We start from the raw sequence: 892,363 nt of genomic DNA, 5'->3' as shown, positions 1-892,363 counted from the left end.
AGAAAACATTAATGAACACTAATTTTCTTCTGAAAGAGAAGTCATAAGACAGGCCATCTCTCAGCCACCCATCACTAGTCCCTTTCAAAAATGCACCCTCAAGAGCCATGGAAGAATTACAGCCCTCTATCACATTTTTTAAAAAATACAAACATTTTAACTTCCCCCTCCCTCTGAGGCACACCCTAACTTTGCAGGATACAGACCACCTGTCTTTTTGCTTAGTTTTACTCTTGAAAATATTACCTATAGATTCTCTAAGAGACTGGCTCAAAATTAATGATAATCTTCATTTTCAACCAAGATCTTATAGAAACAGATAAATATTCCACATGAATGGAAAGAGTGTTTCATAGATACGGTGATGCAGAAGCACTGACATTCATCTGAACTTGGAGGAAAGGGCTTCTCCCCAGCTGGGGTGGATTCCAAAAGGGAAGCAACCTGTCTCTGCCGCGGGTGGCCCACAGCGGTATTCAAAGGTCAGGCTCCAAAGGGTGGAAGGAAAGACAGCAGGAGCTAGGAAGGTGAGAGGAGACAATCCAGGCAAGAGAGGCAAGAAGGAGGAAGTAGTGAATGAGGCTGCGTAATTTCTGGCAATCCAACAACTGGAATTAAGTAGGGTGCAGATAAACTAGGGCTTGGGAGGTTAGCTCAGCTACATGTCCTGCTGGCTAAAAACATCAGGCATGGTAATATAGTCACTAGCATATAACAAAAAACCAGGGCACCTGGGTGGCTCAGTCAGTTAAGTGTCCTGACTCTTGGTTTTTGGCTCAGGTCATGATCTCACATTTCTTTAGTTCAAGCCCCTCCACAGGCTCTGTGTGGACAACATGGAGCCTACTTGCGATTCTCTCTCTCCCTCTCTCTCTCTCTGCTCCTGCCCCACTCATGCAGCCTCTGTCTCTCTCAAGTAAAACTTAAAACAAACAAACAAATAAACAAAGAACCAAGGGACTATTTTTCTGGCAGCAATAACCATACTGTTGAGCACGCCCCGGCTGAGAACAATACTGACATCTGATGACCTTGAGCAAAATGAAAGTGCAGACAGACCCTGTTCAATTCCTTTCCTTTCAAATGGTCCTATAAAACCTCAGGTGAATAAATCCATCCTTAAGGGGAGTAGTGTGAGTTTAAGTCATCTCTTTAGGAAGATAATTTTCTTTCCTGCTTCAAACAAGCCTGTACGTTTTTGCTACAAATACTCCCTTCTAATGCCTCTGTTGACTGCCTTCTCCCCTCTCTGTGCAGACCTGGGTGTGGTGATCACCTCTAGGTGCTCACACGGACACATGGTCAGTGTCTGTGTAACACATGTTCCATTTCTGTGCTTTTGCTTCCTGTGTTTCATTAAGGCTGAACAGACTTTCAGACCCATTTACATTTGTATCTCCTCCAATGATGTAATCACTGCTATGAGGAATATGACCTGCAGAGCTCCAGGAGAATTTGATTCCAACCCGACCCTTGTCAGACATTTCCAAGAGCCCCCAAAGCTACCAAAGTGAATGCTCACTCTGAATAGGCCCCTCCCATTCCCTTTGTTACTTGCTGAGACTGCTGTTTCTTATAGCATTTTGATGTTTAACTGGTTTTTTTTTTAATTTTTTTTATTTTTTTAAATTTACATCCAAATTAGTTAGCATATAGTGAAACAATGATTTCAGGAGTAGATTCCTTAATGCCCCTTACCCATTTACCCCACCCCCCCCACAACCCCTCCAGTAACCCTCAGTTTGTTCTCCATATTTATGAGTCTCTTATGTTTTGTCCCCTCCATGTTTTTATATTATTTTTGTTTCCCTTCCCTTATGTTAACCTGTTTTGTCTCTTAAAGCCCTCATATGAGTGAAGTCATATGATTTTTGTCTTTCCCTGACTAATTTCACTTGGCATAATTCCCTCCAGTTCCATCCACGTAGTTGCAAATGGCAAGATTTCATTCTTTTTGATTGCCGAGTAATACTCCATTGTGCATGTGTGTGTGTGTGTGTGTGTGTGTGTGTGTGTATACCACATTTTCTTTAGCCATTCATCCATCGATGGACATTTGGACTCTTTCCATACTTTGGCTATTGTTGATATTGCTGCTATAAACATTGGGGTGCATGTGCCCCTTCGAAACAGCACACCTGTATCCCTTGGATAAATGCCTAGTAGTGCAATTGCTGGGTTGTAGGGTAGTTCTATTTTTAATTTTGTGAGGAATCTCCACTCTGTTTTCCAGAGTGGCTGCACCAGCTTGCATTGCCATTAACTCTGTTTTTATAGGCTTTTCAATATTTGTTTTTAGGCGGTTCCTAAAAGATAATTATCTTTATTTAATTTTGAACCATTAGTAAAAACAAGAAGAGATCCTGTCCAGCACTATGTGCAGGATATATTTTCTTGCTTTTAATTAATAGGAAATGGTAATTGATTTTTAAAAATGACTTTAATTTCCTTAGCAAGTTAGGAATAGGGGAAGAAAAAAAAAAAGCTTCCTTAACCTGATAAAAAGGTATCCTCCAAACATACTTACTGTTGAATGCTAGGAGTATTCCCTCCACAATAAAAAACAAGAAAAGATTCTAACCATCACCATTATTGTTCACCTTTGGTTCTAGCCAATGCAGTAACAAAAACAAAATTAAAAAGCAATTATAAATATCAAGAAGTAAAAAACTGTCTTTATTTTCGGACAACATAACTGACTACCTGAAAATTCCATGAGAATCAACTTAAAACTTATTACAACTAATAAAAGAGGCTGGTAAGCTGGCCAGGTAAATGATCAGCACCATCACTGACTGTGACCAGTTAGAAAACTATCCATTCAGAATAGAAAAAATACATCAATCTTACATGTTTATATTATTAAATTATATATAAATTCTATATAATTATATTATATAGTTATATTCTATATGTAAATTATATAAATATATAAATTAATTAGAAACAAACCTACCAAAAAATGTACAAAACCTATAGGAAGACAACTATAAAATTTTATGAACTCTCCTTACTAGATGGAGAGTGGCACTGCATTCCTGAATTGGAAAACTTAACACTGAAATGACATTAAGTTCTCCCACAAATAATCTACAAATCTAAATGAAGGCCAATAAATCACCTAGCAAGATTTTGAAGTAATTTCAAATGCAGATTCTGAGTTTTAATTAGAGGGGTGCCTGGGTGGCTCAGTTGGTTAAATATCTGACTTCGGCTCAGGTCATGATCTCACAGTCCATGAGTTTGAGCCCCACATGAGGCACTGTGCTGACAGCTCAGAGCCTTGGAGCCTGCTTTGTCTCTCCCTCTCTCTCTGCTCCTCCCCTGGCTTGTGCGCTCTCTCTCTCTCTCTCTCTCTCTCTCGTCTCTCTCTCTCAAAAATAAATAAACATTAAAAAAAATTTAAGTTTTAATTAGAAAAGTAAATGGACAACATAGCCAGTATATGGTAATACAACAGAACAATTTTCAGAAACAGACCTGTAAATATATGGAAGTTTGTTTATGATAATGGTAGAATATCCAAGGACTAATTCTTTAATAAAGAGCTCTCTAACTGGGGACAGAAGATGAAATTTCTATCTCTACTGCATAGGAAAATAGATTTAAAAGAGAATACAAGAGAAGTACTTCTAATTAATAGTGACTGTGCCCTTAGAAGCACTATCCTGTGACTTGAAGCTTCATTTAATCTTACCAATTAGACAGTTCTCAACTCCTAGGAAAAAGCAAAAAAAAAAAAAAAAAAACAGGTAGAGAGAAAAATGGAAGGGCAGGAGTTGTCAAGGTGAGGGTAAGGAGGAAAAGAAAAAGGGATCCCTCACCCCCACACTCGGCCACTACACTAGAACATATATTGGTGTACCCTCTCCAGTAACAATTCTACACAATTAGTGCCTGTCACATGGTAGTTAACCAATGTTAGTTAAATGAACAAACATATAAATGAAGAATCTCAACATGTCCAAATGTTTATGAAAATCAGCAATAGGAATGGAAGCTGTATCTGAGACAACGTTTTCTTTCAAGAACCAGAGGTAATAAGCAAGTTCTCATTTCCCCATTGCCTTTGAGCAAATATTCAAAGCATGGACTCTCACTGGGTGGTATTGAATGAATTCCTATAAAAATTCATTAACTTCGTCAGCTTACTGGATTGCTTTTCAATGCATACACATTCTTCCACATGCTATGTCAGTTGAGGTCAAGTCATTTTTTGCAGTTGGTCTGGGAGGAAAAATAAGAATAGATGCCAGGAAGTTAGGGTAAGTGCCAGAAGGAAAAAAAAAAAAAAGGCGCCAGCCCTGGCAGTCACCAGAACAATCCACTCCAATTTGCCTCGTTTGTTTATCAGATGTCCTGTCTCAGGACCAGATTCCCTTGCCATTCTACAAATGCATAGAGCAAGACCCAACAGTTGTGTAATGGCTCATTGAGGAAACAGCAAGGATCCAGAATCAGCAGTCAAGATGTTGTGATCTTCATTAATGCATCCGTCAATAAAGCAGCTGTTTATTTGTAGATTTATCTTCTGATACTTCACAACTACCTGAAAGGGGCTTTGTTGAGCCCATGGTAAGGAGATCTCCTCACCTTGGCTTGCTGAGCACACCATCTATTAAATTCAGTCCCAACTACTGCTAATGTTGTTGCCTCTAGAACAGAAACTGATACTCACTTTCTTTTTTCTTTTTTTTTAATCAAAAGATTTTGGTTTTTTAGAAGAGTTTTAGGTTTACAGGAAAACTGACCAGATAATGTGGAGAATTCCCACATATCCCCTCTTCCCTGTACATACTTCTCCCTATTATTAACATCTTGCATTAGTGTGGTACATTTGTTATAATTGATAAGTCAATATTAAGAGTCCATAGTTTACATTTGAGTTACTCTTTGTGTTACAAATGCACATGTATCCACCATGCATCACACAGTATCATGCCGAATAGTTCCATCACCTCTTCATCCTGCCTCCTCTCTCCCCTTGAATCCCTGGAAACCTCTGATAGTTATGCCTTTTCCAGAATACCATATAGCTGGAATCATACAGTGTGTAGACTTTTCAGATTGGTTTCTTTCCCTTAGCAATATGCATTTAAGCTTCTTCTATGTCTTTTCAATGTTTGATAGCTCATCTTTTCACTGCTGAGTAATATTCCACTGTCTGGATGTTTATCCATTCACCTACTGAAGGACACTGACATTCACTTTCTGACTGACTTGAACAGCTCATAGAGAGGAATCAGTGGTGTGGCTTTATGTAGTCCATAAACTACCTAAGATATGTGTGTGTGTGTGTGTGTGTGTGTGTGTGTGTGTGTGTGTGTGTTTAAAAGATACAGGTTGGGGGGCACCTGAGTGGCGCAGTCGGTTAAGCGTCCGACTTCAGCTCAGGTCACGATCTTGTGGTCCGTGAGTTCGAGCCCCGCATCAGGCTCTGGGCTGATGGCTCGGAGCCTGGAGCCTGCTTCCGATTCTGTGTCTCCTTCTCTCTATGCCCCTCCCCCCTTCATGCTCTGTCTCTCTCTCTCTGTCTCAAAAATAAATAAACGTTAAAAAAATTTTTTTTAATAAAAAAAAAAAAGATACAGGTTGGGAGAAAATGAAAGTTATCTGTTATTTCAACACCAACGCAAAGCCTCTTAAACATCTTACTTTAACCCCTCTCAATCCTTTTTTTTTTTATACATATGCCCATTTTAAAATATTGAAATCAACTGATGGCTCAGAGCCTGGAGCCTGTTTCCGATTCTGTGTCTCCCTCTCTATCTGCCCCTCCCCCGTTCATGCTCTGTCTCTCTCTGTCCCAAAAATAAATAAACGTTGAAAAAAAAAATTAAAAAAAAAAAAAGAAATCAGGGGCAACTGGCTGGCTCAGTCGGTAGAGCATGGCGACTCTCAATCTCAGTGTCATGAGTTTGAGTCCTACACTGGGTATGGAGCCTACTTTAAAAAATAATAAAAAGTAAAATATCGAAATAATACTATAAATAAATTTTTAACCTTGTGTTTCTTAACATTATGAAAATGTGTAGTGGACAGTAGGATACTCTGCCCAGATCCCCTCTTCAAGGCTGACAAATAACACACCCACCCCCAGTTGCTGGGAATATCAGCTGCTGTCCATAGTATTTTGTATTCCCCAGTTTCACTGCTATTTGTCTAAGGACAATTTTTGTTCCTATTGCTATAAATTTATTGGGCTTCCTGAATCTAAAAGTATGCATCTGTGTATTCATCAATATGAATCCTTTTCAGCCATTATGCCTTCAAAAATTGCCTTTCTTCCTTTCTCTCTCCTTTCCTTCTGGACTTAGACCTATGTTACACCTTCCCAGCCCATCCTCCATATCTCTTAACCTGTATTTCATATTTTCTACCTCTTTGTCTCTCTATTAGGCATTCTAGATCATTTCTTCAGATCTCTGTTCCTGTTCATCAGCATTTCACCTACATCTAATTTTCTCTTTAAATCCTCATTTGAGGTTTTTTAATTTCAGTTTTTACATTTGTCTTTTATTAAAAGTTATTTTTTGTTGGTTTTCAAGTATGCCTGTTTATCTTTCATAAGCGCTGTACCTTACCAGTTTTCTTTCTTTAAATATATTAAACATGTTTAATTTGCATTTTATATCCAATAATTCCCATATCTAAAAGCTTTGCTGGCCTGATTCTGTGGTTTGTTGTTCCTGCTGACTTTTGCGTATAGTGCCTTGTCTCCTTAAATGCTTTTTGACTTTGACTCTGAGCCTACATTCCTCAGAACTTTATTCATGGAAAACTCTGAGGTTTGTGTTGTGACTGCATTTCACCAAAGAAAATTTATGTTTGCTTCTTCCAAATATCTGGAATCATCACCAATCCAGAACTGTTTAAAAACAAATTCTAACCTAAAGGTATTTAGAATCATGCAGGTAGTGTAAATTTGGGTTACAAATTTGAGTTAATGCCAGCCTGTGGTTAAGAATTCTCAAGAGAAAATTTTCTCCCTCAACCCAACGCTGGCAAGCAAGCTATTCCTTGCTATTACTAGGAGGAATAGTAGAGTAAAGCAGAGTATATTTCTAGTTCATTCATACACTAAGTTGCCTTATAGGGCCCCAGCTTGTTACATTGGCTCTTGTCTCCTATGCACTCAACCAACATCGATCATCAAAATGAAAGCTGGTCCTTGAAGAAATGACTTATTCCAGAGTTGGTACACAAAAAAAGTACAAGATGAGCCTGGAACATAGATGTGCAATACAGATAAGTAAATGATGAAGATAGATAGATGGATAGATGGATAGATAGATAAAAGATCTTCCCCCCCCCCCATAAAAGAAAAAAAGTATTCCTTAAAATAGAATGTCCACAAATAAATGCCAACTACATAAAGAATGATATAATTACACAGTTGGCATTTTGGCAACCACAATAGTAACAACTGTTTCAAACAAGAATGATAAATAGATATTTAAACTAATGAGCAAAAGTATGATTGGGAAACAGAATATTTGGTGTCAAAATATATCACCAGATATTCTTAGTAATTACAAATTTATAGTAACTTTATCATGGAGAAACTTGACAGATACCACCTTCAGCAAGTAATCACAGATGAAAAGTTGGTATCATGTGCTTCTGTATATGACGCGCTGAGGACACAACATCGCTTCCGTGATACTCTTGCCAAAAATGTATAAGCTAAATCCAATCATGAGGAAATATCAGACAGACACGAATTGAGAGAAATTCTAGAAAACAGCTGACTGGTGCTCTTCAGAAATGTCCAAGACCAAGGAAATGCAAAGAAAGACTGTAGAACTGTTGTAGATTAAAGGAGAGTAATGAGATAAGAAAAGAGATGCAGCCTGTGATCCTGGGTTGGATACTAGATCAGAGGCTTTTTGTTGTTATTATTATAAAGGACATTATTGAAACAACTAGAAAAAAATTGAATGAGGTCTCTATATTGGATAATAGTATTTTATTCATGTTAATTTTATGAATTTGATAACTATACTATAGTTACATAAAAGAATGTCCCTGTTTTTAGGGAAGGTATACATACATACATATGTATGTATATGTGTATATGTATGTATACACACACCAATATATATGTATATGTGTGTATATATATACACATACAGAGAGTGTATACACCCACACACACATATACACACACAGAGATGGATAATAGATATAAATACAGATATAGATGTAGATATTGGTATACAGAAAGGGAGGAGAGACTAAAGCAAAGGTGGTAAAATATTAACCACGTGAACACATGGGAATCTGGTGAAGAACATACTCCAGGATTCTTTGTACCATTATGCTATTTGGAACATTTTTGTGAATCTAAAATTATTTCAGAATAAAAGTTAAAGACATGAGGGGCGCCTGGGTGGCTCAGTCGGTTAAGCGTCCGACTTCAGCCAGGTCACCGTGTCGCGGTCCGTGAGTTCGAGCCCCGCGTCGGGCTCTGGGCTGATGGCTAAGAGCCTGGAGCCTGTTTCCGATTCCGTGTCTCCCTCTCTCTCTGCCCCTCCCCTGTTCATGCTCTGTCTCTCTCTGTCCCAAAAAAAATAAATAAACGTTGAAAAAAAAAAAAAGTTAAAGACATGAAAGCTGATTTGGACAGTCCAAAACCAGGATTAGAATCAGGTCTGGCCTTGGTCTCCAGTCCTGCTCATCTCCCAGGGCAAGGCTGTGCCAAAGTGGAGGAAGACTAAGGACAACCTGAATTTTACAAAGTCAGAATCAGTGAAACTGGAGAATGATGAGACTGAGTGAGCTATGAGGCGAGGGACAATGAGGGGTGCAGGCGGACGTGCCACCAATACCTGGTACTTATTAACAGCAAGAGAATCACAAGGATATGCTGACTACAAACAGCAGATTAACAGAAGCTCTCGGAGAAACAATAGTCTGTACAATCGTTTCCAAACTATCCAGTTTCTTATATTACCTTCAGATTTCAGGGGGAAAAAAGCAAATAAATCAGCTGCAATTTAATATGAACTCATTTGATTTATTAAGACTTGTTGAAACTCTCCCAACACATATTGGTCTAAATACAGTAATCATTAGTCCCATGGGGATATTCTAACTTAAATTATTTTTAAGAATTAAAGAAAATTTAAAATTCAGTTCATTAGTCACACCAGCCACTTTTCAAGTACTCAATGGTCACATGTGACTACTGACTAAGAGCTACTGTACTGGGCAGCATAGCTATAGAACATTTCCATCATTGCAGAAAATTCTGGACATCCTGGAATTCTGCAGAAAACATGGTACCTCACTGTTCTAGAAGCTGAAGAACTCATCACTGACGAAGATGGCTGTGATTTTTTTTTATTTCATTGTCTTTGACTCATGGAAAATACCAGGCAAAACATGAGAAAAAATCTTCAATAAAAAAACCCCTCAAAAACCTTTAAACATTCCACTTCCTGTAGGATTTAATATTAGGAGAGTTCTTTCTGCCAGATGGGAGAAACTCATCGAGAAGAAGTGGGAAGAACCTTGAGACTGTTGCAAGCATTGTCCAGAAGATTCTGGTGCTCCTATGTCCTCTGACTTCTTGGTTGATCCACATTTCCACCCACCTTCCACACCCACCTCTGCTCTGTGGAAAATATTGTTCATGGTCCATTCACTACACAGAATGGTTTAGCAAGAAAGGCTTGAGCAAGACAAACTACCCATAATAAGCCTGTAATATTATCGAAGGAAGTAAGGAAATTGACTTAAACATCCAAATTAGGGAGCTAAGGAGTTAGAATCTGGATTGAACAGGACTGGAAGGGAATTGTGAAACATGACCCAACAATGGCTGATTGCTCAATGCACAAAAATATAAACACTTGCATAGTAATAATAAACATCAACTTCAAATAGTAGTTATTTCTAAAGAGAAGGAGGAGAAAAAACATCAGAAAGGGACATACGGAGAGCTTTATCTGGATTTGTTAATATTTTCTTTTAAAAATCTGATGCAGGGGTAGCTTAAGGTTAAAGTCTTATAGAGCTATCATATGGTATTCTTGGAATGTTCCTCTGTGTTTGAAATATTTCATAACAAAAGAAAAGTTTAATAAAATAAATTCTACTTCTCCTGCTTAGTATTTGTGTGATCCTGAGTTTCCTTTTTTTCTAGCTGCAAATGAGACCAATATAGTATCTACTAGATGGGCTGTTGGGACGGGTTCAGGAGACACTCAGAAACCAATCAAGACACCTGTGTGGAGTCTGGCAGGAGGCCTCGGGAGTGGCCGGGCACCAGGCTGTGTGGTGGTCCAGACCAACCAATCGGGCATGTGGCATGGAGTCGTCATGCTCTGCTCCAAAATGTGAGACCAGAGATGGCCCATTTTCCTTTGGACTGGAACAGATTGGAGGAATGAAGCTGGGTCTTGACGTTCCAGTTTAAACAGAAAGGAGGTTTGGATTTGTAAGCCTCTCTGCTTATTTTGGCTGCCTGCGCTTACTGTTTCCACATCTGTCCTGGGGTCCGGGGAAGCCAAATATGTGGATGTAAACGTACACATCAGCACTTCAGGGACCCAGCTTCAACGCCATGGATCTATAAATGCAGCGACAGGCAGCCACCTGAGTAACTAGAGGCTGGAAATAGCTGAGAGAAGAGGGGCCAGTTTGGAATGGTTCCCAACCCTCCCTCAGCCACCCTCCATGGTGCCCTCGGTCACTGAACTCTCAGTCAAGTGACCTCTTTCCACCCCAACACTTCTGAACGCTATCCTCCCTTTCTTCTTTTCCCCCTGGAGTCCTCATTTCTGGGAAAACCTCTCTCCATCCGTGCTTCACCCCGGCCCCTTGCCCCTGTCCTTCAGAGACCTGGCTCTCCCCTGAGGCTGCCTCCCTGACAGCCTGGCCCCACACACCAAAGCTGCCCAGAGGCAGTTCTGGAATCTTCCTAACTTCTCCCACTACCCAAACCCCTACACCTCTTCTTAAGTATGTCATCAACCAGCTTTTTGGGCACGGTCTTCATAAATTCTGATGCTTCACAGGACTCTGACCTTGGTTTTCTTCGTACCACATACTCTCTTCATATCCATTCCCATGATTTCAATTTTCCTTATGGGTTAGTGAATCCTAAATCTGTAGAGCCAACGCAGATGTCTCCCCAACATTCCAGATCCATCCTTCCAAACACGTCTGGACATAACTACCTGGATATGATCCAGTCACCTCAATGGCACATCCTCTTCCTCTCCCATCTCCAAAGAGTGCTTATCTTAAACACCATTGTCTCAGTCACCTAATCTTGACCCCATCTCCTCCTAACTCTCACATCTAGTTAGTGACCAAGTTCTGTTGATTTTGCTTCAGGAATAAATAATAACCTCTTCCACTGCAGCCCCATGTCCCTTCTAAATTCAGGATTCATCATCCATTCCCTGATACATGAAGCAACCATCCCCTACTTTGCTCTCTGGTTCTCTCACTTTGGTCTTCCAAATAGGGGCTCCAGAGTTATGTCTCTAAAACACAACGTTGATCTTGTCTCACCCCGACCCTAGGGCCTGTTTGTAAAAATAAGCCCAAACTCCTTAACAAAACCCTTGATCATCTAACCCCTAAACAAAAAGAATGAGCTCTAGAACCAGACTGTCAGGGATCTAACCCCAGCTACCCCACTTACAAATTGAGGGACCTTAAGGTCAGTGTCCTCATCTGTAAATGTGTATGATAATTGTACATATAAGACATGTTAGCTGCCATTGTTAACTTTCTAGTCTCACTTCTCATCCCTCCTGCATTAGCACCTATGCTCCATCCAGTTACATGGAATTATTACATGTTCCCTGATAGCACCAAGCTCTGTCATGATTCCTGGTACATCTTATCCCTCTTCCTGGAATGCCTTCCCTCTCCCTTGTCAATCTAGAGAACTCTTATTTAAGCTTACATATTACCTCTTCTGTGAAACCTTCCATGATTTCATCTTCCTCTATTATCTGTTACATATCTCTATCACAGCACTCACCATAAAATCTAATTATTTTGTCTCTGCTCAACTCTTACCCCAACTAGCTGATAGGAAAGGACTGTGACTAATTCAGCTTTGTTTCTCCAGCACTTAACGCAAAACCACATATGTACCAGAGGTTCATTAATTGCAAGAATGACTTAAAAGTGAGGAACCTGGGCCCCAGAAAAATGAATCGTTTAGCTCACTCTTCTCAGTGCTTCTCCAGTCTTCCACATAATAGCAATGTTGCAGCGAGAAGGGATGAAGTAGCATAAAAATGCACTGAGCTATGTAACTGCAACCCAGATCTGTCAATAAACCCAAGATCTATCAAAACTAACAGGGTTTCCAATCAAGATAGCATACTACTACCTTTCATTCCCTTGAAAGACCTCATTAAAATGACAGTAAAAATATTTAAAAGTTCATCACAATAAAGAGAGTGGGGGTATCCATCAGTGGACAATGGATTGCAATACATTTCTGAAGGACAGAAAACAAATACATGAGGAGCTGGCAAAGGATGAAACAAGATGGAGGATGCTATGGTCTACAGGACCCATGGAGGGGATGGAGCTGAAGATTGAGACCCCTGCCCTGAATAGCCCCAGAGAGGGTCTCAACTCACAAATGCCAGGTGTTAGAGAATGGGAGTAAGATGAAGGGCTGAGAACAAGGAGATTAATGGAAAGTCTGTATACAAAAGAGTTGTCCCCAACTTGTGCAGAACTAGCAGACTTGTATTCTCTAGTCATACCCTCTTTACTCCAAACAAACATAACAGAGGGTTCTTCCCTTTAAAGAGTAGACAAGCTGGGAAAAGCTAGGGTGGCCAGAGTAGGGCATTTGGAGTCCCCTTGGTAAGATCCAACTTCCTGCCCACTCTCCTTCTTTAAACAAAGCCTACCAGTTGAAAAGCTCCTCCCTCACACGCAGACTTCCCAATCGCCTTTTTCTATTGCTTCATCCTTGAATATAACTAAAACCTCACTAGACTTTTGAGAGAAGCCTAGACTGTGAGAAAGACCAACATAAACATTAAGATATGGGTAACTCAGAGACAAGAAGGTCTCTAACTAGTATCCTCAGTAAGATTTGTGACATCACATAAAATAATAACAAGATACTATGAATAAAGGAAACAATTCAAAAAGAAATTTAAAAATCATCAGAATGATTGGAAAATAAAGTTAAGAAAACCTCCTAGCAAAGAAAATAAAAGTAAAGGGAAATATTATATAAAAGAAAAAAGGGGCACCTGGGTAGCTCTGTCCATTAGGTGTTTGACTCTTGGTTTCAGCTCAGGTCATGATCTCATGGTTTGGGTTCGAGTCCCACATTGGGCTCCATGCTGACAGTGTGGAGCCTGCATGGGATTCTCTCTCTCTTCCTCTCTCTCTGCCCTAACCCGCTTGCTCTCTCTTTCAAAATACATAAATAAACTTAAAAAAAAACAAAATTCATAGAAGATCAATCCATCTGACCCATAGAAGTCCCACTGAAAAAGAGAGGGAGTACAGGAAACAGAAAGGGAGTAGAATTATTTTTAAAATAGTACCCCACTCACTCGGATTTGAAGGATACAAGTCTTTAGATTGAAAGGTCAACCAAATGCAGTGCCAAAAATGAAAAAGAGAGCAAAATAGACAGAGGTGAAATTTCAAGACCCCCAAGGATAAAAAGAATAATCCTAAAAGCCTCTAGAAAGGAAAAATAAAATTGTCTACAGGGGAACAGGAACCAGACTGGTATCAGAGATTACATTAGAGTTAAGGGTTTCTAGAAAACACTGGAACAAAGCCTTAAAATTTCTGAGAAAAATTTAGTTTCAACATAGAATTATATACCCTGTCAAACTATCATTGAAAATATAAAATTAAGACAAAGACATTTTGAGACCTTCAAGGAAAGAAAATTTTACTACCTTTCTATTAATATACTTGAGGATGAGCCCCAGCCAAAAAAAAAAAAAAAAAAAAAAAGAGTAAAATGAGAAAGAAGATGACACAGAATCCTAGAAACAAGAGATTCAACCCAGGAGGTTAAGGATCCAAGATAAAAACTATTTAGCACAGTGAGAAAGAAATAATTCCAGATTCAAGCAAGATAGCAGAGGACTCAGAGAATGAAAATCAAGGAAAAGGGTGGATTCTATACATATGATACTATTCTTGATTACTTAGAAGAACTTAAGCTTGTAATTCAGAAAGACAATGCAAGAAGAAAAGAAAGTTCATTGAAAATTCCAGAAAAATTAAAACTGAACAAAAATATATATATAAAATATAATCAGAATGCTCTAGTTGAATATGCAATGAAAATATGTACATATTTATAATATAAACAACTTTTATTATTGTTTTTAACTTTTGGATCAACATATAGGCAAAGCATGAAAATTAATGATGGTTATAGTTATGAATATATTACAAATATATGAATACATTAAAAATACAAAAGGAGGGGCGCCTGGGTGTCTCAGTAGGTTGAGCATCCGACTTTGGCTCAGGTCATGATCTCACGGTTCTTGAGTTTGAGCCCCACGTGGGGCTCTGTGCTGACAGCTCACAGCATGGATCCTGCTTCAATTCTGTGTCTCCCTCTCTCTCTGCCCTCCCCCCATTCATGCTCTGTCTCTCTGTGTCTCTCAAAAATAAATAAACATTATGGGGTGCTTGAGTGGCTCAGTCAGTTAAGTGTCCAACTTCAGCTCAGGTCATGATCTCATGGTTTGTGAGTCTGAGCCCTGCGTCAGGCTCTGGGCTGACAGCTCAGAGCCTGAAGCCCACTTCAGATTCTGTGTCTCCCGCTGTCTGCCCCTCCACTGCTTGCATTCTGTCACTCGCATTGCCTCAAAAATAAATAAACATTTAAACAAATTTTTTTTAATAAATAAACGTTAAAAAATTTTTTTCTTTTTTTTTAAATACAAAGGGAAAGGGGTACCTGGGTGGCTCAGTCGGTTAAGCATTTGACTTCTGCTCAGGTCATGATCTCACAGTTTGTGAGTCCGAGCCCCGCGTCAGGCTCTATGCTGACAGCTCAGAGCCTGGAGCCTGCTTCAGATTCTATGTCTCCCCTTCTCTCTGACCCTCCCCCACTCATACCCTATCTCTTTCTCTCTCAAAAATAAACATAAAAAACCTAAAAAAAATACAAAGGGAAAAAATGCAAAGGGAAAATTATAGATGACAAGCTGAAAGATGTAAGTGAAAGAGAGGTAAATGAAAAAGAAAAGAAGCAAATCATATATACATACACACACACACACACACACACACACACACACACACACACACTGTTAAGAGATGCCATCTATAATTGATAGAAAAAGAAAGAAAAAGGTGACCAAAACCTTTAAAGTTACAAAGATAATTAATGAAGGAACTAAAAATAGTACTATAACTATGTAACTGCGTTCAATTTTCATCTATTATTGCAAGAAGACATTAAATAATGTCTAATTTACTAAATCAAAAAGTGATATGTAGATATGAAGTAGATGCTCTGATGATATATGACAGATAGAATACATGTGTTAGCCTCCACTAGCTTCCAAAATCCCACTACAGATGCAGTAAAAGACGTTTTAAGGCATAAACACACCAAGGAAAATAAATCATAACATTCTAAAATTGATTGAGGTGATGGGTGCACAACTCTGTGAATATATTAAATCCACTGAATTGTACACTTTTTTTGAGAGAGAGTGTGTGTACCAAGCAGGGGAGGGGCACAGGAAAAGGGAAGGATATGATATTAAGCAGGCTCCATGCACAACGGAGCCCACCTTGGGGCTCGATCTCATGACCACCTGTGACATCATGACTTGAGCCAAAATCAAGAGTCAGTTGCTTAACCAGCTGAGCCACCCAGGCGCCCCCCACTGAATTGTACACTTTAAGTGGGTGAATTGTATGGAATATTAATTATATTTTAATAAATTTTATTTTAAAACAAAAGAATGGATGATGAGAAAATAGTGACAAATTTTCAGAAATTAGCAGATGGATGAGTGAGAAATAACCCAAGGGTCACCTTAAAAAAAAAAAAAAAAAAAAACTGTATTCCAAGACCACAGTGGAGACAGCCTCAAAACACTTCACACTACTATTGATGCCTCAAAGATCTAGAAATCAGCCATGCCTGATACTGGAAGTGGGGGTGAGGGAGGGAAAAAAATAGGAGGCTGACCAATTAAGAAACCTTCCTTCGGGGCGCCTGGGTGGCGCAGTCGGTTAAGCGTCCGACTTCAGCCAGGTCACGATCTCGCGGTCCGTGAGTTCGAGCCCTGCGTCAGGCTCTGGGCTGATAGCTCAGAGCCTGGAGCCTGTTTCCGATTCTGTGTCTCCCTCTCTCTCTGCCCCTCCCCCGTTCATGCTCTGTCTCTCTCTGTCCGAAAAATAAATTTAAAAAACGTTGAAAAAAAAAAAAAAAAAAAAAGAAACCTTCCTTCATGCCACACAACTGAGCTGCTGCCCATGGAGTTTTTGTCCTAATACTAATGTAAACACAGAAAACTGAGCTAACCAAAATATTAATAACACTGTATTAGAAAGATGGAGGATGAGAAGTGTGCGAGTAGAACGGTAGGGGCCAGGGTAAGTAATATGAAAGAAGGTTAAAACCTCATCTTTTTTTTTTTTTAATTTTTTTTTCAACGTTTATTTATTTTTGGGACAGAGAGAGACAGAGCATGAACGGGGGAGGGGCAGAGAGAGAGGGAGACACAGAATCGGAAACAGGCTCCAGGCTCTGAGCCATCTGCCCAGAGCCCGACGCGGGGCTCGAACTCACGGACCGCGAGATCGTGACCTGGCTGAAGTCGGACGCTTAACCGAGTGCGCCACCCAGGCGCCCCAAAACCTCATCTTTTTTTAAGTCAATAGTAAATGACTAGGGGTGCCTGGGTGGCTCAGCCAGTGAAGCCTCTAGCTTTGACTCAGGTCATGATCTCACGGCTCATGAGTTTGAGACCCACATCGGGCTCTGTGCTGACCGCTCAGAGCCTGGAGCCTGCTTGGGATTCTGTGTCTCCCTCTCTCTGCCCCTCCCCTGCTCACACTCCATCTCTCTCTCTCTCTCTCTCAAAAATAAACATGAAAAAAAGTTTGTTTAAATGGTAAATGACTTAAACCGAATAATCAAGAAATAGCATTGCAAGCAAATCAGTTTAGAAACGTGGAGGAAAATATCACACTAATTGAAAGCGGTTGCTTCCGTGAAGTGGGAAAGTGGTTGGTGTGGGGGAGGTGGTCCGGAGACTGCTTTTCTTGGAAGTATTTATTGTCCTCCCTTTTCTTAATAGCTTTATTGAGATATAATTAACATGCCGTAAAGTCCTTCCATTTAAAGTGCACAATTCAATGGGTTTTAGGGTATTTACAGAGTTATGCAACCATCGCCACATTCTAATTTTAGATTATTCTCATCATCTCAAAAAGAAACTTGTACCGCTATTTTAATAACAAGCCTTGTAGAACTAGTTCACCCGTTAAACCTGGATAAAATAAAATAAAATAAAAACTAAATTTAAAAAAGAAACAAAGCAACAATTAAGAGCGGTTTCCTCTGGGAAGCAGGGCTCAGGGTGGGTGGCCATGGCCTGAGAGACAAGAGCTTTCCATTGTTGGCTTTCTGTAACACTGTCCGCTTTTTTATTTTAAGAGCATACATGTACTGTTTTTATTTTATCATTTTCTTCCAAAGTTATAGCAATTCCCTAAGCACAATGGAAAGCGAGAGATTACATTTAAGGCAGCATGTGAGGCCTTTCAGAAGCCCTGTGAGGTGAGAATTGTCCCTCTGGCTGACTTGAGCAGAAGTCACCACAACAAAGGTGCTTCTCAGAGTTCCCTGGGGCCGGAGTCTGGGTGAGTCTGTCTTTGGAGAGGATGAGGCAGAGGACCAAGCCCCAGAGCACTCAAATGTGCAGCCTCCACCATCAGCCTCCACCCAGGCCAGGGACTGTGATGTGGGAACTGAAGATCCTCCTCCCAGGAGGAAAGAGAAATGTAGCATCTGACTTCCCAGCCAGTCTTCTCTCCCCAGAGGCAGTTTTCACTCCTCTGGAGATTAGGCCCTTTTTAAGTTTTGCATTTTCCTACACTTTAAAAAAAAAAAAAGACCAAAGAATGTCACTAGCCACATGGGCATTGTTCTCGCCTCTGCCTTAAGTTCTGTTTCTCATCTGGCTGCAGAAAGAGGTAGCCATTACTTGCCAGCAAACTGTCTCTGGGAAGAAAGGAATGGAAAATGTGAGGATATTTTCTTCCAAAATCCCAAAGAATCCTCACCTCAGCATAACCAATGAGAATTAGCTACCCAACGAACCACACTGGAAAAAAAAAAAAAAAAAAGAAAAAACAGTCATAATTTCTCAGTGCCTGATGGCATCTGAATTTACAGCAAGATCTCTCTTCCTGGACCCCAAGATGCTGCCATGTAAGGGGAAGGCTTCCCAAATAGGACTAAAGGAGTGAATCTCTCAGGTGAGGACCCCTCTGCAGGCAGAGCCTGGATGGAGAGATAGGATGAGCCGCATCAGAAATGACAAGGAATTTGAGACTTGAAGTTAGAGGTGGTAAACTGCTCATAACCTCCAAATCGTGACCAAGCCTGCCCAGTCACGACCGCTTCTCACTTGTTCCTAAGTGTAAACCCCACCACCCCTGTTCCCAGGCTGTCAGCAGTGCAGCCTTTGGGAACCCACTAGGGCTATAACACTATATGCCCCAGGAAAGTTCATCTCATAAATTTTTTTTTTTTTAACCAGGATACCTGGGTGAAAACCCTGTTATAAGAATGGGACATAGAACAGATAAGTTTTTACTGGGGAAAAAAGAAAAACAGTGGGTAGGAGACCTTATTAGGTGGCCAGCCCTGATGAGATATGGGTTCCAGCTTTGGGCAATACTCAGTGGAGCAAATAGCAAGGAGGAAAATGGAGCATGAGTGATACAATACAATAAACATGTGATGGGGAAAATAAGAGAAAAGTAAAATGATGTACTAATTTATACATTATTTTTCCTTTATTTCATTTTAATTACTGACAGCCATTTTATCTTAAATATGGTTCTTGAAAATAAGAAATTTATATGCAATGTGAATATGCAACAAAAGGATTAAACACCATGAAGAAGTGGGATTTATCCCTGGGATGCAAGGATGTTTCAACATACATAAATCAATAAATGTGATACATCATATTAAAAGAATGAAGGATATGGGGCACCTGGGTAGCTCAGTCTGTTAAGCATCTGACTTCGGCTCAGGTCTGATCTCATGGTTTGTGAGTTGGAGCCCTGCACTGGGCTCTCTCCTGTCAGCACAGAGCCTGCTTCAGATCTTCTGTCCCCCTCTCCCTCAGCCCCTCCCCCACTCATTCTCTCTCATTCTCTCTTTCTCTCTCTCTCTCTCTCTCAATAAATAAATAAACTTTAATAAAAGTAAAAATAAAAGAATGAAGGATAAAAAACATATGATCATCTCAATACATGCAAAAAAAAAATTGGTCAAAATAAAGCATACTTTCATGATAAAAACTCCCAACAAATTGGGTACCGAAGGAACATATCTCAACATAATAAAGGCCATACATGACAAGCACACAGCCTACATCATACTCAACAATGAGAGGTTGAAAGCTTTTCCTCTAAGATCAGAAACAACACAAGGGTGCCCACTCACACCACTCATATTCAACATAGTACTGCAAGTCCTAGCCAGAATAATTAAGCAAGAGTGAGAAATAAAAGTCATCCACATTAGAATGGAAGTGAAATTGTCTCTACAAATGATATGATCTTATATTTAGAAAATCCTAACGAATCCACAAAAAAACTGTTAGAATGAATCAACAAATTCAGTAAAGTTGAGGGATACAAAACCAACATACAGAAGTCAATTGCATTTCTATACACTAACAATGAAATATCTGAAAAAGAAATAAAGAAAACAATCCCATTCACAATAGCACCAATGAAAATGAAACGCTGAGGAGTAAATATAACCAAGGAGGTGAGTGATCTATAGAATGAAAACTATAAAACTTTAATAAAAGAAATCAAAGAAGACACCAATGCATAAAAAGGTATTCTATGTTCATGGATCAGAAGAATTAATATTGTTAAAATGTCTATACTACCCAAAGCCATCTGTAGATTCAATGCAATCCCTATCAAAATTCCAATGGCATCTTTCACAGAAAGAGAAAAAACAATCCTAAAATTCAAATGGAGCCACAAAAGACCATGAATAGCAAAAGCAACCTTGAGAAAGAATAACAAAGCTGGAGGCATCACACGGCCTGATTTCAAAACTATATTGCAAAGCTATAGGAATCAAAAGAGTAAGGTTTGGGCCTAAAAATAGACACACAGACCAATGGAACAGAATTGCAACCCCAGAAATAAACCCTAACATATACAGTCAGCTAATATTTGACAGGGGAGTCAAGAATACTCAATGGGGAAAGAATAGTCTCTTCAATGAATGGTGCTGGAAAAACTGAATAATCATATGCAGAAAAATGAGATTAGACCCTTACCTTGTACCACTCACAAAAAATTAACTCAAATGGATTAAATACTTCAACATAATACCTGAAATCATAAAACTTCTAGAAGAAAACATAGGGAAAAGCTCCTGGATATTGGTCTTAGCAACACTCTTTTGGCTATGACATCAAAAGCACAAGCAACAAAAGCAAAAATAAATAAATGGACCTACATTATAAAACACACCTGCACAGCAAAAGACACAATCAACAAAATGAAAAAGCAACATACAGAATGGAAGAAAACTATACTGCAAATTGAAAATTATATATCTGATAAGGAGCTAACATCCAAAATACGTAAGGAATTCATACAACTCCTAGCAAACTAACAATTCAATTCAAAAATGGATGAGGAAATGAATAGACATTGTTTTCAAAGAAGACATCCAAATGACCAAGAGGTACATGAAAAGATACTCAACATCACTAATCATCAGGGAAATGCAAATCAAAACCACAATGAGATAGCACCTCACACCTGTTAGAATGGCTATCATCAAAAAGGCAGAGGCAACATATGTTGTCCAGGATGTGGAGTAAAGGGAACTCTTGTGCACTATTGGTGGCACTATAAATTGGTAGAGCCACAATGGAAAACAATATGGAGGTTCCTCAAAGAATTAAAAATAGGACTACCATATGATCCAGCAATCCTAATGCTGGGTATATATCTAAAAAAAAATGAAATCATAATATCAAAGAAATATCTCCACTCCATGTTCACTGCAGCATTATTCACAATAGCCAAAACATGGAAACAACCTAAGTGCCCATCTACAAACAAATGGATAAAAAAAAGATGTGGTACATTTATCCATGGAATATTATTCAGTAAAGAATAAGAAAGAAGGAAATCTTGCCATTTGCAACAACACAGATGGAGCAAAATCTTCACACCCAGACCCCATGGCTTCTTCTTCCCTCTCACTCCAGTGATAACCACTATCCCAACACTGGTATTTATCACTCCCATGAATATTGTGGAATCTGTAAACTTATAATATTGTTTCACACTTTTTTTGAGAGAGAGAGAAGGCATGTATGAGAGGGGGATGGGGAGAGAGAGAGAGAGAGACAGAGAGACAGAGAGAGAGAGAGAATCCCAAGCAGGCTCTGCAATGTCAGCACAGAACCCAACATGGGGCTCAATCTCATGAACCATGAGATTATGACCTGAGCCAAAATCAAGAGTAGGATGCTTAATGGACTGAGCCACTCAGGTGCCTTCTCACACTTTTAATGTATAAAAAACAGTGGCTTTTGGACTTCTCTACCATATTCATTGTAAAAAATGTGTTTTGCATTTTGGTAAACACACACATGTACACACATGTATATGTATCCATATATACCTGTATGTGTGCATGTGGATGTAATATAAAACAACACTGTCATGGAAATACTTACTGTTTAACTACTTCTAACACATTCAGATATTTTCTTTCTATTCTAACTTTATTTTGTAATGCTGGCAGTGACCCACTAAACTGATTTCACAACTTATAGGTGAGTCATAATCAACAGTTTGAAAAAATAATAGGATGTAACTATAATATCATCTTACAGGTTATTTTCTCACTTCTAATATTCTTTGAGAGTTAAAACTATCTTGACATAGATCTAGTTCATTCATTTTTACCTAAATAAGCTCTATGCCCAACACTGGGGCTTGAACTCACAACCCCAAGAGTGAGAGTCCTGTGCCCTACCAAACAAGCCAAAAAGGCACTTCTCAAAACTTTATTCTATTTATGGATGATTAGATTGATTTTCTATTTTCTCTATTCCAAAATGTCCTGTGGTGAACTCTCTTACACATAAACACCAACGTTTGTCTAGAATACATAAGTGGGAATGAAAATGCTTAAGTCAAAGGCTTGCATCTCTTTAACTATAATAGATACTGTAAAATTTTCCTAGAAATTGGTGTATGAATTTATATTGCCACTATTAAAGAGTTTCTATTTCTCCCCATCCTAACCACCACTTAGTGTTACCAGACTTTGCATTTTTGTCAATCTGATGATATTGTGAAATTATTTTATTTTGCAATCACCTCATTAACTGACAAAGTAAGATTCTTTTCTTATCATCAGCATCCATTCAATTTTCCTTTCTATAAATTTCCAATTTTGTTGCCTGTTTCCTTATTACTAATTTTCAAGACTTTTTGTGTCTCTGCACACTATTTATTAGCTGTAGATATTGCAAACTTCTCTCATTTTCATGAAAGTTTATCAAAATTTTCTCTTTAGCTTTTTTGCCTATTTTGTCTTGTTTAATTTTGCATTTTGCATACCCTGAAGTTATAAAGATATTTTTCTATATTTTCTTATTAAAATCTTAAGTTTTACATTCTACATTTATATTTTAATCCAGCTAGAAGTGTGTATGTGTCCGGAAAGATGCTCAACGTACCATCATCAGGGAAATACAAATCTAAACCACACTGAGATACCACCTCACACCAGTCAGAGTGGCTAAAATGAACAACTCAGGAAACCAGGTGCTGGTGAAGATGTGGAGAAACGGGAACTCTCTTGCACTGTTGGTGGGAATGCAAACTGGTGCAGCACCTCTGGAAAACAATGTGGAGGTTCCTCAAAAAATTAAAAATAGAACTACCCTATAACCCAGCAGTAGCACTACTAGGAATTTGCCCAAGGGATACAGGAGTGCTGATGCATAGAGGCACATGGGCCCCAATGTTTATAGCAGCGTTTTCAACAATAGCCAAATTATGGAAAAAGCCTAAATATCCATCAACTGATGAATGGATAAAGAAGATGTGGTTTATATATAAAATAGAATACTACTTGGTAATGAGAAAGAATGAAATCATGCCATTTGCAGCAACATGGATGGAACTGGAAGGTATTATGCTGAGTGAAATAATCAGTCAGAGAAGGACAAATATCAAATGTTTTCACTCATATGTGGATCTTGAGAAGCTTAACAGAAGACCATGGGAGAAGGGAAGGGGGAAAAGTAGTTACAAACAGAGAGGGAGGGAGGCAAACCAAAAGAGACTCTTAAATACAGAGAACAAACAGGGTTGATGGGGGGGAGGGGAAAATGGGTGATGGGCATTGAGGAGGGCACTTGTTGGGAGGAACACTGGGTGCTGTAAGCGATGAGCCATGGGAATCTACCCCAAAAACCAAGAGCACACTTTATACCCTGTTATGTTAGCCAGTGCAACAATAAATTACATTTAAAGAAGAAGAAGAAGAAGAAGAAGTGTGTATGTATGGTGAGGTAGGAATCTTATTTCATCTTTTTTCATAGTTTATTGTCCAAGACAATTTATTAAATAGTCCATTCTTTACCTGCTGCTTTGTAATGTTACCTCACATAAGCCAAATCCCTGATATACATGAGTCTGTTCCTACACTCTCCATTCTGTTCCATTGGTAGATTTCTCTATCCTTATGCCAATATCCCACTGTTTAAATCACCATATAGCTTCGTATAATTTTTTTTTTAATTCGGTAGAATAAGTCTCTTATCATCATCATGACTTAAGATTTTTTGGATATTTTTGGCCTTCCTTCTTTTGTTTGAATTTTTGGATCTATTTTGTCAAAAGCTCTGTGACAAACTCTCCTGGGAATTTGTTTGGAACTAAATTAACTTACTTAATTTGGACAAAAAAATTGACATCTTTTATGCTACCAAGTCTTTCTGTCCATGAATATGGAATTTTGTCTCTAACTCCTTAGGTCTTGTTTTATAATCTTTCAATAAATAGTTTTGATTTTTCCACAACAGTTTTACACTCTTTTATTATATTTATTTCTAAGAGCTCATAGTTTTTTTTTTGTTGTTGTTGCTGCTGTTATTATAAATAGTATTTTTAATTAAATTTTCTAAATTTTGTTACCAATGATTTTGTGTATCAATCTTGTTCCCAGTGATCTTTTTCAGCTCTCATTATTTCTAACATTTTGCCTATAAGTTCTCAGGGATGTTCCATGTTGGCCATCATATAATCTCAAATAGTAACAGTTTTTTTCTCCTTTCCCACTTTCTTCTTTGTTCTACAACCAAAATAATCCCAACCAAGCTCAGGGTACTAACAAGAGAGTGGACTCTACTGTCTCTAGCAATACTATAGTGGAACATGAGCTGGTAGGGGAGGTAAAGCTAACAATGATTCATTACACTGATGGTGGCTGATTATCAGGCATGTACCCACATTCTCTACCATATAAGCTTGAATTGAACAATTATACAATTTTTAAAAACAACACACTAAAAATATATATACATATGAAAATAAATAAATAAACAAATAACTTTTTTTCCATCTCATGACTCCACTCAGATTCCCCATTCATTCTCTCCTACTCTACGCTCTTTTGGGGCTGCTCATAGGAAACCTGTTGGCCCAGCATTTCCAGTATCATGTCTTTATAATAGAAAGATTATTTTGGTGTCCTAGGCAACCAAGCTTAGTGTCTACATTCTTATCCTCATGATAATCCTAACGTTAGCTAGCATATTTTCCAAGAGTATACAGACCATGCTAAGCCCCAGTGGGTTGGAATATGCCAGGACAAGAATGTATGCCTCCCACTTTCTCTTTCCAAGTTCTGGCTTTTGGACTTTTTTGGTACTTTTTGGTTTTATTTTTTTGTGGGGGGGGGGGAGAGGGACACAGTTCAAAGGATGCTGAACCTTTTGTGTTTTATTGTTTTGTTGATTAGTGGCAACCTGTTTTCCTCAGCTTAAGTCTACTTATTTTCAAATCTGAACATGAACGTTAATGTTTTATTATCAGTGTTACTTCCGATCTTTCCCATTAGTGTTAATACTTCCACTGTGGCTTCTATTTTTCCCTTTTATCTGTATAACTATTGAAACAACCCTGTATCCATGGTCCCTTTCAGATTCTATGATTTCAAGTTTGGGGTTGCTGATCCTCCGGCTCGTTGTGCCTGCAAGTTCTTGTAGTGGATCTTCCAACAGCTCTTTTGTAATTTTTTACTGAAAGCTCATCTTCAACTGAGCTTGATTTTTCAATGGAAATTTCCTATGACAGCATGATCTTGTATCTGCTTCTGCATGTGACCTAGCAGTAACATAACCAGGACCAATTTTTATGTGCATCTCTTAATTTAGGATGCTACAACTCATGAACAGTATACACTCAGTCTCCAGAACCTCTCAAAGCACAATCACAGGATTTCATTTTTTTTCTCAAAAGGCTTTTATTTTTTTCTACTCAGAACCCAACCAGAGGCAAACTTTCCTGGCTTCTTCCTGATTCAATGGCTAGATTTTTTTTTTCTAGTCCTCCTTTCATGGAGAGTTCGGCCCTGCAACTGCCCCACCTTTTTGCTCTCTTGTTCGGGCCTCCAAATGGCACTGGCCCAAGGCCTTAACTCTCATCTCTGCATGGGCCCTACCCCAGCCTAATAAGAGCAGAGGCAGACACACTCACATCCCTGGCTTGCTGTAGCACCACTCACCACTTCTGGCTATGTTTTTCTATTCCTTCTTCACTTCCAGCAGCTGAACTAATTTGGTTTTTGTTTTATCCCATTTTTCTACATAGTAGGAAGGAGTCCACATTAGCCCTCTCCTGAGTCCCCCTTTCCTTCACAGAGACCCAGAAACCAACCAGACCTCAAAACCTCTTAGACCAGAAGCAGATGCCTCTGGGGTCTAGGGTAAATCCTACCTGTAAGAGTATCTCCGGAATTTGACCAGAATCTTTTGGGGAAGAAGGGTCAGGGCTTGTCTGATTACTGACTGGACAATTTCTGCTTAACAACCACCTTTCTGTTCTTGTGCTGGAACGAAATCGGAATGCTTCTTCTCTGCCAATTTCAGAGGGTGAGATCATCCTTACAAAGTCCTTGGAGAGATATAAAGTCAGGAATCCTTTACAAAAGAAATGCATGTAGCATCTGAGACTTGATGAAGGACTGTCATCTTGAGAAACAGACCCAATGGGTCTCTTTGTTGTTGTCATTATTGTTGCTTTAGGAAGAAGGCTCCCCAAGTTGTTTCTTTTTTTTTTTTTTAAGTTTATTTATTTTTGAGAGAGTGTGTGCGTGCATGCGAGTAGGGGAGGGGCAGAGAGAGAGGGAGACAGAGAATCCCAAGCAGGCTCTACACTGAAAGCACAGAGCCCAATGCAGTGCTTGAACACACAAATCGTGAAATCATGACCTGAGTCAAAACCAAGAGTGGAATGCTTAACTGACTAAGCCACCCAGGTGCCCTTTTGTTTTTATTTTGTAAACAAAAATAGCAATAAACCAGGGAGCTTGGCTCTTCATGGAGGGAACACATATGTTCATGGGTCAACAGGCTAACGGGTCACAGCAAAGTACTCTGACAGTGTTCAAAATGATCTCTTTCAAACAGGATTGTTGTGGAAGTCAAGATGAAAGTCAGCAAGTATCTCAGGAAAGGAGAGTCATGAAAAACAGAGCCCAGCTTTTAAAGTCCATTACAGAGACAACCCCCTTACCAACATTCCCAGTGATGGCTTGCTTCCAAGGGACATGAATGTTTAAAGCCCAGTGAGCACCACACCTATGCACCCAGGCTTAAGAGTAATCAGCTGGAGACTAAATGTGAAGAAATCTCCTTAACAGAACTTCTGGCCTTTAGCCTTACTGACGTCTTCCTCTCATGGTATTTCCTCCAGTCCTGTTCTTCAAAGCTCAATACCCTCCTTAGAGTCAGAGCTGGCTCCAAGGGAAAATTTGAGTAATCAGTCATCCACACCTTAGTGGGAATTTAACCCAATGTATTATCCTTCTGGAGATGCTGTCTCTTGAAAATTATCATCTCAGTGAGATAAAAATTCTCCTGAAATTATATGGTGCAGTATGATGAATCAGATGAGACACTCCAACTCCAAATCCCAACCTCTTTCCAAACCTCACCGCTATGCCAGAAAAAGTAGGTTGGAATCTCTTCCCTGAACTATGAGGCTCAGACAGGCCTGTAATCATGAGCTTTCTCTGCCTCAGGGAACTGCAGCTCTGGGCAGACATTGGTGGTGAACATTCACAGGCTTAATTTCTACCAACTTCTCCACCAGTCAGATCTATCTGCTGGAGTCACAGAGAAAATAGGAATGATGAGAAAACTCACTTACTTTTTCTTAGTGAGTTCCACCTCATGGTGAAGTATCTTCAGGGAGCCATCAGCTAATTGCTGAGGGAGATTTCAGCATCCTAGAGAAATAACCAAAGGAATTTTCCTGAAACAATTATATTCACATCAATCCAAAGCCTCATGCACTGAACTCTTTTGAGGGTGTTAATCTCCTTAGGAGCCTCTTATATAAACTTGCTCATACACCATCCACAATTTCTGCTGAAGGGTGAGTCTGTGGGCTCATGTTTGTAACACTTGACAGGTGGGCCAGAGCTGACTGAAACATGAGTGGACACCTGGCTCAGGAGAAACCAACCCACTGGCTCGGCTGAGCCAACCAGATTCTTCCTTTTATTTATTTTTTTTTAATTTTTTTTAACATTTATTTATTTTTGAGACAGAGAGAGACAGAGCATGAACGGGGGAGGGGCAGAGAGAGAGGGAGACACAGAATCGGAAGCAGGCTCCAGGCTCTGAGCCATCAGCCTAGAGCCCGACGCGGGGTTCGAACTCACGGACCGCGAGATCGTGACCTGAGCTGAAGTCGGACGCTTAACCAACTGAGCCACCCAGGCGCCCCAAGATTCTTCCTTTTATTTTTTTTTTAATTTGTTTTTTTTAACATTTATTTATTTTTGAGACAGAGAGAGACAGAGCATGAACAGGGGAGGGCCAGAGAGAGAGGGAGACACAGAATCTGAAGCAGGCTCCAGGCTCTGAGCCGTCAGCACAGAGCCTGATGTGGGGCTCGAACTCACGGACCGTGAGATCGTGACCTGAGCTAAGTCAGATGCTCAACCGACTGAGCCACCCAGGCGCCCCAAGATTCTTCCTTTTAAAAGAGAGGCGCACACAATCAAAAAGAATGAAGTCTTGCCATTTGCAACTACATGAATGGAACTGGAGGGTGTTACGCTAAGCAAAATTAGTCAGAGAAAGACAAGTATCGTATGACTTCACTCGTATGAGGACTTTAAGAGACAAAACAGATGAACATAAGGGAAGGGAAACAAAAATAATATAAAAACAGGGAGGGGGACAAAACATAAGAGACTCTTAAATATGGAGAACAAACAGAGGGTTACTGGAGGGGTTGTGGGAGGGGGGATGGGCTAAATGGGTAAGGGCCACTAAGGAATCTACTCCTGAAATCATTGCTTCACTACCTGCTAATTTGGATGTAAATTTTAAAAAATAAGATTAAAAAATAACAATAATAAAAGAGAAGCCCACAACTAAGATGAAGGCAGCCACTGGATCTGGAATTCCAGACCCGCCAGAGTTCTGCCATGGTGAGCTAAGCCAAATGCAAGATGCAGACAGATGCCGACAGATCTGAGAAGGGGAGCTGCAGCCTAAGGTCAGCCAGCAAGCAAACTGCCGGGGGACTCGTGTGCTCCACCATGTTGGAACTGAGAGGGAAAGGAGGAGAAATCTGAAAGACAAGTCGTTACCCCCACAAAGGCAAGAGCCCTCGCAAGGACAGTGCATCCACTGTGGAACGCTGTGGCAGAAGTGTTCGCTCCATGAGAGGAGAGAGAATGGGCAAATGCATAAAGGGTGCCTACATGGTGAAGAGATCAGGGAGGGATCACAGAACACAGAAAAGTCCCCCTGGCTGCTACCTCTCGGTTCATTTTCCTTCAAACGTTTCTGGTTTCCCCCCTAACAGCTTTTACTAAACTTCTTCCCCACACCTATCGCATCACTTTAAGGTGGAGATCTGCTTCCTTGTCATTAAAAACTCAAAGCACCCAAGAAGAGGTGCATCCATGCTCCTTGCCCCTGCACAAAGTCCCTGTTTCCTCACTCATCCATCCTTTCCTCCTTATCTGAAGAAACACGCCTCCTCCTTTACAAGTCTGAATCTTCCACATTGTGCATTGATCCTGAGGTCTTGGACCCCTGGGACCCTCCATCCATCTTCCATCTCTCCCTCTCTGACAGCACCTTCCTGTCTGCCTGTAAGCGTGCTCCGGGGTCTCCAACTCTACACTCCCCTTCCTCAACTCCAGGATTCCTTCTGCTGACTGCACAGTTTCCCTCAGTCTCCTCAGAGCTGAACTTTCTGAAGGAGTAGTTAGTGTATGTTTCCCCAAGTCTCATCCAACCCTCAACTCACTATGCCCGTCGTATTTGGGAAATGGCTCTGGGGAAACCAGGAGAGCTCTCCACTTCCTCTTGCAACATCTGACCCTGAGGACCCTCCCCTCTATATTGGTTATGGTCCAAAAGGGACATGGAGGATACACAAGCTTGGTTGCTTTTCTCAAACCAGCGCACTCCTCCACCAGTAATCCCTTCAGTCACAAGGAATGGTGCAGTATACTGGGACCAGTTACAGAGACCTACCAGAGTGAGCCGCTGTGGAGGGGGTTACTGGCAGGAGCAGAGGCCTGTGATGGAGGGCGAGAGCCTAGCAAATACATTCTCCAAAGTCTCCTCCTTCCCACCAGCCTCCTGCCTGCCTTCCCCAAGGTTCCCTTGCTGCCCTGCGGCAGGCACTCCTCCCGACTTCTCGACTTCTCACTTGGTTTCCATCCTCCGACCTGGTTGTTCTCCTAATATTCTAACCACTCCTGGCCAGTCTTCACTCATCACTTTTCTTCCACCATCTTAAATGTCCTGTCTCAGATCCTGTGGCTGTTCTTTCTTCTCTTCATAAACTCCCTCTCCCTCTCCCGCTCCCTCTCTCTCTCTCTCTCTCTCTCCCGCCACCTCTAAGCAATTTCATTTCCCACAAGACACCCACCATAACCTCCAAGGTGGTGCTGACCCAGAACTGCATCTTCACTGTTGACTTCTTGCTGACCTCTCGCTGACCTCTCACTGACCTCTCACTGACTTCTCACTGACTTCTCGCTGACCTCTCGCTGACCTCTCATTGAATGCTAACCCCACTAGTCATCATATAATTTCGCACAGGAAAAATGTGAGTGCCCTTAGCACTACACATCCCAAACAAAATTCATTCTCTTCTCCCTCAGACTCTTGTCCATGTTCCCCCTTCATTAACCACAGGCACCTTGACTTCTTTGCCTTTACAAACTTTTGCTACTCCACGAGTGATCCAAATCCTGTGGAACAGATGTCCTCTAGGAACTCGTTAGAAACACGAAATCTCAGGCTCCAGCCAGCTGACTGACTCAGAACACGCACTTCGAGAGACCAAGGTGGCCGATATTCACGGTATGATTTAGATGTGCTAGCTTACAGCATGTGCTGCAGCCATTCCTCCTTCCACGTAACACTGGGATGAATATTCCAACTCAGAGGCATGGCATTCAGACAATTCTGCAACTCGCAGGAACCCCTCTACCCATTCACCGCCCTGGGCTCGAGGATGGTGTGCTGACAGACTTCCTATTGTTTTTAAAAATCTTCCCTGTCCCCTCAGTCCTTCCTGCCTATATCCTTGGAGCACTCTGAAAGGCACCCAGATTACCCTTTTGTGAAAGAAAGAAAGAAAGAAAGAAAGAAAGAAAGAAAGAAAGAAAGAAAGAAAGAAAGAAAGAAAGAAAGAAAAGAAAGAAGGGAAGAAAGAAAGGAGGGAAGAAAGAAAGGAGGAAAGAAAGAAAGAAAGAAAGAAAGAAAGAAAGAAAGAAAGAAAGAAGAAAGAAAATGAAAAGAGAGAGAGACGATTTGGGATTTCCAAAATGAGAAGCCCATCTGTCTGAAAAAGCCCCAGCTGACGTTTGTCACGGGACACCCTGTAGAATACAGGACACTCTACTCAATTTTATCAGGATTTTTATCTCTGAGCCTCAGTTTCCTCATCTATGAGGAGATTATAGTAGCTCCTTTATAATGTTTCCACTTATAAAAGTGGCTAAACGTGTAAAATATGCCCTCCACATGGAAGGTGATCAAATATTCACTGAATGAAGAAAGGAAGTTATTTAACATATCAAAGCCTCTGGGGCGCCTGGGTGGCTCAGCCTTTAAGGCTCAGGTCATGATCTCATGGTTTTGTGAATTCGAGCCCCACATCAGGCTCAAAGCTGATGGTGCATAGCCTGCTTAGGATTCTCTGTCTCCCTCTCTCTCTGCCCCTCCACTTGCACTGTCTCTGTCTCTCTCAAAATAAATACATAAACTTAAAATAATTATTAAACATATCTTTAAAAAAAAAAACATATCAAAGCCTCAGTTTACTCAAATGTAAAAGGAAGAATGCAATACAAGGGTGACTAAATGTAGGCTCCCCAGCCCCGCTATCATACCCTCCCACAGTTCCCACACACGCTCACATACATGCACAAGCATGCACTTCAGGCATGCACAACCCACATGCATGTGCACGCGTGTGTACAGGCACATGCACTCACACACGTGTACTCGCGCTCATACATGCACATGTACATGTGTGTACACACAAAACAGCCACAGGAACTCTGGCCCCTTTCCCCTGATGTCTCCCCCATAGCCTCCTGCTCTCCAGATTCATTCACAGAGTCCATTATAGAGCATCTACTGGCCTACCCACTGCTATCCCAACCCTCCAGCCCTCCTTCCACAGCGGACACAGTGATCATTCCAGAATACAAGACTGAATTTTCTTTTTTTTTTTTTTTAATTTTTTTTTCAACTTTTTTTAATTTATTTTTGGGACAGAGAGAGACAGAGCATGAACGGGGGAGGGGCAGAGAGAGAGGGAGACACAGAATCGGAAACAGGCTCCAGGCTCCGAGCCATCAGCCCAGAGATCGTGACCTGGTTGAAGTCGGACGCTTAACCGACTGCGCCACCCAGGCGCCCCACAAGACTGAATTTTCATTCCTGCTTGAAGTCCTTACACTAGAGCCAGGCCAAACCCACTCTACATCCCCAAATGTGCTGTGCGGTGTCAGGCCTCTGGGCTTTCACACACATTACATTTTCTCTATTGAAAATCTTTGGCTCCAGGGAGCTAACTCCTACTTGTCAAGACTCAACTTAAGCATGGCCTCCTCTGGCTTTCCCTGCTCCCTCCCACCAGAGTGGCCCCTCGAGGCCCTGAGCAACCGTAGCAAGAGATGCGACACTCTTGATGTCACACTGTCCTTCTATCCTTAGACTGTGAGGCTTCCGCTGAAAGGGCGGGCCTACACCGGCCCAACTCCATCTTGTTCTGTGTTCTTTACCTTGACCACGCCTCCTCCCCTTGAGTAACCTCCTGCTCATCTGCCTAGCAGGACTCAGACCCTTCCCCAGCCAATCGGCTGAGGCCACAGCCATTACCTCAACAACTGCCCCTAGGCCCCAATAAAACCTTTGTCCTTTTGAGACTCGCTGCCCCCCCCCCCACCCCGTATCTCACTGCTGCGGTGCAGGTAGGGGATTGAGCTCGAGCTAGCTCGAATAAAGGCTCTTTTGCTTTTACATCGGACTCAGCTCCCTGGCGGTTTTGGGGGAACACAAATTCTGGGCATAACACCGCCAGAGCAAGGACCCACCATCTCTGACTGCGTGTTTCCAGTCCACCATCCCAAAGCAGGGAGCACAGTGGGTGCCCAGTAAATGCTGGTTATTAAGTGCTGGTCCCGGGAGAATTTGAGGAACACTGCTCCCCAGCCCAGCCCACCCCCCACAACCAATCACAGTCCCAGGAGACCAGGGTTCCACCAGAAGGAGCACACAGCCTCCTGTCCCCGGTGACTAGGGAACAGGACTAGACACTAGGACACATTAGGTCTTATCCCTTGAGTTGGAAGTGCAGAGCTGGGGACAGAATCCACGGAATGAAACTTGCAAGAGGCCAACTCTTATGTCTGCACCACTGCACCCAGACTGCCTTGGCCCAACCCCTAGGCCCCACCTCCCTGCAGCTCTTACACACATTTCCCTCTGCTTCCTTCAAAGCAGAAAAACAACCACCCTTTCCAAAAGGCAGGAATGTTGGGGGAGGCGGGATTTGCTTGCCCAGAAATAAAGATCCAGATTTCCTTTCCCAGTCGGAGAGATTTCTCCAGACTGGGCATCGCCACGAGGGCAGCGCACCCCCAGGCCTCAGGACAGCAAGTCTGACCGAGATGCCCCACAAGTGCCCGCATCACAGGGACCCTGTGGTCAAGGATGTGTGAAAGGAGCAGTGTGGAATGGAAACAAGTTCTGCCCACAGCACTGCTGCCTGAGGGAGAAAACAGTCCTGTCCCTCACCCTCCTCTGTAACAGGTGCCATCCCTGCAGATGTCACAGACACATCAAATTTACATTAGTTCAGGGAAAGCCTGCGGCGGACAGGTGCAGTGCAAGGAGCTTGGGGAGGCTCAACATATGAGACCTGACAGGACCTCTGCCCTCAAATGTCCCTGAGCTCCACCCTGGGTGGGGCACCAGTGCGGGTCTGAAGGAATCGGACAGCAGTTCTTGCCGTGGGGAAGCTGACATCTCATTGGAGGCAGGGCACGAGGCCCACTCAGAAAATAAAGAACATCACAAGGCAGGATGTAACCAGGAGCTAAACTGGGGGCATGGACGTGAGCTGCTCTAGAACTTTGAGAAGAGATGAGAGAAGCTATGTGGACAGGGAATATCAGGAAGGTTCATGAAGGAACACCTAGAAGGATGGATGGACAAGGTGGAAAGGACATTTCAGATGGGGAAGAGCTCGTGCAAAGGCACAGAGAACGGTCTGTCGTGGTGCATCTGTAGCAAAGACATGGGTTTCTGCTCATTACATTGGCTATGGCTTATTTTGACTGATGATTCACTTTGAAATCAGCCCTGCCAGGGCTCTATGCTGCCTAGAAGCCTAGGCGGGTTGAGCCATCTTCCTGGCCAGCCATGCAAACAAACCACAGAGCATAGCCAAACCACGGGGAGCGAGTCAGACAAGGAGAGGAAAGTCAGCTTGGGAACAAGCGTGCTCTACTTCTTAAAAGTCCAAGGAGGAAACCTTGTCCTTCCAACCTGTATGCAACGACACCACCTGTGCTTAAAAACACTGAAATTGACGCTAGTGGGAGAGATAGCTGCAGAGAACCGGGGAGAGCTATTCAAAGATTTGTCAGCTTATTTATCCGCCTAGTCTTTCATTGGCTTCACTGATCCATCGAAGTTCCCTGCAAGATGAAATACCCTGAGCTCTGTGGTGGGCAGCTTCTAAAATGGCTCCCCATGACCCCCACCGCCTGGAATTGGTGCTCTGCTGTAGCCCCTCCCCTCAAACGTAGGCTGGACCACATTTTCATACTTCTTTTTTGTTGTTTGCTTTGTTTCGTTTTAAAGTTTGTGTTTAGTTATTTTGAGAGAGAAAGCACGAGTGGGGGAGGGGCAGAGAGAGAGAATCCCAAGCAGGCTCAGCACTGTCAATGTCAGGCCCGATGCGGGGCTCGAACCCATGAACCACGAGATCATGACCTGAGTTGAAGTCAGACGTTTAACCGACTGAGCCACCCAGGCACCCCTCATACTTCTAATTAGGAGAAAATAGTAGGAAAGTGATGAGATGTCACTTCTGAGATTGTATTTTGTCTTGCTCACACTTTCTCTGGCTCCTCTAGCTTGCTCGCCCTGACGAAGCCAGCTGCTACACTATGCGCTGCCCCTCAGAGAGACCCACATGGCAAGGACCTTCTGGTGGCCTCTGGCTGATCAATGAGCTAAATCCTGCCAACCACCACGGAGTGCACTTGGAAAAAGATCCTGCCCAACTGAGCCCAGAGGTGCCTCTGGCCCCAGCTGAGACCTTGACTGAAGCTTGTGGGGCCCTGAGCCTGAGGCCCCATTCGAGCCATTCTTGACCCACAAAAACTGTGGGTCTTGTTTTTTGCCACTAAATTTGGGGGTCAGTTGTTACACACCAACAGATAACAAATCCACTCTCCAATCAGGTCTTCGGTGGTTATTAACGAGATCATATGTGTGCCTGAGCTGATACAATCACATACAACTAGAAATGTCCCCTGAAGCTAAATCTTTTCCCCCAAACTCACTGTTAATTAGCGTGTCTCCCAGTAAAGTTAGTGCACAGTTTTCAGATTGTCCAACTTGAGAATTAACTTACGTGTGTAGAAAAGGATGGGGGAAGCTGGGAGCTTTACATTATGCTGACGTATGCTGACTCTTTCACATCTAGGCAGACGCTGCACATCCCTTTGGAGAAAATCTTCCTTCTCATAGGAGGCAGAGAACCACCTGTTTCCAGAGAACAGGCACCCGCAGACTCAGGTGGGGTATATTCAATACGTCTAACAGCAGGTGTGGGCATGAGAGCTGACCAAGACAGGTGCCAGCTGATCCATCACATCCCAGGTAAGCCCCTGGTCCTGAGGACAGGGTGTGCCAGAACTCTTGGAGGCTTGACAAGGCTTTCCCCCTCTCTGACATTCTGTGACAGGCAGCATTCTGGAAAAAGGGAGTGCCGAGTGCCAAAGGAGAGCCCAGCTGGCTTGTCCCAAACCTGGCGACATGGACAGGATGGTCGTCTCTGAAGATCAAATTGGGGAAAGACACCAAGGGCTCCAAGGAGGAACCCACCAGAAAGTAAAGAGGAAGATGCTGTTTGTGTGCTTGTTTGAATGTCTGTCTGTTGGAGGGGAAGTCATCTGGGCTGGCCTGAAGGAGCCAAGGGTCATAGAGGAGGCAGGGAGCTCCAGTCCCTTCTGTCCTGGCTTTGCAGGTTAGTGACTAAACTTATGAGTGTGTTCCCACAGGGCTAAAACTTAGAGCCCAGCATGGGACCTCAGGAGTTCAGTTCTGAGCAGATTTGGGAGGTGAGATCTCCAAATTAAAAAACACCCAGCACCTGAAGAAACGGGTCTTGAAGTCATGGGAGCTCAAAACTGGAGAAAAGGACTTTTCTTATTGTGGTAATATATACACAACATGAAATTTACCATTTTCACCATTTTTAAGAGGACGATTCAATAGCATTAAGCATATCCCCACTGTTTTGCAATCATCACCACATCCATCTGCAGAACTCTTTTCAGCTTGCAAAACTGAAGCTCTGTGCCCATGAAATAATAACTCACCACCCCTCCCTCTCCCTTGCCCTTAATAACTACTCAGTCCTATTCTACCTTCTGTCTGTATGAATTTGCCTATTCTAGGATCTTCATATAAGTGGACTCATGTAATATTTATCCTTCGTGTCTTAATTTCACTTAACATAACGTCTTAAGGTTCATTCATGTTGTAGCATGATCAGAATTTCATTCCTTTTCAAGATTTATTCTGGGGCGCCTGGGTGACTCAGTTGGTTGAGCATCTGACTCTTGATTTTGGCTCTGGTCATGATCTTGTGGTTCGTGGGATCAAGCCCCACTTGAGATTCTCTTTCTCCCTCCCTCTCTGCCCCTCCCCTGCTTGTGAACACACTCTCTCTCTCAAAATAAATATTTTTTAAAAAGATGTATTACTATTATATTGTACATATATAGCTGACCCTTGAACAACACTGGGGAGTGGGGTGCCGACCCCCTGCACACACAAAAAATCTCCATATAATGTTTACTCCCTTAAAACTTAACTACTAATAGCCTACTGATGTCCAGAAGCCTTACTGATAATATAAACAATCAAGTAACACATATTTTGTGTATGTATTACATACTGTATTCTTATAATAAAGCTGGAGAAAAATGTTAAGAAAATCATGAGAAACTTCATTTACAGTACTATATTACATTTATTTTAAAAAAACTGGGGTGCCTGGTGGCTTAGTCGGTTAATTTTTTAAGTGGATGAATTGTATGTAAACAACACTGTGATAAAAAAAAATTTAAAATGAAAAAGTGCTCCTTTTTTAATAAAAAATATTAAGAAAAGTAAAACTGTTGTTATTTTTCAAGACATATTTTGAAAAATAAAAAGTGGCAACCTTATGTGCATCCCAAATTTTTTTCAAAATGTGCAGGGCTGAAAATCTGACAAGCCTGTGCATTATCTATAGTTATATATAAATTACTCCAAAATTTAGCAGTTTATAGGAATAGACACTTATTATTTGATAATTCCTGTGAGCTGGGAATCTGGATGGGCTTCACTGGGCCCTCTGGCTCAGAGTATTTCAATCAAGGTATCTGCTGGGACTGTAGTCTCATCCGAAGGCTTGACTGAGGGAGGGTTCACTTCCAGGCTGACTCACATGGCTCGTGGCAGGACTCAGTTCCTCTCAGGCTGTTGGACTGAGGAAATCTGTTCTTGCTTTGTGAGCCTCTCCATTGGGCAGCTCACAACATGGCAGCCAGCTTCTAGGATAGCAAGCAAGTGAAGGACCAAGAGAGGGCAAGACAGAACCAGAGACTTTTTAAAGGCTGCCTTCCACAGCCATCAGTCTGAATATGGGGGAGCCAGGTTTGTTGGGGCAGCAGACCTCCTCCAGGATGACAGGAGAAAGGGGGCAGAGGATGGGAGCCACTATTCCTACCTGTGTAGTTATGCGGATGGAAGCTGAGGGGGGTGGTTCTATTTTCTTCCAAAATTAGGGCAGCGGCCAAGAACAGAGAGCAGGTGATACAGTAGGAGGGCTGAAGGGAATGGAGAGCTTTCAAATAGCTGGTGTGGGGAAGTGGGGACAGACACGAGCACAGCACCACACGGGGTGCTCCAGCCGGGACCTGAGCCTGGAAGCTTTAAGCTCCAGATAAGCTACACCCCAAGGCTCCAGGCAGTTTGTGTCCAAAGGAGGAGTCGGTACTGAAATCCACCCCTTCTTCTGAAAAAACCACCTTGTGTGCGGCCAAGGCCCATACGTGATCCCAAGGGGAAGTGGGCAGCCACCAGGAACCTGAATGTGGATGTTCTGGGCAAACGTGAGCTTCACCTGATGCTGAGGGGCTGTGCTCTTGACGTCCTCCATACACAGATACGGCCACGCGGCTCGGTGAGCTATGGCCCTGCGGTGCCCATCCTGCAGGGCCACTCTGCCCAGGGGCTGCCGGCCCTCTCCAGAACTGGATGAGCAACCTCTCTGTCAGATGTCCTGGAAAAGCAGATCCACGCACAGGAAATGAGAGGATCTGAGTCCCAAGCTGCAGTAAAACGGCATTTCCTTTCCTCACTGAGCCTGGGACAGGTCTGTCCCAAAGGTGAATTCAAGTCTCCACTCTCTCTCCTGCTTGAAGGCCTGGGTGCAGCAAAGGCAGAGAGGGCCCTCTCTTTGGAAGAAAGAGGACGACCGTCACAACTCTGCACGGAGGCCCATGCTCCCAAGGACAGTCTGGTGACCCTAAAGAGCCACCATTTCTCGTGGAGGGATATGCAGGACGCTCTGCATCTCACTGCCCTCCACTTGTCCGGGCCTCCGGTACAGCCCTATTCAATATGTCAGCCTGATCTCAGCCGCATTGCTGGGCATGAACAGAAAAGCTTCCCACCTGCAGGGAATAGCAGGAAAGAGAGCAGTGTCCCATTTCCCAGGCCAGGGCAGCCTCATACTGACAAGGTGTGGAGGCAGAGCCAGGACCACCAGGACCACTCTTACACGACAGCATGCTGAGTGAAGCTCAGGAGAGGCCAGCCATGCTGCGGGGATGGAGGCGAGGGCCCTGCATGGACAGTGGGCGGTGAAGTTGACTGAAACGTGGTTTTACACTAGCGGGGAAACTGCTATGAGTCACACGTACCGGTCAAACAGTGGCAAGCCGGTCGGGCATTTTGGTCAAGACCAAGGCACAGTCGACCCATTTGTATCTACTGTTGGGTGTGGCCGGCACTCCCTGCCCACATCTTCTAGCCCAGGCCCTTTCAGATCACCTCTCAGCCGGACCTTGGCCAAGCCAACCATAAAGATGAGTGTAGGAGCTGGCCGCCTCAGAGGCTGCACATCTGCCCTTCTCTCCACCAGAACCATTGCTCACCGAGGAAGAAGCAGGCGTTAAGTAAGACCCAGAGTCCCAAGGCTACCTCCACATCTAGTAATTCAGAATTGTTTTGAATAACCAGATCCAATTTCTAAACCAAGGCAGATTCACTTTGGGCCCTCGTTTTAGATACAGCCAGAGACTGTGGAATTGTATAAAATTTCTGGGCATAGGAGACTCCATTTTGAAGCTCCGTTTTCTTTTCCAACTAATGAACTCTTGAACTGGCCCAGAAGCGGCAATAGCTTTACAAGCAGTTGCTCATAACATTTCAACACAGACGCCTGGGTGTCAGTTAAACATCCGACTCTCGATTTCGGCTCAGGTCATGATCTCACTACTCATGAGTTTGAGCCCCGCATCGGGCTCTGTGCTGACAACTCAGGGCCTGGAGCTTCCTTCAGATTCTCTGTCTCCCTCTCTCTCTCTGCCCCTCCCCTGCTCGCGTGCTCTCTCTCTCTCTCAAGATAAATAAACATTAAAAAAAAATTTCAACAGAGCAACTGGCATTTGGGTCATGTGAGGTAGGTAATGTTAATTAATACCAGGGATAGTTTCATTTGATAGCACCGATAATAAAATAATCAATAACAGTAATCAGAAGTGGCTTAACCAGTCAGCACCAAATTAGAAGGGTTTTTTTCTTCTCTTCTTTATCTAAATCACGTCATTACTCCTTCCTTCCTTCTCTTAAAAAAAAAAAAAAAAATCCTTGCTTTCCCCCCATGAGCACTTTTCTGGTTACTCCAGACTCTCTGCTCCCCAAACTGCAATTCTGAGACCCAAAATAAAGGCCTTTGTTCTTTTTCAGTTTTGCCTTTTTTTTCTTTTTCTTTCAGTTGCCAAGACAAAGGTGCTCTGGTCACACCACAGCCCAGGACCTGAGACAGACAACACACTGACCTTGGGGACACCAACATTCTTTTCTTGTCCCCCCTGTAGCTGTGGACTGAAAAATCAGCCCAGCCTTGCTGTGTTCCTTGTGCCAAAGGAGTAGGAGCCAAAGAGAAAACAGGCAGGAGAGAACAATTTTGAGCAAGCTATTTACAGGCAGATTCACTTTCTTGCTTTCAAAACCTGAGCTATAAACCACCAGAAAACTGCAATTTGCAATCAAATGGCAAACGCTCATACTTATGGCTGGGGGATGTCAGCTTCCTGAGGATCTAAAATGGTGGGTACGACATGGGCTTTAGCCACCAACAAGTAGGAAAGAGAGAGGGCCTGGGGCTTGGCACAACCGTAGGGGGCCTTTTGTGTGTAAACGCAGCACCTAATTTAAGGCACGCACCTGAGTGGTCATCCACCAGCCCAGCCGGAAGGCAGAGCCCAATTCTCCGCTGCTCCCTTTTCGGCAGGAAGCCAGGACTCCAGGCCCAGCTGTCCCAGGCAACAGCCATTTGCTGCATCCAGTCAAGGGGGCAGCAAGAAACCACAGAAATCTAAAAGGGCAGAGAGAAAGTTTTCAGTCTAGGGGCCGGTGCCCTGACACCAGCTCGTTTACCCCTGCCCTGACCCTGGATGGGAGGCAGGATGGCCTCATTTTACAGGGGAATATTCATCTCTTGTGTTCAGAGCACTCTTGGGGATTTTCCGAGCGAGCAGCGGGGAAGGAGCTGGTCCAAAGCGATACCGTGCTTGCCCGGTCACTGTGGCCGACTGGGGCCTCAAAGAACCACTCTGGTACCAGCGACCATTGCCCTTTTGGAGTCTCCACACGCCCCCTTGTGGTCACTGCGCGCCCCTGCAGCTTCTGTCGCTCGGGTCACAGTCCCCGTTATCCCGGCCACACCCGGGGGTGCCGGAGACAGATGTGGCCCGGCGGGAGGCCCGGTCAGCCTTCCTCCCAGAGGCAGGTCTGGGCTGACTGAAGCACCATCCGGTCGACCGGGTGCGTCCGGGGCTCCAGACACAGGTGGAGGCGGCGGCAGCGCGGGAGGAGTCGCGGGATGACCTCTGCCCCTCCCCTCCAGAACCGAAATCCGGGACGGCCGGCGCCCGCGGGGCCTAAGAAGTGCCTGACGCCTGCCTGGCGGTCGTTCCCCAGTTTCCCGGGAGGATCGGAGGGAGGCCGCGGTGCGTGAGCTCAGGGAGCTGGGGGAGGCAGGGGCCGCGAGGGCTCGGAGGGCGCCCCGGCCAGGCCCGCAGCGCGCGCGACTCCCCAAGGCGGCCCTGAGGTTCCGCGCCCCCTTACGGCCGGCGCGGTGCGCCCCGCAGGGAAGAAAAGGACAAGAAGACGGAGAAAGGGCCTTGCCTGGTGACTGTGTTTGTCTCCTTCGTCCCGACTCCGCGCTACTTTGCCCGCTTGCGCTGAGACAGGCTTGGGGAGGCAGTGCCCCCTGGTGGCCTCTGGCCGTCATGGCGACTGTCTTCTTCCTGGGCACCACTCGGGTTTCCCCCAGGTTTATTTTGTCCTCCTGAGCAAGCCAGTGCTTCCAGCCAGTCACACCTTCCTGGGGCGCGGGGGTACAAGAGGGGCACAATAACAACACAAAATAGCTTTTTTCTGGTTCAACCCCACCTGCAGAATTGTGGATACTGTAGACCGCGACAGGTTCCAACAATTAGTTCAACATACCCCAGGGAGTCTGGGCCACCTTGTGACATAAGCTGACCCTTTCTCTGTCCATTGGTCTCCCTCTATTCCCAATACTCAGCTCTGACCTTCAACATGGCCGCTGGCGGAGGCCCTCAGGGATAAAGCTCTGGTGCTCTGTGCCCCCTGAACTCAGCCTTACTCAAAAGTTGTCCTTTCCCTCTCACCTTAAGTGACTTCCCTTAGGACCCTCATGCAATTAGCCAGTCAGTATTATTCCACTGCCTCCCATGGGTCTCAAATTAGAATACCAAAACTAAAACCCTTGCTATATTGGCAAGGTACCTTTTTTTAAATTTTAATATTTTAAACCAACAGTGCTCTCGAATACTATTTTTTACTGAGAAAGTGCTAATTGGTTATAGAGGGGAAAAGCAGAGAATGAGGACATCTGGATACCAGCCCTAGTGGTCACCAACCGACTTTGTGATTCTGGAGGTCTTTCTGTGCCTGGCTGGTCACCTGTTAAAATGGCAGGTAGTGAGGACAGAAGCCTGGAATAGTAGGGCCTGTGGTGTTCATATGGGGAGAGGGAAATGGAGATACCTGGAGAAGGAACTTGAAAAGGAGACAGTAGAGCAAAAGATGACAGAGTGGACATCATGGTGTTGTTTCAGCCCCACCCACCCCAGATGCTGAGCCCTGTAGTACATCGAGGATCTGGAACGGTGGGGTGACCAGGGAGGTGCTCATGAAGCCAGGCGTGGCCCTGAGGAGAGGGCGCAATAGGTGTGGCAGGCATCCAACCCAGACCTGGCGGAAGACATGGATGGATTTGTCCCCAAACACATGAGTAAAACTCCTGAGAACTTTCAGAAATGCCTGTGTCATTTGGGGTGGTGGTAGACACTGAGGTCCTATAGTTGTAAGGGACCCTGAAGTTGAAGAAATAAAGCTAATGGATGGACCCCAGATTAGCTGCTCCTGAGGATACCCAGGGGACACAGTCAGGTTTCATCTTGATCACTGGAATCCTGGTGCCATGCATATATACATCGTGCACTTTGCCACCCTTGGAATAGAACCAGTTTATTCATCAGGGAAATGGTGGAAGGGCATCAGTAGGGAAGTCTGGTGCCCATAGTTGGACATGGCCCCTCAGTGCTCCCTGCTGGTCTTGGAGACCCCAGAAGGCAGTGATGAGGCAACAACTGAAGAGCCCCCCACAGGCTGCTGAGCCTCTACACAGGTCTAGAGATGTGTCCAGATATTCAGGAGGGAGAAAAATACAAACAGCTTTACCCAAGCTTGTGGAGATTCCTGATCACTCCATGTTCCTTGGAAAAAGGATGCCTGAAAGCACTCTATAAGTTTCCTTTCTCGGGCCTTAAGTTTCTAGGACTGTCTTCCTGGAGACTGTGGGGAGCAAACGATATCAGATGTGCCAGAATCTGGGACCCTCTCCAGATAGGAGCATGCAAGCTGGATCCAGCAGTTCCTGAAGCCCACTAGATCCATCCTGCCTTTCCAGTGACATGCTCCAGTAAATCCACTTTTGTGCTTCAGTGCAAGAGAGTAGGATTTTTCTTTACTCATAACCAAACGAGTCCTCTTGCGATATGAGAGCTTGCAGAGACTTCACAAATGATTGGATATGGGCCAACAAGAGGGCGACATCTCAGGCAATGGCAATATGAAGCGTGATTGATTGGGAGGACCCCAGTGCTCTTAAGAGCGACAGAAAAATTAGGTAGTTGGAGTACAAGTCTGTGCTTCTGAATTGTCGGTGTAGGCTGATCCAATAGACTTTAGATCACAAAAGGTCTGGTTTTACGCTTTCATCTGGCAGGTTAGTCTCTCTTGCAATCACTAAACCCCTCCCACCCTTGCACTTCAGATATCGGAACTCCACACTTAATTTTGAAGTGTATTGAGTGCCTGGAAAAAAAAAAAAAAAACCACACACACACACACAATAATGAAATTCTACCCAAGTCCAAATGGCATGAACTAGCTACACACAAAGAGCAGAGGCCCCTGTGGATTGAGGATTATTAAACATGAAGTATGTTTGTCAGGAAAAACCTTTGTTTATATAAACAGAAGAAGCACCACCATGGTAACCCTGCTTGGTTTGCTCTGCAGCCCATAAAGGCCTCCCCACCAAAATCCCGCCTCCTTTTTCACTGCTAGCCTACATTTTTTAAAAACATCTCCAGCCAAAATTCCATGATCTGCCTGCTTGGTTTCCAGGCTCAGAAAATATCATTTTAAAAGTGCTGGGGAACTGGCTGAAACCACTGCCAAAGCTTCTAAATGAAAGCTCATTTCTCACACACACACACTCTCACACACAAAGACACATTTTGTTTGCCAACTACAGTATGCTTTTCCTTTTTTATGCAACCCAAGTTTCCTTGGGCCCCACAGGCCTGCTGGGCCAATGAAATAACCTTAACATACGGCCAGCAGTAACCCACATTTGCTCTGGGTTTTTCTCCCACCTGCTCACAGAGGGCTTTGGTCTCCAAGGTACTGTTCCTGAGTAAGAGGTGTACTTCCATGAGGCCCTTGAACAAAGCCACTACTTGACTATGCGGCGCAACCTCTCTCTGTGGTGGTATCCACCCACAGAGCTCCCCCAACACCTCTATACTCTGCCCGAAAATCAGGCCACTTGGTGATGTGTGGTGAATCTGGGGAGAATCCCCTATTTTCCATTGTGTTCTTCTCAATTAACGCACCCCAAACCAGGCTGCTGTGCTCACTGTCTTATCGTCTTGTTGACATTTTTAGCAGAAGATGCCCCTGCCTTCCAAAGAACCCAGCCACACATCCAAGGGCTGGCCCACGTGGGGGCACCTGGCTCTTCTCCGGCAGCTAAGCTCAAAGTCATCCTGTCTGATCCACAGGGCCTCACCTGAATAGGCTTCTGGGGGACCCAGCCCACCCATTCTCCGCGTCCAAACACATCTGACCCATGTGGGGATCCCCGAGTGGGGATCCCTGATCCACCTAACAAGAGAGGCCATTAGGAATGCAGCAGTGACAGCCGCCTTCTCATCCACCGCCTGAGGCACAAGATCCAGGCTCAAGCACTGGGGAAAGGATGGCTCTACTCCGAAGAGAACAATAAATTGACATCAGATCATTTTCCAACAGCTTTTCCCACTTCTTCACATTTGCCACATTGCATTCTACATTCCAATTTCCAAAAGGACAGGAGCATGAATAATATAAGAGAGAGAAAAAAAATTAACTGGAATCAAGAACTTTATCATTTTCAAGCATGAGATTTATGGCTGAGCATCGGGTATGGCTTTTACCCAAAATGTTCTCCTCAAGATACCAGGGAAACCAGACCTGCACGGACATAGTGATGTTGCAATAAATTGAGTTAAAGTCATTTATTAAGTTTGGTCAAATTCCGGGGGTTTTTTTTCTTGGCTTGCTATAGTTTTTGCTTAATTTTTAGAGTTCTGAATTTGATAGAGAATACATAGTTTCTTCTCTCTCGATTACCTTCCCATTCACATTTCTGGTAAGTTTTACCTTCCATATGCTACATGTATTACATATGTTACACATAGTACAGGATTAAAAGTCCTTTCTTACACATTCTCTCGAGTAACAAGTGTTTAAGAGCTTGAAGGCCCCAGTTCATTCTCAACTCAGGCTTCAATTCACACATTTCCAACTCAACCCAGGGTAGGTGGGAGCCAAAAATGACTTTTAGAGAAGGGCAACTTGGCTTCCCCTGGTGTGTTTCAGTCCAAGCTTCACACCGAGAAAATGATGCCTCTGCTTAGTTCTAGCCCCAACCAAGGAGCAGGAAGAGAAGGTACACAAATTTCTGCATCAATCAGGCCTTTTCCATCATTACTTTCTTCAAAGTGTATATACCGATACCAATTCCCACACCACTGCTGGGGGGGAACAAAGGCAATAGGAAATGTAGATAAAATTAAATTTCCTTATAACTTGCAGCCCATTGACAGATACTTGAGGCGGGCAGAATATGACCTTCTTCCAGGGACTCCCAACTGTCTTGATGTTAATGCTTTGCTAGAGGGAAAAACAACCTGAGCTTGACAATTGCTAGGCCTCCAGGGTTCGGAGTCTTCTTCAGTATATCCTTTCGGGAACTTCCCCTTATCTTTACTTCCCCCAGTTCCCAAGTATGTAATCAGTCACTCATCACAATCCCAGGGCAGCTCTGTCTGCCCATGGGTCCTGTCCCTGTGCTTCAATAAAACCACCCTTTTTGTACCGAAGATGTTTCAATTCTTTCTTGGCCATTGGTTCCAAATCCCAACACTTCAGACCTAGTCATTTCGGTGTCTTATGTGGGGCTTTGAGTCTTCTTGTCTGGACTTTGAGCCTTGGTGCAAATTTGGTGAGTATTTCCTCTCCTCTCTCTTTACTTTCATTTCAGGGAGTATGGTCTTTTTGGAACACTCTCACGTTGTTTGCTCAGGCTGCAGTCCTCTAACCCATGGCTACTCTGTGGGGAGGAGAAAGCCTGCTTTTTGGCTGGAAATTAGTACCCTGGCCGGAATGGTAATAAGACCCAGAAACTTGATGCCTCTCTTTGTTTCTGTCCTTATACAAAAAGTGGTCAGTCTCGGTCACAGGACAGCCACCAAAGTCACAAGGATGGCTGCCAATCTTAAGACTCCCGTATGAGGGTTGCCTGGATGGCTCAGTCGGTTGAGCGTCCGACTTCAGCTCAGGTCATGATCTTGTGGTTCGTGAATTTGAGCCCCGCGTCGGGCTCTGTGCTGACAGCTCAGAGCCTGGAGCCTGCTTCGGATTCTGTGTCTCCCTCTCTCTGCCCCTCCCCCGCGCGTGCTCTGTCTCTCTCTCTCTCTCTTAAAAATAAATGTTAAAAAAAAAAAAAAGTTTTCCTCCTCATTGGTCTAATGTGATCCCCTCCACATCTCTGGTCTAGCCGCTTCTGGTCCCAGGGGCCTCCACTCAGAGCTGACCAATTCCCAGCAAGGACCATTTCCTAGGAAGTTGGTTGTAAAGACATGTGTCTTTACACATGTCTAGGAATGTTGCCTAGACCATGATGGATTTCTATCTTTACTGTTTCCTGTCAATGTCCTCTACTGACTACTTAAATTACAAAATTGGGTAATTTCACCTTGTAAAACTTTTCCAGTGTTTTCCATGGGTTAAAAAAACGGTGGGTTCTTACACAGCCTTCTCAGCAAGGCAAGCCAACGTGCAGCATGGCCTTCTCAGCAAGAATTCTTTCTCGGCTGTCGGCCCCAAACTCCCAACATTTCCACATCACCACCAAGCAATTAACTCAGTTCTGACGCTGTCTACGCAGACATAGCATCAGATTCCACCGGGACTAACCTCACTCCAGGTGCCAATTGCATGCCCAGGCTGTCATCCATACTTCCAACAAGACTGGCTATAAATCAGAGGTTCCCACGGCCCCTTCCTTGGGTTTAATTGATTTGCTACAGCAGCTCACAGAGCTCAGGAAACCCATATACTCGCTAGATAACTGGTTTATTAGAAAGGATATTAAAGGATATGAATCAATAGCCAGATGATGTGATACCTGTACATAGGGCAAGGTATGTAGGGAGGGGCACACAGCCTCCCTGCCCTGTCCGGACACACCGCTCTTGCTGTACCTCCGTGTGTTCGCCAACCTCGAAGATCTCCAAACCACATCCTTTTGTGTCTTATGGAGGCTTCATCGCATAGGCATGAGTAATTCACTAGCCATTTTGACTGATTCTGCCTCCAGCCCCTCTCTCCTCTCTGGAAATCAAGGGGTGGGACTGAAAGTTCCAGTCATCTAATCACATGATTGTTTCCCCTGGCAACAAGCCCCCATCCTTAGGTGACCCAGGGACTTTCCACGTCACCTCAATAACATAACAAAGGACATTTAACAAAAGAGATAAACTTTAGGACATTTCTCACTTAGGAAATTCCTGGAATTTTAGGAACTCTGTGCAAGAAACTGGACAACCAAATATGTATTTATTATAAATCACAGCACCACAGCATGCAAGGTATTTTTGCTCTTATTTCACTCAGAGTCATATCTGCAGGGCACATAGTTAGTGCTCCTTCCTATACCATGGTCCAAACAATAGACTTAAGTAGGTGGGTCCATGAATATAAAGAGATAAGAAGCTATTGAACCGATGTAATGAATGTTTTCCCCTCCAGGGAGACAGAGAGCCACGAGGTTGTACAATTGATGTGGTTTGAAGTGGGGCTCAGGAGCCAATGGCCAAGAGAATTCTTGAGACATCTTCAGTGCAAAAAGGGTGTTTTTATTACAGCACAGGGACAGGACCCATGGGCAGAAAGAGCTGCACTGGGATTGTGAGGAGTGACTGATTATATATGATCTTCTAACTTACGGAGGAGAGAGTGACGTTAGGGTCCCAGGAAATTGAGTCTATAGATTGCTGGAGATTGCTTTTTTCTTGTAAATCGTTAAGATAGTTCCAAGTTGATGGAGTTCATGTCCTTCAAAACTGTGATCTCTATCAGTTAACCATTTGTTTTTCCCTTTGTTCTTGGGGAGTCAGGAGTGCATGAGGAATGTCACACATATCCCACGCAAGGGGGGGTGTTGTGGTGTATTAGCTTGTGCTTTGTCCTCAGCTTGCCTTTTGCCGTCTCACCACAATGGACCCAATGAAGCTACGAGATCTAAAGACTAAAGACTGTTTCTTACAGTGTGTGGACTTTTGCCACCTACACACAGATCATCTTTGATGATTGTTAAAAATGCATATTCCTGGGCCACAACTCCACCCGCTGAATCATAATCTCAGGTATTGACCTAAGAATCTGCATCTTTTAATGGGCTCTTCGGACATGTTAAAATTTGAGAGCTACTTTCCCAAGGCCGAACAGGAGACATTGTGTCTAAGGGAGACGCAGTAGTCCCTTTTTGCAAAATTGTGCTCTCCTGGGAAATAGTGATGACCAGGATACCAATCAGGTCCTTTAGGAGTTAGAGTTGTACGGCTTTAAGCCCCAAGTTCACATCACCTAATGGCACAAAATCTCAAACCATGAATGTAGAAAGCAATCCTGGACTGGTTAATTCCTAGGCACCTCACAGAAATAAATGCAGACCTTCTCTGAAGAAAGAAGGCACCTTCAACCTAGGCCTCGAAGAATTCCCAAAAGTAATTCTCCGAGGAACTCACAGCTAAAACAAAAAGCACACAAAGAAATAAGGCACCAGGAGTGAACATCAGCAGAAACAACGGGCAATCCAGATATTGGAAATATCAGGTATAGACTTAAAAAGGTAAGTCTGCATATCATATTTAAAGAAGTAAAAGACAAGGTTCAAAATAGCTTCAAGGGAGAGAAAATAGTGACCAAAGTTGAGAAATAACAAAAAGAATTTCTAAGCATATAGTTGAAATTTGAAAGTCAGTGGATTAACTATAATCAGGCACAAAGGACCCTTCTAGGGAGATAGGCAGAGTTATTTTGAAAGAAGTTTCCATTACCATTTTTATTCAAATTGTACTGGATGCCCCGGGCAGCAGAGTTAAGGCAAATTTTTTTTTTTTAATGTGTAAGGATTAGTTGGGAAGAAACAAACCTGGTATTATTCATGGGTAAGAGAATAGTGCACATAGAAAATATCCACTAGAGTTAATAAATCAATTTAGCAAAGTTGCAGTGAACAAAAGTCAACATAGAGAATTTCATTGTATTTACTTTTTTTTTTAATGTTTATTTTTGAAGGAGAGAGAGACAGAGTATGACCAGGGGAGGGGCAGAAAAAGAGGGAGACACAGAATTGGAAGTAGGCGGGGGGCACCTGGGTGGCTCAGTCAGTTGAACCTCCGACTTCAGCTCAGGTCATGATCTCACTGTCCGTGAGTTCGAGCCCCGCGTCGGGCTCTGTGCTGACAGCTCAGAGCCTGGGGCCTATTTCAGATTCTGTGTCTCCCTCTCTCTCGGCCCTTCCCCCACTCACGTTTCTCTCTCTCTCTCTCAAAAATAAATAAACATTAAAAAAAAAAAAAAAAAAAAAAAAAAAAAGAATTGGAAGCAGGCTCCAGGCTCTGAGCTGTCAGCACAGAGCCCGAGGCCAGGCTCAAACTCGCAAGCTGTGAGATCATGACCTGAGCCAAAGACAGATGCTCAACCCCTTGAGCCACCCAGGCGCCCCCATTGTATTCTCTATACCAGCAACGAATTGCTAGAAAATGTAAATTTATGTCTTTGTAAAAATATTTTTAAATACCATTTACAAGGACAACAAAAATTACTCGGAATAAATACAACAAAAGAGAACCCAAGTTCTCTGAATCCACTTGCTTGTGGCTACTGTAACAAGTTACCACAAATGTGAAGATTTAAAATAACAGAGATTTACTCTCTTAACAGTTCTGGAGACCGGAAGTCCAAACTCAGCATCACTGAGTTGAATTCAAGGTGTTGGTAGGGCCACATGCCCTCTGGAGACCCCAGAGCATCCATGTCTCGCCCCTTCAGTGGCTGGTGGCTGCATCGTTACAGTCGCTGCCTCTGCAGTCAAAATGCCTCACATCTTCTGCATCAATTCTTCCTCCCACTTAAAACGTCTTTACAAATTTGATTCTGTCATTTGCCTTTTTTTTTCTCTCACTTATGATAGCATGTGTGTGATTTGGGATTCTGAGCTTGTTTTTTGGAAAGTGCTTTGAGGCTTATATTGAAAGTTCCCTGCTCCAGAAAAAGATTTGGGTTGGCTTCTGCCAGGTGCCTGGAGGCTCCATCAACTCAGGATCACTGTAAAATAACCTCTCAGGTTGAGGCTTTTTTAGGACAAACAGGTAGGGCAAATGTCTGCACAAAACCTGCATGATTCTAGCTGTGGTAAGGAATTCCCGTGGGAGATTTATCCCCGATCCACCACAACCAAGGCTGAGGCCTGCCCTTTCCCTTGTCCTAATCCTCTCTGACATATTTCCTGGGTTACTCTTTTGCCAAGAATGTTTTCCATTCTGCTGACTTCCCACCTTTCTCTAGACTGTGGCTTTGTCTCCTGCCCGCCATGGGCAGCCCACTGGAATTGAAAAGATCTAGCCTCCAGGAGAGGAACAGATGCCCCCACCCCCCCCCCACCCCCCCCAGAATTGCCACCAGCTTCCATACTTGTCACTTCTCTTCCTAGTGCTTTCTTACCTTTTGCTTCTGAGAACTTTTTTCTTGATAAGAGATTGTTTTCTTCTGCATTCCCATCCAACATTAACTTCTCTATCCCAGGAATTTCCTGTTATCTAGTCTCAATATTGCCAGAAATTCCTGCTGCCACCTCTCTACATATATGGGCCTGCAGTTTATATACAAGAATAGAGAAGGTAGGGTCCCAACCTTAGCTACAAGAGAGAGAAGCAAAAAGTTCTGGCAGAGAGGCACCACTACCTGGGTGCTTGTGGAGGCCAAAGGAAACACAAAATGGATAATGGAAGAGAAAATGTATTGGTATGTGTGTGTACACGTATGTATTTAAGTAAACTATGGACTCTTGACTAGTTGTACAAATGAGGGCTTAATTAGCAGTGCACGTTCTTTCCCTGATATGTATACGTTTATATAATTAATCAACTTGGCCCCTCCCTCTTCTAAGTATTCCACTTAAGACTATATGACTTTTATACTAAGGGGGATTGTGACTAAGGGAGAGAAACGGACAACACATAGAGAGAAATTTGTGAAATTTATCTCCTCTTCTTGGGAAGAGGGTGTGTATTTCAACAGGGGTTCTTGCAACATATCAACCAGAATCATATCCTTTTTGATCCTCCTTGGAAATTTAAATATGGACACAAGGGTGAGTATAGATGCTGGGTAATCCCAAGGGTGAACTGCGCTGGACAATGTCTGTTGAGTATCTTGCGCCAGCCCACCCTTCTAAGTTCTCCTTTCTACTGTATACCTATCCACAGAGATCCAATTAGATTTCACCAATGAGAGCCACTTGCACACAACCTGGAACGGGAAAGTAGAAATAAGTATTCTCCAGCGGTAAACTGCAAACAGGCTAATGGGCATCAGACAGCTAATGTGGGATCTGCCAACAGCTTCCACGCATCTTTCTGGCAGTCACCCACCCTGGTGCCACAAGACCTTCCAACAGTTGTGGCTCCTTGCAATTCCTACACGGGCAGATTGCACAGGGGCCTCATTCCCCTTTCCCGAGGCTTCCTCACGGCTGTGTAAGCCCCAATTCCCCATATTAAATCCTTTCCCACTGGAAATGCCAGTCAGTAGTGATTTATGACTTCTTGACCAAACTCTAACTCAGCAAATAAAAGCACTGAAAGAAAATAAATCAAAATGCTATTTAGAGTGTAACTTAAGGTCAGCAAGTGGTTTATTAAGCAACTGCTATGGCAAAGTCATTGTGCTTAGGCAATGAGAAACACAAATATCATGTAAGCAGAGCCCATGTGTCCACAGGACCTTCTCATATGGTGTGTGTGCCTAGTAGACCCACCAGGATGCTAGGCAGCTCAAGGTAAGAATGGAAAAGCAAGAGCTGGCTGTTACTTTTTGTGAAGGGTTATCCATTTAAATAATGATCCAAGTTTTGAAGCATCCTGTTTGGGCCTAAGTCAAGCCGTAACAGATTCTTTAATTTAAAAAATAACTTAGGGGAGCCTGGGTTGCTCAGTCGGTTAAGCGTCCAACTTCCGCTCAGGTCATGATCTCACAGTCCGTGAGTTTGAGCCCCGTGTCGGGCTCTGTGCTGACAGCTCAGAGCCTGGAGCCTGCTTTGGATTCTGTGTCTCCCTCTCTCTCTGCCCCTCCCCTGCTCGTGCTCTGTCTCTCTCTGTCTCAAAAATAAATTTAAAAAAATAAAATAAAAATAACTTAAAAATCAGCCTTGTCTTGATAGGATATCAACATTCTCCGAGCTGCTCTTCCTTAGTTTCAGCAATGTTGAGCCCAAAAGAACTGAGTGAGGACCAATAACATAGGAACATCACCTTTTGGGAAGGCCAAGTGGAGGAGACCAATATGTCTACAAGTCAACTAGCTTTTGTCTGTTCTGGGGAACTCCAGACTCCGTGCTTTACTCCTGGAACCAGGCATTCGCACACAAATTTACACAAATAGGTCTCTGCTGAGAAAATAACTCAAAATACTTAAGTTATTAATGTTGTATCAGTAAAATCAATTCTGCATTAAGAAGCCAGAGTATTTTTCCACTTCACTTAAAACATCAAAAAAAAAAAGAAAGAAAAACAAAAGCCCCCACACACATACATACATGCAAAAACCGTACATATGAAGAAGTTTTAAAATTAATTTGTTTCTTTCAAAGAAACACTTTGAACTTTAGTAGCAATACATGGGTCCAAGTTAATAACCAAGAACATAAGATAAAAATCTTATAAGGATTTCCCACAGTTCCTAGGTTTCTACACAGCAGCAAAAGTAAATTCAATTTTGGGTTTACCTTTTATTCAAAGGATAAATACAAAATTAGGAAGCAAGAGATAGATTTCAAGGCAAATGTGCTCAACATTTCAAAATCATTCTACATACAAAGTATGGGGGCAAAAAGTCCCCATGAACCAAACTGGTTAACTACATTCAAGTCTAACAGGAACTTGAATTTACTGCTATTTCCCTTGGCCAGGAACTAAAAGCCTTGTCTCAGGTATTTTCCATACCATTAGGGGCACTGTTTGAAGACCAAGCTTTCTAATGAGTCCATCCCACATTGCACTTGCCATAGTAGAACATCCGTGACTGATGCTGCCACACTGGCATCAGTGAGGACAACATGAAGACAGGAGTGTCACCTGAAAGGGCTTGTTGGCAGAAACAAACTGTAGTGACCCTGACACATCTAGACCTTTGCAACCAGGATGTTATAGGACAACTCAAAACTAATGGGTATCAACCTTTGGGTCTCACAAATTAAGAATGTATTAGGGGCACCTGGGTGGCTCAGTTGGTTACACATCCGACTCTGGATTTTGGCTCAGGTCATGATCTCACGGCCTGTGAGTTTGAACCCCATGTGGGGCTCCATACGGACAGCACAGAGCCTGCTTGAGATTCTCTCTCTCCCTCTCTCTGCCCCTCTCCCACTCACGTGCACCTTCTCACCCTCACTCTCACTCTCTCAAAATAAATAAAGATAAAAAAAGAGAGACAGAGAATATATTAGTTAAGTAGTACGAGGTCATTTGCCTTCTACTTATAATAAATCCAGAATTCTCAATGAGTACTTCTATCACAGGCTTTGGGAAGTCTGGCAATTCTCCTTCTAAGACCTTACCATTGTTATCTCCATTCCAGAACATACAAAGCTGAGTGACAGAGGCAAAAATTAACTTCTAAAGATCCCCAAGGTATGCAATAGCTGTGAGTTCCAGGATATACCTTATTAGGCTCTATTTTTAAACTGCTGGATGCCTCTAAATCACTCTTTATACTGCAGAAATTAAAAGCATATGAAAACATGTCAAGAGCTTTCATCTTAATAAGTATAAACAGCCTTTTTAATCTTATACAAACCAAGGTAGACTGATAAGTGGGTGGAAGGAAATAACTACAATTCTATCCAAAAAGCATTTCTCTAATTGTTTACAAGCTCCATTTTTTATTCCATATTTTCAACTGCACATCCAGACTTCATTTTCAAAAATCTTTTGAAATACGAAAAGGTACATATGGCTACATAACAGCATTAGGAGAAATACATTTGAGAAAACACAATAAGTGAACCTTGGAATTTCAGCCAACGAATCACATTAATAATATGAAGTTCAAAAACATGGCCTTTCAATCTTAGAAATAATCTCTTGTACACATGCTAACCAAAAAAAAAGAACAATGAATTTTTCTGATTACACGCATACTTCTGGGGAACAGATCAGCTGGTTAAATAACCTATAACCTGGCAACCTGTCTGTATATTATTACAAGATTAGTTTATAGATCCAGGATGTTTAAGCTAATAAAGTTTCTACACCATTTTTTTTTTAAAAAGGAAGAACTATTTACGTACAGAGATCAGTGAGGGAGACTTAACCCTTACTTCTTTCCTCATCCAAAAAACTGAAAGAATCCCTTTTTCTTAAATGCCACTCCCAATGACAAACTGGCCTCTAAATTTTTAGGGAAATTATTTCTTGGCCTTTACTAAGTACTCGGTAAATACTTACTGATAGCCAATTGAGGTGAATTTAAAGATAACCATTTAATAAAAGTAAAGCTGGATTTTATGCCAAAACGTGGCCCATGGAAAAAGTGATCCGTGCTGTGTGGCAGCCCCAGGCTTTGCTGTAGAGCAACACGGAGACAGAGCTGAGAGACCGGGCTCAGTTCTATGGGAAGGCAAAACAGCACAGCTATTCATTCAAACCACCCTGGCAGAACTCTGTCTCCTGCAGAACACAGCGAGTGCTGTAAGCACCAGGGATAGAGATTTTAGCTTGCTGTTTATAAAAGGATCCTGTAAAAGGAAGCTTTGTTCTATAATTAACAGATTGCCAGATACTTCAGAAACTTTAGATTTAGAGGACAGGCTGTCTTGCTACTCACCCATTTTAAATATCCTTCTTTTGCAACTATCACTTAAGCAAAGTGTCGATCACTGTATACACCAGAAATCCACTAGAAACACATTCTTACAAAAAAATTCAAAACACTTGAGAAGGTACAGTATCTATGGAGTATGACATCAGAAAAAATAGAGCCTTTGCTTTATCTAATGATTCTTTCTAAAACAATTGGCAAGTTGAAGTGGAGACATGTAACTTTTGATTACATTTATGCAATCATCTCTTCTTTTAAAAAGCAACAGTAACGGATTAACTTCTAGCATTAGAGAAGTTTACTAACAACTAAACACTGGCTACATTCTTAGTGCAATACAATCTTTAACACATCTACCAACATGTACACACTTCAAATATTGGCAAATTGCTTCAAAATGTAATTCTCACTAAGTTTTGGTAACTTATTCACAGTTCACTGTTAGAGTTCTTGGACTTACAAGACATGAAGAAGAAATGACCAACTGGCTCAGGAAACTAAACATTCATCTTAAAAGAACAGAAAACTGAAACAAAGCAAGGATTCTAAAATCTCCAGCTCACAAAAAGTATAACTTACACAAATATGAAAAGTTTTATTTAAGCGAAAACAAAATAGCCACAGAATATTTTAAAAAGCTAACAGGATCATTCCCATATTCATTCTGAGTACCGTAAGAAAGGTAATTCAAGAATTTCCTAAAATGTTCTCATTAGCCATTATTGATGGTAGATTCCATAATATTGATTATCAAGCTATTACAGACTTCTAAGTTAATACAGCATAACTTTACAGTCTTGCTAGTTAACTATGATGTTCATTTTAACCCTGGAAATGACTGGTTCAAAGCTAATGTTATCAGTCCTATTGGTTGTCATGTCATAGATCTGAAGATAAGGTTAAATTCATCAAGCTAGGAAAATACTGATGTTTTAACTATCCTTAAATATTGTGAGAAAAACTCATGTGTTAGTATTTCTGAACTTGAGGTTAAAAAAAGTAATCTGAAATATGTTTTCATGGATAAGACACTCTATCCGGTGGTCTGGTATACAAAATCCACTAAATTTGTGGATATAAGGCTAAACTATCTTCCTTTACCATTTCCTTCCATTTCTTTGGCCTTCACAAATTCTATGCGAGCTATGATTTCTTTTTCAATAAACACTTTCCAATGACATTGTGCTTTTAGAAAAATCACTTAAATTGTAATATACAATAAATAGTTAACATTAGTCTTTCCCTTTTATTGCTACAGTATATCCTAATTTTTTTTAAGATAAAACACTGACTCCAAAAGACTTCTTAAAATGTTTGTTAAAGCAAACACTTCAGCTGGTCTTCCTTCTTTGAAGGTTTTAATATGAATAAGCGCCAAATGAACATCACCAAGGAGCTTTAAAGGGGGGGGAGGCAGGGGGCTCCTTTCCCCCTGTCCTCATTATTAGCTTAGGCCAAGAGACCTGTATTCAGAAGGATAAGACACTACCATCTTAAAAACAACTTTCCACAAAACGTAAGAAAATCTGTGTTAGCTCTCTTAACCCCCAGCCCCATCTGCACTCCACCCTGTGTCACCTCCCCTTGAGTGCTATCTATGCTTGCTTGCTTTTTACCTGCATTTCGCCTTTGCTGTTCCTTGGAGTACCACAGATATATGGTCTAACCAGCCCGTGATAATAGCTAACTCTACAAAATGCATTTTAATAACCTCTTTTGAACATAATACGCCCCTAAACTTGGACCACTGTCTAAGTGAACGAATCTGCTAACAACATTTAACAACCCAGCTCACCTCCATTTTTCCACTCTCTCACCCTGTGCCTTGCAATCATCTTAATCTTCACCGGTGATAAGACGGCCTGGTGACAAGCAGACTTTACTTTAAACAAGATATCCTTTTCAGTTTCTTGCACACTGACTTGCCCGTAATAGGATGCTGACATATAGCAAACTAAAAACAGTTAACATTAATTTTCCTCTTATCATTTATATCTATGGCATAGGTAATTTAAAAGAGATAGAAAAGCTGACTGACTGCAGAGTAACAATCATTTACTGGGCCACGTGTTAGAGGTTACACACGACCCCAGCCTAAAAAGGGCTCATGGCTGAGGTAAGAAACTCTAAGTTACATATGAATGAATTTAAACTTTAAATGTGCTACAAGAAAGAACTTTTTATATAAAGGACTCCTTTTGTAGAATATCTTTCTTGGAAAAATCAGGTTTTCTTATCCTAGATTACATTGGTTTTAATTGGGCATGTGTACTTGTTAGTGATTTGCCTCATTACAGTACTTTTTGTGTTCATAATTAATGTGTAAAAGCATTTAAAAATCACTACATTAAATAAAATAAGAAGCAAGAAGGGATGAAGAGAAACCATGTTTATTTGGAAAATACCACTTCTTTGTTCTTTAATATCAGCTTTTGATATTCAATTCAGAACATATCCTAGCTTGAAGTGTGTGTGTGTGTGTGTGTGTGTGTGTGTGTGTGTGTGTGTGTGTAAGAGAGAGACAGACAGACAGCCATAGAAGAGAAAAACAGAGAAACTGAAAACTAATGATTGATTTCACATATTTGTTCACTTAGGATGCTGATTCCAACTTTTTAGGCCATTAGGAAATGCCAAATCCATACAAATCAGAAACATAAAATGCATAATTTAACAAACAGAAGAAATGACTCTAAAACATATACTAAAATTAGCAAGCCCAAACAAAATAATCTCAGAAACATTTAAAATACATAGATATAGCCATAGTAGCTATATATAAGATGTAAATAGTAACCTTACTTTATTTTTAGAAACAATCAGGTTTCTAGTCTCCATCTATGACAGTCCTTCCAAAGTACCTCAAAATATGCAAAGTATTTTTTCTAACCCTAATACACAAGCAGAACTATGTGCTGCACTTGCAGCAATTGCTTTTAGAAAATCTTAACCTCATCAAGAAATTCAAACACAGAAAAAAGAAAAAGGCTGAACTTACTTAAATAATTATGCTAAGTATCTTCACAATTTAAAAGTGAAAACTTTAAAAAGAGAAGGACTTCACCAAAACACAGACACGCTGCCCTATAACCCCCAAGATTTGGCAAAAAAAACCCCATGGGGAAATTATTACTCAAGACATTTTGGGTGTCAAACCAATATTCTACTCTATTTTAATCTAAATTGTTAATTTCCATTTCCGATGTAAACCAGCTGAAGGCACCTCGATTTCACTTTATTTATTCATATCTTCTTCATTCCTAAATATATTTCAGGAGTAAAACACAGATAATAGAGAAAAATACCTAGGAAGTAATGCAATTTGATGCAATTTTTGATTATATTTGATGCAATCCTTCACTAGTCTCAGTGTAAAGCATACGGCTTTCTAGAAGCCTAGCCCAGCATACACACTTAGAGTCAAGTGATTAGTCAAAAAACTTGCAAATCTTCCAAACTACAGAGATCTTCCACCTGGCGCAAAGGTACTAGTTTATGCAACAAGGCAGTAAAAAGCTAAAATTCGCTACAAGACAATTTTCCTCAGGGCAAAATTAAAGAGAAATCTACATATATCAATACTGATTTAATCTCAGACATTTAGTAACAACTTTGTGTGGTAATTTCAAAGAATAAGATAAACTAAGTCATTCAGCAGTCATTAAACAAAACAAAACAAAAAAACTACAGATATTAGAAAATAGAAACCAGTTTTAGAAAATGGAAAAACCAGGAGTAGGACACCCCATCTGTATGTCCCCCATCTTCACACTGAAAACCATGTTGTCAGTTGTCTAAAGCAGCTCAAATTTAAAAGTTTGTGCTATGAGATTGTGCAAATAACTTGCTGTTAAGAACTGGAAAAAAACCAATGCACTACACTCTAGCTTCCTAAGTGAACTCAACTTCCACCTAACAAGCAACAGGTCTGAGAGACTCAGGTTAATGTAACTTACATAGAAATCCCACCAAGAAATTCCACCAAGAAAAGCTTTCACTTTTTAAGTTCTACAGTTTGATTTAAAACCAAAACACAAACTTCAAAACAAATCACAGCATCTTCTCTTTACACGTAAACTTAGCAAGACCTTAATTAAATGTCCAACTATTAGCATACATTGCTGCTGGCTTCAGATATCCAATTAAATGTACTACACTTTCTTTGAGCTGAATGAATAGAAGCTCGGTAAAACAAAGGCCAATTATTCTAAAAACACATAGTCCTCCCAGGCTGAAGTGGAGGACCCAGAAATCCAACATCCAGCATCCTTTAAAGAAAATGAGAGCTAAATCTCTTTGTGATAACAATTCCAATATAAATTCCATTATTTAAACTCCCCCACAAATTACTGGAAAAATATGAGGTAATTTCACAAAAATCACAAATTGAGTGGAGTAATTATAACCGATATATAAATAAGGATTTACTAAAAAAGGCTTCGAGGGGTGCTATTTTAAATCAAGGTGTTAAATACAAAAGGTGTCTTGTGTTGCTCAATCGCCCAGAGTTGCAGATGCTCCTTATTCTACAGTTACAGATTTGGCAAGGTTCCGGGGGAAATCAACCTGCAAAAAAAAGAGCATTATTTGAATATTGTATAGACCGGGGGGAGAGGAGCAGTTACTCTAAGCAAATTATTTTTGTATATAAAACCAGAAAACAACATGTTCATTAACCATGTTAGTTACACACTACAAAGAACTAAAATGGGAAAATACAATCAAATAATGTATCTCAAAAGTCTTGAAAAGAGGAAAAAGGATCCTGAAGGAGCAGGTTCAGCACAGGAAGTGCTCCTACGGTCCTCCATAAAGGTGGCAGCCCTCTCAGGGGACACTGGAAGTGTGGAAGAGTGGGACGTTCGATTGTCAGAGTGACTGCGAGGCCAGGAATGCTAAGTCCTGTGGTGCGTGGGGGCATCCCAAACAAGAACTGCCAAGAGCTACCCCAAAAGAAACAGGAAACACAGAGGTGTTCCCCAAGGAGGTCATCTCTACTCTCGGAGTTAGGGTCCAAGGTTCCTTCAGGTTCTGTATGTAAGAAAAGGTTATGATGTAACTTACAAATTGGGCCATGCCGCTGTAACAGGTGACAGATAAATATCTGAAGGATTTCTCAAATGCTATTGCTAAAAATTTTAAAGGAAAACTCTCAAAGTGAACTGGGTAAAAAAAAAAAAAAAAAAAGTCCAAGATTTCTGCAGGGGCCCATCACGTACATCATAGCCTCTCAGCACAGCAAGGTGGAAAGCCAGCAACTGTAAGGGGATCACACTGAGAATGCCCTGCAAGCAGTCCACGGAGTGGGGCACCTTGATTGTTCTGTTAGTGTTCTTAATGGTCTCGGTATCTTCCTTATCACATATCACCACTGGGCGTCCCTGGGAAAGAAACACACACACACACACACAGATGCACCATCACTGGTAAGCAACGGCAGGGCTGTTGGACGTGAATGTGCAAATTTTGCACTGCGCATCTGCATGTGGCCTCACTGACTCACAATCCCACGTGGTAAATCAGATTGATCTCACTTATAGCCAAGGAAACTGAAATTTTGTGGGATTCAGTAATGGGTTTAAACTCACAGAAACGAGAAATACCCGGCTCAGTACTTGAATCCAAGTCTGCCTGCCCTCGAAGCTCAATTTCATGACCACTACATTGTGCCCAGACAGTAATATCTTTGAGGCTTTATATAAAAGCCAAATGATCTGAAGAAAACTGTTAAGCACAGCACCTGTAATATTAATGTAAAACCTAGTTCCTCCTGAAATATACTTTTAAGAATATTAACTTAAGAGGGAGCAGCATACACTAATAAATAGGACAAGATCTGGAGACTAGACCTCAGTTTTGGTCTTGGCGGTGCTTATTATGAGATCTAGGAGCCGGGTCCCGTCAAAACTCTTCAGCATCTCCGATTCTTCACATGTAAACTTAAACATGTTTTCTAAGCCTCCTACCGGGCACTGGATTATCACTTTAAATGTCATAAAATTCAAATAAGCTTTAGTGACCCAACTCTTAGAGAACCCCGGGTCCCCTCACAGCAGCCCCTAACTTACCTGCCTTGCAACCACCTGCTGAAGAGCATTCTGACACTTGGCGTAAGTGTGATCTCTCATGATAATCATGATGACAGGCATCAACTTATCCACCAAAGCCAGAGGGCCATGTTTCAATTCACCAGCAAGGATGCCTTCAGAGTGCATATAAGTGATTTCTTTGATTTTCTAACAGGAAAGAACTAGATTAGTCTTCAGTCTGTTTTTCAAAAACCCATTCTTAAGGAAGTATTACACAAAACATCTGGTGTCTGAAGTCACTATTTATCCAGAAGTATTAAAGGACCACTGGCCTGTAAATACAGGTTAATAGATCATTATTTCTAAACTCTCAACAAGTAACTACAAGTTTTAAAACCACAAAACTTTTTGAAGATTTTAGGTGACCATGAATATATTCATCTTACTCGGTGGCTATTCTCTACTTGCCTCATGCTTGACCTCAATTAAATCTCACACCTAGAAAAAATTCAATCTTTTATTTATTCATATTTGGACAACAAATTAACCAAGTTACTTGCTAAACCCAAATTACCACACTAAAATGTACTTTTCTTGATTTTCACTTTTGAATTAAGTATTGTTACCCTTTCTCAAGATAACAAATCAGAGCACATAAAAACAAAGGCATTTTCAAAAGTTCCACCTATTTCATTCCATCTAAAAATTATGGCTACGTGCCAGGTCCTCATGTCCAACAGACTGAAATTACAAGTGAGAAGACTTACTAGTGCCCCTTCAAGACAAGTAGCATAATGATAGCCACGTCCCATTATCAAGACTGACTTCTGATGATAAAGTTCCGTTGCCAGTTTCTGAATTTCATCATCCATGCTCAATACTTCCTTGATCAAATCTGTTAAGAATATTAACAAAGTCTATGAAAGAAGGACAATAAACTGAACTGATATAGTAACAATAATATACTGGTAGCAACCAACAAAAGACCAGTGCTTCTATCTTCTGTGATCTCAGTGAGGGGTTTTTAAATACTAGGCAAAAAAGATCTTTTTGACTAAATAGCTATAAACCACAGCGTCAAGGACAAGAAGAGAACTTCGCCCATTAGCTACATCCTCGGACAACAAAAATGTACTGTGTGAGCATCTTCGTACCAGGCAGCCGCTTCAATCCAAGCATGATCTCTTTGCGTCTCTCTTGCATGGAGATCCTGTCATCACACATCATGAGGGCAAACATCACAAGGGACACAAACTGGCTGGTGTAAGCCTGGAACAACGCAAAAAAGCACAATTAGCTGCAGTTGCATTTTAAGAACTTGGAATTTTTAATGTAAAACGATGAAAATAAAGACTTTCCTCCCATTAGTTTTACAAATATGTATTGCCCATTTTTTAAAATAGCGTTAGTAACAGCGAACTGGACCAGTACTTGAGAAATCTATCACTATTCTCCCTTTCTGAATTTGAACAAATGACCTAACTTTTATTTCCAAAGACAAAAACAGAAGTTCCTTCTAATGCACTAGAAAGGAAAAGCGAGCAGAGAGTAACTCTGCACATGCACGACCAATTTAAGTTTTTGATAGAAGTCAAAAGCAAGGCACTCACTGAAGAATCCCTGAGGTACTTATATTGGTTTGGTTGGATTTTTAAAAAATTGTTCTTTCAGGGGTGCCTGGGTGGCTCAGTCAGTTAAGTGTCTGACTTCAGCTCAGGTCATGATCTCGCCATCCATAAGTTTGAACCCCGCATCGGGCTCTCTGCTGATAGCTCAAAGCCTGCAGCCTGCTTGAGATTCTGTCTCCCTCTCTCTCTGACCCTCCCCTGTTCATTCTCTCACTCTCTCTCTCTCAAAAATGAACATTAAAATGTTTGTTAAATAATAATAAGTAAAATAAAAATTGTTCTTGGATTTTTTAACCTTTGCCAATATACTTGTTGCTCACTGCCACCTTCCCCCATCCCCATCCCCAGTTTGGCTAAAAAAAAATTTTTAGCTTCAATTGTAGAAAGGTAGGTAGAAATAAGAATAATCCTCAATCTTAGAAATCATTACATTTTAATAATGGTATTAATAACATTTGTGAATATTGCCTTCTAATCTTCACTGCCTTTCTTTTCTTTAAATGGTTAAGAAACTTCTCTCTCAAAAATAAACATTAAAAAAATTTTTTAAAAAGGGGGGGTACCTGAGTGGCTCAGTCGCTTAGGTGTCTGGCTTCAGCTCATGTCATGATCTGGAGGTCTGTGGGTTCAAGCCCCGCCTCGGACTCTGCTGACAGCTCACAGCTCAGAGTCTGGAGCCTGCTTCAGATTCTGTGTCTCCCTCTCTCTGCCCCTCCCCTGCTTCCTCTCTGTCTCTCTCTCTCTCAAAAATAAATAAATATTTAAAAAATTTAAAAATAAATAGTTAAACTTAATTAGTAGGTATAATTTTATAACTTGCTCTTATTCTCCATTAAATCACAAGCACTTTCCAAGGAAGAGTGCCTTCTTTCTTGTTTACTACCGTGTGAGGCACAGTTTTGAAACTTGAGCAGCTTTCCATCTCTTTAGGCCTCAGATGGCCCACCTGTCAAAGGGACATTTATTTTCAACGTTATCATGAGAATGAAACGAGACCAGTGTAAAGCACTCGGCATAACAGCTGACACACAGGCTCAAAACAAACTTTTACTCATAAAAGTTTGAACTAAAAGACATTTATTTTCCTAGGCCATAAAATGGTGAATGTTTAAAACCTGCAGTCAACTATGGGGCACCTGGGTGGCTCAGTTAGTTAAGCATCCAACTCTTGATTTCAACTCAGGTCATAATCTCACAGTCCATAGGATTGAGCCCTGCATCAGGGGCTCTGTGCTCAAAACTAACTAACTAACTAACTAACTAACTAACTAACTAACTAACTAACTAACTAACTGAATAAATAAGTAAGTAAGTAAGTAAGTAAGCAAAGAAAGAAAGAAAGAAAGAAAGAAAGAAAGAAAGAAAGCAAGAAAGCAAGCAAGCTTTCTGTCAACTACCAAGATTATTTTCATTCCCATTAGCTGTATGAGAATGTGAGAGATGCATAGATGCGTATGTTTACCATTTGCCTGCTAGGTAATGGCCTCTCAATATTACCTTATCACAAATATCCTGAATCTGACAAGTTAAGATTGTTTTCATGTTCATTGGCCATTTATGTTTTCTCTTCGAAGACTTAACTTCATTGTTCTTCACTTATTTCTGCACTTGGGGTGTGGGAGTTCTGTTTTGTTTTTTTTTTTTAGTTGGTCTTAAGGTCTTTATTGTTATGTTTCAAATACTTTTTTCCCAGTTTGGGGTAAACCTTTTTTTATAATGGTGTTTATTAACTTAGAAGTTTTATTTTTTTAAACTTTTAAGTAGTACTGTTAGGCTTAGTCTTTCCATTCCAGCATCAGTTAAGTACTATTAATTTTCTTAATTCTGTTGTTTTCGTTGTCCCTTTTTATTTAATTTTTTTTCCTTTCAGTCCATCTGAAATTTATTTTAGTGCAAGGTGTTAACTTGTGTTTTCTTCTCACAAATAGCCAATTTTCCCTCCATTTCAGCCCTCCCTTCTCTACTGGCTCATGACATTTCCTGTAGCCTCAGTTCTCACGGCATACTAGAGTTATGTTGCAGAACTGATTCTGTCCCACAGATCTGTCAGTTGTTTACAAAACAATCTTCCCATCCAGAAACATGGCATTTTCATCAATTTGTGCTAAAAATGTAAAAGTCCGTAAAGTTACAGTTTTCATTTACTCAGTAAGTATTTATTAGGGAGCATCTTAGACAGTGCTTGGTATAGTTGTAAATATTTTTATAGCTACTGAAAACAGAATCCCTCCTCCAAACACACCCCTCATATCTTTTCTAAGTAGCTACTGTCAATTTATAGGAAAATATCTTGTATATATTTTATATAAAGCACTTTGTATGAATTCTTCTTCATTCTAAGAAATCTTTTACTTGGTATTCTTAAGCTCTGCAGGTAGTCTGTCCTGTCGATTGGAAATAAGGAGAACCTTGTTTCATTCATTTTTCTCTATTATTTGTCTCCTGCTATTTTGGGTTTCCTTTTTCTTTTTTAGTAAAGCATTTAATGCTATGAAGTTACTTCTAATTATCATTTTGGCCGCACTTTCTAAATTTTGAACCATATTTGTTCATTGTCATTATTTTTGCATGAAGCCTTTTTAATAGCAGTTTTGAGACCTTTTTAACTCACCAGTCATTTAGAGAAACTATATTTTATATTTCAGGCATTTGAGGTTCTTATTTATTTATTTACTTTGAAAGAGAGACAGGAGACAGAGAGAGAGACAGAGCACGCACACATGAAGGAGAAGGACAGAAGGAATCTTTTTTTTTTATGTTCATTTTTGAGAGAGAGCAAGCAAGCAAGGGAGGGGCAGAGACAGAGGGAGACAGAAGATCCAAAGTGGGCTCTGAGTTGACAGCAGAGAGTCTGATGCAGTGCTTGAACTCACGGACCATGAAATCATGACCTGAGCTGAAGTCAGATGCTTAATTGACTGAGCCACCCAGGAGCCTCAGGAGAGAGAGAATCTTAAGCAGGCTCCACACTCAGCAAGGATCCTAGTACGGGACTCTATCCCACAACCCTGGAATCATGACCTGAGCCAAAATCAAGAGTCGGACACTCAACCAACTGAGCCACCCAAGTGCCCCTTATATTTTATTATTAAATTACTAGGAATATTGCGGTGTGGTCAGCTACAGTGCTATATATAATTTTAACATTAAGAAATTTATTCCGATTTTTTTTTTTTTTTTGTAGATTATAGGCTGAATTTCTACTACTCTTCTCTGGATAAGGAATCACTTCATTAGTGAATATTTTCCTGTCATAATGTGGATAATGAGCCTCCTGTATAATAAAAATCACAGTCTGCTAATGCTCCTTACCTTCCCAGTAGTTAAATGAGACTCCCTGTTGTCCCTTGCTGGACCTCCCAGCTGCTAGCTGCTTATACAATTCCTTCACAGCTACCTGTCCCTGTGTTCCCATGTGTCCTACCAGTAGGCTGTGATTTCCCCCCCACAGCACTGAAGTGGATTCACAGCCCCTTGCCTCCAGGCTAATGAGCACATCTGTATTCTTAAACTCCAGTCCCTTCCAGTCTACCTTTTCCTATTGACAGTTATTTTTCAATAAACCAATTAATCATAAAACATACGATCAGGACAGGGGGAGAGACCCAGTATCTGGGACCCACGGGATCCCTAAACTGTTTCCAATTCAAACCAATCAGATGGTTTTTACCTGAGTAAAAATGTTATTTTACATAGTAACATTTCCTTATTTGGACTTAAGACATCTCAACACTGGTTTTTAAATATAAATATTAAATAGAATAACTTTAACCTAGAATAGAATAACGCACATATTTTTCCATTGCATTCTTATTACAGCTTAATTTACAATTTCATGCTTTTCATTTCATCAATATATACCAGAAAACAAATTATGAGGAAAGCAAATTACACCTCACACTTAGAACTTACTGAAGTTTGAAAGAATTTACCAGGAAAATGTTGACTCTGAACTTTTAAACTTGGTTTTACTTTTTATTAGGCCGAAAAGTTATTATCGGTTTATTTTTAAAATTCAACAAAAGTCAGTAGTGTGGTTAAATTTTAAACACCTGCAATAACATACAAAAATTGCTAAACCTGCATATTTATGCCCATCAATTCCTACAGAAACACAAACTGTCTGTGATCTGAAATTATGAGAGACTTACCCTCTCTCTAGCCCTGACAGTTTTTTAGGCAAAGTTGGGGATTTATAATCAAGATTATAGAATTCTTGTGCTAGCTCCATCACAGGGCCAGGGATTAGGACCAATAATAAGCTTTTTTGATCACCTATTAACATGTAAACATATCTGCCATTCAGAAACAGCCTATTACTAAAAACTGCAAAACCTGTACAACTCCAAGCCTAGAATGTCTAAGGCAATTGAAGAAAACAAAATTTAGAATCCAAGAAAACTTAAAGAATCCAAGAAAAATTAAAGAAAGACTAAACTGCTAGGCTTACTAAGAATTTTAAGGAAGTCATTTTTTTTTTTTTAATTTTTTTTTCAACGTTTTTTATTTATTTTTGGGACAGAGAGAGACACAGCATGAACGGGGGAGGGGCAGAGAGAGAGAGGGAGACACAGAATCGGAAACAGGCTCCAGGCTCTGAGCCATCAGCCCAGAGCCTGACGCGGGGCTCGAACTCACAGACCGTGAGATCGTGACCTGGCTGAAGTCTGACGCTTAACCGACTGCGCCACCCAGGCGCCCCAAGGAAGTCATTTTTTAAAAGAAATTAATTACAATATCTACTATGAAAAGATGCTTATTTTCTTGCATAAGATGTAACCATTGGAGAAACTGGGTGAAAAGTACATGGACTTCTCTGTACTATCTTTGCAACTTCCTATAAACCTATAGTTATCCCAAAATAAAAAGATTATTTAAAAGGACCTGCAAAAAAGAGAACTACTGCTAGAGATAATAACATGAAAAAATCTCAAAAACGTCCTGTTAAGTGGAAGAAGCCGGACACAAAAGGCATGCATTATACAATCCCATTTATAAGAAATTTCTAGAAAATGACATAGTATAGCAAGAGAAAGCAATTATACCTACCTCAGGCTGAGGCTAAGAGGCGGGAGTAAGGGTTAACTGGAAATGGGCACAAAGGAACTTTTTTTCAAGTAAGTCTTCTAAAACAGGTCTGTAGTGACAGTTAACAAATTTACTAACACTATACACTGAAAATTAGTGAATGTTATGGTGTGAAATTTATACCTCAATAAAGCTATAGAAGAAAAGGTTAATGGTAGAATCTAGGTGATAGGTATATGGGTGTTAACATAAAATTCCTTTAACTCTGCTGTGTGTTTGAAAATATCGTAATAAAATGTTGAGAAAAATTAAAGTTTCTGTGAGAAACAGAATTAGAAATGAAAAAAATTGTACTTCCCCTGGCAGCTCACAGTTCAAGAAAGATTTTAATAAAAAGGAAGTCAATAGCGTCCATTCAGTGGTGTGACCCCACATCCCACATATCCCACGGTGAAGCCCTTGTTTCGCCATGTGTTGTGAATAAAGGGGCCTTGGAATGCCAATCCCTGATCAAAGCTGTCTGTCTGGACACTGTTCCAAAACTCTGTATGCTGCTGCTGAGGGCGGCTGGTTATTTATTCAGGCACAGAATGGAAACCCAAGCACAAACATCATACATGTTTTAATTACCACATGGAGAAAATTCAGGTTTCAGCTTTCTGCAAATTATAGTGTTAGCAACATCAAAGTAACCAAGAAACAAAAAACCTCACTCAGAGTTTTTACAGAAGAATCACAAATTTCTCCTTCTCCCCAAAACTTCTGAGTTTCTTTAAAATGAAAAAAATTCAGGGGCGCCTGGGTGGCTCAGTCGGTTGGGCATCCAACTTGGCTCAGGTCGTGATCTCACTGTTGGTGAGTTCCAGTCCTGCGTTGGGCTCTGTGCTAACAGCTCGGAGCCTGGAGCCTGCTTCAGACTCTGTGTCTCCCTTTCTCTCTGCCCATCCCCCACCACTCACACTTTGTCTCTCTCTCAAAAATAAACATTAAAAAAATTTTTTTCTAATGAAAACAATTCAAATGTAGCTATGCACATGTTAACATCTTCTTCTACACACCTTTAATTAGAATCAAATTCACTGATACCTAAGTATCTCATTAAACAATCAGCAAGAAATATTACACACTTAAGCAGAAAAACAGAAATGCTAAAATCATAAAGAGTAATGCATTTGTGCAAAGAGAATATCTTTTGCATTTATATATCTAAGATTCCTATTTTTATTACTAATACTAAATTTACATATATCCCAATTTCAAAGAGCAAAGTAGTCTAAGGCCCTAAAAAAAGTGTTTAAATCTCCACAGATGTAGTATCCAAAGTGGAATAGATACTGTCATAGGATATTCATTTTTATTTTTTTAATAGGTAAATTTTATACGAAAGGTGTACCTCCCTTACAAACTTTCAAAGGTAATATGTACATTTTGTCATACTTATTAGAAACTATAAGTGTGCAAATAAAATATGTCAATAAACTATTGTCAAAATGTCAAAAACTATTAGAATTGAACTGGATGTTTTAAAAAAAAAAAACTGGATGCTTCTAAATTTGTTATTTTTCTAATTCCCTAACTATCCTTAATAAAAGAAGAGGACATCATATTTACCATGTACCCCACGGCACCGGCAGGAGGAAGAGAAGTGATGAATGGATAGCCAGCAGAGGCCCTTTCAACCCCTCAAGATGGGACTGAGGCAAAGAATGACAAGTGTTTTATCTATTACTCACCATGAAGTCGTAAAATAATTACAATGATTAGTAAACTTGATGAGTTCCGTAAGTGCTAACAAATGACCCAGAAGATACAGATTAGTGTGCTCCACCACAACTATGATTAGATAATCATGAGAACAAAGTCAAGACTTACTTTTGTGCTGGCCACGCCAATCTCGGGCCCGGCATTTATGTGAACTCCACAGTCTGTCTCCCTTGATATGGAACTGCCCACCGTGTTTGTGATCCCCACAGTTAAAGCTCCTCTCTCCTTACAGTACCGAAGACCCATCAGGGTGTCTGCTGTCTCACCTGTGTAAGAAGGAAGACAAAAGTAACACACAGAGCAATCAGCAGACCCTGTTTCTTAGATGCAAAAACAAAAAACTGACTATACTTTCAAGAATATCATTTAAGTAAAATTTAAAACATGCACTTAAAATAATAAGTTTGCCAAACTTTGAATAAAAGCTTCCTACTTTTTAGGATCTCCTTTCCCACTTTGTCTTTGAAAATTCAGCTCCTTGAGAGTAAAATGTGTTAATTTTACAAATTCATAAACAATTATGTAATATCAAAATAAATCTGGACTTGTCAAGTCATCTGTAATATCTATTTATCTTCAAATAGCAGTTTCTGCCAAGATATGCTATGATCATGCGCAAGAATGACTTTCCTTTCCTTCAAGTTTTTAAAATTAGCATACCTGACTGACTAATGAAAAAGCAAACATCATCTCGAAAAACTGGTGTGTTTCTATCCAGGAAATCACTGGCAAGCTCCACCATAACAGGCAACTCAGTCAGCTCTTCGAGAACTTGACGTGTCTGCAAGGAAAAGATGACCTGGTCATATGACCTTACTTCAAATACTCTTGCTCACTGGACTTCCTTGGATTCAATGCATACTTCTCATAAAAATGATACAACAAGCATTGTTAGAAAATACAAATACAGACTATCCCACTGGCCAGCATACAAGCACTGTTAACATTTAGTACAAGTCTCTTTAGACAGTTAGCAATGCATATATTCTTATAAGCAAACACACCCACACATACAAAATGTTTTGAAGGTAGAAAAAGCACTGTTCTGAGTTAGCTTGAATGTTATCTCTAACTTCCTAATTCCTAATTTTTTAATGACAATTCCTATTTCAAATGAGATAGCCACAGATATATAAACACCTCGTGAAAAATTAAACACTTCAAAATTACTATGTATCCACAAAGAGTACCATTTTCCAGAAAAATCAATACATTTTAGAAATCTTGTTTAAGAAAGCTTACTATTTCCAAACTTTGCAGCATGGAGGGTGAAGTAGGGAAGTAGGGGGCAGTGTGCTTCTATTCAAAGAATATCATAACATTTCTTTTACTAATTTCTCTTTCTTTTCTTTTCAAATTTTTATTTAAATTTTAGTTAATGTATAGCTAATTTCTACTCTAATTCAATTCCTTTTACTCTCATCATCAGAAAATGTAAAACAACAGACAAAAATAAACTTTTAGGCAGCAAAATTTTTAGGCCCTACAGATGCATACATTTGGTTGTTGCGGAGACCACCTGCTTCTTTACGCAAGCACCCCCTCCCCCATCTCTTGCCCCACCAGTGCATTTCTCCTTCACAGTAGTGAAACAGCTGTAAAGGTTTCCTCACTTCATAGCCCTTTAATTTTTTTTTTTTTTTTTTTTTTTTTGAGAGAGAGAGAGAGAGACAGCATGAGCAGGGGAGGGGCAGAAGAAGTGGGAGAGAGACAATCTTAAGCAGGCTCTGCACTGTCAGTGCAAAGCCCAGACGTGGGGCTCAATCTCATAATCATGACATGAGCCGAAATCAAAAACAGACTATCAAAACACCTCACCTACTGAGCCACCTCACCTACTGAGCCACCAGGGTGCCTCAGCCCTTTAACTTTCTTTTCCACAATGGCAGACTAAGGGGTACGAGCTCTGCCTGCTTGGGATTATCTCTCTGCCCCTGTTCGCAAGCACCCACTTGCTCTTTCTCAGAAAGAAAGAAATAAACTTAAAAAAAAAGTAAACTAAATGGTTTTGTTCTATCTTTGGTTTGGCACTTTTTAACAATGTTATAATATCACATACAGAAAGTCTTCAAAGATAAAATCTTATTTTTAACTAACCTTTTCCATTGATGTATTTTACTTACTAATTATACACAAAGTTACTGACCCTAAATGCTAAATGTTTTCCCTCAAATAGAAATCAAACCTCCCCCTCACAATATAATATTTATATTGGAATTATATTCTTCAAAATAAAAAAAAGATACAAATCTGGCAACTTACCAGATATTTTAAAATATATCCCACAAAAGTAATCTCAAGATATATATATCTGTGCTAATACATGTCTTTTTCTTTCAGTGGAAGCAACTCTTTATAAATAGACAGAATGACGTATTTTCATCCTAAGAGACTAATTTACTGTTATAAATTCCACTGACTGCATGTCACTGTAAAAACCCAGTGACAATTAACATTTTGAAAATCAAACTATACTTAGAATGATTTTAGTTGATTGTTATTGTTCAGGATACACATTACATACATAAAAAAGCAGCTATGCGTATGTGTCATTCATTTTAGACTCCACCAAAAACCACACAAAACCAAAAAACTAGATAGAAAAGAATTAATGACACTATTTTGTATGACAAACCACAAAGGGACTTCTAATGTTTGTTAACTACAGTAGTTTCAGTATCTATCAAAAAACAAAACAAAACAAACCTTACATTTTTTCAAATTTCATAATTAGAGAATTCTAACATAGCATAAAATTTCTGCCCTAAAATTCACGTCTAGCATTAGATGAAACATTTAATCAAATTTTTTTACTTCTGAATAAAGGGCTTACTCAGTAACAATAGATCTAAGCCACGAGTGAACTGCCCAAGCCCTTCATTTACACTCATGTCTTTAACTCATTCTTTTATTTCCATGATCAAAACAAACACTTTCTTAGGACTCTCCCCTTGAATACTGCCTAGACTTTCCTTTTTTTAGACCATGTGATTTGAGAGTGGGTGGGTAAGAGAACTGAGATGCAAGGGCTAGACAATCATCTAATTTCTATCACTAGTTAAATGACTGGCTCCCACAAATACAGATATAAATACTTACACCCCAGCAAATAAAAAACTACTACGTCATAAACTTCGCGATCAATCCTAGAAGCAGAAACTGAGTAAGGGTCTTCTATACTTATGGGAGTTGACATCAACAGCATGATAAGACATCAACAGTATTATAAATGGTCTCTTCATAAGAAAACTACACATGGATCTGATTTACTGGACTAAAAGACCATTATATTCCTATGCTTCTGCATGGACAACCAACACACATCTTGGATGCAGAATTTCAGCTTCCCAAAAATTAACTCAAAATGAATTAAAGATTAAACGTAAGGCCTGAAACCATGAACTTCCAAGAAAAAAACACAGGAACAAAGTTCCTTGACATGAGTCTTGGTGATGATTTCTTGGATACGACACCTAAACCACAAAAAGCTAATTAAAAAGTAAACAAGTGGGATTATATCCAACCAAAAAGCTTCTGCATGGCAAAAGAAACCATCAACAAAGTGAAAAGTACACTACAGAATGAGAAAAAAATATTTGCAAACCAGGTATGTGAAAGGGACTAATATCTAAAATATATAAAGAACTCATAAAACTCAACTGCAAAAAAATTAAATAACCCAATTAAAAAATGGGCAAAGGACCTGAACAGACATTTTCCCCCTTGTGCATTGTTGGTGGGATTGTAAACTGGTACAGCCACCATGGAAAACACTATGGATGATCCTCAAAGAGGGAAAAATAGAACTACCATATGTCCAGTAATTCCACTTCTGGGAATATATCCAAAGGTAAGGAAAACATTAACTTGAAAGGATATCTGCACCCCCCTGTTCACAGAAACATTATTTACAAAAGCCAAGACATGGAAACAACCTAAGTGTCCATCAATTATTGAATGGATAAAGAAGTTGTGGTATACACACACACACACACACACACACACACACACACACACACACAAACACACACAAACAGCAATACTATTCAGCTATGAAAAATGAGGAAATCCTACCACTTGTGACAACATGGATGCACCCTGCAGGCATTATGCTAAGTGAAATAAGTATCACAAAGAAAAACAAATACTGTATGATTTACTTATATGTGGAATCTAAAATAAATAAGAAAATGAATAATAAAAATAAATTCATTAAAAAAAAAAAAAAAAAAAGGATCAGACCTGTGATTACCAGAGGTAGGGGTTTGGAGAGGGGGGAACTGGAAGAAGATGGTAAAAGGTACAAACTGCCAGTTTTGTACTGGCAAAAAAAAGCACTAATGATGTAATGTACAACATGATGACTACAAGAAACACTGCTGTACAGGATATACAGGAAAGCTGTTAAGAGAGTAAATCCTAAGAGTTCTCAGCACAGAGAAAAATCTCTTTCTATATTCTTTTCTTATGGTATCTCTATGAGAAGATGGATGTTAACTGAACCTTCTGTGGTAATCATTTCCAAATATACCTAAGTCGAACCATCATGCTATACATCTTGAACTTATACAATGATGTATGTCAATTATTTCTGAATAGAACTGGAATGCATTTTCTAAGTAAAATTTTTTAAAAATTTACCTTCCAAAGTAATTAAAGAACAAAGTCTGACAAAAAGAAGACTTTCTTTGTTTGCAGAAATGTGCCTACCAAGTAAGATCCTGTTGAGGCTCAACACATTACCAGCCATCTGTCTGAGTCAAGAAAATAATAATAAGCAAAACCTAACGACTGCTCCTACAGAAGTTTTTCTTACAGAAAACCTTTCCGACCCTTGGCCTTCCATGAAGTCACTGCAGGTGGTCTACCTGGATATCTAAGGACCTTTCTAAAGCAAATCTTCCGTTGATAAATAATTCCAAGCAGCTGTTAACATTTCTGCCCCGAATGCCTCCTGATTTTGGTCTTGACAACATAATATAACAAAGCATAATTTTACATGGTGTGTTACAGATACCTTCTAATATCCAACATCAAACAGTGAAAATCTTAAGAATCCACTTACTGCTACACCAGCATGATAACTTGTCCCACAAGCAATAAGAATCAAACGCCGACACCTCTGGATCTCCTTAATGTGATCCTTCAAACCGCCCAAATTCACTGAAATAAAAGTTTGTGTATATAATTATTTAGGAAAGAACCATATTGAAATAGGTAATCACTTTTCATGAGTGTCCACAGCCAATCTGGGAACAACACTACCATTTTAAAGAATTTCCACGCCTCTTGGGAAGCACAGTTCTGAATGGTTTCTAAAATGAAATTAAATAGGTCACAACTTAACTGTCTCCCCCAAACTTATAACTAACCTCACCCCTCCGGGATCCCACACACTTCTGGTTTTATCACACTCTACCCTGTTTGGTCATTTTTCCATTCCTCTCTTCAGATTAAAATTTCTCTCAAAGGCAAAAAACACAGGACACAGATGAGATCGCTAGATGGTGATGGCTGGGGTGGGGAAGGAGTTGGCCACAAAGGGGCATGAGAAGGTTTCTAGGGTGATGGAACCGTGCTTCATCTTGATGGCTGTAGAGGTTATGGTTACGATCATGTTGTGGAAGTTTGTCAAAACTCAGAATTATACACCAAAAATGGTGAATTTTATTATATCTACTTATATCTCTTCAAGCTACCTGGGAAAACACTTAGTTACATTAGTTTCCCACACAAACAGTGCTCCCACCCAGAACAGTGCACTGAACACAATATAAAACCCTCTCCTTTCAGTCCTTCCCATCTCAGTAAATGCCACCCCCAAGCACCCGATGGCAGTGCCCCTCGACTGCCCCTATCCATCCTCACATCCATCCCCAGCAGGTCCTGTGAGCACACCTTCAAAAGGAGCCTCTAATACCATCATGTGGTCTAACATCTCTGCCCCAGACAAGAGCAACGCTTTCCTAACTGCTCTCTCTTCTACCCCCACCTCCCAGAGCCTGTTCTCCACACACAGAATAAAACCACCTTGTAGAGTGATTCTTTAAAACCATAAAGTGATCTCAAAACCTTCCAATGAGTCTGTCTTCTTTCTGTCTCTATAGCTATTTATGTGTTCTTCTAAGGGCTTCTTGTGTTAGAAATACTTCAACGAAAAGCTACTTTTCTACCTATGAGAAATTTTCATTCAACGTCCATTCCATTATTCAACTAATATTTCCTGAGCACCCACCAAGTGAATTTGCTACCCAAGATACTGTGGCTACCAGAGTTCAGGGCAGTTCAGGGGATGGCTGAGAAGACAGACCTGCACACCACCGGGCAGCATTCTCTGCGTCTGACGCTTTTTTCTGCACACTTTTTTCTACCTTACTTGGACATAATGTAAAACCAAGGCATATGTTTTGCTTTTTATTTCTCTGAATAACTTTATGTTCTCCTTTTTAAATTTCAGTACTGAGAGGGTGTATTATATTTCTCCATTTAAAAAAAAATCAGCAAATTGGAAAATAAAATAAAACCACAAAAAGCTTCAGCAGCTTCCCAAGTAACTTGGAATAAAATCTAAACTCCTTATTATGGCTTCAAGTGCCCACATGTCCCGTCTCCTGCTTAACTCTGACCTCATCTCCTAGTACTTTCCCTCCCACCCTGGCCGCTGCAGCCAGACTGACCTCCTTGTGGCTTCTGCACTAGACAAAGGTTCGTGCACCTCTGCCTGCAGAATTCTTCCACAGACCTCGGCATGTATTGGAAAGGTCTGGGAAGAAAGCACAATATCAAGAGGTTGTGTTCAGGTCATCCAACGGCAACAGTATGAAGATGACTCAGTATAAAAGCAGAGAGACTACCAGGGAGACTTGTATTCCAGATGACCAATGACAGGGAAATAAGATGGTAAGATCAGCTGCCTGACAACTCGTTCCCTAAAAACTAGCAAATTCCCTGCTGGCTGAGGGAGGTTTGAGGTAGTTCTGGAAGGAGTCATCCAAGGTCCGAATGGATGATGCTTTCGAGAGAAGCCTAATTCTAATAAGGTAGGCCATGCTACTAGAAGCAATAAGAGTGCCCGGAAGACCGGAGTAGGGATGGAGCATTTCAAGATCACCACTGGACACCGAACCCTAGTCCGGCTCCGAAAGGGACCAGCAATGTGACCTTTCGCAAGACACTCAAACTGACAGAGCCTCAATTTCCTTGCCTTGATAAAAAAAAAAGTTAACAGCTATCCTGTTTGTATTACAGAACTTTTATGAGGAACATAACATTGAGAAGAGTGCTTTTTAAAATCATGAACTTCTCAGGGGCGCCTGGGTGGCTCAGTCGGTTAAGCGTCCAACTTCAGCCCGGGTCACGATCTCGCGGTCCGTGAGTTCGAGCGCCGCGTCGGGCTCTGTGCTGACAGCTCAGAGCCTGGAGCCTGCTTCCGATTCTGTGTCTCCCTCTCTCTCTGCCCCTCCCCCGTTCATGCTCTGTCTCTCTCGGTCTCAAAAATAAATAAACGTTAAAAAATAAATAAATAAATAAAATCATGAACTTCTCAAAGTTTATCTCACTGTCTTCCTTTATGAATTAAATCTTTTCCCCGATCTTCCTTCCATAAATACCATAAGGCGGTCCTTACTGCGACACCCCAGTCCTTCCAGTGCAACCACCTTTAACAGCCCCACACTGGCAGACGCAGCTCCCGTTTCTCCCCTCTCCTTCCCCTCGCTTCACCCTGGACGGAACAACACCCGAACTGGTGACTGCTTTTCGGCCTCTCGTCCCTCCAGTGCACACTGTAGACTGGTACCCAGTTCAATCCAGTGAAGCTCTATCACCCTGGTTTCTAAGCCTCCTGCTAGCTCTACAACTTCTACACGAGGCGGTCCCCCTGCACCTCCCACTTTAGAGCATTCCAGGCCCCCCTTGGCAGCTCCTCCCACCTTCTTTCCCAGACTTAATGTTCCTTACTCTGCTTCAAGTGTTAGATGTGGACAACTGGACTACACGTTATTCCGCCAACAGCTTGCTGATGGTTTTCCACTATCTCCCCTTCAGCTAATGCTGTTCTTTCCAACTGCAAGGCTCCCACGTCATCTCCACCTATTTAAACCCTTCAGATCTTTCAAACTCATGCCTGCCTGCTTCATGAGGCCTTCCCTGGCCCCAAAGCCCCTAGCCACAGACTGATTCATTCTCTACTCCTAATTCAACATTAAACTTTGTTTCTAATGCCAGGTATCATATTTACCTTTCTTTAAATACTTATATATTCACTCCGCTTCTAGACTTATAAAAACCTCGAAGAGGAGACCATATTAGAAATAATTTCCCTATAGTCCCTGTTATGTTCAGCATGGTGTCCTGAACACAGATGTTGAGTTTATAATTCAGCTTCAACAAATCTCTCCTGTTGAGAAAGTCTGACGCTGCTCAGAAAAAATAAAAAAATAAAAAAATACAGAGACAGCATTTACTCAGAGAATTCAATCAATTAACAGGACACAGCATAAAGAAGACACTTAATACCGTCCATATGACACACGGATTTGGGAACAGATCTTTTGCACACTAGCTATTATTTCTCAAAAACTAATTAATGCTAAGAAGCTTAGCCCAGTTGGCTTGTTAAACTGTTTACTAAACTGTCATGATGAACGAGCAGTGTTCCAAAAATGTGATTTCACAATAAATAGTTTATCTTCTGACCACAGAGAGTCCATCTCAAACTCATCTATGCAAGGTGTGCACACTCGTGTGACACAAGGTCCAGACAGAGTGTCCAGAAATACGACCAGAGTGGCACTCTCAGCTCTATCTTAAACAGGCAGAAAGGTACGGGTTTTCTCAAAAGGCATTAAGCAGACACCCGGAAAACCTGTGAGGAAGTTCACACCTTCACTCATCTAGAAACTGGTAAGAGAAAATCTAGGCTGAGCACATACATGTAAGCTTCCCAACGAGAGGAGAACCAGTGCCCAGAACAGTCCTTGGTATATGGCAAGTGCCCATTAAAGGTTTTCTGAAGTGGAAGGAAGTTCAATGTTTTTAATTATACACTAGAGGACTCCCCCTCCCCCCCCCCCCGCAGGAAATTCACCCTAATACTCTTTTAACTGACAACTTTCAAATGTGACTTTCCAGCCATTTGTTTTTACATTTTTTATAACCACCTTATTGAGATGTCACATACCATAACATCTCCCTTTTAAAGTGTACAAATAGTGGGTTTTAGTATATTCCCAGTTGTGCAACCATCACCACTACCGAATTTTAGAACATTTCATCACCTGCCCCAAACCCCATCCCCATTAGCAGTCATTCTCCACCCCCTCCCTTCAGCCTCTGGCAACCATTAGTTATTATCTCCCCTGTTTTATTGTGGTAAAACACACAGAACATAAATTTAACATTTTAACATTTTTTAAGGATTCAGTTTAGAGGCATTAAGCACATTCACACTGTTGTGCGACCATCACCGCCATCCATCTCCAGAACTTTTTCATCTTCCCAAACTGGAACTCTGTACGCATTAAGTAACAACTCCCTCTTTGTCCACTCTCCCTGCCCCTGGTAACCACTAATCTACCACCTGTCTCTATGAATCTGACTATTCTAGGTATATCTCCTATCAGTGGAATAATACACTGAAGGACTTTTGAAGGATGATTGGACTCCACTGATGGCTGTAGTCACAGTTTTCTATAAAGCTATAAAGGACAATGAACTTTCAGGCTGCCAATGTCAAGCCCCACAGAAGACTCCGAAATAATAACTCGCATGTAGTTACCAGTATAGTCGTCAAAGTTGACTCTTCCTCTCATCGTGTTTACGACGGACTCTGGCTGCTCAAAAATTTCCTTCTGCATAAATGAACTGAAGTTGCCTAAAGTAATATAAATTACATCATTAAAATAACAAATTTGTACACAACTAAAAGTCTGCCTCCTGTAACATCATCTTAGTAAATGAAAAGAGGGCTCATGCATTAGAGTACAATATTCACATATGACATTTTACCCTATGTGAAGAAAAATAAGCAAGTAAGGAGGAAAACTCACTTTATTAACTTCATACCTAAAATACGAGTGAGAGCAAAACAGGGAGTGGGAAGCTTAAGTTTTAGAGTCAGATCTAGGTTTAAATCATGGTTCTATCCTTTACCACATAAATGGCTCTGGGGAAATTCTTTATAGTAAGAACAGCAACTACTTCACAGCATTGTCATGTGGATTAATATAGGAAAGACCTGACATATAGCAGTTATGCAATAAACGTTAGCATTTATCCCACCTCGACCCCATGACAAAGGAGGAGAATAAAAACCACGATGGCAATAATCATTAACAGTTAACAAGAGCAAACAGTACGTAGGGCTCACTAAGCATGTCAGGCACTGTTCTGAAGGCTTTACATAAACTAATCCTCAAAACAACCTTAACAAGGTAGGTCCTATTTTCCTCCTTCTGTAAAAGAGAAAACTGAAGCACAGAGGGAGTAAGAGAGGAATAAAGAACAGAACACAAACTATGCTTATGAAGTATCTTAAAAATATCAAGAACCATTTCAATGACCAATCCGTGTTTTTAACATCAAAAACAACAAACCATGAATTAGTTTGAAGGACAACTACTTTAAGACCAGCAGATAATTTTCCAAAGAAACATCCCTTTCCCTCGTGTTATCCCCTCACTCATCATGTGGAAGGTTTCAGTCAACACCGTGTCTCCTTCCCATTAAGAACACCAAGCTATAACACGACAAAAACTTTCACCCTTCATGATCTGCTGGAGTTCCATCTGGAGGGTTTGCACAGCTCGTCCAGGGTGATCTCCTGCAGTTCGTTTAATTCGATGGATAGAAAGACGGCCGTCCACCACCGCTGCAACATCATCATCTTCAAGAAAGATGACGCGATTGGTATGTTCTATGACAGCACTATAAAATGTTCAAGGAGATAATACAATCAACAATCAAGGATGATTATTACAAATAAAACTATCATCAAGACACAGAAACCATGGTTAAAATACAAACCTATCATCCTGGAGTATCTCTGTTAACTTTCTGGTTACCAAGGCCATTCCCTACAGGGCAGTGGGCAGTTAACTAGGGACAATGAATAAAAGGATCTCTGTGCAACACCCTAAACCAAATTAAATTAGATCAGATCAGAAAGCATGGCTATTTCTTCCTCATTCTATCACCAAATCCTCCAATTTTAACTCCTAAATATTTTTCAAAGCTTCTATGTCCACCACCACAAACCAGTTCAAGCTACCATCAGCTCTTGGCTAGACCACCATAGGAACCTGCTAACTTATCCAACCACATGCCCTCTAATCTCCCTCCATCTGTTTTCCATTTCTGCCAAAATGAATGTCAAAAGGCAACTCCAACCAAGATTTCTCCCTCACCCAACAAAACACTTGATGGCTTCCCTTTGGCTCTTCAGAAAACCACAAAGCACAAGCATGACCCCACTTTCTTCTCTAGCCTCCACTCCCACCAAACTTCCTCTCTCTATGCCAGCCACACTGCTACCCATCCTGAGTTCTCACATACTGATCAATTCACAGAAAGTGAATGTTCTTCCCTCTACCTCTTCACCTAATCGACTACTAATATGTTTTTATCTCTCAAGTGTCATTCCCTTACAGAAATTTACCCATAGGAGTGTAAGTCACCCTGGTATAGGCATTCTGTAGCTCTTGTCACAGGTGGAATTCTACACTTGTGTGACTGATTAAAATTTGTCTCCTCCAATAAGAAAGAGCTCCTTAAGGACAAGTTGTGTGTGTGTGTGTGTGTGTGTGTGTGTGTGTGTGTGTGTGTCTGTGTGTGTGTGTGTGTGTGTTTAAGGGTTATTTTATTTATTTATTTTTATTTTCTTTTATTTTTTGAATATCTCCACCCCCAACATAGGACTCAAACTCACAAACCCGAGATCCGGAGTCGAATGCTCCACCGAATGAGCCAGCCAGGCACCCATGGGACAAGTATATTTTTATTTTTACTCACCATTATCTCCTATGCCTACCACATGGCTTTGCTCAGAGTGTTCAATATGAGTGTCTGAGCGAACGACAAAAGGATAAGCTTCTGCAATTTCTAGTTTAAGCCATAACTGTCAAGTCTGACCAACCTACTTAATGACAACAATGAAGCATCCCAGCACTAACTAACCACCTGCAAAAATTAGGCAACAGTGAAGCCTGTTCCCCCACTGAGACAATGCATTCCCGGCATGATCTAACCTGCGACCTATCTCATCGTTAGATCCCCTTAGGGCACAACAAATGACTCCAAATACTTGTTGGCAATGTGAACAATTCTGCTTTATCCTCATCACTATTAGTATTCCGTTTATAAATGCATCTAAGCATCCCACAGTATTTTTCACTCAAAATGTCTTAGTCTAGTACTATTTCTTTTATAAAAGTGATTATAATCCATATTACTTCTGAATTAAAAAGGTGAGTGTCCTTATTGGACTAAAACTACAGCGGTTTAGCAACTATACTGTAACTGGTGGGACACTAACCCAGTCTATTCTAAATTCCAACCTAAAATCTCTCCTCCCTGTAAGACCTGGCTAAGGCTCCAAAAAGAAGACAAAAAATATACAAGATATCAGTTAATATGCTAGAACAAGTCTCAAGTACTGTTATCTTTTCTTGGAAAACTGACCTACATGCTTTGAATTGAGAGAAAAAATTTTCTTAGGACGCCCATTTCTAAAAAGGGCACCTATATTTCCCTAATTGACAAAATTCTCTTACACAGCATAACAAGATATACACAAAATGACTTCTGGTTTCTATAACATGAAAAGTTTTGCTAAGATTCTCTGAATCAAGGAAGGAAGTTCACCTTGCATCAGATGCAAAGTAATATTCCACTGCTTTTTCTTCAACAGGGAAAAGGCAAGTTGTGCTGTCCACACGAGAGAGATTACAGCTTCCTTTCTTGTCCTTCCCTAGAGCACAGAGGTAACACAATCAGCAAACATGTAGATCACGGCCAATATAGAAATACACATAATTTTCTTCAAAATCAACAAAACAACATAGCAACACAAAATAATTTCAGCAATTTAAAAATGCTAGGTAGGTCACCTTATTTCCATGCAATAAGCCAACAAGAACAGACAAAAAGTGTAGAGTGAAATAGCAACTATCAAAGAGAGCGTGGCAGATAAGTGTTACATTACAAATGTTTTAACTGTTTCTTTTCCAGGTAAAAGGCAAATAATTCACTAATATCACTAACTCTTTTTTTCAAATCAAAAGTATATATAGGCCTAATCTTAATTTAACCTTATACATAACTTGACAGAAGTTTGTGTACCTAAACTTATCATAAAAATTACATTAAAAATGTCAAAATTATGCAATGAAAAATAAAGTGAAGACTAGTGGCATACTAATTTTTTACTATCTGATAACAAAACTTCTCTAGGTTTTAAAAGTCAGCATAACAAATCAGGTTGCAGTCTACACTAATTCTGATTTTAAAACAAAGATACTTAAAACTCTCTAACCATGGTATACCATATATAGCACCTACTGCTAAGGACTGGAAATATTATAAAACCAGAATCTCTTCTTTCTTAAAATTGGATTTTCTTACGTTTCTTGTAAGTCAGGATAAAATACGATCCTTCTGCAATAATAATATACTTTTTTTTAAGAGATACAAGTTTATTGAATACACTAAAAAGGACCAGTGGGCAGGACAGCAAAGGAGAGACTAGCTGCCTGCAATAATATCCTTTTAAATCTAGAACTTTAGAATTATGGCATCTCTACTTAACATGTCAAGTCGTGAATGAATTTTTTTTCCTTTTTGCCCATTCACAACTAAAGTCAAAACTGGAAAGCAAAGTGAAGTCTGACACATTAGAAAGACTTTTTTTAAAAATCACATAAATTAAAATCTATATTAATGTCAGAGAGACAAAAAAGCACCTTTACCTGAGATCAGGACATACCAGACCTTATAACCTACGGACACAACGGCCAGAGGACACTATAAATATACCTGCAAAAATTCATATTGTGTCTGTCGTCTAAAATGCATGTCTATAAAAGACTTGCTTATAATTATTCTTAGAAATGCACATCCAGGAGCGCCTGGGTGTTCAGTCAGTTAAGCATCCAACTCTTGGTTTCGGCTCAGGTCGTGATCTTGTGGTTTCGTGGGTTCGAACCCCACATCAGGCTCTGCACTGGCAGCATGGAGCCTGCTTGAGATTCTTTCTCTCCCTCTCTCTCTGCCTCTCCCCAACTCGTGTTCTCTCTCAAAAAATAAACTTAAAAAAAAATTTTGTAAAAATGTACACCCAAAGTTCTCCACAATCCATGCTTATTTGGTGTGTTTCAGACATGAAAATAAAACAGCCCTTTCCATCCAAATTCAACAGCAAAAAGATATTACACTTTAAAAAATACGTGTAAGGTGACATCCTAGAGAAAGTAATGCTACAGAAGGGTAAAGCAGATTGGTGTTTGCCAAGGGCTGGGAATGGGTACAAGGAAGGGCTGGCTACTGAGCTACAGCTGGAGGGAACTTTCACAGGACAGGATTGCTCTATACTTTGATTGTGGTGGTTATACAACCACTGGCACTTGACAACACTCCTGAAACTGCACATCAAAAAGAATGAATTTTACTGGTGTAAAAAAAGTGAATCAAAAAACACGCAGAAGGATAGCCCAGCACCTACATTTTCAAAATAAATACAACCAGTTTTGGTTATAAAATGCCCTAAAGGTATCAAGTTTCACTATACTCCTTCTCCAAATGTCATTCTTTGAGTGACAAGGCATATTTAATTGTATTATTTAGAAGGATTTAAGATAGCATTGCCTATTTAAATGAAAAAAACATTTACCACTTGATACCTATACAACTGTTACAATCTATAAAATGTTTTGCCGTACAATTATCTCATCTGATTTGAGTGGCACACAATTATGACCATCCCCTTTATTTTGTCCATTGTTACACCTGGAGAAAATAGCAAAAGCCTAAAAGCCATCCCGTGTTCTCCCCTTTACACAGCCTCTTCAATAAGAGGCTAAACTCTTTAAATGAAACCTTGCGGAGCCACACGTTATCTACATACTAGCAACCAGAGAAATAAAGGTCACTAAAATACAATGCCTGATCTTAAATACAATGTCTCATGATAAGTTTCTCGTCTAACTTCTTAAGACCTTAGCCAATGTTTTTCCGTTATTTCTAAAAGCAGTCTAAGAAAATGCGCAAGATAATAACACAAAGGTAATGTATACAGGAGCAGGATTATTAACAGAAATCTGCAACTCTGGATCCAAAATTCTATACCCTCATTGGTAAACTAGTTTTTCTTCTGAAAAGGGAAGGAGAGGGAGGAGAATGTAAGAAGAAATCCTACCATTTCAAGGTCGAAGGCTATTTAAGGAAGTAACTTTCTGCTTTAGATAAAAAAGCTAAAGCAGCCACTATCTAAAGATGAAGAGGTTTAGAGTCCTTTGCTATTTTTTTTTTCAAGAAACCAAGAATTGTACATTAATAATATGGGTTTCAATTTTCCGAATTTACCACTCCCTATCTTTTACATGGAAAGCTTTTAATAAGTAAATGAAAAGAGCATGCCATTTTGGGGGTCTAATTATATCAATAAAATGATCCATAGTTTGTATGGCTGAAAGTCCTATAAAAAAATAATAAACTTCAAACATAAACAATAAAAAAGACTCCAATTTCAAACAAAGCAATCAAGATGTTGAATACAAATCTAAAAGGAAAGTGTCATGCATAAAATAAAGACCATTTAAACATAATTTTATGAGAAGTTAGGATACAGTATTCAAATAACTACCACTGAATTCAATCTACAATAGCCTAACACACAATGCTCTTTTCTCAATGTAAGCATCTTACTTATAATAATGTATCTTACGTGATTTCAACTTAAAACAAAAAAATAAATTTTATAATTTCAATCTCAGAAATTTTAAAGAAACAAATTATTAAAAGCAGTTTTCTAAATGCCAAAAGCAGACAGACAAAATATACTCTGCAAATTAGAAAAATGTCAAAATATGTTTCCCCATTAAAAAAAGCACATTTTTAGAGGCCCAGCACATTCATTCACTCCAAGAACAAAGAATTAGTAAAGAATGAACAAAAGAGGGTAAGATTCCTCCCCATCCATGCAGAGTGCATTTCCCACCTCTTTCTCCCTGTGATCCCCACCGTGAGAATTTTGATCCAATCTGAGTCCTAGCTAAGGATATACAACAGAAAAAAATTCTACTCGTCAGAGAAATTACAACAACAAATCCTTTTCATGTCTAGACAGAACTACATATACATATGTGTGGATCTAACCAAAGAGGCATTCATTTCAATTTAATGGAAACAATTCTTTATATCTACTGCACTCAATTTATACAGTTTCCTCATGGCATTATGTAAGATTAATTTTTACCTGTTCTGTAGAGAATCGGAATGTGATCAGTAGAGAGTTTATGTTCACTTCGTACACCAATCAAGAGAGGGCTACCTCGTCTGTTGGTGCAAAATTAAGACAGAATTAAGCCATTTTCATAAATAATGCACTGATACAAATTTTAATGAACCAACATTCTTCAAATAATGTTTAAACTATGCCTCCAGGCTCGACTTCAGGTATAACAAAAGCACAGCATAAACAGAATTTGCAAATATTAGGGCTTCTCACTGTTCTAAAAAGAACATCATGATCAGGCCTAAATATCCTGACAAAAGTAGTGATAGTACAATTCTCTAGGAATCTGTTTAGGATGTATGCTTCCAAAAAATAGGGAAAGTTAAAGTTGGGGGCCTGAAATTAGAGAACATTCAATATCCAAATTCACAAAGTAACCACAGTGTCCCACTAGAGACAAAGGCCAGTTAAAAATGCCAAAATATATTTGCTTTGTGAAGGGGTTCTGTGAAATGGAAGAGTGGTGAAAAATGGATAGTGGTGAAAAATAAACATCGACATATGGCATGCAGATCTAGGAAAGGGCAAGTCTTTACAGTAAAGGTTAACCATCATGTACAGAGAATACACTTATAATTCAAATGTTTCAAAATGCATACAATCATTAGTCATTATTAAATCTGCATGTACCTCGTGCCAACTGCTTGGCCAGGAAAATGAACACTTTTAAATACCAGTGCAAAAGCACCTTCCTATAAAGAAAAAAAATACATTAGCGATATTTATTACAACCAATTACCAAAATGTGAAATGCCTAAAACATACTGGCTTCAGCACAGAAATTTTTTGTTCACATGCTGCTCTTTTTAAAGTTAAAAACAAGTCTAAATTTTAGGTAGACACTCATTCCTGAGCTTTGGTGTATCCAAGACACTTTTTAACCAAGCCCACTCTTGAAATACACTCAGTAGATAGTAGCTCCAAAACAGACTATTACTTAAAACACTATTTTAACACACTGTCAACACTTTTCAATAGATACATCCTATCTCGGATGTTAGAGTGCAAAGAGGAGAGAATTAGAAAAGACCCCTAGCTCAATATCCAAAAACATTCTCTGGTCCAGTGATTTTATACCACTGTTAACCTCCATGCTTGTTGACCTTGTTACTAGAGATAAAAATATACACCATCACAATCATTAACATGCACACCATACCACTCCCTCAATCCAATCTCCTCAGGGACAGGACCTAAGGAATTCAGGAGTGAATAAAGAAGGAACAGGAGGTAGGAGAGATAAGGGACCACCAAAGAACACAAACTGGGTTATATAATGAATAGAAACAAGAAAAGGCTGGAAAGGCACAGTACTCTGTCTTGAGTAAAGAGAAGGAACAAGCCTCTATTTTCTCCATCTTCCTGACTCCTCCTTTTGTTGCAGACATCATAAGATTTGGGTAGAAGGAGGAAGTGAGGGCTGGACCTTCAGAGAAAAGTGAAGGGCTTTTAAATGAGAAAGCTAGAGTTATGAGTGGGGAGGACAGTAATCCCTATGCCTTTGGATTTTTGTGGGTCTCTGATATCCTTAATCTTTAACTAGGACAACTGAGACGGGATCAAAAAGAATGCCATTTTTTTTTTTTCTTAAGCTGGGAAATACTTTTCTATAGTGTTACAAGGCCAAGGAAAAATCCCCATAAGGAAAAACACAGAATTGACTATACTGGCTCAGAGACATGCAGACATTATACCAGAACAGAGTGTGCATTTCACTGAAGCTACCCTTGTGCTAAGTTACTGACTGAGAAGAACATTTGAGTGAGTAGGAAGAAAGTGATGAACCCCTGAATGCATCTATTGTGTACATGTTTGTGTGTGGTATCTATGGGTTTGTGTGTTTTTAGAAAAACTCTTTGATTTTGGATTATTTTTAATTCTCATGACACAAACTACTGAAAAAGTAGAGTTTTAAGTGTGTGGGAAGGGAGTGGTCAGTCAGAGTCCCTCGAAATTATTCAAGTTGAAGAGCACCTTCGGTGGCTCAGTCAGTTAAGTGTCTGACTTTTGATCTCGGCTCAGGACATGATCTCATGGTTCGTTGAGATCAAGCCCCATGTTGGGCTCTGCGATGACAGTGGAACCTGCTTGGGATTCTATCTCCATTCTCTCTGTGCCTCTCTCTCTCTCTCAAAATAAATAAACTTTAAAAAAAAAACAAAAAACATTCTCAAGTTGAATAGTAATATATATATGGGAAAAGCCAAAAATACTTAAGAAATTAGCACAGTTCCTGCTTATCTTAAGAGTTTGTGATAATGTTGGCGATAATCTTAAAAAGCATGGTTTAGGGGCGTCCAACTCTTGATTTTGGCTCAGGTCATGACCTCACCATTTGTTGAGATAGAGCCCCGCATTGGGCTTTGTGCTCATAGCACAGAGCCTGCTTGGGATTCTCTTCCCTCTCTCTCTGTCCCTCTCCTGAGCTTACTCTCTCTCTCCTCGCTCTCTCAAAATAAATAAACAGATACATTTTTTAAAAAACTTAAAACTTATAGTTTAGGAGCACCTCACTGGATCAGTCTGTAGAGCATACGACTCTTGATCTAGGGATTATAGTTAAAGCCATCTTAAAGAAAAAAGTGTGGTTTAATACCAATTGTTGGATAACTCTCTCCACCAACGTAGTAAAACTGATGTCTTGACTTTCCCGGTTGTCATACATGTACTTAACAAGCTTGGCAATTGTCTCTGTGTCTGTTTCAGATTCAAAATCATAGCCTTTGCTTTCCTGTAATTAGAAAGGAAAAAAATTAACACATTTAAGAAAATGTTCATGATATCCAAATCTTTTCTACAGAATTTTTTTCCTCAAAAATTTCACTAACCAACTTCTAATATTTTTTGACCACCATTTCCCATTATCCATTGTTCAAAATGAAGGTCACCATCTAAGTATAGCAAACCCAAAACAGTGAAGTATTTTGTGCAACTGAATATGTGCTTTTAATTATATATACTTATATATGCCACATATAAATTAAGAAAATTATAGGGGCACCCAGGTGGTCAGTTAAGCTTCCAACTCTTGATTTCGACTCAGGTCGTGATCTCACAGTTCATGAGACTGAGCCCCACATCAGGCTCCACACTGTTAGATTCTCTTTCAATTTTCTCTCTCCCCCTGCTCCTGCTCTCTCAAAATAATTTTTGAGATTTTTTTTTTAATTTTTTTTTTTAACGTTTATTTATTTTTGAGACAGAGAGAGACAGAGCATGAACAGGGGAGGGGCAGAGAGAGAGAGGGAGACACAGAATCGGAAGCAGGCTCCAGGCTCTGAGCCATCAGCCCAGAGCCTGACGCGGGGCTCGAACTCACAGACTGCGAGATCATGACCTGAGGGGAAGTCGGACGCTTAACTGACTGAGCCACCCAGGCGCCCCGAGATTTTAAATAATTAAATAATTTTAAATAATAACTTTAATTTTATATAATTAAATTTTAGGGGCGCCTGGGTGGCGCAGTCGGTTAAGCGTCCGACTTCAGCCAGGTCACGATCTCGCGGTCCGTGAGTTCGAGCCCCGCGTCGGGCTCTGGGCTGATGGCTCAGAGCCTGGAGCCTGTTTCCGATTCTGTGTCTCCCTCTCTCTCTGCCCCTCACCCGTTCATGCTCTGTCTCTCTCTGTCCCAAAAAATAAATAAATGTTGAAAAAAAAAAAATTTAATTAAATTTTAAATAATTAAAATATTTTGGAATATATAACACCCACAAAACAATAATTCCATAATGAATATAATGATTCTTTCTTGGGTAATGATACCACACTATCCAATACAATAGCCATTAGCTATATGTGGCTATTTAAATTTAAACTAATTAAAATGAGGGGTGCATGGTGGCTCAGTCAACTGAGCTTCTGACTTTGGCTCAGGTCATGACCTCACAGTTCATGGGTTCCAGCCCCATGTAGGGCTCTGAGCTGACAGCTCAGAACTGTCCTCGGATACTCTGTCTCCCTCTCTACCCCTCCCTCCCTCGCTCTCTCTCTCTCTCTCTCTCTCTCTCTCCCTCAAAAATAAACACTAAAAAAAATTTTTTTAACTGATTAAAATGAAGTAACATTTTAAATTTGGATCTTCAGTCATACCAGCTCAATAACCACATGTGGACAGTGGCTACTACATTGGATAGCTCAGATACAGGCTTCTAACACTGCAGAAAAGTTCAACTGGACAGCCCCAAGAGGCACTCATGAAGGTCATCATCATGAACAATATTATACAGTACATGGCTATTTAGGGCATAGAACCTTCATTTAATCTGTCCTAATTCTTCTTATATACCCTGAAGCTTCTAAAAATGCCAAACAATGGAGCACTTGGGTAGCTCAGTCGGTTAAGCATCTGACTTCGGTTCAGGTCATGATCTTACAGTTTGTGAGTCTGAGCCCTGCGTCGGGCTCTGTGCTGACAACTCAAAACCTGGAGCCTGCTTCGCATTCTGTGTCTCTCTCTCTCTCTGCCCCTTCCCCTGTCTCTCGTGCTCTGTCTCTCTCTCTCTCTCTCTCTCTCTAAAATAAACACTGAAAAAATATTAAAAAATAAAATAATTATTTTTAAAGTAATTATTTGTAAAGTAATTATTTGTCATTCACATAAGAAACAAAAATATTCCACTATCACAAAGAAAAGTCCAGTAAGCCACCAAACCCTTGTAGCCATCTTGGGAATTACTTGATCATACCGAGATGGTGCTGCTGCAACCCCAACAAATAAACTCACTGCTCTCAAAGCCTGGTGTCTTTTCAAGTTACTTTACTTACCAAAAACTTTTTCAAGTCTTTGTAGTTGGTGATAATTCCATTGTGAATAACAATAAATTCTAAAAGAGATAAAAAGTATTGATGATAAAAAATTACAGGTCTAGTAAACACTATCAACAGCCACAACTATCAAGCCACATGCTAGAATTCCAGGTGTAATCAAGTATCTTCTACTTTTCATTATCAGATTATCCTTGAGTAGATCAGCAGCATTATTTACGTGGTTTAGTGGAAGCACACTGTGCTAGAGAGGTGGATACAGACTATCCAGTATAGAATATAATAAACTGGGGTCTAGAGACATCAATTTCATTTGTGGCTAAACTACTAATCTAATCCCACCCTAAGAAAGGGGTAAATTTACTGGGGTTTCTTCATTTGCAAAACAAAAAGGTGACCAATACAACTATTATTTTCGCTTCTTTGTTCATTCATTCTTCTGCATAAAAAATTCCTAAATTTAAAGAGAAAGACTTTCAAACTAAAATAATTACCTGATTTACATTAAATGAGCTTAAGAACTGAAGTTAAAGAATAAGAAAAACCAGCTATCCTGACCACGGAGCCCGCCTGGGATTCATTCTTCCCCATTCTCCCCCAATCTGCCCCTCTCCCTGGCACATGCTTCTCTCTCTCCCTCTCTCTCTCTCTCTCTCTCTCTCTCTCTCTCACACACACAAAATAAAAATAAATGTTTAATTAAAAAAGAAAAAAGAAAGATCAGCTATCTAGATCTATAGTATTTTTCACTATTTCACTCAGACTATTGTCTGAGATCCAGACAATTCTTAAAATGTCAGATAAATAAATGTTAAAACAGCATTCCAAGATCAAATACATATGTGGCAGGATAATTTTCATCTTCTTGATTAGAGGAGTTGGCAATATTTATAGCCCTCAACAGTGTATGTAAAGAGCACTAATATGGATTTTTATTTAAAATTCTTAAAAATTATTCTTTAAAATTAGAATACTGGGGCATCTGGCTGGCTCATTGCTAGAGCATGTGACTCTTGACCTCAGGGTCATGAGTTCAAGCTCCAAATTGGGCATGGAGGCTACTTAAAACAAAAAACAATTGTAAAATTAGAATACTAAATTATCAAAATGTTTTTAAATATACTTAAAGATCTGACATTTGGGGCTGATATTAAATGAGCTTGAATTAAATTAATTACAAATCAAATAATACACATTTTTCACTAGATTTTTAAGTGAAAAAAGATACCACCAAATGATACTACAAAAATAAATCTAAGAAAAACATTTTATTGCTGGAACACAGAATCATAAACAGCTGACTGCTAGATACAAAGCCCTAAAGCTCAAGCCCGGCCTTGGGCTCTGTGCTGACAGCTCGGAGCCTGGAGCCTGGAGCCTGCTTCGGATTCTGTGTCTCCCTCTCTCTCTGCCCCTCCCCTGCTCATGCTCTCTCTCCCTCTCTCTCTCTCAGAAATAAAATAAACATTAAAAAAAAATTTTTTTAAGGACTAAAAAATGTGTTAAATGGTTATCTACAGATAAGGAATAAGGATGAGGAAATAGCATACAAATTAGACTTCTTTTAATATGACTTATTTTATTGATATGACTTCAGAATTATGCACATAGTTCGAAATAAAATTAATTTTTAAAGATGGTCAATCCCTAAAAATTAAAATAAAACATATCAACATAATGTATCTGATTATACCACGACCACAGAGAATTATTCCAAGTGACTCGAAAGCACAGTAATTTGATTATATATTTCTAAAGAGATACACTCTAAAGACAAAAATACTAACAAAAAATTAACAAAGAACAGTAAACATACTTATGGTGTTGGTATTAGGATTCCAGTGTATGTAGATGACATAATAAATCAAATAAGTTATGTTGCAGGTGTTAAGAATGGAGTTTTTAGGTGTGATCGGAAAGAAATCTATCAGAGCAAGGAAGTCAAGTAAAAACCTTCCAGCGTTGGATGTGAATAGGAAGTGTTAGTGTAATATTATGCCGTGTTTTATCTTTCAACTTCTACATGCACGCACCCACCCACAGAGCTATGTCCACCTAAAAGGCCTAGGTGCATGAGCACTTCTAATAAGCACCTGGTTTCTAGTCTTTATATACCATTTCCACTAAAAGGAACTAAGGGTCCTTAGAGAAATGGCTGATTCCAAGTCTGGGGCAAAATTAGATGAACCTGAAACATCTCAACCTACCAGAAAATAACAAAGACTGTTAAGCCTACTGGTGTCATGTCAAAAGGACTCAGGAACCAACCTAAATTAGCTCCAAAGGCCAAAGATGGGAAAATTTGTACATCAATATACATTATTACTTCTGTGTTTTTAAAAAATGCAATATTTTAAATCTGAGTTTATAATAATAAAAAGAAACTCATTTATCTTAGAACATGAGAACCACTTCATCTTTGAAAAATGGTAAAGTGAAAATATCAAATATTTATCCTCTCGTATATAATCTGTAACTCTGGGTAACTAAGCAGTTGATATGGAGAAGTTTCTTTTTATAGAAGTATTTGAGATAAGTGAAAAATGAATGACAGTATTTGACTATCACCATTTTACAAATCCCTAAAGAAATAATTAATGTTGGCAATGATCTATGGCCACTAATACAAAGAGAAAAATGCCTAAACGTTATATACCTCCACACGTAAATCAATACCATACCAATTTATAGTAAATAGAAGGGGCAGAGAAACATATTAAATGACACCATGGGATGCATACAAATAGCAAGATCTAGACTGCAGGAAACTCTACAGGACAAACAACACAGTAAACTGCAAGGGAAAGGGAGAGAAAGGGAGAACTTCCAAAATAATCTGAGTGGAGGAATATAGAGAAATAGAACTGATTTTGTATTGATAAATGTTAAAGCTGGGTAACAGATACATCAGGTTCTACATACCGTCTACTTCTGATTATGTCCGAAACTTTCCAGATTAAAAAAAAATTAAAATAATGAAAACATAAGAGTCTTCATTCTCCCATTAGCCATCCCTCTGTAATCATTCCAAAGCATGCAGAATGTGTTCATACCATTATTTTTATCAGAGCGCTGGGGATGGCTATTGACAGGATTGGGTTCTCCATGTGTTGCCCAACGGGTATGAGCTATTCCAAGATGTACATCAAATTCTATATCCAAATCCATATCCTGTTGCTCTGAAGAATATAAAATGAAAAATTCCAATATTAAATCATGCTGTAGAGATAATGCTAGAATCTATATTTAAACTAATTATTACAGGACACCTGGGTGGCTCAGTTGGTTAAGCATCCAACTTCAGCTCAGGTCATGATCTCGAAGTCTGTGGGTTTGAGCCCTGCTTGGGCTCTGTGCTGACAGCTGAAGCCTGGAGCCTGCTTCAGATTCTGTTTCTCCCTCTCTCTGCCCTTCCCCTGCTTGTGCACTTACTCTCTCCCTCCCTCTCTATCTCTCAAAACAAAGAAACATTGGGGCGACTGGGTGGCTCAGTCAGTTAAGCGTCCAACTTTGGCTCAGGTCATGATATCACGGTTTGTGAGTTAGAGCCCCATGTCAGGCTCTGTGCTGACAGCTCAGAACCTGGAGCCTGCTTTGAATTCTGTGTCTCCCTCTCTCTCTCTGCCCCTCCCCCGCTCATGCTCAGTCTCTCTCTCACTCTCTCAAAAATACACATTAAAAAAAAATTTTTTTTTTTTAAAAGAAGAGCAAACTGCTCAGAAGTCTCAAATAGAAAAGTCATGCATTTTACTTTAGCAGTCTTTGTGGCTTTTATACTGGCTAATCAGGAGTCCTTTTAAAACACAAATCTGATCAGGAAACAATGCTTAAAATCCTTGAACAGATTTCCATTGCTTAAAAAGTGGTCTGCATCCCTAGCTACCCATTTCAATCATCTTAAACCTGGTCACAGGGATTTATAAAAAGATCCTCAAATTTAACATGGAACCAGAGAGCCATTTTCTCACAAGATAAAGTCCCAGTACCTTTCCATGGGATACAACGCCCTTCACCATCTGGCCCCTACTTACCTGTACATTCTCATTCTCTCCACCCCTCTACAATTACACATCAAAGCTCTCAATACATCTTTTACAAATAACAACAGCTACCATTTACTGAGAACTTACTTGATGCTAGATACTAACAACTTCTCATCACTCTATCCCTATCAATATGACCCAAGCAACCACCAACCAAACTCCTTCAACAGAATTCTAACTGGTCTCTCGATGTCCAATTTTCCTTTGTACAATCTAGTCTGCACACTAACCAAAGTGACCCCGTTAAATCATGTCAATCCCCTATGCAAAATTTTCTGATAGTTTCCCATGGCATATGTAGTAAAGTCCATCATTCTTTTTTTTTTTTTTTTAATTTTTTTTTTCAACGTTTATTTATTTTTGGGACAGAGAGAGACAGAGCATGAACGGGCGAGGGGCAGAGAGAGAGGGAGACACAGAATCGGAAACAGGCTCCAGGCTCTGAGCCATCAGCCCAGAGCCCGACGCGGGGCTCGAACTCACGGACCGTGAGATCGTGACCTGGTTGAAGTCGGACACTTAACCGACTGCGCCACCCAGGCGCCCAAGTCCATCATTCTTAAGACCCCATATGACCTAGCCCTCAGTCACCTCTCCAGCTCATCTCGTGCCACTCTCCCCCTCACTGGCTAGCCCACTGACTTTCAGCCCACATTGAGTCTTTGCACTTGGTGTTCCTTCTGCCTAAAATCTCCCGCCTTCAGAAAATAATGTGGTCTCTGCTCAAATGTCACCTCTACTGTATTTTCTCCTCACAGCACCTATCACTACCTAACATTATATATTTGTTTGTTGTCTGGCCATCTCACTAGACAGTAAGTCCCACTGAGCCAAGGAGTCTGCCTATCTTGTTCTCTACTGTGTCATCAAGACCTAGCACAATGGCTAGAATATAGTAAGCACTCAAGAAGTATTCATTTTGTTACTGAATCCTCACAATGCTCTATTAGGTACTACTGTCCCCATTTTATAAAGAAACTGAGGCTCTAAGAGGACAGAGAACCTGCCCTAGGTCATAGCTAATAGGAAGCAGAAACAGGATTGGAACCCAAGTCTGGATGACATCCAGAGATAACAAATGTTAACATATAGCCATTCGTGCTTTACATCTCATGATGTAAAATGTAAAACAACCTTAAATTTTTATCACGTCCTAGAATAACAGCCTTCTTTTGCCACCAAATCTCACTGCCTTTACTATCGACACCATCTAATGACAGCACCTACTCTCTATGACAGTACTTACTCCTGTGTTTCAATTTCCTCATCTACAAAATGAAGATGATAGTTTTACCTACTTCATGGGTTATACTAAGCACTAGTAAGGCACTCAGTGGAATGTCTGGGACACACCAATAATAAATGTTATCTATTACTATTGAAGTCAGAAGTTACTGATAACCAATCTAATGGCCTTTTCTGAAATGACTTCCTTTCTCTTTTGTCTTAACGGGTCAAAAACTGAAACTTGCTACAAGTAACAAGGTGAATACCATAAACATCCAAATACCCACCCCCAGAGTTAACAAATGTTAACGTCTAACCATTTGTGCTCTAGATTTTTTTAAGATCTAAAACATAAAAAATGCAATTGGTGCCTCCTTTATGCCCTGGCCCCATCCCATTCCTCCCCAGGGAATTCTCAGGTTAATGGAGCACTTCTCCACCTGTGCCTTTGTACATCTAATAGAGACAGTAACATGTGTTCACAAATGATAGTATTCTTTTGTTTTTTAAATGGTACTAACTTTATACATCTCTAAGGATGCTTTTTTCATTTTTTCACTCAACATTAGGTTCCCACAACCTATCCATGTTCCCACATGCAGAACCAGATCCAGTATACTCCTTTCAAAAGCTACATGTGTTCATTCACTATACCACATACAACTTAGTCTCCTGTTGTCTTACTGGTAGACATTTAGGTTGTTTCTCCATTTTGCTGCAATGAATCTTGTCCTATCTCCTTATCCATAGAGTTTCAAGTATACGCCCAAGAATGGAAGCACTTGGTCACAGGGTATAGGCATCTCCATTTAGATACTGCCAGCTTCCTCTCCAAAGTGATTTATCAGTTACAAATTCACCAGCAATGTCTGCAAGTTCCCAATCCTCCACTCTCTTTCTGACTTTCCTTCAGGAGGTGGCAAGTCTCAATATGCTGTTATACAAAAATGGTGATTCTGGTCACAATCTGCCTTCCAGCCTCCCACACTCAACTACCTATAATGTAGAGTGAAAGGACCATTCCATCAAATTTGGCTTCCCTATTTCTTATCTTTGCCGACGCTCTTCTATTCAGAAGGTCCTCCCTTCTCACCCTCTTTGCCCACATAGAATCAGTAGGCATTCCTTATACATCCCAAGTCTCTCCAACAGTGCCCAACTTCAAGTGGGACCTAGCTCTCCCCTGAATCCTTAAGCAATTTGGAAACTTCTATGGAAGTTCTCTCCTATGGAAACTATATAATCAGCCTGGTATACAGGTACACACAGTAGACCGAATAGTTATACTACAGTTTTTGAAGTATAGTTATTTGGGTGCCTGCCTCATCCCTAAACTAATCTTACCCACAATACATGCAACGTAAGTATTGATCTAATTTGTTAAACAAGTACTACAAGGCTAACTGTTTGGCTTATGTGGAAAAAAAAGTGACTAAGTCTATCATTCTCCTCTTCTACCTGCACTCCTTTATCATGACATCCATTTGAGCAGGTACATAAAAAACCTACTGCTTCCTGGGGTTTGTGGAAGATTTTTTTTAATGTTTTTTTTTTTTTTTTTTCCAATTTACTTCAAAGCTTTCGTTTTGTTTTGAAGTTTCCTGTGAAAAATTAAAATGTTTAAGCATAATGTTATGAACTACATATTGAGAAGTATATCCTCTTTAATGCAGCATGTATCTCTGGGCAACTACTTTATACCAGGGAAGTAAGAAAATCTGAAAGAAAACATGATAGTTACCTAATTATAGCAGACCTACTAAAAAGGGCAACATCCAGACTGACTATATGTCCAAACTAGGCATGTACTCCAAAGTGAAGACACTAGAATAAGTGCACCACTAAAAATACCTTTGCTCTATGAAAGGCCTTCCTCAGGGATGGTGGTTCCTTCATTTTCGGATACTGAGCTTGCTGTGAACACAACGTACCTAGCTAATTTCCTCCCCTAGTTAATATGGTCATTTTTGAAGCTAAGGTATACTGCACACTAGCAGAGATAATAACAAAACTACTTTTCTTCCCTTCCTTCCACTTTAAACATCACTTTTCTTAAATGAACCCCAAGTATGGAAAGGGAATTTGTTAGGAGAGGGAGAAGGAAACAAAGGGAGGGGAGAGGGGACAAAATTCAAACTAAGTACATTACTGTGAACTTCTTCATCCAGTGCCTTAACTTTCCCTTTCTTCTTAATGAGCTGGATCTTGCAGGCATTGGCTTCCCAATCCTTGTCATTGCCTCCATCAACTCCCACACCTAAATCATCGAGAGGCAGAAAAGCTAGATTTAGAAACTTAGATTATCATCATGAGACACAACTTTTAATTACAAATTATTTTTTCATCTAATTAATTCATTTGTTCATCAATTCACATTTACTGAAAACCTATTATATGTCAAGAAACATGATAGCTGCTAGAAACAAAAATGAAATTAATTCAATTTTTATCTTCAAATTTCTAATGGGTCTACTCAGAAGAGAGGGAACAAATCATTACAATACAGTGTGGGTTTGGATTATATGATACAAGTACCACAGATGGGGGGGGGGGGGGAAGCACTATAGTTTGGGTGGCACCCTGAGCACCATGGAGAAACCCAGAAGATCAGCCAGCACCTACCTCAGAAGCAAAATACACAAGGACAATCAGGGAACACATTCCTCGAAATTCTACTTAAGTTTCTAAAGAATTTGAAAAAGTTACCCAAAGGTACTAAAAAAGTATGGAGTAGTTTTAAGTAGAGAAACCAAAAATGTTTAGAAGACTCTCTTTGGAAACGGAGTAGACTGAAAGGGAGGAACAGCTGTCAGAAGATGATAGCTACAGGAAAGCAAAAGTGAGGAGGCCCTGAACCAAACAGTGGTGATGAAGACAGAGATCAGTGATACTGAGGGTAGAACTGGCTGGATGCAATGTGAGAAGGCAGGCTGGGTCTGGGATACCTTCTAGGCTCACAGGACTTGTTGAATGATTGCTGATAAAAGGAATACAGAAAGAACAGCGTGGGGAGTATGTTCATTTCACTTCTGGGCATGCAAAGTTTATAGTATCATGGTTTATCCAGGAAGAAAATTCTAAGAGGCAACTGGAAATACATGTCTGCAGCTTGGGAAATACATGTGGGTTATTCATCACCAACATATGGGAGGCTGATGAAGTCAGAGCTCACCCATAACGATACAAAGTAAGAAAAATGGGCGTAGGAAAGAATCTTAAGGAACATTAATATTTAAGCAAAGGTGGAAGAAAAGTAGCCCTCAAAGCAAACAAAAGAACCAGCATATTAAGAAGAGAATATGTGTTATCCAAAAGCTAAGGAAGGAGAGAATTTTATGAACAAAGGAGCTGAGGAATTCACTTTCTATTAACTGAGGAAGTTATGGAAAGTAAGTGCCCATTACATTCGGCAATGTCAAAGGTACAGAAAAGGCTTAACATAGCAAGCCTGACACCGCTTTCCTTAGAAAGGTCTGCCTGCAAAGTTGGCCCTTGGCTGGCATCTGGCAACCTGGGATTTCAGGAGGGTTACCTAATTGATAAGGGAATGGTTTACTGCACCTTATTAACTGCAAACAATGTGGCTTATACTGAACATCTGCTTCCACTCTGGGAGTCCAGAATTGTGGTACGTGTTAGGCAGATGGGATCTATGCGAGCAGCCTCAAATAAAAGCTTGGGCACTGAGTGGTTTCAGTGATACACATTTCACAACGTTGTCACAGCTGGCTGAATTAAGTGCACAATGTGGGACTCCAACAGGAGAGAATGCTCAAAAGTTGTGCCTCATATCCTCCAGACTTCACCCCATGTGTCTTTTCTCCTTGCTGATTTTGCTCTGGATTCTCTTGTTGGAATAAATCCTAGTCATGAGTACAACTATATGCTGAGTCCTCCTTGGGAGGTGGTCTTGGGGACCCCTAACATGGTTAAGGAAAGGAGCTAGAATACACCATTAAGCTGACAAAAAGGTATTTTTATTTGCTTTGCCATTTATTTAAGGTGGAAGAATCTCAGGCAAGTTTATATGCCAAGAGCAGGGAATCCTTAGAGAAAAAGAAATTAAAGTTACAAGAAAGAAAAAAGATAATTTATAAAGTAAGGCCTTCAAGAACTTTGTTCTACCATGAACATGCCTCAGGTCATTTATGTTTTTATCGTAACATTCTCAACAAAGGAAAATATCCATAAGAAGTAATATAAATGGTAATACTGTTGAAATTACATGAATAAACCCTTTGAACATAATAAAAGATAAAAATTCTTTTTATGTTTACTCGAAAATAAACATTACTAAAGAATCTAGGCAACAAATAAAACCTCTTTATATAGATTCAAGAATCATGTAGAACCTATTAATATTTTTTTAAAAGGAAATACCAGCAGAATCATAGCCTCTGTACTCCAGTCTCTGAAGGCCTTTGATTAGGGTCTCCAAGATTTCTCGTCTTGTGCGAGGAACATGGTAGTTTAAGTAAGCAAATATACCTGCAAATGAACAAATATTTAATAAAAAATTTAACTAATGAAACAAAATTGACACAATTATGACAAAATCTTCATCTGCATAATTATGTCTAAGATGTGCAGAAATATGAAGCTAGAGTCATCTTTAAAAAAGAGAGGCACATGGGTGGCTCAGTTGGTTAAGCATACAATTCTTGATTTTGGCTTAGGTCACGATCTCACGGTTTGTGGGTTCCAACCCCATCAGTCTCTGTGCTGACAGGGTGGAGCCTGCTTGGGATTCTCTCTCTCCCTCTCTCTCTGCCCCTCCCCAGTGCACATGCACTCTCTCTCTAAACTTTAAAATAAATAAGAAATAAAGAAATAAGAAAGAGAGAAACAAAGAAACAAAGAAAGAAAAAAAGAAAAATTCTCACTTCAAATTATTGAAAGGTGGTGAAACATTTATAAAGGGGTATTTCTCATTAATATAAAAGACTAAAGCAAATAAATGTTTAGTTTTTGCAAAGCTTATAAAGCTAGTCACATATCTTCCATCACTGCCACTTTGTCAGGTAAAATTTAACTTAAAAAAATGAACCAATCAGGGGCGCCTGGATGGCTCAGCTGGTTGAATGTCTGACTTTGGCTTAGGTCATGATCTCAAGGTTTGGGAGCTCGAGCCCCGCATTGGGCTCTGTCCTGACAATGCAGAGCCTGCTTGCGATTCCCCCTCTCTCTCCCTCTCTCTCTGCCCCTCCCCTGCTCACACTCTCTCTCAAAAATAAATAAATAAACTTAAAAAAAATTTTTTAGATTAATCAATCAACAAATTCGTGGTTTATGTCCTATATATTGAGCATTGTTTAAAACATTTTCCGAAATATTTTAAGCAACACATGGACCCTACAAAACTATATAGATGGAATAATTTTTCTTATATCCAATGATCCTGGTATCAATATCAGTAACAATAAACAACTTATAAATATCAAAGATGTGAAAAATAAAACCTAAATAATTTAATAATAGGGAAAAATGGACTAAGATATTTCCTTAAGGGAAAATGGCTGGAATCTTTTGTTCACCAGATACTACCAAAGATAAACAACTATTATGGTACATGTTAACACCTACTGAGAATTCACAAAAAAAGGAGTACTTATTTGGAAAAAACAAAATTAGAATAAAAAGGACTAGTACAAAGCGAACTGAACCAGAAAAGAAAACAAGCAGTAGAACATAGGTAAAGGAAGTCTACATTAAAAATAATTCTTTAGGGGCATCTGGGTGGCTCAGTCAGTTAGGCATCCGACTCCGGCTCAGGTCATCATCTCATGAGTTTGAGCCCTGCGTCGGGCTCTGTGCTGACAGCTCAGAGCTTGGAGCCTGCTTCGGATTCTGTGTCTCCCTCTCTCTCTTGCCCTTCCCCTGCTCACACTGTCTCTCTCACTCTTAAAAATAAATACACATTAAAATTTGTTTTTTAATTTTTATATGCTTATTCACTTTTTTAAAAAAAATTTAATGTTTATTTGAGAGAGACAGAGAGAGAGAGAGAGAGCAAGCACATGAGCAGGACAGGGCCAGAAAGAGGGAGACAGAGGATCTGAAGCAGGTTTTGCACCGTGAGCGCAGAGCCCAACTCGGGGCCTGAACTCACAAACCATGACCTGAGTCAAAACCAAAAGTCAACCACTTATCCAACTGGCCACCCAGGGGCCCCCATTTATTCTTTTCTGAGAAACAGAGCATGAGTGGGGGAGGGGCAGAGAGAGAGGGAGACATAGAATCTGAAGCAGGCTCCAGGCTCTGAGCTGTCAGCACAGAGCCTGACGCGGGGCTCAAACGCATGAACCCGTGAGATCACGTCCCGAGTCAAAGTCCGACACTCAACCGACTGAGCCACCCAGGCGCACCAGAAGTCCACATTTTAAAAACAGCAGCATGAGGAATGCCAACCACATCTCATATTTGATTGTTCTGTCTCAAAAGTCTCTCTGAATCCAGAATGGTCTCCCCTACTGCCCTGTCTTCCCCCCAGACACCAACTTACTGGCAAGCTGAGGCCAATTTTCTTGTTGAATGTCTCACCTTCTGGCTGTGTCTAATTGCTTAAGCTAGAAAGAATCTAACCAATTCCTCTATTCCTTGTAGTTCCTGTAGATTGGGAGACAGATCTAAAGACTTGATTGAGTTAGATTAAAATTTGAGGGCAAGAATTACTCACAATGTACGTATTTTGTACTGTCCGTAGGTCCCTTATTAGTGATGTTAAGAATGTCACTAGTAAAGACAATCAGATCATCTAGCCTATCATATTCTGAAAGCATCTTCAGAATACTTTTCAGGGCTTTAGATATTGACAGCACTGATTTTAAGACATTCATATTCTCTTTCTTCGTGATCTATATAATAATGGAGCACTTCCCAATCAGTGGCATCTTAAACTCAATAAAATACTACATATCGTGTTCCAATTCAAAACCTGCTTTTTCCTTGAGAGGAAGCACTACTATTATCGGTAATTATCACTGTCATTTTGGGGCTCACTTTTGGAACAAAGAAAAGAAGATGAGGCATAGAGGAAGAAGTCAGAGCAACATTTCTCCATACATAACCAGGCAGGAATTGAAAGGAAGAAAAGGACAACGTATGTAGAAAAGTTTTCTAAGATCAAAGTAACAGAGCTGGAAAAAGAAAACACAGAGGGGAGGGGATTAATCTAAGTCATCCGTGCTTAGAGAAATGAGAGACAAAAGAGACTGAACCTGTCAATTTTACAGACCAGCCCCTCACCAGGACTCCTGGCCCGAGACAAGTGCACCTGCTGGCATTGGTGGGTTATGTGTACTCATGGGGCAGCTGGGAAAATATAATGGCAAATAACCAGTCAATCAGGCATACAGGACATGTTCGCAAGGGAGGCATTCATAACTCAAAATGGTGCTTATTCGCATAGAAATCACTAGAATGAGCCCCATTTCAGGTCTTTGACTTGTCTTCTCAAACCTCCCACAAACAGTTCTACTTTAGATTAACTACTAAAAGCCTAAAAATCAACTCTCCACTGCTCTTTGGTAACTGCTTCAATACCACACACACTAGTTTTATGGAGCACAGATTTTCCTCTCCTATTATCACCATGTGCTTCCCAAGTATAAGTTTTCTTATTTATTAATGGAATATTCTTGAAATAAATATCCCCCTAAATGAAGTGGATGCTTGCACCTACAGGGATCATTCTTCGAAAATTGCAACTTAAAGTCAATGACATAAAAGTACTAATGAGCACCCTGCTTAACAAAATATTCAGATGCAACCTGGGTCACAGACACACTTGGTTGAAAGGCTGTTAAACGGTACTGAAATGAAAACTGAATGTAACTTAGTTGACTAATTAAATTATTAAAGTTCCTATGCCTGGCTGAATTTATGTCCTTATAAATGAGAATACTTTTACATGTTTTTTCCCTTGACACCTTCAGTATTTTGAGACTTCAGACAGTATAATTTACCAGTGATAAGTGTTCAAATTCATTCTCTAAATTTTATACTTTCTGTATCAAAATCCATCTGCAATGCCACTTAACTTTCCTTTTGAAAGTTATAATCCATTCATAATCATCATTAAAGATTCAAAGTACACAAATGCTACAGGATAAATTGTGTATATCCATACAAGGGAGCTATCCACTGTTAATCCCATACAAACTGTCTGAATCCTTCAGCTATGAACCTCTGTATATGTACAGTCCTTTAGCTATACATATATAAAACTAGATGTACATAGCTTTAAAGGGCACTTCTTTAACACATAAATGTGACGACTCTATATATACTGTTTCTTTTACTTAGGATGTTGGCTATCTTTTTATGTCAGTATATACGCATCTACCCTATTCTATTTAATGGCTGCACACTACTCCCTAATAGATTTATTTCATCTAATCATTTCCCTCCTGGTTGAGGTTTTTCTGATTCTTCATAGTTACAATTAAACATACACATCAACTTGATGCTTGTCATAAAACATATTCAGCACTATAATCACAGAGGCACACTCTACAGGTAAGAGTCCTTTAAAAGAGGAAATATTTGAGATAACATTTTCTACAATCCTGAAAACACCAAGAAAAAATTATAACATATAGAGTGACAAAATGAGGAATTTCAATTAGTAGTGCTTTTTAAGTGTTTAAAATCTTTTCCCTATTTACAAAAATGCCGGTTCAAGTGTCCCCAACTTTGTTGTAAATACACGCTGCCGCTGGAAGGAGCTCTGTGTAACACTTCTCTCTTAACACATTTAACACTCTGGAACTCAAAGCACTGTTTAAACCCTGACATCTCTAATTACACACTCCCTCACAGCCTACCTATGGCATCATCTTTCTGGAAAAAAAGCACGCACTTCCTGCCCGCAAACCGTCCAACATTCCATCCCTCCCGCTTCTGTCTAACCAATCCCATCAGACCACAATTTTTCATCATCCTGACAACCAGCCCCTCTGGGCCCACTGTGTTCTAACTCCGGAATTGCCGAGCAGGCCTACAGCAGAGTTCATCCGCTTCAGGTCCATCCATTTCAGGCCCACTTCTGTAGGGGCCCTCCCAACTGCTGGCCAACCCTGTTAATTCACTGCTGGTCCAACTTTCAAACTTCTCCAGATATTATCCTAAAGCTTAGAATCTAGACTATTCTTATATCCCCATTTCTCTTCCCGCTTTCTTCCTCAATTTTTAGTAGATCCTCACCTACAGAACTGAAGCTTCCATCTTCATTTTAACAGTATATGCTCTCTTATCCTTCCTACCTTGTTCCGACACGCCAGAGGCTGTTCACCTTATTGACTTACTAGGGATATGGATACAGTCTGGTGAGAGAGAGATCCACACCCTCCCCTGGGTTTTCAAGGACCAGCAAGAGCTCATCAGACACGGCTGCAACATCTTCACTTTCCCAGGCACAGGTCCCCCCCTCATGGCAAACCCACTCCAAGGTGCCTTATTCCTCTATATGAGCTCAAAATAGAGAAACATTTCACATACTACTCCCTGAAAGCCAGTTTCTCCTACCTGTTATAACTCTTGATAAGCGATTCCTCAGCTTTCTACATACAGAACTTTTTATTAACATCAAAATATTTTGAGGACCCTACATAATAGTGAGTTGAATTTGTATTATCCAATGATGTAGAACATCTTTTGTACAATTTTATAGAAAAGGCTTAAAGTATGAATTAAGCAGTGAACACCCTGTAATAACTTCACAGTTTACAGGTCAAGAACCACCGCTCTAGAAATCAACTCTTCAACTCTATCAGGGGACCTCAGTTCCACAATACTCCCTCCTCCTCAATACAAACTCAGATCCCTCTGCCTTCATACATGCAAGTTTTCTAATAATTTCTTTAGAGCCAAATACAATTTCTCTCTGTAATATCAAACATGAATGACATTCTTCTTGTTTTGCAGACTCTGTCCAAGTCAATACACTACTTTGGAACTCTTCAGCCTCTAAATATGGTTTTTGGCCCTTTTTCCTAGAATTTTTATTTCTTCTTTCAAACCCCATGGCAACAGTTCTCAACCTATTTCTGACTCCATTCACTGTTGGGTAAATGCCATCAATGAGATCTCTCACAGTCTACCAGCTGGCACTATTCCTCAACATAAGAGTACTGCTCCTGTGGTGCCTGGCTGCCTCAGTCGATAGGGCATGTGACTCTTGATTTGAGGATTGTAAATTGGAGCCCCACGTTGGGTACAGAGATTACTTAAAAAAAAAAAAAAAAAAAGAGTACTGCCCCATTACCTGAAACATTCTTGGCCTAACTAGTCTCTGAATTTCTATTCATTCCACTCGTAGTCTATAACATGGTAATGAATGATGAACAAAAAATGCCTGGTATCATCCACACCTGTTGCATTCCTTGTATTGCACTGGTGTATTCACTGTTTCTTCCAATCCAACAGCAATTCCTTGAAGGCAATTCCCTTATTTTAGTCATCTCTCTGAAGGGAAAAGCACCAAGTATAAAGCCATCACTTTAAATATCTTCTAATGTGGGGCGCCTGGGTGGCGCAGTCGGTTAAGTGTCCGACTTCAGCCAGGTCACAATCTCGCAGTCCGTGAGTTCGAGCCCCGCGTCGGGCTCTGGGCTGATGGCTCAGAGCCTAGAGCATGTTTCCGATTCTGTGTCTCCCTCTCTCTCTGCCCCTCCCCCGCTCATGCTCTGTCTCTCTCTGTCCCAAAAATAAAAATAAATGTTGAAAAAAAAAATTAAAAAATAAATAAATAAATAAATAAATATCTTCTAATGCTTTCTAGGTACTTGAAACGTACAGTCAAAAATTCCCAAACCACAGAAAGAGAACACCATTTTGCAGGATGCTAAATAGGGACAAAGTGAAAGAAATGTTCCATAATTAAAGGTTTAAGAAATACTGCGTTCAAGTTAACAGGTTTATTTCTAGAACTTTCTAGAAACTTTAATCTTGCTAATTGTGACTCTCCAAAAGCCGAATTTCCCACAGTTGTGTTATAAAACTCTCCCACCTTCTATTGCTCATAACCAGCACCTATTAACTTCTCCCTTCCAGAGAACACAACTGAGGAAATAGGTACTAAGCAATTAATCATTTTCTTTCACAACTACTTTATATCCAGTATAATTTCTAAGAATATATTAATAGTACTGGTTCTATGATTTACCGTAGCGGCCAGTCTCAGCATCCCTCAATTACTTCCAAAGCTTTTAGTATAAATGCAAAAATCTTTTTTTTAATGTTTACGGCGGGGGGGGGGGGGGGGGGAGCACGCGCATGCACGCACATAGAGGGGAAAAAGAATCCCAAGCAGGCTCCTCGCTGTCAGTGCAGAGCCCAATCTCATGAACTGTGAGATCATGAGCTGAGCCAATACAAAGAGTCGGACGTTTAACCAACTGAGCCACGCAGGCACCCCAATTACAAAAATCTTTTTAAGGAGGCATTTCAGGATACTTTCATTTCTTTCTAAGGTATTTTTTAGGTAACCTCTATACCCAATGTGGGCCTCGAACTCATAACCCTGAGATCAAAAGTTATATGCTCTACCAACTGAGACAGCCAGGCGTCCCAAGGATTTAAATTATAAGCTCCCTTACTGCGTCTAAATAGGGCCTCATTTACAAAATTCCATTTATATACACCACTGGATCAGAGGGGTATTCCTGCTATCCCAAACCCCTGGTAATATAACTGTTTACCTTTATACCAAGGAGGTTGGAAAAGCCCCAAAATCCACATGTGGTGTGTGCCAAGGCCAACTTTGAGGAGTCTGTGCTGTGAGACCTATAGTTCTTAGAGATTGTCTAAAATGAAAAAAACATGTCAGCGGGACTGTGGTGATTCCATGTGTGCTGTGTCAGTGACTGGATCAAGCATGCTTTCCTTACTGAGGAGAATACTGTTTTGAAAGCGCTAAAGGAACAAAGAGAGTCAGAAAACTAAATTAAGAAATGCAGTTTTGAGGGGCGCCTGGGTGGCTCAATTGGTTGAGATTCCATCTTCAGCTCAGGTCATGATCTCATGGTTTGTGCGTTCAAGACCCACATCGGGCTCTGTGCTGACAGCTCAGAGCCTGGAGCCTGCTTCGGATTCTGTGTCTCTCCCTCTCTCTGCCCCTCCTCTGCTCACATTCTATCTCTCTCTCCCTCAAAAAATAAACATTACATTAAAAAAAAGAAAGAAAGAAATGCAGTTTTTATTAATAAAAAAATCAGGCGCCTGGGTGGTTCAGTCGGTTAAGCATCAGACTCTTGATTTCAGCTCGGGTCATGATCTCATGAAAGCTAAGATTGAGCCCACGCTGGGCTCTGCACTGACAGCATGGAGCCTGCTTGGGAGTCTCTCTCTGCCCCTCCCCTTCACTCTTGTTCTCAAAATAAATAAACATTTTAAAAAATGTATTAAAAACTTTTTTTAAAAAAGAAAAAAAAAACAGAACAGTATTACCCTACATTTATAAAAAACAACAGCAAATCTGCTAAAAGTTAGGGGTAGCTTAAGTGACTTTCCATCTCTCACCAAAACAAAAGGTAGTACAAATAAAAAAGGACAAAATGTATTCCAAGAACCAAGAATAAGAAGATAAAATAAATTTGGAAAATAGGCACACTATTCTCTAGGAGATTCACAACACTTATTAGCCCACTAAAGGTTCCAAGAAACTCTCCAATAAAAACAGCCAGTTCAACACTGTTTAATCTATTGCTTACCTAATTTACTTGACCATAGAATCTTTTTTTTCCTGAGCAACACTATTAACATCCCAACACAAGCTGGTAAACATTATGACAGTCTTATCAGTACATCTGATTGGAAAAAGCGTTATCACAAAATCTTCATTCTTCTGCTTCAACATTTTACAGTGTTGAAAAATAATCTTTTGGGAAAACTAGGCAGCAGGTAATCAGAAGGTGAAACTATGAGTCGGGGATGGGTAAAATAGGTACTGGAGATTAAGGAGGGTACCCATCTGTGATGAGCACTGGGTGATGTATGCAATTGTTGAATCACTATATCGTACAGCTGGAACTAATATAATACTGTATATTAACTGTACTGGAATTAAAATAAAATGGAAAAAAGAAACTTCTAAATTTTCCCATCTAATTTCATTCCCACTCACTTCCTCTGTCTAGAAATTTTATTTCGATGATTGAGATGCGGGAAGAAAATAAAGACCATGTCTTAACAGTTCAGTTTAGAATTTACATTAAAAAGGAAATACATTTTGAACCTCGTTCCTAGAATCATGCAAAACTCTGTTCTGGGTTACAAGCAGGACCTTAGAAATGCTTCAAATAATACTTTTTTTGTTTGTTTTAATATGAAATTTGTCAAATTGGTTTCCATACAATAAACCAATTGGGGCATCCCAACAGGTGCCCTCCTCAATGCCAATCACCCACTTTCCCCTCCCACCCATCCCCCCAAATACTACTTCTTTACAACCCATCGGTTTCCTCAGCAGTAAAACTCTATGGAATGGGGATGTTGGCTGTGTGAAAACTCTTACTTATCTAGTCTCCACCCCCACAGCCTCACCCTTATCTGAACCTTTCTAAAGCAAATCTGACTTTTTCTTTTATGGTACTCGGACTCCCTTTTTTCCTGGAACAAGATGACCTGCAAGCAGAAAGCCTGGTACTTAACTAGGCTCACACCTCATCATTCAGGAAAAGTCATCTTGGGGATTAACCAGTTTTGCAAATTCACTACTTCACAACTACAAACTAATGTGTTTTTCAAAGCCACTCTACTAATCAGACCTAACAAAAGTATACATGATTGTAAAGTCCGCTCCAATCCAATAATTTCAGAAGCTATTTATAGATGTTTCTGTTTTTGAGGGTTTTTTTAAATCTACTCTAAACCTGCTCCTTATTTTCAGAAGCTGAAATTAGTATAAAGTTAAATACAGGAAAAATATAAACTAATGAGTACAAGCTACCTCCTCTAGGGTATTCTTCCAAAAGGCTATAAAGAATAAGTTTCCCAGATAGCTTCAATTCTATTACAATCCTACTTCCCTTCTTAAAAAAGCACTCCTTCTTCCAGGGATAAGGTTAGTTGTAAATTTCAATGAAAGAGGTAAGAATACAATTATTTTTACTGACAATGGCCAAGTTAATACCTATTTTAGTGCTTATCAATCATTTCAGATATAACTGTGACAGTTCCCTTTACTACCAGTTTTAGGTAACATTAAAACTACTAAGTCTCAAAACATAGCATAAAAGGACCTATGTTTTAACTGCTCTTGATGAAACATTTATTAAATGTGCACCAACACTGTTTATAGGTAAGTGTTTTAAATGGGTGCAAATGCACGTGATAAAGCATGTTATGGTCACTTTCAGGTCTCTTCCACTAGAGGATCAGGTCTAAGCCCATTCACCAACTTATTGATTAGCAATGGTTTCTGTTGAGACAGGGGGTAGCAGGAAGTAAGACTGTGTATTATAATGCCATTGTCGTAGCTCTAGCTATATATAGTTCTGTCTTCTACTGGGCCTGCCCGAAAGAAAGCAACTAAAAATAAATGTATTTAAAAGATAAATCCTAGAAGAATGCAAGATAAGTTCGACAGATCTCACCTGATGTTCCACAGGTTGCCTCACTCACCTGATGGACTCTTTTGAAGGCAAACCCCTCCACACTTCAGTTCCCTCTGTCCTCTCTCCTTTTCCAAGACATTTATCTACCTTCTGTTTCGCTTCTCCGCGCAAAACCGGCCCCTTTGGCCCCCCAGATCCCCTCTAGGGCCCGCCCTCCTCTCAGGTGCCCTACTAGGTCCACCACCCCCACCCCCGCTCGCACAGGCCGGCCTCCGCACCCAGCACCCAGACTTCACACCCTCCCCACTCCGGCTCCCGCCAGCGCCTCCGGCCTCGGCTGCGCCCGCACCGCACCCCAGCACCGCCCCGCAACACGCCCCCCGCCCGCAGCCCCCTTACCGCACATGATGCAGAAGGCACGGTCCGCAGGCGAGCGGCGAGCGGCTGGCGAGGTCAGGAGCGTACACAGGAGCCTCGGGGGCGACCGGCGAGCTTGGGGGTCGGGGGCACGCGAACACGACTGCCTCGGGGATGCGACGGCCGAGGCAACGACTGCCTTCTCGGCCTCCCGGGCTCGCCAGCAACTGCCGACGGGCCCCGCCCCTCGGCGCGCACCGCGCCGCCGCCGCCGCCTCCCGCGAATCCCATTGGGCCGCGTCCGCGCCGCTCACGCGCAGCTCCCGCCTCCCCGCACCGCCCCGCCCCGCCCCCGAGCCCACGCAGGCGCTGGCCTGCTGGCGGCGAAGACGTGGCACCAGCCAGCGGCCGCATCCGCTTGGAGTTCCTAGAGCCGCCTGGCCCCCAGGCGAGCAGCTGGAGGAACCACGCTGTGGGGGAGGCAGAAACTCGGTGGCTGGCAGGGAAAGACGGGCGTTAAGGAAACAGGATGGAATTGTTAGCAAAGCAAATAGCCTTGGAGCGCGCGCCCAATGCAGCCCAAGGCCCCAGGCTCCGGCACCCCACGAAGCGGCGGAAAAAGGAGGAAGAAAGCGGGAGGCCTGAAAAAAGGGATCCTGAGGGACAAATAAACAAGTCAGGATGGAAAAGGAACATAAGGCTGCAGAAAAATTGCAAAGAAAATTGAGCGAAGTAGGGAGGAAAGGTATCAAAATTCTTGATGCAAAGCGCCATTCAGGTTCGGCCAGTCTTTCGGGTGACAGGCAATTCAGTTACCTACTTAAGCTCTATGTAATATGCTTGGCCTCTAAACGCCCTCCTCACCCTATCCTCACCCCCATCCATTGCCTCCCTAACCCCCAGTTTTTTTGCAGAGGGGGTAGGGTGGGGAAATGTAAGGCAAAACGATACAACACTGCTCCTGGACTTACGAAACTCTGCTGGCCCAGACTTCTGATGGCCCACCTGAGAAGACTAGTAATTGCTTAGATTTGACAGCCTTACATTTGACTCACTGACGATTAATTCTGTGAATTAATGCACCGGTCCTGCCAAGACAGACTTAATCAGAGAGAGATGATGTTTTTGAGAATTTATTACTCAAGCATTTGCTCTAGGAAGATTTAAATGGTATCTTTAGTCAAATGTAGATGGTTATCATAACTATTAATGGCTCTAGATTGGAATCAAATAAAAACTTGACTGGCATACAGAACATGGCATGGACTTGTGACCCCAGATAGCTGGCCTTGCCTCACATTTGCTGTCTTTCTACCCCACCTCCCAGCACTTTACATTCCAACAATGCTACTCAGTTTCCCAACTGGGCCAGCATTCTCAAATATTTTGTACACATCGGTTTCTCTTTGTGGAATCCCCACCCCATCTCTACTTAAATGCTACTACTTCTTGGGGAAAATCTATCTTGTCTCCTCAGACAGATTTAAGGACGTGTATTAACCTCTCTCATTCTCTGACCTGCTCCCTTAAAATCAATATACTACTGACATTTTCTTTCTTGTGTATTTCCCTACTGGGCTAATTTTCTTGAGGCTAGACCAAGCTTTTGCATATCCAACACCTAGTATAAACCCTAGCACAAAATAATAGATCAAAAATGTTTTGGGGGCTCCTGGCAGGCTCAGTCTGTGGAGCATGAGACTCTTGACGTTGGGGCTGTGGGTTTGAGTCCCATGTTGGGAGAAGAGATTACTTAAAAAAAATAAAATCTTTCGGACTTCAAGCTGTATTACAAAGCTGTAATCATCAAGACAGTATGGTATGGCACAAAAACAGACACTCAGATCAATGGAACAGATTAGAGAACCCAGAAATGGACACACAAACTTATGGCCAACTAATCTTTAACAAAGCAGGAAAGAATATACAAGGGAATAAAGACAGTCTCTTCAGCAAGTAGTGCTGGGAAGACTGGACAGTGACACGCAGAAAAATGAATCTGGATCACTTTCTACACCTTACACAAAAATAAACTCAAAATGGATGAAAGACCTAAATGTAAGACAAGAAGCCATCAAAATCCTCAAGGAGAAAGCAGGCAAAAACCTCTTTGACCTTGGCTATAGCAACTTCTTACTCAACACATCTCCAGAGGCAAGGGAAACAAAACCAAAAATGAACTGTTGGGACCTCATCAAAATAAAAAGCTTCCGCACAGCAAAGGAAACAGAAAAACTAAAAGGCAGCTGACAGAATGGGAGAAGATATTTGCAAATGACATATCGGATAGAGGGTTAGTACCCAAAATCTATAAAGAGCTTATCAAACTCAATACCCAAAAAACAAATAATCCAGTGAAAAAATGGGCAAAAGACATGAATAGACACTTCTCCAAAGAAGACAACCAGATGGCTAATAGACACATGAAAAAAATGCTCAACATCACTCACCATCAGGGAAATACAAATCAAAACCACAATGAGATACCACCTCACACCTGTCAGAATGACTAACATTAACAACTCAGGCAACAACAGATGTTGGTAAGGATGTGGAGAAAGAAGATCTCTTTTGCACTGCTGGTGGAATGCAAACTGGTGCAGCCACTCTGGAAAACAGTATGGAGTTTCCTCAAAAATTAAAAATAGAACTACCCTACGACCCAGCAATTGCACTACTAGGTATTTATCCAAGGGATGCAGGTGTGATGTTTTGAAGGGGCACATGCACCCCCATGTTTACAGCAGCACTATCAACAATAGTGCTTCCAAAGTATGGAAAGAGCCCAGATGTCCATCGATGGATGAATGGATAAAGAAGATGTGGTATACAAAAGGCCCCGAATAGCCAAAGTAATTTTGAAGAAGAAGACCAAAGCAGGAGACATCACAATCCCAGACTTTAGCCTCTACTACAAAGCTGTCATCATCAAGACAGCATGGTATTGGCACAAAAACAGACACATAGACCAATGGAATAGAATAGAAACCCCAGAACTAGACCCACAAACGTATGGCCAACTAATCTTTGACAAAGCAGGAAAGAACATCCAATGGAAAAAAGACAGTCTCTTTAACAAATGGTGCTGGGAGAACTGGACAGCAACATGCAGAAGGTTGAAACTAGACCACTTTCTCACACCATTCACAAAAATAAACTCAAAATGGATAAAGGACCTGAATGTGAGACAGGAAACCATCAAAACCTTAGAGGAGAAAGCAGGAAAAGACCTCTCTGACCTCAGCCGTAGCAATCTCTTACTCGACACATCCCCAAAGGCAAGGGAATTAAAAGCAAAAGTGAATTACTGGGACCTTATGAAGATAAAAAGCTTCTGCACAGCAAAGGAAACAACCAACAAAACTAAAAGGCAACCAACGGAATGGGAAAAGATATTTGCAAATGACATATCGGACAAAGGGCTAGTATCCAAAATCTATAAAGAGCTCACCAAACTCCACACCCGAAAAGCAAATAACCCAGTGAAGAAATGGGCAGAAAACATGAATAGACACTTCTCTAAAGAAGACATCCGGATGGCCAACAGGCACATGAAAAGATGTTCAGCGTCGCTCCTTATCAGGGAAATACAAATCAAAACCACACTCAGGTATCACCTCACGCCAGTCAGAGTGGCCAAAATGAACAAATCAGGAGACTATAGATGCTGGAGAGGATGTGGAGAAACGGGAACCCTCTTGCACTGTTGGTGGGAATGCAAATTGGTGCAGCTGCTCTGGAAAGCAGTGTGGAGGTTCCTCAGAAAATTAAAAATAGACCTACCCTATGACCCAGCAATAGCACTGTTAGGAATTTATCCAAGGGACACAGGAGTACTGATGCATAGGGGCACTTGTACCCCAATGTTCATAGCAGCACTCTCAACAATAGCCAAATTATGGAAAGAGCCTAAATGTCCATCAACTGATGAATGGATAAAGAAATTGTGGTTTATATACACTATGGAATACTACGTGGCAATGAGAAAAAATGAAATATGGCCTTTTGTAGCAACGTGGATGGAACTGGAGAGTGTGATGCTAAGTGAAATAAGCCATACAGAGAAAGACAGATACCATATGGTTTCACTCTTATGTGGATCCTGAGAAACTTGACAGGAACCCATGGGGGAGGGGAAGGAAAAAAAAGAGGTTAGAGTGGGAGAGAACCAAAGCATAAGAGACTGTTGAGAACTGAGAGCAAACTGAGGGTTGATGGGGGGTGGGAGGGAGGAGAGGGTGGGTGATGGGTATTGAGGAGGGCACCTTTTGGGATGAGCACTGGGTGTTGTATGGAAACCAATTTGACAATAAATTTCATATATAAATAAAAAAAAAAAAAAGAAGATGTGGTATATATCTACAATGGAGTATTACTCGGCAATCAAAAAGGATGAAATCCTGCCATTTGCAACTACGTGGATGGAACTAGAGGGTATTATGTTAAGTGAAATTAGTCATAGAAAGACAAATATCATATGACTTCACTCATATGAGGACTTTAAGATACAAAACAGATGAACATAAGGGAAGGGAAACATAAATAATATAAAAACAGGGAGCGGGACAAAACATAAGAGACTCTTAAATATCAAGAACAAACAGGGTTACTGGAGGGGTTGGGGGAGGGGGAGGGGCTAAATGAGTAAAAGGCATTAAGGAATCTACTCCTGAAATCATTGTTGCACTATATGCTAACTAACTTTAATTTAAAAAAATAAATTTAAAAAAAGAATTAAAAAAATCTTTAAAAACATGTTTTTCAATGAGTGAAAAAAAAGCCATATTTCTTAGCAGAATTGACTTCCTATGGTTGGTTATATGATCAAGTGAACAAAGGACTTTTCAGATTTTCTTAGAGGGAAAAAAATGCCTTTTTATTAGTTGCCTCAAGGAGAGGCTGAAAAATGTAACATTTCACTAATCAAAGTATTTATCACCTAAGAGCCCTTTAACATTTCAGGCCCTTAAACAGGTCCTTAAATGACCCCAAAGTTTAAAAAAACAGCTGTTTGTTAACAGACAACACATTTCTTACTTCAAGAGGTAAAACACTGCAAATGTACATCTTAGCCTCAGAACCTTCATCCAAGAGTTTCTAGTAAGACCACAGTGATATTACCAAGGAGTCAAGGTAACAAACAAGAGAAAAGCAAGAGGTTCAATAGTATCCTAGTTTGAACATGAGAACTGTGGTGGTACTGCCAGCACTTTCTTTGTGGCATCAGCAGGTTTGGTAGCAGTGCAGAAAGGTGTTGTTCAGACACTGGAATCATACTTTGACTCCTTGGTGACTATAGTTAATAATACTGTTGGTTCTCCATTTCTTTATAAAAGGCAACTGGAAGCCTTGATGGCCTTCTGCCCATCAGGCTGTATGGCAAGAAGGAGGTTGAGAGAAACTTTGAAAGCCAATATTTTCCTAACCCAATGCAACAAAGAGCCCTTTATAACTATGCTCCCTCCATTCAAGACACTAATGTGAAAGAACTCTGTTTGTCTGACCCCCATCTCTATAGAGCTTTGCCTTAGCTGGACCTTTGGGACTAGGGGCTGGAGAAGAAAATAAATGATCTGTGAAGGAAAGGGAACATCTGGGTCTAATTCAAACATCTGAAGATATTGATTCTCTCTCCTCATCAAAAATTCTAAACTGTACTTTAAAAAAAAACAAAACAGGAATGGTAAGGAGGGTGTCATGCATCATCTCTTTATGTAAGTCCGTTTCCCAGTTCACAGATTTGTCCTGTTAAACCTGATGGCTCTTGGTCTCCTCCATGCGCTACAGCCTGATGAGCAGAAGGCCATCATGGCTTCCAGCTGCATTTCTAAAGAAATGGAGAACCACAATTAAAATAGCCTTATAAGGGGTGTCTGGGTGTCTCAGGCAGTTAAGCATCTGACTTTGGCTCAGGTCATGATCTCACAGTTTGTGGGTTCAAGCCCCATGTCAGGCTCTGTGCTGACAGCTCAGAGCCTGGAGCCTGCTTCAGAATGTGTCTCCTCTCTCTGTTCCTCCCATGCTCAATCTCTTTCTCGGTCTCTCAAAAATAAGCATTAAAAAAATTATTTTTAAATAATAAAATACTTTATAAGATTTTTAAATGCCCCCATGTTTGTGAATTTTGTTTCCCTTATCTGAATTCCAATAATGAACAGCAATAAAATTATTAAAATTTAAAAGTCCTAGACACAAACTTCCAGTTATAAGTCCTGGGGATGTAATGTACAGGATGACAACTATACTGAATAATACTGTATTGTATATTTGAGAGTTGCTAAGACAGTAGATCTTAAAAGTCTACATCACAGGGGGACACCTGGGTGGCTCAGTCAGTTAAGCGTCCAACTTCATCTCAGGTCATGACCTCAAGGTTTGTAGTTCAAGCCCAGCGTTGGGCTCTGTGCTGACAGCTCAGAGCCTGGAGCTGCTTCACATTCTGTGTTTCCCTCTCTCTCTGCCCCTCCCCTGCTCACGCTTTGTCTCTCTCTTTCTCTCTCTCTCTTGATTGCTTTCAAAAATAAACATTTAAAAAATTTTTAAAAAGCTTGCCTCATAGGAAAAAAATTATAACTATGTTTGGTGATGGGTGTTAAGAATACTTACTGTGGCGATGTTTTGCAATATATACACATATCAAATCATTCTGTTGTATACTTGAAACTAATATGTCTGTTATATCTCAATTTAAAAAGAAAGGCCTGGGGGCGCCTGGGTGGCGCAGTCGGTTAAGCGTCCGACTTCAGCTCAGGTCACAATCTCGCGATCCGTGAGTTCGAGCCCCCCGTCAGGCTCTGGGCTGATGGTTCAGAGCCTGGAGCCTGCTTCCAATTCTGTGTCTCCCTCTCTCCCTGCCCCTCCCCCGTTCATGCTCTCTCTCTGTCTCAAAAATAAATAAACGTTAAAAAGAATTTTTTAAATAAATAAATAAATAAATAAATAAATAAAATAAAAAGAAAGGCCTGTGCAAGACAAGAATGTGGGGAACAGGGACACAAATGTCCTGATTTTTAGTGGAGAAATGTACCCCAGTGTTCAGAGAAGATGGTGGTATCCAAGGAAAAAGAAACAGGTGAAATCACTAACACCTATGAGATGGAAGAAATGTACACAAGAACAAAAAGCAGCAGTCAAGGCCTCAGAAAGACCTCTTAAGTGAACCCCTTTAGTTCCACCATCATCCCAATTCATCATACATACCTTCACACCAAAGTGACCTTTCAAAAACACAAATCTGATTCTGTTTCTCCATGCTTCAAGTTCTGTGGGTATCCTCCACCTGCAAGATTAAGTCCAGACCCCTACATACACACACATAGTCACTCAGGACTTCATTCCTGCCAGTTTGATCAGCATCATTTCCCACCCCTCTAGTCAAGTGTCTTATGGTCCAGGTCTACCGAAGTTCCCTAAAAAAGGCCTATGATTCTCCTCCATCTTTGCATTTGCTCCTTTTTGAAAGGAAGCATTATAAAGGAGACCAGCTCTTCTTTTCCTTAGCACTTCCTGTGGAAGTGGCAACCGTCTCCTACTCAGCATCATGGCCATCCTCAGACCTCTGGTGAAGCCCAAATTGTTAAAAAGAGGACCAAGAAGTTCATTCAGCGCCAGTTAGACTGATATATCAAAATTAAGCACAACTGGAGGAAACCCAGAGGCACTGACAATAGAGTGCGCAGAAGACTCAAGGGCCAGATCTTGATGCCCAACATTGGTTACGGGAGCAACAAGAAGACAAAGCACATGCTGCCTAGTGACTTCCGGAAGTTCCTGGTCAACGTCAAGGAGCTTGAAGTGTTGCTGATGTGCAACAAATCTCACTGTGCAGGGATTTCACAATGTCTCCCCCAAGAACCACAAAGCCATTGTGGAAAGAGCAGCCCAGCTGGCCATCAGGATCACCAATCCCAATGCCAGGCTGTGCAGAGAAGAAAAGGAACAGACAGCTTATGTGCATGTCATATAAAACCATAAAACTACAAAAAAAAGACAAAAAAAGGAAACCAGATGTTAAATAGTTAGGGAATGACTATAGAGAACTAGATAGTCACAAAATGAGGTCTTAAGGGCACCAAAAAGTTCCCTCATCCAGAATTACCTCTGCTCCTTACCTATCACCTTGCTTAAACTATCTGTACTTCTATATTTAATGCAGAGCACCTCCCCTTTCCCCAGGAGATATACATTATGTCATTATCATCTAGTAACACTTTACAGTGACACTACCTATAGAATTAGTTTTCATTTGGATATCAGGTATGAAAAGGTCACTAAGGAAATGAGAGTTTTGATGAGGATGAAGTTGATTCTGAAATCAGTAAGAGGTCAGATGTGGACAGATCACAGTGTGGTTCATGACACTGGGCAAGAAAGGGACAACATAAGGGCATGTGGAATTGAGTATGATAGTGTGGAGAGAGGGGGCTAAGATATGGAAGAAGGAATCAGAAATAAGTTGGTAATGAAAGCAAACTTTATCCACTGTAATGGTTAATTTTATGTATCAACTTGGCTGAGCCACAATGCCCAGATATTTGGTCAAACACTATTCGGGATGTTTATGTGAGGGTGCTTTTGGATGAGATTAATATTTACATCAGTGGACCTTGGGGGCATCTGGGTGGCTCAGTCGGTTGGGCGTCTGATTCTTGATTTCAGCTCAGGTCATGATCTTGCAGTTTATGGGTTCGAGCCCTTCATCAGGCTCCACGCCAACAGTGCAGAGTGTGCTAGGATTCTCTCTCTCCCTCTCTCTCTCTGCCCCTCCCCCACTCAGGCACATTTTCTCACACTTTCTTTCAAAATAAACAAAAACAAAAAAAAAGCTTTAAATCAGTAGACTTTGAGTAAAGCAGATTGCTCTTTATAATGTAGGTGCGCCTCATCCAATCAGTTGAATAGAACAAAAGACTGACCTCCCTTGAATAAGAAGGAATTAGCCAGCAGATAGCCTTTGAACTTGAACTACAACACTGGCTCTTCCCTGGTCTCCAGCCTGACAACCCACCTTGAAAATTTCAGACTTGCCAGCCTCCATAATTACATGAGCCAATTCCTTGAAATAAAGATAGATAGATAGATAGATAGATAGATAGATAGATGGATAGAGATACATACATTCATACATACAATTTGTTTTGTTTCTCTGGAAAACCCTAATACATCGACTTAAAGTTGATCTTACTGATTTCCTCAAGGCTGAATATATGTACTTTTAATTTCTAAAGGATACCTCTCAATGACAAATAACAGAAATCCCCTCCAGGTAGGTGAAGAGGGGATTTATTGGCTAATGTCATTGGAAAGGACAGGGATACAGCTTCAGGCACACCTATATCCAGAGACAAAAACAGTGTTGTCAGAACTCTCTTTGATTCTCTCCCTGACCTTATGTACAGGAAAATGACCCGCAAACAACTCTGGAATCACATGTTAACAGCTTACAGTCCAAGGGGAGAGAGGCTATTCCTCCATCCTCCCTTTTCATATTCTAGGCAAGGATTCTAATCAGTCCAGTACAGACTCCTATACCCCACTCACTCCTGTGGCAGAGGGTAGGACGCTGTGATCAGACAGTCCTATCGGAACCGCATAGACTCCTTTTCCTTAAAGGATAGGGGAAGGTGTTGCTAAGAAAATGAAGAAGGGACACCTGGAAGACAAACACAAAAGATGCCCACTATAGCAGATGAACACAGCATTGACTGCTCTGCTAGGAAACCTCAGGTTTAGGAATAAAAGATGCGGACTCCAACTAGAACTAGTATACTCCCCTCTATTCCTCTCTGGGGTGCCTCCAAATTTTCCTGGTAGGCGGAACCTAGGGCAGAGCTTTCTAGCTCTGCTAGAAGGAAACTCATTCTACTGCCAAAAAATTGTCCACAAATGGGGAACTATGAGATTAACTAGTCTTATGTACTATTTCTGTTCTGTAGGAAGTGATCAGAGCTAGAATGGAAGCAGACCATTCAGGGAGGTGCCTAGAGCTGAAAGAGCACTAAAAATGTAAGGTGACAGAAAAAAAAATATATATATATTTTCTAGTTTCTTTCAGGGGACACAAAGGCACTTGTGCAGAGCCTGCAAGCACCCCGTGGAGTTCCACAGATAACTCTGATGTGGGGAAATGTAAGTATAAAGCTGGTTTTTCCCAAAGGGATGTAAATTCCCACTGGACTGAAGAGCAGCTAGCTTCATATTGCTGGGAAAAGGAAAACAAAAAACAAAAAACAAGACAAAAAGGACACACACGCACATACCACCACTTTGGCCCGCTCAGGGTCAGGAGCAAATAAAAGATGGAAAAGACTTGGCCCACTAAAAAGCAGCGGCTATGAAGACAAGGAATGCTCTCTCCTCTCTCAGGTAGGAATACTCAGGAGGGGTATGTGGGTCCAATCCCCTTAAGGCAAAATAGTATAGCAGCAATGCACATAGGCTCTGCAGCCAGAATGCCAGGGTTCATGTTCCTGGCTTTTTCCACTGAAGTTGTATGGCAATGGAAAATGTACTTCTCCCTGTGCCTCATGGGGACAATAATAGTTACCGATCTCATAGGATTAAATGATTTCATAAATGTAAGGTGCTTAGAATAGTGTTTGTCACATAGTGAATGCCAATGAAAGTTTGCTATTTTTAAATATTTTGTTCCTTGTCATTCTGGATAGGGCCTCATCCTAATTTTCATTAGCGAAAAATTCTCCAAGTGCTTGGCTGACTCTTAGCCAATGATCTTAGTTTCAAATACCTATTGAAATGTTCCATATTTGTAAAGTGTTTTCAATAATTATTGCAAGATTTTCTACATTTGGGGGGATTAATTTTTGTGTTCACCAAACACAACTAATGGTGATTATTACTTCCTTTCTTTGGGACTATTTAGGAGAATATTAAGTGTAACTTAAACATCCAAAATAAAAGCTTTTACCTGATTAAATCATACCTTCTACATTAATCTTTGATTAAAAATGTGGCTCAATTTAAAAGTAATTTAGTTTCTTTTTTAATGTTTATTTTTGAGAGGGGGGAGTATGTGCATGTGTGCACAAGTGGGGGAGGGGCAGAGAAAGAAGGAGACACAGAATCTGAAGCAGGCTCTAGGCTCCGATGCGGGGCTCAAACCCAAGAACCCCGGTATCATGACCTCAGCTGAAGTTGGACACTTAGCCGACTGAACCACCCAGGTGCCCCAATTTGTTTTAAGATTGGTATTTGGCACTATCTGCCAAAAAATAAAGCAGTAAAATTATGTACGAAGTCCTCCATGTTTTACCAAGGTTCTTTGTTAGAAGGCAGTCACCCTCAAGTGACAGAATACCTAACAACAGTAGTTGTTAATAACAAGAAACCTCTTATCTCACAGGATACTCTGAAAATGGGTGGTTCCCAGGCTAGCTCAAAGGTCAATAATGTCCTCAAGGATCCAGGCCTCTTTTCCCTCCTCTTTGCCATTCTCAGTGGACCGGCTTTTCATGATTCCAAGTTGACTGTCAAAGCTTCAGATATCGAGTCTTCATTCTACAGTATATCAAGCAGGAAAGGAAGTAATTGATGGGGAAACAGCCTTCTTTACGTAAATTAACTATCTCTTTAATCGGGGAAGAAAATCTTTTAAAAACACGCCATTAGGGGCGCCTGGGTGGCTCAGTCGGTGAAGCATCCGACTTCAGCTCAGGTCATGATCTCACGGTTTGTGCGTTCGAGCCCCACATCAGGCTCTGTGCTGACAGCTGGGAGCCTGCAGCCTGCTTCAGATTCTGTGTCTCCCTCTCTCTCTTCCCCTCCCCCACTCACACTCTGACTCTCTCTCTCTAAAAAATAAATAAACATTGGGGCGCCTGGGTGGCGCAGTCGGTTAAGCGTCCGACCTCAGCCAGGTCACGATCTCGCGGTCCGTGAGTTTGAGCCCCGCGTCGGGCTCTGGGCTGATGGCTCAGAGCCTGGAGCCTGTTTCTGATTCTGTGTCTCCCTCTCTCTCTGCCCCTCCCCTGTTCATGCTCTGTCTCTCTCTGTCCCAAAAAAATAAAATAAACGTTAAAAAAAAAATTAAAAAAAAATTAAAATAAATAAATAAACATTAAAAAAATTTTTTTAAACACGCCATTAGACCCTCTCTTCCAGCTCCTTGGTGAGAGCTGTGTCATATGTCCACACCTAGACTAATGACTGGCAAAGAGACAAGGAGTTAAAATGGCTGGTTTAGATTACTTATAATTTATCCCCTGAGGTGGGACCTACCTTCCCTGGTCACATCACAATTTAATGATAATTGGGAGGGTCTCTCTCAGTAAGAAGCAGGGGTATATGCTGGGTAGGCAACCAAGTTTCGGCAGCACTCTCCTCCACCCACTGCCTGCTTCTGTGCCATTTCCAGGTAAGTACTCCGACCATACTTAGCTTCTTGCAGTTCCCAAAAACATTTCACAGCTGCCAGATTCTGTTTACACTGCTCTGTATGCCTAGAATATTCTTCCCCCCACTTTTCCTCCTTGTTCCCCATGGCTGCTCCCTTTTGCAGAAAATCTTCCCAGTATCTTGGCTTCTCAGTTCCATGATTTCTTCTCCTCCAATAATCTAACTCACCACCCCCCACCTCTGCCACCTATTTCATGGCCATACCCAAGACTCGTCATTAGCTGCATCTTCTCCAGTCTCCATTTCCCGTAGCTTCTAAAGGGCATGTTAACGTGTCTAGTCTACAAAGCAATCACCAGAGTCTGACCTAAATTCATCTATACTAGCTCAGGGAACAAATTCTCTAACCCCACTGTCTGGTTCTACGAACCAAAGGACAAAAATACAACCCTTATTCCAGCATTCACAAACGCTGGAGTTCTTCCTGTTTCCATCCCTAGCTTCCTATCCATACTTTTGGAGACCAGAATTCCAGAAATATAAGGTACCATTGTTATTTCCCTCTTTCCTATCCTGATAATGTCTGTGAACTATTGTCTCTGAATTGTTACAAAAAATGAGAGAGAAGGGTAATTTACTACTTTGGCTACCTCTATGGTAAAAAGATAACTGTCTAAATTTCTTGCATGGCACAGTCAGGAGTCAGGAGAAGCCAGTGGAAGAAGGACCAAAGCAGTTTCTCACCTTTTTTTTCCACAGACTATGCTTCATAAAATAAAGGCTGAACATAAGGCAGTTTTTCCTCAATTCAGCCTTATGTCAATGGAAATTCTGTGTATATTCTAGAACTGGGTTATCAGTTTTCAGCATTATGTTTGTTTGTTTGTTTTGGTCTTTTAGTGAGAAGTCATGTCCTATGTACATTGGGAGCTACTAGCCAAATACCATTTTTTTTTAATTCAGTAAAGATAGTTTCAAGCATTACACAAAAAGCTAACCCATTTTAGAATATTTTTAAAAACATTCTCCTTATTTACTTCTGTATAAAAAAAAGTAAATGAATTAAATGGGGGAAAATGAACTACTTCACACATTATGCAAAGAAGGAGCCATGAGAAATGAAGAACAAACATTAAAATATCCCTGGATAAAATCCACGTGTACAGAAGATGATTCAGGATGTTATAAATAACTCATATGAGGTAAAGCAAACATGCAATATTTATACATCAGTCTCTGAAAAAAGGGCGTATTTTATTAATCCTCAAGTTCCTTAGCAGATTAATAATAAAAGCTTGGTATATATTATCAAGAAGTCCAACTGCTGGGCCCAAAGAAAACTCTAATTATTTCAAGGTGAGTTTGCTTCTTTTTCATCAGATTCATCATCCATAACCTAAAACAAAAAACAAAAACAAACAAAACAAAGAGAATTTAAGAATTAAGAAAAGGATTAGAAATTGCTATTTTCCTGATTTTTACTCTTACTTGCTTACCTGAAATACTCTACTCTATAATAACACATGTCAATCCATTAACAACAAATCTATCAATAGTCCCCAAAGCAAAAGGTTTGTCTTATAACCTGGAATCGTAACAACACAAAAGCAAATTTAATATTAACAAATTAATTAAGTAGTGGTCTCTTTTGCTTGTCCCCCCAAAAATCTTTCAGTAGCAGAGTCTGAGCTGGATACTGACTATAGTGATTAACTAAATGGGATTTCCTAGCCACAAGACTAATGTAATGGACTGTATGTTTGTGTGTTCGTTTGTTCTTCCCAACAGTATTCTATTTACTTAAATATATTCTGGGCAGCCACACCAAACTGTTATTATAAAAATATATATTAGAAAAATGAATCTCTAAAAAAGTAAAGGAATAAAAGATCATACTAGCAACTAATTACTTTGGTCTTACTCAGATAAAAATTCATTTTAAACCTTAGAAAAATATGAAGACATTTATTTCTATGAAGTTAAAATATCAGAAGAATACTAACAAACACCTGATTTAAAAAATGAAAAGATTAACATCTTTTCATGGGTTAACATATTACTCAGAAAATAAAGACCAACTCCTTTGAAGAAGAAAAGAGTTATATAAACCTAAGGAACATTTTTTTGTCTTCAACACACCTACTATAATTAAACACCAATTCAAGTTTATAATCTAACTACCAATTCATTACCCCATCTTGGACAAGTGAGCAATAAATGTTCCTTTGTCAATCCACCAAAGTGTCAAATAATCCAATTCTTTAAAAAGGCACGTAAGGCACAGAGACGATAATGGAACAAAAATAAGTTTTTCTCTTTCTTTTTTTTCTTTTAATGTTTATTTTTGAGAGAGGGAGAGCAAGCGCATGCACACAGGAGGGGCAGAGAGAAGGGGGTAGACAGGATCTGAAGTGGGCTCTGCGCTGACAGCAGAGAGCCCGATGTGGGGCTCAAACTCACAAACTGTGAGATCATGATGAGCTGAAGTTGGACACTTAACCAACTGGGCCAGCCAGGTGCCCCAGTTTTTTGTTTCTTTAAATCTAGAAGAATCTGGTTCTGATCCGACACTATCATGGAAATATAATTCTCTTATAGTTTTTCTTTTGGGTTGAGTAAAAATTACATCCAAGGAACTGATATTTTATAATCAATCTCAGCAATACTCAATTCAGAGAAATTTGTCAATCACTTCCTATTTTAGGCAGAACATTCCTAAATGTGGAAAAATATTTCCAAATACTTATTTAATACAAACAATGTATACAACGTGCATAACACCCAGGGCTAAGTGTTGCAGAGGAATACAAAGACCTGGATACGATTACAAGTCTCTCAAGGAACTTACCCATAAACATAACTCTGAAACAGACACACTGAAAGAGGCTTTGGACCAAAGCAGAGCTTAATTCCAAGCAGAGGACTGATAAGGCCTTCAAAGAGGAAATGGCAGGCATTGAATCTCAACTGTCATATAATATTGGCATACCTGTTCTACACCCTCTACTTCTGGAATATAAAACTGCAGCATGTTCTGAATTCCATTTTTCAGAGTAATCATTGAACTGGGGCAGCTGGTACAAGAACCTTGGAGTTTGAGCTGTACAATGCCATCTTCAAAGCCTTTATAGATAACATCTCCTCCATCTTCCTGCACAGTTGGCCTGCGGTCACGGAATATTTGTGATGTATGTAAGAGAACTGATGTATTCATCAAAAAAATTTAAAACAACTCAGGGCTTAGATGGTATACTGGTAACACTCACAAAGTTAGAGCTACCTATACAATAGAATGAGAACTGTAGTTAGTCTCATTGGTAACTCTCTTTTTACTTTTGGATAAAATGCCAAAATTCATTCAAACATTTTCCACTTATTATATTTTAATCTTGCTTGTTAATAATCTTTTCAGGCATTTAAGATCTCAAATTTCCTAATAATTACAGGGATTACTTAAGATAGACTCATTCATTTCTTTTGAATGAACAGAAGCAGACTAACATGACACATGCTGGCTTTTTTTTTTCCAGGTAAACTAAGTATCAAAATATAACATTAATGCAGAAAAATGCATAAACCATGTATGACCAATTAAATGAATTTTCACAGTGTGAACACACATTTGTCCCAGGCCAAGACACAATTTTAGCACCCCAGAAGTCCCCTTTGTACGTCCTCGCAACCAAAGGTAACCATTTCCTAATTGTTATTACCATTGTTTAATTCTGCCTGTTTTTTAACTTTATAATTTATAAATATAAATTCTATTTAAAAAACACACAGTATTTACTTTTTTGTATTTGGCTTATTTTACTCTTTATGAGATTCTTCCACATCATCACATAGTATTCCATTAAGTGAAAATGCCAGAATTTATCCCTGCTATTGCTGACGGACTTCTGGGCTAAATCAGGTTTTGGCTTTTACAGATTCTTGCAGATGTGTTTTGCTATACATATATATGATTGCTGGGCATATACCTGAGCATGGAATTGCTGGGTCAGGAATGCACATACATTCAGATGTAGTAGAAATGGCCATATAGTTGCCCTCTGCCCAGCTTCTCATGCTCTAGCCTCACACCAAAAATCAGCAAAATGTCCCACGGAAAGCCTTAATGAGCTTCCCTTCTCTCTAGGATCTTGTGTGCTTCGGCAGCTCTCTACTGTTTTCAAACGAAAAAAAAGTTATTGCATTTTATCTAGCTTTTCTGGGAGTTCTCACCGGGACCACTGCTCTGCTACAAGCAAAAGGGTAAGCCTGCGGTTCTCCACTCATTGAAATTTACTCTTTATGGGCAACAGCTTGAAAAAAGTACTTCCCTTTTCACAATCTTCCCGAACACTGTTTAACTCATTTTTTCATTTTAAGAAATTTGGTATTACAACAAATCAAACCTAGATGGTGACTGTGAACAATAAAGTCCTTTGTTATGTTTAGACAGACTGTTTTAACATTTTGAGTGAACAGATACAATGTACAGACTTTAAATTCAACTGCCAGGGTTATCGACTGTGGTTTACATTTACTTGTACTTATTAGAGTTTTGTTTTTTTTCCCTCATGGACAACTAAAAGTAAACTGCTATTATGAACATTGCCTCTGCAGTATATTTGATTTCGGGCAGAAAGATGAGCACATACCTTATTCTGGTATCTAACAGTTCCTTAATCATTGCCACAACTTCATCATCTTCTTCAGATCCTAGAAACGATTACAAATAAAATATATTAACAGTAGAAATTTTATATCCATGCAAATACAAGTATTAAAACAGGATGATTTTAACTTGATGTCTCATTAAAAAATAAAAGCACAGAACATGTAACTTGGTGTGGTGATACAAGAAAAATGGAAATGATGGTTGGGGAGATGAAAAGATCATTCATTTGATTCTCTGAAGAAAAATTAAGGAGCACTGGTCAACTTGACACATGGCAATACAGGTGAGTAACTGATATAACTTGACCTACTAATGATGTTTAGGGTTTGAATTTTTTTTAGTTAATACATTTGTAAACTTTCATCATCTTCAAGGATTGAAAAACGGCAGAGAAAAAAAGACTGCCTGGATTCTGATGGAAACTCTGAGACACAAAAGCACACCTACTTCATTAGTTAAGTTACATTTTTAATTTTTAAATTCAGTGGTTTTCAAGATGACAATGACACTAAATATAGATGTAAGCTTTGTGGAAATTTCCAAAATGTGCTACAAATTTGAATAAAAAAAAAATCAGTTTTTTCATTTTGGGTCATTTTTGTTTTCCTTTTACTTCATAAGGTTATATACCGATCTTAGCCAATGCCTTTTTAAGGGTTAAAAAACAATTTTTTGAAAATAATAAATAAATAAAATAAAATTTTTCTGAGAAATTTACCTTTAGGAAAACTAAAAATACAGATAATTCAAATTATACTATAATATACACTGGAATTCTGATACCAATGTAAGTAATAACTATCAATATTAAATTATATTAACTTTGCATCTTTTTTTAAAGTTTATTTACTTATCTTGAGAGAGACAGTGTATGCACACACTTGCACACATGGGAAACGGGCAGAGAGAGGGGAAGAGAGAGAATCCCAAGCAGGCTGTCAGCACAGAGCCTGACTTGGAGCTCAATCTCATGAACCATGAGATCATGACCTGAGCAGAGATCAAGAGTTGGACACTTAACCAAGGGAGCCCCAACTTTAAATCTCTTTTTTTATGTTCTTTGCTTTTTAAGTTTATTTATTTATTTATTTTTGAGAGAGAGAGCGAGCGAGTAGAGAAAGGGTAGAGAGAGAAAGGAAGAGAGAATCCGAAGCAGGCTCTGCTGTCAGCGCAGAGCCCTATGAGGGCTCAAACTCATGAACCATGAAATCAAGACCTGAGCCGAAATCAAGAGTCACATACTTAACTGAATAGGCCACCCAGGTGCCCCTTAAATCTTTTTTTAGTAAAAGAAATAAAATATAATAAAGTTAAAATTCTCTTTTGTCAAAACCTAAATTCCATTCCCCACTGTCACTTCCATAAACAACCACTACCATAGTTTAGTGTGTATCTTTCTAGTACATTTACATTAAATTTACATGTACAAATTTATAGATGAGATCCCACTACACATACCATGCTATACCTTTTTTCTATCTAATATAGCCTACAGTTCCATATCAGCATATATACATATGCCTTAAATTTAAAATTTATTTTTATGTTATTTTTAGAGAGACAGAGTGCGAGTGGGGGAGGGGCATAGAGAGAGGGAAACACAGGATCCAAAGCAGGCTCCAGGCTCTGAGCTGTTGGCACGGAGCCTGACGAGGGGCTTGAACTCATGGACCGTGAGATCATGATCTGAGGTGAAGTCAGACACTTAACCAGCTGAGCCACCCAGGCACCCCGATATATCTCAATTTTTAAAATAGCTATGCAGTAATTGTATAGATTTCTTTTCATTTAGCTAATTTCTTGGTTATTTCAGTTGTTTCCAGTTTGCTACTATTTCTAACAATCTGCAGCATACACTCCGGTGTAAAGAATGATCAGTGTACTTTTGCAAATGTATCTATGAGATAAATTCCTAGTGGTGGGATATTTGAGTCAACACTTGTGTATTTTTCAATTTGGGGAGCTGTGATCAAGTGGCTCTACAAACATTCTATCAATTTTACATATATATCCACCAAGAACACCTATAGCTGTTTCATGCATTATTTGAAGTTTGCATAAATGGTATATATGTAAGAACCTGTAAATAAGCATATCCTTTGATTTTCCTTTTTCAATTAGTATTTTCTTTTATATCTTTTCACATTGTATCTCCCAATCTAGTTCATTCCTTTTAATTGCTGATATATTTTTTAAATATTTCAATGAACATGCTTCATGTACTGTTTTATGTACATTTATAAGATTCATTTCGGGTATATATCTAGAAGTGGAAGTGTTCATCTAAAAGTGACTATACAAATATTTGTGTGTGTACATATATATGTACGTAAACACACACATGACAGTATCTTTGTGATAGTAGAGAAAGGAAAAATTTCATCAACAAATTGCAATAACCACAGCTAATACTTACTAAGCTCCATGTGCACTTACTCTTCCAAGGGCTTTCCACAAAATTAACTTATTCAAAAGGTACAAAAAGCACAAACCACAAAGAAAAAGATGAATATATGTGACTATATTAAAAAGAAAAACTTCTGTGCTTGCTTCAACAGCACAAATACTAACACTGGAATCAAACAGAGAAGATTAACATGGACTCTGAGCAAAGATTACATGCAAATTCATGAAATGTTCTGTCTTTCAAAAAAAAAGGAAAAAGAAAAATTTCTAAATGACAAAAATCCTAAACACAGTGAGAAGGTGAGGAACGGTTAGGGAGGTTATTTGCAATGAATATACCTAACAAAGGACAAACACCCAGAATATTTTTCAAAAACCTGCTAAAATCAACACAAAAGAGACAACTTAATTTTTAAACAATGGGAAAAGATTATGAACAGGAAATTTACTGACAAGAAAAATAACGGCCAGTAAACATATGAAAACCTTCAGGCTCAGTGCTGATCAAGAAACTGCAACCAAAACAGGATATCATTTACACTTAACATACTGATTTAAAAAAAAAAAAAGACACTAAGTGATGATAAAGATGTAAGTTCAAATTCTTATATACTGCTAATTAGCATATAAATTAAAATAATTTATAATACAGCAATTCTGGTTTGAGGAATATATTATAACAAAACTTTTCACATATGCACAGACTTGTACAAGGCTGCCCACTGCAGCAATGTTTGTAATAGAAATTAGCATAAATAATTCACTTGACCATAAGGAACAAATTAAGTGTAGTTTATTCATATAATAGAATACTATCTAGAACTTAAATAAACTAGAACTACATTTTTTCAAAATGGATGTATTTCAAAATATGCTCAGTGAAAAAAGGCTAATTGCATATAATATACATTATTTAAAGTTTAAGAACAAAAACCAATACTATATATTCCCTGCAGAGACTTTTATGTGTGTAAAAGTTTAAAAAACAAACCAAGTTTACACAAATCTCTGGAAGTAGAAAGGGGAAGGGATGCAGGTTGTGGAATTTTGGTTGTGTCTTCAATGTTTTACTTAAAAATGGGTTATATAGCAATTGTGGCAAAAAACTAACATCTATGAAATCCGAAAAGAGAGAAAATTGATATACATTGTATTATTTTCTGTATGTTTGAAAATTTTTATAATTGAAAAATTTAGTTTTAGATAATCAATTTATACACAAGTTTTCAAAAATAATGGATGAAACTAGTATATGTGAAGTTCTGTTCCATCTGGAATTGGTTCCAGAGTTAAATATGGTACAATGATAAAAATCTGTATTCTCGTGACTACTTTTTTTTTAATGTTTATTTATTTTTGAGAGAAAGAGAGAGACAGAGTGTGAGCAAGCGAGAGGCAGAGAGACAGAAACACAGAATCCAAAGCAGGCTCCAGGCTCTGAGCTGTCAGCACAGAGCCTGATGTGGGGCTCAAACTCATGAACCATCAGATCATGACCCAAGCTGAAGTCGAACGTTTAACCAACTAAGCCACCCAGGCGTCCTAGTATTCTCATGACTTTTGAAATCAAGACAAATGTGAGGAAAGTAGAAACTTTTTTTAGAAAATGAAAATAAATATTAATTATCCAACATATTACCTGCTTCTCCTGAAGATGTTTCCTCAGTAACTAAGGGTAAGCCAGAAGCAAAAAAATCCATGATTGTTGCATAAATATCTGGTTTCAGTAAATTCCAGTCTAACTCTTCACTTTCCTGTAAATATTTAAAGGAAAATGCTGTATTTCTAATCAAAAGCAAAGACTAATACAGAATAACACCCTGAATCTTTTAAGAATCGTTTCCTATATATATCCTATACTATGTAATAGCACTCATTTCTGGAGAACACATGTTAATTCCAGTTCTTAATAGATCTGGTTTATAATGACTTTTAGAAGATATAATCTTAGAACATTCCTCACGCATTTATTCATTCATTCATCAAACTTGTGTTAAGTGCGCTGGATATACCATGTCTTGTACAGGGGATAAAAGATATTTTTTCATGTGGTGAAGAGAGTTAAAATACTGCATGAATTCTGTGTTTAGAGAGAATGATAAAGAGATTTCCCATTCTTTTAAAGAAAATAGGATACAGTTACTTGACCAAATATACAAGATAACCCCCAAGTATTCAAAGAATTCAACTTACTATCTTACTCAAGAGTAGAAGAAATCCAATGACACAACTGTAGAAGCAAAACATATAATATGGTGTCTTATCTATGGCCGTTGTGCTAGAGGGCTTGTGGACCTCCAACAAGCCTGGCATCCTTAAGAAAGAATACTTAATTACGTGACCTCTCTGTCGGGTCAACTACTTGATTCCATTAAAAAAAGGCAGGATTGGGGCACCTGGGTGGCTCAGTCGGTTGAGTGTCCGACTTCGGCTCAGGTCATGATCTCACAGTTCATGAGTTCAAGTCCCACAACAGGCTCGGTGCTGACAGCTCAGAGCCTGGAGCCTGTTTCGGATTATGTCTCCTCTCTCTGGCCCTCTCCGACTTGCACTCTTTCTCTCTCAAAAATAAATAAACATCTAAAAAAAAAAAAAGGATTATGGGGCACCTGGGTGACTCAGTTAAGTGTCCAACTCTTGATTTGGGTTCAGGTCATGATCTCACGGTTCATGAGATGGAGCCCCGAGCCCTATGCTGGGCTCTGCTCTGACAGCATGGAGCCTGGTTGGGATTCTCTTTCTCCTCTCTCTCTGTCCCTACTCCATTTGCACCTGCATTCTTTCTTTCTCTCTCTCTCTCAAAAAATGAATAAACTTAAAAAAAAAAAAAAAGGATGGGATTATTAAATACCTTAATAGTACGAACATCTGAAAAGAGAAAGGGAGCATGTTTTATTTTAGTTTTTTAAAGGGGAGCTCTTTAGGAGGAAAAAGTATTAGATGCAATCCATTTAGATTCTCAGGAGATTATCAGCTAGTGCCTATCCTTAAATACTATTAAAAATGAGTCTACATGCATAAAAGGGGCTATTTTTGTCATGGACTAAGAACCAACTTAGAGACAGTACACAGAAGACAAGATAAATGCGCACTGCTGTGGATATAAGAACAAAACTAGTGAGTTGCCTTAGTGATTGGGAATGGGAAATAGTTCTAGGTAACATTTTAATAAATTATTTGGAAGATGGATCAGAGGGCTACCTCAAAATCTTCATCAAGTAGTGGGCTCTAGGGGCATCTAGGTGGCTCAGTCAGATAAGCGTCCACCTCAGCTCAGGTCACAATCTCGCAGTTCATGAGTTCAAGCCCCACATCAGGCTGTCTGCTATCAGCACAGAGCCTGCTTCAGATCCTCTGTCCCCCTTTCTCTCTGCCCCTCCTCTGCTTACACATGCTCCCTTTCTCTTTCTCACTCTCTCCCAAAAATAAACATTTAAAAAATTTTTTAAATAAAAATAAATAATAGGCTCTACTGAATAGGGAAATATTGATAATAAAAAAAAGAAAACTATTCTGTCTACATGGGGAGGGGGGGAAGCAGTTTATTTATTTAGAAAAAAATAAGAGGCACCTAGCTGGCTCAGTTAGTAGAGTATGTGATTCTTGATCCTGGGGTCATGAGTTCAAGCCCCATGTTGGGCATAGAGCTTACTTAAAAAAAAAAAAAAAATACTGAAAGTATCAAAGTTATTTCAAAGGATGGAAGAATAGAAAACTATCTTTACTCTGCTAAAGAAATGAATGATTCAGGGGCGCCTGGGTGGCTGAGTCGGTTAAGCATCCAACTTCAGCTCAGGTCATGATCTCACGGTTCACGGGTTTCAGCCCCATGTCAGGCTCTGTGCTGACAGCTCAGAGCCTGGAGCCTGCTTCGGATTCCGTGTCTCCCTAATAAGCATTTTTTAATAAGCATTAAAAAAATTTTTTTTAAAGGAATGAATGATTCACTTTAAATAAAGGGAAATGGGCAATAGCCAAAGTTATCAAGTAGATGAGATAGTCTATAATGAGGAAGGTAACTGAAAGAAAACAAATCTACTACTCTACCTATTAAATATCAATATATGCCCTAACTTAGATTATTTATTAGTTATATCATTTCACTTAAGGAAAAATAGTGGAGCTAGAGAAATTCCAAAAAGAGTAACTAAATTATAAACAAAAAAGGAAATAAAAGATGACTTACCAAAATCAAATCAAAGAAAAAAAACAACTCTGAAAGACATAATCACATGTTTTCATCTAAAAAAATTTTTATATGCCATGGCCTGTACATAATAGGACTAAAAAAAAACTTGTTAAAATAAATACATAATTTGCCATTTATAAAATGAAGACAAGAATACCTAGTTCTAAGAATTAAATTAGATAATATATATAAAGCACTTCTGCTATGTAAATGCCATACCAGACACGTTGGAAATATTAAACAAAAGCTGGTCCTCCCCCAACCCTTAAAAAATACCAAAGAAAACAAATTAAAGAATAGTAAAGATAGGCCAGATGTCTCTAAACTGGTAAAGACATGGGATCAGTCAACACAGATTTACACACCACAATCCTTTTGACAAAAACCTGAAAATTTAATCTACAAAATCTTAAATCATTGTTTCGTTCTACAAAAATTTCTCAAAGTGCATACTATGTGCCAGGCATTGTTCCAGGTGAATTTAACAAGATGGACAATCTCTATCTTTAAGGAGTTTACATTCCAGTACAGGAAAGACAGGTAATAAAATTAACCGAAAAAGAAAGTGACTAAGTGACAAGTACAACGAAGACAATAAACAGGGTAATGAGCTCCTGGACAGATGGCCACTTCAACTAATATGGTCAAGAAAGGACTTTCTGAGAATGTAGGGCCACTAACACTTTCAACAACAGGGAAAAACATTTTACAATCAGGATATCCGCAAGAACTATGGCCACTGGGATTGCCACCACGGAGGAAAACCCTAATTCTCCTCCACACATAAAGAGCTACAAGAGAATGCTGGACTATTTGTATGTACCATGTCACTAAACCAGTCCACTGTTATCAGTCCGATCCGTGCATCAAGAACTCAGAGCAATCCTTTCAAATTGCTTAAGAAGAGTTAAATGGAAACTTTCGATTTTGACAAGATACTGAAAAGTGATTAAGTTCAGTGCATACTATCAATGAACAGATCTAAAAGTATACATAGTTCAAATTTAAACAATTTGAACTAATTTCTCACTAATCTAGTAGACTTAAAAATGAAACCACCTCTTCTAGCAGATACCACTTCAGCTGTTGGATTGGGTAGCATATTTACATAGATTTTTTTTTTGACACTTAGAGGTTAACCAAGTGCTACAGAACTACACAGTGCACTGCTCGTATTACAGCAGGATGTATAATGTGGGAGATGCCACGATGAAAAGAGCCCATTTCGAATGGAGACACATATTCATGCTGTTGGTCAAATATAGAAACATATAGTTTGATTATTTGTTTCTTTTTACTCTCTCATTTTAAATTAAGAACTAGTAAAAATATCAAAGCCACCAATAAAATTTCAATTATGAAATAAAAAAGGATTAGTAAAAAAATAATAATTGGAGCCTAAATTCTAGTTCTGCCCAGGTTGAGTCCTGGCCCTGATGTAGGGTAGATATATAATCCTGGATGCTGCATTTAACCATCTGAAGCTAAAGTTTTTCTCTTTTGAAAAACAAGGGATTTGGATAATTTCAACTTGAAAATTCTACTTAATAATTAACTTGAGAAATGCGAGAAGTAAATTTAACTTGAGATTTTTGGTACCAATATGCATAAAATACATTAAGAAAGGAAATTCGGAAAGGAATGTTGGACTCGGAAAAAACTAAAAGAACTTCACATTTTATTTTATATAATCCTATGTTTACCTTTGTAACAGTGATGAAATCTGGTCCAAAAAAGACACTTTTTACTCCTTCAATCCTAAATAACTGCCTGTGAATAATAAAAAATAAGAGATAATAAAATGCTTTATTATAGAAAAGTTTAAACATAAAGGTGGAGAGAAAAGTAAAAGCATTTACATACCCATCACCAGCATGAACAATTCACAGCCAACAATTATCAATTCATGGCTAATCTTGTTTCATCCTCTTACCCTCTGATCTAGCAATTACTCTTAGGTATTTACCTAAGAGAAATGAAAACATGTTCCACAAAGATGTGTACATGGACCTTTATAACAGCTTTATTTATAAAAGCCAAAAAAATATCTGGACACATCCATCAATTAGTGAATAACTAAACAGACTGTGTGTACCTGTACAATATAGTACTACCCAGCAATAAAAAAGAATAGACTACTGGCACATGCAAAAACAAAGAGGACTCTCAAAAGCATTATGCTAAATGAAAAGAAGCCAAGGCTGCCTGGGTGGCTCAATTGGTTAAGCATCTGACATTGGCTCATGGTCTCATGGTTCGTGAGTTTGAGCCCGACATCAGGCTCCACGCTAATGGTATGGAGCCTGCTTGGGATTCTCTCTCCCTCTCTCTCTCCCCCTCCCTTTCTCCACTCTGTCCCCACTTGTACTCTTTGTCTCTCAAAATAAATAAATAAACTTAAAAAGATATGTAAATAAATGGGGAAGGAAGGAAGGGAAGAAGTCAAACACAAAAGACTATATGGTGCCATTTATATGAAACTCTAGAAAAGGTAAAACTGTGGTGGCAGAAAGAAGATCAACAGTTACCAGGGTGACAGATGTGTGAACTAACTTTATTGCGGTAAGCATTCTGCAATACACATGTATATCAAGTCAGCACACTGTATACCTTAAATTTACACAATGTTTTACATCAATTATATCTCAGCAAAGCTGCAATGCATTGCCATGAAACAAAATAGTTACTAGGGTATGAAAATGAAACAAGAAGAATGAGTGCAAATAGAAATGAGGGATTTCTGCAGTGATAAAAATGTCCCTATGTTTTTATTTTAGTGGTAGTTATACAATTATATATATTTAACAAAACTCTGGACTGTATACTTAAAATTGGTGAATTTCATTTCATATAAATTATACCTCAATAAAACTAATTTTTAAAATCCTCTAAGATAGGAGGAAGGGAGGATTACAATTTGAAAAGCCCCTACGGGATTTTGAAATGCACCTTCCTTCCCGCATCACTGATATATGTACCATACATACCTAGTATACACTCCAGAGCGATTTCCTTTTTCCCTTATCCCCTTTTAGGAATAAAAGCTGATATACTTCAAAAAAGGTTACAGTTTACCTTTTCTTTGTTACTGAAAGAGTGTTACTGGAATTACTATTTTTTTTTTTTGACGTTTATTTATTTTCAAGAGAGAGAGAGAACAAGCAAGCACATATGCACACAGGAGGGAAAGGCAGAGAGAGAGGGAGACAGAGAATCCCAAGTAGGTTCCCGCTGTCAGCACAGAACCCGATGCAGGGGTAGATCTCTCGAACTGTGAGATTATGACCTGAGCCAAAATCAAGAGTTGGACACTTGACCGACTGAGCCATCCGGGCGCTCCCTGGAATTACTATTTTTAAATTATTTAGGAATTTGTCTGAAATGTTGTCACCCAGGTCCTCTACACAACCATTCAACATTAAATTTATAAGAAGTTACAAGATACTTGGTTGCATAGTATGATCCAATAAACCCAAGCACAGACCTACAAGTAGGTCCTCTGATTGGCTCTGTATATCTGCACTGTTAGCAAAGCTTTTTTTTTTCAAATGAAAGGACGGTGCGAAAAATCAACCCAATCTTTGGGCCATGTCAGTCAGGGGAACTGCTGTAGGCAAGAGTTCATAGGTTCTGTCCCTAAAGAAAGAAAAAGCTGGAAAGGTGTTTCAAATAGACTAAACATGCTTTGCCATTTAGGTTACTTTCCTTAGGACAATTCCAACTCCTGCAATGTCCAAGATATGACACCCAGAACTGAACACATATCCCAAACGTAGTCTGACTTATTCAGAGCACAAAGACTGTTACCTCTCTTGAGCTGGACCCTAGGACTCTGTTAATGTTTGACTTTTTTGAGTACTGCATCATATCCAACAGAAATAACTGAAAGGTCAGATTCTTCCATCCTGTAATTGTGCTATTCATTTAAAAAATTTAAATAACAAGGCTTAACATTTGTTCCTGTTAGATTTTACCTTACTTGCTTTACCCTATCATTTTAGCCTAGTGAAACTTCTTAAAAATTCCTCTGAATTTTGCCATGTAACATACAAACAATTCCTCCCACGATAAAAACGATAATTTTATCGTTATTAATGCTGCTGACAAAGAGAATTATTGAATAAATATGGCAACCACAGAAATACTACAGATACTAAGGATCCTCTTACATGTCTCTAGAGACAGATTTACACTCGACTTACATTTCGTTGTCGTGTCCATAAGGATAGTGAGAAACAATTCAGATGCCTCTCTGAAGTAAGATACACTATCATTTACTCATTCATTCAGTTACTCATTCAACAAATACTTGGAAACTTGCTAAATATCTGACACTGTGCTAAACACCAGAGATACAATGATGAGCAAGACAAACTGGTCTCGGTTTTTCAGGAAGCTTACATTCTAGCCTAGAGCAAAAACATTCTCTGTTAAAACAACAAAAACGAGATTAGTTTTGCTTGACTGAAGATAATAAATTCTGTGAATCCAGGAAATGAGCTACTAATTTGAAAAGGGCTTTTGCCAACTGAACATCTGACAGAAATAATCTCCAACTTATCTGTAAGTGAACAGAGTCTTCTTACTTTTATATTCTTCCTAAATACAAAAGTACATGAATTCATTCTTGATGCAAACATTTCAAACTATTTATATAAAGTGAAAATGACTCTTGACCAACCCCTCCCCCAAGTTCACTGTTACCAGTTGGGGGTACATTCTTCTAGACCTTTATGTTACTATATTTTTGTTTTGTGTTTTTTAGCTTTATATACATAATAATCATATTGTACTCACTGTTTTTTTTTTTTTAAATGTTTATTTATTTTTGAGAGAGACAGTGTGAGTGGAGGAAAAGGGAGAGGAAGACACAGAATCTGAAGCAGGCTCCAGGCTCTGAGCATCAGCACAGAGCCCGACGCAGGGCTTGAACTCACAAACTGTGAGATCATGACCTGAGCCGAAGTAGGACACTTAACCAACCGAGTCACCCAGGTGCCCTGTACTCATTGTTCTGCAACATGCCTTCTTCATTTAACTGTGTGTCTTAGAGGCCAGTCTGTGATAGTAAATGAGGGTTCTCCTCATCTTTTTTAATTATCTGCAGACTATGCATGAACAAAGTTTACTGAACTCTTCCTATTGATGAATATTTAGGTTGTTTCCAACAGGTTACCATTACCAACAAGGCTGTAAGGAAAGGAACATCCTTGTATCACCTTGTGTACATATGTGGATGTTGTCTAAAGTGGTTTACAACCCCACTAGTAACTTGTGAAATCAATTAGGTATTGAACGGGACTTTAATACAACAGAATAGAATAAAGAGAACAAGGAAAGAAATAAGAACGTATTACACACTGTCAGGATGAAAATTGTCTCATTGAATACCTGTGTGTAATCTATCTAAATACATGTGTATATATGTACTGGGTTGTAATATAAAATGTTTCTTAGTGTCACCTGCATCAAAAAGTATGAAAAACAAATGCTCTAAGATATATTATAATAAGTGGCATCTGTAGGTCAAAGGAAATGTGCATTTTTATTAATGAGAAATTAAAAAAAACACACCTGAGATAAGCATATTTCTGGTTCCCATAAATAAGACATATAAAACAGCTGTGTGTACAGAAGTAGTTAATCTAAGCTTTACTTTCCAAATATTCCTGGCAATCAGTATCAGACTTACATTACCAAAAATTTTAATTGATGCGGACTCTAATATTTTTTTAGGTTTATTTATTTATTTTGAGAGAGAGAAAGAGAGAGAGTGCACACACACAATTGGGAGAGGAGCAGACAGAGAGAGGGATAGAGAGAATCCCAAGCAGGCTCTGTGCTATCAGTGTAGAGCCTGACACAGGGCTTGATCCCAGGAATCATGAGATCATGACCTGAGCTGAAATCAATCAGATGCTTAACTGACTGAGCCACCCAGGCACCTCAGGACTATAATATTTCTTATTATAATGTCTCTAGCTATTATTAAAAAGAGGTTCATTCTAATAATTTTATCGTTTGTCCTTCATCTGACATACATTTAACATGTCTTAATCTAGTGAATTTTATTTTTTTGAATGCTTATTTTTTTATTTTGAGAGAGAGAGAGACAGACAGACAGACTGTGGGGGAGGCCAGAGAGAGAGGGGGACAGAGGATCTGAGGTGAGCTCTGTGCTGACAGCAGACAGCTTGATGCAGGACTCAAACTCACAAACCGTGAAATCATGACCTGAGCCGAAGTCAGCCACTTAACCAAATGAGCCACCCAGGCGCCCCTCTAGTTAATTTTAAAACGGTCTCCCAATGACTGGTCTTTAAAAAATCATGGCAAACCTGATAACTATTATTATTTATAGTTCTGAATGGAATATTTTAGAAACTATTTCATTTTGAAATATCTAAAAATTTAGCTATCCTTAGGGAAAAAAATGAACAAGTTTTCACTGTTTTTTTATAAACAGTTTTAAATATTCGGAATGGAAATTTATATTATCGTTTTAATAAATTTTTTTAAGTAAAAATACAAATTCTTATTTAGCCATGATATAGATCTCTCAAATACATCACTTTTCAAGGGTCCCCTAATATCAACTATTATTTTCCTTTATCTCTTACCTGAAAAGAAAATAAAGCATTCTCTACGTTGAAAACAGTGCAGTACACATAAAAATGCGATTACTAAATGAGGCTGCCTCACCCCCAAAGTCAGTTATGTTTCTTGGTAAAAGCAAATAAGAAATAGCAATATACCTAGCCAGAGGGGAGCGAAATGCTGCAGCTGGTGTGGGAAAATCCATGGTCCTTGTCTCAAGAACTGGTTTTCCTGGAATAAATTTTAAACTGTTGGGATTTGGGGTATCTTGTGTTTGAATAAACATGTATCTCACTAAAAGAGAAAAAAGAAGAAAGAATGTTACTCCAGAAAAAAATGGTAGTTAAGTTTATGGACTATGAAGTGCTCATTTTCAAAGAATCAAAAGAAGTAAAAAAAAGAAAATAAAGCTTTATTGTCCAAGCTGATGAAATAATTTTTAAAGACAACAATGAACTTTATCAATATAGGATAAATGCATTGAATTTTATATTAATACTGATTATTTGGGGCCCCTCGGTGGCTCAATTGGTTAAGCGTCCGGCTTTGGCTCAGGTCATGATCTCACGGTTCATGGGTTCCAGCCCTGCGTCAGGCTCTGCACTGACAGCTCAGAATCTAGAACCTGCTTCAGATTCTGTGTCTCCCTTTCTCTCTGCCCCCTCCCCCACCTGTACCCTGTCTTTCTCTCTCAAAAATAAACATTAAAAAAAATTTCTTTTAAAGAAAAGAAAATAAGGCTTTATTGCCCAAGAAGCCAAAATAATTTTTAAAGACAACAATGAACTTTATCAATATAGGATAATTGCACTGACTTTTATATTAATACTGATTATTTAGTTTTGTTACTCAACACTTTCTACCGATATCCTACTTAAAAAAAATTTTTTTTTAATGCTTATTCATTTTTTGAGAGACAGAGAGAGAAAGAGAGAGAGCGCACGAACAGGGGAGGGGCAGAGAGAGAGAGACACAGAATCCGAAGCAGGCTCCAAGCTCTGAACTGTCAGCACACAGCCCAACGCAGGGCTTGAACCCACAAACAGTGAGATCATGACCTGAGCCGAAGTTGGCCACTTAACCAACTGAGCCACCCAGGCATCCCAGCAGTATCCTACTTTTAACGAGGAAGGCATATCATCATTCCAGAGTCTTAAATGTATTTTATTTGTTGACTTAGTACTAATGGCTATCGTAATCATAAATCATCATCACCATGATATTAAAGACAATAAAATGTTAATTCTTTTCTTTCCAAAGTGCTTCCATTCTTTTATTATTATTTTTTTAAATGTTTATTTATTTTTGAGAGAGACAGAATGAGAGTGGGTTGGGGCAGGGAGAGAGGGAGGCGCAGAATCCGAAGCAAGCTCCAGGCTCCGAGCTGTCAGCACAGAGCCCGATGTGGGGCTGGAACTCACGAGCTGTGAGATCGTGACCTGAGCCGAAGTCGGACGCTCAACCAACTGAGCCACCCAGGCACCCCTCCATTCTTTTATTTCTTTAAAAAATGTTTACGTATTTATTTTGAGAGAGAGCAAACGCATGTGCATGTGTGTGCACAAGGTGGGGAAGGGCAGAGAGAGAGGGAGAGGAAGCTCTAGCTGGACTGTGGACCCAATGTGGAGCTCAACTCCAGAAACCGAGATCATGACCTGAGCTGAAATCAAAAGTCAGATGCTCAACTGACTGAGCCACCCCAGAAGTTACTGGTTACCATTCTTTTAAAGACAAATTTATAATAGAAACTAATATTTATTGTGTATGTACTTACTACATGCCAGAGACAGGGCTGAGTGCTTTATATATATTTAAGCCTTTAATAATACTATGAAGAACCCCTATTACAGTAAAACCTTGGTTTGCAAGCATAATTCATTCTGGAAGCATGCTTGTACATCAAAGCAAATTTCCCCATAAGAAATAATGGAAACTCAGATGATTCGTTCCACAACCAAAAAAATATTCATATAAAAATGATTATAATACTGTAATATAATATAAAATAATACAGAAAATACAAAATATAAGGAAAAAATAAACAAATTAACCTGCACTTACCTTTGAAAACCTTCGTGGCTGGTGTGAGGGAGGAAGGTTATTGTGTAGAATGACTTTTACTATCACTAACAGAATCACTGAGCTGTCTACTGGCTGAATGGAATCTTTTTCTGCCTGGGGGCCAATGTATATGCTCACACGGATGTTGACTACAGTACAGTATTAATAAATTCTTGTCATATACTGTATTTAATGTAACTGGCAATAAAGCCAGCTGAGCTGAGGAAAGGTCTATATCTGCAGGCAGCCTGAGCTAGAATGAAGCGAAGCATTCCTAAGCTTACTCTTGTATGGAAAAGCAAAGGACTGTCCCTAGGTGCTTTGAAGTGACAAAAAATACACTAGTGGGCCCTTCCCAACGTTCTGAAAAATCACTGATTTCTGCCAAACACCACGGCCTGAGACTGAGCGTCTGAGCATGGGAGAGGATCACTCACAATCCCGCAGTGAGAGAGAGAGAGAGAGAGAACTACTGGCTCAGTTGTGATCATGTGACGTCTGGCATCATGTACTACTCATACTGTAAGACATCGCTCGTTTATCAAGTTAAAATTTGTTAGAAATGTTTGCTTGCCTTGCAGAACACTCGCAGAACAAGTTACTCACAATCCAAGGTTTTACTGTATTCCCATATTACAAATGAAGAAACTGAAGCTTACAGTTAAGTAATTTGCCCAATGGTATAGCCAGTGACATTATAAATTATCGTGAAAGTGGAAATCTACGTGAATTACTTTCTGGAATATTTTTAACTTATCTTTACAGGTTCTTTTTTGCTTCTTCTAGGGCCAAGAAGGAATTAAGAATGAATTCATTAAAGGAGTAAAAAATGAACAGAACCTTCACTCTCCTACCTTGCTATTATGATAATAGCTTGTAGGACAAAAGATAGTACTGGGGTTTTAATAGTCTTAAAACTACTAAACAGGTCCTGATTATTTATTATGAAAATAAACCTTCCAACCAAAACAAGACAATTCTCATCTTAGAGCAGTACACTGAAATAGATTAATTTATTTAATAGTTATCATGTGCTGGGCCACGATGCTAAGCACTCTCTGTGAATTACATAATTTAATCCTTCCATTCTCTCAAGGAAACACCGTTTTTATCCTATTTTATAAATAAGGAAACTAAAGCTCAAAGTCACTCAGCTAATCAAGAGACAGAGACAGGATTCAAGCCCCACCAATCTCCTACCATGGACTTGCTTGACCACTATACATACTGCCACTCCACACTTAGTGTTTAGCATTCAGAGGAAAATACATTTAAGATCAGTCTTCCTATCCTGTCATAATCCTCGTATCATACGTCTAAGGAAAAGCAGTAAAATATCAAAAAGCAACAGTTTTATTTTATTTTTTAAGTTTATTTACTTATTTTGAGAGAGAGAGAAAGCGTGAGTCAGGGAGAAACAGAAAGGACCCCAAGCAGGCTCCATCCACATTGTCAGCACAGAGCCCGATGTGGGGCTTGAACCCATGAACTGTGGGATCATGACCTGAGCGGAAGTTGGACGCTTAACCAACTGAGCCACCCAGGCACCCCCGGTTTTATTTTAAATGAGAAAGAGAGGGGTGTCTGGGTGACTCAGTCGGTTAAGTGTCTGACTCCTGATTTCCGCTCAGCGCATGATCTCACAGTGGTGAGAATGAGCCCCTGGTAGGGCTCTGAGCTGAGTGTGGAGCCTGCTTAAGATTCTCTCTCTCTCTCTGCCTCCTCCTCCACTCACATGCTAAAATAAAAAATAAAATAAAAAGTAAATTAGAAAGAAATCAAATTTGGCAAAATATATGATTGGTATGGAAGTGCTTTTTTTACTCATTATAAGAGAAGATTCTAATTTGACAGCTGAGAGTGGTTTTTGCCCCGCAGCCAAGCAGCCACCTAACTAACATTGTGTCATTTCCTTGGTGAAGGAGAAACTGAAACTAAAACTCCCATACATTTTAAGTCACTGTCCTGTAAAGATATCACTTGATGACTTGGTAACCGGGCAAATCCTAAAAAAAGAGAAAAATTTTAAATGATAATCTCAGGAGCACCTGGGTGATTCAGTAGGTTGAGCATCCAACTCTTGATTTCATCTCAGGTCCTGGTCCCAGGTTGTGGGGTCCAGCCCCACTCTCTCTTTCTCTCTCTCTCTACCCCCCACCCCTCCTCTGCTCGTGCTCTCTCTCAAATAAAAAAATAAGTAAAAATAAATTAAAAATAGTAATAAAAATTAAAAAATAAATTTAAAATAAATGTTTAAGTTAAAAACAACAAAAATAAAATAAAATGATAACCTCATGGTCCAAATACTTTTTTCTTTCTTTTTTTTTTTTATTTCAGAGAAAGAGTGAGTGAATGCAGGTGAGAGGAGTGGAGGGAGAGGGGGAGAGAGAGAGAGAGAGAGAGAGATAAAGAGAGAGGGAGAGAGACTCTCAAGCAGGCTCCACGCTCAGCAAGGAGCCTGACTCAGGGCTCAATTCTATGACCCTGGGATCATGACCAAACTGAAATCAAGAGTCAGACGCTCCACCAAATGAACTACCCAGGTGCCCCAAAGTCCAAATACTTGATATAAAATACTTATACATCCAACCAATCAATTCCTCTGAAAATCTGTGTGACTTGGGAACAATTTTTCAGATGGAACATTAAAGAAAGGACTGCCGGGGCGCCTGGGTGGCTCAGTCGGTGAAGCATCGGTCTTCGGTTCAGGTCATGATCTTGCAGTTTGTGAGTTCGGACCCCACGTCGGACTCTGTGCTGACAGCCTGGAACCTGCTTCAGATTCTGTGTGTGTGTCTTTCTCTCTGCCTCTCCCCCACTCATGCTCTGTCTCTCTCTCAAAAGTAAACAGACATTAAAAAATAAAGAAAGAAAGGACTATCACCAATTTCTATAAATATAAAGACAACAAGCTTCTTTTAACCTTGGTTATGACCAATCATTTGGTAAGGCCTTTCTTAATAATTTATTGGTAACCAAAATCTCTGCACACATTAAACACTGTACCACAATATTTAAAGAATTGAATCTGGCATCTTTCTTTCTTTCTTTTAAAAGCTTTTATTTGAGAGAGAGAAAGAAAGAGTACACAAGTGGGGGAGAGGGGCAGAAGAAAAGAGAGAGATAGAGAATCAAGCAGGCTCTACGCTCAGCTCAGAGTCCGACGTGGGGCTCGATCCCACGACCCTGGGATCATGATCTGAGCTGAAATCAAGAGTTGAATGCTCAACCAACTGAGCCACCCAGGCACCCCATGGCATTTTTCTACTCAGTCCATTTGTGTACAACTATACATGCAGTAAGAAAGGTTTTTAGAAATACTTGAAGGTAATAACTGTAAACATGGGGCACCTGGCTGGCTCAGTCAGAAGAGCATGCCACTCTCGATCTGAGGGTCATTCAACCCCCATGTTGGGTGTAGAGATTACTAAAAACATAAAAACTTTAAAAAAGTATAAATGTAAAAAAAAATTTAAGACAGCATAATCTATATACACTTTTTGAAGTAGAAAATATATGATAACACAACATAAGCTTTCTCTCTTGACAATGAGCAAAGCTATTTCAAAATAGGAATTTGACTAGGCATTAACAAAATCATTCCAATTATAGTCTAAACTGGATTTAATTTGGTATTTCAGAAATGACACCCAGGTCCATCATCCAGAAAGATACCCCTGAATGTGTCATAAGGGTTCCAACAAAATAGACTGATCTAAAATAATTTTCCTATTATGCTTGGTCTAATAGGTAATAGGTAGGCAGAAGCTCTTCCAAAACTATAGATGTATGGTGCTTAAAGTTAGTATCAAAGACTATGATCAGTGGGTTTCCAATTTGAAAAGCATGAGGACCACATAATTCCACCCTACAAAATTTAAAAGTCCAATTAAAGTAGCTTAACATGCTGAGTTACTATTTATGCCTAAATTTTCATTCTGTGATTCAAGGAGACATGCAAGGTTCTCCTCTTCTTGCCCCAATATACAGGGGACGTAAGGTCTCTTATCTACCCAGATCTAGATCATGTGGTTAGCCAGAGTCAGCCACCTGCCAGAGTACAGCCACAAGGTGTTCAAGGCAGTGATAGAAATGGGAGAGGGCCCAAGAGCTAAATCCAAACTCTTATAGCTCCATAAGTACACAAAGGCACAGATTTACACAGACACAGAGAGACAGCTCCCAAGGTTCCCTAACCACATGACACTGGTCACAGTTCAATAATTTTCAAATCCTGTCTTCATTATTTCCAATATTAACAAAAATAAAAGAAAAAAAAGCATGTAACATCAACAAAATTATCAAGAAAGCCATAGTTAATTGATTTGGATGCAAAAAAAGAAAAATTACATCGAAAGTACTATTTCCTGAAGCCTCGATGAAAGCTAGAAATTTACTGATTTTAGATGCATTCTTGTCAAAATAAGAAGGGCAGGAGCTTAAAATACATACAAGTTTTTTAAGCAAACCCATTTGTAACTTCTTTTTATATTTTCATTTCAGAAATCATTTCCTGAACAATGTTCCAGAAGATGTGTTACACAAGATACCGAGATTTCATAGATCTATTGGACACTGTGCTCAGGATTCTTGAAATCTAATGCCAAGCATACCTGTAACAGTCAAGCATGAAGCTATGATATAAAAAAACGCCATGTTCTTTTATGCATCTGAATAGGAAATTTACAAACTCTCGTCTTTTATGATCCACAAAATGTTGAGCATAGTTTCATTAGTTTCTGAAACATAATTTGTTTTAAAGAGATGAAATTTTACCTGTGTTACACAAGGTTGCAGGCAGTGGGAAAAGCGGTCTTTGTACAAACTGATGCAGAGGCTGTTTTGTCATGGTATACAGATTCATCATAGGACAGAATCTACATTTAAAAACAAATAAAAATGACATTTCAAGAGATAATCTTTTAAGCTCAGTTTCTACTTCTTATACACACACATATATATATAAAAAATGAAAATAACAACAAAGCTGAATTTTCATTCTCCATCCACATTATTTCCCCTTCTTTAGGCAAGCAATATCTGCAAACAATTTAAAAACATGAGCTCAAATGGAAATTTATAGTCTTGATAACTGAGTGTACACAGGATTGTGCAATATCCAATGCAAGAAACAGAAATGCAACTACATTTGTGATTTATAACCTGGATTCCCAGACTCTTAGCTATGCATGAAAGATGCAAAGAACTACCAATTGCTTTTTTCCTTCTTTTCAAACTTTAAAAAAACTAGGTGACAGAGTCACATGGTTCAAAATTCAAAGGGAACAAAAGTAAATACTTTGAAGTCTCCCTCCCTTTTCTGTCTCTACCATCATGCTTTCCTGGAGAGAACCAATACTACCTGTTCTGAAAGGTATCTCAATACTTCAAAAAGTCTAACAGAAAGTGTACTATTCTCCTCCAAACCGCTAAAGAAGGTAATAATCCATATATGCTTTTATTTTTTTTAAGTTTATTTTTTTATTTTGAAAGAGAGAGAGGGAGAGAGAGAGAGGGAGAGAATCCAAAGCAGGCTCCAGCTTTCATCACGGAGCCCGATGTGGGGCTCGATCCCACAAACTGTGAGATCATGTCCTGAGCCAAAATCAAGAGTCGGACGCTTAACACACTGAGCCACCCAGGCTCCCCTGTATATATGCTTTTAGACTGGAAACCTCTTAAGCCAGTGTTTGTAACTTTGGTTATTTCTCTGTGATAGAGAAGTACCAATTGGTTATTTTTTCATGGTTTTAACAAATTAAAAATGAAGGGAGAAGGGAAAACAAATATTACCAAAAAAGGAAAAAAAAAAAAACTTCAGTAAAAATTTTTAGAAATCTGATGCAAGTTACTTTAAAATCCAGTTTACTTTAGAATACTACTGCTATCAGGATGCCTGGGTGGCTCAGTTGGTTAAGCATCAGACTTGGGCTCAGGTCATGATCTTGCAATCTGTGGGTTCAAGCCCCACATCAGGCTCTGTGCTGACAGCTCAGAGCCTGGAGCCTGCTTCAGATTCTGTGTCTCCCTCTGTCTCTGCCCCTCCCCCACTTGTACTCTGTCTCTCAGAAATGAATAAACATTAAAAAAAATTTTTTTTAAAGAATACTATTGCTTTCTTCACAGTTTTCATTTCACAGCAGTTGCTAAAGAATTTTAAATATATACATGATCACTTAAAAGTATTTTCTCTGATTATTTTTATCTGCAAACTCATTAAGGGAAGGGGTGTCTCCATTTCTGTGCCCCTCAGCAGCAAGCATGACGGATGGCCTCAGTTCTTCATTTCTAAAATGAAATATTCACAGCTACCTCAAAGACTGAGCCAGAAAAGGATCCAGATAATCCATGTAAAGTGCATACATCAGTGCCTAGCCTTGTAGAGTTCAGTAAATGTTGGCTACCACTATTATTATGTGATAGGTGCTCAATTAATTACTGAATGAGGTTTAAGGCTTGGGGTGAAAACATTTTTATCCATAGCTCACTGCCTAAATCTTGACTATGCTGGAATATGGGAATACACACTGAAGACCGGTATTCTTATCCCTTAGGCCCACAGAAAAGGCAACAGAATGGATGGATACTGTGACACAGATGGGTTTAAAGTGACAAATAGTAAAGGAGAGGGGGGGCCTCGGTGGCTCAGTCGGTTGAGCCACCAACTACTCTTGATTTGGGCTCAGGTCATGATCTCAAGGTTCAGGAGATGGAGCCCAGTGCCAGCCTCTGCACTGGCAGCATGAAGCCTGCCTGGGATTCTCTCTCCCTCTCTCTGTCCCTCCCCTGCTCATATATTCACTCTCTCAATCTCTCTCTCTCTCTAAATAAATAAACTTAAAAAAAAATAGTAAAGGTAAGTTCAATTCTTCCAGTAAGACATCTACCAAAACAGCACAAGGGGATAGTAGGTGACTAACAAATCTTTCAGCAAACTTAATGCTTTTAAATTTCAAGGACATCGTTAGCACTAAAATCCCTAACATTCACTGGGTGAAACCCTGTAGGCCCTTTTGTCCTTTTGTTCCAGTGGCAAAATCAGGGTTCGACACCTACTTAAGTTATCAACCCTTTTCATCTAACCAACGTTGACAGATGTCACTGGGAGGCCAAACTCAAAGGCGGGTTGCACAAAAGGGGAAAAAACAAGGCAACATAGTGGCTCTAGGTGATACGGGGGAAATCTAGGGGTCTAGATTCTCATCAGAGTTCCATCACTTAGAAGCTATATGACCTCATACAGGTCACGTCCCCTTTTCTGGGCCTACTGAGAAAATGAGGAATTGAGGTATTTTCTCCCATTCTGTAGATATTTTGATTTGTGTTTAAAAAGCAGAGGGACTGTACATGATGGAAAGGCTGGAGGGGACCACACTGATTTTTAAAATATCTCCTCCGTGGGGTCTCTGCAGCCAGTCTCTGCGGGCCTCCCCACCGCAGGGATTCAGGCGCCGGATCTCAGCGCCTGGGACCGGGCGCCGCAGATCCCGCCCGAATTGAGGGCGCAGCGCCGCCTCACCGAGAGGCGCCCACCTCGGGGCGAGACCCCCAACTGAAGCGACGGGGGCGCACCCGAAAGCTCGGTCAGGGGCACTTCTGCCCACCCCGCTGCGGGGGCAGCGGCCACTCCGCTGGTTAACTAAGCCCGGAGGCACGCCTGTGCGGGGCTCCTGGCTCGTCACCTACCGCCTACACAGCCTTGCGGCTGCAGCCGCAGCTCCCCAACCCAGGCGGGCCGCCGCTGCCATCTTAGTCCGAGTGCGCAGCAAGTGGGGCAGCTCTCGCCGCTTCGCCTACTGGCGGAAGCCCCGCGCAGGCGCAGGCCGGCCAGGAGCGGGACAGGCTCCGTGGAGAGCGTACCCTGCCGGCGGCGGGCGGTGCTGCTGCGGGTGGGACGGGAACCTTGCTCCCGGCTCCCGGCAACCATTGCCCACCTACACAGTAAGCCTGGACCAGGGCTGGGAGAAGCCCCGGAGACGCTTGCGCAGGCGCCCTAGGTAAGGCACGACTCAGCACACATGCGCGCAGCAGTGCTTGGCTTTTCCTTCTTGATGGGAGCTTCTGCCGAAGGATGCGTGCACCGCAATGCTGCTCTCCAACCGTAAACCTGCCCATTGCCATTAGTAGGATCCTGCTCACCCTCGAGTCCCAGCTCAATGACTGCGTCAAAAGACTCTCTGGAGCATCCCCTCGAAAGAGTTGTCACCTTCAGCGAGATGCCTGCTCTTCTCCCTTGGGGCTGCGGTTGGTTCTCTTATCCTTCTGTTAGGCTGGGCTTATAGACCCACTCATCTTGGACCAGTCCCCACAGGACTCACCTCCTGCAGCGCTGCCCTTTGCTTTATAAACATGAGTATTTGACTAGCTTCCAGAGCCAAGTGCAAAAGCCTATTAACTACTCTTCCAGAACTTTTCTGGAGTATTTTGCTTTCTCCAGGACAACGGTTCTCAAGATGTAGACGGGGGGTGGGGGGGGGGGTGGGCAACAACAGATGGGAACACATTGGAAATGCAAATTAGCAGGCCGCGCCATAAACCCACTGAATCACAGTCTCTGGAGGTGGGGTCCAGTCTCTGTTTTAATACGACCTTCCGCTAAAATTTGAGAGCCACTGCTCTAGAAGGTAAGCACAGTACTGGTTTCTGGACCAGAAACAACACACCTATTGTTGGACAGATTGAAGCCACAGGCACAATAACCTTTGTGGTTTCTATGGCCCAGAGAAGTGTCCAAGAGGGTGGGTGGGGCTGCAGGCCTGCGTTAGGTGTGGGTTTGGACACCGAGCAGGCTGTGCTTCCTTAGTGCAGTTTACATTCTGGAGGCCACAGGTTGGCTTCCAACTGCTGGTTCTTCGCGGAACATTCATTCTAGACCTCAGTGCAGTCCAAGGCTTGCCCCCTTACTCTCTTTTAGATCCTGACTGAAGTGTGACTTTTCCACTCAGGAACAGGCCCTGGGTAGGGGCCAGTCTTTCTTCCCTATCTTTAATTTCCTTCCCAAAAAGAAAACTCCTGCCTTGCTCCAAATCTGCCTCCAGCCACCACTCTCTCTTTTCTTCCCTTCAGAGCCAAATGGCATAAAAGAGTTGTCTACACTTTTAATCTCTAGTTTTTCACCTCTCACTCAAACCACTGAAACCAGTTTCTGTGTCCCAATATTCCCCCACTCCCACCCTGGCTGCTCTACTCAAGACTGCTCACAACATCCATGTTGCTCTACCTGAAAAATCCTTCTCAGTTATTACCTTTCTTGACCCCTGGAACATCGAATGTTGAAGATTTCTCCCGCCTTTTAATAATCTCTTTCCTTGGCAACACAACTGCCAATTTTTCCTACAACTTTAATGGTTACTCCTCTGTCTCCCCCTGCAAGGTTTCATCTGCCAGCCTCTTAAATGTTGGTGCTTTTTGGGACCTCCTTCCAGGCACTTTTCTTTCCCCATTCTTTTGTGATTGAAAAACTTCAGGAAGTTTATACCAGTTAGCATTTTTTTGTGTGTTTTTTTAAATTAATTTATTTTTTTAATTTACACCAAGTTAGTTAGCATATAGGGCAACAATGATTTCAGGAGTAGATTCCTTGATGCGCCTTACCCATGTAGCCCATCCTCGCTCCCACAACCCCTCCGGTAACCCTCTGTTTGTTCTCCATATTTAAGAGTGTCTTATGTTTTGTCCCCCTCCCTGTTTTTATATTCTTTTGCTTCCCTTCCCTTATGTTTATCTGTTTTGTATCTTAAATTCCTCATATGAGTGAAGTCATATGATATTTGTCTTTCTCTGACTAATTTCACTTAGCATAATACCCTCTAGTCAGTTAGCATTTCAATCAGCCATCAGAATATGTGTTTCTTGCCCTTACAAAAACTGGATAAAAAAAAAAAAAAAAACCTTTGCTGAGTATTGGTTATTTACATTAATGATGTGGTGAAAAATAAAAGTTTAGAAACTGCATACAGTATGATCCCATTTATGTAAAATTATTTGTGTACATATTTGCATAGAGGTGCCAGCTTCCTCTCTTTTTCCCTTTCCCTGGCTGTTTTCAGTTCCTTAATATGTCAAATTATTTCCCACCTCAGTGCCTTTGCACAAATTGCTCCCTCTGTGGGGAATGCCTCCCTCCTCCCACCTCTCTCTATCTTTTCTTTTCCTTTTCCCCTCCTTTTTTTTTTTTTTTTTTTAATACCTTGTATTAATTCCCCCTGGTCTGAATATAAGGTAGGGATATTTTCCTTAAATATCCTACCTTAGGTGGCCTTTCCTGATGCTTCTTTTTGTCCCCATTGAAATAGTCTCCTCTGTTATTCTCTCTCAACACACAGTCTCCTTTTCCTTCATAGCACATTATCACAACTTAAAATCATAAATTTGGGTATTGATTTTTCTAATGATACTTTTCCCTGCTACACCCTCAACTTTAAGAATGGCATGTCTGTCTCTTTACTCTTGTACCCCAGCTCCTAGTATAAAAGCTGGCACATAGTAGGTGGTCAAAAAAAGAACTAGTTGAGTGAATGAATGTCGTCACCTAAACCCTTTGTCAAATCCAGTACACACATTCAGTCTGTGTGATGACTGTGCAGACAGCAGAAAGAGAGGGCCTGGCCTCATTCACCCCTTACCTGACACATTCATTCACCATGATAATCAACAACTGATATTTTTCCTAATACCATTTCAATAAGATGTCAATTCTGTTTTAATTATTCCCTGGGAAGATTCCCAGACCATGTGACATGGGCCAAAAAGTCATTTATTTACTCATTCGCCATTTATTCAATAACTATTTTTTAAGGACGAAACTTTCCATTTCGATGAGATGAATGGAGCTAAGGAGTATAATGCTAAGTGAGATAAGACAGTCAGAGAAAGACAAATACCATATGATTTCATTCATATGTGGAATTTAAGAAACAAAAACAAAGAGAAGAAAAAGAGACAAATGAGACAGACTGTTAATTGTAGAGAACAAACTGATGGTTACCACAGATAGGAGGGAAGGATGACTTAAATAAGTGATGGGGATTAAGGAGTACACTTGTCATGATGAGCACAGGGTTATGTATGGAGTGTTGAATCATTATATTGTATACCTGAAACTAATATAACACTATGTTAACTGGAATTAAAATAAAAACTTTTGAAAATGATTAAAAAATAACTTTTTAAAATGTTTATTTTTTGAGAGAGACAGAGCATGAGTGGGGGAGGGGCAGAGAGAGAGAGAGAGAGAGAGAGAGAGAGACAGAATCTGAAACAGGCTCTAGGTTCTGAGCTGTCAGCACAGAGACTGACACGGGGCCCAAACTCAAGGACCTGATCGTGACCTGAGCTGAAGCTGGACGCTTAACCACTGAACCACCCAGGTGACCCCAAGATAACTATTTTTTAAATAATTAATTTATTTTTAAAATTCAAGTACATTTAACATATATTAGTTTCAGTGTACAATGTAGTGATTCAACAGTTTTATACATCAGTGTTCATTATGATAGACATACTCTTCATCCCCTTCACCTATTTCACCCATCCCCTCACCCGCCTGTCCTCTGGCAACCAACAGTTTGTTCTCCATATTTAAGAGCCTATTTTTTGTTTTTCTCTTTTTCCCTTGTTCATTTGTTTTCTTTCAATAACTATTGAATGCTTTCTCAATTATGGTCCCAGGCTCTATGCTTTTTACTAGGGATTGAGGCAGATGATGCTAGATGCCTTCCAATAATCACTTTCCCCTTCTTCTTTACTAGCCAACACTGACTTTACTCAGGTGGCAATGTGTCCAATCTAATAGTGATAATGATGATAACAATAATAATAATAATTCTAACCTCTCTTGCAACTAGGGCTTGTCATGTGGCCCAGTTCCATCAAATGAGACAAGTGTGGAAGACTGTCAGAAATGTCTGAAGAGGTTTTGCTTTCCTGCTGTAGGTGCTGGCCCTTCCTCCTGCTTGCACGGGGTGGGAATACTGGAGTCAAGGCAGCCACGCTTCAGCCATGACATCCCTGAGGAAGTGAACCAACAACTACCGGCAACCACCATCTTCCAGACTTCTTGTCGCATGAGAAAAAAATCGGCCACAATTTTGCCGATGCCACTGGTTAGTCAGGTTTCCTGTTACTTACAAATGATCAAAATCCTTGGTTCGAGGCTACAAAGATGAGCAAAACAAATCCTGGTCTCAGGGAGCTCCTAGAAGGGAGACGCTGTAAATCAATGAAGGCAGCCCTGGGGAACAAGGGCTACCCAAGGGCTATGTCAAGGGCCCACTGGTGGCAGGTAAGAGAAGTGAATGACGATTTCTGGGTGAGACGACGGCAGGAGGAAGGCTTCACACAAGAGGAACTCACTGTGTTGGGTGTTTAAAGAGAAATAAGACTAAGGTGCTCCTGCCATGGACGGCAGTGCCAGTGCAGACCTGGACCACCAGCACTGAGTCCCGGTTCTGCTGCTCACACTGGTCTCACTAGACTGTGAACCGCACACAGGCGCTCCAAGTTTATCTTCTTCTTGATTCTGTTCCCAGTGCCTGGCATTTAAGAGAGGCTCAAAATATACTTGCTGAATTGAAACCTCTCTGAAGTCCCATAGTCACCTTCTACCATATTTTATTTCATTAATCTGCTAATTATTTAAAGTCATTTACTCCCCCTAGAAAGTATATCACACAAGGGTGCCTTCCTTGGTAACTGAGATATCTCATCTGCCTAGAACAATGCCTGGCGCACAGTACGTACTCAACAAATACCTGTTGAGTGAATGAGCCCTAACTTTACTGATCTGCAAAATGTGGATAACAATATCTATCAAAAATGGTCAAGTGGATTAGAGAAAAATGCATGTCGAGTGTCTTGCACCGAGCTTGTCATATGGGTAGGTCTAACAACGCTGTTGTCTTCTCCTGTAAAACTTTGAGACCCACTCCTGACACGTCTATAAGCAACAACACCTGAGGTCAGCAGCCTAGTCTGTTCTTCCTAGAACAGGTTTGAGCATCTCTGGGGGCCAATGTGGCAAGTTCCAGCAGATAAATGTTTACCTGAGGCATTGGAAAGCCTGCCAGGAAAGAATTTGTCCTGGGAAAGAATTCCTCTCTGGGAAAAACTCAGTATTCAAAAGTTTGATTCATGGGGCACCTGGGTGGCTCAGTTCGTTAAGCATTTGATTCTTAATTTCGGCTCAGGTCATGGTCTCATGCTTCGTGGGATCAGGCCCTGCATTCTTTCTCTCCCTCTCTCTCTCTCTCTCTCTCTGCCCATCCCCACTAGTGCTCTCTCTCTCTCTCTCTCTCTCTCTCTCTCTCTCTCTCTCTGTGTCTCTTTCTCTCTTAAAATAAATAAGTAAACAAACATTTTTTTAAAAGTGTGATTCAAGATCAGTGAACCTTGCTGTGCAGACGGCCTTTGGTCTAACATCCATGTACGCTGCCTGAGGCCCAGGAAGGGGGCTTGAAACCAAGGTGACACACAAAATAAGAGAGCTGCTTTGTTAAACATCCAAGCAGCTGGATGTTTAACATCCAGCTTGGATGTTAAAACATCCAAGACTGTGTCCAAGACTGTGTGAGCCTTGAGCCCTGGGTCATGCGGCTTTATTAGCAGGCTGCAGCAGCCCGTCTGGACAGGAGTAGTGGGAGGATTCTACATGGTGGGTGCCTTGGCCTTCTGGGGCTGATTTGGCAGCAAGTTGCAAAGCAGTTGAAGTAAATATGTAAATGATAGCAGAACAGAATCTGTTCCAAGCACATGTGATCCCAGGAATAGCTGGAAAGAGATGCAGATCATTAGAGTTTCTACAGAGATGGTAGGGACAGAGAAATATTGTAATGTGGCCCTATTTTTACCCAGAGATTGATTAAAGTTTCAAGAAATGTTGAAGAGGTAACAACAGAGATGATGCCATCTCCCCCTCCTCTTCCTCACACCCCTCCTCCTCCTTCTTCTTTTTGGAGATAATACCTTCTAATTATCACTCTAATTACATATAGCTCTCTCTACTCTCTGGTTTGTTGCTTAAGAGAAAAAAAATCTGTTCCTTTTTCTTAAAAATTCTAGAATACACATGTTATTTTTTTATCTTGAGAGAGTGGGGAAGGAGCAAAGGGAGAAAGAGAGAATCACAAGCAGGCTTCTCTCACAAACCGTGAGATCGTGACCTGAACCACTGGTATAAACATTTTAAAAGCAAAAGTCGTACTACTTTCGAATTTCCCCGTATCACTATACAAGCCTTGGAATTCCTCTGCTATTTTATGCTCAAAGGCTTATACCAACAGCCACCAAAACCTGGGCTTCCTTTATCATACTGCACCTGTCTGCTTTCATCTCCAAAGCCAGGAAAGTGTCCTTAGATTTGAGATCTGTGAGGAAGAGAAGACATGTGGGTCATTTGGGTTTGTTGCTGTGTATATGTAGCCATAGGACCTTGGCTTCTGGCCATGCAGGGTGTGCCCTGTATAATAACCCTAGGGGCCATGGTAACGTAGGCCTCAATGTGAATCACACCCCCTGAAGTTGTGCACCATAATACCCTGTGTCACAGGATATGGTCTGGGACTTTTCCTGTTGTTTTAGAGTTTTGGCTAAAGCCTCAAAGTCAAGGACATTGGATAATAAGGGCTCCAACATTTTAAAGTGATTAGAGACAACCCTGTGGGCTTCCTAAAAGATGCAGAAAAATGGTGACCACCCCCCCAACTCATCCTGGCAGGCCAACTGAAAATCATTTTATTTATTTATTTATTTATTTATTTATTTATTTATTTATTTATTTAAAGCATATTTTTTGTAATGTTTTATTTATTTTTGAGAGAAAGTGGGGCAGGGAGGGGGAGAGAGAAAGGAGACACAGAATCTGAAGCAGGCTTTAGGCTCTGAGTGGTCAGCACAGAGCCCAATGTGGAGCTCAAACTCACAAACCATGAGATCATGATCTGAGCCGAAGTCGGATGCTTAACTGACCGAGCCACCCAGATGCCCCTGAAAATCATATTTTAAGGCCCCAGGGTGCCCACAAGGAGTGTGGTATCTCATCTACTGGCCGCAGGCTTCCTGAACTATAGGAACTCTGGGTCTGCCTCTCCAGTTACTTGGGTAAAACATGGTGAGGGAGTCTTTGGAGTATCCCCAGGAGTTTGGGGGGTGAAGCCTAAAGATAGGAGGCTATCTGGAGCCTCCCACAATGGCACAGCAAAGAGGGAAGGAATAGGGGACCAGCTTGCACTCCTGACATTTGGAGGGACAAGGATGCAGGACTTTCCATGGAACAAGGAGATGCTGCAGAAGTGAGCCAGGTTGAACTCCTGCTCACGAGGGTCCCCAGGAGGGCAAGGGGCTCCAGCTTGCTGCATGGGTTATACCACCAGTGGCAGAAGGTGAGGGGAGTGGGTTGCAAGAGTGAGTGAAAGGGCTCAGCAAACTCATCTGTAAAGGACCAGAGAGGATATATTTTAGTCTTCCTAACCATATAGTGTCTACCACAACCACCCAACCCTGCCATTATAGAGCAAAAGCAGGCATGAGCAATACATAAATATATGGGTATAACTGTGTCCCAATACAACTTTATTTATGGACACTGCCATTTTCGTTTCATCTAATTTCATGTCATGAAATATTACTGATTTTTTTCCAGACATCAAAAAATGGAAAAACCATGCTTCTCTGCTGCTCAGATTTGCCCCGTAGGCCATTGTCTGCCAACGCCCTGAGCTAGAGGGTGTGTCACCCTGGAAAGGAACAGGGCAGAGAGCCACGGGCAGCCCCAGCCAAGGAAAAGGATGCTGCACCTTGATCCCAAAGCCCCTCCTTCTGCCCAGCCATAGGAGGCAGGTGTAGAAAGAGGAGGCTGGCTTCTGAGCCCAACCTAGGGAAAGGAAGGAAGCTCTCTGGTAGACGGAAAATGGAAGGTGTAAAGACATAGCTAGATTTCTTACCACTGGAGAGGACTGTGGGAAATACGATCATGTTTAAAGCTGAAGGAGACCAGAAAGTGACGGGACCTGCAGGCATTTCATCAAGGAGGTGGGAAGATCACAAGGACCATAGTTCAGCCCTTTCCTGAACTCTTACCTTATCTTACTGAACTGAGTCTATTCAAAACAATGGTTGCAGATATTTTAACAATTCCCTTTACTAGCCACTCCGAACTTAACCCCTTGTGTCGTCGTTCTTAGCAGATTTAAATAAATTTAAAATTTTTTATTTTTGAGAGAGAGAAACAGAGAGTAAGCAGGGGAGGGGCAGAGACAGAGGGAGACAGAATCCGAAGCAGGCTCCAGGCTCTGAGCTGTCAGCAGAGCCTGACCCGGGGCTTCAACCCATGAACTATGAGGATCATGACCTGAGCTGAAGTCAGACACTTAACCAACTGAGCCACCCAGGTTCCCCACCCAATTTATTATTTTTTAAGTAAACTTTTTATTCTTTTTTTTTTTTACTGTCCTAAATTGTTTATTAGGTAAGAATTTTACAAACATTACTTACATTAACGGTAATGGCAGACCTGGAGAGTACCGTGTCTTCTCCATGTCACACGGTGAGAACCACCAAGAACATGGTGGAACTTGGGGCCCTTTTCAAGGCCACATTTTTTTTTTTTAACATTTATTCATTTTTGAGAAACAGAGAGAGAGAGAATGTGAGCAGGGGAGGGGCAGAGAGAGAGGGAGACACAGAATCCAAAGGAGGCTCCAGGCTCCGAGCTGTCAGCACAGAGCCCGACGCAGGGCTCGGACCCATGAACTGCAAGATCACGACCTGAGCCGAAGTCAGACACTCAACCAACTGAGCCACTCAGGCGCCCCTCCAAGGGCACATTCTTATGGCCAGGACATGGCAGCCCTCACAGCTCCCTGTGCTTGTGGACTGATTTGGTGATTCACTGGGCGTCAGGATTTTTTCTGATAGCTTTATGGAATGGATCGATGAGAATGACCTCAAAGAATCTGTACGTGGAATCTTCACCAACCTGGGACAAATTCAAGACTCTCAGAGCCCCACAGTGGCATCTAGCTCACTCCTCTGTGACAGACTGAAGGCTTCAGGCAAACTTCAGCTGGTCAACACCGTGATGGACAGGCTTGCCATGGGTGGCGCCCTGAGGAACTGGGCATCTGCGGCCACCGCGTCGCACACGAATATGATATGTGACATAACCTTGCTTGGCCTTGTACCCCAGTCTGTGAGCTTTATTGAACCGGGCTGGGTGGGGGGCCCTGTCAGCACAGAGAGCTGGCATTACTGCCAGCAGCACACTCTGAGAAGAAAACGCATCGCGTGGGACTGCTTCTTCCTCCATAGCTCCTGGATGTCATAGTAAGCGCCCATCTTGGCTTGCCTTTGAGCTGACTGCTGCCAGCAGAGAGAAAGCGGTAAACTTTTTATCCCAAAGTCCTATTAGATTTACAGAAAAGTTGCAAAGACAGTACAAATTGTTTCTATCTGTCCCTTAATCGGCTTCCCCTGTTGGTAGCGTCTTACGTTACAATTATACATTTGCCAAAAGTAAGGAACCAGTATTACTAATTATTATAACTAAGGAACCAACATTAACAAAACTCCTCCATGGTTTATTTGGATTTCACTACTTTTTCTTTAATTCTTTTTCTGTTCCAGGATCCTATCCAGATATATTACATTTTCTCGTCATAGCTCCTAACATCTTCTGGCCTGCGACAGTTTGTCAGACTTCCCTTGTTTTGGTGACTTGGTGACTTTTACCAGCTTTGAAGAGTGCTGGTCTTCATATTTTGTAGAATGTCCCTCAGTGGGAATTTGTATGATATTATTCTCTTGGTTAGACTGGGGTTATGGGTTTTGGAGAGGAAGACCACAGAGGTCAAATACCCTTCTTATCACATCATGTCACGGTTGTCACAACAGTGTCACAACATACCGCTGTTGATGTTAACTTTGATCCTCTGGCTGAGGTGGTGTTTGTCAGGTTTTTCCACTGCAAAGTTGCTCTTTCCATCTTCCCTTTCCATACCCTACTTTTTGGAAGTATAGACAACATTCAAAGTGTGTGGAATTAAGCTCTACTTTGGAGGCAGGAGAGTCTACACAAATTAGTTGAAATTCTTCTATGTGCGATATGTCTTTTCTTCCCCCCATTTATTTTTTCAATGACTTGTATATCAGTATGGGCTGATATCAGGTTGGTGCCTGTGTCTCTGTGATTTTTTTTTTTTTTAAGCACTTCTTTACTTTCTGGCAATACAAGGTGCTCCGAGTTCACCTTGTATATTTCCCCAGCCCTAGAATCAGCCATTCTCTGTGGAGTCTTGGTTCCTTTCATTTAGAAACCAACATCTGGGTGTGGTGCTGAGTGTGCTTGTCCATTTACTTTTCACTCTCTTATTCCTTCATCTCCATCTGTTCCTTCTCTACAGGTGGTTTCTCCTTAGCTGATAAGGAACAACCATATTCAAGCACTTCTCCCATTAATCCTTCTTCATCCATGTCCCCCACTGGCAAGCTCCCTAGCTCTCTTTTCATTTCCATTCAAGCTCATAGCATGGTCACATCTTATATGAATTTGAAAGGGCTACATAAAAAGAGTAATAAAGTGTCACCTCATATGCAAAATATGAAATAAATGCAAATATTAAAAATTGTCAAATAAAGCACAGCTTCGGAGCTGGTAGCCTCAAGGGAATTGTGCCATTACCACATGGTGGTGCCACAGTGGTGAATACAGTGTTTTGTTTTTAATGTTTATTTACTTTGTGAGTGCACGTGCATGCTTACACAGGGAAGGGACAGAGAGAAGAAGAGAAAGAATCCCAAGCAGGCTCTGTGCCATCAGCACAGAGCCCAACACATGGCTCAATCCTGTGAACCATGAGAGCATGACCTGAGCCAAAATTAAGAGTTGGACGCTCAACCAACTGAGCTACCCAGGTGCCCCCATTTTTTTGAAATTCACTGATATAGTGTAATTTTCCTTTTCTATCCTACAAACATTTATTCTGTGATGTTATTAGTATGAGAACTGGAGGGAAAAAACATCCAAATCAATGATATTGGAATGCAAGTTAGATATAATAAGATATGGAGAAGGCTGTTAATTTAAGAAGGATAAATCTTTTAGGAAAAAAAACATATAATGTAAAAAAAAAAATTGGGGACCAGGTTGCTCTCCTGGGGAAAAGAACAGTGCAGCTGTGGTGCCCTTAAATTGTGGGTTATTATTTATACAAGGTCCTTGTATAAAATAGAACCACCTTGTTCTTTAAAAGATATCCTTCCTTCTTTACACCCCACTCAGTCCTCAATGCACTGCAGTCTGCCCTGACTATTTTACTGAAATTGCTCTTGCTTGAGTTCACCTCTGGCCTCCAAATGACAAATCCAATTAACATTTTCCTATCTCTTGATTTCTCTGTGGCATTTAAAAACTACTGACCACTTCTCAGTCTGGAAAAGGTTTCCTCTCTTAGCTTTGGTATCCCCCTTCTGTTCGTCTACGTTTGTGACTCAGTTTCCTTCATGGCTTTGTTTCTCCACCCGTCCTTGAAGTGTTGTCATTCCCAAAGGGTGTTGCAAATGTTCCTCTCATTCTACATTCTCCTCATCCAAGGCTCACTGATAGACTCACTGATGACTTTCCTCTACCAGCAGTCAAGATTTCTCTCCTGATTCATACTACTAATGGCCATCTGGACAACTTTACTTCAACAGCCCATGTGCAGGCACAAGAAAGACATACTGAACTACTGTGGCTGTTTCACCTTGTGTTTTTGAACACATATTTTAACTGGGCTAGCATTGATGAATTTTCATCAAGAAATTCTTCTAAGAAATCCTACTAACTCTATTAGGCTAATTTAATTTTTGATCAATTTCCTAGGCAATGTATTTCCAGGGATCCAGTCTTTTCTTTCTTTTTATTTTTAATGTTTATTTATTTTTGAGAAAGAGAGACAGAGCATGAGCAGGGGAGGGGCACAGAGAGAGGAAGACAATGAATCTGAAGCAGGCTCCAGGCTCTAGGCTCTGAGCACAGAGCCCGACACAGGGCTTGAAACCACAAACCACAAGATCATGACCTGAGCCAAAGTTAGATGCTTAACCGACTGAGCCACCCAGAAGACCCGGGATCCAGTCTTTTCTGTATACATTTTATAATGGAGACTTATTAGTCAATTTTTGGTTCATTTCAAATTTTACCAATGTACCTTCTGCTACTAAGTCCTCTTGTGGCTACTAAACCTACTAAATTCAAATTTCCTGAGTCAAAATTTTGATTCAAATTTTGTCAAAATTTCATTCTTCCATCAATTTTCACTGATGCGTGGTTTTAACTGATTTGAATTTTACTTAAACTGAATATTTCTACTAGTAATAGTCATTAGAAACTGAACAAATTCTGACAGTTTATATTTAATTTTTGGTTACTCCATTAGAAAACTGTGATCAATTAATTCCCTTCCAATAACCTAGGGTTCTCTAAAGAGTAAAAACCGAGTCTGTCCTTGGGTTAAAGGTCCTGCTCAGAAACAGGATGAGGCTGGGGAGATCAGGTAGAAATACTAATTTCACCATATGTGACTTCACCATATTCTCTCAGTGCTAGAGAACTGAGCTGCCTCTGAAGAGTATACTTGGATTCTTTTGGGCCCTCTAGACTTAACTTGCATAAAAGGTTGAGGAATTATTTGTCTTCTTCCATGTAAGCTGAGATGCTGAGGCCCTCTAGACCTTACTACCCCAATATAAGGATAGATAAACTCAAGGAAAAATTCTTATGATGGAAGGAAAAAGATCTCTGTCTCCAAATCCAGAGAGACGGGTCTAAATTATCTGCTCACGGCTTTTCTCTGGGCCTCACTCTGGTTTTTCCCACTTGGTTTTCGATTAGGGGGTAATACTTCCCTGGCTGGTCTCTTATTAACCAGTCTCAAAGCTAGCAAAAGTAAGCCACAAAAGGGTGAATGCAAACGATAGCGTCCTGTGGGAGCCAGAGTGTCTAACTCTGGCTCTCCCTACAAGGAAGGCAGAGCTAAGTCACTGCAGGTGAGTCGGTCCACATGTGCAGAAGGCTCTGATTCCTGCCATCTGTCTTGGTGGGAATAATGCATCTATCTGAAATGGCTTCCCCCAGAGCAGTCCAAGTCACAGACAAGGAAGATTGTACTCTTGGTTAATGATAACTTGAAATAGAAAAAGCAAAGGAACTTCACACTGTAGAACTAGGCAGGGCATATATTTAAAGACAGGTGAATCAGATGTTAAATGAATCTTCAGAAAAAGTAGGCACGTTTGGTTTTACTTATATATATTATACCATAATTCTCTGGATTCCTGGATCTTCTTTGAACCATTATCAGTTTGAACTCAGAACTGAACTCAGCCCTTTGCCAATTCTCCCTGAATGATGGATGTCAAACTCGTTAAAGCTCAAATGTTACTATTATTTTCTCAAATTTGGAGAGGAAACAGGCAGTTTCTCTCCCACAGTATAGATTTAGAAATTCTTAGGAATAACTCATTTCCCCCCAAGACTTCTCTCTGTGTGTGTACTTTTTAATGTTATTTTAATTCCAGTATAATTAATGTACAGTGTTCTATTAGTTGCAGGTGTACAGTATAGCAATTTTACAATTCTCTACATTACTCAGTGTTCATCATGGTAAGTGTACTCTTAATCCTCTTCACCTATTTCACTCAGCCCCCCACCAACCTCCCTCTGGTAATCACCAGTTACTTTTCTGTAAAGACTCTGGCTTTTTTGTTTGTTGTTTCCGAGACTTCTTTCTTTGTTATGTTAACGCTGGTCTCTCTTAAGGGATTTTTGTGTGTGTTTTTAAAGACTGAATATTGATGCCGGTCATATTCAAATAACATACTTTAGGAGCTCACAATAAAGTTTACAATAGCAGGGAGCTCTGTGGTTTTTCTAGCTCAATCCATATGGCCCCATTGTCTTGTATTATTTCATTTACGTCTCCATGGAACATCTAGAATGGAAAGAAGTTGTCAGGAAATAACAATGTTGGCATTGGAAACCTAGCAAACAACCAACCAAAAGTTGTCCTTTGAAACTTAAAAACATAAAACGAGGCTTGCTACTATAAAAGGTGCTTATGGAGCCCTTCAATCCTAGGAAGATCTGGCTTAAGAAATAATACAAAATATAAATCATTTATTTTTATTAGGTCCATTTTAATAAAGTGTATAAGAGTTTACAACTCAAAAAATTATTCATAAAAACTATCAGATACATAAGATAGATCACACGAAGAGTGCAATAACATAAATCCAATAGTCTGCAAATAAGAGGTATTGCAAAAACTGTTAAGATTGACTTTATAAATGTCTTTTTCCCTTCCTTTCCCATGTTCACAGCCCTTGAGATTGCATGCACATATTGTCTTCTGAGGTCTGAGAACTTCAGTATTCCTCATAGCTGGGTCGACTTCCTCATTCAGTCAACTCAGAATGTTTTGTCAGCAGAGAGGTTCGCCTCTTCTCCATGGAATGAGCATGGTCCTTGGCCTTTATTTGGTTTCTGTCCCCTAACAAATGGCATCAAACACTTTCTCTTTCAAAGGAACATCTTGCAGGCCTTGTGCTGTCTGGTCACTGTTGCCAGTCCAACACCACACGAGCCAAGGGTTCAGGTCAAACCCTACTGAGTTCCATCTTTGTGGATGAGACGAGCATGCTTACTGTGGAAACAGGCTGAGGCAATGGCTGATTTTCCCACCTTTATCTACAACAACTCCAGTTCTAACTCAAGAGTTGTTGGCCAATGGGACTGAATTTACTCAAGCCAGCTACCTACTGTCACCACTTGGTATTCTTTGGATGCCTTCATAAGGAGGTCTTCACACCATGGCAAAAAGCATGAGCACACACACACACACACACACACACACACACACACACACATCGACACAGACACACACACCCTTCTCCATTCACAATCCTCAAATAGGAGTCTTTGGTAGACTCAGAGAATACAACTGGATTTGCCATTTCAGAGTGAAAAGGCTACATTGTTTTCTCTCACTCCCAAAGTCTCACTTTAACTGACATGGTTAAAAAGCATTTCTGCAATTCCTTGCCAAAAGGAATCAGACAGATCCCTTTAACACATATATGCAGTTCTATTACAACGCAATGCAGATAATATTGACTTGATTTCAAGAACAGAACACTGTTACTATAAACTCAAAACAGTGCCACCCATACTGAGACTGATGGGAAATAGCTCAGACTACATTTCTTACAGAATTATAAATTACGGGAATCCTGGACTAAGCCACCCGTGTGCTGGTTAGCATTTAGCCATTTTTTACAAGCTATTCCAGAGTCCCTTCACACCTAAACTTGCCCCTGCATTCTGGAGCGCATTGGGCTTGTGTTAGATCATGGTGGAGAGATGCCTTTGGGTTGTCTCCAGAGTAAGGCTGGACTTCTGCCAGCCTTCCTTCATCTGTTCTTCTAGTCCATAAGAAATGGGGAAGGTGAGCCATTTCATTCTTATTTGGAATTATTCCAGTGTGGTGAGATTATCAAAGGTTAGGCTGAAACTTAAGAAACTGTTTACAGTAACAAAGGCACATAGAAATTAACATGATCATTCGGTCCCACCTCTCTTTCATCCACTTATTGGTATGGTCATAATAGGGTAATGTTAAGTGAGGAAATGAAGGGGTGGGAACAGGTACAAGGAAGGTGAGCCAAGAAGATTTGCAGGAATAAAGAAGCAGGAAAGAGCTGTGTCTGGCTGTGTCTTAGTGATAGGATCTTGGATACCACACGTGGGAGGCCTGTTTCCTAATAAAGGTCAAGGTACAAAGGAGGCAGTAGAACAGGAAGTCGGAGAGGAAGGTGGCACCTGGGGAATCAAGACACCGCCAGTGTGGATTTTCACATCTAAGCTGAGGCAGCTAGTTGTTTGCAGCAACATAGAAAATTTATTTTTGTAGGAAAAGAACACAAAAACAACTCCCAACCAGATACTACTTTTATTTTCAAGCATCTTGAAACCCTTAAGTGAACTTCACAAGTTTGCAAATATTCTGATGGTTTAAAAAAACAAAACAAAAAAACCCAAAAACCACAGTAGTAGTTCACAAAGGGACTGAAAAATGAAGAATTTAAATGACATGATTCCATTTAAACTCTTCATGTTTACTCCATCAGGCAGGATGGGAGGACTGGAACCCAGGAGTGACTGCAGGCATTTACAAAGCACTTCCACCTCCTCAAAAACTGCGGTCTTTCCAGCGGCTCTCCTATGTTTCTTTTATCAAAATAATCCGGGTTCTAAATTTCTCAGCTAAAACTGCACCTGTGTGACCAGCAGCCATTCCACAGTTGACTGGCATGTGTTTTACAATTTCAGTTCCAAAGACACAGCAGAGAATGACATCTTCCTTTATGAAAGGCACCCAATGACTCCATTCTCATGCTGGAGAATGAGTTGGCTCTCACCCTTCTCCCGTTTCCTGTAAAATTTCCTATTTGATAAAATGCATACAAACTATATGATCTATGTTCTGATGACGTTTCCTTATGGTATCAAATACAGCATGGTTCAATTTCTATTGTCAGATCACTCTGGCGATTATATTTATTTTAAATAAAACTGAGATCTGCAACTTTATGAGTCAGTGAAATATCCACCAAATAGCTGAAAACACTTATGTACATGTACTCTAAAACTTACTAAATCAACAACGGGCAAATAAGATGCCGATATTTTTCTTGAAAGTTTAGAAAGAAACGCTGGTCACCAGATTAAACTCAGACCTAATGTGGCCACGTGAACATGTACACACCAGTCCACACATAGGAAGTTTTCAACTCATTAATAATGAGTGAGCCCAAAATGAAATTGAGTTTAAGATCCAGGTTCCCTTAGGCTCTGCCCAGCATCTGCTTCCACATCAAATTTTGTTCATTCCACTTCCCAATCTAACAAGGACTGGGAGCCTAAAGGGTCATATGTAGCTCAAGAAACAGCTATGTTAAATATTTTCCACCACACATAGTAAAACTTCATTAATTTAATAGTGACTGTTAGTCAATTAACATAGATTCTTTAAAAGTTCATCAGTGCATGTTGTGGTTCGATGCTTTACATCTAAATATATTCTGGCTCATCGTGCTCCACTGAAATGAAAGATCACAAGTTCCCGCATTCCCTAACAAATGTGTAAAAGCAAATAACACATAAAAGTAGAAAGTACAGTATTTTGTTGACTATATATCTTAGTTTTCTCTTTAATGTTAACCTGTTGCAGTATAGTTTTTGGAAACATGCATTTGGTACTAACTCAAAGCACCCTGAGCACTCCTAATTCCCTTAATGCTAAATTTTCTAGAATTCCAGATTCAGAATGGCCTCTGGCAAGAATATTTTATCTTTATTTTTTTAAATGTTTATTTATTTTGAGAGACAGAGAGAGAGAGAGAGAGAGAGAATGAGCAGGGGAGGGGCATAGAGGGGAGAGAGAATTCCAAGCAGGCTCTGCACTGTTAGCATGGAGCCCGATGCAGGGCTCAATCCCACGAACCTTGAGGTCATGACCTGAGCAGAAATCAAGAGTCGGACACTTAACCGACTGAGCCACCCAGGTGCCCCAGCAAGAATGTTTAACCTTTAAATGATGCATTTACCCTATATGATCCAAAGATCAGTGCAGAATTTACTAGTTATTAGCTAATAATTAATGTAATTTAGTCAAACAATTTTCATGCATCACTCAATAAAAACACAAAAGTAATTTGCATGTTTTTACATTCATTTCCTATTCAAAGAATGTATTTAGAGTCTCCACCCACAATAGGTCTCCAGTGAGAATAAAAAACATTGCAAGCCCATGCTTGACAAATGATTCAACTACGTGATAAAATCACCATGATTTTATCGATTTTACCTCGAGAGCTAACATGGCTACTTGATTAGGAAGAAGTGATCAAATAACCAAAGGAAAGACATTTTGCAGGGCTATTACGGAGGTAATCCTGAATATCTGGAAGAGTGAGTGAGAGCGACCTTCTCCTTTAAGAGTTTCTGACATGGGGTGAGTACCTCCCTGAATATTCCTATCCTCTTAGCTCCTGCTTTTGAGGCCTTTAATTGATAATGGCCAAGGGAAGAGTCTGGGGTGCAAAGTTCCATATGCATTAGCTCAAACTACTTATTCAACTGAAAAAATGATTTTGCATCAATTGTTACACAGAAAAATCAGAAATAATCACTGGGAGAAAAGCAAACTTTTAGAGGGAACATTTCGCATTCCCCAAAGTGAAAAAGACTGGTGTGGCTGAAAACTCGGTGGAAAACCACTGCTGATAGCCCTGATCCAGTGCCAATGATCAAAGTTTATCTTTTAACATGGACATTTGAAATAGGTGGAGACTACACTAGAAAAAGTATTGAAAAGTTGCCATTCATATCCTACCACCAAGACCCCTGAGCTTTAAATTTAAACAGTGTGATACCTAATCAACTGCAGTATGAGTCTAGCATTCTGGCTTGAATCTTCGATGAATTTCCAACTCTTTTACATCATTAATTTGGTTTGGTAAGTAACCCTCCCAACTTCTCCAGCTAACAGAGACATCACTAACATCTATTATTACAAGTAACAGGAAGCTTTTGGGTTGAAACATGGCCCAGCAGCTCTTTCCATTAAATTGAACTTCCTCAGCAGAAATCTTCCCATAGAGACACGAATTTCACCTTAAGGCACTATAATAAAGGGTATGAAAACAGCCAGGAATGAGTCAGATCTTTCCAGAAATAGAAGACATTTCAAAACCACAACTCAGTCACCTACCTGGCCTACTTCAACATCTACAGAGGACAGAGAATTGAAAGGTTTTCATGGCTAGCTGATTCAGCTCTTTTCTCTTCTTCCAAACTGACTTACATATCTCAGATTTCTATTTGCTCAAGAGGCAGTGGAGAAAGAAAGCAAGGAATTGGAAAAAACAAATAAGGAAGCAAATCTAGTTTGTAGCCTAGTCTCATGATGAATTCCATAGTGACAGCATGGAGTGCTCACAGGTTTTTAAGTAGTTAATAAAATATTACTAACACCATATACCCAATGGTTAGAGCTGTAACAAGGTGCTCTTTTCTATCGTTCTGGGGGGCGGGGAGAATTATAAAGATAACTAATTTTTCAAGACCATGTACAGGGAATTTGTTAATAGCAAATAGCACATTTTGGAGAAAGAAAAATCTATTCTAAAGCCTCAGTTGCAGCAGGATTTTCCTACACATTCCAATGAATTCAATTTTGCCACAAGAAAAGAACTAAATAAAAACAGGGCTCAGATCAATTAGGTCAGGAGACAAATGCCAGTAAATTAGTGATTGTGGAGGTAGGTATAGTATGACAGGATTTACCTAAAGGAAAAATGCTCCCTGTGCACACACACATGGCACACACATACCTGTGCACTCCTGGTGATTTAAAAAGCGTGGGCATGGGAAGGCTCAACACTGTTAGACATGAGCACAGATATCTCATCTGTTTGCATTTCTATGTAGGAAAGGATCTGACACACGTTACACACCCACACTCATATGTGTGAGAGGCCAGCCTGGCTCGCACAGACTCAGAAACAGATCCAGAGAATCCTTGTAGAGTTGCTGGTTTTACAGGAATGACTAGTATCTGCAGGATCACACTTCCTTTTGATTTGCAGGATTTTTATCTTGCATTTCCTTCCAGAAATATGCCCTTTGCAAGAGCATTAAGTCAAGTCCTGAAGGGACTAATCTTGTGTCCTCCAATGGACATGACTCAGAATGGAAACTGCAGGAATAAACCTTGCAGTAACATGGCCCCTTTTGGTTTGGGGTGAAGTATTTCTGGATTCAAGCAGTTTTGGGGCAAACAAAGAAAGCAGAGTTCTGGGTGGAGGTGGAGATGGAAATGCCTGGAAGTCCAGAAATCAATATAAACAAAAGAAATGAGCATAACTTAAAGGGGTTTCAGTTAAGTATCACTGCAACGGAGTTTGTTGAGCACACAAGTTCTGCTGATACGTGGAACTGAAAGATAATAATTGGTGTATTTCTTGAGATAGGCTCAGCTGGGAGTGACGTGGTAGGTACTGAGGGTGGGGTAAAGACAGACGCCTAAGGCTCAGGTTATCGCTCCTAAGGTTTCTGCTTGCCTGATTTTGAAGGAAAGGGTGCTAAAGCAAAAGGATCTGCAGGTGGCAGCTCCATAGTCCTGGAGGAAAGGGATGTGATGGAAACAGAGCCAGCTATCGACTGTTTGTTGGTCTGTGAAACAATTTTGTAGGCAGCAATGGGCTGGGCTTCTGGATTTGGCTCATCTTCTGGGCTATAGTGACGGGAATATTTGGATAAAGACTGGGGGCGGAATGGTTTGCCAGCCATGGGGCCTGAGACAGCTTCTTTCTGGGGCTGAGGTCCTTTGTTTCTGTCGTTAGGATGACCCCCAGGTTCCAGGGAGGATCCCCTGGGAGAGATGCTGTCTAGATGGTCTGCTGCTTGTACAGAATGGGAGGGGTGGTTAGACTGTTGGACAAAAGCAGCCATGGAATACTGAGCTCGGACGGGGGCATACGCTGCCCTCTCTAGGCCTGGGAGCAAAGGAACATCGTCAGTCTGGTTGAGGAGACTGGCCTGCACGGGCAACTCCTGGGAGGCGCTCTGGGCAACTGCTAATTCCTCCATGCTCTTCTTCTTGGTAAAAGGAGCTCTCAAGAACACGTCCGCCTCCTCTGGCTGGGAAGGAGCCACACTGCCCTTGGAGACAAATGGAGCTTTGGAGAAAATATCCATGTCATCAGTTGGAACCCTTGAGCTCCTGAAGGGAGCTGTGGCAAAAACATCTGGCTCCCCGAGACCATCAGTGGTCGGTTGTGTGAGGGCTTGGAACTGGTTCTTTCTTCCACCTTGGCCTGCTTTTGCTTGCTCAGTAGAGACTTCTGGCTGAGTGAATGGAATGGCTCCTCCCAGTTTCCCTTGCGGAGGCTTGCAGCTCTCATCCTCTTCTTCAGACTCCATGAGGAGAGGTCGGGACCCACTGCAGTCTAGCATGTCCCCCTCGAGATCAGTCCCTTCCTCTTCGCTGCTGTGGAATGAACTGTTGCTTGAAGGGCCATCTCGGGCCAAGTAGTCAGATTCTAAATTGTTCTGAGTTTTCATGCCAGGTACTCTGGAGGGATCTGGATACAAGGGAAGGCCTTTAACACCCGCTGAGTCTTTAAAGTGCTCTATAGTTATTACAGGACAGGGATTGGGCTCTCTCTGGAGACCTAGAAAAGCACAAAATGCAGAATTAATGCACAGATCAGTCCAACTCTCCTTGGAACATTTAACGGTCAACCCGCGGCAGAAACATTGTGGGACCAAATAATAAAGGTTGAAAATGGAAAAGGAAAAACAGAAAAATAAAAGTCAGGCAAGGAAACTGCACACAAACTGGAACACAAGCAATTACTATATCACATTTTGGATCATGATCGGCACAATGTACAGGAAAGGAGATGAAGATGTTAGGCACACAGACATTCAGCATAACTATGAGCTGCTCCTACTCGCGGGGCCAGACACGGACACCTGCTCTACCTGGCACTGGCTCACGATGGAATGAAAACAAACCCAGTCACTCATGTCCACATACACCATGGCAGTTCTGCATTATGTAGAAGTACTGTCTGGGGACAAATGCAATTCAGTATCTGACATGTGGTCATCTGCTCCATGCTGCCTGTATCTGAGGACAGATTCCTCCCAAACCACCCCCCTCCCCGCCCCCACCACCACCCTGGAAAAGCAGCAGAACACGGCTGCTTGATAAATACAAGATTTACATCATAAGCACTACTCAAAGAGCACAAGAGTGCCCCAAATACCAATACTGAAGGCACTTTCTAAGGGGAGGAGACATAGTCAAAATCATATTAAATAAATCACCTTCAGCTGGAATTGCTCTGGAATTTTGTTTTCAGTCTTCTAAGTTACCAAAGATCTCCTCTGCTTAAATGAATCTATGATAAAGTCCTTTAGGCAGAAGGAGTAAAATACAAGGATAATTATAGAAATATTTGCAAACTCTAATCTACCAGTCTACTTCTATCTAGATAGAGGTGCCTCAGGGTGCTCTGGCTTTTAAAATCAAATAGACAATTATCAGAATGCAAGACAGCTTACCTTCCAAGAAATATTAGCAGGTTAGAAGTATGTCATTGGGCACATGTTAGCAAGAGGGCAGGAAAAAGGCATATGTAACTAAGCAAGAAGAATCCAGAGAAAGGGTGGTTGGGGGTAAAGATATCATTTCATCATGGGTTTCCCAACCCACCAGGCATTTGGTACAATGGTTTAGATTCTGTAGACGACTTGGAACCTCTGTACAGAGGTAATTCCATCATCCCCTCCCCACATTACCCTCTCCCCTTCCAGGCAAATCATTAGCTAGTAGAAACTTCTGCTAACAATTATCCCCTGCTAAGGTTTCTGCTTGAATTAAGCACACAGAACACAGCAGAAGCAGCATCAAAATCAGTTTATTGGGAAACCAGTCACTTAGAGGCATTACATTGTATGCAAAGAGATGTAGAGAGAGATCGGAACATTTCAGAAGATACGGTACAAAAATACTCGTTTCTCGGAATTCTATTAACTTTTTAGCAGTGCTTCTTTTTAAACAGCTCTGACCTTAAATATCGTTTTCAGAAAGAAAAAAAAGGTGGGTGCCCCCCTCATTTTCTAAGAGTTCAAATGCATTCAGTGAATTCCTGATTAGAATCTTTAAGTAAAATTCTGTACTGGTGCCAAATGGCTTTCTGAGTAGTGTTTGAAGACTATGATTTTGAAGAGGATAAGTTTTTTCTTTGAGCGACAGCTTTAGTATGGTACCTACACGGTGACTTGGAAGCATTAGTCAGCTGACAGGAAGTAAACGGAACACCTTCTTTCTTGCATGGTCAAACTAATAATGGCATCATAGCCATCAATAATGAAAACTGAACAGTTTGACAGGAGTTGGTGTTTTGGGGAAACTTAAATTGAATTCAGTCAGATCAGTTTGTGTGTAGAGAATGCCAAAAAGCAGCTACCTATAGAACCAGGGGCACTTCGGATGCCTGCGGTCTTAGATTACATTTCAAGAACTATCAGGTACCAAGTAGAGATGCCCACATCCAGAGCTGGACAGGATGGAAGAACATGCTTAACCTTTCTAGATTACTTAAAAAGTGGGTTCTTGGTTGACTGGAAACCTGGCACACTAGCATATTCTAGGATTTTGATGGTAATAGGAAAACTACACCTAAAACTTCAAGAACTTTTAAAAATTCACAAGCACAGTCACAAAACCCCTATAACATTGAGTTTGCAGGGAAAACTTACTTCCTGTTCTTCAAAACAAGGCCAGATCCATTTCTATTTTTCAGCATTCTTCTGCCTTCTAGGGTTGGAAAACTAATTTAAAGGATTTTCCTGAGAAGGCCAAGTCTCTTAACCTCTTCATTCTTTTTTAGAGAAGGTGTGGTGTGACTACAGCAGAGAGCAACTACCCTTTGCAGCTCTCCAAGCCGGGCATTCTGGAGACCAAAGAATGCCGGTGGGTTTGGGGATGCACAGATATCCACGCTCTCTCAGCGCAAGAAACAAAATGGTCAAGAGAAGGAGAGGTTCTAAATAACTGTGAGCAGAAGATGGACATTAAGTCTTGTTGGCAGTTACAGGTTCTTTCTGGAATATGAGTGTGTTCTAGTAGGGTAGGGAAAGCACATGTTTTCAAGGTGAACAGTCCTTGTAGATGAGGATGGCCTTGCACTATTAGGAAAACATGTTTGCAGAGGTCTGGCTACTAGCAATGAAGGATTTGCACTAATTTAACCTCATGTCTTGGCCCCGTTCCTCTGGTAACCAACCACGCATAGCAGATGCCCCATGACCACAGAGCTCAATGAAGTTAGCCCGTTGTCCCTGAGGGGCGGAGGGCTTAAATCCAGGACATGGTCCTACAGTCTGCACAAGGGTCTTTCATATCATAAAGCCTAAAGTAGGGCATTTTGTTCTCATTCCCTCAAACTGTGTTATGTCTCTTTTCACTGTGGGTTTGTGTGCTAAATTAAGCAAGAAGGCAAGACACGCTTCTTTTTCTTGCTCTCATGTAGGGCGGTGTGCAAAGTTAAGGCTAAGCACACTTTTTGAAACTTCTATCAGGGATAATGCCATTTTAGTCTATTTTGAGGCTCCAAATTGTATAGATTTCCCTAAGAGTTCATATGCTTGACAGAGTGGGAAAGAAGTCCCCAAAAGTATCTGATGACTTAGCAACTCTCCTCACTAACTGCCTATTAACTTCCAAAGCAACCATCAGTGTTGAGTGATCTGGGGTACGTTTACCCTCGGAATTTTATCTGATGAACATAGTGAGAGGGTCATCAGAGTGCTTTCAAAAAAATCAAAATCTGAAGACTTAAATTTTAGGCTGGATACTCTTTAGTGCAAAATATCATGCACAATCAATCCAGAATTTTTCTTTCCTCCATACTACAAACTGAAATAACAGGTACAGGGAGTATCAAAGACCTAATTCTTGCTAAAAATGGAAAAATGAAGACTTGGGGAGTACTGAGAAACCTTCTCATACATTTAGCAAATAGAAAGCAAAATATCCCTTCATAAGAACGTCAGAAATGCAGCACCAATTGAAAGTCACACTCTTGGAGCCAAATCAGGGAATCAAGAGGTGTACATCAAATTAATAATTTCCACGACCTTTTAGCTTCGATAATAAAATTAAGGGTTCTACCATATGTTGTGCAGTGGCATTAAGACCCATGACTGGGGAATAGGGATTTGATGGGAGCCAGCATGGGCCAGTGATGCCGTGCCTCTCAAGCCAGTGGAGCAATTAAATGAGATTTCTCCCTGGGCATAAAGCTGCTGTTGCCAACATAAAATGTTTAATTAAACTGGCCTGGGTATATTAAAGATTAAATTAGAGGAGGATAGCTGCAAATCTGTGCTCCGTTTTCAAAGCCGCATCTTATCATATCAAATGCAGGCTCACGAGGGTTTTATTCTCCCTGACTCCATGGTAGCCATGACTCATTAAAATGTCCTCAGCAGGTGTCCGCACTTTCCTTGTGCACAGCTACTTACTGCCACTCAACAATGGGTTTAAATCCTTTGTGCAAAAGTAGGTTTTCAGATTAGGAAAACAGCAGCTATTTTAAGTTATTTACATCTGTGAACATCAGGCTCCTGGTTGAACAGATAAGTCTTTATTCCCCTGTATGTTTACATAGTAAATTGTTTACAGACTTTTTTTATACAATATTTGCGTAGCAGTGTTTAAATTTCATATTTTTACTGTACAAGGTAGCTTCGTGTACCTCTGCTTTGTCTTCTTAGGGAGGACATGATAAAGACCTGTGGTAAATATACAACCATGTGATAAGGCGGGGGGGGGGGGGGGAGGTGCAATAGGGTAGAGCAGAATACTCACAGGAAGAAGAGTAAGGTCAGGATACTACCATCAAAGTGGGAACCAAGGAAGTGTCTTCCATTCAAGCAACTACCACCATTTGGCAACTCTGCATAAGTTAGCATTACCCAAAGAAACTCCTTCCTCCACCTTGGTGAAAGGAAACCCGGGATAAACAAAGTAGTATCTTGTTACAGATTATTTGAAATGGAGGCCATCTGGGATTCATTTTGACTCAAGAAACCCAAGTACATCCAACTTCAGGAACATGACTAGGGTGGAAAATGAAAAGACTAACTTTGTGTTGGTAAAATTATAGTCTCCAGAGAGGAATAAAAAACAGTTTTATATTATCTGGAGTGTTTCAGTAAAGATTTCATTTTAAATATCCCTCTGCTAGTATCTCTGTTCTGCCCAGCAGCCTCTAATTCACTTAATTCAGTACTTTGGGCAACCCTATCATTTTTGTCCCCAAACTAAGTTAGTGGCTACACGAGCCTGGTAATCTTACAGTCAGAGAAAGTTAAAGACTCCTGGAAATTTAGACAAACATCATCATGGGAGACTTTACTTTGGCCCAAGATACCTATAGTGTGCATTTATTCAGGTGAACTCAGATCCCTCCATACTTCTGGGCTGAGGTCAACCCAGAAGGTCCTCCCCTTCCCATACAATTGCTGAAGGCAGACTGTTCCTGACTTGGGGAAAACTGTGTTAGTTCGAATCAAAATGATCAATTACCTGTCAGCAGAGCAGGAAAAGAGTATTATAAACAAAACCAATTATTTCATCTTGAGAAAATTTTTCTTGAGTTTGTTTCCCTGTAATTATTAGCAATCCAAGTTCTATAATTCTACTTCAGAAAGAGCCAAGTCCCGTATCAAGTGACACTGAACAAAGTGACAACCTCTTTCGGAGGTATTTTAAAATCCACATCTTTCCATTTTCTAAACTACTACAGACAGGTGAAATTATGGAAGTTCCCTTATTCAGAGGATCAAGGAAATTAAGAATGATAGTTGTCGCTTTCCATTATGAGCTCCTCTCGGGAATTTTCTGTGGATTATTCCTTTTACTGTCTTTAATAGTAACCACATTTCATCTGAGGTGGGTGGGTGATTTTGCTAAATGTTACCCTAAACCAGGAGTCATGGAAAAAGATCAAGAAAGAGATGCTTCCAGATGCTGAAAGCAATACTAAATGGATAATAATTCAACTGATTTTCCTATACCTTATTACCTTCCTTGATGGTATTTCTAAAGAGAGGAGTTTCAAAAATAACTTAAATGATGGCAGCATCATTAGAGTAAGTATTAGCTTCCCAAGTAAAACCAGATGGCTTTGAATGGAACAACACTCAATTAGCTGTCAAAATTCTGGTATGTCTGCTAAAGAAATCATTAATTATGATCATAGTTAGAAGTGTCTATTTAAACCTTATCTCCTCCGAGTCCCGTGTTTTTAGAAACACTGGGACCTGAATTTGGTGATCTAGTTATTTGAATGCTTTAAAGAAAAAAAAAAAAAAAAAAAAACGCCAACAATTTGTTATGTGTTCTGGTATAGTTACTACTCTTACACAGTTGGATTAAAGCAAATCAGAAACATATGCTTATAGTATCTGCCCATCTTTAAGTGTCAGATCACTGATTTTATGTTTTAAAAGAAATCTTCTGACACTGTTTTGTTGGAATAGGTAGGGTGTGTGAGTAATATTAAAAAAAAGAATCTATGTCCCAAACTGTCCAGTAATGCAGGCTTCTATTCAGTTAACCAAGAAAGAGCAACCCAAGTTAGTAAAAAGTCCATTATAATTCTCTAAAATGTAAATACTGCTACAGTAACAGTAAGAGCTACAGAAGGTAACTGAAGAACATCCGGATTATACAAATCCTTCATAGTCCTTCCAAAGCATAATAGTATGTACGTAGAAGTCTAGAATTCCATAAGCTTAAAGACCATCTAGTCCAAACCCATCATTGTATAAAAAAGGAACAATAGCTCTTAGAAGTGAAGAGCCTGCTGAAGGCTGCTTGGCCAGTGACCGGAAAAGGTCAGGGAGAGATCCCAGGTGACCTGGCCTGTCCTGTCCAGGCCTCTTCAGCTGGCCCGGCCTCCGGTTCCATGTGAAATGAAGTGGATGGACTAGAGACTGGTCTCTCCGATCCCTCTTGTGGAGTTCGTATGTCTACCAGTTATCAGCATACCTCACTCATATCAAATAAACCCTTTTAGCTTAGGGATGAAGCTATAAACTAAGGGAGGTCCCATTTGCTGGTCACTCACATGGATACCTTAGCAGAAAAATAGTTCTTCTCTATGAGGCCCCATTCCTAAAGAACAAACCCAAGATGATTTCATGTCATTATCTCCCTCAGACTTCCTCCATCCAGTCTCTGGCTGCTAGTCTGTTCATTTTCATTAATAGTCTCCATTAAGCTTTATTGAGCCAGATGACTAGATAATATATCTCAATGTGATTACGGGTAATACATGAAAGGAACAATTTAGAGATACCTAATTTCTAAACTGTACTCTTCATGGTTTCAATTAAATTGAGAAACTAGATATTTCATTATATTTCTAACATGTATATGTATGAAAAAAATCAAATTGGAAAACATAGGCATAAAACATTGTTCTTATTTAAAAATAAACATTTCCTTCGTTAGATTATACATTCTTTCTATGTCCAGGAAAAAGAATACAGTTTTGATCTTCAGTAATATTCCTGTCCACAAAGGTGCAAACCGAGTCCCATTTTCACTGCTATCCAATCATGGAGAGCTCTTCAAGGATATCTTTTTTTTTTTTTTTTTTTCCAGCAGGAAGGTGGTGCCTCCCTCAATTTTGGAAATGATCCATTATCCTAATAGAGGGCTTTACTTAGCTCATCTAGTTTCAGCTGGCACAGGAAGTATTTAAAGTCAGGAGGAAGGCTGAAAGATTCAGACTTTTCCTCCACTGCCTTTCAAAGGCTGCTCTCACATTTCTAGGGTCAAAGCTTGACCTCCAAAGTGCAGTGTTTTGCAGGCTGTTGTTGCTGCTCAACTCCCAACCCCCCCCCCCCCCCCCCCACTAAAGTGCAAACGTGAGGAAGGAGAAACAAAAGTACTAGATAGAGAAACAGGCAAGTGGGCTTGGAATTTTATTTGTACAAATCTGATCAACTAAGAGTTTCCCTTCTGATCATGGAAAACGGCACTCGAGGAAGAGAACCACAGTGGGTTGCTCTGTGCCCACCTCTTTTTCAAAAGGGCAATTTTATAAAATTGCTTTCTATGTAAGGAAAAAAAGATACACTTCAATGAGTAAGTACATATACAGAGGGTGACCATGAGGCATGTTGTCATGTCAGTGCAGGGTCCTTTATTTATTTTATGAACAATATTCTAAGGTTAGTGAGGAACTACGCTTTGTTTTGTTTTTTAATCTAGGAAGCCAAGGAAAACCAACTGAACATATTTCATTGGCTGCATCCTTCAGTTCCAACATCAGAGAGAAAGAAAGGTAAGTAGCCAGAGTCAAATTGTGCCCAGCTTGTAGGCACACTTATTTCTGATTATCTGAAAATAAACAACATGCTTATTCTACAAAGACAGAGGACCTGCTGAAAGCTTAAAGCAACACACAAGTCTACTCAAAATGATTCCATATGTTACACTGTAGGATTGCTGTGTAGTTATACAAGGGAAAGAGGTCAAAACCCTGTACAGACACCTGATATCAGACTTGAAACGCCAAGTGGAAACAGAACTATTCAGCGTCTTCATTTATACACAATTTACAATATTTGATTCAAAATAAAAATCACAAGAAAAATACATCTGTTTCTGCTACAATTCCTTCCCCTCCCCCATCCACCCCCCAGTGAAAAGTCTTCTAATAAAAGGTATCATATTACCACCATTGTCTTGTTTTGGTCTAATTCTGAGATCCCGGCTTGGGACAGTTAACATGAAAAGGAATGGCAATACTTGGGTTTTATATAATGTACACATTTTATCCAAGGATCTCAAGTACTTGCAGTCACGTCTCCAGATCTGAGAAATCACGGTTCAATGGAAGCCAGAATGCTGGATGAATGCTGGGCAGGTTGCATGGGGTGTAAAATCCCTTGGCTAAGTCTATGATCAAACAAGGTCAAAGCTGGTTGGCTAGAGCTGGGCTCAATTTCTCTTTTCAAACATATCCCATCCGTCAGTCAGTTTTACCCTCTCTTAAATCACACACTCATCTCCAGGCTACTGCCTAGAGTTAAGACCAACTGAAGAAGCCATGTCCTCATGATAATGCAGCAGCGTAAAAAGCAAAAACAGAGAAACACATTCATCAGCATCTGGCCAAAGGAGACAGGGGTTGGGAGGACTGGTGTGGGAGGCCATTCCTAGCAAGAATGAGACAAAGGTGTCAGTTCACTAGTTTCAGTTACAGTTAAGCTTTTGGTGGAGTTGATTCCAGCAGAGGTGAAGCTCATGGCATCTAGCGCTTGATTTAAGATAATGCTATTGAAGAGGGGTAATGAGAAAACACAGCAAACTAACAGGGAGGAACTGGCCAAGGAATATCTGGAGGGCCAAAGTGATTTTCTTTCCTTATCATTTCTACAGGAGAAGGCAAGGGGTAGGAGATAAGGGCTGGAGGGCCCCTTATTAGCAGATTTTTTAAAAAATCATTTTTCTTATAACTCCGTAATGAAAATGTATATTACGGTATGAAGGTTACAGAACTGCATCTGCTACTGGGTCACGGCTACAGGTCTATGAGCTGATCCACCAGCAGTAAAGACCTGGCTAGGTTGGGAAGACTGGACTCAGAGCTCCCACTGCTGTTTCTAGAGTGCCCACCTGGAAGTGGAGAAATAGGAGTTCAGTACAAAACACAGAGGGTTAAGGTTTAGATGTGCAGAGCAAGCAAAGGAGAAACAAAACAAAACCCTGGAGAAGAAACAATTTACATCTGCAAACTCTTACGTGTTGATTTTTAAACATATGAGTCGGATATGCACCACCTCCCACCAGAACTTCAGGCACTGTGTGCACACCATACCACAGGCAGAACACCTTGCAGAGAGGATGCTGTTTTCAAATGCCTATACATTTTGCCTGAGAACTGCTGGCTGTACACTAACTTCCTCATGATGTCGACTCATCTCCCTGATAAAGTAAAAATCAACAGCTGTTGCTTTGGGGAAAAATCTGTTATTAAGACCACTGCGATAGAAACATGCTTTAAGAAATATAGAGATGGTCCCATGGTAATTCAGTGTCTCATGGCACATTCAAATGGTTATAATCCATCAAAGAGGAAAAAAGATGCTCCACAAATGTCCAAAAGATACAAATGATATCAAAGCACCATGCTTAATCTCTTTGGGAAGAATATTTATTATAGATTATTCAAATCATGCTAAAAAATTTCAGTGCTTTTTTTTTTTAATATATGTATATATGACTTCAGGTTTCTACTGACTAAAGGTCACTTTATTTTTGGCTTGATACTTTGTAAAACCGGGTTTTAGTCAAAGAGTTAAATACTTTTCTTCTCTCTGAATAAACACCACAGTGACGTTTTAAGGTAACTACATCTCCATCTGTATCTGTGTCTCTATCTTATACTGGTCCAGCCCCAAGGCCTGTCATTACCCCAGTTCCCTTCACTAAGTGTTGATGCTTTCTTCCCTCTTGCAGATTAGGCACATTACTATTTTGTAAACAGCTGTGATGCCAAGTTCTTCTCTTTTCCCCATCCTCTCTTTCTTACCTTGTGGATTTTTGGTTATCAATACAGGAATAGGGTCAAACTCATCTTCTGCCACCTTGTCCGAGCCCTCAGGGACATCAAAACCTGAGATGAGATTACTATCTTCTGCAGCTTAATACAGAATGCAAGTACACAAGCAGAAACAACAGAGGCAGAGATTAGCAAATGAGAGAACATGTCAGAGGCATAAAGTTCCACCTATACAATCACTGTTGTTTTTGAAGATGAAAATGCTTATTTTCATGAGTGGAAACAAAGGTAGCAAAACTGAAAAATAGGGAAACAGAAAAAAAATGGTTTCAGGCTGGCCATGTTAAGACTTTCATAAATGATTAGGGAGAAGGGTTATAGAATGATCTCTACTACCATTTTAAGACCTTTAATTGTAGTTATTGTGAAATCTCTCTTCAACGTCAGTAATTCACAAAGGCACAGGAATTAGTCATTTATCTTCCTTATTGAGCAAACAGGGGCCTGACTAACAAACAATATTCAAGAAACTCAAAGCTAGGGGCAGGGGGGAGGTAATTAGTAGTAACTGCTGTATACAAGGCAAACAAAATCTTTCTGAAAAGACTTGCTGTCCTATGATTGGGAAGAAAGACTTTCCGACAACTCTGATGCCTCAGGGAATGTTGGGGCCCAAGATCACATGCAGATTTCAAGCAGAAGTCTGTTAGATATCCTTCTCCATTTTGATAAAGACTATTCTACCAGCACAAGCGCTAGCTGAGCACCTATTCTGCAAATGATGCTTCTCTGTAATTACACATTACCGCTGACACACTCCTGCCAGACATAATTGGTTAAAAACACATACTCTATAAAAACATAATCATTTTAATGTTGTCAAGGGTAAAAACAAAACCTCAGCTCTTACCACTGCAAACCATAAACTAATTTTGTTTTGTTTTGTTTTGTTTTGTTTTTTAAGTAGGCTGTATGCCCAGCGTGAAGCCCAATAAGGGGCTTGAACCACAGCTTTGCGATCAACACCTGAGCTGTTATCAAGAGTTGGACACTTAACTAAGACACCTGAGAGCCCCAAACTAACTGTTTTTTAGTCATCTCAGGGAGGCTTACTTCTTGAATTTCCTTCAGAAGAAACTTACATTGTTCCTCTTCTATATATGTGCTCCTTCCAGAAAACCAATTTCACTACCCAAGTACAGAAAGAAGGTTAGTGAATGCCTGCATAGAGTAAGCCAGGCTCTGTGCCTCTCACTTCTACGAACAACTCACTGAAGAGAGCCCAATTCAAGCTACTTCTGTCCAGGAGCATTTCACACCAGTATTAACCCAAGAGTAAGAAGTGAAAATGGTAGATCAGAAAGAGAAATCTAGTAACCAATCATGACTCAAAATTCGAAACTTTTATAAGTTCAATCTTTGAAGACTGACTTTGAGGACTTGGCCTGCTTCTTTAACATAGCAATCCCTACTCAAAAACTTTAAATCGGATTTGATGAAACAATTTTAAGGTCTCAGGCTAACAAGTATCGTATTAATTAATAATAAAAGGGAGTCAGTGGATAGTCAACGCAACCATCTACATGCGCGGACCGCAAAGGTACGTAGCTCTGCCTTTAATGGAGACCATGGACTATGTGCATTCCAGGAGACTGCCAGAAAGCAATGCCTACACCAACCTGTTGTCTAAGCCTTATTAGGTACTCTTCCTGAGAGGGATTCTAACACAGAGGCTAAGAGTACAAACTCAAGTTTTCCATAGAGAGGAGGGGGCTAAAAAACTTCACTGCCAAAGACTTTTGGTAAGAAAAATTCTCAGAAATCATTCAGATCTCCTTTAAGGATACACGTGCCCCAGAGGACAGGAAAGCATTTACCTTTATGGGCTGGAGCGGATATCGCTATGGGGGCAAACTCTTCCAGCAGGTCAGTAGTAGGGTTAGAAAGCAAGGAGCAATCAATCAGGGAATCTTCCCCGGTGAGAGAATCTGAGTCCAGATTAACAGCATCCCAGGTCAGTGATGGCATTAAATGGCACACACAATACCATGAGATTAGATCTTAGCCTTTAAGTTACGGCATTTACATGTTATACATATAAGCCAAGGCGAGAAAAGAAAACCAAAAGTAACATATTAAGCCCGCCGAATTTTCATCTATAGTAAGATATATTTCTAGATTCTTTTAACATTAACATATAAATATGGAATAATTCTTTGCTCAGAGGTTGCTGGGTAAGCAAGTATGTGATTTGGATGCCAATAAAACTTCAGCAACTTAGTTCTCAGCAAATGCTATTTGGGAAAAAGGACTTTGCAACTAAAGAGTTTCATTTAAACTTTCCCTAAACATTTATGGGAAAAGGTACTATAGGATGAAGTATCTAAGTTGACTAGGAGGGGATTGTCCCTGACTTATTATTAGCAGAATATGACACGGTTAAACAATACTTTCTAGAACTCAACTAGATCCCCATTTGAAACAAAACAATCTTGCTTCTTACTAGTATTTTTTAAATTTGAATTGCTCCTCTGGACACATGACTTTCACTTTTAGTTAAGGAACAGAAGGAAGGCAAAATTCAGAGTTCAAGTATTTTCACATACAAATTGTTCTCTGGGAAAGTTTTCTAAGAGAAAACAGTCAAGTACGCACAAGAGAAAGGAACTGCATTATCTTTTATGTTCATTTTCTTTCCACTTAAATGTAAGTTTATTTTCACAGTTCCTAGACTTCCAATGGTTTCTGTTCCAAGTTAGAAAATCAGACTCTTTTACCAAGGTTGACTATGGACTCGATAAAAATGCAGGTTATCAACTCTGTGTTTATGGGCAGTTGAGGAATTCTATTAAGAGCGAATTTTGAAATTCGGGGGAAAGCAATGCTGAATCCAGGGGAAGATTTCAACTCTGCCTACAATTTAACAGCAAACCAGCTATCCAGGATTAAAGCACTGTGCTGAGGACAGAATGTCAACACACAGAGCAGTAGCTCCGTGAAGTCACTGACACGGTTGTATAGAAAGACTGAACAGACACCTTAGAGGAGTTAAGGCCATCCTTGTAGCTCAACAGAATTCTTTGGGGAAGGAGGTGGAGGGAACCTGCCACCAGTGAAAAGAATCTTGAATAAATAAACACTGTAACCAGAGAAAGCCCAAGGACCACTCTATAAAGAACATGGCTCCAAAAATTACTCTGCTCTTTAGCAAGGAAACACGTCACTAAACAGCGAGAAGCTGGGGCTGTAACCATACAGAGCATCCATTCTAGGAGGAATAACCAGGCTGCAAACTAAGCCCAGGATCATCTGCTACAGGTGGAAAGGCTGGCTCCGAGGGCCACTACAATGCAGCTGCAGGACACCTGACTGACCTGTGCGGTTCGAGGTCACAGATTCCGTCTGGGATGGAAGGCGCTGGGGTACCGGGGGCTCCAGTCCCGGTATGAGACTCTCAACAGCAACATCGGCTTTTTCTTTTGTGACAGAGCATTAAGAAAGGAGAACAGATGGTAAGGGAAAAGGAGTCAAAACGTTCTTCAGACAATTCTGTGAAGGCTTCCTTCTACAGGTGTCTAAAATGCCAGTCTCGGGCAAGATGGATAGCACAGTAAGTTACTTTATTTCTGCTGCTTTGAGTGTCTGGGCTTCACTGATTGAGCAGGCATGTGCAAGGTTAACCACTATAACTAATCTTGGTGAGTTTCAGTTTTTATAGATAAATGTAGAACACGAGTCACCCAGCAGATTTCTTCCATGTCAGAAGACATAGGCTGAAAGGCACCATAGTATCTTCTGGTAATTTTGCTTTTCTTAAGGGATAAACTTGGGGGCAGACATCCTCTGTGCCTGGCGAAGGTAACTACTCCATTTGAAATCCCACCCCATGATGTGGCCGGGAGGTATTCTGCACTGTGTCACATCCCGCAGCTGAAGGCCCATCTCTACAGGGTCATGGCTTTCCTGGGTTCAAGGACTATGTGCCCTGGAGTACAGGGGCCCTGCACATCTTGTAGTTCATACCTGCCTTGCTGTAGAAGCACAGGGAAATACCAAACTGAGCAGACTAAGCCCCTGTCCCAGACTCTACTCATGGGGCTTCACCACTGGGCAAGTGTTTTCTGTTTCTGATACGGGGCACATACAGAGGCCTTCTAAGGAAGAATCTGCTAAAGGTAAGGTCCCAGCTTGAAAGCAACTTCTTTCATCAAGCTTCTGTAATTAAATGTCAATTTTTCCATTCCTCCTCATTCATAAGAAATTCCTTTTGGAAATCTCAGGCTATCAAGCAAAGCAAAAATAACAGTGTGGTGCCCCTGGAAAGGCAGGGAAAACACTTCATTTGGGGTGATAACAAATGAGATTAAAGGAGGCTTTGTGGCATTTCCACTCCCCAGCAGGGCCATTCAATAGGGATCTGTTAACCAGGTAGTTATCATTCTCGAAACAGACACATAGATCATGCAGGGCTGAAGAAACAGAGATGATGACTTTACCAATTACAGCATCGGAAGTGCTACCAAAAGGGTCTGTCATAGGCAAGAGGTCAGGGAGCAGGAGAGAAGTGTCAGGAGATTTGAGTCCCTCAATTAGTTTTTCTAGGTTGGGCAGAGAGGTAAAGAGAAAGCAAAAATGCAGTGAGATATTAAAGCAAGCTGAACATTTATCATTTTCTATGCAAACACATTTTGGGGTCAAAATTTTGTATAGATTCATCACAAAAATAAATACTGTTAGTATCTTTTACTGTTAATCACAAATAAGCTTTCAAAGTTCAAAGTTTAAAAATGATTATTTCCCCAACTGAGGTTCATTTTGTAAGTCATTCAAGATACTTCCCTAGGTTTGTTTGTTTTAAAATTTGAGATATAGGGGTGCCTGGGTGGCTCAGTCAGTTAACCGTCCGACTTCGGCTCAGGTCATGACCTCATGGTTCGTGGTTTTGGGTCTTGCAGCAGGCTCTGCCCTGGCAGCTCAGAGCCTGGAACCTGTTTCAGATTCTGTGCCTCCCTCTCTCTGCCCCTCCCTGCTTGTGCTCTGTCTCTCTTTCTCTCTCTCAAAAATAAACAGTTTCAAAAAATTTTGTAAAAAAAATAAATAAAATTTGAAGTATAAAAATTTACCCAAAGGATACAAAAATACATATTCGAAGGGGCACATGTACCCTGACGTTTATAGCAGCACTATCAACAGTAGCTAAATTATGGAAGGAATCCAAATGTCCATTGACTGATGAATGGATAAAGTAGATGTGGTTTGTGTGTGTGTGTACACATATATACACATACATATGTATATATGCATGTGTATGTATATATGTATATGCATATGTATATATGTGTGTATATGTGTGTGTGTGTGTGTGTGTGTGTATATATATATATATATATATATATATATATATATATAAACAAACAATGGAATATTACTCAGCCATAAAAAGAATGAAATCTTGTCATCTGTAACAACGAGGATGGCATTAGAGTGTACTATGCGAAGTGAAATAAGTCAGAGAAAGATAAACACCATATGATTTCATTCATATGTGGAATTTAAGAAGCAAAACAGATGAACATAGTAGGGAAGACAGAGAGAGAGAGAGAGAGAGAGAGAGGCAAACCATAAAACAGACTCTTAACCATAGGAACAAACTCAGGGTTGCTGGAGGGGAGGTTGGAGGGGGATGGGTTAAAAGGGTGATGGGTATTAAGGAGGGCACTTGTTGTGATGAGCACTGGGTGTTGTACATAAGCGATGAATCCCTAAATTCTACACCTGAAATTAATATTACACTGTATGCTTACTAACTGGAATTTAAAACTTGAAAAAGAAAAAATTTTTGAGGTATAATTTACACTGAATAAAAGTCAACAATTTCAAGGGCACAATTTGCTGAGTTTTGACAAATGTACACACTCATGTAAGCACCACTGAAATGATGTAAAACATTTTCGTCACCCCCCAAAATACCCTTGTGCCTTATTCTGGTCAGTGCCTTCCTTTTACCCACAGGCCCTGGCAACAACTGAACTGCTTTCTGTCCCTACAGCTTTGCCTTTTCTAGAATTTCCTATAAATGGAACCATGCAGTATGTCGTCTCTTCGGTCTGATGTCCTTGATTTAGCATAATGCTTCTGAGACTTCTCCCCGGTGTGGCATGTATCGGTAATTTGTTCTGTCTTATGTGGTAGGAGTGTTCCACTGTACGAACGTACCACATTTTATTCAATCATTCACCAGTTGATAAGACATTTGGTTGTTTCTAATAGTTTTTAGCTATTAAAAATAAAGCTGCCATAAACATATCCATATAAGTATACGTTCATACCCCTTCCTTAGTTGTGAACATTTTTTTTGGACTTGCATTTAGAAATGGTTTATAACTCAGCAAGTGAATCAAAATATGCCTAAATTAACTTCAACCATCACTTATTGTCTGCCAACGGAGAGTGTGTGACAGGCTGGCTCTCTTATCATTCTATGGTCAAATCTCATGAAATTCACGTACACCTGCAGATGGATTACTTTTGATGTCATTTGGCTAAGAAACAAAAGGACGTAAGAAGCCATCAGATTTGTCACACCTAATAACTTAATGTGTGATAAGTGCACACATGAAGATTCCTTCATGATTCTTTCAGCCTTGATCCATCAATAAATCTCTATTTACCTTCAACTTATTAATGGTAGAGCATTCACTTGAAACAAAATAATGAGTCGTAGAATCTTACAGAAAGAAGGGAATTAAGGTCTCAAACCTCCTTCTACTTGCAAGGAGGTTAAGGCCACATAAATTCTATAACTTGCCCAGTTAAAGCCTGTTGACATTTTTTTTTTCTATCACAGAAATACCATGCCATTAAGATAAAACTAAAATTAAAATGTTTGAGAAAAAAAAGTGACTTAAAGTTCAAGTATGTGTATATAACGTTTTAATGAATCTGCATTCTTCCAGGCTGTCAGGAATCAAGTAAAGATGAAATTGATATTCGTTGAGTGACTGAAACTGAAATTTAGGTGATCTGTAATTTAAGGTGATCTTTAACTACACAGATGAAACAAAATAATGGATTTTAGTGTCTTGGCAAGGTAATTTGCTTTCTTCCACTTAATATACTGCCGAAAAAGATATTTTTATATGTGAGACCAATTTACCATCTTTGGAGTATAAGGCATGCAGGTTATCTTTGAATTAAATGACAATATGCTACATTGCTCATTTACACCTGATTTATATTGAAGAAAGGAAGGAAGGAAAAAAAAACAAGTTTCAACAGCAGGGAAAAAAACCCCAGGGTACTAACTAAGTATACCAGTGTAATCACATCAGCATTAATCTTGCATCGTGCATAACATTCTATTAGCAGACAAGATGTTAAAAATATCTGACAATTTTTAGCATACTGGCAAAAAGAAGATGTTTCCCCAAAAAGTCCAAGTTTTGATTATTCTGAACACTAGCTTTTGTTTTATTCCCAAAAGAGCCTCTTTCACATACAGAAAAGTAATTATTTGCTTCTTTCACTTTCAGCACTCATATATTTGCAATCTTATGAAGCAACGGATAAAAAGCAATGACCCCAAATTACTTGCTTATCTTTCATACAGCAGTTTATCCAGGTGCAAAACCTTAGGCTAGCCACATTCAGAGTGTGAATTCTAGCCACTCCAGTGACTGGTTGTTACCGTGAGGCTGTTCCTTTAACTTCTGTCATTACCTCAACTGTAAAATGGGAGATACCTCCCACCATCCTTCTGTATTGGTCACTCAAGTATCATCTCTTCTAAGCCTTTCCCTGTCCTCCCTGCCACATCAGGAAACTTCTGGAGCCCTCTGCACTCTCTTCTCTTGCAGCCCTTACAATGTGACTGAAGGCAGGGAAGGTATGTTATTAATCTCTGTATCCCCAGTTCTCGGTCTCCTCTCATACCCTATGTCACATGTCTGTGGCCTCACTGGGGAGGTGGGGAGAATGGGCGATCAGGTGGAAAGTCAGGTACCTCAGCAAGAATCGACTATTTTCATTAGCTGTTAGCAAAAAGCTGATGTGAGGGGCTAAAAAAGCGTGTGTGTGCATACATGTGTGCATGTGTTGTGTGGTGAGATAGAACAGGGTGGGGATGGGCTAAGCTGCCAAATGTAGAGAGGCTTATCTTCTGACCAAACAGTAACATGCTATTCACATGGATGATCTGTGATGACACTTGAATACTGGAATGTGGGAAGGAGGAGCAGGGACGGAGCAATAGCAGACAGAAAACTAGGAGTGGGAGCACAGAGCCACGGCCTAAGTAAGGTGGACAGCATGTACAAAACCAGTCTGTCCCACCCTCAGCACTACTGAAATGACAGAAGACTCTCAGTTACTCCGTGCGGGTGCCCAGGTGCCACCGGAACTACTGTCATCACTTCCATGTGCAGTTCAAGGTCAAACACTTTCATTCATTATTCACAGAACACCCTGGGTGTGGGAATACTGATAGAGTCAAGAAGAATGGACATAGACACTGTGAGAATGTGTGACTTGCCCAAAGTCATAGATGGGACATGGTAGAGCCCGCACTTGATTTCACGGTTTCCCTCACGTGCTGCCTACAGGGTCTGCCTGTCTCCATTGACACAGGAGAACAGGTCTTCACATAGACATGGTCCCATGCCCAACGGCCAAGTTATCAAAGACATGTTGGCCCTGGAAGGAGCCTCGGATCTTATTCAATTAGCCTTCTCATTTACAGATGAAGAAACTAGCTCCAGAAAGGTGAAGCCACCTGCCTGAGAGCTAACAGCGGGTCAGCCACAGAGCTAGCTAGGACTGTGGCCCAGACCTTCTACACACTAGAGATTCGGTCCTCTGGCTTAACTAAAGCTTTGGTTGCTTCAAAATGTAAAGCCATTAGAAGAAGTCACACCTCAAGCTATTACGGCTCATTTTTGGTCACTGTAAATGAAGAACTTGAGAACAGGGTATCATGGGAGGCACGAGAAAGGCTACAGGAGGCTGAGAGTTTATAGCCAGAGCCTGCAGGCCTCACACGTGAATCGAGGGCCAGCCTTGATATCACTCGTGTTAGGACTTCTGTTTTATGAAGACACTCTGAGACTATGTGGCATGAAGGGGATGGGTGGGGAGGAGCAGTGCAGAGAAGAGAGTGGTAAATTTAGGAACGTGTGCAGGAAGCATTAAGATCCCAAACCTCAAACAAGTTCTCCACAGGCATTTTGCAACCTGTTGATATCTAATGGAGCCACAGATGCCTGGGATAACACTAGTGAGAATGGGTGAGATTCTAGGTTTTACTCAAATGCTTTGGTATGAGACCAGAAAAAGCAGAATTCCTTGAATAAAGTGAAATGTGAGAGGAGGCAGCATGGTCCGCCAGACAGAAAGAAAAGGCACAAAGAGACAGAGACCTGGGCTCTGCACTAAGTTGCTGTGATACTTTGGGCAAACCATCATTGTTCTCTGGATCTAAGTTTTTCTTATTGATAATATGATAAGATGAAGATACACTTAAAGGTCCTATCCACCTCTAAAAGCCAGTCGTCCAAGGGAAAAACAGGGAGCAGGAACTAACCAGCTACTTAGAAGACGGACTGCTTACAGAAGAAACTGGAGATCTGAACTGGCAGCGGCCGTGGGGAAGGACCCTTGGAGGGCACTGTGGCAGAATGGGCAGGAAGGAAGATGACTGCCCCTAGACAGCTGTTCAACACACAAACTCAGCCCAGACACCCATGGCCAGGGGAACAGGGTGAGAAGGTGGAGGAATATTTAAGCTAGATCCTCATTTGAAAAAAGAATGGATGTCTTAAAAAAAAAAAAGCAAAGGGAAAAAAAACCAGAAACCAAGAAACAGAATCTTTAAATTTTTTTTAAATGTTTATTTATTTTTGGCAGAGAGAGAGAGACAGAGCGTGAGGGGGGAGGGGCAGAGAGAGAGGGGGGACACAGAATCCGAAGCAGGCTCCAGGCTCTGAGCTGTCAGCACAGAGCCCCACACGGGGCTCGAACTCACAGACAGCGAGATCATGAGCCTGACTGATTAGCCACACAGGTGCCTCGCAGACTCTTAACTATAGAGAACAAACTGATAGTTCCCAGAGGGGAGGTGGGTGAACTAGGTGATGGGGATTAAGGAGTCCACTTGTGATAAGCACCGGGTGACGGAACTGTGGAATCATGATATTGTACGTGTGAAACTAATGTAACGCTGTATGTTAACTATACTGGAATTTAAAATAAAATTACATTTAGAAAAAAGGAAAAAACACATGCTTCTTGTTTGATCCCTTATTACAAAAGTAATACATGTTTATTGTGGAAACTTGGGAAATACGGAGAAAACAAAGGGTAAAAGTAAAAACGACCCATAATCTCACTTCGAGAGATACCCGCTATTAACAGTTTTTAGAGAATACCCCTCCAATCTTTTCCTCTAAATTCTGATTGTTTGATAAATATTTCAGCATACCCATATTTTCTCAGAATAGTATTTTAGGAAAGAAAAGAGAAAGTAAACGATTAGGATCTGAGTATAGTCCATTTTATTACACGTTCATCAAGCCCGAGGTGGTGGGGTCTTCACTCTTTACCAAGCTAATGGCAGAGGTTATGGCATCCCATTGTTTCATAATTGGCTCTCCTTGGATTCATCATAATGATGAACTTTAAAATATATATCTATATTGTTGGTAATTTCTATCTCTTCTTTTATGAAGAATATCTACTCATATTTTTCTGTTGGTGGTATTTCTTATCACATCCCCATTACTAAACTCAGTTCTTCCTCAAGTTTCTAGGGTTCCCAAATAAGAATGAGTCAGGTTAAGAGCATGGAGTTGGGCTGAAATCACGGTGAAAGGACCGAGAAGATGGACCCGTGAAGCAAAGTGGGCACAGAGTGAGTTAGCCCGGCCAATGGAAGCTGAGAATGCTTTTAAAGGAGAGTATTGCTAGTACTTTGAAAAATTAAGAGCAGACTTAGAAAAAGGATCTTTTGAGCACCTTCCTCTCTCCTCTCAAGTATAATAAGTCAAGTGGCATTGGGGACTAGGGAAGAGAGGAAAAGGTAGGAATCAATCCACTCCAAAGTCTTCTCTTAGGTTTCTTTCAAGACTTACTGAAAGTATCAACCACAAAGCAAGAAGGTAATAAATCCTTCATAAAAGCATCTAAGGTTAGATAATCAAAACTGCTTCCTGATGGGAGACTGGAACATAGTACAAGTTGTGAGCTTTCTCTCTTTCCAAACATCAAAAGAGAGGATAGGTATCTATTTAGAGGCTAAAAAGGTTAAGGGTTTGCTCAAGAGCCATTCCAGGCCTAATGAGGAATTTGACCACGAACAGTAAAGCAGGTTGATCTAATGAACAGGAAAAGCCTGATGCCAGCCCCCATCAGAAAAGATGATTTGGCTGCTACAGCTTTGTGGCTTTGGAAATTTACATCTTGTCTGAAGTCTTGTGATGAGAGATGCTGTTTTTAAAATGCAGTCACTCTAAATAGTTCCTATCATTGAGAAACTAGACACTAAACTGTCTGTAACATCTGCAAGATGGAAGCAAAAGTCAGCCACCATGCCGCATCCCAGGTTCATTTTAGGGAACTGAATCTGCGGAAAGAGAAACTTTCCAGAGCAAAGACACATAGGTGATCAACCTTGGACTTTTCAATATCATGAAATAGCAGTTGGAAGTGAAGAATATGCCAGGAAGATAGCTCTGAGAGAATGCTTATCTTCACAACAAACCACTAAGAAAACACAGCTTCTCCTGTGGACTTTTTGAGAGATGATGAACTACCATAAACCAGGAGGTACATTTTTTTTTTAATTTTCTTTTTTTTTTTGAACGTTTATTTTATTTTTGGAACAGAGAGAGACAGAGCATGAACGGGGAAGGGGCAGAGAGAGAGGGAGACACAGAATCGGAAACAGGCTCCAGGCTCTGAGCCATCAGCCCAGAGCCTGGCGCGGGGCTCGAACTCACAGACCGCGAGATCGTGATCTGGCTGAAGTCGGACGCTTAACCGACTGCGCCACCCAGGCGCCCCCAGGAGGTACATTTTTAAAAAGCTGTTGATTCTAGGAAGTGGCACTTATGAGGCAACCAATGCCTGCTTGCTGAGTCTTGTGGAACACTGATGTTGAGAAGTCAGCATTAAGGAGCTGCTATGAAAATCTTTTCCTCAAACTCTAGTGCTCTGCCCGTAGGAATGTAAAAAGATGTAGTCGCTATGGAAAAGAATATGGTGGTTCCTCAGAGAGTAAAAACTAGAATTACCATAGGACCTGGCAATTCCATATCCAGATATATACCCAAAAGAATCTCGGGTCTTGAAGAGACATTTGCATACCCATGCTCATGGGAGCATTTTCACAATAACCCAAGAGAAACAACCCAAGTGGCTGTGGAAGCAACCCAAGTGGCCAACAAAAGAGGAATGGATAAACAGAATGTGGTACACATATACAATGGAATGTTATTCAGCCTTCAAAAGGAAGGAAATTCTGACATATTCTTCAACATGGATGAACCTTGAGGACATTATGTTAAGTGAAATAAGCCAGTCACAAAAAGACAAATACTGTATGATTCTACCTATATGAGGTATCTAGAGTAGTCAAATTCAGAGAGGAAGAAAGCAGAATGTGGTTGCCAGGGGCTGCAGGGAGGGAGGAAGGAGAGTTGCAGGTGGAGAGTTTCAGTTTTGTGAGATTAAAACAGTTCCGTGGATGGATGATGATGGTTGCAAAACAATGTGAAGACTAAATGCCACTGAACCGTCCACTTTAAAATGGTAAATTTTGTGTTATGTGTATTTTACCAGTTTAAAAAAACAAAAGATTAAATCCTTCAGCCAATTTTCAGAGAAAATTCCCCATTCTCTTCTACTGTATTTTAAATTTGGTACCACCTATAGCTTATCTAACACAAAGAGAAGGAAAAATTAACACACAGCATATGAGCATCAATGAAATACTTTGAGACTCACCAGAGCTAGGTTTCATTTGGCAGCTCTGTGAGCACACAAATGCTCATGGCTGTGATTTTTTTTAATGCCAGATTTTCTAAGAAAATGTGTTTTATGATGCTTTGGAAAATAGAAATGGTCCTAAAAAAAATAAAACTCAAACAAATCCAATTACCCAATGCCCCTTTACCCACAGTTTAATAATCATTGTATCAAGGAAGTCTATTTCAATGGCTCTCAGTTGTGCAAAGGTCAAAGGTTATAAAGCAAGTTTAATTTCTGTAAGAGAAAAACATTATTGTCTAAGACTTTTCATAACTAGGACTGCCCCATGGGGAATAAGGGCTCAGAACCAAAGTCTACAACATTTCCTATCTTTATACTAATTTAAAGTTTACAGAGCAATTCCAAATACATGCTTCCACCTGGCCCTCACAAGCCACTCCATGAGGTAGGTTTTAAAATAGTTTTAATTTTGAGGAGAAGAACACAGAGTTTAAGTGATTTGATCAAAATCACCAAGCCACGATGTGGGTAGAGCCCAGGTCTGAAAAGTTCAAGCCCACTTTTGTATTTCCCTAAACCTTAATTTTAGCTTTGCAGTTGAAGGCTTTATTGACCCCCAGACAGGGAGGTTTCACTGGCTGGGGCCTGGGGCCATTAAAAGGAATGTGTGCAGCAGCACAGTCCCAACAGCACCAGTGTCTCACTTTCTCACCCGGAACATGAGATTATTACTTGACAAACCTACCAGTCCGTCTTCTTTGTAGAATCAGAGGAAATTACATGGGAGGGCATTTTAAAAGCATCAAGTAAAATGTTAAGTCATTAAAAGGCATAGAGTGGTCAGGAGACGAAGATTTCATGACTCTTTTATCATCAGGAAGGTAGAGTGTGGAGGGAAGCATGTATGCAAAACAAACAGCCCTAAAAGTGTGACTGGTACCCACGGTGGTCTGGAAGTAGTGACACACTGGGTGTTTTAAGGGGGCAGGAAGAGGGGAGAAAAACTTGCAGTTTGTTGAGGTCCCAGAGCCCTACACTCTCAGGCCTCGCCTCAGACATTTCAAGATGCTAAGGAAGGAGGTAGGGTAATCCCATCCATATCCTATCGATATCCTTGGATTAAAAGGCTACAGAATTGAATGGTGTTACAGGCAGAACATTACAGTACATACATTAATCAGACACAGCTGCAAGACACCATGCTCAGCCCAGATTCTGGGGGGCTCGACAAAGGGCTGGAGGTGAAGAATCTTCTAAACCTAGCTACTGCTTTCACCCCAGGGTTTGTGGGCTGTACCTTCATTTATTCACCCTCCGAGAGTGGGTGAGAGGCCTGGCTGGGAGTTGGCAGAGGCCCAGGTAGAAAACTATGAAGCCAGTAGTCTGGTGTTTGGGAGTTGGGGACACAAATGGAGAGCAATGGGGCTGCCATAAGCCTTTCAGCCTCAGGTTTTACTTTGTTCATTCATCCAATCTGCAAATATTCATAGAGTACCAATCTACCCGCCAGTGTTCTTAGCACTGGCAAAGCAGTGCTGGATCAGACAGCAAGGTCGCTCCTTCAGGACACTGACATCCTGGTGGGGAAAGACAGATAATGGACCAATGAAAACAATGTCATGACAAATGCTATGAAGAAAAAAGCCAGGAAGTGTGACTGAGAGTGCTGTGGGATCACGACAGGCCTGAGAAGATAGCATTTCAGCTGAGACCCAAATGTCAGATGATAAGAAGGAACAGATATAGAGAAAAAGCTTTCCAGGCAGAGTATCAGCATGTGCAAAGGCCCTGAAGTGGGAACAAGCTGAGACTGTTGGAAGAAAGACTAAAGAAAAGAATATTATGAGCTCAGGTTAGAGGGGTGGCCAGAGAGCTAATAAGATTAGTTAGGGCCTTTTAGGTCTTGGTAAAAAGTCTGGATTTTACTCCCAGTGATATGGAAATTCATGGGAGCACAAAGGAGTGACATATCTAATTTATGTTTTCAGATGAGTCTGGTCTGACAGATCATAAAACAAGTAAGATACCCCTGTAATTCTCAATTAGAATATTCCATTAATAGATCTCTTATTAAAATCCAAGAGGAGTCATGGCTTAATTGGTATGAAAGTGTATACCAGTATCACTTTAGCAGGAATCTACCAGAAAAAGAGAAATATGGAGGATCAGGAGACAGGAAAGATAACAATGTAGAAGGCAGGATGGCGGCCGGCTACCTATGGTGCCTCCCAGGCTTATCTTTACAACTCATCTCTACAACTGGGAGTTGATATCCTGAGCCACCTTACGTCTGTGCCTGGCTCGTCACCCCGATCCAGAGGGCACCTGTGACAGTTGTGGGGGACAGCTACCTGCCTGTGGGCCCTCATCTTCCAGCCTGTGCCAAGAGGTGTCCCTTCCAGCGTCTGCAGCCCACGGGCCATCTGGGAAAGAGCAAGGCAAGAGCCTGAGGGGTATCAAAGGGAAAATGCCTCGATAACCCCTTTTCTTTGTCTGATCCCATGACTGCCACAACAGGGAGGAAAAAGAGGCCAGTGGGCTCCAGCCTGAGTTCACAGCCCATACCTTTCTAGCTTGAAAATGGCTTGTCTAGGTACTGCCCATCATGCCTGAATGATACAACAGAGAAAAGGACCTCTACTTGATTCCTTCTTCCCTTTCCTTTAACTATCCTATACTGAATCATTTCTCAGCGACCTTAGGTATTTTCGACCTACATCCAGCTCCAGCAAGCTATGAAGTTACACAATACTACTTGATCAAGGCAAGTTTTTGCCTCCCCTAAGGAGGGTCAACAGATTGCCTAAAGAAATAAAAACTGTCATGGTACCCTTGCTGCAGTCTGTCTTAGTACATAGATGATACAAACGTCACAATCATTTCCAATCTTGAATCAATCAAATACCTTTAACATTCTGGGAGAGAAGAAGAACCAAGCAGATCCTATTAGTTTAAAACCGAGAGAATAGGCAAAGGTAAGAATAAGAAGAAAAACTACCAGAAACAAAATGACTGCTAGATGCTTCTAAAGAGTTGGATCTATTCAAAAAGACTGGTAGAGAAAAGAAAGGGTGGCTTCTGTGTCTCACATCATGCTCCCCACCCCCACCCCTAAAAGGATGGGGAAGAGAGTAGGGAGAGAAATCACTGGCAGTCATGAAATGCTAGTATCCAACTGGCAGGTATCCAATTATTGTTTCAAAAGCTATCTCAACCAGAACACACTAACAATTTCTTCCTTTTTTAGACTGCTCACTTAAAAATCAGATATGGTAGACCTAAAGCGATACTCGAACTCATGCAGTCCAAATTACTTCACTGATGAAGAGTCAAGTCCAGAAGGTTTTCAGATAGGTGAAGTGCCAGGAAGGGAACCTGGGTCTCCTGACTCATATTCCCTTTAACTTTTATTATGTATTTTTATTTAGAAAATAAAAGCCCATTATAGGAAAATCAGTACCGGCCAGGAAATTATCATATAACCACCATTGGCATTTTGTTCCTTCTATCACATGCTTACAGGTCCCCCTCGACATGTTACAATCATATTAGACTAATGTTCTTTCCAATATACAGGCCCTCCCATTACCAAAAAATATACAATAGAACCTATTAATAGGCCTCAATGAAAATCCTTTTCATGGAGTGTTTAAACAACTCTCAAGAAACCCTGGAACACAAGAATCAACCTGCTTAGGCTCAGAGCAGCTCTGTTTACCTACCTGGTGCATCAGGTACTTGAAGAGGGATAAAAGGATCAGATACACTTAGAAGTGGGAGGCTAGAGTCCACAGTCTGCCCACCCTTCCTTTTTTCAGCTGGAGTGGGTTGGAGGGGAAGAAAGGGTCAAGGAGAGAAAAAAAAAAGAGAAAAGCAGAACACATCAAGTAAATCTAGATGAATTTAGCATCTATTAACCCAACAGCTCAAATTGCAGAGTAAATCTAAACTTAGAGGCAGAAGAAAGATGGATGAGCGGATATAATCCAGGGGAAAGGCAAAATATGTGAGATACATAATCCAGTCCTTGCAACATACTCAAAGATGTAATTAATGATAAAACTAGTACTATATTCATACCCCTGAAATTCTACTTCTTCTTTGTGTGGAAGCCTATGGTGGTCTCTTCCAGAATTCCTGTAGCGATTATTATCCATATCACACATTTTGGCATATAAACAACCACTGCCTGTTTTGTAATCTAGCACATATGTATACATACTTCCAACGTGCCCTTTACCCTCTTGAGGTCATGGTGTCACCAAATGTCTAGGCATGCTAGGCAGAAAGACAGAAAGAAACAGAAATAGACTTCCTGCCTGTTGCAAGCCCTAACCTCTGGACTACATCTAACATTTATTGACATTTTTTCTGTATCTGGCAAACTCACAGATTTATAGAAATCTATACACCGTATGGGATATCAGGGCTTAAAGGGATCTTAGGATTTTCTAGCACAATTTTCTTCCTTTACAGAAAAGAAAACGAAGCCCAGAAGTTAAAAGACTAGCCAGAGGTCTATCAGCAAACCCAGGATCAGAACACAGGTTTGCTGCTTTCTACTTTACTATTCTTTACGCTGCATTTTAATATTCAGTTTGCTCAGTAATTAAAATCTCTATAGAGTGGGTTTTTTAAAACTTTTTATTTTCAAATAATTATGAAATCATAGGAAATTGCTGTATATAGAGTCCTGGGAACCTTCTTCAAACAGTTTCCTTCCATGGTGAGATCTTTTACAACTGTAGGACAAAATCGCTGACATTGTTACAATATTGTTAACTAATTTTATTCAGTTTTCACATACACTCGTCTGGGTGTGTATAGTTCTTTGCAATTAGACTCTATGTATAGATTAGCATAGGCACCACCACAACGATATAGAATTGTTCCATCAAACAAAAGGACCTCCTTGTTGTTCTCCTTTATAGTCACACACTCCTTATTCCAGTCCCTACCTCTTGGAATTCACTAATCTGTTCTCAATCTCTATAATTTTGTCATTTTGAGAAGGTTATTAAAGTGGGTTTTTAAGTTGCTTTAAAGGTAGATGGAGGAAGACAGGGATAAAATCACTGCTCTTAAAATCTCTAAAAAATTTTTTAAACGAGACAAAATGAAATATGTTAAAAGAAAAAAAAACAAATTATATAACTGGATACATTCATCTTCAAAAAAAGTATATATGTGTAGAAATAAAATTATGGACACAAATATTGTAAAATGTCAGCAATGTTCTCCTCTTGGAGTGGGATTGTGAGTTCTTTTATCTTGCTTCTTTGGGCTTTTAGTCATTTTTCCAAAATTACACTAACGAATGTATATAACTTAACAGAAAAATATGTTAAATAAAGAGGCACAATGTCAAGTTCCAGATGTCTGTTGCAACATATGGACACAGTTCATCAACATTTTTGCAGCTTTTACCATAAAAAATGTTTAAAATAACCCTTCTGCCATCCTCCCTGACTTATGAAATTTCCTGTTTATTTCCTTCCTTGTTGATCAGATGGTTTAAAATCAGTGAACAGTCTGAGCTTGGTTAGAAAACTCGTACAAAATGGTGCTATCCTATATTTCATACAAATGAGGACATATTAATTTCTGGGGTTTAGATATAATTTTCTTTCTTTAAAAATTTTCTTTTAACATTTATTTATTTTTGAGAGAGAGACAGAGCATGAGCAGGGGAGGGGCAGAGAGAGAGGGAGACACAGAATCCGAAGCAGGCTCCAGGCTCTGAGCTGTCAGCACAGAGCCCGACGCGGGGCTCGAACTCACAAACCATGAGATCATGACCTGAGTTGAAATTGTGTGCTTAACTGACTGAGCCACCCAGGAGCCCCTATAATTTTCCTTCTTGTGTAAAGAATGAAAAGCGTCACAAACACAAAAAGTTTATACCACAGACAAGAAAGAAGGAAAAATACCACATGTTCATTTAAAAAGACTGGATAAGATGAAAAAAATATGAAGATGTTTTATAATGTTTGTAAAAAGCTTAGTGTCACTGATTTACAAAGGTTCTTGAGATATGGTTATGACTACAGCTGTTGGACTGGGCTGTTCGGTTTCAGATCTCTATCCTGTCATTCTCCAGTTGTGACCTTGGGCAGGTCACTTTAATTTCCCATGGGCTGTTTTAAGGGTCACCTGAGATAATGCATAAAAAAGCACTTAACCAGTGGGCTTATTAGCACGTAGCAAGTGCTCAGTACATTTTCGCTGCTGTTACGGTCATAATTCTACTCAAATGTGTTTAAGGTGTTTAAGTCCCTCAAGAAAAATATGGCCATTTATAGACTACAAAGTAAGCATAAAGGGGAAGAAGATGCTACAACAAAAATAAAAACTGTTTTAAAAACAGTTCATACAGGGGCACCTGAGTGGCTCAGTCGGTTGAGCGACCACTTCGGCTCAGGCCAAGATCTTGAGGTTTGTGAGTTTGAGCCCCGCGTCGGGCTCTGTGCTGACAGCTCAGAGCCTGGAGCCTGCTTCGGATTCTGTGTCTACCTCTCTCTCTGCCCCTCCCCCACTCATGCTCTGTCTCAGAAATAAATAAACATTAAAAAAAATTTAGGGGCGCCTGGGTGGCGCAGTCGGTTAAGCGTCCGACTTCAGCCAGGTCACGATCTCGCGGTCCGTGAGTTCGAGCCCCGCGTCAGGCTCTGGGCTGATGGCTCGGAGCCTGGAGCCTGTTTCCGATGCTGTGTCTCCCTCTCTCTCTGCCCCTTCCCCGTTCATGCTCTGTTTCTCTCTGTCCCAAAAATAAATAAAAAAAAAACGTTGAAAAAAAAAAAATTAAAAAAAACAGTTCATACAGACAAATGAACAACAAAACAAACAACAAAACGTGATAAGTAGGAATCAAAGGCACTGAAACTGGGAGCAGATGGGAAATGTGTAGGGGCCTCTGCCATTAACAGTGGTAAATCCAAGCTCCTATCCTTTGGCAAAAAGTAGCTTTTCATTCATTCAACAATCTGTACGGAACCAAACACTATACTAAATGCTAGGATTCAACAGCAAAGAAGACTTTCCTAAAGCTTACTTATTCCATGACCCCCTTTCTGGGGAAACTATATTCTACCCAGTACCATAGCTGGACATTATTGTGATGCTTTATCCCAAGGACAACAGTCAATGCTTCATACATTTGGTACATTTAGGCAACTGTGTGGCATATCAAACTTTAAGCACTTTAAACCAGATCAAATTATCGGTGCATTTAAAAATCACACAGGCAAGGGGCGCCTGGGTGGCTCAGTCAGTTAAGTGTCCGACTTCAGCTCAGGTCATGATCTCATGGTCCGTGGGTTCAAGCCCCACATCGGGCTCTGTGCTGACAGCTCAGAGCCTGGAGCCTGCTTCAGACTGCGTCTCCCTTTCTCTCTGCCCTCTCCCTCTCATGCTCTCTGTCTCTCTCTCTCAAAAATAAATAAACATTAAAAAAAAAAAATCACACAGGCAAGAAAACAAAGCTGAAAATGGAAAATAACACAAAGAATTTTAACTATTTAATATTAAAAAGCACATCCCCCAAAGAAGTCCAATGTGATTCCAAAATAATAACATAAGAATATCATCTGAAGGCTTACAGGATACGGTTAAAACTCCAGTTTTTTTCCGACGAGGGAAACACACCTATTAGAAAGCACTCTCAATAATCAGTTTAATCTTCAAAGGTCAGGGTGGGGTAGGCAATTAAAGAGAGGAGAAAAGAGAATATTGAAATATCTGTGGAGAAGTCTTCCTGCAGATTATAATTAGTCTCTCTCCCCCCTCTCACGCTGGTTGAAAATCACTGCTATGGTGGGAGAAAAACTCTAAACACTTTTATTATATTTTTAAAAATTTTACTAGATGTTCCTTTTAATACTGGCAAAGCAAACCTAAGAAAAACAGGGATCTGTAATCAAAAAAAATAAAAGTTAAAGAATTAGAAGACAGAAAAACGGTAGATTTTATAAATCTAAGAGCTGTCTCTAAAAGATACTAAAACAGCAAAATCTCTACTAAAGTTACTAAGAAAAAGAGAAACACAAATACATACAATTAAAATTGATGTATACAAATATTATAAAAGGTTTAAATGCACTATCTTATTTTACTTAAAAAAATTTAAACCTGCAGATGATTTTTAAAAAAGATATTAGTAAATTTGCCTCATTCTGTGGCAGGAAACTTGAGAGAGGAACTTCTGGAGCCAGAGGGTTGGTGTCCCAGCTCTGTCACGTCCTAGCTCTGTGACCCTGGAAAAGAGACTAGACTGCTCAGTTACCTCAACTGTGACTAATGTAGAGATGGTGTTGAGGGTCAGAAGAGATAATAGGGTTGTTGAGAGGGTCGGATGAGAGGATACTTGTGTAGGACAAATGACAGGCTGGGGAAAATGTTTACAATATAGGACATACGAAGAGCTCTTACAAATTAATAAGAACAAAATGAACACAGGACCAAAAAAAAAAAAAAAAAAAAAAAAAGAAGAGAAAAAAAGGCAAAGGACATGAACAATACATATCCCAGAAGAATACTGTCCTCTGTGTACAGCCTCTGAACTGGGCTGGGTGAGGAAATGACAGAAAAATTACTCTCATTCACTACTGATCAAAATAAAATTTGTACAGCGTTCCCAGAGGCCAATTTAAAAGCAGGTACCAAAGCCTTAAAAGACACATATCTTCTGATTGAATAAATAATCTCCTACAAGTTATCTTAAAGAAACTGTAAAGGATATTATGTAATGACAGCCAAAGTTCCAATAAGAAATGTATACATGAAGTTAGAAAAACTACTGCACACCTAAAGAAAGCAGGAAGAAAGAAAGAATATATAAGGTTAAAATCAGAAATTAATCCATACAACTAAAATGATCAATTTCAGAAGTATATCACATTCCATATGTACACAGAATATATATATACACATATACATACATATGTACGTACATACATATATATATACATACATATACATATATATACACACACGTACACTCAAAACCTCACACCTGCCGCTGAGGGAAATATAATAGTAAAACACTGAAAGCAAATTAATGTTTAAAAAAGAGGTTACTTGGTTAAATACATTAGGACAAATGCATATGAAGCAATTTAATGCAGATCTTTTTAAAATTTAAGAGCTTCTTTAATGATGTGGGAAATGTGCCAGATTTAGTAAGTGAGAAAATTTGGTTTTAAAATAGGACTATAAAGATGTACATTAGAGTCTTAAGCTGAGGTTAAAAACTGTGTACAAAATTGTGGTCATGTATTTTCATAAAGGAGAAGATCTAGAACTTTCATTAGATTCACAAGATATCTGTGACCCTAAAAATGTCAAATGCCACTAACAGGAACCAAAATGGTATCCCTGAGCTGTTTCTCAGTGGTGAGATTATGGGCATTTTAACTTTCTTCCCTATGCTTTTCTATAAATATTACTTTTATATAATAAATATGTATCATTTTTTTAATTTTTAAGAAATGTTAATCAAAGTATAGTTTACCATGTATAAATTCTGTTAATAAAGGAGAAAATTAATTTTTTACTATTGCTTCTTTAATTTAAAAAAGGCCTAATTTTTTAAAAAAGATATCTCCCTCTCCCCATAAACACACACACCTGCACAAAAACACAGCTCAGTAGAGTCTTGGATACAGGATAGAACATCTAATTCTTAGAATTCTTCAAGTCATTCCACAGAACCTAAATAACTAACCTAAAAGAGATTAACAGAATGATGTTCTTAAATTTAGAAATATTTGCTTAAAGTATGTATGTGAACCAAAGAGAACAAATCCTGTATATTACTGACATATCATCCTGTCATTTGAATTCAAGTGATTCCAGATTTTTTTTTCCCCGATCTTTAATATTGGAAATCTTCTGAATAAAGAAAACATAAGTTAACACCAAGATTTGGGGCTCACTGGTGTGCCAGAGTTATCTGTGGAGGTTCACAACGGTAAGGCCTGTGTTTCACACGTTTGCTATACTAACCTGTTCCAGCAGAAAATGAGGGAGTGGCAAAGGCATCACCTTGAGTTGGTTGAAAGCCTGGGATCAAACTCTCAGCTGAGCCTCCAAGCTTCTCAGGATGTTTGCCTGGAGAGACAAAATACCACTCAGTTCATTCCAGCAAAATCCCATGATGTGCACATACATGCAGGAGATGAAGGGCACCTTCTGAAGTGACTTCTAGACTTTTTTTTACTGCATTATGGCAACACCTCAGCTATTCAAAGGTCTCTGTCTAGTCACTGCAATAACGGAGACAACAGTGAGAAAAGGAGGGAAGTTTTAAGAATCAAAGATCGCACATTGGTTTTGCAAGGCAAAAAAGAGTTCTGGAGATTGGATGCACGACAGTGAGTATGTAACTAACACTACTGAACTGTACAGTTAACAATGGTTAAGAAGCTAATGTTTATGTTGTGTATATTTATCATCACTAAAAATTTTTTCAAATAAATAAGTAAAAAGCCACAAAAGAGATGGCTGGAGCGAAAGCCCGAAGGTTCAAGCACCTTACTCAGAGCAGGTTGCCTCCAGTCCTTATTCCAAATCCATTTATTTTTATGTAATTCTAATGAGTTTGCCAATCTGTTTTCTGTGGTGGAAACAGTTCAGGAGTGGACATGAGAAGGGGGCGTGGGGGAAACGGCGGGACTGAGACGTCACAAGGGACAGGAACAATGGTAGCAGTTCAATGTGACAGAAGAGAGACAGGAAATTATTAAAAATAGACACAAGAATTTTAAAACCTAGGAGTCTCTTTTTTTTAATGTTTACTTATTTTGAGAGAGAGAGAGAGAGAGAGAGAAAGAGAGAGAGCATGAGCGGGGGAAGGTCAGAGAGAGAGGGAAACACAGAATCTGAAGGTTCCAGGCTCTGAGCTGTCAGCACAGAGCCTGACATAGGGCTCGAACCCACAAACCACGAGATCATCACCTGAGCCGAGGTCGGATGGTTAACCAACTGAGCCACCCAGGCAGCCCTAAGTTTGGCAGTCTTTTAATCAAGTGCAAAAATACTAGAGTTTTCAATAGCCCATGAAGGTATTTCTGTTATTCTAGAACAATAACTGGCATACATAACAATGAAATAATTTGACAATGAGTTAGTTGTCTGTCAGAGTTAAATCCTATACCCTATCTTTGGCTTAAAAGGATAAGAAGGCGCACGTGGATGGCTCAGTTGGGTAAGCATCCAACTTTGGCTCAGGCCATGATCTCACCATTCATGAGTTTGAGCCCCACATTGGACCGTCTGCTATCAGCTCAGAGCACACATCAGATCCCCCCTCTCTGCCCCTCTCCTACTTGTGCATGCATTTGTGTGTGTGCTCTCAACCCAAAAATAAATACATAAACTACAAAAAAATAAATAAATAAAAGGATAAGAAAGTAATACAAATTTTTTAAAGATATCTATAAAATAATAGCTAAAGTTAAAATGTCTGGTCAAAGTCCGTATCATTCACTCGGTTCTGATTATTCCTTTACCCTGTGCTCTTGTCTAATGCTGAGGTACTCTTCTCGAAGGATTTTCCCAACGTGCTGTTGTTTTCCCAAAGTGCATGTTGCATGCCTGTGTGTGTATCTGTGTCCTGCCTTCCAAAACAGACTGTGGGTTTTTGAGAGTAGAAATGGTGCCTTCCATTCATTTGATTGCCTTTTCGCAGTCAGAATTCTAATCACGGTGAGAGATTCAATGTTCACGTGAGGGCAGCACACTCTCCTGGGTGAGCAGTAACAACTTTCTGTGACAATAAACACACGTAGGACGAGAAACCCATCACACTTGTCTGAGGAGTGACCGTGCTTGACACTACCATCCTGAGCTCTGCTACCAAATCCTTCCTAAAAGAGTCCCGCTCTCCGTGCCCCTGCCTGCAACAGGCCAGGAGTTCCTGAGGATGGAAAGATGTCAGTGCCCTGGTAAACATACCAGTTTGCACACGTACTTCGAAATCAAGCCTTTGAGGGAAAGAAAGAGCCAACCCTCCATTTTCACAGGCATGCCCCTGTGGAGCTAGGGTTTTAAGAATCACAGAAAGACACCAATCGCTCACCTTCCCCCAGCTTGGCAAAGTCCTTGTTCAGTAGTTCTTCAGCGGTGAGTTTGGAGAAATTGTCGTCATCGAAGGGATTCCACGTAGAACCTTCTGAAGCATTATAAACATTTTGCTGGGAGGTCCGAGGAGAGCCTGATGGAGTGGTGGTTGCAGACCTAGGTAGGTTCCCACCCCCACGAAATGAAAAAGTTGAAAAAGGGTCAATCTGCTTTCTCTGTTTCAGATCAATTTGTTTTCTAGGTCCAACCATTATTAGCAAGCGCTTTCTCCAGCAATCGGACACTTTCCACAGATACTTTTCTCACTGTGTGAAATAAATATCTCCCGTTCCTTCATGATCATTTGTCTCCCGCTACTTCTTTCATCTCTTGCTTAGATTTTTGGTCTCATCTGCAAGTCCTTTCAATCCAGAATCCCAAAGCAACCTGTTCTTAGGCTTGTGCCTCCTATGGCACCCACTGTAACATCCACAATAACTGACCCCAGAGGGGCCAGGACTGGTGTCTTTTCAGGTGCCTCCCATCTGTCAGGATCTAGCCCGCAGAGAATGAAGGGCCACCGTGAGTGGTCATCATCACAGTTAAAGGGAAACAAAGACGGTTATCACTATCTTGTGGTATCATTACCTAATTTTCTTCTAAAGTCTCTCTTGAGACTTTGCATTTAATTAATGACTTAAAGATTTTTAACATTAGAGTGCATGATTCCAAGAAAGCTGAGGGTCTGAAATTGCATTTACCTAGCAAGCACTCATTGCTATCTACTTTATTTCAGGCACAAAGCCAGTCACTGGATTTACAAAGGTTAAGACATGGTCCTTGTCTGGAGGAATTTACAGGCTAGGTCAGCTGGATATACAAACAAATAATGATGATACAATGTGATGCATGCTCAAAAAAGGTTGAGACAAGCTTATATATGATACCAAGGGGTCAAAGAAAAGGTCATCTCTGCATGGATCTTGATGAAAAAAATACGTATTTCCTAGGTGGACAAGGAGGGTAGTGGCAGTCTGGGGAGAGGGCACAGGATGAACAAAGTGCTCGCGATGATGGAGAGTGACAAGTCCACCAATGTGATACAACAGCCTTTGGTCTGTTAACCAATGAGTTCAGATATAACCCACAGGCAATGGGGAGCCAAATGAGAGATTTTCAGCATGGAGATTTGATCAGACTACAAGTTTAAAAAATACTCTGTGGAACATGAAATGGGTGAGAGAATAGAAACAGTCAAGCAAATGTGAAATTATTCCTTAAGATCAGTATGGTCTACGTACTACAGGCAAATTCAGTTTCTTAACAAACACAGACACCTACCATTATATGTACATCTACACACATCAACACGCAGATGCCAAGAATTACACAGCCCTGGCACACAGCAGCCCTGGCCCACAGCAGTAAGAAAGATAAAGAGGAAGCACCGCATACTTGGACTTATTGAGGCTGGCCTCAGCTGCAGCTGCCTGGAGCAGCTGGGTTGATTTGCTGGCAGGGACCCCGAAGACCGCACTATGGGTTACGTCACTGAGAATCCGCCTGTGCCCAGCACGCTGGGTCTTGGGGGATGATGGAGGAGTGAGAGATCCGAGTTTCTGTCCCTGGACGGCAGGAGGTGGGGTTGTTTGAACCTTTGGCTGTTGTCTTACTGGGGCTTGAATCTGCTAGGAAGAAAAATGACAAGTGTTCCCCACCCCCCCCAAAAAAAGTGGGGGGGGGAGGAAAAACAAATAAACAGACAAGCATAATAAAAAATGCCACATGAGAGCTACTATGGGATTCAAATGGCTGAATGTACCAATAACAACCAGAAAGAAAGAAACCCAGTTTTTGACAATCTGAGCTTTAACTCTGGGACTGATACCAACATGCTATTTATCTGATGCTTCTATGTAAATTTCAGTGTTCATCAGCAATGATATCCAGACTAATCATGCATACAGTCCAGAGCATAAGACTGCAGAGGCTATTTCTAACTCCGAAAATCGAGAATGTATCCTACAGGACCACTTTCAGCTTCCAAGGTCACAAAGGAACTCATTCAGAATGCCTCCAAAGAGCGTGCATGTTTTAAACAATCTACCACCACGGTCAGAAGCCAATGACGGCACACCTCCCACTAAAACACATTTGAGCTGAATAATTCCTGCTAAGAGACCCCCGACTCTGATATAGCTCAGACTACTGGTTAGGAATAAGTTAGGATTCCACTGTGATTCATAAATGGTAGTGCTTTTTTTGTTCATTTTGTTCTTAAGCCTCTTTATTTCATTGATAAGGTGGGTCTACACGATTCTATTTCTGTGCCTCCCCTGAGAAAATGTGTACAGCATCGGGGTAGTGGGGTTAACCTGTTCCACCCTTCAGTTTGGAAAAGGCACTGAAGAACCAGGTAGATAATATTAGTAAGAAATAAAAAATTTGAAAAGCGCTTGATGATAACTGATCTAAGAACACAAGGAGTCTTGAGATTTGGGCCATTTTCAGGAGGCAGAACAAACCATCACCACAGAAAAGCCAACAGGAACATCTTTGTGGCCACTTGGTTACACTTGAAGCCTAAGTCACAATCTACAAAGTGCTATTATCATTAAGAGGAACAAAAAATAGTATTAACAAGGCCACCTAACCCTTTAATTTTGTCAGTCCAGAGACAGAATTATTTAGAATCTTGAAGGCCCCAGGTATTTCACTATCACTTCCCTCTGGTCCCTCATCTCAGATTAAGATGCCCCGTCCATGCTATAGCTCAGTTTTCACATTCTGTGTCTTCGAAGGTAGGTCCTGAGAGAGAAAGGGAACCAGAGGGTCCAGCTACTCGGGTCAGGATGCTGAGCAGCCCGGGACTTTCTGTCCTTATGTTGATTCAGAGTCTGAATTTTACTGAGGTAGGTGATGTGCACGTTTGAGTACACAATCACCCACCAATTGAATGGATGACAATATAAAGCTCAAACATCAGTCAAATGAAGGTCAGAGGGTAAAGCAGCTGAGGCACCTCTGAGGGAGCAGAATGCCCTGTAAAGACCAGAGCTCTGGCTCCAAAACTTCCTTCAGGGGTTCAGGATGTGCCTGCAACAGCCAACCTTAAGCCAGTACCCACGGAGACCAGAATGGCTTTACAAACAGAACTGGATTAGCTTATTTTTTGGAGGTTAAGATAATTCATTACTTTGAGAAAGGTATACTTAACTGTTGAGTCTCTTTATTTTGAAGAGTCCACACTCCCTGGAGAACACTGTCCCTTCCTCTTACCTATCCCTGTATGCAGCACACTGAAAAACAGAGCTTCTATCGTCCGGACACCTTACCTATCACATCAATCTATGAATACAAAATGACTCCAACCCATTCAGCTACTCCTCCCAACAACCATGTCAGGCAGACAGGTTTCTTTTTTTGTTTGTTTTATTTTGTTTTTTAATTTTAGAGAGTGCACAAGTGAGCGGGGGCGGGGGGTGGAGGGAGGGAGAGAGAGAGAGAGAGAGAGAGAGAGAGAGAGAGAATCCTAAGCAGGCTCCACGCTCAGCACAGAGCCCAACACGGGGCTCAATCCCAGCTGCTCAGGAGCAACTGACTGAGCCACCCAAGCACTCCCAGGCAGAAAGTTTTATTGCCATTTCAAATCTAAGAATGTGAGAGTCAAAGGGACCTTGGAGAGCACAGATTCCAACTCCCACACTTCAAAGGAACCGAGACCAAGGCACCCTAAGGCTATGTGCTTGCTTGTTCAAGGTCACAGGGTCACCTGGGGACAGAATCCTTGTCTCCCTACTAGGCTCAGGACTTTTTTCTTCACCATCATGTCTCCGCCAAAGATTAGGAAGCGGGAGGAGGAACGCACAAACCACGGTGGAAGGGGAAGTAAAGCAGACTCAGACTCAGATGTCGGTCTTGCTAAAGATTTTTTTAAAGAACAAAATATGTAATTATACAAGGAGTACAGTCAGATCTAGGAACGCAAGAATATATACAAAAGGGGGAAAAACACTCCGACTTCCATTCCACAATTAGTACTGTATTCTAATACAACTCTTCTTATCTTCTTGGTATCTTATATTTAAGTCTCTTGTCAAGTACATACTTTCCCCACAATCTCAACATTACCTCATGAGTGCGTTCATACTGTTGTACAGACTTTATAACCATGATTTTTAATGGCTGCACAGTTGGGTTCTTGAACAATTAGGTGACTTCCATTCTTTTGGCTATTACTAATAAGACTGCAATCAAGTATCTCCAGTAGGCTGCCATTTTCCCTTTGCAGATTATTGCTTTAAGGTGGCTGCAGGGTATCTTTTACATGCACTCACTTGCTTCTCCAGGGAAGTCCTGCCAAGGGTCACTGGAGAAAGGCATATTTGGGAAGCTCTCTGGCTCCTGGCTAGAAGCATGCTCTGCTCCCGTTCCTTCTTCGTCCCCTCAACAGAATACTCTCAAGCCAAGTGCTCAAAGTATGTTTTCAGCCAAGGAACATGGAGAAGGTTCATAATTTCATTCCCAAAAGAGGGACAGCAAGGGGGAACCTTATAAGAAGTGTAGTCAATGGCTGTTGATCATTTCATCCCCCTGGATGAGCATCTTTGTTATTATCCTTGAACGCAGATCAGGATTCTTTGGTTCCTTCCCTTGCTCTGCTGTTGTCAGTCTGTGTGTCTTGAGTAATCCCTTGCTGGCCTGGGCCTAGTTTCCAATTCCATTAAACAAGGGGATTAGACTAGACAATTAATATCTCAACTACCTACATCATATAATAATTTTTTAAAAACCCTTTTTCCATTAACAAAAGGAACTTTAGGTCTTGTTAAAAACACAGAGAGTGGCTGTCTACCACACGCCTGCAGGAAGACTGTGCTGTTTTAGAAACGAAGGTGTAAAGACACTGAACACACACTTAGCTGAGGCTCAAAGAAGACAATCTATTTACGGTACTGCTTCCTTTTGAAGGAATAAAGGTTTTTTTTGGTTTGAGACGGGCGACAAGACTCTATTAGAAACCAATCCTCAGAAAGATGACTTCTTACTTTTCTTTCATTTGTCTAGTAGCTGGACTTCCCTGGGAATAAGAGAGTAGCCGTGATACTCTATTGGCTGGATACATAAAGTGCCTTTTTTCTATCACCATGATATTTTCTTCACTGTCACTCAGAAATATGTGGGTACAGAATTAAGAGCACTTAGTAGAGGCCAAACACCATGTGTCTGAGAATGCCGAAGCTGTACAGATCAATCAGGAGAGGAGGCAGGGGTTCTGATGCTGTAGTCAGGCAGTCTCTAGAAGTGGACATGCCCAGTTTCTAGCATGACAAGGCGGCTCAAACAGTACTCAGATGCCTAGAGACCCAGAGGGTTAGGCCGCGGTCAACAGATCCAGCAAGGAGGCCCCCGAAGGCGGCTGCACAGTAGACTTCAATGAGGTGGCTGGTAATGTCATCCAAGACAAAGAATAAATAAAGCACCCTCAGGACTCAGGGTAAAGCTGGGAGCCCACACCAACCTCCAGAGATTGAAAAGGTCATGATGGCCAAACTGGCCCTCGAAGAGAAAGGGGTTAGCTCTAATCCTACCCAGGTCCTTGACTGCTCATCAGTGGCACTGATAGAGACAACATGCAACTCTTTCTGCCAGTCTAATTTTAGAATTACAAATAAAAATGTTCACTTCATCAGTGGCCTAGGATCATCTTTTTTAGAACCTCTATCTTCTACAGAATACTTCATCATGACCTTGGAAAATATCAAGAAAAAAAAAAATCAAATATTTGAACTATAAGAATGGGGAAGAGGCCCAGCCTAAACAGGGGCCCCGCCCCAGCCCCCCCGCCGGGTTTCCACCTTCTCGCCCACCCTCACTGTGTGCTCTTCTGCTCTGAGCCCTGGCTGGCTCTTACCGCTGGCTCCTGGGCCGGTGGTGGCTGTGGGGCTGCGGCCGGCTGTGTCTGGGGCTGCTGTGCTGCTGCCACAGCACTCTTCTGCTGCAAGGCGGCCTGCTGAGTCAGCAGCTGCTGCTGATGCAGGGTCGTGGCCAGCTGCTGCTGCTGCTGCTGCTGCTGCTGCTGCTGCTGCTGCTGTTGCTGGTAGAAGTTCTGTATCAGCTGCTGTTGAGAGCCTCCTTGGGACACTACAGGGAACTGGGCAATTGCTGGTTGCTGGGCTGCTGGGTGTACTGCCTGAAACTAAGCAGGGGGAGCGGCAAGAAAGCGGGAGGTGAAGAAAGCCTGTCTCTGGACAATGTTCCACAAGACACAAATGTCTCAGTCACAACTAAGCCCAGTCCGAGGCCAAAGGCAAGGGTGGGCAGAAGTCTTTTAGCTTGGCCTGACAACTCACGAGGGGAACCTTGGGGCACCACAATGGACCCGGCGGCACCTTCCACTGCCAGGCTGCATCCACTGCACGGTGCTGCCTCCTGCACTGCACACACTGGCTTCCGGGTGGGTTTCTACGGTGAGCCTGAGGGCTTCCATTTGACTGGGCAGCTTGTGACTCCCCATGCTGGAGTGTAACAGAAGCTAATAAATCATCTCCCAATCACAGAGGTAATCCCGCTTATAAAGGGATTTGGGAGCAGTCACGATCAAAATGCTTCATGAACAGGATGAAGCAGTGATGACACCGAAAAGAATGACCTAAATCCTAGCCCAGCTAATAGAGTCCTTCCAAGCCCTTCTGAAAATTATGTCCCGACGGCTCTATCTTACTATTACGGATATTTGATCTCACACTGATAACTAATTGTTTCAAGTTATATTCTCCCTGCCTCAGGATACAGATACTTCTTATCCATCCCTCTACTCTGCACTGCTAAGCACTGTGTGCTACACACACACACACACACACACACACACAGAGTAAGCATACACGCACAGAGGTCAAACAAGGGCCTACTGGTTAACAAAAGTCAAGATCTTGTCTTTGAACTTCCCAAACACTGTTACTTAGTTATAGAGTTAACTGAGAGGACACTGTGCCTCCTGGGGCAAAGGTAAAGGGTTAGCAAAGAAGCTGATGTCAATAAATAGCTGCCTGTTTATAACTGCAAAATGCTGGAAACAACCAAATGTTTATCAACAGGGGACTGGTTGAATAAACCATGCTATGTGTCTTTAAAAGGGAATACTCTCAAGTTGTAAACAGGAATGAGGGCTCTCTCTCTATTACGGGATGGAGCGGACAGAATTCTGTAGATTTAACTTTGAAATTCTGTTACTGTTTTATATTTTAATGAAACAAAATTAAACCAAAATTCAGCAATAACTATAAATCAAAAGCAAAATGAAACAAATAAACCTGTGTATCAAATTTATAGCCAAACTCTGCAGAAAATAATGAGCTAAACATTCTAAGAATGAAAAAGGCAAAGAAATCTTAATACCATGGATTCATGGTATATATTCTATTAACAGAACAAAACGAACAAAATACATTTCCCAAGTATCCACTGAAAAGGCTTAAAAACAATAACCAACCTATTAGCAAATGAATATCTTTAGTAACAAGATTGTGGTCTCTAAATACAATTTCCATTAAAAGGAAATGGAGCTCCTTCAGAGAAATCCAGGTCGAGGTCAAGGGCAGAGTGACCCTGGAAGGGCTTGTTACACTAAATAGCAAGGAAACCATTAAAGACGGCTGGGTCACCACCAAAGGACCCAGGAGTCAATCTGAAAAGACTTCCACTGGCCAAAGCTGGGGCAATTCAAGCATCAAAATAAAATGTTTAAAATGGCAATGCATGGAAATGTATCAAATATGTTAAAATCCCTGAGTTCATGACGATGCTAAAACAGAACAGAAACCTCTTTGTTCACCATCAGATGACACTAGGAACAAACCCATTCTGAAAACTGGTAAACACAGGGGAAAAGAATCAAGCATTTTTTCTACCTTTTCTGTATAAACAGTACTTCAGGGTCATCAAGTAGTTGAGAAAAATTCTTCACAGAAAAATTCCAGCCCCTCAGGGAAGAGGGGGAAGGTTAGCATACCACCATGTTGCCGTCCCTAAGGAGTTAATGGACTTAGGAAATGATCAGCAGTGGCTGCTAAACTGATCAGGGGCATTAAATGAATGGATCAGACAGACACCAAACTCACTGACTGATCTTAATATTAATAAAAGAGAAGACAACCAGACTTTATACGCCTCCTGATGTGATACAACCAGAAGAACAAAGAATGAGTCAACTGAATCAAATATGGAGCAAGCCTCAAAAAATGACCAGTTTACACAGAGGATGGAGGAACATATTAAGTGACCACACAGATGCATCAGCCAAATCCAGAGATGGAAAATACTACAGGACAAATGACCCAGTTTCTTCAAAAAACTGAATGGCAGAGGGGGGAAAAAAAGAGGGAGGGAGATGGCATATGTGAATAAAAGGAGACTTTTTTTTTTTTTTTTAATTTTTTTTTTCAACATTTATTTATTTTTGGGACAGAGAGAGACAGAGCATGAACGGGGGAGGGGCAGAGAGAGAGGGAGACACAGAATCCGAAACAGGCTCCAGGCTCTGAGCTGTCAGCCCAGAGCCCGACGCGGGGCTCGAACTCACGGACCGCGAGATCGTGACCTGGCTGAAGTTGGACGCTTAACCGACTGCGCCACCCAGGCGCCCCAAAAGGAGACTTAAAAGATACGTCAATTATTATAAAATGAATATGTTCATAGTAAAAAAATGTAGAAAAGATATATGAAAAGATAATGATAGAAAAAAGATATATCACAACTAAATATAACATGTGGTGGACCTTGTTTGGATCTTGAGTCTAACAAGCCAACTTAAATCATGAGACATCAGGAAGAGTTAAATGTTACTGGATATTTTATAATAATAAGAAATTATTTTAGTATGGTAACGATGCAGTTGTATTAGAAAAAGAAGAGAGAAGAGTCCTTAAAATATTTCCTTTGAGGGGCAGCTGGGTGGCTCAGTCAGTTAAGTGTCGGACTTCGGCTCAGGTCATGGTCTCGAGGTTTGTGAGTTCGAGCCCCACATCAGGCTCTGTGCTGACAGTGCAGAGCCTGCTTTGGATCCTCTGTCTCCCTCTCTCTCTGCCCCTTCCCTGCTCATGCTCTTTTGCTTGTTCTCTCTCTCTCTCTCTCTCTCTCACTCTCAAGAAATATCTCCCTTGCGGAGGTTCCTCCATCCAGGTGAAGAGAAAGGGGTGTGAGTGTCCCAGTGACGGCTCCACTACTCAGTGTTTTCTAGAATTTACCTCTGGGAGAAGCAATGATGTCATGTCTAGTGGCTCTCTGCCTTCCCAGGGCTTCTCAAGGAAGATGCCTATACCTACTGGGCCTTTTTGCAGCACTGTCTCAGATATGCCAAGCAAAAGAAGACTGTGAACAGCTTACCTGTTGAGCCTGCTGAGCCTGCTGCTGCTGCTGCTGGTAAAACGTGCCTGCAGGCTGCTGGGAAGATGGCGGTGGCTGCTGCTGCTGTGGCTGTGGCTGCTGTTGCTGCTTGAGGAAGAGTTGCTGCTGGTGCTGGGGGGTGGCCTGGGCTGGAGTGGGCAGAGCCTGGGCTGGAGTGGGAGGCGTCTGCTGTGGGGTGGGTGGAGCCTGTGGCTGCTTGGGCTGAGACTGCGGTAGAGGCTGGCTGGGTTGGGGCTGGGTTTTGGGTTGGGGAACACTGGCTAAAAGGCCAGGCTGATTGCTGGATCCTGTAATGAGAATAAACTCCATATAAAGGCCCAAAATTCTTCCAGACGAAAACAGCTTGCTTTCTCTCTTGCCAAAGCAGTAAAGAGGGGGGTGATAAGTGGACCAACAGCCCCAAGATCCACGTGCTCCTGTCTTCGCACTTCTTCTCGCTAAACTATGTGCTTCATATTTTTCAAAACAAGGTTCAGTAAGATGCCCCTGCACACAAACATGATCTTTGCACTTACTGGCATTCTTTAGGACAAAAGCATTCTTTGATGTTTTACATGTAAGTTATGCAACCCCAGTCTAGATGCCTGGCTATAAGCAGATAACTACCAAATTCATCAAAAACAGCTTCCTAATAGGGGAAGTAATGACTAAGTTCAGTTACTTGATAATTTAGATCCTCTAAACTAAGTTATCTTATTAGAACCAGAATACCAAAACAGAGTGGTAACAGATACTTTAAGAGACAGAACATTAAAGAAACAATTCCTCTGTCAAAAAGAGGAGGGTCTTGTTTCTTTAAAAGCAAAGAGAAATATAGGAAATAAAAAGGAAGGCATGGGATGAATGGACCAAGCCACAAAATGAGGACCAAGACTAGAAAAAATGAGTTATCAGGCTTCAGTGGTCATGGAGGTCCCCCACAAAATTCAGTGAGAGGATTCTCCTTTGGACAGTCACTTGCCATATAATTTCAATGGGAGTTCACCTCTTGTTCCTGAAGGCAAACCATTATTTCTTTTGTGCCTCTGAATTCCATTCCTGAAGGAAAAGTAGGCTTCCCAAGACTTGTGTAATGTCCAGGATAACAAAGAGGTATACCAAATTTCAAACCAACCTAGTTACTGACCTGCAACCTGGGGCAGGGGCTGAACTGTGGCCCTCTTTCGAGGTGTCAAAGCTGGCTGGATGGGAAGGATTCCTGGGTTTGGCTGAGTCTGCCCAGCCTTAGGCCTCTGACGTGGTGCAATTGAAGTCTCTGTTGTGGGAATGGGATCTGTCAGTCTAGGAAAGGAAAGGGGAGAAAACAGATTCATGTTAAAGTGTGGGAAGGTGAGGAGGAGTAGACAGAGTACTTGATAGATTGATTGGCTTTCCCATCCACACCTATCCAAATCTTCCAGATCTGCTTAATCGACATCTGCCAAAGGGTGTTCCACAGGGTATTATGTGTTACAAGATGTTATGAAGAAAGGTTTGGTGGGAAATAAGTTTTAACACACTGTTCAAAATATATCAAGCAGACTTCTTTCCAGAAGAACTTTTCACCTGTGAATGTGTATGCAGAACTTCGAAGACAGCACTATACAGAATACAATGTTTCTCTAGCTAATCTGACCTTGGGACCCTTCTAATACCATGTCAAAATAGTCTCTCTACAATAAAAAGCATGCAAATGAGTGAATCCAATAAGGCAACTAAAAGGAATAAGTAAATAGTTTAAGATAAAGGATTTGGGGAATATGACACATATCTATTTCCTCCAATACACGTGTTCTTCTTTCCAGGGTAATAAAATGCTTAGCTCTTGTACACATTAAATTCATACAATGTTATATGTCAAATATATTTCAATTAAAATTTTTTTTTAGCTGGGGACCGGGCCACAGAGTAAAAATCACATTGCCTAGCCTCTCTTATAATCAGGTGTGGCCAGTGCATCTAAGTTTTGGCCCTACATGGGAAACCAGATTGTTATATGGTAATTTCTAGAAACCTTAAGAAATAAGTAGTGTATGCCATTTGTCTCTCTTCTTCTTTGGCTATTCCTTCATCCTGTTGCTTGGAGCAGGGATGCTACCATCTTGGTCTGTGAGGTCACGGCCACAATCATAGAGATGGCATGGACTACTTACCTCCAGACTTTGCTTACTTGAAAGAAAAGATAAATATCTATCTTATATGACCCACTATCATTTTGGACTCTCTTTAACTCACAGCCAAATCTAATTCAAATTAATACAGGGAGGACTGCTGTATGGTCTACTTGCTCCTTATGATGGTGCTAAAGTTCAGATGGTAACTTCCATTCATTTAGAGCAGTCCAGGCAGCTGGCTACTACCTAACTCAGATCAGAGTAGTTGACTTTTTTTTTTTTTTAACGTATTTTAAATTAAAAACATTTTTATTTTATTTTTTAAATTTTTTTAAAAGTTTATTTATTTTAGAGAGAGGGAGAGAGAGAGACAGAGACAGAGTGAGCAGGGGAGGGGCAGAGAGAGAGGGAGACACAGAATCTGAAGCAGGCTCTAGGCTCTGAGCTGTCAGCACAGTGCCTGACGCGGGGCTCGAACCCACGAACCGTGAGATCATCACCTGAGCTGAAGTCGGATGCTTAACTGACTGAACCACCCAGGTGCCCCTCCAAGAATATTTTAGAGAGAGAGAGCATGAGCAGGGGAGAGGGGAAGAGAGAGAGAGAGAGAGAGAGAGAGAGAGAGAGAGAGAGAGAGAATCTTAAGCAGGTTCCATGCTCAGCATCCCAATACAGAGCTTGATCCCACAACCCTGGGATCATGACCTGAGCCAAAATCACGACTCAGACGTTCAATCAACTAAGCCACCCAGGTACATCACAGTAGTTGTCTTTTGAAAAAGCACTTTAGAGTATAACTAAAGTTAAGGCCAAAAAAGCTTCATGAATATTTCCAAAATATGTGTGGCACAGCCTCCATGAAATGCAAAGCAGGAAGCAAAGCAGCCAGCCCCATGTCCTTCCCTATGACATATCTCCATTGTGGACCCTGAGGCTTTTCCTCTGAAATCCTGCTAGAAGGCTGTTCTTGTGCGGGGTAGAAAACTGATAATATAAAAGCTATTTTATTTAGGGGGGCTGTAACCTGGGGAAGGGTAGGAGGGAAAATGGGACAGATTTGGAGAAGAGGAAAAAGGTGTAAGAAAAATAAAGCTAAGGGTGACAGAGTCAAAGAGACTTCTATAGAAACCAAATACTAAGAACCTCCACACTGGATGGATTTCTCTTAAGGGTAACATCCTAGAGATAAAGGGATTTGGAGTCAAACAAAACTATATTTGAGTTTAGCTCCCCGTTAACTGTGCAATAATAGGTATGTCATTTTACTTCTTCTTGCCTTGGGTCCCTTATGTGTAAAAATGAGAAAATAATACATCATGAGGCAGATGTGAACATCAAATGCATCAATGACTGTAAACCTGTTCTTATGAACTGTAGAGTACTCAAAATGTTAGTCTATATGACTTCAATGTGCTGTGAAAAAATACAGACCCTGAGGCCAGGAGCTCTGGCTCTACGTTGTTCTATCTATGTGCTTGTGAACAAATCACTTAACGTACAGAGCAGAGTATGGATGCTGAAGTTCTGGGTTTCTTACTAACCACATTGATTAACTGCCTTGGGCAACTTATAATTTGGAGTCTGTTTCCTCATCTGTAAAATGAGAACAACAGCAATAACTCAGATTCATTTCAAGGAAAATAAAGTCATCTTATTTATATAAAGAACTTGGTATGGTCTGGTACACATGATGCCTCAGTGAAGAGTGGTTACTTCAAAACTAGAGTTAGAAAGAAAAACTCATCGCTCGGGACTGGGGAGTAAATATGAGAACACAAATGAAATCATTGCAAATTATAGATAACCCAAATCTCTTGGCTGTAAGGTCTGTGTATTCTCGCAGCATTACTGAATCCATACAAACCAACAGCTTGGGCACTCTACAGCTTATAGAACAGTTTCACGGGACTGATGCATTTGCTGTTCACATCTGCCATATGAGGCAGGTATTATTTTCTCCATTTTACACTCAGAGCACCACTCAAATGGTAGGTTACTGTCACTGTTATAAATGTGTGGGCTTTGCGGGAATGGATCCTTGCTTAGCCTCAGTACCCACCATATTTGGGCCTGGTGAAATATGCCCATAAACCCAAATGCTCAGCTAATCAAATCAGCCCCCAAAGAAATTTCCAGAGGTGAGCATGGCAGAGTTAGGTAAGAAAGACTACAAAATAACAACGTGGATATAGTTTGCTAAGTTTGTTAAAAAGAAGTATTTTAGAGCCACATCAGCATTTATATTTATTCTATAAATATTTAAGAATGTTTTAAAATGGGGCGCCTGGGTGGCGCAGTCGGTTAAGCGTCCGACTTATCGCGGTCCGTGAGTTCGAGCCCCGCGTCGGGCTCTGGGCTGATGGCTCAGAGCCTGGAGCCTGTTTCCGATTCTGTGTCTCCCTCTCTCTGACCCTCCCCCATTCATGCTCTGTCTCCCTCTGTCTCAAAAATAAATAAAGGTTAAAAAAAAAAAAATTAAAAAAAAAATGTAGAAATTATTTTACTCCTCTATGAAAATTCACATATTCCCATGTAAGGTACCCTGTTGATAGTTTGCTGGTAATGTTTCCTTGGCATAGGAACACGGTAGAAAAAAAAAAGGCATAAAATGTCTCCTCGACTACCCTCAGCATTTGCCATTTGGAAGCATGGCAGCCACGAGGATATGCCCTGCAGACCTTCAACATGTAAGGGGTGCAAAGACCATGTGCCCCAGCTGCTGTGCCCCTGAAATCCACTGCCATGTTCGCTCTGAGGCCATGCTTCCCACAGGCTGCTGTCAGCCTTTGTACCCCACTCACAGGGATATTAAAGTTGGCCTGTTTCTGGAACACCGGGACTCCTCTGGTAGCTGACCTTGGCTTGAGGATTCCCGGACACCTTTGGTGAACTTTAAATTGTGTGGCAGTTTCTAGGTCACTTCCACCCAATCTTCCTTCCTCTCTCTGGTCTAGACTTCCATTGCCTTCTGATGATTCTCCCAGCCTTCTGTGGCTCCCTCCCTAATTTCTCTCACAGCCAAATAAAATCCTAGCTTCTTCAATCCTCTCTTGGCATTTGTTTCTTCAAAGACCCCACACCCCATGGTATGTGATTAACTAAGCTCCACAAGCTCTCCTGCTGTTGTTCATGGAGTCAGTGCCTTGACCTGCACTCTCCTGATATGGCCAGGGCCACAGGAAGTAAGAAAGAAGGGGAGGTGAAGGACTAGGGTGGTGAACCAGGCTACACGAGGGTCAGGACACACATCTAGGACCCTCTGGTACTAGCAGTATTTAAAGTCTGCTGTTGCCTCGTCTCTGAATGCCCCTGTGCCTCTTCCCAAGCAAAAGAAACAGCTGCGGAGTTCTTGATTCTCTTTCAAATGTATATCACTGTGTTTCACTATGTTCCTCCCTGCACTCCCACAGAACAGTTTCTGCCTAGAAGAGACAGAACTTGCTCTCCTGCTCTGTGTGGCCTCGGGCCGCAGCAGTGTAACAGTCACAAGGCACCTTCCCTTGCCACTGTGGCAGCGGGTGCAGGACATGTGCATGCTCAGGCAGGCACTTCTTACCTGGCCTTTGGCTGGGTCTTTTTTGCAGCTGCCTCACTGGCTTTCACTGGTTCAGGAAGCTTTGCTGGAATGGGAGAGTTCTAGAAAATTGAAAGGAAACCAGAAAAGGACATTGCAGATTTCTTTATAAAAGAATAACCAGTATGACTGGGCCGATGGAAATACATGTCAGGGTGTTCCAGAGGGGCTTCCAGACCCTGATGTCTATTAGAGGGAAGGGAAGTCAACCAAAGGTAGATTGCACCAGACTCAGCCCCACTCAGGGAGGCAGCATATCAGAGAGGAGTACAGAGCAGCCTGTGTGCAGCACACTCCACCCCTGCCTCCTCCCAACCTTCTGGACCCTTTGCTTCCTTGTGCACAGCTTAGAGGTGATGTTACGAAAGGAATGGGAAAGAGATGTCTGTAACCTGTGTTAGCATTTAAGCTATCAGCTAGACCTTAGAGAAGTCAGCGCTAACCATCAGTGCACCCAGCTGGGGTTCACTCCGTCTTCTGCTTGAACGCTGGGAGAAAACCACGGCTACGACCCATCTGGTTGCTGAGCCAGTGCCTCTCACGGTGCGTGAGGCACCCCTCAACCCACAAGGCCAGTAGAACTCCTCCCAGCTGGATTCTGCGCTGGCCACCTAATACCAGCTCTCAAGGGAGTCCTATTGTCCCTGACCACATGACAACTGCTTAGCACTGCTGAGAACCAAATGGCCTGAGACTTGTGAAGCTTTTTCTTTTTTTTTTTAATGTTTATTTATTTGAGAAAGAGACAGTGTGAGCAGGGGAGGGGCAGAGAGAGAGGGAGACAGAATCTGAAGCAGGCTCTAGGCTCTGAGCTGTGAGCACAGAGCCTGATGTGGGGCTTGAACTCATGAACCGCAAGTTCATGGCCTGAGCTGAAGTTGGACACTTAACCAACTGAGCCACCCAGGTGTCTCATGCAGCTGACTTTTTAAAAACTGGTTACCAATCTGAATGCTTTCAATTATGTTTCAGGTTATTTAACTTTATGAATGGGGAAGGAGGACAGCAAAAGAAAAACAAGGCCATGTTGGGTTCCTGTACAGGATTCCTCATTTTAATCTGGAAACCCAACAAATGGAATACTAGCAATAGTACATATTTAGGCTTTTAGGAGGGACTGCCCATTTCCTTCATGTTTCCAGGTGGGGAGAATTTCTGCTAGAATATCTCTCCTTGCTTCTCTTCCACTCTCCAAACATTCCTCTCCCAAGAGAGGAGCATAACTTATTTGACTGATAGGACCGGGAGAAAAAAGTGAGCTTGCCTGGCTCACCTGTGCGCTCCCTCCTTTAGGGTAGAGCCTTCTCTCCAGAATCAGGCACTCCCAGCTCAGTCATGTGGATCTAATGTTAGGGAGCCTGACTGGTCAAGCTACGTTCTCTGACTCAATCTTACTAGTAATAAAGCCAATACTCTGAGTTCCGTCTGAATGATTTCCACATCTGATTCCAAATGTGGGAGTGAAAGAGGAGTGTTCTTTATCAGCACCCTCAAGCCCCCACAGTGACATCAAAAGTACATTATTGGGAAAATTGAGAAGATAATTTCAGATTAGAACTTATTTATTACGGCAGCCATTAGTAAAATGTTCAAGGGAGCTGGATTACAATATGACATGAAAAATATGCTAAGACCATAAAAAGGGTGTTTGCAAGCACTATACTCTGAAAGCTGCAGAGTGTAGAGCTTAGGATTACTAAAGTGTAGAAAACATTCTTATGGCCTGATGTATGTGGGGAGGGTGGTGGAAAAGGAGTGTGTTATAGGTGGCAGACAGCAGAAGCAGAATCAAGAAAGTTCTGCTGCAATAAAGGAGAAAAGGGACAAAGGACAAGAGGCTTGCGTCCCAGTAGGTATGTGGGCAAGTCCAGAGGCCTGCCTTAGGAAACCAGCCTGCCTTACCACTGCTAGGTAAATACAGTAGGCACTTGGATCTTAGTGAACTGAGGAAGTTGACAAGACAATAAGTTGGTCAATCTTCACCCAAAGTGTTCAACTCAGTCCTGAGGGAACTTTCTTTTTTTTTTTTTTTTTTTTTTTTTTCGGTGTAATTGCCTTAGTTTAAATTGCCATAGTTAAATTCTATGGGAAAATTGGGTTCTCTTTATAGTAATTGCTTCATACTTAGCTTTGCTTGAACACCTCCTATCAGATAAAACAAAGGACATCTATAATTGTTAAGCAGCTGGTTAACACCTCAGGAATTTTAAACAACAATTTGATAATGTTTACTTCCCCTAAAAAGCATCTTTCACATACCTGTACATTAGGAATTGGGCATTCTTTCTTGAGTAGTTTGAATGAGAAGTAGGACACCTGGTAAATATCTGGCCTTTTGTCAGGGTCTGGTTCCAACATATACCCTAAGGCAAACATATGTGAATTTACTTAATAATATTCTAATACTTATTATATCAGCTAGGAAGTATAATTTCTGTTACCAAATGTTATTTTCATTTTTATTTCTCATAAAAGTCAGACAGTATAATTAGCTCTTTTCCTCCCCTCTCAGAAATGAAAGCTATAACTTCCCGAACATTTGTAACATCCACAAGAAAGTAACAAAATTTCTGAACTGTAACAAAGATACCTGAAGTTCACCTTCTGTGACTTGTGCAACAGGGACTCAAGCAAACTCTCAATATGAAAGTTACCACCTTCATATTCTGGTACCTAGGAAGTTATGGAGTCTTGCTTCTGCCTTCCTTAGTTCATGATATCTTGCTAAACAAATGATTATCCTTGATAATTATAATCAAAACTCAGTGGGTTTTTTTTTCACTTTCTTTTCTTCTTCCTCTTCCTCCTCCTCCTTTTCTTCTTCTTCTTTTAGTAATCTCTACTCCTTACGTGGGGCTAGAACTCACAACCCTGAGATCAAGAATCTCATGTTCCACTGAATGAGCCAGTCAGGTGCCCTTCAAAACTCAAACTTTAAGAACTGACTATAGACATTGGGGTACAAGTGCCCCTATGCATCAGCACTCCTGTATCCTTTGGGTAAATTCCCAGCAGTGCTATTGCTGGGTCACAGGGTAAATCTATTTTTAATTTTTTGAGGAACCTCCACACTGTTTTCCAGAGTGGAGTCTGCATTCCCACCAACAGTGCAAGAGGGTTCCCGTTTCTCCACATCCTCTCCAGCATCTATAGTCTCCTGATTTGTTCATTTTAGCCACTCTGACTGGCATGAGGTGGTATCTCAGTGTGGTTTTGATTTGTATTTCCCTGATATATATATACACAATGGAATACTACGTGGCAATGAGAAAGAATGAAATATGGCCTTTTGTAGCAACGTGGATGGAACTGGAGAGTGTTATGCTAAGTGAAATAAGTCATACAGAGAAAGACAGATACCATATGTTTTCACTCTTATGTGGATCCTGAGAAACTTAACAGAAGACCATGGGGGAGGGGAAGAAAAAAAAAATAGTTAGAAAGGGAGAGAGCCAAACCATAAGAGACTCTTAAAAACTGAGAACAAACTGAGGGTTGATGGGGGGTGGGAGGGAGGGGAGGGTGGGTGATGGGCATCGAGGAGGGCACCTGTTGGGATGAGCCTGGGTATTGTATAGAAACAAATCTGACAATAAATTTCATATTTAAAAAAAAGAAAAAAATTTAAGAACTGACTTATTATTCCTTTGTTGGAGATATTAACTGGTTTCCATTCTAAAAGAAATTACAAAATAATAAACACATCTCTACTTTTACATGATCTATAGAACACTTGTTTATTTCCAGGTGCTTTAAGCTTCTGCCCTGAAGCTGGAAAAATCCCCAGGAAAAAATCTTTCTGAAGACACAGAAACAGACACATGCATACACACCAACAACGATGCAAGGCAATTTACTGTTTAAGGAATCAAATGAATGGTTTGAACACCAAGTGCAGGCAAGACTGATGAGGCTGCAGTCTTGCGGAGGACTTACAGAAGAAGCAGGGTTTGGGCTGGGCCTTGAAGGCACGAAAGAGTTTAGTCAGTCAGGGGAAAGAGGAGAAAGAGATATTCTCGATGACAGAACAGTCTGTCTGGGCAAAAACAGACTTGAAGAAAGGCAAAAGAGTGCCCTGTTGTGAGGAAATGCAGGTGCCAGAAGGACAGAACAGATTTCCTTGTCAGGGAACACAGGGAAATAAGGCCGGGTGGGTGGGGGTGGGGAACCAGAGTATGAAGGGTCTGAAATGCGACGCTGAGAAGCTGGGCCCTACTGTAGGACCACTGGCAAATCATGACGTTTACTAACAGGGACCTGACAGGGCGGCATTCTGTAAGACTGATCTCATGGTGAAGCGGTGCTCGGACGACTGAGGGAGGAGGGAGACAGCTGGCCAGTCCACCAGTACAGGCATGAGTTGGCCAGGTCTCTATATACCGTGGTGACAGTGATGGGAACAGAGAATGGGATGGGACCAGGAGAAACTCCAAAGAAAGAATGCTGCTTAGAAAATGGCTGACTCTTTACTCTGTCTTATGAGCCAGATCTAAACCTTAAACTTCAGTTATCCAGGCTTGAATGGTGACACCACTGATAGAAACTGAAAACAGAGGGGAACTGTGTATTGGGAGTAAATGGGCAATCACAATAAATTTTAGAACTGTGACGTTAGAGAGACCATGGAATCTTCAAGTAGTTTGTAAACTGAAATAGGTCAGAGCTTGGAAAGATGTCAGTGTCAAAGACTTGCTTTTCCCAGTATGAACGTGCTGTCCAAATGTGAAAAAAAAAATGTATTACAAAATTATCCTACCATTCTAGCATCAAATTTGGCCATTTTCTTATCTATCTCTTTCCAACCTTCATTTACGAAGCTGCAATTCTAGAACAGTAGTCCCTCCTTATCCATGGGGGACACGGTCCAAGACCCCCAGTGGATGCCTAAAACTGCGGATAGTACTGAATCCCATATATGCTATGTTTTCTCTTCTACACACACACCTATGACAAAGCTCAATTTTTAAGTTAGGTACAGTCAGAGATTAACAACAATAATAAAGTAGAGCCATTATAACAATATGCTGCAATAAAAGTTATGTGAATGTGGCCTCTCTCTCTCTCTCTCAAAACATCTCATTATACTGAACTCACCCTTCTTGTGACAATGTGAGAGCACAACATGCCTACGTGGTGAGATGAAATGAGGTGAATGACACAGGCACAGTGACGTAATTTTGGTTACTGCTGACCTTTCTGACTAGATGTCAAAAGAAGGACCATCTGCTTTCTACTGCAGTCAACTGCGGGTAACTAAAACCGTGGAAGGCCAAACCACGGATAAGGAGGGACTACTCTAATGCTTTACCTCTGAAAACAGTTCAACAACCATTGAATGCCATAGTCCATTTATTTAAATACCCTCTCCCTCCTTTTTTTGGTTAATAAACAGAAGAAGTTGATTGATAAAATTGGCACTGTGGAATAGGTAGTGATCTCAAAGCTGTAACTATGTTTTTATTTTGGGGGTTTTTTGTTTGTTTGTTTGTTTGTTTTGAGAAGAGCTGTAACTATGGTAACTTGGGTAAGTTACCTATACTGTCTCAGCCTCAGTTTCCTCATTTGTATAACGGGGATAATTATATTTACTACATAAGACTTGAAGAACTAAATAAGGTACAAGTAGGCCCTTAACAAATGTCAGATGCTCCACCCCACATTTGCTTCTGTTTTCTTCAGTACAGCCCCACCCAGGACCCAAACTGGGTCACTCAAGATTTATAACCCATAATGGTTAAAATTCAGATGCTGAATCCCTTGACCAATGCAAAAAGATGACAAAATATCTCTTTCACATTTGCGCACAAGGGCTTGTGCAAAGATTGCTTGTTCTGCCATCTGGTTAATGAATTAGTACATATGCTTGCTGTGACGATGCAAAAGAGTGGGGAATCTTAAAAAACATTTCAAACAAAGCGTTGAGCTTAAATGCTTGTTATCAAAATCCAGGGATTAACCTAAAGAGAGAAAAAAAACCTAGTCCCACAGAGTTATACAGTCTTAATTATGTATTCACTCCAGCCAACGCACAGCAATCATTTCAATTTGAGTTGCTTCCAGTTTTGCAGAGATGAATTTCTTATCACTTGATAGGAGTCAGCTGGACTCTTTCATACTGACTGCAAGAGAACAGAGCGGTACTGTACTGTACTGCTCAAAGCACTGTTAGGATTTCTGCTCAAGCCTAAGAGAGTTTAGATTTCTAGCAAAAAGACCTACCACTCTAACTAGACACTGTGGTATTATCTTTGAGTGACCCACTATTATCGACTTATCTATCTTTGCATCCAACCCATCACTCCTGGGATCTAATCCCTTTGTCCCCCCAGTTCATTCCTAGAGATTGGAGATAAAAATATGAAACCAGAAACTTGAGATACTTACTAATTAGGCAGTGCATGTCTTGGGAATATCGAGAGTTATCAGGAATTGTGAAGTTTCCGTCACAAATTGCCACCTGACTCTCTCCAAATGGCAAAGTGAAGTAGCATAATTTATACAACAAACATCCAAGAGCCTAAAAAAAATAAAGCAGATTGCTACGAGTGGTTTATTTACCATAACTGTAAATGGGTCTACTGAGACATACTGGCATCATCCACACTTACTAGCAGATATAAAAGCTACGTACTATTAACCTATTAGAAGAAACCTGAATTTAGAACTCAGCACCACTATTTAGCTGCTGAGTTACGATATTTCTACCAGCATTACCAAATGGTGTTCCGAAAAAGAACAAGTATTTCAGTTATTTTGCTCTTAGGAACTAGTAACACATATATGAAAACCACCTAAATAATGGGCAGGTCACCTGAATAATTTTCACAGAGCTCTAAAATAATTTCCTTTGACATGCTTCACGGAGCAGTGGCAGGTCACCCCGAGAATAACTCTGAGAGATAGGGAGACAGTGATATGGTACAGTGGCCACGCTTGCTATGGCACTGCCTGGATTAGACTTGGGAATTTACAGTCAAGACTGCTGGTATCTGAGATGCGGATAGGTTAGTTGACACCTACCCAAATGTCTGCCTTCGTAGTGATGATTTTGCCACTGTACAGGTTGACCATTTCTGGTGCTCGATAGGACAGCGTTGTGTATCTACAATCAAGAGATTTGGTTTTTGTTAAATATGTCAATGCTATCGTTAAAAACCAGGGGTAGCAGAAATACTTTTTAAATACATTTATGTTTCTATTAATAAAGTCTAGTTCCCTGGGAGCAATCTGCAGAAGAGAGTAGGAAATAGTAGTGTAGATAAAATGAAAAGCTGTCCTGGGTACACACCCATGGCCCTTTAGAAGCAGCCCTTCTATCTGAGAGCGTGTGGCAACCCAGACGCTAAGGCACTTAAATAAACTCTAAAAGCAACTTTTCTTGGGTCCTCAAATGAAAAAATCTTCTTCTGCAAATCCTTACTGTTCGATATCATGTCTTGCTGATTTGTTTTTAAAAATAGTAATTTCCTTAAGTGTGGCTCAATGCTGATGTGTAATACTGGCTGAGACACTGCACAACAGCAGAAAGAATAGCTGAGGTGGGAGGTGGACGAATCTCTGCTGCCGGAAGAGGAATGAAGCAAGAGTTTTCCCCTTATCTCTGGCTCAAGGAAAGAGGAGTACAAGCTCCGCTTCAAAGAGCATCTTGGTGTGGCCAAGCATGTGACTTATGCTGCTTGAGTCTCTAAAGCCCACAGGGCACCGTGCTCTAGGTGTCCACCAGAGCCTTGGACCAGAAGTCTTCCCACCCCAGGCTTGGCTGCCAAGAGTGATGCAGGAAAGGAGACTGAGGGTCAGGATACAGGTGTGCATACTAGACTTCTGGATTATTAGTAGTATTATGGCCTGTGAACAATCTAACACTCTTGACAATAGGGGAAAATGGGTCAGGTTCTTAACTGGAGCCAGAAATTTAAAGAAGCTTTTTCTCATGGCAGTCAGTGATTCAGTATCTGTAGAGACTTCACATTCCTACTTACCATTAATTCCATTAGATTGGTGACCTCCTTAGGAGCAAGAAGGAATACACAGCAATGCAGGGTTCAGTGAAAAGCACATCCAACTGACTGGTAATGTCATAGTTGTTGTGATTCCGCTTAAAAACATCACAGTACTTCTATGGTTTGTGTACCATTCAGCTTTTTAAGGGCTGTGCGACTTAAGTCAAAATATCTATGTACAGTGACCACTGGTCCATTAATAAAGCGCTGTATGATTCCTTCATTTTACGCTATTGACCAACGCTTGCAAACCACTCCACAGCCTCCTCTTAAAATCAAACAATCCCACTGCCCAACACGATGCTCTGAGACAAGGGGGGCCATGACTAGCACCCTGGTCTTTCCACCCTGACCTTCTCATCCAGAAGCTGAAAGTAATGTTGCCGATCTGCAAATGGACAAAACTCCAAGAGAAGAGGAAAGGCTTACTTCTTAATCTCATCTTCTACTGCATTGACTCCCTCAGTTTGTGGATTCTGAAATTTGTTGGTGGCGCTTCCAAAGTCACACAGGACATAGTGGCCTCGGTCATGCAAGAGGATATTTTCAACCTGAAAAACATTCCCCAACCACCCGATCCAAGATATTATTTAGTAATGCATATGAAAATCTGGTTCATAGTCACATAAATATTCTATTTCTGATAATCCCACTAATATGCACGGGAAAGTTCTTCCCCACCAAGTATCTCGCCAGGGGTCATCCCAAGTGAACAAAAAGAAAAGCATAGTAACAGGGTAAAATGAGAGTAGAGGGGGTAAATAGAGGAAAGTCCACAATGGGAAAATGAGTCCCGCTTACCTAGATTTCCAGCTACATTCCTCACCTTGGCAGAAACAGTCCTAACACTTTTAAGTCTCTGTATCTTTTTTCATGCTTTTCTCTCCATCTAGAATACTCTCTATGACCTCCACCCCCTTAGCCAACTATCAATATCCCATTCATCTTCCGAACTCCAGTTCAGATGCCACGTCTTCTTTGAAGCCTTCCTCAAGCACCCACTCAGACAAATGTCACTCTTTCCCCATGGCCCTTCAGTACTTCATTCTTCCTGACATCAGTGATTTCACTTGAGTCTTAAACATGCATATATCAATTTCTTTACTACAGTAAGTTAGAATTTCCAGAATTAATAAACATTTGCTGTATTTTAGTTACTTCTCAAAGTGATTAAAGGCCTGTGGGCAAATGTCCAGTTTTCCTGTTGAAGTATTACCTTATCTTTCTGCAGATGAATGCTTTGGGCAGCGAGTTAGCAGTTCCAGGTAGAAGGGAGCTTACAAAGACCAGAATCTACAGAAATCTCTGGTATCAAAGGAGTATGCCAGTGCAAGAATAACTCCAAAATAGTGGGCACTTCTGTACTCAGGATGTACTGAGTCATTTTTGGTCTAGGTGAATTGCGTTGACCGGTATGTTGGAGGACAGACCTAGCTATGCGTGGGCAGTAAAATGGCGGCCAAAAAATCTTGTTAGGCCAGTAAGTCTATAGTCTCCGTTGTCTTTTGTCTTCAGCCTTCCAAAGACTGATCACTTTCGGAAAACAAAGGCCAGAGTCTACTATAGGCTCCTTAAAGACAAACACCATCTCGGGGTGGCTCAGCCACCCATCTGGGTGGCTCAGTCGGGTTGGGCGTCTGACTTCGGCTCAGGTCATGATCTCACGGTTTTTGAGTTCGAGCCCCGCATCAGGCTCTGTGCTGACAGCTCAGAGCCTGGAGCCTGCTTCAGATTCTGTGTCCACTTCTCTCTCTGCCCCTCGCCAACCTGTGCTCTGTCTTTCTATGTCTCTCAAAAAATAAATAAATGTAAAAAAAAAAAAAAGACAAGCACCATCTCTTCATTGCGTTTGTAGTCTTCTCTGCCAGTGCCTACCATTGTGCTTGGTACAGAAATGTTGGTTGAATGGTATAAGTTAAAAAAGAGGAACACATTTAATACTGTGTGTGTGTGTGTGTGTGTGTGTGTGTGTGTGTGTGAGAAGCAAGATGGGAGCCACCAAATACCCAGACCCTATTACTGCACATATTGGTTCTTTAAAAAAACAAACAAACAAAAATCTGGTCAACTGTGATAGTCTCTTGTTCCAATACTCGTTTCTACCTATACTTGCTTTAATTCTCCTAAAAATTACATTATTATAAAAATGTTTATAGTTTGTATCTGCTAAATCTAACACCTAAAGTCTTTGCTGCAAACTGATTCTTTCATTTGTTGTCTCTTACTCCTACTGAGTCTCACTCCTGGTACTGTTATGAGGGGTTTTGTTACTGTTGCTGTTAACTCGTGTTCCTTGGAATTCATCTGGGGGAAGCCTATGAGGCCTGAGTTTAAAGTCTATTGTTCTTCCAGAAAGGATATGCTTTTGCACCTGGGGCACTGCTAACCTACAATCACTTTAACCTAGAATTTTGACCTTGGGATCTTTAGCCACATAAGGCAGTATGAACTACGGCTATCATCTCTCATGGATATGCTCTTGTTCTCCAGAGACAAGGCTAAGGGAAGCAAATATTTCTACCATCTACAGCTTTTCAAAAACTCATCAGTTTAACCTATTTACACAAAGTAAAACAGTCAAGCTATCCTGAACATATACTCACTTTAGGTATCTAAAATAATTCCGACAAAACAATACTAATATTTCTAATCTACTTTAGAGGTTATAAACAGAACAGCTACGATTTCCTAAGCTTTTACTATTACGAGTACTACTGTACTCATCACTTTACACGGATTATCCTCATAATAATACAATAATATCCCTGTTTTACAGATGTGGAGAGTGAGACTCACAGTGATGAAGTTGGGAAGCAAACCTAGGCAATTTAATTCTAGAGAAAGGCAGGTAATTACCTTTCTGCCAGGGTAGGAAGCAGATGAATTACTCACAGTCCCCACCCATAAGTATCCACCAACTGACGTGGGTATGATGACTATATTTGCCCAGTGTACTGGATACAAGCTTAAGGACAGGGCTGCCTCGGTCCTTTATGTTCACAAATATCCCATAACAGGAATCTAGTCAATGAGGAACTGGGTGTCTAACCACTAGCTGGGCTGCTTTGCTCAGTGTCTCATAAACATTCCCTGTATCGCCAGGCTTATCATTTTATTCAATTGCTCATTCTCTACCTGTCAAATCGTAGCCATTCTTCAGGGCTTTGCTCAAGTCGCAAGTCCTCAGTAAAACCTTCCATGGCTATCCTACAAAATCTGCAGAACTTACTGTCCATAGGAGGCGCTGCCAAAGTAAGACCTTTGGGCCAAATACAGCCATGCCCATTGGTTACTTATCCTCTAGTCTATGGCTGCTTTTGAGCTCCAGTGGCAGAGGTGAGTAGTTGTGACAGACGATCTGGCTGACAAGCCAAAATATTTACTATCTGGTCCTTTGCAGAAGTTTGCCAACTTCTGGTCTATAATTACACTATGCCTGTGTGTCTCCTGCAATACCCAGTCAAGTATTTTACATACACCAGATACCCTTCCATCCCTTATTCAGTATCCATTAGCAGTGATCTTCCTTCCTGGTCTCACGTGAAACCATGCATCTCCCATTATATGTGTTCAGTCCCTTCCCAAATTAGTTTCTATTCTTCTAATGCTAGATTGTACATTCTAAAACACTGTTTTGTTTTGTTTTTTTTTAAGATGAACATTTTTTTTTTTTTAATTTTTTTTTCAACGTTTATTTATTTTTGGGACAGAGAGAGACAGAACATGAACGGGGGAGGGGCAGAGAGAGAGGGAGACACAGAATCGGAAACAGGCTCCAGGTTCTGAGCCATCAGCCCAGAGCCTGACGCGGGGCTCGAACTCACGGAGCGCGAGATCGTGACCTGGCTGAAGTCGGACGCTTAACCGACTGCGCCACCCAGGCGCCCCTCTAAAACACTGTTAAGTGAGTTCACGTCAAAATACAAATAAGGTAGTTCCAGGGACCAAAATCACTGGGTTGGGCCAGAGGCAGTGGGGGTGGGGGTGAGGGGGTCAGCGGGAAGGAAAACTGAGTAGACAAAAGACAGAATAACGATGAGGCACATAAGGGTTTTTATCTTGTTTTTATCCCCCTCACCTAAAAAACTCGGTTTGTATTTCTGGTTAGCTCCAGAGCGGCAGCACTCAGCAGTTATACCGTTATCAACCTTCCCATAAAGATAACATTGCACAAGACTGTATTTGCAGGAAAAGCAGTTAAAAAGTAAAGGTGTGTACAAAAGTGGACCTAAAGCCAGAAATACCAACGTAGGGGAAAGCCTTATCAATATCAAAGAAATACTAATGCAGGTAAGAACCATAAGCCCTGCTCCGGTGGCCCTGCAGGTTTGCTGGGAGGATCATGAGACTGCGAAGGTGAACTCGCTTAGCAGCAGCCACCTCAGCAGTGGCCACACCCTCTGCGCCTTCTCAGTCTGTCCCTGTGACTTGTAACACCCGTGGAAACCTCCAAGATCAAGCTGGCCGCTGCCCTTCGTCACCACCAGCACACTTAACACAGAGCCTGGTGCTCGGCAACCACATTGGACCTGGGGGTCAGAAAAGCTCAGGGACTATTTAGATGTCTGACCTTGGACAAACCTTTAAACCTCTTTGGGCTTGTTTCTCATCTGCAAAGTACAGCTAATACTATTTCTATCATGGTTTTTATGAAGCAAGCAAGAGAATGTATGTGAGAGCAAACTATAAGTCTCCCTATATAAACCTAAGAAGTTATTACCACTCATTTTAGAGAGACACACACACATTTGAACTCCTACTATATGCCAAGTAGCTTCTGGAGATAAGGTTATGAACAAATCCAAGTTCAGCTGCTCGTGTCGTGTAGAGTCTAGTGGAAGAGAGTAAGGAAGTAAATATAATTGCCAGGTGGTGATAACTGTTATAAAAAAAAAAGCCAACAGGTTAAATATATCTAAGGGGAAGAGGGATGCTACTGCAAATGGCACAGTTGGAAAGGTCACTGGGATGAGGTGAGCAGAGACCCAAATGAAGGGCAGCCACAGACCCCCTGGGGGAGGGGCACTCTCAGAGGAGAGGAGGGAGCAGGCCTGAGGCATCTGAGGCACAGAAGCAGGCCACCTTGGCTGGGACAGTACTGTGCTGGGCACTGGTGCCACAAAGAAAACTGAGGACATGGGACTGGGCATACTAAGGGCTAGCGCCCTTGTGAATGGGGAGGCCGGATACTGCTGGGCCTTGGGGGAAGTGAAGGACTTAGGTGAGTGAAACTCATAATAGAACCAAAGGCAGAGAAGCAGGAATGATGACAATAACAATCGTATCAGCAACTAGCAGCACTCACTAGGAGGCACTTTTACCTACAGGATTTCATGAAATTCTTACAAATTCTTACAAAGTCTTACTGTCCCCAGTTAAGAGATGAGAAAATTGAGCCCAGTTACCTAACATGCCTGAGGTCACTAGGCTGGTAGGGCAGGATGGGGCTCAGTCTGCCTGCGTGCTGAAGCTACACCCTCACCGCTGCACTGATACGCATCATGCCATCAAGGAATGAGGGCAGTTCACACCGGCAACCATGAAGGGAGAGAGAGGACCAGAGCAGCTGACAGAGGACAGACTGAGGAAGGTCACTAGGGAGACACTGAGCAGATGGAAAGAGGTGTTTTAGGAAGGTTAGCATGGTGAGAGAGGAGAAGGGAGAACACGAGGGCGGGTGCAACTGTCTAGAGGGGAGGCGACTCAGGCCAGGTCTAGAGCAGGGCCCAGAGGAATTAAGGTGGACGAGGAAGGGAGACAACCAACTGGACATTTGTGTATCATCTTCTGGAAGCTCCAGAGAACTTTCCTAGTGATCTGTTTTTGGCAAAGTCCCTTAGGATGTAAGCCTAATGGTGGTCACCACTGCTTACAATCCTACATTCTTCCAGCTCTTTGAGGGTTTAATGCTGCTGACCTTATTTCCCAACCCATCGGCTTAAGAGGGTTATTAAAGCTGTCACTACCAAACTCTGCTTACAGCTGTAGCTAAAAGGTCTGGAAAGCCACCTCCTACTGACCCTTCCTCTTCACATTATTCCAAACAGATATGGCATTCAGGCATTTCAATCACCAGAAATTTTGGAGGATTAGATAAATGTAGGTGTTCAAACTTGTGATTCTAAAAATGGGACAAGAATCTTCATCCTATTGTACTTCACGAAATCAAAATCTCTTTTCTGACGAAAGAGGACACATTCATGACTTTCTCAATCTGAATGCACTTATTAAATCTTAACCCCTTCTTAAGTGCCTGGACAGACAGCATGGTATAATAGAGCAAAAACAAACAAACACCAAAATGGGAGTAAAAACCCTTGGCCTTTGTTCTAGTTTGACCACAGAATTAGCTGTGCAGGTCACAGCCTTTCTGGGCAGAGGATTCCTCATTGGTAATAGGAGAGGGCTGGCTTAGGTGACCTTCCCAGCTCTATGACCCCATGATCTGCAATGATCTCTTTCTTTCCTCAGGGAGATAAAAATTAAACAAAAACAGGGAAATGATTAATATGCTAAAATATCGTATTTGAAGAAAGACCTCCAATAACGAACAGAACTTTGGTAATGGTTATTTTTATAACATAAGCTGCTTCAGGATAGGGACCGCTTTCAGTTTATTTCCCGCACATAATTTGAAAGAAAGACCACACACGTGGCAGGCAGGGCAAGAGGGGCTTTTCCTCTGTTCTGCGTGTGAACAGGCAGACCCAGGGTGGCACTGACTCCACAAGGGGATCTGCAGCTGGCCTGGCCTGTGCTCTTTTCCATGTCATACTGACTTTTGTTCAAGATGGTGCCTCCTCACCAAATGTCAATCTGCTTAGAGAAGCAACTACAGATCAGCAACCAGCACCTCCTCTGGCCAACAGGAGAATTAAGAACTTCTAGGCTCTGGCTACCGCTAGGACTCTAGTGGCTGGACATGTAGCTCAGAGTGTCCGAGACTACGTGATGGCAAACAACAGGTACACAGGGACTTTTTGGTCAGGCCTTAGGAGGCTGGCAGTGCGGGAGGCAAACGGACTGACTGCCCACCGGGCACATATTAGTATAAATCAATAAAATCTAATTTGCTAACCAAAACAGCTATACGGCACAGAGTATAAGATATGGGGAGTCTGGGAAACCTTCAGTCAAAACAACCAGGAGTCAATAACTGCAATTAACAGCCACAGGACTTTTTTGGAACAATCACAATCGAGGCCTCCTCTCAGGGGCCCCTATTTACATTCCCTATTTCCAAGGTAGAGGAGAAATGGAAACAAAGTCTCCTGAATCACTCCCGGCAACCCAGCAGCAGGCCTGACGGTCTTCCCGATGCATTAAAACACAACTACAGAGCCCCAGAGCGTGTTGCCAGCACTGTGCTGACTTTCAGGAGCACCGAGGAGGGTCAAAGGGTACAGGGCTACGGATGAGCTGGGAACCAGCGTGGCAGCCTCTCCTCCAATTCCACTTTGCTCCACGTTCTTCTGCTAAAATATCTCATGGACCATTCAGGGCAGCGAAGAGAGAGTCCGGGGCTCCTACTCCCATCCTACTTCCTGTCCCCAGGTGGACCCTGAGCTCTGTACTTCAGGCTCCTATCACTGGATGACACTTAACCAACCGCCTCACAGCAGCATTGAGATGCTGGGAATGTGCAAATTAGGTAGGTGTTATTTACAGGTATGAAAAGATTCATCATTGAGGCCTCATTTAATCCAGTTAAAATAAAGGAAGATTCTGTTCGAGAACACGGGATCAGCACTCTCTACAAGGATGCTCAGTGGCCCTCTCTGCCTCCTTCCTTTGCCCTCACCTTCATGCCCTGGCAGGCACTTGCTGTGTCACAGGTGTGCCTGGAGACGGACACGCATGCTCTAAGGCCTCCTTGTCCCCTTCTCTAGGTAGCCCTCAGCATCTGCTCTCTGCCTGACATGTCCTTCGTCCTCTTTGTGACCACTTAAATCCCACAAGCCTGTAAAATCCCATTTTTCCAGAAGATCCCAACTTGCGTTACCCGGTCCCGCTACCCGATCGTACGTTAAGCAGCTTGATAACTCTGCTTGTTCATCACTTTGTTCTACAAAGTTCTGTATTTCACCTGTCTCTGTTTCAAATCTAAACACTTCATTTGTTTCATTTATATCCTGTCACCGATACCAAAGCATCTGGGAAGTAGGAACCGTATTATACCGTGTTACTGTACCCCGTTCCACAGAATTATGTACTTGTACTCTGCTAGGCTCATAATACTTGCTGAAATGTATTCTCCCTTTCCTACTAGAAAAAGGGCTGACTGTGGGTAGGGGGACACTGGAGGGGGCTAGCTAAGGCTTTTGAAGTTATGTACCTATCTTCCCTTAAGCTCACTGCTTTACTACAGAAACACCGCGATGTAAGTACCACGTTACACTAACCGGGATTGCTAAAATAAAAAAGGACGGTAAGGGTTGGTGAGGATGTGGAGAAAACGGCACCCTCATGTGTTGCTGGTGGCAGAGAAACAGCACAGCCACTCTACAAAACAGTTTGGCAGTTCCCCAGGGAGTTAACCGTAGTTACCACACGACCCAACAATTCCACCTCTAGGTAGATGCTCAAGAGAACGGACATGTGCCCACTTGAAACAGGTACACAGGTGTTCACAGTCTCGTTCGGAATATCCAAGGTCAAAACAACTCAAATGTCCATCAGTGACCAGATAAACAAAATGTAGTCTATCTACACTGTGAATATCATGCCATGAGAAGAAATGAAGTGGTGCTACACCCTGCAACACTGATAAGCCTTGACAACATCATTACGTTTGGTGAAAGACGTCAGACACGAGAGGCCTCTTACTGAATGAGCCCGTTTATATGAAATGCACAGAACAGGCAACAGAAAGCAGATTAGTGTTTGCCTGGGGCCGAGGTGAGGTGGGAGTGAAGAGTGACTGCTGATGGATACACACGGTTTCCTTTGGGGAGACGAAATGTTCTGGAGTCAGATAGTGTGATGGTTGCACAGCCTGGTAAATACAGTAAAAGCCACTGAACTGTATGCTTCGAAAGGGTGAGTTTTATGGTGTATGAATTATATCTCCATTTTTTAAAAAAAGCTAAAAAGAAAAAAAAATCCCTCAAAACAGAAATGCTGGCATGCCCCTTGTGTTCCTCAAACTTTAAAACACACAAAACCCACCCAGGGCGATTATTAAGCTATGAATTCCTGGGCTTCCCTGACACCACCATAAAAATTATAGCCCAACAGATTCAGTGCAGAATCCAGTAGCCTGCACTTAACAAGTACACCAGGGGCTGCTGATATAAGTTATTAGCCATGAAGCGTGTTTCTCAAAACACAGGGATAATGAAAAGAAATTGTAATTTAGAATCAGAAGAGCTAGCTTCACATTCTGGTGCTGCTCCTTCCCGGTTGTATGACCGCAGTCAAGTCATGTGACCTGAGTTTCCTTGATTATACAATGTAAAGAAGAACATCTTCCTCCAAAGAGTGCGCATAAAGCGTCTAGTAGGGTACATGGCACATGTCAGTGAATCCTAACCGGGTGCCAATGCCATTCAACAAACGCTGTCAAATGACTAGAATAGGAAAGGCCGGCTACAAGGAGATGGTAATTAGTAGAACAAAATTTTTAAATAATCACTTAATGGATTTTGCAAAATACAAGAGAGACTTTAAAAACCAAGCATCGCTGTTCACAAACCATTTAAACGAGCATATTATTTTCTATAACCCTGGAAAAGTAAAACTGGGACTCTATCAGGAAAAACAAGAACAGCATGTATTCAGGCAGATGATTATAAAGAATTTCTAAAGGCTACCTAAGTAATAAAAGTGACACCTGTTTTATACTTTCTTTATTTTAATTTCTATTTTCTCTCCCCAGGCAGAATGTAAGACATGTAAGGTTTCCATGCCTGAAGCTTCTCTCACATGCCCAAAGCATCTCCCCCATCCCCGGGGCAGATGGAAAATACCCTGAACACACTTCATGAAACAGTGCGGCCTGTTACCTTCAGGTCACGGTGGATAATAGGAGTTTTGCACTGGTGCAGGCGGGCAACGGCTTCACAGGTGTCACAAAATATCTGGAGTACTTCATTCTCTGTAAAACCTGTCTGCAGGCGCTGATTCATTAAGTTGACCACCTGGCCTCCTGGAGGGGACACAGAGCAAGGGAGAGGTTAGAAACACTCAGACTCACGACTTACCCAAGACAATGAACGGCTGTCCACAGAGAAGCAACCTGGCCCAAGGTAACAGAGCTGATTGCTGGCCGAGGCACCCAAGTGTCTTGGTTCCCGGGCCCATATTTGTCTTCTTGCGATCCAGTGCCTCTTCTAACGCATCAAAAACAGTCTATTTTATAAAGCACTCCAGACGTGAGCTGCCTTCATTACATCTTCAAGATTAGTAGAAGCGACAATATGGTCCTGCTATAACCACTTGGGTCTATTGTCCCCATTTGTATGAGATGAGGCCCCAAGGTTCAACCTGTCGTATCTTTTAGTAGGAATCAGACTACATAATAGACTCCAAGAGCAAGAAGAAGACAGCTTGTTATTTATTTTTTTATTTAAAAAAAAAATTTTTTTTTAACGTTCATTTATTTTTGAGACAGAGACAGAGCATGAATGGGGGAAGGTCAGAGAGAGAGGGAGACACAGAATCTGAAACAGGCTCCAGGCTCTGAGCTGTCAGCACGGAGCCCGACGCGGGGCTTGAACTCACGGACCTCGAGATCATGACCCGAGCCGAAATGGGACGCTTAACCGACCGAGCCACCCAGGCGCCCCAGAAGACAGCTTTTTAGCCTGTGCTTTAGGAACGGCGTGGTATCTCTGGCTTCACTAACTACTTGCTGCCAGGAATGTAGAAATGCTACCCCAACATTTATTCTCCAGGACAGTAAGATTGATGACCTCACTTACAAAATTATCCAGATCCCTGGATGCTCCTACTGCCACGTCTCTAAATATTTTAACACCCAAAAAGGAATGGACAGGACGAAACAAACTGTCGAGTTCAAATTGGTAGTATTTTATAAAATCAGCTTAAGAGTTCTTACAGGACAGGCTAAAATTATTGATTAACATCACATTTTGAGGGTTAACAACATATTTAACTTACGGTCAGTATCTTTAAAGGCAAGGAAAATGTCAGTGGAAGTAAGGATGATTATAAAACAGGGCACCAAACAGGAGACAGTGACCCAAGCCTATAAGTGGCAGCTGCTTAAGCCAAAAAAAAAAGTCAAACCTCCAGGCTGGCTGTTTGAAACGCAGTCAAATCTGAATCAATTCATGCTACAGTCTGGATTTCCGGAGATAAATGTGGCTTGAAACTCCAAGCTTTCAACTACTTAACTCTACTGGTAACAGCAGCATCGTTTGAATGGAGCCTCACTGGCAATTACAGCTTGCAAGCAAGGAGAGGAAAGGTCATTTCCATTAGACGAAAAGGATTATGTCCCACCCACCCCCTCCCCAACACAAGGTGGTGTGGGTGGAGAAGAGAACACAGGAGGGAGGGAGTTGAGAGGCTGAATCGTTTCTTCAGTCCATCTGGAGTTGGGTCTTTATTATGTGCCTTCATCACTTGTTTTAAAGCATCACAAATAACACATTCATTCTCCCCCTCATCCTTTCTCATTCATACACAAACACCAAACCTTCCTAAATCTACCAGAAAGGGAGTTTTGTATTATCCACCATTTCAAATTGTTTGCCACCATAAGAATAACCAAGACGTGACAGCATGCTCTGTATCTTTTAGCCTCACAGTTTTCTTTAAAACCACAACAACATACATTAGGGCACAGTGCACATTAACTGAAATGACCCCCATGCCCTTGACAATCAAAGTTCCAGAGCAATGCGAGCTTAAGGTATGGGTCATATACTCACCCCTACAGAAGTCCATCAGAATGAGCACTTCCCATACATCACCACTGCTCACGTTGTTGATACTGGAGTCAATGTAGCCCACAATGTTCTTGTGCCCCGACAGGTCTCTCTGTAAAGAAGAGTAGAGAAATATAGTATTAGTTACAGATACCGATACAGACAAAATGAGCCAGTCAGTTCCATTAGCACAGATAATTTAAATACAAAGAGGAGGCGCCTGGGTGCCTCAGTCGGTTAAGCATCCGACTTCGGCTCAGGTCATGATCTCACAGTCCGTGAGTTTGAGCCCCGCGTCAGGCTCTGTGCTGACAGCTCAGAGCCTGGAGCCTGCTTAAGATTCTGTGTCTCCCTCTCTCTCTGCCCCTCCCCTGCTCATGCTCTGTCTCTCTGTGTCTTAAAAATAAGTAAAAACATTTAAAAAAAAAATTCGGGAAGAGGGGAGTGGAAAAAGAAGTGGTTCTATGAGTCACCATACAAACAAGGCAGTTTAGACCATAAAAACGGTAACTACCACCACACTAACCAGAGATTTGGCTGCTTAGAGTGATAAATAAAGTCTCTTTTAATTTGAAATTATATACCAAGACAAGAAAAAAATCTCATAGTATCAAATGAATATACCTGAACTCTGAGCATCAAAGTTAAAACTCATTAGAACGTTCCACTGAGTGAAGGAGTAAGAATGACTGTTGCCTCAGAAAGGTAGACAAAAACAGAAATGTGACACTGGAACTAACAGTGGAAAGTCACTGGAGCCCTATGAGAGAACAGTTTCAGAGAAGGGATGGGATGGGGGTGGTGGGGAGAGCAGAAATGGACTTGCAAAGAGTTGAGCACATAGAGCTGGTGACTACAAATCAGTCCTCTAGAACATCTCGTGCTTCAGAGAGGAACAGCATGGAGAGAAGGAATTCTTAGGATGGGAAAGAAGTGAGCCTGGGAGAGTGGAAGCAGCCAGGAGCAGAAACCTTTAGCATATAGGAGAGGACAAAGGATAACTGCTGGAACCAAGTCCTGCAGGAAGAAGGGGCAGGGACTGAGAGCACTGTTAAAGGGACTGGTCTTAGAAAGAAGAGCAGGAAGGAAACAAAGATGGATATGCATACTGGTTTACAGCTGGAGAAAAGGGAATTTCATTGAGTTCCGATCTATTGTTCTGTTTTTGGTAGAGAGCAAGACCACGTTTGCAGTGTAAGGGAATGAGAAAGAAGCTTGATGAGAGAAATAAAAGGCTTCGAGCAACTACTTTGGATAACAGACAAGGGAGATGATGAAGCAGAAAAGCGGTCTCTCTCCTTCAAGTTCCTCCACAACAGAAAATGACTTCAGGGTTCATGTCACAAGGCCTGTTCTTCCCGCTGCTTTTCAGTCTCATCACCAACTCTTCAAAAACTTGATTTCGTTTACACAGTCTGGGAAGTAGGAAGAACTGGAGAGAAGTTTTTGAAGCCAAAATAGAGCAGAAGATCATGTTCTCCAAATGTTCACAAGACGAATGAAAAACTAATGTTTCCACATTAGTAATTCATCTACATTTAACTGTTTGAAAAAGAATCAGCAGTGTTACCTCTGATTTGTCTCACCCCAAGAGGAATAATAAAAAATCAGGAAGGAAAAAAAGCATTTGGTAGAGCCAAGAGGAGGTCAAGAGCTATTAGAAGACCCACACTGGATAATTAACATCTGCAGATGGCATCCTAGAACAGTTGCCAAGCTGTCTGCTGATCAGTTCAAGCCCAAATTCCTGTTCATTTGTCTTCTGCAGAGTTCCTGAGATATGTCCAAGCAGAAAAGATCTCCTCTTTGGAGAGAAACGATGGAACTCACTTTTAACGACTTGATGATACAGCAGCATCTCAGATTTTACAGTAAAACCTCACTAGTCTGTAACTGATGGAGAAGATCAATTTGAATGGATGTGAAATGCAGAAAAGGTCAGGAGAAAAATCTTACCGCAAAGTGAGACTGACTCACACAGGGGGTACACTGCTCAGTTCTCCATATTAACAGGCCAGAGGAGGTCCAAGATTCCCCGACTTTCATCACAAGCCCGGTCCTAGGCTTGGAGAACAGAAATGGACATAGAGGTATGGGATGGAACCCACATGGTATTGGAGCTCAAGGCCTCAGGAAAAGACAGGATATAGGGAAGATACCTTGATGCCCTTGGTTACAATTATTATTTGTGGTATTGAGATAAAAGTCTATATGATGAATCTAAGTCAAAACCTGATTTTTAGGGGAGTGGGAAATGTTCAGTTAAATTACAGATCGGATCAGTTTATATTTTACAATTTAATCAGTGATAAGTCTAAGGAGTTTGAGTTGTTATTTTAAACCTTATTTTTAAACTAACGTTATATAGGGAGTTCCTGGGAGGCTCAGTCAGTAAAGCATCTGACTCTTGATTTGGGCTCAAGTCATGATCTCATGGTTTGCAGAGTTGAGTCCTGCATCAGGCTCTGCGCAGGCAGATTCTCGTTCTCCCTCTCTCTCTGCCCCTCCCTGGCTCACTCATGCTCATTCTCTCTCAAAATAAATAAATAAACTTCATATATATAATGTATGTATATATACATATATACATATATGTGTAATATATACACACATATACATATATGTGTAATATATACATATATGATATACATACATATATAATACACACATACATACACACACACACACACATACATACATAAAGAATGGGGAAAGAAATATGTGCAAATCATACACATGATAAGAATCCAGTATCCAGACTATAAAGAAGCCTTAAAGCTCAACAATAAAAAGGCAACACAATGTAAAAACTGGTAAAGGATCTGAATGTAAATTTCTCCAAAAAGCATATACAAATGGCTGATAGGCACATGAAAAGATGCTCAACGCCATTAATCACTTGGAAAACACAAATCAAAACCATAATGAGATATCACTCTACAACCACGAGGATGACTATAATTAAAAACAGAAATAATAAAAAATGTTGGCGAGGATGTGGACACTGGGACCTTCATACATTGCTGATAGAATATAAAATAGTGCAGCTTCTGTGGAAAATGGTTTGGCATTTTCTCAAAGAGTAGACTTACCACTTGACCCAACAATTTCACTTCTGTGTATATACCCAAGGGAAATACCATATTCACACAAAAATTTGAACACAAATGTCCTTAGCAGCATTATTCATAATACCAAAAAGCAGAAACAACCCCAATGTCCATTAGGATATACAAAATGTTATACATACATAGAATGGAATATGACGTCGCCAAAATGGGTTAAATATACCCACTTTCAATGACACGTCTTTTAGTTGCATCACCATTTTGGCTGCTCCCATTAAAATGCTTTGCTTTGTCTAGATCCTTTTTATAAGCATGGTCCCAGTTAATACTCCAGGTGTCGTTGGACGCCTGCAGAGTAGACGAGTACTATCACCTACTATTAATTTTATTAATGTAGCTAAAAATGGTATTCTTTTTCTTTTGGCAGCCACATTACACTACATATTCATACTGAGTTAACTGACCACTAAAATACTTGAGTCTTTTTCCACTAATGCTGCTTTAAATCTCCACCTTCCCAGAACTATGCTTGTAAAGTTGTTAAAATAAAATAAACGGGGCGCCTGGGTGGCGCAGTCGGTTGAGTGTCCGACTTCAGCCAGGTCACGATCTCACGGTCCGTGAGTTCGAGCCCCGCGTCAGGTTCTGGGCTGACAGCTCAGAGCCTGGAGCCTGTTTCCGATTCTGTGTCTCCCTCTCTCTCTGCCCCTCCCCCGTTCATGCTCTGTCTCTCTCTGTCCCAAAAATAAATAAACGTTGAAAAAAAAAATTTAAAAAAAAATAAAATAAAATAAAATAAAAATCCAAGTGTATGACCTTGCCTTGTTATTTCATCTCATTAGAATCACTCCATTGCTTCAATTGGTAAGGATTGTTTTAGACCCTGATTCTATTGCCCAATGTAGTTGTTATATCTTCCAACTTTGTATTAGGTACATAATTGATAAGTATGTCTTCTATCTCTTTAATCAAGTTCTTTATTAAATGTAAAATAACATAAAGCTAATGGTAAGCTGCAGGGCTTTTTTCTTAGAAAGTTTCTAAGATTAATATCAAATCACTGGTCAGAAATCATTATACACAGTAGCTATTATTCCTGGCATCCAGCCTAGACTCTCCAACTTGCTCACAGATCTCTGGTGAGTGTCCTTACCCAAATGATACGATCCACAGACACTGGACCTAGTGCACAATCCTGAGCTTCCTATCCAGAAACCTTCCCAGAGAAACCATGATGTTGATATGACATGGCCTGCTCTTATCCAACCTGAAGGCTCTTTGGATCCCTGCTTATTTACCCCAAGTGACTACAAAATAACTTAAAATTTTATTTTATTTTAAAAATAAAATATATTGGGGCGCCTGGGTGGCTCAGTCGGTTGGGCCTCTGACTTCGGCTCAGGTCATGATCTCACGGTTCGTGGGTTCGAGCCCTGCATCAGGTTCTGTGCCGATAGCTCAGAGCCTGGAGCCTGCTTTAAATTCTGTGTCTCCCTCTCTGACCCTCCCACCCCCCTCATGCTGTCTCTGTCTCTGTCTCTGTCTCTCTCTCTCTCAAAAATAAACATTAAAAAATTATTTTAAATAAGTAATACATTAACATTCAAAAAGAAAGAAATATATAGTAGGAAATTATTTTCTACTCCAATACTCATCCCCTATAAGGAGCCCTCCCTTCCTCCCTTTTACCCTCCCTCTCTCTATTTCTCCTTCTCCCTCATCTTTTCAGTGTTTTGTTCAGGCAAATCCAAACAGTGTGTATTACGTATGTACACAGACACACAGACACACACACACACACACACACACACACACACACACACACACCTTTTCTTACACAAAAAATAGCATCAAAGCAACTTTTTTTTTAATTTTTTTTTTTTTAACGTTTATTTCTTTTTGAGACAGAGAGAGACAGAGCATGAACGGGGGAGGGTCACAGAGAGAGGGAGACACAGAATCTGAAACAGGCTCCAGGCTCTGAGCTGTCAGCACAGAGCCCGACGCGGGGCTCGAACTCACGGACCGCGAGATCATGACCTGAGCCGAAGTCGGCCGCTTAACCGACTGAGCCACCCAGGCGCCCCTCAAAGCATCTTTTATACGTTCCAGATTCTTGTCCCCCATCTATCTCGATGTTCCTACTGTACGCATTCTACCTTTGTCCCTTTTAGGAATATGGAAACATTTTCCTGCCTCAAATCTTTTGATATCTCTTTTGTTGAAAGAAGGTCTGCAAACATGACTGGTGGCACCTCAGTGTCCTCACTATCAAGCTCGCTGCGGATGTAATCTGTCTGGGCCAGGAGATGTGAACACAGAACAGCACTTGATCCATCTTGAACTAGAGATCTTATCCCTTTAAGTCTGAAGATAATTAATCTTTTCCTGCCTTTAGGCAAAGGAACCTGAAGCCCAAAACCCAACTTCCAACTGTTCATCAGAAACCAAAATCCTTTTGGTTTCATCAGGGCACATATCCCAGATGTACCCAAAGACTCATACCACACTCTGGTACATGGCACATAGCATTTGTCAAAATTAAATGTCTCTAGTGAAACCACTGATCATTCTTGAGTTTGGGTGAGATGTGGGTATATATCCTTACTCGGGGGTAAGTGCAGAGAGGACTCTCCTTCTTTGATCATTAACACATGAGCTTTAGCATGTTATAAAGCACATTATCCCTTCCAACTCCTTTCACAATCCTGACACCATTTGAGAGAGGAAGGGCTAGGGTATGGCCTATATTGCACAGAAGTCTGAGCCTAGAGGGTTAAAGACATCATGCAGGGCTTTTGATTAAAAATGGTAGGAAAAAAACTGTAAGTAAGTTGAATACTTGCTTTAATCTCTGCTTCCTTCTGAAGCCTTACTAAATGTTGTAATGAATTTGTTTTTTAAAAAGCATAAACTGAAGACTTCCATTTCCGGGAAAATGGAGATGTATTTTCGCCTATTCTTCCTTCTAAGAACAACTAAACACTCTGGACTAGTATACATTTTAAAAAGTGTAACAAAAAGGGTCTGAAATGTGGACAGAAAGCAGACAGAGTAGAAACTTTGGAACCCAAGGAATGAGATGATGGTGAGCTCTCTGTGTTATCTTCTTGTCCCATACATCCCAGACTAGAAACTGAAGAAGCCGGCTAACTAAAAACATTAATGGGCATAGATTAAAAAAAGCCCCAGTAGAAGTCTGCTCTCTCTAGCCAAACCCAGGAAGGGGGCAGCCCAGCAAGACAGAAACGTACAGCCACTAACTACTCTACTCCAGCCAAAACCACAGAAAAAACTGCAGCCCCTCCCCACAATGTGCCAGCAAAAGCCAAGTGCAGAGCCTAGACTTCTGTCTTCGCACAAACACACGGTATTGTATAAAACATTAATATATAAAAAACATACATAAGTACGTATTACATATAACACATATATCTAATATCTATATTATATATAACATTAATTAGAATAAATATTTAAAAGTTTTACCAAAAAATGGCTAACAAGTATAGAAAAAGATGCTCAACATCACTAAGCATCAGGAAAATGCAAATCAAAATCAAAAGGAGAGAACATTTCATGCCTATTAGGATGCCATCATTAAACAAACAAAAAATAACAAGTGCTGGCAAGAATGCGGAGATATTAGAATCCTTGTGGCACTGTCGGTGGGAATGTAAATTGGTATAGCCACTATGAAAAACAGAAAATTAAACACAGAATTACCATATTACCCAGCAATCCCACTTCTTGGTGTAAATCCAAAAGAATTAAAAACAGGATCTCGAAGAGATATTTGCACACCCACGTTCATTACATTATTCACACTAACCAAGGGGCAGAAGCAGCCTAAATGTCCATCGATGGATAAACGGCTAAAGAAAATGTGGCATATACATATAGTGGAATATGACTCAGTCTTAAAAGAGAAAGAAATCTTGTCATTTCTACAATATGGATGAACCTCGAGAATATTACAGTAAGTGAAATAAGCCAGTCATAGAAGGACAAATACTGTATGATTCCACTTACATGAAGTATATAAACAGCTGAACTCATAGAAGCTGAGACTAGAATGGTAGTTGTCAGGAGCTGGGGCGGGAGGAGAAACGGGGAATTGCTATTCAATGGTATAAAGCTTCAGTTATACTAGATAAATAAGTTCTCCAGATCTGCTGCATAACACTGTGCCAACAGTTAATACTATACCCTTAAAAATGGTTAAGTTGCTGGGCACCTGGGGGGCTCAGTCAGGTAAGCGTCCAACTCAGAATTTTGGCTTAGGTCATACAATTTGATAGAGCCCCGCATCAGTGCAGAGCCTGCTTGGGATTCTCTCTCTCCTCTCTCTCTGATCCTCCCCCTGCACTCACGCACCCATGCTCGCTCTCTCGTGCTCTCAAAATATGTAAGTATTTTAAAAAACGGTTAAGATGGTAAATTTTAAGTTGTATGGTTTTGACCACAATAAAAAAAAATATTTTTAAAAGTTAGAGTAAAATTAAAATAAAATAAAATTTAAATACTGGCTTACAAACAGAAAGATCTTCAAAATTGAAATAATAATTCCTTAGTTGATAATCTATGAAATATATCCAAATGAGTTGAAAATTTATACCCACACAAAATCTGCACACAGATGTTTATGACAGCTTTATTCACAATTGCTAACACTTGGAAGCAACCAAGATGTTCTTCAACAGACCAATGGATGAACTGTGAAATAACCATACAATGGAATATCATTCTGCTCTACAAAGAAATGAGCTATCAAACCATGAAAAGACATGGAAGAACCCAAAATGTGTACTAAGTGAAAGAAGCCAATCTGTTAAGGTTACACACTGAATAATTCCAACTATACGATGTTCTGAAAAAGGCAAAACTAATAGGGCAATAAAATAAAATCAATGGTTATCGGGTGTTGGGAGATTTGGTGGAATAAACAGGCAGAGCACAGGGGATGTCTGGAGCAGTGAAACTGTCCCATATGATACTGTAACAGTAGATACATGCTATACATTTGTCAAACCCCTAATACAATTCCAAACTCAATGTACAATACCAAGAGTAAACCTTAATATAAACTATAGACTCTAGGTGATAATGATATGTCAATGTGTCAACTCCCACCTCAAGTATCTAGGAAAAGAAGAACAAAATAAACCTAGGGCGCCTGGGTGGCTCAGCTGGTTAAGCATCCGACTTTGGCTCAGGTCATGATCTCGTGGTTCATGAGCTCAAGCCCAGCGTTCGGCTCTGCACTGACAGCTCAGAGCCTGGCGCCTGCTTCAGATCTGTGCCTCCCTCTCTCTCTGCCCCACCCTCACTTACGCTCTGTATCTCTCTTTCTCTCTCAAAACTAAACATTAAATAAATAAATAGATAGATAGATAGATAGATAGATAGATAGATAGATAATCAACCCAGAGCAAAAAGAGAGAAATAATAAATATAAGAGTAAAAATCAATGAAGTAAAAAATGAAAAAATAGAGAAATCAATAAAACAAAGAGATGGCCCTTTGAAAACATCAATTGGCAAATCTCTAGCAACACCAATAAAGAAAAAAAGAAATACAAGATATAAGTTATCAATAACAGGAATGAATCAGGGGATATTGCCATAGACATGGCACACATCAACAGAGATCATACAAGAATATCACTAACAACTAACTCTACATGCATACATTTGACTTAAATCAAATGGACCAATTCCTCAAAAATACAAGCTATCACAACTTACCCAATATAAAATGGATAATCTGAATAGCCCCATAACTATTGTTTTTGTTTTTATTTTTGTTTTTATAATTTATTGTCAAGTTAGCTAACATACAGGGTGCTCTTGGCTTCAGGAGTAGATTCCTATGATTCTTCACTTACATACAACACTCAGTGCTTATCCCAACAACTGCCCTCCTCAGTGCCCATCACCCATTTTCCCCACCCCCCGTAACTCCCAACCCCCATCAACCTTCAGTTTGTTCTCTGTATTTAAGAGTCGCTTATGGTTTGCCTCCCTCTCTGTATATAACTTATTTTTCCTTCCCTTCCCCTATAGCCTTCTGTTAGGTTTCTCAAATTACACATATGAGTGAAAACATATGATATCTGTCTTTCTCTGACTGGTTTATTTCATTTAGCATAGTACCCTCCAGTTCCATCCACATTGTTGCGAATGGCAAAATTTTATTTTTTTTTTCATCGCTGAGTAGTATTCCATTGCATATATATACCGCATCTTCTTTATCCATTCATTAGTTGATGGACATTTGTGAATAGCCTTATAACTATTAAGGAAACTGAATTTGTAACTTAATAACTCCCAAAAAAGAAATCCCCAGGCCCAGATGGTTTCACTGGAGAATTCCAACAAATGCTTAAGGAAGAATAAACACCAATTCTACAAAATCTCTCTTCCACAAAACAGAAGAGAAGGGTACACTTCCTAACTCATGTTATAAATCCAGAATTACCCTAATACCAAAACCAGAAAAAGCTGAATAAAACCAAAAATCTGCATGCCATTATCCCTCATGATTATAGATGTAAAAATCCTAACCAAAATATTCACAAATAGAATTCAAAAACATAATAAAAATAATTATAGGCCATGACCAAGTGGGGATTATTGCAGGGATGTAAGGCTGATTCAATATTTGAAAATCACTCAATACAATGCCCTATATTAAAGCTAAATAAGAAAAATCATGAGCATATCAATGCAGAAAAAATATTTAACAAATTTCAACTCTCATTCATGGTTAAAAAAAAAAACCTCTTAGAAAAATAGGAATAGAGGGAAACTTCCTCAAATTTATTATTTTTTTTTAATGTATTTTTAAAAACTACAGGGGCACCTGAGTGGCTCAGTTGGTTGAGGTCATGATTTCAGGTCAGGCCATGATCTTATGGTTCATGGGTTTGATCCTTGCATCAGGCTCTGTGCTGACAGCTTGGAGCCTGCTTGGGATGCTCTCTCTGTCCCTCTCTCTCTGCCCTTCCCCCCAGGCGCACGCTCTCTCTCTCTCTCTTAAAATAAATAAATATTAAAGAAAAAATTTTAGGCATGCCTGAATGGCTCAGTTGGTTAAGTGTCCGACTCTAAGTTTCAGCTCAGGTCATGATCTTGCAGTTTTGTGAGTTCAAGTCCCCCATTGGGCTCTGTGCTGGCAGTATGGAGCTTGCTTGGGATTCTCCCTCTCTCTCTCTGCCTCTCCCCCACTCATGCTGTCTCTAACTCTCTCAAAATAAATAAACTTTAAAAATTAAAAAAAATAAAGAAAAAATTTTAAAAACTACAGCTAACCATATGCTTAATGGTGAAAGTCTTCTTTCCTCCTAAGACTTGGGAAGAAGACAAGGATGTCCACTCACCATTGTTACTCAGCATAGTACTGCAAATTCTAGCCAGTGCAATTAAGGCTAGAAAAGGAAGTTAAAAGGATGCAGATTAGAAAGGAAGAAATAAAACTGCCTCTCTTTGCAGATGACACAATGGTCTATATAGAAAATCCTAAGTAATCTAGAAAAAAATTCAAGAAGTAGTAAACAAGTTCAGCAAGGTTAAAGGATATAAGATAAACACAGAATAATCAATTGGTTTTCTACATACTAATAAACACAGGGACACCAAAATGAAAAATCCAATACCATTTATAATCACTCAAAACAAAACAAAGAAAACTTATGTATAAATCTAAGAACATGTACAAATCCTACATAACACTGATGAAAAAAAAAATCAAAGATGCAAATAAGTGGAGAGATGCACCATGTTCATTTATTGGAAAACTACACAGAAGAGATGTCAATTCTCCCCAAGTTCATAAAAAGGCTTAATGGATTTCCTATCAAAATACTTGCCAGATATTCTGTAGATAAAGATTATTCTAAAATTTATATGAAAAGGCAAAAGAACTAGAATAGGTAAAACAATTTTAGAAAGAAAAAAAAGAAGTAGGTGGAATCAGTCTGATTTCAAGACTTATTATAAAGCTACAGTAATGAAGGTTGTGTGGTACTGGTGGAGGGACAGACATATAGATTAATGGAACAGCATAAAGAAGGGTCTGGAGATGGACCCTCACACATATGCCCAACTGAGTTCTGACAAACATATTCAATGGAGGAAAGATAGCCTTTCAACAAAGGGTGCTAGAGCAAATGGAGACCCATAGGCAAAAAAAATGAACCTCAACCTAAGTCTCATACCTGCCATAAAATTTATTCAAAATGAATCACAGACTTAAATGTAAAATGTTAAAACTATAAAACTTTTAGGAAAAAAACAGGACAAAAATCTTCAGAAGCAAGGGGTAGGCAGAGTTCTTAGAAATGACACCAAAAACATGTTCCACAAAAAGGAGAAATGATAAACTGCACTTCATCAAAATGAAACATAAAACAAAACAAAAACAAACACAAAGGTCTTACACATTTTAAAGCCTGATAAATAAAAAATTCAACGGCATGGCTGTAAAGCTGAGGAAATCACCAGAATGTAGAGGGGGAAAAAAAGAAAACAAAGAAATGAAAAATAAAAGGGAGAAAATAAGAAAATTAGAAAATCAATTCAGCAAGAACCAACATCTGAATAACAGCAACTTTAGGCAAAAGGAAGACAGAAAAGGAAATCACCAAATGAGACAAACTAAAATTCCTCACAGTGCAAGGATGGGAGTCTCTGGATTACATGGGAACACCATTTATTAATAAATAAAAAGTGTATACAGCAAGGTATATCATCAAGATATTTCAGAACACTGTAAACAAAAGGGAAATTGATAAATTTCTAGGGAGAAATTTCTAGGGTCACACCCAAAGGGCCAAATATTAGAATGACTCAAGATTTCCTATGTACAACAATGAAAGCTAAACTATGGTACAGTAATGCTTCCAAGAAATATCTAAATGAAATGATTTCTAAGCCAGAATTTTTTTTTTTTTTTTTTAAATAAGATTTTACATGGGATGCCTGGGGTGGCTCAGTCAGTTGGGCGTCCGACTTTGGCTCAGGTCATGATCTCGCAGTTTGTGGGTTCGAGCCCCGCGTCGGGCTCTGTGCTGACAGCTCGGAGCCTAGAGCCTGCTTCCAATTCTGTGTCTCCTTCTCTCTCTGCCCCTCCCCCACTTGTGCTCTGTCTCTCTCTATCAAAAATAAACATAAAAAATATATATATTTTTTTAAAATAAGATTTCACATGTGTGAGCATAAAATAAAGACACTTCTAGACCTCGAAGGTCTCAAAACTTTACCTACCATGCATAAGGAAGCTACCACAGGATAAGCTCCACCACAATGAGGAAGTAAAACAAAAAACGAGTCAGGAAATCTAACAAAAAAGTGAGGCAAAGGGAATGACTAAGAAATTCCAAGATAAGACTGTAAATCAGGCCTAGAGAGCAACCAATTCAGATTTCATGGAGTTAGAAGACAGATTTCTTCAAGAAGATAAAATGGGCAGAGCACATAAATGCATTTAAAAGTATTAAAAAAAATGATTTCGACAACCTAGAGAGAGTTTGGGGTTAAACTGCTGAAAAGTACACAGAGAAGACAGACAAAAAAATTGAAAAAGATCGTTAATTCCAATGGAAAGAGAGTTATATAGAAAAGAGATAGTAATCCTAGTCCACAAGAAGATTCTGCAAGAATAGTGTTTTCTTACATGTAAAAACTCATACTACTGTAACTAACTGCCAAAATTTAACTGCTGTTGTAGCAGAATGGAAAATGAGAATGACTGCAAGGTATTTGGGGAAAAGGGTATACAGGGGATGAAAAAGCTAAATATTTACATTCCATACCATATAATACCTAAAAGGGAGGAAAAAAAAATCAGGAGCTGACAATATCAGCATGTTATTCAGAAACATATCAAATAAATCAACAAAAAGGGGTTGCCCCTGGAACCTTGAAATGACAGAGGAGGGCCCCTCGGGGAATTGCTTGAAGTTTTTAGTAATAAGCTTAGTTCATCTATTTGAGTATTTAAGTCTTGAAAAAAATATAAACTAAAAACAACTCAAAACAGAATCTTTCACAACTATTATATGGCTGGGCCAGAATTTGAACATACATATTTGTGAGCTCTAAGGGGCCTGTGTCTTCTTAGTTCCTCTATTCCAAAGCCTGCCTAGCACAAAGCCAGCTCTCAAACATGTTTCTGAATGAGTAGGAGAAAGTTAAAGAATAGGATTACTTTCATAACACTAGAAAATGAATGAGAAGGGCACTCTAGGCAGAGGAAATAGCAGAAGCAAAGACAGGAAACGGAGTGTGTGAGACCTTAGCAAGGCAGGGACAAGGGGGAGGAGGGGCAAAGAGAAGCAGCCAGAAAACCTAATGCTGCTGAAGGAAGATGCAGTGAGGCTAGTCATTTGGAGTCGTGGGGTAGGGAAGTGGGCGCTCACTGGTGCCTGTGGACAGATCCATGTGGCCCTGAGTATGTACTTGGGGCCTTGGGGTTTTTTGTTTCGCAATGATGACAGCAACACTTCCATCAGCAAATGGTTTCTTCTCAAATGGTTTCAGCTTTTTGAAATCTAAAATAGTACCAGACTCTGTAAAATCCTGAGGTCTTTTTCGCTAGCCCAACTACAGTACAGCTAGTTACTCTTAAGTAGCCCCTGAAAGGTCAACCCCACAAGGGATGGACAGGGCCAAGGAAAGCCTGATGAAATTCCTACAATGGCACCTCCACCCATTTTTTTGGACCTCTTTCTTCTCTTTATAAAAGCATTAAACTCCAGGGCATAGAGAAATCATCACCTCTAGGTGAATATATGCATCTGATATTACCATTATTCATACATTCATTTCATCCAAAGCCTACTAAGTACAGTTAACACTTGAACAACATGAGTTCAGATTGTGCAAATCCAGACATGGATTTCTTCCCCTTAAATACAGTACAGTGTGTAAATGTATCATCCTTATGATTTTCTTAATAACATTTTCTTTTCTCTAGCTTACTTTATTGTAAGAATACAGTATATAATACATATAACATACAAAATATGAGTTAATTGACTGTTTATGTTAAGACTTGCAGTCAACAGCAGGCTATTAGTTGTTAAGTTTCGGGTGATCAAAAGTTAATATGCAGATTTTCAACGGTTCAGGGGTCAGCACCCCCACCCCCATATTGTTCAAGGATCAACTATATTATGTCACACAGTCTGCTGGAATGTAAAGCTCCTGATTTAAAATGAGTTACTTTCTGATGGCAAAATTACTTATAAGATTACGCATAGGCAATATAAACAAAATTTTGCTTTGGTGAAAACAAAAGTATTTTGTGGAAGCAAAGTGGAATAAAAGACTATTTAAATTTTTTATGTATAATGTCAAACAGAAGTGAAAGTGAGAAACTAACTCCCACATACCCAGTGATCTGCTTCGATCAGTAACCCTTTGCCAGTTTTGTTTCTCTTCTATATCCACTCATTAACTTCAAGACATCATCTTATTTCATCCGTAAATATTTCAGCATGTATCTCTAACAGAAATGTACTTTCTTTAAACATCATATGAATATGAATTGTGAAAATGAAGTTTTTAAGATATGATGTATAATTAACATATAATAAAATGCACAGATCTTAAGGTGTTCAGCTGAGTTCTGACACTTACATGGTCCTGGGTAACCACTACCCAAAACAAGATATAGAACATTTCCATGGCCCAGAAAATTCCCACATGCCCCTTTCTAGTCCATTTCCCACACTCAGATGACCACTTTCTGATCTGTTACCATAGATCACTTTTGCCTGTTCTTGGACTTTTATATATGGGATCATAGAGTATGTGTGAATAAGAGGTTTCTAGTCCAAAAAAGGAGAAAACCATTCCAGGAGGAAAGAACTACATGTATAAAATATAAAAGTGTAGAAGGATACGTTCAAGGAATGCTGAAAAGCTCAAGATGGACGAAGACCAGGTTTGGGAACTGACAGAAGACAAGACTAGCAGACGAGGCTCACTGGAGAGCTAGGGTTTCTGGATTAAACCCCATACTTAATTCTGGGAATGAATTTATGAAAGAAATGTTTCTCAGTGCCCAAACTTCTTCCTCTGACCTAAAAAATTGGTCAGTTCTCTCAATATGCTCCTTTCTCTTCAACCCTCCAGCTAAGGGTGACCAAGATGGGAGAAGCATGTTGCACCCCATGACTCTTCATTCTCATTTTGTGTGAGGCTCCTCTGCCATCTCAGGGAAGGGAACAAGACCCACTGCCCCGACACAGACACAGACACACACACACACATACACACACACACACACACACACCTTTCTTATCGGAGGGCACATTTTAAACAAGAAGTCCCAAGTCTGAGGGGCAGCCTTACCATTATCTGGATTTCTCTCTTGCACACCTGGAGATCATGCTCATTGTTGACAAACATGCGTTTCAAGGCACATTTCATTCCATTGCTTGTCCTCACCAGAAACACGATAGCAAATCCACCTGTGAAGGAAACGCACATACAAGCTCTTTTGAGTGATGTTCAAAAAGTCAAATAACCACAGTGGCTATAGCTTTCTGCTGTCACTGTTAATGGTACTGATGCCATCATCAGCTAGACCTAGGGCTTGCCTGGGCTAGAAGGCACTCTTACATTCAAGGGACTCAGAGATATTACCACGGGATTGGGTGGCAAGAGTCAGAAAAATTGTTCCTGAACGCCTATATCAGGAAGAAGGAAGAACAGTAGTTATCTTCCAAAGTACCTACAAATAAACAGATAAAAGAAAAAAGAACTACATTCCAATCACTGTCCTAGGCACTTTGAGCTCTTATTTAATTCTTACTACAATCCTATGAGGCTGGGTATTATTTTTCCCTTGTAGATGATTATTAGCTAGAGAAAACAGAGGCCCAAAGAGATTAGATTCAACCAAAAACTTAAAAAAAAAAAAAAAAATTGTAAGTCCAGCACTTAACCAGAGAGGTCGGGAAGTTATTTTAATAATTGTTATAATAATAGTTGTCAATTTCAAGAAGCTTTTTCTTCCTTCCTTCTAATCCCTCTTCAGATCTAACAATCAACCCTGAGGATTCTTCCTGCCTTTCCTACTTCACAGGCTGTTGAGAAGACACAAAATATAGGTATGAAAGGTTCCTCGACACAGCAGACACCAGGAAAGTATAACTCGATTACAGGGCAGATGTTTTAATGTCCACACTAAACTTTCTCTTAAAGACAGTCCAAAATTCATTAAAAAATTTTATGTAACTCTAACAGAAATTCTTAAATGCTCTGGATTGGTTATATTTTAGCGTTTCACAAATTCTTACAACTCCTTACTTCAATCTCATCCCCCAAATGCTGTATGAGGTGCTCAGTACCATTGTTAACAGGGGCTATAGATAGATAAGGTGCAGGAAAGCTGTCAAAGCTGAAGGCTTCATAAGCAGTATAAGCAGTGAAGGCAGTATAAGCAGCAGTTATACTGGGCACTTTGTCCATCTACTTGCTCATACACCATCATAATTTAGCTTGAACTATCCTGTGCAATGACCCTGGGGAGCAAAAACAAAAAAAATTCTTTTGCTAGGCTATTATTTGCATATAGGTGATGACTAATTGGATGAAGGTGAACACAGAGGGAAGTCCCTAGTGTGGGAACTTGAGCTGAGGCTGTGGCATAGTGCTAAGGCTAGCAGCAACATGCAAAATTGATAGAGAGCAAAGTAGTGATTCTAGAGACTTCACGCCCGAGACAGAGACTTCAGCCCTGTTTAATCTCTCTGCAACCTCTGAGGCCCAGTGGCACTTCAGCAACTGTCTGCTGATGTCCATAGCATTTCCTCGTGTCTCTTCACAATGTTTACTCTTTTTCAAGTCTGCTTGGATAGGTTTTTCTGCTCCTTGTAACCAGAGAGCCTTAATCATAGAGCACTGTTGTTATGTTTTCATACAATACACATAGAATTCTGTTTAAAAAAATGCTAATGGACTCAAATGTTCCAAGTGTGCATTTTGATAATGATTTAGCAGCCATTGCATGTTTGTGTATCTCCTGCCACACTGTCCTTCTTCAGTATTCAGATAAACACTAAAATTTGCCATGAAGTCTTTTTTCCACTGTCATCTTGAATCTTGTATCTCAATAACATTTTTCATTTTCTTATAATACTTTAAAGTCTACTTGCACTGTTCAACTGTCAGTTTTAATTCTAGAAATTTACTTTAAAAATACGTTTAAGGGCACCTGGGTGGCTCTGTCGGGTGGGCGACCGACTTCGGCTCAGGTCATGATCTCACCATTCGTGAGTTCGAGCCCCACATCGGTCTCTGTGCTGACAGCTCGGAGCCTGGATCCTGCTTCAGATTCTGTGTCTCCCTCTCTCTCTACCCCTCCCCTGCTCACGCTCTGTGTCTCTCTGTCTCTCAATAATGAATAAACGTTAAAAAAAATTAAAAAAATAAAATAAAATAAAATAAAATGAAATAAAAATATGTTTAAACCCCTACCACATATTGGCTAGCAGAGGTCTTGTAACACACATACATACACACAAAGTCTCAATGTTAAGATGCATATATTTTACACTTTAATTTTTAGGATATCGGAATTTTTCTTGTAATAAGTAGGTACATTTAATGCAGTAGTATTTAATCTTCTTTTCCCCAAAAAGCTGTTAAATTCATGATGTGTCTTATTATCAATCAGAAGTGTTAATTATAAAGTTTCTATGTGTATTCATAATTATTTTGTAAACAGTTCAAGTGAGTATTCATTTTATGGTATTTGAATTTGTTTAAAGAATCACAGAACTACAGACTTTGTACCAATATGCTCTTAGAGAGCATTAAATCCAAGCATTTTGCTTTATGAGTAGAGGAATGGAATGGGGCTTAGGAGTCTCATGGCTAATTATGTAGAACCTGGAATGGTGTCACTCTGCTGGCTGTCCACAACATGTTCTTCCCACTTTACTTACCTTAGAGAAAACCTGTGTCACACCCCATTTAGATAATAAGGAGACACGCGATCGGGCTGCAGCACACAAGTTGGGAATGACTGTTTCCTACAGTGGAATGCACAGAACCACTAAAGGACAGGGCCAGCCCTTTCAGCAGGCTGATGATACAGCGATCCAAGATACCTGCCAGCAGATGGGAGCAGTGCAGTTTTCTTTACCAGGTAGCAAGATGACCTTTCCAGCCTGCACTCAAGAAATGAGTCAGATGCCTACCACACAATCCAGGCAGGCACAATGGGTTGAGAAGGGCCAGCCGAGACTCTCAAAGCCTATGACCATCACAGATCTAAAGGCAAAGCAATGAACCTGCGTTATCCCTAACACAGATGGAACCACACTGTTTAGCATCAATGCCCATAAAAGGGCTTATGTGCAGATGGGACGCATTTAAATCACAGGTCCTTGATCATGAGACAAAATTCAAAGTCTGATAGGATTTGTCAGTTTAAAGATATTGGTCACTATCAATGTGTAACTGACCAACTGGAGATGTAAATAACCCAGTTAGAAAGAAGAGGGCATATAGCACCACTCGAGATACTTCTCTGGCACAGGCCCATGTCCACCAGACAGATCAGGGTATGAAGATTCTCGGCCACACCTAAACAGAGTTCGGGCTGTTAGAGAAGAAGGCAATTATAAGACTGTAAATAGAGGGGCGCCTGGGTGGCGCAGTCGGTTAAGCGTCCGACTTCAACCAGGTCACGATCTCGCGGTCCGTGAGTTTGAGCCCCGCATCAGGCTCTGGGCTGATGGCTCAGAGCCTGGAGCCTGTTTCCGATTCTGTGTCTCCTTCTCTCTCTGCCCCTCGCCCGTTCATGCTCTGTCTCTCTCTGTCCCAAAAATAAATAAACGTTGATAAGACTGTAAATAGGCTTATTTCAGATTGAGTTGCATCCCGAGATCTGGATTAAATGGAAAAATCTAAAGCTGAGCTGGGCATAGTTTGGACAGAGGTAGAAAAGCTAATATTCACTAGAGCCTGTGCCAGTTTGCCCACTGGAACCTGGGCCAGTCCTTTCGCCTATCTGCATGTTTTTTTGAAACACTAAGATAGGGACATCTGGGTGGCTCAGTGGGGTAAACGTCTGACTTCGGCTCAGGTCATGATCTTGCAGTTCGTGAGTTCCGGCCCCACTTTGGGCACTGTGCTGACAGCTCAGAGCCTGGAGCCTGCCTTGGATTCTGTGTTTCCCTCTCTTTCTCTGTCCCTCCCCCATTTGCATCTGTCTCTGTCTCTCTTTAAAATAAATAAAAGCATTAAAATTTTTTTTTGAAAAGCTAAGATATTCCCTATGATTTCCCTGGAATCCCTTTTGGGGGAAAATTCATGAATTTACTGAACCACAAAGGGAAAAGGGATTCATTCCATTATGTGAGGTAAGCAAGTAAAAAGCAATGGTTCACATAAAGGAATAGCCACTCCACAACTTCAGATAGGCATAATAATTTTGACACAGACAAACTTTAGCCTCTTAAATATGTGGGAATACTTTTTTATTTACGCAAAGAAACATGCTTTTTCCCACTTTCCCTCAAATACATAGCACTCTTGGGTCTAACTTTATCCCCCTAATTTTTAATGATATGGATGGGTACTTAACACTCACTATGAAAGTAGAGATTTTGTCTCTTTAGTTCCCCTCTGTACCCTTATGCCCTAGAATAGTGCCTAACACATAGTGGGCACAGTCAAAACTTAATTCATTTTCCTCTCCTTGTTACTACAGAGAATAGAAAAGGTTACAGACAGCAGGGGAGACCACAGGAAATAAAGCAATGGTTCACGTAAAGGAATAGCCACTCCACAACTCCAGATAATGGGTGCCATGGCAATACGGACCCAGCTTTGTCAGATGTGCTAGTATCTAAAGATAAGCTGGAAGCCCAAAATTTTATGTGAAATATCTAGATGTAAACACTGGCAACAATCACATTTTAAATTAACACTGGACAGGCCAACATTGCAGAGGCTAAAGGAAACACATCTGAAAGGCTGAGTCTCTGAGCCTACAGTTTCTTACTCTGATCTAATCTAACACCTCATCTTACTGAAGGCCAGGGGATGAAGTGCCACAGCCAGTGGTACACAAAGTGAAAAAATATATACACATATATAAGCTCATACACTGGTTGTCACAGTTCTTGTGACAACCCTCTTCCCTGAAGTGGAGTTTTTGGAATTTGCCTCCACCCAGCATTTGTATTTGACTTTATACTTTTTCAAAGGCATTTCAAAATAGGGGCGCCGGGGTGGCTCAGTCAGTTAAGCATCTGGCTCTTTATTTTAGCATTTTGGCTCAGGTCATGATCTCATGGTTCATGGGTTTGAATCCTGCATCAGGCTCTACACTGACAGTGTGGAACCCGCTTGGGATTCTCTCTCTCTGACCCTCCCTCTAACTCTCCCTCTCTTTCTCTCAAAATAAATACATAAACTTTTTTTAAAAGGCATTTCAGGTGCCTGGATGGCTCAGTCAGTTAAGCATCCGACTGGCTCAGGTCATGATCTTGCAGTCCATGAGTTCGAGCCCCGTGTCAAGCTCTGTGCTGACAGCTCAGAGCCTGGAGCCTGCTTGGGATTCTGTGTGAATAAATGCAATCATACAGTATGTATCCTTGTGTCTGGCTTCTTCTGTATAATATTTCTGATATTCATCCTCATTGTTACATGTATCAGTAGCTGGGTTGTTGGCTTTTTTTAATTGCAGACTAGTATTCCATTATATAAATATTCCATGATTAGTTTATCCATTCACCTGTTGAAGAACATTTGAATTGTTTCCAGTTTGGGACTATTACAAATAAAGTGTTCATATAGACGTCCATTTTTTTGTAGATATAAGTGTTTATTTCTCTTAGGTAAATACGTAGGAATGGAATTTGCTGGGATATATGGTAAGTGCATATTCAGCTTTATAAGAAACTACTAAATAGTTCTCCATAATAGTTATACCATTTTGCATTCCCAACAGCCACACATGAGAGTTCTGGTTGTTCCACACCCTCATCAACACTTAGTATGGTTAATACAATTGTTAATATTGTTTCCTTTTAGGGACGCCTAGGTGGCTCAGTCGGTTAAACGGCTGACTTCGGCTCAGGTCATGATCTCGCGGTCCGTGGGTTCGAGCCCCGTGTCGGGCTCTGTGCTGACAGCTCGGAGCCTGGAGCCTGTTTCAGATTCTGTGTCTCCCTCTCTCTGACCCTCCCCTGTTCATGCTCTGTCTCTCCCTGTCTCAAAAATAAATAAAACATTAAAAAAAATTAAAAAAATATTGTTTCCTTTTAGCCATTCTAGTGAGTGTGTAATGATATTTCATTATGGTTTTAATGTGCATATCCCTATAGATCCTTCAACATTTAAACTCCTAGGATTAGCTGCTTTCTAACACTTTCCTGCTAAAAGGCTATTAATAAGGACAGGATCACAGAATTACCGATGAAACTACTGCGGTAACTTGGACTTCGAGCTCTCAAGCAAAGATGAGAGAAGTGCCTAATTCTCTTCTGCGAGAGGCAGACAAGTGAGATTTGAGGGGGAATTATATAATCTCTAAAAACTCAACTCTGATATCAACAAGAGATCATGGTCCTCAATATCATTACCATGGCTGACCCTTTTTAAGCAGAATGTCGTCAGGAGCCTAAGCGTGATCTTCGACATCAGCAACGGGGCTTTTGAGGAACTAAGTGTTCCTCTCCTGGTTTCGTCTCAAATACTGAATCATGCTAGATAGCACCAGGCCCCAGGGGCTGCTCTGAATGAATCAAGACACCAGTGGCTTCCACTTAGCAAAGAAAAGTGAGGGATGGGGGCAGTAAGGTAACAGGGAAGAGAAGAAAAACACCAAAGCGACAATCTCCATAGCGGTGTGGGCACAGATGGGGACCAGCTGGGCAGACAATGAGCATGATTAGACCCAGGACTGAGATGCAAAAGAAGCCCGGCATGGTGCTGAGACAGGGTTTCTGAATTTGCTGCCAAAGAGGTTTGGGTGGATATTTTAATATCGGGCACAGATTCTAGCCACTAAAAATCTGCTACCTGCTTATTTCCTACAGGGGAAGGAAACTTCATTTCGTAACATAAGTCCCATCTACACTTTTAGGAACGCCTTCTACTTGTCTGAGATGAAAGGAGACACAAACCAAAGGAACCAGAGGGTACTGAGAAAAACCTCGTCCGGATCCGTATTCTGCTCCTGTCTTCCAGTTTTTCCCCCCACAAACTCTTGTTTCTCTTCTAAAATAAGATTTACCCAACGAATGCTGTTGACTTAATGCAATTTCTCTCCAAGTGGCATGAGGAAGAGAAAATAAACATACAACAACCTTCAGAAGCTGGTCTAAAGAATCAGACAGAGAACCCAGTTAAAGTGGAATTTATCCAGGAGCTATAAAAGAAAGGGCAATACTAGACAAGTTGCTGGATCTCTTTGGCCTGTTTTCTCAATTGCAGAAATTAAGACTAAATTAGTGGTTTTTAAACAGTTCCTCAGAGCCTTAGGACACAGGAGGTACTTCCAGTGGCCCCAGGAGGAAAAAAAATTATTCCATTTATTAAGGGTGGGATGTTCCACACAGCTTCCTTTTATCTATTTAATATTAATTCTGAAAAAGACACTGGGGAAAAAAGTGGGGGACTCCTGCTTTAAAGGAGAAGGAGAAAAGTAGTTCTTTATAAAAGAATGTTCTATAGTTCCATATAAAAGTATTTTATAAAGAAAAAAGGACTACACCACTACTAGTCCTACAACGGGCCCTTGCCTACATGACTACTGCAGATAGAAATACGTACAGGCAGTTCTGGGGCGGGGGCTGTGCCACTACATCCCACCCCCCCACCCTGGCTTACATTGAGATCACATAGTATTCCTTTACAGTCCAATGGGTTAGGCTCAAACAGGCCACAATCTCCATGAAGCCCTGTCCTCACATCTGCCGAGGGTAGCTGATATCCACCTCATACTTTAGGGGAGGATTACATGATAAACAGAGCACCAAGCACAGCAAAGATATGTGATGAATATTAAAGGTTCCATCCCCCCCCCGCCCCCAACACCAAATCCTTTGTATTTGTATGATACCTAATTTATCGTAAAGTTGTAAATCTGGAATATCTTCTGGAAATCAAGGGCATAAATCCAAACACCAATAGGGGCCAGGAGATCATGCAAAGGAGGGAAACAGTCCAGGTATAGCAAAATGTATAGACAGAGTCCAGGCACACAGACTCACTGTCATAAAGATGATGAAGAAGCATGGGGACTGCACAAACCAGAAAGTGCATGCCCCAGCTCACAGGCAGCCACTCCTCAAATCCAGCCGATAATTGCCATGGAGGAATGTGGGCTGAGGGTTGCCAAGTTTTTTTTTTACTTCCAAGAAAAGCTAGAGTTTTCTCTGAAATCTCCTGATTTTTAAATCCGGGCAACAAACTTTAAAAAGAAATCTCTTAAACCCTGTGCAGTGAAGGAACTCTATTTCTGGGCTAGGACTGAACTAGAGAACCCTGCTTTGATCTTTGGGAGCCTTGTGAAGTAAGCAGGGCATGTATTACAATCTGCACTTGACCGGCTAGAAAATTGAGGCATAGAGAAAAGCCTAGGTGGCTTTAGTTTTGCCACTTAGTGGCAGGGCCAGGGCTAAAATGCTGGTGTGCCAGTTCCTGGCCCTCATCTCAGTCTACACTCTCCCCTGCCACCATCCCCTCCCTGCAACAGTGAACCAAGCAGGCACACCTCCACTATCAGGGCAGGGGAGGGAAAAGACACAGGGAAAGGCCAGGGGGCCTCTCCAGTGGACCAGGCAGGAGAGAGTCCTCTGTTCAGGAAGAATTTGGGTGCACAGTCTGCAGTGTATGTGAGCTCCCGCAGGGAGCGACAACCAAGAGGCCAACAAACACCCATCTATCGAATATTCACATTGAGGACAACTTTGTCAAAAGTTGCAGGAGGAACAAAAATTTTCACAGCTCTGTAACAGATGGCAAAGAGCACAGCAAAGATTTTATAAGAGAAAAGGCCAGTCTGCATCATTTGTCAACACTGATTTCAGTGGGGACCCAGGGTTTGTTTTTTAACGTCAATCTCTCCTCACTTGCCGCAGATTAAAAACCACCATGTGCCAGCTCCTTCTGGGGGAACATGTCTAAGCAGTCCTTTCCCCAGGCAGAAAGAACACCCAGATGGGGGAAGACTAGAGACATTCACCTCCCTCTCCCATCAGGAACCATGGGCACAAAGTCAGAGACTGGCAAACTCTGGCAGCGGCACTGAAACAGCAACTGGACCCAGTAAGCCCACAGCCCAGGCTGAATGTGGGGCAGCTCGTACTGGCTCTTCCTTTCCAGGACTGGGACACTTGGAGAGCATCTCCAGTTCAGGCGGTTCTCTTTAGGGGTTTGGCAAGAGTCTTAAAAAAAAAAAAAAAAAGACATTTCTAGGGACGGTACCTGTCTGCCTGGGAACAAAAAATTAGAGTTCAAGAAATCAAGTTGGCTCACACACACCACAGGCGTGTGAAGTACTGCACATAGGACCAGAACCAGAGCACATGGGGCCTGATCTGTCACCAGCTCCAGCCAACCAAAAGAGAGCCTTCCCAGAGCTGCCAGGCCCCACCTTCGCTGCAGCGTCACCATGGGGTTAGCTCTCGGACAAAGGGTGAGAGACATCAGTACGGCCACATTCTGTGTTCACTTAAATCCACTGAGCAGCTTTCCTGGGTCAGAATGAGCCATTTCCTCTTCTCTACACCACAGCCAGGGGGATGATCTTTTAAAAACAGAAAGTGACTATCATTCCTCTGTTTGGAACTCCCCAGGGGCTTACTGCCCCTCTCTGAATAAAATTCCAAACACTGGCTCCAGCCCGCAAGGCCCTACATGAAGTGACGTGATCTCTCCGCAGCCTCACTCACACACCACAGCCTGCCACTGCTCACTCTGGTCCAGCCCTGGTTGCATTCTTTCTTCCTCATTGTTGCTTATACTCCACCCTCCCTAAAGATTTCTGTGCCTGCTTCACCCTTTGCCCTGTTCGTTCTTGGCCTGACCAGCTCCTACTAAGCATTCTTGAGGTTTCAGGCTGTGACTCTGATGAGGCTCCCTTGATGCCCTGGCCCCACCCCCTTCTTCTGATTTAAATTAAATCCCTTGTTACTCACAGTACCCTCTACTTTTCCTTTGGGACATGTCAGGAGTATAATTAAATATTTAGGTGGTAATTCCTGGTTTGATGTCTTCTTCCCCCCAAATCCTATAAACTGCACAAAGTCAGGGACAATGTCACTGAGTACCATGGTACTGTCACCCAGTACCATGCCCACCACATGAAAGATACTCAAGTGCGTGTTACACACTGTGTTTGCCTAGCACCATAAAGGATACGCTCCCCAACCCCAACGCCGCCAAAAAAAACCACAACAACAAAAACAAAACAACAGAAAACATTACATGGTCCTAGGCTTTCAGAAGGTTAAACTCTAGTTTGGAATAGAAGGGACACATTGGAAGAAAAGGGGTAAAGTAGTCTACCCTAACGGGAAAAGCCCTGAATGCTCAGCCTAGCACAACCGAGAGCTGTGTGAGACTAGAGTCGACTAGACACTTAGGTCCGCAGCATGCTCACAGTGTGGTGTTATGGAGAGTTGTACAGAAATCTCTGTGCTGTTACAGAGTGACACTTAATTCTGTGCGCTGTCCCTTCTTTGGAAAGTAGCACTTGAGCTGGAAACGAAAACCCTCTTCAGTTAAGAAGGAAAAGAAATCAACACCCCCCTGCTCCATCCTGCGTCATCCCTCACCTGAAGAAGTGGAGAGCCTCTTGGGCCCGAACCGTCTCACTCCCTCTAAGCCACTGGTGCCAGCAATCTTCTAATAAGTGGTGTGCAACCAGAGCGGCTGAGGTCAGATCCGCCGAGGTCAGATCCGCCAGCCCCTGCCTGCACACACCCAAGCTCCGGCTCTTAATCATCTCCACCAAGCCGTGATGTGTGTTACCGGTCCACACTCTCCAAAGGAGAACTGGGGTTTTTGGGAAAGGCAAATATGGCTGACATTCTGTCAGCTCCCAACTGTTCATTCTAGAGCATTCCATTTTAACTTCATGCTAAAGCCTTTTCTCTGAGGTTAAACATTTCTGAATGTACTACCCATCACCGCATAGACCAGCCCCTAGGTCGTGGTCCCTCCCCCAGGACTTGTGCACCAGTTCACAATTTCCTCCTCATCCCAACTCCTGCCATCACCAAGTTGATTTCACTGAGACTTAACAATTCTATGCCCTAAACTTCCTCTACTCCATCCTGGGTGCTCCTTCATACTCTCCTCTTTTCTTACCAAGAGAACTAAAATAGAATCCTCGGCTTCTGTGCCTTGGACCTCTTTCTCTTTTAAAATTCACATATAAGAACTCCCCTTAAAAGTATTCACTAGTTCTCCAAAGCCAGAATAAAGACCAAATTCTTCACACAGCAGTATGTAAGAACCTTTATATTTTCCCCCATTTTATGAAAAATGTCAAACATACAGTAAAGTTGAGATCATACTTCCAATAGCCACATATCCACCTCCTAAAGTGTACAAATGTTAACATTTTGGTATACTTATTTGATCATATATATATATATATATATATATATATATATATATATATCATCCGTCTATGTAAACATAACTCCTCTTACTTTTGACCCATTTCCAAGTAAAGTGCAGACCTCAGTGCTCTTCACCCTAAATGCTTCAGCATGCACATCTTTAATTTGTGTTCAGAGTTCACAGGTATTTTGGTGGGGGGGAGGGAGAGAAGAAATAAAAGTCTATTTACAGTGAAGTGTACAAATCTTAAGTTTATTATTGGATGGATTTTGATAAATACATTTATTGTAACCCAGACCCCTACCGAGATATCAAACCTTTCCATCACTCAGAAAGTTGGCTCATTACCCCTTCCAGAGAATCCCATCCTTGTATTCCCCCTAGAGACAACCACTGTTTTGACTTTATCATCTATTACTAGTTTTGTGAACTTTAGAACTTCATATAAATGGAATCATACAGTATAGGCATTTTTTGCGTAAGGATCTTTTACTCACCATAATAGTTTGTTGAGTGTATCAGTATATTACTTTTACTGCTGACCTGCTATCTTTTTCCTTACAGAAAGACATTGAGTTATTTCAAATTTGGAACTATTATGAAGGAAGCTCTATACACATTCTTCTGTAAGTCTTTTGTATCATAAAATAAATATTTCTCTTGGGTAAATACCTAATACCCAAGAGTGTAAGTGCTGGACCACCAGGCAGATACATAATTAATAAGAAACTGCCAGAACTTTTCCCAAAGGGGTTATACCATTTTATACTCCCACCAACAACGTATGACAGTTCTAGACTCTTTAGAATCTAAAGACAGCCCTGCCTCACCCAGCTCCATTTCCCAATGCTCTTTCCTCCTCCACCACCACGGTATCAGAACTTGAACCTTTCTGTTGCTTTATTCCCAGGAGGTTTACATGTGCTATTCCCTCTGCCTGGAACATCCTGTCCTAATCTTCTGCTTGATAAAAGGAGTTGAAGATTGTCAAAATAACACCTCTTCTGTGAAGTCCTCCCTTTCCCTGACAGTCATCCCCAAGCTTTCTTTTTTTTTTTTTAATTTTTTTTAACATTTATTTATTTTTGAGACAGAGAGAGACAGAGCATGAACGGGGGAGGGGCAGAGAGAGAGGGAGACACAGAATCAGAAGCAGGCTCCAGGCTCCGAGCCATCAGCCCAGAGCCCGACGCGGGGCTCGAACCCACGGACCGTGAGATCGTGACCTGAGCTGAAGTCGGACGCTAACCAACTGAGCCACCCAGGCGCCCCTTTTTTTTTCTTTTTTTTTTTTCCCCCAAGCTTTCTTATTACCACCCACTTGGCCATTATCTCCACTGTCACACTTATTGCAATGTACTGTGATTATCTGTGAGACATTAATCTCTTCACTAGATAAGCTGAGGTGAAGAGGGAGCCACTCTTTTCTGCCTTGATAGAATAATGCTTGTTATGTTATCATAATGCTTTGTGACATACTAAATGATACTTTGCAAAGCATTTTTTTTTTACATAAAGTGTACTATTTATACTTTATGATACTTTAATATTATCATTAAACACCAGTTTAAGGACTCTGAATACTGTGAAATCCTAAGGACAACATTCTACATTGTTTTCCACAGGTGGGATGCTTGAAAAATGGATCACCAAAGAAAATTAAAATGGCAAAAGAACTTCTTGGAATCCTCAGGACTAGCACAATGCTTGGTACATGATAGATGATTAACAGATGTCTCATAAACAGCAAATCCAATAATGTTGTTTCCGTGCTTATAATTCTCTGCTAGCTCTCAACCAGCTGTGAGATCAAAATCCCAGTCTTCATGTGGCATACAAGGCCCATCATAATCTGCAGCCCACATTGAACTGAGTTGCCTGGATAGCATCCTCTGATGCCTCTATGCTTTTTCCTTATATTCTCTATCTGGAAAACCTGCCTTCTGTTTATTAGTCAACTTGTAGCTGTAAGAACAAGCGTCGCTCAAACCAGGACTCCTATGTGAACGTTCACCTCACAGAATGTCCATCTTCGCATTATTTTCTTACCCTGGTTATATCCCACTTGCGTGCGTACCAGTCTGTCTCACTAGGACTATATTCTCTCAGACGGCAAAGATTTTACTTTATTATTATGCATTGTAAAAAAACAGTGGTCCGGCTTACCATACTCTTCAACCCATGCTGAAATAATGATTAGATATGTTGTATCAAGTGACCCCCTTCTCCTAGCCACACCAAAGTGGACCAGGAGTGGGCAGCTGGTGCACATTCTCCCTTGAGCGCCCAAGGCAAGAAAATGGCTTCCAGGCATGAAATAAATAAGTTATGAGGATAAAAGATATAACACAGGGAATGTAGTCAACGGTGGTGTATGGTGACAGATGGTAGCTACACTTGTGGTCAGCATTACAAAATGTACAGACTTGTAAAATCACTATGTCATACACCTGAAACTAACGTAACATTGTGTGTCAGCTATACTTCAATTTAAAAAAAAAATTCTGGGGGCGCCTGGGTGGCTCAGTCGGTTGGGCGTCCAACTTCGGCTCAGGTCATGATCTCACGGTCCGTGAGTTCGAGCCCCACGTTGGGCTCTGTGCTGACCGCTCAGAGCCTGGAGCCTGTTTCAGATTCTGTGTCTCCCTCTCTCTCTGACCCTCCCCATTCATGCACTGTCTCTCTCTGTCTCAAAAATAAATAAACGTTAAAAAAATAAAAATAAAAAAAAAAAATTCTGTAAAAAAAAACAAAAAAAAAAAAGCAAGAAAATGGAGCACTTACAAGAAGTTGCAATCCAAGACTATGTGCCTCCAAGGGGAAAGAGACCGTCAAAAGAGCCATCTGATAACTTTCCAACACTCATAAAATCCAGCTTCATTTCCTACTGTTGGATTCTGTATTTATCCAATAAATTCCTTGTTACTTAATCTAATGTGGATTAAATTTCTGTTTCTTGACCCTGATGGCCCTAAGAAAACTTGTACCAATATGATTATAAAATACACGCTCTGGTACAATCTAAGGTTTAATCATTTTAACCAATTCAGGCTCCTTTAACAAAAAGTATCCAGAAGAGAATGTTAAAACAGAGTACTGAAAACCGCACTTGAAGAGTGAGAATGTTTAAGTTAAGACTACATTTACATTAAAGTAGAACCTGCAATCATACACAAAGATCTATGGCAGAAAGTGGTCAAATCAAAGGACAACCACAAGGAATTTGAAAAGGCGAACATGGTCTGCATTATAACCTTTGTTGGGCTCACAGATCAGGGCCAGGGAATAGGGGACCCTCAGCTCTCAGAACACTTATTATCTGGGGAAGCCAGGAAGATGGTTTTTACCTGGGTTTATCAGAAAGCAATCATAAAGAAGAGGACTTAGCTCTCCAATGAGAGGAAGGAAACAGGGTGGAACCTTTCGTATCAAGTGAAAAGAAGAGCTCAGGCATGGACAGCCCCGGAGAGGCCTGTCAAAAGATCAGGTGTAACCGGCAGTGACTGACGCACTGAATTACACGCAGGGAAAACTTCCTCTGCTTTGCTGTACAACCAGGGTCGGGACCAGGATGAGCAGAGAGAGACACATGCCATAGACACAAAAGACAAAGTCCATATTGATGATTTTTCCTTTCCACTCAGGCTGTGGTATGGCTGGACACAGCAATGTTATTAAACTGATCCTGTATTTTAAACTCTGATACTTGGTTCATCATTGCATTCACTTTTATTTCTTTAACGTTGCATAAAATATTACTTAGGCTGATTACTGAGTTTTAGGGTGCCCCTAAATTCTGTACTTGACATAAGCTCCTCACTCTAGTCTCAGCTCTACATGAAACTGCTGTCTGCATGGGAGAGAAATCTGCTCGGGCTCCAGTGTCCACGCTGTCCTTGCACTCTACTCCACAGCAGATCTCAGAGGTCAACACAGTAGCGGGGGAGGGTAGAGAAACTCAGTGAGTGACTCTAAAGGGAGTGGGGGCTGGGCCACAGGAAGAAACGCTGAATTGTGGAGTCTGTTTCTGGCTCTCTGTGGGAACTACCGTGATGCCGTAGAGCTCCAGGGACAGCCTACTCCCAATCCCTCTTGGACACAGTGGGGATCAGACCTGACTGAGGCACCAAACAAACATAAAGAAACCAAGTGTCGCTGAAGCAGAGGTCAAGTACTAACAGCCCAGATACCAAATGTGTATAAGCTCATGGACTAGACTAATAACAAATGAGTACCAATCACAGCAGAACAGAGAAACGTAAGTTAGGGAGAAAGGTGGGTCTTCTAATAACAAGCCTCTTTTAGCTCTCAACAAAGGGTTGAAGAAAGAGGCTACAGGGTCGAGTGCAACCAGAAGCTTACAGAAGAAATATCTGAAGCTTAATTAGGGAAGTGTTCACTCTCTCAGGAACCCACACAGGGCACTAGCAAAAACCAAGATGTTACAGGATTCCAAGAGGTTTATGCCAAACAAGGAAGGGAAGTAGATCTGAAGACCAGAGGGTCCCACCCGACCTGGAAGAGGAGGACAAGGATCCAGTACTCCTATAAAGAAAGTTGGGGAAAGAGTTCAGCACTCCCTGAGCTACATCAGCGAGCAGGGCAAGTTAGGAATACTTTCTAGTAGGAATGGCAGCTGGCATGTGGCTAAAAGGCAACATGGAAGTAGCATAAAAAAACCTGACAGATCTTTTGACTCATAAGTTTCATTTCTGGGGGCGCCTGGGTGGCTCAGTCGGTTGAGCGCCCAACTCTTGATTTCAGCTCAGGTCAGGATCCCAGGGTCTTGGGATTGACCCCCATGTCAGGTTCTGCACCAAGCATGGAGCTTGCTTAAGATTCTCTCTCTCTCTCTCTCTCTCTCTCTCTCTCTCCCTATGCCTCTCTCCTCCACTTGTACACATACTCTCTCTCTAAAAAAATTAAAAATTAAAATTCAGAAGATTAAAAAAATTTTCATTTCTGGTAATCTTTTTAAAGAAATAATCTGAAATATATTTTGTACAAAATGTGCAAAATGTGTACAAAAGTGCTCAAGACAAAAAAAAAAACATGAGAAAAGAACATTACCTAAATGTCCAATAAAGAAAAATTTGGTTAAAAGATTAGTCTGGTCAGACACAAAAACACTGTATAGCTATTAAAATATTTACCATTAAAAAAAATTTTTTTTAGTTGATTTATTTATTTTGAGAGAGAGAGAAAGAGCAGGGGGAGGGGCAGATAAGGAGAGAGAATCCCAAGCAGGCTCCGCACTGTCAGTGCAGAGCCTCAGGTGGGGCTCCATCTCATGAACCATGAGATCATGGCCTGAGCCAAGATCAAGAGTCAGACGCTTAACCGACTAAGGCACCCGGGCGCCCCTATTTAACATTTTTAATATGCTAGCATGTACAGAATATAGCAAATTTAAAAAACAAGATAAAAAGTTCTTTGTTGGGAACACAACTATGTGAAAATGCATATGTGGAAAAAAAAAGAAAACACATACGTATAGCAAAAACACTAGAAGAAAATAAAACGAAATGTTATGACTAAAACACAACAAGATGTTATGACTAAAACACGCAAAAATTTTCCAAGACTGAGTTGCCTATAGATAGATGATTGCTTTCTTCCTTATCCTTTTCTCTATTTTCCAAATTTTTTTATAATGACCACATATTACCTTTCTTAAGTTATAAAAAAAAAACAAAAAAACAAAAAAAACTTCTAGTTGTTTTTAAAGAAAAGCCTGCCCTCCAAACCTGGGGAGGCATGTTGAGAAGCTAAGTCTCCAAAAAGGACCAGAAGCACACCGGCACCAACCGGTGCACTAAATTACCTGTGGAGAAAATTTTCTCGGTCTTTGATGTAAATCTAGGGCTGGGACTAGGGTGTGGGGAGAGAGGCACCTGCCTGGGGCACAAAATTTAAGGGAGTGCCAAAAAGCTCAGTAGTCAAAGTAAATAATCCTTCCCTCCAGCGGGCGCTGCTGGTCACATCGCTAGTCACCAGATGAAGTGAGGGGCTCACCCCAAGGTGGCCTTAGCTTCCTTGAAAGGACGGAGCACCTCAGCAGCGGCTGAGAAAAGCTCAAAGTAAATAATATTTTTAACATACTTTGTAAATGAACATTAATGCAAAAAATTCACAAGTTTCAATTTTTTTTTCAGGTTTCAAATTTTTCAATAAAGACAGGGTCAATGTTTATTTTTTTTCCTTCTGCCTCAGGTTCCAATATGGCTGGGCACAACACTGTTATTGATCCTGTCTTATTTAAAAGTCCGATGTTTTGCCCATCAGGGATACTTTGCATTAATTTGTTTCTACACTTACGGTAGTCCTGACTGGCTAATTTCCTAGGAAATGCTTCCACCCCTCCGTCATGGTAAGGGCAGTGAGGTGGACCAGTGCCTATCTGGTCTGATGGCAGTACTAAGCAGGAACACAAGAGTGGTGATGGCCTTGAGGGGAATAATCTGGTCCAGAGTGCCCCACGCACTCTCCCAGGTTCCCCTGACTCAACTCTAATCCAGTCTCTCTCTCCAGTGATATTCTGGGATCAAAATAGAAAATGCCTTTCTATTAAGAAAATTTACAATACACAATGACTGACACCCCCATTCAATTATAAAAGGAGCATCAGTCCTTAACAGAATGCTAGTTTAAAATTTTGCATGTTAAGGGAGTGCCTGGGTGGCTGTGTCGGTTGAGCATCCGACTTCCGCTCAGGTCACGATCTCGCGGTCCATGAGTTTGAGTCCCATGTTGTGTTCTGTTTAATGTTTAATAAACATTAAAAAAAACTGCACATTAACAATTATGCTTGAGTCTAATGGTGGTATGAAAACATGATGCACAGATAAACATCCAGGACGCAAGGGAATGACGATGAATTATAATAATGAGCTCAACTAACCATGCTTATGAGAAGTTTATCAAGGCCTGGGTCCTCATGGTGACAAGCAGAGGCACATATCTAGATGAAAATGGCCTCCAGAGCTCAAGAGCTCCAGTCAATGATCACAGAAGCACCATCACTCTGGACAGCAGTCTGAAAAACTGCTCTGTCAAATATAATGTGACTATAAGGGAAAGAAACATACACCCAATATAATGTGACATGGTCTTTTCTCCATCAGACCTTCACATCTTCCAGCTACTTCATAGCACATCTGTTTAGGACACATCCAAAAATAGCACTACTGAGATTCAGCTCTGTGCCAAGCACTTTCACATGCATCATCTAATTGTATCCTCATGACAATCCTGTGAGGCTAAGTATTATTATATGCATTTATCCGATGGGGAACCACAGGTTCATTCTGTGAGCAGCAGGACCCCAATAACCTGGGCATGTTTGGGCCCAGTGCCCTGGATCTTTGCCTCATAGGCTCATTTCTCAAAGCCGACCTACAAAACGGGCTTCCAAAGCACCCCCCACCCCAGCATATTCTACTCTTCACCCACTCAGGGACTCAAATCTCATTTCACCAATAAAGAAATGTGAGACACAGCAAAGCAGAAACAATTCACTAAACATTCTATGACCTGACCCCTGGTACCATGCACCTAAGAGTGGGCCACTGTGCTGTCCTGAGGAACCAGGGGGAGTGGGATTTACTCCCCCACTGTAAGAAATGGTGCCCTAACACTCCCATCGGGTTCCATTCTAGGTAAAAAACAAAAAGGAACAACAAAAAACCCCACACCCCATCGCAAGGAGAGCTGAGTGACAGTATGGGAGAGTGCCAAGTCACTCCTGGTGCGCCAGCTTTCAGCACATCATCTTCTACCTACCAGCACGGTGGAAGAGATCATCTTCCTGGACCTGCTGCACAAGCAGACTGTGGGAGGGACTTGAGCTACAAAGCTTCGGTTACATTCTGTCCTTCCAGGCCCTAACCCCTCTCCTCCTGCCCTTTGTATTCACTCTAACAGCAGGAGGCCAGGTACTGGCAAGAGACCTCTTCTCATCTCTACCACACTTGTTTCCACAGGAGACATAAGAGACCCAGACCCAGCAGCAGCAGCACCTTTGGCTGGGGACTAGCATTTTAGGTGGGGAAGGTAGTGAGATGGAGAAGACGCTAATCGCATTCTTAAATTCTACTTCTATTCATCGGCCTTGAGTATCTCTCTCACCTTCACCTTCACTAAGGCTCCCTGAGGAATTCAGCCTCCCTGGGCAATGTGGTCTCAGTTGAAGGAGAAGGAAGGCCTGCGTTCTCCTCCTCCTCGCAGTTCTTCCCTCTGGCTCCCAGGGCTGTAGAGGGAAACGGGGTGCCTTACCCCTCCGCTTTCAAGCAGTAATTATGCCAAAGTCAAGGGTTTGGGCTGAAGTAAAAAACAGCGTTAGACAAAATCAGAGCATACACCTCCCAATGGGCCTATATTAGTTAAGAGTATGTGGGGCTGTGGGAACTATTTCCACTGAAATTTTGCACAGATAAAGAAGCCTTTAGACTTTTCTCTGAATGCTGAATATTAAGAGATGCTGACTGCTCTGAGCCTGCTTCACTGTAATTAGTGATTCAATCCTAAGGAAACCCGAGAATCCAATGCTGAGCACATCTACAACCTGGCTCAGATAAGAGTTCAAGTGCAAGGAGATCCTACTTCCCGGTGTACTACCTTCCCCCCAACTCCCACTGATCTATGCAGCATAGACACCCACTTTCACTTCTAAAATTATTCTCTGGGTCAAAAGCATCATTTAAAAAAAAGCTTAACACTAAAAGGGGCCTCAACTCCTCCCTTTCCACCTCCCCAAACTACCAACAGTTCTAGAGTCCCCAAAAGTCCTGAATCCAGCCAGTGTCCTCGACTTTCACAACCCTCCCTCTTCCAAGTTCCTTCCATCAGCCAGCCTGCCTCCATCCCTCCTCCTGTCTCTGGAGCCCTTCGCTGTGTCTTTAAGGATTTCTCGCCAGGGGCGCCTGGATGGCTCAGTCAGCTGGGCTTCCAACTTCAGCTCAGGTCACATTTTCACAGTTTGTGGTTCGGTTCATGGTTCAGGCCCCGCGTCGGGCTCTGTACTGACAGCTCAGAGCCTGGAGCCTGCTTCTGATTCTGTGTCTCCCTCTCTCTGGCCCTCCCTGGCTCATGCTGTGTCTCACTCTCTCTCAAAAATAAAATAAAAAAACATTTAAAAAAATTTAAGGATTTCACTCCAGAAACTGTCCCTCCTCTCCTGTATTTACAGTGGCTCCTTTCCACTGCCTCTTTCCCACCAGTATTTAAACATGCTCTAAGTCTCTCTGATCTTAAAAAGAAAAAAGGAAAAAAAACTCTTCGCCCTCCCCCCCCTTTTTTTTTATTTTTGAGAGAGACAGAGCACAAGCGGAGAAGGGACAGAGAGAGAGAAGAGAGGGGCAGGAGATCCGAAGCAGGCTCTGTGCTGAGCCCAATGTGGGGCTCAAACTCAAGAGCTGTGACATCATAACCTGAGCCGAAGTCAGACACTCAACCAACTGAGCCACCCAGGTGCCCCCTTCACCCTTTTCTTAATCCAACTAGCTACCACCTCTTTCCTCTTTTACACTCAGACATTTTTAATGGCCTAATACTCTTCTCTCTCTCCACATTCCACTTCCCACTCATTCAAATGCCTCTTGTAATCTGGTTTCTGCACTTTGCAAGGCCCTCTCCATGGCTCAATCAAGCACACTGCTTTTCAGGCATTGTCTCACTTGTCAGCCACACAGCACATTTCAGTGGCGACACTCTTGAATCATGCACTCTTTCCATTGGGCTTCCAAAAAAAAGGACATTACATACTCAGCTTTCCTCTTACATCTCTGTCCACTTCTTGATCTCCTTTAGAAGTCCTCATCTTCAGGGTGCCTGGGTGGCTCAGTCTTTTAAGCGTCTGACTTCAGCTCAGGTAATGATCTCATGGTTTGTGAGTTTGGGCCCCGCGTCGGGCTCTGTGCTGACAGCTCAGAACCTGGAGCCTGCTTCGGATTCTGTGTCTCCCTCTCTCTCTGCTCCTCCCCCGCTTGCACTCTCTCTCTCTCTGTCTCTCTGTCTCTGTCTCAAAAATAAACAAACACTAAAAACAAACAAAAAAAAGAATTCCTCATCTTCCTGCTTCTTAAATGCTATAGTGTTTCTTCAGGGTTCAGTCCTGAGCCATCTCTATTCACTCTATAATCGCTCCCTGGGCGAGCTCACCCATTAAGAATCCTTTAATTACATTCTTAATATTGACAACTCTCCCCAGAGGTCCAGACCCATACATTTTTGACTTACTCAATTAACCTGACAGACATTTCCACCTGTAATTTTCATAGGCACTCTCAACTCAACATATTTAAAACTGAAATCAAGCCCCATATGCCCCCCTCACACCTCCCAAGCCCTCCTTCCTGTTTTCCCAGTTACTGTGAATGTGACCACTCCCTACCCCATTTCCCGTCTTCAACAACTCCCATTCCCCAATATCCAAGGCCTTACCTCAGATCATTCTCATTTTTCCCCCAGAATACTACAATTTATTAGTTGTACTCTCAGAAAAAATGTGGGGTATCTGCCCAACTCAGTGACTCACCTTCCTCTGAACATTCCCTCTCCTCCATCAGTCATGTCTGACTAAATAATACCCTCACCTCCACCTCGTTACAGTTGATGGAACCAACTGACCCAAGCTTGGATCAATCAGATTCTTTCTCCCACAGAAGTGGAATTATTGGTATAAGTCTAGGCAGGCAACTTCAAGTGTAAGTAAAAGTGCGAGGTGTACAGTAACCATAGTGAGCCACATGAATGAATGAACAGAGAAAGTCCACCTGCAAGAGAGAAAAGACCAACACAGAGGCACAAAAAGGCAGAGATGAGAGACAGACAGACAGCCAGACAGAAACCCCTGAGAGCTTTCTTGTTCCTAATCTCTTCCTAAGGGTCAGCGACACCCCTGCTCCTACATTCCAGAACAGACCCCTCCCTACCTTATCTTTTTATCATTTTCCTTTTTAAATGTCAGCTAGTTTAAGTAGGTGACTACTATGTGCCTATAGAAGCTCTTGACTAGGTGCGCCCGTGTGGCTCAGTCGGTTGAGCGTAAGACTTCTGCTCGGGTCATGATCTCACAGTTCATAAGTTCAGGCCCCGTGTCAGGCTCTGTGCTGACAGCTCAGAGCCTGGAGCCTGCTTCGGATTCTGTGTCTCCCTCTCTCTCTCTGCCCTTCCCCTGCTCATGCTCTCTCTCTCTCTCAAAAATAAATTTTAAAAAAATTTTAGAAAGTCTTAATACTTTTGGATTAACTTACTCTTCCTTCCTGGGTCTAAGCTCCCCCATCCATAAAAGTAGAAGATTGAATTAGATAAACTTTATGAAGACAGTAAACATTAACATGCTACAATTTTCATATTCAGTCTATGTACAAAATCATGGACAACCAAATGAATATTTTAGAACTCTGCTTTCTTTAAATGTTTATTTATTTTTCAGAGAGAGAGAGAGAGAGAGAGAGAGAGAGAGAGAGAGAGAGAGAGAGGACAGTAGAGGAAGGGCAGAGAGAGAGGGAGACACAGAATCCAAAGCAGGCTCCACTCTCTGAGCTGTCAGCACAGAGCCTGATGTGGGGCTCAAACTCATGAACTGTGAGATTGTAAGCTGAGCCAAAGTCAGACGCTTAACCAACTGAGCCACCCAGGAGCCCCAGGATTATGCTTTTTAATAATCAAGTTTTTAAAAGATGTGATATTTAAAAGCAAATAAAATATCTAATTTAACTCAAAGGAAGTGTTTTATTTGTGTCAATTTTCTACCTATTTATCATAAGTGTATTTTAAAATTACTTCTTTTTTTTTTTTTTTAAAGCCCTACATTAAAACATTTCTCTGTACTTTAGTGGATAACATTTAGCACATTGCAGGTAGCCCAGTCCATTTTCAAATGGCCCAATTCAAAAGATATTTAGAGAATGCTTTCACTATTCATTCTTACATTGTTGCAGAAAAAGATAGATTCACTTTACAGTGCCACATTGAAGTGCACTAAGTGTTCTAAAAAAACAAAACCTTTTGTCCTCCCAACAGACTCTAGATAAATTCGTAAGCCACGTATTAAGTACCCAATATACAAAGTACACCTTACATCACTGATAACGTACTTGGTAAATAGCTAAATGCTGATAAAGAGTCTGATTCAGTAGGCCTGAGTAAGGCCCTGAGATCTATTCTTTTTCTTAAAGCCTCCCAGGCAATACAGATCATCTGCCATTTTGGGGAACCACTGCCCAGGATCAGAGGCATTTCAGATCTTTTTGAAATAAGTAAAAACTGCAGTATACTATGAACACTTAGGATAGAATCAGAGTAACTCTTTATTTGAAAAACGTGTGTGTGTGACCAAATTAAGTAAAGCCTATCAGTGGTTTAAGGGTAAGAGAAGTGGCAAGGAAGTCTGACCATGCTGCCTGTCTTTGTGGAGGAAAGGAAGCTAATGACTGCAAATTTCTATCCTCCTGAAGAGATCTGCCACTGGAGAAAACAAAATATACCATAATCTACATTTTACATAGCTATTCAAGATCCTACAGAGAAACCTCTTTGCTGGATGTTTGCTCAAGCTCAAGTTTGAATGCTAGGAAAGTCAAGCAAAAGAGAAAGGCTATCCCAAAGTTGTTCCAGAAACAGGGTCTGACAAGAAGTGGTGGTCAAAGGGAAGATGAGAGGCAGGCTTAGTTGTGGAAATAAAACTTTCTGCTCCAAAGTCTTGGCAAACTCATGGAAAAAGAATGCTGATGTTCTAGCGCCTTAAAAGTCTTTCCCACTGGGGCGCCTGGGTGGCTCAGTCGGTTAAGCGTCTGACTTCAACTCAGGTCATGATCTCACAGCTCATGGGTTCAAGCCCCATGTCGGGCTCTGTGCTGACAGCTCAGAGCCTGGAGCCTGCTCCGGATTCTGTGTCACGCTGTCTCTCCGCCTCACACCCCCTCTGTCTCTCTTTCTCAAAAATAAGTAAACATTTTTTTAAAATTTAAAAAAAAAAAGGCTTTCCTGCTGCTCTGAGAACTGTGCTGGAAGTTGAACCAGTGAGAGCCCTCATAATGTCCAAAGGGTTATATCCACAAACTGTGCGTGATTACATACTCACTGTGATCAGGTGTGACTGCCACCGCCACAGAAATCCTGCCAACATTTCAAATAAATCTCCACATGAGAGATACCAACGGGCAACAGAAAGAACAGGCTAGGAGTCAGGAGACCTAGTTGTGGTCCAAGTTCCACAAATGACAAGCTATGACCTTGAGCAAGTCACTACACTTTTCTGGGCCTCCACTTTCTCATCTGTAAAATAAAAATGTGGCACGGGTTTAAAGGGACATGAAAACCTCTGACCCTGGGAGGTGGGTATCTGCCATATTTTGGTGATTCTTTAGGGATACAAAACACATCAAACAACCTCCTCAATTCTGTGCAGGACTTTGAATTATTATTCTTTAGAGGACAACATTGCTTTCATATTGGAGGGTAGTGGGTGGAGCAGAAGAAAATAAATTTTAAAGAACTCTCTGATAGGTGGAAGTAGGGGTAGGGACTGGCAAAACATTACTCCCTCTAGGATGTTCGCTACAATCACTTGCTAATTGTCCTGACATACGCACATTTCTTAAACCTGAAGGCAAAGAGATTTTCTGTTAAAGATTGTCCTAAAGAGTGTTTGGAAAGTTTGATATTTAAGACAAAAAAAAGTCTGAAATTTTCCCTATATGTCTAGCATACCAGCAGTGTGTGGATACCCTCCTGGGTCTCAGCCTCATAGCTCATAGTCCAAAGACTCCTTTCCAGCTGAGCACAATACCCACAGCAGGCCCGAAGGCACACTCCCTTCACCTGACACTTTCCTGCTACCTGCATGATTTTTTCATTGATTCTTGGACCTAAGTCCCTTCAGAAGCAACTGACTCATCAGGTGCCCTGAGCACAGTGGTTTACATTTCAGTTCTATATTGAATATTTTTCCTATTTTTCCAGGATCCTGGATTTAATGTTTTTACCCCTAGTAGGAAACCACCCACTGAAAAAATAGCACATTTTCCATTCTTTCTCCTTCATAGAGAAAAATGTCTCGGTTGGTTCTCCAGGTAGACTTGAGGTCTCTGGCCACATCCTGACAGCCACCTTCACCTGACTGCCCCTCCCCTAATATGTGGAGCCCCTTCTACAAAATAATTAACCTTCCACTAGTGTTCTCTATGCTTACGGGTAACATGCTTAGAAGCCCTCCAAGGCTGTTTCGACTCCCTCCCCCCAACAACCTACCAACCTCCTTCAAGAAAAGCATTAATATTTCTAGTGCCATTTACCTACACCACACACACACACACACACACACACACACACACACACACACACACACACGTATATACACACGGCTCCCTAAACAATCTAGCATCCTCCTTGAAAAACACAATCAGGGAATCCTAAGCAGACAGGCGTGACTCCTAAGCAGATGGCAGGCCTCATAATTAGGTCATTACATAATACCTCTTCTCTAACCAGCTTCTCTACTCCACTTGGAGACCCTGGGTTGATGAGCTTTACACTGTGTTACTTTAATTATAATTCGCTCTTGAAAACACAGTAATACCATGTTTTGATAAAAGAAAAGAAACAGGGTGAGAGAGTGTGGGAGACGGTAGAGTCAAATATTGCTTTTAGCTTCAGCTTTGAGTAGTCCCGACTTATATAGATAACTGTCTTGGTACCTTGGTCTTCCAATTTGTCAGAGACTCATGCCAATCCCCAGTCGCAACTGGTTCCACTACAAGACTCACATATAAATGTTATAGTACATGATTCAATTTCTATAGGATACTCCAATGCATTTAGGTATAATGTCAGGCTCTCAACAACTCATCACTGAGCTAAAGACTGCACAAGATGGTGTCCACAAGCACATGGCAACAGCTACTTGGAGTAAGACCCCAGGTAAGCATCAAATCAGGTTAAGTCTTTGATCTCCCAAGACCTCCAACTCCAGGCACTCAGAGATCTTATTTACAGCCCCTCCACCCCCAGGAAATCTAAAGCTTTCCACCCTACCCCCAGTGCAGCTTCCCACTCTGGTTTTGCTTCTCCTGGAGTATTCACGCTCTAAAAATTACTTCTCCCTTCACCCAATATCAAAATTGCTGTCCTTACCAGTCTGTTAGTTTTTAGGGAAGCTGGGGTCTCATACCTGGTATCTGTATGGATAGTCTACAGTTTGCAACAATCATTCACATATATGTTCTCATTTCCTCATTACAATAAACTTGAATTATTTTCAATTAAAAAAATTTTGTTACTGTTTATTTCTTTTGAGAGGAGACAGACAGTGCGAGCGGGGGAAGGGCAGAGAGGGAGACGCAGAATCTGAAGCAGGTTCCAGGCTCTGAGCTATCAGCAGAGAGCCCGACTTGGGGCTTGAACTCACCAATGGTGAGATCATGACCTGAGCTGAGGTCGGACATTTAACCGACTGAGCCACCCAGGTGCCCCTGAATTATTTTCAAGATTCAAAATTATCTCAGATTCAAAAACTGAGAGCCAGGTAAGTATTACCAAAAAAGGCAGATATGTAAAAAGTCAAGCTATAATTTAAGAATAAAAGAAAAGACTATTCTATTAAAGGAGAGATTAGTGATCTCTGTTTGGCATAATGTGTAACAGGAGAGACTTCTGAGATGAAGGCCCATCCCTCCATACCAGTACCCCAAGGCCCTCAGCCTAGCATTTATGCTTTGGTCACAATGAGTATTCCAAGTTCTGACACTGGCCTGGGAGCACGGCTCTGTTGGCCCCTGGTTCTGATGGACTGGCTTGTGGACTCAGTGTCTAGCCTCACCGCAATGCTCAGACTATGACACCTAATGCTACCCTGTCTGGAGTCCGGTCCCAATTACTATATCCTTCCTGGACTGTTAAATCAAAACCTTGATTTCTAAAACTTACTGAGGATATCAGAAATCAAATTTAGAGTCACTTATCCAAAAAGTAGGTTTGGACTAGAGTAAAAGCTTTACATACGATGTGACATGTGGTATAAGGAAAAGAGCATGACCCTTAGGTCAGAAGCTTCTAAGGCTGGATTTCTAGCAACAAAACTTGTTTACATAACCTTGAAAAAGTTACTTAACTCCTATAAGGCTCAGTTATTGTCCCTATTTTGCAGATACAGAAACTTTCTCTGCCAAGGCTAGTGAGAGAAAAAAAGGGCTACGAAAGAAAAAAAATACACAGAAAAGAGTCTAGCACAGTGCTCGGCACACACATTGCCTTCCTTCCCCCTTCCCTCCCCAGTGACTGGGGGTAATGGCTCTCTGCCCTCTGCTGTGTTCACTGCCCGGAGAGGTCTGGGGAAAACTCTGAAAAACATGCAGCCCACAAAAACACTGTAGGATGAGTCAGATGACTGTGAACTAATTAGAAAGCACAGCAAAGAGATCAGGATGACCACCAGTAGGGCAGGTTTCATCCAAGCATTGCATTTCTAAAATAATCATTGTGCAGCTTTTCAGGCCTTTTCCAGGTGAGACACTTAAAAATGAACCAAGAACAAAGAAGTCAACTAAAAAGCTGTGGGCTTGTGAACCTAAGGCAAAATGGGTGGTTGAATACCAGGCTGGTAATGAGGCAGAAAGGCAGGCAGGAGACTTCTGGAACAGGGAGCCATGGGCTTTGGAGGCCATGTGTTAACGGGAACCATTGACACAGCTTGGAGGGATCTCAAAGAGGACCTGGCAATGATAATATTCAAAAGGCTTTGTAACACCAATGAAGTCAGGAAACCTGGATTCCAAATGTGGCACTCCATTCATCAACTATGTGGCCGTTAGCTAAAAACTCTTCAAAGGCAGAGAAAGCATTTTTTCCTTGTTTTCTGAATCACCTAAAATAACAAACAGTTAATGCTGGGTAAGTGCTATACTGAATAAAGAAGTATCTGGCTTCTGAACTCTCTGGGCCTCAGTTTTCTCTCACAAGATTGTTGGAGATATATCTCCAGGATCACTCCAGGGCTCATAACCATTTCATCGTTCTCCATACATAAACATTTCTCAATCCTAAAAGCACAACAGAATCACCTTGGCAGTCAGCCCCACATCCAGAAACCACTGAGATTCAGAATCCTCGGGGTGGTGGGGTTCTGCTTTTGTTTTTGTTTTTTGAAATCTCCATAGGTGATCCTAACAGCTGGTGTTGGAAACTAACGTACCCTGCTTTCAAATGCAGCAATCTTTACGAAATGAGGGAATTCAGACTGAGTCCTTCCTATCGCCCGCCTTTCTGCCAAAATCAGCAGCTTTCATTTTCAAAAGCCATCCTGCCTCATTCTAAGGAGCAAGGGTTTGTCGTTAGATCTAGAGTCAAAGCCCAGTGCAAACACTCCACAGTAATGTGACCTCAGCCTATTTATACAATGAGGAACCACCAGCTGCTCCACTGAGGTGTTATAAAGATTATATAAGATAGCATCATAAAGCACGTAGCACATGTCTAACCACAGAAAACAGCCAACAAATGTTCATCCCCATCTCCCCTAACCCCTTCCTTCCTAAGTAATGTCCATTAGGTGCGTGTCTCACCCTGCCTGCAGCCTTCAGTAAAACTCTGGTTACAGGAGTTTTGCTGATATAAACTTTGCTCCAATTTCAATATTTGCCATGAGCATCAGTTTCTCTATTCCCTGTATTAAGAGGGAAGTCTAAATGACTCTCGATATATTATACTTGTTTGTTGTCAGTAAAAGATGGCTTCGAATGATGCAAGCAGCCAGAAATCCAACTCTCTGAATGGTCAAGATGAGGCCTCGTACTGGATGGCTGCGGCATCTGAGCATCTGTGAAACGTCCTTGGTGCTGAGCTGTGCAGTTTTGTGACTCCTCAGTTTTGACACCCGTTTTATACTTGCTACCACGGCTACATGCTTTTTTTGTTTTTTCCGCACAAGTTTTTATGACGCTTCCATTAACAGGCTAGTTTTATTGAGTTCATATACATTATTTATTTTTATCAAATGGCACGCCTGATCTGTGGATCAAGGTTTACTACTGTTAGTACATTATATGGAAGAAAATCTTATAAAGAGCTCAACCTGGATCTCCAATAGAATAAATGAAAGAACTGCTACCAAAAAAGGCACCTTCTGATTTTCTGTTGCTTTTTAGATGTCTTTTAGAAAAGGCAGACTCAGTCTTGAGAAACATATAAGCAATATGCTCATATGGTATACAATACGGGTCAGTCTCATAACCCAATCACAAAGCCATCACTAGTGTCATCTGGAGTCGGAGTACAGACAAGAAGCCAGAATTTTCACTGAATGCCTTGGTCAAGATTGAGGCGCAGAGATGTATCAGGTTGTTAAAGAGTTAAACAGTTCTTAGACTAGTTAACACTAGTTGGGAGACCCGTCAAGGTCAGGAATAAATCAAATAGAGCCCAGACAATTAGCTAATTGTATGCTGGACAGGGCAGATGATCCAATTACTGGACTCCGAAGCTGGCTAATGGTTAAGCACTGAGGTACTGATCCTAGACCTAGAAAGAAAATCAGCAGGAAAAGGAAGCCTACGGGATGTGAACAGAATAGATATACAATATTCAAAATTAAAGCAAAGGAATATCACGTCAGAGAAGCTAAGGGTCCTTGAAAGCAGAAACAATCTCTAGGCATGACCCACCTCAGGCATTCAAGTACAGATAGCAGAGCACCTACACTGGGTAGTTCAGGCACACGGAAGTTAGCAGCTCCTAGTTTGTTTCAAGGTAGCTTCCATTTTATCTCACAGAAGCCAAGCAATATGATTTAAAAACAAAACAAACAAAAAAAGCACTGTCCAACTGGTTTGGATAAAATAATCTATACAAACTAGCTCTGCCAGGCCACAGGAATAAGTCAAAACCTCTACATGACTCTGTTCAATGCATGGGACGACCAACAACAGAGGTCAGACATGTAGACAAGCTGGGAGTTTCATTCTCCATTCTGTGAGCTGAGCTAAAAACAAGGCTTCATCCCCTTACACCAGCAGAGCTATTCTCTGTGGTTTCCACACCGGTTGAGGCATACTAACTTCCTGGTCAGGGCACACTGGAGCCTGTCCCTAAAACACTAGGTTTTAGCTGGTATCATCACAAAGCTATATCAGTAGCAGCAGAAATGCTGAGGATTAAAGCAAAGGACATTGGGGACTTTGGTCAGCAAAGGTGCCTGAAAACAGGAAAGAGCACACCTTCCAAGAAGGCTTTATAGAGCAACTGTGGTATGATCAGAGTCTGCGTACCCACCCCCAGATTGCTATTCCGCAGTGCTTGTCCTTCCTGGAGGACACAGCCAGGGCAGGAGTGATTCAGCATAAGCCATCCCCACTAACCTTGTACACAGCCTACTTAATATAGCAGGCTTAGATGTCTCAATACTTTAACAGGCAACACTAAGATTCTGTACCTTGCAAACATAATGGCAAATCAAAAACAGTTTTTAGGTTTGAACAATTTTTCTAGTTAGGAATTCTAATACCTAATGGGTACTATCCTTGGTTTAACCAGCTATTAACTGGATAACATTGGATAAGTCTTGACTTCTCTAAAACTCCATTTTCACCGTTGTAAAATGGGAATAATTATATCTGTTCTAACAATCTTAAAGTTAGTAGGAAGATCAAATGATATAAAGTATTAAAGGGATTTAATATTGCATAAAAATGTGATGTCCCTTCCAATTCCCACTCCTACCTCCCTAAAACAAAAACAAAAACAAAAACAAAAACAAAAACAACTTGCAGTTTTGTTGGAGAGAGAAGACACAAAACATTGAGCAAAAAATGTAAGCCTATGGAAAGACCCATATTAGCTAGAACTGTTAGGGAAAGTTTCTTGAGACAAATGGAACTTTGGATGAATTCTGAAGGACTGGTAAGATTTGGAAAGGCAAATCCATTTTGTATGTCCAGATTTTATAGAGCATTTACTCACACTGCAGTTCGACTATTTATAGTTAAGAGGGTAACATTATAAATATCACTGCAATTTTATTATTCTCAATGACTTTGAGAAATAGGTAGATTTAAGGCATAAAGTAGATAAAGGACTCAATTCAAAAGGTCACAGTCGCAAAGGAAAAAATGAAGTCCAGTTCAGCAACTTATGTTACCTGGCTCAGTTAGAGCATGAAATAACTGGAAGTCATCCAAAACTAGTAAGGTCTACTGATCATCCACACCACCACTTTGATCCTACGTGAGAGATTCTACTGTGCGCCACCAGAGTATATAAGTACCATTCCTCATAGTGAACCAAGGCAGGAGAAATAAGACCATGTTTGAGGAAGTCTGTGTAAATGACTTATAAATCACTTTATTCTGGAACCAAAAGAGTTAGAGTTGGTTCTATATTTCAAACCACAACAACCACAGACAGTTTAATGGAGCTTAAATAGGAAAGTTGGGGCAAGATGTCATCAAGGGATCTTCTGATAACTTTCCTAATATTTTATCAATAGCTCCCAGTTACCCTCTCCTGGTTCTCCTATTCCACAGAGGGGTCAATAAAAGAAGATGAGGAAGTGACTCGGGGAATCCACAAACTGGGACAAAAGGAAGACTATTCCTCCAAATTCCCAGTTCCTCCAATCTCTAGACTAGAACACAATTCTCAATAAATGGTCCATTTGGATATTCAACGAGCCAATGAACTAATCATGTGTCCTGCCAGTATTTCTAGTTCGGCAGTGCCTAAACCCACTTCAAGATCTGTCACACCACTGTTTCTCAGAGGGCTACTTTGCCCGCAAGAGGAGATATTTGCTAAAGTCTGGAGACATTTCTCATTTGGAGGGCATGGGGTGGGTGGGAGGGTAGTAGGGACCTACTGGCATCAAGTGGGTAGAGGCCAAGAATGCTGCTAGCATCCTACAATGCACAGGACAGCACAACACAACAAAAAATTATCCAGCCCTATATGTCAGTAGTCTCAAGGTTAAAAAATCCTGCTCTAGGGGCACCTGGATGGCTCAGTCAGTTAAGCATATGACTCTTGATTTCAGTTCAGGTCATGATCTCAGGGTTCATAGATCAAGCCCCTTGTCAGGCTCTGGGCTGATAGTGTGGAGCCTGTTTGGGATTCTTTCTCCCTCTCTCTGTGCCCCTCCCCCATTTGCATGCATGCATATTCTCTCTCTCTCTCAAAATAAACATAAAAAAAACTTTAAATAAAGAAAAGAAAAATCCTGCTCTAGGCAATGTTCTATCACATATATATCCCAGAATCACAAAGCCATTACCTGTTAACTCATAAATGTTGGCAATGACTAGGACAAGCAGGTAATAACTATTTATAAAAACTGAACATATACCTTTAAAAAAAATCCATCAGAGAATTTCTACAACATGTAACAAATAGGTACGTTAAAATGCTTTAAGGGGTTGTACACACTTCTGAACTTGTCATGGGGATAAACTTAGAGAATTCATTTATCCTTCAAAAGTTTGTATTTAATTGATAATGAGCTTACAGATATTTAATAACTTAGAAAGAGCTCATTCACACTACAGCACTAAAGAATGAGTTGTTTTGAGTTTTTCAACTGACTCTTTCAAAGAATGCCAACATATTTGTATTTTAATTATTTTGATGAAATTCTTTTTCAAATTTATTAAACCTATTTTGGAAGTTTAAGTCAATGAGGTTCAGCTGGAAGAAAAACTAAAGAGAGAAATACTGAAAATGTTCAGATCAAATTTCTATTACTTACAGATGATATGGTTGTCTACTTGGAAAACTCAAGACAATGAGATCAGAAACAACTAATAAAAGTTCAGTAAGAAAACTAGTATAGAGGCACATGGGGTGACTCAGTTGGTTGAGCGTCCAACTTCAGCTCAGGTCATGATCTCGCAGTAGGTGAGTTCGAGCCCCACATTGGGCTCGCTGCTGTGAGCCTGTCAGTGCAGAGCCCCCTTCATATCCTCTATCCCCACTTTCCCATCCCTCCCCGCCTGTGCTCTCTTAAAAAAAAAAAAAAAAAATTTAAAAAATAAAGAAACAAAACTAGTTATAAAACCAACACAAACACAAAAAAAAAAATCCATAGCTTTCCAAAAGTAAAAGGCTGACAATCCAAGAACTTGGTGAGAATGGACAGCAATAAAAACGTTCATACATTGCTAGCATTAATGTAAAACCATACAACTTTATAAAAGACTATTTTTCCAAAGTTAAATGTACACTTACCCTATGAACCAGCAATCCCACTCCCAGAGAAGGGAAACAAATAGTCACACACAGACTTGCATGAGAATGTTAACAGCCAAAACTCGAAAAATTCAACTGTCTTTCAAAAGTTGAATGGATAAATAAATTGGGGAATATCAATATAATGAAATACCACACAGAAATAAGATATCATATTGATACTGAGTCCATGGGTGAACCTCAAAATGTGTAAAAGTAGCCAGGGAGAAAAAAAAAAAAAGTACATGCTAAACACCTCAATTAAAATGTAGAGATTGTCAGACTGGATAAAAAATAAAGATCCAACTATATTATGCCTATAAGGAACCCACTTTAAATATAAAGATACAGATAAGTTAAAGTAAAAGGATAAAAAAGACATGCAATGCTAACACTAATCAAAAGAAAGCTGAAGAGACTATATTAATATCAAAGTAGATTTCAGAGCAAAGCTATTACAGGGCTATTTTATAATCATAAAGAGGTCAATGCACCAACAAATGTCTACCTAATAACAGAAATTCAAAGTACATGAAGCAAAAATTAATAGAACTACAAGGAGAAATGAACAAATCTATAATAGTCAAAGATTCTAATACCCTGCCCTCAATAATTGATAGAACAAATCAACAGAAAATTAATATGGATATAAAAGACTTGAACACCACTACCAACCAACTTGACCTAATAACCATCTTGACCTAATTGACATTTATAGAACACTCCATTTAACAACAGAATACATTGTTTTCAAGTGCCCACAGAAGATCAAGATATGCCATATTCTATGGCTGTAAAAGAATTCTCAATAAATTTAAAAGGATTTAAATCAAAGTATGTTCTGTGACTAATATGATCTTAAATGGAACTAAATTAGAAATCAGTAACAGAAAGATCTCTGGGGAAAGCCACAAATATTTGGAACCTATTTAGTTTCCAAATACTCCTATAACTTATGGGTCAAACATGAAATCAAAAGGGAAATTAGAAAGTATTTTGAACTGAATGATAATTAAAACTAAAATTTCAATAGGTTACTTTTGTTTTGGGGTGAAATTATTCAAAATTTCACCTAGGAAAAAAAATGCACTGGAATACTGACATAGTCAAATGAGAGCAGGGGTGGGGTCCCACCAGACATTAAAATTTAGAAACATATAATTTAGATATAAAATTATAAAATGTGATTGCTGCAACAACAAACAGAAAAATGAAAAGACCTCAAGAACATGTAAGAATTTAATATGTATGGGAATTATCCAATAAAAACTGTTGGTACCATTAACTAGTCACTGGGCGGGGGGGGGGGGGGGGGGGGAATTTCAAGTCAATTCCCTCTATTACCCAAATACCAAAATAAACTGTGGATTAACTAATTACGGGTCACAAACTCAAATGTCCTTAAGGATCATGTAGGTAAAATAAAATGTTCAGGGGCGCCTGGGTGGCTCAGTCGGTTAAGCAGCCGACTTCGGCTCAGGTCATGATCTCGCGGTCTGTGAGTTCAAGCCCCGCGTCAGGCTCTGTGCTGACAGCTCAGAGCCTGGAGCCTGTTTCAGATTCTGTGTCTCCCTCTCTCTGACCCTCCCCCGTTCATGCTCTGTCTCTCTCTGTCTCAAAAATAAATAAACGTTAAAAAAAAAAAATTTAAAAAAAAAAAATAAAATGTTCAAATCTAAATATGTGAAGTATAAGACAAATAAAGCTGTGAGGACTGGGACAAATTAGAGGATAATCCCAACTGAGAAAAACACTATGGGGGCAGGGGGAATCAACAACCCCCACCTCTTCTAACCTGTGAAATTCAACCTATTAGAAAAAAATGTTTGCAATTTCTGACATAAATGTAAAACCTGAAACTACATCAGTACTAAAAGGAAATTAAGGTAATACTATAACCTTGAGATAGGGAAAGTTTTCTACAAACATACTATGAAAGGAATAACCAGAATTTTATTGATTTCCCCTCATTAAAATTTGAAATTTACTTGTGGTGAACAAAACACACTAAGAAAGGGACACCGGGGTGGCTCAGTCCATTTAGCATCCCATTCTTGATTTCAGCTCAGGTCATGATCTTGCAGTTCATGAGACTGAGCCCTGCATCAGGCTCTATGCTAACAGTGAGGAACCTGCTTGGGATTCTCTCTCTCCCTCTCTCTCAGCCCCTTCCCTGCTTGCTCTTTCTCTCTCAAAATAAATAAACATTAAAAAAAAAAAGTTAAAAGCAACAGAAAAAAAGTTTTACCATAAAAAAGTTACACAAAAGTCAATACATCCTGGGGCACCTGGGTGGCTCAATCGGTTAAGCATCCGACTTCAGCTCAGGTCATGATCTCATAGTTCGTGAGTTCAAGCCCCACATCCAGCTCTCTGCTATCAGTGCAAAGCCTGCTTTGGATCCTGTCTGCCTCTCTCTCTGCTCCTCCCCTGCTTGTGCTCTCTCTCTCTCCCTGCCTCAAAAATAATCATTAAAAAAAAATCAATACATCCTATCTTGAGACCCACCCATTTGGGTTATGAGAATTAGACTCACTTAAACCTCTTCTTCAAATTCTGAGGCATTTCTTCTCATTCATGAGGACTGGTTCAGATTTTGTATACTCCAAGAATATATGTCTGAAGACAAAAGTTACCATGCTTGTGCACTGAGGAGTTAATCTGTTAAATTCTTCTTGTAAAGAACCAATAATTTGCTAGTTTATAAACCATAATAATCTCATGCATCCCAGTCCCTAAAATGCATTTTTTCTAGGGGTGCCTGTGTGGCTCAGCGCGTCCGACTTCGGCTCAGGTCAGGATCTCACAATTTGTGAGTTCGAGCCCCACATCGGGCTCTGTGCTGACAGCTCAGAGCCTGGAGCCGGTTTCAGATTCTGTGTCTCCCTCTCTCTGCCCCTTCCCCGCTCATGCTCTGTCTCTCTCTCTCAAAAATGAATAAAACGTTTAAAAAAATGCATTTTTTTTCTAATTGACTTCTTTAGCTTTTACTCCTGTTAGCATATTTTTTGGCATGAAAGATAGTATTACATAAACACTGATTTAAAAGAATTCTAACATCAAATACTGGCAGGAATACAACGAAAGGGGCACTTAAACATGGTGATAAAAGTGCAATCTGTCAATATACTTTGGAAGTCCTGAGAAAGTCCACATCCATTAATCCAACAATTCTCCTGGAACTTTATCTTTATGAAAGGTGCAGTTATATATATTTACATATATGTATGTATATGTAATGCTTTATGCAGCATTAATATCCAAATCGGAAACCTAAATATTTGACAATAGGAAATTAACTCAATTACTGTACATCCACACCCCTTCAAAAATGAACATCTGTACTCACGTATGGGAAAAAGTTCACACTATATTGTTTAGCAAAGAAAAGCATACTTCGCACTGTGAATATTGTTAACACTACTAAACTGTACACTTAAAAACAGTTAAGAGGGTATATTTTACATTGTGTGTTTTTTACAATTTTAAGAAGAAAAAAGAAAACAAAAGCAGGCCTCAAGTTGTCACAAATTTGGCATAAATGTCTATTATATAATATATAGTTCCCATATAATATAAAAATACATAATATGTTTTATATTTCATATATTTATACATAGGAAAAGGCTAGAGAGTTAAATACTAATATGCTGTGTAGTAAATCTGCGGATGTAAGATGTGGGCTGTTTTTCGTATTTTTTCTTTTTTAAAAAAAATTTATTTTTTTATTTTTTTTATTTAAAAAAAATATTTTTTTAACGTTTATTTATTTTTGAGACAGAGAGAGACAGAGCATGAACGGGGGAGGGTCAGAGAGAGGGAGACACAGAATCGGAAGCAGGCTCCAGGCTGTCAGCACAGAGCCCGACGCAGGGCTCGAACTCACGGACCGCAAGATCATGACCTGAGCCGAAGTCGGCCGCTTAACTGACTGAGCCACCCAGACGCCCCTAAAAAAATTTTTAATGTTTATTTATTTTTAAGAGAGAGAGCATGAGTGGGGGAAAGGCAGAGAGAGAGGGAGACAGAGGATCTGAAGTGGGTTCTGCACTGACAGCAGAGAGCCGGATGTGGGGCTCAAACCCATGAACCATGAAATCATGACCTGAGCCAAAATCAAGAGTCGGACACTTAAGTGACTGAGCCACCCAGGCACCCCAAGCAGTGATATATTTCTGAAGTCGAATCTATTTTAGCCCAGCCACTCAACTGTCTTCTACCATGATACACATGCCCAAAAACAGTCACAAATAAGACATACACCCCTGGACATTCACACAAGGGCTAGTTCAAGCAGGAACATCCTATAGGCTGTGTTTAACTCCTAAGGGGTAAAAGCTGTACCTCCACATCACCCTTTGGTACTCAAGAGAAGTCAAAATGTGAGGGACAGTCAGGTTATGGAAGGGATAACCTTGAATTTATTCAGGTGCCTATATATGACTGTGTTTCAAAATAAACTATAAAATAATTATAAAATAAAACAAAACAAAATTTGGTGTTTTGTATCTAACAACATGACAGAGGTGTGTGGTGACACCATGGCAGAGAGCTGTGTTTTCAAGGTCACATCTATCAGGAATGTGGCTGCTGAATACCATGGAAATTAATCATATCTTACTTCATTGATGTCTCATGACTAGAAGTCACCAGCTTTCCTCAAAAGGACTCTGGTCCTGGTGAGGTCAGAAACTTACAAATTCTGAGAAACCGCACTCTAAAAAAGGGTAAGGTAGCTTGTTGAGTAAGTGCATGCATTTGAGGAGGGAGTGCGGCAAAGAAACCAACTTTCTTTGTCTCAATCTGCAATATAACCTCTGGTTCAACTAAAAAGCTGGAAGGCACTACAACCAGAAACCAGAAGCAGTGTGGCTATTACAAACGCCTGCAAACTAACACAGAAACAACTAGCATGTGGCTTTCTGAATGTTCCTGGTGCTAGAAGTCCACCAAAGGGAAGTACTACCACTCTGCCTCAGCACCCTACTTCTCAGCTTCTGGTTCAGGTGTGCTAGAAAGGATGGATTCCTCTCCTCGTCTAGAGGCTGCACATCCCTACCTTAGTGCCTTTTCTCACATCCCTACCAATCTTATCATTCAAGGCTCACTTTCCCCAAGGAGTCTGCCTTGGTTATTTTTGCTTCACTCACCTCTCTCTTAACTTCTACAGCATCTAATTGTAAGAACCGGGGATTAATTATATACCACATGTTATCTTTTAAAATTTCTCCATATTACACTTTATATCTTGTGCTGGACTCTAATGTACCAAAAACTGGCTTCTGTGACTCATATAACTTCAGCCTTAGCACAGCATGGCATACGTAACTGGGGCTCAGAACATAGTTGTCTGATTAGAAAGGCCTGGTAGGGGCGCCTGGATGGCTCAGTCGGTTAGGTGTCCAACTCTCGATTTTGGCTCAGGTCATGACCTCAAGGTTCCTGGGATCGAGCCCCTGTGTCAGGCTATGTGCTGTTGGCATGGAGCCGCTTGGGATTTTTTCTCTCTCCCTCTCTCCCTGCCCCTCCCATGCTTACGCTCCTTCTCTCTCTCAAAAGATATAAACTTAAAAAAAAAAAAAAGAAAGAAGAAAAAGAAAAGAGGGGCACCTGGGTGGCTCAGTTGGTTGAGCACCCGGATCTTGATCTCAGCTCAGCTTGTGATCTCACTGTTAGTGACATCAAGCCCTGCGTCAGGCTCTGCATTAACAGTACAGAGCCTCCTTGGGATTCTGTCTCACCCTCTCTCTGCCCCTAACCCACTTGCTCACGCGCTTACTCTCTCTCTCTCTCTCTCTCTCTCTCTCTCCCTCTCTCAAAATAAATAAATGAACTTTCAAAAAAAGAAGGGAAGGGAAGGGAAGGGGAGAAGAAGGGAAGGGAGGGGAGGAAAGGGGAGGGAAGAAAGGTCTGGTAGTCAGAAGCAATGCTTGTTCACAAGTGATTCAACACATAAGCAATTTACATTGGCCTCCAACTGATGGCATCTTAATCAGATGCAATGATAAGGGGTCAAAGACCAAATAGAACCATAGGCCAAAGACCCAAAGGGCACTTTTGACCAAATTAACTGGTTGGATGGATCTTGGGCCCTGAGTGACCAAACCAGGAGCCCAAAGGTTATAGGTTACAGCCAACCACTTATTCTCAAGACTATCACTAAAGTTAAATTAACATATGTAAAGACAAAACTCAAACACAGAAGGCAGTGGTTTAAAAACAAAACAAAACAAAACAAAACATGGCTGATCTGCCTAACAGACTGAATATGTCACTTTCTCCTGGCTTCACTTTAGCTCCAAGGGAAGCAAGTCAATATTCACTTTGAGCATCCTTGCTTGTTGCCTCAAAGATATTTTGCATGCTAAAAATTACTGAGTGAAAGTTTGGTGAGGAACAGGATATTTATAGTCTGTAAAGTACTGTACCACAAAATACTTATTAACTACAAAGTAAAAAATAGTAACCTCACAGTAGAGAAGCCTGGCAGATAGCATTTAACCAGGTGATTAAAGTTAATCACCAGTGACAGGACAAACAGACATCGTGTGTCTCTTGATATGTTGCACTGAGAAGGACACAATGACCCTGTGGTATTCCAGCCAAAAACACATGACCTGTCTCTAATCATAGGAAACATAAGACTTAGCAAATTAAGGGACATCTTACAAAAAAGGCACTTATCTGTACGCTATAAAAATCAAATCATGAAAGCCAAAGCAAGATTAAGAGCTGGCCCAGATTTAAAAAGATTTTAAAAGATTTAAGAGACAGGACAAGTAAATACAATGTTTCATCCTGGATTAGATCCTGGACTGGGGGTGGGGGGGGGAATGTTTTTCTTTTCCTATGAAGAGCATTGGCAGGACAACTGGTAAACTTTGAATAATTACATAACAGTATTATATCAAAGTTAATCCCCTGATTTTGACAACTGGACAGTGGTTCTTTTTTTAATTTTTTTCAATGTTTATTTATTTTTGAGAGACAGAGAGAGACAGAGCATGAGTAGGGAAGGGGCAAAGAGAGAATCTGAAGCAGGCTGTCAGTTGAGAGCTGTCAGCACAGGGCCCGACGTGGGGCTCAAACCCATGAACTATGAGATCATGACCTGAGCCAAAGTTGGATGTTTAACCGACTGAGCCACCCAAGCGTCCCTGTTTTTTTTGTCTATTTGTTTCTTTTGCTTTTTTGTTTTTTCTTAATAAAACAAAAAATGAAGTACTTAGGGGAAAGGGATATATCTGTAACTGTCGGATGGTTCCGAAAAAAAATGTATGTATATATAGATAGAATGAAAAGCAAAGGTAGCAAAACGTTAGCCTTTGGTAAATGTGGGTAAAGGGTGTATAGGAATTTCTGCACTATTTTTAAACTGCTTCTGTAACTCTGAATTATTTCAAAATCTGAAGAAGGAAGGGAGGGAAGGAGGGAAGAAGATGGAGGGAGAAAGGGAGGGAGGGAGGAAGGGAAAGACAGAAAGACAGACAGACAAGGTATGTTAGAGACCAGGCCTTTGAGCACAGAGACCCAGATTCCAAGACTGGCCTTTCTCCTTTGATTTGGGCAGCAATGATGAACTGGAGGAGTACACAAATCTGGGTGCTAATCACTCTGCTTTGCACAAACTAAGCTTACAATAAATGATATTTACTATTTCAAATTTAAAAATAAAACAAAAAATGTAAAGTGCTAACAGCACTTTTATTTTATGGGAGCAAGTATGTAATTTTACAGAGCAAGAAAGTAAAGTCTTATTACCAAAACTCTGGCTTTCAATACAGGAAAAAAAAAAACTTACACATTACCCATTTATGAATAAAGATGCAGAGATACTCAATAAAATGCTAGCAAATTGAATCTGACAGTATGTTAAAAGAATAATAGACCATGGCAAAATCAAGTTCGCTCAGAAAGGTAAGGTTGGATGGATGGACAGATGGATGGGTAGATGGATGGATGAAATCAAGAAATTCATAAAAATAATTCATCAGTTATAGAGGTCAAAAAAAAGGAAAGGATTTATAGATTTCATATAGAGAAATTCTCAATATTTAAACATCTTTTCCTGGTTTTTAAGTGTTTATTTTTCCACTGGGAATATCTGTAACTTTTCTGATTATAAAAGTAATTATGATTATTATGAAATTTTTCAAATAATGCAAAAGCAGGTAGAGTAGAAAGTTTTCTGACTAGTCCATGATAATGTGGAGTAAGTCTTTCCAGTCTGTGGAAGCATATTTATATATTTATAGGTAGATAGCAAGCCACTGAGCAAGACAGAGAGAAAAAACCCCATTCTGAGAACAAAACATGGACCCTGACCCCACCAATTACTCTGTTAGAACTGGGGGCTCTCAAGAAGCATGCCACTGATAAAGCAGAATCCCATATCCTCCCCCTTCCTGCCTGACCAATCACCATCAATCCAGACAGTAGCAATCTACCCATGAGTCATTTCAGGGAAGCTCTCATCACAAATAGGTCCCCACCACTCAGTTACTAGCCATCCTCAGTTATCAATGAGTTCTGTTGTAAAAAGATAAGAGGATGAAGTTAAAAAAAGAAAAAAACTTTTTTTTAAAAGAGAGAACATTTAGGTATAACATTTAAAAGTAAAGATGGAAAAATTAAAAGCATTAAGGAGATCTTGTATAGTAGAACCCAAGCTAAAATCATCATCTTCATTGTCATCTGCTTTGGGTACTACACAGTGTAAAAAGCATATTATTCTGAGTACACTTGTGTTTCAGGAATAGGAGGTAGTTTCTCAGAACTCAGACAACACACTTTATCATTCAAGTCATGGACAGAAGAGGAAGTGGTCAGGGGAGTAGAAGCCCCAGTCACTGATGCTCTTCTCTATCTGTGGCCACAAAATAAGGCATTTCCCAATAATAAAAGGCACAGCATCAACAGGAAGCATACTACTCACTCCCAATTCCAAATAACTTGCCCTGCAAAAGGTGAAGAGCCTTCTGGAACCAGGGAAGTTAAAGAGTCTGATCTCATCCCTTCAGAACAACCAGAGCTCAAGGTCACAGTAACTTAACTCCCCGGTATTATTTTGACGAACTTCATAAAAACAAAAGCTGCCATTGATACACTTCAACACCCAGCCACTGCACCAGAGAAGCAGATATTAAAAATTAATCCAGCTAGCAAAGCACCATTCAATGTCAGGCAGCTCTACATAGGAGATGAAGCTCCAAATAGGCTTGGACTGAATACTGATTGTCCGTTGTCAAGAACTTCTACAATTTAGACCATGGCCTACTCCTTCTCCTCGTATGTCTACTTCTGGTTGGTCAGCTCTGCTGCAGCTGTGCAAGCAAACTTCTGTTTGGCCTCACTACTTTCCTGGTTCTTCCACTCTCCCACTGCTCATCTTCCCTAGGGCTCACCACCTCCAAACGCAGGCTGCTAACTCACCTTCTCTTCATGCCCTTCTGCAGTATCCGTGGCAAAATTCACACACTAACAGAGTGCCAGCCATCACCCCTATTCTGGAGTAGACATTAATGGGAGTAGGATTTTACTATATGGGAAAGAAAGACAGGGAAGGACCAGGCCAACAGAGACTTAAAAACCATGCTGAGGGTGGATGATTGAGGAAGTAGCAAGTGGTTCAGCATGGATGCAGCTTAACATCTAATACATCTCCACCTCTAGGGTCTGCTGGTCCTGAGCATCACACCAAACACACACGAGGCTCTCCGCATGGGGTTCTTCAGATACCTCAAACCTAACATATTCTTGCCCAAACTTTTCTCCTTCTCTACTCTAAATCTTGGCTAATAGAGCCACCATGCATTCAATCAAGTTCAAAACCTCAGTCATATCATATCAGACTCTTCCCTCTCTGTCCAGAGTACATCAACAACTGGTGTCGATACTATTCCAAAATGGTCGTGAATCTATTCCCTGTCGCTACCTACTACCACTAATTTTAGCCATATCTTTCACCTGGACTACTGCAGAACTGAGTGTGTGCTACCCAAACTCCCACTCTTCTTGGAATCCACTCTGTCACTGTGTCACTATGAAGCCTTCCTCACCACCAGCAGTTTGTCCCTTTTCCTTGCTTTCATAGTGCTTTGTCCCTATCTTTACCAGTACAAAACCAGAACATGATATGATTATTTAAAACATGTCTGTCTCTCACAGAGAGGAAGGGAGGCAAACCATAAGAGACTCTTAAAAACTGAGAACAAACTGAGGGCTGATGGGGGGGGAGGGGAAAGCACGTGATGGGCACTGAGGAGGGTACCTGTTGGGATGAGCGCTGGGTGTTGTATGGAAACCAATTTGACAATAAATTATGTTTAATAAAAAAATAATAATAAAATAAAATAAAATAAAATAAAATAAAATAAAATAAAATAAAATAAAATAAAATAAAATAAAATAAAAAACATGTCTGTCCCCTTCACTCAATAAATTCCTTAAGGGTAGGCACCATGTTTTATAACTTCTCAAGCATCTTACGTAGTATCTGAACATAGCATTTTACAACAAAATATTATTAAATAAATAAAAATCCTAATCAGTCTCCCTGCTCCAGCTTCTCCTTCATCAAATTTTCCTTCTTATACACTTTTTTCTAACTTTTTACTTTTTTTTTTTTTTTTTTAATTTTTTTTTTCAACGTTTATTTATTTTTGGGACAGAGACAGACAGAGCATGAACGGGGGAGGGGCAGAGAGAGAGGGAGACACAGAATCGGAAACAGGCTCCAGGCTCTGAGCCATCAGCTCAGAGCCTGACGCGGGGCTCGAACTCACGGACCGTGAGATCGTGACCTGGCTGAAGTCGGACGCTTAACCGACTGCGCCACCCAGGCGCCCCTCTAACTTTTTACTTTGAAATAATTATAGATTCATAGGAAGTTGGAAAAATATTACAGAGAGGACCCATGTACCTTCATCCAGTTTCCCCCAAAGGAACATCTTACATAACTATAGTATGCTATCAAAGCCAGGAAATTGACATTGGCATAATCTTCAGACCTTATTCAGATTTTACCAATTTTTACATGTGTTAATAGCTCTGTGTAAACTTACTACGTGTATAGATTCACATAACCACCATCACAATCAAGATACAGAATTGTTCCCTTGTTCTATCACTACAACGATCCTTGTGCCTCTTTACCGTCAATTCATCCTGCTCCCTACCTTCCTCCCACCCCACCTTTGGCACCAACCCTAATTCCCGACAACCACCAATGTTCTCTACTTTCACAACTGACATTTTTTGTTTGTTTGTTTATTTATTTGTTTTGAGAGAGAGGGGTGGGGAGAGAGAAAACAGCAGAGGGGCAGAGAGAGAGGGAGAGACAAAATCTCAAGCAGCCTCCACACTGTCAGCACAGAGCCCAACACGGGGCTCGATCTAACAAACCTGAGATTATGACCTGAACCAAAATCAAGAGTCGGATGCTTAACCAACTGAGCCACCCAGGCGCACCTCCAAAACTGACATTTTTAAGTGTCCCACTGCCTACAGAATAAAGTTCACAGATCTCAGCATGGCATTCAAGGCCTTCATGATGTGGTCTGGATCTACTGTTCCAGAGTATTCCTCACCTCCACTCCTATGAAATCACTATTCCAGCAAGAGAAGACAACACACTCCCTAGGAACATGCTTTGCACTTTCCTGCCTTTGTATCTTTGCTTGTGTTGTTCCTATGCCTATTCCGTTCCCTCCCTGGTTTTTCCACTCAGAAAAAAACATTTCCAAAGGCTCAGTTCAAATGTCATATTTACAAAAAACTCTTCCTGACCTCCAACATCCCCAAGCAATTGACTTTTCTCTTCTCTGTAATCCCTCTGTTATAGAACTCAGAGCACAGAATTGTTGTGTGTCCATGTCTTCCCCACTTTACCACAACCCAGCTAAACACAAGGGATATGGATTATTCATTTCTGTCTTCAAGACCCAGTGGTTTGGTTCAACAGACTTTCACAAATCCTTCCTTTGTGCTGTCACTAGCAGCACTTAGTACTGGAAATGCAAAAATAAATATGCTTTATAAGGGGCTAATGAGCTGGTACCTCAGTGCCTGACTTACTGAGGATATACACCAGAAACTTCTGGAATGAATGAATCCTGAAAATCTGCAGATCAACTGAAAACACTTTTAAGACACAGTGACCTAGAGTAGGAATACATCAACCATGATCCTGATGCTAAATGACACAGAAGCCACTAATCACTGATCATTCAATAAATGCTTACTGAGTGACTATATGTCAGGTACTTTTCAAGGTACTGGGGACACACAGTCAACAAAACTGACAAAAATACCTGCCCTCGTGGAGTTTTCAAGTGCAGGGATACAGGAAATAAAATACATATATAAATTTAAAAGATTAGATTGTGGTATGGAGTGTTTTGGAGAAACACAAAATATGAAGGTTGACAGGGGGTTATGTATGTTGAGGGGAAGGTGGACAATTTTAAATCAATGGTCAGGAAAGGACTCCCTGAGGTGACAGTTGAACAAAATCATGAAGGAGGTGAGGGAGCATGCCATGGGGCTACTTGGGAGGAAGACTATCCCAGGCAGAGGGAAAATCAGGCAGGAGCACATCGATCATATTCAAGGACTAGCAAGAAGGCTCACAAGTGTTAGGAAATGAGCTCAGAAAGGAGGAGGATTGGGGGGTTGGGGGAAAGGGAGAAGGAGGGGATATCATGCAGGACCTTGTAGGACAGAGAAGGACTTTGCCTTGATTACTGATGACACTTTAACTCTTTATTCTTTTCTACCTGTTATGTCTTTGCTATGTAATTTGGCTACTCTTTCCTACTCCCTCAAGCCCCCAAAATAGCATTCAGTGGGTATAATAATTTATCAAATACAGATAACAAATACTACTAGCTACCAGCATGCAAAACCTATTGGACATGGCCATCAAAAGGTGAGAATGCATCATCAAAGCCTCCTAGATTAGACTTACACTAAATCAGCCCATTTCTAAATTCAATAATTCTTTTCTAAAAAAATCATTATTCCCTGAAATACTGGAGTAATACAATAGAAGCTCTCTCTTCTACTATTAATCAGTGCTTGAAATCATTGAAGGTGTGGGTATAGCAGAGACTAGACATCATGACCACTCAGTCTGTTGTGAGCAGTCATGCATTTTACAGAAAGAATGAGGGGAGCCTGCTAATCTCATCATGTGGATTACTTAAGAGAACTTCTATCTAACAGAACGTCTGGGCAAGATGGTAACAGGAGGCAGGTGTCTCCTGCCCCCAGTTTCCTATAAAATAAAGGAACACAAAAATTAGAGAGAAACCTGTATCTGAGCTAGAAACCAGGAAAAATGCCATCCTGCCTCCCCAGAACATTGAGGAATTTCTGCTAGATATTGTCAAGATGGAGCAGGAGCAAAGAAGGGCTAGCAACCTCTTATGGAGAAACAAGTGTTCTGGCAACAAATGCGGGCAACACCAGCAAAACACACAAGAGGGCAAGAGCAGCACACACAGAACTGCTACGGCATTGGTCAAGGCCCACACTCAAGGGCCTCTCTCAGAGCCTTGGGCCTGAATTATTCCACCCAGGCCAGGAAGTCTGGCAGAGGGGATACCACAAAAGGGCATGGGCAGCCCCCAAATAAATTCAATCAACCTAAAATGTTCCTTTGTTCCTTTACTTGGATAGACAGACACTCAGTTGTCTGTGTAAGAATCCATCCCTCATGAGATTATGGTGATGGTTGCAAAACTCTGTTCATAGTAAGATTTAAAGAATCAACATAACTATGGTACTAAAGTAAACTGTTACTTTAAAAGGAATTTCTAGGGGCACCTGGGTGGCTCAGTTGGTTGAGCATCTGACTTCGGTTCAGGTCATGATCTCGCGTTCACAGGTTCGAGTCCCACCTCTCAGGCTCTGTGCTGACAGCTCAGAACCTGGAGCCTGCTTCAGATTCTGTGCCTCCCTCTCTCTCTGCCCCTCCCCTGCTTGTGCTGTCTCTGTCTCTCTCTCAAAAAAATAAAAATAAAATGTTAAAAAAAATTTTTTAAAGGAATTTCTAAACCAGGAAAGACTGAATGGTACTTAAAACTTTGAATGCCAATTTAAACAGTCATAGAGGAAAGGAACACCAAATTGAGAGCTATAGAAAATCAAATTAGTAAAGTAAAACTTAAATTCCTCAAGAACTCAGAGAAGTTAAAGAAGATAAAAATGAGGTAGGAAAATGTTAAAAGGACAGGATAGGGAAAGAGCACAGCATGTTAAAAGCCTGGGCTCAACAAAAAAAAGCCTAATTAAAACTAATAAATTCATTAAAGTTGCAGGATACAAAACCAACATGCCAACATCAGCTATATTTCTATACACTAACAATGAACAATCCCAAAGCATATTAAGGAAAGAATCCCATTTATAATACCATCAAAAAGAATGAAATACTTAGGAATGAACTAAACCTAAACAGTCAAGGAGGTTACAGACTTATAAGCTGAAAATGGTAACACAATTCTGAAGGAAATTAAAGACACAAATAAATGGAAAGACATCCTATGTATGTGGGCTGGAAGATTTAATATTGTCTTCCAATAGATTTTTACATGGGAAAGTCAATATTACCCAAAGCAATCTACAGATTCAATGCAATTCCCATCAAAATCCCAGTAAAACAGAAAAATTTATCCTAAAATTCCTAAATATTCTCAAGAGACTCTGAATAGCCAACACAGTCTTCAAAAAGAACAAAGTTAAGGGAACCTGGGTGGCTCAGTTGGTTAAATGTCTGACTTCAGCTAATGTCATGATTTTGCAGTTCATGAGTTGGAGCCCCACATCAGGCTCTGTGCTGACAGCTCAGAGCCTGGAGCCTGCTTTGGATTCTGTGTCTCCCTCTCTCTCTGCCCCGCCCCTGCTCACGCTCTATCTCTCTCAGTCTCTCAAATATAAAAAAAAATAAACGTTGAAAAAAATTAAAAAGAACAAAGTTGGAGCTCTCACACCTTCTGATTTCAAAGCTACTATAAAACTATGGTTAATAGAAACAGTGTGGTACTGGCATAAAGACAGATACAGAAACTGGTGAAATAGACTAGAGAGCCCAGAAATAAACTCACATATACAGTCAAAGAATTTTTCAACAAGGGTGTCAAGACAATTCAAGGGGAAAATGACAGACTTTCAACAAATGGTGCTGAGAAACTGGTATCCACAAATCCACAAGAAAAAAAAAAAAAAGAGTGGTGCCTGGGTGGCCCAGTCAGTTAAGCATCCATCAGCTCAGGTCTTAATCTCAGGATCCAGAGTTCAAGCCCTGCGTTGGGCTCTGTGCTAGGCGTGGAGGCTACTTAAAAAAAGAGGGAGGGGGAGGGGGGAGGGGGAGCCTGGGTGGCTCAGTGGATTGAGCATCTGACTTAGGCTCAGGTCATGATCTTGAGGTTTTTGAGTTCAAGCCCCACATCAGGCTCTCCGCTATCTTCTCTCTGCCCCTTCCCTGCTCTCTCTTTGTCTTTCTCTCTCTCAAAAACAAATAAAAAAAATTTTCTTGAAAAAGGAAGAAAGAAAGAAAATGGAGACCCTTACCTTACAACATATATAAAAATTAACTCAAAATGGAACAAAGATCTAAACATAAGAGCTCAATCATAAAACTTTCAGAAGAAATCATATGGGAAAAGCTTCATGAAAGTGAATTTGGCATCAGGATCTTGGGAATGACACCAAATGCACATAAGGAAATATAGATAAATGGGACTACATCAAAATTAAAGTTTTTTGCATCACATGACCCTATCAAGAGAATGAAAAGGCAACCCTCAGAATGTGACAAAATATTTGTAAATCATATATCTGATTGAGTTAATATCCAGAATATATAAAGGAATCTTACAATTCAACAATAAAAAACCAAACAACCCTATTAAAAAATGGAAAAGGGACTTAAAAATACATCTCTCCAAAGAAGATATACAAATGACTAATAAGGCACATGAAAAGATCCTCTACATCATTAGCCTTTTGGGAAATGCAAATCAAAATAACAATGACATACTATTTCACACCCAGTGGCATGGCCATTAAGAAACAGCAACACTTGAGTGGCTCAGTTGGTTAAGCGTCTGACATTGGCTCGGGTCAAGCCCTGCATTGGGCTGTGCTGACAGCTCAGAGCCTGGAGTCTGCTTCAGAGCCTGTATCTCCCTCTCTCTCTGCCCCTGCCCTGCTCACGCTCTGCCTCTCTCTCTCTCTCAAAAATGAATAAATACTAAAATAAATATTTTTAAATTAAAAAAAAGCAACAGAAACACTACACACACACACACACACACACACACACACACAGGCACACACACAGAAAATAACAAGTATTGGCAAGGATGTAGAAAAACTGGAACCCTTATGCCTTGTTGGTGGGAATGAAATGGTGTAGCTGTTGTGAAAAATTCAAGAAAAATTAAAGAAAAAAATTAAAGAAAAATGATCATTTGATCCAGCAACCCTACTTCTAGGTATTTATCAAAAAGAAGTGACAGTAAGGACTTGAACAGATATTTGTATATTTGTGTTCATAGCAGCATTATTCACAATAGTCAAAAGAGAAGCAAGCCAAGCGTCCATCAACAGATGAATGGACAAACACAATGTTGTATATATGTACAATGGAATATTAGTCAACCTTAAAGAGGAAACTCTGATACCTGCTACAACAAGGATGAAACTTGAAGACATTATGCTAAGTGAAATAAACCAGATACAGATATCATATGGTTCCACTTACAGGTGGTACATAAAGCAGTCTAATTCATAGAGACCGAAAGTGGAAAGGTGGCTGCCAGGGGCTAGGGAGGGAAGAGGAGGTTAGTATTTAATGGGTACAGAGTTCAGTTGGAGAAAATGAAAAAGTTGTGGAGATGGATGGTGGTGATGGTTGCACAAAGGGAATGTACTTAATACCACAGAACTGCACACTTAAACATAGTTAAAATGATTAATTTTACAGTATGTGTTTTTTACAACAGAAAAACAAAAAACAAAAAACAAGCCTTGGGCTTAGGGTCGGCAGTCCCTTTACCCACAATAGATAACTCTGCGGCCTCAGGCAAGTTGCTTAACCTCTCTCAGATGTAAAGTGAGGTAATATCAGTACCTACTTCATAGGGCTGAGATAATTCCAGTAAAGAACTCACCACGTAAGCAGGAAAAGTCAGCTCCTAGTATTTTAAGATGACCCTGAGGGTGGCACAGCTGACTCCTGGGAGTCTGACCAGAAAAGGACTGTACATTTCTGAGTCACTACCGAAGGAAGGATGCTTTCATTCTTGTTTGGTATTTTACTGATAAGATCCTTTGACCCTTGCCCCCTTCACCATTCAACCCTTCTAGGATTGAACTACATCCTGTATAATTTTTACCCAGCAAGCCTCAATGTTGCCTAAGGAGGCAACACATTCCTCAGAAAAATTAAGAACTGGCACCTTCATACCACAGCGGAAGATATGATCCAGTTTATAAAAAGCAACTCAGTGATGATTTCCAAGCTAAGCAAAGATGTCAGATCCTCTGTGTCCTCCACTCTACCTACAATGTCAACTTTATGGATTTGGCAGTGTTTTGTCAACCTTAAAGTGGTATTTGGAGAAGTGCTGACTAGGTTTTGGACCTTTAGAATAAAAGTAGTATCATCCTTAGGGGAGATTTGCATTTAACCATCTGTGATGGCCAAGCTCTGGAAAGGGGGTAGGGGGGTTGGAGGGGCAGGAAAATCTAACGGAAGTGGGTAATTCAAGGTCTCTGGAGGCCCATCCCCTCCCCAAATTCAATGGCTCTTTTAAGAAAGGTACTCTTGGGGCGCCTGGGTGGCGCAGTCGGTTAAGCGTCCGACTTCAGCCAGGTCACGATCTCGCCGTCCGTGAGTTCGAGCCCCGCGTCAGGCTCTGGGCTGATGGCTCAGAGCCTGGAGCCTGTTTCCGATTCTGTGTCTCCCTCTCTCTCTGCCCCTCCCCCGTTCATGCTCTGTCTCTCTCTGTCCCAAAAATAAATAAAAAAAAACGTTGAAAAAGAAAAAAAAAATTTTTTTTAAAAAAAAGAAAGGTACTCTTGTCAAGGGAAGTGAGATGCAAACATCTGAAGGCACATGCTTTGTGCAGTCCCAATAGCTCCTAGAATCACATCCCAAATCATGTGGCCAAAGATCAAGACCCTAGGAAGGAAGGCTCTAGCACCATCATCTGCTCAGTCAGCTCAGAAAACAAGAAGCAAAGAGTTACTTAATAAACATTAAAATTGCTAACATGCACACTTCTGTTTCATTTATCAACCATGATGAAGACAGAAAAGTATCAAAGGAAAACAAAATACCAGAGAAAACACCTGGCAAGGAAGGAAAGAGAAAAAAGGAAGGGTTCATAGAAGACAGACATAAGGTCACAAAGAGACAGGTTCAGTAGGTATGAGGCAAGGTCTAATAAACTATCTCTGGTGAAGCCAGGCCCTAGTCAGGCTGCCACAGTCCTTTCCCTGTGGAGCTGACATTTCAAGCTAAGAGCTTCCAGGGAGGGTAACAGCAATGTTGCAGTAAAATATGCCACTCGCCATCATAACCTGTCTCCTTCTCTACCAATCGGGAAAACAAGGCTTTCCTGTATTCCCACAACCTTGTCTCCTTCACCCTTAGAGTGAGATGAATGGAGATCCATGCCCTAACCCTAAAATCCTATAAATGTGACCTTATTTGGAAGAAGAGTCTTTACACTGTAATTAAGTTAAAGATCTCAAAATCAGATCATCCTGGATGATAGGTAGGCCCTAAATCCAGTGACAAGTGTCCTGAGACCAAGGCACTTAGAGGAGAGACACAAAAGAGGAGGTCATGTGAAGACAGGAGCAGAGATTGGAGTGATGCAACCAGAAGCAAAGGAGCCACCAGAAGCTGCGAGAGGCAAGGAAGGATCCTCCGCTTGAGACTTTAGAGTGAGGAAGTGTGGCCCTGTCGACATCTCAATCTCAGGCCTGGCCTCCAGAACTATGAGAAGGTAAATCTCTGCTGTGGTCATTTGTCACAGCAGCCCTAAAAAAATAATATGACCCCCAGCATGGGAGAAAGAAAGACAAACACTATGCTGTACTCCTTCATGAGCACTATCAAAAATCTTCCTTCCGGGCAATCTTCACTTACGTAGTCTAGCAAGGAAATTCCATGTTCATCGGTATTGTGCTTTCCAGGTGGACTTGGACCTTGGCTTCGCCTACGTCCCAGGGGCCTCCCAGGGGAAAGAAACTCCACACACTAGAACAGTTCAGTCCTGCCAGGCACCTAGCCCACCACATCCCACCTGCACTCTGATCCTTACAGAAGACACAGATGGTGAGAGGGGGGCGGGGTATGCAATTCTGTTTTGAAACCAATTCAAAAGAAAATAAGATTGTCCCGTCTATACTGGCTCAAAAGATAAAAGACCACAATGGAGGATGTTCCAAGAACCAGCTTGGGGAGTTTCTAAAGGAATGTGAAACACAGGAATTTCCCAGCTGACTATGGGGCAGGGACAAATGCCACTGCACCAGCCCTCCTTCCTCCTCACTGCTGTGTCTTGTATTTCTCTTCATTTACTTTTTCCCTATGTCTTGTATACTCTGAATATATGAAAGGACCGACACACGCAATGTGGAAACCAAAAAATTGTGACAGTCAAAACTGATGCAGTAGCTACACCTAGACTTTTTGCTGAAACCACTTCCAGGATTTGACAGTTGGTGAGAGTTCACTAAAGTCTTGCCTGTTCAGGGCCCATACCTGTTCTGCTCATCATAATTTAAGCAACATTTGCCCTCATGAATAAGGCCTCAAAATATGTTTGTTGAATGGCCAGTCTGTACCATAAGGTGAAATATCAAAATGGTAAATTTTATGTTATGCATATTTTACCACAATAAAACAATTTACAGCCACAACGAGATACTACTTGACATCTAGGCTATTATCAAAAAGTAAAATCAAAGAACAAGTAAGGGCGCCTGGGTGGCGCAGTCGGTTGAGCGTCCGACTTCAGCCAGGTCACGATCTCGCGGTCCGTGAGTTCGAGCCCCGCGTCAGGCTCTGGGCTGATGGCTCGGAGCCTGGAGCCTGTTTCCGATTCTGTGTCTCCCTCTCTCTCTGCCCCTCCCCTGTTCATGCTCTGTCTCTCTCTCTGTCCCAAAAATAAATTAAAAAAAAAGTTGAAAAAAAAAATTAAAAAAAAAAAAAAAAAGAACAAGTGTCGGCGAGGATGTAGAATCATAAGAACCGCCGTGCCTTACTAGTGGGGATGTAAAATTGTTCCGCCGCTATGGAAAACAGCTTGGAGGTTTCTCAGAAAGCTAAACATAGAATTACCATCTGACCTAGCAATTCCACTCCTGGGTATGTATTCAAAATAAATGAAAAAGAATTTTGTTTTTCAAACAAAAACATGTACACAAATCTTCACAGCTACGTTATTCACAATAGCCAAAGGTGGAAAACAACCTAAATATCCATCAATGGATGAACAGATTAACAAACTGTGATATAACTATATAATGGAACATTATTCAGGCATAAAAAGGGACAGACTATTAATACTACTACAACATGAATGAACCACAAAAATATTATGCTCAGTGAAAGAAGCCAGTCACAAAAGACAATCGGATATTGTATGATTCCATTTACATGAAATATCCAGAATACATAAATCCATAGAGACAGAAATCACATTGGTGGCTCCCAGTGGCTGGGGAAGAAGGAATGGGGAGTAACTGCTTAATGGGTACACGTTCCCTTTTACGGTGATGTGAAAATATTTTGGAACTAGACAGAGGTGTAGGTGCACAACACTGGGAGTGTACCAGATGCAAATTATTTAATTAATCATTAATTAAATGATTAAATGTGGGACGCCTGGGTGGCTCAGTCAGTTAAGCATCCAACTCTTAGTTTCAGCTCAGGTCATGATCTCAAAGTTCGTGAGTTCGAGCCCTGCATCGGGCTCTGCGCTGACAGTGTGGAGCCTGCTTGGGATTCTCTCTCTCCCTTTCTCTCTGCCCCTCCCCTGTACACGTGCTCACTCTCTTTCTCAAAATAAATAAATTTAAAAAATTTTTAAATGATTATATGTTATATGAATTTCACTCCAATTAAAAAAGAATAAAAAGAAAAAGGTGAAATAAATCCAACTTTGCCATTTAACCACAGAATTCAAAGTAAAGAATACATACAGGGGCGCCTGGATGGCTCAGTCGGTTGAGCGTCTGACTTTGGCTCAGGTCATGATCTTGCCGTTCCCGAGTTAGGACCCCGCGTCGGGCTCTGTGCTGACAGCTCAGAGCCTATAGCCTGTTTCAGATTTTGTCTCCCTCTCGCTCTCTGCCCCTCCCCTACTCATGCTCTGTCTCGCTCTCTCTCAAAAATAATAAACATTAAAAAAATTTAAAGAAAAAAAATACATATAAAACATCTGTTTTAATGACTGAAGTAATCATCAGGGTTTCTCAACCTGAGCACTCTTGGCTTTGGGCTGGATAAATAATTTGTCATGAGGGGCTGTTCTGTCGACTGCAGGAGGTTCGGAAGCATCCCTGGCCTCTACCCATCTGATGCCAGTAACACACACACACACACACACCCCACTTGCCAAATTGTGACAACCTAAAATGTCTCCAGATATTGCCAAATGTCCCTTGGCAGGCAAAATAGCCCCCGCTTAAGAAACACTGGTCTAAATGGAAAAAGGGCTCTCCCAGCAATTACTAAGAATTTGTTCTTTTTCAATCCCCTGTCAACCTGCCAGTGTGACTCACTATTTCCTGCCAACCCTACCAGCCACAAATGACCTATCTATGAACTTCTGGCACCTGATTGTAATGTCCTTTCTTCTAATCCCAAGTTCCCCCAAACTACTCACAAGTGCCCCAGATATGCTGCTTTCTGTCTGCCAGGCCAGAGATTATCCAGTACCCTCGACAGGTTCCCAGTGTATGGCTCTGGCCTCCATGAGCACCCCTGAGACAGAAGGGCACCCTGAAGGTTCAGGTCAGGGAAAAAGCAAACCTACCAGTTTTACAAGTAGGACAGAACCTTCCTGCATCCAGGCCCTCATCCTCCAATCTCAGTAGTTAATTAAAGAACAATGAAAGTCCCACCCATCATCCCATCCCCCAAACAGGGTGACAGGTGAAATGAGGCTGACAGGTGAAATGAGAAGCTAAAAGCCCCTAACCCTAGGAGATATGATTAAATTTTCAAGAAGTTCAATTATCTCTAGCTTTGGAGAACACAATCAATTTAGGCCTAGTTGTTCTGACACTAATCTTTCAGAAAGCCCCAAACCCTGAGAGGAGAATTGGATTCTAATTCCATCTGAACCTATGTAGCTTTGGACAGGTCACTGAATCCTCTGGGCACAGTTTCTCCTTTGCAAAATGTATGAGGTTGTTTGAATTCTAAGGGCTTTTGTTTTTTGTTTTTTAATGTTTAGTTATTTTTGAGAGAAATAAAGACACTGAACCTGAAGCAGGCTCCATACTCCGAGCTGTCAGCACAGAGCCTGACACAGGGCTCAAATTCACGAACTTCGAGTGGCTCATGACCTGAGCCAAAGTCGGATGCTGAACCGACTGAGCCACCCAGGCACCCTGAATTCTAGGTTTAATGCATTAATTCAATACCTACTTACTAAGTATCTACATATTAAAAGCACATAAAAGATGGAAAGCTAACCACATCTTTTAGGGGCCCAAGTTGGGTCGGGGTGGGTGGAGAACAGCTTAGATGACAGAGAGATAAATAAATACAGTACTATGGAACAAAAACTAAAGAGATATATGCCAGGCACTCAAGTGTATGAAAGAACAAATACTGGGAACAACTAAACACATGTAATATAAGTCAACAGATATTCCCAGTACCACCCTTGATCTGTGCAGGAAGTGAAGTGAGGTGCTTGAAGTGTTAGGGGTATGGGGGAGGCAGCATTTAATGGAGATTTGTCAGCTATTTTGGTTCCTGAATAGCTGGAAATATGCAAGATACCATTTCTAACTCACAGACTGAGCATTTTTGCTGACACAGACCTTTTCCTTTATCTAGAGGCTGGCAAAGACTCAGGGAGAAGTGGTCCTTCATCACTCAGCAACCTCTGAGGTAATGGGCTCCCATAAGAGTTAATCATTAATCCAGTGCGACAAAAGAACCAAGTGGCAACCAACCTGACCAACAGGGCTGAAAAGTTAAAGGTGAGCAGAAAGTCCCAGCAATTTGCAAAATACAAAAGGTAAGTACTGAGGTATCTCTATAGTGACCATGACAAGTCTTTTTTTTCCCCTCAAAGTCAGGACCCAAAGGAGAATTTTTTTAATTTAAATATAAGTGCATATGTAAATAAAGAAAATGTAAGTAAAAAACAAGTTTATTCCTTTTAATAATAAGAGGAAACACAAAGCTGTCAAATAAATGCCATAAACAACAACTTAGCTCCATAACCTGGCCAAAAGATACGTCATCCAAACTGCTCTGGCCTGCTTCCGCACCAGCCAACATTGCTTGCATCACCAGCCCTCTCATGCCAGATTTTTCTACACCTCACGAATCTCAGGGCAGGAGGTCAGGATTTTCCTTGCTCTCTTAATTCCAGATCATTAGTGCTTCCACCTTCCACTCTCATGTAAAACTTCCTGCCCCTCTGGGCTCTTGCCACCGGGCCCCATGGCTTCCACTCTGCCTTGCCTCTGTACCTCCAACCTTCTCCTCATTTCCCCAAATTCACTGAAGATTTAGCATCTTGGCTTCCTCTCTGCCATAACTCTTAACACCATCTTAGATGGTTTCAAAATCTACAAGGATGATTTACTCCTATACTTTAAATTTCTTCACTACAGTGACCTTTGGTCGTTTCAAACACCTACATCCATGGCCACACCTTAGACCTTGTCAACACAAATCTTAAATGTCAGTTGTTTACTTTCTGACACACCTTCCAACCCTTCTGATCGCTCATGCCTTCACTCTGGTCTGATGTGTTCTTCAAACTTATCCATCCTCCAAGCTCTGACTCTTTCCATTTTCTCCCATCAAACAACCTGCTTTTTAGACAGTTTTCTCTCCCCATTCTTGCCCCATGGTTGACAATGTGGACTGCTCCTTTGATTCTTCTGTACCCCTGGCCTCCCATCACATCTCCCCAACCCTGGATAATGTTAAATCCACCTACTCTGCTCCTAACCCCAGTCTCCTGAGTTCTACCAGAGAAAAATCACACAATCTTGCAGAACTATATGACTATCAATTCATGGTCTTCATCGTGGCCTAGGTCCTTTACTTGTCTTTGGATAGCTCCCAGTCCTATTCCTCTCAATGACTAACCCAAACCCTCAGGAGTCTCCTCAGCCCCACACTCATCACTGCCCTCTGTAGACAACCTTGCCTCCTTATTCCAGAAAAGTGAGGGCATCTGCCATGACTACCTTCAAATTCCTATCTCCCCCACACAACCCCAGCCCTCCCACTACAAACTTAACTACATCCACACTGATTCATTTATGTCCTCCTGTCTCTGAGGGTGAAATTTCCTCCCCCTTTTCCAATGACCAGCCTTGATCCCATTCATTCATTCACCAATTTAATCAACAAATATTTACTAAGCCTACCCTGTGACAGCCTGTGAACAAGGACACACTCATGAAGCTTACATTCTAAAGAAGGAAGACAATAAACAAATAAATAAATTACAGACCATATGGAAGCAGGGAAAAGGAATAAAGAGCTGAGGGAATGGAGGCTTACGATTTTTAATAGAATAGTCAGGGAATGACTCTCTGAGAAAGTGAAATGTAAACCAACAGGTAAGGGAAAGCAAATTTTGGGGTTACCTAGAAGAAGAGTATTGTAGGCAGAAGGAAGAGTGAGTACAAAAACCCTGAGGCAGGGCCATGAATCTACCCTGCTTTAAGGAGCCATGAGGAGGCCAGGGTGAAGACAGTGCAATAACCAAAGAGAAAAGTAATAAAATAGGAGACAGGAGAAGCAATTGTGGGCCACAGCAGAGCACTTTCTAGGCCCATGTCAGGATTTGCAGTTTTACTTTCAGTGAGATGGGCAGTCACTGGATGGCTCTGAGCAGAGGAGTCACATGAAATGATCTGCATTTTGAAGGATCATTCTGGCTACTTCAGTGAAGTAGACTGAGGAGGCTCAGGGAGAAGTAGAGACCAATAAAGAAACAGCTTGTGCAATCCAGGCCAATGACAGCTTGACCCAGGGAGATAGCAGGTGAGGAAGTTAGAAGTGGTTGGGTTCGGGGATGTATTGTGAATGGCAACCAGGGTTTTCTTAGAAAGCAGATGACAGATAAGAGGATTGGGGCCTGAGAATATGGAAGGACCCACTTAGATCACTGGAGGAAATGTTTTTGACCTGAATAACTAATAGAATAGAGCCGCAATTCAAAAAACTGAAGACGTCATCTCCACCAGTCTCTCCTGGAACCTCATTCCATAGGCAATTGCCCTTACTTTTGTTTTAATCTCTTTCTCTCTCCCCCTTTGCCTCCCGGTGCCTTCCTATTAGCCTATTAACATGCTCAAGGATCTCCCAATCTAGCTACCATACAATCCGCCCTTTTGTCTTCTTATTCACACTTCTTGAAGAAATAGCATAATCTTGGTGCACCCACCCATCAACTCACTATTCTTCTGAAACCACTCTTGTGGAGGTCAAGGCCATCCCACCATCCAATCTGGAGGACACTTGCCAGTCTTTATCCTAGCCGACCACTGTAGGGGCACCTAATCCTCTTATAGACTCCAGTTTTTTACCTCTGTAGGATCCCATGTATGCAAGACACTGCAATCCACTGATTCTCCTCAAACTCTCTGGACATTCTCAGTCTCCTTCGAGGGCTTTCCTTACCAAGCTATTGCTTAAATCTTGCTAAACCTCAATTCCATTTTCAGCTTATTGGTCTTCTCACTCTCTACTTTTCAAACTTGAGCACAAGTATCTTCACATGGACAACTCCAAACAAATTTCATAACATTCAACTTGCCTAGGTACTCTCTCCTAAAAATGATTTGCCCAAGTTCCCCAAGGCCCTTATCCCACTTTACCAGAAATAAATAAACAAGCAAAATTTTTAAAAGGCACACCTTCACTCAATTCTCACTGTGGTACATCCCACAGAGTGTAAAAAAAACACCAGAGCTCTGTGTATAAAATCCATAGGGTTTCCCATGTTTCTCTAACATATATATTTTTGTTAAGGATACAGCAGGGTGTTAGAAATGTGATGTACTAGTCCATGTTGGGATATTCTGAATCCAGGTATAGAGTGGTAGGAGTAAAGACAATTAAAAAAAAATTTTTTTTTAATGTTTATTTATTCTTGAGAGTGACAGAGACAGTGCCAGCAGGGGAGGGGGCAGGGAGAGAAAGGGAGACATAGAATCCTGAGCAGGCTCCAGGATCCAAGCTGTCAGCACAGAGCCCGATGCAGAGCTTGAACTCACAAGCCTTGAGATCATGACCTGAGCCGAAGTTGGACGCTTAACCGACTGAGCCACCCAGGTGCCCCAGGAGTAAAGACAATTTCAACAGATCCCAAATTAGATGAGCAGAACCCCCAGCAGAACCTCAGCTGAGCTCCCAGTCAACCTACAGAATCATGAGAAATCATAAATCATTGTTGTTTTAAGTCATTGGATTGTAGGTAGTTTGTCACACATCCCAGAAAACCCAAACACACCCAAACACAATGCAAACTGATCATATTAAACTCATTATCTCCCTCATTAAACCTGTGTCTTCCCTCTTTCCACCATTCCTCTCTTCCTGAATAATACAGCTCAGCTAGTGCCACTTGTGTCTCACGTACCTAGGCACTCAAACTAGAAGCCTAGAATCATTCTTGATTCTATACCTCTCTTTCAGCCTCTAATCCAATCAAGTACCAAGTCCTGACAATATGACCTAAATATGTCTGCCTTCTCCTCTGTCCTGTTACCATTCTGCCACTTAGACCCTCACTACCTTTAACCTGGATCATGGCAACAGCCTCCCAGATGCCCTATACTCAGCTTCTCCATGTCATCCTTCACAAATCCAACTAAACTACAAATCTGATCACGATATCCCCTCTTAAAACACTGACTGGTTGACGCACCTGGGTGGCTCAGTTAGTTAAGCGTCCGACTTTGGCTCAGGTCATGATTTCATCATTTGTGGGTTTGAGCCCCACGTCGGGCTCTGTGTTCAGAGCTTGGAGCCTGCTTCAGAATCTGTGTCTCCTCTCTCTCTCTCTCTCTCTCTCTCTCTCTCTCTCTGCCCCTCCCCAACTTGTGCACGCTCTCTCTCTCTCTCTCAAAAATAAATAGACGTCAAAAAAATTTTTTTCAATTTGACTGGCTTCCCTACTGCTCAAAAATAAATTTCAGACACACAGAGTCCCTGTCATCTAGGCCCTATCTTTCTCCTCAGGCCTTTCCAAGTATGACTTTAGACAAAAATCATAAAGGAAAAGATCGACATACTTGATTGCACAAGAATTAAAAATATTTACAAAGGGGCACCTGGGTGGCTCAGTTAGTTCAGCACCAGACTCCTGATTTTGGCGTGGGTCATGATCTCACAGTCATGAGATCAAGCCCCACATCGCACTCTGCACTGAGTTTGGAGCCTGCTTGGGATTCTCTCTGCCTCTCCCTCTGCCTCTCCCCTGCTTGCACATGCATGTGCTCACTCTCTCTCAAAATAAATAAATATATAAATGAATAAATAAATCTACAAAATCCGACTTTAACAGAAAGTAAATGACAAAATGGAAAAAAAGGCTGTGATGTATACATGCATGAAAGGATTAACATCTTAAATATGTAAAGAACTGTAAATTGTTAAGATGAACACTCTAACAGGAATATGAGCAAAGAAACTTAAAAAAATCACCACAGAAAAATATAAAAGACAGATAAAAAGACATACACACAGATGGAAAGAAAGAAAACATGTCCAACCTCATAAAGAAGATACTTCTTATGGGAGTACATATTGATTTAATCTTTCTGGAGGCTGTTTTATTATATGTATATATATTATATTATATGTATATGTATATATATGTACATATATTATATGTAAAAGTTAAAATATGCATATCTTTTAATCCAGCCATTTCACATTTAGAAATTTATCCTAAGGAAGTAATAGAACAAGTGCCCAAAGGCTTGAAAAATACTCATTGTGGTTGTTCTGTAATAGCTATAAATAACTTATAAATCTCTAATGTAGATTGGCTAAATAAATCACAACACATTCACATGATGAACTAAAATGGATGATGCAGACATTTAACACAAAAAAACAGGATATACTACTAAATGAGAAAGGAGATTATAGGGGATAATGTGAAATATATTCTTAATTTTATAAAAATACACAGGTCTGGAAGGCACACACCAAAATGTTAACAATGGTGATCTTTAGGGTTACAGGTAATATTTTCTCTCTTAGTCTGACTTTATCTTCTAACTATTCTATTATCTTTATGGATTAACATGTGTTAAAAATATTTTAAGACTTCATGATAGCTTTCTTCCATATCAACCACAGATTATATATGGAACTTGTGTTCATTTCATTGTTTCAAGTCTTCCAGCCCCCAACAGCAAATACCAGTTGAGTCTCCAGTAGGACCCTTACTGAGATACAAACATATAGCACTGAACAGTGAATTATAATCCTGGAAACTTTTCTACGGTTTCAAGTACATGGAAACTGAATGACTGGAATAATGTTATAATGGTGCCTAGAACGTTGCCTTACATTGGAAGTGTGGAGAAGGGATTTCTGTGTATGAGGAGGGCAGGTGGGAGAGGGGAGAAGAAAGGATAGAAAGTGAGAAGGAAAATGGAAATAGGTTAAATCCCTATGGCATTGATGCTCAACGATACTCATTTTCAGACAAATGCTTATAAGCAAATTTAATTAATAAGAAATATCAAGTGGTAACTCGTCATCTCTTCAGAACTCAACCTTTCTGGAACACAAGGCACAAAATACTAATTTCTGTGCCAACAGGAGACAAAGCCCATGGTCAGCAGCCCATGGTCATGACCCTTAATCACAGACAAGACCCTCAAATTCTCACTAACAGCCTCTTCATTGTTGCACACGGTTCTAGAACAGGCTTAGTCATCTAGTTTCCAAGTCCATAGCAGATTAAAAGCGGCAAATTAGAGAAACACTAATTCAGGAAGGCACGCAGATAGCAGTGAGAGGTAACAAGGGACAGTCTCATAAGAAAGAAACCAGAAACATGAAATTCACAAACATGAAATTCAAAAAGCAGTGCAAGTTTATTCAGGAGCAAACTGCCTAACCCCCATCAAGCAAAGATCCTAAAACATCTAGTAACAATGTATTTGAGAAATAAAGGATGGTGAGATGTTATTCTTGGAAAGAAACTTCATCATCATCTCGTTTTACAGAACAAGGAACATGATAGGCAGGGTGGGGAAGCAACCGTCCAGAGTAAGGCGTAGGGGTCAGGCATATTTTCTACCTAGATCATGCTGCCTCTGTGACATATAATCTAGAAGACAGGAAATATATAATGTGTTTCAGAAAAAGTCCTATCCAGGGATGCCTGGGTGACTCAGTCAGTTAAGTGTCTGACTTTGGCTCAGGTCATGATTTCATGGTTTAGGAGTTTGAGACCCGCGTTGGGCTCTTTGCTGTCAGCACAAAGCCTGCTTCAGATCCTCTGTCCCCCTCTCTCTCTGTCCCTCCCCCACTCACTCTCTCTCAAAAATAATAAATATTAACAAAAAGAAAAAAGAAAAAGTCCTATACAAAATAGTACATTTCCAAAATCAATAAACCCTCAGGGGTCAGGAAACCGGTCTTCCGATGGTGACTTATCTTGAATGGGCTTTCCAAATGACCAGGCCACTTTCCTATTTTATCCTTTGTTAGTTCTTCTCTTCATAGACTTAAGGAAAATTCTCCCTGTCCTTCCTTACTCTCTTTAAAAACCCCAATTCAACTCCCACCCCACAGCATTCGATAGAAAACAAAAGCCATGAGGCAAGAACTCCTTCAACCTGTCAGACCTTACCAATTTCTTATCTTCTGTATCCATTCTTTCTCCAGTTCCTTCCAAGTCAGTGAATGGAATGCCCTTTCTCTTGTTCAAAGTCCTCTCCTGCACCTGAGTTGAGGATTCTATCCATGACCTGTCACCATGTTCTCAGTCCTATTCTATCAATAATCCCCCCTATACTATATTTCCAACCTTTCTACTAGCTACTTTTCTGCTTAATGTGCTCAAGACTCTGCCACCATTAAAAATAATAAATCCCTCCATGACTCAGCCTCCAACTGACTTCCCATTCTCTCATTTCACTGCCTCCTGACTCCACTCCACTCTACCACTCCACTTAAACTGCTCTAACAAAGCTCATGAATAATCTTCATATTTCCAAATCCAATAAATATACTTCCATCCTTATCATGACCTTACTGATTGCTAACACCCCAAAGTATCCACACCCTCCTTCTTTTAAATCTACTTAGTATTCATTGCCATCACTTATTCTCTCCTGGTTCTATATCTGTATCTCCGATCATTCTTCTGCCTCCTTCACCTGCTTACTCTTTCCTTCAACTGGCTTTCACTGAGTTCCTCAGAGGTGTCAGGCACCACACAGGGAATAGGGGATATACAAGGAACAAGTCAGTGAAGGTCTCTGTTTTCATGATGGTGATATTCTTGTGGAGGGAGATACACAACAAGCAAGAATCAACTGACACAGGCCAGCTGGCAGAATAAAACATGATTGAGTTCCTTATATTGGATGGTGAAGGAAGGTCTCTCTGAGGTGAGTCTTAAGTGAGGTCTGAATGGCAAGAAGCAGCCAGCGATGGAAAGATCAGGAAGAAGAACATTCCAGGCATTAAAGACCTAAAGAGACCTCAAACTATAAAACTCCTAGAAGAAAACATGGGCAGCAATTTGACATTAGTCGTAGCAATATTTTTTCTAGATAGGTCTCCTAAGGCAAGGGAAACACAAGCAAAAATAAAGTGTTGGGACTACACCAAAATAAAAAGCTTTTGCACAGTGAAAAACCTTTGTATTGTTTCATACAAAACAAAAAGACAGCCTACTAAAATGAGAGAAGATATTTGCAAATGATATATCTGCTAAGGGGTTAATATCCAAAATATATAAATATCTTACATAACTCAACACCAAAAAACCACAAATAATCCAAGTAAAAAATGGGCAGAAGACCAGAATAGACATTTTTTCCAAAGACAACACACAGATGACCAAGAGACACAGGAAAAGATGGTTAAAAAAAAAAAACAAAAAAAACTGAACAGCAAACATCACTAATCCTAACGCAAATCAAAACCATAATGAGATATCATTACACCTGTCAGAAAGGCTAGAATCAAAAAGACATGAAATAACAAATGTTGCCAAGGATAAGGAGAAAAAGAAACCTTTGTGCACTGTTAGTGGGAATGTAAATTGGCGCATGCACTGTGGAAAACAGTACGGAGGTTCCTCAAAAAAATTAAAAATAGAAATACCATGTAATGCAGTATTTCCACTATTGGGTACTTACCCAAAGAAAACAAAAATACTAATTCAAAAAGATATAAGCGTCCCATGTTTATTGCAACATTATTTACAATAGCCAAGATATAGAAGCAACCCAACTGTCCATCAACAAATGAATGGATAAAGAAGATGTAGGGGCGCCTGGGTGGCACAGTCGGTTAAGCGTCCGACTTCAGCCAGGTCACGATCTCGCGGTCCGTGAGTTCGAGCCCCGCGTCAGGCTCTGGGCTGATGGCTCAGAGCCTGGAGCCTGTTTCCGATTCTGTGTCTCCCTCTCTCTCTGCCCCTTCCCCGTTCATGCTCTGTCTCTCTCTGTCCCAAAAATAAATAAACGTTGAAAAAAAAAATTAAAAAAAAAAAGATGTGATATGTGTGTATGTGTATATGTATGTATATATATACATGTGTATGTATATATATGTATACACACACACACACACACACAAAATGGAGTATTACTCAGCCATAGAAAAAAATGAGATCTTGCCATTTGCAACACGGATGAACCTAGAGGGTATTATGCTAAGTGAAACAAGTCAGACAGAGAAAGGCAAATTTCACTCATATGGGGAATCTAGAAAACAAAGCAAATGAACAAAGAAACACAAAAAAACAGACTCTTAAATACAGAGAGTAAGCTGGTGGCCGTCAGAAGGAAGGTGGGTGGGGTTGAAACAGATAAAGGGGATCAAAAGGTACAAACTTCCAGTTATAAAATAAACGAACAGCATAGGAAATATAGTCAATAATATTGTTATAACATTGTTGGGTGACAGATGGTGATTACACTCACCACCAGTGAGTGAGCACTGAGAAATGTACAAAATTGTTGAGTCACTATGTTGTACACCTGAAACTGTTAATTATACTTCAATAAAAAATTAATTAATTTTAAAAATAGATTTATATATATTTTTCTATCCAAGTATCTTTCTCCCTTCCCTCTTTCTCTTTCCTTCCTTCCTTATTTCATTCCTTCCTTTTGTATTTCCTTTGTTCTTTTCTTTTTTCCCTCCTTCCTTCATTTCTTCCTAACTTAAAAGAAAAGAAAAGAAAAGAAAAGAAAAGAAAAGAAAAGAAAAGAAAAGAAAAGAAAAGATTCCAGGCAAAGGGACCAGGCAAGCCTAAGATGCCAAAGAGGAAACGATGTTAAATGCTCAAAAAAATAAAGGGGAATCACTGTTGCTAAAGAGTCACAGGTTGAGGTGAAGAGAGATACAAGTTCTTGCAGGGGTTTGCAGGTCAGAGCGAGGAGTTTGGATATCACTCCAGGTGTGCTCCTCTTCCTCCACCTCCCCACAGCCCGCTTCTCTCTTTTTCCACACAGTCTGCTTGTGAGATCTCATTCCATTTCACTTTACATTAATATCACGTGGTTATAGAACAACTCTCACCAAACTTTTCTCTAAAATCCAGGCCAGTCCTATCCACCAGTGTCCTAAACCATATCCACACTTGGATTTTCATTGGTGCTTCACGCTAAAAAGTCCTAAACCAAACTCATCCTCTTTCCCTCATACACTGTTCTTTCTTCATTCTGTTGACACCATTATCCACCCAGTCACTTAAGCCAGGATTCATCCCAGCTTCCTCTCAGCTCCAACATCTAATTATGAACACTGATTTTTCTAGTTTAAAGGAAAGATATGGAAAAAGGTAAGTAGAAAAAGAATGGGATCTTTTGCCTCACTGATATTGACACATCCCAGTACGGCTCATACATAACCCAAGGTTAACAACCCATCTCAAGAAGGTTGTCTTAGTCCCAGCTACACAAGTCTAACACTTCAGCCTAATCAACCCAATGTCACTGTCCCTCTCAAATGGTCTCAACAGAAACTAGAGAACTTAAAAATCATGTCTTCCAGTTAGAAGGTATCTTTAAGGTCATCCAGTGATCTCCATATTTATATAAGGAAAACCATAGTAGCGGAAGGGAACCCACATGTCCCAGATCACTGAGAAGGAGACTACACAATCTACTTTCCTTACTTTATACAGCTCTTTGTTCAGATGAGCTAAACCTAAAACCAGAACTTGAATATGCATAGACCTGGACATTATTCTATCATACCACCTTCAAATCACTTTAAAATTGCTGGCTGAGCCACTTATATGACCCATTTTATGTTATGAACATAACATTAATATTCTAAAACTATTATTTTAAAAGAGAAAGAAATACTTCATTTTCTGGGAAAGTTTATCTTATCCAAAGTAACTTTTTTCAAGTGAATTCTCATCATTGATCAGAGAGCCACCAAGATCTGATCTTTCAACAAGGTCACAGAACTCATAGGGCAAACCACCAGGAAAGGCTTAAGGACGAGTCCCCTTTTCACTACTCCTCTCTGAAAGCAGCAAGAATAGGGAGAAATGAGTTCCTATCTATGTTCTAAGAGCTACATATAGTGACCAGTTTTAGGAACTACCTCTCTAGACTCAATTTATAACTGAGCTGCTAGTGCCATACCTACAAACCTTTTAAAAACAATATGCCCTCTGATAAACATAAAAGTCTCATATCCTCTCCCTCCCCCCAGCGCTTAAGACTACAATGTGCCTCTAAAGAGGGTATACCACCATTCCCCATACTATTTGAGGTCCCTCCTTTCCTACCTAGGCCTGAGGTTAGTATGTGCTTTTTCAGATTATGTATTCCTTTCCTATCTGTCCCCTGCTCCCATGCCCACTACCCTAAATGTAAGTTGAGAGTCACTGTCCTAATTTACCACAGGCTAACAACCACCACAAGCTAGAAAATTAATGCATGCTTTGCTTAAAGAGAAATTTTAGTAACTTCTGACTTTTTGATACTTGACCTAATCTTCTCCATCTTTACAATATAGCACTGAAATCGTTTTAGAATTCTTTTATATAGTTAAGATACTTGTACTTTATATCTCTACTTTTGAGATTGATAGAATTAGTCATCCATAACTGAATTGAATCAGTAAAGAAATTTACACAATTTTCAGGAAGTCTGGAAGGTGTTCTATTTTGCTTTGAATTTTGTTATTTTTCAGCTTTGCGCAGTGGCGGTATCGTAGCCAATGAGGTTTATCCGAGGCGCGATTATTGCTAATTGAATTTTGTTATTTTTCAACTTTGCCAAAAACCTAGATTTGAGAGCTCTTATCATTGTATTAAGGTCCCAAACATAGATCTGTTATATTATTGGAATAGGAACAGGGAGGTCTATATATCTCACATCTGTCTGGTCTGTATTGCCTGCCCAGTGAATGTGATTTAGTACTGATTTACTGTATTATTTCTTCAGTTAATTTATTCTCCAGTACCCTCTGTTACAGTGTTCAAATTTAAGAGTCCTTAATTGGATATAAAATAAACCTAAGGTTTAGACCTTGCCTCCTAAAAATTATCTAACACTAGAAAGTAGACACAAATGAAATAGCAAAACACAACTTTGGGATTATGGGCCCAAACAGTCCACAAAGGCAGCAAGTATGACCAGCACCCACAGAACAGAAGGAGAGAGGGATCAAATGTGCTGCAGTTAGGTGGGAGTAAGGTAAGGTGAGCAGGGCAGAGCAGGGGATCCCAGGTACAGGGAACGCTACGAGGAAAGCACTGGAGAGAACTAAACCCATGATTCATGGGAGAGGAGGAGTGCACAGGCCTGAATGAAGCAGATGACCTATATTAGAGCCTAAGAATGTGAAGCTGGATAGGCAGCTGGGATCAGGTGTTCCTCAGGGGCAGAGAGGCAGAGGCCCTTCATACTAATCGCAACATGACAGGTTGGGGAAATTTTCCAACACACAGGTGGCTTTCAAGCATGAAAAAAAAAAAAAAAATCAAACCACAACATTCATCTGAGATTCTCTTTCTTATCTTTATTCCTCATCTGTATCTATCTACACAATATAGCATTTATTTAAATAGTTTGAGTCCCTGTATATAGTTAAGACACTCATACCTTACATTTCTACTTTTTAGATTAATAGTTATATATATATATTACTAACATTAGTTACATGTATATATATATACACACACGCACACGCACATATATATATATCTACACATATATATACATCTATATGTGTGTGTGTGTGTATATATATATATATATATATATATATATATATCCATGACTAACTTCACCAGCTTATTCACACAGCAAAGCAAATACTGCCTGATTAAAACAAAATTCATGCACTCAAATGTTAAGAGTTACCATTTGCAGACTGCTAACTATATGCTAGGCACTATGCTAAGTGCTTTACGTAATTTCATCTAATCCTTACAACCAACCACAATATTATCCGCATTTTATAAATGAGAAGCCTGGATGTTAGTTGCTCAACATCACAGGGACAGGTCCAGGATTCAGTCCAAGGGCTGCCTACCCCCAATTCCCATGCTTTTAAACCACCGCACATGGGTCTAACCTTGGAGGTCTTCTCCTGAGAAGAACATCACAGTGTTCCCCGTTACTCTGGGGGACAGGGAAGGAAAGACAGTACTGGATAGCAGGTGTTCCCCAATCATTACTGAGTTACTCCTTCTGGTCAAACCAAGATTATTCCATAGCTGAAAAGCCAGTTGGAATTATTTCTCCCAACACTGCCCACTCTCCACCACCAAGAGGCCCAGGTTTCTAAAACTAGAGGACAAAGGTCTGAGGAGAAGGACTAGGCAAGTGGAAATTAAACAAATCTAACAAACTGGTAAGATAATCAGCACTTCCTGAACAAACAAGATTTCATGAGCAGGGAAAATGATGACTTGAGGGTCCTAGCAGGAGACCTGCCCCCTCTGTAAATGCTGCTCAACCCTCAGTCCTCCAGGAGGGGACCAGCTGACAAGGCCTGAGTCCTCTCCTTTTTTTTTTTTTTTCTTGTTTCTGAAGGGTAATAAAGTCTCCGTTTTGTTCTCAAATTCATGCTCAGTAGCACAGGGACAACAATCTCTCTCTTACCCTAAAAGTCCCAGTACAATAGCTGTAAGCATCCTCAAAAACAGGCAGCAAGCAAAATTACATGGCATTATATTGCTTTCTCCAAGATTCAAGTCCTAGATGAAAGGCATCATTATTTAAGATCATTATAATTACAAATGATAATCTAACATCAATGCTATGCTATGCTAGGCCTTCTATAATAATAATGTGCCATAAACTCTTGCATCCAATAAATAATCTCTCGGCTCTTCAGAAATCATAAATAACAAAGCTTCAATTGGCATTGCCATCCACTGTCTGCCAAGGTTAACTCAGGACCCAAGGAGAAAACTGACCATGGTGTTCAAGCTGATTCACTCACAGCAGCCCTCGAATGAAGCTCCAGATTTGCACTCTTTCAACTTTGTTCCAACTTGAAGAACTTGCCCTCTGCCAGGGTGGAAGTCTCGTTCATAAGAAGGACTCCTCTTTCCTAACAATTGTTCATAACTCAAAAGAAGAACTGAGATTGTTTGAAGTATATATAATACACTAAAAATAAAGATAGCAAACTGGTAATAATAAAGATACCGGAGGGGGGAAGGAGGCACAAAATACTGCAGCCAGTATTGCTGAGTGATTCAAAATCACGATGGAATAAAAAGGCTTTTTTGCTTTGGTTATAAGCACAGAACATATGATTTATTTATGTAGGCAATTTTGTTCCTCAAAAGAAACCAAAAATGTTGCAATACTTACTTCAACTTTACTAAGAATATAACATATGCAAACGTGCAGAACTAGATGTGTTCCCTAAATAAAACAAGGTTACTCGAAGAAGGGGTTCCAGAGAAGACTCACAGTTACGAACAATCCAGCTTCACAAAATCTTCCTAACCAATTCAGTCCTCACTGATCTCTTTCCCCTCAACACCTCCAGAATTTAGAGACTACGCCACCCACCCTATTGTCTTATAGGGCGTTTTTGTTTTTTGTGTGTTGGTCACAAGAGGGCAGGAGCCAAATCTTCCGTTATTTTTCTATATGTCACAGCATCTTAGAGCTGAAAATACCATAGATGCTCAATAAACCTTGCTACTCCTGGCTGGCAGGGCAAGCTGTCTCATGCACTCTACATTATACCTACATCCTCTCAGAGGAAGAGGATGTTTATTATAAATGAGGAACCAGTGGCTCCTATTGGTTAAATTACTTACCCAAAGCCATACTGGCAAACAGAAGTCAAACAACTTGAACCCACTATCCCTAATTGCAAGTGCTAGACTCTTCCTGAAAATTCTTCCTTGTACAAAGGATTATCTACATCTTCTCTCACAACATTCTGATTTTTAATGACCCTTCCCAACTGAACCTCCCTGTGAGCAATTCAAGTCAGAAAATGCTTCCACAATATTTTGGGGTTGCTCAGATATGAGCAACGAGAACATTGGGAGAATTTTCTAAAACTCATAATCCATATTCAGTCAGTGGTAGAGCCTACAAACCCTTGCCGTTCTACCTCCTTTAGTTTACTGGTTTATTTCTGGAAGTAGCTATTTTACACAGAAAATGACATAAAGATTTTTAACCATATTAGGTTAAGAAAGATTACTGCCTCACTGATCCTAAGAAAATGAATTTAAAAATTAAAGGATTTGCCTAAAGTCAGATTAGACCCTTCCGAGCCATCTCCGACTCCTCTCTCTTTCCCCACATTGGTCAACACATCACGTTGTCCCACCTTGGCACAACTGACATTTTGGGCTAGATAATTATTTGTTGTGGTAGGGAGGGAGAGCTGTTGGGTATGCTGTAGGATATTCAGCAATATCCTTAGCCTATACCCACTAGATGCCAGTATTACCTCCCACCTGTAACAATCAAAAATGTCTCCAGACATTATTAAAAGTCACCCGGGATAATCGCTGTTGGGTGAGAACCACTGCTCAAGACCAGTGGTCTCCAAACAGAGGGCCACAAAACAATCCACTGGAGAAGAAAAAAATATATATGAGACTCTCTACTTATATTAATTTCCATCTTAGAAAATAAGATTTTATCTTTATTTACTAGATGGCCCAACACTAGTGCTGCCATCCAGTCTCTATATCAGTCACATGTCTCATATGAATCTGATGGAATAATGAGGAAAGAGTGGAAGCTCCAAAGCACCGGCTGCACAGTTCATGTGCTTGGTTAAGTGGATTTACTGATTACATCTGTTTTAAGTGAATTAATCTTCATAAAGCAAACAAGGGGCAAAGATTCCTGCAAAGATATATTGGATTAAAGATAATAGGGGCGCCTGGGTGGCTCAGTCAGTTAAGCGTCCGACTTCGGCTCAGGTCATGATCTCACGGTCCGTGAGTTCGAGCCCCGCGTCGGGCTCTGTGCTGACAGCTCAGAGCCTGGAGCCCGTTTCAGATTCTGTGTCTCCCTCTCTCTCTGCCCCTTCCCTGTTCATGCTCTGTCTCTCTCTGTCTCAAAAATAAATAAACGTTAAAAAAAAAAAAGATAACAGAAGCATACATGAACAACAAGAGAATGGTAGAGCCTCAATTCTATTTGTGGTATACTTAACTCTCCATCAGTCACATTACGATGTACAAATGGTCACAATCTAATATGACAAGAAGTTTACCAAAACCTATCTAGAGGACTTAAAAGACAGATTTGCATCTATGATCAAAAATGATGAATTTCATTTTAAGTATATACTGTGCCTTCAGATATTAGTTAATGATAGCAGGACATAAATAAATAAGCATGTATATAATGAAGGAATTAAATGTTTAACTGATAGTGCCATTCTATCCAAAGAGTTTAGAGACTATTGCTCTAAACCAACACTAATAGAACTTTCTGTGATGATGAAATATCTTCTATCTGTGCTGTCCAAAATCATAGGCACTAGCCACATGTGGCTATTAAGCAACTGAAAAGTGGCTAGTGTGCCTGAAGAATTAAAGTTATATTTTAATTTAGATAATTTAAATTTAAACAGCCATATGTGGCTCTGGCTACTTTATTGGACAATGTAGCCCTGGACCACTAATACATTATGCTATCTCAACACATAAAGCTCCCAGCAAGCAGTGCACTTCCCTAACTTTTGTCTTGGGCCATGTTATTCTGCCTAGAAAATTCTCTCAATCTTTTCCATCTAGTAATAAGTTCTTGTTTTTGAAGACATACCTCAAATATCCCCTTTCTTCAGCTTTTCCTGACTATTCCTGACCCCACAAAATTCATGGCTGCCTCTTATCTGTTCCCCCCCCGCCCCCCCCGCTTTTACATCCTTCCATTATTGCACTTGGAGGTATCGGCTCACGTACCTCAAGTGCTATCACTGTGAATTCCTCAAGGCAGTCTTATTTCTCACTGGCTGATGCCCAGTGAGGGCTCAGGAACATAGTGAGGGCTCAGGAACAGTTATTGGATATGGCAATGAATGGACCACCAAACCTTGACCTCCCCACTTATACTACAGTGCCCCTTCCACCACACCAAAAAATGGCTCCAGAAAAGCAGACTGAAGGCCACTCTTTGCTACTTCACAGTGCCAGATGCTACTTCAATAGACAATACCATTTCTATTATTATCACTGTTTGGCTCTTTCAGATGCAGATGTCACAGTTATTTCTTCAGCAGGCTTAGAAAGCATTTATCCTTGCAAGAGTACAAGATGAAGGTACATGGTGGTGTTAGTCCCCTTTCTGAGATGTCAACTTTCAAACACTGCAATGACTGCTCTGATGCCATAATGTTTCGTATGTACTTTATGAATGTTTATCGAGCTGTCCCCATGTACTCTACATGCAGTTTTAGCTACTGAGGTACAAGTATATGTCTCCCCTCATCATCTCCCACTCAAAACCCACGTGAAACTGTTTCTCTTCATCATCTCTCATTAAATGAGTGTGACTTTGCTAGACCAAAAGAAAGGCTTTGACCATGCAACTAACTGCTTATTCTGGATTTCATTTCTGAATTCTAGATTTGGCTATATTTAGCAAAGCTATAACCGTCATCATGCCTGAAGCCAGGAAGAAGACACCATTCACAAACCACCCCCTGAAAATCTGCAGTTGCCACTAAAAAACCAGACTTCCCAGCAGGCAAAGACATCTGAAGTGGGAGGGATCAAACTGGTGTCTGCGTCAGAGAAGACCTCAGGTGCTTGTAACTAACTCTCTGCCTGGCACTAACGCTCTCCATAACCTTATTTCCTCTTTTCTCTCCAACCTACCTTCTGCTCTGGTCAATCATCGTCATTATTTCCCCCGTCCACTCTCTTCTGTAACACTGGTCATCCCTCTCCCCCACCTACTTCTCCTTCAAGCTGCCTGCCTCTCACGGAACCTTCAGGACCATCCTTCTCCCAGACACTATCCCCTCCCTTGCCCCACAAAGAGCACAGGGTTGAGGCACACAGGGTAGCAGTGCATAATGGACAGCTACTCAATAGTTACTCAAAAAACCCAGCAAGTGAAGAAAGTGAACAGCAAGGGAATAGCCAGGGAACAAATGCAGAATTTCCTTCTACCATTCTATGCCCTTCTTTCCTTGATTCTGGAAGGGAAACTTGTGCTAACCCAAATGATAACACTGGACTCGTCAGTATTCCTGAACTCATCATACTGTTTCACCACTCCACACTTGCATATGCTCCTCTTTCTGCAGGGAAGGCATTGGGCAACCCTCATCTGGACCATCTGCTGGGCAATTTCCATTCCTGTTCAAACCAGACATCATCTATAAACCCTCACCCTCAGGCCCTCTCTTTATCACCGCATAACATCTTTTTACCATCTAGTATGTACCAAGAGCCATGCTAAGTGCTGGCCACTGATCTTAGGGTTATTTGTTGGTCTGTGAGCACCTGAAGATCCAGGCCCACATCCTGTTCTTCTCAGTAGCTCTGGAACCTAATGCAGTGCCTACCACAAAGGCCTAACGAAAATTCACTAAATGAGTACATGTATGTATCACATCAATACCAACACACTAGAATTATGCTGCATATGCATGTGTATACACATACATACATACACGTATACATATGTTTGTTTTAGGTCGTTTCACACACACCTTTAAGCCTCACTACCTTGTGATGTCGGGAGGAGAAATCGTCAGCTTACTGGTATGGAAACTCACTTAGTAGTTCTTGTTAACTCTAGACCTGGATTCCTTTAGTATAAGTAAGGAAACTGCTCTGCAGGGGCACGTGACCCACCTTATACAGAACTGATGCAGTTCTGGAATGTGGTCTTGGACACAGTAGGTATTTGACAAACATGTACTATTTAAAGCTTAGAACGTAAGGCCTCACATAGCTAAGGATGTATGACAAAGGCACTACTCTTCAGTCCTTCTCTGAGCACTGCTCCTATTTTCCCATGGAGCTTATTCTGGAAGCTTAAACCAAGTCTTTCCTTGACATCACATGCCCATTACCTTAGACATGATTAGGAAGTCATCATGGCATCTTTACTAAGGAAGCTAAAGAGAAAATATCTCCCTCTACACCCAGCCTAGAGATAGCCATATCCTTCTGAATTCATGATGTAGAGGCTTCACTTCTCCCAAACAAGCCCTCAGTGACTAGTTAGTGAAAGCAGATGAACAGTGCTGATGCTGCTGATGGAGATGGCAGCCCAGACGTTCTCCTTTATTACTACAGCAGCTCCTCCTCGGTGTTCCTGCACTCCTCACTATAAAGCAGAGACCAACACCCACATCAGAGAAACAGGGGTGATAGGTGGGATGTGGTGGGAAAAGAGTCTATGTTTAAAGCCCACCCTCCCCATACTGCCTGGCCACTGTCCTGGGCACTCGCACAGTTGTCCTTGGACAACTCTGGCTGGGACTGGTGGTTAGGGCAGCACCTGGACACTCAAAAAGGAAAGGGTACAGGAAGGAACATGGCTACCCAAAATATCTATTGACCCTTGACGGAGCTAGTGAGGCTTCTGCAGAAAAATATCTGACTCTGTCCACCCACAATAGGGAATGGGATAGCTGCAGATCGCTGTAGCCAAACTAGCCTTCACAATGCCCCTTCACTTCCCCTGAACTATATATAGGATGTAATGTTGCTGGCAAATAATGGCTGCCGCTCGTTGAACCCCTGAAAAATGTTAAATAATTCATATACATTGCTTCATTTAATCTTCACAACCACTCCACAGGACAAGGGTTCTTGATCTTTTAGTTGCATCAGAATCTCTCCAGAAATCTGTTAAAGCCCCACCACACTCTTGGTTTATGGGGTGAGGCCTAATTCGCATTTCTAATAAGCTTCCAGATGATGCTGATGCTCCTGATCCAGGCTCTACACTTTGAGAACCACTGTCATAGGGAAACAGATTTGAGAGAGGCTTGAAAAGTCTTATCCAAGGTTTCACAGCTAGTAAAGAACAGATGCAGAATTCGAACCTAGATCTGCCTGACTACACAGACACTGCTGGTAACCGTGCTGTACTGTATGTGTGAGTATCTGCCTTGTCTTCCCAAATTGTGACAGCTCCTTAAAAGCAGACATCACCCTTTAGAACTCCCCATATCCCTCTCAGAACCTAGCAGTGCCTTTTTACTTAGTGGACGCTACATAAATACTTTGTATACTGACTCCTACATAGCTATATACTTCTAAGAGCCACAAATGCAAAGTCTCAGTTAAAGAACATAAAAAGAACAATATCACCAGACCCAGTTTTACGTGAGACTCTCTCCTGCTGCTCTGAGTCTTTGTCCATGCTGTCTCCACACTTGGATAACTCCTACTCATTTGGTCAGTCACTTCCTGCAGAAAGCAATCCTTGGCTCTCTAAAACTGAGGGCCGCTGCACCCTAAGCTCATCTCCATAGCACATATCACTCTATTCTAACTGGCTGTTTTCCATCTCTCAAAGTAGTTTGTAAACTCTAGCATCTAGTTTTATGTCATACCTCCAGGGTCTAGCACAGTGCCTGGTACATCATAGACACTCCATAACTGCTTGTTGAATGAACAAATAAATGAATGCAGAGCTGCAAGCCCTAAGTTCCACTTAAAAATATCATAATGCGTGATGTGCAATTCTCAGGGATGAATTCCAGGGAAGAGGAGGACAGCCTAGATGACAAAGACCAATTTTCCTTTTATCTTCCCCATCATTCAGATTCTGAGAACAGGTACTGCTTAGGGTAGCCCCACGTACAAGGAGACAATATCCTAGCTGAACCAGATGCTCCCGGGCTATAAAGTCAGCAGAGGCCATTCAAAGAGAAGGAAAGAGCTCTGTGCCCCTCATTCCTCCTGATTTCTCTCTCACACACTCCTTCTCTATTTCTCCATCCCACTGCAGTCAAGGGCTTTGGCACGGGAACGAAAGAGACAGATCAGACTCAAGGGTGCGGATCTGGCAGCGGGCACAGAAGCATCTCCCATCCTGCACCAAAGCCCACAAGGAAAGATCCAGAGGGACAGTGACTCAGGCCCCGGATTAAGTCCAGCTAGAGCAGTGCTGAGAATGGAAAAGAGCAACAATTTCACAAGGACATTAATTGTCAGATCTTTTTTTTTCTAAAGTGCTTTTAAAGTAAAGGCTTCCACCCTAACCCCAGAAAACTGGGCCCGGTTGAACCCAGTACTTGCACAAGCTGAGAGTCAAACACAGCTTTTTCCTCCTCCTAACCCACCCTCCCACAACACTCACCATGACAGGGATCTCCCAGGCCCAGGTTAGGACCCTTGCTTCAACCTTAGCTTGCAAAAAAGGCTCCACTCCAGCTAATAAACTGTCCCCCCACAGCCACCATGTTGCAGTAACAGTGGCATCCCCCTTCCCCAATCCCCTCTCAACCGATAACACAACCTACAGCAGGTTGGCCCCATTCAATTAGCTTGAATAGCTTCATGCCAAGGAAATCGCTGCTTTTATTAAAAATAAAAGCACACAAGGCAGGCAATGGGCTGTGAAAAGTATGAGTCTGGTGTAATTATGAAGGTCGAGGTTAAGGTTACCAAAAGAGACATGCAAAGATTTCCAGAAAGCCTGGAGGATAAAAAACATATATTTACATATCTATAGATACACAGATGAACACACATGTAGGGAATTTACACAGCAGATCTAAATAACATCTTCTCCAACAGAAGAAAAATAAAAATCAGATGTCACTCTCAAGTAATTCTTTTGGCTAAAAAATAAAAACTAAAACAGGAGGAAGAGGGGCCTAGTGGACTGGTTTCAAAATAACCACATTCATCTCGTGTAATTTCTGTTATCTTAGCTACATCCTGGGGACCTGATTACAGTTGGGTCAGGAAACAAAACTAGTCAAATTCACCAAGAGCCTTGGCTATTAGAAAAACATATTCCCATTCTTTGAAAATCCTCTCTTCCTCCAGTGCGTGCTCATGAGAGTGGGAAAGTTGGGTAGGAGAAACCCCTCTCCCTTCTTAAAGGTACTCCATCTCCACCCTTCAGCCCTCACATCAATATTTCAAGTTTAAGGAGGATGACAAGCCCAGCACCCTACATTTGATGTGAAGCTTTACACTTTCACACATACGTTTTCCCTCTGATCCTTGTAATTCAGTGAGGCAGACAAGAATTGGCTTGTCAATTTTTAAAAAATAATAAAAGGTCACTGAGGTAAACAATTTCCAGCAACGTCCTTCCACCCCATAAGCCCTGTCACTTCCAAACCTCAGTTTTAAAATTTTCAAGGACAATGATTCACTGAGCAAGGGAAGGGGGAAGGGGGAAGGGAGGGTCAACTGGTCAAAACCCATTCATACACTGAACAACTAGAAACCAGTCTTGCTGCATCAGCACAAGATTTTAATTCACGGCGCACTGAAAGAGTCCCACCATACCTTCCGCCAACACCTCGTCCACAGTGACCTGCTGTCGCCCAATGCCAAAGACCCTTCCGATGTAGCCACTGCCCAGGCCCGAGGTGCTGCCCCCACCTCCGCTGGAGCCAGAGCCCAGGCCAGAGCCGCCCTGCTCTCGCCGGGAGTCGAAAAACTTCTTCATCTTGAGAATAGGAAGCAGTAAAGCAAAATACCGAAGGTTTCTGGATTTTTTTTTTTTTTTTTCTAAGAAAACAAGAGATCCAAGGATTTCTTCTCGGATTTCAGCTCGGAGAGGAGCCACCCGAATCCGGCCGTGGGGGTGGGGGCTGAGGGAGGATGCCAATAGGAATATGCGTGTCAATCGCGCCGCGGTCCCCTCCTCCTCAAGAGAGCGATTCGCGTAAGTTTAAACCTGTGATGACAGAAGAAGAGAGGATGAATCAGTAACGCACTTACGAATTCAACCGCTGAGCAAAAGCCATCATCCCGGGGAAACGCTTCATGCATTTTCCTAGCGAGAAAAATTCTGGTGCTGAAATCCCGGCAGAGCGCCGGACCCCGTCCCCGCGGCTCGGAAAAAGGAAGGATCTGGCCGCCTCGGGCAGCGCCGACCCAGCCGATCACTGCCTTCCCCTCCTCCTCGGTCTCCCCGCCGCCCCGCGAGGCAGCATCCCGGCGGCACCCACTTGAGAAGGCTCGGCGGCTGGCGCCCAGCTACCAGCCCTGCAACATTGTCACGGCCGCGGGGCCGGCCTGCGACGCGGAGAGGAGGCGGCGCTGCAGCGAGAGCCGGGGCCGCGTTCGGCGCCCGCCCGCCCGCCAGCTGATCCCCGGAGCGCCCAGCGGAGACTGACCCGCCGCCCCTCCCCCGCGCGCGCTCCCGCCCGGCTCCATCCACCCAACCAGGAAGTGAACCGCCGCCGGAAGTGCCTCTCGGGACGGCGCGGCGAGGGGCCGAGGCCCTCCTATTGCTGCCGCCCGGTCGCGACAGACGAGAAGGAGTCGTGGGAGAGAAGGGGACCCAGGAGGGGGTGTCTCAGTGTGTACAGAGTTTTGTAAAAGAACTTTTATCACCCGATCCGCGGTGCACCATGGGAAAGGTAGTTCGGCGCAAGCCACCGGCTGGACTACAACTCCCAGGATGCCCCTGACGGAGCGAGCAAAGCGGCTGCGGTGGCCTCCTTGGCCTCGAAGGTGGTTAGTGGGGTGGTGCATTTGTGGGGATTCGGTTATTTAAACATATCCGGTAAAGAAACCGCCAAGGACTAGGAAACTGCTGTATGTTCCACCCTTTTGAAGCCATCTTACTTGCGGTTTGACCTCCCTGCACAAGGAATTCTGGGGGTTGTTGTTTCCAAACGGATCGAGAGGCTGACACCTGAAGGACGCGGCTTAACCGCTTAGCCTCTGGCCGGTCCTGCGGGGCTTACCGACGTCACCTGGGCAGAAGGTGGAAGAGGAGGGGTATTCGGGAGAATTTTGCTGGCAATTGGTCCGAGGCCACAGTCGAACGCCAACTCTGAGTAGAACCTGTGCCCTTCCGCCGCCAACCTCAAAAAGCCGTTTTTGCTCCCAGATGTTGTTGAGAACCGCTCGGCGGTCAGCTCTGAGCTAGGCGCAGTGAGAGCGCTTAATAAGACGGTGTCCCGGCTGGGAATCTACAGGCAGGACTCAAACCGAGAAACTTAAACGTTGTGTTCAGGGCAGATTCTAGGGTACCAGCAGATCCAAGCCGTTGGCTGTGACCCCAAACTGGGGCTGGCTCGTCTGCCGACAGTGACCCTCAGTTCTTCCACGTTTGCTGATGCTGTGGGTGGGCCTTACCTTCACATATCCCCTCACACAAGAACCCAAGACTGATCTGTTGTTATTTCTTTTTCACTCAAGATTCCCTCCTTCCTTGATGCTGATTTTTACCCTGATACCGCCTGAGTGCCAAAGTCCACTTGGCGGACAATGTGATTTTCATCTGCCAAATGCAGAAGACTTGGAAGGCCAGTTACTACCCTTCTACATCCCTAGATTTCCTGATGGACGGTGCTTAAGGTAGTTCCAAATCCTTGCTCCCTCCCCATCCATGATTTTTCTAACTACCCGAATATAGGTTCTTTCTCACCTCCACTTACTTGCTCTCCCTAATTCTCCGACCGCGTTCTTGACTTGTACTTCGTCCCAGAATTTTTCAACAAGCATTTAAGGAGAGGAGAAAAGGGTACTGTGGGGGGGAGTGGAGGCCGGGGGCGGGGATGGTTCTTGTTTTCTCTAATCTGAATATTGAACTGTGCTGTGACTGGGTTGGCAGCAGCCTTGCTGTGCTTTCTCTTTTCCTTCTTCCTCTCCTCCTCCTCCTCCTCCCCCCCCTCCTCCTCCTCCTCCCCCCCTCCTCCTCTTCCTCCTCCTCCTCCTCCTCCCCTTTTCAAGTAGTGCCTTTGCAGTTAAGCTTCCTGTGTAGAGACAGCATTTCTTCTTCCAGAGGGAGTCAATGTTGTCACCTCAGTTCACAAATTCATGCAGCCACCTCCAGGGTGGAATGCAGCACCTGCTAAAACATTCCCTGAAAGGAAGCCCAGGGAGCATTTCTCTGCACTTGCCTTAAAAGGCTAGATTTTGTCTTAAGGAAGTTTGGAATAGACCTTAAAATAGATGGGAAATCTCATTTGGAATTAGATTCATTGACCTCCATCTTTCTCTACATCTATTGATCTTGACTGACTTTTTAAGTTTATTTATTTATTTTGAGAGAATGAGTGAGTGTGAGGGCTCTGGAGCAGGGGAGGGGCAGAGAGATGAGAGAGAGAGAGAGAATATTCCAAGCAGGCTCCAAGCCCAGTGTGGAGCCCAACGTGGGGCTTTATCTCACTACCATGAGATCACGACCTGAGCCAAAATCAAGAGTCAGTTGCCCAACTGACTGAGCCACCCAGGTGCCCCTTGACTGACTTTTTTGAAGAAATTCTGTTGGTCCTAGAATCTGTTTCTATCTCACTTTTTACCTTCCTAGACATTCCTGTTACCAGACTAGGCCAGACTTAGGCAAATTCCAACTCTCACTTCTGAGATACAAAAACTTGTTTTTATCTGATAGGATTAAGGTAGCTAACAAGCAGCCATCTGGACGATTTAAGGACGTTTTTAAAGAAGCAAAAGAAAGAAAAAAACATTAGAACAATGGATTTCTTGCTTTCCATTCTCTCAGAGACTAATATCAATTACAATGATAAAACTACAGTTTTTCATCCTTTACATATAACAAGTTATTTGTTGGTAATGTTGAAATAAGGTAGTATTGTTTTACTCATTTTTTTTTAATTTTTTTAATGTTTTTATTTATTTTTGAAGGAGAGAGAGAGACAGAGCATGAGCTGGGGAGGAGCAGAGAGAGAGGGAGACACAGAATTCGAAGCAGGCTCCAGGCTCTGAGCTGTCAGCACAGAGCCTGATGCAGAGCTGAAACTCACGAACTGGGAGATCATGACCTGAGCCAAAGCTGGACACTCAACCGGCTGAGCCACCCAGGCGCCCCTGTTACACTCATTTCATAGATGGGGGAACTGAAGCATAGAGATAAACGACATGCCCAAAGTCACACAGATAGTGACTGGCAAAGCCAGGGCTCAAACCCAAACATTTTGGCTTTAGAGCCCAGTGCTTAACTAGCTACACTGAACTGTCAACTTAGAAAGAACAACTATAAACTGATTAAAATACTTTAAAATATTTAGAAACATATTTAGAAACAGCAACAGACCAGGAAACAGGGAATCTTTGCCCTCCATAGCTGTGCCCCTAGACCACTTATATCTCTGGACCTATTTTCTCAGCCATAATACCAGTGCTGTCCTGCAACTCTTAGTAATTCTCTTGTTCCTGAGTGTAGAATAATCAGATTTTTTAAAAAATCAAAGATCAACCACGATAATCTCAAACTCCTCCCACACTTTCTGTATAATTTGCCCCACCCTTCCTTGTGTTCCTTCCTATTCATCTTTTTCATGTATATTGTCACCTCAAGTACTAAAAGTCAGAGAGCAGCCTTCTACTTATCTCCACTTATCTCCTCGAACACTCAGTACAGTAGTTTGTATCCTTACCAGTTCTTAAATAAGCCAAGTAATTGACTTCAAATGAAATATGACATAGAAGAGAGCAATCTGATTAAGGTAGAAAAAATTGATTTGAAGTAGTCTGAACTAGGTAAGCTTGAACTCAGTCCAGGAGATACTATGGATAAATAATCAAAAAGAAGAGGGAAAGAGACATTACCGTGTATTTTCCATATGCTAGTTACTGTCTTAAGCACTTAAAATATTATCTTGTTTAATCCTCATGTATGCATCTCTGTGAGGTAGATACTATTACCTACTATTATTAAAGTAGATACTATTATACTATTATCCCCAGTTTTATAGATGAATGGCGAAGATTTTATTAGTAGCAGAGGGATGTGTATGGTTTGTGAGGTTTGCAGAAAATTATTTGTTCTGTGATGTGGCTAACTCATGTCACAGTAAACCCAGTTATGGCAAATGTGTGGTGCATCCTTAGAGGAAATCAAAGGGAAGGGAACCAACATGAATTAACTACCTTAACTAAGGCCCCCACTGTGTTGGATATTTAATTATATCATATCATAATACACCTATGAGGTGTTCATTGCTTTTATTTTGTCAATGTGGAAACAGGCTCAGTGGGGTTAATGTATGTCAACTGTTGCTACATAGAGCCTATAAAGGGCAGAGGCAGAATCAAAACCTGACTCACCTCAAAACCTTTGTAATTTTCACTATACCATGTAGCCATTCTATATTGCCAGCTTTTAGTCCAATGGAATTTATTAGAAATGCAGATTATCAGGCCCTACTCAGATCATTAACTGATTATTAAATAATGAACTAATCTAATGCATCACTTAAGGGAAAGAACTATATACATTTTTCTCCACTTTTGGTTTAACATTTTTAAAAACTTTTTTTAAATTTAAATGTTTGTCCTGTTCAACTGAAGTATAATTGACATATTTATCATCATTGTCTTTTCTCCAGCACTAAAAATGATACACAGGGATACAGTTTTCAGAAATTCATTTTCAGCAATTCCTTAATGCTTAATATGAGAGCAGAGGGTTAAAAGTGAATAAAATATAATCCTCACTTTCAAGGAATTTCAAATATCCTGTAAAATTAAGTGTATTAAAATGATAGAGGGAACTAACTCTGGTAAGAAAGGCACAATCAGAGTAAAAACAGCTAGAATATATTTATGTAGGGACAGGGGCAGTAATCCCCTTTCACCAACCATCCAGGTGATTCTGATTCATATTCAAGTTTGAGAACCACTGTTTAGCAGAAGGGAAATTATGACAACCATCTTCCTCCTTTGAAAAGGACATTCATTGTTTTTTGTTTTCTGGTTAGAAAAGTAATTACATAATCATTGAAGAAAGTAAGTCAGCTCAGAATAAAAATCACTCAGAGATAACTGCTATTGACTTTTTTTTTTTTTTTTTTTTTTGCATTGACTGATTTCGTGAAGCTCAAATTTTTCAGGGACTTTTCAACATATCCAGTCCAACAGCCTATTGGAGGTCTTAATCCCCTTTCTCTTTTTAGTTGCCCTATAAATCTTTCAGCTATTCCTCCTGCTGTGTTTTGCTACTTACTGTTACTGCAGAACTTTGAATGTGCCTCCATTATAGCCCAAATCAGTTTGTAGTGTCATTGTTGGTTAACCTATTTATCCCTTCAGGATTACATTACACTCATCTTTCTTTTTTTTTTTTTAGATTTTTAAAAAATGTTTATTTATTTTTGAGAGAGAGACAGAGTGAGAGCAGGGGAGGGGCAGAGAGAGGGAGACACAGAATCTGAAGCAGGCACCAGGCTTGAACTGTCAGCACAGAGCCCAATGTGAGACTGGAACTCATGAACCCCAAGATCACGACCTGAGCCAAAGTCAGAAGCTTAACCGACTAAGCCACCCAGGCGCCCCCACACTCATCTTTCTGTCCTAAGCAATGGACTCACACATATGTAGCAGATGTTTAATAAATATTTTGAACAAATGAATTAGTAACTCAATGGAAAAAAAATCTATCAAAATACTGAAATGTATTTAATGCTTCTTAGCAGCGTCCTAATTAGATTTGAGCTCTAATAGTCTAATTAACCACAGAAATGTTCTTTTAGAAGAATTTTTTCTAAAACTTTCTAGACCTGAAAGTCCACGTTTAAGATCAGTAAATCTCAGAGGATTAATAAAGAAAATGTATGGGTTATTCAGTCCTCCCTAACAACGTAAAAGGCACCTGAGACATTCTAGGTCACTCATGTTTCTACTTTCTCCAGCAGTTTATTTAGATGTCATTAGTTTAATATCAATTTACCTTGAATTTTCATTCTCCTCCAGCAACTACTGCATTTCTCTGCACCTCTTTCCAACAAAGTTCATCAGTGCAACTGTCTATCCTTGCCATCTCTACCAATTCTCATTACTACGTCCAATAAGCAGTTCTCAGTCCCTTTTTAAAGAATTCATTTTATTTAAGGGCGCCTGGATGGCTCAGTCAGTTAAGCGGCCAACTCTTAATCTCAGCTCAGGTGTTGATCTTAGGGTTGTGAGTTCAAGCTTCGTGTTAGGAATCTATGCTGGGTGTGAAGACTACTTAAAAAAAAATAAAAATAATTTTAAAAATAAAAAATAAATAAAAACTCATTTCAATTTATTTAAACAAACAGACAAAAAACCCAGTTCACCCATTTCTCCCACCCGTCACCCCCTGCCTCTGGCAACCATCAATCTGTTATCTGTACCTATGAGCTTAAAATACATGTTTTTTAGATTCCACATGTAAGAAAGATCATATGGTATTTTGTTTTGTCAGACTTATTTCACTTAGCATAATGCCCTCGAGGTCCATCCATGTTGTTGCAAATGGCGAGATCTCATTCTTTTCTATGGATGAATAATATTCCATTGTATATATGCCACAATTTCTTTATTCATTTTCCACTGATGGACACTTAGGTTTCCTTATCTTGGCTATTGTAAATAATGCCGCAATGAACATGGGAGTGCAGATCTTTTTGAATTAGTGGTTTTGTTACCTTTGGATAAATACGCAGAGGCAAAATTGCTGGGTCATGTGGTATTTCTATTTTTAATATTTTTGAGGAACCTCTACACTATTATCCATAGTGTCTACACCAACTTACATTCCCACCAGCAGTGCATAAGTGTTCCTTTTTCTCTACATCCTCACCAACATTTGTTATTTCTTGTCTTTTTGATATTAGTCATTCTAACAGGTGTGAGGTGATACCTCATTGTGGTTTTAATTTGCATTTCTCAGATGATTAATAATATAGATCATCTTGGGGCATCTGGGTGGCTCAGTCAGTTAAGCATCTAACTGAGGCTCAGGTCATGATCTCATAGTTCATGAGTTTGAGTCCTGCATGGGATGAGCTTGAGCCCCACATCGGGTGAGCATGAGCCCCACTTTGGGTGAGCCCTGCTCTCTCTTTCTCCCTCCCCTCTCTTTCTTTCACCTGGAGGACTCTCTCTCTCTCTCTCTCTCTCCCTCCCTCTTTCCTCCTTCCCCTCTCCCCCTCTCTCTCCCTCTCACTCATTTGCTCCCTCTGTCTCTCTCAGGAAAAATAATAATAATAATATAGAGCATTTTTTTATGTACCTATTGGTTATCTGTATGGTGTGGGTTTTTTGGAAAAATGTTCAGATCTTCTGCCCATCTTTTAATTGGATTGTTTGAGGGTTTTTTTTTCTTTTGGTTATTGTTGTTTTTTTGATTTTTTTGTTTGTTTGTTTGTTTTTTGCTACTGAATTGTATGAGTTCTTTATGTTGTGGGTATTAGCCCAGTATCAGATATATGATTTGCAAATATTTTTGCCCATTCAGAAGGTTGCCTTTTCATTTTGTTGATGATTTCCTTTGCTGTGCAGAAGCTTTTTAGTTTGGTGTTTATTTTTGCTCTTGTTACTTTTGGTGTCAGATTTTTAAAAAAATCACCTCCAAGATCTATGTCAAGGAGCTTATTACCTCTGTTTTCTTCTAGTTTTATGGTTTCAGGTTCAAGTCTTTAATCCACTTTGAGGTAATTTTTGTGTATGATGTAAGATAGTGTTCCAGTTTCATTCCTGTATTCTTATGCATGTTTTTCCAACACTATTTATTGAAGAGAGTTTTTTCCCCATTGTATATTCTTGGCTTCTTTGTATTAAATTAATTGGCCATATGTGCATGGGTTTATTTCTGGGCTCGCTGTTCTGTTCCAGTGATATGTTTGTTTTAGCTCAATACCATACTGTTTTAATTAGTATAGTTTTGTGACATAGTTTGAAATTAGGGGGCGTGATGCTTTTGTTCTTCTTTCTCAAGATTGCTTTGGCTATTTGGGGTCTATATGGTTCCATACAAATTTTAGGATTTTTGTTCTATTTCTGTGAAATATGCCATTGATATTTTGATAGTGATTGTCCTGAATCTGCAGATTGCTTTGAGTAGTATAAATATTTTAACAATGTTAATTCTTCCAATCCATGAGCATGGAATATCTTTCCATTTATTTCTGCTATGACATTTTGATCAATTTCCTTTTAGAATTTTTTTCTGTATATGTATACAGTTGGGTTTTGTTTGTTTTTTTGCCATATTGAATCCCATTGCATATTTGACATATTCTGTTTTTTCATTTAATAGTTTCTCACTTCATTATATATTCCCCAGAAACATTATTTTTAATGAATGCTTAATGATCAGTTCTTTACTATTGAATATTTTATTGTTTTATTTTCAAATTTTTACTGTTTTATGTATATATTATATATACGTATATTACATTTACATATTATATTATATATATTTATATATGTATTTAATTACGTTTCCTCCAGGAAAATTATACTGATTTGCTCTCCACTCTTTGATTCAGTTAATATACATTAAACACTTACCATGGGTTATACCCCAGAAATTTTATTGCAATGAACAAAATTCACTCCTTGACCTCAAGGAACGTTTGGTCTGAAAAGAAGACATTGAATCCTAGGTATTCCCATACCCTTGCAAAACACTGAATTTGTACAGTTAAAAGAGAAATCTATCCCATTTTGATAGGTAGAGATGGTGCTCATTGTTTTAATTGCCATTGTTTAAGTTAGTGAGCTTGGACACTTTTTCATTGACAGGGACTCTCTCTCTCTTTTTTTTTTTTTTAATGTTTATTTATTTTGAGGGAGAGAGACAGGGTGTGAGCAGGGGAGGGGCAGAGAGAGAGGGAGACACAGAATCCGAAGAAGGCTCCAGGCTCCTACTGTCAGCACAGAGCCAGATGTGGGGCTCAAACTCGCCAATCGCGAGATCATGACCTGAGCCAAAGTCGGACACTTAACGGACTGAGCCACCCAGGCACCCCAGGGACTCTCTCTTTAACCAAACTTAAGCCAAGTTCCTCTGAGTCCTCTTTTTGACTAGATCTCAACCTTGGGCTCTATGCTTGGCCCACTTAATCCAGATTTAGCAAGAACCCTGCTGAGTCAGTTTAGAAAAACTCCCCCACCCTTGATATCTGATCAAATTTCTCATCCCACACTCTCCATATCTTATCACCTTGGCCTGCCTTCAGTAAGAATCCTATTGAGTCTGTCTAGCAAGAATCCCCCTAACCTTGATGTTTCTCCTCATAGTAATTTTCTATCCACTGACCCCCACCCTTGACTATAAATCTGTACCTCTCCTGGTTGAATTTGGACTTGAGCTCCATCTCTCTCCCCTACTACAAAACCCTTATTGCAATAGTCCCTCCTGAATAAAATCTTCCTTACTGTCTTTGACAAGCATCATGAAAGTTTTTTCTTTAACATCATATTCATTCATCAGTTGTTTAGTTAAGTACCTGTTACATGCTAGGAGTTGGAAACATGATGATAAATAAGGTAAATGTATCCCTTCCCTTACAGAGTTTATAGTCTAATACTCATTGGATGTGTATATTTCTTCATTTTAAAATTAAATCCTTTTCCATTTTTCTATTGGAGCATTTCTTCTTAATAGTTGATTTGAAAATGTTCTTTATGTATTCAATTCAATCAGTTTACTCAATATTGAGCTCCTCCAGTGTACAAGGCACTGTTCTAGGTTTAGAGAGGATGATAGGGTACAAGATAAACAAGGTTTCTTCTTGTAAGAGAGTTTACATTGGGTCAGGGTGAGAAAAACACAATAAGCAAACAAGTCAAGGAAAATGTTAGATAGGATTGAATGCCATACAGATAATTAGACTAGGGTGATGTGATAGAGTGTCTGAATGACTACTTCAAATTGGATGTTCAACTCTATATATTAAAAAAAAATTTTTTTTGTTAATGTTTGTTTATTTTTGAGAGAAAGAGAGACAGAGCATGAGCAGGAGAGGGGCAGAATCCCTCCCCTGAGAGAGAGGGAGACAGAATCCAAAACAGGCTCAAGGCTCTGAGCTGTCAGCATAAAGCCAGATGCAGGGCTCGAACCCACAAACCTTGAGATCATGACCTGACCTGAAGTCAGACATTTAACCAACTGAGCTACCCAGGCACCCCTCACCTTTTTATATATTAACAACATTAATTAAAACCCACTTCACATAAATGGGAAACCTTTTTCCCCAATTTGATCATAGGCTTTTTTTTTATAAGTTAAGACTTTTTCTAGTTATAATACATAATCATTTTGTAAAATGATTGGAAATATAGAAAAGCAGAAAGAAGAAAATAAAAATAATTGATCTTATTATTCACAAGTAAACCCTACAACAGTCAGATGGATATCCTCCTGTCATTTTCAGTATGCATGTAAATAACCTATGTACTTGTGTGCTAATAGTTTTGAAAAGAATATACTGTACTACAGCCTGCTTTTTCCACCATGCCAAGGACCTCTAACAGGCACTGAAAAATTTTAAGTGATAAAATGATAAGCAAAAATAGACATGAGGTTTACATACTTAAAAAATTATAAAATTTTCAATTTAGCTTAGAGTAGGCAAGAAGATGGTTGGGCTATAAATGTTAATCAAATAAATAAATGTAAAATTTGAAGGTAAAAATTTTATCTCATTAACCACTCTATCCTCAGCACATAAAATAGTTCTAGGGAATCAGTGGTTTATTTTCATTCATTTGTATTTTTCATTCTCATGAGTATAAAAATATTCTGTCTCTTTTTTATTATATCCATTTCTCTTTCCAATTTTGTATGTTTATGTTTTCTCTCATTTAATAATTTATCAGACCAACTGTGTTTTCAAAGAAACTGGTAGATTTTTAAAAATCAACTGTGGAGAGTTTTCTATTTTCTAATTCATTATTTTCTACTTTTATATATCTTTTTCCTTTAGCTTTACTTAGCTTTATTTTGTTATGTTTCTAATTATTCAGATGGATATTTGGTTTATTTCCTTTTTTCTTATTTCAAAATAAAACCATTATAAGCTCAAAGTTTCGTTCAATCAATATAGCTTTCATGTGTCACAGAAGTTTTCACTTGTCTCTCATCAAATAAGTTCTAGATACTGTGACGGTGCCTGGACAGTGCCTGAGCCTCACATTAGATGTAGAGATTACTTAAAAAAAAAAAAATGTTAAAAAATAACACACACACACACACACACACACACACACACACACACACACAAGAAACCTGTGGATGTGTCTTTGTTGCCCTTACAAGTTAGAGAGAAGATACATTGGTTAACTATAGAATTCCTGAACATTTTTTTTTCCTTCAAATCTTTAGAAATTTCCCCATTGTCCTCTAATGTTTATTGTTACAGAAAAGTCTAAAACCTTCCCTTTTTTTGTTCCTTTATAGTAAATTTTACTGTGGGATTCTTTATCCTTAAAATTCAAAACTTACAGGAGTAGGTCTAGGTAGTAGTTTCTTTTAATTAACCATGCCTATAGATTCAGGTGTTTTTTTCTCCTTAAGGAAGTTGTGTTCTATTATATATTAAAATACAATCTTTGATTATTTGCTTTAATTTTTTTAAGTTTTTATTTATATCAAAGTTATATTTGTCATAGTTTAAAGAGTCAAAGAGTTCCCTCTGGTTTGTTGTAAAAAACAGGAGTCCCCCATTCCCTTCCCTCCTATTTCTCCTTTCCAGGAAGTAATTATTCTCACCTCTCTTGGCTGATTGTTTTGGTGTTTGTATTTAAATAATATGCCTTTATTGCCACATTTAGATTTTTTAACTTTTTGACATAATCTATTAATTTCCCACTATGGTAGAAAATAACTTTGCTTCCTTTTTTCTCCAGCATCCACCACATTCAATTACTGTTCCCATGTCCATCTTGCAATATGGCTATATCATAATTATGGTTAGATTAGTAGTCCGTGTTTACATTATCATTAATAAGTAAACATTATTCACAGCTGAGCCACAGGGTATGATTATTTCTTTTCTTTTGTCATTTAATGTTTTGGTTTTCCTGGAGTCAATAACTGTCTTCTTTTTTCATTTTCTTAGTTTTCTATATACTTTTTACTAATTCAACTCCGAACTCTTACCCAGCTGTCAAGATGATCATTCACTTTAGGTGTCCTATCGATTTCATCTTTCTATATATTTCTAGGAGTCTTCTGACTGCTTTAGTTTGGCCTGCTTGCCTTCTGAGCCTGATAGGCAGTTGACATCCTATGATTTTCCTTCACCATCATCTTGGGAATTCCCTTTGCCCTCCTCCCATGCTGGAACCTCTGTTTTCTGTATCCCGTGTCTTCTTCCTGCTTCATCCTCTCATGTTGATGGAGCATACCCCCAGTACCTTCTCTAGAATAGTGTACAGAAGGTAAATTTTTGGAAAAATACTATGTTTGACATGTTTTTATTCTACTCTGACATCTAATTATTTGGTTAATATACAATTCTCAGACAGAAACAATTTTTTGCAGAATTTTTAAGGCATCACTCTGTTATCGTCTAGCTTTCAGGGTTGTTCTTAGGCAGTATAAAGTCATTCTGATAACTGATTCTTTGTATGTGAATCTTCCGCTCTCTCCCTCTCTCTCTTTCTTTCTTTCTTTCTTTCTCACTGCCTATAGGATTTTCTATTTGTCCCCAGTATTATTCTAGAAATACATATCCTGCAGTTTTGGAAATTTTTCTTAAATTATTTCACTGATGATTTTTACTCATCTCTTTTTTCCTTTTTTCTTTCTTTTTTTTTTTTTATTTTCTCCTCAATTTTCTATCTTTCTGTTTAAAAAGATTTTTTTTTTGGTGGGGCACCTGGGTGGCTCAGTCAGTTAAGTGTCCAACTCTTGGTTTCGGCTCAGGTCATGATCTCATGGTTCATGATTTCGAGCCCCACATCAGTCTCTCTACCGAGAGTGAAGATCCTGCTTGGGATTCTCTCCCTCTCTCTGCCCCTCCCACACACACTCTCTCTCTCTCAGAATAAATAAACTTAAAAAATAAAAATATTTTTGTTTGTTTTATTTTACTTGTAGAATAAGTTCTCACCTTTACCTTCCAGTTCTTCCATAGAATATTTGAGATATTTATCATATTTTTAATTTTAAGAACTCTTTCTTATTCTTTTCTTTTTTATATGATTCTGTTCTTATTTCATGAATATAATATCTCCTTGAGGATTAATGATTTTTGTTAGTTTATTTTCTTTTCCTTAGGTGGTCGCTTAGAGAAAGATCCTTGCCTTTATTTATTTAGCTGACTTGGTCTCTTTATTTCATATCATGATTTTGCCTAACGTGATAAACCTTGACTGTGTATTCAGATTTAAGACTGGGGATTTGATAACCTGACTGGAAACTGAGTGCTTAGATAGGATTTGTTGACTGTAATCAACACTACAGGGTAGCTCTAAAGTTCATTTCTTTAGACCTAAGCTGGTCAGATATCCCCAGAAAAAATGCTTCTAATATACTGCCTGGAGGCAAAGACCAAGTCATCTGTGTTAGAGAACCCCGTCAGGGGAGAGACTGAGAGGAGCCAGAATGCAGCGTACAGTTGCTTAATCTCAGCATCAGTGCTATGCTTTGGTTTGTCAGAGGAGAGCTCCTCTGTTTTACTCTTTTCAGAGAAAAACTGTTAGTCTTTTACCAGGACTGGAGAGGGCAGTCACCTGGCCACTCAAAGGCAGGGGGAAGATCCAGACTGCTTCTTAAACTTTCAACCAGTTCTTCCACAGGTATCTTTTACAGCCAACTCCAGAGTCTTTTGGAGACTCGGTAGTATACATAAAGTTTATTGTCAGCTTTCTCCACTGCTGCCTTTGGAGGTACTCTTCTCTGGTCTGCTAAATATTTGCTACTCTTTTATTCTCTCAAAAGTTTAGTGCTGTTGTCCCCTGTACTTTTTTGTCTTGCTTTTATGGGTTTATGCCCCTAAAATCTCATATTTTCTTTGCAACGACTGTGTACATGTCAGATCTCCATTCTCTGTCCTTTTGAGTCCGTGATCTCATCTCTCATCAGTGTCATGCCTTTGTTCATTTCCTCTACTTTCTCAAGTTTGCCCAACATACCATTCAGCTTGTTATTGCTTCTAATGTAGCTTTAAATTGTACATTTTAGTTTCCTTATAGGTTCCCCTTACCTTATCTGCCTTCCTTTGATTCTTACCTACCTGACTCCCAGTTCCCCCTTTTCATGTCCATTTGTATGTTTGATCTATTATCTCCTTTTTGTGTGTGTCCACTTCTTTTGAATTTTTATTACAAATATAAAGTCGATGCTTTTTTAAGAAATTGCTTTTAGTAAATCTTGTTCAAAAGGTAGCCTTCTACATCTTGAGTGCTGAATTTTCCTTTTTTATGTGGTAGAATCCTTTCATAAACCTATCAGAGTTTTTTTTTCCTGTTTATTTATCCTTAGATAAGCAATGTTATTATGAGTCTTAATCTTTTTCTGAGTCGCTTAAGGTTGTTGGGTGAAGCTAATGGCCATCTACCCGGATGCCTTCTTAAATTGGGACTCAGCCTTTTCACTTTGGAAATTTGTTGCATTGACTTAAACAGGCACATTAAAGAATTGAACTAAGATGTACTTGTTATAAGTGATATAAAATGTAAACTGAAGTTCCTGAATTGGTCAGGGATGAATGTCCCTGGCCCATCCTTAGTGAGGCATGTATTCTTGAGATCTCTCTGCCATCAGTCCATATCCTCTTAGTTAGACTTTGAAGGTGAATGGTCTATGTCTAGGGAACAATAGGAAGCTACCCCTCATCCACATGGGCATTAAATCTAGGACTCTGGTCTAAATGCTTGAGCACTATTTGCCTGAATACTCATTGAACACCAGCATTAAGGATGTACTCCTAGGCATCTTATTCTGACTGCTTAGAATTGTGATACTGAAAGTGTGGTCTGTACAGTAGTGCCACCCCTTTAACCCTTCCTCGTGGGTCCACAATGAGATAAGCCCAGGAATTGATAATCAACACTTATAATATATACATTACACATAATTTACAATATCACCAATGTACATCACCAACACTTTGGAGATGAAAGGGGATATGATTCTGCATCCCCAGTTCTAGTATGTGGCGTTTTTCCCCCACACCACTAATTCTCTGACACCAGCTGGGTATCCTACAGTTTTACTCAATTCTGATCCTATTTACCTAGAGATAGCATCGGGTCCCACAGGTTATGGGCTCAGTCCTACAAGACTGCCCACCCCTTCAGATGCCAGTCACAAGCCGGGTTGCCCCCTGTGCATATGACTGACTGATTATAAATCGGAGGTTACAAAGACCCCCCTCCTTGGTTCCATTAGTATGTTACATGGGCTCACAGAACTCGGAGAAACATTTTACTTTCAAGATCACCATTTATCATAAAAGGATATAATTCCAGAATAGTGAGATGGAAAAGATGTGTAGGACAAGGTACATGGGAAGGGGCACAGAGCTTCCATGCTCTCTCAGAGTCGTTCTCATGGCATCTCCACATGTTTACCAATATACAATCTCTCTAAAGCCCGTCCAATTGGGTTTTTATGGAGGCTTTATTACATAGGCATGATTGATTAAATCATTGGCCAATGGCAATTATTCAACCTCTGGCCCTGAGCCTATCCCAGGAGGTAAGGGGAGGAGGGTACTGAAAATCCCAACCTTTCAGTCACATGGTTGGTTCCCCTGGCAACCAGCCCCAGTCTTTAGGTGCTTTCCAAAAGTCACTTTACTGACAGAAACTCAGGTGTGGTTGAAAAGGAGTTGTTAGGAATAAAGACACCTTTATCACTCCTATCACTTTGGAAATTCCAAGGGTTTTAGGAGCTCTGTGGCAGAAGCAGGGATGAAACCCAAATACATATTTCTTATTATAAACCACAGTATCACAGGGGACAATTAATACTTATGCCAGAACAGTAGATATCATTTGTGCTTTCCACGCAAACTGGAATATGGTTTCTTCATCCTTAGATTTTACTAGTGGTGGAGCCCTGTGGACACACCTATCAAATGACCTCCTGAGTCTGTCTTTTCCTGAGTGTAATATACCCTAATTCCGAAATGCCAGACCCCACACACTGATAATATAGCCCCACAATTACACTTAAACCCCTTGTGCCTACCACTTCCTAAACCATTCCTGGAAACTGACTTGATTGGACACTGGGCCTTGCCCACTTGACCCAAGGAGAGATTTTCTGCAGTGACTGTCTTTCCCCAAGAGGTATCTTTGAGGCTCTAGTCCTTAGCCATACCTCAATGAGGAGTCTTAATATATCATTCAAGGTCATGACCTTTGAATAAACCATTGAATGCTGCATTGACCTCAATTCAAGTGCTTCTCAGCAAATATTTTCCAAATAGTTCCTTTTGCACTTTGTATAACAAGAGAGCAGATTAGACCATGTTGAAATCTACAGTCTTTCAGCTGGGCCTCTGCTAGGAATATCTGTGAAATATCATGCAGTACTTGGGAATTATTATAATGTTCTTCAAATGTTTTCACTGACATAATCACTAATTTCATTTATTTATTTTTTTTAACATTTATTCATTTTTTAAAAAATTTACATCCAAGTTAGTTAGCATATAGTACAACAGTGATCCCAGGAGTAGATTCCTTAATGCCTCTTACCCATTTAGCCCATCCCCCCTCCCACAACCCCTCCAGTAACCCTCTGTTTTTCTCCATATTTCTGAGTCTCTTATGTTTTGTCCCCCTCCCTGTTTTTATATTCTTTTTGTTTCCCTTCCCTTATGTTCATCTGTTTTGTCTCTTAAAGTCCTCCTATGAGTGAAGTCATATATTTGTCCTTCTCTGACTAATTTCACTTAGCACAATACCCTCCAGTTCCATCCATGTAGTTGCAAATGACAAGATTTCACCCTTTCTGATTACCAGGTAATACTCTATTGTATATATATATACCACTTCTTTCTCCATTCATCCGTCGATGGACATTTGGGCTCTTTCCATACTTTGGCTATTGTTGATAACACTGCTATAAACATTGGGGTGCGTGTGTCCCTTCGAAACAGCACACCTGTATCCCTTGGATAAATGCCTAGTAGTACAACTGCTGGGTTGTAGGGGAGTTCTAGTTTTCGTTTTTTGAGGAACCTGCATACTGTTTTCCAGAGTGGCTGCACCAGTTTGCATTCCCACCAGCAGCGCGAAAGAGATCCTCTTCCTCCGCATCCTCACCAACATCTGTTTTTGCCTGCGTTGTTATGTTAGCCATTCTGACGGGTGTGAGGTGGTATCTCCTTGTGGTTTTGATTTGTATTTCCCTGACGATGAGTGATGTTGAGCATTTTTTCACGTGTCGGTTGGCCATCTCGATGTTTTCTTTGGAGAAGTGTCTATTCATGTCTTTGGCCCCTTTCTTCACTAGATTATTTGTTCTTCGGGTGTTGAGTTTATAAGTTCTTTATAGATTTTGGATACTAATCCTTTATCTCATATGTCATTGGTAAATATCTTCTCCCATTCCATCGGTTGCCTTTTAGTTTTGCTGATTGTTTCCTTCACTGTGCAGAAGCTTTTCATTTTGATGAGGTCCCAATAATTCATTTTTGCTTTTGTTTCCCTTGCCTCTGGGGACATGTTGAGTGAGAAGTTGCTGTGGCCGAGGTCAAAGAGATTTTTGCCTGCTTTCTCCTCGAGGATTTTGATGGCTTCCTGTCTTACAGTTAGGTCTTTCATCCATTTTGATTTTATTTTTGTGTGTGGTGTAAGAAAGTGGTCCAGGTTCATTTTTCTGCATGTCGCTGTCCAGTTTTCCCAGCACCATTTGCTGAAGAGACTGTCTTTGTGCCATTGGGTATTCTTTCCTGCCTTGTCTGTGGGTCCATTTCTGGGTTCTCTGTTCTGTTCCAATGATCTGAGTGTCTGTTCTTGTGCCAGTACCATACTGTCTTGATGATAACAGCTTTGTAACACAGCTTGAAGTCTGAGATTGTGATGCCTCCAGCCTCAGTTTTCTTTTTCAAGGTTGCTTTGGCTTGGAAATTAGGGATCTTTTCTCGTTCCATACAAATTTTAGGATTGTTTGTTCTAGCTCTGTGAAGAATGCTGGTGTTATTTTGATAGGGGTTGCATAAAATCACCTTTTTTGCACCAAAGATGTCTTCAAGAATTATTTCTTGGGCTCTGGAAATCCCCACCACCACTCCAAAACCCCATCAATTATATTTCACTACAGCAAAATAAACTTAAGTTTTTAATCTCTTATAAGTTGAAATCTCTTAAGTGTTAAAAAATTCTTCTGGTTGGCTTTTCTGTTTATCATGACAATTTTTAGCTTATACAATTGGTTAAAACAACAAATGTAATACAAATTTTAGTAATTTGATAAAAAGCAAAAATATTTTGGGAATGCACTTCTTCACAGAGTAAATGGGCTTTTTAAAATTTAGTTCATTAATTCCATCAGTTCTATGCCTGTTTTTTATTTTTAAGATGCAAGCCCTGGGGAAAATTTTTTTTTTCTTTTTTCTTGAGTAAGCTCCACACTGGGACTTGGACTCATGACCCTGAGATCAAGACCTGAGCTGAGATCAAGAGCTGGACACTTAACCAACTGAACCACCCAGGTTCCCCAGAAAAATTTTGTAAATACATAAATGGATGAGACTTGAAGAACTTTTCCTTTAGCCCTATCACTTATTCCTTTGCATTCCTGAGATATTCACACACACAAAATTCAACGGGATCTACTCTCAAAAATTACTTCTAACAATGTATCAACTTTAACTTAATTAGTTCTCTTAAAATTTGACCAAAAGCAGAAAAATAGAAATTATCACTTGTAGAAATTTGTTATTCAGTCATTGGAGCCACTTTCTTCCTCCACTTCTGGGAAATAAATAAAAAAAGATTTTACCAAGATTTAGCACAGGACTGCTATTTCTTTCCCTTAGAGATATCTTGTTTAACCTAATATTCTCAAAAAGTGTTAAGAAAATAGAAGTAATGTTAATTTCTTTTTTTCTCTATCCAGAAGTAATATTAATTTCAAAGCACCTTTGCCAATATAATATTTCTTAATAAAATGCTATTTTTATAAGGTGATTTAAATATATTTTTGTTAAAACCATGGATATAAATTTTACTCATTTAATTTATGAAAATATTTGACACATAATCTAACTAGTGAACTCAGTCCTCTTTGTCAAACCACAAGGTAAGTCAGACTTACTTTGTGAGTCAAGTCTAGCTTCCTTTTTTCCCCAACTTTATTTTCAATACAAATATGTGTTTAAATGTATCAAAAAAGATTATAAAGCATTGAAAAGTAAATTATAGATAGTATCTAACAATATTACTAAAAGTAATCAAGTTTAAAATAATATAGGTCTACTATAGCTGGCTTTCCATTTTAGGTTAAAACAAGATGAAAAGAATACACTATTTCTTTGTTACTATTTTGAAATAATGAACTGAAATGTGTAGCTAAAGTTATAAGTAAGTCTAGTTAACTAACTAGAATTTAAAGTAAAATTTTAAGGAAAAAAATAGACATTAAAAAAATTTTTAATTAAAAAAACTTTTTAATGTTTATTTTTGAGAGAGACAGAGCATGGGTGGGGGAGGGACAGAGAGAGAGAGAGAGAGAGAGAGAGAGAGAGAGAGAAGAGAGGGATACACAGAATCCAAAGCAGGCTCCAGGCTCCAAGCTATCAGCAGAGAGCCTGACGCAGGGCTCTAAATCCCGAACCGCAAGATGATGACCTGAGCTGAAGTCAGACGTTTGACAGACTGAGCTACCCAGGTGCCCCAAAAGTTTTAAATTAAAAAAAAATTTTTTTAAGAATTTAAAAAATAAAAATAAAAAATAAAGTTACAAGTAAGTCATTTATTAAGCAAGGGGTAGGATAAGAGGCACTGCATGCATTTTGTTAAATTTGTGGAACGTATGAAATATAAGTGTTTAGCTTTTCAGAATAAGAATCATGTATCAAAATCAGAAATAGCCCTGTTAACTCTTTAGATATCATGTTGAAACTTTGTGTGTATTTAACAAGAGAGAAAGGTTACAAACTGAAAAATTATAGGCCTGGTAGCTAGCATACACTTTAATTTTCTATTTTAAATAAGAGAAAATATTAAGCATTTAATTGGATGAAACAGATATTTCATTGTATTATTTATAAAATAGATTTTAATTTATAGAATCACACTGAATTTTTTTTAAATAAGTTTTTCATCAAAAATCATGTATAGTAGTCCCAGAAAACACTCAACTTATATTTAAAAGAGTTAGTGTCACCAGCTTATCCTGCTTATTCAGTATGAAGATGCCTTTCTTTCCAGCTACTGATGTGTCCTAAGGATGAGTGTTAAGAGTAGCCCAGTGGAAGGTGCACCTGGTGGCTCAGTCAGTTAAGAGCATCCTAGTGGATGGGGCGCCTGGGTGGCTCAGTCGGTTGAGTGTCTCACTTCGGCTCAGGTCATGATCTCACAGCTTGTGAGTTCAAGCCCCATGTCAGGCTCTGTGCTAACTGCTAGGAGCCTGCAGCCTCCCTCAGATTCTGTGCCTCCCTCTCTCTCTGCCCCAACCCACTCGCATTCTGTCTCTCTCTCAAAAATAAATAAACATCAAAAAAAAAAAAAAGAAAGAAAGAAAAGAGTAGACTAGTGGTACCTGGGTGGCTCAGTTGGTTAAGCATCCAACTCTTGATCTCAGCTCAGGTCATGACCTCATGGTTCGTGGGTTTGAGCCCACATCAGACTCTGCTGGCAGTGCAGAGCCTGCTTAGGATTCTGTCCCTCCCTCCCTCTCTGCCCCTTCCCCACTTGCGCTGTCTCTGTCTCTCTCAAAATAAATAAAAATAAACTAAAATAAGAGCAGCCTAAAAGAACTGCTTATGTTTAAAAAGTTCCTTATAGCCTTCAGTATTTTTTACCAACACTTTGTTTTTCCTTCATGGGACTCCTCAAAAGTGATGCCTCCTTTGACAGTGGTGGGGGTGTGGGTAGCAGAGGCAAAGTCATTAAATACAAATTGTCATTACTCCTCCAGACTCATACTGAATTAGGTACTTCCCAACATGAACAAAATATTCCTTTTCTAACCTAGCTTCACCCTTAAAAGAAATAAGTGTAAAATACAAAGCCTTCAAGTATAGTTTTGGTGATTTGATTAGTAATTAAACGATGTTTCCTGTATACCAGTATTTCCCATCATCCTTTTGTTTGGCTGTTTGGAGGGTTTTGCACAACGAGATAAATGATGACAAGTATGCCTTCCTTTTTGTAAAGTGAGAAAGGGCTATTTTGAAAGGGAAGGTGGGACAGAGTCAACATAAACCTTTATCACAGGTCAATTTTAGGATACAATTCATATGAAAATGGAAACAAGTTAATTCCCCTAAAATTATATGCTCATGACCCCCTTGGCTTACAATGTATGCATTCGTCCCAACTTTACCATAGTTAATGTGTTCCTAAGACATTTTTCAGAAAACGTAGAAATTAATAGGTGCCGATGGTTCTGGAAATATGGAACATCTCCCATTATAAATACTTAGAACTGCTGGATAAAGTATAAGAAAAAGTCTTTAAATAGACAGCTGAGCTTGCAAGAAAGAAACGCTGCAGATAACAGAAAGGAAGCAGGGGCTGAAATCTGAGGGAAAAGGCCCCAGCTACCATTGCAATTTCTGGGGGTGTAGAGGGGTGGGGAGTGTTGCCATAAGCTAGGGGACTTTAAGGCATATGCAAAAATAAGAAACATGGTCTTGGACCTGCTCTAGATAGGGAATTGGAACAGAAGTCTCTATGAGAAGCTAGAACTTTCAAACAGTGACATCCTCAATGAAAAGGTAGTAAAAAAAATCTCACCAGCATGGGGAGGTGACAAGAAAGTATATATTTCTTTGCCCATGCACAGGGTAAGAAACAATTTTTTCACTGAAACATCAAAAACCCAGGCCTACTTCTCACATTGGTTTTGGCTTTGACTTAACACTACCCTTGTAGTCAGGAATCCCCAAATTAAGAAATCAACATAATAATTGATCCCAAGACAATGGAAAACCCTGAGGCACTTATAGAAGCAAATGTAAAACCATTCTGGAAGGGTGCTCCTTCACAAGGTCACATGAGAGTCTCAGGTAATAAAACCAATCCAGGCCAAAAAAAAAAGAGTTTTATAATAAAAAAAAAAGCATAAAACACAAGAAGAAATCAACCGTGAGCTCAGTTAGGAGACATAAAACATAGACATAAAAGGAGAGATCAAAACCCTAAGATTAAAGGAATGACCTTATGAAGAAACATCAGATGGATGTAGGGAACCACCAAAGATTTCAAAATTTAGAAATGGAAGGACAAAATCCTAGAAATTTAAAACAACTGGTTAAACAGCAGATTACACAAAATTGAAGAGGTGTACTAATTAACTAGAAGCTCTGAGGATCTTAGAAGGCAGCAAAAAAGGATATAAAAAATATGAATGAAAAGTTTAGTCATGGAGAAAAGGTACATACTTATAATAGAAGACAGTAGGGAAGGGGTGCCTGGGTGATTCAGTCTGTTGAGCAACGGACTTCAGCTCGGGTCATGATATCACAGTTCATGAGTTCGAGCCCCGCATCACGCTCACTGCTGTCAGTGCAGAGCCTGCTTCAGATCCTCTGTCTGCCTCTCTCTCTGCTCCTCTTTGCTTGTACTGTCTCCCTCAAAAATAAATAAAACCTAAAAAAAAAAAGAAGACGACAGTAGGGGAGACACTATCTTTAAAATGATAATGGCTGACAATTTCCAGCACTGATAAAAAGATGTAACTCCTCAGATTCCAGAAGCACAATAGGTCCTATAAAGTAGAAATAAAAGTAAATCCATATGTAGCTACCTTCAGTAACAAAGACCTAAAGATTTAAAAACTCAAAGAGAAGAAATAATTATCCCCCAAGACACAACAATTAGAAGACTATTCACTTATAAAAATTAATCCAGAATTATGTACCCAGCTAACGCATCTTTCAAGCATAAGCATGAAATGAAGGAAACTTCAGACCAAAAAGAAAAAGTCTGAGAAAATTTGTACTTATAGACCTCCCCCCCTAAAAGAGCTACTAAAAGTTGTATTCAGAAGAAGCAAATTAGTCTCAGAGAAAGAAAAGGGATGTAAGAAGGTGATTAAAAGAAAGCAGATTAGGACTTTGCCTTTGTAGATAGGCACAAACACCAAAGGAAAAATAAAAAAGATTAATTGTACTTCATCAAAATTGAAAAGTTCTTCAAAAGACACTATTAAGAGAATGAAAAATAGCCCACAGAATGGGAGAAAACATTTGCAAATTATATGTCTGATAAGGGACTTGTATCCAGAACATATAAATAACTCCTACAACTCAACAATAAAAAGACAACCTAATTTTAAAATGTGCATAATATCTGAATTGTTATTTCTTCAAAGAAGATATACAAATGACTAATAGATACATAAAAGATGTTAACGTCATTAGTTATTAGGGAAATACAAATAAAACCACAGTGAGATACCACTATTAGAATGACTAGTAAATGAGACAACCAATAACAAGTGTTAGCAAAGAACCCTCATATACTGCTGGTAGAAATGTAAAATGTGCAGCCAGTGAAAAACAGCTGGCGGTTTCTCAAAAGGTTAAACATAGCATATATATCCTAGCAATTCCACTCCTAGTTACATACTCAAGAGATGTATATACATCTGTATACAAAAATATACATGAATGTTCAGAGAAGCATTATTCTATATTATACTATATATAGTATATAATAGCATATATAATATACGTTATAATATGTATTATATATAATATAGTACATAACAATATATAAGCATATATACTATAAACTACAGTATATTAGTATATATTGTATATTATGTAAATTAGTATATAACATATTAGTATATTATGCCAGCCAAAAAGTGGAAACAACTCAATGTCCATCATCTGATGAATGAATAAGTAAAATATAATCCATACAGTGGAATATTATTCAGCAATATAAAGGAATGAAGTATTGACATGCTATACTGTGGATGAGCCTGTAAAGCATTATGCTAATTGAAAGAAGCCAGTCAGTCACAAAGGACCACATATTCATTCAATATATATGAAATATCCCCAATAAGCATATCTATACAGGCAAGAAGTAGATTAGTGGTTTCCTAGGGCTGCAGTTGGAGCGTTCTGTTGGAAGGAAATGGGGAGTGGCTGCTCACAGGTACAGGATTTCTTTTTGGAGTGATGAAATGTTCTAAAACTGATTGTTATAAAGGATACACAACTCTGCAAATATACTAAAAACCACTGAATTGTACATTTCAAATGGGTGAGCTGTGTGGTGCATGAAAATCTCAATAAAGCTATTGAAAAAAAGTCCCGTGAGAGTGTTATAGACTACAGGGCACCTGGGTGGCTCAGTCCGTTAAGCATCTGGCTCTTGATCTCAGCTCTGGTCTTGGATCTCAGGGTCATGAGTTCAAGTCCCATGTTGGGCTCCATGTATCATAGACTAAGATTTAGTCTAATTTACAAAGTACTCCAGCCTGTCCTTAGAGAAAAGGACAGAATATTCTGTAATGTGATGTCTGGGAATGCTGTGACAAAATTTATATAAACTCTCTCTCCTTTTTTGTCTGTTGGTTTTCTCCTCTCTACACAGCATATTATTTATTCTTTGTTGTATCAGTTATCCCTGGACACAATAATCTGATGATAAACCAACCTGAAGACTTATTCTTGTTTCTCACATGTCTATGGTAGCTAAGCCATTATCTGATCTTGACTCATTCATGCGTCTGCAGTCAGTCATTGATCTTGGCTGGGCTCTCCCACATGTTGGAGATTGGCTGGCTGTTTTCTGGACTAGGATGGTCTCTGCTTTTCTTCACCTCTCTCTTACATCCCTCAAATGGACAAGCTGGGGCAGGTTCTCATGCTGAGGCAGAGATGCAAAAGTGAACAAGTTCAGTGCAGAAGAGAGCAAGCAAAAATGCACAGGTGCTTTTCAAGCCCCTGCTTGTTTACGTCTGTTAACATTCCATTGGCCTAGATAAGTTACATGGCTGAACCCTTAGTTAGAGGGTAAGGGGACTACAAAGTTACAAGGCAAAGGGTATGGAGACAAGGAGCCCTTAATGTGGGCCATTAATATAATACACAGTTTGTGTTTGTATAATTTTTGCTTATCTGTTTAATAAACTCAATATAGTTGGGGCACCTGGGTGGCTCAGTCGGTTAAGGTCAGATCTCATGGTTCATGAGTTCAAGCCCCACATCAGGCACTGGGCTGACAGCTCAGAGCCTGGAGCCTGCTTGGGATTCTGTGTCTCCCTCTCTCTCTGTCCCTCCCCTGCTTACACTCTGTCTCTCTCTCTCAAAAATGAATAAACATTAAAGAAAAATTTAAGTAAAAAATAAAAATTAATAAACTCAATATAGTTTATTTCACATTGTGAATTTAGTCTTGAAGTAAAGAATTATCTCTTGAAGTAAAATTTCTTTTGTTGTTACTTGTTATTACAGAAGTATAATGAACAAAGAAAATATAGAAAAGTGAAATGAGCATAAGGAAATGTGATAATTTCCCCTACCTATAGCGACCATCTCTCTTGATGTCTATTCTTCCAGATCTCTCCTTTTCCATCTCTAATAAAAGTTATATGTTCATTATAAATTTTCTTGAGAAATGAAAAATAAGTATTTAATTTTTAATTAAACCTGAACTTGCTTTTTTTCCCCCTTGAGCTCATTTTTGGCAAAGAGCTTGTTGCACAAAATAAAAGTGATACCAAATAGTAACCTAAAGAATGGTTTATCATCACCATACAATGAATGACAAAATCACTGTGCCAAGAGTGTCCAGTCTACTTTCTATATACTTTGTTGCAGCGCTGTTCAGCTTCTATTTCTTGTGCATAGTTCACATGATCTCACCTCAAATTTCCCATGTTTCCCACTGACTGGTGGCCCAGCAGGACTGGCACTACTGCACGGTGCACCAAATAGTTGTCAGGGGCAGCAACCTCTAACACTTCTATCCCCACCACCCAAGATCACAAAGAGTTCACTGTCCTTGCCTTTTTAGTCATTTCCCAGCATGTTGTTGAAGGGGAATTAATAGGTATCTTGACTCTGGAAAGGGTTGGAAAAAGACATACAGATTATTGCTGGTTATATTTCTATTTTAGCCATGAGTTACAGAGAGAATTCTGTTTGCTGCATATGTCTCCCACACTAGAGATGGCAGAAGCTGAAATATGAAGTGGAGGTTTACCAAGTTCATTCTAGCATATTACAATGCAACTATTAATGATGGTATGTGGTTTTAAAAAAATGACAAATCTGAGACAAATGCCAAAGCGGATGGCAGCTGGACCTCAGTAAGCCTGAAGTATTGTTGCTCTAAGGATAAAGCTGTAGAAATTAAGACAATGCAGTGTGGGCACAGAGACAGACAATCAGGCCATTGGCACAATCGAGAGACCAGAAACTGACCTACAGATAAATGGACACGCAGTATATGATAGATCTGTAGGGAAAGAGCAAATGGTACTGGGAAATTTGGTTATTATATGGGAAAAAATGAAGGTGGGCCTTTACCTTATACCAATCATAAACACAATTCAGAATGGACTCAAATGTGAAGGGCAAATGTTTAAAATATTTAGAAAAAAAATGAATAGAAGAGCTTTATGACTTTGGGGTGAGAAAGAATTCCTTTAAGGAAAACTAAGGAAAAAAAGTGATAAATTTGACTACATTAAAATCAATAACTTCTGTTCATGAAAAGATACCATAAAGAGCAAAAAGACAGACTACAAACTCAAGATATCTGCAACTCAAGTAACAGAGGTTTAGGATCCAGAATATGTAAAGAATTCTTATGAGTGAATAAGAAAAAGATCACACAATAGAAAAATGCACAAAAATACAAGTGTCAATCAGAACACAAAAAGATGATTGACCTCATTCATAGTTAAGGGCACGGAACACAAAACCATAGTAAGATATTTTATCATGGGGCACCTGGATGGCTCAGTTGGTTAAGTGTCTGACTTTGGCTCAGGTCATGATCTCACGGTTTCTGGGTTCAAGCCCGGAACTGGGTTCAAGTTTTCTGCTGTCAGCACAGAGCCTGCTTCAGATTCTCTGTCCTCCCACTCTCCGTCCCTCCCCAGCTTGCATTCTCTCTCTCAAAAATAAATAAACACTAAAAAAAATTTTTTTAAGATATTTTATCAGATTGGCACAAAATTAAAATGTCAGAAAATGCCAAGTGTTGATGAAGATGAATGCTCATTCAACTGTTGAGACTGTACAAGTTTGGAAAATAGTTCGAAATTTTCTGCCAAAGATAGACAAACATTATGACTAGTGATTCAATTTTATGGTTATATGTCCTAGAGAAACTTTTGTACATGTGTAACAGAAGACATGTGGGAAATGATCTAAGTGGGGTGCCTGGCTGGCTTAGAAGAGCATGTGACTCTTGATCTCAGGGTTGTGAGTTCGAGCCCCACATTGGGCATAGAGATAACTTAAAAATACAATTTCTTTTTAAAAAAAGGATAAAGAAAACGATCTTAAAGTATTGTTTTTAATAACAAACAAAAATTATCGGAAGCAACCTACTTTTTATAGATTGGAGACAAATTGTGGAATATTCTTAAACTGCAGTTACATGAATCAACATGGTTGAATATAAAACATACTACTGAGTAAAAACAAAAAAGTCTCAAAGAAATAAATAATAATTTAATTACACTTTTACAAACATACATTTCAGGGGCACCTGGGTGGCTCCGTCGGTTAAGTGTCTGACTCTTGATTTTGGCTCAGGTCATGATCCCAGGGTCCTGGGATCGAGCCTTGTGCTCCATGCTGAGCATGGAGCCTGCTTAAGAGTCTCTCCCTCCCTCTCTCTCTGCCCCTCTCCACTGCTCATGCACTCTCTCTCTCTAAAATAAAAAATTAAATAATATGCATACATTTCAAAGACAGCAAAAACAATATCTTTTTTCTGCATGGACAGAAAAGTTGAAAAGCATACTCATGGGGCACCTGGGTGGCTCAGTCAGTTGAGCATCCAACTTTGGCTCAGGTCATGATCTTGCAGTCTGTGGGTTCAAGCCCCATGTCAGTCTCTGTGCTGAAAGCTCAGAGCCTGGAGCCTGCTTTGGATTCTGTGTCTCCCTCTCTCTCTGCCCCTCCACCACTCATGCTCTGTCTCTCTCTCTGTCAAAAATAAATAAACATTAAAAAAAATTTTTAAAGCATACTCATGAATAACACCACTTTCAAAATCATAGTTACCCATGGGGATAGAAGTAAGGAAATGGATTTAGGACGAAATTAATACACTTTTTCAACCGTGGTATTACTTTATTTCTTTTTCAAAAATCTGAAGCAATTATGGGAACAATAAAAGATTTGATAAAGCTAGTGGTAGATATCCGATACTCAGTGCATTATTTTTTTTTTCTATACAATCAATTGATATACATAATAAAAACGTTTTCCAAAGAACAAAATGCAAAAGAGAATAGCACAGACCTGCTGTCTCCTTCATTGGAAGCTGACTTTGGCACCATCTCTCTCCTTGGCCCAGCTGGCCCCCACGCCTAGCACCAAACATGACTGAGCTGGAAGGACCCCTTAGGATTCTTTTTTTTTTTAAGTTTATTTTTATTTATTTTGAGAGAGAGAGAGTGAGCAGGGGAGGGGCAGAGAGAGAGGGAGACAGAATCCCAAGCAGGCTCTGCACTGTCAGCGCAGAGCCCAACTCAGGGCTCGAACTCACGAAACATGAGATCACGACCGGAGTCAAAGTCAAGAGCCAAGCACTTTACCGACTGAGCCACCCTCTGTTCTGGGATTCTACCTCCTTGCAGACTAAGGCACAAGGCTGGACTGAATCCAGCGTACCTTGATATTCTGAATTTTTCCCAAGGGTAGCCAGCGGGGCTTAGGGGCTTGAAGGAAACTGGCTTTCCACCATGCTTTTTGCACTATGCCTGGCACCAAGGAGGTGTCCAAGATGTGTTTGTTGAGTCAACCCGAGGATTGTCAGCACTTCTGTGAGCAACTGGTAGGACATGAAAATAGCTATATGATGAAGTGGTGTTTACTAGCGTCTGTCGCCTTTGCCTACCTCTGCCAGCACTCTCGCTAACATTCTCCAGGAAACCTGCCCCATTTGCAGGAGGCTGACAGCAGGTATTCAGAATTTTTAGGATTTGGGCTTAATTTCAGAAAAGCAGGACAATCTGGGCTCTATGCCAATGAGAAGCAGATTCTGCTGTCTTTTCCTGCCTTTTTAATATTTCAAGCCAAGTTCTTACACCCATCCATCCATATAAAACTTTCTTGTTCAGAAAGTCATCTGAGTAACTGGCAAAAGCACCATCTCAGAGGTTTCTATTTTTATCCCTGTGTGTAATCAATGGGAACATAGTGTGACAAAAATGGAGAATTATGAATTGATAAGAACAAACTATTCACACTTGTTTTTGTTCCTGGGCAAGCTAACAAAGGAAAATGTACCTAATGTGTAGAAGTATAATGGATATTATATGGGTCAGCCTTTCTACAAATATACCCGGTGATTTCTGTGTCTATTTTCAGGAAGGAAAAAAATATATATATATGCTTTCAACACTCAAATTGGTTAGGCTTGGAAAAAGTTTTCACAAGAGCTGATTTTCTAGAAACATTAAGATATAAGGTACGATTAGTACCTCTAAATTATTAACCTGTGATTTCAGTTATCTGATTTCTGCCATCCTCTTATAATCAAAAAATATCTGTTCTCCAACTTGATAACACTATTGATAATTTTTTTAATCTCATTTCAAAAATTGTACCACTTTAAAAATAAGCCATTTTTATTTTCCATGGTCTTCCTTTCCATTCTTGCTCCATACAAAGGTATTCCTTTTACACAGTGCGATCACAACATGTAGATTTGTCTGCTATTTCATTTAGGTGGATAATTTGACTTCAAAATAAAATGGCACACAAACCTCATGAGTTTATAGTCATGCTGACATATACATTCCCATAATATAGATAAAAATTTGTATATTTTTAAGTATCTATGAATTTTATTATATGTAAGTATCACCTTTGTTTAAAAATTTTTGGACTTTTTAAGTTGACTCTTTCAAACTAACAATATTCTCAACCAAGATAGAGAAGAGATTTATTTAGGGCTTAAAACTGAATAGGGGCACCTGGATGGCTCAGTCACTGATTTTGGCTCAGATCATGATCTCACAGTTCGTGAGTTCAAGCCCCCAGTCAGGCTCTGCATGGACAGCATGGAGCCTGCTTGGGATTCTGTCTCTCTCAACCTGTGTCTGTGCCCCTCTCCTGCTCATGCACGTGTGCACTCTTTTCTCTTTCTCAAAAAAATAAATAAATAAATAAAGTTGAAGAACCTAGAATAGTGAAATCATAGAGATGGAAAGTAGAGTGGGAGTGGTGTGGGTGGCAGGATGGGGAGCTACTGTTTAATGGGAGTTTCAGTTTGGGAAGATGAAAAAGTTCTGGAGGTTGATGGTGATGATGGTTGTATAAACATGTGAATATACTCAATGCCACTGAACTTTAAAATGGTTAAAATGGTAAGTTTTATGTTTGTATATTTTACCACAGTAAAGGATGTTTAAAAAAAAAAACCTAAACAAAGTTAATTGCCAAATAATAACATCTGCTGCCTCATATTTATTTTGAAATGTGACAATATGTAAATAATACATTAATGTTAAAATGCATTGCATTTCAGAATAATAGGTTCAGAAACAAATGAATAAAGGAATTTAACCTTAAAATTAAAAATTAAATAGATATGGTTTGTAGAGGCAGGAGAATTGAAGAAGACTTTGAAATTGTGGGAGGCCCAGAATGGATAATTAATTCACTTGTTCAAAATCTTAGTCTATTCAGGCTGCTATAACAAAATACCAGAGTCTGGGTGGCTTATAAGCAACATAATTTTTTTTTCTTTTTTGAGAGAGAAAGCGCACACCAGTAAGGGAGAGACAGAGAGAGAAGGAGAGAAACCCAAGCAGGCTCCACACTGTCAGCACAGAGCCCAATGCAGGGCTTGAACTCACGAACCGTGAGATCATGACCTGAACTTACATCAAAAGTCGGATGCTTAACCGACTGAGCCACTCATTAATTTGTATCTCACAGTCCTGGAGGCTGGAAGTCAGAGACCAGGGTGCCAGCATGGTCAAATGAGGGTTCTTTTCTGGGTCACAAACTTCTCATCGTGTCTTCACTTGGCAGATGTGGGTAGGCAGCTCTGAGTGATCTCTTTTATAAGGGCACTTACTTATTCCCCAGGGCTCCCCCCTCATGACCTAATCACCTCCCAAAGTCCCCACCTCCAAACACCATCACATTGCAAGTTAGGAATTCAATGTAGGAATTCTGGGGGGGGACACAAATATTCCATCCATAGCAAAGTCTAACCCTTTGTGAATGACAGAGAAGTGAAAATCCAGGCAATTTTTACTAAACGGTAAGAAATGATTAAGATTTTTAATACTGTCATAGATACAGATTTTTAAATGTTGTTTTATTGTGTTTAAATTTGTTTTTAAATTCATTAAATATGTATTAGCTTCAATATGTTTTAAAAAAATTATTTTTCTGGTTATAAGAGTATATATGATCTTTGTGGAAAATTTGGGAAATAAGAAAATTTAAAAAAAAATCTTTAATCATCCATACTCCCCCCCCCCCCATAGGTACTTGTTAATATTTTGGTATATTTTCTTCCAGGCTATTTCATATACATAGCTGAAATTACTGTACATAAAATTTTGTGTTCTCTTTTTTTCACTCAATATTATATCTTTAGCTATTAAAGCATCTTTATAAATATAATTTTAAACATCTTCAACATATTCTAACTTATGGTTGCATCATACTTTGCTTACTCATTCCTTTATTACTGAACATTTAGGCCATTTACAATATATGTTATAAATAACATGAAACGCTTCTTTGTGCCAAAAGGTGTTATCTGCATTTCAAATTATTATTTAGGAGAGAGTTCTAGAAGTAGAATTACTAAGTAAAGATTATAAATATTTTTAAGATACTTGGCTTATATTGAGCTATATTTTATTTTTAAGCCATTTTAAGTGTTATTTATAAATCATTAGTTGCCTATTTTTCTATTGTGAGTTACTGTCCTTTTTGGTTTATATGAGCTCTTTATGTATTAGTACATTGACCTTTGTCATATTTGCTATAGCTAATTTACAAGTTGTTTCTTATTTTTTAATTTTCTTTATGATATTTTACCTTTCTGTGTTACAAAAACTATTGAGTTTTACTTTGTAATTCATCCTTGCTTTTTAAAATGCTTAATTTTATTAATGGTTCAGTAATAATAAAGCTACATCTTACAGGTCTAACTCACTATTTCCATACACTATTTCAAGCTTTTGCAGTAGGAACAACCAAACCAGATTCTTGTGCAAATGTGTTACTTTACATAACTTTGTATTTTTTACATAACAGTTCTTTTGAAGCTTAAAAAAGTTCCTTCTCAACAACCTATATTTTCATCCATATGGAATTGACTAAGTATATGGAACAAACAAAATAAAATGGAAAACTACAGATCCTTTCAAAGTCATGCAATATAGCTATATTTGGTGACACATAAAGATGTTAATGACACTATTGAGGAAGAAGGAAGAATATAATGCAGGAAATAAGGAACATGCCACTTGTGTAAAATTAAACATATAAACACACAGAAAAATGTCTGGAGAGACTTTACCAGAAATCTGTCAATGTTTATTTCCAGATCATGAGACTTCAGGTGATTATTTAATATTTACTTTGTGCTTTTCTGATTTGTTTCAATATTTTACAATGAGCACGAATAATTTTTACTAAAACAACCAAGTTACTTTTATTTCTTAATTTTTTTATTATTTTTTTAAATGTTTATTTTTGAGAGAGAGAGAGTAAGCAGGGGAGGGGGCAGACTGAGAGGGAGACACAGAATCACAAGCAGGCTCCAGGCTCTGAGCTGTCAGCACAGAGTCCAACACGGGACTCGAGATCATGACCTAAGCTGAAGTTGGATGCTAAACTGACTGAGCCACCCAGGCACCCCTAAAACAACCAAGTTATTTTTAAAAGGGTGTACAAAACTTTTTTACCTACAGAGGGACAATAATATCTCCCTATTTTTTTCCCAGTCTTAAACTAAATATTTACACACACAAATAACATTTTTCTTAGCATTTGAGCACCTTTCAGAAAGGTATATACATTTCTACGCATGATCAAATATACACACATATCAATAAATACATTTTCTGAGAAACTTGGGACTTCTAAATACTAGATAAAACTTCTGAATAAAAAGAACTCTTAGGTGAACTATTCTTCTAATCTGAGACCTTCATACTGCATAACTCTCTGAATGATGTCATACAAACTTCTTCCTGCATCTGGGAATGTTTCCAGTGGCTACACGTGGGAGCTTCCAGTTTTTGTTCTAAAGAGTGATGTTTACTGGAAATGAAGGTGCACTAACAAGATCTCAGTTGAGATTGCTTTGTGGGTGCAGGAAAGAGTGATTGTGAGGTGAATTTGGCCAAAAACTTTTACTTTCTCCCTTGTCATTATCTTGTTTTGATAGGTTGACTTAGTTTTGTTTTGAAATTACCTCTTGTGAAAAACCTAGGAGGAATGGATCTCCTGGGTGGCTCAGTTGGTTAGGTGTCTGACTCTTGATTTGGGCTTGGGTCATGATCTCACAGTTTGTGAGATCAAGCCCCACCTCCTGCTCTGTGGTGATGGTGTGGAGCCTGCTTGGGATTCTCTGTCTGCCCCTTCCCTACCCGCTCTCTCTCCTTCTCTCTCTCAAAAATAAATAAATAAACATTTTTTTAAATGCCCTATGAGAAAAGAAAAAGAAAATCCTTTGGAGGAATATATTCTATGCCTAAACAGAATCATTAAAAAAAACTAAATGAAACCTAGGAGGAATTATGGGCAATATTCCTCCCCCTCCTCCTCCTTCTCTCCCTACCAAGACTCTCAACTCAAATCTTTCTTCCCCATTCCTCCATAGAAAACCCGGACGCTCGGGGCACCTGGGTGGCGCAGTCGGTTAAGCGTCCGACTTCAGCCAGGTCACGATCTTGCGGTCCGTGAGTTCGAGCCCCGCGTCAGGCTCTGGGCTGACGGCTCAGAGCCTGGAGCCTGTTTCCGATTCTCTGTCTCCCTCTCTCTCTGACCCTCCCCCATTCATGCTCTGTCTCTCCCTGTCCCAAAAATAAATAAACGTTGAAAAAAAAAATTAAAAAAAAAAAAAAAAAAAGAAAACCCGGACGCTCATGTCAAGTACAGAGAGTACATGGTGATGGCCCAGAACCGACAGACAGGATAGCTGGGTATTTTACTGTTCTCTTAGAGATGAAAGGGACTTATAATAATAATTAGATGTGAACAAAAGAGGGGTTTGTCCAGGATTGTACAGTTGAGTGGTAGAACAAAGTGGAAAACCTAGGTTTCACATTTCTTAGTTCAGGCCCATAAACATTGTTAGCATTTTTTTTGGAACTGTGCGTAAGGGCAACATAGAGAGTTTCATGTAAAAGAATGCCATATAACAAGAGTTGATTCTATTAAGAGGTTTTATGTTAAAGATCAGCTAAGTGAAATTAAAGAAAAAAGCACCTAAATATACTGAGTTCTTCTATATTTGCAGGCCCCCTTGATTGTGATTTTGTGATATCAGAACTATCTATAGTTTTTTTTGTCAAAAAACTTCAAGATAAAAAATTCCCTAGACCAAATTAATTAAATTCTAAAGATTAATATATACAATGCTGCACTTTAGGAAATGAGGAGCTTGCTGCAAATTCAAACAAGGATGTGATTTCACAACTTCTGAAAAGGTCATGAATCTCTTATCAAATATCTATCCTACCATCAAATTGCCATGATCTGTGCTGGACTATCCATGGGACACATTTGTAAGTAACAGAGAGGCTAAAGCTGCGAATAGCTCAAGTTATTCCCAAAGTACAACTTCATCAACTTCATGTTATGTTATTTGAGTGTTCCACTGCTTTTAGTGAAGTTTGAGGAATAACTTCAAGTAAAGGACAGACCTACACCTTGGGGCCCACAGTCAATGGGAGATAGAGAAAACAGAGCTCTTCCATTTTCTTGTGTTACTGATTTTCAGGGTGAGGACATTTCTCCACATGGAATGAGTAAGGTGAAGACGAATAGAAAAATGGAATGAACCCAGACTTTAAGCTGTATTACAAAGCTGTCATTATCAAGACAGTATGGTACTGGCACAAGAACAGACACTCAGATCACTGGAACAGAACAGAGAACCCAGAAATGGACCCACAGACGTATGGCCAACCAGTCTTTGACAAGGCAGGAAAGAATACCCAATGGCACAAAGACAGTCTCTTCAGCAAATGGTGCTGGGAAAACTGGACAGCGACATGCAGAAAAATGAACCTGGACCACTTTCTTACACCATACACAAAAATAAACTCAAAAGGGATGAAAGACCTACACGTAAGACAGGAAGCCATCAAAATCCTCAAGGAGAAAGCAGGTAAAAATCTCTGACCTCAGCCACAGCAATTTCTCACTCAACATGTCCCCAGAGGCAAGGGAAACAAAAGCAAAAATGAATTATTGGGACCTCATCAAAATGAAAAGCTTCTGCACAGTGAAGGAAACAATCAGCAAAACTAAAAGGCAACCGATGGAATGGGAGAAGATATTTACCAATGACATATGAGATAAAGGATTAGTATCCAAAATCTATAAAGAACTTATAAACTCAACACCCGAAGAACAAATAATCTAGTGAAGAAATGGGCCAAAGACATGAATAGACACTTCTCCAAAGAAAACATCGAGATGGCCAACCGACACGTGAAAAAATGCTCAACATCACTCATCGTCAGGGAAATACAAATCAAAACCACAAGGAGATACCACCTCACACCCGTCAGAATGGCTAACATAACAACGCAGGCAACAACAGATGTTGGTGAGGATGCGGAGGAAGAGGATCTCTTTCGCACTGCTGGTGGGAATGCAAACTGGTGCAGCCACTCTGGAAAACAGTATGCAGGTTCCTCAAAAAACGAAAACTAGAACTCCCCTACAACCCAGCAGTTGTACTACTAGGCATTTATCCAAGGGATACAGGTGTGCTGTTTCGAAGGGACACACGCACCCCAATGTTTATAGCAGTGTTATCAACAATAGCCAAAGTATGGAAAGAGCCCAAATGTCCATCGACGGATGAATGGAGAAAGAAGTGGTATATATATATACAATAGAGTATTACCTGGTAATCAGAAAGGGTGAAATCTTGCCATTTGCAACTACATGGATGGAACTGGAGGGTATTATGCTAAGTGAAATTAGTCAGAGAAGGACAAATATATGACTTCACTCATAGGAGGACTTTAAGAGACAAAACAGATGAACATAAAGGAAGGGAAACAAAAAGAATGTAAAAACAGGGAGGGGGACAAAACATAAGAGGCTCATAAGTATGGAGAAAAACAGAGGGTTACTGGAGGGGTTGTGGGAGGGGGGAATGGGCTAAATGGGTAAGAGGCACTAAAGAATCTACTCCTGAAATCATTGTTGCACTGTATGCTAACTAACTTGGATGTGAATTAAAAAAATAAAATAAAATAATTTAAAAATAAATAAAAAGCGGGAAAAAGAAAAATTAAATGAACCTTGGTAAGGGAAGATGGAAGCCCAAGATGGAGTAATAGAATGTGACAAAGCCCAGAGCTGCTCCAAGTGAGTTCCAGTGATCAGCTCTGAGGAATAATGTCATAGAGCCCTGAGAAAATGTTATTATGGGATCACCAAACAATTGCCAGTGATCTTTGGGCTCCATGGAGAATGTGATACATATCAGAAGACTGGAGACAGTGGTATATTCTAATTTTCAGAAAGAGAAGCCAGAGCCAGAAAAATTGCAATCACTTCAATCTCAGGCAAGACTCTACAATGCATTACTAGAGAAATAGTTTCAGGCACTACGTGAAGAAGTAATCATTAAGACCCAGAATGAATTCACTAAGAACAAGCCAAGGCTGATTTATCAACTTCCCTCTTTGACAGGGTTATGAGCCTTGTAGCTTTGGGAAATCCCATACACAGAGAGTATTTTATCATTGGTTAGATATTTAATGAGCTTTTAGGGGTGCCTGGGTGGCTCAGTTGGGCGTCCGACTTTTGCTTAGGTCATGATCTCCCGTTAGTGGGTTTGAACACCGCATCCGGCTCTGTGCTGACAGCTTGGAGCCTGGAGCCTGCTTTGGATTCTGTGTCTCCCTCTCTCTTTGCCCCTCTCCTGCTTGTGCTCTCTCTGTCTCTCAAAAACTAAAATAAAAAACATTAAAAAAAAATGGATATTTAGTGAACTTTTTATTATATTCTTTAAGAAAAGAAGGAGAAATATGAATTGGACTCTAGCATACTGGATAGATTAGTAACCAGTTGATTATATACACACGATGCTGACTAACGAATTGATACTGACTACGAAGAAGTATATAATGATGAGTGCTAGGGCTGTGCCCTTCCTCTGCCCCTCATAAATGCTTTCGTAATAAATACACAGAAGATATGCTCATCAAATTTATAGGTAACCTGAAATTAGAGGTATAGTGAATACTTGGATGACAGAATGAGAATCAGTGACTTGAATCTACAAGGATGCATTTAAAAACAATTAATACGAAATCTAAGGAATTAATTGTATCAGTAAGAATGGCTTATACTTGCTTAACAGTAGCTAAGAGCATTAGCCCAATTTGAGTCAAAAGTGTAATGTGGTTGCCAAAAAAACCCTAAGATTTTAAGCTGCATCCAGTGGTAAATGTTTAACAACTGGCTCTCTGGAGGAAAAAGGCACCTTGATTTATAGCACTTGCCAATTTCTGTCATGTAATTACTTTCATCATGGCCAATTTCAAGCTACCAACATAATGTCACTGAACACGGTTTGGAAGAGATTCTTAGTAGCACACCATTATATAGTATTTCCACCACACAAATGCAATAAATGCCAATAAGCTCAAGAGAAGAGATGATAGGAATATGTAGTAAAATAATTAGGAAGTGATGAATTTTAAGAAATATAAGGAAATTTATATTTATTTCCTTTGTTTTTAATAAAATGTATGTAACTGTAAGTTTATGTAATTTAACTTTTAATAATTGACTGCATTTAACAATTGGTTCAAAGAATTCTTGAAAATTTAACACTCAGCTCTTGGAACTTTGTTTATGCATGCTCCAGCCCGTGGTAAGAAGAAATGCCGTAACTGGCACAAGGGAGGCAATAGCCCTGTTGTTCTCTGCAATTGTCAGGCCACACCCAGATCTCTTCATTCCAGAACACATAACTTAGAAGTCAAACTGTTCCAAGATCAGAGCAGCCAGGATGACAGGGGACCAAAGTCATAGGTCTGTGGAACAGGGGACAGTATGAGAGCTGGAGCTCAAAAGCCCTGTGTATGGGATTAGGGGGAGAGGAACAGGTGAATGCTGTTTTCAAATATCTGAGGGACTGTTTTGCGAGGAAGGGCCAGGCCTAAAATCTATGGGTAGAAGAAAGATACAGGGAGACAAATTTCTGCTCAGTATAAGAAAGAACTTTCAAAGCTGTCACAGGGGATGGGCTGAGGGCAACCCAGCGGAATGTGGGAAACAAACTTCAGGAGCAATATAGGGGCAATTCAAGCCTTGGAACTTCAAACTTCAAACTTCAGAGTCTCCCTGAAGTCTATGATTTCCTGGTTTTGATCAACTGCCCTTTCTAGGTACATGCAAAGAGGCATCCCCCACTCCTGGCTTTCTTGGCTTATATTAGAAGGGTGGCACTGTGCACTTTAAATAAAGACTTCTTATTAAGGAAAATAAAAGAGTAATATAATGAATTCATCACCATGTTTCTACAAGTATCAATTTATGTCTGATCTTTTACCGTCTATACCCACACCCACCTCCTACCCTGGATTGTTGTGAAACAAATCCCTGACATCATGTCATTGTTGCCATGAATACTTCAGTATGTTCTCTAAAATATAAAGACTGTTTGAAAATATACCCACAATACTTTTATCACATTGAAGAAATTAATTTTTGTTTTTTAGAGAGCGAGAGGGCACAAGTGAGTGAGGGACAGAGAGAGAGAGAGGGAGAGAGAAGTGGGACTCGTGCTCACCACAAGCAGGGCGTGAGCTCACCCAGAGCGGGACTTGAACTGACAAACCATGAGATCATGACCTGAGCTGAAGTCAGACGCTTAGCTGACTGAGCCACCCAGGTGCCCCTTCCTCCTTCTTTTTCAAGAGAAAATACATAGTGAGTTCACATGATGTTTTCAAACAGGACTATAAGATGCCTCCTGAACTTCACCAATGTTGCATTTATATTTTCTTTCTCCCTTATAAAAAATCCCGGTTCTCAAAGACATTAGCACCGTTACTTATTTGCTTTCTTTCACAATAAACATGCAGCAACTGTCTTAGAATAACTGTTCCAACACCATCACTAGTAATATGATTACTGAAATCCATTTAATATTGTTATGTAGTTATTTTTATTTTTAGGGTTCACAATAATGAAAATCATATTAAAGTCACTTGAGGTAGTTGCTGTGTGGTTATCCCATAGACTCAGAGTATACATTTCAGTTCATTGGTTTCATTTTGGTTTTGGTTTTTAGGAATTGCTTTTTATATTTTTTAAATCTATTATTATTTATTATATTATATTATGATTTTTGAGAGAGAGAGAGAGAGAGAGAGAGCACGAGTGGGGGAGAGGCAGAGGGGGAGACAGAGAAAGGGAGAGAGAGAGAGAGAGAGAGAGAGAGAGAGAGAGAGAGAGAATTCTAAGCAGGCCCCACACTCAGAGCAGAGCCTGACACAGGGCCAGATCACATGACCCCAGGACCATGACCTGAGCCAAAACCAAGAGCCGGACATTCAATTGACTGAGCCACCCAGGCACCACTTTGGGAATTGTTTTTTTTTTTTTTTTAATTATAAAATTATGTAAAATGTTTGCAAGTTTCCAAATCTATGATACCAGGGGTGCCTGAGTGGCTCAGTAGGTTGAGTGTCCAACTTTGGCTCAGGTCATGATCTCGAGGTTTGTGAGTTTGAGCCCCGTGTCGGGCTCTGTGCTGACAGCTCAGAGCCTGGAGCCTGCTTCAGAATCTGTGTCTCCTTCTCTCTCTGCCCCTCCCCTGCGCTCTCTCTCTCTCTGTCTCAAAAATAAATAAACATTTAAAAATCTTTTTTAAAAATCTATAATACCAGGTGTATTCAGAGGAGTGTGTGTTCTACTCTAATCCTCTCCACCTGGTTCCTCCTCTTCCACATGGATAATCTTTTTTTATTTTATTTATTTATTTTGAGAGAGATAGAGATCAGGGGAGGGGCAGAGAGAGAGAGAGAGAGGGAGTCCAAGCAGGCTCCACACTGTCGGTGCAGAACCCGACACAGGGCTCAAACTTACGAACTGTGAGATCATGACCTGAGCTGAAACCAAGAGTTGGATGCTTAACCGACTGAGCCACCCTGCCCTCCCCCCAGATATTCTTTCTTAAAAACAAAGTTTTATGGTTTATTCCTTCATTAAAAAAATAAGCAAATATTTTCATATATTGAATATTCCTTCCTTAGATACAGGAGCACGCTATAGATACTTTTATCTACTTTGTTTTCACTAACCATATAGTTTCAGGATTGCTCCCTGTAGTCCTAATTCATTTTACAGTTGTGTAGTACTCCATTGTGTGAATCGAACATAGTGTTATTTGAACGTTAGACACATTTAATCAAACTAGAAATCTAAACCATTTTAGCACGTAGCGTGGTCTGCTGAGATAAAATTAAGGCACCCCTTGAAATATGCCCTCAGTTTCTCGCTCCCACGTGTTTAGAGGCCCTGCTTTTTGTCCAGTTCCTATACCCTTATCCCTGGAACACTCTGTAGCCTGAGCAAATGTCCTATATTTTTCAAATAATTCTTGCAGGCATCTAAGCTAAGCTTTCTTTTTTGTCCATCCCCTTAAAGTCCTGCTCTTTTTCAGGTGACAATGCATGCTGAGGAGTTCATTTAAAAATAACTCCTGCAAAAGCTTTACCCACTTAATGAGTCACCTCCCCAGGGTAACATGAGGCCGTGACTTCAAATGTGCATATGTCAGGGCATCACTGGTTGCTTTATTAAGCACCATATTTTAATTAATAGTGCTTTATAAACAAAGTAACTCACAGTGAAAATTATCCTACAACCTTATTGGGCACAAACATCCTGAAATAACTGATAAATAACAATAATAGTAAATTACCAAATGGTACATTATGAATGCTGGGGATGGAGGTTGTAGCAGCTATTTTTCTGGCCTTTAAATATGGCAAGTTTTTTTGCCTTATGTAGGTAACAGAATTACAAAGTTTACTAATCCTCTGCCCAGGAGAACCACTGCTCGGAACTTCATCTTCCTAGTGTAGTCTTTGCACTGGAAAACAGGTGACCCGGGGTGCCTGGGTGGCTCAGTCGGTTAAGTGTCCGACTCTTGGTTTAGGCCCAGGTCATGATCTCATGGTCCCTGGGACTGGGCTTGTGCTGACCGTGCAGAGCCTGCTTGGGATTCTCTCTCTCTGTCTCTCTCTCTGCCCCACCCCTGCTCTCTCCCTCTGTCTCTCTCTCTCAAAATAAATAAACTTAAAAGAAAAAAGAAAAACAGATAACCTACCACAGGATAAAGATGAGAGTTTATTCTGCAGACAGAAGAGAAAAGGGAACTAGAATAAAAATTAGAGGCTCAAAGTTAAAATATGAGAAGCCTCAGTGATTTTACACACGCACACACACAACCATAAGCTACTTCATCAGAACCAGTCACCAAACCCTGAAAGCTGCCAATGGAAGCCAGAGAGCTGTGGAGTACAATCTGGAGAGGCCTGGGGCATAGGGTCTGGAGTAACCCTCCTGAGACGTCCAGACATCGCACTAGAAGGACAGAAGTTAGCAAATAGGATCAGCTAGCAGGGCAAAGCTGCTTGGCTACCATGGCTGGACTTCTTGGCACATGTAAACCTTAAAGGGAAATGGGATAAGTTATGATCCAGTAACTTATTTTCCTTAAGAAAAGCCCAGACTGTTACCTCAGATGGAGCCACTGTATGGAGATTTAAGACATATGGAGTTCTATATATTAACATATAGAACTCTGAATTTAAAAATATAAATTTGGGCATGATCGTTTGTATTATGCAATTTACTACAACATGTATAAAGTTAAGGAATTTAGACCTAGAAATGTCTTAGAAAAATTTTGTGCTTTAGACCTCTAAGCATTTATACATTCTGTGTACTTAGCTGGGAATTCCCTTTCCCCACATCTTTTCGTCCTAACAAACCCCCTATCATACTTTAAGACCCAACTTAGTGTTACTTCCTCTCTATTCTCCCATAACACTTAGTATATATCTCTTGTAACAGTATCATATTGTATTACAACTATTTGTCTATTGCTCATTTTCTACTAGACTATGAGTTCTTTTGGAGGAGGAAACTGTTCTTTACACCTTAGTGCCTGGCTTAAAAAACACTGAGTATTTATTAAGTGGCTTTAGAGACCAACTCAGGACCAACTAATCCTCTAAGTATAAGAAGCTGAGACCCAAAGAGTTTCTTTAGATTCAGTAATGCAACAAGTATCTGCTGATTATCTACCTCCCTCCTAGTTATAGAGGCTAAATGTCTTTAGTGTATTTTAAATGTGATTCAAAGTAAGCTTAATTTCTACTTGTCCACAGATCAAAAGGTAAATGCCAGAATCTTGCAAGTCCTCAAGGAAAGATTAAATTATATTCAGAATTGGTTTATATCAATTTATTATATTCTAAGTGAGCATGACCCAAGAAGACTATTGCAGAATGCTGTGTGTGTGTGTGTGTGTGTGTGTGTGTGTGTGTGTGTGTGATGGGGGGGGGGGAGGGTGAATGCCCAATTTAATTTAGGAAACACTGGGTTAGTTTCTTCCCTGAACTTTCAACATACTTAATAGCAATTTATTAAAACCCCAAGAAAAACATGTAATTTGTGGTGTTTCCCAAATTCATTTGACTAGGGAATCCCCCTTTTTGTTGTCGTGCTTATTAATAAACTCCAGAAATGGTGCTCTGAAAAGCACAGAGCTGTTCTTTGAAAACTGCCCATCCATGGTTAGTGAGGACCTGAGAGGAAAACAGGGGCTGGAGTCAAAGGGCTGACGATGAAGCTCCAGGGTAGAAGGCAGAAGGTGGCTGGAGAAGGGGAGGTGCACACCACAGGGAGGGGCAGGGAGACGGGGCAGGTAGCCGGTCCTGTCCAGGCTCTGAGAGAGGGGAGAGAGGCCACAAGCAGACATTTGAGAAGCTGTTTTCTTGCCGAGCTCTGTGAAGGATGTGAGGCACAAGCAGATGAACTCCGGGACGAGATCTAAAATGCGTCACACAGAGAGCCCTTCTGCAGGAACCTGCAGCATGACTCCAGCCCTCTGAGGACTCCAGAGGACATAGGCACCCTGCTGCTTGTCGCTCCCCACAAGCTGCCACACATCCCAGCCACGGTGTCTGTCTGCGGGGACAGGAGGGGAAGGAAATGCAGTGACACGAAGTAGATGACCAGGTGATTTTCATGAAATCTGTGAAACCCACCCACCAGGGAGCTAGCTGCCGGACAGAATTGGGGTTGGTTTTAACAAGGGGTCGTCACACTCAGATATCACCTCACGCCAGTCAGAGTGGCCAAAATGAACAAATCAGGAGACCATAGATGCTGGAGAGGATGTGGAGAAACGGGAACCCCCTTGCACTGTTGGTGGGAATGCAAACTGGTGCAGCCACTCTGGAAAACAGTGTGGAGGTTCCTCAAAAAATTAAAAATAGACCTACCCTATGACCCAGCAATAGCACTGCTAGGAATTTACCCAAGGGATACAGGAGTGCTGATGCATAGGGGCACTTGTACCCCAATGTTTATAGCAGCACTCTCAACAATAGCCAAATTATGGAAAGAGCCTAAATGTCCATCAACTGATGAATGGATAAAGAAATTGTGGTTTATATACACAATGGAATACTACGTGGCAATGAGAAAGAATGAAATATGGCCTTTTGTAGCAACGTGGATAGAACTAGAGAGTGTTATGCTAAGTGAAATAAGTCATACAGAGAAAGACCGATACCATGTGTTTTCACTCTTATGTGGATCCTGAGAAACTTAACAGAAACCCATGGGGGAGGGGAAGGAAAAAAAAAAAAAAAAAGAAAAAAAAAGATGTTAGAGTGGGAGAGAGCCAAAGCAAAAGAGACTCTTAAAAACTGAGAACAAACTAAGGGTTGATGGGGGGTGGGAGGGAGGGAAGGGTAGGTGATGGGCATTGAAGAGGGCATCTTTTGGGATGAGCACTGGGTGTTGTATGGAAACTAATTTGACAATAAATTTCATATAATAAAAAATACAAATAAATAAAATAAAAAATATTACAAAAATAAAAAAAATCCATCCTAAAAAAAATAAAAATAAAAAAATAAAAAAAATAACAAGGGGTTGTAACAATGGGCAACAAATATAGATGGAACCAGAGCCAGGAAAGAGGATTGGCTACAGAATTTGCAGGGCCCAAAGCAAAACTGAAAATGCGGACCTCTTGTTTTTACGTTAAGAATTTCATGACAGCCACAGCGGGGAGTTACAAGCACAGGGGCCTGTCTGAGTGTGGAGCCTACGTGACTGCATAGGTTGTTCGACCACAAAGCTGACCCTGCCAGAGAGTTATCGCTGGTCCTGTGACCCCATTCAAATCGTCTGGCTAATGTGGCCTGGAGAAACCAGGTTACACATGTGTTCTGTAGAAGGTAGGTTTCCTTCTCTCAAGATACTCGATTATCATGGAAACCCTATTTACCAGTCATGCTGGGTAGGCTTGACTTTGCTGCAAGATCAATCCATGTACACATTAAATTTCAGGCACATATCTAATGCAAAAATCCATGCACATCGAGGCTATTCCCATATATACTGCTCACATCACAATATCCTTTCTTCTCATGCCAAGAATAAAGACAGCTTTACAGCTGCATAGTAGAAATGTACAACCTTTGACTTTGTCCTGGGGTTAAATACCAGTATTTAGTAGGTGCTGAGGCAGCACTCAGCGCCGTGCTGCGTTTGCTCAAAATGCAAAACAAGCTCAGGTGGAAAATCTGGGCAAGCAATGTCATTTGCTATTTTTGGAGGTGGGGGAGAGAAAGTTGTGGAAAGTGTTATAACAAACAACATAGAGCAGCACATCATGAGTGTGAAATAAAACAACACCCGCATGCTCTTCTTGTTGATTGGATGGAAGCCACTAAGTTAAGGAAAAACCGTCCTGGGAGAGCTGGTATCTTCTCGTGAGTGGCCACTGGCCTCTCAAACAGTGGAATGAAAGCATGACTCACCTGACCCTGTAAGATTAATCTCCAACTAACGAGCAACGCTATCTCTGAGATCATTCAGAATGTCCATTGGGGAAATAGTGTGGGGCCTTAGTGGGCATTAGGACCAGCCCCCCAGGGAGCCACTTCACACTGAATGTTTTGGGACTGAAAAGCTGCCTTCACCTCCTCTCATTCATCTCCTTTACACCACCTTCCACATGCTCCTCCCCATTGTTTCTGCACAGAGAGCTCCAGCTGGCTAAGAGGACAGGCTCTAGTGTAGTAAGCCAGAAGGTGCAGTTACTGGGAGAGGAGAAGGAATGCCTGGGAGCCTGGGAGCCTGGGAGCTGGGGGGTGTCACCTATAGAGAGGACGGATCCTAGGGACAAACTGAGTTGTAAGCTCTGACTAGGTAGGGCAGGGCAGGACTGGGTGATGGGTAAGCCTGACAATTTATTGCCCATAATACAGATGGCCCCAGACTTATGATGGTTGGATGAACAATTTTTTTACTTTTTAACTTTACCATGGTGCAAAAGCAATACACAGTCAGTAGCAACCCTACTGAATTTTGAATCTAGATCTTTTCCTGGGCTAGTAATATGCAGTAGGGTCCTCTCTTGTGATGCTGGGCAGAGGCAGCAAGACACAGCTTCCAGTCAGCCATGTGATCACAGGGTCAACAACCCATACACTTACCCCCGTTCTGTACCCATACCACCATCCTGTGTTTCACTTTTCAGTACAGTATTCAATAAATTACACGACGTATGCAACACTTTATTATAAAATAAGCTTTGTGTTAGATGATTTTGCCCAACTGTAAGCTAATGTAAGTGTTGTGAGCATGTTTAAGTTAGGCTAGGTTATGATGTTGAGTAGGTTACTTGAATTTTTGAAATGTTTATTTATTTATTTTGAGATAGAAAGTGAGAGAGAGCAGGGGAGGGGCAGAGAGAGAGGGAAAGAGGGAGAATCCCAAGCAGGCTTAGCACTGTCAGTGCAGAGGGCAGCGCATGGGGCTTGATCTCACAAACTATGAGATCATGACCTGAGCCAAAATCAAGAGGTGGATGCCTAACCAACTGAGCCACCCAGGTGCTCCAAGTAGGTTACTTGCATTAAATGCATTTTTGACTTAGGCTATTTTCAATTTATGATGGGTTTGTTGGGACATAACCCCACTATAAGTCAGGAAAGATCTGTACGATGATGGACCGGAGGCCCAGGGACATCAAGAAAATAAATGGTAATATAGAGTCTGTTTTAGTCCTTGTTCCTCTAGGACTCATGCTCTTTCTGCCGTATCGAGCTTTATCCCTACTTTCCAACACTGTAATGTAAGCTACAAATGATCTGCAAGGGGTGGTTTTGAGTTGTAATTTCAATTAAGAGTGGAAAGAAAAGATAGAAACTAGCTTTGTTTTTATGACTTGAAACATTGAATAAAGGAGTCCGCATCAAAGGAGTCAGAAGGAAATAAGAGGATAAGAAGAGAAATCAGGAAAAAAATGCTAAACAACAAATTCTGGAGAATATACTGTTCTGATATCTCAGAGAGCTCATGAATTAAAAGAAAGACTCTGGGGGTGAGGAAGATACCCCAGAATAAGATATGTATAAGTTGATGGCTAATAAGTTGGTGACCACGCTGGGACTAAACTCTGGTCTGCTGGTTCAGTGGTCCAGGGCTCTTTACCTTGCTTATCCTGAGAAGGGAGCTAACCCACCAAAGACGTGGGAAACCATCCGTGAAAGGTTAGAGGATGCCCACACACAAAGCGGTGTAGGCTTACCACTTGCAGTGAACATGACACTACTAAAAACGGAGGGGGCCCTGAGTGAAAAGAGGTGCAGGGCTAAGGTGCCGGGAACAAAGTTTCAAGACTACCGCTTGGAGGCTTTCAAAGCAAAAGCACCAAGAAAAATTTATTTTTCGAATAGGTATTGAACTTTCAGTACATGCTATGCATGTACTGGCTGTAAGGAGAGCTACAGAAAGTTCGAGGCAGCGTTTCCAAAGACGTCCCAGCACAGCGTCTGACAGCCACAGGCAAGGTGCTAGTTAAGTTTAGACAGGGAAGTGAGCACCCAGGAGGAATGGAAGGAGAGAAGGAAAAACAGAAGAAAGGTATTGCCAGTCAAAATAATGTTCAACATTATGATTTTGAAATTTGGCCTTTTTAATAAGGATGGTTAGATAAGACACTCAGATGGAAATACATCTTGCAAACCGTATGCCAAGACTCAGCATCTGAGTACAAAACGTTACGTTTCATTTATACTTAGAACTAAAAAGTAATACGTTCAAATGGGGGAGGGGGGAATCCACGCACTACAAAAAGGTTTAATGTTCAGTCTTACTGTCACCTGGACCACCATCACTACCCTTCTCCCCCAATATTATTTATAATTGCAGAAAACTATTTTATGGTTGTATAAAAATTATTATGAATAAATCTCACACACGCAGAGCACACATGCTTTTAAAAACGTGTACACATGGGCCATACAACACACACTCTGTGGAACTCTATTGCCTTGATTACATAGTTACATATTCCAGAATCCAATCTACCTTTTAGAAATCTCTGCAGAGGTGCTGTAACATTTATTTAACCAGCTTACTATTGTTGGACACTTAGGCAGTTTGAAATTTTTGCTGTTGGAATGGGAATGAAATACTTTGCATATTTCTGCTTTCTAACATAAGGTAAATGTTTGGAAGTGAAACTGCTGAGTCAAGGGGTATTTTTTTTTCCAAATTTTAAAAATTGTGGCAAAATACGCATAATGGAGAATTTACGGTCTTAAAGACTAAGTGTACAATTCAGTGGTATTAAGTACATTCATACTAATCTGCAACCATCACCATCATCTACTTCCAGAACTCCTTTCCTCTTGCAAAAACGGAAGCTCTAGATCCATGAAACAGTAATTCTCACCCATAAATACAGAGAATGCACTGATGGCTGCCAGGGGGGAGAGGGATGGAAGGATGGACAAAGTGAGTGAAGGGGAATGGGAGATACAGGCTTCCAATTATGCAATGAATAAGTCATGGGGATGAAAGATACAGCATGGGGAATATAGTCAAACTTTTGTAATAGCATTGCATGGTGACAGATGGTTAGCTGCACTTGCAGTGAGCACAGCATAAGGTATAAACTTGTTGAATCACTATGTTGTACACCTGGAACCAATGTAACATTGTGTGTCAACTATACTTCAGTAAAACAAACAAATGTAACAGCAACTCTCTATGACCCCCTGCCTCTAGCACTAGCTACCACCATTCTGCTATCTGTCTCTATGAATCTGACTATTCTGGGTCCTCATAGAAGTAGAATCATATATCATTTTCCTTTTGTGTCTGGCTTCCTTCACTTAGCATAATGTCTTCAAGGTTCATCCATGTTGTCTTATATGTCAGAACTTCCTTCAATTGTAGGGCTGAATAATATTCCATTATACATATAGTGGTACGTATTTTTAACATGTTGACATATATTGTGAAATTGTCTTTTTAATAGGTGGTACCAACCTACACTCCCAACATAGTGTGTAGGTCCAACTATCTCCCTCCTATACCAATACTGCTTTTTATCAAGACTCTTCATGTTTGCCAGCTTGCTAGGTGAGAAGTGGCATCTCGTTACTGTTTTCCTTTGCATGTTTGAGTGAGATTGATCATCTTTTCTCAAGTTTATTGGCTATTTTGTTTCCTTTTCATTGTTCTGCCTGTTGATATTTTCACCCACTTTTTTTCTTTTGGGTCATCTTAGTGATTTTTATGAGCTCCTTGTAAATTAAGGAATTAGCCCTTTTAATATCTTATGCTGCAAATATTTGTTTCTAGTTCATCTTTTAAATTTGTACATAGATTTTTTTTCTTGCCATTTATTTTTTTACTTTTTATTACGGAAAAAATCAAACGTAAAAAAGCAGATAGAAGAGTACCTCATGTACTAATTACCAAGCTTCAACCCCAAATTATTCTGAAGCAGATCTCAGATATCATCTCATTTCATCCACAAGTATTTCAGTATACATCTGTAAAGATAAAACCTTTTGTAAAGCAATTATAGTATTAGCACAAATATGTGTCTTTTTAACATAAAAACTGCTGATTTCTATGCAAACGCATCAGTCATTTTTCATTTGACTTGTGGGTTTTGGCTTAGAAATGTCTTTATGAAAAGATTATAAACGAATTCACCCATTTTATCTTCTAGCATTTTTTTAAAGTTCATTTATTTATTCTGAGAGAGCGTGCACGCAAGTGGGGGAGGAGCAGAAAGAGGAGAGTCCCAAGCTCTGTGCTAACAGCACAGAGCCCAACATGGGGCTCAATCCCACGAGCTTTGAGATTATGACCTGAGCCGAAATCAGGAGTGGGACACTTAACCGACTGAGCCACTGGTCACCCCTCAACCCAAAAACAATATAGTAAGTTTAAAATGATTATCCAGGGCATACAGAGTCCTCAGTTCTTGGAAAAAGGCAGAGTCATGGAATCATCAGAGCCAAGAGAGGTTAATCCCTTTTCTCCCCAGCTCACCTATAAATTGTAACATCTGCTTCTTCAAAACATAACATTATAACATCTGTTTCCAGACCCAGCTCCAGTGTCCCTGACCTAACCCCTGGGGTCAGAGTCCCCTGTGGACTCTCCAGTCTCTGGGTTCTTTCTTCTTCTCCTTCTTTATCTTCTCTAAATGTAAGTTGTATTGAGATAGAATTCACATACTATTAAATTTGCTGTTTAAAAGCGTACAGTGCAGGGGCACCCGGGTGGCTCCATCAGTTAAGTGTCCGATTTCAGCTCAGGTCATGATCTTGCAGTTCCTGAGTTCCAGCCCTGCGTTAGTCTCTGTGCTGACAGCTCTGAGCCTGGAGCCTGCTTCGGATTCTGTGTCTCCCTCTCTCTCTGCCCCTCCCTTGCTTGCACTCCATATGTCTCTCTCAAAAATAAAGATTTAAAAAAAATTTTTTTAAATAAATAAATAGGGGCACCTGGGTGGCTCAGTCGGTTGAGCGTCCGGCTTCAGCTCAGGTCATGATCTCACAGTTTGTGAGTTTGAGCCCCACATCGGGCTCTGTGCTGACAGCTCAGAGCCTGGAGCCTGTTTCGGATTCTGTGTCTCCCTCTCTCTCTGCTCCTCCCCCGTTCGTGCTCTGTCTCTCTCTCAAAAACAAATAAACATTAAAAAAATAAATAAATAAATAAATAAAATAAAAGTGTATGATGCAGTGGTTTTTGGTGTTTCCAAAGTTGTGCAACCATTGCCACTAATTTTACAGCTTTTTCTTTACCCCCAAAAAAACCTCATATACATTAAGCAGTCATTCCCCATTTCCCTGTCCCCCCAGCCCCTGGCAAATCAGTAATCTACTTTCTCTATGGATTTTCAGGACATTTCCTATAAATGGAATCATACAATATGTGGCCTTTTCTATCTGGCTTCTTTATTGCCGGTACCTTTGTTAGTTTCGTTTTAACATTTTATTACTTTCCTTTGGGAATTTGCTTTGATGAAATGAGTGGGGTTATACAGCTTAATTTTTTCCCCTAAATAGTCCCAACACTGTTTTAAATAATCCATCTTTGGGGCGCCTGGGTGGCGCAGTCGGTTAAGCGTCCGACTTCAGCCAGGTCACGATCTCGCGGTCCGTGAGTTCGAGCCCCGCGTCGGCTCTGGGCTGATGGCTCGGAGCCTGGAGCCTGTTTCCGATTCTGTGTCTCCCTCTCTCTCTGCCCCTCCCCCGTTCATGCTCTGTCTCTCTCTGTCCCAAAAAATAAAATAAAAAACGTTGAAAAAAAAATTAAAAAAAAAATAATCCATCTTTTCTCCCGTGATTTGGAAATGTCACCTATCATCTACTAAAATCTCATGTGTATTTCAGTCTATTTCTGGATTCTCTATGTTATTCCATTGATCTATCTAAATTTTTTCTAGAACCAAATTTTTTAAGCTAGTATCTTTAAAATGCATTTAAGTATCTAATCTGACCACCTTCTTGCCAATATCTTTCTGTTCAGATTTTCCTGTTTATTTCTACAGATAAACTCGGTATCTTTTTTTAATGTTTAAAATTTTTTTGATTGAGACCACACTGAGTTTATAGATTAATTTATAAAGAAATAATATAACAGAGATATTACTTTTTCTTTATTTAGGTCCTCCCTATTTCTGGTTAAGTTTATTTTCAGATAAATTGGTGGTAGTATTGCTATTGTAAATGAGATCTTTTCTTCTGTTGTATTTTCTAACAGTGTATCAATTCTGTGTATTAATTGTACAAAAAGAAACCAACCACTTTAATAAATTCTTAAATAGGGGTGCCTGGGTGGCTCATTCGGTTGAGTGTCTGACTTTGGCTCAGGTCATGATCTGATGGTTTGTGAGTTCGAGTCCCGCATCCAGCTCTGTGCTAATAGTTCAGAGCCTGGAGCCTGTTTCAGATTCTGTGTCTCCTTCTCTCTCTGCCCCTGCTCTGCTCACACTCTGTCTCTGTCTCTCAAAAAGCGAATAAACATTTAAAAAAATAATAATAAAAATAAAAAATAAACATTTTAAGAAATTTAAAAATTAAAAAATAAACATTTATATAATTTCTGTTCCAGTTAGCTTTTGCTGCATAACAAACCACCCCAAAGTTTAGTAGCTTCAGATAACAAGCATCTGTTATTTCTCTCACCTCTGTGAGTCAACTGTTGTTCTTCTGGTCTAGGCCAGCTTGGTTTATCTCTTCAGTCAATTGACACCTTAGCTAATATAGCTAGTCCAGGATGGCCTTACTCATTTATGTGTTTAGTAGTTGGTTCTGTGTCCGCTGGGACTGTGGGGTGACTTAGCCATATGTCTCTCACCACCCAGCAGGCTAGCAGTAGGCTCAATTCACAGAATAGTGGTTTTGAAGTTCCTTAAAATGGTTAAAGAGGGCAAGTTCCATTGCATAATAACTTTGCAAGTTTCTGCTTGCATCATGTTTACCAATGTTCCATTATCCTAAAGAAAGTCAATGGTCCAGCTCAGATTCAATGTGTGGAGAAATAAACTCCACTTCTGAGAAGAGCTGCAAAATAGTGTAGCCATTCTTGCAATTTCCCACAACTTTCTAGGATTTCTTTGGCCTATTCTCTTCATATTTCTAGTTATTCTTTTATATCATTTCAAATAATACATCTTTCTTACTTTAAGAAGTACTTTACCTCTTAAATTATTTCCTTACTGAATTATGTTGGTTAGGATCTTCAGAACACTATTAAGGTATGATATCTTCTTCCTTACTTTCATGGGAATTAAAGTATGATACCAGATTTTTATGATGGAAAAAAAAATCTGGCTATTCCTAAGATACCAAGACTTTCTGGGTTTTGTTTTGATTTTGGGTTGTTTGTTTAATCAGGAATGGATGTTCCATTCTGCTAAGTGGCTTTTCAGTATTTACTGAGATGATTGTATTGTTTTTCTCCTTTGATCTATTAATTCAGTGGCACATTAAAATAAATCCCAGTAATGAGCCAGACTTGCATTTCTGGAATGACACTTGCTTGAGGTGTGTTTTTCTGTTACAACTGGGGTAGAAAACTTTTGTTTCAGTGGATCTGCCTATTCTGGACACTTCATATAAATAGAACCATATAATTTGTGGCTTCGTCTTCTTTCACTTAGCATAATGTTTTCAGCGTTGTTCCATCATTCTTTTTCATGGGTGAATAATATCTCATAAATGGGAATAATAATCCATTTATGTGTGGTATGAATCTGTGCTTCTGTGTTGTCTACTGAGTGGTGATCATATCATCTTCCTCTTTTATTTTGCTTTTCCAGTGGATTGCATTCTAGGTATTCTGGTGTTGTAACACCTTTTCATTCCTGCGATAAACCTTTCTATTATTACCATTTTCATATGTTTTTTTTAGAGAGGGAGAGAGGGCATGGGGGAGATGGGTAGAGGGACAGAGAGAGGATCTGAAGCAGTCTCCATGCTCAGCAGAGAGCCTGATGCAGGGCACAATCAATCCCATGACCCTGGGATCATGACCTAAGCCAAAACCAAGAGTTGGATGCTCAACCGACTAAGCCACCCAGGTGCCCCTCATTCCTAGGATTAATCTTATGTGATCATAATTATTATTCTTTTAATGAATTGCAAGTTTTGACTTGAACAACAAGGGAATTAGGGGTGCTAACCCCTGTGCAGTTGAAAATCTGTGTATAATTTTTGACTCTCAAAAAACTTACTACTAATAGCCTACTGTTAACTGGAAGCCTCACTGATAACATAAACAGTCTATTGAAACATATTGTGACTGCTATATGTATTATATGTTGTATTCCTTCAATAAAGTAAGCCAGAGAAAAGAAAATGTTATTAAGAATATCATAAGGAAGAGAAAATACGTTTACAGTACTTTACATATATTTATTGAAAAAAATCCCTGTATTCGTGGACCCATGCAGTTCAAACTGATGTTGTTCAAGGGTCAAGTGTATTTTATTTAGAATGCTGGGATCTTTTTACAAGTGAGCTTAACTTGTATTTTTAATTTCTTCTGATTTTCTTATTTAGTTCTGTTATAAGATGATGCCAGCACAGGAACAGTTGTATAAGATAGGAAACATTTGTTCCTCGAAAGTTTGTTAGAATATAAAATTTTTTTTAACGTGTATTTATTTTTGAGAGAAAGAGACAGAGCGTGAGGGGGAGAGGGACAGAGAGAGAGGGAGACACAGAATTGGAAGCAGGCTCCAGGCTCTGAGCTGTCAGCACAGAGCCCGATGCGGGGCTCGAACTCACGAACTATGAGATCATGACCTGAGCTGAAGTTGGATGCTCAACCGACTGAGCCACCCAGGTGCCCCAAAAGTTTGTTAGAATATAAACGGGGATGTCTGGGTGGCTCAGTTGGTTAAGCGTCTGACTCTTAATCTTGGCTTAGGTCATGACCTCATGGTTCATGACATTGAGCCCCCATATTGGGCTCTGCTCAATGCTTGGGATTCTCTCTCTCTCTCTCTCTCTCTCTCTCTCTCTCTCTCTCTCTCAAAAATAAATAAATAAACATAAAAAAAAGAATCTAAACATAGACCCACAAGATATGGTTCATTTTAGGAAGTAGATCTTTGGCTACCATCTTCTATGGTTATTGGTTTACTCAAAATTTTCTCTATCTTCTAGGGCCCATCTGATACACAAACAGTAAAGTCTATGAAACAACTTGCTGACATTTCACAAAGCAATACCCAGATCAAGAGTTCCAAAATTGCCAATACTCCAAAAATCCCCAAAGTCATTGCTCCCGATCAGTATTTCTTTTCTTTTCAAAGATAATTATAACCTTAACTTCTGTGATAACTATTTTCTTGCTTATCTGTATAGTTTTATCTTCTAAGTGTGGAACCCTAAACAGTGTTTTTTTTTTTTTTGCCTGTATTTAACTTTATATAAATAGAATGATGCAATATATATTCTTGTTGATCTGGTCTCTTTTATTCAATAATATATTTTTAAGACTCATACAGGTTATGTATAGCTGTTGTTTTTACTTTGCTTAATAGCATTGTATTATATGAATATACATGCTCTTTGTTTATTCATTCTTCTGTTGATGGACTTTGAGGCAGTTTCCAATTTGAGATGATTACAAACAGAGATGCTATGATCATTCTTATATATGTCTTATAGAGAACATGTATGCATATTTTGTTGGGTATATTTCCTATCAATGATATCAGTATTTGTAAGTTATATGTAACTTCAATTTTATTAGATACTATCAAGAATTTTCTAAAGTATCATACTAACTTACACTCCTGTAGCAGCAGATAAAAGTATTCCTTGTTCACAACTTCAGTTGTGGTAGGGCTGGTCTTTTAATTTTAGCCATTCATGGTGTCTTGTTATATTATTTACATTGCCCTGATTATTAGTGATGTTAAGTATCTTTTCATATGTCTGTTATCCATTAGCTATCCTTTTTTTCTCCCAAAAAAATGTCTGTTCAAGTCTTTTACCCATTTTTCTTTTGGGTTGGCTGTCAGTTTCTTATTGGTTTGTAGAATCTCTTTAAATATTCCATACTTGAGCTCTTTGTAAGTTGTAAGTGTTACAAATATCTTATCCATATTCCATATCTTTTAATGAATAGTTCTTAATATTAATGTTAAATTTATATTGTTTATAATGTTAAATAAATGCCAAATTAATCCACCTTTTTCTTTATTATTAGTTCTTTTGTGTCCTATTTAAAAAGTTTTTTCTTATCTTTAATGAGGTTTAAATTTTTAATGTATTCAAATGTATCAATCTTTTTCTTTATGGCTAGTACTTATTAAGTAATCTTTCTCTACTTTGAAGTCATGAAGCTTTTGTTTTATATAGCCCTCTAGAAGCTCTATTTGCCTTTCGCATTTATGTCTATGATACGTCTAGAATGAATTTTTATGTATGGTGTAAGGTAGGGGTCAAGATTCCCCTCATAATTATCCAATTGTCACAGCACCTTTTATTGAAAGTTATCTTTACTGCTTTGCAGTGCCTTTTTTTTTTTTTTTTTTTTTGCAATGCCTCTTTTGTCATAATTAAAATATCCACATATACATGGATCTCTTTCCAGATTTATATTCTATTCCACTGGTCAGTATGTCCATCCTTGTGCCAAAATTATTTATAGTACATATAAATATCCAGTAGAGGAAGCCCTCCTATACTTTGTTCTTCACAATTGTGTGGGTTATTCTTGGCCCCTTGCATTTCCATCATATCAAGCTTCAAACAAAAAAAAAAATCTTGGTTAGATTTTATTGGCTAAAAAATTTTTAAAAAATAAAACAAACCTCTACTAGATTTTCTGAATAATCATTTAAATATAATTTCTTGTTTTCATGGGTGACTCATCAGCAAACATATATACTGTACCTGCCTTAGGTAAAGTAACTGACCAGGTTCAAAAATATCTCTGCTGTGAGCTGATTCATTGACCTCAAGACATATTACCTTAGGAAATTGCCTTCTTCTGACATCTGAGTTCCTTCTTCTCAATAAACCCAGTAGTAAATGTGCTTTCTTTCCAGGCTTCATAAGATAACAACTTCGGAAGGAGAAATGAAAATGAGTAAAAAGTTACAAATTATTTACCGGCTAAGACTTCACAGGGGTAAAATGTATCTACAAAGTTCTGATTCAGAGTCTGAACTTTCTCAGTGCAGAGACCTGTTTGCTTCCATTCTCCATTCTTTCCTCCATTTCCTCTTTCCCCTCCTGTCTGTCCTCTTCTTAGCTCCAATATCTTCTTCAACCCAAGCTTTTCTTTTTGCCTATACTGTGTTCCCTACAGCTCTCTGGGTCCGCATCTCTTTGGTCTTGTTCTCTATTGACAAACACAGATTTTCTCTCTTCTAAGTATTAAAAAAAAGTCATGTTTGACTGCTCAAGGTCTTCCCAAGTCATTGAACATAAGCTCAGGAAGTTTTGCATATTTTAGAGCACATACTTGGGAAGCAGTTCCTCAGAAAGCTACAAGGCAACCTTGCTAGATACTTCACAGTTCTGAATCCCATTTTAATTTTTTTTTAATGTTTATTTATTTTGAGAGAGGGGGAGAGAGAGAGAGAGACCGAGTGCGAGCAAGGGAGGGGCAGAGAGAGAGAGAGGGAGACACAGGATCCGAAGCGGGCTCCAGGCTCTGAGCTGTCGGCACAGAGCCCGAAACAGCACTCGAACCCACGAGCCGAAGTCAAAAGCTTAACCCACTGAGCCACCCGGGTGCCCCCTGAATCCCATTTTAGATGGGAAAGAGAACTGCCTAGAGTTCAAGGACAGAGCTTGAATTATAGTTCAAAGCTCTTGGGCAGTCTGTGAAGCAATTAACAAACTCACTTGGTACTAATGGTATCACAAATCATGCCAAAATTCAGGTGAGCTTGTAAAGGAAGTGTGAACCACTCCTTTAACCATGTACTTTATGAGATGCTTTTCCTTTTAATTTAATTTAATTTAATTTAATCTTATTTTATTTTATTTTATTTTATTTTATTTTATTTTAGTAGGCTTCATGACTAGTGTAGAGCCCAACACAGGGCTTGAACTCACAATCCTGAGATCAAGACCTGAACTGAGATCAAGAGTCAGACACTTAACCAACTGAGCCACCCAGGCACCCTGGATGCTTTTCCTTTTTTAACTAAGGCATGCTTCCTGTATAAATCTTGAAAAATATAGAAAATAAGACTATCATTCTTATTATTTCAGCACATACTTCTAGGCTTTTCAAATGCATGGCTGATATTATATGTAATTTTATTTTCTGCTTAAAATTATATCAAAAGCAAGTTTTCAAATCTTTACAATTGTAATATCATTAAATGACTGTAAAATATTTCTTTGAATCATAAGGAAGCAGACAAGCTTCATTTTATTAGATTGTAACTTGCTTCCAATTTCATCATGATTGTAAATAACATTGATGGGAAAAACTTGTTCATGACTCTGTATTTCAGGTTACTTTCATAGGCAAAATATGTATCTGATAAAGGACTTATATACAGAATATGTAAAGAACTCTTACAAAATCAATAATAAGAAAACAAACAACCCAATGTTTAAATGAGCAAAGAATCTGGACAATTTACCAAAGAAGTTATACTTAAGACAAATGAGCACGTGAAAATATGCTCAACAACACGAGTCATCTGGAAAATATAAATTAAAAGGACAATGGGGTAATACTACACCCCACAAAATTGTAAAATTTTAAAAACTGACCATACAAAGTGTTGACAATGATATGGAGCAACTGGAAGTTTCATGCATTGCTGGTGAGAATGAAAATAATGGACTCCCTTTGAAAAACGCTTTATTCATGTTTTATAAAGTTAAACTACACTTACCATCCAACCCAGCAATTCTTTCCTAGAAATGAAACAGAAATTCTACTCCCAAGAGAAGTGAAAATATATGTCCATGAAAGACCTACATGTGAATACTCATTGCTGTTAATTCACAATAACCCCAAACTGAAAACAATGCAAATGTCCATCAACAGGTGAATGGGTAAACAAACAACTGTGATGTTTCTGAACAGTACAATGTTTCTCAGCAATAAAAATGAATGAGCTACCAGTACGTGCAACAACATAGACAAAGCTCAAAAGCAACGTGCTGAGAAAAGAAGCCAGACACAAAAGACTACCTACCATTTAATTCCATTTATATGACATTCTAGGAAAGGCAAAACTGTGGTGATAGAAAGAAAACCTTCTGGAGTGATGGAAATATTTTATGTCTTAATTATACTGATGGTTATATGACTACATACATTTCTGGAAAATGGGTTAAGCTGAACACTTAAAATGGGCGAGGTTTTGTTACAGGTAAATTACATCTTGATAAAGCAGATTTTAAAAATAAGGAATGATTCTGAGTTTTTTGGTTTTTTGGGTTTTTTTTTAACTTAGGCAGCTGACCTAAAGTGGAACCTGAGAACAGATGGAATTCAGACAGAGAAGTAGGACTTGAGGGCAGCGGATGGTGTCAGGATAATGACTTCTGGTTTTGGAAGTGTTAATGAGGTTGAGTTAATGAGGGCACAGAGAGAGAAAAGAGACGTATAGAAATGAGAAGGGAAAAAAATCCCGAATTCAGTAAAAAAGGAAAAAAGACAGCATGAAATTGAGAAAAGGAAAAACTTGGGTTTTGTACGTAGGCTTTTCCATGTTGCCTATCTTCGTCTCAGTTTATTTTCATTTTTTCTTTCTTTATTCTCTTGGTCTTTCCTTTTCCTGGGGTGTGTGTGTCTGAGGTTGGGGGAGGGGGTTACACACCATGTGTTACCATTGTGTGTTCTAAAGTCTGTCTCCCTCTAAACAGACCACATATAAGCATTCCTGTACACACATACACACGTGTGCCCATGCACACACGCACACACACACACATGCACACACATCAATAATGCTACCAAATGAGAACAGTAGGAGGAAAGAGTAAATCGGGCTCCTGGGTGGCTCAGTTAGTTAAGCATCCAACTTCAGCTCAGGTCATGATCTCACGGTTCATGAGTTTGAGCCCTGCGTCAGGCTCTGTGCTGACTGCTCAGAGCCTGGAGCCTGCTTCAATTTCTGTCTCCCTCTCTCTCTGCCCCGCCCCACTTGCTCTCTCTCTCTCTCTCTTTCTCAAAAATGAATAAACATTTAAAAAAAAGAAAGAGTAAATCAAGAAAACAAAAAGGTAAAGAAGTTTGGCACCTGCCCTAACATGCATTGGTAGGGAGGGTTCACTTTTGGTCCTTCTCATTCTGTGGAGAAAAGCAATAGAAAAAAAGTACCGGGTTATTTAAACCAGCTTACCAACTGTTTAAACTCTGAGTAGGAAAATAGCTTTAACAGTTCCATTAGGATCTGGGCCAAGGACTTTTCCTTTGGATTTGTGGTGAATAATTAAAGGTTAATGGTGGTATTTTTCTTTCAGCCAAGGAAAAGCAACCACACCAGTCATGATCCTAATTTAATCCAACTGGGAAACTCTAGAAAACCTCAGTAACAAATTTGCAAAGGTTAAAAGGTTCTGGGCCTCTTAATTTGTACCCACAAAAGGCAACGAGGCTGTATTTTTATTTCCATCCTATGGATGAGGAAATTAAAATTCAGAAAAGCCATGGGATCTACCAACTCCCTCATTAAGAAGAACCAAAGACATTAGGGGCAGGATCTCCACTTTGGCATTTTGTTTTTGGATGTGCCTGGAAGAGGCAGACAAGAGAACTTCTTGGGCTTCTGAGGCCTGAGTTCTGCACGAATTGTCAGGCTATCACCTGGATCTATCCACATTTCTGTGGACAACTACCACCATTCAACACAGTGGCTCCGAGAAGGTGTGGGCAGGACGGGCTCCTTGGGACCTGACAAGACTCTCTGAGAGAGGTGATGAACAGAGCATATCATGGTATTTCTCATTCTAACTGTCCTCCACTTTATGCAACATCACATGGAGAGTGTGATATCTAGGTTGCGAACCCAAATTCTGTCTGACTCCAAAGCCATCCTCTCAACTGCCATACCCTGCTGCCTTCTATTCTTTTCTAACATTTCCAGTATGTGTGAGGTAAAAAGGAAAAAGAAAGGAAAGAAGGACAGTGGTAGGACACCCTCTATCTCCATCTCATTTGTTTCCAGGAGGCACCTTCCAGTCTGCTTTTTAGGAGAGAAGCACTGTTAGTGATCTCTCCCACCCCTGTCACTCATTCTCCCCAAGGAAGGAGCCATTTACCTGAAAAAGATTGGGAAAAGGTCACTCTTGCTTTGGTTTGCAGGTAAATGTTTAGCCAACAAGCTTTGGGACAAGGGCGGAGCCCTGACTTACAGCCAATTCTCCACTGTTGTCACTTCTTCCCTGAAGGCATCACCTGTGTCTCCCCTTCCCCTGAGGCATCTAACTCTTTAAGGAGTTTAGGACTTTGAGGAGTTTAGCCTTTATACACAACACCCCCACCCCAAATAAATGAATAAAAAAAAAAATGTGTTTTAGCAGCTTTTGCTTTCTACCTTAACAGCACAACTGCACCTGATGAACGAACACAAGGGCCTGGCTGCTTGCCTTGAATAGGAGAAAGAGACAAAAGACCCCATTTCAAAAAAACTTTACTTTCCACTGCTCTGTCTTCCACTAAAAAAGGGGGGTATAAACAGTCTTCAGTCCTCATCTCTGTCCCAAATGAAGTCCTAGTGGGACAGCAGTGTCTGGTGGGTGACATCTCTCCAAATTTTTATTCAACGTTTTTTTTTTTTTTTTTTTTTTTTTTTATTTTATTTTTGGGACAGAGAGAGACAGAGCATGAACGGGGGAGGGGCAGAGAGAGAGGGAGACACAGCATCGGAAACAGGCTCCAGGCTCCGAGCCATCAGCCCAGAGCCCGACGCGGGGCTCGAACTCACGGACCGCAAGATCGTGACCTGGCTGAAGTCGGACGCTTAACCGACTGCGCCACCCAGGCGCCCCTCTCCAAATTTTTAAAGACACCTCAGCCTGGGGCACCTGAGTGGCTCAGTCAGTTAAGCGTCCAACTTCCGCTCAGGTCATGATCTCATGATCTGTGAGTTCGACCCTTGAATCGGGCTCTGTATTGACAGCTCAGAACCCAGAACCTGGAGCATGCTTCAGATTCTGTGTCTCCCTCTCTCTCTGCCCCTCCCCTGCTCATGTTGTCTCTATCTCTCATAAATAAAGAAACTTAAAAAAATTTTAAAAACAAATTTAAAGACAACTGAGCCTAGATTCTGAGCATGTTTCTCCCTCTTTTTGAGACTTCTCCTTCAGGTCTGCCTTCCTATAAGCCCTGGCTCTTTCCTGCTTTGAGGCTGGGGTCAGGGTGGATATGTGAGAACATTGTATTGTTAGCCCCACTCGAATCCCATAGACTTTCTCCAAAGGAGGGGACTATTCTGTTTCCAGGAGGAAGGAAGGATGCTATGGAACCCAAGGCACCCACCCCAGGATTCAGGTATAAACAAGTCTGTACAATATAAGCGCATATTCCTGAGAATCAAAGCAGGAGGAAGCATAAGAAGACTGGACACTGTGGGGGTGCCCGAGTGGCTCAGTCAGTTGGGCATCCAACTTTAGCTCAGGTCATGATCTCGCAGTGCATGAGTTCAGGCCCCACGTCGGGCTCTGTGCTGATAGCTCAGAGCCTGAAGCCTGCTTCAGATTCTGTGTCTCCCTCTCTCTGTCCCTCCCCCGCTCACGATTTGTCTCTCTTTCTCTCTTTCAAAAATAAATAAACATAAAAACAATTTAAGAAGACTGGACACTGGGGCTGAAGTGAGGGCATGTGACTGAGACCTCTCACAACACTCAAGCCTCCTCCAGTGCCAGTCTGCTGTCCATAGTGTGTCCACCCCCCCCCGACCCACTGCCACCCCTGTGGACACAGGCTTTATCAAATATTAGTATTTTATTTCCTGAGACTCAGGCAGGGTTGAAAGGGTGGCTGGGTTCCCACTGAACATCCTGTGTTGTCTGCTCAGCTCATATGCATGGGAGAATGTTTACACTGGGTAAGGTCCCAGGGCTGGGACATAATTTGTGATGAGATGTCCTGAGAGGACAACCATGGTTCAGCTTGAGCCCAACCAATAGTCAGGCCATTGGTATGATGCTGTGCCTGCTCCAGGTCTAAGTTCAAAACTACAGCCCTTGGATTTCCCAGGGCTTGTTCACAGCGCCCCCTGCTGAACATTTTTTGTTAACCCTGTGTCTTTGGATCCCTGGTCAATTCTGTTCAGGAAATCTAATTCAGAAAGGAAGAAAGAAACAAAGGAAGGAAAGAAGGAAGGAAGGAAGGAAGGAAGGAAGGAAGGAAGGAAGGAAGGAAGGAAGGAAAAGAAGAAAGAAAGAAAGAAAGAAAGAAAGAAAGAAAGAAAGAAAGAAAGAAAGAAAGAAAGAAAGAAAGAAAGAAAGAAAGAGCCTTCTGGGATAACACAGTAAAATCAAGTAATAGATGTGAAGGTGCTTTGGAGAATCAAAAAAAGAAGACTACATAAAAATGGATCATTATTATAAAGCCAAGATTGAGAAGGATAGAACTAAATGGCTCCCTTATCCTCAAAACTTGCCTTATCATACATGCCTCTTCAGTAATGTCTTGGGCAGAAGTGAATTCTAATGGGCTGAATTGTGTCCCCGCAAAATTCACATGACCTCCAGTACCTCTGAGTGTGACTGTGTTTGGAGATAGCACATAACACACATGGAGGGAAGACCATGTGAAGACATAGAGAGAAGGCAACCATCTACAAGCCAAAGAGAAAGTCTTCAGATGAAACCAACCCCATCGACGTCTTGATCCCAGACTTCTAGCCTCCAGATCTGTAAAAAATAAATTTCTGGTGCTCCAACCACATAGTCTCTGGTACTTATAGCAGCCCTAGCAAGCTGACACACAAGTCTATGACATATTTGAGCCCTGCTAATATAATTGAGTTTTATTGTACCTAAAACAAGGCCCTGCCTAAAGTAATTCTTGGGCTAGAAGGAGGAGACGGGCAAATACAGACAATTAAGTGTTACAAGTATTAATAATATTGGTACCTGTTGTGTACCAGTCACTTTGCCTTTGTTGTCTTTAATCCCCACAACTATCCTAAAATACTGTATAGATGAGAAAGTAAAGGCACAAAGAGGATTAAAACTTTTCTCAAGGTCACACAGTTACTGTAAAGCTAATAATTGAATCTATGTCTGACTCAGAAATCTGTTTTGTCTCCCATTGATTCCTCTGCCTCTGCACAGAGGACAATGGGAACAAGAAAGGAGAAAGAGGGAAGGGTGAGAAGGTGATTATAGGTAGACATCAGTGGTCTATTCTGTTTTCCTGATAACAGTACTCTTTTTTATTGGAGAATGGCTCCACAACAAAAAGAATACACATTCTCCCTCCCCACGTCAAGAGGAACAGTCCAAGTCCTGGCCAATCATAATGTTTTCCCTCCAGCCACAGGTCAATAGCTGGGTACATGTCTACAGCTAAGCTAATCTTAGATTCTCCCATAATTTTTATAAGCTGAAACCAGGGGTGAAAAAGACTTCGTTCTCCCCTGGGGTGACCAAAGTGTATGTAAGCCTGGATCTCCCTTGACCACATTTTCCCCTAACAAGAGAGAATGAAGTCAACTCATAACAAGAAGCCAAAATATGTCTGTGTGTGTGTGTGTGTGTGTGTGTGTGTGTGTGTGTGTGTGTGTGTAGATGAGACAGAGAGAGCGATAACAGCTTCATTTGAGTATCTGGATCCAGCCATTCCTGAGGCTGCCTCCATCCAGTCCTTACTTATATGAATTAATATATCCCCTTTTAAAAGAAGCTAGTTTGTGTTGGGTTTCTATCGCTCAAAATCAAGAGTCTTGAGAAATACAAATACTGGTCAAACAAGTTTTCATAGATGAAGTGACCCAAGAAAGAAGGGATTCACCAGAAAGGTAAAGCGGAAGAGAGGCAGAGGCTGAGGAATGTAATAGCAGCTACACTTGGAACTGCAAGCAGCTCAGTATGGCTAAAGCTGAGACGTGTGGAATGGCTAGAGAGGTAGGCAGTAGCCACATCAGCAAAGATCTTTGTGCCCTGCCAAGATAATTTGGGGTCTGTATATGGGGTCGATAAGGATCTGCCGAAGAGTTTTAAGCAGTGGTGTGACATGATCAAACTTGGGTTTCAGGTCACTCGGGAGATGAATCTGAGGGAGAACACAACAGGAGGCAGTTTCAGCAGGAGTCTGCTACAGGAATCCAGGTGAGAGGTCCTGGTGGAAAATGGGTCCCAAGGTCTTGGCTTAGCCATTGGCTGGAGGGAAGGGCAGGCACAAAAAGAATTGCAGTTTGGTCATTTCGAGGTAGAAGTATCTGTGAGACATTTAGGGGGAATTGTCCAATTGGTATATCAAAAGAGGTGCCTGAGTTGGAGATTTAAAGAAAATGTTTTTGAATCATCAATTCAACTATTGACTGCATGCCTACTACTTGCCAGGCACTGTGCTGAGAAAAATACGGTCAGATCTCTGCTCCCCCAGGGTTACACTCTGGCAAAGACAAAACAGATAATAAACACGTAAAAAATAAAGAAACAAGGTAAGTGCCTGATAGACAATAAAGCAGTGTCGTGTGGTAGAGGCCGTGGAGTAGGGGCCTCCATTAGTTTGGATGCTCGGCTGGTAACAGATGCGGAGGCCCTGAGGGTGACAGAGGCAGCCACAAGATGAATATTCTCAAATTCACACAAATATAAACACGTCCATTAAAAAATTCCATCTGTTTTGTGAAGTTGCCTTCTTTGCCTGGTCATGCCCTCAGGGCTGGCCAGGACGTGCTGAGAGGCTTCAGTGCCAAAAGCTGAGGCTGGTACTTGGGAGACACCTACCAGAGCTCCTTTGTTCTTACCCAGCGCCTTTCATCCCACATTCACAAAGCCCATCCTGGCATCCACGCTCTTGGGCCTGGTTCATTGACACAGACAGGTGGCTTTTGATCATTATCCCTGTGTCATAAATAGGGGCAACAAAGGTCTGAGTTTACAGAGCACTGGCCAAAATTATTTGATGAGTCAAGGAATCTTCCTTTGAGTTGGACCAGTAATACCTGATGTCCGGGCCTTCCAGCTTCCTGAAATTGCCAGCTGCTGCATCTTTCTATTACAGTTGTTTTCTCTTTCACTCCACGCATCTGGCTAAAACCTTAGTTTTTCTTCAAGGACCCTGAAGTCATGTTGCTTTATTCCACCTACCCCAGGCCTGCTACTCAAGCCAATCAGCTTTTCTCCCCAGAATACCCTTTAAATTAAAGTGCTATGTAAAATTCTAACGATACATTATGACTTATTTCTTTTTTTAGGGCCCTCAGTATGATGGCATAATTTACATTACACTTATTTTTTTATTTTTTAATTTATTTTATATATACGTGTATATGTGTGTGTGTGTGTATTCTTTTTTTTTTTTTTTTTTTTTTTTGAGAGAGAGAGAGAGAGCGCGCAGGAGGAGTGGGGGAGAGGAGCAGAAGAAGAGAGAGAGAGGAGAATTTTCAGCAGGCTCTATGCTTGGCACAAAGCCCAACATGGGGCTCAATCCCACGACCCTGGGATCGTGACCTGAGCTGAAATCAAGAGTCAAATGTTCAACCAACTGAGCCACACAGGCACCCCACATTACACTTATTTTTTTTTTAAGTTATTTATTTATTTATTTTGAGAGAGAGAGAGCATGCATGCGCAAGTATGGGAGGGGCAGAGAGACAGAAGGAGAGAGAGAATCCCAGGCAGGCTCCATGCTGTCAGCACAGAGCCCGATGCAGGGGCTTGAACTCAGGAATCATGAGATCATGACCTGAGCCAAAATTAAGAGTTGGACGCTTAACTGACTGAGCCACCCAGGTGTCCCTACCCTTAGTTTTTAAATGTACAGTTTTTAATGTATAGTTTAAATCTTTTTAAATGTTCAGTGTGTTTTAGTACTTGTGTATACCAATATAACCACTACCTCATTTAGAACATAGAAAATATTTGCAGTCATATATTTGATTAGAGTCTAGTATCCAGAATCTACAACTCAATGGTAAAAAGACAAATAACTTAATTTTTAAATGGGCAAAGGATTTGAATAGACATTTCTCCCAAGGACATATACAAATGGCCACTAAACTCAACATCATTACTTTTTAGGAAAATGCAAACCAAAACCATTTGAGATAGTACTTCACACACACACATGATTAGAATTTTAAAAAACGGACAATAACAAATGTTGGCTAGGATACGGAGAAATTAGAAGCTTTGCATGTTGCTGTTAGGACTGTAGAATGTTGCAGCTGCTGTGGAAAACAATATGGCAGTTTCTCAAAAAGTTAAACATAGACTTAAAACATGGCCTAGCAATTCCACGCCAAGGTATATATACCCAGGAGAATTGAAAACACCTGTCCATACAAAAACTTGCACACAAATGTTCACAGTAGCATTCACAATAGCCAAAAAGTGGAAACAATGCAAATGTCCATAATCTAAGGAATGGACAAATAAAATGTGACATATCCATAGAGTGGAGTATTATTCATCCACAAAAAGGAATAAAGTATTAATAAATGCTACAATTTGGATGAGCCTTGAAAACAATATGCTACACAAAAGAAGCCAGAAACAAAAGGCTGCCTGATACTCCATTTATAAGAAATATTTAGAATAAACAAATCCATGGAGACAGAATATAACTTAGTAGTTCAGGGGATGAGAAGAGGAAGGAATGGAGGGTGACTGCTAATGGGTAAACGGTTTCTTTTGTGGATGATGAAAATGTTCTGGAAGTGGATAGTGGCAGTGGTTTTACAACCTTGTGGCTATACTAAAAAGCATTTAATTGTACACTTTGCTTTTTTTAATGTTTACTTATTTTTGAGAGACAGAAAGAAACTGCATGTGCATGTGTATATGAGCAGAGGGGGCAGAGAGAAAGAGAGAGAAAGAATGACAAGCAGGCTCCGTGCTGTCCGCACAGAGCCTGACTCGGGGCTCGTGTGAGATCATGACCTGAGCCGAAACCGAAAGTTGGATACTTAACCAGCTGAGCCACCCAAGTGCCCTAACTATACACTTGAAAAGGGTGGAATTTGGGGCTCCTGGGTGGGTCAGTCGGTTGGGCGTCTGATTTCGGCTCAGGTCATGATCTCACAGTTCACAGGTTCAAGCCCGGTGTTAGGCTTTGTGCTGACAGCTCAGAGCCTGGAGTCTGCTTTGGATTCTGTGTCTCCCTCTCTCTCTGCCCTTCCCCGGCTCATGCTCTGTCTCTCTAAATAAATAAATAAATAAATAAATAAATAAATAAAAGGGTGAATTTTATGGCATGTGAATTATATACTGATAAAAAATAGTTTAGGGGCGCCTGGTGGCTCAGTCGGTTAAGCGTCTGATTTCAGCTCAGGTCATGATGTCATAGGTCATGCACTGGAGCCTCGCATCGGGCTCTGTGCTGACAGCTCAGAGCCTGAAGCCTGCTTCAGATTTTGTGTTGCCCTCTCTCTCTGCTCCTCCCCCTCTCACGCTCTCTCTCTCTCTCTCTCTCTCAAAAATAAACATTAAAAGAAATTTTTTAAATAAAAAAATAGTTTAAAACTTTGCACTTCAAAAGACGTCATTAAGAAATGCAAATACAGGAGCGCCTGGGTGGCTCAGTCGGTTAAGCGGCCAACTTCGGCTCAGGTCATGATCTCTCGGTCCGTGAGTTCGAGCCCCGCGTCAGGCTCTGTGCTCGGAGCCTGGAGCCTGTTTCAGATTCTGTGTCTCCCTCTCTCTGACCCTCCCCTGTTCATGCTCTGTCTCTCCCTGTCTCAAAAATAAATAAAACGTTAAAAAAAAAAAAGAAATGCAAATACAAAGTAGATTGGGAGAAAATATTTATGAAGCATATATCTGATAAAGAACTACTATCCAGAACACATTAAGAACTACAACACAATAACAGAAAGACAAACAATCCAATAAAAAAATAAGGCAAAAGACTTGAGTAGACATCAGAGAAGATACTCAAATGGCTAATAATCATATGCAGAAATCTTCTACAGCAATCCCAAAGGAAATGAAAGTTAGTACGACAGGGAACTACAGACTCACGAGAATGCCTGTAAGCAAAAAGACTGAAAATAAGCACTGGTGAGATTGTGGAGCAACTGGAACTCTCAGACATTCCTGGTGGGAATGTAAAGTGAGAATTACTTGGGAAAAGTTTGGTATTTTCCTAAGTTAAATACAAATACAACCTAGCAACCTAATACAACCTAGCAATACAAATACAACCTTTTATGTATGTATCTAAGAGAAATGAAAACACATGTCCAAATAAATACTGGCTCACAAATATTCATAGTAGCATTATTCATAACAGCCTCAAACTGGAAAAGATCCAAATGTCCATCAATTGATGAATAAACTGTGTGGTATATCTATACAATAATATATATCTTAGCAATAAAAAGAGACAAATTACTGATGCATGCAACAAATGTATGAACTTCAAAAATATCATGCTAAGGAAAGAGGACAATGATTCCATTTGTATGAAATTTCTAGAAAAAGCAGAACCATAGAGATAGAAAGCAAATCAGTGGTTGCCTGGAGCTGATGCCAAGAGGGAACTTTTTGGAATGAGAGAAGTGTTCTAAAAGCGGATTGGGGGGCGCCTGGGTGGCGCAGTCGGTTCAGCGTCCGACTTCAGCCAGGTCACGATCTCGCGGTCCGTGAGTTCGAGCCCCGCGTCAGGCTCTGGGCTGATGGCTCAGAGCCTGGAGCCTGTTTCCGATTCTGTGTCTCCCTCTCTCTATGCCCCTCCCCCGTTCATGCTCTGTCTCTCTCTGTCCCAAAAATAAATAAACGTTGAAAAAAAAAAAATTAAAAAAAAAATAAATAAATAAAAGTGGATTGGGTGGCTCAGTGGTTAGGCATCCCACTAGATCTCAGCTCACGTCTTGATCTCAAAGTCAAGTTCAAGCCTCACCTTGGGCTCTGCACAGGGCATGAAGCCTACTTAAAAAATAATAATAAAATAAAAGTGGATGGTGGTGATGGTTACACAACAGTATAAATTTACTTAAAATCAATGAACTGTTAACCAAAAAGAACAACAACAAAAAAAAATCACAAGGAAATGGACACAGAGAAGCTTTGGGATAAAGGTAATATTCTTTTCCTTGGCTTGGATGGTAGGTGGCTATTTGGATGTGTTCACTTGATGATAATCCATATGCCTATATATAAGTTTTTTTCTCAAATGTATGATTTATTCCCTTTATGTGTGTAATTCTTTTAAAAAGTTTAAAATAAAAAATTAACCATTCAGACAGTCTAAGCGATTCATTGATGAAAGAAAAATCAGGATGAAGTTTAGTGTATTGCTGATGCCTAGTGGGCCTGATTTGTGCTATCATAAACAGCCAAGATCATCCATTCTACCCATAAATTAACATTAACACATTTTCTACCCATGGTGTCTGTTTACTCTTCTCTCAAGGGGTCATCTCACTACATTTTTTGCTTTATTTCCATACGTACTGACTCTTACCTGTTCTGAATCTTCTAAGAGAGGAGACAGGCAGTTGCTTCTCACACAGATTTGTTTGTTTTGGTTTTTGTTTTTTAGATATAACTTGTAGACAATAAAGTGAGCAAATCTGACATGCACAGCAAGGTGAATTTTTATGCATGTATACACCTGCGTAACCATCCTCTCTATAGAAAGTATTTCCAACACTCCAGAAACTCCTTTGTGTCCCCCTCAGTCAGCACATCCCCACCAAGTGTAACCACTGAATACCCAGACCCACCAAGTATAACATCCTGACTTTCGTTGTCATAGGTTACTTTTGCCTGTTTTTGAACTTCATTTGAGGATCGAGACATGTTCGCTTCTGACTTCTTTCATTCAACTTTATGTCTGTGAGATTCATCCATGTTGCTGCATTGTAAGAGTAGTTCACTCTTGTATATTGCTATGTTGTATTCTATTGTACGACTAGGTCACAACTTACTTTGATGGACATTAGGTTTTTCTAGTTTTTGGCTTCACAGATAAAAGTGTGCATATCTTTTGATGGATATAAGCCCTCATTTCTGTTGTCACCTAATGATATTTTATACTTAAGGTTTTATTTTGTTTTATTTTATTTTTTACACCAAGTTTTAATAAAGTAAGGTGCAGCATCCAGATCAGAGTAGGTCCATGGCATTTGGACTTAGAATACCTCATCTCTACCATGTAAGAGTAACACCAAAAGGCTACCAATGGCGGTAATTTTGAAAACAGAATACCCATATCGCAAGTCTATATGAGATCTAAATAAGAAGGAAACTGTGAAGATTTCCAAATTGAAATCTGTCATGTCTTTTCTCAGCTAGTATCTAAGACTTATTGCTTCACTAGTGAGTGAGCCCAAGACTTCTCCGCTAAAGAGGAGGGACAAAGACAATGGATTTAATAATGACTCAGGTATCGGTCAGTCCTAGAGAAAATTGTAAAGTAGGTTAGGTGCCTTTAAGGACCTTCTCCACCCAAGCTTTCCTCTTCTTTGGAATATCTTCTCCCCTGTGACCCCCTCCTTCCAAAGCCAGGGTCCTTCCTAATGCCAAGGTCATAATGCCCTGGACTGGTACCTCATCCAACCTACTCATCTTAGGTGACTCGTAAACTCTGAATCTGCCTGCAACCCTACAGCACACACCTTTGGAGCTTGGCTTTCTAGCAGGTGACAGGAAATCTGAGAAACTTACACCATCTATGTGATCCCTTTCCTCTAGGATATTTCAGTAGGAGTCATCTAGGAAGAAAGCTAGAATTTAAAAGAGCTGTTTTAAGGGTGGACAATCTGGTTGGGGATAAGCTCTCATGGGAACCACAGGGCTGTGTGTCTAGCTGGCTAGCTCAGGCATAGCTCAGCAGGTCCTGCATTTCATTGCAGATGTTTGGTTTGGAAAGTCCCCCAGCTATTTGGCTTCTGGAGTCCTTTCTCACCATGGGGCTCCTCTGTGGGAGGACAGAACTCATCAGTCACATTCCCCAAATGTCAGGCTCCTGCTGTGTGACCCCAGGAGAACCTTGTTTCCTATCTACATAACAGAAGCAAGGACTCTGCAAGTTTGAACTGTTGGGCAAAGGTCCTCCCTGATGGTTAGAGTTCCCAAACAAGGTGACTGTTGGGAGATAAATTGCAATGTAAATGTCCTCCATCCTCTGACTGTCATTTCACCCTTCCTCCTTCTCTTCTCTATGGTCTCTTAAGACATTCTTGGGGATGTAACTCACCAGCCAGAAACTAAATTATATTTAACTTTTTCAATTAGATGCTATTTCAGCTATGTTAAACCAGTACTTGAGGTGTTAAGCCAGAACATGAGATCCCTGAAAAGAGGTCCTGGAATCATTCAGGTTCAGACTTGTAGAATTATTACTTTCACTTTCTAGAACCCACCACCCCTTCCTTTAACTATAAAGCTTTAGATCACCTGCCCCCTTTGCCTGAAATTCCCTCCTTTCCACCAGGCCTATCCAACACACACACAAACACACACACACACACACACACACACACACACACACACACACACCACAGACCTGAGACTTCAGCTTGTCCCTCAAGACTCAATTAGGCATTATCTCTTTAGTAAAATTTTCTCGGATATCCCAAATCTGAGCTAGCTTCCCTTCCTCCCAACCCTTTGCACAGTTTTCTTTTTTCTTTTTAAATATAATTTATTGACAGGTTGGTTTCCATACAACACCCAGTGCTCATCCCAACAAATGCCCTCCTAAATGCCCATCACCCACTTTCCCCTCTCCCCCACTCCCCATCAACCCTCAGTTTGTTCTCTTATGGTTTGCCTCCTTCCCTCTTTGTAACTTTTTTTTTCCTTCCCTTCCCTTCTCCCCATGGTCTTCTGTTAAGTTTCTCAGGATCCACCTATGAGTGAAAACATATGGTATCTGTCTTTCTCTGACTTACTTCACTTAGTTTAATACCTTCCAGTTCCATCCACGTTGCTGCAAGTGGCCAGATTTCATTCTTTATCATTGCCAAGTAATATTCAATTGTATATATAAACCACATCTTCTTTATCCATTCATCAGTTGGTAGACATTTAGGCTCTTTCCGTAATTTGGCTATTGTCGAGAGTGCTGCTATAAACACTGGGGTACATATACCCCTATGCATCAGCACTCCTGTATCCCTTGGGTAAATTCCTAGCAATGCTATTGCTGGGTCATAGGGTAGTTCTATATTTAATTTTTTAAGGAACCTCCACCGTGTTTTCCAGAGTGGCTGCACCAGTTTGCATTCCCACCAACAGTGCAAGAGGGTTCCTGTTTCTCCACATCCTCGCCAGCATCTATAGTCTCCTGATTTATTCATTTTGGCCACTCTGACCGGCATGAGGTGGTATCTCAGTGTGGTTTTGATTTGTATTTCCCTGATGAGGAGTGATGTTGAGCATCGTTTCATGTGTCTGTTGGCCATCCGGATGTCTTCTTTGGAAAAGTGTCTATTCGTGTTCTCTGCCCATTTCTTCACTGGATTATTTATTTTTCGGGTGTGGAGGTTGGTGAGTTCTTTATAGGTTTTGGATACTAACCCTTTATCCGATATGTCATTTGCAAATATCTTTTCCCATTCTGTTGGTTGCCTTTTAGTTTTGTTGATTGTTTTCCTTTGCAGTGCAGAAGCTTTTTGTCTTCATGAGGTCCCAATAGTTCATTTTTGCTTTAAATTCCCTTGGCTTTGGAGATGTGTCAAGTAAGAAATTGCTGCGGCTGATGTCAAAGAGGCTTTTTCCTGCTTTCTCCTCTAGGGTTTTGATGGTTTCCTGTCTCACATTCAGGTCCTTTATCCATTTTGAGTTTATGTTTGTGTATGGTGTAAGAAAGTGGTCCAGTTTCATTCTTCTACATGTTGCTGTTCAGTTCTCCCAGCACCATTTGTTACAGAGACTTTTTTCCAATGGATACGCTTTCCTGCTTTGTCAAAGATTAGTTGGCCATACATTTGTGGGTCCAATTCTGGGTTCTCTATTCTATTCCATTGGTCTATGTGTCTGTTTTTGCCCTTTGCACAGTTTTCTAATCATTGATGGATTTTCCAGTCTTAACTAATTGGCAGTAAACCCCCTAATTGTGTTTATAGACCCAACATGCCAGGCACACAGTAAATGACCAATAAATATTCGTATAGTTGAATGAATAAACAGCTTGTTACTGCTACTGTTGTATTCTGACTCTCATTCTGGTTAAAAATGAACCTCCTCCCTAGTTTGCCATTATTCCCAACAAGAAGCTTCACAACAAGACACCAGGGTATGTCATATCTGATGAAGCAGATTCAGAGAGGCCCGGTGAGAGGGCTCTCCATCACCTCCATCTGCAGGAGGAGAAGAGAGAAAGGAGGGATAATTACAGATCTGAGGTCTCAGCACTGGATCAGGAGATCATTGAAGTAGATCCTGACACTTCAGGAAATGTTGAAACTCTCGGACCCTGAGAGTGTATCTGCAGGTCAGTCAGCCTGCAGCTGGAATGAATCTCAAAACACCACATGGAGCCGATGAATCTTTCTGCTGTGCTGTAATATCTTTAATAAACCTTGGATGATAAAAAAAAAAAAAGAATGAGCCTCCTCCCAAAATAACCCAGCAGCCTAGAGAATATTTTTTGAAAATATAATTCAATTGTATTCACTTCAATTCAGAATTTGCCACATATACTCAAGGCTCGGCCCTAGAGGGTTTGGAAAATAGCAATACTAATTATAATCTCCACCTTTAAGAAGCCTTTCCATCTTTGGGGTTCAGTCGGTTAAGTGTCGGACTTCAGCGCAGGTCATGATCTCGCAGTTTGGGGAGTTCAAGCCCCACATCGGGCTCTGTGCTGATGGCTCAGAGCCTGGAGTCTGCTTCAGATTCTGTGTCTCTCTCTCTCTCTGCCCCTCCCCTGCTCATGCTCTGTCTCTCTCTCTCAAAAATAAACAAAATTTATAAAAAAAAAAAAAAAGAAGCTTTCCATCTTTTTGAGGATGACACTAGTGTTGGTCTCCTCCCTATACCATTTCAGATCCTCTCACCTGCCCCCTCACCCCAACTACTCTCATGCAGGCTCCTCCAATTGTACATATTCCAAGGCTCATGGGTGAAAGAGTACAGCATGGATCTTCAGAAGTTCAGGGCAGCTGAAATAAAGTGCATTCTTAGTGGGGAGGAGCAGAGATGATAGGGAGAGATGAGGCTGGAAGGCTCAGCAGGGGTCAGAGCTTAAAGGACCTCCCAATCATGCAAAGTAATTGATCCTGATGTCAAGGAGCAACCCGGGTAGGGTTTTGAGCAGGCAAGTGACTTGATCAGATTTATGTTTTAAAAAGATTCCTCTTGCTGCAGTGCGGAAAATTAACCAGAGGAGGGCAAAGCTGGAGGCAGAAGTCTGGTTGGCAATTACATACTGTCGATCCTGCCTTACATGAGCATCACCTGGGGAGCCTTAATGATAAATATCTAGAAGTGCGACCCAGGCATCACCTTTTTTCCCTTCCAGCTCCCCAGTAATTCTCACATGCAGCCAATGTCAAGAACCACTGCATTAGAAGTATTGGAAGATGTCCAGCAGGGTCAGAGAATAGAGGGACGTAGGCCAAGACAGGAGAAACATGCGGGGAGAGAGCTGAGGTCCTTGTGCCCTGTGGGTAGCATCTAGCCTGTTCCATTTTCTCGGATTCACATTCATTTGGGCTCAACTGATTTTTATTTTATTTTAATTGTTATTTTTTACAGTAGGCTCCATGCCGGGAGCACCTGGGTGACTTAGTTAAGTGTCTGACTTAGGTTCAGGTCATGATCTCATGGTTCATGCGTTCCAGCCCCGCATCAGACTCTCCGCTGACAGTGCAGAGTCTCCTTGGGATTTCCTCTCTCTCTCTCTCTCTCTCTCTCTCTCTCTCTCTCTCTGCCCTTCTCCCACTTGTGCTTTTTTTCTCTCTCAAATAAATAAACTTAAAAAAATTTACCTGCGATCTTTAAAATTTGGAACACCCATCAGTAAATCAGAGCCTTCGTTCACTCTGCAACATAACAATGTTAGACATTTAAAATGGAAGCATCAAGTGAACATACCAGTTAATAATACTTTGCAGTGTAGTTTAGTAAGTGCTCTGACTACCATCACTTCTTAGCCGTTTCAAATCTCACTCCTCAAAAAAGCAGCCACTGGACCTCTTCTACTTTCTGTGTATTCAAAAAACACAAGGCGTTATGGTTGCAACAAAATATGCCAACAAAAGAAAGCAACTGTTACTTACTCTTGTCCCAGATCAGCCTTAGGAAGAGGACAGAGTTCAGACACAAATCACTTGGGTCTTTCAGAAAGGTGGTGGCTGGATTGGCATGTTTTCCTGGTGAAACACTGAGAGGCAGAGATGGAGACACCCAAAAGCATCAGCCTGACACTTTCCACTGCGAGATCCCCACCGCTATGATAGACATTGTCTCATGATGGGGCAGATGGAGACAAGAGCTGGCTAACCTGTTAGATTTCTCCTGCATTTAACTTCTCCAACAGAAAAATGAGCCCAGAAAGATGAATCTGTCAAGTCTTCTACTTTAAGAGTGTTTGTACCTATTTTTAAAGTAAATAATATCTGAAAATATACAAAGACCTTGTTCTGCCCTACCCCAGGAGTGAGGAAAGTGAACAGCTCTTTGGGCCTGCTTACTCAGTGGAAAATGCTAGAAGACCTCCCCTTTGGCTATTCCATATCCCTTGGATACTGAATGTCTTCTCTATGGTACATCTTTGCTTCAGAGGAAACAGAAATGGCAGAGAAAAAAAATGAGGTTTAAAATGAAACCTAAATCTTTCAGTGCCTTAGAAGTATTTTGAAGAGAGCTTTGTTTGATGAGAGTACTCATTCATTATATAAACTTAAAATCTGAATTGTATTCATAATGAAAGAAATAATTCACCTGATTGTTAATGATTAAAACAAAAAAAAAATTTTTTTTTTTTTAAAGTAGGCTCCATGCCCAATGTGGGGCTTGATCTCACGACCCTGAAATCAAGAATCACACACTCTTCCAACTGAGCCAGCCAGGCACCCCAAGCCCAACTAGGTTTTTGGTTTGGTTTGGTTTGGTTTTTTTTTTTAATTTTTGTTTATTTATTTTGAGAGAGAGGGCAGGGGAGGGGCAGAGAGAGAGAGGGAGAGAGAGAATCCCAAGCAGGCTCCATGCTGTTAGCACAGACCCCTATGTGGGACTTGATCTCATGAACCATGAGATCATGATCTGAGCAGAAATCAAGAGAGGGATACTTAACCAACAGAGGCACCCAGGTGCCCCCAAGTGGTTTTTAAATTTAAATTAGTTGCACAGAAGATTTTAGGGGATACTATGTCCATGTAGATTCATCAATTATAACAAATACACCACTCTGGTAGAGGATGTCAATCATAGGGGAGGCTGTGCATGAGTGAGGACAGGAGGTAAATGAGAAATCTCTATACCTTCCTCTCAATTTTGCCGTGAACCTAAAATAGCTCTAAAAAGTAAAGTCTATTAAAAATATATAAAATTCACACAAAATATCCAAATTTCTGTTTCTCTAAGAAGTCTGAAGATCTGGCCACACTGGCTCTGATTGCCCCCAGGGCAACACACCAAATCCTGGCTGACTGCTTTAGAAGTAGCCCAAGTGAGCCAAGCCATCCCAGTCTCCACCACTCGCTGTCCGTTCCCACCATTGCTGCTGGGTGTCAGGGGCTATGCCACCTCACCCCCGAGCCAGCCCACTCATTTAAGTGAATTGCCTGGTCCCTATCAGGATTGGAGTTTAAAATTTAAGAGCTAGACTCTACAGAGTGGGTAAACTTGTTAAGGTTTTGTGTTGTTGTTGTTGTTGTTGTTGTTGTTGTTTTTCACGTTGGGAGCAGTGTGAAGCCGTTGAAAGGTTTTACACAAGGCAATGACACAAATCTGCAGAGTTAGACGATCAGTCTGGATTGTTTAAATTCCAAGTACAGGAACTATTTTACTAGGGAATGAGGACAAATCAGGACACCTCAGACTCCCCTGCTCTTTTACAGACAAGCCTTTATCACGTTCAGGGTATGGGCAATCAATTTTCAGTAAAAATGGAGGCTTTCCACCAGTGATTTGTCCAAAATAATAGGCAAAATAACAAGACAGGATGAAAATAGAGTTGAGCTAGGAGGCAAAAGACCTGGATTTGAATCATAAGCGTCTTAGACACTGATCCTCTTCCTTTCACTGTCCTCCTCTGGAAAATGAAAACAACACAAGCAGATTCTCCTACATGCTTCATAGGGTGAAGATCAGAGTAAAAAAAAATGATACTTTATAAACTGACACATGATTCATAAATGTAAAGAATTATCATTATTCATTTATTTATGAAACTCATACCCGTTTCTACTATGGCCTTGCTAGACCTGGGGACACAAAAATGAATGGGACAATCCCTGGGGGTCTATGGTCTACTAGAACTACCAATGATATAAAGAGGTAATTATACATATATACCCAAAAGTATTAAAAACAAAGATTTGTTGGGGCGCCTGGGTGGCGCAGTCGGTTAAGCGTCCGACTTCAGCCAGGTCACGATCTCGCGGTCCGTGAGTTCGAGCCCCGCATCAGGCTCTGGGCTGATGGCTCAGAGCCTGGAGCCTGTTTCCGATTCTGTGTCTCCCTCTCTCTCTGCCCCTCCCCCGTTCATGCTCTGTCTCTCTCTGTCCCAAAAATAAATAAACGTTGAAAAAAAAAAAATTAAAAAAAAACAAAAAAAAAACAAAAAAAAAACAAAGATTTGTTGTATGCCCGGGTATTAAAAACAGAGATGCTTGGGGCACGTGGGTGGCTCAGTCGGTTAAGCATCCAACTTCGACTCAGGTCATGACCTCACGGTTCATGAGTTCGAGCCCCACGTCGGGCTCTGTGCTGACAGCTCAGAGCCTGGAGCCTGCTTCGGATTCTGTGTCTCCCTCTCTCTCTGCTCCTCCCTCACGCATGCTCCCTCTCTCTCTCTCTCAAAAATAAACATTAAAAAACAACAACAAAGAGATGCTTGTATGCCAATGTTCATACCAGCATTATGCACAATAACTAAAAGGTAGAAACAACCAAAGTATTCATCAACAGATGAATGAATAATCAAAATGTGGCATGTACATACAAAGGAATAATATTCCTTCTGAAAAGGAATGAAGTTCTGATACATGGATAAACCTTGAAAACATGCTAAGTAAAACACAAGAGAACAAGCAGTGTATGATTTTACTCATGTGAAGCATCTAGAGTAGACAAATCCGTAGATACAGGAAGTAGGTAAGAAGTTACCAGGGGCTTGGGGTGAAGATGGGACTGGGGACTTACTGCTTAATGGGTACAGAGTTTCCATTTGGGGTAGTGAAAATTTGGAGCAATAGTAGTGACTATGGCACAACATTGCATATTTAATTAATGTCACTGAATTGTACCTTAAAAATGGTTAAAATGTCAAGTTTTATTTTATATATATTTTACTACAGTAACAAGGAATTAAAGACTGACTGACTGAGTGAATGAATGAATAAATGAATGGGTCAAAGTTCAACTAAAGACACCAGAAGAAGAACAGAGTAAATCTAAAGAGAGTATAATAAAAGAAATAATAAAAGTAAAAGCAAAAACGAATGAAATAGAAAACAAACAATAACGTCAAGAGACCAAAAGCTCATTCAAAGGTAGAGGAAAGCTAATAAAATAAATAAACATAAACAAATAAAATAGAAGTATATATTTTATGATATATATATATTATGATAAATGCTAAAAGAGATGCACTGTGAAGAAGTCCTGATTGGAGGGGAAAGTAGGAGAGGGCTCCACAAAAGATATGCTTGTGGAGGTGTGAACTCAGGAGGGGAGAGAAGCAGTGTTCTATAGCACAGAGTTGGGCTGGTGTGTGTGTGTGTGTGTGTGTGTGTGTGTGTGTGTGTGTGCGTGCTGGGCAGAGGGACTCCTGTTGGAGTCACCATTGTATACCCTTCCTAACCTGGTGTCTCAAACCAGGGTATTTAATAAATGTTTGCTAGGGGCGCCTGGGTGGCGCAGTCGGTTAAGCGTCCGACTTCAGCCAGGTCACGATCTCGCGGTCCGTGAGTTCGAGCCCCGCGTCAGGCTCTGCGCTGATGGCTCAGAGCCTGGAGCCTGTTTCCGATTCTGTGTCTCCCTCTCTCTCTGCCCCTCCCCCGTTCATGCTCTGTCTCTCTCTGTCCCAAAAATAAATAAAAAACGTTATATAAAAGAATAATAATAATAATAATAATAAATGTTTGCTAAATGTATAAATATCTCAGTGTCATATTCTACAGTGTGCCTTTTATCTGTTCATGGGTTTTATTTATTTATTTTTATTTATTTATTTTTTAAAAATTTTTCTTTCAACGTTTATTTATTTTTGGGACAGAGAGAGACAGAGCATGAACGGGGGAGGGGCAGAGAGAGAGGGAGACACAGAATTGGAAACAGGCTCCAGGCTCTGAGCCATCAGCCCAGAGCCCGACGCGGGGCTCGAACTCCCGGACGGCGAGATCGTGACCTGGCTGAAGTTGGACGCTTAACCGACTGCGCCACCCAGGCGCCCCTGTTCATGGGTTTTAAAGTATAAAATTCCCTAAGCCCTTTATCTATCAACTATGGATTTGGGCACTCCATGCTATACTCTTTCATGACAAAGCTATGTGATGTTATTCTCCTTAGAGGCTCCCAAACTTGTCTTTATTTCACCTGAAGTGAGGCCTTTAACACATAGGCCTGAATAGAAAGCTAAGATTGACAGCGACTGTTTAAAAGAAAACTGAAATTCAAGTATAACAGTGGCTGCCCAAGTATGTATCTTAAGGATGCACATGATGGTGGGATGTGTCTATCTTCTGCCCCAGTTTTTAGGTATTGGTGATTGCTGTGGGCATTTGAGGGGCCAGGAGAAGGTACTGTTGTTGCATCAGGGATGCAGTGCACGGTTGTGCAAGTTGCTCACTGCACAAGAACTCCTGGTAGAGGTGGGGACGAGGGCTGAAATGTAGCCTATTTTCCACTTAACAAGCCATGCAGTCTGGGGCTTTGTCCATCCAGATGAAAGAATCCTTTTTTTTTTTTTTAATTTGGTACAGATGTGTCAGGGAGTATGGGAAAATTGCAGCCCTGTTGCCCTTGGTCGTCATCACTATTGCTGCCCTGGTTGGGAGAAGGGTCAGTGCCTGAGAGTCTCCCATCTGTCCTTTCAAAAGAGTTCCCTCAATTCTCTTCAGCTTCCAAGCATCTTTTCAGATCTTTTCAAGCCCTTTGGTGGGTGACTAACCCATCACTGGCAATCCATAGATGGAGAATTATCTTCTTCCAGGAGACCTTGTAAGTTCTGTAAAAAAGCAAAGATAGGGGCGCCTGGGTGGCTCAGTCGGTTAAGCGGCCGACTTTGGCTCAGGTCACGATCTCGCGGTCCGTGAGTTCGAGCCCCGCGTCGGGCTCTGGGCTGATGGCTCAGAGCCTGGAGCCTGCTTCCGATTCTGTGTCTCCCTCTCTCCCTGCCCCTCCCCCGTTCATGCTCTGTCTCTCTCTGTCTCTAAAAAAAATTAAAAAAAAAAAAAAAGCAAAGATAAGCTCACTTCCCCCACGCTGCTTTTGGTCCTGTCCCGCCACTAGATGGCAACCTCCCCCAGGTACTGGAAGATGACTTTCCTGAAGACTAACCTGGGGAAGCAGGAAGCAGGGAGGCAGGGCTGCCTGTATAGAAAGGACTTTAGTTTGATCTCAGGTTTCTTAGTATGTGATTTGGAAATACTTTATCATTCTGTCATTCAATTTTATTAAATTGAATACCAGTTTTACAGCACTCATCAAGCTCATATAGAGCCTCTTCTTTTCTTGTTCATCTGACTCTGTTTCAAACGTAGATGTTTAAATGCAGGAGACACAGGGGCACCTGGGTGGCTCAGTCAGTAAAGCCTCTGACTCTTGGTTTCACCTCAGGTCATGATCTCTCAGGTTGGTGAGTTCGAGCCCTGCATCAGGCTCTGCATGACAGTACAGAGACTGCTTGAGATTCTGTCTCCTTGTCTCTTTGCCACTCCCCTGCTTGTACTCTCTCTCTCTGAAAAATAAATGAATAAACTTTAAAAATAAACAAATAAATAAATTAGGGGGACACAGGCCAAATTATAGAGAACTCAACTCCCTGAGAACTAATATTTCTGGGAAATACCGAAGGCCTTATTAGTAACATAATGGGGTATTAGTTAAATAAATTCTGACTCCAGGCAAAACAAAAGCTATTAATTATTTTTAACATTCTTCTTTTTTATTTTACTTTTTAAGCTTTTTTAAAAGTTTGTTTATTTACTTTGAGAGAGAGAGAGAAAGAGAGAGAGTGCGAGGGAGGGGCAGAGATAGAGGGAGAGAGAATCTCAAGCAGACTCTGCACTGTCAGGGCAGAGCCCGATGCAGGATTCGAATTCACGAACCATGAGATCATGACCTGAGCCAAAATCAAGAGTTGGACACTTAACCGACTGAGCCAGACAGGCGTCCCTCTTCTTTTTTAATGGGGGCATAATTTATGTTACACGCGAAGGTGTAATTTTTAAGTATACAGTTAAGTGAGATTTAATAAATGTATACACCAGTGTAACCACCACCCCAATTAGGACACAGAAGGTTTCTGTCAAGATGGTAAACTCTCTTGTCTGCCTTCAAGTCAATCTCCATGACCTGAAGCAGGCTCAAGGCCCAGAGGAATACAAACAGTTGGTTGAGCAGGGAGTCTGTAGCCTTGAGGATAATGTGCCCTGTAAGAGGCTAAATACAACTCGTAATTACAGCTTTTGCGCTTTTGTGTTTTCCTGGTAAAATCAACCATTTATTTTTAAGCAAGAAATGGCATTTTAAGAATCAGTTTATTTTACATAGCATTTTATAACATAATTTTCTTCCAAATAGGTAAATACACAAAATTCGCAAAAATATGCTTAGTCCTTGCTTCATGATTTGTTTCTTATGAAGTTTTTTTTTTACTTTGCAGTTGTTAGGCTATGGCTGGGAAATTTATCAAAACCATTCAGTGAGACTATTGATTTGTTTTAAAGATCTTTTTTCGGGGCGCCTGGGTGGCGCAGTCGGTTAAGCGTCCGACTTCAGCCGGTCACGATCTCGCGGTCCGTGAGTTCGAGCCCCGCGTCAGGCTCTGGGCTGGGGCTGATGGCTCAGAGCCTGGAGCCCGTTTCCGATTCTGTGTCTCCCTCTCTCTCTGCCCCTCCCCCGTTCATGCTCTGTCTCTCTCTGTCCCAAAAAAAATAAATAAAAAACGTTGAAAAAAAAATTTTTTTTAAAGGTCTTTTTTCCTGAAGAACCAATCAAAGCATTCTTCAGTCCAGGAGTTAAATTTATTTGTCAGCTTGCACCAGACTGTGACTTTATTACTATGCTACAGAAATGCAGTGATTTCTCTTTTATTTATTTATTTTTTTTTTTTTAATTTTTTTTTTCCAACGTTTTTATTTATTTTTGGGACAGAGAGAGACAGAGCATGAACAGGGGAGGGGCAGAGAGAGAGGGAGACACAGAATCGGAAATAGGCTCCAGGCTCGGAGCCATCAGCCCAGAGCCCGACGCGGGGCTCGAACTCACAGACCGCGAGATCGTGGCCTGGCTGAAGCCGGACGCTCAACCGACTGCGCCACCCAGGCGCCCCGTCTTTTATTTTTTATTTAAATCTAAGTTAGTTAACATATAGTCTAATAATGATTTCAGGAATAGAATTTAGTGATTCATCACTTACATATAACACCCAGTGCTCATCCCAGCAATTGTCCTCCTTAATGCCTCTCGTCCATTTAGCCCATCCCCCCAACCAGCACCCCTCCAGCAATCCTCAGTTTGTTCTCTGTATTTAAGACTCTCTTTTGGTTGTCTCCCTCTCTGTTTTTATCTTATTTTTACTTCCCTTCCCCTATATTCATCTGTTTTGTTTCTTAAATTCCACGTATGAGTGAAATCATACATTTGTCTTTCTCTGACTTTGCTTAGCATTATACATTCTGGTTCCATGCACGTAGTTGCAAATGGCAAGATTTCATTCTTTTTGATGGCTGAATAATATTCCATTGTGTGTATACATATATATGTATATATACATATACGTATACGTATATGTATATGTATATGTATATGTATATGTATACCACATCTTCTCTAACCACTCATCAGTCAATGGACATTTGGGTTCTTTCCATACTTTGGCTATTGTTGATAGTGCTATTATAAACATTGGGGTACACATGCCCCTTCGAAACAGCATTCCTGTATCCTTTGGACAAATCCTTAGTAACACAATTGCTGGGTCATAGGATAGGTCTATTTTGAATTTTTTGAGGAAACTCCGTGCTGCTTTCCACAATGGCTGTACCAGTTTGCATTCCCACCAGCAGTACAAAAGAGATCCACTTTCTCCACATCCTTGCCAACATCTGTTGTTGCCTGAGTTGTTAATTTTAGCCAATCTGACTGGTGTGAGATGGTATCTCAAGAAATGCAGCGATTTCTACTAAGAGATTCTTCCTTTATTGTCGACTTCTGATGGAAGCATAACACACATGCAGAAAAGCTCCATGAACTTGCATAAAATGAACACACCCATGTAATCAGCACGCAGGTCAAGTAACAGACTAGTAGAACCATAGACTTCCTTCTAATCACTCCAGAGGTAACCATTACCTTGACTTCTAAAAGCATAGATGCATTTTACCTGCCTTTGAACTTTCCATAATAGAATCATATATTAGGTGCTGTGTTATGCCTGGCTTCCATCACTCAGTGTTTTATTTGAGAAAGACATTCATATTGTTATGTTGTAATTTGTTCTTTCTCTTGCTGTGTAGTATTCCATGGTGTCACCATCCCACCATTTAATTATCCATTTCATATTGATGGATGTGTGTATTGTTTCTGGTTATTGGCTGTTACAAATAAAACTGCTATGAAAAAATTTTAAACACCTCTCGATGCATATTACCTACATATGGCCGGGATCTACATTTGTTCAGCTTGAACTGATGCTGCCAAAGTGTTTCCCAGTATGGTTGTACAAATTATACTCCCACCAGCAATGCACGAGAATAGTAGTTGTTCCATTTTGACAACATTTGTTATAACTAATCTTCTTCATTTTAGATATTCTGGTATGTAGAGTGATATCTCATCAGGGCTTTTCTCTGAAACTAAAGCTGAACACTTTTCTCATGCTAGATTGGCTATTTGTATATCTTCTTTTGTAAAGTGCCTGTTCAAGTCTTTTGCCAACTTTCTGTAAAACACTTAAATGGGTACTTTACATATATTTTTAATTTCTCTTTCATTTTAACTTTTCATTATGAAATAATTACAGACTTTTGCAAAAATAGTACCAAAAAATCCTATATTCCCTTTACCTAACTTCGTATCTCCATATCTTGCATGACTTTATAATCCGCTTATCAAAATCAAGAAATCAACATTACTCATCTATAGACCTCTTTAAAGTGTCATCAGTTGTCTCTCTAATATCTTTTTTCAGAACAAGATTCAATCCAGAATTACACGTGGCTTCATTGTCACATCGTCTTGGTCTCCATTAACCTGGGATAGTTCTTTAGTCTTTGTCTTTAATGACTTTAACACTTTAAAAGAGTATCGACCATTATTGTGTAAAATGCCCTCGATTTGCATTTGTCTGATGTTGTCTCAAGGTTAAGTTCAGGTTTTGCATCTTTGAAGGAGTGACGCTGTATTCTCAGTGCATGGTAGCAGGAGGAACATGATGCCAATATATCTTACCAGTGGTGATGTGTACTTGACCACTGGGTTAGGCTGATGTCTGCCAGGTGTCTCCACTTTGAAGTTACTGTTTTTCCCTTTGTAGTTAGTAAATATCTAGTAATGCATTAGGTACATATCCTGTTTCTTGTCATTCTTTTGCTCTACAATGTTTTTAATTTACAGTATTCACTCATGTCTTCTGAAAAGTTTGTTTTTCCTTTCATGTTTGGATCTACAGTTCATCTGCAATCGATTCTCTTTTAGGTAAGTATCAAGATTTATTATTGTCTCATCTGATATCAAATTGACCTGGCACCATTGGTGGAAAATCCATCCTTTTCCCATGGTACTGCCACCTTTGTTACAAATCAGGTGACTATATGGGTGAAGGTCTCTTTCTGCCCTCTCTTGTTACATTTGTTCATTTGTCTATCTTTGTGCGACTACCACACTGACTTAAGAACCATATTGCTAACTCTTAATATCTTCACATTTCTGGCTTTGATCTCTTTCAAGACAGACTTGCTATTTTTGGCCTTTTTCATTTCAGTTTAAATTTCAGAATCCGTTTGTCAATTTCCACGTGCACACCACAAACCTCTGATAGGATGATTTGGATTGTGTTAAATCTTTAGGTCGTTTTGGGAGCATTACCTACTTACAATATTGAATCTTCAAATTACCAACACAGTACTTCCCTCCATTTAATTAGATCTTTATTTCTCTTAATGTTTTATTGTTTTCGGTGTAGCGGTCTTGCACAGCTTTCATTGATTTTTTTCTAAATATTTGAGGTTTAACAATTAATTTTTGAAATATGACTACCTGAGAAGAGAATGACATAGATCAGTGGTTCTCAGTGGGAGGTGACTTTGCTCCCAGGACAACTCTGGACAACCCAGGACAACTTTTGGTTGTCACACTGGGGATAGTGCTACTGACATCTAGTGGGTAAAAGCTGGGGATGCTGTTAAACATCCTACAAAGCCCAGGCCAGTCTCCCACAATGAGCCTGTCATACAGCCCAAAATGTCAAATAATGCCACTTTCAAGAAACTTCAGTATAGAATTAAGAAGTTCCAGAAAAATGTCACTTAAGAGTCATTATTTTTTATACATTGTTTATGGATTTTTGCATGTCACGTACATAGCGATCTACAGTGACGGTTTCATCATATTAAAGTTATTCTTTCCTACTGGGGTGTGAATAAAGCTTGACAGTTTCAGAACTTTATGAAAAGAGTTTTATAATTGTTGGGAGATAATTCTCCATGGGTTCTGGGTTTCCACACATTTTCTGAGAGAAAGACATAGGCCGTTTTTTGTTCAAGGATGTTTGCATAACAGACAGCCTTAGAAACATAAAGACAGGGGTGCTCTCTAGAGAGTTGGAGACAACTCTTCCTGGAGATATTCCAGGGTAATAAAGCTAGAGACCTTGTCCTTCCTTCTCTGGAGATTATTTGCTTACACTCTAGGGTAAGAAAAGATAATACCACCTCCGGGGAGGATAGGCAGGTTTGTTAGCAGTCCCCCATATAAGATTATAAGGGGTTTCCTGGGCTCACTGTTCCTCAGCTATGTCACAGATCCACAGTTTGCCCAGCATCACCTCAGCCTACCTCTCCATGGCCCCCATAGGACTTGGAGGCAAGGTGGAGCCCATGCTTGCCTGCTGTGCTGTGAGTAATAAAACTGTCTAAATCTATTTGGGCTGGTTGTCACTTCACTTGCTGAATCTAGCAGGCCTAACTAGAAGCTGCAGTAATCTTGGCTGCATAGGGATTGCTGGATAAAGTCCCATTAGCAAGGCTTACCACCAACGTAGGAAAAGGAGGAGGCACCGTTAATGCCATACATGTATTTTCTCTCTCTTATATGATGATAGGGAGTTGGCAGTTAAGTAAGGCAAAATCATCTCCATGAAGGGTTCCCACAATCTGCCTTTTAGGTAGATGGGTTTGAGGTTCTGGTCCTGAGACAGCCACAGAAACAAACAGCTGCCATATTACTGTCTCTATTCAAATTCACGACATAGTTGTTGTCATCAAAGGCCTACCTGTGTCTTCGAGGATGCTGACGGTGACGATAGAAGGCTTGGTTTGATCCCACTCAGTATTTCGGACTTATTTCCTAGAGGCTGGGTCCTAGTTCTGTTCTTGGGGTCCTGATTCCCCTGAAATGACCAGGTCTTTGTTATTTACTTAGATTCACCATGGCCCCTTTTTCCCTCTTGCACAAGGTTTGTTGGGAAATTGGTGGAAATTGGGAAAAGTCCACCAATTTGCGACCAACCCAGACTTACCTGAACTTACCAGTGGCCATAACCTCAATTCAAGCTAAAAGCCTAGCCTCTACCAAAACAGAACAAAACAACACAAAACAAACATACTATATATATATATACATATACATATATATGTATATATATAGTGTGTGTGTGTGTGTGTGTGTTATCATAGTAACCCTCACCTTGTACTATTTATTTGCAGCTGTTGTGTTTTTGTGAACGCTAACTTAACTGAAGTTACATCAGGGCTGTCCATATTCACTTGAATATTTGCAAAAACAAATGAGACCATGCTGATTACAGCTAATTTTCTAATGATGGTTTGATTTCACAAGGAATATACGGAGCTGTAGGACAGCAGCAGGAAAGGTCCAAGTGAGAAGAACAGACGTTAAAAGTCAACATTCTTTCTTTCTTTTTTTTTTAATTAAAAAAATGTTTATTTCTTTGTTTTGAGAGAGAGAGAGAGAGAGAGAACTCATGCAGGCAAGAGTGGGGAAGAGCCAGAGAGGGGCAGGGAGAGAGGGAGAAAGAGAGAGAATCCCAAGCAGGCTCCGTGCTGTCAGCGCAAAGCTGGATATGAGGCTCAAACTCACGTACCATGAGATCATGACCTGAACCAAAATCAGGAGTTGGAAGGTCAACTGACTGAGCCACCCAGGCAACCCAGAAGTCAACATTCTTGAAGTCTTCCTTCTTCTGTAGCTGCCATGCATCTGAGGGGGGTGAGGGGTGGGGGCGGGGCAGTGATCTGCAAAAGCATTGTCATTGGATTATAAATCTTTGTGAAGTTTCTATTCATATGATGCATATGATTAACCTCCATGTGATCAAATCAGGTTTCTATTTTGGTTGAGCTGTAGCAGCTTATGGTAACCAAAAGAGGTTTTGGAGAAGAAGGAGAAAAAAAGGCATTCTTCTTTGGAAGAATGGAAAAAGGAAAATAGTCAATGTTGCTACTTTTTATTAGCTGTATTTCCTATAGAATATTAGACTACTTCTTGATGAAGAACAGGGTTCATAGAAGATTGACTGCCTTTGCTCATGCTGTCAGCAAACACAAATTCTGAGATCCTAACGTCTAACAGTGCAATAAATTGGGCAATACCTCTCTCCAAACACCAGTGAAGTTTCAGGTAGACAGCACAATGATTTGATATTTATATACATGATCACCACAGTAAGTCTGATTAACATCTGTCACCATATATAGTTACAGAATTTTTTTTCTTTTTTTCTTGTGATGAGAACTTTTTGATCTATGCTCTTTTTTTTTTCTTGTGATGAGCAACTTTTAAATATGCAGCAGAGTACTATTAACTATGGCTAATAATGCTGTACATTACATCTCCATGACTTACTTATTTTATAGCTGGAAGTATGTACCTTCTGACACCCTTCACGCATTTTGTCCTCAGTCCACTCCCCACCCCCTGTAGCAACCACTGAGCTGTTCCCTGCAGTGAGGTTTGTTTTTTAGATTCCACATATAAGTGAAATCATATGGTATTTCTCTTTCTCTGTCTGATTTATTTCACTTAGCATAATGCCTTCAAGGTCCATCCATGTTGTCACAAATGGCAAGATTTCATTCTTTTTCATGGCTGTATAGTATTCCTGTGTGTGTGTGTGTGTGTGTGTGTGTGTGTGTGTGTGTGTGTGTATGCATATGTGTACGCACGCGTGCACATATGCCACATCTCTGCATTCACCTATCAGTGGACACTTAGGTTGTTTCCATATCTTGGCTATTATAAATAATCATGCAGTGAACATGGGGGGATTCATATGATATATCTTTTCAAATTAGGAAACACAGATTTTCTGCATGAGCATCCCTCTTGCAAACCTTTCATATACTGTTTTTTAAGCAAGCCTAATACACTGCTGTGACCTGTGATTGGGATGCCCTGTTACATAACCTCAGGAATTGGTGGATATTATGGTCCCCGGATGGGTTTGTGCCTAAAGCAGTACTAGTTGCCTGGCAGAAAGATGGAGGAGAGGAGATGGAACACTGCTGTTCTTGTTGGAACATGCCTTGCAGAACTATTTGCCTCTTAAAATTCTGTACGTTTGCAACTTTGATAAAAATGAAAGCTATCTTTTAAAAAAATTTGGTAGATGGGCTGAATAAAATGGACAGAACTGAAAATGGAATGAGTGAACATGTAAGGTTAATCCTAAAGAGTCTCTCAAACTCAGAGGTAAAGGGCTAAAGCAAAAATGAAAACAAAAGAAACAATAACCAATAAAAGAAAGGTTAAGTGACATGGAGGATAAAGTCAAAAGTTCCTACAGCATCAAACAGAAATTCCTGACCAAAAGAATGGAGATAATGGAAGAGAGATAACATAATAAAATACCTTTTCTGAATTTGGAAAAGATTCAAGTCTTCGGAGTGAACAGACCTACGAGTGCCAACCAGGACTAGAGAAACAAATCCCACTCCTAAACACATTCTTCAATGGAAAGGGAAAAAAAATCTTAAATTTTTCTAGTGAGAAAAACTAGATTACCTATAAAGGAACAAGAATCAGTTTAACATCAGATTTTTCTTTGATCCCAGTGGATTCTAGGAGACATGGAGAAATATTTTGAAGGATGGTGTCAAAATTTGTTTTCTCTGGAGTCCCCAAACATGACATTTATATACATATTAGGTAGTAGCAAATACTGTTGATTGAGGAAGGGACTCATTCATTAAAAGTTTTGTTATTTAAGTTTTATTTAGCTCTGATCAGATAAATAGCCAACACCAATATAAAGCTTATAATGGACTAAGAACTCTAAAAATTTACATATATTAAGTCATTTAATTCTTATGACCCCTATGAGTTAGGTACTATCATTATCCTCATTCTACAGATGAAAAAACTGAGGCACAGAAAAGATAAGTGACTTTCTTTTTTTTTAATGTGGTGTATACATACAATGGAATATTATTCAATATTTTTTTTAAAAATGTTTATTTATTTTTGACAGAGAGAGAGAGAGAGAGAGAGAGAGAGAATGAGTTGGGGAGGGGCAAAGAGAGAGGGAGACTGAGGATCCGAAGAGGGTCTGTGCTGAGAGTGGAGAGCCTGATGTGGGGCTCAAACTCATGAACCATGAGATCATGACCTGAGCCGAAGTCAGATGTTTAACCAACTGAGCCACCTAGGTGCCCCAATAAATGACTTTCTTTAGGCCTCCAGCTAATATATGGTAGAGCTGAGATTGAAACCCTCATTCTATTTTGGAATTTAATGAGGTTTTCCTTGCAAATAAATATTTTGTCAGTTTTTCTAAATATACAGTAGGTCATGGGAATGAAGGTGCTTTCTCTGTAGAACATGTAGTCCAGTCCAGCCCATAACTATTAATTCTACATCATTAAAATATTGTTCAGATTACTGCTATGTTTTTTGGTGTGTTTTCTCTATCAAAGTCATAGCAGAGATAGTTTAAAATTTATTTCCGCTTCATATTGTAAAAACACTTTTTTAAGTTTCTTCTTCTACCTCTTAGATGCTGTTTTCTTTTCTACATTCCAGAATTTTGTCATAGTTCTAAATACTTTTTTTGTGCTTACTCATCCTCGAATGTTAAAAGTTGTATATATGCTTTGCATTTGTTCCCAAACAGGATGAGCTAATTCTTCTTGGCTCCCAGCCTGTCTATTTGGATGCTGTTAGAATCTTCTTCTCATATCTTAAGCTGAAGGATTGGTTACCTTCTGGCAGCCTGAAGAGATTGTGGAGGGAGCCAGCTGGCAAGGAATGTCACCCCTGCAGGATTTCTTCCCAATGTTCTACAAAGCCACTGTCCCAAGGGGCCAAAGGTTATCTGGCCTTTGTCCTTGCCTCTTTCCTGGTTAACAGCCAGACTGAATATCAGAGAAGAGCTTGCTACTCAGGGTAAAAGTTCTCCCTTTTTGCCTTGGGCCACTTCAATAAGTATTGGGAAGGGAGAGTCAGAAGACTGACCTAAACCCCACTCTTATCTGGAAGTGTTTTGGTTATCTATTGCTCTATAAAATAACACCAGCAATCATTTACTATTGTTACCCCTCATGATTCTGGTGAGTGACTGGGCTCAGCCAGGTGGTTCTTATGTAGGGTCTCTCAGTTGACTTCCATGAGACAGAGAAGATGCTCTTTCAAAGGCTCTTTCATCCACATGTCTGGCACTGGGACTACTGGGGCTGGAAGAGCTGGGGCTTCTCTGTCTCTCTTCATGTGGTCTGTCCATGTGCTCTCTGCAGCATGGTGACTTCAGGGCGGCTATACTTGCTACACAGCCACCACCCAAGGGTCCTCAAGCATTTGTTCTGAGTGAGAGTACTAGATGGAAGCTGTATCACTTTTTAAGACCCAGCCTTGAAAGCCACATAGCATTACTTTTGTTCTGCACTCACAGAAGCCCACCCAAGGAGCCCACTCAATTTCAAAGAGACCATCTCTTGACTAGGGGTGGGGGGGCAGGGTATTAGAAGAGCATGTGAGACTGAATATATTGTGACCAATTTTGAAAAATACAATCTGTTACAGGAAGTTTAATACAATTTTGTTGAATTAGTAAGGGATTGTAGGGGCGCCTAGGTGGCTCAGTAGGTTAAGAGCCTGACTTTGGCTCAGGTCATGATCTCGTGGTTAGTGAGGTCAAGCCCTGTGTCAGGCTCTGCACTGTCAGTACTTAGGATTCTCTCTCTCTGCCCCTCCCCCACTTGCGCGCGCTCTCTCTCTCTCTCTCAAAAATAAATAAATAAACTTAAAAAAAATGATGGTATACCATCCATAGTAATACTTACTGGCACCTACTCTATGCAAGCATCTAACTGATAAAGCTGTGAGAATTAATTGATTAAAACTGTATATCTGAAGTACTTGGAATAGTGACTGTCACATGGTAAGTGCTTATGTAAATGTTAGCTATACTCTACAGTTAAAGAAAGTTAGAGCTCAATGACTATAGTGTCAACTGACCACTCTTCCCTGCCATTCAGTTTCTGTTGTCCAATCCACTATTCAAGAATTTTTTTAAAAAATCTTCTTGGTTTACCTCCTTATTTTGATGGAACATACCATCTGAGAGCTTCTTAAGAAAAGGCACATGGGAGGGGACCCTCGGTGGTTCAGTTGGTTAAGTGTCTGACTCTTGATTTCAGCTCAAGCCATGATCTCATGGTTTGTGAGATCAAGCCCCACACTGGGCTCTGTGCTGACAGTGCAGAGCCTGCTTGGGATCCTCTCTCTCTCCCTCTCTCTCTGCCCCTCCCCCACTTGTGCCATCTCTATCAAAATTAATACATACACTTTAAAAAATAAAAATAGGGGCGCCTGGGTGGCGCAGTCGGTTAAGCGTCCGACTTCAGCCAGGTCACGATCTCGCGGTCCGTGAGTTCGAGCCCCGCGTCGGGCTCTGGGCTGATGGCTCAGAGCCTGGAGCCTGTTTCCGATTCTGTGTCTCCCTCTCTCTCTGCCCCTCCCCCATTCATGCTCTGTCTCTCTCTGTCCCAAAAATAAATAAACGTTGAAAAAAAAAAATTTAAAAAAAAAAAAATAAAAATAAAGAAAAGGTGCTTGGGAGATCAATTTTTTGAAATCTTGCATGGCTGAAAATATCTTTATGAACCCCCACATTTGACCAATGGCTTGAGTGGCTATGAGAATCTATGTTGGAAATTGTCTCTCAGAATTGTAAAGGCATTATTCCATTGTCTTTCAGTTTGATGTGTTGCAATAGAGAAATCTGATGCCATTCTGGCTCTTGATCCTTGGTTTTGTAGGGGTCAATGGCAGGTTGCTCCAAAATGGGCTGCTTTGGCATGAACATTATTTTCAGTTAAACAATCGAAACCCAGGAGATTTAAGAAAAGCTCTTTACCTCCCCCTCAGCTGCCTGCCTGTACCAGGAAGAGAGCTATTAACATATTCCTCTTTACACAAGAAACTTTTCCACATAATAGGGCAACTTTTGTTTTCCAAACACCTCCTCTCACCTTCCTGCTAATGGTCTTTCTCCCCTTTGTATCCTCAGACCCCTACCCCTCTTCTTATCTCATATAAGTGTCATATAACACCACTGTCTTTGGAATTTCCATGTCTGTGTGGATTTTGTGTATGTATGCTACTAAATTTGACTTTCTCCTGTTGACCTGTCTCATGTCGATTTGATTCTTAGTCCACCTAGAAGGACCCTGAAGGGCAGAGGAAGTTCTTCCCCCCTTACAGTACGTAATCTCATTTTTTCCCTCTGGGTGCTTGTAAGATCTTCTCTATATCCCTGGTCTTCTGAAATGTTATCATGATGTACCTTGATATGATTCTGGTTTTTTCCCATTGTGTTGGACTCAATGAGCACGTTCAATGTGGAAACTCAATTTGCAAGCAGAAAGAATTAGGGGTCCTCAGAAAAAGACAGAGAAGTCATTTTAGGCCCCCTACCATCTTGTGAAAGAATGTAAGATCAAACAGCCATTATCAAGCCAGGAGATAGGCTAATCACATCAGGGACAATAAATCAGTGCTAAAACTCCCAGGGCTGATTCAAAAGTGAAGACTGACCTGATGTAATTCTTGAGTTAACTTGGTAAGCTCTTAAACTCCTTTGAGTTCTCAGATACCAGGCCAACTGGAGCCAGAGAACTGATGATGTTGACCCTTGCCAGCCTTTTTGTGACTTTGAGTTGGACTCTATTACCCAAAAATGACTTTTGCCGAAATTCCTTGCTGAATGCATCACTGCATAAGCCCCGTCCGAATGTCTATGAACTCTTAGCTTAAAACTTCCCCAGTGTTGTTCAGGGACACACTACTTGGTGAAATATTCCAATGTTCTCCTTTACATGTTACAAGTAAAACACTTCCTTTTCCTATTCTTTGACCTGGTTGTGTTTGTTGGCTCCACACTCACCAAGAGGCAAACCCAGTTTCGGATAACAATACCCTGTAGTTTTAAAAATATATAATTGAATTATTTAATTGATTTCTTCTCTGTTTCCCAGATGTCTTGGGCTGGCTTTCAAATTTTTTATCATTTCTTACTTCTTTCTCTTCTTTTTGCCTTTTTCTGTACATCCTGGAATATTTATCTTCCTACCACTCTATTGAGTTTTTCGTTTTTGCTATCATATTTTTAATTTACAAGAGCTCTGTTTGGTTCTCTGAGTGTTTCATTTTTAGAGAATCTGTTCTATTTTTATTCTCATTCTTTTTATTTCTCAAAGGAAATTGATAATGGGTTTTTTATAGTTTTCTTCTCTCTCTCTACCCTGTTTCTTCAAAGTTCCTTTTTTCCATTCTGATTTATGTCAGATCCTGGCCTTAAATTCTGATGACCTTCAGTTGTCTGTTCTTATTTAAGAGTGTCAGAGCAAAACAAAACAAAACAAAACAGGACACCAGTTAAATTTGAATTTTAGATAAAGGACATACTTAGAGTAGATATGTATTTAAACTTTAGTAAAAAGTTTTTGATTGTTTATTTGGAATTCAATTTAACTAGGTGTCCTTTATTTTATCTAGCAACCCTAGGAGTGAGATCTTAAATGCTACCTGGAGGCTCTATGCATGCAGGTAGGACTTCGCTAAGGGAAATTCACTAAAGGGTTGTTCCGGTTTCATTGAACACCTGATGACAATCTCTTTAGGTCTTTACTCTCCCCAAAGAAGAATATTCCAAATTCTGTACTCTGGCTACCAATGCTGTAGGAGCCCTTTGAAGGAAGAATACTGACAAGTTCAATATTCATCATATTAAGTTTCATATAGATCGTCAATATCAGTACAGTTTCCCTAGCTAAGTATGGTTGCTGTTAAATAGAAAACCACAGGGCCAAAATGGCATCATGTAGGACAAGGCCCCAAGTCATTAAGCCAAGGCTTAATACCTAACCGGACTGCAGTTTCCAACCTCCCAGGAACGTAACCTTTAACCAGTCATGGAATTTCCTGGTCAGCACTAGGAAATTTACTGATAGACCCCTTATGTTCCCCTTAGGAGGGCAACCTTGTCTAAAACAATGGACTCTTTGCTAATAATTTCCTTTTTTACATTCCCTCCCTACCTTTAAAAGCCTTTCCTTTTCTGTGGGCCTTTGGAGTTCCCCCCTACTTGCTAGACAGGATGCTGCCTGATCCGTGAATCAATTAATAAAGCCAATTAGATCTTTAAAATTTACTTGGTTTAATTTTTGTTATTTAACATGGCAAATTTTTGTTAGTCCCCCCATTCAGGGATGGAGCCTAATTCGCCTTCCCTTGAATCTGAGCTGGCCTTAGTGACTTGCACGAATTATAGAATGCAATGGAAATAACATTCAGGGGCTTTCAAGCCTAGGTAATAAGAAGCCTAATAATGTCTGCCTGGACAAAGGATCTCTTAGAGTATCCTTTCTGGGAGCCCTGAGCCTCCCAGTAGGAAACACGACTACCCTGAGACTACCATGTGGAGAGAGCATGCTTAGATGGTCTGGTGGAGAGTGCCAGCTGAGATCAGCCTCCCAGCTCACTTTGCTATGATACCAGACACGTGAATGAATCCTCCAGAATGGCCTATCTGCCAGCTGAATACTGCTAAGTGACCTTTGCTGATGTCATGTAGAACAGAAGAGTTGCCCAGCCAAGACTTGTCCAGATTCAGACCTGCAAGAACATGAGATACAATAAAATGATCATTGTTTTAGGTTACCAAGTTTTGAGGTACTTTGCTAGGGAAACTTAAATAACCAGAATAACTTGACTATACCTGGTAAGTCCCATTCAAGAGATCCTCTGCTTTATGCCCTCGAGAGAATATATTTTCAGTCTTTTGCAGAAGTATGAGAGGGGCAGTGGCAGCTGTGCAGTACTAGGGATTCTACAGACTTAGAAAATATACACTGTTTTTATTCTTAAGTATATATCTACTTTCAGAAGCACATGGTACATCAGTATGTATCCTGAGAAATTCTGAGAATCCTGAAATCCTGAGAAATCCTGAGAAATTTCATGTTGCTTCTGTTTTTTAAGTTTATTTATTTTGAGAGAGAGAGAGAGAGAGAGAGAGCGCGCGCGAGCATGAGTGGGGGAGGGACAGAGAGAGAATCCCAAGCAGGCTCCACACGGTCAGTGAAGAGCCTGACGTAGGGCTCGAACCCACAAATTGTGAGATCATAACCTGAGCCAAAATCAAGAGCCAGAGGCTTAACCGACTGAGCCACCCAAGAGCCCCTCTCATGTTGCTTCTCACGTTTACCTACTCTGGGCTTGAGAATTCTTTTTCTCAGGTCTGCTACGTCAATTACCACATGTCTATCTGCTTTCCAGCTTCCAAAGTTTTGTTCTTTTTCCTCTCTTGTTACCTTGTTCTTGTGAGATTTTTGTTTTTAATCTGCAGTTGCTTTAGTTGGATTTCAAGTGGGAACTGAGGCAAATGCATGTGCTCATTCTGCTATCTTTAAAGTTTCCTTCCAGTCTTTAATTTCAACAATTACATTAATTTTTAAAATACACTATCTTTGGGGCGCCTGGGTAGCTCAGTAGGTAAAGCTACTGACTTCAGCTCCCATCATGATCTTGCGGTTCATGAGTTCGAGCCCTGTGCTGACAGCTCACAGCCTGGAGCCTGCTTCAGATTCTGTGCCTCTCTCTCTCTGCCCCTCCCCCATTCATATTCTCTCTCTCTCTCTCTCTCTCTCTCTCTCTCTCTCTCTCTCTCTCTAATGCAGAACAATTTTAAAAATTAAAATAAAATAAAATACATTGTCTTAGATCAGGCTCCCTAGAAGCAGAACCTGAGATGAAGATTCTTGTGTAAGTGCCTTACTCAGTAAGGGAGCACTCTCAGGAAAAACCTGTACTTGAGACAAGCAGGGTAATGCAAAAGAAGATGCAGAATACAGGTGTGGTTTCTGCAGAAATTTAGCCCAAGCCTAAGCCCACAGGAGCTCTTGAATATGAAGAGTATCACAAATGTATTCCTGGCGTTTTGTACCCCATAAAGTTAGCTTTGACTATGTCTCCTCAACCTGATGTGAGGGCAGTTATGGGAGAAAGGGGCAGCCGTCAGTAAAGGTGATTTTGGCAGAGTGCATCAGCTCCATTCCCAACCTTTTACTTTTTTTAGAGTAGCCTAATTGTTAATTTTTCAGGGATGCAATAGTCTTCTCTAGTCACTCAGGAAATGAATTATCCCATTTCATTCTTTTTCCTCCTGATTTTGTTTCCTCTAGGTTAGTTCGGAAACGGAAGCTCAGAAACTTTAAGTTATCAAGCAGAGAAAAGGATCAAAACCAGGGCTAGAATCTAAACCAGTCTGATCCTAAAGCTCATTTCTTAACCATGTTAAACCACGTCCTTTTGGTACATCTTAATGAAATAATTTAAATGTTACCTCTCCGGCTTTAAGGGTGTAATAGTCACTTGGATTTGGTCTACTAGATAGCAAACACACTCACCAAAGCTACCTACCCTCTGTCAAATAGAATCCGTATTTGCCGGTAGACTCAAAAGATTTATTCTGCAAACTTTCACTGAATACCTACTATGCGCTAGAAGCCACACTAGGCGTGTGTGCAAAGACGACCTAGACTCAGTTGGTGCCTTCAAAAAGCCAGTGTTAACTCGAGGAGGCAGATACGAGGGCAGGTGAAACTTTTTACAAGGCGTGAGCGCGGCTCCCCGGCCGAACCTAGAGGCTACCGACCGGCACCAAACCTGGGAATTTACCGGGGAGAAGAGATGGGTCTGGGGGTGCTCCGAACTCCTGTTCCCAAAGGTTTCCCCAAGGAAAGGGAACTTCGTTTTCCTCAAGGGAGATGTGGAAGTACTGGGAACTTTTTGGGGTATTCGTTTGAATGTGCAAGAGGGAAACAAAATGTGCTGCTGGGATTTCACTTCTCACTTTTCCGGCCGCAGGCTGGGCGAGAGAAAGTGCAGTTTTCCGGGGAGGGAGCTGTGATTGGCGGCGAGACTCCCGCCTCTGCGAGCGCGGGGAGGGTGCCGGAGTAGCCCGGGGGCTCAAACCTCCGAGAGTGTAGGGGCGCCCGGACGCCGCAGACCCGGAGAGTCCAACTGCTCCGAGTCTGCGGGGGCAGACGCGGAGCTGGGCGGTGCCCGGCAGAAGGTGCGATCCAGACGGGCGCCAAGGCCGGGGAGCCTGGACAGCGAGACCTGTCGCCGGCGGGGTGCGGGCACGTGCCCGGTGCACCCTCAGGCCTGGGGGCCAGATTGGCCCCTCGCTGGGCCGCGGGGCGCGGCGGTGCTGGCCCCTGGCCCCAGGTGCGCTACACCCCCCGGAGGATTTTCCGGTCCCGTGTGCAGAGGGACGACCAGGAACTCGGGCTCAGTCTCCACCCCGAAGTGGGGCGGGTCCGCCCGGAATAAGACCCGCTGTCCGGCCCCGGCAAGGGTGTGTTCTGCGCGGCCTCAGAAGACGAGCGCTGCCCATTCTCGGCACTAGCGGTAAGGGGGCGCCAGGACGGGGGATCCTGGGCTCGGGGAAGGGGGCGCAGCAGCCTCGGGGAGCCTCGCGGGGACAGCCCTGCGCCGCGCCCAGGAGGGGGTGCCCGCCGTGGGCCTGCGGGCGGGGCTCGGCGGCCACGGGGTGGAGCTGGCGCCGCCGGGCCGGGGCTCGCTCGTGGTGGGCCAAGCGGAGGCAAACGCGACCCACATCCACCGGTACCTTCCAGAAGGAGCAGTTTATACGGCTCAGAAAGTAGACCAGAGACCACAACAGTTATTCATTGTGCCAAGCACTGTGCTGGCTTTGGGAATTAACTAGAAAGGACTGAGTTAATACTCCCTGCAGCTGACTCCATCTCATACCTAAGTTTTCTTTTGAATTCTTTCTTTCCTCTTTTTAAGAAACTACTCCCTTTCCCTAGTTTCTTACCCTTTTCTTGTCGTGTATCTAATGCCCCCAGCATAATGTCTGGCTGGCACATGGGAATCAGTTGTTATTATGAGATACATGACTTGAGCCTGAGAGTGGCACGGTCTCACTCTTTTGTCTTGGCTTTGACTAGCGGGAGATTTGGGGCCCAAGAGGCTATTGCTTTTCAACAGTCTGCCCCACTTGAAGTGTTTCCCAGGTTGATGCAAGTCTGTGAGGTGTAACAAGTAACCCACACCTTTTGTGACAAGTGGCCATCTGCTCTCTCCCGCTGACGGTGGGAAGAATGGATAGGGTCCCCCCCCCCCTCCAAATTATCCATCCCACCTCCTCCTTACATTGCAAGTAACGCGACTGATAGCCAAACCCTCGCTCTTTAGATGCCAGGGAGTTGTCAGATGACAGAGAGGCGAAAGAGCAAGCAGGAGAGGAAGAGAACAGGAATGAGAAAATGGGTACTCACAGCCACCCGAAATCTGCTTCCTTCCTTCCTTGCCAGAGCCCAGCCCTATCTGGCCAAGGCCAGATCCCTTACATTCAGCTCAGGCCAGATTTCTCTTGTTTTGGGGAAACATGCGCACACACACTCAAGCACATGACTATTAGATCTAGGGTGTCTATGACTTTCCCTCCGAAATATTTTTACATTTGGCTAGGGATCGTTTTTCTCTGAAAGCAAGTTAGAGAGTAACATGCACAGTCAAGTCAAACCACACCAGCCCTCAGCATCTTGAAGAGTGAGCCTTCTGGTCATCCATAGACTCATATCCTTTGGCCCATTTCTTTGCTGATGTCTGGCCACTCATTTGTTTTCCCCATCTTGATCCTCTGCTTGTAGACTAAGCCCGCTCCTCTTAGGGGGAGGAGGGGGGATGGAGGTGAGTGTCAGGCACTGCCAGGGAATACTAGAAGCTTCAGAATAAATAAGGGGGGGGGGGGGTTCCTTGGGTGTCAACTTTACCCAGACATTTGAGGTTAAAATACTTTTTATGCTAAAACAATCATATATTTTGGAGTAGAATTCAGAATTTGTATACTTTTTAAATATAAAACAGGAAACTTTAAAAAAATTCTTCTGCTTGGGCTTTGGGCTGTGCTTTGGCCCAAAGCTAGCCCTTGAGGGTTTCTTTTCTTTTTTCTTTTTTTTCTTGAGGGTTTATTTTCACTGCAGGTAGGGCTACAATGGCGGCAATTTGATAGGCACTGTGATGTCTTCCCTGGAGGGACTTTGAATAACAGTCATGCTTGGTTAATAATTTAATCTTCATTTCCACCTGAGGTAGGGTTAGTAACCTTGTGTTACAGATGAGGGGGGCGTGGAGACATGTATTAATAATGCCCCTACATTCTTGAGGGGCTTGGCCTGCGATGAGAGAATAAACTCACTCATTGTGGCGTTGGGCAGAGCTGGGTTGGATGGTAGGTTCTGTTGAATTTAAGTTGTGGCCTTTGAAACCCCTAGGCTGGGTGGACTTGGAGACGGAGAGCTTTCTCAGCAGAGGTGTCTAGGCAGGGGCCTGGTAGCCCCTTTTGGATGGGGCTGTGAAGGGCAGTAGGTTAAACTAATATGACCTCTAAAGCCATATTTTTCACTTCAGGGTACCTCAGAATCCCTCAGGAAGCTTGCATAGCATACAGATTCTTGCCCCACTCCCCACAATTCTGATCCAGTATAACAGGGTTGGGTCCAGGAAAATACATATTTAATAGGTTCCTTGGATGATTGCGATTCAGGTGTTTCTTGGACCTTGTTTTGAGAAACTAAGCTTTGGAAACACTTAAATGAATGTGCATGCCTGATAAATTGAGTAAAGCATTAACAGAAACACAGGACTTCGGGGAACTTAGCCTGTCATTGTGCTGTAAACTCTAATAATGTGGTAAAAGCTGGAATTGTCTCCATTCTCAAGGACAGCTCTTTATTATACCTATTACATCAAATTCACCCCATAGTTTTCCAGTGCTTGACACCCCTAGACCAAATAAAGGGTCTAAACTAAAGGGGTTTTGTCTGCTTGTTTTTAAGCTTAATTGAAACTGAGATGGATTACTATATTAAGATTATTTTACCTAATAATTTAGGATTTCTAAGGCCCGTTGCTTGTTTAAAAAAATTTTTGTTTAATGTTTATTTATTTTTGAGACAGAGCACAAGTGGGGGAGGGGCAGAGAGAGAGGGAGACACAGAATCCCAAGTAGGTTCCAGGCTCTGAGCTGTCAGCACAGAGCCGGACACGGGGCTCGAACTCACGGACCGTGAGATCTTGACCCGAGCCGAGGTCGGACGCTCAACCGACTGAGCCACCCAGGCGCCCCCACCTTGCTTATTTTGAAATTAGGAGTGACATGTCAGTGTTCAGTGTTTGAATTGGACTAAGAGCTTTTGCTATGGGAACCTGAAGCACCACTTTGGAAGAATTCTTTTTAAATGTTCAAGATACTTGAGGTCAGTAAATTGCCATACTGCTTCTTGGTCTGTTTTGCTAGGCATAAGAACCCAAGTGAATGTTTGCACTAGAATGAACCATAACAGCAAGAGGGGAGAATTGCAGCTATAGGCCAGACTGTAAATTGCTTTGGAAAACGTCTTCATCCACCCTACTTCCCCCTTCCCCTTTAAGACATAGATATAACACAGCATAAGCAGGCTGACTTAGAGCAGGAGGCCTGGAGAGTGCCCTTTGTCAGGTCAATAGAAAGACCTCCCTACCCAGTCACTGTGGATTCATTCCTGGGATGAGGCACTCACCTCACTCCTCCTAAGAGGTAACATTAAATTATTACCGGAAGCTAACATAGAAGGACTGGTTTGTGAGTGGGAACAAGTTCTCCTAATTTATGTGTAATTGAGTCATCTCCCCTGGAGGAAGTCCTTACTAGATACAAGCCTGTTGGTATAATCAGTCCCCAGCATCTTCCCTCTCCTCTCCAGGGGGCTCAGAAAGTTTCTGGGTCCTGCCTAGCTTTAACTTCTGCTATTGATGCTTTTTGGTGCTATACAAGAATCTCTTGACTCAGTAATTCTTATCCTTGTTAGTTAGGACCACTTTAAGAATCTGATTAAAGCCATGAAGTTCTCTTGAGAAAAAGAAACACATATTTGACATTGTTCATACAATTTCAAGGGGTTTATAGACATCTGTCTAAACTCAATCATGGATACATAGCAGTTATGTAGGTATACTGTTCAGAATTGCCCTAAAAGTTGTCAGTTTGTCAAAATTTAAAAAATGGTTTTGCCTTTGTTCTGGCAATTTGAATTCTGAATTTATCATAAAGGTATACTTGGATATGTATGTAGAGGCATGTGTATAAGGATATATATACTGCAGCCTTGTTTGTAGCAGTAAGAGTGGAAATGAACTAAATATCTATCACCAAAGGGCTGCTTAAATTATGGAACATCCATTCATTGCAATACCATGCAGCTATTAAAAAGTGATGTAGGTTGAGGGGCTCCTGGGTGGCTCAGTTGGTTAAGCATCCATCTCTTGATTTTGGCTCAGGTCATGATCTCGCAGTTTGTGAGCTCGAGCCCTACATTGGCCTCTGCCCTAGCAGTGTGGAGCCTGCTTGGGGTTCTCTCCCTCTCTCCCTCTCTCCCTCTCTCCCTCTCTCCCTCTCTCCCTCTCTCCCTCTCTCCCTCTCTCCCTCTCTCTCTCTCCCTCTCTCCCTCTCTCCCTCTCTCCCTCTCTCTCTCTCCCTCTCTCCCTCTCTCCCTCTCTCCCTCTCTCCCTCTTTCCCTCTCTCTCTCCCTCCCCCACTCTCTCTGCCCCTCCCCCCCTCTCTTTTTCTTTCTCTCTCTCTCTCTCTGCCCCTCTCCCTGCTTGTGCTCTCTCTCTCTCAAAAAAAAAAAAAAAAAGTGATGCAGGTTGATAGGAACAGATACAGATTGATATTGAAGATACATTTTTTAAAAAGCAAAATACAGGTGTGCATTGTATGCTGTTTCTTTTGTAAGAATGATGGAAGCTATTTGTAGTCTATATGCTTGTTAATGCATTAAATATTTCCAATAGTATGCACTATAACAGTGGTTGCTATAACTAGGTAGGGGGTAAAGTTCATCCAGATTTACCACTTTATACCTTTATATATTATTTGAATTTTTATCATATTTTTTTTAAAATAGAGAGTTACAGCTATCATCTACCCATTTAACATTGTTTGTGAAGAGGGAGAATGAAGTAGAAATGAAAAGTAGGTGGGCTGGGTGACTTAGTTAGCTGAGCGTCTGACTCTTGGTTTTGGCTCGGGTTATGATCCCAGGGTCGTGGGATCAAGCCCTGCGTTAAGCTCTGTGCTGAGCATGAAACTTGCTTAAGGTTATCTCTCTCCTCTGCCCCTCTCTCCTCTCCCTCTGACCCTCTCCCCAGCTCGTGTGCTGTCTCTCTAAAAAAAAAAAAAGTATATTATCAAATTTTTCCAACCTCAAAATTAATACATGATCATATACTTTCTTATTTGTATACAAAGAGCTAACATGCAATTATGCTTCATTTTCCAATGAGATGTAATAGCAATTGCTCATTCTTGTCATACATTTCAGTTGGATTAATTATTTATTTGACTTCACTCCAGCTAGTTCCAAAAGGAATGTAAGGTGCCTTGAACTGCATGGTGGAGAAAGCTCTGATTTAAATGGTCTGATCAGTTTCATGTGTGTTTAGCTGCAGAAGCAGAGAGAGGAGGTAGATGGAATATGTCCCAGCTTGTAGACTAGATAGACCAGCTTGCAGGGCCCTAGGTCGAAGTCCTAGCAGTGATATCAGACCTTGGCACTGAGGGGCCCGGCCTTGGCTCCAGAGCCTGGACCTCGTCTTCAGCCAGATGTGTCTTAGTCAATGAGGGCTCTGCCTCTGCATGTCAGAGCCTCCGTGTCACAGATATTAATAGGTAATGTTCACCAGTGTTTCCTATGAGCCTGACCCTGTGCCAAATAACTGGCATGTTATTTATTAAATTTTCATCCATATTATGGGGTGCTACCATTATTGCCCCATTCTATAAGTGAGGAAACTGAGGCACAAAGGGGTTAAGCAATTTGCTGGAGGCCACATACTAGCAAGCGGTAGAATCAAGATTTGAATATAACAGTCTGATTCAATATTTTGTGCTCTATCACTCTTTTATACCATATAATGGATTAAGAATGGGGAATCAGCCTGAATAGGCAGGGCTGGGACATTAAGATGACTGTGGGGCTGGACCCTTTCAGAGGGGAAGAGGTAGAGCCTGTGTCCATACCACTTGTCCATGATGAACTCGATCCTAACCTTGTAAGTATCCAGGGGGTCCCATGTGATAGATGAGTGAGGAGTGTGACAGGCGCGGACCAAGGCAGTGTGCTGCTCTTGGTTCCATAGGCCCATCCATGTGGTAGCAACACTTGGGGCAGCACTTAAAGGTAGGAGAGACAGGTCAGCACTTTGGGGAAGGGTCGTTAGGTGCTAGGCAGGCTGTCAGCAGCCCCTGCCACATGGATAAAGTTTCACTTATTTATTATATAATGTGACAGGCACTAGAGATTCAAAGATACAGCACACAGACTCCATCCTTAGGGAGATAAACAAGCAAATCAATAATTCAAAACTCCTAGGACTGCGTGATAAATGATTTGATACACTATGCACAGACTGCCGTGGAACAATAGAGGAGGTGTACCTAACTCCATCCATCGTGGGTGGTCAGAGAAGGCTTCCTGGAGGTGGGTAGGAGAAGAAAAGTTTATGTACAGGCTTGAGGATGACAAAGCAAGACCGTTATTCACTGGAGGTGTGGCATATTGATCGGAGCTGGTCCCAGATGGAAGAGTGAGAGGGCGCTCAGAAATTCAGGTCATTCTGTAGGCCTGCAGGAGCCGGGACCAATCAGTGTTGGGGGACAGGTCCTAGAAGGTCCAAGGATTCCATAGTTAGAACTTCTGTCCTGGATTGTAGATCCCTATTTTCTTTCACATCTGTTCTATTGCTTAGTACAGTTATCTTTTTATTTTTTATGTTTTAAATGTTTATTTTTGAGAGAGTATGCCAGCAGGGGAGGGGGAGGGGCACCGTGACAGGGAGAGGGAGAGGCAGAGAGAGGATGGGGACAGAGGATCTGAAGGAGGCTCTGTGCTGATAGCAGACTTAATCTGGGTGAGGGGCCTCTCCATGCTCCTGTCTCTCTGTGATTCTCCTATCACAGGAACGGTCACACCTTATTGTGTCTAATTCTAGGCCTGGGCCGACCCCTCAGCTCTGAGCTCCTCTGAGGGCAAGAACTGTACAACCTCCATCTCCTGGCCTGGCATATAGTGTGTATTACTGTGTGTGCTGAGTGAGTGTATGATTTCCCATGGCCTGGAAAATTTATTCCAGCTTCCAAGCTCACAGAACGAACCATTTGTGAAAATTCTCTCTCCGGCCTTTGTCTCCCACCACTCTCTCCATGGTCTAAAGCTCCGGCCCTACCCTGAATGAAATATTTTCCAAAGCATAGCTGAAGCTTCATTTTTACTATTCTCTCTCTGCCTGCAAAACTCTTTTGTCATTGGAATCCTATCTGTCCTTGGAAGCGTAAGTCACATGAGAGCATTTGACTGGGGAGAGGGCAGGGTTGGGGTGGGGAGCTTTGTCTTCTTCCACCATGCAACTCTGATAAGTTACCACATGCCGCTCTGTCTTTGAATTGGCTATGTGTCCGTTTATTTCTCATACATGCTCCTTGACAGCAAGATACTGTCTCCTCTGTCTCTGTTTCTGTCACAATGCCTGGACCTGATGGGGCAAAATCAGTATTTATGTAAGGACTATGAGTGCCTGCATGCATGGTGAGCGGCAGTTTTGGAACTTGGGTCTCACACAAGGGACCACCTCTGTGAGAAGCAGGGCCTGGAACAGGATTTGAGGGGAGTAACCAGAGGTGCTTATTGTAACTAGATTCAATAAGGGCTTTGGGCCCCACCCAAGATTTACTGACTCAAGCTCTAGAATACAGTAGCTCCCAAATCTGTATTTCTAAACACTCCCCAGGTGATTTTTGTGCTCGCTAAAATTAAAGAATTTTTTCCTAGAGATCATGTTTGGTGCTTTACAGTGTGTATTATAATTAGGATCCTTTTGAAGCCATAGCTACAGATGCGGTGTCGCGACATCATCCAAGGCCAGAAGAAAGGAGAAAGGTGGCAGGCTAACTTTGTCTTTTTAGCCTGGGGGGGAAATCTTTCTCCAAGCCTCTTGGTAGGTTTGTTCTTATTTCTCATCGGTCAGAGTGGGTCACGCGGCCACTTGAAAACTGTTTGTTGCCGTTGGAATGGGGTTGCCTTAGACCAATCATTATTTCTTTCCTGGTTTTCCAAGCCCAACCACTAAACCCATGAAAGTTCTCTAATGAGGAAAGAAGGTATGATGGGGATTGACATTATTACTAATCCTCTCAGAAATCCTGCACAATAGTCACTACTATGTCAAAATTTTATGCCAGAATAGAGTAGCCGTCTTAGGTGAGGTTAAATCTGGAGGGCAGAGCAGAGACTGGAATTTGGCCCTTGTTCTGGATTCCCAGCCTGCTATGTCCAGCACAGAATGAGCTCCATTACAGCCTCTGCCAGCATGTGGGAAGAGAATTGAATTCGGAGTTTCACAGATATCATAAAATAACAGATCGGGTCTGCCAGGAGTAATACATATTTGCAGTGAATGTTTTTGAGAACTCTACTATTTAAATAATCTTGGTCGAATACATTTCCTGAGTCATATTTATGCAGATATTTGAAAAAAATGTTACTGTTGGGTGCCTGGGTGGCTCAGTCAGTTAAGTGTCCGACTTGGGCTCAGGTAATGATCTCATGGTTTGTGAGTTCTCGTCCCTGCATGGGGCTCTCTGCTGTTGGCACAGAGCCTGCTTCAGAGCCTCTGTCTCCCTCTCTGGCCCTCCCCCTGCTCATACGTGCTCTCTCTTTTTCTATCTCCCAGAAATAAGTAAGCATTAAAAAAATGTTACCTTATGACTTTTCCCTCATTGCTATAATTTTTCCTGTTTTTACCCCCATTCCCTTATGCTTGATGTATGATCATGAATGGGAATCTAAGGAATGACCATGAAGCATTTTGAGGACCTTTCTGAGCATCAGTAGTTGGAATCTAGAATCATTACTGTAGGGCAATAGTTCTCAAGTTTGAGAATGCGTCAGAATCACCTGGCGGGCTTCTTAAAAACCATATTGCTGGGCCCTGCCCTCAGAATTGTAGATTCTGTAGGTGTGGTATTGAGTCCAAGAACGTGCACTTTTAACAAGTTCCCAGCTTATGGTAACATTGGTCTGGAAACCAGACTTTCATAAACGCTGAGTTATATGAACTTCTGTTAGATTGAAATACTGGTCTGGTATTTATTGAAAAGATAACATAATGAGATTTTAATTGTGCACGTGGAACATTCTATTCTTTCCAGGTTCTCTTGAGCTCCCTATTATAGCTGCCCTGGGGTCTCCCCACTGAGGCTGTGATTTGGACAGACTGGATTCCCCAGATTTTCTGTGGTTTGGTGAATCTGTGGGAGGCTTATTCCTTGGAAGTGAGAGGGTGGAGTGACACCCACATGCCCTCCCTCCAGGCCAGACATGGTTGTGAAATACTCGAGACACAGCAGTGGAATATGATATGGTTCCACATATGAGATACCTAGTAGCCAAATCCAGAGACAAGAAGTAGAATGATGGCTAACAGAGGCTGAGGTAAAGGAGAAATGGGGAGTTACTATTGAATAGGTACAGAATTTTTGTTTGGGATGATGGAGAAGTTCTGGAAATGAATAGTGGTGATGATTGCATGACATTGTGAATGTAATTAATACCACTGAATTATACACTTAAAATTGGCTAAAATGGTAAGTGTTGTTATGTATATTTTACCACAATTTAAAAAAATATCTTGCTTTCGTTACTGTCTCCCAGTGGTCTGCTGGAAGGTCCTTGTATTAGTCTATTAGAAGTGATTGTTAAATTGTCAGGGGTTTGTGATCTGATGGTTAAATATAGTCACTATTTAAAATTCAATTATATGAATTTAGGAGTAAATAAATTACATTAGGGGCGCCTGGGTGGCTAAGTCCATTAAACATCTGACTTTGGCTCAGGTCATGATCTAGCCGTCTGTGAGTTTGAGCCCTGCGTCAGGCTCTGTGCTGACAGCTTGGAGCCTGCTTCAGAATCTGTGTCCCACCTCTCTCTCTGCCCCTCCCCTGCTCATGTTCTGTCTCGCTCCCAAAAATAAACAAATAAATGTTAAAAAAAAATTTTTAAAGTATCTCTTTCCCTGGGCGCCTGGGTGGGTCAGTCAGTTAAGCATACAGCTTCAGCTCAGGTCATGGTCTCACGGTTCATGAGTTCGAGCCTCACAACAGGCTTCCTGCTGTCAGCACAGAGCCTGCTTTGGATCCTCTGTCCACCCCTCTCACCTCTCTCTCCAATATAAAAAAATAAACATTTTTATTTTTATTTTATTTTTTTTTAATTTATTTTTGAGACATAGAGAGACAGAGCATGAACGGGGGAGGGTCAGAGAGAGAGGGAGACACAGAATCTGAAACAGGCTCCAGGCTCTGAGCTGTCAGCATAGAGCCTGACGCGAGACTCAGACTCACGGAGTGTGAGATCATGACCTGAGCCGAAGTCGGTCGCCCAACTGACTGAGCCACCCAAGCGCCCCAAAAAAATAAACATTTTTAAAAAATGAATAAAAGTATCTCTTTCCCATTGCTAGAACAATCACTTTATTTTATTTCTACTAGTTTTTCTTCCACCCTTTTCATGTTCCAATTGAGGGCACTCCTGCCCAGGATGTTAAAGTAACTCATTTACTATATGACTCATTTTGTTTCTCACCCACTCAACTTAGCCACAACCTCTTCTTTTCTATGCACCCCAAAATACCCAAAGCCACGGCTGTTTGGAAAGGGCTAGAATTCAATTTAAGAAAGTTTCCCTGGAAGATCCCAAGTAGCTGGTGCGTTATTCCTACAAACATATTCCAATCCTGCCCCACCAGAAAGATATGGTAAGGCCAGCAGTTTGCTGATAAACTGAACAGGTGGGCCTCCAAAGAAAGAAAACCCTGATTTATGGCCATTTCTTTGTCATAAATGCCAACATAACTGATTTCAAGTTACCCATGTTACGTCACTGAATTTAGAACTGGAAATAGGTAGTAGTACACCATTATATTGTGTTTCCAGACAAAATAGATATAAGTAATCACAAGAACATATATGATAATAAAAGGTAGTAAAGTAATTAGAAAGTGATGTGATTTTAAATATAACTTATCTATAAATATTTATATTTTAATTTTTTTATTTATTTATGTTTATTTTTGAGAGAGAGAAAGAGACAGAGCATGAGTGGGGGGAGGGACAGATAGAGAGGGGGAGACACAGAATCTGAAGCAGGCTCCAGGTTCTGAGCTGTCAACACAGAGCCCGATGCGGGGCTTGAACTCATGAACTGACTCAGACTCCAACCGACTGAGCCACCCAGGCACTCCAAGAGATACTTTTAAAGAAAATTTTTATTAGGGACGTTTTCCATCATATACCAGAGTGAGAGAATAGTAAAATGTATCTATTCATCACCAAGCTCAACAGTTACCAATCTTTCACCAAAAAAGAGACCTTCCAACTACTGAAGTAATAAGGGGGAGGAGTACAAAGAAAAAAAATGGCTAGATAGATTGAAAATTTTCTTCCAGGTTTTGGCTGTACTGAATTAAAAGGATAATGTTAAATTGGTAAAATACTTAATAATACATTTAGATATAAAATATTAAATTTTACAACATAATAATTTCTATAAATGTTAGTAAAGAACTAAGATGCTAAAAATGGGTGAAAAATGCCAACAGATAATACACAAAGAGGGATAGGAGTTGAAAAAAGAGAGAAAGATTCAGTGTTCCTATAACTAATCTAAAAAGCAAGTTAGGGGCACCTGGGTGGCTCAGTTGGTTAAGGGTCTGACTCTTGATCTCAGCTCAGGTCTTGATCTCAGGGTTGTGAGTTCAAGCCCTGTGTTGGGCTCCATGCTGGGCATGGAGCCTACTTAACAACAACAAAAAAGCAGGTTAAACCAATAATAAGGTTTAATATTACACCCAAATATTATGTTATAAACACATAAATAAAGCAAGCAAGCATATGGCTGGCTGGGCTTTGGATACCCTTGTAAATTTGGAGGACGAGTGGAAATTTTCATAAATATCAGATATCATAAGAAATAGGTCAAAAGAAGATAATTATAAAGATAATTATAAAGATTGTAGCCTTGTTTATATATGTGTGTGTGTGTGTGTGTGTGTGTGTGTGTGTACTATTTTAATATATAAATATATAAAATATGCTTCAGGGGCACCTGGGTGGTTCGGTCAGTTAAGTGTCCAGCTCTTGGTTTCAGCTCAGGTCATGATCGAGCCCTGAGTCAGGCTCTGCACTGAGCACAGAACCTGCTTAGGATTTTCTCTCTCTCCCTCTCTCTCTCTCTCTCTCTGTGTGCCCCTCCCTTGCTATCACATGCTCTAAATAAATAAGTAAATAAATAAATAAACATATCTATCTATATCTACACATATATAGATAGATACACACTTCCCAGCATGCATTTGTGCGAAGGTTCTTCTCATTGGTCACCTTTCCCTGCATCCATTTTGCCACAACTGTGTCCACCTAACACCTCTTTGCTCATTTGGACGTGAATAGGGTCAGTAACAGACCCATCTCACAACTCCTCAAGTCGGATTGGTGGGCTGGGATGAGGTTTTCTGGATGGATCCCCTTATCAGACAGAGCTGATAGGGAGTTATAACCCATCTCCCCACTATCATGCACACACATACAAACACATGCACATACACACACTATCCATCTGTCTTAAATTAGTTTCTATTCCTCTTGGCTTCTGACATAATCTCATGTCAGTCCTAGGCTTTTAGTTTTGCCAGGAGTTTCTTCCTGCGCCTCCCCATGCCTTCATCGGGTTTTTAATGAAAAATTGGGAGAGGCTACGTCAGAAATAGCAAGTTCCCTATGTGAATCAGAATCCACTGTGGAAGAATTTGAACAGTTCTGTTTTTGTATTCTTCTGCCAGAGTCAGCTTGAATTCTGGCAAGATTTGGAAATAGAACCCCGCCCTGGCCCACTGAGGGAGTGGCTGCTCCAGGGGCTGTCAGCTGCCCACAAACTTGCATATTTTCAGGGCATGGGAGGTGACAGGAGAAAATGTGACATTTAAGAGAGCAGTGTTTATTCTCTGCTCACTTCCAGATCTTGGAGGCTGAGCCGCTGTAAATCTACGAAGGAAAACTCAAAGCTTTCTCTGTTCATCTGGGAAGAGAGTTTTTCTTCCCTCCTGGGCAAAAAGTGGTGGTTGTTGATAAGGAAAGGATTGGGCTGCATTGTACTCTGTTTTCCTACCTACAAATAAATAAAACCAGCCAGACAACACGGAGGCTGGCTGCATGTCTGGTTTCTCACTGACTCCTTCTTTCCTGTGCTTCAGTTTCTCATTCAGATCCAGATGTCTGTTCCCTTCCTGCATCGCAAGGCTTTTGTAAAGAAAGATGGAGTGGATTTTAGTTCTCTGGGAAGGAGTATAAGAGAAAGAGTAGATGCTAGATTCAGGGTTCTTTTTTCTGAAGAGGTCCTCCTCTTGCCTTATCTCTAAGACTCATGCTTGCTGACACAAGAAAAGATACCAAGACCTTGGAATCTGGGTCTTGGGACATGGCAGCCTGAACTATGATTCATAAGGAGAGGCCAGGGTGACCCAAGTGCAGATGGACACATGAAAACATGATGCTAGAACAGACCAGAACTGGAGATCAGTGCAGGAGCTTGTGACCAGTTGCGGTTTCTGCATCAGATTCTCACTTGCCTGGAATAGTTTATTTCTGGTATTTCTGAAGAAGGAACATGGAATAAAGTGACCATTCACTTTTCCTTGAAGTCCTCTGATTCCAAAATAACTCTGAAAATGGGTCAGTAAACATAATGTAACCTGTTGGCAAAACCTAACCACAAGGAACAGATTTTCTCTTTAAATAATTGTTATACCTGAGGAGACATGATTTTGCCCATGATGCTGTTCAAAAGCTAGATGGAATTTTAGGTTCCACAGAGTGAGGTTTTGCCTTAAAAGTGGGTATTGCTGAATGAAGGGTAAGAGCAACGTGCTTGCCCTGAGAGGGTACTATCAGCATACAAAGCTGAGACCTTGGCCTCTAAGCTGTATAGGTGTATATTATTTTATTGAGGTATAATTTACATACAATAAAATGCACAGGTCTTAACTGGTTAGTTTAGTGAGTTTTTAACTTTTTTTAATGTTTATTTATTTTTGAGAAAGAAAGAGAGCATGAGCAGGGGAGGAGAAGAGAAAGAGGGAAACAGAATCTGAAGTGGGCTCCAGGCTCCGAGCCGTCAGCACAGAGCCCAATGTGGGGCTCAAACCCATGAACCGTGGGATCATGACCTGCACTGAAGTTGGACACTTAACCAACCGAGCCACCCAGGTGCCCCTAAGGAGGTGTTTTTTTTTTTTTTTTTTTTAAGAGTTCACATTTAAAAAAATTATTTTTAAAAATTTTGGTAAAATAGACATAGGATAAAATTTACCATCTTGACCATTTTAAGTGTATATAGTTCAGTAGCATTAAGCATATTTACAGTGTTTTACAACCATCACCACTGTCTAATCACAGAACTCTTCATTTTGTTAAACTGAAACTTTGTACCTGCTAGACTATAACTTCTTATTCCTTCCTTCTTTCACCACCTGACACTGCCATTCTACTTTCTGTCTTATGAATCTGACTTCTCTAAGCACCTAAAATAAGTGGAATTATATAGTATTTATGACTTTTATTACTGGCTTATTTCACTTAACACAATGTCCTTACGGTTTATCAATGTTGTAGCACATGCCAAATTTCCTTACTCTTTAAGGCTGAATAATATTCCATTTTGTGTATATATGTACCAGATTTTGCTTATCCATCCACCTGTCAATTGAGACATGGGTTGCATGTGGTTCCACCTTTTGGCTACTGTGAATAATGCTGTTGTGAACATGGGTATACAAATATTTCTTCAAGGTTCTGCTTTTCGGTTCTTTTGAATACCTATGTACCCAGAAGAATATATATATGTAGAATATATACCCAGAAGTGGAATTCCTAGACCTTATGGTAATTATTCTATTTTTATTTTGGGAGGGGGGAGCTGCCATACTGATTTTCACAGTGGCTGTACCATTTCACATTCTTTTTTTTTTTTTTTAAGTTTTTGAGAGCCTGAGCAGGGGAGGGGCAGAGAGAGAGGGGAACAGAGGATCCAAAGTGTGCTTTGCACTGACAGCACTGAGCCCAGTGCAGGGCTCGAACCCATGAACCACAAGATCATGACCAGAGCTGAAGTCGGACACTCAACTCACTGAGCCACAAAGCACCCCTGTACCGTTTTACATTCTTACAATAGTGTGCAAGTGTCCCAATTTCTCCACATCTTCACCAACACTTTTTTCTCTGTGTGCGTTTTTTATAGTTGCCATCGTAATAGGTATGAGGTGAATTCAGTAAGTTTTGACGAATGCATACAGCTGGGTACTATTGCCTCAGTCGAGATAAGGAACATTTCCATCCCCACTTAAATTTCCCTCTCTCATGCTTCTCTACAGTTAGTATGCCCTCTGCCTCATCACCACCTCCAACCCCTGGAAAGTGAGGGCCCAGGATGGAAATCTGGTGAGCAGAGTCCAGGGGGGGTGCCATCTTAGAATTCAGACAGCTGTGAGGACCATGGTCTTGTCAGAGGACAGACACACACAGACTTGGTGGCCAAAGGAAACATGCGGGAAATCTGGTTTGACATGTCGGTAGACGTGAAAGCTGAACTCTGTACCTCTCAGGTGTTTTTAATAAGGGTAGAGTTAGTAACCCATACCTTACACAGCTCACTATACAGGTAATGCTAGAATATGTAGATGTGGCAGTAAAGGTTACTTGGAGAGAATAGAGTAATAAAAAGAATAGCTAACATTGTTGAGTACATAATGTGTGTACCATTCTAAATATTTCATATGATGTAATGACTTGATTAATCTTTGCAACAACCCTATAAAGTAACTATTGTTATTAATTCCATGTTGGGGCACCTGGGTGGCTCAGTCAGTTAAGCCTCTGACTTCAGCTCGGGTCATGATCTCATGGTTCGTGAATTTGAGCTCAGAGCCTGGAGCCTGCTTCAGATTCTGTGTCTCTGTCTCTGTCTCTGTCTCTCTCTCTCTCTCTCTCTCTCTCAAAAATAAATAAACATGAAAAAAATAATTGCATGTTACTAATGAGGAAACTGAAGTGCAGAGAAATAATAACTTGCCCCAGGTCAAATAGCTATGAGTGTGTTTAGGAGAGTTATAAACCCAAGTGGTTGGGCTCCAGGCTGCAGACACTTTGCGATGGAGGAAATATGACATGGTCTTTGAAGGAAGAGTTCCTGCCTGTCTGAAGGCCATCACGTAAAATTAGCAGTTAGACCACGAGGCTGGCTACACCACCCTCAGTGTGGACCTTCCTGTTCTGTCTCTCGTCAGAAGGATGGCATGGATTCTCCCATCCTCGGGGGCACCCGTGCTGCCCACCTCAGGTCAGAAGAGAGAACCCAACCCATTATTACTGTGCACATTACCCAGAGGCCAGACCCACCACTTACATGTAGACAGGGCTGTTTCCCATCTGCAAACTGAAGGGGTGGGCTGGGCATTCTCTGAAGTCTTCTCTACGCTGACAGTCCTACAACTGTCAGGAATGAGCTCTTTCTGGAGGCAAGTGTTTCCTCCCATTTCTGCTCCTGCTTTCTTTGGGCACTTATATCTCAACCTTGAAATTACTCTCTCACCTGTGGTTTGGTGGACATTTTGACCTGAAATAGGGGAGAATCAACTCTGGAAGATCGAAAAAATACTTGTTTTGAGTCTAGAGGGTCACTGCCATAGCACATAGCATAAGTAACTGCCATCTAGGGCTTGAGAAAACATGTCATAGCTGTGCCAAACCCATCTTAGGCTTTAAATGAAAGCCTGTAATGTTTTTGGTTCATAGCGTAAGCCAGAAGAGCTATTTCTGGCATTCCTTTTTTCTCTCTACTGGTATGTACTGGATAGTCTTAATATTGCTGGCATTAGGGGGGGTCTGGGTGGCTCAGTCGGTTGAGCATCCTATGTCAGGCTCTGTGCTGACAGCCCGGAGTCTGGAGCCTGCTTCAGATTCTGTGTCTCCCTCTCTCTCTCTGCCCCTCTCCCACTTGTGCTCTCTCTGTCTCTTTCAAAATTAAATAAACATTAAAAATTTTTAAAATATTGCTGGCATTAGGATACACATAACAAAATGGGGTCATTATTTCTAACCTCCTTTGATACTCAATTCAGACTACTCTAAGAGCATGATGCATCAGTCTCTGACTCTGGGGGGTGGGGAGGGTGGACACAGAAGGTGCCTGGTTGGAATCCTTATGTCTCTCCCTAGGGATGGCACCACTTTGACCATGTGTCTGCTCTGAGAGATGTTATCACAGAGCCGTGTTGAGTTATTCTCACACCAGAGAGGCTGGGTGGGTGAACTGGGCCAGGGGCGTGTGGGTTAGAAATGTGCTTTCTCTCCAAATAGCCAACAGTCTTGTACAACACTTTGGACTGGGGGTTGTCTGCCAAAGGGTAGCTAGTTTCCACCAGATAAGTCTAGGAGAGGAGTATTTTTGTTGTTACTTTGTTTTGTTTGATTTTGTTTTGCATCCAGCTTGTTAAAGATATAAAGAACAAGAAAGCACTTAGCTCAGCAAAAATGTGACATTTCAAGTTTTTAATTCCATTGTTACTCTAAAAGCTTCTAGCATTGCCACCTGCCTATATACACATGCACACCTGTGTGCGTTTGGCATGGTATAATATAAAGGTCTCTAGAGTCAGGCAGATCTGTGAAAAAACAACTCGTACCACCTACTACTTAAGTGATCTTAGGCACTATGCTTAACTTTTCTGAACTCACATTATCAGGCCCAGTTCACTGGACAGTGAAAGAGCAAAATGATACCATTTGGATAAAAGCACATAGGGACTCAATATAACTAAGTGGTCAATAAATATTTATCTACAAATAAAGTCTCTTTAGCTCCAATTCACAAAGTAAGGAATACAAGGCTAGCTTTCCTGGTGCTGAGCCACCCGCAGTGGCAGAGCCCACCCCATGGCAGGTGAGCCCCATGACCAGAAGAAGGATGACTAAAGGCTGGAGGTGACCATTCAGGAACCTTTTGTAGAGAGTCCCTGCAATGGGAAGCAAGTTCAATGGAATTATCTCTAGCAGCCTCCAGGATTTCTTTTTAAATGATAGACTACTCTTGAATAGGCAGAGCATAGGGGATATTTTCTGCCTGCAGGGTATATAGGTGGAAATTAAGATATGCCTTTTAGCACCTAAAATGGTCTCTGGAATGGGGCAAGCATTCCAATAATGTTTATTGAACGAATGAATGGACAAATGTGCATGAAACATCAGTGAAACTATCATGTAAGTCCCATGATTATGAGCAATAATCAGCATTGTCAGTACATCAACTTCTTGTTGCTATGTTCACTGCCCCGAGACCAGGGGAGTTCAAACAGTTTGTTTGCAAGTAAAAGGCGTAAGAGTTAGAGAAAACAAAAAAACACTGCCACCAACAAAAGACCAGCCAGTGAGAATGCCAAAGGTCCAGTCCACAGGTGGGACTGGGAGTTGCTCAGATAACAAGAAGAAAATCACTTAGGAAAATCCGAAGCCTTTTACTATGCAGGCTAAATACACTACCCAGAGAAACAAGGCAGGGGAGCTACACATTTACAACGTTTATCAGAATTTGCTTTGATTGTGCCCTACTCGAAGCTTGTGCCTGGGGAAACTGAGGTATTATGTGAGGTACAGAGACATTTAGCAAGGCAAGCATTGAACTAAGAGTACAGGACCCAGCCAGTCTCCCAGCCAGCGCTTAGGCCATCTCAGCTGCCTTTTTATTTTTCTAATCTTATCTCTTAATACAATATAGAACTCACCATAGGCAGCTTTCATTATTATGTCATCCAGCTGGATTGTAAAGTGGAGATAATAATCGTGACTCCAGGGACACCTGGGTGGCTCAGTCGGTTAAGCGTCCAACTTTGGCTCGGGTCATGATCTCTCGGTTCAAGAGTTCGAGCCCCACGTCGGGCACTGTGCTGATAGCTCAGAGCCTGGACCCTGCTTCAGATTCTGTGTCTGCCTCTCTCTTTGCCCCTTTCCTGCTCGCACTCTGTCTCTCTCTCAAAAATAAACAAACATTAAAAAAAATCATGACTGCAAAAGTTACTGGGTAGATTAATTAAGATAATGTAAAGGAGTATTAATAAATGTACCTTCCCTCCTTCCCCCTGCCTTTTGGACAAAGGAATCGTTGGAGTAGAGAAAAAACTTTAATAGACTTTGGCATGATGTGGAAATGGTAGAGGAGTGGGGATGTTTTAAATTCAATGTAAAACATGTGTTTTAAAATCATTTGCGGATTGGGGCGCCTGGGTGGCGCAGTCGGTTAAGCGTCCGACTTCAGCCAGGTCACGATCTCGCGGTCCGTGAGTTCGAGCCCCGCGTCGGGCTCTGGGCTGATGGCTCAGAGCCTGGAGCCTGTTTCTGATTCTGTGTCTCCCTCTCTCTCTGCCCCTCCCCCGTTCATGCTCTGTCTCTCTCTGTCCCAAAAAAATAAACGTTAAAAAAAAAAAAAAATTAAAATCATTTGCGGATTGAAATTACTATTATTGTGCCCCACAGTGCTGTGAATAAGTGGCTAAAATTTGGACAAAAGATGTCAGTAAGTTATTTGCCAGGTCCTGGGTTGGAATAGATTCTTCCTCGAGATTGCTTAGCAGACAGGTTTCCAAATTCACCTGCCTTCATTTAGCTTAACACACTTTGTTTTTGATTAAATGTTTGAAAATTCTTATTTCTCCAGACTCAAACCCCATCACGGCAACAAGACTCCCTTTAACTTTAGAAGGATCTAAGTTCCAAGGGAAAAGGGTTACATTCATTTTCCTATTTCATGGACAGTTTTGAAAGCCCTTAGTGCTCGGGCGGGGCCCAGTCACACCCTTCACAAATCCCCAGACTAGAAGTTTAATTTTGTCATCCTGTGGCATGTAAAATGAAACCACGTACCATAGAAAAATGATGAGTGACTCACTCGCATGTGATCTTCCAGGGAAGAGAGGGATTCAGTAAGAATGTGCCACAAGGACAGCAAATCCCTTCATAATGGACGTTCTGGTTGCCTGTCCTGGGACCTGGGTCAATGTCATGAATCTGAATGGAGGCCACCAAGTTAAGGTGGGGTCTCAAGGGGAGCATCCGGCACTGGGGTGAGTTCATCACTGTGCCACATCCAGCAAGACCAGAGCAATTGCATTCATCAGCACACTAAGAAAGGGTTCAACTCTCAGGGGCAGGTTCATATTTACAGGCCCACCACACACATGCTGTCAAATGCAGACACACACATGCTGATAATTTATTTATTACATTGAGAAATATAATTGTTACTTAGAAATACCCTGTACTTTGAAGACAGGTCCACATGGGAAGCCAAACTCTAGTCCAGGGGTTGCTTTGCAATCACGGAATCAGAGCAAAGGGTATTAGATCTGTAACAGAGCAGGGGGAGATACCTGATTCTGGACCATTGGTTCCTAAGGCCAAGCCACCCTTTCCTCAGTACAGGGCTTTGATGAATATTTCAGAGTAAGCCTCTCAGGATTTTTTTTTTTTAATACTCTATGTTTTTTTTTTTTTTTTTAAGTTTATTTGTTTTTGACAGAGACAGAGCGCGAGCATGAGCTGGGGAGGGGCAGAGAGAGAGGGAGACACAGAATCTGAAGCAGGCTCCAGGCTCCGAGCTGTCAGCACAGAGCCTGACGCGGGGCTCAAACTCACGAACTGCGAGATCATGACCTGGGCCGAAGTCGGACATTTAACCGACTGAGCCACCCAGGTGCCCCAAGCCTCTCGGGATTTTGTGTGGCATTTGCATTGCCTGTGGACACAGTCTTTGTTTAAAAAGGCTAATACTTTCAGCAAGCCGGCTTTAGTGCAGGAGCCATTTTTTCTCATCGAAATGAATTTGTATATCTTTGTTGTGATGGTTATTTGCTCATTTTGCTAGTCTAATGCTCAGGAAACTAATTTGCCTGTTTTCCAAATTGTGGGTGAGCGGGGAGGAATCCACCACACTGCTGTCCCCATGAACGGCCTACTGAAATATTACATGAAATCAGAGATCCTTGTTCCATGCACCTGCATCTGCCGTAAGGACATAAGAATCTGGCAGTTGATACAATAGGGCAGTTTGTGGGATGGTGTAATAATTTCCTTTCGTACTTCCAAGCAGAAAACTATATGGATCCATTCTCGACATATCTAATTTTTCGTTAGGAACCCATCATAAATTACTTCTGCAAATTTTTGTAATCTTTCCTGAAGTAAGTTGAACTCATTTACGAATTAGTGTTCCCTTACGTAACTGCTCTTGGGATAGGTCTCTTCCTTATTGTTCTTTTAACGTTTATTTGTGTTTGAGAGAGTGCGGGGGAGGGGCAGAGAGAGAGGGGAAGAGACTCTGAGGTGGGCTCTGTGCTGAGAGCAGAAAGCTCAATGCAGGGCTCAAGCTCACGAGCCCTGAGATCCCAGCCTGAGCTGAATCAGACGTTTAACCGACTGACCCACCCAGACGCCCCTCCGGGGATAGGTCTCTTATGTTTAGTTCCCAGCTTTCTCTCAGTTGCTCTAAAACTATGTCTTAAAAATTTCAGGGGCCCTATCATGAGCCCTAGTTGTAGAGTTCAGATAATTATAAAGAAATTGCAGTTTCCCACCCAGATAGTGCATGACCCTTAGATTTTTTTCAGGTATCACTAACATATGGTCCCTTCAGTCTTCATCTTTCCATCTTGAAGAGTCCTCAAGGTGGAAGGTCATTTGAGCCATGCCCCGAACCTCAGGGTTTGCCTTTTTACTAAAACTGCAGCACAGTTACCAATTATTTTGCCCTGCCTATGAGCAGCAAAGAAGCTTTTAAAACCCCAACACTAAGTCTGAGTCCTTGTGAACCTGGTGATATTATTCAGTTTATGGACTTGCAGGCTGGCCTTCAGAGAGACTGAATGAGTGAATCAAGGAAGCTGAGGCAGGAAAGGGTTCCTGTAAAGGGTCCTTGGCTCTGTGGGCTGGAGGAAAATGTGGGAGGACTTTTAGAGGTTGAGCTCGGGGAAGAAGGGCCTGGCATTCTTTAGGAGCTGATCATTTTGTGCTGTTAGGAAGAGGCCCGCAACTATTCTGTACCAGGGGAACCTAAGTGATTCCTTCCCCTCCTTTCTGCTCCCCGCCCATCCTTGCGGAGAGTTACTCACACCCCACAGGTGCCAGACATGCTAGTGAGCGTTTGTGTGGGTTCACTTTACACGTATTTTCTGATATCTAATGACAGAATCAAGGGGTACCATTTTCTGCATTCATTTCTATAATCGACTGAGAAACTCGTTTGGTACTAGTGAATAATAAATATACAACAGCTGTCTCTATGTAAATGGACTTATGCTGTGTGCTGTCCAAGTTTCAAAATAGATTGTCTGGCTAAAAGTACCCTGTTTTCAAGTATGATACATTTTTTTTTCCCTTTAGTAAATTATTTCTAGCTCATTGAATAATGGCTCTCAGCATTTCCATAAGGTTTTGCTCAAGCATTTTTTCCACCTCTTGCTGTGGTCAGAAGGACTGGAAGTATTTATATTAAAGGCTGGCTTTTTGAAGAGGTGTTTCCCTTCCCTTCACTGCAATTACAATAGTTCCCCCTTATCCACGGGGGATGCATTCCAAGAACCCCAGTAGATGCCTAAAACCACAGGTAGTGTGGATCCCTATATATGCTGGTTTTTCCTATACATACAGACCCTATGATAAAGTTTAACTTATAAATTAGGCACGGTAAGAGATTAACAGCAAGAACTAATATTAAATTAAAACAATTATATTGATATACTGTAATAAAAGTTACATGAATGTGATCTTCCTTGAAAAATATCTGGTTGTACTGTACTTACCCTTCTTCTTGTGATGATGTGAGATGATAAAGTGTCTACGTGATGAGATGAAGTGAGGTGGATGATGTAGGCAGTGAAGTAGCATTAAGCTATCACTGACGTGATGGCGGGAGAATGACCTCTGGACTGTGATTGAGCAAAACCACAGATAAGGGAGGACTACCTTAATTCCCAAACCACATAGAAACAAAGGGAGGGCACTTGCTTCTTAAAGCTGGGTCTGCTAGGTTGTCCACAGATTAGCAGAAGCTCAATCCAACTCACATATAAATTATACTTAATGAGAGATATGGGCACATTTTGATTATTCATAGGATATGAAACAAGACCTCCAGACAAATTTGAGGCTAAGCTTCAAAGAGCCCTGCTCATAGCTTCTCCTGGCACATTCTGGACAGACAAGAAATACCCCTTCCTGTCCCCTATAGATAGTCTTGTCTCTACTCCAACCCCATCTCATGCCACTCTGGTCCTTGTTCATGATGCTTTTGCTCATTCCTCTAACACAGTCACTTCATTGCTGCCTCAGGGCCTTTGCATTAACTGTTTCTTCTGCCTGCAATAGTTCTCCTCGAGCACTTTGAATAGTGAGCCTCTTCTCCTCATTCAGGTCTTAGCTCAAGTATCATCTTCTTGAAGATGACTTCCCTGGTCACCCTGTCCAGGCTAGCTCCTTCTCAGTAACCTGATCACATCATCTTCCAACCCAGGATTCAGCAAACTTTTTCTGTGAAGGGCCAGGTATTAAATATCTTCAGCTCTATGAGCCATATAGTCTGTCACAAACTCTCACTGTAGCCTGAAAGCAGCCATAGATAATATGTAAATAAATGGGTGTGACCACGCTCCAGTAAGTATTTATGAACACTGAGATTTGAATTTTATATTATGTTCATGTGTCACGAAATATTATTCTTTTAACTTTTTGTCCACCATTGAAAATGTAAAAACCATTCTTAACCTGTAGGCCATACAAAAACCAGATTTGGCCCATGAGCTGTGGTTTGCTGATCCCTGTTCTATAGCATTGTCCCGTTGTATTTTCATCTTACTGATCTGAAATTATCCTATTTATTTGTTTGTCATCTGTCTTTCCTTGAAAGCTCCTTGAAGTCACATTCTTTGTCTTATTCGCTATATTATCTCTGTCAACTAGAATAGTGCCTAGAATATAGAGATACTTTATGAAAGTTTGGTGATTGAATGAATAAATTCATATAGACCGTGAGCCACAAAATCCAGTACAGAATTTCTTCCAAATATTTTCCATATATATCCTGTTCCAGGTGCCACACCCTGCCCAGGCCTCTAACTCTGTCTGTCTGTTCCTTAGTGCTTTCTCAAGATTTCCTGACCTTCCTCTCACTCCTGTCTACCCTGTAGAATAGAGCCTTGCTGAAGCATGCCTTTTGTTATATCATTTCTCTGCAAAAACCAAAACCTTTCCACTATTTTACTTACCATTACCTACAGATCAAGTCTGACTCCTCAGTTGGGCATAGGAGGCCTTGCCTAATCAATCCCCACCTGCTTTTCCAACCTTATCTCTGAACCTTCCCTCAAATGAGACCTCTGCTCCAGCAGCCTCATCTCTTCATTGTCCCTGAGGCCACAGCTCATTCCCTCCTCTGCACCTTTGCTCAGGCTGTGCCCCAGAAGAAGTTGGCATTCCCCTCAGGAAGGAATTGAGCCCCTATGTAGCTCTAAGGGAAGTGTGCAGTGAGTGATGGGAGACAAGGAAGAATGGTGCTGAGCCTCAGGAGAGCTGCAAGATAAGAAGTGGTGAACAGACCTGACTCAATTGGTAATAAAATGGGTTAAGCAGGATTTAGTTATTCTCAGGGAATAATTGAAAAGTGCTGCTTGGTAGGGCGATCTAGGCCAATGCTTTTCAAACTACTGTGCAGACAGGTATTGGGAGAATTTTGTTAAATTGCAGATTCTGGCAGTAGGCGTGGAGTGGGGGCCCGAGACTGCTCCCAGATGATGCCCATGCTTATGGTTCCAGGATGATTCTTTTGAGGATCAGGGAGCTAACAAAATGCTTAGGAAAGAAACCTTTCCCATAGGACTCAGATATGGAAACAGGAAGTCAGTTGGCCTATCCCTCAGAGACCTGCCTATCTATCATGAGGCCAGGACTCGTAGCCTACAATCAAGGCCCTCCTTGCCTTTTGAATGACTGAGTACATGTGTGAAGATCTGAGCGACCTTGCTGAAGAGAACCAAGCACAAAGCTGAGTGTATAGGGAAGAAGCACCTGTACGTCCTGAGATAGCGGCAGGGAGGGGTCATCTGGAAATGACAAGCCTAATGTTGGCTGGGCCACTGGCCATCACACACACGCACACACACATACACACACGCACAGAGTGTGGGTTGGAGTGCGATACTTCTCCCTAATGCAATTGGATTATCTTTTCTCCAAGGAGACACCTCTTCTCCACTAGAGCTTACAGTTCAGAATCCAGGTATGGCTTGAGTACAAGTAATATACTTCATCCTAACAAACAATAGCAATCACTTCTGTAATGTGTTATCTCCAAACAGAAGAGCAGGTAGGGAAGTATTTTGTCGGAGTGATACATTTGCCTGTTTGAGCAGTTTGTCTTTAATTATTACCCTGACCTTTCTATCTTTGGCTAATCAACAGCTGGCCTTCTGATGAAAGTGGATGCTATTTCCTAATTGTTTAACTTTGTGTAAACTACAAGTTATCCTGTTTAATGATTTTAATGCTACATCTCTCATCACGGTAATTTCCCCTCTGCTTTTATCACAGAGGAACTTCTGCTTGGGTGACTGAACTCTGATCCTGATCTAGAGTCACGGCCATGGTAAGTTGGGGAGTGCCTCACCCTACCTGGTGCCAGGCACAGACAGGTACAGGATGTGTATGCAGGGACTGTTGACTTTACAGAGGATTGTTTGCTTAACAGAGGGGAGAGAGAAGGAAATGAAAAGGCAGTTTCTTTCTTTCCTTTTTTTTTTTTTAAGCACTATTTTAATTTCTTTCAGGGGTGGTGAGTAATTTGACCCTGAAAATTAATTCAAAAGATAATCCATTTAATCTGTCTGACATCCTGAGATACAGAAATAAGTTGTAGTTTTATCTCTGCGGGGGTACTACATGTTCATTTTAGGAATTTTCTGCAAATAAAAAAGAAAAATAAAAACCCCACAGGTTCTACCTTTGGGAGACAAGTGCCATTCACATTTTGGTGTAACCTCATCAGGCTTATCAAGGGTGTTTGTTAGCCATATGGTCTTGTCATCTGCCTCCTGTTTTTGGCTGTGACTGGACTCCTCAGAGTTTCATTATCTGATCTTTGGGACAGGCAGGGAATTGGATCCCTTTGAGAGTTCCACAAAGTTCAATGCTGTTGTGGAAGCTGAGCCTCCTAGCTGCAAATAGGCTCTACCTGAGGCTGGCCATCTGCTCTCCTTCTCCCACCCAAATAAGGTTATCTGAACAGGCAGGTGGTTCTGGTTCCTGGTCTTCTCAGCAGAAATAATAGCAATAGAATCTTACACCTGGAGAGGCCCAGAGTTTCCACCAGCATTAAATGGCCTCCTTTAGGAAGATAGACGTGTAAACTATCTTGAACAACTGGTAATAGACTCATAACATTGTTTGACATTAGACATTCTACAATTTTCTTCATCATCCCTGACAGTCAAAACCTTGCTCATATCTACTCCAAATCTCTATGCATTATTTTAAAATTCATTTCCTTTAGGGGTGCCTGGATGGCTCAGTCGGTTAAGCATCTGACTTTGGCTCAGGTCATGATCTTGCCGTTGGTGGGTTCGAGCCCCGCTCTTTGCTGACGGCTCAGAGCCTGGAGCCTGCTTCAGATTCTGTGTCTTCCTACCTCTCTGCCCCTCCCCCACTTGCTCTCTATCTCTCTCTCAGAAATAAATAAACATTAAAAATTTAAAAAAAGAAAGTTTTACGGTGTCCTGACTTTGTGCCAGATGTGGTACTCGGCTCAGGGGACTCAAAGTTAATGGGACAGTCTTTCTGTCTGCAATAAGCTCACAGGCTTCCGATATGCAAAGCCTGTAACCAAGTGACCTTTTAGTGTGCTTTCCACTCGAGGAAAATTACCTCAGTTGCTCTCATCTTTCCTCCTAGGGCCTGTTTTCCATCATCGCTGTTATTTATTGGACAGATAAAAGACATTTTTAAAGAGTAGGAAAAACACAACATAGTCACAATATTGTAATTCCCAATTGTTGTCCATCATTTTATTTTAGACCCTACTCACATGTGTAATAATTTTCAAACAGTAGTAATAAGCATCAATAACAATTATGTATTCATTATAATCTTCACTTTGCTAACATGTTTATATTATATTTTGTGGCATATTAAAATCATTTATTCTAGATGGTGGAATTATGGCTGTTTCCATTTTCTTCTTAATTCTTTTTTTTTAATTTCCCAAATCTCTACAATGACCATATGATACATTTCTAAAAACAAAATGTTTTTGTGTTTATTTTATTTTTGAGAGAGAGAGCATAAGGTGGGGAGGGGCAGAGAGAGAGAGTGAGACACAGAATCCAAAGCAGGCTTCCAAGCTCTGAGCTGTCAGTGCAGAGCCTGATGTGGGGCTAGAACCCATGAACCATGAGGTCATGACCTGAGATGAAGTTGAATGCTCAACTGACTGAGCCACCTAGGTGCTCTGAAAATATATTTTAAAAGCTACCAGGGGCGCCTGGGTGGCTCAGTCGGTTAAGCGTCTGACTTTGGCTCAGGTCATGATCTCGAGGTCCATGAGTTCGAGTCCCGTGTTGGGCTCTGTGCTGACTGCTCAGAGCCTGGAGCCTGTATCAGATTCTGTGTCTCCCTCTCTCTCTGACCCTCCCCTGTTCATGCTCTGTCTCTCTCTGTCTCAAAAATAAATAAACGTTAAAAAAAAAATTTTAAAGCTACCGTATTCAAATATTTAAAAGATTTTTAAAATGTTTAATTTACATATAGTGAAATGCACCACTCTTAAGGTTACTGGTAGATGAGTTTTGACAAATATATGGACCATATAACCTACTCCTCTATCAAGATAGATAGAACAGGGGCACCTGGGTGGCTCAGTTGCTTAAACATCCAACTCTTGATTTCAACTTGGGTCATGATCTCACGGTTTGTAGGACTGAACTCCGCATAGATCAGTGTTGTCAGTGCAGAGCCTGCTTGGAATTCTCTCTATCTCCCTGTCTCTCTGCCCCTCCCCTGCTCATGCCCTCCCTCCCCTCAAAATAAATAAATAAACTTTTTTTTTTAAAGAAGCTAGAACATTTCCTCACTCCAGGAAGTTCATTTATGCTCTTCTGAGTCGGTTCCCATGCTACTTCCACTCCACCCCAGAAATGTAACCTCTGTTCTGATTGTTATTATCATAGATTAGCTTCAACTGTTCTAGAGCATTCTATCAATGGCATCATAGAATATGTACTCTTTTACGTCTGGCTTCTTTTGCTGGGTGTTATATTTTTGGCAATTCATCCTTGTTGCTGTAAGTATCAGCAGTTTGTTCCTTGATTCCTTTTTTATTGCTGATTAGTATTTGTTGGGGGATCATCTTCAAAAAAGACATGACCACTGACTGACCCATAAGCTGGACCTGGCCAATCGAAGGCTCCTCACTCCTTCCCCTGCTTTTGGAATGTGGGTCCCACTTATGCTCCCAGAGGCTGCTCCAAGGATATAGCCCTGAGATGGCAATGTGTTGAAGACAGCTGCACAGTGTATGTGACTGAGCCCATTTAGGACCTCTTTATAAAGTTTTAAGATTTGGAGGATGAGTGCAGGGATCAGTTTGTCTTGCTGCAGCCCAAGACGAGCCTCATATGTAAGTTCCTTTTGCTAATGTTAAAAGGGCCACCTACAGACGTGGAGGGGCCTGCCTCTTTCTTCAGTCTCTGCCTGCTCTCTGCCTGTGGGGCTAGGTTTCAGATTATACCCAGAAAGCTCCTGAGGAGGTTGTGAACCTGCAATATGCCAGTGTATTGTATTCCAGTTTTTGACATTATTACCTTCCTGATTATTGTAATAACTGAATAATATTTCATTGATTGTGATCTAACACCTGTTTCTAGCTGCTCATTTTTGTTATTCTTTCCTACATCACCCCTGTTTCCTTTGCTGCCACAAGAATCCCTCCTGAGACTCCTTTGGCTTCCCAGAACGGATAATAGTACATTATGCCTTGGAATTTGATCAATACAGTGACTTTAGGGCTAACCAGAACAAATTTTCTCAGTTTATCTTTTTCCGGGAAGAATGAGTCACTAAGAATGTTAATTGATAAGCTGAAACATCTTTGCAAATCCCTCCATCGATTCATCTTGTTAGATATTAGTTTTAATCCCACAGTAACGTCCCTCAGCAATGCAGTTTGTGTTAAAGTCGACTGCAGAGTTTGGGCACCATCCAAAATTTTTTCAATACTGAAGCTCCAAAAGAACCCTGTGGAGTATTTCACTTGGAAAGCTGTCTCATAGTGGAGCCAGCGGCTAAGTTAGGCCATGTTGGAATTTTGACAGCAAATCACCAGTTTGCTTGTTGCTACTGATACACACTAGAAGAATTAAAGTACCTGTATTCATATCCTAGGGCTGCCATAACAAAGTCCTACAAACTGGGTGGCTTAAAATAATAGAAATTGGATGTCTCACAGTTCTGGAGGCCAGAAACCCAAAACCAAGGTGTTGCCATGGCCAGGATCCCTCTAAAACCTGTAGGGAACTCCTTCCTTGCCTCTTTCTAGCTTCTGGTGGTTTGCTGGCAGTCTTAGGCATCCTTTGGCTTTCTGCTGCTTAACTCCTGTGCGTGTCGTCATGTGCCATCTTCTTTTTTTTTTTAATCTTTTATTTTTTTTATGTCTACTTATTTTTGTGAGAGAGAGAGAGAGCGAGCATGAGTAGGCAAGGGGCAGGGAGAGAGGTAGACACAGAATCCGAAGCAGGCTCCAGGCTCTGAGCTGTCAGCACAGAGCCCAATGTGGGGCTCAAACTCACAAGCCATGAGATTATGACCTGAGCTGAAGTTGGATGCCTAACCAGCTGAGCCACCCAGGTGCCCATGGTTTTTTCTTTTTTCTTTCTTTTTTTTTTTTTTTTAATGCCTTCTTCTTATATGGACACCAACCATGTTGGATTAGGGGCTCTCCAGAATGACCCTACTCCAGAATGACCTCATCTTTTTTAAATTTTTTTTTTCAACGTTTTTTATTTATTTTTGGGACAGAGAGAGACAGAGCATGAACGGGGGAGGGGCAGAGAGAAAGGGAGACACAGAATCGGAAACAGGCTCCAGGCTCCGAGCCATCAGCCCGGAGCCTGACGCGGGGCTCGAAGTCACGGACCGCGAGATCGTGACCTGGCTGAAGTCGGACGCTTAACCGACTGCGCCACCCAGGCGCCCCCAGAATGACCTCATCTTAATTTAATTAATTACATCTGCAATGACCCTATTTCCAAATAAGGATACATTCCGAGATGCTGGGGTTAGGACTTCAACATATCTTTCGGGGAGGTTACAATTCAGCCTGTAATAGTGCCCAAGGAAGTTAATTTCATTGATTTCTACTTCCCTCTGTCAGGTGTATAGAGGGAGGTGACTAAGTATTAGATGCTGATTATATTAGATATATAATATATCTAGCATTTTACCTAGATATCTAGATAAATATAGTAGGTGAAAGTTTGGATTTTCAGCAGATAAGGCCCACACTCTCTGGTACCTAAGGCCTTTGGATGGACTTGATGTAAGCCACAGTGATCAAAGTCTGACTTACTAGAGAACCACCCTAAGGGCATAAAAATCTTTTATTCCTTTATTTTTTTTTAATTTAAAAAAAAATTTTTTTTTTCAACGTTTATTTATTTTTGGGACAGAGAGAGACAGAGCATGAACGGGGGAGGGGCAGAGAGAGAGGGAGGCACAGAATCGGAAACAGGCTCCAGGCTCTGAGCCATCAGCCCAGAGCCTGACGCGGGGCTCGAACTCACGGACCGCGAGATCGTGACCTGGCTGAAGTCGGACGCTTAACCGACTGCGCCACCCAGGCGCCCCTTTTAAATTTTTTAATGTTTATTCATTTTTTTTGACAGAGACAGAGCGCAGTGGGGGAGAGGCAGAGAGAGAGGGAGACACAGAATCCAAAGCAGGCTCTAGGCTTTGAGCTGTCAGCATAGAGCTGGATGAAGGGCTTGAACTCACGACTGTGAGATCATGACCTGAGCTGAAGTCGAACACTTAACTGACTGAGCCACCCAGGCACCGCCTCTATCCTTTTAGATGGTCGATGTTATATCTTTGGATCAAGTTAAATCATCAGAGAGCCTTAGATATATTCTACACTGTTTTTGCTACCTGTACAGATGCTCAATTCTGGATTTTGCTTTGGCATCATTGCCACATAAGCTTACGTTAAGAGATATTGTCAGAAATAGATATAAGAATCTCACTCTTCTATTTACTGTAGAGATGTTGTTGAAGTCATATTTTTTTTTTTAACATTTATTTTTGAGACAGAGAGAGACAGAGCATGAACGGGGGAGGGTCAGAGAGAGGGAGACACAGAATCTGAAACAGGCTCCAGGCTCCAAGCTGTCAGCACAGAGCCCGATGCGGGGCTCGAACTCACGGACCTCGAGATCATGACCTGAGCCGAAGTCGGCCGCTTAACCGGCTGAGCCACCCAGGCGCCCCTAAGTCATATTTAATAATAGTGGTGATGATGATAGCCATTGAGTTTGAGTTTTTGTTTTAGGGTATTCTGTTTGCTGGACTCTGTGCTAGGTGCTTTGTTATATTATTCTGCTTCATTATTACAACAACTGTGTGAGTGGATATCATTATTCTTAATGTGCAGGTGAGAAAAATAAAACTTCCCCTATAGACAACATAGCTAGAAAGGGTTGAAGCCAAGACTCAAAGCCAGGTCTATCCCCACTCCGATGTCTGTGTCCCTCCTACTAAGCTTTACTACCCCTCACTGTAGCCCATGGTGTCCCCTTTGCAAAGTACCCACAAATGAAATCTCCCCCAATATTAGAATTCCCTTTGTAGTGTTTGTGACCCCCAGAGTGATGTAGAAGAGACAGAATTGTCTCCATGAATATTAGATTTTACTGGATCATGGGCACAAGGCTATGGGTACATTTTAACCAAGGCTTATATGAGATGTAATACCTTTCTCCCTTTGCAGTAATTCATATCATCTCCCTGTTCTATTGCCTCCCATCGCCATAACATCCTACCACCATTTAACAAAAGGGGCATTATCAGGAAAGTCAGGAAAACTAGACTTACTATGTGACCTGAGCCCTAAATTTAGCCTTGGCTATCTCTTCTTACCCTCAGCTTGTGAGCTCTTAGCATCTTAAAAGCACATAGCACCAGCTAAGGACAAAGGAAGGTATTTATCTCAGTGTAAACTCTATTGACATCTGGGCACCAAGAATATCACTTAGGGTTGCCTGGGTGGCTCATTCCGTTGAGAGGCTGACTCTTGGGTTTGGCTCAGGTCATGATCTCATGGTTCATGAGTTAGAGCCCCACGTCCTGCTTGGGATTCTTTTTCTCTTTCCCTCTTTCTCTGCCCCTCCCCTGCTTGCATGCATGCTCTCTCTCTCAAAATAAATAAATATACAGTTTTTAATTTAAAAAAAAAAAAGAATATCACTTAGATCCTTCTCCATTGCAATCTAAGCCAATCAAATGCACACCATAATGGCAGACACCTGACAGATTAACTAAAGGAAAGGAGATGAGGCAGAACAATTTTAGTGCTGTTATGAGTAATTAGGTCATTTAAAAATTATTGCATTTATTTATTTTGAGAGAGAGAGCAAGTGGGAGAGTAGCAGAGAGACTGGAAGAGAGAATATCTGAAGCAGGCTCTGCACCATCAGCACGGAGTCTGATGCAGGACCCGAACCCACAAACTATGAGATCATGACCTGAGCCGAAACCAAGAGTCAGACATTTAACCAGCTGAGCCACTGAGGCACCCTAATTAGGTCATTTTTAAAGAAAAGAAAACAGAATTCAGAATATCAAAACATAGGTTGCTAAAGGCCTTTATAATGCTTAGTGTCAGACACAGAGGGAAAGATATATTTAAAACCAAAGCTAGTTTGATTCTACCCCCTACTGCTAAATCAGGGAGCCCAGAGAGCTCTAGTAATGCAGATGTCCTCTCTGTAAACTCAGTACAAAGAGAAGCTGGGCGTTTCTTGGACAACTGGTCTCTTTTCCTTTTATAGACCCAGTGAGTCTCATTGCCGATTACAATTCCCTCTTACTTTGGCTTCTGTGCAGAAAAATCTGTGGCTTCCCTCTAACAACTACACAGGCTCTTAAGGTTTGCATTGTTTTCCTTCCCACCTCCCTAGTTTCACCTTAGTTTTCTGTGTTTTATACCCTGTCACTAAATTTCCACAACTACTTATTTATTTTTTATATTTAGTTATATGTATTTCTCTACACTACCTTCCACCACATAAATCACATATAAATACATCAGTAAATACATTCACAATATCCAGGGCACCTTGATCTTAATCAGTAAATTATCTCTAAATCATAATCCAACTGAGATGGTCCCTACTGGTCATTAGCCTGTGTTTTGTTTGCTGATGTTTTTAGTTTTTAATTTTTATTTGAAGAGGGTCAGGCTAACTAATTTTTATTTTTTATGTATTTATTTTTAAAAATTCCAGTATAATTAACATACAGTGTTACATTTGTTTCAGGTGTACAATATAGTGATTCAACAATTCTTTACTCAGTACTCATAATAATAAGAGTACTCTTAATCCCTTTCACCTATTTCCCCCATCCCCCACCCCCTTTGGTAACCATCAGTTTGTTCTCTAGAGTTAAGATTGTTTTTTTGTTCATTCATTTGTTTCTTAAATTCCACATGTGAGTGGCATCTATAGTATTTGTCTTTCTCTGACTGACTTACTTAACATAATACTGTCTAGATCCATGCTGCAAATGGCAAGATTTCATTCCTTTTTTATAGCTGAGTAACATTCCATTGCATTATATATACCACATCTTTTTTATCCATTCATCTATATGGATGGACACTTGGGTTGATTCCATATCTTGGCTATTGTAAATAATGCTGCAGTAAACATAGGGTGCATATATCTTTTTCAATTAATATTCTCAGTCTTTGGATAAATAACAGTAGTGGAATTACTGGATCATATGGTAGTTATATTTTTACTTTTTTGAAGAACCTCCAAACTATCTTCCACAGGGGCTGTACCAGTTTGCATTTCCACCAGCAGCAATGAGGGTTCCTTTTTCTCTACATCCTCACCAACACTTGTTGTTTCTTGTGTTCTTAATTTTAGCCATTCTGATAGGTGTGAGGTGATAGCTTGTTTTGGTTTTGATTTGCATTTCCCTAATGATGAGTGATGTTGAGCATCTTTTCTTGTGTTTGTTGGCCATACATATGTCTTATTTGGGAAAATGTCTATTCATGTCTTCTGCCCATTTTTAATTGGATTTATTGGTGTTCTGTTTTTGTTTTTTGTTTTTTTGTTTTTTTTTTTTTGGTGTTGAGTTGAATAAACAATGTATATTTTTTGGATATTAACCCCTTAATAGACATATCATTTGCAAATATCTTCTCCCATTCAGTGGGTTGTGGCTTTGTTTTATTGGTGGTTTCCTTCACTGTGCAAAAGCTTTTTATTTCGGTGCAGTCCCAGTAGTTTAATTTTGCCTCATCTCTCACGCTCACTGCCATATCCCCAGCAGCTAGAATAGTGTCTGACCCATGGTAGGTGCTCAGCAGGTATGTGCTGAATGAGTTGATGGCTCTCAGTCACATCTTTCTCTGTGTGCTCAGGCATCCAAAGGAGGCACCGTCAAAGCTGCTTCAGGATTCAGTGCCACCGAAGATGCCCAAACCCTGAGGAAGGCCATGAAGGGGCTTGGTAAGTGTCCCATGGGGGTAAACACTCTCTTGTGTGTTGTATATCACAGAGTCACACAAAGGGTGCTGTGTCCACTGGCAAAAAAAATGAGTAGGTCTCTAAGAAAATACAGTGGGAACAAGTTGGCTTTTCAAGACAAATGGGACAGGAGGACATTAATTACTCATATTACAGAATTTAACATTTAAGGCACTCATTCTGGATTGCCCAAATTATTTAAATCTGTTTTGCATTACAACCATATGAATCTATATGTAAAACTTCAGAAATGTATTTGTTTTCCAATTAGTGCCGTACATGTACAGTGTCGTAAGGTTTACAAAGCACTTTCACAAATATTATTTCAATGGGTATACACAACAACCCAGTAATTTAGTGAAAGCGTCTATTGCTATTGTTATTTTCACCCCATTTCACAGATGTAAAACTGAGACCCAGAGAAGTTAAGTCACCTAAGAAGTGGAACGAAGCCACAGCAGGCAGAGGCCTCTGGTGGGTGTAGTCATGTGGGCATACCGCAGGCTGCCCTGGGTTAGCCTCTTGCCTGGGTGGACATTTGGCCAGAGAAGTGCCCATGGTTTGTAGCTGCTATTATAATCTCCTTGAGATATTTGGATAAAAACATTTGGTCACACAACTTTATTTCCCAATTTTTCTCCTCCCAAAGAGCTCATTTTAGTTAGCCCCAGTGTTACTAACAGCAACAGCGACAACAACAATAATAGAGAATGTTTATTAAATTCTACTATGCATCAGACACAATGCATTACATAGATTATCTACAAACACATTATGGGGATTATAACAATCAACAGTTTGTTTTACTGATGGGAAGTTGAGAGTTAGAGAGGTTAGGTAATGAGGTTAGCTAATGTGCCCAACATCTCGGAGCTAGTAAGTGTTAGAGTCAGGTTTCTAGGCAATTCCAGGCAGTCAGACCTAGGCAGTCTGACTCCAGAGCTGTAGTTTACGTCACTATACTATCCTGCTGCCCACCTCTGAACAGATTGTTCTGAATCTAACGTCCTTCTCATTTTCCCTTCTTCATAAATAAGATGGAAAATGTCCATGGCCCATCCTTTTTCCATGTTATCCTGCTTCTTTGGTATATAGCAAGAACACTATAGTTCAGAATGTGGACCACATGCCATTCAGAATTCTCAAAATAAAAGTCAGGAGACATTTGATAGCCAATTCTTGTCAGTGTCTGCTGTGTGGACCAATGCAAGGCAGACAGTTGGAGGAGACAAGCATTTTAAAACCTAGTCCAGGGGCGCCTGGGTGGCTCAGTCAGTTAAGCCTCTGACTTCAGCTCAGGTCATGATCTCAGTTAGTGGGTCCGAGCCCCGCATCAGGCTCTCTGCTGTCAGCACAGAGCCCCTTCAGTCCCCCTCTCACTCTGTCCCTCCCCCACTCGTTCCCTCCCGCTCTCTCTCTCAAATAAGTAAATAAAAACTTAAAAAAAAAGAACCTAGTCAGCTAGTCCATGGATGCTAGATGGGTAAGGCATGCATGGAAACAACTATAATAATATAATATCTATCACAATATGATAGTGATAGGAGGGGTGCAAATAAGATCCCACTAGGTTCAGAAAGGAGATCGCATTTAATTTGGGAGCATCAGGCAAAACTTCTTGGAGGATGCAGAATTTGAGAGGGACTTTGGGAGATAAGTTGTTTCAGTAGAGATAAGAGAGAATGTGTTTCGGGTGAGTGGAATAGCATAAGCAAAGGGCATGGGGTGAGTGTGAGCACTGTCCCATTTTCCAGTTTAGCTGAGGCTTAGGGGGAGTCACAGTAAATACACAGAAAGGTGGCTTGTGGCAGGAGGTATTTGCAAAGCAGGAGGTGGCTGCTACCAAAGGGAGGTCCTGGGGTTGCTATTGAGAAGACCATCTGTAGAATCATAGGCATGGGGGGGATGGCCCAAAGGCACTGGCCAGGAAACCAGTGCCACAATCATGACACTACGTGGAACAATTAGGGAGACATACAAACCAGTAGACTGGGAATGAAGGAGGTCAGGAGAAAGGAGTGTAGTACAGTTGGATCAAGTATAATAATTGAGGAGCTAAGTCTGTGAATTTGGCTGCCTGGTATCCTTTCGTGTGGATAGTTACAATAGCGAATGGGATATTGCAGAAAGTCTCAAGTGCCAGACTGCCATTCCTGTAGTAAATCCAGCAGACAGTGGGGAGCCCTTGTGTATTCCTGAGCAGGGGAGAGACACCATCAGAGTTTTTCTTTATAGGAAAATGAATCTGACAAGACTTTGGAAAGACCAATTAGGAGGGAGGTAAGAATACCAGTTAGCAGACTTTGCAGTTGTCTAAGACCCTAAAATCCTGAATTGGAGTGGTAGTGGTAGGAATCAAAGAGGGGGCAGATGCAAAAAAGATTTTAGAGTTAGATTTTGTATGTCTTGGCAAGAAATTTGAATGTGGAGGATGAGAGGGCAGTAAAAAAAAAAAAAAGAAAAGAAAAAAAAAAAGCTATGGGGCACCTGGGTGGCTGACTCTTGATTTCATTTCTGCTTAGGTCATGATTTCACAGTTCATGGGGTTGAGCCCCACCTCAGGCTCGGTGCTGAGCATGGAATCTGCTTGAGATTCTCTCTCTCTGCCTCTGCCCTTCTCTCCTGCTTGTGCACTTGCTCCTTTCTCTCCCTCTCAAAATTAAAAAAAAAATTAAAAAAAATCAAAGCTGTTTTGAGGGTTCAAACTTGACTGACTGAAAGAAGAAAAATGGTGTTTTTTACAGAAACAGGGGTGGGCATAAAATGGACCTTTTCCCGCTGAAAGTTCTGAAGGAGAACAGGATGGTTGTATGTACTATACTTCTTCTCCTTCTCCTTCTCCTTCTTCTCCTCCTCCTCCTCCTCCTCCCCCTCCTCATCCGCCGCCACCACCTTCTTCTTCCTTCTTCTTCTTCTTCCTTCTTCTTCTTTTTAAGAGAACAGAAAGTAGGTCCCTAAGATGTGTAAACAAAGTTTTACAGCTTCCTCCCTATAGCTTGCACTTTTCTGGATCTCTAAGCTTGCAAAGAATGACTCTGGTAAATCTATATTTTTTTCATTTCTCTCTGAAATATCCCAATAGAAGTTCTTCTCTAGTCCATCACAACTCCCCATACAGGATGAACCATGGGGAAGCAGAAAACTCACCCAACATACATGAACATCTAGCTGTTACTAAGACGAGGCACCAGTTTTGAAAAATCAGAATAAAGCCCCCCCCCCCCCCGACTCCCCTGGTAAAAGCTGCTTCAAGAAACAGGCAGGCAAAATTTAAGCCATTGAAAACTTGTAATTCTCATTATAAAGTTTTGATAGGATATTGCGTGGTGGGAACTCCTCAGCAGTTATAAAAAGGGAACCATCTGAGGTCAGGAAAGAGAGCTTTGAAATGAAAAACACATTTATGGATCTCTAAGTACAGTGCATGCAATGAGCAACCCATAAAACCCTGCCAGGTGAAATAGGTGAAGGGGATTAAGAGTGTGCTAGTGATGAGCACTCACTGATGTATGGAAGTGTTGAATCACTATATTGTACACCTGAAACTAATGTCATACTATATGTTAATTATACTGAAATTTAAAAAAAAAACTGCAAAGTGCTGAGTGAGAGTCTGAATTGTTTCCAAACTCAGAGGAAATGATAACAAGATTAAAAATAAGGAGAGAAGGGGCAACTGGGTGACTCAGTCACTTAAGCTTCCAAGCTCAGCTCAGGATATGATCTTTTGGTTCGTGAGTTCAAGCCCCTTGTCTGGCTGTGCACTGACAATGTGGAGCCTACTTGGGATTCTCTTTCCCTCTCCCTCTGCCCCTCCCCCACTTGCACATGCGTGCGCTCGCTCTCTCAAAATAAATAAACTTTTTTAAAAAATGAGGAGAGAAAAGGCAAGAACATAGAAGATCCAGGAGAACAAAAGACATGAAGAGAATTGCAGAGGAGGGGCAAAAGCCCGATGCCAGTCAGCATTTAGTGAATATTTAGTAACTGTGGGGCATTGTGCTAAGGAAGTCACGTGCTTGTTTTATTGACCGCTTGCAGCAGCTCTGTAAGGGAAAGTGCTATGATCACTTACATTTACGGGTAAGGAAACTAATGCTCAGACAAGTTAGCTTCTTTGTTCAGTGGTAAAAAGTTGATTAAAGGAGGGCTAAGACTCACATCTAGTGTCTGGTTCCCCCCAAAAATAGACAAACCTACCGAACAAGGACCTCTTTTGTTAAAAAGGTGTAAGTTTGGGTAACGCCAGTGTCCTCGCAGGAACCTGTTTTCTCATTCCTCTCTCAAAGCACCTCACTCACTGTCCCCGCTCTCTGCCAGGCACCGACGAAGATGCCATCATCAGCGTCCTTGCCTACCGCAGCACGGCCCAGCGCCAGGAAATCAGGACGGCCTATAAGACCACCATCGGCAGGGTAGGCCGCAGCCTCTCGGGGTCTCTTCCCGATCTAGACTCTGGAAGTGGCCTTGTGTTTTCAAAAGGTGGACCCTTGCCTCATTTAAAGATGTTCTTAAGAAAAAACAGTTTCAGCATGTTACCTCCACTGTCCTTAGCCAGGAGTGATTTCTGGGAGCCCTTGGTTCCCAGAGCTCAAGCCAACCTTGGTGTCTTCCCACCCAGCCTCTTGTAGGGACTTGGTTGCTCAGTGGATTCCACCACCGCCCTTGTGAGCCAGGCAGGGCTGAGCCTCCAGCGTTGCTTTCCTGATCCTGGTCAGCCTTCTTTTAGGCCACGGTGGATAAAGCAGTATTTAAATCTAGTTTGTTTTGAATAGGCTCTCCTAGGATTTAGTCTATTTTGACTCTTCCACATAAACCCATCATTCCTTTGATGATTCTCAGTTGGGGGACACCCCCTCAAATTCTAGAATGGGGTTGTGACTATGTATATAATTTGTTAGCTTATGGATTCATGGGGTGTTCACTCACCCCTTCTGGTTTGAATCCTGCACCCCCGGGGGACCCTATTTCAAACTCTTGTTTTCAATAATTCACTCACCAGAGCCATTCCACCCAATCTTTCCTCATCACTGAAAACCTGTCTGTGTGGTGAATCTTTTTACTGAGTGAGGAAATGTTATCAATGAGTGTTCTAGGTCTCAGAGTACAGTAACTCTGATAAAAATTTCTATCCTGGAGAACCTTACAGCCAGTCAGACTGCAGCTGTTTCTCGAAGACTGGCCCTAAGCTCCTGGCTGGGACAGAGCTGGCTCAGCATTCCCCAGCACATCTGCAAGCAAACCTTGGCTGGGACCCCAGTAGGGAGTGGGATCATTCATAGCTCAGACTATCTTTTGAGCATTTGAAACTCTTCTCCATCCCAGAGTCCTTTACTGAGCATAAACGAGTGTGAACATGCATGTAATGCGTGAACTGGAATAGTTAGCCTCAGAACTAAGCTAATCTAATGACAATTTGTTAAGATGACCAACATTAATGAGTTGAGCCCTAATTTATTTGTTCATTCATTCATTCATTCATTCATTCACTATGTGTGGATGTGACCTAAAAATATGCACAAGAGATTGAAATATAGGGAGGGCTGTGCAGTCAGGTTTGTGAGAATCAGAGATCTGACTTAAACGGTATCTCAGCTCCTTATTTTGGTTGATCTTGAGCAGGGTCTTAAACTCTCTGACCTGTTCTAGGAGGAAATGTAAATGAACATCTTTAGAATTTGGTCCTTTGTCCAAAGAATTACATTTCTTTTTAGGAATTGAATCTTAAGAAATAATCATGAATGATCCCAAAGATATAGCTAAATGTGTGTGTACATAATGGCACAAAAATAGAAACAAGGGACTGATTAAATAAATTATATTGCATCTACATATAGAAATTTCAGCAGCTGTTAAAAATGTCATACGTGATTATTGACTTGAAAATATATTCAAAGTATATTGCTAAGTGAGTGAATACATTTAAGTCAGTATCTACAAACTTTTTGATCTCAAGACCCTTCTACACTCTTATTGAGGACTTTTTTTGTTTTTGTGGAATATATCTATTGATATTTACCATACTAAAAATTAAAACTGAGGCATTAAAATATGTATCTGTTAACTTATTTAAAAAAACAATACATATATTACATATTAATATAAATAACATTTTAATGAAAAATAGCTATATATTCCAAAGCATTAACATTTAGTGAGCAAATTGGCATTCTTTTACATTTTGCAAAGCTCTTTAACGCCTGCTTTAATGGAAGACAGCTGGATTCTCATATATGCTTCTGCATCGTTTGTTGTGATACATGGTTTTGGTTGAAGTATAGGAAGAAAATCTGGTCTTGTACAGATATGTACTTGGAAAAGGGCATTTTATAGCCTTTTAACAGAATTGTAGAAATGTAGGTATGTCAAGTAGCCTTTGCAAAACTCCTCTGTACAAATGGGAGAGAATGACAGTGAAAAGGCAAATAATGTCTTAAGTGTTATCATGAGGAGAGCTCTGACCTTGCAGGCCTCCTGAAGGAGTCTGGAGACCCCAGGCATCCCGGACCACACTCTGAGAGCGGCCGGGCTGGTTTAAGTTAGCATGGCAGTTAAACAGAGCCACTTGCTTGCCTTGCAGGACCTGATAGACGACTTGAAGTCGGAACTGAGTGGCAACTTTGAGCGGGTGATTGTGGGAATGATGACGCCCACCGTGCTGTATGATGTGCAGGAGCTGCGACGGGCCATGAAGGTGTGTGTCCCTCTTCTTCTGCAGCCACGGACCAGCTTCCTCAAGAAAGTGACAAAAACCCTGTGGGAGTGGGGAGGGAGAAGTTCAGGAGAAAGATTTTCCTTCACTGATGACAACTCGAAAACATGACATTACATTATAGCAATTGTAAACTTCAAAGCTGTTCTCCATAAAGTTATGCAATCATTTGCTCTTTCCTGTGGCTCCACGGGGAGTGGTTAGAGTTGTGCTTGTGGTGCAGCTTCAGGACCGTTCTTGTCATGTTAGCTGCTTGTGAGACACGAAACTTCATGGCTGACACAGTGGAGCCTCTGGGGCTGCCAGAGGCTCACTACTGGCAGAAAGGGTTCTCAGCCTCCCTCAGTGCTAGATCCACTGTGCCTTAGCCCTAGGCTGACTGTTTTTAATGACCAACTACAAAATTCAAATACAGTTACCCTCCTCCCCGAACATGCCAGTAAATAGCCTTGTGGAAGGTTCTCGGCTAGGCTCTGGGAAAGCAAAGAGGTAACAGTCTTTGCCAGAAGATTCTGCCTTTCAAAGGAAAAGTACGGGGATGGGGGAGGCAGGCAACTGGGGGGCTTAGTCAGACTCTTTTTAAAATTTTTAATGTTTATTTTTGAGCGAGAGAGAGAGAGTATGAGCTGGGGAGGGGTGGAGAGAGAGAGAGAATCCCAAGCAGGCTCCACGGTGTCAGCACAGAGCCGCATGTGGGGCTCGATCTCACTAACCATAAGATGATGACCTGAGCAAAAATCAAGAGTCAGACGCATAACAGACTGAGCCACCCATGTGCCCCAAGCATTGGACTCTTGATATCATCTCAGGTTGTGAGATTGAGCCCTGTGTCAGGCATGGAGCCTGCTTGGGATTCTCTCTCTCCCTCTCTCTCTGCCCCTCCCCTGCATGCACATCTGCACGGTCTCTCTCTCAAAACAAATAAATTAAAAAAAAAAAAAAAGTACAGGGGAAGTCAAGGAAAGATTAAGCCTCTAGAGGGCAGACACTGTCCATAACCTGGCAAGATAACCAGCTGATAGAAACAGCCCATAAATGTTTGTTATTATTAAAAACGATTATGGTAAACATTGGAATTTGGGCAGGACAACTTAAAAATTAGCAAATCCTGTTGCTAGAACCCAATAGGTTGCTTTTTTCTCTGCAGATTCCTGGTTATATGCCTCTGTGTCTGGGATTCAATATTATAAACTGACTCATAACTCCCTCTTCTCTGGGTTTCGTGTTTAGGGAGCTGGCACGGATGAGGGCTGCCTGATTGAGATCCTGGCCTCCCGAACACCTGAGGAGATCCGACGTATAAACCAGACCTACCAGCTTCGTATGTAGCATTCTCAGGGGCCCCACTGAGGTTTCACTGTGATCTGAAAAGTAAACTAGCAGTGGGTAGTTACCTACTGATTAAACTTTCTTCTTAGAGGGGCACCTGGGTGGCTCAAGTCAGTTAAGCATCTGACTTCAGCTCAGGTCCTGATCTCGTGGTCTGTAGTCCATGGGTTCAAGCCCCATGTCAGGCTCTGTGTTGACAGCCTGGAGCCTGCCTCAGATTCTGTGTCTCTCTCTCTCTTCCCCTTCCCCACTACACTCTGCGTCTCTCTCTCTCTCTCTCTCTCTGCACTCTCTCTCAAAATGATACATAAACATTAAAAATTTTTTTTTAAATACTTTATTCTTACAAACACTGACCATGAGGGATCCTTAGTTCCAAGCTCCACTTTTAGGCAGTTTCCTGTCTAGGCAAATGACAATCTGTTTGCTTCTCAAGACTTCTTAGGTGAAGATGCCACTGCCAGTGCAGTGTTTTATTACCCTGAAAGTTGTTCCTTATTATGAAGCAGAGAATCAAACATGTTTGTTCAAAAGTGGTGGCACCAATGAATCTTAGCATTTCAGGGAATGCCCTGGAGGGGCTCTCTCGCCCAACTTCTTACCTCCACACTGGACTGTATACTTTCAGCCACCTAAGAAAGATAGCCATTTATTCCCCTCTTAAAAATCTCCAGAGGATGATGTTTATGAAGAGTCTTTAAAAGATAATATGCCTTTTTGCCCTAAGAATGTAATTTAAAAAAAAAAAAAACTGCTCAAAGATGTAGATCCTTTGGTGCTTGTTTGGTATTGTTTATATTAGCTAAATATGTCCATCAGTAGCAGGTTGACTAAACAAAATATGGTGCACCCACACAATGGAGTATTATGTAGTCATCAAAATGTATATTGAAGGATAGTATTAAATTCTGTTCAATGGTATGGTATATGGATAAGTGAAAAAGACAAATCATAAAATAGCACGCTATGATGCCATTTTTTTAAAAAAGAAAAATAACAGGGGCACCTGGGTGGCTTAGTCGGTTAAGCATCCTATTCTTGATTTCAGCTCAGGTCACAATCTCGTGGTTCATGAGTTCAAACCCTGCATCAGGCTCTGCACTGACAGCGTGGAGCCTACTCGGGATTCTCTTTCTCTTCCTCACTCTCTGCCCCTTCCCCGCTCATGCTGTCTTCCCTCACCCCAATAAATAAACTTAAAAAAAAAAGAATAAAAGAAAAATAACATACGTATATAAGGAAAAATGAGGAAGGAGACTCACCAAGATGGTATCAATGATTATTTCTGGGTGATTAGATTATGGTGGAGTTTTGTGGAGTCTTTTTCCCTCCATTTTACTTATTTGTTTTTCCCTGAGTTTTCCATGTACTACTCTGGTAGAAAGGAAACAAAACAGTAAGAGTTTTGGTAAGTGTTCAGGGCAGGAGATACTAAACCTTGGGAGCTTCGTTCGAACACTCCAATCCCCATGTCTGCCGAATGGGTCTTCTACCCAAGGGCTGTGAAGGGCTTCAGCTTCTCTGGGGAAGATCTTGGTGGGAAGCTGCTAGAATTTGGGTCTGACAGCCCCCTGCATGTCCCCAAACACAGGCTCAGAAACTCTGCTCTGTTTGCCTTTCCATGTGCCAGTCAACAGTCACCGTTCCTTCCATCACTGAGAACCACGGTGGGGGCAGACTCCTGGACAGTAGTAACTACAGGAAGAGGAGTACAGCCCCAGCCCTCTTGACCTTTCATTTTAAGGACCAGGAACATATTGTTTCTACTATAATGACAAGCTAAACTTGCCTTGACCATTTTACAAGCGTTCAGTTTTGGAAAAACTGTGTGTGGGGTTGAAAACCCTCATAACAAACTGCTTCGGTAGACCGGCTGATCCTGGGGAGGACAGATGGTTCTGGAGCATGACGCAGCGCTGGACAGGACTCTACTCTGATGCAGCTAACTTTGCTCTCTTGCCAGAATATGGGAAGAGCCTTGAAGATGACATTCGCTCTGACACTTCATTCATGTTCCAGAGGGTGCTGGTGTCTCTGTCCGCTGTGAGTCGCGCCCTCAGTGGGCTGCTCCTGATGGGGGTTGAGTTCTATCGGGATGCTTGCTCCAAATCCCCTTTTCCAGCCTTGCTCATCCTTTCGTCCTGCCAGATGTGAATATTCCCCAAGTGTTGTTCGTGGGCCTCTCTGCTGTTTTAATCCTCTCTCTTTTAGAGACTCTAGCTACTCACGCATGCCCATTTATTCACATTTATATATATATAAGTACCTAATACATGCCAGGCACCCTTGCTACTCAGTGCATTGAGACAACTTCTAGGCTTTAAAAGTTTATGTTGTCCTAAAGGAATATATCAGGTACACAGATTGCTATAATAAAGCCATGAAAAGTGCCAAAGGAGGAGCACAGAGTAAAAGGAAGTTTCAAGGAGAGAGTCTGGTTGCAGAAACAAAGAGCAGCCTTCATGGCAGAGGTGCTGGTTCAGAGAGGACTTGGAGGGTCGCTAGGATTTCAAGAGGCACTGATATAGGTGAGTGCGTTACAGGCAGGAAGAACAGCCAGAAAGAGGCAAGGAGGCAGGGGACATGGGGTGTGGGGTGTGTTCAAGGAATTGTTGGCTGAGCAGTTGGTTGGTGATTCTAGGAACAAGGTGGAAAGATGAACTGAGATCCCTTGTTGGGAGAGCAGTAGGGAGCTGCTAAAGGTTTGGGATCGCTGGAGTGAACTGCATTTTTAGAAGAGTAATGTAACAGTGCTGTGTAAGATCAGTTGAACTGGAGGCTGGGAGGCCTGGGAGGAAGTTACCTCAGTATTCCAGATGAGAAGTAAAGCAGGACTGGGCTAGTGTGAGAGGAGGGGTACCAGAAAATAGAAGATGCATACATGTGACATTTCACATGACTTCCCAATTTTGTCTTTATCCTGACGTCCTTCCTGAGTGTAGGACTCTCATTTCTCACTGCTTTTTAAGGTGTTTCCTTATAGTCTACAATCACCTCAAATCAGTCCTCCTAAACTAAACCTGAACTCATTTCCCCCCCAAACCAGCTCATCTTCCTGACTTCCTGTTTCTGTTAATATTGTAAAACAATAATATTGCTTCTGTTAATATTGTAAAACAATAATATTGTTTCTGTTAATATTGTAAAACAATAATATTGTTTCTGTTAATATTAACAAGGCAGGACCCCAGAAATCATCTCCAACCCCACCACACTCTGCCTGTGATATTTACTTAATAATGCTGACCTGCTTTACTTGTTTCCTTATTTTTTCCTCACTCCTTATTTCTTGGCATTTCTTAACCCATTTTGTTCTTTGCCTTTCAGATTTAGCACTCTGCCAAGCCATGCCTAGACCATAGAATATTGAGACAGCATAGCAATAGAGGTAGTCTAACAAGGGGTGCCTGGGTGGCTCAGTTGGTTAAGCATCCAACTCTTGATTTCAGCTCAGGTCATGATCTCACAGTTTATGAGTTTGAGCCCTACATTGGCCTCTGCACTGACAGCTCAGAGCCTGCTAGGGATTTTGTCTCCCTCTCTCTCTGCCATTCCCCGTGCTCTCTCTCTTCTCTCTCTCTCTCTCTCTCTCTCTCTCTCTCTCTCAAAAATAAATAAATAATCATTAAAAAAAATAGTCTAACAATCCAGAGGAAAGTAGCCTGTTACTCCTTACCATTCCTCCCAGACTTCAACCCTGCCCTTCCCATGAGCTGATGTTGGTGAGGGGTGAGGCGTTTTCACATGCTCCTTAAGCCCCACGGCTGGTCCTAGACTCTTGATTCTCCTTTGTTCCAAGCCCTTATTTGGCAGAACTGATCAATGTAGATTTGCCTGCTAGGAAGGCCTTGAGTTAGCTGGGAAGACATAGGAGTGGGGTGAGCTGACAAAGGGAGGAGACAGCAGTGGAGGGAGCAGTCAGCAGGCAGTGTTTCTCTGCTTCCCCTTCTGCTGGCAGAGACTGCCCAGGCAGCATGAAGGAGCCGCTGGCTCTGGTTGGTCATGTTCTCTAGGCACAGACCAGAGCCACAGGAATAATGCAAACACATTCAGAGGACATCTGCCCTCTCTCCCTAGGCTGGAAGTATGACCTCTGTGGGCATTCTAATTACCATGTCCTTGGGTTCCCAGACATTCTGTCCTAACAGTGTGCCCCACCACCGTCTTCATGGATACTCTCTCATTCTCTGTTTTGTTTTTCTCAGGGTGGCAGGGATGAAGGAAATTATCTGGATGATGCTCTCATGAGACAGGATGCTCAGGTTAGTAGAACTGAAATTTCTTTCTTTTCTTTTGCCAGTAAGACATGCCTTAGTTGGTGGATCCCCTCTTATATTTCAGTGTATATTGCCTGGCTGGGATATATTAAAAAAAAAAAAAAAAGGTTCCCATAGATAACCTTTAATGCAGAAATTTCTTGCAGAGATACTTGGGGCTTGGGGGTGATACAGGGCATCATTATATAAGCCCCCCTGTGTTCTTGACATTGGGACCATGGTATGGCCACCCCAGAGAACCATGGACCATCTTTGGAATCACTTGAAGGTGAAGGGACCTGCCTTTGCTTTATTTACCTTGCATTTTTACTTCCCCAGAGAGAACATTTGACAGCACCTGTGTTAAACAGCTTGGCGCAGTGTGTACCCCATTGGGGTAAAATTAATATCAACCCCCAAGAGGCAGTTGTTTCCCTGGTGCCCAGCCCACTGATGCTGCCCTGGCACTGATGCCTGATCTATTTACTGCAGCCAGGTAACACTGACAATAAGAACTAATAAAAAGTGGGTCCTTACCAAGTGCCAAACACTGTTGAGCTCTTGATACAAAGTATGTCATTGAATCCTTGCAATAACCCTGTGAACCAAGTATTGCTATCCCCGTTCTATGGACAAGAAAATTGAGGCTTACAGAAGTCCAGTTCCTTGCTCAAGTTCACAGATAATACATGGCAGAACTGGGATTTGAACCTAGGCAATTTGGATCTAGATCCTGTACTCTCAACCAATATACAACCATGGGGAAGAACTGTTCCCATTCATTATGCAAGGTATGAACCACTATGGATTCTGCAGGAAAGAACCCGTTGCTTTCACCAAGAGGGAGAGGGGTATGTGTGTCATAAGAGTTCTGAGGATGCAGGGAGGCCCATCCCATACTAGAGAAATAGGAAATTGCCTCTAAAACAAAAGCTTTGAGGAGGGAGAAGGTATTGAAAACGCTGAACTCCTGGTTGTTTACATGAATTTCAGCTACCTCAAAGACAACATTTTTGGGTATGTTGGAAGGAGCCTCCATAGCTCCTTCAGGAGCTCCTACAGGTGTATCTCAAACTAAATGAAGAGTTAGCAAGCAATTTATTCCTGAGACATTATAGCCACTGTCAATTGTTGGTGCGTTTCTTAGATGCCAGGCATTGCATTAACTGCTTTGCGCTTTTTCCTCACAACACATCTGTGAAGTAGATATTTTTACTTCTGCTTTAGAGATTAAGAAACTGATGTGAAGATTTAAATAACTTATCCAAAAAAATCATTCCTAACTACGGTAAATGATAAATAAATAAATAAATAAATAAATAAATAAATAAATAAATAAATAACTTGTCCAAGATCTCCTAGCTGGTAGAATTGGGCTCCTTGAATCCAGGTCTGTCTGAGTTTTTTAAACAAATGCAGTTCAATCAACTGTTTTGAGGGCTCTTCAAGGAGCCTCTTGGAAGTGATCAGCTGAAAGGGGTTTCCTACCAAGTTTGGGCTGGGAAAGTTAGACGGAGGAAGTAGAACTCAGAGTAGGTTTTTCTGGATCCTTCACCAAGAGGTGAGGAATTTAAGACCAATGCCCACTGATATTTCAGCTCTTATAGGATAAGACAGTAGGAAAACCTTGTCAGCCTTTGCTGTGGCTTGTATCAGCAGCAGGGGGAGTGGTTGCAACCACTAGGTGTTATAGCTGGATTTTGAGGAAAGTAAATGAGTTTGAGATGAGAAGAATGATCAGGGCAGGTGGAATCAGGTCATGGTAACTTACAAAAGGTAGAAATCTTAAAATTTAAAAAGGCTGTTATCCAACGAGTCCAATTTCATCTGTTCTTGGGATGAAACTGGCACTGAAGGACATCATAGGGAGTGCTCAAAATTCCTACTTTAAAAAGAAACTCATGGGGCGCCTGGGTGGCTCAGTCGGTTGGGCAGCCGACTTCGGCTCAGGTCACGATCTCGCGGTCCGTGAGTTCGAGCCCCGCATCGGGCTCTGTGCTGACAGCTCGGAGCCCGGAGCCTGTTTCAGATTCTGTGTCTCCCTCTCTCTCTGACCCTCCCCCGTTCATGCTCTGTCTCTCTCTGTCTCAAAAATAAATAAGCGTTAAAAAAAAATTAAAAAGAAAAAGAAACTCATGATATATTAAAACTACCCTAGGGGCACCTGGGTGGCTCAGTCGGTCAAGTGTCCAGCTTCGGCTCAGATGGTGATCTCAAGATTTGTGAGTTTGAGCCCCACATCAGGCTCTGTGCTGACAGCTCAGAGCCTGGAGCCTGCTTCAGATTCTGTCTCCCTCTCTCTCTGCCCCTCCCCTGCTTGGGCTCGGTCTCTCTTTCTCTCTCAAAAAAAAACATAAAAAAAGTTTTTAAACTACAGTAAAAATGCCCTTCAGAGCTTTGGCTGGATGACACATTTTGGTTCTCTTCTCCTGAAAAACAAACAAACCAGCAAATCTAAAAAAGGGAAAATCTGCATCAACACTGGAAACCATGGAGGAGGGCCGTTAAAATGCCAGATGGGCAGCAAACCTGGGCCAAGGATGCAGGAAGGACATTTCTGCCACAGAAAAGAGGCCAATGCCCCCAACCTCAAAGCACAGTGGCTTTGTGCGAACAGGAAGAAATTCCTCAGGGAACTCCTGTGTCTCAGCAGTCCTCCGTGGACTAGCAACTGGTGCTCCTGCTGGAACTCCATCCATATAAAAAGTGAGGAGCTCCGAGAAGAATCCCCTCACCTTGTTCTGGAGGAAAAGAACAGATCTGGATAGACTGCTCATCACTTAAAAATGAAAAAGCGTGACAGTCAGCAAACCCTCAGCTCAGACACTATGTGGCCTGTGAACAAACAGAAGCAGCAAGGGAGGCAAACAGGGCCACACTGTCAGGAAGAGGCAGATTTCACATGGCTTTGGACCCTAAAATACACAAGAGAAAAACAGGTTTTAGTGAAACAAGAGCTAAATAAAAAGGCAGTGAGAAAAGAACAGAGATGAAAACGGAGCCAGATGAAGGGCAAGAAAAGATAAAGGAGCTAGATGAGCTGACAAGAAGTGATCTTAGACGAAACAGGAAAATCTGAATTTTAAAGCTTATTACTTTATTACTTAAATGAACTCTTCGTGCCCTCTGAGCTTTAAAGTTCCATGGTTCTGTGAATTGACTCTAAAGCAGTGAGGAAATTAGACAAAGAAGTGAAAGAATAGATGAGTAGATGGAGGGAAGCCCAATGAGTGACAAAAATGTGTCAGTTAAGGGCATTTTGAGAAACTTAACAAGCCAGCTGCTGACTGTAAATAAACAGTAGGGTTTTAAATTAAAAAAAAAAATTTTTTTAATAAATGTTTATTTTTGAGAGAGAGAGAGAGACAGAGTGTGAGCGGGGAGAGGCAGAGAGAGAGGGAGACACAGAATCTGAAGCAGGCTCCAGGCTCTGAGCTGTCAGCACAGAGTCCGACGGAGGGCTTGAACCCACGAGCTGTGAGATCACGACCTGAGCTGAAGTCAGACACTTAACGGACTGAGCCACCCAGATGCTCCAAAAACATTTTTAAATTTTTTTTTTCAACATTTATTTATTTTGGGACAGAGAGAGACAGAGCATGAACGGGGGAGGGGCAGAGAGAGAGGGAGACACAGAATCGGAAACAGGCTCCAGGCTCTGAGCCATCAGCCCAGAGCCTGACGCGGGGCTCGAACTCACCGACCGTGAGATCGTGACCTGGCTGAAGTCAGACGCTTAACCGACTGCGCCACCCAGGCGCACCCAAAAACATTTTTAAAATAAAACACACATAACATAAAATTTGCCATCTTACCCATTTTTAAGTTCAGTAATGTTAACTATGTGCATATTCCTGTGCAAACAATCTCCAGAGCTTTCTCACCTTGCAAAACTGAAACTCTATACCATTAAACAACTCCTCATTTCCCCCTCCTCCCAGCCAGTGACAACCACTCTCTGGCTTTCTGTTTCTATGAGTTTGACTAGACACCTCATACAAGGTAATCGCACAGTACTTGTGTTTGTGTAACTGGCTTATTTCACTTAGCATAATGTCCTCAGGGTTCATCCAGGTTGTAGCATGTGTCAGAATTTCCTTCCTTTTTAAGGCTGGATTATATTCCAATGTTTGTATAGCCCACATTTTGTTTATCCATTCATCTGTCTGTCGATGGACAGTTGAGTTGCTTCTAACTTTTGGCTGTTGTGAATAATGCTCTGTGAATATGAATATACAGATATTTCTGTAAGGACTGCTTTCCATTCTTTTGGCTATATACTCAGAAGTAGTATTGTTGGATCATATGGTAATTCCATTTTTAATTTCTTGAAGCATAGCCATACTGTTTTCTATAGAGGCTGCGTTATTCTACGTTCTCATCAAGAGTGCACAGGGTTCCAGTTTCTCGACATCCTCGCCAACAGTTGCTATTTTCCTGTTGTTTTTTTAAAATAGCAGTGAGGTAACATGAATAGTAGTTTTGATTTATCAGTAATATAGTTAAAGTGGCCAGAGTCAAATTCTTATAGTCCTACCTGTTTGGAATATAAACAATTACTAATGGGGTCCTGGTTCTACTGTGACACCTTGTGTAGCCTTCGGTAAATCACAGATCATTCTACAGTAGTGTTGTCCGGTAGAATTTTCTGCGATGCTGAAAATGTTCTACATTGGCACTGTCTCGTATAGGTGTCCACTGGCTAATTTTAATTAACTAAAATTAAGTGAAATTTAAAAGTCAACTCCTCAGCCAGAGTAGCCACAAATGGCGACAGAGCACCTGAAATGTGGCTAGTCTGACTGAGGAGTTGACTTGTAAATTTTCATGAATGAAAATGTAAGTAGTCACGTATGGTTAGTGACTTCTGTATGGTAAGCCTAGTCTAGGGCATTCCTTTCAGCTCTGATAGAACCATGTAGTCTGTATATAAGGAGCTGCTGCTGGTGCTTGCCCTCTCGAGATAGTAAAAGGTCCTATTAGTCATATACCTAAGGAAAAGTCTTGAGTCATTGTTTGCCACTCACCAACACCACATCCACCCTCATCACCAACAAAATAAAACGCAGCCAGCTCAGCTCTATGAAGTTCTGGAAATATTTATATATTTCCTGGCACCTTCTCTATGATGTTTTAAACTTGTGCTTTGTTTGGCTTCAGGACCTGTATGAGGCTGGAGAGAAGAAATGGGGGACAGATGAGGTGAAATTTCTAACTGTTCTCTGTTCCCGGAATCGCAATCATCTGTTGCATGGTAAGGCACTTGCCTCATCTTCAAAGAAACTGTTTGAAAGACAGTGAAAACTATATTGTCCATAATTAATTTAGAACCTTTTCCCCTTTACTTGGTACAAAGAACTGATTGCACTGAACTGTCTTAGATATCTTACCTTGGAAATGTAGGAGTGCAACAGTGTGCATGAGAGCCAATTTCTGAAATATTAATGATGAATAATTAGTGGATATACAATGTATTCATAGGGGTTTGGCATTCCTGTTTGTAGGAAACCAACGTTCGTGGTCAGTCCTTTTTCTAAAGCAGCCCCATTTAATTAAAAAAAAATTTTTTTTAAGTTTACTTATTTATTTTGAGAGAGAGAGAGAGAGAAAATGAGTGGGGTAGGAGCAGAGAGAGAGGGAGAGAGAACTCCAAGCAGGCTCTGCACTATGAGTGCTCGAACTCACGAACTGCAAGATCATGATCTGAGCCGAGATCACGAGTCGGACACTAAACCGACTGAGCCACCCAGGCACCTGCCCCATTTAATTTTACTTACATAAGAAAAAATCTTCAGTACATCAGTGAGTAATGAAGTAGAATTGTTGGTTGATATTTATTCCTATTTAATATCCAAGTTGTAAAGCTAATAGAAATGATTTCTTTAGGGAGTATGTGGATACTCTTTAGGGAGTAAATAGTGGATAGTTTCACATTTTATTTCCTATGTGTAATGTTTTTAATTTGCTTCTGGTAATGCTAGTCTTTGTAATGTGCTTTTAAACTTCTTTGGGAAAAAAATTGTGGAACATTTGTCGTCAGGTTTATTTTCTTGTAAACAGCAATAAGGATTAAATAGGATATTTCATCTTTTATATAAGCTCTTTAGGTCTTTATGTTGCAGCACAATTTTATAAACCCACCGTGCTGTATAATCACACACAATTTACAAAACCTATGGGAATTTGAGGATGAGTTCGCTAAATTGAAAACATAAAGTAATTGAAAATTACAACACATTTGGAAGTTGCAGTGATTTCAGATATTCCACAGTGCCTAAAAATAGGTAATTACACCTGTTAATAAATGTCACGGGCTACCATCAGATGCACCAACTTCTGACTCAGCTCCTTATTTCTTCCCCTTGCCAGATTACTAATTACATAAATCTCCACCTGGTGGTATTTCCCAAGAACTGCAGGTCTGCTAAAGACCATGCAAATACCTTTGTAACAATTTTCACTTCTCAGCACAATTGTCGGGAAGTTATAAAATATCTGCTTGTAAACGACTGGAAGAAAATCTAAGCACTATTTGGATAAAGAAAACTTCATAATTTTCTTACCAACAAACAATAATAGTGAGGATTCAAATAACTAGGGTTTTATTAATTATCTTCCCAGTGCAGTGCTAAGCATATGATAAGCATTGTTTGTTGCAATATCCCATTGGAGCAGCCATTATTTCCCCCATTTTACAGTGGAGAAAACTGGGACTTTGAAAATGTGTCAATGAGATCTTTTGATTCCAAGCAATAGACACTGACTCCAACTTAAGTAAGAAGGAGAAATAATACAGAATGGGACAAGAGGGAAAATGGAAAAAACTGGTGGCTCATAGAATTGAAGGAAGAGCTGAACAATTCCAGGAAGAACAGAAATGAAGGCAGTTCTGGGGATCACAGTGGAAGGGAGTCACATGTTTTACTTGTAAGGCAGAGTTTCTCAGTCTGGTCTTTGTTGAAAATGCTGGTTCTTGAACCCCTACTTCAGACTGGCTGATTTAGAATCCCTGAAAGTGACATCCAGGATGTTTCCCAGGTTCCCCAGTTAATTCTTCTGTTCTCTGAGGTTAAAGCTGACTCAGTGCTTTTGGCCATTCCCATTATCTGCTCATTTATAAAACCCCCAGGAGGGGGAAAGCCTGGGTGGCTCAGTCAGGCATCAGACTCTTGATTTCAGCTTAGGCCATGATCTCATGGTTGTGAGATTGAGCCCCACATCCCACTCCATGCTGGATGTGGAGCCTACTTAAGATCTCTTTATCTTTTTCTCTCTCTTTAAAAATTAATTAGTTAATTAATTAATTAAATTTAAAAAAATCCCCAGGAGGGTAAGACTGGCTGTGGTCCGATGAACTGCCCACTGATTTGGTAGAGCTTATGGTGTATGTTGGGGGGCAGGGGTGTCTGTGGGTTGACAGCCCTGTGAAAATCACACTGACGGGGCCTGGGGCAATACCCCAAAGAGAGCAATGTTAAGAAGAAGAAACAGATATCCACTCTAAGAAGGCTCCAGAAGGAGACAGCGAGAGGAAAATAGGTTCATCGCATTTGAAAATACTTGGCAAGAAGTGAAAGAAAAACTAATTATGTTACAGTCTATTAAAAGAGGCAACCATTTGTGTCAAATGTGACTCATTATTCAAGGGGTTGACTTACTCTAGTTTTAAGCCAAAAGGAACACACAGGTGATTGCCAAGGCCAGAATTACAAAAAGACATGTTCTGCTCATTAAGAGAACAATGAGAAAAGAAAGCACATCTCTCTAGATGTTATGTTCATTTTATGTGTGAGAAAACAGGGTCCCAAATAAGGGAAAGGACTCACCTGATCTCCTCCGAGAGTCACAACATTCCTTCATCCTCCCCTCGCACCCATTCCACTTGCCTGTGCCTCCTGGGTTCTCACTGACACTGCTAATTACTTTCTTCCTGAGGTATGCCAAAGAATAAATAGTGACTGCTTTGGATTCTGTGTCTCACTCTGTCTCACTCACACTCTGTCTCTGTCTCTGAAAAGTGAATAAACGTTAAGAAAAAAATTTTTTTTTCAGGGCACCTGTGTGGTTCAGTCGCTTAAGCATCTGGCTTTGGCTCAGGTCATGATCCCACGGTTTGTGGGTTTGAGCCCCACGTCAGGCTCTGTGCTGACAGCTCAGAACCTGCAGCCTGCTTCAGATTCTGTGTCTCCCTCTCTTTCTGCCCATCCCCCACTTGTGTTCTGTCTCTCTCAAAAACAAACATTAAAAAAATTTTTTTAATTAAAATAAAAAATGGGGGTGTCTCAAATGTCCATTGATGGATGAATGGATAAAGAAGATGTGGTATACATATACAATGAAGTATTACTCGGCAATCAAAAAGAATGAAATCTGGCCATTTGCAACTACATGGATGGAACTGGAGGGTATTATGCTAAGTGAAATTAGTCAGTCAGAGAAAGACAAATGTCATATGACTTCACTCATATGAACACTTTAAGATACAAAACAGATGAACATAAGGGAAGGGAAGCAAACAGGGAGGGGGGCAAAAACATAAGAGATTCTTAAATATGGAGAACAAACAGAGGGTTACTGGAGGGGTTATGGGAAGGGGGATGGGCTAAAAGGGTAAGGGGCATTAAGGAATCTATTCCTGAAATCATTGTTGCACTATATGGTAACTAACTTGGATATAAATTAAAAAATTAAATTAAATTAAAATTTTAAAAAATACTTGTAAAAAAAAAATGGGGGCACCTGGGTGGCTCAGTCGGTTGAACGTCCAACTTCAGCTCAGGTCATGATCTCCCTGTCCATGAGTGCCAGCCCCACATCAGGCTCTGTCATGACACCTCAGAGCCTGGGGCCTGCTTTGGATTCTGTGTCTCCCTTTTCCTCTGCCTCTCCCCCACTCACACTCTGTCTCTGTCTCTCAAATATGAATAAATGTTAAAAAAAATTTTTTTAAATAAACAGTGATCTCTAGAATGCTCATTCTCTCCATAAATTTCAGTTTCCTCTATTCTTTTTATTATTTATAATTCCATTTTGTTATTGTTTGTAGTGTTTGATGAATACAAAAGGATATCACAGAAGGATATTGAGCAGAGTATTAAATCTGAAACATCTGGTAGCTTTGAAGATGCTCTGCTGGCCATAGGTAAGTTGGTAGAGGGTGGGAAGTAGAGAAACAAATGTTTACCGACTTTTCTCCTTACTAGTTTGTTGTCATGGGGATATAGGTGTTTTCAGGGATTTAAAAAAAAGTTTCAGTCCCTCATAATGGGATGCAGAATTTTAGACAAGAAGTATTATATATGATCTGATCATTATTATATTATGTAGCTTTATATATTTTATATCCTCTGTGCCTTTATATCTGAATATACCAGAGAGATAATCCTATATTAGCTGCCTCTTGTAAGTCTATGGATGGTTAGAACTAATAACTGTTTCATATGGTAGACATAGTAATCATTTTGAAACTATATGCTGCCTTTTGCTTTAATTGCCTTTATTAATTATTTCTCCATGGTCTATGTTCATAAAACATAGACCTTGGCTAAAATTCTTCTGACAAAGCAATCAAGAGAATACTACTTCATACCTTGTAGAAACAGAGGGAACAATTGCCACTTTTTTCTCATAGCTTTTATAATTTTTTTATTTCTTTTTTTTTATCTCTTAACAGTAAAGTGCATGAGGAACAAATCTGCATATTTTGCTGAAAGGCTTTATAAATCTATGAAGGTAAATGGCTCATTTTTAGCATCTCAATGACTCCAACATGTCTTATGTCCACCTTCATGTTTACTTCTGTTTCCCATACAAATTAACCAAAATCAGCTTGAGATACTCAGTTCAACTCATCAAATACTTCACCGAGTGCCTGCTAATGATAATACTAGGTAATACTTATTGAGTACTTATAACATGTGATCACCATTCCTAATGCCGTATACATATGGATTAATTTTATCCCTACAACAGCTCTAAGGGGAAGGTCCTATTATTAATCCCCATTTTACAGATGAGAAAACTGAGACATAGGGAGGATGTGCAGTTTGTCCAAGGTCCTCAGTGAGGAAGTAATGGAGCAAGGATGCAAATATTGGCAGTTTGGCTTCAGAGCCCAAGCCCCTAACCATGCATCATACTCTGTGCAGAGACCGCTGCTGGGAACCATGAGAGGTACAGGAGAGATCAGAAGGTAGGAAGGGGAAGACACATGTGTGCAAAATACCAGTAAGGACAAAATAGAATATAAGACAGTAGTTGAGGATCCAAATATATAGGAACACAGAAAGAAGAGCATCTTCCAGTATTTGTTTAGGGGGTGAAGATCAGAGAAGAATATTTAAAGAAGTTGGTATATTTCAGTAGGACCTTAAAGGAAATTTTACAGGGGCACCTGGGTATCTCAGTCAGTTGAGCGTCTGACTTCGGCTCAGGTATGATCTCACAGTTTTGTGAGTTCAAGTGCTGCGTTGGGCTCTACGCTGACACTTCAGAGCCTGGAGCCTGTGTCACATTCTGTGTGTATCTCTTGGCCTCTTCCCCACTTGTGCAGGCCCTCGCTCTCTCAAAAGTAAGCAAGTAAACGTTAAAAAAATAGATAAAGGGAGTTTTACGTTGGAGGATTTCATCTGGTAGGAAGGATGGTAAGGCTGGGGAAGGAAGGATGACATTCAGTGGGGAGGAATCATTGCAGGTGAGGCAGGCAGTCTGAGAACAGCAGAGTATGTGTCTCGAATGGCAGAGAGTAGTCTCCTCTGGTCAGAACACAGAGTGTTGGAAAGGTAGGTTGTGGAAAGCCCTGAACACCATGGTGAGGAACAGTATTCCACAGGCTTCTACAGGCTTTGTGGTGCAAAAGACGTCATCAGGAGAGCCATGCATAGGCTTGCCTTGATAGGCTAAAGAAGGGCACTGAGAACCAGCATGGATCTTGTTTTCTTCCTTAGGGCTTGGGCACCGATGATGACACCCTTATCAGAGTTATGGTTTCTCGAGCAGAGATTGATATGATGGACATCCGGGAAAACTTCAAGAGGCTTTATGGGAAGTCTCTGTATTCCTTCATCAAGGTAGGTCATGAGAGCCCAGCCTTGGTCCAGGGGAAAGCTCTGAGAAAAGAAATGGGGTTCTGACCTAGGTATTCAGACACTTCTTATCTGTTCCCTGACAGATAGCACCACTTTTAAAGATCTTACTCTAATTCAGGTATTTCCAGTTTCTTTCCTTTCACACAGATGTTTAAATCTCTGCCAGGTTAGAAGCTGGAAATGTTTGCCTTCTAAATATAGTAATTATGTTGACCCCGGACAGAGAAAGAGTATATTGTAATGAATACTTTTAAAAGTGTCATTTCCTTGCCTGCCTGCTTACAGTGGAAGATAAGCAACAAAGTCAGTCATCCAGAACCCTACCCAGGGCCAGCTAAGATCTACAGTGGGAAAGCCTGTTAGTTACGCTGGATTTCTGCCTTTGTTTACCTGGCAGCAGACTTCCCGGAGTCCTAACTGGGCATGAGAATGACAAGAAATGATTCACATCCAGGGGCGCCTGGGTGTCTCAGTCGGTTAAGTGTCTCACTTCGGCTCAGGTCATGATCTCACAGTTCAAACCCCATATTGGGGGTTCAGGCTGACCGTGGGGAGTCTGCTTGGGATTCTCTGTCTCCCTCTCTCTGTGCCCCTCCCCTGCTCGCATGCTCTCTCTCTTTCAAAAGTAAATATTTTTTTAAAAAAGCAAAAATGACAAAAGTAAGAAAAATGTAAGTTATACTTGTAAGGAACAACTAGAATACAGTGACATGTAAGTAGCTGTAAAAGAGGCCGGGGAAAAGAACATTATGCTATAAGGAAAAAGGGATTATGCTATAAGGAAAAAGAATTTAAGGAGAAAACACATTAAATAGGAAAAAAGGGATCACTTTATATTAATAAAGGCAACTATTCACAACAAAGATTAAGTCATGAAACTTTTAAGTGCCAAATAAGTGTTGCATTCAAATCTATAAATAAGAAATTTGAAGCTCCAAAAGAAGACATTGATGGAAAAATATGCCAGATAGAATTTAACACATCCTTGTTCTTTGGCAAATTGATGAGACAAAACATAAAGAAAGATATATTAAGATTTAATTTAAGAGATATATATTAAACTTTGAATCCAATAGACAGAGATTCCCTCTTTTCTAGTGCCCATGAAGTACAAACAAAAATTGATCTAATAATTAGACCATAAAACATTATATGTAGATATTATAGCACCTTTCTGGAAGGCTATTTTGCAACATGTACCAAAAGGCTTAAGAAAATGCACAATCATTGGGGCACCTGGGTGGCTCAGTCAGTTGAGCACCCGGCGGCTTTGGCTCAGGTCATGATCTTGTGGTTCCTGGGTTTGAGCTCCACATCGGGCTCTGTGCTGATATGACAGAGCCTGGAGCCTGCTTCGGATTCTGTGTCTCCCTCTCTCTCTGCCCCTTCCCCACTTGCATTCTCTCTCTCTCTCTCTCTCTCTCTCTCTCTCTCTCTCTCAAAAATAAACATTAAGGGGCGCCTGGGTGGCTCAGTCGGTTAAGCGTCCGACTTCAGCTCAGGTCACGATCTCGCGGTCCGTGGGTTCGAGCCCCGCGTCGGGCTCTGGACTGATGGCTCGGAGCCTGGAGCCTGCTTCTGATTCTGTGTCTCCCTCTCTCTCTGCCCCTCCCCCATTCATGCTTGGTCTCTCTCTGTCTCAAAAATAAATAAAAGTTAAAAAAAAATTAAAAAAATAAAAATAAAAAATAAACATAAAAAAAATGTTCTTTAAGAAAAGGCACCATCATTAATCTGGTAATTCTCATTTTATGAAAATCTATCCTGAGTAAATCATCAAGAAAATGCACAAAAATTTAACTACAATTGCTTATTATAACAGTATTTATAATAGTGAAAAATTAGAAAAGATAGAAATATCTAACAGTGGGGGAGGGTAAGCAAACTATTTTACCTATATAAAACAGAATACTATTTAACCATTAAAGAATGATGTTGTAGAAGAACATTTAATAAATTAAAATAGGGAAATAATCTCTATTATGTAAAAAAGCAGAATACAGAATACTATACCCGCTCACATAGGAACCTATACACATAGAAAAAGGTCTGGAAGGATATTGCACACACCAAAATACTAAGAATATCTCTAGATGGTGGAATTAGGGTTTTTATGTTCTTTTATGTCTTTATTTCCTATATTGAACAGGTATTACTTTTGCAATAAAAAAATACCTCTGTGAGAAAAAGCCAGAGAAGACTGAAAAAGTTAACATGGTTGACTCCGATCTGTGTATTCCTTTTGAAAACCCGCTTATCAGATTGTTCCTTTGCTTCCCTTGCCCCCAGGGTGACACATCTGGAGACTACAGGAAAGTACTGCTCATTCTCTGTGGAGGAGACGATTAAAATAAAATCCAGGAAGGATAGGAGGATTCCCAACACTTTGAATTTTTTTTTTCACTTCATTTTTCCACACTGCTATTAGTATTATCTCAGAATGCTTATTTCCAATTAAAACGCCTACAGATGCTCCTTAGGATATAGACTGTATTATTATTCATCTATAATTACTCATTATGATGCTTTAAAGCTGTACTTGCATTTCAAAGCTTATACAACTTGAAAGGAGATTTTAAATTAGAAATAAAAATGTACTCCATGGTTTTAACAGATTTCTTCCTTGTTTGTGTTTCACAGAAATTGGAATGTATTAAATTTATTTCATGGTTTTGGTGAAAAACTATTAAAGCAGAAGACTCAAAGACTGCTGTAAAATCACTTTGCTTCCCTAATTCTGTTTTCAAAGTGGCTAGTAATTTCTTTATTTGAAATTGTGAGCATGTAGTTCTTAAGAATATCAGTTCGATTAGCTGTTTTACATGGTCATACTTTGAAAACATCCACTAATCTCCTTTGTTTAGATTTTGTCTATACTGTTAGTTGATCTCTACAAAAGTTTGCATGGGAGACTTCCTTTCTCACATCTTACATTAAGATTACTTACTCTCTCCAGGTTGAAGTATACCAAAATCACCAACTCGTCTGAGCAAATTAAATTCTAAGTGTGGTTATACAGGTCATATATGTCTGGTTAGCAAACATAAATGCTGAACATTCCACAATATTATGGTTAATGTCTTAATTCAGCTGGAAGATGAATGGAAAAAAACTAAGTGTCCAACAAGGTATTATACTGATGATGGTGTAATGTTCTGAATTTACTTTTATTTACAGGAATTTTTTTGTGCTAAAAGTAATTTTTTAAATATTTTTCAATTTTGTTGATTTGTAGTAATTTACATTTGCACTGTGCCTTTCAACTCTAGAATTATTCTGAAGTTGTACTTGATTTTATTCAAAGGTTCAGTTTATATACGACGTGGAAAAATAATTTTAATAAAACATGGTGTCTTTAAAATGTCTTTAAAATATTCTTTCTCTAATTGACTTTTCCACTTCGGAGATTTTTCACCCTGGCCCTGAAAGAAGATATCTTTAAAAAACTTGTGTTAGTCAGTTTCTGTTAGAAACTACAACCTAAAGAAGACATCCAGATGGCCAACAGGCGCATGAAAAGATGCTCAACGTCGCTCCTCATCAGGGAAATACAAATCAAAACCACACTCAGATATCACCTCACGCCAGTCAGAGTGGCCAAAATGAACAAATCAGGAGACTATAGATGCTGGAGAGGATGTGGAGAAACAGGAACCCTCTTGCACTGTTGGTGGGAATGCACACTGGTGCAGCTGCTCTGGAAAACAGTGTGGAGGTTCCTCAAAAAATTAAAAATAGACCTACCCTATGACCCAGCAGTAGCACTGCTAGGAATTTACCCAAGGGATACAGGAGTACTGATGCATAGGGGCACTTGTACCCCGATGTTTATAGCAGCACTCTCAACAATAGCCAAATTATGGAAAGAGCCTAAATGTCCATCAACTGATGAATGGATAAAGAAATTGTGGTTTATATACACAATGGAGTACTACGTGGCAATGAGAAAGAATGAAATATGGTCCTTTGTAGCAACATGGATGGAACTGGAGAGTGTGATGCTAAGTGAAATAAGCCATACAGAGAAAGACAGATACCATATGGTTTCACTCTTATGTGGATCCTGAGAAACTTAACAGAAACCCATGGGGGAGGGGAAGGAAAAAAAAAAAAAAGAGGTTATAGTGGGAGAGAGCCAAAGCATAAGAGACCCTTAAAAACTGAGAACAAACTGAGGGTTGATGGGGGGTGGGAGGGAGGGGAGGGTAGGCGATGGGTATTGAGGAGGGCACCTTTTGGGATGAACACTGGGTGTTGTATGGAAACCAATTTGACAATAAATTTCATATATTGAAAAAAAAAAAGAAACTACAACACTTGATTTCTCCTCGGTCATGATTTAATGGTTCATGTATTCAAGCCCTGCATGGGGCTCTGAGCTGAGTATGGGGCCTGCTTGGAATTCTCTCCCTCCCTCTCTGCCCATCTCCCCCCTCCCCCAAATAAATAAACATTTTTTAAAAAGAAACTACAACATTAAGAAAAAATAACATATTTAATCTTATGTGCAATCACTGCTATAAAACTAATGTTTACGTATACCAAACACTACTTAATAATATAAAATAATGTATTTAATTTATTCTCTGGAAATAAGTGATGCTCTCTTATAAGTGGAACATTTGTATTAAATAAGACTACTTGCCTTCTGGGGCACCTGGGTGGCTCAGTCAGTTAAGCATCCGACTTTATCTCAGGTCATGATTTCATGGTTTGTGAGTTCGAGCCCCACATCAGGCTCTGTGCTGACAGCTCAGAGCCTGGAGTCTGCTTTGGATTCTGTGTCTTCCTCTCTCCCTGCCCCACCCCAGCTTGCACTCGCTGTCTCTCCCTCAAAAATAAACATTAAAAAAAATTAAGAAAAAGAATAGTTGCCTTCTTTTTTCCTTCTATAATATCTATTGTATTTTGATAGATGAAATACAAAGATTTTTTTTTCAATTTGTTTTTACTTGCCCATTATAAGTGCTTGAGCTAATGGTGAAGGCTATTTTTACAAATACTTAGTCATTCCAATTAATTACAGGAAATAGTACTGCTGCTTTGATATGTACCTAGAAGAGTATGGAATCTCCAACTTTATTTGGCTTTGGAAGCATTACAAAATTTTAGTAGTTTTAGCTTTAAATTATATATGATTTAACCAAATTTTTTAAAACAAATTGCATATGGTGACTGGATATTAACATTTGTTGACTGGAAGCAGGATAAAGCCACCTTGGAGGAATGTTTGTTTATTGTGAAGAACAAGCATGACTTTGGAATATAATTATGAGGCAACTTTGTTCTTCTGTCCCACTGTTTATTTACATTTATTCGTGAGTCTACTCCTGTCATTAGATGAAAATTCTGATAGTGCTGGGACTTTTCTGGTCACCCTTAGGTTTTAAAAAGTCCTACTGTGCAGTCCCTTATGGTCATTTTAGTAATTAATATGTCCAGTCAAAATTCCAAACTTGATTTATAATTGAGGCTTCTTCAGTTCTGGCCTATTGTTCAGCTCTGGACTATTGCCAGCAGGAGTAAGGAATATGGTGGGTTTCTCTTCTTTCTCCACTTTGGTTTCCTTCCCCACACCCATCCCTCCACCACAGCCCAAACTTAGCCAAAAGAGTAAAGGGGAGCAAGAAAGTTCTTACCCGACTGTTCTTGCTGTGGTGATAAAGGATCAGTACTGTGAAACAGCGGCAGATATTTAAAGCTGAATCTTAGGGACATTCTCCTGGGTGCCTTTATCAATTCCTTTCTCAGCCCCTAGGAATCTGATAATACTTTCAGGTTCTTTGCTGAAGTCAGTTTGACCTTCCACCCAGGCCTCTGGGACAGAATCTAAGATGATCCCATGCTGGCTCTCTTATGGTGGCCCACACTTGCTCCATGGGAAACACGTGCACGCACATCCCTTGTGCTGACAAATTCTAGGCATGAAGACTAATCCCCTTGCTGCCACCATTGTCTGCTCCCCCCGCTCCTGCCCCCCCCCCTACCAAATTGCCTCAGCCAGCTTCTCCTGATTCAAATTCCTCAGGCATGAGTCAGACACCAGTCCACTCAGGCCCCCAAACTACATGTGGTGCTGATGAGAGTATAAATTGGTTTAATCATTCCAGAGAACTTGGCAATAGCTAATAGAGGTGGAAAGTTCCCAGGAAATCTACTTCTAGGAATCTATTTGGTGAATCTTTGTACATGGTGTTCATTGCTACTCTATAAGAACATTAAAGTAGAAACAACCTAACTCCCTCAAAAGATAAACAAATTGTGGATTAGTGACACAATGAGCAATGAAAATTAACTGGAGATTAACTGGATAAATCTTAAAAGTAAAATTTTGAGAAAGAAGAAAGGTGCAGAATGATAGGTACAATGTGATTCCATGTAATTACATGCCTAAATGTGCTAAAGAACATACAGTGCTTATGGGTATATGTTTAAGAACATGCATGGGAAAACGATAAACACTATTCTCAGGATGGTGGTCACCACAGTGGAGGGAGAGACAGAGATGGAGACGGAGCTTCTATCTATAGTATCCTATTGAAGAGAATGAATCAAAGCTATTTTATTTATTTTTTTTAACGTTTATTTATTTTTGAGACAGAGAGAGACAGAGCATGAACAGGGGAGGGGCAGAGAGAGAGGGAGACACAGAATCTGAAACAGGCTCCGGGCTCTGAGCTGTCAGCACAGAGCCTGATGCGGGGCTCGAACTCACGGACCGTGAGATCATGACCTGAGCCGAAGTCGGACGCTTAACCGAACGAGCCACCCAGGCGCCCCAAAGCTATTTTAATTTTAAATTATCATACGTGTGGTGGAACCATAGGTGTTTACTGTATTACTCTGAGTAATTCATTGTAAACACTTTATTTAAAAAGTAGCAGAATGGTGTCAGGGAGTGAAAGCTGGCTGTCCAAGGCAGACAGCTGTAAATTTTGCTCCGGCCTCCAGAAGGCACTGTAAGCCCTGCCAGTACTGGTACAGACCCTACTCAGACGTTTCACTGCAGCTAAGAAGGGAAGCTGGGAAGTGCAGGGAACCTTTGCCATAACCCGTCTAGGGCGGCAGAAGGCCGATATTTAAGAAACACAAAGACCTAACGAAACTCCACATAGTAGGTCCTCCTCCCCGAGGAAGCCTTGCCAAATGCCCGCAAGGCGTGATCCCAGCTAGTGGTGGGCTCCTCTAAGGAAGAGCCCAAACAGCACCATCTTTTTTGCCCCTACTTAGCACAGAGCCTACTAGGTATCCGGAACTCAAGGAACTTTTGCAGAAACAATCAATGAGCTGGAACTCCCGGTCGGGCTAATACAAAGGGGTGTGTGAAGTAACGCTAAAATCCAAATTGGCCCCAAATCTCATGGTAGCGCGAGACCCAAGCGGAGAGCAGGCCGCTAGCCGCCTATGCGCCGACAAGCTTCCCGGCTCCAACCCCCTTTACCTTTCAGCGCAGGCCCCACCCACCACGCACTCTCGCCTTCCCCCGCCCCTTCCGGAGGCTCGCCGCGCGCACGCGCCTTCCGGTCCGCGCTTTGTGGCGATAGCGAGGGGGCGAGGTTCTGCGGTCCCGGCGCGCCGCGCGGCTGGACGCGGCGGGCGGGGCGGAGGATGGAGGCGGTAGCGTCCGCTGCGACGGTTGGGGCTGCGCGTGAGAAGGTGGCCGTGTAGGCACCTGGGCTGGGTGGAGGCGGGCGGCGGCCGGGCCATGGCGGGAGACCGCCTCCGCTGGGCTCCCTGAGGTGCGCTCCCTGAAGTCCTGGGGAGCCGTGGTCCATGGGCTCCCTGAGCAGCCGAGTGCTACGCCACCCGGGGCGAGCCCGAGCCCAGCAGGAGCCGGGTTCTGGGGCGGGGGGCTCGACCCGCAGGCCGGAGTCTGGCGGCGACGCTGCGGGCCACGGCTTCTGTTACTGCCCAGGCAGCCGTAAGCGCAAGAGGAGCAGTGGGGCCTTCTGCTACTGTCACCCCGACTCCGAGACAGACGAGGATGAGGAGGAAGGGGACGAGCAGCAGCGACTCTTCAACACCCCGCGCAGGTACGTGGAGGGACGCGCCCGCACCTGTTGGGCAGCTCCAGGGCCCCGCCTGGGGACAAGCCCGGCGCCGGGTGCGCTTGGGGGTGCGGCGCTCCCCAGCGGGTGAGGAGCGGACGTGCCCTTGACCGGGAAACGTGGGAGCCAGCCTGATGCGGGGCGGATGGGGAGCGCCTTGGGAGGCGCCTGGTGTTCTGGATTATAAACCACAGACGCTGCCCGAGTGGTGTTACAGCCCCAAGATGAGACTGGCAAACGCCAAGCCAGAGCTCACGCCTCATTAAACCTTAGGCTCCAAAGGCTGACTGGCCTTCCGTAATACACCTTTGTCCTCCTCTCTGAGTGGGTGGCAGGAGAAGTTGTTTTGCATCCGGTTACCTTAAGGGGCACGTCCATCAGTGTAAAGGGAAGTTGGTACACACACGAGAGTTCTCTTTAACTGTAAAGGTGAAATTTATCAGCAGTGTACATTTGTCCCTTATTGGGAACAAAGTTAGAGCCTCTAGTACTTGAACGTTGACCGTGGATATGTGTAAGTCATTGCTGCAGCTTGCTTAACGTTTTTTCAAAGAGTTGAAACACAGGATGTTTACTTGTGAATTAGAAAATTAGAACGTAGTTTATGCATAGAATACGTTTCCACATAAAGCAATCTGATTGCCTTTTTTTTTTTTAAGATCAGTGGGATAAATGCAGTATTTTAAATGAAACTTCAAAAAAAAAGATTGAAAAATTTTGCTACACAAATGTAACATATTTATTGTGAAATGAAAGTATCATGGATAGCCTCTGTTAATAGTGTGTTATCTAAAAATCTTTCATAGAGTTTTATGTATGAATGCTTGTTGTTTATTTACAGAAATGAACACCACCCACCCCCACCCCTGTCAAATTCTTCAGTTACCTTTTTGGAGAGTCACTATAGTATAAAGAGCTCAGATTCTGAGCTAAATAGCCTTTTTTCCTCTTAAATGGAGAAATTAATACTTGCCTTTTTTTAAGTTTGTTTATTTTTTGTTTACATATTTAGAGAGTGTGAGCAAGAGGGGGATGGGGGGCAGAGAGAGGGGGAGAGAGAATCCCAAGCAGGCTCAGTGCTGTCAGCACAGAGTCTGAGGTGGAGCTTGAACTCACAAACCATGAGATCATGACCTGAGCCCAAACCAAGAGTCAGATGCTTAACCAGCTGAGCCACCCAGGCACCCCAATACTTGCCTTTTAGGGTCCATATAATGCACAGTGCCTGGTATTGAAGTGCTCTGTAAATATTATGTCTCCTTGATAAATTGACCTCCTTTAACATTACAAAATGTCTCTCTTTATCCCTGGTAATATTTCCACTACTACTTTCCACTACTACTGGGTGTTTAAAATGTATATCTTTTCCATTGTTTTCTTTTTTACCTGTATCTTTATATTTAAAATAGGTATCTTGTAGAAAGCATATAGTTGGGTCTAGCATCTTTTTTAATCCATTAGGATAATCTCTGTCTTTTAATTAGTATTTAGACCACTTGTATTTAATGTCATTGAAATATATATGTCAGGATCCATTCAAAAGAGAAATCATGCAGCAATTTGAAAAAGGAAAATGTAATATAACCATTAACAAGGAAAGGGGCATTAATTACTGAAGGTAAACTACTAAGGTAAAGAGATTTCTAAAAATGTATAGGAATAGAAGATAGAGGGAGCAATTCACCACTTCTCAGACTGAGAACATCCAAGGAAGGAACAAATTTTGAATAGAGCCATCTTTCCCAGAGTGAAATTCAGATATTGGAGGAGGTAAGGCTGTAGCCCACTTGATGGTAGAGAAGCTGAGATGTGGTCGGCTAAGGCTGGTAAGCAGGCAGCTGCTCACTGGGATGCCAACAAATTTGCTTAGAGTCTGTCTGGCCCACAAAGCTGAAAATATTTACTGTCCAGACCTTTACATAAAAGGTTTGCCAACCCCTGAACTACATGAGTGGACTAGAATGGAAAGTCTTTAAAGCAAACCTTTATTAGAAAATACATGCAGAATTTAGGGATGCTTAGATGGTTGAGCATCCAACTCTTCATTTCAGCTCAGGTCATGATCTCACGGTTTGAGGGTTCCAGCTTTGAGTTGGGCTCTGAGCTGGCAATGTGGAACCTGCTTGAGATTCTCTCTCCCTCTCTCTCTCTCTGGCCCTTGTGTCAACATGGTCACATGGTGTCTGTCTGTCTGTCTGTCTGTCTCTCTCTCTCTCTCTCTCTCTCAAAATAAATAAATATTTAAAAATTAATTAAAAAGAAAAGAGGGGCGCCTGGGTGGCACAGTCGGTTAAGCGTCCGACTTCAGCCAGGTCACGATCTCGCGGTCCGTGAGTTCAAGCCCCGCGTCGGGCTCTGGGCTGATGGCTCAGAGCCTGGAGCCTGTTTCCGATTCTGTGTCTCCCTCTCTCTCTGCCCCTCCCCCGTTCATGCTGTCTCTCTCTGTCCAAAAATAAATAAACGTTGAAAAAAAAAAATTAAAAAAAAAAAAAAAAAAAAGAAAAGAAAATACATCCAGAATTTAGTATGTTTTATATCAGTGGAAGAGGCCTGGCTATTCAGCCCAGTGTGGTTGAAGTGTGTAAAAAGATACTAAGACCTGGAAATTTGTGTGTTGACACTAATTATGCTCCCTGAGGTTGTTCTGAGCACTCTCCCACCTCAACCAGCTACTCCATGAAAAGTTTTGGCTACCAAGCCCACCTTCCATTTCATTCATACCTTTTGACAGGTGCATATTTTACTTTTACATTAACATGACTGTTGAAACTCAGCTGTTCTGCAACCAGATCTTGGTTGTTTGCTGTGCCTTGGTTGTAAAATTTGAAACCTAGTAAACAGTATTTGTTATTATAACTATGTAAATATTGTTCACTACAAAGTCAAGTAGTGTGCTAGGATTATAAACCATACTTCCTGGATCCAGTGTCACAACGCTTTGTTTTTCTGTTGGAGAAATTTTCTAACCTTGTAGTTAAATGGAATCTTTTTTCTACATTCCATCAAGTTTTCAAAGTCAGACCCTGTTTTCATTTGTATCTTTTTATGATAGTTGGTTTGTTGTTGTTTTTGTATTGCTTTTTAATTTTCCTAGAATTTCTAACTGCCCCCCACCACCATTGACAAAAGAATAATATCCCTTCATTATATATTCACGTTTTCCTATCTTTCTAAACACGCTTGCATGGTGTCCTCCTCTAAACCCAAGACCCCCCTCTTGGGTCCCTTCATCCTCCTGTTCCATTCTGGAACCATTGCTTTCTGGGTCTGTGCTTATCCTGGGGCTTACTTTCATCCCATCTCTAGGATTGGATCTACTGTTTTCTGTAGCTTGTATCTTTTTCTTTCTCACCCATTTTGGAGAACTGTATCCTCATGTATTTTACTCAGAAGGGATGCAAAAGGAGGTAATTTGTGCTTATCTGAACGTAAATTTAGTCTCTAACTTTATTCATCCTTTGAGTATGGAAATCTAATCTAAAATAACTTCATATCCTTTATGATATTACTTTGTTGTTTTCTCGCCTACAGTGTTGATGAGAAGTATGATGCTGGTCTAACTTTCTTTTTAGGTGGCCTTTTTTTTTCCTCTGGAAATTTTGGAATTTTTTCATCGGTGTTTTGGAATTTAACTAGAATGTGCTTAAGTATGGGTTTTTTAATGGCCTCAGTACTTGGTTGATTCTTACAATCTGGAGACTAGTTTTGGAAAAATTTCCTTCCATTAATTTCTCCATAATTTCCTTTTTCCTGTTATCTTTGTTTTCTCTTTCTTGGACTCCTCTTAAACCAGATTTTGGATTTCTTGGATTGTACCTCTTTCTCTTTTCTTTTTGTCCTTTCTAGGTCTTTTTTGCTTTATGTTCTAGGAAATTTCCTTAACTTTCTCAGTATCCTCTCTTTTGGCTTACTAATTTTAGCAACCATGTTTTTAATGTCGAAGAGCTCTTTTCTTTCTTGTTTCCTTTATCATAGTATCCTGTTGTTTTATAAATGTAATAATCTCAGATATCTATATCTAGATGTGCTAATTTTAGAGTGTTTTAAGCTCTCTTTTCCCTGAATTAATGTATTTCCTCTGGGTTTGTCTTTTTAATGGTCTTGAATACTCCAGATTCTCCTCATGTTGGGTGATCCTTGGTTGGGTGATCCTTGGTATTTAGAATGAGTAACATGTGCGTGCGTGTGTGTGTGTGTGTGTGTGTGTGTGTGTGTGTGTGTGTGTGTGTTTTAATTGAGTAAATTAAACTAAGCCTTCCCTTTAAGTAGAAAGACTGATTACTAAATTGGATATGGGTGGGGCATGCTTCATTTTAGAGCAGAAATTCCCAAATTTTTTTTGTTCACAGCACCCTTAGAGTCTCAGTAGTTTTTTAAATGGTACCTCTGGTCCTAAAGAAGTATCTCATAGTTAGTATGACTATGATAGTAGTCGGTAACATGGTATCTCAAAGATCTTGCTGTGTTTCCTTCAAATATAAAATATTCCACACACTTCCCTGAGTTTGGTGTGGTGCTCTAGGTGCTTTAACACATAGTTTGGGGACCATGATTCAGGGTGAATGGGTTAAGAGCTAACAGGCTACAGATTCCCCAAATGTCAGAATAAGGATTGCTTTGTGTGGGGTGCCATCACCTATACTAAAGTCTCAGCTTCTCCTGATAGATTTGTCCTCTCTCTCCTTTCTAGAAGAGCATGGGAATCTTTATGCCTGAGTTGTCTGTGCTCTGGTTATCTGTACTCTGTGTTCATACATTGTGGAGGAGGCCATTAAAGGAACACATTTCCCCACTTTGTGCCTTCTGCCTTTTATTACCCCTGAGATCTCTCCTAACCCACACACACTTCTGAAGGGCAGATGGCCTTCAGCCTTCATCCTAGACCTTCAGAATATATTCTGGTCTCTTATCAGATGATAAACCCACCCTTCCTTTTTGCTACTGTGGGCTTATTCCTTTCTGTACTTTTTTTTTTTTTTCAACGTTTATTTATTTTTGGGACAGAGAGAGACAGAGCATGAACGGGGGAGGGGCAGAGAGAGAGGGAGGCACAGAATCGGAAACGGGCTCCAGGCTCTGAGCCATCAGCCCAGAGCCTGACGCGGGGCTCGAACTCACGGACCGCGAGATCGTGACCTGAGCTGAAGTCGGATGCTTAACCGACTGCGCCACCCAGGCGCCCCCCTTTCTGTACTTTTAATGCAATCTGGGGATGGTGCTATCAGGAACTAGAAACTATATTGTCTCATTTGTTTCTCATAGTAACCCAATAAAGTGCTTACTATTAATATTCTCTTTGCATCTGGAGTAACTGAGCTGTGGTGGAGCTGGGACTCAAACCCAAGCCTCTACTACCAGAGCATGTGCTGTTTTTACTGTCTGTTGGGAAGACATGTCAAACACATTGGTTCAAGACATCATCTGAAACAGTTACTTCATTTTTAAAAAGACTAAAAATTTTGGGGTGCCTGGGTGGCTCAGCTGGTTAAGTGTCCCACTTCCGCTCAGGTCATGGTCTCGCAGTTCAAGCCCCCATCGGGCTCTGTGCTGACAGCTCAGAGCCTGGAACCTGCTTTGGATTCTGTGTCTCCCTCTCTCTGTGCCCCTTCCCTGCTCGTTCTCTCTCTCTCTCTCTCTCTCTCTCTCTCTCTCTCTCTCTTTCTCTCAAAAATAAACATTAAAAATATTTTTAATTAAAAAAAAAGACTAAGAATTTTTAACTACTAAGAAAGCTTGTCAGGATTGGCCAGGAACACAAAAAGGTATTTATCAGCCTCTGCCTAGGGCTTTTCTTATTCATTGGACCATCTTGAGCAATGATTATCAAATTAAAATTATATATATGTATATATATATGTGTGTGTGTGTGTGTGTATGTTGTGTGTATAGACACATGTATATATACACACACATATATATATAGTTATCTTTTAAATGAAATTTTATGCAGAAATCCTCAAAATGTGATGCTGCCCTAGTTGAAGTTAGTGAGGATGTTCAGAGTTCACTCCTCAGCTATCCCTGGTGGCTCCTAAGACGTTTTTCCATTGAGCAAAGTTTTGAAAACCTTTGATCTAAGGCTGCAAACCATTTGACCAATGAGGGTGAAAATGCTTTTAATGAGTTTAGGAATAGTTTGATACCAAAATAAGATTAGATATAAATTATTCTCAAAATTACTTGGATAGGTAAAATTTTTATTCTTGTTCTGCACTTTGTAGTTGCATAGCAGTAGCATTGAAGTTGTACTGAGATCCTCCATAGTACTCTTTTCTAAATGAGGAAATAAGCAAAAATCACGTGCTGACCTACAGGTAATTCACTTAGTTCAACAAATACATATTGTAAGAGTGTACAGTGAAAGGTCACCTGTACATGCTATCCCATCTAGCTGGCCACTATTAACCCTCTTGGCAATAGAGTACCCTAGAGATTACTACTATCATTAGTTTCTTACGTACTAATGCAAATTTGAATATATAATATCCCTCTTTCCTTTTACACAATGAATAACTTGGCTCTATTTAATAGAAATTGAACAAAAGGAATATTTTGAGTTTTATGCAAAATCAGTAAAACACTCAGTTTTACACATATGTAACATTTGCATTTCCTTTAACAGGAAAAAATTAAAGAGTACATCCAAATATATTTATCAAACCTTATTTTTGAATGGAGAAAATAGTGACATTAAGATATGTGCTCTAGGAGAAGAGTGGAACTTACACAAAATATATTTATGTCAAGTAAGTATTTTATTTTTCTATTTGAGTAAGCAAGGTAGTCACTTAAAAATAGCTCAAACTCTTTCAAGTCCTGTTCTTTCTTATTGCATTTCACAGTAATTGTTTTGCATGGATAGTGGTTGTCTAAATCCTATCATCTCACACAGAGTCTTGTTTTATCAAAATATGGCACACTCTGTTAGTGAAAACTTAGTTTAGTCTAGAAAACAGATTTTGAATTTTCATTGTCATACCAGCCTAGCAAATACCTTTTTGTCATTACTTCAATAAGGTTCTTATTTTAGTGCCCTCTGCTGACAAGAGGGAAAGGGGGGGGGGGGGGGAATGCCTAAAATTAAGATTGTTGAATTTGTTTATTTTGTATGTAGTTATTTAAATTGAATAAATTTAGCTGAAATGTTCCTTTGTAGTTATGGTTGAATGGAAAATGCAGTTAATAAAGACAAGACCCAACAAATATAGACCAACGTATTTAGCTGATATACCTGTTTGGTTTGTGTGCTGAAAATATTACTATCTGCCATCCTATTTTAAAGATTCAAAACTCTCAAAAGGAAAAAAAAATGTTGCTCTAATGGCTCAAATATTTTACTCATTCTTTCATCAAATCTATCTATTCTTTCTTCAAATCATTGTTCTAGGCATTGGGAATAGAACAGGGAACAATTCAGTTTTTATCCTATGGAGTTTATATTTTCTGTCTTCTTCACTATTTGACAATAATTACTGGTAAGACAGTATAGTAAAAGATTTTCCAGTAGAAGTATTTTAAGGGAACTTTTTCTATAACATTTTAATCACAATCATTATCATAATAGTCAAGTTTAATTTGGCCAGAGGTATATAGCCCAGGGAATATATCAGAATATTGCTCTCAACTTGAGAATAGGGTCCTATCTGTTTTTAATCTCAGAGAGCACTTTTGTGAATTTAAGGATGAGAATGCCTCTGTGTAGGCTTTCACTCTCAAGAGAAACTGTACTGATTATAGGACAAACTACATGCTACAGTCTAATAAGCCCCCTGAGGACAGAAACAGTGTCTGTTAACTGCTATATTCACAGTGCCTTATACATACTAAGTATTCAGTAAAATTGTTAATATTTGATCTATTCCAAAGTAATTCTAGTTATGAGAGGTGCTATCTAGAAGGTAACTAAAGACTTCATCCATTCTGGTACCTTTCCAAGAATCAGGTTCATTCTGGAATTTTCTGATTAGATAAAACTAGACTTCAGATTTATCCTGATATCTGGGGATCATCCCATTAATGCTGACTTCGGACTGGCTTGGACCCTTTACAGCCCGTAATACAGTAAGGATTCAACAGTATGAAGGTTCTTAGCCTTCTGTCTTCCCCAGTACATGATTGTGTATTCACCTTGTGTGTTGTCATATGTTCATGAGAGACTTATATATTTTCTAAGCTTGAATTTAGAATGCCATTGAGAAGGAAAACATACCTGTAATAGACTCAGAAATTGTTTTAACTAAGTAAAAAGCTAATGGGAGGCTCAAATAGTAATATAGGAATTCAGATAGTAATATGAGAATTTGGTTTTGTTTTCATTAAACTAATGCTAAACTGAAAGTATTTTGACATACTTAAAAGTGTCCTTATCTTAATTTCATTTTTCCTGTAGACATATTTAGCAATTCTTTTTCTCCCAAAATAATATGGGTTCATTTTGATAGAACAGTTGTTTGGAATTAGAAATGGGAAAATAATTCAGAAGACCCAGAAAGTACTGGATAATCATTTTGTTTTGTTTTGTTTTTTTAAGTCTGGCTACTTTTCTAGTATGTTCAGTGGTTCTTGGAAAGAATCCAGCATGAACATAATTGAACTGGAGATTCCTGACCAGAATATTGATATAGAAGGTAACCACCACTATAATTACTACTATGCAAAAATTATAACATATCCTTTTTATTATTTTGGTAGAAAATAAATATTTTCTTCTAACTTTGCAGGCTAGATAAAAGCTCCATTTAACACCCCAGCGTGACAGCTTTGTACTGATTGGCTCCATAGTTCTATCAATTCTGTGTTTTGTTTTGTTTTTTTTAACGTTTATTTATTTTTGAGAGAGAGACAGAGCACAGGCAGGGGAGGGGCAGAGAGACAGGGAGACACAGAATCTGAAGCAGGCTCCAGGCTCTGAGCTCTGAGCTGTCAGCACAGAGCTCAATGCGGGGCTTGAACCCACGACCCATGAGATCATGACCTGAGCTGAAGTTGGACGTTTAACTGACTGAGCCACCCAGGCGCCCCTTATCAATTTTGCTCTACCTATCCTTAATCTACTTAGTCATATGGGCCTTATTGGTCTGTTTATTTATTGTTGTAAATATATCCGCCTGGGGTATTGAGGATGTAGGGTGAAGGAAGGAAGAGTGTGACTGTTTTTTAAAATTACATAGTTTAGGGGCGCCTGGGTGGCGCAGTCGGTTGAGCGTCCGACTTCAGCCAGGTCACGATCTCGCGGTCCGTGAGTTCGAGCCCCGCGTCAGGCTCTGGGCTGATGGCTCGGGGCCTGGAGCCTGTTTCCGATTCTGTGTCTCCCTCTCTCTCTGCCCCTCCCCCGTTCATGCTCTGTCTCTCTCTGTCCCAAAAATAAATAAAAAACGTTGAAAAAAAAAATTAAAATTACATAGTTTAATGGTTTAAAAAAAGAAAAAGAAAAGCGAGTAAATAGTGTTTATTGATTATTCCCCATGTATGAAGACTTTCTCTGGGAACAATAGGGTATGAATCACCTAATCAATGTTGTTTTAGAGCTATGAGTTCTTAGATGAGGAAGCTGAGGCCCAGAGGATTTAAGGGGCTTACATTCATCAGTCAGCCTGTACTCCTAATTTCTGTTCCAGTGCTCATTTTCTGTTTCCCCCTTTGATAACCCAAGTGGAAATAACCAGTACTCACCACATAGGCAAAGAGAAAAGTTAAGAATATTTAAAAACACAAGTGTGGCAGTGGAGAGAAGGAAGGGCAGGCCTAGATAGCTGGGGTGACTGGGGGAGCATGTGGCGTGGATAGGAGCCAAGAGCTATTCCCCACTCCCCAGCAGTGAAGCACTGGAAGCACCAGGGTTAAGATATCATGGGGTCTGTGTACTTACTGATTAGTCTACTCAGAGGTATCTTTATAAAACTTTTTCCAAGAGTGTCTTAACTCTGACCACCAACTAATGTCAAGATTAGATGTAGAAGAATCCAGCTCTTTTATTTAGCTAGAATAAATGGAAATTTATAACATTGTTATTAAACTAGCTCCATTAATCAGTAACCATTACTAACATTTTAATTAGTGTACTTCCCTTCTCCTGTTATGTACATCCTAAATTCAGATGCATGCCTGAAGAGTGGGAAGATGGTCATTGTTATTTTTGTAATAATTTATAGATAACATTGTATTTCATTCCATGCCTGTACTTTTGCTTTCAGCACTGCAGGTTGCATTTGGGTCACTGTATCGAGATGATGTCTTAATTAAGCCCAGTCGAGTTATTGCCATTTTAGCAGCAGCTTGTATGTTGCAGTTGGTGAGTATGTACCTTATTCAAAGAAAGGATCACAGTTGGACCTTTGGTTCAAAGTATCTATTGCAAAAACAAGAAGAAGCTTAGGTCTTTACAGCTTTTAAAATAAAAATGAAATATATAAACATGTCACTTGTGATAAGTCATTTAAAAAGCTTAACCAAAAAAATACTAATAAAATAAAATTTATTTTTTTTCATTTTTTTTCATTTTTTATTTTTTTAAATATATGAAATTTATTGTCAAATTGGTTTCCATACAACACCCAGTGCTCATCCCAAAAGATGCCCTCTTCAATACCCATTACCCACCCTCCCCTCCCTCCCACCCCCCATCAGCCCTCAGTAAAATAAAATTTAAAAGCAATTTATTATAGCTGAGGGGATCATCATGTCTGTGTAGCATGAATGCAAGGTATTTGGATGTAGATACTGTAGAATTACTATAGTGTGGTAAGAATTTATTTGTCTAGGTCCATTTACAGATTTCAGTTCATTAATGGTTTATCTTGACTGTTCATAAGCAGATTGCTTTGATTACTAATTCATTTAGTTCATGGGTTTGAAAAACATTGAGTGCTTACTTTGTCAACTTTTTCTTAATTATGAAATAGTTGTGGTAAACCACATGAATATATATATAATCTGTTGGTAGATTGACATATTTGTTCATTCAACAGAAGTATATTGAGCAACATGTTAAACTTGCAATAGAGATCCAAAGGTAAACGAAGATATAGTCTGCTTCAAGGAACTCATAATATAATGTGTGTGTGGAATGGGGGAAGGGAGGGTTGATACACAGACCCAGAGATAAAGTAAGAACTGTCCAGTGTATCATGAGTATGATAATAAACATCCCGTAGAATGATTTAGCAGATGAACAAAGGAGGGAGTGGTCAGTTCAACCTGGTGGTGCAAAGAAGGACGTTGAGTCTTGAAAACTGGAAATGTATTTATGTTGCAAAGAAAGAAGAAGGAAGGAAGCTTTTTATACAGAGCAAATTAAGACCTAGAGATGTGTGACATGGAGGCCTAGAGAATCTGAGTGGAACATGACGCTAGCACAGAAAAGAAAAAGGGTTGGAGAGAAGGAGGCAGAGTCCAGATCATGAAAATCCCTCTGTACCTTTTAAGAACTTTAGATTCAAATGTAGGTACTTTTGAAAGATTTTAATCAGAAGAAAGACAGTTATGTTTTAGAAAGAATACTTTGGAAATAATGTAAAGGATGTATTGAAGGAAAGAGGAGTACATTAGAGACAAAAGCTTACTGCAGTAGTCCCAAATCAGAGTCTGAAGTAGGGCAGTAGCAGTAAGAATGGAGAGGAGAAACTGGATCACAGAAAGATTAAGCAGGGATAATCCACTGGACAGATAAGATGTTAAGAGGAAGGTAGAGGGGGCAGGAGATGGGTAGTCTCCAGTGACTTCCAGGTAAGTTTAAAATCCTAATGGAGTCAGTGTTTTATTTTGATCTTTAAAAAATGTTAATAAAGTTTCTTTTTATGTGACATTTGTATACTGATTTATTTGAAGTATTAGTTAATAGCTTGCTCAGTATACTTGGCTGAGATCATTTGGTTTTTTTAAATGTTGTGATCCTTTCAATACTTACTTCCAACAAGTACACTTTGTTTTCTAACTTTAGTCCTTTTGGTTTTGTCCTAAATCCCATTTTCTGCATTACCTTTATGACTTAACTAACTAATTTAATAATATACTTGCATGATGAATATATTTCAGAAATTTAAGTAAAAAGTGACATTCTTCCCATATATTGAATAAAGTTCATTTGAAATCTTACATATAAACATTTTAGATTAATATTGCAGTGTAAGTTTAAAATAATGTGTTTTAGGTGCATCTCTTAGAAATTGATGAGTGTTGGGGCGCCTGGGTGGCGCAGTCGGTTAAGCGTCCGACTTCAGCCAGGTCACGATCTCGCGGTCCGTGAGTTCGAGCCCCGCGTCAGGCTCTGGGCTGATGGCTCGGAGCCTGGAGCCTGTTTCGGATTCTGTGTCTCCCTCTCTCTCTGCCCCTCCCCCGTTCATGCTCTGTCTCTCTCTGTCCCAAAAATAAATAAATGTTGAAAAAAAAAAAAATTTAAAAAAAAAAAAAAATAAAATAAAAAAAAAATAATAAAAAAAAAAAAAAAAAAAAAGAAATTGATGAGTGTTTTATACTTTAATAAACACTTTATGATGATTCATACTGTTTACTTGCCTAGTTCCATCACATAGTCAACTGAGTATGTTAAGAGATCTTAATTTAAAAAGAACAGGCAAAACAGACAGAATGTCGCTTAAATTTGCAAAGGTCCCAGAGTGTGGAAGAATAGAAAAGAAAGAGAAAAGCAATATTCATCTCTACATTACTACCTTACTGCTTTTACCCCTCGCCCCCTTCCATTTTTAATTCCAAGTATTCAGTTGAATACTTGCTGGATTTTTTTTTTTTTCAGTATTTTTACTGGACTTAAAAATTTAGGCTTGCTGAACTTAATGAGTTTTCTTTCTTTCCTTCTTTCTTCCTTTTTTTTTTTTTTTTTTTACTTTTTAATATGTAAAAGCACATATTCAGAATTAATTTTTCCCATGTGAGATGGGCCTTTCCAGTGCTTATTTATATTTACAGGATGGTTTAATACAGCAGTGTGGTGAGACAATGAAGGAAACAATTAATGTGAAAACTGTATGTGGCTATTACACATCAGCAGGGACCTATGGATTAGATTCTGTAAAGAAAAAGTGAGTTACCTTTTTTATTTTTCCTCCCATCCCACTTTTTGGAATTTGGCTGCTTTGGTTTGTTAAGAGAATGTATAGCTATAAGAAAGAAAGGGGGGAAAAAAAGATAGGGGACTAGAATTTTGTTCTAAAAAGTCCCTTTTTACATTTGGATGAATTAGTAAATTCCTTGAAAGTGTTGTCTTTGTAAGTGACCATGAGTGGGTTATACATGTTTATATGTGGCTTATAAAAACTATGGCCATTCTTTACAGGGAATTTTCTATTAATTTTTTTTAAGTAGCAGGCATCATAGACATTGTATCAGTACAGTTACTGGCAGTGTTTTTAACTCTTGAGAATTGCAGGACCTGTTTTCAAATTATAAAGAAGGTAATAGAAGTTTGTAAGCCCCTTCCTAAATGATTTAACATGAACTTGAAATGAGGTTTTCTTAATTAGAAATGCTCTTATTAATATAAAAGAAATATTTCCTTAATAACTGCTGACAAAAATAATACTAAATTTTCAGTTGTTAAATTTAAAACTTTGAGCATGTTCTAGCAAGACTAATATTCTGTTTTGATTTTAACTGTAAGTCCTACTAAGTAAGTCATAAATGCATATTTATGTATCATGTGATAAATAATTCCATGTTTTTAATTTCAGGTGCCTTGAATGGCTCCTGAACAATTTGATGACTCACCAGAATGTTGAACTTTTTAAGGAACTCAGGTATTTTAATTTTAAATAACTTTGCAATTAATTATCCTAAAGTAATATTTATTTGTTAAAGTGTTTATTTGTTTCATACAAAAACATATTCCTTATGAAAAAGTCAACAATTTAATGAAAGGTATCTTGACTGTATCTATGAACTAAAGAAATGCTTCAAAATTTCTTTGTCATAAATAACGTATATTATGTCTAGTATTTGAGCTAATTTCTATAGAAAAATTCACTGCTACTATAAAACCATAGAAGAAATCTCAAGTGTTACTTCATTTTTGCTGGGCTCTTAGAGAATGTACAAGTTTTATTTTAAAAATTATCTTTACCATTCATTGTAAAAGTAAGTTTGAGGAAGTTGTTTTAAACTTTTAGCGAAGCCTAATGAAATTAAATTCATAATCAGGTTGGCCTTTTGAATTACCTTTGCTTGTCTTTCCTTCCTTCCTTCCTTCCTTCCTTCCTTCCTTCCTTCCTTCCTTCCTTCCTTCCATAAACACTTCCTGAATGTCCACTGTATATAACAGTACTCTGTCAGGGGCTGTGAAGGATGCAGAGGTGATTATGTCATGGTCTCTGCCCTTAAAGGGATCATTCCTGTGATGTCAATTTTACTAATTTTTTATTTATTTATTTTTTGTCAGGCGTGGGTGGGGAAAAAGATAAACATTTTTATGTTTAAATACAGTATGGAATATAGAGAATTCTGGAATATAGAGAATTCAAGTTTCTTTGAACCTTAAAGATGAAATACAAGAAGTAGTAGAAATGTTATTTTTATGGCTAGACCATCTCCTGGATTCTTGGATCCATTCCTTTCCTCTGCCTTTAAGAGGTCCTTTGGCAGAAAAGTTTGAGAAGCATTATTCTACACAGACAAAAAAAAAAAATCATTTCCTAGTGCTATCAAGGTATAAATGAAGTTCTACATTATATTTGGTTTGGAAATCATTAGAAATCATTTTTCTCTTTTATAATTTCTCATTGAGCTTTTTCAAAAAGAAGATAAATTATAGTGGTCTTCCTAAAATCCTAGATGTTCTTCTGGCTTTTTATGGCTTAAAGGAAGGGGGAAAAAAGCTACTGGTGATATCATTTCCACTCAATCTAAGTTTAAACTAATATATACTTCTTGATCTTACTGTCTTTAAAAAAAATTTTTTTTTTCAACGTTTATTTATTTTTGGGACAGAGAGAGACAGAGCATGAACGGGCAAGGGGTAGAGAGAGAGGGAGACACAGAATCGGAAACAGGCTCCAGGTTCCGAGCCATCAGCCCAGAGCCTGACGCGGGGCTCGAACTCACGGACCGCGAGATCGTGACCTGGCTGAAGTCGGACGCTTAACCGACTGCGCCACCCAGGCGCCCCAGATCTTACTGTCTTTAATAGTAATAAAAACATAATTTATGATTAAGCAGTTCTCTTAAGCCTCAATGTTAAAGGTTATTTTGAAGATATAGATGATTCACTGAAATTTGACATTTTTTTTTTTTTAACCAATGAATGAGTAGGAAAGGCAAAAGAGGAACACTGCCACTTTATCAGAGCATACTAAAAGTTACCTTCTTGAGGGCCACCTGGGTGGCTCAGTCGGTTAAGCATCTGACTCTTGATTACATCAGGCCATTATCTCACAGTTTGTAAGATCGAGCGCTGTGTGGGCTCTGTGCTGACAGTGGAACCTGTTTGGGATTCTCTCTCCCTCTCTCTCTCTTGCCCCTCCCCCACTCATGCTCACTCTTTATCAAAATAAATAAATATTTATAAATAGATAAAAGTTATCTTATTGAGTCCTTGTTTTAACTTTGATTACTAGCAGATCAGTGCTCTTTGTTTTCCTATGAATTCAAAGAAAGACCTTTCATAGTATACTATCTGAATTAAAAGTGTTCAGATAGGTTATTTCTAAGATTCTTTGTCTTGAGCAAAAAGACTGAGGTAATTTTAAATTCCACATTTGTTTTTCATAAGAAAGACTTAAATTTTTTAATTCTACCAGGGTGGTTTAGCCTGTGCATGAGGAAAACTCACTACTTCTATTTTATCTTTTCTAGTATAAATGTCATGAAACAGCTCATTGGTTCATCTAACTTATTTGTGATGCAAGTGGAGATGGATGTTTACACAGCTCTTAAAAAGGTATTGGTATCACCTCAGCATTACTTATAATAGTGAAAAGCTGGAAGCAGCTAGTGTCCATTGATAAAGGAATAGTGTAAAAGTAAGAAAAGTAAAAGGAAATATGCCAAAATATTAAAAAGTCTTTGTTTAGAGATTTGCTATCCTGAGTGATTTTAATTGCATTCTTTATACTTGTCAACTTTAAAAGTAGAGCCAGTTATTTTACCAACAAAATGGATTTATTTGTGAATAGCAGAGGAATTGCAATTTGGGACATGTAAGCTATGGCAAACCATAAGCAAGTCCAGATCTCAAAGGGGAGGAACATTACTTTGTAGAGAAAAGGAGGAAGTCGGGATGGGCCATGAGAGCTCCCATCCTGTTCCTTTATTTGGTTTCACATACTTTTCTATCCCAGGAATGTGGTTGTTGTTTTTTTTTCCCAGATTCTTTTCAACAACAAACATGTTATTATTATTATTACATACAAATGTTAAATATTTTATATGGTTTTCAGAAATGTTTTCAAAGTTGAGCTTTAGTTGAATTAATGACTTTATGAGGAAATTTTCACACTTTTTCTAGAAAATGTTAACATTCTAGGACACCTGGGTAGCTCAGTCGGTTAAGCATCCGACTCTTGATTTCTGCTCAGGTCATGATCTCATGGTTCATGGGTTCCAGCCCTGCATCAGGCTCTGTGCGGACAGTGCGGGGCCTGCTTGGAATCCTCTCTCACCCTCGCTCCCTGCCCCTCTCCTGCTTCACGCTGTCTCTCTCTCTCTCAAAATAAATAAATAAACTTAAAGGAAAAAAATGTCGACATTCCTTGAAGACCTTATTTGCACTTCAGGTATATGTTTCACTTCATACTTTTGAAAAGTTTTAACATTTTTAATGTAGTTTTATTTTCACAACTCTAAAGAGACAAATTGGCTATCATTCTTGTTCTATAGATGATAAGACTTAGAATTCTTATAGCTTTTAAGTGGCAGACTTGAGGCAGAACCCAAGTCTTGTGAGTCCTACTCTTACTGCTTTTCCCACTTAATAATTTTGCCTTTAACCCTTTGTCCCCAGCAGCAAAGTCTGCATTTAACACAGCTTTGAAATCTGGGAATGAGACACTAAGTTGTATCATGGCAATTGTTTGGTTTTGCGGTAGGAATAAGATTCTGTTACCGATTTGTTTTGTTTTGTTTTGTTTTTTCAAGGAAGTGTAGTAACTAAGTTACGCAATCATTAAAGAAAGAGTAGACAGCCCATATCTATCTCTGAGCCACTGGTAGGATTCATTGTTTCCTGTTGTAATTGCTTTTATGCCAGTAATGATAAGTGCTTACTATGTGCCAGGCACTATTCAAAACATGTTACACTTGTTTTGTGTAACAAATTCTTTCAGTGCCCTGTGAAGTTTCATGCTCATTTTACAAATGAAGAAATTAAGACCCAGAGAAATTGGGTAATTGGCCCAGCTGTTGATTGGCAGGTCCAGGATTTAAAAGTCCATGCTCCTAACTACTCTGCATACTGTCTCAAGAGTGAGAAGACAATAATGAGACAATAAGAAACTCTTTTTTCCCTTGTTTAATTTATTTTTATAATCTTATACAATATTTAGCAAAATTTAGTTAATTAGTAGAATAAATTAGTGTAAAATTACTAATGTAATATGTATGTATTAAACCTTTTGATTGTGTGAGTGTACTGTTTGATGCCTTAAATACTTTTCAGGAATTAGTTTATTCCTTCTCACACACTTTTAGTTCAATCATTAATCATTGGACCATGATTAATGCCATGATGAATTTAAAGCTTGTAAGTGTGTCATATGATAGTTCTACTTCTGTCAATTGCATGTACTGGAAATTAAACTTTTTAGATATTATTTTTTAAGGTGGAAGCAGTTTGAATAAAAAATCATAACCTGGTGAAATCTTGTAATTTTTTTCTTAAATTTACTTTTTCAACCTAGTGGATGTTCCTTCAACTTGTGCCTTCATGGAATGGATCTTTAAAACAGCTTTTGACTGAAACAGATGTCTGGTTTTCTAAGAGAAGAAAAGGTATGCCTGAAAACTTTACTTAGAACTTGTTTTAGGGGCCTTTTTAAGTTGAAATTTATTAAAATCATGTCCTAACTTATTTGTAGACCTAGAGAATTTTAGGTCTGGAGAGGACTTTAAGCAGTTATCTAATTCAGCCCCTAATTTACACTGAGAGAATTAAAGCTGGATAAGAAAAATGCTTTGCCAAATATTAACTGAATTATTACTCCTTGAACTACCACCATAGTTTGATCCCCCAAACTATTATTTTTCCCATTTTATCACCAACATGTCTTGTGATTAGTATATAGTAGCAATTCTCAACTTTTTTCTCCTATCCTAAATAGCAACAGGACTGAGTATGCTCCCATGCATATACCTTGTTTAGTAGAAAACAGGCTAGAGCTTATGCACAAGTTCCTGTTTGATAGTAGTAACTCTAGACCTTTCCTTTGCACTCATGAAAGCACATTGGAATGCAACTGAGAGTAACTATTTTTCTAGAAATATCCTTAAATTCTCCCTAAAAGAAAAAAATTCATGTACTTCATAAATGTGAATTCCTTTAATAATAAACACTACCCATGTGTTGCAAATCAGTGGCTGCAGTGTCTTTGTATATTATTTTCTAGTTTGAAGAGGGTGAATGTGTTAACTAATGGTGTTCATCTCATGTAGCTAAAGCATAAATTAGATGAATCCCAAGAGACAAATCCATGTCCTGTGTATCTTATGAAGACCCTTCAGGTTGGCATTTGAGCTCTGGAGTCCCAGTGGAGTGCTCAGTCCCTAGGAGAGGGGATTCTGGAGAGATGCCATAACCCAAACTACTATTCTCCAGCCTTCTTTCCCACCTTGCTGCACTGTAAGCTCCAAACCCCAGAAATAAGGTGCACAACTGAAATCTCAGTCCACGGGTCACTTGGGACCAAAGTTAATTTCCTGGAGCTACTTCCTAAATCTCCCTACGTTTTTATCCATACACCTCAAGTTTATATAATCTTTGAAAACTAGCTTACTTATTTTCTAATAGATGTGTGTGTGTGTATTAAAAACATGTAAGGATAAAATAAATAGATTTGAAAAGAATGCCTATTTAAATTGTTTTTTGTAGATTTTGAAGGTATGGCCTTCCTGGAAACTGAGCAGGGAAAACCATTTGTGTCAGTATTCAGGCATTTAAGGTTACAGTATATTATCAGTGATTTGGCCTCTGCAAGAATTATTGAACAAGATTCTCTAGTACCTTCAGGTAAGAGAACATGATGGAATTATGATTTTAAGTGACATCTTTCTGATTGTAATCGTACTCTACGTCATTGAAAAGAGTAATAAATAGAAATTATCAGGGTGCCTGGGTGGTTCAGTAGGTTAAGTGTCCAACTCTCGATTTTGGTTCAGGTCATGGTCTCACGGTTCCTGAGTTCTAGCCCCTCATTGGGCTCCATGCTGGCAGGGCAGAGCCTGCTTGGGATTCTCTCTCTCTTCCTCTTTCTCTGCCCCTTTCCCCACTCCTGCTGTCTCTCTCTCTCTCTCTCATCTCTCTCTCTCAAAACAAATAAACTTAAAAAAAATAAGAATATAATGATGAACCTGTTTTATTTACTTTCATCCCATATTTCTCAAACTCACTTTAGCAGGGATTCTTTTTTCTCAACATTGCATTTGAACCATGTTCTGTGGACTTCCTTTTGGGCTGCTGGATGAACTACCAGTGACTAGAAAGATTTCCAGTTCAGCTTTTTACTCATTTAGATTAAGGCAAGAAAAGGGAGACAAAACTACGTACCCATTTTTTTAACTTGTTGAAGTGCTTTTAGTTCTAAAGGAGATTATTCAAAGGTTGTGAGAATCTTAAATTTTAAAATTAAATTAAAAAAATTTTGTAATGTTTATTTTTGAGACACACACACACACACACACACACACACACACACACACACACAGTGCGGGCCAGGGGGAGGGGCAGAGAGAGAGGGGGAGACAGAATCTGAAGCAGGCTCCAGGCTCTGAGCTGTCAGCACAGAGCCCAACGTGGGGCTTGAACTCATGAACCATGAGATCATGACCTAAGCCAAAGTTGGATGCTTAACTGACTGAGCAGCCACCCCTAAAATTAAATTTTAAGACATTTTCATGGGCTGTATCTTACATGATATTTGAGAATATATATGTATAACCCTTTCATTCCAATTTTATAAATGGAGCATGAAAAACATACTGTTTCTCTAGATCAATGCATTTTAAACTATAGGCATAACCATTAGTGAGTTGAGAAATCTATTTTAATGAGAAAGGATCAACTCTTCTTTTTTTTATAAAATACATTAGAAAAGAATTTAAAAATCAGAATGCATTCCAGCAAGATACAGAGTGTGTATATGTGTATACTGACTCACATAAACTTTACTTCTAGTCTTTACCTACTGAAGACAAATGATCTGTGGCCTAGATATTTAGCAGTTTTCTGCATAATAGCAAGGATATTTTGAGAGAAACATTCAAAGTGTGTTTTCTAGAGAGGTTTAAAGAGAGATACCAATAATTCAGTGCAAATCGTCTGGATACCTTTTTTGAGTAGAGATTTAGGAAGTGAAAATCCAGATTTTAATCACGCTAGGGTTTGCCTTCTTCCTTCATGTAGAGATTGAGAAATCATTTAACTTAAAAAAGTAGAAAAACCGTTCACTTGGTTGGGATTAAATAAGAACAGAAAACCAAATACGGTACTAAGCCAATTCTACCTATATTTTTAACAAATTTTTTTAAGTTTTTTTTTGTTGTTGTTTATTTATTTCTTTTGAGAGAGGCAGAGAAAGAGAGAATCCCAAGCAGGCTCTGCATTCAGCATGGAGCCTGATGCGGAGCTTAAACCCACAAGCTGTGATATGACCTGAGCTGCCATCAGGAGTCAGGGGCTTAACTGACTGAGTCACCCAGGCGCCACTTTAGTAAATTTTTTAAAATAAAATTTCAGTTTACCAAGACTTACGGAAAAAAATTGTATGCTCGTTAAAGGAAAAATATAACTTTTATTCCATTTATAATAAAATGTCTTTTTAATGAGTTACCTAAATCTGATATGCCAAAATTATTTTTGACTATGCATGATTGATCTGATAATTCAGAGATGGTTTATCTCCCATTAATTAGCAATTATTTTTAGGTAATTTAATAAAGATACAATTTAATATTCAGCTTTCTTCTATTAAAAGTTATATAAAAACAAAATACTACTTTGGATATGTTTCTCATAAAAATTAATATGAGCTATGAAAAAGAAACTATTAAATGCAAGAATCTACTTTCTTTAATCTACTTTAAGTCTACTAAAGATTTAAATTCTAGTTTAAATGCATGTAATCTAAGCAAAGTCCATCTTAAAGCAAAGCAAAATAACATTTACCACTCTAAAAATCATTAAGCCATATTGTTATAGCATATTTGTAGAATATAAACTACCAGCTTTATTGCTTTCTATTTTATTTTATTTTTTTTTTTTAAACTTTTTTTTTCAACGTTTATTTATTTTTGGGACAGAGAGAGACAGAGCATGAACGGGGGAGGGTCAGAGAGAGAGGGAGACACAGAATCGGAAACAGGCTCCAGGCTCTGAGCCATCAGCCCAGAGCCCGACGCGGGGCTCAAACTCACGGACCGCGAGATCGTGACCTGGCTGAAGTCGGACGCTTAACCGACTGCGCCACCCAGGCGCCCCTATTGCTTTCTATTTTAAACTTGACTTTAGAAGTGGTAAAAGTTTTTTCAACTTCTTAAAATTTTTAAATGCTTTATGTTCTTCCACATTTACCATTCTTCTTTTATCTTTGTTTATTTTTGTATCTTAGAATGGCTATCTTCTGTGTACAAACAGCAGTGGCTTGCTATGCTTCGGGCAGAACAAGACAGTGAGGTGGGGTAAGTATATTAGATGATATCATTGTTCATTAAAAAAAAAAAAACTTCTGCTATGAATTTTTAAATGCATTTATTGTATTGAAAAATCAAGAGGTGTTAGAGAAAAGATTGTTAATCAACTTTTATTCTTACATTTCTATAACATTATCCATATTATTAATATCTTTCTGATCAATTAATGGAATGTTTGAATAGTCATTTGCTATATTTGTAAAAATTGAATAATTCATATACTTTGTTTCACCTAGTGTTACGATTTTCTTTCAACATATTTAAATATTGCTTAGAATAATGCTTTCACAAAGCATGATTTTCATATTTATATAATAGGTAAAGCTAATTTCCTTATTTTGTGGTAGTGGGAAATTATGATTAATTTTTATTAACTAATAGGTGTTTTTGAAGACCTTTGAGTCTGAAATGAATTAACATAATCCAGTTACAAGGCCTCTGTAACTGTAACCCCAAAAGCATATGACACACAAAATATTTCTGTTTTCTTCATTTTAAGGGAAAGCAGATTATCTGTTCTTTGAATGTGCTTTGCAGTTCATAGAAGTACTTCCACATTTATTATTTGATCTTTATACTAGCTCTCTGGTGTAGGCTGTGTGAGGAGACAATCCATCCATGAGTGTATATGGAAGAGGCCTTAAGTTTGGCCTTTTGGGGTGGCTGAGTGGCTCAGTTGGTTAAGCGACCAACTCTGAATTTTGGCTCAAGTCATTCAAGCTCCACTGCTGTGTGCTCATTGCACAGAGCCTGCTTCAGATCCTCTGTCTGCTTTCTGGCCCTCTCCCACTCGTGCTTTCTCTCTCTCTCTTTCCAAAAAATAAACACTAAAAAAAAAAAAGTTTGACCTTTTTTGCTCCTGACTTCTTTTAAAACATTTTTTAAATGTTTATTTATTTATTTATTTTTGAGAGAGAGAGATAACTAGAGCAGGGGAAGGGCAGAGAGAGGGAGAGAGAGAGAATCCCAAGCAGGCCCGTCACTGTCAGTGCAGAGCCCTGTGCAGGGCTCGAACCCACAAACCATGAGATCATGACCTGACCCAAAATCAAGAGTCTGACGCTCAACCAACTGAGCCACCCAGGTGCCCCTGTTTTAGCTAATTTTTATACACCAAAAAACTTTCTAAAATATATGACCTAGTTATGTTTATATTCAAACAGTGAGTATATGAAAGTGTTATACAAACTCATGGTAATGATTATGAGGTTGTTATCCAGGACTCTTAGTTTCTATTTTATTTATAATTTATATTCCATCTTTCTCCATGTATAGTCACAGCATACTTATCCTGCACAAATAAAGTCAGATTGTTGAAATAGAAATAACAAAAAAAAGGAAGTTAACTATTTAATGGAATTCAGATTCAAAGCATTTTATAATGTATGAAATATTTTCAAAATCATCCTACTTCTTTTGTATCCAGTTTTGAAAGGTTGAGTGTTCTTATTTTTCAAGATTTTCCTCATCTGTATCTTTACTGAGTTCAACATAGAGTCTGACCTAAGAGACTGAGCTGAAAAAAGTGGGTTTCCTCCCCTCAGAAGTGTATGTATGATTGTAGTAACCCAATGATTTGCTCTGTTTCACAGATACAGAGCATCTGCTCACTGCTGCAGGGCTACTAACATGAGGAAGACAGTGTATTTTCTGGATGTTAGGTTCTAATCTAATAAAGTCTATCTCCAGGGTTCTCCTCTTCCATACTCTTCCACATTTCCAACAGGTTATCTTTCTGAAGCAGAAATACAATTGTGTCACTTCCCTGCTTAAATATGTCCAGAGATTTGATGACAGGGACAATTGTTATTCTTTGCGTGTGATATATATTATGTTAACGTATTTTAAAAGTCCCCATCTTTAAGAAATACATTCTGAGGGGCGCCTCGGTAGCTCAGTGGGTTAAGCCCACAGCTTCAGCTCAGGTCATGATCTTACAGTTTGTGGGTTCAGGCCTTACATAGGGCTGTGTGCTGACAGCTGAGCTTGGAGCCTGCTTCGGATTCTATGTCTCCCTCTCTCTCTGCCCTTCCCCGGCGCGTTTGTTCTCTCTCTCTCTCTCTCTCTCTCTCTCTCTCTCTCTCTCTCTCTCTCAAAAATAAACATTTGAAAAAAATACATTCTGAACTATTCACAGATTAAAGGATGTGATGTCTGGAGGATTAGCCTCAAAATGATCAGTCAGGAGGGATGTGGGGAATAGTGGGCTTGGAGTAAAATTGAAACAAGAGTACTGAAGCTAGATGGTGAGAAAATGTGGCTCATTATACTATTTTATTTATCTTTTTGTTTGAAATTTTTCCTCATAAAATATAAAAATAACCCATATATCTTTTACTTCGTTTCCTCTCATGCTCATCTTAGGCTCTGGTTCATACATTTGGTATTCTTTTATGCTCCACATTCTTTTTACCTACTATTCCTTCTACCTGGGATGCCCTTCCCCTGCATAGAATCCACTTCTGATCTCTATGCCAACAAACTCTCTTTTCTGTGAAGATCTCCCCTCTAATCCCAGACAGTAAATCTGTGCTTTCTTCATGCTCCTAACATCACAACTCTCTCCGCATTATTGTAATTATTACTTATGTCTTTAGTTCTCTACTAGACTGAACTCTTGGGTGTTGAGGATGTGTTTTATTAGTTTTTTTTTTTTTACATTTATTTTTTATGTATTTGTTTCAGTATTTTAATTTGATGAAGTTTCTAAGCACTTAATAAATGTTGCCTATGATGAATATATTGTATTACTTTTATCATTTGGAACTCCAAGGTAATAATAATGGCCTTTTCTTATCATAACTTGAAATACCAAGTTTCTTAGTTGATTAAGGTTTTTAAAGTAGGGAACCAAGTAAAGATCAATTGATAAAATTCTACAGCTGTTAATATTAAATACTGAATTTGCATGGTTATACTGCATAAAAGATGGCTTGGATGTGAAACAGTAATGTCCAATGGTAGTTAATACCAAGTCACATCTTAAATAATAGATTTTAACTTATTTTGCTTAATAGTTAGACTTTTAAGTGTTTTATTTTCTTGATGAGTACAATTTCTTATAGATTCCCCCCCCCCCCCCTTCTCTGGTTTAGCTGAGCCCTAATAAAAGTATTCTAGAAGTCAGGGCAATAAATGAAACATTAAAGTTTAATTTTTTTTTTTTTTTATTTAGCAAAGGCAATGGACTAAATTTAATCAGTATATTCTAATTTTATACCACAAAAAGGTATTTTTATATCTGTTAGCAAGTTTTTCTCTTCTTTTAATCTTATTCTTTATTTAAACTATTGCCTATTTTTGTGAGATTTTACATCTTATGTGTATTTCTAGGCCTCAAGAAATCAATAAAGAAGAACTAGAGGGAAATAGCATGAGGTGTGGTAGAAAGCTTGCCAAAGATGGTGAGGTAAGCATGGGCTAAGACTCTTAATATTTTCATGAAAATTGTGCTTTTAGTGCAAAATACACTTTCAGTAACAATCATGACATCTGCCATACCTCAGAGCTTTTTGGTACAGTTTCTATACCATGATCTCCTAGGCAAGGAGTTAGGTGCTCAGTGGTAATTGATTATTCAGCCCTGCATGAGAATGTTGAGCTTTCTGTGTCCAGCTAAGAGGCCTAGAGAATCCCTCAGCAATCCAGAAATTGCGATAAATAAGAAATTATATGGAAGCTTTTATGTAATCTTAAAAGTCCATTCTTTGTATAAGTACCCTAAATCACTGACATTCAATGAGCACTGGGTGTTTGTTGTATGTAAGCGATGAATCAAATCATGGGAATCTACCCCCAAAACCAAGAGCACACTGTATACACTGTATGTTAGGCAACTTGACAATAAATTGTATTAAACAAAAATAAAAACAAACAAAAAAAGACACTCAAACCCTTTGATTGCTACCCACATTTAGACTTTTTCATTTTTTTTCATTTTTTCATTTTTTTCATATTTTTCATTACCATATATAAGTGTATATAAATGAAACAAAAGTATTATGAAACAGTATCTACTGCTGCTGTGTCCAAAGATCCTATTTTGTATTTAACTTTTTTAAAAGCTAACTGTGACTCATTAAATTGATTCTAATAGGACATGAACTACATTTTTTAAAAATCCCACTGTAATTATAATTGTCCTCTTAAGAAATCATTCAGCCTGGGGCACCTGGGTGGCTCAGTCGGTTAAATGTCCGACTGCAGCTCAGGTCATGATCTCACAGTCCATGAGTTCGAGCCCCGCATTGGGCTCTGTGCTGACAGCGCAGAGCCTGGAGCCTGCTTCGGTTTCTGTGTCTCCCTCTCTTTCTGCTCTCTCATCTGCTATCTCTCTCTCTCTCAAAAAATAAACATTAAAAACATGTTTAAAAAAATCATTCAGCCTAATTTAGGTAACCAGTTATTTTTCTCCCAGATTTTCCCTGATTTTAACTTTTTTGTTTTTAGAAGTTAATTATTTTATGTTTGCATTCATAATTGTGATGTGTGAACAGCATACGAAAGGGGAATAGGTAGGTGGCTTCTTTATTCCTTAGTCTTCCTTGTTGCCTCTTCCAGACCTTGTGCCTCCCTCGTGCCTAATTGAACCACAGCTCCTTTGAAGCATGCGCTTTCTACTACACTACTCACTACTTACTATAGCCATCATGCACTGGGCTATCTGCGTTTATCCCTGTTCTTGTTGTCAGTCTTGGTGATTTTTGACCATCTTCCCCACTGTGATCTTATGCTCTACCCTACCTCAGGCACCCATTTCCTGGAAGCATATCCTCAGTTTTTGCATTACTAAATAATACACCCCCTTCAAAATCACCTTTTCAAGTATACCATTTTTAGACTCCACCTCCTTTTATCTTTAACACTCTCTAGTACCTGGACTCCCAGCAATTGTTGAACTCCACAGGGATGTACAACACATTGTTCTTACTCCTTTTTTCCCATTATCCTCTCACCCCATCCCTACTTTCTTTACTTACATTTTATGTTCCATCTTAAAATTGGTCCCTGGCTAATAGTCTTAACTTCCCTTTTTACTCTGTCAAACTTAGCTGGCTAAACCCCAATTCTTGTTAAATCCTAACTTTCTTGCTTCCAGACAGATAAATATGATTAAAGAAAAACAGCGTACCCCACAGGTTTCACTTGAATGGTTGTAACTGTAAACTTGAAACAGGTCTTTAGTGCTGCATGGTGATCTTCATTTCCCTAGTGAATTTATCCTGCCATTCTTTGAGTACCTCTTAGACCTTCTCAGAAGGGGCAGTGCTACCTGCCTTATTCTTAATCTGATGACCTTGTTTCTTTCATCACTCAGAAAATAATAGCAATAGGAAGAGAACCTATCCATCCACCTACCAAACAGTTCTGCCAGTCTACCTGCAGCTGTACCTGTGTGCTATGCTTTTCCTCCTATCAGAATGGATGAACCATCCATCCCCTCCCCTCATTACAAACTCCATCCCTTTTCATCTATTCAGAACCTTTCAGTTTTTCTCTTCTACTGCGTCATTCTCACTTAACATATAACATACTCTACCACCACCCATCTGGGACCACACCCTGACCCCACATTCTTTCCCCCCACCCCACCCCAGCACTCCATATCTCTGCATCTCTTTTAAGCAAAAAACTCATTTAAAAATGTGGCCCATATTTGTCTATACTTCCTGTTTTTTGATGCTCTCTTGAATTCACTCCAATTCATTTATCCCAGTAAATTCCAGTGAAACTGCCATGCTACTTGTTGTCAGTTATTTCCACATTGCCAAATAAGCAGTTTTAAAAGCTTTTTCCAAAAGCTCTGGGCAACATGACATATCTGCACTCACTCGGGGTTTTTCTCTTATTTGACTTTCAGGACAGTGTGTTCTGCTGGTTTTCTTCCCAATTCATTGATTGCTCCTTCTAAGTCTTTCAAGCCTTCGCCTGCATCCTTCTCTTTCTCAACAGATGTTGGCATGACTTGAGGCTGGGTACTTGGACTTCTTCTCTGTCTATGCTCACTCTGAAGTGATCTCATCTACTTCCTATGACTTTACACTGATGACTTATATAGCAGCTACCCACTTGACAACTTTCTCAGAATCCTTATAGCATCTTGAGTATAACAGTCCCAAGCTGAACTCTTTGATTTTCACCCCCAAACTTTCTCCTTCCCAAGTAATTCTCTAACCCACAAATGGCCCCTCTGTTAATCCATTGAATAAGCAAGCTCCAAACTTTGGATTCTTCTCTCTTAAATACCACACCTGGTGCTCATAAAAAGTTCCTCCAGACTCTACTTTTGAAATACATTCTAAGCATGTCTGCCACTACCACCCAAGTCCAAGCCACTATTATCTCTTGCCTGAACTATTGTAGTAGCCTCACAACTGCTCTCCCTGTTTTTACTCTTGCCCTTCTACGTTCTATTATCCTTACAACAGCCAAAGTCATCTTTTGTAAATGTAAGTTAGATGGTGTTACGTCCTTCCCCAAAACTTTCCATGAGCCTCTTACTGCACTTAGAAGAAATCCATGTCCTTACTGTGGACTACTAAGCCCTACGTTTTCTGGCCCCCAGCTGACTCTCTGAACTCATCCCCATCTTCTGTCTACCTAAGTGATTGCCCTAGTCACATAGCCCTTTTTGCTGTTCTTCAGATATGTCAAGCATGTTTTTATCTCCAGAGCTTTGTACTTGCGGTTCTCTTTGCCTAAGTCACTCTTTCCCCAGATAGTTACTGATCTGCTCCTTAGTTGACTCAGGGCCTTGCTCACCTAGTATCACCTTAGACTTTCTCTGACCACCTGTCTGAACCAGTGGGCTCCCCAGCTACAAGCTCCCCTTCTCTACTGTGTCACTCTCTCCTGACGGTCTATTCTGTTTTGTTCTCTTCCATTCCATTCCATTCCATCAATTCCTTCCACACAAACATATACACATATTAAAATACACATTTTCCAGGACAGAAACTTACTGCTATTCAGCCTAGAGCAGTACTTGGCACAGGATATGTAAATATCTGTGAACTGTTGAATTAATGTTGTAATTCAGAGTGTCAACCAAATACTTGAAGCCTAACTTTCCTTTGCTATTCCATACCACATCACTTCATAGTCTCTCATTAACTATTAGGTGATAGATTAAACAAACAAACTTGTGAACCTCATGATGGTATTTAAAAGAACTCAGTTGTGGGGTGCCTGGCTGGCTCAGTCGGAAGAGCATGCAACTCTTGATCTCTGGGTCATGAGTTCAAGCCCCACGTTGGGTGCAGAAATTCCTAAATAAACTTAAAAAAATAAATAACTCAGTCGTGACTCTGTTGGTTAGATATTTAAGAAATTTAGGGTGTTTTTAAAGGTAGATTTTAATGGGTTCTTATTACCTCCATTAACCTCCCAGCCCCCTAAGCTATACCTACTTAGAGTTGCAGTGAAAAGTCATATTTCTTTCTTCTTTTAATTTTTTGTTTATTTATTTTTGAGAGAGATAGCAAGCAGGGTAGGGGCAGAGAGAGAGAGAGAGAGAGAGAGAGAGAGAGAGAATCCCAAGCAGGCTCCGCACTGTCAGCACAGAGCCTGATGTGGGGCTCGAACTCATGAACCGTGAGGTTATGACCTGAGCTGAAACCAAAAGTCAAACACTTAACCAACTGAGCCACCCAAGCACCCCAAAAAGCTGTATTTCTCATGATAGAATTACAGTGTGGAGAGAGAACGAAACAGATCATGAAGAGGTGATATTAGGAAAGTCCCTTAAAGAATGATGACCATAGAGCCTGCTTTTCTGGCTTTGAAATATACTATACCTGTGTGATAAGCCTTTATATATCTTCACAGATATATTCTGTGTGGTAAGCTTTAAGGGAAAGGGACCCATGAGAGAAATATTTGGAATGAGGCAGAGAAAGAAAAGACATTTTGAACTTCTAATTTGTGACTTGCTAGTATGATGAACTGAAGTAAATCTTTCTCTTTTATATTTCTTAGTACTGCTGGCGGTGGACAGGTTTTAACTTCGGCTTTGACCTGCTTGTAACCTACACCAATCGATACATCATTTTCAAACGTAATACACTGAATCAGCCGTGTAGTGGATCTGTCAGTTTACAACCTCGAAGGAGCATAGCATTTCGGTAGGATGAAATTTCCCTGCCACACTCCTCCTCTAGGGGGGAAAAAATGAAATAAAACCTGACAATTTGCACCAACAATAGTAGAGTTTTGGTAATACAATATATATGAATGTGCAAGGAAATAATAAAGCTCCATTCCTGTGAGGTGTTAGTAATAATCAAAATAAAAAAAGTCTGGATCTAGTATGTCAGAAAAAGTAGGCTGGAATATGAATGATATGGGATTGATAACTAGACTTAAAGCTGTTACCTTGCTGCTGTTCTTGCAAATAAAAGGTCCAAACTGGAAATTCAGCACAGTATTTTTCCAGGAAAACATGCCTGGTATTGTCCTTCACCCTATGGGATTTCAAATGTCCAACTTTGCTAGTTGAGCTGGCTGTCTTTCTGGAGAGGATGCTGACAAATTGGAAAATAGCTTAATGAACAGATTTTTTAAAGTCATATATTTATGCTTACCTTAACTCAAAATGGATCAAAGACCTAAACATAAGAGATAAACTAAAACTCTTGGAAGAAAACATAGGGGGAAAGCTTGTTGACATTGAATTTGGCATTGATTTCTTCAACATGACACTGAAGCACAGGCCACAAAAGAAAAAAATAAATTGGACTTCATCAAAATTAAAAGCTCTTGTATATCAAAAGACACTGTCGCCAGAGTAAAAAGGCAACCCATGAAATGGGAGAAAATATTTGTTAACCATGTGTCTGATAAGGAGTTAATATTCAGAATATCTAGAGAACTCCTAAAACTCCACAGCAAAAAAATAAACAACCCCATTCAAACATGGACAGGACTTACATAAACATTTCTCCAGGGGCGCCTGGGTGGCGCAGTCGGTTAAGCGTCCGACTTCAGCCAGGTCACGATCTCGCGGTCTGTGAGTTCGAGCCCCGCGTCGGGCTCTGGGCTGATGGCTCAGAGCCTGGAGCCTGTTTCCGATTCTGTGTCTCCCTCTCTCTCGGCCCCTCCCCCGTTCATGCTCTGTCTCTCTCTGTCCCAAAAATAAATAAACGTTGAAAAAAAAAAAATTAAAAAAAAAAAACATTTCTCCAAAGAATATATACAGATGGCCAATGCGCATTGTTTCATCTTTGAAAGATCACTAATCAGAGAAATACAAATCAAAGCCACAATTAGATACTTCCAGACCCATTAGGATGGCTGTTATCAAAAACAAAGCAAAACAAGTGTTGATGAGGATGTGAAGAAATTGAACCTTTGTGCCTTGTTAGTGGAAATGTAAAATGGTGTATGCTTTATGGAAAATGAAATGACATTTCCTCAAAAAATTAAACAGAATTACCATATGATCCAGCAATTTCTCTTCTGGATATTTACCCAAAAGCAGGGACTGGGACAGATCATCTTCATACATTCATCATGAACTTGGTACATTATCTTCATAGCAGCATTATTCACAATGGCCAAAAGTTGGAAGCAACCAAAGTGCCAATCAACAGATACCTGTGTAGATACTGTCCATACCTACAATGGAATATTATTCAGCCTTGAAATGGAAGGAAATTCTTAAACATGCTACAACATGAAACTTGGTGACCTTGTGTTAAGTGAAATAAACCAGTCACAAAAGAACAAATGTTATATGATTCCACTCATGGTACCTAGAATAGACAGGTTCACAGAGCAAGTACAATGGTGGTTGTTAGGGGCTGAGGTAAGGGAAATGGGGAATTCGTGTTTACTGGGTACAAAGTTTCAGGTGGGAAGATGAAAAGGTTCTGGAGATGGATGGCAGTGATGATTGCAAAACACTGGGGTTGTATTTAATGCTGAGAACTATCCACTTAAAAATGGTTAAAATGGTAAATTTTATGTATGTTTACAATAAAGACATTTATAAATTATTTTCTATCTTAGATATGTATAATAGCACAAGCTTATAAATCTAAAGAGGATCAGTTTAGAATGTGAAAAGACTTAAAAATCTTTTATCATATAAAAGAATATGGAAGATAAAAGTAAATATTAAAGTGAGGGGGAGGGCTTGTTAAAATTAATCTGTGGTTTTAAAAATCATGTTTAAGGGCACCTGGCTGGCTCAGTTGGTGGGGCATGCAACTCTTGATCTCGAGGTTGTGGGTTTGAGCCCTACACTGGGTGTAGAGATTACTTAAAACTAAAATCCTTAAAAAATCGTATGTTTATTTTTTTATTTGTGTTGTTTTTTTTAAATTCTAGATTACGCTTAGCCTCTTTTGATAGTAGTGGAAAACTAATCTGTAGTAGAACAACTGGCTATCAAATACTTACACTTGAGAAAGATCAGGTATGTCTGATTACTTTTCTGTTGTTTGGTTATAGTATTTGTCTTTTGAATCCTCTTTTGAAAATTCTTAAAGAATTAACATTTGATTTAAAAATCAGTGTACAGTTTTTTTGAAGGTAGAGATGGAAGCACCATGTTCACTTATGCATAATTTACTCCCATATTATTAGAAGTGTAACTAAGACTTGTAACTAAGTGTAAAAAGAAAACTCAGTTTGATTTGAGGGGCAGGGGAAAGCTGATAATAGAGAAATAATTGTTTACCCTGAATATCTTCCCCCAAAAGTTATGAATTTTAATTGCTTTATCCATTTGTGCATAAATGCATTTATTTATACATTAATAGCAAACACCATTAAGATAATCCAGTGTGTCTCCATAGCTCCTGTATGTTAAGAGAACATTATCCTCTAGCGCAATAGGTTTCCAAAGTAGCATCTGTAATTCTAAGTAGCATTCCAAAATTCTCTCTGAAGCCATTTGTTCCTTTATATATCACATGCATGTAGAAGTTTCAAAATGTCATGATGAGAAAGTAAGCCATTTTCGAAAAGTTACATGAGAGCTGTTAAAATATTAAGGAAGTTTACTTCTATTAAAACTAACCCCTGGGGGGCGCCTGGGTGACTTAGTCGGTTGAGCATCCGACTCTTGATTTTGGCTCAGGTCATGATCCCAGGGTTGTGGGATCGAGCCATGCTTCGGGCTCTGCACTGAGCCTACTTGAGATTCATATTCTCTCTCTCTCCCTTTCTTCCCCCCCCACCTCCCCTTTCTCTCTCTGCCCCACTCCCCCACTCTTGCATGTGTGCACTCTCTCTCTCTCTCAAGTAATAAAAATTAACCACCATTCCAAGGGACATACTATTTTAATAAAGGGTTCAGAGCCTATAGTTCACATAAATTATTAGAAGTTAGCAGTTTTCCTCACACAGAAGAGACTTATAGAACATTAGAATTTAGCATTGCAAGGAACCTTGGAGTGATCATTCTGGCCTCACATACCCTGTATGAGAACTCCTTTAACAGCATTCTTAATGGGATCCTCCACTAGTTGTTGCAATTCAGGCAACAGAGAGCTCTCTCACATAGTAGGTAATATTTGAGAAGGTAGATATATAATAAGAAAGTTCAAATCTGCCTTCAGTAGGTCCCTCTGTTGGTCCCTCTGGTGCCCTCTGGAACTGCATGAACAATGGCTGTCTTTACCTTCTACCTGGAACATCATAAAAAGATACTGTCATGGCTCAAAGCCAGAGATTTTTTTGAAAAGCACCAGGCCAAGATAATAGTTGTATTCCAGGTGTTCCTTGAGTTGTTTATTCAGCGAACATTTGAGTCCCTACTGCATGCTAGGTTCTGTACTAGGAGTTGGGGAAATAAAGAGGAGCTTATGTTATATAGCTTAGGATAAGTTGCATGGTGGAGATGAGCTCAGAGTAGTGTGTAAAGCTGAAGAAGTCTCTAACCCTTACTGTGGGATTGGGGCAGGTGTGGTTGTTGGGAGAGGAAGAGAAGGGACAACAGCTCATGGAAAATTCCCTCTCCTGGAAAAGTTGAAAAGTAAATGGATACCTGAATCAAGCTTCAGATGATGAGTAAGATAGAAGCAAGGGAGCACAAGAGTCATTCAAAGAACTGAAAGAGATTTGTAAGAGTTCAGTAGGACTAGAGCAAGGGCATGATGGGCTGTAGATGGAGTTTGGACCTTTTCCCGAGATTCTAGTGATCTGTAGAGAAAAATTGCAGTGGGGAGTTGTATATGTGTTTTTTACATAGGTTATAGATATTTGTTATAGAAAAAATAGAAAATATAAATAAGCAGAAAGGAAAATCATATGTATCCCTCTTACAGACGACACCAAAATTAGATGTGTAGAGAATCTGACAAGACAGAAACCTAGGGGTGGGCCAGAAAAGGTAACCTGGTGAGACTTTCAAGAGCTGGGATGGGGAGTCAAAGCCAAATTGCAAGAGTGAATGTATAGATAGCCTATAAAAAAGGAAAGAAGAGGTAGAAGCCAGTAGCTGATGGTTTGAATTTGAGTTGCTTTATATCCAAGTGAGGATTTCCAGTAGACAGTTAGATTTATAGATCCTGGAATTTAGACCTGTATGGTAGAATGGGGGGGAATAAGAGAACTATAGTACAGACTAGTGGTGTGAGCCTCAGAGAAGCAGGGATTGGTAAATGAAGATGGAGAAATAATGGTCTGGAAGTAGAAATGGACGTAGAAAGATGCCACCGCTGTCTGGTGCTGTGATATGTGGGCTCCTCAGCTTCCACTCTGTAGTGGAAGAAAGAAAATGGAACTTCATGGTGCTTCAATGCAAACATGGAGGTAAAGTGAGCCCTCAGGTGGAGTTAAAAGTTTAGTAAAGCTAGGATTAGATCTGTCTAGTTTGGGGACTGAGATTGGGAATTAATACAGTCTAATATTCAGAAATCTGTGTGTCCTTTCAGCTCTCAAGTGATGTCCACCTGGCGCCCCTCGTTTCCCCAAGTTGGGAACTACCCCCACCCCAGCCTTAACTATATTCAAATACTAGAATCTTCCTTGGAGTCTTTGTTTTGTTGTGGCACTGAATCTTGGTTTTTATCATCAAATATACCTATTGTCAAAGCATATGTCCTCAACAAATTTAGTAAGTGTGCCTTCACCTGGGTTATTGCTACAAACTTCGTCTATGCCAGGGTGACTCAACGTCCAAAGACCGACTATGTTTGATATCATTCCTCTCTACTAACCCTGTTAGTGCCATCAGCCCAGGTGATCACCTCACTTGACTCATCTCATCCATCTTGTTCACTAACATTTTTTTTAAAAAACACTATTTTCCCTGTTTGGGGGTATATAGAGATAATGTGTGTGTGGAGGGGTCACATTTGTATTCCATACCTTCTTTATCCAGTTTATCTGCTTCTCCCCCAACACACAAGCTGTGTCTAGTTAAGCCTACATCAGTCATTTAAATGTTCCAGTATGTTAGTTGCTCTTCATCGCAGGAGCATTTTCCTCGTGAAAAAAACAAAAATTCTAGGTTTATACAGTGTTTAATAGTATGTTCTTCAAAATGTATAAAATAAGGCAAAGCTGATATATATTACTGCAGAGAATGTATCCCAGTATTTAAAAGGTAGAAGTTCCAGGGGCGCCTGGGTGGCTCAGTTAATTAAGTTTCCAACTTTGATTTCAGCTCAGGTCATGATGTCACAGTGTGTGGGTTCGAGCCCCACATCAGGCTCTGCACTGACATCATGGAGCTTGCTTGGGATTCTCTCTCTCCCCCCCTCTCTGCCCCTCCTCTGCTCATGCTTTCTCTCTCTCTCTCAAAAATGAGTAAACTTAGGGGAAAAAAAAGTAGAAGTTCCAGTGCTGTTCGTTTTAGTCTGAAGACTTACTCTGTTCACCTAATGCTGTTCATACATGGTTCCAAATAGAGATCTGTAGAATCAGAGATGGCTACATCTGTGTCTGTCAAGTATAGGATCAACTCCTATCTCTGAGATTTCAAGGCATTCTCATGTGTACTGATATAACTGAACCTGGAATTGATTTTACATGATAATGTATTTTATATTCCAAGAGACAAATAATATATTTACATTAGAGACAGTGGAAGATCTAGACAAGAGTAAGAACCATGCTTGTAGGTGCTAATAGTGACTTCCACCTTCTTCTCAACCATTTGCTATATCTAAGGGCCATCAGGAAATGAAGCCAAATGAGAAGTCTATATTTCTGGACTATATCTGTTCATAAGATATGTAGGTACTTGATAGAAATTTTTCAGTAACGAAAATAACTACCATTATTGAGTACTTCGTACATGGCTGGCTTTGCTGAGCCCTCTATGTGCCTTTTCTCATTTAATCCTCACTATAATCATATGAGGCGGGTATTTTTACTCATTTTACAGTAAGGAAGCTGCAGTTGACAAGTCATTGACTTGCCCAAGGTCACAGCTAGTGGATTGGAGTTTTGAGATTTGAGCGGTGACTTTGAGACTTCAGATACAAGCTCTCTTAACCACCATGTGATCTCCTTCAGTTCACTCAATTCAATAGTTTGGTTTTCTGTTTTTTTGTCTTCTCATTAAAGCTACAAATTTGTTTTATAGGAACAAGTAGTGATGAACTTGGACAGCAGGCTTCTGATCTTCCCTTTATACATCTGCTGTAACTTCCTGTATATATCACCAGAAAAAAGAACTGAAAATAATCGTCATCCAGAAAATCCCGAAAACTGAGGATCTTATCAGTTGGAAACAGTAGCACTTTGAAAACTTTATCAGCCAGCTTTAATTTAATGGCCCTACTGATATTCACATCTAAGGTGACTAACAATGACAAAGGCCTTATGAACTGTACAGATGATACAGAAGACTTTTCTTATGCTCATTACATTTCTATGCATATATGAAAAACCATTTTGAAGCCAAGAAAATATCTGTCAAACCATTTCTGTGATAAAGATTTTGACTCATGCTTTTAATTTAGCATCAGTAGAAAATTGCTGTAGGTAAATTTCACATTTCTCTGCAACCCAATATAGATTTAATTTTTAGTTTAAACTTTGATCTTACCTGATGTTAATGAACCTCAGTTATCTATCTGTAAACTTATTTTTATTTGGCTAAGACAATGCTGAAGGAACAACTTGGCCAGTTGTAAATGCTCTTTCAATTGGTGCATTTAAAGCTGTCCTTTAATGTTTTCACCTGCTCTTTATGATTTCTCCTCATATTCTGATAATGCCTCCAAGCTATGCTTGTTTTTAATCATTAAATACTTTTTTGTGGTTTTGGAGACTAAGCTGGGGAACTTTTTATTTAATGTGAGCATTTTCATGCTATTTTATTTTGCTTTTAATTTAGCTTTGTTAGGATTTTTAACAAAATCAGCTTCAGACTTTCAAATGAACTTGAATGGGAGAGAAAATCCATTTGAATCTGAGGATATTCCTTTGCCTTACATGGTCATTTCTTTGACATTCTATACAACTTTATTCTTAGGTCATGGATTATTTATGTACCAAATATTACACTTTAAACATTTTCATTTTCTCTGGTCTTCGGAGTTATTTATGTTCAAATTTTGGTTGGGAATCCTATTTCCTACTTAAGCTCAGGACCTTATAACCTCTGAATTGAGTGCCTTTGAGTTATACATGCTAATAGAAATTTCATGGTAAATGTAAATAAAGTCGGAGGATCTCATATAGAAGCTTATAATAAAGCATTAATGTAAAAATTGAACTTATTTTTGTCAAAAATGAGATGTATGGTTGTCATGATTTATATATGTTTGCTCCTTGTGTTTACTGCTATTTTGCAAATAGCCATGCACATCTTCTTTCCAGTCAGAGTAAGTGCTATTTGTGATTAATGTATATTTTTAGTATGTTTTAAAGAATGGGAATCATTTTTATGTATCTGTATAAATAAATACCCATTTGGAAAAAGAATAAATAAGTTCTTATATAAAATGGACAAAAAAATTTAGTTGAAAACAGAATTTTTTTTTCTTTGTAGTTAGATTTTTTTCCAATTAGATTTAACTTTGGAATTTGATAGTTTTCTTCCCCAGTAATATGTCCACAGGTTCATAAATTGCTTTTGTCCTTTCAAAATTCATCCCCTTTGACTTAAAGGAACCTTTTAAATGCCTCCCTCCCCCTCTCCCTAAGCTGTAGTTTAAATGTTTCAAATACAATAATGTAGCTATATCAAGAGGCTAATTTTTTTTTAAGTTTATGTATTTTGCGATCACATGTGCGTGCACTTGCGCGAGCTGGGGGAGGGGCAAAGAGGAGAGAGAGAGAGAGAGAGAGAGAGAGAGAGAGAGAATCTCAAGCAGGCTCTGCACTCTCAGCGCAGAGCCAGACACAGGGCTTGAACTCATCATCCGTGAGATCATGACCTGGGCCAAATCAAGAGTCAGATGCTTAACCAGGTGAGCCATCTGGCACCCCAAAGGGCTACATTTCTCAGTTTTATATTTGACTATAATTATATCTTTAGTGAGATGCTTTTTTTTCTCTTATTCTAGCATCAGAGGTTCCTTGCTAAAAGATATAATAATCTTAATTTGAATTATGTGATTAATTGAATTTTTAGAAATATTTGGAGAAAGTTTGAATATATTAGTAAAATTAACTATTTCATTTTATAAATTAACCAAATTGGAATTCTGTATGGTTCTTGTCCATTGGTTCTTTCCTAGCCAAATTGCTTACATCATCCGCAAACAATAACTACTTCTTCAATCACAAGTAGGTTGTGTTCTAATCTGAAAAACTGGTAATTCTCAACTAGTGGTAGTAAAGATCTGCTTTTGTTTTTGTTTTCTTAGCAACTTTTCATTCTTTCCAATAGGAATATTTTCATTGAACTATTAATAGTGTCAGCTGAAGGTATCATATAAACCATTATATACAAAAGCTTTTGTGTTTGTCTGCCTTTGCCTTATAGCCTTTGCCAAGCCTTTTTTTTAAGCTGCCAAGGCCATAAAACAATATTTACCCATTAATAATTATTATCTAACTTGGTTATTAGAATCGATTAACTGGATTATCAGTAAAGAAGAGGTCTCTAAGAAAATATTCTAGAGTCTCATGCTAAATTATTTTTTTAAGTTTATTTATTTTGAGAGAGAGAAAGCACGAGCAGGGAAGGGGTAGAGACAGAGAGGGGGAAAGAGAATCCCAAGCAGGCTTCTCACTGTCATTGCAGAGCAAGACAGCAGGCTCAAATCCACGAACAGTGAGATCCATGACCTGAGTCAAAATCAAGAGTCTGCCGCTTAACCAACTGAGCCACCCAGGTGCTCCTCTCATGCTACATTATTAGAGGACTATAAACGTACCCTTTTTAAAAAAATGGATTTGCCTTGGGGCGCCTGGGTGGCTAAGTGGGTTAAGTGTCTGACTTTGGCTCAGGTTGTGATCTCACAGTTCATGGGTTCAGGCCCTGCGTCGGGGTCTGTGGGGACAGCTTGGAGCCTGGAGCCTGCTTTGGATTGTGTGTCTCCTCTCTCTGCCCCTCCCCTGCTCATGCTCTGTCTCACTCTCAAAAATAAATAAATGTAATAAATTTTTTTTTAAAGATGGATTTGACTTGAAACTTAGCAAGGTATAGGCAAAATTAAAAGAACAGTGGTAGTCAGTAGCTTTATTTATTGAGTGTTCAGTGGCTGACACTCTATCACATTTTAAGTCTTTCAATGGGATTGCCATTATATAAAGATAATTTTCAATATCAAGTGCAAAAGGTTACCAAGAGTCACTGTGGCTATTTAAATTTAATTAAAATTAAATAAAAGTTAAAATTTACTTCCTCAGTCACACTAGGCACACTAGTAACTAGGCACACACAGGTAACTAGTGGCTACAATATTTCCACTAGTGGCTGCTAGTGGAAATATAGAATATCTCCCATCTAGTTGCAGAAAGTTCTATTGGCCCAGAATGTTGGTCTATTACAATATTTGTATTTAACGTAAGTTAATTATAAGTTAATATTGGACTATTTATGTTGAAACTGTATCAGTTATAGTCCCTTAAAGATGACCCATGTAAATAATAGAAAAGATAACAGAGCCAGGGGTGCAAATGATAGATGACTTGTCAGTCACCTGAAATGATATGTTGAGTCATGATTTCAAGCAATGTGGACCTAAAAAACAAAAGGCATAGTACATTTCCTCCCCAGCCAGAGAGTTTGACATTTTTCCCAAGGTCCAGGCATAAGAGTATAAAAGCAAAAAGCCTCAAACATCATCAGTCACTGTTAACTAGTGGCCAGACTGCATCTAATTAGGGAAGAGTTAGATGACTTAATCAACAGCATGCATCCACATGTAATGATAAAGTAGGATATTTTTGTAAAAGCTGGTGATTTCTTGTTAAATAAGATTAGCAGTGCAAAACAAAATTCAACCAAGGCTAGAAAATAGTACATTTGAGACACAGATTGTTAATGTTGGTTCTAATGTAAGGGACATGTGTGCTTTAAATACAGTTTATTGAAAACTGTCTGGTTGGGGAGGGAACTTAAAAGTGTGATCACAGGTGTTGACCTGACCCCACTGAAATTCCATTAAAATGGAATGGGGGAACCTCAAACTATCAAAAATATAGAGGATTTTCTTCCAGATACTGTGCTGAAAGAGACACAGTGCTCAATAATCTACATCCTGAGAGAAGGCAACTTGATCAGTAAGGAAGCCCTGCTGAACCCAATTTCTGTCCCACATACTAAAGGGGAAGGAGCCTTTTGGAGACACCATCTCTTTTCCCACATAAGGTTTAGTCTCAGGACTGTCCCTTTAGATAACTTATTTCTTTGGTTTTCTCCTTTTCTGTATCTTTACTTTTTTTTTTTCTCTCTATACTAACTCACTCACAGGAATACTTAAATGCGCTAAAATTTCTCCCATCTTTGAAAAAAACTTCATTTACTTCCACCCACTGCCATTATTTTACTTGCATCAGCTAAACTTCTCAAAGGGTTCTTCAAATTTCCATCTCCACTTCAAAAGCCATTCACAAACACTGAGTCAACAACTTTGTTGCTAAATTTTATGTTAGATGTGGTTTTTTTGTGTTTTTTTTTTTTTAACACTTAAAAGTTTACCACTTTTTGGGCATCTGGGTGGCCCAGTCAGTTAAGTGTCCAACTTCAGTCATGATCTTGCAGTTCGTGGGTTTAAACCCTGCGTCCGGCTCTGTGCTGACAGCTCAGAGCCTGGAGCCTGCTTCGGATTCTGTGTCTCCCTCTCTCTCTCCCCCTTCCCTGCTTATGCTCTGTCTCTGTCTCAAAAATAAATATTAATTTTTTTTTTTTAATTTACCATTTTGTCCTTAAAAAGAAGGCTTTTTTTAAACTTCTCTGACATCACACCCAGTTTTCATTCTGTTTCTCTGGCCACTCCTTAGTCTCCTTTTGATGACTTGTCTTAGTCACCTCTGGCTGTCTCTAGGCCCTTTTCTGTCCTGAGCCTGCACCAGGTGATTTCATGCACTCTTATGGCTTCAAATGAACCTCTATATTCTGATGATTTATTTTTCTGTAGTTCCAGGCTGGATTTCTCTTCCGAGCTTCAGATATACATCTAGTTGGCATCTCCTCTTATGTGTTCAAAATGGCACCTTAAATTAGCTTGTCCGTATCTGAACATCCTCTTTCTCCAGAATTTATCATATATGCCTTATCTTAGCAAGTGATGCTACCGTCTATCTACCCAGTTTCACAAGCCAGAAACCTGGATGTCATTGTTGAATCTTCTAATTGGCTCATCCACTGTAGCCAAAATCATCAAATTTGTCCAGTTGTAGCAACTATTTCTCAAATTCGGCCACTTTCCACCTTACCTACTGATACCATTCAAGTACATGCCACTGTAATTTCCGATCTAGATTATTTTGCCAGCCTCCTAATATATTCTGCCTCTAGTCAAGTATCCATTATCAAGTGTTCTCTGAATACTCAAATCTGATTCTCTCCCATCCTTACAACCCTTCGAAGATCCCCTATTTCCTTTGCCTCAGGATAACACTTTACCATAGATTATGAGCCTATTCTAGCCTCACTTGCCTCTCCCTTGCCCCTTATCCTTGCACATTCAGTATCCTCTGCCTGAACAATCTCTTCCATTTCTCCACACAAATGTCACCCCATTTCCCCTGGCTAATTTCTACTCATTGTTAAGGTCTTGTTTGGACATTATTTCCTCTTGGAAACTTCTTGACAACCCTCCCCCTCAAAACCAGTTAGGGATCTGTCTCGTGTGTCCTCACAATATCTTGTTTTTCCCCTATCAATGCACTTTTCACACTGTTTACTTGTTTGTATCCCTCACTGGACTGCAAGCAGCTCAAGAGCAGACTTTTGTCTTTTCACTGATCAATCCTCTGCTATATAGGTGTGCAATAAATGTTTGGGTGAAAGCTGTATTTGCCTTTTTATTTCTTTTTTGATGTTTTGCCATCTGGGGCCCTGCTGAGACTGCCCTTCTCAGGGCTAACTGTTCCTGGAGATAGCAAATGTCTCTCCTTCTAGCCAATAAAAGCCCAAACACTCTGACCACCTTCTTTATCAAACTTTGACAAGCGAAGGCAATATGGCTCTGCCCCAATGACCTCAGAGCCAGGTACCAAACAACTCCGGATAGCCCCAACATCTCAAAGCTGGCTGAAATTTTTCTAACCAATCTCAAACCTCTTAGTCAACTTACCGGTGTCTGCTATTCCTGCCTGCAAAAACCACAATAAAGTCTCTCATCCACGCCTGGCCCTTGCCCCTTCTGGTTCCTGCCCCACTCTAGCGCTTGCTTGTGTGGACTCAAACTTTGCATATGTTATGTTTAGAATTGGTTTGATATAAAATGTTTTATGCATGTCGGGGCGCCTGCCTGGCTCAGTCAGTTAAGCCTTGGACTCCTCATTTCCGCTCAGGACATGATCTCACGGTTTGTTAGATGGAGCCCGGAATCTGGCTCCACAGTGGCGAGCTTACTTGCCATTCTCTCTCTACCCCTCCCCTGCTCATGGCACTCTTCTCTCTCTCAAAATAAATACACTTAAAAAAAAAAAAGTTTTATGCATGTGGACAAGAACTGGGAAGAAAAATGGGGGTGGGAGGAATAAGAACTGTATCGGGTGTAGGGTATTCAGCTTTACCAGGCCTTTCCATGGTATCTAGCACATTTTAACACCCATCGTGGACACAGAAGATGGCGAAGCCACTGGGAAAGTGTGGCTGGAGGAGCGGAGAGGACAATTCTCTTCTCACCAAAATCTTGTTACCAAAGTGGCAGGGCTTTTTTTTTTTTTTTCTTTTCTTTACTACTCAATACCGTTTGCCAAATAACCAAACATATTTGACGGCAAGCAAGTAATTTATTCAGTGGCCAGAGAATAGAGAAGGGGAGCTCATGCTCCAAAGTCACTTTTTCTCCATTTGGTCTGATGGTCAGGGTTTTATGGGGTTGGAGTAATTACGGGGCTGGTAAACAGCTGACCTGGAGGTTTTGAGGGGAAGGGAGAGGAGTCCTCTCAGAACCAGAGTGCCAACTCTTTTCTTCCCCAGAATGGTGCCCTCGAATCTATCAAGGCACTGCTAGCTGTGCTTTTTGTTATTACGATTAGATGGTAATGATCCCGAGGCCATCTGGAAGGTTCCCAGGTAGGCTGCCCTGAATCAAATCGGTGGGTGGGTCACGGGGCGGGGGCAGGAGGCTTGTTTGTGGAGTTTGTGGCTTCCGGCATTTGACCTTAGTTTCTGGTGGCAAGCAGCACCTGTAAGCGGGGCTCAAAAACTGGGCTTGTTTGGAACTTGTTAGCGAGTCCCTAGTGACAACCTCTGGGCTCAGGAGCCGTGGAATCCGTGCAGGCAGCTTGATTTCTGGGCGGGCTCAGCGCAGCCTGCCTTCTTCAGACGCCGGAACCTTCCAAAGAGACCTTTCTACGTTTTCCAGTCGGCGGTGAAAGCTCAGCGCCCGGCGCTCCCGGAAGTTGTTGTGCAATCGTTTCCGGGGCAGGGTGAGGTGGAGGAAGATTCCCAATGGGTCGTAGCCGCAGCCGTTCTCCACGGAGGGGTGAGTCCAGAAGGACTTGGGCTGGTCTGGGGCTTGGTCGGAGACGTGTCCTCCCTCTTTCCCTCTGCAAGTACGAACGCAACGGAGAGAAGGGCCCTTTTCTCCCGAGAAGAGTGAGAGTGGACAGGGGAACGAGGACCTGAGCCTTATACTCCAGCGGTTTGAAGGCAGTTCCTCCCCAGCCCCTAAGTTAGAGTTCGTGGACACCTTGTCATCCTCCTACAGTAACTTGTTATATTTGTGACTGAGGGATTTGAGTCAGGCCACGATTCGCTCAATTTCTGGTGGCATTGTGCAAGTCATCCATCCTTTCTGTGTCCGAATTCCCGTAATTGTACATTGGGGGTGGGGGGTGGGGGTAATACTACCCATCTTTGAAAACTGACTTGAGAATTAATGTCACATGCCATAACACTCAGCACGTGATAATGCCTGGTTCTTGAATGTTCAATGTTAGTTTCCTTCCCAGTTTATATAATGGGAAAATCGACATTTAGAATTTTGCGTTCAAGGAGCTCACCTCATAATATCTTCTGGCTCCCACCCCCATAAATGAAGCAGTGGGATGTAAAGAACCCAGGACTTCGATCAGGAGATCTGACTTAAACCCTTGATTCTCCCCCTTCTGGTTAGTTTTTATCACCTTCAACTAGTCAAGACTTGATTTTTTAAAAAGTTAATGAGGCCGCGATGCACATACGACTATTGAGCACTTAAAATGTGCTCAATCCGAATTAAGAAGTGCTTTTTAAGTGTAGAATACACTCCAGATTTCCTATTTAATACGGAAATAAATGTAATATCTCAAATTTTAATATTGATACATGTCGAAATCATAGTTGGGATATATTTGGGTAAATGACATAGTGTTAAAATTAATTTTACCTGTGTTTTTTTAATTTGACTATTAGAAATGGCTGGCATTATATTAATATTGATGGCACAGCTCTAGATATTTGAGGTAATATTTTGACTCTGCACAAAGATTTTGTGTGTTTGTATTAAGAGCGCAGGCGGTCCCGGTCCACGTCTCGTGAGAGAGAACGCAGGCGCCGAGAAAGGTCCAGGTCCCGGGAGAGAGATCGTCGAAGGAGCCGCTCTCGATCTCCGCACAGAAGACGCTCCAGGTGAATGCAGAAAATAACCAGAAGTTTTACCACAAGTCCCAAAGAAACTAGTCGCTGCCCTTAATATTGTTTTTTTATCACTAATAAGGCATTTACAGTTTCATGAAATGAGGGGAACTTAAGCCCACCTTATTTTATTTTTAATTTTTTTAACGTTTATTTATTATTGAGAGACAGAGAGTGAACCGGGGAGGGGCAGAGAGAGAAGGAGACAGAATCGGAAGCAGGCTCCAGGCTCTGATCTGTCAGCACAGAGCGGACGTAGGGCTGGAACCCATGAGCCACCATGACCTGAGCCGAAGCAAGGCTTAACCGACTGAGCCACCCAGGCGCCCCTTATTTTATTTTTTTTAAATAATTTATTTATTGTTTAATTTACATCCAAGTTAGCATATATGCAGCTATGATTTCAGGAGTAGATTCCCTGATGTCCCTTACCCATTTAGCCCATCCCCCTCCCACAACCCCTCCAGTAACCCTCTGTTTATTCTCCATATTTAAGTGTCTCTTATGTTTTTGTCCAACTCCTTGTTTTTATATTATTTTTGCTTCCCTTCCCTTATGTTCAGCTGTTCTGTATCTTAAAGTCCTCATATGAATGAATTCATATGATATTTGTCTTTCTCTGACTAATTTCACTTAGCATAATACCCTCCAGTTCCATCCGCTAGTTGCAAATGTCAATCTTTCATTCTTTTTGATTGCAAAGTAATACTCCATTATATATATATTATATATATATATTATATATATATATTATATATATATATTATTATATATAATATATATATATATATATCTCACATCTTCTTTATCCATTCATCCATCGATGGACGTTTGAAGCCCACCTTATTTTAAACCCAACATTTCCATTGGTAAAATTGGGTTAATAACACCCTGACCTAGAGTTGCCTTGAGGAGTAAATAAGAAATAGTACATGAAAAACATTAGCATTGGGCTTGGCAGGAGTAAGAAATAAGTGTGTTGTATATTGGGGGGTTTCTTTTTTAATTTTTTTTTTTTAAGTAATCTCTACACCCAATGTGAGGTTTGAACTCATAACCCCAAGATCAAGAGTCACATGCTCCACTGACTGGGCCAGCCAGGGGCCCCTGTTTTGTTTTTACTGACTTTTGGGTATTAAGAGTTTATTCAAGTATATAGCCAAGAATGTGAGATCTTGAAAGAACCTTCGAAATTGACTCTTGATTCTTAATAAGTGTCAGTTGCTGTTTTAGTCAACTTTTTGTGTGTTTGTAATTATTAGAAACTTAGTTACATTTTCTGCCTTAAAAATTTTTTTTTTTAGCCCTAGCTGATGATTACAGCAGTAAACTATATTTTTGGGTTTTGGTTAACAATCACAGGGCCTAGGCAGAACCTTCTTCCTTATTCTGCTATGAGGAATGGACTCCTCATTCTCTGGAGCCTGGCTTTTGTTCAGCCTTTACCTTTTAGGAGCTCATGTATGTCATTGCCAGTCAACACAAGTCACCAGGTATATCTCTGCTTCTGACATCTTTACTTCTTCAATATTAGATCCCCAAGACGGCATAGATCCACATCTCCTTCCCCTTCTCGACTAAAAGAAAGAAGAGATGAGGAAAAGAAAGAAACAAAAGAAACAAAGAGCAAAGAACGTCAGATTACTGGTAATGTTATTAGATAAATAACTGTAGGAAAAGTACAGCCTTGTTTAGATAACTTTAGTCATGATAAAATTATATAAGTATAATTTGAGCACATTTTAATATTAAATTTTTTATACTGTTCATTGCATATGGTTTTGAGATTTTGTTATCATTTGTACCTTAGTGAATTCGTATTTAGCTGTGGTGCTCCTGAGATAGGAAGGACAGTTAAAAACATGAGAATATTCTGTTTTGGAAGTACCTTTAAAATTAGTGTCAAATCTGATATTAAAGGCTCCAAATATGTCCTTTTAAAGCAGACCTCTCTGGTGGAGGATAGAGAGCACATTCCTTCTTAGCATCTTAAATTATATTGTGTCCAGACTGAAGAAGAATTTTTTCCATTAGACCCAAGTCTTTAGCTAATTGTTTTGTGTATTCTCTGCTGCTGAGGTGGAATGACTATTAACCTATTGCTACCTTTTTATACAGATGTCCCCCTCCCCCCATACAAAAGTCAAGCATTCCTATGAAACCTTACTTAAGCCGAAATGGCATAAAGCAAAGAGTATCCCTTACCTTCTGAAAGTTTGTGATACGCCAGTTTGCTTTTACAAAAGACCTACATTAGCACAGTAATTGCTTTTTTCTTAAAATTAAAAATCCTCTTTGGGTGTCTTTTGGTTAGCGAAAATAAGTACTAATGTAGGTCTTTCATAAAAGTAAAGTGTTGTACCACAAACATTGGGAAGGCGGGATACCTACATATAACGATGACAGAGTTTTCAAAAATATTTTATTTCTCCATTATTTTTGCAGAGGAAGACTTAGAGGGCAAAACAGAGGAAGAAATCGAAATGATGAAGTTAATGGGATTTGCCTCTTTTGACTCCACAAAAGTCAGTAAAACATGCAGCCAGTTAAACATTCTGATTTGAATTAATCTATTGTGATTATCACATTTTCCTATATTCTTTTGCTGTTGCTTGTAATGTCTTCCATTGATATGAGTCTTGTCTTTAGAAGACATTAAGTATCTATGTGAAGAGCATTGAGGACACAAAGAAGGAAGCAATGAGCTGCCATTAGAATTCAGGGACTGTTTGCCTGATATTTGATTTTGATCTTAAAGGTGATCAGATGAAGAGGAGGAAGATCATTTCAAGTAGAGGGAAGAGCTCCTAAAAATGCCATGTAGGCATGAAGAAGCATAGTATATTGCAGGAATTTCAAATTCAGTGACTGGTAAAAGGGTGCTGATGGGATAGTGGCTATGAATGAAGCTAGAAAGAGGGATGAGGGGTGCCTGGGTGGTTCAGTCGATTCAGCATCTGACTTCTGTTCAGGTCATGATCTCACAGTTTGTGGGTTCATGCCTCATATAGAGCTCTCTGCTGTCACCGTGGAGCCCATTTCGAATCCTCTGTCTCCGTCTCTCTCTGCCCCTTCCCTGCTCGCTCGCTTGCTCTCTCAGTCTCAAAAATAAACGTTAAAAAATATCTTTAAAAAAAAGAAAAGGATAGGAAGCAAATCGTGGAAGGCTTTTGATACTCTTAGCCATGCTAAGGAATTTAGAGTTGATTCTTTAGGTGTTGAGGAGAGGAAGCAATGATTTTTAAGCAGGATTGCATGTGTGTTTAGTTTATTTTTTTTTTCAAAGTTATTTTCTTTAATGTTTATTTATTTTTGAGAGAGACAGAGCATGAGTGGGGAAGGGCCAGAGAGAAAGGGACACACAATCTGAAGCAGGCTCCAGGCTCTGAGCTGTCAGCCCAAGCCCAACGTGGGGCTCAAACCCATGAGCAGTGAGATGACCTGAGCCTAAGTTGGACACTCAACCAACTGAGCCACCTAGGTGCCCCTATATTTGTGTTTAGAAAGATGAGCCAGGAGAGGCACCTGGGTGGCTGAGTCAGTTAAGCATCCAACTCTTAATCTCAGGGTCATGAGTTTAAGCCTTGTGTTGGGCTCCGAGCTGCGTGTGAAGCCTACTTTGGGAGAAAAAAGAAAGAAAGAAAGATGAGCTAGGACAACATGGAGGACAAATGGGAGACAGACGGTTTAGATTGGAGGCAGGGAGAACTGCTGGGTCATGCAAGTGAAAGATGATGAAGGTGTGAACAGAGACCAGAATATTGAGTCCCAGTCAGGAAGCAGAGTTGGTGGTGGTGGTGGTGGTGGTGGTGGTGGGAGTGGAGTGGGTATGAGAGTGAGTAGTCATTGATGACTCTCAAGTGACAGGCTGAGAGACTGGGGGATAGGCTTAACCAAGAAAGGTCCTAGGAAGGGGAAGTGTTGTTAAGAATTAAATTTAGCTGTAGAGAAAGATGCCATTGGGTAGCTGCATGCATATCTCCTATCTCAGAAGAGAGGAAGATTAGAGAGTGAATGCTGTCTAGCCTTGATCATAACACTGGAGAGAATAAGGAAGTCGGGGAGGAAAAAGAAAGAAGGTTTGTGGAGAAGGAGATGAAGAGGGATAATAGGGAAGGAGAGGGGAAATGGAGAGAGGATGTAGACAGGAGAGAAGGGATAGAGAGAGGGAGCTAGTAAGAATAAACAGGGAGAGGGCTGCCTGGGTGGCTCAGGTATTTAAGCATCTGACTTTGGCTCAGGTCATGATCTCACTGTTTGTGGGTCCGAGCCCTGCGCTGGGCTCTGTGCTGATAGCTTGGAACCTGGAACCTGCTCTGGATTCTGTGTCTCCCTCCCTCTCTGCCCCTCCTCCGCTTACACTCAGTCTCTCTCTTTCTCTCAAAAATAAACATAAAAAAAAAATTTTTTTTTAAATAAAATAGGTGAGAATTCATAGATCCCATAAAAATTAAGGAATACCATGAAGACAAATGATATCAGTTATTTTTGTAAGGACATCTACAAGGATGTTAATTTAGTTTGTATGCAGTTGCCTTTATGGCTGTCATCTATAAAGTCTGCTCCTTTGTGTTTTTCAGTAATGTTTTTTGTGACATTTCATCATTGATCTATGGTGATACCTTTTCATATGCCAATGTATTCTCTTATTTTCCCTTTTATTTTCACATTCTGGAAAGCTTCAAAGTTTGGTTATGTTTATTAAATGATAATTTTCTATTTCAGCATGTAAATCAAAACAGGCTAATAATATACAACTCTGCAAATAGTTTTCAAAAGTCAGTAAGCCTTTAGGAAATGAACTTAGTAAAAAGGTTAGCATCGTTTACTTTTTTCTAAGCCAGTCTTTCCAAGTCATGCCTATTACCTATTCTTGGGAAGGCAAAATTATATACCTCAAGTAATTTCTCCCTCTCCCCGCCTCCCCCCCACCTCCACACACAATATAGTGAAAACAGGAATAGAAAAATAAGACCAAGGGGTGCCTGGGTGGCTCAGTTGGTTAAGCATCCAATTCTTGGTTTCAACTCAGGTCATGATCTCATGGTTCATGGGTTCAAGCCCCACATTGGGCTCTGTGCTGACAGCATGGAGCCTGCTTGGGATTCTGTCTCCCTCTCCCTCTACCCCTCCCCTGCTCATTCTCTATCTCTCTCTCAAAAATAAATAAACATTAAAAAAATTAAAGAAAAGTAAGACCAAATACATTCATTTTTAGCTCCACCTCAAATATGTAGCTTACCCGTGTGTGCCTTTAGGCTAGTGGATAAAAATCCTGTTTAACCTAACACAGATACCTGGTAAGCGTGCTACACAGAAAGGGTATACTCTCATGAGCAGTAATGGGGGAGGGAGGGAGTTGGAGGTCGCATGTGTTTATGCGTGCATGTATGTGTGTGTGTGTGTGAGATGGTATTACCCAGTGATGTTCATATATTTAATAGTCATTGTCTGAGCACCTGCAAGTACAGTGGCCTAGGATGTGAGAATGCAAAGGTGACCCACATCCATATCCCTCCATCAAGGAGCTTTCAGTCTCATAGGGGAAGTAACATCACGTATATGTGCATCATGATAATGCAAGGTAGAAATGGAGGGTATTGTGAGGGAAGCACAGTTAACATTCTGCGGAAGGGTAGAGTGCGCTTTCTGGCAGCTGAATCATTTGAAGTGGGCCTTGAATGATGGATAAGAACCAGATGGTTGGGGTTCTTGGATGGGGGTTGAGAAGGCAATTCAGGCATGAAGAACAGCAAATAGTAAGTTAACTTGGCTAAATCAGAAGACCCATAAAGGAATTAGTGAAAAAGAGGGTAGATGCCACCTAAGAAAGGCCAAGATGTAAAGTGACACTTAACAGTAGCCTCTGTTACTCTGTATTCTGATTCTTTTTATTTTTTATTTATTAATGTTTGTTTAAAAAAATTTTTAATGTTTATTTATTGTTGAGAGACAGAGCATGAGCATGAGTTGCGGAGGGGCAGAGAGAGAGGGAGACACAGAATCCAAAGCAGGCTCCAGGCTCCAAGCTGTCCCCACAGAGCCCGATGCAAGGCCTGAACTCACGAACTGTGAGATCATGACCTGAATCAAAGTTGGACAGTTAACCAACTGAGCCACACAGACGCCCCTAATGTTTATTTTTTGAGAGGGAGCATGAGCAGGGGAGAGGCAGAGAGAGAGAGAGAGAGGGAGACACAGAATCCGAAGCAGGCTCCAGTCTCTGAGTTGTCAGCACAGAGTCCAACATGGGGCTCGAACTCGGGAACGGTGAGATCATGACCTAAGCCAAAGTCGCACGGTTAACCAACTGAGCCACCCAGGCGCCCCTCTGATTCTTTTCAAAAATCAAAATTTGGGGGCACCTAGGTGGTTCAGTTGGTTGAGCATTTGACTCTTGATTTGGGCTCAGATCATGATCTCACTGTTCACGAGTTCGAGTCCCACATTGGGCTCTGTGCTGACAGCATGGAGCCTGCTTGATATTCTCTCTCTCTCTCTCTCTCTCTCTCTCTCTCTCTGTCTCTCTGTCTCTCTGTCTCTCCCTCTCTCTGTCTCTCTCCCTCTCTCCCTCTCTCTGTCTCTCTCTCTCTCTCCCTCCCCCTCTCTGCCCCACCCCTGCTCGCACTTTCTCTATCTCAAAAATAAATAATACATAAAAAACTTAAAAATCAAAATTCCAAGGCTATTCAAGAAATGGGATCTCAATGAATGGTGACTATTCCAGCTGTGATTTGAGAATGCTATGAGCTAAAGTCGTAAGTTAAATTTTACGTGAATATGAATTTTCCTAGAGACAATCTGTAACTGGTATTTGGTTTCAAAGAATTCTTTGACCAAAAAAGGTTAGGATCAGGGGCACCTGGGTGGCTCAGTCAGTTAAGCTTCTGACTCTTGATTTCCGCTCAGGTCATGATCTCATGGTTCATGAGTTTGAGCCCCTTGTAGGGCTCTGGTTGACAGTGTGGAGCCTTCTTGGGATATTCTTTCTCTCCCTCTCTTTTTCTCTCTCTCTCCCTCCCCCTCTCCCTCTGTCTTCCCTCCCCCCTTCCTCTGCCCCTCTCCTGTTTGCTCACTATCTCTCAAAAATAAACATTTAAAAAAAAAAGGTTAGGATCTGTTACCCTATTTCTCTGCATGCCTTGCACATAATCTATACATCATGAATGTTTGTTGGCTTGAATATTTGAATATGTTGCATTATGTAACTAAAATTGTGAACAGAGTTGTAACACTTGAGAATTCATGGAATATCATCAGGATTTGAAAATTCTCACTACCTTATTCATAAATGGATTTTGCCATGTAAGCATGTCTATAGGATCTAGCTCTTTGAAGCACTTAATATATCCTTTCCATTTTTTATATTTGTTTATTGCTTTTCTCTAGGGGAAAAAGGTGGATGGCTCTGTAAATGCCTATGCCATAAATGTGTCTCAGAAGAGGAAGTACAGGTAGGCTTAGCCCCCATTATTACATTTGAACTAATGATACAAATTATGTGCTTGAGAAAGAATTTAGTTATGGGATAATCATGTTTGTAGGAAATGTACCAGTTTCCATATAGTCCTTTGTTTTAATATTCTTTGCTTCTAGTCTGGTGTGTTAAAATAATTTCCAATTTATATGTGAACTAATTAACTATTATGGGGAAGGATAGTTAGCTTAAATGTTTTAAAGCTCTACATAGTTCTTCAAAACAGCATAATCTCAATTCTTTAAGCTTTAATTTCATTATAATTATAGGTTTAAAATAGATCCATCCTGAGTTATTTACCTAGATTGATTGTTTAAGGATTTCAACTGTAAATATATTTTTCTGTTAAGTATAGGCATATTTTATTAATGCCACAGAACAAACGAGTCCATATGTGAAATCTCACAGAATTCCTAATGAATTGAAAAGTTAAGACATTATCAAACATTGCCTTTCTCTTCTACCTTTACCATGGATAAAAGACTAATATTCTGATTAATTTAGAATATGAATAATGTAATCTGAGGATGCTGTGAGTTAAAATGATGACCAGAATCATCATTAACTGTTCCTTGTAAAATTATCTTCAAATAGAGTCTTATGAGGAGAACTAGTACAATATGCAGTTGAATTTACTTGATGGATACCTATTTTGAAGCACTTCTTCATTTCTTAAAACTAGGTGTTTATACGTAACAACCTATAAATATAGGTAACAACCTATACATATGGATTTTTTTCAGTCTGTAAAATCTTTCCAAATAATTTTGAAAGTATGTTTCCATACTTCTATTTGGATTTTAAAGAAATCTGAAAGGCTTTAGATTATTTTGAAAGTGAAATAATATCCTTAATTTGAATTAAATAACCATGAATACTTTTTACCCTAGACTTTGCTATTTTAAAGATGATTTATGTTACTATTTTTTTATAAGAGGAGTTCAGAATTTTTTTTAAATAAACAATGAGTTTTCTCTTCTCATCATAGGCAGTATATGAATCGAAAAGGCGGATTCAACAGACCTTTGGATTTCATTGCATGAGAACTAAAATGTTAAAGAATGGTTTTTTTTTCCTCATCTTGCTCAGAAGAGTGGATTTTGTATTTCGTATTTAATATTCATAAAAAAACATGATCACAGTCTTTACTCCCTGTAAAAGTAAGAAAATGTTATTTATGATGTGTGCATTTCACTTACCCTGACTCAAAAAAAGAAAGGTTAATATTTTTTCCTTTTAGGAAATGTCATTTGGGGCAATCATCAACCCCAGTTTTTTGTTTTTATTGTTGTGGAAGCTGTGTATGTTTTCTTCTTGGATGCTCGTTAGGACTTTTGAAAACACATAAAAGTAATTTGGATGTAAGTTTCTCAAATAAAGCAATATTTCTACCCTTTTGTATTTGATAAATATTTTTATTACTAAATAAAATTATCCCCCTACACATTTTCTTTTTTCCTACATAGATTTATATTTCATTAGTAATTTAAAAATAACTAGATTTTTGTATCTTCTGTGGTTCTTGCCCCAACTATTTACCCCATTTTTTACCTTTCCCCCAGTTATTATTTCCCTCATTTATTTTTTCCCCTTTTCAAAAGCAGTACATGCTTATTATATAAAAACTTAGAAGAAACCAAAAACTAAACAGAAAGGCAAAAATCGCCTATAATCTACCCCCAGAAAAATCAATATTTTGGTATATGTCTTTCCAGCCTCTATGGTGTATATTTATTGACACCACCCATGATAGTGGAATTTATATGCTGTTCTCTTGCTAATCTTTTTTCTCCCATGTACTGTGAACATTTTTTTAATATTCTTAGATGTTCTTTAGAAACTTTGAGTAGCTACTTGGTTGTATAATAATTTATTAACTAATCTTTTATTAGTAAACATTGGCTTCCCTCCCATGACTTGCTGTTTTAATTAAAACTGAGTAGTATCCCTGTTACATATATCTTTTTGTGCTTGTTGCATTATTTCCTTAGGTTCATTTCTTAGAAGTGGCATTGCTGGGTGAGAACAGGGGTGTATGTGCATGTTTTAGGACTTTTGAGATATAGATAGATAGATAGATAGATAGATAACAACCAACTCTCACCAGTAAAATATGAGCATTCCCATTTCATATATGTACACCAATATTGGGTGTAATAACTTTCTTTTTTTAATTTCCAACCTGGTGGGTAAAATAATACTTGGTTTAATTTGCTCAGTTTCTAAGGAGGATGAACATTTAAAAAATGCGTTAGGGGGCGCCTGGGTGGCACAGTCGGTTAGGCGTCCGACTTCAGCCAGGTCACGATCTCGCAGTCCGTGAGTTCGAGCCCCGCGTCGGGCTCTGGGCTGATGGCTCAGAGCCTGGAGCCTGTTTCTGATTCTGTGTCTCCCTCTCTCTCTGCCCCTCCCCCGTTCATGCTCTGTCTCTCTCTGTCCCAAAAAAAAAAAAAAAAAAAGTTAAAAAAAAAATTTTTTTAAAAATGCGTTAGCCATATATATATTTTTGTGGAATGCTAATTCCGAATCTTGGATCCACTTGTCTTGTGTCAAGACTTTCTTTTTCTCATTTGAAGGAAGCCCTTTTTATATTGAAGATAATAGCCACTACTCATTCTGTTTCATATCTTGCTGATATTTGAGGCTCTGTGGTTAGATTTTATTTTATTTTGAGTAAATAATACAAACACATGGAACACAATTCAGATAGAAGAAACGCTATATAGTGATGAGCTAATTGTGTATCCTTTCAGAGATATTCCATATATATACAAACGTGTATATATCTTATTCAAATGTAAGCAGACTCTACACCCTTTTGCATCTCACCTTTTTTTTACTTACTAGTACATCTTAAGATAGTTTCTTATCAGTACATGTAATACCACCTCTTTATTAAGGGCAGGAGTTCTAGTACATTATAGGATGCACTATAATAGTCCCCACTGATGAGCATTCATTTTTTTTTAATCTTTTACTATTTTTTTTATGTTTATTTATTTTGAGAGAGAGAAAGAGCACAAGCAGAAGAGGGCAGAGAGGGAGAGAGAATCCCCAGCAGGCTCCGCACTGTCAGCACAGAGCCTGATGGGGCTTGAACCCACAAAACCGTGAGATCGTGACTTAAGCTGAAATTAAGTCAGATACTTAACCAGCTGAGCCACCCAGGTGCCTCCTTTTACTATTTTTAAAAATTCTAAATAAACCTTTTTTTTTAATTCTATAATCACTATCATATGTAAATTATTTTACAAGACTTTTTAGCTGGTTTTTTAAATCCTTATTGCATCTGAAATTTGACCGCTTACTGTAGTTCTTCAAAAACTTTCCTGACAAGTTCATTTCCTGTAAAGAAAATAGTAGTACAGGGGCTCCTGGGTGGCTCAGTTGGTTAAGCATCTGAGTGGCTTAGGTCATGATCAAATGGTTTGTGGGTTCAAGCCCCACATCAGGTTCTGTGCTGACAGCTCAGAGCCTGGAGCCTGCTTCAGATTCTGTGTCTCCCTCTCCTATTTGTGCTCTCTCTCAAAAAATAAGCATTTAAAAATTAAAAAAAAAGAATAGTATGACTACATTACATAATATAGTGTACAAAGCACCTTGGTTTATATAATCCTTATAAGATAGAGCAGGTACCATGATCTCCATTTCCCAGATGAGAATGCTGAGGCTTTCAGACCAGATATTCAGACTATAAAGCCCAAAATATTGGCACTTATGCTACATAATGCCTTCAGTGCTTAAATATTTGAATGTGTTACATTAGTTGCACAACTTTTAGTGCCCATTGCACAAGTGTCACTGTCCCAGGTGGTTAGATTATTTTGCTTGGAATTTTTGCCAACTGAGCTAAATAATTACTACCCTACCCCTACTTACCAAAAAAGCTGTCTATCTCTAAATTATCCATGATAAAGACTATTTCTGATCACATTTGTGTACACTTAAGGAAGGCAAATCCAACTGTGGTTTTAATAAGGAAGCTAAAACTTCTGAGATAAAATAATATACCCAAAACCAAATTACAAGTTTTTGGATTGTCATCTTAGTGAGGTGTTCATAGGGATTTGACTTGAGATCCTCAAAGCAGCATACTTTGTGAAGTATGTGAGGGTTGCCTGGGTGGCTCAGTCAGTTAAGCATTGGACTTGGCTCAGGTCATGATCTTACAGTTTGTGAGTTCAAGCCCCTCACTGGGTTGTCTGCTGTCAGCACAGAGCCTGCTTCAGATCCTCAGTTTCCCTCTCTCTCTGCCCCTACCCTACTCGCATGTACACTCTCTCTCAAAAATAAACAAACCTTTTTTTTTTTTTTTAATTGAAAAAAGAAAGAATGTGAGAATACCTGGTAGGTGAGTAGGTTTGCTGTCCATAGCTAACACCAAGAAATGGAAGAGGAGGACATCTTTGAACATCCAGAGATAAGACACCTATGATCCTAAGGGAAGTCCTGGTTTAAAGGAACTTTTATCCATCAGATCATCTGATTCTGTAAGAATAACAAATAAGGAGCATCTTTGTCTTCCTGTAACAAGTTGCTACCTCTCCGAGACATAAATTGTGCCGTATCTTCTGTTTCCAAGTATCTAAATATTGAAATTCTCTGGGACTCAATTCCTAGACTCTCCATTCTCTTCTTTAGTGAGTCTTCAGTGTGCCTTCAGATGTCTTCTGTTATGGCTCTCAAATTTATACTTCCAGCCTGGCCATTTTACTGAATTACAGGCTTGTATGTGCACCTAGATTATTAGGCACCTCAAAGTTAAGGGTAACTGAATTCTCATTTCCCTGCACAGCCTTCTCTATGCTTCCCCAACTCAGTAAATGGCCCATCCATTCACTCCTTGGCTCAGACCAAAATCCTTAGGGTCATCTTTGACTTCTCTTTTTCCCGTGCCCTACATTTGGTTCATTAACAAACTTTTTGGCTCCAACCTCAGAGTATATATTTTGAATCCAACCACTTTTTTCCCCCCAATTTATTGAGGTATAATTGACATATAAAATTTTAAGAAATGTAAGTATCCCATCACAGTGATTTGGTAGGCATTGAATCCAACCATTTACTACCCATACTAACGTAAGCCATCTCTCTTGCTCGGACTACTGCAATAGCCTTCTAACAGCCTTCCTTCTTTTACTGCCTTAGTTTATTTGTATTCTCCACCTAGCAGCAGAAGCGAACCTTTTAAAATGTGCATCAGGTCATGTTGCTCCTGGCTCCAGTGGTTTTCTGTCATTTAAAGCCAGTCCTTACTGTAGTGTACAAGCCTATACAGTCTGGACCCTGGCTTCCCACAGCCTCATGCCCTTGCTATTGCCCTTGGCCATCCTGCTGACCTTGCTGTTCCTTGAGAACAAGTGTGAGTCTACCTCAAGAGTCTTCCCACTTGCTCTTCCTCCTGGAATGTTCCTTTCTGCTCCCCCACCTCCACCCTAATTTGTGTTTGTAGCTTCTTTAGGTCTCTGCCCCAAATAAGGTCATTCCTGACCACCCTATCCAGAACAGCAACCCCCTTCCCTCTCTGCCTTTTTTTTTTTTACTCTGTATTACTTTTAAAAAATTACATTTTGGGGCACCTGGGTGGCTCAGTTGGTTAAGTGTCCGACTTCGGCTCACGGTCCGTGAGTTCGAGCCCCGCATCCAGCTCTGGGCTGATGGCTCAGAGACTGGAGCCTGCTTCCGATTCTGTGTCTCCCTCTCTCTCTGCCCCTCCCCCGTTCATGCTCTGTCTCTCTCTGTCTCAAAAATAAAAACGTTAAAAAAAATTTTTTTAATTACATTTAAAAATTACATTAAAAAAATTTGAGATATACACATACCATAGAATTCATCCTTTTACAGTAGTCCCATTTCAGTGGTTTTTAGTATATTCAGAGTTCTGTATCACCACTGTCTCATTCCAAAATATTTCATCACCCCAAAAAGAGACCCAATACTCAATTAACAGTCACTCTTCAGCACCTGGCCTTAAACAGGTCTATTGATTCCTTCCTCAGGAATTTTGAAACTGGAACTGAGTGGAACACATCCTCTCTCTGTAAGTGGCTACACTATAAATGTTAACTTGGACACCTTCATCCCCCACCCCAGAAATCGCTAATGTACTTTTTGTCTCTAAAAATGTGCCTTTTCTGGACATTTCGTATGAATGGAATCATACAGTGCATGGCCTTTTATATCTTGTTTCTTTTACTTAACAATATTTTCTAGCTTTGCTCATATTGTGTCACTACTTCATACCTGTTTATGGTCAAATATTCTGGGAATATACCATATTTTTATAACTCATCAGTTGATGAGCACTTGTATTTCACTTTCTGGTTTTTATAAATAATAATGCTGTTGGGGTGCCTGGGTGGCTCAGTCAGTTGAGCATCCAGCTTCGGCTCAGGTCATGATCTCACAGCTCGTGAGTTCGAGCCCCGCGTCAGGCTCAGGCTCGGAGCCTGGAGTCTGCTTCAGATTCTGTGTCTCCCTCTCTCTGCCCCTAACCCACTTGCATTCTGTCTCTGTCTCTCAAAAATAGAAAAACATTCAAAAAAAATTTTATAGTAAAATAAATAATGATGCTATGAACATTAGTATGTTTTTGTGTGAACATGTTTTCAGTTCTCTGGGATATAGAACTAACAATGGAATTTCTGGGTCAGGTATGGTTTGGCTTTTTGAGGCATAAACCGTTTTCCAAAGCAGCTGCACTGATTTTCCATTCCCACCAGCGTGTGTGAAGGTTCCAGTTTCTTCACATGCTGTGCGAGGTTTCCTTTTCCTTAGAGTACTTATCATTCACTGCCCGACACACTGTATTCATTTATTACAGTCTGCTTCTTACACTAAACATCCAGCTCTGAGGATTGGGACTTTTATCTTGTTTGCTGCTGTAGTCCCAGCACCACACAGTGCCTGGCACCAGGTAAAGCACCCGATAAATATTTGCTCAATCCATGAAGATAGTTCAGTAATCTTTTTTTCTCTTAACCACTTCCTTTGATTTTTATGTTAACCCAAGTAATAAATGGACACATTTTTCCTAGAAAAAGTTTAAAACATGATGACAACGCTGAATCCCTTTTAACAGTACCCATAAGTCCTGGTCCTTTTGCCCCATCTTCACTATGAATCCTTTGCGGTGAATCCAGACCTTTGTCTATGCAGCTATGTATGTAACAAAGTTGCAGGTAAGGAAAATGCATAGTTTGGACTTTTTTTTTTTTTTACATAAATAATATACTGTAGGAACTTGCAGCTTATTTACTCAACACCGTCTTGGAGGTCTTCCCATGCCAATATATATCTCTACTGTTTTAAACTGCTACAATAGTGTTTTGTGTAATGTACCAGCATTGTTTAGCTATTGCTCTGTTTTTAAAATCACAAATATATGTGGAGTAACCAATTTTTGGAAAGCAGAATTTTAGCTTTTTTTCTTTTATATTTATTCAATTTTTGAAAGAGTACAAACAGGGGAGGGGCAGACAGAGAGGGAGACACATAATCTGAAGCAGGCTCCGGGCCCTGAGCTGTCATCACAGAGCCCGAGGCGCCCCAGAATTTTATAAGTTTTTAAAGCTTAACATCATGATACTAGATCATCTAATAATATCACATGGGAGCATCCAAAGTAGCCACAAAAAGGGAATTAGTATTATGAAAGTCGCAAATTTTGGTCCTGATTTTTACACGTCAAAGAATAAAATCAATTCCTCAGAAACGTATAAAACAAAATTCGCTATTTAATGTTTATTTTATTTTATTTTATTTTTTATTTTATTTTATTTTATTTTTTATTTTATTTTATTTTATTTTATTTTATTTTATTTTATTTTATTTTATTTTATTTTATTCTATTCTATTTTATTTTTAAGAGAGAGCAAGACAGAGCGCAAGCCGTGGAGGGACAGAGAGAGAGGGAGACAGAATCAGAAGTAGGCTCCAGGTTCTGAGCTGTCGGCACAGGGCCCGACATTGGGCCACAGACAGCGAGATCATGACCTGAGCCTAAGTCGGACACTTAACCGACTGAGCCACCCAGGCGCCCCTAAAACAAAATTCGTTTTAATGTCATAGTGGTTAGGTGTCAAACTCAGTTATAAATAGAGTTTTTTTTAATTCCCACAGTTTGGGAACTTTTTAGACATTTTGGGATTATAATACAACAGTTGTCTTCCCTGCCACCCTGAGCTACTCACTGAAGAGCCAGCTCAGTGTCACAATCCCCGTAGCATTTTTAATGGACCTGCCACTGGCACTGGCATTTACATACTCTCCTATGCTTACCTGGAACATAAGCCCCTCAAAAGAAGGAGGCTGGGTCTTAGCCTCCTAAAAGATGCTGCAGTAAAGGTTATCTAACAAGTATATCTTCTGTGTTCATGCTTCCCCATTTTCAACATTTTCTTTTTCCTTCCCAATTCTATTAGTTTAGCTTGACGGCTGCTTGAAAATGTGAACTATTGTTGGACAGCCCATGTTTATGCATAACTTTTAAAAAATATTTTTTATTTATTTTTGAGAGAGTGCAGGCAAAAGAGGGACAGAGAGAGAGAGAGAGAGAGAGGGACAGAGGATCTGAAGCTGGCTCTGTGGGCTCTGCACTGACAGCAGTGAGCCTGATGTGGGGCTTGAACTCACGAACCTCCAGATTGTGACCTGAGCCGAAGTCAGACACTCAACCAACTGAGCCATCCAGGTACCCCTATGCATAATTTTTTATTTAAAATTCTGGTCACAAAATGTAGGTTCAAACATTCTGGAATTCCCATTTTTTATTTTTGGGTTTGTGTCTCTTGGTCAATGCTTTTGTAATACCTTTGAGGCTGTGTGTACTGGGGGTCACCACGTATACTTTGTCTTAGGATTTTCACTTCTTTCTTCAAAATTTGTACTTTTGGAGCGCCTGGGTGGCTCAGTTGGTTCAGCATCCACCTTCGGCTCGGGTCACGATCTCTCGGTTCGTGAGTTTGATCCCCACGTCAGGCTCTGTGCTGACAGCTCAGAGAGTGGAGCCTGCTTTGGATTCTGTGTTTCCCATTCTCTCTGCCCCTCCCCTGCTCATGCTCTGTCTCTCTGTCTCTCTCAAAAATAAACAAACATTAAAAAAGAAAACTTGTACTTTTAGATGATCTTAACTGCATTGTATACATCTGTGTAAGATAATTTCTAGAAAAAGTCTTTGTTTTATAACTTACTACTTGACGTCCAGTAGATGGCACTAAATCCCTTTGAAATTTATGACACTAATTCCGAGTAGGTGTTACTGGCTAATGGATAATTCCTTCCACCACAGCCAGGGAACAGAAAGGGTCCATTCTTTCATCTAATTCTGTGATTGTTATATAATTTAGTATTTTTGTTCACAGTTTAAGATAAACCTGGTGATGGGCACCTGTTGGGCTCAGTCGGTAGAACATGCATGTCTGGATCGCAGGGTTATAAATTCAAGCCCCACGTTGGGGGTAGAAATTACTTAAGAATAAAATCTTAAAAAAAACACAACATGGGGCGCCTGGGTGGCGCAGTCGGTTAAGCGTCCGACTTCAGCCAGGTCACGATCTCGCGGGTCTGTGAGTTCGAGCCCCGCGTCAGGCTCTGGGCTGATGGCTCAGAGCCTGGAGCCTGTTTCCGATTCTGTGTCTCCCTCTCTCTCTGCTCCTCCCCCGTTCATGCTCTGTCTCTCTCTGTCCCAAAAATAAATAAACGTTGAAAAAAAATTTAAAAAAAAAAAAAACAAAAAAAAAACAAAAAAAAACACAACAAACGTGTTGGTATTTAAGTTATTAATTTACTATTTCTGACTCATATTTCAACCTTTTTTCCTTTTTATGTGTGGTTTTCAATCAAGTTGATTCAAGGGGAAGGATCATAGTATTGAAATAAGACTGGGCTAAAGGAGTTGAGGATAAGAGAGAGGATAAAGAAATATGCTGAATATTCATGATAAAATCACAGAGAAAATATAAAAGTATACACAATCCAAATTTAAGATAATGAAATCAAAGTGTTTTCCTATTGTCAGTTTTGGTACTTTAGTAAAATTGTATTCATTTCATTATGATTTTCAAATTTGTTTTACAAATAATTTGCAGTTAAAAAATACTCATTAAGGGCCGCCTGGGTGACTCAGTTGGTTAAGCGTCTAACTCTTGATTTTGGCACAGGCCATGATCTTCTGGTCCTGAAATCGAACCCCACATAGGGCTCTGTGCTGTCAGCATGCAGCCTGCTTGGAATCCTCTCTCTGTCTCTCTCTCTCTCTCTCTCTCTGTCCCTTCCCCACTCATGCTCGTTTAAGTAAACATTTAAAAAATATATAAAATGGCCAGTTAAACTTGAATTTCACATAACAACAAAAATACTTGTAAAAAATGTTATATCTCCATTCTCATTTCTAGTTCTTTGTGCTTTCTTGAAAACCTTTATCTTCACTGTGTTCATTAGCTTTCATCAAGAATAACCTTTTAGATTCAATTAACCATTAAAACCAGAAAATGTTTCCTATGTGTCAGGCATGATTTACTACATTTATTCTACTTGTTAATTCTATCGAGTTCATTTAATTTTAATGGATTTGTCAAACATTAAAAAAAACACGTTTAAAAAAATTCCCATCATGCCTACATGTGCATGTTTTTCGCCCCGCCCCGCCCCAGCGTTTGAGTGTCAGTGTTCTGTAACTCGCTCTGCAAACCTATTTCTTAACTCTTGTTTTTAGAACAACTACCAACCGAAACATTGGTAGCATGGCCTCTAGGCGAAACAGACCTAGGTTCAGTCTCCATCTTTGGCAGAATGGATAACAAGGAAAGCCATTTAGCTTCTCTGGGCCTCAGTTTCCTTGTTTGCAAAATGTAGATAATTAACCTAATGGGGTTATTTGGAGGATTAGCTATAATGTAGGTGACACATAGTAAGCTATTATTTTCATGTATTAGCAACAAACTTTTTAAAAAAGCTTTATGAAATATGTTCAAGCTTACCAATACATTTCTTTTTAAAATGGTGATGTCCATATATTAATGTAACTTGGGTCTCAAGATAGTTTTCATCTCAAAAATCTTGATAGGCTTAGGAAATAATACTTAAATTTCTTAGTCACGGGGGGGTGGGGGGGGGGAGGCTCCATGCCCAATGTGGGCTTGAACTCACCACCCTGAGGTCAAGAGGCGCATGCTTTACTGACTGAGCCAGCCAGGAGCCCCAGTTCTGTATTTTTATATTGGTACCATAATTTATAGTCTTGAACAGAGGAAGTTTTTTGTTTTGTTTTGTTTTGTTAATCTTTTCATCCAGAATTAGAAGGTCAGAAAAGACCCTGAACGAGATTTAGGTCAAAGAACCTCGGGATTCTATGCCACTCCGCAGGTACAGTAAGTTTTTGAGCTTTAAAGCCCCCTCGTGTAAGGGAGTGATTATGCCTGCACTTGGGGGTAGGGGTAGGGGGTGCCATTGAAGAGACGCACAGGACTGTATACAGCCGCCCGCGATTCCACTTTATAGGGAGAGAAAAAACGCTGCGCGGCGAGCATTCAACGAAAGCCACGCTTTTCCCTCCTCAATCCCAACAGCCACGTGGCGCCCGAGGGCTCTCAGGGCCCACCAGCTTGCAGGCGTCGCTCTCCCTTAAGGGGGATTCGCCGCGGGGCCCACCACTGCCTAGGTCCGGGGAAGCCTGGAACCTCTGGGACCGTGGCCGCCACACGACGGGCTACAGCCCGGAACCCGATTGGGACAGAGCGTCCGGCGACGCGCGGTACCAGCCTTCAACTCTAGGGATACACGGCAAGCCCTCGGAACTTTTCCCCGGGGACAGGCCCCGGCAACAGGTCCGAGGCGGGGCCGGGCTGGGCCAGATAGACCATAGCTCCGCGGCGGCCGGTGAATCAGCGCCGGCGCCCAGGTCAGCCCTCCCCAGCCCCAGTGCCAGATCTGGGGAGGAGTAGCGGCGCCGCGGATCACGGGCCACTTAGGGCTCGCCGGGACTGGAGAAAGGTGACGTCACCGTAGCTGGGTGGGGGGGTGGTGTTCAGCCGGCTCCACCAATGGGAAACAAGCAAAGTGGCTTGCTTTCTGTAGCTCTGAGCCAATACTAACAAAGCAAAAGGGGGTTGTCGGTATAGAACCAATGGAAAACAGGGAAGGAGCACGAGGCGGAGTTGCGAATCCTGTCACCAATTGGAAAGAGGGGGTGGAGCCCGGGCCTTGTCAAGCGCAGCCAACCAGAGAGAGGAGCGGACTCTAGGGGGCGGGGCCGTAATGTTTTTCCCCAATCGGACAAGGCCAGGGGCGGGGCATTCTCTAGGGTGTCCAATGAGGAACGCAGCCGAAGCGGGCCTGTCAAGAGAAGGGGCTGGGGGCGGGGGGATGGTGAGTCGGAGATAAACACTCCGCGGCGGTGGCGGCTGCTGCTCTTCTTCGGGTTCTGTCACGGTGTTGGCGGTGCCCAGCTCACCGGCCCCCCTCCCCCTTCCGGCGAGCGCGGTCGCCAAAGAGGCTTTCTCAACCCTGCTCTGCGGGGTCCACAGCAGGGTGCGGGTGTCCGGCGGCGGCGGCGAGCCCGTGGGCAGTGGGGGTTGGTCCCGCGGCTCCGGCCCCCGGTGCAGAATGGCGGCGGCGGTTCGGATGAACATCCAGATGCTGCTAGAGGCGGCCGACTACCTGGAGCGGCGGGAGAGAGGTGCACGGGGATGGGAGGGGTCCGTCCCGAGCCGGGGCCGGGGGCTTTGAGGGGCCCCGCCGCGGGTAGGGGCTCCCAGCCGCTCTGGGGGTGGTTGGAAGCGCGGAGAGCGCGACCGCGAGCGCTCCCAACCCCTCCAGCTCTCCCCACGCGCGGTCCGAAGGGAGGCCACTGCTGCCCCAAAGGCGATGAATGGAGGTGGAAAAGGGGCCGCTGCCCCCCGGGGTCCCGAGCTCCGTCCCCACCCCGAAGCGAATGGGGTGCCCGGGGTCCCCTCGGCCAGGCCCTTGGTTTACCTCACCGGGGCTCGTCCCGACCGGCCCCCGAGTGGGCCTGGCGTCCCGTCCCCCAGCCGGAGGAGCAGCGCCTGCCTTACGCGCCCCCTTCCCCGCCCTCTGGGCTCCGGGTGTTTGCCCTGCACCTTCGCCTGAGGCTGGTCCCACTTAAAGCACACCAACCTGCTGGACTTCGCCAGTGGGAAACCCAGGCACCACGAGCTTAGCGACTTGCCGTGTCTTTCTCAACAATGAGCAGCTGGAATGCTCCTTACACCTGCTCCGAACTGAGGGTATTCACACAATTTTAAAAAACAATCATTGTTCTAAGAATTCCACTTTGCTTCGTTTATTTCTTTCCACGATATTCTTGTATTGAAAAATAAAATTTAAAAAGGAAATGCTGTGGAGGGGAGAGAGTATTGAATGTTCTAGGCTCATTCATTAACTGGATCCTTCGGTTTTCTAGAAGCTGAACATGGTTATGCCTCCATGTTACCATACAATAACAAGGACAGAGATGCCTTAAAACGGAGGAACAAATCCAAGAAGAATAACAGCAGTAGCAGGTAATTTGGTAAATATTTCTTTTTCTCTTTTAGATTATACTGCAGATGACACAAACTGCAGAATGGAAGTTGCCTGTTGTGATTATAACTCTGTAAATACATTAAGTAGCAATCATGATTCAGTAAGGCACACATGGTCTTAAGCCATTGGAGGAAGCAGCCCTTCTGTTTGGGCTGCGCGGACTGAAAAGAGTAATGGAAATGTTTTACATTTCTTTATGAACTTTTAAAATTAATTTTGCTTTTCTTCCCTTTTGGAACAAAAATTTTTGGAAACTTCCAGTGGGATTAGTTAACGGTAACCATATTTTGCCTTCAGAAGTTGCAGATTCAGGGCAAGTTTCCTGTAATTGAAAATGCTGGATATTATCCATTTCTTTTACTTTTCATAGTGAAGATTTTATAAACATGTTAAAGTATCTGATTTATCATAGGTGGTAGGATTTCATATTCAACATGTAAATTAAATGCAGTTATTTGTCTGATAATCTGTCAACATCTATTTATAATGGCAAAGAGGAATGGTTGACGTTGAAGCCTGCCTTTTTGGTGATGGAAGAACGAATAATATTAAAATATTAATATGCCACAGTCCTTTTAGGTTAGCCTTATAGTTCTTAAAAATCTGTGAATCTCTCTGGGGAGTATGTGGTTAATGTCCAGTGAAGTCACATTAAAGCCCTGAATATAGTTTTTCTTATTAATGATACTGCCCCCTTTTTTCCTCTCTTTCCCCTTAAAATATGTTAGCTAGGAAATCTTCTAGATCTGTTTAATTACACTTTTCATTCCAGTAAATTAAGTCATTCACATCTTCATCACTGATTTAGAATCCTTATTCCTCTCCCGTTGTCATGAATAACTCCCTGCAAGTAACTGTATTTGATTAGCCTCTGTGGCATAATACAGACCACTTAAACCTAAAACTTGTTCTTGCTGTTGCTTCTGTCCTTGATTCACCCCATTGTTGGTAAAAACACAGGATGCGAGCAGCACACATGTGCTGAGCTCTCGAATAGGAAGGCACGTGAAGGATGAACCTGGGAATTAACTATCCCTGTGGTTTTTCCTTTCCCTCCCATCTTTCACATTACCTGAAGGTGGTGCCCAGTAGATCTGCGTGTGGGTCCTAAGGGCTTTTAAGAAGAATGTTAATACTGATTTGTATTGTGCAGCGGTATAAAACAATTCAGCTGTCTTGCATTTTGTTACATTATTTTTAAACTTTTGGAAGAACTTTGAAGGCTTTTGGTTTGTTTTTCTTCAAAAATGTAGTCCATTTGTTGCTTTTATGCTTATCCACCGGTAATTTGGGAGGAATTGTCCACACTAATAGTCAAGGTTTAATCCTTAGCACTTTCTTTTTCCCTAAGTTTCACAGGAAAGTTGGAGGAGGTTCAGTGGTGGGGAGAGGAATATGATGTTGTTGAAAGAGAAGGAGGCCGGTCCCAAAAGGTGATTAAGAAAGACAAATAATGATAGTTAAGAATTGCAAGCCAAGAAACAGATTCGTTCTCTTTAATATCCAGCGTTATTATTGAAGAAATAGCTGTAACTTCTGTTTTGGAAAAACTCTTTTCTTTTAATGAGCTTGGTTTGCTTTCCCTGGTTATCACATGTTTCCCATATTCTTGACTAATCATGAATTAGTGTAATACCCTCAGTGGTGCAGGGATCTCTGAGAAACCATGATTAAACCTGGAGATGGCACCAAGCAGATGTGAAGCAAGAGCAGGTTGTTTTAAATGTGATCACTTCCTTCATGCCCTGTTTAGAATGACCCTTCCTGAGCAGTGAGACATCTCCCCAGAGAATGCAGTTTGACCCCTTGATTTGAATTCGACTTCTATCCAAGGCCATGTATGGTCAGGATTTTGAACTGAGGTGAGGGCTATGGAGAGATTACTTCTGGTTTACATAACCACTGGATAACAGTGTATTCTTGTTAATTCAGGTCGAAATGCTATGCTCGTTGCTTGTAGAGTCAGGGGGCTACTTTTTTCTAGGACAATTAAAAAAAAAAAAAGATTTAGCCACATATCCAGCTTCTTGGGAACTGAAAATGCATATCTTAATCCAGTTTCTCTAGTTGCTTGTTTAAAAAACAAAACCAAATGGGGTGCCTGGGTGGCTCAGTTGGTTAAGCGTCCGACTTCAGCTTAGGTCATGATCTCACAGTTTGTGAGTTCAAGCCTCGCATTGGGCTCTGTGCCGACAGCTCAGAACCTGAAGCCTGCTTTGGATTCTGTGTCTCCCTCTCTCTGTTCCTCCCCCACTTTCTCTCTCTCTCTCTCTCTCTCTCTCTCTCTCTCTCTCTCTCAAAAACAAAGATTAAAAAAAACTTTAATAAACAAAACCAAATGAAATTTTGAAATTTTGAAATTTTGAATATTGATTGTTTCAGAATCATCCAGAGAACTACTGGAATATAGGGAGGTGGCGTCTTTTTTTTTTTTTTTTTCTTTCCTACTGATTTTTGAAATGAGTTACTAATTATTTAGAATTGAAATCCAGAGTTTTTAAAGGTATATTTTGTTAAATTGGTCAAGCAGGCTTTGGCATTCATGTGAAAGAGGAAGTTCACACCTGCCACCTAGCTCTTTTACGCAACCATGGCCATATAGCTGAGCTGATGTGGAGTCTTTGAACCCAAGGACTTTTTCCTATTCTCATACACTCTGTAGTCTGGCTTAGTTATCTTTTTGTTAGAATATATTTTTAATGGTGACATTTGACCTTTACCAGTGATTTCAGAGTTACCAAACATCTTCAATAATCACATGAAAAATAATCTTGACACAAGATATCTATGTGTTCTTATAATGCTTTAATTAAAAAATGTTTACCCATTAACAGTTGGCAAGCAATCTCTGGACTGAGGATTTTTGAAAGGCTTACTTTTATTAAAGACACTCCGTTCCAGTCACCCAAATGCACTTCAGTATTGCTGTAGCCATTAAATAGAAGTCCCCTTGTAAAAACCATGATGCGTTCAATACTCTTAAGTAATCGAATAAGATCTGTAGTTTCAAAAACTGTTCAAAGTTTGGAAGGAGTTGTACTTCCTATGGAATTTGTTAAAAAGTTTCTCTTGGGGGATTCAGAATTTTTCTTATTTGTATCTTCAAAGAATCCAGAAATTTTTGGTAAGAGTGCCCTGTGTGCTATTTTCTGTAATGAGAGATTCTATTTTCAAATATTCACCCTTCTCTACCACTGTCCTGGGATGGTCCTTGTCTATAGTTAAACAGGGAAATCCTGACCAGCTGCTGTTATATACTTTAAAAAATCTGTCAGACTTTGAACTTGCTATTCCCTGTTAAAACTAAAATGCCACGTGCTTTAAAGCCAAAGGTTTGCGGTGCAGGCCTGACTCTTGTTAACTATGATATCCTGCTGGCCGTTGCAGGAAGTAAACCTTCAGAAAAATGTAACTGAAGAAGGCAGAGGGAAAACCAGGTGAATCAGTGTAAATCTTTTAAGGCAGCTAATTGTGAGGTCCTTTATCTAGAAAACAAATATTCTAAAACTTAAAATGTTGTCGTTATTTTCTTGGTTTTCTTCGTGAATAAAAATTGGTGTCCCAGATCCTTGTGGAAGAGAAGTTTTAGTGCTAGATTGAAAATTTCTCTTCCCAAGGCTGCAAACCCACATGTACACCCTGCTCCCCTTCTCTGGTGTGAATGAACTTGGTGGTGGTTGCCCACCTGATACAAATGAGTGGCTGAGTATTCGTGGAGGTCCTGTTTCTCCGTGATTACTGTGAGAAGTTCTCTGTAGGCCCAGTAAGGTTCTGATTGTGGCCACATAGAATTCATGTTATCTCCTGAACTGGTTAGATTCCAGAGAGTTTCCATTAAGAAAGGTCAAGATTCAGCTCCTTTATAATGCTGGGAGGTTCCTCAAGCTTATGATTAGTTAGGGAGGAGTTGTGTAAGGATAACACTGAAGTGGCCATGTTGACTGGCTTCTCGGGATTTCTGTGCAAACCTGTCCATAAATTCTTAGACCAGACCTTATATTCAAGGTCAGCTATAAACACATTAATAATGGTATTTCACATTCACCACAGCTTTCGTCCAAAGCTCTCTAATCACTTTTACAGTTGCTACCTCATTGATCCATGCATGTTCAGTAGATAATTGACAGTAATTTTTACTCCCATTTTACAGAAGGGTTAACCAAGGACAAGATAGTAAAGAATGTTATTTCTTCTACAGTACTGGTCAGTGACAAAACTGGACTTCAGATTTCACCCTAACTGTTGCTTTAACCAGTCTATGCCATCTTTATGTTGAGCTGAGTTTTAGAAGCCCCTTCCTGAAATCATTTGGTAGCTAGTCATCAGTAGCGTTTGTTGGGTTGTACGTGATCAAATAATTACGTCAGGGAGTAGAAAGGTTGAGGGAAGAGGTACTGTTTTTATCCATTTAAAATTGTGTCCTCTTGTCAAACAACTTAGCATGAAGTTTTGGCGTATATACCCCACCTAGGAAAAACTGCAGGACTAGGAGGGGGCTCCACCTCCAATGTTGTAACTGCAGCCTGAAAGCTTCGGTGTTCTATAACCCGAATTCGTATCCTATTGGGCAACTGCTTTCCTCTTTGTACGTAGAGACCCCTGTTATTTCCACCAGGGATTGCACACCTCTTAAGTTTGTCCCTTCTCCTTGAACTCTATTTTAGATATTTACATTTAACCCCTCAGAGGGACAAATTTCTTTAGCAGAGCCCACCGAGTTTTTCTCCCTTTGTCAGTTTTCTCTACTACCAACTTTGGGGAGAAAGAAATTAAAGAATTGTTCTGGTGTTGAAGTAGTCCTTTAAGACAGGAAGAATCTTACTCTTTTCTTCTTGTTCCCTCTTTCAGATCAACTCACAATGAAATGGAGAAGAATAGGTGAGTTGGGGATTTTGCGGGTGGGATAGGGGCCATTTTGATGTATACTCTGTTCGTTGAGACTTGGTTGCTTTTCTTGTCTTTTCCCACAAATAGCACCTGATACGAGAGTTTACTCAGGCCGTCTAAGCAGCACTGCCCATAAATCACTTAGGCAGATGAAGGGCTTGCAGGTTCCAATAGACCACACCCCACCCCTCACTCCTGCAACCTGCTTCTCCTGAGGAGTGCCTTTCCTGGTGACTGTTTCACAGGCCAAAGCATTTTAGGTCATGAGCAGTGTTTCACAAATAGTGTTTTTAAAAAAATTACATGCTACTGAATATAATTGGTAGTTCTGTCTTTAATCATGTACACACCCAGATATATATAAATACATATACATATGTGTGTGTGTATTTACAGTTGTGAATAAAGATTCCAAAATTCAGGCAAATCTATGCATAGCACAAAATGGTGATTCACTAGAGGAGGCTTGCCACCCTCACTGGGATCCATCTGGCTGAGCCTGAGTTGATCTCTCTCACCTGGATTGCCTCTTTGCTATTTGTTTAAATCTTTATTTTCTAAATCAGCTTTGCCCCACCTTCAATAATGTAGCCTACCGGTTCTTGACTCTGGTCGTACATTAGAGTCGTTTGCAAAGTTTTTATTTTAATGTTTTTCTAAAAATATTTTTGGGGCGCCTGGGTGGCTCAGTTGGTTAAGCGTCTGCCTTTGTTTCGGATCATGATCTCGCAATTTGTGAGTTCAAGCCCCACAGCATGCTCTTTGCTGTCCATGCAGAGCCTGCTTCAGATTCATTCTCATTCTCTCTTTCTCTCGAATAAATAAATAACTTAGGGATGCCTGGGTGGCTCAGTCATTTACATGTCCGACGTCAGCTCAGGTCATGATCACACAGTCCATGGGTTCAAGCCCCACATCAGGCTCTGTGCTAACAGCTCAGAGCCTGGAGCCTGCTTTGGATTCTGTGTCTCCCTCTTTCTCTGCCCCTCCCCTGGCACGCTCTGTCTCTGTCAATAATAGTTAAAAAAATTTTTTAATTAAAAAATAACTTAAAAATATTATGTTAAATACATTATATGTGCATTTATCTATTTGGGGAGAAAAATTTTATTTCTGCTGATTTTATAAAATAGAGAAATTTTCAGACACATGAGAATGAATAATCAAGTCCTATGTGTCCATCACTCAACTTGAACAATTACCAACATTTTGTAAATCTTATATAATCAAAACCACCCCTCTCCATGGAGTATTTTAAAGCAAATCTTTTATCAATAATAAAGACTTTACAAAAAAAAAGTAACCACTTGCTTTTACCATGCTGGGGGTGGAGGAATTAATGGTAATTCTTTGTAGAGCTTTTAAAAGAAAGAGAGAAACCAATGCCCAGACCTCACCCCTAGCAATTCTGATTTAATTGGTTTGTGTTGAGACTCTGCTCTAGTATTTTTAAAAGCTCCCCAGGTGATTCTCATATGCTGCCAGGGCTGAGAACCATTGAGCAAGCCTCATTCTGGTCTCTGAGCGCCCATCAATTTGAAATACAGGCTACCCGTTCAGACTGAGTGGCTTTCTCAATGCTCTGCATGAACAAGATGATGATGTGTAATAATGGCTCTGTAAATACATATGGTTATTTCATGCAAACCTTCTATGAAGAGGGGGTCTGACTCTGAAAGTCAGGATCTGAATGACCTGTTTCGTCAGTGAAAGGACAGACCGGACTTACTAGGAAAGAGAATCTTGGAACAGAGTGAACATTTAGCATTCTTCCACTGAGGAATTTTGTGTGTGCACATGCGCGGGGTTGAGGGGTTGCATGTGCCTCACCGCACATTTGCCTCTCCCCAGCCCTCTTCTTCCCTTTTAATTTCTCTGTGATTATGACTGACTGTTGTAAGTCAGAGCTTCCTTTATGCTTTAGGGATTTACATATCCTGAATTGGGAACTCAAAAGTATCTTTTAAGGTGGAAAAGTAGTCAAATGTGGCTTCTCTTTCTCCTCTTTAGATTTTCTCTCAACTTTATGCCTTTGGGTGAACTGGGGACACTGGGACTCTTTGTGCTGAAAAGTCTTCCAGTTCTCCTCCCCCATTCCCGACCTCTTAGGCATTTATTTTTTTATATTTCCATTAGGCACTTATTTTTATTATTACTAAGATTTTAACCCTTCAGATCAGGGCTCTTACACTTACTACAACTCTATGCCTTTTACCTCTGCAAGAATGTCACACGATGTCAGTCATAAATAAAGGTCATTTGGACCTTTTATTTTAGCAGTTCAGGGATATTTCTTTTCTGCCTACAGTGTCTCAAGAACTTGTGCTCCATACTAGGTACTAAATGAGTTCACGCTGGGGTATTAAATCAGCATGGTCCCCATCCTAGAGAAATGTAGTTTGTCTAACGAGAAAGACACAGAGACCGTTTCAGTGAGTATACTATGTGCTAAGATGGAGGTATGCACAAGAGGCTCTGGAGGCAAAGAATCTAGAAAACTGGAGTGGAAGTCACCACTGGGCAAGCTGCTTTTAATTCAGACTGCTTCTGTATGACCAGTCAACTTTTGCTTGTTGAAGGGTTAGATATCTGGTTTCCATATTGTCCTTTCTGTTCTGGAATTTGGTCTTTTAAAGTCTTGACAATTCCTTCTCTAGCCTAGAGCACATGAACAGAAAAGAAGGAAGTAAAGACTCAAATTTCTTTAACCAAGCATTGGTTGCTGCAGTCCAAGTGAAGAACAAAGTTATCAGGCTCTTCTCCCTTATTAGTGTAGATGCTTAAGAATCTTCCGGTTTTGAAGTCAGTTGAATAGTTGCTTTTGTAGTCTCCCTGGTTTTAGTGGTTGATTCCTGTAAAAGAATCCTACCTAGCTTCATGCGTATACACTTTAGCCATTCTTTATACCTTAAAATATCACATAAAAAAAATTGACCTGTCTCTCAAAACCTTGGGAAAAGAACTTCTAATGATGGGAATTCTTTTTCTCTTTGATATTGCAGAGTTGATTATACTTGGGTTAGATTTTTAAACAGAAACCTTTCCTGTGACACTTCAGAGATTCTGAATAATTATATTTGGTGTTCCTTTGGACTCTACTATGAGAATATTAGACTCAGCACCACGATATTGATAACCTTTGCATTGGTGAGAAGATAAAAGCCTTCTAGAATGGTGGAGGTGGGGGTATTTTCCATTCACTAGATTAGAAGATGTTAGAAGAAGCTGTGTACTAGGTGCTGGGAACACAGAACCGGATGAAGACGAAACCCCTGGGGCGGAGGGTTCAGTAATATCACTATAGATATGAATGCCTGTCCCTTAGCCTGTGTTTCTCTTAACTGTAACGAATTTTGTGGCTCTAGCCTCCTAAGGAAACACCCTTAAGTGAGTGTGTGGTGTTTTTCTTTGTAAAACTAATCTTCTAGAAAATTTTGAGAAATATAGGAAGTCTTTCTAAAAACAATTTATATCATCCATAATTCTATCAGCCAGAGGAAACCAGTGAACTTTGAAGTGTATCTCAACAGTTGTTTTGGAAGATATAAAAATCACCTGTAATAGATCTTGGGACAGTTGACGGCTGCTGACACTCCTGCTAAGTTCCATATCCATCTAGACTTTTGTGTATACTTTTTTTCATCAACATGGGATCATATAGTAAATATTTTGTATCTTCTTTTCAAGCTACATTATGAATATTTTCCAGTGTCCTTAAGTCTCCTTTTCTAACGTTACTTTTAGCACAGGCCAGTATTTACCTCAGACGTATGTGCCATAACTCGTATAACCAATCCCCTGTTTATGTTCTTCCCAGTATTTTGCTAATATGAAAAGCACTTCCTTAAACCACCTTGTAGATAAATCTCTGTCCAATATCATAATTATTTCCTTAGGGTAAATTTATAGTTGTGAAATTAACAATAATATACATTGTTCTAATTTTTAGTGTTGACAGCTGGATTGTCCACCAGGCAAGTTATAGGCTGTATCTTCTGTATACTTTCACAAGGTGATACTCTAAGACCCTTATGAATTTGGTAAATAAAAAACAAAAACAGACAACTTGTTTTAGTTTGCATTTCTTACATTATTAGCATAGTCAAATAATTTTTGTGTGTGTGTGTGTGTGTGTGTATCACCTGTTAAATAACATTTGCCCAATTTTCTACTCTGACGTTTCTTTTTCCTTCTTATGAAGAGATTATATAATATAAAGGATCTATTTGAAAGAGATTGCCCCTTTGCATATCACATAATTTTCTAATTTATCATTTCCCTTAACAGAATATTTTCTACTGTTTGTTTTCTCTCACTGTTTGAAGTTGCTGCCTCTGTTGTATATTAAATTCTTGTTTACTGCTGAGTCTGTTTCTAGACGACTACTTCTGTTCCACTGGCCATCTGCTCTTCCTGTGCCAGTGTCCATTGTTTTAGTCACTGAGGTTTTGCCATGCACTTCAAGATCTGGTAAAGCAAATCCCTACTCTTCCCTCCTCCTTTTTTAATTTTACCATGATCTTAGCTATTTTCACTAGTTTGTTTTGTTTTGTTTTTTTCCCCTGATGAATTTTATAGTCCATCCATCTCCCCATCCCTCAAATTCTTTGGGGATTCTCAAAATAAATAAAAAATTTAATAATTTCAATATAAATTAACTTTAAAAGTTCACGTCCACATATTAGCTCTTTCCATCCAGGATGTGATGTGTGTCTTCATTTAGATCCGTTTTCTGTCTCTAATGTTTTATGGTGTTTCCCCATAGATCTTGCATATTTCTTTTTTTTTTCTTTAATTTTTTTAATGTTTATTTATTTTTGAGGAAGAGAGACAGCATGAGCAGGGGAGGGGCAGAGAGAGTGAGGGAGACACAGAATCTGAAGCAGGCTCAGGCTCTGAGCTTATCTGCACAGAGCTCAACATGGGGCTCGAACCCACAAACTGTGAGATCGTGACCTGAGCCCAAGTCGGACACTTAACCGACTGAGCCACCCAGGCGCCCCCTGCATATTTCTTGTAAATACTGCATTTATGTTTTTTAACTTTTATTTATTTATTTTGAGAGAGCGAGCCTGTGTGTGAGTGGGGGAGGGGCAGAGAGGGAGAGGGGAGAGAATCCCAAGCAGGCTCCACACTCTCAGCAAAGAACCCAATATGGGGCTCGATCTCACAAACCACGAGGTCATCATCTGAGCCAAAATCCAGAGTCAGATGCTTAACAGACTGAGCCACCCTGAAGCCCCTGCATATTTTTTAGATCACTACTGGATTCCCAATGTAATTGCTAATTAATTCTTGTTGGAATATAGGAAATCTTTGAATCTTTTGTTGTTATTATATGGCTTTGTTGATGATAATTGTATTTCCTTCTCTTAGTTGGGAATTCCTCTAGTCTGAATGCCTTTCAGTAGCATTTCAGCAAATGGAAACTGAGGGAATGTATATAAGCTGCAGCCAGTGGGTCAGGAGTCAGGTGCTAGAATGGACTCCCCCCTTCCCCCACCCAAAGAAGGCTCTGGTATCTTCTTTAATAATAGACACTCATTTTTCTGGAATGGTACGTATGCAGGCCTTGCTGGAATTAGGCAGCTGGTCTAGAGAGATTACCTCTGCTAGAGTCTTCTGAGCCCATGACAAAAGATTTTTGTGTGTGCTCTGTGGGGAGGACTCAGCAGCCTGATCTAAGCTATTATTTTCATTTGGTCTAACAGTATTTCAGTGGCATCTGGTCTGGCATGAGAAACCATTGCAATCAGGTCTCTTCTGGCAGGATATTGTAATTGATTGCAGATCCCTATAGTTATTTCTTTTGGGTTTTGGCTTTGCAAATGGCCAAGCTCCTTATATCAGAAGAGGGTAGGGGCGTAGCTTTTGCATCGGCTCCAAAGTTGTGGTAGGCATTGCACCATTCTTACTGCTTCTGAACTTTCTTGACCACGTTCAGATTGCACTCTAGGGTGTTGTAACAAATCCACATTGCTTTGTTGCCACATGGGGCTAAGGGCATGGCCCAGTTATTACAAAGAAGGGATGTAGTTATCAGTGTACAAATCTGGTCTGTGTTGATGGTGTGGAGGAGCCCCCAGATTTGTACCACTAGAATCTTTCTTTCTTGGACTATACCTCTTGAATAGATGGCATCTGCCCTTGGAAGAACTTGGGAGAAGAGACGTATGCTGATTATTCAGTGCCTACTGGAGTACTGGGAGTATTCACTGGCCTTTTTGTCATAGTCATTAATAGTCAAAGGGTGAGAGAGCTATAGCAAGTACTGACTATAATATGTACTTGGATGTTTTTAAAATTGGGCTCCAGAAAGGAAATATTAATGAATATACTTATGTATTTCATACTTTGAGTAGAGAAATGATTTTATAGCTTTAAAATGTAACCGCCATGCTCCCATATAGCTATAGCACATATAACTACCTTTGTGTTTTTAACAAGGATTACTTTCACAATTATGAGAAAACTTCAAAACCTTCTAAGGTTCCAGTTAAGTTGGTAATAATGATGCTTTGGGCAATTATTTATAAAGGGATCAGTTTAGGGAAAGAAGGCGAATACTTTTTTACCTTAAAGCATGACCTGTGGTCTTCACGTGGACTTTTTGTTTAACCTGGCGAGGTTCTTTCTCAACCCCAAACCTGGAGAAAGTTAGTATCTCTTGTGACATAGAATCACTTTTAGGGTCTAATTTTTGACCCCTTAAGATTATTTGTTTCTTCTTACTCTATACTAAACCTGTTTTTCTCACTATATAGCTTATATGTACCATCTCTGAAATTTTTATTCAACCCCCAGTTATCCTGTAGGATTTATGAAGCTATTTAATTGGCTGGATCTGTACCTACACAAAGATAGGAAATAAGATGGTGAAATTTCAGCGTCAAATAGGCTATTGTTTATCGTTTGGTGTATTTTTTCTTTTTCTTCGGTTAAGAATCTGAAGCCCAGGGGCGCTTGGGTGGCTCAGTCACAGTTAAGCATCCAACTCTTGATTTCAGTGCAGGTCATGATCTCACAGTTCATGAGTTCGAGCCCCACGTCGGGCTCCATGCTGATGGTGCAGAGCCTGCTTAAGATTCTGTCTCCCTTGCTCTCTGCCCCTCTCCTGCTTGCATGCCTGCATGCTCTCTCTCTCAAAATAAATAAACCTTAAAAAAAAAAAATCCAGTCCAATTTTGATGAAAAGTAGTCCTCAGTGAGGTCCAGTGTATTGTGTTTAAGTGGGGTTTTTCTCAAAGAGAAGGGGCATGAATTGACTAAGATACCAGTTTCTACTCTTGGATCAGCACCTGCAGATGCATTGTTATTTCTAGGCTCCAGTGGGTTAACAGGAGATAAAGTCTTGGTCTTTTCCATTATTTGATAATGAAAGAATAGTCAGATACATAGGAGGACTGCAGTGTATGAATGAGTGAAGAAATGAAGGTGATCAATTTGGAAAGGGGAAGACAGGTGATGATAGTCTATGAAAGCTTGACAACCTTTGCGAAGAAGTTAAGTCAAACAAGATACGGGTGAAGGCAAAGAATAGGTTTGGTAGAGGGCCAAGAGGACCCTGTTCTAGAACTTTCAGTGGGAGCTGCTATTTGTCATGGTCTGAAGGTAGCTCAGATCAATAATTCTGCAATAATATGTTTACATGTTTGATCCCCAACTAAATTTTAAGAAGCTTCAAAGGCCAGGACTTGGTCTAACTCGACATCATATCCCAGCACCAAGTAGCAGTGCATAGTAACCCTTTGGAAACGCTGGTGGAGTAAGTGAATGAGAGAGCCAGGTGCGTGTCTCTAGATTTCCACCTATGAACTTATTTACTTATCTACCCTTTTCACTGGCTGCCTAGCCGTACACTCTGCTCTGACCTAAGTCATCTTTGTTTTCTGCGCTTTACTGTGAAAGGAGAGTGTTCAGTTATACCTTCAGTTAAAAAAAAAGTAATCTCTGATAACCGTGCCTCCCTCACAACACAGACATGTGCCTGATTTGATACCATTCCCAATCGTGATCACATTCAAGTCAGGAAGGACTTTTGGGATAACAGCAAATTTAGGAGCACTGTCTGCAGATAGCACAGTCCACCTATAGTCTTAGTCTTTTCTCATTTATTCCCCAGTTTACAAATCTGCTGGCCTGAGAGGGAGAGAGACCCGGATAGAATTGAGGAAGCTGAAGTCTGGAGGCAGAAATAAAAAGAGCTGCATTCAGAGCTAAGGGCACGCCACCTAGCCCAGATGCCCTCTGTCTGTGCCAAAGCTCCAGTAGGAGGTAGTGCCTCTTCGTTAATGACTTCCTTTCACTTGGATATTTAGTTTCCCATAAGTCATGGCCGAACAGAGTTAAGGAAAACTGACAACAGAAATTGTGGTATCCAGGGGCGCCTGGGTGGCGCAGTCGGTTAAGCGTCCGATTTCAGCCAGGTCGCGATCTCGCGGTCCGTGAGTTCGAGCCCCGCATCAGGCTCTGGGCTGATGGCTCAGAGCCTGGAGCCTGTTTCCGATTCTGTGTCTCCCTCTCTCTCTGCTCCTCCCCCGTTCATGCTCTGTCTCTCTCTGTCCCAAAGATGAATAAACGTTGAAAAAAAAAAAAAAATTAAAAAAAAAAAAAAAAAGAAATTGTGGTATCCAAATAGATTTTATTTATTTAAAAAAATTTTTTTAACGTTTATTCATTTTTTGATAGAGGCAGAGCGTGAGTGGGGGAGGGGCAGAGGGAGAGGGAGACAGAATCTGAAGCAGGCTCCAGGCTCTGAACTGACAGCACAGAACCCGATGCAGGGCTCGAACTCACGGACTGTGAGATCATGACCTGAGCTGAAGTCGGACGTTTAACCGACTGAGCCACCCAGGCGCCCCGACCAAATATATTTTGTATTTAAATCTTTAATGTATTTGGAATGGATTTTGATGTTAATCTCCCCACTCTCCTATTTTCTGAATAATCCATTCTTTTCCCAAGGACCTGCAGTGTTCTCTCTGTTATAGGTTCAATTCATACCTATTCTTAGGTTTATTTCTGGGAATTTTTTACTCTGTGCACTTGATTTGTATATCTATTCCTGTTTTAGTGTATACTGTTTTTTTTTAAATTATTGAAGCTTTATAATACAGTTTAAGATCTGGTACAGCACATTCCTCCTCATTCTTCTTTTTCAAAAAGTTGGTAATCCCTCACACATTTATTCTTCTAGATAAAGTTTAATTTCCCAGCGTTAAGAACACTGTTGGGATTTTTTTTTCTTGGAATTATGTTAAATTTGTGGACAAACTGGGTAACATTGACATTTTTACTTTTAGGTTTCATATCTGGAAATGTGCTTTTTTCCATTTAGATTTTCTTAGATCTCTCAGCAAAGTTTCATGGTTTCCTTCCTAGACCTCCTTCTGAAGCTGTTTTTTTTTTTTTAATTTTTTTTTTCAACGTTTATTTATTTTTGGGACAGAGAGAGACAGAGCATGAACGGGCGAGGGGCAGAGAGAGAGGGAGACACAGAATCGGAAACAGGCTCCAGGCTCTGAGCCATCAGCCCAGAGCCCGACGCGGGGCTCGAACTCATGGACCACAAGATCGTGACCTGGCTGAAGTCGGACGCTTAACCGACTGCGCCACCCAGGCGCCCCCTGAAGCTGTTTTAAGTTTATTCCTAAATATGCTATCCTTTCTTCTTGCTATTGTATGGGAGATATTTTAGGTTCTTTGAATGTAGATAGCACATTCAGAGATGTGCTTGCATTTCCAAGGTCAGTATTTGCCCCTGTATTTTCCTTTGGCTGTTGCAGTGCTGCTGTAGCTGGGAGAGGAGTGGGTACGCTTCAGACACTTCCCTCCCAACCTTTGGGTCCCTTCTATCCAGGCCTCTACATGATGTGTGGCCATGAAAGAGTCTTTCCTTTCACATGAATTAGCTTTATAAGATCCTTGCTTATTTTTATTTTTATTCCAGCATAGTTAACATACAGTGTTATATTAGTTTCAGGTGTGTAATATAGTGATTCAACAATTCTTTACTCAGTGCTCATCATAAGTGCCCTCTTTAACCCCCTTCACCTGTTTCACCCATCCCCCAATCCACCTCTCCTCTGGTAACCACAGCTTTGTTTCTAGAGTTCAGAGCCTGGTTCTTGGTTTGTCTCTTCTTCTTCTTCTTTTTGTTTTTTTTTCTTCACGCGTTTGTTTTGTTTCAAATTCCACATGTGAATGAGATCATATGGTATTTGTCTTTCTCTGACTTATTTCACTTAGCATAATACTCTCTAGCCCCATCTGTGTCATCGAAAATGACAAGATTTCATTCTTTTCTATGGCTGAATAATACTGTGTATGTGTGTGTATATATATACACACACCACGTTTTCTTTATCCATTCATCTGTTGATGGCCACTTGGGCTGCTTCTATCATTTGGCTATTGTAAATAATGCTGCTGTAAACCTAGGGATGTGTCCATCCCTTTGAATTTGTGTTTATTTTGGGGGTAAATATCCAGTAGTGCGACTACTGGACCATAGGGCAGTTCTATTTTTAACTTTTTGAGGAAGCTCCATACTGTTTTCCACAGTGGCTGCACCAGATTGCATTCCACCAACAGTGTAATAGGGTTTCTTTTTCTCCACACCCTTGTCAACACTTGTTTCTGTTTATTTTAGCTATTCTGACAGGTGTGAGGTGACCTCTCCTTGTGGTTTTGATTTGCATTTCCCTGATGATGAGTGATGTTGAGCATCTTTTCATATGTCTGTCAGCCATCTGTATGTCTTCTTTGGAGAAATGTCCATGTCTTCTGCCCACTTTTAATTGGATTATCTATTTTTGGCATGTTGTATCAGTTCTTTATATGATACTAAAGCCTTTATCAGATATGGTATTTGTAAATATCTTCCATTTTCTGTAGGTTGCCTTTAAGATTTGTTGATGGTTTCCTTCTCTGTCCTTGTTGATTTTTTTTTTTTTAAAGTTTTTTTTTTTTTCAACGTTTTTTTATTTTATTTTTGGGACAGAGAGAGACAGAGCATGAACGGGCGAGGGGCAGAGAGAGAGGGAGACACAGAATCGGAAACAGGCTCCAGGCTCTGAGCCATCAGCCCAGAGCCCGACGCGGGGCTCGAACTCACGGACCGTGAGATCGTGACCTGGTTGAAGTCGGACGTTTAACCGACTGCGCCACCCAGGCGCCCCATTTGCTGATTTTTTAAATGTAAAAAATAGTACCTTTAGCATAAGCAAGCTCTGTATTTCCATAGAAAATAGGTTAACATTTTCCATTAAATTTCTTTAATGACAAAAGATAGCTTTTCTTTAAGGAAGAATTGGATTTTACCAGATAGCCTCTATCTACCTAGTGAGACACTTTGAGTTAACTATAGATTTTAAAAGGAATTATAGTGCTATAAGTATCTGTTTGTTCCTGGTAATTATCAGTCTACAGAGGAAGCTAGGATTGAAAGAATAACTGCTACCAGCTAGAGAGCACTCCTGTCAGACCCTGGCCAGGGGCTTCCATACCTTGTCTCCATTAATACACTGGCCCTCTCAGGTGTGGCCATCCTCTATCTGCTGCTGAGGAAAGTTGTTATCTGCTGACCGTCACACAGGGAGTGAGTGAAAAAGCCGGGATCCTAAACCCTTACTCTTACATATGACACTAACACTCGGTTGTGTAGTGACTGACCTATTCAGAATACTAAAATAACTAAAAACAAAAAGGGAAATTGAGATCCTTTTCAAAACCTTACTGAAGAAAAGCTATAATTTGATCTAACTTAGTTATTCCTAGTTATAGGGCACACTTGATTCTGAGCTTTAGTGATTATAGCTCAGATCAAAGATTGGCCTCTTTATGCTACCATAGACCAAAGGTATATCAGTCCATTCAGAGTAATTAAAGCGATATTTCTGAAGAGTCAGCACATGAAGTTTGTCAAAGTTCGTGACCTAGGTACAAAGCAGTTGGATCAACGCAAACAGAAGAGGCAGCTGGGAGCAGGAGGGAGCCAGGACCTGGCACAGCCCTCTTGTGCTGGGGTGGGAGGCTGGTAGGCAGCTCTTGGCAACAGGAGGAGGACTGGCTGAAGAAGATGGGATGAGAGAAGGTCTAAGTAGGGATCAGACAGGAGTATCGAGTGGCTTCCTGTTAAGTCCATGTGGCAGAACCTCTACTGGTTCCCCAAAGGGGAGTTAGACCAGGTCCAGAGCAGGACATTAAGCCCCTCCTGGAGGACCAGAGTCCCGGGCAGGGGAACAGTCAGGATTGGGAGGAGAGCTGAGACGGGTGTTTGTGTTACTTGCTTTGGATCTCGTGCTTCATGGGTACTGTTAGACTTGGCTGAGGGATTCCAGATCCCAGGGCGCGCGCGTGTCTCAGGGTCAAGGAGCCGCAGAGGGGCTATTTGCTTGCTTATCTGGTTCAGGAATTGATTTTCACGACTATGTGATAGAATTCAGACCGCCCCCGTAGACCTCACCCCTTCCCTGCATTGGCCTAGGTTCCAGCCTGTGGATGTCTGCAGGCAGGTGGCAGGTGGGCAGGGCAGCCATCAGGCTGGAGCAGCGAGGCGGCGCCGGAGGAGGCCAAGGCAGGCACTGCCAAAGACAGAAGTTGGCTCTGGATCGGGACAAAAATCCAGAAAAGGCTCTGGTCTTATTTTCATAGAACCAGGCCAGAGAACACTGAATGAACATGTATTACCCTTAGCTTGAATTATCAGATGGCTTATTTCTAGTTTCACAACTGGAAGCGTTCTTTGGAAAACCCACATTTGGGTAGTGAAAATTACACTTCCTGGGCCAGACTCCTTGTGTAACTAGAAATGACGATGCATGGAAAGATGACTTTATTATTTTATTTTTATCAGTAGACAAACTTCCTAAAAAATTTACATACTCATATTTGTAGATAAACCCACATCATAAAATGACTAATAGGACCCTGTTCTGAATCATGAAGTCTTTGCAGATAACAAGCAAGCTGAAAAATGTCTAAATCTAATTTTAATTTTTAAACTTTTTTCCTAACTTGACAATTAGTCTATAAACTTTGGGAGAAATAAGTTGGGTAATTGTGTAAGTGACTAGTTCTACTTTCTCATGGTGTTTCTAATATCTGTTTTCATGGCTCTTTTTGAGGAAGATATCACTCAAGGTGAACACGGACATTTTGCACACAGGTTCTGCTTTTTTCCCCTCATGCAGTAGAGGGAGGAGCAAACCTCTCGTGTGAGTCTTTGCTTGTGGCCATTCCACATGGACAGGTTTTTAGGGCAAGTGGAAGTCTTCTAAAATAGTCAGGCATTTTTTTGTCCCATTAAATCTTCTAGCTCAGGAGTGAAGGCTGTACTCCAGTTTGTTTAGGCTGAGCGGGCCCTTGGAGCGTCTAGGACAGCTCCTTCGAGAGCTAGACAAGGAAGGAGGCTTGGAAGCAGATGAGGCTGGGGGCAGAAAAGGATGTCTGATGCATCACTCGTTAGATCTACCTGGGGGGAACATCCTGAAGTCTTGATGAGAAGGGTGAGAATTGCCTTCCTTGGTCATTTTCATGCGTATTGAGCTCTTAGAGCTTTCTGAAGCAGTTTTCTTCTTTTAGTCTGCATTCCCAACTTTCACTAATAGGTTCAAAAATGTTAAGGCGGGGGAGGGGGAGGGCAAATTAAGCTTTAAGATTGTCTCCCAGTTCCACTGGAGGGTAGCCTCGCAGGCTCCCAAGAGCCCTGGTCCAAGTGGTCGTGTATGGACAGTGGGCATGTATTTAAAACCCCAGGAGCCTAAGCACTGTTGGTGGTGCAGGTGTAGAGACAGACCCTGTCCTCTAGGAGCTTACAGCCTAGTTGAATAGGTGACATGAGCCATTCAGCAAACATTTATTAAGCAGGTGGGAGGGGGAGGCCCTGTGGTAACTCAGCAATGATTAAGTGGAAGTCCAACTTTCTAAGGAGTTTCTAATGAATGGTTAAGTACCAAATACCAAACAATTCAGGCAGAACAGTGAACTTCCTGATGAGTAGTATAAACAAGTGCTCAGAAAGCGGAGGAATCAACTGTGGGTTGGAATGGCCTGTGAAGGCTTTAAGGACCCAGTAGGCTGAAGCAAAAGCTCTGAATTTTGGCCGTTTCTCCCATTCTTGGGATCTGCTAGGTTCTAAAAGCGCAAAGAAGGGTTTCAATGAAGTGTTAATTTCTAAAACTGGAGGGACTCTTGTGCTCCTGGCCAGCTTGCAGTAAAGGTTCTCTCTGGTGGCTTACTGCGGTTCCTGCTTCATGTGGCCTTGCTTTCTCCCCTCTGTCCCGCTGCACCATTTCGCCCACTCCAAGACCTGTGTGTGGTTGTCTCTAGCCGTTCTGTGTGCCTGTTAGTGTAGCAATGCCAGTGATGTGCATTTTCCTTATCTAAAAAAAAAAATTAATAAAATAACTTTTTGAATAGCAGTTTACATAGTTGAAAAACCAGAAAATATATTCAGGAAAAATCCACTCCCTTGTCCCTACCTATTCCCTGACTTCTCTGTCCCTGCCACTAAGTTTCTTATTGATCACTCCAGACTTTATGTTCACATAAGAGAACAAAAATATATTTTTCTTCCATTTTACCAATATACAGATGGCATATTGGATGCATGGTTTGATATCGTTCTTTTCCCAATATATCTGAGAGTTCTTTCCTCCTAGTAAATAGAAAACCTTCTGCTGCTTTTCATAGCTACATCATATCCCACTGTCTAGACCTACCATAATTTAACCAGCTCCCTATTGATGGCGAGTTGGGTTGTTTTGTTCTTTGCATAAAGCAAGCTGTGATGAATAACCATATGTGTCATTCACATGTATAAATACTCCATATAGCAGTGCTAGAGTTCTAGTGATCCTGAGTGGGAAAAGAGGAAATATGGGTTGAAAGGATTCTCACCTTGGCATGTTCTGTCAGGTCACATCATAACCCAGAAAACTGGAACTAACCTGGTAAATGTGCCTCAGAAGAGTAGACAGGAGTCCCTGCCCTAACACTTGTACTATAGAGACATTTTACAAAACCCGAGTTTTTGCTTCTTTGTGGCTTTCACCAGAGTTATCCAATTTCCAAACATGTTCGGCCAGAGATTTTTGGTGGCATTTGCCATTACTGGGTCTGGGCAACCTCATACTCTTAAAAAAAAATTTTTTTTTTTTGTTTATTTTGCGAGAGAGAGAGAGAGAGAGGAGGGGGAGAGGGAGGCAGGCAGACAGGAAAGGGGGACACAGAATCTGAAGCCGGTTCCAGGCTCTGAGCTGTTAGCACAGAGCCTGATGCGGGGCTTGAACTCACAAGCCACGCGATCATGACCTGAACCAAAGTTGGACGCTCAATCTTAGTGCTACCGTGACCTTGTTTTCATAGGCGGGCCCATCTTCGCTTGTGCCTGGAGAAGTTGAAGGGGCTAGTGCCGCTTGGACCTGAATCGAACCGACACACTACGTTGAGTTTATTGACAAAAGCCAAATTGCACATAAAGGTAGGTATATCCTTGGGATTCCTTTCAGCTTAACCTTCAGTAAAGGTTTGCCTGTTGATGCAGGATAACAAACGTGTATCTCTAGGACAGTCCTTTCCCCTGAACTCCTCCACCTTGCCTCTTAGATGAATCCCAGGCATCCCAAACCCAACATGTCCAGGACCCCAACTGTTTCTCACTCCTATGTAGCAGAAATTAAATGGCCCATCCAGTTGTCCATTTGATTAAGCCAGGGTCACCCTTGCTAGCTCTTGCTGTGTAGCCACGGTGTCTAAGTCACCTCTAAGACCTAAACATTTCATGGGCTCGTTTACTTCCATTTCACCCTGCCATCATCTACTGTGGTAAACTCCAGAGAAGCTTCCCTGTATCCCTCTGGCCACTGCTGAGCTAAGCTCCATGTTTCCCAAGAAGAGTCCTTCGAAAGATCAAATCACCATGTCCCCCTTTTTCAGATTCTTCAGTGGCTCAGGACATACTCTGCAGCAGGCCCGCCCCAGGCTGTCCGACCTGGTCCTTACCTGCCTGTACAGCATCTTGTGCCATAGGCCTTTTCAGCCCTTTGAACTTGTGCTGTCCTACACAGGGCCTTTGTATGTGCTGTTCCCTCTGCTTGCTAGGCTTTCCCCTCCCTTCTTCACCCAGTTCACTTCTTGTCATCCTTCAGACCTTAACATAGGTATCACGAGCTCAGGGAAACCTCTCCTGCCCTGCTTACAGGCTTCCTGCCCCAGATGGACCTATCGTTGGAGAGCGTACTCTCTCAGCGCTGGTCACAGCTGACATCTGACCATGATTTGTATGACACTTTGGTGGTGGTCTCTGTTGTTAGAGGGAGGGGACCAGGTCTTTATGCTCACCTGCCAGAGGGTCTGAAACAGAGTCCTTGCTTGGTAGTAGCTTGAAGAGGGGAGGGGAGGGGAGGGGTATTCAAACTCCTGAGAGCCACAGCCAAACTCACTGTTTAGCATGTTTTTGTAATCCTTTAGTCACTATTGGACAAATGTCACTTTAGTTGTGGTTAGAGGCCTGTATACATGACAATTCTGGGGGGCGGGGGGGGAAGAACCTCTATTCAGAGCAAAATAACTACAGTGAAACAGACTTGTAAAAACAAGTGGTCTACAGAAACGTGTTTAAGCTCTTATGTTGGACCGTTTGGAATCAGGACTTCAAAAGGGACCGTTTGGTAGCAGGAAACAAACAGAAGTTAATTGGGATTTGGCACGACTCAAAGTGTTTCTCTAATCGGAATGTGTAGCTGAATACCCGTACTTGTAAATGGCAGCGCCTCACGGCTGCCGCTGCACGCAGCGCCCCAGCTCAGAGAGGCGGTCAGGGCACCCCCCCAGCCAAGGGGGGGGGCTGCCGGCCGTGCCCATCCCCAGGGCCCCGACAGTGCAGGTACCCGCGGCTGAGTCAATACGGAAGAGGTTAGACGAAGGCAGGAGTCACTGGCCAGTTTCCTGCCCTGTGAGAAGCTAGATAAGTGACCCCAAATGGCTTTGGGGAAAGGCTGACACACAGCTCAGTGCGAGAGGGGAAGATGCAGAGTCATTGCCAATTTTGAAATCTGCCCATGAGCTCCAACAGCTACCCCTTTGGCTTGCAGAAACTTGAAGATTGTGACAGAAAAGCCATTCACCAAATAGACCAGCTTCAGCGAGAACAGCGACACCTGAAGCGGCAGCTGGAGAAGCTGGGCATCGAGAGGATACGGATGGACAGCATCGGCTCCACTGTCTCCTCTGAGCGCTCAGACTCCGACAGGGGTGAGCCCCCCACCCTGCGTGTCCCCCGACCCGGCCCAGGCAGCGCAGGGGAGGAACTCGGAGCCCACGGGTGACTTAGACTCGTTGAGTAACGTGACATCCGGTAACAAGTCCCTCTTTCCTTTTTGCACTTAGGCACCAGGTCCAGAGAAGGGCCTGGCGGGGCTGGCTCGGATTTCCGGCCTGAGCTTTCAGAAGCATGGCTTCACCAGTGTCTCTTGTCCTCCCCACAGAAGAAATCGACGTGGACGTTGAAAGCACAGACTATCTCACGGGGGACCTGGACTGGAGCAGCAGCAGCGTGAGCGATTCCGACGAGCGGGGAAGCATGCAGAGCCTCGGCAGTGACGAGGGCTACTCCAGCTCCAGCATGAAGAGGATAAAGCTCCAGGACAATCACAAGACGTGTCTGGGCCTCTAAGACAGCGTGGTCTCCTCGGCTGCCTCCCGATGGTTCTCTCGGCGGACGGGCTTAGGTAGTGTATTGGACCCGCCCACAGCCCCCCTGCACGTAAGCTTCCGTGTACCACCTCTACCAAACTCAGCTTTGTAAACGTTCTCGCGGAAGTGCTTAGGATTGTGGGTTTCTGATTGCATCCACTAGCTTCTCTCTCTGTCCCTAAAAATTCATCCGAGAGACTGTACATTCCAATCAATTTGAAGCACCCAAGAATTCTTAGACCGAATAAGCAACTTTCACATCTCAGCAGTTTCCCCCTCTTCCTTACCATCCCCGTGTAGTCTAGCAAACCTTTCTTAGAGTTTTCTGGCTATGTTACTCACCTAGCAGAAATGTCCGAATGTGTCTTGTGCTTAGGAACCTGAAGGAAACAAACTTTTAAAGTCGAGATCCTGATCTCAGAACTCCAAAGCAAGCTTTGAAAGCGGCGTTTAAGAGCACTTAACTGTGGACCTCACCCCCCGTGAGGAGTCAGGAATACCTCCAGAAAACACCCCCTCACACACACCCTGCGCTGCTTCCCCGACCCGCGACCCGCGTGTGGATGGGAGCAGTACTTCTCACTTTAGAATGGACATCTTGATGGCAGGTCTCTGGGGCTGCACAGCTTTATCAGAGCTCCAGTGGCGCTCGCTCCCACCCACCAGACGGTACAATCTCTGCGATGTGCTCTGGGCCGCGCCGTCCACTGCTGTCCCAAGACCCGTTTTCCCCTCCAAGTTTGTTATGCTACTTGTCTCTGGAACATTTTTTTTTCCTACCTCAGAGATAAATGAGATCTCCATTTCCCACTTAACACAAAGCGATTATGCCTTTTTTTCACCCCCAAATAAGTGACACTTGGTCCAACTCTAATCTATTTTCCTATCTAACTTTCAGCAATAACTGAGCTTTGGCACTAGCTGAGCTAGTGTCCATCATCAGTGAAAGGAAAAGTCCACATTTCTACTCTGTTGCAGGTGAACAGGAGGGGAGGGTACAGTGTTATTAGAATTCCTCTCCTTATTTTTGGATACGCCCAGAATCTTCTTAATGGAGGCTTTTGGGTTGCTAGTTTAAAAGGCTGATCTTTCTTTTTGGTTATGATTTCCCCCTTAAGTGGTCTCCCACTTTGTAGCATTTTTATTTAAGCTAAAACAGAGCACATGTATATGTACATAAGACACATTAAATCTATAAATACTATTTATTCATTTTATATAAACTAATGTAATGGAAAACAAATTCTTAAGACTTTGTGCTTTTATAGATGTTCTAGAAACTTTGTATGTAGGTATCTACAAAATTGGTTCGTTCCCCTTAATATTTTTGCATTCATATTTTTGACGTCGAGGTTTTCCACCTCTGACGAGTCTTTTTCATTGAATTTGAACCATTTGTAAACCCTGTGACGCTGAAACAGATTGTGTGTCACAAAGTGACGAGAACATTCCTAAAATCCACAGACGCACTGCAACCTAAGGGCTCCAAGGCTGCACCAGCCGGCGGAGGGGTGGGGGGGGCGGGCAGCCGCCCAGCGCTCCCCGCCGCCTGCGGTCTCTGGCCCCCTCCCAGCCTCACCATGCCTCCAGCGCCTCCGCCTTCCACACAACTCAGAGTTCAAACGTGCTCCACAAGGAAGCTCATTCTGCACGTGAAGAGCGGGCCAAACAAAGATTACTTTTGTTTTTTCATTTTAATGATTCTCTATTAAAAAAATTTTAATCGGAAGTAGTCGATTCCTAAATGCTTCCAAACTCATCTGTCATTCTTCTGGTTTTGTTTTCTGGTTTTTTTTTTTTCCTTCATTTCAGCTTTGGGTGGGGGGAGGGGCAGGTGACACAAAGGATTTTTTTTTTAATTGGAATCTTTTCCAATGACCAGCTGAAGATTTGCACTGAAATACAACTTGTATGCCTTTTGCATTTTTAAAGCCTGCTTCCTGAATTTAAGCAGAGTGATAGTGTTGAAAGAGCCAGCTCAGCCTGTAACATGTTTGAAAAGATGTATCTGCACTTTGAGGTCCCTTTCGAATGCCATTCACGAGACCTCTCAAGCATTTTAATTGCTACATTCAAGCGCCTCACAAGTCCAAGATGCCAGATGCCTTAAGGCATCGAAAACTCAAGACTTTGGGCAAAGCTTGTGGGCTTGCATCGGGGGAGGGAGGGGAACAGAATTTGTGTATTTGTTTGATTTCAAAATAAGGCATCTGAGAGATGCCATTATTTTCTGTGTTTAAGTTAAACTGCATTTTTGTCTTTTGGTTGAAATGTACTGTCCCAATATAAAACAGTAATTATTTGACCTTTGCACTGTTTGTCTGGTCCTTTTCAATTTGATTGCATATAGAAATGTGGAATTTGATCTATTTTTCATGCACTTGTGATAAACTGACACCAGGGTTAGACATTACTTTTCAAAGCTCGAGGTAGACCGAATCGGCGTGCCAGATAGGCCTCTAACCAAAACTGTAAATTCAGGACCAGCAAACTCAGCCCAAGGCAGCTAATCCTCTTCCCTACGCGGGTGATCGGCAGCCCTCATTTGCCAACCTACCCTCTCATTCACTGATCCACCAGCGTGACTGTTAAGAGCTATAAAGTCTTTTTGGTTGTTTTGGTTTTTTTAAGCAAAATGAAAAACCTTTCTATTAGGGTTGTTGGGGGGAGGGGAGTGGGCAAAGATATAAACCCCAGCCTTTAAAACTTTGACAATTGTACGTAAATATAGATGTGTGTAAATATAGGCACATGCATATTTTTATGTAAAATTGATTTTTAAAAACTGAAAAGAAATCTATACTCTTACTGATACCATCGCAATGCAGATGGGAAGGTAAGAGTATGTAGTCCAATTTCATGCAGTGACAAAATACCGGTGCGTGCTGTTAACATCCCAGAACACAGCTTTCCCCGCCTGTTGGCTTAGAATGGCAGGTGAAGCACCCAGGGTATTTTGTTTGGGTTTCTTCTGCTAAGCAAAGATCTTGAATTCTCCAAGGTGCTGATAGTGACTGCTGACTCCTTTCTGTAGTCACAGACCTAATGTTAGTTTGTGATGCTCTTTGAATCACTTTTTTGAGCAGGACCTAAATTCTCCTCCCAATAAACCCAAGACTCCAATAATGCCCAGGACGATTCAAAATTGAGCACTGCAATAGGCCCCTGACCCTGCAGTTGGCCACTTGAGTGGTTTTAGTTTTTAAAGGAAGCATTTTCTTTTCGCCTCTAAAAAAAAAAAAAAAAAAAAAAAAGAGAAAAAAAGAAACAGAGTCCTTTCCTGGGTTTCCTATGGGCCTCTCTGATCCGTCCCTTAAGTGGCCAAGAGCAAATGCTGGGGTGCAGGGGGAAAAATTGTCAACCTAGGATGGTGATGCTCAAGTGGAGTCTTGGGGCTCACTATGGGTATTATGGGCTTTTTTTCTTCTTGCCTCTGCCCCATCCTTTAAAGAAAAAAACTATTTTTAGACAGCATATACACATTATTTAGGCTTTTATACCATGCCATATTGGCAAGAATACCACTTTCATTATGCTTTATGACGTATTCCTGAATCTGTCTTCTCTTCCTCCTCCACTTGCTCCTCAAGCTTCCTCCTTTACCTGCCCTGAGTGTTGAACCCCAGGAAGTCAATGGCTGCAAGGTGATTTCCTGCAGGTCAATCTGTTTTTTGTGTGTGTATGTCTAACTCTTGGATGCAGTATGCTTAGGTAGCTGGCTACTGAGTTTTAAAATCCTTTCTGGGAGAAGATGACCCAAAGACCCTTTTAGAGGGGGGGTGGCTTTTCTCATTCAGATCTCTGTGACTGTGGGATAGTTTGTTTGCAAAGGTATCTGGGGGTGGGGAGGGGTGTGTGTACTATATGTGACTTATCATGATTTCTTCATTAATATTTATTACATGGATGATTTTCTTATACTACATTCTTCTGAAAGAAGACGACACTGCCTGGCACTGCCCGAGTCAGCTATTAAATGGCTGAAGAAATTGAGTATCTTGGTCTTCTCTCAAAATCATAAAATGAGAATTAGTAAGGCACCCAATTCCAAGATTTATCCACATTTTTAAGTTTGATTTCTTACTCTATGGGGGGTGGTGACTTAATGGGGCATTCTTCAGTTTAGCTTTTACCTGAGAACCAAACTTGCCTTTACCCCCCGTCCCTAGAATTGGTGCTCTGGGAATATTGCTGTTAACCATCAGTGTTGGGGGCCATCTTCCTAATGGTAAACACAGCCTACAGAGGGGAGCAGCAGATGAGAGAGTATGGAATTCTGTTTCCAGATGTTTATTTCTTTATGTAAATATGACGCCAATGTAAATCCTGTGTCAAGATCTAGAGAATGGTGCTTTTTACTACAGTTAGCACATGCATTTTTAGAACTACTACATGTTTTAGAGAATCTTTGCTGTGTATATGTAAACTTCTGTATCGTTCCACCGTTCACAAATAAATTATTTCATTATTAAAGAAATTTGGGTCTTCCTGTTATTTTGTGCCCTTTTGGGGTTTCTTTCTACTTCCAGAAATGTGTTAATCAGACTTTTTAATTTCATGGAAAATTCACTGACCAAAAGTTTTGAGCACTTAGGCTCTGTGAGAAGACTTCAGATTGTGTGGCTCGGGCTGACCTCATGTGTTGATCGGAACCGATGCTGGTGTAGCTGCCCCTCTTACCTGTTTCCTGTTCCACACTCGCCCTTGGGTCACTGGTTACCACGCAGTCACCTCTGCTGATGTGGGCGACCAAGATGGCACCCGGTCTCTCCAGCCCACGCTCTGCTGGGAAAGACGGAGATGGGAGTCACAATTTAATACCACATAGTTGTGGAATAAAGTTGGGCAGGGACAGTGCCATGAGAAGTCACAGAGGTGGTGCCATTCAAGTTGGGCCCTGGAGAAAGTAGGTGTCAGCGAGGACAGGAGCCTAGAGCAAAGGCAGGCGTTAGGAAAAGGGGGCAGCCCCGCAGGGCTGGGGTGTGGCCTGGAGGCCAGAGCACGTGGCGAGCGATGGGACACGTGCAGGAAGGACAGACTGTGAAGGACACATGAGATTTACTGAGAGGAGAGAAGGCACCTGCGTTAGGGCATTAATTTACATTCATTCATTCATTCAACATATAGGGGTTGAGCACCCTCTCTGAGCTGGGCTCTGTCGTAGAGCTGAGGACACATCTGTGGACAAAACACAAAACCCTGACCTCTGGGAACACTTTCTAGTGTCACTGGCTCTGGACCTCAAGTCCCGCCCAGCTAGCCTGATTCTTCTTGCTCCCTCAAGAAAGCACTTGTTCAGAGTCGAGTGGAAAGAAAAAGGTGGCTTTCTCCTTTACTAGGGACCTCCTCTTCTTCAAACCACCTAAAAATTCCAGAAGGTTTCTGTGGGGCCCTGGAAGTTATCCATGATGGTGTACACTCTGCAGGGCTTATGAAAAAAGGATCTTTCTGGTGTTTCTACTTGGGAGAAGTAGCCTTTCTCTTCCGCTTTCTCCAAAAAGCATGGGCCGAGCACTGGGCCGGTCTAGGATGTGAGATTCTAGAATCCACCTCTGTGGACTCCAAACTGAACCCACCAGGCAGTGAACCGTCAGCAAATGGACAAAAGCTGTGCTGGCCCACAGCACCAGGCCCCTGCTCACTGTGGCTGAGGGAGAGGAAGCTCTGGGCCGCAGATAATCACGGAGGCAGCTCTCACATAAAGAGCAGCCCCCACAAGATGACAAATCTTATTCCCAAGGTTTCCTGACTTTGCTCGCTCACAGAGGCCTGGTGAAGTGTCCTTCTTTCTGCCGTATGGGTCCACATCACCAAAATGGTCAACTCACGGGTCCTGAGGGCTCTGCCTCCGCGCCTCGGGGAGCTCCGACATCAGCTCTGCTGGTGACTGCGGCCACTGTCCCCGTCTCTCAGAAGAGGATGCAGGCAGAGGGAGGGGAGGCATTTGGCCCCGAGTCCGCAGAGCTGGGGGGCTCGAACACCAGAGCCCACCTTCCTTTGCCTCAATTGTTGCAAGAGCGGTGTCAAACTCTAATCAGTTTTCCATACATCGCATTTTCTTTTTTAAGCCTTTGGATGCGGCCGTTTTCCGAGAAGGGGCCTTAGGCCCCAGTTAATGAGGCAGAAACTGGGAACGCACAGGGCAAGTGTGGATCGCCACTGCTAAGTCATCATCCTCACCTCCATCTTAACATCCCTCTCTGCCTCTTGTGAGGAATAACCCCTGACCCTTGAAACTCGTGGGGGTCTTGTGACAATAACCCAGCATGCTCCTAGAGGAGGACATTCTGTATAGGACTCGAAGACATTCTTTCTACACCAAGTCTTCTTGGTTGTAGACCCTGTGACATCACTTCATTCAACTGTTATTTACTTAACACACTTCCACGTAGGCCTTGGAGTTCCCCTTAATCAAGTGCCACTTTGGTCCACCTCTTAGATGTCACCATGACCTAGATGAGGAGGAACACGGCAACCCTCTCTGTAAAGAGACTCTGGAGTAGCAGCCTCTTGTTCCCATCGCCCACTTGGGCCTTCCCATTAATTAAGGGCATTGGGCTTCCCATGGCTGGGGGCTCCAGAGGCAGGAACCCTGTAGGAAAGCATTGTTCAGGGCTTGACACGGACTAGGTGGCAAGTCGGCCCTCTGCCCACACTGTCCCATGTGGAATTCAGGGGACGTCCTTGTGGGGACCACACAAAGCAGATGGGGCTGCTCACTGACTAGGGGTGAACGCTCGCCCAGAGGAACAGGAAGCTGCATGCTGGAGGAGAGTCACTGACCCCCTTTCAGCAGACAGGGGGGCAGGCTGTGCCAGGCCACAGCTTCTGGGACCCTCCCTCAACGTGCACAAAGGCAGCATCTCTGGTGAAGACAGGCTCAGGATTTAGTGGGACAACTGGGGCAAGAGCCGGGACAGAGCAAAGGGTATAACCCCAAGGCCAGGACGGGGCTGGTGGACTGGGGACTCAAGGGCTGGAGAGGTTCACTGAGGCGCTGAGGGAAGAGAGAGGAGTCTTTTATCAGATGCTCTCGGCCTGACCTGGGGCAGAGGTGAGCGATGACAATCACGGTAGGGAGCTCTGTGTCAGAAATAGGTCTACCTTTAAGGAAACCATGGGCCTGGGAGAGAAGACACGTGGGAGGGCCTAGAGGACAGAGGAAAGGGAGAAACAGTAGCCCAACCAAACTTGCTGGCCAGGCTGGATGACATCCAGCAGCAGTCCCCAGCCCTGCCCCAGAAGGTCTGGGAGACCCAAACCATCTCCTGGAAAGGTCACTTAGTTAAAAATGTCTGAGAAATTCTTGCCTTGCCTTACTGATATTCCCATCACCCAGAAGGGATAGGATGCTGTTATCATGGAGCACTGGAGTGAATTCTGATCAGCAGTGGAATGAGAGATCGTCTGGGGAAATACAATGTCCTTTAGATACCCTGGATGGGGGGTCAAGCACACGGACTCTGGTCAGATGGATCCAAGGGCCAATGCCTGGGGCAACTGTCCTGGGCTCTATGTTCCCGTTCCGTAAAGTAAGGATAATAATAGTATTTATTTCCTGTGGCTGTTGGGGGGATTATGTGAGACAGGGTATGGAAAGAACCTAGCCCCATGCCTGACTTTCAGGAGCATTCAGCACATGGGAGCAATCAGGATTATTTTACCAGCAAGGAGAGAAACCCCGCACTGTCAGAGACATAACTAAGGCTTTCAGAAGACAAAATTCTAACATTCAGAAAAGAAATCAGCCTGGAAGGGAAAATTACATGAGATGGCAGGGAAGTGTTCAAATATGTTGTTCTGACTGTGCTATTTAGACAACAAACAGCAGGCAGGAAGTGGCTAAACTGACAGGAGAGAGAGGAGAGTGACTCAGGGATAGAATATGGCCAAAGGTGGGGAAAGGGGCGTTTTTTTCAGGTTGTACCTCACCTAGATGCTGTTCAAAAAGTCAAAACAAATCCTAAAACCCCTCTAGCTCTGCAAGGCGGCTCAGAGACTCTCAAGGAGAGACCAGGAAGTACAGGACTGGTTAAACCAGAGACACCCTTGCTAAAATGCCTACATTTTGCAGGCACCTAATCAGAAGAGTGGGAGGCGCCTTAGAGACTAGGTCTGCAGGTGTCTTTCCAAAAGCAAATTTAGAACAATAGTAGTTAGAGTGCTAGCCAGTCAACAAAGACTCCACATTTCGACTGTGAACTCTGCAACTGCCAGGGCTGTGACAGTTCTCCACAACTTGGCAATTAAAAGCTTTGGTCAAAGCAGCTGCAGGGCAAGCACAGACCAGCACAGGACACGGAACAGCATGGAGCCTAGAAGAGGCATTAGTGGAAACAGATGGCCAAGAGAGGACTCGGGTGAGGCACTGCTTTCTCTTTCCCACACTTAGATCCCTCAATGATGGGTGAAACCACTTTTCAGAACTCAGAGCAAGAATCTAATTGCTTTTCCTGAAGAATGGGTGTGTGTTTCCTCAGGGAAAAGGTGAATCATTAAATGGATCACCTTTCTCTTATTGCTTAGGCTGCCAGGAAGCTCAGAGCCAAATTCACACCTTGACTTTAGTAATTATGTGAGACCTTGAGATTTGTCTATCTAAATTCCCCCTAGTCTTTTCCCTGACCTTGATTTTTATTTAAAATTTCTTTTATTTTAATATATGTAATTTTGGAAGTCATTTAAGTTCACCTCTGCAGAGAATAGGGAAGACACAGTTGTGTAAGAGTGCTACCTATGTATGATAATAATTTTTTAAAAATGTTCTGTTCCTCTCTTCAGCAAGCAGAGAGAAGGGAGGTTGACTAAGCAAAGGGTAAGGTTATTGGGGTCCAGAGTGCGGAGAGGGAAGGTTACTATGGGTTTTTGTTTTTGTTTTTGTTTTTTTTTAATTTTTTTTTCAACGTTTATTTATTTTTGGGACAGAGAGAGACAGAGCATGAACGGGGGAGGAGCAGAGAGAGAGGGAGACACAGAATAGGAAACAGGCTCCAGGCTCCAAGCCATCAGCCCAGAGCCTGACGCGGGGCTCGAACTCACGGACCGCGAGATCGTGACCTGGCTGAAGTCGGACGCTTAACCGACTGCGCCACCCAGGCGCCCCTGTTTTTGTTTTTTTTTTTAAGCAATGGAAATAAACTTGCCAAAGGCTAGTAGGGAGCTGCATCAAGGCTGAAAGCAATCCTTACTTGTCTGTAGGAACTGGGGCTCCTCTGGAGGTTTCCACAGAGGCTGGAGGCAGCGGCAGAGTTGGCCTGGGTCTGAGTCACCTGTCAGAAGCAGAAGGAACACCACCCTTTCTCCCCAACTCAAGAAAGTTCATTGAATTGCAAGTAAATGAGAAAATCGTTTTCACCCCACTAGCCTGGAATCTGCTCTGTTGTGTATTTCCAAAGAGAAAATCAGTATTCAGTAAATTTCAGTATTAAAAAACTCCTTGTGGTCCCACGGAGATTAAATTGGTGGATGCAGGTCCATCTACAAGAAGGCATCCAGGGGCGCCAGGGTGGCGCAGTCGGTTAAGCGTCCGACTTCAGCCAGGTCACGATCTCGCGGTCCGTGAGTTCGAGCCCCGCGTCAGGCTCTGGGCTGATGGCTCAGAGCCTGGAGCCTGTTTCCGATTCTGTGTCTCCCTCTCTCTCTGCCCCTCCCCCGTTCATGCTCTGTCTCTCTCTGTCCCAAAAATAAATAAACATTGAAAAAAAAAATTTAAAAAAAAAAAAAAAAAAAGAAGGCATCCAGTGGCATGAATGGAACATGTTCCCTAACCCTGTCCCATTCAACATGAACACAATAATTTGGACTCAGGTATGGATGACACGTTCTCCACATCAGAGGATGACCCCAAGGTGGCAAGATGGCACTCAGATTGCCTAACAGAAGCAGGATCCAAAACTTCTTGAGCACTAACGTGAGGGGGCATCTCAGATAAGTGCATTTGAAGAGATTAAGTGCAGTCCCCCACCCCATCCTTGGCTGTGGACATGCCAGTCCCAGAGGGGAGTGCTACGTACTGGCGCGGGTCAGAGAGGAAAGGGGTCTCAGTGGCCAGTGTCTAAAAGTGAAGGGGCCACCACAGAGTGAAGCCATGGGGAGGTCACTGGGAAGCTGGTCTCCCCCTGTCTGCCCCCAGGATCTCCAACAAACACCATTATCCTTTTAAAACAAACCTCAGATCCCAGCCTTCCTCAGTGCAAAAGGCAGCTGTGGAACTCTCTCAGTGGAACATTAGAGCCTCCTCAGTGGCAAGTACCCACCTGACCTGGCCTTGGCCACCCTCCTTGACCTCAGGTCCTGCCGCCCTGCCCCGTGGGCTATTCCCTAAACACCCCTGGCCTTTGCACTTGCTACTCCTTCTGCCCAGAATTCCTTCCCCTGACACCTCCGTGGCTTTCTCCTTCCTTCACTCCTGCCTTTGCACAGAGGTCACCGTATCCACGAGGCCCCTGACCCCCTCTGTATAAAACTACACATCCCTCCTCACTCTCTACCCACTATCCCTGTCATCCAGACTCATCTTTTCGTACCACAGGACATTGTTTTGTCTGTCTGATATTAAAATGGGATTCTACAAGAGCAAAGACACAGCTCTCCACACCGGTGGCGCCCCGGTACCTACACCCATGCCTGGCACACGGCACGTTCAGCTGTCCACATTTGCACACAGATGGACAAGGAAGTGAACAGGAGCAAGAGACACTTCAAGCTCACAGCTGAGGCAGGATGAGTCTCTGGGGCCATGTGGCCCAGAGGGCAGATGGTGAAACACGGTGAGTGAGGGGTTCACTACAAATGAAGGACTTTATCACGGGCAGGGTCGGACGAAGGAGGGCAGAGTGCCACGGAAAGTACCTGTGCTTTAGAATAATCCACACGACTTGGTCAAAAACAAAAGCAATTTGATAGAAAACAATCTGGTTTGAGAACAAGTTGGTAGGAGTGCGGGGAACAATTCAGCCCAAAGGACAATTCGGTGGAAAAAGATAGTCCGCATCATTTTTCAAAAATTGGGATTTGGGGGTGCCTGGGTGGCTCAGTCAGTTAAGCATGTGACTTGGTTCAGATCATGATCTCACAGTTCATGAGTCTGAACCCATCATTGGGTGACCATGAACCCCACTTTGGGTGAGCCCCACTTATCTCTCTCTCTCTCTGCCCCTTGCTCACTTGCACCTGCTCTAAATAAATACACTAATTAATTAAATAAAAAGTTTAAGATTAACTTTTTTTAAATGGGATTTTGATGTAGAATGGAGGTGGCACGCATCATTTTGTACCATCTCAAGTATTTTGCCTTCCATTTCTAGTTAATATTCTAGCAGCCTGTCTTAATACTGTTCATTTTTAAAAATGTATTGTGAGGCACTCCTGGGTGGCTCAGTCAGCTAAGCATTGACTCGTGACTTCAGCTCAGGTCATCTTCTCAAGGTTTGGGAGTTCGAGCCCCACATAGGGCTCTGTGCTGACAGCACAGAGCCTGCTTGGGATTCTCTGTCTCTTCCTCTCTCTCTGCCCCTCCCCACTCTCTCTCAAATAAATAAACATTTTTTTAAAATGTATTGTGAAAGGCCATGCACATAAAGGTGCAGAGAACATAAATGTTCTGATTAGTGAATTATTGTAAAGTAAATGCCCACATAAACCCCATCCACTCAAGAATCAAGACACTGCTGGCCCCCAGATGTCCCCAGATGCCCTTCCCGACACATCATCACAGCCACCCTGCTTCTGTCGTAAGTATATACTTTCTCTTGCCTTTAGAAGTCTGCCTCAGTGTGTATCTCTACACACCGTGGCTTCATTTGGCCTATTTGTTTTGGATTATTATCTAAATGGAATCACACTGCACATGTTGGTGTCTGGCTTCTTCCACTTACCATTATGGCTGTGAGGTTTGTGTGTTCTGTGTGGCTGCTTTACATTCCAGTTCCTCACTGTGTTGTGAGGTTTGTAATGGCAAAATGTTGAAAACAATCTGAATGTCCAAGATAGGGGATTAGTTACACAAAGTATGGAGAAAATACTATGTCATCCTATTTTTGCTAAAAAGGAAGAAAGAAAAAATAACAGAGTAGAAGAATGAAGGAAAACGCATCCCTGTAAATGTCCATAATAGAGAAAGGTCTGGAAGAATAGGTCATGTCTGACCTTGGGAGGGGGGTGGCAAGTGGAGTTTCTTTGTAGATTTCTGGATTGACCTAATTTTCTGGTTTTCCCATAATGAACACTCACTCCTTTTGTAAAAACACCAAAAACAAATTACTAAAAGGAATTTAAACAATGAAAAAAATTAACCAAACAAGTAACAAAAGGATCCGAAATTTGGGGGGGCCGTTTAGGGGAGTTCTTCCTCCCAGTTTATTCTCAGCCAATGATGTCTCTTCTACTTGTTTGGTAATTTTTATAAATTTTTACAAATTGGCAAAACAACAACAAAAAAAGTTTTCCAACCACAGTGAACATGTTCGGAAGTTTCACAAATACCTTACATACTGTTTAGTTAACCAAGACCTATTTATTGAACATTTCAGCTTTTCACATTCATTTCCTCCCACTTTGTCTTTCCTTGCTCTATTTATAATAGATGAAAACAAATTCGTTTTTACCAAGTCTTTGTGTGGACTGCCCCAGCAGAATGAATTGAACATTCTGGAGTAAGAGGGGCTTAAACTCTAACCCAGCTCAGCTATTTACCGTTTGAGCAATGTTGAGCCAACTAACCTCCCCCAAAGTCAATTTTCCCATCTGTCAAATGGAGATAAAACCTACATTCCGGGGGGGTTTGTAAGACTTAGAAACAAACTGCCAAATCAGCAAACTGTGAGTTACCTCAGGCCAGTTTCTCAGCCTTGGCACTGCTGTTGACATCCAGGCCTAGAGGATTCCGCATTGGGGGACCACTCTGTGCATTGTGGGAGGCTTAGCAGCAGCCCTGGCCTCTATCCACAAGATGCCAATGGCACTGCCCCCCACACCTCTCTGAAGTCTGTGACAACCCAAGAGGTCTTCAGACATTGTCAAATGTTCCCTGAGGGGAAAAACCACCCCTATTACCTCAGAAATTGGTCCCCCTTCCCCACTGACCCTGCTTATTAGCCTCTTCACCCTGTACCTGGGCCATTGCTGTCTCCCCAACAGACAACCCCTTCCATCCGGTCTTATGCCTGTGCCCCTTCCACAGGATGCCGGAATGCACATCAGAGCAGGACATGAAAACAACAGTGTGTGCTTTTGCTCCAGGTTCTTCTCCTGACTCCTCCATCTCAGGCAAGTAGCCTGGCCTTTTAGGGTTTGCTTATGTTCCTGGGCTAAAAGCCAGTGTTACCTGTAAGATATGGTACTTTTCCTCCCCAACTTTTGTATCTGCCTAAACCCATGGAGGAGAATCTGTCCAAGCTCCCTGGACAGGGAGGTGTGGGATGGGCTCAGGTGCATATGAGAGGAGGAAGACAGATGTGCCACAAGGGATGGATGGCGGTCAGTCTTGGAGTGAACAGGCACCCTTATGTCATTCAGTGGCCTCACCCTAAAGAAGTGGCAGGACATCACAGGGAGGGGCTGCCTGGTATCCCTAGGAATGCAAGACCTGAGACCCAGGCTGCTAGTACCCCTGAGCCTAGCACAGAAAACAGCACAGCCACGTGGCCTAAAGGGATCACATGAACAGGACATGGGCATCTCCATGATAACAGCATACCAGGTGTCCATGACTAGCCTCCCCTCTCCCCACAAGGCTTCAATGCTGCATAAGGTTCTGAGATGGCCCCCAAAATGACTGAGACTTCTCAATAGTCTAGATGTAGTCAGCTTTAATTTTGGAAAAAACATTTTAAACTGTCATTTCCCACACATCTCTGCGTTTGTGAATTGGGGCTCAGATGCATCACTCATGGAGATGTCATGTTAACTGCCTCCCTATAACACTTCCACAGCTCCCCACTACCTAAGGATGAACGCCCTGATTGCACACAGTAGAGGAATCAGGTGCTCACTCTCCATGCTGGCTCCTAGCGTGTTCTGTCCCAGAACAGACATCACTAATCGATCACAGCATCTTTCTGGCTGTGTCTGAACACAGGCAGGACCAGGATGCTTTGCAGCACCACCCACCAGACAGCTGCACAGATCTGGTTGGTACTAGAGATGAAATCAAGTATTTTCTCTACTTTAGACCTACATCCACCACCACCTCTCTCTCTCTCTCCCTCTCTCTCTCTCTCTCTCTCTCTCTCACACACACACACACACACACACACACACACACGCACACACTTTACTGCTTCTTGAATTGGGATATACCATTGGCACATACATTTATGTTTTTTTCCAAAAATAATTATTATATTTATAATGTACTTCTTAACTGAGTGCATCTTAAAGCTGAAGGAATCCATCATCAATTATCCCTGGCCTTCTGGAGCCACCTCAAAAGTCATACAAGAACCTCCATGCCTGGTTCTCTGTCTCCCCATCCCCAATCACTCGGTTAGCCAGCCCAGCCCCACTGGTCTTTGCTCCCTTTCCTCACCCTCCTCCCTCCACCCCACTTCTTCTTGGGAACAGCCACTTGTCTTCAGCTTATAGATCTCCTCTGTGAAGCCCTTCCTGATCCCCACCATGTGACCTTGTGCTCCCAGCCCTGCACAGATGGGAGTGGGGAGGGGACACAGCACGGAGCCACTGAGGCCTGGGGTTCCTTTACAGAGCTGCCTCCTTCCTCAGACTATAAATCCCCGGAGCTCAGGGCTCACTTCGCACACCTCCTAGGGTAGGAAGATGCTCTAATAGGAGCCCAGAGAAGCGGGGCGAGGGGAGGCAAGGCTGGCTGAGGACAAGCCTCACAGACGGCATGTGCTTTGGAGAACTGCCCCACTCCAGGCTGAGGGGAGGCTGGCCCACAGTATGTGAGCAGGCAGAACTTGAGAGCCAATGTGTGAACTCACATGGAAGAACACAGCAGCTAGTTGGAAGAGGTGGTAAGCGTGGCCTGACCAGAGTTTGCCTTCCTTACAGCCCAGCCAGGGAAGCCACATTCATTACCTGGATTGCTTGGCAACAGTGGACTCTGGATAGGACAGTGACTGATGGAACTAGAGCATGTGGTGGCATCAGCTGACAGCTGCCTCAGTAGCTCTTCAGTGGCTGGGGACCAGGTGGGCAGGCCAGGTGACTCCTCTGGGGCATGGAGGCCAGCTACTCCCTCAGCACTGCCACAAGACGTATGGCCTCCAGTCTCTAACTCCAGCTGCCCTAACAAACACCTTGTGTCCTCAAGACAAACTAATACCTTCAGGCTGACACATAGGGCCTCACACACCTGGGAGCCTTAGGTCTCCTTAAGATGACTGCAGTCTGATTTCATAATTTATTTTTCTTATTTGCTGCCAAGGACCACCCACACCTGAGTAGGTGATTAATAAGTGGTTGCTTGTAGGTTTGTTTTTCACAGTCATATGGGCTAACAATTCTGAAACTACTTTCTGGGTATTCTAACACTAAGAAAGTAGGTCACTTGGAGTCAGATTTCTCATTGGAGAAAGAAGTTGCAAATGTGGAAAGGGAGAAGGTTAGAATAAACCCTATGGTTCTGGGTTGAAATTGGAGGTATCAGTATGAACTCATTTTTAATACAGAGATAGAAACACATAGAGATATACTGTTGGTTTTTTGGGTTTTTTTCCCCCTTAGATCTGACCATCCCAGTAGCAATGTAATAGAAGGGTATCCCAGTAACAAGGAACACACCTAACACCCAGATCCTGGTTTCTGAATATCAGACTCCACCAAAAGGAACAAGGGCTCCTTGGAGAAATGGCCTATTCCAAGGCTGGTACAGCGAAGATACAAGATGAACCTGGAATATCTCATTACAGAAAAGAAGTAAGGGCCCAGATTATGATAGGGATATGGCCCAAGAAGACAGAAGCCAATTTGAAGAGGTTCCCAAGGCCAAATCTAAAATAATTTGAGGGCCAAAATAATGGTAGTAACCAACCATAACTCATGGAATAAAATAAGAGTCTGAGTCTATGATGACATGAATAATAGACAGTAAGGGAAAACTCAGAGTTGAAGGACTGCATATAAATGTAGGGAGCAGAATTGGAAACATCATCGGCAGACGAAGATCATCCATGGATCTAGTGGTTAAGTCTGACAAGACAAGAAACAAGCTATTTGTATAGTCTCACAGGATCAACCCAGAAAACATTAATTATACACAACAAAATAGTCTACAGTGGATAAACCTGGGCAGACACTTTGACCAATGGATTTAAGTCATCACCAGTAACGAACCAACAGGCACCTTGAGGCTCCCGATGTGCACTGGGAAGGACACATCATCACTTTTCTGGGCATTCCCACCAAAAATGCATGACCCGAATCTAAGCCCAAGAAAGCATCAGTCCGCCAAAGGTAGATTCATGTTCTACAAAATAACTGACCTGGCCTCTTCATAAATGTCAAGGGCATGAAAGACAGACTGAGGATTCATTCAGGTTAAGGAGGCCAAAGAGGCATGGCAACAAATGCAGTGTGTGGCTGGACTGAGTCCTGGACCAGAAAACAGTGGTTTTCTTTTGCTATAAAGGTCACTGTTGGGATAATTGGAAAAATGTAATAGGGTCTGCAGATCAGGTAAAAACAGTGGTATACCAACGTTAGTTTCCTGATTTTGATCACTGTATTGTGGTTATGTAAGAGAATCCCTTGTTTTTTAGGAAACAGACACTAAAATCTTTAGAAGTAAATGCATATATTTGCAATCTTCAAACAGTTTATACACATCGATACAGACAAGGAGAGAATGAGAAGATAAGATTAATTGGTAAAATGTTACTATTTGGGGAAACTAGGTGAAATGGATGGAAATTTTTTGTACTGCTTTTGCAGCTTTTCTGAAAGTCTGAAATTATTTCAAAACCAAAGTTTAAAAGTAGAATAAATGTTTGCTGGATAAGGCATGAGGAATTATGTAGCATAGTGTGGGGAATTAGTAGCCATTTAGGGTATGGTGGTCATTATTTGAGAAGTGGGTACCTTGCAGGAGCCATGAGTTGCCCCTTAACTAGATTGTTCTTGGCCAGAGCTTTTCAAACATTCCTGTGCATGAGAATCACCTGGCAAGCTTGTTCAGTGGAGGCTCAGGTGCAAGTCTGGGGGGATGGGTAGAGATTCTGCATTTCTAACATGGTCCGGGGGCCACTGATGCTGCTTTTCTGCTGGCCCCGGTGTCACCCTTTGGGTCACAAGGGGGCATAGACAGGTGGGATGTAGACCACAAATTCTGCAGCCTGGCTGCCCGGTAGGACCCTGAAGGACCAGCTTTAATTGATCCTCCCAGGTGATCCTAATGTGCAGCCAGTATTAAACCTTTACAACCTTCCCTGTCTCCTTCCTGTCATCTCAAATTCAAACCCTAAGTCTGAATAGTACCCTAGCTTCCAGAGCTACACTCGCCGCTGCTGCTGTACTCCCATCACACACTCAGAAGCTGGAAGGGTCTTTCTGATCCTCCACGGTTTAAATGTTTGTGTGCAGGTTACGCACAAACTCCTCACAGGCACAAAGCCCTCTGCAATGTGCCCACAACCTACTTTTCCTAGCTGCTCTCCAGGGCTCCCCCCTTGATGCTCTTCTCCCAGAGGCTCATGTCACCGTCTTGCAGCTCAGGCTCCACCTTCACGCATTTGCATTTGTAACCACACACACAGCATTTGTCTCAGGTCTCTGGCCCCCAATCCCCGTCCCAGGTTAAGAGCCACCGCTTGGTTCCTTCCTCCATGGGAGCCTGTGCTTCAGAAGTCACCGATTTCCCCTCTGGCTGGGCCCACCTTGGGGCTCATTTTTCTCCATGGGAGAGAGCTGGTGGCTCAGACCGGCTCCCCTCACTCAGAACAGGGGAGCAAGCATCTCTGCAGCTGAGATACAGGTGACCCTGTTCCTGTTCACATAGGACGGGGCTCAGCAGCTGCTGTACCTGGGGAAGGGCAGAGCAGGGACAACCTGGGTGTTGGCCGGGAGTTCCAACCTGGCACCCAACTCCCCATCCCCTGTCCACCTCCCTACCCTCCCACGGCTCACCCTCCCTCCTTCAGCCCCACATGTGCCTCGGATCTGAAGGACCTGAAGGAAAATAGGTCACAGGGAGGTGCCCCCTGGGTTGTCCCCTAGAGGGGAGGGCTTGGCCTAGGAGAGAAGCCACATTTGTTAGGAGCTGAAAACCAAACTTGAGAAAGGGACCTGGGAGGCACAAGGAGACCATCCCCTTCCCCAGTCCTCCTACCTCCTTCTGGAGTTCTCCCACCTCCACAGCCAGGCCTCTCACAGGGCACCCCCTCTCCAGGCCTCACTTCACCGGAAAAAGACTTCCTTCTGATCCAGCACCGCCCACCGCCTCACGTGCCCTGAGCCTGGAGCCAATTCCTTTTAATACGCTTGGCTGCGCAGGGATGGGCTGCAGTAATCATGAGGATTAGGGCTGCACCTGGGCCTCAGTTTCCAGGAGAATCACAGCTGGACTCTGAGAAGGAAGCAAGCACCCCTGGCTCAGAGCAGCTTCAGGAGGGCCAGGGTCAAGTCCCCAGGGGCTTCTGAGAAAAAAGACTCATCCCTGCCTCTGGCTCCTGCTTAGCTCTTTGTCTCTCCCCTGGGGACGGATGTCTGGGTGGAAACTTCCAGGAGAGGCTCATCCCACCCTCATGAAGGGAAGATGGCCTTCATCCTCAACAGCTCTTGACGCTTTGCACCCTTGGTCTCCCTGCAGATCTTTTCGCCTGGGTGTTTCCAAATTTCCAACCCTACTGAGTTCCAAAGAGAGAGGCAGAAACCTGGGAGCAGATATGAGGTAGAGCCCTAAAAGAGATGAACACCCCATTCCCAGATCTAGGAATGTCCTCCCCACTTCATCCCATCTCTCTCGTTTCGGGCCCCAAGTCCCTCCAGGAAGGAGCTGTCCTCCTGATGCCAGAGCCCCCACTGCTACCTGCTTCTCTGTCCTCCAGACTCCCTTGGGCTGCCCCGTGCAGGTCAACACTTGTCCCCTCACCTTTCTGCCTCCAAGGCCGCCTCTGTTTCCCCAGTGGCTGTAAGAACTATTTGCCAGGCAGGTACTTGCCCACTTGTTTACAATAACCATAATCTTCCTATCTCCAATCAGCACCTCACAAATAACTTTAGGGTCACTCTTGGGGATAAGAGGCAATTTGGATGCAAACATATTGGAGTTTGAAATAATTAGAGGAATTATGGAAGAAATAAGTAAAAATATTTGAAACTGAGGCTATCTTAGAAAATCCAAAACATATATACAGTCACTGTGTATATATTCTCTTACATCTCCAGGCTAGTCACTCACTGACTAGATCTTCCTTCTCTTTGACATTTTCTCCCTGTTGTACCCAGCCTCTCACATCCATTCCATTCATCCCCAGTCAACACATTATGTGGTTTTTCCATGAGTCAATTTTTATTGGTTTTTGAAGTAATGAATTATTGGCATAAGGCTCGATGGGTTTCAAAGCAATGACAGAAGGAAACTACATCATACAGGTAGGTGGGAAGACCCAACAGGAAAGAATCCCAGAGTAGCTGTGACCCTCATCCGCAAGCGCTGGGTCTTGCCTGTGAGGATCTTGCAGCCAGGACCCAGCCCAGCTGAAATAAACTGCATGCACCTCAAGATGACTGAGCCATAACTCAGGGGATCGATCTGACGGGGTGCCCCAGTTCTCTCTCCAAGACAATCACTTCTAGCCTTCTTGGAACCTTCTTCCAGCCTTAAATCTTTGGCAGCAATAACCGCTTGACCACCACGAGGACTCTCCCTCTCACTGAGATGGCCAGCCTGTTCTCCCTCACCTGTGCCTTTTCAGATAGAAGCCTCCCCCACCAGCGGCAGTTTAAGGCCCCTGCAGAAAGAGGAGGAGGCAAAACCCAGAGGGCTGGCAAAACCCAGTGACCCCAGTGAGGATATCTGCCCTTCCCCTCCATTGTGGTGGGTCTTCCAACCAATGTTTGGGGGGTAAAGAAAAGGGGGCTTCTCAGTAGGAGAGCTGCTGTCCCCCCTCCCCTGAGAAGGGCTCCTCCTCTATGAGCTCCAGGTCGAACTCATCTTCCAGGGACCCTCCAACAGGCAGGAGCCGGAACTTCTTCCCCTTCAGGGTGCACGTGCGATGCTCGAAGTCCAGGACGGCATTGTGGTCCTGGAGCACATCGGTACCAATGATGGCTTCTTCAGCACTTGCATTGGCCACTAGGAACTCTGCCTTCAGCTTCAGCTTGCCCAGGGACACCACTGTATCCCAAATGCCCAGGATCTTCATTTCAGCCCCATTGGCCACTTTTACCACATTCTCAAAGGGCCGCAGAGTGTCCAAGTCACCATCTGTGACCTCCTCCCACAAGTTGGGGTGGACCACAGAGACCTGGGCCCCCGAGTCCACCAGGAACCTCACGGGCACTTTGCCAATTTTCCCCTTGAGGTAGTAGCCCTTACCCATGCTGTTGGCAAAGACGATCTCCTTAGGCAGGTGGCTGTGGGTGGCCTCAGGCCCCCCGAAGGCCTTCAGGAGGGTCTCTTTCACAGCCCCATAGTCTTCCTGGTCCTTGGGGCTGAGTCCACTGTAGACCTCCAGGGCATCTCCCCTGAGGGACTCTTTCAGGAACCTTAGTTTGGTGACATGGTCCCAATGGTTGAGGTCATTGATGGCCTCGAAGCGGTGCAGCCAGAGGTGTGGGGCTACGTTGGCTCCATCAAAGGGCTCCGGGATGAAGGCATGCTCCTGACGGTCCTCCCGGCTCCTGGCTCCACTCTCAGCCATCCCTCTGCCCTCCTCTGGAACTGCAGCAGCAACCCACACCAAGTAGAGAAAACCACAGAGCAGTGTCGGCGCAATCACGCTGGAGAACAAGGCCTCTCTAAGCAGAGTGTTGTTTGGTGCCCGTCTGGGGCAGGCAGAAGGGACTGGCGCAAGCTGGCTGGCTGACTGACTGCTGGACACAGAGGCAGGCAGCTGCGATAGCCTGCTCACTCTGCAGAGCCTTTTTGATGCCTAGCCTGGGCCCCCAGGGCTCCCCATTCTCCTTTGTTCTGGAAGCCCCGCCCTTGCTCATCCCCGCCCTCCTGCCAGCATCCTGCCCAACGAGCAGGATCAGTGCCTCACCCTTCTGCATCCATCCTGGGACTGGTACAGGGCAGCCCACGGTGCAAGAAAGTCCATCCTCAGTCAGAGGGGACCTACTCAGGTACCCTCCCCAGCCTGTGTCCCAGAATATACAGATGAGGACACGGAGTATGTTATGACATCCAGGTATCTGTCCTCAGCTGGAGAGGGAAGAAGGAGGGGAGGCAGGGACCAAAGGCCCATCAGCTTCTAGGCTGGGGAAGCCCCTTTTCCCTCAACCCCAAGTGACCACTTTGAATGGCTAAAGAAAAGGCACATGCATTCACTAGGCTCCTACTTTGTGCACAGCACGGGGTGGGTAGGTGTTTTTCCTACATTCTAAACCAAGCTTGGAATCCCATAAAATTCTCCAGAGAGGCAGAGAGAGGACAGTCCCAGAATCAACAATGCACAGAGATTGTTTTTTAAATGAGGGGACACACACACAAGCATTTGCCATGAACTCAACTGCTACAGTCATTTTCCCTCATTCATCACATCCGATCCAGAGTCAGCACTTTGTGGGGGACCAGACCTCAGCCAGAGCAACCTTGTTAAGGCCCTAAAGTGGGTTGGTGCCAACCCTGAACTTCTGGGAGGGTACACTGGGATCCAGATGGGCTCCAGTTCTGGGCAGACCCCATCCTCTATGCCACTAGTATTGTCTCCTCCCCTCCTGTTCCCTCTCACCTTCCAGGAACTTTCTAAGAGAGCCCCTTCCCCAAGTGCTACAGCCCTCCTTCTCCCCCCTCACCTGCTCATTCATGGAAAGAGCAGCCAGAGAATCTCACTCCCTTATGTTCTGAGAAGGGGAAATGTCCACCATGTTGGCAAAACCAGTGGTGAGGTTCTGGAAGGCTTTGGATGGAGGAAGTTGGCTGTGTGATCTCTTGCTGAGGAGGGCAGGCTGCCTTGGGCCACCCCAGGGATTCCCAGAAGGCAGATCTGTGAGTCCTAGGGTTGGGGCCAGTCTGTGCAGAGAGACTGGGGCTATGGAAGTGGGGGGGGGGACCCACTTTCATGACCCCATTCAAATGGTCAAGGGGTCAAATGAGCCCTCCATGGAGTCTTCTACTCTGCCTCTCACATGCTCACTCCCGGCCAAGCATGTGTTGCCGTGCGGTGTGCTGGGTCATTCGTAACTCTGTCTCCTGCAGTGACGTGGAGTGTGACGTTCACAGAAACCAGACACATATGACCATCTCCATCCTCCATAGAAATTTACTCTCAGGTCAGCAGGTGTTCCCTGCTGGTCTCCAGGCCTGGCTGAGTGCTGTCACCAAACAGGAGGGATTAAGACAGGAAAGGAGCAGGAACAGCAGAACACCTGTAGCTCTGGGCTGTTTTTCCTGGACCAGAGCCTGTTTCTCATCGGCTCCCTGTACCATTCATCACCCAGTGTCTGGCTGACTCCCAGAGGACCCTGGCCCCAGTCCTGCCTCTGGACAGTCCCAGGGTCCCTGGCCATACAGAAAGATATGGCCCTGCTGCTCTCTCAGCCCCTTCCACCTGACACAGTGAGCTAGCAGAGAGGCAGCTGGGTCAACACCTCTCATCACAGCTGCCTGGCTAAGTAAGGTGGGGCCCTTGTACCATTCCAGAAGCCCAGAGGAGGGAGAGATGGAGTCACTGGGAAGGAGTCAAGTACAGGTGGGTCTCTGAGAAGATTGCACAATGAAAAACCTGCACCCAGAGAAATGGCCTGGCCACAATACCAGGAAGCCCCTTCTACAAGTGGACTTTTGTGGATAGATTCCCAACCCCTGGGATGGGTGTTGTGTTGTTCTGTGGTTCAGGGAACTGACCTAGTGGCTTCCTGGCTACCTGGTGTTCATCACCCTGCACACCTGGTCTCCTGGAAGTGGGAGTGTGTGTGAGGCAGCTGCATGTGACTGAGGGAGGGGAGAGGCAGGGTGGCTTGTCAGATGGCAAACTGCTAGATGCTCCAAACTAGGGCTTGTCAAACCATTGTGGTTGGCATGGAGTCAGACTTCCCCACTGCTCCAGATTAGAAATAGGTAGTCCCTGGGCCTTGGGCTGTGGCACTTCACTTGACTAGGTTTGCTGTTCACTTTGGCAAAGTCATTTCACATCCATCACCTCAGCAGCATCATGGTAAGCCGCAAGGCTGACCAGCCAGCCTTCCCCCAGGACTGAAGCACAAGGAGCATGAAGGGCTAAATGGCCTGTCTCAAGCCTGGGCTCATGCACTGTCCAGTGCGTGCATAACATTTTGCAATACAGCCAGGGAAGTGGGAGTCTGGGCTCAGAGAGGCATGCGGATGGGTCCTGGGGGCTTGTGTTGTTGACGGCCTCTGGTGGGGACAGTGAGCTAATGGGAAGTGAGAGCTGGCTGTTAAATATTCAAGAATTCTGTAAGTCAGTTGTTAAACCAGTGGCAGCTTGAAATTGGACTTGGTGGGAGTATTTACACCACAGACATTGGAAGATTCTTAACAAGGGCTTTTTTTTTTTTTTTTTTTTTCCTGGAAAGCCAGCTGGTCATCACACCCCTGCATGGGGGCCTTTGTCACTCCCTCTCTCTGGGGCAGGTCAAACCCCATGGCCAGTGATTAACAACTTTATCGAAATCTCTACTCCTGCTCAATCTCTTGGGCGGGAATCCCCTTTCTTGCCTACCTTGCCCTGTACACTTGCCCAAACAACCTTTACACTCCTGGGTCCTTTGGCTTAAGGCCATTGGCCTTCCTCAGGGAGGCCCTCCAGGCATTCTGTTCACACAGTCCCATCTGGAATCCCCAGGACAGAAGACCACAGGAGTCTCATGGTTACTAGGGGAGCTGGAAGGGCTTGAGTTTAGGGACCGGTCTCTGGCTAGGATCAGGAACATGGTGAAGTAACTTCTCAAATTCCCTTAACCCTTGGGAGAAACCATACCTGGAATACCCCCAGGTATGAGTGGAATACCCCACTCAAGGACCTTGGAATTGCTATACTAATGCTACAATGATGAGTTAAACCAGCTGGGGCAGGCCAGGTGCCATTGCCTCCTCCCAGAACCTAGGAAATCATCGCTAATTATTGACAAGTATAGGTATTGGGGCGGGAACACCCTCTTTATTATCCATTAGCATCTCCTGAGTGTGCTCTGAAGCAGGCACACCATACTTAACTGGAGAGGAGGTAAATCAGGGCAATAAACAGGAAGGACTTAAGGAGTCCCCACCCTCCACACCCCCTCACTGAGAATTCGGGGCTGTGAGCTCTGCTGCCCCAGTGCTGCCCCAGCAGAAGCTGATCCCCTTTGCCATCTCTTCCCCACAGGTAGTTGTTCTATGTGGCACAAGATCAGTAGAGGGCCCATCAGGGCTCCCAGGAACTGAAGCCGTTGGTGGGCAGTGGGGGGTCTTGGAGGGGGCGTGCACATCCCCAGGAGACTATTTTTAGCGAGAAGCAGAGAGACACCTGATGGTACCCGTGATGAGGTCCAGACTGAAATGTAAGGAGGATCAGGAGATGCGCAGGCCACCTGCTATAGCTCCTCTCTGGGCTGCCTCTGGCTAGCACCATACACTCCCCAAATCACCCCAGGAACTAGATGGGGAAAGAGCAAAGGGATTCAAGGGCTTACCAAGGTAGTAAAGGAAGGCTGAGGGGAGAAAGGAGGTGCACACTCTCCAGCCAGGGATCGTGGGCGTTCAACCTACAACGTCACATGGGGCTCCACGCTCAGAAAGGCCAAACTCGGTTTGATGTGCTGCTGCAGCTGTCTTGAAATTCCCAGTAATTTTGAACAAGGGGCCCTATGCTTTCATTCTGCACCAGATCTTGTAAACTATGTAGCTGGTTTTTTCTCCAACTGATCTGACGGAGACTTCTTTTACATACACACACACTCACACACACGACACAAACATATACATACACACACATACCCCTTACCTCACACCACACATATATAGGCTATCCACAAAAAAACACTCCCTGCACCCTGTACACACATTCTGTAGTCCAAAACCTATACCTATACCATCCATACACAGTCACACTACAGTTCTTATTTCAAAACAGCTAAGAAATTGTGCAACTTGCATATAGAATTCAGCTCCCACCTTTCATTTCACAGATGTATTTGCACACATATTTACACTGAGTATTAAAATCATATTTATTAGAGGCATCTGCTGTTTATTAGCCTCTGGGCACACTTGTTAGCTCAGAGAACTAGACAGGTCCCCATCACCATGGCTTACAAGCTAATGAAAACAGGATACAGATGTTTAACAGCCCCTTTTGAAGAGTTTAAGACTGACATGTATATGCAGACTGACCATGTGAAGCAGTCCCAGTCACAGCCACGCCACTCTGAAAGTGGGTCATCCTGCCCTCTGCCTCCCCCTGACTGTGTGAGGCCAAGGACATGATGTCCTCCCTTCTTCCTCTCACTGGGTACTCACCACCATGAGCTGGGCCCCGACTGCCTGCCCCACTCCTGCACAACCCCCCCAGCCTAGGCTGAGGCCTGGGCCCTGGGGTTGGTGTGGGTGTGTGCATGTGTAGGGTGGGTGGCACAGCTCCTAGGAGCAGGGGCCACAGCTGCTGCTGGCACTCTGCTTCAGTGGGGCATGGCATCAGGTCTTCAAGCTGAAAAGAAGGGCAAAGATGTGAATTCTGCACAAAAATCTAATTAGGGATTCAGATCAGAGACCAAGAGGGTCTGGTGGGCTCTGACCAAAGCAGGGCATATGGGGAAACCCAAGACACCAGCAGGTTCCTATTTCCAAACCACAAACCCTCAGACTACAAACACCACTGTTTGGAGCAGAAACTACCCAGCACTCACACCAGTCATGGCCAAAGGTACTTAGGAAAGATAGTTTTTCCTTGACTGGTCCCCCTTCTTGGTCCCACTGCCCTGACTAAACGGTACTTCTGCCTGTAGGGCCCTTCCCCAGTTCTCCACTGTTCCAGAACTTCTTTTTTTCCCATTTGAATTGCCCTCCACCCTCCTTTGCCATCCAGTTCAGAAGCCCTCTAAGAGGAAGTCACCCAGCTTAGCCCACCAGTTGAACCCACTCTGTCAACAGGCAGCAAGATGTCTGGTGCCAATCGTGGAGGGTCCCGAAGAGTTGTGGAGGTGTTTAGGGAACAGCCATCTCAGGCCCCAATGCTACTGCCAGTCCTCCAGGCCCAGGGTTGGGGCCAGGCCAACCAAGAGTTAGAACAAATTGCTGGCTAACTCCCTAGAAGTCCAACGTGCCAAAAGTGGTTCTTTCCCTGTTTTTATCTTTCAATCAAATATGAGTATCACTTAAGATGTTCTCAAGGCCTCCCTGCTCCCCTCCTCACAGCCTGGCCCTCCCAGTTGGGTTCCCACCTTCTTCCCAAGTCCTGATGTCCCCACCCTAAACCAAGCCCTCATCTCTTCCTGTTCTGATTTCTGCCACCCTCACTCTGGGCCTAGGGGCTCCACCTGGCCAGAGGGCCTGGCTCTAAGGAAAGACCCTCTGCAGACCCCTACCTCTTCTCCCATCTCCATGGTCCCCTTCACTTAATTGAGCGAGAGAGTAGGACTTGTAAGACAGTCTAAACAGCTCTGGGGGCATTGGCCCACTTGTGACAATCGCCCCTGAAATTTATGAAATGTTCGGGCAATCAAAATATACAGATTGGGTATTCTCCAAATACAATTGGGCTTCTAATGACACCAGGAAACTTGGTTTAGAGCTAGATACATAGAGGACTTTGGTCCAACTTAAAATACCTCAAAGACAGCTTTGAACTGATCCTGAAATAGTTTTAATTACTGCTAATGATAATTGGTATTGTGAACAATGCAAAGCCTCAGAGCAAGGAACTGCTTCTTGTGAGTCCACTGCCAACTTAGATCTGCTCCCAACTTACAGAAGACAGGGGGACAAACAGGGGGCACCTTCCCTCTGGCATGTTGAAATGGTATCTTTTCTTTACCATCTGGAAGAAGTAGGGGGAGGCAGGAAAGGGAAGGAGGGAAAAACGGCAGAGCCCTAACATGTATAGAAATCCCCAGGTTATTGGTAGCGGCAGTAACATACATTTATTGGGCACCTATTGTATTCTAGACACCATGCTGGTGGGTGTAAATTAATAAAAGGCAAGAGTCTGCAGCATAGATGGACTGGGCAATGCCAAATAAATGGGCTGATTCAGTTCCATACATATTTCTTGAGGCCAGCTGTGCCTTACGTTGAGATGAATCAGCGGAGCCCTACCCTCCGAGAGTGCTCAAGTGAGTTGGGGAGAGAGGCTCAGACACAGATGTCCCAAATCCAGAGATGAGTGTGGGAGGCAGGCAAGATGGTGGTTCAAGGAGCACTGGACAACTCATCCCACAGAAATCAACCAATATTACCCAAGAGAAACAAAAATGAGAGGAATGTTAAGAGGAAACCTGAATTAGCACTGAAACCAAGGAATGAGGGCACCCACAAACCACAAACTTGGATCAGTTGTTGCTCTCTGCAGTCTCTGTGGAGGGCTTCGGGGGTGAGGGTCCTGGGACTGAGCCAGTTCATATGGACACACCAATCAGGAAGGTTTTGAGGAATGGGGTTATTTTCTGGGTAAAAGAAGTCCAATTAGAAATATGTACATAAGGGGCACCTGGGTGGCTCAGTCAGTTAGGCATCTGACTTCAGCTGAGGTCATGATTTCGTGGCTTGTGAGTTCCAGCCCCACATTGGGCTCTGTGCTGACAGCTCGGAGCAGGGAGTCTGCTTCAGATTCTGTGTCTCCCTCTCCCTCTGCCCCTCACCAATTCACACACACTCTCTCTCTCAAAAATAAATAAATGTAAAAAAAAAACAGTTACCTTTTAAAAATATATGTACATAAAATCACAGAAAAAAAAGACCGGAAGGAAATACACCAGAAGAGTGATAGTACTTACTTTGGGGTGGTAGGGTCATGAATGATCTTAATTTTCCTCTATATACATTCTGAGAATATATTCTCTAATAAGAAAAACATTATTTAAAAATAAAGAAACTTGTCTTTGCAATTTCTGTAAGCTTAAAATTATTTCCAAATAAAGTTTTCAACCAGGGATATATGGGAAATCTCTCTGTACCTTCTGCTCAATTTTGCTGTGAACCTAAAACTTCTCTAAAAAATCTATTAAACAATTTTTTTAAAGTTTTTAAAAAAAGTACTTACGGGGGGGGGGTCATACAATAATACTGACAACCATTATAATCACTGAAGTCTAATGATAAGAGGGTTCGTTTGAATTACCCACAACTTTTGGGCGTGTTTGGAAATTTTCCACAGTAAAAGGTAAATTAAGTAAACTAAAGCTCTGTGCTAAGACCCTCTCCAGCCTGGTCTGCCCAGTTCTCGGCCCAGAGCCTGCATTCTAGATGTCACCGGTCCAGGGCACCGGAACCACTGGTCCCCCGGGACTGGCAGTCTCAGCTGTGAGTGTCTCAGGATCCCTGCTCAGCTGCAGAGATTCTCAGCTGACTCTTGCCAGCAGGAGTGGCCTGCACACTGGGCCCCAGGCTGTGGGCTCAGCACACAGCCCTGCTCCTCCTCAGTCCCTTCCCTTTCCCCATGGCAACAACACCAGCCTTGCCCCTAGCACACCAGAGGCATGCCCCTTCCTGCCTGTCTGCCCACCTACCCACCCAGCCTATTGCAGGTCTCTCTGTCTTGTCACGGGTTCCCCTCTCTCATCCAAGTCAACGTGCACCCGTGTCTCACATCCTAAAAAAATAAACCCCTCACGTGGTCTTGGTCTATGACCAAGCACTCTCCTTGGTCAATGACTCCTTCTTTCCTTCTTTCCTATTTCTGGAAAGGCTGGCCTACACTCAGGGCATTGGCATGTTGATGGTGGGGCACACAGGGCTGAAGCCCAGCCCGCATCCTCTGGCCAGGCCCGCATGCTGGGATGAGGGGGTTAATCTGCCTGGAGGCAGGGGACCCCTTTCTGATTTGCACAAAGGTGCAGCCCTGCTTCCTCCCTGCCTCATTGTGTTACCCCACTCTCTCCCAAAGCCTCTGGCTCCCGCCCCACCACCCACCTCTGCACCCTTGATGGTGCATCACTGGCCTCCCAAATGGCCACATCCCATGGCTCCTTCAGGGAATTTGGTTTTCTGAAGCATTTGCATGACTGGTTTTCCCCCTAAGTCTTTTCTGCCCCATTGGCTCCTGGGACCCAAATTTCTGGATCTTGTGCCTCAAAGACCACTCCCCTCAGTCTCTCATGAGCTCCTTTCTCCCTGAGGCCCCCTTGATAGTGCTTTCTCCTCACTCTGCACTCTCCCCAGGCTGTATCCCTGGCCTAATCTCTCTGCTCTATTCCAGCTGTCCATTGTCATGCCCACCTATAGGTGCCATTTTCTTTTCTTTTCTTTTCTTTTTTTTTAGTAATCTCTACACCCAACATGGGGCTTGAACTCATGACCCTGAGATCAAGAGTCGCACACTCTACTGACTGAGCCAGTCAGGTGCCCCTTTCAACAGTGAACATGTTATCTTGTCCCTCGGACCCTCTCGGCCCCCTGTGTTCTTTTTCTGGGCAAAAGGTACCATCACCCAGCCAGTTTCCTGAGTCAGCCACAGTGGGGGTCACCCTTGCCTGCTCCCTTCTCTCAGTGCCCAATCCAATCATGGACGGGTGGCCAAGTTCTGCTGGCTCCTCCTGAGTCTCCCCCCTGCACCCCCACTGCCTTCCTTCAGGCCCAACTATTGCAGTAATGGTCCTACAGGTCTCCTCTCCATTAATCTACTCTCCTCAGGCTGCCAGAGTCCTGAGATGTAGGAACACTCATGTCATCCTTCTGCTCAAAATTCCCCCATGGCTCCTCATCCCAAAATAAAATCTCAACTTACAACACAGCACATGAAGTCCTCCTCCCTAATTCATGCTCCACCTATACCAAGTGGCTCATGGTTCCCCAAACATGATGGGCTTTCTTGTGCCTCTTTATAAGATCCTCACTTGACCAGGCTTTTTCCACATGCCTGTTGTTCTGGCAAACCCCAACTCTCCTCATCTAAGGCACTGCCACCTCTGGGAAGTCTCCCTGATTTCCCTGGCAGACTTATGGGCTCTGTCCCCTAAGCTCCTATCACAGGTACTACAACTCTTATGCTATCTGCAAGTCCCCAGTGGCATGACCCAGGCCCTCTTGGAGTTGGACACACAATCTAGGCATGAAAGTCATGGTCTTTCTGACTTTGCTAATATTGTTCCCTCTGCTCATCCATAACCTGGACATCCTCCAAACCCAGCTCACCTTTGCTCGTTTCCCAGGAAGCACTACCTGCTCTTCCTCAGCAATCACTCTCCCCCTTACACTTGGAACACCAGGCCTGGCAATGTCATCTTTATCTGCAGACCAGTGGCACTCAAACATTTTTATTTACCGTGATCATAGAAAGACAGACATTTTCCATCATACGCTAGTACAAACATGCATTATAATATATGAAATATACAACTAAATGAAACAAAAATGTATTTACTACATGTAATATAATCTGATATCTTTTATTTCACTTGACTTCTTTTTCTTTTTTTTTAACGCTGGTAATGACACATGTAATTAAGTTCCACTAACCAGTCCCCACCTACCATCTGAAACCTCTGCTACAGCCAGCAGGGATCACTCAGGGTTTCTAGCAGAGGAGCAATGTGATTAGAAGGATGGGTTAGAACAGTGCTTCTCAAGTGTTCTAAGGGGAAGGACTGATTTTCTAAGTTCCCAGTCTGCATGTACTTTATGTTTTAAAAGTACAATAAGAATGAGTTATTAGAAAACAAAGTAACGAAGAAACTTACAAAATGCAAGCCAATTCATTATCATTAGCTTTCAGTAGACACTGTGGAGTGGTGGCAAGAATGTGCTGGCTGGCAAACACCAGACGGGCCACAGGCTGAGGAGGCTTTGCCAGTACTTTTGATGCCCTGAAACCCTTGCCAAGTGGCTGGCCACACCTACCCTGCCAATCTCTGTCCTGAAGAGATTCCTATTTGCATAGTCTAAGGGGCTTTGCCAAGGAGAGGTGTGCCACTGTGCAAGCTCCTGCCTTGTCAACAGAGCCTAGCTGCCTCAGTTTGCATCCTGATTCAGCCGCTAACTGGCTCTGGGCCTTGGATAAAGGACTTAACCTCTCCCAGCGTTGATTTCCTCCAGGATTGTCCTGGGAGATAAAATAGCAATCCTCACTGCAGGGCTTGGCCTATGGCCAAAATCTAGGTCACTCCCCCACCTTGTAACCCACATGGTTACAGTTCTGCCACTATGGTCATCCCCTGGCTTCCTGAGTCAGCCTCATCCTCCCAGGTCCCTTCTCTGTGTCCCTCACTGATCACTTGGGCCAAACCTTCACCCCGCCTCCGTTCCTCACTTGTCTGCCTCTCACTCTCAGGACACAGCTTGCATCCTACTTGGCAGAGGAAATAGTGAAGCCCAGCTGCCTCCCACCCCAGATTCTCCTCACCCCTGCATCCCTTCTCAGAACTCTCTACCCCTCCAGCCTAATCCCTGTACCTAAGCCTCACTTACCCATCCCTCCTCTCTCCATTGATGGAAGCGTCTTTCCATCGATGAGTCCCTCCCTCTTCTGGGAATCTTTCCAAAGCATCCAATCTGGTCTCTGGTCTCTCCTCAGCCTAAGGCAATTTGCCCAGTGGTGTGCTGGTAAATATATAACAACAGGCCCTCTGGAGGAAAAAATGTAGGCACATATGAGTTTATTGTAAATTGTACTGACATAAAATATGTTTAGCAATTTACAAGTAGTAGTAAAATATACAGTAGTCTATACCGTAAATCGCATATAGTAAATTGAATCTTACAGAATACTTTCATTGATTTTTACCAACCTGCTAAGTCCATAACTAACCTATAATTGTAATTGACAAATGAATATAGTTCTAACATGAATATCGGTTGATATTTTTGCTTGTGCCAACTTACTGGTTGAAACAATGAAAGTGAAACAATGAAGATACATGTTGCAACTTCACTCCTTTGTCAATGGTATAAGCAACTTCTTTACTGAATCAGGTAATATTTTTTGAATACTGGAAGAACATCTGCTCAATTTCTCTGTTCCATTCACAATGTAATAGCTACAGGCACAATATGTATATAAGTTCAATGTGCATATTAACATTTTCTCCATAATTTTAAGTCTAGACAGTCAACAAAACAATAAATCAAGCCCTGATGTTTGGTGTTTATCAATTTCCATGGTGCGAATATTCCTACCATGGCTGATTTCAAACTACCAACGTGATGCCTCTGAATGCAGAGTTAGGAAGAAAAACACAGTAACACAACATCATATAGTATATTCATAGATATAACAGATGTAAATCATCTTAAAAGCATAAACAAAATACTCTGAAATCCTTAGAAGTGATGAGTTTCTGTTTTTAATATAATTTACTTAATTGTAATTTTATATAATTTAATTTTTTTAAAATAGCCAAATTTAACAATTGTCTCACAAAATTCCTGAATATTTAACTTCAGCTCTTAGGATCATCTAAGCACACTTGGATCTGACCCCATCCCTCCAGCTCTGCCTTGAACTCACAAAGCTCTCCAAACCTGATGGTCCCTTCCAATGTACATTTTTCATGTCTTTTTTTTTTTTCAATATATGAAATTTATTGTCAAATTGGTTTCCATACAACACCCAGTGCTCATCCCACAAGGTGCCCTCCTCAATGCCCATCACCCACCCTCCCCTCCCTCCCACCCGCCATCAACCCTCAGTTTGTTCTCAGTTTTTAAGAGTCACATTTTTCATCATGTCTTATAAGCAAAACTGAACTCATTCTCCTGCTCTCAAATCTGCTCCTCTCCAGGCTGCCATTCTGGTGAGGGGCTTCACCACCCACACAGGAACTCAAGCCAGAAACCATGGAATCACCATCCCACAGCCCTCAAACCTCCTCTGACTGCAGGTCATGGCCATCTAAGCCCCACTGGAGTCTGCCCCTGATCTTTGCCCCTTGGCCTGCTGCTCTGCTCACACCCCCATCACCTTCTTCCCAGTCCCCCACAGCGTGGCACTGCCTGCTCCTGTCCATCTTCCTCATGGCATCAAAAGCACTCACTATGTCCTGCTCTGTTCTGTACTCAGCAAAGTCAGGCTTCCCAGAGCCCAACAGTCATTGCCCCTTGTCCCATCTCTCTAGATCCACCTCTGGCATATCCTGCATACTCAACTTCTGCCCTAGCTGCAGAACTAGCTGCAGTTCCCTTAATGCATACCACTCTCCCAAACCTCCATGCCTGGCACATACCATTCCCTGTCCCTGAAATTAAAATTCTTGCTTCACAAACTCTTAAGTCATTCTTTTGGACTCACCTCAAATATTATCTCCCTAGTGAGCACCCCCTACTCCAAGCAGAATTCACTCATTTGTTCACTAATGCATTCCTTCATTACTAATTTTTATTTATCACTAACTATGCGCCAGATTCTACGCTAGGTACTAAGTATGCAGAAGTGAGCCAGGCTCTTGGAAAACTCTAATAGGAGAAATACAACTAAGGCAATCAGCCCCCCTGATAGAGCTCTGTGGAGGGTTCTGGGGAAGAGCAGAAGGGGGACACCTTTACAAAGCCTCCTGGGAGCTGTAGCCCTTGATCTGAGCTTTGTAGGCAGGAGTTAGCTAGGGGAGGAATGTGAGAGAGTGCTCCAGGAAGATGGTGCAAAGGCCCTGAGGCGTGAGAACACAGGCCACTATATGTGATTCAGTTTGGCTAGCCTTCAAGGGTCAAGAGAAGACCATGAAGGAAGGCAAGACCAGATCTAGAAGAGTTTTAACTGGCACATGGAGAAAGCTTGATAAATAGTGATTCTGACAGTGATAAAGGCAATGGGGAGCAATGGAAGTCTTCCCAGTCTAGAATTACAGGCCTTTCAGAAGGATCGATTTGAGAAATATAAGGGAGAGATACAGGGTAAGGATCAAGACGCTGGGTGATAGAATTGGCCACTGGGTTCTCAGAGCAGCTGTGGTGGCAGTTTTCCTTGGAAGCCAAGATGACTGGACTGAGATGTGAGGAAGGAAAGGGGTGTTCTAGGTGAACAGGGGGGATGGTGAAGTGGGATCATGAGTGAGGCACACAAAGAGATCCCACTTACCCATCAAGAGCCCAACCTGCAAACTTGCCTTTCCTTTCTTGTCACACTACCTTCCCTCAGTTTTTTTGTAATGTTTATTTATTTTGTGTGTGTGTGTGTGTGTGTGTGTGAGAGAGAGAGAGAGAGAGAGAGAGAGAGAGAGAGAGAGAGAGAGAGAAAGAGAGAGAAAGTGCACATGCATGAGCGGGGAAGGGGCAGATAGAGAGAAAGAGATTCCAAGCAGGCTCCATGTTGTCAGAGCACAGCCCTGAAGTGTAGCTCAATCTCACAAACTGTGAGATCTTGACCTGAGCCTAGATCAAGAGTCTGACACTTAACTGACTGAACCACCCAGTAGCCCCTTCCTTTAGGTTTTTAAAGGCGCCTTGCTCCCTTTAACAGAGGGCCTTTGACCATGCTGTTCCTCTCCCTGAAGAGCTTCCCAGCCTCCTCCCCCATTCTTTAGGAAATTGGTAAGTTTGGAAAGCACCCAGAATTACTTGAGGAAAAGGATCTGTTTGCAGCAGATACATTTGAATTTGCCAAGAGACTTTACTACCAGTTTCACTCACTTAGAGACAGAAGCCAAGTCATGGTTTTCTCCCTGTGGCCCATGTCTTCATAAATAAAATTTGGGCCTTGTCCTTCACTGTGCATCACACAAAGCAAATGCCCAAAAATTATTTGCTGAATGAACAGTCAGATGAATGTAAGAGCCCGGCCAAGGCTGCATATATAATGTACCCCTAACCTTTTCCCCATGGTCAGCGAACTTGTTTTCAATTAGAATTTCCAGATGTCCTTAGGACCACAGGCATATATGTTGGAGTCTGCACATCTCAGGACACAAAGGGTTATACCTGTTTTTGCTCAGAAAGTAGAGGAAGTTGCTAAATGGACCAAAAGAAGAACAGCATGCTTGCTGCTCTCCATCTCTCCTCTGGTCCCAGCTGTTGCCTCATGGAGGGTCAAAACAGGCCAGATAAAAACTGTCCGACTCATAGCTCCAAAATAACAGGAGTTAGAAATGTGACCCAACCGAGGTTCTGTCCCACCCAGCCCTGTTTCTCCCCACTCTGCAGCCCAGGGAGGCTCTGACCCAGGACTGGCCACCTCAGGCCTGCCCCATTCCTGCACCAAGTTCCCCAGATTTCTGTTTTGAGACTCTATTCTGATCTCTCATGAGATCCAAATCTGTGTTCACTTTTGGGTAGTGGGCCTGGTTTTCATCTTCTCTGACAAAAAGTCAGGTGTAAGTCAGGGAGGGATGGAAACCCATGATCCTCCCACCCCTGCTTCTCCACCCACTAGCTTCTCAGAGGAGCTACAGTAGCGGCTGTCCTTAAAAGCCAGACTCAGCCCCACAGTACCTCCCTCTCTCCAATCTGATCTTGGTGATGTAGCAGTGTAGATGAGCAGTCTTCACCCTCATCCCAACCCCAGAAGGCGGAACCAGCCAGGACTCAACCCCAGAGCCAATGAGGTGGAGTTGGGAGCCCTCATGCAGGCCATGGGACCTGAAGGAGACTGATTCTCTCCCATAGAGCAGAGACCAACCAAGACCTATCCCTGGATATAGAACACATCCTTCCTGGAACCTGATACAGGGCCTTTGCCCAGAGGTGATTTTAGACCATTATGTATTGAATGTTCTCCAGAATTATTTGAGTGAAAGAATGACTGATATTGACACTGAGTCAGGAAGCCATCAAAGCCTGTATAGTTCTGGTTTAAGAAAGGGGCAGTCATGCAGACCCCCTTCTCCCTCCAGGTTCAGAATGTCACAGTCAGTAAGATGGCATGACATCTCCTTCCCACATGGGCATAAGTTACCTCTTCCCCATACTTCATTCCCACTTTCCTCTTTGTCACTGTGCCCTGTGCAAAGCATACATGGATAGCCCTAACCCAGATCAACCTATGTGAAACTGTCTGAGGACAGGAAGTCTAGAATACCTCCCATAAAACACACACACACACACACACACACACACACACACACACACACACACTGTCTCTCTGTCTCTCTGTCTCTCTCTCTCTGTCTCTCTCTCTCTCTGAAAAAGCACAAACTGGGCAAAAATCTGGGAATTCAATTTCAACAAATCATTTTTTTAAGTTATGGGATTTCCCAGTCTCTCAAAAGAAAATTACACCCCCAGACAAACATATATAAGTGAAAAACATAAAGACACTGGCAGCAAGCCAGTGGGTGGGAAATCACCAGCAAGGGGATCTCTGTTCCCCTTAGAGTTCTATAATTGTTCCAAAGCCATTGTTCCTGCTCCTGCAACCAACCATACTGTAAGTTGTGTAAGACGCTGTCGAAAGAGCACAGGGCTGAAAGGCAGGAACCTCAAGTTCCAAACCCACAACTGCCCCAAGTAGCTGTGTGACCTTAAATGAGCTCCTTAGCATCTCTGGGTTGTCCTATTTCCATCTATAAAATTACGGGTGTCCTTTAAATCTTCTGTCTTGGATTTCAACTATATTCACAGTTCCTGGCCCAGCGCCACCCAGGAAGCGATTAACAAGTACAAATGAGGAGAAATGGTCCAACACGATTTTTGCATCAATATAACCCCAATATGAATTAAGATACCATTTCCCAACAAGTTCATCAGGGAAGTTGCACAGAAGGCATCTTTGGAAGGTCACAATGTCTTGGGATTTTCTCCTTTTCCATAGCCAATTTTTAGCCCATGGCATGAAAAAGAGAAAAGTAGGAGTAACTCTGTGGGGACACTGAAGGGATTAACTTTACAGAACCACTAAGGCAGAGGCTTGCTTGTGTCAGTCTGAGCTGCACCACTCCAGGCCCTCTTGGACCTGTCTCTAGGTAATGAGCCCTAAATGTGGGTCCCTGCCATTGAGTGGCAATGACAGTGTCATGTGTCTGCCCAGGGAGTGGATGTAAACCCAAACATCATCAACCCCACCCCAGCCCAGGCTAGGGTACTCTCAGACCACTTTTGCATGAACACAACTAGTGCCTGTCCCCAGCCACTGGAGAAAGGAAGACAGCCCTTTGCAGGGTTGGCATGCAGCCAGGGTCCTGGGCCTTAGTCCAGGTAGCGACCCCAAACTCAGAATACTTCCTCAGAATGCTTGCTCTCATCTCCAGAGAACCCTAGGGAGAGAGTCCTTGTGTTCCTCCCAACACTCTCTCCATCTCTTCAGCATCCAGGGAGACACAAGCACCTGGGAGTTGTTTGTTTCAGGGTGGGTTTTCCTAGGTTAGTTCTGAGGATGGTCACACAGTGTTCCCAGGACATTTGCCTTCTGGTCCCCTCTGCATCCCTGAGGGGACATAAGCCAGTGGGCTAGAAAGCTTGGCTTCAGAAGGACAGCTCTGCCCCTCACCTACCATGTGGCTGTGGGAAAGCTACTTGACCTCTGTTTCCTCTTTCATGAAATGAAAGTTATCTGGACTGAATGAGCACTCAGGCCAAGCCCAGAGCTAGCTCATATTTACTGTGATGATTACACAGAGCCACAAGAGAAACCCTCATAGATTAGACCAACAACAGGCCTCAGGGAAAATCCGTCAGCAATGCTGCTAAAGGGGTCCTGGTCAGGTCACGCGATAGGGACTGGGAAAGGTCAAGAATGTCAAAATAAAAGAAAACCTTGCCCCCTCCCAGGAAGACTCTGGGATGGTGAGTGTCCAGGGCTGCTTTAGAGCTTATGGAACACATCCCCTCACTGCACAGCTGAGGAAACAGCCTCAGAGACAATGTATGGCATGCCTGAGGACCCACCACAGGTTTGTGACAGCATTTGGACAAGAGGACATATCTTCCAATTTCTTCCCAGTGTGGCCAGATTATTTCTTCAGACATTAATTTGTGTTTAGATGACTGCATTTTTTTCTTTTCCTTCTCATTGCAAGAAAGTCTTAGATCTGTCCTCTTTTGAGTTTCAGAACTAGACAGAAGTCACCCTGGGCCCTTTTCTCCTTTGCATCTATTTTCCTGAGCCTGAGTTTCTTGCAGACTCAGAGGAGTGTCTTGAAGGCCACCCTGGGAGGGAGAAAATGAAAGTAGAGAGGGAAGTGGGACCCTGAGGAGTAGGAAGAGAATCCAGACCAGTGCCCTGCACCTTCAAGAAGCAGTGGGCCTCAGAGGTGGGGAGGTAGGGTCCAGGGCACAAAGCCTCAGGCATGGCCTGAGGGCAGAGTCTGAGCCTCCCAGGCTACCTGGGCCTGTGAGACAGAGCACAGCCTACAGAAGTACCTCTTTCCTGGGCACCATGAGCCTCCTAGATTCTGGGGTGACCCTTATCAGGAAGGGGCCTATAATGATAGCAATAGAATTTCCTCCCCATCAATACAATTGGAGCTCAGGGTTAGAACTGAGTCAATCCCAAGAGCATTTCTTGTCCTTCTGGGATGGTGAATTGAGATTCATACTATCCACATAAGGCACTGCTCAGTCCCCTTCATGACGTCATTCCCTATAACCGTATCACTCACCCGTACAGTGCTTTACAAAGTGCTTCACAACAGTCCATTCAGTCTCTGAGATCCTCACCATTAACCAGATGAAAAAGAGAGAGCCCAGAAAATGGACCAGATTTGCTCAAGTTCACATAGGTGGTAAAAGAACCAGGACAAAATCCCCATTCTCCTGACTACTGGACAGAGCTCTTTATGTCACTGCCTACCCAGTACTGCTCTTTATACACAGCTGGCCTCGGGTTACTAGCAGAGCTTGCTCTCTCAGAGAACACACCTCACTGTCACCCAGGTTCCATAGCTCAGGGCAGGCCTCTTCAGGAGAAACAAGGCCTGCAGGGAACATCCGGCAGTCCAACCCTTCCTGGGTGACACTGCCTTGGTGACTTTGCAGGATGCAGTGATGACTTTCTAGATGCTTACCTGACATTGGCTGTATGTCAGCTTGAATTGAAGCTAAAAGCTTAGACATTGACAAAACCCCCTATCAATGATTGGGAAATCAAAAACAAAAAGTATAAGTGATTACCAGACAGATGAAAAGAGTCTATAAACCCACTAGCCATTAAAAAATGCTCAACTTGGATGCCTGGGTGGCTCAGTCAGTTAAGCATCCAACTCTTGATTTTGGCTCAGGTCATGATCCCAGGGTTGTGGGATTGATCCCTATGTCAGTCTCTGTGATGAGCATGGAGCCTACTTGGGATTCATTCTCTCTCTCTCTCTCCCCCCACCTTGGCCCCTCTCTCTGGCTCACACTCTCTAAAAAAAAAAAATTTTTTTTTTAATTATTAAAAACAATGCTCACTGGATGCCTGGGTGGCTCATTTGGTTATGCATCCAACTTTGGCTCAGGTCATGATCTCATGGTTTGTGAGATCCAGCCTCACATCAAGCTCTGTGCAAAGAGCACAGAGCCTGCTTCGGATCCTCTGTCTCCCTCTCCCTCTGCCCCTACCCTGCTCACACATGCTCACTCCCTCTCTCTCTCAAAAATAAACATTTAAAAAATGCTACCTTAAAAAATGGGCAGAAGACATGAAAAGACACTTTGCCAAATAAGACATCCAGATGGCCAACAGACACATGAAAAGATGCTCGGTATCACTCAGCATCAGGGAAATACAAATCAAAACCACAGTGAGATATCACCTCACACTTGTCAGAACGGCTAAAATGAAAAACACAAAAAATAACAAGTGTTGGTGAGGATGTAAAGAAAAAGGAACTCTCATGCACTGTTGGTAGAATGCAAACTGGTACAGCCACTGTGGAGAACAGCATGGAGGTTCCTCAGAAAGTTAAAAATAGAACTGCCCTATGATCCACTAATTACACTACTGGGTATTTACCTGAAAAACACTAATTCAAAGGGATACATGCTGTTTATAAGCAGCATTATTTACAACAGCCAAATTATGGAAGTGGCCCAAGTGTCATGGATAGATGAATGGATAAAGAAGATGAATGGATAAAGAATGGATAAAGAAGTGTAATATTGTTCATCCATAAAAAAGAATGATATCTTGCCATTTTCCATAATGTGGATAAATCTAGAGGGTATAATTCTAAGTGAAATAAATCAGTCAGAGAAAAATAAATACCACAAGATTTCACTCCTATGTGGAATTTAAGAAACAAATGAACAGGGGCACCTGCGTGGGTCAGCTGCTTGAGTGTCAACTCTTTATTTCAGCTCAGGTCATGATCTTGCAGTTATGAGAGCAAACCTGCGTCCATCTGTGCTGGGCATGAAGCCTGCTTGAGATTCTCTATGTTTCCCTCTGCTCTTCCCTCTGCTCCTCCCCCACATGTGTGCTCTCTTTCTCTCTCTCTCTCTCTCAACAAACAAAGAAACAAATGACCAAAGAAAAAAAGACAAACCAAAAACCAGACTCTTAACTCTAGAGAACAAGCTAATGGTTACCAGAGGAGAGGCGTGGGAGGGGATGGGTGAAATGGGTAAAGGGGATTAAGAGTACAATTATCTTGATGAGCACTGACTAACATATGAAATTGTTGAATCACTGTATTGTACACCTGAAACTAATATAACACTGTATGTTAACTATACTGAAATTAAAATTAAAAAAATTTTTTTTTCATTTTTTTTTAATGTTTGTTTTTGAGAGAGAGAGACAGATCACGAGCAAGGGAGGGCAGAGAGAGAGGGAGACACAGAATCCAAAGCAGGCTTCAGGCTCTGAGTTGTCAGCACATAGCCTGATGTGGGGCTGGAACTCACAAACTGTGAGATCATGACCCGAGCTGAAGTTGCACACTTAACCAACTGAGCCACCTAAGCGCCCTGAAAAAAATTTTTAATTAAAAAAAGAAAGAAAAAATCCAGAAAGAACAATATTTAAAAATTTTTTAAAATGTTTATTCATTTTTTGAGAGAGAGAGTGTGCACACAAGTGGCGGGGGCAGAGAGAGAGGGAGGGGCAGAGAGAGGGAGACACAGTATCTGAGGCAGCACAGAGCCTGACGCAGGGCTCAAACCCATAAATGGGGAGATCATGACCTGAGCTAAAGTCAGATGCTTAACCAACTGAGCCACCCAGGTGTCCCAGAAAAAAACAGTACTTGAAAAGTGACAGGGACACCTGGCTGGCTCAGTGGGTAGAGCATGTGACTCTTGATCTTGGGGTCATGAGTTTGAGCCCCACTTGGGGGCTTACTCAAGAAAATAAATCTCTAAAAATGAATAAATTTATTAAAAATTAAAAAAAATAAAAAGAGTGACAAAACATTGTTTCCAAAACTGTATGCTTATTTCTATAGCTGGCATCATAGCATTTACATTATATTTATTATTTATGAAGTTTTTTAACTTCCTGCATATATGATCTAATAAAATATTTATATACTTAAAAAAAGAAAAAAGAAATGCCCACTAAATTCACACTATTATTGCTGCTGTAATACCTATTAGCTTGGCAAAGTCCTTCCCTTATACTACTGGTGGGAATATAAATTGACACAACCTTCCTACACAAACATCAAAAGCCTTGAAAGTATTCACATGCTCAAATACAACATGGTATCCCAGACTGGATCCTGGAATGGATAAAGGACATCAGTAAGAAAACTAATAAAAGTCAAACTCAGGGGGCACCTGGGTGGCTCAGTCGGTTAAGCATCTGATTCTGGGTTTCGGCTCATGTCATGATCTCATGGTTTGTGAGGTCAGGCTCTGCACTGACAGCAAGGAGCCTGCTTGGGATTCTCTCTCCCTTCTCTCTGCCCCTCCCCCACTGAAGCTTAGTTAATAGTAATGTACCAATGTTAACTTATTAGTTTTGATGAATATACTCTGTCCGGTTAGATAAGATATTAGCATTAGAGGAAGCTGTGTGAAGGGTATGTAGGAACTCTGTACTATCTTTGCAACTTTTCCATAAATCTAAAATTATTTCAAAACAAAAGGTTTATTTCTAAAATTTTTATAGATTCTTTTACCCGGAAATTTCAATTTCTAGGATTTTATCTCAAATCTTATCACAGATGTATGGAGCACCTGGCTGGCTCAGTCAGTAAAGCATGCAACTCTTGATCTTGGGGTCTAGGTTGGGGGCATAGAGCTTACCTAAAAAACAAACAAACAAACAAACAAACAAAACCCTTAAAAAAACCACAACACCTAGCACATTAAAAAAACACCTATTAAAAAAAACCCACAGGGGCGCCTGGGTGGCGCAGTCGGTTAAGCGTCCGACTTCAGCCAGGTCACGATCTCGCGGTCCGTGAGTTCGAGCCCCGCGTCGGGCTCTGGGCTGATGGCTCAGAGCCTGGAGCCTGTTTCCGATTCTGTGTCTCCCTCTCTCTCTGCCCCTCCCCCGTTCATGCTCTGTCTCTCTCTGTCCCAAAAATAAATAAATGTTGAAAAAAAAAATTAAAAAAAAAAAACCCACAAAACTTATCAGAGATGTAGATGGACATTTACATACAAAGATACTGCACAACCTGTGATAATCACAAAAATGTGGAAATTATCCACATGTCCAAGAATAGCAGGTTAATTAAATAAATTGTGATGCATCTAATGATGACAGAATGTGGTCAGAAACAATATTACAATATTTGTTGACATGAAAAATGCTTACAATATAAAGTGAAAGAATTAAGACACAAAACTGTATCTATTTTAAGCTTAATACAATTTTTTAAATGATGTACATAAGCAAGATATGAAGAAATACACAATATATTAAAGGTAGTTATTAATGGGTTATATAGAGAATCTTATTTTCTTCTGAGTACATTTGTATACCTTGTAAATGTTCTACAATGAACATATATGGGGTTTTTGTTTGTTTTTTTGTTTCTTTTTATTTTTAGAGAGAGAGAAAGTGCAAGTGGGGGAGATGGGCAGAGAGAGAGAGTCTTAAGCAGGCTCCACACTCAGCACAGGGCTTGATTCCACAACCCTGGGATCATGACCTGAGCCGAAATCAAGAGTTGGACACTCAACTGACTGAGCCACCCAGGTGCCCCATGAACATATGTTTATAATCCAGGAAAAAAAGGTATCAAAAATCCCTAACCCACAGCACTTCCTCAAAAATTTAAGCACAGAATTATCATATGACCCAGCAATTCCACTACAAGTATATATTCAAGAAAACTGAGAACATACATCCACAATAACACTTGTGCATAAATGTCCATAGCGATATTATTTATAATAGCCAAAAAGTAGAAACAATCTACACATCCATCAGGGTAAATAAAAGTGGTATATCCATACAATGAAATATTATTCAGCACTAACCAGAAATGAAGTACTGACACATGCTGCAACATGGATAAACCTTGAAAAAATTATGTTAAGTGAAAGACACTAGACACAAAAGGCCATTTATTACAGGATTCCATTTATATGAAATGTTCAGAATAAGCAGATCCACAGAAACAGAAAGTAGACTAGTGGTTGCCAGGAGCTAGGGGATAGTCTGTAACTAGTAAAGGGTCCAAGGTTTCTTTTTTGGGTCATGAAAATGTTCTGTAATTAGTGATGATGGTTGCACAACCTTGAGAATATACTAAAAAACATTAAATTGTATACGTTAATGGCTGAATTTTGTGGTTTGTGATTATCTCTCAAAAAAGGAAGGAAGGAAGGAAGGAAGGAAGGAAGGAAGGAAGGAAGGAAATTTCCCTATCCAAATGCTACATTTCACTGCTTCTCATAATTTTCTTTCAAAAAACTGTTTTCTTACCTTTAAATAATGCTCAGGCTGGTGGAGTCCAACTGGCCCACCCCCCAGGCCAGGCCTGTGTACGCAGAGCAGACAGCCATCCATTTATGTGGTGGATAGAATCCTCAGAAAGTGATTGTAATTGTGAATCTCCCCCCCATCAGTTCCTTCCTTCCTCACTAGTTCATTCACCTGTCTGTCCATCCTTCCCTCCCTCCTTCCCTTAAGCACTACAGCTATACTACCCAGGGGGCCCCCACAAGGAGGAGCTAATCCTTATAGTTACCCTCTGAAACCGACACTCTGTCCTTTTATATCTCCCCTATAAAATACAAGTTTTCTGGGATTTTAAATTTACCACAACTGTGGAAATTAACTGATCTAACATACAGCAGTCTGAAAAGACAAGAGATACAGAAGAGAGAAGCTTTAACAGGGGAAAGGGGAAGGGGAAGTCTTGCAGCAGGCAATACTGGAATACTTGGAATGGACAAGCCTTGGTGAGGTATGAGGGCACCGGCGCTAGGAATCTTCCAGGAGAGAGGGGAAGACAGGGCACAAAGGCAAATAACTAATCAATCCTGAGAAGACAGGCCTGCTTCTTTCCCTTATTGGGCCTGAGACTGTTTGCCATGAAATCTTACACCTCTGAAGTGTGTCCCTCACACCTAGAGGCCTTTCAGATACCCCGAGTAGATGGCATTGTTGTGGAAGAATACTGGGAGCAGAAAAGGGGAGAGGAGGAAAGCAGAAAATACTGGCAAAGCTAGGGTGTCAGTCCCTCCCTGGGGCCCTGTGGAGGGCTTAGTACTTAAGGACACTTGGCAATTCTCAGTATTTGTCTCTATTTGTCTCGGTTGAGCCTTCTCATCCTACTGGAAACCCAAGATCTCCCAGCAGCCTTCCTAAGAACACATTTCTTGCAGGTCTGGGACAAGAATAAAGTAAAAAGAAAAATCAACATTGAAAAAGTAAAAGTAGGAAAAAACAAATGAAAATTTCAAAACCGACTGGGGGCTCTTTTCTGTAGGGTGTATAGAACAGCAGGTGAGGATTTGGGTCTGGAACTCCTGAGAAGGATTGGGGAGGAGGCTGGAGGCTCCGGAGCAGGGCAGCCCTTTGGGTAAAGATGCCACCCTCCTGCTCAGGGTGGGGCTGGGCTGGGCCAGCAGACAGTGTGTTGAAATTAAAAATTGATGGAGGAATTTGAACAAAGTCGGTGGGGGAAGCAGTAGTTTGGCACATGAGGGCTCACCTAGCAGGCCTACATACATAGACCACCAGGGTAGGGGTGGGTGCTGAGGATGGAAGGGGAGTCAAAAGTTCTGCCTGTCTAGCAGTCTCCCCTCCTTTCTTCTGGATACAGCACCTCACTTTTTTCTTTTTTTTTAATGTTTATTTTTGAGAGAGCACGAATGGGGGAGGGGCAGAAGGAGGGAGACAGGATCTGAAGCAGGCTCCACATTGACAGCAGAGCCCAATGTGGGGCTTGAACCCACGAGCCATGAAATCATGACCTGAGCCGAAGTTGGATGCTCAACCGACTGAGCCACCCAGGCACCCCAGCACCTCACTTTTCAGAAAGAGAACTCCACCTCCCTCAGTCCCCCACGAGACTGTTAGCACAGGATCCAGACCTGCCAATGAGACTGTCTCAATCACACAAAGAGGCTGGCACTGCCTCTACCCAAATGCAGCCTTCCTTTTCCTGAAAATCCAGGCCCAAGTTTCCTGTCCTTCCTGAAGCCTCAGAGTCGACCCTTTCTTCAAGGCTATGAGCTAGGATTCTTCAAATAAATGATCTTTTTTGGCTTATGTTAGCTGGACCCTCACTGACACAGCCTAAGATACATGATGCTATGGTACTAATAATTCTCATTATTTACTGAGTGTCTACCATGTGCCAAGAATGGCATGGGGCCTATCACATGTATTAACCTAACTCTCATTCCACAGATGCAGAAACTAGGACTCAGAGAGATTAATACCATGTCTGGTAGTTCTAGATTTAAAGGAGATGAAAAGGCGATTCAGGTCCACTTTGATCTAGCTTCCAAGCCCAGGTTCATTCTTTCTCCTTCCTTTCCCCTTCCTTTCCTTCCTTCCTTCCTTCCTTCCTTCCTTCCTTCCTTCCTTCCTTCCTTCCTCCTTTTCCTCCTTCTTTTAAATTTGGATATTGGGGGCAGAGAGCTTAGTTAACCAAATTCCTCAGTTCCTGGCCCGTGAGCACCAATGATCCTCTCCCTCTTTCACTACCTAAGTTTTTCCCACCTCACCACGCTACCTTTCGAATGCCCAGCATCACAGCTCACATGTGATAGGGTCTGACCCCTCCCTAGTAGGCACTCCAGATATTGGAATTTGGTATTTTTTTTCTCCTTGAGGATCAAAATCTAGTTGGACCTGAGAAACTTTTCCAGGTGACTCTCCAGCACTCCCACCCAATAGCCAACCTATTAGCCTTATTATTGGTTCAGCTCTGGGCTAGACTGAAATGTGGGATTGATAAGAAAGGGAAAGACTCAGTCTCTACCCTCAAGAAGTTTAAAATTCACACATTGGTCCACTCCACAAAAACATATGGAGACCTGACCTCATGTGCCAGGTCCAAGGATAGAAGGATGAATGCAACAGTCGCTGCCCTCTGAGAACTAAGAGTCTACTAGGCGAGAAGACAATTAATTAGACTTTTGTCACAAGGCTATGGTAGGGGAGATGCAGCAAAGCGGGACAGACAGAATCCAGACCTGGGCATGGCTCAGATAGTAACATTAATCCAAGAAATCATTACGAAATATAAATCCGTAAGTACATTTATTTCTGCTCATTTGCCTCAGCATGTTGCAGCAATGGTGGATAGAATTTTCATCACTTGGGGTGCCTGGGTGGCTCGGTAGGTTGAGTGTCTGACTTCAGCTCAGGTCATGATCTCGCGGTCCGTGCGTTCAAGCCCCGCGTCGGGCTCTGTGCTGACTGCTCAGAGCCTGGAGCCTGTTTCAGATTATGTGTCTCCCTCTCTCTCTGCCCCTCCCCTGTTCATGCTCTGTCTCTCTCTGTCTCAAAAATAAATAAACGTTAAAAAAATTTTAAAAAAAGAATTTTCATCACTTGGAGGGAAAGTGTGGGATGGCTAGAACTAAACTAAAGACAACATGGCATGCAGTAAATTAAGTGTGAGGAGTTCAGGGAGACACCTCAGAGAAGGAAGCAGTCATCCTAGGCTAGACCTGTGAAGACTGGGACAAGGGAGTCCTGCCTATCGAATGGGACACAGATGTCCCCATACATAGATACCTTCACTGGAGAAAACAAACAGGGTATCTAATATAAATCCCAATCAAAAGGCACAGCATAGGGGCACCTGAGTATCTCAGTCAGTTGAACGTCCGACTTTAGCTCAGGTCATGATCTCACAGTTAATGAGTTCAAGCCCTGTATCAGGCTCTGTGCTGACAGCTCACAGCCTGGACCCTGCTTCAGATTCTGTGGTCTCCCTCTCTTCTCTGCCCCTCCCCAACTCTCATTCTGTCTCTCTCAAAGATAAACATTAAAAAAAAAAAAAAGGCACAGCAGATGGGAGTCATGGTCAGGTTGCTGCCCACATGGGTAACTTTTTACATGACCCAGGATAGGTGGCAGTGGGGGCAGATTAGCTAACAGTGGTGAATGGTCCTCCAACACAGCCCAGCTGCCCAGCAGGTAAGAAAGCAGCACTGAGAACTCCCACCACCACCTCCCCCATCAGGTTAGGTACAAGCATGCCCAGGACAGAGTCTGTTCACCAAAGGCTGCCCCCTGGGGAGTAGGTCGAGGCCACCCAGATCAGCAAGTGCATGTGGGGACTCTAAAAGGTTCTTTAACTTGGGCCGTGTTATCCCCAGCCCAGCTGTGTTGAACAGCAAAAAACCCACACTTGTTAGTGGGATGACAGTTTCCCAGACCTCAACCAAGCAGACCTCAGGAGGTGGTTCTGACATCAGTCCCCAGCCCCTCCTCACTCAGGGCCTGGGGACCACTTGACCCAGATGATGAGGGACATGAGGGCCATGAGAAGCCCCTCCGGGGGCCTCACAGCTGGCCTCATGCTGACTTGAACACACTGATTGGGGCCCCTGCCATGTGTGTCTCTCACTGGGAGCCAGGAAAGTAGGAGGGGATTGTGAGGTCACTCAGTGGGGAAGACTTTTGTCCTATGCCAAACTGGAACTGAAGAGGGTTCCCATAGGTGCAGTGTCACAATACATGCCAGGAACACCATTCTTCCCACCCCTGCTGGTCACAGACAGTGCAGGGCTGGGCTTGGCAGGGATGGGAAGTCAGAAAGGTAGGGAAAGCCTCATAGTGAATATGGGCCTTCCTTTGGGCCTTGAGGGATGAGCCACCCTGGGTTAGGAAGAAAGAGAAAGGAGCAGGAATGATGTTCCAGGGAGGGCGAACAGCCTGGACAAAGATCTAGAGGTGGTCCAGTCTGAGTAAGAAGAAGAAACCAGGAAAAGGATTTCTGGTAAGACTCTCTTCCCCACTCCCAGCCCTCTGGCAAAAGACGCCAACGTTTCCCCAAGTGTCATATCCTCTAGGCATCTCCTGTTACTTCTATCTCCAACCTCAGGTCCAAACAGCCAAGCTCCAGGATCCATAGAAAACTAGGGTAGGTTTTCCACAGTCTGTCACTGCCTCCCTTCCTTCTGTTCCTCTAGACCTCCTGACTCTGATCTTTGCCCTGGATGTACTTTTCCTTTCATGTAAAAATAAATAATTTCTCTCAACCTGTCTCTCTCTCTCTCTCTCTCTCTCTCTACCCCCCACCTCTCTCTCTCTCTCTCTCTCTCACACACACACACACACACACACACACACACACACAGCGCTACACCTGCTTAAACTCCAGTGGCTTCTCACTGCCCTTAGGATAAAATCCCAAATTCTTACTCTAGGCCTGTCCCACATTGTTCCTGGGCCCTCCCTGAGCTGGCTCAGCCACACCCACCACCCCTTCTCAGCTGCCTCTTGTTCCAGGGTCTTCTGGGAGCCCATAGCCTTTGCTCATGCTGCCACCTCTGTGGAGAAGGCTCTTCACTTGCAGGTGGCAACTTAACCATTATTCCCTCACAGAAGCCTTCCCTCCTAGTCCAAACCAGGGTACCTTTCTCATAGGACTCTGTTATTTTCCATCACACTGCTCATGTTACTTTCTATAACCATTTGTCTCTGTGTGACTCTTACTTCATACCAGCTCCCCACACTGGGGTGATGGCTTCTCAGGTTTCATTCACCCTAATTCCCCAGAGCCTGGTACGCATCCTGACAAGTATTTGTCTTCTAAATATTCAAAAGACACCCCTCTGGCTGTAGGGTGAAAACCTAAGCTCTTGACACAAAGACCTTTTCATATCTGAGCTTTGCTTGCTCTTCTGCTCCATGCCCCCCAAATTGCCCCCCCACCTCTGACCTCCTTAGGGACCCCCTGGACTCTGGCCAGACCAGGTTACTTGCCATTTTTTGAACATAATCTGCCCTTTCTCATCTCCATCCTTTCCCATAAGCTTTTCTCTTAGTGGAGAATAGCAAATTCCTATTCACCCTCCAAGGCTCATTCTGGCTCCTTCCTGGACTCCCCTGGGCAGCATTCCCATCCCTCCATTCCCACATCAGTCTATCCCTTTCTTCTTCTCCTACCTGTCTTCTCCATTAACTCCTGTAGGCACCCTCTATTCCTCTTCATCTCAAGTGCCTATTACAGGTTCTAGCACACAGTGGGACCTCAAAGGAAAGATCTGTCAGCTGAATGGTCTCCACTCAATAAAGAAGGAATATTCCAATGTTTCAGCAAACCCCCAAGCAGCATAAGTTTACTTGTGAGGCAATAAACTCCCCACCACAAGGAATTCTTTAAGCAGAGGCTGCATACCCTATCCAACAGTCTTTTTCAAATTCTTTGTGATCCATTACAAACATACATAAATATCACATTAAAAACAAAGTTTCACAAAATGATATTTACTCTTTCTTCCATGTGGTATACACTGATATTTTTTTTCTATTTCATTTTTCATAAATGCTGGTTTTAACCACTAAAAATGGGGTTTCAGGAGCCACAAATAAGTTGAGACCCACAGTCTGAAAGACTCCCATGCTGGCCAGCATGTTAGATTCACTGATCTCCAGTGAACCATTTCCTCTTTGACACCAGTGGGCACATTTAGGTAACTTACCTCATCAAAAGGGTGATCCTCCTAGAGCTGAGAAGGGACTAGAAGGAAGTCTGTGTTGACTGCTTAATAGGTAGGAGGGCTCCCTGGTACAGCTGCCCAGAGACCAAGGCCTCCCACTCATTCAACTCAACAAATATTTGTAAGTCCCTACTACATGCTAGGCACTGTCCTAGTCTCTGGAGATACAGCCATAAACAAGATATTAAAAACTCCTGGGGCACCTGGGTAGATCGGTCAGTTAAGTGTCCAACTCTTGATTTCAGCTCAGGTCATGATCTCACAGTTCATGAGTTTGAGCCCCACGTTGGGCTCCATGCTAATAGTGCAGAGTCTGCTTCGGATTCTGTCTCCTTCTCTCTCTGCCCTTCCCCTGCTCATGTGCTCTCTCTCTCTCTCTCTCAAAATAAACAAACTTTTTTTTTAATGTTTGTTTTTTAATGTTTATTCATTTTTGAGAGAGAGAGCATGAGCAAGGGGGCAGGCAGAGAGAGTGGGGGGGGGGGGGGTGCGGAACAGAGGATCCGAAGCAGGCTCTGACCTGATAGCAGCGAGCCTGAGGCGGGGCTCGAATTCACGAAACATGAGATCATGACCCGAGCTGAAGTCAGACGCTCAACTGACTGAGCCACCTAGGTGCCTCAATAAATAAACTTAAAAGGGATTAAAAACTCCTGCCATGATGGCAAGGCCGTAGAGAAACTGGAACCCTTGTGCATTGCTAATAGGTATATAAAATGGTGCATCTTCATGGACAATGGTATGATGGTTCTTCAAAAAGTTAAACATAGAATTATCATATGATCCAGCAATTCCACTTCTGGGTATATACACAAAAGAATTAAAAGCAGACATCAGAACACATATTTGTACACCGATGTTCAGAGCAGCGTTATTAATAACAACCAAAAAATGGAAGAAACTCAAATGTCCATCAACAGATGAATGGATAAATAAATGTGGTATATACATATAATGGAATATTATTCAACCTTAAAAAGGAAGGAAATTCTGACACATACTACCACATGGATAAATCTTGAAGACATTATACTAAGTGTTTGATTCCACTTATGAGGTACCTAAAATAGGCAAATTCATAGAGACAGAGTAGAATGGTGGTTGCTAGGATCTGGAGGGAGAGAAGATAGGGCATTATTGTTTAAAGGGGTACAGAGTTTCAGTTTGGGATGATGAAAAAGGTCTGGAGATGAATGGCGGTAATGATTGTAAAACAATATGAATATACATAATGCCACTAACCTGTACAGTCAAAAATGGTTAAAATGGTAAATTTTATGTTATGTGTATTTTACCTTTTTTTTTTTAACCTGGCACTTGGAACTTAGGTTCTAGAGGCACAGACTGGGAAAACAGCTCATTAATAGAGTACCATTATTTCTCCCCACCTCAGAGCAGGAGCCATAAACTACATCTGGGTTCTGGAGAGTCTGCATGCGGTAGTAGGAGGGGGTCAGGAAATGGGAGGCATGCACAGGTTTCCCCACAATCTCTTGGCACAGAATACTTCTCTTTGTATCTGTTTTCAATTTTAAGCATATTAAGATGAAATTTTGTTTGGATAAAAGGGCCACAACACAGATTCATCAATTCTAACAAATGTATCAATCTGGTGGGGGGTGTTGATGACAGGGACAGCTATGCATGTTTGAGGGGCAGAGGGTATATGGGAAATCTTTGTACCATCCTCATAATTTGCTGTAAACCTAAAACTGTTCCCCCCAAAATAGTTTTTACATGTGGGAAAGACCACTGCTGCCTAAAAACATGTTTCTAGACTACAACCTTCCTTTTCTAAAATGACCACTGGTTGAGAGATGTTTTCATGAAGAGTGGGCAAGGACCACTCTGCAGGAGGGGTCCCCTAAGCATTTCACAGGCAGGTGTTGGCTCTGTGGGGCGGGGGGAGGAGTGGGTCCCATGAATGGACAGTGATCTGAGGAGAAGACTGACCTGGAAGCGTAGGCCTCACAGAACCATTCTAGCCTTTCCCCTGGGCTGAGGTGGTCAGTTATTGGACCTCTGGCTCCATCTCCTCCCAAAGGCAGGTTTCTCAACTGAGTCACTTCCGGTCTTGCCCAGGGTGGGGTATGGAAACAGCACCCGATTTTGGCCTTGAAAACTTTGGCTCCAAGTCCTGGCTCTCCCCTTTATAAGACATTTAACGTCCCAGCCTGTTTACTTAGTTATAAAATGGGGATGACCTGATACCAACCATCTCCCAGGATATGATGTGTCATGACACCACTGGAGAACGCCCAGCACAATGCTAGGCACAGAAGAGACACACACAGGAAGCTTTAGTGTTTGGGCCCTGAAGCTCAGGAATGGTGTTGTAGGCCCCATCTGTGGGGCGGGGCCCCACACCCTTAGACCTGCCAGGCCAGCCTGGCCAGTCCTAGCACTTGCTCTGGGTGCACCTTGTGCACAGCCACCCCCACAACAAATAGCCAGGGAGAGCACTGGACTGACAAAGACAGCAGACCTCATGCCTTTAGAGCCAAGTCACGGTTTCAGGAGCTGGTTTCCAAGGAAGGAAGCCTCTGCCTGCCGCCCTGACCCACCCCTTTCCTGAGGGACCACACCCTGCACTGCCGTGAACTCATCTCTACATATGACAGTTTCTACACTGGGCTGTGACTTCTTGAAGACAGGTGAACTTTGCCCCAGGCAGGGGTTAAGAATATTCCACTAACATCTCCTCTACTATTGGGTACTTCATTTCACTCCATATGATCTCTGTTGTTACTCCCCCCCCACACACCCCACCCCCCACCATTCGACGACTATTTTCAAGGACAACAAAGTTGGAAACAAATGGAAATAGGGCACTTTTTCTTTCTCTCTTACATTAACACTCTGTGTCTCTCCCTGACAGAGGGCTTGTTTTTGCCTCTTTGCCTGTTCATCCTCTTGCTCATAACAGACTTCAATAAGGAAGCAGACAAGCAACCTCTGTGCTAGACGGGCTTCCTTTACAATCACTGCTAATTCTGGACTTCGGTCCTTCTGGACATTAGGACATGGGTGTATCACACACAAGGAATCACATACATGTGAAAAATCAGTAGGAAAATCTAAGCTCATCTGTCTTTTGCTGCTGCTGCCCACCCTTCTCCCTGTTAAAATCATTTTAATTTCATCATAAGAATCTAATTTCCACTAGTTAGAATTGGGTGATTTTTCTCTACCCCTCACATTATATTCCTCCTGAAAAAAAAATAATTTCATTATGCAGTTTCTTAGAACCACCACTTGCCCAAACCCTACTCCACTTCTGGCCTTGGGGACACATCAATGAATGGCTCTGCAAACCTCTGAAATCTTTGCAAAGACTTTTGATATTGTTATTTTAGTTTACTATTATTATTATTCTCCCCCATTAGGAGAAATCTTTCATCATTTTGTAATCAAACAGCATTTGCAAATATAACAAGAGAATGTGTAATGTATTATGCACACACACTATATAACCATCTATCGTTAAGACAGAAACCTCCTGGTGGTAGAATACATCTCTAACCCCACTAGCTTCTACTTAATGTTCGCTTTCTCAGATGGCGTGGAATAAATAAATAATCTTTGTCTCAGAAATACTTGGCTTTTCTCTGAGGTCCCCTCACTGATTGGAGCACCCTTGCAGTCATTCGGGGTGACTCACAGCAGCAGATCTGGGGACTGGGTGGCCAGGGAACCTTGAGTGGACAGGCTACAGAAGAAACAGATACCTGGCCCTGCCTCAGCGAGTAGTCCATCTTCAGGCAAAGCAGTGAACAGGGTGGAATTGGTCTTCCAAGTCCATCCCCCGCTACTCTGTAAAAACTCATTCCAGACCAAATCCCAGTGGCTTTGTCCTGTCCTCTGGTCATTTAGGCCACTCCACCCAGGCCTGCCATCCCCAGGGAGTATCCATCTCAGAGTGTCCTCTCTATACCTATCTTCAGGGCATCAGGGAGCCACTATCAGCGAGCTTTCAGATGGGAAAGTATTTATGCACGATTTCACTCTGATGAACAAAGGAATCCAACAGTAACGGAGAGATTTTAGGCTGTGAAGCAGACTTAGAGCTGAGTGGGGAGGACGTGCTCTGTGAACCTGAGATCAAACCCATGAGGAGTATGGCTAGCCCTAATCAGGATCAGCTCGACAGCCCTGAATTTATCCAGAATCACTTAGGTTCCAATAAAATACTTTTCCTAAAAAGCGAAGCTTCAATTGCCAAAACAGTATTTTAATCACTTGGAAGGAAAATGTTGCTAAAATATGGCTCACAGTCCCCCGGTGCCTTAAAAACTATCCTTTTCCCACTGAAGTTGTCATCATTACAAGCAGTCACTGTGAAACTAGACAATAACATGATTTTTGTTTCCTCACTCTTCCTCTGTCCTTTCCCATGGCTTTCACTTTCCTGTCATCTACATGTCTGTAGATGTACATGTACATGTACCACCACCACCCTTCCAGGCTGTTTCTTTTCTTCTGCAGGAGTCAGGAAATCAGATAGCCACTCTTGTCAGAATAGTGTGCTAACTGTCAACAGACTTGAGGCCCTCAGAAGGTTAAAATACACCTGGTTTAGATGCAAGGATTTTGATGCAGTTATTTCTGCAGGTCCTATTTTCAATAACTTCCAGACCAGTCCAAAGAGAAATGAGGCTTCAAGACTTAATTCCACCCGGAATGTTCCTGCCATATATTTGCCATCCATCCTCTGGCTAGTAACATGTTTCTATGGTTGTGGCCTTGCATACAGAGCTCCATGTTTTGCTCTTACTCTAGTTGTTATTTCATAGCCCTACTAGGTGAGCAGCACTGATGAGCCCCACTAGGCCTGGAAGCTTTGCCTCCCTGAGGAGCTTCACCAAGAGGAATGAGATGTACAGCCCTGTGATACCTGACGCTGAGCTGGCATCTTTCTTCCAGGTTTCTGGAGCGCTTTACAGACTTCAGCCTCCTGCCACAGCACTGAGACAGCATCTATGACCATGGCCACTTTATGGTATGACCAACTGGGACCCTGGTCCACCACCAGGTAGACCACCACCACGGGCACGTGACTGCCAGTGCCATCATGTGTTGGCTCTTTAAGGAACCCAGTGGGTGATGTCTAGACAGGGTCACTTGGCCTGTGTTTGGAACAATGATCTCACTCTGCATTTTTTACCCTGTGGGTTGTGATCCATTACTGGGTTATGAAATCAGTTTAGTGGGTCACAACCAGCAATTTTCTTTAAAAAATAAATAGAACAGAAAATATCCAAGTGCATCACACACAGTGAGGGTGTTATTTTTAGAAAACTTATGCTTCGGTTTTATAGATCTGTATGTAGGTGTGTGTGGTAGCTGGGACATGAAATATATTTCTCACAGGGAGTGGTGGTCAAGGAAGTTTGAAATGCAGTGATCTAACACACATCCATCCTGCACCTACATCTTCCTGACACCCACCCCTGCTACTTGCACCCCTAACGAAAAGCCAAAAAGAATCTGTTCAGGGTCCTAAAAATGGCCTCATCTGGAAGGCACCGGAGTCAGGAAAGCCTTCTTGGAGGAAGTGGGGCTTGCTGTGTCATGAGCAGGAATAGGGAGGGGGCAGCATGGCAGAAGGAAAGGCATGGGCAGTGTACTGTGGTAAGAAGGAATGAGGTGAACAAGGACCGGGGAAGGCCTACAGGGGATAGCTATAGATACCTGCCTTCTGAGGGAGGCAAACTGAGGGGCTGAAGCTAGAGGAGTGGAAGAAAGAAAGCTGATTTGATTCCAACTACCCATTTTCAAAGTTACCTTTGGGGGACATGTGATAGTGGGGAGTGAAGTGGCGTGTCAGGCCTAGTGCCCCTATCTCTCATTGATCCAGTGATAGTGCCTGCTTTCTTTTATCTTTGTAAATTTAACTTTTAATCAATTAAAATGAAAAACCTTCAGTTCCTCAGTCACAATAGCCACATTTCAAACACTCAATAGCCACATATGACTAGTGGCCATATTCTATAACACAGAACATTTCCATCAATGCAGAAAGGTCTACTGGACAGGGATGTTCTAGAATGAGCAAATGATTAATTCATTCCAGGACTTCCTTCCCTCAGGAATCCAACAACTTCCATTATTTCTATTACACCCATACTTCTAAATGCAAATATCTCTGGGAGAGGTACTGGGATGGCTTGAAAGAGTAACTGGTTGATATTAACGGCCTGAGGAAAGCCAGAGTCTAAGAAGCCATCCACCATAGGCTGAGTATATGTGACAGACAGAATACGGGATGAAGGGATGTCAGAAGATAAGACACTGCCGTAGCCAAATGTGCTGTCTGAGGATACTGAAGAGTAAGGATAAGCTCCTATATCAGGGGATGTGGAAAACTTAGAGAACTGTGAGGAAGTGACCCGCAGTTATTACTCATCTTCAAGTAACAGTTTATGCCCCAATAGTCCTTGGCAAGGGGGTTATTGTATGGGAAACAAGCACTTCTCTACTTCTAGGGAAGGAGTAAGAAAAAGTGCATGCAGGCCTTCCCAGAGGTGGATGCCTATGAACTTGGTCCTCTTCTGCCCTCTGTATGTGCTCTGTGACCACGTCCATGGTTCTATCTCCTTTATACCAAGGACTCTCTGAAAAATATCAAAGGCCCAGGCCTAGAGACCCAAATACTAACTTGTTATTTCTACCAGGAGCCCCCATTAGCAATCCCAATGTGAATTTTAACAATCTCTGGCCCACTGCCTTCCCTACCCCACTTCCTGTATTCTGGCTTCTGGCTCACCCTCCACCTGCTCACTCCATTATCCAGGTCAGCACCCTATGAGTCACCCCAGACTCCTCCCCCTTTTTCTTTGCTCCCCACCCAAGGTCACATCTTGGCCACTTCTCCACTCTGCTGTGAATCTGCCCAGCTCTGATCCTCTCCAGCCCTCACTATCACAGGGACCACCCGCTGGTCTTCCTGCTTCCAGTCACAACCACCTCTAGCCTAGTGTTTCTTAACCACAGATAAGCAACAGAATAACTTGGAGGCAGTTAAAATACAGATTCTGACTCAGTCGATCTGGCCAGGTTGAGCATGTGTATTTTGCGAAAGTGCTCCAGGTGATTCTGATGTGCACCCTTCATTAAGAACCACTGCCTCCTCCTCCTCGTTACTAATAACAACAAAAACAACAATTAACATTTTTTGTGTACTCACATGCACTGCCTCATGTAATCTTCATGACAACCTTGTGAGGTAGGAGCTATCATCTACTCCCATTTTACAGTTGTTGAAACTGAGGCACAAAAGTGTCATAGTTAGAGGCAGGACCAGAACATGACCCACCACTTCTAACCATTCTGCTCTCTACACCACTGTATAGACATGACTTGATGTGTAGCTCCCTCCTTAGCTTGGGGACACACTCATGATACCCTTCTCCATCCAACCTCCCACAACAGCTCCTTCATGCAACAAGAAAAATCTTGGGGGGTGGCGGGGAGAGGGGAAAATGGGTGATGGGTATTGAGGAGGGCACTTGTTGGGAGGAGCACTGGGTGTTGTATGTAAGGGATGAACCACGGGAATCTACCCCAAAAAACAAGAGCACACTTTACACACTGTATGTTAGCCAATTTGACAATAAATTGTATTTAAAAAAAAAAGAAATATCTTGATCATGGTGGTGGTTATAGAGTGTACACATTATAAAAATTCACTGAGATGTGTGCTTAGGATTTGTGAATTTACAGTACATTCACTACTCCTCAATAAAAAAGATCCTGAGGGGCGCCTGCAGTTAAGCATCTGACTCTTGATTTCGGTTCAGGTGTAAGATCGAGCCCTACGTTCGGCTCCATGCTGATAGCACGGAGCTTGCTTGGGATTCTCTTTCTCCCTCCCTCTCTCTCAAAATATATTTTTAAAAATCCTGGAAAAGTCACTTAAGAAAGGACTACAAAAATAAAGGAATAAAATAAAGGGGCACTTGGGTGGCTCAGTTGGTTAAGTGTCCGATGCTTGATTTCAGCTCAGGTCATGATCTCATGGTTGGTTAAGATTGAGCCCTGCATGGGGCTCCATGCTCAAAACGGAGCCTGCTTGAGAGTCTCTCTCTCCCTCTCTCAAAAAAAAAAAAAAAAAAAAAAAAAAAAGAAATAAAATAAAAAGAAAGACCCAAGCAAATGTGAAATTGGTAAAAACAGGCATGCACAGAAGAAACTAGGAAAAAGCCATCACAGTGCTGGTGATTATGAAGAATTCTTTCTGGAACAACACATTTAAGAACAGATTAAGAAAAGATTCCCAGAGCTAACCCACAAGAAATCCTTAGAGGAGACCAGGGTTGAAGACAGCACTACCTGGAGGCAGGATCCCCTGCAAGATGGACAGGAAAACCCCAGTATAGGATGGCTTGGCTACAGTGGGGAGCATGTGGCTAGCCACAGCAGCAGAGACACAGGAGCTCTGAAGGTCCACAGGACTGTCTTTGGGTCAGAGACTGGGGAATACCCCCAAGTAGAAGTCAATGGCAGTGAGGGGCTTCTTCCTTAAAGGACCGTGTGATTTCTGCATCAAGAAGTCCAGCCCCATCAAATCCAGCTCCTGTTATGGTTGGATAAGGACTGCACTTGGATCACTCATGTTTCTAGCTCCCCTGTGCAGTCCAAGGGAGAAGGACTTGGCACATTGATTTTGAAGTCTATCCTAAAAGAACAAAGAAAAATCTGAGAAAAGAAGTGTGATGAAGTATACCTCACACTAGCACCTATTAAGATATATTTAAAGAAAATGTGATCAAAACAGACGGTAGGAACAGACAATTCATTGGAACAGACCAGAGAATCCCAGGTATACATGGAAATGTAAGATGCAATCAGTATTTCAGACCAGGAGGCTAAGAATAGGTATTTTAATTATTAGTGACCAGGAAAAAGAAGTTAAATCCTTAACTCTCACAATTCACCAAAATATGACAAATTCCATCTAGACTAAGAATTAAATGTAAATTAAAAAAAAAAAAGAAACCATTTAAGTGTTGAGAATTTATGTGAATATATAACTTGTAGCAGATAAAGCCTTTCTAAGCCTAACACAAAGACAGAAACACACGCCAGGCCTAGAGATCCAAATACCAAGTTCTCTCCACCAGGAGCTTCCATCAACAATCCCAAGGAGAATTATAATAATCTCTGCCCCTGTCCCCCACCCCTACTTTTTCATGCATTCCCAATTCTGGCTCATCCTCCACCTGCTCACTCTGCCATCCAGGTCAGCACCCTGTGAATCACCTTACACTCCTCCTGCTCCTTCCTCATTCTCCCCCTTCCCAAGGTTACCACTTCTTGGCCACCTCTCCATTCTGTCTTGAATCTGTCCAGCTTGATCTTCTCCAGACTGACCCCCACTGAGGGCCTCATCCTGCCACCCCTGTTACCAGCTCAAGGATTGCCCATGGGCCTCTCTGCTTCCAGTCACAGCTGCCACCTCCAGCCCAATGGTATGGAAAGCCTATAAAGACTACCTTGATTACATGGACATTTTAGATTTATGAATTCTTAAATAGTGAACAAAACTAAAGGGCAAATGACAATCCAGGATAAAGTATTTGTTATATAAGAAATAAGAAGAGTTAATAGCCTGAATATGTATCAAGTTCTCTCATAAATCAAAAAGACAAAAAAACAACATACACTAAATAATAAAATACTGCACAAATGAAATGAAAAAAAGAAAATAATATACCAGTAGAAAACTGCACATAATCAATTCCTCAAAGAGAATTACCAATGACTAATTGGCCTGTAAAAAGAGTCCAAGTAATAAAATAATTTTTTAAAAAGAAAGCAAAATAAAGAAGCAACAATGAAATACTATTTTTGCTTATCAAATTTGCAATTTAAAAAAATAATAATGCCTAATATTGGAGAGGATGTAGTCAAAAAGATGCTCTCATAGGACTGGGGTAAGAGCCTAAGCTGATACATCTGGAAGGCAACTGGGTAATATGTATCAAAATCTTTGAAAATGTGCACATTCTTTGATCTAGCAATTCTACTTCAAGACTATATCCTAAGGATAAAATTAAAGATGTACACAAAGTCAGTATTATGTATAAGCCACAGCTGTTAGGAACTTAAGGGGCAATAATAAGGGATTAGTTAAATGTTGGTAGGTACACAATGAAATACTACAGATCTATAAGAAGTTTATTGCCAAGGAACACCATTTACAATGTATTGTTAAGTATAAAAAGCAAGTCATAGAACAGTATGTACAATATGAACCCATTTATGTAATGAAATGTGTAAGGGTGTATACATCCATATATATGCACACAAAAGAGATCTACAGGCATGTAACTAAAACAGTAATAATAATACAAACCTTTGTCTAGTATTTTACTATGATTTCTTATTTCCGTCTTTGTTCTTTGTATTTCCCACTTTTATTTTTTTTTAATTTTTTTTCTAACTTTTTTTATTTTTGAGACAGAGAGAGACAGAGCATGAATGGGGGAGGGTTAGAAAGAGAGGAAGACACAGAATCTGAAACAGGCTCCAGGCTCTGAGCTGTCAGCACAGAGCCCGATGCGAGGCTCGAACTCATGGACTGCAAGATCATAACCTGAGCCAAAGTCGGACGCTCAACCGACTGAGCCACCCAGGTGCCCGTATTTCCCACTTTTAAAAGAAAGCCGGTGGTATGATATAGACCTCCTACTCTACCATCCACCTGGTATGGGGAATTCCTATCCAGCATTCCCACTTGACTCTGAGCATCTACATCCCTTACATGTGACACATATGGTATTTCTTGTGTTCCTGTTTAACTTTTCAAACTTTATCTTGTCTCTTCAATTCTCTAGACCATGGGTAAGAGACACCATGGGTGTCTTACAGTGCCTATACACAGCAAGTTCTTGGCAAATGGCCCAAGAAAGACACGTCACCTCTGTGCCCATGCCCCTGTGGACTGCCAGAGCATGGACTGGTTGGCTCCACAGGTGTGACATTCAAGCTCAGCTCCAGGCCAGGCTTGAGGCTGCATGTTGTGGGACACCTGTCAATCTGGTCCTGTTGAAGTTGCTTATTGTTGCTGCTAATTATTGTGGAGTGATGGGACTGTTTGTTTAAAGCATAGGCTGCTGCCCCCACACCCAGAGGCAAAGCCAATCCTATGGGCATCCTATAATTAATGAGCCAGTAAGTATTTCCTCTGGTGTGAAGTTGGCTTTGATCCAACAGATCCCTTCCCACTTCTTCCGCCACCTTCACCCCATTTACGACTTCCCATCTTGGCTGCTGGAGGCCTTCATTGGAGAAGCACCCCCTTCATCAAAACTATGGGCCTAGTCAGAACAGTCCAGTGTCCCTGGTGTCCCAAGCTTGATTCACCAGCTCCTCCTTGTCCTCCTAAGTGACCAAGTTTGCTCTCATATCTAAGGAAATCTGTTACCCAAGCAGCCCAGCCTGTAGGCCAAGAAACCAAAAAAGCCCTGGGAGACTGCTGTAGGAAAGACACAGGATTTTTTCATGCATATTCAATAAGTCAACTTTCACAGTTGTCCACAATTTCTGTGATCAGTACTCACTTTGATCAAACTCTCTGGAGAAACAAAATACAAAAGCCATCAGACATGGAAGAGTCAGGATCTGGGAGAAAAGGCCATCAACTGCTTTTTTTTTTTCTCTCTCTCCCTGTATAGATCTAAACAATCTCTGGTGCTCCCAAGGCTCTAGAAGGAGCAAAAAGAGAGGTCCTGGATGGAGTGCTTGCCATGAGCATGTGTAAGAGGCATATGGAGACCAAGCCTAGACTGCCACCATGGAAACCTTGGGCTAGGTATTTTACAGCTCCATGCCTCAGTTTCCTCATCTGCAAAATGGGATGATAATAGTGGAACCTGCCTCACAGACTTGTTGTGAGGATTAAATGAGTTAATGGATATAAAGCACTTAGAACAGTGGCAAGCTACAAGTGAACAAGACGTAAGTGTTTGCCACTGTTAACAGAAGCAGGAGGAGTCATACGGTGACAGCCATATGCTCGGCACTGTCTACCCTTCTGTACCTGATGGTTTCTCAGCCTCAACGCTATTAACATTTTGGGCTGGATAAGTCTTTGTTGTGAACAGCTGTCCTGTGCACTGTAGGATGTTTAGCAATATCTCTAGCCTCTCTCTACCCAATATTCCAGTAGTATCTCCCAGCTCTCCAAATGAGGTGAAATTGCCCCATTTCAGAACCAGTGGTCTAGTCCTATAAAAGCCACTGTCATGCGGGCACCCAGCTGGCTCAGTCAGTGGAAAGTGCGACTCCTGATCTCAGGGTCATGAGTTCAAGCCCCACACTAGGCAAAGAATTTACTTAAAAAAAAAAAAAAAAAAAAGCCACCGCCATGGAGAAACTATGTCTCACACTCTGAGCAGGTCTGGTGTGGATCCAGGCCTAGAGGTCCCACAATGGAGCCCCTTGTGGTTTGATGCAGGAGCTGCAGGTGGGGAAGTAGAGAGCAGTCAGTTCCGGATCTCTAGGTGGCTGCCATTTTCTCTCCTTGCAGATGGAATGGGAAACTGGGGCCTAGGCAGCATTCTATTTGGGAGGTACCTCACCCATGAGAGACTAAGAGGGTGCAGAGAGAAAAAGGGCCAAGGAGCTGACTTCTTTGGCAGGCTGTGTCTATAGCCTTAATTAGAGGGAGCCCTGCTGAGTCCAGAGGGGAGAAGGCCAGATAGGATTCAGAGCTAAAGCCTTGGCCATGGCAGAAAAAATTCCCCTAACCTAGTGAAGCCTCTGGGCATAGGAGCCTCTGCAGCCCCTCTCTTCTCAGGAAACAAATGAGCTCTGCACTTGGTTATGAAAAGAAATACACTGTTCCTTTGATAAAATAACCTCCTGACCATTTAGCACTATTAAAGCTTAACGTGCATTTATTTTGACCTAGGAGTTGCTACAAATGTATTCTATGGTTACATTAGCACAGATGCACAGCATCTCTGCAGGGACCTCACTGCCCGGTTCAAATCCCAGGGTTCAAATCCCAGATCTACCACCTAGCAGATACGTGACTATGGGAAAGTTATTGATCTCTTTGTGACTTAATTCCATCATATCTGAAGCAGGGGCAATAACAGGACCTATGTCACTGGACTGTTACAAGGGTTATATGAGCTACTATATGTAAAGAACAATGTGGTCAACAAATGCTAGTTATTATTGTGTTCACTGTGTCCTTAGCTGGTAATAGCTAAAAATTTGGAAATTTATGCCAGTCAACTGGTTAAATGCATGTGGCACATCTATTCTATGAAATACTAAGCACCATTAAAAGAAATGAAGTTGAGGGCGCCTGGGTGGCTCAGTCGGTTAAGCATCCAACTTCGGCTCAGGTCATGATCTCATGGTTTGTGAGTTCAAGCCCCGCATCGGGCTCTATGCTGTCAGCTCAGGGCCTGGAGCCTGCTTCGGATTCTGTGTCTCCTTTTCTCTCTGCCCCTCCCCCACTTGTGCCCTGTCTCTCTCTGTCTCTCAAAAATAAATAAATGTAAAAAAAAATTTTTTTAAAGAAATGAAGTTGAACTGTATCTAGTTACATAATAGAATTCGTTTAATAAGATCAAATTGCTAAATAAAGAATCAAACATGTTACAGATAAGTATATACAGTTTGGGATTATTTGTATATAAAAAGAGCTATACAGAAATACATGTATGTCATTTTATCTACATAGAAAATTTCTAGAAGCACCATCAAGCTGTTAGCAATATTATATCTCGGGATTGGGAATGGAGGACTGGAGAACTTTTGCTTTCTCCTTTGGTACTGTTAAAATTTCCAACTATGATGGGGCACCTGAATGGCTCAGTCGGTGGAGCGTCTGACTTCGGCTCAGGTCATGATCTCAGGGCTCGTGGGTTCGAGGCCCATGTCAGGCTCTGTGCTGACCACTTGTTCAGAGCCTGGAGGCTGCTTCAGATTCTGTGTCTCCTTCTTTCTCTGCCCCTCCCCTGCTCACGCTGTCTCACTCTGTCTCTTAAAAATAAATAAATGTAAAAAACAGATTAAAAAAAATTTCCAGCTACAAGCATGTATTTTGTTTAAATAATATTGTTTAATTTTTTAATGTTTATTTATTTTGAGATAAAGAAAAAGAGAGAGAATAAGTGCGTACATGAGGAAGGGGTAGAGAGGGAGAGTGAGAATCCCAAGCAGGCTCCACGCTGTCAGTGCAGAGCCTAACCCAGGGCTCAATCTCACAAATGTGAGATCAAAACCTGAGCCGAAAACAAAAGTCAGATGCTTAACTGACTGAGCCACCAGGCAACCTGAAAATAATAATGTTTTTTAAAAGGAACAAGATGGGGTGCCTGGGTGTGTCAGTTGAGTGTCCAACCCTTGATATTTGCTCAGGTCATGGTCCCAGGGTCATGGGGTCAAGGCTTAAGATTCTTTCTCTCTCTCCCTCTGCCCCTCTCTGCTATTTGCAGGTGATCTCTCTTTCTGATAGATAGATAGATAGATAGATAGATAGATAGATAGATAGATAGATATCTACTGATGTGGAAACATTTTTAAGATACTGCAATTTTTTTTCAAAAGTAGAATATGAATAGCACAAGCCACAGGAATGAATCTCATTAATAAATTCAAGTATGCGGGAAACCAAACTTTAGTTTCTATAACTCAACTCAATGTTTATGGTAAGTTTCCATCGTGCCAACAGGAAAGTTAATTCTAGGTGTGTCTGAGTTTTCCAGAACACTGAGAAATGCCAGTCATGGGACAGAGGAGGTGGCTGTGAGGCTGGCTGAGGCCAGATATAATAGCCTCTGCTACTCTGTGCCACCCATGGGCAGCCAGGAATCTTGCACTTGGCCCCACCATATGGGGCTCTCTGAGCTCTTACTCCTGCCTGCCCAGGTGATCTGCTAGAAGGCAAGGTGGGACTCTGGACACCACAAGATCTTTCTCCCCTGTCTCTCCTGCCCCCACCCCCCAGCCAGTCTGGGGAGGGGAAGTCTACAAAGAGTTAGGGGTCTTTCCACTCCAGGTGAAATCCTTCTTCCATCTTGTCTCTTGCCAAGGTATTGAGTCTGTGTAAGAGAATCCTCTTTCTTTCTTTCTTTCTTTCTTTCTTTCTTTCTTTCTTTCTGCATATTTATTCTTGAAAGAGAGAGACAGAGAATGAGTGGGGAGGGTCAGAGAGCGAGGGAGACACAGAATCTGAAGCAGGCTCCAGGCTCTGAGCTGTCAGCACAGAGCCTGATGTGGGGCTTGAACCCACAAGCTGTGAGATCAGGACCTGAGCCAAAGTCGGACGCCCAACCAACTGAGCCACCCAGGCGCCCCAAGAGAATCCTGTTTCTTCACTGAGCTATTCAGCAAACCCTAAGTTTTCCTCAGTGTGTAAATTTTTGGCATACAAGTGCCAGAGATACCTGAAACTTGATTCCATTTTCTAATCTGGGGAGCTAGCTCAGGAGGAAATGAGCTCCAAGAATGTGACAGTGGGAAAGGGGAAAATCCAAAGGGAGGAAAGAGATTTATTTCTCAAATATTATGCCAGCCACACATATGTGTAAATGCAGAGCAAAAAGTCTGAATATTCCCATCAAAGAATTAATAGTGTCTACCAGTAGAGTAAGTTTCAAGACAGGGGAAGGGCTAGAAGGAGAGCTTTACCTTTTTATTTTATGTATTTCTAAACTGCTTTTTATGCTTTAAAGATGAAGTTCTACTGAGTATTGCTTATATAATCTACTATTTTAAATATATAAATACGCATATCTTTTGCCTCCAGGCTGAAGTTGGAGGTTGATGCAGCTCACACCTATCTGGCCCACTGATGGGCAGAACCTTGGGGGGTGTATTTGCATGAAGAGTTGAGAGACTAATGTTAGGAAAAAACTCTTTCTAAGGGAAGAAGGCAACAAGCACAATAAGCTGACCCAAAGCCAAAGCTTTGCTCAGTGGAAAGGAGGAAATAATTCTGAGCTAAAGTGGTAGTTGTGATGTGCACGTATCAGTGGAACCAAACCTCAAGGCTCTCTCTGTAAGGCAATGGGGGTGCCAGCAGCCTCACAGCCCTGCTCCTACAGTAGAGCCAGCTGACCTCATGCCAAGAGGAGTGTCAGTGGCTCCCAGCAGGCGTCGAGTGTCTGATGGGTGTGGCAATGTCCAGCAGAACTGATAGCTCCATAGGGTGTGGCAGGGGCAAAGGGAGGTTGCAGAGCTGGAGGAGGGGAAAAGATAGCTGGGAGTGGGAGGGTGTAGCTGTCTAACCTTATCCACCAGCACATGGGAGACATACACCCTGGGGACGCCCAGAATGCTCTCAGGGTGAGGGTGTGGGAAGTAGGCAAGACCTGGAATTCTACACTGGCAGGGAGGTAGGGGTAAGAGTCAGAGATACACGTGGACGAGCAATAATGATGTAATGAGTGCACAGGTGTTCAGGCGCGTGCACAGGCGGGGAGCACAGAAGAGGGAGCCACAAAGTCTACATGGGAGGGGGGGGTCAGGGAAGGTCTCCTAAGTCAACTGACGTTGGTAATTCAGAGTGGGTGGAAAGGGTGGAGGGCATGAGGAACTGTGTGTGCAAAGGCCTGGAATACAAGGGAGCTAGCCAGAGTTTGGGGGAACTAACTGAAAGCAGCTCAGACTAAATACAGGGGAGTGGTCAATGAGGCCACAGATTATGTTCCTTGGTAAGGAATTTGGACTTTATCCTGCTGGCAACAGTGAAACTCAGAAGAGGGCTTTATGCAGGGAAATTATATGAACAAATTAGCAAGAAAGCTTTTCACCGCTATGCTCCCACCACTCCTAGCTAACTCCCCCTGGTCTCAGAGGGCTGCTTCCTCCAGTTAAGTGTTCCCTGACCACCTCTTGGACTCAGGCAGCCCTCAGCTCAGGCTTTTAGAGGTTCCCAAGCACCTCCTCTTTCCCTTTCCATCACACTGTGTCTTGATTACCTATGCCCTGTACGTTTTTCTCTCCCCTCATACACTGTGAGGGCTGGAAACAAAGAACTATGTCTATTGAGTTCTATATTGTATCCCCAGCACCCCACACAGTGCTTGGCATAAGTATTCCATATGTATTTACTTAATAGGGAAAAAGAAAGAAAAAAAAGCCTATGAGAAAATAATCCTGTGGTTTCCAGCCAGGGCTGCAGATTACAGGTTGGAAAGGGGAGACAAGGGGACCAGGGAGAAGGTTTTTGCAGTAGTTTAGTTAAGGAGTGATGAGGGCCTGACCTCAGGCGGTGGTGGTAGAACTGGAGTGCAGGGAGAGATTGAGAAAATATTTATGAGGCAGCACTGGTAGGCTTGAGTGACTAGATGAGGGAAGTGAGGGGATCAGATAAGGAGAGGAGGGCTCCTGGGCTTCTGATTTAAGCAGTGGGTAGATGCCAGATTAACCAACAGTGGCTATTCTGGAAGAAGAGGCAATGTGTTGAGGAAGATGATGAAATCACAGTTTAAACATGTTGACTTTGACATGCCTGTAGGGCACACAGGTGGAGGGGTCCCAGGGGCAGCTGGAATCATAGCACTGGAGCCCAGGATAGACATCAGGACTAAAGATAGAGATTTGGGAGCTGTCAGCCTACGGCTGATTAAAGATCAAGGAGGGGACAAGATACCCCAGGGAGCAACAAAGAAGGGTAAACAACAAGGAGGATCCCCACCTATAAGAGGTAGGCTCAGGGGGAGCTATGGAGGGAAAAGGAGACATGAGAGAGGGAGGGAGAAAAGAAAGCAGTATCACAGGGGAGAAGTGACTTTAAGGACTAGTAAACAGGGTCCAACAGTGTGTAGAAACTTAGAGCCAGCCCCAGCTCTGGTCTCCCTTAACAGTTGAGAAAACTGAGGTCCAGGGACACTGAGGTGTTCAAAGCCACAAGCTATTATTGCCCATAGTCACATACATCAGTGGCTCTCAATTATGATCCCTGGAGTCCGGGGGGGGGGGGGGGGGTCCCAAAGACCCTTTCAGTGTGGTCCAAGAGGTAAAGAACATTTTTATAAGAATACCAATACTTTTTTGCAGTATTCAGTTTGTTGACATTTGAACTGATAATGCAAAAGCAAAAGTGGGTAAAACTGCTGGGGACCTAACACAAACCAGTGAAATTATATTCTTCACCGCAGGCACTCTGGTTTAAAAAAAGGCTAGCTTCACATAAGAATGCCCGTGATAGAATAATAATTACTGATTTTTTAAAAACATGACCCTTGGGACACCTGGCTGGCTCAGTCAGTGGAGACTGTGACTCTTGATTTCAGGGTTGTGAGTTCAAGCCCCACATTGGGTGTAGAGATTACTTAAAAAAAATCTTAAAAAAAGAAAAAAAACCATGACTCCTGAGTACATCTTGTTAATGGTCTATGCATAAAGCACTTCTGTTACATATCAGGACATACCAAAGTACTACATACATGTATGATTGTTTGCATTGAGAAGTGAACCACCTGCTTTTTTCATGAAACATCATTTTATTAGAAAAGCGACAAAAAGAAAAAAGGAAAGAGCGCTGACAAACTGTGATCACTCAGACTTGGGTATCTGCAGCCATTTTCTCAAAAATGAATGAAGTGAGCTTATCATGTCAAGGAAAACTGATAGTATTTTTTTGCCAATGATAAAATCTGAGCTGACAAGTGAAAATCAGAATTATAGAAAACTTGTCCCCACACCATGAGCTTCACAGCTTCCTGGTACTTAAAGACTTTGCTGAGGAAATAAGTGGTAATATTAATGAATGTAATACTATGGATTGAAATGTGTCTACATTTGGAAGATCTGCATAAATCACTGATCCATTATTTTCCAAATGACTAATGCATGATGTCACAAAGAATGAACAAAAGACCCATTCAAACTACAAGACAGATCAATGGAGTTGAATATAGCTGAGGATGAGAAGTTCATTGATATACTTTCAGATCTCACATGGTGATTAACCTTTCAGAAACTGCCATTAGTCCTATTTTGGTGAAATATCAAAGAAGATATCCACAATTATCTGAAAAGTCTATAAAAAATACCAACTACAGGGGTACCTGGGTGGCTCAGTTGGTTAGGCGTCCAACTTTGGCTCAGGTCATGACCTCATGGTTCATGAGTTTGAGCCCCGTGTTGGAGCCTGGAGCCTGCCTCGGGTTCCCTGTGTGTGTGTGTGTGTGTGTGTGTGTGTGTGTGTGTGTGTGTGTGTCTTTCTGCCCCTCCCCTGCTCATGGTCTGTCTCTCTCTCCCTCAAAAAAAATAAACATTAAAAAATTTAAAAAAAAAAAAATACCAACTACAAATCTGTATGAAGCAGGTTTTTAGCAATGCATCGTAAAAGACTGGTAAAGAAGCAGATATGAGAATCCAACTGTCTTCTTTTAAGCCAGTCATTAAAGACATTTCCAAAACTGTAAAATAATGACTCACTGAGTTTAAAGTTTTTTTTTTTTAAGTTTTATTTATTTAAGTAATCTCTACACCCAAAGTGGGGCTCAAACTCATGACCTCGAGATCAAAAGTTGCATGCTCCTCAGACTGAGCCAGCCAGGTGCCACTGAATTTTTTTATTTTAGACGATATATTTTTATAAAAGGTATGTTGGGGCACCTGGGTGGCTCAGTTGGTTAAGCATCTGACTTCAACTCAGGTCATGATCTCTGGCTTGTGGGTTCAAGCCCTGATCTCATGACTTGTGGGTTTGAGCCCTGTGTTGGGCTCTGTGCTGACAGCTCAGAGCCTGGAGTCTGCTTTGGATTCTGTGTCTCCCTCTCTCTATCTACCCCTCCCCACTCATGCTTTGTCTCTCTCTCAAAAATAAATAAACAGTAAAAAACATACATATATATATATAATATATATATATGTGTGTGTGTGTGTTTTAATATATAAAGGATTTATTACTGTTATTTTTATATAATTAATAAGTACTTCTAAAGCCTGTTTCTAATGTATGTTTCCATATTTGTATTATGGTAAATATCTATAGCTACAGAACACATAAATAAAGGCATCTGAAGTCTTCATTAATTTTTAAGAGTGTAAAAGGGTCCCGAGACCAAAACATTTGAGAATGCTGATACAGACCACCCTTTCCTGCCTCCCAGTTCTTGGATCTTATTTCTAGTACACCCACCCCTCCCATGCATTTCTCCACAAAATACAGAATTATAAAAACTAAAAAAAAACAAAAAACAAAAAACAAAAACGAAACTTAGCTGAGGAACTAAACTGTGAACTAAACAGACAATAAGACCCTTTCCTTCCCTTCAAAATAATGTTCCTTTAAGGGCCAGGTCCTGTTAAATAGCCCTGCCAGGCTAGGCTGGGTTCCTCCAAAAACCCTTCCTACTGCCACCTGTGGGAGAAGAAAGACTAGGGGCAGAGGGCTCAATGGGAGTTCAGGTGTCATCTCCTTCATGTTCAGTATCTGAACATGATGCCTCTCTTCCCCACTCAAGCCTAGAGGTCCATCAATCATTAAAGATGCATTATTTTACTTGCAACTAAGGTCTTCTCTTTAGTTTATAAGCCACATAGGTTTCTTTTTTATCCTCTGTTCATTCTTACGGGTAACTGGTTTTTTTATAATAATTTGTAGGAAAAAGTGACTCTATTACTTTTCAATTGCAAAATTAGTTTTAAAATGATTAAAAGTTGGGGCACCTAGGTGGCTCAGTCAGTTAAGCATCTGACTTCAGCTCAGGTCATGATCTCACCGTTTGTGCATTCGAGCCCCACGTCAGGTCCTGTGCTGACAGCTCAAAGCCTGGAGCCTGCTTCAGATTCTGTGTCTCCCTCTCTCTTGGCTCCTCCCCTGCTCACACTCTGTCTCTATCAAAAATAAATACACAGTAACAAATTTTTAAAAATAAATTTTAAAGAATGATTAAAAGTAAAATTAATGAAATAGAAGACAAAGAAACAACAGACATAATGCAAAAGTCGGTTCTTACAAAATAGACCTCTAACAAAATTATCATGAAAAAAGCATGAAGCATTAAATATGCAATATTAGGAATGAAAAAGGGAAGATAGAGTACAATATAGGAAAACAAGACTAGGAAAATTTTATGCTAATAATTTTTTTTTAAGAAAAATTTTAAATTACCAAATTACTTGACTAGAGGAGGAAGTAATAGCTTTACTAAAATTTATATAGTAGTAGTAGTAGCAGTAATATCCTGGGGTCTCCTCTTAAATGCAAACCCCTCAGGGAAGTAAGTGCTAGTGAGTTCCTTCTTAGGTTGCCTTTTGTGACACAAAAGATGGGTCTTTGGAACCTAGGCCTATCTGGATGGAAGGACAGAGGGTGCTGAGAATACAGAGAAGGTGCTGGCACTTACTCTTGTTTGACATCCCTGGTTGGCCTGAAGTCAGATTACCAGGTTATACCACGCTGCCAAGACATCCCCTGCTTGCTTCCACAAGACTCAGCACCTCAAACATGAGATTTTGCCTGCCCTGTCAGCCTACAATCCCCTCTTCCTTACCTGCTTCCTCCTTCCCTCCCCTCCTCACTCCTTCCTTTCTCCTTCTCTTCTTCTTCCCTCTCCCAACCTCCTCTCCCCCATCTTCTGTTGGAAGACAGAGTAGCTTCAGGTGTGGTTGGAGTCCTGTCAGGTTCTGTACCACCTCTCCCCACATCCAGTCCTCTACCTATGCCCATCACCTGGTACTTCTGGCCACAGGAGTTGCAGCAAATATGTGGAGGCCTGAAGCCTAACCCTCAGCCTGTCTTCGCCCATTCCCCAAACTCATTTCTGAGTCTGATGTCAGAATGGGATAGAGAAGGTATCCAAGGAGTGTGATGGTATGTGCAGTAAAGAGAAGTAGTTGTCTAGCTCTGAGCCCTGGTATTGAAGTTAATGCAAGAGATCTATCATTTATATCTTATACTGTCTGTAGCTCAAATGAATGTCTGAAACATATAAGCACTACTGTGTCTCTAATTTGTCAGTTGGATGAATAAAAGTTAAATCTATTTAAATGTGTTACTCTGTCAGGGCACCTGGGTTGATCAGTTGGTTAAGCGTCCAACTCTGAGTTCAGGTCATGATCTCACAATTTGTGGGATCAAGCTTCGTGTTGGGCTCTGCACTGTCAGCATGGAGCCTGCTTGGGATTCTCTCTCTCCCTCTCTCTTTGCCCCTCCTCCACACACACTGTCTCTAAATAAATGAACATTAAAAAAATAAAATAAAAATGTGTTACTCTGTCTATAGCAGCTTGTGACCACTAGCACTATCTTAAGCAACAGACTCTAGAAGCACCACCACTACTGTGTGTGTGTGTATGTGTGCACGCACACGCGCATGTGCATGAGCACGTGCATGCCCTCACATTGGCAGTGGAAATCCATTAAATATTTTAATGATAGAAAAGATGACCTCCTTCAGAATGGGGATGACCAATATATACAACATTGCTGTGGTCAAGTTGTGAGGTCATGGCGAGTAGGAGTGGGAAGGAGCCCACAACAGAGAATTTAGTTTAGCTAGAAAAGGTTCCTTGGTGAACTTTGCAATGATTTAGTCTTGGATTGACCCTAGCCCCTAGCAGCCCCTAGGGCAGGTACTTCAATGGACTCTTAAACATTGCTCAAAGCCTCAGGGGTGGGATAGGATGTGGAGGACAGATACTCACTGAGACCTACAACTTCTGCTGACTACCTGGGTCTTGAGTAGCCAGCCGGTCCAGATAACAGAAAACTGATGCTGTAGTGACACTGACCACACCCAAGGGCAGGACACTTGACCGCGCATGTTCAAGTGCATTAACAGACACAGTGAGTTGGAACAATTTAAAATCTGGACCATACCAGATGTTCAGTGGTCCTTACCAAAGTCAGCCTCTGGTGAGAATGTTGATAGGAACCCAACAACAGAGAACTAAAAACCTACAGGAATAAGGAAAATAAGTGCCACAACATGAGCACTTCCTAGTCCAGATTGGTATTATGATTTGAAAGGCCCTAAGGAAGGTCCCCAAACCCTCCACCTATTTAGTAAAATGATGCCTAAAATCCCCAAATTAGAGTGCTCTTCCTTTCACTGCACTTCCACTACTTGGGGCAGTGCTGGGTGAAGCTGGGACCAGTGTTACTCTGAGCTGTTGGCACTCTTCCACCCCAGATCAGATGAAGATTCTGAGAAAGAAGTGTGATGGAAGTAGCAATCAGGACACAACTTTCTAACATTGCCTGCAACTGATTCTATTGCCAATCTAGACTTTCAGGTCTCTCTCCCTAATTCCACCAAACCTATCTGAGTTCAATATTCACCAACATCAAGGTGCTTCTTCAAAGTACCCAGCACTCCCTGCCACCTGAGACCTACTAAGTAGGGTGCTCTCAGCATGGGCTCTATGTGGGTCCAAGGGCTAGAAGTGAGTAACTCCAGACCTCCCTCTGCAGCTGCCTCTCTATTCAGTATGAGGTAGGGACTTTGGAGGTGACACAGTAGGAAGCCTGGTATATTTTGGTGTGATCTGTCAGGCCCTTAGAGTAAGTCCCCCTTCCAAAAATATCCCTCCTTCTCCAGACCCACCTGGCACCTAATATTTCACCATTAGAGGGCCCTTAAAGTTACTCAATAAGTCTCCAGAGAAACACAGAGATCTCTTCACTTGGAGTGGGGATGGAAGATTAGTGAGAAGTCACATAAAAACAAATCAATGATAGCCCTGGAATTCCTAGATGAGGGGTTTAGAGGTGGCAATCCAGTGGGAAGAGGAGTGAGGGTGGGGAAGTCAGAGGGTCGGGAGTATCTATAATAAAAGCATGTTTTCATAACAAATACAGTTTTTAATTACATCAAAACCAGTCACTTCCCCCCTGGGTCATTTTGCCTGTCAGAGGCAGGCAGACACTCAAGGCTGAGCTGAGGAATATTATAATTCTCTGCAAAGTCTCCTCCCTGGAGGAGGCTGAGGAAGGGAGTGCAGCCCCTTGGGCCAAGAATGGCAGGAAAAGAGCAAAATTGTAGGCTGGATTGCCTAGTCACATGATGAGATCTCACTGCTTCTTGTCACGTAATCTCTTTTTCCCTCCTCCTCTGGTCTCTCCCTCTCCTCCTTTCCCCTCCCTCTGCTCTGTTTTGATTTGGTTAAAATAGATGCAAACGCTGGTCTTTTCTATTTTTAATACCTAGCCATTACATAATACACAACGTAATTGCTGACTTGAAAAACTACTGGCAAGAGTAGAAAATCCCCAGAGTTTTAAAACAGGAAAAGGATTATTACAGCACAAAAGCCTCTGGCAGTTTTACTGACTGGTAAACTGTCTGTAATCGTCACTGCCAGTGGAAGTCACATGGGCCCTGGGAAACACTCTTCCCACCCCAGGAAAAGCAGGCTGGGGGAAGGGATGAGCCACAACCTTAGCTAGAGGGAGGCTGCTTTTTTTTTGGGGGGGGGGGGGGGGTGGCGGAGGGGGGGTGGATCCTGGAGCTCCTACCAGCCCAGACACCAGGGCTGATGGAGTGAGCTTTAGGTTATCTGCCCTCCCCAGGACTCCATTTAACTGCTTTTGTTTCTTCCTAGAGAGTGAAGTCTCCAGCAGTGGACATCCCTCATTAACTTCCTGGGCCTTCTACAGCCTCCAACATCCAGCCCCTGAGTGAGGGTGGACTATCCCAGTTAAATATATGAGTTTTTAATGACAAAGGAGCAAGGAAGACTGCTTGTTAACCACTGAGACCTGACCCATTCCTCTGCTTTCCACACATTAGGCCAACCCCTATACTATTTAATTATTCAATAAAATGAACCAATAAAAGTATAATAACTAGAGACTTGGTAAAGGGTTGGAAGGGAAGAAGATTTTGCCGCCCCAAAATATGTCTCTGGCATAAGGATTTTTCTGAGCTAAAAGTAATCAAAATGTGGGGCACCTGGGTGGCTTGGTCAGTTAAGCCTCCAACTTTGGCTCAGGTCATGATCTCATGGTTCTGAATTCGAACCCCACATAGGGTTCTCCACTGTCAGCCATATCAAAATTATCTCATTAAGACAAAACTGTCTAGGGGCACCTGGGTGGCTCAGTCGGTTAAGTGTCTGACTCTTGGTTTCTGCTAAGATCATATCTCACAGTTCATGGGTTCGAGCCCCACATCAGGCTCTGTGCTGTCAGCTTGGGGCCTGCTTGGGATTTCTCTCCTCCCTCTCTCTCTGCCCCTCCCCCACTCACACTCTCATACTCTCTCTCAAAATAAATAAACTTAAAAAAAAAAAGATAAAATTATCTATGTGTGTTATGGGTATGGCTATTGCAAAAGATACAAAGGGGACACGGATAGCTTTCCCTTTTTTTGGCAATTCTGCCACAATCCCAACCCCAATAATCAAGGTCAGTCCAATTTAGGTACTTACAAGTGACAATTCCTTCAAAAAATGTTTGCTGAATGCCACACACTTGGACTAGTTGCTGTGGACATAACAGTAAGCAAAATCACTGCCCTCATAGAACTGCCAATTCAGGGGCACCTGCGTGGCTCAGTTGGTTAAGAGTCTGACCCTTGATTTCAGCTCAGGTCATGATCTCAGGGTCATGAGTTTGAGCCCTGTGTCAGGCTCTGCACTGACATGAAGCCAGCTTGGGATTCTCTCTCTCCTTCTTTCTCTGCACACACCCCCCTCCCCCCCACCCCCGGAAGCACATGTGCTCTTTCTCTCTCTCTCTCTAAAAATAAACTTAAAAAAAAAAAAAAAAAAACCTGCCAGTTCAGTGAGAGAGATAGGCATTAATCAAAATATTACATAAACATATCATTACAAACCATGACAAAGGCTTATGAGGGTAAAGTATAGAGTACTAGGGGCATTTAGAACAGGGGGGCCTGATAGGGCTTGAGGGTTCCTAAAAGATTACCTTAGGGACCTCAGGGTCCTTTTAATTCAGCACCTGATCTTCCTTCCCTTCCCCCTCCACTCCCTCCTTCCTTGCTTCCTGTAGTCAGTATTTACTGGGTTTTTTTTCCTATGTACAAAAGATAATGCTAAGTTATTTATTTTTCAAAATGTTTATTATTTTGAGAGAGCGTGCACATGCGCACAAGTGGGGGAGGGGCAGAGAGAGAGAGAGGGAGAGAGAGAATCCCAAGCAGGCTCCATGTTCAGTGTGGAGCCCAATGTGGAGCTCAATCTCATGATCACTTTGCTAAGTGATCTAATGCTAAGTTCTTCTTCATATGCATGGTCTCATTTGATTCCTACAACAAACTTACAAGTTAGCACTTTTTAAAAAAAATTTTTTTTACATTGATTTATTTATGAGAGACAGAGAGAGACAGCATGAGCAGGGGAGGGGCAGAGAGAGAGGGAAGAGACAGAATCAGAAGCAGGGTCCAGGCTCCAAGCTGTCAGCACAGAGCCCGATGTGGGGCTCGAACGCGCGAGATCGTGACCTGAGCCGAAGTCGGACGCTTAACCGACTGAGCCACCCAGGCGCCCCATAAGTTAGCACTTTAAAAGGGTCTGATGAGAAAGGCCAAATCATACTTTGTAATGACAGCTATATACAATTCATAATATGAATTAAGACTCTACTGGCTGCAGGTGACAAAAATCCAAATCACACTTTCAAAAATAAAAAAGGAGAGCCTGGATCCATATAAATGAAATGTCCAGAGTGAGACTAACATAGAGTACGGTTAGATCCTGGTACTCAAAAGAAGCCTTTCAGGCTCCATCTCCATCTCATAACTCAGCTCTCATCTGTGTTGGCTTCAGCATTCCCCTTGGGGTGGCAAGATGACCACTTAGGAACCTCAGAGTTATTCACATTCTATAGGCTTGGCAACCCAGTTGGAAAAAAAAAAAAGAGAGAGAGAATTCACTTAATGGTTCCAACAAAAGTCCAGAATCGTAACTGGCCTGAATTTGAGATCGTGCCCATACCACCTGCTGTTCTCTGATTGGCATAGTCATGTGTCCTCCCTCTGGAACCAAGGGATGGACTCGACTCCACCAAAACCCAGTCTGAGAATGGAAAAGGACATGGTCCCCCAAAGGAAAATCAGTATGTTCTAACCTAAGAAGAGAGAAATCATGCTGAGCAGTCAAAGTCCACTAAGCACTATCGTCCTCAAAGTTTGGAATAAGAGTGGATTTTAAAACTATACTGTAAGTTCTTCCATCAACTGGGTCTTCCTCCCTAAGACATGAACATGAGTCCTCATTTAGTGTGACAGTGGCTGGATTTGCCATGGTCCTACTCCAGCTGTTCAGAGAACTTGGCTTCTTGCTCTAGGGCACTTACTGGAGTCTTAATAGATGCTTAAATACTTACTCAGGGCAGTCTCTAAGTCCCAATACTTTGTGGAAGACTTTTCTGCCTCCCTTCAATTCCCAAATGAAGTGCCCTACTCAGTGCCGCTGTGGCCAGCGAAGCTGCAGCTCTCTAGCCCTTTGACCAGCATCGCAGGGTCTATGTAAATTATGAGGAAGAAAGGGAATAACAAGTCCTTTGTTGGGAAGTTCTCCTCCCCTTTTGGAGTCTGAACTGAAAATGGCTTCCATTGAGCAGAAAGAGGAATATCAGGGTAGTTCCTGAACTATCTAACAAATAGATCTCCATAAGAAGGATCTTGGGGGAGGATCAAGACTAAACATTCTATGAGTTGTACAGCAAGTACTACAGCAGCAATCAGATGTCAGCTGCAACCACTTTGTGAGCATGTTTTATTTTTTTTTAATATTTACTTATTTTGAGAGAGAGAGCACACAAGCGTGGGAGGGGCAGAAAAAGGGAGAGAGAGAATCCCAAGCAGGCTCCACACCATCACCACAGAGCCCGACGTGGGTCTTAATCTCATGAACCGTGAGATTGTGACCTGAGCCGAAATCAAGAGTCAGATCCTTAACCAACTAAGCCACCAGCAACCCCAAACATGTTTTAAAATCAGCCTGGATCCCCCCATCCAGTGACCCTCCCACAATTTCTGTGAATTCCCAGCAGCTAATGCTTTTGGCTATGATTCCAGCTCCTGTTGGAGTCCTTTTTGGCTATGACTCCAGCTCCTGCTGGATTTTTTTATCTCACTCACATCACACTTCCTGAGGCTGATCTCTTTCTTCTGCTCTGAGCTGTCCCCCCAGAGGTGGGACTCAGCTCCCTTCTTCCATGCTTTATTGAAAAGAAAAAAATATGCATACACAGACAGACTTAAAACACTGTGTGTTCATCAGACTTTCCTAAATTTATGAAGAGACAGAGGTGTTTATTGTTATCATGCTTCTTGGCTCCTTTACCTTCTCCAAACATTGCCTATATTTAGGGGGGGGGGGTCTTCCCTTCCCTCAGGAAACTAAATTCCCCTTATATTATTCAAAGAGACTTAGCTCTCTATCCCCCTTCCTCTGACATCCAATGACCCATACCTGGAGTCAGCCCCACTGGGAACCATCCACTCCAGGTTCCACTCCTGACCAGCACTGAGGAACAAAAAGAAAATTTGAACTTCACTCTCTCACCACCACCATTCTGTACTGGTGAAGAGAATGGAATGACTTTTTTCCCCTATGAATATGAATTGGCCCACCTTCAGAACAGAACTGGCTGGAGTCAGTTTTGGTTTTAAATAGGTTTCTATTAAACCACTCTATGTAAACTCTCCAGCTCACAGAAAAACCTATGTTACATGTCAGAAACAATTCCCATACACCCATACCGGGGTCTACTGACACTGGTAATGTTATTATGGAAGGCAGTGTTTCTGTCCCAAAATGTTGCCTGTCTTTGAAAGACAAAGAGGGGTTTTTGTTTTTGTTTTTGGCCTTGTGCCACCCTCTGATGGCATTCCTGATGCTTCCAAGCTAGAGTTCTAGAGCCTCAAATTCCAGGGAAATAGGTAAAACTATGGTGTCCACTTCAAGGTCTCCTTTCACCTAGGTTGGCAGGAGCCCGAGACGAAGATTAAAACTGGCTGAGAGGCTTCCCCAAAGGAGAGGCAAGGACAAATGCAAAGAGCAGGTTTCCTCCCAAAATTCAGGCTGGCTCTAAGTCTTGCCTACCTGGGCCAAAAAAGGTAATTTTCTGTTTTCTTCCAAGGTAATGAGCAAGCAAAGCCTCTCAAGCAGAGGAGGCCCCAGCCCTTTCCACTGCATCAGAGGCAACAGGCAGAGAGATTCTACAAGGCCATGAATACTAAAATGTAGCCAATCCTGGGAAAAAAAAGAATTCTGAGCTTTGAATTCCTTTGTTCCTCACACCAAGAGGTACAACTGCAGACACCATGGCCTAGTAGCCTCATTTTAGTTTCTGGGAAGGGAAAGGTAGTGAGGAGTCTCTAAATTCTTCTGAGAGGCTAAGATTTATAATACTAGATCAATCTTTTACATAAGAGGAAGACAAAAGTGGACATTTCATTCATTAATGTTGTAATTAACAAAATACAGCCTTGGAGTGCCTGGGTGGCTCGGTCAGTTAAGTTTCCAACTCGTGATTTTGGCTCAGGTCATGATCTCATGGTTCATGAGATGGAGCCCCACATTGGGATCTGCTCTGCACTGACAGCAAGGAGCCTGCTTGGGATTCTTTCTCTCCCTCTGTCTCTCTGCCCCTACCACTCCTCCATGCACTCATGAGCTCTCTCTCAAAATAAACAAACATTTTAAAAAATTTAAAAAAAAAAAATCCTTAAATATTTTTTAATTCCAAGGAATCTTTTAATAAAATTTAAAACAGCATAAATACATTCCAAATCAAATAGGAATGTTTTTAAAAAATAAATGGGAACACCGTATTCATATTTCTCTGCACCTGCTCCTTTTGCTGATAAAGTTACTTCAAAGTTTTCACAGCCACACAGTATTACATAGCACCATATTAATGGATATTTACCAACACAGTGAACATTCCTATCCAGAGGATTCTGTGCTCATTTCTTAAATGAAATTCCAGTTTCATCTGGAATAGATGAAATAGATAAGTTTTTTTTTTTTTTTTCAACGTTTATTTATTTTTGGGACAGAGAGAGACAGAGCATGAACGGGGGAGGGGCAGAGAGAGAGGGAGACACAGAATCGGAAACAGGCTCCAGGCTCTGAGCCATCAGCCCAGAGCCCGACGCGGGGCTCGAACTCACGGACCGCGAGATCGTGACCTGGCTGAAGTTGGACGCTTAACCGACTGCGCCACCCAGGCGCCCCTAGATAAGCTTTTTTAGATGAAATTACAGTTTGCCCTGCTGTGTCTCACCTATTGTATTCTTCACCCATTTTCTATTGGGTTTGTTTTTTTCCTTACTGATTTATAGAAACCTTTTATAGATTGTAGACATTAATCCATCATCTATTACATATATTGCAAAAATTTTCTCCCACTCTGTTAGTTGTCTTCTAACTTTGTTTATAATGACTTTTTTTTTTTTTTGCCAGACAGAAGTTTCTCATTTTTGTGTGGCAAAACCAGTTAAAAACAATTTAGAAAGTACTGCCATGGGAAAAGTGCACCCTGAGCTCTGAGCCACACAGCCTCTTCTGCTGGGGGCCACACAATCTTGTTTGGGTTCCTGTGCTGAAATGGTGGATTGGGCAATCATTTTCTGAGCTGTTCACTTCTGGCCAGGGTGGTGGTGTAAATGAATCAAGTCAAGAAGGAACAAAAAGAATTGCTAAGATTTGGTTTGTTTCCAGCTATTTGGAGGCCCTTTCTTAAATGTTTGGAATCATATACTAACAATGTCAAAAGAATCCTGAAACATCAAAAACCCAAAAACATCTTTATAAACAATAATCTGAGTGTTTCCAGACTCTTTTCAAACTGTGTGGGCTTTAGGGCATTGTTTGCTGTCACTGTGCAGGGAAAAATAAATTCCAGACCCCACAGGAACAAAAAGGCTCAAGAATCTACTGACCTAGAGTTTTAAGCAAGAAACCATTAGTTTCCTTTCAGCCTCTCATAGATAGCACTGACTCAATCTGATCCTGAACAGTTCAAAAACCCCTCGTGGCCAAATAGGATTTTCCCTGCAAGCGTTCTTAGTCTGCAAACTCTGCCTAAAGGCCCAGTACTTTGTGGAGATTGTCCCACTTGGCCAGAATCTCTCTCCTCCCACAATTCCACGGTATTGAGGCACACAGTGCAGGCCTAATAGATGGTTCTGGCCTCTTTCCCCTATCTGGGACCTGGCATTCCTTGAGGAACTTGGTTCCAGGCAGTGAAGGTTCTGCCATAAAATCATTTTTCAGTACCCAGTAGTACCAAGAGGAGAAACAGATGCTCTGTCTCAATGTGGCTTCAAAGCCATTACACCTACAACCTTACCAAAAAAATCCTTTCTTTGCCAAAGTCTGTACCAAACAACCACACTCTTCCTCACTGCTGTCAGCTCCTGACCTCTTGATCATCAAGACCTTTGGCTCCTTGATCACAGTCTGCCTTTACACTCCAAGTCAGACCTTTTGCCTGGTAATGATCTCCTATATCTTTCTACATTTCTACCTCTCCTTGTCTTTACTTCTACAGCTTCATTCTTCAACTTCATTGAGATTTCCAGCCCCTTGACACCCAACCCCATCATTTAGTTGCCTATCAGTCCTTCCCTAAATTCAGTCCGTTCTCTAACCAACTGGACAACAACCACTTTATTACCAATATCCTAGACCCCCATTATTCCAAGTCTTCCACTTGCCCCACAAAACACAGCTCCCAGTTGAATACAAATGTCCTCTGCTTTAACCCTGCTGAATACGGCTAAAACCACGATTAAGTCACGAAGGCTGCTTCCTCTAAAAGTCATTGTCTGCAACATTACCTAGTCCTTCAGTGCTACTCAGCTATCCACCTACATGTCTTCGGATCGGATCACTGTCATTGGCTCAACAGCTTTTAAAAACTAAGTCATTGTCCCCACTATACCACCTGCTCCTATCAGATGACTTTAATTTCTTCTGTCCAGAGAAAACAAAGCCAAACAGAAGGAAACTCCAACTTTCTGTCTCTCCAAAATCTCAACAAATCCCTCTGCCCCATCACATCCTTTGCCCCTATTAAATGAGACTAGAAAATGCTCAACGGAGTGCTAGCAAAAGGTAAGAAAGTTATAAATGGTGGTGATGGTGGTGATGGAGTTAAATTCAGTGGTAGCCTTTGTCCTTTCTTCAGTTCAAGTTTAATCTCTCCACCAGTGTTCAGGATATAGTAGACCCTTTCCCCCAGGGACCTTGCTCAATTTTTTTTTTTTCTCTTTTCTACCTTCAACTTCTCCCTCTCAACTGGCTCTTGCCCCCCCAGCACAGGGACATGCTTGGATCTCAAAAAATAAATAACGCTCCATAGACCCTGTATTCCCCCTTCACTTTTCTCATTTCATAAACAAGCTTCATGTAAGACTGGCCTCCCTGACTGGGTCCATACCCTTGCCTCCATTTGCTAGCTGCAGAGGTACTGTCTAGTAAAAGAAAATGGACTGCTCTTATTTGCCAAAGGTCTGCTCTTTGGGAAACTGCTTTAGAGATTAGCAAAGAAGTACAGAAAATACATTATGTTGCTATTAATTCTAAGTTTTAATAATATGAATAAAAATAAATTTTAATAATATAAATGAGAATAGACTTACCTTTGTATCAATACTACCTCCAACTAGAGTATAAGCTAGATTATTTAAAATGTTCTTTAAAACAAAGAAATCCTGGGATGCCTCGCTGACTCAGTCAATAGAGCATGCAACTCTTGATCTCAGGGTATTGAGTTCAATCCCCACGTTGGGCATGGAGTCTACTTAAAAACAAGATTGGGATGGGATGGGATGGGATGGGATGGGATGGGAAAAAATAAAATAAAATAAAATAAAATAAAATAACCTGTTTTCACAAAAGCACACTGATTCTCTAAATCTAAAAACTAGAAACAATCTCTCCTCTGAGTTCCCACAGCACTGTCTGTACCTGTAATACCCTACCACTTCATCTTCAGTTATTATAGAACTCTCTGCCGTTAATACATATTTGATAAATTAATATATTTTACAAGTACCTATTATAGATCAGATAATTCTAATCAAATAAATTCAAATCAATCTAATCAAATCAATCTAATATTGCTTAATTAAATCAGCCCCCCTGAAGAATCTCTACTGACATTTTGCTAACTTAATATAAGGCTTTTTTTTTTTTAACACATTGAATTTAATAAAGTTGCATTCAATCACTCACATCCTGCAATTTTTCACTTACTTAAATGTGCCTTGCAAAGTCTCAAATACTGAGGTCATTATCACTTTGGGTCCAGTCTGAGAGGACAAAGGTAAAAGTCAGTGAGGTAGGAATTACCCAATCCAAAGGCTGTGAGTGGGGCATTCAGGGGGAAGGAATGCATTTTTCCTCTCCCTTACCTAAAAAATACCCAAGAAATGCTCCTCCTGGGGGGACTGAGACTTCCTTTCACACAATGTCTACTCCCTTCTGCTTCAATTACTTTCACATAATCTGAATGTCAGCTCAACAAAGACACAGCTTCGCCCTGCTGGACCTCCCAAAGTTTGCTCATATCTGAAATAAGAAGTTTGCCTAGAAAATCTACAAAGTTTTTTATGTAAATAACTGCACATTACTTACAGTGTGAAAATCAAATTTTATTTTGAAAAGCAAGTTCAATTCTTAAAGAAACCCAGCTGTCAATTCTTTTGTGATACGGAAGAATCTTCACATCCACAACCACCCCCAACATAACTGTTAGATTATCTACATGAGACCAATAATTCTCCTAAAGCAGGACACTGAGATGGGTATTAGGAGCTTCTTCCAAAGCACTGACATTCCCGCCCACACAGTCCCTCTGTAGAAGCCAGTCCTTAATCCTTACCAAGGCAGAATTATGGGCTTAAAAGACTGTGCTAAGGGTAAAAAAGGTAGCCAGGAATACATGCCAGGAAGCACAGGGCAGGGCCAGGTGACAGGCTCCAGTCCCTATGGAGCCAGGGCCAGAACCTCCCAGTTTGCTTTACCCTTGCAGAGGGTGTAATTTCCAGCAGGGCTAAAAATCGCCAATGGCATACAGCCAGAGGGCAGGGCCAGGCTGGGTACGCAAAGTCAGCGATGAGCCAGAGAGACTCCAGATTTAGAATGTAAGCATTAAAGAAGGGTAGTAGAGAGCCTCCTACAGAGGACTTATAAAGTAGCTGCCCTCTTTGGGTAAGATCCAGGTTGCCAATAGGAAATCTCCTACCTCTATGGGTCTCATCACTTGCTCCAGAGACTTTCTCAGCAGCCTCATGTTTTTTAGAAAGAGATCAGCCTACTGATTTTAGAAACATCCCTCCCCTGTGGAGTCAACAGCTCAAGAGCAGAAACCTCCCATGGTACCTCTGTTTCCTCCCTCCCCAATACAAAATCCATGTGATAAGATTAGTCCCAAAACCACCCAAGCCAACCTATAGTATCAAGCTGTCGGAAGATTGTTTTACACAGTTCAACATGCATCAGGGATAAAGATTCCTTCAGTCCTTGACTTGCTCACTCACTCATTCAGCCAGAGTTGTCTGACTGCCCACTATGCTCCAAGCAAAGGGCTGCAAAGACACCTTACAGGATTCTTAGCAGATACCAGTCTAGCAATTACCCAAGAACCTCTCTAAAGTGGACCCTGTTGGTTCAGAATTTCTGACAGGAGATAACTTCTTTTTGTGTTTGTGCTATCAGGAAGGGGTTAGCAAAAATATTTAATTGCATAAATACGATTATCAGTTGGAAAACTGAAGTAACTTAAGAGAATTCTGATTTTCTACTCATTAAAGCACGTCATCTTAGGATCTCTACTAGTTAGTACATATATACATAAGTGAATTAACATGTGACTCCAAAAGTAAACAAACTTAATGACTTCACAAAAAAAATTTGTTTCCACATAATTAAAGCAGACAAGACCTTCCCTCATAGGTCTAAGTCAATATGCTTCTACTATATTTCTTTCAAAAGAATGAAGCCAGAATTCAATAAACTACTAAGTCACCACACCAACTTGGCTGTAACCAAATTGGCCAACCTTACATCCAAAACACCTCCAGCTATTTGAAAAGATCAGGACTTCTTTTTCCCCCTTACGTTCAATAAAACACCCGACATTCTCTGGTTTAGAGGAACGTCAGGACCTACAAGGGCCAAGAGGATAGGACAATGACCATGAGTAGCATGGTATCTTCCCTGGCTGTCTTCTTCCTCCCAACTCTTCACTGTGGCTATCCCTAGCTCTAGGCTGCCACTTTTGCTCCAGTCTTTCCCTCCTTGGAAAATTCATCTCTAAAATGGAAAGTGGAGAATGAGAAACGGAATCTGAGGCCTCAATACCTGAGTTTGAGTCCTAATTCTACTCTCTGAGATTCAGTGTCCACATAAAGGAAGAAAAAAAATAATGCCTAGCATACAAGACTGTGTTAGCCAAGTCACTATACAATGGCCTTTGTAAATTGCAGAGTGATCTCTAAACAATGTTGTGGCTGCTGTTTTACTATGGTGATTACTGCTCACTCCTACCTCCTCTCAAGCTCTACTCTCAGGTTCCAGTTGACACCAGTACCACACACTCCTCTCCAGAGTCTGTTAAGACTACCAACAAGAAAGGGAGAACCAACACAATACCACCCTCACCCAAACATCTCAAAAGGTCAAATCTAGAGTCCCACTCATACTTATTACCTCTGCTTTAGAAGTACCTTTTTCTCTAAATGGGAATTCTTGGCCTACAGAATACTTCCTATTGGCCCTTGAAATTCAACTCCAAGAAACAAATTTGTCTCCCCCTTCTAGAAGAGTGGTTCTCCTTTCCAGCTACCCCCTTTTTGTCATGTCGAGTAATTTTCCAACTTCGAAGGGTAGACACACACTTTGACATAATATAATTAACTGTCTGGTTTCAACCAACCCACCACCTCAAGTCAGAATCTGTTTCCTTTTTCTTTTTTAAGATTTTATTTTATTATTTTAAATTTCTTAAAAATGTTTATTTTTGAGAGAAACAGTGCAAACAGGGGAGGGGCAGAGAGGGGGGAGACACAGAATCTGAAGGGGGCTCCAGGCTCTGAGCTGTCAGCACAGAGCCCGACGTGGGGCTCGAACTCACAGAGTGTGAGATCATGACCTGAGCTGAAGTTGGACACTCAACCAACTGAGCCACCCAGGCGCCCCTAAGATTTTATTTAAGTAATCTCTACACTCAATGTGGGGTTTGAATTTACAACCCTGAGATCAAGAGTCACATGCTCTACCAACTGAAAAAGCAGGCACCCCTATTTTTTAAGTGCCTTTTTTTTCTGAATCAGAAAATTTCTGTTAACAATGTGTTGTATGATTTTTTAAATATATACACATAGCTACAGCTGTATTTATTTCAATCAAAACAGGTTCATTTGCTACATATTTTTTCCTGTATATACTGTAGGCACCTTTCTATGTCAATAATTATAGATTGGGGAGCCTCAGTAGCTCAGTTGGTTGAGCATCCAACTCGTGATTTTGGTTCAGGCGATGATCCCTGGGTTGTGCTGAGCGTGGAGCCTGCTTGGGATTCTGGATTCTGTCTCTCTCCTTCTGCCCGTCTCTCCTGCTCATGTTCTCTCTCTCTCAGGAAAAAAAAAAAAAAAAAAAAAAAAAATATATATATATATATATATATATATACACACAACTTATATATATCATATATATACATTATATATTAATATATATTTATTATAGATATATATTATATAATATATATTTTATATATATTATAAACATATATTATATATAACATAAAAAATATATATATTATATATATGTATATGTATATGTATTTACTTAATTTATCATTGTATGGACTTACCACAGTTTATTTGGCCAATCTTCTGATGGCCATTTTGACTGCTTTATAAATTCTGTAGTGACAAATATCCTCATAAACATACCTCTGTACACTTGCCATGGGGATAAATACCTAGAAGTCAAATTGCTAGTTTAAGAGTGTGTACTTCAAATTCGATACATACTGCCAAACTGAACTTCAGAGACTACATGAGTTCCAAACTGTAGTCAGTAATAAGTATTTTTTTTCTTTTTAATATGTGTCAATCTAACAGCTGGAAAGTGAGGTCTCATTTCTATTTGTATTTTCTATATTGTAAGTGAAACAGCCTTTTTCTATAAGGTTTTACAAGTCATTTATTCATCTATGACTTTGGTCCATTTCCTTTTTGTTTTTACTTTTCTCCTATTGATTTATAAGAGCTTTGTGCACACAGATATGTTGAAAACTCTTTTTAACCAGTTTGTCAACTACTTTTTATTTTGCTTATGGTGTTTGTTTTATTTTTTTTTTTTTAAGCTAATACCCCACACTTTTTCCTTTATCATTTCTGCCTTGGGTGCCACACTAAAATAACTCTTTTCAAGGGGCGCCTGGGTGGCTCAGTTGGTTGAGCGTCTGACTTCAGCTCAGGTCATGATCTCACAGTCTGTTGAGTTTGAGCCCTGCGTCAGGCTCTGTGCTGACAGCTTGGAGCCTGGAGCCTGCTTCAGATTCTGTGTCTCCCTCTCTCTCTGCCCCTCCCCAGCTCACGCCCTGTCTCTGCCTCAAAAATAAATAGAAACATTAAAAATAAATTTAAAATAAAATAAAATAACTCTTTTCTGCTATACTTGTTACTTTAGTTTTTGTTAAGAACCTTTAACTGGGGTGCCTGGGTGGCTCAGTCGGTTAAGCGTCCGATTTCAGCTCAGGTCATGATCTCGGAGATTCACAGTTCTAGTCTCATGTCAGGGTCTGTGCTGACAGCTCAGAGCCTGGAGTCTGCTTCAGATTCTGTTTCCCCCTCTCTCTGCCCCTCCCCCCACTCACACTCTTTCTCTCTCTCAAAAATAAACAAACATTTTAAAAATTAAAAAAAAAAACAAAAACAACACCTTTAATCTATCTAGAATTTATTTTGCTAGAAAGTGACAGGGTTTTTTTTTCCCCACCCAAATGGTTAGACATTTATCCTAAACACTATCCTTTCCCACTAAAACCTAGATCTGGACTTCCTAAATCTACTTTGAGCTCTGCTCACCAAGAAAAATTCTTGTCTCCAGTTGGAATACTTTTGTCATCGCCCACAACAGGTTTTATGTAGGCTGCTGCCTATACACACATTGTTGCCCTTGCCTGGAACATCCTCTTACCTTCCCTACACAGTTCCTTCAAAACAAAACCATTTCTGAGATAAGAAGTAAATGCTGGGGTGCCTAGGTGGCTCAGTCAGTAGAGCATGTGACTCCTAATCTCAGGGTCCTGAGTTCAAGCCCCAAATTGGGCATAGAGCTAGAAGAAGAAGAAAGGAGGAGGAGGAGGAGTAGGAGGAGGAGGAGGAGGAGGAAAAGAAGTAGTAGTAGTAGTAAATGCTATTTAAAACAAGAAATGCTTTCAAAGGAGAGATATAATGTAAAAGAACACATCAGATACTTTGTGTGGATATAATGTAAAAGAACACATCAGATACTTTGTGTGGCTAAAGAAGTAGATGAACTTTTTACTCAGCTGAGCCATTCAGTGGGCTTTGGACATACAGATGTGAGTTTGGGAGAAAGAGTAGAGTTCATTTATTTTGCATAATAGAGTAAGAAATATCTGGAATGTTTAGTGGCAACAGAAAAACAGAAGATTTTAAGGCATCAAAACCATATACATGGGTGATATGAATAGTAGTGAATCCCTAATGGAGAGGTAGACAAAAAAGGACTTTAAGGGACAGGGACAGCCAATATTAGAATTCAAGTTGCTTGCTTTGCTGCAACATAAAGTCTGTTACACACATAAAGGCTTTAGCTGGGAGATATTTGAGTTCTACATCTGGGTCAATATGGATGGAAACAGGTACAGCATGCTTGAGACGGTAAGACCATTTATAATCTGAACTAATTTGGTGGAAGAAAGAGCTCAAAATTAAAATGACCATCATACATGAGCTCCCAGGAATTTGAAGAATCTGGGTAAAGGAATCAGACCCTACATCTAGATTCCAGATGTAGAATGGCACTTTCAGCCAAATTTTTAAAGGAAAAGATAGCTCCTGCTAACTAATGGGTTACATAAAGATACTCAATCCTTAGAAGCTTTTAAAAAGAACCAAGTGAGGTTCAGTGCTGATTTGCAGAAGAAATCAGTGGGGGAGGAGCCAATTACTCTGCTTGCACAAGTAGTAAACTAAGGATTATACCCCATCCCTTCCTCACTCCACATGTTCCCATAGGGGTATTTTGGTCCCTCACCACTTAGGATGTCCTTGGTCAACTCTCCCCTCTTCCATGAAAGTTTCTCCTAAGGTTTTAGCTCTCAGATGATTCCTTTCCAAAATGTCCATTTACTTAGAATCTGAACCTCAGTGTAACCTTTGTGGGTTTTTTTTTCTATTTGTTAACTTCTCTGTTGAATTCAGCTATAGATGCCTTGTAGACAAGAACTCCAACAAGAAAGAAAGAAAGAAAGAAAGAAAGAAAGAAAGAAAGAAAGAAAGAAAGAAAGAAAGAGGAAGAGAAGGAGAGAAAGGGAGGGAGAGAATGAGAGGGAAAGACAGAGGGAAGGATGGACATCTAAACATCTTCCATTATACTCAGAGCTTCCTTAATTCCTGGTAGAGAAATAGTGGAAGATAGTGATGTAGAAGTAAGTTTACTAATGACCATGGATGGTGATGCTCTAAGTCAAGAACAAAGGAGGAATAGGAATAGGAAGAAATAGGGGAACGGGGAAAGAGGATGGCATAATGAAAATATAATTTGGCTTGGGACATGCTAAGTTTAAAGTACCTAAGGGAAGTCTGAGTGGCTCAGTTGGTTATGCATCCAACTCTTGATTTCAGCTCAGGTCATGATCTAAAGGTCGTGAGATTGAGCCCTTGTCAGGCTCACGTTGGGTGTGGAGCCTGCTTAAGATTCTCTCTCTCCTTCTCCCCTTCCCCTGCGCATGCTCTGTCTCTCAAAAAACAAAAACAAAAAAACAAAACGATAATAAAATACCTTAAGAACCAGGTTATGATGGCAACTGTGTTTGGTCATCACGAGTCAGGAACTCAGAAGAGAGATTTAAGAGTTTTTAACATATCAGTGGTAGCTAAAACCATAAGCACAGGTGACATCACCCAGGGATAGTATATAAAGGGAGAGGAGAGGGGGCTAAGGATAGATTCTTAGGAAATGTCTTCACGTAGGAAGCCTGTAGGAGAAAATAAGCCTTTGCAGTTATAGGAAGTTATGGTTATCATGTCTGTAAATAGTCATGTGCCAATACTTATAAATACCTACAGATGGACCAAATAACTGGCTCTACAGAACACCTCTAAAGGCCCATTTCAAGCCTTCTTTCAACCTTGCTGTGAGCCCACTCCCTGATCTTCACAGAAGTGGCAGAATGGACAAGGGCCATGGACCAAGGCCTCCAGAGTGGGGCTTGTGGGTGGAAGATGCTATGTTGGATGTTCAAAGAACATCATACCTAAGGGCAGGATCAAAGCTAAGCCTTTGTGTACAGTTTGTTTCATGATTAGCTCATCCAACCGAGTTAAGATTGGTCACAGATCTCACTCATGACAGTAAAGACACATACATCAGGGTCTCAAAGAAATTTTTTTAATCAGGAGTCTTAGTTGGAGATTTCGGTTTCAAGCGGTCTTTTCCTGGTTGTCCTGATTGACAATAGCATACAGAGGAAGTGACTAGCTTCCTCTTTGGTTACCAGCTCTGCAGGCTGGAGCTCCTGGCACTTGGTCACCTACCTGCCAGATTTAAATGCTCTCTACCTGAAAGACTGCCTGCCCACAGTGCATGGGTTTATCTCCACTGGGGAGATAAGGATTGGGGGAAAAAAAATAGTCTGGCATGCCAATGAGCTATAGAGGGATTTCACAGGAAAAGCAGAAAATTTACAATGTCATAATCATTCTATCCCACTTGGCACTGATCCTATATGTGAAGTCAAAGTCCTGAACTAGCAGTGAGACTTGAGACTGACGCTAAGATGAATATTGCCAGAGTAGGAGTGAAGGGGTGTTCAGGAGTGCTAGAAAAATCCTTGAAGACCTCAAATCTGCGGAAAAAAGCCTTAGAGAAGCCTCCTTCCTTGGATCTAGAAGCTGATGATGGTATCACCCCATTCACTACTTCCTGTATCTGAAGGAAAAAGGAAGAAGATCCGAACATCCAAACTTGTTCTCCGAACAAGGAGAAAGAATGTAGAATTCTTACTCTTCCCCACCTTAGAGCTCCGCTCCAGATCAGAGTTGTCTTTATGAAGAAACACAGTTAAGTAGTCAAATACATGATGTGATTCCATCAGAAAGACTGGTAAATAGTAGGTGCTCAGTGGGCATTTGTTGAATGAAAAGCACCAGGAGAGATTTACTACTCCCAAATAATGTTTTTTCACTGACTGTTCACATTACCTTCACCAGGAATTCCTCCCATTTGATGTCCATTCCTTTAGTATGAAGCCTCATACTTTCCAAAACTGTGTTCCACCAAACACCATATCCTGTGAGATTTTAATATTCCTTCAAAAAAATGGTTCTCTGGTTAAATAAGTTCGGAAAATGTTATATTCTCTATTTCCCTTTTGAAGCCTTTTTTTTTTTTTTTTTTAACGTTTATTTATTTTTGAGACAGAGACAGAGCATGAACGGGGGAGGGTCAGAGAGAGAGAGGGAGACACAGAATCCGACACAGGCTCCAGGCTCTGAGCGGTCAGCACAGAGCCCGACGCGGGGCTCGAACTCACAGACCGCGAGATCGTGACCTGAGCCGAAGTCAGCCGCTTAACCGACTGAGCCACCCAGGCGCCCTGAAGCTTTATAAATACATATTAAAAGCTGTTTTTGAGGCAGAGGCAGTAGGAGAACTTGAATGAAATTCAGGACAGGGCCTGACTAAGCTAAGAAGCTTGTTCCAGAAGTGCAGCTGAGCAGACCAGCATGACATCCAATTAGCCCAAAGAGCAGTAGGCAAAGTTCAGGGTGGTCAACAACTGGGAGATCTGTGCATGGGCAAGACTCTACCTACCAAAGCCTAGATACAAGAAAAGTCTCGGGGCGCCTGGGTGGCTCAGTCGGTTAAGCATCCGACTTCGGCTCAGGTCACAATCTCGCAGTCCGTGAGTTCGAGCCCCACGTCGGGCTCTGTGCTGACTGCTCAGAGCCTGGAGCCTGTTTCAGATTCTGTGTCTCCCTCTCTCTCTGACACTCCCCCGTTCATGCTCTGTCTCTCCCTGTCTCAAAAATAAATAAACATTAAAAAAAAAAAAAAAAAAAGTCTCTAGTATTAGAGAAGTGACCTGACCTTAGAGAGGCTGGAAAGCAAAAGCCCCAGCCCCTGTTGAGGGGTTGACAGCAGAGTTCTAGTCCAAGATAAGACTAGGGGGTCAAGGCAGGACAACTGGACAGATCTTTGTCTTCTTAGGGAAAAGACAAAATAAAGGTGAGATGGAAGAGAGGCAGAGAGTAGTGGACATAGGTGTCGTTCACAGTATAGTAAACCTATCCAGGAGTCCCTCCCTGCTGGGGGCACTGGCTACAAAGTCCTGGTGATCAGCAGATCCTAGCTACATCACTAGATCTTCTGTATGGGTGTGGTGGTTGGGGAGACAGGAAGGGGTGTGATATATCCAGACACTTCCATAGAGTTGCACTAATTTCACAAAGAAGAGAGGTCCAGACCCTGTCAAATTTCAGGAGGTGAGGGGTGGAGACCATTCCTAGAATAGCCTTCTGGGAAATGTGTTGGAAGGACCCCAGAGGCCTGAATGAAGCCAAAAGTCTGATCCAAAACAAAATGCTCTACACTTAGGGTAGGAACATGGATAGAGTAGAAGTTGAAGCAAGTGGGTGAAGGGCATCCATGAACCCAACTGTGAGGAGCTGGGAAAGGTATGAAGATTTAAGTTGCTTCTGTCGAAGACTCCCTGGGGGAGAAAAGATGTGAAAATTAGATTACTAAGGCAGTTTGAGAGCAGTGCTAGAAGAAAGATGATGAACAGTCAACTAGAAAAGCTCTCTTTGGAGGAATTCAAACCAAAAAAGCTGTAGATGTGAATCAAAGGCTCTATGCTGGCAGCCTCTGGATTAGTTATTCTGGCTCCACCAAAGTTAGTGGACAAGGGGGAACTGCACCTTTGCATGGACACCCCAAATGCTTTGTCGTTCCTTTTTACGTGGCTTATTTTGCTTTCTGGTAAAGCCCTATCTCAGCACAACATATTGGGAAATCAAGACCAGAAGTTGTCTGCGACCAGCAGCCTCTGAGGAAGTGCCCTGCCCATGTTGTCATCAGCAGCCTCTTTTGCGCCACCATTTTACATCACTTCTGGGAAGCTGCCTCCTACTTCCTAAGATCTATGCCAGTCTTGTCTGAGGACATCACAGCAAACCACAGACCATCACACTCCGTGTTACATTCTGCCTGTCAGCTATTCTCCAGACAACATCATGCCTAAATTCTTCATATCTTCGTTTTTAATAGGGTCTCGAAGACTTAAATTAAGGGAAATAAATTTCACTTGCTGAATTCCAAGCACTAGCAAAGAGCTGAAGTAAGTCTTAGAGGGGCAGGGCACATTCTTGGTGCCCCTGAAATTATACCACTTGACAATCCAGCCTTGTTTCTTCTTATTCCATCACCTGACACACTCAAGCTGTCTCCTCTGCCAGCCCAGAGGCCAGGCTCCCCTGGACCTAAGCCAGCAACCACTGCCATCTGGTCTCCCTTAGAAAGGCAAAAGAGAGACACCTCTTGTTTACTCAGTAATAATTCACCGTAATAGTCACATAACAGGTGCCACCAGCTCCAGTACATACAGTAAGGGCACACCACACCCTCACCTCTGCCCCCATCATAGCTTACTCCTTGGGACACATCAATAAATGTTATCTGGAGAATAGGATAAGTGCCTCTTAAGCAGTAAACCAGAGTTACCAGTGGTGTTTTGACACTTGTGGATTACACTGCAATGAAGACCTAGAGGTAAAGAACAAAGACTTTTTAAAAATCCTCCCCTAGAGCCAATTGGTATCTTTCCCACATATGTTGTTGCAGCATCTCTATATATAGAACCTAGCATTCTATAAACAAGATGCTCTGGCTAAACACGTCTCAACAAGTAAAACTGTGAGGCAGAGAAAGATGGCATCTCTCCCATCTTCTCTGCCTTCCCTACCCTCTTTCCTTAAATCTTGTCAGAGACAGACAAGCTCTGTGAAAACAGCACGGGCTTTGGAACTGGACAGACCTGAGGAGAAGTAAATCCTAGCTCAGCCTTTTATTAGCTGTCTGACATTGGGCAAGTTACATAACTTCTTTGACTATCAGCTTGCCCATGTGAAAAAATGAAGATGATACTTCATTGGTTTCCATTATGATAATTAAGTAAGAAAACATATGAAAAAGAAAAAGAAGAAAAAAAAAAGAAAACATATGAAAAGCGTCTGACACATGCCTGGCTCTCCAGGAATAAAGAGTTTGTTCTCTCCCATCTAGTTCATCATGTACCTGGTGCCCTAATGTTATTCTCTAGCTGTCCAAGGCCAAGGTGTGTGCCCCACACAAACCTAGCCTTCTTTTCCTAAGCCTTATCAGTTTCTATCCCTTAGAACTGATCTAATCACACTATTAAAAGGAAAGCAATTCTGATGAAATGAATTCAAGTAAAATGTGGATGTTGCTGGGTTCCTATATTAATTCTGTGCGTGTAGGATTTCTACATTAAAAAAAAAAAGAGTTACAGGGGCGCCTGGGTGGCGCAGTCGGTTAAGCGTCTGACTTTAGCCAGGTCACGATCTCGCGGTCCGTGAGTTCAAGCCCCGCGTCGGGCTCTGGGCTGATGGCTCAGAGCCTGGAGCCTGTTTCCGATTCTGTGTCTCCCTCTCTCTCTGCCCCTCCCCCGTTCATGCTCTGTCTCTCTCTGTCCCAAAAATAAATAAACGTTGAAAAAAAAAATTAAAAAAAAAAAAAAGAGTTACAGAGGTGCTTGACAGGCTCAGTTGGTGGAGAGTGCGACTCTTGATCTCGGGGTTGTGAGTTCAAACCCCACATTGGGTACAGAGATTACTTAAAATAACAAAAATCTTTAAAAACTAAAAAAATAATAATAAAATAAAAATAGAACTAGAAATTCAAATGAAAGGAAGGACACCTAATGATGAGCTTTTCTAGATCACAATGTCAGCCTCTCTCTCTACAAGCATGGCCCACCCACATCACTCTGTGTTGAAGATGAGAAACCATGAGAACTAAAGGACATCATCTCCGATTGTCAAATGTCTCACCTGAAATCAACAGGTCCAGAAAAGAACTTGGGAGCCTTTGCTACCACATCTTCTCTGGCCACCATACACCACTTCCTTAGCCAAGAAGCTACAGTGGTGCTTTAATCCTATGATGTTTCCAACACTATTCTAAGTTCTTTTAAATGAAGCAGCAACAGATTTGATCACGGTTACAGCCTTAGAATAGCCTGTAGGAGGCCTGGGCTCTACTTCCAGAAACATACCTTGCTTCTCTGAATGGTTTCAACAGTCAGATTAATACAGGTGGCAGAGTGGGACTGTGTCTTGACTTCTTAGTGATCCAGAAAGGAGGACCACAGAGACACTTCTGGGCTTTCCACATACAGGATCACAGAAGCAGATTATTACAACTAAAAAAGGCCTAAGTGTAATCACTTGGCACAATGTACTATGCTGCCTATAAATCACAATTCAGTATGGGAGTTCTCTGAGGTACTCTTTAGCAACGTGCATGTTCTACTTACTTGACTTTCTTGGCAAGCCCCCAGGAAGCATGAGGCACTAGCATAGGCTGGGATTTCAGGAGCTGGATCCCCCTCTGGGGTGAAAGAGGCTGGCTGGCAACTTTAGCAGATAGAATAAAGAGGAAAAGAAGGTGAAGTCCAAGGTGAGGAAAGGACTGATCCAGGCAGGATTATCCAATAGCATGTGCTTAGAGAACTGGAAAAGCAGAGACAAAAACAGATATTTCAAATTATATTGATCTAATTAGTCATCATGGTAAAAATCAGAATTTCGCTGGATTTTCCTTATTTTGTGTTTAATATTGTTTCATTTCTTCATTCAATATACATTTCTTGAGGGGCTAGTAAGTACCAGGTTTTTCCTCATTCCTAGGATATAGCAGCAAACAAAACAAATATGGTTCCTGAGTTCCTGGAGCTCAGCCTAGTGAGAGTTGTTAAGAGTAAGAGCAGGACCCAAAGCAAAAGGTCCAAATTGGAAAATAGGCAAAATTCTGCAGCCAGCAATGAGATGCTGAGGAAGGAGATCCCTTCTGGGATGCCAGCAAAAGAGACCATGGGCAAATAAGGAGCTGTTTAGGTAGCTGGGCTGGGTCAGAGAACATCCTTATCCCCCACTCACTTTGGCAAAGGACAGAACCACTGTGGTATGTTTGGTTTATCAAAAACAGGTGACCAGGGCCCTCAGAGCCAATGTGGCCATGATGCTGCTCCTTCTCTGCTCACAGCCATGAACTGTGGTATGTGCCATCTGAGCTGTGTGTGATATCCTGAAGCTCAAAAACGAAAACAAAAATCCACACCAAGACTTGAGTCGTCTACTGACAGGAGTTCTAGGAAGTATAGCAGGCCAGAAATGGGAAACATAAAAACTGTTAGAAACTGAGTGACACTCCCCCCAAATGTCACCCACATTTCTCTAACACTGCATGGAAATGAAAAATAGAAACCCAGGGGCACCTGGGTGGTTCAGCTGGTTAAGTGTCCAACTTCAGCTCAAGTCATGATCTCATGGTTCATGAGCTCGAGCCCTGTGTTGGGCTCCATGCTGACAGCACAGAGTCTGCTTCAGATCCTCTGTCTCCTCTCTCTGCCCCCTCCCCTGCTCATGCTCTCTCAAAATAAACATTTAAAAAAAATTTTTTTAATTAAAAAATAATAAAAGCCTGGTATCACCTGGAGGAGTGGGGCTGGGAAGCAACCTGCGGAAATGATCAGGCTACAGTCAGAAGCCTCCTGAGAGGAGTTTCTGCTTTAGGGTGTGAAGAAGGCAAGAATGGGGAAGGGCTGTGGCCTGCTGTGTTAGAGGAGGAGCCATTCCTTCAGCTCAGCCCCAGCACTACCAAAAGGTGTAATGGTCGTGGTGCAGAGCTGACAACAGCAACATGAGGAGCTTCAGAGTAAGTGCCCAGCCAGCAGAGCAGTGGCCTACAGAGATCTCAAAGTATCTAACCAATCTGGGCCTGTTTCCTTATTCGAAAAAGAAGATGATAAAAGAGCATGTTTGGTTTCTCAGGGCTGCTGTAACAAACACTACAAACTGGGTGACTTCAAACAAAAGATATTTATTCTCTCATTGTTCTGGAGGCTAGAAGTCCAAAATCAAGGTTTCAGCAGGGTCATGCTCCCTCTGAAGGCTCCAGAGGAGAATCTTTCCTTGTCTCTTCCAGCTTCTGGTGGTTGCCAGTAATCCTTGCCATCCCTTGGTTCGTGGCAGCACAACTCCAATCTCTGCTTCCATCTTCATACGGACATCTTCTCTCTCTGTGTCTCCCTCTTCATATAAGAACACCAGTCACTAGATTAGGGCCCATCCTAATCCAGTATGACTTCATCTTAACTTGATTACATCTACAAGGATCCTACTTCCAAATAAGATCACAGTTATAGGTTCTGGGTGGACATGAACTGTTGGGAAGACACTATTCAACCCAGTACAGAACACCTATCTCATAAAAACTTTATATACGTAAAGTGCTTGGAACAGCTGCTGGCACATAACATATGCCCTGTAAGAATTAGCTACCCTTCTTCATCATCTTTAGCAGATGACAGCTGCCATGGGATATGTGAACACTCTGTTATATAAGACCCACTCTCCCTCCATCTTGAGTCAGAGGCAAGAAACTAGACGGAACAAGAGTTCCAAAAAGACCTGCTCTACCTGAGGACACAGGTAGAAGACAATGGGTTCATTACCATTCAATACCCCTATAAATACCCTACCAATACTCTGGGCTGGAGTGAGGAAACATCCACTACAATTACCTCATTTGTTTTTTGAAAGACACAGAATTTGCCATTCCAAATTAACAATAGCCCCTTCAAGCAGTCCTCAAAGTAGGACCTATTTAGAAGGAGCCTCCAAAGAAGAGCCAGCAGAGAAGCCTACACTAGTGAATGCAGCAGTCTCATCACTTAGAGTCAAGCTGTGAGTTCTGATCCCAAACTGCTTTACACAGCATATTCATCCCACAGCTTAGCAACTGAATGACTACTGAGTCCAAACATGAAATTCATTCTCTGAAATGGAGATTTGCTATCTCTAGGATATCTTACTTTCAAATTAGGGGAAGGAAGATTAAAGATTAAAGGCTGCTGCTCTTTTTTAATAAACAGGTTTGGGACAGTACACAACTGAAAAGAAATAGAGCCAGATATCTACTGCTATCTTCATATCAAAATAAATTCCAGATGGATCAAAGACTTAAAGATTAAGTTTAAACACACACACACGCACACGCGCACACACCCCAAGTATTCAAAGAGAATGAATAACTATTTTTATAATTTTCAGGTAGGGAAGCATGCCTTTTCTAAATATTGGCCTAGCAGTAGGAAAAACTGTAAGAAAAGATTATTTTGACCACCTAAAAATGCAGAATTTCCCAACAACAACAAAAAACTGCATAAACACAGTCAAAAGACAAATGACAAACTGGGGACAATTCTGCACCATATATAATGGTCAACACTTTAGCTCTTACGAATTATTAAGAAAATAATACTGGAAAAATGTGCAAAGGACATGGATCAATGACTCAAAAAATATAAACGTCAAAAATACATTTGAAAAGATATTCAATCTTTAATATACAAAGAAACATTAAAACATACTTAGTGAGGGGCGCCTGGGTGGCTCAGTCAGTTAGGCATCTGACTTCAGCTCAGGTCATGATCTCGCAGTTCATGGGTTTGAGCTCTGTGCTGACAGCTTGGAGCCTGGAGCCTGCTTCAGATTATGTGTCTCCCTCGCTCTCTGCCCCTTACCCACTCATGCTCTCTCTCCATCTCTCAAAAATGAATAGATGTTAAAAAAAATTTTTTTTAAAATACCTGAGTGACATATCTCCATGACTATTTGAAACATTTTAGATTAACTGATTTATTCTTCACGAAATATGAGCTATTATTACACCTACCTTATCAAAGATGAAACTGAGGGATAGAGAAGTTAAATGACTTACCCAAGGTCACACAGTAAGTGGTTATGTCCGAATTCAGGCCCCAGCAGGCTGGCTCCAGAATCATATTCCATATCACATCACATCGTATCAGAGTCACATTCTCAACCACCATATTTACAGTGACAAGACCACTTTTCACCTGTCAAATGGGGAAGATGAAAAACATACAACCCAGTATTACTAATAATGTGGGGAAATAGACAATCTCGTGTTCTGTTGGAAGAAGTTAATATTTTTAAAAAAATATTTATTTTGAGAGAGAGGGAGAGTGAACACACGTGCACAAGTGTGAGAAGGAGAGGGAGAGAGTGACAGGGAGAGAGAATCCCAAGCAGTCTCTGCACTGTCAGCGTAGAGCCCGAAGTGGGGCTTGACCTCACCAACCAAACTGTGAGATCATGACCTGAGCCTAAATCAAGGGTCAATCACATAACCAACCAAGCCACCCAGGTGCCCCTAGAAGTTAACATTCTTAAGGGCTGTTTGGTTCCATGAACCAACATTTTAAATGTGTATATCCTTGGGGCACCTAGGTGGCTCAGTTAGTTAAGTGCCCAACTTCGGCTCAGGTCATGATCTCATGGTTGGTGGGTTCAAGCCCTGTGTCGAGCTCTGTGGTAACAGCTCAGAGCCTGAAACCTTCTTTGGATTCTGTGTCTCCCTCTCTCTTTGCCCCTATGCTCTGTCTCTCTCTCTCTCAAAAATAAATAAACATTTTTCAAAAATTTGGGGCGCCTGGGTGGCTCAGTCGGTTAAGCGTCCGACTTCAGCTCAGGTCACGATCTCGCGGTCCGTGAGTTCGAGCCCCGCATCAGGCTCTGGGCTGATGGCTCAGAGCCTGGACCCTGCTTCGATTCTGTGTCTCCCTCTCTCTCTGCCCCTCCCCCATTCATGCTCTGTCTCTCTCTGTCCCCAAAATAAATAAACATTAAAAAAAAAAATTAAAAAAAAATTTAATAAATGTGTATATCCTTTAAATCAGCCATTCTATTTCTTAGAATTCATCCTAAGAAGGTAAGTAGACAAGTGTACAAAGATTATGTACAGGGTGTTTATCACAGAATGCACATAATGACATAAATGCTGCAAAGAAGGCTCCTGGCTGGCTCAGTCGAGAGCGACGCATGATCTTGAGGTCGTGAGTTGAAGCCCCATGCTGGATGCAGAGATTACTAAAACACTGCAAATAAAAAGCCCAACAGGGGTGCCTAGGTGGCTCAGTCAGTTAAATGTCTGACTTTGGCTCAGGTCGTGATCTGGCAGTTTGTGAGTTTGAGCCCCACGCTGGGCTCTGTGCTAATAGCTCAGAGCCTGAAGCCTGCTTCAGATTCTGTGTTGCCCCCTCTCTGCCCCTCCCCTGTTCACATTCTGTCTCTCTCTCTCTCAAAAATAAATAAACATTAAAACAATTTTTAAAAAGCCTAACAAAAGGGGAGCTTGGGTGGCTCAGTCAGCTCAGTGTCTGACTCTTGATATTGGCTCAGATCACCTCACCACTTGTGAGATTGAGCCCGCCATAGATCTCTGCATGACAGCATGGAACCTGTTGGGATTTTCTCTCTCCTCTCTCTCTGCCCCTTCCTTGCTCGCACATGCATGTGTGCTCTCTCTCAAAATAAAATAAACTTAAAAAAAAAAAGCCCAACAAGTGCACCAAAAGTCCAACAAATTCATTCATTCAACAAATATTTATCAAGTACCAATTGTGTACCAGGAACTGTTTCAAGCAACAGCTACAGAGCAGTGAATAAAAAAAGAAAAAAAAAATCTGTCTTCATGGAGCTTACATTCTAATGGAGGGTGGTGGGCAATAATAAATAAGAAAAGTATGTACCAAATGGTGCTGAATGCTATAGACAAAAATAAAGGAGAGAAGGGAGAAAGGAAAGAAAGGGGGTTTGCTACAATTTTAAGTAAGGGGGTCAGGGAAGGGCCCATTGATAACAAATGAGATAAACATATTCAATACTGAAGAATAAAATGCATTATGGTACATCCATGCAACAAAATATAATTTAGCGGGGCACTTAGGTTACTCAGTTGGTTAAGCGTCCAACTTCGCTCAGGCCATCATCTCAAGATTCATGAATTCGTGCCCCATATCAGGCTCTCCGCTGTCACCACAGAGCCCACTTCGGATCCTCTGTTCCCCCTGCCATGCCCCTCCCACACATGGGCCTGCCTGCCCTCCCTCTCTCTCTCTCTCTCTCTCTCTCACAAAAATAAACTTAATTTAAAAAATAGAAATATAATTTAGCCATTTATTCTATATTTATTTACATGATAAAGTCTCTATAACAAATTATAAAATGACTCTTACCACACACACACAAAAATAGGTAACTATGTCAGGTGATAACCATATTGTGATAATCATTTGTCAATTATATCTCAATAAAGCTAGAGGAAAAATGAAAGAAAATTACAAAACAGTATAAGTAAGAAAAACAGTATTAAGGTATGATTCTACTGACATGAAATTACATGTGCATACACACTTATGCTTTAAAAAGGAGAAGAAAAACAACACAGAAAGAACATGATAATACTAAGCAGGGGTCCAGGCTGAGTGCCTTTATTTATTCTCCCCACTCACTCACTTCCTCCTCACACCTACACTTCGTTCCAGAAAAGATTTAAGGACCACAAATCCACCTACCCCCCACAAGTTATTTAACTCTCCCCTTCCTTCCTCATCCTTTTCCCTCTCCTTTCCAGAAGCCAGGTCAGTGACAGGGGGAAAAGGATAAAAGCTTAAGATCAAGGCAAGTTGATGGAGCCTAAGAAGGATGAAGGGACACCCCCATACATCTGGATGGAATTCCTTATTTCAGCATGTAGGTGGTGATTCAGAGGACTGAGAGATCCTGGGAGGCACACTTCCTTCCTACAGATCTATAAGATCTGAAGCAAAGCTATCTGGGATTCAGATTTCCTATTTCATCTCCTACTAAATCCCAAATGCCTTGCAGGGCAGCCAGGAGTAAACCTGACTCTCACAGCAGGCCAGAGCTCTGCCCCTGGCACACAAGTGCGTACACCTTCCTACAAGCAGAAAATTACAAAGAGTTGAGCCCATTTTGCTCCCTATTTTATCCCTTCCTCCATGTCTGCACCCAATAAGCTATCCTGGCTAAGTTACACTCATGTTCAACCCCCATACATTCACCACCTTGCATGACCATCCTAGAGATTCGCAGTCTTCCCCACTAAGATTCTCAAGCCTAAGGTACCTACCAAGAAAGTTGCCCAAGGTAACATTTTCAGTCTGGGGTAAGATTTTGAGTAATCTGGTGGACAGGGTCCAGATATATATGCTCTCAGGTATGTGGAAATCAATTACACTTCTTGCCTAAGCATAAAGCCACCAACAAGGAATCAGCAAGTTCCCAAAGGTGGAATCCATGTTGCTATCTCCTATTTAGCTTGAGGGTAGGAGGCACAGGAGTAGAGTTAAGGGACCTGGGGAAAGACTTAACAGTTTCAAAATATTTCTCACATACTCTCTGTCACCTGTTGGAAACCTACAGTGTGCAAAAGGCCCTGTGTTAAATGCTTTCATATACTATCACCAAAAATGACAAATCACTGTAATCAAACATTCCTACCATATGCTACCAAATTTAGGAAGCCAATGATACATACAGGTCCAAGTGGCCCTGCGGACAGTTGAATACCCAGGCTTGAAATTAGGAAGAGGTCAGAAATCTGAGATTCTCCTCAGGCCTGCAACACAGAAGCCTCATTACACACCATGGGGCCACAGCCTTTCATGCCCCATCTAGCTTCTGCTCTTTCCTGGGCTTTCAACAGGGAACATCCCTCCCACACATGCATGCACACATGCACACACATGCATGCACGCACGCACACACAAACACACACTTTCATTACCTAATTAAAAACAAAATCTCTTTCACTTCAGTGTCTCTAGGTCTCTTTGGTTTCTTTTAGAGCAAGCAAGGTGGATTGAGTGAGGGCTCTACAGATACATAGGGGTTTGAATCTCAGTTCTAACCACTTCCAAGTTAATCCACCTCTCAGAGCTTTTGGTAAACCAAGGGCAATACCATCTATCTCTTACACAGATAAAATCACCACACAGGGCAAAAAGTCCATTTGAGAGGACCAAAGTGCTAACTCTATTGAACTAGCACTGCCTGGGGAAGTCAAAGACTTGCTGAGAGAAGTGGGAAAGGACAAGAAAAAGTCTGACCAGCTGCTGAGAGTAAGGGTGCTTCTGGCAGAGGCAACAACACATACAAAGGATGAGAGTTTGTGCAGAGCCACAAAGAACCCACATGGGTACTGACAAGAAGGTAAGGAGTAATTTAGTCATCAAATACTTCCTGAATGCCTCTAGGCACTGAAAATACAACCTCTAGCAAGAAGGTCCCTACCTTAATGAAATTTATAATCTAGTAGGTGAGAAAGACAAACTATTAAAAAAGCAGTAAGGGGTCTAATGAAAGCAAATGAGGTACTAAGAGAGTAACATGGGGTTACTTTGTATTGAGTGGCTGTACATTTTGTATTAAGGGGGAGGGGAGAGGGGAACGGAAGGGGCAGAGAGAATCGCAAGCAGGTTCCACACTATCAGCGCAGAACCCCTTTCAGGGCTGAGATCGTGACCTGAGCTGAAACCAAGAGTCAGATACTTAACCAACTGAGCCACATAGGTACCGCTATTTATTTTTTTATATTTTTTAAATGTTTATTTTTATTTATTTTGAGAGAGAGAGACAGAAAACAAGCAGGGGAAAAACAGAGAGAGAGAGAAAGAGACAGAATCCCAAGCAGGCTCCACACTGTTAGCACAGAGCCTGATGTGAAGCATGAACCCACAAACTGCAAGATCATGACCTGAGCTGAAATCAAAAGTCAGATGCCACTGAACCATGCAGGCACCCTTATTTTTTATAAGTAATCTCTACACCCATTGTGGGGCTCAAACTCATGACCCCGAGACCAAGAATCACATGCTCTTCCAACTCAGCCAGCCAGGTGCCCCCAGGAATTTGCATTTTTTTTAGTAGGCTTCACACCCAGAGCTGAGATCAAGACCTGAGCTGAGATTAAGAGTCAGACGCTTAACTGAATGAGCCACCCAGGTGCCCCAGAAATTTGCATTTTATTTATTTATTTTTAAATTTTTTTTTTCAACATTTTTATTTATTTTTGGGACAGAGAGAGACAGAGCATGAATGGGGGAGGGGCAGAGAGAGAGGGAGACACAGAATCGGAAACAGGCTCCAGGCTCCGAGCCATCAGCCCAGAGCCTGACGCGGGGCTCGAACTCACGGACCGTGAGATCGTGACCTGGCTGAAGTCGGACGCTTAACCGACTGCGCCACCCAGGCGCCCCTTATTTATTTTTAATGGTTATTTATTTTTGAGAGACAGAGACAGAGTGCAAGAAGGGGAGGGGCAGAGAGAGAGGGAGACACAGAATCGGAAACAGGCTCCAGGCTCCGAGCCATCAGCCCAGAGCCTGACGCGGGGCTCGAACTCATGGACCGTGAGATCGTGACCTGGCTGAAGTCGGACGCTTAACCGACTGCGCCACCCAGGCGCCCCTTATTTATTTTTAATGGTTATTTATTTTTGAGAGACAGAGAAAGAGTGCAAGAAGGGGAGGGGCAGAGAGAGAGGGAGACACACAATCCGAAGCAGACTCCAGGCTCTGAGCTGTCAGCACAGAGCCTGACATGGGGCTCGAACCCATGAGCCATGAGATCATGACCTGAGCCAAAGTCGGATGCCCAACCAAGCCACCCAGGCACCCCGGAATTTGCATTTTAAGTAAGTATACAGCAACCTCCTCCTTTGCCTGCATGGGTAATTCTGATGCATTAAAGCTTCAAAATCATAGCTCTACAAACAGGGCTCATGGAGGAAGGCCCACACTTGAAGCTGACTGACAATGTCAAAATTAGAGGACTATGTAGAACCAAGAATCAAGCTGGGCATGGAGTAATCTAGAAAGAAAAGTCAGAATGGATAATGAAATTTGAAGGTACCAAAGCAGAAAACAGAAGGCAGGCCATCAGAGCATGGGGCTTAAACAACAGAGGAGTCAAAGATGGGGAGCATTCCTGTGGGAATCACTAAGAGTGGCCATGATCTCTGGCCCTCTTAGGTTGGTTTTCCCAGCAGAGCCCTAGGAGGGGAATACAGATACCTTGCCTCACACAGGCAAGGTGACTGGGCCTTAGACTGCCCAGGATGTGCACATAATCACTCCATCCAACCTTCAAAAGAGAATATATCCCTCTTTAGTAAGTACTGCTCCTATCCCCGTGATTCTCCCCAGGTACCCACCGTGATGCCAGCTACTGGTCAGTCTGTAGAAGACTTCCAGGCCACACAGAAAAACATACAGAATGCCTCTAAGGGCTAATGACTGGCACCAATCACCAAGATTCTCTATTTGGCATATATTAGACCACACTAACACTGCCATACATTCAAAGACCATTCCAGGTCAGAAACTTTGAAGCCCACTGCCTATACAGCTTCAAACCTCACATCTATGCACACCCAGCCAGTCTTCCACTACTACTATGCCTCACCAACAGAATCTACACTCCCATGTCCTTCCCCACAATTCAGACAGAAATTCCACAGATTCAGGCTAGGCAGAGTCCTGAATTCCTGAGACTGCTAAAGCCAGTTCCTATGCATGGTTTGGTAGGAGGAGATACAGCCTGAAAGAGTGATCATTCTATGTAAAGGGAATATCCTCAGCCTACCTAAAGGGAGCACCAAGATTGCTACAGGCTTCTGTACAGGAAACTTTTTTTGAAAATTAGCTAGTTAAACTTAGTATATGTAAAAGGAGGGAGGAGTTCCTGGGTGGCTCAGTCAGTTAAGCATCTGACTCGATTTCGGCTCAGGTCACGTTTTCACAGTTCGTAAGTTTCAGCCCTGCACCGGGCTCCATACTGACAGTGTGGAGCCTGCTTGGGATTCTCTCTCTCCCCCTCTCTCTGCCCCTCCCCCGCTCGTGCTTGCCTTCTCCCGCTCTCTCTCAAAATAAATAAACTTAAAAAAATAAAAAAATAAAAGGAGGGGAAGTCAGCTCTTCGGAGCAGAAACTGAAGTGTGGAGAAAGGTACATGGTTGGATTTCTGAGGATTTCACATTCAGGTAATTAACTTATAAAATACAAACTAATGTGAAATCTAGCTCAAACCTTTATATGTCAACTACCTGATTCTTCTTTTAATCCAAAAGCTGGTTCCACACTAAAGAGGTGAGAATGCCAAAAGATGATTTACGTAATCCCCAAGATTATTTATGGCCTTAATCTTGAATTGCTTGCCCTGTCCTTTCTTACACTCCACCCACCATCCTGATTCTCTAAGTTTCTGACTTAATGATTCAGCTTCCTGTTTCATCTTTGCCTCACCTTATCCCTAAGGCCTTTTGTTTCTTTCCTTGCTGAGGATTGCATTCCACTCTCAGTTATTCTGCCATCAGCCACTCAAGAGTAAATAATCTGCCTACCCAGATCCCCAACTTTTATCCTCAGCACTCATGCTCCCTTCCATGGGCAAGTTCTCTGCCAAACCTACCCTGATTTTGTGAATATATCTGAGAGAGAGACAAGTGTATTAGATGATTCATCTCAAGCATGTTAGATGGCTCATTCAAGAAAATACTGGAATCACCGAAGATGGAATAAGGAGAATGACAATGAGCTAGGGCCAAATGACTAGACCTTACTCTGACATTCTAAGGCACACTTCTTAGCCCTCAAGTACTACTCCGGGTACTCCTACCCAGCACCTCATCTCAAGAGACGCTTCCAGCCCACAGCAGTAGCACTAAGAATACATAGTAAGCAAGACCTAGGCCTTTGCCCAACAAAACTTACCATCTAGTAAGGGAGACAAATAATTACAGTATGTATAATTAAAGGTAATGCACGCAGAGCTGGAAGACTAAGGACAGTCATGGGGCACCGGGGTGGCTCAGTTAAGTGTACAAATCTTGATTTCAACTTAGGTCATGATTTCATGGTTCATGGGATCAAGCCCTGCATCAGGCTCTGCACTGACACACAGTAGAGCCTGCTTGAGATTCTCTATCCCTCTCTTTCAAAATAAACAAACATTAAAAAAAAAAAAGACAGGTGAAGTTACACCTAAGCTGAAACTTGAAGGATGAATAGGAGATACCCAGGCAGTGGCAGAGCACTTGAGGAAAAGTGATCCTTTTTTCTTTTTTAAAGTTTATTTACTTTGAGAAGAAGCAACTGTGAGCAGGTGAGGGGCAGAGAAAGAATCAGAAGCAAGCTCTGAGCACTGTCAGCGTGGAGCCCAACATGAGCTTGATTTCACAAACCAAGAGATCATGACCTGAGCTGAAATCAAAACTGTCACTTAACCTGAGCCACTTGGGCACCCTGAGGAAAAGTGTTCTAAGTAAAGGGAACATAATATAAAAAATTCTTGCAGCAAGAAAACACATCTGAAGAGATGGGGGGGGGGGGTAGGGAAGCCAAAGTAGAAGGTGTTCTGAAGCAAATGATGCTGGGGAGACCAAAAAGGGACTCCTGAGACATGCGAAGTTGTTTTGTAATTCACTTAACAAGTATTCACTGAGTGCCTACAACATGCCAGGCATTGTTCTAGGCATTAGGAAGAGAATAGCGAATAAAACAAACAATACCCTCATTCTCAGAAAATTTTTTTTTTTAATATGAATTTATTGTCAAGTTACCTAACATACAGTGTATACAGTGTATTCTTGGCTTCAGGAGTAGATTCCCATGATCCATCACTTACATACGACACCCAGTTCTTATCCCAACAAGTGTCCTCCTCAATGCCCATCACCCATTTTCCCTGTTCCACCAACCCCACACCCCCATCAACCCTCAGTTTGTTCTCTGTATTGAAGAGTCTCTTATGAAATGCCTTCCTCTCTGTTTGTAACTGTTTTTTTTTCTTCCCTTCCCCCGTGGTCTTTTGTTAAATTTCTCAAATTCCACACATGAGTGAAAACATGTATCTGTCTTTCTCAGAGAATTTAATTCTAATTGAAGGAGACTAGGGATGCCTGGCTGGCTCAGTTGGTAGAACATGCAACTCCTGATCTCAGGGTCATGAGCTCAAGTCCCATACTGGGTGTGGAGCCTACTTTAAAAAAAAATTTAAATAAAAAAAATGAATTGAAGGAGATTATAAACAAATACGTGAATAAGACAGAAAAATAACGTATTAATAAGTGTTATGCAAAGATTAAAAAAGGTGATGTGATAGAAAGAATAGGTATGGCTACTTTGGAATAATTAGGTGGTCAGGGGAAGGCCTCTCTGAGAAGATGACATTTAGAAACAGGTATATCAAAACAACAAACAAAAAAACAAACAACCATGCAAAGACCAAGGAAAAAGCATTCCAGATGGGGGTGACAGTACATGTAAAAGCCCAATGGCAAAATCACCGAAGTTTTTTTAAGCAGGAAAGTTAGACCATGATCATTTGTATATATTATAAAGATCACTCTGGCTACAATGTGCAGAATGGAACAGAGGTAGGGAAGGATAAAATCAAGACTGGAGGTAGATATGAGAATGGATTATGTACACTAAGATGAGAAGACCCCAACAACAATGGTGACGATGATGATGACAATAATCAATATTCACATAGCACTTACTGGGTGCCAATCTATTGTTCTAAGCATTTTATGTGTGTTAATTTATTTAGTACTCACAAATACTCTATTTTATAAATCAGAAAACTAAGGGACAATGTACCCACAATGAAGAAGGAAAGAAAGCAACTGGATCCAAGAAATAATGGGGAGGAAAAGTCCTAGTGACAGGCTGGTTGCTGGCTGTACGAGGGGAAGGGAATGACTACCAGGCTTTGGGCCTATCAAGAGTGTGCTACTTACATGTGATGAGGACAATGGATGATGAGCAAGTGGGGAAGAGCAGGAGGCTGCATTTTGCCGAGTATGCAAAACATCCTTGTGATGTTGTCTACATGAGCAGTTGGATACTGTGGTCCATAGAAAGATCTGGGCATCATCCATGTGTAGATGTTAAGTGGAGCTGTCAGAGAAGTTGAGATCACCTAGGAAGAGTATGAGGAAAAAGAAAAAAGAAGCCCTAGGAAAGAATGCTAACATTTAAAACACAACAAGAATCATTTATAGCATCAAAATGGAAATACCTTAATGTCTCTCAATAGGAAAGTAGCTATACACAGTGTATCTATTATACAAAAAACTACACAGTAGCCAAAATAAAGGAGAAGTTATCTTTATGTATCAACATGAAATATTATCAAGGTACATTACTGAATCAAAGAAATACTGAAATAATACATAAAATGTGACCCCATTTGTATAAACACAAAAATAACTCTTTTTCTGGGTTCATACACATGTATGTAAACACAAAGAAAATGTCTGGAAGCTACATTTCAAACACTAACAAGGTTACCACCTTTGAGGAATACAAAAATAAGTGAAATGAGAATGGGAGGAGAACAAGAGAATTCAAAATGTCTACCGATTTTCATTTTTTTTAGATTATATTACTATATTCCCTATAAAATTAAAGATCAATTTTTCAAAAATAATGGGGATCTCAGGGTGCCTGTCTGGCTCAGTCAGTAGAGCAGGTGACTTTTTTTGTTTTGTTTTGTTTTAAAGAGAGAAAGGGACAGCGTGCGCAGCAGGAGAGAGGAGCAGAAAGACAGCATGTGACTCTTGATCTCAGGGTTGTGAGTTTGAGCCCCACACTGGGCATAGAGCTTACTTAAAAATAATAATCATGGGAATCTCTGTTATCTTCCCCTCAATTTTTCTGTGAACCTAAAACTGTTATAAAAAAAACTTAATTTGTAAAAATTTTTTTATTTATTTATTTTGAGAGAGCACAGGTGTGCAGAAGTGGGAAAGGGGAAGAAAGAGAGGGAGACAAGGAGACAGAGAATCCCAAGCAGGCTCTGCACTGTCAGCATGAAGCCTGACGCAGGGCTCAAATCAACAAACTGCGAGTTCACGACCCAAGCTGAAATCAAGAGTCCGACATCCAACTGACTGAGCCACCCAGGCGCCCCTTTTTTTTCAAATGAGCAGAAGAGGGAACCTACAAAGGATGTCCTTTGCTTCAGATGCTAAATTTTCTCTGTCCCTTCCACCCCAGATGGCTCTGGTGTTCAGATCTTACAGTTTCCCATCTGCCCACATCTGAGATGTTAACACCAAGCTCCCTAATTCCACCGTCTACCCTGAGTCACTAGACCCAGGCCAAATCTGACCACCAATCCCCTAGCCTGGGCCAGAGTCCCAGGAGGAGCGGTCAAACACTAAAATTTTAAACAAACATGGGAGAATGAGGGGCACCTGACTGGCTCAGTCAGTAGAGCATATAACTCTTGATTTGGGGGTTGTGAGTTTGAGCCCCATGTTGAGTACAGATGCTAACTGTACTCAAGGATAAGGATCAGGTAACCTTGCTGGCCAGCAGAAGTCTCAAAGGGGGAAAAGTATTTGAAAGTCTGGAAGCAGTTTTGCAGTGCTGAGGGATGTGGCTGGGGGACAGTCAGGTAAAATCAGGGGGAAGTGGTATGGGGTGAGCTACAGAAAGAGCCAGTACCACTTATAAAGATTCCAAGCAAAGTGCTATAGCATCATGGAAACTAGTTTCACAACAAAGGGAAAAGGGGAAGCTAAATTCTGTGAAGGGGTTGGGGCAGGGCATGTGTGTCTAGGGGTATCTAGAGGAGACACTTCACATCAAAGCAGCAATTCCAGGAGGCACAGTATAAACATTTAGAAGCTGGAGCAGCAGAAAGAGGCCAAGGACTTGGCTCCTTCCTGAAAAGAATGGAGGTTCTAAAAATGAGGAGAAAAGACACTGAAATAAAACAATGTCTTTCCTTCTGTAGTAACCCAAGGCAGAGAGATCATGGCAGATCTCCGGTGACTGTACTCTTAAGTTTCAAGTGTCTGAGGATGAAAGACAACATATTTGGTCTACATGTTTTCCTGGTTACCCAAAGAAATGGCACTACCTGGGCCCTACCCAACAGGTGATTCACCATCAATTAGTCTATATCACAGCCTGCTGAGCCTTACACTTCACACAGTCACATACCAGACTCTAGAAAAAAAACAACCTGGTATGAGCTGTCAAAGTTCTCTCAGTACCTGACCTCACCCGGTGGGGTAGGTTTCATTTCAAAACTGAAAGGGACTGAGGGCTGGGGAAATCCAAAGATCAACAGAGCCAGGGACAGGTGGTTCCCAGCAGAAAAGGGTCCCAGGCTGGAACTCAAAACAGAAACCAGACCACTGATAAGACACAATTTATGATGTCTGTCTCCAAGCCTTCAGATACTCATATGTTTTCCAATATTTACAATAGGGCATGACCATACTTACCCAACTCCTGACAACTAAGTATCTAGTTATCCAAGTGTTCAATAAACTTCCTGGCTTTATCAAGTCTTTCTCCCTTGCAAAACTAGCTTTATTAAGTTTTAGAGCTCTGGGTTAACTCCAATAACTGGGATACCTTGTGAATTTTATAGTTCTTCAAATGGGTCACATTTTTATTTATTTATTTTGAGAAAGTCTCAGAGAGAGAGAGCTTGCAAGCATGAGTGGGGAGGGGAAGAAAGAAGGAGAAAAAGGAAGAATCCCAAGCAGGCTCCACACCATCATTGCAGAGCCAGAAACATGGCTCAAACCCACAAAACGTGAGATCATGACCTAAATTGAGATCAAGAGTCAGATACTTAACCAACTGAGCCACCCAGGAGCCCCCAAATGGGCCGGCCACATTTTAATCATAATTAATTTTATCATCTCTTTGTCCTTCTTCATGTCCCCACGGACCCTCAGCAAAATTCGTGTCTCACTAAAAAATTTCCCAAGTTTTTCATGTTGGCCCTCTCAACAGAGCAATATTCAGTACAATGAAAATATAGGTCATCAAAGAAGTCAAGTTATTTGCTTGAAGTTCATTTTTAACTAGCTGAGTGACCTTGAGTAAGTCACCTTTCTGGACAGTTTCTTCTTCTGTGAAGGTTGGAAACAGATGGAAACTTCCTTGAGTTAAGAAAAGACTTAAGTTTTTAGATCTAAAAAAGGTTAACAAGGGGCAAGCAGAGTTACTTTAAAAAGAAACACACCCAAAGCATATCATGATGAAATCTAAGCATGAAGAAAAAAATTTACAAACTTCCAAAGAGAAAGGACAGGTAATTACTTACAAGGAAAAATAATCCTATTGGCACTGGACTTCCCATCTGTATCACTTGAAACTGAAGACAGAAGAAAGCTGCATGTAGACTTTGTAGTGGCTAGAACTACTATTTGAGAATCCTAAACCAAGCCAAGACATCATTCCTACATTATGGTAAAATACAGGAGCACCTGGCTGGCTCAGTTGGTAGAACATGAGACTTTTGATCTCAGGGCTATAAGTTTGAGCCCCACGTTGGGTAGAGATTACTTAAAAATAAAACCTTTGAAATATACATATACATAATTGGGCACAAAAGAACCTTGAAAGTACCACCCAGGCCCCTTTTCTAAGATCACTCAGAAAGAAGTACCCTATTCAAATTAATATTTAAATTTGGAATAAAGCTGGGAAAGACAAAGTATACACAAGACATGTTTCCCCTCCCCCCATCCCCAAAAGACCTTTTAATAAGGTTGTACCAAATGACTTCTGATGGCCTTTCCAACTACAATCTAAAACTGTCCTGTATACAACTGCCCCTGGAAGTCTGGGTTTGTGAGTTGTTCATCACCTAGTGGCCTGATGAAGTAAATGCAATTTTGTCAAATGCCCGGATAAACTTCCAGCCATTTTGTGAGCTCTAACAGTGTGTACAGGGCTATAGTCTAATGGACATTAGATTACAAGAGTAGGAAACTGCAAACCCTTCAGACTCATATACTATTGTAGAGACTCAGCTCACCATTTATTCGTTCTCCAAAGATGTGGAAAGAGCCCATACTTTGTGCCTAACCATAAGAAGTGAAGCACAGATCTGTTGCAAGGCTGCACTTGCAAAGCAATAAAAAATAGAGACTGCTTTGTGCAGACCAATCCAAACTGAAAGCAAGTTTAGATGCTATGAGAAAACTACAAATGACTTATAAATAGGAAAAGGGTCTTCAAACATTAACAAGATTGGCATATGGAAGATGGATCATAATTATCCTAAATGGTTCCAGAAGACAGGCCTAAAACTGGTAAGTCATCTCAATTAGATTTAATTTCAAAACAAGAAATAATCTCTTACCCAAGAGAACAAGTCACATATAATGGGATTCCTCAAGAAGTAATGAGCTAGCTCCCCAGCAATGGAAGTATTCAAAAAGAACTTGGGTGATCATCTGTCAGGGGGATGATGGAAAGCGTTCCTGTAACCAGATGGCAGACAGTAGGCAAGGAGATTGACTATGGTAAAGGCTCTTTCCAACTCCAAGAGTCTACTATTCTAAAGAAAACAAAAACAGGGGCACTTGGGTAGCTCAGCTGGTTAAGTGTCCAATTTGATTTCGGCTCAGGTCATGATCTCACAGTTCATGAGTTCAAGCCCCACAATGGGATTCTCTCTCTACCCTCTCACTCTACCCCTACCCTGCTCACACTCTCTACCAAAATAAATAAACTTAAAAAAAACTTTTTAAAGAAAAAACAAAACAAAACACCACCAATAAATAAAGAGTCCTCCCTTTGCTTTTTTTTTTTAGGTTCCTACCAGGCAGTACAACATAGTGGGTTGAATACCACTTTCCACTTGAGTAACTATGGACAAATTACTTAACTCTATTTGCCTCACTTTCATTAACTGTAAATTTAGAATAGTACTTACCTCATAAGATTACAATAAAGATTTAAATAACAAACTCCTGTTAAATACTAATATATAGATGTGTATCAAACTGGGAGCATGAAAAGGAAAGGTAGCTGGGGGGGGGGGGGGGGGGTGGAAAGTGAAACCTAAATGTGCTGCTTGTTTTAGTTATCTGTAGCCAACTCTTAACCAAAGCATTCCTGACTGTTGCTGGCCAGAGGCTAGGTTCCCTAGGCAACCACCCTCAAAAAAGAGCCCAGACCTACCTTCTTCAGGAAAGCAATGTTCTCTGTCCTAAAATCTGGCATCTTCCCTTACACAAAGCAGACTCCCTAAAACCTCACAAATGCCACCACTCCAAAATCAAGGAGTTGAGCAGGTGTTATTCTCCTCACTTCATATGGTCAATCAGAACATTAAGAGTTAGAAGGGATCTCAGAGACCATATAGAGTGACCCTTTTGTTTAATGAATGAGGACAATGAGGCTAAGAAAAGTGAAGTCCTGGATGTGGCAAGTTGGTGACAAGGTTAGGACAAGATCACAGGCCTCCTTATTTCTAGCCCACTAGTCAAAATCTTCCCATTTTTCAGATGGGAAAAATAGGACTGGACCTACTAAGCCACCTACCATATACTATATACTTTACACAGGAAAGAATAGAAACAATAGAGTGTAGAGATCAAGAATGTGGACTCTAGAGTCAGACTGTGTATTCAAATCCCAGCTCCACCACACACACTATGTGAGTTTAAGCAAGTTTCCTAATCTCTCTGTTTCTATAAAATAGGGTTAGGAGTGACTACCTCATATGGTTACATTAAGGACTAGATGTGGGGCGCCTGGGTGGCGCAGTCGGTTAAGCGTCCGACTTCAGCCAGGTCACGATCTCGCGCTCCGTGAGTTCGAGCCCCGCGTCGGGCTCTGGGCTGATGGCTCAGAGCCTGGAGCCTGTTTCTGATTCTGTGTCTCCCTCTCTCTCTGCCCCTCCCCCGTTCATGCTCTGTCTCTCTCTGTCCCAAAAAAATAAATAAACGTTAAAAAAAAAAAAAAAAATTTAAGGACTAGATGAGATAATCTATGTCAAATGCATGGCACATAAAGTGCTCAATGTAGGGGCTCCTGGCTGGCCCAGTTGGGAGGGGATGCAACTTTTGATCTCAGGGTTGTGAGTTCGAGCTCCATGTTGGGTGCAGAGATTACTTAAAAATAAAATATTTACTGGGTGCCTGGGTGGCTCAGTCAGTTGAGCACCCAACTCTTGGTTTTGGCTCCGGTCATGATCCCAGGGTTATGCGACTGAGCCCCGAGTTGGGCTGTGTACTGAGCGTGGAGTCTCTGAGATTCTCTCTCTCCGTCTGCTCCCTTCCCTGACTCGCACGAAAGAAAGAAAGAAAAGAGAGAGAGAGAGAGAGAGAGAGAGAGAGAAAGAATTTTAAACATAAATGAATAAAATAAAAAATAAAGTGCTTAATATATACACTGCTCAGCTTCTCATCATTACCAGTTGTATAAGGAATAACAATCATAATAACAAAAGACACTAGACAAGCTCCTACTTAGGTCCAAGAGCAGTGGGTAAGATACAGGTGTTTATTCAGCTCCATTTCCTGGCCCCAGCCAGGGAACACTCAACCCCTCAGCAGACCATAAATAACCCATCACTCATTCATTTGTTTGGATCTAGGGAACAATCACTTCAGAGAATAACCAGTACATGCTACAGTGTTAAGAACACAGATAAAGGGGTCCCTGGGTGGCTCAGTTGGTTAAGTGTCTGACTTCAGTTCAGGTCATGATCTCATAGTTCATGAGTTCAAGCCCTGCTTCAGGCTCTGTGCAGAGCCTGAAGCTGCTTCAGATTCTGTGTCTCCCTCTCTCTCTTCCCCTCCCCTGCCCTCGCTCTCTCAAAAAATAAATTTAAAATGTTAAAAAAAAAAAAAAAAAAAAGCACAAATAAAGCTTCCATAGGTCTGAACCCAAGTGTGACCTTTAGATCTATGCTCACCTCAAGTTGGACAAAATGTGGTTCTTGTCCAGGCTCTCGCCCTCAATCCATAATGGCGGTACAATGTAATGGTTAAGAAACAAGAGCGCTGAATGGGGTGCCTGGCTGGATCAGTCAGTGGCATGCAACTCCTGATCTCAAAGTTGTAAGTTCAAGCCCCATGTGGAGCCTATTTAAGGAAGGAAGGAAGGAAGGAAGGAAGGAAGGAAGGAAGGAAGGAAGGAAGGAAGGAAGGGCAATGGAGTTTGACTTCCCAGGCACAAATTACTGTTCTGTCATTTATATTTGCTGTGTCACTAAGGCAAATTAACTTCCCTCTTTCTAAGCCTCTGTTTCTCCATCTACTTTTATTACAATAAAATTTGGTGAGCACTTTCTATATGCCAAGTACTGTGCTTTACAGGGCTTACATCATTTAATCGTTACAACCTCATGAAGCAATTACTATTATCATCTTCATCTTACAGAAGAGGAAGAAGAGGCAGTTTTCTCACTCAAGACCACACAGCTAGTTACTGGCAAAGCTGTGAAGTGAGTATAGAAAGTTTGACCCCAGAGTCTATGCTCTTTACTCCTACACTGCTGTACTTCTCAAGGCACCAGACTTCATGTGGTTGCTATGCTGTTAAAATAAGACAATCTACATAAAGTGCCTGGTTCATCAGTTAGACACTACTATTATTGCTGTTGTTATCATCATCAATCCCTTTGAGCCTCTTCAAATAGTACTTCCTGAACTCCAACTTCACCTAAAAGGAAATGGTTGTTTGCCTACGTAGACACCAGCTCACCACGCAGCCTGGGGTGGGGTTCTAGTATTTCACTGCCCTTCTGTAATACAAAAGTAATTACCTGAGTAGAAACACAAGGAAATATTTTCTAAAAACCTGTTACTCTGTAAAACACAATATATTAATGTATTTTTTTAAATAATCATTTTTTTTTTAACGTTTAACCCTAAAGCCCAAACCCAGGACCCTAACATCTTTGTTTTTAAAAATAAAATCTTTATGGGGCTCCTGGGTGATTCAGTTAAGCAACCATCTCTTGGTTTCGGCTCAGGTCACGATCCCACGGTTTGTGAGATAAAGCCCCACGTCGAGCCCTGTGCTGACAGCGTGGAGCCTGCTTGGGATTTTCTTGTCTCCCTCTCTACTCTTCCCCTGCTCACACTCTCTCTCTCTCAAAATAAACAAACATTTAAAAATATATATTAAAAAAAATCTTCACTACTCTCGGTAGAAATGAAACATAAGCGTATTAAAAAGTTTTTTGGGGGTTCCTGAGTAGCTCATCTGGTTAAGCATCTAACTTTGGCTAAGGTCATGATCTCACAGTTTGTGAGTTCGAGCCCCACATCGGGCTCACTGCTGTCAACGCACAGAGGCCTCTTCGGATCCTCTGTCCCCCTCTCTCTCTCGGCTCTCTGCCCCTCCCAAGCTCACACTCTCTAAATAAATAAACATAAAGAAAAAAAATTTTTTTTTTCAGTGGCACCTGGGTGGCTCAGTTGGTTAAGCATCTGACTCTTGATTTCGGCTCAGGTCATATTCTCACAGTTTGTGAGTTCAAACCCTGCATCGAGCTCTGTGATGATAGTATAGAGCCTGCTTCGGATTCTCTCTCTCCCTCTCTCTCTGCCCCTCCTCCGCTAGCACACACTCTCTCTCCCTCTCTCTCAAAATAAATAAATAAACTTTAGGGACACCTGGGTGGCTCAGTCAGTTAAGTGTCTGACTTCAGCTCAGGTCATGATCTCACCATTCACGGGTTCAAGCCCCACATCAGGCTCTGTGCTGACAACTCAGGGCCTGGAGCCTGCTTCAGATTCTGTCTTCCTCTCTCTGTTCCTCCCCTGCTCTCTCAAAAATAAATAAAAGATTAAAAAAAATTAAATAAACTTTTTAAAAATACTTTATAAAAAAAAGGAAATTCTTCTCTCTTTCCCTTCTCTACTGCCCCACTCTCAAAATCAGTATTTACTCATTTCATCCTCATAAGAAGACAGACTGATGTCGGGGTGCCTGGGTGGTTCAGTCGATTGAGCGTCTGACTTTAGCTCAGGTCATGATCTCGCGGTTTGTGAGTTCAAGCCCCACATTGGGTTCTGTGCTGGCAGCTCAGAGCCTGAAGCCTGCTTCGGATTTTGTGTCTCCCTCTCTGTTCCTCCCCCACTCGCATGCTGTCTCTCTGTCTCTCAAAAATAAAGATTAAAAAAAAAATTTTTTTTTTAAAAAGAAGAAAGACTGATGTCATTTATCATTATCTCCATTTGACAAGTGCAGAAACTGAGGTTCTGAGAGGTTCAAGACCAAACAGTTAGTACATCGATGACCACAGTTTCTGGAAAAGAACTTTCAGATATGGAGGAAGGTAAAGATAGTAAACTCCTTCACTTATCTTGAAAAAAGTGGCTGTGACAGAGGTTCCTAGAAGATATCTAAAAAGAACCAAGACTGATAGCAGGATTTTAAAGAAGCTCCTGCCCCAAAAAGACAAAACTAAACAGAAATTATAATCCAAAAAGCCAGTAATGCAGTGAGCTATCAGCAATCCTGCCCTCCCAGAACCAGTACAAATTATTGATAAGCCTGATAAAGCAAGACTTCACCTCTGAAGAGATCCATACCCTTGCACACTAGTCCCTACCTCCACCTCCCCAATTCCAAAATGATGTAACACTTTATCCTGTTAGAGAACACAGTACTGTTCAGGTCAAAATAAGCATATTTTAGACTGAGCAACTTGAGGGCAGGAACAATATATTATTTATACGTATCTTTCCCTCATTATCTGGTACACAATCCCCTATACATTCAATACGTTTTTGTTTAAAATCTGAATAAATGTATTCATTCAACTGCAATGTGCTAGACACTATTCTAGGAGATGGCAATATAGCAACAAGCAAAACAATGTCCTAGTCATCAGGAAATTTACATTCCAGTGGCAGGTGACAAATAATAAACAGACTATAGTAGAGAGAGTCCCCAGTACAGTGCTTGGCACATAGTAGGCATCCCTCAATAAATATGTGAAGAATGAATGAATGAATAGTACCTCAAACAGTGATGAGTTCTGTGGAGAAAAATACAGCAGGAAAAGGGAAGAAGGAATGAAGAGGGCAGGAGATGGCTTTTACTTTAAATAGGATGGTCAAGGAATGTTTCACAAACTAGGTGACAAGAGCAGAAACCTGAAGGAGGTAAGGGAGGAGACCATACTGGTAACTGGAAGAAGTATTCCAGGCAAAGAACACCACTAAGAAGTTCAAGGCTTGGCATGCTGGAGCAACTGCAAGGAGACCAATGTGTCCAGAGCACAAGGAGAAAGTGATAAAAGATGAGGTCAGAGCAGTTGGGGGAGCACTGAATATGCTACGTGGCCTCTTAGATCACTGTAAGGACTTTAATTTTTAACATGGGTGGGACCCAGTGAATAGTTTTCAGCAGAGGAGTGGAATGATTTGATATAAACTTAACAAAACGACTCTGGTCACTGTTCAGATTAGACTGAGGGAAGACAATTTAGAAGGCTATTCTAAAAGTAGCAGGGGAGGTGGTGAGAAGTGTTCAAATCCTAGCTGTTTTTTAAGGTAGAGCTCATAGGACCTACTAGTAGATTAGATGAAGAGAGCAAGAAAAGGAAGAGAGTCAAGGGAGAGTCCTCCATATGTTCAATACAACTGAAACTAAAATGGGGAAGAATTGGCAGAGGTACATGTTTGAGAAGAGAAGTTCCAGAATTAATTTGCTGAATATGTTAAGCTCAAGAAGCTATTAAATAACCAAGTGGAGATGATATCTTGTAGGCAGTTGGATATGAGTCTTGAGTTCAAGGGAAGACATCCAAGCTAGTACTATACACTTGAGAGCTGTCAGGGTATAAATGGTATTTGAGGTCTTGAAAGAGAGCACCTAGGGAATGAGTATAAACAGAGAAGGGATGCAAGGACTAATCTGAGTACTCCTTCATTAGAGGCTGAGGAGATAAGGAGGAATCAGCCAAAAGGTGGGGGGGGTGAGAAGGAGGGGCTGGTGAGGAGGGGGGAAACCAACAGAGTGGCATCCTGGAAGTCAAATGAAACTAACGTGCAAGGAGGGAGTTTCAGGTGCTACAGGGTCAAGAAGATGACTGAGAAATGACCACTGAATCTGTGTGCTATTTTCCAAGCATGTTCTTCCCTACTCTACATACAGTACTTTTTTTCTTTTACTCCAGGTAAAATCCCAGTATTGTCCAATGAGTACACATAAGGTTTTTATTTAATGCAGCTATATCCATGTCCACAACAGATTTTACATAGGGAATAATGTTAAATGCTTTGTCTGGTTGAATTAACTAACAATGTTCCCTAAGTCTTGTTTGTGCTCAGTAGGTGAGATCAGAAAAATGAGCTTTAGGGGCACCTGGGTGGCTCGGTTGGTTAAGCGTCTGACTTTGGATCAGGTCATGATCTTGCGGTTGGTGAGTTCAAGTCCTGTATCCAGCTCTGTGCTAACAGCTCGGAGCCTGGAGCCTGCTTCAGATTCTATGTCTCCCTGTCTCTCTTCTGCCCCTCCCCTGCTCCTGTTCTGTCTCTCTCTGTCTCAAAAATAAATAAACATTAAAAAAAAAAAAAAGAGCTTTTTAAATGTATTTCTTTTGTTCTGCCATAAAGTAGCAATTATTCTTGAAATCCTTTCCCTCCCCCCTAACTCAAAGATCCTAACCAACTAAACAAAGACCCTAAACTTCCACACATACACCTCCTTAAAAACAAAGCAGAATACAATCAAATCCAAAAGTTGGATAAGAAAGGGATATGCTGGGGCGCTTGGCTTGCTCAGTCAATGGTGCATGCGACTCTTGATCTCAGGGGTTGTAAGTCTGAGCTCCACATTGGGTACAGAGATCAGTTAAAAATAAAATCCTAGGGGCGCCTGGGTGGCGCAGTCGGTTAAGCGTCCGACTTCAGCCAGGTCACGATCTCGCGGTCCGTGAGTTCGAGCCCCGCGTCGGGCTCTGGGCTGATGGCTCAGAGCCTGGAGCCTGTTTCCGATTCTGTGTCTCCCTCTCTCTCTGCCCCTCCCCCGTTCATGCTCTGTCTCTCTCTGTCCCAAAAATAAATAAATGTTGAAAAAAAAAAAAAAAAATTTAAAAAAAAAAATAAAATAAAATAAAATCCTAAAGAAAAAAAAAATGGCGGGGCAGGGGGATATGCTATGCCTTGTACCTTCTTTCCTTTATTGCACAGAAGTTTAATAACCATTTGCTAATTCAAAGACTGTGCTTTATTTACATTTTCTTCTTACAATCTATAGACCAGAAGTACAATTTGTGATAGCTTCATCTTTTACAAAAAAAAAAAAATTTTAATATTTGAAAGAGAGAGAGCGAGCAAGCAGGGGACAGACAGAGAGACAGGGAGACGTAGAAACTGAAGTAGGCTCCAGGCTCTGAGCTGTCGGCACGGAGCATGACACGGGGCTTGAACCCACAGACTGTGAGATCATGACCTGAGCAGGAAGTCAGACGCTTAACTAAGCCATCCAGATGTCCCTCTGATACCTTCATCTTAAAAGAGAATCCTGCTACAAAATAAGGATTTAGACTTTTTGTGCTCTAGTAAGCATAATCAAGTCTCAATAATGTACACTTCTAAAGCAGTACAACAATCATGAAAAACTGGATCATGCAAACATCCTTCATACCTTCCTGAAGTGGCTTCAACTTCTGAACAGACTGCATACTCTCTGCCTTTGGGCTTCTGCTTCCCTGCCTGGAGTTACTCTTTCCTGCCCTCCACCTTGTAATCTGCCAACTTGGGACTCAGCCTAAATGTCATCTTTGCTAGGCAGTCATTCTGGATCCCCTCCAAGGCTGAATCAAGGGCCTTCTTCTAAGCCCGTAGCATCCTCTGCTTACTTATATCCTAATACCTTAACGTATTGTACTGCAAATCTGTTTACTTGTCAGTGTCCCTTTCCAGATCATAAACATCTTGAAGGCAAGAACAGGATCTCATTCATTTTTATATCCTTAGTGTCTGGGACATATCAAGCAATCCACAAGTATTTGCTGACTGGGGTGCCTGGCTGGCTCAGTTGGTAGAGCATGCAACTCTTGATCTTGGGGTAGTGAGTTCAAGCCCCACACTGAGAGTAAAATTAAACTTAAAAGTAGTAATAATTGAAAAAAAATTGCTGACTGAATGAATAGGATAAAATTTGACCTGGAATACTTTAATGTGATTTTTATAGCACATTTTCCTTGATAAACCAATAGGACTAAGGCTAATATTGAAACTATTGGTGTCTAATCACATCCCCAGCTGATAGTAGAAACAAATTTTCCCTACTTGATATTAGAAAAAGAAGATTAAAAAAGAGACATGGTGCTTCAGATCAGTTCATGAGTTCTCATACCAGCTGCTCTTTCTTGGTGCAAGCCTATGCTTCCCACATCACATAAGGAGCAAATGAACCTCGGAATTGTTCTCTTCATATCCGTTCCACTGATCTTGTTTTCTCCTCTTTTCTCTGCCCTTGTCTTTTTCCTTTTCTTATCTTTTTTCCTTCCTCATTTTCTATACTTTACATTTGTACTCTGTTCTCATTTTTCCTTTAATTTTTCTCTGCACTCCATTCTCCATGACTTATTTCAGTCAGAGTAACCCTTGGGAATCCATAGGCATTACTTTCCCCGACCGGGAGAACTTAGACCAAGGATGTTGCTGTATTTCCTGGGCACTTTTGTAAGGCACACCAATATATTTCTTAAGTTTCTGAGAAAACTCAGTATTAACCCCATAACGGCAGCACACCAGTATATGAGATTATTATTATAACTATTGTTCCTATCTACAAAGTGGGTAAGAAATATTTCGTAGGTTATACTTTGTAGTATCCCAGAAAGTGATAGGGTAAATATCCTCTCAATTTACTATAATTTCAAATAAAAGAAAAATGAGAAGCTAAATCTGAAAGAGTAAGAGAAGAAGAAACCATGTTGGTTTTTTGTTTGTTTATTTTTTGCAAAACTGCATGTTGGTAGGGCAAATTTAAAAAGCTGTAGTACATTTGCTGGAAAAGGTAGATTGGGGGGGGGGGGGGGGATGTGGTCCCTGCCTCCACAGCCTCATCAAGGAATAATTCCCACCACTTCCCAAACCCATAAATGTAAACATTAGACAAAAAGAGGAAAGAGCTTTTCTTAAACCAAAAGAATCAGGAACCTAACATAAGTGGACTAGATGCTCTGGGACAGAAAAATAAAGGCTGGATTGAAAGCTTTCTGAGTTAAAGATAAAACTATTCCATGTGTCAAAGGCAGTGCAACTAGCATCAAAAGCCAAGGAGAGGAACAATCCACAACTAGAAGTCAAGAGACCCAGCTCAGGTCCTGACAAGCTGTGTAACCTTGGGCAAGTCACTTCATTCCTCTGATCTATAAATAGCTCTTCCATAAAACAGGCCTATTTATACTTTCATGGCAAGGGTGTCTGTGATGATCAGTAAATAATGTGAAATCACTTTAAAACATTTCATAAACATGCCAATGTGAGGTAAAAGGAAGCAAAAATCCCTCCTCTGAATGGAATATAAATCCTGTGGTTCAATTTCCAAAGTCTAAGCCTGACTCACCTTCCCAAACTCATTAAACCCCTTAACTAACCTGCAGTCATTCAAATGGGAGGAGAAGAGTCATGTGTGAGGCTCCAGGGGTGGGGCAGTGACTATTTAGTCAATTGTTCCATATCTCAGTGGCTTCATCTGTAAAATGGGTGGTGTGGAATTCAATCACGTATACACAAGATACTGCAGGTCTGAGGAAGGGAGGGGGATATTTACCATAAGTAAAATATTTACATAATCCTCCTCCCTCCCAGAGATACCCAAGATCATCAAGTATCATCACTCCCTGGATAGAATTAGAAAAGATCATTTAATCTGTTGTTTTACATGTGGGAAAACCAAAGCCCAGTTTTGAACTGGGTTGTAGACTTCTCAAAGTTAGACAGTGGGAGAGCTGGAGCTAGGGGCCAGAGCCACAGATTCCCAAGTCCAATGTCCTCTTTACCAGATCTCTGGGTCACCCATGACACCAATGCCCTGTACAACACACTATCAACACCAATGCAGATTACAATTTAATTAACAGCCAAACGTAGCCTACAGGGGGGCGTGGGGGCTATAGGACTCTGGGGGAAACAGAGAGGCTGGGAAGGGGAAGTCTTTATTGAAGGAAGAGGTGAGTAGAATCAGGGAGGTACTCAGATAAGAAGGAATTAATGGAAAATTTCAGGCAAAAAGGCTTTAAATAGACAGGAAGAAAGACCCAACATATACATTTTTCTTCAGGGGAAATAAATATGTGACAGATTTAGAGACCAAAATATTTTGTTTTGTTTTAACTTTTTTTCACATTTACTTATTGTTGAGAGACAGAGAGAGACAGAGTATGAGCAGGGGAGGGGCAGAAAAAGAGGGAGACACAGAATCCAAAGCAAGTTCCAGGCTCTGAGCTGTTAGCACAGAGCCCTATGCAGGGCTTGAACTCATGAACTGTGAGGTCATGACCTGAGCTGAAGTCAGATGCTTAACCGACTGAGCCACCCAGGCACCTCATACAGAACAGAGTATTCTGAATAAGGATATAACTCTTCATTACATAGAATTTCTCTTGTGGCCTCTTCAGTTTGTTTGTAACATTTACTAATAATTTTAATTCCCTAAACAACTCTGTCTCCCTTAAAGACAAGGCCATCTGCAGAGACCACATCTAGCTCAGTGGTAAATATACAGGCTCTGGGCTCAGACTGCCCAAATTCAAATCCATATTTTACTATTTAATAACTGTGTGTTAGACAAAATCCTTCACCTTTCTGTATCTCTGTAAAATATAAATTGCATCACTTTCATCTAAGGAGTTTTGTGAGGATTAAATGTGTATATTAATCATTTTGGTCACAACCTTATAACGGTTTGTCACTTCAGTTGTGATACACCTTTTTATTTCATGTAAATGAACAGAAATTACCAGAGTACACCGCATACAGTAAAAATAAATACTGTTTTACAAAGATTTGGTTTCTGTTACATATGCCTATGTATATATGAATTATTTTGTAAAAATGTTATCTCTTGACGGCTTACTTTTAAAACTGTTGGGGTGCCTGGCTGGTTCAGTCAGTGGAGCACGTGACTCTGATCTTGGGGTTGTGAATTCGAGCCCCACAATGGGTATATAGATTACTTAAAAATAAAATCTTAAAAAAAAGGAGGGGAGGACTTGGGTGGCTCAGTAAGTTAAGCAACCAACCCTTGATTTTGGTTCACGTCATGATCTCATGGTTGGGTTCATGAGATCAAGTCCAGCTCCATGCTAACAGTACAAAGCCTGCTTAGGATTCTCTCCCTCCCTCTCTCTCTCTCTGCCCCCCGCCCCCACCCACAAACACACATACCCCTACCCCACTCAGGGGCTCACTTGCACACTCTTTCTCTCTCAAAATAAATAAACTTAAAAAAAAAAATGTGAGGGGCGCCTGGGTGGCGCAGTCGGTTAAGCGTCCGACTTCAGCCAGGTCACGATCTCGCGGTCCGTGAGTTCGAGCCCCACATCAGGCTCTGGGCTGATGGCTCAGAGCCTGGAGCCTGTTTCGGATTCTGTGTCTCCCTCTCTCTCTGCCCCTCCCCCGTTCATGCTCTGTCTCTCTGTCCCAAAAATAAATAAACGTTGAAAAAAAAAAAAAAAAAACAAAAAAAAACAAAAAAAAAATGTGAGAGCCACTGAAATAACATACAGAATAAAGCTTCAAACAGTGCCAGTCACAAAGTTAGCACTTAATGCTAGTACTGCCATTGTTGCTATAATGTACCCACCAATTAAAGTTGGTTATAGAATTACACAAAGTAAGGCAAAGGCACTTTGAAAACTATGATATAAGACATTAACGTAAGTTAAAAGAAGCAAAAAGCCCTTCTCTCCATCTCTAACATCCACACAAGTAGAGCCCTGTTCAGGCACATATTCCTTGCTTGACCTACAAGTTATTCGTTACACTGAACTGAAGAGTTCATAGACCATGATTTCCTTAACACTGTCATGCTCTGTCAATATTTGCAGAGAAATGGAGGCTTGGCGCCAAAGTGAAATTATTTATTTTTACTTGGTTGGGACACTGGAGTGAGGAAGGCGGAAGTCGTGCCCATGGGTAGCTAAAGGAAGCAAGTGAGTCAGAAACTGCTTGCTCCCACAGAGCCAGGTAGACTTGAATGTGCCACAGACAAGGCTGGACTGACACATACTTCAGCCTTTGGGTAGGGCTGAATCATTTCCCACTCCCAATTCTCACCCAGACACCAATTTTTTAATTAAAAAAATTTTTTTAAATAGCATTTGAGCCAAGGTATAGTTCACACCAGGAAAAGCTGGGAATCCCTAAAAGATACAAACGGGGTGACTTATGCACCAAAAGGTCACCTGAGAGGTTCTTTTAAATGACAAGCTCACCTAAACTTCAAATAGCACTTAAATTTTAAAACACTGACTTACAGAAAAATTTGAGAAAGTGCTCACCAATAAGGAAATCAGAAGGTCTGGAATCCATCCTCCACTGTGTGACCTTGAATTAGTCACTTCATCTCTCTGGGCCTACGTGAATTCATCTGTTAGAAAAAGAGAAAGAAAAAGATAACACCTACCTCAGATCACTGTAAAAATTAAAGATAGTACGCAGTAAAATACTAGCACAGGATCTTGCGCTGGTAAATGCACAATAACATCTGTCCCTCCATACTGAAAGTTAATACCACTTGTGGTAAACTTAGGTTCACCGGTCAGCTAGCCTCTGAAAATGGTCACAGGTATCCAAACTGCTTCATGGAAATTCTAAGAAATTTTATAAGACCATTTCTCAGTCTCTCCAGCACACCAGCCTGTGCTAGAGGTCTAGGAAATCAGTAACTTCCCATCTTATTTCTTAAAGCAGTGATTCCTAAATGCTTTGGTAACTGGGGGCCCAAATCATCCACTGGCACTGCCCCCCCCCCCATTACCCATTATTAAACTTAAGACTATGAGAGACTCGGCATCACACCTACATTTTACAGTTATAAACATTCCCATTTCAAATTAATGGGGGAAATGCATTCAAATTCGGCAGCTTAGGTTTGGACCAGAGTGGTTAGAGCACTGGCTGCGAGGGAAAGGCGCTGGCCAACACGCACGGGGTGGGGAGGTGGGGGCATTTTGGAGCTTTCGGGTCGACCCCAATTTCTCGTTGGCAACGAATCCAGGCCACGTGTCGCCATTTTGTGTTCTGGAAACATGGCGGCCACCCCGTGGGGAAGGAAAGGGGCGGAGGGACCGCCACGTTAGCTGCTTTCCCTGAGGGATCCTGAAGCACGTTGTGCACACGTCTGTCTGTGTGCCTTTTCTGTCTGGCTTAGCCGAAGGAAAGAGAAAGGGCTAGAAATAAACGTACACGAGCCTCCCAAGCGACCTTTCTTTGGCGAGAGGGACGTGCTGTGGCGAAGCGGCAAGAAAGGCCTTCCAAGATGGCGGGGCCCGACAGGGGCCGCCCCCAAGGGGAGCGGGGCGAGGCGATCGCACCAAAAGGGGAAACGGGGGAAAGGCCGAAACGCAGAAGCGGGAAAGTGAAGAGTGTGGGGGGAAATCGCAAGAATTCTCCAAGCACTAAGTCAGCAACCCTGACTAAATGCGGTCCCAAAAGGAGCACACCATTGTCCTAAATGCCTGTCGAGACTGCCACGACTAAAACGACACTGTGGGATTTCTGTAGGTTCAACCGAAAGAAACTTGCAAAATGCAAACAAAGCATTATGTAAATGGACGCCATTCTTTTTTTAAGGCCCTGTTTCCAACACTTCCCAGAAGTCATCAACAGAGCCGCGACTCTAGCGGTGGCAGGGGTGGATTTCGGTCTTTCTCCTCACCAGCTGCCGTGGGGAGACCAGGACAGGGGTGGGGGGCCTGGTACGGGGCGCCCGGACGCCTGGGGCGAAGGGGCCCCACGTGCCCACGCGCGCGCGCGCGCGAGCACGCGCCCACCACACAAGCCTCGCCTCGCCGCCCCTCCCCCCCGGAAGACCGCGGCTGCCCCTCCCGTCTCCCCACACCCTCGCGCACGCGCTCTAGCCGCCTCACGCGCACGTTTTAAACCGGCGGCGTCCCAGCTGCCGCCTGCAGTTACCGCCGGGGCTGCCCGTGTCGCTCCGCATCCAAGCCCTTTTTGTAAGGCGGGAAAATAATGTGTCGCCCCCACTCACAACATTAACATTCCCAAACATCTGCCGGTGCCGCTGGAGTTAATAAAATGTACGTTGGTTTTAAAACCTTGCCGGACTCACAGATTCTGCCCATCGTGGCTTTATCTTCAATGCTAAGCTGTTAAAAAAGTTTTTTTTAAACTACCATGCGAAGGTTGGCGCAATCTTGTGACCTAAAAAATACGGGTCCTCGGTTTTTTTCAAGGGGTCCTGCGCGGCAAGCACTTCCGGGGTCAGAGGGTACGCGGGGTTGAAAGCGGGCTTCCCGCCCCGCCCAGACCGCCGAGGCTGCCGCCGGAGTCGCCACCGCCTCGCCCTCGCCCACCCGCCCGCCCGCCGCTCCCGGCCCCGCTCGCCCCCTCCGCCGCCGCCGCCCGCCCCTGCGACGACGCCGCGGCCTCCCGCCCGCGCCCGCTCGCTCCCGCGGCCCTCGCTCGCCTCGCGCCGGCAGTTTTGGGCCTACACCTCCCCTCCCCCCGCCAGCCACCAAAGACTTGACCACGTAACGAGCCCAACTCCCCCGAACGCCGCCCGCCGCTCGCCATGGATGCCGGTGTGACTGAAAGTGGACTAAATGTGACTCTCACCATTCGGCTGCTTATGCACGGAAAGGAAGTAGGAAGCATCATTGGGAAGAAAGGGGAGTCGGTTAAGAGGATCCGCGAGGAGAGTGGCGCGCGGATCAACATCTCGGAGGGGAATTGTCCGGAGAGAATCATCACTCTGACCGGCCCCACCAATGCCATCTTTAAGGCCTTCGCTATGATCATCGACAAGCTGGAAGAAGATATTAACAGCTCCATGACCAACAGCACGGCGGCCAGCAGGCCCCCGGTCACCCTGAGGCTGGTGGTGCCGGCCACCCAGTGCGGCTCCCTGATTGGGAAAGGCGGGTGTAAGATCAAAGAGATCCGCGAGAGTACGGGGGCCCAGGTCCAGGTGGCGGGGGATATGCTGCCCAACTCCACCGAGCGAGCCATCACCATTGCTGGCGTGCCGCAGTCTGTCACCGAGTGTGTCAAGCAGATCTGCCTGGTCATGCTGGAGACGCTCTCCCAGTCTCCGCAAGGGAGAGTCATGACCATTCCGTACCAGCCCATGCCGGCCAGCTCTCCAGTCATCTGTGCGGGCGGCCAAGATCGGTGCAGCGACGCTGCGGGCTACCCCCATGCCACCCATGACCTGGAGGGACCACCTCTAGATGCCTACTCGATTCAAGGACAACACACCATTTCTCCGCTCGATCTGGCCAAGCTGAACCAGGTGGCAAGACAACAGTCTCACTTTGCCATGATGCACGGCGGGACCGGATTCGCCGGAATTGACTCCAGCTCTCCAGAGGTGAAAGGCTATTGGGCAAGTTTGGATGCATCTACTCAAACGACCCATGAACTCACCATTCCAAATAACTTAATTGGCTGCATAATCGGGCGCCAAGGCGCCAACATTAATGAGATCCGCCAGATGTCCGGGGCCCAGATCAAAATTGCCAATCCAGTGGAAGGCTCTTCTGGTAGGCAGGTTACTATCACTGGTTCTGCTGCCAGTATTAGTCTGGCCCAATATCTAATCAATGCCAGGCTTTCCTCTGAGAAGGGCATGGGGTGCAGCTAGAACAGTGTAGGTTCACTTATAACCCCTTTCTGCTGTTTTCCCATGATCCAACTGTGTAATTTCTGGTCAGTGATTCCAGGTTTTAAATAATTTGTAAGTGTTCAGTTTCTACACAACTTTATCATCCGCTAAGAATTTAAAAATCACATTCTCTGTTCAGCTGTTAATGCTGGGATCCATATTTAGTTTTATAAGCTTTTCCCTGTTTTTAGTTTTGTTTTGGGTTTTTGGCTCATGAATTTTATTTCTGTTTGTCGATAAGAAATGTAAGAGTGGAATGTTAATAAATTTCAGTTTAGTTCTGTAATGTCAAGAATTTAAAAATTAAAAAATGGATTGGTTAAAAAATGCTTCATATTTGAAAAAGCTGGGAACTACTATCTTAAACTCTTTGTTGGTGCTTTTTTTTCCCTTCCCTGTTAGCGTTAGGCCTTTGTAGGGAGAAGGTTGGGCCCATCCTTGGTGTTCTGTCCAGCCCTTTTCACCTATTGGTAAGATTCCATTCCCTTTCTGTCCCAACAAAGGAACATTGCAGGCTGGGCCTGCTTTGGGATATTTGCAGACAGAGGGGCTCTCCCGGAGAGTGACATCCCTCCAGCCAAGTTCCAGAGAGAGGTCTCTGCCCATTTCTCTGGTAGAAAACCTGGGTTTTCTCTGAAAAAGTATGGCCATTCGGTATAAATTCTGATGAATGGCAGTGTGTCCTCCCCTCTTGCCAGCCCCACCCCCCACCCCAATCTCACTGGGAAAACTCTTAGCCAGGAACAAAAAAATGTTCTGAGGTGGGAGGAGCCTGGGGGGAACCCAGAGAAGAGGTGGGGGAGGGAAAAGGGCTGGGCTGGAGCTGGGATGGGAGGGAAAGGGGCAAGGGTGGGTTTGAGGATTTGGAAGAGGGCAGGGGTGGTGGTAGGGATGGAGGGGTCTTGGGCACCAGGACAAAATGGGGGATGGTACCAGCGGGGCGCATGTGTCGAGCATGCACCTGTGGCAAACAGCCTGTCAGAGGATGTTATTACACCTGCCAAGTGGTGAATCCAGAAACAAAAGAGGCCCAGCTTCTAACTCTTCAGCTGTGTGCAATGTTAGAGAAACCATACCAGGAAATAATCCTGCCTAAATGAGGCAGGCCTCACAGGATTGTAGACAGATCCGTTGACTGTAGTCTGAAATGGTGTTAAAAATGCAGATACCTGGGTCCCACCCCCCAAATCTAAAAGGAAGACCATTTTTAACAAAACCCCGAATCGTTTAGATTTGAGTGCCACTGATTTCACCGGTGGATTAGGAAGATCTTGCTGCGAAGGCCTAGTTGCCTTATGTCCACACCAGCCAGTAGGATTAGGCTAGACTTCATGAGAAGAAAAATTCTCTACCATTAGGCAAAGACACGCTAGAAACAGCAATATAAGACAGTGAACGATTAGGTGCCAAAGTGATTAGTTCAAACCCCAGGCACTGTGGGAGATCACTAACAGCAAAGAGAAATTCCTGTGGGAGGGGAGTATTCCACACAATATTTGTTGAGGCTTATTCTCTACAGGATATCTGTTCTTTTTTTCTAAACTACAGACCTGGTTTTGAGAGTCCCTGGAGGTAAGATTGGGGCCTACCATACATTTTATACACAACTGTGGAGTCAGGCAGGCAGTCACTGAAGGGAACCCACATTCTGGAGTTAAACCTGAGTTCAAATTTGAGTTCTGCCTGTTGTGGCCTTGGGCAAATTAGTTAACCTCTATATAAAATAGAGGTGTTAAAAGTACACATCTCTTGGGCTTGTGGAAAAAAATGAGAGCGTGTATGTAAAGCACAACACTGCTTACAACACAGTAAACTTCAATATACTTAAGACTAAAAAACCAAAGGCCCATTTCTGTTCACAGTGTCTCTGGACAGAAAGAACAAATATTTAAAAGAGAACAAACCAGTGTGTACTAAATGACAAGCCAAGAGAAGACCATTGGACTGAGGGACCAGGACAGGAAAGGGACGACCTAGTGAGGACCCAGAAATAGGTTCATTGTCCTCTGGAGATAAAGAGCACAAATCATGTTTTCATAGAGTAGGGTGGGAGTGGATAATTAAATTAATCCCTCAAACCCAGGCCAAATGGTCTTTGAGGAGTCCCTAAAATTTGTTAGGTGAAGTGGTTTAAATGCCAGATCAAAATTAGGCCTCAAATTTCCCTCAATGTCTTTCCCCTCCCATCCATTCAAAGGCAAATCTGGCAATAATTTGTAAAATAATGAGTTAGGCTGCAAGGCACGGAATGAATGGCAACTTGGATGGACTAAAGTCGGGAACAGCAGTTAGAAAACTACCTCTAGATTCTAATACAGGTTGGGAAGTGGCATCACTAGGAATGCATGTAGAAAGGAGCCAATGCAAGGGAGATTGAAACCGAATGTGGAGGCCAGGAGAGATCTAAGGAGGGGAGCAATGAATTGAGACCTGAGGATGGAAGTATTTGCAGGGAGGAATACTCAACAAGTAGCTAGAAATAGACAAACTGAGTGAGCTACATGGAGACAGGTAAAGGAGGAAGATTAAGCTTTGGGGTAAGGGACCTAGTCTACTTGTTCACCATGGTATTTCTGGTGCCTGTCACCATAACATATTAGCAGTATTTGTAGAATGAATATAGAAGAAGTAGCCAATGAAGAAGTAGTCAAAGCAGCAGGAGAAAAACCAGGGTAGTGCCCTTGAGAGGAGTCAAGAAGGAAATTTTCAATAATGTTACAGAGAGATTTAATAGATTTGATTGAACATTTACTTTGTACAAAATACTTTGACCTAAAATGATGTTTTGGTAAAATTGGAAGATGTGTAGTAGCTAATTAAAAGCATGGTATGTGATAAAGAGAGGGAAAAGGAGTAGAGGAAGCCACAAAATCATTTGAGGCTAAAATAGCCTTGAATGCCAGAATAAAGGGTTTTAGCTTTATCCTGAAAAGTCGTGAGCCCCAAATAGTCTTTAAGTGTACCCCTTCAGTAAAGTCTTTAGCATATACACTATTACATGTTTATTTCTAAATTACTATATGTATATTAGTCATGCTTACTTATAAACTTAATGCAAGCATAATCCTAAATATTATATAGTTAGAAAACAAAAATTTTATAACAGTTCAGGTAAACAAATTGAAATCTAATTTCTAATCATTTTTTGTGGGTTTTTTTTTTTAATTTTTTTTTTTTCAACATTTATTTATTTTTGGACAGAGAGAGACAGAGCATGAACGGGGGAGGGGCAGAGAGAGAGGGAGACACAGAATCGGAAACAGGCTCCAGGCTCCGAGCCATCAGCCCAGAGCCTGACGCGGGGCTCGAACTCCCGGACCGCGAGATCGTGACCTGGCTGAAGTCGGACGCTTAACCGACTGCGCCACCCAGGCGCCCCGGGGTTTTTTTTTTTTTAATTCCTTCCACTCATTTGTAGAGACCACTTCAAGGTGATACTGAGGAAGACACTTCCAATGTCATGGATATCCTTGGGAAGCAGAATGTCAGAAAAGTGATGGGAAGAAGGCAGATTACACCAGGAGAGGAGGGCCTGGGAGTAAGGAATTGGAGACAGGAGTGTATATCACTCAAATGCTGAGGGTGCAAGAAAGAAAGAGAAATAGTACAATAACTTGAGTCAGGGAGGATTGGGGAAAAGATTTGGGGTTGGCGGGGGGAGTGGTTTGTTGTTTTTGAAAGGAGCTTCACTAAAGGCAAATAATAAGGAACCAATAGGAAGCTGAAAATAAAGCTAGGTAAGAAAGGACTACGGAGGGGCACTTGGCTGGCTTGGTCAGAGGAGTGTACAGCTCTTGATCTCGGGGTCATGAGTTCAAGCCCCACATTGAATGTAGAGATTACTCAAATAAATAAAACTTAAAAAAAAAAAAAAAAAAGGACTATGGATAGAAGAGGATCTTGGAACAATGAATATCAGGTGCCAGGCCAGTCTATTAGAATTTAATCCACTTTGTCCCCTTTCCTATCAGGACTTGTATTTCAGCACTCTTCTCTTGTCTCTTTGGGGCAGTCTGAGCATGTCCCATCCTCTTCTGGAATGAGGACTGGAAATCAATAAGCCCCCTCTGCAGTTGCTGTGTTTCTTGCTGCAGCCCTATCCTACCACCAGCTGTTAGGCCACAAACACTGCCACAGTCAAGAAGACTGAACAGGTCAACAAGCACCTGTTGGGTCATAGCCATAGGAGTTGTCCCATGTGTTTAGAAGACTGGTTTTCCCCAATCCCCAGGCCCCTCTCTTGCCCCACTCAACATACACACGTGTGCACTACCACTACGTACGCCACCCCAGCCAGCAGTTTGGGCAATGAATCACCACTCAGGTTCACCCCAAGAGCAGCTACTTATTCTGTCACCTGGAGAGTAACATTGTTGGCTAAGGGCTTGAGGTTTGTGAGTTGAACACACCTCACTCCTGCTTCTCATGGCTACCCTTAGTAGTGAACCACGCACTGTCCAGCATCGCTAGGGTTGTCACCTCCTGCCAATGAGGCAGCACCTAGCCAGACATATAAATAGGCAGTCACCACCAGAGAAGCCTTCCATTGCCAAGTCCTCTGGCCACCTTGCCTGGTCTGGCCACTGGAGGGGCCTTCCTAAAATTCCAATCTGACCACATCACTCCCCTACTTAAAGGCCATCAAGTCCCTCCTCCACCCATGGTCTACAAAAAAAAAATCCAAACTCCTCAGCATAGCTTATAGATCCTTCTGGATCTGTTCCCCCCAGCCTCACCAGTGCAAGGCCTGCCAGTCTCTTATCTCTGTCTTCATTCTCCCATAGAGAATGACCTGTCATTCCCCAAAGTCACTCTGTTTAGGCATCCCTGCACCTGGGAAATAATGGTTTCTCTATAATTCTAACCCTGGCTGTCCTCTTTGTTACCTGCCTGGGGTTCTGGGACACCTAACTGGGGCTCCTGCTCTTGAGCATCAACATTCTAAAAGGAAAATTACACTCTGGTAAGGATCAGGAGAGCTGAGTTCTAGTCTTGGCTTCGGCATCAACTCCCTGGGTGATCTTGGGACAAGTTTTATGGGTCTTTCTGGGTCTTAGTCTTCCATCTGGGAAGAATGAATAAGATAATATCCACAATTCTCTGGCTGCCTTGGGAAATAATACTGCCTTTGTGGGCACCCATCCCTGCCTTTGCCTCTTGCCACAGGGCTGACTTCTGACACACAGACCTTCTATAAACACTCTGAAAGAGAAAAACAGAAGTTAAAAAAAAAAAAAAAAACTGGCTGCAACAAGCCCCAGCTTGGCATTTTGGGTAACTATTCATGGGAAATTGATTAAAGAGGAAGGAGGAAGGAAGGAACTACCAGGAATATTTGCTTTGAATCTCCCAGAAGGTGCTGTCACCTTTAGATGTTACCGGGAAGAGGAAAGGACAGTAGAGGGGAAGGCAAAGGGCACAGACAAGAGAAGGCTAGTCCCCCAGGCAAAACCCAAACTCCCTTCTCCTCTTTTCCCCTGCTCTCCTGCCCTAAATATAAGGGCTCTGTGAGGGGGCTCTGGCTCCCGAGTGCCCCCTGGACCCAAGTTCACTAAAGTAGGGAGACAGTGGCTTAGCTGTACCCCTTCTCCCAGCAGCATTAGCACTCGAGACATCTGCCACCAGGCTAAGTACACCTTGGTGGGGAGCTAAGGCAACAGTACTTTAGCAACAGCAAACATACTAACTACACCATTCACTCCTGGGTGGTAGAAGACATCAAATTAGTTATTCCCTGAGAAGTTCAACCATAGTGAGGGGACACACTTTCTTAAATCTTACCTCTACATAGATGAAAAGCTGTGCCTGCATTTGTTAGTTCACCTCTACTTCAAAAAGCATTTTCTAGGGACACTGGCTGACTCTCAGAAGAGCATGGGACTCTTGATCTCAGGGTCATAAGTTTGAGCCCCATGTTGGCTGTAGATATTACTAAAAAATAGATAAACTAAAAAAAGAGCATTTTCTATTGCGTATCAGCTATATTTAAAGTAAAAGATAAAATAAATATCAGAGGCACCTGGGTGGCTCAGTCAGTTGAGCGTCTGACTCTTGATTTTGGCTCAGGTCATGATCCCCCGGTTGTGGGATTGAGCCCCATATCCAGCTCTGCACAGAGCTTGCTTGGGATTCTCTCTCTCTCCCCCCTCACTCTCTGCCCCTCCACAACTTGCACTCTCTCACACACATACTCTCTCTCTCTTTCAAAATAAATAAAGATTTAAAAATAAAATAATAAAAAATAATTTAAAAATAGAAACGATAAAAACAAAATTCCCTTCTTAATTAATTAATTAAAAATTTTAAAGCATTTTCAGAGTTTGTTCAGTATGCCCATAAAAGAACCTTCTCTCACTGGCTCCTGACTTTAGTGCGGTTAAATGTAGTCATTCCCCATCCTGAAATCTGAGCCACACCAAGCAACATCTCCAGGACTGGCTAACATGTATGAAAAGCTTACTATATGCAAAGTGCTGCTCTAAACACTTTAAATGAATTAACTCTGATTCCACCAGGCCCTGTACAGTAGATAGTTTGATGCCATTTTACAGGTGAGGAGACAGTCACACAGCAATTAGGTGATATGTCCAATGTTACAGAGCTAGTCAGTAGCACAGCCAGTATTTCAACACAGGCAATGTGGCTCCCAAGCTGCTTTCTAATTTTTTTATTCCCCAAGCTGCTTTTTTAATCACTATTCTGGACTGTCCCACCAGGCCAGAAAAACTGCCCCTGGGAGAGTCTAAATGGACAGATAGTGTGCACATTATTTTGTCTTTGATAACTTCTATTACCCAATTTTCCAATTAAGATGGCAAAACATATTTTTATAGAACGTACATGAATATGTAATGCATATGAAAATCCATGCTGTTAACAACCTCTATTTGTTTTATATACTCATCTTTTATTTATTTTTATTTATTTACTTTTTTAGAGAGAGAGCAAGTGCAGGGAAGGGACACAGAGAGAGAAAGAGAATCCAAAGAAGGTTCTGCACTGTCAGCACAGAGCCCAACTCGGGACTCCATCTCATGACACTGAGATCATGATGTGAGCGAAAATCAAGAGTCAGATGTTTCACCAACTGAGCCACCCAGGCTCTATATTACTTTTTTTTTTTTTTTTTTTTTCAACGTTTATTTATTTTTGGGACAGAGAGAGACAGAGCATGAACGGGCGAGGGGCAGAGAGAGAGGGAGACACAGAATCGGAAACAGGCTCCAGGCTCTGAGCCATCAGCCCAGAGCCCGACGCGGGGCTCGAACTCACGGACCGCGAGATCGTGACCTGGCTGAAGTCGGAGGCTTAACCGACTGCGCCACCCAGGCGCCCCTATATTACTTTTTAAAGTAACATATATATGCTACTTTTTTTTTTATAATGGGATAATACTCTACACACTAATTTGTATGGTGTTTTTCTTTTAATTGAGATATCATTCAGATACCATAAAATCCACCATTTTAAAGTGTGAATTTAGTGGTTTTAGTATATTCACAAAGTTGTTCAATCATCACCAGAGTCTTACGCCAGACATTATTATCTCCTCAAAAAGAAACCCATATCCATTACCAGTCACTCCTCATTCCTCATCCCCTCCATCCAACCCCATCCCTGGCAACCAATAATCTACTTCCTGACTCTATGGATTTACTTGTTGAGATATCATATAAATAGAACAATACGATATGTGACCTTTTGCATCTAGCTTCTTTCATTTAGCATGTTTTCATGGTTCCTCCATGTTGTAACATGTATCAGTACTTCGTTCCTTTTTTTGGCTGAATATAGTCCATTGTATAACTATACCACATTTTGTTTATCCATTCATCAGTTGATACACATTTGGATTGTTTCACTTTTTAGCTATTATGAATAATGCTATTATGAACATTTGTGTACAAATTTGTGTGTGGATGCAGATTTCATTTTTCTTGGGTATATACCTAGGAGTAGAATAGTTGGGTCATATGGTAACTCTGTGTTTTAACTTTTGAGGAATGGCCAGACTGTTTTCTACAATGGCTACACCATTTTCTATTCCCACAGCTGAGTATGAGTTTTCCAATTATTCTACCTTCTTGCTAATACCTTTTTTTTTTTTTTTTTTTTTTTTTGGTAGTTATCCTAGTGGGCATGTGAAGTGGGACCTCATTTTGGTTTTGATTTGCATTTCCCTTATGATTTGCATTTCATTCATTGAGCATCTTTTCTTGCACTTATTGATCATTTAGATATCTTCTTTGGAGATACATCTATTAAAATACTCTGCCCATTTTAAAAATTGGGTTATTTGTTTTATTTATTGTTGAGTTGTAAGAGTACTTTATGTATTCTATGGGCACCTGGGTGGCTCAGTGGATTAAGCGTCCGACTTCAGCTCAGGTCATGATCTCGTGGTACATGGGTTCAAGCCCGGCATCGAGCTCTGGAGATGGTTTCTGATTCTGTGTGTGGCTCTCTCTCTGCCCCTCCCCCGCTCATGCTCTGTCTCTCTCTCTGTCTCAAAAATAAATAAAACATTAAAAAAAATTTTTTTGAAAAGAGTACTTCATGTATTCTATATACTGGATTCTTCTTTTTTTTTTAATGTTTATTTTTTTTTCTCCTTTTTTTTTTTTAATTTTTTTTTTCAACATTTATTTATTTTTGGGACAGAGAGAGACAGAGCATGAACGGGGGAGGGGCAGAGAGAGAGGGAGACACAGAATCGGAAACAGGCTCCAGGCTCTGAGCCATCAGCCCAGAGCCTGACGCGGGGCTCGAACTCACGGACCGCGAGATCGTGACCTGGCTGAAGTCGGACGCTCAACCGACTGCGCCACCCAGGCGCCCCTAATGTTTATTTTTGAGAGAAAGAGAAAGCATGAAAGCAGGGGAGGGGCAGAGGGAGAGGGAGATGCGGGCTCTGAAGCAGGCTCTGTGCTCAAACCCATGAACCCTGAGATCACTACCTGAGCTGAAATCAGCTGCTTAACTGACTGAACCACCCAGGTGCCCCTGTATACTAGATTCTTATCTGATAGATGATAGCAAATATTTTTTCCCCATTCTGTGGGTTGTCTGTTAACTTTTTTTTTTAATCAGAATTTTTTTAAGTTTATTTATTTTTTTTGTAATCTCTCCACCCAACATGGGGCTCAAACTCATAACCCCAAGATCACGAGTCACATGCTCTACTGACTAAGCCAGCCAGGCACCCTTGTCTCTTAACTTTCTTGATGATGTCCTTTGAAACACAAAAGTGTTTACTTTTGATGAAGCCTAGTTCATCTATTTTTTCTTTGACTGTTGTGCTTCTGGTGTCCTAAGAAACTGCTTAATCTAAGCTCATGAAGACTTATGCTAATGTTTTCTTCTTATTATTGCCCCAACCGATCTCCTATTTAGACATTTAAGTTGTTTTTACATTTTGCTGTCTTAAATAATACAGCAGTGAATATACTTACAAAAATATTTGAGATACATCTATTTTCTTAGGACAAATTATTCAAAAAATGGAAGGCTGGATTAAAGGTTAACTCTATGGGGCACCTGGCTGGCTCAGTGGAAAGAGCATGTGGCTCTTGATCCCAGGGTCATGAGTTCAAGCCCCATGTTGGGTGTAGAGATTAAATAAATTAAAAAAAAAAAAAAAAAAGTAGTTCCACTTTCAAGGCTTTAGATGCACATAATCTCTTTGCTCTAGAGCAACAGTTCTCAAACTTTTTGGTCTTGGGACCACTTTACACTCTTAAAAATTACTGAGGTTTCTCAAAGACTTTGTGTGGCTCATTTCAATCCCTATTGCCTGTCTTAGAGGTTAAGCCATGGAAAAATTTTAAACATTTGTATATTTACATACTCATTTAAAAATAACTATAGTGAACCATTAAATGCTAACACAAGCGATACATATTTTAATTAAAAATAACGATTTTCCAAAAGAAACAAAAACATAGTTAGTGAGAAAAGTACCCCTTTTACATTTTTGCAACTTTTACATTATTTGCAACAATAGAATATGCTGGAGTCTCATATCTGTTTTTGCATCAATCTGCTGTGACATCACACTTCATCCAGATTCTGGAGAACCGTACTCTACACTAGTGAGAGGGAATGAAAAGGGCAAATAACATCTTAGTATTGACATGAAAATAATTTTGACCCCTCAGACCTCTTCAAGTCTCAAGGAGCCCTAGGGGTCCCTGACTGCTCTGAAAAATGTTGCTCTATAGAAAGAATTAACCAAAGTACACTCTCACCAATGTTTCCTTTTCCCTGCACCTTCATCAACACTGGGCATTATCATTTTTTTTTTTAACATTTGTAATTTGTGAAACAAAAAGCAGTCTCTTTTTGGGATTTAATTTGTATTCTGTAACTTCTAATAATGTTGAAACTTTTTTTCATGATTTTTGCAATTTATGTTTTTCTTTTATAAATTGCCTCTGTATCCTTTGCACTTTTTTTTTTCCTGGGATGGGCATCTTTTTTTTTTTTTTAATGTTTATTTATTTTTGAGACAGTGCAAGAGACAGAGTACAAGCAGCCGGAGGGGCAGACAGAGGGAGACACAGAATCTGAAGCGGGCTCCAGGCTCTGAGCTGTCAGCCCAGAGCCTGATGCGGGGCTTGAACTCACAAACCATGAGATCATGACCTGAGCCGAAGTAGGACGCTTAACCGACTGAGCCACTCAGGCGCCCCAGGGATGGGCATCTTTTATTTTAATGATTGTAAGAGCACTCTTTATATTCAGGATATTAGCCCTTTGTCATAAACACTGAACATATTTTTGATGTGCAAGAGTTTTAAAAGTTATGATTATTTTTATGTAAAAATACCTATCATTATCTTTTTAAGTAAAACCTACACTCAACATGGGGCATGAACCCATGATCCTGAGATGGAGTCCCATGCTCTGCAGACTGAGCCACCCAGGCAGCACCACCCCCCCCATCAGTATTTTTACTGGTTTCATCCTTTACTTTTGCCCAACACAAAGATAAATAAATCGTCCTCTAAATTAATTTCCTTCCAGCAGTGTGTGAATGTGCTTGTTTGGCCTAGGAAGACATCAGGAGGAACCCGATTAACATTTTTTTTGGTTTGTTTATTTATTTTTGAGAGACAGAGACAGAGCATGAGTGGGGGAGGGGCAGAGAGAGAGAGAGAGAGAGAGAAGGAGACACAGAATTTGAAGTAGGCTCCAGGCTCCGAGTGGTCAGCACAGAGACCGATGACACGGGGCTTGAACTCACCAACCTGGGGATCATGACCTGACCCGAAGTTGGACACTCAACCAACTGAGCCGCCCGGGCGCCCCCCGATTAGCATTTTTATAGTATTAATAAAATCTTCCTATTTTTATTCTATTGATTATTGGGGTATTACACAATGAGAGTGAAATCGCATTTGAGCCAGAATGAAGATGATCTTGGATGTCACAATCCCAGGACACTTCCCAACCAAATGTCCTTGGGAGAAAACTGCTAACCCAGAACAAGGTGACAATGCTGGGGTTTACTGTTTGTGTCAGATGAGGTGGGTCTCACCTGCTTAGAAGGGTAGAGACTTGTGAGTCTCCAGTTCCACACAAGAGAGGAGACAACCCACGCGGGTGGGCCCCCTGGCCACATGCCAACATTGTGGTGCCCAGCAGGGGGCTGTCTCATCGTATCCTGAGGTGGGGCCAGTTTATACCCAAATTTAGCAAGGGATTTAGGTATCCAAGCAGTTAAAGCTTTATTAGGGGACAATAGCCTACACACTCATGACCCATTTCTTAGGAAGAGACATTTTAAAATAAGAAAAGGAAACTAGAACTTAACAGTCTGACAGGATATTCTAGCTAACCACAAATTTACAGAATTATAGTTTAGCTACAAAGATCTTCTTTCACAACTTTTCTCAGATCTCTCCAGTAAATGCTACCTGTAATAGCTTGACTGCTCTCTGAAAAAACTACTCAGAAACCATTACAAAGTGGATTTTGTGCAAAAAGCGACTAGGCCCCATTAGCTGAGATTTTCTCAATATTGTTTCCCACATTCTTCACCACACTAGAGATTTTTCTTTGCCAGTCTGGCAGGTGAAAAAAAAAAAAAAAAAGGCATAGCACTGTGTTCATTTTCATTCCTTAGATTACTGGTGAGTAAAATAAAATTTTTATGTTTCTCAGCTGTTTGCACTTCTCCTTTGGTGAATTACCTATTAACAACATCTTTTTCACCTTTTTCTATTGGTGTGTTCATACTTTTCTTATTGATTGAAGGCCTCATTATGTAGTAAAGTATTAACCCTTCATCAGATATGCTGCATTTTTTTTTCTTAATGTGCCAGTTCCCATTTAACTTCTGCTTTGCAGAAGTTTCTAATGACTAAGTAGCTAAATCTATCAATGTTTAACTTTATGGTTTCTGTCTTTAGCATCACGCTTGGGAAGTCTTTCCCTCACCACAATTACTTTCAAAAATTGTCCTCTTCTTTCTTCTGGTATTTCATACTTTCATTTTTTTACATTTAAATCTAATCCATCTGAAATTTATTTTGGTATATACAATAGGAAAAGCTAGTGATTCCCCTCCCTGCCAAACTGCTAGCTAGTTGTCCCAATGATATTTATTGAATAACACAGGAATGAAAAATATGTGGTCTGAGTGTAGTCTTCCCCTCCTGGGCCTCTGGAAGACATTTCTAATCAAACACAGAACCCCTGGCTAAGCCTAGACTAGGCCTCACAGCCCTCCTTGAGCTTCAGGCAGCCACCTCCAACCTGTGAGATTTGGCATCAGGATGAAACTGTGTCATTGCTAGACTAATCCACCCTTTTCCCCATTGATGTGAGAGGCCTTTATTAGATAACACATTCTTTTTTATTCTACACTTTCCTTTTATCAATGTGCCTGTCGTTTCCTGTGCCAGCTCTACCCTGGTTGGTTACTGCATCTGTGTACTAAACGGCAATAATTGGTAGTATAAGCCTTACTCCCCTTTCAACATTTTCTTGACTATTTTCTCTCATCTAAACTTCTGACTAAACTTATTGCATCAAAGAACATTCAAAATAAATTAATTAAAATTAAAATTCGCATTAGATTTTCCAATCTAGATACATAGTATTTCTTTCCATTTTTAAAGATTCCTTTATGTCTTAGAATGGTTTTATTCTGAGAGGTTAGACACAGTGCTAGTGAAGTTCATTCCTAGAGATTTTATATTTGTCATGGCTATTCTAAATGGCATCTTTTTTAAAAAATATAATATCTAACTTCTTATTACTAGAAATAAGCTGCACGTGAGCAAAGACCAACATCTTTTGTTCATAACTGTAGCCCTAGAGCTTAAGAAATGTTGCCTTCACATTGTAGGCTCTCAATAAAAGTTTTTAAATGAGTGAAGGAATAATGCCATAAAGCAATGCCGCTTCTTAGTATGCCATTAATTTGTAACAAGCAAACTTGCCAAATTCTTTTATCAACTCTGTTTTAAAAGCAATTCTCCAGGAGCGCCTGGGTGGCTCAGCTGGTTGAGTGTCAGACTGGCTCAGGTCATGATCTCAGGGTTTGTGAGTTTGAGTCCCACATTGGGCTTTGTCTCCCTCTCTCTCTGCCCTCCCCTGCTCAGATTCTCTGTCTCCCTCTCTCTTTGCCCCTCTCCTGCTTGTGCTCTCTCTCTTTCTCAAAAATAAATAAACATTTTTTTAAAAAGTGATTCTCTGGAATTTTCTACATCTGCAAACATTGATAATTGCCCCATTTCCAACACGTATTGCTCTTATTTTTCTCTTAAGACTTACTGAATTGAATTTCTATTCAGATTTCTATCGTTCCTTCAGAACAATTCTAAATAACAGTCATGACAGCAGGCACCTTTTGGTGTTCTGAGCTTTTATGGTAATACTTTAGTGCTTCGCTGTTAAGTGTGATGACTATAGGAAGAGCAAATTTGCTGGGAAGAATATAATGGGTTCCGTTGTGGACTTGTTCAGAGGGGTATTAGTGTGAAGATGTCCAGTGGACAGCTGGACATACGAGAAATCTGAGCTAGAGACAAAGATTTGACACTTAACAACAGGCGGTGGTTGAAGCCTTGGGATAGAGAAATTCACATGGAGAGAAGGCCAAGGATGGAAGTGGGGGACACAAAGCTCAAGGCTGAGCAGAGGAAGAGGAAACCATCCAAGAGATAAACATTAATCAGTAAAGAGAAGAATCACAGGGAACCAAAGATGAGAAATGATGAACACAGCCAAAGAGTAAGGGCGGGGGGGGGGGGGGGGGGGTGGAAAACAGGCCAAGGATTTAGTATCTAGGTTACTGATGACCTTAGTGAGTGTCAGGTGTGTCAGTGTTATGATAGGGCTGAAGTCACCTGCAGTGATTGAGGTGAGGTGACAGGCTACTATAAGGAGTACTATAAGGACTTCTTCCAGAAGCATAGCAGGGAAGAGAAGCCAAGAGATGAGGTACTAAACTGACAGGGAGACAGAATTGAGGAAAGGATTCGGATTTTGCAAGTAGTAGTGACACAAAGCTATTTATAAGCAGAAAAAGAAGACAGTGAGAAAGACTGAAAGATGGAGAAAGAGGAGGAAAATCTAACCAAGCAAAGAACAAAGGGTGTGGAAGAGATGGGCTCCCGTGTAGGCGCCCTATTAATCTCCATCTCTGCATTCTCTGAAGTGGGAGGGAAGGATGTAAGATGGATGAGGATTGGTGTCTCTACAGAAAATTTCCAACCTCTGACCTTTCTCCACCAAACTTGCAGAGTTAGGAGGTGGTAGCCCTGAGAACAGGGGATGTGTGGAATCACTGCCCTAGGGCCCTGCTGACTGGGGGGGGGTGGGGGGGGGGGTGGGGGGGGGGTGGGATCTTCAGGGCTGCTGGGCAGAGCTTAGGGTTTCAGATGAATCTTGAAATTATAAATATACCTGGTCAGAGTAAAGGCCTTAATAAGAGAGCCTGATTTAATCGGTCTGATTTTTGTCCTGGCTATCAGGAATTTAAAAAGCTGCCCCAGTGATTCTAGTGTGCAACCATGGTTGAGAATTGCTGAGGTCAAAAAAGCCAATTTGTGCGTATGGAGGCTGAATCTCCACCCCTGGGTGGGAGGACCAGGAGAGGCTCTGCTGCCCGGGCTGAGGCAGCGGGTTCCTGCGGGGGCTGTGGACATCCCCCCAATCAGAAGAGGATGAATTCCTGCCTTGTTCTGCTCTTCAGTTAGGATCTGAATTATTCTCCAACCTCCTGCCTTAAGTTCAACTGCAGACAGCTTCCCTAACAGGGAAACCCAGAGACCCCTGGAATAGCAGTGGAGGGCCAGGTTCAAGGATAGGATGGTAATTATGGCAAACAATACGCTTTTCCGCTTAGGAACCACGCCCTCGGCTGGGTTCACCGCGCGTGCGTGTGCGTGTGCGCGTGTGTGTGTCTGTTCTGGGCTGCCTATTCAACTGAAAAACAAAAGCGGCTCTGAGACTGGAGCGAAGGTTTAACGAGTGACCACGATGACTCATGCTGCTGAACTGTGAGGGCCACGGGGCTGCCACCCCCAGCGGGGCGGGGCCTGAGTGGTAAGAGTCACAGGTACAGCAGCTCCTGTGAACTTCCCGCCCTGTCCCTCCCTGGGCAGATACCTTTTTTTGTGTAAATATTCAGACAAAATGTAACTTTCCTTTTATAGCCACAAATGTCCCAGTGTCAGCAGGCAAGCTGAAGCAAGGATGAGGCCAATGGAACTTGCTAAGGCATGTTGATGTTCACACAAAGATTAGGGTTTACAATATTAGGCTAAAAACTGTGGCCTTTTTCAGAATGGGCTCAGGTTAGAACAAGTGGCCTGGGCAGAGATTGGATGCCCCTGTGAGCAGGGGTCAGGAGATGGGACCAGCCCAGAGGTGCACAGTTAATGGAAACTTACAACGTGCAGATTTGGGGACATGAAACCTGTGCTGTCCAGCACGTAGACACTTGCCAGGAGCATGTGGCTGCTGAGCATGTGAAATGTGACTGGTCTGAATTATGATGTAAAATATCCACCAGATTTCAAAGACTTAGTATGGGGGGAAAAGCATAGAATAACTCAGTGATTTATGAATACTTTTTTACACTGACTACATGTTGAAATAATATTTGGATGTATTAAGTAATCTGTGTTACTAAAATTGATTTCATCTGTTTCATATGACTGCTAGAAAATTTGTAATTCTATCTGTGGCTTCCGTGATGTTTCTGTTGGGCAGTGCCACCCTATGCCCACCAAGAAATGAACTTTTACTGAACACTTACTTTGCTCATGGAAGCATGAAGGTATAAAGCTATATAATAATAATAATAATAATAATAGCAGCTCCAGTTTTTACAAGGTTGACTACTTGCCAGGCACTTTGCACTGATTCCGTAATTTGCCCTAAGTAAGAAAGAACCTCCATTATTAACCTATTGGCCAAAATGCCTCCCTGGTAGCAAAGACGTTGGTATCTGGTTGGGGTGCATCACAGATACATGCCCTGATACAGTAAAGGAGTTGTCACATGGCAGAGAACACCCAAGTTAAAAACTCACCCTCAGGAATATGTACATTTTAAATGGTTTTTAATGCCAATGAAATACACAGCAATCTATCTGCATTCTTTCCCAATTTCTTTTTTTAAGATTTTATTTTTAAGTAATATCTACACCCAATATGGGGCTCAAACTTACAACCCCAAAATCAAGAGTCACACACTTTACCAACTGAGCTACCCAGGCACCCCTTTCTCAATTTCTTTTACAAAGATTGCCAAACTGTTTTGGCATGCTGGTCAGAGTATGCCGATCACTATCCCACCTTGGCTGCCTGATATAACCACGTGGGGGGGCTTTAAAAAATCCTGAGTCCTCGGACCTATCCCCCAGGCATTCTGATGTAATTAGTCTGGTTTGGGGCCTGGGCTTTGGGATTTTTAACAGCTGCCCAGGTGATTCTAATATGCAACCAGAAATGAGAATCACTGGAGTAAAAAGTTAACTGGTCTAGGAATACCTGGGTGGTTCAGTTAGTTAAGCATCCAACTCTTGATCTCTGCTCGGGTCATGATCTCATGGTTCATGAGTATGAGCCACTGAGTCAGGCTCCATGCTGACAGCGTGGAGCCTGCTTGGGATTCTCTCTCTCCCCCTCTCTCTTTGCCTCTCCCCTACTTGCATTTTCTCTCTTTCTCTCTCTCTCAAAATAAATAACCATAAAAAAAAAAAATTAACTGGTCTTGGGCTGCCTGGGTAGCTCAGTCAGGTAAGTGTCTGACTTTGGCTCAGGTCATGATCTCCTGGTTTAGAGTCCCATGTCAAGCTCTGTGCTGAGCCTGGAGCCTGCTTCAGATTCTGTGTTTCCCTCTCTCTCTGCCCCTCCCCTGCTCATGCTCTGTCTCTCTCTCTCACTCTCTCTCTCTCTCTCAAAAATAATAAACATTAAAAAAAAATTACTTGGTCTAATGGATACTGGATTCCCCAACTGCAGGCTCCCTCATTTGCCCTCTCCCAGTCCATTCTGCCGTTCTGACTATAACCATTTGAAGCTGTGCCATTGTTCCAAACTCATGACAAGGGGTTTGCCATAGTGAACAGAGTTCACTACAAGGAAGGAAAGGGGACAGGCCTTTTTTTTTTTTTTTTTTTAATGTTTATTTATTTTTGAGAGAGAGAGAGAGAGAGAGAGAGACAGACAGAGCATGAACGGGGGAGAGGCAGAGAGAGACACACACACACAGAATCAGAAGCAGGCTCCAGGCTGTGACCTGTCAGCACAGAGCCGGACGCAGGGCTCGAACTCCTGAACTGTGAGATCATGACCTGAGCCGAAGTCGGATGCTTAACCGACTGAGCCACCCAGGCGCCCCAGGCCATAAGCTTTCTTAAAGGCTGAGCATTTTGACTCAGACTTTTTCTGAATTGCTGCAAAAAAAAAAAAAATATTTTTTTAACGTTTATTCACTTTTTGAGAGACAGAGACAGAGTGTGAGCAGGGCAGAGGTAGAGAGAGAGAGACACACACACAGAATCCAAAGCAGGCTCCAGGATCTGAGCTGTTAGCACAGAGCCTGACACAGGGCTTGAACTAACATACCATGAGATCATGACCTGAGCTGAAGTCAGACGCTTAACCAACTGAGCCACCCAGGTGCCCCTTGAATTGCTGCATTTTAAAATTGTAGCGGGGCGCCTGGGTGGCGCAGTCGGTTAAGCGGCCGACTTCAGCCAGGTCTCGATCTCGCGGTCCGTGAGTTCGAGCCCCGCATCGGGCTCTGGGCTGATGGCTCAGAGCCTGGAGCCTGTTTCTGATTCTGTGTCTCCCTCTCTCTCTGACCCTCCCCCGTTCATGCTCTGTCTCTCTCTGTCCCAAAAAAATAAATAAACGTTAAAAAAAAAAAAAAATTAAAATTGTAGCTACTTTAGGGCACATTATGTTTAGTTTTATTAATCTCTCAAATGTTATTTATAAGCTTATACCCACATATACACATACTAGTGGGATGAAAGCAGCCAGGGATTGTGGAAAGAACACTGGACATAAAGCCAAAAGCACTTGCAATGAGTAGTAAATAAAACCCTAGAGATCTAATGCACAGTATGGGGAATACAAACAACAATATTATATTATCATCAAAGTAAGAGACTAGAACTTAATGATTCCAATCACTAAAAAGAAAAGAAAGGATAATTATGTATCGTGATAGAGGTGCTAATTATTGCTACAATGGCAATCATATTACAATATATAAAGGTATCAAATTAATCAAATTAACATGTTGTACACCTTAAATTTACATAGTGCTATATATCAAATAGTTTTCAATTAAAAAAGAAAAGCCAAGAGCATTTGTCTCTAGGCCTGGTCTGCCACTTCCAAGATCTCAGTTTCCCCATCTGTAAAATAGGTGGGTTGGCCTAGACAGGCCTAAGGCCCCTTCCAGCATAGCCATTTCAGGATTCTATATTGAGGTCAGACTCTGCCCTAGATTTTGTGTCTGATACCACAGCCAGAGAACAGGGCTGGTTTCCTTGCTAGTGGCAGCCACAATGGAGACTTCACCTTTGAAACAGAAATTTCCATCTGCAGCCTCTTGGCAGATCTGCCTATCCTCATCCTCCCTACCCCACCCCCTCCTCATGTAAATCAGCCCGGGGAATCAGATCTTGGAGAAACTTTGATCTCTTTATCTGAAGGCACAAAGATAGCATTGCGAAGCCTGCTGCTGGTGTGGAGGTGGCAGTTAGGAATGCTTCACATTTTTCTAGCAAGTTTCATTCCTACTATATTCTCAGAGGAGGGACTTTCCTCTGGCAAGGCTGGGGGGAAACTGGCAATTGAATGAGGGGAAGAACATGACAGGGTGGGAGTTGTCTTTGAAAGGAAGTATCAGCAAATTCTGATATGCAAAGTTTTGAAAAATCCTACATATGCAGTTGCTTAAAAAGAACCTGGGACTGGGCTATGAACTTGGTTCTGTCACTGAGTAATTTTACCTTCATGTTACCAAGCCACCAAGTGCAACAGGCCACTCACTCAGCCCCCAGTCCCATTTTGCACCCCTCCAGCCTACCATCGGTCTGCACTGCCACCCGAGCTCGCTCTGACGTGCATGCCTCTGACTGTATTACTCCCTAGTCTAAGATCAGACTCCAGTTCCACAGCCTCTGTTACCTGTGAGGGGAAAAAAAATAAAATCTAAACTCTTCTCCATGGCATTTAAAGTCCTTCAAAATCTAGCCCCAGGCTACATTTTAATCTCATCACCTGCAGATCTCTGCTTCTCTCCTGCCCTCCAGCCCATTGAACCCACTGCCCTATGGTGCGATTTGTCATGTTCACCTGTGCACAGTCATGAGCCCCACTGGGAAGGAGGTAGCTTGGTCACCCTGGCTGTGTCTGTCCTCCAGCACCCATCCCAGTTCCTGGGACACAGGCTCAGTAAAGATTTGATGCCTGAGGGGCGCCTGGGTGGCTCAGTAGGTAGGACTTCGCTCAGGTCACGATCTCACGGTCCGTGAGTTCGAGCCCCGCATCAGGCCCTGTGCTGACAGCTCAGAGCCTGGAGCCTGCTTCAGATTCTGTGTCTCCCTCTCTCTCTGGCCCTCCCCCCATTCATGCTCTGTCTCTCTCTGTCTCAAAAATAAATGTTTAAAAAAAAATTTTTTTTTTAAATTAAAAAAAAAAAAAAAAAGATTTGATGCCTGAATGACCACTAAATGGGCAAGTATGTAACGTAAGGCCCTTAGACTGGATGATTCCTAAATTCTCTTGTAGCACTAATTTCTGAGAACTGTTACCCTGCATAGAGCTCAAAATTGCTTAGGACTTGACCCAGTTCATACTAACAGTCACGTAGTTTTCAATCCGGAAAATAGAGACAAGCAGTCTGACAAAGAGTTTTAAAGTTTTTGTTCATTTTTGGTAAACTTTTAGTAAAGCATACAAATTAAATTATAATGCAAGTAAATATTTTAGATCACAGTAAAAGAAAACCATCTTATAGTTGCATAACAATGCAAATACAGTTAATGCCACTGAAGTGTACACTTAAAAAGGGTTAAGATGGTAAATTTTATGTTACATGTATCTCGCCTCAACTTTTAAAAATGGACCATTCCAGGGGTGCCTGGGTATCTCAGTCAGTTACGTGTTGGACTCTGGGTTTCTGCTCAGGTCATGATTTCACAGTTCGTAAGATCAAGCCTTGTGTCAGGCTCTGCGCTGACAGCCCAGAGCCCACTTGGGATTCTCTCTCCCTCCCTCTTTTACTCTGCCCCCCCCCCAAAATAAATAAACACTTTTTTAAAAAGAAGAAGAGGGAGAAAGAAATTCCCGATTTAATAAATGTTCAAATATAACAATACCTAAGGTACCCTAATATCACTAATTTCCAGTAGCGACAGCTGTCATGCATCCCAGGACTAGGAAATAAGCACAAATAGCCTCTGAGTGACACAATAAATGTCACTTGACTAATTAAAGAACATATTTTATGAGGTAGGTGATCTACATTTCATAGTCAAGAAAATTAAGGCTCAGAAAGGGTAATGCCTAAATTTATCCTGCTGGCCAGTTAAAGAATCAAGATTCAAAATTACCCTGGGTGTGGAAAGAGTTAAAAAAAGAAAAACACGCTCTTTCCATTTCACTATGCCTCTGCTCCTTGGATGCTGTAATATTTATAATAGTTTTCTTGTTTGGCTTCGTTTGGTTTTGGTTTTGATTTTTTTTTTTTTTTTTTTTTTTTTTTTTTTTTTTTTTTTTTTTTTTAGTCTTCCCAAAGCAATTTTGACTACCTGATCCAAATGGGACTTTACTGGAAGGGGAATGTGGTGGCTCAGAGAACGGAAGGCAGAACTAATAGATAGAACCAGACCAGCAGGAATGGGGCAGCTGGGGGACTTTCTCTCTAGAATGCAATGGCTCATGTGATGCGGCTCCAATCTTGCCAGGCTCAGAGACTCTCTGTTCAGGTTTCAAATTTCCAGGAGAGAGAATCTAGTTTGCCTGCTTGGGTTAGATGTCTTTAGCCCTATCGGTTTGCTCTGCCCAGGGAAATGGAGTCCTGAATCCCAGACTGGGCCAGTGGGGCTCATTTTAAGTGTTGGCTCTTCCTACAGAAGGAGGGATCCCTGAGGGCCAAGTAGACCCTCAGGTATGTCCCCAGCAGGAAATTTTCTGGGAGAGGGGAGAAGGGAACAGGAATACCTTGTCATCCAGAAAAGGCTCTATAGAAATATCCTAAGTTACCAATTCAGCCTAAACTTTGCATATTGTTCCATTCATAGTTTCACTGTTATCCAGGTTTGCAAACTTTGGCAGCATATCTGCAGTTACAACCTCAACAGCCCCCTAAAAGTATTAAAACTCATCTTCACTGCACCAAGGTAGCCACTCTGGAGCTTGTCTTCCAAAGGCACTCTTGGGTGTTTAGTAGGACAGAGGGCGGCTCAAAGCAGGGAGAGATGAAAGCATACAATCCAGAAAGCTCAGAGCTTGCCTGGGAGGCAGGCTGTGTCTCTCTCCAGGAACCCCTGAGGCCGCTATAAAAAAGAAAATTAAAATTTATGCCATGCATTTGACTCCATTGACTGCGTTTAGGCTCATTGCATAGAAACTTGCCCATGCACAGCTAATCCTAATAAGCAATAGCCACAGTGCCTGGCCTAAATTCTAAAACTCATTTAAGGCTATTAGAACCATTAGTTCTAACTCAACTTCAGCTATAGGCACAAATCACTAACCAAATTAAATGGCCAGCAGTTCAGCCAGCATTTCAAAGTCAGGAAGGCCTATGTGTGAACAAACAACAACAGCAACTCCCATAGCACACAGCACCTTACTGAGAAAGCTGCTATTATTATAACCACTTAGGGATACGAAAAATGAGGCACAGGGGAGTTTTGACTTAGACAGACTAGAACAGAATATTGGGAAATCCCAGACAGAGTGGGGACTTAATTTCAGGTCTTCTGACCCAAATCCCAACTGATGTATCTTATGAGGACATTCTTTTTCTTTTTCTTTATGTTTATGTTTATTTATTTCTGAAAGAGAGAGAGACAGGGAGGTGCAGAGAGAGAGGGAGACATGGGTCTGAAGCAGGCTCCAGGCTCTGAGCTGCCAGCACAGAGCCTGACACGGGGCTCAAACTCGTGAACCATGAGATCATGACCTAAGCCGAAGTCTGACGCTCAACTGACTGAGCTACCCAGGCGCCCCCTCTTATGTGGACTTTCTAATGGATTCATCACTTCTTTATTTCCTTTATATTATTACCCTTCTGTCAGAGTATATTACTGAATGATTCTCCACCTTTACATGGAAGGGCTGGCTTCTCCATGCCAGTCTAAATGCACATGCAAAGAATGCACCGGATTAGTCTCTGCCTAAGAAAATTGTGTCACCCTTCTCTTGGGCTCTAATTTTAAGAACAGCTGAGTTGGAGCAGATCCGGTTGACCATTTGTTGCCAAATCCCGGATTACACAGAGGACAAGAGGAGTTTTCTAGGACTACATTAAATGGACTTTAGTTAAGGGTGAGGATTTCAGGACCATGGCACTAGAAAGAACCTTATTATAAACCTCAAGATTGAAATCCAAACCCAGAGTTTTTGCTTTTGCCTGTTAGATGTCAATCAAAGCACAGGGGTCTTCACTGTTCCTCTATGGACTGATGATTGGCCTCTCCATCACCCTCCTGGAGCAGATGAACGCAAGTGGCATTGAAGTGGGCAAGATTTGGGGAGAGAGAAAATCAGCCTCTTCATGGTTTCAATCTGTGTTTTGCAAACTCTGGGGCAAGACTCCATTAATGTGTTGTTAAATCAACTAAGTCAAGACCAACACTTTTTTAAATGAAATAAAATAAAATAGAAGTAATCAAACAGGAAATATCAGGCTATATCACATGTAGGTAGGGTAAGTAATATTTTGTGAAACATTTTAATTTTTTAATGTTTATTTATTTTTGAGAGAGAGAGAGAGAATGAGAGAGCAAACGTGAACAGGGGAGAGGCAGAGACAGAAAGAGACAAAATCTGAAGCAGGCTCCAGGCTCTGAGCCGTCAGCAGAGCCTGAAGTGGAGCTCGAACTCACAGACCACTAAATTATGACCTGAGCCAAAGTTGGACACTTAACCTACTGAGCCACCCAAGCGCCCCTTCATGAAACATTTTAAAATAATTTTCTTTAAGGATGCCTGGGTGGCAAGGTCGGTTAAGTGTTCGACTTTGGCTCAGGTAATGATCTCGCAGTTCGTGAGTTCCAGCCCCATGTCAGGCTCTGTGCTGACAGCTTAGAGCCTGGAGCCTGTTTCAGATTCTGTGTCTCCCTCTCTATGCCCCTCCCCTGCTGCTGCTCTCTCGCTCTCTCTCTCTCTCTCTCTCTCTCAAAAATAAACATTAAAATATTTTAAAAATTTTAATACATATTTTTGCATGTCATATTTTGCAATATAAACTGTGTATTTTTACTACAAATCACAGGGGGGAAACGTTTGAAAGCCATTGATAGGTAGACTGAGAGCTGGAATGTCTAGGTTCATAATCCTCTGCAGTTAATACAAGATCTCAGCTGTCAGGGAATATCACGGGGCTATTTAAAACTTGCCACCTAGAAGCATGAAACCAAAACCAAAAGCTGCAGAGAAAAATATTTAGAAACCCATAAATATTTCTGAATTTTCTACGTTAAAAAGTGTAAAATAGAATTAAAAGGTGAAAAACAAACTGAAAAAAATACTTGCACACACATTTCAAATAGTAAATTTGTTTAAAATATTTTAAATAATCTCTACACCCCACATCTCATAACCCCAAGACCAAGAGTTGCATACTCCACCAACTGAGCCAGCCAGGCAACCCCAAATAGTAATTTTTTTTAAGAGCAAAAAAATTTTTTTAAGTAATCTGTACACCCAACGTGGGGCTCAAACTCACAGCCTTGAGATCAAGAGTTGTGTGCTCTACTGACTAAGTCAGCCAGGTACCCCATAAATATTCTTAATATAAAAATAAGGATTCTAAACCAGGAGGAGAAAAAGCCTAATATCCCAATAGAAAAGGGCAGAGGCAAACCATTTTTTTTAAAGTTTATTTATTTTTGAGAGAGAGACAGAGTGCGAGTGCACAAGTGAGGGAGGGGCAGAGAGAGGGAGAGTGAGAATCTCTAGCAGGCCCTGTGCTGTTACCGCACAGCCTGATGTAGGGCTGGAATCCACAAACTGTGGGATCATAACCTGAGACGAAATCAAGAGTCAGATACTTAAGTGACTGAGCCACTTAGCCACCCAAGACAAAACATTTTTTAAAAAGAGAAATAAGGGTGTCTGGGTGGCTCAGTCGGTTGAGCCTCTGACTCTTGGTTTCAGCTCAGGTCAGGATCCCAGTGTCATGGGATCCAGCCCCGCATAGGGCTCTGGGCTGAGCGTGAAGCCTGCTTAAGACTCTCTCTCCCTCTCTGCCCTTCTCTGCTCATGCACTCTCTCTCTTCCTCTCTAAAATAAATAATAAACATAAAAAAGGAAATTAAAAAATAAATTAAAAGGGAAATAAATAAAAAGATGTCCAACTTCACTAATGATGTCAGTTAAGACAATATATAATTTTTGGGGCGCCTGGGTGGCGCAGTCGGTTAAGCGTCCGACTTCAGCCAGGTCACGATCTCGCGGTCCGTGAGTTCGAGCCCCGCGTCAGGCTCTGGGCGGATGGCTCGGAGCCTGGAGCCTGTTTCCGATTCTGTGTCTCCCTCTCTCTCTGCCCCTCCCCCGTTCATGCTCTGTCTCTCTCTGTCCCAAAAATAAATAAAAACATAAAAAAAAAAAAAAAAAAAAAAAAAAAAAAAAAAAGACAATATATAATTTTTTCATCTCCCAGTGTTTTTAAAATACCCAGTTTTGCCAGGGATGTAAGAATATAAAAGTCATCACATACAGCTGATGGGACTATAATTAGATAAACTGGAGGAAAAATTGGGAATACACATGAGAAGTCTTAAAAATCATGTACCCTCAATAATTCCTCTTCAAATAATTTATCTCAAGGAAACAATCATGGGTGTGTTCAAGGTTGCCTACGGTAGTAAAAACTTGGAAAACATCTTAACTGTCCAACAATAGGAATGTTATGGTCTCCTTTGTGTAAAAAGTATAATGAATAAATAAATACATAAATGCATGAATAGCAGAGTTCCCCAGCAAAGTCTGTCCTAGGCCATTTGAGCCATTTGTGGGATGGCCTGGTGGCTCCTTGGGAGTTCCTTTTCCTGAACTGGCAGGTGAAGACAGTAGGAGGGAGGAGTTTGGGGAGCATAGGCTTGGGGGTGGGGAAAAGCAGACAATGGGCCTGTTGAATATCGAGAGAGAGGTTTGAGACAGAAAAGATGTTTTCAAGAGAGATTTTGTGAGTTTTTAAATCTGGGGGTGGGGGCGGGATTAACAAAAGAGATATCATAGGTGTGGCAGTGAAAGGTGTCTGGGAGAAAAGTAAAGCAGATAAGAAGGTACAGCAAATGTGGGACGTGAGGGAACTTTTCAGGTTTATTTAGGGTGGTCAGGAAAGACCCCTCTGATGGGTTGCTATTTCTCAGAGACCTGAAGGAAAAGTGAGAACTACCAAAGAAGTCTAGGCAGAGGGACCAAGAGCAAAGGCCCTGAGGCAGCAACAGGCTTGCTATGTTTGAAGAATAACAAAGAGGCAGCATGGTTGGAGTGTGGTGAGCAGAAAGGAGAGTGGGAGAAGACAAGGTCAATGAAGTAGCTAGATCAGTCATGTAGGGCATTGATTTGCCTTTTTCTCTGATTGAGATGGGGAGCCACGGAGAGATTTTGAGTAGAGAAAAGACATGACTGGGGCGCCTGGGTGGCGCAGTCGGTTAAGCGTCCGGCTTCAGCCAGGTCACGATCTCGCGGTCCGTGAGTTCGAGCCCCGCGTCAGGCTCTGGGCTGATGGCTCGAAGCCTGGAGCCTGTTTCCGATTCTGTGTCTCCCTCTCTCTCTGCCCCTCCCCCGTTCATGCTCTGTCTCTCTCTATCCCAAAAATAAATAAAAAAATGTTGAAAAAAAAAATTTAAAAAAAAAAAAAAAGAAAAGACATGACCTAATTTATGCTTTTAAAGGATCACTCTGGAAAGTGCAATGTAGAGAACAGACTTGGGAGTCAGGTGTAGGGACTGAAGATAGAAACTGGAACTAGCTAGGAAGCTACAGCAATAATCCAAGCAGAAGGCAGTGGCTGGGACCAGAATGACAGCAGAGAAGGTGGTAAGAAGCGTTTAAATACTAGATATATTTGAAGGTAAACTGGTAGGATTTGCTAATGGATGGGGTAAGCTCTGTGTATGTGTGTGTGTGTGTGTGTGTGTGTGTGTATACACTGGGATCCCACCTCATTCCAAATGCATCAGATTCTCGGCACATAGTTCATAGTATTACTTAAAGCTCCCCAGGAGAGAGGCACTTGGCTGGCTCAGTCAGTGGAGCATGCAACTCTTGATCTTGGGGTTGTGGGTTTGAGCCTCATGTTGGGTGGAGAGATTACTTAAAAATAAAAAAATTAAAACGAAAAAAGCTCCCCAGGAGATTTTTTTTTAATGTTTTATTTATTTTTGAGAGAGTCAGAGACAGAGCACGAGCAGGTGAGGGACAGATAGAGAGAGGGAGAGACAGAATCTGAAGCAGGCTCCAGGTTCTGAGCTGTTATTACAGAGCCTGACACGGAGCTGAAACTCATGGACTGCGAGATCTTGACCTGAGCCAAAGTCCAGAAGCTTAACCAACCAACTGAGCCACCCAGGCCCCACTCCCCGGGAGAGTCTTTTTTGTTGTTTAAATATAAAATTTATTGTCATATTGGTTTCCATACAACACCCAGTGCTCATCCCAACAGGTGCCCTCCTCAATGCCCATCACCCACTTTCCCCTCCCCAGGAGATTCTAATGTGCAACCAGGGTTGAGAACCACAGCTCTAGGTTGGTAGGGTTTTGGGAAACTTGTATTCTTTTTCTTATCTTTATTTTCCACACTTTCTACAATAAAAATTGAAATAAAGAAGGAAAAGGTATTTTTTTTTTTTTAATTTATTTGTGGGACAGAGAGAGACAGAGCATGAACAGGGGAGGGGCAGAGAGAGAGGGAGACACAGAATCGGAAACAGGCTCCAGGCTCTGAGCCATCAGCCCAGAGCCTGACGCGGGGCTCGAACTCACGGACCGCGAGATCGTGACCTGGCTGAAGTCGGCCGCTTAACCGACTGCGCCACCCAGGCGCCCAGGAAAAGGTATTTTAAACAAAACATCTTCCCTCCCCAATCCTGAGATATGAAATGAATAAGAAAATAGCCATTGAGCTTTATTTTTTCCATATATATATGTATATGGAAATATACATATTTCCACATATATATGGAATATATATATATATTTTACCATTTTATTTATTTTTTTAATTTACATCCAAGTTAGTATACAGTGCAACAATGATTTCAGGAGTAGATTTCTTTTTCTTTTTCATTTATTTTTGAGAGACAGGAGAGAGAGAGAGAGAGAGAGAGAGAGAGAGTGAGTGGGGGGGGCGGGGGAGGGGCAGAGAGAGAAGGAGACAGAGAATCTAAGCAGAGTCCAGGCTCCCAGCTGTCAGCACAGAACCCAATGGGGGCTCAAACCCACAAGCTGTGAGATCATGACCTGAGCTGAAGTCGGATGCTTAACCAAATGAGCCACCCAGACACCCCTCCAGGAGTAGATTTCTTAATGCTCCTTACCCATTTAGCCCATCCCCCCTCCCACAACCCCTCCAGTAACCCTCTGTTTGTTCTCCACATTTAAGAGTCTCTTATGTTTTGTCTCCCTCCCTGTTTTTATATTATTTTTGTTTCCCTTCCCTTATGTTCATCTGTTTGGTATCTTTTTTTTTTTTTAACTTTTTTTTCAACGTTTTTTATTTATTTTTGGGACAGAGAGAGACAGAGCATGAACGGGGGAGGGGCAGAGAGAGAGGGAGACACAGAATCGGAAACAGGCTCCAGGCTCCGAGCCATCAGCCCAGGGCCTGACGCGGGGCTCGAACTCACGGACCGCGAGATCGTGACCTGGCTGAAGTCCGACGCTTAACCGACTGCACCACCCAGGCGCCCCGAGTGTTTGGTATCTTAAAGTCCTCATATGAGTGAAATTATATGATATTTGTCTGTCTCTGAGTAATTTCACTTAGCATAATACCCTCTAGTTCCATCCACATAGTTGCAAATGGCAAGATTTCATTCTTTTTGATTGCTGAGTAATATTCCATTGTGTGTATATATACATATAAATATATATACATATATATATACACATGTATACACATATATGTGTATATGTGTATGTGTGTATATATGTGTGTGTGTATATGTGTGTGTGTGTGTGTGTGTGTGTGTGTGTGTATATATATATATATATATATATATATATATATATATATATCCCACTTCTTTATCCATTCATCCATTGATGGACATTTGGGCTCTTTCCATACTTTGGCTATTGTTGATAGTGCTGCTATAAAAATTGGGGTGCATGTGCCCCTTCAAAACAGCATACCTGTATCCCTTGGATAAATACCTAGTAGTGCAATTGCTGGGTCGTAGGGTAGTTCTATTTTTAATTTTTTGAGGAAGTTCCATACTGTTTTCTTTTTTTTTCAATGTAAAATTTATTGTCAAATTAGTTTCCATACAACACCCAGCGCTCATCCCAACAGGTGCCTTCCTCAATGCCCATCACCCACCCACCCCTCCCTCCCACCCACCCCCCCCACCCCCCATCAACCCTCAGTTTATTCTCAGTTTTTTAGAGTCTCATGGTTTGGTTCTCTCCCTCTCTAACTTTTTTTTTTCCTTCCCCTCCCCCATGGTCTTCTGTTAAGTTTGTCAGGATCCACATAAGAGTGAAAACATATGGTATCTGTCTTTCTCCGTATGACTTATTTCACTTAGCATAACACTCTCCAGTTCCATCCACATTGCTACAAAAGGCCATATTTCATTCTCTCTCATTGCCAAGTAGTATTCCACATACTGTTTTCCACAATGGCTGCTTCAGTTTGCATTGCCACCAGCAGTGCAAAAGAGATCCTCTTTCTCCACATCCTCGCCAACATCCGTTGTTGCCAGAGTTGTTAATGTTAGCCATTCTGACAGGTGTGAGGTGGTATTTCATTGTGGTTTTGATTTGTATTTCCCTGATGATAAGTGATGTTGAGCATTTTTTTCATGTATCAGTTGGCCATATGGATGTCTTCTTTGGAGAAGTGTCTATTCATGTCCTTTCCCCATTCCTTCACTGGATTACTTGTTTTTTGGGTGTTGAATTTGATAAGTTCTTTCTAGATTTTGGATACTAACTCTTTATCTGATATGTTGTTTGCAAATATCTTCTCCCATTTCTTTGGTTGCCTTTTAGTTTTGCTGATTGTTTCCTTCTCTGTGCAGAAACTTTGTTATTTTGATGAGGTCCCAGTAGTTCATTTTTGCTTTTGTTTCCCTTGCCTCTGGAGACGTGTTGAGTAAGAAGTTGCTGCAGCCAAGGTCAAAGAAGTTTTTGCCTGTTTTCTCCTTGAGGATTTTGATGGCTTCTTGTCTTACATTTAGGTCTTTCATCCATTTTGAGTTTATTTTTGTGTATGGTGTAAGAAAGTGGTCCAGGTTCATTTTTCTGCATGTCGCTATCCAATTTTCTCAACACCATTTGCTGAAGAGACTGTCTTTATTCCATTGGATATTCTTTCCTGTTTTGTCAAGGATTAGTTGGCTATATGTTTGTGGGTCCATGTCTGGGTTCTCTATTCTGTTCCATTGATCTGAGTGTCTGTTTTGTGCCAGTACCATCCTGTCTTCATGATTATAGCTGTGTAATACATCTTGAAGTCTGGGATTGTGATGCCTCCTGCTTTGGTTTTCTTTTTCAAGATTGCTTTGGCTACTCAGGGTCTTTTCTGGCTCCATACACATTTTAGGATTGCTTGTTCTAGCTCTGTGAAGAATGCTGGTGTTATTTTGATAGGGGTTGCATTGAATATGTGTATTGCTTTGGGTAGTATTGACATTTTAATGATATTTGTTCTTCCTATCCAGGACCATGGAATCTTTTTCTATTTTTTTATGTCTTCTTCAACTTTTTTCATAAGCTTTCTATAGTTTTCAGCATGTAGATTTTTCACCTCTTTGGTAAGATTTATTCCTAGGTATTTTATGGTTTTTGGTGACCATACAGCTGTATGTTAATGATCATTTCCCCATTTGCAAATCTTTTTTTAAAAATATTTTTTTTTAGTGTTTATTTTTGAAAGAGAGCGAGCGAGCAGGTGAGGGGCAGAGAGAGAGGGAGATAGAATACCAAGCAGGCTCTGCGCTGTCACACAGAGCCCTATGTAGGGCTCAAACTCATGATCTGAACTGAAACCAAGAGTCAGAAGCTTAACTAAGCCATCCAGGTGCTTCCCCACTTGCCAACTTCTTACCTTCTTTCCATGGTCAGAATAAATGCTACCTTCTCTCTGGAGTCCCTTGAGCTTCCCCAACTGTCTGTGATGGCTCATTTCTGCCCACTTCTATGGCTCATGGCCCCACTTTTTGGAGCCTAGTTCTTCAGTGTTTGTGCTTGGAGTCTTCTTTTTGGCTGGAGGAGGACTTTCCTGTGAACCTACTCTGGAAACTGTCAAAGCAGGCCCTTAGAGGTTCTATTTGTCTGAAGTCCCCAGTCCGGTTGGGAAAAATGGTGCAGAAAACCCTGGAATATCAGGTCATGGGGACACAAGCAGGCCAAAGTCTGTCCCTGGAACTGGGACATGCTGTGGCCTCCCCTGAGGCACTAGCTTCCTGGTTCCTTGTCCTGAATCCCTTATTCTTGGGAGGCAAGGAGTGAGCTATTTGTGTAAGAGTCAGGCCTTGGAATGTGTCCCAAGTTCTCTGGCACCAGGTGCCCTGTTTGGAGGCCTAATAAAAAGCTATGAAGAGTGGTGGAGAAAGCCTCTTCTCCTCTTACACATCCTCTGCCCACACACTATTTAGTATCTGGCTTTTATAAAAAAAATCTTTTAAGTTATAGGAGTGCTTGGCTGGCTCATTCAGTAGAGCATGTGACTCTTGATCTTGAGGTTGTGAGTTCAAGCCCCACGTTGCATATAGAGATTACTTTAAAAATTAAAAAAACAAAACAAAACACTTTTTATGGGGCATCTGGATGGCTCAGTCGTTTAAGTGTCCAACTTCGGCTCAGGTATTGATCTTATGGTTTGTGAATTCGAACCCTGAGTATGGCTCTGTGCGGACAGCTCAGAGCCTGGAGCCTGCTTCAGATTCTGTGTTGTGTCTCCCTCTCTCTGCCCCTCCCCCACTTGCTCTCTCTCTCTCTCTCAAAAATAAATGAACACTAACACATTTTTAATCTTTTATGTCATGACTAATTATATTTTTCTCAAAAATATAATTTTGATGACCACACATTATTCTCATTAACCATAATTTAATCATTCCCCATTGTTCAAAATTTAGATTATTTTTAGCTTGTACTACTATATGTAATGCCACCTGGTAAATGATCTAAAAGGAATAATTAGAATGCAATCCCCATATTTTGAGACTTCAACTAAGAGGAAAATCTCATTTTCCACAGTTTTCCCCACCTTCTTTTTTTATTCTGCTTTGGAAAGGCAATCACTGTTGCCAGCATCTGAATAATATTTATCTTTATTATTATTATCTACACTTGTAGATAGCCTTACAGTTCACAAAACACATTCTCATACATTATCTAATCTAAACACAACTATAAAATAGGTTATTATCCCCATTTTACATTTGGGTAAATTGAGGCTTAAAGAAGGTATATGACATGTTCAACATGTCTTTTTTTTTTATTTGAGAGAGAGCACGGACACATGAGCAGTGGAGAGAGGCAGAGAGAGAGAGAGAGAGAGAATTCCAAGAAGGCTCCACCTTCAGCAGGGAGCTCGACTCAGGGCTCGATTCCACGACCCTGGGATCATGACCTAAGCTGAAAACAAGAGTCGGATGCTCAATGGACTGAGCCACCAGGGCCCACCCAAGGTAACGCATGAGAAGTTATCTGGTGTCAGAGCTGGGACTTGGGCACAGGTCTGGGACTCCCAAAACCGTATCCTCCACCATGTACAAAGTCACATGCTAGAAGTCATGGGAGAGAGGTGGATGGTGGCAGAAGGAGAGGTACGGAACAACTCTACAAGTTAGAGTGGTCAGTGCCATCAGTGGAATACAAATAAATTGCTACAGCTTGTAAGGACAAAGTGTTTCTTCTCATTGGGGACCACTGCCGAAAGTTTTTCAAGAAAAACAATGACTAAAAGTCAGGTCTTCAAGGATAAGTAGGATCTGTATATTCAGAATAAGGAGGGCTTTCCAGAGGCACAGTGAAAGGGAAAGGAAAGTGTGGCTGGTTGAGAAAAGGCCAGCACAGGGAGTAAGAGATGTGGGAAGAATGGAGTTGTAGCCTCACAGAGGCTAGAGCCACAAGGCCTTGGAGATCATCTGTAAGGAAACAGAGACTTACAGCAATCCGCTGAAGGAGGTACCAAGCAAGAAAGGGCAGGGTCCTGATTTTACCCTGGCCTCTGGTCACCAGGACCAGTGTTCCTTGCATACAATAAACTTTATAAACCTCCTGAAACTAAGGGTCCATTTCCTTGGACTGATATTTGCTGTGGAGTATGGGATCAATAACCAGTGGGAAGATGAGAGATCAACATCAGATCAGAAGGCTACTGCAGTGGCTTGGCAAGGTGACAAATGAAGCCCAAAGAAGGTGGAGTCAGAGGAACAAAGAGGTGGGACTGGAGAAGTAAATATTGCAAAGGTTGCACCAGTAGCGCTGGTACCTGATCAAATACAGGAGGCAACACAGAAGAAGGGACTAGACATAGGTTTTCAGCTCCTGCGAGAAAGCAGCTTCAGTGGTGTGAGAAGGGCAGAAGGGCAGGAGTGGGTAAGAAGTTGGTGAGGAGCCAGAGAGAGCAGGTAGACTTCCAAGAAGTTGTGCGCCATTGCAGAGCATCTGCACCCATGCTTCTGCTGTTTGTGAAATATCTATCTCATATATATATATACATATATATATGCAAAATATATATATTTTGGGAAAATACACAAGTGATGTCACTCGTGGCCTGGAGGGTAGGGGTAAAATAGGTGGTTCGTAGGCAAGGGTCAGCTGTCTCTCCTTTTTATATTACACTTTTAGATTATGAACCATGGGCACATAATATCGAATAGCAAACTAATTCGAAAAAGTCTTTCAAGTTGTGTAGTAAATGTTAGGAAAGAAATAGGGCAATAACAGAAAGGAGTGGCAAGTTCTCCTTAAAGCACCTTCAGAAGATGAAACTGAAAATGTGAGGGGGAGGGGTTAGGTGGAACAGGGCCCGGAGTGGGAGGAGAGAGGCTCAGGGCCCAGAGGAAGCTCTTGCAACAACGGAGGAGAAAGGGCCTTCTGTGGTGGCGGGTGGAAAATGGTGAGGAGGCGGCGAGGAAAATGGAGAGGGCGCTGCCAGGATTCCATCTCGGCCGAAAGCAGGCGTTGATGTAGGGATATTTACACTCGTCGGACCTGCAAAATGCTCTGCAGAATGCTCGTGGGCCTGAAAAGAACGAGTTCTCAGACCTTACTGGTGTAAATGGGAATTGTTCCGGCGTTGGGGGCTGAATATTCCAGGCAGCCACGTTTATGGTGGTAAACACAGTAAACAAAGAAAAGGACATGAACAACATAATCATTAGATGAGCTGAGGCGCCTTCACGCCGTGCATCAATATTCAGCCATTCGTAGAGTAAACCCGGACAGGACTTCGGGTTTCCAAGGTGTGCTAGAAAAGCAAGATGCCAGTGTAGTATGCTATGCGATGCCATCTTAGAAAACAAAAGGAAACACTGTGAGTGAGTGAGTGTGTGTGTGAGTGAGTGAGTGTGTGTGTGTGTGTACGCGCGCGCGCGCGCACGCGCTCGCGCGCCCCCGTAGTTTTACGTGAGCATGGGGGTAAATACACTGGCCAAAGTTGGGATGGCGGAAGCAGAAGGAGAGAGGGGGAAAATCTTCAACACTTGCAGAGTAAAACGAGCAAGTGCAAAATAAAAAACAAAAAAGCTACGTAGGGCGTCAGGGTCGCAGGTAAAGACCGTGAGGCAGGGCTGATCCGGGCGCAGGCCAAGCGGCACCGGACCAGGGGCACCTCCGGCTTCGCCGCCGGTGGCTATACTTCCAGTCCGAGGATGTCCGCTCGGCGCGCGTACCTCGGTGCGAGCTTCCCCCGAGCTCTTTGTTAACGGAGAGTGGGGAGAAATCGGGGCAGGCGCCTAGCGCACCGGGCAGCGGCGGCTTGGGGGGTGGGGCGGGGACGGCCCAACGAGTTGCTCGCCTTGCTGCCCTTCCCCCACCTCCCGGCCGCAGCCGCTGCCGGCCGCTCAGGTCTCGTCCCGCCTCACGGCCGGCGCTCCCCGGCCCGGGCCGCTCAGCACGCCTCGCCGCCTGCTGGGCTACTGATGCCCTCCATCCACACAAAGACGCGTGCGCCCGGGCGGGGAGCGCAGGGGCTGGCACGCACCACCGGCAGGCCTTCTGTCTGCACCCCCTCTCCCGGCCGCCGCCGGCGCACTCCCACGGCCCCCACTCCCTCGTCTCTCGTCTGAGCCGCCATTTGCTCCTCGCCTCCCCGACTCAGCTACCGGTAATCTCAGATCTACTTTCCGTCTCTTCGTAGGTATCTCATGGAATTTAAATCCTACAGTATTTATACTTTGTTATCAGGTTTATTTTGCTTAGCATGTTTACAGGGTCCGTCCATGTTGTAATATGTGACCATTTTTTTTTTACATTGTACATAAAATGTACATAACAAAATTTATCATTGCAACCAAATTTAAGTGTACAGTTCAGTAGCACTAAGTACATTCACATGGTTGTGCAACCATGGCCACTATCGATCTCCAGAATGTTCCCAACATCCAACTGAAACTGTGTACCCGTTAAACAATGATCCCCCCAACCCCTGGCAACCACAATTCTACTTTCTATTAATTTGGGGACATTCACCTTTGTATTTGCAAAGGGACAAAGCCACGCACTGGAGACTATCCAGATGCGGATAACAAGTTAGTAAAGCCTGGTTGTATGAAAAAGAGTGGCGGGAACTGAGAACGTTCAAGAAAGAGGTCCTGGGACGCCTGGGTGGTTCAATCGGTCAGTTAAGCATTGGACTCAATCTCTGCTCAGGTCATGATCTCACTGTTAGTTCCAGCCTCACACTGGGCTCTGCACTGACAGTGTGGAGCCTGCTTGGGACTCTCTCTCCCCTGCTTTCTGCCCCTCCCCTGCTCTCTCTAAATAAATGAATAACTTAAAAAAGAAAGTGAGGTCCTGGGATTATTTTAGTTCATGTAAACAAAACAAAACTAGAGGTTTTAGTTTAACAAATAGAAAGGCCAATACTATGATAACTGGGAAAGACTCAAGGGACCATGAAGACTGCCTTCACCCTCCTAAAGAACAACAGTATAGGAAAGTGGAACTGTCCTGTGGTTCATATTTAAAATTTTCTAGTAGCAGGCACCTGGGTGGCTCAGTCAGTTGAGTGTCCAACTTAAGCTCACAGTTCATGAGTTAGAGCCCATATCAGTCTCACTGCTATCAGCATGGAGCCCACTTGAGATCCTCTGTTTCTGCCTCTCTCTGCCCCTCCCTCGGGCTCACTCTCAAAAATAAAAAAATAGTAATAAAAAAAATAAAATATTCTGGTAGCCACATTAAAAAAATAAAAAGAGGGGCACATTGGTGTCTCCGTTGGTTGAGTGTGGGACTCTTGATTTTGGCTCACATCATGATCTCAGGGTCATGGGATCAAGCCCCACTGAGCATGGAGCCTGCTTGGGTTTCTGTCTCTCCCTCTGCCCCTCTTCCCCACTGGCCTAATTGCTCTAAAATAAAAAATAAATTAGTTAATTAAAAATAAAAAGAAACACTAAAATTCTTAACTTAGCACAATGTATCCAATATATTATTGTTTCAACATATAATCAACTTTAATAAGATATCTCCCATTCTTTTTTTCATACTTGGTCTTTTTTTTTTTTAATGTTTATTTATTATTTTTGAGAGAGAGAGAGCAGGGGAGGGGCAGAGAGAGAGGAAGACACAGAATCCAAAACAGGCTCCAGACTTTGTGCTGTCAGCAGAGCCCAATGTGGGGCTCAAACTCACAAACCATGAGATCATGACCTGAGTGGAAGTCGGATGCTTAACTGACTGAGCCACCCAGATGCCCTTCATACTTGGTCTTTCAGATCAGGTTAGCCACATTTCAAGTGCTCAACAGCCATTTATGGCTACTATATTGGACAGTGCAGGGTTGGAACCTGGGACATAGGTATCAGACAGGTTTGGGATCAAGATCCATATTCCATTCCATTCCATACTAGGCTGTGTGATTGGACAGATTACTTACCCTCTCTTATCTGTTTCTTCACTTACAAAGTGGAACTGACAAAGCCCCCCTCTGTAGGCTAATTGTGAGGACTAATGGCATGTGAAGCATTTAGTACATGCTCACTAAGTGTTGATAATTATTAGTGGTAAATAAGATGATTATTAATTTGAAATAATGAGATTTCAGTATTACTGTTAGTATGACCTCATTCACTTCCATTAGATGTTATGGCTTGGAGACATTCCAGGGGGACAAAGTTAAAAGACAATGGACAAATTGGGAAAACCTATTTGCAACACATATAACAAACATTATTTTTAATATGTAGGAAGTGCTTGCAAATAAATAAGAAAATGGGGAATATGAATGGGAAATTCAAAAAAGGAGACAAACATCTAAAGTGATTTTTTTGGGGGGGTGCCCGGGTGGCTCAGTCAGTTGGGCGACCGACTCCAGCTCAGGTTATGATCTCGCAGTCAGTGAGTTCGAGCCCCATGTTGGGCTCTGTGCTGACAGCTCAGAGCCTGGAGCCTGCTTCGGATTCTGGGTCTCCCTCTCTCTCTGCTCCTCCCCCACCCACACTGTGTCTCTCTCTGTCTCTCAAAAATTAATAAATGTTAAAATTTTTTTTTTAAATAAAGTGATTTTTTTTTAACAAAGACCCATTTGATGTAAGTTCAATTCTCCTAGGAACTGAATAAACACATGAGACCATTGTTGAGTAATAAATTGCCAACGACCATAATTTTGCAGCACCTAATACTGAAGAAAGTGTGAAGAGATCAAATTTCTTTTCAAATCAAGATTTTCTGAAGTTTTGATAGTCAGATCTGATTCCAGATTATCAGGATAAACAAGCTGAGTTCTTGCTTCAAAGGGTGGGGGGTGGGGTACTACCCAGACAGCCTATTCTGCCCACCTTTATCCTATTCCAAATGAAGCTGGACAGCCAATGCATACCTAGCAAGTTTGAGTTTTCTGCCTTATCACATGTGCAGTCACTTCACATTTGCTTTGCTAATAGTCCTTCAAAACTAGTGTTGACATTTCTCAAGGCTTGAAATAGTCCCAACATTGTTCCAAATTTGGGCAGGGCTAACTTACATTCTTACTTAAGCCATAATACCCCCAGAATATTCTTAGACTTCTGGCTAACTCCTTTGGGAATGCCTTATCTGCCAGCAGGGTCAGCTACATAATTTGTGGGGCTCAGTGTGAAATCAAAGTGTGGTGGGGCCTCTTTTTTCATAAAAGGGAAAAGGCTGTTTACGTTCTGCAGTTGCTCTCTCAGTCTCTCATGGTGTTTTTTATTTGCTATTTATTGTTGTGCTCTTAGGTATGGGGACACTTGAAGGACAAGTGCAGACCCTCTGAGGTGCTGGGTGCCACTACCCTGCCCTGAGACAGCATCCATATCCCAGTCTGGGAAAACTTGACCCAGTGGGTGTGGGGGTGGGGACTAATCAGACTCGTCTAAGTCCTTCCTCTTCTGTTCCCTGCATTGTGCTGTACAGTGGTGCCTTGAGACAAAAGATGCCTCACAGTACAGGCCATCTCAAAGGGAGGGAGGGGTTAGAGGAAAAGAGGAAACTGAGAGAAAAAAACACATTGGTTAGGAGATCAAAATACTAACGCACGTATATCAGTGTCTGAGAGCTGGGTTAATGAGTCAGCCCCCGGAGAACTGATCCACTCTTTGTGTGTTAATAAATCAGGTCTTGAGCCAGGCCAGGCTGAGGGCCAGACTAAGCTCTGAGGTGAGTTGACACCAGGGGGATCTTTGTGGGTGGCCAGCCAGTCTTACCACAGTGACCCCATTCTGTCTCCCTGCATGTACTTCTAGAAAGTTCCTCGAACTGTTCAGGGGCTTGAATGGGAGAGAGGATGTGGTTAGTTATAGGCTAGAGGTGGGGTCTCACCCTTTTTCCCTCCCTAACTTTAAACTCTCTTACTACATCACAAATCGCCTCTCTTCAGGGGTACTTCCAGGCCTCTGCCTTAGAGGGTAAGCCTACAGCCTTCTGAACATATGGAAAAGGATACTTACATATGAAGCCAGTGCTAAGAATGCCTTTAGTTAAAGTTTAGGGGCCAACCTGCCGCATTCCACGTAAAGCCAGATTCTACACATGGGTTTCCCCTTCCTCCCCCACTCACTGGAAATCCAGCATTAAAAGAAACCAACACAGGTCCCGCACTTTAGTCAGACAAAGGATGAGAAATGGTTCTTTCCTGACTCAGAGGGAAGGGCTCAGCACCCAAACGCTGGTAACTACATGAGCCGAAAGAGGAGGGCTGGAGTGGGGCAGGAAAGCACCAGGCTGGCTCATTTAGTGTCCTCTCCAACAGCAGCCACCTCAGTGTCTTTAGCCAAGACAACTTTCCCACCCTTATCACTTAGGAAAGTTAAAGGGTTTTAGAAATGGGATAAAGACCCCCCCCCAAAAAAAAAAGAAAGGAAAAAGAAATGGGATAAAGACCAAATATATACTTCTTATTATAAATCACAATTGCAAGGGCGCCTGGGTGTCTTAGTTGATTAAGTGTCTGGCTCTTGATTACAGCTCAGGTCATGATCTCATGGTTGGTGGGACCAAACCCCACGTGAGGCTCCGTGCTGATAGTGAGGAGCCTGCTTGGGATTCTCTCTCTCCCTCTCTCTCTACCCCTCCCCTGCTTGTGCACACACTCTCTCAAAATAAATAAATAAACATTAAATATAAAAAATATACATAAGTAAGTCACAATGGTAAAGATGTCAATTTTTCCCTGTGGTAAACTGAAAAATGGTCCCCCCAAAAGATATCCATGTCTCCATCTCTGGGATGTGTAAATGTTACCTTATTTGGAAAAAAGGTCCTTGCAGAAGTGATTAAATTAAGGATTTTTAAATGAGGGAACTATCCTGGATTATCTGAGTGAGCCTAAATGCCATCAAAGGCACACTTATAACAGAGAGGCAGAGGATCTGACACTCAGAAGAGGGGATAATGTGACTATGGAAACCAGAGCAATGCAAAGAGATCAAAAGTTAGCAGTTTTGAGTGGTAAAACCATACATAGGTAATTTATATTTTTCTTTTTAATTACCTGGTCTTTTTAAAACAAACATGCACTGATTCTAAAAAGATGTACTTAAATGTATATGATTGCTCTCTGTTTCAATAGGAGCAATCAAAATGTCTTCTTTTTCAAGAACATGTTTTAGTATGCCTAGTTGCAAGGTACATTGTTTTCACCGAGCACCTACTATCTCTTAAGTTCATTGTATATTATATTATTCAATCTTTCACAGCGATGTTATGGGACAGGTAATAAAAATATAAAATAATTCCCATTTTACAGATGAGGCAATGAAGCCCAAAGTCAGTCATCTATTAACATCAGGACTAGGATTTGAGAGCACATTGGTCGTTTTTTTTTTTTTTTGCTTTTTTTTGTTTTTTTAATTTTTTAAATGTTTATTTGAGAGAGGGAGAGAGAGAGAGAGGGATCCCAAGCAGGCTCCTCACTGTCAGCATGGAGCCCCATGTAGGGCTCGATCCCACCAACAATGAGATCATGACCTGAGCCGATATCAAGAGGTGGACACTTAACCAACTGAGCCACCCAGGAGCCCCAGAAAGCACATCTGTCTTTAAGGTCCATGCCCTAATTTGTAATTTTGAAATAACCTAAATGTCCCTCAGTGGGAACCAATCAACTTACAGCATATCCATACACTGTAAAACTCTATAGCCATAAAAATAAAAATGACAATGCTCTCTCCATATTGATAAGGACATGTTTCAAAAATACAGTGTTAAGTGGGCAGAAAAAACCAACAAAGTGCAGAAGGTGTGTATAACATGGTACCATTAAAGTTAAAATGCAATAAAGAGTATATTTTTGTTTCAGCTTGTATATACATGAAAACAACATTAGAAGGATAAACAAAAACCTAAATACAGGGTTCTCTATTTGGGGTGGGGGAAATGGGCAGATGAGGCATAGGAACATGACAGATACTCTTCACTCTATACCTTTATATATATATTTTTTTTTTAGTTTTGAGTCATGGAGTCAAATTACCTATTCAAAAGTAAACATATAAACCTTTTAAAAGCAAAATATAATCAAACATAGCTCTTTTGTTTTTCTACTCTTTTCTACTCTTCCACACACCTCAGACATCCTTGGAGGGCAGTGTGCATCCCCTTTTCAATGAGACTCCTCTAGTGGTGCTGACAACAGCATCAGCACACAGACCAGGAGAGACTGCCGTGCTAGCAAGCAGTGCCAGACCAACCACACTCTTTCCTTATCCCTGACTTAGAAAAATAAAACCAGTAGGCAAATACACTAGTCAGCATTTCTGAAGCCAGCTGTTAACCAATCCTCTTCTTGCCCTTTACTCTCTTTTCTTCCTTTTTCCAGAAAAACCTGGAAAGCTCTGCAGAACTTTGCAAAATGCTTTAGTAGTGCTGGCTGCCTTGTTGTTTTCCTTCTCTCCTTTGGCCTGTGTCATCCTTGCAGGCAAGGACCGCAGTCTGACTTCCTGCCAGCTCGCCCTGCTGGGTTCATCTCAGTGCCTTAAAAAAAAAAAAAAAAAAAAAAAAAATCTGCATTTTCCTAAACCTACGAACCTCAAATTAGAGGTCATTTTGTACAACTCTCCACCCAGAGTAGAACATTCCAGTTGTAAAATTTAGCAGAGTAAATATATTTGGTTTTAAAACACAGTCGCTTGGTTTCACTTTGTCTAACCAATCAAGTCGAGTGACAGCTCTCATAAAATATCTGCTCTTGCTAAGGATCCCACAGGGCAGGTCTATTTGTGTGTGAAGTCTTACAGTGCAGAGAGCCCCAGTAAATTTCCATTTAGTAATTCAGTGACTGTTAATCGACACCTAATGTGTATCCATGGCTGTCTGAGGCCCTGTGCTGGGGATAGAAACAAACATGAGACTCAGTTCTTGCCACCGATCTCTAGTAACCCTGTTAGGACACCATCAGCTCCTAGATGTGTCGGAACTCACTAGTTTTGTTCTTTAAAGCCATTTGCAAGGTATCAACTATATCACTGAGTTATGGACGTTTTCGTGGTTAGCTGTGGTCAGAAATATGATTTATATGAACAGTTTTCTCTTTTTTTAGGGTACTGGGGAAATACCTTTTCTATTGCAAAGATCACAGCCAGAGGTTGAACTCTAGGTAATGTAATCCATATAAGACTCACCAACCTTTTCAGGGTGTTAATTTAGTCATAACAATGTCATAGCTTTCAGTTTCCAGCTTTCATTAGCTGGAATTCTTTCGCTAATGTGCAGGAAATTTGAGATGTATGTATGCCAGATGTGTTCAATGAAAGGTTCTGCTTAAATCAGATGTGAGTCTAAAAGCAAGACATTCCCAGCGATGCTGAGCTTGGCAGGGATTCAGGTGTCTAGAACCATACCACATACATACCCTGAGCGTGCTGGGCCAGAACACTACCATGCAGCGTTGCTAAATTCACTAGGAACTCAGAGCAGAAGGCCCCATGGAGACTGCATACCCACTCCTTATTACACATGTACAGCATCACCAGGAGTGATACCACGAGATTCATTCTGTATTGGGTTATTCTCAGAGGAAAACCCCAACCAGGTTGAGGATAATGAGCACCATACACTGTAAAAAGCATCAAGAAGCTATGTGGCTTCCACATATCCACACAGAACACATCAGCAGGAAGAAGGAGCATTATATTACCAGGTTTCCTGTCAGGACATCCTGGCTCAAAACACAGTTTTGTCACTGAAAAACATAAGATAACCGGCAGATGTGAAACTGCAAGATTGTGTCCTTGAGGCTCTCAGAAATCTGTCAGCTTAAAAGGAGAGCTCAGGGGTGCCTGAGTGGCTCAGTCAGTTGGGTGACTGACTTCGGCTCAGGTAATGATCTCACAGCTCATGAATTCGAGCCCTGCATCAGGCTCTGTGCTGACAGCTCAGAGCCTGGAGACTGCTTCAGATTTTGTGTCTCCCTCTCTTTCTGCCCCTCCTCTGCTTATTCTCTCTCTCAAAAATAAACAAAAAGAAAAAAAAAAAAAAGGAGAGCTCAAAAACAGGTATGAAGATCACTCATTCCAATTACTGAGAGGTAGTTTGTTTTTGTTTTTGTTTCCAGGCAAGAGGGGCATGGGAATATGGAGACATGAACTGATTCAAGGAATCTGGCCTGGGGAAGGCCTCATGCACAGATTCTGAGCAGACAGGGTCTTGTCTTAAAGAGCTTTGGACCAAATTTACTACCAGCCTTATCCCAACCCCCATTTCCCCAGCTTCAAAGAGAATACAGGTGACCACAGACTCCGAAGTCTTGCAGGTTGGTGCAGACTTTTGAGAACCTGTTGTACATCTCTCACCCTTGTTCCAATGGGTACTATTTGTTAACACTAGAACTCATACTGTCCCACATTTGATCTTTCCTTCCTCAACCACAAACTTCTACTTCCTTCTACTATTGTCTTCAGAATGCCAATATTTTGTGTCCCAGTTTCATCTTGGGCACCAAGGAGTAGGATGAACTTTATAGTTCTGAAATTCTAGGTTCAGAAAATAGTGCTGTGGAGCACAAGGTGGGTGCGTTTCACTGTCACTCATGCCTGCACCTGTGAACAGGGAACCTCCTGAGGAAACACATATGGTTTCATCATATTCCACAGCCACCCAGCCACATCTCTCAAGGCCTGACTTCCTTTCCTCCCCACGCCCCACCCTCTGGGCAGAAGTAGCTGAGAAGGTGCTTCTCCAGCTCTTTCCTCTTCCCTGCTTAGCTCTATTACAGTTCACTAGGCCAACACTTCTGTTAGAACCAAAGTGTTTCTATTTAGGGGTCTGGGGAGCAATTCCATTTCCCTCTATCATCTCACCTGGATTTTCTGGCTTTCAGAAGAAAAGGATCCACTCAGAGATCGTGACTTATTTCTTCCCAAGCAGTGAGTCATATTCACAGACAAACCTTATCTCCTGGGCCACAACCTGGTTGGCTCCCAACTCACAGAACATGATCAAAGACTGTGTATCTTTGTATCTTTATATTAACTTGCACATAATTCATTTAAACTTTGGAGAAAAACGCCTCATCATATCCTCCTACCTCCCCACCACTTGTTTTAATTTTCTCCACAGCTCATCCGACATACTATACCATCCTTCCTCCCTCCCTCCCTCCTTCCCTTTCTTCTTTCCTTCCTTCCTTTCATACTGTTTTTCTCTCTCTCCTCATTGGCCTATAAACTTTTTGAAGGTAGGGCTTTTGTTTGTTTTGTTCATTTCTGTATCCATAGGACCCAGCTCAATGCCTGGCACAGGGTACTCAATAAATGTTGAATAAACAAACTGTTGAATGAATAGTTGCTTATCCTTACTTTTCTCTGGGTCCTACCACTCCCTCTCCTGCCACAACGTTTTTACCTTGGCTTAACAGCTAAGGGATCATATGACTATATATGTTACATTAGCTCTGGAGGGGAGTGTACTTCTCCACCTCTGACATCTCCATCTGCTGAAACCACATGCACCTGGCAAGTCCTACCAACCTTCTCGTGGCACCATCCTTTAACCTCCCACAATAATCTTACCATGGTGATCTAGAGCACTCCAAGCCTGCATCGCTCAACTACAGTTTAACACTTTCTGCCTTGTGCTGAGAATATAATTTTCCTGGATGCAATTTTCCTGATGCAACAGGGAAGTCAACAATAAGACAAGGGTAGTCTTTCCTTGGCGAAGCTAGCTTCCCACCCCTGCTCTCTCGTCTCCTACCCCTTTTCCACAGGTCCCCCTAGGCAGTACTTAATTGCTGAATTAAAAGAAGAACCCAGATCTGGGCCTTACACTTTCAGGCTGGCCAACTGCAAGGGGACCCATCTCTCAAACACTTATTAACTAAGTTCACACAGAGGCCAAGGGACATATAAACCAAATGCCAATCAATGTATGGATTCAAATGAAGAATAACAGACATTCTGAGGCTCTGGAATGGTTGAATTGACTTGACTGGCTGATCTTTTCCTCATGGTCTGAAGACTGCTTGGTAAATATGGAACTTAGAATACAAGTAACTGGGGCTCAGTCGGTTGAACGTCCAACTCCTGGTTTTGACTCAGGTTATCATCTCACAGTTTGTGAGTTCAAGCCCCACATTGGGCTCTGTGCTGACAGTGCAAATACTGCTGGGGATCCTCTCTCTCTCTCCCTCTCTCTCTCTGCCCCTCCCCTGCTTCTGCTCTCTCTCAAAAATAAATGGGGGAAAAAATTAACTTAAAAAAAAAAAAAAAGTAACCTGAAGTCACATCTCTCCTTTAGGGCAGGGCCCTTCTTCCCTGCTGTAAGAGCAGTCTGACCAAGGGAATCATGGAGCTCAAGTCCCCTTAGTCAAGACCTACCCTTCTTTAGGCAGTGCTGGTGCTTCCAAGGATGGCCAAATCCCTCGTGTTCAGGTCCCCAAAACACTTTATAACACAATTGATCAGACTTAACCAAAATTATGACCATTTTCCAGCCCTTCCTTCCTGAGATTGCTCTCAGTCATCTGATCAATGTTCTGCGTGTCCTCAAACTTTCAGGCAATACACTTGAAATTTCATGGTTTACTTTCCTGGATAGTTAATCACCCATCACATGTAATTTTACTGTGGGAAACTCATTTCCTGTCACTTAGGTGTGCAGGCTGTATTAGACAAAACAAAAGACATTTCTCCAATTAGACTATAAGCACCTAAGGGTCCATACCTTGTAGGTTTTAATAAATATGCCATGAGTCAGGACAGCAAGGACTGCTTTGCCAGCAAAGAGAAAGAAAAAAATGAAAACAAAAACAAATGCCTATTCAAAGTGACCCTGAATCAAGTAGGCTCATCTGTTCTCTTGATTGGAAACTACCTGCCTTGCTCAAAACCATGGAGTATTTACTTACAAAGTTCCGGGTTTTAAGGAATTACTCCAAGATACCTGAGTCCTTATTAGCTTGCCTCATCTTGGGAATTTTTTTAACTATTGTGCTAGCCAAGTTCAAGAATTAAAAGAATGAAAATGGAGAGGGGACTTATGCCTTTGTTGCCTTTCTCTTGTCTCTTGCAGTTCCACGTACAACTCAGCAGTGAGTATGAGCTGCCACTCTCACAACATAATATAGAGAACACAGCCGTCCCGAGGTACATTGGATCCAACTTACTCAGACACCACATTTCTGCCTTTTGCCTTGCTGACTGGCAAATGAGCAATGGTTTGTAGAAGGAGCAGGTGCAAGGAGAGGTGGCTCCTGCCAGGTGCTAAAAAAAGGCTCAACTCTGATACACAGGAGTCCTTCCATTAACACATCCATGACTGAGGCAAAGTGGGGGGAAGTTACCCCTTCTCTGTCTTTTGGAGTCACAAATGCTGCCCTTTGTCATTTAACCTGGTTTTGCTTTGATACAAATGGCAGGAGTGGCCAAGAGAGTGGGGGTATGGAGGTGAAGCCTACACTGTAACATGCCTTCACTCATACCCTCTAGGATGGTCCTGGGCATCACACATCCTAGAGAAAGGCTGCCCAGGTACTGTTTCTTGCCACTGCCACAGAACCAAACTTTAGTATGGACTCCCAAACACATGACTTTACCATATCCTTGCTGTGAGTTATGTCATTTAAGCTGGTGAACCACAGTTTCCTCTTCTATGTAAAGGGATGATAATTCCACCTAGCTCATAGGACTGGTTGTGGAAATCAAATGAGATGGTAACTTGTGTGAAAAACCTAATACATGGGAATGCAAGCGGGTGCAGCCATTCTGAAAAACAGTATGGAGGTTCCTCAAAAAACTAAAAATAGAACTACCCTACGACCCAGCAATTGCACTACTAGGTATTTATCCACGGGATACAGGTGTGCTGTTTCGAAGAGACAGATGCACCCCCATGTTTATAGCAGCACTATCAACAATAGCCAAAGTATGGAAAGAGCCCAAATGTCCATCGATGGATGAATGGATAAAGAAGATGTGGTATATATATACAATGGAGTATTACTCGGCAATCAAAAAGAAGGAAATCTTGCCATTTGCAGCTATGTGGATGGAACTGGAGGGTATTATGCTAAGTGAAATTAGAGAAAGACAAAAATCATATGACTTCACTCACATGAGGACTTTGAGAGAAAACAGAGGAACATAAGGGAAGGGAAACAAAAATAGAAAAACAGGGAGGGGGCAAAACAGAAGAGACTCATAAATACGGAGAACAAACTGAGGGTTACTGGATGGGTTGTGGGAGGAGGAGTGGGCTAAATGGGTAAGGGCCACTAAGTAATCTCCTGAAATCATTGTTGCACTATATGCTAACTAATTTGGATGTAAATTTTAAAAAAGAAAAAGAAAAACCTAATACAGTTTGTGACACATGCTAAATAGCACTTCAGGATACATTAGTTTTCCTCCTTCAAGAAGATAGTCTTGCACTGTTTACTCAGACCAGCCTCCTACATAAGCTACTGGAAGCTAGCTTGTCCCCAGGGATCAGGCCATCCCAGGAAAAATGACTTGGCCACAGCAACGTAATACGAGACGAAAGATTCTGACAAGGCACAGCAACAGGAGAGAGACAACTGAAGGGTACCTGGCAGTGTGTGCCCTAGACAGGGTTCCCAGCAGGAAATCCTGTGGTGCCTCAGTTAAGTAGTTTCACAAGGGCTGGGGCCCAGACAAAAACTCCAGTAACCACCCGTCCCTAAACTTTCATTAGGCCCCATGTTCAACTCATCAGGTCGTGGATGAGCCCCTTGCCCCCCTTTTCTTTCAAAGCCACTGGGCAGGCTGTGGAGTTCACATTAAGAAAAGGGAAGCGCTTCTCTTAAAAACCAGTACACGGAACTACACGAAGCCTTCTAAGGGCTACCGAGGGATTAATGGCCCTGCAAACTGGTTCTAAGGACCCAATGGCAAAAGGTGGATTTTAAGTTTCATATTTTGACTGACCGCCTACCCTGTTAGGGACAGACTAATACATCTCTTAAGTGGATGGTACAATCCGTATTTTACAAAGGAAGAAACCGACACTCCGAATACTGAATGACTCGCCCAAGGCCAAGACTAAGCGGCGGGTGGGGATTCAAAGCCCAGTCTCCTTCCAGAGCCCACATTCCTCCTCTCTCCCGGCGCAGGCAGGAACGGCAAGAGTGGGGGCGGGCCAATACTGGGAGGCCGGGGAGGAAGAAAGCCTGAGCCACGGCGGGGAGGGGCCTGGGCGCGGCGACTCCTTCCCCGAAGAGCCGCGCGGTCTGCAGCTGGTGTGCGGCCCGGGCCCACGTGCCCCGAGTCCACTCCGCTGCCCTGAGGGCGCGCCGGCCGCTGCGCGGGCTTGGACCCGCCCCCAGGAGGGTGCCAGGAAGTCGGTGCTCGGCTTAAAGTTGGACCCAGAGGCGCCCGGGGCACGTCTGAGGGCGACCTGGGCGAAATAACGACCTCGAAAGGGCCTCGCGTAGGGACGAGTGCCCCTCCCCATCCAACCCGCCTCGTCAGCACCTTTCCAGCAGTTCGGCCACACAGTGGGTCACGAGGTGGGCGTGGCCCAGTCAGCCTGCGCGCGGCGCCACCCGCCCTCCCCTCTCCTGGCGCGCCACGTCCCCGGCCCCGCCCCCGCGAGCCACGCGGGGAACCCCAATGTCGTCACCACCCTCCTGCACTCGCCTTCCCGCGCTCTCCAGAAAAGACGCGAAAGTGGTGACGTGTCCCGGGCTCCAGTGAGGCTGCGCAGAAGGCGTCGGCAACAGAACGTCCTGCGGCGCCGCCTGGTGGAAGAAAGAGCTGCCCAACCGGCCGGAAGGAGCGGCGCGGGCGGGAGGGGTACGTGACTTACGTCACCTCGCTGAGGAGGGGGGAAAGGGGGCGGCCGCCACGTGACCGGCCCCCGCCCGCGGCGCCAAGGCGTCTTTTTCTTTTCCACCTTTCTGTGGAGTAACCTTTATGTCCTTTGTTTTAAGGGTAGGACTTTTCCTTTTTGGAACTTACCGAAGTAATATTGTTCATCGGAGAAATTTTGAAAAAAAAAAAAGGGAAAAAGATAACGAAGAAAATGAATGCCAGCACTACACACACCCTTTCATATTGATTTGTAGCTTTTCTGTTAACAGTAAACAAAACATTCCAGTCTCAAGGCCAAGTTAGAAAAACACGACGGAAAAGGAAGGGAGAGCAAACAATAGGCAAAAGGGTAATAGATGGTATTTAATGAGGATTTCACACACAGTACCTAATTTAGTACACACATCATCCAGGTGAGGTCACCGGACCATAGGGTTGAATAACTTGCCCAAGGTTGCATAGTTAATAAGCTGGTGGCAGAGTCAGGGTTTGAACCCAGGGTTTAAAATCTGAACCTTAAGGTGGTGTGAAGAGGACAGTTGAAAAAGTGCTGGAGAGAAGGGAGGAAAACCGCAGGGAATGTCGTGGTGGTTACAGATAACACTTTTTACTTCTGAAATTGTGGAGTTGGAACCAGTTGGTAGGAGGAAGGCCAGTGCCTCCAAGGGTTGGAGCAACTTCGTGGGAGCATACCGTAAAGCATCTCAACCTAACACACTGCCTTGAAACGCTTAGGTGCATGCTAGCTATTGCTCTAGCAGCTGCTGCTGATTGCTTTGTGTCACCGACCTCCAGCCCTGCCCTCCCATTAGTGGCAGTGAGAGGTGGGAGTCACAGTACCAAGTCAGGCATTAGGTCTTGCTATGGAGAGTGCAGTCTGGAGTCCAGCTGCATTTGTGCAGTCCAGTACATGCTGCATCAGTTTGAGGACATAAATGCAGAATCTTGGACCCTACCCTAGAACCTCTGAATCAGAATATGCTAGATTGTAACTAGATCCCTGGGTGATGCCTATGCATAGAGCACTATGGTAAAACGCGGTATCCTAGTCCCTTGGCGAGGCAGGTGTGATGGTACAAAGATGTGAAGGGAGCTTGCAGAGCTGGATGGTGGGAAGGCATGCAGACAAGGAGCAAGGTCTGTAAGGCAGTTTTTAAAAAAGCATCCAGGGGTGCCTGGCTTGCTTAGTCAGTGGAACAGATGACTCTTGATCTCAGGGTTGTAAGTTCGAACACCAAGTTGGGTATAGAGATTACTTTAAAAAAAAAAAAAAAAACTTAAAAAAAAGCATTCAATAAGGAGTATCAGAAATCACAAAATAGGAAGAAAACTAGGAAGCCAGAATCTGGGAGACAAAAGAGAAATAAGCCAAGGGGGTGAGAAGGTTCATCTTGGGAAAATTCACCAAAAAAAAAAAAAAAAAAAAAAAAAAAAAACCCAGGGATTTTTCTCTGTGGCTAACTTTTCTGTGTTGTATGTGATGAGTACTTGAGAGGGTTCAGGTCATTCAAAGGGCTGGAGGAGGGCAGCCCCTGCCCATTCTCTCACCTTTAGCAGATACAGTGCGATTTCCCTTGGTTATTCTAATAGAGAGCAGGTTTTGGGCTCTGACCTGGGAGAACCAGATACTGAAAGAATAGTGCCTCTTAGATGATGTACACAGGCTGCATTCTGTAGGTGGCCAGAGCTAGATGAGTAGGAGGCCAGAGTGTTATGATGTGTGTGCATATATATGCATGTACACATGGGTTGGAAGGAAGGGTGGGTTACTGGCAGAAAGGACATAATAGGAATCAGTGAAAGGGTGAACTTATGTGACTGGGACCGATGACGTCTGGTACCATGAAAGAACTAGGTGGCGGGCCTACAGACCCTCACTTATGTCGGTGGTTCTTAGAGTCAGATTTTCAGGAGGTCTCTGAGTGGCTTATCGTTCTTCTAAGCCAGCGAGCTGTTGAGATGACAGTAGTTCTGGTAGAAGCAGGGACATGATAGGTTAGAACCAAAGTGATCTGGGTGGAGTGGCAGCAAGTTGTTCTCATTATGCCCACATTAGGGGCCCAGCCATTTTGTCTGGAGGAGTTAAGGTGGCATCCCTCTCATACCTATTAATATTGTCTAAGGATTGTCAGTCCGTGCACTAAACAGGTGACTACGTGGACATGGAGGTTTTTGAGCTGTTCACTCCGGAATACAAATGGTGGCTGCAATGTTGAAAGGCATTAGCTTTTCTCCCAGAGATGGGGGATTCCTATGACTAATGGAGGTATGCAATGGATAGCAGGTGGGAGCATGGAGAGGTGGGGAGGCAGATGTGTGCAGAGTTTGAAGAGCCTTTTTCTGCTGGGAGTATCTGGGATCACCCTGGGGTGGTAGTGTGGGCTGAGTCTGAAATGAGGTCAATGCTAGTGGTGTCCCAGAGGTCTGGATGTTGAGAGTGGGTACAGTACTCTTACTGGTACTTGTAGTCCCATGCTTGACCTGTTAGAGAGAGTGCCAAATTAGAATTATTGGTCAATGTAACTCTGAACCCCATTCCAGATTTTGATGGACTGTGAAGGTGGGTTGGGGTGGTCCAGGGTAAAGACCTTAACACTTCAGTACTGTTCCTCTTTGGGTGGATCATTTGTCCCAGCCAAGTGTTTTATGGCCTTTGTGGGTATTCTCATCCGTGGCTATAGTCAAGTACTACTAGATCCAGGCATTTGCCTGTTACTCACAGGTCTGTCTTGGTCAAAAAGCTGTAGCCAATGTCCTTAAAGTAGTCAGGTTGCAGGATTTCCTGAATGGACCAACCACTGTGTTTCCTTGGGTGGTCTTCCTTTTCAGCAGGCTCTGCTTTACCTAATTTCTCTTCTCCATATCTATACAAACGCTTTCTCCTTTAAAGCCCAGTACAAGTTCTAAGTTCTCTGTGAAACCTTCTGGAGTCTCCCCAAGGAATTCCCCCACTGTCGAAAGCATTTGTGAGCTCTCCACACAAGCTATTCCCTCAATCACACAGGATAGACAACACTTAATTTGCCTACCCTTTCCCCCTTGTAGGGACACAGCTCCCCTTTTACCAAAAATGCCAATCAGAGTCTTTCTTGTGGGTCTTTGCCCTTCGGAGGAGAGAGAGAGTAGAGCAGCCAATCCCGCTCCAGTGTAAAAGTGTAAGTCTTACTTTCAGGTGCCTGAAAAGTCGGAATTCTGGCTAGAGGGTGCTGCTCTGTGCTAAGAGTGAGTGAAGCCCCAGGAGAGACAGTGATGGGTCAGATGGACCTTGGCTCCAGGGTTCCTGAGGCCTAGTTACACCCTAGTGCCACCCAGGATGGCTGTCCAGCCCTATGTTAAAGTCCATGAACCATTCATTCCCATTTTTGCCTGAGCTGGTTAGAGTTGGGTTTTTGTTACCTGCAGTCAAAAGAAAACCAGGAGTCTCCTTTATGTGGGATTTTTCTTATGTTCCCAAGGACAATGGTTTACAAGGAATTTATATCAAAGTAACATAATAAAGTAGAAAGAACATGCCCTTTGCACTAAAATGAAACATTTTTAATGCCGTTTCCAGCAAGAAAAACAGGCTGTCTCTTTAACTTAAAAGAAGAGGTGATATCTAAACTCAAACAGTAAGGACTAAATGAGAAAAATGGGATTATAAATGAAAGTGTCTGGCACACAGGAGGCATATAGGAAATGGTCACTCCCTTCTTTTCTCCCTGAAGACAGGCTTCCACTTCTGTGTCCTTCAGTATCACCATTCTGTGATCAATGAGCTCAAAAACAGGAATTGAACCTACCAGCTCTTAAACTTGTTGTTGAATAAAGAAGGAAATAAATATCTAGGGAACAAGTAATTAGAAGCATTAGTTTGAAATGTCAATAATCCCTTGATACCTGGACTTCTTTTTCCTATTTCACTATTACTTAAATCTCCCCAAAGGCTTATAATTTTATAATCAGGCCAACATGAGATATACTTTGGAAAAACTAGTGACATTGTGCTTTTATTTGAGAACAAAATAAATGGGCATGACTGGAACTCTGTCAGGATGGTCCTTAACATTCTGCCCTAAACAGGGTATTATTAACTTTCCAACACTATTGGTGTAAGAAGTGCTGCGAACATCTTAGAGAATTAGAAAAAGTTTGAAACAAACTCTAAAGGTGAGTTCTTTAAGAAGGAAAGAGAGCTGGTTTCCTTTTTGTTCCTTTAAAAATTCTAGCCAGAAATATCACCCAATTTATAACAAAGACCATACACAGCAGCACCAAAAAGGCCATTTACAAGAAGAGTTTTTCTTCAACAGAATCCACTTGAATGCGATAAGAAATTGCATCTTGGCTAAGAGCAGTTCACTAGGCGACAGGGCCATCTAAGTGCCTAACTAGTATTTAAATTGTCAAGGGTTGGGAATGTGCAAATTTAGCAGCAAAAGACTCTTGTTTTTTCCCTTGTCAAGGGAAAGTGATGGTGGTCAGAGGCGCCAGTTCCAAGGGCTGGTCCAGCGGTGGCCGCTGGTCTTGGTATTCCGCCACATGCCCGTTCCGGTGGTGACCATACTCAAACTTGATCCGAAGCTCACCAATCTTGGACTGAGGAAGGATATCTGGAATCCACTCAATGATGAACGGTGTTGGCTCCTTTTGATCTGGGGAAGTGTTGCCTGAAGACCAAAAAAAAAAAAGAACATTGATTAGTACCATTCCAAAATTTGAGGCTGGACAGATGTAACTCTGTTCAGTAATAAAAAAAAAAGAAAAAAAAATTAAAACAACAACAACAAAATAGGAGAGAGAAACAGTGGAGAAGAATCAAGGGAAGGGAAAAGTGATTACTGGTGTATCTATCCAAATAAAAATTTCAGGGAACTGTCTGGCACCCTCAAATGAAATAAGACCCAGCCTCCATGGAAATAGAGCCAAAAGAATACTAAGGAGAGCCCAGATTAAGGAGAAAAGATAGCTGGATGAGATTAAAAGGGAGACTAGCAAGAAAAGGTCAAGTTTCAAGGAAACCAGAAACAATTAAAATTACATGGTTCTAAAACATACTACAAACCCATAATAACCAAAGGAGTGTGGTACTGGCATATGTCTAGACAGATTAAATGAACAAAACAGAAAGATCCAAAGTGGACACAAATAGAACAGGAATTTAGCATAATATAAAGGTTGCATTTTCAATTAGTAAAATTAGTGATTAGTAATTTCAGTTAGTAAAATACAAGTGTTTCTTATAATAGTGTGCATCAATTAGATAGCTATCTGGAAGAAAATAAAAGGTGGCAGAATCATACCTCATACCTTACATCAAAATAAATTCCAGAGGATCAAAGATTTAAACATGAAAAACTCAGGTTACAGAATGCTTTCAAAAAAATATAAAACACTAGCAGGGTCCAACTCTTGATTTTGGCTCAGGTCATGATCTCACGGCTCACGGTTCATGAGATCTCTCTCTCTGACCTTTCCCCCACTTGCATTCATGCACTCTTTTCTCTCTCAAAATAAATAAACATTTTACTAAAAAAAAAAAAAAAACTAGCAGAATTTAAAAGAATACAATATACCTTTCAGAACTATGGGGCATCTGGCTAGTTCAGTTGATAGAGCATGTGAATCTTTTTATTTATTTATTTATGTATGTATGTATGTATGTATGTATTTATTTTTTTAATGTTTATTTTTGAAGGGGAGAGAGAGAGACAGAGCGTGAGTGGGGGAGGGACAGAGAGAAAGAGAGACATGGAGAATCTGAAGCAGGCTCCACGCTCCAAACTGTCAGCACAGAGGCCGACAACAGAGCTCAAACCCACAAACTGTGAGATCATGACCTGAGCTGAAGTCAGACGCTTAACTGAGCCATCCAGGAGCCCCAGAGCATGTGAATCTTGATCTTGGGGTCCTGAGATCCCATGTTGGGCACACTGCTTACTTTAAAAAAAAAAAAAAAGAAAAAAAGAAAAAAAAGGGCAAAGAAATTTTGACACTTGCTACAACATGGATGAACCTTGTAGACATTATAGTAAGTAAAATAAGTCAGAGAAAGGAAAAATACTGTATGATTGTACTTACATAAGCTGCCTAAAGTAGTCAAATTAATAGAGACAGAAAATAGAATGGTTGTTGCCAGGGACCAGGGGTGAGGTGAGAGTGGGGAGTTACTAATTAATGGTACAGTTTCAGTGGAGGGCGACAAAAAAGTTCTGGAGATGGATGATGGTAATAGTTGCACAACAATGTAAATGTGCTTCATGCCTGAGAACTATACACTTAAAAATGGTTAAAATGGTAAACTATTTTATTTAAAAAATTTTTTTAAGTTTATTTATTTATTTTGAGAGACAGAGAGTGAGCAGGGGAGGGGTAGAGAGAGAGAAGAGAGAGAAGATCCCAAGCAGACTTGGCACTGTTAATGCAGAGCCTGATGTGGGACTCGAACCCATGAACTATGAGATCACGACCTGAGCCGAAGAGTCGGACACTTAGCCAACTGAATCACCCAGGCACCCCTAAAATGATAATTTTTATATTCTGTATGTTTTATAAAATTTTAAAAAGTTAAAAAAATATTGTTTAAGAGGCACCTGCGTGGCTCAGTCGGTTAAAGCGTCCACCTTTGGCTCAGGTCATGATCTCACAGTTCGTGAGTACGAGCCCCACGTTGGGCTCTGTGCTGGACCCTGCTTCAGATTCTGTGTCTCCCTCTTTCTCTGCCCCTCCCCCACTCATGCTCTCTGTCTTTCTCTCTCTCTTTCTCTCAAAAATGAATAAACTTTAAAAAAATTTTAAAAAATAATGTTTAAGGTAGATATGGAAAGCTGTCATGATAATATTTTTAAGTTAAAAAAGTATCTGAGGTATGAGCCCATGTTTTGTAAACTCTTTTCATGTGTAGAACAGAGTCTAAAAGGAGATATGCCAAATTCTTTTTTTTTTTAATGTTTATTTTTGAGACATACACACACACACACACACACACACACACACACACACACACACACACACACAGTGTGAGCAGGGGGAGGGGCAGACAGAGAGGGAGAAACAAAATCTGAAGTAGGCTCCAGGCTCTGAGCTGTCAGCACAGAGCCTGTTGCAGGGCTCAAACTCACAAATTGCGAGATCATGACCTGAGCCGAAGTCAGAAGGTTAACTGACTGAGCCACCAGGCACCCCTAAAATCTTAATGGTGATGTCTTCTATGGTGCATGAGCTTATAGGTGGTTCACTTTTCTCCTTTATGGTCTATAATGAAATCTATGATTTCTCTATAATGAATATGTATTTATTACTTCTATTCTATTTATTTTTAGAGATTTTATTTTTTTTTTAATTTTTTTTTTCAATGTTTTTATTTATTTTTGGGACAGAGAGAGACAGAGCATGAACGGGGGAGGGGCAGAGAGAGAGGGAGACACAGAATCGGAAACAGGCTCCAGGCTCCGAGCCATCAGCCCAGAGCCTGACGCGGGGCTCGAACTCACGGACCGCGAGATCGTGACCTGGCTGAAGTCGGACGCTTAACCGACTGCGCCACCCAGGCGCCCCTAGAGATTTTATTTTTAAGTAATCTCTATACCCAACATGGAGCTCAAATTTACAACCCCAAGATCAAGAGTCATGTGCTCCACTGACTGAGTCAGCCAGGTGCCCCTTATAATTTTATTTTAAAAGCATTGTTTCAAAAGAAACAAAACACTTTATTCCATGATGGCCTTTACAAGATGAATGCATGTGTCTTCTTTGTTTAAGGTCAAGATCCAATGTCTAGGACAGTTCAATGCACACAGCTAACCTTCAAAGGAAAATGCGCTATTGAAAGCACAATTTCACTTACCAACTTTGAGAAAAGTTTTTAGTTCCAAAGGTCGCAGCACAGGTTGCTTTTCTATACGACCATAGGTTTCTGCTATGCTCTCTACTTCCACTTTAGGGCATTTAAACAGCTCATAAGTCCCATCCCGGTTCTGGATAAAACTCCGAGTGATTTCCAAGGGCATCTGGACATGAAGTCAATACCAAGAAAGGTGAGAAAGGAAAAACTTTCAAAGTAGACAAACATTTGGATGACAACAGATCTTTCACTTATTCTTTTTTGTTACACTCAAATTAATGGAAACCTCCTCTTGTATTTTCAAGTAAATGCTATCAAGAAATCTGCCTTTTCTCCTTTACATCATTCATGACTTTCCTTTTTTTCTCTATAACTTTAATTTGAACCCCAGCCAAACTATCTATGAACTGAACCTCTAACATCTTCATGGCTATGCAATGGCTGCTGGCATAGACTTGCTCTCAAATCAGTTTTGTTCCCTTCCCTCCTGCTCTGCTAGCATGATTCTTCTCCTAAAAGCTCTACTGACAGCATCTACAGCTGGCCTAACACCTTGTATGCTTCACACCATCCTTGGGACTAAGCCAGACAGAACTTGAATTGGTCTTTGCCACTAAACAGCAGGGCATATAGCCTTTCTCATCGGCAAAATTCAGTTAATACCAACACATGGTTGTGAGTTTGAATGAGGCGATGCAGGTAAGTAATGCCCAAACAGACCGACACTCCAAGATTATCAATTAGTTCTCTTCCTTCACTTGACAGTGATAGTGCCTCCCTGAACACTTGCTCCAGGCGAGAAGCTATCTCTGTAACATCCAACAATTAAAGAGGTTCCTCAAGTGCCTTTAGTGCTAACACAGGGCTTTTCTAGGGTTCACATGTAAGTTTTATAACTACCAAACAACTTATTCTTTTTCTGAAAGTAACAATGCCTTGCAATTAAGCTAATCTTAATGTATCAAACCACACTATGCTGAATTTTCTACAATATTCCATTACTGTAGGAAGGGAAAAGCCTCAAATTTTCAGGATCTGCTTGAAAAAGAAAATGTTTAAAAATGTCTAATATTCCTCTTGCAAAAAAGAATGCCAAATAATTAAGGGTCATTTTTCTAATGAGAACTAAATTGCAGTTTGTGGAGAAGCATTTAATTGTGCTGAGTTCATTGAGCTCACCAATAGTATATTATCTCAAATTATTTATATAATTTCTAGCTCCCTGCCGGTTAATGTAGGGCTCACCATAGCTAGTAGGGGTTCATTATCTAATTCACAAGAAAAATGATCTCTGTTTTCTGATCCTAAAGGCAAAGAAAAAGGATATTCCAATTTAAGATACTTTTTCAAACCACAGGGAATACCCATTAAAATCACAGTCAGAACTATGCAGCCATGAATATTTCTGAATAATCTTTTAGTATGAAAAAAAGGAATTCTCTTCAGTGTCTATAACTCAAGGAATTGGTGCAAACATACTTCCTGCACTTGCTTCTCTTTCTTCCCCTCTTTGCCCTCCTACTATTGTAGAAATACACTCTTACCTCTGGGGTATCTAAGATTTGTTTAACTTGCAGGATATTAGTGATATGCCAGGTATACTTGGAAAAGGTTCCCAGTGGCAAGGCGTCTTTCCGAACAAAAGCTTCAATGTAAGAAGGGAACAAGATTAGACTACCAAAAAAATAACATTCTCTTTCATTGTATTTGTTATCCAGTTTTTAGAAAGTTCAGTGCAGTGCTATCCTTTCCTTATAGAATCTCAGCACTTTTAAAAAAGAAATTCTAGAGGCAAATCTGTAATAGGTTTGGCAGAAATGTGGTAAATCAAATGATATGGATTTCTGCTAACAGATGTCTCTGATGCTTCTTTGAGATGCTACTTATTTTTGCTACCTTAGCAACTGATTTCTTTGTTTGGTATAGCTACACGCACAGGACTCCATTATAAAACAGCACCTTACAGGGGCGCCTGGGTGGCGCAGTCGGTTAAGCGTCCGACTTCAGCCAGGTCACGATCTCGCGGTCCGTGAGTTCGAGCCCCGCGTCAGGCTCTGGGCTGATGGCTCAGAGCCTGGAGCCTGTTTCTGATTCTGTGTCTCCCTCTCTCTCTGCCCCTCCCCCGTTCATGCTCTGTCTCTCTCTGTCCCAAAAATAAAATAAACGTTGAAAAAAAAAAAAATTAAAAACAGCACCTTACAACCTCTCACAACTTTAGATATACCAGAGGTCAAATTATAGTTCTGAAAAGAATTACATGGAGTTTAGGCCAGTTAACATGGTTGCCAACCTGTTGCCTTGCCTGAAGGATTATAAAGGGGTTTCACCAAAAGGCCTGCAAAAATAGCTAAAGGATGGGTTAAAAGTAATGTATTAGGAGGCCTAAAGTTTAAGGTGAAAGAAAGAATCAACACTGCCTCAGATAGATAAGCTGTGAAGACAAAGATTTTTATAGCCCTAAACAGTGATTCACAGATAGAATTCAACCTCAAAGATAGAATTAAACCTCAGTCCCTATTATAATCATCAAATAACTACTAACTAAAGAAATAGCATTGATGTCCAGCTATAGTTACTCTTGGGCTATTTACCACTGAGCTATCTATTCTTCCTCCTCTCTCCCTCGTTTCCTTACAGTACCTAATAAGTATCATGAAATTTCTAGTAGAAGATGTAATAGAAAACCAAGAAATAAGCACCAGAATAATGTAATTATAAAGGGTTCCAAGCCTAAGAATTACTCTAAAAATAAAATCTTCCTTCATCAAAATTGGGAACCATGAAAAACAAGTTTTTGTTTTTGGTACAGATTGTAATATGCTTCCAAGAAGCCAGTGCAAATAACAACTGGAACTTACAATGCTTTTGCTGAAATTGGTTCATATCTAGAAAATGTCAAACTTCTTAGTGGGCACCCTCATTACACTTCACTGTCCTTTTACCAAGTTTGTGCTTTCTGAATTTTTCCATTAACTCTTACTGGAATAAGTATGGTACCTTTGAGGGGAGTGATCATTATTCCAAGAGCTGACTGGCTAAGGCTTCATGTTTTGAGCATGTGACTAGAAGTCCTAATCCTGAAAATACCACACGGTTTCTCTAAGCATAATTCTCTAAGGTCAAGATATCTATTGTTGTTCCTGAGGAAAAAAAATCCCATACCTGTGGTGGAGTTGGGAAGCCGTTTCTTTGCACTTCCTATAGATATTCTTTGTTGCAGAGCATCAAAAAAGGACTGAGGAATGTGGAACACCAGTGGCTCTGGTTTGCCTATATCAAATAAGAAGAAACTCGTTTAAAGAAGCTCAGTGGGCTTTCTGACATGTAGGGAGAAGTGGAAGAAATGGAATTGGATGGCACTAACAACTAAAAATGCCACTGAGACTGCTTTATACAGAGGCAAAAAGGCTTTGATTGACCTTTATGAGTCAAGCACTGTCACCAGCCCTACTCTTGATCTCTATTATGACAAATACAACAGACCCTTGTCATCTGCCAAAGATAGCTTTTCAATTCCTCAGTTTCATAAACACCAGCATAGCCCAGACTTTTCCCTTTAAAGAGTATCTGAAATGAGGTGAGTACAATGAGGCTGAGTTGAGAAGGTAAATTTGATTCAATCCTGCTCACTGTCTCCAAGCATTTGCTATGTGCATTTATGTCCAAGCAAAGTAACTGCAAGGTGTCACTCAGATGGTCTGGGCCAAGAGTGCCACAAAGTCAGGACACTGTTTATCCACCAAGCATCGGTCTTTCTCTCTGAATATGATCTCTAAGAAGGCAAAATGTTTTGAAAATATGTAAAAAACCTCTTATAGAAACTTGCAAGACACTAAGGTCAACAAAAAGGCAGCAGAAACAATGTTAGCGGAGGGGTTGGAAGAGGTCAGAGTTTTCTTTAAAAACTGTCCATGAGGGGGGCGCCTGGGTGGTGCAGTCGGTTAAGCATCCGACTTCAGCCAGGTCACGATCTCGCGGTCTGTGAGTTCGAGCCCCGCGTCAGGCTCTGGGCTGATGGCTCAGAGCCTGGAGCCTGTTTCCGATTCCGTGTCTCCCTCTCTCTCTGCCCCTCCCCCGTTCATGCTCTGTCTCTCTCTGTCCCAAAAATAAATAAACGTTGAAAAAAAAAAAAAATTTAAAAAAAAAAAAAAAAAAAAAAACTGTCCATGAGGAGGGTGCCTGGCTGGCTCAGTGGTAGAGCAAGTGACTCTTGATCTCAGGGTTGTGAGTTCAAGCTCCACATCAGGTATAGAGCTTACAAACAAAACAAAACACAAACAAAAAAACCTGTTCCAGAATTACTATCTGGCTAGATACAACTTAAAGAATGGTTCTTTTTTTTTTTTTTAATTTGAGAGAGTGCGTGCAGACACAGGAGTGGGGTGTTGGGGAGGAGCAGAGAGAGAGAGTGGGTATCTTTTTTAAAAAAAATATTTATTTATTTTTGAGAGAGAGAGCATGAGCAGGAAGGGGCAGAGAAAGAGGGAGACAGAGAATCCCAAGCAGGCTCTGCACTGTTGGCACAGAACCTGATGTGGGGCTCGAACTCATGAACTGTAAGATCATGATCTGAGCTGAAATCAAGAGTTGGACACTTAACTGACTGAGCCACCAGGTGCCCCTGAGAGAGAGAGAGAGAGAGAGAGAGAGAGAGAGAGAGAATCTTAAGCAGGTTCCACATTCAGTGTAGAGCCCAACATAGGGCTCGATCCCACGACCCTGGGATCATGACCTGAGCCAAATTTAAGGGTCAGACGCTTAACCTACCGAGCCACCCAGACATCCCAAGAATGGTTCTTAAAGAAGACTCTTAAAGACAGTTCAGATGCCTTTTTATTTAAAGAAGTTTTTTTTGTTGTTATTTTGTTTTTTGTTTTTTTAGGTAGGCTCCATACCCAGTGTGATGCTTGAACTTACAACCCTGAGATCAAGAGTCTCATGCTCTACCAACTGAGCCAGCCAGGCACTCCTCAGATGCCTTTTTGAAACAAAGGTCAAACCAAGAAAAATAAAAATAAAAGGTTTTCTAGAAGTCCACAGAAAGACTTTACGTTCTTTCAAATGTTTTTATATATTTTATTGAATGCAGAATGTCAATGACAAAACTGTCACCGCTTCTGAGTTACTAAAACAGTGATATATGGACAGTTTGGAAAAGTCACCATACAAAGGAATCTTAAAATTTTTCATCTTGAACTTAGATTGTGGGCTACATGCAGAGATCATGACTGGTCTAAAAGAAGTGCTAACTAACTAGAACTCAGGTGATGTGATGCCAGGGTTTAGACGTACAAATTACTCTTGAAAAGCCCACATAAAACATACAGATTCACAGTCCAGGAGAGATGATGATGACTTTGACAAAGGTAGTGGTAATGGAGATGGTGAGGAGGAGTGGTAATGGAGAATGGGACAGAGAGGGACCACCGTGTGCATCTTACATTATTGTTGGCATTCTATCTTTGATTTGGGGAGATCGGTTTATAGGTACTTATTACATTACTTCAAATAGTAAATAAATACAATTTTAACAGGAAAAAAACAGACTATTTTATTTATTTATTATTTTTTTAAGAGAAAGAGAGCAGGGGAGGGGCAGAGAGAGAAAATCCCAAGCAGTCCACATGCTGTCAGTGCTGAGCCCAATGCGGGGCTCAGTCTCATGAACTGTGAGATCAGGACCTGCGGTGTGATCAAGAGTCAGACACTAAACTGAGTGAACCATCCAGGCAGACCCAAACATAGACTCTTTGAAACTCTTAATTTATTTCATATTTCTAAAAAGTAACTTCTGAAGTTTTATTTATTCTGAATTAATATAAACAAAATTAAACATGTATTGTAAGATCTCCATTCTTGTCTCTTCCCTTACCATGAAGCCGTAACTATTATAATCTTTCAAAACTCATCTCCTGTTGATTGTCTCCTTTTGAGCTACTATTCACTTTGGAGTGTCTTATTTATTTATTTATCTATTTATTTATAAATAATTTTTTCAAGTTTATTTATTTATTTTGAGAGAGAGACAAAGAGAGGGAGTAGGGGAAGGGGAAGGGCAGAAAGCAAGGGAGAGAGAATCCTAAGCAGGTTCCGTACTGTCAGCACAGAGCCTGACATGGGGCTTGAACCCACAAACCGTGAGCTCATGACCTGAGCCAAAACCAATAGTTGGATGATCAACCGACTGTGCCACCCAGGTGCCTCGTATGTATGTATGTATGTATGTATGTATGTATGTATGTATTTATGTATTTATTTATAAAAGATTTTATTTTATTTTTTTATAACTTTTTTTTAATGTCAGTTTTTGAGACAGAGAGAGACAGAGTGGGGAAGGGGAAGAGAGAGAGGGAGACACAGAATCTGAAGCAGGCTCTAGGCTCTGAGCTGTAAGCACAGAGCCCAATGTACAGCTCTAACTCATGAACTGCGAGATCATGACCTGAACTGAAGTCAGTCACTTAATGAACTGAGCCACGCAGGTGCCCCTAAAGATTTTATTTCATTTTATTTATTTATTTTTAGAGACAGAGAGAGAGTACAAGTGGAGGAGGGCCAGAGGAAGAGGGAGAGAGAATCCCAAGTAGGCTCCACAGTCAGCATGGAGCCGATATGGGGCCTGAACTCACGAACTGTGAGATCATGACCTGAGCAGAAACCAGGAGTTGGACGCTTAACCGACTGAGCCACCCAGGCGCCCCCCTAAAGATTTTATTTTTAAATAATCTCTACACCCAATGTGGGGCTCAAACTTGCAACCCTGAGATCAAAAATCACATGTTCTACCGACTGAGCCAGCCAGGCACCTGTTTCATTTTTCAAATGACAGTCATTGGACGCCTGGGTGGCTCAGTCGGTTAAGTGTCCGATTCTTGATCTCAGCTCAGGTCATGATCTCATGGTTTGTGAGATGGAGCCCCAAGTGAGGCTCTGCGCTGACAGTGTGGAGCCTGTTTGGGATTCTCTCTCTCCCATTCTCTCTGCCCCTTCCCTGCTCACGTTCTTTCTCTCTCTCCCAAAATAAATTAGTAAACTTAAAAAAAAGATTAAAATGATAATCATAAACTGCAACATATTCAGCAAAGAACATTACAATTATATGAGGTCTGCAAATATGCTATGAGGAGTGTTTGAAGACCTAAGATGTATCACTTGGAGAAAAGAAGACCTGTCAGGCAGCATGACAGCTATGTGTGCAGTGGTAGGGACTGTCACTTAGAACAGGCCTACTCCATGTGGCTAGAGTGAACCAGAACCAACAGGAAGTATTAGAAGCAAATATTTCTACTTAGTGTGAGGAACACTTTCCTCACAGCTCTCACTGTCCAGCAATGTTATGAGCTGCCTGAAAAAGTGGTGAGCTCCTCACTACTGGACAAAGCCTGGAAAACTAGCCATCAAGGATGTTTTTAAGGCTATGGGCCAGGACTGGTTGGCTGGTCCACCTCTGAAATTGCTGAGGTCCCATGAAGTTATCACAATCAACCCAAATCCAGCCTGTATTCTCCAATCTTCCTTAATATGTCTATGTAATTTTATATAACTATCTTAGTCTCACATATTTAGATTTTTTTCTAAACGTTTTCCTCCCTTGCTCTGATTTTAAGTTTGAGAGTTAGAATGATCTTCTAAGGCTTTGGCATCTCTCTCACCTAACACACGTCCATATACATGTGTGCACAGACAGGCATACCCTAAGACCAAGGCCATCTACCTTTACTTATTATTTACTATTTGCGCTCCTCCATCTCTAAATTCATTCTGCTAGTCCTGTGTTTTAATGATGTGATTATTCCTTTATTTCATTTAAATCTCTACTTTCTTGTGGCCTAATGCACGCTGGACTGAAGCCTAATTACTTTTCCTATCAAAACAGAACAGAACTACCATTTGCAACAACATGGATAGAGCCAGAGAGTATAATGATAGGTGAAATAAGTCAGTCAGAGAAAGACAAGTATCATACGATTTCACTCTAATGTGGAATTTAAGAAACAAAACAAAGGAAAAGAAGAGACAGAGAGAGAGAGAAAAATCAAGAAACAGACTCTTAACTACAGAGAACAAACTGATGGTTACCAGAGGGGAGGAGAGTCGGGGGATTGGTGAAATATGTGATGGGGATTAAGGAATGCACTTGTAGTGATGAACACCAGATGATGTATGGGATTATGGAATCACTATATCGTATACCTGAAACTAATATAACACTGAATGCTAACTATATTGGAATTAAAACAAAAACTTAAGTCAAAAAAACCAGAATAGAACTACAACACAATTACTTTAATTCTTCTACTTTCAGCAATAGCTAAGTTGGGCGACCAATACTTACCATCAAACTGATAGTGCATGGTTTGATGGATGCGTTCCGTGACACTGGCCAGCCAGTCTTGGAAGGACAGGGTCACTTGAGCCTCATCTAACAGCTGACCACAGGCTAGGAAAAACAAACAAAAAACTTTTCAGTAATTTTTATGGGTTTTTTTTCAAAAACAACAGTTAACTGAAGTCTGAAAAAGCTGCGGATTTTGTACAGAAAAGAGCAACAAGCTGAAATTTAAAGAAATTGGATACATTAAATGAAATGGAAAATTCTAGGATTTTTTTTTTTTTTAAATCCATCTAGAGGGGTGCTGGGTTGCTCAGCTGGTTGAGCGTCTGACTCTTGGTTTGGGCTCAGGTCATGATCTCATGGTTTGTGAGTTCAAGCCTAGCACCGAGCTCTGTGCTGACTGTACAGTGCCTGCTTGGATTCTCTCTCTGCCTCCCCCCCTGCTCACTTTCTCTCTCAAAATAAATAAATAAACTTAAAAAAAAAAAAAAAGAATCCATCTAGAAAAAAATTGAAAAGTTGTGATTATTAACCATAGAAGGTTTGCAGCCTTTCAACATTAAACTGCAAATTGGAGGAGAGCCTCGCTGGCTCAGTCAGTGGAGCATGTGACTCTTGACCTTGGGGTCATGAGTTCTATCTTTACATTGGGTGCAGAGATTACTTAAAAATAAAATCTTTGAAAAAAAGAAACTGCAAACTTAAGAATGGCCTTGTATAACGGTTGCTTTAGAGATCTATAAATCAGGAGATAAGGATGCCACAACTACTATTCATTTGAAACTAAAATTCTCATTAGGTAAATGTATTTAGTGATAATTTGGATGAAAATCTATTTTATTTTATTTTATTTTATTTTATTTTATTTTTCCTTTGTACCAAAGGAAGTGATGGAAATCTGTTAAAAATCTTCTACCTGATATTTTTGATTTGTTTACTTCTTGAGCTTCCAAAAACATTTATTCCTGGAATATGTCAGTTCTTAGCTAATTGGTTAATTAAGATTTGGTTTTGTATTATATGCTATTTATGTACTGATCTTGTCTTTAAAACCACAGTATGAGTGCAGGGATGATATCTAGTTTTTAATCACTCAGCCATAATATATGAGAGTTAAGAAAATGTTGATCCCCAAATGTATGGGCCTAATTATGCTGAATAGAAAAGTAAATATATAGGCTATGTTCAAATTAAGTTATTTTGTCTCATAAGTTCAGAAAGATAACCATGCTACTGCTTTTAGGTATGTTTTCAAACTTCGTTTTTTTTTTAACGCATGTTGACTTTTGATTGATTGATTGATTAAGTAATCTCTATGCCCAACATGGGGCTTGTACTCACAACCCTGAGATCAAGAGTCACATGATCTACTGGCTGAGCCAGCCAGGTGCCCCAAACTTCAACTTGGGAGAACAGATTATATTTGCCTTTCTCAATGAATATTTATCCCTGCAGAATTATAAAATATATTTCTTCAAGTTTGAGGCTCCACACCAACTGCATGTGGGTAACAGGCAACAAAAGGAAAATATCTTATAGAACATGTACTGCCAAAACATGAAGGAATCTTTGCTGCGTTTGTCGTTAAAAAGACACAATTTGGGTCTGGGTATGATTTGAAACCAGTGGAACAGAATAGATCGCAGCCTCAGTGCCTGCTCGTGTTTATCTTACCACTCTTTGGGGGATAACATGCAACATTTCTTTTGATTATATTGCTTTGGGCTTCTTCAGGATGATTTTCCACCTCTTTAGCCTACCCTGGCTAAGGGAAACTTACCCTGCCTTTTTAATGAAGAAGCAACCACAGGTTTTTTCAGGCCACTTTTCCTTAGATTACTGCTCACTGCATCCTGAGGCAGCAGTGAACTGTTCGTCTGTGCACCTAAACCACACATCATTATAGTGATTTAATAATTTAATAATATGTCTGCAGAATATAAATCAATTCAATATTAATTTCTCAAGAGTCTAAAACATAAAATGTCTTTGCTAAGGTCTAAGTTAGCTTCAGCTTCTAGAAGGAATTAACATTAGCATTAATACATAACATTTTAAGTTTTATATGCTCTTTACTGGAAATTGGGATGTGGGTGTGGGACCTAGAAGTGAAAAGAAGAAAAAAAATTCACCCACTGTTCCCACTTCTCAATCACTATCAATTTTCTGGTGAACTACCAGAAAACTTGTGTGTGTGTGTAGCTGATTTTGCTGGTTTAGTGATTTTAAGTAACTGTGATTATCCCAGGATCACCAAATTTAGCAAAAAAAAAAAAAAAAATCTAAATTTCAAATAAATGGCTTTTTAATATAGGTATGTTCCAAATATTGCATGGGACATACTTATACTAAAAATTATTGTTTGTATGAAAATCAAATTTTACTGAGCATTCTGTATTTTACCTGAGTTATCTAAACATTTCTTTATACTTCTTTATAATAATTTTCAATGGCTGCCTAATATTCTATCAAGTTAATTTATTATGGTTTATTTAACTACCCCTAGTGGTTGGCCCTTATTTGTTTTTAATTTTTCAATATTATAAATAATTGTAAAGTTAACATCTGTGGACAAAATGTTTTTCCTGTATCAAGGATTATTTCCTCAGAATCAGGACTACTGAGTCAAAGGATAAGAACTTTTTTTTTTTTTTTTTTTTGCTTTCAGGTTTTCTTGGGAAAGACCAATAAATAAACATTTAACAACAGTCTCTGCTCTATATTGCTGCCAGAATTACTTCTCAAAAACAGAAATGCCCATGTCACTTTTTTCTCCATCTTTCTCCAACATCCCAGCATCAAAACTCCTGTGCATGACCATTTGACCCACTTCCAAAAATACTCCCTCTCACCACAAAAATGTTCCTACTTACATGTGTAGACTGGTAGTATTTTTCTTTTGTTTAGAGTCTAGGACTTGCAACACTTATTTACAAAAGCACTTCACTATTTTCATATTGATTTATATGACTCCTTAATTGCCACTGGTACATTTACATTAAAAAAGAAAATATATATATATGATGCCACATATTGAAAATACAGATAAGAAACTATACTCTTAAATTAGTGCAGAAGATATAATTAACCATTGTCACAAATTTTTAAAAATGCTCTATGGATGAAAACTTCATAACACTATCCTATGGCAAATTAAGGTGTAAAACTGGCCCAAATATTTAAGGGATAAATAAAATATACAATAATAAAAGGAGAATCTGGTTGGATCTTATACTCAGCCAAAAGAACCAACTCTTAGCTCAATTTCACAAAGAATTATCAATGAGGGATAAAACTTTTTTCAGAAAAAAAACATAACAAACATTATTTCTGCATTTGCTAAGATTGAGTGAAATACATAAAATACAGTAAAACAATCTCTAAGGACAACACCACCAAACAAATGAAACAGCTGCTCACCAGGTACTTCCTCTTTTTTCCTCTTCTTTGGCTTAGAGGCAGTAGACTCACAAGCTGATACTGTCGATTCTGAATGGCAACCTAACTGGGGCACAATAACCTCTTTAAGACCTAAAATATAACACATTTCTTAGTTATTAATACCATCCAAGAGTAAGTATGGGACCCTACCTAGAGAAAAATTAATTTATAAAACACAAATTATGGAGTGATTGCCTGCTTTAAAATAAATTCCTATTTATTTATTTATTTATTTATTTATTTATTTATTTATTTATTTAGAGAGCACACGCATGAGCAGGGGAGGGGCATAGGGAGAGGGAGAGAATCTTAAGCAGGCTCCATGCTCAGCATTGAGGCCAACTTGGAGCTCAATCTCATGACCATGAGATCACAGCCTGAGCTGAAATCAAGAGTCGTTGGATGCACAATTGACTGAGCCACCCACCCCTAACATAATTCCCTTTATTTATTTATTTTTTTTAAAAATTTTTTTAACGTTTATTTATTTTTGAGACATTGAGAGACAAAGCATGAACGGGGGAGGGTCAGAGAGAGGGAGACACAGAATCTGAAACAGGCTCCAGGCTCTGAGCTGTCAGCACAGAGCCTGACACGGGGCTCGAACTCACGGACCGCGAGATCATGACCTGAGCCGAAGTTGGCCACTTAACCGACTGAGCCACCCAGGCGCCCCACATAATTCCCTTTAAAGAACTCCCCAACACATAGGTTTTTGTTCATGGACCATTAACATGATAAAAGACTCTACAGAGAAATAATACTAAAAAGTTGGGAGTTACTGCCAACTAAAGATCATTAAGAAATGAAAATAAAAAGCATCTATAAGATAAAACTATGTTGTCTCGCGGTCCGTGAGTTCGAGCCCCGCATCGGGCTCTGGGCTGATGGCTCAGAGCCTGGAGCCTGTTTCCGATTCTGTGTCTCCCTCTCTCTCTGCCCCTCCCCCGTTCATGCTCTGTCTCTCTCTGTCCCAAAAATAAATAAACGTTGAAAAAAAAAAAATTAAAAAAAAAAAAAAGATAAAACTATGTTAAAAACCACAACAAAAGATGATGTAGTCTTTAAATGTCTTTTGAGCAAGGTATTAGTTTTCCTCATCTTCAAAGATGAGAAACAAGCAAGCAAGCCAAAATAAGTGTTTGTTTGTTTGCTCTTTGTTTTTATTAATATAGGGCATCTATGAAAGAGTTAAAAAAAACACAACAAAAAAGCAAAGCAAAGTTAACTTTTGCTAGATTCATTGTCTCAGTGAAAATGCCCAAGTCTCTTGATCATTAATTTCAATCGACGAACCAACCAACCAACCAACCAACCAACCAACCAACTTTATGCAAGTGTGCTTACTGGGATTAAAAGAAGGAATGCTTTTCGTTTGAATTATCTAGCAACTGCTTCTGAAGGTTGCTAGGACAATCTCCAAATGCCATCAGGGAACTCTTTCATTGCCATTTTAGAAAAAGAGTAACTGTGTCAACACACCACCTACCGCTGGAATCAAAATTTAGGAAGTCTGAGAATTCCTGAGCCAATGTCTCGTCACTGGCAAAGGCACAGATGCAAGCAAAGAAATGAATACACCTCTGGGCCACCTCATCCTTGGAGGCATTCGACTTATGCGATTTCAGAGCCTGGCAGGAGCAGAAGAACCGGCGCTCGGGCAAGCTTTTGGCACTGATTTTCTGCACAAAGGATGTATGCAAATACCCCAAACTATGCTTCTGGCTTGCCTTGCATTTCACCACCAAAATGTTTTTAGTAATCCTCTGTACAAGGGGACCTGTGGGCTCTGTGGCCAGCTGCCAGATGGTCTGCTTGGTTTCTGGGGAGGCCTGCATTGCATTCAGGACTGAGCTTTTCAGAGTCAGAGGGGTGGCTTCTGCCTGGCAGTTCACTGCCAGCTTGATGTGCTGGCACTGATTCTCCACAACGCTCTGGGTGGCAGCTTTCAGGCATGAGGGGACATAACATCGTCCAGAGCTCAGCTGAGTGATGATTGTCCCATCCACCGTCTGGATTGTCGTCTCTGACACACCTAGCTCCACAAAGCACCGGTGATCAGGGCCCCGGTCTCTTTGCCGCACCGAGTAAACCTGAAGATCAGAGCCTGTTATGATTTTGACAGCTTCAACACTAGGCTGCTTCCGTGCACCGTAGCGGAATATGGTTCCACATGTCTTGTTCTTACAACTCAGTCCCCGGGTTCCATTGTATGTGCCGCATCGGGGACACTTTCTGATTCCCCTCAATGTGGCCTTCCCCAAATCAGACAAGAAAGCTGGGACTTTAGTCCTCAGAGAGTTTGGCTCCATTTTTCAAAGGCCCTAGAAAGAGCAATAAACCCATCAACATGAATACACACTCATACATACACACACACCAAGTTAAAATCATTTATAAGATTTAGTACAGAAAATAAAATGTAAAGAAATAATCTACCATTTTCAAATTGTACCTTCATAACAGAACATTCACTTAAGCCATCAAGCAAAAGGAAACTTTGCCTTTCACATTATTATATATTTTTAAAAACCTAACAACTAAAGCATTTCTCTAGGTTCAGCACTGTTTTCTACAACAACCTAGATTAGTTAACCTAATTTTTACATGCACAGATGTTTAATTTGAATAAGAACCGGAGAGTTGGAGAGATGAGTTCTTTCCTTCCCAACATTTCCCATAAAACGCAAGCCTATCCTACCTGTATCAGCTGCCACAGCATCCAGAATACAGTGTAACCTGAATCCATAAGACCTGAAAGGTGTTTCATTAGTTTAGGATGATCATAGAAGACAGGCAAAGACACAATCATTTGCAGAGTAAATGATACTGTTTAACCCAAAGTCTTTTGAAGTTTGAACTCTATGGTGTAACAATGCAGACATTCTGCCTCCCCTTTCTTGGCCAGCCAATGGCAAAGCTCCTGCCCAGTGTTCCAGAGTCGAAGATTCCCAACTGCCCTAAGTGGAGATCTTGGCAGTCTACAAAACAAGAAAAAATGTTAAAGTTATACAAAAGTCTCTCCTCTTAGAATAGGAATCTAAGTCTTCCATAGATATTTGAAAAATATTTGACAGAAATTCTTATGGAAATGCTTGGCTTGTACTTCTAATTTAAAGCAGGTAAAACAGTGCTAATGTCATTCATTACACAGAGAGTTGTCAAGAACACCCAGAGCCATGATACATAATCGGCCAAATACTCATCCTTCTTAATAATAATGTATTGCATCTTAGAGTGCTTTATGCTAGTCAAAGCGCTTTCACATTATTTCATTAGAACCTCACAATACTAGGATCTCATTTGAGCCAAACAACCACCACTCTTCACATGAAAATTAAAAAGTTAAGTAACTTGAGGCACCTGGCTGGCTCAGTCAATAGAGAATGTGATTGTTGATCTTGGGGTCATGAGTTTGTGCCCCACACTGGGCATAGAGATTAAACAAAACAAAACAAAAAACAAAACAAAACAAAACAAAACAAAACAAAACAAAACATGGCTCAGCTGGTTGATCCTCTGATTCTTGGTTTTGGCTCAGGTCATGATCTCACAGTTCATGGGATTGAGCCCTGCACTGGGCTCTAAGCTGACAGCGCAGAGCCTGCTTAGGGTTCTCTCTCTCTCCCCCTGCCCCTCTCCCCTACTCTCTCTCTCTCAAATAAGCTTAAAAAACAAACAAACAAAATGCTAAAAAAACTTAAAAAACATTTTTTTTAATGTTTATATATTTATTTTTGACAGAGAGATAGAGAGCAAGTAGGGAAAGGGCAGAGAGAGAGGAAGACAGAATCCCAAGCAGGCTCTGCACCATCAGCCCAGAGCCCGATGCTGGGCCTGAACCACGAATCGCAAGATCATGACCTGAGCCGAAACCAAGAGTCAGATGCCTAACCAACTGAGCCACCCAGGCGCTTCTTAAAAAATTTTTAAATTTATATAAAAAGTAACTTGCCTGAGGTCACCCAGCAAAATCAGCAATGTGGTTTCCAGTGTCTGTTAGGAAGAGTGTGAATCTCTGCTTTTAATTTCCCCTCTAATATTATGAAAATTTTCAAATATAAAAAAAAACAGAATTATACAGTGCACCTCCATATGCCCACCCACTAGATTCTACAATTAACATTTTACTATATTTGCTTTATCACATATCTATTTATTCCTTTCTCCATCCATCAATCCCTCTTATATTTTACTGTATTTCGAAGTAGTTTGCAGACATCAATTCAGCATGCATATTATTAATTAAAGTTCAACATTAAAAAAATTTTTTTAATGTTTATTCATTTTTGAGAGACAGAGCATGAGCGGGGGAGGGGCAGAGAGAGAGGGAGACACAGAATCAGAAGCAGGCTCCAGGCTCTGAGCTGTCAGCACAGAGCCCAAAACGGTCTCAAACTCATGAACCAATAAAATCTTTTTTTTTTTTCTTAATGTTGAACTTTATGGGGAGCCTGAGTGGCTCAGTCGGTTAATCGTCCGACTTTGGCTTGGGTCATGATCTCACGGTTTATGGGTTCCAGCCCCTCATCAGGCTCTGTGGTCCAGCTCAGAGCCTGGAGCTAGCTTCGGATTGTGTCTTCCTCTTTTCTCTCTCTACCCGTCCCCCGCTCGCATTCTGTCTCTCAAAAATAAACATTAAAAAAATAATAAAATATTTTATTAAGATGGGGGGGGGTGGCAGGCACCTGGGTGGCTCAATTGGTTAAGCGTCTGACTTTGGCTCAGGTTATGATCTCATGGTCTGTGGGTTTGAGCCATGCATTGGGCTCTGTGCTGCCAGCTCAGAGCCTGGAGTTCAGATTCTGTCTCCCTCTCTCCCTGCCTCTTCCCCACTTGTGCGCGTGCTCCCTCTCCCTCTCTCTCTCAAAAATAAATAAACATTTAAAAAAAAGTTTTTTGGGGGGGTGCCTGTGGCTCAGTTGGTTGAGTGTCTGACTCTTGATCTCAGCTCTGGTCATGATCTCATGGTTTGTGGGTTTGAGCCCTGCCTCAGACTCTATGCTGACAGTGCAGAGCCTGCTTGGGATTCTCTTTCTCTCTGTCCCTCAACACTCTCTCTCTCAAAAATAAACTTAAAAAAAATATTTTAAAAAATCTTTTTTTTAAAGTTTGCCCAGGGGGAGGGGAGGGACAGAGAGAGAGAATCCCAAGCAAGCCCCACATTCAGCTTGTAGGCTGATGCAGGGCTCGAACTCACGAATGGTGAGATCATGACCTGAGCAGAAATCAAGAGTTGGACACTTAACTGACTCAGCCACCCAGGTACCCCTTTAAGTAATCTCTACACCTAACGTGGGGCTTGAACTCACAACCCTGAGATCAAGAGTCATGTGCTCTACAGACTAATCTAGCCCGGTGCACCAAATTTCAATATATATTTTTAAGGCAATCTGCTTGTGATGTTGAAATTGGCTGTTACTATTGCTCTTGCCCCCTGACCCCAAAGGATGATGTTGATGAAGTATTTTCCTTCTACATTTTCTATAGTCTATTTGCTAATCAACAAATTGTAAAGTACAAATAAGGAAAGTCTAAGAATGCCCACGTTTTCATTAGTGCTATAAATTAATGGCCCAACTGTAATATGTGTTGTGATGTATCCACTAAGTGAATAAAGCTTTGTGAAATATAATCTGTTGCAGTTTTCCACCTTGGCACTCCTGACATTTAGGGCTGACATTCTTTGTTGTAGGGAAGAGTTCTATACATTGTAGAATGTTTGGTAGCATCCAGGGTCTCTACCCACTAGATGCCAATAGCAGTCAACTCTTCCTCCCTATGTGTTAAACAAACAAACAAACAAACAAACAGTTTCCAGATATTGCTGAATGTCCTCTGGGAGGCTAAGTCACCCATTAAACACCCCTAATCTAAGAGAGCCAGGGTGGCTCAGTCTGTTAAGTGTCTGACTCTCGATATCGGCTCAGGTCATGGTCTCACAGTTCGTGGGATCAAGCCCTGCATCAGGCTCCATGCTGACAGCATGAGCCTGCTTGGAATTCTCTCTTTCCCTCTGTCTGTTCCCCTCCCCCCACACACGCTCTCTCTTTCTCTCTCAAAATAAGTAAGTGGGGCACCTGGGTGACTCAGTTGGTTAAGCATCTGACTCTTGGTTTTGGTTGAGGCCATGATCTCATGGTGAGCCTGCACTGGGCTCTGTGCTGCCAGTATGGAACCTGCTTGGGATTCTGTCTGTCTCCCTCTCTCTGCCTCTCCCCCCGCCTCTCTCAAGATAAATAAATAAACTTTAAAAAAAGTTTAGAAAGGGGAACCCTCTTGCACTGTTGGTGGGAATGCAAACTGGTGCAGCCACTCTGGACAACAGCATGGAGGTTCCTCAAAAAAGTAAAAACAGAATTACCCCATATCCAGCAATAGCACTACTAGGAATTTATCCAAAGGATACAGGAGTGTTGATATGAAGAAACATATGCACCCCAATGTTAATAGCAGTGCTATCAACGATAGCTAACATATGGAAAGAGCCCAAATGTCCATCAACTAATGAATGGATAAAGAAGATGTGGGGTGTGTGTGTGTGTATACACACACACACACACATATACATATACATATATATATATATACACAATGGAACACTACTCGGTGATGAAAAAGAATGAAATCTTGCCATTTGCAACTACGAGGATGGAACTGGAGAGTGTTATACTAAGCAAAATGAAGTCAGTCAGAGAAAGACAGATACCATATGATTTCATTCATATGTGGAATTTGAGAAACTTAACAAATGACCATAGGGGAAGGGAAGGAAAAATAAGATACAAACAGAGAGGGAGGCAAACCATAACAGACTCTTAAATACAGAGAACAAACTGAGGGTTAATTGGGGGTGGACGACTGGGGCAGTGGGGATAATGGGTGATGGGCATTGAGGAGGGCACTTTGTTAGGGTGAGCACTGGGTGTTGTATGTAAGTGATGAATCACAGGAATCTGCTCCTGAAGCCAATACTACACTGTATGTTAACTACCTTGACAATAAATTAAAAAAAAAAAAAAAAAGTTTAAATAAATAAATAAGGTTTAAAAAAACAAAACCCTAATCCAGAGACATTAGTTTGTTTACACAGCATTTCCTTTCTAGGCCAATAAACTTCTTTAGCAGGTATTTTCATTCAGCCACACGTGGGTTCTTAAGAGAGAATGTTGTTCCAAAGTCAAAAGATAGAATATTTAGTTTGCTCTTTACCACCAGTTATTTCTTTGACCAAGTTTAACTTCTGAGTTTCAGGTTGGCTTTCATTTGCAAAATAAAGAATATATATGTATATATAAATAAAATATAAACATATAAAAAATATATATTATAATATATGATATACAAAATATAAATATATACAAACATATAATATACAACATATTAATTAATATCAATATAATTATTTACATATTAACATATGTTTATATATATGTTTATATATAAATATATTAAAATATAGAATATATAATATACGAATATATTTATATACATTTATATAAATATAAACAATAAATATATATTATATATAAATATATGTATAAATAAAAATATATATGAAAGAGCTTAATAAAAATTTATTTCTATTTTTAAATAATTCTTTTTAATTTTTTAAATTTATTTATTTTGCAGAGAGAAGCAGGCATTCCTGTGCACATACATGAGCAGGGGAGGGGCAGAGAGAGAGAGAGAGAGAGAGAGAGAGAGAATCCCAAATAGGCTTCATGCTGTCAGCTTGGGGCCTCACTCAGGGCTTGAACTCACAAACTGTGAGATCATGATCTGAGCCAAAGTCAAGAGTCGGACATCCAACCAATGAGCCACCCAGTCACCCCCGGAATTAATCAATTTCCAAATTACACTGATGATGATGACTTAACATATCATTAAAATGGGAAAAAAATAACTTTGTTCATTAAGGGAGGAACTGGTTTGCCAATTATACATGGTGAAGACTTAAGGTGCTGTAGTTTTAGCATCATCATAGGAATTCCACTCTCCTTTTATTTTTTATTTTACTTTTGGGTTATTCTCTGAAGAGGGCAATTTGTTAGTATCTTTCAAAATAAAAAAATGCACACTTCTTTAAAATAACTTTTAATTTGGGAATAACTTTAGATGTAAAGAAAAGATAAAAAAAATCGGAGAGATTCCTGTATACCCACCCAGCCTCCCCAAGTGTTAACATCTTATCGAATCATGAGAGATTTGTCAACACTAAGGTTTTTTTTTTTTTTTAATTTTTTTTTTCAACGTTTATTTATTTTTGGGACAGAGAGAGAGAGACAGAGCATGAACGGGGGAGGGGCAGAGAGAGAGGGAGACACAGAATCGGAAACAGGCTCCAGGCTCTGAGCCATCAGCCCAGAGCCTGACGCGGGGCTCAAACTCAGGGACCGCGAGATCGTGACCTGGTTGAAGTCGGACGCTTAACCGACTGCGCCACCCAGGCGCCCCAACACTAAGGTTTTAACATTGGTACAATACTATCAACTCTACTACATACAGACTTTATTAGGATTCACCAGTTTTTCCACTAATGGCACTTTTTTTTTAAGTTTATTTGAGAGAGAGAGCACAAGGAGGAGAGGAAGAGAGAGAGAGGGAGAGAGAGAGAGAGTCCCAAGCAGGCTCTGCACTGTCAATGCACAGCCCCATGTAGGGCTCAAACTCAGAAACTGTGAGGTCATGACCTGAGCTGAAAACAAGAGTTGGATGCTCAACTGACTGAGCCATGCAGGAACCTCCTAATGGCACTTATTTAAGAATAATTTTTTTTTAAGATTTTTTAAAATATTATTTTTTAATTTAATTTAAAGTGATCTCTACACCCAACATGGGGCTCAAACTTAGAACTCTGAGATCAAGAGTCACATGTTCTACTGACTGAGCCAGCCAGGCACCCCAACAATAAACTTCTTATTTTAGAATAATTTCACATTTTCAGAGAAGTTGCAAAGATAAAATAGAGAGTTCCCAGATACCTTTCACTCAGTTTCCCCCAATGTTAACATTATATATTATTACCACAGGGCATTCGTCAAAACTAAGAAGCCAACATTAGTACATGATTATTAACTAAACTAGACTTTCTCCTTTTTTCTGTTCCAATCCAAAATACCACATTGCATTTGTCATGTCTTCTTAGTCTTCTTGGAGCTGTAGTTTTGTCTTTCCTGGTTGTTCATAATCTCGGTAATTCTGAAGAGTCAGGTATTTTATAAAGAGTCCCTTAATTTGGAGTAATCTGATGTTTTCTCTGCATATTTAAAAATTATTTTACTTTATTATTACTTTTTTTAATGTTTATTTTTGAGAAAGAGAATATGCAAGCAGGGGAGGGGCAGAGAGAGAGAAGGATGGGGGATCTGAAATGGGCTCTGTGCTGACAGCAGAGAGCCCAACACAGGCCTTGAACTCACAAACTGTGAGATCATAACCTGAGCCAAAGTTGGATGTTTAACCAACTGAGCCATTCAGGTGCCCTTACTTTTTTTTTTTTTTTAATTAAAAAAATTTATTTATTTATTGAGAGAGAGAGAGAGAGAGAATGTGTGTGAACAAGCAGGGGAGGGGCAGAGAGAGGTGAGAGAGAGAATCCCAAGCAGGCTCCATACTATTAGTGCAGAGCCTGCCACGGGACTTCAATTCACAAACCTATGAAATCATGACCTGAACTGAAATCAAGAGTTTGAGGCTTGGGGCACCTGGGTGGCTCAGTTGGTTGAGGGTCCAACTTCAGCTCAGGTCATGATCTCACAGTTGGTGAGATCGAGCCCGGCGTGGGGCTCTGTGCTGATGGCTTGGAGCCTGAGGCCTGCTTTGCATTCTGTGTCTCCCTCTCTCTCTCTGCCCCTCCACCACTCATACTCTGTCTCTCTCTCTCTCAAAAATAAAATAAAATTAAAAAAAAAAAGAGTTGGAGGTTTAACTGACTGAGCCACCCAGGCGCCCCTCTGCCCCCTCTGCATATTTCTTTTGACACAGTAATTGCACTAATTAGAATTTATCTTACAGATATTCTCCCACATATGAAATGTGGGATATATAAGGTTATTCACTAAAGCACTTTTGTAACAGCAAAACATTAGAAACAACCTAACGCCCACCAAGAAGGAACTAGTTGGGGGCGCCTGGGTGGCTCAGTTGGTTAAGCGTCAGATTTTGGCTCAGGTCATGATCTCACAGTTTGTGAGTTCGAGTCCTGCGTCAGGCTCTGTGCTGAAAGCTCAGAGCCTGGAGCCTGCTTCATATTCTATGTCTCCCTCTCTCCGCCCCTCCCCGACTCATGCTCTGTCTCTCTCTCTCTCTCAAAAAATAAACATTAAAAAAATTTAAGAAAAAAAAGAAGGAAGTGGTTGAATTATGGTATATCCATATAATTGGAATACTTTCCAAAAAATAAAATATTCTACATTTATTTAAATAAAGACTGAGGAAGTTTCTTATGTGTTGATTTTTCAGATCTTTAAGACATGTAGAAAGGCAAGGTATAGGGGCGCCTGGGTGGCTTGGTCAGTTAAGCGTCCGACTTCAGCTCAGGTCATGATCTCACGGTCCGTGAGTTCGAGCCCCACGTTGGGCTCTGTGCTGACAGCTCAGAGCCTGGAGCCTGTTTCAGATTCTGTGTCTCCCTCTCTCTCTGCCCCTCCCCTGTTCATGCTCTGTCTCTCTCTGTCTCAAAAATAAATAAACGTTAAAAAAAAATTTTTTTAATAAAAAAAAAAAAAAAAAAAAGAAAAGCAAGGTATAGAACAGCCAAGTATGATATGCTGTCAACATATCAGGAGAAGGAAGGAAACATATATACACAATATACATATACAATAAAATAATTTCCTAAAATTTCTTTTTTTTTAACTTAAAAAAAAGTCTCCTAAAATTATACAATATAAAGGCAAAATTTAGGGGCAAAAATTATCATTAAACATATCTTATCCTATCTCACTTTATATACTCAAATAAATTCAAGGCAGATTAAAATGTTCAAGTATAAAAGTTGGAACTGTTAACATAGTAGGACAAAGGGAGGGGATTTAACATTTTTTAAGGATATCAGAATGATCATGGCCTAAATGACACAAACCCCAGAATCCTGACTGTATTAGTGTGTTTGTGTTTTTTTAAGAAACCTCTTTATTGAGGTATATTTTATAGACCACAAAATTCATCCATTTTAAGTATACAATTCAATGACAGTATAATGACAGTATAATGACATCCATCACTACAGTCCAGTTTGAGAACACTTCTATCACCCTAAAAAGACCCCTCTGGCCATTTGCAGTCAATTACCATTCCCACCCCCAGGCAATCACTAATCTGTCTTATTGTCTCTATAGATTTAGATTTTTTGGACATTTCATATAGATGGAATCATACAATATGTGGGATTTTGTGTTTGTATTCTTTCATTCAACATGCTGTTTTCAAGGTTGAACCACATTGTAGCATGTATTAGTAATTCATTCGCTTATATTGCTGAAAAGCATTCCATTGTATGGATATATCATTTTGCTTATCCATTCACCAGCAGACAGATAACTGTTCTGTTTCCAATTTGTGGCTATTATCAACATGCTGCTGAGAACATTAACATGCAAGTCCCCATGTAGACAAGGATCTTCATTTCTCTTGGGTATCTAGATACCTAGAAGTAGAATTACAGGGTCATAGTTTAACTTAAACTTTTTAAGAAATGACCAAACTGCTTTCCAAACTGAAAAGCATTGTTATATTCATACCAGCAACATAAGAGGGTTCCTGCTTCTCCTCTTCTCTTCCTGGCCAACATGTATTATTATCTTCTTCTTTCAAAAAAAAAATGTTTATTGATTTGAGAGAGAGCAAGGGAGGGACAGAAAGAGAGGAAGAGAGAGAATCCTAAGCAGGCTCCTTGCTTTTAGCACAGACCCTTACATGGGGCTCACTCGCATGAACCACGAGGTCATGAACTGAGCTGAAATCAAGAGTCTGATGCTTAACCGACTGAGCCACCCTGGAGCCCCTTGTCTTATTATGGCCATTTGGTTATAGTAGGTGTAAAGTGGTACCTCCCTGTGCTTTTAACTTGCATTTCTCTAACGAATAATGATGTTGAGCAACATATTACATGCTTCTTTAGCCAGATCGCTCTCTTTGGGGAAATACTATCAAAGATTTTGCTCGCTTTACTTTATTATTAATTTTTAAAGTAGGCTCCATGCCCAACACCAGGCTTGAACTCACAACCCTGAGATCAAGAGTCAGACCCACGGGGCACCTGGGTGGCGCAGTCGGTTAAGCGTCCGACTTCAGCCAGGTCACGATCTCGCGGTCCGTGAGTTCGAGCCCCGCGTCGGGCTCTGGGCTGATGGCTCAGAGCCTGGAGCCTGTTTCCGATTCTGTGTCTCCCTCTCTCTCTGCCCCTCCCCCGTTCATGCTCTGTCTCTCTCTGTCCCAAAAATAAATACACGTTAAAAAAAAAAAAAAAAAAAAGAGTCAGACCCTCCCCTGACTGAGCCACCCAAGCACCCCTCGCCCATTCTAAAATTAGACTGAGGGGGTTTGGCTGGCTAAATCAGTAGAGAATGCAACTCTTGATCTCAGCATAATGAGTTCAAGCCCCACATTGGGTTGTAGAACTTACTTAAAATAAATAAATAAATACATACATACATTCTGATTATATTTGATTACATAAAAATGAAAATTTTCTGCATGGAAAAATATATCATAAGCTAAGTACAAAGGTGAAAAAAAAACTTGAAGAATAAAAGAAGTGCAAGGCTTGTACACTGAAAACTTCAAAAGTCATCGAACGAAATTAAAGACCTAGCAAAATGGAAAAGCATCTCATGCTTGCAGACTGGAAAACTAATATTGTTAGGAAGGCACTACTCCCCCAACTGATCTACAGATACAACGTAATCCCTATCAAAATCTCAGAGTTTTTTTGCAAACTGACAAGGTGGTCCTAAATTTTATATAGAAATGCAAGGCACCTGGTAGAGCCAAAACAATCTTGAGAAAGAACAACACAGTACAAGGACTCACACTTCTTCTTCTTTTTTTTTTTTTTAATGTTTATTTGTTTTTGTGAGAGAGAGTGAGAGAGAGAGAGTGAGCAGGGGAGGGGCAGAGAGAGAGGGAGACACAGAATCCAAAGCAGGCTCCAGGCTCCGAGCCACCAGCACAGAACCTGACGCGGGGCTCGAACTCATGAATCGTGAGACCATGACCTGAGCCGAAGTCAGATGCTTAACCGACTGAGCCACCCAGGCGCCCCTCACACTTCTTGATTTCAAAACTTACTATAAAGCAAATTAAGGCAATGTGGACAGAGAAGACAAATACTGTATGATTTTACTTATATGTATAATCTTAAAAAGCCAAACTCATAAAACAGGATGGAATGGACTGCCAAGGATTGAGGAGTGAGAGAAATGGGGAGATATCAGTCAAACGGTGCAAACTTCCAGTTATAAGATGAATAAATTCTGGGGATCTAACGTACAGCATGGTGATTATCGTTAATAATAGTATATTATATTGCTAATATACTTCAGCTAATAGCTGAAAGCTGCTAAGAGAGATGTTAAACGTTCTCACCATACACAAAAATGGTTATTATATGACACGATGGAGGTGATAGCTAATGCCTTGGTGGTAATCATTTTGCACTGTGTAAGTGTATCAAATCACACTGAACACCTTAAACTTACATGATGTTATGTCAATTATATCTCAAAAAAGCTGAGGGCCAAAAAGACAAGAAGGCACTGGCACGAGGGCAGATATACAGAGCAACAGCATATAATTAATTAATCAAGCATATAATTAAGAGGTCAGAAATAATCTCTCACATTTATGCTCCACTGATTTTTGACAAGGATGCCAAGATCATTTAATGGGGAAAGAATAGTCCGATGAACAAAAGGTGCTAGGACAAGTGGATATCCATCTCTAAAAGAATCAAGTTGGAAAAAAAAAAAAAAATTAAGTTGGACCCATACCTCACACTGTATACAAAATTTAACTCAAAATGGATCACAGACATAAATGTTAAGAGCTAAAACTATAAAACTCTTAGAAGAAAACTTAAGGGTAAATCTTTGTGACCTTGGATAAAGCAATGGTTTCTTATATATGCCACCGAAAGCATAGATGACAAAAGAAAAAAAGAGAAAAACTGAACTTCATCAAAATTAAAAACATCTGTGCTTCAACCAGCACCATCAAGAAAGTGAAAAGACAACCACAGCCTGAGAGAAAATATTTGCAAGTCATATGTATGATGAGGGCCTTGTGTCCAGAATAGATTACAAGACTTTGTTACAAGTCAACAATAAAAAGACAGATAATCTAATTTAAAACCAGGAAGGGGCACTTGGGTGGTTCAGTCAGTTTAGTGTCTGACTTCAGCTCAGCTCATGATCTCATGGTTCGTGAGTTCAAGCCCCACATCTGGCTCCATGCTGACAGCGTGGAGCCTGCTTGAGATTCTCTCTTTATCCCTCTCTCTCTGCCTCTCCACCACTCATGCTCGCTCTCTCAAAATAAACTATAAAAAAATAAAAATTATAATAATAAAATAAAACCAGGCAAAGAGGGGTGCCTGGGTGGGTGGTTTAGTTGGTTAAGTGTCCGACTCTTGATTTCAGTTCAGGTCATGATCTCACAGTTTGTGGGGTTGAGTCCTGTGTCAGGCTCTTTGCTAACAAAGGGAGCCTTTTTGGGATTCTCTCTCTCTCCCTCTCTCAAAATAAATAAATAAAACTTTTAAAAAGTCTATAGGGGTGCCTGGGTGGCTCAGTCAGTTAAACATCTCACTTTGGCTCAGGTCATGATCTCATGGGTTCATGAGTTCTGGTCCCACATGGGGCTCCAGGCTGACAGTGCAGATCCTGCTTGGGATTCTCTCTCTCTGCCACTCCCCCGCTTGTGCTCTCTCAAAATAAATAAACTTCAAATACACACACACACACACACACACACACACAGGATCTGAATGGATATTTCTCCAAAGAAAATAAATAGCCAAGAAACAAATGAAAAGATGTTCAACATCATGTAATCAGGAAATTGCAAATCAAAACCACAATGTGACGCCACTATACAGCCATTAATGACTAAAAAAGGCAGACAATAACAAGTATTGTCATGGATATTGAATAACTGGAGCCCTCACACATTGTTGATGGTGTTGTAAAATGGCAGTCATTTTGGAAAGCTGATTGTCGGTGGTTCCTCAAAATGTTAAACAGTGTTACCATATGACTTCCAAGAGAATATATACCCAAGACAATTGAAAACACACAAAAATTTGTACATGTATGTTCACAGTAGGAGTGTTCATAATAGCTAGAAAGTGGAATCAATCCAAATATCCAACAACTGACGAATGGATAAACAAAATGTGGCATATCCACACAATGGGATATTATTTGGCCCTAAAAGAGAATGAAATTCTGATACATGCTTTATGAACCTTGAAATATACTAAGTAAAAAAAGCCAGACACACCCCTGAACTGTGAGATCATGACCTGAGCCCAAATCGAGTTGGATGCCTAGCTGACTAAGCCACTCAGGCGCCCCCAAAAAAGAAAAGTGATTTTAAACATCCAAAATTATGTCTTACAATGAGCAAGAGGCAAATTAAAACAAGACAATACTTTGGCAAAATGACAAAAAGGATAACTGTTATTACTGTGTTCATGAGGATGTGGAGAAGCAGGTATTGCACATTGTTGGTAGGGACATAAACTGCAACATCCCCTTTAAAGGGATGTAAATAAAATAAATGTAAAACATATATTTGGACATAGCAATTCCACTTATAAGATTTCATGAATTCTACTCTCACATGTACACAAAGCATGTACCGGGGTACTCCATACAAAGTTATCCAGAACCGCACAAGAATGGAAGAGCTGACTAAAAAATTATGGTGCAGGCATACAACATGCTACTATAAAGGGATTAAAAAGAATGAGATAGACCTATATGTACTGGTAAGGAACAAATATCAAGATATACTGTGGAGCGAAAAAAGGCACTTCATATATGATACTCCTGGTTTAAAAGAGAAAAAAAAGATAGAGTGCATGCACGCACACATGTGCACACACACACAGACACACACACACACACATACACACACACACACACATGTCCACGGTCCAGAAGTGACTTAGAACTTGGGAAGTAGTAGGAGGGAGACTTACATTTCACTGTTCTATACTATTTGAATTTTAAACATGAACTAGTATTACTTATTATAGATTCTATACTGCAAGCATATACAAACAGGTAACACAACTTGTAAAGAAACTGTATTTGCCAAAGAAAATGAAAACGCTAATTTGAAAAGATATATGCAGCTCTATGTTCACTGCAGTATTATTTATAATAGCCAAAATATGGAAACAACCTAAGTGTCCATCAATGGATGAATGGATAAAGACTTGTGTGAGCATGTGTGTGTGTGTGTGTGTGTATCAAATGGAATACTACTCAGACATAAAAAAGAGGGAAATCTTGCCATCTGCAACAATGTGGATGGACCTCAACAGTATTATGCTGAAATAAGACAGAGAAAGACAAATACCATGTAACTTCACTTATATGTGGAATCTATAAAACAAAACTCATACATATAAAAAAAGACTGGTGATTGCCAGAGGGGAAGGGGGTGAGAGGGTAGGAGAAATGGGTGAAAGCAGTCAAAGGTACAAACTTCCAGATATAAAATAAGCAAGTCATGGTAATGTACTGCATGATGACTACAGGAGATAATATTATATTGAATATTTGAAAGCTGCCAAAGGACTAAATCTTAAAAGTTCTCATCACAAGGAAAAACAATTTTTTTTTGTAGCTTTGTATGGTGACTGATAACCAGACTTATTGTGGCCATCACAGTGCATACAAATCTTGAATCATGTTGTACATCTGAAACTCATATGTTACACATGAATTTTACTTCAATTAAAACAAACACACAAAAAAACAAACAAACAAAGCACCTGGGTGGCTCCGGTGGGTTGAGTGACAGACTCTTGATTTTGGCTTAGGTCATGATCTCATGGTTTGTGGGTTTAAGCCCTGCACCTGGGTCTGTACTGACAAGTACAGAGCCTGCTTGGGATTATCCCTCTCCCTCTGCCCGCCCCCCCAAGATAAATAAATAAATTTAAAAAAAAAAAAAAAAAGGTAAGAAAAGAACCTGTATTTGAATCCTGCCTAAAAAAAGAGGTCTCTTGGGGCGCCTGGGTGGCTCAGTCTGTTGGGCATCCGACTTCAGCCAGGTCACGATCTCGCGGTCCGTGAGTTCGAGCCCCGCGTCAGGCTCTGGGCTGATGGCTCAGAACCTGGAGCCTGTTTCCGATTCTGTGTCTCCCTCTCTCTCTGCCCCTCCCCCGTTCATGCTCTGTCTCTCTCTGTCCCAAAAATAAATAAACGTTGAAAAAAAAATTAAAAAAAAAAAAGAGGTCTCTTTTCATCAAGTTCACAAAACAGCCTCCTCAGCAAGATGGTGTAAAGGGACTAGTGCTGGCAGAGCTAACCCACCCACGATTCCTGGAAGTGGTGCATTTTCATCCAGGTACTGTTCAGCTGCAAAGCCGTACAGTTTAGGGGATGCTGTTTAATGCTTGTGAAGCAACAGTAACTCAAGAGAACGTATGATTATCATGAATAAAAAAACTTGCTAACTTTTACTGAGTACACGTAAGCCCCTCCCATGCATTTACTCAGGTATTGCTCACCACGATCCAGTAAAGTGGGTACTATTTACCATCTTACAGTTGAAGAAATTGGCTCAAAGATAGTGATTTGATGAATGCTCACTGCCAGCAACCAGACAATCTAACGAGAGTTTGTAACTGATAGGATTCCTTGTCAAACCACAAGGGGAAGGGACATGCCTAGTAGCCAGGACTCCCGACTCCTGCGCCAGACAGCTTCCATCAGACCCGCGCGGCTTCGGAGTAGCAGAGGAAGGCCAAAGCAGCCCTGCGGGCACGAGTCTGGGAACCCCGCTTCCGGGAACCGGCCCACCCCAAGAAGTACCACTCGGGGACCTGCTTCCCGGCATCCTTCCCGCGCGACTGCTCACTTCCGGCCCTAAGTGGGCCTAAGCATAAGCATCACCTGGCCAAGCACCCTGCTCCTTGGACACGCTCTCCGCCGGGATTCCTGGCTTTACACCCTCGTCCCACCGCCGCCCCCGCCTTCTGTCAACACGGCCCCCTTTCCTGCTCCGCGCCCCCCGCCCCGGCCCCAGGGCCCGAAGCTGATGACCGCCCTCACCTCCTCTCTCTTCGCCTGCCGCGGCCTTTTACAAACGCGTCCAAACTGTTCGCTGTAACGACAGTCGTTATTGGTCAGGGCCGCCCACGCGCGGTAAATACCCGCCCACTCCGTTCGCGTTGTCTGATGGGAGTTGTAGTTGACTCCTGTAGGCGGGTAAGAATTGCGGCGGATTGCCTTGGTGGAGTCTGAGCTAACCTGGAGGCTGTAGCGCTCAGTGGGGCCGGAGTGCTTCTGGCCGACCCTGCTGGGACAGAAGGCACCGATAGGGTTCTAGGGCTGATCATGACTGCTTCAGCCCTGAGAGAACCCTGTTTCTGGTAGAATTCATTGGTAATTGATTTAAAAAATCGCCTAAGATGATCTGTATTATTACTATGATTTATCGTTTTGTCAAGGGAGGTCATGTTCCAAAGTATTCACTGTTTCTAATACTTGTGTGTTTATATCAAGTTATCTTTTTCTACCTTCCTCACATGCTGACATACTAGAACGTTTTCCCTTGTAATGAATTGAAATCGGCTTCCTATGTGTTTTAGTTCTGTTCCTTGGAATCACACAGAGTAAATCTTTGTTCATTGTTGAAGAAAGCTTCCGAGTGCAGTGTGTTAAGGATGAGGCCTGTGTGTTGGAGAACTCTGGAATGAGATTTCCTGAAGTTTTGGGCCTTGATTCTGTTACTTATAGGGGTGGCACGGTGGGCAGGTTGTGTAAGAACCTTAGTCTTCTCATCTATTAATAAGAGAAATGGTTCTTTCCAGGACTCTAATTTGCTATATTGTTTCTCAAACTGGAGGAAAGTGGATTAGGGCACACTTTTCCAGAGTATTTTTCCAATTTTGTGACTCTGTTTTGATTATAAGCTTTTAAAATGATGATCAGTATATCCTGGGTCATCTGGATGATCACCTAATAATACCGTAGAGTTTCAGTCCCAGTTTGTGTTTATGATTGTATCCGTGCAAAGTGATTCTCTAGAGCAGTTGTTCTTCTTCTGGGAGCATTGCTACAAGCATCTAGTGAATAGATGCCATGGATGTTATTTAAGATCCCATGGGGCATCAGACTAGCTCACTCAGTAGAGCCTATGACTTTTGATCTTGGGGGTTGTGGGTTTGAGCCCCATGTTGGGTGTAGAGATTACTTAAAAATAAAATTGTAGGGCACCTGGGTGGCTTAGTCAAACATAAGTCTCTTGATTTTGGCTCAGGTCATGATCCCAAGCTCATGGGATCAAGCCCCAAATCAAGCTCTGTGATGAGCATGGAGCCTGCTTGGGATTCTCTCATCCTCTCCCTCTCTGCTTCTCCCCATCTCCTGCCCTCTCTCAAAATAAATAAACATTTAAAGAAATAATAAAGAAAATAACATCTTTTTAAAAATCTTACAGTACACAAAACAGCCGAGCCCTCACAACAAAGAATTATCTGGACCCAGATATCAATAGTGCTGGGGCACCTGGGTTGCTCAGTTGGTTAAGCGTCTAAGAGAGAGAGGGAAACACAGAAAGGGAAGCAGGCTCTGTGCTCCGAGCTATCAGCACAGAGCCCGACGCGGGGCTCAAACTCACAGACCATGAGATCATGACCTGAGCCAGAGTCAGATGCTTAACCGACTGAGCCACCCAGGTGCCCTAAATAAATAGACTTTAAAAAAAGAGTTAAAAAAAAAAAAAGCCACTAGTGCCAAAGTTGAGAGACCCTGTGTTAGAAAGTGGGGAGAAGGGACTGTAAGGTATCCTCCAAACTGAGAAGGCACTTTGAAACCAAAAAATGAAGCAGGCAGGCAACTCCATACAGTTTACAGAATTTTATTCAGGGTAACTTACTGACAGGGAGGATCCAGAGGGTGATGATCCAGGCAGCTGTGCAGCTAGTCTTTGCAAAGTCCGGATCTAAATTTGCAGATTTTATAGAAAGGAGGGATGGTCAGGAGGGCACTGAGGTGAGGTCAAAGGGTCTGCATACAATTCATTGATAGCTAACCTTTAACAGACCTCATGGTGCCATCTGTGCATCGAGGAGGTAGGTGGAGGGAAACTGTTATCTCTACTAGTTATCTAAACAAATTTAGGGAAAGCAAGAGCAAGCTTCCCCACATTCTGGTCATGGCATACATCAACCTCTAAGGCGCCTGAAACGGCCCCAGGGGAGGTCATCACAGGTACATGGATAGGTGATGGGGCCAAAGATGGAGTCAGTAGTATCAGAGCTCCTACACTCTGTTTTAGAGAGAGTGGTTACAATGTTTTCAATGGAATTGCCCAAATGTGTCCTAAGAGATTTGTGGGTTTTCAGTTTAGATATGTTGTATGTTCTAGTCAGGAAGGAAGCTGTCAAGCAACCCCATTCTATTTTTAAGTAGTTTTTTAAGTAGGCCCCACACCCAACGTGGTGCTTGATCTCATGACCCCATGATCAAGAATTGCATGAGATACCAACTGAGCCAGCAGGGAACCCCTAAGCAACCCTATTCTAGAAGAGGTTTCTTCCTTCCAAGCCATACACTCAGGGTTCTTCTAAGAAGAAGAACCAAAGAAGGGCCTTTGAAGAAGCATTACCATCCTGGAAGTCCCTTCTGAGCCTTCTTTTAAATAGAATTCTCAGATTGCATAATATTCTCATTATGGTTTGACACAATGAGACAAAATGAGGACACAATGAGCCCTTCCTTCTCTATTCTCTGAACATCATTTTTTTCAGCCTCGAGGTAGATTTTTTCTTAAAGTTTATTTTATTTATTTTGAGAGAGAGGGAGGGAGGGAGAAGGAGGGAAAGAGACAGGCAGAGAGAGAAGAAGAGAGAGAATCCGAAGCAGGCTCCACACTTTTAGCACAAAACCCAATGTGGGGCTCAATTCCATGAACCTGATCATGACCTGAGCTGTTATCAAGAATTGGACCCTTAAACCAACTTGAGCCACCCAGGCACCTCCATTGTGATTCTTGAATCTGAGAATTCCTAGCTTTCTACAATTGTGGAAAATTCTCAATCATTATCTCTTCAAATATTATGTATCTCATGTTGTTTTATTTTATGAAAGTCTAGTTTAAATGTATGGTAGGGGTGCCTGTCTGGCTCAGTCGGTAGAGCATATGACTCTTGATCTTGAGGTTGTGGGTTTGAGCCTCACATTGGGGTAGAGATTACTTAAAAACAAAACCTTTAGGGGCACCTGGGTGGCTCAGTCACTTAAGTGTCCAACTTTTGATTTCAGCTCAGGTCATGACCTCACGGTCATGAGATGGAGCCCTGCATGGGGCCTTGCATTGGGCTTCACACTGGGTGTGGAGTCTGCTTAAGATTCTCTCTCTCTCTCTCTCTCTCTCCTCTGCTTGTGTGCACCGCTCGCTCTGTCACCCCAAAAAAGGGAAAAAAAAAAACTTTAAAAAATGTATTTTAGATTTCTCATTTTATTCAGTCAGTCCACTGAATTTTTAATTTTGGCTGTTGTATTTTTAAGTTTATTTTATTTATTTTGAGAGAGACAGAGAGAGCATGAGCTGGGGAGGGGCAGAGAGAGAGGGAGAGAATCTTAAGTGCGCTCAGCACAGAGCCAGAGGTGGAGCTCAATCCCAGAACTTTGAGATCATGACCTGAACTGAAATCGAGTTGGTCACTGAATGGACTGAGCCACCCAGCTGTCCCTCAGTTATTGTATTTTTCATTTCTAGAGGCTTTATCAGTTTCTTTTAAATTCAAGGGGTGCCTGGGTGGCTCAGTCCGTTGAGCATCCAACTATTGATTTTGGCTCAGCTCATGATCTCTTGGTTCATGGGATTGAGCCCCACGTCAGGCTCTGTGCTGATAGCAAAAGGAATCTGCTTGGGATTTCTCTCTCTCCCTCTCTCTCTCTGCCCCTCCCTTGCTCTTGTTCTCTCAAAATAAATAACGTTAACAAAACAATGTTGAAGCACCTGAGCTTATCCTCCATCATTTGCTAACTCTAGCATCTCTCTGGGCGATTTCCATCCCATAGATCAAACTATCACCTAAATGCTGAGGACTCCCATCTCTGGAGTATTCAGTCTGGATCTCCCTTCTAATTTTTTTTTTTTTTAATTTTTTTTTTTAACGTTTATTTTATTTATTATTTTTGGGACAGAGAGAGACAGAGCATGAACGGGGGAGGGGCAGAGAGAAAGGGAGACACACAATCGGAAGCAGGCTCCAGGCTCTGAGCCATCAGCCCAGAGCCTGACGCGGGGCTCGAACTCACGGACTGCGAGATCGTGACCTGGCTGAAGTCGGACGCTTAACCGACTGCGCCACCCAGGCGCCCCTGGATCTCTCTTCTAAATTCCGTACCATTACCTACTGGTGATTTGATTGTCTCACACACATTCAAGCTGCCCATGTTGAAGGCTGGAACTCATTAGCCTTCCTCTCCTGCCCTCTAAGTAGCTTCTATCCTTACCTGCCCTCACAAACTTCTCCTTTTCCTTTTACAACCCCAGTAACTAGCCCCACCATCCATCTGATTGCTCAAGCCAGGAGCCGGGGAGACATCTTAGCTAAACACAAACTAGAACAACGGCTCCCTGGGACCTTTACAATAAAAAGTCCATCTCACTTGGCATAGCATAAAGAATTGGCCTTGATTTGGTCTTTTAGTTTTAGCTCTTATCACCTCACACCTAGTACTCTAGCTGGCAGTACTATCAGCACATGGCAGAAAAGCCATCTGGTCAAAAGCAGATTGTACAAGATAACAATTTGATTGATTTATTAAGTTCAGTAAACATGTATTGAAAATGTATTATTTGCCAGGTACTGGCCACATATGGTATTATTGAAAATAGTCACCAGCTTTGGGTTTAGTGAAAAACGTGTTGTTGTTTTTTTAAGAACATAAGTTTTAAAGATATAATCATACAAATAAGTATACCAGTTGGCCCTCGATCATGGGTTTAAACTGTGTGGGTCCTCTTATAGACTTTTTCCAATACAGTACAGTACTATAAATATATTTTGATTTTTAAAAAAATTTTATTTAAACCCAAGTTAGTTAACATATAGCGTTAATAGTGGTTTCAGGAGAATTTGGTGTTTCATCTCTTACATCTAACACCCAGTGCTCATCCCAACAAGGGCCTTCCTTAGTACCCATCACCCATTTAGCTCATTCCCTACCCACCTCCCCTCCAGCAACCCTTAGTTTGTCTCCTATTTTCTTAATAACTTTTCTCTAGCTTACTTTACTGTAAGAAAACAGTATATACTTATAACTTACAAATTATGTGTTGATTGTATTATTGGCAAGTCTTCCAGTCAACAGTAGGTTTGGGGGAAGTCAAAGGTTATACACGGATTGTCGACTGAGCAGGGTGTTCCTAACCTTTGCATTGTTCAAGGGTCAACTAAAAATTGTGACAAATGCTATAAAGGAAAAGCTTTATAAGATGGTATGAGAAGCTATTGACTTATGACTTAGATTGTGGGTAAAGGAAGGCCTTTTAAAGGAAGTGACATTAAAAAAATTTTTTTTTTTTTTTTTTTGACAGGGAGAGAAAGAGAGATCGTGAGCAGGGGAGGGGCAGAGAGAGGGAGACACAGAATCTGAAGCAGGCTCCAGGCTCTGAGCTCTAAGCTCAGAGCCTGACTCAGGGCTTGAACCCATGAACCGAAACAGGAGATCATGACCTGAGCCAAAGTTGGAACCTTAACTGACTGAGCCACCCAGGCGCCCCTAAATGAAGTGACATTTAAGTGGAGACCTGAGGATACAGCAGGCAAAAGGCATTTAGGTGGCAAGACCCTATAATAGGAGTCTCTCAGTCCCCAATCCACTTCTTTGTTTTGTCCAACATGTCTCCTCTCCATCATTGAGCCAGTTGGCTCAATGTTAGGGTTTGTCAGTAGAGGGCACTGGGGGAATAATGTGAGGCAATGGTGTTGGGAAAGCACTTCCCTTATGGGTGCCGATTCTCTTCTCTTTTTCAGTGTGGGAGCCAGTGGGTCAGTGTATGGAAGACCCAGTGATGCTCCTCAGTGGTCTTTGGGATCTGAGATCCCACCCTCAGACCACTCTCTCCCCTGCCTACAGCTGCCTTCCACGGGAGTTTTGGCTGTACCAGCTTACAGATGTTTCTAGGAGTGACAGATAAAATACAGAATGCCCAGTTAAATTTGAATTTCAGTTAAACAAAAATGTTTTTAGTATGCTACATGCATTATTTGGGATTGTGTTTTTTTTGCTACTTCTGGCAACCTTGGCTGTTTTCCCACCTGGTGGACTATTGCTACAGACCAGCTCTAGCTGGTTCATGCTCTCTGGCAACAGATGATTTCTATGGACCAGCTATGGCCCATGCCCTCTGGCAGGTTTCTTTAGCAGGCTGCACGTTCCTGTGAGAACCAGATCTTCTCTGAAGAAGTCAGAATGTCAGGGCTCTCCTAAAACCCTAGTTCTTTCACTGTCCACTCTCTTTATAAGTAGTAGCTTTTTTCACCTGTGACTTCTGGATCCCTTTAACAAAGTCCTTGTTTTACCCCATTTAGTAGTTAACCACTCTTGCTATTACTATTAAATTTCCTTTTCAAATTTTTAGTGTTGGTTTCTGTCTCCTGACATAAAGTGTTAAAGATGAGTATGGAACAGAAGGGCTTACGGGACAGTGAATGGCCTGCTGTCAAGATGGAAAGCACAAATCACACAAATGGCAATGCAAACCATATTCAAGATTTAAAAAAAAAAAAAGATTTTAAGTAATCTCCACACCCAATGTGGGGCTTGAACTCACAACCCTGAGATCAAGTCACACGCTCTGCCAACTGAGCCAGCCAGGTGCTCCCTCATATTAAAGATTTTAGATTACATCCCAAATGCAATTTGAAGCAAATTTCTAAGGGGAATGGCGTGTGTCACAATCAGATTTACTTGTTTAAAGGATTCTTTTGGGCTTCTGATTCTGTAGAAACATGTTAGCAGCCTGGATCTAGATCTTTCCACTCCTTGTAGAACATAGACCAACAAGGAAAACATATGACCACAGACCCACAAACAATATCTTAAGTGAAACTAAGGAGGCAGAGAAACTTAACAAATTCCACATTGAGTGGTACTGGATGGGAGGTCAACAGAGAACAGTCGGGAAGAATGGGGTGAGAAGTGGGCTGGTGGCACATCTCAGAAATTGCCAGCAAATATTCACTCTGAGAAGAGCCACACCCTGCATGGAGTCTGCTGTGAGGACTGGACAAATGTGGGAGTGCTGAGAGATACGTGAAGTACCCGGGGTTCCAGAGGTCTTTTAGAAAGTAAGTTACGGGAGCTCTTTGAAAGGCAGGAATTAGGTTCCTTAATGTAGCAGATGAAGGAACTCAGGGAGCTGAGAGCCTGCACAGAAGTCCTGAGCAAGGTCACATCCCAAGAGAGACAATTTATTGTAGCCTAAGGAGGAAGTGAGAAACCTAAATGGGGTCCCTCTCTTTTATTCTCCTGCTGGTACTTTGTCTATGAAAATCCAAAGGTTTCAAATACAAATAAATAGAAAGGAATAAACACAGCCCTTGTGCAGACACTCTAAAAATAAGAGTAGCCAAGCTTACTTAGAGTTTCCCTGGAGTAAACACACAAGAAAAATGTTCCCACAAAGCAGCTGCCAATACAACATTCTAATGTGAATTTAAAAAACAAAGCAAATACAGCTAAGAAATACTAGAATACTTCACACCTTTCAGGATGGCTAAGATAAAAAACACAAGAAACAGAATGTGTTGGTGAGGATGTGGAGAAAAAGGAATCCTTGTGCACTGTTGGTGGGAATGCAAACTGGTACAGCCACTGTAGAAAACAGAATGGAAATTCCTAAAAAACTGAAAATAGAATACCATATGATCCAGTAATTCTGCTATTAGGAATTTACCCAAAGAATACAAAAACATTAATTCAAAGAAATATGTGCACTATGTTTATCGCAGCACTAATAGCCAAATTATGGCAGCAGCCCAAGTGCCCACCGACAGCCAAATGGATAAAGATGTAGTGTGTGTACATAACTCAGCCATAACAAAAAATATATTGCCACTTGCAACAACATGGACGGATCTAGAGAGTATAATGCTAAGTGAAATGAAAGACAAATGACTTGACTTACATGTGGAATTTGAGAAAAAAAATAAATGAACAAAGAAAAAGTGAAACCAAAAAAAGCCAGACTCTTAACTATGGAGAACAAATTGAGAGCTACTGGAGGGGAGTCGGATGGGGTGGGAGGAGATGATGGGTTAAATAGGTGAAGGGGATTAAGAGTACACTTTATCTTGGAGCACTTGGGTGAGCGTCTGACTTCAGTTCAGGTCACGATTTCAGTTTGGTTTGTGAGTTCCAGCTCCACAATGGGCCCACTGCAGTCAGCACAGAGCCTGCTTCGGATCCCCTGCTCGCGTACTCTCTCTCTCAAATACAATATTAAAAAAAAAAATGGAAGAGTACACCTATCTTGATGAGCACTAGTAATGCATAGAACTGTTGAATCACTATTGTACATCTGAAACTACTATCACTGTATGCTAACTATACTGGAATTAAAAAAAAAAAAGAATAATTATTCAGGGAAGTTACGTCCCTGAGGTAAAACAGAAATTGGTATTAACCTAGGACACAAAACATGACAAAACCATTTCAGAAACGAAGACTAAATTAAAAGGAGCACAAGTGAGTCTGGATAGCACAGGAAGCATGTTCAAGGAACAGAGATTAGAAATGAGAAAAGCAAACAAAAAGATAAAAACAATTAAGAACAAATGATGTAAACAGATGACAAGCAGAAGAGATCCAATATACGATATCCTAAGCAGTGGATTAGTACAATTATTTATGAATGTAAGTTAGGAAAACTTTCAAAACATCTTAGTGCATGTATTTGGCCCAGAAAGGGAATATTTCCTTTCTGGTAGGATTTTCTTCCAACATTAAAGTCTTCTCACATCCTCCACCAATGGCTCACTCTGGATTATCTACGTTGCCCGATCTAACAGATAATCAAGTTGAGCCCTCTCACCATTAATCTGGACTGGCTGCCAAGTTGCTTCACAGCTGCTATCCAGGATTCCCATACTGGATCCCATTCCTAGACATGTATTTTTTTTATTTGCTCTCATTTTAATGGAATTTATCTAGTAACTGAGAACCAGCGAATTCAGGAAGAAAATCTTTTGAGAAGTTGCAGGTCAAAAATGTCTATTCTATGGTCACCCATGACAGCACGTGTGTATAAAATATCATTGGATACAGAACTCAAACTTTTGAAGACACTACCCCACGGATCCCTAGTTTCCAATGTTGCTGTTACTATTCTCGATTCTTTTGATCTATGGTAAACTTTATTCTCTTTATGTCTCATGTCCTAAAATTTCATGGTGGTACGCTTTCTAACGGGTCTTTAATATTTATTGTGCTAATTTAATAATAGCCTTTTTTCAATCCTGAGACTCATCACTTTATCAAGGAAATTTTATTTTCTAATAAATTTCAACCACTGCCTTATTTTCTCAGTTCTCTTCCTTAGAACACCTATTGGTTGTATTTAAACTTCCTGAATTTATCCCTATTTATTTTTCCCCCTCCACTTTTGATTGCTGTTCTAGAACATTTCCTTCTTTTTTAATATTCTCACTAAATGTATTATTTTAATTTCTGACACTTTACTAAGTATCTCTTCCAATTTCTTAGAGTATCCTCTTTTATCTGAGGTTATTACACTTTGAAGTTTTTCACATTCCTAACAATTGCTTTTTGTTTAGATCTTTCAAAAAGTTTTTCCTCAATTTCTGGTGATCTTTAGCAGTCTTTATTTAAAAGTGAAGCATTGTGGGGGGCACCTGGGTGGCTTAGTTTGTTTAGTGTCCAATTCTCGGCTTCAGTTCAGGTCATGATCTCCCGGTCATGGGATCGAGCCCTTTGTCAGGCTCTACGCTGGGAACATGGAGCCTGCTTGAGATTCTCTCACTTCTTCTCCCTCAAAATAAATGTATTAAAAAAAAAAGTATGAGCGCTGGCTCAGTTAGAAGAGCATGTGACTCTTGATCTTGGGGTCATGAGTTCAAGCCCCACGTTGGGTGTACAGATTGCTTAATAAACTTAAAAAAAAAAAAAGTGAAGCACTGAACATCTGTTTGGAAGACTTGTGTACATAGGCAGGGCTTACTGATTGGCATTCTCCACTGTAAAGGGATTGGTGGCCAGTTGGCTTTTTGGTAGGGACCTTCAAATGTCAGCATCTGTCTTTTCTTTCAAGAGTTGTTTATTTTTTCCATATAAAGATCCTCCAAATCCTGCATGGTATATGTAACCATGGCTGTTGGTACTTTAGAACTGAAAAAGGATAAGCAGCTTTGAATCTCATTTACCCAGTATTAGTAAAATAGTATTTAATCCCTATTCCTAGCCTAGTAATCCTGAGTCAGATGTCTAAAACTTTTTCCTTTTTTAGTTGAATTACTATCAGAACAGCTTCAGCTGCCTCCAACGTTGGAGACCATAATATAAAATCCTATTCAACTGAGACACATTTATATACATTTTATTAAGGCTGTTAAATTAAAATGTGTTGTTTTGGAGATCAGTTCTTCCAGTTCTAAACCCAAAAGTAAAAATGCAGTGATTGGAAAAAATGGAATAACCCTTACAAAAAAGTGATTTTATTTTTAGAAATCATTGCTCTTCCATTCAAAAGAGTTTTTTTTTTTTTTAAGTAATTTCTATACCCAACATGGGGCTTGAACTCATGACCCTGAGATCAAGTGTCACATGTTCTACCGACTGAGCCAGTGAGGGTTTGCTTTTTAACTCTTACAAGCACACTTTACTTTTCCAATGTAACTGTAACCTAAGGAGCACTCCACAGCACATAGCGAACGTAACTTTCTTTGTATATGTAATCTAGTCCCTGCCAACTGCCTTCTCAAATGTCAACTGAACTCTAACACATACAAAAGGAAGACAAGCCAAGCACAGGGACAGAACAGGAGAATAAAACTGGAATGTGGAACTCATTTTCAACAGGGAGATAATATCAACAAGGAAAATGAGATCCTGGTTTCATAATGAGTTAAATCTATGTAATTCTTTGTGGTATTAAATAGTAACCCAATGAAAACCATGGTTTCTGGAATAAGATTAAAAAAAAAAAACCTGAGTGAATATAACAATACCACTAGACCAAAAAAATCTTTCACACACAATAATCACTGCAAGAAGATCCCACAGGTTATAGAAAACATAAAGGAACTTTAATATCCAAACAGTCAGGGCAAAGAATACTGGATTAATGACCCATTAAATGTGTATCACTTCAGGTTCTTTACAGTACCAGATGTATTTTATAGTAATCTGAATGAATATTGCAGACAATGAAGCCATTTTTAAAACTTTAATTTCCTTACCTGATACTAATACCAGTATGATTTTTAGGCTAAAAAATCTTTAAATGATTTAACACTAGGAGTAAGATTTAAACCAAAGTTAGCAATGTTCTTGAAATGTCAATTTGTTCAGTAGTAACTTTTTGAGAAATACTTTCTTCTCAAAAAGTAGTCAATGTACACTTTAAGACTTGTGCAATAAGAAAATATACTGACTAGTAAAAAGTATTATTAAGATAGTCAAAATGAAAGAAAAATTATACTTTTGTTTAAATTACTTATGCCCAAATAATTTACCCTGCAGTCCACAGGTGTACAGGAAATAAAGTATTTTTGAGTAAGAAAAATAACGAGGGTCCTAAAATAGAAACATAAGCCAGAAGAATCTAAAAATAGTTTCCTGATAATTTATTTTATTTTTTTGAGTATTTCATTTAAGCTGCTTCTGGTTGCATGCCCTGATCTGTAAAATTTAACAAGGAAATAAAATTCCCAAGTATTTAAAAAATTTACTCATCTTCCATAAAGCAACTTTTAATGTATCAACACTTAAAAATACACAGTGACTTAATGAAACATCAGTACAACTGCATAGAATTGAGCTCCAGAGAATTATACACTTATGAGTTGTCTTTCCTGGGCTCTGGTTTACATGAGTATTGGCTTTAGAGACCACCTTAATTTGCTCCTACCTGGAAAAGACAGTTCAGGAAACCAAGATTTCACAGGCTTTTATCTGTTGCTAAATACTAGGAGCTCTCTGAAGGTCTTAAAAACAACGGAACCATCCAAATATGTATACTGGGGACTCTTCCCCTTTGTGAGTCAAGGAAGAATGAAGTTTGTGACTTTCACTGAAAACAAAACAAAATCTCCCACAACTCTTTGACGACACTCTGAAATGTACTAGAAATTTCAAAACTAGAATAATGCCATCAAAGATTAAACCTCTTAATGCTCGGAGCCACCCCAAAATAATAAAATTGGGAACTCCAGGAAAACAGGTACCAAAAGAATCAAAATAATGATTGCACTGAGGATTCTCCTCTTTGAAGGCTGTTTAAGGAGGTAGGATTTTAAGGTTTTTTTTTGTTTGTTTGTTTATCTTTTGGCCTCTGAACATTTAAAAAACACTTTGCCCGGCTGGTCCTTCAGGCTAATTTTGAAGTTCAAAACGAACCCCAAGCCTGATATTCTACAGTTTCACAGCTATCATTTGTACAAATTAAGTTGATTCACTCTTTTTGAGTAAATATAACTAGAAAATGGCAAATTAATATCTTCCTTTACATACAACTTTGTGTCTCAAAATTCTTGAAAAACAAGAGCAGATGACTTTGTATTCAAAGACTACCAAAGTGTGTATTTGATATTCACATGCAAACAACTTAGAACCTTATGAATCTCCTGTCAACTCTGCAGGATGCCTTTAAGAAGGAAATGACCTACAAAGCTTGCTAATTGTGCAAAATATTAAACTGCTAAAACATTTTACAGAATGAAACAGTACATGTAAATGTAGAAGTTGACACATGGAATTAACACGGGCTCATAAGAACTTATCACATTTCAGAGATTTTCTTTAGTAGCAAGTTTTTGTTTTTATATTTCCTGGTACACAGCAAAGTATATCACAGAAGATAAAAATCCTTTTAAACAAATCCAAGAGGGAATTCTTGAGGCACCTTCTCATATAAAACACAAAATGAATGCAATTATCAATCCATCTGAGAAAAGTTTTCAAACTAAGTGAACATCATTTTTTCCCATTTAAGTATATTTTACAGAAATTTAATAAGGCAAGACAAATTTGTGAAAAATGTAGTTACAAAAATGATGTAAACTAATAATTTATATTTAAAAAACCCCAAGGGAAAACAGTGGAGATGGGAGAGTTCAAACAATGCCTTAAAAACAAAAAACAAAACAAAAACCCCTAAAACAGAATTGTGCACAAGCTGAAGATTACAAAGAACTTCTAGACTCTGCACAGTTTTGGTTCTTCATTTTTTTTTAACATCTTTATATTACATGTTTTAAATCATATCAGGAATGCAAACTAGAACTGCACACTACTTTAGTGGAAAAAAGTTCAACATTGTGCAATTTTCTGCCTCTTAATTTTAAAAAAGTGGCAGCAATCCCTGCATTTGTATTTGAAACAAGGATCTGAGAAACTTTATCAAAAAAGGTAATGAAGGCAAAAATTGGCAGACATCCAGCATCTTGTTTCTTTTTAAAACAATGTGGATGATAAGTAATTTCATGATTAAAAAAATGAATCTTTTAAATAAATACATTGTATCTGACATTTGCACTGACTGATTTGATAAATCTTTTAAGTAAACAACGGCTTTACTACACTCCCTGTAGCCTCAAGCCACTGGCTTTAGATTATGGAGTCCTTTTTTACTGGGTTTCATACCCTGCCACTCGATACCCTGCAGGCTGATTAGGCAACATGCTGCCATTCTGTCCTGGAGGTGGCTGCACTCCGTAATTGGGTCCCATCCACGGTGCCGAAGACTGTGTCTGACTGGTAGAAAACACGAAAGGAGCAAAGAGGGGAAATCCACTGATTAAAATAAAATGTAATGCCAAGAAGAAGTAACATATACAAAGAAAACACACTTTCCTTAAGCCCAAATATAAGAGTAATGGTTATGCCAGAGAAAGCAAAGGCAAAAGCTATTTTTCCTAAAAACAAGCATCCTGGGGTGCTGGGTGGCTCAGTCAGCTAAGTGTCTGACTTTAGCTCAGGTTATGATTTCACAGTTTGTGAGTTCCAGCCCCGAAATGGGCTCTCTGCTATCAGCGTGGAGCCCACTTTGGATCCTCTGTCTTTCCCGGTCTCTCTGCCCCTCCCCTGCTCACTCCCAATCGCTCTCAAAATGAAATAAAGAAAAAAGCCAAAAAAAAACAAGCATCGTCACAGGTTTAATTTATGCAGTTTAATTTTGTTAGTTTAATACAGTTACAAAAAAAAAAAAAATACCCTTTACCTGTAAACATTTATCCCCTTTGAATTCAGAAAAAATTCATTTCTAATCTCAAAAAGGAAAACTGTCCACCTGGGTTGGACATACACTGAACAAACAACTACTCGAAAGAAACAATCATTTGGTACAATAAGGACTAGCATTTTTATTATTCAAAGAAGAAATTAAAACAATTATTAGCATATGTAAACTCAATTTTTTTCAACATTACAAACACAAGACTCTTTTTTTATTTTTCCTTTTTAGAAGATTTTGTTTTTAAGTAATCTCTACACACAACATGGGTGTGAATTTACAACCCTGAGATCGAGTCACATGCTCTAATGGCTGAGCCAGCCAGGCACCCCAAAAATGTAAGATTATTTTAAAATAGAAACTAAGAACTATTTTAATTTTCAGTGTTTCAAAAATTTAAATAAAATTTAATAATTCAGGGTGTATAAAGAGGCATCCATATAACAATGTGTGCATAAATCCTTTTGCACAGAAAAATAAAGGCATAATGAATAAAACAACTAGCATCAAAATAACTGTATCCAAGAATGGCTAAATGATCTTTAGTCACATAAAAAGCTTAGTAAATATTAAGCTCTCATTTTCTTACATATTAATTGATTCATTATCAAGCATTACCAAAAATCTTGTAACACTGGTTATACCTCAAGGCAGCACATTTCCAGACAAATTTTTAAAGAAACACACTTAAAACTATAAATTAAAAACCACTCTAAACTAAGTCCTTGCTTTAGACTGAGGACCACATTACTTACTAATTACTTAAAATCTCTTCCTAAGTTCTTGACTTTTTCAAAGGCTAATAATAAAGGAAAAGAGCAGGTATGCTTACTTAAATCCCTGTTGATTCCACGCCTGGCCATACATTCCATATGCAGGTACTTGCCAACCATTAGGCATATACTGGCCAATTTGTTGTGCATTTCCATACCACTGGCCCCACTGGCCATAAGCTTGTGGATATCCAATCTGATTCTGCTATTAAAATTTTAACAGGTAATTTAGTATTATTTGAAGTTGTATGTACACATACAGTCCTAATATACCACAAATACATAACCATTATACACAGGGCCATCATTACAATTAAAATGAAAGGACGGGCACCTGGGTGACTCACTCGGTTAACCATCCAACATTGGTTCAGATCATGATCTTGTGAATTCGAGCCCCACATTGGGCTCTAAGGGGTTAGCCCACTTAAGATCTTGTCTCCCGCTCTCTGTCCCTCCCCCAACTCGAACGCACGTGCCCTCTCTCTCAAAAACATTTAAAAAAGAAAAAAAATAAAGGATAAACAAAAGCTTATAAAATGAATGCTAAAAAAGAAAAAGAAGTGAAGTTATAGTGCTGTAACTCTACATGATGCTCTGAATGGCACATTCTGTAAGGTAGCAGGTAAGGCCCTAGTAATAAATATTAAACACCCAGTATAATGTTTAAATGTTTTGTAAACTAGATAGGGAAGATTTAAAAATTACTTATTCCTATATTCAGTTTACCTAAGAAACGTACATAGTTTAGGATTTTCCTACTCTTGTCTTGGTGCTCCATTTACAGTTTCCTCACAGAAATTTTTATGGGATTACATTTGAAACTACTAAAGCTGCCTGGAAAAACAAAAGCAGCAAAAATCTAGAAGAAAATGCCAAAGCTCTAAATATGTTCATAGGTTTTGTTTCAACTAAGTCAAACATGCCTGTGAGTTCTCCAAATACTATGTGAATAGATCTACCAAGTGTTAAGAAAAAATTGAATACCCTGCCAGGTAAACTACCACTCTAGAACTGTAATACATGTAACAAGAGCCCTTACAGACAATCACTTTAGCTAGAAACAGGGACTATCAACAATTTCATTTTTTAAAAATTTTTTTGAGAGAGCGAGTGAGCGAGCATGTGAGAGCACGTACATGCGCTGGGGAGGGGCAGAGAGAGAGGGAGAGAGAAAATCCCAAGTAGGCTCTGGAATGCAGCACAGAGCCCATCTTGGGGCTTGATCTCACGAAGTGTGAGATCATGACCTGAGCCAAAATCAAGAGTAAGCCGCTTAACCGACTCGGCCCCAGGCATCCCTCCAACAATTTCATTTTAAAATAACCTATTGTTAGCCCAGCAATTACTGTGAAAAGTCAAGAACCCTCTCACCTGTTGCACAGGATTTATCATGTCAAGAGTTTCTTTGCCCCAATAGCATTTCACAACATGGCCTTCAATGGTAGTTCCATTAACAGAGACGATTGCATGTGCTGCACTTTCATGCGAATTGAACCTATTGGAAATAATACTAAGAATCACCAATATTAACTGTTTACTTATGAATAAAGTCTATTTTTAAAAATCAAACTGAGCTTGACATAAAACAGGTAGTTCATACAAAAGAATCAATACGATTGTTTATTTTCTTTGCTATATATTTTTTCAAAAGTCTTATAGTTTTGGAGAAACTTCTTAATAGATAATGTTTTATTGGCCTTGTGGTAACAGGGAGGGAACCAATTAAAAAACAGTGGCAAATACTGCTAAATGCTAGAGAAATTTCTATTTCTCTAACCAAGGTAAATTTTTAAGAAAACTACTAAGTTAAATATTCAAACATTTTTTGGGAGAAAATTTTTTTTTTCGAATAAACCACCCATACCGAACAAATGAATATCCTTTATCTGGAAAGACTCGAATTTCCATTATTTGTCCAAATGGTGAAAAAGTCTGACGCATTAGTTGTTCTATTAGACAAAAAACAAAAACAAACCACACTAAGTTATATAAAATCCTATACAGATATTAAGCTTTTCAGTAAAAACATTAACCTCAAGATGCCACACAAGTAAACCTCCCATACCTGTCAGTCCAGAAGTGACACCTCCACAGTATACAGTACAGTTGCTTGGACTAGACTGATTTACAACTTCATCATACGACAGCTGTTTGGTGTTTGCTGGGGAGGGAAAAGTTTAGTATTTTAAACTCATGAAATGAAATGTTCAGAAAGAGAAAAGTAACATTGACTACACTACTGTAGTGGTAAATTTTACCCTGACCAAAATGCTTATAGAATACATACTACATTTGCTTGAGGATTAATCCCCCCGCCCAAGATTATCTAAAAAAAATTACTCAATATTCTCTCTTTAATAGGAGACTTGACATTAGAAATAATATTTATTATTTAAAATCACAAAAATGAAAACTAAGTACATTTTGGACAGTAGTCTTGATTTGCTTCTCATCTATTTCTGCAATAAGTCTCCAGGAACAGCTCTAACATTTAAAATCTAGCGTATTTTCCTCCAAAATTCCACATTTCCTTTTCTTCTCCAATACACCTACACTCATATGTACTCTTTGGAGCTGGAGGCTTTCGGGTTGCCCAGTTAGTTCTGATTTGTCTTCCACCAAGCCACTGGCCACCCATCTGCTGAATGGCATTTTCGGCATCCTGTTCCGCACATTAGAAATGACAAAGAAGCCACTATTAATTGATGTTGAGTGACTACAAGCAGTAGAGAAAATTCAGCTGTTTTCACAATGGTTTTCTGAATGAAAATGCTTTATTTATAAAATACACAATAGTTAACTAACTTGCATTTAAATAAGTAAATTTTAAAAATACACAATATATGATAGGTTTCTTAAAATGTAATGGTACTTTTAAATTATCTTTCTTTTATTTGGATATCAGACTCTGGGAATGTGAATTCCCTAAAAAAGTTCAAAGCCCCTTATAAAGTTCATTTAATAACTCAGACTGTGGATGAAAATCTCACTTTACACAATCCAACAAGCTTGTTAATGACAGTATTTCATTTCTCATTCATCTAACAAGTAAACACTGAACATCTACCATGTTCTAGGTAGGCATCAGATTAAGTGCTAGGGATTCGCTGGTTAATGAGACAGACATGGTCTCTGCTGCCTCAGAGCAGACATTCTTTTGGGGCCACAAATTAAATTATCACAAATTGTGGTAAATGCCATGACAGAGGCAAAAGGATGGGATAGAGAATATGGGCTTTGGGATCTACTTTAGACAGCATGATTAGGGAAGGTCTCTCTGAAATATAACATTTACACTGAAATTGAGAGGAACAGGAGCTAGCCAAGTCAAAACGTCAGGGAACAAAGCCCTGGTGGAGGGAAAAGCACTGCAAAGTATGTTATAGCAGGAAACAGTTTGGTATGTTTGGAATAAAAAGGCATGTTAAAGGCAACTAGTTTTAGTGGAATCTAGTGAGCAAAAACAGGTACCAGAGGAAAATATTAAAAGATTTTAAGCAGGAGACTGTCATGATCTGATTCATGTTTTAACAAGGCCATTCTTAGCACTAGGAAGAGAATGGTTTACAGATATGGGTAGTAATAGGAAAAAGACACTCTGAAACTAACTCAATACCTACAGCAAAAAAAAAAAGCTGGTGACTAGGATTAGTGCAGTAGCAGTGCATATATCTACAGGAAGACTCAACAGAATTGTGGTGATGCACAGTAAGTAAAAGGGGAGGAATCAAAGATAACCTATGTTCCTGCATGGGCAGTAGGGAGGACAGTGTTAGCTAGCATTTACTGAAATAAGAAACCTAGGAGGGAGGAGGAAAACAGTTTGAGGAAGAAACAAAGAGCTCCATTTAAGACACATTAAGTTTGATGGGGCACCAGGGTAGCTCAGTTAAGCATCCAACTTAGGCAGGCTCAGGTCATGATCTCACAGGTTTGTGAATGGTGAGCCTGCATCAGGCTCCCTGCTGTCAGGGTGGAGGGAGCCAGCTCTGATCCTCTGTCTCCTGTCTTTGCCCTTCCCCTGACGGTTTCTCTCTCTCAAAATAAACTTAAAAAAAAAAAAAAAAAAAAAAGGACACATTATGTTTGAGATGTAGGACATCTAAATTAAAACTATTTGTTAGTAAGCATGGTGCACAAAAAAGTAAACTGCTGAACTGGAGATATGAAATTCAGAGTCATGAAGAAAGACCAGAAAGAAAAAAGAAGGCATCCTGGGACAGAGCCCTGAGAAACAACAAAATCTGAAAACTAGGTAAAGGAAAAATTACTAGCTAAGGTGATTAAGAAGTTCCCAGTGATGAAAGGAAGAAACTCACAAAAGTGTACTGTCACAGAGCCAAAGACATAGAAATCTAGCAGTAAACCTGAAAAGAGTACTGTTGGTACAGAATGAGAACAAAAGCCAGCTTACAGTGGACTGAAAAGTAAATGGGGTGCAATTCTTATCTGTTATGTCAAAAGTAGGCTTAATCTACCATGAAAGAAGAAACAGATTCAAGGCTAAAGGCTATTCTTGAGATACAAGAAAAGGAAATGCATATTCTTAAAAAGAAACACACATTGTTTACCACACTTACCAGTTTGCAATTCATGAAATGCTTACTGTTGTGGGTTGAACTGTGTCCCTTTAATTGATATAAAGTCCTAACTACCATCTGCTCCCCCAACTGTGAAGGTGATCAAAATTCGAAATAGGGTCTTTGCAGACGAATTAGTTAAGTGAGATCATCCTGGATCAGGGTGGGTCCTAAATACAGTATGACTGATGTCCTTATAAGAAGAGGAGAGGAGTGCCTGAGTGGCTCAGTCGGTTAAGCATCCAATTTCAGCTCAGGTTATGATCTAATGGCTCGTGAGCTCAAGCCCCACATTGGACTCTGTACTGACAGCTCAGAGCCTGGGGCCTCCTTTGGATTCTGTGTCTCCCTCTCTCTCTCTCTCTCTCTCTCTCTCTCTCTCTCTGCCCCTCCCCCACTCCGGTTTTCTTCCCCCTCTCTCTGAAATAAACAAACATTAAAAAAAATTTAAAAACAGAAGAGGAGAAGACAGGGGCATCTGGGTGGTTCAGTTGGTTAAGCATCTGACTCTTGGTTTCGGCTCAGGTCAAGATCTCATGGTTTGTAGTTCAAGCCCCACATCAGGCTCCATGCGGGTAACAGGAGCCTGCTTGTGATTCTCTTTCTCAAAATAAATAAATAAACTTAAAAAAAAAATGCTTAGTGTGCCTGGGTGGCTCAGTCAGTAAGCATCTGACTCTGGATTTTGGCTCAGGTCATGATCTCATGGGATTGAGTCCCGCTTGGGGATTCTCTCACTCTCTCTCTGCCTCTCGCTTGGATGCTCTCTCTCAAAATAAACTTAAAAGGGCCATGTGAAGACAAAGGCAGAGGCCGGACTTATGTATTTACAAGCCAAGGATACTAAGGATTGCTGGCAACTGTCAGAAACTAAGAAGAGAATGTTCTTCCAGAGTCTTAAAAGGGAGCATAGCCATGACAACAGCACTGGTTTTGGACTTCTACCTCCAAAACTTTTGAGAAAGTAAATTTTGGTTGCTTTAAGTCATTCAGCTTATGGTACTTTGATACAGCAGCCCTAGAAAACAAACAAAGCTACTCATAAGAGAAGGAAGAAACTTTTTATGGCATGTGCATGTGTTTGTGTAGACAGTTGTGAATGGGAGATGAAGTGAAAGCAGTATGGAAACAAATCTTTTGAGAAGTTTGATTCTAAATTACGGCAGAGAAATGGAGACACAGCAGGAAAGGGATATGGAATCAAGTTTTTTTTTTTTTCCCCCAAGTAGGCTCCACACCCAACATGGAGCTTGAACTCATGACCCCGAGATCAAGAGACCCACGTTCTACCGACTGAACCAGCCAGGTGCCCCAAGTGTGGTTTTGATTAATATATACTAGAACATGTTTTCTGGTCGATGGGAATGATCTAACAAAGGGAAAGACTGATGACAAAGGACAAGAGTATAGCAAAGAACATATTATACAATTCTGTTTACAGAAAACGTTCAAAACAGAGAAATCTATATACATAGAAAGTAGATTAATAGTTGCTCAGGGCTGGGGCACCTGGGTAGCTCAGTCAGTTAAGCATCTGACTCTGGATTTTGGCTTGGTCATGATCTCATGGTCCATGAGTTGGGAGTCTTGTGTGGGACTCTGCTGGCAGTGAAGAGCCTGCTTGGGATCTCTCCCTCTCTCTCTGCCCCTCCCCTGCTAGCACTCTCAAAATAAACAAACTTAAAAAAAAAAAAAAAGTTGTTCAGGGCTGAGGAAGTGAGAGCATAGAGGGAAAAGGACAGTGACGGTTTCTTTTTGGGGTATTGAAAATATTCTAAAATTGTGATAGTTGCATAATTTTGTGAATATTCTAAAAACCACTGAATTATACACATTAAACAAGTAGATTTTATGGTATGTGACTTATACCTCAATAAAGCTATAGTAGGAAAACAAAAGAATAAGCATAGGAACAAGGTCCCTGAAAAGGCAAGAGAGGCAGGATCCCAACTGTGAGGGATTTGGCCTTTTACAGGAAGGACATGTCTTCTACTGTAATAGAGGAAAAGGAAGGTGGATAAATTCTATGTAGGTTTGGTGGTTGAAAGCTGAGGGAATTCCTGTATGATAGTTTCTATTTTTTCAGTGAAACATAAAGTCGTCAGCTTGGGTGATGATGGAGAAGGGGAAGGAATATGTGAGGAGACAGCAAGAGACAGCAAACAATGGGAAGTCAAACTAAAGAACAGGTTTACAAAGATAGTACCATGCACTCACTTAAAGTGTGTTAAGTGTTAAATTAGAAGTAAAACCAGTGGACTCAATTTTTCTTTAGCAGTATTTAGTTACTTCGGAGTAGGCAGAAAAGCTACGTTCCATCGATATTGGCAATTGTCCCTAAAACGTCCAACGTAAGAAGAGAGGCAAAGGAGTTGGGGGTAACTGCAATTAGGGCTGTGGCACTTCACAACACCAGAGCACTGCCAATCACATAACACAAATTTTACAGAAGCTGAAATACTAACTTAGGAAATTAAATTATTTCCTCAAAATTAACATACCATAGGAATGGCTATTAGGATACAAATCCATCTCTTGGAGACTCCAGAGGCCATATATAGATATTCTGACTCTCTTTTATTTTAAATATGATTAGTGATTTTTACATAGTAGGGGTTTATATGCCATAATCTCAAATGGAAAAAATTAGTTCCTAGTCCACCAAAGCCCTCAACCTATTTCCCCAAAATAGCACAAAATATTAAAATCCTATATATCAATCCTCCAAGGAACTCATACTAATTGTGGCTATCAACCCATGGTATCAAGTATTTTTCTACCTTTCCTAAATATGATGCTATGATTAACAGTAAAGCTTTTGAGGGGGGCGCCTGGGTGGCTCAGTTGGTTAAGCATCCGACTTCAGCCCAGGTCATGATCTCGCAGTTCATGAGTTCGAGCCCCACGTTGGGCTCTGTACAGACAGCTCAGAGCCTGGAGCCTGCTTCGGATTCTGTGTCTCCCTCTCTCTGCTCCTCCCCTGCTCAAGCTCTGTTCCTGTCTCTCAAAAATAAATAAACGTTAACAAAAAAAATTCAACAACAACAAAAACAGTAAAGCCTTCGAAACCAACAACACTCTTGGTTGTTATTTTCTCATCTTACATAAAAAACTTCTTAAATTTGGTAGGTAACATATGCATATGGCAGAACTTTTATCTTTTTACCTCTCAATATGCTTTACCATTTTCTTTTTTTTTTTAAATTTTTTTAACGTTTATTTATTTTTGAGAGAGAGAGAGAGAGACAGAGCATGAATGGGGGAGGGGCAGAGAGAGAGGGAGACACAGAATCGGAAGCAGGCTCCAGGCTCTGAGCCATCAGCCCAGAGCCCGACGCGGGGCTCGAACTCACGGACCGCGAGATCGTGACCTGAGCTGAAGTCGGATGCTTAACCGACTGAGCCACCCAGGCGCCCCTGCTTTACCATTTTCAAGTTATCTTCTAATACATGGGTTTTCCCTGACCTCTCAGGCTTACTCACTTTCTTCACAGGTTTACCTACTTTCTTAGAAGACATTTTCACTTCATGAAAGGAAGATGACAGCTACACTGCATAACACATTTGAACATATCCCAAAATATGTTACTGTGAATAGCTGAGATACAATTGCAGTACATTCTATATTCTCTTACCCAAACTTGCAAGCCATGTAAACATTGTTAAGGCAGATTTCTGATTTAGAAAATAAATTCTGGGCAAAATGGTTGCAAGCTGTTATAGAAAATATCTGGATAGTAAGAATTCATTGTGAGGAATAACCAGACATTAGTTCCACTGTAAGCAGACAGAGTAACTAGAAAGTTTGATAATATTTGGCATAACTGCAAACAGATGTATTTTTTAAAACCCAGAAGAAACTGGCACAGTAACATGGTCATAAACCTGACCGGAAGCCATTAAGAAATGATATAGTATCTATTTCATATAACTCGTTTATTAAAGAAAAATATTTCTTTTAAAAAAAAAATTTTTTTTTTAACGTTTATTTATTTTTGAGACAGAGAGAGACACAGCATGAACGGGGGAGGGACAGACAGAGAGGGAGACACAGAATCGGAAGCAAGCTTCAGGCTCCGAGCTATCAGCCCAGAGCCCGACGCGGGGCTCGAACTCGCGGACCGCGAGATCGTGACCTGAGCCGAAGTCGGACGCTCAACCGACTGAGCCACCCAGGCGCCCCAAAGAAAAATATTTCTAAAATACATTGCATACTATCAAAAACTTCTATTTTTTTAATGTTTATTTATTTTTGAGAGAGAAAGAGACAGAGTGCAAGCAGGGGAGGGGCAGTGAGAGAGGAAGACAGAATCCAAAGCAGGCTCCAGGCTCTGAGCTGTCAACACAGAGCCCAACGCCAGGCTCGAACCCACAAACCGTGAGATCTGGACCTGAGCTGAGGTTGAACGTTTAACAGACTGAGCCACTCACGTGCCCCTATCAAAACCTCTTAATGGTTCATTTTCTTCAAACTTTTTCTAAGTAAACTCTATGCCCAACATTGGGCTCGAACTCACTTAATCTTGCATGAGATTAAGAGTCACATGCTCCAGACTGAGCCAGCCAGGAGCCCCTGCTTGCTCATTTTCTAAGACATTTTTTTTTTTTTTTAACTCCCTAAGGCGTTCTTATACAGAAAGTAGTGTTTCTGTTATTTATCTTTGGAATGACAGTTGTAACATAAAAGCAACACACTAAGATCTAAAATTAATGAAATCTTAGCATATATTCCAGTGCATATATATTCTCCCACGATTCACCCCTGTATTTCTGAAGTGTGATATCTCTGGCATTTAACTATTTTGAATCTTGAGTTATTACACTAAAACAGGTAAATCATTTATTTGAATTTATAATCTATTTACAAGGTTCAATATTCAAACAGTATAATGTGAGAAGCTTCCCACTCTGCCCTCCACTTGCCTCTTACTTCCTACCTCCAAATAGGAAACTCTGCAGCAAGTTTTTTGTTTATCCCTGCTAGAACAGATACCCAACAAATGCATGTTTTGTTTTGTTTTTTTAACACAAATAAGACTTTTCATCTAATTTACCAGGGAAATCTTTCCATAATTAGTAATTATAGAGCTTCTTTATATTGTTCTATAATTACTGGTTACGGAAAGATTTCCATGGTGTGTGTGTGTGTGTGTGTGTGTGTGTGTGTGTGTGTGTATTATTTTTAAAAACAACAGCACATGATTACATTGTATGTAGGATGTAGGATATGTCAAAGATTTCTTCCAGCTGTCACACTAAAGGGTTTCCCTTTACCCTACCCTTGCCTCTCATTTGACAAACTGCACTATCCTTCCTTTTCCACAAAACCTGAAAATTTCAAGTGCATGCAAATTGGTGCTCAGTAAATGGTTGTTAAATGAAAGAAATGAGAAGACATTTTCAAGTACATTAATATATAATTTTTTAAAAGTTCCCACCAACTGGAGCATTTTATTTATTTATTTATTTATTTATTTATTTATTTAGTAATCTCTGTACTCAATGTGGGGCTCGAACTCACGACCCTGAGATCAAAAGTCATATGGTTTTCTGACTGAGCCAGCCAGGTGCCCTAATGAGTTACTTTTTTTAGATAAAATTGTATATATGTGCAGATAATAGAATTTTATATTTTAGAAATTCATAAAAAACAAAAAAACCCCACAAGAACCAATGGAAAATTACTACAACTAAGAGAAATCAGTAAAATAACATATATAAAAATCAATTTATAATAATCAAAAGCTATACATATTCATATATATGAAGCAAACACAGAAAACGTTATTAGTTACTTTTAAATTATCATGAGAATACAAAACAGGGAGATAATGAATTAACTAAGTAAATGAGATTTTCAATGTCTACCTTTGGCTGATAATTTAAACATCTCTACTTTCTACATTCTGAAAACATTTTATCAGTACTTGGCATACATCAGGTGCTAAATAAATGCTGAATAAATGACCAAACAGGAAAAAAAAGATACCCTCTTGTGAAGGCATTAATTATCAGTGAAATGAGCAAATGGCAGATGAAACAAAATCATTAAAACAAAATGAGTACTTTTATTCTTTACTCTTAAAGGACTGCACATGCACTTTTTAATTGAGCTCACCCATTTGTTGAAAAAGGAGACAAAGCCATATCCTTTAGACTTCCCTGTTGCCATGTCTTTTACCACTCTGGCATCTCTGAAATCAGAAATAATCAGAAGTTTAGGTTTACACACTCTCCTCTGTGTATCAAGTGAGAATGTCATACACAACTCATTTTTATGTTTCATCTTCATTAAAATGAACCTTTAATGCATATTCACCTTTTTATTCTATAACATTTATCATGTATTAGCAAATGAGGCTTTATAAACATGCAAATCAATAACTACTTAAACATATATGTATATACTGTACAAAAACTGCCTCCCACTTCAAAAAGTTTTTAAACTTTCAAATCTTAAGCATGGTAAAAGCAGCTATTCGTATGAAATTGCTTAACCATTTATAGGGTTCACAGGCACATTAGATGAATGGCTTTCTTTAACCATGCAATTTATAATTTTCTATTTGATACCACATACTACCTAATCATTAAAAAATTAAAATATAAAACTGGAAACTGAAAGAATGAAAAGCTGTATATTTCCTAAATTAATTAAATTACTTCATTTTCTCAGATCAATTGACACCCCCCTTTTGGACTATGGGTAAATTTTGAGAACTTGATGTTTTCAGAAATGCTAAATCATTGAAGAAAAACAGTAGACACACACTTTAAACTATATAAGAAAAGATTTTATACTGAATTTTAAAATAGCAATCATATAAGATTGATTGGAAACTACAAGATATAAAAGCAAAATTTTAAAAAGTCAGAAAGTAAAAAAGCACGCCAACATTTATCCACTGTGAACCGTAGCTTGTAGTTAGCCAGGGCAATTCTGTCCATTCTTCAGAGATACTCTGCAAAATAACCAGAGCCCTATTATTTGAGATTGAGTAAAAAAACCCAGCCATGATAGCTAAAACTCCATACCTCAAAAAATTGGACTCAAATTGTGCTTCACAGGCAATCTGCTTTTAAGTTAGCCAGGTATGTCACAATGCTTGTTCTCTCAGGACACATGAACAAAACAGGCACTTTCACAACAAAAACCCAAGTCAGAAAGCCATGCAATATAATTTTATATTAAAGTATACATAAGCACATTTCGATCAATTTAGAAGTGATTTATTAAGTGTTTAGAGTCAAAATGACAAAGAGGTGGTGGTGAAAGGGAAAACTAATGCAAGTCACTTCTCAATATGAAAAAATACTTATATTAAATTATCGGTATGGTACACATGCATTTAATTTGGTAGCTGATTCACTTCTATAGCAAAATTTGTTAAACTACTCTAAACTCAAGGAATATAAACTGTATAAGTTAGGGCACAAAAGTACTATATCTTTTATACTACATATTCTAATAGGCCACCACTTACTGCACCCCATGTATAAACTGAGCACTGTTGTAGGATTTCTACAGAGAATACCTGACTATCATGACGAGAACCTTTCAATATATATTTATCTCCTTTAACAGAAAAAGGAAATGATGCTACCAACTGAGAATGGTTCTTTTAAATTTAGGAACGCTAACTCCTTGGGTAGCCTAAAACTTAAACGTTATATGTTACCTCAAATTAAAAGTATCATCTATAAGTTATAAAGAAAGGACTTACCAAAAAAAAAAAAATATATATATATACACACACACACACACACACACACACACACACACACATCAATAATTATGGTTAATCATAAGAAAATCTAGCCTATAATTATTATACCAACATATTTAACAAAAAGAAATTACTGATACATGATTAAAGTCATGAAATTATTAAAATCTGAATGTCATTTAACTGAAAATCACTGACTGTTAAACAATCTTTATCTAATCCCAAACTAAAATCCCCATGTTTTCACAGAAGCTACTTCAACCAAAATCAAAGCATTTAATAAAATAGCTGTTTGAATCTGTTAAAATGTTAGAAAATTTTTTTCTTCTCAAAGTTAAGTTTCATGATATGTTAGCCTTGAAATATATTTAAGTCTTACTTATTTCTGAAAGGATTCTCTAAGGAAGAAGCAGCAAAGATCTAGATCAGGGTTCTTTAATCCTTCTTTAATCCTTTTATGGTCCTGTGACTACTCTGAAAATAGGATAAAACTTACAAAGATACTCCATACCAAAATGAAAACAAACACAAAATTTTGTATACAGAGATTTATAGAGCTTTTGAGAGGCCACAGGTTAAGACCTTCCAGTCTAGATATTTGAAAGCAAGCTAACCATCATGAAAACCCTAAGACAGATTAAAAGGAACAATCAGTAAATTAGAACTTTACTTATTTTCCTAATCAGTTCTCACAAAGAAAAATGTTGCCTAACAGACGAGTCCATTTATAAACCCTAATCTTCCAGCCATTCCATGTTCACTGTTCATTTTCATCCTACCAATGAACTACAACTCTTCAAATGAAAACTCTCCAAATCTACCACCAATACTATTGGCATTTATTTTCCAGTCTCCTCATCTTTTCATCTCTGCTGTTGGTCTGTTTCTCAAACTAAACCAAAGCTAACATGCCCTTTTTACTACTCTTTCTAGCTAGAAAAATAATAAAGCAACGAGAAATCCCAAAAATCTGTTTTCTAAATTCAACAAGTACCTATAAGTAAATACTGTAATCAACTTATTCTTACTGTATTATGGCATGCTTTTCAAAATACTGAAGTTCTCTTATGATGAACACTACCTTCAGTGAGCTATTTACAAAGGGCCTAAACTGTATGATTAATAACAAATGCAAGCAAGACAGTGCTACACAAAATACATAAAGGCATTATTATTAACAGTAACAACAACCACAAAAGAGTAGATACCTGGGGATTAACATTTAACAACTGCTTCTTAGGGTCAATTGTTAAGGTTTCTTTTTGTTAAAATATATTGACACAAAATGCATGGTATCATAGAAGTGCCCCAACGGTCCAAATACCTTAGTCACAGCACAAGGTTACTAAAGATTATGACCAAGTTAGCAAGACACTTATATAAAAGAAACAATGTGGACAATAGCAAATTTGTCTCTTAAGAGCTCATGCTAACTGAAAAAGGATTTTAAAATAATTGAAGACCGAAGATTTATTTATCAATGGGAAAACAGTCTTGGGCTATAAACTGCTTAAATAGTCTCTAAACGAAATGTATTATATTCAAATATTAAAAAATTAATGTCCAAAATTCATAACAGATTTTCAAATTACTTCTACATAAGACTGTTTCTAATTAAAATCAGTTTAAGTTTATCTTCTGTTACTTACGATATTCTTCCAAATGGTGCAAAAGCAGCTTTTATATCTTCAGTTGTAATTTCAGGACTGAGATCACCAACAAAGACATGGAAATGATCTTATAAAAGGGAAGGAAGGGGAAGTGAAAAGAAAAATAAAATTTTAGAATTTAAAATATATTAACATTTATTCAATAAAGTAATCTTAATTTATGGATTATAGAAAAGTTTAACACTATCCTATGTCTATACAAATTCTATCAATTTTACACATAATGAATCAAGGTCATAATATAGGAAAGATTCTCTTAAAGACTGTGACATATCTAACTGGAAACTGACAATTCTATTTCTACTTACAGCCAATGACTACACTGGTCTAAGACAATAAACTAGTATAAGTTTCGCAAAAAAATTTAATGACTTAATTACCATTCTAATAGTAATTATTTACATTTATCCAGTTTACCACTACATTAAAGTTTTAAAATTAAAATAAAATAGTGGTACTGTGAGATACGTAGACTAGATTTGCCTCAGTTAAGACAATCTGCTGAAGCTAACTACATGATATACTTGGTTTAACCATATTTTGTGAAGAACAATCAAAGAAATACCTTGCATTGCAACAGTTTGATGTTAAAGTATTTGACAGTTTTCTCAAAAGCCAACAGTTTTGGTTGCCCAGACATTACACCATTCAGTTTATGTGAATCCATGTGCAAGTGAACTAAGACTGAAGGCAACAGAATGAAAACAGTAATCCCTTCACTTTATATCAGAACCATTAAAAAAGCATTGGAGAGAAATAACGATCCCATATGTGAAGTTTTTTTTTTTTAAAAAAGGAAACATTTTAAAAATACAAAATAGTTGGATCAACACTTTAAAGGAACACATACATCAACTTTGACAAAGTATATTTGGAAAGAAAAGTTACCCCCATTTGGCAGGCCTTAAGCAACATATTGGATTGCCATTTGGGAAACACAGTTTCAGGAGCAACTCAAGCAATCAGAAGATCTGGGTATGAAGCACAGACCATGACCTCAAGGAAGCAGGGTATCTTGCCCTTTAGTTGGTGAAAGTATTTCTAAGGCATCAGCTGCTACCAAGGGGGTCAGAGAGCTTGAAATAGCACCAAAGTAGTGGACAAGCCACACTTGGTCAACACTGGGAAGAAGGGGGAAAAATATTGCCTGAGAGACAAACAGAAATATGACCTCCTCCCTCCCACCTCCCCCCGGTATCAAACAAAAAAACTTCAAGTGGTTAGTGAATACCCTTTCAAGAGATTTCATTTTATGTTTAAGAAGATACAATTACCTTGTGAACGCTGTGTGCTGACAACGGTACTACCTGATGACAAAGATTAGATTTGTTCTTAAATTTATTAACACAAACACATTCAATCATATCTTAGGATAACGATCAAAACATTACTGCAAACATGTATGATGTTTATATGCTTTATAATAAAACTACTGTGTACAATAAAAACAAACGTTCAAAGAGTATAAAATATACTTACTGCTTGTATCTTTCTTTTGACTGCTGGGGGTTGTTGCCCAATTCACTTTGACTTCCTAAAAAAATTTTCAACATTTATACTCCATAAAAATAAAGCTCAAAATCAGTTATTAACAAGATTTATATCTATAAACACATAGAAAAGTATATGTTGTAGATGAAACATTCAAGGGGATACCAGTTCTGGTCAGTTTTAATACTTATCTTTTAACCTACACTTGCGCAAATGTTGGCAAATCCTAATCTTACGTACTTCTGTTAACATTCAACTAACCTTTCTTATCTAAAGTAACAATAAATTCTTTCCTTTTATTCTTCCCTATTACTATCCAAAGTTCTAGACGTTTCATCCAAGCTTGAGTAATTCAACAAATATTTTAGTATTTACCATGTGTGAGGCACCATGAAGAATACCAACATAAACATGTCCTCTAAAAGCTTAATCCCATCTTTCAAATATTAAATGTGACCTTTTGCTATAATGTGAATATAGCATTTCCAAAAGATAAACAAAAGTGCATGCAACAAAAATTTTCAAGTCACATTCATTCATTCACTTTGAGAGAGAGAGGGAAAACAAGTGGGGGAGAGGGCAGAGAGAGAGAGACACAGAGAGAGAGAGAGAGAGAGAGAGAGAAACAGAGAGACAGAGAGAGAGAGACAGAGAGAGAGACAGAGAGAGAGAATCCCAAGCAGGCTCCATGCTCAGTAAGGAGCCGGACACAGGGCTCAACCCCACAACCCTGGGATCATGACCTGAGCCAAAATCAGGAGTCAGACGCTCAACTGAGCCACCAAGACATCCCTCAAGTCACCTTCTTTAATTATGATAGCTTACCTTACCCATTATCTTCCGCCCATTCATAGCAGCTAGCGCTGCAGCTGCATGACGATGCTCATAAAACTCCACAAAACAATATGGATCATTTCCAGCTGTCTGTTGAAGAAACACAAAAGTCAAATTTAAGTTGTACACTCTTATTACCTTGGAATTACGTAAAGTTTTGTATATCTCAATAATTAGGCCAAGGAGAATGAAGGGTCCATTCTATAAGTAAACCTTCAGATAAGGAAGTAAACACTTAAAAAATGAAATATAGTAATTTTATAGAACATAATCTTCTTTGGGGCACCTGGGTGGCTCAGTTGGTTAAGCCTCTGACTTTGGCTCACATCATGATCTCAGTTTGTGAGTTCGAGCCCCACATCCAGCTATGCACTGAGTGCAGAGCCTACTTCAGATCCTCTGCCTCTTTCTCTGTCCCTCCTCAATGTGAGCCCACACCTCCCCCAATAAACCTTCTCTTTTTAGTGTTTATTTTTGAAAAAGACAGAGAGGGAGCACGCAAGCAGCGGATGAGCAGAGAGAGAGGGAGACACATAATCGGAAGCAGGCTCCAGGCTCTGAGCTGTCAGCACGAGCCCAATATGGGGCTCGAATTCATGAACCACAAGATCATGACCTGAGTCAATTGGATGCTTAATGAACTGAGCTACCCAGGCAGCCCCTCAAAAATAAACATTAAAACAAAACAAAACAAATTATCTTCTTCAACAGGTTATACTATACTACTATATGTAATTGAATTTTGTATTAATGATTAAGTGTCCTACTTACGGATGGATGGATATATAAGCTAAACACACATTTCTTATCATATAATTATTTTTTTATGCTACAGACATTAGTTAAGTTTGACCAGACTCATGGTTTCTCAGTGCTGGCTTTTAATGATCTTTTCTCTCCCTTCCCTGTTATGTGTTACCTTTATTGCTATAAACACACATATATCCTTACTGCTTCTAATTTGCTAAGTAGAAAATCTCACCCAACCTTTTTAAACCTGTTTCGGGCTCTGAAAACTAAAGAGGTTTTCTGGTAAAGGAAGTTTTTAGATCTTAGAATGTGGATGGACTTTCTGGGGCGCCTGGGTGGCTCAGTCGGTTGAGTATCTGACTTGCTTTTGGCTTAGGTCATGATCCCAGGGTTGCAAGATCAAGCCTTGAGTTGGGCTCTGTGCCGAGTGTGGAGCCTATTTGAGATTCTCTCTCTCTCCCTCTGCCCCTCTCCCCAGCTTGGATGCTCTCCCTCCGTGAAAAAAAAAAAGGGTGGGGGGCGTCTGGGTGGCTTAGTTGGTTAAGTGTCCAACTTTGGCTCAAGTCATGATCTCACCGTTCAGGAGTTCGAGCCCTGCATTGAGCTCTCTGCTGCCAGCATGGAACCTGCTTTGGATACTCTATCCCCTTCTCTCTGCCTCTCCCCTGCTCTTTCTCACTCTCTCTCAAAATAAATAAACTTAAAAAACAAACAAACAAAAAGAATGTGGACTTTTTGACAATTTTTTGCCTGCTTAGAAGTCTTTTAAAAATTCTCTTCTTTTCTGATGTTTCAAGTATCTGAGGTCTGATAATAGGTGAAGCTTGGATGCTTTACTGTAAATTAAAGCGGCAGAAAAACACCCCTATTTTATACCTATCTGGAAAATATAAAATGACTTTAGAGTCCATTTTTTAATTATTTCCATAATCTAAGTATAATTGTTAAAATAGGAAACTAATTCAAAAGACCAGAATGACACTAAAGAAATATACTATTTTGTTTCAAGCACAATTAATTTTTTAAACAAGTGATTGGCAAGGATTTGTAAAAACGTTAGAGTAAGGAGGCAACCACAAGGCAATCATTATTTTATTTTAAAAACATCAGGGTGGCTCAGCCGGTTAAGCGTCTGACTCTTGGTTTTGGCTCAGGTCATGATCTCACAGTTCGTGGGTTTGAGCCCTGCATCGGGCTCTGTGCTGACAAGGCTGAGCCTGCTTGGGATTCTCTCTCTCTGTCTCTCTCTCTCTCTGTCTCTCTCTCCCTCTCTCTGCCCCTCCACGCCGCATTTCTCTCACTCTCAAAATAAATAAAACTTAAAAAAAAAAAATCAGAGAATATAAAAATGTTTTAAAAATTGCATAATTCAAACTAATGCTACACTTAATGGTAATTCTATTAGAAAGGTCAGTGTTGTCAGGCATCAGAATGTGATCAGAAAAAACAGCTTACATTTAAGTGTAATCAAATGAAAAAGTATCTTCATTTTACTTAATCTGTACCCAGAAAAAACTGTATTTCTTACATAAAAAGAACCTAAGCATTCACACTATCAGCCTTCATATTCCAAAGACTATAACATTCATAAATATGAACACCTTTGTCCAACAGTGTGAATAGACTGGAATTCAGTCGTTTCTTTTAATTTTAGAGAGAGAACTCGAGAGTAGCGGAGAGGGGCAGGAGAGAGAGAATCATAAGCAGGCTCCATACTGAGCGTGGAGCCCAAAGTGGGACTTAATCCCATGACCCTGGGATCATGACCTGAGCCAAAATCAAGTTTTATGCTCAAGTGATGGAGCCAACCATGTGCCCCAGACTTGCCTTTTTATGCATACTATGCTTCAGGGTTAACAGCAATCACAAATGAATGAATTCAATGTTTTTTTCTATACATTATGGTCTGATCAATGGGAACTGCCACCACACAAGAAAAGCTTGAATCGTGACATTTTAAAAGTTAAAAACACTTTCATAAAAAAACAAAAAAACCCACTTTCACAACCCATTATTTTTGACCTAATTTCTCAATGTAATCGTAATAACTGATTTTCCAGATTAGCCAATGACACCACATATAAAACAATGCTGATGCATCAGTGCACATTAAAACAAGAACCTACTATAGTTGCCATCTGCTCAGGAAATGATTAGTTCCATTCTCTTCTTCCTTTATTTATTAGTAAAACAAATTAAACTCATTAGCTAAGACTGATTCAAAGATATTAAAGTTACTAGGAATTTAGACTATATGACCTAATTTTTTTCCTCAAGTTTCATTTATTCAAGTAATCTCTACACCACATGTGGGGCTTGAACTCACAACCCCAAGACCAAGAGTTTTGTGCTCTTCTGAGCGAGCCAGGTGCTTTTTTTTAATGACCTTGCAGGTTTTATTTTTTATTTTTTTTAAGTAATCTCTATACCCAATGTGGGGCTCAAACTCACAACCCTGAGATCAAGAGTTGCATGTTCTTCTCAGCCAACCAGGCACTTTTGTATAAACTAAGTTCATGGAGGAGGGGCACCTGGCTGACTTAGTTGGGTGAGTATGTGACTCTTGACCTTGGGGTTGTGAGTTCAAGAGTCCCATGTTGGATATAGAGCATATTTAAAAATATAAAAATAAAACTATTCTTTAAAAAAAATTCCTGAAGTCATGGGTTTAAATTATGTATTAAAAAAGAAGAAAGCTGGGGTGCCTGGGTTGCTCAGTTGGTTGAGCGTCCGACTTTGGCTCAGATCATGATCTCACTGTTCTTGAGTTTGAGCCCCACGTTAGGCTCTGTTCTGATAGCTCGGAGCCTGGAGCCTGCTTCAGATTATGTGTCTCCCTCTCTCTCTGCCCTCGCTCATACTCTGTCTCTCAAAAATAAACATACATTAAAAAAATAAAATAAAATAAAAATAAAAACATAAAAAAGAAGAGAGTTAACTAAGTAAAATACCCTTACATCCATAATCATTTTGCAGTTTTTACAAGGTCCAATCTGGCTAAAGAGCTGGAGAATTAGAGCTTCTGTCACATCTCTGGAAAGGTTGCCGACATATCTGAAACACAAAGAAAAACAACTTACCATTTTAAATTTGCTTCTTTTGCATCGGTTTCTAAAGTTGCTTACTGAAAAAGAAATTTGGGGAATAGGTAGATCTCTGCTTTAAACTACACTATTAGGAAGAGATTCTAAGTTTGTGAGAACTTCAAATTTTCTTTCAAAGCAGATGTATGACATGTTACTTGTAAATACGTTGACACCACTAGTAGAGGAGAATCTTATGTATGTGTGTTTAGTCAAGGTTTTGCAAATTAAACCTGTTCTTTGTTTCTAAGTTTGTAGGCTTACCTTAGGAAGACACACTTTAAAAAATCTCAAATGAATTATTAGATGTGTAGAATATTTTATACAATTGATTTTGGGAAGCTTTGCAGTTAGTTCTACTACAGTATTACTGAGAACATTAAAATTTCCTCAATTTTTAATTCATACAATTCCCCTTATACTATCCAACCAATACTTTGGTTTACACAATATATTTTTGAAAAATCATGGGTAAATCACTTAGCACCTGTTGCACATGGTCATGAAGGGATGGGAAATCTTCCAATGAATATTACTAATCAGTGAAGTATAGAGGGAGGAGGATTCCAGGAGACTTTTAACAGATAATATGCCTTGGTGACTAACAAATGTAATTAATGTAAATGGTGTATTACAGGACCACATGACTGGGATAATCTTTAAAGGGTTTAAAGAAATTTTAAAAATGGGATTTTGAAATGAGATTACTTCTAGATATAAGAGTTGGAGGTCTATCACTTCTGAAATCAGAAAGCGTCTCCCAACAACTGTAATTGCTCATTTTTCTCCCCAGAAAAATAAACATCCACACATGCCAGAAAGTATAGATTCAATTCCTTCCTTCCATTTACTCGTTCAATAGACATGTATTTAGTGCTTACCACCAAAGCATTGGAATAGGTTAAAATGGCAAAGGGAGAAGGACTGAGTCTTCAGAAACAATGAACATTTAAAGATCAGGTAATGATACTCAAAAATCAACAGCAACATCTATACCCAACAACAATTTTTCCAGTATCAGAGGCTATTACATCAGGTCCTTTTCCTGAACATTGGTAATTAAAGGGAAGGAATTAAGCATTCATCTTGCCCTGAGTAGAAACTCCAGTGTGGTATAATCTAATAGTTCTAGTTGATGAGGGTGAAACTCTCATTTACAGAAAAATGCTGGTCAATAAGTGTAGAGAGAATTAAATTAGTAAACTATGCATAAGCCCTACTGAAATGATTAAGTCAGGCAAGAATAATTAATGGATGCAAAACCATTACATGAAAGGATGGTGTGAAAATGGATATTTGCAGGGTCCCAAAGTTATAACACAGATTACTTAACATTGTAAAGGGGGGGCGCCTGGGTGGCGCAGTCGGTTAAGCGTCCGACTTCAGCCAGGTCACGATCTCACGGTCCGTGAGTTCGAGCCCCGCGTCAGGCTCTGGGCTGATGGCTCGGAGCCTGGAGCCTGTTTCCGATTCTGTGTCTCCCTCCCTCTCTGCCCCTCCCCCGTTCATGCTCTGTCTCTCTCTGTCCCAAAAAAATAAATAAACGTTGAAAAAAATTTAAAAAAAAAATAAAAAAAAAAAACATTGTAAAGGGAAAACTCTACCCTAAGAGAGAGCTTTGGCTGTTTCACCACTGAGGGCCAGTGATCAAAACTTTAAATCATTTTATGGATGGACGAGAAATTGTGTTGTGTTGTACAATATAAATTACACAGTATCACCTATGAAGTATTCAAATAAACTAACTTGAATCTAGTCAAGGTTAAATTCAGACCTAAGTTTATAGAATATTGGACATATAAAACAATTATACAAATTCAGATATGAAGTATTATATAAGACAGCTTGTTTGATCTATTTATTATTTGAGAGAGAGAGGGAAAGAGAGAGACCACACGCATATGAGCATGGGGGAGAGGCAAAGGAAGAGAGAGAGAAAAATCTTAAGCAGGATCCATGCTCAGTGCCGAGCCCAATGCAGGGCTCTCGATCCCATGACCCCAGGATCATGACCTGTGCGGACATGAGACCTGAGTGGGAATCAAGAGTTGGACACTTAAACTCACTGAGTCCCCTGGTGCTCGTTTGATCTCTTTTAAAAAAAAAGTTGTCCTGGGGTGCCCACTTGGCTCAGTTGGTTAAGCATCTGACTTTGGTTCAGGTCAAGATCTCATGGCTTGTGCCCTAACGCCACACAGCCTGCTTCAGATCCCGTCTCTCTTTCCGTCCCCAACTCGTGCACACGTGTGTCCTCTCTCAAAAAATAAACAATGATAATAATTTAAAAATTGTCCTAGGGGTGCATGGGTGGCTCAGTTAAGTGTCTGACTCTTAAAAAATATATAAATAAAGTCCTAAAAAAATTAAAAAGAGTGGGCTGTTCTTGATTAAAAGAAACTTGAGGGGCACCTGGATGGCTCAGTCAGTTGAGTGTCAGGACTCTTGATTTCAGTTCAGGTCATAATCTCAGGGTCATGGAATCAAACCTGTGTCAGGCTCCACACTGAGCATGGAGCCTACTTAAGATTCTCTCTCTCCTTCCTCTGCCCCTCTCCCTGATGAATATGCTGGCTCTCTCTCTCTCAAATAAATAAAATGAAAACAAAAAATTTTTTTGAAAGACACGGACAACCAAATACAATGACTAATCCTTAACTGTAACCTAGATTTGGGGAGGAGGGTTAGCTTTTTCTTGCAGAATTCTAATCAATAAATGTAGAAGGAATGAGGGAAATCGCCACTAAACCACTACAGTAATAACTGCTATTGGCAAGATCCACCTACGGATCTTTTACTTGATGGAAATTTTAAGCAGAAATAGAATATGTGTAGAGCCTCAAAGTATCTCCTCTGAAATATTTAATGATTGGTTCTAACCAATGAATCGGTTCTCTTAATGTATATCCACATCTCCCTCTATGAAGTGAAGCTTAATTTCACTCTTCTTGAGTGTAGGCTAGTCTTAGTGACTCAATTCTAATGAATAGTGTTTAAAAAAAAAAAGTAGTCACTGTATAGTGGGAGAAACCCTCTCAAGAATGCCACAGTCATGAAAGACATCTCCTCCTCACATATTAAAGGAGAGTGAAGAGATGAGACGACTATATGCAATGTAGTATCCTGGAATTGGATCCTGGAATAGAAAAAGGACATTAGTAGAAAAACTGAGGAAACTGGAATAAACCTTGTAGTTAATAACAGTATTGTACCAATGCCAATTTCTTAGTTTTGATAACTATACCATGGTTTTGTAAGATTTTTACATTAAAGGAAGCTGGGTGAAGGTTATGTGAGAACTCTGTACCATCTTTTCAACTCTTCTATGCCTATTTTCACCTGACTCATAGCTATAAGAAAACCTTAGGATTGCATATGTGTAAATGAAAAAAAAAATGGCTCTTCCGAAAATTTAATTCTACCATCTACTCTCCTAAAGCTAGATAATCTAGTGACAAGCGGGCAGTATTTAGGGAACCAAAATGCCATCATCTACTCTTCCCAAAATTGTCCAATTTTCTGAGATATATTCTGAGTGATATTACCTACTTTGAAGATATGTAATTTTAAAAAAAAAGCTACTTTAAAAAGCACTGGGATTTGTATTGCTTTACAATTGTTTATTTAATGCAGACTGCTGCTTACTGTAAGCTCCAGGAGCCTCTTACATATAAATTTTACATACACCTGTTTAGAGAAATGCTTTTTAGGAGAAGTTACACAAACAACTTGCTCTCAACCTTCAACACCATTAAAATAAACTGCAAGTAACATATATAACATTTTCATATCAAACAAATCAAACAGCAAAATATTTTTCTTCCTCATGCAAATAAAAATAACCCATATTAGTTTTGCTTCTTAACAATAAGTTAAAATACCTACCTACTTCAAATTTTTAGCAGCTTAATGTTTCCAAATCTATTTGCTAAATAAATATTAATCTGAAACAGAAAGCCCAAATTTAAAATCTGCAGACCCTTTTTATACTCATGATACTTTCAATGGAAAAATAAACAAGTTTTTTATAGTTTGTAGAACACGCCATACTTTACAAAATTCATTCTCATTTAGTTTCTTTAGCTGTTCCATACTTTGTCACATACTACTCTGTTACTGAAGCCAAGAGGATTTCCAATTAACAGCACAGATTTAAGTTACATGTGTAGTTGGTTACTTATTTTTTGGGGAGCGCTGCCAAACATCTTGCTTCCTAGTTTTAGAGAAATCCTCATTCTATGGCAGAGGCTCACTTCTCTATAGAAGCCGGAAAGTCTTGATATGGTTTTGTAGTCTCCCCTGCATGTGATCTAGGCGAGGTTGATTAGAGTAACTAGTCCTGAGAACAGAAGACAAAGATAGACAAACAGAAGACAAAGAAGCAGAGACTGAAGAAAATCCATTTTGGTGGCAAACAGCAGTGGAGTCCCATGTCCAGTGAAAGTGGAGGCTGTGGTATCTGGTTCTCAGTGGATGTGATAGTAGCATCCTGAGAGTTTGTGGCCTGACAGCAGTCTCTCTTTCCTGAACATTTTCTAAGTCAGGTTCCATAACCTTCCTGCAAATGTGGGAGTTTCCAATAGCTTGTTTTTATAAATTCTTTTACTGCTTAAATTTTTTGCTCCTTGCATTAAAAAAAATCCCAGCTGATACAAAAATTGATACCGGAGCAGCAGTAAGCCAAGGTTCTCTGTCATGTCTATCAGACCACTAAACAAAAATGTAATTTTCTTACATTTATATAAGTTTTTATTTTTCAAATGCTTTTTTTTAAACATTAAACTATCCCTTTTTAGCTGTTCCATGGATTTCTCGTTAACAGCGTAGACTGAAGTATCCCATGTTGATATTTATTATACCAACATTGAGATTATGTGCCAATCCTGTGTAGAACTGTTATGGCAAACAGACTTCCATGGACTAAAAAATGTCTTCCTGGGGCAAGTGGATAGATATGAATAGGAACTGTATATATTAGCTAACAATAGTGTACCAAAATAGTTTCTTTAATATGAAAATTGTATTGTGGCTATGTAAGACAATGCCCTTGTTCTTAGGAAATACATGGCAAAGCATTTAGGCCTGAAATGTCAGTCTTTTCAAATGGTTCATCCAAAAAATATACTTGGATAAGGCAAATTTGGCTATTAGCAACTGGTAAATCCACAAAAAAGGTACCTACGTCCTCAACATAGTATTTTTTTTTACTTTTCTGTGGGTTTTAAGTTTTTCAAAATGAAAACTACTCGAGAAGAATCAATGGAAAAAGTCATCAGTACTACCAATTAACACTCAACAGTTCTGCCAGGGATAGGATTTCACACCAATTTAATATACATTTTCGAAGCTGATAATAAAGTTCAAATAGTTATAAAACTGGAATCCAAAATGTTTAAAATACTCATTTTTATTAGTATAGCTCTAGAAAATTTAACCCACAGTAAAAATTTACAAAGCAGAATGCTGTATTGGGTTTGACATGCAAACATTGTATCGAAGTGCAGAATTTGCTAGGACGCTTCTGTAAATGAGTTAAAAACATGAATAAGTTTTTATCTAATAGCAAATTCCTTATGAGTAGAGATTCTCACTTTTATTCATAGTATATATCTAGTGTTGAGAGCCCTACCTGGAACATTTTAAGTACTCTGTAAATATCTGTCAAAGAGATAACTGTATGCTCTCAGAATTACTATCGAACATTTCCAATTTGCTAGATAATTATCCCGTTTTGCCTGAGTTATGCTGATTCAGAAGGAAATGTGTCTTTTACTAATTATGAAATCATGTAGAACAGCAAACGCTTGTACATATACATCAGCTTCATAACCTATTACTTAACAATTGTCACTTTTCTGATACCTGAACCTCTTAGTAGCTGGCACTTCCTTCACTTGGGAGTTCAGACCATATACCTAAACCAGCCTGAATAAATGTATCTAAAGCTGTGCCTCAAGACATCCTAAGACTCCATGCTCTCAAGACTGTTCTCATTTTTATATTTTGCAACAAACTAACATTTTTTAAGATTTTAAAGTAATCTCTACACCCCAGTGGGGCTGGAATTTACAACCCAGAGATCAAGAGTCCACATGCTCTACTAACTGAGCCAACCAGGTGTGTCACAAACTAACATTTTTAATTAACTTTTTAAAAGTTCATTTGTTTTGGGAGAGAGAGGGAGAGAATCCCAAGCAGGTTCCACACTCTCAGTGCAGAGCCCACATGGGGCTCAATCCCACGAACTGTTGAGATCGTGACCCGGGCCAAAATCAAGACGACGCTTAACTGAACCACCCAGCTGCCCCCAAACTTTTTAGATGACTGATATTACACATTTGTAAACAAACCTACTAATTTTTGACTTCATTCTCACACCCCACTTCCAGTCTCTTGGTAATTCCTGTTGCTCTACTTTCAAAATATACCCCAAATCAAACCACTTCTCACAATGTCTCCTAGGTACTGCTGACAAGAAATTGAACACTGGCAATCTCTAAGTTAACAATGATGAACGCTCATCTGTGGCAAATGAAGGTATTTCCTCTGAGCCACTTAGGTACACAGATGACACTGAGATTTAGACTACCTTTTCCTCAAGAATGAAAATCTTGATTCATTGCTTGGAATTATACCAGCTTTTAAAACAAATGTAGTGATCACTTACCACAGACTGGATACTGTGCTAAGAACATATTAAAAAGACCCTGACTTGCAGGATCATTAAAACAAACATTTTATATAAAAAGTAAAAACACTGCTGGGAAAACTTCTGCGTTTAACTAACTTAGTCATGTTTAATCAAGACTGGTCTTACTGGAAGAATGGGGAGTTTTGGTTGAGGAGGTAGAAACCAGGGAGATAATAGGCAATGTTAGAGCATGGACTACTTTAGGGAAAAGATTCTTGGATGGAGTGTTCTAGTAAATAATACAAAGCACATTTAGCAGTAAGAGTTAAGAGTTGAGGACAGTAGAGTTGCAGGATGATGAACAAAAAGGTATATGACCCTGGGTGAGTTAAATTTCAAGCTTAGCTCTTCCTCAGCTGCAAAAATGGACTTTTTACTGCAGAGTTCTGATGAAGATTAAACAAGCATATAAAGCATTTAACAAAGAACCTAGCAATCATATGCATTCAGTAAGTATTTGAATAAAATTTCCTTCATTATTTCTCCTGCAATGGTTGGTCCCCTGTCCCCATACTAGTACAATTTAACTACCTGCTTTTGTAGACTGGCCTGAGAAAGCTGAAGTTGTCTTCATTATTTGATATTCCCAAATCAACGTAATAAAAAGGTTAAGTTCCCAGATATTTCTGGCAGTTTCTGAAATTAAAAATTTCAAAATAATGTAAGAATCTTAAATTTAAAGACATTATAAAAGATGAGCAGTGCTTAATCCAATATGCTGCTGGCTATCATACTTCTAGCAAAGAGGCAGGAAGAAAAAACGGTTTCCATAAAGCCTATGAGGCTAATAGTTTTTTAAGGAATATTAATCTACAATCTTTCAAAAAACAAGGGACACCCTTGCTTTTTGCAGTAATTCTTGCATCATATTAAGAAGATATTCAAAGTAACAGATTACCAGATAAACTAGCAAAAAGTGCACTGATCTCTTAAGAAAACAAGTGTAACTATAGTTCTCACAGATTAAAAACGGAAACACTTTTGGTGGTGAAAAAATAATCGATCAACTTCGTCACAACTGTAACATCTACAAAGTTTCAGAAAGAAACCTGAAATTGTATCTTTAACGCATGGAGTTCTCAAATCGCCAGTATTCTAAAAATAAAAACAAAAAGCCAGGTCAAAAATTCATCAGGCCTTTTCTTCTTTTCGGGAAAAGCAACAAAGGCAAAATCACCTCTTCAGAGAATACTTTGAAAAACAAAGGAGAACGCTGTGGGGGAAGCAACGTGACAAAGAAAATATCCCCAGCTGAGATCATTTAACACTAACAAATCTCAGAGGTGACTAAATCTGTTAAGGTATTTATCAACTGTTGCTTCAAAAAATCTGCCCGCTTGTTCAGCCAACATGTCAATCACAAAGTAGCAAGCGATGACAAAAATGCATTAAATCCATTTCCCTTCAGTCGAGAGCTATATACACCTCCAGGTGAGATTTCCATTTCAAAAAAAGCAGTTTCCAAATCCTTACGGTGTTGGGTTTTCGGCTTTATGGTCGGGGGAGGGGCACTACAAAAGGAAAGCCAAAGAGAGGTTAAAGAAAACTATTTGGCTTTTTTCCAACTGGCAACTGCAACAATAAAGTTTATCTCACTAAAAACTGAGCACAAGTAGCCTCAAGAGAAAAGCTATCAACAAGAAGCAAATGAAAGGAAGAGGAGAGTTTCTGGAGGAAATCAAAGTGAAATGAAAGAGAGACGGCTACAGAGATCAAAAGAGGTTAATGAAGAAGGTGGGGGGAGCGGGAAAAACAGAAGGAAAGCATGGGACAAAGAGAAAGGTTCACGGAGTTCTGAAAAAAGGTTTGAATGAAAAAGTCTTTTCTCCAGGCCTACGACCACAGACGGCCCGTGGCGGGGCCAAAGGCCACGCTATGGTGTAGCTCAGGCGATGCGATTAATTCAGAGGGCTGAGCCCCTCTCCCTCCACCTTGTCCTTTCACAGCCCGGGGCTGGGTCTCTAAGCATCCAGGTGTGCGCTACGGAGAAGAGCCGTGATATCTGGGAGTCCACAGAGAACAATAGGCTGGGGAGCGCGCCGAGCCGAGGCCTCCCTCCGGGACGACCACCATCCCGCCCCCCTCATCGCTGCCCCAGACTCACAGAGTCTTGGGCATCTCGTCCTCCATGGCTGCTGCTGTCGCGGCGGCGCCTCCGGGTCCAGCTCCCTACCCTTTACTACCTCCCAAATCTTTTGAGCGGCTATGGCTGCGGAATAGCGGGGTTTCTCGGCTAACCGGAGGTTACTCCGTCTACTCCTTCCGCGGCAATTACACTAAACCCCCTGGCGCAACGCGAACAATGAAGCCCCGATACAAGATGGCGGCGAGCCGGGAGTTTAGGAGCAGCCAGCGAAGTGACCCGGGCCGCGCAGGCGCAGAATAATCTTGCACTTTCAACCTCCCTCAATCCATAGGTTCACTTGTTGCGCAGCCGCTCTTCTAGCCGACACTAGGGATGTCTCAGACTGCGCAGGCGTAAGGATTAACTATTTCGGGACTTGTGTAGTTTTTTGTCATACGGTTCCAAGTTCGAATGTTTCAACAGTGAGTTATAATGAAAGAGAAATCTTCTTGGAAATTAAAAATTCTAACTGTTTCCCGAGGAAGAAAAGAGTGACAGTGTTCAAATCATCTCATAGCAAAAGCTGCTTGCGCCGCCCGGGAATCGAACCCGGGTCGCAAGAATGGGAATCTTGCATGATACCACTACACCAGCGACGCTGGTGGCTAGCTACCTTGCTGAAGTATTTTAGAACTTTCTACAAGCAAGCGTTTGTTCCTACATGAGGATGTTTATTCATTCAAAAATAATAAGGGTCTACAGTCTGCTATTTTTCATCGTTATAAAAAAGGATATTGTCTTCTCTCATCCCAATACAGTTGAGTGGGATTCCTATTTCCATTAAATTATTGTTCATTAAATGTGCATTAGAAATAATTTGTCTTGATGTTAACCAAATTTTTGAGAACCAGGAAAATATTTTCAGATATTTTCATTTCCTTGGTATACTCAATGCACTCTGGAAAATACTTAAGAAAGATTTACTTAATGCAAATCGGTCAAATAATCCTAAAACCAAATGAATCTGAAGATATACAAATTTTAGTCCTCCTCGAAGGAGGCGGAAAAATTAGGACTCTGAGATGTGGTTCAGTGTAGTCATTAAACATTTCGTGATGCATTTTATAAATTATGTGAAATATTTTTATATTTGTTTATTTTTGTGAAATATTTTTAAACATAGGAGAATGTACACATCCAAAAACGTGGTATCCTCTTTAGAATAGTTTCTTTAGGCTACACCCTAAGATTTACATTTTTGGAATTGTCTTTCGAATCCGTGGCACATTCTTCATTTTACTCAAAGATATTAAATATTAGTCTTTTGAAGATGGATAAGACAAGAGTTAATAGTGGGTAGTATTTTTAAAATAGCTTTTTGTGATATAATTCACCCATTTGAAGTATACGGTTCAGTGGTTTTAGTTTATTCACAAAGATGTGCAACCATTACTATAATCAATTTTAGAACACTTTCATTACTCCAAAAACAAAATTCTTATAAATTAGCTATCACTCTCTATCCCCCACCCCATCCAACTTCCTACTCACTAATCTATTGCTACAGATTTGCCTATCCTGGGAATATCATATAAATGGAATCATACAACATGTGGTTCTTCGTGACTGGCTTCTTTCACAATGCTTTTTACGGTTCATACAAGTTGTAGCGTGTATCAATACTTCATTTGTTTTTTGGCCAAATAATATGCCATTGTATGGATATAGCACAAGTATCTTTTAAACTTTAAAACCTTTATGAAAAATTTATTATGTTGTTTTGTAAGTTTTAAATTATTATATATTATGTATTATATGAGTATATATTTGTATATGTCATATAAATATATATTATTTGTTAATTTATATATTATATAAATATAAATTTATATATAAAATACATATAATAGGTTACTCCTGCTTTTGTCTTATTTTTCTACTACAGTGTTGCAGTAAGCATCCTAGTACCTATATCCTTATAACTGATTCTTTTATTTCTTTAGAATAGTTTCCCAAATGTGGGATTTTTGAATTAGATGGTATATTTATATATACGTATATTATACATATAATATATATATGTATATTATATATACATATAATATATAATATATTATACATATATATACTATATAATATATACACATAATATAATATATCATACATATAATATAATATATATATATATATTTATAAAACAGATAACTGTTTTTAACAGGTTTTAGTTATTGACACCCCCATCAACAATGTTTAAAAGTCAGTTCCGGAGATCTCATCCATTCCACTCTGTTTTCTCTTTCATTGAGGTATTAGTCTTATTAATTTTTGCTAATATGATAGATGAAAAATTGTACATGTTGGTTTTAATTTGCATTTTTAAACTACTACTGAAGTTGAGTATCTCTTTACATGTATTTCATTTTTTGAAGAACTTTATTAAAAAAAAATTGGGGGGGTGCCTGGGTGGCTCCGGTTATGATCTCACGGTTTGTGGGTTTGAACCCTGTGTGGAGCTCTGTGCTGACAGCTCAGAGCCTGGAGCCTGCTTCGGATTCTGTGTCTCTCCCTCTCTCTGCCCCTCCTCTGCTCATGCTCTGGTCTCTCTCTCTCTCTCAAATATAAATGGACATTTTAAAAAAAAAAATTGAGAGGAAGATAGAGATTTCCCACTTACTCCACACCTCCACATTTGCATACATGTGTTTTGTTTTTTTTTTTAATCATTGGCACTTGCTTTGTCTTTTGTGAAATGCCTATTTATATAGGCTGTATTTATATTGAGTTGTTTACCTCTTACCAATTTGTAGAGCTCTTTTTGTTTCCAATATATACCACAATCTTGACTGTCATATTAGTGACAGCTATTTTTCTCATGTATTATTTTTTTTAACTTTTCAAATTCTATCTTTTGCCATCTGACAAATATGTTGATCTTTTCTTATATTGCTTCTGAATTTCCTGTCTTCCCTAACAGATAGTAAATATTATTTAGGTTATGTAGAATAAGAAAAAAGTTAGATGTGAGGAAGGAAAAAGGCAGAAAATGAATTTTTTCAAGGTAGTTTCAAAAAAGTTAAAAAAACATGGAGCAGTGGCAGAATTATAGATTTAAGTGTTGTCAAAAAATAAGCAAAGCCAGCACTAAAGTTTTACTTTTAATCAGTAATATACTATTGCAATAGGGAAAAGTCCATAGTAAACTGAACTCAACTTTGATTTGTACAGATGTAACCTGGCACTTTGAAGGGAGAATAGGGATGGGGATGAGCAGGGGCACAGTAGAGTCCAGGAAGTGAAAAATTACAAAAGTTGAGAGAGAGGGTGGTAACTTTCTCAGTTAGGCCCCTACCCTCCCGAGAGGCTGAGACAGGGGCTCTATCTTCATGTGTTGGCTGGAACAAGCAGTAAAGTCTTTTGTCAGCCTTGAGTTTTCTCAGGCAGACAGTTTAAAGGTAGCTAGGGTCGTCCTAAGGACATAGCTTTGAGCTGTTAGAAAATGTTAGTGTTTTGTTTGAGTCTTAATAAGCCAAGGTTGAGGCCTGTCTAGTTGAGAAGATTGCTCAGAGGAGCTCGGCTGGAGTTTGGTCAAGGAGAAAACCTTAGTCAGTGTTTAGCCTACTAGGGAGACTGCTTTCTTGAACAGTACTCCTTTGAATGAATGTTTGTTATATCACCTTATTATTACTCTTCGTATATGTGGTAACAGTTTTCCTCCATGGCCTTTTTAAAAATCTTTTGGGGTTTCAGTGGCAGTGTTATTTTGAAAGAGTAAGAGTGCAGAATGAGAAAGCCTTTGACCCACCTTCCACTTTGCAAGTCCTTTACACCGTCTCTTCACTGAGAGTTCTTTCAGTAAACTCTTTCCCAAGGTTTCATCAGCAGCAGTGAAAGTTTCCAAATATGACACCCATATCAAGGTCACTAACATGGTCAATTCTTTTTTTTTTAATTTTTTTTTTCAACGTTTATTTATTTTGGGGACAGAGAGAGACAGAGCATGAACGGGGGAGGGGCAGAGAGGGAGGGAAACACAGAATTGGAAACAGGCTCCAGGCTCTGAGCCATCAGCCCAGAGCCCTACGCGGGGCTCGAACTCCCGGACCGCGAGATCGTGACCTGGCTGAAGTCGGACGCTTAACCGACTGCGCCACCCAGGCGCCCCTAACATGGTCAATTCTAATGAACACATATTCATTGAAGGCCTAGTAGGCTTAACACACTAAGGTGTTGTGGGGATAATGTAGTTTGGAAAAAGGAAATTAAAAGACACACAGAGTGTAGTGCTTTCTTTGTAACTTCTAGATGTAGTGAAAAATGAGGCTTAATCTTCATATTTTTATGTTCTTAACTAGAAGTGTTTATTTCTTGTATGATTTGCATCTTGTTCTATTAACACCTTTGCTGTCCTCTTCTTCTTCTGCTTTACTCGCCTCCTTGCTGTTCCTCAAACATGCCAGGTGTTTTTCTTACCTAGAAAGCTCTTTCCCCAGATACTTGCCTGATCTACTCCATCACTTCCTGCAACATTTTGCTCAAATGCTATCCTGTTCAATGAGGCCTACCAGGACCATCCTATCTAAAATTGCAACCCATTCCTCATTCCTCTTACCCCACTCTATATAATGTATAATTTACTTATTTATTCTAATGATCATATCTCCCTCAGTAGAATGCCAGCTTCACTAAAATAAAACTTTTTAAAAAGTCTGTTTTTACTGATTCTTCTCAAGCACCTAGAACATCGCTTGCCCTCGGAACTCAAAAAAATTTGTCCAATGAATGAATGCTCTTTGCATTGGATTTTACACTCCCTTTTTCCAAGTTCAATCTTTCTTTCTATTCAACTTATTTTCCTTCCATCCATACTATTCTACATATTCATATACTGGGTTTTTGTTTTGTTTTCTTTTTTGGAGGGGAGGTGAAGAGTGGAGATGGTGTAATTTTAATTACAGAAAGGGATCTTACAAACCCATCACTCACTCAGTCACTAGTTTTTCTCACCTATTTAAAATTTTTTAAATGTTTATTTATTTTTGAGAGAGAGAGAGAGACACACACAGTGTGTGCAGGGGAGGTGCAGAGAGAGAGGGAGACACAGAATCTGAAGCAGGCTTCAGGCTCCTTGCTGTCAGCACAGACCGGCTCCAACCCACAAACTGAACCCGGAGATCATAAGCTGAGCCAATGTCCAGCTCTTAACAGACTGAGCCACCCAGGCGCCCGGATCCTACATTCTTTTTAATACTTGCATAATGTTCCATCGTGTGATATGGGCACACATGTCTGTCACTACTTTTCACCTTGGACGACCCCATCCCTGGTCTCCCTCATTTTCCCTTTCACCTACCACTATTTAACCATTCATTTTACGCTTATGTCCAACAGTCCCGAAACACAGTGACCACTCAGTAAGCATTTGTTGCTCCACAGTTCTGTTCTTGACAGCGATTTGCTTTGTGCATTCTTTGACAGGGAGAGGTTGAAGTGACAGAAGAGGGCAGTAGTGAAGAAGTAAGGTGCTTCACCTGAATAGATGGGGAGTAAGGCGGCGAGCTTGGGTGAGACTCCGCCCCTAGTGCCTTTGTTATGTCCCTGAAGCAGGGTGCGTTTCGGAGGGGCGAGGCCTGCCTGGGCACCGGGCTGACCACGCTTGGGAGCTCCTGGAGCGACGCGCAGAACTGGGATGCTGGAGCCCGCGCCAGCAGGAAGCGGACCTGGGCGGGGCTCGGAGGGGCAAGGCCGGCCGGGGGCGGGGCGTGCAGAGCGCGCAGACTCGCAGCAACTGGCCGACGGTGGGGCGCTCGGAGCTGACTGCTGCGCTCCGGTGGCCATGGGGCGCACGGCTGGGCAGCTCGGCTCGTCGCTTCTGGGGCTGTGGCTGCTGATGTGCAGCTGGGGGTGCCCTGGGAGCGCCGAGCTGCGGGCCCCGCCGGATAAGATCGGTAGGTGAGGGGTGGGGCGGCGCGGGAGGGTTGCTGGAGCGCGCCCGGCTCCGGGCGGCCGCTGCGCAGTGCACCAGGCCCGTTGGCTGCGAAGCCCGCCAGGCCACGCGCTCCGAATCCTTCTCGGAGGTCATAGTCTTCTTGGCTCGCCACTGTCGATGCCCCAGGGACCGCGTCTTCCCGGGCGTGTCGATGTGCCCACTTGGGGAACGGGCCAGGGAGGGGGCCTTGGGGTGGGCGGAGGGCAGCCAGGCGTCCCTGCAGCCCCTTGTTCTGGAGGCCTGGGGGCTGGGGAGGGGGAGGCCCGTCTCCTCATTCCCTTGCTTCACCTTTGGGAGGCCAGTCTTCTGGTTTGTTCTGGAACTACGAGCCGCCTCGCTGTGCGGATGACAGGCGCACGCGGCCGTAGCACACTGAGCAGTGCCAACAAGCTGACCCTGTTTGCTTCCCTTGATAGGCTGAACTGGAACCCCATTTCCATCACCTGCTTTGCTGAGGTGGGCCTGCTCCTAGAGGCCCTAGCTTGCACAATTTCCCTATCTAGGACTACTACACAGCGGCAATAATCCACTCTCAAGTTTCATTCATGGTTTTTGCTGCGTTTGTTTTGCTTTTTTTATTCCCGGTAAAGCTTTGTTTTGTGGGAACATTAACCTATCTGTATTAATGAGACAGAACAAATCTTAGTAAAAATGGCGGCCACTTTATTGGAAATACGTGCTGGAAAGGCCCACCTCCTCTGTTCCCATGCGCTGGGCACAAAGAAGGGTGTGCGGATCCAGTGGTTCCTTGACAAAGAACTGTGAGAACCCTTGGGGATCTGGCAAAAAAAAAAAAAAATTCTAATGTCCATTTGCACGTGAATGTAATACCACTTTTGTCGGGGTTGGGGGGGGGTGGGTGGACAGCGTCTGCCTAGATTCACAGAGTTTTAGCTTCACGGCAACTGTGACTTGCCTCCCGTGCCCAGCTTCCCTAAATTGGTGATTATAGCCTTAAGTAACATCTGTTATTCAAAAACAAAACCCACATAGCTGAGAGGGAAAGAAACTGTTCCTTTTTTTTTTTTCCCCACCCATAGCAATTATTGGAGCTGGAATTGGTGGCACTTCAGCAGCCTATTATCTGCGGCAGAAATTTGGGAAAGATGTGAAGATTGACCTGTTTGAAAGAGGAGAGGTGGGAGGCCGCCTGGCCACCATGACTGTTAGAGGGCAAGAATACGAGGCAGGAGGTTCTGTCATCCATCCTTTAAATCTGCACATGAAGCGTTTTGTCAAGGACCTGGGTATGTCATTTGGTCTTAAGAGCTAAGTGGATTTCTGTGTGACCATCCATGGATGTTTTTATCAGATAGGGATCTGAAGTTTTTCTGCTTTGCTAATTGTTTTTTACAGAGAAATTGGCAAAACTGTTTTCCTCACTTTGCTGCTAGCAATTAGTACAAGTACAAGCTTAGTTAGGAGCCACTTTCCCCGTAATGGGACACTAGTTATCTGTATCTTCAGTTATCTGGAATTACAGCCATTGGGCGGGGGCGGGGGTTGGGGGTGGGGTGGGGATGGTTGCTGTTCTTAGTTCTTAAACCTCTGGGTTCAAGCTGAAGAATCAAAGAATGGTTTGAGTCCGTAGAAACCTTGTGTACTCATTTTACAGCTGGGGAAATGAGGCCCAAAGTTTGAAATGTCTGGCTTAAAGTCACTCACACAGGCATGGGTGCAGACGTGTGCCTAGAACCTGGAACATATGACTACTTCCCTGCCACCAGAGGAGCTAGACAGGTTGTGAGGAAAGGCTAGCAGGCCTCTGCAGGCCCTTTGCTCAGGGAATATTGTGTAATTTATACCTCCTTTTAGTTATTTGAAATACCCAATTATGCAAAATAGGATTTGCACAGGAATGGGGATGCCTCCTTTCTCTTTGCTGCCTTCCACATCTCCTGTGGTCTCTCTTTCCTTCCTGAGGACAAATGTATGCCAGGAGCAACTTATGCTGGTCATACTCCTGTCTAACATTTGTTTGGAAGTTGAATTCAGTTGGTATTCTGGCATTTTCCTTTCACTTTTTAGTATTTTGCAACTAAAAATAGCCAGTTTAATTTTGACATATCTGCATGAGCATCTGACCCATCGTTTAGATATCTGCTTTTGGACAATATAATGAATGAGCAGTGTATTACATGCTGTTCTAAAGATAGAGCTCCTTTAATATGTTTTCTGAGAACTGGGGGAAACCTGGAATTCACTCACTTCAGAGTATCCCTGATAGCTTCAGATTACCTTCTTTCATTTGGTCAACACAGAAACCACTGACTTAGCCAACCCTTTCTGTTTTTGCAGGTCTCTCTACTGTTCAGGGCTTTGGTGGCCTAATGGGGGTGTATAATGGAGAGACTCTGGTGTTTGAGGAGAGCAGCTGGTTCATAATTAACATGATTAAACTAATTTGGCACTATGGATTTCAGTCCCTCCGAATGCACATGTGGGTAGAGGATATATTGGACAAGTTTATGAGGTAATTTTTTCCCCTTCCATTTAACTTAAGACCTTTTAGTTAGATGGTCTTTAGAAATTCTAATTTCTTGAAACAGTTCTCTACCTAATTTTAAGGTCTGTTTGTAAGATTGTTAGACAAATGGTTTATATAAAGTATGCAGACCGTTTATCCACTTGAAAATTAAGCATAATTTTTGCTTCCGACTGTATTTTGCAAATACTTATTTAGTTCTGCCACACACTCTTAAATCCTCTACAAATGTTAATGCTTTGAATTCTTATGATACCTCTCTCAGGTATAGTTATTAGCTTCTTACAGATATGGAAGGTGGAGGCACAGAGGTTTCAAGTGTGCAAGTACACTTACCTAGTGAGTGGTGGAACTGGAGTTCCTACCCAGGCATTCTGGCTCCAGAGTTCTCACACTTAATCTCTGCACTGTGCTGACATTGTATGGATGAATGAGGTAATGTGTGTAAGAGCTGGTAGAAAGGACCACAAAACTTAAATGAACTTTAATTGTGACATGATGTTTCAGTGAGCCAGTAGCCTGAGGCAGAGTATCAGCTGTGTGCCCCAAGAATTTAAATTGATACTAAATTCCAGCACTGTTTCAGGTAGTGAGGATACAGGTGCCACTCCCCACCCCCCCCTTTAAAAAATATTTTTATATATATTTGAGAGAGAGACGGCACAAATAGGGGAGGGGCAGAGGGAGAGGGAGACACAGAATCTGAAGCAGGCTCCAGGCTCTGAGCTATCAGCACAGAACCCGATGCAGGGCTCAAACTCCTGAACCATGAGATCATGGCCTGAGCCGAAGTCGCACGCTTAACCCACTGAGCCGCGCAGGTGCCCCTCCACTTTTTCCTCTTTAAGTGTTTCTGTATTTTCAAACTTTTCTGTGTATATTGTTTTGGTAATTAGGAAAAATAAAATAACTGGTCTAACTTTGAAAGACGCAGCCTTTTTCCCAAGGCCATTGGCCTGTGCTAATTTTTATGCTTGTTTACAATTTTAGATGCTGGAGAAATTCAGCTTGTACGTGCTAATGATATTTCATTACTATGAATGTTTCAATGTAGTAAAATTGTTAAAAAAGGTAAAATTACATGTTATATGATTAAGTACTGACAAGGACAGATTTAAGGGTTGAGTAGGATAAATACACTCTAGCTTTTTAACTTAGGGTAGTTGGGGATTTCTCTTTCTTCCTTTAGTGTTTATTTTTAAAATTTTTTTTTTTCAACATTTATTTATTTTTGGGACAGAGAGAGACAGAGCATGAATGGGGGAGGGGCAGCGAGAGAGGGAGATACCGAATCTGAAGCAGCTCCAGGCTCTGAGCTGTCAGCAAAGAGCCCGACGCAGGGCTCGAACTCACAGACTGCGAGATCATGACCTGAGCCGAAGTCGGAAGCTCAACTGACTGAGCCACCCAGGCACCCTGGGGATTTCTCTTTCTAAACATCACTGTTGGGATGATTCCTTGAACACCTTTCCAGTGGGCACATTAAGGTCAGCTACAGTGCAGATTATTTTAAAGTAGCAATCTTTCATTCATTCACCAAATATTGACTGCCTAATTATGTGCCAGGCACTATTCTGGATCCTGTGGATGTAGAACCTAGAACACATCCCTGTCCTCAAAGAATATACGTTCTAGTAGACAAGCAATAAACCAGTAACTAAGAAAATATATAGGACTTGGGTGGAAATAGCCAGTAACTTTGTAGAGAAGGTAGGTGGCGTGTTGCTGCATGCTCTACAGGAAAATCAAGTTCAGATGGCACCAGATGCAGACTTGCCTATATCTGTTAGTTTTCTTACCCGTGGCTTGCTTGGCATGTAGAGAATTGCCCTGGGAGAAATTAAGAAATCACTTTTAAAGTGAATTCTGGATATTATAGTACTGTGAAAAAGACCCAGTGATGGGATACATAGATTATACTTTTTTGTTGTTGTTTAAGTAAACTCTACACCCAGTGTGGGGCCCTAACTCCTGACCCCAGAGATCAAGTCACATCATCTATGGACTGAGCCAGCCAGGCGCCCCTACTATTTTCAAATTTAGAAAACAATTACCAGACTTCCTTGAATTACTGCCTCTCTCTGGTCTTTAGTATTTGCTTACACATCAAATATATAGCACTGATCCTTATGTTGTTCAAAGGGCCATGCATCCTACATTTGTTTCTTCCAATAAATCAAGAACATAATGTTTACTTTTTGAGAGAGGGAGAGCACAGAGCCCAACGTGGGGCTCAATCTCAGACACTGGGAGATCGTGACCTGAGGGGAAATCAAGAGTCAGATGCATAACTGACTGAGCTACCCAGGTGCCCCTTAACATTTCTTGACCTGAGACTGATCCTTTCACTTACTCCTAACAAATATTTTGAATGTTTTACTCTTTTCTCTCTCTCCTTTCCCAAATCCAGTCTGTCTATAATCCTATCAGTTTTTAAATTTTATTAATTTTTTTAATGTTTATTTTTTGATAGAGAGTGAGCAGGTGGGGTAGGGGCATGAGAGGGGGACAGAGGATCCAAAGTGGGCTCTGCTGACAGCAGCGAGCCCAATGTGGGGCTCGAACCCATGAACTACAAAATCATGACCTGAGCTGAAGTCAGACATTCAACTGACTGAGCCACCCAGGTCCCCCAGTCCTATCAGTTTTTAAAATGTATGTAGAATTCCATCACTTCTCACTAACATCACTGCTACACTTTGATGCAAGGCACTATTAACTCTTGTTTGTATCGATGGAGTAGCCCCCTGTGGTAGGCTGAATAATGCCTCCCTGCCCCTGCAAGATGTCTATACCCTAATCCCTGGAATCTGTGAATGTGTTACCTTTCATGATAAAAGGGACTTTGCAGAAATGATTTCATTGGGGATCTTGAAATGGGGAGGTCATTCTCACTTATTTAAGTGGGCCTAGTGTAATCACAAGAGTCCTTGTAAGAGGGAAGCAGGGGGATCAGAGTAGTAGGAAATGTGATGATGGGAACAAGAGGTTGGAATGATGCTAGGAAGATGTCACAAGCCAAGGAATGCAGGTGGTTTATAGAAACTGAAAAAGGCAAGAAATGGAATCTTCCATCAGAAATTCCAGAAGGAACCAGCCTTACCAACACCTTGACCCACTACTTTCTGGCCTTCATGGTTTCTGATGAGTAAGCAGCTGTTAAATCTTACTGAGAATCCCTTTTTGTCTCAGTCTGTTTTCTCAAGTGAGAACTCCGTGTTTTCACCCTCTACTTTTTTTAAGTTCCTAGGGATTGATATGGTTGGAAGGAGTGACTTGTTTCTCAGTTTGGGCACTGGTATTAATTTTTCCCACAAAAATGTATTCAATGTTTTATATACTATACTCACTGGTAGATAGGAGGTAATACTGAAATGGATGTGACATTGTCCCTGCTCAAAAACTTTACAACTTTGAGAGAAGAAAATTGTAAAAATTCTCCTCCTGGGATCACTGAGAGAGATCTTTCTTTGGCACCTATTTCTTCCTTTGTTTCATTACTTATCTGCGCATATGCCTTATTACCTATACCTAACTGTATGCTCCTTGAGGGAGAGGAATCCTTTCTCATTTTTGTATCACTTGAAAAATAACTTTTCTCATTTTTTCACTTGAAAAATAACATTTTGAAGTCAGCATCAACTAATTTATGTGGATATTCTTTTAAGTCCGTGAAGTTCAAGAAAATATCAGGTGGGATTTTCTAAAAATTAAGTAATAGTGCTGAATGAGTGGCATGGGTACTGTGAACTGGGAAGTTGGGCAAAACTTTGCAGAGCAGGTGGGGTTCAAGCTGAAAGAAGTGTGTTCTGGTTGGAGAGAAGAGCTAATGTAGTGTTGGAGCAACATGCAGACAGAGCATTTTCAGGTATCAGTGAATGGGTCAGGTTTGTTCAGTGGAGGGTTAAGTGTGTGGTTGAGGGCACAGGGGGCAGCTTGTGCTTGAGCCTTCTACTTGTCATGAGACTTTGAGTTCTTTTACTTGTTTCTCTGTCTGCAGTTAGAGCAAAGGCAGTTAGACTTGATGAATTTGGCTCTAAAATACATTCCTTTTTTTTGGTCAGGAGTTTATTTACTAAGCAGCAGTAAGAAGTTAAAAAATGTTTTTTAAATCTTTATTTATGAGAGAGAGACAGAGTACAAGCAGGGGAGGACCAGAGAGGGAGACACAGAATCTGAAGCAGGCTCCAGGCTCTGAGCTGTCAGCACAGAGCCTGAAGTGGGCCTTGGACCCACAAACTGCGAGTTTGTGACCTGAGCTAAAGACGAATGCTTAACCAACTGAGCCACCCAGGCACCCCACAAGTTGTTTTTTGCATAAGCTGATGACAAAAGATGTGTTTTAGGTTTCTGATTCATAAATGTTTCAAAGAAACAAAACTGGAAGCAGGTAGGTAGATCAGTTATTCAGCTTGGTAGTCTGAATATAAATCCTGAGTTAAGATCAGGGAAATGAGAATGAAGAGAGATGTTGTGAAGACTGGTAAGGTTTTCTTTTTTGATGGGAGAAGCAGAAGTGAAAATATTTAAATTTGGAATTAGATGAACTGAGGATGACTTGTGGGATGTTAGCAGTGAACGAACATCCCAGCCTACATTTTGGCTGGGATAGGGGGTGGGTGGAGAGGATCAAGCCTGGTGGAAAGATAAAGTTTAATTTTAGAAATGTTTAACTGCTGCTGGAAGATAAAAAGTTGAAGGAGACATATGACATACCCACTTCTTTAAAAGTGCTCGCAGTGACCTTATTAATGCAGAAGAGTATACAAGGACAGTGTACTTCCAGAGGAGGTGGGAGTAGGGATGGGGATAAGAACTTCTGGGATACCCAGGGAAGATGGTGACTGAGGTGCATCTTACATGATAGGTAGAAGTTCAGTAGAAGGAGATATGAAAAGTTTGAATCTTATGATGCAATTTCCCTTCCCATCTTGTTTGGTGTTTAATGGCTATTCCTCTTCTTTTCAAAAGGATCTACCGCTACCAGTCTCATGACTATGCCTTCAGTAGCGTAGAAAAATTACTACATTCTCTTGGAGGGGACGAATTCCTTGGAATGCTTAACCGAACACTTCTTGAAACCTTGCAGAAAGCAGGCTTCTCTGAGAAATTCCTCAATGAAATTGTTGCTCCTGTCATGAGGGTCAATTATGGCCAAAGCATGAACATCAATGGCTTTGTGGGTAAGCCCAGGCTTGGAATATTATGGATATTAGCTCACAAAAGGGCTTACCTGATGTATGGTGACTCCTTACTTTAGGCTATGAATTAGAGAAGACTTACCTTTTTCTGAAACCTCAGACATTGTTGGCAAAATTGTGTATATGTAGATCTGTGCATTTTTAGGGGGAGAGAGTCCTTAGCTTTCATAGAGATTTTGCCCTCAGGGGCTATTTGGCAATGTCTGGAGACATTTGGAGTAGAACTCACCTGAATTGGGAAGAGAAAGTAGGTAGAGGGACTTTTACAGAGTCAGAATTAAAATACATTTTTTTTTTTCCCTACCACTGACAGGGGCAGTATCAATGTCCTGTGCGGATTCTGGCCTTTGGGCAGTAGAAGGTGGAAATAAACTTGTTTGCTCAGGGCTCCTTCGTGCGTCCAAAAGCAACCTTATAACTGGCTCAGTAATGTACATAGAGGAGAAAACAAGGACCAAGCGGACAGGTGAGCCTGAAATTCTATTTTATTGTTCCTTATTTCCCCTCTAGAAAATAATTGCTCAGGGAGAAAAACCACTCTTCTGTCATCTTGCACTCATTTCCAAATGATGGAATTATAAATTGTGTGTATGTTGTGCCACACAGAAATATTCCCAAATGCGCTCAAGTACAGTGGCATGTTTCCTTGGAATTAAAGAATAATCTCATTCTTAAAAGTAAAAATTCTGTATTTTTTACTTACTGACATGGTATTCAAGAGTCAGACGCTTAACTGACTGAGCCACCCCCTGTGCCCCTAAACGTCTTTTTAATTCCTTAGAATTATACCTTAACTATTTTCTACTTTATAAACTATTAACATAATTATTTTTGGAAGGTATAAAGTATAGTGTGCTAGAAAGACTAACATGAATGCTTCTTTCCTCTAGGAAATCCCACAAAGATGTATGAAGTGGTCTACCAAATTGGATCTGAGACACGTTCAGACTTCTATGATATCGTCTTGGTGGCCACTCCATTGAATCGAAAAATGTCCAACATAACTTTTCTCAACTTTGATCCTCCAATTGAGGAATTCCATCAGTACTACCAACATATAGTGACAACTTTAATTAAGGGGCAACTGAATTCAACTCTTTTTAGCTCTAGAGCCTTAGACAAATTTGATCTCAGTACAATCTTAACCACTGATAATTCAGATTTGTTCATTAATAGCATTGGGATTGTGTCCTCTGTAACAGAAAAGGATAATCCTCAACCATCAACAGAAAGGGCGCATGTTTGGAAGATCTTTTCTCAAGAAATCCTCACTAAAGAACAAATATTAAAGCTCTTTTTGTCTTATGATTATGCTGTGAAGCAGCCATGGCTTGCATATCCTCGCTATAAGCCTCCAGAGAAATGCCCCTCCATCATACTCCACGATAGACTTTACTACCTCAATGGCATAGAGTGTGCAGCAAGTGCCATGGAAATGAGTGCCATTGCAGCCCACAATGCCGCTCTCCTTGCTTATCATCGCTGGAATGGGCACACAGACATGATTGACCAAGAGGACTTATATGAGAAACTTAAAACTGAACTATGAAATGATACTGATCACTTTCTTTTCCCCCTCCTGGTTCCAAATGGAATATCACTGGCAAAAAAGAACACAATCTGAGCAGAGATGATTTTGAATCTGATATTTTGCCATATATTAGTACTGTTTAACAAAAGTAATCCCAGTGAGTCATGAGAAAATAACAGGTTTCTAATTAAGCATGAAGGGGTTAACTACTATCTTTATACCATCTCCAAAATTTCTTAACTCTTCTTTTAATATCTGCCAACAGTATAGAATCACCTGAAGTTTGTTAAGCATGTGGTTTCTCTAGCTCCTCTGGAGATTCTGATTCACTAGGTCTGGTGGGTGGGGGCCCTGGATTTATTTCATGCTGAGCACTTGAGAAAGAATTTAAAGATGTTAACTTTTAGTTGGGGACTAGTTCATTTGTGCTTCACAGCTGGAAGTGACCTTCAGTCAGATAGTTAACACTTAACTATTAGAGCTGGTATCCTATGCTTGGCTTTAATTTATACTTTTTCAAAGTAGATGTGCCCATGCTAGAAGCCTTGACTTTCTGAATATTCTTTGGATTCCTTCCCCCTTGATTTTATTAGGGGTGAAATTCAGAAGCCTTAGGAGAACTTTGTCATACAAAAATCTCAAGTAAAATGAAAGCAAATATAGGCTATTGATTTAAGAAAGTGGCAGTCTATTATCAAATCCTCACCTATGGAACTTTAAGAAATATTGAAAGACCCCCATGCAACCAGAGATTCTGATCTAATGGATTGAGGATAGGATCTCAGCATTGTAGCTAAAAAGTTTCTAAGGTGCAACCTGGGTTGAGAATCACTAATGTGGGGGTTTAAGATGTCTCCAAAGGGTTTTTAGTGCCTTAAAAGTCCCAAGAAACTGAATGCATTATCAAAGCAGGCTCATTTTTGTGAAGAATCATTTCTCTCAATAAGAACTCTAGTAGTAATCTTGATAGTAAGCACTGACAGACAAGAGGCAACTTAGATTTCTCCAGAGCAGCTGACACTAGGAGATCCAGAATGACACCACAATCAAATCCAGCATTATGTTCAAACTTAAATGCTTCTAAAACTACTGTAGCATTTGGGGTGAGAAACCGGTTGCTGAAATCTTGTTTTTAAGGCAGTTCTCAACTTTGGCTGCACACTGGAATAATCTGTAAGAGTTTAAAGCTTCTCAAATGATTCTAATATGCAACCAAACTTAAGAACCAGTTCTACATCTATCATACAAAGATCATCAATGGCTGTCTCTCTAGTCACTAGTAGGACAAAACAAGTAAAAGCTTGTGAATTCTAAAAGTAACTATAGGGGCGCCTGGGTGGCGCAGTCGGTTAAGCGTCCGACTTCAGCCAGGTCACGATCTCACGGTCCGGGAGTTCGAGCCCCACGTCAGGCTCTGGGCTGATGGCTCAGAGCCTGGAGCCTGTTTCCTATTCTGTGTCTCCCTCTCTCTCTGCTCCTCCCCCGTTCATGCTCTGTCTCTCTCTGTCCCAAAAATAAATAAACGTTGAAAAAAAAAATTAAAAAAAAATAAATAAATAAAAGTAACTATAACAGAATAAGTATCGTTGAGACAAAAAAGTCCATCACCAGATTATGGCAGTAGATATTCAGCAAAATGATATTCTTACTTAAAATGATTTTGTCTCTACTATAATTGTGAATATTAATATGCTGATAAAACTGCCAAGATATATTTGATGTAAAGGCGGTGATTAAATCTATGCTCTGTCAAAAGGTCAGCTTTTTAAAAATTTTACTTGTTAAGACGCAGTCACATTTTTTTCCCCTGTGGTTTTAATGAAGACAATATTGTAGAGAATGTAATATTGTGTTATATATATGCTAAAGATTGGTGAATAAAAACTGGTAATAGTTAATTTGTATTACTCACAGACTTGTTTTGTGATATCTGTATTTACTTACCAGAACCCCAATTTAAAATGTTGCTGTTGTATCTGATTGTTTTCCAAAAGGGCACTGGAAATTGCTTCCTCCAAGAGCAAAACATATTATCAACATATCAAGCATAAGATGAAAATATGCATCTCTGTTAAGTTCCTACGTGATGCTCTTGGTCTAGGAAGCATGCTTAGTACAACCAGTTCTATAATTTAGCTCTATGTGGTTGCAAAAAATCCCTGTCCATATCAGTGAAAATTTAAAAAGCTGCCAGAGAAGAGTAAAAATGTACTAGACTTGACATCAATTCCCCTTACTGGGATTAAGTTGGTTTGATCGCTCTAGCTATTTTGTTGTAAACATTTTTTTATAAGCCAGAAGAAACATTTTAGAGATACATATAAGCCATCCATTATGTTGTGGTTTGCAAATATCTTACATACTCACCCGAATATACATTTTATACAGTGTTAAAGTGATTTAAGATTTGTAGGCTTTACCAGATCACAAAAAGTACAGCATCTGCTTGGTAGGTTTCTTGAAGTTAGGTTTATGATATTACCATCTGTAATGTATCTTTTCATCTGAGTTTGTGCGCCATAAAATTTATGACCTAGATGAATATATTATGGGCAGCATTATTTCTATTCTTTATATTCTACAAAGAACCACAAAACACTGGAATGTTTTTCTCTAGAGTTCTATTTCTATTCTTGTATTCAAAAAATCTTCCCTGTTTATGTTCAAAATAAACAACTATATCGTTACTTCCTGTGTTTTACTTCAATTGCAGTATACCTGGAATACAGATGTACTTGGAAAAGTCAAGAGTACATCAAAACTACTACAAGAGTTGAAAATTACAGTTAACGTTTCAGAAGAAATCTGCTCACGTTTGCAGGTTCTTTATCTTTCCATTAAAAGATGAAAAAAAGCCATCCTAGCCATGCTTCACATTTAATCAGATTCTTCAATATTAATGCATAAAAGCTTTGGAATAAATCAGTCTCAACCAGGAACAGTTTGTGTTAGAAAAAACTAGAGTAAAAGCTAACATTCAATTTTCCATGTTCGGAATGTCTGAGAAAGCATTTTTTGACTATTAAAAAAGTTTATTTAACAAAAAAGTTCAATATGAAAATGCATGACCTGATTTTTATATTGTAGTAAAACAGGTGCTATGAAGGGGACACGTGGAAGCAGTTGGTTTCTTCTGGTGAACACACCCATTGTTTATACTCGTTCCAAGGCTTCTAACATGATGATACTATTTCCTCGAATTACCTTAAAAAAAAAACAAAAAACAAAAAAACAGTTTGACATACTGATGAAAGAATTTTCACAAAATTAATGGTTTTTCAGTATTAAAAATCAGTTGTGAGGCCTTTTTTCAAGACACAGGGCTATTATTACATAAATCTTAATTATGACAAGCTACTAAGCCCTTTGTAAAAAAGATGTACATTTTCTAGATTTAATAAGACTAACAAGTACTCTTGAGATGTCAAGTCCCCATGACTCATTTCATCTTCTAAACCACAGTACTCAACATGTTCCTCTTGGTCCCAAGGAATCTGTTAAGTCAATAGGATAAATGTACAGAATATGTCAGTTTAGGGGTACAAGATTATTTAGGGAAGAAACCAGGATAGAAGTTGTGAAAAATATGCTTTATGAAGATGGCATTTAGTTGGGTCTTGAAAATGGGGTAGATTTTTGACCAGAAACTCTAGACAAAACCAAGATGAAAAAGTATAGGGGGATAAGGAAAGACTCTAATTTGAATGCAGTAAAAGGTTATGACAGGAAATGGGAAACAAAGACAGTCTGCACTCAAATCTTAGAAGACTTCAAACACCAATATTAAGTTACTTGGAGGACATCATAAAACCATGTAAGACAGTGAAGTTTCACAGTTGAGGGAATAACCACTGTTCTGGCAATACAAGAATTGGAGCTTAGAGGCAGGAAGAGAAGTTATAAAGAGCACAGTGCTTAATCAGTAATCATTCTGCAAACGAAGATAAGGAAGGATATTTATGAGCATAGGTGAAATGGCCAGTAACAGTTCAAGAGAGTTAGAATACAAGGGGCAGAAAAATACGTCAAACTAGAAGGCAAGGGGACTTCGAAAATAAGGAGCCCCTGGTGGACTGTAGATCACACTGCAATCACAGATCAGGTCCAGTAGAGCTGGCGAGGTGAAAAGACAGGAGGGGGATGAGAGGAAATACTAGAAATGGAAGCATTCTGATTAGGATTAAAAGTGGAGCTATGCCTATAGGCAGCTGAAGTAAAAATAGCTGTAACTTGTTCTTTTCTCCCCTCATTCTATTTGCTTTATTTATCATATACATTGTTATGGTCTTCCTCGGGAAAATGTCATTTATTTTTAAAAAATTTTTAATGTTTACTTTTGAAAGAGAAAGAGAGCCAGCGTGAGTGGGGGAGGGGCAGAGAGCGAGGGAGACAGACTCTGAAGCAGGCTCCAGGCTCTGAGCTGTCAGCACAGAGCCCGATGCAGAGCTCGAACCCACAAACTGCGTGATCATGACCTGAGCCAAAGTCGGACACTTTGAGCCACCCAGGGGCTGTGAAAATGTCATTTCTATGAGGGCAGCTGCAGTATCCCCAGTGCCTAAAGCGGTAGCAGGCACAGAGAGGGCTCAGTAAGTCCCTGTTAAATAAACAAACTTGCGTGTGATTACTGCAGCTGACAGATCGGAAAGGAACAATGTCTTGGAGGTGGGAGTGTCTTGGAGCCTGGCAGATACAAACAGCAATGAGCATGATGAGAAGGTGGCAAAGAAGTAAAAAGCAGCATGAAAAAAAGAACAATGTCCTGAAAATACGGACTGAAGGAGCCTATACACTTTAAGTTAGGAATAAAAATCTAAACAACATGCTTATTTAGTTCTCAGAGTTTTAATTCCTGGGTTATTTGCAACAGATGGTGAATATCAGATCTCACTGATCAAAGCATGAAAAACTACTAGCTTTCTTTGCTCTCTGCTAAATGTGTCCATTTCTGCTGACCCCTTTCCCTAGAAGGGGAGGATGGCAGAGAAGTTATTTCATATAACTCAAACGTTCAGATCAGAGGCTTTTGGGGGCATTATTAAAAAACAAAATAACACTGTGTCACTCTCATCAACATTTTCTAAAATGGTAGGTATTGCACACTTCTTTGTCCTCTCACATAATACACGAAATAAGGCTAGCGAGTGGACACCTTTGTTATATAGTAATTCTCCTCTTTTCTCATTGTGTTTAGGCCTCATTCTCCAAATCAAACTGGAACCATCAGGTCTAGAATTCCATAGTGCTCCTTGTGTGCTTCAAGGCTAGTTTTTGCGAAGTGTTGCAAAGGCTTTTTGTCTCTTGAAAGGGCAGAGCTATCTAATAAAGAATACAAACCTAAAATGGAGCTATAGAACCACAAAGGTAGTAGGAACTCTTGAACTATGCAGCATCTTAATATAGAATTTTTACTACATTCTTAGGGGAACTCTAGGGATGGAGTGGAATCTTGAAGACAGAAGTGAGGCCACTGACAACTCTGGGGATATCTCAGAACAGGCTAGTTGAGACATCATTAGGTAATTATCCAGTTAACAGATACAGATTACCTCCCCTTCAGAACACACACATTTCTTTTAAGTTTATTTATTTATTTTGAGAGAGGGAGAGAAAGAGCACAAGTATGGGAGGGGCAGAGAGAAGGAAAGACAGAATCCCAAGCAGGCTCAGCTTTGTCAGCACAGAGCCCAATGCGGGGCTCAAACCCACGAACTGTGAGATCATGACCTGAGCCGAAATCAAGAGTCGGACACTTAATTTACTGAGCCACACAAGTGCCCTGAACACACACTACTCTAAATATAATAGTATAAAGTCATTTCAATGGCCTCAGTGGGTCAATGACTTGAACAAGGGAATAACAAAGGCAATGTTTGGCTTTGCCAAACAACTTGTAAAAACAAAACTAACCTATTTGTTTCCCTTCTTTCAACCTCAGAAAAGCCATCCTTGCATTTTCTTTAGAATGTCTTTTTATTAAGGACAACTGATAGGTTATCATTATTTCACTTTCCAAGTGCTAATCAGCTGCAAGTATTGCCTACTAACACAAACATTTTTTTGGTCACACAACAAGCATCAGAGGTGGAAGAGCTGATTGCCTAACACAGTAAGTAGGTACTCATTATCTGAATGACTTCGAGATGGCACTGCTTTTAACCAATTTCTGTGTAACAATTAAGGCCATGAAAATTTAGGGGGAAGGGGTGCCTGGGTGGCTCAGTTGGTTAAGCGTACGACTTTGGCTCAGGTCATGATCTTGTAGTTTAGGAGTTCAAGCCCCGCGTCCGGGCTCTGTGCTAGCCTGGAGCCTGCTTTGGATTCTGTGTCTCCTCCTCTCTCTGCCCCTCCCATGCTCATGCTCCGTCTCTCAATAATAAATAAACGTTAAAAAAAAATTAAAAATTCAGGGGGAAAATTTTGAGACAGATGTATGATCTAGGTTCGATTCCTTCTCTGATAAAATTCCAAGAAGTGTCACACAAATCTCTGAAACCTTGTCTTCCCAAATTAGAGCAGACTTTTAAAAAGTTTTATTTACTTATTTATTTGAGACAGAGATGGGGGGGGGGGGGGCAGAGGGGCAGAGACAGAGGGAGAGAAAGTCCCAAGAAGACAGAGCAGAGACTGTCTTGAGGCCTGGACTATCGAATCGTGAGATCGTGACCTGAGCTGAAATCAAGAGTTAACCGACTGAGTCAGCCACGTGCCCCAGAACTGACTTTTAGACATCAAAGTCATTATTGAATCTTTTTTAACAAATCTGTTGAGATATGAACTAAAAATCAAAACTACCCTCTTAGAATCAATATTTCTGAATTTGTAAGAGGAAGGGCTAGAGAAAAATCTTGGGACTATTTAAGAACTGTTTTTAGAAGAAACTAGGTGCTAATGATTTGTCCACAGTTTTATTCATTTTCAATAGAAGTTCAAGGAAAATATACCTTAAAAGGAAGGTCAATTTGCATAAAACTTGGAGGGGGAGGGGAGTCTCCCCCGTCCCTATCTAGAGACTGACTCTAAGCTGTTTTTCCAGCCCTGACCATCAATGTTTTTCAAATGGAAAAGCATTTGCAAGAAGCACTAACATACACTTTGGAAAGAGTGATTAAAAATTGTGAGGCATGGGCACTTGAGTGGTTCAGTTGGGTAAGTGTCTGACCCTGATTTATGCAATGCAGAGCCTGCTTGGGTTTCTCTTTTCTCTCTCTTTCCCTCCCCCTCCCTCCCCTTTCTTCTCCCTCCCTCTCCCTCTCTCTCTGCCTCTTCCCTGCTCTGGTGTGCCCATACGTGCTCTCAAAATAAATAAATAAATAAACTTTAAAAAAAAAAAAAAAAGGCAAGGCTAACAATTATGAACTTTTACCACCTTTTAGAGATCTTTATGTTCAGTAATTTGCTAAAGCAGAAGTTGTCCTTTTTAATTTACTTTTCCCAAGAAACCTGGGGCTTACCACTTACTGGGTATATTGTCCTGTGCTAGACAAAGAGTGGAGTTCAAAGTCTGGGTTTTGTTGACAAACATCAAAAACTTTCTCAGTAGCCATACCACCATGCCCTAATGAATATAGAAATGTTTACTCCTATAATTGTTTCTGGGTTTTTTCCTATTTTCTTTCATGTGAATGGCTGTCACTGTGATCATCCCTTGCAACTTTTACCTTGGCCACTTTAAAAAAAAAAAAAAAATCTTTTTTTTAAACATTTATTCATTTTTGAGAGACATGAGTGTGAGTGAGGGAGGGCCAGAGGGAGCCACAGAATCCAAAGCAGGCTTCAGGCTCTGAGCTGTCAGCAGAGTCCAATATGGGGCCTGAACTCACAGACCAGGAGATCATGACCTCAGACGCTTAGCCAACTGAGCCAACCAGGTGCCCCTACCCTGAAGGCCACCTTTAAATTTGGGTGTGACAAGTCAGAAAATCTGGGTTTAATTATACATACAATTAAAATCAAAAAGTATGAGTTGGCCTGGCAGATTTGGATCACATGGGCACTTGTTAGATAAAATCTTAAAAAACAAAAATGTAGATTCTATGTAACCTCTACACCCAACGTGGGGCGCAAACTCACAACCCCGAGATCAAGAGTCACATGCTCTTCTGGCTGAGTCAGCCAGGCGCCCCAACAGAACATGCATTTTATAAGAAGATTTTCTGGGAATTCATAAGCATGTTAAAATTGACTATAACGAAGGACTGACTTTGGCCTCTATTATAAAGACTTTGCTAAAGCAGTGTCAAAAATGACTTCCTACTATTGTTTCAAATCCAAGAACTTCAGAGTGTTCTGCGTAAGATTCAGATCTAACCTACAGGAATGGATATTACATCACAGCTGAATGACTGCCATATGTCCAACTAAATGGGAGATGGAAAGTTTAATCTTGCCTGTTATTTTCCTAATTCCATTTTACACCAAGACTTTAATAGAAGGGAAATTAATCATTATTCCAAGATAAATACAAAATCTCCAAGAGAAACCTTCTATCTTTACTTACCACCATTCCAATATTGTTCTGTTGCCCACTAGTTGCCATCTCCACACATTCATCTATCACAAGATTCATAAAGGGATCGAACCCCCGCAATATTCCTTGGACATGTCTGCCACCATTTAATTTCACTATAAAATGGGAAAAAGAAGTTTAATAAAACTGACCATTAAATATCAACTGTTCATTAAAAATTAAGTGGAATAAAACTCAGGTACCTGAGATATATAATCCATTGTCCTTATTATCTACCAAGCAGTGTGCTACACATTTCACGTTTAATTCCATGTTTAAACTTACCAAAAAAAAAAGGGGGGGGGGGGGCGCCTGGATGGCCCAGTCGGTTGTGTCTGACTTTGGCTCAGGTCGTGAGTTTAAGCCCCATGTCAGGCTCTGTGCTTACGGCTCAGAGCCTGGAGCTTGCTTCAGATTCTGTGTCTGACCAATCACACTTGGTCTCTCTCAAAAATAACAACAACAACCCCCCCCAAAAATCCAGGTACGGGAATGGGTGAAATAGATGATGGGGATTAAGGAGTGCACTTGCCATGATGAACACAGGATAATGCATGGAAGTGCTGAATCACTATACTGTACACCTGAAGCCAATATAACACTGTATGTTAACTATATTGGAATTAAAATAAAATTTTAAAGAAAAAAAAACTTATGAAAATCCTATCCAGTAGAATTATCATAACTTTTTATGAGGGAAATGAAGTATAGAGCTTCTTAAGAAACTGGTTCAAGGTTTTACAAGTACTGTGGGCTAGAAATGGAATTCAAAGGGAAGGCTGCTTGCCTTTGAAGCCCTGGTCTTAATTCCTATATACTTCAAGTACTGTACAGGTCAGATTTTTAGTCATAGTCCAAGTCCTTTGCTTTAAAGGAAAAAAGGTTGTTAAATTATCAAATATCACAAAATAGGAAAATCCCATTAATTTTGTCTAAGTGAGGGAGGGCTTCTAGGAAATAGTACTGTGCAATCTGTTAACTATCAGAAATTAGGGGGGTGCTTGGGTGGCTCAGACAGTTAAGTGTCTGACTCGATTTTGGCTCAGGTCATGATCTCACGGTTCATGGGATTGAGCCCCACAATGGGCTCTGCACTGACAGTGCGGAACCTGCTTGGGATTTTCTCTCTTCTTCTCTTTGCCACTCCCCTATGCACTCTCTCTCTCAAAATAAAAAGACAAACATTAAAAAAGATTAGATAACAGAATTGCTTGTGTAAGATTTCAATAAACCTGCTTAATTAATGGATGTGAATTAGAGGTCCTGTGTGCTGTAAATCTTTATAAAGTTGCTCCAAACATTATATTGCCAAGACACATGCAGAAAGCAACTAACTAAAAACGAAACAAAAGACCCCAAAAAAACTTACATGATAATTTCTTGTCCATAAATCTGAAAAAGCAAAAAGGGTAAAATTATATAAATGATTAAAAAAATTTAAGCATAAATAAGCACAAAAGTAGGTACAGTCAATATAATTTGTTAAAATTGGACAATAAAAATAATGAAATTTAAAATAGCAAAAACCTTGTACTGCTGTAAAGGAGACAGGAATAAAGGGGTACCTGATTTAGCACTTACACAGAGAAATAGAATTTAGGAAGGGGCAAGATAATAAAAATGGAATGGATTTAGATTATATTAATGTACATCAATTGAGTCTTTATCCTGATACGAATTACAAAAACATTCTTGTTGTTCAATACTGACCTAATTTTTGATGACTGGACTTTACTATATTTAAAGATTTCAAAATTATTTTTGGGGCACCTGGGTGGCTCAGTGGGATGAGCGTGTCTGACTTTGGGTCAGATCATGATCTCATGGTTTGTGAGTTCAAGCCCTGTATCAGGCTCATGGCTGTCAGCATGAAGCCTAAGCTTTGGATCCTCTGTTCCCCTTCCCGCTCAAAAATAAACATTAAAAAAAATTTTAAGTTTTAGAGCCCAACATGGGGCTCTAACTCACAACTCCAAGATCAGGTGTTGCATGCTCTACCAACTGAGCCAGTCTGGTGCCCCTTGATGACTGGATTTTATAGCCATAACAAAAACAAAGATATGTTTAGATTTTGGTTATTAGCAAAACCAAAGCTGTGAGAAAACTAGAAGGTAATAAAAGTATATCCAAATCAATAGCTATTTTATATTTGAGACAATAAGGAGCGTTCTTTTATTTAATATTAAGCATCAATCTTAAGTGTTCAAGATATTCCTCAACACTTAAGTATTTTTTAGCAAAATAAATACATATCTTGAAGCTTTAAAAAAAATCTGGATTAAACAGGGAAATCCCATCTCAGCAGGATATTATGAGAATACTAAGCTATGTAGTCAAACCAGTTTTTCCCTCTTCCAGTTACAGGCTACAAAATATGAAATTTCATGCAATTTTAATGCAGAACATATCATGGGAGAATTTAAATATAAATAAGACAGGCCTGACAAAAGGTGTGAGAAGACACACAAATAAAAATATTTAGTATGGTAATTTTATTTTAATATGATATATACAATGCAACATAACACACAAGACTTAATCTTTATGATGACTATATAAAGTTATATATTGTTATTACCACCACTGTATAGATGAAGAACTGAGTCTCAGAAAGGTTAAGTAAATTGCCCAAGGTCACAGAGCAGGTGAGACAGTTTAAGCAAATACAAATGGTTCATTTTGGCTGGAGAATAGGGCAAATATTAGTGTGTGTAATATTTGGTGCTTGGATTTCAGATGGAGGAGCTTGAATGCTGGGTCAAGAACTCTGGACTTTACCATGCACACAGTGATAAATTAGTAAAACAGAGTCCAGTCTTTGGCAAGACTACTGTGGCAGCAATTTTTAAGAGGTGGGAGGGAGAATTTGGTTAGGCCTCGGTATCTTGACCTCCACATTAACATCTGGGGCCAGATAATTCTTTGTTGAAGGATGTCCAGTGCATTGCACAATGTTGAACAACATCCCTGGCCTCTACTCACTAGATGCTTGCTGACAGAACCCGAATTCCTAGCCCCTAGTTAAGAACTACTGAGTTAGGCTAAACCAGGAGGAGGGCATAAAAGAATAAAAGATGGTATTTATGAGACGGTAAAGGAAAAAAAAAAACTGAAGGTCATTTTTGAGGTAGGTCTCAAAGGACTTCACAACACATGAAATGTAGAGATGAGAAAAATATTAAAGCTAGTTTCATCCTCTGAAATTCTCAAATAGGAAATCGAACATTACACGTAGAGAACGACTCTTTTGTTAAAAAATAATCACCATTTTATCAGTTCTTGATAAATCCAGGATACCTGTAGGATTTTATCAGCTCATCAATAAAAGAGTAAGTTTCAGATTAGCGTTTTACAATAATTTTGATTTTTCTTAAAGTTAGGCTTATAATTTTTGCACAAAATGGCTTTGATACAAATGTGCATTTAAATGTAAATATGACCTTTCAATTAAGTCTGACTTCTTTATGGAGCTGGAGCTATACAGAGGCCAGATGGCTTTCTCCCAAATTGATCCCTGAAACAATTTTGTATCTGTTGTGTTATCCAACTACCACCCGCAGAATTCTGGCATTACATGGTCTAAACAGAATAGAGACATACTTAGGAGGCATGGAACATGTTAAGTTCAGTCAGGCGTGTTTGAAGAGGTTAAAACTTTAAACTGCGTCTATCTTAAATAGGAATATCCTGTTTGGAGTTGATTTTACTGGGTGCAGGAAAAAAACCCAAAACCCTAGTCTTCTCTGACAGGAAAAAACAAACAAACAAACAAACAAACAAACAAACAAACAAACAAACCAAACAAGGAAGGTTCTCACACAGCTGGTAACAGAGCCAGGTATCAATCACATTTAACTTAAGCACAAGAAAGCAAAAGAAAGGAATAGGATTTCCAAATTAAAGCTCAAAGTTGAGGCATCTGAGTGGCCCAGTCGGTTATGCGTGGGACTCTTGATTTCTACTCAGGTCATGATCTCAGTCTCCTAAGATGAAGCCCAGCAGGCTCCTCGGTGCTGGAGTCCGCTTGAGAACCTTTCCCCCTCTGCCCCTCTCCTGCTTACAACTCTCTCAAACAAAACAAAACCTCAGAGACAGCTATAAACTAAAAAACTAAAGTGGCTTTATAGGGCATGCCTGGGTGGCTCAGTAAGCTAAGCATCCCACTCTTGGTTTCAGCTCAGGTCATGATTCTAGGGTTGGTGAGCTGGAGGCCCGCCTCTGACTCTATGGAAGTGCAGAGCCTGCTAGGAGGGATTCTCTCCCTCTCTTTCTGCTCCCCACACCCGTGCTCACTCTCTCAAAATAAACTTAAAAAAAGTTGCTTTTGACTCCTCATACACTATTAAGCACGTCCATTCTGCCCATCTTAGTTCTTTATATATAAATTACTCTCCAGCCACCTTATCTAGAACTTAACGCTATTCAAGATGTTCAACAAAGAATGGCACCCCAGATCTCCAAGCAAAGGAGAAAGAGCGTGAGAGTGCGTTGGGAGACGTGGGCTCGGGAGATCTAGCTAGAGAGGCGAGAAGACAGTACAGAGGCGCCCTGCCCGTCAGTGATAACCAAACCATGCAGACCAAGCCTAAACGAGATGTCTGCGCGGGCTTCAGGCACAGGCGCGAGACGCTCCCAGGCTCTCCGCGGCCTCGGCCCGAATACGCACGCCAGGCGCACTGGAGGAAATGGAGAAGGACCTAAGTAACTCGAAGCACGGAAAGAAGCTACTACTTAGACGCAGACCTCTCACATACTTACTTTTTCAACTCGGGAGGGTGAGCTTTGCTCATGATGCTTACTCGGCGAGCTCAAAGATGCCTCCAAACGGAATTCGTGGAGTCCTTCACGCTCCCGCGTTAGGCCCGGCGTTTTGCGTCTGACGTCACCAATCCCGTCAGCCAATCCATTGTTGGCGGAGTTCACATTTTACCTCGCGATACTTACGGCTTAGGGGGAGGCCTTAACTCGCCTATCACGCTCGAGCTTTCGGTTGCGTCGCCAGCGATTGGCCAAGAAGGGGTGAGGGGTGGGGCCTCAAGTTCGCGTCTCAATTCCGTTTCCTCGTGTGTAAGATTGGCTTAATGGTTCAGTCTCTAGCTTTTAGGCGAAACCACTTAATCCCCTTCTTTGTGCATTGTTTCGGTTATCTTCTTCAATATACTAAGTGAATCTAGGTTCTGGAGGAGCAGGCCCTTAATTTCTTTGGCGTATATTCCTACATATTGTCATGGTAAGCCTAGGGTTCAGTAACATCAATTAAAGACCTCTGGACACCAGAGAAGTTGGGTGATTGGCCTCAGTTTCTAAGAACTTTAATCTATAGCGTGGAAGTGTATTCCCTGACAGTCCTGCAATTCTTGTAACAATGTCTCCAGAACCCCACTTAATGTACCTTGCTCCTATATAAAAAACATGAGTAATCTCTGAGACACTCTTGACTTAAAAATCAATTCAAATGTAAAAAGTGATCTCTGACTTGCTCCCAGTTAGGTTATCCAAAACAGAGGAATACACATTTATGGATAAATAAAATTGGGATTACATAAGACTTAGGCCAAAATAGTAAAGCCTTGGTGATTCTAAGTAGGGGAGGGGATGATTGTCCAAAATTCAATTCATTCCTAATTTTCAGGAATGGATCTATTTTAATACTAATGATAGTAAAGACTTAGTTAAACTCATCACATAGTTTGTATTCTTGGTACTCAAAATCCTAGACATTGCATTTTCTCAAGAGGGTTCCTTAACTACCCCTCTATCTCTTGCTGTTACTGTTAAGTTGAAGCTAGAGACCTGAAATGCATATCGAATTTCTTTTTTTAGGCTTATAGACAGTTTCTTTTTACATTAACGGACTTTAAGTCATAGTGCCTGTCCTCAAAGTTTCTCCCATTTACAATGAACCAGTCCTGCATTTGACCCATAACTCATAACAAATCTTCACTCTTCATGACATTTGAAGAAACTTATTTCACATTACAAGGAGAAGCATCCTAAGAAAGTTATATATTCATTGCCCAGATATATGTCAAGAAACACAGTAGTGGAGGAAAAACTAAACCTTATTTATTTTTTAAAACTGAACCACTAGGAAAATATATCACAGCCTTGAAACACCAAACACAGGCTATATTATCATTTTAAGTAATAAGATGGTAAAAAGACAATAATGTCCTTATCAAAATGAAAAGGTGCTAGAGCTGGGGCAGGAACACTGCTTGCTGTAAAGGCCCCAGGCAAAAGTGGTATTTGGTAATAGAGGCAGGGTTTGCCCCTCTTTTGCTTTAAAGGAATCACAGCTCACCCCTGAGTTGATTACTTTTTCTCCTTTGACCTTCTTGTTGCCAAGAGATTGTCTCGATATGGCTCTGTTATTTCAGGGGGAGAGACAAGCAATGCTGAGTTTAGGATTTCATTCCATTCTGTTCTGTAAAAACCATGTTTTTCCATATCCAGTACTTAATATTTCTCTTAATTAAGAAGGCAACAGTTCCTCCTTCAATGTTCATTCCTGGATACCGGTATATAGTGCAATCAACCCCCCCCACTTCCCTTCAAGGGAGAGTATCACTGTAAGATTGTCCTGTCACTCTGCTGCAGACAGTCTCAGGGCTCACCATGGCAGCCAGTGAGACGGAAGGTCTCTCCATACCCAGCGTAACATCGCCTCTCATGTTTTTGCAGGGTCTTCCAGCTGAAAGACGTAATGCATCTTTCGAGAAATGCATATCCACATCTTCATTGGCAGAAACAGATATCCATAAGAACTGTTCAAAGTTCTTATCCAAACTACCTCTCCCAATGCCACATCTTAAATCAATTTCATGCCCTTGTATATAAAATAAAACCAAGCAAAACAAAGACTCAGAAACCTTTTTTCCCTTCTAAATTAGTGACCTCACGGACTTTGTTTTACAGCTTACGGAAAACGATTTAGTGACCCTTCTGGTGAACAGGAGGTTGGCAACAAACAGAAACACCTCTGCTCATACCACCAGATCACAGAAAGGTTACAGGAACCTGCCAGCCTGTTGGTACCTGTATGCTAAAGAGAATCTGGTACCTTGGAGGGCTCTGGCTTAGTACAAGGGAGATCCCTAGTGCCAGGACAAGCATGTGAAATTTAGGTATCAAAAACTCTCCTGTGCTATCTCCGACCCAAATTTTAGCACCACTTTTTTTTCATTTCACTTTCCAGGGTTGAAACATAAAGGAACCAGTGTCCAGAGGCAAGTGACACATGCCTCAAACTTGCTGCCATCCTTAATTTCTTCATAAACTTCATTTTAAAGACCAAAACTCCCATTTCTCTTTTTAAATAGATTCCCGCTGTCAGCCCAGATGGCCAGTTGCAAAGACTTCTATTTCCCAATGGACAAGAGAGACTCCTTCATCTTCTTGGTCATGGTCGGGATGAGGTGCATGTGGTCATCCACACACTTGGTCACACAACTCTCCAGCTGTCGCTTCACCTGAAGCTCTTTACTTCCCGCATCTATTGAATCTTTGGCTTTGTCATTGCAATGCATGGTGCACCGGGCCAGGCGGTCCTGTGGCAAGAAGGAAGATGGTAGAGAAGGCTGAAAGGCTGGCCTTCATTTACCAAGTGCATACCATGTGCTAGGCCCTCTGCTACATATTTTGGCTTGACAAATATAATCTTGATCAACTAAAGGGACACTATAGTGCAATTAACCAAGGTTATCCTGACTGAAATGGAGGGTAGCACGGGAGGGTCCAGACAAAGCATTACAAGACAGAATAAATTGTACAGAAGCCCCTCCCAGGAAATGAGAAGTACCCAGTGGCTACTGTTAGTCAGCTATAGTTAAGATTTACAAACATTTTGGGGTGCCAGGGTGGCTCAGTTGGTTAAGTGCCTGACTCTTGATTTTGGCTCAGGTCATAATCTCATGGTTGGTGAGATGGAGCCTCTAGTGGGTTCTGTGCTGACAGCTTGGAGCCTGCTTGGGATTCTCTCTCTCCCTCTCTCTCCTCCCCTCCCCTGCTTCGGTGCAATCTCTCTCAAAATAAACAGACATTAATAAAAAATTTAAAAAAAGACTTAGAAATATTTTGATTCTTTAATATCTGTCCTTGTAACAGAAAAACACTCAACAAGTATTTATTGAGTATTTACTATGTGCCAGGTACTCTTCTAATGCTGGTGACTATAGCAATGAGTAAACAGATAAAGTTCTTGCCCTCATTGAACTTATATTCCAGTGAGGGAAGATAGACAAAATAAGTGGAGGGTGGATATATGAATCTGGAGATCAGGAGTGAAGTTGGTCTAGAGATATGAATGAATGTAGGAGTTGTCAGGCTATATATGATATTTATAGCAGATATTAAAATTTTTTTTTTTTTCAACGTTTATTTATTTTTGGGACAGAGAGAGACACAGCATAAACGGGGGAGGGGCAGAGAGAGAGGGAGACACAGAACCGGAAACAGGCTCCAGGCTCTGAGCCATCAGCCCAGAGCCTGACGCGGGGCTCGAACTCACGGACCGCGAGATCGTGACCTGGCTGAAGTCGGACGCTCAACCGACTGCGCCACCCAGGCGCCCCTATAGCAGATATTTATAGCTATGAGACTAGAGAACCAGATCCAAAAGAGAAAAGGTCCAAGGACAGCCCTAGGCACTCTCATGCTCACACGCTGGAGAGGGGAAAGGCAGGAAAGGAGGCCAAGAAAGGATGGGCAGGGAGACAGGTGGAAAACCAGAGAGAGGTGTCTTGGTGTCCAACTGAACAAACTATTTCAAGGAGGAGGGGAGTGATCACTGTGTCAGTGATGCAGACAGGTTGAGTAAGATGAGGGATGAGACACGACTACTGGATTTAGCTCCATAGAGGGGAGTGGCCAGAGCAGTTCTGGCAGAGTAGAAGAGTAAATCTAATCTAATTAGTAAATCTAAGAGTAAATCTAATTGTAGAGGACTAACAGAAGGAGAAAGTTACACAGCAATTCAACAGTCAAAATTTCAAAGAGCCTATCTACAAAATTAGCTGTAGTTCGGGACCTTGGATTAAGTTATTCCTCACAGTGTCAGTCATTTTGAAGAATTCTGTATAGCAGAATGTAAAAATTGTATACTAGATACAATTTTTCCCATGCAGACAGAATCTCAGGCTATGAAAAACTGGTTCAGAAGGGGGCTCTGCTTTTCCAACCTGCAGGAAAGTATAGTCATAGGAAGGGAATAAAATGAAGTTGTGGCTACCCTTTTCTCCAGAGACAGATACAGTGGATACCTTTTGCTCTTAGCGACCTCAGAAGGGCTTGTGAGGAAGGCATCAATGAGTCAGCAATACTAATGCTTCATATAAATGACTGCTCTTTAGTGACACAGGAGCTGCCCTTTGGGTATAGCAAACAGGGGGGGTTCTGGGTGGGCAAATCCACAAAATGATGGCAGGATATTGCTCTAATCTGCACCTCTTTAAGACTAGCCTACTTCACTTTCCTGGGGATTGTACTATTTTAAGAATGAATTAATACATGTTTTAGAAAGCTTTATACTATACACTATACGTATTATATCTTGTGTCTATGGGGGAAAAAGGCTTTTGATCATGAACTCCCTTTTACAACACTGTTTCTATGGGAAATACTTATAGCACTCAACCTCCAGGAGTTTTTCACAAATTTCAAACCCTGTGAAGACTGGCTGGCCACAGGACTGTTCAAATGTTAAAAGAACCAAGACATTAAAGCCAAACACTTGTCATCTCCTGCAAAAGAGCAATATCAAGGACCGGAGTCCTCTGTTTGGGCTTTCCTCACCTGGAACTTCTCCAGCTCAGTGGTCACCAGGGCCTGGGCTTGGGCCAGAGGTGCATGGCAGCGTTCAATGCACTGGTGCACCTGCTGCATGGACGCCTGGCTGTCTTCACAACAGTTGGCACTGCACCGGAACATGAGGCCCTGGGGAGGGTGGGCAAAGTGAAGTTAGGTAGGAAAGCCTCTGGGGCAGAGATAACCATGAAGTGCAACAGAGGAGCGCCTACATTTGCACCTCTCCTTCTAACAGACATCAACAACCTAAACCCACAAATGGAAAAATTATCCTCGAAGCCTGGCAGAGTGTTTCGTGGTCTTCTTGCTGCTAGCTCATTGGCACTCGTTGCACAGATGGCTAGGTGGACGAAGAAGGTGGTGGTTGGTCAAGTTGGAAGCCAAGTTCTGAAAACCCGGTACCTATATCACAGGGTTCACAGGTCAGTAACCTAGAAATCTACATTCCACCAGGGGGCCACTGATCCATTAATCAATGACTCCAGAGCACTACAAGAGAAACCCACAATTCAGTAAGGGAGGCAGGACTAACAGCCACATACATTTAGGGGATCAAAGCAGAAATGCATATAAACCAGAGCTGTGTGGAGCGACACAGAAGCAGGTATCACCTGGCCACGGAGGAGGCCAAGCGCTTCTGCCTTTCCGGTGTTTCACCTTGGCCGTGCCCTTTCTGGGCCTCGGCCTCGTCACCTGAGGAAGGGGCTGTTCAAGACAGACAAGCGGGGTAGGCAGAACGCTTCACCCTGGGAGCTTTCTAACCCTGGTCCAGGGTCTAACACCAGCTCCCTCGAGCTGGCCTGGGGCGGGCGGGCGGGCGGGGGGGGGGGACGGCCCTGCGCGTGGTGAGGGATCACAGATTTCAACCTCTCGGCGGAAGCTCCAGGAGTTCTGAGACTAAGAGGTGCTTCTGAGGACGCCGCGGCGACCCCAGGGACACCCCGACTCGGGTCTGCGGGAAGGCGGGCAGCAGCGCGTCGCGGCTGCGGGAAGGGAACTGCGAACCGCTGGGACTCTCCGCCATGGCCCCCGCCCGCTACCTGCATCTTCCGGATGTTCTCTCTCTCCAGACTCTTCACCATGGAGTCCACTGCCTCCTGCACCCGCAGCTGCTGCAGCTCCGCCATGGCGACCCCGCGCTACACCCACATGGACTCCGGCGCTCAAACCCGCCTCCTCGCCGCCGCTTCCAGGGTCACTGTCTTTCTTCCCGGCCCACGCCGCCGCCTGGCGTCGGAGAAGAGGAACTGCACTCCACCCGCCTGCAATCCCAGTGCAACCTCGACCGACCGCGGCTTGCGACCCCGCGCCTCTTGTGCGGTGCTGAGCCTGATCCCTAGCGGGTTCGTGGGAACGCTGGGGCTCCCTGTCTCCCTCCCCTCCCCGCTCCTCCCTCTTTCCCTGTCTTCCTTCGGAGTCTTAAAAAATATTTAATATAATTAACATCCAGATCAAAGCGCAAATTTTAGATGAACAGTTTGAGGAATTTTAACAAACCTTGCACGGTCTAGTCAGTCTCCACTCTTTCTCCTCCTAACCACCACCCTGACCCCAGGCAAACACTGATCTGGTTTCTGTTAGTACAGATGAATTTTATCTTTCTGGAATTTCATACACACACACACACACACACACACACACACACACACACACATATACACAGTTGACCTTTGGACAATGTGGGATTAATGTGGCATTAGGGATCCTGACCACCCGCCCCCCCACCCATGCCCATATAACTTTTGACTTTAAAACTAATAGCCTACTGTTGACCAGAAGCCTTACTGATAACATAAACAGTCAATTAACACATATTTTGAATATTAAATGTATTCTATGCTATATTATAGTAAAGTAAGCTAGAGAAAAGACAGTGTTGTTAGGAAAATCATAAGGAAGTGAAAATACATTTATAGTACTGTATTTCCTGAAAAAATCCCTCTATAAGTGGACTGATGCAGTTCAAACCCATGTTTTTCAGGTGTCAGCTGTACATGTGTACCTCTTATACTGCTTTAGCTACTCCAAGTTTGATATATGGTATTTTTGTTCAAGCATTTTAAAAAATATTCCTACCCTCCCCCCCATTTTTTTTTTTTTGAGAGAGAGAGCATGTGAACAGGGAAGAGGGGCAGAGAGAGAGAGAAAGAGAGAGAGAGAGAGAGAGAGAGAGAGAGAGAGAGAGAGAGAGAGAGAATCCCAAGCAGGCTCCATGCTCAACACAGATTGAGGCAGGACTGGATCCCACCATCCTGGGATCATGACCTGAGCTGAAATCAAGACCTGGCTGCTCAACTGACTGACCCACCCAGGCACCCCCTGACCCCTACTTTTTTTGTTCAAACATTTTCTAATTTCTACTTTGAATTCTTCTTTGATTTGGGGATTATTTAGAAATGTATCTTTTAATTTCCAAGCATATGGATTTTTTGGTAAAAATTTATTTTTAAATTTTATTTATTTAAGTAATCTCTACACCCCACATGGGGCCTGAACTCATGATCTGGAGATCAAATTACATGCTCCTCTAATGGAGCCACCCAGGTATTTTTAAGGTAACTTTTCCTGTCATTTGGAGAGGTGACTGTATTGTGGTTAGCAAACATGCTCTGTATATTTTCCATCTTTTGAAATTTGTTGAAACTTGCTTTATGGCATCAGAAAGACTTGTCTAACTGCATCCTTCCCCACACCATATGCTCCTCTGTCATGTATTCTCTTAGCATCCTGTACTTGTCTGTGACTACTGCTCACTTGTCCTGTGTTCATTTCTTAAACATTTTTTTAAACATTTATTTATTTTTGAGACAGAGAGAGACAAAGCATGAACAGGGGAGGGTCAGAGAGAGAGAGATACAGAATCTGAAACAGGCTCCAAGCTCTGAGCTGTCAGCACAGAGCCCGACGCGGGGCTTCAGCTCACAGGCCACGAGATCATGACCTGAGCTGAAGTCGGCCGCTTAACCAACTGAGCCACCCAGGCGCCCCCCTGTGTTCATTTCTTTTGCTAGATTAAGACCTCTAGGAGGACAGGGACCATGTTTATCAATGTTCTTCCTCAGTTCTTTGCTTAGTATCTGGTGCATACTAACCCCTTTGTAAAGGTTTGCCTAATGAATGAATACATTTATTTCATTATGGAAGTAATTAATGAAAAATATTTGGAAACCAGACAAAAGCAATAATAAACTAAAAACTTTAAGTCCATAAATACTACCTCACTATTTTAAATGCCATTGTTGGCATTTTTCTTAAAGTTTTTGGATTAAACATGATAAACATAGATCAGCTGAAGGTAAGCAGGCTAGGGCTCATGTGGCAGCCCCATGACTTCAGTTCAGTTCTAGTTGCTCCATCATCTCCAAGGCCCACACCCTCACCCACATGGTCTTGACTGATTACTTTCCAGTCTTTTTCCCTATGTGGATATATTTTTCTTAAACACTGGAGTAATAAAATATATATCCAGTACTATGATATCTTGTTTTCAAATGGTAAGTACTTTAGGGGCGCCTGGCTGGGTCAGTCGGTTAAGCGTCTGACTTTGGCTCAGGTTATGATGTCCGGGTTTGTGAGTTTGAGCCCTGCATCAGGCTCTGTGCTGACAACTCAGAGCCTGGAGCCTGCTTGGGATTCTGTCTTCCTCGCTCTCTGCCCCTCCCCCACTCATGCTGTGTCTTTCTCTGTCTCTCAAAAAATGAATAAACATTAAAAAAAATATTATTTTTATTATTAGGTGCTTTCCCCACAAAGGCTTAAGGCCATGTAACTGCCCAGATAATACTATTTGGACCCAAGTCAGCATGCAAAAGCTCGCTACATGGCAGGAGCTGGTGCTATGCATTTCTCTTCTCACTCTGACAGGTTGGCCCGCCTATAATCACTGCTGTGCCCAGATTGCCTTAATAACAGCCTTGCCTTGCCCCACTTCCTGAGCAGATGCATTCCTGCCTCCTCTGATCATAGAATGCTATTCTGATTCTCGAGGGCGTGGCCCATCCTAGTTTAGTACCTGCTTGCTGGGGACCCGCCCTGGGTCACTCATCTTTGGTACCAACAATCTGATTGTGACCATGGGATTTTTTTTTGTTTTCTTCTCAGCAACTTCTTTTTTTTTTTTTTTCAAAGTTTTTAATTTATTTTTGGGATAGAGAGAGACAGAGCATGAACGGGGGAGGGGCAGAGAGAGAGGGAGACACAGAATCAGAAACAGGCTCCAGGCTCCGAGCCATCAGCCCAGAGCCTGACGCGGGGTCAGGGCTCGAACTCACAGACCGCGAGATCGTGCGTGACCTGGCTGAAGTCGGACGCTTAACCGACTGCGCCACCCAGGCGCCCCATCTTCTCAGCAACTTCAACTTGAAGAAAACACTCTCCTAACTCACTTCTGCTCTCCTGCCCATGTAAACCTCTCTAAGGCTTAACAATTATCTTTCTGTCTGTAAGTTTAGGAAAGCCGGTAAACTGGTGCGTGGCAGGTTTAATGGGATTGCCAGAGTACACAAAGTATTTCTGATAGAAGTATCCTGGTAACATGTTTATAGTAGTTAATCATGAGGACCTGCTGTTAATCTCTCCGTATATATGTGTGCACACATGCACATAAACTTACATGCAAATATACACACACATGCACTGTCTAGAGTGTATAGTGTTCTATAATTGTTACTTTGTTACCAGGGATACTTTTGGTTCACTTTTCACTTGATTCTTTTGAGCACAACAATGAAGTGGAAAAGAAGTTTAAGGATTGGGGCACCTGGGTGGCTCAGTCGGTTAAGCGTCCCATTTCGGCTCAGGTCATGATCTCACGGTTTGTGAGTTTGAGCCCTGCGTCGGGCTCTGTGCTGACATCTCAGAGCCTGGAGCCTGCTTCGAATTCTGTGTCTCCCTCTCTGTCTGGCCATTCCCCTCTTGAGCTCTGTCTCTCTCTCTCAAAAGCCAATAAACATTAAAAAAAAAGAAACGTCTAAGGATGGACATTGGAGTCACTTTTCCTCTTTTTTTAAGTTTATTTATTTTGAGAGAGAGAGAGAAAGCATAAGTGGGGAAGGGGCAGAGAGAGAGAGAGAGAGAGAGAATCCCAAGCAGGTTCCGCACCACCAGTGCAGAGCTTGATGCATGGCTCAAACCCATGAACCACGAGATCATGACCTGAGCTGAGATCATGACACTTAACCAACTGAGCCACCCAGGCGCCTCTGGAGTTGCTTTTTCTCTTAAGGAGAGATCTGTGACTGGAGCCTAAGCCTCTCAATGATGGTGGGTCCTGCATTGTGTTTTTTGTTCCTTAGTGACCATTGACTTTCTGAAGAGAGAAGTGACATTTACTGAATACTTGGTATTTGCCTAATAACCACTTTGGTCCCAAAGAGCATGTTCAAAGACCTTGGGTTACTTGTTTCATTTCTCCAAAAACGGTGCCCTTTCTGGGTTGTTCTGAGGAGTAAATGAAATAACCACGTGATTGGCCCTGGCACCTATTGGGTAGTAAATAGTTCATTTATGCACAAAAGATTGTGTGTTAATCAGTTGATAAAAATGTGACCATAGGTTTGCAGGAACCCTGTATCTCCCTGTTTTCCCTGTACTTTCCCTTGGAGCAGTTCAGTATTCGCTAATTCAGTGCTCATGGCAAATTTATACAACTATGTGAATAATGAGGATAGATTATACTTTGCCTCACCCACGATAGTGGACTTCTGCTTATGAAGATTCAGAAGTGCCTAAGAAGGTTTGAGTGCTGAGCTAGGCAGCTAGAGAACATCTCAAGCAAGGCATCAATGTTCCAAGAGGCTGCAGCTTGGGCCCTAGGGGCAGGCCCTGCCTTGGCCTCCAGCATTTGGTTGACAAGGCTCAGAGTGGAGCTCTCTCTCCTCGGCACCCTGTTGTCCAGGCACCGGTATTAGGTTGCTGCCTGCTTCCCCAGCCCAGAGGTGCCTGTAGAAACTTCTAGTTTAAGCTTGATGTCGCTGGATACGCCTGCTTCTAGGGGCAGGATGAACTCTTCAGGCACTTCTGGGGCCAGGTTCAGGTGGCTGTTTTGGGTCAGGCTGAGTGGGAGCAGAGAGGACTGTTTACTTTGCAGCTGAAGCAGAGAAGCAGGAAAGAGACTGCATCTTATTAGCACGGTCAGGGGATGAGGAAGGAGTGGGAGAGGCAGGCAGGGCCATCCCATGTCAGCCTGCAGGATGTGTAAAGGAGCTTTGAATTTATTCTAAATGCAACAGTGCCTGTCCTCATTGTATGACTTTGGGACCACTAAGCATATTTGATCCGATCACTGTAACTATGTTAATAAAGACACTTCCACAAACTTGCAATTTTTTAACAGTTTAAGATACATTGATACATTTGCAAAGTTGTTTTGAAGGTGGAAATAGTTACAATTGTGTTCGTCTTTCTACTTTTCAGTATTTTGTCAAGTTTTCTTTAAGGATCGTGTACTGCTTTTGTAAATGTGGTAAGAAAGGGGCGCCAGGGTG

At 41.2% G+C, this 892,363-nt stretch overlaps 15 protein-coding genes, 6 long non-coding RNA genes, 2 other non-coding genes and 3 pseudogenes across 70 annotated transcripts; 12 read left to right on the top strand and 14 right to left on the bottom strand.

The window, feature by feature from the left end:
* Nucleotides 1-26,595: 26,595 nt before the first annotated feature.
* On the bottom strand, nucleotides 26,596-42,024 carry LOC147582455 (uncharacterized). The gene is made up of 2 exons (XM_086700956.1): nucleotides 40,755-42,024; nucleotides 26,596-27,751 (listed from the first exon to the last, which is right to left on the bottom strand). The coding sequence occupies exon 1, from the start codon at nucleotides 41,821-41,823 to the stop codon at nucleotides 41,131-41,133; it is 693 nt and encodes a 230-aa protein (XP_086557082.1). The 5' UTR covers nucleotides 41,824-42,024; the 3' UTR covers nucleotides 26,596-27,751; nucleotides 40,755-41,130.
* LOC147582454 (uncharacterized) lies at nucleotides 41,415-45,405 on the top strand. 2 transcript variants are annotated; one of them, XR_015249141.1, is made up of 2 exons: nucleotides 41,415-41,539; nucleotides 44,799-45,405. It is a non-coding gene; the product is annotated as an uncharacterized LOC147582454 (long non-coding RNA). The 2 variants fall into 2 exon arrangements; XR_015249140.1 differs by having other exon boundaries at nucleotides 41,418-41,539; nucleotides 44,796-45,405.
* Nucleotides 45,406-54,598: 9,193 nt separating this feature from the next.
* Nucleotides 54,599-111,702, bottom strand: GFPT1 (glutamine--fructose-6-phosphate transaminase 1). 2 transcript variants are annotated; one of them, XM_086700954.1, is made up of 20 exons: nucleotides 111,501-111,702; nucleotides 100,927-101,034; nucleotides 98,696-98,803; nucleotides 94,330-94,455; nucleotides 91,277-91,335; nucleotides 89,109-89,243; nucleotides 87,143-87,204; nucleotides 86,474-86,553; nucleotides 86,216-86,269; nucleotides 82,867-82,972; nucleotides 80,768-80,931; nucleotides 79,784-79,879; nucleotides 75,071-75,168; nucleotides 70,666-70,786; nucleotides 70,114-70,271; nucleotides 62,740-62,854; nucleotides 62,353-62,480; nucleotides 61,625-61,792; nucleotides 60,776-60,937; nucleotides 54,599-60,122 (listed from the first exon to the last, which is right to left on the bottom strand). In XM_086700954.1, exons 1-20 carry the CDS (start codon nucleotides 111,505-111,507, stop codon nucleotides 60,078-60,080), a joined length of 2,100 nt encoding a protein of 699 aa, XP_086557080.1. In that variant the 5' UTR covers nucleotides 111,508-111,702; the 3' UTR covers nucleotides 54,599-60,077. The 2 variants fall into 2 exon arrangements, with proteins under 2 accessions (XP_086557080.1, XP_086557081.1); XM_086700955.1 differs by lacking the exon at nucleotides 86,216-86,269.
* Nucleotides 111,703-118,998: 7,296 nt separating this feature from the next.
* Nucleotides 118,999-119,424, top strand: LOC112869666 (large ribosomal subunit protein eL32 pseudogene; annotated as a pseudogene).
* Nucleotides 119,425-125,045: 5,621 nt separating this feature from the next.
* On the bottom strand, nucleotides 125,046-152,025 carry NFU1 (NFU1 iron-sulfur cluster scaffold). 5 transcript variants are annotated; one of them, XM_086700953.1, is made up of 8 exons: nucleotides 151,868-152,025; nucleotides 148,505-148,605; nucleotides 141,826-141,898; nucleotides 136,774-136,840; nucleotides 132,521-132,635; nucleotides 128,456-128,516; nucleotides 126,802-126,976; nucleotides 125,046-125,208 (listed from the first exon to the last, which is right to left on the bottom strand). In XM_086700953.1, exons 2-8 carry the CDS (start codon nucleotides 148,593-148,595, stop codon nucleotides 125,164-125,166), a joined length of 627 nt encoding a protein of 208 aa, XP_086557079.1. In that variant the 5' UTR covers nucleotides 148,596-148,605; nucleotides 151,868-152,025; the 3' UTR covers nucleotides 125,046-125,163. The 5 variants fall into 5 exon arrangements, with proteins under 5 accessions (XP_086557079.1, XP_086557077.1, XP_086557076.1 ...); XM_086700951.1 differs by having other exon boundaries at nucleotides 141,826-141,961; nucleotides 151,868-152,024; XM_086700950.1 differs by lacking the exon at nucleotides 151,868-152,025 and adding an exon at nucleotides 151,415-151,684.
* LOC112869804 (U6 spliceosomal RNA) lies at nucleotides 131,018-131,124 on the top strand. Its single transcript, XR_003224448.1, has one exon. It is a non-coding gene; the product is annotated as a U6 spliceosomal RNA (small nuclear RNA).
* A 213-nt stretch (nucleotides 152,026-152,238) lies between the features above and the next one.
* Nucleotides 152,239-156,308, top strand: LOC147582453 (uncharacterized). The gene is made up of 2 exons (XR_015249139.1): nucleotides 152,239-152,352; nucleotides 155,663-156,308. It is a non-coding gene; the product is annotated as an uncharacterized LOC147582453 (long non-coding RNA).
* A 3,855-nt stretch (nucleotides 156,309-160,163) lies between these two features.
* Nucleotides 160,164-161,096, bottom strand: LOC112868910 (large ribosomal subunit protein eL15-like; annotated as a pseudogene).
* A 4,781-nt stretch (nucleotides 161,097-165,877) lies between these two features.
* AAK1 (AP2 associated kinase 1) lies at nucleotides 165,878-338,049 on the bottom strand. 17 transcript variants are annotated; one of them, XM_086700932.1, is made up of 22 exons: nucleotides 337,871-338,048; nucleotides 337,203-337,596; nucleotides 258,352-258,470; nucleotides 242,928-243,036; nucleotides 241,035-241,177; nucleotides 231,460-231,581; nucleotides 230,051-230,132; nucleotides 229,415-229,547; nucleotides 225,290-225,393; nucleotides 223,013-223,092; nucleotides 218,490-218,644; nucleotides 217,343-217,650; nucleotides 213,873-214,157; nucleotides 209,404-209,646; nucleotides 207,978-208,143; nucleotides 205,904-206,008; nucleotides 199,624-199,719; nucleotides 187,417-187,518; nucleotides 186,295-186,396; nucleotides 184,798-184,908; nucleotides 182,951-183,061; nucleotides 165,878-172,996 (listed from the first exon to the last, which is right to left on the bottom strand). In XM_086700932.1, the coding sequence occupies exons 2-22, from the start codon at nucleotides 337,363-337,365 to the stop codon at nucleotides 171,867-171,869; spliced, it is 3,969 nt and encodes a 1,322-aa protein (XP_086557058.1). In that variant the 5' UTR covers nucleotides 337,366-337,596; nucleotides 337,871-338,048; the 3' UTR covers nucleotides 165,878-171,866. The 17 variants fall into 17 exon arrangements, with proteins under 17 accessions (XP_086557058.1, XP_086557059.1, XP_086557061.1 ...); XM_086700933.1 differs by having other exon boundaries at nucleotides 209,404-209,643; nucleotides 337,871-338,047; XM_086700935.1 differs by having other exon boundaries at nucleotides 207,978-208,135; nucleotides 209,414-209,646; nucleotides 337,871-338,046.
* On the top strand, nucleotides 326,454-326,580 carry LOC112869772 (U4 spliceosomal RNA; annotated as a pseudogene).
* Nucleotides 338,050-338,924: 875 nt separating the features above from the next.
* On the top strand, nucleotides 338,925-498,190 carry ANXA4 (annexin A4). Of its 2 annotated transcripts, XM_086700949.1 has the most exons (14): nucleotides 338,925-339,230; nucleotides 402,431-402,504; nucleotides 462,227-462,281; nucleotides 471,336-471,423; nucleotides 475,762-475,856; nucleotides 478,022-478,135; nucleotides 479,384-479,474; nucleotides 481,446-481,525; nucleotides 483,688-483,744; nucleotides 488,899-488,992; nucleotides 492,785-492,880; nucleotides 493,412-493,470; nucleotides 494,685-494,807; nucleotides 497,115-498,190. In XM_086700949.1, exons 3-14 carry the CDS (start codon nucleotides 462,279-462,281, stop codon nucleotides 497,172-497,174), a joined length of 960 nt encoding a protein of 319 aa, XP_086557075.1. In that variant the 5' UTR covers nucleotides 338,925-339,230; nucleotides 402,431-402,504; nucleotides 462,227-462,278; the 3' UTR covers nucleotides 497,175-498,190. The 2 variants fall into 2 exon arrangements, with proteins under 2 accessions (XP_086557075.1, XP_025788240.1); XM_025932455.2 differs by lacking the exons at nucleotides 338,925-339,230; nucleotides 402,431-402,504 and adding an exon at nucleotides 436,398-436,836.
* A 4,156-nt stretch (nucleotides 498,191-502,346) lies between these two features.
* Nucleotides 502,347-540,395, top strand: GMCL1 (germ cell-less 1, spermatogenesis associated). The gene is made up of 14 exons (XM_025931798.2): nucleotides 502,347-502,858; nucleotides 509,496-509,619; nucleotides 511,404-511,500; nucleotides 513,067-513,164; nucleotides 515,798-515,910; nucleotides 516,559-516,624; nucleotides 518,675-518,759; nucleotides 520,717-520,807; nucleotides 521,904-522,041; nucleotides 524,638-524,707; nucleotides 528,053-528,128; nucleotides 532,697-532,842; nucleotides 535,049-535,136; nucleotides 539,259-540,395. The coding sequence occupies exons 1-14, from the start codon at nucleotides 502,599-502,601 to the stop codon at nucleotides 539,385-539,387; spliced, it is 1,581 nt and encodes a 526-aa protein (XP_025787583.1). The 5' UTR covers nucleotides 502,347-502,598; the 3' UTR covers nucleotides 539,388-540,395.
* A 6,215-nt stretch (nucleotides 540,396-546,610) lies between these two features.
* On the top strand, nucleotides 546,611-556,742 carry SNRNP27 (small nuclear ribonucleoprotein U4/U6.U5 subunit 27). The gene is made up of 6 exons (XM_025932165.2): nucleotides 546,611-546,735; nucleotides 547,742-547,862; nucleotides 549,403-549,515; nucleotides 550,314-550,393; nucleotides 555,258-555,322; nucleotides 556,334-556,742. Exons 1-6 carry the CDS (start codon nucleotides 546,702-546,704, stop codon nucleotides 556,386-556,388), a joined length of 468 nt encoding a protein of 155 aa, XP_025787950.1. The 5' UTR covers nucleotides 546,611-546,701; the 3' UTR covers nucleotides 556,389-556,742.
* A 10,961-nt stretch (nucleotides 556,743-567,703) lies between these two features.
* Nucleotides 567,704-593,776, top strand: MXD1 (MAX dimerization protein 1). 2 transcript variants are annotated; one of them, XM_025931734.2, is made up of 6 exons: nucleotides 567,704-568,021; nucleotides 568,766-568,865; nucleotides 573,736-573,765; nucleotides 589,144-589,258; nucleotides 590,871-591,030; nucleotides 591,267-593,776. In XM_025931734.2, exons 1-6 carry the CDS (start codon nucleotides 567,949-567,951, stop codon nucleotides 591,449-591,451), a joined length of 663 nt encoding a protein of 220 aa, XP_025787519.1. In that variant the 5' UTR covers nucleotides 567,704-567,948; the 3' UTR covers nucleotides 591,452-593,776. The 2 variants fall into 2 exon arrangements, with proteins under 2 accessions (XP_025787519.1, XP_025787518.1); XM_025931733.2 differs by having other exon boundaries at nucleotides 567,713-568,021; nucleotides 591,264-593,776.
* A 17,136-nt stretch (nucleotides 593,777-610,912) lies between these two features.
* ASPRV1 (aspartic peptidase retroviral like 1) lies at nucleotides 610,913-612,529 on the bottom strand. The gene has a single exon (XM_025932787.2). It carries the CDS (start codon nucleotides 612,291-612,293, stop codon nucleotides 611,514-611,516), a length of 780 nt encoding a protein of 259 aa, XP_025788572.2. The 5' UTR covers nucleotides 612,294-612,529; the 3' UTR covers nucleotides 610,913-611,513.
* Nucleotides 612,530-688,892: 76,363 nt separating this feature from the next.
* Nucleotides 688,893-690,795, bottom strand: LOC112868898 (uncharacterized). The gene is made up of 2 exons (XR_015249135.1): nucleotides 690,465-690,795; nucleotides 688,893-689,123 (listed from the first exon to the last, which is right to left on the bottom strand). It is a non-coding gene; the product is annotated as an uncharacterized LOC112868898 (long non-coding RNA).
* A 29,489-nt stretch (nucleotides 690,796-720,284) lies between these two features.
* On the top strand, nucleotides 720,285-721,943 carry PCBP1 (poly(rC) binding protein 1). The gene has a single exon (XM_025931757.2). The coding sequence runs from the start codon at nucleotides 720,486-720,488 to the stop codon at nucleotides 721,554-721,556; it is 1,071 nt and encodes a 356-aa protein (XP_025787542.2). The 5' UTR covers nucleotides 720,285-720,485; the 3' UTR covers nucleotides 721,557-721,943.
* A 33,603-nt stretch (nucleotides 721,944-755,546) lies between these two features.
* On the top strand, nucleotides 755,547-765,937 carry LOC147582452 (uncharacterized). 2 transcript variants are annotated; one of them, XR_015249131.1, is made up of 2 exons: nucleotides 755,547-756,835; nucleotides 764,712-765,937. It is a non-coding gene; the product is annotated as an uncharacterized LOC147582452 (long non-coding RNA). The 2 variants fall into 2 exon arrangements; XR_015249132.1 differs by having other exon boundaries at nucleotides 755,547-756,839.
* Nucleotides 765,938-773,942: 8,005 nt separating this feature from the next.
* Nucleotides 773,943-792,958, bottom strand: CA3H2orf42 (chromosome A3 C2orf42 homolog). The gene is made up of 9 exons (XM_025932788.2): nucleotides 792,727-792,958; nucleotides 791,515-792,349; nucleotides 790,005-790,115; nucleotides 788,365-788,469; nucleotides 786,585-786,689; nucleotides 781,412-781,519; nucleotides 779,794-779,894; nucleotides 778,253-778,415; nucleotides 773,943-775,076 (listed from the first exon to the last, which is right to left on the bottom strand). The coding sequence occupies exons 2-9, from the start codon at nucleotides 792,335-792,337 to the stop codon at nucleotides 774,868-774,870; spliced, it is 1,725 nt and encodes a 574-aa protein (XP_025788573.2). The 5' UTR covers nucleotides 792,338-792,349; nucleotides 792,727-792,958; the 3' UTR covers nucleotides 773,943-774,867.
* Nucleotides 780,087-781,401, bottom strand: LOC147582451 (uncharacterized). Its single transcript, XR_015249134.1, has 2 exons — nucleotides 780,445-781,401; nucleotides 780,087-780,208 (listed from the first exon to the last, which is right to left on the bottom strand). It is a non-coding gene; the product is annotated as an uncharacterized LOC147582451 (long non-coding RNA).
* A 7,799-nt stretch (nucleotides 792,959-800,757) lies between the features above and the next one.
* Nucleotides 800,758-808,339, bottom strand: LOC147582450 (uncharacterized). Its single transcript, XR_015249133.1, has 3 exons — nucleotides 808,319-808,339; nucleotides 801,770-801,835; nucleotides 800,758-801,675 (listed from the first exon to the last, which is right to left on the bottom strand). It is a non-coding gene; the product is annotated as an uncharacterized LOC147582450 (long non-coding RNA).
* An 11,191-nt stretch (nucleotides 808,340-819,530) lies between these two features.
* TIA1 (TIA1 cytotoxic granule associated RNA binding protein) lies at nucleotides 819,531-852,712 on the bottom strand. Of its 22 annotated transcripts, none has more exons than XM_086700922.1 (14): nucleotides 852,402-852,673; nucleotides 850,829-850,933; nucleotides 843,478-843,580; nucleotides 839,768-839,866; nucleotides 838,931-838,985; nucleotides 838,726-838,758; nucleotides 837,431-837,518; nucleotides 834,173-834,248; nucleotides 826,028-826,136; nucleotides 825,540-825,635; nucleotides 825,339-825,423; nucleotides 824,846-824,969; nucleotides 823,531-823,676; nucleotides 819,531-822,220 (listed from the first exon to the last, which is right to left on the bottom strand). In XM_086700922.1, the coding sequence occupies exons 3-14, from the start codon at nucleotides 843,493-843,495 to the stop codon at nucleotides 822,094-822,096; spliced, it is 1,056 nt and encodes a 351-aa protein (XP_086557048.1). In that variant the 5' UTR covers nucleotides 843,496-843,580; nucleotides 850,829-850,933; nucleotides 852,402-852,673; the 3' UTR covers nucleotides 819,531-822,093. The 22 variants fall into 22 exon arrangements, 18 of the variants coding, with proteins under 18 accessions (XP_086557048.1, XP_086557049.1, XP_086557047.1 ...); XM_086700923.1 differs by having other exon boundaries at nucleotides 843,484-843,580; nucleotides 852,402-852,672; XM_086700921.1 differs by lacking the exon at nucleotides 850,829-850,933 and having other exon boundaries at nucleotides 823,531-823,673; nucleotides 852,402-852,675.
* A 238-nt stretch (nucleotides 852,713-852,950) lies between these two features.
* On the bottom strand, nucleotides 852,951-853,021 carry TRNAG-CCC (transfer RNA glycine (anticodon CCC)). The gene has a single exon. It is a non-coding gene; the product is annotated as a tRNA-Gly (tRNA).
* A 5,105-nt stretch (nucleotides 853,022-858,126) lies between these two features.
* PCYOX1 (prenylcysteine oxidase 1) lies at nucleotides 858,127-870,252 on the top strand. Its single transcript, XM_086700919.1, has 6 exons — nucleotides 858,127-858,307; nucleotides 859,389-859,595; nucleotides 860,647-860,821; nucleotides 865,805-866,016; nucleotides 866,348-866,500; nucleotides 866,925-870,252. Exons 1-6 carry the CDS (start codon nucleotides 858,196-858,198, stop codon nucleotides 867,581-867,583), a joined length of 1,518 nt encoding a protein of 505 aa, XP_086557045.1. The 5' UTR covers nucleotides 858,127-858,195; the 3' UTR covers nucleotides 867,584-870,252.
* Nucleotides 870,253-870,423: 171 nt separating this feature from the next.
* Nucleotides 870,424-881,340, bottom strand: SNRPG (small nuclear ribonucleoprotein polypeptide G). 2 transcript variants are annotated; one of them, XM_025931972.2, is made up of 4 exons: nucleotides 880,833-880,973; nucleotides 877,444-877,466; nucleotides 876,066-876,190; nucleotides 870,424-870,769 (listed from the first exon to the last, which is right to left on the bottom strand). In XM_025931972.2, the coding sequence occupies exons 1-4, from the start codon at nucleotides 880,862-880,864 to the stop codon at nucleotides 870,719-870,721; spliced, it is 231 nt and encodes a 76-aa protein (XP_025787757.1). In that variant the 5' UTR covers nucleotides 880,865-880,973; the 3' UTR covers nucleotides 870,424-870,718. The 2 variants fall into 2 exon arrangements, 1 of the variants encoding a protein (XP_025787757.1); XR_015249126.1 differs by lacking the exon at nucleotides 876,066-876,190 and having other exon boundaries at nucleotides 880,833-881,340.
* A 778-nt stretch (nucleotides 881,341-882,118) lies between these two features.
* TIMCC (TIM double twin CX3C motif chaperone) lies at nucleotides 882,119-887,074 on the bottom strand. The gene is made up of 3 exons (XM_086700920.1): nucleotides 886,919-887,074; nucleotides 885,867-886,007; nucleotides 882,119-883,624 (listed from the first exon to the last, which is right to left on the bottom strand). Exons 1-3 carry the CDS (start codon nucleotides 887,003-887,005, stop codon nucleotides 883,436-883,438), a joined length of 417 nt encoding a protein of 138 aa, XP_086557046.1. The 5' UTR covers nucleotides 887,006-887,074; the 3' UTR covers nucleotides 882,119-883,435.
* Nucleotides 887,075-892,363: the final 5,289 nt, after the last annotated feature.

This window comes from Puma concolor, chromosome A3 (genome assembly GCF_028749965.1).
Source record: "Puma concolor isolate L17-30 chromosome A3, mPumCon1.1.hap2, whole genome shotgun sequence".
Taxonomy (NCBI): domain Eukaryota; kingdom Metazoa; phylum Chordata; class Mammalia; order Carnivora; family Felidae; genus Puma; species Puma concolor.
This window is presented reverse-complemented; position numbering and strand designations above follow the sequence as displayed.

Coding starts and splice junctions, on each gene's coding strand:
- LOC147582455 (XM_086700956.1), bottom strand. CDS start 41,823: ATGACGGCCAGAGGCCACCAGGGGGCACTGCCTCCCCAAGCCTGTCTC.
- PCYOX1 (XM_086700919.1), top strand. CDS start 858,196: ATGGGGCGCACGGCTGGGCAGCTCGGCTCGTCGCTTCTGGGGCTGTGG. Junction 858,308..859,388: donor GGCCCCGCCGGATAAGATCG/GTAGGTGAGGGG, acceptor CCCCACCCATAG/CAATTATTGGAGCTGGAATT. Junction 859,596..860,646: donor GCGTTTTGTCAAGGACCTGG/GTATGTCATTTG, acceptor CTGTTTTTGCAG/GTCTCTCTACTGTTCAGGGC.
- NFU1 (XM_025932247.2), bottom strand. CDS start 151,476: ATGGCAGCGGCGGCCCGCCTGGGTTGGGGAGCTGCGGCTGCAGCCGCA. Junction 148,606..151,414: donor GCCGCAAGGCTGTGTAGGCG/GTAGGTGACGAG, acceptor TTTTAAATGTAG/ATTCTGTCCTATGATGAATC. Junction 128,517..132,520: donor AACATCTTCAGGAGAAGCAG/GTAATATGTTGG, acceptor AATCGTTTCTAG/GATCTGAAGAAGATGATGAA.
- GMCL1 (XM_025931798.2), top strand. CDS start 502,599: ATGGGCTCCCTGAGCAGCCGAGTGCTACGCCACCCGGGGCGAGCCCGA. Junction 520,808..521,903: donor GTTTTCTAAGAGAAGAAAAG/GTATGCCTGAAA, acceptor TGTTTTTTGTAG/ATTTTGAAGGTATGGCCTTC. Junction 528,129..532,696: donor AGCTTGCCAAAGATGGTGAG/GTAAGCATGGGC, acceptor TATATTTCTTAG/TACTGCTGGCGGTGGACAGG.
- SNRPG (XM_025931972.2), bottom strand. CDS start 880,864: ATGAGCAAAGCTCACCCTCCCGAGTTGAAAAA. Junction 877,467..880,832: donor CACCCTCCCGAGTTGAAAAA/GTAAGTATGTGA, acceptor TTGCTTTTTCAG/ATTTATGGACAAGAAATTAT. Junction 876,191..877,443: donor TATGGACAAGAAATTATCAT/GTAAGTTTTTTT, acceptor CCCATTTTATAG/TGAAATTAAATGGTGGCAGA.
- ANXA4 (XM_086700949.1), top strand. Junction 479,475..481,445: donor AAACCAGACCTACCAGCTTC/GTATGTAGCATT, acceptor CTCTCTTGCCAG/AATATGGGAAGAGCCTTGAA. Junction 492,881..493,411: donor AGATGCTCTGCTGGCCATAG/GTAAGTTGGTAG, acceptor ATCTCTTAACAG/TAAAGTGCATGAGGAACAAA.
- GFPT1 (XM_086700954.1), bottom strand. Junction 86,554..87,142: donor GGCCAAGCAGTTGGCACGAG/GTACATGCAGAT, acceptor TTGCACCAACAG/ACGAGGTAGCCCTCTCTTGA. Junction 82,973..86,215: donor GGGATCACAGGGAGAAAGAG/GTGGGAAATGCA, acceptor TCTGTGCTCTAG/GGAAGGACAAGAAAGGAAGC.
- TIA1 (XM_025932588.2), bottom strand. CDS start 852,427: ATGGAGGACGAGATGCCCAAGACTCT. Junction 839,867..843,477: donor AAATGATTATGGATGTAAGG/GTATTTTACTTA, acceptor TTTCTTCAACAG/ACAGCTGGAAATGATCCATA. Junction 838,986..839,767: donor GGCGGAAGATAATGGGTAAG/GTAAGCTATCAT, acceptor AAATTTTTTTAG/GAAGTCAAAGTGAATTGGGC.
- AAK1 (XM_086700932.1), bottom strand. CDS start 337,365: ATGAAGAAGTTTTTCGACTCCCGGCGAGAGCAGGGCGGCTCTGGCCTG. Junction 230,133..231,459: donor GTAGAAGATGAGATTAAGAA/GTAAGCCTTTCC, acceptor TCTTGATTGTAG/ATACACAACGCTGTCCTATC. Junction 217,651..218,489: donor GCCCCTGCCCCAGGTTGCAG/GTCAGTAACTAG, acceptor TTCTCATTACAG/GATCCAGCAATCAGCCTGGC.
- TIMCC (XM_086700920.1), bottom strand. CDS start 887,005: ATGGCGGAGCTGCAGCAGCTGCGGGTGCAGGAGGCAGTGGACTCCATG. Junction 886,008..886,918: donor AGAACATCCGGAAGATGCAG/GTAGCGGGCGGG, acceptor CACCCTCCCCAG/GGCCTCATGTTCCGGTGCAG. Junction 883,625..885,866: donor CTGAGCTGGAGAAGTTCCAG/GTGAGGAAAGCC, acceptor TTCTTGCCACAG/GACCGCCTGGCCCGGTGCAC.
- SNRNP27 (XM_025932165.2), top strand. CDS start 546,702: ATGGGTCGTAGCCGCAGCCGTTCTCCACGGAGGG. Junction 547,863..549,402: donor CCGCACAGAAGACGCTCCAG/GTGAATGCAGAA, acceptor CTTCAATATTAG/ATCCCCAAGACGGCATAGAT. Junction 555,323..556,333: donor TCTCAGAAGAGGAAGTACAG/GTAGGCTTAGCC, acceptor TTCTCATCATAG/GCAGTATATGAATCGAAAAG.
- CA3H2orf42 (XM_025932788.2), bottom strand. CDS start 792,337: ATGGAGCCAAACTCTCTGAGGACTAAAGTCCCAGCTTTCTTGTCTGAT. Junction 790,116..791,514: donor CCTAAATTTTGATTCCAGCG/GTAGGTGGTGTG, acceptor GTTATATTTTAG/GTCTTAAAGAGGTTATTGTG. Junction 779,895..781,411: donor GCTTCCCAACTCCACCACAG/GTATGGGATTTT, acceptor CTTACATTGAAG/CTTTTGTTCGGAAAGACGCC.
- MXD1 (XM_025931733.2), top strand. CDS start 567,949: ATGGCGGCGGCGGTTCGGATGAACATCCAGATGCTGCTAGAGGCGGCC. Junction 573,766..589,143: donor AATGAAATGGAGAAGAATAG/GTGAGTTGGGGA, acceptor TTGTTTTCATAG/GCGGGCCCATCTTCGCTTGT. Junction 589,259..590,870: donor AAGCCAAATTGCACATAAAG/GTAGGTATATCC, acceptor TTTGGCTTGCAG/AAACTTGAAGATTGTGACAG.
- PCBP1 (XM_025931757.2), top strand. CDS start 720,486: ATGGATGCCGGTGTGACTGAAAGTGGACTAAATGTGACTCTCACCATT.
- ASPRV1 (XM_025932787.2), bottom strand. CDS start 612,293: ATGGCTGAGAGTGGAGCCAGGAGCCGGGAGGACCGTCAGGAGCATGCC.